This window comes from Neovison vison, chromosome 2 (assembly GCF_020171115.1).
Source record: "Neovison vison isolate M4711 chromosome 2, ASM_NN_V1, whole genome shotgun sequence".
NCBI lineage: Eukaryota > Metazoa > Chordata > Mammalia > Carnivora > Mustelidae > Neogale > Neogale vison.
The window spans coordinates 160,985,737-162,139,169 of NC_058092.1; the positions used below are offsets into that span (position 1 = coordinate 160,985,737).

General features: G+C 40.6%; 5 protein-coding genes, 1 non-coding gene and 1 pseudogene across 13 annotated transcripts; 5 read left to right on the forward strand and 2 right to left on the reverse strand.

Moving 5' to 3' along the window:
• Positions 1-2,670: 2,670 nt before the first annotated feature.
• Positions 2,671-110,461, forward strand: MTR (5-methyltetrahydrofolate-homocysteine methyltransferase). 3 transcript variants are annotated; one of them, XM_044239413.1, is made up of 33 exons: positions 2,671-2,951; positions 6,641-6,855; positions 11,447-11,536; positions 13,804-13,873; positions 15,614-15,706; positions 17,088-17,194; positions 18,692-18,751; positions 19,461-19,555; positions 30,100-30,200; positions 31,510-31,571; positions 33,661-33,728; positions 35,948-36,027; positions 39,266-39,378; positions 48,817-48,957; positions 51,610-51,795; positions 64,018-64,197; positions 66,163-66,279; positions 66,565-66,705; positions 72,221-72,310; positions 73,767-73,919; positions 75,703-75,810; positions 77,156-77,256; positions 83,795-83,862; positions 84,447-84,567; positions 91,467-91,548; positions 94,485-94,583; positions 95,665-95,740; positions 98,697-98,852; positions 100,102-100,298; positions 102,780-102,980; positions 103,964-104,156; positions 105,237-105,349; positions 105,797-110,461. In XM_044239413.1, the coding sequence occupies exons 1-33, from the start codon at positions 2,918-2,920 to the stop codon at positions 105,881-105,883; spliced, it is 3,798 nt and encodes a 1,265-aa protein (XP_044095348.1). In that variant the 5' UTR covers positions 2,671-2,917; the 3' UTR covers positions 105,884-110,461. The 3 variants fall into 3 exon arrangements, with proteins under 3 accessions (XP_044095348.1, XP_044095349.1, XP_044095350.1); XM_044239414.1 differs by having other exon boundaries at positions 6,644-6,855; XM_044239415.1 differs by lacking the exons at positions 2,671-2,951; positions 6,641-6,855; positions 11,447-11,536; ... (7 more) ...; positions 33,661-33,728; positions 39,266-39,378 and having other exon boundaries at positions 35,994-36,027.
• An 85,253-nt stretch (positions 110,462-195,714) lies between these two features.
• LOC122898887 (26S proteasome regulatory subunit 4-like) lies at positions 195,715-197,273 on the reverse strand. Its single transcript, XM_044236552.1, has one exon. It carries the CDS (start codon positions 197,253-197,255, stop codon positions 195,933-195,935), a length of 1,323 nt encoding a protein of 440 aa, XP_044092487.1. The 5' UTR covers positions 197,256-197,273; the 3' UTR covers positions 195,715-195,932.
• Positions 197,274-394,860: 197,587 nt separating this feature from the next.
• LOC122901632 lies at positions 394,861-394,996 on the forward strand. The gene has a single exon (XR_006383623.1). It is a non-coding gene; the product is annotated as a small nucleolar RNA SNORA2/SNORA34 family (small nucleolar RNA).
• Positions 394,997-424,658: 29,662 nt separating this feature from the next.
• RYR2 (ryanodine receptor 2) lies at positions 424,659-960,148 on the forward strand. Of its 6 annotated transcripts, XM_044239419.1 has the most exons (105): positions 424,659-424,823; positions 496,549-496,653; positions 520,410-520,430; positions 528,719-528,733; positions 542,105-542,179; positions 545,953-546,031; positions 549,063-549,175; positions 556,942-557,041; positions 557,758-557,854; positions 579,947-580,021; positions 587,385-587,541; positions 600,901-601,065; positions 603,609-603,730; positions 607,614-607,797; positions 610,366-610,501; positions 624,349-624,444; positions 641,364-641,482; positions 641,823-641,956; positions 643,467-643,708; positions 648,429-648,621; positions 650,313-650,529; positions 652,312-652,416; positions 655,333-655,436; positions 661,842-661,925; positions 684,701-684,860; positions 688,107-688,254; positions 702,656-702,864; positions 705,637-705,811; positions 724,706-724,914; positions 725,352-725,704; positions 727,310-727,424; positions 729,457-729,617; positions 731,443-731,602; positions 732,200-732,286; positions 735,922-736,148; positions 738,990-739,794; positions 742,463-742,663; positions 750,251-750,356; positions 757,512-757,655; positions 759,363-759,636; positions 765,235-765,349; positions 766,761-766,893; positions 767,098-767,201; positions 771,326-771,461; positions 772,082-772,268; positions 774,121-774,226; positions 776,323-776,443; positions 780,860-781,029; positions 782,172-782,392; positions 783,745-783,835; positions 785,957-786,097; positions 787,761-787,924; positions 790,086-790,164; positions 792,203-792,292; positions 793,095-793,232; positions 794,941-795,018; positions 796,660-796,735; positions 800,193-800,316; positions 800,798-800,913; positions 804,794-804,858; positions 805,665-805,786; positions 811,992-812,041; positions 822,856-822,916; positions 824,112-824,350; positions 826,143-826,224; positions 831,242-831,372; positions 834,449-834,769; positions 836,203-836,443; positions 836,836-836,923; positions 839,524-839,616; positions 846,865-847,035; positions 848,426-848,485; positions 851,302-851,436; positions 854,408-854,443; positions 855,203-855,315; positions 857,926-858,022; positions 859,827-859,930; positions 861,470-861,521; positions 866,222-866,275; positions 867,514-867,537; positions 878,959-879,058; positions 880,623-880,702; positions 883,324-883,400; positions 884,195-884,268; positions 894,177-894,257; positions 895,006-895,094; positions 896,633-896,761; positions 909,022-909,126; positions 911,667-911,748; positions 914,897-916,194; positions 916,962-917,029; positions 918,702-918,849; positions 921,795-921,881; positions 922,329-922,547; positions 924,046-924,176; positions 925,482-925,524; positions 928,239-928,372; positions 931,761-931,821; positions 938,868-939,014; positions 940,970-941,104; positions 953,447-953,603; positions 955,095-955,159; positions 956,874-956,974; positions 957,931-957,982; positions 958,709-960,148. In XM_044239419.1, exons 1-105 carry the CDS (start codon positions 424,659-424,661, stop codon positions 958,802-958,804), a joined length of 14,925 nt encoding a protein of 4,974 aa, XP_044095354.1. In that variant the 3' UTR covers positions 958,805-960,148. The 6 variants fall into 6 exon arrangements, with proteins under 6 accessions (XP_044095354.1, XP_044095355.1, XP_044095356.1 ...); XM_044239420.1 differs by lacking the exons at positions 520,410-520,430; positions 854,408-854,443; XM_044239421.1 differs by lacking the exons at positions 520,410-520,430; positions 854,408-854,443; positions 867,514-867,537.
• Positions 429,017-429,819, forward strand: LOC122900635 (annotated as a pseudogene).
• Positions 960,149-988,959: 28,811 nt separating the features above from the next.
• On the forward strand, positions 988,960-989,251 carry LOC122898888 (probable protein BRICK1). Its single transcript, XM_044236553.1, has one exon. The coding sequence runs from the start codon at positions 988,966-988,968 to the stop codon at positions 989,191-989,193; it is 228 nt and encodes a 75-aa protein (XP_044092488.1). The 5' UTR covers positions 988,960-988,965; the 3' UTR covers positions 989,194-989,251.
• Positions 989,252-1,020,014: 30,763 nt separating this feature from the next.
• Positions 1,020,015-1,026,912, reverse strand: ZP4 (zona pellucida glycoprotein 4). The gene is made up of 11 exons (XM_044236554.1): positions 1,026,741-1,026,912; positions 1,026,208-1,026,498; positions 1,025,068-1,025,217; positions 1,023,966-1,024,153; positions 1,023,327-1,023,424; positions 1,022,385-1,022,515; positions 1,022,010-1,022,199; positions 1,021,785-1,021,932; positions 1,021,405-1,021,483; positions 1,020,255-1,020,371; positions 1,020,015-1,020,118 (listed from the first exon to the last, which is right to left on the reverse strand). The coding sequence occupies exons 1-11, from the start codon at positions 1,026,910-1,026,912 to the stop codon at positions 1,020,015-1,020,017; spliced, it is 1,668 nt and encodes a 555-aa protein (XP_044092489.1).
• Positions 1,026,913-1,153,433: the final 126,521 nt, after the last annotated feature.

Genomic DNA, 1,153,433 nt, shown 5'->3' on the forward strand with positions numbered 1-1,153,433 from the left:
GGAAGAAGGAAAAGTCAGGGATCTTCTGGGGAAAGCTAATGGTCACCTCCACACCCCCCAGGGGTAGCAATCCCTTGTTTGAGAACCGGCTCTCAGTTGACATTCTTATGACTCTGACTAGCAGGACACCAAAACAACCCAATGGGCTTAGCACACACAATCAAGCCGTAGAATAATGTGTTTTTTTTTTTTAAAAGATTTTATTTATTTATTTGAGACAGAGAGGGAGAGAGAGTGAGGGCGCACAAGCAGGGAGGAGGGTCAGAAGGAGATGGAGAAGCAGGCTCCCCGCTGAGCAGGGAGCCCGATGATGCAGGGCTCGATCCCAGGATCCTGAGATCATGATCCGAACCAAACGCAGATGCTTAACTGACTGAGCCAGCCAAGACCCATAGAATACTGTATAAAACTGAAATACAGTTTATTTACTGGCATACAGTAAGAGTTGGGTATTTATGTCCACTGTATTAGTTTCCTATGCATAGTGTAATAAAGTATCACAAGACGGGTGGTCTAAAACATCAGAAAGGTACTGTGTCACGGTCCTGGAAACTGCTGGTCCAAAACCAACGTGTCAGCAGGTCCATGTGGGCCTCTGCTTCTGTTGTCGTGTGGCTGTTTTATCCTTGTGTATCTCTGTCCTCTCGCAGTAAAGACACCGCTCGTGTTGGACTAAGAGTCCATTCTCCTTGGACCTTATCTTAACTAGTTACCTGTGCACCAACTCTATTTCCAAGGACATTCCGTTCTGAAGTGCTAGGGTTTAGGACTGTTGCGGGCCACCTTTCAATCCATAATGGTATTCTTGGAACTCTTCTTTAAGTTGTGTGAGTTTTTGTACTAGGAATTCACTGACCTTTTAGTCTTATTTGTTACTCTTTTAAGACTCAGGAAACACTGGGTCCGGTCATTTTTAGATGACAAAGCAAATATCTGATGATTTATTAAACATAGAGACTGATCTACAATTCCTGCAATTTCTGCTAAGATAGAGGATACTAAGTAACTAGGCACCCAGAAGATTTTTTTTTTTTTCAAGGAACACCTCAACAAAATGTGAGATTGGTGATAATTTAAAACTTTACAATCTAGGGGTGCCTGGGTGGCTCAGTTGGTTAAGGATCTGCCTTCAGGCTCAGGTCATAATCCCAGGGTTCTGAGATCGAGCCCCATGTCCGGCTCCCTGCTCAGCCGGGAGTCTGCTTCTCTATCTCCCTCTGCCTGCTTCTCTGCCTCTGTGCTCTTGCTCTCTCTCTCTCTCTCTGTCAAATAAAAATCTAACAAAACAAAACAGAAACCTTGCAATCTGAATAAGATCTTCAGCTCTTCAGGGCCATCCTCTCCCTCCCACTCTCTTATTTGTTCCGTTCTCTCCCCCCCCCACCGCTTGAGGTTTTTCATCTCCAAGTATGACTATTTTTGGTAAAGATGCAATACACCTGATTATCATAATTTTTTAGATATAAAAAATTGAGGTATAATTACATAATAAAATGAGAACGGCATACAAATGTGTACTTTAAAATAAAAAGATTAGTAAACTTCATAATTTGGTCTCAACTTTATTTTCCTAGATTCATTTGCTTTCCTCCTGTCTACCACACTCACCCTTACAGAGCTTTTCTTTATTTTCAAAGTCTCTCTAGTGCTGTGTTCTGCTCAGGAAGTCTCTCCGCACTGGAGAGCTCCTACGTCAAGTCCCAGTTACTCCTGGAAGCTTTCCTCCAACACCCTTGGAGCAACGCAGCTCTTTTGGCACAGAGTATGTGGTTCTCATTTTCCCCTGTTCAATTATTAGTTTTAGCTAGTTGTGAGTGCTTTCTCCAAGACAGAGGCGGGGGTGTGATGTAGCTTGTCTTGCCTTGCATTTGCCCAATGTTTAGCCCAACGCATGATACGTAGTTAAGTGTTCAATAAATTATACTGTCAATTAGTTGACAGTTAACACGCAGGTATGTACCTCAGAGTTTTCACAGCGCGTTGGCACGAGGCACGATCTCATTTTCCCCCTACAACAGGCTTATAAAACAGCAATTACGACCACCCTATCATTTCCTGCTTGTGGAGCCGAGAGACTCAGAGGTTATTTATCTTGCCCAGAGCCAGCCAGTAGCAAAACGTGGCTAGAACTTGGTCCCCCGACTCCAAATTCCCCGCTCTAGACACCACCACAGGTTGAAGCTAGCGCCGACTCCGCGCTACGACTTAGGCTTGAGAGGCCTCGCCAGCCGCATTTCCGGATATCAGGCTTGGAGATGCGCCCCGTCTCCTCAGGGCATAACAGTTTGGGGCTCATTGACTGCGTGGGACCTTGGACTACATTTCCCAGAGAGCCCCGGGGCAAACCCTCAGGGGACTGGTTGAAATGGCTCCGCCAATACAGCGCGACGTGCTCGTACAGACCAATCATAGGCCGGAAGGGGCAGGACCTCCCACGCAGAGGCTAGATTGAGCGGAGACGCTAGCAACGTTGTTAGATGTCCCAAACCTCAAGGGGCGTGAGATCCTCGGTCCCGCGCCTCGGGCGCCACGGCGTCCTCCTTTTCGGGTCCAGTGCGCGCCTTTCCCGCGACCCGCTTAGGGTCGCGCGTGTGTGGCCGCCAGCCCCGCGCCGAGGACAGGCCGGGTGACCGGGAAGAAAGCACGTGCTGGAGGGTTGTAGCGGCTGAGGGCTCGTCTGTTATCGCCACGCCGCGCCCAGGTCGTGCGGGAGGTCCCCCGCGCGGCCTGTGGTGCGCGGAAGGCCCCGGGCGTCGCGGGCCCCGGGCCGCGGGCTCCGGGCTCCTCGGCGCCTCCGACGACCTCGGCCCCTGAGGTCGGCTCCCAGGCGCTGGCTGGCGTCGCTCTTGGCCGTGTACTGTGCAGAGTGCGACTCCCCGGCTTCGCCCCTGGCCTGCGGAGGAGGAGACTCGGCGGCATGTCGCCCGCGCTGCCAGAGCTGACGCCTTCCGGTAACGCTGCCTCCAGCTCTCCGCGGTTGGGTTGTGTACTGAGCCCTGTTACGGGCTCCTCATCCCTGGGGTAATTCTCCTCGCCTCCTGGAGGCGCGCCGCCAGGTTTCCCCGCGGGCGGGAGGGCGGCGGCTTTGAGCTCGCGGAGGTTCCACGTGCTTCTGCTGGGTTCCTTCCGCGCCTGCACCTCTTCCTCCCCAGGCAAGCGGACTCTCAGCAGCTACGAGGCACCCTCCCTCTGCGCGCGCACGCCCGAGACACCTCTTAATGTCCAAGTAACTTCGCTCTTGGGTACAACATATTTCAGCGAGGCGCGGTGGAAATTTGGCCAGAGTTAACGTTCTCAGTTCAATAACTATTTATTGAGCACCTGCTGTGTGGGTGACCAAAGAAAGTTTCTGTGTTGCAAGGCGGATAAGGAAACCCAGAGAACGATTAAAACTTAAGGAAACGTTTCTTTTACCACATCAGGGTTAGAGCAGTCGTTCTGCACACTCCAGATTGCATAGAACCACTTTGTAAAATGAGCAGATAGTACGTCGTGATGGGGAGTAGTAATCTCAAGCGATTCTAATGATGGCTCTGAGATTAATGTTGAGAAAAAACTAGGTTAGCTCAAGAACTGACAGTAGTTTCAGTTTTATAATGAGATCGGTCTCTAAGGTCATCCTTGATTAAAATTTTTGGTCGAACATACCCATAAAAACGCGGGAGGTATGACGTAGGAAATGTAGAAAGAAGAGAACCAGTCCTAAGGACGGAGCAGTACCTGGGTGTGGGGGAATGAGGGTGTTCAGCATGGCAGGGGCTGAATACTGAATTCATAAGTCAGAAGGAAATTTATCAGAGGTGAGCTGGTGACCCTATTGATTCTAGGGTTCTGATATGGGACTGGTAAAATTGTTCTTGAAACCAGTGGAAATGTGACTGAGAAACATTTTATCACTGTTGGTATAAAAGAAGAGGTAGAGAGGCAGATCATACAGTTCTTTGAATAATATCTCTGCCTCATGTCTGCTTGCTTTCCTATTTAATTAAGAAGGGAAGTAACGTTATTTCACCTTCATCTAAATATATCAATAGCAGAATGCGTCAGCTAAATGGGGGCAATGTAGAGCTATATATTTTTGTTTCTTCTGTGAGAGTTGTTGGGTAGAATCTGCCCTGTTAAGAACGTGGTTAGGGGGCGCCTGGGTGGCTCAGTGGGTTAAGCCGCTGCCTTCGGCTCGGGTCATGATCTCGGGGTCCTAGGATCGAGTCCTGCGTCGGGCTCTCTGCTCAGCAGGGAGCCTGCTTCCTCCTCTCTCTCTGCCTGCCTCTCTGCCTACTTGTGATCTCTGTCAAATAAATAAATAAAATCTTAAAAAAAAAAAAGATATTGCTATGGGCTCTCACTTAAAAAAAAAAAAGAACGTGGTTAGTCAGGAGTAAACTGTACAGAATGTTCTGTATGCAATGAACTGAATATAGATAAATATGAGGGTGTTTTGGTTATCATTGTTCTTCATGGAAGATCTCAGTGACTGTTCACCTTACGAAGGGAAAGAATTGTTAAGGTGACTTGCTCTTGGGAGAAGCTTCTGGAGGGGCAGCGGTGATTAGAAGCCAGTGAAAGAAAACCCCCTGTTGGAAAAGCTTGGGGAATACATCAGGATTAGAACAGTGAACATTTAAACGAACAAATCTGGAAGGAGGACCTCTAAAAGGGAAATCTTATCCCCTACAGGATCAATAAGCATGTGGATGATGTAGAAGCAGGGAATTTTTAAGGGCCTCAGTTGGGGGGAGTTTTGTCTTCAATGCATGCAATTCCCATTTTATTATGTACCCTTTTATCTCATTTTCTGTTCACAGTTCTCATGGTCTCACAGGTGGCCTGGTTTCCATATTGCCATGTATTTGTATGTTTCCTTGTACTCTAGTGTGTGTACGTACTTTTAATTTATGTAAGTAGTATCTTGGTAGTTGATGATTGCTGACCCTTTCACTCAGTATCCCACCATTATCATATAGCAGTGCGGTGTTCCCCACGAATGTCTACCACATTTTACTTGGACATTTCCCAGCGTTGTCTCCAACCGTGCCACTCCTACTAACATCCCCTTCTGTGTTCCCGGTGGATCAACTTGAGATTTTGTTTGGGAAATATACCCAGGATTGAGGTTGCTGGGTTTTCTGCATGCTTACTTTTTACCAAGTTCTGCTAGGCTGCTCTCCAGAATGGCTCTGTCCAGCAGGCATACTGGAGGGTGCAGATTCCTTTGGCATTATCCTGTTTTCTAATTATTGTCCATCTGTTGGGTGCAAATGGGTATCATCTTGTTTTAATTCACATCCAGTCGCTAATGAGCGTGAGCATCTCTTTACATAGGTGCTGAGTATTATTTTCTTCTTCCTTGACTTGACTATTTGTATCTTTGTAGGAGTTCCTTGTACATTATAGGTGTTAGTCCCTTTCAGTTTGAGACATTGCAGAATCTTCCTCCAATCCATAATCTGTTTGTTAATTTTGTTTATGGTAACTGTGATTTCATAGGAATCCTTAGTTTTTATGGAATCACATTCATCCTTTTTTTTTAATCAGTTTTTTTTCAATTTATTTATTTGCAGAAAAACAGTATTCATTATTTTTTCACCACACCCAGTGCTCCATGCAAGCCGTGCCCTCTATAATACCCACCACCTGGTACCCCAACCTCCCACCCCCCTGCCACTTCAAACCCCTCAGATTGTTTTTCAGAGTCCATAGTCTCTCATGGTTCACCTCCCCTTCCAATTTACCCAAATTCCCTTCTCCTCTCTAACGCCCCTTGTCCTCCATGCTATTTGTTATGCTCCACAAATAAGTGAAACCATATGATAATTGACTCTCTCTGCTTGACTTATTTCACTTAGCACAGTTAGGCTTTTTGAGTCTTAAGTCTTTCCCTATTCCAAGCAATGGAGATACTCTATATTTTACTTTTTCTTTTTATGGGAATATAGTTTTATGGTATATTTTGATATTTAGTGGGCCAAAGTTAATTTAGCATTTTCTGGGACTTCAGTCTTCCACGCAGAGTATAGAATATGTTTGTCAGATTTCTAATAAAAAGTCAGATGTTTTATTTAGAGTCTCTAAAAACAGCTTTGATCTCTTGCATATATGATGACTCCTTTCACAAGATCTCAAAATTTGTACATGTGGGAGCTAGGTTGTTTTACAGTAACAACTGTATTAAAGACTGAAAATAGTTTCTATTTCTGGACTGAAAAGTGAATACAGTAGAGACCCTCTGGAAAAAAATGCTTAGATTTTTTATGAAAATGGGAGGAGGAATGGAGGCATGTGCCACTGTCAGAGCTGCTGAGGGTACAGAAGTGCTCTTCCCTAAGGACAGAGAGAGAAAAAGCTTGAGCCAAACTGTAAGAGGATTATGAGGTGGAGGGCGGGGTGAGCTTTGGAGCTCTGGGTAGAAGACTTCTACTGACTGGGTTAGGTAGAATTTCCTACAGAAGGAGAAGGATTTGGAGCTAAAAGAGCAGGTTTGGGAGGGCATACGTGGGCTGTCGTGAGGATAGCCAAGAAAAGCTGAACCAAGGAGGGGGCTCCAGTCAGTGTCGTTGAGGCTTTTAGTAGTTCTTAGAAACCTTCCGCATGCATCTTTTCCCTGGGGTTTTGAAAGTCGGATTTTTCACTTTCTTTAAAGCAGGTGTGAAGAAAAGCCTGCAGGATGAGATTGAAGCCATTCTGCGGGAGAGGATCATGGTGCTTGATGGAGGGATGGGGACCATGATCCAGCGGCATAAGCTAAGTGAAGAAGACTTCCGAGGTCACGAATTTCAAGATCATGCCAGGTCCCTAAAAGGCAACAATGACATTTTAAGTATAACTCAACCCAACGTCATTTACCAGATCCATAAGGTACAGTACTGCCATGCCTCCTGTTCTCATGCCATTATTCTGTAAGCCTTTTCGCATATCGAGGGCTCTGGAGGGTACAGAAGAAAGAGGTGATTTATTCACCAGACGACTTTGGGCACTGAAGAAAGGAAAGGCCTCACACTGCGATGAGCATTCAGGATAAGGATGTGAGAAAGGTAGTTTTCCTGCCTTTGAGGCAGTTAAATGAAAGGCCATAGAAATCCTGGACAAATTGGGCTTTTCACATACACTGCTATACCTGAGTCACCACAGCAGCCCCGATAAAGTAAAACCAAAAGGTGGTCGTTATTCTTATTTTGTGGATTTGGAAGTTGTGGCTCACAGAGGGTGAAGAACTTGTCTGACGTTTGGGAGCTTCCTGACATGAAATACCATGCTCTTTCATTCCATTCTCCTGCCTCCAATAAAAATGGTTAGCCAGCATGAATCAGGAACAAGTAACTGGGGGCAGTAGATTTTTAAAATTTAGAAAGAAACACAGAGTGAAATTGTTTGGTAGGTCATCGCCAGAATTTCATAAAATTACAACCAGAAGAGATACTGAGTTGATTGAATCTATTTTCCTGGTCTGGATTCAACTGGAAGGATAAGACATATTTGCCAGTGAAGTGAGAAAGTTTTATTTTCTGGAGAAGGGCATTGTTACAGATGTTTCAGTCTCTTAAGGGGAAAAAACTCATCTAAACAAATCATTTTGTGATTAAGGGGTCCAATGAGAATGGAAGGGATCATTCTGTTGTGTGGTCAAGACTTTGTTCTAGGTTAATTGCAGAATGGCGTTCATGTGAGGAAAGCTAAGAATGCCTTTCCTTTGTTCATAGTGGGAATTCCAGGTACCAGATTTAAAATTGATCCTTAAAAAGATATGGTTCTGCAAGAAGAATGGTAACTAAATTTTTCTGCGAGGCCTTGAGAGTAGTTAAATCCCATTATAATATCTAGTCTGCTGTAGATTGGGAATATCATCATGGATATGAATGGCCTGGTATGGTTACAAATACACTTTTTAAAAATTTTATTTATTTATTTATTAGAGAAAGCATAAACGGGAAGCAGCAGGCAGAGGGAGAGGGAGAAGTAGGCTCCTCGCTGATCAAGGAGCCTGATACTGGGCTCGATCCTAGGACACAGCAATCATGACCTGAGTGGAAGGCAGTTGCTTACTCGACTGAGCCACCTAGGTGCCCCATAAATAGACTTCTTATAATGCAGCTGTTGTAATCACATGCACTGTCATGCCCTGTAGCTTCATCATTATTGTTCCTGTGGGTTACCACTAGATTATAAGCTGCTGCAGGGCAAGAATTTATGCCTCTTTTTTCACTACCGAAGCCCTACTGCCTAGAACGTTATCTTCCACATAGGAAGTGCTCAATAAATATTTGTTAGAGGAAAGATTCCTTGCCCTGTGTATTAGGTAGGCATCTAGATGGAAGAACGAGGTTCCCACGATAGGTCTGTGGAGTGGAAATGGCTGTAAGTACAACAAAGTGTGCCGGGGTGTCCCGTTTATGGTGGTGCATTTACTAGCCAGACACGTGGAGAGCGTGTTGTGTTCATGGATGAAGAGGGGAAACAGACCAGGTTTTTTTCACATGTGGCTATTTCTAGTGGAGCCAGTGACCGTAGATCAGATCCTCTGATGTATAATTTTAACAGAATGTCCAGGTTGTATTTGTAATGTAGGTGCCTGGCAGTGAGCTGCTTTGGTTGTAGCGTGAATGCCTGACATTGAGCTTTTGGTTGCCAAGATCCCCGTTTCAGGGGACACCCGTCTCGAATTAAACATGGTGCTGCTACTCGCTGAACAACTGGATACCTGATGGCCCTCACCCATGAGTTATGCTCTTGGGGAGCCCTGGACGAGCCCAACTGCCTGGCCCCATTTTTCCCTTTCCATACCCTGGTTCCCACTCTTACGTTTTAAATTTGACAATAAAGAGTGAAACTGTGAAACCCTAGGTGCCCCATCCCTGTACCCCCAGAAAGGTAGAACCCTGTGTCTGTGCTCACTCCCCTGCCTATCTGCCCCCGCCCCTTGAAGTATGGCCCTGGGCATGCCTGTACTCTCCAGGACTTGTGAGTAATACGCCGTTTTCTCCCTGAAGTTCCCTATGGTTGTAGCTGAGATGCCATGAGGGCTGGTGTCCCCACACCTTGGGCTCCACCCGGGAAAACGTTTGTGGGAGCTTGCCACCAGGATACTGGTGAGCGCCGCAGGCAGTCCTTGCCCACAGCATCGCCCCACGAAACACAATTCAGAACCTCTGTTAGCCGCTAAAAATGCTGTCCTTCCTGGCCTCCTTTCCTCCTGACAGCTTGCTCTGTGAGGAGTGGAGAAATTCAGTAGCTTGACTCAGGTCATAACGTTTTTGGTTTTTTTTGCTTTTTGTTTTTTTAAAGGTTTTATTTATTTATTTGACAGAGATCACAAGTAGGCAGAGAGGGGGAAACAGGCTCCCCGTGAGCAGAGAGCCCAATGCGGGGCTCGATCCCAGGACCCTGTGTTCGACCCGAACCTAGGGCAGAGGCCTAACCCACTAAGACACCCAGGTGCCCCAGATCACATGTTTTTTAAATTGGCAGGAATAGGATTGGAATCGAGGGATGTCCAGCCTGGAGTCCAGGAGTGGGATATTGAGCTAGGAGAAGAGGCATAGGGAGAGAGTGAAGAGTTAGAAGAAACACCTTCTAAACTGTATATTATAGAAATTTTCAAATCTACACCAAATTGGAGAAAACTGTGAACTGAGAAGTTTTTTTGCTAACTGTAAATACAATACATGTTTATTGTTTAAATAAAAAAGATAATATAGAAAACCATAAAGGAGAAAATCAAAATCAGGAGATATGAATCCAAGACTAACTATTAATCACATATTTTTTTTTTTTAAAGATTTTATTTATTTATTTGAGAGAGAGAGACAGTGAGAGAGAGCATGAGCGAGGAGAAGGTCAGAGAGCGAAGCAGACTCCCCATGGAGCTGGGAGCCTGATGTGGGACTCGATCCCGGGACTCCAGGATCACGCCCTGAGCCGAAGGCAGTCGTCCAACCAACTGAGCCACCCAGGCGTCCCTAATCACATATTTTAATTTATATTTTAAACTAGTTTTTATACTGGGATTTTAAAAATTAAATTTTAATTGTATTCGTACTGTTGTATGATTTGCATTTTTATCTGTATATAGGAGCATTAAATATTCTCAAACATGGTTTAATAACTACATGATATAACCTACATATGTATTATTACTTAACTAATTTACTTATTCCTAGGCATTAATGTTGTCTCCAATTTTTCTTGCTCTTTTTTGAAAAATTTAATTTGCTCTCATAAGACAAAACCCATAGATTGAAAATAAATTCACTTTTTTTTTTTTTAAAGACTTTATTTATTTGACAGAGAGAGAAATCACAAGTAGGCAGAGCAGCAGTCAGAGAGAGGAGAAGCAGGCTCCGCGGGGCTCCATCCCAGAACCCTGAGATCATGACCTGAGCTGAAGGCAGAAGCTTAAGCCACTGAGCCATCCAGGCGCCCGGAGAATAAATTCATTTTTGACCACTATTCCAAATTTCTGTTTTTTTCTCCTGAGATAACAACTTACTTATATCTATCTTTCCACATCAATTTGCTATGCATTTATGTATATACGAATTATGTATATGCGAAAACGCATACTGTTGTGTACATGTATGCTTTAAACCTAATGTGTCCTGTTTTACATATCAGTCAGTTTTGCTTTCTACTCAAGCCTATTTTTGGAGATCTTTCCATATCAATATCCATAGCTATACACAGTGTTTTTAGCCTCCACAAAGCATGTTATAAAATGGATACGTTCTAGCTTATTTGTTTTTTTTCCAACTGGTGGATATTTAGGATGTTTGTGACTTACTACAAGTGAGAAATTCATTTCCCAGCTCTTTGTCAAGAGTGTGTATCAGTTAGGGAGGGGGTGGGTTTGCTCACTGTTGGGAAAAATCAAGGGAGTTGAGAGATTCCAGAGTGTTCCTCAGATTGAGGTTGAGGAAGTGTTGTCCCCAAAGAGTGAAATGGGGAAGGCGGGTTTCAAACCAGGAGGGCAGGAAGGCACTAAGAGCCTCCGGGTTCTAGAAGGAGTGCCTATCTGGCTCAGAGGGACCTGCAGAGAGGGACTGAAACAATCATGGGCAGAACTGGGCTCTCAGAGATAGAGCCATCGCCGGTGGAAATCAAACTGTGCTGAGGCTGGAGAGCGCCTTCCTGGGCCAGAACTTGTGTCATCACACAGCCACCCTGTGGAGTTGCGTTCTAGTACTTTCCGTGAGGAAACTAAAACTTGGAGTTTAAGGAACTTCATTCCATTCACCCAGCTTAGCATATGAACTGTGTCCGAATCGAGCTCTGTGTTTGTTTACACCTCTGTCAAATCCTTATATCTTTTTGCGTCTCTGGGCTCCAGGGAAGTGCCTGCGCTTAGTGGGTGGTCACATGGTGTTTGGGGTGGTGGTGACGAGCAGAAGTGTTTATTGCGGGGGGACAGGGCCTCTGAAACCCCGAACACTGATGTTGCTATCTCTTGTTGCAGGATTACTTGCTGGCTGGGGCAGATATCATTGAAACAAACACTTTCAGCAGCACTAGCATTGCCCAAGCTGACTATGGCCTCGAACACTTGGTAAGAATGCCATTGTTCCTCGTAACTAAGGTCTTCCTGGATGCTTTCTGCCTTGACAGTTGCTAGTGAGAAAACCAGCCGAAGCTGCAGAGTACAGCTGATGCCTTGCTGTCTGTTGCTTGTGGTCAGACTGGGAAGACGCTTTGAATCTTTTCTGCTTCTGAACGCAGCAGACTATTCATTTCCTAACTGGATCTTTATGGGCCAGTGATCAAGTAAAAATGATACTTATTATGCAGTGGTTGCTGATAAAGGCACAGTGATTGGCTGTGTGGGCACCCTTTTTCTGCCCTGCATGGCAGATTTGGTTCTTTTTTTAAATCATGGCAAAACACATGTAATGTAAAATTGACCATCTTAGCCATTTTTATGTACGATTCAGTGGGATTAGATACATTCATCTTACTGGGCAACTATTGCCACCGTCCATCTCCAGAACTCTTGTCATCTTGTAGAACAGAAGGTCTGTACCCATTACATTCAGTAATAACTCCCTGTTCTTCCCTAACCTCTCTGGACCCCGAAAACCACCATTTTACTTTCTTTCTCTATGAATTTGTCTCCTCTAGGTACTCCATGTAAGTGGAATCATACAGTTTTTATCCTTTTATGACTCTTAGCTTAATGTTTTCAAGGTTCACTCATGTCGTAGCAAGTGTCAGAATTTCCTTTTTAAGGTTGAATAATGTTCCCCGTACGTACGTATATGTGTGTGTGTATATGTGTATACACACATATATACATATATATATTACATTTTGTTTATCCATTCATTCATTCATTAGGGACACTTGGGTTGATTCCACCTTTTTGTTATTGTGAACATGCATGTACAGCTAATCTGTTTGTATCCCTGCTCTCATTTTCTTTGATTACATGCTCAGAAGTGGAATTGCTGATTATATACTCAGAAGTGATGATTTTGTTTCATTTTCTGAGAAACCGCCATACTGTTTTCCACAGTGGCCACACCATTTTATATTCCCACCAACAGTGTGCAAGGATCCCAAGTTTTCTACGGCTTTATCGACACTTGGTATCTTCTGTTTATGGGGGGTTTTGTTTTGTTTTGTTGATAGTAGCCACCCTAATGGGTGTGTGGTGAAGGATCTGGTTTCTTTTTAATCAAGATGATGCTCCTTTTTCAGATTTTGTAAAATGTGGAATGATGGGGGTACATAGTAGATGCTGCCATACCCACGTCTGTGTGGGATTTTTCCAGATGCGTGCCTCTGTTTTCATGCAGCACTGATTGCTCTCCTGCTGTTGGGACTTTGTGAGATCTTGTGTCTTTTGGGTTATCAAGGGTAAATCATTAGTTTTGTGTGACTTAGGGCAGGAGTTGACAAACTTTTTCTATAAAGGGCCGGGTAAATAAATATTTTAGGCTCTGTGGGCCATAAACAGCAACTACTTGATTCTGTTATTATAGTACAAGAGCAGCAATAAACAATATGTAAATGAATGATGTTGATTATTTCCCAGTAAAACTTGATTTATAAAACTGGCCCAGGCTAGATTTGCCCTAGGACCTATAGAGTTTGCCAACCCCTATTTTAGAATACTCTGGTTTCTTAATTACTAAATAATGAAGATCCACAGCACATAAGATCTGAGAAGGGCTCATGAAGGCCACAAATCTGGGACCTTCTAACCTGGTCTGGGAAAGATTTTGGAAGGCCCATGAACCTCTTTATATTGTAGCATACTTTGTGTGTTCGTGCATACTTTTTATTTCCTACTGAGGGACTTCATGGCCCTTTACCAAGTTCTAAAGAGGTTAGTAATCTGCAAAAAGCTCAGAGGCCCTGAGTACAACCCCCCCTACAGCAAAGGGAGTCAGAGCTTGGAGAAGCTGCTAAGGAAATGGCCCAGGCAGGCACTGAGAGAGCTGGTCCTCCAATCCTGGACTCCTATCTCTGAAACCTGTGCTTCTTCTGTTCTTATGCTTTCTCAAATTTGCAGAGCATTTAACTGCATCAGCTTATTCTTTGATGTCCCAGATGGCCAAGAGATCACCCTTTGTTATCGGTTAGCTCATGGCTATGGGAGGAAGCTCAGAGCAGTTCTCAAGGACTCTTAGCTCTCCTGCTGCCTTCATGGCTGGGCCAGCTGAGAGGCCTTCTCAGCCGAGATTTTGTTCAGACCTCCTGTTAATTCTGTCTACATTTCCTTACTGAGTAAAACTGGCTTTTATAAGGTCACAAGTCCCTGGTTTATGGGGCGGAGGGGAATAAGCGCCCGCTAATGTTTGCATTCATGTGTAGGCCTACCAGATGAACAAATGCTCCGCGGGGGTGGCCAGAAAGGCAGCCGAGGAGGTGTCCCTCCAGACAGGTAAGGAACGTCTGCAAGGATGACTCCTTTGAGATTCGCAGGTGTCACGTGCTCTCTTTATTGTGCTTTTCCCTTCTGTGACAAGTGGCCCCCAGCAGCACTGCATACACTGTTTTGTACTTGTGGGTAGGTGACTTCTTTGCAGTTTCATAATCAAGCCCTCCATAGCCTCTATGATTTGATTCTATCCCTGTGGGCCTTGGGCTCAGGGTTTACTCTGTGTTTAGTGCGGGCTCTAGCTTCACTTTGTAGCTCTAGCTACTTTGTATATTTATGGTTTTAGCTTCTTTGGGTATTTACAGCCAAGCTGATCATTCTCCTTTTGGAAGCACATTACTAGGTAGTTCAGGTGTTCTGGTTATTTTGATCAACATTAAGGTATTTGATCTTACCCAGTAAAGCTAGCCTCATCCTCGTGATTGGCTCAGGCAGGTGAACAGTATAATCCATGTCCTATCCCTAATGTCCTTGAAGGCTCTGTGCAGCCGGCCCAGGACTGTGGCATGCGATTCAGGCTTGCTGGGATGTGAAAAGCGGCCTCTTGAAGTAACTAACCCCCTGGCTGGCTGCCATAGCGTGACTTGGGTGCCAGCTGGTGGGGAGGCTCTGAGGGAGGGAAGGGAATAGAAGAAATATGTGGAGCCCCTTAAGATTTGGAAATGTAAAATTATTGCCTGCGGGAGAAAATATAAAGGGGAATTGCTAGGAAATGAGATACAGCATATTAATGAAGACTGAAGCAGTTTGTGGGAACTCTGCTTCTGGGAGATAGTCTTTAAATCCACGGACATGCAGAGACCATTACCCCAACAGAGTAACAGGTCAGAGAATATGAAACCAGCGGAAGCAGGGAAAGAGAAGGACATTTTTTTAACACGCATATTATTGTTCAGCTCTGGGAAAGGTAACCTGTTCGAAAGCTGGGTTATCAACTCATAACTCATAACTTCTCCTGTTAAACTGTAAATCGTGACCCAGGTTACTGAGTAGTTACCGTCATCAGTGTACTCCCAGCTTTGGTTATGCTGTGTGGATGAACCCAACCTTGGAGGCTCTTTTGGAAGCACTTGGGCCCCAGCCCAGAGGAAAGGTTATTAAAGAATTATTGAAAGAGTGCTTACAGTAAGATTTGATCTGTTTCATACTTGAATTTTAGGCTTTATAATTGCTAATCCTGATTTAATAGTACCCCCCACCAACGGAAGGGCCTGCAGCATGATACTGGGGAGCATTTCAAGTTGAATGCTACCGTGAGGAGCTTTTCTAGAATCTGTGTTGAGTTCAGGATCTTGGAGATACCTTAAAAGGAAGGGGAGGTAATTGATCCAAACATGACTGTGGGGATAGAAAAGGGTTAGTTACTGAAACGCTTTGAAGCCAGATAGGTGAGAATTTGGAGTCTTTCAGATCAGCTTGGCAATCACCTGTACACATCCCTCTATTTCAGAATTTTTCCAGTGGGGTCGGGGATAGCTCCCATCCTCAGATACTCATTTGTAGTCAAATCTGTGCATTGTCTCACTGAGTGTGATCAAGACTATGAAGAGCTTCTTGTTGGTCCAGGAGAGGTCAACTTTGTTGTCAAACGAATTAAGAAAATAACTTGCACTTTTGTATTTTAGAGTTGTGGATAAAGAATTAGAGACTTGTGTTGTAGGGGAAAATCTTTTAGCCTGTTGAGTCCCAACAAAAAGGTCAAGCTGTTCAGAGATTTTTACACTTGTTTTTCTTTTCCCAAAGGGATTAAGAGATTTGTGGCAGGAGCTCTGGGTCCAACTAATAAGACACTGTCGGTGTCCCCGTCTGTGGAGAGACCAGATTACAGAAACATTAGTAAGTATTGTAAATAGTCTTTGAGCCCCTCTAAGTATGTCTGTGTTTCAATGATCTTAAAATCTGTACAATGGGATAACAGGCACTTCCTCAGGGTTATTGTGGCTTAATGGACATAAAGGGCTTATAATAGTGCCTGCAATGTAGTAAACATCTAAATAAAAAGTCAGATCTTGTTATTATTACTACTATTCTTATTTCAAATGTACATGGTACTGTGATCATGCTTCTTTATCAGCTGAGAAAGTAAAACTAATCAAGAGAAAGCTTTAAACTGAGAAGTTGAGCAAATATGGACACCAGGCCTTGGTCTATTATAGAGTAGCCCACTAGGTCCCCGTTTTATGTCACTAAGTGCTCCAAACTATATAAACGTACTGGCATTGTTGACGTTATAAACTAGCGTACATGAACATACTCACATTGAGATTTTATGAAAAACCTAAACATCTAAGTCAATTTCTTAAGCATCTAGACAATGAAATACAAAAAGAATTAAACTTAGCTGAGTAGTACTGATACTTTGTATAGTGAAGAATATTGTGTAGGTGGCAAGTTCAGGCCAAGTATAGTTGTAGGTTTTTGGTTATAGAACTTTCCATGTGGTGATGTCATAGTTCTTCACAAGAGGTTGCTCATACTGGGCTTATGCTTGGTGGAGGCTTGACTGGGAGGGGATAAGTTTTCCTTTTTCTTGTGCTTTATACAGCAAGCGTGAAGGTAGTATTGGGTTTTTCTATTGAATATCCAAGCTTTTTTTCTTTTTTCATTGGGAGGTAAATGGCGAGAGGGCTGACCTCTGAAATGGAAATGGACAACTCAAGATGTTTCTAATAAAAATTGTACCCTGGAATGATTGAACACTTTAGATTCAGACTGAAATTGCCCTATAAGGCAGGTTTTCTCTCTAGCAGGAGTGAAGTCCACAGGATTGAAGCCTTTTATCACTGCAAGTGTGAGAGGATGTGACTAGACCCACCGTGTTTCCAAATCCGGGTGACATGGTTCTCTCCTTGTTTCTCACACTCATCCCTTAACTGACTGATTAGGACCATCCCTGGGAAGAATGATCTACTTTAAAGGTGTTGACAATAAGGTATGGGGCTCATGAAACCATGCACCTTCCTGCCTCCTCACTTACTAATTGCCTCATACAGGGCAAATGGAGGTTGTGTGGCAAGGGTTCAGGAGTGTTCAGTCTACAGGTCTAATTAACATCGCTGCCCCATTTCTTTATTTGGTTTCTCAAAAAAGGTGATATCCTTAAATCAAGCATTAGAAACCAGCAATAGTTGACAGTTGCTAGTCCTGAAGACAGCATGTCCTGGCCATTGAGAGGATTTTGGTGACTGATACCTTGAATGTGCTTTATTTTTTACAGCATTTGATGAGCTCGTTGAAGCATACAGAGAGCAGGCCAAAGGGCTTCTGGATGGTGGAGTTGATGTCTTACTCATTGAGACTATTTTTGATACTGCCAATGCCAAGGTGAGTTGAGGGAGATGAGAGGGACAGCCAGGGTGGGGGCTGTGAGGATCCCCAGTGGGGCAAGAAGACAGACCATCGCAGCCATTGTCAGGCGAACGTGATAACCACTACTATGGAAACGATCACAGCCATTGTCAAAGTTACATGAAAGTCTTCTGTTCCATTCTGTTTTTGAGCATTTCTAGTTAAGGCCAGTGGGATGAGAAGAAACTCAAAAGATTATCTTTTTAGCTTTCAAAAACACTTTTTTTTAAAAAAAATTATGAAAGTAAATACACATATAGCTGTTAGGTACACATATGCGGATGTAGTAAATACATACAGATGGTTCTAAATTTAGAAGGTACATAAATGTAGGGAGTGAAAGGTAAATATCGTTTCTTCTCCTATTCCCTGGGCATCCAGGTCTTTCCTGGGACAGCTGTTACGGTGTGGGGGTTCCTGAGAGAGATGCTACACAGGTATAAAAAAGTGCAACGTAACATTCTTTTGATTATTGAGGGACAGGTTGTCCCCATGATGTGTCTGTAATTTATTTTGGAGTAAGGAATGTGGTAGAGTTCTAACTAGGTACTCTTTTGCTCTAAGGTTTACCTAGTTGTCTTAACATTATCTATTAAATATCCTACCATTTCCCAGTGACAGGAATTGTATACCACCCTAAATTCGGAAGTGCATCTGGGTAGAATTTATTCCAGTCATCTGTCTGATGTCACACTCCCATCCTGCTATTTTCTGTAGCGTTATGATTAAAATACATCCTGAATAACTGGTAGGCTTTCATGAGCCTCTCCCCGCCACACTGTTTTTCCCCCAGAATTTACCTGGCTATTCTTCCTCATTTGTTTTTCCATCACATCTTTGGGATCAACTGGGCTAGTTCTAAAAATAAAATAAAATAAAATTCTCATATTGTTGAGTTAGTAACTTTCAATGCAAAAGAACCCCCCCCATCCCCAAGAAGGTATACATTAAGGACAAGTTGCATTCCGACTACAGCAAATTATGAAAATGTGCACATCTTGGAATCAGGAAATACAGTGATCAAAAGAAGGAGATGTTCCCTGGAATCTAATGCAGCTTGAGCGTGCACTGAGTTACTTGGCATTAGTGCCTGCACAGCCCACTCTGAGCTCACTACGTGCCCTTCCATTTCTGTACCCCCCTGTATCTACAAGGATGGGGACGGTGCAGGCATTCGTATTTATCTATTTTTAGTTTTGACTGGGAGAAGGAAGAAAGAGCAGAGCTCTTGAGCTCTTCTTTGGAGGAAATACTAGTTTGTAGGTAAACTCTGAGGCAGCATCTGTTTCGTTTCCATAGGCACCATGTGTGACTTGAGATGGGGTGTTAGGATCGGGGATTGTACCTTATAGGGAGGATGTGCTTCCTCCCCAGGGAGTGCGACGTTGCTCTCATCTAGAGAGGCTTTGGAAAAGGGAACATTCTGGGGACACAGTCTCTCAGGAATAAAGATATTCTTTTAATCCCTGACAGGCAGCCTTGTTCGCACTCCAGACACTTTTTGAAGAGGAGTATCCCCCTCGACCTATCTTTGTAAGTTCTCAAATTTGCATGATGATTTTTGTCTTTTATTAATACTGTCATTTTGAGGGTAGGGTTTTTATTTTCCTGGCATAGGAGAACTATCTTTAGTATCTTTAAGGAACCACCCACTTTGGCTTCCTCTGTTCACCTTCCTCCTACCAGTGGCGGTCTCAGCTCTGGAGATGGGAAGAAGGTGAACCCAGAAGGCAGGCCACTGGAATTGAAGCCTGGCTGAGTTGGTCCCCCCAAGTCAGAGTGGGGGGCCCTGGGAGAGGTGGGCTTTCATGCTGACCCAAGTTTCCAGATCGGATGACACCAGCCTACAAGGAGGCAGACCCCTGGGAGAGTCCCAAGATTTCTTGGTGGGAAAAGACTAGAATCAAATCAGGGGGTCTTAGACGAACCAGAGGTCATAGCTAGGACAGCCTGAGGTCTCTGGGAAAGCCTTCTGTGGTGGGACTGGATGTGTGAATTCCAAAGCTGTGTTGGTCATTGCTTTTGCCTCAGTGACTTCCACTGTTTTTTATGTTATGGCTTCATGACTCGTCCCCACAGTCCCTTTGCCCCTGTCCTTTCTGACCATGATGAAAAGTGCTTCCTGTGTGAGAGCTCCACACTCCCCTTCCTCATAAAGGAACAGTGCACTCATTTTATTTCACGCTCGTGAACGGTGTTCTTAATTTGAGCCTCTTTGACCGGGTTCACTTTGTTAATTCAGATTTCAGGGACAATTATTGATAAAAGTGGCCGAACTCTTTCTGGACAGACAGGAGAAGCATTTGTCATCAGCGTGTCTCATGCAGACCCACTCTGGTAAGTGATCATTCTTTCCTTGACCCCCTTCCTTCTAGAGGGACCTTTTCTCATGGCTCCAAAAATCACTTCTGCATATTTCTGCTGAGCCATCCGCATGGGATGTTGGATTTCTGGAAAGTACATTCTGAACTCCCTTCAGGGCATCAGAAGATCATTGCCTGAATGGGTCAGTTTGAGGGACTGGGCAAGTGCTCCTACCCCTTGGATCAGGCACGTGGTTGGCTCTTTCTCTGTAAATGTGCCCCTCACAGTTTAAGGCACTGCTTGGCTCAGCAGCAGCTCTGCAGAGACAGTGTTTCCCTTCCTAGGGCAGGGCTCTGCAAAGTGTTTTCAGTCCCTACTTATGAAACAAACAGCAGCAGTCCAGCTTGGAATAAGGTAGGCATTCTAAAGCTCAGATTCTCATCTTTAAAATTAACCTGGCTTTGGGACACCTGGATAACTCAGTTAGTTAAGCGTCTGACTCTTAGTTTTGGCTCAAGTCATGGTCTCAAGGTCCTGGGATTGAGCCCTGAGTCGGGCTCCATGCTCAGCACAGAGTCTGCTTGAGATTCTCTCTCTCCCTTTCCTTCTGCCTCTCCTGCTCATGCTTACATGCTCTCTCTTTCTCTCTCACAATAAAAAAAAAAAAAAAAAGGTAAATCTTTAAAAATAAATTAACCTGGCTTTTATATTCTATTTTAAAATATCTCCCCATTTTTCTTATCAGAAATGTTTTGTGTTTTTACCCCCCACAAGATTTTATTTATTTATTTATTTGCTAGAGAGAGCAAGAGTACACGCAGTCTTCCAGCTGAGCAAGGGGCCCGATGTGGGACTTGATCCCACAACTCTGGGACCATGATCTGAGCTAAAGTCAGACACTTAACTGACTGAGCCACCCAGGTGGTCCTCTTAACAAAAATATTTTAAATTACATACCGTGAGTGAAATGGAACCTCCAAGAGTATATTCTGCTTTTACAGTACATACTGTGCCTTTTCCACACATGTAGTGATCTTCCTGCCTGGAAGCTGTGCCTGCCCTCCCACCCCCCAACACACTCTCACACACATACACTCACACACTCATGCACACAGTCACACTGTGCTGGCTCCTTGTTAGCCTTTAAGAATCCTTTCCACGGTGCTTTCCAGGGAACTTTTTTTCTCTGGCTTGCCCAGGTTGATGTTCTCAGAGCACTGTGTTTATTTTATTATAGTCTTTGCTATAAAAATAATACTAGTGGCGCCTCGGTGGCTCAGTCCTTAAGCTTCTCCTTTCAGCTCAGGTCATGATCTTAGGGTCCTGGGATCGAGCCCCACATCAGGTTCCCTGCTTGGCGGAAGCCTGCTTCTCCCTCTCCCACTCCCCCTGCTTGTGTTCCATCTCTCGATGTCCTTCTCTCTTTCTTTGTCAAATATATAAATGAAATCTTTAAAAGTAATAATAATTAATAGACATTTATTGAGAGTTTGCTGTTTTAAGTGCTTTGAGTGAGTTATTTCTTTTAATTCCAGCAACGACACCTTGAGGACAGGCCCTGCTGTTCATGTCCTCATTTTAATGAGGAGGGAACAGAGATGCTCAGAGGTTGTGATTTGCCCAAGGTCAAGTTAGTCAGGGATCTTGGGATAGGAGCCTGCTCACAGCTCCTCTGGGGCTGTACCACATTTTATCAATTATTTGATTTTTTTTTCATCTTCTGTTTCTAATTTCATGACATGCCTTATAGTTAAGTTAGTGTGGTTGTGTGATTTCTTAAAAGCTGCTATTAATTTAGAATACATTCTTGTCCAATTGACTGGGGCTGATAATTAAGAAGTTAACTGTATTGAACTGGACTGTGATTGACTCCTTAACAGCTTATGAGCTGTTAAGAGCCATGTCTTCATCATCTCTATGTCTCTAGTGCTTTATAGAGTCCTTGGCATGTCAGGTGGCTGCAGTAAATGTTTAACAGGAAAACCGAAGATAGGAAAATGTAGGGGTCTCTAGTTTACTTTCAGATTTTTTTGTCTTTCCTCAGATATTTAGACCATTCCTCCTTTCATTCTACTACTCTCCTCCCACCCCCTTTACTGAGTCTTAATTTGTGATCTGATTGGAGCCCCTAGATGTGCAGATGAAACCCCTGCATCTCCCCAAATGTCTTGTGGCTCTTCAGTCCACTGACTGTTCCCGGAGGACGTCCTTAGAGGATGTTCTCCCAGCCCCTGCCTCACCTGCGGGATCCAAGGATGATATTTTTGTGGAGTTTTAAAAATTTAAACTTCTGTTCTTTAAGCAAACTTGCAGTGAATTCTAACTTTTGACCCACTCAGTGGTTCATTTTTTGTTTTTATTGTTATCCTATATTTTGTTCTGTTCCTTCAACATTCATCTGTAACCCATTCACAGAGAGAATATATCTGATCTCCTATTTGTTAGGAATCTTACAGACCAAAGGGGCAAATAGGCAGATGCAAGGCAGCCCAAGAACTGGAGAATTGTATCGGGTCCTAATTATAGTTTTCCAGTTTCAGAACTCTGAGGAGTGCCTACTGGTTTTCTTTCTAGTTTAGTACTAAGAGTCGAACTCAGTATAGAGGAGTCGTGTTAACAAATATATGATAATTAAAATATGTGTCTATGCACATATATGTGTGTATATAAACAGGTAGTGTGTAGCAAAGTGAGTGTGTAAGAAACTGTCATTTACTGATTGTGATTCTTGCAAACTGTACATATGTTCACAAAATATAGAACCTTTGTAGTAGTAGTAGTAGTAGTAGTATTAATTCATTGAGCTTTAATTGAAATCATACTCTGTGCCCTGGAATATGGGCAAATGGGAAACAGTCCACACTAGGAGAAATACGTAATTAAATTAAAATATAAAATATCAACTGCTCTGCAGAGGTGTGAACACAAATCTGGACAGACAGACAGAGTAATGGTGTCCTTGTGATATTCAAGGCTGGCTTTGTCGAGAAGGTGACACTTGAACTGGTTTGTGAAGCATGAGTCAGAGTCCATTAGGCAGAGGCAGATGGATGTCTCAGAATGAGCAGCAGCAGGAGCAGGGCTGCATTTTTCTGAAACATTTTCATATATCTGATGTCACTCCCACTTGACCCTCACTGCTGACTGGGCATTGTTTTCTCATGCCGCAGGTGAGGAGGACCCGAAGCCCACCTCACTACTGGACCAGATGAGTTAGGATTGGAACGAAGTTTAGAAAAAGTCTAGGATCCTTTCTAATGAGAATGTCATGATTTTAAAAAATTTTTAGCTTATTAACTGGTGTTGCATGTGGATGACAGTGCAAGATTTAAAAAAAAAGGGACGCCTGGGTGGCGCAGTTGGTTGGATGACTGCCTCCGGCTCAGGGCGTGATCCTGGAGTCCTGGGATCGAGTCCCACATCAGGCTCCCAGCTCCATGGGGAGTCTGCTTTGCTCTCTGACCTTCTCCTCGCTCATTCTCTCTCTCACTGACTCTCTCTCTCAAATAAATAAAAAAATAAAATCTTTAAATAAAAAAAAAAAAAAAAGTTAAAGCATTCTGAGTGGAGACTGGTGCAACCGAACAGGTCTATTCAAGGTCCGTAACTTAGTTCTGCACAGGACCTGGGAATCTTTTTTTTTTTTTTTTTTTTTTTAATGGAGGTATAACTGACTTAAACTACTATATTAGTTTAAGTGTATAGCATAGTGGTTTGACACTTGTGTACATTGCAAAATGATTGCCACGATAAATCTAGTTATCGCCTATCACCATACGAAGTTAACACAGTATTGCTCACTGTGTTCCCCAAGCTGTATGTGATGTCCCAGGGATGTCCCAGTGTTTTGTAACTGGAAGTTCCTGCTTCTTGATTTGCACACATGTCATTTCCACCTTACACTCCTCCCCGTGGCAACTGTTGTCTGTTCTTTATGCCTGTGAGTGTGGGTTTCGTTTTGTTTGTTTTGTTTTTTAAATTCTACTTGTAAGTCGAATCATGTGATCTTTGTCTTTCTCTCTCTTATTTCACTTAGCATCATACCCTCATTGGCTGTTGTAAGTAATGCTGCAGGGAACATAGGGATACATTTTTTTTTTTTTTTGAATTAGTGTTTTTGTTTTCTTTGGGTAGATGCTGAGTAGTGGGACTGCTGGAACATATGGTATTTCTCTCTTGAATTTTTTTGGAACCTTCCTACTATTTCCTGTAGCAACTGCATCAGTTTGCATTCCTACCAACAGTGCACAAGGGCTGCCTTTTCTCCACATCCTCCCCAACACTTGTTGTTTCTTGTCCTTTTGCTGCCGGCTGATCTGACAAGGTGTCAGGTGATCTCTCATTGTGGGTCTGATTTCGATTTCCCTGATGAGGAGCGGTGTTGAGCTTCTTTTCATGGGCTTGTTGGTTATCTGTGTATCTTCTTTGGAAAAATATGCATTCCGATCTTCTGTCCATTTCTTAATTGGATTTTTTTGTTTTTACTGGGTTGCATGAGTTCTTAATATATTTGGGATATCCGCCTCTTACCAGATAGATGATTTGCATGTCATCTGTGCGCCAGGGCCCTGCTGATCTTCTTTGTACCGCTCTCGCTGAAGCGAGCCCCTGGTGCATAATTTGCAGATACCTTCTCCCATTCCGCAGGCTGCCTTTAGTGTGCAGAAGCTTTTCAGCTTGATGTGGTCTCAGTTGTTTTTCATTTTTGTTTCCTTTGTCTTTGGAATCAGATCCCTCAAAAAACATTACTAAGATGGATATCAGGGAGCTTGCCGCTTATGGTTTCTCTCAGGAGTTCTGTGGTTTCTGTTTTTACATTTAAGTCTTTAATCCATTTTGAGTTTGTTTTTGGTCTGGTGTAAGAGATGGATCCAGTTTCACTCTTTTTGCATGTAGCTCTCCAGTTTTCCCAATACCATTTATTGAAGAGACTCTCCTTTCCCCAGTGTATATTCTTGCCTCTCTTGTTGTAAATTAATTGATTGCATATGTGTGGGTTGATTTCTGGGCTCTCTTTTCTTCTCTTGATCTGTGTGTCTGTCTTTAGGCCGATAACATACTATTTTGATGACTTACAGCTTGGTAGTGTGATCGGAAATCCAGGCATGTTATATCTCCAGGTTTCTTTTTTTCCCCTCAAGATTGTTTTGGCTTTAAGTATCTTTTGTGGTTCCATATAAATTTTAGAATTATTTTTTCTAGTTCTATGAAAAGTGGATATTGGAATTTTGATACAGATTGCCCTGTAGATTGTTGTAGAATCTGTACATTGCTTTGGGTACCGTGGACATTTTCACAGTATTCTTTTATTCCATGAGCATGGATATCTTCTGTTTCTTTGTGTCATCTTCAGTTTTCTTCGTCAGTGTCTTGCAGTTTCAGTGTACAGGGTTTTCACCTCTTGGTTAAATTTATTCCTAGGTATTTTATTCTTTTTGATGCAATAGTATGGGATTGTTTTCTTAATTTTTCTTTCTAATGGTTTGCTATTAGTGTATAGAAATGCAATGGATTTTTTTTTTTTGTATGTGACTTTTGTGTCCTGCAGCTTTACTGAATTCATTTCTTAGTTCTAGCAATTTTTTTTTTAGTGGAAGCCTTCAAGGTTTTCAGTATATTGTATGATACCATCTACAAATAGTGTGTTTTACTTCTTTCCAATTAGAATGCCTTTTATTTCTTTTTGCCTAGTTTCCGCAGCTAGAACTTCAGATACCATGTTGAATAAAAGTGGGGGAGTGGGCATCCTTGTCTTTCCTGGTCTTAGAAGGAAAGCTTTAGTTTTTCACCATTGAATGCGATATTAGCTGTAGGTTTGCTACATAATGGTTTTTATAATCTTGAGGTATGTTCCCTCTGTACCCTCTTTGTTGAGAGTTAACATAAGTAGTTGTTGAATTCTGGCAGATGCTTTTTCTACATCTTTTTGAGATGATCGTATGAGTTCCACGTTTCATTCTGTTCACGCAGTATATTACACTGGCTGACTTGCAGATGTTGGACCATCCTTGCATCCCTGGAATAAATCGCACTTGATCATGGTGTATGATTCTTTTAGTGTTGTCGAGTTTGGTTTGCTAATATTTTGTTGAGGATTTTTGCATCTGTGTTCAGGGGTATTGGCCTGTAATTTTCTTTTTGGGGGCTATTTTTGTCTGGTTTTGGTATCAGGCTAGTATTGACCTCTTAAGGAGGTTTGGAAGCGTTTCTTCCTCATCAGTATTTTGAAAGGGTTTGAGAAGGGTAGGTATTAACATTTTCTTTGAATGTTTTGGTAGAATTCATGAGTTAAGGCTTCTGTCCTGGACTTTTGTTTTTGGTGAGGTTTTTGATTACTGTTTCAGTCTCCTTATTAGTAATTGATCTATTGAGATTTTCTGTTTCTTGATTTAGTCTTGGAAGGTTGTAAGTTTCTGGGAATTTCTCCATTTCTTGTAGATTCAGTTTGTTGGCATACAATTATTTGTAATAGTCTCTTATGATTTTTGGATTTCTGTGGTGTCAGTTGTAACTTCTCTGCTTTCATTTCTCATTATTTATTTGAGACTTCTCCTTTTTTCTTAATGAGTTTAGCTGAAGGTTTGTCAGTTTCATTTATCTTTTCAAAGAAGCAGCTCTTAGTTTCATTGACCTTTTCTATTTGTCTTTTTAGTCTCTATTTTCATTATTTTATTTTATTTTTTAAAAGATTTATTTGTTTTAGAGAGAGAGAGAGTGCACACAAGCAGGGGGAGGGGCAGAGGGAGAGGAAGAGAGAATCTCAAGCCGACTTGGACTCCCTGCTGAATGCAGAGCCTGGTGATGTGGGGCTTGATCTCAGCACTGTGAGATCATGACCTGAGCCGAAAGCAAGAAGAGTTGGCTTCTTAACCCTCTGAGCCACCCAGGTGCCCTATTTCATTTATTATTACTCCGAACTTTATTATTCCCTTCCTTCTGCTATTTTTGGGCTTCATTTATTCTTATTCTAGTTCCTCTAGTGTAAAGTTAAATGTTCATTTATTTCTCTTGTTTCTTGAGGTTGACCTCTGTTACTCCGAACTTTCAGAGAGTCACTTGGGCTTTCTCCCACAGATTTTGATGTGTCGTATTGTTTTCACATGTCTCTAGGTATTTTTTAAATTTCTCTTTTGATTTCTTCTGTGACTCAGCAGTTGTTCAGTAACCGGTTTCATCTCTACATATTTGTAGTTTTACTAGTTTTTTTTTTCCTATAATTAATTTCTAGTTTTACTAGGATTTTTTCCCCTATAATTAATTTCTAGTTTTATACTATTATGGTTGGAAAAGATGCTTGGTTTGATTTCAGTCATCTTTAATTTTTTGAGACGACTTTGGTGGCCTAATGTGTTAAAGGGAATGCTTGTGTACACTTGAGAAGAATATGTGTTCTGGTGCTTTTGGATGGAAAGTTCAGTATCTATCAGTTAAGTCCATTGGTCTAATGCGTCATATTAAGGCCAGTGTTTCCTTATTGATTTTCTGTCTGGTTGATCACCATTGATGAAAGTGGTGTGCTAAAGTCCCCTGTTGTCCCGTTGCTGTCAATTTCTCCCTTTAGGTCTGTTAATAATTGTTTTATATGTTTTTTTGCTCCACATTAGGTGCATATAGATTTATTGTTGAATTTTAAGAAATTTTTATGGTTTGGTTATCATTTCTTTATCAAATATGTGTTTTGCAAATAGTTTCTCCCAATCTGTGGCTTGTCTTCCCAAGCTTTTAACAGTATGTGTCTTTCATTGAGCCGAAGTTGTTGATTTTAGTGAAGTCCAGCTTATCAGTTTTTTCTTTCATTGACCCTGCTTTCAATGTTTTATCTATAAATTCATTGCCAAACTCTTAGCCTCCTAAGTCTTCTCCTGTGTTATCTTTTTTTCTTCCAAGTTTTTCTTTAAATTCCAGTTAGTATAGTATAATATTAAATGTTTCAGGCTATGTTATCGTATTATTTATCTTGTATCTTTAATAGTTTTGCAGCTTATATTTAGGTCTGGGATCCATTTTGAGTTAATTTTTGTGAAAGGTGTAAGGTCTTTGTCTCATTGAATTTTTTAAAATGTGAATGTCCATTTCTTGCATCACTGTTTGCTGAAAAGAAGGTCCTGTGTTGGCTTGCCTTTGCTCCTTTGTCAAAGATCAGTTGACTGTATTTGTGTGTTTCTTTTTCTAGACTCTCTGCTTCATTCCATTGATCTGTTTGTCTCTTCTTACACCGATATCATTGATTACTTTAGCTTTTAGTGTCAGTCCTTCAACTTTGTTCTTTTCCTTCAATATTGGATTAGGTACTCTGGGTTGTTTGCCTGTCCATATTACACACTAGAATCTGTTTGTTGATAGCTACAAAACAACTGGCTAGAAATTTCATTGGGTATGTGTGAATGAATATATATATATATATATGTGTGTGTATGTATATTCATATATACCCCACACACACACATATATTTTCATGGAATATATATTGATGAATTCATGGAATGTATATATTCCATAAATAGGAAGACTCGGTATTATTAAGCTGGCATCTTAATAATACTGAGTCTTGGGGTGCCTGGATGGCTCAATGGGTTAAGCCTCGGCCTTGGGCTCAGGTCATGATCCCTGGGTCCTGGGATTGAACCCTGCACTGGGCTCTCTGCTCATTGGGGAGCCTGCTTCCTCCTCCTCTCTCTCTCTCTCTCTCTCTCTCTCTGCCTACTTGTGATCTCTGTCAAATAAAATCTTAAAAAAAAAAAATTCCCTTTAAAAAAAAAAATACTGAGTCTTCCTATTCATGGCCATGGAATATCTATTTACCTATTTAAATTTGCTTTGATTTCTTTCTTCAGAGTTTTGTTGTTTTATAGTATTCTTCAGGTAGATCATGTACATATTTTGTTAGAATTATACCCTACTATTTCATTTGTTTTGATGCCAGTGTAAATGGTGTCATGTTTTTAATTTCTAATTTCAGTAGCTAATGTTTGGGATAGAGGTAAACAATTGACTTTTGTATATTAACTTTGTCTTTTGCAACCTTCCTATCAGTGCTTATTAGTTCCAAGAATTTTTTGGTTGATTCTTTGGGATTTTCTACGTCTTACCTATGAACAAAGATGGTTTTATATCTTCCTTTCCAGTCTGTGTACCTTGTATTTTCCTTCTCTTCTTGAATTAGCCAGGACTTTCAGTATTATGTCCATTAGAGTTGAAAAGAGACATCCTGTGTTTTGTTCCCTGTCTTAGGGGGAGAGCATCTAGTTTTACATCATTAAGTTATCATGTCAGCTCTTGGTTTTCTGGATATTCTTTTTGGATATTCTTGGATATTATTATTATTTTTTTAAAGACTTTATTTATTTGACAGATGGAGATCACACAGAAGCAGGCAAAGAGAGAGGAGGAAGCAGGCTCCCTGCTGAGCAGAGAGCCTGATGCGGGGCTCAATCCCAGGACCCTGGGAACATGACCTGATCCGAAGGCAGAGGCTTTAACCCACTGAGCCACCCAGGCGCCCCTGTAGATATTCTTTATCAAGTTGAGGAAGTTCTCCTCTATTCCTATTTTGCTGAGAGTTTTTAATCATAAATGGGTGTTGTATTTGTTAAATAAACTTTATTTTGGGATAATTTCAGATTTATAGAAAAGTTGCAAAAATAGTAGAGAGAATTTCCATAGACTCTTCATCTAGTTTTCTCTAATGTTAGCATCTTATGTAACTATGGTTCTTTTGTCAAAAATAAGAATAGTAATATTATTAACTAAATGCCAGACTTCATTCAGATTTCAAATATTTCCACAATTGCTGTTTTTTCTGCCTCAGGATCTAATCTAGCATACCACATTGCACTTAGGAATCATAGTAAAAGAGAAAAATTAAAATATGAAAAACTTAAAGATCACAGAGTCTAGTAGCTTCCTAGTTAATTTTCTGAATTCTTACAGGGCCCCCACTGAGAGTGGTATTGGAGGGGTTTCAGGCCCTCCACTCTGCAAACTTCTATTAGAGCAGCTCTGCTTGGATCTGTTTGATTTGAGCCCATAATAAGTTTCATTTGCAAAGTGAAACTTGGTTTTGTAGATATACCAGCTTAATTTATAAGAGGACAAATTGTAAGTCCAAGGTCACCTTGCAAGTCAGCTATAGAGCAAGGACTACTCAGTCTTGGTCTCCTGGGCTCCCAGAGTGGCTTCGAGGTATCCTCACTGTGTCTTCTCTTCTACATCCCTGATTTTCCTTTTTCCTTCTCTTTAAGTATTACTTTCAGATCAGATGTCTGTTAGCACTGGTAGTTGGCTGACATTTCTGTTTACCAGTATACTGGTAATCAACTGTGATCTTCTTCAAGGAGAAAGGCATGGTCCTTAGCTGTAAGATCATCTGACATTGCAGACATGGACAGAAACATTCAGAGCTTCAGGGAACTTCAGTGAAATGGCTTTGACTATATCCGAATAAAGGTGCTAAAGCTAAAGTAGATGTATTATCTGCTTGGTTTTAAATATAGCCATTTCTTTATTGTAATGTTTGATATACATAAATACCTTGTATACAAGATGGTGTTCCTGATACCTTCTTATTGTTTTTACAGCATTGGATTAAACTGTGCTCTGGGTGCAGCTGAAATGAGACCTTTTATTGAAACAATTGGGAAATGTACAACAGCCTATGTCCTCTGTTATCCCAATGCAGGTGTGTATTTCTAGGGGGTTGCACGTGGGGATATCCAAATACACTGGACAGGGTTGGGGAGGGTTAAAAGAGTTTGGCTGAAAGAGTTGGCTTTGCAGGTGTTGGTACATAGTTGAAATTCAGTGGCCATTTTCTAAATGAAGAGTGCTTGCCTCTAGACTTGAAGGAACAATGTGACTCACCCTGAAAGCTGCAGGATTGGATAGAACTTTGGGGGATGAAGCCCAGTTACGGAGTCTTGCTTTTTTTTTTTTTTTTTTTTTAAAGATTTTATTTATTTATTTGACAGAGAGAGATTACAAGTGGGCAGAGAGGCAGGCAGAGAGAGAGAGGAGGAAGCAGGCTCCCTGCTGAGCAGAGAGCCCGATGCGGGACTCGATCCCAGGACCCTGAGATCATGACCTGAGCCGAAGGCAGCGGCTTAACCCACTGAGCCACCCAGGCGCCCACGGAGCCTTGCTTTTGGTGACAGTGTTGGCCCTGTGAACAGAGCCAAAGGGATGAGTGCCAAGAAGGGGAGGGGGGACCCTTCTCACTGTTCTGCCATGTTAACAACCAGTGTGTCAGCTTTTTCCTTCCTCGAAGTTAGCACTTCTAGCTTACTATATACTGATATAGATGCAGGTATTTATGGACAGTTCTCAAACTACCCAGTTAGAAACTAGTAACCCATTCTGGATTAACCAGATTTCCTGGTAAATGTTTTTGAGCATTTGCTTAAGCTACTTAGGGCGGATAGTCCTTTTCCAGCTTTCTTTCTCCAAATCAGTGTCTCTTAATGCTCACCAAATTTTATTTCCCAGAAGGTGTAAGATAACTGGAAGGAGTTAATAAATAAAATAGGAAATTGGTTAATTCAACGTTAACATTTTACTTGGGAATATTTATTTGAAAATTGGAACTTGGAAAAATTTGAGAACTTGTGTTCTGTGTTTTTTATTCATATCACCAGGTGCTCATTAGTTCAAAGGATATGTAGTAGTCCCCCAACCTCTACCCGCAAGCAGGTAGCTGACAAGGTTGAGTTTCCTACATGGGAAGGGGATGGAGTTGGAGAAATTCTGTCCCATATAGTAGTAACTCTTTTCTTTCAAATGGAAGAGAAACAGTATATGTTTATTTGCTCCTTTGGGGGAGGGGGTGTGGTATCTCTGCATTTACTATGTTCAGTATTAAGACTTGTTTTTGCAAATAATCACCATTTAATTATAAATAAAAAGTTTCCTAACTTTTACACCTACAGCCTCAACGATCACTAACTTGTTTGTTAAGATGGTTTTCAGTAATGCTTGAAATCATGCTTTCTTAGGTCTTCCCAACACGTTTGGTGACTACGACGAAACTCCGGATATGATGGCCACACAACTAAAGGTTAAGGATGGTCTTTCATTTGGTTTTTTAAGAGATAGAGAAATGGAATCTTAGATTTAGAATATTTAGAAGTAGAATTTTCTCCTAAAGAAATCCCTGTGTATATGTAACAAAAGCTTAACCACTCCTAATTACTGTGGTAGAGGCAGAGGGAAGGGGTCGCTATCCACATCTTTCTCCCCATCTGGCCCTGGTGGCTGTTGGAAAATCCCAGTGAGGCCAGACCCACACTAACAGAAATTCGGATATCTTCTGCAGTCCTCTCAAGTGGGGCTGTTATGCCCAAGTTTTTGCGTCTGAGAGACCACCAAGGAGCCAAGCACCGATGGAATCACATGAGGGTTTATTTGACAAGCTTAAGCTTGGGCCCAAGTATACCCAGCACAGTGGAGTAGGGACTTGGACCCCGAGCTTAGTTAAGGCAGGGGTATTTATGGCTTCCTGTTACTGAAGCAGGGTGGGGATTTCCTGGAACCAAAGCAGGGTGGGGATCTCTGGAACTAAAGCAGGGTGGGCTTACTAAAGCAGGGTGGGGGGTCTCTGAACTAAAGCAGGGTGGGGCTTACTAAAGCAAAGTAGGGGAATGTTCAGCCCTTGGGCACAGGGGTCTGAGATGGCTGCGGAGCTAAGATGGCTGTACTTATGCTAAAGCTAAACCTGAGGTGGGATGGCCTTAATTTTCTAGGTCTCCACATTTCCCCCTGAACAATTTTGACCCTTAAATCTTTAAGGTTGTTGAAGGTGGAAGGTCTCATCTTCTGTAACTTCTTCCTGCTGAGTAGGGGTGTATAGTTGTCCCTACCAACTGGGGTCAACATTGATCAGTTGGGGAATGTATAGGGGAGTTATGAAAGACAGGCAGCTGAGTCTAGGGGTTTAAATCAATCATTAAAGGAGAGAGGGACTGTTTAAAGTGCTAACCTGAGTAGATCAGAACCCAGGAAATATTTTGTGATAATCTGGAACATCAAGATGGCTGCACTTAGTCAGGGCTAGACTCGAGATGGGTACAGCCTTGTTTTTCTTGGCCTCCACAGGGGTCCCCTCCCCCACTCTACCACAACCAAACTGCTGGGTGGATTAGATGTCCTCCTTACTCCCTGTGGTCGCCCACACAACTCCCACCTTTGAATCCCAGGTTGCGGGACCATAGTGCCCACTAATCCCTGCATCTTTTGCCCCAGGTTGTGGTACCATAGTGCGCTCAACCCCTGGGTCTTTTCCTCATTCCTTGGACTTTGAGCTTCTAACTAAGTTACATTCTCTCCTAAATGATTTCTGACTCCTCTCTTGTGGTTTCACTTCCTTATCTAGTAGATGATATTTACAGTACTCCTAACTTCCCAGTTTCTTAACTTCCTGCCTCAGTTACTATCTTTTGCTAGCTAGCATAAGGTTAAACTCTAGATCCCCAGTGGTCCGTATTTAGATACTACCATGCGGTTATTGGAGAACTTGAAATGTGACTGAGGAAACGAATTTTTAGTTCTTTATTTTTTAGAAAGATTTTATATCTTTATTTGAGAGAGAGAGATCAGAGCACAGGTGGGGATGGGGAAGGGTCAGAAGCAGAGGAGGAAGGAGAGGGAGCTGCAGACTCCCTGCCAGGGTGCTTGATGATGACGTGATCCCAGGGCCCTGGGATCATAACCTGAGCCAAAGGCAGACACTTTTAACTGACTGAGCCACCCAGGCGACCCTGAAAATTTTTTTCTTTAGTTCTTTAAAATTTAATCTAAATGTAAAAAATGATGTTCACTTTGTTACTTGATACTTTATCCAGCTCACATTCATTCAGCTTAGCATACGGGTAAAAGAAAAACTTTATCATGAGCAAATAAGCAAATGATTATGTAATTGTACTTCTAAATGGTGTGAAGGATTTCATAGCATCTGAACTATTTTTTACTTTTAAACTGATACCTGGGGCACGTGAAAGCTTTATATTTTGTATTAAGTATGTTTAACTCTCTCTTTATAACAAAAAATTTGTTATTGAGGACGTGTCATCTCCTTCTGCTGAATTGGAAGAGGCAAGTTTAGAATTCAGACGGATTCCATGAGACTTTTTCTCTTTTCTGAAATGCAGGACTTTGCTGCGGACGGCTTGGTCAATATAGTGGGTGGTTGCTGTGGTACGACCCCAGATCATATCAGGTAAGGATGGTTTCTAAACACTGGGTCTTTTGTTATGGGATGAATTGTGTCCTCCACCCACTCACCATTCATGTGTTGAATTCCCCCCCCCCCCAGTTCCTTTGAAATGTGACTCTATTTGGAGATAGGATCTCTAAAGAGATAATCAAGGTTGGGTAGATCATATTGGGTAGATCCAAATCCCATACAAGTGGTGTCTTTGTGAAGTGAGATGAGGGCACAGACACACAGAGGAAGGAACCCAGTGGTGACATACTGAAGGTGCAGGGTGGAGAGGGCTGTCTCCAGCAGGAGATGCTTGAGGGGAGATCAGCCTTGGCCTCACTGCGTCTCAGACTTCTGGCTTCCAGAAACTTAAGAAATGGCTGCTGTTTAAGCTGCTCAGCCAGGAGTATTTTATTTTGGCAGCCCTGGCAAACAGATCTTTACATTGTGAAAAATTCCAAAAAACAAAATTAGATTATAAAATGACTCATGTGCTTATCACAGAGTTTCCATAATTTTAAAGATTTTGGTATTCTTGTCTATTATCCAACTTTTTCCTCTTAGAATATTGTAAAGCAAATTCCAGGTGTCATGATATTCTCTCCTTAAATACCTAACTAATATTCAGAAAATTAGGAGGGGATGGTTCGTGTTTCTTGTGGACAAATACATGCCTCCATTAGTTGTCTCATGGAAGGAGAAGACGGTAAGACAACAGGACCTTGAGGTCAAGAGACGTCATACCGTCATTGCTTATCCCATGATGTGAGTGAGTGTGTGAAGCACGGGGGTGTGGAAGAAGAGCCTGGCCAAGTGTGTCCTTGCCATTTTGTGGCTTATAAGAGGGTTGCAGTCCAGTGGCATAGAATATAGTTTTGGCTATTTATAATATGTTTTGTCTCTACTGTGACTGATGATCCTGTTTTGAGCCAGTCATCTCACTGTTTTGAGTCTGCTTCCATGTGCACGGTGTGTCCACCATCCTGAATTTCCTAACATTCCACTGCTGTTATTGGCTTCTGTGATAGACTCTGTGAAGAACCTGTGGAGTTTTTTTTTTTTAAGATTTTATTTATTTATTTGACAGAGAGAGATCACAAGTAGGCAGAGAGGCAGGCAGAGAGAGAGAGAGGAGGATTCAGGTTCCCTGCTGAGCAGAGAGCCAAATGGGGGGCTCCATCCCAGGACCCTGAGACCATGACCTGAGCCAAAGGCAGAGGCTTTAACCCACTGAGCCACCCAGGCGCCCCAGAGCCTGTGGAATTTTAAAAAACCTCTTTTAATTAATCAGTAGTTGAAGGTGGATCTCTTTTTGTTTTTAAATCTTTGGATCTCTTTTTGTTTTTAAGGTTATCTCCTCCTTTTTAAAATGTTGTTTTAAAAATAACTGTGTGTGTGTTTCTGTGTATCGACATCAGATATATGTATATGTCTGTGTGTGTCTCTGGCTGTCTGTCTTGTCTGTGTGTGTGTGTGTGTCTGTGTTTCTCTGTGTCTGTCTCTGTGTGTATGTGTGGGCGCGCGCACGAGTGTTATCTTACTTTGGCGTCTGCTTGCCAATCTAGGGGCAGCAAAGCAAGGAGAGGAGTTCATACTAGCCCTGATAAATTTAGTGGAATAGCCAGATTTTTCCAGGTTGATCAAAGACATAATTTACTAGTGCCAATAAGGTTGAAAAGTAGATGCATAATCAAAGCAAATTTTTAAGAGTCATCGTCTTGGCATTTTAGTGATTTATTCCTATGGACCCTCTCTCCTCTGTGCTTTCTGTGCTCAGTGGGGAAAACTGACCTAAAACACGGGCCTCCACTCCTGGCTTCTCCTCCTGTACGTCCCTCATTCTCAACGATGAAGCCTTTTTTTCTTTTAAACCACTAAGAAGCAGGCACATATTTCAAGGAGTAGAGGGCTTCTGTGGGCTTGGGAAAGAAATGAGATTTGCCATTTGCATTTGCATAAATCATAGCACATCTCGGTTTCTATCCCTGAGGGCAGAAACTGGTGCAGTCAGTCCACAGCAGACTGGGAAAATACAGAAAAGTTAAAGTCGACACATTCATTTTCTGCATTGCTGAGAAAACTAAAAGGCGTAACTGTTGCTGCACATTTGGAATTAGGTATATAATTATGTGCATAATTATGTTAAATAGACTTAATTTCATAGCTGGGAATTAGTTTAATTAAATTTATTTTATTCTGAATTAATGGATTTAGTGTTTTCTCTTTTAACTCAGGGAGATTGCTAAAGCTGTGAAGAACTGTAAGCCTAGAGTTCCACCTGCCACTGTTTTTGAAGAGCATATGTTACTATCTGGTAAGTGGTAAAGACATGATTTTTATCATTTCAGAAACCATTTGTGGGTTAATTTCACATGTTTATTCTAAGTGGTAGTGATGCGTGTGCCAAGCAACTTGTTTCTTAGGTCGAAGAAGCGTACATATTTTTTCTTGCATTTAAATGAATTCTGGTGAAGAGCAGGGGTGGGAAATAGGCAGAAGGCACAGGTGGTTTGCCCAAGGTGGGGCTCTTGCATAGGTTTTGAACGTGGCCCTGGCTCTGTGAGGCACTGCTTTGAAAACAAACTCTCAGCCATGGGCTAAGTATTTTAATTGTCAGACTTGCTATTAGTTATTGAAAATCCTAAACTGTCAGGGCCAGTGGTGTGTCATGATAGCAGCCTCTTCATAGAAAATTGTGGTAGTTTCAACAGCATTATTGTCATGTCACGATCCCAGAGTCACCAAAAAGGGGTATGTATTGAAAATTCTGTTTGGTGCTGCTCAGCAGTCCCATAAGGTGGGCACCCTCCCTTTTTGAAGATGAGTTTTGATGTTCAAATAAGGAACATTAATAAAAGAGTTTATCGTGCCAACTTTTTTTATTTTTAGGGAACAGATTTATTTTGATATTTCTGACAGTATCAGGACCTATGAAAAATAAGCTAAATATTTGGCCGTACCAAAAGCAAAATACAAGTAAAAACAACATTTAGAAATCATGTCTGACCTTACCCAAACATGTTTCAAGGTACTAAGTTTACTCCACAATACTGGAGTTTTTCTTAATCTACATAACTTAAAAAAAGCAAAAATTAAAAGGAAAAAAATGAAACTACTTAATTCCCACCCTGGAATCTTGTCATTTATAAAACAACATGCTCAGATGTCAGTGACAGTAAAGTTGGAAAACCTTTCACATATCAATGAAGGAATTCAGATTCCAACAGAAGACCGTGCTTTACACGTTTGTCTCATTCAGGTCTTAACCAAGTACAAACAAATACAATAAGATTAACTTTAAATGTTCTGTTTTGACCATAATACTTCAATGGTATATTCTTAGGTACTATCCCTAAGAAAAACAGTAAAATATATGTTTGTATATAAACAGATTCTTAACTGTACATGGGAAATTATGCACCCTAATAATTTTGAATTTAGCGTCTCTCTGAATTGAAATATTTGTTCCTTAATGTTCCTCGAAGAAAATTGAAATAAAATACAAGGGACAGCAAAAGGAACACACCTACTTTTCTCAGAACATAGTTTCATTGAATTCATCCCAGTGAGTGTGAAGTTGGGTTAAAAACCCTCTTCAGTCTTCCATGTTTTCTTTTTATTCTCCAGAAAACAGAGAGAGGTATGTTACGATAGTTTACTATATCCTTAGATCTTAAAATTATTGTTTGCTTCAGCCAAGTGCTAGCCATTTAAATAGTAAGTTGAAACAAGAGAACCACTTAGATGTGATTATTATTTAATTTATTTTTTTATTAAGATTTTATTTATTTGAGAGAGCACAAGCAGGGGGAGGGGCAGAGGGAGAAGCAGGCTCTCCACTGATCCCAGGTGCCCCTAGATATGATTTTTTAAACGAATTTAGATGTAAGAGTAAAAGAATCCTCTTCTTCTGATTTGAATTTCATGTGCTATTTCTAAATTGCTTAAAAATCACCTTCACGGGGTACCTGGGTGGTTCAGTCAGTTAAATGTCTGCCTTTGGCTCAGGTCCTGATCCCAGGGTTCTGGGATCGAGCCCCACATCAGGCTCTCTGCTCAATGGGGAGCCTGCTTCCCGTTCTCTCTCTGCCTGCCTCTCTGTCTACTTGTAATCTCTCTCTCTGTCAAATAAATAAATAAAATTCTTTAAAAAAAAATCATGTTCATTCAGATTTTAAAAGAATGACATACTTTTTCACGGATTGCAAACTTAAGAAAAGGGTATTTTTTATGTCAGATACTTCACATGCATAACTGATGAGAAGCACTCTGTGTGTGGTGCTCATAGGGCGGTGACGCAGGACCACAGCAGCATTTGGGCTTCAGTACCGCTGTTTGCCTGCCCTGCGAGCCCTGGATCTAAGGACTGGGAGACATCCTGAGGCTCATGTGGAGGGTCACTACCAGTGGGAAGAAACCACAGGACAAAACTGGGACAGCATAGCTGCCCCCATCCCTTAAATAGTTTGGAATACTTCTGTGATTACTCATCTCATATTCATTATTTTCCTCTCCCTGATACTTTGTTCTTTCTCAACCAGTGCTTTGACAAAGGACACAAAAGCCATTTTCTTTTGGCTGGTGCTAATTTTATGCTTATCCAGCGATCTCTAGTCTCCTTTTTGTAATAGTGCTATGAAATGTATGAAACAAGTGCGAAAAACCGTCCTTTTTAAGTTTCTCTTTTTTTATGAGCAGAGGCGATGAAAGAAGTGTCCCTGGGTTTGGAACTGGGAACTGAGACAGCTGGACGGGGCTTTGAACCTGCGGCTGGCTGTCCCTCCACCCGACCTGTAACCACCCTGGAAGACCCCTTGCTCCACTGTTTGCATAGAGCGAGTAGACAAGAACAGTTAAGGGCTGTAGTGATGCTTGACGCTGCATCTTGCTTTTTACGTCCCCAAATGTGTTCATAATTATAAAGTTGGTACTTGCCCCTCTGTTGGCCTGTAACAGGGGAGAGAGGTACAGAGAGCCCCGCTTTTCCCAGAGTCCGCTCATGAATGGGGGGTGAGCGCGGCAACTCTCTCTCCCTGGTCCAGCCCGGGTCTTTCCTTGTGATCCCATTCATCCTTGCTGGTTGTCGGTTCTTGTCCTCTGGATCAAAGACATAAGGTAAAGCCCTCCGCTCACTGCTGGGGGGATTAGGAAAGCTTGCTCCATCCGGCTTCAGACTGATGTCGGAGTGGACAGCTGTGGAGCAATCCTGCCGATTCTAACTTCATGGCTTCGGCCCCCCACTCTTGGTGAAATAGCGATATGACGATAATGTTTCCTTGTTTCTCAGAGCAGGTATGAAGCAGTTCTTTGGAAAAATTTTACATCTAAACTCCTAAAATACTTCTTTTAGGAGTTCTGGCTGTCCATGTAGCCTTTGTTGTGTTTAAATATTCCTGGGGGAAAGGCCACAGACCTAATTGCACATCAGAGATCCTGTCTAGCCCTATGGGCTGCGCCGCAGAAACTTCTTTCTCAGTGAAAACATTTGTTTTCTGTCTGTCTCATGTCATCATATGAATTTTCAGAAAATTCAAAATGCTTCTCCTTTTAAGGTCTAGAGCCCTTCAGGATCGGACCGTACACCAACTTTGTTAACATTGGAGAGCGCTGTAACGTGGCAGGATCCAGGAAGTTTGCTAAACTCATCATGGCAGGAAACTATGAAGTGAGCATCTCATTAAGACCCTTGAGGCATCTGCCATATTTTTGGCTAGACAGCGTGTAAATGAGACAGCTCTGCCTATGAGAGTTTTATTAGCAGAGCTTCTGCGGACCGTGAGGAGAGCGGTCATGTGTGTCTGCAGCAGGCTGGGTGGGTGGGAGGCTGTGGCTAAGGAAGACCGAAGCTAATGTTGTTAATATTTGCCAAAAAGAACTGCCTCTGGGATCTGAAGTGGGGTGAGGTGGGAGGGATCCAGGTTCTGGCTATTTTTATTAACTGTGAAATAAGGTTAAGAATTTGAGTATACTCTTCATGTTGGCTTCTCACAAATCCTTTCAGGGAAAGAGGAAGCCAAGAGCATTCCTGGTCACTTCCTCGTGACCATATCCAACAGCTGACTAGGGTGGTGGTCTTGATGGTCCTAGCCCTAGACTAAAGTAAACAAGCCCACGGAAAAGAAAGAATAGGCTCCCACCTTGGAGAGTCTGCAGGATGGGTTAGTCATTTCTCAGCTTGGTCACTCTGTGGGTCAACAAACTGATCCCCAAAGAGCCAAACCTATACAGCCGGGTAGATTTTCTTTTTCCCTTATTAAAATAGGATGTTAAACATTGGAGGGATTTAGTCTGGGCTTTCATGATGATTTATTTTCTCATCAGCTGTCACGTGGAGTTTTCGCAGGCTTTAGGAAATAGATTTTCCAGAAACCAGTATTAAAGCAGACTGAATTTTAATCACAAAGAAAGGACCCATTTATCATCCTTCACGGGCTTATTAGTTACCCCTTTATGGTAGCCCTTGGTGGCGCCCCTCTATGGCACTATGGCAAGGCTTGCTTAGCTACTTTGCTGGTTCCTGATGGGTCCTGCCCATCCTCTGCCCTACATTGCTGCTGCTGCTTGCTGCCCCCACGTGCTCCTGTCGCAGCCTTCCCCCAGATGAGACCAAATGAGACCCCCAGGGTCACATTTTGTGCAGATTGGAGAAAATCCAAACTCTTCAGACCACCATTCATTTCACTCCACTTAGACACCAGACTGCCCTCCCATGCTGATCTGTCACCAAACATTCCAGAAAGCTTGCTTCTGCAGCCATGCCTTTTTTTCTTCATATTTGCTCTCCTCCGAAATCCCCGTGACCGTTTGTAGTTCCGTAACATTCCTCAGTTGGCTGTGTTTCTATTTGTGTTTTCTTATGATCATTCTGTGGTGTCCTTTTAGGCTGTCAGATTTGATAGATTTGATACTGTGGACAGAGGGCATTTTAGGAAGATGAGCACAGATGGGAGTAATAATATGTAGCCGTTAGTAAGGTCTTACTATGTGACAGTCATGGTGCAAGGCACATCATGTCATTACTCACTGAATCCTCACAGACCTTTCCCACCCTGTTTTACCCATGTGCCTCTGGGGGAAGGTGAACTACTCCACCTGTTGTTTCACAGCAAGTGAATGATAGACCCAGCATCTACACTGTCTGCCTAGAAGACACAGGAGGAGGCGACAGTGGGATCTGGCAGGGGACTGCTAGTGCGACTCACTGGATTCTAGTTTTCCTTGAGAGAGTGATCCCTCAGGGCTTTGTGGTTTAACCAAAGGAGCACTGGCGTTGAAAGAAGCTCCAGGGCTGATTTTTGCTCATCTTGTACAAATGACATCATTTTAGCCTGCCCATTTGGGAAGGTTGGACCTCCAAGCTTTTACTTGGTGACTTTTCTGGAACAGAAAGGTGGGGTATTGGCATCTCTGCTTTCCAGCTCTTTCCGTCTCTGGTCTCACCAGGTTGTTGGCTGTCTCTGCTCTGCTTTCTCCAGTCTGTCCTCCAGGGGGTGGCTTCCTCCATCTCAGGCCACAGACACCGGCTCTCCCCTGCTGTGTAGGCCATCTCGCAGTTGACTCCCACCACAGTGCTGCGGACTGTTTGTGACTACGTCATAGGCCCCCAGCCAGTCACAAGCCCTTCAGGAACAGGGACTGGGCCGCATGCTCTCGATTCTTTAGAGTACTTAACACATTGCTGCTACTGAAAAAACATTTTTTGATGTGCTGAATTTTATTGTGCTCCCTTTTCTCATGTAACTTTTGGTCATTACAAATGGTCTTCCTTACAGCATATGCCAAAGGGATAGGCCTGCTCTGTCACTACAGTTGCTTAAAATTTTGATGTGATCTTCTTAAGCTAAAGAAAAAAAGACAACCTTAGAAGTTATTTTTATCCTTATTTGTTTGTTTATTTATTTATTAAGATTTATTTATTTATTTATTTTTAAATAAACATATGTCTTTTTATCCCCAGGGGTACAGGTCTGTGAATTGCCAGGGTTACACATTTCACAGCAGTCATCATAGCACCTGCCCTCCCCAATGTCCATATCCCCACCACCTTCTCCCATCTCTCACTTCCCCCAGCAACCCTCAGTCTGTTTTTTGAGATTGATTCTTTCATGGTTTGTCTCCTTCCCTATCCCATCTTCTTTCATTTTTTCTTTTCCTACCCCACATTTTTTCTTTTCCTGCCCCCCAAACCCCCCACATTGCATCTTCACTTCCTCATATCCGGGAGATCATATGATAGCTGTCTTTTTCCGATTGACTTAGTTCGCTAAGCATGATACCCTCTAGTTCCATCCACATCGTTGCAAATGGCAAGATTTCATTTCTTTTGATGGTTGCATAGTATTCCATTGTATATATATACCACATCTTCTTTATCCATTCATCTGTTGATGGACATCTAGGTTCTTTCCATAGTTTGGCTATTGTGGACATTACTGCCATAAACATTCGGGTGCACGTGCCCCTTCAAAGCACCACATTTGTATCTTTAGGATATGTACCCAGTAGTGCAATCGCTGGGTCATAGGGTAGCTCTGTTTTCAGTTTTTTGAGGAACCTTCACACTGTTTTCCAGAGTGGTTGCACCAGCTTGCATTCCCACTAACAGTGTAGGAGGGTTCCCCTCTCTCTGCATCCTCGCCAGCATCTGTCATTTCCTGACTTGTTAATTTTAGCCATTCTGACTGGTGTGAGGTGGTATCTCATTGTGGTTTTGATTTGTATTTCCCTGATGCCGAGTGATGTGGAGCATTTTTTCATGTGTCTGTTGGCCATCTGGAGGTCTTCTTTGCAGAAATGTCTGTTCATGTCCTCTGCCCATTTCTTGATTGGATTATTTGTTCTTTGGGTGTTGAGTTTGCTAAGCTCTTTATAGATTTTCAATACTAGCCCTTTATCTGATATGTCGTTTGCAAATATCTTCTCCCATTCTGTTGGTTGTCTTTTGGTTTTGTTAACTGTTTCCTTTGCTGTGCAAAAGCTTTTGATCTTGATGAAATCCCAGTAGTTCATTTTTGCCCGTGCTTGTCTTGTCTTTGGTGATGTTCCTAGGAAGATGTTGCTGAGGTTGAGGTCAGAGAGGTTGCTGCCTGTGTTCTCCTCGAGGATTTTGATGGATTCCTTTCTCACATTGAGGTCCTTTATCCATTTTGAGTCTATTTTCGTGTATAGTGTAAGGAAATAGTCCAATTTCATTTTTTTTCATGTGGCTGTCCAATTTTCCCAGCACCATTTGTTGAAGAGGCTGTCTTTTTTCCATTGGACATTCCTTCCTGCTTTGTCAAAGATTAGTTGACCATAGAGTTGAGGGTCTATTTCTGGGCTCTCTATTCTGTTCCATTGATCTATGTGTCTGTTTTTGTGCCAGTACCATACTGTCTTGATGATGACAGCTTTGTAATAGAGCTTGAAGTCTGGAATTGTGCTGCCACCAACTTTGGCTTTCTTTTTCCATATTCCCTTGGCTATTCGAGGTCTTTTCTGGTTCCAAATAAATTTTAGGATTATTTGTTCTATTTCTTTGAAAAAAAAATGGATGGGATTTTGATAGGGATTGCATTAAATGTGTATATTCCTTTAGGTAGAATAGACATTTTCACAATATTTGTTCTTCTAGTCCATGAGCATGGAACATTTTTCCATTTCTTTGTATCTTCCTCAATTTCTTTCATGAGTACTTTATAGTTTTCTGAGTATAGATTCTTTGCCTCTTTGGTTAGGTTTATTCCTAGGTATTTTATGGTTTTGGGTGCAATTGTAAATGGGATTGACTCCTTAATCTCTTTCTTCTGTCTCGTTGTTAGTGTAAAGAAATGCAACTGATTTCTCTGCATTGACTTTATATCCTGACACTTTACTGAATTCCTGTACAAGTTCTAGCAGTTTTGGACTGGAGCCTTTTGGGTTTTCCACATATAGTAGCATGTCATCTGCAAAGAGTAATAGTTTGACTTCTTCTTTGCCAATTTGGATGCCTTTTATTTCCTTTTGTTGTCTGATTGCTGAGGCTAGGACTTCTAGTACTATGTTGAATAGCAGTGGTGATAACGGACACCTGTGCCATGTTCCTGACCTTAGCGGAAAAGCTTTCGGATTTTCTCCATTGAGAATGATATTTACAGTGGGTTTTTCATAGATGGCTTTGATAATATTGAGGTATGTGCCCTCTATGCCTACACTTTGAACAGTTTTGATCAGGAAGGGATGCTGCACTTTTTCAAATGCTTTTCAGCATCTGTTGAGAGTATCATATGGTTCTTGTTCTTTCTTTTATTAATGTATTGTATCACATTGACTGATTTGCAGATGTTGAACCAGCCTTGCAGCCCTGGAATAAATCCCACTTGGTCGTGGTGAATAATCCTTTTAATGTACTGTTGGATCCTATTGGCCAGTATTTTGGTGAGAATTTTTGCATCTGTGTTCATCAAGGATATTGGTCTATAATTCTCTTTTTTGATGGGATCCTTGTCTGGTTTTGGGATCAAGGTGATGCTGGCCTCATAAAATGAGTTTGGAAGTTTTCCTTCCATTTCTATTTTTTGGAACAGTTTCAGGAGAATAGGAATTAGTTCTTCTTTAAATGTTTGGTAGAATTCCCCTGGGAAGCCGTCTAGCCCTGGACTTTTGTTTGTTTGGAGATTTTTGATGACTATTTAAATCTTCTTACTGATTATGTCTGTTCAGGTTTTCTGGTTCTTCCTGGTTTAGTTGTGGTAGTTTATATGTCTCTAGAAATGTATCCATTTCTTCCAGATTGTCGAATTTGTTGGCATAGAGTTGCTCATAGTATGTTCTTTTAATAGTTTGTATTTCTTTGGTGTTAGTTGCGATCTCCTCTTTAATTCATGATTTTATTTATTTGGGTCCTTTCTTTTTTCTTTTTGATAAGTCTGGCCAGGGGTTTGTCAATCTTATTAATTCTTTCAAAGAACCAGCTCCTAGTTTTGTTGATTTGTTCTATTGTTTTTTTGATTTCTGTTTCATTGATTTCTGCTTTGATCTTTATGATTTCTCTTCTCCTGCTGGGTTTAGGCTTTCTTTGTTGTTCTTTCTCCAGCTCCTTTAGGTGTAGGGTTAGGTTGTGTATTTGAGACCTTTCTTGTTTCTTGAGAAAGGCTTGTACCGCTATATATTTTCCTCTCAGGACTGCCTTTGTTGTGTCCCATATATTTTGAACCGGTGTGTTTTCATTATCATTTGTTTCCATGAAATTTTTTTTATTCTTCTTCAATTTCCTGGTTGACCCATTCATTTTTTAGAAGGATGCTGTTTAGTCTCCATGTATTTGGTTTCTTTCCAAATTTCCTCTTGTGATTGAGTTCTAGCTTCAGAGCACTGTGGTCTGAAAATACAGAGGGAATGATCCCAGTCTTTTGATACCGGTTGAGACCTGATTTATGACCCAGGATGTGATCTGTTTTTTGGAGAATGTTTCATGTGCACAAGAGAAGAATGTGTATTCTGTCATTTTGGGTTGGAATGTTCTGAATATATCTGTGATTTCCATCTGGTCTAGTGTGTCATTTAAGGCCTTTATTTCCTTGGTGATCTTTTGTTTAGATGATCTGTCCATTTCAGTGAGGGGAGTGTTAAAGTCCCCTACTATTATTTTATTACTGTCAATGTATTTCTTTGATTTTTTTATTAATTGGTTTATATAGTAGGCTGCTCCCATGTTAGGGGCATAGATATTTAAAATTGTTAGGTCTTCTTGTTGGACAGACCCTTTGAGTATGATATAGTGTCCTTCCTCATCTCTTAATTATAGTCTTTGGCTTAAAATCTAATTGATCTGATATAAGGATTGCCACCTCAGCTTTCCTCTGATGTCCATTAGCATGGTACATTGTTTTCCACCCCCTCACTTTAAATCTGAAGGTGTCTTCGGGTCTAAAATGAGTTTCTTTTGTCAGCATATTGATAGGTTTTGTTTTTTATCCATTCTGATACCCTCTGTCTTTTGATTGGGGCATTTAGCCCATTAACATTCAGGATAACTATTGAGGGGTATGAATTTAGTGCCATTGTATTGCCTGTAAGGTGACTGTTACTGTATATTGTGTCTGTTTCTTTCTGATCTACTACTTTCAGGGTCTCTCTTTGCTTAGAGGACCCCTTTCAATATTTCCTGTAAAACTGGTTTGGTGTTTGCAAATTCTTTCAGTTTTTGTTTGTCCTGGAAGCTTTTTATCTCTTCTTCTATTTTCAATGATAGCCTAACTGGATATAGTATTCTTGGCTGCATGTTTTTCTCGTTTATGAATATATCAAGAATGTATCATGAATATATCATGCCAGTTCTTTCTGGCCTGCCGGGTCTCTGTGGATAAGTCCGCTGCCAACCTAATGTTTTTACCCTTGTATGTTACAGACTTTTTTTCCCGGACTGCTTTCAGGATTTTCTCTTTGTCGCTAAGACTTGTAAATTTTACTATCAGGTGACGGGGTGTGGACCTGTTTTTATTGATTTTGAGGGGTGTTCTTTGCAAATCCTGGATTTTGATGTTTGTTCCCTTTGCCATATTAGGGAAATTCTCTACAGTAATTCTCTCCAATTTACCTTCTGCTCCCCTCTCTCTTTCTTCTTCTTCTGGAATCCCAATTATTCTAATGTTGTGTCGTCTTATCGTGTCACTTATCTCTCCAATTCTCCCCTCATGGTCCAGTAGCTGTTTTCCCTTTTTTGCTCTGCTTCTTTATTCTCTGTCATTTGGTCTTCTATATCTCTAATTCTTTCTTCTGCCTCATTTATCCTAGCAGTGAGAGCCTCCATTTTTGATTGCACCTCATTAATAGCTTTTTTGATTTCAACTTGGTTAGATTTTAGTTCTTTTATTTCTTCAGAAAGGGCTTTTATATCTCCCAAGAGGGTTTCTCTATCTTCCATGCCTTTTTCGAGCCTGGCTAGCACCTTGAGAATCATCATTCTGAACTCGAGATCTGTCATATTACCAATGTCCGTATTGATTAGGTGTCCAGCCTTTGGTACTGCCTCTTACTCTTTTTTTTGTGGTGAGTTTTTCCGCCTTGTCATTTTGTCCAGATAAGATTTGCTTTCTCCTCCTCTGGAATTCAGATGTTCTCCTTGGTGAGTGAAGTTGGTCTTGGCTGGGTTTCTTGTTGATCTTCTGGGGGAGGGGCTTGTTGTAGTGATTCTCAAGTGTCTTTACCAGAGGTGGAATTGCCCCGCACTTACCAGGGGCCAGTAATCTGCTCCAGTTCACTTTCAGGAGCTTTTGTTCCCTGAGCACTTTTGTAACGCTCTGGAGGACCGGAATGATAATAGCGGCCTCCCAGTCTCTGGCCCAGAGGAGCCGAGCTCGAGGTCCCGCACCTCAGTGCACCCTCACAGAAAAGCGCCCAATCGCTCCCGTCTCCCTGGCCTCTGGACGCGCTTGGAGAAAAGCACTCAATCACTCGCGCTTGTAGAAAAGTACTCGGTCGCTTCTGCCTCCTTGGCCTCTGGTCGCGCTTGGAGAAAAGTGCTCTGTTGCTTCGGTCTCCCTGGCCTTCAGCCGCGCTTGGAGAAGTGTTCAGTCACTCAGTCTCCCTGGCCTCTGGCCGCGCTCTGAGCTCACTCAGCCTGTGCCCGGTTCAAGGTAACCCTGAGCTGAGAGCTCACTCCTCGGCTTTGTTGCTGTAGCTGGCTTCCCTGCTCTAATACCTACGAGCTCTGCAACACTCAGACACCCCCCAGTTCTTCTGTGACCCCGCGTGACCTGGGGTTATACTGACCCCGCCTGGGCTTCTCCCTGGTTTAGCCTCTGAAGCGATGTCCCTCAGTGGAGCAGACTTTTAAAAGTCCTGATTTTGTGCTCTGTTGCTCTGCTGCTTGTCGGGAGCTGGCCCCTCCCTCCGTGGTCTATCTTCCTGTCGCTTTGGATTCACTTCTCCACAGGTCCTACCTTTCAGAAAGTGAGTGATTGATTTTCTGTTTCTAGAGTTGTTGCTCTTCTTCTCTTCGAGTTCCCGTTGGATTTGTAGGTGTTCGCAATGGTTAGATAAGCTATCTAGCTGATCTCCTGCTACCTGATGTCGTCTCAGCCTACAACTTCTCCGCCAACTTGACTCCTCCCTCCCTTATTTATTTTATTACATGACAAAACATACAGTGCAGACCTAAAATGAACCCTGTTTTATTAGTTAGAAAGCATTATGGAACATGTATATTTTGCCCAGTCTTGTTCAGAGGAGATCAGGAGAAACCCAAGACCTTTCAGAGTTCCAAACACTTACACTCTATTTTGAGGAATAAGCTGATATGAAATCCTGAGGAAATGATGATCTCATAAACCACAATGATGTAATGATCACAGTTGTAACAGAAGTTATAGAAGCAGCAGGGCGTTGTGGAACAAACAGTGTTTCCCTTCCAAAGTATGCTCTCTGGAACCCTGAGCCAACAAGATTATTCCTTCAGTGGTCACCCGTGAGAAATGCCACATATTCTCTTCTTGGATATTTACTGTGAAACGGTGTATTAATGGATTTGAAAAGCCTTCCAGTATAAAAACCTGCTGGATTTTATTTACCTCCTAGTTCACATAACTCTTACCAGTGGCCTGCAACACACTTTGCATGTCTTGGCAAACACAAGAGTCACAGAAATTTTGGATAGTTTCTCTGAGGGCTTTTTTGGGAGGAGCTAGGGCTTGAGCTGGGTCCTGAACAGTATAGAAAGGAAGGGGATTGTATCCCAAGCAGCGGGGATGACGTGATCTGTGGCCCTGAAGTGGAAACACACATGGCTTGGTGAAGGGAACCGGGAGGGGAGGAGTGGGGCATTCAGTTAGGTGAGGTGACAGGGTCTGGTCACAGAAGGCCTTGAACGCCAGGCTGGGGAGTTGAGCTTCTTTATTTATGGCAGGAAGACAGAGCCTTGGTGGATTCTGAGTCCTGACTGACATGAGGGAGGAGATGTGCAAGGAAGGCCAGTCATCAGACTATGATGATGGATGGGAGGAGAGCTGGCGCAGACTCGCGGAGGCTGGTCACCCAGTTTGATTTGAAAGGACTGCTGGAGGGGGGGGGTGGGAATAAATTGGGTAGCTTTCTCTTGAGTCACCTTCTCCTAATGGTGCCTCATCTGATGTTCTTCCCTCAGGAAGCACTGACCATTGCCAAAGTGCAGGTGGAAATGGGAGCGCAGGTGTTGGATATCAACATGGATGATGGCATGCTGGATGGTTCGAGTGCCATGACCAGATTTTGCAACTTCATTGCTTCCGAGCCCGACATCGCCAAGGTTGTACAAAATGAGATTTATGTGCCCTCATCTGTCACTCTAACTTTGTCACTTGCCCCAGGGATCTGTCATCTCACATCCTGGTGTTCTGTTTTCCCACAGTGAAAGCCCAGTGGTTTCTGTTTGTCACTTTGTCCCCTGATGGCAGCCTTTCAGTGTAAACCAGAGCTGTGACCTCAGCTCAGCTGTTTCCAAGGTTTCTGGATTGAGTTTCCTCTGATGTCTGGATGGACTAAGAACCTGCTTCCCACGTCTGAAGGATACACTTGCCCATTGCTACCAAGATGTTAGCTCCATTCCAGGCACAGGGACCCTCAGGCAGTTCTTCCTTATTGTAGGAGGAAGAGACTTTCTGGGGTTTATCAGAATTAACAGAACTATAAAATTAGATTAAATGTAAATAGTATGTGTCAGCTTTTACATTTATTCTTTAAAAGATGAAAGTTAACTTGTGTGTCCAATTTTTTAAAAAAATTTTTGGGTGGATTCTAAAATCCTTAAAATTTTTACTTCATTTCTTTACTATTGAATTTGTGAGGAGAAGTGATTTGTGAAGTTTTTTTTGGTTTTTTTTTTTTAAGATTTTATTTATTTATTTGACACAGAGAGAGATCACAAGTAGGCAGAAAGGGAGGCAGAGAGAGGGGGAAGCAGGCTCTTTGCTGGGCAGAGAGCCTGATGCAGGGCTCCATCCCAGGACCCCAGGATCATGACCTGAGTGCAAGGCAGAGGCTTAACCCACTGAGCCACCCAAGCACCCCTGTGAAGTTCTTTTTTAAAGAAACTTCCTAGTGCTTTGAGAGATGGGGCTGTCAGTGTTTCATTAGGCCTTCAGCAAATGCTTAAGTTAGATGTCCCGTGATAAGCAGTGCATTAACCCGTCTTTCAGTTGTGTCTTGAAAACTCCTCAGTAAAAAGCCTCATCACTCCCCTGGGAGTAAATACTTTGAGAATTTAAGATGTGGAGAAGTCAAATGACTTGTTCCAAGTCTGTCAGAATCAGAGGGGGAGAAGCTGTTCATCAGCCAAGTGGTGGGAAAGGGGCTCTGCCGGGAGTCGGACGTATCCTATGGTCAACTGACTGTTGACTGGAGTTTCCTTTCTCCAGCCCGAAGTGGGAGCAGTCATTCTTGCTCTGCCTGACTCCGGAACCCTGCAGATGAAAGTGCCTCCACTATGAACAACTGTGTGTAACTTAAGACATTATTAATTACTCTTCTGATTGCTCCAGTAATTTTTTTCCTTATCTTTCCTGGATTGGTCCTCCTACCAAAATTTCTTAGAGACCAAATTATGAAGAACTGGAGTCGAGCATAAAAAGGTGTGACTAGCACCGTTTCACCCGCAGAGCTGGGACACAAGACTCACCCAGTGCTTTAAAACATTGGCCTGGGATTGGCACTGGTACTTGATCCCTTTCCTTGCAAACCTGTTGTTACCAGCGCAGTAGGAAAGGGTAGAATTGATGGACCCCTGGTCCCATTGTGCTCTCACCTTTGGAGATGTGGCCTGAGGAAGAGCAGAGCCTTTCAGAGAATTCTCCTGGCCCGCCCTCCCTGTGCCACAGGTGGGGTCTGGTGCCCCTGAAGCAGGCTTTCATGGCACCTGTGCTCTTCTCCTGCCCTCCTGTCTCCCACACTTTAGGTCATTATTTGTTCAATTATCTTTATAAAGCTCAGGGAAGCCAGGGAGCCCCCTGCTCTGTCATTGCCCCCAAGTCTAGCGTGGGGCTTGAGGTAGTTGTCACTAAATATGTATTTATTGAGTGACTTAAGCAGCGGAGCTTAGATCGGCTGCCGTGTTTCATTTCTTTCTTTCTTTCTTTCTTTCTTTCTTTCTTTTTTTTTTTTTAAAGATTTTGTTTATTTATTTGACAGAGTAGGCAGAGAGAGAAAGAGAGAGAGAGAGGGCAAAGCAGGCTCCCTGCTGTGCGGAGAGCCCGATGCGGGCCTTGATCCCAGGACCCTGGGATCATGACCTGAGCGGAAGGCAGAGGCTTTAACCCACTGAGCCACCCAGGCGCCCCCGTGTTTCATTTCTGTGCTTGACTCTAGTCCTGCTTCGAAACCCTTATTTCTACCCTCCCTAGAGCAGAGGCGTGAATGCATGGAGACTATTTAAAATGAACCTGTTCTCATCTGTGCATTTCAACTTTGTCCTTTGTTGTAGTTATATTCTTTTATTAAATATTATGTCTTTCCTAAGAGTAAAATTTTATTTTATCTGGTCAGGAACTTGATTCTTTAAGGGGAAGATTGGATTTGAATAGGCCGGAGGGGTATTCCCGAGACTGTGAGGCCAAACGTTAATCCCGGAGTCAGATCTGGGATACCAGAATCCTGTTTGAGGTGTAGGCAGTGGAAGGTGTAAACTGACGAAGAAGCCAATGGACTGAGCTCAGTGATTTCATCCTGGTGTTCATCTGTGATCTTTGATTTTCAAATCCCGGGTTTCTGCGTGGGGTCCCTTGTAGGTCTGGAATCACTCCAAGTGTTCTGGGCTTTAAAAGAACAAGTACATGCAGATCCTTTTTCTGTCATGCTACTGTTATTCCCTGCATATGAAATAGGGACTGTTTGGGTGCCAGCTCATGGAAGGGAGTCCATGGTGACTTGCGATTTTCCTATGATTCTTCCTGCCCCTCTGATGTAGGTGCCCTTGTGCATTGACTCTTCCAATTTCGCCGTGATTGAAGCTGGCTTGAAATGCTGCCAGGGAAAATGCATTGTCAACAGCATTAGCCTGAAGGAGGGAGAGGATGACTTCTTGGCGAAGGCTAGGAAAATTAAGAAGTTTGGAGCCGCTGTGGTGGTCATGGCTTTTGACGAAGAAGGGCAGGTGAGTGATTTCTTTGGACCTGGCTCTGTGGCATTCCCCGGGTGAGACAGAGCAGTGGAGGAGAACGGAGTCTGAAAACTGTGTAAACATAAACGTCATATGTGTATACATACACGTACAGACAATTGTGCCCATGTATGTATGTGAAAACTGGATGTGTAGTAAAATCATTAGATCGATGGAGAAGGGAGTTAGTTGGTAAATGCTATTAGAATGACTGGCTGTGCATTTGGGAGAAAATAAAGTAAAGCCCTATTCCCTCACCATCTACTAAAGTTGAGTCTATGTCAGTGAACAATCTAAACGTGTGAAACAAAATTCTGAAGAGTATATGGACAAATATCTAAACTGGGGAAGCCAGAGGGAAAATTAACAGAGCTCTACACATGGCAGTGTAATACTTTCTCTGGTGAGGGGCACGGTATTGTCTGCAACATGAGAGTCGCAGCGAGTTAATATCCCTCATGTGCAGCAGTTCTGTAAATCAGAAAACAAAGCAGCCAGATCAACCCAAAAGAAGGTAAAGGAAATGAAGAAGCAGCTTATGGAAAAAGAAATACAAATAGCCAATAAACCCATGAGAAGAAGGGGAAAAAAAAAACCCTATGAGAAGATACTATATGTTGTAATGACTAAAGATAGGAAAAAGGAAGTATTAATGACATGTTTGCTTCTTTTAGCAAAGAGAAGAAAAAGTAAAAGATTGACCCAGGGGTGCCTGGGTGGCTCAGTGGGTTAAAGCCTCTGCCTTTGGCTCAGGTCATGGTCTCAGGATCCTGGGATCAAGCCTCTCTGCTCAGCGGGGAGCCTGCTTCCTCTCTCTCTGTGTCTGCCTCTCTGACTAATTGTGATCTCTGTCAAATAAAATAAAATCTTTAAAAAAAAAAAAAAAAAAAGATTGACCCGGGGCACCTCTCACAAGATCTCTGCCCTGGGAGTCAGGGAGGGGCGATGGGAAACTTCAAACATAATGATAGTTCACCAAAGGGATGGGCATGCAGTGATTATAGTGTTTTTTTTAAAAAGATTTATTAATTTTAGAGAGAGAAAATGTGAATAGGGGAGGGGCAGAGGGGCAGAATCCTCATGGCAGACTCCCCATTGAGCACAGAGCCTGACCCTGGGTGATCTCATGACCCTGAGACCATGATCTGAGCTGAAACCAAGAATCAAATGCTCAACTGACTGAGCCCCCCAGGCACCGCTGTTAGTACTATCTACCTCATATGACTTTTATAACTATTTTTGTATCTGTTCAATATTTTTTAAAAAACAATGAAAAAACTCCATTCCTTGTGAATCAGCCCCCTCTGGGAATCTCATAATAAATTGTTACGTAAGGGTATGTGTTCACACTTTCTGTAGTCCTGCAGTAGCAAAAAATGGAAAGTAGTCTGGAAGTTCTTTAATAGGGGAAGGCTTAAATTTTTACTACATGCCACACAGAATACTGTATACCCTGTAAAAAGAGTGAGGTTATGGAACCATGAATACAATGTATTGAAAAATGGGAAAAAAGGTGACATGATTCTGGTTTTATTTAATAAGGAAAGAATTTTATGTGTGTATGCGTGTCTGCATAAGCAGAAAAAAAAATTGCTAGTTAACTGGAGTGTAGGGATGGTTTCAGATGGGGACGTATATACTTCTTTTATATAATTGACAAGCGGTGGGATTATATGTCCTTTTTCTTTCTCTGCTTTTTGTATTTTTACAATAAAACTTTTTAACTAAAGAGTTATTGTATTTGTACAAAAGATGTATTTTCATCAGAAGAGAAATTCAGATAATCCAGAAATGTGCAGAAAAGAGAATTTTGATAATGAATAGGTATTGCACCTTTTTACTCATACCAAGCAGGCACAGTTCACATATTAAATCAGCTTTTCCTCCCAACATATAAACGTTGGGTGTGTATGATTATTATTTTTGTATTGCATGCACTTGAGTCCCTGTTGTCACACAGGTAGCAAGCAGTAGTTGCTAGGGTTTGAGCCGAGATCTGCTCTTATTCAGCACAGTGAAGTGACAGTTGTTTCTGGTTTTTTAGTAGAATAAATGCGATCAGCAAATATGCTGATTCATTCAGCCCTTTACCCCTGTGCCGTGGCTTTCCTCATCTGTTCATGGAAGCGGGGCTGCTAGGTCAAAGGGTGTGCACGTGCAACACTGGGGGCCCACACTGTTAAATCGTGCTTCTACGAAGTTGGTACCCAGCCCTCCTCCTCTGGTAGTTCAGTGTGGTGGGACCTCTTGATACAATTTTTATTTTTCTCTCGGATGTCCCTGTGGGGAGTTACAGAGACAAATAGTTCTGTGTGGCTCTTAATGGAAAACAGAAGCCCGCAGCCCTCTAGACTCCCAGACGCACCCGCCATCAACTTTGTCATCCTCTCTGTGTAGCATTTACCTCCTTATCTCCAAATTCCAGTGTCGGCTGTTACTCATTGCCTCTGTAGTGGCGACAGGATTTGGCGTTTTTACTCTCCGCTCCCCCCACTTCACACATCTTTTCCTTTACTGCCCCCACCCTCCCAATATAGTTAATTTTAGTTGTAACTATTTTCAGTGCCCGTATCACTGAGCAGCGTACGGGCTGAGATAGTGTGTGCCAGCTCCTTGTCCTTTCCTGCACCGTGAGAGCAGGACTTTCTGTCTGCCTTGTTTCTTAACAGATTTTTAGTTCAGAATACCCCCTGCTTGTGTACCTTTCCAATATCCAGCCTATCCTGGTGCGCTCAGTAGACGGCCATTTTGATTTCTTGAAGAATCTCCCTCCTGCTCTTCTGACACAGTCTGGAGGGTTGTGGGCCAGCTGCCCAGCTGGCCCCTCAGCCATCATCCCAGGGATTCTTCTCGCCCCTGTCTTGGGTTTTTAGATCTCATAAGGTCCTCATTCTAGGCTTAATCTCTCATTTGGTCAAGTGTGTCCTCTGTCAGCTGCCCAGGAAAGAAAACATGACAGTAAATATTTTTGAAACCTTACATGTCTGAAAGTGGCTGTATTCTACTTGGACACTTACTAGATAATTGTATGGGTCTTGGAGGTACAAGCTTGAAATCATTTTGAATTGTTTTCTAGTTTCCATGGTGCTCGAACCTGTGGTTCTTTTTTGCAAAACCTATTTAGTTTTCCATTTTCTGGATGCTTTTTGGACCTTCTGTGTCCACGGTGTTCTGAAATCACTTGATGATGAGCCATCTCGTCACTGGGCAGTCACTGGGCCCTTTCATTGGGGAAACTTGTGACCACAGTTGTGGCAAGTCTTCTGGAGTGGTTTTTTTCTTCTCTTTTGACATGTGTGGCATTCAGATATTAGATGTTTTGGAAAGCTTGCCTAATTTTCTTTTCCTTCCTGTTTTTTCAGCTCTAGCATTTTGCTCTGCTCAGTGTGAGATTTCTGCACCTACATTTATTCTCCAAATCCTCTGCTGAGTCTTTCTTCTTTTGCCAGGAGCTCTTTTTTGTTGTTGTTGTTGTTGTTGCTGTTATCCAAGTGTTCTTTTAAAAATTGATATGGAAATCTGTTATTGTTTGAAGGAGGGAGATGCCGGCCTTAATTCTTTCAAATATATCTTGAGCACCTGGTGCATGCCAGGTCCTGGGGAGATAGCAGGGAAAAACATAGTCTCTGTCCTTGTTTAGTTTATAAACAAGGGCAAAGGGAGTAAGAAACAGAAAACACAGATCACACACATCATCTGACCCATATAGATATATGTGGATAAATTTGGGAATAACTTGGGAATAACTTTGTACCTGGATGGGATTTAAAGCAGGGAGGTGACTGTAGAGCAGAGGTCCTGGGACCATGGCATCTTGGAGCTGCAGTGCTTGGGGCTGAGGAGAAAAGGAGACACCATCATCAGAAGAAGAATTTGAGGAAGAGCAGCCTCTTTGGCAGGAGAGGAACCAGAGGACAGGGTTCACTTGGAAGCCAAGAGAGGAACAAGCTTCGAGAAAGGCATGAGGAGCTATTTTAAAGAGCTGTGGTAGATCAAGTTGGATGAGACAAAGAATTTATCAGTATTTAGAAATGGGGTAGTTTATGATCTTGCTGTACTGTCTCCAAGGAGATGAAAGCCCGATTGGAGTGGATTCAAGAGGGACTAGGAGAACTGGAGGCAGCAGGTGTAAACAGCCTTTTCTGAGGAGTTTTGCTGTAAAAGGGAGCAGAGAAATAGTGTGGAAACTAGAGATGGCTAAGAAGTTAAGGAAGGGAATATGTGTGTGTGTGTGTGTGTGTTTATGAGAGAGAGAGAGAGAGAGAGAGGATGAGTGATGGGATGGTCTGTGTCCAGAAGCTGATGATGAGAATGATCTGGTGGGGGGGGGGGGAGAACTGATGCACCAGAGAAAGGGGGCGTTTGCTAGGTCCATAACCTTGTAGTTGGAGGGGGACAGCAGTGAGCGTGGTAGCGGAGCTGGAGGCAGCTCGCTCCCACATCGGGAGAGAAGGCGGAGTGTAAGAGGCACCCCGGGCGGTGTGCTGGTGGGAGTCATAATTGCTTCTGTTTTCTCAGTGAAGTTAGCAAGCAAGGTCAGCTCGGAGAAAGAGAATGCAGTGTTGTGAGCTTTGCCTGTCTGTGCTGCTTCACTAGGAGTGTGAGACAGGAACACTCCTGCGGGGTGTTGGTGGTGAGACCTGACTTCATTAATTTTTTTTTCAAATTTTAAATTCCACTATAGTTAGCACACAGTGTGACATTAATTTCAGGTGTGCGGTGTGGCGATCCACCAGTCCTCTCCATCACCTGCTGCTCGTCCCAACCCATCACTGTGCCACTCATCTCCCCAGCCCCGCCCCTCTGGTGACCATCAGTTAATTCTCTGTAATTAAGGGTCTGTTTCTTGGTTTGCCTCTCTCTTTTTTCCTTTGCTCATTTGTTTCATTTCTTAAATCTAGCTTCAGGAATTTTAAAGCCACGGAGGGGATGTGTACTCTAATTGAAAACCACCAGCAGGGGGGATCTCAGTCCTCTTAGCGTCCAGCTGGGGTAGCTGTCGTCCCATTTTACAGTGAGCCAAGGTCAAATGGCTAGGACATGCCAGAGCCAAATTGGATTCCTGCTCTGCCAGTGTGCAGACTTTTGCATGTTTCCAAGTCCTGTATAATCCCCATGCTTTATCTGTTAGCACTGCATAGTGTTTGATCCTGAGAACAGGCCTTCCCAATTTAGATTGGAATGTGATTATGAAGAAAAAGCAAGTGTGGGGAAAAAAAAATTTAACTTGCTAGTTATGAAAGAATGCACATTAGAGCAATATTAAGGTAGTGTTTTATCCATACTAAGTTAGTAGAAGCAAACTTAAAAATGATCAAGATCTGTGCTGGTCCAGCAGTAGTAAATAGAAAGCTTATTCATTCTAGAGCATAGACGGTCCTTTTGAAAGACACCATAATACCTGCCAAGAGACATAAAAATGTTCCTACCCTTCGTGCTAATGATCTCATTTCTGGGAAATTATCCCAATAAAAGAATTCAACAGCGTAAGAATGCTATATATGCAAAGATTTTTCATCAGCTTTACTGAAGAAAAAACCAACCTAAATGCCCAACTGGAGAGAAATGCTGACTTAAATTACATCATTCTGTTAGAATGTTATTCAGAATATTCAGATTTAATTTTGAAGATTATGGAGCAGGATGACAGTGGTTATAAAATGTAAATAAAAATATAAAACCAAAATTATATATACACTGTGTATATGACTACGTAAAAACTACACTTGATTAAGACAGGCAGAAAATGCTGTAAAGGGAAGGAATTGCTAGAGTAAGGTGGTAAAACTGAAGATCCCTTTTATTTTATTTTATTTTTTAAAAATATTTTATTTATTTGACAGATCACAAGTAAGGGAGGCCTGCGGGGGGTTGGGGGGAAGCAGACTCCCTGCTGAGCAGAGAGCCTGATGCAAGGTTCCATCCCAGGACCCTGAGATCATGATCTGAGCCAAAGGCAGAGGCTTTAACCCACTGAGCCACCCCGGCACCCCTGAAGATCCCTTTTAAACGCTGTTTTTTATATTATAAAATAATTTTTCTATATGACTGTAGACCTAAACGTTCACTGAAGGATTGTGGTGAGCAGTTATAAAGAGCCAAATTACAAAGAGCCAAATTCACGTATTTGCAAAAAAGCTCAGAAACCAACAACCCAGATATTTTGGTTTATAAAGGCATGTTTTCTGTCGATTTAGCTCTTGTCACGCTTTTGGGTGTAACAGTCAGTTAAGAACCAGAATTCGCTTTGCGTGCATGACACGGTTGCTTCTTAGGAGAATGCAGCTCTCTCAGATGGAAACCACCGCTGCACCTGAGCAGAGCTGAGGAACTCATGCCTGCTTTTGTTGCACTACCTGGTCACTGATTTCAGTTTACGTTTTTGATTTGTGTTGCAATGAAAACTGCCAGCTCAGCCATCGGTGGCAGAGAGGACTGGCCCTGGAACTTCTGCAATAAAGGGTGAACAAGGAAGCATTTCTCTGTCTTCTCTTGATGTCAGTGGTTTTGATCACCTGTTATTTTCTTTTTTAAGATTTTATTTATTTCAGAGAGAGCGAGAACACAAGCGGGAGGAAGGGCAGAGGGAGAGGGAAAATTCTAAGCAGATTCCCTGCTGAGTGTGGAGTCCGGTGCAGGGCTCTCTCTCCCAGCCCTGAGATCATGACCTGAGCGAAAGTCAAGAACTGGATGCTTAACTGACTGAGCTGCCCAGGGGCCTCCCCCAGCCTCCGCTTGTTATTTTAACTCTAATAAAATACTCAACACCTTTCTCATTGAGGTTTCTATGGGAAAGTAACTTTATTCCTACTCATTTAATTTTCCTTTTCTAATTGAAATGATTATTTTGTATGATAATTTTTGATAATGTAAGATTTCTTGATATAATTATCACATGATAGAATGGGCTGTATCATTTTTGTTTGCGCCTGTGCAAACTATATAAAAGAAGAATCAGTATTCTGTAAATGCATCCATAATATTCAACACATTTTCTTTTTTTTAAAGATTTTATTTATTTATTTATTTATTTATTTATTTATTTTTCCAATTTATTTATTTTCAGAAAAACAGTATTCATTATTTTTTCACCACACCCAGTGCTCCATGCAAGCTGTGCCCTCTATAATACACACCACCTGGTACCCCAACCTCCCACCCTCCCGCCACTTCAAACCTCTCAGATTGTTTTTCAGAGTCCATAGTCTCAGATTTTATTTATTTGACAGACAGAGATCACAAGTAGGCAGAGTGGCAGGCAGAGAGAGAGAGGAGGAAGCAGGCTCCCTGCTGAGCAGAGAGCCCAATGCGGGACTCGATCCCGGGACCCCGAGATCATGACCTGAGCCGAAGGCAGCGGCTTAACCCACTGAGCCACCCAGGCGCACATTTTCTTACGTTAAAATGATTTGAGAAGTAATTTTCCAATTTATGGAGAAATAAAGCCCCATTGAGATACTGATTAAAATTTCATTAACCCTAACCTAAAAATAATGCTATCTTGGCAATATTCAGGGTCGTCATACAGGAGCATGGTATGTCTTTCCAGTTACTATTCATCAGGTTTTATAGTTGTTCTTAAATAGGAAATCTCAAGAACGTTCCCAGGTATTTTGTGTTGCTTTGTTGTTGTGATGGTGGTTGGATGATTTTTCCTTTCGTAAATATTTTTCCTTTGGTAGTGATTTTTTTAGATTTTTATTTGCTAATGGCCTCTTTTTTGAATTTAGAATAATTGATAGTGTTTTTCAGTTGAATTCCAGGGAATTCCAGGAAAATATGCACCATGGTATCATAAATAGTTCTAGGAAATGGAAGTAATAGTTTTTAACATTCCCTTTATTTTTACCCTGCTAAAGGCAGTTGGCCCACACCCAGGAGCTGATTCTCATATGTTCTCCTCTGACCTTCTGAAAATCCGACCTATATTTCTACATTTCAGGTGCCGCCTTTTTAGTGGCTCTAGAGAGGTCCCCATTCCCTGGCTAAGCTTACATGATTATTTCTGTTCTTGGGCCTTGCCTTATGAGATGGACTACAGATCATATATTATTTTTTAAAGTTTATTTATTTACTTAAGTAATCTCTAAACCCAGCGTGGGCCTCCAGCTCACAACCCCGAGATCAAGAGCTGCATGGTCCTCTGACTGAGCCAGCTGGGCACCCCAGATCTTACATTCTTTGTAAGAAAGAGACTTCTCTAGATTACCTTCGGAGGAGGTCTGTGAGGTATGTGAGGGATAGGGGACCTGCAGGCACTCAGTCCCAAGACCCCCACAGAGCCTGGGATGATCACTGACCTCACAAGAATAACAGCTCAGTCTACAGTTGGCGTCTCTCCTCAGCTCAGGCTCCGACTTCCCAGAACATGCCTGGCATTCCTCTTTATGAAAAAGAAGATTTGAATGGAGTCATGTACCCCCGTTAGGGTATGGTGCTTCTTCACCTGGGCACTTCTGAGTAGGGTTTTGCAGCAAGCAGCCTCTGCCTGAGGTTTCTAGGGGAAAAAAACCATGGGTAGGATCACGATGGTGACCATGCAAATAAGCCTGGTTTCTGATTTCCTCATTTGCTGTGTCACCAGTGGTTACAACTGAGACCCTTTTCTCCTCCCTGCTGTGAGCACAGTGTGGGGAGCACATCTCAGGCTCTTTTCCCTGTCCGGCATCATGTCTGTTCCTGCCTGCTTCCCAGAGTCCCTGCTGGAATGTGAACTGTGTCGGGGGCACCACTTCCCTCTTTCAGGTGGAGAGCGAACCAAGGGGCATTCCAGGTGACCTTGCTTTCCGATGACCCCAGCTCACTCTCCTACTCTGCTCTAAATCTTTTTATCTAATTATCTATTCAGCGTTTTTCCTTCTGACTTGTCGGTGTCCTCCTGATGGTGGCACAGACGTCCCTTTCCGTCACTGCTGTTGGGGACCTGGTGGCAGCAGAATGGGCCTCCTGTGGCGTTCCCTGGCCCATGTGAAGCACATTCCCATGTGAAGCTCTTTGGAACCTTTAATCTACCTCGCAATTGGTCTTGTGCTTTCCCTGTTCCTTGTCAGGCTGTGTTCCTGCAGGATCTCAGTATCTTCCCCCTTTTCTTTCTCTTCCTCCCAGTATCCACCTTGATGAGTCAATCAGAAATTGTCTTAAGTTTATCTTCTTTTTCCCGGAGTGTGGTATTCTGGCAAAGCCTGGCGGTTGGATTTCTTAACTAAAGCTTCTACCTGCTGGTGGCCGTCTAGCTTTCTGAAGCTCAAGAGTAAACTGGGTAAATCGTAGAATCATAAAAGGTATTTATTCCGTCGTGATCCCCAGATTTGTGGTGTCGTCTCTCAGATTTTCTTACAGCTTCACCTGAGAAGGTGGCGTCTCACTGACCTGGCCTCCATCCCGTGTTAGAAGCACTAGGGACTCCTAAAAATGCTGTTGCTTACATCTCTCCTCAAGATCCTGGTCTGTCTGGGTCTAGGGCGCGGTCCAGGTGTTAGGACACAAGCAAGAAGCCCTCCAGTGATAACGTGCACCCATGTTGAGAGCCCTTGCGAGTAGAGGAAGGCTCCCATTCTGTGCTTTCGTGGACCTCTCTTCGGGTCTGTGGGATCCTCAGGCATGACTAAGCCTCACCGATGGGCGTATCTCCTAACCCTAGCCGAGGAGCCCAACAAAGAAAAAGTTGGAAAATCTAATGTGATATGACCTGCTCCTGGCAGAGGCCTGTCCCCTGAAACTCTGTTCATTCTGAGATTCTTTTGTTCATCCGGCAGCAGGAGTTGTGTGTCTGTTAACGTGATAGGCACTCTGACAAGGCCGCATCCTTCTGGGCCTGATAGTTGGTGATCCTGTTCCGGCCCTATGAAAGGGTTCCTGTCCTGGGAGGACCCTCCTCCTTGTGGCTTGTGTGGTGGCTGGACTCTCCTGCTCGCCTATACAGAGTGTACGTGGCCTGCCAAACGAGACTAGGTGTCCTTCGTGACTTGGAGAAATGAGCAGGACCTTGATTTCTTGACCTACCAACCAAACTAGGCTCTAGGAAGCTCTAGCAGCTGCTTTAGGCCCAAACCCCTGTACCTTCTCTCCTAGGGAGCTCAGCCAGGCCACTGAACCTGGAACCTTGAATCCTCACATGGCTCGCTGGTGAAGGGTGAACCGAAGTCGAAGACTAAAGTAAAGGCATCCCTGGGTGACTGCTTTCTTGTGGGCCCACATCTTGCTCTTATTTAACCTTGTTATTCTCACTGAAGGAGTAAGTAGGTTGTTAAAGAAATTCAGTTAAGGAAGATGAGAGAGCTTGCCACCTTGCCTAAAGCCTGGAGCATTAGGGCCACAGAGCCCGCTCCTGTCACCCTCTCCCTTGGCCCTTTGGTTTGCTACGCCCCAGGGGCACTGACCCCGTCAGGCAGAATCTAACCCCACCAGCTGCAGGAAGCAGGGAGACATTGGAGACTGAAGGGAACAGTTGAACGGATACCAGAGTAGGTGAGCTGTTGGAAGCCTAGGTGTAAGAGTGAGCTTTTCGTGTAATTCGACTACTGTGTCTTTCTCTGGAAGGTGGGGCCTCCCTATAAACCCGGAGCTACAGCAGTGTCTCCCTATCTGTACACTTGCCTGGAGAACTGTCTCTGGGAGGTCAGTGTGTGTAAACAGGACCTGAGTCTTCCCCATGCACTGTGTCCACTTCCAGCCACTGGCTCCCTCCTTCAAAGTAGTCAGTTTGGAAACTGAACACGCGGTTCAGTGGTCTTGGCCACTTTTCCGGAACATTTTGCACATCTGTTCAGAGTTGTATGTGACTTAGTTTTTTGGAGCCACTCTAGTGCTAGCAAGTGTTCAGTTTTTCTTCAGAGTTTTTCTTCAGATTTGGTTTTTTTAAAGAGTATTTATTTACTTATTTGAGAGAGAACAGAGAAGGGAGAACATGAGGTGGGGGAGGGGCAGAGGCAGAGGGAGAGGGAGAAGCAGACTCCCGGCTGAGCAGGGAGCCAGATGCGGGACTTGATCCCAGCACCTGGGGATCATGACCTGTGTTGAAGGCAGATGCTTAATTGACTGAGCTACCCAGGTGCCCCAGATTTGATATTTATACAAGAAATCACTCAGAATGTAATTTGTTATGGAAGCCCTGGGTTGAGATTATAAATTTGATCTGAAAGTCTGCTTGACTTCAGAAAGGCTTTGAGTAAAAGCAGCATGCGTTCATTCATTCAGTGAATGGAATTTGGTGCCACCCTAGGCAGGCGCGTGGCTCTAGGCTTGAGGGATGGAGCAAGATGGGCATTCTGGCTCAACAGGGTAATAATAAATAATAAAACAGATAAAAAACAAGTTGCCAAATAAATGCAAGTTCTAGAAAGAGAGGTACCTTAAAGAAGACAGAGGAAGCAGGCAAAATGGCAGAGGGGCTGGTTGGAGCCGGTGAGTGAGGAAGGCCTTACTGGGAAGAGCCATCTGGGCAGAGACATGAGTGATGTGTGCCATGCAGCCACATCCCGGCGTGTCCCGAGCAGTGGCAGCAGTAAATGGAAAGGCTCTAAGGTAGGAGGGGCTTGGCAGGTTTCAGGAATGTCAGAGGAGCATGGGGGAGAGTAGAGTAGAGGAGGGGCAGATAGGAGGAAATCAAACTGCAGATTTGGGCCCTGATTCCAAGGATGAGGGGGAGGGACTGGGAGTTTCAGTCTTTGCTGGAGTCAGTTCCTTGCCTTGCAGTGTCATTATTTTGAAGAGCAATACTAATTTCCATTGATGATTTGAGGTCCATGTTAATTAGTTTGTTTTGGGGAGGGCTGGGAAGAAGCTGGGGGTATATCCTGGAATCCTTGTGGGATATCAGAGCAGGAAGCTCAAGAAGCCTGTGATAGTGTTGCCTGAGTGAGGTGTGACATACTGCGAGCAGATCAGGACAGGAAGGGTGCTCATTTATTAATTGTTCCTTAGTAGCGTTTGAATTTTTATCACGTGTGTGTATTTTTTACGAAGCCCATCTGTGTGTGTAAGGTGTGATTTCGCAGAAGCAGTATAGCTGTTGTGCGGATGAAAATACGAAGTGACTTTAAACCGTCTCCTCCTCTGAAATAATTTGATAAATGCTGAGAGGCTGCTTGGCGTTTGGATTTCTATGAAATCCAAGCATTGATAGTTATGTGCCTTCGAAAAGTGAAATGTGCTTCTGTTTTCATAAATAACACTTCATTTTTCTATTTCAAATTACATCCTTTGCTCCTTCCGCAGGCGACAGAAACAGACACCAAAATCAGAGTGTGCATGCGGGCGTACCATCTACTCGTGAAAAAACTGGGCTTTAATCCAAATGACATCATCTTTGATCCTAACATCCTCACCATTGGTACTGGGATGGAAGAGCACAACTTGTATGCTGTTAATTTTATCCACGCAACAAAAATCATTAAAGTAAGTGTGGATATTTTCTCTCTTCTACTCAGGACACCACTCAAATTTATCTCATGGCTCCAGTGAATAATTTGAGCTGACATACCTGTTTATTGCCTGGGAATGTTGACAGTTTACTCTTAGATAGAAAATTGGTTTTCTGAAATTTAGGGCCCATTATTATTTTTCTTTGATGTGATGTTTTATGCTATGAAGTAGAACGTAGATACTGGAGAAAATATATAAAAAATATAGGTATAATAAATAATTACGAAGCACATAATAGCTTTCTTGGGTCATGAAACAGAACATGCCTAGCGCCCCTGTGACTCTCCCTGTCAGATTACACCCTCAACTCTGAATTTTGTGTTGGAATCATCAGCCTGTTTTATGATAGTGCTTTGTTTCTTTTCTTTATCATTTTATCGCTTGCATACACTCTGAATTATCCATGGATTTTGTATTTGTAAATTCACCTATTTGCTAAAGTCTGTGACCCCCCAAAATCAATACTCTTGGTGCTTTTGCAATCATTTGTGGACATACCCACAAGCAGACAGATGAAAATTCGAATGGCCCAACCACCATGTTCCCAGGAGAGGTCAACAGACTCCGCAGCTTGTTTCAGTTCTCAGTCTTTGAACTAGTGTCCAGTGAATGGTCTGTGTAGTGCCATGTTTTTCAGTTTTGAGCTTTTCCTTGGTAGTTTATTTTCTGTCTTAATGGCCCCCAAGTATAGTGCTCAAGTGCCTTCTGAGGTTCCTGATTGCAGGAAGGCCTGGACGAGCCTTACAGATAAAATGTTTGCGGTTAGATAAGCTTTGTTTAGACGTTAGTGGTTGAGAGCCAGTTGGCCATGAGCTTAGTACTAGTGAGTTAGTAGTATTTGTTAAACAAGATGTCTTTACACAGAAGAACACATAAAACAAGTTTCTGTATTGATGAGTAGATGAAAATTGTGTGACCAGGGGTTCACAGAAGCATAACTGTTTTTCCCCTGAGGAGCGGTGGTTCTCATTATTCGCAGGTTCATTGTTCGCGGTGACTTTATACGATATAACTACCAAATACTGAGATGTGGCTGTATAAACAGTGCGGCTTAGTTTGGCCAATTTTGAGCTTCATATAAATAGAGTCTCAAGATTCTCAGGCCTTTTTGGCTTACCCAAACTTACTTAAAAAATTCAGCTCTGTTGTAGCCTGAATTTTGTACATTTTTATGATCATACAACATTTCATCATGTAACTCTTCCACAATGAACTGTTCTACTGTTGATAGACATTTGGTTTGTTTCCCATTCGGGACAGTATGAGCAATGCTGCCGAGATCATTCTGGTATGTGTAACTTGGGTGCACATGCCCGGGTTTCTTGATAGCATATACCCGAGACGTGGGATGGTCAGGTCACAGCAGTAGGTGTGGCAAGCTGTATCCCTAAAGCTTGAGCTGCTTTGTACCTTAGCTGACAGGAAGTTCCTTTTGTTCCCATGTGCGTGCTAATGCTGGACATTGTCGTGAGGTGTTCTGGGAACCTCCGTTTCATTCTTTCCTCTCAGAATTAGTCAAGTTTATGGTGAATTAGCGAGTTGGTTCATTTAGGCTACAGAGAAGCCTTTGACTGAATGACAGACTACTCTCTGTCTCTGTGTTGTTCTTTCTCTGTTATATATTCAGCAGATACTTTCTGGCACACTCCCTAGGTACCATGGCCTCATCAGGCCCATTGTAGAGATCTACAGAGATAAGGCAGAATTTTTTATTTTCCCTCAGGGAGATCAGAGTCTAGTAGGAAAAACTATCTGCAAGGCAGTGTTTTTGTGATGCCATAATATGGCAAGTTTTTGGTCTCTATCTGGCTACAAGAAGCTCAGAATTATGTCAGACTGCATGTTTTTTACTTAACCCCTGATATATAAAGCTTGAGGAATGGGATTGTTGCTTTGGCAAAACAGGGAAGTCTTTTCACATTTTAAAATTTTTGCTAGGAAACACTGCCTGGAGCCCGAGTAAGTGGAGGTCTTTCCAACTTGTCCTTCTCCTTCCGCGGCATGGAAGCCATCCGAGAGGCAATGCATGGGGTTTTCCTTTACCACGCAATCAAGGTACAGTAGAACACCTGTGTGCCCTTTGAAAGCAACTTTCACTTAGGGCAGGGAGGGGTTTGCTCACTTTGTCCTGCAGACTAAGTCTGGCCTGCTGCCAGTCTCTGTGGGTAACATCTTATTCATGCTTTGTATGTTGTTCTTCGTGGCTTTTCTGGAACAGCTGGAGAGCCGAGTAGCTGGGACAGAGACCATGGCCTAAAATATTTTCTACAGAAAATGTTTGCTGACCTGATGTAGCATATACCTGGAAATTCTCGGTTTTTTCCTCTTTCTTGCCCTTAGTTTGGTATGGACATGGGGATAGTGAATGCTGGAAACCTGCCTGTGTATGATGATATCCACAAGGAGCTTCTCCAACTCTGTGAAGACCTCATCTGGAATAAAGACCCTGAGGCCACGGAGAAGCTCCTGCGCTATGCTCAGGTAGAGAGAAAAGTGTTCTGACGAGGGCTTGACCTGCCTTCAAACATCACCCCCGTAGTTACCCGACCTCTGTTGTAGAGCAGGAGCAGGCATCCAGTTCTGTTGTCGGGTCCCTGAAGATTTCTGAAGAGAGCCCCAGAGAAGGCATTTTAGTTAAGGGTGAGGGAGCAGAAGCAGGGGCATACCCAGCCTGCCTCAGGATCCTAATGTCAATTTTTTTTTTTTAATGTATCTGAAATTGTAAAATTAATTTTGTCCCATACTGAAGTAACATGTAGTAGTTCTAGAAAATTTACAAAATATAGGTAAGTAAAAAAAGGAAATAAAAGTCACTCAGAATCCTGCCACCAAAAGTTAACCACTGTTGAGATTTTGTTATGACCTTCTAGTCATGGTTTTGGTTTATTTTCAGAATGATTGTGTCCTCACAGCTGTGTGTACCCATGCTTACATACACACGCATGCTCAGATACACACTTACAAAAACAGACCTCTATTCTAGATGCTTTTTGGTAACTCTGTTTGTCTAGCAGTATACCAGAACATCTTTCCATTTCATGAGATATTTTTCTACCTCATAATTTAAAAGAATTGTTTTGCATTTCCTTGTGTGGCTGTGTTACTTCCTGGTACCCATTGCAGTGTGCTTACTTTTGTTTATGTCAGGATCTGGTCCATCCATGGCAGGGTTCTGTAGGTCAAGGCTTGGGGTCTATGCACATTTGATCTATAGAAACGAGAATATGATAGTTAATTCAAAAAATTGGTTTCTTGTCTCCCCCTTTACTGTGTGTCCGTAATTACAGGTGCATCAAGCTCCTGTCATGGGGCTGCTTCCTAGAATTCTCTTTCAGGAGAGATGAGATCTTTACCTGAAAAGAACTTCTTAATTTATTTCAGAAAGCGATGGCAAATGAAGACATTTGTCTCGCAAAGCACATGGGAAGAGTGGTAGAACACTTTCATGGATATTGTCCCCTTTGTTAACGTTTTCCATGCTAAAATCTGAATATAACTGGCAGAGATGTTCACTTGTCCTCTTCCATCGCAGAGTGAGTGCTAGAGTGTTCTGGAAGAAGGCTAGGACAGTTTATAATTAACCGCATTGATGATTTATCAGCTTTATGGGTGACCAGATCTAAATTTCTGAAATTGGCATAGGCTCAGCGAGGCTGATGGAGATCAGACCATGCACGTGAGCACAGGACCCTCCTCCCAGTTCCTTAAAAACTTTCCTGACTTCTCTCATGGACCCAGGACAGAATGTCTCAGGCCTTGATTATTGCAGGTATAATCACATTCTGTTTCTCGGCTCATTGCATAAGAGCTGTCTCTAGAATTTTTCCCGCTCTTTCCAGGGCTGTTTCTGCTCATGACGAAGTACTTAGCCCCTGAGTGTAGAACACTACCCCATTTTCTTCTTCTCCTGTCTTCCACCCATGGAATAATAACTCAGACAGGGTTCTCTTGAAGGCCCGAAGGGCATCACAGCTTCTATAAACATAAAGTCTTACTAGAGAGTTCTTAACCCACACAGCAGAGCATGGTTTCAGTTTTCTCTCCACTCCCTCACGTAGGAAAAAATTGGGCTCCTTCATTGGAATACTGTTCTCATTTAAGGTGTTGTTGACTTTGAATTTTATGTTAGTCATTCTCTTGGGTCTTTTCGCTGTTAGCATTTTTTTTTACAAGTTTTTGTTTTTGTCTTGCTGAGCTGTCAAAAGATTTTGCCCCCAGGATGGACACAGCCAAACTGAGGGAAATCTTAATAGCGATATCGAGAGCTTAATAATCCATCATATGAGAGGTTCTTCCCTCTTAATGTAACCACAAGGACTTATTACAAGCCATTGACCCCTCCATCAAGTAGGCTGTCCACATTCATAGTGACTTCTGTCACCATTTAGGGAATTAGTAACCAAAACAGGCATACTTCCATAAGCCCCAGGAGTGGTCAGCTCTGTAGCAGTTTCTCAGGATATTCCAAGGGCAAATGGAACATAAAAAGCAGTGAAATTAAGAGACAAATACGGGGTGAGGATTTTTTTTTTCTTTGTAAGAGAATGATTATCTCTTTTTGTTAGTAAATGCTGAAGTCTGCACCCAAGTTTCCTGTGTGATCCATATTGAAAAAGTGGAGGCGCACCTGGGTGGCTCCATCAGTGAAGCATCTACCTTCAGCTCAGGTCATGATCCCACCGTCGTGGGATTGAGTCCTGCATCGGGCTCCCTGCTCCACGGGGAGTCTGCTTCTCCTTCTCCCTCTGTTGCTTCCCTTGTTTTTGTTCTCTCTCTCAAATAAATAAAATCTTGAAAGGTAGAAAGAATCTTGTCTCTGATCTTACTAAACTCTCTAATCCCACTTTGGGGGAGTTAATGGCTTTATTAAAAAATAATTATTTTAAATTTGGCGCAGGCTGACCTGTGATAAGTAGATTATTTTTGGTAATGAAATGTTCCAGGTGTTATGGTACTGCATAATTTCCATGGAACTCCATGGAAATCTTTTTCTATTTTTCCGCATGGAGTTCCTTTATTAAGCATTACCCTAATAGAGGTCATGACCCTTTTGGCTTGGAAGGATCTCTGCTCCGAATACAGTGACTCCTGAATGACCTTGAGTTGTGAGAATATTCTTGATACTTCTGTGGGAGAAAAGTTATTGGATCCTTTTTGGCCTTCATCTTCCTCATGTTCTTGATGTCTTTCTCTCGAGCAGTTTACTCCCCTTGGTGCCTGTCCAGCTTTTCTGTGTGTCAGAAACAAAGCACAGAGCCCCACAGGGACTCTCTGACAGGGAATCTGGTCTCGAGCAGTCGTGACAGAGACAAGGACAGGCAGATGGATATGACTATTGGTGGGTTTGCTCTGTAGCCTTGTGTCTGACGAGCACCCAGGGTCCCCACCCCCCACCCCGGGCAGAGTTTGCAGTTCAATCGTGGAGAGCCTTTTCGCAGATAACTAGTTGGAAAGCAGGGTACTCCTGAAATAGCAGCTTTCAAATGTGCCTTTTAAGTCTTGATTTTCTGAAGCACGCTCATCAGGTGGGGAAGTTTGCATTGGTAGCAACCACCAACATTTGGGCGAAACCTTTGGTCGCGTTCCCCAGATCCCCAGTGACCACTGTTCGTCCTCACGTAGGTCCTGACCACTCCCCGCCCCAGGGTGGGCTGGGGAGCTTCCCATGAACTCTCCAGATCCTTCCTCCAAGAGTGTTTGGAAGCCTGTCCACTGTTTGCATCCTAAGACCCCGTCGCACCCGCAGGAGCTGCTGGGCGCGTGGGCTAATAAGGCACATGGCACGTCGCACATGCGAAGTCAGAGCATCGTGAACTTCGGAAGGGCTAGAAGGGCTTACTTTCCTCCTCTCTTCTTGGTTTTCTTTTCGCAAAACTCTGATTGGACTTTGTCCTTCTTTATGGCCAGATAGCATTACCTTGTATGTTTCGCTACAGCATTTCCTGAATCTGCTCGTCACCCACGCACGTTCAGGTTGCTTCCTTGCCCGGCTGCGGGCAGTAATGCCGCCACTCATTCTTCTAAGGTCACCAGCTTTAGTTTTGCTGGTAGGGGAGGAACCCTTGTGCCATCAGTCTTGCTGGTAGCACCCCAGCCCTGTGGTTCTGGTGGGTCTCCCCAGGTCTGTCCTCCTTTCTGTTCTAACACATTGTCCATTACTTGATGTCCTTATGCTTGTCTTCTTCTTTCCTTCCTGTCACCACCGCTGTGGCCCAGGCCTTGATCATCAATTACTAAAATCTCCTCCCCCTTTGGGGTGCTCTTAAAAATACTGCTTTGTCATTCTGCAGCTTCAGAATTTTGCATTTGGTCCTGCACTCCATGCTCCGCCCCCCCAAATGCCTGGAAGGTTAAATCCAAATTTGATAGCATAGATTTCTGGTGCTCTGTGACTTGGCCTCCACTATCCTGCATCAACATGGCTCCAGAAAATCGTTTTGTTCAGCATTAAACCACTCAGCTAGTATTTCCTGAAGTCTTGTTCTGTGTTGTTCACTTCACCAAGCATAGAGGATTGAACCAGTAAGAGAGATGGGCCCCTCCAGGGTCTACGGTTGAGTGAGGTGTATGAAAATGCTAGAGGCAGTTGTAACCCAGTGGGGTTGGTGCTGGGGTAGGGCGAGTGCACGATGCTGTGAGAACACATAGGAGGGCCATTGAACACAAAGGTAGAGGTGGTCAGGGCAGCCTTCTCAGGAGGGGTGCGGGTCAGGGGAGATGTGAAAGCTAGGTGGGACGTAGCCAGGCTGGGCTCTGATGTCGGGAGTGCAGACCTGGTGGTCCTGCCAGGCCAGGGGCATTTGCATCTAGCCAGGGACAGCATGGAAGGAGGTGCTGAATTAAACATGTGTCACATGAATGAAGGTGGAGGCCCAGAGGTGAAAGGGATGACAGTGTGGGGAACGGAAGTGTTCGTGGTGGCTGAGTTTGCTGGTTATAGCAGAAGATGAAGCAATCAGAGAAAGCCAGATTGGGGCATCGCATGGCAGAGAGCAGCCTTGGAAAGGAGTCTATGGCATGGAAAAGTTACCTGTCCTGGGAGAAACAGGACCCTTCCAGTGACTCTTGTCACATGGGGGTCGAGTGATGAGATTTGCCCCTCTGGTTTCTAGTTTAGTTTATAGTGCAGAAGATACACTGCCGTTGAGGGGTGGATGGGTACTGAGAGCAGCTAGTGGCTTGGACCATGTAAACGCTGAAACAGGGCAGGGAGGAGTTTAGAGAAGATATAGTCGGTTAGGACTCGGTGAGTGGCTGTACGAGAGGAATGACAGGGTATTAAAGAATGCTCTGTAGATTTTCAGTTGGGGCGAGTGATGCCACCAGTTAACATGGAGAGAACAGATGAGGTCATGTGGTTCTCTTGGTAGGCCGTGGTCATGGCACTTTCTGTCCCTTTGCTGAGTCCATCCATTTCTTCCACGTCTCTCCACCCTGGTTTGTGATGATGACTCGTTGCTCAAGGTTCCGGGTCCAGTTTGGATCACGCAGTATAGTCTGTGGTATCTGCTCATTCAGCCCCTGACATGTGCCTTCTCTGGTGTCTAGCCCCTCCACCTCCCCCAGGAAGTGCCAAGTCCTTGAGGGCGTAGGCATGTCCTGCAACTCTTGGATGCCCACCCTCCCATGCCGTCTGACTCCGGCCACCAGCTCTCTGTGTGTATTTGTGGGTGATGATGCCATGTGTGGTGGGCCCTCGAGGCCCTTCTCATGGGGGGAAGAGCTTCTCTTACTGCCCTTGAAATCCTTTGTTTGATGTTGTTAACTTATGGGAAAGAAGAACAGGGTCTTGCTGTGTCCTTTTACTACAAGGTCAAATCCTGAAATACCTCTCCTTGTCTCTGCTTCCCGCAAACATTTATTGAGACCTTAATTCATGCTGGATGCTCAGCTATGCGCTGGCCATATAAGAGAAGAATGAGGCATAGGATTTTGCTGCTACATAGTTCAATGAGGGCCTATTAATACCCATCTGTCTGTCCTAATTTCAACTCAGACACATGGCAAAGGAGGGAAGAAAGTCGTCCAGACTGATGAGTGGAGGAATGGCCCCATCGAAGAACGCCTGGAGTATGCCCTTGTGAAGGTGAGTTGTGGGAGCGTGAAGCGACGGCTGGAGGCGCCTCGTGCTTGCCTCGTGTGGTGACTGGAGGGGGCAGTCCCTCGTGCAGCCCCAAGGCACCGTGGGCCAAGTCTAGAGATATTTTTGGTTGTCAAAGTAAGGGGTGGGAGGTGTTCCTGGCATCCAGTGGCTGGGGATGCTATGGCATCCCATAGTGCATGGGAGAGGCCCCACATGACATTTGTTCAGCTCACAGTGTCCTTAGTGCCGAAGTTGAGAAACGCTCTCCTGGACCAAGTTGCTGTCTTTTGAGCAACAGGCAAGTCCTGGCTCTTCTGCTGATAATTGGGATTTTTTTTTTTTAAAGATTTTATTTATTTGTCAGAGTGAGAGAGCAAGCACAAGTGGGGAAGGGGAAGAAGGAGAGGGAGAAGCACACTTCCCGCTGAGCAGGGAGCCGGACACAGAACTCGATCCCAGGAACCTGAGATCATGACCTGAGCCACAGGTGCTTCACTGACTTAGCCACCCAGGTACCCTGGTAATTGGGATTTTAGACAACATAATCTCTTGGCTTCAGTGTCCTTATTTGTGGTCTGGAGAATTTCAGACTTCTCTTTTTTTGGCTCTCAAATTTAACTTTTAACTTCTTGAAACTTTTGAGATTCACATATTTGAAGTTGTGCAATGTCAGCCACATCCAGGGGTCCTTGAACTGGGGACACGGGGGATTAGGGCTTGATCACTAAAGGCTGGAGAAGTCCGCAGAGGCTTCATGGGTTTGAACGTCATGTCAGGGTCCTGGCCATTGTCATCCTCCCACCCGCCCCCACCCCCACCACCGTCTTGGAGCTTCATAGTGACAAAACGTGCTGATGTCACTGGAGATCTTTAATAACGTATACTCTGCTAAACCACTAAGAAGCAAAAAGTGTATTTTATGATGAATTTGAACTTTACTTACTAGTATTCCTTCTCTCACAGATAACTCATTTTTACTGAGTACTTAACGTATCATTCCCCTGGCTAAGCACTTTACATAGGGCATTTCATTTAATCCTCAAAATAACCACCTGAGGCAGAAAATATGTGACATTTTAATTTAGGAAACTGATGCTTGATTAATTGCTTAGATTACTGATAGGAACCAGGATTTGAACCCACACAATCTGATTCTAAAACCTGTACTCTTAAACATTTCCATGATTCATTCTTTTTTTTTTTTTTTTAAGATTTTTTGTTTATTTGACAGACAGAGATCACAAGTAGACAGAGAGGCAGAGAGAGAGAGAGAGGGAAGCGGGCTCCCTGCCAAGCAAAGAGCCCGATGCAGGACCCGATCTCATGACCCGAGCTGAAGGCAGCGGCTTAAACCACTGAGCCACCCAGGCGCCCAGCCATGATTCATTCTTGATTGGCTATTTGGACGTAAGCCGATTTTTAATGTGATTTTTTTTTCTAACTTTTTTTTTTTAAATAGGGTATCGAAAAACACATTGTTGAAGACACTGAGGAAGCCAGATTAAACCAGGAAAAATATCCCCGGCCTCTGAATATAATCGAAGGGCCTCTGATGAATGGCATGAAAGTTGTTGGTGACCTTTTTGGTGCTGGAAAAATGTTTCTACCTCAGGTTGGCAAAAGATGGGGAAGGGGAGGGGTAGTTTTTACAACCTAAAAAAGAAGACTTTGTCTTTTAATAGTAAGTTCGGATGTATTTCTCAAGTTTTGATTTTGATAAGAGCTTGTGGACATTTGAGATCAGGTCATTCTTTCTCTAAATGTGTCAGGAGGAGTGTCTGGAAGGTCCGTCTTGAGGGTGAGTGCTGGCTGGAGGTTATCTAGAAACTGTTAGCATTCTGATCTGCATGATAGATCTTTGTCCCATCTCCTAACTCCCAACACCCATCTGCTCTTCCCTCAAGTTACAGTAAAACCCAAGATGTGTGTGAAGTTAGTTCATAGCGTTCACTTTTGATTCACCAGCCAGTATCATCTTTAAGGATACGTATTTTGAACAAATCATCACCATTTGAAATAGTGATATACATTACGTCATATCTTTCGAGAAAGCCAGAACTCTCATTTTGATTTATAGGAGCAACTGGCCATATCGGTGAACAAGCTTCTCTTGAGCCGTCAGGGTTAGGACTGTGAGGCAAACACAAAACGTGAAGGCCCTAGTTTGGTTTCTGTTTGTTTTAATTACTCATTCTATACTTAGTTAATTGCCTGTTTCCTTCATAACATTCACCCCCTTTTTAAAACAGCTTTATTGTTTTATAATAAGCATACGACAAAGTTCACATATGTAGAGGATACAGCTTGATGAGTTTTAACACGCATGCACCAGTGAAATTCTCCCCACACTCGAGATAGGAACGTTTCGTTGTCACGCCCTCTTAATTTCCTCCAGCCCATGGCAATTCCTCGGTCTTAGTTCTTCATGGTGTTGACCTATTTTTCACTTGGTGTTTTTGAGTTAATATCAGGCATAGAGACAGTTTGCAAATGTGGTTTGAAAAATGTCTTGTATCCCTCCCCCATCCTCTTCCCCTCACCTGAGCATTTTTACTGGAGCCTCGTGTAGTTAGCAGCCCCTGGAAGTTGACATCGATGTAATGCTGTTAGAGAAGGACTTCATTCAGACCTCACCGGTTTTCCCACTACTGTTTTCTTTGTATTCCAAGATCCCATGATGCTTTTTTATCCTGCCTTCCTCAGTACAGTACAGTTATTATGGACACTGTCCCTGAGTTTGAGTTTGTCTGATGTTTGCTCATTTTTTGGCAAGAATAAAAGTGATCCTGTGCCCTTCTCCATGGATCATATCAGGAGTTCCAGAATGTTGCTGTGTCTCATTACTGGTTATATGAACTCTGCTCATTTGGTTAACAGTGTCTGCTAGGTTTCCTGCGCTCTGAATTTACTTGTAGAGAGAAACTTGGAGACTGTGCAAATACCCTGTTTCTCATCATACTTCCACCTGTGAATTTTAGCATACATGAATTTTGTAAAAGGCCCTATTCTTGCTTAAGCAGGAACCTTAATTATAAGTGGATTAGAATACTAGGGATCGAGAAGAGAAGGCTGAAAAGGGACTCATGGTGGACAAGAATACCTAGAACTTGGAGAAGTGATAGACAGCCTTCAAGGCTGAGAAAAAATAAGAAAGACAGAAAGACAAAAGTAAGAAGACAGAAATCACAGTGTGCAGTTCTTAGTCTTGTTTTCCTTCTGCTATACCCTGTTCATTGTCTTTCTCCACAAGGAACTTGTTCCTTATCTCATCTGCTATCAAAAGTGGACATCAGTGGTCAAAACTTGCATTCTTGATTGATGCTGAAATTCATAAGCGGGCATTAACAACCATTCAGGGTCAGGTAAAGATGCCTGACTCCATGTGTTTTTCCTAGGTTATAAAGTCAGCTCGAGTCATGAAGAAGGCTGTTGGCCACCTTATTCCCTTCATGGAAAAAGAAAGAGAAGAAAATAAAATGCATGCTGGCACAGAAGAAGAAGAGGCAAGTCATTTTGTCCAGGCCGCTGGGCCCTGTGAGGAATTGATCTCAGAGACTTATGGGGTTGGGGTAGGGACTACGGTCTTAGCTATGCTTGTCATTGAAGGTGAAATCGAGCAATGATCTGTTTGACCAAGTATCAGAATATCCTGGGCTTTTCCTTTGAGTGTGGCTTTATGAGTTTTTAATATGAACATAGTTTTTCAGACAGAGCCCATGATTTCAAATCAAGTTCGTTCATTCCTCTCCTCACCATTTACAGAGCTCCTGCTATGTGCTGGGCACTGTGCTCCATGCTATAGCTACAGAGCCAGGTCTCTTCCCTTGAGGTAACTGAGTGATATTTGGCTTTGGAAAACCTCTTCCCTGATTTGTCTCTGCATACTGGTAATGTCCTTGGCACTGCCTCTGGATCCAACTTAATTCCTGTTGGCTGTACCACCAAAGTAAATCATTAAGCTCTGACCTTGTTTAGCTGCCTGTGAGGCTCAGCCAGCTTTGGCCTGTAGGATTCTGAATTGTCATATTGATGTGAGCTTGTGAATGGCTCCGACATAGAATCCCACTTGCCTTGTGTGCTTTTTCTTTTCTTTTTTTTCTTTTGAAAAAAATGATTTATTCTTTCATTTATTTATTTGAGGGAAGGGATGCCCACAGTGCATAGCACAATAGTATTGAAAAAATAAACTACGGGCACCTGGGTGGCTCAGTGGGTTAAGCCGCTGCCTTTGGCTCAGGTCATGATCTCGGGGTCCTGGGATCGAGTCCCGCATCGGGCTCTCTGCTCAGCAGGGAGCCTGCTTCCTCCTCCTTCTCTCTCTGCCTGCCTCTCTGCCTACTTGTAATCTCTCTCTGTCAAATAAATAAATAAAATCTTTAAAAAAAAAAAGAAAAGAAAAAATAAACTACGATAAAATGCCCCTGCCCTGGGCTGTTGAGATGGTGGTTTGGGTTCTGATGGGACCTGTGCACTCACCAGCTTCTCCCTCTGTTCCCTCCGTCTCCCCTTACTGCTCACCTAAATACTTGTCAGACAGCGTTTTTGCAGTTAAGGATTATGTTCTTCAGCTATAGGACTGTTTTGTAGTTGACATAACCTGTTCCTTGAGGTGGTGGAAGCCCCGGTTGATGCTCCCTGGGCTAACCAGCGAGGCAGGCCTCCTTCAAACAGCTAGGGCCAGCAGCTTTCTACTGGCAGAGCACATGACCTAGGTTCTAGGTCTGTTTTTGAGGTTGTCTCGCTTGTACAACAGTGCTTTTCGTGCCAACACCTGTCTGGCTGCAGGAAATTAGGGGATCTGCTGTAAGGTGAGCGTGGTGATGCTCAGCTGTGTGGCTTTCTCCCTAGGACCCTTATCAGGGCACCATCGTGTTGGCTACCGTGAAAGGTGATGTGCATGACATAGGCAAGAACATAGTCGGTGTGGTCCTTGGCTGCAATAACTTCAGGTGAGTTTACACTGACCTCTTTCAAGCCCCTTTCATATTTAAAAATAAAAGCATTAATAGGCTGATTCTTTGTTGGTCAGAAAGGGTAGGGTATGGCCGTGGATATTGTAGGTGATTTTTAATTTCTGTTTCCTGACTGTTTTTTACATTTTCTGTGTTGAACCACCTTTTCAGATGAAAGAAGGTAGTAATTAATCTGTGATCTGTGTGGTAAGTACAAAAAGGACAGCAAAAGCTATTCCAGCAGGGTCAGAACAACCAAGAGCTTCTTGAGGATTGACCTTGGGCCAAGACTCTAATGAACATCGGGCTCCTGCCCATAGCCAATGGCATGGAGCATATTCTGTTTTTCTTCTCAATAAACTTCCATGTTTTAGAGCTGAGATCCTAGATGACTTCGGCTCGGTGGAGTTTATAAGAAGGCTTTGACTGTACAGTTCTCTCTTCCCTCTGCTTAGAGCAGGACCATGCATCCCTCTTGGAAATGATGAAGCTAGATTTTGAAATGTTGTATAGAAGAAAAGCCTCTGGGTGATACATCTCATTGTAGTGAATAGTCAGCCCTCAGTTACTTCTGTGTGAGAGCTGATGACCTATTGTAAGTGTATGTTTTGCCCAGATTTTGGCACAGTCTTTGTGAACAGAAGCCTAATAGAACTAACGCCTTCTCTGGTCCATGTCCGGCCACCAGTTCCTTTGAATCCAGCGGACTTCTTTCCGATGTGCTATTTTATCTCTGAAGCAGGGAGCCGTGGCTGCAGGGCATCTGTGCCCCTCATAGGCGTCCCCTGCTGTCTTGTGACAAGTCCCCATTGGGCCCTTCCCTCCTCTCAACTTGGTTAACCACCTCTGCTTTCCAGGCCAATTGAATGCATCCAGGCACTCCGGAAGGCTGGGGTTGGAGGAGCTGGGTCAGGATCACACCTTTTGGCCTCTGTCTTCAAAGGTGTTTCCCTTAGCTGCCTGCCCACTGTCAGAACACTTAGCACTATCTTCTCTATTCCTATTCTAGGAATATTGTTTTTGGAATGTATTATTTTTTCAATGATAAATGTATTGGAGATACCAGGGAGGTGGTTGTAATGAGATTTCACCCATAAAACAAGTATTTGGATAAGGTGTTTGCTTCCTGAAATCTACAAGACACCTCCACTCTTGTCTCACTGTTTCAAATCCCTTGTCATTGGCTTTGGTTTGCATTCATTGCAGTTAGTTAAAATTGAATTCAGCTCGCGAACATCTGTAGATCGTCTCCTACACACCACACATTGTACTAGTGACACCAAAATGGTTTAGTTGACTTTTCTCAAGAATTCAAGGAATTTGCTGTTTATAAGGCTAAATAGCCAAGTACATAGTCAACTGTGATCATGGGACAGCAACTGTTGAAAAAAGCAGTTTGTAGGTAAACCTTCTAAAGCAATTTATAAATTTTTTTTTGTATTTGTAATTTTTTATTTTGAAAAATGGGTAAGTAGCTAGGAGAGTCACACTAGGAATGTGTTTTCCTCCAGTAGAGACATCATAAGAGGCCAGGGAAAACTGTGGCGTTTCTCCAGGGTGCTCTGAGTGTAGAAGGTCAGCATTCGTGAAAGCCTGCTTATTAAACCTGAGGCTTTCCTCCAGCACATCCAGTCCTCTGTCTTGTGCATTGGAAGTCTGCTTATCTTCGCTCATAAGTCAAACTGGAGAAATATCTTCTGGTGAAACTGTAGTTATTCCTCGTATAAAAACACAAGTGAATGTGCAGTTGTTTTCTATCCTGTCAGACACCTTTGGGGTCTTGTGTCTCCTAACATGTGGCCTCCTGGTCAGTTTAATTTTATGGCGTCAGCTAGCAGAAAAGTGCTCGGAAAATCTCCCTTATGTAGTTAATTGTATTCTTTTGCTGAGCATCAGGGTTCTAGATGGATCTGGGGTGAACCACCCAGCTAGTGATTGAGTCTAGCAAACCATCCAGTATCAAATCCTCGTGCAACTTTCTAGTTCCTGGCTCTTTGCCATTGATGCACTAAATCTCATAAAATGTAAGAACTTTCTTCTTTGTGAAGGAAAAAAGAGTAAAGAGGACTCAAGATGATCGTTCTGTCTAGACAGAGGACGTTTTTGTGGAGATGACGCATTAGATTCTGTGTTACAGTAGCGTGTATAAATTTGAGAATTTGAATAGACCTCAGGGACGGATCCACTGAGAGTCTAGCAACACCTAACATTTGTTTACCACTGCACAAATTAGACAGTGCTTTCATAGCACTTTTTTTTTTTTCCTGTCTTCTTTTCCTGGTGTTTTTCTTTTCCTTTCTTTTCTTTCATCCTTCCTTCCATTTTATGGTCTTAATCCTGCTCTGCTTGCTTCAGTTACTGTCTTTCTCACTTTACAGACTTGGAAACTGAGGTGTCGAGAAATTAAGTGTTTGCTTCATGGTCACACAGCCAACAAGGGGCAGACCATAATATGCTCAGGGCTTCAGACTCCAAAAGTCAGGACCCTGTGCTCTGTCCGTTTATCTTCCGGTATTGATTCTAGTTCAAAAGTTCAACAACTTTAACTGTACTGTTTAATGTTGATATTCCAGTTAACATTCCTCTTACATAATTTAAAATATTCAAAAATGCTTTCTGATCAAATCGTACACGAGAATGGATTTTAGATATACTCCTCACTAATTATTACATAGAAAATGTAGATTTTTTTTCCCACGAAAAACTGGGATATGTCAAAAGTAATTTTTAAAATTGGATATCCTGTATCTAGTACTTGAAAAATATGGCTCTGGTGAAACATAATAACAGAGGCCTGTTTATATTTTAATAAGTGGTTGTTAATGTACATGTGGAGTATGAGTGAAAATTAAGCAGCGTACAGCTGTGAGTGAATGGAATCACGTTAACGCATTTAGCTATACTAAGTCAGGGGCACACTAATCCAGTCTCTCCTGTCCACCACACATGCTCACTTGATGATTATTCATAGGCTTTCAGCCTGGGGTCTGTGTGGGGGTTGGAGGTATGTATGGGCCTGTGTGTTTTCTGGTTTTTCAGCTTTACTGAGATGTAACTGACCTGTAACACTGTGTAAGGTACACAAGGTATTGACTTGCTATACCATGTTGCAATTTGATGACCACCATATGATGGCTACAACCACCAGCTTCACATAATTAATTCTTTCTTGTGGTGAGAACGTTTTCTCCACCTCTTAGCTAACCTGTGTTACAGCTTATCTTTTTTTTTTTTTTTTTAAAGATTTTATTTATTTGAGAGAGAGTGAGCACAGGCAGAGTGGTAAGCAGAGGCAGAGGGAGAAGCAGGCTTCCTGCTGAGCCAGGAGCCCGATGTGGGACTTGATCCCAGGATGCCAGGATCATGACCTGAGCCGAAGGCAGCCGCTTAACCAACTGAGCCACCCAGGCATCCCTACTGCTTATCTTTTTGATAAGAGCCCTTCGAACAGTTTTGAGGTGATACCCCATTATGAGTTTGATTGGCATTTCCCTGCTCCTTAGTGATGCTGAGCATCTTCTCATATACAGGTTGGTCTCTTATGTCTCCTTTGGAAAAAATAGCTGTCCAGTTTCTCTGCCCAACTTACTACTTTTCAAAGGGAGACTTTTAATTATTTTAAAAGATTTTATTTACTTATATGACAGAGAGAGAGATCACAGGTAGGCAGAAAGAGAGGGAGAAGCAGGCTCCCTGCTGAAGAGAGAGCCTGATGTGGGGCTCGATCCCAGGACCCTGAGATCATGACCTGAGCCCGAGGCAGAGGCTTAACCCACTGAGCCACCCAGGTGCCCTTTAAGGAGAAATGGAAACAGACTGTTAGCTCGGCTTAAGCAGATTGGAAAAGGTCCGTGGGGACTGCAGAGTGGTAGGGTACTGCCATCTGGGGGTAGCACCTGTGAATTGCAGGGTCAGAAACGAAATTCTTTGTTCAGTTCATTTCCAGGGACCGCAGACAGGAGACACCCGGAATGGATGTGGATGCATGGCTCTGATTTTCCTTTTTAATTCTTCCAGAGAGGAAAAGGGACTTTATTTATTACAGTATTTTTTAAATTGTGTATCTTCTTAGATCGTATTGGATGCCTTTGCTAAAGCAGCGAGTGCAGCTTACATTTTTTTCTGAATTAAAAGCCCAAATTAGGGGCGTCTTGGTGGCTCAGTGGGTTAAGCCGCTGCCTTCAGCTAGGTCATGATCTCAGGGTTCTGGGATCGAGTCCCACATTGGGCTCTCTACTCAGCAGGGAGCCTGCTTCCCTCTCACTCTCTCTGCCTGCCTCTCTGCCTACTTGTGAACTCTCTCTGTCAAATAAATAAATAAAATCTTTAAAAATAAAAAATAAAAACCCAAATTAAATGCTTGTGTTCAGAGCTGTTACAAGCATTCTAGAAAGATGATTTTAAAACCAGCATTTTCTCATAACATTTATTTTTATTCTCTTTAATTTCTCATGTGGCATAATATAAGGATGTGTGTAAGAAGTGGCCTGTGGACATGGGGCATCGGGCTCTAGGTGAAGAAGGGAGACAAGGGAAAGCCCAGGGGAACAGAAAATGGAGCTGTGGTGGAATCAGGACGTGGCAGGGAAGGTGAGGGACAATGGCAAGGGACAATGGGAAGCAGGGCCACAGCCAAGGAAGGCAGGGATGGCCAGAGTTCCTCAGGGCCAGCTGGGTCCTCATTCTGGACCCTTAGTGCTAGTCTCTTCCTGGCCTGCCTTCTTTCTTCCTTCATCTAGCTGATACCTACTTATTCTTTCAAAATTCAGCTCAGATATCACCGTCCTGGGGTGCTTCAAGCTCCATTTGGATAGCTTAAGAATAGGGGGCCCATGGGTGTCTCAGTTGGCTAAGTGGCTGACTCCTGACTTCAGCTCAGGTCATAATCTCAGGGTCATGAGATCAAGCCCCATGTTGGGCTCCACACTGGGCGTAGAGCTTGGTTAACATTCTGTCTCTCCCTTTCCCGTCCCCTATCCCCAATTACTCTCTCTCTCTTAGAGAGAATGAAAGAAAGAAAGAAATCTTAAACTTAATATTCTGAAAATTGAACTAGTAGTGGCCATTAAGATGCTGTCTCCTCCCACTCTGACCTCTCTACCTACCGTTTCCTTCTTTCCCCCATTCTGTCCAGCAACAAGCTCTCCTTACTGTCCTCAAACGAAGCAAGCATGTATAAGATGTTCCTGAAAGAGACATTGCTTAAAACAAGAAGATGAGAGCAAGTTGATTCTTACTATCATACTGATGATTTTTAATGTAATTTTTAAAAGTACATATACAGTGCTGAATACAATGGGCTTTGAAAGGTATGCCTTTTTTTTTTGAAAGGTATGCCTTTTTGTCTTGATTTAAAGGCAATACACCAATTGAATTTAAATTTAAAAATGTAATATACTGTTTTGCTTAGTTTTATATGCAACAGTCTATACTTAGTCATAGCTTCACAAAAGATCCAATTACCAGAGTTTTTCAATGTGCTAAAAAAAAAAAAAAGAAAAAGAAAGAAAGAAAGAAAGAAAATGGTGTGTTCTGATTCTTCTTATAACCTCCGGTGCCACAGCATTAAATCCTGCAGCATTTCCTCTACCAGGTCACTAGTCACATACTGAAGGTAGTTACCGTTGATCTAAAATTGTCTTGGTTTTTACTGAGGAGTCTGCATGTGCTGATTTATTTGTCAAAAAAGATTTTATTTGTCAAAAAAAATGATACGGGAGCAAACAAGTCAGTATAAGACATATATAGCAAGAAGCAAAGCTCCTTCCTGCCCAGCAGCTACTGTTACCAGATGATACTGTGTCAAATAGTAATTGTTAAGCATTGATTTTTTTTTTTATTAAAAATTATTTGGTGCACCTGGGTGGCTTAGTGGGTTAAAGCCTCTGCCTTTGCTCAGGTCATGATATTGGGGTCCTGGGATCGAGCCCCGCATCGGGCTCTCTGCTCAGCGGGGAGCCTGCTTCTCCCTCTCTCTGTCTGCCTCTCTGCCTACTTGTGATCTCTCTATCTCTGTCAAATAAATAAATAAAATCTTAAAAAAAATTGTTTTGCCTATTTTAATGACATTGTGAAAGAAGTGAAAATGCATGCTATGAAATGCATACTCATGATAAACTTAAATTTTAAAAATGACTGGCATGGTGTGGGCTTTCTCGGTCTTGACGACAGGGGGACAGTCTTAACTTACCAGTTAACGGGCAGATGAAGTTTTATGTTTTACCAGAGCTTAAAAAAAAATAATAATGTCATATGCCAAAAATGATTGAATTGTATACTTTGAATGAGTGAATTTTATGCCATGTGAATTCTGTATCAATAAAGCTGCTTTAAAAGTCTTAGCATAGCACCTGGCATGTGGTAAGGACTTCATATGTGGTCATTGTGGTTGTGATGGTTGTCACTTCTTCGTGAGCATGTCCTGCGGATTCTGGTTGCCATTAGACGAGTGTTTGGCAGCTAAGTAAACGTTCCTTTCTGCTCTGTCTCTGATGGGTTCCCATTAATTTCTTCACGTCTCTTTTCTGTCCCTCAGAGTTATTGATTTAGGAGTCATGACTCCCTGTGACAAGATCCTGAAAGCTGCTCTTGATCACAAAGCAGGTACTGTCCACCTGTGCTTCTGGGCTTTCCACTGGATGTCCTCACCCCCAGGGTGTGTCTGTCAGCGTATGAGGATGCCCCAGTCCACGTGGGACTGCTGGAGCATTCGGACTGTCAGGGGCCAGCTCCTGGGTGGGGGGCTTCCACTGTCGTTTGTAGTGGGGGTTGAATTGGTGAATAGGTACCCATGAAACTCCTCCTAGCTCTGAAGATGGGGAAAGGGAACAGGATTCTTATTACAGGGTCACATTAGATTTTTCTCTGGGTATCGTCATTTCTGTGTTTCTTCAGACACTGTGACATGTTCAAGTCTGGGAAATCATAAATAATATATTTTATTTGCATGACTTCCGCAAACTGTGGTAAGCCCATTATTGCAACTTGAAACTACAAATCGTATTTGCTACCAAAAGCCAAACAAATAAATGGAAACTCCCCAGAAAAGAGGTCATACAATTAGAAATTGGGAATTCAGATGAGGCCTTCTGGTCTTTATTACAAAGGATTTAAAGTGAATCTTGCATACTTTTCTACATTTTTTTCTCATTCTCCTTGCTGTCCTTTTTTCTTTTTTGAAATAATAGATATAATTGGCCTATCAGGACTCATTACTCCTTCCCTGGATGAAATGATTTTTGTTGCCAAGGAAATGGAGAGATTGGCTATAAAGATTCCACTGTTGATTGGAGGAGCAACCACATCAAGGTAAGTCATGCTAATGAACTTTTTGCTTTCCTTTAAATTCATTTAAATGCCAGTGTTTAAAAACAATGATAAACCCTGTGTTTTGTTGTTGTTGTTTTGTTCTTTATATTATGCTTAGCACATTGGCTCCTTCTGTATAAGACCATGAGCGTTTAGTCTCCCTCTGGACAAGAGCGACTGTACTTGTGGAGCATGGTCTAGGAAACGCCTTTGTGATCTCCCACTCCTTGCCTTTTTTTTGGATTTCTTTGGCTTGTCATTGTCCTTTCCTTAATCCTCTCATCTCCCATTCCGTTCCTGAGATTTCTGATAAATACTCCTCTTGAAATCAAACCAACTGGAGAAAAGTGTGTCTTTTGGCACAAAGACATTGCTTGAACTGCAGCCCACTCTCTGTCTGGAGGCAGGTGTCTGATTGAGTAATTACAGGTTCCCTTGAAAAAACTCCAGCTTTATAATAGTTGAGGCAGGAGGCCAAGCTAGCAAGAGTGAACCAGAAGATCACCTTGGGAAGTTGTTTTTGAAAGGGGGAACCTTTGGAGAAACTTTCCGTTAAGCAGTTTAAAGAGAGAGTTTTAAGTTGGTCGCGTGACTCTTCATCAATTTGTCACATTTTTCCTGGGGTCATGATATTTGGTGAGAAATATGTTAATTATGGGTACCGTTGGGCTTCTTCTGACATGTTCCTTATGCTCCATGTCATTTACTTTGGCAGGGAATAATGCCCAGGTGGGACATTAAGCTTGATCACCTGCTAGCATGCAGCTTATTGTTTTTCTTTTTTCTTTTTTTTTTTTTTTTATTTGTTTATTTGACAGACAGAGATCACAAGTAGACAGAGAGGCAGGCAGAGAGAGGGAAGCAGGCTCCCTGCTGAGCAAAGAGCCCGATGCGGGACTCCATCCCAGGACCCTGAGATCCTGACCTGAGCCGAAGGCAGCGGCTTAACCCACTGAGCCACCCAGGCGCCTGCTTATTGTTTTTCTGATGCAAAAATGTAATGGAGTCCAGATGAAGATATTCCAAAGTTCCTTTCACACTATAAGCCATTCATATTAATTGGGTTTTCCAGAGAAACAGAATCAGTGGGGTGGATATATATACATTTACTTTATGTACATTGTATATGTTTACTCTGTATTGTATTATGAATGTATACTGTATATTATATATACAGAGAGGTTTATTTTAAGGAGTTGGCCATGTCATTTTGGGGTCTGGTAAGACTGAAATCTGTAGGGAAAGTCCACAGGCTGGAGACCAGGCAGGAGTTGATGTTGCAGTCTTCGTTCCAAAGGCCATCTGGAGGCAGATTCCTTCCTCATTGGCGCACCTCTTCTTTTATCTTAATCTTCAACTGATTGGATAAGGCCCAGCCAAGGAGGAGTAGTCTGCTTCACTCAGAGTCTACTGATTCAAATGTTCATCACATCTAAGAAATAACCTTCACAGAAACATCTAGAATGATATAGACCTAGCTCCCATGGTGTGGCCAAATTGATGCATAAAATGAACCATCATCCCATGTATAACCTGAGTGGATCTTTTTCACAAGTAGTAACGTGTTGTGGGTCATTTATTCACTAACTGCTTTTCATCCTTGAAGGACTCTATAATGTGTCCATTGTTGCTCACCTTACAAAACTGGGTTTGTTTTTCCGCCCAGGACTTACCCACTAGAATATGGGGCAGATTATTCTCCAGGGATTTGACTACCCATTGAGAACTGGGGTTTCAGTGAGCAGGGTCTTGGGTGTTTGATAATTGATGATTTTAATGTGAATATTTATCAGCCTAGCAAAGAGAGTGACCAGAGAATTTACTGTTGTGAGGATGAAGTACGTTTTAAGATCATGATTGTGAAACAGAATACCTGTGACACTGGTTTCCAAATAAACCGTTTTAGAAGGCAGGACACCACACTGAGGAGTTCGACTTCAGGAAACCACGCATAGCTCTTATGCAAGTTGGAACATTACAAATGGTCTGTTCTGTCATATCTCTTACCAAGTAAGAGCCACCAGATTAAAGAGGATTTTAAAAAAAATTCAGAAGCAACATAACGAGCTCCTCTAAGATACACCATACGTAAAATTAGCCACAAATGCCTCCCAGTAGTTAGAAACTGGTATATCAAGTTAGAATTAAGTGGGTCAGAAGTCACCCACTGTCTCTCCATGCTCCTGCAAAACTTTGGTCCTCTTGGTCTGGGAATGGCGACATGATCCTTCCTGAAGGTGGAAATCTGGGTCCCCTGACCTCCGGAAGTTCCTTCAGCTCGCCAGTGCTCTGTTAATGTATGAGCTCCGCCTTTTCTCCTGCTGTTCTCTTCATGCCTCTTGCAGTTTCTGGGAAAATAATTGGAAAATAAAAGCCAGTCACCAGATATGCATTCCCTTCTCCAACGTGATGCTAGGACAGCCCTCGCAGTATAGATTCCTGTGCCATCTCTAAGAACCTCAGCTCGAAACTCCCCCGTGCTGATACCATTCTAAAGCAGCGACGGTGGGCGAGGCCTTATTTAATCTTACTCAAGCCTCTTCTTTAAGGAAGCTCTTTTCCTGAAACCTAAGTCAAAAAGAAAAGTACACAAGTCAGAAATCCACAACTCGATTAAGTTTTACAAAACCGAACCTCCGACGTAAGTGTATCTAGATAAAGACATGACGGTTACGGTGCTCGAGGCGCTGCGCTGGGTCCTCCACCGAGTCATCCGTGACAAGATGGCCACTCTGCCATCTCCCATCACCGCAGCTTGGTGTTGCCTTCATTTCAGCTTCATAGACGTGGAGTCCTGCTGTCTTTTGTGTCCAGCTTGTCTTGTGCACTGCTATGCCTGGGAGGCCCAAACTGGTTGTTATCGTGGTGGTTTTTCCACTGTGGTATGTGTACTATCTGTTGTATAATACACTGTGGCTTATTATCCAGGCTGCTGTTGGCGGACACTGGCTTTTTCCCAGTTTGGGGCTGTTTGGCAGAATGCTGCTGTGCTTGTATTTCTGCCCTGAAAGCAAACTTGCTGCATCCTGTGTATACGATCATCGGCATTCAGCATTGCTGGGTGGTTTTCCAAAGTGATTGTATTAATTTACACTCCTGCCAGCAATTATGGGAGTTCCAGTTACTCCACACCTTTTTCAATTTTATCTATTTTCGTATGGATGTAATAGTATCTTGGAATGGTTTTCATTTGTATTTCTCTGCTGACTAATGACATTGGCTACCTTTTCATGTGTAGGTTGACCACTTGGATAGGCTTTCTGAGTCCTTTTTTCTTTTTTTTAATTAGTTATTCTGCCTTTTTTCTTGCTATTTATATGCGTTCATATTTATATTGGATGCAAGCTCTTTATTAGAAATAGATGGCAAATAGATTTTTCCATTATGGCTTGCCTTCTGCTGTTTTAGTTTTTAATTTTCAGGAAGTCTGATTTATCTGTCTCTTCCTTTATGATTAGTGCTTTTTGCATCTCTCTAAGAACGCCCTCTACTTCTGGGAGAGTCCGTTTTGCTGGAAGGCAAGGAATAGTTGGGGTGTCTCAGAAGCCCTCTGAGAGCTCTTGCTCTGACCTCCCACAGAACTGTGGAGAAAACAGCGTGTTCCATTTTTTGCCTTTGTGAACTGTTATTTGAGCAGAGGACGGCTCAAGACTCCCAGGTTGTCATGAAGGAAGATGAGGGGCTGTAACATGTCCATGGCTTTTCCAGATCTCAGTGGCGCTTGGTGGCGTGATGGAATTAGAATGGTACTCCCAGGACACTTGCGAAGAGCCTGACGGCTGACTGATGGATCCTGGGACGAGTTGAAAGGGCTCTACAGCCGTGGGGTCGTGTGCGCATGGAAACATGCCTGGAGTTCTGTTTTTAACCTGTAGCTCTGAGAGGATAGAGAACTGAATGTTCTCCTGTCTATAACGCATATTGTTTTGTATCACAAGGGAGAAAGGACGCATGGAAATCTGGTCCTGTTATCTGTACCGCTTCTCACAGACACAAATCTGGCAGTTAGCACTCAATTTTTAAATGGTTCAAAGCCAGTAACAGCAGAGTGTCTTTTTCAGTTATTTTTTGTGAATAGTAGAGAATTCAAAAGGAAGTCATATTGCTCGAAGAGAGAGGTCATTTCCCAATTTTTGTTTCTGTTTTTTAATGAATCGTTAGGAGTAAGATGCTGAACCGCGTAACTGGCGTTGTTTCCCTCATTGCATTGGCTCCGGGGAACTTTGGAACTTAGGCCTGGGGGGGAGGATTTCACAGACCCGACTTCTGCGTCTGACCCCACTGCTGACTGCCTCCCGTCTTTGTTTCTCCAGACTCTCATTTTTCTCATCAAATTCTGAGGGGTTTTTTTGGTCATGCTGCATTTATATAAACCATTTTAATTCTGGAAGGATAAGGCATGAAAAAAATGCTTGGATTACTTGTTCTTTTTCAGAGTTTTTAAAAAGACCTTCTGAAGTTAACCCTGTCCTGCCCGTTGGGCAACCATGGGAAGGGCGGATGACTCATTGAATCACCGGCACTGGTGAGGGAATCGGCAGACAAGGAGCTGAGATTCAGCCTCGGGGCCCAGCCCTGTGCTGTTGGTCTATCAGAGGGGAGGAGAGAATCCAGTGTTTTCCATCGTTTCAGGCTTCAGAGAGAAGTCTGCTTCCCACTGGAGATGGTTGCATAATGGAAGCTTAGAAGAAAGTAGAATCAATGTCATTGTTTTATAAGGAAACCAGAAGTGCCCTTGATGGCCGAGCCAACTCACATTTGTGGCTGTGCTCATTTAGCCTTGTCAGTGTGTGTGTGTGTGTGTGTGTGTGTGTGTGTTTGCATGTGCGCGCATGTTTGCGCGCTCGAAAGCAGCACTTTGCTTTTATTTGTTGTTGTTGTTGTTTTTAAATAGTGGAATTCATCCATTTCTTTTTGGTGCCCTTGTCCAGAAGATCATCAATGAGAGAATGACCAGAATTGCACTGGGAATCTATAGATGCTTAATAAATATAGATTGTGTTGACTTAAGATTTAAAACTGCACTGGTTCCCTTTAAGAGAAATGTCAGCCAAGTCACGTCAGGCTTAATGTTCCCCGGAGAGACTTCAGGCAGAATGTGCATTGAGGGATATTTGTGTGTTGGAAGAGCTGACCACCCGAGGAAGAGGACAAAAGCATGGTCTCACTTTTGTTCTGCTGAGAAGCCAGAAGCAGTTTCTTCTTTAAAACTATTCCCACTGTTTGAAAATCTTCCACCTTGTAGAATACCGAAGATACTGTCAAATCTTTGTGCCCACAGTGGGCACCAAACAGCACATCCTCGGAAGGCAGTGGAGTTGGTTGGCTGCTTCGGGGCCATGGTCTGACTCCCCCGCCCTGCTGCTCTTCATCCCACCCCAGGCCCGGAGAGTGTCTGGCGCCAAGTACTTAGGCTGTGTATCTCTTGTATCGCTCGGTTCTGTGACTCTGGGCTATAGGCCTCTGCTTTCTGTCAGTGTGTGGAGGCACCTGTAGAGCGGGGACAGGTGAAATGTCAGGGTCTTGTCTGTCTTGGGGAATGAACTTTTAGTCATCCCTGAGGAGCCTGTTAAAAACACACTGACACATATATTGTGCCTTTAGTGTTCCCTTGGTTTTTAAAAATTACCTCAGTAATCTATGCTTGTTATTAGAACATGTCAATCACTTCAGATGAATGGAAAGTAAAATTTAGTCTCTCCCTTCCTGCCTTTGATTCTGCCTCCACCCTCCGTCTAAGCAGTGTTGACATCTGTTGTGGATCTCTCGGGTTTTTTTCTGAATACATAGAAACTTACATACCAGGTAGGGCAGGTGAAGAGTGGTAGTACTTGTTTATTTAAAAATCAGAATTGTAAAACAGACTTCTGTTACTTTGGTTTCTCCCCTCCACTTAGTAGCATATTCTAGACATCTTCCCAAAGGAAAGTGGGTGTTAGTGGAGGGGGAAGACTAGGAAAGCATCTGACCCTGGGAAGAGTGCTGGGGCCTTCAGGCAGAGGATTGCCTGGGAAAAGACTGGGAAGGACGGGCTGTCCGGAGGAAGCCCCAGTGGCTGCCCTTTAAATGCACTCGTGGCAAAGTGCATATTTCTGTCCCACCTTCAAGGCCCTGGTGTAACCACTGTGCAAGTGGATCTTCACCTCTTACACTAGGGTGCCGTGTTCTAGAAGGAAGGAGCAGCTAGGGAGCCTGTGCTAGGAGATCCGGTAATCAGAGGGCAGCTGGCGGCGCACTTTGGTGAATTAAGTCACCTCAAGGGTTAAAGAGTGTTTCTTCCTTGCTGCCCACATTTCCCAGTCTGGCAGTAGGGGCTCGGGGCTGAACGTTGTTGCCACTTTGGCCTCTCTGTGTTACTTTGTGTCAGATTTATTTAGGGTCTGAGGTTCCTTCCTGCAGTCCAAGGTGGGCTTGGGGTGTCCCTCGGGAATGGGGAGCAGCTGCTAGCGCACGCATCTCCTGCCTGGGTGGTGTCTGGTTCTCTGGGGGCCCTGGTGGCTGTCCCAGCCCATTTGAAGGGGGAAATGCAGCCTGAGCTTTATGGTAGCCAAGTGCAATTGGCCGGGACTGGTTAGCAACTTGGTTCAGACAGGCTGCTAATGAGTGCGAGGTCACAGTCACGGCCCTGTTCACAGAGAGCTGAATACAGTCTTCCACATTTTATGACAGACTGTTTTTGTATTACAAGCTGACAAAGTAATGTCTTTTCCCCCGGTCTCCCCATCTGGCGGGGTGGGGAAGGAAGTCCTCTTGTCTTGCAAGGGAAATGGGAAGTTCAAAATTTGAAGTACCTTACAGCCTTTCCTGGGAAAGCGTTATCTCTAATGGTTCCAAACAAGTGTCGTGGAGGAACTTTCAGCCCTAATGGATGTGTTTTTCTTCCTGACCCCTCTTTCTAGAACGCACACAGCAGTTAAAATAGCTCCAAGATACAGTGCGCCTGTAATCCACGTCCTGGATGCGTCCAAGAGCGTAGTGGTGGTAAGTGTGGGGCCTTGCGTCCACTTTAGATATTTCATAAGGAGAGGAGAAGATACAGAGTTCAGGGCATTTCCCAAGATGATGATCTTCTTCTTCTTCTTCTTCTTCTTCTTTTTAAAAGATTTTATTTATTTATTTGACAGACAGAGATCACAGGTAGGCTGAGAGGCAAAGAGAGAGGAGGAAGCAGGCTCCCTGCTGGGCAGAGAGCCCGATGTGGGGCTCAATCCCAGGACCCTGGGATCATGACCTGAGCTGAAGGCAGAGACTTAACCCACTGAGCCACCCAGGTGCCCCCCAAGATCTTCTTTTATTTTTGTGCAATTCTACTAAAAAAAATGTGGAAGAAAGCCTACGGCTTGTCATAGTGTCATTGTGGGGGTCTGTATTGCCAGAAGGGGGCAGCCAGGCGAGGAGTCCTGAGCTGACCACAGAACGCTGGTCTGAGTAACGTGGAACCAAGACTCTTGTGGCCTTGACACCAGCCTGGAGGGAGAGAGGTTTCAGCCATTTACATGCTCTTACAGACATAAATATGTAACGTCTTAACTTTAAGCCAGAGCTAAAAAACAATGTGGATTTTTAAAAAAGGAGAAAAAAAGTCCTACGTCCAGCTATAAAGACTGCTAATGCAGCAAGGGCCGAACCAGAAGCCAGATGAGGTGTGGGCACCGGTACTCCCTCTGGTCAGGCCGGCTGGATGGCCAACAGTGGTAAGCTCTTCTTAAATACAGAGAGATGGCCACCTTCTGAAATTACTCAGACTCAGTCTTTTGATCCAGCCGCAGTGGGCATGGCCCAGGCCCGTGGTCTGGAATCGAACACTTGGAGGATTGTGAAATACGGCAACTACGTAGAGCTTTAAGACTTCAGGATGCCCCTGCTTTCTTTCTTTCTAAATAAAAGCCAATACTTAGTTATTTCTATATTATAAACTATATTTTCAACTTTTTCCCTCTCATTGTGCTGTCATTGTTACGAAAAATAAAGAATAAAAGCATAAAACATGTCTGAATGGTTAGCCTGGAAACCCACGACAAGCTCTGATTTTGTGGTGGAAGGTTCACAAAGATCAGCCCAGATAATGGGCATGAGCTTGTTTCTACCAAGCAAGTCAGACTGGGACAGGAGGGTCTTGTCCTGATGGCTCTGGGCGCTGGGACCCTCGGGGGTGTGGACGGTGTACTCCATCTACCCAGTGGGAGCCATGTCAGGGTCCTGTTAAAAGTTCTTCAAGTGTTTAGAAAATCAGGGTTTTGCTTTCTCAGAGTCTGAAATCTAGTGGAATGCAGTATTTTAGGCAGTATTTTAAATAATATTTAAAAACACCAGTTCCATGTACTTTGGGGAGCTCAAGAGTAGGCATCCCCTTCCTGTCTTCGTTTAGCTCTGCTGGCTTTCCTAAGTGAAGACTCCATTTAGCAAAGGTGGATGGAAGCCCGGGAAGTGAATACCATTCACCCTAACAAAAAGGCTTTTTGTTAGGCTTGTCGCAGTGCTCCTCTCTGATTAGGTTCCTTGAAGTATTTTGGCTTTACACTAACTCTTCGGGGATTGGATTGCTATGAGAGATACTTGGAAGATTCATGTAGAATTGTAGACATTTCAAGCCAATGGGCTCCTCAGCCATCGTCCAGTCTAATTTGGTCAGTTTCACATAATGTTACTGACCTTCCAGGCCCTTGAGTTGGAGAATCCAGCTAGAGGCTGAGAGATGATGAGGCCGTGCAGGGTTTTGAGCTGATGGTCGCCAGTAGCTTTTTCTTCTTTCTTGACAATGGTATTTTGAGCTTTGCTGGGGGCTGTTCTCTCATCACCTTGATAATCCCAGTCATAGACAGGATTTAGCTCATCCTAATTTTATAATTGACTGAGTTGCCTCCCATTTTTCAGATGATGGGTTTTCTTTCTTTTCCTAGCAGAAGCTCATGGTTGACCATGGACATGAGTCTCATTCCTTCAGCAGACCTTTAGTGAGGAGACACCTCATCTATGCCAGGCACAGAGCTAGAAACTGGGAACACGAAGGCAGTTAAGGTGCAGTCCTGCCCTCCAAGAGCTTGTCCACTTGCCTCCAAGTGGATATGCAGACAGACACTAACAGCCTGTGGGAAGTGCAGTGAGGGAGAGATGCACCAAGTACCTTTGAAACACAGAAGAACCGTACCTAACTAGGGTGTTGTGTGGGTCCCCGGGAGACCCTCAGTTTCAGTGATGTGCTTGAAGGACTCCCCAAACTCAGAAACACCGTTTTACTCACAGTCACACTGTATTGCTGCCAAGGGATACAGATTAAAATCAGCAGAGGCAAAAGATACAAAGGGTAGCATCCAGGAAAGGCCAGGCACCAGCTTCTAGGTGTTCCCCCCCATCCCCCGCCCTTGTGGAATCCTACGGACAGTGCTTAATCCTTCCACAAGTGACATGGGATTCCACAGGCAGCACATTGCTGACTAGGGAAGCTCAACCAAGCCCTGGTGTCTGCAGCTTCTCCTGGGAGTCAGTCCCATAGGAATGGAATGCTAAGCACCTGACTGTTAATTACTCCAGATTCAGATAGATACAACATGAGCCAAGTCTCCCCCAAAATCACATGGTTAGCAGAAACTACCCTGGGTGGTCCAGGGCTCCAGGTGGATGAACAGTCTTAGGCAGGATATAGCCAGGGCTTCGAGCTGATCTCTCGGGAGCCACCAAAAGCCACCTGTTTCTCTGGAATGTGTGACCAACCGTTGGACATCCTCAGTCCACTGAGCTAGTCTTCAACTGCGCACCCCCTGCCAGGAATTAGCAAAGCTGGCAAAGGGAGAGGGAATGATGAGAATGAGGGAAGGCTTCCTGGAGGAGGCATCGTCAGAACTGACCAGTGTTGCTCCTGTTTTCTTTGTCTCCTTTTGCTCCTCTCTGGTTCTTGAACGTCGATCTTGCATGTTCAGTGCTCGCAACTATTAGATGAGAATCTGAAGGATGAATATTTTGAGGAGATCATGGAGGAATATGAAGATATTAGACAGGACCATTACGAGTCTCTCAAGGTGAGTGACAAAAGCACTGCTAGTTTGGGCATTAAAATGATCCTGCATTTTTTAATGTGACTTTATTGTTTTAAGGAGGGCAAAGATTTAGGATCATTTTAGAGATGCCCTGTTTCTTAGTTCAAATTGGAATTCTTTAGTGTCTAAGGTTCTAGTAATTTGGGGGCTATACTAAAAGTAATTTCATTCATTCCACCAAACATTTATTGGGTACACAGTAGCTGTTAGGTGCTGGGCCAGATAGCAGAGTTATGAGAATGAATAAAACATACCCAGCAGGAAAACAGGAACTGAAACATTATATAGAAACGACCCTCCTGGATCCCTGTTCTTGAAATAGCAAAAGAAAATGAAGACATCAGATAGGACCATTGTCACCTCTCTCCTCCTGCCTAGTGCAGACTGTGCAGAGCAGTGTTACGAGAGCTGTCCCTCTCTAGATAAGCTTCAGGGAATCATTGCAAAGCAGACATAATCACTTGTTAGAAGTCGCTGGGATATTTCTTCCCAGTTTATCTGCCTGTTGGACTTTGTCTGTGGTGGGGTGCCCTTTGGTGGGTGGCTAGGCGAGTGGAAGGAGACAACAAACCGTGTGAAAACAGGTGTTTCTGAGGTGTTGACTAGCCCAAGATACTGTGCTTGGTTTTCTGTCTCTCCTTAGGTCTGCCTGCAGTTGACTGTTTCTTGGCTCTGCCTTCTGGTCCGAGGGCTGGCCGATGGCAGGCTGGTTAGCCCTGGCCTCGGGTGTTCTGGCCTCGGGTGTTCTAAAAGGACAGGCAGGACACCACTCTGTTGCTGTATGGTTACTGCATGGTTAAGGGATCTACATATCAATATTTAACGGATATTTACTGACTCTTTACTCTCTGTTGTTCTGGTGCTAATGGGAAGCCATATTGGGTGTAAAAGGAAGAGCTTTTTAGGATACGAATTTTCAGTAATAAAAGAATTTGTGGGTTTTTGTTTCTTTTTTTTTTTTTTTTTTAAACAGAAGTCCCATACTAGCTTTTGGGCGCACTTTAGTAGTATCAGTTGAAAAGCTAAGAGTCTCTGACTAAAATAACTTTTCTCTTTTTCATAGGAAAGAAGATACTTAACCTTAAGTCAAGCTAGAAAAAACGGTTTCCATATTGACTGGCTGTCAGAGCCCCCTCCAGGTCTGTCTGGCTGTCAGAGAAAGGCTGTGTGATAATGAGAGCTGGAGAGGTGTTTGTATTTACTTGGCTACAGAATCCAATGGGCAGCTAGAGACTCTTAATTGTGTCTAATAATAGTGACAAAGACAATGATGATTGAAAAAATAAGTAAATAGGTACCATTTGTGGCGGAACAAACTGTGTCCTGAGACTGGGCAGCTCTGAGTGCTTGACACAACTCTGTGGTGAACGTGCTGTTGTCCCCACTCACATGTGAAGATCCTCAGTTTCGGGTCAAGAGCTCAAAAGGTTTCTGGGGTTCTTTCTCTGGTCTGTCTTCTGACCCACACTCTTTCTTCTGTGTGGGACTCAACGGGCCCCTCCACAGCTTGATGTAAGTTTTAGAGACCTGCCTGGGTGGTGCTGTCGCTGAGTGGCCTGGGTCGCAGGGCAGGCCCAAGTGTAGACATGGAGTGTCTGAGATTGAAGATGCCCTCACTCTGAGGAGACTTCTAGAACATCCCAGCAAAGCAAGAGCTCCTATCTCTTGTTTACCCTCTCCTATTCTCGCTCTGAATGCTTACTTCTATGTCTTTTGTGGGGTTTTTTAACCCCCTTTCTTATTTCCAGCCACGTCTCTTGCCTTATGGAGGTGTTCATGAGGGAATAAAAGATGGAAGATGTTTTGACATGCTCAGAGAGGCATGAGGTACAAATGCAGAACTGAGACCGGTAAATAGGGCTTGTATTACTTGAATCCGTATTTCCAAGGTAATACCTCAGATCTGAGGTATTACCTTGTGCATATGCACAACATCTGTGTTGTGCATATGCTCGGCAGAGTGGAGATCGTTAAATTGGAAATGTACGTGAGACTGGTTCTGATTTCAGTCCTGCTGAGCTTAGTGTGGTTGAGTAGGAGGAATGCTGCATCGGGAGTCAGGAGGTCTGGGTTCCACTCCCAGTTTGGCTCCTGGCTCCGAATCACTGAATGACTTTGAGTGTCTCACATTTCATGTCTCACTATACCCACGTGTAGAAAGGAGTTACCCTGTGGAAGGTTGTGAGCATGAAAGAAGTTCAACTTTTGAAAAATGTAAATCACTGTATAGTCCAGCTGTTATTTTCCCTTTACCTTTCGCTTTGAAGTTAGAAAAACATCACAAGGGAAAGTCCCACTTTGACCCAAACATCCAGCACGATTCAACGGAGACAGTCCTGTGAAAGCAGTGGTGGTGATACTTTTTGAATGTCCATCTGCCCCAGGGTCGGGCTGCTGTGGGGGCCTGTACTTATGGCTTCAGAAGGGCCGAGGCCCTGAGGTACAGCCCGCAGAAATGTTTCTGAGGACAACCGAGTCTTCTAGTAGTCGCAGGAAGTCACTAAAGGGAGAAAGAAGGGCTCTTCTCTCAAGGTCCTTGGTGGTAAAATTCCAGAAGAGTGTCCTGCAGTGACTACAAGGCAAAAGTGAGCATTCATCCAGAGGAAACCTGTAGTTTCTTCTTAATGGTCCGACACATCAACACAGTAGAATATTATGAAGAAGAGATTATTCTGAATAGGAAAAAGATGACCAGCAACAAATGAGAAAGAGCTCCCGTGAGCATGTATGGAAAGATAGAGATTTCCAGGCAGAAGTAAGAAGCAGCTCTACTTTCCCTGTACTTTTCTCCCTCTCACGTCTACCTCTGACTATGTGATGACACAAAAATACCCTTGAGGCTCTGGTGTTAGCCCAGAGCACCTGAGATGAGTAGGAGACTGGGAGTTCTCTGATCCCTGTTTACAGAGCAGAGAACTGAGGACACAGGGGCCAGGAAGCTGGTGGTGTGGTGGTAACATCTGACTGTGGCCCGACCCCCTGCGGGGTGGGGGGGTGGGGTGCAGGAATGCCACCCATGGTGTCCCCGGGACACCGTCTATCTCTGAATTCTTTGTCATTAATTCACTTAAGGTCTATTTTAGACTCGCAGGGAGCCGTAAAGAACAATATGTTGAAGATTCATGTATACCCACTAGCCACCTAAGAAATAATCTGGTGTAGGGGCGCCTGGGTGACTCAGTCAGTTAAGCGTCTGCCTTGGGCTCAGGTCATGATCCCAGGGTTCTGGGATCAAGTCCCACATAGGGCTTTCTGCTCAGCGGGGAGTCTGTTTCTCCCTCTGTGGGCCACTCCCCCTGCTTGTGCTTTCTTTCTTAAATCTTTAAGAAAAAAAAATAGGGGCACCTTGGTGGCGCAGTGGGTTGAGCCTCTGCCTTCGGCTTGGGTCATAATCTCAGGGTCCTGGAATCGAGCCCCACATCGGGCTCTCTGCTCAGCAGGGAGCCTGCTTCCCCCACACTTACCTCTCTGCCTGCTTGTGATCTCTCTCTGTCAAATAAATAAAGTCTTAAAAAAAAAAATAACCTGGTACCCATTTAAAAGAAGAAAAAAAACAAAAACAAAGCACATACACAGTGGGAGTCACCCTTGTGCTCCTCCCTCCCCTGCAGGATCCTGAATTTGATGCCTTGTTTCCATGCATTTCCTTATATTTTGCCTGCATATGTATGTAGCAATGGGCAGTAGAGAGGATTGATTCACATTTCTAACATTTTTCTAAGTGGGTTACTGCGTGTGTCTTTCTACAGTGGCATTCATTGTAGTATTGTCTTCATTTGTGCAAACGAAGTAGAAACCCAGGTTTCTTCTCTTGGACTGAGGGCCTGAGGGAAGAATTTCCAAGGGCAGTGTAGACAGCTCCCCGGGAAGAGTGGTCTGATTTAAGATTCACTGTGGAGTTACTCCTTCTCCGTGATCTCTGAAAGTTCCGCTGTTTGTAAAACAAGTCCTATAGGTGACAGGAGGGAGGGGGATGGGGAAGTCCCAGAGCAGGGAAGAGCCAGCCAGGGAGGTGTGCGTGCAGGCGGTGGCCATGTGTGCTGGGTGCTCAGCAGGTTCCAGCATCGTCCTTGACTTCAGGACCTCTCTTTACAGTGAAGCCCACGTTTCTTGGGACTCGGGTCTTCGAAGACTATGACCTGCGGAAGCTGGTGGCCTACATTGACTGGAAACCCTTCTTTGATGTCTGGCAGCTCCGGGGCAAGTACCCGAATCGAAGCTTCCCCAAGATATTTAAGGACAAAACTGTAGGTTAGTTCAGGAAGCCCTCCCTTTCTGCTCTGCTGTTTAGATGTAGTGTTGGGACTTTGAGGATGAGAAGGGGAGGCAAGCAGAGGGTTTGGATGCTGTCGGATATAGTTTATGGTTATAATCTAACGTATAACATAGGCTGTCGTTTACCTGTTCAGCTCTTCTGTGGTTTTAAACTGCTAGTTTGGTCTACGCTTATGGGATAATTGGGCATTTTGTTGATATGTTCTTTGATAAATGCTTATTGATACCAGTTTCGAAGCAGGCTCTGTGTCGGGCCCTGGCAATTAATAGAAGGTAATGGGAGTACCCTTGCTCTCCAGTGCATGGCTTAGAGCTGGTATGGCCACCAGCAATGGGCAGTTCCTGCACGGCCCGCCACGCTCCTGCCAAGGGGCCGAGTCCAGGGCATTTGTGAACACACAGGCAACGAGGCCTCAGACTGGGAGGTCAGGGGAGGCTTCCTGGGGGAAATGGTATGTAAAGTGCTTTTTGAAAATGAAGTGGGAGGGACTGTGACTAGGGATGTGAGATGTCCCTGGAGAAAAGGGTGTCCTGGGCAGAGGAGACAGAGGATGGGAAAGCACAGTCACATGTGTCCATTGGGGGAAGTGCCAGGAGTCCATTGTGCCTGGAGCACAGGTGGAGGGAGGGGGTGAGAGGCTAGAGACATGGGTGAGCTGGTAAACCACTGGCCCCATTTCTCTGGCCCAGCCCCACCCCCAGAATCTACCCCTAGAGGCATGGGGTCACCATGCCAAGCTGCTCAGAGGATTAGGAGAGAGCCAGAGGAGAGCAAGGTGAAGGGGTGTCCTGCTAGGAGGGTGGGGTTAGGGCCAAGAGGGGCCTGGCATGGGACAGCCACCCAAGTGCAGCCCTGGAAGCACTGCTGAGGGGCTGGGCCCACATTTCCCTCCTGCACCTGTTCCACGGCCCCAGAGGCCACTTGGAGGTCTCTGGAGTGATGGGTACGCAAGGAAGGTCGGTGATGGAAGGATCTGGCTGGCTTCACTTGCTGGGGGGCTCCAGGTTGGGCTCTCTGCCCTTTGTTGAACTGAGGCAATTGGGGGTGCTGCAGTCAGCCTGAACCACCAACCCCAGCCACGGACAAGCAGCAGTGAAATATTTGGGGGGAAAAGGGAGAGTGGGAGAAGATGTCTGAGGATGAGGAGTGGCTTTAAAAAGAAGTGCTTCTTTGCTGGCTCTCCTTGGCATTTTTAAGTGAATTCTTACCATGTTCTCCTAATAGGTGAAGAGGCCAAAAAAGTCTATGATGACGCCCAGAACATGCTGGAAGTGCTGATCAATCAGAAGAAGCTCCAAGCCAGGGGCGTTGTGGGGTTCTGGCCAGCGCAGAGCGTGGAAGATGACATCCACCTCTATGCAGAGGACGCCACGCCGCAGGCTGCAGAACCCATAGCCATCTTCCACGGGCTAAGGCAGCAGGTACGGGGAGCCATGCGCTGCTGAAAAAACCATCAGTAGCAATTACATAAGCCTGCACTGTGTCTGCATGATAGGTCTGTACTGCCTCACCCCGGAGGACCACTCAAAGGCATTTGTGAGGACAGTGGTGAGAAGGAGCCGGTGTGGGTTGAGAGGCTGACCCCTTGTACCAGGAGGAGGGGGTGTTCGAGATGGTGTTGGACAAGCCGATGGGACACGCTGTTGCTGCCTTGGTGCTCACACACAGATGGACATTGCCTTAACCAAAAACATCGGTTTGCGTGCATGCATATTATTAAAATAGGCCAATGGCTCCCTATCTCAGGGGGAAGACAGGAGGGGACACACATTTGCTGAATGTCTGTGAGGGGCCAGATGCTTAGCTGGGTGCTGGCCAGACTGTCGTCCTTCACTTCCATGCTGCCTTGCCATAGACAGTTTACATCTCCATTCCACAGGGGTGGGGGAGGAAGGCTCACGGAGATGGTGCTACGTCCACGGCCTCAAAGAGGGGAGCACGGCTCGTCACACCCGGCAGCTGTTCCTTCATCGCACTGGCCTCCCTCAGTGCGAACCGGCATTTCTGAATGCGGCTGGCTCTGCTGTGTCCCCACCCGGGAGAGTGCAAATACCGTGCGCGTGTCTCTGTGGCCACGAGGAGAATAGTTGTCCTCCAGAATTGGAGCCGGAACTCACCAGAGCCATTAACAAAGGGTTGCAGTAAATCATCCTGCAGAGTTCCACTGCTGTTTTCGGTCATTCAGAAGTGATAGTATTGCTTTTAATCATAAGCACCATGTAATTCATAGTGACGGGTGGCTTCACTATAACAGCATCTGACGGGATTCTGTAGTTTGGGATGTTGCTACCATAATAAGGTCGGGGAGGGCAGCTCCATCCCTCCTGCCTATGCCCAGGCTCCGACACCACAGAACACAGGCCACTGGCTCTAGTGTTCTGTTCCCGCCCCTCCTCTCTAGTCAGCTGGTGACTTTGCTCCTGCAGGTGTAACTCAGGTCACAAACCTCTGCCCTGGCCAGGTTTTTTACGTCCAGCACCAGTCATGACCAGGCAAGCTGTGGCAGGCCGTGTGAGGGCAGTTAATGGAATGACTTCTCCATGTGCATATGTTACACATTCCGATAAGTCACTGAGCTTTCTCCCAGCATTCCGGAAGATTCTGGCTGCAGCTTCTTACTGCCTTGAGAGGCTTCTGTCTCTGTGACTGTAGTGACTGTCTCTTCAGTGCTGTGGTGCTCTGTGGCCTGTCTCTCCTTTTGGTGCCGGGAAGCTCTGTCTCCCTCGGGCTTCTGTTAGCGAAGAATGGTTGATGGACAGAGTGCAGCTGGAAAGCCGCTCCTCCCTGCATAGCGGTCTCTGTGCTCTGTGACATTTCTGGGGGCCGTGATCAAACACCTTCTGGCCGTGTAACCATTTCTGCCCAGTGTTGGTTCATCTGTGCTTGCTTCCAGAGCCGGCAAGCAAATGATAGCTCTAGAGCCTCTGGTGTGCCACTCATTGATTAATTGATCAGTCATACATGCCATACAGTAGTCAGGAGCATGGGTTGTGCTATCAGACCCCTGACCTACCCCCGGCAAGCTCTGTCTGTCTCTGGTTTCCTGTCTGAAATGGGCCTGATGGTATCACTTCCTTACTTTACATTGTAGTTGGCAGCATGAAATTAGCAAATTCACTGCAGCACCAAGAGTAGTGCCTGACATACAATAAGCACTCAGTATGCACTAGTTACTGGCTGTTCATCTTCCGATAAGCACTCAGTCCATACTAGTTACTGGCTGTTCATCTTCCCAGCAGGTATTTCTTGGTTGTGAAATATGTATATGACCTTATCTGCCCTCTTGGTGGCGGGGGCAGTCTGTCACCATTTGGGCATGATAAACAGGCAAAGATGGGCACCCGGCCTGGAGGAGAGGCTCCCGAAGCTAGGCTGCTGAATTCTGGGTCTCCCGAGCCACCACCATGGCTGGCAGCCCAGGGTCCTGGGCTGCTGACTGGACGTATGCTGAACTGTGTCTGCTGATGCGAACTAGAGGCTTATGCATTTAGCAGATCCCTTTTGGATGTAACTTTCAGATTTAATGTTGATTTTGAATTAAAAACACCTTTGGGGAAAATTTATTTTAGATGAATGCTTAGGGTTCCTGTTGCTAGCACAGTGCCTGGAGACATACGGTAAACGTGGGAAGGAGCAAACTCGGGGGTTTCTTGACTGACATGTCATGTCACATCATGTCACGTATTTTTTTAGAATCTTATCTCTCTTGTTGATTCAACAAATATTTGTTGAATACTTGCTACATATCAGGCCCTCTTCTAAGTGCTGGGGATATAACAGTGAACAAAACAGATCTCCCTGTGTGAATCTTAGATCTGTCTGCTGAGACTAGATTGCCATCTGTTGCACATTGTTCCCACGTCTGCGCTGATGCTCGGTCCGTCTGTCTGTTGGGTTTGAAGGCCGAGAAGGACTCTGCCAGCACGGACGCATACCACTGCCTCTCGGACTTCATCGCTCCACTGCATTCTGGTGTCCGCGACTACCTGGGCCTGTTTGCTGTTGCCTGCTTCGGCGTGGAGGAGCTGAGCAGGGCCTATGAGCAGGAGTGTGATGACTACAGCAGCATCATGGTCAAGGCTCTGGGAGACCGACTGGCAGAGGTAGAGCAGTGGCACTGGGCATGGGATGGGGAGCGCTACGGGGCCAGGTGCTGGGCAGCCCTTGGCATCCATGTCCTGCTGTTTCGTTTTTACCGAGTCAGATGAGGCTGGCGTTAGCATCCCATGCAATTTTATTCAATTTTAATTTTTTTATTATTATTATTTTTTTAAGATTTTATTTACTTATTTGACAGACAGAGATCACAAGTAGGCAGAGGCAGGCAGAGAGAGAGGAGGAAGCAGGCTCCCTGCTGAGCAGACAGCCCGATGCGGGGCTTGATCCCAGGACTCTGAGATCATGACCTGAGCTGAAGGCAGAGGCTTTAACCCACTGAGCCACCCAGGTGCCCCTTATTATTGTTTTTAAAATTTATTTTATTTTTTCAGTGTTCCAAGATTCATTGTTTATGTACCACACCCAGTCACATGCAACTTTAAATCCGCTTTTCTTGAATTGTTCTCACACATCACGTTTTGGGCAAAGGGACACCTCCAGCAGTGCCACAGTTCCTAGCTGTCCTTAGAACCACGGTGTCTTCCCTGCAGGTGTGATATCTCCCTTTGCTTGTTGTGACATCCTTGTGAGGTGCCTGAGTAGTGCAGGACAGATTTCTGTGCCAGGCCTCCTCGTTCTCCTGTTGTGATGCACTGTAGATTCCTCATCTTTCTGTGCGTGTCCAGGGTCCCCTCTCTTTTTTCCCAAGGCTGGCAGGGGAGGTACTGGCAGCTGGAATTGTCCTTGTGTCTCCTCCTGGCCACTGTCAGGGAAATGTTTTAGTTCAGGGACCTCGAACGTCAGAGCCCAAGCAGAGAGCCGCTAAGGGAGCGACAGGCGAGCTGGGAGTCCTGTCCCACCCCTCTTGCCCGTTTCCTCCCGCTTGCAGTGCAGGCGAGGGGGGGGCGCCCTGGTGGGCTTTGAGGGCAGGTGGGCCGGGGGACAGGAGCTCCTGCCTCACCTACGCATGCCTTGTTCCCTGCTGCAGGCCTTCGCGGAGGAGCTGCATGAGCGGGTCCGCAGGGAGCTGTGGGCCTACTGCCGCTGCGAGCAGCTGGACGTTGCCGACCTGCGGCGGCTGCGCTACGAGGGCATCCGCCCAGCCCCCGGCTACCCCAGCCAGCCTGACCACAGTGAGAAGCTCACCATGTGGAAGCTAGCCGACGTGGAGCAGTGCACGGGTGCGCACGGGGACCGGGGGGCGCCCTCCCGCTCTGTGCGGGTCACGGGTGTGCTCCTGTCACAGCAGCACACATGGGGCCACACGTGTCAACACGTTGAAGGGCTCACAATGAAATCCCACCCTTTCTCACGTCTGGGTGCTCATCACACTATTTTACGTCCACATTATTGAATAGTCATCCCACGCTCCCACTTTCAGATTGATCGACTTCCATTACTTTCTCTTAACCTGTAACAGATGAGAATTGAGCTTATCATACTGCCCACCCATCTCCCGTCGTGATTCCCCTCTACAGGGCTTATCACTGCTTCTCACCTCTCCATTAGTGACCTTCATAGCCGTCAGTAGGTCACATCGCTCACAGACTGTGTGTCTGGACACGGCTCCTGTCCTCACCTCTTCTCTCTCCTGGCTTTTACCCTTTATTAACACAGTTAACAGTGGCAGTGAATGAATCAGAAGCCGTCAGTGTCAATCAGGTGAAGGGGACTTGGGTTCTGGTGAGGGACTGAGGCATTTGGGTATCCACTGGCAGGAATGGCGTGGACTCCCGGAGCCATAAGATACCGATTCGAGTCCTTCCCTGCTGTAAGCTACCCGGTGCTCTCCGGCAGTGTTTAGGTTTCATGCTGCTCTGTTCCTCGTCCGTAAGATGAGTGGCTGTTCCAGGACAGCCTGGGACAGCCTGGGACTCTGAGTACTGCTGTGGGCTCGTTCTCGGGGCCCGACTGTTGGTCATCCCAAGGGGCAGGAGCCTGGGGTCCACATGGTGCCTTCTTCCCAGGGTTGGCGCTCCTTCTTTGAGAGGCCCAGGCTTAGGGGCAAGAGGCCTCTGTCTCTGATAGTGGAGGACTGGCGGTGGGAGGGGTACAGACAGTCTTTTCCAGGCCTGTCCCCTTGAGTTAGAGAGGAGACTGGCCTGAATTTCATGCTGTGTCGTGTGTCCGCCTCGACGGCATGAGCTCACTTTCCTTCACCTCTTCTTCCTCAACAAGGGTTAATTGGGTGCTGCCAACCACCAGGCTCTGTGCTAGGCACTGGAAAAATCAGCATTTCCCCCCTGTGTTGCTTTCTCCAGGCATTAAGTTAACGGAATCCCTAGCGATGGCACCTGCTTCAGCAGTATCCGGCCTTTACTTCTCTAATTTGAAGTCCAAATACTTCTCAGTGGGGAAAATTTCCAAGGACCAGGTAAGTTAGCTGTTTCATTGTATGTGGCTTCCCTAGATACCTGTCTTGTCTTACATGGAACCGAAGAACCTATTTTATTTTACATGTGAATGAGAATAAAAAGGAAGGGAAAGTGTAACAAAATTCACCCCCAGTTAATGTCTTCATTTGGTATCAGCTCATGACCCCAATCCTCGCCCTCCCCTCTACGCACCTGCGCCCCCAACGCCCCCAACGCTCACACACTCCAGCCTCATCTCAGCACCAAAGACTTACTGTGTGTTGTCTCGTGCCCAGAGAATAAGGCAACTTGGTGACTAGACAAATATCCATCTCCATCTAGCTTAGTAGATTGCTATAAGACAAGACATGGAAGGCATTCCACGTTTCCTAGCAAATCCTGTGTCAACTTTACTTCAGAAAGTCTTAACCATTTGGGTTCAATGTGCTGCTTTTAATCTTTTGCAGATTGAGGATTATGCTCTGCGGAAGAACATGTCTGTGGCTGAGGTTGAGAAATGGCTGGGACCCATTTTGGGATACGACACAGAGTAACTTTTTTTTTTTTTTTTGATTCTTTTCTCTGCTTGAGGATCCTCAAGGAAGCGTAGTGTAGAGTGCCTTTAAAATGAACGGCAGCAGCAGACCAGCCCGGCTGCCCCTGGGCGACATTCATTCTGCTTTAGGCTTTGGAAGACCGTTTGGTGGATGGAACCTCCCTTTGTCCTTGGAAAGCAAGTGGCTCCTTTCTAAGGGACCTTGAACCAAGAGCAGCAGGCACAGCTCTGGGGGTTTTCCTGGTCCCTCTGGACGGGACAGGCTGGAGATAGAGGTCTTTTGCATTTCAAAGCAAGTCAGCTTGCTTTTTTCATTTTTACTTTGCATCTAGGAGGCCATTTATCTTTTTTTTTCCCCCTTTCTCTTGCTCTCTTAGAAAAAGGCCGGAGACTTAGCTGAATAGAGAAATATAGGGAAAAAATGTGACCCCTGGCAAAATCACAGTGTGTGCAGTGGGGCATTTTAATCTGAATGGTTGCAATAGTAGACTGTGACAGGGAAGAAGGTTTAAGTTTGCTCTTCCTCTGGAAGACCTCATTTTCATTTTCTGAAGTCCCGATTACATGGGACAGAAGGCCCGCTCTCACCGTTGACTGCTCAGAAATGCTCAGGCTGTTTACCCTAGTATGGCCAAACACTGGTGTTCTCGTAGGATTTCATGTTCCCTGCCCTGACAAGAGTGAAGGAGGTGGGGCGAGGTGGCTGCTTGGCGTGGTTAGCATCTTGTGGCTGTTTTCTGGAATTGAGAGGCCCTCCGCTGAGCTGGGGTGTCCCGTGCGGAGTTGGACGGATGAGCAGCATGACTCCACTCAATCCCCCCATTTTTGCACCAACCCAGCTGCAGGTTCCCGCAATGTAGGAACAGCACGGTGAAGTGTTCTCGGTTGTTTCGGGGGAAACGGCGAAGAACATGAACTTTGAAGGGAGACCTACCTGGATTCACATTCCATCTTCGCCAGTGCCTATGCGACGCAGGCAAATTGCCTCCACTCTCCAGCACTGTCTTCTCATCTGTTAAAGCAGGGGCAGCGATTCCAGTTCCTCTGTCAGGGGCCTGAGGGGCGGGTAGATGAGGTGATGCGCACAGGGCACGTGGCAGGGGCTCTGACTCATGGTGGCTCCTGTGGGGCTCAGTGGGTAGCGCCTCCAAGCACATGGTTAGTCATCCTGGCAAGGGAATAGACTAACGGGCAAGACAATACCAGGGGATGCGGTTGATAATGACCAGTTTGACTGCCCTTGGTGCCCTTTCCTGGGATTAGATCCCTGTTTACACTGTGACTGGGACAGGGCAGCTGCCTCCATGTCCTGTGAACCGGGAGTACTCAAGTTTGGTGTGACATCCCTCTCCCTTGGCTCTCGTAGCTGGCCTTGCTTCCCAGAACAGTTCTAGCAAGTGTATGTTCAAGTGCATTGGAGGCAAAGGGAGAATGTCTTAGGAGAAGGAGAAGCCTCCGCATCTGCATTGTATCCACGTGGACTTCACGTGTAACGGGCCTTCAGCCGTCACTGGCCCTTGAAGCAAACACAGCTCTGTGCTTCTGTGGGTACCATTAGTCTGTGCCTGACTGAGAACGGGACTCAGCTTCCCGGGACACTTAGTTGGAAGACTTACCTTCGTCCATAACAGGTGTGTTATTCTTGGTACCTTCCTCCATGAGAAAGAGTGATCTCCTCCGAATATTTGAGTGTATTTCGTCAGAATTAGAGTTGCTTAGAGTCTCCTGATGGCACTGAGTATTTACCATCTCTTCCCTCAGCTGGTGATGTGACAGAATGGCTTCCTTGAATGTATCATTCATCTGATCCCACGAGGGATGCCTTTTTTTTTTCTCCAAAGACAAAAACAGCTCGTGCAAGTTTGAGCACCTGCATATTCATGAAAGAATGTAAAATGCAAATCGAAAACCCCTCCCTTGTACATGTCACACCCTAGGAAGGCAGGTAGGTGGCTGTGCTGAATGCAGGGTCCCTTCTGTGTCGGAGCCTATCCACTCAGAACCTTTTCTGGTCATCACCATCAATGGCTGTCCCGTGAACCCACTTGCTGTCACCATTTTCACCAAAGATGCCACATTATTTTTCCCTCTAAAGAGGTGCTAGTTCAGGATCTTCCTCTCTCTGCTGCTTGCTGTGCTGTCCGCACTGAGGAGCCTGGTTTGTGGAGTGGTGGGGAGATTGGGTGTAGGACAACCCATTTCTCTTTGGAGATGTTCTCCTCTGTCCTCCCTGCACTCACAGCCAAACTCACGTAGAGAACAATCCACCTTCTTTTTGTTTCTTTTTGGCACACCCTCAACAGATACTGAGTATCTGCTGCTCCCTCTTTCTCTCCTGAACCCAGTGAAGTTGGGTTTTTACCTGCCTCTTCTGGCATCAATGACCCCTCAGAGGTTAGACCCAGTGGCCTTCCCAGTGATTGTCATCTGCTTGGGCTTGGACAATACTGACCCACTTTTTCAAAACTCACCTTTCCCTACTTTCCCCTTGGCATCACTCTCTGGTTATCCTTCTGTGTTTTGGTCATTTCTCAGCCATTTTCATACTTTTTTTCTTCCTCTGCCCATTTAAATCCTGGTGTGCTCAAAGGCCTGTCATTGGTGACCTCCTTAGCACGTGTAGTTGCACTGGGCGATCTCATGGAGTCAGTATTCCCATCTGAGCTCCGTCCTAAAGAGCACAGTATATATCCAACAGCCCCGGACAGATGGACATCTCAAACCCCATGTGTCTCGTCTCATTCCTCTGCAATTATAAAATTCAGTCGTAAAGAATGGTGCTACCACTCCAGGACCAAACCTCACAGCTTGTATCACCTTTGGCTTGGACTGTTCCAGGAATTTGGAAAGTGAGCATGGGAAACACACACTTAGCCTACTTTAGTCGGGACAGCAGTTGAGACACTTTGGGAAGGCAATGCTTAGATGAAGGCCTGACTTGGGACTTGAAGAATAAAGGTAAAGCAAGGTAGGAACAAAAGAAGAGCTGTCTGTGTTCACGAGCAGGGATATGAAGGATTGTAAAGGTATCCAGTCTCCCCAAATTGATCTGTAGGTTCAGTGCCATTTCCAACAGAAATTATAGTAGAGGCTGTGTTCAGGGTGACAAGCAGATACTTAAATTTATACAGCAAAGGAAAGGATTAAGAATAGCTGAGTGCTTCCAGATACGAAGACAAGGTTATGAGTCAGTAGTTTTGTTGTGTGTGGTGTAGAGGTGGGCATTCCGAGCAGGGCTGTGAAATGGGGAGCTGCAGGATAACCATGTGCGTTTTGACTTTTATGACATGGCAGAGGTGGCTTGGCACATCCGGGAGGACAGGCAGGGTGACCACACAGGGTGCTGTGACGATGCTTATCTGAAGGAAAAAGATGAGATCTGGTTTCTGCCGCACAAGTTATCCAGCCATCAATTCCAAATATATTAAGGTCTTAAATAAAAAAATATATATGCTTCAGTGTTTGCATGAACAAGCCTTAGGGCAGGAAAGAATCCCTTGAGACATAAAGCACTAACCACAAAAGGAAAAGATGGTTACATCAACCTTTTTTTTTTTTTTTTTAAAGACTGATGTTAAGGTAATAAACAATGGAAAGGAGCAAAAAGACAAGCCATGACTTGAGATGTTTGTATTACACTTAAACTGACAAAGGATTAGTAAGCAGAACAGATAGAGGGTTCCTATTTAAGAAAAAAAGAAACTGGGCAGAATTAGACCAGAAAAGGCATTTCCCAGAAGAGGAAATACACGTGGCTTACAAAAACATGTTGCACAGCATCGGAGATCAGAAATACAAATGAAGACAACAACGAGATCTCATTTTACACTCATTGAGGTTTGAGGAAGTTCAGGAGCCTGACGGTATGGGATGCCGAAACAGCCTGCAGCCAGTGACCAGGCACCTGTGCTTCAGAAAACTACGCTCTCCCGCCAGAGTGGAACTCCTGCAGTGCCTTAGGATCTCGCTTCCAACTCAGACTCCCTCTTGGGGATCTAACAGATTTGCACACCTGCACCCGGAGGTGTGGGTGAGAACGTTCATGGTAACATCTTCATAAGAATGAAGAACCGAAAAACCCAAAATGTCCATCTGTCTCTAGGGAGATGGGATACATAAGCGAGGTATATTCACGCTGAGGGGTATTATTCAGAGGTGGGAATGAATGAACCGCAGCTGTATGGGATAATAAGAGCGAATCTCAGAAAATAAGCAACCAAAGCAGATTCCAAAAGACCACATGCTATGATGCTATTTTTATGGAGCCCCCAAACAAGCAAAACCAAAGAATATACTGTCTAACCATATGTAAACAGTAAAACTGCGTTGTGTTAAAAAAAAAAAAAAAAAAAGTAAAAAACAATAAACCAAAATTTAGCAGCAGAATTAACCCTGAGGGGGGAAGCGGAGTGGGTTGCAGAGGGATACGTGGGTGGATGCAAGTTATTAGTAATACTCAGTTCTTGGGTTGAGTGACAGGTTTATGTATGCCTTGTAACAGAGTTTTATGTGTTAAATGTATTTAATGCATGTATTAAGTGTATTTTAAATAAAGACAGAATAATTGAAAATCTGAGTTGATGACTTTGTATATAATGTTGTATATGCGTCAAGTAGATGTTTTTTGGAAAGGAAGGCCGTGTCGACCAGAGTGAACAGTGCAGAGGTGGGGACAGAAGGGTGCTATGGGCGGGGGCCACGGTGCCCCGGGCTGAGGGCCAGCATGGTTCCTGCCTGTCGGGCTTTGGTGAATGAGTGCACGCAGTACTGCTTGCTATGGCACAGGATGTAGGAGGAAGAATAGATGACTTTGGGACAGGTTTGACGAGACTGAATATGGACAGTCAGAAAAGTGACTTTGGAATTTTGGAAGACTGGCTGTAGGATCAGGGAGGTCAGATGGAGGTCAGGTCACAAGGGTGGACAGGACAGCTTGTAGAGAGTGTGAGGAGGAGGGAGCCCAAGACAGAGCTGGATTCCAGGAATGGGGTGGGGGGGCAGCTCTCTGGGAGAGTCCACATCCGGAGGTCCAGGAGAGGGGGCATTGCTGCGGCATCGTTGGGGGATGTGGGGACCATTGGCGGACAGTGGTGGGTTGAAGGTTGAATGGGTGGTGAAGAAATGGTCTGTTACTTAAAGAACATTGGGTGTTGAGTTTGATTAGTCTGTTACAGATTTTGGATACTAAACCTTTATTAGATATATTATTTGCAAATATCTTCTCCCATTCCAAAGATTGCCTTTTAGTTTTGTTGATTGTTTCCTTGGCTCTGTGGACGCTTTTTATTTTGCTGTAGTCCCAAAAGTTTGTTTTTGCTTTTGTTTTCCTTACCTCAGGAGAGATAATCCTTAGTAAGAAGTTGCAATGACAGATGTCAGAGGTTACTGCGTGTGTTCTTCTCTAGGATTTTGATGGATTCCTGTCTCACATTTAGGTCTTTCACCCATTTTTAATTTATCTTTGCATGTGGTGTGAGAAAGTCATCCAGTTTCATTCTTTTGCCTGTTGCTCTCCAGTTTTCCAACACCATTTGTTGAAACTCAACACCCAAAAAACAAATAATCCAATCAAGAAATGGGAAGAAGATATGAGTAGATGTTTTTCCAAAGAAGACATCCAGATGGCCAACAGACACATGAAAAGATGTTCAACATCACTCATCCTCCGGGAAATGTAAATCAAAACCACAGTGAGATACCACCTCACACCTGTCACAATGACTAAAATTAACACAGGAAACAGCAGATGTTGGTGAGGATGCACAGAAAGGGAACCCTTTTACGCAGTTGGTGGGAATGTTAGCTGGTGCAGCCACTCTGGAAAACAGTATGGAGGTTCCTCAGAAAGTTAAAAGTAGAACTACCCTACAACCCAGCAATTACACTATTGGGTATTTACCCAAAGGTTACAAAAATACTTAAAGGGGCACTTGTACACCAATGTTTGGAGCAGCATTGTTAACAAGAGCCAAACTACAGAAAGAATCCAGATGTCTATTGACAGGTGAGTGAAGAAAATGTATGTGTGTGTACACACACACATACACACACACACAGGACTATTACTCAGCCATCAAAAAGAATGAAATCTTAACCATTTGCAATGATGTGGATAGAGCTAGAGTGTTGTACACTAAGCAAAATAAGCCAAAGAAAGATGAATAACATGATTTCACTCATGTGTGGAATTTAAGGAGAAACAGGTAAACACGTCTGGGGGAGGAGAGGCAAACCAAGAAACAGACTTTATTATAGAGAACAAACTGAAGGTTGCTGGAGGAGAGATGGGTGGGGGGATGGGTTAAACGGGTGATGGATATTCAGGAGGGCACTTGCGATGATCACTGGGCATGGAATGTAAGTGGTGAATTACTATGTTTTGCTCCTGAAGTTAATACTGCACTATATGTTAACTAGAATCTAAATAAAAAATTGAAACAAAACGTTGGAATGGTAGGTAGAATGGAGAGAGTATTTTAAGATAGAAAAGGACTTTTATGCTAGGAAGAAATATGTTAAGAGGGTTACAGATAGTGCAAAAGTTAAAATATATATATATATATATATATATATATATATATATATATATATGTTTTCACCTAAGTCCAGAGAGACTGGACTTCCATCTACCAGTCCTCCACATTTTAAACCTGAGAGTTGTCCCTACCCTCCCTCTTTCTGGAATGTCATGTCCAGTTGGTGGCCATACTGTGACTGTTTTATGCACTAAATACCTCTTCAGTTCCTGTCTTCTACCCTGCCCAGGCTTAGAGTCTCATTTCTTCTCTGGACTCGGTCCCCGGGGTGGGTTTCCTGGCTGCTGCAGCTGTAACCAGAGAGCTCTCTGAACCTTCACACTCGCCCCTACCCTGCTCTCCAGACCAGTAATACCTGGCTTGCCTAGGATTTGTCCAAAGTGCTTACACACTTGCAAAGCTTTCCTTCCACCTTCTCCCTCTGCAGGCCCTGAAGGAGGTTTCTGCTCACCTTGTCTCCGCCCCCTGATGTAACCCGGCCCCCAGCTCCACCCAGGTTTCAGGAAACCTTTCCAACCCTCCAGTCCCTGGAAAGCTACGTGATCCCTCTTCCTGCCAGGCGTTAGAGCCATGCAGATCTCCCACTGCTGTCATGGTGGAAGAAAAAGCTATTTCCCCATCAGACTGATTCTTCAGGACAGGTTTGAAACCTTGTTCATCTTTGTATTGACATGTTTAAAATAAGAACTCGGTTCCTGATACCTGCTCAGTAAATGTTGGCTTGAGTCGATGAGCAGATTCTCTCATGGGGCAGTGGTTTGTATGGAGAACATTCTGTGAATCTCCATGAGGGCAGGGCACAGTCTCGCTGGTGGGGCTCAGAACCCCCAGAGCCTAGGTTGGTACCTGCCATGTAGTTCAGTGCATAAAGTATTTTCTAAGTGAGCAGGGACAGAGCCATGATGATTTTTTTCTTGCTCAGAAGACTGGGACTTTAATAAGCCCTAGCACCCTGAACACCCATCTTCAGGATTTCATATTGGAAGGAACAGCCCCGTCCCTACTCTCTATACTGCCGCATGAAGACAGCATATTGACAGCCCTGCAGAAAAGCCTCACTTCATAGCTTCCTTGCTACAGATCAGCTGGATGGATGGTGAGATTACAGGACACAAAGTATTTTTTTTAAGATTTTATTTATTTATGAGAGAGAGAGCATGAGCTAGAGTGGGGGCAGAGGGAGAAGCAGGCTCCCCACTGAGCAGGGAGCCCAATGAGGGACTCGATCCCAGGACCCTGGGATCATGACCTGAGCTGAAGGCAGGCGCTTAACCGACTGAGCCACCCAGGTGTCCCGAGGACACAGAGTGTATGTTAATTCCATATGTGTGTGTGAAAACACACTAGTATATGCAGTGAAAAGGTCTGGAAGGGTACACAGGAAATTCTTAAGGGGTTACTGATGGGCAATGGGACTGGGGGCCCAGGGGCGAGGGACTTGTGGTGGGGACATGGCTCGTTCTGCACTGCTTCAGAGTTCTACAACAATCTATTGCTGTACTTTAAAAAAAAAAAAGATTAGCTTGGCAACAAACTCAGCTTGAAATAGATGCTATTTTGAATAATCTGAGTGAAAAGTTAGGATTTAAATCAATTAAGCCCCAAACTTGGTCCTATTTCTCAACACATGGAATATCTAATTTCACTTACATTCTCTCTTCTTCGAATGTGATTTTCAAGGCTATTTTTTGCCTTGTCCTTTGCTTTTAAGTATTATTACAGCCTTTTGGAGAGACAAAACAAGTGATTTCGGTAATTGTTGCCTAGAAAAGGATTGAGTTAAATGATTTTTGAGAACCTTAAGATTAGATATCGTGTAAAATGGGAGAAACAAAAACCAGACAGACTGAGGAATGATGTTTATCACAGTCTCTGCCTTCCATAATGGGACACGTACGGCAGCCTGAGTGTGTGAAGCTCATGGCCTCTGAGAAAGGAGCTTTGAACTTTTTACAATCCTGTTTGTTCTTTTACCCAGACAGAAACTCAGAGGAGAGAAAAGTGACATTTCCTCCCAAATTATCTGACGGATTTCAGTGCTTACCTGTGTTCAGTCATGCAGCATTGTTTATCCTATTATAGGAAAGAAGATCCATTTATTTCGTGCATGTCTTCAGTAAAAACTTGTGAAATCCAGCCATCCTGGTGGATAGTGCTAAATGTCACTAATTAAAAATATTCTTACCTGGTATGATAGATTGCTTTTTAATTCTGTTAAAATGAGCACATCAAGAAAATGTGAAGAATTTCAGTGAAAAGCATCTGAGTGTCACAAGTGGCTTGGTTATTTTTTAAATACTGTATTTATATTTTAAACACTATATTATATTTATATTTTAAATACTATATTTATATTTTAAATATAAAAAGCCTTCTGTTCAGCTGTCTGCTTGCTCCTTGAATTGCTCTGGGCAGGTTATAATGTACCTGCTTTAAAACTGTTCAGGAAGTTGAAATACAGAAAAGCCTAGTGAGAACTTCATCATTAGCAGAGCCAGTGTTGAACCCTGGATTGCAGAATCCTGTTCCCCTCCAGTGTGCCTTCAAATTAATTAAATTTTGAATAAAGCTAGGCATCAAATACCAGTGAGTGAATATATTCCTCACCACTGCCCCCCCCCCAAAACTGGTGAGTTATAATAAAAGGAAGGAGATTGATAAAGTTAATAAGTGTTTGAGCACATCTCATCTCGACATAGGGATGAGTTTGGGTATCTCTTTTATGCTTAGAAAAATGGGGACACGTGGGTGGCTCAGTTGGTTAAGCATCTGCCTTCAGCTCAGGTCATGATCCCAGCGACCTGGGATCGAGTTCCACATCGGACTCCCCACCCAGCGGGGAGCTTGCTTCTCCCTCCCTCTCTGCCCCTTCCCCTGCTCATGCTCTCTCCCTCTCTCTCTCTCTCTCAAATAAATAAATAATCTTTCTTTAAAAAAAAAAAAGGAAAAGAAAAGAAAAATGGTCAGTAAACTAAAAATAATTTAAAAACCTGTTCATGTTTCATGCTCTGCGCCTGTTTACTAGTCAGACCGGAGGAGCCAAGAAAAGAGCCTTACAAAACTTCTCTGTCTCCCATAATTGACCATCATGAAGAAAATGGGCAAAAGCCAACCTGCCTTCACCAGAAAGCTGGAGATACCTCTCCTACTTGATGAAGTACTCAAGGAAGGAGAACATTTGCAGTAGTTAACACCAGAACCAAAAGTTTAGAAATCCTGTCTGGTGCATAGGTGGAACTTTATTTGTTAGATGGATGAGCTCATACCAGAGGCTCGAGCACTAAGAAACCAGCTAGGAAGGGAGATAAGTCAGAGAAAGACAAATACTGTATGATTTCACTTGTATGTAGAATCTAAAAAAGCCTGAACTTGTAAAAACAGTAGAATGACCGTTCCCAGGAATTGGGGCTTGGGGTCCGGGTGTACTGGGGAGATGATGTTTAGGGTATAAGCTTACAGCTAGTAGACAAGTTATGGAGACTGAAAACATGGCATAGTGATTATAGTCAACAACACTGTATTAGGAACTTCTAAGTTGCTAAGAGAACATCTTGTAACTGTTCTCAAAGTAAAAAAGAAATGATATGTGACTGGGTAAAGGTACAAGCTCAGCTTCTTTAATAATCACATTGTAATATATAAATGTATCAAACAACACATTGTGGGTCTTAAGCTTATACAGTGTTATATGTCAGTTATATTTCAATAATAATAATAACAAAACCAGCTAGGACTCCCTAGAGTGTTTCCAGGCACATTCGGAGATTTGCTGCATCTGTTCAATGCAAAGAAATAATTGAGCCAAAACAAGTCTGATGCATCCGTCAGTGGCCTTTCCGAATCCTACTACTCCGTGATCACTGATATTCAGAAGGATGAGTCACAAGTATTGTAGTATTCCCGCAGTGCCTTCTGAATCATCAAAGATGTTAAAATTTAGTATAACTCCAGCATGAAGTACATTTTCCTGTGTGAATTACTATATTTGAAGGTTGGCCACCCAAGTACGAGAAGCGTGATCCCTCTCCCTTAACCAGAACACAGACTAAGAAGAATTCTTCCTTCCACCATGATACCAGAGTATCTTCTGCTGTTATCACCGTGTGGCCAAAGAGCCCAGCCTTACAGACGGTGTGTAAACCAGACAGAGGGGTGCCGAAGGGCAGGGGGTCCATCAGGGTAAAGATGCAGAAAAAATGCAGTTAGAGAATGAAGGAGTGTGTCACGATAAGGATGTCAGCATACCCTTGGGGGAGGGGGTGAGTCATTGAGAGCCATTAGCACTGAGGGGGAAGGAAGATGCTAATTTTGGATGGTTCCTATCTGATTAGCAGCAGTATCTGACTTTAGAAAGCAGACTAATTATTGGATTTTGTTTCATAAGGACTTTATAGGGTTTGGATGCCACCTTTAAATTTTTACACACAAACTGTGTGAGGTCCAAGGGGATGTGGAAAGTTGAGATTTCTAGAAGGTGGGGAGTGAGGGTAAATTTTTCAAAGCGTCTGGGAATAAAAGTAGCAAATACTTGTGGGCATCATTGGGAGGGGGCAGAAGGGAATTTACCCAAATATTTTCCTTCCAGCATTTGAGGGATAAAGTCTACCTGCCTTAGGGAAAAATGTAGGTGGGTGTGTTGTTGCCAGTTGTTTTGGTATTATGAATATAGTAATTTCTCTTACTCCTTTCAGGTAAAAATCTGAAAAACTTCTATTATTTTGTAGATTTGGTTGGTACCTGGTGGTCAGGGCCCTGCTAAGATTTGCAGCCATAGGGGACAAACCGGTGACATATACCTTTTTCTTTTGAATGAGCTCAAACAGTGCTCATGATCCTACAGAGCGGAAGTGCTGGCTGGGAAAGTAACCTCTCTTGTGCTCTGCCTGAGATCCCCAGGAGGGGGAATGCATGCCGTAAGATGACATGGGCGCATTGTCTCGTCCTCATTCGATTCATTCATGTCTGTCCTCGTTCATCACTTATTTATTGGGCCAGGTCATGTCCAAGGGCTGGGGATAGCAAGTGAGGCAGATTGTCTGGGCTCAGGGAGAGTATCATTTCTGCAGTTTGTAGTGAGTAGACTCCCTCCAGTACCTTGTGTCATTCAAGTCTTAAACCCGTCCTCCACTGCAGATTTAAAAGCAGATGAGGCCTCCATCCCATCTCTTGAGCCGGAGGATATGGGTTTGGAGGAATAGTGCATGTAAATTTCAGACCTGTTCCCCAAGATTTTGCTGGTGCTTCTGAGCACAACCTCTGGTGGTTAGGAAACGTTGATCTTTTTGCTTTGTCCCCTTATCGGCCCCAGCTGAAGACTTCATCAAGTAAGCTTGGTTGCCTTTCCTCTTCCTTACCCCAGATTGAAACCCGTGTGCTGTGTAGTAGCATCAGAAACACTGGTGTCCAACAATAGACCTCTTTGAGATTGCTAATCTCCTTGTTCCTCTCCCAGAATCATATACAGTGTGTGTGTGTGTGTGTGTGTGTGTGTCTGCACACACATGTATGCATAAGCACCTCCAGCCTCTATCTTAGCAGGAAAGGTCTGTGATCAGCCATGAGCAGAAACACGGCTTGTGAATCCAGATCCAAGAGCAACTGTCAAGCTTCCCTCCGCCTTATCTCCCCCTGGCCTCTGGGGAACAAAAGTGCCCAGACATTTCCCCCTTCAGATTAACAAACTGCGCGTCCAAGGAGTATTTACTGATAAACATCTGCCTTCCAGAGAGAAACCACTTATTTAACAAACTGCTCTTGAGAGATTTATTGATGCAACTTGCAACATTTCTCTAAATCACAGTCACCTCTTTCCTCCCTTCTCTACGTGTCTTTCCTAAAAATTTGCTTTTTGAGCCTTGATAAATGAGGAGATAGGAGTTTCACAGTAACGTAAATTTTTTAAAAAGCCCCCACCTGGCGCATCTGGGTGGCTCAGTGGGTTAAAGCCTCTGTTTTCAGCTCAGGTCATGATCCCACGGTCCTGGGATCGAGCCCCGCATCAGGCTCTCTGCTCAGCTGGGAGCCAGCTTCCCTCCCCCCTCTCTCTCTGCCTGCCTCTCTACCTACTTGTGATCTCTGTCTGTCAAATAAATAAATAAAATCTTAAAAAAAAAAAAAAGTCCCCACCTTATCCTATAACATCTTTTCTGTTCTGTCATTAAAGGGTATTTATGGTGAGTAAAATTTATAGAACCCTGGTTTATCATGTTAAACAAGTCTGCTCTCAAGTGCCTAGTAAAGATAAATGACCTTAACCAGCATTCTCTGATGAATGCCAGCCTTATGGGTCCCTCAGTTCGTAAGTCTTAGCCCTTTGTCCGTCACTCACTTGTGGCTCTCTTGAGATTCCGTATTGCTTTGTAACTCTATTTACATCATAGGCTATAATGTCTTAGCTCCCAAATTAGATTAGAGGATATTTATTTATTTATTTATTTATTTTAATAGTCTTTTTTTTTTTAAGAATTTATTTATTTATTTGACAGAGATCACAAGTAGACAGAGAGACAGGCAGAGAGAGGAGGAAGCAGGATCCCTGCCTAGCAGAGAGCCCGATGCAGGTCTCGATCCCAGGACCCTGAGATCATGACCTGAGCCGAAGGCAGAGGCTTTAACCCACTGAGCCACCCAGGCACTCAGATTAGAGGATATTTAAAAGGGCAAAAGCTATCTTTTCTGCTTCCTTTTTATGTTTTGAACTTTGAAGAGAGCAGATACTTAGGCATTTGTTACTGAGCAATCTGACCTGAGATGACCAGTTTCTAGTCATCTGAGATGACCAGTATGACCAGTATGAGGGGACTCAGGTCAGACTGTCGATCTCAGTGGACAGGTGTGTGATCAGCCATGGTGCTTATAGATTTGACTCCTCTAGGGACCTCATGTATTTGGAATTGTATGGCATTTATCCTTTTGTGATGGGATTATTTCACTGAGCATAATGTCTTCAAGATTCATTCATTTGGTAGCATGTGTCAGAATTCCCTTCCTTTTTAAGGCTGAATAATATTCCATTGTACAGGCATCCCACATTTTGTTCATCCATTCCTTTGCTGATAAGCACTTGGATTGCTTCCACATTTTGACCATTTTGCATAAAACCACTAACATGGATATACAAATACCTACTGACATCCCTGCTTTCATTTCTTTGGGGGGTATATACCCAGAAACGGAATTACCGTATGGTAATTCAGTGTCTGAGTCTTTTGAGGAACTGCCATAGTGCTTTCCACAGTGCACATATCATTTTACATTATAATTGGCAGAGCCAAGAACTTCAGTTTCACCACGTCTTTGCCCACATTTACTATTTTCTTATTTTTTTAAATAACAGCCATCGTAGTGGTTGTTTATACATGTATATATTCATGTTATGTTTTTTTCCACTCAGTTTTGTATCAAAGTCTTTTTTTTTAAGATTTTATTTATTTATTTGACAGAGAGAAATCACAAGTAGACAGAGAGGCAGGCAGAGAGAGAGAGGGAAGCAGGCTCCCTGCTGAGCAGAGAGCCTGATGCGGGACTCGATCCCAGGACCCTGAGATCATGACCTGAGCCGAAGGCAGTGGTTTAACCCACTGAGCCACCCAGGCGCCCTGTATCAAAGTCTTTAAAGATATTGTTTTCAAGGCTATATAACAGTCTATTCTAAGAACACCTGGGTGACAGCTTGTCAGAGAGCCTGCTTCTCCCTCTCCCACTCCCACTGCTTGTGTTCCCTCTCTCTCTGTGTTTCTCCCTGTCAAATAAATGAATTAAAAAAAACAACACCTGGGTGGTTTAATTGGTTAACCAACTAACTCTTGATTTCCACTCAGGTAAGAATCTCAGGGTCACAAGATCAAACCCCACACTGGGTTCTGTGGTGGGCGTGGAGCCTGCTTGAGATTCTCTCTCTGCCCCTCCCCACCACTCACTCTCTCAAAAACAAAATGTCTGATCTAGTCTAAATATGTTTTATAATTTATGTAACTAGTCCTCCTTGTGGAATATTAGGCTTTTTCTAATTTTTTGTCATTGTAGATTACAAAAGTGTGAGCATAATTGTGAGCATAAGTGAACAAACTAAACCTTTGTTCACATCTCCGAGAATGTCCTAAGAATGATTTACTCAAAGGAGCATTACATTGAAAACTGTTGGTGTGTTTAACCACATTACTTTCCCAAAGGGTGTTCTGATCAGCAGATGATGAGAGTGCCGAGTAACACATTTTAAAATGTATTTTTTCAGGTGCAGAGTATTTCTAGAATATAGATCAGAGTACCTATGAACTTGAAGAATCATACTGGCATGATCCACTTGTTTATCTAAGGGCAGAAGGTTCATTTTTCAATGTTGGAATGTTGAATCTAAAGACAATTAAACCTGGTTTTCTCCTTAGGTTCTCAAAAGGGAGAAGTTCCATATTTTAAAAAGGGCGTGTTTCTGAAGAAAAAAAAATGTATAATTTGCAAGCAGTTCATAAGACCTGAGCTCTGGTCTGGCCTAGCCACTAAAAAACCATGTGACTTTGGCAAGTTATTAAAATATCTGGGTTTCATATGGTTCAGTTATGTATGAGCAGGTTCAATCTTCACATTTTCTTAAGTGTACCATATAATTATGTGTTGTGAACTCACATTTGGTGGAGTTTTATCTGCTGGAGTCCTATAGGCTTGAGTAAAGGTGTGTCCCTCTAGATATTTCTTTCTTTCAGGCATACCAGGGGTATTTTCAGCCTGAGATGACTTTTTTATGTGAGTCTTTCAATGTAGAAATCCCTACACAAAGGTAGTACAAATGTGAACTGCAAACAGAGGAGATAAAATGTCCATGGGTAAAACTCCCGAGTGGTATTGATTTTAACGACAATTAAACTGAAAGCACAGGATGAAACCAGAAAGCTATCTTGTTATATCATTTTGCTGATGGGTGATATTCTTAATTCACAGTTTTACTGAGGGTGTCAGACTTGAGGGTCCTGACTCTTGTTGAGAACTTTATCTTTTTTTAAGATTTTAAAAATGTATTTGAGAGAGAGGGAGAGAGAGCATGAGCAGGGTAATGGTCAGAAGGAGAAGCCCACTGAGCAGGGAACCTGAGGTGGCCTTGATCCCAGAGCTCTGGGATCACGACCTGACCTGAAGGCAGATGCCCATCCGACTGAGCCACCCAGGCACCCCTTCTTAAGAACTTCTGCTCCATTTTCCTACCATGGGTCCAAGGCTATAGTTTTGGTCCTTACATGGCTATTAAAATGATAAATTCTTGGCCATCGAGGAGCTAAGGGTAGCCTTCTGAAGTGTGCCCTTTTGGCATATTGATGACTTTAAGAGTTACTTAAGAAACAGCTAGTACAAAAGGATTCTGAACCCCCTTTTTCTTCAAAAGTAGGAAATAAATCTCCATGTAAAAGGTACTTTTCCCTCACACCAGAAGGCAGAAAGATATCCTTATTACTAGGGATAGGGAATCCAGAGTGGAGATGGCTGTATAAACCACTCTTGTTACTTTACTTACTACCCCAGCCCAAATTTTGTTTAGAATTTCTTACTAATTAAAGCTCCTGAATGTAAGTTTTGTCATATCAATTCTTCACAGATTTCTTGTCTGTCTAAAAGGTGTAAAAACTGCCTGCCTCAGCCATGTCTTTAGGTGTCAGTTTCATCATTGGGTTGCCATGCACACTTAAACTGGGGTTTCATTTTCCCTGTTAATAGGTGTCATGCCAATTTAATCCTTAGACCAGCTGGAACAATCTTGAAGGGTAGATAAAAAGTTTTCCTCCCCAACAGCTGTCAAGTAAAGCAAAATTCCTAAAGGCTATCTGAACTTCTGCTTTTTAATTTTGTTTCTGGATTTGTCTTTAGGGGTTTCCCTTACTTTTTTGCATGTTTAGTTATATACTTAAAGGATGTTTACTATATTTTGTGCTTGATTTCCAGGTGGGAAGTTTCTCAGTTACCATAATCTACCATATTGCCAGAAACGGAAGTCAGCTGTCTAAACTCTATGTGGGTATTAATCACTCTCTCCCATTTAGCTAATTTGGGTACTTAACTTATTTCATCTTCGTGAGTTGGGTCTTCTGAATCTATTATGTGTTGGAACTGTCCTGGCTCAGTTCTCTGGAAGCATCCTGGCAAGAGACAGCATAAATTATCTAAAAAAGCTGAGAACTAAGGACTTGAACTTTGGTACCTAAGTGCAGTGGCTGAACCTAGCATGAAGAAATGCAGTTTTCCTCCCTCAAACATTTCAGCCTGTGCCACAATATAGGTCAACAAAGTCACTTTTATTGCTGGGCTAAGCATATATGCTAGATGGTGAAAGAACAAATAGCAACATTATGCATCAGTAAAGTCCAGTCACTGGTGAGCTAAGGAGACTCTAGTTCTCTCTCTGCTCAGCAGGGAGCCTGCTTCTCCCTCTCTCTCTCTCTCTGCCTGCCTCTCTGCCTGCCTGTGATCTCTCTGTCAAATAAATAGATAAAATCTTTAAAAAAATGTACATATCATGAGCATATCATATCAGTGAGCAGCTTAGAGATTTTTACAAATGTAAATATCAGTGTAACTATCATTAAAATCAAGACACAGTACATTCCTAGCATTGAGGAGCCTCCCTTTTGTTCCTTCCCAGTTACTGTCACTCCCGAATGTAAACATTGTAAGTTCTATCACCACAGATTGGTTTTTGTATATTATATAAATAGAATCCTGTTATATGGACTCTTGGGTCTTGCATTTTTTGCCTTGCATTATATTTCTGAGATTAAAGCATGTTGTGTATCATAGTAGTCTTTAATTTTTCATTGATGTATTTATTCTATTGTTTGAATATACTACAATTTATTCTTTCTATTATTGTCAGACTAGGGTTTCCAGTTTTTACTGTTACAGTGAAGGATCTATGAACATGCTGGGGCCTGTCTTCTGGGGTACCTACATGATCATTTACATCAGGTATATTCCTAAGAGAAGTTAAGAGGTTGTTTTCAGCTTTAACAGATGATTCCAAAAACATTTTTCAAAGTGGTTGTACCAGTTTGCACTCCCATCAGTAGTTAGTAAGTTCCAGTTATTCCGTCTAGTAGTCATTTTGGGTTATTGGGCATGCCCCCTGCCAGGATCTGCATCTTTCTTTGCCCAAGGGCTTTCTCTGAAGGCTGGAGCCTGCACTGTCCATGCAGATGGCATCCTGGAAAATGCTCTAAGGTTACTGCCTACAGGAGTCACTTTCAACCAATAACATGACAGATGTTGGTATAAAAACCCATTAGTTCCCTCACTCCCCAAGTAGGATAACTCTAAGACAAGCATTCTTCAGCGTCTCTCAGAGTTCCCGTGGGATTAAGCTTCAGTTTACCCCTGCTGCTAATTTGTTTGGTAAAGCATGTTTTATTTTCTGCCTTTCATTCCCTGTCTCTCTTCAGTGCTTGTCTACCTGGGGACCACATCCAGATAAATTACGTGCACTTGAAAATTTGTCTCAGCATCAGCCTTTGGGAGAACTCAAATATGATGTCTCACACCCTTGACAATCTTGTGCTGCTGGGCCTTGAACATTTGAGTCATTTTGTGTATGATGATGTCACATTGTGACTTGTATTTTCTGGTCCCTTATGACCATTGCTGTTGAGAACCTTTTCCTATTTATTTAATGATTTTCTTTAAGATCATTTCCTCAACATGCATAAGTAAAATTGTTCTTTAGTTTTCTTCTTATAACAATCATTATCAGAATTTTGTATGTATCACTGTTATTCTTGTTTCATAAAGCAAATTTGGTTTCCTGTTCCATAATTGTCTAAGTCTAATTGGAAATATCTGACCTTTGAAGGCTTAGTGGAAGTACCCTGAGAAGCCACCTAGGTTTGGTTTGTTTGTTTACTGTGTATGTAGGTATGTGAATAACCATTTTAATTTTTCCTGTGGCAGGTAGTCTATTAAGACTTTCTGTATCTACTGGGATCAGTTTTTCAGGCTGTACCTTAAAAAATTATTCTTTTCATCTAGGTTTTAAGATTATTTATAGAGGGTACTTGGGTGGCTCACTCAGTTAAGCATCTGTCTTTGACTCAGGCAGTGATCCTAGGGTCCTGGGATCGAGTCCCATGTCCGGCCCCCTGCACGGTATAGGGAGTCTGTTTTTCCTTCCTAACACTTCCTCCTGCTCATGAGGTCTCTCTTTTTATGTCTCTCTCTCTCTCAGATAAATAAATAAAATCTTTAAAAAAATTATTTGGGTGGCTCAGTTGTTAAGCATCTGCCTTCGGCTCAGGTCACGATCCCAGAGTCCTTCGGTTCAAGCCCCTCATTGGGCTCCCTGCTCAGCAGGAAGCCCGCTTCTCTCTCTCCCACTTCCCTGTTTGTATTCCCTCTCTCTCGCTGTCCCTCTATGTCAATTTAAGATCTTTTAATAAGATCTTAAAAAAAATTATTTGTAGAGAGTTGTGCAAAGCAGACTCACAGGTTTTTCCTTACCTTTTCTCTTTGTTGATTACCCCATTTGTTATACTTTTGTATATTAATGCTCTATGACTTTTTGTCTTGATTAGGCTAGCTATTATTTCAATTCTTTTGTTGAATCAGCTTTTTGATTTGTTATTTCTCTTGTTTTATGTGTTCTAAATCATTAATTTTTTGTTTGTAGATTTCTTCTGTCCTCTGCTTCTTTGGTTTTTCTTCCCTTTTTACTTGGGTGCTTAACTCATTTTATTTTAAAAGATTTATTGGTGTGACATTTAATGCTCTGGAAACTGCTTTAGTTTTGTCCCACAGTTTCTAATATATACTCTTCTCATGACTGTTATTTAAAAAAAAATTTACAATTTAATTTTGTTTCATCTTTTACCCAAAAATTAATAGCAGTTTTTGCTTGTGACCTAAACTCTGATTAGTGTTCTTGACTATTCCATGAGGACTTGAAATGGATGTGTATCCTTTATTATTAGAGTTCAGAGTTGATATATTTCTATAAAATCTATCTTATTGATTGTGTTGCTTAGACCTTCTATAGTTTTACTGATTTTTTTATCCATTCGATTGGTCTTGGACTGATGGAAGTAATTACATTCTCCTGTTATTATATTTTTGTCATTTTCTACTTGGATCTCTTTTGTGAAAATTGTTAAATATTTTGTACATAAAACTAATAGTTATTATATCTTACTATTAATCAGTAGTTTTCAAAATAATTTGGCACTGCCACAACTATAAACACACAGATCAGAGGAATAGAATTGAGAGTTCAGAAATAAACCACAACACTTACAACCAGCTGATTTTCAACAAGGTTGCAGAGACAATTGATTGGGGGAAAGAATAGTCTCTTTAACATGTGGTACTGGGACTACTGGATATCTCCAAATAAAAGAATGAAGTTGAAACCTACCTCACACCATATACAAAAATAAAGTCAAGAGGTATCAAAAGACTATTTTTTTAAAAAATATTTTATTTATTTATTTGAGAGAGAGAGAGAGAGAGACAGAGTGAGAGAGCATGTGAGGGGAGGTCAGAGGGCAAAGCAGACTCCCCAGGGAGTTGGGAGCTCGATATGGGATTGATGCCTGGATCATGACCTGAGCCAAAGGCAGTCGTTTAACCAACTGAGCCACCCAGGCACCCAAAAGACTATTTTTAAAAGACCATGTGAAAGTGTTAGCAGAAAACAGCATAAATCCTATTGACCTTGGATTAGGCAATGGTTACTTAGACATGACATCAAAGAACAAGCACAAAAGGAAAAAAAAGAAACAAGTAAATTTAAGAAAATAAGCATTTACAACTTTTCTGCCTTAAAAGAGGTATCTTTCAAGTGAATGAAAAAACAATTCACAGAATGGGAAATACATTTTTTTTTTGCAAATCATAGATCTGATAAGGAACTTGTGTGTATGATACAGAAAGACAATTATAACTCTAATAAAAAAAAACAGTTTAAAAGTTGGCAAAAATATTTGAATAGACAGTTCTCCAAAGAAGATATACAAATGGACAACAAGTACATAAAAAGTTGGTCAACATCATTAGCCATCAGAGAAATGCAAGTTGAAAGCACAATGAAATATTACTTCATGCGGCATCTGTGTGGCTTAGGTAGTTAAGCATCTGACTCTTGATTTTGGCTCAGGTAATGATGATCATGAGATCAAGCCCTGTGTTGGGCTCTGACCTTCATGGGATATCTGCTTTGGGATTCTCCCTTTCCCACTCCTCCTTCATCCCACTCATTCTCATGCTCTCTCTTTCTCAAATAAATCTTTAAAAAAAAGAAATGTTGCTTCATATCTACTAGGACTGCTATGCTCAAAAAGACACATAAAGTGAGACTGAAACTATAAAATTCCTAGAAGAAAGCATGGAAGAAAATTGTGACACCGATCTTGCTAATGATTTCTTGGGAAGGACACCAAATACAGAGGCAACAAAAGCAAAACTAGACAAGTGGTACTACATCAAACTAAAAAGCTTGTGCACAGCAAAGGAAACAATCAACAAAATGAAAAGACAATCTACAGAATGGGAGAAAGTATTTGTAAACCATATATCTGATAAAGGGTTAATTTCCAAAATGTATAAGAAACACCTAAAACTTGGGGTGCCTGGATGGCTCAGTGGGTTAAGTTCCGGCCTTCAGCTCAGGTCATGATCTCAGGATCCTGGGATCGAGCCCCACATCAGTCTCTCTGCTCAGCAGGGAGCCTGCTTCCCCTTCATCTCTCTCTGCCTGCCTCTCTGCCTACTTGTGATCTCTCCCACTCTGTCAAATAAATAAAATTTTAAAAAAGAGAGAGAAAAAGAAACACCTAAAACTCAATAGCAAAAAAACCAACCCTTTTTTAAAAATAGGCAAAGGACTTGAGTAAACGTTTCTCCAAGGAACTTAAAGCCTGCTTTTGTAAGCTTTCTATGTTATTTGCAAAGTGATACAATATCACTTGAAGGTAGGCTGTGATAAAATAAGATGTGTGCTCTAAACCTAAAATAAAGACTAAAATAACACTACAAGGAGTTATAGCTAATAAGACAACAAAGGAGATAACATTGAATAATAAAAAACCATCAATCAAAAAAAGGCATAAAAAGGTAAAAAGAACAAAGAACAGATGGAACGTACAGAATACAACAGCTATATGGAAGATTTAAGTCAAACCGTATCAGTAATCGCATTCAATGTAAATTGTCTAAATAGCCACTTCTAATGCAGAGATTATCAGCTTTGATAAAACAGCAATACCCAACTACAAGCTGCCAACAAGAAACCCACTATAAATGTAAAGGAGCAACTCAGTTAAAAATAGGAAAAAAAGAAACTCGGTTAAACAAAAGAAAACAAACCTAAGCAACCACCATTACCAGCTTTCAAGTGTCTCCTCCTAATCTTATTTTTAAATCTTGTACTATATGCCTCTTTATAAATCCTTTCTCAAATGAGGCAAGCTATGAATGTTAAAATATTTGAGCGATACTTAGGATGAAATATATAGCCTTAAACACTTACTGTAAAAAGGAAGAAAGGGTTGAGCGTGTGGCTCAGTTAGGCAGCTGACTTTTGGTGTCAACTCTGGTCGTGATCCTCAGGGTTGTGAGATCAAGCCCAGTGCTGGGCTTCATGCTTAGGGCAGAGTCTGCCTGGGACTCCCTCTCCTTCTGCTTCCCCCTCCCTCTCCCACGCGCCCTCACTCACTCGCTCACTCGCATGCTCTCTCTCATAAATGAATCTTTAAATGCTGAAGTTCTCCCTGCCATTTAAAAAAAATTAAAAAATCAGAAGAAAGGTGGTCAATATAAAGAAAGTGAGGAAAATAAAACAATAGAATACATCCAAAGAATGGGGAAACAGAGAGAACATTCAAAATAAGAGCAGATGGGGCACCTGGGTAGCTCAGTGGGTTAAAGCCTCTGCCTTCAGCTCAGGTCATGATCCCAGGGTTCTGGGATCAAGCCCCGCATCGGGCTCTCTGCTCAGCAGGGAGCCTGCTTCCCCCTCTCTCTCTGCCTGCATCTCTGCCTACTTATCATCTCTGTCTGTCAAATAAATAAATAAAATCTTTAAAAAAAAATAAGAGCAGAAATCAATAGTAATTTTTAAAAATACCTAGAAATCATCAACAAAGCCAAAACGTTGTCCTCAAAATACACTAGTAAAATAGTTACATCTCCAGTGAGATTAATTAAGTAAAAATAGTAATATTGAGAGTAGCAAAAATGATATAAATACAGATCCAAGCAAAATTCAAAGCAATATGGAATATTAATGAACAGGTTTATGCTGAGAAATGCAGATGCTTAGACAGACTAGACAAGTTCATAGAAAAATACGACCTATTGAAATCATCTTAAAACAGAGACAGAAAGCCCATGGCCCAATATCTACAAGGAAAGGAAATCAAAATAGTAGTTTAAAATTTTCACACAAAGCAAACTCCAGAACCAGAGAATTTTTACAGACGAATTCCAACAAATTTTCCTAGGACAGGTAACTCTAATCTTAGAGGTACTCTTCTAGAAAATAGTAAGAGATTAAATACTCCCCGGTAGTTTCTATGACCCTAGCTTAATCTTGATGGCAAAGATGGACATTCTGTTGAGCAGAAGAACCCAGGCATAGATGGGCCCATAGTTTGCTGATTTCATCTAGATGACATTCAGGAATAGGCTGAAGTAATCCTCAGTCATAGGTTTGAGAGCAGTGGTGTCGATGGGGGCTGGGATTGACTGGAAGAGGCCCCAAGGGCAGTTTCTTGGATAACACATGTGTTCTTTAGGTCTTGGTTGGAGCAATGATTCTTTATATCCTGGTTGGAGGACAGGTTTATCAAACCTTAGTGAATTGTGGGCGCCTGGGTGGCTCAGTGGGTTAAGCCACTGCCTTCGGCTCAGGTCAGGATCTCAGGGTCCTGGGATCGAGTCCCACATTGGGCTCTCTGCTCAGCAGGGAGCCTGCTTCCATCTCTCTCTCTCTCTGCCTGCCTCTCCATCTACTTGTGATCTCTCTCTATCAAATAAATAAATAAAATCTTAAAAAAAAAACCTTAGTGAATTGTATGTCTAAGATTCTGCATTGCACTTCATGCAAATTTTACCTCAAGGGAAAATAAATTTAACAAATATTGAACTCTACTTAGTAGGCTTGCTTTTTGCAGTGGTTGGGTCTAACAATTCCTTTACTTTTTAAAGATTTCGTTTATTTATCTGAGAGAGAGAAGGGGCAGGGGGAGAGGGAGAAGCAGACTCCACTGAGCAGGGAGGCCAACTTCGGGCTTGATCCCAGGACTCAGGGATCATGACCTCGGCCGAAGCCAAATGTTTTACCAACTGAGCTGCCCAGGTGCCCTGGGCTAACAAAACTACTTTTATTCTCAGCAAAGGAAGCCAACAAAATGAAAAGACAACCAACAGAATAGGAAAAAATATTTGCAGGCCACCTATTTGATAAGGGGTAAATATCTAGAATAGACAAGGAATTCATGTACCTCACTAGCAAAGAACTAAATAACCCAATTTTTAAAAATGGGCACCAGATCTAAATAGACAAATTTCTAAAGAAAACATACAGATAGTCAAGAGGTACATGAAACCTAGTCAGTAACACTAACCATCAGGGAAACGTTGATTAAAAGCCACAATAAGGTATCTCTTCAGACCTGTGAGGATGTCTGTTAGCAAAAAGATAAGAGATTGTAAATATTGGTGAGATTACTAGGTGAAATAAGACAAATTCTGAGAAAGACAAATTCTGCATGGTATCACTTATATGTGGAATCTTTTTAAAAATCTTAAAAAAAAAAAAAGTCAAATTCCTAGAAACATGGAGTGGAATGATGGGGAGTGGGGGAAATGGGGAGAGGTTGCCAAAAGGGTACAAAGTCTTGGTTACAACGCAAGTAGGGTCAGAGGATCTAATCTACAACAGGGTGACTGTATTTGATAATAGTGTATTATATAATTGAAATCTAGTAAGAGTAAAACTTAACAGTTCTCACCAAAAAAAAAAAAAAGGCAAATATGTGAGGTGACAGATGTGTTAATTAACACGATTGTGGGAATTTTTTGACAATGTATATGTCTATCAAATGATCATGTACTTTTAATGTATCGCAGCTCTGTCTCTTATACCCCAAAAAAGCCAAAAGAAAACTACTTCTTTTAATAGAACGCATTTTTCTCCCTGCTGGAAAAAGCAGTCACAAATGTGGAAAGAAGGAAAGTCCATTGCCAGGGCCAGCACTCTGGTATGTCTTTTCTAATCTGAATTTTAGAAAATATCCCAGGGGTCATTAAGTGGCTCAGTAGGTTAAGCATCTGCTTTCAGCTCAGGTTGTGATCATGGGGTAGCAGGGAGCCTGCTTCTCCCTCTCCCGCCTACTCATTTTCTCTTTCTCTCTCTCTCTCAAATAAATAAATAAATAAATAAAATCTTTTAAAAAATAAATATAAATAAAAAGTATCCCAGTATTTGGAAACATTTTGGATAAATGGAAATAAATGTAACTTGATAGTTACAGGTTTTTGGTATGTGTTACTTGGAATTAGGATTATTCTAAGACCACATCTGAGATATCTAATAGATTTTGCTTTGCTTTGGAGTTTCCAAAGGAAATTCCCTTTAAATATTATTTCCTGTTAAAAAAAAAAAAAAAAAAACCTCTTCCTTGCAAAAGGATACAATGGTTTTTAAAAATGCCATTGACCCTTGAACGACAGGGGTTTGAACTGGATGGGTCCACTTTAATACCTGCATTTTTCAATAAACACAGGACAGTCCTATAAATGTATTTCCTCCTTCCTATGATTTTCTTAACATTTGCTTTTCTCTAGCTCACTTTAATGTAAGAATACAGTGTGTAATACATATACAGAATATGTGCTCATTGACTGTGTGTTATCAGCAAGTCTTCTGGCCAACGGTAGGCTATTGGTAAGATTTTTGGGGGAGTCAGAAGTTCTCGGCACAGGGGCAGGAGTCCTGCACCCCAAACTTCTGCATCGTCCAAGTGTTGACTAATGTATGTGCAGAGCACGAGGAATTTCTCTCAAAAGTCGCCATCGTCCTTGGTGAAGCCTGAATTGTCTGATGTTTCTACTTTAAGCCTCTTAGCTACATTTCTGTTCCTGCAGAGCAAGAGCGGGGTCCAGAAAAGAAATTTTTCTTCTTTTGTAGAAACTTCTTTATCTGGCAGAAAATGGGCACTTATCAAACCTGCATCAGAAGGCTTTTTCAACTCTCAGGCAATATGATCGACATGAAGCATCCATCAGATGAAGGATTGCAAGCAATAACCTTACAAAATCCGGCCTGGCAACTAGTTATTGATTCTGTGTTCAGCCTGATGGATGAATGCGTGAAGGCAACAAGTGATTGCAGAAAGCCCGGCTCTGGCTGCCTGCCGACTCCTGGCAGGCCCACTGGCCGGAAAGCACCATTTTTGGCTTTGCCCTCATCGTTTTCGATCAGGATTCAATCCTAGATGGAGGTCTGCTCATCCTCGCCTTTCGTTGGGACTTGCAGAAAAACCCACAGAACAATTTACAATCAAACTTAATAACATTTTAGCCTGGCTGCTTGCATGACTGAGACTATCTGGGGGATGAAATTTGTGATTTATACCCAGAAGAAAAAAATCGGCATGTTAATAGTATGAAGGCACTTGTAGGAAGGGCTTAATTTATTTTGGAGATTAAATTCATTTCAGGAGCTTTAGAAGCATTGATTCATATTAAGGTAATAAATGTGCTAATTACAGTTTAATCGTTTCACCTCATTAAGCCACAACCACAAGACCTCTCATTAGTCACACCACCTTAGCAGGTAAGAATGATTTTAGGTGTTGTCCAAGGACTCCTGGAGTCAGTCAGCTGGCATACGGCTGAGCTGCCCTTGAACAGAATCAGAAAGTAGGTGATCTTTCTGGAAGCGTCCTTCTTCCAAAGTCCACTCCTACATGCGTTCATTGCCCATAGGTTTTCTGCTTTAACACCTCTGAAAGCTTTCCCTGATCCTTACCTTAGGAAGGGTCAAGTAACTGCACTGTGCTTTATTAAGCCACCTGTAACTTGTACGTGGCATTTGCAATGACTTATTTAGGATTCCCTCCCTACCAGACTGTAACTTCTAGTCAGTACATTTTTATTGAATAAATTAATGCCTATTTGATGAAACTTATAAAAATGAGGAATTCTATTTGGCCAATTTGAAAGTCATTAAAACTTAACAAGACAGTCAGCTCCTGGTGGATAAAGAGTAGGTCTTATTTAAGCTGCATCCTGGAAGCCCACACAGTATCTGGCACAATATTGTTGCTTAATTAATAATAGAAAGTTATGGTGATGATCTCTTAAACTCAGAGGAGCAAGCGCTAGTAGGAGAATTCTGACCTTGGATGAGAGTTGGCTTGGAGGGATATCTTCCAGGTGCCCCTTGGAGTCACATGGTTCCTTCTAGGACCCCACCCGACCCCACAAAGGGGACAATACTTGTGTGAACAACTCCCTTTGACTCATACCCACCAGAACCACAGCAAATATCTGTCACTGGCCATGTTCAGGGGAAATCAGGGATGTGTGGGAGCTGGGGAGCCCAACCGTGAACTTACTTACTCCAGCATTCATGGAGTAACAACAGTGAGCTGTCATTACAGAGCTCAACATTACCAAAGAAGCAATGAGAGTGTTTTCCAGCACTGAGTGTGAAACGCTTGTTGCAGCTAGCTGGAGTGGTCAAGTGCAGAAGTCAATTCCTGTCTTAATTAGCCAGTGTCTGCTAGGCACCTTGAAAATGGAAAGAGCCATATAACGGAAGTTGTATAACCAACCTCCAGCTGCAGCCCATCCCTTGAAAATCCTTGTGGAAACTTTGTTCTGATGTTCCGTCGTTCCTGCCTCAGAAATTGTGAACAAACGGATTAAGGTGAACAATTAACAAGAAAACATTTCAGAACCTCTCCTCCCTCTAGAGGATGTAATTTGGCTGAGTGTTGTATATTTACTTGAGCTGATTGAAAGAGGGAAAAAGGAAATCATCTGGCACCATGCAAATCAGCCACTGAAGTGTCGAGAGGGTGTGATATTTTTACAAAACAGTCCAGCTCATCTACACTGTTGGTTTAGAAGAAAATATCCTTTCAATTTCATTCCTAAGTTAAAGGTTTGTTTTGGAAATGGAAGGAAGCTTCATGGCTTGCTGTTGCTCCCTGTTAACACTGACATGAGTGATAACAGAAAATCAAGAGACTCGCGTCTTGTGAGTTGGGGGAGAAATTGATGATGAATGGTCCCGCTTCTTCCCCCCTGGCCCCCAAATTCTGTGATAAATGAAGCATTCTGTGTATATGTTGTAGAATGTAAACTCACAAAATGACTTGGTACCGTGAGGGAAAAGATAACATCCATCCTGGTTTAGAAATTCAGTTGATCTAATCATTTGCTTGTGGCCAACTTCTGTTGACTAAAAATGCTCTGTCTCTCAGGTGGTTTCTTGCACTTTTCCTCCCTGAGATGGTGTATGGAATGGAGTGAGACTTACACATGCCTTGCGTGGTGGGAAGTTGTTGGGATGCTTAGCAGTGCTTTGATCTTGAAGGTGATGACTTGTGTCCATCGGAAGCTACTCACGGTGCTAGGGCTTCAGCTGATGTCTCTGTCTGCCCAGGGCCCAGACTGGACCTTATCTTTTCTGAAGCTGGATTGTGACTTCCACTGGGCTGGACCCCCATGGTAGCCCTTCAGAGGCTACATCCCTGTTACTGAAACCTCCTCTGGTCAGCTCCCACCCTGCAGACTTGGTATTGTATATAGAAGAGGAGCAAAACATAAACCCCCAAATATGCCTCTTTGGCATAAGGACTATCTTGAGTTGGTTATTATTTTTAAGAAACTGCAGACATGGGAAAATCTCTGAAAATTGAGTAGAAGTTAACGTTTTGTGAGAGATATTAGCATTTATAAAGGAAATCTTCCTTTATAAAGTTGTCTTTCTCTCTGTGTCAGGAAGAGGAGAATAACTAAATCTTTGGGAACTCTTGTCAGTGGAGAAGGTACTTAAATCTGTGTAACAACCATACCCTTGTTCACTGTGCTTTGCCTGGTCACCTCCCATAACTGGCCTGCCTTCTTCCCTAACAACTTCTTTTGTCTTCAGCTGGAGATGTTATATAAGGTGGTGGCTTGGGCCATTATGGAGAGTTACTCAGGTATACATGCTATTAAACTTCTCTTTGTTTTTCTCCTGCTAATCTGCCTTTTTATTTGGGGAGTAGAGGCAGTGATGGTGTCACAGCCTAGAACCTAGAAAGGTAGAGGGAAAATTCTTTTTCCTCCCCCACAGTATTCCCCACTTGAACTGAGGAAAGCCCAGTCAAGATGTGCCCAAAGCCTGCTCACCTGACTATCCTCTGTGGCCAAGTTTACTTTGACATGGCAGCATCCTGGTTTGGTTCAGGGAAGCCTATTCCTGGGGTTTTCTTCCAGACCTGCAAGTGAGAGAGGAGGACACACCTTTCCTCTTCTTCCGATAGCCCCTCAGAGTGAACGGCAGGTTCTTGTCTTCCCTTGGTCACTGTGTTAATTGCCAGGGCTGCCATAACAAAGTACTGTAAACTGGTGGCCTAAAGAACAGAAATGTTGGGGCGCCTGGGTGGCTCAGTGGGTTAAGCCACTGCCTTCGGCTCAGGTCATGATCTCAGGGTCCTGGGATCGAGTCCCACATCGGGCTCTCTGCTCAGCAGGGAGCCTGCTTCCCTCTCTCTCTCTGCCTGCCTCTCCCTCTACTTGTGATTTCTCTCTGTCAAATAAATAAATAAAATCTTTTTAAAAAAAAAGAACAGAAATGTTTGTCTCTCAGTTTTTGGGCCTGGAGTCTGAGATCACATGTATCTGCAAGCTTGGTTCCTTGTGAGGGCAGTGAGGGAAGACTCTGTCGCAGACCTCTCTTCTTGGCTTGTCAATGGCCATCTTTATGTTCGTTTGGCATTCTGCCCATATCGCTGTGTCCAAGTTTCCCCTTTTCATAAGGAAGCCAGTCATGTTGAATTAGGGCCTACCTAATGGCTTCATTTTAACTTAATTACCGTGGCAAAGCCCTTATCTTCAAATAAGGTCATATTCTGAGGAACTAGGGGTTTAGGACTTCAACATATGAATTTGAGAGGGGAGACAGTTCAACTCACACAGTCACATTCTGCTCTACTGTAGAGGAACTCAGGTTATGGAATCATCTCCATGATGTGGTTGTCATGGGCCAGTAGGTTACCTCTTCTTCGTTATATGGATGACTGTATGAACCGAATCATCCAGGCTTGATTGTTAATATGCCAGCAGAGGAAGAAAGATGTTTAATCTTTTATTAAATCTGCAGCCTTATTGCAAGACTATCATTGCCTTTGTAGTTAATCCTACTTTACATGTCAAAAGCTGAATATTAATTGTATTTATCTTTATACTTTTTCTATGACATGTTTAATCTTCTCCATAAACATCCCCTCCTCCCAATTTATACCTGCCTCTAGGAAATGCATGCTCTGGACCAACTGGGAAGAAGGTCATGCAATGAGAAAGGTAAAAAATCAAATATTCCTATGTTTTAAAATACTATCCCCATTACAATAAATTGATGGATGAAGCCAGTAACCTTTGGAAGGAAGATACCTTGCTCTCTCATTTGCCAAGCTGACTTTTTTCCTCTTTTTTAAAAAAAATTTTTATTTTTTATAAACATATATTTTTATCCCCAGGGGTACAGGTCTGTGAATCGCCAGGTTTACACACTTCACAGCACTCACCATAGCACATACCCTCCCCAATGTCCATAACCCCACCCCCCTTCACACAACCCCCCCTCCCCCCAGCAACCCTCAGTTTGTTTTGTGAGATTGAGTCACTTGTGGTTTGTCTCCCTCCCAATCCCATCTTGTTTCATTTATTCTTCTCCTACCCCCTTAACCCCCCATGTTGCATCTCCATTTCCTCATATCAGGGAGATCATATGATAGTTATCTTTTTCCGCTTGACTTATTTTGCTAAGCATGATACCCTCTAGTTCCATCCATGTCGTTGCAAATGGCAAGATTTCATTTCTTTTGATGGCTGCATAGTATTCCATTGTGTATATATACCACATCTTCTTTATCCATTCATCTGTTGATGGACATCTAGGTTCATTCCATAGTTTGGCTATTGTGGACATTGCTGCTATAAACATTCGGGTGCACGTGCCCCTTCGGATCACTACATTTGTATCTTTAGGGTAAATACCCAGTGGTGCAATTGCTGGGTCAACATTTTTCCAGAGTGGTTGCACCAGCTTGCATTCCCACCAACAGTGTAGGAGGGTTCCCCTTTCTCCACATCCTCGCCAGCATCTGTCATTTCCTGACTTGTTGATTTTAGCCATTCTGACAGGTGTGAGGTGGTATCTCATTGTGGTTTTGATTTGTATTTCCCTGATGCCGAGTGATATGGAGCACTTTTTCATGTGTCTGTTGGCCATCTGGATATCTTCTTTGCAGAAATGTCTGTTCAGGTCTTCTGCCCATTTCTTGATTGGATTATTTGTTCTTTGGGTGTTGAGTTTGCTAAGTTTTTTATAGACTTTGGACACTAGCCCTTTATCTGATATGTCGTTTGCAAATATCTTCTCCCATTCTGTCAGTTGTCTTTTGGTTTTGTTAACTGTTTCCTTTGCTGTGCAAAAGCTTTTGATTTTGATAAAATCCCAGTAGTTCATTTTTGCCCTTGCTTCCCTTGCCTTTGGCAATGTTCCTAGGAAGATGTTGCTGCGGCTGAGGTCGAAGAGGTTTCTGCCTGTGTTCTCCTAAAGGATTTTGATAGATTCCTTTCTCACATTGAGGTCCTTTATCCATTTTGAGTCTATTTTCATGTGTGGTGTAAGGAAATGGTCCAATTTCATTTTTATGCATGTGGCTGTCCAATTTTCCCACACCATTTATTGAAGAGGCTATCTTTTTTCCATTGGACATTCTTTCCTGCTTTGTCGAAGATTAGTTGACCACAGAGTCAAGGGTCTATTTCTGGGCTCTCTATTCTGTTCCATTGATCTATGTGTCTGTTTTTGTTCCAGTACCATGCTGTCTTGATGATGACAGCTTTGTAATAGAGCTTGAAGTCCGGAATTGTGATGCCACCAACTTTGGCTTTCTTTTTCAATATTCCGTTGGCTATTTGAGGTCTTTTCTGGTTCCATATAAATTTTAGGATTGTTTGTTCCATTTCTTTGAAAAAAAAATGGATGGGATTTTGATAGGGATTGCATTGAATGTGTAGATTGCTTTAGGTAGAATAGACATTTTCACAATATTTATTCTTCCAATCCAGGAGCATGGAACATTTTCCCATTTCTTTGTGTCTTCCTCAATTTCTTTCATGAGTACTTTTTCTGAGTATAGATTCTTTGCCTCTCTGGTTAGGTTTATTCCTAGGTATTTTATGGTTTTGGGTGCAATTGTAATGGGATTGACTCCTTAATTTCTCTTTCTTCTATCTTGTCGTTGGTGTAAAGAAATGCAACTGATTTCTGTGCATTGATTTTATATCTTGACACTTTACTGAATTCCTGTACAAGTTCTAGCAGTTTTGGAGTGGAGTCTTTTTGGTTTTCCACATATAGTATCAATTCATCTGCGAAGAGAGATAGTTTGACTTCTTTGCCGATTTGGATGCCTTTATTTCCTTTTGTGGTCTGATTGCTGAGGCTAGGACTTCTAGTACTATGTTGAATAGCAGTGGTGATAATGAGCATTCTGCCATGTTCCTGACCTTAGCAGAAAAGCTTTCAGTTTTTCTCCATTGAGAATGATATTTGCGGTGGGTTTTTCATAGATGGCTTTGATAATATTGAGGTATGTGCCCTCTATCCCTACACTTTGAAGACTTTGGATCAGGAAGGGATGCTGTACTTTGTCAAATGCTTTTTCAGCATCTGTTGAGAGTATCATATGATTCTTGTTCTTTCTTTTATTGATGTGTTGTATCACATTGATTGATTTGCGGATGTTGAACCAACCTTGCAGCCCTGGAATAAATCCCACTTGGTTGTGGTGAATGATCCTTTTAAGGTACTGTTGAATCCTATTGGCTAGTACTTTGGTGAGAATTTTTGCATCTGTGTTCATCAAGGATATCGGTCTGTAGTTCTCTTTTTTGATGGGATCCTTGTCTGGTTTGGGGATCAAGGTGATGCTGGCCTCATAAAATGAGTTTGGAAGTTTTCCTTCCATTTCTATTTTTTTGAACAGTTTCAGGAGAATAGAAATTAGTTCTTCTTTAAATGTTTGGTAGAATTCCCCCAGGAAGCCGTCTGGCCCTGGGCTTTTGTTTGTTTGGAGATTTTTGATGGCTGTTTCAATCTCCTTACTGGTTATGGGTCTGTTCAGGCTTTCTATTTCTTCCTGGCTCAGTTGTGGTAGTTTATATGTCTCTAGGAATGCATCCATTTCTTCCAGATTGTCAAGTTTGTTGGCGTAGAGTTGCTCATAGTATGTTCTTATAATTGTCTGTATTTCTTTAGTGTTAGTTGTGATCTCTCCTCTTTCATTCATGATTTTATTTATTTGGGTCCTTTCTCTCTCTTTTTTTTTTTTTGATAAGTCTGGCCAGGGGTTTATCAATCTTATTAATTCTTTCAAAGAACCAACTCCTAGTTTCGTTGATTTGTTCTATTGTTTATTTTGGTTTCTGTTTCATCGATTTCTGCTCTGATCTTTATGATTTCTCTTCTCCTGCTGGGTTTAGGGTTTCTTTCTTGTTCTTTCTCTACCATTGTGTTTTCATTATTTGTTTCCATGAGTTTTTTCAATTCTTCTTTAATTTCCTGGTTGACCCATTCATTCTTTAGAAGGATGCTGTGTAGTCTCCATGCATTTGGGTTCTTTCCAAATTTCCTCTGGTGATTGAGTTCTACCTTCAGAGCATTGTGATCTGAAAATATGCAGGGAATGATCCCAATCTTTTGATACTGGTTGCGACCTGATTTAGGACCGAGGATGTGATCTATTCTGGAGAATGTTCCATGTGCACTAGAGAAGAATGTGTATTCTGTTGCTTTGGGATGAAATGTTCTGAATATATCTGTGATGTCCATCTGGTCCAGTGTGTCATTGAAGGTCTTTTTTTCCTTGTTGATCTTTTGTTTGGATGATCTGTCCATTTCAGTGAGGGGAGTGTTAAAGTCCCATGCTATTATTGTATTATTGTTGATGTGTTTCTTTGATTTTGTTATTAATTGGTTTTATATAGTTGGCTGCACCCACGTTGGCAGCATAGATATTTAAAATTGTTAGATCTTCTTGTTGGACAGATCCTTTGAGTATAATATAGTGTCCTTCCTCATCTCTTATTATAGTCTTTGGCTTAAAATCTAATTGATCTGATATAAGAATTGCCACTCCTGCTTTCTTCTGATGTCCATTAGCATGGTAAATTCTTTTCCACCCCCTCACTTTAAATCTGGAGGTGACTTCGGGGTTAAAATGAGTTTCTTGTAGGTAACATATAGATGGGTTTTGTTTTTTTATTCATTCTGATACCCTGTGTCTTTTGATTGGGGCATTTAGCCCATTAACATTCAGGATAACTATTGAGAGATATGAATTTAGTGCCATTGTATTGCCTGTAAGGTGACTGTTACTGTATATTGTCTCTTTTCTTTTCTGATCTACTGCTTTTAGGCTCTCTCTTTGCTTAGAGGACCCCTTTCAATATTTCCTGTAGAGCTGGTTTGGTGTTTGCAAATTCTTTCAGTTTTTGTTTGTCCTGGAAGATTTTATTCTCTCCTTCATTTTCAATGATAGCCTAGCTGGATATAGTATTCTTGGCTGCATGCTTTTCTTGTTTAGTGCTCTGAATATATCCTGCCAGCTCTTTCTGGCCTGCCAGGTCTCTGTGGATAAGTCTGCTGCCAATCTAATATTTTTACCATTGTATGTTACAGACTTCTTTTCCCGGGCTGCTTTCAGGATTTTCTCTTTTTCACTAAGACTTGTAAATTTTACTATTAGGTGACGGGTTGTGGACTTATTCTTATTGATTTTGAGGGGCATTCTCTGCACCTCCTGGATTTTGATGCTTGTTCCCTTTGCCATGTTAGGGAAATTCTCTCCAATAATTCTCTCCAGTATACCTTCTGCTCCCCTCTCTCTTCCTTCTTCTGGAATCCCAATTATTCTAATGTTGTTTCATCTTATGGTGTCACTTATCTCTTGAATTCTCCCCTCGTGGTCCAGTAGCTGTTTGTCCCTCTTTTGCTCAGCTTCTTTATTCTCTGTCATTTGGTCTTCTATATCGCTAATTCTTTCTTCTGCCTCATTTATCCTAGCAGTGAGAGCCTCCATTTTTGATTGACCCTCATTAATAGCCTTTTTAATTTAAACTTGGTTAGATTTTAGTTCTTTTAATTCTCCAGAAAGGGCTTTTATATCTCCCGAGAGGGTTTCTCTAATATCTTCTATGCCTTTTTCGAGCCCAGCTAGAACCTTGAGAATCATCATTCTGAACTCTAGATCTGACATATTACCAATGTCAGTATTGATTAGGTCCCTAGCCTTCGGTACTGCCTCTTGTTCTTTTTTTTTTTTTTTTTTTTTTTTTTTTTGTGGTGAATTTTTCCGCCTTGTCATTTTGTCCAGATAAGAGTATATGAAGGAGCAAGTAAAATACTAAAAGGGTGGCAACAACCCCAGGAAAATATGCTTTAACCAAATCAGAAGAGATCCCAAATTGTGAGGGGGGAGAAAGGGGATAAAAAGAGGTTCAGAAAGAAAAAAGAAAAGAAAAGAAACAATTTAAAAAAGAAAACAAAGAAAAAGTATAAAAAAGAAAAAAATATATATAGATTTGATAAATTAGTTTAAAAAACGTTAAAAAAGAAAAGGGTAAAAGTTAAAAAATGTTAGCAGAAGAAGAGAAAAAAAAATTGAAAAAGAAAAAAAATTAAATTAACTGCAAGACTAAAGAATCATGGGGAGAAAGCTATGAGTTTCATGCTTTGCTTTCTCCTTCTCTGGAATTCCGCTGCTCTCCTTGGTATTGAAACTGTACTCCTTGGTAGGTGAACTTGGTCTTGGCTGGATTTCTTGTTGATCTTCTGGGGGAGGGGCCTGTTGTAGTGATTCTCAAATGTCTTTGCCCCAGGCGGAATTGCACCACCCTTACCAGGGGCCGGGCTGAGTGATCCGCTAGGGTTTGCTTTCAGGAGCTTTTGTTCCCTGAGCGCTTTCCGTAGATTTCTGGAGGACGGGAATACAAATGGCGGCCTCCCAGTCTCTGGCCCAGAGGAGCCGAGAGCTCAGGGCCCCACTCCTCAGTGCACCCTCAGAGAACAGCGCCCAGTTACTCCCGTCTGCCTGACCTGCGGCCGCGCTCTGAGCTCACTGAGCCTGCGACCGGTTCAAGGTAACCTCAAGCTGTGAGCTCACTCCTCGGCTCTGTCTCTGTAGCAGGCTTTCCTGTTCCAATACTCACAAGCTCTGCGACACTCAGACACCCTGATCCTTCTGTGACCCTGCGGGACCTGAGGCCACACTGACCCTGTGTGGACTTCACCCCGGTTTAGCCTCCGGAGCGATGACCCTCAGCGGAACAGACTTTTAAAAGTCCTGAATTTGTGCTCCGTTGCTCCGCCGCTTGCCAGGAGCAGGACCCTCCCCCCAGGGTCTATCTTCCCGTCGCTTTGGATTCACTTCTCCACCAGTCCTACCTTTCAGAAAGTGGTTGATTTTCCGTTTCTAGAATTGCTGTTCTTCTCTTCGATCTGCCGATGGATTTGCAGGTGTTTGCAATCTTTAGATAAGCTCTCTAGCTGATCTCCTGCTAGCTGAAGTAGTCTCAGCCTGCTATGTCTCTGCCATCTTGACTCCTCCCCCCTGCCAAGTTGATTTTTAATCAAGTATTTATTGAAACCCATAGATCTTGAATTACCATAATATTGACTGAAGAGAGAATCTGGTGTCAGTTTGGAGAGAAAGAGACATATAATCAGAAAACAAAAAATGTAATTCAGGGGAGGAATTGATTCCAGAAGCTCAAGAAGTAATTTCAACTTGACAAAATGTTAAACACAGATTGAAAAGAGGTGGTTGTAAGGCCTGATCCATCTTCTCTTCTGCCTCCCCCTCCTTCCTTGACTCTCTTCTCCCCACCCCTTCTCTCTCTTTTTCCTTCTGCAGCGCCTGTCTGCAGGCCATACAACCGAGGATGGAACAATTAGTACTTGGATTAACAGTATGTGAACTGAAAGGGATCTGACGCATTGGAGCTAACTAAAATTTGTGTTGCTTTTGGTTTCCATTTTTCTTTAAAAGATATTATTGCACCAATCAGGGATGCCAGTCTGGCTCAGTTGGTGAAGTGTGTGACTCTGGATCTCAGGGTTGTAAGTCTGAGCCCCATGTTGAGTGTGGAGATTACTTAAAAATAAAATCTTAAAAAAAGATGATATTGTGCTATCAAAAGAAAAATTTTGCTCCTATTAGTATCCCTTTTATTTTGACTTTACTACAACAAATTTCATTTTTCTGTAACATGCTCTTGGCAGACCCATATACATAAGTGTTTCCATGAAACTGTAAGCTCGGGCCACATACCAGATATATCTTCTGATTCATTATGTCACAAAGATATCCCATGACACAACATAATTGACATCATAATCACTTCTGGTATTTGCATAATGTCACAACACACTGATTTCTCCTAATTTACTTAACCATTTTTCTTCATGGCACAATTTGATAGTACCTAGTTCTGCAGTTTAATGACAGGAACAGTCCTTGAACATCGAGACTGCTTCCCCACGTTGAACTGGTGGGCTAGGACACGTTCCTGGCAGTGGGATTCCGGGGTCAATCATTATAAACACTTCCGTGGCCCCCACTAATTAATTTAATTGGAAAATGAATACTGAGTTTTCCAAAGAAACTGTCACACAGATAAAATTGTACCATGTTGATGGTTTTGAAATTGAAGATGAGCTATTCTGAATTACACTCATACTATATAAATCTAGGCTTCTGAGTACACGTATGCCAAATTTGTCAGTCTTCTGATGAATAGTGTGTTCTTAGCTTAGAGAGCTACAGGATTATGCTTGAGGGCAGGATTTCTGCAGCACCTCTGCTCCCTTTCAGTCCCAGGGACATTCTTAGCCCACCAGGAGCGCTGACAAGGCCATGTAGCTGGATCCTGCCTGTGTGAGGTGGGGCATGGGAGGAGGGGTGGTGCCGCTAGTGTACTAATGTCTTTTTCCAGAATATTTCTGTGGGCGGAAGGAGTAGGTAGTGTTGTCAGGGCTTGAGAAACAGGACCCAGCTGCTTCTCAGAGCTCTCCGAGGAGATGGGAGGTTTCCTTGTGGGCTGCTGTCTTTCCTCTTTCAGACGAAGCCACAGTCCAAATATCTCTCTAATGGAGTTCTCTGGAAGAACAGAGGTTTGGTTTTCTCACTGAAGCCTGCTGCCCACTCTCAGATACTTTCAACAGCTGGCAGGGCTGCCAACAAATGTGTCCAGAGATGGATTTGAAAGAGACGGAAGACAGAAATGGCTCTTCTTTGCCTGCCTCCCTCCCTCCTTCCCTCCCTCCTTTCCTTCCTTTACTTTCTATTTTATCTTTTTCTTTTTTTAAGCATTAGAAAACTCAGAACAGTTTTCTTTATGGGAAGAGCCAACTCTGTGCTGCACACTTTATAGAACAAGGTATGTCGCTCTATAAGGAGCCGTGAGAATGTTCTGGCTTCCAGGCCCCTCCCCAGAGCTGGGTGCCAGCAGCTCCTCATGCTCTCTCTCCCAGCCTTTACCAGTTAAGGTTAACTTAACCTGGAAGCCAGCATGAGGCCAGCAAGTGATGAAGGCAGGAGCTTGGACTCACAGTATGATACGTGCTTTCTAATTAGCTGTGGAAGGAGGATGCTGTTGTTCATCTTGAAGTGATAGGTAATGAGGCTGGGCTTGGCTCTATTAAGGAAGCAACAATGTCTTATTTTGGAAGTGGTTCCAGGTTGGACGGGGATGGCCATACCCCTGTGTACATTGTAAGCCATATTGAAATAGGCATAGAACAATGCACATAGGAAGGCCTTGATAACAATGAGGCACAATGGAATACAGTTCAACAATAGAAATAACAAACTACTAAGACATGCTGCCACATAGAGAAACCTTCAAAAAATTATGCTAAGAGAAGAAAATAAAGCTAGGAAAGACCACATGCTATATGAGATTTCTAAAAAAGAAAAGGAAAAAATAGAGATAAAAAGCCTATGAATGATGACCTCAGGCTAATACAAATGGTCACAACAGTACTTTTTCAGGTGATGGAAATATTCTAGAACTGGATGGTGGTGATATTGCATAACTCTATACATTTATTAAGAATAATTGTAGTACTATCTGAAAAGATATATGCATCCTGATGTTCACTGCAGCATTATCTACAATAGCCAAGATACGGAAGCAGCCCAAGTGTCTATCAACGAATGAATGGATAAAGAAGATATGGTGTAGATACACACTGGAATATTACTCAGCTGTGAAAAAGAATAAAATCTTGCCATTTGCAATGACATAGATGGATCTAGAGCATGTAATGCTAAGTGAGAAAAGCCAGACAGAGAAAGGCAAATACTGTATGATTTCACTTATATGTGGACTCTAAAAACAAAACAAAAAAATGAACAAGCAAACAAAACAAAACAGACTCTGGAATACAAAGAACAAGCTGGTGGTGGCCGGAGGGGTGGTGGTGGGGGAGTGGGAGAAAACAAAGTTCAGGGATAAAATAATTAAGTAACAGAGATTAAAATTATAGCATACAGAATATAGTCAATAATTGTATAACATATAGTGACAGATGGTCACCACACTTACTGTGTTGAGCGCCGCAAAATGTCTAGGCTTGTTGAATCACCATATTATACACCTAAAACTAATATAACACTGTATGCCAGCCATACTTCAATAATAAATTTTTTAAAAATTATCATGTGCCATTATAATGAGTACATTTCTATGGAATCCAAAGTATACGTCAATAAAGCTGTCACAAAAAGGTTAAAAAAAAAAAAAGCAAACTTAAGCTTCTCAGATGAAGAAGGTGTTACATCCATAAAGCTATGGATCCTGAAGTGAGAACACAGAACTTTGAAGAAAGGCTATTTAGTGACCATGAAGACAAAGCACATGTTTGGAAAAGCTACATATATTTCTTCAGCCAGCACTGGAAGTCAGAACATGAGGGGGGAGTATCTACAAAGTGCTGAGGGGAAGAATGTGAACCATAATTCTATATCAAGCCAAATAACTACTTAATAGTGGGAGTGAAATAAAGACACTTGAAGTCATCTAAGGTCTTTGAAAGGTTGTCCCCACAGGTTTTGCCTGAAAAATGACCAGAGGTTGTATTCCTGTTAGCAGCAATGAGACTCTGGCAGCAAGAAGTATTATTCAAGTTGTAATAGTGAGGGAAAGTAAGTAAAATGTACTTTTGCTTAGAAAACATTCTTCTATTAGAAATATCAGCCTTGATTTGCAGATAACATCCATGTGGTGTGCAGAGGTGAAGTACATGCATGTTCGTGTGAGGGAGATCAAAAGAGTGTTAAAGATCCTGGGAGAGCTCAGTCCGGGAAGCTGGTTGAGCCACCCAGAATTACCATCTTCTGTCAATAAGAAGTAACCTAATATTGGCAATATTCACATAATATTCACATAGTTCAACCAAAGCAATACCTATTTACTCTATAAAAGTATCCATGAAAAAAGTAGCAATGGAATAGATGTTCAGATCAATGGAGGGGGAAGGGGGTATTTCACAGGTAAGGAAGCAGGGATGTTGAGGCTGCCTTGGGTTGGAGCCCTGGCCTGGCTGATGCCAGGACCCACGATTTCACTGGAGCGACCCCTCTGGTGCCAGATGCCCACCCTAGGAGTCCAGGATGGATGCTGAACCTTCCCATCAGAAGCTGATACACATTCTAGCCTCTAGGGGACCTTCTACTTCTCAACTCTCTGCTCTCCCAGGAACAAAAACTCAAACCCGTGTTAGGTATAAAATGGAATCTGCAACCACAGGACTCCTGGCCCACTTCTACCCCCACCTCCCCACCCCACCCCTGTACAACAGGTGGGACTTCGGGTTGGAGGAGCTGAGAGATGGTCAGCCTCTGTCCTGGGCTCTCAGGCCAGTGCTCTGATCAGGAAGGGTGAGGCTCTGGTTTGGGAGGAGGGAGCCCTCCAGCCCCCACCCCCAGCCCAACCAGGAAAGGCTAAATGGAGGTCAGAGTAGGGTCCAGAACAAAGTGGCCTGGGTGCTGCTGAGGAGGCTTCTGCTCTGGACCAAAAGGGGCTCAAGGGGGCTTACCCCAAGTGCATTAGCTGGGGCTCTCCAGAGAACAGAAGCAAGAGGACATGCAGAGGTGAGGTATAGAGAGTCTGAGACACTAAGGAATTGGCCTACAGACTCTGGAGCGGGGATGTCCACCATCTGCAGTGTGGAGACCCAGGGAAGAGTTTGTGTGGCAGCTTGAGGCTGAAGGCTGGCTGGAGGCAAAACCTGTCTTTTTCTCTTGAGGCCTTCTTGGACTGATTGAATGGCCCACCTTCTGCGCATTTCACTGTTAACCTCACCTAAAAGATACCTTCCTACTGACATCTAGACTCAGGTTTGACCCAGTATCTGCCTGCTGTGGCCTAGCCAGGTCCATACATAAAATGAACCATCACTTGACATGTGGGCCTGCTCGTGTGGGAAAAGGACAGCCCGGGCCCTGACACGAATACACAGAGCACATGGCTCTGCCCCTTCTCTCCCTTCCTCCCTGCCTTTTCTGAAATAACACCGTAAATGTCCTCTAACCCTATCATTCTGAGGAGGTAGTTCGGTGGTGTGCAAAGTCCATGGGATTTGAAGACTGTCAGACCTGGCTTTAGATCCATGCTCCATCATTTGGCAATCGTTAAATAGTCCTAAGTAAGCAAACCTCTCCAAGAATCAGGTTCTTGAGCATAAATTGAGAGGCTCTAGTGAGATAACGTGGGTGGGCCCTGGCACATATTAGCAATCAGCCAATACTGGCTTCTCCACTTGTGTGAGGCAAGAATAGGGGAGCTCTCAGGTGCCCAGGGCGGGGTCCATGAACATTATTTGGCCGTTTCAAAGCAAAAGATAACAAATGGAATTTTGACTCAGGTGACACAAATGCTGGTCTTTGGGGATGAATACAATTTCTTTGGATGCTTTCTTTGCAATGGTCTGTGTTTCCATGGGATGTGTACCCTGGACAGCAGAGAGAACAAATGGAGACTGCCAAGTTGGTAGGCGAGCTTTGCCCATAACTGGCAGTGTGGTCTCAGCTAAGCCACTTTTGGGGGGGCAGGCGTACTTCTGTAAGGTGAGGGGTTTGGGCCTCGGTCTTAATTTCCCTTTCAGCTGTAATGCCCCACGATTCTACACACCGGTGTTTGCCTGCTAAGATGTACAACAAGGTGTGTCATTTTATACTTGGTGTCAAGCTGTGTTTAGGCAATTTACAATGTGGCATGACTCAGCCATGGGGCTGGATAGCTTACAGCTGGGGTGTCAGTCATTCCTGAGAGCAAACGCCTGGTTTTTCATGAATTTTGCTTCTTAGTGCTCTTTTCTTGTGTATTGATGCCCCCTCTGCTCCCTAACTTCTTTTAGTCTGTACATAACCAGAGTCTAGATTCTACTAGAATTTTGAATTCTTCAGAAATTAATTTTCAGCTTATTGGGAGCTTCTGAAGGTTACACCTTTTTTTTTTTTTTATCTTGCAGAATCATTTCCCTCCCTCCCCCAAAATCTTGTCAGTTTTTAGTTTGAAATCACAAATTCAGCATTATGAAGTAGAGAGTATTTTTCTCCAAGAGAGGAATACCAGGCATCTCGTCTTATTCTAGAAGAGTTTAAAATCCAAGGGCGTTTGTTTGAGAGGTCTCTGTTTCTGAAGTAGCCAGGATTCAGCCTTGCTATCCCATGGTTGGGGCAGGGTCGGTCGGGCAGTCCCAGGTTGGGACAGGCTGTCTGAGAGAAGGACATGCCCGTGGCTCGAAGGGGCCGCTCCTTCCCTACGTGACTCCTGCTCACGTGTTATGCTTCAGAGAGACGATCCCCAGGCCACAGAGTGACAAGCATGGACACTTACAACCATGGGTAAGTGCGGTGTAGACTCAGTTGGATCTCTTTCTTCTTCTTTTCCATACTCCATTCTTTCTAAAAGAAAAAAAACATAGAACTAGTATTCAGAACACCTGACTTCTAGTTTGTACCCTGCTTCTAACTGTGTGTTCCTGAGGATGTCACTCAACTTCCCTAGACACCAGTTTCCTTCTGTGCGAACGGGAGCAAGGGACTAATCCGAGAACAGCAAATATGCCACCCGCCTGTGACCAGCCGCCCAACTCATGTGAGGAGCAGACATCGCTAATGAATGATAACACGACTGGCTACATAGTGATTAATTGATCAGCCCAGTAAAGGGCATCTGTTTGCCATTCTTGCCTGAAATGATGTGTAAGGTCTGGGAAGGTCTGTTTGAAATGTCAGAAAGTGGAATAGGTGGTCAGTCGGCCAGACTCTCGTCTACCTAGATTTAGGGAAGTCCCTACTGGAAGGAAAGGGAATGGCTAAAATGACCTTAAAATTCCACAAGGTATCTATGATCCTGTAGCCATTGAACTCAACTAAGCCAACATCTATTAAACATCTACTGGGATCAAAACGCTCTGCTAGGTGACAGTGGAACGCAAGAGAGATGAATGGCCGCAAGAGACGAAACATCGACTAGAAGAAGCAGATAGAATGGGAAGGCATGAATAGCCCTTTAGGCAAACGTGGGAAATGATGTCGTCCCCTGTTCTGAATGTCTTCAGTACAAAATCTGGCTTAGTCCTCTCCCCAGCTATTCCAGGACATATTTTATCTCTCTTTCCAGGATGAGGAAACTGAGACCTGGGGACATTAAGAAAATTCTCTTCGGTCACACAACTAGTCAGTAGCCATCCAGGATTAAAATTCAGGTGCTCAGGCTCTGGGTAGGGATTCTAAGGAGGTTTGGGTCACGGTTACCGAGGGTGGACCCCTGTCTTGGGAGGTAAGAATGATTTTAATAGGCAAGAGACTAAGGTCTTCCAGGGAACAGAGCCAGCTTTGAGGGAGTCATGGAAGGGCCTGGTGAGCTCCAAGTGCTTCCGACTGACCACAATCTCATATCCTGTTCACCACCAACATTCCTGAGCAGGGGCAGAGTTCCTGGGCCAAGCAGAAGCTCAAGGATGTTGGTTCTGTACTGGTTGGTGGAATAAATCATAAGGTACATGCCATGGGCAGTAAGGTTGGTGGCACCACTCCTGTAGGACTGGCTGACATCACTGAAGGGTGATAATTCAGGTGTTAATGTGATGGGGGCAGATAGCACAGGAGGCTGGTAGAGTTTGTCTGTGTCAGTGGAAAGGAGGAGACCCCAAGGTGTCTACGGGACTGGGGGAATGATGCAAGCTTGTAGGGGAGCCGGGATGTGGGTGGGCAAACTGAAGGCTGCTATTGGGGGTCTGGGTGATGGAGAAGATGGGACACACACACACACACACACACGCACATTTCTCTGTCCCGGGCTGACACTGTTCTCCAAATCATTCAATGACTCACTGAAATATGCTTTAGGGCCATGAGATCTGACTCCACAATGTAGTAGTTCATCGGATTTACTAAACAGAATTGGATCCAACCATATACGACCCTGCAGTTATCGAGTAATGGAGACAGTATGTAGAGGTAGGTAGATACACACAGGAACAAAGCAAGAGGGTCATGCTAACCAGGTAGCCCTTCTAGAAGGTGCAGACCCTTCTAGATCCCGGAGCTGTTCAACAGCCTCTGATCCCGGAGCTGTTGACCTCAAACAGCACATTTCCAAAGCATTCGGGGGAAAGATCCTATCCGAACACACAGTTAAAGCCAGGAAGCAGTGAGCCAGTGTAGGGATAAAGGCACTGTGAAAAATGGTCAGAATCTACAACGGGAGCAGAGAAAACCTACGGGCTCAGCAGCCCCAGCCCAGTCACCACACTGAACTCAGTTCTTGTTGTGAGAAACCACAACCAGGGCCTAGGAACAGGTTCGGCCCTGGGACTGGTTTCCTCGCAACACCAACCTGTCGAAGCAGTCACATGGGTATGACGCGGATAGGGCTTTCTTGTGCCCTTACTTCCCTGCTGTGTGACTTGGGCACCATTCAAGCCCTGAGAACCTCGATCTCTTCATCTGGAACAGGGGGATATTAGGGGCCACTCATCAGAGCAATAATCAGGGCTCCGTAAGCGTGAGCTACGGAGTCAGACTCATTGCAAGTCTGCGGCATCCGCAGAGATGGCCGCTTCAGAGCTCCGATGATTTCAGGTGGAATCTTCATCCCTTAGACTTTGGTTCCTTTGTGGTAGATTTGGACAGGAATCTTGCAAGTCATTTACCCTCACCTCCAGAAAGAATTCAGAGTATAATGTGTGTGTTTCCATTTGTATTTCCTTCACAGAGCGGAGCCTCCCCACTAGGCGTCAGTGCGTGACACACACAGAAATCAGGCAACAGCGAGTCCCGCCCAGGCAGCAGGTGGGCAGCGTTCAGAGTGGGTGGTGGTGGAAGGCACGGGAGGCTCCATGGGGCACAGGCCTTCTGAGTCATGGGGAGCCTTTTCAGTAACATTCAGGCGACTGTTTATTCCCGGGGAGATCTAGGGCAGGAGAGGGAGAGAGAGGGGGTGGGAGCGTTGGAGAGAAGGAGAGATCTTCTACTCCCCTAGCAGAAACAAGTCTGCAGTACAAATATTGACGGTGAGCCATGCCTTCTTACATTCTAGGATTTAGACAAAAATGTGCTGCTCTGTAGCAGCAGAGCAGAGCAGAGCTCGCCAGAACTATGGAGATTGTGGTGAGGAAAATTCTAGATTTAGGGGCGCCTGGGTGACTCAGTCATTAAACGTCTGCCTTCGGCTCAGGTCATGATCTCAGGGTCCTGGGATCGAGCCCCATATCGGGCTCCCCACCTCACACTTCCTCTGCTTGTGTTCCCTTTCTCACTGTGTCTCTCTCTGTCATATAAATAAGTAAAATCTTAAGAAAGAAAGAAAGAAAGAGAAAGAAAGAAAAAGAAATGAGCTTCTAGATTTAGCTTGAAGACCTCTCCTGGTAGGAAGGCTCTAGTTGCTGGACTTTCGCTGCTGTCAGACGTTCTAATGCATCTATCAGAGCAGGTTCAGCTCCTTTGCTCCTGGGAGCCAGAGGGGACACAAAGAGGGGAGGTCCTCAGTCAGTAGATCCCTCCTGACCACAGGGAGGGAGAACAGCAGCTTCCCTCCTCCCTCCTTTCCTTCCTCTGTATCTGCTGGGATAGTTCTGGCTACTAGCTTCCAGCCCATTTCCCAGCTGGCTGGGGATCTGGCCCCTTACCCCAGTCTAGAGGGTTGGGTCACTGAACTCCTTGGCCACGTTTTGCCTGCTACTCCTCTATGGAGTCTGAGCCCTGCTCCCAGTGGTCCTTACAGTAGTGTATGGACAGAACTTTCTGGCTTCCGACCTTTGTTCTTCTGTGGCACCAAGACCCCTTGGCCATGCCCTATACCTCTTCCCAAAGGCTTGGTAGGGCAGGTCTGGGTGTCAACAGTAGCCCAGGGTGTGATTTTAGGTTTGCTACTGCCCTTGGATTCAGTGATGGCAACTGGCCTCCCTGCTTGACAAAGCAGCCCTCTGTGTTCAGGTTAGTGCCTTCTACCCTGTTTTGAAGGATCTTTGGAATAGGTCCTTGTATGTTCCTTGGATTAATCCAGACTTGGCTTTTGCAAAAAAGAAAGAGGATTCATATTGGTTCAGTCGGCAGATGTTCTGCTCCTAGGTAAGTCTCTCCCTCAGGTGTGATGAGGGCTTCAAAGGGGACTAAGACACAGTTCTGGCCCCAAAGGGGTTCCCAGTTGTGGGAGAGGTTGCAGTGTAAATTGGGGGGCTAAGGGGTGGTTTGGCCCTTTGTTCCTGGGGAATTCCAGCTCGTACCAGCTGGAGGAGGCTGCATGGTAATGGAGTGAGCGAGTGCACAGGGTTGACCGCAGCAAACTTGGGAAGCCAAAGACATTGTCTTCAGTTCGTCTCAAGGGGATCAGGTTTGAGTGTGGGTTCTGCTACTGACTTTGAGCAATTCACACATCTTTTCTGAGATTCTGGTTCTTCATCCATGACATGGAGAATGTATCTCCCTTACACAGTCGTCAGGATAAAATGCAGAACGTGAAAGCACTTTGGAATCATATAATCCTATACAAGTAGCAGATAGAAGTGATATAATGACCTTCCTCCTTCCCATTCCCAAGCTCTTCCTCCCAGTCCAACACACCATTCTTCCATGTGCTCAGCACCCATAATTCTTTGGGAATCTTCTCCAGATCTTTCCCTTTTGGGAAAGAACCTATTTCTCATTTCTACTCCAAACCTCTTCTAAGTGACAAAGAACAGAGGATCAGATAAATTAATTTACATGAAGGTGTATATGAGTCTACTAGAGCTGCTATAACAAAATACTGCAGACCGGGCTGCTTAAACAACAGCGCCTTATTTTTTCACAGTTCTGGAGGCTGGAAATCCAGAATCAAGGTGCTGGTGGGGTTGGTTTCCTCTGAGACTCCTCCCTCTCCCTGGCATGCAGATGGCATGTCCCATAGTCTTTTCTCTGTATTCATGCTCCCCTGGTGTCTCTTGGGTGTCCAGGTATCCTCTATCTTCTCATGAAGATGCCAGTCAGATTGGATTAGGATCCAACATAAAATGTCACTGAAATTTAATTCCTTCCTTAAAAGTCCATCCTCTAAACATAGCCACATTTGGGGCCTCTGTGGATTAGAGCTTCAACATAAGACTTTTGGGAAACACAGTGGAGTCTGTAACAAGGAGTTAAGGATCAACGATCTCCCCCTTGCTTGCTTGCACCCTTGAGGAGGATGCTGAAGGAAGAATTGTAGAGGAAAGGAGGGCTGGATGCAGGATGGTAGATTCTAGCATCTCATGACCAGTTGGGTGTAGGGGGGTGGATTTTTGGCTGGGAATTTTCTTGGCATCCTTCACAGACCAACATATAGGCAGCCACCTGCTCTGCCCATGAAACACGGCTGGCGCTGGGTAGATGGACTGCATTTCATTTTCTTCCTGGATTCCAAAGAAATAACATACTCTCACCTCCCTGCCTCTAAGGAACACCAGTATTTTTTAAATAGTTCCTTGAACAGCAGCTGTTTCAGCCCTGTCTGGAGAATTGAGCCGCCAGCCTTGCCAACAGTTGAGTACTACAGGGAGAGGCATTATGTGAGTCTGAAAAGGAAGAACTCCAAAGTGTTCAGCAGAAGGGCACAGCCCTGAACCAGCCACCACTTCTCCCAGTCATTAAGCCAGACCCGCTCCAGTGGCAGTGAGTGGGGGAGATCAATTACATGCTGTGGTTTGGGGGGCGAAGCAAGAGAAAAGGCAAGAGACCGGCTCTTGCCTTAGGTCACTCAGAGACTCAATGTTAGAATCTGGCTATTTTGTTGGCAGAAAACAGCCAGCCAAGCCCAGCAGGGACCAGTGTCCTTCAGATGAGAGTGTCAGAACTCTATCTGTCCCCTGAGGAGACAGGGATTCTTTAAATGGTATTTCCAACTCATCCTTCTGTGCCTGGGAGGGATAGAAACCTTTATCACTCCGCTTGGAGAAAATGTGCCTGTATGTGCATGTGCGTGCACGTGTGCACAAACACCTTCACCACAGCAGTCTTTGAATTCAGAAATCTGTCGGAGCTTTTAGAAACAAAATACTCCACAGATGAAAAATAATTTTATCTTGCAAATCAGGAGGGATTTCCTTATCCCTTGCTAATCTGAGAGGAGGGCTCTTTCGTATCTAAACACACACACATACACACACTCACAGCTCATTTTGTGCATTTAAAAAAATTATATATTCATTAAAAATAAATAAAATTAAAAAATAAAATGGTATACTATAGTCAATCAATCAATCAACCAATCGAAGTCTTTTACTCCGAGCTGTCTGTCCTCGTTGGCAGAAACAAGGCTCACAACATCCCACCATCATAAGTATTGCTTTCTTTTTCATTTTCATGCAGCTCTCAAGCTATAATCCAAAGTCTGTTGTTTGCTTGATTTGCAGCCCGCCGGCAGCCTGCTAGGGGATGGCCCAGAATCCGGAAAGAACTACATACAGCCTTTGCCGGTAGGAGTCACCTACTGAATTCCTAGGTCAGACAAGACCAGAGGAAGCTTCTCCATCTGTCTGCAGTGGGAACCAGAGCTGCACTGGCAGAATGGCCCAACTTCAGGTCAGGTTGGGGGGCCTCAGGCTGTTAGAGAGGTGAGGGAGGTAGCTCTTTCCCTAGGATGTGATGTGTAGTCGTTTGCTGAGAAACTTCCCTTGCTGTGTGGAGCTGTAGCGGTCAGGATAAAAGGTGCCTTCTCAGAGATAAAGAAGGTCACCACCTTCAGCCAAGATAAATGAGGAGTGAGAAAGGATACAGAAAAACTAAGGGGAAATTGAGATTCTGTTGCTCGGCCTCTTGTCAACATCCGGGAACTGGGCCCATGTGAGCAGTGAGAAGACAAGAACATATATTAAGTTTCAATTGAGCACCCGGTCTTCAAGCTCCCACTCAAAACAGATGCAACTGTCATGTGTCACTAGCAAGGCAACCAGCTAACTGAAGTTAGCTCCCACTTAACTTCCAGTCCTAATGATTACCATAGCAAGCGTCACTGAGTGAGAGAAGAATGGAGGAAGACACAGAGAGTGGTAACCAGGATCATATACATCAGAGGAGCTGGGGGAGGGACTGGGTGGGGATTCCTGAATATATCCAGGAGGGTATAAATCTGGCAAGGAAGTAATGTCACCACCATGTTCCTTCATATAAAATCTTGAGTTCAGTACAGCCTTGCTCCCCAAGCTGCTGCATTACAATGAGGACATGGTGTGTGCACACATGAAGCCGTCAATTCTCGTTAGTCAAGTAGTATCATTTTTGCCCCAATCTCGGACACAGGTTCAAGAACATTAGAACTCTTCATAAAATGTATTTTGTCTCTTGTTTTCTTTCTCCATCTTTGGGTCTCTCTTTTATCTCTCTATTTTTTTCTGGCCTAGCTTCCAGTTTATGTATTTTCTTTTCTGCTGTATCTAATCTGATATTGAACCTATCCATTGTGGTCTTCATTTCGGTCATGATTTTTTTCCACAGCAGAATTTCCATTTGGCTCATCTTTTTTAAGTTTTATAGTTTTTAAAGAAATTTCCAGTCATCCATTGAAATCCTTCATCCTGTCTTTTATTTCTTTTTTTTTTTAAGATTTTATTTTATTTATTTGAGAGAGAGAGACAGTGAGAGAGAGCATGAGCGAGGAGAAGGTCAGAGGGAGAAGCAGACTCCCCATGGAGCTGGGAGCCTGATGTGGGACTCGATCCCGGGACTCCAGGATCACGCCCTGAGCCGGAGGCAGTCGTTTAACCAACTGCGCCACCCAGGCGTCCCCTGTCTTTTATTTCTTAAACATGTTTGTCATGGTTATTTTGAAAGTTTGTGTCTGCTTTATTATCTGGACCTGCTGTGGGTCTGTTTCTATCGTCTATTTTTATATTCACTTTTGGTCATGTTTCATATTCTCCATGCCTCATTGTGTCTTAATGAGTGACAGGTATTGTGTACAAACATCTGCAGAGATCATTTGAGGCTTTTAATGCTGTGATATTTTTCTAGAGATTTTTCTAGATATTTTTCTAATGCCACTTTGCTTCTGGCAGGCATCTAGGCTACAAACACTCCTAATTCCAGATTGCCTGAATTCAGTCAAGGATTAGATTATTTGAAATTGAGCTTCAGACCCAGAGAGGGCTGGTCTGTTGGTCCACACTTATCTCCAAGACAACTGATAGCCTCGGATATTTTCCTGGTTTTCCCTCCTCCACTGTCTCTGAAACCCATGGTGTCTCTGTCTCTCTCTCTTTTGTATTGAAGTATAGTTGACACACAATATCGCACTAGTTTCAGGTGTACAACATAGTGATTTGACAACTCTATAGGTTATGCTGTGCTCATTAGAGTGAAGCTACCATCTGTCACTATACAACACTATTACAGTATCATTGACCATATTCCTTATGCTGTACCTTTTATTCCCATGATTTATTCATTCTATAACTGGAAGCCTGTATCTCCCACTCCCTTTCACCCTTTTTGCCTGACCACCTCCCATCCCCCATTCTCTACCTCTCCTCCCTCAGGCAACCATCAGCTTCTTCTCTGTATTTCTAAGTCTGATTCTGCTTTTTGTTTATTTTTCATTTGGTTCATTTTTTAGACTCCACATATAAATGGCATGATGAAACCCATGGTCTCTTGCTGTGTAGAGAACTTGGCTCAGTTCTTCAGGCTCTCAGCTTCCACATTCAGGATTTGCATATGCCTCTGAGGACAAGCAGTCCCAGGCATCAGTCTCCCCTTTCGGCCTCCTTTTCTTTCTTAGAACTTCAATTCCTCACTGCTTTGGTAGCTCTCTGATGCCTCCAAACAGATGTCATTACAGCTACACCAATCTTCCTAGCTGTTCTCAGCAGGGAGAACCACTTCCAGAAGTGGAAATTCGGGAAGTGACATTTGGACTGAGACCTGAGTGAGAAAGAGCTGGCATCATTGGGATCCGGGGAAGAGTGCCAAGGCTGGGAGATATATCAAGAATGATCGTTTGCAGTGAGTTCAAAATGTGGCTATGTTCAAGGAGTGGAGAAGCCATTGTAGGTGGGGATTGGTGAGTGAGGAGGAGAATGGTATGGCAAAAGGCCAGCCAGGTAGCAGGGGCCAGATTTTATGGGTGCTGGAGGCCACGGAAGGCAACATAGTTCTTCCCTAAGGAAGATTCAGAGGGATGTGGACACAGCGCTTCATATGTTTGTAACATCACCTGCCTCCATCATGGCACAGTCATTACTGTAGAATGGTTCATGGAGGGTATTCTGTTCACAGGAACTTGAAATAAATGATCCAGAGATCCTATTTTGTAGACCCAAAAACCAACCAAACGTCCTAAGTTTTTGGTTTATCCATAAGCCAGGCAGTTTCCCTACATCAGAGCATATAGATATGGAGAGCAAATAGGAACAAACTTGGAAATGCCATTCATTGGCACACATAGTTGCTGGGGCTCCCCAAAAATGGCCAGTTGACTGGATGCTTTCCCTCCCCCCTTTTTTCTTTTCCTTCTTCCTCCTTCCTCTTCTCCATGACTGTTGCTTTCAGGCCATCCAGTGAGTCAGCCAAAGCCCCCACAACATCCAGACCTTCCAGGAAGCTCAAGCCACGCCCCCCATTCCCTGAGCTTTAGGATTCCTTTTACTTATGGATCTCTGCCTTGGAAGGTAATAGATATGCATTGAATAAATGTGTGACTGAGTGTCTAGGCAAAGTAGTTCACAAAAAGGTCTACTATACCTGACTCCCTCTGGGGAGAATGTGTTTACCTAACTGAATGTATTATCCCTAGGTGACATCTTGGAGCTAATTTTGAGCAGAATTTCAAAGTAGTTTTCTTTTCTTAGGAAACCTATTCCAGGGAATAGAATGCCTCATCTCAGCACAAAACCCTGATCCGTTGTCTCAGGTTGTCTCTCACTATTTGGAAGTGGCTCAGCACATCACAAAACTCAGGGAACAGAAGTTGCTGCTTATGGGGACAGGCTTTGGCGTGGGGAGGTAGGTAACTAAGACATTCAGAACCGGAAACCATGTGTCCATGAATGCAAGGGACTCACACATAGCATTCCATTCATAGGAACTTGATATCAATGATTCAAAGTCCTACTTGGAGATTGAAGACCTTATCTGGTCTGATCATCTCTGTGCTTGAGGATCTTAATTTTCTACAGTCATATGATTGGTCTGAATGTAGGAATGAACAGCTGCAAGATTATTCTACCCAGAGATATCTCTGGAAGAGAGAAGAAAAAGGGAGAAGGAAAATACTTTTCTCTATATGAACATTTTCTCTAATGGCATCTTATACTGTGTCCTTCAGGCGCCTCTCATCCGTAGTGAAGATTTTCTGGGCTTGCAAATGTGTCTTGGGCAGGAAATTCAGTCCATTCTATTTAAGGGGTACAGCATGCCTGGTCAGGCTCAGCTCAGTGTTTCTTTCCTCCCCTCTCTGGCTGATGACCTGTGCTAGATACAGCTGTGCAATCTGCTGTCCTCTGTGGAAGTACCGGTTCACTTGCTGTCTGGAGCCTTCCTTCATAGAAGACATGTCCCCTTGTTCTGCTGTGTCCTGTGACATGTTCAACGAGCTGAGCAGTGTTCTGATCGTGTCATACCAGGAACGTGGCTCAATCCTGGGCTCTTTGACGAGAGAATTCAGTGGCAGAAATCTTCAAGAACAACAGCTCTGGGCCCCAGAAATGGTGCTGTTTTCCTGCCCCATAGCTTCAACTCAGGCAGTTAGGATCACAGATGGCCCTGGAACAGAGGGCCCCCCGGGAGCATTCTTAAATCTGATTCTAGAATAAATACAGTCATTGCACAGGAACATTGCATGTGAACAAATGTCTTGCATCCATGAGGATGAGGCTCTGTTTCCCGCCTGACCTGCTTCATTGGCACAGGGCCCATCTGTCTGAGCAGAGTTAGGTAAGAAGCATCTCATGGGGAAGAAGTGAGCAATGAGAGACATGAAATGATTTACTCAAGATCAGTAATAAGTGCCAGATTTTCTTGAGAGAGCCTAACTTCCTGCTCCCCAAACTCAAGATATGGAAGCCTGCTGTCAGTCCATGTGAAGGGTCCGGGGGCCAAGTATCGATTCATTGACGCACTTGATGATTTGGGGGGTAAGGGGGGTAGGGGCATTTCTCACAGCTGCCGACAAGCTGGTGTGGCCCTACTGTCATCACAGAACCTTCATTCTAGAGGGAAAGGCAGACAATTATGAACAAACAAACAACAACACTACGAAGGAACCACACAGCTTGACACTCGGGAATTTCTGAGGGTGGTCAGGGAGGCGCCTCAGAGACAGGGACATTCAGGACACCAAGATCAAAGGAAGAGCCAGAGCCAGCTGAGCACAGGTGGAAGAACGTGGGGGTGAAAAGTGGGGGAACAGTGTGACATGTTCTACAAGCTATCACATTATCAGCAAGTCTGGCAGTGCGGTGAGCAAAGGGCAGAGGGGCAAAAGACGGAAAGAGACAAGGGAGCTGTGAGGCTGGGCTGAACTCTCTTAGGTTAGGGACTTGAACTTGACTCTGAGCACCAAGGGCAGCTAGTGAAGCTTTCCAAGAAGGCATGGCCACAGTTTGATTGTACGTTTATTTACTGATTTTTTATAAAGATTTTATTTATTTGTTTGATAGAAAGAGACAGAATAAAGGCAGGGAGAGGGGCAGAGGGAGAAGCAGGCTCCCTAGCAGGGAGCCTGATGTGGGACTTGATTCCAGGACCTTGAGCTGAAGGCAGACGCCTAACGACGGAGCCACCCAGGCGCCCCCGATTGTATTTTTAAAAGATCAGTCTGGATACATATGGAAACTTGGACTTTGAGGAGCCAGAGTGGCAAGAGGAACTTACTGCATCACCAGGAGATTATGGGGGCGTGGACCAGGTGGTGGCCATGGGGTGGCGGGAGTGGGTAGAGTCTCGTTATATTTTGGGTGTAGAATTGGCAGGACATACAAATGGTGGGATGCTGGGGTGGGTAGAATAGAGAGGACAGAGGAGTCTAGAATGCTACCTAGATTCTTGGCTTCAGCAGCTAGCTGAGTTGAAAAAGAGAACCCACCCTCAGCAAGATGCCCCTCTTGGGGTGGAGAAGACAAGGGGAGGAACTGGTTTGCAGGACAGAGAAGCAGAGTTCTGCTTCGCACTTTCTCTCCAAATGGAGAGGTAAAGCAAGCTATTGAATGGATACATCTGGCATGAGAGGCGTTGTCGGGGCTGAAGATAAGAACTTGCGACTCATCAAGATATAAACTTTTTTTTAGGAAATTGGAATAAACCAGACTACCAGGGAAGAAAATGTAACTAGAAAGCAGATGTGAACCTTTAACTCTTCCGAGTTTAAATGTCTTATGGGGGAAGAGAAACCCACGGGGTGACTATGAAGGTGTGTTTGTTTCCTGTAGATGTGGTGGGAAGGCATCTATGCAACGGGAGAAAATATCTGCAAACCACAAATCCAGTTGGGGGTTAATACTTAAAATATACAAAATCCCCTACTTGTGATCTCTCTCTGTCAAATAAATAAAATCTTTAAAAAGAAAAAAATATATATATATACAAAGTCCCATACAACCCAATTACCAAAAAACCAAACAATCCAAATTAAAAAATGAGCAGAGGAACTGAATAGATGTTTTTCAAAAGAAAGCATATAATAAATTGCCAACAGGTATGTGCAAAGGTGCTCAACATCAGTAATCACCAGGGAAACATGGTTCAAAATCACAGTGAGGTGATCACCAGTATACCAGTGAGCACAATCACCCTGAAAAGACAGGAGGTAGGGACGCCTGGGTGGCTCAGTCGGTGAGGTGTCTGACTCTCAATTTTGGTCAGGTTGTGATCTTGGGGTCATGAGATTGAGCCCGGTGTCAGGCTTCACACTGGGTGTGGATTCTGCTTGAGATTCTCTCTCTCCCTCTGCCCCTCCACTCCCTACTCACTCTCTCTCTCTCTCAAAAGAAAGAAAGAAAAAAAGAAAAGCAGAAGACAGAAGATGACCAGTGTTGGGAAGGGAGTGGGAAAAAGGGAATCCTGTGCACTGTTGGTGAGAACGGTGAATTGGTGCAGCCACTGTGGAAAACAGTAGGGAGGTCCTCAAAATAATTAAAAATAGAATGACCCTAGGATATAGCACTGGGACAAGACATGTGAAAATGTGACTATGCCAGGTGGAGGGAACCTGCAGGGTGGAGGCTCTGAGGTTTGAGAAACAGCAAGAAGGCCAGTCTAAACAGGAGGAGTTAGAAAGACAGAGAGAAGGAGGAGACAAGATCCCAAAGAGAGATTGGCCACATCCTGCGGGACCCAGGAGGCCATGATAAGTATTTCCCGGGTGTGAAGTGACTCCAGTGGAGATTTTGAGCAGTATAAAATAACTTTTGATTTTTTTAATGAAATTTTGCAATAATTTCGGGTTCATAGAGGAGTTGTGAGGGCAGTAGGGAGTCCCGTATGCTCTCCACTGGTGTTCAGGCCAGCTTTCCCCTCGTGGACCCCACTAAGCCCAGGTCAGGATTTGTAGGTAGAGAACCAAACTACCTTCTCCCACTGATTTTTCCTTTGCCCAAATTTCCAGCAGGAGGTCCACATCCCTCAGTAGCATCTACCTTACCTGCCATACGCAGGGACTTTGTTGTCAGAACTCTCTTCCTACAGCCCCAAGAGGCCAAGGTTTCAGAAAAGGAAACGTTTCTTATCATGAATCATCAGGACTCTCTGGTTGGTGGCACCAACATGCCAACACCAAGTAGAGGTGTTATTCTACTGTGCACTATTCTCTTCTGTGCCCAATGCCTCCCTGGGATGCTGAATACCTTTCCCTCCTTCCCTCCTTCCTTCCCTTCCCTCCCTCCCTCCCTCCCTTCCTTTCTTCCTTCCTTCCTGGGATTCACACTCAGTGGGATTCTCTTTGCCATCTGCCATTGTGGGTGAGCACGAGCAAGTGCCCAGCCACTCAGTTGCCCGTCTACCTGCATCACCTTGATTGGGACTGGCAGACAGGGCCCACCATGGCACACTGGTGAGGAGAGGTCACGGTGACGCTAGGAAGAATTTCATTTTCTAGTATCATCCCCCATCTCACAGCTTACATCAGTGGCATACTTTGCTTTCCTGGGCTTTGTCAATCACAAACATTTAGGGCTCTCTTCTCCCTCTTTCTGGTAGAAGAGGGGGAGGCAGTGAAAAGCTGAGAGAAGGACACCCTGTGTTCCACAAATATAAAAACATAAAAATATCTCTCCTCAACATGAAGGGATGAGAAAATATGCAAAACCTGGGAGCAGAATTCCTTTCGGGGGGGAAATATTTTTCAGCACAGCAGCATGAAAAACCTTTTGGCCTGTGAAATGACAGCTGTCAGATGTGGCTTTAGTCAGCTAAGGGAGCGGCAAGATATTTGAACATCCCTGAGCAAGGGTTTCAGGGAGCCAGTGGGAGGGAGATAGGGGGCGAATGGGGGGAGAGAAGGAGCAAGAACCATGCAGAATCCTGGCACCAGAAGAGAAGGAGACACTCAGGTAGGGACAGCTGAGGAGCTCCAAAAGACAAGGGTGTCTAATACACTCTAAATTATCCGCTGAACCCGCTTACGATGTAAACCGCTGCCCTAACTCCCAGAATCCTCAGCGAAGTCTACCATGTCATGTGTCAGTGGTGTTGGTTTCAAACCAAGCAAAGGGGCTGCTTTTGCTCTCTGCTTCCTCTGTAAATTTCTCCACCCACCATTTTCCTGGTCCTGAGAAAGACAAGGAAGGTGGGTGTATTGATATGTATCTTGCCCTCCATTCTCTCACTGCCATGGAACTTTGTCCCCTATTAATTTTTAGAGCTTTGTGCTTATGGGAGGAAAGCATGGCAGTTCAGGTTGTCATTATTTTTTATATCACTTGGTAAGGGAAGGTTAAAGCTTTGTCAATGAGTATAAAATCAGTAAGATTTTTGCTCTCAGAGTAGGGTCTACTGAAGAGCCCCAGGAAGGGAGAAGGACTTAGACATTAGTGATGATTTTAAGTCACGAAAAAGCCAGTCAGACGGGAGAAGTGGGGGTGGAGGCTGTCCCTTGGTTCAAAAGAATGAAAATGAGAAAGGGATTTGGAGCCGAGTTTAACAAGGCTGCTGCCTAAAGTTGGCTCTAGGTCTAGGCTAACTTGACGTTTTAAGGAAAAAATATCTGAGATGAGAATCCGCAGCAGAGTAGATAGAGGCGATACTAGATTCAGGAGGGCCCCACCACTAGGGACATCAAGGACTGCCTGCTGAAAATTGGGCTGTTTGGTGGTCAGTGGCCAGTGAATACCAAGAGAGGAGAAAACCACAAAAATAAATCTGATTGTAAATTCTGTATGGAATGCATTCATGCTTAAAAGGTCACTGGGGAGGGGTGTGGGCAGGGTGGTGATAAATTAGTAAGTTAGGAAGGTTTGCACACACTTGGCATCACATCTCGAGCACCTAAACTCCTAGAACTTTCTCTAGACCATATTGGGTTAGATAGGGAAGTGCTTGTGGGATTATTTTGAGACTTCAGAGCTCAGAGGAGATGAAGGTGCCCTCCTGATGGGTATGCCCACAGTAGCTCGGCAGGAAAGCCTTACATACCCTGGGGAGCTGGAGTGGCACAGTCAAGCATCCATCTGGCTCCTGATTTCTGATTTTCAGTGTGCTTTCATATTATTGAAACACAACACTGCCCCAGAGCACATGGTTCTTTCCAAAGCTAGGGTGCAGAGCCCTCCCAGGAGGGCTCCTGACTGGGTGTTTGGTACCCTGTCATCTCTGGTCTCTTCCGGGCAAGAACACACTCTACTCTCTTCCCACACTCAGTCTCAAAGATCTTTCTGCATCCTTAGATATGTTCCTTGCAAGCCCAGTCTCCATCCTCCACCCAGTTTAATCCCCCCAAAAGAACAGACTCCTAAACAGGTTAACTATTGTCTGGCCACAGAGGCACAACCTAGAGCCCTTTGGGGGTTACTGGGGTCAACCAAGAAAGACATGAACTAGGAAGTAACAGGAAAGGATGGGTTATGGAAAAACTAAAAGACATAGCAATGGTGTATTGGCCTGTGGGTCCTTGAAGGTGTGGAAAACAAGCCAGCATGGATAGTAGTTGCTTAGGATGCTTGGATGGATGGATGGATGGATGGATGGATGGATGGATGGATGGGAATGATGGCAGGAAGCTAATAATGATCACAATAATTATAATTACAGCACCCACCAGGTGTGTACTTTCAATTATTACTATACATTATGCTAAGCACTTTATAGGCATGTTCTCAGTTCGTCATCAAAACTTTCCATTTTACAGAAGAGAAAACTAAGACTCAGCAAGACCAGGTAATTTAGTCAAGGTCCCCCAGTTAAAAACGCAGAACTTAGGTCTGTGTAATTCCATAGCCTGTGTTTGGCTCAAGATAAATAAGACTGCTTTCCTGTGAAAGCCATTGCTTTGTTTAGAACATATAACTGACCAATCCAAGTACTTTCCTTATTGTCTTGGTAGACTGTAAGGACCTAGGAAGCCCTGTAATGATGTGATATGGACACAATTCATCTGCTATCCTCCCCAAAGCCCTGAACTTACTGCTTTTATGTCCTGAGAGTTCAAGCTCCTGTGGGCAAACTATCAAATCCCCAAATCACCAAGGAGAGGAGAAGCCCACTCCTACAGAGCTTCTAGAAAATGGTGTTGACTCTGTGACCATCCCTTTCCCTATCAGTAAGAGAGTATGAAAATATTTTTATGGAAAAATTAAATAATACTGTTAAGCCTAATACTAATAGAGAAATACATTTATTGGGAAATTACTCATTAGTGTCCCATGGCTGAGGTTCTGGAATATACCAGAACATTTTGTGGTTTTGTCTCTAACTCTGCCTCTGACCTGCTCCTGTAAAAGATTGTGTGACAGAGCTGAGCTTTGAGCTCCTATTTTAGCTTTAGTTGTTAGAAAATGCTTCTATTAAAGAGTAATAGGAGGAGTGAGCCTTTAAAAATGGAAATCAGGGGGCTCCAGGTGGCTCAGTTGGTTGAGTGTCCGACTCTTGATTTCGGCTTGGGTCATGATCTCAGAGTCATGAGATGGAGCTCCACTTCCAGTTCCGTGCTGGGCATGGAGCCTGCTTAAGATTTCTCTTCCTCTCCATCTGCCCCTACCCCTCACTCAAAAAAACAAAACAAACAAAAAACAACAACAACAACAAAAAACGAGAGAGAGAGAGAGAGAGATTAAAAATGGAAACCAAGGCATTTCACTCTCTTGCTCAAAGGCCTCCAGAGGTCCTCACCAAGACCTACAAGGCCCTACATGACCCTGTTGGCCCCAGCATCTACTCTGACTTGACTGTTTCCTCACTCTGGTCTCGCTGCTCCTCAGAGACCTCAGGGGTGTTCATGGCTTTGCACTTGTCTCTTTCTACCTAGAAGGGTTTGCCTCCAGGTACATACATGGTGCCCCTTCTTTCATCTTGTAGGTCTGCATGCTCCAGGGTCACCTTGTAAGAGGAGCTCTCTCTGACCCCATAGGAAACCAGACCTCCAAGCTCTGTCTCCCTTCTTTGCTCTCCATTTCTTCAGAGGACGCCTCTCTTCTGGACCTAGAACAGAGCCCAGCACGCCATGCTCAATACAATCTTGTTGACTAAAATAAATGAATGAATAATTAACATATATTCACTCTCACCACTAAGCTGGATCAAGGTTGTGCTTATGTTTTCTTCAGAGAAATAACCAGTGTGTAATCATCTTACCGTCAAAAACAGAGAAATGAAGCAATTACTGATTTTTCCAGTCCCAGGGACAACTTTTACTTACATGACCTAGAAAATTGAGATCAAACTATATTTTGACCCAAATAAAACAAGAACTGCTTCAAATTACTTCCTCATTTTGTCAGTGACGGCCACGCCCTAGTTTGCTAAGATAAATTAGATTTGGCCCAAAGCAGTCATGGATCACTGGCCTAACTAATGATAAGTAAAGGAAGCTTCCACTTAATTTCTTTCTAAAATGAGTCCAACTTACCAATTTTTTAGATTTAAGACGATGGTTTGCACTCAGAGCTCTTCAGGTACTGCAAACAGACAACTGTTAACGTGCTCCGGAGTGTTTCAACAGAGAGCTTGTTTTAGGGCTGAAATAATCCCATTTCTACACTCTACACTTTGTCTAAATATCAGCAGAGCTCCTGGGCATTGCTTATTTGTTGTGTATGTGACCCAAGGTCTGCCTCTTCCCTAATTTGAAGGTATTTTTTTCTCAATTGTATTTAAAAAGAAGATGTTTTTCTCATGAGTCACCTCTTTAGTGGCTATGTTTTTTTTTTTAAGATTTTATATATTTATTTGACAGAGAGCACATGAGCAGGGGAGCAGGAGGGGAGAGGGAATCCTGAGCAGACTCTCCACTGAGCTCGGATCCTGACGTGGGGCTCAGTCTCAGGATTTTGAGATCAGGACCTGAACCAAAACCAAGAGTCAGACGCTTAAGTGATTGTCCCTCCCCCTTATTGGCTAATTCTTTCTACTTCTTGCTCAATTCCTTTAATTTAAGACAAAAACAAAATATAAAATACTAAAAAAATGAACTGGAGGGATATTTTATGTTCACCGATAGGAAGACAGTATTGTTAAGATGTCACTTCTTCTCCCTTGGCTCCATGCAGTTTTAATCAAAATCCCAGCAAGTTCTTTTGCAGATATTGACAGATTGATTCTACTATTTATGTGAAAAGGCAAAAGACCCTGAACTACCAACGCACTCCTGAAAATGAAATGGAGGCTAACTTCTGGACATGAAGGCATACTATAAAGCCCCAGTAATTCAGACAATGTGGTACTGGTGAAGGAATAGACCACTGGATTAGAGGAACAGAAGAGAGCACCCAGAATAGACCCACACAAATGGAGTAAACTTATCTTTGATGTCGGAGTAAGGGCAAACAATGAAAAAAGATATTCTTTTCAATAACCAGTGCTGAAACAAATGTATGACCATATGCGGAAATACACACACACACACACACATCCCAAAGGACAAAAGTCTAGACACAGACTGTACAACTTCCATACAAATGAACTCAGAACACATCTTGGACCTAAATACAAAATGCAAAACTAAAGAAGTTCAAGAAGAAAACACAGGGAAAAAAATCTAGTGACCTTGGGTTTGGTGATGAGTTTTTAGATACACCAAAAACATGATCTACAGAAGACAAAGTAAGTTTTATTAAAAAACACTTTTCTGTAAGAGCTACTGCTAAGAGAATGAGAAGAGAAAACTCAGGCTGGGAGAAAAGACTTGCAAAAATGACTTGTACATAATATATACAAAGAAATCTTAAAACCCAATAATAAGAAAAGAAAGAACCCAACTGAAAAAAACTGGGCAAAATATCTGGATACCTCACCAAAGAAGATACACAGATGGCAAATAAGCATATGAAAAGCTGCTCAACATTATTTGTCATTAGGGAATTGCAGATTAAAAGAAGATACTATTGCGCACTTACTAAAATGGCCAAACTCCAAAGAGCTGACAATACCAAATGCGGAAATCTTTCTTAATGTGAATTTAGAATATATTGTTTTGGAGAAGAATTGTCTGATCTATCCTTGCAAGAGATGAGAGAGAGGATATTTGCACCACGAAAATAACCAGTAAGATTACTCAAGAATAAGAGAGAATTCCTACATATCAATAGGAAAAAGAAAATAACCCCATACAGAAAAATGAGCAAAAACCATAAAAAATGTGTTCAATCTAAGACAAACCACATGTGGCCGATAAATACATAAAAATATGGTAAGCTTTGGGGGATTGTTCAGCATGTGCACAAGTAGACCCTATTTTATACCCACGTGATTATAAAAGTTAAGAAATCTGACAACGCTAAGTATTAGCGAGAAAATTGTCATTGGATCTCCTCTGTATTGCCAGTGGGAAAATAACGTGGCGACCACTTTATGAAATAACTTGGCATTTTCATGTCTATTTCAACATTTGCATGTTTGCAATTCCACTTCTAGGTAAATGCCCAAGAGAATCTTCAGCACATGTGCATTAAGACACATGTGCAAGACTTTTCATGAATTCTTATTCCATACAGTAAGATACTGAAAACAGTCTGATGCCCTTTGACAAGAGAATAGATACACGGTGGTATATCCACACAACGGACTACCACACCACAGTGAAAATAGATCCGCACCAGCCATGTGAGACAACTTGGATGAATCTTAACTGCACTCGTTAAATAGCAAGCAGAATCAAACCACATATTGGCAGACATACACACACAGGGTAAAATACACAAAAAGAGGAAAAAGGATAAGAATGATAAACACAAGATCCAGGGTGTTAACTTGCTGCAGGAAGCAGGCGAAGAAGTGGGATAGTAGATGAGCACAGAGGTGGGTGTATGTCATTGGGAAATTTTAAAGTCTCGGGTGAGGATGGCTTAGCAGTGTTTGTTATGTAATAAAAGTAAATCATGAAAGAAAGAGGGGTTATGTAAGGCCCAGCGAGGATTATGTGTCATGAGCCAAGGATTGCACTTGGTAAAGTTCCATGCACTTAAGGTACAAAACTAGGGGACGCCTATGTGGCTCAGTTGGTTAAGTGCCGGGCTCTTGATCTCGGCTCAGGTCTTGATCTCAGGGTTATGAGTTCTGGGTTGGGCTCCGTGCTGGGCATGGAGCCTACTTAGGAACAAACAAAACCTAAACAAAAACTTTTATGATAATAAAGGCAAAACAGCAAGCCTAATCACGGGATTAAGAGCTGCGTCTGGGGAAAGCCAGACAGATGGTAGGGGGCAGTATTCCAAGGGAAATACTCCTCCTCAGAGTTTCTCCTCAAGCCCCAGAATCCCTGTATTTAGTCCGCACCCAGAGCCATACCCATACTGCCCCACGGCCCACCCCGTTCTCTCTCTTAGCCTCCCTGTGTCCTTGGGGGTAGACCTATCAGCCCATTGCCAGTCCCCAGTGCCCACCGTTCCCGTCATCCATAGTTCCCATATTTTCATTTTATTTCCACTCCTAAATTCATAGGTGATTTTGCTTTTGCCTCAGAGGTTTACTAATGACTGTAATTTTAAGAGTGAACCACAATAAAGCAGAGTGGGTGGAAGGAGGAATCAAGCAGCCCGCCACAATGTGCTCAGTCTGACCACTGCATCACCTTCACAGGTGTCCCCTTTGTGCCTTTCCAAGAATAACTGGTTTTCCTAGCAAATCGCACAAAACAAGGAATCCGGAGATTGGTGGTTCTGGAAGGGTCGATGTACTGGTTCAACCAAGCCGGGACCCTGGATCAGTACCTGAGCTGCTCTTGGCTGTCCCTTGCTGGGTGCCAACAGGCAGCTATGGTGCCCAGAGCCAGTGGCACCAAGCCCCAGGGCTCACGTGGTGACACCAAGGAGGAGGAGGAGGAGGAGGGTGTCACCTTCTTGGTAACACCAAGAAGGAGGAGGGGTTCTTCTCACATGGCTTTCTCCTTATGTCAGGGAGGGCTGTCTCTCCCGCTGGGCCAGCCACACCTCACTGCTTTGCTTTCCTGCAGGTGTCAGGAGTCTGAATCAGATCACATGCTTACTTCAAAGCAGCAAAGAGGGCATGGGATAGTCACGACTCCTATAGATCAATTGTGATCCATGCCTGCACACTAGCCGCAGAGCCACCAGCCACCTGAGCACAGCTGAGGTTCAGCGAGTAAGGACCTTGCAGGGAACGGCTATCAAGGTAAACAAGGGCGTCTGCCCCCACCCCCACTGGTCTCTCCTGTACCTCGTAGTCAGTGCCGCAGGGGTAAAAACAATGCTTCGCACATCCAATCACACTTCACAGTTTGCAAAGTGTTCACCTGCATTGTTTCACTGATTCTTTCCAGGAGCCGGAGAGACAAAAGGGCTGTTATCCTCTCTTGCACAGAGAGGAAGGACCTAAGATTGTAGGTGGTTAGTGATTCACCCATGATTTTGCAGCTTCTAGAAATAGAACAAGGGCTTCCGACACTAGCGTCCAGGGTCTTCTACTATCCTCTCAACCGACACGTGGCAGGATAACCCCCAACGCCTGGCTGCGGCTGGACTGTAAGTTCCGTGTGAATTTCGTTTAGGAGCCGATGCCACACATGCTCCCAACAGACGTAGCCCCACGGGTGCCGTTTGGGTAGGGGCACCTGCAGAGAAGGAGTGGGCGGGGAAACAAAATTTTTACCCAGACACATATTGTGCAAAGTAAGCGATGCTGGAGCAGAGGATGAGGTCCCGCAGCCGAGGAGCAGATGTGTGAAGGCTGCCTTCAACCCACATGGTGGCCAAGAGCTCCAAGAGGCGTCCCTGCGCTCCAGCTCGCTGTCAGCGTCTGCTCCTGGAGGGGCTCCAGCTCCGAGCCTACTCTTAGTGATTTAAACCAAGAAAGGTAGAGGCGATGGCTTTCAGGAAGCACTGGGGGACATGCACAGAGGAGGAGGAAAGCATCTGGTTACTCTCTAAAACCGAGGACCGAAAGCAGCGCGGATCTCCCAGGGACCGGGCTCCGCCCCTAGGAAGCTGCTGGAAGTTTCGGGGAGGAAGCGCGCTCAGCGGTGGGGAGGACCGTCTCTGCGGGAGGAACAATTTGGAGATCCCTATCAAGAAATGTAAGAATGTGGTACGCCTGGGTGGCTCAATTGGTTAAGCCACTGCCTTCAGCTCAGGTCATGATCCCAGGGTCCTGGGATTGAGTCCCACATCGGGCTCCTTGCTCAGTGGGGAACCTGCTTCTCTCTCTGCCTCTGCCTACCACAATGCCTGCTTGTGCTCTCTCTCTCTCTCTGACAAATAAATAAATAAAATCTTAAAAAAAAAAAAAAAAGGAAGTGTAAGAATGTTAAGTCCACTTAAACCACAGACTACCTCTTGAGACCACTGTATTAAGGAAATAACTGAAGGGGAAGGAAAAAGCTGTAGATACACCGAGGGCACGTATTTGGTCATACATAACACTTTTATACATGGGCGAGTGGAAATTTGGAAGCAAACACTCCACAGTCGGAAATAACCATATGATCTACTCAATGGAATCCACGTAGCCTTTAAAAAGTATCATTGTAAAGATTAGATTTATTCAAAAAATAGGTATCAGATGCCCCCCAGTACGCTAGACCCCAAAACGGTGAGCCCATCCCACTGAGTCCTTGCTTGTGCTAGTGGTACTCTGGTACACATGGCACAGACGGACAGAAGTGGCAGGGAAAGAATGAGGGTTCAGAGTTCAGGGGAGAATACGGAAAAGAAATATCGTAAATACAATCCACTTCCGTGCAATGCCTGTACCAATTCTGTGAACAAGGACCGGAAAGAAACAAGGGAAAATACACAGCTGATGGTGTGATGTGATTACGGGCAAATTCTTTCCTCTATTGTTCCCATGCTTTTAATGCAACATTGCAAAAAATAAAATCTAAGCGGGGACAAAAATGATCTGATATTTTTAGCATTTATTCCTATTTCAAAAGAAGTGTGTGGGGTGCCTGGGTGGCTCAGTGGGTTGAGCCACTGCCTTCGGCTCAGGTCATGATCTCAGGGTCCTGGGATCGAGCCCCGCAACGGACTCTCTGCTCAGCGGGGAGACTGCTTCCTCCTCTCTCTCTGCCTACTTATGATCTCTCTCTCTCTCTGTCAAATAAATTAATAAATAAAATCTTAAAAAAAAAAAGAAGTGTGTTTATCCAATTGTGTAGAAGTCAAAGGGAAACTATAATAAACACTTGAGGAAGGAGGGAAGGAAGGAAAAGGAGGGGAGGAGGAACGGGGCAGAGGAGGGGGGAGAGAACAGAGGCATTGTTTGTGTTTATTTCTGGCTTTAGAAAGACCCCCCTTTTGTTCATACTCTTCTCTCGAGGTCCCAGGCCAATGACAAGCAGGTGAAAGATCTAGTATATCCTTCTGACTCAAATTCTGATTTCTGGGCAAATATTCTGTCCCCTCTGCAGTGGACTAGTGAAATTTAGTAAAGACACATTCTCTGAAAAACATTAAAGCCAGCAAGCATTTGGTGACTACCTGTAGCCAAAGTTGGTTTGATTCTAAATATGGAAACTGTGTTCTCATGAGAGTCTGTTGCCTATGTCCCAGCTGCCCAGCCCTCTCGACACAGATGACTTCAGGTAGACTTTGCTGTTGGTATTGGTTGGCTGTGATGTGTATTTTTTTTCCAGATATCTTTTTTTCCCCTTGTTTTCTAGACCCAATAGTCATCTGTTCCAGGTTTCAGCATTTGAGGTCATGAAGGGATCTAGAGCACTTTGGGTAAAGAAGCCCTTTCTGGCTACTCACTGTTGACCATCTGCTCCTTATGTTGCGGCCACTTAGAATTCCACCTGCTGCTGCACTTGCTGTCATTTGTCTTCGGGCCCTGCCCTGAGCTTCTCCGTGCCATCGCCCTGCACCGCAGAGCAGATGCTGGCTCAGAGCAGGCTGCATTTCCGTGAGTGCAAGATGGTCCTCGCAGGTGCCTGGTGCATGACTTTTCAGCTTGCCAAATGCTTTGAGACAGGAAGCTAAAAATATATGTGTGCATGTGGATATGCGATGCTTCTTAGTGATTATAAGCAGTGAGGAAAAAGTGACAAGGGAATATGTGCCGAGGACAGTCGCTGCACCCTTACGGCCATCAAATAGTATTTAGTAAGCGACTTCTGTGTGGCTGACGTTAAGGGTGACTGCTGTCCCTGTGGGAGAAATACTGTCACCCACTGGCATCCCAGTTGACACCCTGCAACAAGAATCATCGTAAGAAAGAAAGGAAGGGAATGTTCTACGAGATTTACCAAATCAACGACAAATGAACGAGCGTCTGCTTTTGCAGCTAGAAGACCACTACAACACAGTCTGAGCAGATTTCCAACAGGAGAGGCTAAGAAGCAGATTTTTCTAGGCTCTGTGTATCTGCTGCTTACTCTGCCCCTTCCTGAGGAGACTGGAGGTGAATTCACAAAGGTGAGTGATATTTTGGAGGGAGACAGATGGCAGTAGAGAAGACAGAGATCCTTAGTTATAGAACTGGCTCTTCCAACCAAAGGAATTTCCTAGGGAAAATTAATTTAGTCCAATGTGGAAAATTTGGATTCGCCTCATCTGAAAATTGAGAGGGTGAGACCACATGGCACCTAGCCTGTTTAAACAAGGACACGCCATGCCAGTTTATAGAGTTCCAGAGAGCCTTTCGGTCTGACTCTGGCTTTCAGGCTGGAATATTCATGCCCAGAGCTCTATTTTGTGGTGGAAAGTCATACTGTAAGACTGTGTTTAGCAATTAACTTACGACCCAGCAATTGTACTACTGGGTATTTACCCTAAAGATACAAACGTAGTGATCCGAAGGGGCACGTGCTCCCGAATGTTTATAACAGCAATGTCCACAATAGCCAAACTATGGAAAGAACCTAGATGTCCATCAACAGATGAATGGATAAAGAAGATGTGGTATGTGTATATATACATACATACAATGGAATACCATGCAGCCATCAAAAGAAATGAAATCTTGCCATTTGCGACGACGTGGATGGAACTAGAGGGTATTATGCTGAGTGAAATAAGTCAATCGGAGTAAGACAACTATCATATGATCTCCCTGATGTGAGGAAGTGGAGATGCAACGTGGGGGGTTTGGAGGGTAGGAAAAGAATAAATGAAACAAGATGGGATCGGGAGGGAGACAAACCATAAGAGACTCTTAATATCACAAAACGAACTAAGGGTGCAGGTGTGGGGGGTGTATGGAGAGGCTGGTTGGGTTATGGACATTGGGGAGGGTATGTGCTAGGTGAGTGCTGTGAAGTGTGTAAACCTGGAAATTCACAGACCTGTACTCCTGGAGCTAATAATACATTATATGTTTATTTTTAAAAATTTAAAAAAATAAAAGAAAGTTTAAAAAAAAAAAAAGATTGTGTTGAGCATTATGTGCCCAGAAGGGACTCTCTGGCTTTGTTCTTATGGGAAGTCAAGAGCAGTGAATTGTCTTGTAGTCCCAGCGCTAAGCTTTCTCAGACTTTGATCATGGAGAGGACTCTGGTTCCCATTTGTACTTGCACTCTTTTTAGAGAACTGTTCCCCTTCAGAGTTACTGCAGATTTCATAACATTTGATAGCTTTTTAGTAGTTATCATCTCTATGAAAATCTGTTAGATCATCACACCCTTTTTTGTCCATGAAGCTCTCCCATCCTGTGGCTTTCTGATGCTTTTCCCCTCCTATTTTGCTATTTATTCTATGCCAGTCTCTTGCTGTCTGTATGGGATCCTCTGTTTTCTCCTATCTGTGGAAGCAGACCTATCTCAGACTTCAGCCCTTGGCCGCCTTCTCTCCTTTCTCTCTTGTCTCTATAGGTGAGAATATCCACTCCTACAATTTCAGCTATTATCTTCTTGTATCTCTCTTCCACAACCTATCTGTACCTCTGACCACTTTGTGGAATTTTCAATTCCTAGCTGCTTGCTAAACATTTTATCCAGATGTCCTGCCAATGTGTTGAAGTCAACACATTCAGAATAGACTTCATCCATGTCCCCAAATCAGTCCAAATTCAAGAGGCATTCATCGGTTCCCCTTGATGCCTCCCTTCCCCTCCAGCCCCCATTCAGTTTAGCCTCCACAGTGTCTTGGCGGGGCTCTCAACTTCAGGACCTTCTACATACCCACTTAGCTGTGTACCCACCGCTGTCATCCTTCTTTTCTCATGCCCATAGATGGAAAGCTTTGTTCTTTCTGTGGCTGGTTCCTGCGAAGCTGCTCTAGGTTCTGTCCTATTCAGAAACTCCTCTCCATCCCTTCCTCCACCTGTTTTCTTCCCTCTTCTGTCTTCAAACTTTACCTTTTATCAGTATGGTAACATCCTTCAAGTTTATGAAAAAAGAGCTGTCTATACTCTCTTTCTCAACATCTTCCTCCCATTAATTTTTCTTAATTGAAATATAATTCACATACCATGAAATTCACCTGCTTAAAGTGTACAATTCAGCGGTTTTTGATACATTCACAAGGTTGTAGAACCATCATCCCTGTCCAATTCCAAAGCATTTTCATCAACCCAAAAAGAAACCACGAACCCTTCAGTAGTCACTCCCTTCTTTCTTTCCCCCAGCTCCTGGCAAACACTCAGCTGCTTCCTGTCTCTATGCCCATCCTGGACATTTCATATAAATGCATTGATAGGATCTGTGGCCCTTTTGAGTGGCTTCTTCTACTTTACATAATGTTGTCAAGGTTCATCCCTATTGTAGCATCCTTCTATATAGCAATAGAATGAAGTTTAGGACCTCCTTTCTATTTTATGGATGAATAATATTCCATTGTGTAGATATACCACATCTTGTTTATCCATGTGTTTGTTGATGGACATTTAGGTTGTTTCCATCTTTTGATTAATAAGAATGATGCTGCTAGAAATATTTGACTGAACACTTGTTTTCAATTCTCTTGGATAGATACCTAAAATAGGAATGGAATTGCTGAATCTATGTTCAACTTTCTGAGAAACTTCCAACTGTTTACCAAACTGGCTGTACCGTTTTACATTCCTATGATCAGTCCTGAGGTCTCTAATTTCTCTAAGTTGTGCCAACACTTGCTAGTGTCTGTTTAATTCTAGCCATCCTAGAGGGTGTGAAGTGATATCTTACTGGGGTTTTGATTTGCATTTGCATTTCCCTAATGACTAATGATATTGAATATGTTTTCATATGATTATTGGCTTTTTAAAAATATCTTCTTTGGGGTAATATCTATTCAAATTGTTTATCCATTTTTCCCTTAACTGTTTTTTTTTAAGAGTAAAATCTTTGTTTTATTTTTCCTTGATTTTCTTTTTTACTGAGACATAATTGACATTTAACATTACATTAGCTTCGAGTACAGAATGAAATGTTTTTGTTATTTGCATATATAATGAAGTGACTACCATGATAAGTCTAATTAACATCCATTACCATACATAGTTACAGTTTTTTTTCTTGTGATGAGAACTTTTAAGATCTGTCTTAGCAACTCTCAAATATACAACCCATATTAACTAGTCACCATGCATTACATCCCCAGTATTTTTATCTGTATTATTCTGCATCATTTTTAAAAATATAAACTCAGGTGTACTGATTTTCCTCCTTCAACTGTGTCTAATAAACCCACCAAAAATTATTCATACATGATATCATGCTTTCATTTATGGCATTTTTGTTTGACTTTTAAAAAATGGTGTCCATCTCTCTGCCTAAATTAAGTTCATGCTTTGGTCCATCTTTTTTTTACTAGATCCTATACCATAAAACACAGTTATTTTCCAGTCTTGTCTAAGAGTTACACATCTGAGTCATCTCTGAATCTGATTCTACTTATTGCTTTATCTCTTGATGATGGGTTTTTGTTTTGTTGTTTGTTGTTGTTGTTTGGTTTTTTGTTTTTTTGTTTTGTTTTGTTTTGTTTTTTTGCTTTTCTGTGTGTGCTGTAATTTGTTACTGAATGATGGCATCATTCATAGAACAGAAGAGACTTAGGTAAGCAGTATTTACATCTGGAAATAGACACTCTACTTTGTTTGTTAGGTTGTGTGTGGTGGGAATGAGTCAGTCTAGTTGAGCAAAGTTGAGTTTTCTTGCTGTTTGTTATCCTCAGTACATATGGCTTCATATTCCTTCAGGGTTGGGCTGCCAGTGGGTTTGTCTCAGTGTACTCACTCCACTTTCAGCTTTCAGCCATCTTTGTACATCTAAGCAGACAGGGGTTCTCTCTATATACTCTTTCCTCTTCTGCATTGGTAAACTGTTATTGTTGATTGCTCAGTGTTGAATTTATTAAGAAGGGATAGGGAGGTTCTCGTGGTCCTATTGGTCCAGCCGCAGTTTTAGGCAGGACTTGTGCGCCTTAAGTGTGAACTTTCTTGGAATTCCTATCTCTCTTTGCATTACAGGCAAACTTTGCTTGTATCTATAGAAAGTCTTGGGAAGGAAAGAGTCCTGCCCCTCTCCCACGAGAGCAAGATTACTGCTGTGTATTTGTGCAGGATCCTGCAGTCAGTGAAAGTTTTCCTGCCCCTCCTCTAGGGATAGAAATTTGAGGATTCTACCCTTCCTCCAGACACAGTAAATCTTTGGCTCATTCCTGGGGCAAGAAGGGGAGTTTCTACCTCTCCCCTAGAAGAAAAAGGTTTCATTCCTCTTCCTCAGCAGTCTTAAGGAAAGAAAGATTTGCTGATGCTTTCCATGGCTTCAGGTTTTTGGTTCATGTGCAAAGAACATGTGGGGTAGCAGATGATGTTCTGTGCCTGGCCCCAAGGGCGGCATTCACCCCCCACACATCTGTGTCAATAAGAGGAGCTCTCTCAGGTCCCCTGCCCTGCCACCTCCAATCTTTCTTGTGAGCACCAGGTAGAGGTACTTGGAAAAGTCTTGGGATGGGTGCAAACTTTCTGTGTGGACAGGGCTCCCAGTTCTAAATTAATGGGCTAGCCACATGTGGCATTTAGGAGTTGGTTCACTTTTTAGCTGATTTCATATTAACTCACTTCTACCACAGCTTCTTTTTCCTCCCATGTTCTTCCAATGGTGAAAGAGTTACTATATCCCATTGTCCTTGGAGGGGCTTGTCACTCATTGGAATTCAGCTCCCTTGATTGTCCTGAAACCTCAGCTCTCTGTTGGGTTCAAGGTCAGTTAGGATTCTGTGAATTGTCCTGCTTTTTCGCATTGTTAGGATAGGAGCAACCTTCTCCTGGAGCTTCCCACAACATAGGTGAGAGGAGAACTACCCGACTCATCTCCTTTTGCTTTCTCATCTTTGCAACTCTGCCTCTTCTCCAAGCCTTATGTAAGCAGAACATTCTGGGATGTTGATGCAAGGCCTTACCATTTCCTCTGCCAAGAATGTCTTCTTCTATCTTTACCTTTTGTTTTTATTTTTGTTATTGCTTTATTCCTTTTTTTTTCTAACAATACAGTTTAATAGCAAATATTTTAAAAGGCTTGTTAATGAAGGCAACATCCCCTGCTCCTTCTCTCTCCGTTGAGCCCCTTTCCCAGAAGGCAACATGTTAAACACGCTAAACTTTTGGATAGTTATTTCTAGATTTTTTAGCTTTAGATAATACCAATTTATAGTCCATTATGGAAAATGAGTATTTGTCTCTCTTTCATCTTTTCCCCCACTGCATACACCTGTTTGGTCTCTGTCTACCAATTTCCAAAAGTATTTGCTTATATCATAATTTTGGTAAGAACAATATTATGAGTTTACTTTAATATGACCTTTCAAACACTATTCAAAGCTAAGCCATGAAGTAAACTATAATTATTTTAACTTCACTGAAAAATATTTTGCTTCCTCTAAAGCAGTGTGTTATTTGCTTAGTTTCTATCAGTAATCCAATACCAATCATTAATTCAACCCCAAACTCTGTGTTAATGTATCAATTTCTTCTCAGTACCCTTAGATGCAACAGGTAGTCTATCAATTTCATCTTCTTTCTGACGTGGTTCAGTCTGGACTGACTGGCTGTGCTGTATGCCTGGTGCCTCAGTGGTCTTGCTTGAATCTTGCCTCTCCGTCAGTTAACCTGTTGGGTTCTTCGTTTCCTGTGCCATACTTTTCTTTTTTGGCTTATTTCATTGTTTTGATGAATATACTCGAATAGCTTCCACAGGTAACTATAGTTTCTAAGGTTTTTGTCATGTAAATTTATAAACACTTTGCACATCTAAACCTACCTTTATTTTATCAGAGTGAGCATTTGATTGGATGTAGTACTCTATATTGTCAATAATGCTCCTTTCAAAACTTTAACACAGTTTAATGTTGTCCTTAGTTTCTGGTGCCATTTTGACTCCTGCTTTATTGTTTATCATTGGTATTCTGAAATTTTATGACATTATCCTGGGCACTTCCTTGTCCCTTTCAAACAGAACCTCATGTCATTTGGTTCTAAGAAATTATATTATTTTGTTGATAATTTCTTTCCTTGTCTATCTTCTCTCTGAGTTACTATTTGAGTGTTAGACTGCCTGCATTGGTACTTCAAATGTCTTATCATTTCTCTCCTATAATTCATCTCTCTTTCTGTTTCAATTTCTGAGAGAGTGCCTCAATTTTATTTTTCATTGTTTCTGCTTGATTTATCATTTTTCTCTCATGTTTTTAATTTTTTTAAATAAAAATCTTTTAACTTAAATCCAATTAATTAACATGTAATGTATTACTAGTTTCAGAGGTAAAGGTCAGTGATTCATCAGTCTTATATAATACCCAGTGTTCATTATATCCTGTGCACTTCTTAATGTCCATCACCCAGTTACTCCACTCCCCCACCCAACCTGCCTTCCAGAAACCCTTAGTTTCCTATGATTAAGAGTCTCTTATGGTTTGTCTCCCTCTCTGATTTCATCTTGGTTTATGTTTTCCTCTCTTCTCCTATGATTCTCATTTTGTTTCTTAAATTCCACATACGAGTGAGATCATATGATACTTGTCTTTCTCTGATTGAAATAAGTTTCTCTTAGCATAATAACCTCTAGTTCCATCCACATGATTGCAAATGGCAAAATTTCATTTTGTTGATGGCTGAGTAGTATTCCAGTGTGTGTGTGTGTGTGTGTATATATATATACACACACTGTATATATGTGTATATATATGTATATGTATATATGTGTATATATATGTATATGTATATGTGTGTATATATATATATATATATATATATATACCACATCTTTTTTTTTTTTAAGATTTTATTTGACACAGAGAGAGAGAGAGAAAACACAAGTAGGCAGAGAGGCAGGCAGAGAGAGAAGGGGAAGCAGGCTCCCCACTGAGCAGAGAGCCAGATGCTGGGCTTGATCCGAGGACCCTGAGATCATGACCTGAGCTGAAGGCAGAGGCTTAACCCACTGAGCCACCCAGGTGCCCCTATACTACATCTTTTTTATCCATTCATCTGTTGATGGACATATGGGTTCTTTCCATAGTTGGCTGTTGTGGACATTGCTGCCATAAACATTCCGGTGCACATACCCCTTCTGATCAGTACATTTGTATGTTTGGGGTAGATAACCAATAGTGCAATTGCTGGGTCCTGGGGTAGCTCTGTTTTCAATTTTTTTGAGAAAAAATTGTCATCTGTCATTTCCTGACTTGTAATTTTAGCCATTTTGACTGGTGTGAGGTGGTATTTCATTGTGGTCTTGATTTGTATTTTTCTGATATCCAGTGATGTTGAACATTTTTTCATGTGTCTATTGATTATTTGCATGTCTTCTTTGGAGAAATGTCTGTTTGTGTCTTCTGCCCATTACTTGAATGGATTATTTGTTCTTTGGGTGTTAAGTTTGATAAGGTCTTTGTAGATTTGGGGGTACTCTTTATCTGATAAAACATTTGCCAATATCTTTTCCCACTCTGTTGGTTGTCTTTTGGTATTGTCGATTGTTTCCTTTGCTGTGCAAAAGCTTTTTATCTTGATGAAGATCCCAATAGGACATTTTTGCCTTTGTTTCCCTTGCCCTTGGAGATTGGTCTAGCAAGCAAAGCCACCTGGCTGTGGCTGAGGTCACAGAGGTTGCTGCCTGTGTTCTCCTCTAAGATTTTGTTGGATTCCTCTTTCACACTTAGGTCTTTCATCCATTTTGAATCTATTTTTGTGTATGGTGTAAGAAAATGGTCCAGTTTCATTCTTCTGCATGTGGCTGTCCAGTTTTCCCAACACCATTTGTTTAAGAGATGGTCTTTTTTCCATTAGATCTTCTTTCCTGCTTTGTTGAAGATTAGTTGACTGTAGAGTTGAGGGTCTATTTCTGGGCTCTGTATTCTGTTCCATTGATCTATGTGTCTGTTTTTGTGCCAGTACCATACTGTCTTGGTGATTACAGCTTTGTAATAGAGCTTGAACTTCGGAATTATGATGCCACCAGTTTTGGTTTTGTTTTTCAACATTTCTTTGGCTATTTGGGACATTTTATGGTTCCATATAAATTTTAGAATTATTTGTTCCAGCCCTGTGAAAAAAGTTGATGATATTTTGATTAGGAGTGCATTGAATGTATAGATAGATTGCTCTAGGTAGCATAGGTATCTTAACAATATTTGTTTTTCTAATCTATGAGCATGAAAAGTTTTTCCATTTCTTGTGCCTTGCTGGTTATGTGTCTGTTCAGGTTTTCTGTGTTTTTCTGGTAAAACACAAGAAGTTTGGTAGTTTATACATCTTTAGGAATGTAGTTTATACATCTTTGTTGGCATATCATTGCTCATAATGTGTTCTAATAATTGTTTGTATTTTCTTTGGTGTTGGTTGTGATCTCTCCTCTTTCATTCATGGTTTATTTATTTGTGTCCTTTCTCTTTTCTTTTTGAAAGTTTGGCCAGGGATTTATTGATCTTATTAATTCTTTCAAAAAATTTCCTAGTTTCATTGATCTGTTCTACTGTTCTTTTGGTTTCTAGCTCATTGATTTGTGCTCTAATTTTTATGAATTCTCTTGTCCTGCTGGATTTAGGCTTTATTTGCTGTTCTTTCTCCAGCTCCTTTAGGTGTAAGATTAGGTTGTGTATTTGAGAACTTTCTTGTTTCTTGAGAAAGCTTTTTATCTCTCAGTTCTACCTTTGCTGCATCCCAAAGGTTTTGAAGAGTTGTGTTTCCATTTTCATTTGTTCTTCTGATGTTTTAAAATTCTTTAATTTCCTGGTTGGCCCATTCATTCTTCTGTAGGATGCTCTTTAGCCTCAATGTATTTTAATTCTCTCCAAATTTCCTTTTGTGATTTGACTTCAAGTTTCAAAGCATTGTGGTCTGACAATATGCAGGGAATGATCTCAATCGTTGTACCGGTTGAGACCTAATTTGGGTTGAGACCCAATACATGATCTATTTTGCAGAATGTTCCATGTGCACTTAAGAAGAATGTGCATTCTGTTGCATGCTCTGAATATGTCTGTGAAGTCCTTCTGGTCCAGAGTGTCATTCAAAGCCCTTGTCTCCTTGTTGATCTTCTGCTTTGGTGATCTGTCCATTGCAGTGACAGGGTGGGGGTTGTTAAACTCCCCTACTGTTATTGTATTATTACCAATGTGTTTCTTTAATTTTGTTATTGGTATATATAATTGGATATATATTATCCAATATATATCCTAACATGGATATATATTATCCATGTTAGGGGGCATTAATATTTATTTTCTTAATAAACATATAATGTATTATTAGCCCCAGGGATACAGGTCTGCGAGTCGCCAGGTTACACACTTCACAGCACTCACCATAGCACATACCCTCCCCAATATCCATAACCTCACCACCCTCTCCCTAACCCCCTACCCCCCCACCACCCTCAGTTTGTTTTGTGATATTAAGAGTCTCTTATGGTTTGTCTCCCTCCCGATCCCATCTTGTTTCATTTATTCTTTTCCTACCCCCCCAAGCCCCCCAAGTTGCATTTCCATGTCCTCATATCAGGGAGATCATATGATAGTTGTCTTTTTCTGATTGACTTATTTCGCTAAGCATAATACTCTCTAGTTCCATCCACGTCATCGCAAATGGGAAGATTTCATTTCTTTTGATGGCTGCATAGTATTCCATTGTATATATATACCACATCTTTATCCATTCATCTGTTGATGGACATCTAGGTTCTTTCTATAGTTTGGCTATTGTTCTTCCACCTATTTTTAGGGGCTTTTCTCAAATGTTTTGTGATGCTTAGTTGTGTGCTCATATTTCAGTGTAGGAAATTAAGAAGACTATTGGAAACTCTGAGTTTTTGATGGGGCTTGTGGGACTGTGGGGAACGTAGCTGGGTGTTGCATTGGAAAACTCTGTCAATAGTGTTAATTCTTCTTTCAGAAGAATTATCCAAGTATCTTCTAATCTCCCACTTCCCAGCATGCTGGGAGCAGAATTGGGGAAGGAGGCTAGGGATCTTGCCATCTGTAAATAAATGTTCACTTAATCCCTTGCTTTCGGTATGGCACTCTCACCTCCAGCTGGCCTGCAATCACTGGAGTAGAGATTTTTTTCAGAATAAGCTCTGTTCTCTCACTGGGATGGGAAGGGATATCCACCCATTTGTATGGTGGAAGTTAAGGAGTGGATGGATCTCAGGCCCTTCTTTGTAAACAGGTTAGCACCATTCTACTTGGTTGTGCTTCTCTATCAATCAACCTGCTGTATTTCCTGTGTTCCGTGCCACTCTTTTTCTTTTTTGGTTTATTTCATTGTTTTGGTGGAGAACAGATTCATGATATTTACACCTCCCCCACCCCCACCACCATACATACTTGACTTCCAGAACTAACCAGTCCCACCAGTTCCTGAGCGTTTGGCCATTCTGTGATGTAAAGTAGATCAAGTTTTGGCCTTCCCCAATACTGGCTTAGGATTCAGTTTTCTTGGATCTTCCATTTAGTTATCACTTCAAATAGCTTGCCAGCTACCTGTTTTCTCCCATTGTCTTATTCTCCTGAGAATTTTTGCCTTTAAAACATTTTTCTTTTTCTTTTTTCATTTCTTTTTTTCATTTTCATTTTTCTTTTCTTACTGTCATTTTAGATAGGAACAAAAGTAAATGTATAGCTCCAAGCTGCCATCTTTATGCAGAGGGCTCCAACCACCTTTTTTTACCTGGGTAACTTCCATTAGTCCTCCCATTTAGCCTTCTCTGATCCTTCTCCTTTGTCCCTTCTCTGCCATTCTGAGTCACCTACTTCCAGAATTCTTCATATGTGCTTACATGACATCAGAGTGCTCTCTGCAGGTAGCTCTTTCATTCATCCATTTGGTCAATATTTATTGAGCACCTACTATGGGCCCATGAGGGCACTAGGGTAACAGCAATAACTAAAGTACACAGCTGTCATAGAGCTTGCCTTCTAGGGAGTGAAACAAACAAATATGCAGGTAAACATACAAACATGACAATTTCAACTAATGATAAGTGTTATGAAGAAAATAAAATGGGTAACAAATAGAGACTGGGGTGGGAGTGGTAAGACCCTTTTATAATGGGTCTAACACATCTTTTCTAAGGTGGTGAACCCACTCTCAATTCGCAAAAGTGCAAAGTAATCAGGGTCCTCAAAGCCAAGAGGCAAACGGATAACTGAGAGAAGGGTTTGAAGCTATGGAGGAGCGTTTTGAGGACAGAACACAATTTCCTTCCAAAGGCCCAGTGGGAGGGCTTGGGCGGGGGAGAACTGAGGACCAGCTTATGTGAGGGAGGTATGAGTAATGCAGCAATAGGAGGCGGGCCATGCTGAACTGGAGGTTTGAGCTTCTTGTGGTGTCTGAGGTGAGCAGAGGGAAGAGCTTGATGGAGTAGTTCTGCAGACATTTTTACTAGAAGGTGAGGCAGACATCTGCACCACACCCCAGTTTGTTTGGATGTTATACATTCTCTCTTATAGGAGGAGCTCCTCAGAGCTCCAGAGCAGACAGGTGTTCTGGGGTCAGCCACTCCACTGGAGTCCTGAGGTGGGGACTCTCAGGGGACAGAGACGTCCCCGGAGTGAACATATAAAGCCACACCAACTTCCTTGAGGTGCTCTGATGAATGTGTGTGGGGGGGCATGGTGGGGTACTCATTATTCATTATGATTGATGATAAGGTCTTTGCTAGGCAGAGGTTTGGAGTATAATATTATAAAAATTCCAGACACTGAGAAAGCCATCTGTGACCCTTGGTGTCCTTCTGTCCTCCGTGATTGTCTTTCTGGCCCTGGCCAAGTCGGTCACACTCGTTAGATGTTCTCTTGTCCAACTTCCTTGAATGGAGATGCAGAGAGCTGTACGAGTCAGGTGTGCCTGGCCAGCCTCTCCTGTGGCTGTCACCCTGCTCTATGTCCCTTGTCACCCTTCCCCTCCCCTGCTGCTTGTGACAGGACTGCGCTCACAAGTTTTGGTAAAGCCGACCAAGAATAACTTCTTGCCACTCAACTGTTGAGGTAACACCTATGTGGGGTGGCCTTTTGTCTCCTTCTTGGCTGTGGCCCTTTTGATAGATCGGTGTCCTCACTTCCCCCATGAATCTGAGGGGTGCTGACACTCTGTGTCCCTCAGTGAGTTCACATGCCCCAAGAAGGAGAATGGAGTCAGGCGTGGTAGATTTTCTCTTATGTTGGGGTTGCCCTTTTGCCCCCAGAGCACTTTGTGGAAGGACAGGCTTTTCCTCAGACTCACAGCTGGGAAGAGGAAAACACTACCAGTTAAATAAAAAGTCTCAAAAAGCTCCAAATACAACACTGAGAGTAGACTCTAATGTGGTAAACTGTGGACTCTGGGCAATAATGATGTGTCCATATAGGTTCGTTAATTGTAACCTGTACCACCCCAGTGGGGATAGTCCTCGTGGGGGAAGCTGTGCATGTGTGGGGACAGGGAGTCTCTGTCCCTCCCTTTCCATTTTTTTGGTGAACCTCAACAGCTCTAAAAAGATGCAGTCTTAAAAAAATGAAAGCACTGTAAATTCCCAACACAGGATTTTTTTTTAAAAAAGGTTTAAATTATGGGATGAATAGGGTTATCTGACTCTGTGCTTAGAAAATGAGACTGGCTCACAAGAGCTTTGTTATTATTATCTCATTTTCAAGCCAGTTAGCCTGGGGAGGTCGAGGATGTGCCTTGCTGCCCAGAACGCGTGGGGACTCTGGGTTTAGTGCAGGCTGGAGCACACTGGCTCCGGTTCCTCCCAGGCTCTCCCCAGACACCAGATGGACACTGAGCAGGATTCCAGTTCTTGTCATCTCTGTTGTTACTCCCAAGGTGCAGAGGAAACCAGTGTGCCCAGGGGGCCAGGCAGGGTGAAGGCAGTGGGTGAAACTGAGTATGCTTTTTCCTCTTTCCATTTCCACCTGGGGGTTCCTTTTGAAAGCAAGGGAGTTGGGGTTCCTCTGACATGTTGCCCCTTAACCTGTCTCCCCATTACTTTGTGACACCAGTGAAATTCCTGATTGTGACCTGTGTCAGCGAAACCTGTTCAGAGATGGGTCCGAACCAAGACCCTGCCACCAAAATTTGGCTAAACCTCCCCAATTCCAGATATTTGTTTTCCTCTCCTGTCCAGTTGTGGGAAGCTTCCAGAGTCTTGCTGCTCTGAATAGTTCTGCTGGCAATCTGGCCATCCATAGGTAATGTGTGCTTCTGTTTTGCCCTTTGTCAGCAGGAGCTGGGACTTTTATTGATTTGGTTTGGCCTGAGGAGAAAGGAAGCCAGGTTCTTATCTTCTCCTCATTAATGTTTCATGTTCCATGAGCAGCTATTCCTCCTCCCACCAGGGAGACTGAGCTGTGGACCCTCGGATACTTTCTAGCATCAGATATAAATGGTGCTCCCTCACATACTGGTCACTGAGTCCCAGCAGGTGTCTGCGGGGGGAGGGGATGGGGAACACAACGCTGTCCCTTCTGTCTTCTCAGAGTTAGCGTGGCTGAGAGGAACTGGGGAAGGTGACAGAGAGACAGGGGAGAGGCAGGACAGGGTGAGGGGGAAGGGTTAAATAATTTAGTTGCAGCTGCCCTCCTTAGGATGAAGCCACTTCTGCCCTCCCTGGACCCAGAGGGTGGTGGTCATTTCCCAGCCGAGAGTCGTTGGAGCCCAGGATGGCCAGTGGCTTCCTCCGAGTAATGCATGGCACCGTTGCAACTTGAATCCCTGTTAGTTCCCTTCCCTGAGGCAGAGCTGGCTTCTGTCACAAGGGTATTTTTTGACCTTCCCAAATTGTCACTGAAGATACTGTGTGTGGGTGTCAAAAAAGAAAAAAATACTGTGTGTGTCACTGTTTGGTGCCAGAGGACTGTTTCTCTTATCAGGGAAGTCCTGTGAGTCATTTTCTAGAGAGCTAGGGAGACCTGGTTGGTGCAGGGCACACCAGCGTTAGTGACCACAGCACCCTCTTCCAACTTTCTTAAAGCATATATCACAGTGTTGGGAATTGCTCATGCTGAATTCCCCCACCCCTAGATTCTGAAAGCTCTAAAGAGAAGAAGTCTGCCTTCTTTGTCAGGTTCCTGAGATCTTGTCCCAAGCCAAGCACACTGGAGATGCCCATCAGATAGTTGTCCAGTGGGTGGGAAATAAACATGACCCTGGCTTGTATCTTCCCTGGGAGTCCCAGGCTCTGGCATTAAGACCGAATGGTTACAGCTTATGGACCCACAGGTCAGATGACCTGTGGCATCTGAGCACAGGAAAAGGAGGGGGGTGCTCAGCCGAATTAAAGCCCTCAGTGTATTAAATGCCCTGGCGTCATTTCCAGGTGTAGCTGGGAAAATGCACATTGAATTTCAAAATGATCTCCTTAGAGATCATCTCATACAATTTCCTCATTTTTTTGAGCAAGGAGTTTCGGAGAAAATTTACCAAGTTCTCCCTCGGTAAGCGCCCCTACTAACTGCCCATTAGGAATCCTGCTTTATCATCTTTTGACCATATTACCCCAACCTCCTGTTCACTCACTTCTTCTAAGAATAGAAATTGTGTGGAATTTTAAAGAACAGAAATTGGAAAGCTGACGTAGTCAATAGTAAGGTGAATGTTTAGGTGGCTTGCTTCAGAATGCAGATCTTCACATTTTTTTTATTAAGATTTTTTATTTGTTTATTTGACACAGAGAGATCACAAGTAGGCAGAGAGGCAGGCAGAGAGAGCAGAGGGGAAGCAGGCTCCCTGCTGAGCAGAGAACCCGATACGGGGCTCAATCCCAGGACCTTGAGATCATGACATGAGTTGAAGGCAGAGGCTTAACCCTCTGAGCCACCCAGGCACCCCAAGATCTTCGTATTTTTCTCTTGTTCATTGGCTATCCACCAGGGACTTGCAGATGTATTTGTCTAGATAGGACGAAGGAGGCATAGGTCTGTATCCTAATATCCCCCCCTTTCTTTCTCTTATGCTGATGGTTTCCTGGTGAGTTTTGTTTGGATGGTTTATTAGGTTTGCTATGTCCGTTTAGAAACCTTGAACATAAACTGTTCCCATCTCCCTCTTCACCTTTCATGCCCGGGCTGGCCCTTGATTCCCACGTGAACACTGGCTCTGGAGCTACATTCTTTTTGTGTGTTTGTCTAATTTCATTTATTTATTTGAGAGAGAGAAAGAGAGAGAGAGCAGGCCGGGCCAGGGGGCAGAGGGCAAGGGAGGAGTGCACTCCTGAGCCGAAGGCAGACGCCCAACCAGCGGAGCTGCCCCAGCGCCCCCGCAGCTACGTTCTCGCGGCGTCCCTTCTTCCTCTGACTGCCGTTAAGGAAACCGAAGAGGATGAAGAGGAGACATGAGGAAGAGGACAAGGGGAAGGAAGACAAGAAAACCGGCCACCATTCATGTCAACCCATGAGCGGGCCAGGCTGTCACTGCCATTGCGGTGGCCATGGACGGAGCCCTCTGGAGGTCCGGGCACGGGAACAGCCACATTCTACGGGCAGCCCTAAAGTGAATAATCCTGGAACAAAGGACATTCTTTCCCAATAAGGGAAAGGACAGTGAACTACTTTCCACAGAGACCCACCAGCATGCCCTCCTTTTCCTCCTCCTGTGAAGGACGCGGGGAAGCTTTGTCCTGGCCCCGTGTCTGGAGACGGCACCCTCAAAGCAACTGCACAGCGACTCTTGGTTCAGGCGTTCAGAATCCACGAGAACTTGGCGGATGAGCAAGTTCAGGGGACCGGGGGATCCAACTCTGCTGTGATGATTCCTGGGATGAAAGCTGACACACACTGAATCCTTTCCCTTAGTAGCCCTTTAATCCCCCCCACACCCCTCCTTCACAAACAAGGAAACTGAGACAAAGTCCACACTGCTGGCACATCTAATGGGGTGTTCTTCCTGTCACAGCCACTTGCCAGGGTGCAAGGTTGGCCCCGCATGGTAAGGGGGTTAGTTCTCATGGCTGCTATCTGGTGGACCCCACCCTGCCCTTGTCTCCCACCCCAGCCAGAACTGGGCTGCTCACTAGTGCCTCGCATGATTCCTACTCAAAGCCTCGCTCTTTCGGCCAGCCACATTGTTTCAGCAACCAGGTGATATGGACAGGAGGCCGGAGCCGTTTCCTTTCCTGCGGCTCCTTAACCCCATCGAGCCATTGTGCTGTGTTGGTCTGTGGACAGTGATGCTATCCTCTAGGAGTGCCTGGGCCCGCATTAGTCATAGCGAGCCCCTGCAGGCATGACCCAACCAGAGCCAGTGTTGGGGCTGGACCAGCCCTCTGGTTCTTATTTTGGTTATAGGATGCATTTGAGCAAGAACTATCAGGGAACTATGAGAACAAGATGTGCTATTCACAGGTCCTGCCAGGCGCATGGTACGGCCAGGTCCAAGCAGGGAGCGAAGATGGACCTGGAGTTCTGCCTTTATTAAGGGCTGAGGGCAGGGTATCTGATAGGGTTTCTTGAGGTCACTCGTCACTGGCTCATTTAAGGCGTAAGAGTGGGAATTAAGGCAACAGGCAGGAGAAGCGAGGTCACTCAAACTGTCATTAAGTCGCTTACCCAGGACTTTCTGAAAGAGGGAACTTCCTGGGTTGGGGTGGCCTGATCCCTTATCTGGCTGATTTGCCAAGAGCTGTGTCTTAGCGCTGGTGATGTACTCGTTGGAGATGGATGTGTTTGCAGGGAATGTTTTGGTGAGCAAAAGCCTAATGTTGGGCACCTACATTACAATTGTAAAGCTCAATGTCACATGCTTTCACTACACGCATTTTCATCAAATACAAAATGATGCAGAGGTGTGTTCCCCAAGAGTCCCAACATACAGCACCAAAGGTGGATTTTTTTGCTGATGGAGAAAATAGAAGCAGGAGAGGGGCTTGGGTGGGGAAGAGGTGAACAGGTGGTCTCCTGGCGGTCCGGCTCTGCTGCGCTCTCTCCTGGGGACAGCCTGAGCTCCAGAGGGGAACCTCCCACTTGCCTCCGGGCAGAACTGCGAAGAAGAGCCTCCCACCCACCACGGACCCCCGCGCTGGAGGAAGAAACTCGTTTTTTAGCCAAACTGAATGATGGGTCTTCGCTTCTACCTTTTAATTTCTTGATAGTTTCTAAATGTTCTTTTCTCTTTTGCAGCCCTGAAATGACATGCCATTCTGTAAAGAATGTCAAATCAAACCAGTACACAATGGAATATTTCTCACCATTCTGATACCCATAAGCTTTTCGGTGTAATTTTATGGCTATGCTTTCTGACCAGATATTAGTTAATAGTCTGAAGTGAAAAGCTAAAAGAGAGTTGTTGCCGTTGAGAAGCTAAATATGCATAAACACATTTTTAGTGTCTAGAGATTTTTTCCAGGCTCTTGGGAAGTCTGGCTTGTTGCTTTCTAATTACAACATAAGTGAAGAATAGGTCTGAAATTATGAAAGCTTGCCTCAAGTAAGGCGTGTTTATTTCGTCCTCGTTTTTCATGCCATTAATACAACTTATCATAGAGATTCTAATTTATTTTACAATTGAGTCTCTAGCAACTGAACATAATCTCTGGTCTTCTTTTTAGTTCAAATCTTTGTTTCATGTCTTCCTTAATAAAAATACAGTGCTAGGAAAGAGGACACAATGCACAGTATTTCACACACAGGATGCTGATAAGTTGAGCTCTGAAGAGCCATTAGTGTGTCGTCCAATGCACAGTTCTGTCCCAGCTCTATATTTATTTTTTTTAAAGACTTATTTGAGAGAGAGAGAGAGGGGGTGCATGCAAGCACATGCATGAGTGGAGGAAGGGCAGAGGCAAAGGGAGAGAGAAAATCTCAAGCCAATTCCACACTGAATGTGGAACCCCACTTGGGGCTTGATCACAGGACTCTGAGATCATGACCTGAGCCAAGATCAGGATTGAGCTGAAATCAAGATTGGGTCATTCTACTGACTGAGCCACCTTGGCTCCCCTGCTAGCTGTATTTTTTTAAATGCCTTTTTATTTAATAATTAAAAGGTATTCAGTGAATATTTGTTAGGTAATTAAAGAAATGAATGAGTGGATCAATTCAGTGACACTAATATATAATATTAGATAAGTCACTTAATTATGAAGCATATCTTTAAGTATCTGTCCATCTGCCCTCACCAGGATGAGGCCAGACTTCGATTTGATTTGTTCACAGGTATATTCCAAGCACCAAGGACTGTGTCTGGGACAGAAGGTACTCAGTAAATGTTTCTTGAACAAGTTAGTGTGTCCGAGGCTATAGCCACAGGCTGTACTCTCTCATCTCAGCCAGATGGCTCTTAAATGTTTATCTTTGGTCATAAAGGGAATTGGGAGAAATATTTCTGATGTGTTAAAGGATCAGAGCAGGTTCCTGATCAGAGCTGTTCCTGGTCCTGTTGCACAAATGTCATCTGCCCACAGGAGCCCTGGCTCAGAATGCCTGGAAGGCAGCTGCAGACCTCAGTGTGGGTTTGTTTATTTTTAGGAACTCTTTGCTTTACAGTTTCTCAGCTGTGATTTTTCACTTTCTGAGTCCTTAAAACAATCACTTCTGGTGACTGCAGGCACTCCACTGGATACTTACACACCCGTGTTCATAACAGCATTATTCACAGTAGCCAGAAGTTGGGAGCAGCCCAGGCGTCCATCGGTGGATGAATGGCTAAATGACGGTGTCCAGTGTGGTGCACATCCATACAGTGACTACTATTCAGCCTTAAAAAGGAAGGAAGGGGCACCTGGGTGGCTCAGATAAGCATCTGCCTTCAGCTCAGGTCATGGTCTCAGGGTCTTGGGATCGAGCCCCACCTCGGCGGGGGGGGTCCTGCTTAGTGGGGGGGGCTGCTTGTCCCTCTGCCCCTGCCTGCCTCTGCTCATTCTCTCTCTCTCTCAAATAAATAAAATCTTAAAAAAAAACCACAAAAACAAAGGAAGGGAATTCTGACAATGCCATAATAATGCATAAATATTGTATGAATCTACTATTATGAGATATCCAGAGTCATCAAATTGATACAGAACAAAGTAGCACGGTGGTTGCCAGGGGCTGGGGGAGAGGGAATGGGGAGTTAGTGTTCAACGGATACATTCCGACCCCGAAATGTTTAGAAAGATAAAGCGGTTCTGGAGGCAGATATTGGGAACCGTTGCACAGTGATGTGGATGTCCTCCGTGCCCCAGAACTAACTGTACCCTTGCAAATGGTTAAAATGGCAATTTCTCAGCTACGTGTATTTTACTGCAATAGGAAAAAACTCACACTCGTTTCTGTCTACTTGGCTCAGCGGTTCAGTTCACCACTCTTACCTTATCCTTGGTTTGAGGTCCCATTTCCGGATAAATCTCCAGTCCCGAACCTCAGCCTGCCTAAAGGACTCAGCCTGTTTTATCTCGGATTTGAGTGGCATGTTCTCAGGGAGTCCTGAGATGTCACATAAAAAGACCCATAACCCTGAATGTGTCTTCCAGGAGAGCCTACATACTGAGAGTTTGGTCCATGATCCCAGAGGAGCCCAGTTTTCCAGCTGTCCCCACCAAAAAGGTGGAAACCATCCTGGCCTCTCCAGATCAGGCCCCCTGTGAGTGAGTTCCACCGAGAGACCACGTGGACCAGGAGAATTGCCTGGCCAGCCCTTCCTGAATTCCCGAGCCACGTGACTGTGAGATACTGTAGGAGAATGGTGGTTGCATTAGGCCACGAGGTTTGGGCAATTATGTTGCAGTAGGTACCAGCGTTGCCACTAGGCGCCGTTTGGCTTTTGGAGATTATCTGCTGTTGTTTTAGCTAATGAGGGGCCATTAACAAGGGAGATTGTCCGGGGAAGCTGCCCTGAGTCTTGAAAAATCTCTGTGTGGCTACATTTCCTCCAGCCAAGCCAACTGAGCACCATTGCATTTTCCTGGATGATTCCGAAAACCCCACCCTTTCTGCAGCTCCTGTTCATGCATTTGAGGTGATCACAGCCTACCAATGCTGGACTGCGCCTTTGCTGAGCAAGAAAATGAATGGAACAGAAAAAAACAAAATAAACAGAATTCCTATTGTATCTTAAAAAAAAAAAAAAAAAGGAAGACCCTGAACCGTTGTTTTCTTGTTGTTGTTTTGTTTTAGTTTTTAATCAGAGTAGGAGTGGCAAGAGTGTGCACCCCAGTCTCGTTCCTGGTCTTAGACAACTCTCTTCCACTGAATATGGTGTTAGCCGTGGCTTCGTCATATATGTCTTTGTCATTGAGATGTGCTCCTTCTATGCCCAATTTTTTGAGAGTTTTTATCGTGAAAGGATATTGAATTTTGTCAAGTGCTTTTTCTGCATCCCTTCAGCTGGTTATATGATTTTTGTCTTGCATTCTGCTAATGGCTGTGTCACCTTTGTTGACTTCCCTAGGTCTAATCATCGCTGCTTCCCAGGGAGAAATCCCACTTGATCATAACGAATGATCCTTTTAATGTGCTGTTGAATTCAATTTGTTAGTATTTTGTTGGGAATATTCTCATATATGTTCGTTAGGGATATTGGCCCATAGCTTGCTTTCTTGAAGTGTCCTTGTCTGTCTTTGGTATCAAGGTAATGCTGGTCTTACAAGGTGAGTTGAGGAGTGTTCCCTCCTTTTCAGTTTTTGGGAAGAGTTTGAGAAGAATTAGTGTTAATTCGTCTTTAAATGTTTGGTAGAATTCATCTGTGCAGCCATCTGATCCCGGACTTTTCTTTGTTGGGAGGTTCTCAGTCTCGTACTTGTTATTCGTCTGTTCAGATTTTGTATTTCTTCATGATTCAGTCTTGGTAGGTTCTATGTTTCTCGATATTTGCCCATATTTTCTAGACTATCCAATTGGCTGGCATATAATTTTCTTAAGTCTCTTATAATACTTTGTACTTTGGTAGTATCAGTTATAATGTCTTCTCTTTCTTTTTTTTTCCAGTTTACTTATTTTCAGAAAAACAGTATTCATTATTTTTTCACCACACCCAGTGCTCCATGCAAGCTGTGCCCTCTATAATACCCACCACCTGGTACCCCAACCTCCCACCCCCCCGCCACTTCAAACCCCTCAGATTGTTCCCCTGTTCTTTTTCTTAGTAAGTCTAGCTAAAGGTTCATAAATTTTGTTTTCAAAAAACCATCTTCAGTTTTGTTGATTTGTCAATTGTTTTCCTATTCTCTTTCATTTATTTCTTCTCTAACCTCCTCCCTTCTGCTAACTTTGCACTTAGTTTATTCTTGTTTTTGTTTGTTTGTTTGTTTTTAAAGATCTTATTTATTTATTTGACAGACAGAGATCACAAGTAGGCAGAGAGGCAGGCAGAGAGAAAGGGAAGCAGGCTCCCTGCTGAGCAGAGAGCCTGACATGGGGCCTGATCCCAGGACCCTGAGATCATGTTAAAGATTTTTATCTATTTGTCAGAGAGAGAGAGCAGAAGCCTGGAGAGCTTCAGGCAGAACAGACAGAGCAGGCAGAGGGAAAACCAGGCTCCCCACCAAGCAAGGAGCCCGATGTGGGACCCCATCCCAGGACCCTGTGATCATGACCAGAGCCAAAGGCAGACACTTAACCCACTGAGCCACCCAAGTGTCCCTGTTCTTGTTTTTCTAGTTCCTTGAGTTGTAAAGTTGGGTGGTTTGTTTGACTTTTTCTTAACATAAACATTTATTGCTATGTGCTGCCTTCTTAGCATTGCTGTTTCTTCGCCTCATACATTTGGGTATGCTATGTTTCCACTTTTGTTTTAGGATCTTTTAGAATTTTATCTTTGACCGATTACTTATTCAGAAGTGTGTTGTTTAATCTCCACATATTTGTGAACTTTCCAGTCTTCCTCCTATTTTTGATTTCTAGTGTCATACCATTTTAGTCAGAAAAGATACTTGATATGATTTCAGTATTTTTAAATTTGCTGACTGTTTTTGTAACCTAACATATGAATGTATGTACGAGTATAGTCTACGAATGAATGTAACCGAATTTTCTTCTATCCTGGAGAATGTTTCAGGTGCACTTAAGATGAATATATATTCTGTCACTGTTATATGGAATGTTCTATATATGTCTGTTTGGTCCATTTAGTCTAACGTGTAGATCAAGTCCAGTGTTTCCTTATTGTTTTTCTGTCTGGATAATCTATACATTCTTGAAAGGGGGAGTATCAAAGCCGCTGCTATTATTGTATTGCTGTCTATTTTTCTCTTCAGGTCTGTTAATATTTGTTTACTATAGGTAGGTGCTTCAATGTTGGTTTCACATGTTTTTATAATTGTTCTAGCCTCTTGATGAATCAACCCCTTTATCATCACAATTACCTTTTCTCTTACTATAGTTTTTGACTTAAAGTCAATTTGTCTGATAGAAGGATAGCTACCTCTGTTCTCTTCTGGTTTCCATTTGCATGGAATATGTCTTTCCATCTTTTCTCTTTGAGCCTGTGTATGTCTTTGAAGTTAAGTGTGCAGGCAGCATATAGTTGGGTCTTGTGGTGTGTGTTTTCTCTTTGTTATTTAAAAAAAAATCTACTTAGCCATTCTGTGCCTTTTATTTATTTTTTTTTTTTTTGAGAAGGAGCACGCTTTATTGGAGACAGAGCACTGCATGGGACCAACAGGTGAAGGCGGCTTGGGGGGCATCCTACACGCTCAAAAAAGTACACAAGGAGGTTTTGCTAGTAAGAAAGATCAACTGGAACATGGGTTCCTCTGGGCAACTTCCCCAACCTCATCCCTTCAAGGGGTCAGAACAACCCTGACCACTTCCTTGAAGGCAGCTGTGGTCTGCTAGAGATATAGTCCCTCAGGGGTGCCTTCTTGTTTTTTATAAAGAACATTTTCTTTAGATTTCTTGAAGTCTTCATTTGTTACTTTCATTCTGCGTTCTCTCAAGGCCATCAGACCAGCTTCTGTACAGATTGCCTTGATATCGGCACCCGAGAGGTCATCTTTAGCCATGATCAAGTCATCCAGGGTCACGTCATCGGCCAGCGTCATCCTGCTTGTGTGGATTTGAAAGATGCGCTTCTTAGTCTTCTCATCGGGCAGGGGAAACTCAATCTTCCTGTCGATGCGACCTGGTCTGATAAGAGCTGGATCCAAAGTCTCTATTCGGTTTGTGGCCATGATAACTTTCACGTCACCCCTCGAATCAAATCCATCCAACTGGTTCAGCAGCTCCAGCATTGTTCGCTGAATTTCTCTCTCACCACCAGAATTTGAGTCATACCTTTTTGTTCCAATGGCATCAATTTCATCAATAAACACGATGGATGGCGCGTGTTCTTCTGCAACTCGAAACAATTCCCGAACGAGTTTGGGCCCGTCACCTAGGTACTTCTGAATAAGTTCCGAGCCAACCACTCTCAAGAAAGTGGCTGAGGTTTGGTTTGCTACTGCTTTGGCTAATAAGGTTTTACCTGTGCCAGGTGGACCATAGAGAATGACCCCCTTCGGGGGCTTTATACCCATCTCTTCATAATACTCAGGATGAGTGAGAGGAAGCTCCACAGATTCCTTAATTTCCTGGATTTGGTTGTCCAACCCCCCAATATCAGCATAGGTTTCCTGGGGCGCCTTTTCTACCTTCATCACTGTGACCAAGGGATCTGTGTCGTCCATAAGCACCCCTATGACGGCATGCACCTTGTGGTTGAGCAGGAGGGAGCAGCCCGGTTCCAGCAGATCCTTGTCTACAAAGGAAAGAATGCTGACGTAGTGTTCGGAGCCCACAGATGTAGACACGATGGCGTGATTGTCATCAATGATCTCTTCCAAGGTTCCTACTGACATTGGGGTCCCTCTCAGGTCATCCACCTTAGACCTTTCCTCCTCTTGCTTTTCTTCTAAAGGCTTCATTTGTTCCTGATTTCTAATGAATTCTTCCTCCATGAGAAGATAGTCTTTAATTCTCTCTAACTTCAATAATTTTAACCGGCACTGAGTATGGGGTGTCACCAGTGGCAGCTTGCTGGCAGCATCTGGTCCCTTTGTTTTCTTCTTCTTTTTCCCCACCCGAGTTGGTACAGGAGGTTCATATTTCTTTTTCTTGTCCTTGTCATCCTTCTTGCCACCTCCAGGGCCATGACCACCACTCTGACTCTGACCCATCTTGCTTCGGCCGCTCGAACCACCCCATTCTGTGCCTTTTAAAAAAATAAAAATTTTTAAAAGATTTTTTTATTTATTTGGGAGAGATGATTGGGGAGGAGAGGGAGAAGCAGGCTCCCCACTGATCAGGGAACTCAATGTGGGGTTTGATCTCAGGACCCTGGGATCATGATGTGAGCTGAAGGCAGATGCTTAACAGACTGAGCCACCCAAGCACCCTTCACTCCATGCCTTTTAGTTGGAGAATTTCAACCATTTATACCTAAACTAGTTATTGACAGGTAAAGCCCTACTATTGCCATCTTGTTAATTATTTGTAGTTCTTTTGTTCCTTTCTTTCTCATTTGCTGCTTCCATTTGTGAACTGATAATTTTCCTGAAGTGGTAGAATTTGATTCCTCTCTGTCCTGTGTATATCTACTACCACTTGTTTTGTGGTTATCCTGTGGCTGACTTGAAACATCTTGTAGATATTAACAGTCCATTTTAAGCTGATAACATCTTAACTTTGATCACATACAAAAACTCTATCTTTTTACTCCCTCACCACCACACTCTTTTTCATATCAAAATTTACATCTTTTTGTATTGTGTATCTATTAGCAAATTATTATAGTTTTTTTGTTTGTTTGTTTCAGATGCATAATGTAATGATTTGATATTTGTAAATATTGCAAAATGATCACCATGGCAACTCTAGTCAACATCCATCACCGTACATAGTTAATTTTTCCTCCTTGTAAAGAGAGTTTTCAAGGTCCAATGAGAGGCCAGTGAGAGGAGATAGGACCAGATCCAGGCCCACAAACAGCTACAGGGGCCCTGGCTGTTGGTGTGCTCTCCTGTATCTGGAAGCTCTCCCCATGGGTGTGCACATGGCAGTGGAGGCCAGTGTTTGGTGTCACTGGGATGGGATCCTCCATTGCTTCCATTGTGTGGCTGCTATTACTTGTCCCTGGTTTTCTTTCTTGTTCCTACCCAACTCTATATATCTGAGCTTTGCTTGTCTGGATGGGATGAAATCAAAGCAGGGATTCTGAGTTGTGGCCTTGAAAAGCTGGGGAAGCTAGTCAATCACCCCAGCCTCCTTTCCTGGTGAGGGGAATTCATTCTAGCTAGAGTGCCATCTTGGTGCCCGGCAATGCTGGCTTTGGGGAGAGGATGATGCAGGCAAAGAGAGGCTGTCTTCTCTTCCTGTATGGTTATTCTTGTGTGGTCATTCTTTTTGCTCCATTGTGTTGCTGGAGTTCCTTAAGTGAGCTCCAGAACTGTCTCAGAATTGTTTTCACTCATGGGTGACTGTGTAATTGTTGATCTTTGCTAGGGGTCAGAGCCTGGGGACCCCAACTCCATCATCCTGGTGACATCACTCTCCCCCATCTGCTCTTGCGCTTTGAAGCCTCCATGGAAAGAGCTCCCCTACTGGCATCCCCTTCACTCTGCCCTAATACAGGTTCTGGACGGTAGATTCGTCCACTCTCTTTTTTCTTTTAACTATTAAAATATTCCATATGTGTACCATATTCTAGAATTTGTCAAAAATTTTTCTTCCTTGATAGCTAACTTTTCCCATCTCTAGTACTATTTTGGGTTTCAGTCCATGTGTATGTCCCCCCGTAAGTGAATGGGATCTGGAAACAAAAGAGTAGTAGTCGTGTATGTTCCGTTTGTTCACTGTCTTGAACCCAGAGCAAGCAGTTTACTTTTGAATGATGTCTTGGTTTAGCTCAGGGATCAGCATCTTAGAGCTGTTTATTCTGGGTTTGGCATATTAGAGCTGTTTATTCTGGACCTGCATTATTCAGCTCCCCACCAAGGAGAATTTGAAAAGGTTCATGGAAGCAGAAAACAATCAGTAACTATAAATTATAATTATTGTACTCATGAGGTAGTATTGCAGATAGGAAGGAAATAAATATTCTAATAGAATACATACACCTATGTACACCATACAACTTTGAATCTATATATAAATAAGCAGGTACTTACTGTTACCTTCTAGTATGTATGTTTATGGAGGTAGGGATTTTAGTCTGTTTTATTCACTATTCTAACTCCAGTGCCTGTTATGAATTAGGAGCTTGGTCAGCACTGATCAGGCGAATGAATGAATGAAACACACACACACACACACACACACATCCATTGTTGCTTCTGGCTTGTTGACAAAAAGCATCAAATGTATAGAACCTCAAATCTATTAGAACATTGAGCTCTTGATAGGCCTTCCTTCTTCTTGCCAAACCATAATTGTGTACTGTTGTAAATGGCATCTCTGCTCATTCTTGGAATGGTTGTCTTCATTTCTAGACTGTTTTATCATCCAAGTTAATTCTCCCTTTATACCATGTGTACATACTTTCAATTTTATGAGCAGGTTGGGAGATAAATTTTAAGGATGTTGATGACTATGTTTTGAGTATATAGAGTAGAAAATCACTGAAATTTCCTTGTGCAGTCTTTAATGGTCTAGGATCCTCACAGCAATTTAACAATTATTATTTAGGCAGAATACAGAAAGTTATGCAAATGTTTTGGAATGTGTTTTAATGCAATAATTATGGGTGTTGGTAATACCAGTTTGTATGCAGCACCCATTATTTGTTAAATATTTTATAATTAATTATGTTCCTTCCCTTTAGGTCATTCCTCTAAGGCATATATGTGACTAATCCTCATAACATTCTTGAGAGCTAAATATTGTGGCTTGAAGGCAACAAATGTCTCAGATATTAACCGACTTGCTACTGAAGGAAAAGGCTAAAAATTCAAGAAGATGGGAGATCATGGTACAAATATTATGAATTGCTCCAAAAATACCTGAAATTCTGCCCAGTCCATTTTGCTGGCAACCGTGCTGTATCTTCTCTATGATTTTAGCTTTTCTTTCGAGACAAGGGGGAGCTAGACTTTTTTTCCCTGCAGGCAGTGAGTCCCAGTGTCCTTGAGGACAGGACGCCCATACTCGGTTTTCAACTCCACAGAGGCTGGGCACTCCCTGAACACCAAGAGAATAGAGGGCAAGGTAGAAGTGAGTTCCATCCTTAAATTCCTACTTTAATGCCAAAGGGGCTTCTAAAGGCTTAAGCAAAGAGCAAAAAAGTAAAACTTAATTAGAAATGATATGGGAGGGGGCAAGAGTTGGATGAGGAGGAAGGAGTTGGGGTGCCACTGACCTCTTTAGTTTCCTTATAACTTCATAGCGTCTTACCTCTATACCTTCTTCCTCCTTCCCGTCATCGCTTCTCTCTTTACAAGCTCTATACCAGCAGTGGAAAGGGAAGGCAGGAAAAAAGTACTGGTGAGCATTGAGAACCAAATAAAGGGGGCAGAGAAGGGAAGGGCTTTTTTCTTACTCCCAACTACTCAGTTTCTTCTCTCTCTGCTCCCTTTACTGGTCCAATTTGTTTTCCCCACACTGCCAGTCTTTGCACATAAAGCCACAGCCACTCTTTTTTTTTTCCCCAAGTGTATTTATTTATTTTTTAGTAAGCCCTACACCCAACATGGGGCTTGGACTCACGACCCCGAGATCAAGAGTCAGCGGCTCAACTGGTGGAGCCAGCCAGGCATCCCACCACAGAGGCTCATTAATACAGCATTAAACATCTAGTTGCTAAAAAAAAAAAAAAAAAATCATGTTACTGAAAGTCAATTTGTCTATGCAAACCAGGTATATAAGATAAAGTGGGTGCTCAGTCTCTAACCCCGTGAGGACGATGAGCAGAAAAAGTGGAAATGCCAAGGGGCTGCACCGACGTGCAGTATCCATCACGTGGCCATCCTTGTCCTGATGGTAAGCAGAATATTTGACACAACAATTTGACCTAGCCAATCAGGGCGTGAGAAGCCCTTCTGAGATTAGGAACCCAAGGCAAAGAGATGAAATTGCAAATAGAACACGCTTCACACACAGTAACTGTGGCCTTTGCACATAAGCAGTGGGGCTGTGCCTTACATGTTGGGCATTTATTGTCAATATTTCTAAAAATGGTATCATCTAGAGTCAGAAACCAATGGTGTGCATCTGAAATGAATAATAAAGAAATGAAGTCACTACCAACTGGGTGGCAGCCCCACTGATCCGCATACTAAGTGGAGCATTTTCTAATTCTTTGTGGGCTATAGATTTTAAATGATTTTTAAAACAGTTTCTCAGGGCGCCTGGGTGGCTCAGTCATTAAGCGTCTGTCTCGGCTCAGGTCATGATCTCGGGGTCCTGGGACTGAGCCCCACATTGGGCTTCCTGCTCCATGGGGAGCCTGCTTCTCCCTCTCCCACTTCCCCTGCTTGTCTTCCTTTTCTCCCTGTATCTCTTTCTGTCAAATAAATAAAAATCTAAAAACCAAAAAAACCCCTAAACCAAAAAAACAGTCTCTCACTCTTAAAACAATCCTATAAAGTAGGAAGGAAATTACTCAGACCCTCATTTGACCAGTGGATCGGCTGATGACCCCTGTCCTGGTCACCTGACAGCTGGTTCTATCTTTGGGACCAACAATCACCCACTCACCCAGTGACTCTGAATCATTTAAAGTTTGTGTCATCCATTCCCGGGGCAGGGAATATCTCCCACTTCTTTCAAGATACCCACTTTTCCTCTGCATTCTCTCTGGGTCCTCACTGGTGTAGTCAGAATCTGCTAGCTGAGGCCTCTCGCTTCTTATTGGCTTCCCCCAACCCCACCCCAGTGTCACACTGCCATCATGCCTCTTGATGTCAGTGTCATTTCCTGGTGTCCCTGCAGGATCTGGCACGGGGCAGACTCCTTTCACACTGTATCAAGACTCTCCGGTCTGACTCACCAGTTCTCTGTGCACAGTCCATTCCCAGGGCCCCCCAGAGCCCCATGGGCTCCTACCCCACACTGGCTTCCACCCATGCTCCTTTGCGGGACTCCTAATCCAGAAGGTGCTCTGTCTGCTCTCCCCTTCCCCTTCCTGCAGCTTCCCTCACAGTGCAGGGCCAGCCTGACTTCTGCCTCCAGATCCCACAGGCTCTCCTTTGTCCTCATTCTTCTGAATGGTCTATCACTGTTGAATCTCCTTGCAAACTCTCTCACCGGAAGCACCGTACCTTTGGTTTCCATTTTGTGACACCAGTTAGATGTTAAATTACTTGAGACAAAGGACCAACCACGTCTTCTCTCAGAATCCTTATTTATTCTGAACTGTGCTGCTCAACGTCTTGTTGAGTGACTTGTCCGGGGCAGGGGCCTAGGACTCAGGTCTCCAATTCTCTTTCCACAAGCCCATTGTTCTGGAAGTTACAGCACTTATGACCTAACTCTGATATTTTCTATGTTTTGCCAGACAACGTGGACGACAGTTCTACTCGGAAAGTCCGAATTACATCATCTCACTGGGAACTAAATGAAACTACTTGCCTTTAGTAGTTCTTATAACCAATTTCACCATATTTGCAAAAAGCGATTATTTATATTCAAAATCACTTAGTGTACTTACAGAGATTGGAGTTTTTGTTTTTGTTTTTAAGAAATTGACAAATGGAAATAGTTTTCTCTCCTTCTATGATTAAAACACATTTGAATGTTAATATTGTCTACTTTCTAGTTATGATAATCTGAAAGTTGAGGTAATCTGGTCTGGCTTTATTTTATAATTTATGTTTTCATTGTAGCACATGTGGAATATTTTTGAATACTCGTGGAGTCACACTGTTCCATACTTAGCTCTTTGGTATATAAATAGGACATATCTTAAAAATAATTTTAATTTGGTGACTAATCTAACAGAGAGGTGGAATGACTTCTTGTTCATCCAAGTTGATTTCTCTGAGTTATAGGAGCGACAGCCAAGGGAGACTTCCTCACCTGCGTTTTTTTGTTTTTTTTTTGTTTTTTTTTTTAAAGATTTTATTTATTTATTTGACAGAGAGAGATCACAAGTAGGCAGAGAGGCAGGCAGAGAGAGAGGAGGAAGCAGGCTCCCTGCTGAGCAGAGAGCCCGATGCGGGACTCGATCCCAGGACCCTGAGATCATGACCTGAGCCGAAGGCAGCAGCTTAACCCACTGAGCCACCCAGGCGCCCCTCACCTGCGTTTTTGCTGGTCACGATTCTTTTCTTTTGCCCAGTGTTCCACATCAGGGCCCTGGACAGTTCTTTTGAGGACCCAGTCTAGCTTCTCTCTCCTTACTAACTCACGTGGATTGTTCTGCCCCGCCTCTATCAGGATTCATAATGAAGGCTTCGAGGTGGGGTCCTGAGCAACAGCGGAGTCGCTAGAAGAAACCAGCCATTTCATAGAAATGGCCACTCCTCCTGCACTCATCACTTTTTCTCCCAATGTTGGAATATTCTATGGAGTAGGTTTTGACTGATCCCACCCAGACCATGTTCTCCACCCTCTGACAAGGTATCTAGCACACCAGTAGAAACCCAGTAAATTCCAGGTTAAGTCGCTTGAGCCAGGAACCTTCTGAATAGGTTCAAGCTGATGACTGAGTGTTTAGGCTGTCCCTGACCTTGATGATCAGATCATTGTGCATTCTCTGTTCCAGAAGGCTGGGTCCTAGAAGTTAGCTTCCATAGTCTCTCCGCGGTCCCAGCCCTTGTTATCCATGCCAGCTCCATACTGCTAGCAGTAAGGCACCATGTCTGTGTGCATGTCCCAAGTTATGACAAGGGTGGGACTGAACCTATGAAAGATTCAATTGTGACAGCAATTTCATGTGTTGAGTAGAGCATCAGTGATACGCCAAGACATGCTATTAATGCTCATCAGACATTTTCTTGCTTCATCCTCACAGCAAGCCCATGAGGTAAGAATTTCCCCCTTCTTTTTGCGACTGAGGAAACAGAGTCAGTAAGTGTAGGTAACTTGCAAGGATATACAACAAGTAAGTGAAAGTTGGAATTCAAATCCAGGGCCACATGAAGTCAAGCTCATATGCTTAACTAAGAGTAGACTTTCAACAGGATTTTGGATTTTCTTTACTTCTGACAACTTTTTTTTTTTAAAAAGACTTAGAAGGTAAAATGTGCGAGTCACACAAGCATGAATTTATTGTCTCACTTGCATTAGATCTTTGACCAGAATAATGCAGGTCTTTTTTTTTTTTTTAATTCCCCAAATATTGGCTCAGTGCTGTGGATGTACCTGGTGCAAAGTGGCTAGAAACTGACTAATTAATGGTAGAGCTATGTTTCCTAAATGTAGAGACACTAGAGATAGTAGGACTCAGCTCAGGCTTTGTCTCAATCTGATACATTGTCCTTGAAAACACATTAGTTAGCTGCTGTGGACTTGGCAATGCCTGTACCTGTTGTCCACAAGTAGTGGTGCAACTAATGACTGTCCTTCGTGGGCTGGCGTCTAGCCCTGTATAAACATTTCTTTTTTAGAATGAGTTCTTAATTCCTATGCCCTTCAGTTTATCACTGGTTTCTTGAGAAATTCATCTGTCCAGTCACAGGATGAAGATTCAGACCAGGGACCTGGCCCATTTTCTGGGCAGCAAGTAGCTGGACTTCTGGCCTTGTCCTGTTGGGATCTGAGCCAGCACACCACAGAGAGGGGCTCCTTCCACCCTCTGCTACTGACGCCAGCCCTTCTGCTCCTTTCCTCCTGCCCACTCTTGCCTCTGTGGTTGCCAGAGTAACCATAAAAATATTACTCCACATGCTCTAGGAACAAAATGTCAGTGCACTTTACTATTGTTTTAATTTAAAAACTGAAGTGTGAAAATAACTCCAGCCTGGAAGAAATTCCCTTTCTGGCAGGCAACTCCCTTTGGAAAGAAGAGTACAAAATCAGTCTGAAGAACTCAGGAGTAGCAGCAATACTTAGGCTTATTGAAAGGACCCAAACTCCTGTGTCGAGCACAGTGGTCAATGTGCAATAAATGCGTGTTCGGTGAGTGAATGAATGAGTGGAAAATGTGACAGCTTTTGCTGAAAATTTTAGGGAAAAATGCTGACTTTTAAAGTTAATCCCTGGCTATTATAAATTTCAGGGTGGTAGGTACAGTGAGTTGAGTGGCATCCCCCCAAAATTGATGTCCACTCAGAACCTTAGAATGTGTCTTTATTTGGACTTAGAATCTTCGAAGATGTAATTAGAGATCTCACCATAGAATATTCTGGATTTAAGGTGGACCCTAAATCCCAGTGAAGAGGAAAGGACACAGAGGTAACTACAGACAGAGAGGAAGGCCATATGAACACCATGTGAAGAGAGGCAGAGATCTGAGCTTTGCTACCATGAGCCAAGGAACACCAGAAACCAGCAGGAACTGGAAAACAAAAGAATGGATTCTCTTCTAGGGTCTTGGGCAGGAGCATTGCCCTGCTAACAGTTTGACGTCACATTTCTGGCCCCCAGAACTGTGAGGGAATAAATTTCTGTTGTTTAACACACCCAGTTTGTGATAGTTTGCTGACAGCCCTTAGAAACTAATACAGTGGGGACAGTTGAGGTTAATACTGATGTTTCCCTGTTTACTTAGTAGTCAGCATATCATGACCTCCCAAGGTATGTGGAAAAGTGAACTCATTATAATGGTCATGGTAAAGAAAGATAGTCTCTTTTCTGCCTATTTTCAGTTTTTGGCACATCTTTCTTTCCCCATACATTTACAGTTGCTCGGTGGTACAGATGTTACAGGAATAAAAACAATGGGAAGTCTGGGCCGTCTGGCTAAGGAGGAAGATGGGATCGTAAGGGAGAGGATCTTATGGGTAATGAAGGTGAAGCCTCTGGAGCCTAGTCTAGATTATCAGTTTTTTAAAAGAAGAGTTAAATTCCTTGGCATGAGAAAGTGAGAAGTACTTGAACTTGAGTTCTTTTAATTGGCCTCAAAGAAAGAGAGAGGGGAGCTTGAAAAAAACAAAGAAAAGGTGACATATAAAGATGTGAAGGGAGAGACAGTGGGGGAAAAGGTGAGGTGAAGACAGGGAAGAGGTAACTAGAGAGAAATGGAGGGGAGGGAAGGAGAGGGGAAGGCGAGAGAAGGAAATCCCCAGGGGGCAGGGGCTGTGGAAGATTGGGGAGGAAGGAAGAAAGGGGGTTTGGTCAGGGAAAGAGACAGGGAGAGGGGGTAGAGAGAGAGGTTATTGGGTCCAATCTGCCTTTTCTTGAAATGTTTAGACCATTTACATTTAACATAATTAGTAACAAGTTGGTCTTAAATCACCATCTTGCTATTTGTATTGTTGGTCCCATTTGTTCTTTTTTTCTGCTCTTTTTTACCTCTTTTTTGTCTTCCTTTGGATCAACTGAGGATTTTTATTATTGTATTTTATGTCCTGTTTTTTTTGGGGGGGTATATTTGCTATATCTTTGTTTTACTTATTTTCTGTGGTTGCTTTAGGATTGAAAATACATATCTTTAACTTCCCCATTTCAGACTACACATAATATTGCAACAGTTCATATCTAAGGTAAGAACCTTGTAACTGTATTCTTCCATTTCTCCCTCCCATCCATTGTGCTATTACTGTGAAACATTTTACAAAGCATTATAACATGTGTTATAAACCTTGTAACACATGGTTATTAATTTTGCTTTAAATAGTCAGCTACCACTTAAAGAAATTTAACGATGAGAAAAATAAGAAAAAATGTTTCTTATTACACACAAAAAATCAGATCATGTTACTTCCTCACTTAAAACCTTTCAACAGTTTCCTATCATACCTTGAATTAAATCTAAACTCAACATGTCCCACAGCTTAAATCTAGCTGGGGGGAGGGAACATGTTTTCAAAGCATCTAGTTCCATGCTCATTTCATGGAAAGTTCCCAAGAAATGATAGCTAGTTTCATTATTAACTTAATTTCTATCTCAGTGTAATTTACATACCCTCAAAGAGGAGTCAATTAGTCTAAATGAGGGCCTAGCTATAAAAGCTCCCTCCCTTCTTTCTTTCCTTTCTTTTTTCTTCTCCACCTCCCTCCCCACCTCACTTGCTGTTCTTTCAGAAACAAACACTCTGCCTCCTAGTCACAAAGAATTTTAGTTGGAGAACATGACCTTTTGGATTTGTCATGTACCTCCTGCATTTACCTTGTGTTTTTATTAAGATGTTTAGAAAATATGGGATTTTCTGCAAGTTATCTGCTCTTTTATCAAGGACTACTTTCTTTATTGTCAAGGCTCTATATTCTGGTGGGAGGGATTGGCTTGTTCTCTTCTTCAGAATGCTGAATTTAATTGTACTGTGACTTTTGTTACACCGAGCTACTCAGCACGCATTTCTCTTTAACAGTTCTGTGAACATCCCAATATATATCCTCTCCTTGTAGCCTCTAAAATGACTGTTTCTTATCCAAAACCTCATCTACATCTGCTCCAGAAAAGGCATTCTACCAATCTGTGTGTGTGTTATTGAAGTTCTCCATTAATACTAACTGACCCGATTTGATGTTTCCCCGGGGCTTCTGGCTTCCCTGTTCAGTCTGGAGGCTATGATCGTGGCATGCTGTTACTCCCCCTGGCTCTGCTTTGTCCCTGTCCCCTGTCCTTCTCTGTCTTTCCAGTCCTTCTGACTTTCCCACTGAACAGAACACAAATATTAACACACAAGACCTCCTCTTTCCAAACAGCCTCCCCATACTACATTCCAGGAGAGTTCTTTGTTCACTTAGTAGTTCATTCATTCCTTCTTTCCATCAGTGTCCACTGACTCCCTCCTATGGGTCAGGCACTGGGAATGGGGGGTGCTTTGAGTATGATGAATTAGGTCACTCCCAGCAACCTATTGGCTCTTCCGGGGTTATAAGTATTCTAATTATGAGAATTGGATAAGGAAGTTTGGGCTAGGTCCTCTCTTCTGACTGTATTGCTGATGCTACATGGTAATGATGCCACTGTTTCAAGGTTTCTCAACTCTCACATCCGTCTGCCCGCTGGTCCTTGCTGTCTCCAGTACGATGGGGGAGGGGGTCCAACTGCTACTTAATGGGTACCTTGTTACCAAACAGAAGACCCTCCCCTCTTTCAGATAGAGCTCACACACAGTACAGCAAACATTCCTCATGCCACCTCAGACTCTCTACTTAGACACCTCATTTCTGTATTATTGTTTGATAATTTGCTTCCTTTATTTTCTCCATTTGTTTTATTACCGTGAGTTCGATGCCATATTGCCAAAATTGAGACCCCAGGCTTTCATCTTTCTCTCCTATTCCATTGGTCTTTTGATTCTGCTTCTTGGGAAAGCTCCTCAGTTTTTATCTTACAACACCTGATTGAAATTTTCATTTTGGTTAACATTTGGAATTCCTAAGGACTCTTACTTATTCTCTTTTTTCTTTCTTTTAAATATATCTTGTAACAAATTATACTTTTAATATTTTCTGCTTAAAGAGTATGTCATAATAAGATTTTCATAACAGTTTCCACTTTTCTAGCCATAATTACTTGTTTTCTTATCATTCCTTTTGCAGAGGTCATTGTTCTTGCTTTACGGATACACTCTCTTAAAATGAACGATGGTATTCCTTGTGGCTGTTTTTGTCCTTATTTTGCTTTATTCTACACCTTGTATTTTTGTTTTCTTGAGCTTCTTTTCCTGTTTCTACTGGTTTCTCTTTTTCACGGTTGTGGCTTTCCTAAAATAGCTGCTTCTCTCTGGCTTTACCTTCTTATCTAACTAGTACTGATGTACAGTGTAAGTTGGGCGTCAAGGTCAAGCTTCTGTAACATGGAAGTTCCCAAACGACAACTGCCTGAATAAAATAGAAATTTGTTTCTGTCTCAGAGAGGAGAGTGTTCTTGGCTGGTGGGGGGCTCAGCTCTGCACGGTCACTGAAGTCCAACCAAAGGTGATTACAGTGATCAGTAGTCTGCTGGGATGGAGGAGGTGCAGGGGAGGGAGGGAGAAGGGAGAGCCATGACACGACAAGGAGCTCTGACAGAGGAAAGAGGGGAAAATGAGTAGGGTCGGTGGCAATTATAAGCATAGGTAGAGGTCACCCCCATCCAGGGCGTGGTTTAGGGCCCCAAGCTTCGGGTGCAACCTGGCAAGGGCAAGGCACGATCTCAGTCTAGAAAGAGAAGAGGAGTCAGAACAGGACTCAGGGCAGAGTCCAACATGCTGGGCCCAGAGTGATCTAGAACCTTTGCAATTAAGAGTTTGCTCCAACTCTGAGGCCACAGCTGGGCTGCGGAAAGTTTCTTGGCTTAGGCTCTGTGATGGACTGAATGTTCACGTTCTCCCAAAATTCACTGTTGAAATATTAACCCCCGATGTGATGGTATCAGGAGAAGGGGCCTTTGGGAGGTGATTTTAGGTCCTGAGGCAGAGCCCTCATGAGTGGGATTCATGCCCTTATGTAAGAGACCTTGGATTGCTCCCTCATTCCTTCTGTCCTGTGAGGACCCAGCAAGAAGATGGCCAACGGCAAACCAGGTAGAGGGTGCTCAGGGACCTGCCGGTGCCTTGACCTTGGATTTACCAGCCTCCAGAACTGTAAGAGATTAATGTTTGTGGCTTAAGCCACTCTATCTGTGGTATTTTGGTTATAATGTAGCAGCCCAAATGGATTAAGATGGGCTCAGACTGATTTAGAGATGCAGGGAAGGGACCCAGCATATGTGTGGGATCAAGTGACTCTTGTGGTTCCTAAATAGCAGGCTTTTGTTGTTGTTGCTCTGGTTGACTTCCAGTGCCTGGTGGTGGGTATTATGGAGGGCACGGATTGCATGGAACAGTGGGTGTGGTGCATAAACAATGACTCTTGGAACACTGGAAAAATAAAGCTAAATTAAAAAAAAAAGAAAAAGAAACAAGAAGCAAGAGGGATCTTAAAAAAAAACAAACACGAAAAAGTTAAAAAAAAATCTATGCTTTTCCCCCCCTCAAGTATAAAATACTGAACAGATTAAGACTGATGGGCAAATAAAGTGCTTTTTAAGAATATGCAAATTGAATTAGTAGAAACTGAAAATGAAATATAAAATGAAAACAGCACATGAAGACTGGACATTTTTGCATCCACTTCATTAAGGACAATATGGTAATTTCCATACGTGGAAAAAGAGAAAAATGTAAAAGGAAAACTAATTGACTAAGCAAAATACTTTCTGGGACATGGAATATAAATGAGAAGATGATAGGAATGAAAGTAGGACAGTTTACTAGAACCAGGAGCAGCGCTGGCAGTTAGCAGGTAAAAATGAGAAATCCAAAGCTACATTCAAAGAAGACACTTTGAGAAGACTAAATGTTTTACTATGAAATACATAAACAAAAGTACTTTTGTTCATTAGACAGACACAGAAATCCGATTTTAAGTGATACCTCCAAGTGGAGACATTTTTTAAAAACTCCCCATCCCTCCATCCAGGTATGCCTGGTTATTGGAACAGCACTGTGTGATTTTACTTTGGAGGTATAAACTGAATATAAAGTAAGGGAAAAAGTCTGAGGTGTGTACGTCCGGGAGTTCTGGTTATTTACAGTTCTACATAAGAGAAGGATTTGTTCCATTTTAGAGGATTTGTGGAGGAGAAGTTTGGACACTAACAAAAACATTGAGCTGCATATTTACAAAAAGAAGAATCTAGATGTCTTCAGACTGACAAACACAACCTCCACGTCAGGAAAGAAGCTGGAAGAAAATAACTGTGAAACCCTTTGATAAATATTTGAATAAGAATGGTGGTAAACAGCGTGGCTTTAGAAAGAACAAATGCTGTGGGGTTAAATTGGTCTCCTCCTCTGACGGAATGACGAGGCTCTGCCCTGGAAGGAGGTAATAGGTATTAGCTAACATGACTTCAGCAAGGATTTTGATTTCTTTGTGGGGAGCAGATAAATAAGTTATCTTCAGGTAGTGGTAACTAATTGAGAAGGAAACACAACAGAATGTGGAGAAGGAAATGGTGGGTGATGGCTGGTTCCTTAGACATGGTGGTCAGGAAGGTTTCTTGAGCAAGAATAAGGAACCCATCATGCAACAGTCCAAGGAGGAAGCAGCTAGTGGGTGACCTTGCCCTGTTTGATGGGTAGAGAGAAGGCCAGTGGGGTTGAAGGGTAGTAAACGAAGGTGGGATATGGATGCAAGAGGGGTCAGAAGAGACAGAGGATGCTGGCTCTTGAGGGTGTGTGATAAAGGGTACGGATTTTATTCAAGGGCAGTGGAAGGGGTTTGAGGATTTTAAGCAAGGGAGTGTCGTGATCCACTCTATGTTTGCAAAAGGTCCCCCCTGGCTGCTATGCAGGGTGGACAAGAGTAGGTGACAGGGGAAGCAGGGAGAGGCCATGGAAGTAGACCAGAGGGCAAAGCCTTGGGTTGGGATGCTGGCTGTGGACATAGTCCAGAGGGCCAGGTCTGGCCATTAGAGGTAGGACTGCCAATGGATTACACGGCAGGGAGTGAGAAAAGAGAGTTGACCCATGGACAATGCTTTGGTCTTTGGCTTGATCCACGGTGCACCATTGGCTAAGATGAGAGAAGACTCAAGAAGGAGGGATTTGGGGAAGAGTTTTGGCAGCTGTCAGTTCTGTTTGGGATATGTTGTGGTTGAATAGTTGGTGGGACACTTTGACCAACTGTTCTGGAGCTCAGGCAGAAAGGATAGCCCTAGAGATACACCATTTATAAGTCACAGCATAGAGATGATATTGAGATGACTTTCTGTGGATCCTCACGGTTTCTCTGTGTGGTAGTTACAAATAATCGTAGGTGAGTGGCAGGTGTGTGGCTGTCTGGGTGTGACCTGGCGTGTCCGTGGAACCCCAAATTCAGGAAGAACAAGAGCAACAAGGAGGACAGACTACATTCATAAGAGGGATTCCAGGGCCAATCTCTGTCCCATGAACATAGCTTTACCAGATTTAACAAATAAAAACATCGCATGAGACCGTTTCATACTGAACAAATTTATTCATTATTTACCTGAAATTAAAATGTACGTGGATATTCTGCATTTCATTTAGCAACCCTTGTTGGACATCTACAAGAGTTTGAAGCGTTCTGTTTATCTTCCTCTCTCTCCATCCCATACGCCCCACCATTGTAGTCCTACTTTTTAGTACGTTGGGTTACAATGGTTGTGAATCTCTTCTCCCTCTTAGAGTTTGTATGCTTCCTTCTACAACCTTGTACAACCATTACATTGAAAAACCAGAGCTGAATAGAGACATTCAGAAAAAAACTTTATTCTTTCCTCTCACTGGCCCTTTAAAACCACTGAAAGGCCTTTTCTGTTTGTTTTCCCTGTTCCAAGAATGAAATCTCAGGCCCCTCATTTAGAGGACATTCCAGTCACTTTTAGTCACAAGCGTAGTATTGGTTCAACGATAGGATTTTTAGTCCGGTTTCATAGTCCTGATTTTAACCTTCATATAGAAACTTTGTCCTTTCTTGGAGCCTGGGAGCATCTGGCAGGGGATCCTAAAGCCAGGGGACCGTGGGGTGCACTCTCCTCTTATTTCCCTACTTTGATCCTCTTCTCCTATCCCCTCCATATCTCCAGACCTGGTCGGGGTTACTGAGAGGGAGGAACAACTGGAGGAAGAGTAAGTGAAGTTACTCCCACTGGGCAGGTCTTCAAGGTGATTCTTTCCGGGAAGTCTTCAGGGGTTTTTCAGAGGGTCCCCCCTCCCCATTTCTGTTCCCCATAAGCAGTGATACGTCTCTCCACTGCCCCCCTCTCCTCCCATCTGCTGCATCCACCTCCAGCCTCTGTGCTGAGGTTGTCCTCCCGGGCAGGAAGCCCTCTTGGGTAGGGTGCCTTTAAAACAAACAAACAAACAAACAAACAGACAGACAGACAGACAATCCTAAGTTGTAGGAAAATACCTCTACTTCAGCTAAATGCAGCTGGCTGCTGGTAGGGCCGTGTGTCTTCCCCAGGCATTTCCCCAAATGCCTCTCACTATTTGCCTTTCTCGGGCATGAATCAGATATGAATCTCCAGAGGACCCACATCACCCTTTCTGTGTCCCCTCCCTGGCTTTGAGTGATGGGACACACACCCTCCTCTCCTCCCCCAGATGAAGTGGTAGGTCCAGGAATGTGGCAGCACGCCAACCTTCTCCAAAGAAATCAGCTCTCTCAGCCACTTCAAACTCTACCCTTTAATATCCCTAAAGACTAAGGGCTTCAAAGTCAGTTTCCAGCACCTTCTCTGCAAGTCCTACATGGGCGTTCTGGAATTTCTCTTTAGAATGTGAGAGTCTTTTCCTCTTATTTTGCCAATTTTGGCTGTGCCTTAGTTGCAGTTGAGGCAAAAGACTACCATCTTGCCATCTCTTGTTATATTTGTATTTTTCAGCCCTTAGCTTGGTGCCTGGCATCTAGTGGACACCCAATAACTGTTTTTTGAACCGATTAATTATCAATAAGAAACTATAGTTAGCAAAGGAGGTTGTCAATTCACAGTCCTGACAATCCATTAGTCTAGCACACACGAGGTTATTTCCCTGAACCCCGAAAATTTACAGCTGAAGTGAGACAGGACTTGAGGGAATTCAACTCCTGACTCCCTGAAGCATGGTATGAAAGAACATCAGTAACAGGCTCTCATGTAGTGTGTTGGTCTTGGATTCGGGCGGAGGCTCTTGGGAGGGTGCTGCCATTTTTCAACTGTTTACACTCATCCCTGTGATCTCGTCTTCCGCCTTAGTTTTTCCTGTGCTCCTCAATCATGAGGACCATTGCTCTTCCTGTGTCCACCCATCCCCAAATCTGAATGACACCTCCTTACCATTCAGCTTACACTTCCTCCTTATCGTCCTCATCAGCCTGTCCCCACACACCTGTCACAGCCCTTATCTTTCTGCATTGTGTACCCCTGGAAGCTCCAGGAAGACCAGCACTGGATCATTCACTCTGCATTCCAAGAAGAGAACCAGGCAGTAAGTAATAATGCATGAGTGAGTGAGTGAGTGAATGAATGAATGAATGGATTGCCAGGAAAGTATCAGTTGTAAAACCTCAGAGGCTAGGTTTTAGGGGTAGATCTGTCCTGGCCTATGGCCTTCAGCTTTTATTAGAGCCCATCCTGTATCAAAGGGAGGATTCTGGTTTGGGTAATCTCTTCCTTTATGGTTCTCATTGGTGGCTCAGTGCACCTGCTAACTGAAGTGTAGATATGTGTGTGTATATATATATGTGTGTGTGTGTGTGTGTGTATACATATACATATATGTGTGTGTATATATATATATATATATATATATATATATATATATAGACTCATGCCCAAGAACCACATCACATCACATCACAGAGTTTGATCAATTATTTTCATTTTAAGGTTTATAGCTCCTTTTCTCAAACTCACATTCTTTAGTCCACCATCTTTAGAAATATCACTGGGACTGTGACATGAAAAAACATAATTCTGTTCATATCCTAGCACTGTTATTCAGTTCATATGCAGGTGGGCATTGTAGAAATCCGTGTTAAAATTCTCCTGGACTAGTGCACCTGGGTAGCTCAGTCGGTTAAGTGGCTGACTCTTGATTTTGGCTGGGGTCATGATTTCAGGGTCCTGGGATTGAGCCCTGTGCCAGGATCTGTGCTCAGCAGGGAGACTGCTTAAAGATTCCCTCTCTCCCTTTTTTTCTGTCCCTCCCCCTACTCACAGTATACATGCTCTTTCTTTCTCTCTCTATCTCTCAGATAAAAAATTTTTTAAAAATTCTCCTAGACTTTTTACTCTTCCAAAAGTATTACAATGTTGGATGTGTGTCACCTTGTCTTTTTCCCAGCACCAGAAAATGAATCTCATATCGCTGAATCAAGTTAAAGCTAGAATATGGTAAGAACTCATGGTTAAAAGGAAATTCAATATATTATATGGAGAAGAAGTTTAGTATGTGTGGCAGGAGCATCTGATCAAACTGAAGATGAAAACAGGCAGGAATCTATTTTAGTAAATTACATAACTCATTTTCTTAGGTTTTAGAAAATGCCTAAAGTATTTCCATTTGGGAATTAAGCAAATAGATGTCCTGATTTGATGACATAAAATATATTTCTTTTGTTAAGGGATTGCAGATGTTCTTGAAACCACCCTCTTAACCATATACTTGTAAAATTATGTACATACCTCCTATGAAAAGAGGCAGTAAGAAGGTTGAGGTCAAATCTGATGGTTGTCTACCCAGCGTTCATGTTCATTTTTTTTTTTTTTTTTTTTTTACCAACAGAGCCCTGATTATCTTGAGGCTTTAATGTAACCAGCTAAAACCTCTATTTTGTATCATGTCATATAAAGAGATAAGACTAAATTCTGGCCAATAAGATAGAGGTGAATTCTAGGAAATCTCCTTACATGGTGGGTTAACTCATATAGCTTGTGCCATTTTCTCCGACCATACACTCCTTATTCCCATCTGGAACTTGGACCTGACACCTGGAGCCACAGCAGCCATTTGTGACAATGAGGCTTCATTCCATGACCTAAAGATGATGGAGCTGAAAGATACAAGGACAATGGCACATTGAGAACATTGTGGAGACTCTGTGCCAGTTTGGGTTGCCTGGTTTTGGATTTCAGTTTCAGCAATGTTAGATGAGAGAAATGTTATCTTGTGTTGTTCAATTTCAGCCATGTTAGATGAGAGAAATGATATCTTGTGTTGTTTAGGCCCCTTTGTTGCCTGTAGCCAAAAATATACTAAAAGATGATGGCGTGTTTATGGGAAGGTAAGTTCATGTGTGTCTTGCTTGAGAACTTACCAAAGAAACTCTTTTCATATTAATTATCATGAAAAAATAGGAAACATTTTTCTTTTTGAAGTTATTGCACTGAACATACCATCTGATTGATTTTATTTCAGAGGAAATATAAATACTTTTGGTTCTAAATTTAAATTACACATACACACACACACACACACACACACACACTTAAGTGACTGTGTCCATATTCCAGGCATTATACTCTGCAAGTTATGTTCAATTTATCTCATTTAATGTTCACAGCAAGCCTGTGATGTATTATTCTTATGCTCATCTTGTACGTGGGGACACTGAGGTTGAGACAAGTAAGTATCTTCATATTAAGTGGCAAAGAAAGGCCTAGAACTGAGTTTGTTTAGCCCCAAAGCCAACATTGATGATCACTACCTTGTCCTAGTTCCTGGGACATGGACAGAGGAGCATGAGCCCCTGTGTTTTCATCATTCATCAAGTCAACAGCGAGGGTGGTAGAATGTAGGGTGATTTGATTAACAGTAAGTACATATAATCCATCAAGTTGTACCTTCTAGCAAAATTCAACAGATAAAGAGAGTTTGTACTCAGATGGATGATTCCTAATGCCCAGGCATTTGACATGCATAGAGCTCGGAGATTCTGGGTAGATGCTAAAGTATGTAGCCAACTGGGCGTAATTAAAACCAGACTGAGCATACTAGGGCCTTTTCCTGAAAACAAACAAACAAACAAACAAACAAAAACAACAAAAACCAAATAAATAAAAATGATGGGTGTTCCCACTTGGAATGGGGCAGGATATGTACTATCTTCACTGCCCTCCTGGCCTCATGGCCCACCACCCTCCCTCTCCCTTGCTCTGTGCACTGCACTGCCCTCCTTGCTGTCCTACAAACATGCCCACTCACCTCAAAGCTTTTACACACATCAGTCCCTCCACCTGGGATGCTCTCCTTTTTGATAGGCTTGAGGCTCATTTCTTGACATGATTCAAGTCACTGCTATGTGACTGCACCAGCCTTCCCTGACCATGTTATCTGCAAAATGGTCCCTTCTGTTGCTGTCTCTCTCTTTGCCTTGCTTTATATTTCTTCACAGCATTGAATGCCTCTGATATATAGAAACAGCAAAAGAAAAGGGTTGGCTAATGCCCACATTTTATCTGAGGAACAGTAGCTTGGTTTGGAGCCAACACAAGAGAGTACTTGAAGGTAAATATTGAAAGGAATCTGAAAGGCTTTATTGTGGAGGGTCTCAAATGCCAGAAGGAGGGGTTTGAATGTAATACGGTAAGTGGGAGTCATTCTTCAATGGCTCCAATTCTTACTGTACAGGGAAGAAACTCATTGGAAATATTGTTGTAGGAGGTTATTTTGGTGGGGTCTGGAAGATGGCTCACAGTAGAAAAGAGCAAAACCCAAGAAGACTAGTTACAAAGTTAGTGAAATAATTAGGGACGTAAAGACAGGAATCAGGAAGGTGTCTTTTTACCCAAAAAGGACATTGATATTGGGTGGGGAAGGTCAGGGATGTCTTAGTCTGCTCTGGCTGCCTTAATAAAATCCCACTAACTGGGCAGGCAGCTTAAGCAAGAGAATTTTATTTCTTGAGGTTCTGGCAATGCCTCCAAGGTAGGTTTCATTCTGGGGCCTCTTTTGGCTTCTAAGCAGCTGCCATCTCACTGTGTGCACATAGAACCTCTTTTTTGTCTTTTCCTCTTCTTATAAGGACATTAATCCCATCATGGGGGCTCCACTGTCTTGACCTTATCCAAATTTAATCACCTCCCAAAGGCCCCACCTTTAATACCATCACATTGGAGGCTAAGCTTTAGTGTATGAATTTTGGGGGTCCACAAATGTTCAGTCTATAATAGGGAAGAATCAAAGAGGGTGATTATCTTTTGGATCCTAGTGGTGGTATAGTAGGTGTGGGCAAAACCAGGAGGAAGAGCTACCTAGGGGAGTAAATGGCAGCCATAATGATCAACGTATGAAGGCACTGAAGCAGTTTGGGGTGGCAGTGTCTTGGGGAGCCCATACCTCCTCAGAAACACCTTTCTCAGTAGAGAAGGTGGTTAATTAGCAAACTTTAGTTGAGTTGGGTCAATCCCTTCTGTGATGTCAAGGGCTCTGCTCACCCCAAGAGAGAGATCATGTTCATTTTTATCATCTATATGCAGTTCTGTCCTGACCTCAGATACTCGAATACTAATTATAGTCTGGGGTTTCACAATTATTAGCTCAGTTTAGGGAACTGATAAGACAGTGATGAAAAACTTTCATGTCCTGAAAAGCTGATTTCCTCTAAGAACCCAAGCTACAGAGGAAGGCATAAGTTAGATTGTATTTCTGATCACATAATAATCCCGGTTTCCTTCTCCAGAATTCGCTTGGCATTCCGTGAGCTAACAGGACCCCTAGGATTGGCTTGAAATCAGGAATAAATCTCCCGGGGCTCTCGGAGCCTTTGTCTTAGTTTGTGTTAGTCCAGACTCTTCTTGTGCTTTCATGCTGGGATGGGGGAGGGCCAATCACGTGAAACAGTGACAGATTGCTCCAGTCTGGAGACCTCTGACCCTGGCCTCACCACTCAGCAGCTGTGTAATCTCAGTCTTCATTTAGCTTCCTTAAGCCTTGGTCTCCTTTTCTTTAAAATGGCAGTGCTGTAGAGATGGAAAAAGCAATAAAAATTAAGTGCCTGGAGCACAGTAAATGCTCCGTGAATGAACCTTTATTATCACCATCATCATCGTCACCATCAACACCATCATCACCATCACCATTATCACAATCATCATCACCACCACCATTATCACACCATCACCACAATCATCGCCATCATCACCACCATCATCACAACCATCATCACCATCACCATCACCATCACCATCACTATGGTAACCACCATCATCATTCCAACATCACTCCTGACCACCTTGCATTAATGCAGACCCAGAGATTCAGGCTCTGCCCTCCAAGGATCTACTGGAGTTTATTTTTAGTTTAGGTCCACCTTCAGAACTGTACTATTTTAGGACATGTGATAAAGATGGAAATACAATGGACATTTCCTAAAATACTGGTTTGTTAACTTCTGAAATACAATCAGAAGAAATGCTGTGAAACCTCCCATAGGTTTCGGAATTGGAATCCTGAGTTCAATGGGTTCAATCTCCAGATATTGGGGCCTTTCCAACTGTAATTTTATAATGATCTAATGACCATTCCAGAGGCTTTCACCTCAGCCTTAGGGTGATTAATTAATGTGATCTTAACTGAAAGAAGCTGAATTAAAATGATAACACTGAGTATTTTAGTTCATTTTCTGTAGAGATCTTCAGCAAGAAGTTATTTTTTCTAATGCCCATATACATCATTGGTGAGATTAGTAAATTATAATCATAAATGAAAAACCTTACATCTGTTTTAATTTTTTGTTCTTTAAGGGATGTCTAGGGTCCTGCCGAGTGAACAGTGGTCCACATTGCCTCACGTTGAATTAAATGACTCTAGAAAAATTCTAATTGAAAACAAAAAAGGAAATATGGTTTTTTCCCCATCAGTTGCAGGATATAACACCGGTCATAAAGTAAAACATTTTTCAGGTTCACACTAAGATGTATGGAAATATCATTTTCTTCTAAATTATTTTGAATTATAATTAGTGAAGTCTTCAGACAGTGTTATAGGAAACACATATACTGTTATAGAGTACAAAGATTCCAATAAAGCAATATTAAGATAACCAATTTCAGCAACAAAAAGCAAAATAAACTATTATATGTAATATGTATATAGAAGCAAAGAAACATTTTTATAAGAACTACAAAAAACAGAGATAATAAGATTGGATGCTTATGAAAATTCTAAATAAAATCTTTTTTCTATTTCATAACTGTATGTACCTGTGAAAATATGTACTTGCCAACTCCTTATATCTTAAATCTACAATAAGAATTAAAGACACTGAGGGGCACCTGGGTGGCTTAGTCAGTTAAGCATCAGACTCTTGATTTTGACTCAGGTCATGATCTCAGTGTCTCGAGATCAAACCCTATATCAGATTCTGAGCTGAGCTTGAAGTCGGCTTGAAGATTCTCTCTCCTGGGACGCCTGGGTGGCTCAGGGGGTTAAGCCACTGCCTTCGGCTCAGGTCATGATCCCAGCGTCCTGGGATCGAGTATCGCATCGGGCTCCTTGCTCGGCAGGGAGCCTGCTTCTCCCTCTGTCTCTGCCTGCCATTCTGTCTGCCTGTGCTGCTCTTGCTCCCTCTCTCTCTCTGACAAATAAATAAAATCTTAAAAAAAAAAAAAAGATTCTCTCTCCTTCTTTCTCTCTCCCTCTCCATGCACCCCACCCCTCATGTGTGCTCACTCTCTCCAAAAAAACAAACAAAAACCAAAAAACATTGAACATAAACTTTAAGCTGTAACCCAAATTATTTCTTTTTCCTCAATTAAAATTATATTTAAAATGGAGATTAGTTTTCATCCTATCATTCTATGATATTTCCAGTCAAACCCAATTTTTCTTACCATGGTATCTAACCAGAACAAACCAGGAAATCATACGTGAACTAAAAAAAGTGAAACAGATTTTTTGGAAGGTTTTTATTTAAATTCCAGTTAGTTAACATACAGTGTAATATTAGTTTCAGGTGTACAATATAGTGACTCATCACTTCCGTACTCTACCCGGTGCTCATCTTCACAAGCGCACTCCTTAATCCCCATCACCTAGTTGCCCCATCCCCCCACCCCACTCCGCCCTGGTCACCATCAGTGTGTTCTCTGTAGTTATGAGTCTGTTTCTTGGTTTGCCTCCCTCTTTTTCCCTATGATCATTTTTTTGTTTCTTAAATTCCACATATGAGTGAAATCATGTGGTATTTGTCTTCTCTGACTGATTTTCCTTAGCATAACACCCTCTAGCTCCATCCACATCACTGCAAAGGCAAGATTCCATTCTTTTTTTTTATTGCTGACTAATATTCCATCGTGTGTGTGTGTGTGTGTTTGTGTGTGTACATACCACATCTTCTTTGGGCTCTTTCCATAATTTGGCTATTGTAGATAATGCTGCTATAAACATTTGGAAGCATGTATTCCTTTGAATTAATATTTTTGTATTCTTTCAGTAAATACCTAATAGTACAACTGCTGGGTCATAGGGTAGCACTACTTTTCACTTTTTGAGGAGCCTCCGTACTGTTTTTCAGAGTGGTTGCAGCAGATTACATTCCCACTAAAAGTGCAAGGAGGTTCCCCTTTCTCCACCTGCTCGCCAGCATCTGTCGTTTCCTGACTTGTTAATTTTAGCCATTCTGACAGGTGTGAGGTGGTCTTTCATTGTAGTTTTGATTTGTATATCCCTGATGATGAGTGATGTTGAGCAACTTTTCATGTGTCGAAACAGCCAATTTTTAAAAATACTGTAAGGTAAAAATTCCCATAGCTTTTAGTAACTTTAGTAGTTTCTTTTTTTTAAAATAAAAACTATCTCAATTTTTATAATTATGAAATATAGAAAACATATCAGAGTACCAAAAATAATATTACACCCATATACTCACCACTAATAATAAACCACTTGCTGTATTTCCATCAGTTCCTTTAAAAATAAATATGATGAATGATTCTTGAACATGTTTTTATACTTTTAGTACAAATTAGAGATCCAGAAACCTCATAGTATTGTATTTTTGTGTTAAAGTCCACATAAGTGGTTTTACAAAAATCCTCTGTTTGCTGTTGAAGACTTATTATATGGTGAATGTTGAGTACTCAGACCATCGAGCATTGCATCACTTATGTTGAGAGAACTAAAGAAATCATAACTATAACGCTTGTTAGAAAAATGTGTAGCTTAGCTTAACATGCCAAAAGGAAAATCTAGTGAGTTAGAATTTTTATATTTTACCTACTGTATGGGGAGAATGGAGAAATTCCCAAACATACAGCATGTATATTTGCTTTAGCAGCAATGTCCACAGTAGCCAAACTATGGAAAGAGCCCAGACATCCATTGACAGATGAAGAAGATGTGGTGTATACACACACACACACACACACACACACACACACACACTTGGAATATTATGCAACCGTCAAAAATGAAATTTGCCATTTACAACGATGTGGATGGAACTGGAGGGTATTATGCTAAGTGAAATAAGGCAATGATCATATCAGTGATATGAGGAATTTGAGAAACAAGGCAGAGGATCGTAGGGGAAGAGAGGAAAAAAATGAAACAAGATGAAAACAGAGAAGGGGATAAACCATAGGAGACTCTTAAACTTAGGAAACAAACTGAGGGTTGGTGGAGTGGAGGGGGCTGGAAGGGATGGTGGAATAGGCTGATAGACATTGGGAATGATATGTGTTGTAATGAGCACTGGATAGTATATAACCTGATGAATCATGGACCCATATCCCTGAAACAAGTAATACATTAAATGTTAATTTAAAAAAAAGAAATGGTCTATGTATGCATCATTCTGCAAAAATATAGAAAAGTTCAATTTGATATGTCAAAAATTTGGAGGATCAGATTATTTAACATAAAATTATGAGCCCATTTCAGAATATAGTCATCTCTCACGGAGGACTTTTATCTTTTGTGAGAACTCTGATTGCTCATTTAGAAGCTCCTAGGAGTAAAAATTCACATAAATTGTAAGAATTTAAGAATTAGTTGTCATGGGTCACGATCCAAGAATATTTCAAGTACTTTAGATAAGATGACTAGTACTATTAAATAGAAGAGAACATTACTAGCCTTACCAGTGACGGAAGTATTTATAACACATATTCTTACTGGTATTCATTCTACTGGAAATATGCAAAATTATCTCAGCAAGTATAAAGTTGACGAAAGCTGCAAATAAAATGTATGCTGCATAGAATTTACTGGTAGATTTTAGAAACTAATTAGATGCACCAAAATGTGTAAGGTAGGTATGCTGATGCTAGAACTTCACTTTACAGTTTCTTCAACTTTGTTGGACTGACATTTGATAACTTTGCTTTGCATATACTCGTTGTTGAGTATGTTTTTAAAAAAAGATCTTAGAGATCATGGGGGAGAGGAGATTAGAGGGAGAAGCAGAGACTCCCCATTCAGCAGGGAGCCTGATGCAGGACTCAACCCCAGAGTCCTGGGATCATGACCTGAGCCAAAGGCATTGCTTAACCGACTGAGCCACCCAGGTGCCTCATTGCTGAGTATCTTAAGTGAAAGACCAGGAATTAAGACATTAGTGCTTGTCCAAATTGTCCAAATCAGACCCTGCATTTTGTTAGTTACAGCTGTTTGTCAAATGTGATGTGGTGAGCTATTGCATGGATTTGCTCGAGGTAGGCATTGTTATTTACGCTCAAATTTCTTTGAAAATAAATGGCTTCATGGTGATGATAATGAGTACCAAATTCTCTTTGCTCATCAATGATTCAAATTTATTATATGCCCTCCTGTATTGCAATTCGTCGTTGATTTAGTTTAGTCTTCTAACTCATGTCTGCCTTGTACCACAGGTGTCTGGTACAGACACTCACCATATATTTGCTGGAAGAATCTGTTAAAGTTCTGTGCACCGAGCACTTTGTATACATGACCAGTGAAAAGCGCGGTCCACGGAGACTGGATACTGCAGAATTCTCTTGTGGGTCAGGAATAGACAGATCCGAGTTTAAAATACCCTGTGTTGGGTAACTTAATACCCACTCCGTGCATCCCAGAGAAAGAGGATTCTTGGCGTGCCGTCCGAAGCGCTGCGCCACTTAGCGCCGAAGCCCCTGGGGGAGGAATGAACGCTGAGCCCTGGATTTCGCCTAAGGTCAGAGGGGCTGGTGCGAGAGCCCGGGGGGCTCAGGCCCCGCGCCAGGTGGAAGGCTGTGCGCTCGTCTGCGCTCTAGAGCCCCGATACCCAGCGCAGCCAGTAAGCGGCGCTGGGCCTCGGGTTTGGCGGGCCCGAGCAGAGGGCTGCGGATTACCTGCAGCAGAGGGGAGCCGGCGAGCTCCTCCCCGCCCGCCGCCCCCACTCCCCGCCCCCACCGCGGCACCAGCCCGGGCTCCGCGGGCTCGGCGCACTCGCTCGCCGGAGTCGGGGCCGAGTAGTCGGCGGCGGCAGGCAGGGAGAGCGGGGCCGGCGCGGCTGGGCTGCGGGTCGCCCTCCTCCCGCACAGTGCGGCGCAGGGAGGCTCCCGCCTCGGCCGCCCCCGCCCGCGCCTCCTCCCCCGCTCTGCAGGCGGGGACCGCCCGGCGCTCGCACCCGGCCGCCGCGGCCCCCTCCGCCCCCGGCTCCGGGCAGCGCCGCGGCAGCAGCGGAAGCACAGCGGCGGCAGCAGCGGCAGGAGGCAGCGCGAGGGACCGCCGCCAGCGCCGCCGGGCTCCGCGGGGCTCAGGAGGCAGCGCCGGCGAGGAGGCGCGGAGCCATGGCCGATGGGGGCGAGGGCGAGGACGAGATCCAGTTCCTGCGAACTGTAAGCGGCGCGCGTCCTGTGTTTCCCCCGGGGACGGGGGCGCCATGCACCGGCTGGGGCCGGGCAGAGCGACGGCGGCAGCGGGGGCGCGCGGGCGGGGCGGGGTGCCCCGCGGGCTCCGGAGGAGCCGTGTGGGGGCGACGGGAGGGAAGGGTGCGTGTAGGTGCGCGCGTAGGGGAAGCCGGGGCCGGAGAGCGGCTGGAGCGCTGCGAGCGGGCGGGAGGCGCGCAGCCGGGGTCCCGGGGCGCTCAGGAGCGGCGCCTGGGAGCCGCGGGAGTCCGGGAGGAGGGGGCAGTCCGGCCTGACCTGTGGCGGGGCTGGCGCCTTCCGGAGCGCCGCGGGGGAGGGTGCGGACCGGGCGGCCCGCGCCGGGCTCGGGGCCGGCGGGGTCGCGCGGACTGTTGCCGGGAATTCCGCCGCGGCGCGGTTTCTCTGGCTTGCGGGCTGGACCCGCGCGCTGTCGCGCAACCCGGGGACTCGCCTACTTGGCGTAGAGCGCGCCGCGGCCGACTGGTCCTGGAGGGGGTGCGGGACGCGGCCCCCACAGCTCCCCTAAGTCCGGGTGCTGCGGAGGGGAGAGGAGTCTCCCCCATGGTCACCGCGGTTCCCCGGCGCCGGGGCCGTGGTGATGCGACCGCTTGCAGAATGTGGAAGGGATGGAAGACGAGAGAGTGCGCGCGCGCGCTTGTGTGTGTGTGTGTGTGCGCGCGTGTGTGTGTCTGTGTCTCTGTGTGTGTGTGCGCGCGCGCGGGGGTGGCGGGGACATTGTTAACGTGTCGTTCTCCAAATGCTGGCTTACTGAATGCCTAGTGCAGCAAAGTGTGTGTGCGTGTATGTGTGCGTGTGTGCGTGTGTGTGAGGGCAGGGTGGTTGCCCGGAATTTCCACACTGGGTGGCAGCAGGGAAAGGCTGGCTCCACACTAATACAATTTTTTCTCCTTAAGTACCTCTTGGCACTGCTCCTTCCTCTCGCTGATTTGTTCTAACGCTGCAGATACTTCCCAGGCCGAGGCATTGCTCACCTCAAAGCTGGGACTGGAGAGCCTCTTGGCAAAAGAAAATGCCGTAACTTCGCGTTAAGAATAACCTCGTTAGCGTTTGCAGCACCCCTTCCATGCTTTTCCTGCACTTGTCTCGGGAAGATCGTCCCTTCCAGGATTCCCCCACCCCCCGCCCGAGGACTGCAGCTTCTGCTGTTACTTCTTTCCTCAACAGATCAAAAGAGATCACTTCCCAATTACCTCCAGAGTTAGGCAAATCATAGAGACGCTGAAATCTTGAAATATTAACCAGACAGTAACTTTGAGGGGTGAAAATAGTGCAGGTGATGTATTTGGGAGCTGAACAAGTGAAAAGGGTGAATTTGTCTGAGAACATTTTAAGTGACCGGTTTTCTTTTTTTCCTTCTTCTCTTCTAATAGTTTTAAGGCATTCATTTTCGCTTACTATTTGGGGTGGGGGCAGAAAGCCTTTGGAAAGGACAAAATCCAGGGTCTGCATGAGATGGAGAATGATCTGAAGGAATGGCTGTATGTTATGCACCATTACGTATGCTTTAGAAGTGCTACTGGCCCCAAATCCAGCTCTAATGAGCTGGAGCCTGTATGCTAAAACCTTGCTCATGGGGAGTGTTTTAAGCCTACTAGTCATATAGGTTATTATTATTTTTTAAGTGAAAAACTGTCTATAAGGTCTGAAAAAAATAAGAGGCGCATGAAAATACGTTTCTCCAAACCACGAGATCTTTTGTTCAGGTGGACAAAATATTTAGTTGCTGGGTCATTTTTAAATTCAGTTTTTTTTTTTTTTCTTCAAACTCTATAGGGTTAAAATCAGCTAGAAAATTTTGGAAGGCTTCTTGCACTCAAGGGCTTCCTGCAGGCTTAAATGTTAAGCCAGGCTGGTTGGAGGTGGTTATCAGAATGCTTAATAGAGACCCGGGTAATGTGCTTGCTGATGGGGTTCTGCGCATATAAAGTAATGTTAACTCTGCGCCACTCACGGCTGCCTGTCAGCCCCAGCAACACCTCTGATAAGTGGGTCCTGTGTAGAGATCTGGCAGTCCTAAGCTGGGATTTTCTTTTAATAAAACATCCGTAGGTTGTGCTGATGATAAATGACCTTGAAGGAGGTGGCACAGTGGAGCAGGGGAATTGTGTGTGTGTGTGTGTGTGTGTGTGTGTGTACTTAACATCTAAAAGGAAAACGTGTCTTTTCCTCTAAGTTTTACAATTTCACAGGGAAATATGCAAACCCTTTACCAGCTCCTCTGCCTTCTGCCCTGGCTCCTTTCCATCTTATTCCCTTAACCTGAGTAGGTGAATGGCTCAGAAATGGTAAATGGAGTTACTAATGGAGAGAATGTTGTTCTTATAGTAAATTCTTCTCTTTTTTAATTTTTTTTTTCTGGGTATTTCTTTGTAGGGTGCTGTCTTGCATTCGTGTCATTGTGAGTTCATTCTTTCTTTCTTTCTTAAGCTAATGATCCAGGGAGTACTAACAATTTATATATTGGCTAAAATAGTTAGGAATGAAGGACAAAGCTATTGTGTTTTTTTTTTTTTTTAAAAAGAAACAGTTAGTCATTAGGAGTCCTTCATGGTGAAGCTGACTGATCATTTCCTATATCTGATTAGAACACCTTAAGTATCATCTTTTTTTTTTTTCCAAGCAATGTAGCTTGGTGATGCACCCTTGGCATCCTTTGGTCTACAGCCTTTTTTCCTTCTTCTTTTTCTAGAAGAGGTTTGTGATTGCTGTTAAGGGAACCAAAGGTGAAACCTGGAATGAACTGTGTCCATGAGTTATGGCCACGGCTGTGAGTTAATTCTTCATCTGTGAAGGGGAGTTTTGTCACCGGTTAACCTTGCCAGCCCCTCTCCCATCTCCTTTCCATTATGCAATTGTGAGTTTGCTAACATTCCTTTCAAGCGCTTCTGTGGATGAACGATTAGTTTTGATTCAGCGGCTGCCCCACCTGCTGGAAGAGTGCCCTCCCTGATGCGTTTATCTTTGAGGGAAATTGAGAATGTGGATGTGGGTCCACTGGGTGTGCTGGAGCAGAATCCTACCCTAAAATGAGCCCTCACCCCTAATAGACCTACCCACTGTCATATCTTAACATGCCTGGGGTTTGGAATGTGTGGTTTATTTTGTTGTAAAATTTTCATTAAAATTTCATTTCTTGTGTGTCCATGAGCTGTAATTTGGTATTTAAAACCATGGGTCTCCGAAGTGATGCTCCTCTCTCTTTTTCAAGCCATCTTACAAAATTTTATACAAGGAATCGTGGACTTGAAGAAAACCCATGATGTGAAATGACCTTGGTCAAGGGTTAATTTTTCCAAGTACTTCACCTTTCATTTGTGTAGACCAGTTGAGTGACCCTTGATGTACACTGTGGCGTCTACTTTTGTACTTAGGCCTGGACTGAGATTGAAAACAGAATTGAGGTTGCAGAAATTACTCTGGCCCTCTGGCCTTCCTCTGCAGAATGAACCGTTTCACTGTGAGTTTCTTCACAGTGCTTGTCCATCTTGCTGATAATGATAAGAAGCATTTTAGAAAGTACTCAGCAATTAGTAGTAAGAATCATAAAGTGTAAACGCCAGTGCCTGATGGTGTAACAGAGATTGGACTGGAATGTTTAGCCCCATTTGTCGAGGTACAGGAAGGTTAATTGTACAAACTCAGGGACTCATTGGTGCGGAACTAAGACTAAAACTCAAATCTTAGGCTCATGTCCTTTCCAGGAGAGAATGGCTACTTATCAGTGCTCTGTTCAAGTCTGTTTTAGCTTTGCAGCAAACAGGATACCTAATCGCTTTTGTCAGCTGTAGGAATGTCACAGAGTACAAAGGAGAAGACTCTGAGTGAGCCATGAGAATTTGCACCTTTTGCTCCTTTGATAATGAAGGCATGAGGAGCTTTAGATAGATATTGACTTTTTTTTTTTTTTAAGGATCTGCTGGAAAGCACATCCAGGTTTTACATAATCGGACTTTTTTTTTTTTCCCCTCAAATATTGGTGTGTACACACATTTGCAGGAAGGACAGACTCTGAAACAATTAGGCCACTAATTTATTTGGCATTCAGTCTTATTTGTGCTTGGGCTTCAAATAAGTGTTTTTATCAAGGCTGAATTCCCTGAGAAAAGATTGCTACTTCTGGGGACTGTGCTCCTGCAGATAGAGCCCTTGGGGAGAGGGAGAGAAACCGAAGCATGCATTTGTCTCCTGAAACTGTGACATTCTGGGCATTTTGTTAACTCAGAGAAACATCTGTTGAACACCTTCTGTATGCATGGTGTGATAGTTGGTGTTAAGGAAGCGTCCAAAATAAGGAGACATGTTTGCAATGACAGTCACTAAGAAAAGGTTTAGCGGCTGGCATGGAACAATCAGGAAGAAAAAACACATGTAAAAATTCTAGGATATTAGTGTAGGAGGAGACTTTTAGAAAACGTCCCCTGGTAAACCTTTGCACCTCCCCACCCAACATTTTGCAGATAAGGAAGCTATAGCACAGAGAGCTGGAGATGCTGGGGCTCAGTGTCAGCCTCCAGACTGGGGGCTGTCTTGGTAACACAGCTGGAATAATATCATAGACTTGGTGGCTTTAGCAGCAAATATTTATGTTTGTCATGGTTCTGAGGTTGGGGAATCCAAGATCAAGGTGCTGGCAGGTGCAATGTGTGACCTTTTCCTGGTTTGCCAATGGTCATCTTGTCATATCCTCATATGGCCGAGGGAGAAGAATCATCTCTCCTGTGTTTCTTGTTCTAAGGGTACAAATTCCATTCATAAGGATCCCAGCCTCCTGACCTCCTCCAGGCCCCACATCCTACTAGCTCCCTCTGGGACTTGGCATTTCAGTGTGTGACTTTTAGGGGGATGCAGACATTCAGTCCATGACAGTGGCGTGGAGTAACACAGAAGGGATGAGCATCTCTGCAGAACGGTCGGAAAGTTCATTCCCAGAGCACCGTTCTTCTTTACAGAGTAGATTTAAACCCACTGTCCCATTTGATTCTTCTCTTCCCTTCCCAGGCAGGGTTCACTGTCCACATCTGCTCCTGTCCTTCCGGCCACAGAAGAGGAAGCTCTTTCCTTCTCTCTAAAGTTGGAGTTGTCACGTGTCCGAGAGCCCAGTGCTTGCCCCCTGGTCTGGGACGGGACTCAAGCACACATTTTCCATCCTTTCCTTGCCTCCCTCACCACTATTCCTTCCGGTGGATGTGGAAGCACAGTCATTTCTTTTTTCTTTCTTTCTTTTTTTCTTTCCTCCCCCCCCCCCCCCCCCCCCGGTCATTTCTCCCACCTCACAGTGTCTGGTTTGACCCCCGTGCCTCATTTAGCTGCTCAGCATGTCCCAGTGTGGTCTCCACCCACTGCCTGTCTCTTCCCCTGCTGATAATTGCTATGTAGCTTCTTTTTCCCGTCGCAGCCACTCGGCTGGATGTTTCCAGTCCCCTCCTCCATGCCAAATACAAATGTTCCCCTCCACCCCTGTGCCTTCTGAACCCCTCACACTCTGCTAACTTCGCCCTCCCTTTGGAAGCTCCTCTGCCTTGGGACACATGGCACATTCGGAGTCATTTTTCTACATTTCAGTTCATGCTTTTGGGGGCTCTTTTAGCCTCTTGAACTCCAAGTCTGTGATTTTCTCCAAAGATTCTCTCCCGTTTCTTGTTCTGTCTCTTCGGCCTTCATGAGCTTATCTGTGCCACGGAGTCTGGGATCCCAGGAATGAGAGTTTGAAAGGACTTAACAATGACCTCATCCAACTCCGAGAGCCAGAGAACTTCTAGGAACTTTCTCAAGGTCATTCCTCCCTGTAGGTGAAGCCCACTGCTGATCTGAGAGTTCTCTGCCCCTTATTTCTAGCTCTCTGTTTTTGTTTTTTTTTTTTAAGATTTTATTTTTTTATTTGACAGAGATTACCAGTAGGCAGGGAGAGAGGAGGAAGTAGGCTCCCTGCTGAGCAGAGAGTATGTGGGGCTCAATCCCAGGACCCTGAGATCATGACCTGAGCTGAAGGCAGAGGCTTTAACCCACTGAGCCACCCGGGTGCCCCTCTAGCTCTCTGTTTGGACTGCCCTTCGACCTCCGGACACACGATCCTGAGCCCAGGTGTATTCCGTTCCCTGAGTGGCTCTTCCTCCCGGTGGCCCTGTGTTGGCCAGTGGCACTGCCGTTTTAAGCTCTGGCTCAGAAACAGCAGGTGGATCCTAACTGCAGAAGACCTGGGTCTGAGGCTTTTCTCCACCAACACCTAGCTTACGTACTTGAGAAAAATTTGAAAATTTTTCTTACACCATGAAGGTGTAAGGTGTAAGGCACCTCAGAGGGATTTTTGAAGATCACGTGATAGGATTCTTGTGGAAAAACCCATTTCAGTGCCTGGCTCACGGTAGGCACTCCATGCATTGATTGAACTCTTTTTTCCTCCCCTCATATCTCATCTGGCACCATCTCCTGTGGTGTTTTCCTTGGCACCTCGCTCGGATTTAGATTTCTTTCATACCCCAATACTTGTTCTGACCTTCATGGACCTCTGTCCCCACCAGCTACTAGTCATCCACCCTGAACTCTTTTTCTATCTGAAACCTCCTAAAACCCCATGTTTACACCACCTCTGCCCAGTTCCAGATTCCTGTCGCATCCAGTGTAACCACTCTCCTTGGCTCATGACCCTCAATGATCTCATTTTTGACACCTTACTTGGGTTCCCCATCTTGCTGGAGCTTTTGGATTGTTCCAACCAGTTCTGAACATACCTTTTTCGAACCAACTCTTGAGCGTCTCAGTTCCACACATTTTATCACTTGTGGCCCGAGTTTGGGTCCCCTGATGCTCTGTGGGAGGGTTGCAACTGTTTGGTGAGGGATGGAGGGGGGCATTCATTTCCCATGATGCTTAGCACAGTGTTACCTACAAGGCCAGGTTTGAGAGGAATCGTATGGTGATGCAAGACCAGGACAAGAGAAAAGTTCCTCCCTCTCTTGTCCCCCAATTAAATGTGAAAACCATGTGAATGTGTTCAAGTGCAGAAAGAAGGGATCTCTGATGAGGGAAGTAGGCAAACAGTGCGGGTGGGAGAGTGTTAGTAAGATCCCTCCCAGAGGCAGAAGAGTAGGAGGGAGGCGGTTAGGTCTTGAGAGGAGGAGAGAGGAGGTGGGTGGAGAGACAGGCATGATGGTTGGCTAGGTTGGCTGTGGGAGGGCTGCAGAGGCTCCTGGGCCAGCAGGGGAGGGCATGCTGGCACCAGGCGTGTGAGGAGCATTTGAGAGAAGGAAGTTATGGAGACAGGTGACCTAAGGAGAGAAAGAATAAATGAAGACTTAAGTAGGTCTGAGTGATGGGGACTGCCCAAGAGAGACCCTGGGTCCCTGTCAGAATTTGTATAAGTGAGAAGCTTCTAGATGATGAGGTGACTTCCAGGACACCGTGGGGGTGTCCTGTGGAATGGCTTTATCCACTTATTTTCATCTCTGTTAATCACGGCAAGAACATTGGAACATGAGGGGTTTTGTGACTTTGGGGTTGGAGTTGTCCTATGAAAATTCTTCTGTGGAAATCAAGTGGGGACTTGGCTTTGAGGGGCCCTCTGAGGTTGTTTCACATTCCCTGTTGAGTTCCTGGGGTCAGTCAAACTCAAATCATTTAGAAGGAGGACTATAATAATAAAAAAAGAACCTTCCCTTGTGCTGGAAATGCATACTTTCAATGATTTAGGCATCCCTGGGAATTTTCATCCTGGTAGATCACAGGGTAGGTCAGTCAATGAACTTCTCATGAACTTCTTTGCTCGTCTTCTCTACTGTCTCAGCTTCAAGGGGCTTCTTTGGCTTCCTATTACTTGGGTCAGTGAACAAGGGACCCATATTTCTGGTGTTTCCTAAAACATGACAGTTGGCCTCAAAGCCCAGATGGGAGGTGTACTTCCTGCTTCCTATGGCCCAGTAAAAGTTCTGTACTGATGTTTTTTGCCATGAAACAGAAATTGGCAAGTTTTCCCTGCCACTAACTTGGAGTGCTGGGGCACTGCCTGTCATTGCCTCCAGGCTCACTAACCAAGCAGGGCTCCTACCAGAGTGAGTGACCGAGAGAGCGGGAGCCACTGACTGCCCGGGGTGAGACTTCCTCTAGGTGGCTTCGCAGTGACCAACTGATGATGAGTATTTGTCAGTTTACCAGAAAAAAGCCTTAAATCTAGCTGGGGAGCCATCTGGATGTGGGGCCAAGTGACCAGAACAGGAGAATGTGCTGTAGGAACCCGCAGGGCAGTGGGGTCTTGCTGGGTCTGAGGAGGGCTGAGGCAGGCATTTCCTGCGGGTGCTGTGAGCACACTCTTATTTGCACAGACACACACTACTTAGTGTGTGCATGGGGAATTCGTGTGAGATCAGTGAGTAAGGGACACAGGCTCACACACCCCCATCAGGACTGCCGGAGCGACAACTTAATTTATTTTGGTTAATTTATTTTTTCTGCTACAGTGAGCACTCTGTTTTTTTCCTTACAGAAATTTTCGAGTTAAAAATCTTTTTGCATACTTGTTCCACTTCTAACGAAACTTTAAAATATTGCATTTCCCTCTGAGTTTAGAATCCAAATCCTAATGTTCACATGAACCCATGCATTTCATTCATATTTTAATACATAACCAAAGATACAAGGGTGCCTGGGTGGCTCAGAGGGTTAAGCCTCTGCCTTTGGCTCAGGTCATGATCTCAGGGTCCGGGGATAGAGCCCCGCATCGGGCTCTTTGCTCAGCAGGGAGCCTTCTTCCTCCTCTCTCTCTGCCTGCCTTTCTGCCCACTTGTGATCTCTCTCTCTCTGTCAAATAAATTAATAAAAATCTTAAAAAAAGATACAAAGTAAAAGATATAGTTTTAGAGGACAAAAAAAAGATAAGAAAGCAAAAAAATTATAGGAAAAATCAAATCCTTGAGAATTGAGTGCATTGGGACATTATTAAAGTCAGTACTAACTGTCACACTGACTTCACAGCCATTAATAGTTCTCCTCACTTATTTTCCACAATAGGTTTCTGGTTATTGCACTAAATGGAATTATGATTTCACGTCTGTGAGATTTCGCTGGAATTTATATTTCTTTCACATTCAAAGAAATTTTCCTTAAGAAATTTTGGTCTCCCATGTACACACACAAAACACATTCACTCTCCTGAAAGAAAGATAGTATTCTATATTTCTTTTTTATTAAATTTTGACCTTAAAGTGAAATTCTAGTTGATTAGTTCATGGGTGGCAATGAGAAGTTGGTTTCTGGTGCTGCTTCTAGTCCTTTGAAGGTCTTGTTTTTGTTTTTTGAAGGGAGTGAGCAAAGGGCCCGTGGAGGCACGGGCTGTGAGAGATGCCATTCTGATGGTGGGAGGACCAGAGACACACCCGCACCATCCCACGTGTCTTTCAGAGATGGTCTGGGAGACTTCTTAAGGTCATCCAAATAGTTCTATAGGCTGACAGAAGTCATCTGAAGTATGGCGGCAGTCCCAGGAGGGTTACCCTCTCTCTGGTGTGGTTGGGAGGTCAGAGCTATTTTAGATAGCTTCCCACTGTTGGTGACTTTACTTCTGGCAGGTTCTTTTTCTTCTTTTTCTTTTATTATTATTATTATTACTACTACTACTACTGCTATGTTCAGTTAAACAGCAGATACTGTTACTTTTAGATGTAGTGATTCATTAGTTCATATAACCCCCAGTGCTCATCACCACTGTGCCCTCCTTAATACCCATCACTCAGTTACCCCATTCCCCTATCCCCCTCCCCTCTGTAACCCTCAGTTTGTTTCCTGGAGTCAAGAGTCTCTCGTGGTTTGTCTCCCTCTCTGATTTCTTCCCATTCAGTTTTCCCTTCTTGTCCCTAGGATCCTCTGCGCTATTCATTATATTCCACATTTAAATGAAACCATATGATAATTGTCTTTCTCTGATTAACTTATTTCACTCATCATCATCTCCTTCAGTTCCATTCATGTCGATGCAAATCATAGGTATTCATCTTTTCTGATGGCTGAGTAATGTTCTATTGTATCTATGGACCACGTCTTCTTATCCATTCATCTGTTGAAAGGCATCTGGTCTCCTTTCATAGTTTGGCTGTTGTGGCCATTGCTGCTATGAACAGTGGGGTACAGATGACCCTTCTGTTCACTACATATTTATCTTTGGGGTAAATACCCAGTAGTGCAATTTCAGGGTCATAGGGAAGCTCTATATTTAATTTCTTAAGGAATCTCCACACTGTTTTCCAAAGGGACTGCACCAACTTGCATTCCCACCAACAGTGGAAGAGGGTTCCCCTTTCTCCACATCCTCGCCAGCACTTGTTGTTTCCTGTCTTGTTAATTTTCAGCAGCTTTATGTATATGCCATGTCCAGAATGTCTGCTCTTAAGCATCTTCCATGTATTTTCTCATGAAATCCTAACAAAAATCCCTCGGAGGCAGGGACGAAGAAGTTCAGTCACCTGCCCCCTGTTGGCAGGTCCAGGCCAAGGCGCTAGGGTTTCAGGCCCAGGCAGGTGGCTCTGGAACCCAACAGACACTCTCTGGGGCCCCTTTCTGCTGTAGATGAATGTATTTTCACACAGGAGGGAAACTCGATGCCATGCTTTTCTCTGTGGGGATGTACTTTATAATACCGAGTGTGAATTTCTTAAACTACCAGCGCCTCGCAGGATACGTACCACATGACAGGCTCTCATTAAATGTTTGTGGAATTGAATGGAACGGATTCAGTGAGCCAGCATTTTGATAATAAATACAGAATAGAGCAATTGCGTGCCAGATTGACTAGGTTTTCCTAATTCAAGATGCACACGTCGGGAGCTCAGTTTGTTCACAGCGTAATACCAGGTATGTGGGAGACGCTTGGGAGGTAGAAGATGATCGCCGACAGCTGAGGTGTCAGAAGAGTGGGGCGTTGTTCACATCAGCTCCGGAGCAGTCCGCTCGCGGTCCCGGAGGCCTGTGCTCTGTGTAAAGTCAGAGGGGACGACAGGTGAAGAGACGAGAAACACGTCCCTTATGGGGGGCTCAAAGACTCCACCTCCATGAGGTGGGCTATGTGGCTGTAAAAACAGATTTAGATTTTACGTAAGATGTGAAAACAGCACAAAAGACCGCATCCACAATGCAGAACAACACTTCGGATGGGAAGTGGGACTTCAATAAAATGGCACATAGGTCTCTGAAAATGCCCCCAAATTCCACTCCTGAGAGTTTCTGAAAAAATTTTGATTCATTTTATTTTTGGAACAGTGGCAATTTGGGGGGGTGCATAGGTTAAGGGGTGAAAGTATACATCCAAGTGCCCTTTGGGGTTATTTATTTATTTTTAAGGATTTCACTTATTTGAGAGAGAGAGAAGGGGAAAAAGTGAGAGGCAGAGGGAGAAGCAGACTCACCACTGAGCTGGGAGGCCAGTTTGGGGCTCGATCCCAGGACCCTGGGATCACAATCTGAGCCAAAGGCAGACGCTTCACCCACTGAGCCACCCAGGTGCCCCTCAAAGTGCCTTTTTGAAAGGGAAGACAGTATTTTAAAGAATCGTACTTCAGGGACATGTATAGTTATGAGCCTATAGGGCAGAACATGATTTCTTTCTTTCAGAGAATAGCAGCATGCTGAAAGATGATTGACACACATGAAAAATTTAGCGTGCACACACACACACATACACACACTCAGGCACACACTCACACATAGACATATGCATGTACACATATGCACACACACACTTACTGGCTTTAATCCCTGATGCCATTTTTCTTTCTTCTTTATCCTCTTTTAGAATATCCCTTCCATCTCCTCTGGTCCTGGACACATCTGCCACAATTTGTCTTTGGGGACAGTGCCGGTGGTTGGGCATTTTGATCATCTTACAAGTTCTGACTTGTAGGTTCAGTAGAAACATCAGGAGAGCATTTCCTCCTGAGTCACAGACAAATGAACAGCTGAGATGAATACTTTCTGATGGGCAGCTGTCAAGGCAGCTGAGAGCATCCCGTTCGGCTGCTGTCCTCTTTGTGACAGTAAAGGGGGCCATCATCTCCTGGAGAAGAGGTGTCACTGTCGAGTGGAAAGGTCTCACTGCTGCTGATGCGGAGACCAGTGTCCCTCAGGAAAGCCTGCAGAGCTGGCCTAACTTAAGTCCTATTTATGCAAAAGACAATACAGAAATTGGTAAAGGAGAAGAGTGGATTGTGGTGTTTTTTTTTTTTTTTTAATTTATTTATTTGACAGAGAGAGAGAGATCACAAGTAGGCAAAGGGGCAGGTAGAGAGAGAAGGGGAAGCAGGCTCCCTGCTGAGCAGAGAGGCCGATGTGGGGCTCGATCCCAGGACCCTGAGATCATGACCTGAGCCGAAGGCAGAGGCTTAACCCACTGAGCCACCCAGGTGCCCCAAGAGGATTGTGGTTTTATCCCTTCTGTCTCCCGTGCCCTGTCTTGTCTTTTCTTCTCCCACAGGACTGCTTTGTATGTATGTATGTATGTATGTATGTGTGTGTGTGTGTTTGTGTATTTTATTTATTTGAGATCAAGTTGACATATATCATTATGTGAATTTTGGGCGTATAGCACAATGATTCGGTATTTGTACACATTGTGAAATGATCGCCATAACAGGTAACAGATCTTGTTAACATCCGTCACCATGCAGAGCTACAGAATAGTTTTTTCTCAAGATGAGAAATTTTAAGATCTACTGCCTTAGCAGCTTTCAAATAGACAATACAGTATTCTTATCTGTCATTACCATTCTGTACGTTACATTCCCAGGACTGACTCCTTTTCTTACTGGAAGTTTGTCCCTCTTTTGATGCCCTTCACCCATTTCAACCACCCTCCCCTCCCCCACTGCTGGTCACCAGCCATCTGTTCCCTGTATCTATCTGTGAGTTTGGTTTTTTGGTTTTTCTTTCATTTTTTGATTCCACATATGAGTGAGATCTTAGAGTATTTGTTTTTGTCTGATTTATTTCCCTTGGTGTAATGCCTTCGAGGTGCATCTATATTGTCACAAATGACAAAATTTCATTCTATTCCTGTGGCTGAATAATATTCCGTTTTATACACCACATCGTCTTTCTCCATTCATCCATTGGTAGACACTTAGATTCCATCCGTATCTTCACTGTTGTAAATAATGCCGAAGTGAGCGTGGGGTGCAGATATCTTCTTCAGTTAGTGTTTTTGTTCCATTCAGTTGAATACCTAGAAGCGATTTTGCTGGATCTCATGGTGGTTCTATTTTTAATTTCTTGAGGAACCTCCATACTGTTTTCTAAAGTGGCCGCACTAATTTCCATTCTTATCAACAGGGCCCAAGAGCTCCCTTTTTCCTGAACACCTGCTATTTTTTTGTCTTTTTAATAATAGCCATTCTGGCAGGTGTGAGGTGATAGCTCATTGTGGTTTTGATGAGTCTTTTCTTTTAGTTCATTTTGAAATATCCATTGACTACCAACCACACTGGGTGCTGGGACTCAAATCTATCTGAGCCTGCCTTCCTTGATGGAGTTTATTCTGTCTCTGGTGGGCGGGGTGGGGAGTAAGGAAAAAGCAAATGTCCTACTACAGATAACTACTATGGGAGAGGATTTTGAGGAGGGAGGGATCCGTGTCTGGTAATTATGGTTGTCTAAGGCTTCCTGGAGGAGGCAACATTTAGAGTCCTAGAATTTTTGGACTCAAAAGGAACGTCAGGTCTAACTCCAGGATGTTACAGTGAAGGGAAAAGAGTTCGTCCAGTGTTCTGGCGACCATTCATTCAGCTCAGACAGGATGGCCGCCATTCACTTGCTTCCGGCAGGAGTTCATTTAGTCCGTAGGGCTGTTGATTGCTTTTGGGTAGATCGGGAAGCCGTTTCGCAGAGACGTGATGTGACTTGCTCAAGGACAGCGATGGACTATGTGATGTTGATGGTAAACCCAACGTCCTTCTGGTGCCAAAACCCTTTTTTTATCCTTCCCTCTTTCCCTCCTTCCATTCTTTCCTTCCTTCCTTCCTTCCTTCCTTCCTTCCTTGCAATGGTCAGGAAAGGTTGTGGAAGACTGCGAACATGGCCAGGAAGAAGACAACTGTGGGTGTCCCGTCCACCTCGCTCATTTGGGTTATTGCTGCCTTTCATTTGTCTTTGAGCTATTTTGCAATTCTGTAGGTTGTGGGAAACAATGTAGCGATGATTCTGCGGTTCTTGTTCACAGAAACGCACAGGTGTCTGGTGGGATGCTCTTGCCGATGCTCAGCCGTTTTGCACTCGGCAGGCAAATTCGTTTCCGGTTTCCTGGTGGACTTTCACATGTACACATTCTTTGGATTCTCTTTTGAACTTTTGTTTTTCTTTGAGAGCAAATGCCAGAGCACACAAAGTGGAGGGAGAGAGAGAGAGAATCCCAAGCAGGATCGCAGCTCAGCAGGGAACCTGAAGCAGGTCTCATTCTCCTGACCCTGAGATCATGAAATGAGCCAAAATCAACTGACTGAGCCACCCACGTGCCTCTGGGTGCTCCTTTGAACCTGCTGTAACATTATATCAGTTCTTTTATTTCTTAAAAATTCAGGAAAATCTCAGACCTTCCACTTTTTTTAATATTTTGTGTTTTATGTTTTGTATTTTATATTTATTTAAGTTCATTTTATATTTATTTAAGTTGTGTTTTTACTTTTTTAAAAGAAATCTTCAATGTCACCAACCTGCATTTTGAAGAACGGCAGGTTTTGATGAATGGGGGAGGGTGGGCAGACAGGATCCCAGGAGAAAGGGAACGTGAGTGGAGGCGGAATGGTGTTTGTGTTCTCTGTTTTCCCATCCCTGCTGCATTTCCCCCTCATGTGCAGCCTGCTCTGTCCTCCAGGATACACCTGTTCTCCCTGAGCCCTGGGAAGAGTTTACTCCCCTTGCTGCCCAAGACACAGGGCTGATAAGAGCTCCCCGTTGTTGCTGTTCCCTCTCAGTTCGACCCCGTCACCCTCCTCCTCGCTACCCTCCTACCCACTCCTCGCTCCCTTCATTCAACACCTTGCAGTGAAGAATTCTCTGTGAGCGTCTCTTTTCTTGGAACGACCCCAGCTGAGACCCCAGCCAGGAGACCCCTGGGCCGTGGGAAAGACCCCTGGGAAAGGGGCGGGTGAGGGCACGAGCTGCGATAGTCCTGAGAGGATGGGGAGCCTTGAGACTAGCAGGGGCAGGGATTTATTCTGAATTCATAAGGTAAGAAGGGCTTTTGAAGTTATTAGTCTGTTTTCTTTTTCTTTTTTTCCTGCTCTCTGGGGAGGGAACTGGGTCAGAGCTGTCTGTTAGGAAGATTAATGTGGCAGCAATTTATAAGATGAATTGGTAGAGAGAGAGAGATCAGACAGAGACTGCAGGTCGGGAGCCTGTTAGGGGACAGTCGCCATGCAGTTGGTGCAAGATAATTCAGCCTCAATTTGCGTGGTGGTTGTGAGAATGAAGATGAGGGGGGAAGTTTAGGAGACGCTGTGGGAGAAGGATGGGTAATTGATAAGGAGAAGAATAAGACAAAAATGAGTTTAGGAGACTCCAAGAAATGTGGCCCAAGTGAATGTTTCCGCGGAGGGCAGTGGGGTTAGTTTTGGACATACTGAATTTGAGGTACGTTATAGACTGGCTTGTGTCCTCTCTAAAACAATACATTGGAGTCCTAACCCTCAGTTCCTTCAGATGTGACCTTATTTGGAGATAGGGTCTTTAAGGAGGTGATCAAGTTAAAATGAGGTCATCTGGGTTTGCCCTAATCCAAGATGACTGGTGTCTTTCCACAAGGGACATTTGGAGTCAGAGTCATGCAGAGCGAAGATGATGTGAAGATACACAGGGAGAATACCACGTGAAGACAGGATTGGGGCCATGTACCTGTGAACCAAGGAATGCCCGAGACCACCAGAACCAGGAGAGAGACCTCACAACCTTCCGAGGGACCCAACCCTGCTGACCCTTTGATCTCAGACATTGGGTGTCTGGAGCAGGGAGATGACAAATTCTGAAGCACCCAGTTGTGGTTCTTTGTTCCGAGGAACAAAGTTCCTGGCAGTTCTGAGGAAGCTACTAGGGGTGCATTCGGTTTTTTGGAGAGGGTGGGCGTCAGGAGATAGACATCACACCATTAGTGTGATAGTGAAGCCATGAACTTGAGCACGTAGCACTTTGGAGCAAAGGCAGAGAGGGAGGTGACCAAAAGTGCCTTTGATGTGGTCTCTAAGAGGAAGGTGAAGGCAGATGGCTGGCTGCAGGAAAGAGGTCAGGGTGGCTGGAAGCCGAGGTAGACAGAGGTAGATGACAGAAATGACCTTATCATCCCAGACACTGATAAGGAGGAGGGAGGGAAGGAGGGGTGGTGTTAGCTTGAGGGGGAAGCGAGCTTGACAGTGTTATTGATTACCTTTTTTTTTTTTTTCACATGAGAGAGACCATCATCTAAGTTATGGATGGAGCAAGGGTGAGGGTATAGGACAGGAGAGAGACAGAGACAGCCCTCCACTTGCTTCCGTGGCTAGGCTCACAGAGACACCGACCCGCCCGTTTGTTGAGCTATAATTGGCGCTTTTCCTAATTTGAGAGCACACACTTATTTTCATTTGGCTTTAGGTTAGCTTTGCATAATTTCATTTTCTGCTGGGGACCTTTTGGGGAGCAGTTAAAGTTAGAGCTTCATTGGTTCTACCCTGGGTGTGTTTTGTTTGGATGTTGCCTGGTGTTGGTGATTGAATAATCCAGCTAGGCTTGAAGTGAGCGTGTCTCTCCTGAGAATGTGTGGGAGTTTATATTGGTGGGGTTTTTAAAATTTCTTTTTCCCTTAGCTACTCGCTCAGAAAGATGACAGGGTTTGTAGAGGTATTCACAAATAATTTTTAGCCCAAGGAAAGCGTAGGAATATATTTGAACAATTCTCTGACAGTTCTGATCTGGGGAACTCGTCGAAATATCTTAGGAAACCAAGTGGTCATGTTGATAAAAACTGCCCTTGGCTCTCCTACTAGGATAAATAGCTTAGCTGGCTAAAGAAACCAGTGATTTTTCAGAAAATTAAGCAATTTACATTTTCTGAGATATTTTAATTTCCACAAAAATTACATTTTTATGTCATTGGCATGATACTGCAGTTAGAATGTATAGCTTGCAAAATTGTTTTTTTTTTTTTAAATTGAAGTAGTAAATGCATATAGCATCTAAGTATGCCCACCCCAGTTTGTCTTATATTTCACACCAGTGATAAAAAACTAAAAGCTTTCAGCCAACGTCTGTACAAAAGAATGTATCTTAATCTCTTTACGGTCCTCAATCACTGCTTGCAACACTTTCTTCAAAGGAAACTGCTTTTGGGATGATGGTGATTGTAGAATCTGCCCAAACCTAGCCCAGCCACATGCTGCTCACCATGCAGCAAAACAACATTAAGATAAAAGTACGTTACCTTTTGCCCCTATTAAATTAGATACAATATGTCTTTCCTTGTCTAATGTATATAGGTATGTCATGTACGTGTAATATACAGGTATATATGTATATGTGTATGCCAGATGTCAAACAAATTTATATAGTCTATAACACATTTTATTTATTGGAGGGAGAGGGAAAGGGAGCAGGGGGTGGAATAGAGGAAGGAGGAAAGAATCTCAAGCCAACTGCACACTGAGCGTGGAGCCTGACGCAGGGCTCGTTCTCAGGACCCCCAGATTGTGACCTGAGCCGAAATCAAGAGTCAGATGCTTAACCGCCAGAGCCACCCGGGCACCCCTGCTTTGTAACAGTTCAGGAACTTTCTTCAATCAGTAAGGTACTAAAAGTGTTCAGATGTATCATCTGTCCTTTGGGTCTTGCAGGGACGTACCTGGGGATGCCAGCATTACCTACATAAGCAGAGGTCCTCACAGATCAAAGGTCAGAGACTCTACCTTTCTGTGTGTCGAACCTCAGACTTAGACTTTCTCAATGACACATATCCAGTTCTCACTCCTTTCTTAGAAAATGAAATCACTCTTGTGCAAATGTAAAAGAGGGTTTGGGCATGCCACAGGGAGAAAAACAGGGCTCGGACCAGATGATCTAGAAGCTTCTTCCAGCCCATCCCTGGGACTCTACCGTCTTTTCACCTGGTTGCAGTGCTTACAGATGCTGATCTAGAGAAGGGGAATGAGTAGGAGGATGGTAACACTCAAACACAAATTAGAAGGTGGGAGATAGCTACCTGACACTTTCATTATAATGTGATAAGAAACCACCCTAGCTGCTGTTAGTAGAACATTTTTTCATTTCGGTCCTGCCAAGGACATTCTCTACAGAACAAAATTTTGAGTATTTCACACGACTGGCTGAGCATGAAACATGGCCCAAGTTGTATCAAACAAAAATATTGCTCCGGAAGGGCCTCAAGCAAGGACCTGAATATCAGTGGAGGGAGGTAGCCGTTACCCCATACATCACACTGGTGTCATGCAGTCACACAGTAGGGGTGGACCAGAGAGACCCTTTCTCCACTGATTCTACAGATGGGCAGCGTGTGGCCCAGAGCTCTGTAAGGGGGGAGGGGGGGCATGTCTGTAGATAACCTGATGACTCAGGGTGTGGAAATGGGCTTTAAAATCTTAGCCTTAACAAAGATGCTGCTGTTGCCCTCTGCTGTGAATAATGGCAAAGTAAAACCTGACCCAAGCGGAGTCTGGTAAATAAATCATGGAGAAGGACTTGCACATCTTTGCCTAAGAGAGAAAATGAGTAATGGCCCCCTCTTTTGCTTGTTCAGGCCATCAGGAGTCAACATAATTTAATAGTTCAGCTTCTAAGATAGGGCCAATATGGTGGATAAATGGAGTCTATTTTTAAGGTTAGATAAATTCAGCCTATTTTTATGGGCAGGGGAAAATTATCGCTGACGTGTTTTTGATAAGATTCTTTGATGCCATAAACGGAACTACTGAGAGCATAACAGTTCTTCACATGAGTGAGGGAGAGGGAAGAAAAACTACTGTAACTGATAGGAGAAATAAGGCTTTGTTTATATTTAGGCACTGATTTAGTATGTTTTGGGGCATTCATATTTAACTACATGATTGGCTTTGTGGTTAATTAACTGTGGCTCCAGTTAATTATGAATGCCATAAACATTGGGTTGGCCATTTTTTAGGCTGCTGTTCTCACTGAATACCGAATGGGGCGCCTGGGTGGCTCAGTGGGTTAAGCCTCTGCCTTGGGCTCAGGTCATGATCCCAGGGTCCGGAGATCGAGGCCCACATCGGGCTCTCTGCGCAGCGGGGAGCCTGCTTCGCCCTCTCTCTCTGCCTGGCTCTCTGCCTCCTTGCGATCTTTCTCTGTCAAATAAATAAATAAAATCTTAAAAAAAAAAAGAATATGCTAAATGGGAGGGACCATGATTATCTACGTATGTGTGTTTCTGCAGTCAGCAACAACATAGTCACTCCCTCTCACTTGCCGGATATTTGTGGGGTGCTGTGGGCTTATCCTAGAGCTTCCTTCTTCCTTTGTATTTTAAAATTACATTTCTGTGCAGCCACTAATGAGTCTCCTAAATAGGAAAGGGGTGAGGCTAGAATCCAGTGGCCAACCCAAGATTTCCTTTTAAGTCTAGGTCAGATCAGTTCAACGTTACAATCAAACAGTCCACGTTTTTCCATTTTGTCCAAGGAGAAATTAATGAGGATGATCAAAAGCTGGCTGGAAGCCTTCATATTTGTATCCATAGAAATAGAAATTACATGTAAATGTATATATTACTATTATTATTATTATTATATTTTTAGCATTTCTAAATACCTGTTATATGTAAGACCTTCTACTTGACTCCATGGACATAATGACATGTAGAAAACATAGTTCTTGCCTATAAATGACTATTCCTAAGACTAATTTATTTGCCTTTCAGAGGCTTTTATCCTGTTGAATTTTTCTTAAGTAAATAAAAAAATTTTTTTTAAAATCGAAGTGTAATTAGAACATACTTATAGGGGAACCTGGGTGGCTCAGTTGGTTGAGGGTCTGCCTTCGACTCAGGTCTTGATCCCAGGGTCCTGCGATCAAGTCCCACGTGGAGTTCCCTGCTTCTCCCCCACTTCTGCTCTCTCTTTTACAAATAAGTAAAAAAATAAAATCCTAAAAAAAAAAAAAAAGAACATACTTATAGTAATGCATATAAATCATTTTTTTAAAGTTGGTTTAGTGCATTTTTAATTTGTTTTTAAAATTTTTTTTTCAGTGTAGTTGATACACAATGTTACATTGGTTTTAGGTATACAACTTGGAGATTTGCCAAGTTTACACATGCTGCTCTGTTTACCGCAAACACAACTGCCCTGTGTCCCATTACGTTGCCATTACAATATCACTGACCATGAATCTTAACGGTAGAGCTTGATGAATTTTTGTAGCATGAACATACCCTGTAACTACCACTCAGCTCAACATGTAGAATGTTGTGTGAAACCTCCCTCTTACCCCCTTCCAGGGGTTCCCTGCTTCTACAGAGGTAACCACCATTCCAATCTCTAGCAGAATAGATCTGCCTGTTTTTGCATTTTATGTAAAATGGAATAGTATAATATATACTATTGTGTGTTTGGTTCTTTTACTTACTGTTATGTCTGTGAGATGTGTTCATCTTGCTGTATTGAGTGGTAGATTATTATTGTCATTGTTTTAGGTCACAGTTTGATGAGTCATTTGGTTGATAGACATTGGGTTGTTTCCAGTTTTTATAGTTATGAATAGATCTGGTATTATGAATAATGCTGATGTTCTCAGATGTTACATGTTGACCGATCACCTGAAATGAAATATGGGTTCTGTGTACATTTCTCTTGGATGTGCAACTGTCCGTGGAATTACTGACTGGGGAGTCCTTAGGCTCAGCCTCTAAACACTTTTCTAAGTGGTTGCACCAGTCATTGTGCCCACCAACAGGACTTCATTAATGTTGGTTTCTAAAAATATTAATCACCGTGGTGTATTTTGTTGTGATTTTAAGTTGCACTTCATGATCACCCAAAATCTTGAACTCCTTTTTGTATCTTTAATGACCATTTGGATATTCTCTTATGAAGTACCTATTCAAGTGTTGGCCCATTTTTAAATAAGGTTATCTTTTTTCTTGTTCCTTTGGTGAGAGTTTTTATATATTCTGCATATGAGCCTTTTGTCAAATATGTCTATGGCAGATCGGTTCTCCAACATGGTTGCTGTCCCCTTTTGCTGGCATTTGGTTCTTGTGGTGGTTGAGCAGCAGTTTTTCATTTCAGTGAATTTCATGTGATTGGGTCTTTCATTTTTGATTTCTTGTCATTTATACCCTGTTTAAGAAGTTTTTGCCTAGGGTGCCTGAGTGGCTCAGTGGGCTGAAGCCTCTGCCTTCAGCTCAGGTCATGATCCCAAGGTCCTGGGATCGAGCCCTGCATCGGGCTCTCTGCTCAGCAGGGATCCTGCTTTCCCCCTTTTCTCTCTCTGCCTGCCTCTCTGCCTGCTTGTGATCTCTATCAAATAAACAAATAAAATATTTAAAAAAAAGAAATTTTTGCCTATCCAAGGACCATGAAGATTTTCTCCCATGTTTTCTTCTAGAGCTTATAGTATTTTTTAAAAAAGATTTTTATTTATGTAACACACACACAGAGCTCACAAGTAGGCAGAGAGGCAGGCAGAGAGAGAGGGGGAAGCAGGATCCCTGCCGAGCAGAGAGTCTGATGCGGAGCTTGATCCCAGGACCCTGAAATCATGACCTAAGCTGAAGGTAGAAGCTTAACCCTCTGAGCCACCCAGGTGCCCCTATACTATTTTACTATTGACCTTGATGTCTACAATCCATTTGGAATTGATTTTCCATTGTAGTTTGTTAGAATTCAGTATCCCCCCCTGCATTCCCATGGATGTCCACTCGATCCAGCAGCAGTTATTAAAGGACCACCCCCCATTTTTTTCCTCTAATCTTATGACTGTTTAATTGCTCTAGTTTTGCATTGACTTGTTATATTTTGGTGCTAATCCTCTGACGCTGCTCATTCTTCACAATTTTCTTTGCCACTCTTGGTTCCCTTCATTTCAGCTTAAATTTTGGAATTAGCTTGTAAATTCCAACAAAATAAACTGCTGGGATTTTTAAAAATGATTTTTAAAAATTTGTTTGAGAAAGGGTGAGAGAGAGAGAGAACATGAGAGGGGAGAGGGTCGGAGGGAGAAGCAGATTCCCCGCGGAGCAGGGAGTCCGGTGCGGGACTTGATCCCAGGACTCTGGGATCATGACCTGAGCAGAAGGCAGACACTTCACCAACTGAGCTCCCCAGACCCCCAAACCGCTGGGATTGTTAATGAGATGACATTAAATCTATAGACTAATTTGGGAAAAACTGGCATCCTCACAGTATTAAGTCTTCCAGTCTAGGAACACAAAATCTTCTGTTTAAATTTAGCTATTCTTAAATTTCTCTCATGAATTACATTTAGAGTGCTATGAGGCATTTTGCATATTTTTTGAATCAGATTTATTCCATGGTACTTGATACTCACAGACATTAATGTAAATATTATCATTTTAAAAATTATTTTCTGGGGCACCTGTGTGGCTCAGTGGGTTAAAGCCTCTGCCTTTGGCTCAGGTCATGATCCCAGGGTCCTGGGATCGAGCCCCGAATTGGGCTCTCTACTCAGTAGGGAGCCTGCTTCCTCCTTTCTCTCTGCCTGCTTCTCTGCCTACTTGTGATTTCCGTCTGTCAAATAAATAAATAAAATCTTAAAAAAAATAAAAAATAAAAATTATTTTCTAGTGGGGCACCTGGGCAGCTCAGTCAGTTAAATGTCCGACTCTTAATTTGGGCTTGGGGCATGATCAACACTGCGCTGGGCTCTGTGCTGAGGGGGGATTCTGCTTGTGATTCTTTCTCTCCCTCTTCCTCTGCCCCTCCCCCAACTCATGCACATATGCATGTGTGCTCTCTCTCTTTCTTTCTCTAGTAAAAAAGAAATAAAATCTTAAAAAAATTATTTTCTAGAATGTAAAAATATAGTTGGCTTTACCTAATGACCAGCAACCTTGCCAAGTTCACTTATTAATTCTAATAGATTATCTGTCGATTCTTTTGGATTTTTCTGTGTACCCAGTTATGTCCTCTATGCATAAGGATCATTTTATTTTTTGCCTATTCTCAGTTTTATTTCTTGTTCTTGACCCATTGCACTCAGTAAATGATGACTGGAAGGTGTGATAGCAGATCTTTGACCGCTTCCCTCAATTTCAGGGAAAACTTAGAGAATTTCATCAAGTATGTTTGCTATGGTTTGCTAAGAGGTTAGTTTTATTGTTGTTTTAAGCAGCTAAATACATCAGTTTATATCTGTTATCTTACTTTTTTTTTTAAGATTTTATTCATTCATTTGACAGACAGAGATCACAAGTAGGCAGAGAGGCAGTCAGAGAGAGAGAGGGGGAAGCAGGCTCCCTGCTGAGCAGAGACCTCCCCCCCCCCCAATGCAGGGCTCTATCCCAGGACTCTGGGATCATGACCTGAGCCGAAGGCAGAGGCTTTAACCCACTGAGCCACCCAGGCGCCTCTGTTATCCTACTTTTTGCTCTGTTCTCTGTACCTCTTTATTTTTTCACATTTTCCTTCTTTTAGATTAATTACGATTGATTGTTCATTCTCTTGGTGTATTAAAATCGTATTTAATTTTCAGCAGGTGAAGCACAGTCTTTGAAATATAGAAATCTATGGTGAATATATATCAGTTGAAGGTCGTCTGGAGTGGGACCATTCAGAGAAGGTAGGGCAGAGTGGAGGGTATGGTGGCAGGGCAGTGACTGTCCCCTTGTGTGTTTGCAAAGGTCGGATGTCCCCAGTTCCAGTGGGGGCAGCAGGGGGCGTCCATCTCAAATTGGCTGTAATCAGGTATTTACTAACATGAGCTTGCGAGTTATATGTTCTTTTATTACTGTTTCAGTGTTTATGATTGAAATTACAGCATATATCCTGAACTTACTAGTGTCTACCTTAGATTAGAACTTTTCCTTTTTTCCGGACAAAAAATGTGTTGTTGCAAGGATCGCATAACATTTTAACTTCATTGACCCCCTCTCCTGCTTTTTTGTCTTGGAGTGGTCATGTATTTTAATTCTATATATATATTTAAACCCCAAAAGACATTATTTTTGTTCTTTTAACAGTGAGTACTCATTTAGATTTATCTGTATGGTAGGCTGGCTCGTATCTTTTCTTCTTCCTGGCATTACCATGCTTACATCTGGGATCATTCTTCTGCTAAAGAACTCCCTTAGGATTTTTTTTGTTTTTTTTTTTTAAATCATGGGTCTACTTAAAATAAATTCTTTATCCATTTGTCAGTTGAAAGGCATCTCGGCTCCTTCTACAGTTTGGCTGTTGTGGCCACTGCTGTTATGAGCATTGGGGTACAGATGGCCTTTCTGTCACTACATCTGTATCTTTGGGGTAAATACCCAGTAGTGCAATTGCTGGGTCATAGGGTAGCTCTATTTTTAACTTTTTGAGGAACCTCCACACCGTTTTCCCAAGTGGCTAACATAACATAATAAAAAAATTATATATATTTTAAAAAGTGACAAAACATAATATAATTTACAGAAAAAAAATGCTCGCTCTCTCTCTCTCCTTTTTTTTTTGGTTTGAAAATTTCTTTATTTCTCCTGGTCTGAGTATACAGTTGGCAGTTGTTGGTGGCTTTTTCCCCCCCAGCACATCTAGCTTCTGCCTTTTCTATTTGGAAGGTCACCTGTAAGCCTTATTATTATTTTAATTTTTAAAGGTGATATTTTCATTCTGTTTATCCAGTTTGGGATTTGTGGAGTATCTTTAATTCGTGGCTTAATATTTTTCATCCATCTCTTGACTAGTATTTCTTCAAATATTGCTTCTGCCTCAATTTCTCTCTTCCCTCTTTTTTTGGTACTCCAATTAAATATATTTGGTTCCTTTTCCTTATTTCTGTTTTAGATTCTTTTCTCTGTTTTTACTTTTTCCCTCCTCTTTGTATTTAAACTGGATTTTGTCTTCTGACCTATCCACTCCTAAGTCTCTTTTGCTTTATCAAGCTGGTGAATCCATGTATTGGCTTCTTAAATTTTCATTTATCTTATTTTTTAATAATAAGATTTGCCTTGATCCATTTCCTACATGCATGCTTTCTTGTGCTAGTCTTTATCTTTTTATCTGTTTGCAAAGATATTTATTATAGCATTTTGTAATAGCTAATTCCAATGTTTGTGTCACATGTAGATTTATTTTTATTGTCTTTTGTTTTTCCTCTTGGGTTTCAGTCATTTGGTCTCATTTTCTGGCATCCATGGTCTTTTTTTAATTGAAAAATATTATATAAGGATATTATTTAAGGAAAATTGTAGACCTGTAGGTGATGTTCCCTTTTTCAATATTCCTCAGAATATTCCATATTCTCTCACAGATGTTAGTTAATATCTGGCAGGCAGGTAGAGTACGCACATTAATCTGAGGCTGATGTGTTTCTAGACAGCCTGTATGGAGCCATACCTCTTCCAGAGGCTTAACTACGTGCTTGCAGACACCGGGCTAATGGCTGGGGTCTCGCTTACTGATAGGCAAAGTCTGTGCCGTGGCCAAAATAGTAGTTTTATAGGTCATGAACCCTGGCCATGGCTTATGACAAGTAGAGAGTGCTGTTGTTTCGTATGTGCCGTTGAGGCTTATTATGATTGATAAGACCGTGTTTGCTGTCCACTGTCCCTTTGCACTGTGGCCATTTGCCACAGAGAATAAATTTTCTGTTTCACATTTGTGTAAATAAATTCTGCAGTTCCACATTTTTGCACGTGGATGGATGTTCTCTATCCTTAGGAGTTAAAACACAACAGCTTCCCATTTGTTACTTTAACGTCATTCATAGGAATATAGATTCCTATTGTGGTTACTTTTGTCCTGACTTTTGCAAAATAGGTTTGGGTATGAGAATTTCTTTTCTTTCCCTCCTCCTCCTCTTCTTCTAAGATTTTACTTATTTATTTGCCAGATAGAGGGAACACAAGCAGGAGGAGCAGCAGAGGGAAAGGGAGAAGCAGGCTCCCTACTGACCAAGGAGCCCGATGCACGACTCAATCCCAGGACCCTGGGATCATGAGTTGAGCCAAAGGCAGACGCTTCACTTACTGAGCCATTCAGGCGTCCCTGGATATGTTATGATGGAAGCGAGTGTTGAGATGAATTCTTCACCGAAATCCATTTTTACGTTGAGCTTAAGTATTTTCACCCACACTCTCTTCTGGCTTTTGATGTATACTGTGAACTTCTTTTACTGGTTTTAGACTCTCCCTCTACTGTGGCCTTTAACCGACATTGTCTTCCAACCAGCTCTTAGATGAGCCTGGTGAGAAAAGATACATGCAATGGAGACATTGTACGGGGGTAACATCTCTTGTATCTCTTAAAATTTGGCAAGATCGTAGTAATTCCAGGTAACTGTCTTTTTCCGAAAAGAGCTTGTTAGAGTAAGAAAAGTTTAATGATGCATGGGGAGAAAACAGCTCTTCAGGACAGTATGATCTTGAGCTGCTGATATTTTATAAATCGAATTAAGGCTTCTCTTCAGAGGTTTCTCTGGAGGAGTGTTGGCAAATGTCTTGTAGGCCCAAGAAGCACCGACGGGATATATTTGCAGCTTACCCAGTTACGCATCATTTCCTGATAATCTGACTGTCTCGGGCTAAGAGAAAGTGAGTGAAATATCTAGAAAACCACTCACATGTTTAGCGCTAGAATTTAAAGGGAGTGATTTTAAGAGGATAATTTTTCTCTTGTGTGTTGATACGCTAGCTTACTTCTTATGGGATTTAATAGTTTAAAAATTACTTGTGCCTAGTATAAGTGATACATTTCAGAGTGGGTACAGCATGTTGGACATTTATAGCTTGTGTGATGGGCACAGAGCAGACTTTAGTACTAGACTTAATTATTAATGTCTGTTATCTGGATAGCTAAAAGTAGTCCAAAGAAATCAAGAATGTTTATATAACATTTAGCTTAAGAGAGAAATATTTCTGAAGGAAAAGCCTTGATGATGCTTTTTATCAGCCAGTGCTGTAGTTTCTCACAGGTTTTTTTTTTTTTAAACTTAAGAGAAGTACTGAATTACTATTGGTACCAAATAATTTCCTTCACTATTTTAACAAAGTCCCTTTTTTCTCTTGTTAATAACATTAGCTGAGTTTTGGACTTTTTTTTTTAGAGGTTTTATTTTCAAAGTTATTTACTTCAGCTCATTTTTATGAGGCCATTTTTTAAGGAATATGTTCTGCTTGATTATTTTCCACTTCAATACTGGTTTCTCCCTAGCCATTGCTTTTATCAGGAATTTTTTTTTTTTAAACTTCTCTTTGAAATTGAAATCCACATAGAGTGTGGCCTGGTGTTAACAAACATTTTCCTTTATTCTCCTCACCCTAAATTTTTAATTGTTTTCCATGGTTCATCCTATTATCTTAAACTCATCCCCCACTGTTAAGAAGGACGTGTTTGCCCAGGGAAGCTGTTGCAGGGTGGTTTGACATGTTTATGTGTGTCCCAACTTTTTCCTTTTCTGTTTTTTTATGTTGCTTGCTGACCTGAAGCAGAATTAGCTGCACATTCTGTTCATCTACTCAGCCAACAAGCAGGTCGCTCCAGGGAATTGGAAGCAGGAGGATATATTGGCCCTGCGCTCAGAGATCCTCCAGTGTGGGAACGGAGGGAAAGCTGGCTACCTGACCGTGTGCAGATGATCAATGCTAAGAAAATGGTGCAGCTTTGGAGGTCAGTTGGAGTTTTGGAGGTTCTCCTTCCACCAGTCAGGACGGGCTTCCTGGCATTGTGGATGAGCAGATCGGGTGAGGGAGAGACAGGGAGGGGGTACTACTAGCTGCAAGGAGTGACCAGCTGCCACTCGGCAGCCAGGACTGCTCACAGTATTTTCCTCTGTGTGCCAGCCAGCAAGAGGGGAGCTCACGCCGATGGGGATGGCTGGAGGTTTGTTTGCTCATGTCCGGTGAAAGCTGCTCGCTAAGCACAGAATATATTTGGAGACTTGTGTTAAATCATTATCAAGTGGTTGGGGTCTTTGGCTTCTCTTTTTGGATGTATCAGAACATTTTAATATAAAAATACATATATTTATATTTTAAAGATTTTTATTTATTTATTTGACAGACAGAGAGCACAAGTAGGCAGAAAAGTAGGCAGAGAGAGAGGAGGAAGCAGCCTCCCTGCTGAGCAGAGAGCCCGATGAGGAGCTTACTCCCATGATCAAGGTCATCAGGTCATGAGGTCATGACCTGAGCCGAAGGCAGAGGCTTTAACTCACTGAGCCACCCAGGCGCCCCAATATAAAAAATATTTTAAATACTCAGTAGGCAGTTTTACTGGTGCTCCAGGAAGATGTAGCATATGTCCACTCTGTGACCTTCTACGACCTTCACCCCCTTGCATGCTGGAGTAGACATCTGGGGTCTTGAGTAGAGGCTTTATAGATAGGAAGGTGGGGAGTTAAAGGCGAAACCTGAACACCATTTTAAGGAATTTGCATTTCATCTTGGAGTACTTAATTTTTTGGAATACTTCATTAAAATAATTTAATAAACACTTACTGGATGTCTAACATGTAGTAGGTGTTGACAGTACCAGTGTGGCTCCTGCTTTGGGTGGACACCTGCTTTGAGCAAATGAGTCAGAGCATGTTCCGTGGATTAATCCAGCGGCAACGTGGAACATGGGTGTTGCGAGTGGGCCCAGGCCAGGGCAAGAGAACTTGCCATCAGAGGACCACGTCGTGAGTTAGTGGCATGATCTGTATTCAAAATAATCATTAGCATGTTTGGTGGCTAATGTGGTAGCCGTTTGTCATATGTGGCTGTTGACACTTGAAATGTGGCGAGAAGGAACTGAGATGCGCTGTCATGGGTAGAACCTACACCAGTTGTCAAAGACTTAGTGTGGAAAAACATGTAAAATATCTCATTAATATTTTTTCAATAGGGATTGAATATTGAAATAATGCTTTGGACATATCATATTATATAAAGTGTACGGTTAAAATTAGCTTCGCCTTTTCCTTTTCATCTTTTTTTTTTTTTTTTTTAAACATGTCTATGAGAAAACTTAAAATTATCTGTGTGGCTCGAGACCCAAGAACTGAACTCACTCTAAATTAGGTTGCATGCTTAGATGTCACTGGTGTGATTTTAAAATCGGAGGCTCTAAGCAAAATTTTGGAAAACCCGTTTCATAGTTCTCCTTCTTCAGGGTTTTATACCTTTTCTGCTCTTGTATTTTTTCCTACCTTCAGAAGAGTATAAGAATGTGGGAAGCAAGTTTGTGGAAAAGGATGTCAACAAAACTTCTGAGCCGCAGAGGTGATGTATGTACATTGGCTTTGAGTCAGGGTGCCTGGGCTCGTTCCTTAGTCCCCGTGCGTGGACACCCGGCACCCACATTTCAAGGAGGGACTGTAAGTTACAAAGGGACAATGTGCACCTGTGAGAGGTCTCTCCCTTTGTACATACATGTAGACACATACACATGCATATGTATATGTACCTATGTACATACATACACATGTCAGTCTGTATATATGTACTTGAAGTCAGCTACCCAGTCAAATTCCTCATGACAATTTGGAAATTTCTTGATGCATAAGACATGTTACCTATGTCACACATCTCTTGACATAGTATTGTACCCTCAGTGACCCATCCAGACTGAAAGATGGTTTTATTGGCGATTATCTGGAAACTTGCACTTCCCATTGGCTTCCCTTGCTTTTGTTGGTAGGAAACAACCACCTAAGGGCTGAAGACACCAGGCCTTTGTACCTGAGAAATCAATCGGTTTCCTCTCCCAGTACAGCTGTTCCTCTCCTGGCTTCCATCACTAGACTCTTTTTTTTTTTTTTTTTTCTCTTTAAAATGCTTTTTGGAGGGCAGGCATTATTGGGACCATCACGAAGAAGAAAATGAGCAGTTCCAAAAATCACTGGATGTTTGATGGGGAGAGGAAGAAGTGGGGGGCAGAAACTTCCTTAGAGGTGAAGCTTTCCAGCCCTGTCACATGTGGTTGTGTCTGTGAGGTCACCAGCTGGAATCCTGGCTTGCTCCGGTGACGTTCTCATGCACTTTAATAGATTAACGTGCCGGCTGACCTAGAGCACCATATTATGAATTCCGTTTCAGCTGATGCACGGGGAGGTTAAACCACACAGTTCATCATTTCGAGCCAGTGCTCAAGACCTGTGCCAGAGCTGCATGAGGACAAGTGTCCTAGACAGCTTCGAGTCAAGGCATTTGGTGGGGGCCGTCAATGAGCTAAGATGCGAACCCTTTCTAGTGGTTTGGAAGTGACGTGTTAAAAATGTTCTTGTCGGGGCCCCTTTGTGTTAATTTGTTGGTGCTGCTTGTGGGATGAAAACCATGGCTTCTTTTTTTTTTTTTATAAGTTTTTTTTTTAAATTTCATTTGAGAAAGACACAGAGAGACAGAGCACAAGCAGGGGGAGAGGCAGAGGGAGAGGGGGAAGCAGACTCCCCGCTGAGCTGGGGCTGGATCCCAGGACCTGGAGATCATGACCTGAGCTGAAGGCAGATGCTTAACCATGTGAGCCACCCAGGTCCCCTGAAAACTCTGGTTTTATGTTTCTTCAACTAGGAAGAAAATGATAGATGTATTGTACCAGAGAGATGATTGCCTCTTCTTGCTGACTCCCCGCAATTCTGTACTGATACCAAGTTCTTAGTACCGTGAGGTTAACCCCCAGGTGCTTAGAGAAGCAGATGTGTGTGGGCTGCTCTGTGAATTTCTTCCATATGTAGAAAGTGTCAAATTGGACCCTGCTGTTGTCACAGATCATCATTTGAGGATGTTAATAATAAGGGAAAGTTTGTAATTTGCACAATTTATGTGTGAAAGGGATGTTTCTTTTTCTTTTTTTTAAAAAAATATTTTATTTATTTATTTGACACAGGGAGATCACAAGTAGGCAGAGAGAAGATCACAAGTAGGCAGAGAGGCAGGCAGCGAGAGAAGCGGAAGCAGGCTCCCTGCTGAGCAGAGAGCCCGATGCGGGGCTTGATCCCAGGACCCTGAGATCATGACCTGAGCTGAAGGCAGAGGCTTAACCCACTGAGCCACCCAGGTGCCCCGAAAGGGATGTTTCTATTCACACCTGGAGTGTCAGGGAAACTTAGTGCTTGTGTCTCTTTGCTATTCTTGAAAAACACTAGAGAAATCACAGAAACATGACTAAAGTCTAGTTGTTTATGAAATGAAGGCCAGATGTTTCAACAAGTTACCCCATGACTTACTCTCTGTAAGTACTTGCCCGCTCTCTTTTTTTTCCTGTGTGTTTGTAACTTTTCGTGGGGATGAGAACTTGAATTTGGGAGACGGCATGTCTGTGTCTCGCTGGGAAGAAAGGGAGCTGGCATGCTGTTCATAAAAATTTGCAGGTCAAGGGACTCCTGGGTGGCTCAGTGGGTTAAGCCTCTGCCTTTGGCTCAGGTCATGAACTCAGGGTCCTGGGATCAAGCCCCGCATTGGCCTCTCTGCTCAGCAAGGAGTCTGCTCCCCCCACCCCCTGCCTGCCTCTCTGCCTACTTGTGATCTCTGTCTGTCAAATAAATAGAGAAAATCTTAAAAACGAAAAACAAAAAAAACCAAACTCAGGTCTTCCTTTTCATAAACGACAACAAAATGTCCCTTAACTGCACTGTGCTGTTTCCCTGTCAGGAATGTCTAGGTACAGCAACGCTTTATTTGCTCACTGTGCCTGATAGAGTACGGCTCACCACTTTCCTGAATGGCCATCTGAAACATTATTTGTGGACCATCAAATGCTTTCCCTCAGCGTTAGTCACCTTGAGCTTTTCTAGTAGAGATGGGAATGCCCATTTAGGCCTCAAGATCCAGTGTGAATTTTATACTTAGAGCACATCTCAATGTGGACTGGCCACATTTCAGTGTGTCCGTTGGTCACACGTAACAAGCCCTTGGGATAGCGCTACTCTAAGCTGTGTAAACGAGCATTTCTCCACCAAGCCTGGTTTCCTTCAGCTTCCCATGGTTCTCCCATGGCCCGAGGTGAATGCCTTCACAGTCTGACCCTGGGTCTTCCCTCATCGGCACATGCTTTCTCCACTTTGACACTCTCATTTTCTGCCAGCCACCAGCGCCCTGGGGCAAGGATGCCACCCCCGGGCCTTCTCTCCATTTTACCAGGTGCCCCATTGTTACCTCCAATTCAGTTTGCCCCAAATCAAATGCACTTGTACAAAGCTGGCCTCTCTGCTTATGTCCGTGCTTCTTTTATGTTCCTGGCTTCTAATGTTGCCTCTGATTTATAAAGCAGTAAGAGAAGTATCAGGCCATCTAAGCAAAAAGCTGTGAATACTGAGAACCCAGGAGCTGAGGGTATGGTGGAAATTGAATGGCACTTAGAGAAAGCCCAACATACTTAATGATGTGCGTAATTCTTAGAGGCGGCGAGGTGACAAGCTTTTCTTGAACATTAAGGTGATGGTTGCTTTTATTCATGAGCAGAGCAAGCATTTTGGGGAGCAGATGGGAAAGTGGAGGAGGGAGTGTTGTGTGACCCTCCTTCCCCTCCCTGCTGCCAGGAGGGGGTGGATGCTCTGTTTTCATCAGTTGAGTCCCGGGAGGGAGCTGGCCTTGCAGCTTTTGGTGCCCTCGCTCTTGCAGTTTTACTGCTTAGGGACCAGCGCTTTGCTTTTAGTCAGGCATTTCCCAGACAGCCTCGTCCCTCGTCACTTCTCAGGAAAGAAAATTAAATTAAGAGCTGACCTGGGTCTCATAAGGTGAAGTGAACTGCTGATTTCACCTGCTGCACCCCTGCAGGAGTGGGGGGCCAGCTCTGTCACGGACCCTGGCCTCTGAGAGCCCTCGTCTTCTGAGCTGTAGCCCCCAAAGGCTGAATAATGAATGACAGGACGGCACGGGGTTCATGGTGCCTTCTTATTGTTCCATCTTTCGTTGAGTTATCTTTCAGTGAAAACTCTTCAAGGGTGCTGGCATCATTTTTTAGCGTGATTTATAGAATTTGAGGTGAACATTTAGTGTCTCTGCAGGTTTACATAGTAGAGAGCATCTAGTTAATACCAACCTAACATGGATCTGTAGAGATATTAGAATTCTGCTTACAGGGACATCCCCCCCCTGCCCCGTGCCCCCCAACAGAACTGTTCTATAAGCATCGGGCCATCTCAGCTGCAGGAAGGAACCTGTGGCATTGCGGGGGGCGGGGGGAAAACAAGGACTTTTGCCGTCAGAAATATCTGGGTTCAGTTCCTGGTTCCATTCCACTTTGCAAAAGTTACTTGAATTTCTCCAAGTCCCTTCCCTTTTGCATGAAATAAAATCTGCCTCATAAGATGAAATTCTTCATTTGCTCAGTAAATGTTGATGTCATCTCTGCTGTTCTGGAAGCTGGGGGGACAGAAGGAAGCCACTGGGTACATAGCAGCTATACTTTGGAAACACTGTAATAGTGTGTGTGTGTGTGTGTGTGTGTGTGTGTTTTGTTGTTTTGTTTCTTTCTTGGATTTTTAAAAATTGAAATGCAGTTGACACACAATGTTCCCATAGTTTCAGGTGTACAACATAGTGACTCAACAATTCTGTAAGTTATGCATGTGTGTGTGTTTAATCAGATTGCTTTCCTTTTTTTTTTTTTAAACATTTTATTTATTTACGTGAGAGAGAGCGCGCGAGCACAAGCAGGGGGAACGGGAGCGTGGGGAGGAGACTCCCTGCCGAGCCGGGAGCCAGGCCAAGGCGCTTGATCCCAGGGCCCGGAGATCGTGACCTGAGCCACCCACGCAACCCAGTCAGCTTGCTTTTCTGGTATCAAGAGCCAGGACTGATTGGGCCGAAATGCTCCGTCACCTGATTTTGAGTATGGGGGTGCAGTATGAAGACTCCAGGGAGCATCAGGGGCAGACTGCTGTGTAGACAGGGGCAGGAAGAGCACCAGGCGACTTCGGCCACTAATCAGGCCCAGCCCGTTCTTTCCTGCGGTCGTCAGTGGGGCGGCTGTAAGGAATCATCACAGGCTTGGGGCCTGAGCAAGATGTTTGTTTTCTCAGGGTTCTGGAGTCTGGAAGGCCAGGAGCAAGGCCTTGGGGGGTTTGGCTTCCTGGGAGGCTCCTCTCCGCGGCTTACACAGGGCTGTCTTCCCGCTGCTGCTCCATCCACACCGTCTCTCCGCAGCCTCGTTTTCTCTTCTAAGGACACCGTCAGACTGGATTAGGGCCACCCTCATGGCCTCATTTTCCCTTAATTACCTCTTCACAGAGTCGATATCCAAATGTGGTCACATTCTGAGCTACTGGTTGTCAGGGCTCCCACATACACATTTTGGGGGAGCGCATCAGTCCCTATCACTTCCCATTTTAGCGATCGAGATTATTATTATTTTTTTTAACTCTTCTGTGTTCTGGATTCACCGTTTCCTCCATCCCCTTCTGTTACCTCTCTTACTGAGGTGTCCTGATGGGAAAGAAAGGAGGGGAGCTGACCTCAAGGGGTTGATAATTCAAGCCAGAGCTTGCTCAGGGGAATCTGAGTTCTCCAACATCATTGGTCCTGGGGGGCCGTGGTGGGGCAGGGAGCCCCCATCGGGGTCCATCGCCTTGCCCTAGGAGGCTGGGAGCTGTGGGGTCCTGGGAAGACAGGCCCCAGGCAGTGCTAGGGTTTCGGTGTGCAAAGACACGGGGCCTTCCTCTTCTCACTGCAGCAGAGTGTCCCCCCTGCCCCTGCAGTAAAAATTACGCTTTTTAGTTAGATTTGATGACAGCGGGCAGGTTTGTGCTAAGCCTGAAGGGGTAGGACGCGTTCATATTTGTGTGTCTGCAGACCCACACCTCTCAAATCGCAGTGGCGCGACTTCCTCTCTTTGCAGCCGGCACCGTGTGTTTTCTTGGCCCAAGGCCACGGGGAAAGGTCTCCACTTGCATGCATGAAAAATAGGAGGGCGCCTTTCACACGAAAGCTTTAATTCCCCTGCAGGAAGGACTGCTTTAGGGGGAACTTACACATCACCGATTGGTTGCTGCGGATTTTTCCAGCAGCACCTCAAACGAGCATCAGGGCCGAGAGAAGAATGTACTTATTACCCTGTCCTCCTTCACTGGGCCGGGTTTTTACAGAGTGTACTTGCAGGGGGTTCGCTGTGTTCAGCACTGTTTTGCTTTCAGGCGAGATCCTAGGCTTAAGATACACTGTTGTTTTTGGCTTTGCTCCTCCCCTTCCTTCTCTCCCCCTCCCTCCCCTCGTCCCTCCTGTCCCACTTTTTTAATTTTTCTTATTTTTTTTATTTTTTAATTTTACTAACCTGGTTACCTGCCTGTGAGGAATCATCTGGTTTTAGAGTCTAGCAAAGTCAGGAAAAAAAATGTAAATGTTTTTGTTTAAATGGAGATGTAGAGCGTGAGAACTTTTCCAGGACCGTGTGTGGATGTAGATTTATTCCTAATACCAGATGCACTGGGACACGTATTTTCTTTTTTTTCCTCTTTGGCCCACAGAGATGTCAAGAGGCAGAAAATGGCATTCATGCATTTTCTTCTAGATGCTTTAGATTGAAACCGACTGGATCTCACCACATTCTTGGACTTGAGCTGTTGACAGAGTTGAAGTCCCACTTTGCATCTGGGTGGCTGTCTTCAGTTTCTCTTGTCACATTCCTCCTGCCACCGTGGGCTTGGATGTGTTTCCAAAATGAGCCTTAATAAAAACTTGAGATCTCTCTTCAGCTTCTGTGGTTTTCATCTCCGAAACCCTTCTTGCTATTGAGAATAAAGAAAACATTCTGGACTGCTTTTGAAAGACAGTGGTCACGGCCATGATTTCTCTGTGAATGTTGGCAGAAGTCCCCACTGGAGGTCACCTCCCGTTTGGTATCTGCCAACATCAGCCAAGACCCATGTCCAGCAACACCTTCAAATCTAGACGTGGAATGATGCCTATGTGTGCTATTTTTGTCTTTCAGAGTGTGCTGGAAATTGACGTAAATAGATGGAAGACATGATACTCACTGAGTTTACCTCCCCTGCCCCCCAATTCCCAATCGTTTGGGAGTAGCTCCCTATCCAAATACATGCCTGCCGTGTGTGCATTCATGGATTGGCAGCTTTTGGTGTTTGGGCAAAAGGCAGGTGGTGAGTGAGGTCCTCCGAGCTACCACCGTGTTCTGTGACCGTGACTCCTAAGTTTCAGTGGCTGGTCAGGAGCGATGGGAAGCAAGATCTTGTCCTGTGCTTTCCTGCTTGTCCTTTCCTCGCAAGAGTGGGTTCTGTTCAACAAATGCGCGAATGTATGTTGGGCGTCTGCCCGGTGTTGGGTGACAGAGTAAATGCTTTTCATGACCCGCCCAGACACCTATGCCGAATGAGACAAAACCTGAGCCAGAACCAAGGGGGCATTGGTGTTTGTCCCTGACTTTTCTCAGGTTGTTCATCTATGGTTCATCATTCCACGTTTTGGGTTCTGTTACTGTGTAAAAGATTAAGCTAGGGACTCACAATATTAGCCTGTGTTGGTTTTATGTTTTTGAGGAAATATTCAAGGGGTAAAGTAAGTTTTCTACCCATCAGGTTAATTCTTTCCCGCCTTGTTTCTGTGGTAGGCGGTATTTTTTCTGTGGGACTTAACAGGTGTAGAGGAAGCTGTCACGTGATGGATACAAACTATGGCTTATGGTGGGTTGCCTTCCAAAGAGGCGACAGGTCAGTATTCTGAGAAATAGATTTCAGTGAGTGTATTATTTATAAAGCCAGAATAACCCTTTTCTTTTTCTTTTTCTTTTCTTTAAGATTTTATTTACTTATTTGACTGACAGAGATCACAAGTAGGCAGAGAAGCAGGCAGAGAGAGTGGAAGAGAGGAGGAAGCAGTCTTCCTGCTGAGTAGAGAGCCTGATGCAGGGCTTGATCCCAGGACCCTGGGATCACGACCTGAGCCGAAGGCAGAAGCTTTAACCCACTGAGCCACTCAGGAGCCCCCAGAATAGCCCTTTCTTGACAGAGTTTTTACTCTAACAGGAAAAATGCTTTTGCTCCTAAATAGTAACCAAATTTATACGGGCCACGTGAAGCTGAACCTTGTGTCCACGGGTTCAAAAGTGCTTCAGACTCTCAGAGAGGCACCCTGCCGTTTCATGACCTTTTTGCTGCAGAGTGCTACCTTTTAAGTATTTCAGACCTCTCAGACGTCTGCTCATCCCATCCCTTTCATCTACCTCCATATTAATCTGTTCCTAATGGAGTGGCTTTATTCCCTCATTGATCTCAGACCAGTTTTTCTGAGGTGTAAATGAAGAAAGCTGACATCTTGGTAGGCACGTCTGAGAATAAGCAGGGCTCATTCTTCCCATTCCTTTGTCAGATTTTTAGATGCGTTTCCAAATAAGATAGCAGAGTTCAAAAGAATAACCATCTCTTTATCTCAAAGGCTTTTATGATCGGAAATCATTTTTTTGTTCCGCCTAGGACTAGTTCAGATTTGTCACTAAGAGATGGTGAATCAAGAAGAAGTAACCCAAAGCCACATGATTTTTAAAAAAAATTTTTAAAAAGATTTTATTTGTCAGAGAGAGAGAGAGACTGATGGAGAGCACAAGCACGTAGGGCGGCCTCAGAGGGAGAAGCAGGCTTCCCTGCTGAGTAGGGAGCCTGATGTGGGACTCAATCCCAGGACCCTGGGATCCTGACCTGAGCTGAAGTGAGACACTTACCCGACTAAGCCACACGATTTTAAGGAAATAAGCGACTACAGTGTATCGTGTCGGGTTTTACATGACCTCACATTGTATCTCCAAAATCTCCTCCAAAGATTCAACAGAACCCCAGTGGTTTGGGCAAATGAAAATTACATAATAGTTTAAGAAATATAGAAAGGTAAAAATAGTCTGTAGTTTAGAAAAATAATTCCTATTGCTTAGCTGTTCCCAGTGTGTCCCATGTGATAGGGAAGTACGTAGCAGATATAAAACTTCAGGTGGCGAGAGTCCGTATAATGAATTTTAAGTTAATCCCTTGCACTTTAGAAGATTATTCTTAATCAGGTAGTTCATGGAGATAAGTTTGTAAGACTGCTGTGCCAGACAGAATAATGCCTAATGCCCCCTTACCGCCCCCCCGCCCAAATCCATGTGTTAATCTATGGAGCCCGTGAACATTACCATACAAGGCCACAGGGATTTTGCAGTTGTATTAAATTGAGGATCTTGAGATGGGAAGATTATCCTGGATTATTTGGGTGGATCCCACATAATTACAGGGTTCTGAGAAGAGGGGGGCAGAAAGGAGGGCCAGAGGTAGACCATGTGTGATGGAGGGCGTGGAGGGGAGACAGAGAGATTAGAAGATGCTGCAGTGCAGGCTTTGGAGCTGAAGGAAGGGGGGACAAGCGAACAGATTGGCCCTCAGAGTCTTGAGAAGGAACGCAGCCTGGCCAACCCATTTTAGACCTCCAGCCTCCAGAACGTCACCACACGTACATTACAACTTTGAGCTAAACAGATTATGTACTTGCCTTTGGTCTTAGACATTTATTCTTGAAAAAATCTTCACGTATTTGTATAGCCTAAGAGTTTTGGTTGGTGAAGGAGGGTTCTCGTTCTGGAGGAAGATACTAATATTGAGTTTGAAGATGTGTCTTGGCAAATGGACTGACCACCACCCCTGGTAACTACTGGGGGTCTCTAGGAACATCTAGAAAAAGTGGGTAGTGGCTACAGGATGATATGATATGCTGTTATTCTAAGACCTGTTCTTCAAGTCCCAAACTGTGGCTGAACCTGAGCTCCTACATTTGCTTCCTCTGAGTCCCACCCTTGCCCTTGAAATTCTGGACCCACGCCAGAGCAGTTACGTGAATGGTGCTCTGGGAGCAGAAGGCACAGCTCTAACCCCAGGGGTCTTGGCTCCTAAGAGGAGAATATGGAGAGAGGGGAAGAGAGTCAACAGGGGATGGGTTTTAAATATGTTTTTGATATGATACATTCTTTTATCCTTTATTTGGTCCTTTCTTCCCCAGCCCTCTCTGGTCTTGATTCAACAGGAGTACAGCTGGAAGGAGAGTTGCTTGATTGGCACGCCCCAGAGCCCTTTACAATACCCCTCTCAGAGGGCGGGAGTCTTCACAGAGAATTTGTTGTATGATAGGATGTAGTCTGTCCGCATCTGGGTTAATAACGGGTCAGTGTTACCTGGTAGCAGTGTAGAGAGTTGTTAAGATAAATAAAGGAATGTAAAAACCGGTCGGAATATGCGGAGACAGAATCTAAAGGGCTTTTTTGGGATACTTTTTAAATCCCCTCAAATTAAGGAAGGTCTGTTTGCTTGAGAGACCATGGCCGCTTTCTTTCCAGGCTTTGTCTTTTCTCCTGTGTGTCTTTGCATATGTCATTCTGTCCCATGAAACATTACTCCATTTGAAACCGTGTCTTTTTTTTTTTTTTTATAAGATTTCATTTATTTGTCAGAGAGAGAGAGGGAGAGAGAGTGAGCACAGGCAGAGATAGAGGGAGAAGCAGGCTCCCTGCCGAGCAAGGAGCCCGACGTGGGACTCCATGCCAGGACGCTGGGATCATGACCCGAGCTGAAGGCAGCTGCTCAACCAACTGAGCCACCCAGGCGTCCCGAAACCGTGTCTTTTAAAATACATGGAATGTCCGTTTTATATTCCTTGTACATGCAAAATACTGTACAGTATGAGATAGCATCACCATGACTTCAAAACCTAGTTCAAAAGTGGCTTCCTTCATGACCTTGCTTGGCTAAATCCTTTCTGTGGGCCGGACCTTGCCGGCCTGTGGCCGGAGCAGCACGTACGGGGTCTAAATCAGAGCCCTGTGGGAGCACTGTCCCAGAGAGCTCTCTTCCAGAGAGCTTATCTTCACCATCCAGTGCGGTAGCCTGGGTGCATGTGGCCATTAAGTCCTTGATGTATGGCTGGTACTGCTATGGAATGGAGTCTCTCATTTTATTTAATTTGAATGTTTGAATGTAAACAGCCGTGCAAGGCTTAGGGGCTACCATGTTGGACAGCACTGCTCGATACGATCATGTGAATAGAGAGAATGGCCAAGAGCTGAGAGCCTAGATGGGAGGCTCTTTGAGGCGTGTGTAGGGATTTGGGTTTGGACGTTTGGATGGAGCCCAGGATGATGGTGTTCTGGGGGGAAGAGCTAAGAAGAAACTGAGACTTTAAGGAAACCCTGAATTATAAAAGAGGGTGGGTGATTCATTCATGAAATGAGCTGTCTGGGCATTCAACCAGGAAAGAGATGAAGGGTACGGGAGAGCAGGCAGTGCACAGGGATGGTAGTAAGAGTGGGAAATCAGAGAGCTTCTGGAGGGGTCCAGGGTGACACGGGTGGAGAGCAGTGCCAGCCCCGAGGACAAGGGCTCATAGAGAAACCCCTCTGTTTTGCTGGGATTGTAGGCTCTGGGGAATTGCCCGCAGCTGTGGAGGTGGGAATGAGTGTTGGGGCCACAGCAGGGAGGAGGAGGGATGGCCTGACTCTTTAGCGATTGGAGCTTCAAGGGCAGCTGGAGCATTGGAAGGTGTGGAATCTCAATGGCAAAGAAATGAATGGGTTCTGCCGTCTGGTGCCGTCGATGGTGCTGATTTCCCTGTAAGTGAGACCGTTTGTGTGTGGCCCATGTCTCCTGAGGTTCTCTGCACATTATAGCACAGCAGGTCCCATTAAACAGGTGGGTGCAGGGTGTGGGCAGGGATGCCGCAGGGGAAGCAGGAATCCTGGATGGGGGGGGGTGGGTCTGTGAACTCCAGGCTGGGACAACGGAAGGGGTCTGGTAGGCTGCAGGGAGGGCAGCTGGGGGGCCTCAGTTTGGAGGGGCCGGTGGGTCAGGGGAGCTGGGCTGCCCTTCTGCATTCCCACCTCTGTGTTTTGCATGGATGCCTCTGGCGTTATAGATCGGGGTGTTCCTGAAACGCGGAGCCAAATGATCAAAGAAAGTCAGCGCACAGCTCAAATGCACTTGGGGAAGTCGTGCTATGTACAACAACACTGAAAAATTCTTTTTTTCTTGCAACGAATTGCCACCTCGTGTTGTTTGTGCCTTACTGTTGGTCCTTTAACTTCCTCTCCATACACGATCTCCAGATGCTCTCATGTGCTTTTTACGTGTATTCCACGCATCACCAACCAGCTAGGGAAAGAAATCCTTCTGAGTAAGGGACATAGGTATCTTTTTTTCTTTTGGGTGGAAGGTTGGGGGTACTGTTTCTTGATGGACTTCTAGAATGTGAGAGTCTTCGTCCGTTCTGGCTGTAATAACAGAACACCACAGACCAGGTGGCTTACAAAAAACAGACGTTTATTTCTCATAGTCCTGGAGCCGGGAAGTCCAAGATCAGGACCCCAGCAGGTTGGGTGTCCAGTGAGGGCCTGCTTTCTGGAGCCTACTCACTTGCTGTGTTGTCATGGGGGTGAGGAAACGTTCCGGGGCCTCTGCTTATGCGCTATTCACCTCTCAAAGTCCCCACCTCCCAACACTATCACCTTTGGGGGCTGGGATGGCCACGTCCAAATTTGGGGGGGAGCCCAAATATTCAGACCAAGGAAGGGGCTCAGGAAACACCGGTTGGCAGAGTGACAGTCTTACCAAGCATCCTGCAGTTTTGCAAATGTGCACATTTGTTTCGTCTTTCTACACAGTAGTGGCAGGTAACCTACACGTTGTGTTTTGAGTACTTCTCAGGTGCCTTGTCCTGTGCTAAGGGCATTTTATGGCTTATGTCACAGGAACCTCGGACAGCCTCGTGGGGTAAGCGTTATCCTCATTTTATAGAGGGGACTTCCGAGGTTCAGGGAGGTCGAGTACCATCTTTAGGCCCTAGCTGCCAATTAAAATGTTGGAAAGATTATTAGATTTAGCCCTTTGCTAATTTCTCCCCCAAATTCTAGAGGAAGAATAAGATGGGTAGAAAGTTGCAGGTTAGGGGCGCCTGGGTGGCTCAGTGGGTTAAGCCGCTGCCTTCGGCTCAGGTCATGATCTCAGGGTCCTGGGATCGAGTCCCGCATCGGGCTCTCTGCTCAGCGGGGAGCCTGCTTCCTCCTCTCTCTCTGCCTGCCTCTCTGCCTACTTGTAATCTCTCTGTCAAATGAATAAATAAAATCTTTAAAAAAAATTAAAAAAAAAAAAAGAAAGTTGCAGGTTGTTGGGTTGGGGTTCCCCCATGCCTGCCTCACTCCACAGTCCTTATTTTTCCTGCCACCTTGTGGATTCATGGACTGAGTGGGCATTTTTCGTGGCTGGTGGGGCTGGAGGAAAAGGAAGCAGAATGATGGTTCATCTCTCCTTAGGTTGGAGAGTGGCAGAATGGAGTGGGTTAGGGGCCTGCCTGCTGGGGGCCCGCTGATGGCGTTGGGTAAGGGATGATGTTGGGGGGGTTGGTGCAGGAGAGACCCTACCATGAGACGGGGGCTCTGCACAGACTGGCAAGTTAGCTGGGGTTGCCACTAGACCACATGCCTCTAGGAAATTGCAGTCTTAAAAATGACATCCTGCCCATGGCAATCTTTTCTTCCTTCAGCAGTTTTTCCTTAAAATTTTTAGAGATAACAACGGGCACAGGGCATGTCAAGGGTATCTGAGATAAAATTTGTAAACTTAATCACTTTGCTTGGCAAACAGAAGCCTTGGCTTTGACTTTGAAACTTGGGTTATGTAAGCCAGAACTGGGCACTGCATGTTTCTAGAATTTGGTCCTCAACTAGAAAACTGTAAATACTCCCAAGTACGTACGGCATACTTCTTCATCTATAGGGCTATGCAGCAGTCTTCCAACCACCATGATCCCGAAGTTTCAGGACGACCGTCCTGCTGTGTGGGAAGGAAAAGTGTCACATTTTCCTGGGACCTTGTCTGAAGCCACTCTGTAGCTGAAACCTGCTACACCATCATTTTAGCTGACTGCGAGGCTTTCTCACTAAAGGGAAATGCTTTCTTGGCAAACTGTAGTGCCTCCCCCTCACCTGGTCACTGGAGATCAGCGAGCTAACTGCTAGTGTGCCCCATCTGTGAGGGGGATTTGCTTTGGGAAGGATGATCCACCAGCCATCGCCACACAGTGCTCCCAGCTGGGGAGTAGTTCATTGCAAAGGAAATCAGTCAGAAAACGAGATGGTCAGGAATCAGCCAGAAAACGAGATGGTGTGGTATGAACTACTTACTCCTGGCTCAGCTTAGCTCAGACAACGACTCAAACAAGAGGAACCAGCAAGTGATGAGGCTATCTGCTGGTTATATGGGGAAGTAGACTTACGGTTGACCTTGAACTCTGGACAACATAGGCAGGAGCCCTGAAAAAACTAGGTTTTGCTTGAATTGTTCTACTAGAATAGTTTTCCTTTTTTTCATGCAGTGGTTTGAGTCTTCCAATAAATTATTGTGACAAGTTGGACTTATAAAATGTCACAGGAAGATGGTGAAAGTTGTGGACCCTGGGATCCTGAAAATTATTTTGTGTTTTCATGGACTTTCACAGCCCTGGATTTATGGGAAGGAGGAATAAAAACTGGATTTGACGGTCTCTTCCTTCAACAGAAGGGACATGCCTTTGAGTTTATGACATTAAACAATGCCCTATTTCAAATACCTTCCACGGAAGAAAAAGTTGCCCTTCGCTGTTTGACTACTGGTCTGGGAAATCTCTCCCTGGACTTGTTTTGTTAGGGATTAAATCACATGCAATCCTCTCTCCATCTCTTACCATTGTACTCCTATTTCCTCCCTATGTGATTTTTTTTGTTTTTAAACCAGAAATTAGCACTTCTCGTTCATGATTCCTAGGAGAATCCTTTCTTTACAGCACCATGTGGAAGATAACAAGACTTAAAACCCAAAGTCCTTTTCAGTTCTCATTTCCCTGATTAGTTTGCCTTTTGGCAAGGGAATAGACCTTGGTATCTTATTTTCCTACCCGCTGTAAAGGTATCTAGGAGTAACGTTGACTTTATGTTGGTTATTCTGTCATTGGTGACCTGCTTCAGAAAAAAAAAAAATCTGAAGATCCTTCACTATAAAATTAAGTAACTGTGGAATTACTCAGACAAGAGATGAAAGTTCCAGAAACGCAGTGAGCTCTCCCGCGTGTTTGGAACGTGTCTTCTGGGACCTGGCCGCTAGAGAGCAGTAGCTCACGCCCCCTTTCGGGGTGAGGGTGTGTTCCAGAAAGCCTTTCCCCTAACTTGTATTGAATTAGGCGCTGGGGTGGAAGTCCTGCCCCCGAGGCGGCTTGTGGCACTAAAGCCCCCAGTGAAAGCGGTTCCGTCACACTTGTGATTTTAGTCTATTTTTGTCCAGCCTGTTTGTTCCAAACCTTACTAAAATTGGAATTGACTAATGGCCTTCTTTTAAAATTGGATTGATTTTTAGCTTGAATATATATTTTCTTTTCTTTCTCAACTTCTGGATGGCTCATATTCCAACTGGTATGATTCAAGCATTCCAGTTCAGTGAAGGATCCAAATTGTGTCCCTTAGGTAGATAAATAAATAGAGAGCGGAATTCTTTTAGAGCCGCCAGACTGACCTTTTCCATCCCCGCTAAACTCTGAAGAACGGTGCAGAGATTTAAAGCCTGGAGTTAAAAGGGGGAAGCTGTTTGACTTAAGGAATCCAGAACACTATTCTGTTGGGTTCTTCATGCTCACGTATTAATTAAGTCTTCTTCTGCTCAGTGGGCACATTTATTAGTGTGAAACACAAGACCTGTTAGGACCCTGGGAAGCCATGCCCATAGGGTCGCAGGGTCCCTAGTAGAGCCCCCCTCCCCCGCCCAGCTGGTTTGTGAGCATTTCCAGCGGCGGCAGGTGCCACTCGGTGAAGATAACTGGCTGCTAATTTTTAATAAGGAAGTGAACCCTAGATGACAGAACGATTTTCTCTTGTTGGGTGACTGTTGAGATCTATTCCGTTGCTCAAATCAGGTTAAATCAGAAAGAATTGTGTTTGGGTAATAAGCCTGGCCTCTGGGTCTCTGGTATGTTGAGAGGGATTTCTACTTGCAGCCTGTCTCTGTTCCTCAGGGAGCCACGTGACCATACCCTCTATGAGAGATTGAAAGGATAAGACAGAAGGAAACTATCATTTAAAATACAATGAAAGCAACTTCAATTTCTTATGTAAAGGACTTCATTTCACTCCTTCTGGGGATTTATTTTCTTTTAGCCAAGAATGTGCTCCGTGTTCATCCATTAACAGTGACGTCAGTGGTGGTCAGTTGGGCTGGAGACCTGGAGAAACCAAGCCTTGCATTCTGTGATGTCTTGGCAAGTCCCTCTGGCCTTTGTGTTGTTATGGTTTCGTTGGTCCACGTTTCTATTTTAGACAAATATATTAGGCCATAATTTGAATTTCCAACTGAATTCCCTTTACCAGTTTCTTTCTTAAAAGGTATGCAGTAAACTTTTTGTACTTCAGATAAGAATTGAGATCAGCTCTGATGGTCTCTTTGGCTCCCTCTTCATCTCCCATAGGAATGGTAAACATTTAATTATTCATGTAGCAAAATGGCATTTAAGACCTTGAACATGGAGACTAGTTGGAAGGGAAAGTCACTTGTGCCGTAAGATTTCTGAACAGAGAAGAAAAGCCCGTGGTGCATCCTTGACCACAGGAGCGGTCCAGGAGACCTGGAGTGGCTCCTGCTAACTAGTCAGCCGGGCTCGACATGCACCACACCCCCACCGCCGCCGCATCTCCCCCTTACGCCACGTCTCCCCCACCCCGCGCCCCCCACCCCACCTCTCCACCCGCATCTTTGCTGCAGTCACAGGCTCTTGTCCGCTATGTGTGATGCGGAAGGAATCCAACAGCCCCCTGGGTTCCTTGCGTGCATGGACTCCGGCTCCCACTACCTGTCTGATAAGGGAATGGTCTTAACAATCATCTTTTATAAATGAGAACATAGTGTGAACATTAAGGGGAGAAAAAACCCAACACCTCGGAAAATGCGGTATTAATGTACAGACCGTATTTAGGTCAGTTCAGCCCAGCTGGTCACCCGAGAGTACTGTTCCCACCACATTCCAGAACCACAGGTGGCCCGCCGGCCTCAGTGGCTTCTTCTGCAACTCTGTGCCACCGGTTACGGGATGAATCCAGGGACGGGGCATACAGGTAAGGACAAATTCTAAATTAATAACCCTGCTCTGTTTTGCATACCCTGTGGTGGACCAGTAGAACTGTTGCTCTGATAAACGTTGCATTTTGAAACAAATATGTAGGCATTTATTTGGTGGGGTGTCATGAAGGAAGGAAGAGGTATTTAGGACCAGTCATTGGTCTAAGTACTTACTTGATTTTTCCAAAAATTCAATCAAGTAAGCACTCTTTTTCTTTTCTGTTTTACAAATTTGGAAACTGAGGCAGAGAGGACTTTTTGTAACATTCCCCAGGGTAAGCAGCCATTCCAAAGCAGAGCTGGCCTCGGATCCTTGCTCTCAAGTTTAAGTGCAGTTTCCCCCAGTTCCTGGGATGAAAGAAGCTGCCACCTCTATCCCTACCCACCTTGGGCTGTCTCACCTACCCTCGTGGACAGCTTAGGTTAGAAATGGGGTTGTTGGGGCGCCTGGGTGGCTCAGCGGGTTAAAGCCTCTGCCTTCGGCTCAGGTCATGATCCCAGGGTCCTGGAATAGAGTCCTGGGATCGAGACCTGCATCCAGCTCTCTGCTCAGCAGGGAGCCTGCTTCCTCCTCTCTCTCTGCCTGCCTCTCTGCCTATTTGTAATCTCTGTCTGTCAAATAAATAAATAAAATCTTTAAAAAAAAAAAAAGAAAAGAAATGGGGTTGTTTTCCTTTCTCTGGGGTCCCCATCGGGGCCAGTTTGGAGCTTTTTAAGGAAGACGTATAGACAAAATTAGGGGCAGGGAGAGGGTGTGGCAGGAGAGAGAAGACAATGGAAAAGCCGAGAAAGAGATGAAATGAGAGTGAACTCCTTTCCCTCCTCCTCACCTCCTGCATGGAGGCTCTCCCTCCTGTCCCACCTTTCAAGGACTTCCCCGCTACAGCATCCATGGACAGCTGCTCGGAGCAGCAGGGTGAGAAAGGCATTGTGTTCCTGGAATTCTTGGGGTTCTTGAGGCAGCAGATGACATTTATCTTTTCATGTGGCCCTTTGGGGTCCCTCTGAAGTTATCCTGGCCCCTGAGGATGGACAATACTTCCCGTGGTGGCACTGTCCCACTCTTGCCTCCCTGCTGCTCTGACCTGTTGGTCACCCCTTCCGTCCTACCCATCCAAGCCCCAGAATCTCCCCTTACCCCAGACCCATTCTCCGCCCTACTTGGTCCCTCCAAAGGGAATTCTTGGCACAGCCTGTGTTTGCCCCTGCCCCTCCTATGCTGGCAGAGGGGTCCCATAGCGGCTGCTAACTCAGGACCGCATGACGGTGCTTCCTTGCAGCGTCCAGAAGCTTCCCTTTGGGTGTCTGGCCCACTGCCTAATGGCCCTGTTGTCTGTCTGAGGGACAGCTCTCCCCTTTGTCTCCCTGGTGGAGCTGGCATGACTGCTAGGTCCATGGCTCAGTGAATAAGCAAGTTCAGACACTTGGCTCTGGCCATTTTGTTCTCTTAGACTCATCCCTTTGTCGCCTCCCGGGCAAATACCTGCCAGATTCAACTCTAAATAAAACCTCACCAACCAGACTCTCTTTCTGTAGGGGAGGGGCAACCATGTGTGGTCTCCCCGTTACTCAGGGAAGCAAGCTCACTTCTGTGCTTTTAGCTAATCAGATAGTTACCTATTTATTGAGCACTTACTAGGTTCTGTAGAGGTCAAACACACACACATCCCACAGAGAGAGAGAGAGAGAGAGGGAGAGAGAGGAGATTCCTGCTCCTGTAAAGTTTCTGATCTTCTTTAAAGCACATGTACACAGGAAAGGATAATTAATAGTATAAAGTGGGTGCCGAGATGGCGTCCAGACAGGTACATAAATACCACACAAACCTCTGTTTGTACAAGAGCAAGAGCAAGCGCCCTCTGTGGTTAAGGGAGGAGTTACTGCCCTTCACAGCCCAGGGAGCTCTTAAAGAATCACACAGAAGGCACTTTGTATCTTTTTTTAGCTACTTTGGTTTTTCACTTTTTAAATAGAAGGGGGCGGAGGTGAGCCCTCAGAGTGTAGATGGGATATTGGTAGATAGATGGGGAACAGGTCAGTGGGTGGGGAGAACCCCCAGAGAAGACAAGGAATGGGAGCGGGAACACATCCGTCTACCCAGAGTCGAGGGTTCATTTAGGGGAGAGGTGGTGCCTTTCCGCCTGCAGAAACACTCAGAAAGGTCAAGAGCAGACTTCTGTTCTCCAGCCCCAGCCCCGTGTGCACACACCCATACATGTGTACGCACCGACAGCCCTTCCTCAGTCGGTGCCTCTTCCCTCCAAGTCCATGTACTTAGTAAAGTCGTCCCCTTCCAGTGAGAGGAGCTGCCCAGGGCGACGACCTGGCCTCACACAGCCCACCAGACTCTGGCCTGTGACTCGGAGCCTGAAGTCAGTGATATGAGGGCTCCGGGGATGGCTGTGAGCCCGCTCCAGGGTGGGCGCTGGGGAATCCTCCCCACCCCCGTGTGGCTCTTGGCAGTGAGCCTTGTTCTGGCCACCAGCTTCCTTGGTTGGGTTCCTTCTAAGCTGGCTTTCCATTCCCCCCATCAACCCATGAGCACCCCTTAGCATTCTGGCTCGGTTAACTCTTTTCTCATTTGCAACCAGGGGCTCTGGCTCTCTCTGTTTGGTCGTCCAGGCCTTTCCTGGTCTACATCATCCCAGGCTGGAGTGTCTCAGGGGGGTTCCCCATCTTGTGTGGCTGTAGATCCATTTTCATGGGCAATGCCATAGGCCAGCCTCACATCATTTCTCACCTGGATAAGACAAGGTTCCCCATCTCAAGCCCATCTGCTACCCTTTTTGTTTGGTGTTGGACCGCAGGGACCTTGGAACTTTGCAAGTAAGACCTCAGAGAGGGGCTGCGGCTCCCTGCATGTGGATCCTGAGAGAAGGTTCCCCATCGGGCAAACACGGTTGGGCCATGTGGAGTTAAGCCCTGTGGTGGCTCGGCCACTTCCTTCAGGCTGTACGAGGGGAAGGCGCTGGGGTTTATTGAGCACCTGCTATGTTCTCGGTGACTGAGATATATGGTTGAGTAAACGCTGTGCCCCCGTAGAGCTCAGATTCTGCTGGGGGACACAGAACACAAAAGAAACCTATGAAGTGAGTTGCACGGTATGTTAGCAGGTACTGTGGGGGGAGAATGAAGAGAACAGGATAAGGAAAAGGAGCCTGAGGGAGGGAACGACCATGATTTTAAATACTTGGTGATCAGGATGGGTCTTCTTTAAATGGTGCCACCCAAGCAGACTTGGAGGAGGTGAGGGAGGCCGTTAGTCCAGGGCCGTCCTGGAGGAAGGAATGGCCAAACACAAAGACCCAGGTGGCATTGTGCCCAGAGAGTATAAAATAGGAGCAGGAGAGAGGACCGGCTTCTTGCTAGCAGCAACCAGGGAATGACTGAAGGCTTTGAGCCGAGGCATGACTCGTTTCTGTCCATTCTAGAAGGACTAGCCTGGCTGCTGTGATGAGAAGAGAGAGTGGAAAGAGGTGGCAGGGGGATGGGGCAGGGAGGCCAGCTTCCCTGGGGCAGCAAGTGGACATGGTACAAAGTGGCAGGACTTGGGGGTACCTTGGGGACCTCGAGGAGGCCAGATTTCCTGGTGGTCATCTGAGAGGGGCTGGCAGGAGTGCGCTGGGAGGTTGGTTTTGGACACGTGGACGTGTTCCACAGCTGCTGGGGAGTCGGGGGGGAGCTGCTGGGAGGTGGTTAGGAGAGGGTTAGAGGGTTTAGGAGAGGGGTCTGGAGATAAAACTTGCCCTTGGGGACATGGATTTCTTGGTGTGGTGTACGTACAGTAACTTCCCAAAATGTGCAGACATTAAGTCAGAATAAGAAATCCACAACCGTGTGGGGTAAGTAGGGTTGGAGGACTCAAGTCCGGAGTGGACCAGTGAAGTCTCTAATAAACCTTACTAGATTTCTGAAAACAGACTGGTGTGTTATAGAATGATCTCAGGATGTCGGTGACAATGGGACCCGATGGCACGGTGTTCTGTCCTTAACTTAGAGGTCATGGGTGCTGTGCTGTGATTCCCCAATTATGATTCCTTGCTTAGTAGAAAACATTCCCTGTGACTGTAGTTTTTCTGAGATGCTTATAAACACAACTTGTGGGACACCTGGGTGGCTCAGTAGGTTAAGTGTCTGCCTTAGGCTCCGGTCATGATCCCAGGGTCCTGGGGTCAAGCCCCACGTTGGGGGGGTGGGGTGTCCCTGCTCAGCGGGAAGCCTGCTTCTCTTTCTCCCTCTTACCCCGGCTTGTGCTCTCATGCTTTCTGACCCCCAAATTAATAAACAAAATCTTAAAAAACAACAGCAAACCACATCTTGCCCTATTATGGGTAATGGGTATCGCGATTCTGATTTCTGGCTCAGCGCTGGTGACTTCCATCCCTGATGTCTTGCCCCTGAGCACACTTGGGGTCTGACGTGGCCACAGAGATGGAGAGAACTGTGGGGCTTGGGGTGGACGGCGCTTCCGGGAGGCCCTGTCCTCACAGCACCGTTCTCCCCAACTTCTCTCCAGCCCTGGCCACTCTAAAGGCTGAACTTGACTTCCCCTTGCATCCTTGGAGCGGTCATTGGAAAACCTCTCCTCCTGTGCTGGTCAGCTTTACCTCCTGGCAAAAATTCCCATTGGGGTGGCTCGGGCTGAGCTCCTCAGTATACTGTAAACCTTGGTGACACTGGCTTATATGGACCCGAATGTTGCATTACAGGGAAACTCAGTACTAGAATGTTCTTTTGGACAGTATTTCCCCAACTTCCCAGATAACAATCTCCTGGGCTCTTCTGAAAGCGTCAGGTTCGAATTCAGCCTTAGCCAGGCAGCCCCCACGTAAAGGGGGAGTAGGGTGGTGGAGAGTCCGCATCATTAGACCATACCTGGGTGGGGGAGGTATTTGAGGGGCCCAGGGTCCAGGAGTCCTCTTTCCTGCCCTGAGGAGAAAAACAATGACTAGGACAAAACGGAGGTCAAAATATCCTTTCTTCCCTGAGAGAGGGTTGGCTGGAAGGTGTTGTGTTAAGTCATTAGCTCGCCTCAGAGGCCTGCTGACTGAATTCCTGGAATGAGGCTTTTTTTGCCTGGAGTCCTGAGTGGACCCTCCCTGGGGGCAGAGGCTCTGGAACAGCAGGAGAGCCTCTCCAGGCTGCAGAAGCTCACTTCCAAAGTGGTTAAGGGGCTTGATCGGGAGCTGAGTTGAGCCGAGCGGGGTAGGCCATTCACTCAGATCTGTCAGTCCAAGAAGTTCCTTTTCCCGGGGCGCCTGGGTGGCTCAGTGGGTTAAGCCACTGCCTTTGGCTCAGGTCATGATCTCAGGGTCCTGGGATCGAGTCCCGCATCGGGCTCTCTGCTCAGCAGGGAGCCTGCTTCCCTCTCTCTCTCTCTGCCTGCCTCTCCGACTACTTGTGATTTCTCTCTGTCAAATAAATAAATAAAATCTTTAAAAAAAAAAAAAAAAAAAAAGAAGTTCCTTTTCCCTGCAGGAGCAGGGGAAGGGGAGAGACAGAGGGTCCAGGAGCATGCTTGGGGCTCACTCCCCCTCACCGCCACATACTGGGAGTCGGGAGTGGGAAAAACCTTCTCCCTCCAAATCCTGGGTGATTTGCATCATCAGGAAAATCTGGGAGGCGGGTCCTAGGATTCCTACAGTGTTGTCTCTTGTCTCTGTGATTTTTCACTAGAATCCTCCACTCTTACACTTTCAGGATCTCTGAGGTAAGCCAGCTTCTGTATTTGGGGCGCTGGCTCCCCAGGGCAGCTAGGGTGTGCATCGGATGGTGCTTACACAGGGACCTCCCTCGCTGAGTTATTCCTGGGTGGCCTTGCTGGCGAGGCCACTGCTCCACACAGACCCGAGCAAGTGGGTTTCGTTTTGAAACCACCCCCAAAATTTTGTCTGGTGAGGGCTTGCCCATGTGTAGGTAACAGAATAACCAGGGGAAACCTAACTGTCTCAACTTTATATATATAAACTTTACTTTGAAATAATTATGGATTCTCAGAGGTTGCAAGAAAATGTGCAGGAAAGTGCCATATGCCCCTCCAATTTAATTTTTTAAAAAATTATTATTTTTTAAGATTTATTTATTTGAGAGAGCGCGCGCGAGATTGAGAATGAAACGGAAGAGGCAGAGGGAGAGGGACAAGCAGGCTCCCCGCCTGAGCAGGAAGCCTGACATGGGGCTCGACCCCAGGATCCCTGAGATTATGACCTGAGTTGAAGGCAGATGCTTAACCATCGGAGCCACCCAGGTGCCCCTAATTTAACTTTTTTAAAGTGAGAAAAAAATTTTTTAAAGCTGGCAAAGTTATATGCAGTGAAATCCAGGCAGGGAGTTACTCAGAAAAGGGATTTGAAAAGGAAGACATTTCTGCATTGATTTTCATCTGTGATGTTAGCTGAATGTTTTGGAAAATCTAAAAGCACTATCTTGGGTATCTGGCCTTCACATCCCTCCAGCCGCCATCATGCCTGCTCCTTCTCCAGACCGGGGGCCATGGTGGGCCTGGTCAGTAGGGCGGCAGGCAGCATCTTATCCCGCCGGGGCAAGGGTGTGACTCCATTGATTTGGGAAACGTAAAACATATGCCTCAGTCCATGTGAGGGAGATGGGAAAAGTTCAATGACCGCTGGCCTCCTGCTGTTTTCCAATGAAGGGTCCTCCAAGGGGGCTTTTGGCCTCAGATGCCGTCTCAGGGTAGTCAAAGGCGTTTCTGGGCCATGGCACCCAGCTTTGAGCTCCAAGAGAACTGCCCAATATTGTAGCTTCCGAAGTTTCACCCTAAGATACACACATAGCCAGGGGCACCCTCTTTGCTAAGCGGAGGAAGTCTCATACCCCTGCTCTGCTTTCCAAGGGTAGGGATGGTGGAGACCCCACATCCGGTATTAACTTTTCTTCCAGAAATGCAGAGGCCCAGCACTAAATGCTCCGGCGTTTCCTCCCTAGGGGTTCTCAGACTCAAGCTGCGCATCAGGATCTCCTGGAGGGCTCCTGACAGCAGATTTCCGGATTAGGAGGGCCTGGAGCGCATTTCTAACAAGTTCCCAGGTGATGCCAATGCTGCCAGTCTGTGGACCACCACCCTTTAAGAAGGGCGGCCATAGGCAGAGCTGGCAAACTCTGTTGGTCTTGGGCGCACACCTCCCACCTGCCCAGGTAAGCGTTGCTCTGTCTCTCTGATTCTCTGCTTCCTTTCTCCCGTGCTCGGGAATGTCTGCTCTTGGAATCCAACTTCTCCTGTGACTAGTGCAAACTAAGCCTTGGATGGGGCATCGGCGTATCTGAGTAACCCACCCCTCCTGAGGTAACTCTTGTGAGTCTCCCTCCCCTGAGACCACTGTTATGTGTCTTTCTCAAGGTCCAGCGACTGTGACGGGTCTCAAACTCTCAGCCTCTGTGAACAGAGCCAGGCCCGCTGTTGTCCCTGTCCCTGTTATTTAAAAAAAAAACAAAAAACCCCTCAGACTGTTTGAAGTGGCGGGGGGGGGTGGGAGGTTGGGGTACCAGGTGGTGGGTATTATAGAGGGCACAGCTTGCATGGAGCACTGGGTGTGGTGAAAAAATAATGAATAATGTTTTTCTGAAAATAAATAAATTGGAGAAAAAAAAAAATCCCACCGAATATCTTTAAAGATGTAACTGGCTTTACCAAATGATTCCAGAGTCTGGCAGCTTCCCATCTGAGGGTCTTGTTATGCAGATCACCTCCTCATCCCTTGGGGTGGGGGTGGGAGGGTGGGGGTGGGTTGGAGAGGGCCCCTGTGGCAGACACTTTGGCGCTTCTTAGAAATTTCCTGACCAACCTAAAGACCTTCCTGGAGGAGGTTGAAACTGCAGTTAGATGAGCTGTTAAATCCTGGTTTGGAGATTTGGACTAAAGGACGCCATTTTGGGCCTGGGTTTTCTTTTCAACACCGTGCATCTTCCTCTGGGTATTTGTATCCTGGATGAGGAATTGGAGGGTGGAGTGCGAGACTAAGTATGTACGATGAATATTTATTTTGTACGTGTGTCTGGTGACATTTCTGACACTGCTGTGTCAGGCTGCTATAGGGAACAAACTCGGCTAGAGGGATGTTCGTGGCTCTTTACATGTCAAATTACTTGTGGGATTATCCATCCCAACTGTTTTGCTGTCCTTCCTCTCAAAAGCAGCAGAGGATGGAGGGGAAGTTACTGTATTTGTTTCCGAGAGGAAATGATTCTACTTCACTCCTTCCTGCCGTCGACTTCCCATAGTACGTTCCCTGCGTGACTGAGAATTTCTGTGGTGCTGGGCAGTGGCCACTGCTGTGAGGATGTGGCTTTTCAGGTAGTTCTTGAGGGGAAAGTAAAAATTTGAAGACCCGAGTGTGAGGTGAGTCTCAGGATAGGGCCTGGAAACAGAAATGGAAGATATCAAGTGGAAATCTCTGCTGCCTTTGGGATTCTTTTGAGTTTTTGCTCATTTTTGCTTCTCTGGTCAGTGACCATAGAGCGTCACAGAAAGCGCATGCATTTGAGGTCCCACAAACTGTGTGGTCTGTGTCCTGATTCTGCCCCACAAGAGCTCTACCATTGGCTCTTAGGTCTTAGCCTGTAAAACTGGGATGATAAAGTATAGATCATGCACATAAGCTCCGTGGGGGCAGGCAATGGCCCCCCTCCCCCCAACCCTGTACCCTAGGGGTGTCCCTCGACCCACCCAGCAGCCATGGGTCAGACACCTGGTAGGTGATTCTACCCGTGGGTGAGGGGTGGAGGCTGGCCCCAGTGGCTGGTCAGGAAGGATGAGTGAGGTAATGGGTGTAATGTAGGGAAGGAGGTTTTCCTGTCCCTAGTTCTTTCTTCCTCTTCTCCATCTCTACTCTTTGGCTCCTTTTAAAAATTTGTTTACTTTTTCCACTAACTTTAAAAAAAAATGTTTTTAAATTGTTTTAGTGAGTGAACACCCAGGAGGGATGGGCTGAGGAAAGGGGGAGAGAGTTTTAAGCAGGCCTCCACACTAAGCATGGAGCCTGAGGTAGGGCTCGTTCCCACAACCCTGAGATCGTGACCTGAGCCGAAATCAAGACTCAGCTAGCTGCTTCACCACCGAGACACCCACGTGCCCCTCCACTAATGCTTTTTTGTCTCTCGTATGCCTTCGCCAAGGAGAAGTCCAACCCAACCTTTTATTTTTCCTCAACTACACCATTTAAAAAAAAACTAGTTAATGGCTCACCCCTTCCAGGCAAACTTATAGGATTCAGGGGCTTAATGTTTTCTTCCTCTGACACAAGGGCTCCCCTTTCCAGCCCTATGTGTAGTAATCATTATAGTTTTACATTTCTGGGGTCCATGTGTGTTTGATTTCTCTCCCTGTGAGGATGTAAGCCTCTTAGGAAGGGGTCCACGACACCTTCATGTCACATGGAGGACTTTTCAAAGAACTGTAGAGTTTCTGGCTCCGTCTAGTTAATGCCCTACTGTGTCATTTGCTGTCATTTTTGTGTTTAGCTGGTTTATCCTTAATCCTGTGTCTTGGTGGTTTGCTTTTTTTTTTTTTTTTTTTATTAATCCTTAAGTGCCCTACTTCCTAGAGCCTCAGCGTTGTAGAAACATTTACTATGTAAGTTTCCTAGAATCTTTCCAGGGTTGTGTTCACAGATCTCCACAGGGTGCTCCTTCCCACAGGGGCTTGGCACTTTCTGCATCCTAGACCCAATACTCTGTAGGGTAGAGAATCCACCCCTGCCCTCTGTGTCTGGAGAATTTCAGAGGTTCAGCTTTCCCCTCTGACCAGTAGTGGGACAGTGTCGCTTCCTCTCTTCTAGGACCCTGTCCCGCGGTCATTTAAGGATGTGTCTGATCCTTGGAGGTCAGGGGCGCGTTGTCCTCCTCGTGTACCAGCAGTGGCGTCACTCCCGGCCTGGAGAGGGCCCTTCGTAGATGTCTGTGGAGCGGAACTGAAGCCTCCACAGGCTGGGGTGGAAAAGCTTGCAGCACACGTGAGAGGAAGGGAGGGCACCAGAGTTTTGCTGGCAGAGGACTAGAGAGAACTAGAAGGTGGAATTCTGCAGGCAATGCCCATGGGTGGTAGAGAGATGAATTTCACTTCCCTTTCTTTCAGTATCTGAGGGCATTCTTTTTTTTTTTTTTTTTTTTTTTATTTGACAGAGAGAGGTCACAAGTAGGCAGAGAGGCAGGCAGAGAGAGAGGAGGAAGCAGGCTCCCCGCTGAGCAGAGAGCCCGATGCGGGACTCGATCCCAGGACCCGGAGATCATGACCCGAGCCGAAGGCAGCGGCTCAACCCACTGAGCCACCCAGGCGCCCGAGGGCATTCTTTTTAAAGATCACAGGAGAATACATACTTCTCCAAACTATAGGATGGACAGGCTGGCTCACACTTCTTTGTTGCAATGAGGGAAATGAGAAATCTCAAGAGGACCCTAGGCTTGGGCAGAGCAGGTGGCTTTGGCAGGACACCTACTTGGTGTCTTTCTTGCTCCAAACAGGCACGCAACTTGCTTCTTTCTCCTCTCAGCTGTTGGCCCAACTGACACAAGGTTAACCAGGCACTTCTTCGTGAAGGGAGCAGAGGCTTTTATTTCATAGATAGAATTTTTTTTTTTTAAAGATTTTATTTATTTATTTGACAGACAGAGATCACAAGTAGGCAGAGAGGCAGGCAGAGAGAGAGAGGAGGAAGCAGGCTCCCCGCTGAGCAGAGAGCCTGATGCGGGACTCCATCCCAGGACCCTGAGATCATGACCTGAGCCGAAGGCAGCGGCTTAACCCACTGAGCCACCCAGGCGCCTCCATAGATAGAATATTTTAAAAAATGTCCTGGGGAAATAGAACCATCCGGCTAAATTCCTATCTGAATTGTATAGAAGTGATTCTTTTTGGTTAGATGTTTTCACGGGGGTGCAGAGAGAGATGAAAGGTCAAGAGGCCAGACCCCCCTCCCCCCCCCAACAGACCTGATCTGTTCACTATGCCCAAGACTGACCTTGGTGCTGACCACTCTTTTAATTTTGTTTACATTTTCTTACTGATCAAAAATCTTGTTAAATTTGGTATGTAAGAATGTTTTCTCTTTAAAATTCTGACCAGCACAGATAACTTTTTATGTAAAAAGTCTCAGATAAACAAAAGACTTTCTACCTTATCTTTAAGTTTTCAAAAATAATGAAATGGAACACGTCCGTGCCTTTCAGCAAGTGATAGTGAATTATAGAAGTTCCTGGGAAATCTTTATAGAAACTCTGCTTTTAAGGGAGAAGGACCTGGATGGATGGAGCATGACTCCACTGAGAAGTGTTAGTTTAGGAAAGGAATGGGGGTGAAGGCTGGTCTACTCCAGAGGGTAAGAGCCAGTGCTCTGGAGCCAGACGGCCTGGCTTCAAGTCCCACCACCTTGCAACCCAGGGAGTGACCTTGGGCCTGGCACTCAGCCTCTGAGCTTCCTAGCTTCCTCTGTAAAGTGGTAATAGGAATGGTATTTGCTCTCAAGGGCTGTTGGGGGAGTTCCTGGAGTTAATGCAGGTAAAGGTATGGGCAAGCAGAATGTGATGACTGAATGTGTATTGAACTGTGGGCTCTTGGTAAAGCTTATGCAGGAAACCAGAAAGGGTAAGGTAAGCCTTACTAAGTGCGGACCTGGGGGAGGTTCCCAGTCTTGGAGATCAAATTCAAACGGGTGGGGGAGGCAAGGAGGGCCAGGCGAGGTGAGCTCTCTGGGCCAGCTGGCAGCCCCTTGCTCCTGGGGGTCACTCGGTCTGCTTGCCTGGCCCTATCCCTTGTCTCCGACCGGTGTGGTGGGGAATCCCCCTCCAGCCCCCTGGATGACAGCAGCCCCTACGCCACAAGGCTAATCCCTGGAAACAAGAGCCCCCAGCTCAGCTTGACTGTAGCACAAAGGAATACCCAGGGTGGTTAAAAAAGAATACATTTTGCTCCACAAATAAGTGAAACCATATGATAATTGACTCTCTCTGCATAACAAATAGCATGGAGGACAAGGAGGACAAGGGAAGAGAGGAGAAGGGAGTTGGGGTAAATTAGAAGGGGAGGTGAACCAGGAGAGACTATGGACTCTGAAAAACAATCTGAGGGGTTTGAAGTGGGGGGAGGTGGGAGGTTGGGGTACCAGGTGGTGGGTATTATAGAGGGCACGGCTTGCATGGAGCACTGGGTGTGGTGAAAAAATAATGAATACTGTTTTTCTGAAAATAAATAAATTGAAAAAAAATAAAGTATTAAAAATATGAAAAAAAAAAAGAATACGTTTTGTTAAGCCTTTCTTTAGAAAATGTGATAGAATCATTTTCCTTGTGGAGACGAAAGTGTTCTTCTGTTTGTCTGGAAATGAAGTTGATTTTTGTAGTCAGGACTCCTAAACACAAAGGTTGATTCCACACTCCACCTCCCTCCCCCGCCACTGCCCGAAAATGTGAAGCCCCAGATACTAGAACTGAGCTTTGATGACCGAAACAGGTGCAAAGGTGCCTGTGCCTCTGGGTGGGAACAAGCTTGTGGGTTGTATTTTTCAAAGGTGTGAAATGTTTCAAAAGCGGTAAAGCTAAGTTAAGTGAAATTTTGCTCCAAGTTCTTTTTCTCTTTTCTCTCTCTTTTTTTAATTTTATAAATTCAAATTTAAAGTGGAAGGTTGAATGTGATATTGATGTGTACATTTTGTCCGTTTTGGTTTTTGTGGATCATATAGTTAAGTACTTTGATCAACACTTGTGTATTCTTGTCTGTGCCTAAAAAGTGAAAGAGCATGTGGGCCTGTAAGAAAAGAGAAGAGGGACACCTGGGTGGCTTAGTTGGTTGAGTGTCTGCCTTCGGCTCAGGCCATGATCTCAGGGTCTTGGGATCAAGCCCCATGTCAGGCTCTGCACTGAGCATGGAGTCTGCTTAGGATTCCTTTTCTCCTTCTGCCACTTCCCCCACTCACTTCTCTCTTTCTGTCTCTCTCCCTAAAAAAATAAGATTGAGGACAGTTGAATAGGGTCAAGAGAGGATTTCATTTGATCTTAAAGTCTGTAATTAGGTTATCAGAATCTGAAAACCTTCTGTTGAGCTAGGATTCTTTCAGAGTGATTCTGCAAGCCTTCCCTGTTGATCCTTGTAAGGAACCTATAAAGGAAAGCTGTGTATGATCACGGTCCTTGTTTTGAAAGGGAAAGTGAGCCAGGCTAAGTGACCTGCCCCAGCCCGCCCACCAGCTTGCATGGCCTTAGCCCCAAGGGAGAGAAGAAGCAGGTGGGAGACTTGTTCCTGCCCTTTCTCCTTGGGGGACCTGTTCTGTGTCAGAAACGTGGCCAGGCCTTGGAGACTGGCTTCTGGCCAAGGCACGTCACCTGCACTCAGGGAGCAGGCAGATGTCCTGGGAGACACTGGTCTAGCAGGGTGTGAGCAGATGGTCTGTGCTCCCAGATAAGGGCGTCCCTCCTTGCGTGTGAGTCAAGGAAGACCCAGATCGTGGGAGACTGTGTCTGGAAGGGTAAATGAGAGCTGCTCAGATAAAGAAGGTGATGAAGAGGGAAGAAAGAAAATCAAATACAGAAGTGGAGAGAGAAGTTTTGAAGAGAATTTTCGAGAAGAGTGAGCACTGCTGGGGCAGGATGGAGGGGTTAGGTCAGGTTCACATCACAGGAGATCTTCTTTGTCACACTTGGGGCTTCTGACCGGTTTCTCCTGGCAGTGGAGGTTAGTGGAGGTTTGTAAAGGAGGAGAAACCTCACATTGGTTATTCGGAAGATGAACAGGGTAGCAGTGTGGAGAATGGACAGGCTGGATGGAGGGACTCCTTTTCCTGTTTGATCTTCTACCTAAATGGGGTGTTTTTGGATTCCCTTGATGACGTTTAGGAAGGCCTCACGCCAGGGCTGGGATGTCGGATGTCCTTAGGAAGAGCTGGAGTCTGTGACTGGTTGGCTATTGTTCTAATCTGTTTTCAGCCTTGATGAACTTATAGCGTAAGTTCATATGAGCACCTGCAAATACCCCTTCTCCCATTTCAAAAGAACTTACAGGGATGGGAACATAGGTAGGTCCATTCTAAATGGGAGTTGACTGGAATTTATTCACTTTTTTTTTTTTTTAAAGAAATTTTAACATGGGACTTGAACTCACAACCCTGAGATAAAGACCTGAGCAGAGATCAGGATTCAGGTGCTTAACCAACTGAGCCACCCGGGTGCCCCTAAAGAAATTTCTTGAAATAGACTCCCCACTACCTCTGAAACTCTATCTGGTGGAACCGCTACCGTGGAAGGGGCTAGTCCTTCCTACCGACCTAACACAAAGTGCTTTTCCACGTCGGGGAGGCCACGTCATGGAAGCCACAGACATTTCCCAGATGTGGCAAAGCAGCTGCTGTTTTCATCATTCAGTAATTTGTTTCAACTACGTCCTGGGGGCTGTGCTTGGCCCTGGGGAAACAAAAATAAAATTATTCATGGTCACTGCCTCCAAGGGACAGGCTCATTAGTCAAAAAGATGTACTCTTCGTCAAATTAATAGAGATGGAAAGTAGAACGGTGGTTGCCAGGGGCTGGGCAAGGAGAAGATGAGTCCTTGTGTGATGGTTGGAGTTCCAGTTTTGCAAGATGAGCTGAGTGCTGGAGTTGGGCGTGAACGTACCCAACACGGCACACTTAGAAGTGGTTAAGATGGTAAATTGATATGGTGTGGATTTTAACCACAGTTAGAAGCTTTGTGTATATATGTATACATGTAACTTAATTATTATTATTTTTTAAAGACTTTATTAGAGTACATGCATGTGTGTGAGCACAAGCAAGGGGTGGGCAAGGAGAAGGAGAAGCAGACTCTCCCGCAGATCAGGGAGCCTAGCTCAGGGCTCGATCCCAGGACCCTGGGATCAAAACCTGAGCTGAAGGCAGGTGCTTAACCTACTCAACCATCCAGGCCCCCCAGTAACTTAATTATTTTCAAAGCAGTTTTGAATCCATTGCTTGTAAGTACTTCAGAAGGCTGTAACATCTTCACTTCTCAGATGAGAAGACTTTGTCTCAGAGCCTTCGAGTGCCTACACCACAGTGACACGGCCAAGGAAAAAGAGACAAGATTGACGGTTTTTTTCCTCTCATAAAAAATGCTTAAAAAGCTATCAAAGGGGTGTCTGGGTGGCTCCGTCATTAAATGTCTGCCTTCGTCTCAGGTTATGATCTCCAGGTCCTGGGATCGAGCCCCACATGGGGCTCTCTGCTCAGTGGGAAGCCAGCTTCTTCCTCTCCCACTCTCTCTGCTTGTGTTCCCTATATTTCTATTACTATTTCTCTCTGTCTCTCAATCTGTCAAATAAATAAATCTTAAAAAAAAAAAACAAAAAACAAAAAACAACTACCAAAAGCAAAAAAGATTCCCTTGTCTTTCTGGGGATAACTTTGGCTTACATCCCTATGCCTATCCTTTAAATGAATATACCTTATTTTAAAAAGTGGCCTCATTTTGAACATAGTTTCATAACTCACATTTTTTACTTAGTATGTTAACAGTTTCTTCTCGATCCTAAACATACTTCTGCTACATGATTTTTTTTTTAAGATTTTATTTATTTATTTGACAGAGAGAAATCACAAGTAGATGGAGAGGCAGGCAGAGAGAGAGAGAGAAGCAGGCTCCCTGCTGAGCAGAGAGCCCGATGCGGGACTCGATCCCAGGACCCTGAGATCATGACCTGAGCCGAAGGCAGCGGCTTAACCCACTGAGCCACCCAGGCGCCCCTGCTACATGATTTTTAATGGCTGTATAGGATTCCGTAACACTGTTAAATCAATTATTCAAATGTTGGATATTTTAGGAGGTTTCTATAGGTTGCTAGAATAAAGCATGCTAGGATGAGCTTATATATTAATGTTCAGAGTTCTTCTAGATAGGTGGAGTTGTTGGGTCAAAGGTTGATATATTTTTGAGGATTTTTTTCCCCCTCTCTACTTATTAACATTACTCAAGTAGTTATGGCCAAATATTTAAAGGAACCTAAATTTTTTGGACCTAGTTTATGTGGGAAAAGGAAAAGAAATGAACGTGGAATGCAGTTTTGACTATTAGTAAAGAAGTTTATTATTATTATTTTTTTAATTTATTTATTTATTTGACAGACAGAGATCACAAGTAGGCAGAGAAGCAGACAGAGAGAGGGGAAGGGAAGCAGGCCCCCTGCTGAGCAGAGAGCCCGATGTGGGACTCGATCCCAGGACCCTGAGATCATGACCTGAGCCGAAGGCAGTGGCTTAACCCACTGAGCCACCCAGGCGCCCCAAGAAGTTTATTTTTAATACGAGTGTAATGGGCTGAAATAGGGGGCCCCAAAATTCATACATTGGAGTTTTAATGCTCAATACTTCAGAATGTGCCAGTTTGGACACAGGGCCTTTAAAGAGGCAGTTCAGTTAGGATGAGGTCATTTGAGTAGGTTCTAATCCAGTATGACTGGTTTCCGCATATGAAGAGATGAAGATTGGACACAGGGGGCCAGGTGAAGGCACAGGGCAAAGATGGCCATCTGTAAGCCAAGGAGAAGAGGCCTCAGAAGAAGTCTGCCCCATTGAGGCCTTTGATTTCTGGCTTCTCGTTCCCAGGCCTTACAGAATTTCTCCTGTTGAAGCTAGCTGCACGTCATAGTCCACCACAGCAGGCCTCGCCGATTAAGACGGCAGGTCCATGCTAACCTTGCACGGGTGCCCCGGCTCCCCTCTACATGCCCCGCAGTGAGCACTGGGCGCTGGGCTGGTGGGGACAGACCGGACTCCTGCAGGTGCTGTGCCAGATGGGCCCTCCCGGCTCCAGTGGATCCCTCTCTGTGTGGTGGTCCGTTTGTCTGCGGGACATACACATGTTTGAGGAGTGGAAGGAAAGGCTAGCTTGACCTCAGTGGGCCCGGGGCTACTCTGCTGTTTGTGTCTGACGGATGGAAGTCGGGGCTAGAAAAACGGACCATGGGAAGGGAAGGGCCTGTGGTCTGTAGCTTTCAGTACCTGTGACACCTGGAGGAAAGGCCCATTCTGCTGGGTCTCTAAAGGTGGTCTGTTGGAACCACATCTTCATGGATCTCATCTGCGTTGACTATTCTTCATGGCTTTGGGCTCTTTTCATATCATGTATGCCGTTCAGGAATAAATCATTTATCCTAACGTGGGTTATTCAAGGATCGAACAGTCCCCTTTCCCTGTGTACAAATACTTGAGGTCAAATATTCAGGTGCTTGTTCTTAAAAGCAGTGTTAATGTACTGTGAGGTGCTTTTCTTTGTTTTTGTTTTTTGTTTTTGTGAGAGGGAGAGAGTGAGAATGAGCAGGGGAGGAAGGAACAGAGGGAGAAGCAGATTCCCCACTGAGCAGGGAACCCGATGTGGGACTCAAGCTGAAGGCAGACGCTTAGCCAACTGAACCCTCTGGGCGCCCCATAGTGTGAGATTTTTTTTTTCCCCCCCCTGGTCTTTGGAGTCTGACCACTTGGTTTTGACTCCTGTCTCCCCTGTTCAGTTTGTGTCCTGCAGCAAATCGATTAGCTTCTCTGACCCTCAGTCTCCAGATCTATAAAATGGTTTACCAGGAGCCTTTTTAATCCCAGGGGCTTTGGGAGGATTAACGAGGAAATTTATCTGTGGTCATGTTACATTGCCTGACACCTAGTAAGAGCTGGTCAATGCTCGTTACTATTTTTTTTTTTAAGATTTTATTTATTTATTTGACAGACAGAGATCACAAATAGGCAGGGAGGCAGGCAGGGAGAGAGAGGGGGAAGCAGGCTCCCCGCTGAAGTCTCATTACTATTATCCTGGTATTTAAACATCGCATCAGTAAGTACTTTAGGAGTTGCCGTGGTTGGGAAATGATCTTTGAGTTCCAACAACTGTGGATTACTTAAATCCACTTAAATTTGTGTCAGAAATATAGGAGATTTGGGGTACCTGGGTGAAGCGTCTGCCTTCAGCTAGGGTCATGATCTCAGGGTCCTGGGATCGAGTCCCGTGTTGGGCCCCTTGCTCAGTGGGGAGCCTGCTTCTCCCACTTCCCCTGCTTGTGTTCTCTCTCTCTCTCTTTCTGTCAAGTAAATCTTTAAAAAAATATATCATAGATGTGACGTAGTTAACTCCTCTTTAAGATAGAGTTGTTACGAGTCTGGACAGGTTCACCATCTGCAGGTGCTTCACACGTTCCTGGGACCTTGTAAGTGCTGGACAAATGGCGGCTCAGCGTGTACAGAGCCCAGTCACGGTGGGTCTGGGCTTGGGTTGGGTCCCGCTCTTCCATGAAGTGGCTTTGTGACAGGCAAGTCTCTTAGTGCCTTAGAGCCTCTTTGGTCTCCTCATTGGTAAAGGTTCAACAGTAGAAGCTACCTTATTAGGTTGATTTGAGGCTAAATGTGCTTCATGGAGCTTTGTGTTGTTTTTGCTACTGTCGTCGATGTTCTCCCTGATCTCTGCTCTGTGTTAAATATATTACAGCTCATGTGGGGGGAGGGCCTTGGAAAATGGAGTTCCGAGTGGCCGTGACAGCAGTCTGTGTGGTGCACCTGGCCCCTGCTGGGTGCCAGGTGATCTGGAGATCTGTGAGGCATTTTCTCCGTTCATGCCATGTGCATCCCTCTGGAGGCTGTGGGTTGCATCCAAGAAGATGACCTTTCTAGGCAAGAAGGCAGCTCTGCAGGCAAAGAAGGAGTTTTCCTTCTCCTGTCAAAACCCGCAGCTCTGTTAGAACTGCAGGTGTAAGCATGGGCTGTGTGTGTGCACACGTGTTTAGTCAGACATCTGACGCAGGTGTTGCGTGGCAGGCATGGTACTGACTTGCAAGGGTTGACAGAAAGGATGACTATCTCAAGTGAGGCTCACGCCGTTTGCAGAATGCAGACACACCAATCGACGCCTTCTTTTCGGAGTTGTATTGAGGTCAAGGAGAAAAATGGGAAAGGATTACTTTGGCTCCTGGGGAGATTGGGGAGGGAAAATAGCCGACGGTTTTGAGTACCACCTTAGTGCCAAACATTGTGGCTGGTGTTGTACAAAAATTTTCTGCTTCGGCTAAAGAGTTACTGGAGAGAGAACACTTCCCTCCTTTCTTCGCTTCTGTTTCTTTAGTCAAGGAGAAGGCTGGAAAAACAAAACTTCCTTGTAAGAGAACTGAAGCCCAGGAAGGGTAAACTCCAGATAAGTTGGTTTCCTGATAGACCAGTTCCCTCCTAGGATTTTCCCAGAATTTGTAGTGAAGTTGCTGAACCACTGCCGTTGGTCACTGAGGTGTAGAAGGCGAGGTGGGCAAGACCGAGAAAGGAGTCTTCTAAACTTGAGATTGGGCATATTGGTGTTCGTCTCAGATGACAACGTTCTGGCCTGCTTGTCACATCTATGTTGTGTGAGAAGGGGAAGCGGTGACCAACAGAGCCCATCATGGGTTCACTTGAATGACCATGGTGGATTCCTAAATAGTGTCACCACATCGGACACTGTAGCTGACTGTTTAACTGTGGAGATGTATAGATTCAGACATGGTACCCTTGGTATCCTTGTGGAAAACGGAGTTGAGGTCTAAGGGGAAGTATAATGGATGATGGTTCACTTCTGTGGAGACAAAACTCCACAGTTCAGTTGTTTTCTCAAAGTACTCGTTGGTGGGTTGGGATCTCCCCTGAGGAGAAGCCTGCCCGGCAGCTTTGACTTTGGCTCTTGGCCACTGCCATCAATGATGCAGGCTTAACAAGTTTGTGGAACATTGAGTGTTCAGTCATGTGAGCTGCCAAAAAAACGGGCTTTCAGTTGAAGGTGCGAGATGCTCACGGACATGGTCCAGTCAAGAGGGAAGGGATTCAGAGGTGTGGGTCCTGTTCTAGCGGGGAGGTACCTTCCCGTAAACGTCACTGGTTTGAAATGAAAAACTGAGCTTCTAAGTAAGGAAAGACTTAACAGGATCAATGACTTCTCTTCAAAAGCTGAAAGGAATATGCACAGCAATGAGGGCATATGTAGGGTGAATAAAGGTTTAGTCAGCAAATTCTCGGATCCTCCTTCAGAGATTGGAGGAGCAGTGAAGGCACTTTTAGGCATGCTGCCTGGTTCCTGTTAGGGATTGCAGAAGGACTCATGGTGTGAATGGGTACAAGGGTAAGCCATGTGCAAATGTGCCGTCACCCTCCGCAAATAATTTTTATGGAGAGTTATATGTTTTGTCTCAAAAAAAATTTTCAGATGAAAACCTTCTCTAAGGGCCAAAATGAATTTTCCAGAGATGCTGAGATGGAGAGATATTTATACCTTCCTTGAAGTTAATTAATGAATAAGTGTCAGTGTTCTAGCAGTAGTGAACGAATGATGCAACATTTATACACACGCACCCATGCGCACGCATGTGCAAGACCGTGTTTGTCTTTTAGTCTAAATGATGTGTGCCTGTCTTTTCCACTACAGTGGGTTTTGAACTTTCTGGGCCATGCCCTATTGTAAGAACTATATTTTGCATGGTTATCAATGTGTGTATACACACACACACACACACACACACACACAGTCACTCACACACTTCATGCAGAGCTGAAACACAAATTCACAAAATACAAACTCTTGGAAACTTTCCAATATTTTCTGCTTTATTTGAATCTATCCTATATTGGTGAAGACTTCCTTTATTGATTTTTTTTTCTTTTTTCTTTTTTTTCTCATTGTTTTGGGGTACCTGGGTGGCTCAGTTGGTTAAGTGTCTGCCTTTGACTCAGGTCATGATCCCAGGGTCCTGGGATCGAGCCCCGCATCGGGCTCCCTGCTCAGAGGGGAGCCTGCTTCTCCCTCTCTCTCTGCTGCTCCCCCTGCTTGTGGCTTTCTCACTCTGTCAAATAAATAAAACCTTAAAAAAAAAAAAAAAAAAACCTCACTATTTTAAAAGTACTACTCCAGCAGAGCCTCAGTACATGTTTAAAAACTGTAGTTACTTCATTCTGAGGAGAAACTTTTAGAATATCATATATAAAATATAGAGTATTTTATGTATTTATTACACTGTATATTTTAGGATGTCAAGTGAAATGCTTCTAGATAGCTGGGAATTTCTGTCTTACAGATGGAGGACAGTTCCAGGGATCAGTTTCCTGATCATAGTCAATAAAACTGGAGTCTTGTCTTCGGTTTATGGCCTGTTTGGAGATGACTTGCCTCAAACCTGTCAGCTTCCTCCTGTCAGGAAATTAGGAGAAAATATTAACTTAGAGATTGTTAAAACTGGAAGGAGTTGCAGAAGTCTGTTATAACTTGTTGTTCAATTCAGAGGACACTTCTGTGTTGTCCTGTTGACCAGCATCTGCTTGATTACCTTTAGAAATGGGCATCTCACTGTATTACTTTTCTGTTGCTGTTGTAATTACCACAAATTCAGTGACTTACAAAGCACAGATTTCTTATCTTGCTGGTTGGTAATTCAGAGGTCTGAAATGGGTCTCACTGGACTAAAATCAAGGCCGTGGCAGAGCTGCAGTCTTTCTGCAGATCCTGGGAAAGAATCTGTTTTCATGCCTTTCCAGCTTCTGTAGGCTGCCTGCATTCGTTGGCCTCGTTCCATCTTCAAGTCCAGCAATGGGCAGCTGAGTCTCCCGTCCCAAGATTCCGACTCTTTGATCTGCTTCCGGCTTCCACTTTTATAGGACCCTTGTGATTACATTAGATTGACGCAGATAATTTCTGTATGTTAAGGTCTGGTGAGCAACTGTAACTCTACCTGCAATCTTAATTTTCCGTTGCCAGGTAAGGGAATGTATTTGCCGGCTCTGGGGATGACCCTCTAGGCATCTTTGGGGGCCATTACTGTGCCTGCCACACTCCCGGTCTTCTGAGCTAGTCTGTATAGTCTGTGGATTCTAATGTTGGGAAACCCATGTAGGTTAACTTAGGACAAGGATGTGTAACAGGTGAGTTTGTAGAAGTTGAAGAAGGGAACTTGGGGATCTTCAACTTGAAAACCAGCAGTGTTGAACGCTGAGAGGGAGGAAAGTCTGTGGCAGGACCTAATTTCTAGGAAGTATGGTTTCTCTCCACACCACAGACTGCCTTTTGAAGCGAGCGGTATTTGCTTGGTGGTTGCCGGAAAGAGGAGAATCTAGGAGTCTTGAATCAAGAGCCCAGATGAGTCTGTAAGGAACTGGGCTGGTCCCTGTCGCCTTTGCTGAGGTTGTACTCGGCTGCGGTTGGAAAGTCCTTTTCAAGGTGGCCGCCCCAAGGCCCAGGGATCAGTGGGTTGTGAGTGCTGGTGGAAGACTCTTGAGCAGCTCTGACGTAGTTAGAGATTCTAATCGCTGAGCCAGGGGAGCTTGGTCTGCGGCTCGGCTGCAGAGGGGAAAACAACTATGCAAAGTGATGACTTCCTAAAGGCTGTTTAAAGAAACGAGAAACAAAAAACACACCGTGTGATTTACTGCTTCATTCTGTTAACACTGAAACTGCAACAGCTGAGTAACCCTTAAAGGTATTCTACTCTGAGGGGAATGGCTTCATTTTGGAGAGATTAAAATTGAATTACAGACTGAAAACTGATAAATTAAGGGATAAAAAAGTGTTAGGAACACTGTTATATTAAGTGCCTCAAGTGGCATTTAGAAAGTTATCAAACAATGAAAAATCAGTTTAGACAGGTTTTTTTTTTTTTTTTTTTCCAAATGAAGGTCCTTTGTGACAAGCCAAATAACCATGTAATAAACGGAATTCTTTTTTCTTGGATTTCGCTTTTAATTTAGCATGGGCAAGAAGAGACCTTGGTTTCTTAGAAGTGAAAACCTCTCTTTTCAAAATGTTATTTTCTCTAATGAACAACATAAGATGTTGGCAGAAAGCACATGGTAGCCATGGACGTCCGCCGCCACCCCTTGTCTCCCCCTCCTCCCCCCTCCTTTCTGGAATGAGCTGTGAAGGAACAATGGGGGACAGACAGCCTTCTGCTACTGGACCTTCAGATGTGCTGTGGGTCATGCCGAGTCCACTCTCTCCCTGGTCTCCTTCCACCCAAGGACGGAGCCTGGCAGACAAGAGCTGGGCTGTTCCCGCCCTCCACAGGACTCTTCTGGTGGGTAGTCTTTGCTCTCCCTCCCTCTACCTCTCACTGGCCTTGCCAGGACTTGCAGACCTTCACTTCCTGGTGCTCCTTCCTTCTCCCACCCATTTCGCAGATGTCAGATCTGCATCTGGGTCTGCGTGTTCTCTCTGCTTCCTTCTGCTGCGTTTGCCCTTGGGTCTTTCATGGGTGTCTCCACAGAAAATTGCTTGCATGTCTACATCTTCTTTGGTGTCAGATCTTTGGAGCACCCAAAAAGTTAGAGAATCCTGGAGTGACTAAAAAAATTATTTTTAAAGATTTTGTTCGAGAGAGATCACATGAGTGAGGTGAAGAGCAGAGGGAGAACTAGACTCCCTGCTGAGCAGGGAGCCCAGTGTGGGGCTTGATGCCAGGACTCCATGACGATAACCTGAGCCGCAGGCAGATGTTTAACCTACTGAGCCACCCCGGTGCTCCCAATCATTTAATGAATTTTAAGATGGCTTCAGGATATTGTGGACTATCCCCTTACCAAGCTTGGGAAACAGTTGACCCAACTCCTTCAGTTCTGCCTGAGACCTTCTTGGTTTTTAGCACTGAAAGTCCTGTGTTTTATGAACCTTCTCCTGGGTAAGCTATGATAGCTGTGCACCCCAGTTGTGGTAATTGCGGATGTGTCTATTGATATTTTCAGTTTTTTTCCCCAAAGGGTTTGGAGTAGCTCTTAATCAAGGACTTAGATAAGTTAATGTTAAAACATTTATAGAATCAGGATTGAACAAAGGAGGAAGCAAATAGGCTTACCATAAGCATCACTTTATTTGGGGGAAACACTTTTTCTTGGCATTAAATTTTTTTGTTGTTTTTGTTTTTCATTTTTAAAAAATTTTTTATAAACATATACTGTATTATTGGCCCCAGGGGTACAGGTCTGTGAATCGCCAGGTTTATACACTTCACAGCACTCACCATAGCACATACCCTCCCCAGCGTCCATAACCTAACCACCTTCTCTCTACCCACCCTCCCCCGGCCCCCTTCAGTTTGTTTTGTGACATTAAGAGTCTCTTGTGGTTTGTCTCCCTCCCAATCCCATCTTGTTTCATTTATTCTTTTCCTACCCCCCAAACTCCCCATGTTACTTCTCCACTTCCTCATATTGGGAGATCATATGGTAGTTGTTTTTCTCTGATTGACTTATTTCGCTAAGCACAATACCCTCTAGTTCTATCCACGTCATCACAAATGGCAAGATTTCATTTCTTTTGATGGCTGCATAGTATTATTGTGTGTGTGTGTGTGTGTGTGTGTGTGTGTGTACCACATCTTCTTTATCCATTCTTCTGTTGATGGACATCTAGGTTCTTTTCATAGTTTGGCTATTGTCGACATTGCGGCTATAAACATCTGGGTTCATGTGCCCCTTCGGATCACTACATTTGTATCTTTAGGGTAAATACCCAGTAGTGCAATTGCTGGGTCATAGGGTAGCTCTATTTTCAACTTTTTGAGGAACCTCCATGCCGTTTTCCAGAGTGGTTGCACAAGCTTGCATTCCCACAAACAGTATAGGAGGGTTCCCCTTTCTCTTCTCCGCATCCTCGCCAGCATCTGTCATTTCCTGACTTGTTAATTTTAGCCAATCTGACTGGTGTGAGGTGGTATCTCATTGTGGTTTTGATTTGTATTTCCCTGATGCCGAGTGATGTGGAGCACTTTTTCATGTGTCTGTTGGCCATCTAGATGTTTTTTGCAGAAATGTCTGTTCATGTCCTCTGCCCATTTCTTGATTGGATTATTTGTTCTTTGGGTGTTGAGTTTACTAAGCTCCTTATAGGTTTTGGATACTAGCCCTTTATCTGGTACGTGGTTTGCAAATATCTTCTCCCATTCTGTCAGTTGTCTTTTGGTTTGGTTAACTGTTTCCTTTGCTTAACTGTTTCCTTTTGCTGTGCAAAAGGTTTTGATCTTGATGAAGTCCCAATAGTTCATTTTTGCCCTTGCTTCCCTTGCCTTTGGCGATGTTCCTTGGAAGAAGTTGCTACAGATGAGGTCGAAGAGATTGCTCTTGGCATTAAATTTTCAAAGGAATTTCCTCCATGGGACTTCATAGGGGGAACAATAAGTAGCATAAATATTGTCATTATAAATGTTGTCATTGTCAGTAGGTCTCCGGTAAAATGAAACGTTTTCTTTTGATGATTGATGAAAACCAAGAGTGTGGTATGTAGATGTTTCTTGGCAGTGTTGATTTTATGAGGTTCTTAACTAATGAAATGTAAATACAGGGTGTTCTCTTCTAGAGTTATCTAGAGAAAAATCTTCTGAATTCAGGAGTAGAAGCATAGATGGTCTCATACCTTAGAAAAGTAGCTCTCAGAGATGAAGAAACAGGCTCAAAGTTTGTTCCTACTAAATATACCTAGCTAATATCCTTGAAATTTACCATGAATGACAAATGTGATAGAAGAATTAAAAATAGACCAATACCTGTTTTAGGTAGAAATGGGCCTTTCATTTCTATCAATGCATGAGACCTCAGAACTTTGAGAGGATGATTTATGGAGTGCAGGATCAATGATAGGGAATTTTAAAGACCACCACATTCATTCATTCAACAAATATTTATTTATTGGATTCTGGTCACAGTACTGGAGATATGCCAATGAATATGCTTTCTTATGTGGAGCCTAGATCCTGGTGGGGGCAGCTAGGCATGAATAAGTTAACTAATAAATTGTATATGAGATGGCAAAAAGTGCTGTGGAAGAAAGTAAAGTAGGGAAGGGAGTTTTCGGTGGGGAAGATCCTTGGGGGAAGGCCTCACTAAGACAGTTCCATTTAGGAAAAGAGCTGGGAGCAAGCCAGATAACCAGGCCTTGCCTTCTGCTTGGTCACATGTTCTGAGGAAAGCCATCCTTCTGTGTGATGAAGACCCTCAAGTGATCCGTAGAGGAGCCAGGTGAAGAGGAACCATGATCTTCTACCTACAACCAGCACTATGAGTAAGTCCTCTTGGGAGCAGATCGCCCAGCTTCATCCAGTCCTTCAGATGACCCCAGCACTGGATGACGTTTAATACAGTCTCATGAGAGGCCGTGAGTCAGAACCATCAACCAAGGTATTTTTAGTTCCTGATCCACAGAAACTGCGTTTTAAGCCACTTAGTTTTGGGTTAATTTATTACATAATAATGGATAACTAATATAGATGGGCTTATAAATGGGCTGGATACTTCAGAGGACAGAGTCTATGAACTTGAAAATGGGACAATAAAAGTTAATCCAGAATACAAAAAATTGAGAAGAATGGAAAAACAGAACAAAACAAAAGGACAGTACATATGAGATGTGGGGCAAAAATACAATACATGCAATTGGGTTCCCAGAAGGAAAAAAGATAAAGGTATAGGAGAAATGTGTTTGAAAAGTCCTTACCCATTATTATTTTTTTTTTTTTAAGATTTTATTTATTTATTTGACAGAGATCACAAGTAGACAGAGAGGCAGGCAGAGAGAGAGGGAGAGGAGGAAACAGGCTCCCTGCAGAGCAGAGAGCCCGATGCGGGGCTCGATCCCAGCACCCTGGGATCATGACCTGAGCCGAAGGCAGAGGCTTTAACCCACTGAGCCACCCAGGCGCCCCCTTACCCGTTGTTTTTAAAGTTAATGAAAGACCACAAACTTCAGATCCAAGAATTTAGAGATCTCCAAGCAGGATAAAGAAATAGAAAAACCTATCTAGGCACATAGTAGTAGTCAAACTGTTGAGAACCAAAGAGAAAGTTTTGAACATAACAGAAAACAGAACTACTATAGAGGAATCAAGGTAATGGTGATGTCTGTCTTATAAACTATCAAAGTCAAAGGACAATGGCTTGGTATCTTTAAAGTACCAAAAGAAAAAAGTCCACCTAGAGGTTTTACCTAGACAAACTAGGTTTCAAAAATGAAGATAAAGACCTTTTCAGAGAAGTAAAATCTGAGCAAATTCATTGCCAACAGACTAAGAGTATATGAACTTCTAAATGAAGCTGATCAGGCAGTTGGAAAACAACAGATGGAAGACCTATGTGGAGGAGTGAAGAGTGCTAGAAATGGTTACAATGTCAGCAAACAAAAACAGACCCTTTTCTCTAACTTTTTATCTCCTTTGATAATTGGCTGTCTAAAGAAAAGTATGATGTGGAGTTCATAACCTATGAACATGTGACAACAATAGCACAAAGGACAGGAGGTAGCAAACACAAGTAGACTGTACCTTATGTGAGGTAGATAGTGATGCTAATGTATATTACAGACTCTGGAGAAATAAACAAACAAATGAAGGGCTATACTTAACAGTCAGTTCATAGAGATACATAAGAATTCTCAAAAGGGAAAAGGTATAACAAATAAAAAAGAAAAGCAAAATGATAAATACACATTGAGCATATTGATAATTATATTTAATGTAACTAACTTAAATACTTAAAAGGTAGAGGTCGTTAGCTTGGATAATAAAGCAAGAATCCAACTATGTGCTTTCCATAGGGAATCCACTTCAAAGATAAAGTATTGAAAAAGATATTCAAACACTAAAAATTGGATTTCTAGATAAATCCTTCTTTGGATTCTAGATGAAGAAATATTATAAAGAATAAAGAATATTACATGCTAAAGGCACTAGTTCATCAAGAAGATATAATTTTAGGTGTACATTCATCTAACAACAGCACTTCACAATTACATAAAAGAAAAACTGATAGAATTGAAAAGATAAATCAACAAATTCACAATTAGAGTTGGATACTTCAATACTCTTATGTCAGTGAATAGAAGAAATAGGAAAGTGTTAAGGATATAGAAGATCTCAACAGCATTGTCCATCAACAACAATTCTAGAACAATCAGTGCCACTCAGTAGTAATGTTCAGATACTCATGGATATTCATCAAGGTTGGCCATATTCTGGATTCTTAAAAACAGAACAAAACAAACAAACAATAAAACCTCCAATTTAAGAAGACGAAAATCCCAAAATATGTTCTTCTGTTCAAAATAGAATTAAACTATAAATCAATACAAACTATCTATGTCTTTTGAATGAACACTTTTTAAAACCCATGGACTAAAGAAAGGACAGTGGAGATTAAATCTTTATTCAGTTAAAAATATTTTCTAACAATAAGTCTAAATCCTTTCTAAGTCCTTTCAAAAGAGGGCCACAAAGGAGGGAAGTGGAGTTGGGAAATAAAAAGGAAATGAAAAGATAGCATATTTAAACCCAAATATATCAGTAATTACATTAAATGAAAATCCTCTAAAATTGCCAGTTGAAAGATAAGGATTGTCAGCCTGGATAAATGAATGAGACTCCAATATATACTGTTTACAAGAGACACATTCACAACATAAGGGCATGGAAATAGTGAAAACCTGGAGAGAGCTTTTATTTTTAAAAGATTTTATTTGAGATCAAGCATGGGGGGAGGGAGAGGAGAAAAGCAGACTCTCCACCAAGCAGGGAGCCTGATGCTGGGCTCCATTCCAGGACCTTGAGATCATGACCTGAATGCAAGGCAGACACTCAGCTGACTGAGCCTCACAGTATGGCTCTGAAAGAAAGGAGAAAAATGGGATGATAGCTGGATTGGGGAGCGAAGTCAAGGGAATTTCAGTATGGGAGGAGTAAAAGCAGGGAGGATTGTTGATGTGAGGGATCAATTGAGAGGAAATATTTGATACAGGAGAGACAGAGAGGAGAGTCATCCTTGAACAAGAGAAAGGAAGGGTTAGGGTCTGGTGTTTCTGTTGAAGGATGGGACTTAGCCAGGATCCCAGCTAGTCTGCCATTTAAATGGGAGAGAAGGCAGAGCCTATGGGCACAGTTGCACTTAGGTGAGGGAACGGGTGTGAGCTGGTGCAATTTTTCTGATTGCTTCTGTTTTCTTAAAGATTTTTTTTTTTTAATTTATTTGACAGAGAGAGATCACAAGTAGGCAGAGAGGCAGGCAGAGAGAGAGAGGAAGGGAAGCAGGCTCCCTGCCGAGCAGAGAGCCCAATGCAGGACTCCATCCCAGGACCCTGAGATCATGACCTGAGCCGAAGGCAGCGGCTTAACCCACTGAGCCACCCAGGCGCCCCTGCTTCCATTTTCTTGGTGAACCAAGACGCCTGGGCTTCCACGGACAGTAGGAACTGGGGAGATGTTGAATTTTCAGGAGAGAGGAAGAATGAAGTAACCTAGGATGGTGTGAGACTGAACAGGGAATGACCAAGGATTCCCCGTAGCCCCACTTGGTTTAGCGCTCAGGTAGAATTACCAGGGGTGGTGGAAGGAAGGAAGTGGGGTGCGTGTCAGGGAGTGATGCTACAGTGGTTTGTACTTAGGCTGAGTGAGGAGGGAAGGGAGGACTTTGGAGGAGTGGGGATGGGGGTTGGAGGCTGGTGGCAAGATTAGGGATTGTGGGGTTCAGGGTGTCAGATGAATCTTGCAGACAAACGACTAGCAAGAATGTAAATCAGATGCTTGAAAGAGAGCTGCTGGAAGGGTTACCCTTAGTGAGGTCTGGGCCATGATCTTAAATATGCTGGGTCGGGGTCCGGTGGAGAACAAGATCATTGGAAGAGAAGAAGTATGAGGTTACTTGCTTGGAATTTCGATTAGACCATTGGTTTAGAATGTGCATCCCGACTTTTTGTCTTACTTGGGATTTGGTAGGAGTTAGTAAACAATTTGTCTTGGGTGATAATGACCAGAATATTTTGCTTGCAGCCAGTCGAAACAGGAGGTAGGTTGAACCCTCTTATAGACATGGAATGGCCTAGTGTTCACGCCGATTCCGAATGCCTTTATTAGAATGTAGGCTCAAGAAGAAAGTATGTTGAGTGGTGGGTGTCTCAGCCTTTTAATACTGGATGTTCAGGGCTGGACTGCCTCTCAGAGGGCAAGTAGATCTTCCCCAGTTGTTCGTAGGGGGTGAGTTGGTGGGGGAGCCGCTGTGAAGGTGGTGATCATCCCTTAGTTAGGAAAAGCAAGAAGGCACGTGTTCCATTGGTTGCCCGCAAGTTCTGTTAGCAGCTGCTAGAGGTGCTTCCTTGGATTTACAGTCCTGTGCTTACTGGGATGACTTTTGCATGATTCATCCTCTAATGGGATTGAGTCAGCATTTGGGGTGCATGAAGCATGTTGGGCGACTTCTGGGGTGCCATGGTGGGGGAGGCCTGTGACTTTCCTAGCTCCAAGTACTACTTGGACACCATCACTGCCCACCCTGGGTTGGTGGACTCTGAGCCAGTCCAGCCCTGCGGGGGGCTCCCCCTGAAAGAGGGAGTTTTGGTGTTATTTTTCAACTGGGTTGTCTGATGTCTCCTTAAGTATAACGTATGTGTAAAAGAGAATTTAATATTTCCTTTCAAGGCAAGTGGTCAAGGTACTGTCAGCATTTTTGATTCTGTAATAATGCTAGAGTCCTAAACAGCTGTAAAAGGTGCCAGGGACTGTTGTAAACGCTCAGTTTATTAGCTCCTTTCATCCTTGGAACACTTGGTGTTAGTATCGTGTCCATTCTACAGGTGGGAAAACCGAGTCCTAGAGCTTGTAAGTGGCAGGGCTGGGCTTCAAAGCCAGCTTGTTGGGCTCTTACACTTGTTGTCCTGCTCGATATCCTGTGCTATCCTGTGATCTTGCGATGGCACGAAACAGGAAGGTGACGGAGCACAACCAAGCCAGCAACTTGGACGTGGAGGCTGAGTCCAGAAACCCAAACTCTGGGATCCCTTCTAGTGAGCAAGTCAGCTGATTGTATGTCACATGCTTAGTATGCGAGTTCTCAGGGCTGCATGGCTCACACCTTGAGTTCCATTTCACTTATTTTCACATGTCTTCAAGATCTTAGCAACAGCAACTAACATGGTTTAGCCTCACTCATTTATCTTTGCCATAGAATACCATGGGGCAAATGAAGTAAGTTCCCGTAATAAAATCTCATGGGGAAAAGAGGTTTCTCAATACTCTTGTGGCTTAGAAATCCTACTCTCACACTTCAGCTTCTACCAGCTTCTTCGCACTGCTTGTGTTTTACACCAAGTTATGATTATATGGCTTACTGAGTGCCCTTAATTTTGAGAGATTCGTCTCTTGTACAACCTCTCATTTCTTACATCCAACCTATGTGGATCCCATGGGAGGGTCTTTCCAGTGATGAATGAAGTCTTTCAAGTTGATAACATGCCACAGAGAGAAAGGGCAGAGCTTCCCCATGGGGGTGGACATGCAGGTGTATCAGCTTGTGAACACATCTGCACTTGGTTGGGGGTCCTTGAGAAGAAGCAAAAACTGCCCCAGCCCAAGGGGTAGGAGACAGAATCCCCACTCAGTTGATGTTGCTGTGCTCCTTACTAGTTCTTGGGAAAGAAAAACGAGTATAATTAACTTACTACTGTAACCCCAGGGTCCATGACCAACTGTTCTCTTGCCCTGACCCAAACTGTCCACTTTACCAAGTGAATTTCACGAATGTTATATGATGTCCCAACAAAGTAGGCGCAGTCCTCTGATACATGCTCATAATGCACTTGCCATATAAGGAAAGTCACAGGGAGTACGATATTGCTATAAAATGGAGGTTCTTGGAAAAATACCTAGTACAGAGGGGAAGGGTGTAAGGTGCTAAACAACCATGGTCCATCCCCTCTTTCCTGCAGTCACCTGACAGCATGCATGCTGGGTAGGAGGGCTTCTGAGGGCTCCAAATGATAAAGGGCCACATCCAACCTTTCTCTCTTGCCTTTCTCCACCCTGTGGTTGTCAGACTCCCAACATGCTCATAGATAGCGCACCCTGCTTCCTCCAGCAGGTCCCGGGCAGGCTTGCCGTCTTGCACAGTGATGATTATTGAGGTTGTGTGCTCGATGCATTGGATCTTTCTAGAGCAGACTGTGTGTGGGAGGGGCCAGTACTGGAGGGGGCAGGCAGAGGGTTGCTTGTTCAAATACTCGGCAATGTGAAAGCAAAGTTCTTGGTACATCAGAGGTTACAGATTGGTGGTTAGGAAAGAGTCCTGAAGAAAATATTGTAGATCCCTCTAGCCAGTGGTCTCACACTTAATGGCCTGTACTAGGGACCTTGCAAAATTTTACTTTTCCTCGTGAATCACTAAGTAACGTAACTGGTGTGTATGTGCGCGTACCCCACTGCAACCATTAATTTCACTTCCTTTAATGAAAGATTCTTTGCCAGTGGTAGGAGTCTGAGTCAGCAAGAGTGGGGGAGCATTACTTACCCTGTCATTGTCTCTAGCACCTTGTTGCATGTGTTTGTTCTGCTGGGCTGACCTCAAATTCCCCAGCTCTAAAATAATTTGCTAGAGAGCAGGCTCGGGGCTGCCAAGCAGTGTAAATATTAAGGCTTTTAGTATCTAATGTGAGATGTCCTTGCTGCTGCTAATAATTTCCTGGTGAGGAGGAAGAGCAGGTGTGACCCTTGGGTTGTGCTTGGTTGAGAGTTGTCAAGCATGTCAGGGATTTTATGATGTTGCAGTCAGTGTAATTGTCAGTAAATTGGCAGCAAATGATGTTTATTAAAGGGGAGTCACTTTGAAAAATGGGTTCCCTTTGAAGGCGAGGCTTCTGTTTATTTGTAGAGAATAAATGGAGATGTGCAGTGGGGTCTTCATTCAAATAAGATGAGAGATCGATGGGAGATAATTCTCTTTTTATTTATTTTTTTTATTTAGTTTTTAAAATTTATTTTCAGCGTAACAGTATTCATTGTTTTTGCACCACACCCAGTGCTCCATAATTCTCTCTTTTTAATTGTCAGCTTTGGATGGATTTTAAGCAGTTTCTTTTGTAAAGCAAAACCTCCCACTTAGCTGTAAGTTTGCATGAGTAAGAATTTATTTTTAAAGTTTTTTATTGTGAAATACAGTGTCCATACATCTACAAACAGTTAAATAAGAAGTGATTACTTGTTTAAGCACGACCCAACATAGCACATTGTCAGCAGCATTTAAGGAAACTTAAAAATGTCTGTGCTCTTCTAGAGTAATCTGGTGATTATCCTGACTTTTTTGATAATTTATTTGTTTTGCTTTCTAGTCTCATTCCTTTTAAGCTGGGCATATTATACAATGTATGTTTAAGGGTTTTTTTTTTGTTTTTTATTTTTTTTTACTAGTTTTCTTGTTCGTCTTCTGTTAGAGCTGAACTTACTTTTTATTGTTTACATACCTGTTTATTTACTTGCTTGCTGCTTATTTCCCCTTTCCTTTTCCCCTCCAACCCTATTTACTTTTTTCATTTAGAGTCTCTGGGATTCTTTTCTTTCTTTCTTTCTTCCTTCCTTCCTTTCTTTTTTTTTTTTTCTAAAGACTTTATTTTATGTATTTGACAGAGAGAGAGATCACAAGTAGGCAGAGAGGCAGGCAGAGAGAGAGAGGGGGAAGCAGGCCCCCCGCTGAGCAGAGAGGGCCCCATATGGGATGTGATCCCAGGACCCTGAGATCATGACCTGAGCTGAAGGCAGAGGCTTAACCCACTGAATGACCAAGGCCCCCTGGGATTATTTTCTTAAATGTGGAAAAAGCAAAAGAGATTTGGTTAGATCAGTGGTTTCATATGGTTAGTTTTTTTGGTTGGTATTGGTGGGTTTTTTTTGTTTGTTTGTTTTTTGTTTTTTTGTTTTTTTTTTTGGTAAGATGTTGTGTATGAACCTCTTAATCTAAAAGCAAATACATTAGTCTTATGTTAGTTCAGATTTCTAAAACTTAGTCATTATAAGATGAATCAACAAGAACACATTAGCGCTTGGCAATATTCCGCTTGTTAACCTTTGTCATCTGGGGGGGTTCCCCAGATTTGGAGTCATCCCATTTTCAAGGGGTGTAAAAGTTGAATGTGCAGTGGCCAGTAAGCACATGGAAAGATGCTTAACATCATGAGTTATTTAGGAAAGGTAAATCAAAACCACAGTGAGACACTGCACACTCCCTAGGGAGGACTGTAATAAAAACGTGTTGGTGAGCATCTCAAGAAATTGGGACCGTCATGTGCTGCCGGTGACAGTGGAAGGTGGTACAGCCCAGCATTCCTTAAAACTGGGCAAACAGCGTTGTCAGAAGACCCAGCAGTTGTACTCTTGAGTTTTCCTTTGGCATGGACATATAGCTATGCCTGCATAAAAACTTGTACACAAATGATAATAGCGGCATCATTCATAACAATGTGTGAAAAATAGGAACAAGGCAAATAGCCATTTGGGGTAAACAAATATGAATGTATACAGTAGAGTATTGTTTGGTCGCTGCAACATGAATGATTCTTGAAAACATGAGAAAGAAAGAAACCAGACACATGGGATCCCCTGTCGGGTGATTTAATTTATATGAAACGTCCAGAATATGCACATCTTTAGAGACAGAAAGTAGATTAGTGTTTGCCGGGGCTTTGAGAATGCTGGGAAGGTTTGGGAGGTGGCCGCTAATGGTGCAGAGTTTCTTCTCAGGGTGGTGACCGTATTCTAAAACAGATCATGCTGATGGTTGTGGAACTCTGGGGACAAACTGAAAAGTACTCTGCTGCCCATTGGAAATGGATGAATTGTGTGGCAAATGAATCCTAGCTCAATGGAATCATCATGAAAAAGTTGGAGATGTTAATTTGAGATCATGATCTGCATGTTACACAGCAGGAGGTAGGAAAAGGACTCTGAGAAAAACCACTGTGGTAAAATCCCTGTGAGCAGCTGTGCTCTGTATCCAACAGGTCCACCTTTCCACACTAACCATGACCTAGAGACCCCTCGTCTGGCATGCCTAGCACCTAATGACTTGCTTTGCCTCCATTATCACTAGACATTGCATTTTTCAAAATATTCATACTTATATTTATGTTTTTATAAAGGGCAAGATGCAGGAACAGTTTCAAATAATTTCCCTAACATTGTGATACTTTGTTTCATCAGTAGGTGGATATTAACAGAATGGAATTACTGACTGGCAGGCGCTGGTGATGGGATTGCCTAAAATGTGTGTACAAAGATGCATGCAAGTTCAGACTCAAGGATGAGGAGGTGATGTTTATATTTAAGTGATGTTTGTTCAGAATCGGAACACGAAGTTGATGAAATATAATTTACATTTGAACATATAGCTTTTTTTTTTTTTAATTTTTATTTAAAGCTTTTAGTTCACTCATTTGAGAGACACAGAGAGATCACAGAGGGAGAGGGAGAAGCAGACTCCGATTTACTGCTGATGAGGGAGCCCGATGCAGGGCTCGATCCCAGGACCTGAGATGATGACCCGAGCCGAAGGCAGATGCTTAACCGACTGAGCCACCCAGGGTACCCCTATATAGTTTTCTTTAAGTTTGAAATCAGGAAAAGAAATCAGAATCAAATGTTCAGGTAACCCTGAAGCACCATTGTATTAACATAGTTTGTAAACCACAAAATTAGTTACTGTTTTGCAGTTTTCATGGTTATTTAGTTTACACAGGAATATCTATTTACCTCCCTCCAAAGGACTGGATGGTTGACCTTTCTAAGTGAGTAGAATAATCCTTGGTGCTGGATTATTTGCATGGTAGACTTTAAAATTATTTGTAGTGGTATTGCATAACAAACTTTTCAAAAGATAAGCACACACAAATTTATTATTAAGCTAGTTAGCACAAGTTAGATTGTGATGAATTTTTCTACACACTACCCTGTTAAACTGAATTTTCTTTCAAAAAATTTAAAACACTGATGAACTATCTGAGGGTGTCTGAAAAACCCCAGGACAAAAGCTGTTGATGTATAGCTTTCTTCATATTCTTATAGGAGACAGGAGAGGCTATTAGAGATGATCTTGTCCAACTTTCTGTTTCCAAACAAACAGTTTGAAATTAGGTAGTTTTAGTTGGTGGCATTTCCTGGTGAAGTCTGTGGGATAATATTAGAGATTTGACTTTAAGGTACACTAAAAATCTTTGCATAGGAAAGCTCTGGAAACCTGTGGAATTTCTGGGTCCAGACCATGTTTGTGCTTATTCGAAGTAGATTCATTATTATCAGGTGGCTTTGAACTATGACAGGTGAGTTGGCTCACTTTGGACCATAGGATGTCTTTGGATTATCTGCATAAAGGTAGTATAGTACCAGTACTCAGCCTCCCCTTTCCCTGCCTCTCTCTGTCCCCTAGATCTGCGTTTTCTTTATCCAGACCAGTGGGTTAAGCAGTGCTTCTGGTCTGTTCTGGTCCCTTGGAGGAACATAATGTAGTTCTTAAACACATTTTCCTATTGGTGAACGTTTAGATTGTTTCCCTTTTAACAATTTCTGCTTGCAAAACAGTTCTGCAGGGCATAATCTTGTACATGTCTCCTTGTGTGCAGTATGAGAATGTCTTCCAGACATACTTAGGAATGGATGGCTGAGTGATAGAGCTTATGCCTATTTTATTTCTTTTTATTATCTGTGCCTTCTAGAATTTCTAGCACCATCGGGGAATAAAATGGTGTTAGTGGGTGTCCTTGTCTTGTTCCTGACTTTGAAGGGGATTGCTGATGTTTTAGCATTAAGATGTTTGCTGTAGGTTTTTGGTAGACCACTCAGTCAGGTCATTAAAGAAATTCTCTTATTCCTTGTTGAGAAAGATTTTTTTTTTAATACTTCATTTATTTTTACTTATTTGGATTGGGGGTGGAGAGAACAAGCAGAGTAGCAAGCAGAGAAGAATTGGATAACAGTACTTACCGAGCAGAGAGCCCAGTGTGGGACTCGATCCCAGGACTCTCGGATCATGACCTGAGCCAGAGGCAGATGCTTAACTGACTGAGCCATCCAGGTGTCCCAGGAAGTTTTTTTTTAAACTATAGGTGGTGGCTGAATTTTATCAAATGTGTTTTAGGCAACTTTGTTTTAATCTAGTCTTCAAACTTTAAATGGGGCATCCTTCTAATATCCTAAGGTCTCTTTTTATGGGGTAGTCTGGGAGCCCTCAGTCACTTAAGTTTAGCCTTCATATCTTGGGTAGGAGTCCCATAATTTTCATTTAGCCATAGCCTACTGGGACCCCCTACCCCCATTGCCCTAGAGCATTTGTGGGGTTTTGCAAGAGAAACCAGCCAGGCAGATATATTCCTTTTTTTTTTTTTTTTTTTTTTTTAAGATTTTATTTATTTGAGAGCGAGTGAATGAGAGAGAGAGAGACTATGCATGAGAGGGGGAGGGTCAGAGGGAGAAGCAGACTCCCCACCAACCAGGGAGCCCGATGTGGGACTCTATCCTTGGACTCCAGGATCATGACCTGAGCCGAAGACAGTTGCTTAACCAAATGAGCCACCCAGGTTGCCTAGGCAGATATATTCTTAAAAAGCTTCTCACTGGAGAAACCCAAGAGGTCTGAGCACGCTGCCTTTCTTTTTGTGAAACTGTCAGTCAGACGATTTATCAGGTGCTTGTAAGAAACCGAAGTGTGAGAGTCTCTCACTCAGGGACCAAAAGGAAAATGCTGTATATTTCACAACATTTTATGCTTCTGTTGCATGTCCTACTGGGTCTAAAGAAAAGTCCAACAAGACTGGAAGTTGGGGCTGTGAGTTAAGAAAATGACCATGTTCCATTTAGCTTAGGTAAATAATAATTCTGGGCATGGACCCCAGGGAGGGAAGCCATCTGGTAGGATTAAGGCAGACACTCGGTAATGGGAAGCATTCCACAGAGGCATGGAGGAAAAGGGAATGGAACAGCATTTCCTAGCAGCACTGCTAGAGGTCCTGCTGCCTTGTGAGACGGGTCAGCGGGGAGGAGCACACAGATGTCTTGGACTAAAGAGATTTTCCATGCTGGGGATCTTTGATTCCCTCTGCTAAGTGAGCTCAAGGTCAGGTGCACAGAGGGTGCTCAAATTGCTCAAATTGCCAGAGCACAGCAGGTTGCTCCCTATTGGCAGTTTATTTTGATTTATCCTCTCCTGTTTTGCTGGAAACTGTGAAGGTGCGGGGGTGGTCATCTCGTGGCATCTCATGGCCCCTTACAGATGGAAAGCAGTTCTGCAGGTGATCTCTGCCTCTCCAGCTATATGTCACACTGCTCCCTGCTGGCGGAGACGCCCATCAGCTTCGAGGAGTGTGAGACTATCTTCCAGATTCCTTCTTCCTTAGGGAAGGAAGGCTCAGTCGTTCCTCGGTGTTTTTAAATTTAATGTTCGCAGTTTGGTGAGTTACTCTTACTAAGGTTTGTGACAGGACATTTGTAAATTTGTCAAGGAAAAAAGGACCCATATTTCCCTGGTGTTTGATGGTGCAGAACAGGAAATCACGGCACTAAACCTAAAGCAAGCCGTTCCTTTCCAGTTCCCTAGTAGGTTCCCAGTGTGTTCAGGATGAACACCAGGCTCCCTCACGGGGGTTAACATACCTCCAGCCTCAGGGTCCTGCCCAGCTCATGACCTTTCTATAAAACCTTTTTGGAGAGTTTTGGTTCTCAGTGTACCCCCACCCCTCACCGCCCCAAACAGTGTTTCCTTGGAAGAGATTGCTTTACTGTTATACATAGTTGCTTTGCTTACAGCAGCCAGTATCCATGAATTTATGTTCCTGGCTCTTCCCTCACTCTCCCTCTCTGCTTATTACTGGGGCTTCCTGCCGAGGCACAACTTACACTCCAGAGTTCCCCCTGTGGAATCAGGAACCTCAGCCACTATAGTTTCTTTGCTTGTCTTTGCCCCCATCCTGGCCTCACCACCCCCAGACTCCATCCCTAAGCCCTTACTACCTTCCTGGGAGCCTTTCCCTGCTAACTGTCCCGCACACAACTCTTCCTTCTAGGGTCTGCCTCATGGGAGTCCAATTGAAGACCCAGTTTCAGTAGCCCCTCCCCAACCACTCTTGGGGAAATGGAACTAAAAGCTCAATCTTCAAAAAATAAAAAAAGAAATGTCCTTCCAACCCAGAAGTCCTCTCTATAGAAGTAGTAGAGAAAAAAAATAGTTCTATTATTGAATAAGCATTAAGTCAAAATGTGATGGGCACATGGGCCATCTGCTGAGAGAGCAGACAGAAGTCTCACCTCTCCGTACAGTGAAGCAGACACAGCCCATGGCATGCATGTTCTCAAGTCAGACGATAACTAGTCCCCAGGGAAGATGACTTGACGGCACCATTTATCACCTACAGTTCATTCCAAATTCACCTGGCCATTGGGGTGGTCCCCAGTGTTAATTGGCTTTATACAAAGAAAAAGTGTATTTTTCCTATCTTTAGGACAGGAGGTGATTTTGCAGCTGGAGCTAGGCACAGCCCACAGTGGGGCTCCTCGCCTCTCAGAGACTGGGAGATGGGGGTGCTCCCTCCCTGGGATGCTAACATTCCAAAAAACTGGTTCTCTGGTCCTTGAGGAAGGCCTAACTAGGTCATAAAGCTGGTAGAGCCTTATTTAGCTGCAAAATAATTTACATATATTTCAAAGAGACAAGAAAAAAATCTATAATTACAAATTTTCTAAAGCAAATACTCAAAAGGGAGCTAGGCTATCCCTTCCCTTATTTTCAATAGTGGGAATTAAGCTTATTTTAAATGTGTATTTGATCTTATACCATGTTTCAGTCCTAGCTACCCTGGAGACTCCATCCTATCCCTTCTTTTACTTTCCTTGTAGCTTTCTGAATGTAATATTTGATATTTAAGATGTAACACCTAACTAAAGTAGAAAGCCTAGTAATAAAGTGATTACTTGTGAACCTAGCACACGGCTTGAGAACTAAGCCTTGGGAATCCTCTCTTCGATCCTTCTGGACTCCCTTCAAGAGACTTCCTAACCTGAATTTTCTGTTTATATTTCCTTGTTTGTACAACCTGTTGCATGTTTCCCTAACCACTAGTTCTACACTAACCCACTAGTTAACTCTGCTTAGTTTTGCACTTAAAAACAAACAAACACTGTAGTAGGTGGTCTTTAGATTCTAGGTTTTCTCAATTACATTATGTTTCTAAGACTCACTTTATTACTGCCTGCCGCTGGGTACATTTTTGCCAGTCTCTGAACCTCCATGATGTGCATAGACAAGCATTTATCCATTTTCCTGTCTGTTGACATCTGGGTTGCTTGCCTCTTCTGTGAGACTCTAGGAACATTCTCCTGGTATCTCCTGGTACCATGTGCAGAGGTTACGGTTGTGTCCTAGGGGTGGAATGGTGAGGCACCAGTTTCGTTTTCCTTCTAGCACTGATACCTCAGAAGACGCCTTGTTCATGTGTTTGTTTCCTTGCTTACTGTCTCTCTCCTGCCCTCCTGCTCCGGTGTGATCTCTGTTAGGGTGGGCCTATGTCTCAGTCCGCTGTGTATACACATTGGGTCTAGTCCTGCTCTCCACATGAGCACCAGTGACCCGAATCAAATCCTAATGATGGCTTTTTCTAAATATTCTCTCCAGAGAATACCAACTCTCCATTCAGGGGAAGGCAGTGAAGAAAAAAAATGAACACTAGGAAACTGATGGTTGCTAGCCTGAAAATAGAAGTTTTAAGGGAGAAATTATATGCCTTGGCTGTATCTTTAGATGTAGGGGACTCTGACTGTCAAGATCTATTATTAAAGTTGAAAGGGTTTTCTCTTCCAGCTGCCACTGTGTTGGAATAAACAATCATGTTTAAAGCATCGAAGTCTCAGTAAATACAGTAATAATGTAGGTATTAATAAGAATGTTAGGGTAAAGTTGCCAAGAGGTAGGTATGCTGTTAATAGATACTGACTGAAGAGGGATTCTGGATTAACATCCACTTGGATAAAAAATTTGATAGGTGGTGTATCCTGAAAACAGAACGAGCTGTTGAATTTCTCTTAAAAAGCCAATTTTTTTTTAGAAGGAGTGGAAAAACTTCATCAGATGGCAGGGTTTGGAAACTTAGGGAGATGTCCAAGTATGATTTAAAATCTGACTATTGATTTCCCTATTTTTAATCCCATATTCTAATTCGGTGTGTGGTATCTAGGGGCTGTGAGAAAACTGTCTGCAGAACAGGCCAGAAGTGGAAAGACGTGCTGCTGAATTCACTGTGCGGTTTGTGTTTGAGAAAGTTGTTCAGTTGACATGGAGAGGAATGCCTGAGAAAACCGTTCCGAGGGTCACTGACCTGGCTCTCCTGGGAACCCGCTTCAACTATGCAGAGAGCATGGTGGCCCGTGTTCCGGGAGGAAACTGTTGGCACCCTGTGTAGGCTAACTTTCTTCTCCTAGCCCTTTGCTGTATTGCCCGCAGTTTTCCCTGACTAGTTCATTTGTGGCAATTTAAATCTTTTAAAAATTCATTTTCTTTTTTACCAGTTTCTGTCCACTAGTAAAAATACTTAGCCCTGCTGGGAGTTGGGCTCTTGTGAGCTTTTTGCCAGTTTTTTTCTTTGACTTGGCGAATGTGTTAATCTATTTCCAGAATGCATTTTAAGTATTGCCCTCATTTATTCTAGTGGTTTGAATTTTGAACTCCCAGATTCATCCTCTTGTTGAATCATCGAACAAAGAGACTGTAGTTGGGAGACAAAGCTTCTTTTGGAGGGTCCTGCCCCCCAACTTAAAATCTAGAATAATCACCCATTTATAATTCATTTAGCATTAAACATAATACCTTTCAAAATCTAAATTTGCCCTTAATTTTATGCCAGCTTTAAAATTGAGGGGAGGGACTGTAAATTCCCTTTAACTCTGGACTGGGAATGACGAATGCCTAAACAGATCTCTTGGTAAGAGTCTTCTTGAGGAGGTGGTCAACCAGAGAACTTGAAAATACGATTGGAGCCTGGGTGGCTCAGTGGGTTAAGCCGCTGCCTTCAGCTCAGGTCATGATCTCTGGATCCTGGGATCGAGTCCCGCATCGGGTTCTCTGCTCAGCGGGGAGCCTGCTTCCTCCTCTCTCTCTCTCTGCCTGCCTCTCTGCCTACTTGTGATCTCTCTCTGTCAAATAAATAAATAAAATCTTAAAAAAAAAAAAAAAAGAAAAAGAAAATACGATTGGAAGTAACAGGAAACTTTTTTACCTAAACGTATTGAGTGCCAGAAAAGGTAGAGGATACCAGGCTGGGCTCTTTATTTACGTAAGAGGGACTGGGAAATCTTTGTTTTTGATTAAAAGCGAAACGGACTTTTAGAGCATTTTTATTTTAGGTTAATAATGAAGCAAGCCAGCTCCTTGTTAGTCTTGCTAACGTTGATAAATTTCCTTATTATCATTCGTACAAAAGGGAAAGGGTCTGTGGTTGATATGGTAACCTTAGCGAAGGCCAGTGAAATAGGACATTTCCAGAGAGTAGCAGGGATGGGACAGACGCAATGAATGACCTGCCTAGGGTAAACTTCCCTCCATCTTTTCCCTTAAACTTGACCTCCTCACTAATCCATCTTCCTCCTGCACAAATGATGAGCTTCGTACCCCTTCAGCAACTTGAATTTGTCTGGGGCAGCCGTGTAATTGGGAGATTTTATTGGTGATCCCATTGTAAAATCTTATTGCAACTTCTCTGTAAGAGGTGACAGCCTCTTCCTTGATGCACTATGTAAAAATAACCTCCTTGGGAAGAGGAGGCCATTTCTTAACTGCTTATACTTCCTTCTCTCGTGTATCTGGCACATAGTCCTTGCTCCCTGAGTGTTTGTTGAGCAGAATGTTCTGGAATCCTGGAGCTCTGGCTGTCGGAGAAACAGTTCTAACTGTACACAGCAAAGACCAAATATGAAGTCAGTTATTGCAAAGGCTTCTTAGGTTGGGATAAGGACCAAGCAAGTGATGTGGCCAATTTCAGTGGTGTTTTCTTAGAAAGACTTCTGCTGCCTAGACTTGACCTTGGTATCCTTGTGGCATCCCTGTCTGGTTTTATTTAGGCCAGACTTAACCCAGCTAGTGGGACTTGCTGACTGTAATTATCTGAAAATTGGATGGTACAATAGTTCTCTAGCAAACTGTGTTCCACCACAAGCTGGGGAGGTCACAGGGGCGTGTAAAGGGGCATTAGCTGAACTGTCCAGGGTCTGATAAACATCAGGTGGTGGGATAAACAGTTAATCAAAAAACCAGCAACACGGGCACCTGAGTGGCTCAGTGGGTTAAAGCCTCTGCCTTAGGCTCAGGTCATCTGCTCAGCAGGGAACCTGCTTCTCTCTCTCTCTCTCTTTCTCTCTGCCTACTTGTGATCTCTCGCTCTGTGTCAAATAAATTAAAAAAAAAATCTTACCCCTTTAAAAAACAACAACAACAACAACCCAGCAACACACACAACACACACCGTTCTTTCCTAATATCCATTTCTTTGAATTTCTCCTCAGTCTGCATTTGTGAATAACTGTGGGTAAGCAGAAGTTTATAAGAAAGGGCAACGTGGCAGAGTGGGAAGAATATGGGTTCAGAAGCCCTGTGGGCTTGGGTTTGAATCCAGGTTCTGGCTTTTGGCTGTGTCATCCTTGGACCAGTCACTCTGAGCTTCCAATTTCTCATATAAAAACAGTGATAATTATATCTGTCTTGTAGGATTGTTACCCTGATGAGGGATGATGAATAAAGCTGCCTGGTACACTGTAGGTATGAAATGGTAGCAGTTACTTGTATTGTTACTGGAGTTGCCCTACTCTTGAAGATCTAGATAAGATTGGCTTTGACCCTCATTTTTCAGAGTAGTGCCCTACCTAAAATGTAAATTTTTCACATTCTTTTATTTGTTTGTTTTCTGCTGGTGCCAGGCCCCTGCTGCTTCTGGATTAGCTTTCTCTTTGGAGCAAGCAAATAAAATAGGAGACCCTTCAAAGCATCAATGGAATGATGTACATTCAATGTACATTGAGAGTCAAATGTACCAGGAAATAGTACCTCAAAAACTAAGGCAATAATTGATACCAAACATGGTTGAGGATACCTTGTTAGATCTGGGAGAGTTTGTTCAAAAGCTGCCTTTTACATTAAATTCCATGCCTGTATCTGTCCTTGAAATATCTGAAAAATAAAAAAAATTAAAGGAGCTAGAATAGGGCACATATGAAGTACTTGATATGGCTGGTTGGTTTATAGGGATGTTTTGGTGAGATTTAGCAGTTAGGTCCCCAAAACACACTTGCTAATAAAGTGCTGTAAGCAAAATAACAGATTCACTTAATAAAATTAACCCTAGGCAGCACTCTGAGAAGAGTGTACAACAGTATCAGAGTATTGTTGGATCTCATTAAAACCACGATGAGGGATTGCTTTTTCTCCTCTGGAATGCAAAGAAGTCCCACCCCCCCACCGCCAATATTTGACCACCATGATTATAATGTTTTAATTTAACTTTTATTTTGACTTCCCCATGAATTAAACTGGAGCATCAAGACATTACATAACTGGCCTTTGGTTATCATACTACCTTGTTTTCTTGTGAGATGAAACCCACACCATTTACTTCAAAGATACCTTAAGAAAGTGCCCTTCTGGGAAATCTTGCAGGTGGGGTTAGGGGAGCAGAGAGAGAAACCAGTATTTTCAAATATAAGAGACATTGCCATTATGATTCCATGCTGCCCTATTTTCCACTCAGGAAAGCTCATTAGTGGGGTTTTGAGGACCTACATATGTCGGGGCCCGCGCTAAGTATTCTCTGTACATCATTGCTTGTGAGGACCTTGTGAGCTATGTTTGTATTTTCCTTTGTTCCTCTCCTTTCCCTAGGCTTGGAGACCTCAGATCGCTTTCCCAAGGGCATGCAAGGGTAAGTAACCGAGCTGGAACTTGAACAGGATTTGTCTTACTTCAGAGCCTGTGCTAGTCATCGTTCCTCTCTCTCTCCTTCGAGACATGTTCAGACTTAAAAACATAAAGACAGAGAGAGCATTTGATTTCATGTTGGACTGGCCGTCAGTGAGCAGCTTTTATGATGAAGTGAGGTCATAAGATGGAAGGTTCTTTGAATGCAAGCCTTTGGATAGGGCTGAGACCAGGCCTTTCATTTTTGTGTCCTCAAGCACTGAACACAACACTTGCGTGTGGAAAGCCCCTGAAAATAGGTAAGGTGGATACTTTTCTCCGACGAGCAGTTGAAAAGTGCGTGTGTGTGTGTGTGTGTGTGTGTGTGTGTGTAGTTGGTATGGTCAGCACAACTATCTTTTTTACTCTATGAAAGAAAACACTACAGGTAGGAATTAGGCTAATGGAAATATTGAACCTACAGTACACTTTACTGATTTTCAGTAATGTATTTGGGGAATTTGAAAATACAGGGAGGAAGCTCTGGAGTGTTTCATCTGGAGGATTCTTGAAATCCTTCTGGATTTCATGTCTGAAGGAATTAATAGAAAATCCCCCAGATTTTGGCTTCAAAGGCTTTGGCTTTGCTTTTGGTTATCAGGGGTCTACTTCTTGTATGGCTGGAGGAAGAGAAGGCAGATTTGCTGCCATGAGGGGCAAGGGTTTAAGTCACTGCTTTTAGTTCTACTTGGATGACTCTTTTAGATCTCAGGGTCCCAATTTTGAAGGTGAAATTAAAGAAATAAACTGGAATCACAGGAAAAAATAGGTCGAGTAGATTAGTTTTCATCTTGATTTTTTGACTTCTGATTAATTTTAGATCTAGGGATAATGATGATGCTGTCAGGAAAATAGTTTTAGGGGCCATTTAATTTTGCATCAGGATCGGACTGTGCCTGATTTTTAATTTAAAATTTAGTATCTAGACATTAGTATTCAGATGCTATTCTGCAATTGCCAGAACTGTCCAGAGACAAAAGTGTACTGCTTCCTAAAGACGTCGTTACTTAAAAGAACAACCGGGTGTCTGTCTGCTCTAGTCATGGATATGTCAGAGTGAATATGCCAGAGCTTTTTTTTTTTTTTTAAATCGTGTTACGTTAGTCACCGTACAGCACATCATTAGTTTTTGATGTCATGTTCCATGATTCATTGTTTGCGTATAACACCCAGTGTACCGTGTAGTCTGTGCCCTCCTTAATGCCCATCACTGGGCTCACCCATCCCCCAAACCCCTCCCCTCTAAAACCCTGTTTGTTTCTCCAGGTCCACAGTCTCCCATATTTCTTCTCCCCCTCTGATTCACCCCCCCTTCACCTTTCCTTTCCTTCTCCTAATGTCTTCCGTGCTACTCCTTATGTTCCACAAGTGAGTGAAACCATGTAATTAACTTTCTCTGCTTGACTTATTTCACTCAGCATAATCTCCTCCAGACCCCATCCATGTTGATGCAAAAGTTGGGTATTCATCCCTTCTGATGGCTGAGTAATAGTCCATTGTGTACATGAACTACATCTTCTTCATCCATTTGTCTGTTGAAGGGCATCTCAGCTCTTTAGAGTGGAGGAATTACCTTAACAGAGGGAGCCGCTCAAAGCTTTGTTATTTTGACTCCAAAGAAAATGACTGTCAGTAATGCATAAGGCACCTCTTAAAGTGCTCTGCAAATGGTTACTTCTGAATGTTACTTTGAAGTAACAAATGGTATTTCCTGCTATAATGGAGCTTTAGGCAGGGTAGTAGATGACTGTAGAGTTCATTCCGAAAGTCCTGAGTTCAGGTTTTGCTATTTGTAATCTTCTGTGTTTCCTTGTAACTCCCAATTTTCTTATATCTGCTAAGCGAGGATTTCATAGTTTAAAAAAACAAACAAACATGTCAAGATGTGTGATATTTAGCTGGGGGTGAGGCTATTATTACTGATGCTGTTGTTGCTTATAATAATGAAAATGTCAAGATGACTCTTGATGGAGGGGGCAAGGACCTTATAGTTGATAAAGGGAGATTGGCAAAGTGTGGAGTCAAAGGTTTTTAAGCCGTGGGACACAACCTCTATTGATCCAGCACATAGACTTAGGTCCTTTACGGTAGTCACTGTGATAGGTGTTGGATCACATTGCATTTTTTTTTTTTTTAAGATTTTATTGAGAGCATGCAAGTGCATTCATGCGTGAGTGGAGAGAAGGGGCCTGGGGGAGAGGGAGAATGTAGGGCTTGATCCCTGAGCCAAAATCAAGAGTTGGATGCCCAACTAACTGGACCACCCAGGGCCCATCACATTTGCTTTTTAAAAAGGTGACTCATTGGGGTACCTGGGTGGCTCCATGAACCTAAGCACTCATCACATTTTCTTTTTCTTTTTTTTCTTAATTTGTTTTTAAAGATCTTGTTTATTTGAGAGAGAGTGCAAGCAAGAGAGCACAAGCAACAGAGGGAGAGGGAGAAACAGGCTCCCTACTGAGCAGGGAGCCAGACGCAGGGTTTGATCCCCAGAACCCAAGATCATAACCTAAACCCAAAGGCAGATGCTTAACCAACTGAGTCACCCGGGTGCCCCCACATTTGTGTTTTAAAAAGGTGACTCGGGGCACCTGGGTGGCTCAGTCCTTTAGGTGACCAACGGAGTCTGCTTGAGATTCTCTCTCTGCCCCTTTCCCCCCCTTAAATATAAGTAAAAAGATGATTGAAGGTGTAGATACAGAGAGACTAGAAATAGGGAGAATGGATGTTCTTGGATGGACCCATGAGGATAATGAAGATCTAGACAAAGACTAGATGAGCACAGAGACTGGAGTAGGAATGGCTTGAAGGCAGATGAATTGGACTGAGCAAACACTGGGAAGGGAGAAGAATGAATTATGAACGAGAAAAGATTTCTAGTGTTGGTGTTTGGGTAAATGATGACTTTATTAATGCAGAAGAGGGGATCTGTGGGAGAATAGGAACATGTTGGTAAGATAGAGGAAAGCAGACCATTGTCTTTCCTGGGACTGTCTTCATTGAAACCTGAATTGTTCTTTTGTTTTGTTTGTTTATTGGGTTTTTTTTTTGGATAATCATGGACATTTATTGCCCATCATTATTCTGAGAGTTCAAATTAGGTCATAATATTTCTATTAAATAATTCTGATGTGCTGGTGTAATACACAAGAAATAACGAATTCGACGTTGAGTCTGCTGGCATGGAACAGTTACAGATAGTATGAGGAAGATGTGTGAAGAGCGTATTTTCGGATAGGTTATTGAGGGTTATAAATTACAACTCAGTATCTTTTAGGGGCTCCTGGATGTCTCAGTGGGTTAAGTGTCTGACTCTCAGTTTCAGCTCAGGTCACAATCTCAGGTCTGTGGGATCAAGCACTGTGTAGGGCTCCATGCTGGGCATGGAATCTGCTTAAGATTCTCTCTCCCTCTCTCTCTTTCTCCTTTAAAAAGAATTATATGTATACATAATATATGGATATCTTTTAGTTTTTCCAGTAAGTTTGCCCGCAACCTGCAAAACCATTTTTAGGCCACAGGTAGCCAGTGAACATCATAAATTTAGATGATGTTTCTTTGAGTTGTCACATATTTTTCATTTAAATCCCCCCAAGACCGTGTTTGTATTAGAAATAAAAAAAGTAGTCTTCTACTGTAGAAATTCTGTTTCACCAGTGGGCAAAGATTGCTTTTGGATTCTCGAAAGGATAGATTAAAATGACCTGTCTCTTAAAATTTTCTGGGTTGGTACTTAATGCTTTCAAAAATTTTCATCCTAGGGGCTCCTGGGTGGCTCAGTTGGTTAAGCAACTGCCTTCTGCTCAGGTCCTGATCCTGGAGCAGAGTCTGGGATCGAGTCCCACGTGAGGCTCTCTGATCGCCAGAGAGTCTGTTTCTCCCACTGTCCTCTCTCTCTCTCCTACTCTCTCTCTCTCTCTCAAATAAATAAATACAATCTTTTTAAAAAAACAAAAAAAGAAAAAAGAAAAATTTTCATCCTAGAGGGCTGTAAGTCTAACAAGTGGATGACCTTGGGTAGCAGCTTTGTCATAAATGGATAAATACAATTTAAGGGGAAGACAGTAGGAATAAAAACTGCAACCTGGGAGAGGGACTTGGGGCCACATGGCTGTTCCCAGATAACATTGCTAACCTCCAGTGATAGCCCTGAAGGGAAGTAGTCATGGGAGGTGTGGATAATGGATTGTGCCATTTTTCTCCGCAAATAAGGTGCTGGGCTTCTCTGCACTTCCAGTTTCTAAGCACTCCTATTGGAGCTGGCTTAATGGTTCATTGTTACTTTACAAGGACACAAAGAAGGGTGCCCACCCCCTGGTAGCTGAGTGATTCATTGCTTCTCTGCCCAGGGTGTACCTGGTGGGGCAGCCTGAGATCTGTGGAGATCTGCAGTGATCGGATGATGAAGCTTTCCAGCTTTTTATGATGCTGCTGTCCCTAAGTACCATGGAGGATCTGTGGGCTAAGGAAAGTTCGTTGCAGCCAATTTTCAGATTTTATTTTGTGTGTGTCTGTGTGTGTGTTTAGACAAAGAGGTACAGGTTTCTGTATTGCAGAAGTTCTCAGGGTACAGGATGAGTCTGCAACTGGGAAATATAGTACATGGCCTTTTATAACATTGTTTGACTTTTACTTTTTTTTGGATTCAGGATTTTTAGTTTTTGTTTTGTTTTTAACGGAGGTATTGACATGTAACATTAGATTAGTTTCAGGTGTACAACATGATGATTGGATATTTGCACTGATTTTGCAGTGATCACCATGATAGGTCTGGTCAGCATCCACCACTACACACCATTATAGAATTTTTTTTTTCTTGGGGTGCCTGGGTGGCTCAGTTGTTACGCATCTGCCTTTGGCTCAGGTCATGATCCCAGGGTCCTGGGATTGAGCCCTTTGTCAGGCTCTCTGCTCAGTGGGGAGTCTCCTTCTCCCTCTTCCACTCCCCCTGCTTGTGTTCCCTCTTTCACTGTGACTCTCTCTGTCAAATAAGATCTTGGGAGAAAAAAATTTTTTTTTCTTGGGATAAGAACTTCTAGGATCTACTTTCTTAGCACCTTTCAAATATGCCACACAGTGTTAGGTCATACTGTATGTTACATTCCCAGTATTAATTTTGTAATTGGAAGTTTGTACCTTTTGACCCCCTTCATGCATTATACTCCCCTGCCCCTCCACCTCTGACAAGCACACCTCTGTATTCTGGTTCTATGAGCTGGTTGGTTGGTTGGTTTTTAGATTCCACACAGAAGTTATTTTCCATTTCTTATTGGCCAGGGAAACAGCATTAAACTGCTTTCCCAGCTTTCTGATGATGAGGTAGGATTTAAGCTGAGAAATTCAGGAATGACCTTAGTGGATTTGGACCTTCTTTCTCTTTCTTAGAGTTTTTATAGACTGCAGTGTGCATAACATACATGGTTTAAGTAGATTATACCTGTGTTTTTCCTTTTACTCGCTTCCTGTTGGTATGAAGAGTGAAATAGGATTTTAAACCTGTGTATGTACCTCTGTGGCAAGCTACCATCCTTGTCTGTAGTGAAGACGAAGCGTGTCCTCCTCCTGAGAATGAGTAGAAGAGCAGCTCCTCACTGTTTGTATTCTTCCTGCTTTTACTAGTCTTTTTTTTTTTTAATTTGATTGTATTTTTTTCAGTGTTCCAAGATTCATTGTTTACGCACCACACCCAGTGATCCATGCGATATGTACCCCCCTTAATACCCACCACCAGGCTCACCCAACCCCCCACCCACCTCCCCTCCAAAACCCTCAGTTTTTCTCAAAGTCCACAGTCTCACATGGTTCCCCCCGACCCATTTCCCTCCAACTTCCTTCTCCTTTCCATCTCCCAATGTCCCCCAGTTTATTCCTTATGCTCCACAAGTAAGTGAAACCATATGATAATTGACTCTCTCTGCTTGACTGTTTTCACTCAGCATAATCTCCTCCAGTCCCACCCATGTGATACAAAAGCTGGGTATTCATCCTTTCTGATGGAGGCATAATATTCCATTGTATATATGGACCACATCTTCTTTATCCATTCATCTGTTGAAGGGCATCTTGGCTCTTCCCACAGTTTGGCTATTGTGGCCGTTGCTGCTGTGAACATTGGGGTACAGATGGCCCTTCTTTTCACTGCATCTGTATCTTTGGAGGATCTGTACTCGAACTATAGAACGCTCATGAAAGAAATTGAAGAAGACACAAAAAGGTGGAAAAGCATTCCATGCTCATGGATCAGAAGAATAAACAGTTAAAATGTCTGTGCTGTGCAGAGCAATCTATACTTTCAATGCCATCCCGATCAAAGTTCCACTGGCATTTTTCAGAGTGCTGGAACAGTTTATCTTAAAATTTGTATGGAACCAGAAAAGACCCTGAATCACTAAGGAAATGTTGAAAAAGAAAATCCAAGCTGAGGGCATCACGTTACCTGATTTCAAGCTTTACTACAAAGCTGTGATCCTCAAGAAAGTGTGGTACTGGCGCAAAAAGAGACACATAGATCAACAGAACAGAGTAGAGAGTCCGGATATGGACCCTCAACTCTATGGTCAACTAATCATCAACAAAGCAGGAAAAAATATCCAGTGGAAAATAGACGGCCTCTTTAATAAATGGTGCTGGGAAAATATGAAAGTCTTTGATGACCCCCGGGCTCATTGCATTTCTCATCTCCGGGGTCTTAGGTCTTTTGGGATTTACTTCGGATGGAGGCTGTCTCTTTATTTCTCAAATTAAGCCCCCTGATTAAAAGAAGAGAAGTGAAATAAATTAAGATCTGAAACCCACAGGACAGGCAGGCAGTGGTATTTCAAAGTAGAGAAAGAGCTTCGGTTTGATATTGGAATTTTCTTTAGGGGAAAGAGTAGATGGCTCCATTGGAGATGGGGGGGGTGTTGCTAGATCTGTATGGGAAGAGAACTTACTAAGTTTTGACCAAGGAATGTAAGCATTCACCTGAGTGTTCCTGTGGTTTATTTCTAAATGACGTTGTCCTTGAGGAATGTAGGCGTGGCCAACTATTTCGAGATCCTTCATGCTGTTTTGGATCTGATGGGGAGTGCTTGGAACGGTTTGATCTTTTGCTGCTCTTCCCCACGAAGAATCGAAGTTGAATTGTGAACCTCCAGAAATTACAGCATTTACCATTGTCATGCCATTCATGAAAGTGACACGGCATTGACTGGTCCTCTAACTGTCTAGTGTCCTTTCCACTTGACCAACCACTTTTATGGTGCGTCCATGGTGTGACTCTGTGTCATAGTCCTGACAGTGTACTTTGATGCTCAAAGCTGGGCCTTTACATTACTCTTCATTCTGTGCAACCTCACATCTCTTCTGCCTAACTCTTGACCTGTGGGTGTCTGGTTAGACAGGACTCTGTGTTGGAGAGAACTTCCCTGGTCCATTTTTAGTGGGTGGGGCCTTGCGTGCTCCCAGTATCCCAGGCATTCCCCTGCTATGACTCTGGCCATCCTCTCACAGATACATCAGGATGAGTTCTTTGGGACACCCTCATTACTGGTGCTCTCCACAGAATACGTGGTCAGAAAGTTCTGGAATGGATGCTAATGATAGTTGCACAGCATTGTCAGTGTACATAAATCCAGTGAATTGTACACAAAAATGTTAAAAATCTTAATTTTCCTAAACAAAAAAGAAATCCTGCAAAATACTTACACTCACTTCCTGGAGATTTTACATTAAAGTAATCTGAGAAATCTTAGAGTTTTTGTTTTTGTTTTTTAACTTCTTTGACTTAGTGTTCCCAGGGCTGAGATACTTTCTAAAAAAAAAAAAAACACAGTTACCTATTAACATCCAGGTAACTAATATTCCCTAGGACATTAAATTGCAGTTGCCTGCTTAATTATGTCTCTTCCTCACTACATGGAGATCTTCTTGAGGGTACAGGCAGGCCCAACCTATAGATGATAGTGAGCAGAAGGTGGAGACCCAGAGCACTGACTGGCTTACTCTGTGGCTTCTGGTGACTACTTGACCTCTGACCTCTGATGTGTTGGTCTAGTAAATGCACATTGAAAACACCTTATGAAGATTAAAAACGTTAATGCAGTTGAAGTGTCTTGGCCTAGAAAGTAAACAATTGCTAGTTGCTTCCTCTTCTGGTGGAAAACTAATTATCAAAATGTTATCTTTAAAAAAAAAAAAAAAAAAAAAAAAAGGGACGCCTGAGTGGCTCAGTGGGTTAAGCCGCTGCCTTCGGCTCAGGTCATGATCCCAGGGTTCTGGGATCGAGTCCCACATCGGGCTCCTTGCTCGGCAGGGAGCCTGCTTCTCCCTCTGCCTCTGCCTGCCTCTCTGTCTGCCTGTGCTCACTCGCTCTCTCTCCCTCTGTCTCTGACAAATAAATAATTTATTTTTTTTTTAAAGATTTTATTTATCAAAATGTTGATAGATGAAGTGATCTGGGTGTTCAGGCTGAGATTTCCTCCAGCTGTGGGAATCCGGGGAGGTTGTGGTGTGGAGGCGTTCGGGGATTGATGGGTTTTGGACAATGCAGATAAAGGGAGAAGAGATGAGCGAGGACAAGATAATGAACGTCTGGAGCCACAAGAAGAGCGTACTCATGGACTCTGGAGAAAAATGGGTCACTTCCACATGGTATTCCTCTGACATACCATTTCTCCCTCACTCTTCAGCAGGAAATGGGTAATGTTGCTCTTTTTACACTTTTATCTATCAAGATCGGACAGTTCTGCTTTATTTTCCCTTCTGTCCCTTTTTCTTTTCCTCCTGCTCCTACAAGTGCCTGAGTGGTGGCTTCTTCACCTTCAGTTTTAGTATTTTGGTGTGCTGTGCTGTTTTCCAAGATCTTCTTACTCTGATTAACACCAGATCTACTAGGCTTTGAGCTATTTGAAGGCAAGAATCCCATTCATTTTCATTCCTTCAGTGCTTAATATTGTACTCAACCCAGAGAGGTTACATATGAAATAATGGCCACCCGAATGAATGAATGAATGAATAAAGAATAGATCGAGCTCTGTGTCTCTAAGATTGAGGCCAAGGATCTCTCAGGAGTTGGTGTGAAGGTAGCCAGTATTAGGAAACAAGTTCTTTGTTCGTGATACAAACAAGTTTGTATCACAAGCACTTGAGCAGTGATACAAACTGTGGAGTCGAGGTTATCCACTGATGTTAGAAAGGCCTGAGACAAAGCAAGAAGAGAAATGGAAACAGATTCGTTGTCATGTTAGGTCCAGGAGGGGATGTAGTTTATGGGGAGTGCATCTAGAGAGGAACAGTGGTTGAGTGGACAGGAGAGTCCTGTTAAATGTGTGAATTGCTTTGATGACAAATACACTTATATTCCTATGGCACTTGTGATTCAGCTCATTAAATGCTTGATTTAAATGTGTACTCAGCAAGGAGCTGGGAATCAGAGGGATACGAAGACCTTGTGATAGATTGGTCCTTTGGGAAATCTTCAGTTTTATAGAGAATACATACAAGTTTTGAGCTAGCTTTTAAGGCTCACATCACCATCTCCTCCATAACATCCCTAGTGAACTCAGAATCCTATGAAATTACTACTGTGCAGTGGGAAACTTAATTTTGTGTCATATTATTTATTATTTATTAATTGATTCCTATGTGGTTATTAATTTTATTTTTTCCTCCAGATTGAATACTGGAGGTTATGAGTTACTAATGGATTGAGGAATATGACATGTTAATAAAATAATCTTATGTGATTGCTACAGTCTCAGACAATTAATATTTGATAAACACATACTATAATAGTAGTGGCATCTCTGTATTAACACTAAAGAATACCTTAATATTGGGGTAAAGTCATTTAGTTTGTAAAACAAGTTTCTATACACTGTTCATATGAATTGCATGAGGGTCTGGAGTATACACATTAATCATATACTTCAAAACAAAAGATGGTCAGTTTTTATACCAAACACCTATATATTTCAACTGTTTTATCATGATCTTCAATTTCATTTTACTTGTTTCTGAAATATTGTTTGTAATTCTTAAATTGTACTGATCAGTAATGTGAAGTGATGCTCTTTTCTATTTGGTTCTCTAGATTTTGCCATCTTGAAAACTGAAATCTCTTTTCCTAATCTAGTCTTTTTAAAATTTTTTTATTTATTTTTTTAAACATATAATGTATTATTTGCCCCAGATGTACAGGGCTGTGAATCATCAGGCTTACACATTTCACAGCACTCATCATAGCATATACCCTCCCCAGTGTCCATAACCCAACCACCCTCTTGCTACCCTCCCACCCCCAGCAACTCCTAGTTTGTGAGGTTAAGAGTCTCTTATGGTTTGTCTCCCTCCCGATCTCATCTTACTTCATTTTCTCCTTCCCTGCCCTCCCAGACCCCCCACTTTGCCTCTCAAATTCCTCATATCAGGGAGATCATATGATATTTGCCTTTCTCTGATTGACTTATTTCGCTCAGCATAATACCCTCTAGTTCCATCCATGTCATTGCAAATGGCAAGATTTCATTTCTTTTGATGGCTGCATGGTATTCCATTGTATATATATGCCACATCTTCTTTATCCATTCATCTGTTGATGGACACCTAGGTTCTTTCCGTAGTTTGACTATTGTGGATGTTGCTGCTATAAATATTCGGGTGCATGTGCCTCTTTGGATCACTACATTTGTATCTTTAGGATAAACCTAGTAGTGTGATTGCTGGGTCATAGGGTAGCTCTATTTTCAACTTTTTGAGGAACCTCCATCCTGTTTTCCAGAGTGGCTGCATCAGCTTGCATTCCCAACAGTGTAGGAGGGTTCCCCTTTCTCCACATCCAAGCCAACATCTTTTCCTGCCTGAATTGTTAATTTTAAGCATTCTGACTGTTGTGAGGTAGAATCTCATTGAGGTTTTGATGCCAAGGGATGTGGAGCACTTTTTCAAGTGTCTGTTGCCATCTGGAAGTTGTCTTTGCAGAAATGTCTGTTCATGTCTTCTGCCTATTTCTTGATTGGATTATTTGTTCTTTGGGTGTTGAGTTTGATAAGTTCTTAATAGATTTTGGATACTAGCCCTTTATCTGATATGTCATTTGCAAATATCTTCTCCCCTTCTGTCAGTTGTCTTTTGGTTTTGTTGACTGTTTCCTTTGCTGTGCAAAAGCTTTTGATCTTGATGAAGTTCAAGTTCAATAGTTCATTTTTGCCCTTGCTTCCCTTGCCTTTGGTGATGTTTCTAGGAAGAATTTGCTGCAGCTGAGGTCAAAGAGGTTGCTGCCTGTGTTCTCATCATGAATTTTGGTGGATTCCTTTCTCACATTGAGGTCTTTCATCCATTTTGAGTCTATTTTTGTGTGTGGTATAAGGAAATGGTTCAATCTCATTCTTCTGCATGTGGCTGTCCAATTTTCCCAGCAGCATTTGTTGGAGACTGTCTTTTTTCCATTGGACATTCTTTCCTGCTTTGTCAAAGATTAGTTGACCATAGAGTTGAGGGTCTATTTCTGGACTCTGTATTCTGTTCCATTGATCTCACTGATCTATGTGTCTGTTTTTGTGCCAGTACCATATTGTCTTGATGATGACAGCTTTGTAATAGAGCTTGAAGTCTGGAATTGTGATGCCACCAACTTTGGCTTTCTTTTCAACATTCCTCTGGCTATTAGGGATCTTTTCTAGTTCCATATAAATTTTAGGATTATTTGCTCCACTTCCTTGAAAAAAAATTGATGGTATTTTGATAAGGATTGCATTAAATGTGTAGACAGCTTTAGGTGGCATGGACATTTTCACAATATTTGTTCTTCCAATCCATGAGCATGGAACATTTTTCCATTTCTTTGTGTCTTCCTCAATTTCTTTCATGAGTACTTTATAGTTTTCTGAGTAGAGATTCTTTGCCTTTTTGGTTAGGTTTATTCCTAGCTATCTGATCGTTTTGGGTGCAGTTGTAAATGGAATCAACTCTTAATTTCTTTCTTCTGTCTTACTGTCAGTATGCAGAAATGCAACTGATTTTTGTGCATTGATTTTATATCCTGACACTACAGATTTCCTGTATGAGTTCTAGCAGTTTTGGAGTAGAGTTTTTTGGGTTTTCTACATAAGGTATGATATCCTCTATAAAGAGTGAGAGTTTGACTACTTCTTTGCTGATTCGGATGCCTTTAATTTCTTTTTGTTGTTTGATTGCCGAGACTAAGACTTCTAGTACTATGTTGAATAGCAGTGGTGATAGTGGACATCCCTGCCGTGTTCCTGACCTTAGTGGAAAAGCTGTTTTTCCCCATTGTGAATGATATTTGCGGTGGGTTTTCCATAGATGCTTTGATGATATTGAGGTGTGTGCCCTCTATCTCTGCACTTTGAAGAGTTTTGATCAAGAAGGGATGCTGTACTTTGTCAAATGCTTTTTCAGCATCTATTGAGAGTATCATATGGTTCTTGTTATTTCTTTTATTAATGTGTTGTATCACACTGATTGATTTGGATGTTGAACCATCTTGCAGCCCAGAAGTAAATCCCACTTGGTGGTGGTGAATAATCCTTTTAATGTACTGTTGGGTCCTGTTGGCTAGTATTTTGGTGAGAATTGTCACATCCGTGCTCATCAAGGATATTGGTCTGTAATTCTCCTTTTTGATGGAGTCTTCTCCAGTCTTCGTCTGGTTTTGGGATCAAAGTAATGCTGGCCTCATAAAATGGAGTTTGGAATTTTTCCTTCCATTTCTATGTTTTGGAACAGTTTCAGGAGAATAAGTATTAATTGTTCTTTAACTGTTTGGTAGAATTCCCCTGGGAAGCTGTCTGGCCCTGGGCTCTTACTTGTTGGGAGGTTTTTGATGACTGCTTCAATCTCCTTATTGATTACAGATCTATTCAGGTTTTCTATTTCTTGCCAGTTCAGTTTTGGTAGTTTATATGTCTCTAGGAATGCATCCATTTCTTCCAGATTGTCAAAGTTGCTGGCATATAGTTGCTCATTATATGTTCTTATAATTGTATTCCTTTGGTGTTGGTTGTGAACTCTCCTCTTTCATTCATGGTTTTATTTATTTGGGTCCTTTCTCTTCTTTTTGATAAGTCTGGCCAGGGGTTTATCAATCTTACTAATTCTTTCAGAGAACCAGCTCCTAGTTTTGTTGATCTGTTCTAATGTTCTTTTGGTTTCCATTTTATTAATTTCTGCTCTGATCTTTATTATTTCTCTTCTCCTGATGGGTTTTGGCTTTCTTTGCTGTTCTTTTTTAGCTCCTTTAGGTGTAGGGTTAGGTTGTGTATTTGAGACCTTTCTTGTTTCTTGAGAAAGGCTTGTATTGCTATATAATTTCCTCTCAGGACCGCCTTTGGTGTGTCCCAAAGTTTTGAACAGTTGTGTTTTCATTTTCATTTGTTTCCATGATTTTTCTCAATTCTTCAATTTCTTGGTTGATTCATTCATTCTTTAGTAGGATACTCTTTAGCCTCCATGTATATGAGTTCTTTCCAACTTTACTCTTGTGGTTGAGTCCTAGTTTCTAAGTACTGTGGTCTGAAAATATGAAGGGAGTGATCTCGGTCTTTTGGTACTGGTTGAGACCTGGTTGAGACTGGTGTGACCCAGGATGTGATCTATTCTGGAGAATGTTCCACGTGCACTCGAAGAATGTATATTCTCTTTCTTTGGGATGGAATGTTCTGAATATATCTGTGATGTCCATCTGGTCCATTGTGTCATTTAAAGCCTTTATTTCCTTGTTGATCTTTTGCTTTGATGATCTGTCTATTTCAGTGAGGAATTGTATTGTTTTGTTGTGTTGTATTGTTTTGTATTATATTGTTTTCGACGTGTTTCTTTGATTTTGTTATTAATTGGTTTATATAACTTGCTGCTCCCATGTTAGGGCCATAGATATTTAAAATTGTTAGCCCTTCTTGTTGGACAGACCCTTTACGTATGACATAGTGTCCTTCCTCATCTCTTGTTATAGTCTTTGGCTTAAAATCTAATTTATCTGATAGAGGGATGCCACTCCAGCTTTCTTTTGATGTCCATTAGCATGGTAAATTGTTTTTAACTCCCTCACTTTAAATCTGGAGGTGTCATTGAGTCTAAAATGAGTTTCTTATAGACAGCATATTGATTTTTTTTTAAGATTTTATTTTTTATTTATTGGACAGAGAGATCACAAGTAGGCAGAGAGGCAGGCAGAGAGAGAGCAGGAAGCAGGCTCCCTGCTGGGCAGAGAGCCCGATTCGGGGCTCAATCCCAGCACCCTGGAATCATGACCTGAGCCGAAGGCAGAGGCTTAACCCACTGAGCCACCCAGGTGCCCTTTTTTTTTTTTTTTTAATCCATTCTGATACCCTTTGTCTTTTGATTGGGGGCATTTAGTCCATTTACATTCAGGGTAACTATTGAAAGATATGAATTTAGTGCCATTGTATTGCATGTAATGTGACTGTTACTGTATATTCTCTCTGTTCCTTTCTGGTCTACTACTTTTAGGCTCTCTCTTTACTTAGAAGACCTTTTCAATATTTGCTGTAAGGTTGGTTTAGTGTTTTGAAATTCTTTTAATTTTTGTTTGTACTGGAAGCTTTTTATCTCTCCTATTTTTAATAACAGTCTAGCTGGATATAGTGTTGTTGGATGCATATTTTTCTCGTTTAGTGCTCTGAATATATCATGCCAGTTCTTTCTGGCCTGCCATGTCTCTGTGGATAAGTCTGCTGCCAGTCTAATGTTTCTACTATTGTATGTTACAGACTTCTTTTCCTGAACTGCTTTCAGGATTCTCTTTGTCACTCAGACCTGTAAGTTTTGCTATTAGATGATGGGATGTGGACCTATTTTTATTGATTTTTGAGGGGGATTCTCTGTGACTCCTGGATTTTGATGCTTGTTCCCTTTGCCATATTAGGGAAATTCTCTACTATTATTTGCTCCAATATACCTTCTGCCCTTCTCTCTCTTCTTGTTCTTCTTATTCTAATATTGTTCCATCTTACGGTTATCACTTATCTCTCACATTCTTCCCTTGTTGTCCAGTAGTTGTTTGTCTCTATTTTGCTCAGCTTCTTTATTTACCATCATTTGGTCTTCTGTATCACTAATTCCCTCTTCTGCCTCATTTATCCTAGCAGTAAGAGCCTCCATTTTTCGGTTGTACCTCGTTAATAGCTTTTTTGATTTCAACTTGGTTAGATCTTAGTTCTTTTATTTCTCCAGAAAGGGATTTTACGTTTCCAGAAGGGGATTCTCTAATATCTTCCATGCCTTTTTCGAGCCCAGCTAGCACCTTGATAATCATCATTCTGAACTCTAGTTCTCACATGTTACCATTGTCTGTATTGATTAGGTTCCCTAGTAGTTGGTAGTGCCTCTTGTTCTTTTTTTTTTTTTTTTATGGTGAGATTTTCCTTTTATCAGCCTTGTCCTTTTATCCAAATAAGAATATATGAATGAGAGAATAACATACCAAAAGACCCCAGAATAATATATGCTAACCAAATGAGAAGAGACCCAAAACTGGGGGGAGAAAAATGGGGGGAAAAATAAAAATAAATTAAAAAAAAATATATATATATATGTATTAGACTGTTGAGTAGAGTAGAGCCACCCACTTGATTTCGGGTGTATTCTGGTCTCTTAGAAGAACGTACCTCCCAAAAATTTAAAGAAGGAAAGACTACATATATACAAAAATAAGGTTAAACATGATGAAGGGATGGAATATGACTGTAAAGATGAAAATTTTGAAAAGATTCTAAAAATTGAATTGATAAGTTGGTTGGAAAAAGAAAAAAAAAGAAGAGAGAATGTGATTGGGCTGGAGACTAGAACAAAGCCATGTGCTAGATTTAGGGTATAATTTGATCTATTAGAAGAAATTGTATCCCAAAATTTTAAAGAAAAAAACCCTATACATATACAAAAAAAAGATTAAATACAATGAAGGGATTAAATATTATTACAATGAAAATTTTAAAAAATTTTCTAAGAAGATAAAATAGTTAAAAAAATCTTTAAAAGAGGAAAGAGGAAAAGTTAATAGTTAAAAAAATAGAATAAAAAAATAAAATTAAAAAAATTTAACTTTGTAAAAATAAAGGATCATGGGAAGAATACCATGAATTCTTTGTGTTGCTTTCCCCTACCTCTGGAGTTCTGCAGTTCTCCTTGATCAGTGAATTTGTTCTTGGCTGGATGTTCTATGGGAGGGGCCTGTTGCTGTGATTCTGAAATGTCTTTGCCCGAGGCGGGGTTGCCCGCCCTTGCCAGGGGCTACGCTAGGTCATCTGCTTGAGCTTCAGAGCTTTTGTTCCCTGAATGCTTTCTGTAGAGCTTGGAGGAGGAGGATGAAAGTGGCGGCCTCCCAATCTCCAGCTGCAGGAGCCTCAAGCTCAGGGCTTCTCCTCTGTGTACCCTCAGAGAAAGGCAGTCAATCCCTCCTGTCTCCTTGGTCTCTGGCTGTGCTCCTTGCTCACCCGGCCTGTGACCACGGATTTCCATCTCTGGTGCACAGCCCCATTTGGAGTCTCCAAACCCAGCAGTTTCCTGATGCAGCTCCCCTTAGGGGAGGAAGGTGAGTCTCCCTGGATCTGCCACTTGTGGGGTCCTTGCTCGAAGAGTAGTGGCCTGACTGCACCTTGAATCATGGTTTAAGGTAACCCTGAGCTGAGAACCCCTCCTTGGCTCGGTCCCTGCAGCCAGCTTCCCTGCTTTGAGACCTGGAAGCTCTGCCACACTGAGGCACCCTCGGTCTTTCTGTGACTCCGTGGGTCCTGAGATCACACTTTCCCCGCAAAGACTCCACCTCCTGCTTATCTCTGGAGTAACGTCCCTCAGTGGAGCTGAGTTCTAAAAGTTCCGATTTTGTGCTCCCCTGGTCCACTGCTTGCTGGGAGCTGATCCCTTCCCTGGTGGTCTAACTCCCCATATATTGCCTCAGATGCACTTCTTCCAACATCCTACCTTCCAGAAAGTGGTTGATTTTCTTTTCCTAGAATTGTACTCTTCTTCTCTTCTATTTCCTGTCAAGCTTGTAGGTGTTGGGAATGGTTTGATAACTATGTAGCTGAACCCCTGGGACCTAATGATATTTCAGTCTCCTACTTCTATGCAATCTTGCTTCCTCCTCTCCCGCAGTCCTTCTTTTGAACTTGAAACCAGCGTTTGTGATTTTTTTTTTCTTTAAATGGAAGGGATGTTGGAGAGTGTGGCCCTGAATGTCTCAATCTATCTTCATCCTATTGTGAATGGATTTGCCCATTTTACTAATGTCTACTGACAACCTGTCCTGTATCTTAGTTCTTTTCTGGGAAGCTCAAGGTGACTAGTCTAAACTAGGTATTTCCGTGTGCTGCCCCTCTCCCCACAAAGATAAAGCAAAACAAACTAAGTATTGATGCTGAAAACTGATAAAAGAATTATCCTTTGTAACTTAATTCTAAGCCATTCCGTTTTATAAGTTATGAATTATTTGTGCATGTAGAAAGATAGTAAGAGTCCAGCGAGCTTCGGCACATTCCTGGATGTGGATGGGATGGGATGGAATCGGATTTTTGTTTAGCGTTTATTGCCCAGTGCAGTTGTTTTCTTTTTTCTTTCTTTCTTTCTTTTTTTTTTTTTTAAAGATTTTATTTATTTATTTGACAGAGAGAGATCACAAGCAGACGGAGAGGCAGGCAGAGAGGGAGATAGAGGGAAGCAGGCTCCCTGATGAGCAGAGAGCCCGACATGGGACCTGATCCCAGGACCCCGAGATCATGACCTGAGCCGAAGGCAGCGGCTTAACCCACCGAGCCACCCAGGCGCCCGCAGTTGTCTTCTTGAGAGGCATTTATGAAATCCTCTAATTTATTTTTTTCCAATTTATTTATTTTCAGAAAAACAGTATTCATTATTTTTTCACCACACCCAGTGCTCCATGCAAGCCGTGCCCTCTGTAATACCCACCACCTGGTACCCCAACCTCCCACCCGAAATCCTCTAATTTAAATGTGCTTAGTAGATAACTAAGTTACACATCAAATGGAGTGCTGTATTGAGAGAGTCTGATTTTTATAGAGAAGGAATCATTTGTTGGAGCTGTGGAGTGTGCATGCAGATGTTTGAGATCAAGAGGCTAGCATCTGAAAACCAGGTGGGATGAGATGGGTTCGTGGTTATCCTATGTGTTTGTTTAGGATTTAACTTACTTTTACAAACCAGATGAATTTGAGGCATCTTCTGGGCTTGTGGAGGAGCGTTGGCTGTTTTGTAAGCACAGTATCCTACTGTGTTTGAATTGGTTTTCTAAACTGGTCTACAGCTGCTTCTGGGAGATGGAGTGAGGAAGCAGGTTACCCAACTTACTGCTTGTGTGGATCACTTATGAGTCTGGCATTTGTAACTAAACACAGTATGTTTTTTTTTTTTTTAAAGATTTTATTTATTTATTTGACAGACAGAGATCACAAGTAGGCAGAGGCAGGCAGAGAGAGAGGGAGGAGGAAGCAGGCTCCCCTGCTGAGCAGAGAGCCCGATGCGGGGCTCGATCCCAGGACCCTGGGATCATGACCTGAGCTGAAGGCAGAGGCTTTAACCCACTGAGCCACCCAGGCGCCCTAAACACAGTATGTTGATGCAGAATAATCACGCCATCACATAATGATGGAAGTCATCCATGAAATCTTTACGGGGCTTCTGTGTCATGTAATAGCCCCCTTCTCCCACTGCCAGGAACAACCTTAAAGTCTGTCATCAAGGCACACACACAAAAAAAGTCTAAGGAGAGATAATTAGGGATGTGAGAACCAAAACCCTCCTTAAACTGAACAAACATAGTTAATTTAAACTTAAGAATATCTGATGACCAAAAGCATACTTAGACTGAATGAACGTTAGCCAGCAGGTTCTGATTCTAAGTTGCTCTTGTTTTCCTTCAATAAACTATTTAGATTATAGGAACAAATGTTGGAGTAGTAGAAACTTGATAGGAAATGAAATCACATGCTGCAGGAAATGCCAACATGACCGTCCTCAAATGTCTGAAATGCTCCAGCACCGTAATGAATGTCCCTAAGTATCCTAGCCATCTGAGGGACTCTTGACATGGCTGACTTGATCTTTTTCACATTTAAATCAGTGGTGTCATTAGTTGCTTTTATTATAAAAGGTCTTAAGTGTAATTGGTTCCATACTTAATCGTTTTAGCTGTGTTTGGTACTCGTATTATGTAAGTATTGTATAAAAGTCACATTGCTGTTTCAAAAATAGAAGCTCATACAGATATAATTCTTTAAAAATCTTTTTTTTTCCCCTGAAAAGAAAGAAAAGGAAGGAAGATAAGGAAGGAAGAGAACCGGCCTTTGATGCCTCTCTTTCACAGACACACTTGGTCTTAAAAATGTAGAAATGCCAGTAGCCTAAATTTTTGGACCAGCTTATGCCAATGAGCAGGCTTCACTTAGCTGGGTCTGTTCCAAGTCAGTGGGGTTTTTTGTTTTTTGTTTTTTAAGATTTTATTTATTTGACTGGGATCACAAGAGGCAGAGAGAGAGGAAGGGAAGCAGGCTCCCTGCTGAGCAGAGAGCTTGATGCAGGGCTCGATCCCTGGACCCTGGAATCATGACCCGAGCCAAAGGCAGCGGCTTTAACCCACTGAGCCACCCAGGCGCCCCCAGTGGTTCTTTTTTATGCTAAGAAATTATTGAAGGTTTTTTTTAAGATTTTATTTATTTATGTGACAGAGATTACAAGTAGGCAGAGACGCAGGCAGAGAGAGAGAGGAGGAAGCAAGCTCCCTGCTGAGAGAGAGAGAGAGAGGAAGGGAAGCAGGCTCCCTGCTGAGCAGAGAGCCTGATGTGGGGCTCGATCCCAGAACCCTGGGATCATGACCTGAGCCGAAGGCAGAGGCTTTAACCCACTGAGCCACCCAGGCGCCCCAAATTATTGAAGGTTTTAAAGAGCTTTTGTTTATGTGAATTAGTTATCAGTACTTACTATATTAGAAAATTAGACATGGATTAATCATTTAAAACAGTTATAATATTAACATAAGTAATATATTTCTTAATGAAAAAATTAGAGGAATAACATTTTAGAATTTGGTTAATTTTAATGTTTGGCTTTAGAGAGGACAACTGGATTCATACATCTGCTTTTTGTATTTAGTCTGCTGTATGCTACTTAAGGTAATTGATTGAAGTATTTGAAGAAAATAGAACCTCACATAAATATGTGGTGGGAAAAGAGATGTGTTGAGCCTTGGAGCCCCTTGAGGTCCTCACATCATGTGTTGGGAAACCATGATTCTCCTCTGTAAGTTGCTGAGTTTTTATCATCTGTGGTACTTATTTGACCAGAGGTTGCCACCCATAAAGGTCCCATGCTTTGTATATCTACAGAATATCATGACTTGAATCGATTTAATATTTAGTAGGTATCGAGGTAGCATAGGCTACAACTTCAGAATGTCCCTTTTTTTCCCCTCCACTTATATAGTAAGAAGGGAGTTTAGTTGTATGTTTAGTGTAACTTGGGGTCTTTTTAAATGAGGGAAATGGAGCTATTGTAAAGCAGATGGGTACTTACCCTGTTGTGTAGTGGAACAGTGTTTCAGTGGAACAGTGTTTTATGCCAGTTGGAAAAATAAAGTGCAGTGAACATCTCATTATCTTAACTTGGTCTGTAGGTAGAGTGACGGGTGTTCTCCAGGAGTCTAATCGGGCTGTTACAAGGGTGTGGCTAAGAAGTAGTTCTAGAACCTCCAGGGAGTGAGGCTGCATCTGGTGTGAATTACTTATTTCAACGGGGATAGGTCAGAAATGCTCCATCTCCTTTATGCAGTGGTAAACCCAGTGGTATGTGATATTAGCGTTATTATTGATGCATTGTACTTGACCGAGGCAGAGATGGAGCAACCATAGACTCTGGCCTGAGATAGGTTCCTCTTTCAGCTTTTCAGTGGAAACACACAAGCACACATACCAAGCTCTCCACCAACTGCCAATGTTGGGAATCCACAGAGACTTCTAACTACCTTCAGCCCCACACCTGCACTCAGTTAATCCGTGGTTCCTTCTTTTTATCCACCTAAGGGCCCTGCTGTGCCTCATTTCCATCCATAACATTCCTTAGAAGTTACAGAAGAGATTGGGCAAAGCGCCCCTCACCCCTGCCCCTGTCAGGTGTTTTCCAGAAAGCACAAGATGTGCATGGGTAACCTCCGGACCCCTGGGGGCTCCCGTGGGAGTTACTGATGCAAACACTGCAGGTTTTAGGACCGTACTTGGATTATATCCGTGCACACATTGGTGCCTCCATTGCTTTGCGTGTAAGTAAGTAATTCTCTTGAAGGCTGTTGCCTTTCTTTTTAAAGCACTGCTTATTCAAGGAAGCTCAGGCTGGTTAGTGGTGGTTGGCGAATTGGTCTTTCCATTTGGAAACCAGACAAAACAGGGGACTGGAGTACCAACTCTTTTCTTGTGAATGCCCAAGTTTTTGTTAGCTTACCACAAAGATTGAATATACATTTGAGAGCTCAGGAATTGGGTATCTGCTTCAGCCCCCGAATGTAAGTATAACCATTTGTCTGTGTGCACGTTGACAGGTTCAAAGATGGAGGAGGCCAGCTAAGGGGGGGGCGGGGCTGTCTTAGCAAGTCAGCTGCCCGCCAGGTTGCTGATGGAGGCAGGTGGGCGGAGAGGTCTGTCTGTGCCTCTTGCAGGATCTGAAAAGTAATTTTGTAGGAGTGTCATGGAGTGAATCAGATTGATGGCCCCACATTCAGAAAGCTCACAGAACAGAGGAATACCGTCAGAGCATTGACTTGCTAACGGTCACGGAGAAATGTTACCATCAGCTGGACTGGATATTTGCAGCCACCCAGCTGTGGACTCGGTGAGCCACAAGGTTCTTTGTTCACCAAACAATAATTTTGGGCTCTTTGGGTACAGTGTGAACAAGACCTACATTGGAGGCTGTTCAAGAGGGAGGCCGGGTGAGGGAGCGGAGATGGACCACACAAAAATAAAAGAGAACTATCAGGTAATGATATGTGCCACGTGGAAGGTGACCATCGGAGGCTGTGACATCAGGTTGGCTGGATTGCCGGCCTACATTGCACCGGTGTGCTGAATCCTTTCTGGCCATCAGGCCAAAAGATACTTGGTGGGGTTGGGATCAAGAGCTCCCGGGACTCTTTCCCTTTTTGATAGATAGGCTTTCTGTAGTTAGGTTTATAAATACAATCTAGTTCAGGCCAAAGTGCTCTAGGTTGATTTTTATCTTTTCTTTTCTTTCTTTCATAATTTTCTTCTACTCTGTATGCTAACTCTCAAAGGGCAGTTCCCTACACTCCCCTTCTTTCTCCCCCTAGAATCTGCAGAACTCTGTTCAGCTCCTGTCCATACCCCCGTGTGCCTGTTGGGTTAGATTGAAAATCATGAAATAATCTAGCCCCATGTCAGAATATGTTTCAGAAAATTATTTGCCATGTTACTGCTTTCAGGTCTCATGTTACTTATTCATTTTGCTTTTTATTCCTGGAATTGAGCATACTGATGGGGAAGGCAGGACTGTGAGGGGAAGTGCTAGATGGTTGAAAATCAGTAATATGATAGGAATGAATTTGTTTTCAGGAGAAAAATCTTAAGTACTAATAGATTCATGGACAGATGCCTGCTGAATGGAGCTGAAACCTCTCAAAATGGTTCAACGTTTCTTTACTTCTGATTCGCTTCATTTGAAAGCACCATAGAAACAGATTTGTGAATTAAAAAATTTTTGACTGTCAAAAATAGGGCTCTAGGCTCTTACAAACTGCCTATCCCCAAATTACCCAATACTGTTCATATATTTTAAATAATATTCTTTCATTTATTATTAAAACTTCAAAATGGGCAACTGTGTGAGGGTGATCTTCGTGTCTTACCCCCCACAGGAGTGAAGGTATCTCTTGTGCACCCCAGTTGGCATGTCATCAGCATGTGTTTTTATGGGGCTGACCGTTTTTATGGGGCTGGGAGCTTCGCTTCCCGGGTCCGGTTCTGGTCACCTCACTTAGAACACCTGGGTATTTTGCCATCTTCCTCTCAATTATCTGATATCATTTGTGGGCAGTCTTTTGGAAACTGTATTAGACGACACCAGCAAGAAGACAGATACTTTCTACGTGAACGTTTTTTGGAGGCAGAAAGATGAGCCAATTAAGCATTTTGTTTTCTGATGCATATGAAACATTTGTACACTTGGATGGAGCTCAGGTTTTTAAATTATTTGGAAGACTTTTTTTTTTTTTTTTGGTGCAAAACTCTAAGTGAAATTAGCCCTGTAGTCTAAGATGAGTGAACAGGCCTGTTGAGAGGCAGGCAAAATCTAGCATTGATGTATCTTTTTTAGAGCAGTTACATTATTGAGTCATGTGAATGAGTGTTTACAAAAACAGTAGTTCTGTGGCACCCCTAGATTTCCTGTGGCCAGTTGGGCAGGAGAGAGCAGCTGTGACTCAAGTTACAAATTGCACCGCAGTGCAGAAGTTCTGGTGAGCTTCGTGCATTTGCTGCCTCAGCCTCCTGTATCCGTTGAGATGAGGAGGGAAAACCATTGGAGTGTGCTGGTTAGGTTCTGGAGCCCCAGGTTCAATCTCTGCAGAACATGGCCTTGACAGGAAAATCAGTAGTCACTAGAGCCTGAGCTTGGCAGTAAAGGACACACCAGGGAGCTAAATGTTTTTATTTGGGTTTGAATAAGAAACACACTAAAATGTAATGAAGCAACAAATACACTGGGAAGGAAACCATCCTCGTCACCGAGGACTGGCTTTTAACACTGAGTGTTCTAAGATGGTCCCAAGAAGCTATAACCAACGCTTTCTTATTTGATTTCCAAAGCTTTGCTTTGTTGAATATTTGATGAAACAGACTGCAGGTATCCGCAGGGGTGTTCGGGTGAATCCCTGCCGGTAGCTTCAGGAGTCTGTCCTTCTGGAGATTTCTTGGGGTTGCCTCTCAGAGAGAGGTTGCCTTCTCTTCTGGAGAAGCCTGATTGTTAACCATCACCCAAGAGAGCACCAGAACGGGGAGTGAACACTCGGAATGCCCCATCTTCCAGTAAAAAGTCAACATCTGGCTCGAGGAGGGGCCTCCCATCGAACAAAACTGTGGTCCACCTTTTCCTAGAGGAACACAGTCTCCATTAGCAGTTGGTCTTCAGTGAGGACAGTTGTGCTGAGTAATATCTCTGGGCATGATGGTGAGGATCCTTTGGTGTGCTCTAATTTTGTTTGATTTGATGAATTGTGATAGCTGGATCCTTTTTGTCTGGAAGACCCAGAACAAGCAGTGCAGGCTGTCAATAGTTGTTTTTTCCAGTCAGGGCATCTTTGGAGCTCTTGGTTTGCATACAGGGAGAGCATGGTGATTTCTTCCTGAAAGCTGTGGGTTTTGTTTTTATTTTTGTTTTTGTTTTGTTTTGTTTTGTTTGGAAGCTGTGATTCTAGGTACTGGCTGACTTTCTTTCTCTTAAAACCATAAAACACAGGAATAGTTCCTTCTTTTCCTGGATACCCACCCAGCTAATGGGAAACTGATTTCATTGGGATACTGACCTCAGGAGACCAGGAGTCCTGGGGACGGGGGTGGGCTGGAGCCGATGGCTGTCACAGTGTGTCTTAGAAAAGGCTTGGTGTGCACTTAGCTCACCTGTAGGTGGTCTGTGTGCATCCCGCCTGGGAGGGGAACCTGGCCAGCTTCCCAGGAGAGGGTGGATGTTGGCCCCACTCTGGGCCAGTGCTGTCTTTCTCAGGTTCCTGGCCATGGACTCATGAAATACTTCATTAGGGATGAAGGTTTCCAGAAAATGGGTCTGATCTTGATAGATTTCCAAAGACTTCTCCTCCTTCTCCTCCTTCTGCAGCCTTTCTGTGAGAGGACTCTCAATGCCTTCTGAGGATGGCCGTGTAGTACATAAGACCTGAACGTAGTTACAAGGAAAACTTAAGTGGGGTAATCTGAAATTTCTAGGTTTCAGTGATCTGTCTTTGCTAATTTTGTTGGCCAGTGCAAGGAACAGCAGAGCTGTCTGCCATTCAATTTGTCCTGTTTGCCGATGTTAAAAGCTCTGTCTGTACTAGCTCTAGATTTAATTTGATGGTTAAAAGCAATTTTGCCTTTTGATATTTTAGGATGCTAATTTACATATACTGGGACATAAGTATGAGTTATCTAAGTCTGTCCAGTTCTCTCCTCCCTGTGGTGTCCAGAACATTGGAAAAAAAATTGGCTATTGATTATTCTGTTTTGTTTTATTCTTTAGTCCTCCAAAAAGAGCAGAGTTGATTAAATGTTTCATGTGAGGTGTTTTACTCTGACTTTTTTTTTTTTTTTCATCTTTGGGTACTCTGTAATAATGGAAATTTTAAGTACCTTTGATATGCCACGGTGATTTCTTTTTTCTTTTGATAATGATAGACTGAGCTTTCTGTTATTGCATAAAATATTAAATTGTTATTAAATTATAGTTAGGATGAACATGTATTCATCACTTTCTAAATGTCATCTAATCAGATTTCTAATTTAATTTCCCCCCACACACCAAAAGATCATTTTGTTTTTGTCTTGGCTGCTTGTGATACAAATGGGCTTCTGTGTGTGATTGCTTTTTTACCAGGTGAAATATACTTCTAATTTCTTGCTGGGTTTTTAAAATAAATATGAGTGGAATTTTACGTTAGCATTTCTGAATGCATAATGTAATTGAAATATTTTAAGCACAGAATGTTGAAGTAAGCTGATCTGCTTGGAACCTTAGAAATATTGTACCATTTGTACCTAGGTAGATTTTTATTATAAGGATAATTCATGTACTAGAGGCATGAATATGCTTTTTAGTGAAAATTGTTAGACTGAATACTACTTAAAATCATACGTTCTGTGAACTGTTAGACACCACATAAAACTTTGAATCTAAAAATTCCTCTAAAATTAGCTGTTTAAGATTGATTTAGCTTCAGCTAAATCAAGCTTTAGCTAGGGGCAGCTGGGTGGCTCAGTGGTTAAGGCTCGGCCTTCGGCTCGGGTTATGATCTCACGGTCCTGGGATCGAGCCCTGCATTGGGATCTCTGCTCAACTGGGAGCCTGCTTACCCCACCCCCCCGCCTGTCTCTCTGCCTACTTGTGATTTGTCTGTCAAATAAATAAATCTTAAAAAAAAAAAAAAAAAAGAGATTGATTTAGCTATAGTTTGGACTCCCCACTCCCCCCCCACCCCAAGCTTTATTCATTTTGGTTGAGTCCTTTTTGGGCCAAGTCCTCATTCTAGGTGCTGCGTTTAAAGTCAGTGAAAGAGACAAACCCTCTCCTCCCTGGGAGATGGGAAGATTCTGACTGTGAACAAAATTCGTGAACAAGAGAATTGAGGGTGGGACTACTGTTTTGAAGAACAACAGAGTAAGGAGAGAAAGCGCAACTTGAGTTTGGGGGTCGGGGTGGGTGTTTTAGGCAGGTTGATCTGCTTGTTCATTTCTATGGACGTACTATTGGAGTTGAGCCATGAGTGATGAAGAAGAGCCAGCCCTGAAAATACCTAGGAAAAGAGCCTTCCACACAGAAGCAGCGCAGGCCTAGCTCCTAGGTGGGAAGAAGCTTGGCAGGTCCGAGGGCATTGTGGCGGAAGTGGATCTGGTGTGTAAGGTGGGGCTGGGGGGCAGGGCTGCAGTGAAGACTTGAATGTTACAGCACGTAGAGCAGTGGCTCTCCTCAGCCTTGGCAGATGGTCTGGGGGTTGTCAATGGGCCCCAGAAATTGGAGCTAATGATAAAATGTGACTGAAGAGAAATAACTTTGTAGGTAATACAAGTATGTATTTTATTTCATTTCACCCTCCTAACAAGCCTGTGGGTTTTTTTTTTTTTTTAAATCTTTACATACTTGTTAAAGTGCTTAAAGTAAGGAGACAAGAAAGACATTAGGAAGCCAAAGAGGTTATTATCTTCTGGATAGAGAAAATCTTTCAGAAAAGCAGTGAGTACAACTTAGACGTTGAGTTCCTGTGTTGCAAAGCTAGATGAAGATACAGCTGATGTAACACCCAAAACCTGCCTGAACTTGAAAGTGGTTTGTGACAGTATGTGCATAGGAGCAGGTGTAACTCAAGGTGTAGATGTAGAGGTGGGCGTGGGTGTGAGCACAGATGTGGGTGTCTGGGGAGAAGGCGAGGTGTGTGTGTGTCACCAGTGATTTTCATCTGTAAAGTAGTTGTGGGATTTCTTGGAGGTTCCTGGAGGGATATTGGTTACGGTAGAGGATTTAGTCCACTATGGTTGGACTTTCCTTGAAAATAGGTCCTCCTGTTAAGAACAAATTTTTAAATTATCTGTTCTAGAGTGTTCATCTTTGGCAAGAACTAAGTGCCATAGGAGTGAAGCAGAATAATGTTTACAGACATAGAGGACTTTCCTTATTTTTAAGCACACAATTCCCCACATGTTTACAAATCACTGAGTCTGTCTTGTTGATGACCATCTCCAGAGGAAACACGGGAGTGATAGTAAAATCTGGATCAGGATGCCTACAACTGATTTTTATCTCCCTTCCATGTACTCATTTCCTTCCCAGGCGTTAGAAATCTTTGTAGCTCAGTGTCCTAGGTAACCCCCGCTTGTTGATATTTTGGCGTTTAGCCTCTTGTACTACCAAAATATTATCAGATATTATCTAGGGACCAGCAAAAATCTCTGATTCATCTGGAACTTATTATTTGAAGCCTGCTTTCATCAGAGTTTCTCTAATGATGTGGAGCAGTGGTTTAGAAAAAGGCTGTGGTAGATTCATTTGTACTTCCCCTCATGGCTTCAGAGTTTTATTTTGCACAATCCATAGTGCTGTGCTTTTGTTTCCCGAGTTGAAGATCACAGAGCTCAAGGCAAACAGAATTCGTTTTGTCATTGAAATATCTAGGCTTTCACTTCTGGGGTTCTCTGCTTTGCTCCCATGCTTTGCTCCCATGAGGTTAAAGATACTTTCCATTCTTCTCAGCACTGTGTGCCCTGGGCCTTGGCTCTATTGACTTTGTCCTCAGTGTCTGCTAAGCAGCGGGTTGGCTAGTCTGTTCCCTTGCAAGTATGGGGACCTTTGAGAAGAGCATAGCAAGTTCATCAGAATCTGGCTTCATTGATCTCCATGTTGACCATGTGTGTTTGGATATCATGAAAGCACTGTTGTTTCTTCTGTTGAAACAGATCTCATTCCTCCTTAAGTTCTTCAAGTATAGCTATAAAAGATGCATTTAGTAAGTGGGCTCTTTCACTAGATTTTGGATTCTGTTCACTGTTGGCTAAGTGAAACTCCTTTTGCTTCTCTGGTGTGAACCCAGACATAGGTTTCTTTTGTTATCCTAGCCTCCACTGGTGGATCAAGGTGAAAACTGGTTAGCCCCTATGAGAAGCATTATTTGAGGTCCTAGGTGAGTGAGATCTAGAGGTTCAAAGGCCAGTGTGCACCGGAAACAAAAGAGATGATTTTTAAAACTGCTTTCATCTTAAATACCTATTCTGATTTCTCTTTTGAAAGGAAAACCAGTGCTCTAATGAATACAACATCCTTCTAAAACCAGTGAAGCCAGAATAGAATACTTTGATTAGGAGTGGTAAAAAGAGATATGAAAAGCAAAAAAAAAAAAAATATATATATATATATATATATATTTTTTTTTGCACTTACTAAATACATCTTTTATAGCTATACTTGAAGAACTTAAGGAGGAATGAGATCTGTTTCAACAGAAGAAACAACAGTGCTTTCATGATATCCAAACACACATGGTCAACATGGATATGGATATATATATATATATATATATATATATATATATATATTTCCCCCCCCCCCCGAAGTTCACTAAATCTTCTTTTGTCCTAGAAGTTTCTGGGAAGACCGGTTTTACTGATTTCAGTGCTCACTGTAGAATGTTGGAGCAGGAGGTACTGCCCCATCATCTAGGTATAAATGTGACTTTGGGGCCCCAGGGAGGTTCCTGAGGAATCCCCATTTCCCCATTTCCCCTTTCTGGGATCGTCACTTGCAGCATGCCATACTGAATACACAGAATGCTAGGTAAGCTTAAGTCCTAGGTCAGATTCCTCACTGTATGCAAGGTCCTGGCATCTCCAGTGTCATAGACTTTCTTCCTGGGGCTGTAGGCCGGTTTTGGGCATCAAAGTAATCCTCTTGCCCACCTAATCATCACCGTAACTCTCATAAGGTTATTTTTACCTCTAAGGTATTATTTTATTTGCTAAGAGTTTATTTGGAAGACAGTGCATGAGCCATGAGAAGGGGTGCAGCCGGAGGGAGGGTGGGGGAAGCAGAGAGAAGCAGATATCCTGTCAGGCAGGGAGCCCAAGGCAGGACTCCATCCCAGGACCCTAGGTTCATGACCTGAGCCAAAGGCAGACGCTTAACCCACTGAGCCACCCATGCACCCCAATATGCATGAGTCTTAACTGCTATATAGGCATTAGAGAATCGGGCAGACATTAAAAGAGAGTCGACCTTTGTGATAAAAGAGTAACATAATTTAAGAGATCATTCCAAGGATTCTTGATAATGGTAGAGTGTTTAGCATTATGAGAATTAAACAAAAATGTGTCATTTTTCTTCATTCAATGTAGTTTAATCTTTAAGCAGAAAGTTTGTAACAGGTTAAAACCACAGCACCCTCATAATAAAGCAGCATGGCTCCAAGTTTTCTTCAAGTGTTTTGAGTTTTAATCTGGCCTCAGGTTAGTGGTAGTATTAAAAAATTGCAAACAGCCAGTATATTCTTGCTAATGTTGAGCTGGCTCGTAATGCTGTTTGTGATCTGTTTTCTGTCTAGCTCTATGGCATCACCTTTAGTTCCTGCTTCTAAACAAGGTTCCTTTTAACTGAACTTAGAGTTCAAATACACCTGCTCTCTCTTGATGTTAGTCTTTGATGCTTAGGAACTTCCCTTCACCCTGAGCTCACCTGCTACGCCTACCCCTGCTCCCAGCCTGTGCTGACTTTACTTGGGTTCACCTCCCTCCCAGGGCTGTGGGGTTTCCCTTTGCTAGGTCTCCAGAGAACGAACCGCAGTTACCTCTTAGTTCTTTATTTTAACACAAGACGCGATCTGAAATTTACCGATCTCATGCTCTAATATACCTGCTGCTTTTAGCAGTCGGCAGAATGGGGAGGATGCATTTAATTTGTGCTGAATAGTTAGGTAATCACATAATGGAGCTCTTTAGACCATGCTGTTAGAAATACTCTAATGGTTATACAGGCTGAGGATTAAGTAGCATTTGTAAAATCTGTTTTTTTTTTCTTAAACATTTTATTGATTTATTTGAGGGGGTGGGGAGAGAGAATCCGAAGCAGAATCTGCATTGAGCACAGAGCCTAGGGCAGGACTAGATCCCACAACAGTGAGATCATGACCTGAGCCTCAACTAAGAGTTGAACATTAAACTGACTGAGCCCCCCAGGTGCCCCACATTTGTAAAATCTTTGAATGACTAGTAAGGGAAAGGGTAGCCTGCACTGAAAAAGGCCTCCACTTTAAAAGATCCAAGTCACCTACTTAAGTTAATCACTGAAGGTTAACAAAACTGATAGGCAAGAAATGTTGCAAACAGAAAACTTTAACAAATACTTTTCTTCAGAGTGTAAGTGTAGGATCATGAGTCAACCTTGATTGCAAAGCCTTAGTCTTATTAATAATGTATCACTTCTACATGCATCATATGCTTCTGCATAGCATTTAAACTTGAGGTCTTGTAATAGCCCTAATCTGAGGGCTCCTATTTCTCTGTGTATTTAAAAAATGTTATGTCTCATTTGCATTACCTTTTATAGATATAGTATCTCCCATATAATGTCTGTGTACCACATTCAATCTAGATAGTGTCCCTGGGGGCACCTTAGTTATATACTATAGTTCTTGAATTTATGTATTTTTCAGAAATAATTTTTTATTTGTTTTCCTTATGGTGGAACTTAAAATAGCAAATGTGGTTCCTCTGGAGCCTGCTCTCATACATGCCAGCCTGCTGGAAGTGTTCCAGGTTTATTTTCTCATTTGGCCTTGGGAACATTCAGTATTCAGAGTCCTGCCCATAACCGATGTATGATTTTCTTTGCTTTGTGTGTATCTGTCTCTCTATACCTGCCCACGTTTATACCCATGCTCGCATGTGCTTCTGTAATATATTGGAACTGGTTGTGTTCTCCTTGTTCTAGTAGAGATGATGGAACTGTTGATGTGAATCCCTTTGGAATATAAAGCAGCAGTCTTAATGTCTATGATCTAGCTTCTGGATAATTTCGCATGACTTTGAACAGAGCTTTAAGATCAGATTTGCTGTTACATCATGTCCTGAACCGTAGAACAATTGAAGCAGACAGCTGACTTTCTGGTGTAATAGCCAATTCGGAAGGACCTGGGTAAAGATCTTGCCAGCGAGAGAGCAAAGAAATCTACTCCAGCAATCATCAAAACCAGAATAAATTTTTATTATTTATTTTTTCAAAAGATTTTATTTACTTATTTGACAGAGAAAGACGGAGAGGGACCACAAGCAGGGGGAGCAGGAGAGGAGAAGTAGGCTTCCTGTCGAGCAAGGAGCCTGATGTGGGGCTCAACCCCAAGACCCCGGGATCACGACCTGAGCCAAAGGCAGATGCTTAATGACTGAGCCACCCAGGCATCCCAGAATAAATATTCATTTTTTTAAAAAAGATTTTTATTTATTTATTTGACAGAGATCACAAGTAGATAGAGAGTCAGGCAGATAGAGGAGAAAGCAGGCTCCAGAGAGCCGGATACACGGCTCTATCCCAGGACCCTGGGATCATGACCTGAGCTGAAGGCAGAGGCTTTAACCCACTGAGCCACCCAGGTGCCCCAGAATAAATATTCTAAAGCTAAGAATACTTCTGATTCCAAGCAGAGTGCCCTGCTAAGACAGTCCCAGCCAGCACAGCCTTGGTTGGGTTCCAGGTTTATCCTGGTCTTGATCCTGTGGTCCTCATTTGTAGACAAAAGGGCTTCTTAATAAGACCTGTTTGCTATACTGTGATTTGAAAAGCCTATTGTGGGTCTTCTTTTTTGCTCTGTAGCATTAGCACTGTCAGTATTAGACACATTGTCGATATGATAGTTTGGGAAGTTAATTTTAAATTATATTGATTTCCTGTTGACTCAGACAAATAGCAAGTGTTATTTCACTCCTATTCAGGTTGTAAAATTTTCTCAGATCGTTTTGTCTAATTACAATTGACAGTGGTTCCTACTTTAAAATATACTATCCTGGGAGTGCCCAGTCAGTTAAGCTTCTACCTTTGGCTCAGGTAGTGATCCTGGAGACCCAGGATTGAGCCCTACTTTTGGCTCCCTGCTCAGGAGGGAGTCTGCTTCTCCCTCTCCCTCTGCCCCTTCTCCTGCCCCTTCTCTCTGTCTTCTCTCTCACTCACAGTCACTCTCTCTCAAATAAATCTTTAAAAAAAAAAATACTGTTCTGGGGGTGCCTGGGTGGCTCAGTTGGTTAAGTGTCTTTAGTTCAGGTCATGATCCTGGAGTGCTGAGATGGAGCCCCGTTTTGGGCTTCCTGCTCAGTGGAGGACCTGCTTCTCCCTCTGCCTCCTGCTCCCCCTGCTTTCTCTCTCTCTTTCTCTCTTTCACTCTTGCTCTATCTCAAATAAGTAGAATCTTAAAAATACACTATCATATATAAATATTTATGGTTCTCCTTTTACAAAAATCACAGACATGTTCGTAGGGTGATCTTATTGCATACTGTCACTTAGTTGGACTGAGTATTGTTTGAATTAAATAAACTGTAGATTTTGAGACATGCAAGTCTTGCTATTTAAGAATGCTGCAGTGTGTTAACTTTTTGCTTGGGATCCCAGGGAAAATACTGACAGTTGTTAGAGTTGGTAGCAAATCCTTATTTTGCATTTGACTGCCTTGTGTCTGATGAAGATGTTCTTGAAATTTGTATGAGAGCATAGTAGAAGGTTCAACAACACAGTGTTTCAGGAAAACTGTCTGATACAAGTTAATCCTGGGAATATATGTGTGTCAGATGTTTAATTATAGGGGAAGAAATAATATTTTGATATTTATTGAGATTACCTGACTTTTTGCAGAGAAACTAACTAGATCTCTTTGTCAGTAAAAAGATAGGCTTCAGTATACGTTCTGGTATCCTTCCAAACAGTACCTCCTCATCAGCCTTGAAGCATGGAGCCTGTTTTGGGTGACTATTTAGAGTATTTCTTTGCTGTCCTTCTGACCGTATCTTTGCCCCATTCCTTCTGATGGGGTACTACACAATAAAGTCCACCGTCTGATTTGAATTGCTCTGTGATTTGGGGACATGATACGAATAGCAAATTGGGTCTTAAAATTGTTTTCAGAATTATTAAGCTTTAGATATTCAAAATAATGCCACAGATATGTAAATTATAAAAGCTAGCAGTAAGTTGAAAATGTGTGAGCACGTCCCCCAATTTAAGAAGCATTGCCAGCTTCGGTAGTCACCCCTGGGAGCTGTTTGCTGATGAAAATTTTCATTTCCCAATGGATAATACGTATCCCGGATTTTTTTTCCCTCATTTTCTTTTCCCATCTTTTAAAACCAGGCATGAATGTCTTACTTGCTTGTTTCTGAGCTTGAAAAATGTTTTCTCATGCTATAAACATTCTTTTGCAACTTGTTAATTTCACTGAACGTTGTTTCTCATCGGTTGACATCAGTGCTGGTTACTATAGGTCATTTATTTGCACAAGTGTATAGTACTTCATTTTGTAAACAAATAACAATTTGTTATACAAACTATTGTATGTATGTATGTAAATATGTAAACTGTTGTCTGTCATTAGATTGTTCATTTTTTTTTTTTTTTAAGTAGCTGCTATGAACAGTTTCGTAAATGTCATCTTAGGTACAGGTGTAAGAATTTCTTTAGGATTTATACCTAGAGAGGAACTTACTGGATTGTAGGGTATGGGCATGATCATGTTCACAAGATAATGCTAAACTGTTTTCCAGCCTATTCTCTCACCAGTGCTATGTAAGAATTCTGCCTCCTCGATGTCTTTGTTGTACTTGACATTGTCAGACATTAATTTTTTTGCCAAGATGAGGGATATAACTTAAAATCTTGCTGTAGCTTTAATTACATTTCTCGGATTCCTCACGTGCTTGAATATATTTTCACATGGCTGTTGGCTGTTGATCTTTCTTCTTCTGGAAATACTTCTTTGTCTATTCAGTTGTCATTTTTCTTGTTTGTATGTTCAGTTCTTTGTCAGTGACATGTACCACGAACATCTCTCTTCCTCCAATTATTGGCTTGTTTTTTCTACACTCTCGAGTTTTATGGTGAACAGACATTCTTAATTCCTACAGTAGAAGAATGTCTATTTTTCTTTGTACTTAGGACTCTTCTATGTTTGGAGAAATCCTTCTCTCCTCCAAGGTCATAGTTCTTAAAAAAACTTCTTCTAAAAAATCTCAGTGTTTTACTTGCTAACCTTTAGGTTCTTAACCATTAAAAAAAAATGTATAGTGTATGGTGTGAGGTATATATCCAGTGCTGTTTTTAAAAATCTGTGTAAATGATGGTCTTAGTACTATTTATTGAATAGGTCATCTTTGTCCATTGCCACCTTTTGTCATAAGTGCATTTGAATTCTCTTTTCTATAGATTTGCTGTCCCTCTGCCAACACTCTCCTGCCTAAATTACAATAGCTACTATAATAAGTTTGATATCTTTAAGGGCAGTCTTGCTTTTCTTCAAGAGTGTCCTGATTAGCAAGTTTTATCTCCACCATGTGACAGGTCACAGTGACACAGAAATAGAATGTCTACATTGCTTTCACTCATTTTCAGAAATACTTCAAATGGTTGGGAGACCTCCTCGTAGAGACAGAGTCACTAAAACTACCATCTGTTGATAAGGTTAATCACACTGTAACTCAGCCTTTTGCATATATAATTTTCTTTCTTTCTTTCTTTCTTTTTTTTTTTTTCAAACAAGCTTGATGATTTCATGAGAAATTTAGACGCTGGTATTATATTCTAAAAACCCCAGGAAAGTCTTTTTGGAGACTAGGAATGCCTGCAGACTGTTGGACAGTTTGCAGGAAGCGGGGTGGGAAAGGAGGAGGAAGTAGAAAGGAAGAGCGTAATACACATCAGAACCTTGGCCTTCAGCTACTCCGTTAAGCCCTTTGTCTGCATTATTTCAATTCCCTTATCCGCATCTTTGCGGTGGGATCATGCCTCTTGTCCTCTGGCTGAGAAAAGGGACTTGGAACGTGTGGAGGGACTGCGGCAAGTCACACAGCCCACAGGTGTCTGATTAGGGCTCCATGCCCCTTCTATCCCCACCCAGAACCTGCGTGGCCTCACTCACACCTGCTGCTCAGTGGCACCTGCGTGCTGCTGACTGGGTTCTAGGACCAGACCCAGGGACGCAGGGAGGAGTGGCGGCAGCTTCCAGATTTGGTCTGTGTTCTGTGACTGTCCTTGTAGAGGCATTCTGGGACTGGGTGCTGCTTGACTGACCAAGAGGAAGCAAAGAGTCACGTGGGTTGGCATGTGCCCCCTGTGAGCCTGGCAGGTAGAGCAAGGTGCCAAAGTGACGCTGGCTTTCTGACCACACTGCAGGTCTGTGGCGCTGCGCGATATGACTTTGATCCTGGGTGTGTGGTTAATGGGGGGGCCAACTTTCTGAACTGTGTCCTTGTCGTCTGCTGTGGGCGCCCTGCAGAGCGAGGGCTGGTCAAGTTGCCATGTGGTAACAGTCTGGGACAGTGGCTGCACCGTGAATGCTGCATTTTGGTCCCCAGATCTGGAGAGGGAGGCCTCAGTCGGGAGGCGCTGGGGCCACTGGTAGCCGGTGACCGTGCCAGGCTGCCCATTCCCAGCTTAGTCAGTCCTCCCTCCCCTTTCCCTGGGAGACCCCAGCTGTGGTGTGGTCTGTGTTTCACATGCTTCTCTTTTTGGACTTTGGTTTCTCTCTCGTTCCTGACCCTCTGGCTGCTTCATTTCTAATAAGAAGTATCACTTGCTGTCTCTCCGAGACTTTACTGACTTTTGATCATTCAGTGCGACCTCTCGTTTTATGCTTCTTCTTTCTGGTCAGCTCAGGTAATTTATGTTACCTCTGGTTCGCTTGGATAATGACTCTAATCTACCCCATCAGCTGCTGCTCTAGGTGCATTGTCTAATCTTGAGGACAGCCCAAGTGAGAAGTTCCAATGATTATTTGCATTTTAAGTTTTTTGCTCAAGGTCAAGCTTGTGGGTGAGTGGGGGAACCACGACTGGAACTCAGGGAGCTCTTTGACATGGAAGGATCCCTCAAGAGGCAGGCGGGAGATCTCAGAACTGCTCAGGACATGTCAGGTGGTGGGACAGAGCTGGGGACTCCCGGGATGCAAGGTCACGCAGTTGGCTCTGGGCTGAGGCTCATGTGTGCCTCCACTAGAAATAAAGTAGTAGGAAGGGTAGAGAACCAGCCAAGCCATCAGCCTCTGGCTTCTGGAAAAATAGACACTGCACGGGGGCTGTGAAAGGGAATTGCAGGTCTCCTAAACATGCCGAATGAAGGCCAAGTAGGGTCTGTATAGGAAGGGTTAAGACACTGCATGATAGAGTTTTGAAAAAGGGAAGGATTAGTGGGGACATAATTTTATTCCAATCTGCAATTCCTGTAACAGCCGACTTGTGGGGTGGTTAATCTGGGAGGACTGGGTTCTTGGCAACAGAGAGCATGGTCTTGCTGTCACCAGAGCTAGGACAGGGTGAACTGAATTGGTTTTTGTAAAGTTTTTCCGGCGAGATAAACACAATACCAGGCAAAGTGGGTGCAAGGTAAGATTTATTAAAAACACTCTCCGGCGAAGTTTCCGAGCTCAGGAGAAGGGGAGCCAGGAAAGTTGCGCCAGGAGGAGGTGGGCACCCTCGGGCGAGGTTCCGCAACTCTGAAAAGCAGAGTGGCTGAAGTCGCGCCCAAGGCAGGGAGGAGGGGGCTTTTAAGGGTCTCGAGGGGAGCTCAGGGGTCTTTTGGCAAGTTTCCCTTATTCGGATATCTTGCCTGCTCGTCGGGGTCCATTGGTCCACTGGAGCCCGGGGCGGGGGTCTCAGATTCCTGCTTGGGCCTTTGTTCTCCTGTCCGAGCTCAGGTCTTGTGGCGGGAACTTTTGCCATCCTAAGTAGCCCTTTCTGCCAACCCAACAGTTTTGTTGCAGCCAGCCCTGGTGTGGCCCAGCAAACTTGGTCTTAACTATCTTTTAAAATTATGCGACACTGGGTACATACAAAAGAATGCATGTTCTGTGTAAATAAAGGGTATGTGGCTTAGACAGAAAATGTAGCTCCCTGGAGTTTCTTCCCGGTCCCATCCCAGGGCTCACCTCCCTCTCCTGGAAACTGTTGCGGTCCAATCCCGAGTTTCTCTTTCTCTTGCATTCTGTTATTTTTCCTCACAAGAATCAGAAGCTATTCCTAAATAATACATTTCTAGATTTGCTTGCTTTTGAGTTTTCTAGAGGTGGCATCACGTACTGTCCCATATGTTCTTCGGGGATTGGACGGATACTCTTCCGTGTGAACATACACAAGCTCATTTTCCTGGTTCTGGACTTTGGATCCAGGAGGGTGTCTTTGAGGGACTCACAAAGGAGGTCAGGAAGATTCCAAAGGTAGGCAGGGACCAAACCATTAGGCATTGCAGACCAGCCTAAGGAATGTAGATTTTATGCTAAATATAGTGAGAGTCCATCAAGGTGTTCTAAGTAGGGACCTGAATATGACAGAACTGATAAGGAATAACATCGTATTTCTATTTTGGAATATGCCACCTCTCTGAGGAAACAACCACGACCACAGCACTCTGGTATAGTGTGGTAAGGAGACACCTGAGTGGGTCAGCCAGACTGTACTTCAATTTACTCGGCTCTGCCAAGACCCAGACTCTCGTTCTTCTGGACTAACCACCGTGTCAGGAGTGGGCTGTCCCGGGGTTGCAGATCTGAATGGAGTTAAAGGCACCTCTGTGTATAAAGGAGGCCGTGACAGCAGGATCAAATGAAGTCTCGTAGGGTAGGAACATCCTACAGTCTGTGGATCAACCAGTTCCGGGGGGCCATGGGTGGGTGACCTTTCGATAGCAGTTTCAGGAAAGATGAGGGGGAGAAGCCAGCGAGTACCTAGTAAAGGAAAGTGTATTTAAATGTTAATATGACCTATTCAGGTTAGGAGAAAGAATTTCCGGGTAACAAAGATAAGGAATATACATAGAAATGAGTTTTGGGGGATTCCTCTAAGGTCACCTTGGGGGGAAAAAAAGTGAAATGTTACAGTTAAAATTAATGCTAAGGGAGAAATACAGGGACAGACTAGGGGACTTTTCATTCCTTTCCTGGTCTGACACCATGTTATGTCTCCTCCTTTGCTGCCTTTTAGAGACTAAAATACCAGGGACGTGCATGGGACAAGGGTAGGAGAGCAGGAGGGCTTTTCTCTGTAAGTGAGGGTAGCTGCTAGTAATTCGATTTTTCCATGACCCCTTTGTGCTCATCTGATGACTGAAGACCCAGCTTCTTATTCCTTATCACTTTTCTGGGTAAGTTGGTCGTCAGAAGTCGGAAACCCCATTTAGTTACGGGAAAGAGGCTCCTTACACTGGAAGGTCTTGGAGTGAGTTGATCAGAATTTATGACTCATCCTTTCCACATCATTTACTGCTTTAGGAAGCCGCCTGTGTCCCCGGCCCCTTCTGCAGGGACCTGTGCTGCTGTTGACGTGTAACCTTTGAATGGGCTGCGCTCAGATCGAGGGGACAGAACGTCAGGGTCGCTGGAGTAGAAGGGGCTGGTGTGGTGCATGAGGGGCACTCTGCCTCCCCCGAAAGACCTTATTTTTCAGGCCTCCGGGGAGGCTGTAGGAGGTTGGGTGCAGAACAGGGGAGGAGGCCAGAGTAGGAAGGAGACTGAAAAATGAATTCTCTCACTGCAGTCCCAGGAGGATGTGTGTCGCCCGCCCTTTCTCCCAGTTCCGGGATGGGAAGATGCTGACTCAGCTTTATCTGCTCACGATGAAACAAGTTTTCTCAAATTATGGAATATGCTTTACAAGAAAAGAACTACCTTTCAGGAACCATTAATTTAATCCAGAGTGTATTTTTAAGAGGCTTACATAATTTATTTTCTGTTAAATAATAGGCATAAATGCCCGACTTCTAAGTTCTTGGCAGAATAGATAGTCTTTGACCAAGATAATAGTTACATGGTCTGCTTTTACTTAAAAATTAGATCGTGATTAACTATAGCTATTACTGAAGTGCCATGTGGGGTGTGTTGGTTGTCCGTAAAAGATCTGGGATGTTCACGGTCTCTTATTTGTAAATGAATGTTGATCACAGGGTATTGCTTTTAGGATGATAAATTTCTGGGTTTTTGTTTATATTTTTTTTTATTAAAAGTTTGTGAAACCTCCTATAGTCTCATTGAACGCCAATTTCTTCATTTGGGTTGAAGGATCTCTGTCTCATCTGAAGGTGTCTTTATATTTAAAAAAAAAAAGTCCCACGCATCACTGTTTTTTGGATATAGTTAGCGTAACATTTTTAGACTTTGGCATGTTTTGTCCAGTGTACTTGAGTTAGGTTTGTGCTCTGTTATGGACTGAGTGCGGAAACTTTGCTCCTAAGCTGATGGTGTTAAGAGGTCGGGGTCTCTGGGAGGTGATTAGGTCCTGAGGGTGGGGCCCTCCTGAATAGGATTTGTGCCCTTACGGATGAGCTCCCGGATTGCTCCCTGTGCTCCCTGTCGCCGTGTAAGGACAGTGAGGTCAGTGGTCTGCAGCCTGGAAGAGGGCTTTCACCAGACCCCCACTATGCAGTCCCTGGCACGTCTTGCCTCTTCTAGACCTGTGAAAAGTCTGTTGTCTGCAAGCCACCCTTGTGTGGTACGTTGGTATAGCAGCCCAAACAGACTAAGCAATGCCCCCTATATTGAAAGCAAAGCTCATCATCTTTGCTCAGAACTGGGGAACTCACAGATGGCCGAATACCAGCCCCTTCACCTATGCTTTATAGGTTGGGACCCCTTGGGTTTGAGTCTCTCCCTGTCTTTGTGCCGTCAGTCTCATACCTAAGAGAAAACCTCTGAGCGCTCACTTGCTGTGTACAGCAGGGATAGGACTAAGGAGAGGACCAGTCCCTTGCTCCATAGCCTCATGGTCCATTTGGGAAGGTCAAGGAAGCACGTGGCTGGGCATGCTCAGGAGAAGGGGAGTGGAGGTTCCTGGGCAGTAGTCAGGATTCGTCTCTCTGGGACCATTAGGCTTGCATGGTTAACACGTGACACCAAGGCCACCAAAAGTCCTGAAGTACAAACGTTTGCCTCTCTTTTGGTGGCTCTGTGCACCACAGTCAGAACACAACACAGTGTCCACACCTTCTGGTGACCATTCCCAGTGTACCTGAACTTGTACAGCTTGGAAACCATATAGCTCATTCCCTTAGGAGCCTAGCGAAAGGGTTGTGTTGCCAGCCTTGTACTGGCACCATCTATCTCTGGGTCATAGGCCCTTGATTTCTTGGGTTTCAGGGGTCTGAGAGCTGCCGCTCCAGGACCTCCTGGAGGTCTGCAACCTGGGAGCTGCCCAACGCCCCTCTCTCCTCCCCATGAAATCTCCAGACCTCTTTAGGTAAATGATGCATCTTGATTCATGAGAGATGAGATCTTGTGCTGTGGGGCTTTCTAGTTGTGAACTAGGAAGACACTTTTCTCTCTCCTTCTCTTTCCCGGTTTGCAATTTTCCAGACATAATTACTGCCTGTGGCAAAGTCTCCCCATTAGTACAGATAGTACAGTTGGAGCTATTTTAATGCAAGCATTATGGCTATGTTTGCCTCTTTTGTAATACACAGTTGCATATGCAAGAACAAATACATGGTCCTATGAGATGCTTAGTCTAGGGAGATGCCTGGTTTCCACCATAGGCTGTTGTGGTGGCATCTGGTTTCAGCTCAGCTGGACCAAACTGAACATGTGAATCTGAGTATTGAAGTTGCTTCAGTTTTTTTTTTTTTTTTTTCTTTTTGACTAAGGTGTCCATGATCCTGAATTTTTGGTTCGATACTTTGATTTACGTTGGTCTTTTTCTCTGCTTTGGTGACCAGGATTGGAAGGTAGATTCTGGAGGATGATTCTGGGCATTCCTTCTAATGGAACAACACAAACAGAATAAAATCTAGTTGTGTAACAGGCCATATCCCTGTGCCTGAAAGTACAGGCTGTCCTTTCCCATATGTTCCCCGAAATCTCATTGTCTTGATTTACTGTGGAAAGTAGAGAAGGCCTTTGAAAAAGAAAATTATTTGCTTTTCCCTGTGGTGGTGTCGCTGAAGCCTGCAGTGTGTTTTCAGTATCTGACGGATTTATGTCAAATGGCTGCAGAGGAATCAGCTGCATCGCGTGTCCTCCAGGGAGCCTTGCTCTGAGGGCTGCGCCTCGTTCCACTGCAGCATGTTAAGGACGAGCTCTGGGGTCCGCTCCGCTGGCAAAGGCGACCCAAGGAACAAGACCGTCTTCCTGCCATGTGCAGAAGCCAGAGGCAGAGCTCACTGCAGCCTTGCTGAATGAAGCCTGACTCTTGGCTAAGTTCACAAAGTGCATCCATGGGACCCTTCGCAGCCCCAACCCCTGAATTCACGTTCGCGTTCTACTAGAAATGTAGCGGTAAGTATGGCATCTAGACTAATGGTGAAATTGCTCTCTTGGCCAAGGCAAGGTGGCAGAGTGGCGCAGTCTTCCAGAGACCCACAGACAGGATTATTTTAAGAACTGGAGTTCAGCCCCAAGCTCCCTCTGTCAGGGCAGGGATTTCTTTTCCTTGATTTTTGAGTTGCAGTTTGCATCTTGGTGGGTATGTCCGTGAAAAATCTTTAAGCCCCTTGCTGTCCATCATGTTACACATATTGCTAAACCATCCCCTCGTTTTGTAGTTGGATTTAACTTGTTCTCTTTGCCCAGATCACTAAAGCCGTGTGACCCAGCCAGCAGCCCTAGCTGCATCTCAGTCCCCAGGCCTTGTTTGAGATGAGAAAACTGAAATCGATCTGGTCTCATGGACTCTGTTCTCCATGAAGGAACGTGGTAATGTATGCCTTGCTGTGGTTTTGCTGTGCACGGGCGGTGGATGAGCATACTTCAGCTGTCGATATACTGGCCCTAGGGGGTTTCCTGGCATTTATTTATAAAATTAGGTCAAAAAGAAAGGAGCAGAGTAAGGGACTCATGTGCAGTTAGCTATTGGCGGCTCTATGGTAAAAAGGGAAATTGACGTGAGTACTTCTATTCGATTTTCCCAAGCCCAGAATTGCTTGTTGACTATTGATCTCTGTTTATTTAGTGAAAAGGTGGCATCAGTGGTGGGTTTCATTCTCTGGCCCCGTAAGTGTTTAATCGGGGAAGGTCGGATCTGGCATCCTGCATCACTACCCTCATCAGGAGGAGCTGGGAGTCCTGGAGCTCTTACCGGAGTGTAACCTCTCTAAGCCTCAATATTTGTATAAATTGGGGATGATAATTCTGATCTCACTATTGGGATTGTAAACTGAGAAAAGGCACGTAAAGCTCTTAGCACTGTGTCTCGCACGTTCGTTCACTACATGTTAGCATCATTATGTGACTTAGAATGGATTCTTCGCTGTGACCGTCTAGAGTCTAATGTTGCAGTATTGTTTTGTAGTCTCAGTATTAACGTCCTTAAATTATTTTAACAGGCTTTTTGTTTTGTGTCTTTCTTTAAATTACAGTAATAAACACAGAACATTAAAATTTCCATCTTCAGAGTGTACGGTTCATTAATATATTCCCGTCATTGTGCAGAGAAGTCTCCAGAACGTCAACTTACAAAACTGAAATTCAATACCTATTAAGCTCTAATTCCTTTTTTCCTCCTCTTCCCCCAGCCCTTGGCAACCACATTTATACTTCCTGTTGCTATGACTTTAATGGCCGTAGAGACCATGGGAGTGGAGTAGTCACCCTTTTGTGACTGGCTTATTTTGCTTAGGATAATGTCCTCTAGGCTTATATATATTGTAGAATGTGACAGGATTTTCTTTATTTAAGGCTGCATAATATTCCATTGTATGTAGAAACCACATTTTCTTTTTTTTTTTTAAGATTTTATTTATTTATTTGGCAGAGAGAGATCACAAGTAGGCAGAGAGGCAGGCAGAGAGAGAGGAAGGGAAGCAGGCTCCCTGCTGAGCAGAGAGCCTGATGCAGGACTCGATCCCAGGACCCTGAGATCATGACCTGAGCCGAAGGCAGCGGCTTAACCCACTGAGCCACCCAGGCGCCCCCGAAACCACATTTTCTTTATCTGTTTCTCTGTTGATGGATATTTGGGTTCCTTCCATGCTTGTATAATGAATAACGCTGCAGTGGATATCTGTGCAAATAACTCTTCAAATCATGCTTTGATTTTTTTGGGGGGATTTGTGAATACCTATGCATGGGATAGCTGGGTTGTATGGTAATTCTCTTTTTACATCTTTGGAGGCCCCTCCATGCTGTTTTTCCCATAATGGCTGCACCATTTTCCCACCAGTGCTGCCCACGGTTCCACTTACTCTGCCTTCTTACCAACATTGTTCTTTTCTCTTCTGGGAAGTGGTGTTTCTTTGTGGTTTTCATTGGTATTTCTCTTATAGCTAGTGGTATTTAAGCATCTTTTCATTTGCTTGTTGGACCATTTCTATATCTCTGTGGAGAACTGCCTGTTCAAGTCTTTAGCCCATTTTTAAATTGTACTATTAGTTTTTTCATGTTGAAATGTGGAGGTTACTTATATATTCTAGATATTAAAAGATAGAGGATTTCTAAATACTTTACCCCATTATATAGGTTGACTTTTCATCTGTTGAATGTTTCCTTCATGGAGTTTCAAGTTTGAAGTAGTCCCTTTTATCTATTTTTTTTTCTTCTTTTGTTGCCTGTGCTTTTGATGTCCTAGCCAAGAAATCATGGCTAAATCCAGTGTCCTGAAGCTTTTTTTTTTAAAAGCTTTTCTCCTGTTTTCTTCTAGGAAATTATTTAGTGGGACGCCTGGGTGGCTCAGTGGGCTAGTGTTACATCTTCAGTTTAGGTCTTTCATCTGTTTTCAGTTAATTTTGTATTTGGTGTAGGGTGAGGGTCCAGCGTCATTCTTCTGCATGGGGGTATCTCCAGTTTCCCCAACATCATTTGTTGTCCTTTTCCCATAGTGTGGTCTTGGCATCCTTGTTGATAATCATTCAGCCATATGCGCAAAGGTTTTCTTCTGGACTCCATTCTGTTTCGCTGATCTTCATATCCGTCTTGATACCGGTACAGCACCATCTTGATGACCGTTGCACTGTGGTATGTCCTGAAATCAGGAAGTGTGAAGCCTCCGATTTCAGTCTTCCTTTTTGCAAGCTTGTCCTGAAACAATGTCAAGGAAGTCCTGTGAGATTCTGTGTGAATTTTAGGATTTTTTTTTTCTACTTTTGCAAAGAATATTATTGGAATATTGATAGAGATTGTGTTGAATCTTGACCCCCTTGGATTTTATCAGACAAAACTTTCTTCAGACTTGCAAGAAAAGGGAGCTGTCAGCTGCAGAACGTTTCTGTCGCTCTAAGGTGGTCGGTGTATATGTGTCTGAGGCCAGATGAAAGAAAAGAACAGCATCCCCAAACCGTGCAGGCCAATCTGTAGACAAATATTCTCTCCTTCTAAATGGTGAAGAGATGGTTTTCGTAATTTTTTGAATTAATGGCAAGAGCAGTGAGCATTTATTATTCTTGCTGACAAAGGTTTTATGTTGAAAGACTCTGAATTGTTTTTATTTTTTTTTAAAGATTTATTTTAGAGCATGCACGGATATGAGCATGTGTGTGCGTATGGTATGGGGAGGGGCAGAAGAAGAGGGAGAGAGAATCTTTTTTTTGAAGATTTTATTTATTTGTCAGGGGAGGGAGAGAGGGAGCACAGGCAGGGGAAGCAGGAGGCAGAGGGAGAAGCTGAGCAAGGAGCCCAATAGGGACTCAGTCCTGAGACCCTGGGATCATGACCTGAGCTGAAGGCAGGTAGTTAACCGACTGAGCCACACAGGTGTCCTGAGATAGAGAATTTGAGCATACTCTGTGTGAGCTCAGAGCTGGACACTGGACTCGATCTCATTTGATGAAATCAAAAGTTGATGCTTAACCCACTGAGTCACCCAGGTGCCTGTCAATTAACTGTTGAAAATAACAAATGACTCCTGGAAGTGCTTTACAGAGGAAGATACAGGTGATAGATTTCTTTTGTTGCTGTCATTGTCACTGTCACTTGCTGGGTAATATTTTCCACATGTTTGGGTCATATCCTTTAAGGAAGTAGAGGTGGCATTTAAGTATTTGAGTCCTACCTCTTTGAACATGTTGTTAATTCCTTCCAAAGCCCCATCCCAACACCTATGGAGTGATGGACAAAGCAGGAGTTTCTAGAAAATACTCAGTGTGAGGAGGGAGATAATGCTCCGAGGTGTCAGGTCACATGTTTGAGACCTGATGGGCCCTAGGGGTAGAGGGAGACTTGACTCCGTCCTCTGTGACACCATTGCTGTTCTGCTCCTAACAAATCATTCCAGATGGCATTTGGCCAATTTAGTAGTAATCTGAAATTTGGTGACCTTGATTACCTAACAGAGACCCTGCATTCAGCTGCTAGGCCAGTTAATTAGCCTTTGGACAGTGCCTTTACATGGGGGTCCAAAGATCATGGGTGATATTATTCATTTTAAAATTTAAGGAAGGGAAGGAGCCATGTATGTTCAGCTTACAACTTTGTAAGCAGTGACATGTAACTGTTAAATATCACTTTCTAAAAGCCAATTTTCTTGATTTTTATTTTACCCCTCTTAAATGTGCTTCTTCAGAATGAGAATAACTGAGTAGTCATCGGTCATGTATTTTCCATAATAGTGCTCTAGATATTATATGTCATTAACTTAGTCGATATTACTTAGAAGCCAAACATGATGACACAGATAAAGCAGCCATACCGTTGAGTGCCCTCTCAAATTCAAACACTGTAGGTCCCATGACACCTGTTTGGAGTTTCTCTGAAAATTACTTTTTTCTGCCTTTGAAAAATAGCTTAAATTTTTTTTAGAGGCTTCTAACTGGTTAACATCATCACTGTGACAAAGTAAAATGATTAATCCAGGGGGAATTCATTGCCCTCTACAGACAGGCATCCTTACTACCCCGTCCCTCCCTCCCCCTGCTCCCCCCCCCCCAGCCAACACTAGATACTCCATATTGCTTTTTAGGGAAGGTGCTATTGTCAGTTACAGATTAATTTGGATCTCATTTTCATGTAACTAACATTTCTTATTTTTTATAAACTCCGAGGACTTTGTGGAAATAATAGCACATTTTCTACTAATGTCAAAGTTTAGAAGTCCTTACAAAGAGACTTATGATAAAACGTTACAACCAAATTGTAGGTATCAGGACTTTGACCAAATTCAAGAATATATTTGTTGTTTTTCCTCACTGCATTTCTAGTTGTTTAATAAAAAAACTCAAAGGAAGGGGAGATTGTCTTTCTCTTGAGTCAAACATCGCCTCTTCACTGCCATGGCATCTTTACCTTCTCTTTTTTCCCCTCCAGACTTTGAGGAAGCAGGATCCTTTTGATGCCTTTGAGCACTTGCCGTTGATAGGAGGGAGCACTTGAAAAGAAATTCTGCTTGGAAATGTCTTTCTTCTGCATTCTCAAGCATTTCCTTTGCATAAATGCATTTAATTTCTTCTTCTCTTGACCTTGATGTGGTTTGCTGACAGCATACAGATATGGTTTTATAGTTCTTTGGCATTCACTGATTTTCTTTTCTTCTCCTAGACACACTGGCAGGGCGGAGAGACCTGCAATAGAGATCCAGAGAAGAACAGAGATCTTAGGGCTATCATCACAGTTGTGTCCAGGACAAAGTTAAGATCATTAATGAATTATTCTGAAGCCCTTTGTTGAACTCCAGTGTGTCTGTACCTGAATGAGACACGCCTTCAAGTGCTAATTGCCCAGTCCCTGAGATTGTTATGCAAGAGAGGTACCTCTGGAAGCTTTGGGTGCTGATGGCAAATCTGGGGAAAGAAGGGGTCCCTGTAGGGCCCATGGCATTAGGCAGACAGGTGCTTAGGTCAGAGAGTCAAGGAAATCCATAGTGATTACTGATGCAGATCCTCTCACCCCCACTTTGCACTCATCTTCTGGATTGATTTCGGGAGCGAGCAGGGCCCACAGAAACTAGCTGTTGCTGGAGAGAAGGATGACAAAGCATCTTTGCTCCTTGTTTCTGAAAGCCAGGTGTTGGGAGCTGTTTCAGCTGCTAGTTGGCAAACATCGTGGTTGTCCCCAGGGGAAGCTTTCCTTGATGAAAGGCAGTGGACGACCAGTGGGAGGGGCACTGAGCCAGAATCCTGCTCTCTCTGAGAATCCTCTGAACACCAATTTCTTCATGGGGGAAACAGGGATTCTTCTCTGCAAGCAAATGGAATGAGATGACGTTTGCACAAGGGCCTTGCATGTGCCTGGCCCCTTTCAGGGGATCGGGAAGCGTTCACTGATTCTGATCTGTGAATAGATATTGTAATATTTACCCAAACTCTTTGAACTCTTAAGCTGTTATTCAAGCTGTTAGCTTCATGCATGTATTTTCTGGTTATTTTTCCAATATGTTTGCTCTAAGCGTAAAATTTGAATATGCTCACTGTATAGATTTTGGAAACCACAGAAAAAAATTTATTAAAATCTTCAATTATTAAAGTTAATTTGAAATGAAAATGAAATCACCCATCATTCTGGCACTTAGAAGAACCAGGATTAGAATTTCAACCTCCTTTATTGTTTCTCTTCCATGTTTTCCGTTTTGTAGTTGGCGTGTGCTCTGTTCCGTCTTTCATGCACACGTATCCATGTAATGAGGCGATGCTGAATAGTGACTAAAAATACCAGACTTGGCACCAAACAGGACCCACATTCTGGTCCATGTCTGCTATGAGTGATTGCATGATCTTGGGTTAGCTGTTTGTCCTCACCTGTAAGAGACCCAATATTCGTCGTGTAGATGGGAGGAATAAATGAGCTCAGGTATATGAAGGGCGTAGCATGATACCCAGGAAACAGTAAGCCATCAGTTAATATTAACTGTGCTGCTTTTTATTGAATAGTGAATATTGACGCGGAAATAGGGCAATTCTTTGGGAGAAGTCCTTTGTAATTTTATTCTTCCAGTACCTCACCATCGAATAGTACACTTTGTCTGCCAGGTTGTTGAAATCCTTGGGTACTGAAAGGAATCTTTCTTTTCCAGTTTCAAGACTCACCTTTCAAGGGCATCCTGGAAGTGCTTTCTTTTTTCATAATGCAAAGGACAAGCTAAGAAATCATTAATTACAAGTGTCAAATAAATGGCAGCTTAAGGAACAACTGAATATACTATGTTTTCAGGATACTTATGGAAATGGACTTTTGGTAGGCTTTTAATGTTCTAAAAATGAATTATTTTTAGGGGCATTTTAACCATATTAAATAAATACGTTGAAATAAGGAAAATTAAAAAATGTTACTTGAGTTGGGTAACTTGGGTAGAATAATTACACGTGGAAACAGACTTGCCTGGCTTTATAATACTTATAATATTGCCTCTTATGTATTTGAGATATACTTTGTGAAGACTTTCAAAATGTTTTCTTATGTATCATTGTGTTAGATTTGCTGCAAAGTTCTAATAGCTAGGTAGATTGGAACTAAAGCCTTCTCTCTAATTCAGCCATCCTTTGATGAAACCATTATATATTGGTTATGGAGGGTAGGATATCTGTGAACGCCTTCTAGGATTTTTCTGCATGGAGAAAAATCTTTTGGCTTTAAAAACAAATGAATATTTTTGATACTGTATTAATGAGTTAATAAAAATAAACTTTCCAAGTTAAATTTATAAAAATTTGAAATGCAGTTAAGATTAATTCTAGACTTTGAAATGAACTCATGCATTCTGTTTTACAACTTATTCATTATTATTAGTATTTTAAAAGATTTTACCCATAGCTGGCTTAGGCTCTGTCTTTAGAAACACAGACTAGAACTGGATCGATAATATACAACACTTCCTTAAACACAGGTTGTAATTTGTTTAAACAAAACAAAACAAAACAAAAACCTCTACTGTGGTATAATTTATGTACAATTAAATACATCCGTTTTTAGGTGTTTATTTCCATAAGTTTTGGCAAACATATACCAGGGTAACTACCTCCACGGTCAGTTAATAGAACATTGACAGAGAGTTTTCTTGTGTCTCTTTAAAACTTTGTAAAATCTGAGTGGTGATGCAACATGGGGGCTTAAGTGGGTAGGAGAAGAATCCATGAAACAAGATGGGATAGGGAGGGAGACAAACCATAAGTGACTCTTAATCTCACGAAACAAACTGTGGGTTGCTGGGGGGAGGGGGGTTGGGAGAAGGGGGGTAGGGTTATGGACATTGGGGAGGGTATGTGCTTTTGGGTAAATTGGAAGGGGAGATGAACCATGAGAGACTATGGACTCTGAAAAACAATCTGAGGGGTTTGAAGTGGCGGGGGGGTGGGAGGTTGGGGTACCAGGTGGTGGGTATTATAGAGGGCACAGCTTGCATGGAGCACTGGGTGTGGTGAAAAAAATAATGAATACTGTTTTTCTGAAAATAAATAAATTGGAAAAAAAATAAAACTTTGTAAAATCTTTTGAGTAATATTTTTGCAAATAGTAGAGAGGGAAAATCATAATTGTTTATATCAAAGTTTCTCAGCTTTGGTGCTTTTGACATTTTGGACCTGATGATTCCTCCCCGTGGAGGGTCTGTCCTTTGCCTTGTAGGATTCTTGGCCGAGTCCCTGACCTCTGCGTACTAGATGTCCCTGATCCCCTCCATCTCCACAGTGGTCGCCACATCTCGGATAGCCCCAAAGGTTGGAGATGGGGCAAAACCGCTCTGATTGAGGGCCAAAGGGGTAGAAAACAAGATATAGAGTGAGCATTCTGCGGAAATTAAAAAGTTTGTAGGGCTGACCCATCTTTGTATGTAGTATTAATAAGTTAAAGATATTAGTAATTTTTAAAACCTTTTCCATGTGGAGGGTACTAAAATGGTACTTTAAAGAAAAGATTTCTGGGGGCCTGGGTGGCTCAGTGGGTTAAAGCCTCTGCCTTCGGCTCAGGTCATGATCCCAGGGTCCTGGGATCGAGCCCCGCATCGGGCTCTCTGCTCAGCAGGGAGCCTGTTTCCTCCTCTCTCTCTGCCTGCCTCTCTGCCAACTTGTGATCTCTGTCTGTCAAATAAATAAATAAATCTTTTTTTTTTTTTTTTAAAAGAAAAGATTTCTGGTGGTAGCCAAGATTTTAATGAGAGTGTGTGCCATCTCTGTTTATTGTGTGATAGTTTGCAAAAACTATATAGGTCCATTAACTAGAATAGCAACAATAACAACACCCCATGTACTATTATTATCCTGGGTTAACAGATGAGAAAACTGAGCCATGGTGAGTTCAAGAGACATGACCAAGGACACCACCTAGCTGGTAGGTGGTAGAGCTTCAGAGTTTGTATTCTTAACTGTTCTTCTATACTATCTTTCTAGTGGAAAGGGGATAGTGATATTTTACAGAATCATAGTTTTAGGATGATGAGAGATAATTTAATAGATATTTTAGTCCATATTCCCATAGTTTGAAACTGTGGTTCAAACATCTGAACTTGAGTGTTGTCCCTATAATTGATTCTACCTCTTCCTGGGAGAAGATCCTTTAAAAAAAAGAGAAGATTCTTTAGCAATGAGTGAAAGGAGGAAGGATTTTTTTGTTCTAATTAGATTTTTTACTAAATAGTTTTCTTTTAACTAATATACTATTTTAAAAAAAATTATAGAAATGAATGGGGGTTCTTAATATATAACATGTATTTCTTAAAAATGTTGCTTGTGGGGGTGCCTGGGTGGCTCAATGGGTTGAGCCTCTGCCTTTGGCTCAGGTCATGATCTCAGGGTCTTGGGATTGAGCCCCGCATCAGCTTTCTGCTCAGTGGGGAGCCTGCCTCCCCATCCCTCTCTCTCTGCCTGCTTCTCTGCCTACTTGTGATCTTTGTCAAATAAATAAATAAAATCCTAAAAAAAAAATGTTGCTTGTGGTCCCCAAGACTGAATTTATTCAATAAAGCTCATTCATGCAAGAAATACTTGAATTGTCACAATCTCTGCAAAAAGGTTAAAGAATATTCTAGATTAGACTACATATGATGTGACAAAGCTTAAACTATGGCAGTGACAAATACTGTGAGTTGGAAGACAGAAATATCAGAGTGGGGGGGGGAGGGAAAAGGAAACTCATGAACCACTCTGATTAAAATTCAGTGAGGGATAATTAAACATCCTTTCCACCTGATTCTGCTCTCATGGAGATGTTTACACAAGTTTGAATCTGATTCCAATTTGGAGGGTGAAATGTAGATCGCTGGCCTTTGGTCTAATCTGGATTTTCTTGAAGTCTTTCCTGGTTACTATAGCCCCCATTTAATGTCTTCTACCTTCAGATTTCTTTTTCCTTTTTTTTTTTTTTAAAGCTCTTAAGAAGTAATGAAGTATTTTAGTCCTACAAAGAAGTATGAAGACTATTTTAACAAACACCCATGTACCCACTATTCAGATGAAGGAAAAGATACTAGTGAAATTTCCTGTGTCCTCCACCCAGTTCCCATTCCCTCCCTGACTTCCCAGAGGAACTGATTCTCCTAAATTTGGTGTTTATCATTGATGTGTATGTTTTCCTTATGCATCCATGCATTTGCAATAGATAGTGTGTTTTAAAACATAATAAAATATTTTTTTGTATTCTTTTGTAACTTGCTTTATTTCTTCAATGTTTTGAGATTTTTTTTTTTCCAGATCGATCTAGGTCCTCTAGGTCACCTATTTGCTGTTGTAAACTGCTGTTGCATTGTAAACATACTGCATATACCATAATTTATTCATGTCTTCTCCTGTCTTTGGATATTTAAATTGTTTTCATGTGTCTTTGTGTTTTTTTGTTTTTTGTTTTTTTCCTTCTTTGAGACACCTCTCCAGTGAACATTCTTTACTTGAACATTGTGTCTCTGAGACACTGCTCCAGTGAACATTGTTTACTTGGACAGATGTACAGAGATTCTCTCGGGCATAAGCCCAGGGCCAGAATTGCCAAATCTGAGGGCCTTGGCATTTTTGGCTTTTCTAGCTATTGACAAATTGTTATCCTGAAAGGTTGTGCCAATTACTCTTCCATCTATGGTGAAGAAAAAAGAGTTCCTGACTCTTCCTATCTTTGCCCAAAATTGGTATTATCAGACTTTTAATTATTTTGCCAATCTGAGAGATTATGATAGTTATCTTAAAGTTGTAAATTTACATTTCCTCCCTCTTAGTGAGTTTGAAACATCTTTCTGTATAGTTATTCTACATTTGGGTTCCTTCTGTGAATTTCCTATTTCTAGTCTTTGTGCATTTACCATTGGGTTGTTTTCCTTGGTTTATTCTATGCTGTGGATATAAATATTTTTTCTTCCATATTGTGACTTTTTTCTCAGTTGTTGGTTTATCTTTTTAACATGGAATCTTTTGATACACAGAATTTTACAATTTTAACGAAGTCAGAATTCTCAGCCTTTTTATGGTTTTGTGATCTTTTATCTGAGAACACTCTTTTATGCTTGAAGTCATAAAAAATTTTTTTTTTGCAAGTTTTTAGATGTTGCTTTTCATAATTACTCATTGAATTCATCTGGACCTTCTCTTGGAAGTTTAGTTTTTCCATATTAATGATATATCACTGTTGATCTTTACCCCAATTATTTATACTTTAGCTTGGACATTTTTCAAGTTTGTGTACCTATAGGTCTCATTTGGTCCTTCCACGTCTGTTCCAGTTCTGTGCCATTATTACATTGTGGCTTTATAATAAGTCTTGATAATAAACCCTCTGTTATTTTTAACATGTTCTTAACTATTCTGGGCACTTTGCATTTTGATGTAGATATAAGAATCCGCTTGTCAAGGTTTATGAAGTACGCTGAAGGTGTTTTAATTAGAATTACATTGAATTGATGGGTCAACTTGGGAACAGTTATATCTTTAAAATCCTGGCTTTTTAATGAAAATCCTCTCTCCATTTATTTTGGTTCCCTTTAATGTGTATCTAACAGGTTGCATAATCCTCTTCAAAAAGGTCTCCTCTATCTTTCGTTGCATTTATTTTTAGATACTTCTTATATTTTTCTCGCTGTTGTAATTTTTAAAAAGATTCCATTTACATATTCTGTTGGTTCCTGGTGTGTATGAAGTAAATGGGTTTTGTTTTGGTTTTTGTTTTTGTTTTTGGTAAACTGATGTGATAATAGCTACTTTGCTGAACTCTTATTCAAATAATTTGAAGATTCTATAGCCAATTAAACTGAACAATGTCATTTGTATCCTCATGTATATATTTTTTTATTATCTCATTGTACACCTTAGATTTTTAGCAGAGAATTCAGTAGAAGTGGTATAAAGTGGGCATTAACTATGGTGTTTGCTATAGAGTTTTGATAACATTTTCTCAAGCTGAGAAAGTTCCCGTTCATCCTAATTTCACCAAAAGCTACTTCTTCTAAACTGGTGCTGAATTTTTTTTTTTTAAACTGCTTTTCTACTTTTATTGATTGGCCAGGCTTTTCTGTCTGTTCATCTCTTAACTATATATTTCCTAATTATATAATCCTCTAATAACACTGAGGCAAAAACTTCTAGATGGAAAGGACAAATATAATAAACCAAGCAAGTTTCTGAAAGATGTGTTTATGTAGGTGTGGACATGTCACGGGATTGATGTCAATAGGAGGCAGGGTCATCCTGTGGAAATAGGGGGAGTAGGGTCTGAGTGTGGAGGGCTGCAAGGGGTGGTGAACTTTCGGAGTTGTTATTTGGCGGAACGAGAAGTAAAATGAATACTAGCACACACACACAGCTAAGGTTAAAATTCCATTTTTAGTAGCACTGCTTAGCAGTTTTTCAGAGTTTAATATGATAGTGCCCCGTACGTGACTGGAATCTGGGGGCAGAGTATAGGAATTCAGGTAGCTGGATTGGTCAAAAGATGTGAGTGTGCAAGGTGGTTGTAGCATAATGGCAAGGTAAATAGGGAATTAAGGAGGGAATGGTGCAAAAGAGTAGTTGATCTGATCCAACCATGGATGGATGGGATTCCCTTAAGAAGGAAGAGAAGTCAGGAACAGGGTTGATCCTCCTGGACAAACTTTTGGTAATGAGGCAGTGGGAAAGATAGAAGGAGGGAGGTGGTTGTCTGATAGGGAAGTGAATGTCTGTGATTTAAAAGAGAAGTATTTGCAGGTATTGACGAAGTCTAGGGATGGTGGTACATTTCAGAGCTTGGGATACAGTGGTTTAGCACTGTGGATGAGTAAGTCATACGGGTTGTCTGTGGATGGAATGGCCCACTTGTTCCTATCTGAAATCAATGCCATTTTATTACCATCGGTCTGTTGAGTTTCTGTTGAATCTACCCAAGTGTTGAGCTGGTTTTATCCTAACTCAAATATGTTACCACCTGAACTAAGCTGCATTTTCCTGACATGGAATGTGGTGTTGGACTGTTTAATCTTTGCATTTTAAAGTACTAAGATTTGTAATTGTCCTTATTAAGTATTGTTGACTTACTTTTTTGGGAGGGACGGTCTTTTTCTTAAAGTTCCTTTTGTGCTAGTTTGTATCACTTTTACATTATAAATAAGAACGAGCAACAGTTTCGAAGATTGCATTTTCTTAAATTGCCTTCCACTCTGAGAAGTGTTTGAAAAATGTGAAAAGAGTAGGTTTTCAACTTGGAGGATGGACTTGTTCGTTCCTGGTGTTCTGGAAAGGATCCGTATCCAGAATTTATTTTGTCCACAATTTTTAGGCTATTGAAAAATTGGAAAAGGATTTGGAAGATCACAATGGAAGGAATGATTTTTGGTTTTGTTTTTTGAAGTATATTCTCTTCACCCCCCTTCCCCCTGAGAACTGATAGTCCATGTGTGACTTAAGGAAGGTTTTTAACAAGTTATTGAATTCTAATTTAACCAAACTGACCAGGTTCTCTATATTTGCAGTAAGGATTTAATGAACTTGATTCCAGGCTAATGCCACAGTAATTGTTAGATTAATCCAATTAGGATTAATTTGACGAGTTAATTTGACGAGTGTCAACCTCATGCCAAGTAGTTTGCAAGGTCCTGCAGAGCATATGAAGTGAAAGTCTGACACAGCCTTTGTCTTCAAGGCCATTTTGCCGTCATGATAGGAAAATGGATGGAAGGGTGCCAGGTTGGCTCAGTGGTTGGGCGTCTGCCTTCGGCTTAGGTCATGATCCCAGGGTCCTGGGATGGAGCCCCGCATGGGGCTCTCTGCTCAGTGGGAAGCCTGCTTCTCTCTCTCCCACTCCCCCTGCTTGTGTTCCCTCTCTCGCTGTGTCCATCTCTATCAAATAAATAAAATAAAATAAATTTAGAAAAATGGATTGAAAATGTGGCCACTGATCAGCATAAGATTGTGCCACCAATTTTTAGAACTCCTAGACTCTGTGGATCTATGAAAAATATGTCTGATGCAGGGGGGAAAAACGAATATAAAAATTTCCCACTAAAAATTAAATGATATATCCATATCTCCATTATATTAAATTCAAAATTATGCTAATTGGGATTTCTTTCAGAAACGTACGTTAGTGAGCTTTTCGTTTATTACCATAAATATTTCTATAGCCTTTGTTCTGTGTCTGTACTAAGTGCTTTTACAACTGGTAACTCATTAAACTTGTCCTAGGAACCCTGTGAGCTAGGTCTGTTACTATCCTCTCTCTTTTAGAGATAAGGAAACCAGAGAGGTTAAGTAATTTGCCCAAAATCACACAGCTAATGCATGTATAGTAGAGCCAGGATTTGAATTCTGGTAGCTGAGCTCCATCCACTGTGCCTCTTTGTTTTTGGTGTCTTCTGTTCTATTCCTTACCACCTACTCTTGGTATTATCTTGGAGTGAATGAAGTAGATACTCCTCAGAAAAGAAAGAGGAAATTTGAAAATTTGCAGGGGTGGGGAGCGTGGGGGGCGTTACTTTTGCCCTTCTGGGCATCTTTTTAACCCACTGAGCCACCCAGGCGCCCTCTGGGCATCTTTTTAATAGTTGGCAGTATGTTGACACTTAGGTTTTATAACCCCTAGCAAAAATAAAGAGACCATGGAAAGAAACCATGGAAAACAGCAGTTACATAATGATAATCTCATTTGGAGTGCTTATTTCTCTGAATTTGGTTCAGAGGAACCTTGATTTCGGCCCCCGACCCCCCCCATCATTGCTAAAGTTATACATTCTAAGACTATCTCTTACATTTTTTACTCCCTGAACTGATCACTTACGGGTTTCCTCCAGTAAGGAATGTGGTGACGGGGCTGGAATTTCTGGCTCTGTCTCAGCAGGTCGCTCCTGTGAGAGTAATCCATGCCAACTTCCCAAATCCAGGGCTTTCCACACGGGTTTTAATGATACAGGATAACATTTGTGGGAAGAGAGTAATTTTAATGATAAGAAACATCAGAGTATCATTTTCTTGAGTTACATTTTTTTAAAAAAGTATTTCAGCCGAGAATTGAAAATGACTGGCCCAAGACGTGTTTGACCTGAGCCTGTCATTGCCTTCCTTGCTAGTGATTGAATAAAAGAAATTAACTTGACTTGATGCCTGTGGACTCCTGCACTCTATATGTGTCATTTCGAGGTCCTGATGCTGCCCTTGCTAGCAAAACTTGGACTTGACTGCTGTCTCCTTCCCTCCCCGTTAATGGTTCTAGACAGATACTTTGTAGCATCAGATGAGATGCAGGCACACTTGGCAGCTTAGAAAAAAATAGCTTTGTGATGGTGCTGTGCAATCTCATTTGTGTTTTTCTGGCTATTCTAGGAAAATGGCAAGCAGACATGGGTAGGATCTTCTTGTCTTAAAAGCTTGATTGCGGGGGCACCTGGGTGGCTCAGTGGGTTAAGCCGCTGCCTTCGGCTTAGGTCATGATCTCAGGATCCTGGGATCGAGTCCCACATCGGGCTCTCTGCTCAGCAGGGAGCCTGCTTCCTCCTCTCTCTCTCTCTTCCTGTCTCTCTGCCTACTTGTGATCTCTCTCTGTCAAATAAATAAATAAAACCTTAAAAAAAAAAAAGCTTGATTGCACTAAGTGTGAAATTAATGGTTAGTTGATAGGTGCGGTGTTTACAGTAAGTCAGGAAGGTCCCTTCCATAAACCAGCATCCGTTTCCTTCTTGCCTACCCTGTACTCCCCCCACCCCAACCCCATCAGCCTCTTTTATCACCAAGGTTTCAAAGAAGGTCCACTTTTGCATGTGGAATGGTCACTGGATAACCGGCCCTCAGAGCTGCTGACATCTTTCCTCTCTTGGCTGCTTGAACACTCTGCGGTTGGATGGTGGGAAGCTTTAGGACAGGCCTATAATGTGCTAATATAGTCTGGCAGGTGATGGATTGAGAGAGTATATTCAGCGTGAGTTTGATAAGCACCGGGTGGTTCTTCTCAAGGTTTTTCATCATGTCTACTGGTTTGCTGCCCTACCTGCCAGACGACGAAAGACAAGCAATCAGGATTTGGCTGGATTTTCTCAAAGAGGGCGGCTTGTAATGAATGTGAGCAGAAACTATAAAACATTGTTAATACAAAAGTTAGAGAAATGAGACGGACATAGACAAAAGCCATAGTGTAAGTCCCAAAAGATGCTGTTAGTTATGGTGAATCTTATTTTATATGAGGAAAGCTTTTCATCTTAACATCATCAAAATCCTGGTATCCCTTATAAATTGCATTATAACGTTTTCCTCAACATAGATGTCTGTGCAATGTGATGGATAGATTTTTGTGTCTCGCATTCAGATCTCATTTCTTTGTCACCCATTTCTGCTTCCAAGGCTTTCTTCCACCTGGCTTCGATTCTGAGGACTTCTATGTCAGGAAGAGATTGGATGGTCCCTTAGCATGACTTCCATTTTCCCATAGTCCATTATTTCCTTTGCAAATGATGCATGGAGTTTCTTTTAAAAAAGAGGTTTCTTTGAAAAAGAACTTGTTGACTGAACACTGGTTCTGAACAGTATTCATTCAGAAATTTGGAAGATGGCTGTCTGCATCTTTCAAGTATTGTTTCTGCTCAGATATTTCTTTCTGAAATGTGGAGAAGGCAGGCGAGGAGGGCTGTGTTGTAAGTGCTCAGCCCTCCTTGAGAAAGTGTCTACTATAGGAGCAACTTTCTAAAGTAACATAATGAAAGTTTTCTTTTTTCTTTTTTAAGATTTTACTTATTGGACAGAGAGAAAGCACAAGTAGCAGCAGAGGGAGACAGAAAAGCAGGCTCCCCACTGAGCAGGAGGCCCAAAATGGGACTCAGTCCCAGGACCATGAGCCCAAGGCAGATGCTTAACCCACTGAGCAACCAGGTGCCTGATGAACGTTTTCTAAATATTTTTTTTTAATTTTTATTTATTTATTTGACAGACAGAGATCACAAGTAGGCAGAGAGGCAGGCAGAGAGAGAGGAGGAAGCAGGTTCCCCACTGAGCAGAGAGCCTGATGCGGGGCCCAATTCCAGGACTCCGGGATCATGACCCGAGCTGAAAGCAGAGGCTTTAACCCACTGAGCTAACCAGGCACCCCGAAAGTTCTCTTTAAAGAGTTTTTTATGACCCTTTCACACTAATACATCAACTATATTTGCATGTGTGTTGAATTATAGTCCACATAGATAATAGGATAAATATATTTTCTTTTTTTTAAATTTAATTTTATTTCTTTTCAGTGTTCCAGAATTCATTGTTTATGCAGCAAGCACACCCAGTGCTCCATGCAACACGTGCCCTCCTTCATACCCGCCACCAGGCTCACCCAACCCCCACCCTCCTCCCCTCCAAAACCCTCAGTTTGTTTCTCAGAGTCCACAGTGTCTCTTGGTTTGTCTCCCCCTCCAATTTGCCGACTTGTACACTTAATATTGTGTCTATTTATCTCATGATTTAAATCCTCCGTAATATTAATACCAAGTTAGGTATACCTTAATTTATGAGATTATTCCCGTATTGTGAGCGATTTAGGTCATGTCCACTCTGTAGCTATTTGAAACAATACACATTAGCTTATTCAGAAAACCTTTGTTCAAACGGTCATCAATCCACTGTTGGATACTTCCCCGAGCATCGTATTGTAACAGCCAAATGTTTGAAAGACTGGTGATGATGAATTCTGTGGGAATAACTCTTTTTTTTTTTTTTTAAGATTTATTTATTTATTTGACAGAGAGAGAGATCACAAGTAGGCAGAGAGGCAGGCAGAGAGAGGAGGAAGCAGGCTCCCTGCGGAGCAGAGAGCCGGATGTGGGGCTCAATCCCAGGACCCTGGGATCATGACCCGAGCTGAAGGCAGAGGCTTTAACCCATTGAGCCACCCAGGCGCCCTGTGGGAATAAACTCTTAAGGGAAAAGTAATTTTGTGAAATCCTTTTACCCACCTCCATAAAACACCTGTCTTTTCTAAATTTCCCTAAGAACTATGGAAAAAAAATTTTTGTTTATCTGCTGGTAGGCTCCAACACTGTAAGGTTTCCATCTTTTTTGACTTTGTACATAATTACAAAACTCTAGTAGCATATTAATTGTCTTTTTATTTTTCAACTCAGGATCTTTGAAACTAGCTGGCGTCTATGAGGTTCTAGAAAGACTTCAGGACTCAGATTTGCTTGGTGAGGCCCTTGTGGTCCTAGCCAACCCTACCACCTGGGATGGGCTGATGTTAGGTTGACCAGTGAGAATGGTGGGGAAAGAGGTCACACACGAGGGCACATTGGCTCTGTTACAGCCAAGACCCAGTGCACCATATGGGCATTTTGGAATGATGTTGAATGTCCTGGTCAACTAAGATATGTGTAGAGGAGCGAAACCTTTGAGTTCTAATAGCCATCATGTCAGTGACACAAACAGGTTTGGAGCTTGCCGACTGCACAGTTTGTTCACAACGGTGATACCTCTGAGTGTCCAAGACCATGCTTAAATGAGGAGCTGAGTGACTTCCTTTTGTGTGGGGGCGTGTGTGTTTTCCTCCATTGAAGCACTCTGTACTCTATCACATGAGATGTTGAATGTGTATGTCATGTGGTTTCTTTTGAAAAATGCTGGAATAATACCATTCTTGAACCAGAAAGTGTGTGTGCTTCTTGAGATGCCATATATATAATATATAAGAAGTACATACTATATAGCATTTATATAGGATACCTATATATATAATTTATTATATATATAATTTGTTCAGCACGTATATATTCATATGTATGTGATTTTTTCTAGCATTTTGCTGGGCAGATAAGATTGTGGAAAATGCTATCATCTTAAATTTTTATTTATTTATTTTTTAAGATTTTATTTATTTATTTGACAGAGAGAGATCACAAGCAGGCAGAGAGGCAGGCAGAGAGAGAGGAGGAAGCAGGCTCCCTGCTGAGCAGAGAGCCCGATGCGGGCCTCGATCCCAGGACCCTGAGATCATGACCTGAGCCGAAGGCAGCAGCTTAACCCACTGAGCCACCCAGGCGCCCTTAAATTTTTATTTTATGTGATAAACGAAAGGAGTCTTTTGAATAGTTGCATGTAATATATGTGCATATATGTTTACATATATGATAGCTTTGTTCTGATACTCTAGTTTTACTGTAGTATAAATCAGTATCTATATTATAATTCCATTGGGAAGTATGAATCCAATGAATTAAAAATATTAGAAATGGGAAGGGTGATACACCTGAAACATCCTTAGAATTTCAGAAGGATTCGATTTCTCTTTCCATCTCTTAATTCATAATGGTATTTTTAAAATTAGAAACTTAACATGTAGAAAATTTGGAAAATACAAACATGCACAGAATAAGATAAAAACTGCTTATAATCTCACTACCTGGAGATAAACTGCTGTTGATATATTTAATATGTTTTATTCTATTCTTTTTTTATAGGTCTGTGTTTATATTCTTCTTTCCTTTTAATATCACCTCATTTTTTTCATCATGATAAGTGTACTTTTTTATCCCTATCCCCTTTTTGCCCCATTCCCCCACCCTACAGTTACCTCTCGTGACAGCCAGTGTGTTCTTTATAGTTAAAAGCCTATTTCTTTTTCTATTTTCCTTTGCTCATTTGTTTCTTAAATTCCATACATGAGTGAAATCATGTGATTTTTTTTTTTTTTTTACTTTGAATAATAGTCCATTGTTTGTGTGTGTATATATGTATACACACACACCATGTCTTTCTCTGTTCATCTGCTGATGGACGTTTGGGCTGCTTCCACAGTTTGGCTATTGTAAGTAATGCCTCATTAAACATAGGGGTGCATGTATCCCTTTGAATTAGGGCTTTTGTATTTTTTGTTAGATACCGATAGTGTGATTTAGGGTAGTTTAGGGTTTTTGTTTGTTTGTTTGTTTTTTAAGGATTTTATTTATTTATTAGTCAGAGAGAGTGAACACAAGCAGGGGGGAGAAGCAGGCTCCCTGCTGAGCTAGGAGTCCTATGTGGGGTTTGATCCCAGGACCCCGGGATCATGACCCTAGCTGAAGGCAATCAGGAAGGTTGGGTGAGGTTGGAAGTCCAACGATCTGAGCCACTCAGGTGCCCCAGATTTTGTTTAGTTTAGAGAGAAGGTGCAAGCAGGGGGAAGGGCAAAGGCAGAGGGAGAGGTGGAGAATCTCAAGCCGACTCCATTATGAGATCATGACCTGAGCCAAAACCAAGAGTCAGATGCTTAACTGACTGAGCCAGCCCCTCTAGTTTTAACCTTTTGAGGAATCTCCATACTGTCTTTCCCAGTGGCTGCACCAGTTCGCATTCCCACCAACAGTGCACGAGGGTTCCTTTTTCTCTGCATCCTCGCCAACACCTGTTGTTTCTTTCATTAGTTATTCTGACAGGTGTGAGGCAGTATTTCCTTCTACTTCTGATTTGCATCTTCCCTGCTGATGAATCATGATGTTGAGCATCTTTTCATATGTTTGTTGGTCATCGGTATGTCATTTTTGGAGAAATGTCTGTTTTCATGTTTTCTGCCCACATTTTAATTGGATTATTTGTTTTCTGGGGTGTTGAGTTGTATCAGTTCTGTATATATTTTGAATATTAACCCCCCATCAGATACATCATTTACAAATCACTTCTCCCATTCAGTAGGTTGCCTTGTAGCTTTGTTGATTGTTCTCTTCACCGTGCAGAAGGTTTTCATTCTGATGTAGTCCCAGTAGTTTATTTTTGCTTTTATTTCCCTTTCCTCAGAAAACCTATTTAGAAGAATATTGCTGTGGCTGATGTCAGGGAGATTACTGGCTGTGTTCTCCTCTAGGAGTTTTATGATTTCAGGTCTCATATATAGGTCCTTAATCTGTTCTGAGTTTATTTTATTTTTATATATTTTATTTATTTGGCAGAGAGAAAGTATAAGCAGGGGGAACAACAGGTGGAAGCAGAGGGAGAAGCAGACTTCTTGCTGAGCCTGACATGGGACTAGATCCCAGGACCTTGGGATCATGACTTAAGCCCAAGGCAGATGCTTAACTGACTGAACCACCCAGGTGACCCTTGAGTTTATTTTTATGTATGGGGTCAGAAAGTGGTCCAGTTTCATTCTTTTGCATGTAGCTATCCAGTTTTCCCAAAACCATTTCAAGAAATGGTCTCTCAGATGGCATGTTCTTGCCTCCTTTGTTGAGGATGAAATGACTGTGTAACTGTGGATGTATTTCTGGGTTTTCTGTTCCGTTTCACTGATCTTTTTGTTTGTTTTTATGCCAGTACCATACTGTTTTAATTACTACTGCTTTGTAACCTAACTTGAAATCTGGAATTACGATGCCTCTAGCTTTTTCTTTGTCAAAGTTGCTTTAGCTATTTGGGGTCTTGTGTAGTTCATACAAGTTTCAGGATTATTTGTCCTACCTCTGAAAAATGCTATTGGTATTTTGATAGGAATTCCATTTAAAGTATAGATTGCTTTGGGTAGGATGGACTTTTTTTAAATTTCTTTCTTTTTTTTTTTTTTTTTTTTTTAAATTTTTATTTATTTATGTGACAGAGAGCACAAGTAGGCAGAGAGGCAGACAGGGGTGGGGGGAGGGGTGGGAGGAAGCAGGCTCCCTGCCAAAGCAGAGAGCCCAATGTGGGACTTGATCCCAGGACCCTGGGATCATGACCCTAGTGGAAGGCAGCGGCCCAACCCACTGAGCCACCCAGGCACCCGGGTAGGATGGACATTTTAACCACATTTGTTCTTCCAATCCATGAGCATGGGGTGTCTTTCCATTTCTTTGCATCTTTTTTTTTCTTTTTCTTTTTTAAAAAGATTTTCTTCACTTATTTGAGGTAGGTGGGAGAGAGAGAGAGAGTGAGCCAGAATACAAGAGCAGGCAGAGGGAGAAGCAGACTCTTTGCTGGGCAGGGAGCCTGATGCAGGACTCCATCCCAGGACACTGGGATCATGACCTGAGCCAAAGGCAGGGGCCTAACCCACTGAGCCACCACCCAAGTCCCCCTCATCTTCCTTTCTTTATTAAAAAAATAGACTAGGAATCATCTTATCCATATAATACATGCTTTGTTTTTTTTTCTTCACTTTTTATATCATTATTATCTCTCCACTAATAAACTCTTTGTAAAAATAACTTTTCATGTGGCTATATCACCATCTTCATCTTCTGGTGGCCTGTGTCTTGAGGCGGCTTATGGTTTCCTTCCGAACGCTGAGTATTTTGTTTCACATCAGTCGTTTCTTAGGTAGGTTTTTCCCTGTGTGCCCATCCTTGAGTAAAAGAGCTTAGCTTTTAACGACTATCTCTTTGTGCTTGAATGCTCCTAAAATCTCCCCTCAGGTCTGGAGGTCAAATTAATATGCCCACCCCTGGTTGCTTTTTGATGTTGAGCATGTGTGGCTCTGGGGTTGATCTTGGACTGAGTCAGCATTTCCTTTTGATCCTCCTGTGAAGGTAGGACCCTGTAACCATGGTTTTCTGCTGGCCTTGTGTCTTGAGGCAAAAGGATAGTCTCTGGGTTTGCAGTCCTAGGTTTGCAGTTCTGGGTGCAAAGAGGTTCCACTCCCAGCCTAGAGCTGTGTGGAAGGAGGGAGGTGTTCTCACCACTCAAGCAGACTACCCACTAAGTGCAGAGCCCAACATGGGGCTTGATTTCATGACCCTGAGATCACAACCTGGGCTGAAACCAAGAGTCAGATGCTGAACAGACTGAATCACCCAGGTGCTCCTCATCCCACCACTTCTGAAAGCCAGCTCTGGAGCCAGCAGTCCAGGTCCATCCCTCAGGGAGGCAGGATGGGGCCACTGGTGCCAAAGGTGGGGATCATTCCATAGATAATGGTAACTACTTAATTGATTTTCCTCATTTGCTGTGCTGTTAGATTTGGCAGCCTTTATGTGTTGTCATGGATATTTCTGTTGGAAATGTGGGAGAACAAAAAAGCCGAGTGAGTTGGCTCTCATCGCAACAGAGGTGTACATGCTGGGGGGTTGGTCTGACTCAGCTCAGTGTTCCCTCTCAGCCTTGGCCCTGGTTACTGGCAAGGTTCGCACATGGCCTTCCTGGAAGAAGGCACGGATTGGGATGAGTGTGCATTTCTTCCCTGTTGAAATAGGGCATAGAAACTTGAAACTTTCCTGTAGATCACACAGTCCTAGGCTCACCACAGAATCCCCACCGTTTCTAGTGTGTGGTACAGTCCCAGGACATGGACTCGGGAGCCTCAGCCATGCCCATACATTGCTTTGACCATATCTGTACTACTAATCAGTTTACTTGGCAATGATGGTAGAGGTGCTACAGTTTGTAGGGATCAGTTATGCTCTTGGAGTCATCCTTTATGGCATGATCATTTTCCATTTGTACTCCAAATAATCCTAGTATTTTTTCCGGGTTCATAGTCTTTCAGGCAAGGAAATGAGGCCTACGCCGAGGCTTGTCAGAGTTCTCATAGCTAGTGTACGGGGTGCAGTTGGGGTGAGAAGCTGGTTTTCCCTGTGCCAAGTCTGGTGCTCTGTCTACCATTGTGCAAACACTTCAACCAAACCACTGAATCATTTGCTTTCTGGAAGGCCGTGTCGTTGGCATGGATTTATTCTTTGCTTTATCATTTATCCCTTTGACAGGTCTCTGAACCATGATTGCCCCACTCTTAAGAAATATCAACAATGTCATGCTTGATTTACCTGAATGCCAAAGTGCTTTCATGTGTATTGAAGAATTGTGGTATGTGTTTAAGGATTATTAGCGACCCCCCCCAACCCCCTTAATTTCACTTCAGTTAGTATGATTTATTACTCCTGAGGATGGTTGATAAGTAGGATACCCACTTGAGGGAAGTGTCACCTTTTATGTGGGGCGTACTTAGATAAAATTGATGATTGAAACAAATGGAGTTAATTAGGTGAGGGAAATTAAATAGATAAATAAGGTATTTGGAGTCAGATTCGCACAGATCTATGAGGATATCTACAGATTTTATGATCGTGCCATTTTAAGTCAGTTTGGTAGCTGACCAGGCATTAAAAACAATTGCAGACATCTGTCTTGTTTCTGACTGTTTCTCGCAGGTTTTTTTTCTTATTTACAAAAAATATTCTTTGAAAAAAGTTCAGAAAATGTTTAAAATGATGCAGAAAAAACTAAGCTCACTCTTAGTAACACCCACCCTCCCCCCGCAGTTAGAACTGTTGTGGACATGTTTCCTGGCTGGACATTAATAACATCATTTATCCATGCCCATCTTTAATGGCTTCATGGTATTCTATTGTATCTGCCCTCTCATAATGAACATTTAAGCTTTCCCAGTTTTCACTTCTTTTTTTTTTTTGTGGGGGTGGTAAGGAACAAACATTTATTTTTTTACAGTTCTGGAGGCTAGGAAGTCTAAGATCAAGGTGCCAGTAGATTCAGTGTCTAGTGAGGGCTGACTTCTTGGTGCTGTGTCCTCATAAGGCAGAAGGAGCCCCGTTTTCACCTTTATTAATAATGTTGCAGGGAATATCCTGTTACATGCACTTACCTTTGTGAACTTACTAAATTCTTAAGAAAATGTCTAGAAATAGCGTTGTTGGACCAAAGGTACACACATTTTAAAGTCTTCTGAAACATTTTGCCAGAATAACATTAATGTGCATTTCCAGCCCTGTAAAATAATGCTCATTTCCCTGTGTGTTAACCCCCATTGGCTATTATTAATCCTTTTTACTTGGCAACTTGATAGGTTAAAAAAAGGACCCAGAACTTGGTTGGTTTGTTTGCATGGTTTTTCATTTCAGTAGTGAGGTCAAACTCTCTCTGTAGTTACGAGCATAGCTTCTTTTGTGAATTTTCTCCTTAATATTCTTTGCCTCTTTTTTCTGTTGGGAAGTGCTGCTTTTCAGTGTATGATATGAATATTTATCCTCAGTGATATATATGTGAAGTTTTCAAGTTTGTAATTTACCTTTAAATGGGCTTGTGGTGAAGTACGTTCACATTACTACATAGTCCTGTATTTCTCTTCTTGTCTATGCTTTATTAAAATATTTTGTCTTTTCCCCAGTTTTTAGTAAATCTTTAATCCATCTGAAATTTATTTGGACAAAGCTTGAGGTAGAGCTTTATTTTTTTTCCAAATCATTAGGTAGCTGATTTTCCAAATCCTCATTTCATTGATTTTAGATGCTTTAATGTACATACACAAAATTATAAACTTTTTTCATATTTCTTTAATTACTGTAACTTTATATTGTTTCAATATGTAGTAGAGCTAGCTTCATTCAATACAGTTCTTTTTTCCAGTATTTTTATTTTGCTTTCTTATTAATTTATTCTTTCAGATGAACTTTAAGAATACAAGTATTAATTTATTTTTTTTTCAATATGAGTATGAGAACTAGGAACTATATTGTGTCCTTATAGAAGAGGACATGGAGCTCTTGGAACTCTATGTCTAGCTAGGAATTTGACAGTGACCTTAGAAATTTGCAAGGTTTGTGGTTCTTGAGCAGGAAAAAGAACATGGCCCAGGAGTGTGCTCATCACATAAGATGATCTCGGCCTGGAGATCATGGAGAAGGTGAGGATGTGGTTTAAATTCTTTCTGTTCTGTAAACAAGAAATGGCAACTTAAATCAGATACCCATGCTACCTTCATTTGACCCAAGAACTGAACCAGCAATCCCGGGGTAAAGCAATCTTGAATTTTTTTTTCCCCCAGTCATTTGAAAATCTTCCCTAGGAGGAAGATCTGTAGCGTTTGCAGGATCTGAATGATCTGCTGCTTTCTCCTTGTATAAGTGCACATTAAAAGGTAGTGTCTGTCCTTCATCACCTTTGAGTGCCAGAGGTCTGACTGGTTGCCTAGGCACTCATAAGTCCATGCTTAACAAAGAACAGCACTCTTAAAATACCGTCTAAGTCATTGAAATCAAGCTGACTCCTCTAGTAAGTTACTATCTTGTCAGGTCTTCCCACCTACACTTTCTTTAACCTTGTATTAGGTCTCACCGTTGGTCAGATCATTATTAATCCTTTAGTATTTTTTAGTTGCCCTGATGGTATTTAACATTTTTTAGTTTAAAGATATCTTCTACGTGTTTCTGCATGCATTGTATAAAAATGTAACCTGAAGTTAATAGATGGCTATTTCTCTTTGTCATTCTTTTTCCTTTAGAGTTACTATATTGTTGCCATTTTAAATCTTTTTCATGTGTATAAAGTCAAAACTGGAGAGAGAATATATGCCACATCTTATTTATTTTTAAAGATTTTATTTATTTGAGAAAGTGCTCATGAGCTGGAGGGAGGGACAGAGGGAGAGGGAGAAGCAGACTCCCCGCTGAGCAGGGAGCCGGTAGTGGGGCTTGCTCCCAGGACACTGGGATCATGACCTGAGCCAAAGGCAGATGCTTTACCTGCCGAGCCATCTAGGCATCCCCAGATTTTAAATTTGGGAAATGAAATACCCAAGGCTCACCTCAACCGCGGCCTCACAGTGATTTTTGATATTTCATAAGGGTACAAGTCAGAAGCATATAATTAGTTCAGAAAGCCAAGATGTGTTTCAGAATCTTGCAGAATGCTCTATTTGCAGGTTCTACGCTCTTTAAATACAGATTAGTGGTGGTATGACTCTGGGTTGTTACAGCTTGTTTCGAGGGCGTATATTTATTAGTTATCCTCTTCCTTTTTCTAAACCTGAGATGCTCTAAGTGAGGATTCTTGTTCATTGGTGATCCTGGAGGCATAGAAGAATATTTGTCTTTATATAGTTACATTTACAAATTTCCCTGTATTATTTCCCATTTCTTTCTGTTCTCCTTCTAACTCAGGTTTCGGGCTCAGTGATAATCATTGTAAACATATTAAAACACTTCTATTGTATTCACACACAAATGAAGGGAAGACCAATAGATAGCGGTTTACTAGTCTCCTAGCCTCGGGAAATGGTTATATTCTCCTCTGTCTACTGCAGACCCGTGTTGACAGAGTTTCCTGTTTTAATAGGTGAACATTTTTGTGGAAGAATGGATGGAACCTCACAGATTATTTGTTGAAATCGCTCCAGATTATTTTCAATTATAATCTAGAAGTTCTATCCTTAAAATTGGGTTAGGTCACACAGTTTAAGGAATTACAAATACAGAACTGTACAGTGTCATCTCACACTGGTCTAACCAACAGTCTAGTTTGTGCAAGTTAATAAATATTTGAAGTTTAGTTAATATTTGAAGTTTAGAGAAGTCTGAATAAAAAAATACGTAGGGAAAGAACATGTTACCATTCCCAATTTAAATCCTGTTAACAACATACAGAATGAAAAATATTTGTCCAATGATGTACGGTATTAGGGCCTCTTGCCTTCAGATTAGCCTTAGTACTGGTTTTTAAAGACTTCTCTCGTTTGTAGGTGAGTTTTAGGTTCCATAAGCCCTCCAGATCTCTGCATTTGGTGTATCCCACCTGTTTAACTGTTTCAGGGGGTACACTGCCTGCCAGCCACACCCAGCCTTGAATATTGGATTTTGAATCCAAAATTTCTGTGCTTAAAAAAAAAAGAAAAATCAGTAAAATCACATTTTAGGGACCTAAAATAAAACCTGGAAAAATGAAAATTCTTCTCCTTATGTCAGGTGTTAAATGATGGTATCTTTCAAAAACTGTAACATATTCAGCGTGTTTATATAGATAATGCAGTGAGGAAAGCATTTGGTATACAGCCCAGTGTACCACATGCCCAGTGAATGGGTAGCACAGTGAGTGTCCCCCTCATAGAGGTATTAAGTTCATGTTTAAGTGAAGGATTGTCTAGAATTCCAACTACTGAACGTTGGAGTCTTTGGTCTCTGACAGAAAGTAGGATTCGCACACAGTGGGTGTGCGGCTGGTGAGAAGAGGCCTTCTGGTCCCCTGCTCAAGGAGACTGCTTTCCCTGGGAGAGGCTTCTCCCACAGGGACCTCAGCCTCCAGGTCCCTGAACTTCCTGGGTGAAAAACGGGCCTCCAAAAGGGAGAGGAGGTTGGCTCAACTGTAACAGTTTTGACACATGGAATTTACTTGGCTTTTCTTTCAAAGCAGTCCTTTGTGATAGTTGTTCTCTTCGTCTGCTCTGTGTAATGCTAGTGCCTGGTGACATTATTATAATAACAACTTCTCGGTGACTCAGGCTTCAGGGGACTCACTGATCTACCTGTCCTCTTGGTGTTAGAGTCAAAAAGACTTTCTTTAAAAGATTGTGGATGGGGGGGCACCTGGGTGGCTCAGTGGGTTAAGCCGCTGCCTTCGGCTCGGGTCATGATCTCAGGGTCCTGGGATTGAGTCCCGCATCGGGGGTCTCTGCTCGGCAGGGAGCCCGCTTCCCTCTCTCTCTCTCTCTCTGCCTGCCTCTCTGTCTCTCTGTCTACTTGTGATCTCTGTCTGTCAAATAAACAAATAAAATCTTTAAAAAAAAAAAAAAAAGTATTGTGGATGGGAAGTGAGATGTACCAAAAGTGACCATAGGAATATTTGGGAAGGTTTAGTTTGGATAGCAACTAGTCGTTACTGAGAGCTTTATAGGTGGTGGTTAGAAGCAGAGATTCTGCTGTCAGTGGTCCTGGCTTTGAGTCCTGGCTACATCCCACATACTATCCCTATGACCTTGGGCTTGAACTTGGTCATACCTCCATTTTCTCCTCACCCCACAGGGATAATAGCACCTGGTTTGCTGGATTGCATAGTACTTATGTGGTGGCTGGGACATACTAAGAGCCAGCTTAGTAAGAGTTAGGGTGATGAGGACCCTGTGGGTGTAGATTGTGAGGTAGCCTACAGATGTCCTTGGGTAGCCATGTTCTATAATTCAATGGGAGCCACGGCTACTGACCCCTTCCTGCCCTCCGAAGGGCCAATTCTTTCCCATGCATCCCGAGTCCCCAGTGAGAGAAAGCACTGATTCATACGTAGGATTTGTGGTCTCCATATGTGGGCTTTGCTATATTTGTTTGCTTTAACGGCTTATGGCTGTGGCATTCAGAATATGAAATAATCGTTAATGGGGTTAAGAGGATTAATGGTAAAATTTAAAATCACTTAGTGACGAATACCTTAGTGGCCTGTGAAATCTGTATCTTGATATGCAGGGCGGCTCTCCTGTTAACATTTCTAAGCTGTTGAGAATTCGGCTGGATGCACATTCATTTTTCATCTCTGCTCTTCCATTCAGGAAATACCAGTAAGGTTTCATAATTCTTTGTCATTTCTGGAAAGATAAATCAGATTACAGATTATTAAGGGTTATTTTTCATGTTAATGGTGGATAAACGTTAAGAGGCATCCTTGCTGAATGGAGACTGACTTACTGATGATGATCACAGGATTAATGTGATCCTGGAATGCTCGTAGATTCTTTTCTATTGTTATGGTAGCTGGATTCAGGAATACTATTAACCGTGATTATGTACTGAGTTTTGAGCATCTACTATCCCACATGAGCTTCTCAGGAGAGGTATTTTATAGTTGAGGAAATGCAGGCTAGGAGACCTTGACCAACTGATCCAAGATGTTATATGGGTTTCAACTCCTAAGCTCGTTTTTTTTTCTTCCATACTTTGCAAATCAAGGCCCTTGATTCAACCAACCACTCCCCCTTCCAAAAAAAATTGTCCTTAACTTTAGTAAAATCTAACCTTTTGTAGGAATCCATTCACTGTGGCCGATTTGGCATTTGAGTCCTCGAGTCCAATATTGAGCTATGGTGGGTTAAGTTGGATAATGTGTATAAACTATCTAGTGGGGGACCTGCCATATAGTCAGTGTTTTACCTTCACCTTGGCCTCTAGCACTCTGTGGGGCTCCTGTTGAACCTTTTAAGGTCTGCTGGAATATAGCAGCTGAGAGAGCAAACTGGTTTGTCAAACAGGCCTGGGTATGAAAATGGCTTTCTCTAACTTTGGACTGTAGACCACTTGGGGTGATTTTGGTTGCAAACAAGAGACTCTTATTTTTAATTGCCTTCTACCAAAGGGATTTTCTTCAGTCTAGGGGTAGAGGCTGCCTGGGATTGGCCGCCTGCCTCTCTGCCTACTTGTGATCTGTCAAATAAATAAATAAAATCTTTAAAAAAAAAAAAAAAAAGTCTAGTCCTCCTATGAAGCTGTGGCACTGTCCAGAGGAGGAAACCAGACTGTTTCTTCGGGGGGCCGTTTCCTAGTAGAAAGGAACATTTTTTTCAGAAGCCAGGCTTCTTTTGTGTCTCAGTAACCAGAGTTTGGTCAAATGCCCATTTCTGAAACAGTTGCTAACAAAGTGGAAATAACCTCCTCTTGGAGCACATGGCTTTGTGGGGGAGGGATGGGGAACTGTACAGAGCTGAGATCCCCTTAGACAGGAAGGAGGGAAAGGATGCTAATCTCCTCTCCAAGTCTGGATCCCCTCATGTGTAAATGAGGGAGGCTGACACTTAGCTCACATGCTAGTCCTGTGAGATGGGCACAAAGACCAACCTCAGCACAGGGGGTTACCGTGCATTTGAAGGTGCAGGAGACAGGGCCACATGTTCTAGCCTCTAATTAGGCTTATGTACTGAAAGTTGCGCAATTTGAAGAAATACTGGGCTCTCCTTTTTAAATTTTTCACCAGCTGTCTTTTGAGAGGCTGCCATATGGTGGGCTCTGTGCTCAGAACCACACAGGACTTACCTGCACCGTATGTATGGATGTGTGTGTGCGTACTAGCGGCTAGGACTACGTGTTTCGTAGTACAGATAATGAATTAGTGAACACCTGTTGTGTCCTACCCTCTGTTATCTGTGCACTGTGTGTATTATCCATGCTACTTGCCACAGTGTCTCAGAGCAAGTGTTTTCCTGTTGAGAAAATGTGTGTAGGATTGTTAAGGGAATATTATCAAATGCTGGTTGTGGTTAAAACTCAGTCTGAAGGAGTCCTCCTGCAGGTCAAAGTCCGCTTGTCTCTTTCATTAATAGACACTGGAGATACGTCTGCTTACCTTGAAAGTTGGTAGCTAAAGTATCTCATGCATTTATAGTCTTTAAAATCTGTAACTTCCCTGTTAATGTTAATTTTGCATTGTGGTTAGTGATAGAGTTGAATGAAAACACTGATTTGATGAAACACCTAATATAGCTTATATATATATATATATATACACACACACACACACACACACACACACAGAGCTAATCTATGCTTATGTGTATGTGTCTATATCTAATCTATGCATATATATATATATGTATGTAGCTAATCTATGCTTATTGAAGACATTAAATTTAGTTTATGAAATGTACCAGAAGCAGAGTGACTTTTCTGAGGAAAGCAGTCAATGTTAGCAGTCTATGTTAGAAGTAATAATGTTAGAAATAACGATTTGATTAACTTTGTTTGGGTCACAGGCATGACCTTTCTAACACAGCATACTTCCGAGGAAATAAGATCATAGGGAAAGATTTGATTTTAAAAAGTGAAGGGCATGAAAATACTGGGAAATTTCAGGACATCTCAAACATTTGGCTAATAACGTCGATATCTGATTTAGTCCCATGTACTGCCAGTTTTCGAAGAAGAAAATTCTTTTACTGTTTGCCTTATTAGATACATATTCAGAAGTCAAATTAGTAATTGGGTTCTTATCTGTTTCTGGATTTAAAACACATTTAAAGCATCTGTGTGATTTAACAAGAAAGGATGTGTTTTTATCACTTCATCCAGTGTCTTACTGAAGTGACCTTTTCTGGGAAGTTGTCAGCATGGACACTTTGTTTTGTTTTGTTTTGGTTTTGTTTTTGGCCCCCTCTTCCCCCGCTCCCACTAGAGGGTCATCTAGGGGGAATGGTGTGTTGACATTTTTCATTTTATCAATGGTATCCTAATCTTTTTTTCTGTCTTTTCTTTTTTGAAAAGTGAATTCAGAGCAGGTACAAGGTACCAGAGCAGACAGAGCCCTCTGGGTGATAGTAAGGAAGATGGGTTTATCCTAAGAGGCTGGAAAACCCTTGGAGAGTTTTAAGATTTTTATTTATTTATTTGCCAGAGAAAAAGAGTGAGAGAGTGTGCATGCACAAGCAGGCGGAGGGCCAAAGGGAGAGGGAGAAACAGATTTACTGCTGAGCAGGGAGCCTGACGCGGGACTCCATCCCAGGAGCCTGGGATCATGACCTGAGCTGAAGGCAGATACTTAACCTACTGAGCCCCTAGACTTCCCAGTACCATAATCTTTCAGTGGAGTGGTTACAGACCCTGCTTATTTTTATTTTTATTTTCTTTTGGAAGGCACACATATGGAAAGTTAAGGAACAGCTTTGGCAGAGCAGACGGTGTGTGAGGTGTGAGAATAACCGTTGGCAGGTACCATGGAAGAAAGCCAGTGGGCTCCGGGAGGACTTGTGTGCCTGTTTTATACTGGGAATACTGCATTTGTGTGATGTTTTGTATCCTCTTTCCGACATATGAAAATGGAGGCTCAGGGCCAGTGTTGGGAGATATTTTTGTGCATAATAATTTGGTGCATAATAAATGGGCCAGAGAGAAGCTCTCCGTGTTACATCTTCAAACATACTCTAAACGTCTTGTGTTGGGCCAGCCAGAGAGTCCTATCTTTTTGCTGCTACTGCCCTCGCTTTCCTTGAATTTTTGCTTGTATACTGGAAAGAAATATCCCCTCTCTCCCTTGAGGTTTTCAGTCTGTATTGAAGGTTTTGGTGATACCTGTGATGTGGGTAGATGCAGGTTGGGGAAAAAATTTATAATAGTCCAGAAGCAATGGCATTTTCCAGCCCCGAACTCCTGTTTCTTCTTACTGTTCTAAGGATACATGTGAGAGCCGGCTTGCCCTGAGTTAATTCAGGCACACTGTGCTTTTCTAAACACGAGGTGCTTCCCCAAGCTTCCGTCAGAGCAGTGGATCTGGTGCCTGCTGCTAGAACAAGTTGACCCTGAAAGATAATGTGTGGCCTAAACACCAGTGCTGGTGACTCACTGGACCAATTACCTGTGCTCTGTGTGGCTTTGTGATCTGCAGGGAGGCCCCCGTTTTCCCTAGGTAAGGCAGGATCTCCATTTCAGTCACTCAGGAGATGAAAGGTCTTTGACAACTCTGTTAGCATTTTAGCCGTAGGCATATTTTGGTCAGTTAAAATGCACTCTGGCACATCAAATAACAAAATTTTCTTTTTCCTTTTTTTTTTTTAAGTACATGGTAGAGGGAGAAAAATAACCGGGCGTGGGTCGTAGAAAACCCTGAGCAGAAAGGATGCATAGGTTTTCTGCTGTCACCCGGAAACATTTGAGCACGCCTAAGGTTGGCCTCAGTCATGCTGTCCTCAGGCAGATACACACACACCTACAATCCGGAGGCCGGGAGGTGAGCAATTACAGACATAAGGAGCAACAACAGACACAGAGGTTTTGGTGTGTGTGCCAGATGGTGTGCACTGAGGGAATTTCCTTTTCTTGTGAGGTGAAACTGCTTTTTCAGAGGACCTTGCTCACGGTGAGCCAACGGACTCTTTTTCCTACAGTTTCTCCGTTACAGTTCGCTCATCATTCTTGGTGTCCTGTGTAGACGTGAACTCATAAAACAGACCCTGACCTAGCATGGAGGAGTACTTTCTTTCAAGTCTTATCTTGTGGGACAAGATAATATCAGTAATAATGAGAAAAATGGTACTCGTGGTAGTGATCCTGAAATTTACTTAATTATGTTCAGGCACTGTGCTAAGGTCTTTACGTATATAATAATCCTATGAGTTACTATTATTATCCCCATTTTACAGGTGAGGAAACTGAGACCCAACAAAATGAAGAATTTTACCTACACTTTTTTTTTTTTTTTTAAAGATTTTATTTATTTGACAAAGAGAGGGAGAAGCAGGCTTCCCTCAGAGCAGGGAGCCCTATGCAGGGCTCGATCCCATGACCTGGGCTCACCACCTGAGCTGAAGGCAGGCACTTAACAACTGAGCCACCCAGGCACCCCTTTATAGTCCACAGAGAGGATGAAGGGCAGAACATTACATCCCAAATTTTTTTCTTAAATAGTTTTTATTTATTTAAAAAGCAAGCAGGAACAGGGGGCGGGGCAGAGAGAGAGAGAGGAGGAGAGCGAATGAGAATCTTGAGCCGCTCCCTGCTGAGCTCAGAGCCCAACACAGGACTCGATCTCACAACCCTGAGATCATGACCTGAACCAAAACCAACAGTTGGGTGCTTAACTGACTGACCACTCGGGTGCCCCTTGCATGCAAGTTTTAGATTCTCTACTCTTAACCCCTGAACTGTGTTTCCAAAGGTTAGATTTGTTTGAGTCTTCATGGGAGGTGGTCGCTTCTTAGTCTGTCTGAGCAGGCCCAGGCAGTAACATCCATTTTCTTGCTTGGGTTCTGAAGAATGAGGGAAATAAAAGATTAGAGCAAGGGAGAGATTATGACATCACATTTATTACTGATTGGGCGGCCCATTCTTGTGGGCGGTGTGTTCCCAAGAGGAGGAAAGGGCCAATCTGCTAGGTTAAGCCATCTCCTGGGTGCAGAGGAGGAAGAGACAGAAGCCTGAGAGAATCCTTCCTAATGGAAACTGGGGATGGAGAAAGGGAGGGAGCCCCCTCCTCACTTCAGAGTCAGGAGTTGATCCAGTGTGGAATCTAGCTGAAAGTTAGCGGTCCTGTTACAGGGGTTGCCATGATGATGTTCAGTAATGCTTGGGTGGTTCGTTGAAAAAACTGCATGATGCTGTAAATAGACTAGGATTCCTCCTGAGTTCATATTAAATTGCTGCATCTTTCCCCTCCTCCTGATTTCTGGAACTAAAGTGGATCCCTCTGGATCCATGTACTTCTGTTTCCTTTCTGTGTCCTTGAAGTGCTTTGTCTTTTCCCTTCCATTTCCAAAGCCATTGCTTACCTGTGTGGTTTTTTTTTTTTTTTTTTTTTTCCTTTCTGACAGTGTGACCCATTCTTATGCTTTAGATGGCATGATTATCTTAGTGAATGTTTTGTGATATAAATAGTAATTCTGTTCAATTAGAAAAGCACCTCAGGTCTCCAAGCAGCATGGAGAGCTCAACAACAGTATCTAACTAGGTGGCTGGGAGAGATAACTTAGTAGGTAGTTAGGCTTTACCTTGTTCTCTATTGTAATAACATTTAGGAGCGTTTAAAACTTCAGGGCTGGGGCGCCTGGGTGGCTCAGTGGGTTAAGCCCCTGCCTTTGGCTCAGGTCATGATCTCAGGGTCCTGGGATCGAGGCCCGCATCGGGCTCTCTGCTCAGCACGGAGCCTGCTTCCTCCTCTCCCTCTGCTTGCCTCTCTGCCTGCTTGTGATCTCTCTCTGTCAAATAAATAAATAAAATCTTTTTTTTTTAAAAAAAACAACACTTCAGGGCTGGTGCACGTGGGTGGCTCAGTTGGTTATCCTTCTGCCTTCAGCTCTGGTCATGATCCCACAATCCTGGGATCAAGCCCCTCATTGGGCTCTCCGGGGCGAGATCTCCTTCTCCCTTCCCCCCAGCTTCCACTTATGCTTGCTCTCTCTCTCCCTCTCTGAAATAAAGAAATAAAATTTAAAAAAAAATTCCAGTACTACATTGCAGTATAGACAAGAAGGGATTAGTGGTGAAATATGTGTGTGTGTGTGTGTGTGTTTGAAGATTTTATTTGAGAGAGAGAGCACAAGCAGGGGAACAGCAGAGAGAGAAGGAGAAGCAGGCTCCCCGCTGAGCAGGAAGCCCTATGTGGGGCTCCATCCCAGGACTCTGAGATGAAGGCAGAAGCTTAACTGACTGAGCCATCCAGGTGCCCCCAAATTTGTGGTTCATAAGAGTGACAAGAGAGTGTAGGAGGCCAGATGTTCATTTGTAGGGAGCCCTCTGGAATGAAGTGGCATGTATGTCACATACTGTTTAATAATAATTATGGGTAAATGGTAAAGATGAGGGCTGTCCAAAATTTATATAAAAACTGTTTTCTAAAACACAGGACACGTTCTCTTCCTTTTCATGGTTCGAAAGCTCTTTGGCATAGAGCTTGAATGAGAACTGTGCAGTGACATGAAGGGAGTGGGGGAAGAGAGAGCAGAGTTAGATGACATGTTTTGCACTTGGCAGTGTGCCTTGGACTGTGCCAGTCACTTTAATCACGGCGTCCTGTAATTCCAGGTCTTAACCTCTACAGATGCAGAGTCTCAGACTTTCAGGAGTGATGCTGGTTCCCCGAGGTTGTGCAGATGACTGGGGGTAAAGGTGTACCCCAGGCTTGCTTGTGAACACAGTAGGACATCCTCAAGGGTGTTGAATGTGCTTGTATCCTCAGGCTCACGCATGCTGTGCCCAGTGTGCTTGCCTGGGGCTGGGGAGATGGCAATTTATGCCAGTTAGTTCACGTCTTAAGATTCATACCCTCAGGGGTTTTGGTTCCCACTAGATGGCTTTGGACTGAAATTTACCAGACTCCTAATATAGACTGAAGTGGCCCAGTAGTTACCTTGGGTTCTAGATGTAATGAGATCTCCCACAAGTCTTGCCGCTGCTCCCGGGCAGGGGAAGACCATGTGGGGTATTGTACAGAATACGTGCCCCCCAACACCAGCCCTGTTGGCTCATTTAGAAAAACACTAGCCTGGGAAGATCATTTTCCTTGTTTTTTTTTTTTTTTTTTTTTTTTTTTTAATGGAACTCTGTCTTCTGCCTGGACACTGCCATCTAGATGCCTTTTTTATGTCATCATAAATTGTTGTTAGGCTGAAAGGTGAATAAAATGTTGAACTATTACATTACCCTGAGGAAAGTAACTAAAATTAATTATGAAAAGCAACTATCTTATTTATCCTGGAGGAAACACTGAGTGGAAAAAAAAAAAAAAACCAAACCCTTAAATTGTGGCTAACATAAATAGAGAGGGCAAATGTCCCCCTAGTGATCATTCCAATACTTTTAAAAATAAATATTTCTAATATTATCCCTAAGGCTATTTGATTTATTTAAAAGAGAATGTTGACTTTAATCTCTCTTCTACATGTTAGTTACTGGAGTTTCAGACTTGTTACCAACTCCTTTAATGCCAGATAGCTTTAGAAAAATGAGAAACAATAGCCAACAATCACTTGAAATGAATAACTCTCTCAACATTGTTACTTTTTTCCTCCAAATGGAGTTATTTTGAGGAATCTTCCTTGACAGTAGAGACACAAGGTTTTTTTTTGTTTTTTTTTTTAAAGATTTTATTTTATTTATTTGACAGAGAGAGATCACAAGTAGATGGAAAGAGAGGCAGTCAGAGAGAGAGAGAGAGAAGCAGGCTCCCTGCCGAGCAGAGAGCCCGATGTGGGACTCGATCCCAGGACCCTGAGATCATGACCCGAGCCGAAGGCAGCGGCTTAACCCACTGAGCCACCCAGGTGCCCCAGAGACACAAGTTTTTAAATAACATGTTTATCCGTTAACATGATAGATAGCTTCATAGAAAAGTTAGTTGTATATTGGCCTGTTTTCGTTTTTAAAAGGATACTCCTAAAACTGTCACTAGTTGTAATTTCAAGTGCACTTTTCCTTGTATAGACGTTAAGTCTGTGGTCATTTTAAGAACACCATGATTTTAGCAAAATGAGTGAGGATCATGAGATTTGTTTATGTAGAAATTGGTCTGTGAGTAGCTTTGTATCATGACAATCAAAGAACTGGACATTTTTATTTTTTGCATCATTTTTTCATGTTTACTTATTCAGCCAGGTAAATGCCTTGCTGCACAGAGGTATGTAAAGTGAATTAGAGCTTCTTAAAACTTCACTGACCTAGGCCCTGAGTTCAAGACCCATGGTTTGCTCTAGCTGCTGGTTTCAAAACAGGAGCCAAGAGTGATGTGTTTCTGTGGTCTGTTAACCGTTCAACACCCAGGGGGGAATGGCTCATTCGATTGGAAGAACATACTTTATGGGGGGTGGGGAACTTTGTCAAGGAATGTAGTTCATGTTGATTATATGTATGTGAATCTATAATGGAGAGCCCAGTGGTAGCATTAGCAGGGCATACTTACCATACCTTTCCTGTATTTTGTTTTAGCCACATAAATTCCCCTCTGAGCTGAAATTTAGTTAATCTCTCCACGATATAGTACATGGGTATGAATACAGAAGATGCTTTTTCATGTTCCCCAACGAAGGGAGATGTGTGCGGTGTTAGGCACTGGGGACCTGATGGCCTTGTCCAGAGGCTTATGTCCATGGCCTAAACAGGTCATAGTGTGTTGTCTGGTCTTTTCTGCCTTCCCCATGTCCTCCCACCCAATCCTACTCTACTTTGGTTTTTAAAGGAGTCACGATGAGTACTGATTTTCTTTGCTGTAGATTAGGGTGGCAATGGACAAATCACTCAGCATCTCTGCGCCTCACAACTAGATGCTGAATAACACGAGGTCTTTTCACTACTGACCCAGTGTTTTGTAGCTCATTTCTTTTAAACATTTTTTAAAAAGATTTTATTTATTTATTTATTTGAGAGTGAGAGAGAGCATGAGAGGGGAGATGGTCAGAGGGAGAAGCAGACTCCCCGTGGAGTTGGGAAACCAATGTGGAATTTGATCCCAGGACTCCGGGATCAGACCTGAACTGAAGGCAGTCGCCCGACAAACTGAGCCACCCAGGCACCCTCTAATGTTTTTCTAATTTTAGGTAGCAACTTCAGGAATCGACATGGTGTCTTATCCGTTTGGGGTGCTATCACAAAACACCACAGACTGGGTGGCTTAAGCCACCCAGTTTATTTCCTGCAGTTTTGGAGGCTGGAAGTCGGAGGTCAGGGTGCAGCATGTTGGGTGAGGGCAGTCTTCTGGGTCTCAGACTTCTCACTCTGTCCTAATGTCATGGAAGGTCTAGGGAGCCTTGTGGGCTCTCTTTCAGAAGGACATTAATCCCATTCATGAGGGCTTCATGTTCATGACCTAAACACCTCCCAAAGGCCCCACCTTCTAACAGCATCACATGGGCATTAGGATTCCAACATGTGAATTTTGGGGGGACCCAAGCATTTAGACCGTAGCACATTAGAAAATGTGAACAGAAGAGAGAAAGTTGCAGATGCTAGAGTGATAGGAAATTATGCTTGAAAGTACTTCAGCGCTGAAGACGTTTTTGTTCCTTGCTTACCTATAGTATACACAACTGATACTTTTATCAGCTTTGCATAGTAGGAAAGATATTGAGGAAAAACATGGAAAGCCAATGGAGAAAGAATGCGAAGATTAAAGAAACATCAGTTTGTAGTTGGGGCATATTTATTAAGAGGAAATACCCTGAGATAATTCCTATATTCCCATGAAAATGGTAAATTATGGTTTGGTAAGGTTCTCAGTTTGTTTCAATGCTGCAAAAAATTTTAATTCTGCTGTTAGAACATGTGACTAAGATGAAACTTAAAGTGTTTTCAGAAGTTCACAGATTGCTTTATCCATTTTGAAATTCCTCCTTGTGCTACCCTTAAACCCAAGAATTTTTTGTTCTAGAGAGAGAAGTTTATGGTATAAATGAGCACATTAGGTATTTAGGTTTTTTTTTTTCCCTCTTAGTCTTCTCTGGTAATTTGTTATTAGTTATTAATTAGTTATGATTTTGTTATTATTAATACCTTTTTGGGTGACTTTTTAATAGTTTCTATTGGATGACTTTCTGATGTTCTCTATTTCTATGCCTGTGTCATGACTAGAATATGCATCATTCAAATATAATGGCTATTAGTCTTGCCTTACCCAGCTTGGTGGTCTTATACTTGTTGGTTTTGTTGTTTATGCATTCCTTGGAGTGTCTGTTAGGAAGGATATGCCCTTTGAATGTAACTTGTTTAGAAATCCTGCAAATCAAAACTCCCACTTAACAGCTCTCCTAACTGTTAATAATACCAACTGTAGGAACGTACGTCCGTAAGCTTGTTATCTACCAATCAGAGTTCAGTATTCAACTCTTTCTAAGGTATTAGGAATGCTCTACACCTTCCGTGCTTTACTCCCCAGAACCCTGGGTCATATGTCTTACTGGACGGTTCTGTGTGGTTCTCCCACTTAGCTAATAACCAGCAAAGTACGAAAAGATGAGAAACTTTCTGAAGTTTCTTTTAGAAGTTCTAGGTAAACTGTCTGACCTTTGTAGGAACAATAACTTTCTGCTCCTACCTTCAAGATCCCCAGAGACTTCTTAGTTTCCAGGCGGAAGATGGTCCCATCTACTGAAATTTTGCCCTGCCTTCTTTGAATAGGAAGACCTACTTCCTGCCCTCTGATGAAGCTGATCCTATAATCTCCAAAATTTTTTGTTTGTTTGTTTTTCAAGACATTAAATAACACTACCAGCTATGGCAAACAAATAATTTAAATTGAAAAAGACACAGCTTCCATGTTTTTCTTAATTGATTATAATGCGTTACGCTTCAACTCTGTCTTTGCCAGTTTTGTTATTTTGTATGCAGAAGCTTTGGTGTTTATTTGAATTACTTTATAAATCATTATATTTGCTGAGAGTGAGAGAGTCTTGAATTTAGTCAGTAAACGTTTATTGAGGACATACAAGATACTGGGCCTACCGGTCAGTACTGGGCATTCATACATGAAATACTAAGTAACTGACTTCAGGGAACTCGTAAGGATTGCACTTAGTGTGCATTGCCCTTGATTGTGAGAGCTGCCGACATTTTGTTTCTAGAATATCCTGAGGGAACCTTAACCTTGGAGTAAAACCCTTTCTTTTTCAGCAAGAATCAAGTCTCTTTCTTGCTTCTGTGCCTTTCTACCTAAAGAAACATATTCTAATATAATAAGGTTAGGGAACCATAGGAGTTGGAGGGGACCCCTCAAAGTGAACCATTGTTTTGCATTATGAGAGGAATTTCCCAAGCCTGTCTTCATTCCAGCATATCCTGAGAGTATATGGAGTATATGGGGATACCCATATCCCCATATGAGAGTATATGGGGCGTCCCTGAATACAAACTTCTCTTCCCCGCCATAGTGTTCTATCATCCATCAGTTTTTCAAAATAACAGCAAAACACTAAAAACCTGACTTACAAATTGGAAAGGTTTATTTCTAATGACCAGCTGATGGTTTTCATTAGCTCTGATACAAGGAAGAGAAGAAAGGGTATGCCTTCCATGTTTCAGACACAGTGGTTGCCATATTAGCTCCCCTCCCATTCACCGGTAGTGGGTATTGTGAGATAGGGGGTCAGTGAAGAGCACTGAAATTTTGTATTGGATTCTTTTTATCTGTATCTTTTATTACTTTTTTTCCTTGGGAAGTACCAGGAAAGAATTAGGAATGTAGGAAAAAATGTACATGGGGCACATATTTAAAGAGCAGGAATAGAGTCTAAGGAACCAACCTAGAGTGTTGGGATGAACATTGACTTAGTAAAAGCCTTAAGTGTCCACAAATTTGTTCTGATATCTTATTTTGTAGAGGATGAAATTTAGGTCTAGGAAAATTAAATGGTTTCTCCAAGATGATAAAGATGGTTACTAGTAAAGAAAGATCAGCTGAAGTTAAGGATAAGTACCAAACAAAAAGTCCTGAAGACAGCAGGCAGTAAACTCTTCATCTTTGGAATGGTAAACCAGAGAAAAAAGGTTACATTGAATTTAGGTAATTTAATATAGAATGTTTAATAGTAGAAGCTTTTACTAATGGCATGTGGTACTTTAAGATATTACAAGAGAAAGTGTTTTTTTGTATGGTCCTTTCCTGAATTGGAAAACGGGGATGGGGAATGATTGGAGACTGTGTCAATATCCTTTAATTATTTACTATGGGGTGCTAGGAGTGTCCCATAGTTTAGAGAAGGAAAATACCGATCATTGGATATTGAGAATCCTAACCTTGGTCCTTGGTCCATGGTCTTGGCCGCCGCCTCCACTGTGAGGAGTCATGATGAGTTCTGTGGAACCACCTGCCAGACCAACTGTTCTGTTCTTTTGGTCTGTAGCTGCTGGGTGTGTCCAGGTTAGTAATGAACCTGCGATTCACCTCAGATCTAGACTAGAGTTGCAGTTGACCTTTGCAGTTATGGTTTGACTTTGTCTTGAATTGAATAATGACCTATTCTCTAGCATATTTATGAGCATTGAGAAGGTGAGTGTGAAAAACCACAGAAAGGGGTACTAAACCAATTAGGTGATTTGGAAGCATCCAGGTGAATGATCCTGCTACCTGGGTCAACATCAGCACTTTTCCCAGTCAGACTTTCTTCTTGACTTCCCTTTTCAGTAGACACATAGAAACTTAAAAATACTAACGTGTAAAAGACGGGTGAACTTTTGCCTGTACATGGAAAGATGTATATTTTTGCTATTGTTTTTCTTTGGAAAAATGATTCTGAACCCAGGCAGTGCGGGGGAGGGGGTGTCCCCAGCTTCCAACTGTCATACTGCAGTGCACTTGAACAAGGCTGTTAATGTTTTCTTTCTTTTTTTTGGGGGGGGGTCCAAACATGAGTGTTTTATTTTTTAATTTTTAAATTTTTTATAAACACATATTTTTATCCCCAGGGGTACAGGTCTGTGAATCGCCAGGTTTACACACTTCACAGCACTCACCAAAGCACATACCCTCCCCAATGTCCATAACCCCACCCCCCTTCTCCCAACCCCCCTCCCCCCAGCAACCCTCAGTTTGTTTTGTGAGATTAAGAGTCATTTATGGTTTGTCTCCCTCCCAATCCCATCTTGTTTCATTGATTCTTCTCCTACCCACTTAAGCCTCCATGTTGCATCACCACTTCCTCATATCAGGGAGATCATATGATAGTTAATGTTTTCTTTCTTAGCAGTTCCTACACTATAGCGTGAATATACCCAGAAAGGGTCTCGGTTTTTTTTTTTTTTTTTTCATCAGGAATTTACGCTGCATGGTTGCAAAGACTCTGAGGAATAATTGAGATTTAAATATTTCCAGCAGGGAGGGAAGGAACTTGGATAAAAGAGTATCTTTCCCTTTCTCTTTTAGGATCTGATCACAAGAAGAGATCATTTGGCTTGCTCATTAAGACTGCCATTAATGTTTAAGCACAAAAGAAACTCACATGCTTTTGCCATATGTAGTTGTTTTCATCTGGTGTTTAATTCTCTGGTATCACAAAATCATTGAATTCTGAATTTTTTTTTTTTTTCAACATTAGGAGTTCTCCAGCTGGTAGGAGGTCACCATTGTCATGTTACTTTGAAGTGTAAAGGGATTAAGAAAATACATAACACAAATTCTTGCAGAAGAGCAGTGACCTTATGGAAATCACCTCACTCTCAGGTCCCCATGGACTTTTCCTGGGGAAAGTGACCTCCTTTCATTGAAAAGGATTTTTGTATTTCTGATGTTGCCAATGCTACAATGATTCACTCAAGTTATTGGTGGCACTCTTTGGGGTGTGCAGAAACCCAACTCACAGTGGTTTCAGCCAAAATAAAGAAGGGGTGTGTTATTGACTCCTATGATTGAAAGGGCCAGAGAAGGTCTCAGTTCATGGATGGCCATTTCCAGGGATTCAAATGATGACATTATGACTGGTCCCCTTGGTTCTTGGCTATGCTTTCCTCAGTGTTGGCTTCAGATGCAGATGGGTTTTTCCTCTGAAATGGCCAAATGGTCACAACCAGCTCCAGACCTACATTCTACTACCTCTGAAAATGGGAGAAAAAGAGCACTTTGCCTTCCTAGTAATTCCATTGCTGGGATTAAGCCTCATTGCTCCAACTTGGGTCATGTCACCAGGATGGAAACTACTGGTCACAAGTGCCCCCCCTAGAAGGATGGGAGTGCATGATCTGTTTTACTCAAATCATTTAGACTGAAAGTCTGGGAGGTGAAGTTCATTCCAAAGAAGAAAATCAAGGTTTATCTCACCAGAAGGGGCAGCGACTACTAGGCTATCCACACAAGAGACTGCTGCTCCCTTCTGTTTTAAATGTTCCTGTCCATTTACATTCATGCACAAGGTGGTATCTCAAAATTTAGAAAACAAAAGCCACCTTTCCACACTTAGTGCTTCTGGTCCGATGCCACTAGTTCAAGTGGGGGCTTTTCCTTGAAAGCCATTTATAGTGAAGCTTTAAAGTATGTTTGCTTCCTTAGAAGAAACAAGGGGTTGTTTTATTTTAAACATAATTTTTAATAATTCATGGTTTTGATGTTTTATTAGTACTTGTTCAAGGTAATTTTTGTGTGCCTTATGATTGGACCCTTTGGACACCCCTTTGTTTTTCTGTTGGAATGCCTCTCTGAACTCTGGATCTCGGGCAGGACACAACTCACCATGTACTGAGCAGCCCCATGAGACAATTTCTACATAGGCTCCGAAAGGCAAACAGGTTCCTGTTAAGGTAGAAAAACAATTCAGCTCTCTTTCCATACTGGTCAGGATCGCGAAACAGTAAGGTTGTAGGGTCGGTTAGAATGTGCAGGGAAAAGTTCATTTCCATTAAAACAGAAGTAGTTGGAGACCACAGATCGTCAAAACCAAGACTTCTGGGGCACCTGAGTGGCTCAATGGGTTAAGCCCCTGTCTCTGGCTCAGGTCATGATCTCAGGGTCCTGGGATCGAGCCCCACATCGGGACATTGGGATCTCTGCTCAGCGGGGAGCCTGCTGCCTGCCTCTCTGCCTATTTGTGATCTCTGTGTCTGGGGTTTGATATAAATTGAGGAGTTTTTTTTTTTTTAAAGATTTTATCTATTTATTTGACAGAGCACAAGTAGGCAGAGAGACAGACAGAAAGAGAGGAGAAAGCAGGCTCCCCGCTGAGCAGAGAGCCCAGGACCCTGGGATCATGACCTGAGCCGAAGGCAGAGGCTTTAACCCACTGAGCCACCCAGGCGCCCCATAAATTGAGTTTTAAATACTGTTTCAGAGTGGAGGGAAACCTCAACAAAGAGAATGTTGAGAAAGCATGGTATTGAGCCTGAAGATCCGTCCGCTTATTCTGCACTGGGAAACCTCTGTTCTCTCTCTTCATGGAATCTCAACAGGTTTGTCCCTCAACAGCGGTGGAACATTTGTTTTCATTGTAGAAGCAGCTTTAATCTAAAGTCGTAGGACACCCTAAGTGTTAAAGTCTGTTCTCTTTCTGGGCCCTGCTGGTCTGTCACTCTGGTTGACCTTTCTCTGTGCCAGCAGCATAATGGAATTATCTGGAGCTTGTCAGTGCTATTTGTTTTCAGGCAGTTACGTTCATTTTCTGCACATCAGTGTTGTTTATGAGGTATTGGAATCGTCGAGTACAATGTGAACAATTTGTACTCAGTTTGAAAGTAATGGAACCTACCTCCTCATGTTTTTCTGGCTTGGTCTTTTATGGCTTGTTTGTTGTTTATGGCTTGGTTGTAATACGGCATCTTACTGTATTAGATTTGGTTTTTGCTCAGAAACAGGATAACCTGTGATAATTTTTACTTTGTTTTTAATGGTTTCCATGGTTTTTAAAAATTTTTGGTTATTTTTAAATTAATTTTTTCTGGTTTGTGGGTTTGTTTTTGGTTTTATATTTATTTATTTGTTTATCTTTTTCCATGATTTAATGACCACTGACTTAATTTGGTAGTTCAGCCAAGCAATGGAGAAGTTAAAATACTCGATTGCCAGTTTCAATGGGAGATTGATAAAACTTTTTGTCCTAATGACAACCTTATTTCTTGTGGTCCTATATATTATTTTGTAAGTGATTCTTGGTCCTAATTGAAAGACCTCTTTTCTATTTTATTTTGCTGAAGACTGGCACTTGTATAAATGTTGCTTTTACTTACTTTTGATTTGAAAGAGATCTTTAAATGATTCACAGTTTAATCACAAAGAGTTTCACAGCACTTTTTCCTGATTTTTCTGTGAGACTGCATGAGAAGTGAAAGGAAAAAGCCCTCGAAACTATTAAATAGTGCAGGAAGAGGAAGCATTTTGAGCTCCTGGAAAAAAAAAATTGTTTCTTTAAAATGAGCTTTCTAGTTACAGCTCCACTTTTTTTGTTCTTGCTGTGGAATTTAAATTACATAGACTTTCATATTGAGGGTGCCCACTCTCCCTGTCCTGCCCATTTATTGTGGAAGGACCCTGGTGAGGGGCAATCTTTGATTAAAAAAAAAAAGAAAAAAGAGAGAGAGGTAGTTACAGTAACTACTGGGCAAAAGAAACTTTAGAAAAACGGAACCCACTGAGATGTCACAGACCTTTGAGGTGCTAGTTGGTTGGAAACTTCATTATGTTTGACTGCACAAGAGACTTCCTCTTTCCAGAGTTGATTACGAAAAGGGGCTCATGACAGCTTAATAAGCTGTCCCTTGCTGGCCATTGTAGATAATTCATGAGTGTACTGCACCATGGGAAGAACACACAAAGGAGAAACACTTTGTAGAACAAAGACCATGCTGCAGGGTATTTGGGTAACTGGAGATAGGTGGCTAGAGCCTTGTGGGGAATGGAAGGGAGAAATGGTAGTTTGGAGAGAGCCTGGTTATGCTGGCAACACAGGTGAAAAACAGAGTCCAAGCTATCTTAGGTGGGTCTTAAAGGTGAAAACTTACACTGTATTTGACATCTGGAGGGGCTGAGCAAAGGAGTCAGAGGTTTCTATAATGTTGAAATTTCACCTATAAAACATGAGCTTTGGGGATTTTGCATGATCTAATTAGATTAATACAAGTAGGATACTTAATTTGGAAATCCATTTATTTAACAAGAGAAATACTGCTTTGGGTTGTGTTTCAGTTATAATTCGACTAAATCATCTGCAAGACGGAAGACCTCTCCAAGATACCCCCAACATGAACTGAGGGGTATTTTCTTGGTTTTTATTTATTTATTTTTTAAATATTTATTTATTTATTTATTGGAGAGAGACAGAGAGAGAGAGAGAGAGAGAAAGGGAGAGAGCATGAGAGGGGTAAGGGTCAGAGGGAGAAGCAGACTCCCCGCTGAGCAGAGAGCCCGATGTGTTACTCGATCCCTGGACGCCAGGATCATGACCTGAGCCGAAGGCAGACGCTTAACCCACTGAGCCACCCAGGTGCCCCTTGGTTTTTATTTTTCCTTGTCCGTACTAATCCAAAGAATCCCAGGCAGGAAATTCTTTTCCTCGATTCATACGAAGTTTATTTTTTTTTGCTCATAATACAGCCTTGATACCTTTTGATTGCTAGAAAGGATAGAAAAGGATGTTGTAATATAACTGTCTTTGCTCTAAGGAATGTGTAAAACAAGGAGTGAACCCAATTTTCATGATAAAGAGACTTAAACTCGTTGTGACAGCATCTTACCGCTGAGAGATTTCTAAAAAGTCCAATTTGAATTTTCAAAAGACATACAAAAATGGTAGACATTAAATGGCCTCTTAGGCAATTTTTAAAATCCAAAAATAAAAGTTGTTGAATTGAGCATTTTTGATCGAGCATCATGGACAGGAAGGATATCAGAAACCAGGGAAGTTTAAAGTGCCCATTTCCTTTAGATGTAAGTTTGGGTTCGTACCTTTGGCAGGCTAGTGACTTCTCTTTCTACACCAAGTCTAGTTTTCACATCACTCATAATGGACACCTTTTTACATTTTCTGTTAAGCTTTATTTTACTTAAGACTGCAGTCTTTTGTGGATAATATTGACCCAGACTGAGTTCTTATGGGTGATCAGGTGTCTCCATTAGCTGTTTGCCATGCCGCTGAAACTCTGCATGACCTTGCTCGTGACCTTTGTGGCTTATCCGAGCTATCCGTGTGTGGATGTTAGTAACCTAGCACTTCAGTTTCCAAAGGGCTTCGTCTGTTTAATTTAATCTTTATAGTGATCAGTGCAGTATAATAAGGGGGGGTTTATTTTGTGTGTGAATAAGATGATTGAGTTTCCTGAAGGGGATGATTCCAGTGGTAAGTAGCTAGAAAGTGAGAGACTAGGTATTTTAATTCCTCTTGGCAAGACTTTAGTTGATGATTATTTTTTTTATTTACACCTTTTTATTCATTTGTTGATCTATCCAACATTTATTGAAAATCTGTAATAATCCAGGTATGAGGCTAGACAGCACGGCTGCAGTAACAAGAAGGCATCATTCTTCTCTCTGAAGAGTGTGGTCTAGGAAGAGAGAAGCCTGGGCTAGAGGTGTGAAGGATGCTGTGAACCAGGGTCCCAGTGGGGAAATCCATCAGTCCACTTCAGGATTTATAGAGTTAATTGATATTTTGACTTCGTGGAGTTATTATTATTTTTTTTTAAGGCAACTGTAATAGCCTTTCTAATAGGTCTCAAATAGCATTGGGATGAATTGAACTAGATAGTACGTAGGAAGGGGCTCTATGATGTCTATTACATGTGCAGGAGGCTGGGTCTGCTCTTCCTGGTGGCCTGTCCCTTCCTGCTCCTCTTCTGTCCTCTTCTTCCTTCTGTCCCGATACCCTATCATGTCTATGCTCCAGTGTCATTGGTTATCTCCCTCTTCTGTCTCCCCGGTGGACCCTAAGTGCTCTGAAGGTGCTTGTTGCAAATGGTTTTCAGGATATTTAACTCATCATGTCCAACCTGCGTCCACACGAGTAGGACATTTTATTTTCTCTGCTTGGCCATTTTTTTTTCTTCCTTTTTTTTTTTTTTTAAACTTACAGTATCATTTAATCACAGTATTTTAGAGTTTAAAGATCTTGCATTATCGTGCATATCAGTGAATGTTTAGGATCTCTAACCTCAAGTGGGTCTTGACATTCTGTCCTTGTGTGTTTCCTTAGGCGGTTCACTGCCCCACATTGTATTTCTCAAACCTCTTCTTCCTTCTCACTATTAGCTGATAACTTAACTTCTTATTCATTGAGAAAACAGATGTCGCTGGAAGCAAACTTCCACATCTTCCCTCTACAAAATCAACCAACCTACCAGGAGCTCTGTCTTTGCTCCTACCTGTGGCCACTGCCTTCTCCTGAACTCATGACAGGTAAAGATACACCTGTCCTATCTCTCTGTCCCTCACAAGCTTTTCCCTCTCTACTGGGTTTCTGTAAGATTATTCCCACCAACATATAAACATCTGATGATATATTTCTCAAACATATCAGCAATACCTTTCTTTTTTTTTCTTTTATTTATTTATTTGACAGAGATCACAAGTAAGCAGTGAGGCAGGCAGAGAGAGGGTGGCGGTGGGAAGCAGGCTCCCCGCTGAGCAGAGAGCCTGATGCGGGGCTCGATCCCAGGACCCTGAGATCATGACCCGAGCCAAAGACAGAGGCTCAACCCACCGAGCCACCCAAGCGCCCCCACTAATACCTTTCTTAGAACCTTTTCTTGAATCTCTTCATGGCTGACTCTCCCACATCATTTACACAAATGTCATCTTATCAGAGAGCTCTTCCCTATACAGCCCTTTAAAATATCAACTCCCATTGTCCTAGCTTGCTTTATTTTTTTCATATCCTTGTCCTGATGTTATTGATTGAGAGCAGCAATTTTGACTCTTTTGATCACCTCCCTCCATAATGCCCAGAAGAATATTAGAGGAATATTAGAAATATTAGAGGACCCCAGAATATTTCCTTCTGTAATTCCATATTCCCCTCCTGCTGCTGTAACATTTTTCTGTTCCCCCTTTTATAGCACAGTTCAAGAATTTTCCATGCCTTCATCTCTTCTTCCTCTTCTTCCATTCTCTTGTAAATCCCTTCCATTCTGGATCTCATCGTCACCACTCTACTGAAATGACGCTTGAGGAGGCGACCAATGAATAACACGTTGCCAGAAGAGATGGTCATCTTCACCTTCTCCCGCTCAGAGGTTGACTTCCCCTTTGCAATCTTATCGTACAGATGACTCCTAAGTATTTATCTTCAGCAGTGACATTTGACCTGATTTCTGGAGTCTTGTTTCTAGCTGCCTACTCAATGTCTCATTTGGATAAAAGTTATCCCAAACCTAATGTGTCCCAAACTGACCCCACACCGCCCCCTTCCCTGCTTCAGACTGCTTTCCCAGTGTTCCCATTTTAGTACATGGCACTGCCCTTAATCTGGGTGTTCAGCCCTAAAACTTGTAATTGTTCCTTTCTCTATCTGCATCTCCTTTCCTGTCAATGCTACTTTTTAAAATTTTTGTTTTCTTTAAGCAGGCCCCGTGCCCAGCATGGAGCCTCACTCAGGACCCTGAGATCAAGACCTGAGCTGAGATCAAGAGTTGGACACTTAACCAACTGAGCCACCCAGGCATCCCATATTTTAAATTACATTCAGACTGTGGCTGCTTCCCACCGATTTCCCACAGGCAGCATCCCAGCAGAAGTCACCATCACCTTCTGCTTCAGTTACAGTAATACCTACCCTCTCCACTAGCATTGCTGCTCCCAACGTAGAAGCCAGAATGAGTCCTTTGAAGTAAGATGAGTCCTGTCACTCCCATCTTCACAACCCTTCACAGTTCCTGCCCTACTTGGACTAAACTCTGAAAGTCCTTCCCATGGCCTGCAAGGGTCCCGCCCCACCTGGTCTCTGTCCTTGTTCCCTCCTCTTGACCCACCAGCCCCCTCACTCTTTCTGGAGCTCACGAAACCCTTTCCCGTCTGCAGAATGATATTTGTTGCCCTGGAATATTCAACATGCTCACTCGCAACTTGATGTGATGGTGATTGTGTGTCCCCTCAGCCCAGAGGCTGATTCTGACCAGTGGGTGACATAACCCCTCTTCGTTACTCTACCCTGTCCTTCTCTTGGTAGGCTCTTACCACTCTCCGGTGTTCACTTTCACAACCGTTCATTTGCTGGGCATTTCTCTCTTCCTGGGGGAGTGTGAGCTTCGTGGGTGTGGGAGCTTGTTCTGTCTTGTTGATGCTAGTGTGTCTTGAGCGAGTGAATTTAATCCTTACAGAAATAGGAATGATGCAGCAACAATTATCCATCTTTTATATTCTGAGCAGCCTGTCCTGGGTAGTTTGTGAATGTATCTTTTGATTAATCTCTTGCATGACCCTCTGAGGGAGGTGTTCACTTCATGGATGAAAATACTGACAATCACAGTGACTAGGACAGAGAGCTGCTTAGCTGGCATTCCAACTCTGATTTTAGTCCAAAAATAAGGCTTTTCCCCCTTAACTTACATTACTAATTATTACAGGTTAATGTGTTTTGGACACTTCATGACAATTTACTATTAAGTAGTGTTATTGTTTCCACCTAATAGATGAAAAGTACTGAGGAGCAAGTGCTTGAGAATTGCCTGGGGTCATGCAGCCAGGAAGGGCTGAACACGGGCTTCCGATCCTGGGTTCTGATTGGGCTCCTTCCCAGCAACCTCGGGGTTTCTGAACAGGCATCTGTGTGTCTCCCTTTATCTGGGTGGCACTGGTTTGCTGTCCATTATCTTTGCTGCGCTGTAAGCTTGCATTTGTGAATTCAGTGCTGAGCTTTCCAAAATCTAGCCCTAAAATTTACATCATGAATTTGCTTCATGGACAAATTAACATTTTGCTCGTCTCTGTAATATTTGTGTAGGCTGAGTGAAAATAACATAAGAGCTGAAATTTGCTACTTCGCTTGGACTCACTATCTACAGCATAAATGTACCCAATTCTAATGAGGAGTTCCATGCTCAGGTAGAACTGGCTGGTTCATTGATTCATTCTCATGTCAGAGAAAAGCACTCAGCTGAGATACTCACTGATTGCAACAGAAGTGAGGTAAATTACTGGAAGCCTATGAAAATAGAGAGGTTTCGGCACTTGGCACACCGGATAGTAATCTCCCATTGTATTATAGATTTTTATGTTTAGCAAGACCCGAATTTAATAGGTTTGTCAATTACAGAGATTAACTGGAGCCTGAGGCTATATACTGATATTTCAGTGTTTTCCAAAAGCAAATCTAGAAATTCAGACACTTGTTTTATCTATACATTTTGTGTGATGAACCCTTGTATAAATGTGCAGGTGGGGAGATCTATCAAAACCTGTCCCAGAAGCAAGATTAAAGTAGTTTCTATGAATTTCATTATTCCGTGTTGGCATGTTTTTGCTGAAAACTGTGGTGTTTATTCTCCTGTGGGTGGTATATATTACTATGTATCTGACTGCTGTTATGCAGTTTTGTTAGGTAGTTTTTTGGATCAGTTTTGAAAGTTTGTCCTTGTCCTTGTATTATGCAATATAAGAAAAATGTACTTACTAGGGATCATGGACTTGTATATGTAACACCTAAAGGGGGAGGGAGGAAGGTTGGGAGAGACAGGGAAAGTGTGTGCAGGAAACCATAAGGTCTGACATTGCCTTATCTTGAAATTATACATATACATATATGTGTGTGTGTGTGTGTGTATTCAGATCTTGAAAATTGCCTCTAAAATTACTTCTCCATCTTTTCCATAATCTTACTTAAAATGTGATCTTTTTGGTATTCCTCCTCAGTGCTGGGATAATTAGTACATAGTAGTTTTCTCTTTAGGATTTTAATGTGGTTTATACAATGTGAGTCTAGTATGGATTTCTGAGAAACCGTGCCACTCGCTCACTGTGGCCTCTGCCTTTCCTCAGGAGAAGGCAGACTGCTAATATTTTAAAATATGGATGCAAGCTCAACCAATCTATTATGCATGATATGTACCTATATTTATACTTACATGTGGGTCTTATCTGCTCTGTACAGATACTAAATATTTCAGAGGAGTATGACTAAATATATTTAATTTTTCATAGAAGCGTAATATCTCATAAGTGGTTTGTACAGTAGGTAACACTCTGGTCTAATTGCAGAATGAATCCTAAGGGGTCATCCCATCTGGTGTTGTCTTTGGTCTCTTAATACTTTCTGCTTGAACATCAGCCAGGTGACAGGGAGACATTATTTAGTGCTAAATGACTCTGTCTCCGTGTTTGGTCTTAAAGCTTTATGTGCAGAGAGGAGCACTCCTTTCCTTGAATAGCTGTTCCTTGGGTTGTGTTCCATGTAGAGGTGTGAGAGAGCCAGACTAACACTCTTACCCAGCACATACACGAAGATGCATTTTAACAGGACTTTTCAATCTGTGGCAATCTTTAGTGCCAAGAAGGAGTTTCAGATCATTTCAGAGCTGGGAACATAGGCTTCGTGTCTATGCATGATATTTTCTAAGTGGAAAAGAGAAACCGATATATTTCTGTTGATGTGACTGTTGGTGCATTTATCTGTCAAACTTAATCTCTGTCTGGCATGAAACAGACACTGAGAATGTCTTAAATATGTTTAGTCTTTCTAGATCTGATTTTTTACTTGCAAGTCAGTTTTCTTGTGATCAAGGTCAAGTTAAATGCTTAATTTTTGTAAGCTGTTTCCACTGTTACAGTTCCACATATATGAACTCACATATTATCCAAGCCAATTTCAGCTCTTGAATTCCCTTCATGTTTTTTTTAATTCCAAATTTTGTTCTATCACAGCTCTGAACATATTTCAGAAATTTATTTTCTAAAGATTTATGATAGGAACAAAGACATTTCACTTACCTTATGGTTTCTGTGAAACTCTTATTCTTCTGGGTGGTATTTGTGAGGGTAGTTTCAACCCCCCCCCCCATTTTGAAATAAAATTTCACTAAAGAATAGATGGGATATTAATCTCAGGAAACAAACTGAGGGTTGCTGGAGGGGAAGGGGTGAGAGGGCTGGGGTGGCTGGGGATAGACATTGGGGAGGGTATGTGCTATGATGAGAACTGTGAATTGTGTAAGACTGATGAATCACAGACTTGTACCCCTGGAGCAAATAAGACATTATATGTTAATTAAAAAAATAGATGGGATATGTCCTATCAGGATAGAGGAATGGATTTTTCATGTAGTCTTATTGGGTGTATCAGTCCTGACCTATCTCAGTTCTTCTGTAGTTGGGATCGGATCGTTTGGTGATTGTACCTGCATCCATAAATTATCGGTGAGGTGTTGTGCTCTTTAGTATAGTAGCGTGTGTCTATGTGTCTGTGTGTAGGTTTCCTTTAGTAATTCAGCGGCTCGAATGTTAGGTGCTCTACCTTGTCAGGGACATCTGGTGGAGGGGACAGTTAACCAGGCAGGAAGGCAGGAAGGAGGGGACACTTAACCAGGCAGAGGGAGAAAGAGTGTATTCCCTAACTATTGAGAATTGCCTGTGCACAGTGAAAGGAAAAATCAGGACAACTTTTGCTGGGTTTTATGACCCTTTAGAAGCTCCCTGCAGAGAGTACTGCCTTCTTTTCTGGCCCTGGGACAGACCTGGGCTATTGACCTTCCTCCATCTTCTTTCCTTTGCCATGGCTCTTCTGTCTTATCCCTGCCCCTGGGCTTCAGGGTAGCATGGAAATGTAGGAAAGCAGCAATGGAAGGGGAGGATGCTTTGCTGAGTTCTAAGCGTACAGTGTTATTTGGTCAAGTGTTTTGATGAGTCCCAAAGGATATGGCAAGTGTCAACGTATTAATTCGTTCTGCAGCAGGCCAGAAAAAGTTTTAAACTAGTATTATTCCATCTCAGATGTGGAAGTTAAGGAGGTCCATTTTCCTCTTCTGTCCCTCTGTCTCCACTTAGATTTTAAGAAAGGACAGAAGAAAAAGCAATCGAGCATCATTACTTCAGACTGCCCTTTCTTGGTCCACCGTTTGTTGACTAAGTTGTCATTATTCATTAATGATATATCCAACCTTCTTTCTCATCTTGCCACTTCCTGCTACTCGTCCCTTCAAACTAATTTGCTTATTTCATTATGTTTTGTCTACTTGATTTTTTAAAAATTACTTAATTTTAGTGAGGGGGAAGGGGCAGAGGGAGAGAGAATCTCAAGGAGACCCCAGGCTGAGCACGGAACCCTGAGCCGAAACCCAGAGTCAGTCGGACACTCAGTGGACTGTGCTACCCAGCCGCCCTGCTCTTGATTTTGTTTATAACACAGTTCAACCTGCGTGTGGTAACTTTGTTCACTTTGCCTGTCGCCACATGATCAAACATATTGGATAAAAGGAAATTGGAGGATTAGGTTCAGTTTCTGGGTCGGTTCCTTTTTTTTTTTTTTAAAGATTTTATTATTTATTTGACAGAGAGAAATCACAAGTAGATGGAGAGGCAGGCAGAGAGAGAGAGGGAAGCAGGCTCCCTGCTGAGCAGAGAGCCCGATGCGGGACTCGATCCCAGGACCCTGAGATCATGACCTGAGCCGAAGGCAGCGGCTTAACCACTGAGCCACCCAGGCGCCCTCTGGGTCGGTTCCTTAATTTCCCCAGGCAGACTGTTGGTGCAATGATTTTATGTCAGTATGTGTAGAACTGCGCAGCCTAGAGGTTCGATGATGGACCACCCCATTCCATCACACCCAGCTGGGTAGCCACGGACAAGCAGTTTACTGTCATCCGTAAAGTAGCTGTAGTAATAGCACTTGCTTGTCCTCATAAGCACAATAATAATACTTACCTCCTAGAGCTCTTCATTTACTCACCCAGTGACGGTGTTCTGGGCCAGATGTTGTACTCTGTGATAAGCAGAAGTTGCTAAGTAGAAGTGACCTAGGACTTCCCTCAGTGTGTCATTGAGGAAATGCACAGTACTTGGGACATAGGTGTCTCATGGTGGTTAGCTGTTCCTGGTATCTGGAGGAGGTAGTTCTAGCAAATAATAAATGGCAGTTCCTTTCCCCTTGACAGGCACAGAAAGAATCCCTTCCTTCTTTTATTTTCCGGATATCCTTTATGAATGTCTCCTGTGTGCTGGGCACTAGGTATCAGTATACACAAGGTAGGCAAGAGCTCTTTGTTCATGGCATGTATGTAATTTTAGGGGAGAAGAGGATGAGCAAGAAGACAGTTAAGTAAAGAAGACAGTTGCCGAGCGGGACCCATGGTATAAAGGCGTGGGAGGAGTGATGAGACTGGGGTAGAGTGGTAAGCAACTATGGTGAGCTGTCAATAATGGGAAGGAACAGGCTTGGCAGAGGTCCAGAGGAAGAGCATTTCTGCAAAGGGAAAGGCAAGCAAGGCAGAAAAGGGCTTTCCACGTTTGAGGAATAGACAGGAGATGTGTATGGCCGGATTATACTGAGCGATGTGGGGAAAGGCAGGAGAGAGAGCTGTAGAACTGGAGAAAATAGAGCATGTGGGGGCCGATGGACCATGAGAATGGGTTGACATGCACAAAGCCTGGGATGGTGGGAGAGCCGGTGAAAGGAATGCAGGCATTAGAAGCAGGAAGTTAGGTGTCTTTTTTGGGGGGGGGGATTTTATTCATTTATTTATTTATTTATTTTGGGGGGAGGATTTTATTTATTTTAGAGAATGTGAGAAGGGCAGAGGGAGAAAGAGAGAATCCCAAGCAGACTCCGTGCTAAGACTGGAGACCAATGTGGAGCTCGATCCTAGGACCCTGAGATCATGACCTGAACCAAAGTCAAGACTCAGACGTTTTCATCGACTGAGCCACCCAGGCACCCAGAGGTGTCCTGTTTTGATTACATTGATTGACAGTGCTGCTTATGGAGATAAGGAATATTGGGACATGGCAAAATTGGGGGAAATTTAAGGAAGATTGACATTTGGGTATGACAAATTCCGAGAGGAATATAGACCTATTAAAAGGTGATCATTATCTGTGACTCTTCATAAGATAAAGGCTTCTCTCTACCTTGTTTGATGTCTTTGTTGGTTTCTGCGCATTTAAGAAAGACATTCAAGACCTCTGTAGATGATTCCAGCTTTTGTTTCTTGTCAAGTCTTAGTTGGTAGGAAGCTAAAATTCCACATCGGTAGAACTTGCTGCTGGCCCATGAGGAGAACAGCAGGGTAGGACTCTAGCTCTGTTGGTCAGAACAGTGAAGATCCTGGAGAACCCAAAACCTTCCTTAGAGCCTATTGGTGCACTGAATTTACTGCTTCTTGGTGGATTTCCCGATACAGTGTATCAAGATGAAAAAGGTGAAGCTCCCCTCTAATGGAAGTGTTTATTTCTACCAGACTGGGACTAGAAAGGCACTGATGAAATGTTTATAGATTCAGAGGAAACATTCTGCCTTGTGCCTTAAATTTGGATAGCTGCCATTTACAACTTGGAAATTAAGAACAGGTCTTATGTCTTGATGGTCTCTGATATTTGGATGTTTCTGTCCAGCTCCCCTTCAGCTGACATTTCCCAGGCACATGCTAATGTTGTCCTCACGGTTCATCAGCTTGCATATACCATTTTGTGTATGTATTTCAGCCTGATTGTCCACAGCACCGAGCCCCAGATTACTGCTGTATTGGGGAGAAGAGATTTTTTAAAAAAGTGCTACTCTCCTCTTGCATAAAACCACATACATAGCATGAATAGTCAGGGATGTTAATGAGATATCCTTTAGTTGCCTCTACCAAAAAAAGAGGAAGAAAACAACAAAAAAGGAGGAAGCTAGAGATGGTTTTCAGAGTAAAAGTGTGAAAGGTAATTGAGATCTTTGAATTTCTACAAGAAGGGAATTCCATCCTCCTCCTTTTGTCTTTCCCACAGAACCATAAAATGCAAGTCCTGGAAGGGACCTGGAAGGATAGTCCGTTCATTTACTGGTGAGGAGCTGAGGACTGAGTGGTCACACTGTAGTGTAAGCGGGATCCTAGCCCTGTGAAGAATAATATTACTCACGTGGAAAATAGATTTTTCCCCCCAGGCTTCTGCAGGGTTGATTCATTGGTGCTGCCCATGCTTCAGTGGGCTTTGACATACCCTCCAGTTCTCTCTCTGGTGTGTGTGTGTGTGTGTGTGTGTGTGTGTGTGTGAGAGAGAGAGAGAGAGAGAGAGATTAGGAGTCTTCAGTTTTGCTTCAGTGCCTTTAGTTTTACTGCAAAGCGTATGTCTTTTGGCTAGGAGTCCCGAACTAGTCGCCTGTGGAATCTGGTGTGCTTCTAGACTTCCATGTCCCGGTTTCTCTCTTTTTTCAAGACTTGTGACCATTTTACTGATGTCCAGCTCAGGCTGGACCCTTGAGATTGCTATGTCTGCCCCCAAATCACGTGATAGGAAACCACAAAAGAGAGTTCTTCTGGCACACGCGGACTATTCATGGTCTCCCTTCCAAAATGCTCACCTCAGCCCATTCCTTGGTTTCCAGTCTTATGGCTGACTCTGTCACTTTTCTTGCCACCGCTGTCGAAGCTGATAGTTAGCTCCATTTCTCATTCACGATTTTGGTGCTGTTAGGAACATCAGTACACATGCTTTCTCATACAAATAAACAAGATTTCTCTCTGGGGAATTTTTTAGGAATGGAAGTGCCAGCTTACAAGGCATGCATTTTCAAGTTCGATGCCAAATTGTTTCCTAACATGGTTTTTAACTATTTATTCTCCCATCAGTCATGTACAAGAGTTTGCAATATTCCATATTGGTGCCCCCCCGCCACCGCAGTCTGGAGAATATAGAACTGTATTTTTCTAATTACTAATGAGATCGAGCTTCTTTTCTTATTATTCACCATTTATATTTCATTTTCTGCCGAAATGCTATTGATGCTTTTGCCTATTTTTTTTTCCTCAGTGACTCCATATATCCTTCATGTATGCTTTTGTTTTTAGTATGAATTTCAAATCTCTTCCCATATATTTTGATTTATTGTTTTACTTTATGGTGCCTTTTATTGACTATTGGTTCTTAATTTTAGTAAAGTTGAATTTCTTAATCTCTTTTATGTTCTTTATGTCTTGCTTGAGAAATCCCCTTTTATTAAAAAACTTATACCAATATTTACCGGTATTTTTTTCTAAAAGTCAAAAAGTTTGCCTTTGCAATTAAATCTGTAATTCTTTTTTTTTAATTTTAATTTTAATTTATTAGAGAAAGAGGATGAGCAGGGAGGAGGGTAGAGGAAGAGGCACAGTTCTCAATGAGCCCATGGAGCCTGACACTGGGCTTGATCCCAGGACGCTGAGATCATGACCTGAGCCAAAGGCAGAGGCTTAGCCAGCTGAGCCACCCAGGTCCCCAGATCTTTAATTCTTAGAATTATTTTTTAGGTATGATAGGATATAGGAATCCAATTTTATTTATTTTTAATAAATTATGAATTCGGGATTTTCGTCACTCTTATGTTAATACATACTTAACACTCTATAGTAAAGGTACGCTATCTTGTATTCTACATTTTTTAGTTGCATTGAGTTATTTTCTGATTAACCTAAGTATTTATAATGATGTTTAGTGCTGCGTAAATGTCAGGAGCCACTTAACTCCTCGTCAGGGAAGGACTATTAATGGGGAAAAGGGCCCATTCTCACTCAGTGTATTTTCATGGGTATGTCCAGAGAAATAGTAACATACTAGATTTTCAACAATTTTTACTGCCTTCATATTCACGAGTACAAATTGATTGAGGAGCATGTTTTTAATTAATATTGTTTAACTGAGATCACTATAATTTTATCACAACTTCTTAGCAAATTCTGCACTCACCGTTTCTCATAGCATTATCTCTGTATCTTACATCTCTTCAGTCAGAGGTCATTCGACAGTCGTTGTTTTCATTTATCAGTGAAGGCCTTTCCATGCTAATTGAAAGCACAGAGTTTCTCTGTCATACAAATTTTTTAGTGTGAATAAGTGTTAGCCTTCTGGCTGATGTGTTCCCCATAATCTTTATATTCATAGAGTTTTTCCCCCTGTGTGGGTTCTCTTGTATCTCTATAGGGGTGTGCTGAGGCCCAGCGCTCTTCTGTATTCATCGCATTTATAGGATTTCTCTCCTCTGTGAAGTCTCTGATGTTATCTAGGGACAGAGTATGCATTACAGGCTGTGCCACAGACATTTCAATGTATTTTTACTGGGTGATTTAAAAATGTACTTTTTAGGGCTGAATGAGGACTGAAGCCTTTTATACCAAGAATATAGTCATAGAGTATCTCCTTGTCTGAGTTTCCGGGTGGGCATAAAGGTTAAATCCATAGTTGGAGGCTATTCTGTCTTCATTTTATTTATAGGGTTTCTCTCTAGTGTGACAATTTTATTTTGGTCCAGTTGTAAAACCACCATTTCTGAAATAGTAGCTGTCTGGATTTTTTTCATATAATTTGTCAGCAACTCCTGCTACTTCTACCTTAAAAATCTACTATCTTCAAATTGTTGGTCTGTAGTAGTGTCTCAGTAAACATAGGTGATGACCTTCAATTTGCATGTTTATCATTGGCATAATTTCAGTTGGCGGGTTTGATTAAATGGCATCAGAACCCCAACATCAAGGTTCATATTTCATTTACCAAGGTGTATCAACTGTGAGAAACTGCATAAAGCACAGATTTCCTTGCTAGCTCTTTATTTTATGAATCGCGGTCAAATACATACCAGATGGACATCATGATCAGTGACCCAGCAGAGTGCTGCTTTCACAGTCTATGGTGATTGGTCACTGCACCTCTGGGCTTCGTGTCCCACACAGACAACACCTGTGCAGTTGCATTAATTATCTCCTCATCTCCCTGTGATCAAGGCTTCGGGCATTTCCCAAGCATGGGTAAGTGGGATTGGCCAACAAAGATGAACGTGCAGTAGAGAAAAAGTAGGAATGCTGGAAATGAAATTCTGATGGAACATTAGTGGAGCCGTAGAAGCAGTGGGAGTGGGAGAGTATGGACAAAGTTGGCCCTTGCAAAAGCATAGACGTGCAGCCAGAGGGCCCGGGTGAAGGTGACCTCGTTGACATAGATGAGGAATATGGTTGTGACAAAGAGGTCAGAGATGTCCCAGAGGAAGTGACACCAGTTGAGAAATTCACATTAAGCTCTGAAAATGCTGGAGAGTGATCCAAATGTAGGAGTAAGACCATTTGCCAGCACACTGAGGAGATGCTCCTTCCAGAAGGAGTTACATAATGAGAAGGTTAAGGCAGGCCCCGTTCAGACTGCTCTGGATAAGGGTTTTACAAAGAACAAAATGCCTTAATCTCTGTGTTTTGAATGTTTTAGGTTATAGGAGACTAAATACTTGACTTTTTTTTTCATTTTTTGGTACTTTTATAACTGATAGAGTTTTTAATGTTTGGACAAAAATTTTTTAAAGATCATGGAACTGTATTTCCGAACATTGCTTGGCATGGTCATTTTTATGGTTGTGCTGATGAGCAAACTGAGAATAAGTCTGTATTTTTTTAAATGAATGAATATAAATTCAGTGCAAGACCAAAAATAGGGGCTTTTTTTTTTTTTTAAATTGTGTTAACTCATTTGCTCTGATAACCACATGTTTGCTGTAAGAAAAACATATAATAGAGATAACATTTTATTGGGCCATTTGCCAGAAAAGCCAGATGCGATGATGATGTAAAGGAGACAAATCTGTGACCACTTACCACAGTTCCTGGAATATAGGAGGCACTCGATAAATGCAGCATGTGTCTGGAATTGGCTTTCTTCAGTCCACCTCCAGTGCTACACCCTCATCTGAATATCTTCCTCTCCCCTGAATGGCTGAAGTTGCTCACTTCAGGTCCGTGTGCTGCCTCTTTGTCTCCCTGGGTTTAGTACAGCACCCAGTGGCTCCCCATTTCCTCAGCAGAAGCCAAAGATCTGACTCTGGGCTCAAGGCCTTTCATGGGCTGGTCCCACCCATTAGCTGCCACCCTCCTCTCTCTGACTGCTCTGTTCCACAGGGACATCTTCTGTTTCCTTGACCATGCTGGATACCTTCCTGCCTTGGGGACTTGCTTTGTCCATTCCTCAACCTGCAGTGTCTGTTCTCCTTCCCTGTTTCAAGTCTTGCTTGGAACTCATCCCCTCAATGAGGCCTGGCCATTCTAGTCATAATTTCAACCTTCCTACCACAGCAGCACTCTTGATGCCTCTCACACTGTTCCATTTTTTTTCACAGAACTTTAACGTAATTTACAGATCTGTTGTGTTTTTGTTTATTGTCCCTCTTCCCCTACCAGAATGTAGGCATAATGACTTCAGGGATTGTTGATCTATACAGTGATTTATCTCAAGTGCTTAGGATATATCCTATTACATACTAGATCCTCAGTAAATATTTATTAAAAGATAAATGAATGTCTGAAAGAAGCTCCTGCTGTTGTTTGATAGTTATTTCCCATGGACTATTCCAGCAGACTTGGCAGCATTTGTTCTAGAAATCATGTCTTATTTACTCATCACAGAATTGCCTGGAATGTGGCATTAATCTCTGTTCTAAAGCGTTGTCAGGTCACAGGAAGAGTGCAAGAGCATTTAACAAAAGGAATTCCATCCAGCATATATTTATGTAGCATTTACTATATCTGAGTTGGATGGTGTGATTGCCTTGGGTTTTAACTGAAGCAATTCTGAGGTGGGCCTTCCCTGACCCACAAGGCTTTTTCAGTTCCTTTGTTTTCAGCTCCTATACCACTATATACCACTCAGCATTCCTGAGGTGGGCCTTCCCTGACCCACAAGGCTTTTTCAGTTCTCTTTTTCTTGTTAGAGAGAGTGATATGTATGTGTATGCTTGTGTATCCATGGGGTGGGGAGGGGCAGAGAGAGAGAGAGGAGCACAAGAGAAAGAATCCCAAGCAGGCTCCATGTTTAGTGCAGAGGAGGGGCTCAATCCCATGACTATGAGGTCATGACCTGAACCAAGACCAAAAGTTGGACCCTAACCAACTGAGCCACACAGGCATCCTTAAAACAGTTATTTTCAGTGGACCCCTGGTTTCCATAGAATTCATTCTGACCCACTTCACCAATAGCCATAGGATGCAATACATATAGTGAGCTTTTTAAGTTGGAGTCAGTTGTGGAAAAATTATTACCTAACCAAGGGAGAAGACAAGTTATGGAAGGTGTAGATGTGGATAAACCTTTCAAAAGACAATCATCATAAGGGTCTAAGAAGAATCCCTGGTGTGATTTGAGGGACTTCCTAATGACCTGAGTGAGGAAGAACATTTCTTGACTTACCAAGAGGATGGTATGTTTGATTTGCTTAGATGGCATATGGCAAGAGTTGTAACCAAAGTTTATTACGTTTATGGGAGACTAGTGCCCCCTCCCCCCAGTAATCTTACTGATGCTACAGGTGCTTACAATTCATTAAAATTTGTCACAAATATAATAAGATCAGCAATTGTCCTCAAATACTGCCCTATTTCCTGGCTGAATATGACCAGAAAAATCACGTAATGGGATCATTCCTTGCTAACTTTAATTGGAAAGGTAGGGTCTTACTTTAGCTATTCTAAAAAGCAACTCAATTTTGTCAGTATGGCAGCACTTTTATGAGCAATCCAGAAGTGGATTAAGGTAATCATTTTCTGAGTATGTTACACTTGCCCAGTGCGGTGTTAGGTGCTGTAATTCAATAAAGTCCTTATGTATTAAGTTATGTAAAGTGAAAGAATATAGTGGTATAGGAGCTCAAAACAAAGGAACTGAAAAAGGCTTGTGGGTCAGGGAAGGCCCACCTCAGGAATGGATGCTTGAGTTAAGATTTGAAAGATGAATATGTCTTTAACTAGAGGAGGGAGAAAGGGTTTAATAGTATGTGCCAACTCCGGTAGGAGCAGAGGAACGAAGGAAGGCTGGTTGGAGGAAATGTTGGGCTGGTGCTGTCTATGCAGAGTGGGTCCTTGTAGACTAGAGGATTTTTTTGGTCTTTTCTCTTAGAGTAATGGGAAGCCATTAAAACCTGACATTATGGTCAGGGTTATGGGGTGACCTTGAGGTGAAGCACCACGGGAAGGGAACGTGCAGTGTGGAAGACTATTCAGTGGGTTTTGAAGATAATAACCAAGACACGATGGTAGCTGGTATGATGAGAAGTTGATGGATTTGGCATAGGATTCGCAGGACTTTGGGGGAATTGTAAGCCAGAGAGTATTCTCTCTAAAGTGCTATTTATTTTCACAAAGTTCATGAAGTTTCTCCTAGAGTGTTTTTTCACAATTAATTTCATTCAAAATTTGTAAAAAACAAACCAACAAACAAAAAAAAGCAAAAAAACCCCTCAAGTACTTCCATTTCTTCCAGTTTGTTTTATATGAAATGGACAATGGCATAAGTTCCAGTGTTTCGAGGAAAGTCTGGTATCTTCTTATACTAGTCATTCCCAGTTGATGAACAGACTTTGAAATTAAAAAAAAAAAAAAAGAAATAATAGAATGTAGGCAGAATAGACTTTTGTAGCATTTTGGCTATGGAATAGGATATCTTGAGTTGAATCAAAATTTGTTACCCTAGGTAATAGGCCTAAGACATGGACTCAAAAAACCAAGAATACTGAAAGGTAAATATTTAAGGAAGATTTTTGTTTTTACGGGCTAAGTCTGGACAAGTGAGGGCCATTGTGTGCATTTTGGCACTCAGGTGCACCAACAGTGCACACAATTAAAATGGGAAATGAGAGGAGCCTGGACCTCAGGTAGGGTGGCAGAGACTAATTCAGAAGCTTTATGACCCAAGAGACACAATGTATAGCCTTACTGTTCTGTTACCTTAAAAGAATTAACTCTCTAGAGTCCCAACAGGATGAGGCTGTGCTTATTAGTCTTTACTCTTGGAATAGAAAAGAGATTTCGTGTGTGTGTGTGTGTGTGTATGTATGTGCCTGTATCCTTATGCACACATGTATATGTTGGCAAAAACCAGATTTACTGAACGTGGGTTATAATAAATTTAAAAACTGCTCATCATGACTTTTCCAATGCATAGCCAGTAGGCTCTCAAGCCAGCGTGGTTCTGGAGAAAAATGATGCTTCGAGATGAATGTTGAGTTAATTAAAGGGAACTGGCAGGTATTTATGAGTGGTGTTTGGTCCATCCAATGCTTAGTATATTTTACTTTCTGTCAGAAAGGAACCCTCTGCTCTGGAATATACAATCACAACAGCTCCCAGGTAAACTGGAAAAAACATGATAAGTGCATCAGGCTCGGTGCTGTCATTCAAAGTGGAATCATGATATTGCATATTGTAGTTAGAGCCCCTCTCCTTGGTGGTGGGGCAGAGCGCTCTTGACCTTAATGTTGCTTCGTGGCCAGGCACTCCATCACATGGTGTTGACACACTAGATTGAAGTGACACTTTGCTCAAGTGAGTTTTTTATAAACCTAGTAGGGTAGTTCATTGTGTTACTTATATTGGTTCCCTTCCCTGATATGGTTGGGACGGACCACATATCAAGGACCATCTCCACGTGTGCTCTTCTTTCTGGTTCTGTCCAAAGTATATGGACTTATTTTAACACGCAGCTACTACTGGTTCCCTCCAAGCTTTTACAAGAGACTGCTCACATGTCTCCTGGCATCTCTCTCCTTTGGGAGATCCACTGGGGATCCTAGCTTCTCAGATCACTGCTTCAAAATCCAGGATCAGCCCCACCCAAGCCCAACAGAAACAGAATCTGCATTCCCCACAGGTGATAGGATCCACATTAAAGACTGAGAAGTACTTTTCTAGCCAACAAACATAGTAAAAAAAAAAAAATCAGCTGAGCCATCTAGAAGCATTGTGGGGCCAAGGACTCTTAGATTCAGATAAATTAGGTTGAATGATCAGTGCCTAGAGATACATATAATCAGCTGGCTCTGTGAGCATCAAGTTACCTTGAGTCTCCTTGTCCTCATCTGTATGAGTGTGGATAATCTCTACATCATGGGATGTGGGGAAGAGTAAATCCGTTAATGCCAGGACCAATACACGCTACACTTCTTGGCCAATACAATGTGCCTTCTCTTCTCTTGGGGGTTTCCTCAGTAGCACTGTTGTTGTCGCCTGTCCTATATCTTTTTATTTTCTCTTAATTCTCATTCCCAGACTGTCCTTAATAAGTGCATGAAAGTAATTATTTACTAAATGGAATTTAGATGGTCTCCAGCATCCAGAGGAGCCCATCTTACCCAAGAGTGCAGTTTGCATGCTCGGGTTAGTTCCAGAGGGGGAATGAGACAAGGTCGTAAAGGAATGGGGGCTCTGGTAAGCCATGGAGCACATCAGTGCAATTCGGTTCTCGGTTATTAGGCTGCGTACTTGGAAAACAAAATACATCTTCGATGTTGCAGATTATATAAGCAACAAAACCCCTTCATTATTTTTGTTATAGCAATGCTGAGCATGAATTAATATTCAGATGTACTCGTTATATGAAAATAATGATTTTTTTTTTTTTTTAAGCAGATGACTTCTTAAGTGTAGCAGTCGAGTGTTCACTGGAAATTAATGAGCACCTGGAGGGAGAGTGGGGAGGTGATTATTAAGAGATTGGACTTTGCCTGTGACTGGTGCTATAAGCCAGCTATTAGGTATTGCTGCACCATATGGGAAATAAAGCAAGTACATAGCATGATAAAGGTTTTAAATGCAGACTGGAGTTGTACTTTTCCACTGGAGACAGCATATTCTTTGGGTTAACCTGAAAGGCTTGTTTTCAGCTTTTGAATTTTCTGTAAGTTTTTTTTTTTTTTTCTTCAAGATTTTATTTATTTATTTGAGAGAGAGAGACAGTGAGAGAGAGCATGAGAGGTGAGAAGGTCAGAGGGAGACGCAGACTCCCCATGGAGCTGGGAGCCCGAAGCGGGACTCGATCCCAGGACTCTGGGATCATGACCTGAGCTGAAGGCAGTTGCTTAACCAACTGAGCCACCCAGGCGCCCTCTGTAAGATTTTGTTTACTTAATTTTATTTTATTTGCAAGAGAGCGTGAGAAAGAGTGAGAGAGCAGGAGCAGTGAGGAGAGGGAGAACAGGCTCCCTGCTGAACAGAGCCTGATGCGGGTCTCGATCCCAGGACCCTGAGATCATGACCTGAGCCCAAGGCAGACGCTTAACCCACTGAGCCACCCAGGCGCCCCAGATATTTTGTTTAAAAAGGACCATGATAGCTCCCACTTAATTGTCTGCTTAGCGCCTTCTGTGTGTCCGTCCCTGTGTGAGTCCTTTACCTTGTCATCTTAGAGATTCAGTGCTTGGTCTAGGATCTTTGACCTGCAGATGGCAGAGTCCAGAGGGCCGGTCCAGTTGTTGCTGAGTCTCACGGCCATGCTTCTTGCGGTCCTCATGCTGCCTACATGGAGTTGTCCCATTTGTCATCTCTTCCCTTGTATAACTCGTCCCATACCGCTGCGTAGTTCATTGGAAACCACTGGGGATTTCACAGGACTGAACTGCGAGACCCTCTCGGCACATTTTTAAGCAACCGAAGCTCATTTCAAATGCAGACAAGGGGCCAACATGTGGATGAGCCGAGACGACTTTTCAGGTCAATGTGAACCCAGGTGTTCTGTTCTTGACCCAGCCGTCTGAGCTGGCTTTGGAGCGCTGTGTGTGCCTGCCGTTGGAATTGGGGCTGGTCCTGATGACGCTTGATGTCAGACGATTGCTTGGTCATTTTGATGATGAAAACCGTGAGCGAGAGTGCTAACGTGGAGGTTCTATAGTTTATTGCTCCTCCTGTAGGTTGCGTGTGCGGATCAGTAATGCTAGTGAGGAAACTGTTGACTGCCTGAGTGGTAATCACCTCTTTCTCCTCCTTCCATCCAGTTACCTTTTTTTTTTTTTTTTTTTTAAAACAAGGAAAAATTCTCTAGGGATTGATTCTGTGGAATTTTTGGGGAAGTTGTTACATTTTTAATAGGTGCTAAAATTTTTAATTTTTAATAGGCACTAAAATTCTAGTCTTCTAGGTCTGATTTAGACTGTCAAGGCATGTCAAACCTCACTTCCCTTTTCTCTTTGCCTCCCCCTCTGCAGGACGACGAGGTGGTTCTGCAGTGTACCACGACCATCCAGAAAGAGCAACAGAAGCTGTGTTTGGCCGCAGAAGGGTTTGGCAATCGGCTTTGTTTCTTGGAGTCCACTTCAAATTCCAAGGTGGGATAAAGCCTTTCGAGGCCTTCCAAATATTCGGGTTTTACTAGTAGTACTGAAGTTATGTATGGGCAACTCTGTTATTGTCTGTGGAACGGATAAACTGAAGGGGATTTGAAAAATGTGCTTATTACCCATTAAGCAAATTTCTTGTCGAGCCCTTCCTTTTTGCACGCAAGTCAGGTAAGTTTGTTGACAAGAACGAGACCGAGCTCTTATCCCCATGGTGTTTATGTCCTAGTGGAAAAGTAAACAAGTAAATGAGTGGTATGATTTTGGAACTCAGGGCTATGGAGAAAGCAGAATAATGGGGTATAGAGTGATGGAGCAAGGGCTCCCCTTTTCCCAAAAAGTATTTGGGAAAGATTTTCTGAGGCAGTGATACATGAGCCATCTGGAATGAAGTGAGAGAGAGTGAACTGTCCCTAGTCTCTTAGAACATTCCAAAAAGAGGAGCACATAATGCAGGGGTCTTCAGTTAGTTTCCCTCAACTGGAACTGGTCATGGAGGCCTTCCAGGCCATGGCCAGGAGTGGAGGTATCGCTCTACGATGAAGGGAGGCCCTTGGAACTGGTGAACGGTGCAATTTGATTTAGCCATTGCTTTGTGACTGGAGGGTGTTGAGAGAACAAGCCTGGAAACAGGGAGATGGAGATCTGGATGGGAGCTGCTGGTTCTTCAGACTACAGTGATGGTGGGGGACCTGGCGGGTATTGACAACATGCCTTGCCGATGTGCTGAAGGATCAGACCGTGTGGATGAAGGGAAAGAGGAAGATGTCTGATGAGTGGGAAGTCAACCAGAAATCAGTCCTCCTTTGTGCAGTACTTTCTGGTCTCCGGAGTCCTTGGACAGGCAGTCTCATTCAGCTGCTGCAGTAAGTGTGACAGTAAGAACTGTCACATCCACTGTATACACATGGGGATGTGGGAAGCAAAGCACCTCAGAGGTCAGGTGCTGTGCCTAATATTGTTAATGGGACTCAAAGCCACAGTGTTAGCATTGCTTTTCCACGCTTACATCTCGGCCTGCCGGCTGCAGATTCCTGACTCTTTCCTTGATACCATAGTACCTCTTTGGTTATTCTGTGAAACAATGCTGAGCAATATATACATAGGATTCATTTATTATAATAATTCCATGCCAAGTAACATGATTCACCTTATAATAGTGGGTGGCAAAACATTATGTGTTTTATAGCCCTGCTTAGATTTATTTTTGATTCGACAAGTGTTGATTGAGCGTTCTCTTTGTATGAATTACAATGTTAGGTGTTAGTTGTGAAAAGTATTCTTAAGAGGAAAATATTAAGCATTTTAACATAGAGCACACCCCCCGTGGTTTCTGAGATTCTGTGGTGCATAGAACCAGGCTCATCGTTTAGCTAGCTGGTGTTGGATTTTCACATTAAGGTGAACGCTGTGTTGGCAGTTGTTCTCTCGTTCTTATAATGTAAGAGGGGGTCTCCATGTTAAAAAGGAATGCTCCTGATTTGTGGTAGGCATTTCATGTGGCACTGAAGGCACTGATGAGGGCTAGGCATCCATTTAAACTGGTTCCTTCCTTGGAGGAACACCCCTATTGTTAACTCATGATGAGCTAGTGAACCAACCATTTTGACCATTTTTGTTGTCATCCTTTTGTATTCTTTTTTGGCGTCTTTGAAAATGTGCATCTGGGAGACGCCTGGGTGGCTCGGTTGGTAGAGCGGCTGCCTTCGGCTCAGGTCATGATCCCAGCGCTGGGATCGAGTCCCACGAGTCCCACGATGGGCTCCTTGCTCGGCAGGGAGCCTGCTTCTCCCTCTGCCTCTGCCTGCCACTCTGTCTGCCTGTGCTTGCTCTCACTTCTCTCTCTATGACAAATAAATAAATAAAATCTTTAAAAAAAATAAGTAATAAAAAAAAAGAAAATGTGCATGTGGAATGAGATACGGGGATTGTTTATCAAACATAGAATGAATAGCAATTGATGTCCAGTAAGCCTGTTTGAACTTTTTTTTTTGTAAGTAGTTACAACATAAACACACTCTTACTTGAAACCCCCTACTGTGTCATTGTTTTTTCCCCTGTATTTCCACTTGCCTTTGTTATGTCCTTCCTGTACTTCTCAGCGGGCTGAAATGCTGCTTGTCCTTCAAAGCCTATTTCAAATAGTCCTTCTTCTGAGTTGCTTCTTTCCAAGGTCCCTGAGTTCTGTTCTCTGTGTTGTTTGTTGTGTACTTTGTTTATACTTCTGTCAGGTTGCCAGGTGGGCTTAATTCTGTATCATCCGCACCAGCTCCTCACCCGCTCTCAGATACATACACCAGCTTCTGCATTCCCTGAGGAGCAGAGCATATCTCACTTATTTTCTTCTCTCTTATTGCTTAGTACCGGGCGCAGGGCCTTGAACCTAGTAAGTCATCCACAAAATTAAGGAGATCATTAGGTTTGAAAGGGGACCACTACTCTTAGCCCAATTATATCTTTTATAGACTTAATTGTTTTATAAATACAGTGTCAAAACTCGATCTCATTCATGTTTAACCTATGTAAACTTAGGTCCAGCTGTGTTTTGCGCAGATACATGTGGATTCGATTTTCATTGGTGGAAAATGGGAGATGGTCCTTCTTTCCCTGCCTCTCAACTTTGTTGTCTCCTGCATTTATTAAAAAGATGGAGAGAATAAAATTGTTGTTGGTGGTGAGTGGTCTTAAGACATTAAGTCATGTCTTAAGCTACAGAATCTTTTAATTGAAGGCAGGACTAACTTTCTCAGAAGACTGTTTCATGTTCCTGGACATCTCTTTATGCTGATTTCTGCCTGAAAGAGGATGGTTCATAACTCCAGCATAGGTTTTCCAGCAGAACATGTAAGCATCAAATCTGATGATATCTTTCAGTTAGTCGTTTGTAAATTATAATCGTGGATACTTCGCATTCTTTATATGAATGCCTTTTCATTTTCTGTCTTTTACGATTGAGATGTAGGACTTATGCTTTTAGAAACCTAGTCACTTGTTATCACTAAATGTTTGAGAGAAAAGGAGAAGTTATCATAGAGGCATAGATTTTCATCTCCGCCAATCTTGACATAAAAGCAGGCAGAGCTCAGAAGATAGCAGAACCCTCCCCGCCCCCAACACACACATACAGACAACATATGATCTAGAATAAACTAGATGACATGTTATCCCCACACAGGGTGTACAGATGTGTACTGAAGGAAGTGGAGGAAAGGCAGCCTGGTTTTTTTTGTGTCCAAAAACTAGCTACACGGACTTCTGGAGGACATGGTGGGCCAGTGCGGAAAAAGCAGCTGAAATGAGAAGGGGATGAGGGAGACATGGTAAAGATGAACCAGTATTTCTGGAGCAGTCTCAGCCTAGGACTTTTGAAATCCTTTTAAGTTTAGATTGTATCTAGATTCAAATGTAGATAGGCATGCAAAATTAGCAAGACAGGAAACAACATGCGTCAGGGAGGATATGGAGGAAGGGGAACCCTCTTACACTATTGGTGGGAATGCAAGTTGGTGCAGCCTCTTTGGAGAACAGTGTGGAGATTCCTTAAGAAATTAAAAATAGAGCTTCCCTTTGACCCTGCAATTGCACTACTGGGTATTTACCCCAAAGATACAGATGTCCTGAAAAGAAGGGCCACCTGTACCCCAATGTTCATAGCAGCAATGGCCACAGTCGCCAAACTGTGGAAGGAACCAAGATGCCCTTCAATGGACGAGTGGATAAGGAAGATGTGGTCCATATACACTATGGAGTATTATGCCTCCATCAGAAAGGATGAATACCCAACTTTTGTAGCAACATGGACAGGGCTGGAAGAGATTATGTTGAGTGAAATAAGTCAATCAGAGAGAGTCAATTATCATAGGGTTTCACTTACTTGTGGAGCATAACAAATAGCATGGAGGACAAGGGGCGTTAGAGAGGAGTAGGGAATTTGGGTAAATTGGAAGGGGAGGTGAACCATGAGAGACTATGGACTCTGAAAAACAATCTGAGGGTTTTGAAGGGGTGGAGGGTGGGAGGTTGGGGGAGCCAGGTGGTGGATATTATGGAGGGCACGGATTGCATGGAGCACCGGGTGTGGTGCAAAAACAATGAATTCTGTTACACTGACAAGAAATAAATAATTTTTGGCTGAGTCCGCCCGCGCGTCGCCGCCCCCCCCCCCCCGGGTTCCCGCAGCCCAGCCCGGTCCAGCCCGGTTCCCGGGAGGATGAAGTTCGTGTATAAAGAGGAGCATCCGTTCGAGAAACGCCGCTCTGAGGGCGAGAAGAACCGAAAGAAATACCCGGACCGGGTTCCGGTGATAGTAGAAAAGGCTCCCAAAGCTCGGATAGGAGACCTGGACAAAAAGAAATACCTGGTGCCTTCTGATCTCACAGTTGGTCAGTTCTACTTCTTGATCCGGAAGCGAATTCATCTCCGAGCTGAGGATGCCTTGTTTTTCTTTGTCAACAATGTCATTCCACCCACCAGTGCCACAATGGGTCAGCTATACCAGGAGCCCACGAAGAAGACTTATTTCTGTACATCGCCTACAGTGATGAAAGTGTCTACGGTCTGCGAAGCTGCTGCCCCTGAGGTGGGGGGGGTCTCATTCTACAAAGAGGTGGCCCCCCTTCCCTGACCTACTCCTCCCCTGGGCTCAACCACCACCTCCCTTCTTTAGGACCTGCACTTCCTAATGTTTGAGGCTCTCCTCCAGCCCTTCTTAGCCGGAGGGCTCTGGGGGAGGTGGCCTCTTGGACCTTTCCTCTCTCCCCTTTCTCTTACCAGCTTTCCCACTCTGCTTTAGACTTCTCAGTTGTCAATCTCTGTCACCCCCACCAGTGATTGTTTTGGTTTCTGTTCCCTTTCTAACTGCCCAAGGGGCTTAGAACGCCAACATTCCCTTCCTTTCACTACCTTCTTTTTGGGGGGTAGATGGAAGGGACTGAAATTGTGGGGGGAAGGTAGGAGGCACATCAATAAAGAGGAAACCACCAAGCTGGGAAAAAAAAAAAATAAATATTTTTTAAAAATGTAGATAGGCCTGGATTTGAGGAGAAAAGATTGAGAATCAAGTATGTATTGGGTAGGGGCAAAGGATAGAGAAGTATCAGGTAAAATGGGGGAAGGGAAATAGGGCCAATGGATCTCATAAAAGAATCGTTGTGTTTTGAATACTGGGTGAAAACAAAAGAAGTTACTCTATAGCCACGTAGCTTCAGAAGCTATGTTGACCCACCCACCTTTTCTATGAGAAAGCTCGTTCCAGTTTATCTACTATGTCTTTATTGCCTGTAGATAGAATTCTGCTCCTGAAAAAAAAAAAAAAATCTGCTGCTGCTTGGTGTCTTATTTTATGTAAATATATACCTATGTATACTGCATATATACATATTATATATACATAATTATACCATGTTCTATACATAATTATACAGTATATAAAACCATTATATCATATATAATTACATAAATTATGTGTAATATATATTTTACAAACTACATATAATACTATACATGTAGACATATAATTATACTATGTATAAAACCATTATGTATACATATTTAATTATATGTAATTGTGTGTAACTTATTTGTAATAATGAAGTAATCTAATTTATATTTATCTACATAATTATTTGAAGTTATCTTTTACATATAATTTATATATGTATAAAGAATTTTATATGTCAAAGAGACAATAAGGAGCATAATAATGTTAGAGGGACTACAGGTCCACCAGACTTAAAACTGTTACATGACCTTCCAGAATGAACTAAAATTCAGTGAAGAGAGGTGCTTTGAGGGAACAGCATAGATTATAAACTCAGAAATAAGGTGAATGGAGAAGAGAAAGATTTGAAAAGAACTGAAAGATGATAGGATGAAATTTTAAGTCACAGAGAGACTAACTTTAGAATGGGAGACTAAACTAGAAAGGACATGAGAACATATAAACCATGCGTAATGCCTTAAGAAAGAAAGAAAATGGAAAAGTGAAAACCTGTTTTAAAAAATATATATATAATGTGTATATATATATATATATATATATATAAATATAAAATCTCCAATGGAAATGAAGAGATAAAGCCATGTGGGAGACTTCCAAGTTCCTATCCAGCATGTAAGATGCTTGGAGGTCACCACTCTGTCCTAACAAGTAAAAAGTTGGGCAAAGTGAGAAATGAACAGCCCTTCTTAGATCCATGAGACAACCAAGTCACAGGGCACACTTGTACCCCCAAATCAGAGAGACTGACACGTGGGCACAGAGAATTCCAGCTCCTGTGGGCAGGAACCCATGCTGTGTGGGAAAACCTGAACTGGAACTGATGAGTTGCTGGAGGCTCAGTGTGGACGACTCTTAAGACTTAGAAAATTCATGGGGATCCAGTTATGCAGGGGCTCCACGCTTTTGGGGTTTTTACCTCTTGGGGTTCTACCAGGTTCTCACAGTGAATACTGGAGAAAATTCCCTTGTGCTTCTGTCAGGGAGAGGGAAGAAGAATCACTTTGAAATAATCCAGAGTATTAAGTTCTTAACAAGGCCTGCCCTCCAGAGACACTATTTTCCTAGAACTCAACCTGCTGGGATTGTATCAGTAACTAACCTAACCCGGGGAAGGGAAATAGCCAACTCCAGCCAACTCTTGTCATCCTGTCCCACCTAAGGGGAGGACACTGAGAAATGTGTGAAGTTCACAGTCCAGAGGAACAGGCTCACTGGGAGACTGAGACTTAATAGAACCATCAAACACTTCCTCCTCCCACACCTTACCATCATTTTACTAATGGCTTGTGTACGGCAATTCCCTTTACCCAAAACATCTTGTGTGGCTATCAAGAAGAAGGCAAGAAACACAGTTGGAAGAGACAGAGCAGGGATTAGAACCAGACTCAGATATCGAAGCAGTGTGGGAATTATCAAACCAGGAATTTAAAACAACTACGATTAATATGCTAAAGACTCCACTTCATAAAACAGACAGCCTGCAAGAACAGATGGGCAATGTAAGCAGCGGTAGAATTCAAAGAAAGAATCAAGAAATGGTGGAGAACAAAAACACTGACAGAAATTAAGAATGCCTTTGATGGCTTATTATTAGACTGGACTTGGCAGAACAAAGAATCTGTGAGTTTGAGGAAATCTCCATAGAAACCTCCAAAACTGAAAAGTAAAGAAAAAAAAAAAAAAGATTGGATTAAGGAAAAAAAAAAAGGACAATATTCAGGAACTGTAGGACAACTACTAACGAGCTCTAGAAACATGAAGAAAGGAATAGAAGAAATAGTTGATAAAATAATGACTGATAATTTCTGCAAGTTGATGTCTCATCTATAACCACAGATCCAGGAAGTTAAGACAATACCAAGAAGAATGAATGCAAATCCCCACTACATGTAGGTATATCATTTTCTAGGTACAGAAAATTAAACAAAAAACCTTGAAAGAAGCGGGAGAAAAAAAAAACTCTTACCTATAAGAGAGCAAAGATAAGAATTACATCCAATTTTTTAGAAATTCTGCAAGCAAGAAGAGAGTAAAATACTTAAAATGTTGGGAGGGAAAAGCTACCAACTTAGAATTCTGTATCCTGTAAAACTGTCCTTTAGGAGTAAAAGAAAAATGACTTTCTCAGACAAACAAAAATTAAAGAAATTTGTTGCCAGTAGACCTGGCTTACAGGAAGTGTTGAAAAAAGCTCTTGAGCAAGAAGGAAAGCTCAGAAACTTGAGTTTACATAAAGGAAGGAAGGAAGCATTGGTGAAGGTAACATTAAAGGTTTTTATTTTTCTTATTCTTAATTGATATAACAGGTAGAAGTTTGCTCAGAGTACTAACAGCAACACTCTCTTTGCCTATGTATGCTTAGGTATAAGTGAAATGAATAACATCAGTGCTACAAAGGATGAGAGGGATGAATTAGGATTATTTTGTTATAAGGTATGTCCACTCTCCATGGCATGTGAGTGTAATGTTATTTGAAAGTGGATTTGGATTAGTTGTAAATGTGTATTACAGATGCTAAAAAAACCACTTAAAAAAAAAAAAGTATAACCAACCTATATGTCAAGGAGAGAAAATAAAATCATATGAAATGTTCACTTGAAGCCACTAAAGGCAGGAAAAGAATGGAAGACAAAAGTGGAAACAAGGAATAAGGGCAACAAATAGAAAGCAGAAATGAATATGATAGATCTTAATTCACTTACAACAATAATTACTTTGAACCTTAGTGGTTTAAATGCACCAATTAAGAGACTGTCAGATTGGATCAAAAATGACACCTAACTATTTCTTGCCTATAGGAAACTCACCTCAAATATAAAGACACATAGGTTAAAAGCAAGTGGATGGAGAAAGATATATCATGCTAATTATAATTTAATAAAAGTAGGAATAGCAGGAAAGTTATCAGGGATAAAGAAGGGCATTACACGATTACAAAGGAATCAGCTCTCATAACAGTCCTTAACGTGTATGGGTCTAACAGCAGCATCAAAGGAAAAATAAATGAATCCACGGTCTCAGTTGGAGACTTCAACACCCATTTATGAGAAATGGGGAAATCTAAAAGGCAGAAAATTAGCAAGGGAATAGTTGAACTATGCAACATTTTCAATCAACTGGATATAATGGACACGTGTGGTTTACTTCATCCAGCAGTAACAGAATATACATTTTTCTCAAGCTCATATGGACACATTCACCAAGATAGACCATATTCTAGGCCATAACATATAACTTAACAAATTTAAAAGAACAGAAATCATACAATATCTGATCTTAGACGGCGACTGAATTTAAATAGAAGGATGGAAAATATTTAAGTTCTGGGAGGTTAATATGGTTAATAAATCTAAGATTAACTAGAAAAATACTTTGAACTATAAGAAAATAAAAACACAACTTATCAAAATTTGAGATGCAGCAAAAGCAATGCTTGTGGTGGGTGGGGGATGAAAAGTACAGAGTGCATCTATTAAAAACAAGGAAAGTCTAAAATCAATAATCTAAACTTCTCCCTTATGAAACTAGAAAGAGAAGAACAAATTAAATCCAAAGTAAACAGAAGAAAAGAAAAAGAATTATGGCAGAATTCAATGAAACTAAAAACAGAAAATCAAAATCAATTAAAAAAAACTGTTTCTTTGAAAAGATCAATAAAATTCATAAGCTTCTAGCCAGTCTAGTTAAGAAAAAAATATAAATTACTAACATCAAACATCAAAAACAAGAGACATCACTATAGATCCCACAAACATTAAGTAGGTAATAAAGCAATACTAGAAATAATTCTGTACCCATGATTTTATAAACTAGGTGAAAAGGACCAGTTCTTTGGAAGACACAGTCTGCCAAAATGCGCACAAGATATTGACAATTTTTTTTTCCAATTTATTTATTTTCAGAAAAACAGTATTCATTATTTTTTCACCACACCCAGTGCTCCATGCAAGCTGTGCCCTCTATAATACCCACCACCTGGTACCCCAACCTCCCACCCCCCCACCACTTCAAACCCCTCAGATTGTTTTTCAGAGTCCATAGTCTCTCATGGTTCATCTCCCCTTCCAATTTACCCAAAAGCACATACCCTCCCCAATGTCCATAACCCTAACCCCCCTTCTCCCAACCCCCCTCCCCCCAGCAACCCACAGTTTGTTTCGTGAGATTAAGAGTCACTTATGGTTTGTCAGATATTGACAATTTGAATAGGCTTTTATTTTATTTTTTTTTTTAAAGATTTTTTATTTATTTATTTGAGAGAGAGAGACAGTGAGACAGAGCATGAGCGAGGAGAAGGTCAGAGAGCGAAGCAGACTCCCCATGGAGCTGGGAGCCTGATGTGGGACTCGATCCCGGGACTCCAGGATCACGCCCTGAGCCGAAGGCAGTCGTCCAACCAACTGCGCCACCCAGGCGTCCCTGAATAGGCTTTTAGATATTAAATTGAAACAGCAGTTAATAACTTTCTATACTAAAGGTGGCAGGCCCAGATGGATTCACTTGTGAATTTTATCAAACATTTAAAGAAGAAACTATATAGGTTAACTATAATCTTTCAGAAGATACAAGCAAAAGAAATACTTCTTTACTCATTCTTTGAGGCCAAGATTACTCTTAAATCAAAACCTGAAAATACAAGACCAAACAAACAAACAAACAAACCACCAAAAACAAAATAACAAAGAAAGAAATACAGACCAATACCTCTTAAAAACATTAATGTGTATAAAATTATTAACAAATTAAATCCAACAGTGTATAAAAAGAATTACATATCATGACCACATAGAGTTTATTATCCTAAGTAAGCAAGGCTCGTTCAAATTAAAAAATCAACTACTATAATCTATCACATCAACTGAGAAAGGAAAAAATCATAGGATCACATTATTAGGTACAGAAATAGCATTTAACAAGACCCAACATCCATTCATGATAAAAACTCTCAGTAAACCAGGAATGGGAGGAACTTTCTCAAGTTCATGAAGACTACAGAAAACCTACAGATAGCATCTTAGTATTGAGAAGATTGCAGTTTTCACACTGAGATCAGAAACAAGCCAAAGATGTTGGTTTTCACCACTGATGTTCAATTTTGCTGAAAGACATAGCAAATGCAATAAGATTAGAAAGAGAAGGGGCACCTGGGTGACTTGGTCAGTTAAGTGTCTGCCTTTGGCTTAGGTCACGATCCCAGGGTCTGGGATCAAACCGTGTCTTAGGCTTCTTGCTCAGCAGGGAAACCAGCTTCTCCCTCTCTCTCTGTCCCTCTGCCCTTCCCCCTGCTTGTGCTCCGTGGCTTGGTCTCTCTTTCAAATAAATCTTTAAAAAATACACGCAATACCATTTATCTTAGAATGGAAAAAAAAAATAACTTACTTGTAAACCTAAGAAAATATTACAAGATCTATAGGATAAAAACTATGAAAATTAGGTGAAAGATACAAAGCAGAACTAGCTAGATGGAGAGATATTCTATGTTCATGAATAGGAAGACTCAGTATTAGCAAAATGTTCTGTCAGACTTGATCTGTAGATAACGCAATGCCTGTCAAAATCTCAGGAAGTTATTTAGCAGATATTGACAGACTGTTTATGAAGTTGATTTGGAGCATCGAAAGACCCAGAATAGACAACATAATATTGAAGGAGAAAACAACGTTTCTTAAAAAGCTACAGTACTAGGCACAGTGTGGTAGTAGTGAAAAATATACCAGTTGATTAGTGAAACAGAATAGAGAGTCCAGAAATAGACTCAAAAATAGTCAACTTATTTTTGTCAAATGAACAAAAGGAAGACAAGGCAACAAAAGTAAGCTTTCCAACAAGTGGTACAGGAATAATTGGACATTTTAATGCAAAAAAAAAAAAAGGAAAAAAAACAGAATCTAGACAGACATTATGCCCTTCACAAAAATTAATTGAAAATGGATCACAGACTTTAAAATGCAAAATTGTAAAATCCTGGAAAATAACCTAGTAGAAAATCTAGATAATGTTGGGTATGGTGAAGATGTTTTAGATAAAACCCATGAAAGCTCATTCAAATTAGAAACCTGTGCTCTGGGGAAGACAATGTTAAATGAATGAGATGAGCCTCAGACTGGGAGAAGAAACTCGCAAAAGACACAGCTGGTAAAGGACAGTTAGCTACAACATCAAAAGAACGCTTAAAAATCAAAAGAAAGAAAACAAACTGATTAACAAATGGGCCACAAACCTTAGAAAGCACCTTGCCAAAGAAGATATCTTCATGACAAATCAGCACATGAAAAAATGCATGTGATACGTCATCAGGGCAACACAAATAGAAATGGATACCACCTATTAGAATGGCCAGATTTGGGCACCTGGGTGGCTCAGTGGGTTAAGCCACTGCCTTCGGCTCAGGTCATGATCTCAGGGTCCTGGGATCGAGTCCCGCATCGGACTCTCTGCTCAGCGGGGAGCCTGCTTCCCTCCCTCTCTCTTTGCCTGCCTGTCTACTTGTGATTTCTCTCTGTCAAATAAATAAATAAAATCTTAAAAAAAAAAAGTCCAGATACCAGAACTGGAAACACCGAATGCTGGTGAGGATGTGGAGCAGCAGGAATTCTCATTTGTGACCTGTGAGGGTGAAGAATGGGTCAGCCATTTTGAAAACTAAATATATTCTTATCATGATCCCCTGATTGTGCTCCTTTGTATTTAGCCAAAAGCTTTGAAAACGTACGTCCACACAAAAACTTGCATGTAGATGTTTATAAAAGCTTTATTCATAATTGCCAAAACTTGGAAGCAATCAAGATATCCTTCATTAAAGAATGGATAAACTGTGGTCTATATAGATGATGGAGTATTATTTATCATTAAAAAAAAAAAGTGAGCTATCAAGCCATAAAAGGACATGGAGAAAATTTAACTATGTACTAATGAGTGAAAGAGGCCAGTCTGAAAAGGCTATGAACCGTGTGCTTCTTGTTCTATGACATTCTGGAACTGAAAGAACTCTAGAGACCATGAACAAAATCAGTGGTTGCCAAGGGTTAGGGAGGGCAGGAAGGATGAAAAGGTGGAACTTGGAGGATTTTTAGACCAGCAAATCTATTCTGTATGATGATATAATGATGGATGCATGTCGTTATATATTTGTCGGAAAGATGTACAGCACCAAGAGTAAAACCATAGTTGTGTGGACTTTGGGCGATTTAGATTGTCCGTGTATGTTCATGTGTCATAACAAATGTACCACTATGGTGAGGAACATTAATAATGGGGACGGCTGTGCAGAGGGGCAGGCAGAGAATGTATGGGAAAATCTCTGTGCCTTCTGTGCAGTTTTGCTGTGAACCTAAATTAGTAAAAGATAATCTATTTACAGTGGTGCCTGGGTGGCTCAGTTGGTTGAGCATCTGACTCTTGATCCTCAGGGTTGAGAGTTCAAGCCTTGTGTTGGGCTCCGTGCTGTGTGTGGAGCCTACTTAAAGGAAAAAAAAAAAAGGAAAAAGAAAAAAAGACTTTTTTTTTAAACCTTTATCTAACATGTTCTGTTGTTCTCCTTTATAGATAAAAGTTTAAAAAAAAAGTCTTTTTTTTTCTTTTTTCCTATAAAGGAGAACAACAGAATGTATTAGAAGAACATCTGATGTATTTATAATAAAAGACTCTGGGAGGAATACCAAAGCTCAGGAACACTTGCTTGAAACTACACATTTGTGTAGTGTATACTTTGGAAAACCAACTCCTTAGCTGGCCAAGACAGATAATCTAGTAAAGTATATTCATTAAAGGTAAAGAAAAAAAAAAATCTGTTGAATCCGGGCAAAAAGGCAAATCACTTTTAAAGGAAAGGAGGTCGTGTTGTCATTAGATTTTATAACCCAGTGCTTTATGCCAAGTGAAAATGGAGTAATATATTAAGAAACTCAAGGAAAGGATCAAGAAAAGGAAATCTGAGTCAAGTATCCCAGCCAAACTGACTTTTCGTGTAAAAGCCAGAAACAATTATGAATGTGAAACAATTTAGGGATATTGTTTCCATGAGCCCTTCTTTAGGAATTTACTGGAGAGTGAGCTTCAGTAGAGACTCTGGCAGGAGGACTGGTTGGAACCAAGCAATGCACATTTATTTACGTTGTTGAGACTCATGATTTTGAAGGAGACAGCATCATGCAGAGTGGGTTTATGCCCAACACTATGAAGTTGATAAACTACCAAAAATGGGAGAAGAGTGGGAAGAGTTTAAAAAATTATATTAAGCATTCATATAAATAACTGTAAGTGTACTTGACTGACCTATTAAAGGCAAGAACTTAAGATTTTGAATTAGCAAAGCCAAATATGATGTTATATCTACTGAAACAGATACAGAATGTACAAATAAAAGGATGGACGAGGGTATACTAAGAAACACAAGTAAAAATAGAGTGGATTTCTCAAACTCATTATTGGGTAAGGCATAATCCAGACCAAAAACCTTGAAAAGAGACAAAGCGGATATCTAATAATTTTAAGGGATATACTTCTCAGTAAAGATTACATAGGCATGTGCACCCAATAACAGAAACCACTTCCATAAGCCAAAAATTACAGATGCCAAGAGAATAGAGTACAAATAAAATAGATGATCTAACATACTTCAGGTAGAAAAAAATGAGTAAAATGCTTAGTATAAAAGCTCAGTGAGATTGACCTTATAAAGACATGTCAAGACCTAAACCTCAGAGTATATAAAAGGTTCATATAAAACATTAAAGAATATTGACCACATTTTAGGTCACACACACACGCAGTAAATTCCAAAGAGCAGCAATAATATAAACATAAGTCTAAAGAAATAAAACTAAAAACTAATTTTTCCAAAAAAAAAAAAAAAAAAAAAAAAGCCAGGGGTACCTGGGTGGCTTAGTGGGTTAAGCCTCTGCCTGCGGCTTGGGTCATGGTCTCGTGCTGGAATTGAGCCCCGTGTTAGGTTCTCTGCTCATTGGGGAGCCTGCTTCCCTCTCTCTCTGCCTGCCTCTCTGCCTACTTGATCTCTGTCAAATAAATAAATAAAATCTTTTTAAAAAAGCCAAAACCCCACAAAAGTCCCTTCTACGTAAGAATTAAGAAGTCACACTATTAAATAAGTGTTGAGTGAACGTAGAAGTATCAAATAAAATTGAAGGATTTCTTGCACTTAGTGAGAATGAAAATGTGGTGTAGAATATGTGGGACACAGTTATGGAAGTCATGAGAATAAAGATTTTAGCATTAAATGTATATATCAATAAAAATTTAAAAATGAATTAATCACATTAAAAACTAGAAAAAATAGCAAAATAAAGCAACAGGAGGGAATTAAATAAAAAGGAAATGGGTGAGTTAATTTAAAGATTGGTTCTTTGAAAAAAAATAGGCAAACCACTAATTGAGTAAAAAAAAAAAAAGAAAGCACAAATATTCAAACATTAAAAGTTTCATAAATGTAGGAGGAGGATAATGATAGAAACAGAAGAAATTAAATCATAAGAGACCAGTTGCTCAATTATGTACAAGTGGATTTGAAGATCTTCACAAAATGAATCATTTTCTAGAAAAAATTAAATTTACCACAGAAAATCTAAATAGGCTAATTATCAGATAAATAAAGCAGTAAAATAATTTTCTGACAAGAAACACCAGTCACATTATCCCTACTTTTGTATCTTATTCACATTATTCCAAAGCCTAAGAAAAGAAAGAAAATGTCCAAATTTATTTCGTCAAGTAAGCTATAAAACAGATTGTAAAAATCTCAAATCACATTGAGAAATTTTTTGGTCAGTTTCACTTATGAATATTGATACCAAAATCTGAGTAAAATATATTTTTTAAAGAAACCAGTGTTGCATTGAAACATGCATCCTGAACAAGTAATTTATTCTAGGAATCCAAGAGTGGCTCGGTACCAAGAAAAAAGTATAATTAATAATCTTCATATTAGTAGCGCTAAGGAGAAAAATCCTTTGGACATCTCTGAAGATAGGGAAAAGGTCACTTGATAAAATTCAGAGTGTATGTTTCAGAAGTTGATAAAACTAGGAGTCAATGGATAACTCACTAACATTATTTTACAAACACAACTTCAATTAAGTCATTGCTTTATGTATAGGGGAACACTCATGATCAGAATTAGGCATAAGTTAGGGGTATTCATTATCTCTGTGTTGACCTGTTTGTGTGGGAGGCTTGAGCCAGTGTAATTAGACCTAGAGATTTAAGTTTGGATATGAAGAGACAGTTACAGACGATTTGATGACATGCCTAAAAGTCCCAGGAAGATCAGTGGAAAAGCTATGGCAAAATGGATTTATGAGAGAAATCCATAAAAAAGCTGCTTAAAAAATGAAGGTATCAATAACCTTCACATATGTTGCTCAGTTCAAGAGGATATCAAAACATACACACGTATGGAATGATACTTGGCATACCCACACACATCTGTGTGTGCGAATTTAAGTGTACATTAAGTTATAAAGAGAATCAGTAATAGTCTTAGGTCAGTCGTTTATCAATAGTCATGAAGTCTCTCAAAGGAGAAAATTTATTAAAAAAAATTCTTGTTGAATGATCTTATTGCTGCAAGCATAGTTTTCTGGCGTTAGTCTTTGTGGACTCAGGGCAGAGATAAAAAGAATTTTTAAGATCTGTGTTAGACTTAACACTTTAGTGCTACTGGAATTCTAAGACTGGTCCACATCCACCACATGTACAAGACAACACTGTTGATTTTTATCAGGCTTCCAAGAAGGAAGTTGCGCCTTGTTGATAGAACAATCTCAAGAGCTCTTTCCGTTTCTTCTAATTTCTATGGCATCACTTTAATTAAAAGTATTTTTTCCCTTAATGGAACATGATAGAGCAATATTTTATCTTCAGTGACTTCTCATTCAGGATATTATTCACCACTATAAATAATACATTAGGATATTAATGATGCATAATAGTTGTGATATTCCAAATGAACTGTTCTTCTTTTTCAAGTGAAAATTTTTGAATAATAGAAATGTCAGTATAAAATAAGTGCTGGATGATATAAGGAAGATCCACTTTAAAAATAAAGTTTAGGAAACATTTTAAGCAAAAGATGGTAGTTTCTCAATGTGTTTCCTCTAAAAATTAATTGAAGTAATAAAAGGCAAGTATAGGAAAATAAATATTAACATTATTGTTGTTTTGTTCTACTTACTTGTGATTTTCCACAGAATTTTGCTTTGAGCAAAAGGGAGGAAAAGGCCAAGGTCGTTGGGAAAGAAAATAAATGACCAGTAACCATATTTGATTCTCAAAATCTTTGTGTTTTAGTTATATAATTATTTCTTTGCCAATACTTTAAGAGGAAAACAAAAGAGATGGTAGGTGTGGCAGAAAGGAACCCTCTTAATTTCGGTGTTTTGTTGTTGACAAAGAATTAATGATTGCATACTTACACAAAGTTCTGCTGGAATGGAAGCATCATGAGGAAATGCCTAACAGTTTTTGACTGATGATTTATGGGCAGAGGAGAACTATTCGTTAACTTGTACTTTGTAAGCTGTGTGGAAATGGTTACTCTTTGTGTCTTACATACACGTCGATACTGCTCCCCAGTTACTCGATACTGCTCCCCAGTTAGGAGGTGGTGGTGATACAAAAGGACAAAGATGACATCATTGATATCCCCCAAGTAGGAAGCATTCTATGGGATATTTGAATAATACCACAATGATAGATTGTCTTCTGAGTTATAGACTCATTCTTGGAAACTTTTAAAGACTTTAAAGAATTCTTTTTTTTTTAAAGATTTTATTTATTTATTTGACAGAGATCACAAATAGGCCAAGAGGCAGGCAGAGAGAGAGGAGGAAGCAGGCTCCCAGCCACACATAGACCCCAATGTGAGGCTCGTTCCCAGGACCCTGGGATAACGACCTGAGCCAAAGGCAGAGGCCTTAACCCACTGAACCACCCAGGAGCCCCAAGACTTTAAAGATTTCTTATAGTCAAAACTGAGCTTCTGATTCCCATTATGTTTCCTAAAATAAAAACTTGAGAAAACACTGAAACCTAAGACAGGAAAACAATCTAAAACCTGGGAGAGGTATCTACTCGTTATAAGGCAGATAGATGGAACCAGTTGGAGAAAAACCTACCTGGAGTTCACCTCTGATACACATAGGTTCACCTGCAACACTCTAGAAATATTGGCAGACACTTAATTCACCTGACCCACCTACTTGCCTTTGCTCAAGGGACTATGCTAACAAGGAAGGTGAACAGCAGTGTGTTGGTCCCTCCAGTGACTCCCTTGACCTCAGTTCACAGTCCTGATAAGTGGCATGGGCGTTGGTCGGCGTGCAGCTGATGACCTGTTGCATTCTGGAAGCTTTGGTCCTCATAAATGAAATACCTGAGTCATATGCAGAGAGAGGACCAGCGTTGGCAGAAGCCCAGCTAGGACTTACGACTTTGATGATGGCATATTGATTATTATAGGAGAGAACGGAACCAAGAGAAGGGAAGGAGAAGCTGCCAACTTAGAAGATCAGGGCTGAAGTAAATGAAAGCCACTAAAAACCTGAAAACTGCAGGAGGGTCTTACACACTGTTGTATTTTCTGAATCTGAAAGTATGGTTTACCTATCACTTGAATGAACACAACTGTAGCAAATGATCTCACATAGGGGTTGACACGCTTTTTCTGTAGAAAGGCGAGACAATAAATTGGGCTGTAATGGGTTCTATGAATTTGCTGCAAATGCTCACCTCTGACCTTGTAGCAGGAGAACAGCCACAGACAGTATGTAAACAAATGAGCATCCTGGTGTTCCATTAAAAACTATATATATTGGGGCGCCTGGGTGGCTCAGTGGGTTAAAGTCTCTGCCTTTGGCTCAGGTCATGATCCCAGGGTCCTGGGATCGAGCCCCACATCGGGCTCTCTGCTCAGCAGGGAGCCTGCTTCCACCTCTCTCTCTCTGCCTGCCTCTCTGCCTACTTGTGATCTCTGTCTGCCAAATAAATAAATAAAATCTTTTTAAAAAACTCTATATATTAATGGGCCCTTAAGTTTCTATTAATTTTCTATGACTTTTTAACTGAAATTTAAAAATTTCTATTTTTAAGAACATTTCTAAATTTCTATTAGAAATTTGTATTAATTTTTTCCTAAAAAGTTAAAATATTTGTGGGTTTTTTTTTTTTCCGACTATCAAAGTGTCAAAACCACTCTTTGCCCCTGTGCTGTACAGAAAAAGAGAGTGGGCCAGATTTGGTCCATGGACTGTAGTGTGTTTATACCTGATAGAACATATAGAAAATTATATATTCTTCAAGGAGACACTAGAAGCAATACAATAGGAGCAACAATTACAGATGTAAGAAAAATGTTCTGTCTGCAGGTTGAAGGTCCTCAGGCTCTCAAGTTTGGAAAGAGAGTGCTTCTGGCTGAAACTGTTGGAGGTTTTAAGAAGGTTAGAGAGTGGGCTTCTTGACTAGTGGACTTGAGTTGATGACTATGTTTGGCATATTAAGGAGGGAATAAAGGAGTGAAAAACGAATAGAGATAAATAGAATTGGTTGTGGAAAGAAGCCTGGCTTAAGGAGAGCAAGGACAAAGGAACAGAGGAGAGGCCTTTGTCTGTGAATAGGAATTCCTAAATGCTCTGTTGGGGGTCGGGCTGGGCTCCAAAGGCCAGGTAACCCTTACAACTGTATTTGAAAGATGAAGAGAGCTCCTGTAAGCTCCAGAACAATGGACTGCAGTATTTCTGGCTCCTCTATCAGAGACCACCAAAGCCAGAGGCTGGTTATCCTGGTAAGGATAGATTTTAATCTGCAGTATCCTCTTGCAATGGGGAAGCGAGTCCAGGGGGGAACTGAACTCCATTTTGATGTGTGTGAAGGCAGCTGGGAATGTTACAGACAGAAGGGAGGAGAGCCCGGAGCGGGGGAAGGTGAGGGCTTAGTGTAGAGTAAGAGAAGTGAGAAATTAGAAGGAATAGTCACGGTAAATGCCGTTTAGGCCAGCTGTGTCTGCTAGCTGACAGCTACTGAAGCTAGGATTCTGTTCTCTCAACAAGACTGGGGAACAGAGGTCCTGTCCTTCCTGATGATGCCATTTCAAGGGAATGGCTTTCAGATTTTCCAGAAAGACACTCTTGAGTTCGAAGAGATCTAGGTATATCCCAAAGGGACAGAGGAAGAATTCAGTTGTAAAGCCTTTTTAGTAAATGCTCTAAGAAAGGGCATAGGGCCTGTTGCCAGTTGTTGGCTAGAACAAACTGTAAAATCTCTTGGCAGCCTCGAGCTTTCTTACAGGCCGTGAAGGGTGGCTTGGGGTCATCCTAGGGATATGACCTTACGCTGTTTAAAACTGTTACTGATGAAGTCTTTTTTGTGTAGGGGAGCGGTATGGACAAAATCATGTTTGTTGAGAGTGTCTAGTTTTTAATAGGCCAGAGTTGAGGCCTAGTCAAAAAGAGGGTTCTGAGGGCCCTGGAGGAGTTTGGTCAAGGAGCTAATCATGGTCACTGCTCACTGATTTGTGTATTCCGACATGGATAACCTTCCCTGGAGTTGTAAACAAACTCAGCCTGGCTGAGTTTACTGGAAGAAGACTTGCCTTTGTGTATGCTCAGTTATCTCTCCTCCGGGAATGCCCTTGTGCAGTGAGTGCCTCCCCTGAAGGAAACCTTCTCGTGGGTGACTCTCTCTGGTTCTCACGCACCTTCTCCCTCCTCCTCTCTCCATGAAGCAAAGTGATTTCCTCCTTCTACTGCACCTCCTGCTGCTAAATCACCTGTCCCTTGACATTTACTTTTTGAAATTATTATGAAATAATAATCACGAAAACACCTTAAGGCAGGGAGTATCTCATTCATCTCCTGTCTCTGGGACGTCGCACAATTCTGAAGGAAGTAGATAATGCATGAACGGTAGTTGATTTCTTACTAATTTTGTCCTTTCCTTGGGGCCGATGACTTGATTGATAGTGATGTATCTATTCTGACAGTTTACCAGTTTGTGTGGCTTTTTAAATCCTACTCCATCTTCCAAAGAATGCACCGACACTGTCTTCATGATTTAAGGAGTTTAATGATTTTGGATTTACCTGGGTAAATATTCGTATTTGTGACTCCAATAGTGCTTAAATGTAGTACAGATTGATAAGGGATTTGGTACAGTCCATTGCAGGAATAATTAATTTTCTACTTTATGTAAAGAAGGAATCTTTTTCAGCACGCTCATCCATGATTAAAAAATATAAATAGTTGACAAAGTTGCTACAGAAGGAAATGGTAGGATTTTTTTTTTCTTCCATAACGTTTGTGGCATAGAAAGTTTTAAATTCCATACATTTTATCGTAAGTGATAAAGAACTTGCGATTATATTTTTTACTTTGCTTAAATTATGCAACAGGCAACGTTACTTATAAAATGCTTAACATGTGTTTTACTATTAAAATATCTCTTTCTTGCAAAACTTAGTCAGGCTCATATGGGAGGGGAAAAAAAAAAGACCTAAAATAGCCAGTGAAGAACATAAGAGATTTTTTTAATCAGATGTACTGGTGGATCAGTTAGTAATCTGATCTAAGCGCAGTCTGTAGAATATCAAATACGGGAAGGACCACTATGAACTGGGCTGTCAGCAAAGATTTCGGAACTGAGATTTGCTAGGGGCAGGTTCTAGTTGGATTGGTGAGGAATGTCTTTGTGTCCAGTGCAGAAAAGGAAGAAGAGTGAGTCATGGGGGTGCCTGGGTGGCTCAGTGGGTTAAGCCACTGCCTCCGGCTCGGGTTATGATCTCAGGGTCCTGGGATCGAGCCCCACATCGGGCTCTCTGCTCAGCAGGGAGCTTGCTTCCTCCTCTCTCTCTGCCTGCCTCTCTGCCTGCTTGTGATCTCTCTCTGTCAAATAAATAAATAAAATCCTTTAAAAAAAAAACAAAAAACAAGAGTGAGTCATGAATGAACTTGACAGTGAACAAGAAAGGGACTCAAGATGAAAATAAGGAGAGCATAAAGAAAAGGACAGGCTAAATCAGAGTCAAAAAGTCAAGGGAGGAGAGCATTTTTGGTGGGAACAAAGGGATCAGTAGTATTAACTATAGCTGAGGGGATATGGGAAAAGTCCAACGGATATAGATCCATCTAATGCCTTTGGAGAATAGAGTCCTTGACATGTCACACTGCAGCTGAAACACACATTCCTGAGGGAGGCGAGTAAGCCTGTGAAAAGATGGTTGTCAGGGCAGGACCTATGAAAACCACTGCCTGACCACTGCAAAGGCTGTGGTTGAAAAGATGCATATTACCAAGAGCTGACAATACCAAGAGCAACTACAGCTCTCCCAGTGTGGATGGCGATGCAGAATGGCACATTTAGGAACCAGTTTGGCAGGTTTTAAACCCACGTTTGCTTATCTGGGTTCCGTATCCATGTTTCTGCTTAAAGCCTTCTATGTTTGGAGCAGCTTTATTTATAAACCCAAATTTCCACCGACTTAGAAAGGGATACCATTTAGCAATAAAAAGAATGAACCATTTAGCTGTGCAACAACGTAGTTGCAACTCAAGAGCTTTAAGTCAAGTGACAGAAGCAAGACAGTAAGGACTACATACTGTGCCATTCTGTTCCTATGAAAGTAGGACAGCAAAGCCACAGTGACAAAAAGCAGATCAGTGGTTGGCAAGGCCTGGAGGAAGGAGGTGGGAATTTACTGCAGAGACACACAGACACTTTTATTCTATAAAACATGAAAATGATTTTTTTTTTAATGGTTGTGGTGATGGTTTACATGGCTATAGACACATGTTAAAGCTCATTAAGTTGTATACCTCTAAATGGAAAATTTTAATGGGCTAAGTTATAGCTCAACAAAGTTGATGCTTTAAAAATCCACAAAAGCATAAACCACAAAGCAAAATAAGTACATACTTGATTACATAAAAATTAACGACTTCTGGATAGCAACCGAATCCATTTATACAAAAAAAAAGTCTCGGGTTGGGAGAAGGTATTTTTAACATGTGTATTTAAAACTGGTAAAATGTTACTATCTAGAATGTATAAAGAGCACGTACCAATTAATAAAGAAGAAAGAATATCCAAGTGCAAAAATGTTCAACGAAACCTTTGAAGAAGTAGTCCACAGAATAGAAAACTCAGATGGCTTCCAAATATTTAAAAACATGCTCAAGATCCTTAGTAATAAGGGATGTGCAAATTAAGATCACATTCTATTTCTCATGCTTGAAATTGGCAACAGTTACTGAGTCCAGCAGTGTCAAACGGTGGAAAAGATAGGGGTCCGTGGATGTATTCACAGATTCCTGTTAGGAATATAAGTTGATACAACTACTAGGGAGAGTAATATTATACCTGATTATTTTGTATCTATTGGTATTAGTTAAAAATAATTATACCAATATTATACCTAAATGTTTAAGATGGTAATAGCTAGAACTTAGCAAATATACTCCAAGAAATATGTCTGGCTTAGACCAACTCTTGCACATGGGCTCATGAAATTATGTACATATACATTCATTTCAGTATTTTGTAGTAACAAAAGCAGTCAAAAAACCCCTTACTCACCAATTAGAATGGTAAAATCCCAAACACTGACAATACCAAATGCTGACAAGAATGTGAAGCAACAGGAATTCTTATTCATTATTGGTGAAAATGCAAATGGGGAGTGCCTACCAGGTTCAGTGGGTTAAGCCTCTGCCTTCCGCTCAGGTCATTGTGGAGGCTGAGAAAATTAAGGCCATCCCACCTGAAGTTTAGCTGATGTGGGAAACAGAGGCAGAAGAAAATCATTCAAATTCCTTACCTACTGACAAGCTCTTGAAACAGAGAGAGTGGCTCTCCCCTGGGGACTTAACTGCCCTCACCTTGAGGTTTTGCTAAGGACAATCCTAGCCCAACCAACCCCCCACCCCAACTGGTCTGACCAGGATCCTGTAAGTCTACTTTAACAATTACTTTATCTCTAAGCCTCCAAGATAGTGTCGAGAATCATTCCCAAGTATATGGCCCACTGATAGACCTAAAGGGTCTCACAAGAGAATTTTTATTATTGGTAATAAATAACCTTTCTCCCAGCAATAGTTAGCCCCTCAAGGTCCTGGAGACCTTGCTTCCAAAAATCCTTGGAGACTTGCATCATCCATAATCCCCTTTGTCCTCACCCACTGAGGAGTCCATGCCTACTCTGCCTTTAAAAACTCTGACTGTGGGACGCCTGGGTGGCTCAGTTGGTTGGGCAGCTGCCTTCGGCTCGGGTCATGATCCCAGTGTCCTGGGATCGAGTCCCACATCAGGCTCCCACATCGGGCTCCTTGCTCGGCAGGGAGCCTGCTTCTCCCTCTGCCTCTGCCTGCCTTTCTGTCTGCCTGTGCTCGCTCTCTCTCTGATAAATAAATAAAAAAATCTTAAAAAAAAAACAAACACAAAAACTCTGACTGTAACTTGGTTCGGGGTCCAAGTCCCTACTCTGCTGCATCGGGTATGCTTGGGCCCAAACTTAAGCTTGTCAAATAAACCCTCATGTGATTGCATCGGTGCTTGGCTCCTTGGTGGTCTCTCAGACGCGAAAACTCAGGCATAACAGTCATGATTTCAGCGTCCTGGAATCAAGCTCTGCGTCGGGCTCCCTGCTTAGCAGGAGTCACTCTCGCTCTGCCCTGGCTGTGTTCTCTCACTCACTCACTCACTCTCAAATAAGTAAATAAATAAAATTAAAAAAAAAATCAAAATGGAAGAGGCACTTTTGGAGGGAAATGTGTCAGGTTCTTGCAAAACTAAACTCTTATCATATGACCCAGAAATTGTGCTCTGTGATATTTACCCAAATGAGTTGAAAATTTATATTCATGTGTAGTCTACACACAGGTTTTTTAAAATAAGCATTTAATTTTTTAAAAGATTTGTTTATTTGAGAGTGGGGAGAGGGGCAGGGGCAGAGGGTGAGAGAGAATCTCACGCAGACTCCACGCTGAATGTGGAGCCCAACACAGGGCTTGATCCGAGGACCCTGAGATCATGACCAGAGTACAAATCAAGAGTTAGCTGCCTAATTGATTCACCCTGGCGCCCCTGCATGCAGATGTTTATAGCGGCTTTATTTGTATGCACTTGTCAAGGGGCGCCTGGGTGCCTCAGTGGATTAAAGTCTCTGCCTTCAGCTCTGGTCGTGATCCCAGGGTCCTGGGATCGAGCCCCCCATCGGACTCTCTGCTCAGCAGGGAGCCTGCTTCCCTTCCTCTCTCTCTGCTTGCCTCTGCCTACTTGTGATCTCTGTCTGTCAAATAAATGAATAAAATCTTTAAAAAAACAAAAACAAAAAACAAACAAACAAAAATACCTGGAAGCAACTAATGTATTCTTCAGTAGAGGAGTAGAGACCCAGACCATGGTTCATCCAGACAATGGAATATTAATCAGCACTAAAAAGTAAATGAGCTCCCAAGCCATGAAAAAGCATGGAGGAAACTTAAAGGCATATTATTAAGGGGAAGGAAGCAAACCTGGAAAGGTTACATACTGTAGGATTGCAACTAACTGACATTCTCGAAAAGGCAAAACTGTGGTGATAGTGAAAGGATCAGTGGTCACCAGGGGTTTGGGGGAGGCGAGGATGAACAGGTGCAGCTCAGGGGTTTTTTAGAGCCGGGAAAATACTCTGTGTGAAGTTGTATTGGTGGAGACACGGCGTTGTGTATTTTTCAAAGCCCGTAGAACCTACAACACCGAGGGAGAACTCAAATGTAAACTATGTACTTTCAGTGATCATGGTGTGTCAGTGTCAATTCACTAGTTCTAGCAAAGGGACAACTCTGGTGTGGGGAGATTGTGTGTGATGGGAGGGATGTATGGGAATCTTTGGTATTTGCTGCTCCATTTTGCTATGAACCTGAAACAGCTCAAAGACATTTTATTTTTGGAACCTACGTATAAAGCAGCTCAGTAGGGAAATTCCCCAAAGGGAAACTGATAATTAAATTGTAGTATATTTAAACAATGTTAAATATACACAGTGAAACTATAAACATACCAAAAAAAAAAAAAATCCCCAAAACGTAATGTTGAGCAAAACTGAAAAATGGAATTACAGATGGACACACAGTATGATACTGTTTATTTATGTCATGTTACAATATTAAAAACAAGTTTATAGCTAGTGTTAGAATATAGACATATATAGTAAAACTCTAAAAAAAAATGGGATTTGAATAATAAACATTAAGTTCAGCTGAATGATAATTGCTTTTTCAGGGGAACAAGCAGAATAAAATAACAGCTGGGTACCTGGATGTCTTCAGCTGGTTATGTGATTTTTTTTAGCTGGGTGTTTTTTCATTTATTTTGACACTTGGGTGTTTATTCATTTATTTTTTTAAATTTTTACTTATTTATTTGAGAGAAAACCAGAGAGCACAAGCAGGGCGAGTGAGAGGGAGAAGCAAACTCTTTGCTGAGCAACGATCCCATGCGGGACTTGATCCAAGGACCATGAGATCGTGACCTGAGCCGAAGGCCAGTGCTTCGCTGACTGAACCACCCAGGTGCCCATGGGTGTTTATTATGGTCCCTTTTTTTTTTTTTAAACTATTTTGTATTTCTGAAGTTCTCCATTTGAAAATAGCTCATGGGAAATAATGATTTATAGCTAGAACCTTTTTAAAAATTTTTGATGTAAATTCCAGTTATGTTAGTTAACATACAGCATGACAATAGTTTCTGATGTATAGCACAGTGATTCAGTAGTTCCACGCATCACCCAGTGCTCATCACAACAGGTGCATGCCTTCATTCTCATTTCCTACTTTACCTAAGCCCCCACCTACCTCCCCTCTGGGAGCCATCAGTTCATTCTCTGTAGTTAAGAGTCTTTTCTTGGTTTGCCCCCATCTCTCTTTTGTTCCCAGACCCTTTGCTCATTTGTTTTGTTTCTTAAAGTCTATATATGAGTGTAATTATATGATATTTATCTTCTTCTGACCGACTTATTACCCTTAGCATAATTCCCTATAGTTCCTCCCATGTAATTGCAAATGGCAAGATTTCATTCTTTTTTATGCCTAAGTAATATTCTCTCTCTCTCTTTCTCTGTGTGTGTGTATCAGTGTGTATCGTCTTTATCCATTCATTAATCAATGAACATTTGGGCTGTTTCCATAATTTGGCTATTGTAGATAATGCTGCTAAAATCTTTGAGGTGCATGTACCCCTTTGAATTAGTATTTTTGTATTCTTTGTGTAAATACACAGTAATGTGATTGCTGGATCATAGGGTAGTTCTATTTTTAACTTTCTGAGAAACCTCCATACTGTTTTCTAGAGTGTCTGCACCAGTCTGCATTCCCACCCACAGTGCAAGAGGGTTCCCCCTTTCTCTGTTCCCTTGTCAGCACCTGTCGTTTCTTGTGTTGTTTATTTTAGCCATTCTGACAGGTGCGAGTGGTATCTCATCGTGGTTTTGATTTGTATTTCGCTGATGATGAGCAATGGTGAGCATCTTTTCATGTATTTGTTGCCCATCTGGATGTCATCTTTGGAAAAATGTCTCCATGTTTTCTCCCCATTTTTTAATCAGATTATTAGAACATTTTTTCAACGAAGAGCAAACACTCTATCTGGAGGTTTTGATGTTAGGAATAATAACTTTTTGCCGTTTTATATTTACATTTTCAAGATTATGTCTTAGAATCCTGCAGAAGAAATTGATTCACTTGAAATTCATTTTAACTGGAAGTTTAGTATTGGGGTAAGATAGTCATCTTGGTGAATGGGAGTATGGGAATGGACAAGAGCTAAGGATGTTTGCTCTAGAGACTGTGGTGCACCTGTTAGTATTAGTGGACTACTGGTTGGATGTAGTCCTTGCACCACTAGTTAACTAAAGTTTACCACCAGTCTTTTAGTTTGTAAGCTTCAATTTGCATAAAATGTAGGACCTTAATCAGGCTCCCAGGTTTCATCCAGTCCCCTGTACTTGTGGAGATGTTGACTGTGTATGGCATTCCTTTCTCATTTTCCAAGACATAACCTCTCAGTATATTTAACATACGTTGTTTCAGGTAGCTAGTACCAATCCGTTGTACTTGAAATGAAACTGATTTGTCATCCTAGGTTAATCAGAATGGGCTAAATTATGCTTAATAAGAAAGAAATCATGAACCCCGAAATTTCAGTGGCTTTCTCTACAGGAAAGGTTTAATTCACATACATGTTACTTGTCCAACACCGGTTAGGGTGCTCTGCTGCAGATGGTTACTCAGGAACTCCAGGTGACTAACACGCCACATTTAGAATGGTTTCAATTATCAAGGCAGGGGAAGAAAAGAATATGGAGAACCAACTTTGTGTGTGTGTGTTTTGGTGTTTTGGTCGTAAGGAAGATACGTGTTGTCTCTGGCTTATAGCCAGACGCTAGAGCTGTTGGCTCATGGTCTGACAGAACTGCAAGGAAGCTGGGAAATTGGGGGGATCTCATGTCTGTTTAGTAAATAGTATGTGCTTCTGCCACTTGGGCATACTCGTAGAGCAGTAGACTTTCTACTCTTTGGAAGGGTAGAGTCCAAAGGAACTGTGTTGGCTGAAGGGCAGGACAGGCTGTAACCTGGTGTTTTATGTATATATAATTTAGGAAATTTAGAATAAATGACATTTAAAAAAATCACCCGGCTCAGTCATTTAATTTTATAAATGAACAAAGTGAATCCTAGTAATGTAAGGTCATTCAGACAGTGGCAGCATTGGGTCTAAATTGAAAAAGAAACCAAACTGTCAATATGTAGAGACAATATGATTATCTACAGGGAAAATATAAGAGAATATGCAGTTGAGTTATTAGGATTAATAAAATCATTCTGCAAAGTTCATGTATATAGGATTCATATGCAGTATGAATATTCATATTCATACTGTATATTCATATATAGCAATTTTACTGTACTGTAGCAATAACCAAAGAGAAAATGTACTAGAAAAGTTATTCACAGTAACACCAGAAATGATCAGACCTATGAAACCAGGTGTTAAAAGGATATTTGAGACCTCCGGTGAAAATGTCAGTCTTACTGACAGACATGAGGGAAGAACAGAATGAAAGAGAATGTATTCTTTGGGCAAACAGGTATATAATAGAAATTGTAACAAAACTTATACATAAAACATGTGGGAGATTTATAGAGAAAGGTTGCCTCATCACTGAATATATATTGTCACTGTGAGGCTAGTATTTTGAAAAAGGTAACAACCTTTTAGGATGTGTTAGACTGAATATAATGGTTAAGAACTGCATAATCCTTTCTCTGTAGTCTCTGAGAGCATTATATCTATCACAAAACACGAAAGGATATTAAAGTGATTAAAAGAATATAGATTCAGGTGCCTGGATGGCTCAGTTGGTTTAGCGTCTGCCTTTCACTCATGTCATGATCCCAGGGTCCTGGGATCAAGTTCCACATCTTGTTCCCTGTTCAACAGGAAGTCGTCTTCACCCTCTGCCCCTCCCCCTGCTCCTGCACACACACACACACACTCTTCTCTCTCAAATGAAAAAAATCTTTAAAAAAAAAAAAAAAAAGGAAAGAAAATAGATTCTGTTAATATGTTCCGTAGAAAAACAGTAAAAATTTTGAGTTTGCCTTGTTTTTCCAAGAAAATTAATTTACTAACATTACAAATACCAGAGTGGGATTTATACCTGTGTGGTACTTATGAAGTATGTGGCTGGGGACCATTATTAGCATAATGCCTGTTTCTCCATATCCCGTACTGTAGAATGTATGAGGTATAATTGTCCTTACCTTATGCTATCACTATAATGATTAAATGAAATAAATTAAAAGTGCTTTGAACAGTGCTTTTTAAAGTGTACAGTAAATGTAAGCAATGTTTTCTACTGTTCATTATTGTTTCTTGGAACTGCTTGTTATTATTTCTAACTAGGGTGCTGATTGTTTTCCATTGTTATAGAAAATTAAATGTGTATATATTCTAAAAAATAGTTTGGATAGTTTTCCTGAAGACTTTGCCTTAAAGGTAGTTAAGAGTAAAAATAACTCCTATAAACAGTATTGTTTATAAACAGATTCTCTATTTTCAAGTAGCAGAATATGTCTTGGATAGTGTGGAAGTTACTGATTTTCAATTAGAAAGGAGGGTGTTCTTTCCCTTGAAAATTTTCATTGTGTTCTGTGAATTTTGGAACTGTTTAATTAATTCAACAAGTATTTATTGAGCTTTTAGTAAGTTTTAGACTCCAAGGAAAAGTTGTGAATCCCTTAATATGAAGACAACATCCCTTTATTGTGAAAACAACATGATCCTTACTGTGATTAGCTTTTATGCCTGGTTTGGGGACAGGAAGGAAATATTTATTTTCAGATGATAAGTGCTATCCAGAGTCCAGTATAAGATGCTAATGGAACCTCCAGGAAAGTCATCTTGCCCAATCTTAGCATTTTCAATAAATGCCTAAGTCACGCCTTGAAGAATATATATCCTTATTTTTGGGGAAAAAACCTATAGATTAGTAGACCATGTCTATATAGAAAGCCTATTTATTACAGTTACACAGAGGGTAGATAAGCCCCTCAGAAGGGGATACAACTTAGTTTTATCTTTGGGTGTACACTCTTTGGACAAACACAGAAACACAGTAATAGACTCCCTTTTCATAAATAGAGAGCTTACCTACTATGTGAGATGCACTTTTAAGGTTTAAATCAACTTTTAAGGGGTAGTTGTTCAGAAGGATTTTTGAAGGGAGTCAACTCTTAATTTAATTTATTTATTTTTTATTTAAAAATTTATTTTTTTAAAGATTTTATTTATTTATTTGTCAGAGAGATAGAGAGAGTACAGGCAGACAGAGTGGCAGGCAGAGGCAGAGGGAGAAGCAGGCTCCCTGTGGAGCAAGGAGCCTGATGTGGTACTCAATCCCAGGATGCTAGCTAGGATCATGACCTAAGCCGAAGGCAGCTGGTTAACCAACTAAACCACGCTGGCATCCCTAATTCATTTTTTAAAAATAGATTTTATTTATTTATTTGAGAGAGAAAGAGAAAGAGAGGGAGATACAGAGGGAGAGTGAGAGGGAAAAGCAGCCTCCCCACAGAGCAGGGAGCCCAGTGTGGGACTCAATCCTAGGACCCCGGGATCATGACCTGAGCCAAAGGCAGATGCTGAACTGACTGAGCCCACTCAGGAACTCTCTGGAGTCAACTTTAAGAGATACTGTTTTAAACTGTTGACATTTTATATCCATTGAATATATTACATTTCATTATTACTTTTTTTTCAGGGATTTGACTGCTCATATTGAGTATCTCCTATTTTTATTTCTGATGAATAAGGTGAAATTGGTATTAAGTTAATAAGCAATAAGTTAAGTTTAAAATGAATAAGTTGATATATTTACTACTGTGAGATGTTACGGCATGTTGATGGCTTTTCTTACATGTCTAAAGGTTAAAAATACTGAGCCCTCTGTTTGAAAAAAATTCTGTTTCAGTTGATGTTTAAATTTTTTTGTTCATTTTTGGTTTAGAGACCCTGTCAAGTAATTTTCCATCAGTGTTGATGAGAGTAGTATTAGCAGTTTCCAGACTTGACAGAGTAAAGTGTTAGAGGTTTTTAGGAATATCTTTAATACTTTTTCTTACACGCTTAATATTTGATGAGTAAAATGGGAGTGTAGTTAAAATATAAAAATTATTTCTCTGAATTGGATCACATTGGCTCAGTAATGATTAAAGCGCATAATGGGCTGACGGTTAGAAAGCTGTACTTTATTAAGGAAGATTTCTAAGCTATGGTGTGTTCATTGCTTTGGCGTGGGAGGCACATGGATCGGAAACACAGTGTTTGCATTGTGAGTTCAATTAAAGATAGAGAATGTGAGAGTGCTTTTTAAAAATAGGAACCCGTTTTGAATGTCAGAAAGCTTTTAGGACTTTAATGTCATTTTAGTTATATATTTGATGTCCTTTTTTTGAAAAAATGAGGCATGACTGAAAATGCTCTTTTTGGTAACTGCTGCTTGTTTAAATAAAATGTCTTATTTGATTAATCAATACATTTTTAAATAGTAAATGCAGATCCAAGTATGTTGTATGTATTTACACATACCAACACATACATTTTAATATTATAAATAATTCAGTATACAGGCAGTGCTTCTGGAATGTATGGTGGTTTCCCTGATTCCTTCTTGTAATCCTTAATCCCTAATCTCATAATCCCTAATCTCAGATAAGTACCCAGTGAATTATGTGTTAAGGATTTCAGGAAGCATTGTTTAACCTGGAGCATAAAGTCTCTCTGGGAAGAGTCAGTGAAATATCACATTGATGAACATGGGTGTGTTTTTCTTCTTGGACAAGGGACTGGCCTAAATGAAATCCCTTATAAATTGTACTTAGAGCATTTGAACAAAAATGGAGTGAGGGAAGCCGGAAGAAGGTAGAATAATTCTTGCAGCATTGTGTGTAAGATTTGTGTTGGTACAGAAGGAAAGCAGTCCAAAATTTTGGAGGAAAAAACCATAGGAGGCCTCGGTGATACATTTCACATTGCCAATAAAAGTCACACAACATTGAGATTAAATTCCTTAATCCTAGAAAAACAGGATATTTTGGATAACTTAGACATTGAGGTTTGGACTATCTGTATTTCTGTTAATTACTGAAAATATAATAATTTAGAATGTGTAATTAAAATCATGTAGGGTTTGGAATATTTTGAACATTGTAATGTGATATTTGAATCTTCTCTCCTGGCTAAAATTTCCATGAAAATGGTCTAAAATAGGTAAGTTTGATTGAGAATATATGTGATAACTTTGTATAAAAAGGGGGAAAAATCAATGGCATGCCATTCGTAGAGTTTGGTTGGTGTTTAAAATAAATTCTTAAAACTCATTCATTCAGTAAACACTGAATATCTACCTACTGTGTGTAGAGCAGTGTCTGAAATCATGGGCTATAGAGCAGTGATTGAGACAGAGTTCATTTGAGTGGATAAAAAGAACAGTTTTGTCACGTTGGTGATATATGCCATAGAGAATGTTAAAATAAATAAGGTGGTAGTAAAATGATAGGATAGCTCCATTAGATTGGCTCGGTTGTAGAGGCCTTTTTGAGGGCTGAATCACTAGAAGGAGGGAGTCACTGGAGGTATAGAGGAAGAAGCGGTGTAGGCAGTTGGAGACATGGTGTGAAGATTCTTAAGCTGAGGGGGGATGTGGACAGTTCAAAGCACAGAAAATGGTTGCCATGGTTGGCCTCTAGCATGGGAAAGGATGAGATGGGATGATGTCAGAGAGTTGGGCAGGGGCCAAGTCATCAAGTACTTTGCAAACTAGACTTAGAAATTTTTTTTTTTTTAAGATTTTATTATTTATTTATTTGACAGAGATCACACGTAGGCAGAGAGGCAGGCAGAGAGAGAGGGGGGAAGCAGGCTCCCTGCTGAGCAGAGAGCCCAATGCAGGGCTCGATCCCAGGACCCTGAGATCATGACCTGAGCCGAAGGCAGAGGCTTTACCCCTCTGAGCCACCCAGGCACCCCAGAAATTTGGTTTTTATTGTAATTTCAGTAGAAAGCCATTGGGTAGTTGAGAGCAAATGTGTTACATGATTTATGTTTCTAATTTTCGTGCTAGTTGCTGCAAAGAGAGGGGTTTGGAGAAGACCAAGGATGACAGTAGCTTGAACTGGGGTAATAGCAAAGGCTCTAGAAGTGGTTGAATTCAGAATCTTTGTTAGATTGAAGGAAAAGGAGGCATCCAAGCTTTTTGGATTTGAGCATATTGTTGAGATGAGCAACGTTGGTGGAAAGCACAGAGAAAGGAAGACATTAATATTCAGTTCTGTTTTGACTATGGCAGGTTTCTGATATCGGAGTAGAGATTGTCAAATAAGCAGCTTAGTGGTAGTCTGGAATACCAAGGAGAGGTCCGGTTCAGCAACATAGACTTGAGAGTCACAGGTTTGGTTCAGAATCAGCAGGGGAATGAGCAGTCATGCTGATGTGGGACACAGAGGCAGAAGAATAATTGTTTTCTTACCTACTGACAAGCCCTTAAAACAGGCAGAGTGACCTCCACCTCAAGGCTTTGCTAAGGGCAAAGGACAGCCCTAGACTGACCAACCCCCTACCCCCAACCAGGATCCTGTAAGTCTACTTGAACAGTTCCTTTAGGAAACTTTATCTAAACCTCCAAAATAGTGTCCACAATCATTCCAAAGCATATGGCCCACTGATATACATCTAAAGGCTCTCAGGAGAAAGTTTTATTACTGGTCATGAATAGCCTTTCCCCCAGACAATAGCTAGCCCCTCAGGGTCCTAGAAACCTTGCTTCTAAAATTCCGTAGAGATTTACGCTATCCCTAACCCCCTTCCAACTTACAAGGATATAATAGACCACTCCTCACAGCCCCGGGGCCACAGCTCTTCCTGCCCACGGGCCCTGTCCCCGTGCTTTAATAAACCACCCATTTTGCACAAAAGATGTCTCAAGAATTCTTTCTTGGTCATCGGATTTGGACTTCACCCCACCAAACCTCCCCTGTGTTCTAGAACTTCATCAGCTCCAGAGAAGGGGCCGCAGGTCAAGCACTTCCAGCATTTTTGGTACCTCAGGGGATCATGACTCAGCAAAAGTGACAGTTTTTTTGTCTTGTTTTTTATCTTCTAAGATCATCAGACTCTTTCTTGGAATACTTACTGTCCAAAAAATTGAAAGAATGGATGGTGAGTTAAATGTAAATACTTCAGTTGTATTGTACTGGTAAAAGATAAGTGCATGATGAACGCAAAAAAAAAAATCATACTTTTTGGAGTGTATGGGTGGGGCAGTCAGTTGGACATATCACTCTTGGTTGTGACCTTGGCTTTGTGAACTCAGGTGTGATCCGGCATTGTGTGATCAAGCCCTGTGTAGGACTCCATTCTCAGTGCTTGGATATCTCTCTGGTCCCTCCCACCCCCATAAATAAATAAATCTTTACAAAATGAAATCCCACTTTTGGAAACTTTTAATAGGTGAATGTATTTGGAAAAAGTAAGGAATGTAAAAGGAACAAAATAGTTGTCAAAAATACAAATGATGAAAGCAAAGATGTAATTATAGTCGTACTTCTTATGTGGGAGAGGAAAGAAAAGTGACGGTAATGGAAAACCCCATCCCAGGAATAGAAATTCTTGAGAGGGAGAAGATTGATTTGTAAAGAAAAGGAAGGGAAAGAACAAAGGAAGACAAAGCCATGGGGCTCATGCATGGATTTAAATAATTAGAGGGAGGGGCTGAAGGTAATCTTTGTGCTGTGCTCTAGCAAGCTGCAGGGACAGGTAAGGCATAAGCTCTTTAGTGTGTTTTAACACAGAGTGACTTACATAAAGATTAAAGCCACCATCCTCCATTGGTACAATAGCCTACCTACAGAAGATAAGGTAAAGGTGGGTGTTCGGGGTTAAACTCTTCAGTGCGCTTCTAAAACCCAGGAAGAACAACTATTACAAGTAGTTTTAAAGCATTTGCAGTAGAGTTTATTTTATTTATTTATTTTTAAAATTTTTATTTATTTGACACACAGAGAGAGATCACAAGTAGGAGGAGAGGCAGACAGAGAGAGAGGGGGAAGCAGGCTCCGCGCCGAGCAGAGAGCCTGACTCGGGGCTTGATCCCAGGACCCTGAGACCATGACTTCTGAGCCGAAGGCAGAGGCTTAACCCTCTGAGCCATCCAGGTGCCCCAGCATTTGTGGCAGAATTGAGTCCATTGGGAGTATAATGTGGTGGCTTGGTTAAGAATAAGTTGAGAGCAATGTGGCCACTCTTCAATTCCAATAATTTTAATTTCAAAGTTTCTTAGTTTTAAAAAAGTACCCTGAATGCATGTTGAGAATTTTCACTGTGAAAGGAGTATTCATCCTATATGGGGATCACGCATGTATAAATTAAGAATCGTTTCCTTTCAAAAGACTAAGTTTTTTTGTCATATATTTTTTATATATTATAATGATGCTTACTGATGCATTTGAATCATTTACTTCTTCAGTGATTAAGGGCTACTGTTCCCTTAACCAGTCAGATTCTTCTTTGTGGTGATTATTCAATGATCATTGACTGTGCTCACCCATTCTTGTCCATCAGCTCTACCCCTGTCTGGACACAGGTTTTAGTGCTTGGTGCTGACATTTTAAGGATGAAGATGAGAATCCCGACCTCAGGAGCTCATGGTTTCCTACAGCAACTGTCTCTAATGGCTCAAGGATGGCTTGTGAGGACTATGATCAAAAAGAAAAACAAAACAAAACAAAACTAATAACCACTGGCCCAGGCTCTACAATTATATTGTGTATCTGGAAGATGTAGTGCTGTTTTTGTGTTGGTTTTCAAATTCTCCTAATCTTCTTAGGGAATTGAAATCCTTAACCTTGACATCATTCGCTTCTTTCTGTTTCTTTTGGGGCCACTGCAGCAACATAACAGGGTGAATGATTTTTATATATATATATAAATTTTTATATATATATATATAAATATTTTTGTGAGAGTCAGTGTTTCTTTGTTTTTTGACATGTGCTTGTCCTGGTTTTAAGCTATTTATCATTTATATGAATGTGCTTAGAGGTATTTTTCTTAAAATGATGAATGCTTAAAGTACAATTTTTAGAGTTTTGTTTTTTATTGCCTAGATTTACATAGATCTTGCTCTAAACTCCTAGTCTTAGCTTAAATTCTTAAAGTGCTACCAACTTTTCTGTTTCCTCCTCTTAATTCCCCCTCTTTATTCAGTGAGAACTGAGAGTTCCCATTGGCCAGAGTGTTTTTATTCTAATGTGACTCCCAGAAGGTGACCTTCTGCTAGAGAGAAAGGGGCTAGGGATGATAACTTGAGCAAATTTGAGTATAGGAGAAGGAAAGTGTAAGATCTGAGTTGTAGAGAGTTACTAATAAAGAGAAGGAATGAGACAAAATTAGGTCATTGGGAGGTGCTTGGGTGGCTCAGTAGGTTAAGCGTCTGACTCTTGATTTCCACTCAGGTCATGATGTCAGTGTTCTAAGGTCATCTCTGCATCAAGCTCATTGTTGGGTGTGGAGCCTGCTTAAGATACTGCCCCCTACCCACATACCCTCCAACACGGTCTCTTAAAAAAAAAGCCATTAGGTGTGGTGGTGGTGGTGGGGGTCTTTGAACATGCAGTTTCTCTCAGAAGTGCAGTGGAAAATTCTCAGCCCCGTGTTGACACTTGGGCGTGGTGGAATTCTGGGCCAGAAGAGGTTTTCTGAGGCCCCTGCAGTCATTTTCCCACTTTCATTAGTTCAAAGTCATGAACAGGACTGGCTGGATCTACGTATAGTATCCCAGTGGTGAGTTACGCCATCCACTAATAAAAAGTTTTACTCTTTGACATGTTCTGCTAAGGTTTTATTGTGGGTTGTGAATGTTTAATGTCCTCCTAAGGGCTTTTAGGAGAATATGTTTTCACAGCACACGTGATGCTGTAATACTGTGAACCAAACTAATGGGTTTTAATTACGCCAAGGCTGTGGATCCTGGAGACGCTGACAAATTTGTAATGTGTTCTAAATTGCTGTGATGGAAAGCACAAAGATTCAACCTGGAATAATGTCTGGAAAATAATTTCCTTTGTGAGATGCCGCCTATCATTTTGATTTCTCGAGTTGAAGAATGTGGTTGACTCATGCAGCATTCTCGTCTCCATGGCAGAGGAGAGAAAGGGCTGCTTTTGACGTTGGGAGGCTGATTTTGGGCAAGGGTTTTCACTTCCTCTCTGTCAGGATTTGAACAGGTCATCTGACATGAAGCACTTCATTAAGCCTTAGCTAGAACACACCTAAGAGCTGTAATATAGGGGCTTACAGAGGATATTGATAGAATCCAGTAAGCTGATACCTGGACGATTAGTGAAAAACTGAGTGGGCTCTTACCTATGGTTCTGATGAAGGGGGTTTAGGTCATAACTAACAGAGCCACTAGGAGTTCTCTGCCTGGTTGGGAATCTGGTTACTTTTGTTAATATTTCCCCCTTCCAGTTGCTGTTCTGGCTCCTTCATTTTCCCTTAGTCTGTTAAGCATAGCTCTTGGTGGGAGGTGAGCTGGACTCTACTCACAACACAAGTTGATGTGTAGGTATATGTAATTTCGGTATTTATCTAATGTCTTCATTCTAAAAATTGCAGGGGACCAAGCATCACCCCTGTGGCTAGCATATTGAGTAGCTCTGCTCTGCTGCAAACTTTGCAGTGGTCATGTACATCCACTGACTGTCATGATTTGTTGGCAACTCACAAAACAAAGATCTTCGATGTTGACTTAGGCAAAGAGCGCCTTCCTGATTTTCCAGATAGTGCTCCTGCAATTTGTCATCAGATGGCTGTTATGATGGAATTAGTTGGTGCCAGTAGGGATATATGTTACTTCTCCACTTTTTAAGAAAATACTCAGAAACTTGCTCTTGAGTCCCATCCTTTTTTGCCTTGGTGCTGAGAGGACATCCTGGCATTTGTGAAGTCTGTTGAGTTTTCTGCCAGTCAATCCTAGGTATAACTGAATCTTTGTAACTGTCTTATGATACTTGAAATAAATGTAATGGAAAAGCAGAGTTCTTACCATATACTAGGTACTAATTAAGTGTTTTTAGAATTGAGTTGATAGGGCGCCTGGGTGGCTCAGTGGGTTAAGCCACTGCCTTTGGCTCAGGTCATGATCTCAGGGTCCTGGGATCGAGTCCCGCATCGGGCTCTCTGCTCAGCAGGGGGCCTGCTTCCCTTCCTCTCTATCTCCCTGCTTCTCTGCCTACTTGTGATCTCTGTCTGTCAAATAAATAAATAAAATCTTAAAAAAAAAAAAAGAATTGAGTTGATAAGGACTCCTGTTCCCCAAGGGGAAGGGAGTGGTTATGTTGTGAATGTTGTGACATATGGCTTTGATTTAAATATACGCCAACTTTGTAATAACCAGTCAATTGTGTTACACTCCTTAAACACCAGTAAAGCAAATAATTAGGAGATTTAAAAAGCAAAATGAAACAAAACTATAATCTCAATTAAAATTCTGCTTGGAGCTTAAAAAATAAACCTTTGCTATTCTCTACTGTGTACTCATCTGAGGTCCTCCTCAATTGAATATGTACCTCTCATCCCTGTAAACCTCAAGGTTGCAAATATTTAGTACTAGAATTGGTAATTTCTTATGTTTTAAGAGGGTTCTAAATATTGTCTATTATTTGCTAAAGAATTGAAGACAGAAGGTTGTGTTAAATCTATTGGAGGAAGTATGTGGCTATCATATTGCTGGAGAATATGGACTCACAAGACCAAATTCAAGTATCTTTTTTTTTTTTTAAAGATTTTATTTATTTATTTGACAGATAGAGATCACAAGTAGGCTGAGAAGCAGGCAGAGAGAGAGGAGGAAGCAGGCTCCCTGTTGAGCAGAGAGCCCGATGTGGGGCTCAATCCCAGGACCCTGAGATCATAACCGAGCCGGAGGCAGTGGCTTAACCCACTGAGCCACCCAGGTGCCCCAAATCCAAGTATCTTTTATCCATCTTTGTAATCCTATAGATTATCAGATAATTTACTAATTCACAACACCATAGCCATGTTTTATTTTTTGGTGTAAATCTTCTATGAGGGGTAAGAGATCTGTGGTTAGGGGAGATTGTGACCTCATAGAGGGTGAGTGGTGTGAAAGGGATATGTGTTACTGTACGCTAATTCTATCTCTGCAACTCTAATGGACCTCACTTTACCATAGAATTCTTCCAAGTATGATATAATCCTTTTATGAGCACTAGTATCTACTGCTCATAAAAGGATTATACCATATATTCATCCATGAATCAGACTTTAAAAGAAAACATCATCTCTTGTGCGTTGGCAGTATTGGTTTCTTACTTGAGAAGGCAGTATGATGTTGAAGAAGGTATCCTGGACCAGAGGGGAGGAGACCTGGGCTTTCCTCCAGCCTCTTCCCATTTTGGGCAAATCCCTCATCATTTTATTTTCTTATTTCTGAAGCATCAATGATCATTGATTTTTCCCCATCCATTATAATTGTTTTGAGCATCATACGAAGTATGTAATGTACATTGAAAATATGTAAAGTCCTATAGGAACGTAAATTGCTGCTGGGGTGAAAGAGGAGAAACTCCACTCTGGTTATTCTTTTTTTTTTTTTTTTAAAGATTATTTATTTATTTGACAGAGATCACAAGTAGGCAGAGAGGCAGGCAGAGAGAGAGAGGAGGAAGCAGGCTCCCCGCTGAGCAGAGAGCCCGATGCAGGGCCTGATCCCAGAACCCCGGGATCATGACCTGAGCCGAAGGCAGAGGCTTTACCCCACTGAGCCACCCAGGCGCCCCCACTCTGGTTATTCTTAATGTCTGTCTGTAAGCCCCATGCCCAGAAGCTGCATGTGTGCCCTGCCATTTGGGCTGTGTGTTCCAAATCCTGTTTATTAATAGATCTTTCTTTTCATCCTAAGGTCCCTTGACTGTTATCTTATGCCTTCTTCCATTTCTAGGTGTGGGGAACTTGGGATCAAGTTTTCAAAATATAGGTGATGAAGTTTTCTCTTTATTTATATGTATATTAGTTGTATGTTTGTGTATGTGTATCCAGAATGGGGAATAATTTCAAACGCTAAAGAGCCATGTATTTTCAGGTACCTGGGTGGCTCAGTTAAGCATCTGCCTTCAGCTCAAGTCCTTATCCCAGAGTTCTTGGATGGAGCCCTGCATCAGGCTCCCTGCTCCGCAGGGAGTCTCTTTCTCCCTTTCTCTCTCCCTCTGCCTCTCCCCTGTTTGTGCTCTCTCTCTCTTAAATAAATAAAAATAAAAATCTGAAAAAAAAGCCATGTATTTTATGAACATGTATTTTAACAAGAAAGTAAACAGAATAAACTATTAAAGCAAAACCCAATTTTATTATTTGATTTGCTGCATGTCCAAACATAAAATTCAAGACCTAGAAGTATCTAGAATACATTGGCTATTGCTGTCAATCAATACAGAATGACAAATATCCTAATAGGGAACAAAACCAAAAAACCCGGAGAGATATGCAGGAAGAGGAATTTCAAGAGGAAATACAGATGGGCCATGATACTATGAAAATATTATCAGCCTCATTAATGATTGGTGACCTGAAAACTTAGAGCACCCTGAGGTGGTGTTTCACAGATTGGCACTATTGTGGGCAAGAACACGGAGTGATAGGATTTTTGGCCCACTCCTGGCAGGAATGTATACTGGAAAACCATAAGTAGTAAACTCAAAATGTGGGTACCCTATAACTTAGGTTTTTCATTCTAGGTACATATCTTAGGAAAATGTTTGCATGTGTGCACAAGGACACCCTTTAAGAATGTTGTAGTACTCTTGATGCAGAAAGAATTGGAAACATCATCTGAGTAAATAAATTGAGCTACGGTTCTAAGCAGATTACTCTAGAGCAATAAAAAAGTGAACGACAGGTAGTCATGTCACTATGGATGAATCTCGATAATGTAGTATTATACCACCAAAAAAAACTAGGAAAGAATATATACTTTGTTTCTCATTATTTAAAGGGCAAACCCCAGCAAATTTAAACAATATCTCGTGTAGGTCTACAAAAGTAAGTTTGTGATAATCTTAAAAGAAAAGCAAGGGAATGCTGTTGGTTAGAAGTACACAAGGACCTCCCAAATCACTTGTAATATGTGTTTTAACCTGCTTCATGGATTCATAGGTTGGGTGTTCACTTTATTTAAAACATATACTTCTTTATATACATTCTTTTCAGAATACAGTACTAACTCAATTAAACTGTGGGGGGCTAGAATGTATTGGTTGGAGCCCAGTCCGCAAACTTTGGCCGTAGAGAAAATGTTAGCAGTAAATGAATATTCTCTTAACCGCTATTTTACCAATGCCATTCTACTAAGCAGAAGAACAAGTACATGGTTAAAGAAATGAATGACTTACAAACTGAGGAGAGAAACTTAAAATATTTCTAAGACTGGACTATTGAATAATCAGTCATACTCACCTACAGTAGCTTATCAGATTAAGTGCCATTTTAATAATTTTCTGATCATCTGTTTACATTTATCAAGACAAAAATTTGGGCTGAGTTCTTGTACATCATTTCTTCTGTATCCGTCATGCCTTAATATGATGACTCATTTTAATAAAAACATACATTTTAATGAATGATAATTTTAACTTTTATGAGGTACCCAATTATACTCCAACACGTTCATTAACTTGTACCTGAGAAATTAGCAATATGTTGGGAGTGATATTGAGTTTATTTTCTCTATAGTGTGTTCGTTGTGATATGATGCCATTTTTCTACTGTACTTGAACCCAGCTGGTATTTTCTTTCCTACCTTAAAAGCTTTAGAATAATCACCTTATTTTCACCTGTTGCATGCCCATGGTGTATCCGGGATTGTGTGTTCTTTCACTTTCTACATCACGTTGCAGAGCCAGACTTTTAACCCGTGTCTTTCAAACTACAACATGATGAATTGTCTTTAGCAGGAAATAAATGTTTGACTCAGTGGTGAATGCATAGGTGTTCTTAAATTGAAAAGCAACAGGAAATGCCGGTCTAGGTTTTCGTAGTATAATGGCGACAAGGTCACATGAACAGACATGAACTTCTACAGTAATTCTGAAATTGCAATCATGAATATGTTCAATAAGATTTTAGCCTCTGTTTATTTATTAGTTTGTTTACTGAACTTTGTCATTTATTTATTAAGCTCTTTTAAACTTTGTTCCTGTTTTTCATATTTGTTAGCATTCTGTCAAATTTCATGGCCCCTGAAACATTCAGTGCTTTGATCTTAGAGTCTGCTTTATTCCTTCTGATACTTATATAGATCTTGGGAACTGTTGCTTCTAGTACTAAATACAGTTTGATACCACATTATTTATATATACATATATATATGTGTATATATATGAGAGAGAGAGATAATGTATATAACAGATATATTTTAATATGTATAAGTGGAACATAAATATATATATTTGTAATTTATATTTGAACTATTAATAGCTACTTTAAAGTATGAGTCTTCAGTCAACTGTACTACCTGTTTAATATTATTACTCACTTATTGTAGTCTGTAGCATAATAGACTTTTACCACTATCTCTAGTAATGGTGTCCAGTCTAAAGTCTTGCCTCTATGGGAGATACATTCAGTGGCTGTGGGAAGATATTATAGTAGCTCTTTATATTATTTTTATTAAAAAACAAGAAACCAGACTTCTTTAACAATCGGGACAAAAATTGACAGTCTCTTTCTTTCTTGGTTTGAATGACATTTGGTTACACATCACCATTATTTGTTGCCTAAAGTATATGAAATATCATGTAGATGATCGTGAGTTCCACAGTTAGGGTTTGTTTGATTTTAGTATATCATAACACAGTGTAGTGGATATCTGTCTTCTGTAAGTTTCTAGATGAATTGAGTTAATAAATATCAAGTGCTTACAACAGTTAACAGGCTCAGAGTAGGCATTAGCTGAGTGTTAGCCATTATGATGTTGATTATTACTATCAGAAATTCTAGTTCTATCTAAATTAGCTCAAAAAGTGAACAATCGGCATTAAGATATTCTGTGTCGACACACAAATTGAAAACTATCCTAGCAGTATAAGCACAAATGAAAAAGGAAAATTAAAGAGTTGGTATTTTCATTTCTATCACAAACTCTTTGCCAGGTGTATTACAAGGTCAAACAATGACAGGAATTAGAGCTGATAAGAAAATGGTAAAAAACACCCAAATCTATCAGAAGATATATATGGACTTAGAGTATTTTAACTACATATCTTTTTTTTTTTTTAAGATTTTATTTATTTATTTGACAGAGATCACAAGTAAGCAGAGAGGCAGGCAGAGAGAGAGAGGAGGAAGAAGGCTCCCTTGCAGAGCAGAGAGCCTGATGTGGGGCTCAATCCCAGGACCCTGGGATCATGACCTGAGCCGAAGGCAGAGGCTTTAACCTACAGAGCCACCCGGGCACCCCATTTTAACTACATAACTGAACAACTTGGTTCAGTTGTTCCTTGAGAGCTGTATATATTAATCTAATAATCACATAATCTAATAAGAGCATGTGGTCATTGCAATTAGTAAGATATTTTAGAACTAAATATTTAGATCATAAATTTGAGTATCCTAGGATTGTGTGTTGCTGAAAAATATTTAGAAATTCTTACTGTCTTCTCTAAAGGTAGAAGACAAAATGTAACATTCCCTTGGGCGTCCTAAAACAGGCTGAAGTAGGACTAGGAAACTGTATTGTCACATGCTAAGATGCATTCTTATGCTTGGAAATATGATTGGAAGATGTGTGGAAAACGTTACTGAATGAGTGAAAGAAGTGTCTGGAATATTACTTAGCAGGGAGATCTGCTGTAGAACTGCATCGATTCTGTTTCAATAATGAAAATCATGAAGAGCTACTTTGTTAAAAAAAATTAAAAAATGGAAACATGGAGAAAGACATATTCTCAATAGTATTGAGAGTCTCTTGTCAAAGCAAGGAGTTTTTGGAGATGATGCTGGTATTCATGTAGGGAAATGGGCAGGTAGAATCACTAGTGGAGTGGGGCTACTTGACTATAAATAAAGTAAAAATCCTGGGGTGAGGTCACAGAAATAGCTCCTTATGTGGAATTCACAGCTGCTTTCTTTCTTTCTTTCTTTTTTTTTTCAGCGTAACAGTATTCATTGTTCTTTGCACCACACCGAGTGCTCCATGCAGTCCGTGCCCTCTCTCACAGCTGCTTTCATAGGCAAGCTGTTGTAGCAAAAAAGTTGGAGCCAGAATATAAGATATTAATAGTACTTTATAATGAGATATGCAATGACTATATCATGAACAGTCTTCTTATAATCTTGTGGCAAAATACTTAAAGTGCTTAATTTAAAAAAAATTTAAGTGCTCCAGACTTTCAATGAGAATCAGGAGTGGTTTTTTTTTTTTTTTTAGCATATTCCCTCAGATATTTCCAAGGTGAAGATGACACATTGGTGCAATGCAAAAGGACTTGCTTTCCAGTTGATCTTATTGTGGAAAGAACATTTAAAAAATGAATATATACAATTCCTCATTACATGAATGTGTTGCTGAGAATGATCTAAGTGTGTCACTTATAAAACCTGTAAAATAAGCAGACTTTAAAAACTTGAATGGAGAATTTTCTAATTCTCCAAATAAAGAGAGAAAGTGAAATATGAATCCATTTATTAAAGATGCTGAAAAGAAAAATTGTGTGATATATTTGTAAGGATGGATTGAAAATAGGGAAAATAGGAAGTTACTAGGTGAATTTTAAGAAACTAATTTTAATTGGTGGATTGAAATGAAAAATAAGAATCCTTTCCCATGTGGATCTGGACATATTTGTGGCCTTTCTTTTTTCAGCTTTAAAAGGCATTAAAACAAATTATTTTTGAGATTAAACTTCACTCAAAACCAGCATTTCATATTATTGTATCACAGATTTTCATCTGTGATTTAAAAAATCATAAAGCATATTCAGCCTATTCCATTTAAACCAAGTGAACAATTATTTTTTTCAAATACCATGGTATAGAATATATTTTAGTTTCATTTTAATATTCTGTAATTTACTGGTATTAGTACTGGAATACAGATATTTAATTAAAATAACATTTTAATATGCATTGTTATGCAAATGTATGTTCAGAGTTCTTGCTTATTGAGTGTGTGGTAAGCTGAATTGATGTCACAGGTGCTAGGATCCTAATCTCTGTAACCTGTGAATGAGTTACATGGCAAAGAGGATTTGCAGGTGTGGCTAAGTTAAGCACCTTGACATTGTCCTAGGTTGGGTTAAGTTCTGCTTGTAATCGCAAGTGTCCTTCTAAGAGGGAGGCCGGAAAGATTTGACTGTGGAAGGGGAGAAGGGGAATATGGTGACTGTGTAATTGGAGGGATGTGCTTTGACACTGGGAGAGGGGTACAAGTCAAGGAATACAGGGGGTCCCTAGTCCCTGAAAAAGGCAGGAAAGCAGAGCCTCCCTTCAGAGCCAGGGAGAACAACCTTGCTTCTATCTTGATGTTAACCTAATGAAACTGATTTCAGGCTTCTGACCTCTTAGAACTGGAAGAGAATAAATTCGTGTTGCTGCTAAATTCATGGTAATTGGTTAATTAGCATTAGGACAGTCGTACACGGTGTACGGTGAGAAGTTTGGAGACCAGTCATCTCTATTCCCGTCTCAAACTTGATGAACTGCTCCTGCTTGACATTAACCTTAGGTGTTTTATAGCACTGTGTTTTGCTTCATTTTTCTTCTTTCGATAGCTGTCGACCATCATGTTGCTGATTTCCATGAGTTATTCCACTTCAAAAAGAATTTCAGAAGACCTTTTGGAAAATGATCTGAATTACTTAGTAGGAAAATCGTATTTAAAAATCAAATTCAGGGGCGCCTGGGTGGCTCAGTGGTTTAAAGCCTCTGCCTTCCGCTCAGGTCGTGATCCCAGGGTGCTGGGATTGAGCCCCGCATCATCATCATCAGGCTCTCTGCTCCTTCCTCTCTCTCTGCCTGCCTCTCTGCCTGCTTGTGTTCTCTGTCTGTCAAATAAATAAATAAAATCTTTAAAAAAAATCAAATTCAGAAAGCATGAATTTTCAAAGGCAAAACTATGTCAGTTATGCATCCTGGAAAAATAATGCTCGGTTTAAAGAGAGTTTTTATACTATGTTTTTAATTGTACTTGTAGCTAAAGTTTTGAAGTTCTGTAGGTGAAAAAGTGGTACTAGCTTTCAAGGTGTTCAGATTGCCCGTTTAGATTTGAAAAATAAATTGTTAGCTCTGTTGAGCATGTATCAATTTAGTGGGAGCTGTTCAAGTTAGTGGCACAGGCATATTATAAACTGAAAGTTTTGAACAGTTACGTGCTTAAAGATGAGCGTGTTCTGTCCAAAACAGAGGGAAGATTTCCTGAAGTCTCTGATAAATTACATGCTTGCTTTTTCCTGGTGGTTATGGCCTGGTGCTCTGTGATAAAGGAAATAAAATTGGTTTCTGTAGGAAATGAGATCAGTCTAACAAAGATGCATTTCAGCAGACAGTGAAAACTTAACCAGATCATTCTTTAAGCACTTAGGGGTATAAACATAAACTGTGGTTAATGTGGATGAAATTAATATAAACTGGGATTAGCTTGTAGAAAATAGATGGATGGTTATTTTAATGGGTGTTTTTATCATTGAATCTTTTCCCTAGGATTAAGGCTGGCATTAGTCATTCAATTCTATTACATGGTATTTGCCAAATAAAAGATTTAAAAGTGTGTAATTTTATCACTAAATAATTTACCTCTATAAAGATTCAACGACTCTTTCAGTGAGTAGCCTACATGTGAATGGATTAGATGTGTATGAATGCATCCTATTGCTTGCAATGGAGGATCCTGAAATAATGTAATTAAATTCTGTGTAGGTAAATTTGATTTTTTTTAAACAAGTTTTTTCTTTTAGATTTAATTTATTTATTTGAAGGAGAGAGAGAGACAGACAGACAGAGATAGCATGAGAAGGAGGGAGGAGGCAGAGGGAGAGGGAGAAGCAGACCCCCGTTGAGCAGGGAGCCCAACCTGGGGCTTGATCCCTGGACCCTGAGATCATGACCTGAGCCAAAGCCAGATGCTTAACTGACTGAGCCGCCCATGAGCCCTGATACATTTGATTTTTTTAAATATTCAATCTTATAATCATATTATTTATTTTCAAAATCGGCATAAGTTAGAATTTTGAGACCGTCATGAAAATACTAGCTTTTGTGTTGTTTTAACATGCTTACCTTTGAAAAATCACATCTACATTATTTAAAATTCGTCACTTAAATTTTTAAAAGTAATTTGATTTAAAAATACTTTTAAGACTTGTTTACAAATATTTTTTCAGTGTTCTATTTGCAGGGAGATGGTGTATGTACCATGACACAATATTCTTCCTTAATGGATTTTGAACTTGGAGTTGAAGGATGAGTAGAAATTGGACAAAGGATAAAGATGGGGGAAAGGAGATGTGTTCATGAAACATGGAGGATGGTCCAATTTAGCCTAATTGTAGTAGGTGTTAAATATAGGCTGGAAAATTGGGCTGGATCTAGAATATGGACATCATGTAGGGAGCTTGGACTTGATTTATTAGGTAATGGGATTTCCCTGGCTCCCCCTCCCCCCGCAGCTTTATTGAGGTTGTCATTGAAAAATTAAAGTTATATGTATTTAAGGCATAAAATGTGATTTTGTATATAAATGGTGAAATAATTACCACAGTCAAGCCAATTAACATGTCCCTCACTGCACACAGTTATGATTGCTTTGTATGTAATGTGAACCCTTAAGACTCTCAACAAATTTCATAATATGCAATACAGTATTATTAACTGCAGTTACCATGCTGTACCTTAGATCTGTAGAATCATTAGTTCTGCAAAACTGAAACGTGGTGCCCCTTGACTAACGTCTCCCCATTTCCCCTGCCCCTAACCATAACCATTCTAGTCTACTTTCTGCTTCTGTGTATTTGACTATTAGAGATTCTACTTGAAAGTGAAATACAGTATTTTTCTGAGTCAACTGATTTCACTTAGCCTAATGCCAGGTTCATTGACGTTGCAAATGACAGGATTTCCTTTTTCTTTTTTCTTTAGAGGATGAATAATATTCCTCTGTGTGTGTAATATATATTTTTTATTCAAGTATAACTAATATTCATTCCAATAATAATATGTTGTGTGTGTCTGTATAGACATTGTGTTTTCTTTTTGTCCTTTTCTCATATTTTCTTTTAAAAACACGTAGGGAATAGTTGGCTTTACATTTGCCCTTATGGTTTTTGTTTATGCCTCCTCTTTGCTTTTGTCCTTTTGTGTAAAATGGTTAGTGTTCCATTTTGAAAACTTCCAATTATTTTACTAAAATTTTTTGAGTTGTATTCTTAATAGTTACTCTAGGAATGACAATATGTGTTAATTTACTTTAACCCATCCTTGTAACGTCACAACATATTTCAGAGTAATACTCATTTAATTCCAGTAAAATAAAGAAGATTTACTCCATAAGCTCCATTCTTTATGCACTATTTTTAAATGTATTTTAAACCCAATAACATAGTATTAGAATTATTTCTTTATATAATCTTATCTTTTCCCAGCTTTATTGAGGTATAATAGACATATACCATTGTGTAAGTTTAAGGTGTATAGCATGTTGATTTGATACACATATATTGCAAATGGATTGTGGCCATAGTATTACGTAACATCCTTATCACGTCATTTACCATTCCTTTTTTGTGGTGAGCACATTTAAGATCTACTCTCTTAGCAACGTCCAAGTATATAATACAGCATTATTAACTATAAGCACTGTTGTAATTAGATCCTTCGTTTAGAAGTTTGTACTTGCTGACCAACATCTTCCTATCTCCACCTCCCTGCGGTCCTTGGTAACCACCATTCTTGTCTCTGAGTGTGGGTTTTTTAAATTCCACATAAGTGGGCTCCTGTGTGGCTCAGTGGGTTAAGCCGCTGCCATCGGCTCAGGTCATGATCTCAGGGTCCTGGGATCGAGTCCCGCATCGGGCTCTCTGCTCAGCAGGGATCCTGCTTCCCTCTCTCTCTCTCTCTGCCTGACTCTCTGCCTACTTGTGATCTCTGTCTGTCAAATAAATAAATAAAATCTTAAAAAAAAAAAAGAAATGTTTAAAAATAAATAAATAAATAAATTCCACATAAGTGATACACAATATTTGTCTTTGTCTGTCTGACTTAGCTCACTTAGAGCCGTCAAGTTCAATCCCTGCTGTTAGAGATGGTGGGGATTTCTTCATAATCACAGCTAGATAATACTCCATTGTTTATATCCCTCCTCTTCTTTACCCATATAGTCATCAACACTGAGGTTGTTTCCATATCTTAGATATTTTCAAAAATGCTGCAATGAACATGGGAATGCAGATATCTCTTTGAGATACTGCTTTCATTTCCTTTGGTTTTGTACCCAGAAGTGGAATTCCTGGATTCTTTGGTATTGCTATTTTTAATTTTTCGAGAAACCTCTAAAATTTTTTTCATAGTGGCTCTACCAATTTACCTTTCCATCAAGTGTAAAAAGGGCTTCCTTTTCTCCACATCCAGGCCAATATTGCTTGTGTTACGGTCCGTAATCAAAGGAGCGAGACTGATACAAAGCGAAGGTTAGCAAAGCTTTATTTCGCGCCAAGCATCAAGAATCAAACTGACTGGTCAGGGCTGTCTCTTGCAAAGAGGCAAAGTTCCTCTGGGAGGGGCGGGGTTGATCTAAGTTCACTAAATTCACTACATAAACACAAAATGACTCCCTCTGGCCAACCAGACCCTTACAGTTGTTTCTTGTTTTTTTCGTAGTAACTGTTCTAATAGATGTGAGGTGATATCTCATTGTGGTTTTTATTTGCATTTTCCTGATAATTAGTGATGTAGAGCACCTTTATGTACCTTTTGGCCATTTGAATGTGGTCTTTGGAAAAATATCAATTTGGGTTCTTTTTCACATTTTTTAATTAGATGTTTGCTCTTGAGTTATATGCATTCTTTGTACATTTAGGGTATTAATCCTTCATCAGATCTTTTTTTTTTTTTTTTGCTTTTTCATTTTGTTGATGATTTCCTTTATTGTGCAGAAGCTTTTTAGTTTGGTGTAGTCCTGTGTGTTTATTTGCACTTCTGTTGCCTTTGCTCTTAGTCATTGCCAAAATTGATGTCGAATTTTTTTGTTAGGAGTATTATGGTTTCAGGTCTGACCTTTAATGTATTTCACATTAATTTTTGTGTATGGTACAAGAGAGTGGTCCAGTTTCATTCTTTTACGTGTGCCCATCCCATTTTCCCAACAGTGTTTTATTGTTTCCCCATTGTATATTCTTGGCTTCGTTGCTGTAAATTAATTGGCTGCATATGCATAGACTTATTTCTGGGTCTCTATAGATCTGTGTGTCTCTTTTATGCCAGTTCCATATTGTTTGATAACTGTAGCTTTGTAATCTAGTTTGAAAACAAGGAGCTTGATGCCTCCAGTTTTGTTCTTATTTCTTCAGATTACTTTGGCTATTTGGGGTCTTTTGCGGTTCCATACAGATTTTAGAATTATTTATTTCTATGAAAAATGCCATTAGAATTTTGATAAGGATTGCATTTAATCTGTAGATCACTTTAGGTTGTGTAGACATTTTAGTATTTCTCCCATTCTGTTAGCACAGAATATCTTTCCTTTTTTGGGGGGAGTCTTTTTCTATTTATTTTGCCAATATCCTATAGTTTTCAGTATAGATCTTTATGTTCTTGGTGAAATTTATTCTTTAGTATTCTTTTTGATGAAATTGTAAATGGGATTTTTTTTCTTAATTTCTCTGATAGTCTTTGTTTAGTGTATAGAAACAACTGGTATTGAAATTTACATTTTGAAATCTTATCCAATAGTTTTATTGAGTTAATTTATTCTAACAGATTTTTGGTGCAGTTGTAGGGTTTTCTGTATATAATGTCATCCTGCAAATAGAGACCATTTTACATTTTCTTTTCCAATTTGGATGCCTTTTGTTTCTTTTTCTTGCCTAATTGCTTTGGTTAGGACTTCTGGTACTATGTTGAAAATTCTTTAGAGTGGGTATTCTTGCCTTGTTTCTGATCTTAAAGGAAATGCTTTCAGTGTTACTCAGTTTATTATGTTGAAGTACTTTTCCTTTATATCCAGTTCATTGAGAATTTTTATACATGAAAGGATGTTGTTTTTTGTCAAAAACTTTTCTGCATCTATTGAGATGGTCATATAATTTTTAGCCTACATTTTCTTAATGAGATGCATTGTACTAATTGATTTGTGGATGTTGAACTATCCTTATGTCTCTGAGTAATCCCATTTGATCATGATGTATTGTCCGTTTATCATTATTTTTTTGTGATAAGTACTTCTAGATTATGATAAGTACTTTTAAGATTATGATAAGTACTTTTAAGATCTTAGCAGCTAACTTATTGTCTGTCTTCCTTCCCTTTCTTACTTTCTTTCTTTCAAGATTTTACTTAATAGAGACATAGAGAAAGAGAGTATGTGCGGGGGAGTGGTGGAGGAAGAGGGACAGACAGACTCCCTGTTGAGCAGGAGCCAGAAGCTCCTGTTCCTGGATCCTGAGATCATGACCTGAGCTGCTGTCTTTTGCTTAACTGACTGAGCCATCCAGGTGCCCCTCTTTTTTTTGTTTTTTTTCTTTCCCTGGGTAGAATCCGCATGCAGTGTGGGTGTGGCTTGTACTCACAACCTGACCCTGAGATCAAGAGTCATATCCTACTGACTGAACCAGCCAGGCACCCCAATGTTGATACTTTTAGTGTATCATTGAGTTTGATTATATAGTATTTTGTTGAGGATTTTTGCATCTATGTTCCTCACGGATATTAGCCTATAATTTTCTTACGGCATCCTTGTCTGGCTTTGGTATCAGGGTAATTCTGACCTCAAAAAATTAGTATGGACCTCAAAATTCTATTTTGTTGGAAGAGTTTGATGGAATTGATACTTATTTCTTCCTTAAACGTTTGGTAGAACTCACCCGTGAAGCCGTCTTGTCCTGGAATTTTTTATTAGGAGGGTTTTGATTACTGATTAACTCTGCTTCCTAGTGGAAGCTAGGAAAATGGTGCAGTATGAGAACCTTAAGCTCACCTCCTACCATGGATACAACTAGATAACATTCACTTCAACATAAATAGCCTGGAAAACAACCCCAAAGCTGACAGAACAAATTCCACAGCTAAAGGTAGAGAAGAGTCCACATCGATGAAGGTAGGAAAGGTGGAGATATGGTGAGGAGCAAAAGGGACCCCAGCTGTCCATGATGGGGAGGGAGCCACAGACACAGAGAAAGGCAAGAAACAGGTTATCACATCAGAGAGCCCACTCAGGGAAAACAAGTCCCTCATAACATCTGACTTCAAAAGCAAGAGGGGCCAAGTTTCATGAGGTGTTATGACTGGTGAGATTTAAAACCTGGAATGGTAAATATCAGAGGGCTCTATTCTGGGAAAGCTGGGGTAGACTATAGGAAGCAGAGTCACTGCCCTCAGAGCCAGGACAACGTACTATCCACAGAGATTCACTTAGAAGCTCCAGTTTGTAAATTGCCTAGGGCATACAGGAGGGATACTTACCTACTCATCTGAGTTTGTCCCAAAGATACAGGATTTGTTTGCAGGGTGACTCCTCTAGGAATAAAGGAGCTGGCAGGTGCCATCTCCCTGCCCTGCCTCTCAGCATAAATACGTGGCCACCTGTGGGAACCAGCAGCACCAACATCCACTATATAATTTCCTTATACCAAGCCCTGTCACTCCTACTCCAACCCGTGGGTCTACCCTTTCCAGTCATACTTGCCTCAGTCCCAGGTCTTTGGGTCTCTTCCTCTGGAAAACTGGTGCAAAAAGTATTCCACCCTAAAGCAGCAGAATACACATTCTTTAAAAGTGCACGTGGAGCATTCTCCAGAAGCATCATATGAGGCTACGAAAGATGTCTCAACAAATGGAAAAGAGATTGAAGTCATACCATGTATCTTTTCTGACCACAGCACTATGAAACTAGAAATCAATCACAAGAAAAATTCTTGAAAGGCCAGAAATACATGGAGGTTAAATATATGCTACTAAATAATGAGTGGGTCAACCAAGAAAGGAAAGGAGAAACCAACAATTACATGGAGAGAAATGGAAATGAATACACAATGGTACAAAATCTTTGGGTTGTGGTAAAAGCAGTTTTAAGAGGGAAGTTTATAGGGGGCACCTGTGTGGCTCAGTTGGTTAAGCGTCTGACTCATGATCTCAGGGTCCTGGGATCAAGCCCTGCGTTGGGCTCTGCACTCAGAAGGGAGTCTGCTTGAGAGTCTCTCTCTCCCCCCCCCCCGCTCCTTGGGTCCCTCCCCTAGCTTGTGCTCACTCTCTAAAATAAATGAGTAAATCTTTAGAAAAAAGTAAGTGCCTTGCTGATTGGGGCACCTGAGTGGCTCAGTGGCTTAAAGCCTCTGCCTTTGGCTCAGGTCATGATCCCAGGGTCCTGGGATCGAGCCCCGCATCGGGCTCTCTGCTCAGTGGGGAGCCTGCTTCCTCCTCTCTCTCTGCCTGCCTCTCTGCCTACTTGTGATCTCTATCTGTCAAATAAATAAAATCTTTACTATAAACGTCCCTCTTTTTTTTTTTTTTTAAGATTGAAAAATCTCAAAACAACCTAACCTTACACCTAAAGGAGCTAGAAAAAGAAGAACAACAAAAACCGTTAAAACCCCAGAAGGAAGTAAGTAGTAAAGATTAGAGCAGAAATAAATGATATCAAAACTAAAAAACAAAAACAAGCAAAAACAACAACCAGATCAATGAAATTAGGAGCTGGTTCTTTGACAAGATCAACAAAATTGATAAACCTCTAGTCACACTCAATAAGAAGAAGGGAAAAAAAGGACAAAAAAAATCAAAGAAGAGAAATAACAATGGGCACCACAGAGAAACAAGAGTTGTAAGAGAATTTTATGAAAAACTATATGCCTTCAAATTGGACAACCTAGAAGAAATGGACAAATTCTGGAAACATAAAACCTGCCAAAAATGAAGCAAGAAGAAATAGAAAATGACATTGAATTGGTAATCAAAAAACTCCTGATAAACAATTCCAGGCTTCACAGGTGAATTCTACCAAACATCTCAAGAATTAATAACTATTCAAACTACTCCAAAACAAAAGGAAGGAAAACTTCCGCATGCATTCTATGAGGCCAGCATTACCCTGCCACCAAACCAGATAAGGACACCACCAAAAATGTGAAACTATGGGCCAATGTCCCTGATGAACATGGAAGCAAAACTTCTTAATTAAGTAGTGGCAAACCCAATCCAACAATACATTAATAAAATTATTCACTATGATGAAGTGGGATTTAGTCTTGGGTTGCAAGCATGGCTCAATATTTGCAAATCTTTCAACATGATATATCACACCAAAAAAGAAAGGAGAAAAACCATATGATCATCTCAATAGATGCAGAAAAAGCATTTGGCAAAGTAGAACATTATTCATGATAAAAAATAGGTTTAGAGAGACCATATTTCAACACAATAAAGACTATGTATGAAAAACCCACAGCCAACGGTATACTCAATGTGGAAAAACTGACATCTCCCCCCCCCCCACCAAGGTTAGGAACAAGACAAGAATGTCTACTCTCACTACTTTTATTTAACATAGTTCTGGAAGTTCTTGCTACAGTGCTTAGACAACATCCAAAGGCATCCAGATTGGTAAGGAAGAAGTAAAAGTTTTATTTACAGATGACATAGTACTCTATATAAAAATCCCTAAAAACTCCCAACAAAAAACTACTGGAACGAATTCAATAAGATTTCAGTGTACAAAATCAATGTCCAGACATTTGTTGTATTCCCATATACCAATAATGAAGCACCAGAAACAGAAAATAAATCAATCCCATTTACAATTGCACCAAAAATAATGATACCTAGGAATAAACCTAAGAAAGGGGTGAATGACCTGGACTATGAAAACCATAAAACACTGTTGAAAGACATGGAAGAGGGTATAAAGAAATGGGAAGTCATTCCACTCTCATGGTTTAGGAGAACAAATACTGTTTATATGTCTATACTACCCAAAAGAAGTCTACAGGTTTAATGCAATCCTTATCAAAATACCAATAGATTTTTTTTTCACAAAACTATAAATAATCCTAAAATTTGCAGTGGAACCATGAAAGACCCTGCATAGCCAAAGCAATTATGAAAAAGAAAATGGAGTTATTACAATTCCAGACTTCAGGTTGTAATGCAAAGCTGTAGTCCTCAAAGCATTGTGGTACTGGCATGCCAATAGACGTATAGATCAATGGAACAGAATAAAGAGCCCAGAAATAACCCCACAGTTATATGGTCAGTTAATCTTTGACAAAGAAGAAGAATATTCAATGGGAAAAGGAAAGTCTTTTTAGGATGTTGCGAAGACTGGTTAAGCTACGTGCAAAAGAATGAAACTGGATCACCTTCTGACACAAGACACAAAAATAAACTCAAAATGGATTAAGGACTTAAATGTGAGACCTGAAGCCATGAAAATCCTAGAAGGGAGCACAGCCAATAACTTCTCTGACATCCATCACAGCAACATCTTTGTAGATCTGTGTCCTTGAGGCAAGGGAAACAAAAGCAGAAATAAACTGTTGAGACTAAGTTAAAATACAAAAGCTCCTGCACAGCGAAAGGCGCAAACAACAAAACTAAAAGACAACCTGCTGAATGGGAGAAGATATTTTGCAAATGACATATCTGATAAAGGATTTGTATCCAGAATGTAGGATATGTATCCAGAATAAAGAACTTGAACAACTCCGTACCAAAAGACCCCCAAATAATATAATTAAATAAGTGAGCAGATGTTTCTCTAAAGAAGACTTATAGACGTCGGACACATGAAAAGATACTCAACAGCACTCATCAAGACGAAATTTCAAATCAAAACCACAATGAGGTATCATCTCCTCCAGAATGACTAAAATCAAAAACCCAAGAAACAACAAGTGTTGGTGAGGATGTGGAGAAAAATAAACCCTTGTGCACTATTGGCAGGAATGCAGACTGGTACGGCAACTGTGGAAGATAGTATGGCTGTTCCTCAAAAAATTAAAAATAGAACTACCATATGATCCCATAATCACACTATTGGATACTTACTCAAAGAATATGAATACACTAATTTGAAGGGATATGTGCACTCTTATGTTTATTGCAGCATTATTTGCCAAAGCCCCAAACTTTGGAAACAAAAAAGAGTATTGTTTAGCCATAAAAAAGAATGGAATCTTGCCGTTTGCAACAACGTGGGTGGATCTAGAGAGTATGATGCTAATCAAAGTACGCCGGTCAGAAATGATAAGTACTGTATGATTTCACTCATAGGTGAAATTAAGGAACCGAACAAATGAACGAAGGGGAAAAGAGAGATAAACTAAGAGACAGACTCGTAACTATAGATGACAAGCACATGGTTACCAGAGGGGAGGTAGGTGGGGGGTAGGGGGGATGGGTGAAGTAGTTGAGGGGATTAAGAGTACACTTGGTAGGCATTGAGTGATACATGCAACTCTTGAATGACTCTGTTGTACACCTGAAACTAATATAGCCCTGTATGCTAACCACACTGGAGTGAAAAGTTTTTTAAAAAGTGTGTGAAGCTAACAGTAGCAAGAAAATGTAGAGTTAACACTTCCTTTATTCCAAGATAGGAGTCCTTCAATCATGTTACTAGTTAAAAAAAAAAAAAAGCTAATGAAGAAGACTTTTTGGCCAAAAATGATCAAGACATGTTTATGAAATTTAGATTCATATCTAATATCTCTTACAGTAAACTCTATCTTTAACTTTTTTGAAATAAAGTCTAATGTAGTAAATATTGAAATTGAGCTTACATATTAAATATACCAAGATTTTAAAAAATTAAAAGCTTATTTAAGCACACACAAAATCCTGCTTTCTATAGTAATTGGGTTGGTATGAGGTTTTTTTTTTAACATCTTAATTTTTATTTTTTTCATTTTCCAAGATTCATTGTTTATATACCATACACAAGATTGGTATAATTTTTTATTTCTTTATGACTCATTCTTGATAGGTTGTATGTTTCTATGCATTCAACCATTTCTTCTTAGCTATCCAATTTGTTGGTTTATAATGGTTAATAGTAACCTCTAATTTTTTTTTTGTAGTATTTCTAATGTCAGTTGTAATAATTCCTCTTCCATTTACAATTTTATTTTGGGGGGATAGTTGGCTTGAAAGTTTGGCTTATTTTGCTTATCCTTTCATACATTAGTTTCATTGATCATTACTATGTCTTTTTAGTCTGTCATTTATTTATGCTCTGATCTTTACTATTTTCTTCATTCTAACTATGGGTTTAGATTTTTTTCTTCTTGTTCCTACAGTCTTTAAAGAAGTTACTTGGTAAAATGAGAACAATATTTCTAGAATCTTTTACATTAGCCCATATATATATGGGCTATATACATATGTATATTTATGCAAGATAAATATGTATTTATATATATATTTATTTATGGTGCTTTTCTTTTCCTTTTTTTTTTTAAGATTTTATTTATTCATTTGACAGACAGAGATCACAGGTAGGCAGAGAGGCAGGTGGAGAGAGGGGAAGGGGAAGCAGGCCCCCTGCTGAGCAGAGAGCTCTATCCCAGGACCCTGGGATCCAAAGGCAGAGGTTTAACCCATTGAGGCACCAGTTGCCCCTTTCTGGTGCTTTTTATTTCTTTCTTCAGATTTTATGAAAATTCCTGAAGGACTTCCTCTACCATACCGTGTAAGTCAGCTGTGGTAGCAATACATTCTCCATCCTTGTTTATCTTGGAATGTCTTTATTTTACTTCATATTTGCAAAGTAATTTAGCTGGATATTGACTTCTGAATTTACATTTTTCTCAGCTGTATGAATACATCCACTGTCTTCTGACCTCATTTCAAATGATAAGTCAGAAGTTAATCATATTGATTCTACATTGTATGTGAGGAGTAATTTTTTTCTTGCTGCTTTAGATGTTTTCTTTCTCCCCTTTTTTTTCCTTTCTTCTTTCCTTCTCCTCCCTCCCTCTTTCTTTCTCTCTCCCTCCCTTCCCTCCCTCACTCACTCCTTTCTTTCTTTCTCTTTCTCTCTTTCTTTCTTTCTTTTTTCCTCCCTCCCTCCCTCCCTCTTTCTTCCTCCCTTCCTCCCTCCCCCTCCCCTTTACATCCTTCCTTCCTTCCTTCCTTCCTTCACAGTCTGATTATGTTGTGTCCAGGTATGAATTTCTTTGTATTTATCCTACTTGCAATTTTTTGTGATTCTTGAATGTGTGGCTATGTCAACTAGTTTTTCCCCCTAGAATTTTAGCGGTTTTTGGCCATTGTTTCTTCAACTACATCTTGTTCCTGAAATTCCATATATGAGTGAAATCATGGTATTTGTCTTTTTCTGACTTACTTTGCTCAGCATCACACTGTCTAGCTCCACCCACATCATTGCAAATGGCAAGATTTCATTCTTTTTACGGCTGAGTAATATTCCTCTGTGTGCGTGTGTGTGTATGTGTGTGTGTGTGTGTGTGTGTGTGTGTGTGTGTGTACACTGCGTCTTCTTTATCCATTCATCAGTTGATAGACGTTTGTGTTATTTCCATGATTTGGCTATTGTATATAATGTTGTTACAAACATCAGGGTGCATGTAACCTTTTGAATCAGGATTTTTGTATCCTTTGAGTAAATACATAGTAGTGCAATTGCTGGATGCTAAAGTAGTTCTATTTTTAACTTTTTGAGGAACTTCCGGTACTGTTTTCCAGAGTAGGTGCAGTTCACCTGAACCTAATATTACACTGTATGTTAACTAATGCATCTATCTGTCTGTATATCTATCTATCTTCTGGTCTTTTCCCTTTATCCTGGGACAATAATGGGACTCATTACATGTATATTGATGCTTTTTGAGAGATTTTTGAGGTTTGTTAATTTTGTTAATTTGTTAATTTTTTTTACCATTTTTTTCTTTGTTCACAAATGATTGAATAATTTCTATTGATTGAGAACTTTAAGTTCACTGATTCTCCTTTTAGCTCAAATCTGGTGTGAGACCCTCTAGTATGTTTATTGGAGTTAGTATGCTCAAATCCAGAATTTCCACTTCATTCTCTTTGTGAAATTCCTGTATCCTTATTGAGAATTTTTTTTTTAAAGATTTTATTTATTTATTTGACAGAGAAAGATTACAAGTAGGCAGAGAGGCAGGCAGAGAGAGAGAGAGGAGGAAGCAGGCTCCCTGCCGAGCAAAGAGCCCGATGCGGGACTCGATCCCAGGACCCTGAGATCATGACCTCAGCCGAAGGCAGCGGCTTAACCCACTGAGCCACCCAGGCGCCCCCTTATTGAGAATTTTTATTTGTTGTTTCATTATTAAAGCGCTTTCCTTTGTTTGTTTAAACATGGCTTCCTTTAGTTCTTTAATTATATTTATGTTTTGATGTTGCTTTGAAGACTTTCTCTGCTAACTGTAATATCTGGAAACACTCAGGGACAGTGTGTCTTGACTTATCCCTCCCCACCCCCGTCAGTATTGGTACATTTTACTCGTGTCATTTTTATTTATTTATTTATTTATTTATTTATTTTTGCCTATGGCATATTTTTTGGGGGGGTTAAAGATAGAATATTTTAGGAAGAATAAATTTTGACCTTTACCCAATTCAAGGTAGTGGTGGTGTTAGTTTTATTTGTCTTTTCTTTTTTCAGCGACTTGCCTGGGCTGATTCTGTGAAATCTGTCTCCCCTGTGATGTTTTGACACTGATGTCACTTATCCAATTGTTTTTTCTTTTTCTTCTTTTTGTTTAAACCCTGATTCCTAGAAGTTGCCCTGTTCATGCAGTGTCTTAGAGTTAGGGCAATGACTGCACAGAGGTTGCACCCAGATACTTTGAGCAGCAAGGGTTCTGTTCTCTGCAGATGGACCTGTGTGTGGGTAGAGAAGTGAGTAAGTTTGGGTCATTTGAGCTCTGCTTTGGATTTATTTTGTGCTGGGTTTTTGGTGTCTCTTTGGGCACACGCCACTCCAGATTAACCTGGAGTCTGAATAGCTTGGGTCTATTTTGCGTGCTTGTTATTTCATTCAGAAATATACTGAGTTGGGGGCATCTTGGGGTTCTCAGTCAGTTAAGGATTAAGTGTTCAGCTAAGTGTCCAACTCTTGATTCTGCTCAGGTCATGATCTTAGGGTTATCTCCCTCTGTCCCTCTCTACATGGATCTTGTACACTCTGAGTCAGGCTAGAAAACCTGTCAGGTCTTGCTGGAAAGTGTAACTTAACACACAAGGTAGCATGCATGACATCTACTTTGAATCAGGTGAGCTCCCCTCCATGGTGCGGTACAGCTTTTGGTCCTCACAAATCACCCCATGCTACAGTCTGGCAGAAACCCAACAGTGGCTGAGCTGAGGGGAGATGAAAGAAGCCTGGAGACATAACACCATGGACTCTGACTGTTTTCAAGTATGGAAGTTTGTCACATATATTTTTAATGCCTTTGGTTAAGTCCCACAGCTCTGAAAGTTTGTTTAAATTTTATCCACCTTGATTTTCAGGGAGATTAGTTAACCTCCACACTGGGCCACATGAGGAAGTCCCCATCATTTTTGTTTTTAATGTAGATTATCAACCATTTTATCTTCTTTGAATAGATTCTTGAATATCAAAAAGTATCACACTGTGGCTCTAATTTATCAAGTACCCAGCTGCTAGAGTCATCTTCCTAAAATATCCTCTCATTTCTTTGTGTTACCTACCCCTTCTGAACCAAAATATGTGTTAAGCAAGAGGGAATTTTTGGTTATCCAAATTGTATCTGTACTCTGTTATCTTCTGCTGGATGTTTATAGTGTATATGGATTAATTGATCTCTAAAGTATGTCCAGATCACTTAACATCATGTCAGGGTTAAATTTCTTCAAAACAGCTTCAGTTCCAATTTTGTATTACTTACCTGAAGTATCTACCCTGACTTAGCTTTTTTGTTTGTTTGTTTTAATTTATTTTTTTATTTTCAGCGTAACAGTATTCATTATTTTTGCACCACACCCAGTGCTCCATGCAATCCGTGCCCTCTATAATACCCACCACCTGGTACCCCAACCTCCCACCCCCGCCCCTTCAAAAACCTGAGATTGTTTTTCAGAGTCCATAGTCTCTCATGGTTCACCTCCCCTTCCAATTTCCCCCAACTCCCTTCTCCTCTCTAACTCCCCCTGACTTAGCTTTTTAAATTCTGCTATATACTCCTCTCATCAGCTAGAAAATAGTATCTATTTTCCAAATAGATATCTCTTTGGTATCTCTTACCAAAGTGGTTAGAAGACCTGTCTTCTTCAGACAAGGAAAAGATCCCTGTGTCCAAATATACCCACAAGGCATCCATCTAGAGAGGATCATTATTTTAAGGTCTTACTACAATTTTACTCGTGCTAAATTACTCCTACTATGTTCCCAGAGGGGCTCATACCAGTTTTCGAGCTTTTAAAATATCCCACAAGCCCAAGTCCTAGAGTTTGGGTCACTCCTGACTCTGCTTCTGTGTATAATTAGAGTGTGAACACGGTCATGTTAGGTTTCATTTATCAGCAATAATTGCCATCACAAATGGATGGAAATACCAAACAGCCAAGAACCAGGCTGATGTTACCTTGGAAGTGGCAACGTGGTATGCGTTTTAGACTAAGCAGATATTCCTGTCAATAGTTTCTGGCTTAGATCAAGTTATTGACTTTCCTGGTTCACCATTTACGCAGTTATGAAGCGGGGATACTACTGCTTCCCTTGTAGGGTCTTGATGAGAATTAGGACCTAGGATGCAGAGAACACTCAAAGATAGTGTATTATCATTTACATAATTGTTTCTACATGGTTTTATTTATTTTACATTCTTGAAACTGTAGAGAAATTCCATGCTAGCAGAATTCCTAGGAAGAATTTCCTGGTGCTGAATGTCTCTGTTTGTATTTGCTTGGAGTTCTAGTTTTGAGGTTCCAGGTGATGTTACTGAGTTCATTCTAGCTTGATTTGTTCAGACTGACGCTGAGCAATTAATTTAGCTCTTGCCATTTTAAATTAATTTAGATAAAATCATCCAGCACATTTTCATGGAATGAGATACCTATGGGTGAGATGGTTGGTATTTGTATGATTATGCCTGAATAAATCTGTACTGTTACATAATTAATTAAATGTGCAGACATCATCTTATTGCCTACATAACTTGATGTGGAAGCTGTAAGTCTCCTTTTCGGTTTTTATTTCCTTTCTTACTGTGGAGCTCTGAGTAATTTCAGAATCTGTTGATTGCCCTTTTCACAAGTTTGTGTGCATTCTTTCCTCTTCTTTTAGCAGATTATGAGACCAGGGACTGTGATTATTGTACCAAAAGGTCATATGACAGATAATTAGGTTGACCTAGTTATGATAAAATTTGTTTTTTCCCCAAGTACTTTCAAGCAGTGAGCCTGTCAGTACTTCCTGGAGACAGCACTGTTAATCATCAGAAATTTTCACTGGATTTAAACAATAAATCTTGGAACACAGCATCAAAAATTAATGATGTATTTTATGGTGACTTACATAACATAATAAAAATAATAAGAAATTTTTACTGGAGGATCTACCAGGTTTGAGCACTTAAAAAAAAATTTTTTTTTAGTTTTTATTTAAATTCACTGTATATTAGGTAAATACAGTATACCATTAGTTTCAAGTGTAGTAGAATTTAGGAATTCAACATTTACAATGCCCAGTGTTCACCAAAAGTGCCCTCCTTAATTCCCATCATTTGTATAACCCATTTCCCACTTCATGTCCCCTGTAGTAACCATCAGTTTGTTCTCTAGTTAAGAGTCTGTTTCCTTAAAAAAAAAAAAAAAAGAGCCTGTTTCTTGGTTTACCTCATTTTCCCCCCGTACGATCATTTGTTTTGTTTCTTAGCTTCCTCATATAAGTAAAGTCATATGGTATTTGTCTGTCTGCTTCACTGGGATTTTAACATGGAGCAAGGCTGAGATGTCACTGATTCTAACATTCACCAAACATTTGCACCTCACAGTAGTTTTTTCTAAGTTATTACTGTGTACTTACTGTCACCACAATGCCACTTCCTTAGTGCGTATGTAATGAGCATATATGTATTTTGCTAATTCTTTAAAAAATCTCTTTTGAGTAGAGGGAAACTGCTCCAGAATAATCTGTGGTGACTTGCACTAGAGCAGTGTCTCCAATATTTGCATGAATTTATTTATTCTTGTGGTTTGTATATTCATCCATTTACCTATATATTTATGCAGGTAGCTCTAAACTCTCTGAATTTAGTGTGAGATCATGGCCTTTTAAATAGATATTTTTTTAAGGGACACCTGGGTGGCACAGTTGGTTAAGTGTCTGCCTTCTGCTCACATTATGATCTTGGGGTCCTGGGATTGAGTTCCGCATCAGGCTCACTGCTCTGCGGGGAGGCTGCCTCTCCCTCTCCCTCCCTGTCCCCCTCCTTGCATGCTCGCTCACTCTCTGACAAATAATAAATCATTTTCAAAATAGATTTTTTTAATTTGGAGCCCACATTCTTAGAACATCATCATGATGTACTAGTGGACTAGAAATGATGTGTTTTAAATGCAAATTACATAACTGGGCCATTACCTAGAGTCTAGAGAATTAGGCCGTTATCAAGATTGTGACTGATAAGACAGTTTGACTTAGCAAATTTTAGAAGCAGGGGGCTAGAGCCAGCGAACTAGGAGTGGCACGTGTGATCTTTAAGATACCTTCATACTGAGGCTTAATTCATAGCAGAAGTCTCTCCTCTGGTTTTCTTTTGAGGGTTTTGCTTTCAAAATATCATGTACTGATGTTAGCACCAACAGTGGCTTCCACTCAAGGTGTGTGACCAGTTTTGACCTGAGACAATACTCCTGTGGTGATATTAGAATGGGAGACGTGATGCATGATGGGATGTCAAACTAGTGTACCTCTGATTTGCATTGACACATCTGAGTCATGTCAATGTGAAAATAATTGTAAAAATGAGATAGGTTGGTGTATCTACCTAATATTATATTCAGTATTATGTTTATACTTGTATAAAAAGATATGTGCCAGTGGGCAAAATGAACACTGTGCAGATCCAGGGAAACCCTTCTAATTCACTTGGGATTGTCCTAATGAACTGCTGAATTGCCAGGATTATGGCTGTAGGTAGTGGTGATTTACACTCATTACTAGTCATTTAGACCTGCTAATAGATCCTTCCCCACCTGGACCTCTGTTGTCAGGAATACCAAGTGGAATGACTTGAGTTTTTCTGAAGAGATTTGAAGGCTTTAGACCTTGGAAAACCCAGACATAATGGTTTCATCCATTACAAGTACATTAAGCTTGGTTTAAAAAAAAAAACAAAAAACACAAAAAACCTCATCTAAAAGAATTCATTTACATAGGATAAGTATTTCTTTCCCTAAGGCAGTTTCTTGTTAACCTGTGGTGCAAAGTGGGATGAAGGGGAGAAGAACTTGACAAAACAAACATAAAATCAAACAAACTCAGTACTGTAAAGTCCCATGGGAAAGCGTGATGGTCTTGTAATAACCGTATTGTCAGGCTGGAAATAGGGTGAAGTGTTAGCATTGGAGTTTTAAAGATCTATAAAGAGGAAAAAGCCAACTAAGATTTTCCTTATATTCTGCTTGATACTTCTTCCCACAGTATTTTATGTAAGTGAATGGGATACAAAAGCATAATTTTATTGGAATGATAGGATATAGAAAAAATTTTTAAAGATTTTACTTATTTATTTGACAGAGAGAGATCACAAGTAGGCAGAGAGGCAGGCAGAGAGGCAGGCACAGAGTGGGGTGGGGAGCAGGGTCCCTGCTGAGCAGAGAACCTGATGAGGGCTTGATCCCAGGACTCTGCGATCAGGACCTGAGCTGAAGGCAGAGGCTTAACCTACTGAGCAAGCCAGGTGACCAAATACATACATGTTTTAAGGAACATTATTCCCCCATATGGTAGGTGAAATTTTGTCTGGTTCATGCTTATACTTGGCAACTTGAAAAAACAATCAAACAAGCTTTATCTCTTGGAGAAGATCCAGTTTGGTACTTCCACGGTTCATGGAGAAGTTGACCTTCCATGGTTACAGTGCCTTGCCAAAGGCCACTCAGCAGATGTGTGGCTGAGCACAAACAAATCTGTCTCAACCTCAGACCATCTGCTGTACTCTAAAATATACTGTCTTCATATTTCTTCATAGAAGAGTAGCTCTTCTCTTAATTTACATCTTGTCGATTCTGAGCTTTCTACCCGATTTAGGTTTTTCTTAAATTAGGCAGATAAAATTATATTTTATTGGTGATTTCTGGTTGATAATGCATTGATTTTCTTATTTGAACGTCAGAAACAGTTCTTCAAAATGTGTTAAATATTTTACCACTTAATAGATGGGAAAGCTCAGACTGATTCATCTGAAATTCCTTGGGTAGTTCCATGCTGGACCTGAATCCCATGTCCTCAGATGTGGTGACTTATTCATTTCCCTGTGCTGTCAAATTGTGAAGATTTAATACCCTATTAATTTTCAAAACACATTTTGAGATATCTGAGTTACCCTACAGGTTATATGGAGAACATTTGAAAGACACTGCAGTGTCTGGTGGTTTGTCTTCCTTCACTCAGCATAATCTCTTCCAGTCCCGTCCACGTTGATACAAAAGTTGGGTATTCATCCTTTCTGATGGCGGCATCATACTCCATAGTATATATGTACTATATCTTCTTTATCCATTCGTCCGTTGAAGTGCATCTTGGCTCTTTCTACAGTTAGGCGACTGTGGCCATTGCTGTTAGGAACATTGGGGTACAGGTGGCCCTTCTTTTCACTCCCATCTGTATCTTTGGGGTAAATACCCAATGGAGACTGTGAACACTGAGAAACAAACTGAGGGTTTTGGAGGGAGTTTGGGGGTTGGGTGAGCCTGGTGGTGGGTGTTAAGGAGGGCACATATTCCATGGAGCACTGGGTGTGGTGCATAAACAATGAATCTTGGAACACTGAAAAAATTTAAATTAAAAGCAGTAGAAAGATACAGTAAAAAGGTAAGTTAATTTGTCTTTGTAATTTGTCATTGTATGTAAAAGCATACATAAGTAGAGATCTGTTAGAGATCATTAGAGCTGTACCTACCTACCCGTATCCCTTTAGGCAGATTTGCTTAATTTTCCAGATATAGATAGACTCAGAGCTTGAGGTCAACTCAAGGAAACAGTGAGCACCTTCTTTTGTTGGGAGGGTAAGGATTCAAGTTGAATAACAGTGTTACATGGCAGAGAACTTGAACCAATCTTCAGGAGGAATATAGTATATCTAGATCCTCTAGCAGTCATGAATAATGAGGTAGATAAAGATCTACTAATAGACAATGATCTCTAAAACATATCAGTAATTTATAATATATGTAATTTGTACAAGGTGAGCCCATTAATGGGAAAAGCCATTCCATATATTTGTATATGCACATATGCATGTAAATGCTAGAAAAAGACCTGAAAAGGGACACATCCAACAGGTCATCAAACTCCAATTGGTGATGCCTGGGAGGGAAGATAAAGGAAAATGAATATAAATTTGGAAAGAGAGTTTTCTGTCCTTTGGTATTGTTTGAATTTTCAATGGGGAAAATGTTTTGTTACGTGATTTTATTTACATGTGTTTCAAAAACATGAAGGATTTTCCATAGTTGGAGACTTGGAAATGGGTATTGTAGGCTAACGGAGGAAAAGCATGAGCAAAGGTATGGAGATGCTAAAATAGAGTGGTTAGTTACTATGCAATTTTTATACAGTGATAACGAGAGAGATGATCTGTGACTTCTGTAGTCCCAAATTATCTGTTGCAGTTCTTTTAAGGTGATGACATGTTTCAATAGGTTTTCAAACGGGTTAGGCAGTTATATCCTTGGAAGCCAAATGGTTTGATGGATACCTCAGCTGGAAACCTAATTGATTTCATTCAGACTCTCCAGTGCCAACAAAGCCAAATGCTGAGGTTCTTCTTGAGAATTTTCTCTCCTTAAGTCTAGGGAACTGTCAGGCAGAGGAGAAAGATGACCACTTTTGTGTTTTAAAAAGGAAGAAAAGTTCCATAGCGAGGTTGCTAGCTTCAGGTTTGTTACTCTTAGGGAAGTACATGTCTCGATAAAATTGGGGTTGTCCCACATGAAGAGTAGTACTAACCTTTTGCCTGCTTGCTTTGGGTACTGTTCTGGGCAGCGTAGGTAGACATTTAGTTGGAAGCACTTTCTCTGACTTAATTTTTCAGGAAAATAAATGTTATGGATAACATTTAAGATGCAGACAGGCATACCTGCTGTATTGTATTTCTTTAAGATTCTTACGTGGTCCATTTCGAAGCACTTAATAATGTAAAAGCATACAGCCTAAGCATTGCTTTTTACAATTTAGGAGTACCTTCACTGTAAGGACAAGCAATGCTTTTTCATATTGAAGTTGGAAAACTTCAATTTCTCAGTTGTAGGAAGAGTTGATTCAAAAAATAAAAGGTGACGGACAAGGTGACAGCTTGCAAATGTTTGTGAGTCGGACCTCTCGTTCCAGAAGTTTATAGAATGTTACACTGTATTTCTTGTGCCTGGTGTTAGGAGTCGTTTTGATTTCTGGCCATTTAGTTGGTCATTAATGAATGAATGATACCCTTTATTTTCCCCTGACTTAATTTTATTTCTGGAGAGTGGGAACTGAGGTTTGACATAAATGCCATAGTATAGTTTAACTATAAAACATTCAAGGTTATTTGAAGAAACCCTCATCTAAATTAAGGAATACTTTTGGTAGTTCACTTTGAAAGGTCACCAGTTAGGGTAATGATTCTGTTGTCTAAAACAACCAGACCATTTTTCTTTAGAGCGAAACAAAAAGGTAATACTATAGAACTCTGGTGCATTGTTTCACATTTTCCTAAAAGGGGTAAACAAAATTTTATTCCCGCTCAGCTTTTCTCTGACATCTGTGCGTATTTTGAAGAGGAGAAGGGCAAAGAGAGAAGGGGAAGATGGGTCAGAAGAAAGTGGGTTGAGACTTCGAGAGGCAGTTGCCTCTATGGATTGTCTGTTTACTCTTGCTGACTCCCACTATCTAGAAAAATATCTCGTAATGGGCATGTACATCTATAGCAATATGAAATTCGTGTGGCAGGATTAATTCGTTTCAAATCCATGTGTTTTTCAAGGATCTTTAAATGCAAGCTGGGATAGTGATCCATATTTTAACATTTTGAGCAAAGTGAAGCATGAAAAAATTTACATTCAGTATATGAGCTTGGCCAAAAATGACCTTTTCTTGAAAATAGTAGAATATTTTGGATATTATGAACCGGTACACGATTATTGATGTATGTTTTCAAACACTGTTTCTTCAAAGTAGAGTCCATTTAAGAATCAGTTTTAAGAAATGAGTGGTACTTCATTAGTACCACAGAGAAAAGGATAATATGCAAAAATAAGGATAGTGGCTCCCTTATTTTGATTTCTTGTTATGTTCTTGACACTGTGAAAAGCTCTTCACTTACATTATCTCATTTATGTTTCACAGAAAGTCTATGGGGATGATAGAGTTATTATAATTACTATATCATTTTCCAGGGAAGGAAACAAAGATTAGAGAAGTTAGCAGGTATTAAGTAGTGAGGCCAGGATTATTGTGTCGGGAACTATTTATAGAATCCAAGCTCTTAACTGTTACTTTATAACAATTCTCAAGCAATTAATGGATAGGGGTCTGAAATCAGTCCAGTCCCTGGGAACAGTTCTCATAGATTTCTGAGAGCTATGTGTTACATATTTAGGAATTTTTTAAGCTGATGTATCAACTTTGACTTTGAAATCAGCAGTTATTATTTATGTCATAGAAATGGGCAAATGCTACAAATCAAGGCTTTTTTTTTTTTTTTTTTGAGAAATTGGTTCACTAGCACACCATTTAATAACATAGGATTCTACCAGCAGTGTTGGTCAGAGTATAGCTTGCAAACCTGAACATTTAAAATGGATAAGAATGGAATAAACTCTTTGAGTATCAGGTTTTTTGCCCAATAGCATTTGTCTTCATCTGATAGATTATAATATAGCTAGAACTGACATCATTAAATTTAAAAGAATTTATTCCTAAATGTGAAAGGAAGAGAGAGGTTCTTCCCTAGATTTTATCTTTTATCTTTTATCCAGTCTTTTATCTGAGGATTTTGAATTTTTTTTAAGATTTACGCCTTTCTTTGACAGAGAGAGATCACAAGTAGGCAGAGGGGCAGGTGGAGAGAGAGAGAGGGAAGCAGGCTCCCCGCTGAGCAGAGAGCCCGATGCAGGGCTTGATCCCAGGGACCCTGGGATCATGACCCGAGCTGAAGGCAGAGGCTTTAACCCACTGAGCCACCCAGGCGCCCTTATCTGAGGATTTTGGAGAGAAAGCTCTTGTTTGGCTGATTGCAGATTAAGAAGTCGGTAGCTATGCCCAGATCTGGAAATTGGTTTTGACCACTAGCTGAGGTGGTCTGAGGAGGAATGGAGAGACATTTCGCTGTGCCCATGACAGGAAGATTGGGGATTCCAGTGAAGGAAAGTTCATTAAAGAAATAAAACCCAAATATACAGATGTAGTGAAAAGAAGGGCCATCTGTACCCCAATGTTTATAGCAGCCATGGCCACGATTGCCAAACTGTGGAAAGAACCAAGATGCCCTTCAACAGACGAATGGATAAGGAAGATGTGGTCTATATACACTATGGAGTATGATGCCTCTATCAGAAAGGATGAATACCCAACTTTTGTAGCAACATGGACGGGACTGGAAGAGATTATGCTGAGTGAAATAAGTCAAGCAGAGAGAGTCAATTATTATATGTTTTCACTTATTTGTGGAGCATAACAAATAGCATGGTGGACATGGGGAATTAGGAGAAGGGAATTGGGGGAAATTGGAAGGGGAGGTGAACCATGAGTGACTATGGACTCTGAAAAACAATCTGAGGGGTTTTAAGTGGTGGTGGGGTGTGGGAACCAGGTGGTGGGTATTAGAGAGGGCACAGATTGCATGGATGTGGTACAAAAACAATCAATACTATTATGCTGAAAATAAATAAAAAATAAATTAAAAAAAAAAGAAAAGAAAATTGAGCAGAACAAAACATGGGTGCCAGAGAGGTTTGTGGGATATGAGAAACCCCAGTGGCCAAGATGACGTGCTCCTTTCATCCACAGAAGAATTTTAATTCTGGAGCCCTAGCTCTTTATCTTATCTTAAAATGATAATGTATCATTCTCTGCTGATAGGAATCATTCTAATGGTAGTGGTTCAATTTAATAAACACTTAAAAATTGAAAATTGTAATTTTGATACATTGTAGCAGGTTATCAAATTCATCCTCTTAATGTTCTTTTTATGAAGGAGACATTGTCCCTTTTGCGTTTAGTGCTTAATGTGTTTATAATGTTACTCTGTTAAGAGATTCCTCCTTTGAGGATCTTCCCAGACCCAGTTGGACTGCCTCCTAGGGCCTGGTTATCTAAAGCAAAAAGCGTCATGAACGATAATATACTTGTTCCTGATTGCGATGGTTCTAACTCACCTGTTTCCTTCACCACCTTGATAGTTATCTTTTGGGTTTTTCAGAATTGATGGGGTTATTGTTTGGAGTGGGAGTTTCAAAGGAAGGAAAGAGAAGGGGAAAAGTATGAATGAGAAAAACAACACTTACATACATTCACCCACCTACCCATCCATCTATGCATCCCAGGACAGAGCAGAAAATCACATTGCTACATCTCAAACATGTATCCAACTTGAGTAAAACAAAGTAATTGTTTTCTTTCTGGATGAAGAGAAGCATGTGTAAAAGGCTCTGTTCTAATTCAGTTTTCTATTTTTTTTAACTTCAATATTAGTTCAATGCAAGAATTTTTCTGTTCTTTATATTTTTTTAATCAGCTGACTATGTGGTAGATTAGAATAGAATGCTTGAGAGTCCAAAAAATCTGGCCTTTCAATACTGCCTTGAAGAATTTAGTTATTGTGACTTTGGAAAATTCACCTAACTTCTCTGTTTTCTTGTACACACAATGATAGTAATAATCCTTACGGACCATCATAGAGGAGTTACTGATAAAGCTTTGAGTGCAATGCCTAGGAGAGTAGGCAGGCACTCAATAAAATGTTGGCTATCATTATCTATAAATTCAAAAATGGATTAAGTTTGAGCAAAGATAATATATTTTGATGATTTAGGAACTGATACTAGAGAATTGACAAGTACTCTTTTTTTTTTTTTTTAAATGAAGGAAACTGATACATAATAAGGTAAATTGGGTCTGATTGCTTGATGATGATGATGTTGATGATGGTGATGGCAACAGCAACAATGATGGTATCTTTTCCTCTTTCCACAAAGAATGTTCCCCCAGACCTCTCCATCTGCACCTTTGTGCTGGAACAGTCTCTCTCTGTCCGGGCCCTGCAGGAGATGCTGGCTAACACCGTGGAGAAGTCAGAAGGGGCAAGTACTTAATTTATGTATACTTCTAGTATTTTGATTGTATGAATGATTTTGTTCATAGGTATTGGAGATTTTCTTTGTGCTGAAATAAGTCAATGAATTTTACTTGTAATTTCCTTCAGTTTGACTTTCTACTTTATTCAGCAGACCTGTGATATCTTAAAGAACTTAAAAAAAAAAATCCAGCCTCCAGGTGATGTGTGTCATTGAACCTCATGCTTATGTCTGTGGCTTAAAACAGAATTTTTCTTTGAGCAATTTGTGTGTTTTCTTACATTTTCAGAGCCTGTTAATGTCACTGTCTTAATTAATTGCTTTATGCCTGGCTATTTGTCGTTAACCTTTATTTCGTTTTCAAATGCCTCTAACCATGTGCCTGTGTTCTAAGCTGCTTTATGGCAAGTAAAATTTCATGGCACTTGTATATTTCAAGTAATAAAATTATGACAATATGTCTTTAATCAATTATAGTTTTGTAAACACCTAAGAATTTTCTTGTGAAAATTGAAATTTTTACTCTGTCGCCTATGAAGACATTTTTCTGTGAAATCTGATTTGCTAATTTAAATTTTTTCTATGCTGTAACTTGATATGACTGATTTCTGGACTATTTTCATTTTTAACCAGTTCATTAAAGTTTAGAATTAAGCAGAGGATAGATGGCCAAATTTTGGTTTCTTGTTTTTTGTTTATTCTTTTGCACTATAGTTGCTGCAGTGTATGGTTTAAATGAAATTTAAATTTTCTCTTGCCATCATTGGTCTGTGTTACTGTTATGGTTTTTAATCATTATTGCAGTTTTGATAAGTGAGAGCATTGAATAATAACACATAGTTTGACAGAAAATGAGTGATCAATTAGGATGTAACATATTTTCATTAGCCTCATAATTTTGAAAGATTTAGTTGCACAAAAAACTTAATTGGTTTGTACATTACTTCTAATTCATTTTAAATGTTAATAGTACACTAGTAAGTATCGAGTAGAAACTTTAGGGATTTTTATTCTATATTAGAATAACAACTTAGTTTACAAAAGATCCAAATATATGTGTTTTAACTTTTCAAGTTCATTTTTGGTTACAAAGAAGTTTGAAATTACTGTGTTAAACTATATAAAATGTTTTTAAAATTTCTGTTCTTCAACATGAAGCTTTTAGAATAGGCTTACATAGGAGTAAAATATTTCTCAATTCAACTAGTTTTGTCTATACCTGGAATAACTGCTTTTGATTTTTAAACTTCACTGAGGCATGTCAGCTTTGAAATTAAAATCTATTTTTTTTTAAAGATTTTATTTATTTATTTGGCAGACAGAGATCGCAAGTAGGCAGACAGGTAGCCAGAGAGAGGGGAGAAAGCAGGCTCCCTGCTGAGCAGAAAGCCTGGTGTGAGGCTCGATCCCAGGATCCTGAGATCATGACCTGAGCTGAAGGCAGAGGCTTTAACCCACTGAGCCACCCAGGCACCCCAAATCTATTTTTAAAAAGAAAAATCATTTTACTTTTGCCTAAGCGTCTAGGAAAGTATGTATTATCATTTTACTTACACTGTAGATACTAGCTTATGGAGGAAATGGTCATAAATTTTATTTTTATATTGCTAAGCTAAATTTTCTAAATTTAACATCTTTGAAAAGATGTTTTATCCCCCTAAAATCATGAGGTTGGATTAGGCAAGCTCTAAATTTTCTGTGTGTTGGGATGATGGAAATACTGGGAGTTATGTTTTTCAGATATTTATTAGGATTTCTGCATCCTCTCCCTAATATTCTAATCTAGCTGTATTTTATTTTGAATTATTCCCCATCTACAGGTTTCTGTCAGTTTCTAAGGTGGAAATTTATGTGATGTGTGGAACAGCATGTTTCGAAGCGCAGCGTAGCTACCATAAGACATTCATTTCATTAGAAAATATAAGTTGAGAAGAATCTGCTGCAAGGAAAGGACATCTTTCATTGATCTGAATGTCACTTTTAGATGACTAAGTTTTAGGAGGAAACCACTGTCCATTAGCTCAAGGGGATTCTATATCTTAGAGAAAGAAGTGCTCCTAAATCAGAGTTGTTTGAATTATACCCTGAAATGATCCCCAAAATACTTAACAACTTTGGAACAGGCGTCAATTAATGAGTGTGGACCTCAGCTATAATGCTAGAGGCGAAGTCCTGAAGAGATGTGAGGGTGATCCCCGTGATTTGAGGGTATCCTGGGGTAGCCCTGTGTGCTCTTAGCTAGGGAACACCAGATTTGGTGCCATGAGTATTTACCACGAAGGAGAGACGTTCTCCCTGTTAGCTGCCGTCTTACTTGTTCTAGTGCAAGCTGGCTTAGTCACGTGTCTAATTATATGCTATCGTGGATGTTTTCGGCATTTGTAGGAGTCAAGTCTTTTGGAGTTTATACGTATCCATAGCCTACTTAGCCATGCTTTGAATTCATTACAGGAATCTATGGCAACCTTGACCTATGTCAAGCAAATTGTCATCTCCAGCTTAAACTGTGGACAGTAGATTGGCTTCAAGAAAGATCCAGTTGGGGCCCTAGGGTGGCTCAGTCGGTTAAAGCCTCTGCCTTTGGCTCAGGTCATCATCCCAGAGTCCTGGGATGGAGCCTGGGATGGAGCTCCTGCTCAGCAGGAGCCTGCTTCTCCCTCTGCCTGCCTCTCTGCCTACTTGTGCTCTGTCAAATAAATAAATAAAATCTTAAAAAAAAAAAAAGAAAGATCCACTTTTATGAGGAAGGTATATATCAACCAAGTAATGCTGATTTTCATGAAATCATTTTTCTCCCTTACAAATTGCCAATGTATCAAACACAACCTCATGTATTACCCGATTCCCTAACTCATTCATAATCAACTTTACTTACAAAGCCTTGTCCTTTTTTTTTTTTTTTTTTTGTCGGGGGGAGATTTTATTGGACAGACAGAGATCACATGTAGGCAGAGAGGCAGGCAGAGAGAGAGAGAGGAGGAAGAAAGCTCCCCACTGAGCAGAGAGCCCAATGCGGGGCTTGATCCCAGGACCCTGAGATCATGACCTGAGCCAAAGGCAGAGGCTTAACCCACTGAGCCACCCAAGCGCCTCAAGTCTTGTCCTTTCTTAAAAAACATAATTCTTCCTAAATTCTTTATGTAATTCAGTAAATTGCATAATACTATTTTAATGTCCAAAATGTTGTCATATGCGCATTGTAATATGAACACATTTGATGATGATAAAGGAAAAAATCCCATCTAGAACTGTGCCTTTTCTTTTTGTGGTTAACCATTTTGCTCATATTCTTGGTTCTCTTTGAATAAATGCATGGTTTTCATAAAGATTCAGGAAACTAGTGAGAAATTCCCGGCTTCACTTGTGCTGAAACAAATCAAGAAAATTCCTTATAACAAAAGGGTATATGTAAGATGAATCAGGGAAAAATATTACCTAATTTATGAAATTTTGATTCTGTAGAGTTGCTTATTGTGACTATTAGTAAAATAACTAATACGTTTGTGGCACAAACACATTCTGAAGGATTTTACCTAAAGAGATCTTCATCTGTTTAATAAAAAAAATGTGTAGTTAGATCTAGATCATATGTATATATCCACTGAATATCATTTAGATTTTATTCTTACTCAAATAATATCAATATTAAATATACTAAAATTCACTTATCCAAGTAGCTGATCTTAGACCCTTTAAAATTTTGAGGGTGGAGAAAATGCACATAAAACAAGGAGAAAATGACCCCTGGAGCAGTGCCCATCCCTTTGGGCGAACTTTGCCTGGGCTTCTGTACATTGGCGTCCTTGCTTCTGTTACTCCTTCTGTCTTCCCCCTGGGTTTATGTGGTTCTGTGTAACTTGTCTGTCTATGAACCCACACCCATCTGTCTCTTCTCACTGATTTCGTATGCTTGTTTTATATATAGCACAAGGCCAAGAGATGGGCTTTGTAGAATTAGAGAAATATTTTAGAATATCGGCTCGGCCATGTATTCACTCTGTGGCTTTGAGGGAAGGTAAGTCTTTATCGTCAGGTTTGGTGATGGTGCTTGGAGATGATTGTTCTGGTAGCATATTTTAACAGGGGCCATTATTGTTCTTTTCCTTATTCTTTTTCTCATCCCTTATATGCTCCATTGGTAGGACTGTTTCGAATTTCCGTTGGCCTTTTCTCAGGCCTTTGCTTATTGCTCCTCTGCCATCTTGGCTGGTTCAGTTCTCCGTCCCTCTTCCTCCAACATCCCAACCCACTTCTGGCACATGGTTCTGCCAGTTTAATGAGGGCATAATTATTTTAAACTATAGTGTCAGTATTGTAGTGAATAAAATTTAATGATTTAGGTGATCTTAGGCTTTGGGCTATTTTACTATACTTTTGTTAATTCACAGACCTTTTGGATAAACAATTTCTCTACATGGTTGTATTTTTTTTAAGGTCTAGTTTAAGGATTCTGTTTCATAGGAGCACAGATAGGAAGTGAGAGGGCACATAGTGTGGTGGAAAGAGCTTTGTTTTTGAAGTCTGTGCACTTTATTGAAAAGTCTTAATTTTTCAGATAATTTTACTAATTATCATTTGTTGATAAGGCTTTTTTTTTTTTTTTAAATAATGCCATGAGTGTATCTAGTGGCTTACTTGTATACTGTGTTTAGGAGACTATGTTTTAAATTTGTAACATTGACTGGCTTTTCTGTCTTTTGGGTTAGTTGTTTCTGAAAGAATTATAAGAAATTACCTCTTGAATTTGCCTCATGTCCACTTTACTCTATTGGTTCCTTCTTTGAATTTTATAGCTTGAACCAAGAAAAATTACCCAAAATGAAACCAGTGTTTGCCCCTTATAGCCTGCTCTTTTGGGAAGTAGGTTGAAATTTATAATTTAGGTGATTATGATTGGTATCATTAATTAATAGGAATAAAAATCATTCGGTTCTCATCTTTTAATGTAAACTTTTTGAACATTTATAAGATATACATTAGAAGACTCTTTGGATAGAAAGATGAATAATAAGTGATTTTTGTCATCAGTGGGTCCACAGTCTAATGCAGGTATAGAAAAACAATTACAGTTTGTGTGTTACCGTTTTAGTGTATACACTCTTAGTGTAAGCACAGTGAAGGGATTAGGCATGTGGAACTTGTCAATCCCTTGAATTTTCTTTGGACTTTTTCCATTTCTAATACAAGTTGGGATAATTCTCAAAGTATTAATATAAAAATCATTTTAAATTTTTCTCCAAAGAATAAATTGATCTCATTAGGCTATTTTTAAGAATTCTAATAGAAAACCATACTTGCCAGGAGGACAATGCCTTAACATATCCAGAGATATTCTTAAAACTATTTTTATGTCTCAGTTTACTAAAATGGTTTGTTATTTTATATGACTTTTTCATATTTTAAAATTATACATTATTTGTAATTAAAGATACAAGATACTGCAGTGATTATCAATACAAATATACATCAGTCTCTGACATGTCCAGGTTTTTGAGAAATGAAGTTCTAGAATGCGGAGTATTATTCTAATAAAACCTCTGCCTTTTTGAGGCATGTATGCAGAATATCAAAAACGCATCAAGAACGCAGCTAGCTAAATTTACTGGTAAGCGAGTCGTTGAAAAATACATTTTTTTAACACTGAAGCACCATAAGTGAGTTTCTAAAAAGTACCTTTATCAGACAGTGAAGCACCAATTTCAGGCACATGATTGTGTAAGATCAGTTTAAGTAAATGCAAGAGCAGCAGATGAAGGTGAAGAAGACCCCTACAGACTTCACAGTGGTGTGAAGCTCGTGGATCTGACACAAACTCAGAGTTCAATTCTTAGTAACTTTAGGAAAGCTGTTAATCTTTCTTTCCCTCAGTTTTTTTTATTTATAAAGAGAAATCTTTGTATCTCTCTGAGAGTGTTGATGGGAGACTCTAATAAGTTAATGCAACGAACATGTGCCAGCCAGTCCCTGCACACAGGAGATGCCACAGCCATGGTCCTTATTCTCAGGACTTTTTCTGGCTCTGCCTGCCTACCAGAGCTCCTGCAGACCTCACTCCTCTGGAGGAAGAACTATAGAGGACCACATCTTAAAAATCAGTACAAATAATAGCAAACCTCCCAAACACCGGAAGGCTCTGGAGAGTTGGGCCAAAGCCCACAGGTCCTAGAGAAGAGCTGGACTTGGAAAATGGGATCAATGTGGATGAGTTTCCTCATTTTTAAGGCTTTCAGCCTGAAGGTGGACTCAAGTCAGTGTTGTGTGGCAGCTCAGACTCCAAGAGAATAACTGTATTCTCTCTGGAGACAGAATTCGGGGCCTTGAGAAAGTCCAGGAATAATCCTGAAAAAGACAAATCCAGAGGTGGGGAGCCCCAAATTCTGTGTATAAACTGCCTACCCTCTCACTGGTGCTTAAACCATGTGTGGAGGGCAGATGTCTATGCAGTTGCCATTGCTAGGGACCATACTGGATTGCCCACCATCTTGCAGTATGAGTTTCACTGACTTAATTAACTGTTGCAACAAATCACTCAACATTCTCCAGAGGTATATATTAGAATTAGGATCCAGAACCTTTTTTAAAAAAATATTTTATGTATTTATTTGTGAGAGAGAGTAAGAGAGAAATCATGAGCAGGGGGGAAGGGTAGAGAGAGAAGCAGACTCCCCGCTGAGCAGGGAGTCTGATGTGGGACGCGATCCCAGGACCCTGGGATCCTGACCTGAGCTGAAGACAGACGCTTAACCGACTGAGCCACCCAGGTGCCCGGAATTCAGAATCTTTTTTTTTTTTTTTTAAGATTTTATTTATTTATTTGACAGAGAGAGATCACAAGTAGGCAGAGAGGCAGGCAGAGAGAGAGAGGAGGAAGCAGGCTCCCTGCCGAGCAGAGAACCCGATGCCGGACTCGATCCCAGGACCCTGAGATCATGACCTGAGCCGAAGGCAGCGTCTTAACCCACTGAGCCACCCAGGCGCCCCCGGAATTCAGAATCTTAACAGCATAAAAAGACAGGATACAATCCGCAATTGGTTGACATGGAAAGAAACATGCAAATGTGATCCAATCTCAAGAGAAGAAACAACCAACAAGAACCCTGAAATGATCTTACCAGACAAAAGCATAAAGCAGCTTATTGTAACTATGTTCAATGAAATAAAAGATTCAGATACTTAACATAGAAGAATTAATCAAAAACAAAATGGAATTTCTAGACCTGAAAACTGCAATATCTGAAAGATCACATAGCTAGCATGTGGCATAAGTGGGGTACGAATCTATGTCCTCTGACTCTAAAGTCTTTGCTTTTAAGCTCTTTACTCGGAGTGTCCATACAGTAAAAGCAATGGAAGAACCTGAGGGGATATCACTATTAAAGCCTTGGGAGAAAGAGGAGAAGGATCCTTTGGAAGTCTCTGGGAAGATACCATCTGAGAGATGAGGAGAACCAGGAGAAAAGGGTCACAGAAGCCACATGCCTAGTTTCTATGGCTGCTGTAAAAAAAATTACCACAAACCAGATGGCTTAAGACACCATAAATTTATTATCTTACAGTTCTTGAGTTCAGAAGTCTAAAATTAATCTCAGTGAGCTGCAATGAAGTTATTAGCAAAATGATATTCCTTAGAGAGGCTCTGGGGGAAGATTCTGTTTCCTTGTCTTTTCTAGTTTGCACTCCTGGTTTGTGGCCCATCCTCTGTCTTCAAAATGAACTACATACTACCCTGTAACAGGTTCATAGATTCTGGGGATTGGGATGTGGATGTCTGTGGGGTACCATTATCTACCTGATTACTTTGGGATGTAGGCGGAAGACATTGACAAGATCCGATATAAAGCAGAGTAATCTAGTTGAATAAGACCTGAAAAGTGTACTTTCTGGTAAGCCAGTCAAGGTTTAGACCAGTCTGTCTTATGTATATGTATCAATTCATAGATACACACGTATTTAAAAGACTTTATTCTCTTAAGAGTTTTGGAGTTTTCAGTATTGATTGGGCATTCCAAAAGTGGATCTTGATGTTTCTTTTATACCCTTTTTCTTCTGGTATTTTGCTATATGCCCATTGGTACTGCATGTTAAGGATCTATTTGTTCAAGCTCTTGGGGAGAACAGAAATTAAAAGAATTAATTTTCTGTCCAACCCGGTTGAGTTTTATTTCCACGTTGATTTTTTTTCTTTTCCATTTGCTTTTCTTCTCATTAAAGTGAATTGGGATAGTGAGGGAGGGTGAAGGGTTTACAGACTTTGCTTGTGATTCATGTAATATATATTGTGTTCTGTATATTATTAAAACTTAGTTAATATTATTAAAACTTTAGTTTTTAAAACTGAGCTAATGACTTACTCGAAAAAAGTGAAGTTAACTTAAATGCTTGATGTTGTTCATTCATTTTAAAATATGTTACTGATCTGCATGTTCTAAGTCTCCATTAAAATACAGAATCAAATGATTAGTATTATACTTTTAAATATCATGGTAGTAGACACCTGACTCTGAAGAGACCAGAGCCAAAGACTGAACTAGGGATACTTTTTAATAAAAATAATACCATTCTGTTTTTATTTTTGCTTCAGGAAGATGCCTGGATGGAATATGGTTGGGAATAAACTTTATAAATATAAATATAGATACATATAAATGTCCTCATTTGCTTATTTACTTGCTTGATTAATGGTATGTTAAAAGTAACTTCTTTGCCATTAGCCGTAGCAACTTCTTTCTAGATAGGTCTCCTGAGGCAAGGGGAACAGAAACAAAAATAAACTGTTGGGATCACATCAAAATAAAAAGCTTCTGCAAATTAACAAACAACAATCAATGAAACTAAAAGGCAATTGACAGAATGGGAAAAGATGTTTGTAAATGACATTTCTGATAAAGGGCTAGTATCCAAAATATATAAAGAATTTACACTACACTCAAAAGCAAATAATCCAATTAAAAATGGGCAGAAAACAAAAGCATTTCTACAAAGAAAACATACCAATAGGCAACAGACACATGAAAAGATGCTCACCATCACTTATCAGGGAAATGCAAATCAAAACTAGAATGAGATATCACCTCACACCTGTCAAATGGCTAAAATCAACAACACAGGAGGAAACAGGTGTTGGCAAAAATGTGGAGAAAAAGGAACCTCTTGCACTGTTGGTGGGAATGCACACTGGTGCAGCCATGTGGGAGACAGCACAGATATTTCTCAAAAAGCTAAAATTAGAGCTACCTGATGATCCAGCAGTCACACTACTGGGTATTTACTTAAAGAATACAAAAACACTAATTCTAAAGGGATACATGCACCCCTATGTTTATAGCAGCATTATTTACAAAAGCCAAGATTTGGAAACAGCCCATATGTCCACTGATAGACTAATTGATAAAGAAGATGTAGTGTATGTATGCAGTGGAATATTACTCAGCTATAAAAAAGAATGAAATCTTGCCATTTACAATGGCAGGGAGAGTGGTAGAGCAAAATAAGAAGACACACAGATGGCCAACATGTACATGGAAAAATGTTCAATATCGCTAGTCATTAAGGAAATACAAATCAAAATCCCAATGAGATACCATTGCATACCCATTAGGTTGTCCACCATAAAAAAGACAAGAGATAACAAACACTGGAGAAGATGTGGAGAAAAGGAAACTCTTGTGTACCGTTGATGGGATTATAACTTGGTGCAGCCATTGTGGAAAAAATATGGGAAGTCCTCAATAAAATAAAAATAGTTCTACTGTATGATTCGGCCATTCTATTTCTGGGACTATATCCAAAGGAATCAAAACCAGTAACTCGAAAAGATATCTGCACCCCATGTTCCCTGCATCTTTGTTTGCAACAGCCAAGACACAGAAACAACATTAAGCATCCACTGATGGATGAATAGGTGAAAAAGCGTGTTTGTGTGTCTATGTGTGATTGAATATTATTCACACATAAAAAAGAATGAAATCTTGCCGTTTGCAACAGCATGCCTGGACCTTAAGGACAGTATACTGAGGGAAATAAGTCAGATAGAGAAAGACAAATACTGTATGACTTAACTCATATGTGGAATCTACAAAAACAAAATAAAAACAAACTCGTAGAGAAAGAGATCAGATTTGTGGCTACTGGAGGTGGGATGAGGGAGAATTGGAAGAAGGAGGGGTGGGGGCATGTCAAAAGAGAACAGCTTCCAGTTAAAGGATGAACGAGTTTTGGTGCTGTCGTGTCTAGCACAATGCCCATAGTTACCTTTGCTGTGGGGTGTGTAGGAGAGTTGTCAAGAGAGTAAATCCCAAGGGCGCTCATTACAACAAATTTTTTTTTTCTTTTTTTAAATTTTTTTCATTGTATCTCTATTGTGATGATGGATGCTAACTAAACTTATTGCAATAATCATTTCATAATGTGTGTAAATCAAACCATTATGCTGAACATTTAAGCTTATATTACAGTCATGTGTATCAATTATATCTCAATAAAGCTGGGGGAAAACACATAATTAGTGCCTGCCATGCGTGTGATATAAACATACACTTAAATTTCCATTAAAATTTAAATTCCAGAACCATTTCACAATCTTTTATCCTCATAATAGTAATATTGCAGAATTCTGAATGCAAATATTTGCTTCATAATCCTCCTTTTCCCTGAAGACAACCATCGCTAAAAGATTGGTCTGTATCCATCTAGAAAGTCACGTACAGAAATACTTTTACATCAACGGCATCATAATACTGACTGTTGGGTCCTCTTTTACAACTGAATCATATGTGGTTTTTAAAAAAATGACTCAAAGTGTCCAAGGACAGATAGTCCCGTTTTAATGGATCAGGGCTCTGGCTCACATTTTGTATAGTTCTCTTCACTCTGTTCTCTCTGTTTGCCTAGTTCTTAGGCTAGGTTCAGGAACGATCTCTAAATTCAGCATCTTCCATGGCACGAAAAGGAGCTGACTTTCTGTGTTTGTTGTTATTGTTATTGTTGTTTATTTGTTTAAGGGAATAAAGAAACCTGGTAGAATTTCCCTCATGCACACTGTTGCATGATTATGACTGTTACTTATTGAGGAAAATGTGGTCAGCACAATTGGCTGAGAGCATGGGGAGGGAGAGAAGAATGGTACATCTATAAAATTAGGTTCTTTCTTTTGGAAGAAGGAAGACAGTTGTAAGTGAGCGTTTGATCATTTCTGTCATTGTTTGCTATAGTACCTGGCAGACCTAGAGTTGGCATTCTTATGCCTTAATTGGAACTATTTATTTACATTTGAGATTCTCCAGGTTCTTGAGCCAAACTAGGTCTAACAAGTTAAATCCTTATCTAGAAAAAGAGATCACAAGTCTATGCTTCAGTTGTCTCCATAGCTGAGAAATGGAAAAGCCACATCCTTTTTCTGCCTTACTGGCTCAAGTAGTATTCATTCCACAAAAATCTATGGAGTTGCTGTTGTGAATTCTGGGCTGGAGCTGCCAGAGGTCAATAAGAATGAATCTTTCCTCCTGAGAAATTTAGTGATGGAATCGTGAAGAGAAACTTTCCTCAATGAGAATACAGAGAGGAAGGAGCTTCTGATAACTCACCCAGCGTTATTCCCCCTGTATCTCATCCTACATCACATCATAAGTGGCTGATGTCCTCAGTAGGGAAGAGCTGTGTAAGGCTTAATGGATTAGTCTGTTTATATTGCCGACAATTTAATGTTATTATTTATATCGAAAGAGCAATTCCCAAATACCTACTATAACTTAACATTTTCTTTCCAGAGGCTGATTTCTATTTATCTCACTATTCAGGAACATTCTTCGTAAAGCACAAATACTGCTTTGGGAGTGGAGTTATAATGCAAATAAATTAACAAATTACTAGCTTGATGGCATCATCTCCCAGCATCTTGTGTAAAGCCTCTATACATAGCCTTGTACCTATCTTCCATCTGTGAACTTGCAGAGGTGATTTAGAAGATGAACATGATTGTAATCTCCTGAAGGGCATATAGCTCAAAGTGTTCGCTGAGCCACTGTTATTTATCCACCGCTTATGTGAATGTGGATATTTGTCTGCAGTTAAAATGCACATCTTCTTTTAGTAGACGTTGCCTCTTTTACGGTCTTTCCGAAGCCAGAGAGACTACTTTCCACTCTGAAGCTAAGGATACTCCATATTTCTGTGTATTTGAATGAAGTGATTTTCCGAGATGCCAGCATCGAACTCAATAAGGAGGCCAATTTAATCCACACATAATTTAATCACTGTGGTGCAGTTATGTGCTGTTTTAGATGATGAATCTTGAATGTATAGATTATTTTATTTGATTACTCTCATTCAATTTGGGCATCTTGCTCAGAATTAGTGTGTGTGTGTGTGTGTTTAAGATTAAAAAAAAATCTTACATATGGAAATCTTTGATAGTGAATGAATCAGATGGTAAATTCATGTGATAAACTATTCCTGAATTTACTAGTGATTTAAAGAGATTCATAACCTGTCTAGCCAACCGTCCCCTAATTTTTATTCTCTTAAAGTTCTACCTTATTCTCGTAAAACATCCTAGTCTTTTTTTTTTTTTTTTAAGATTTTATTTATTTGACAGACAGAGATCACAAGTAGGCAGAGAAAGAGGAAGGGAAGCAGGCTCCCCGCCAAGCAGAGAGCCCGATATGGGGCTCAATCCCAGGACCCTGAGCCAAAGGCAGAGGCTTTAACCCACTAAGCCACCCAGGTGCCCAGAACATTCTAGTCTTATCCTAGTCTTTCTTCTTTATTTCATGTCTGTTCAGCAGATGATACCACCCATACGCCCCTCCTCCCCTAACTCGTCTTTCTCCTTAGCCTGCTTGAATTTTCCCCAGAGCACTATTACCTTTCGACAAAATATGCATGTCTGTTTTTGTTTTTCTTTCTATTGTTTTTCAAGACCACCTGTCCCCACTAGGGTGTAAACCCCATGAGGGCCGGGTTTTCAGTGTGTGGTGACCACTCGCTCTAACCACTACCACATGGGATGCAGGTTATGAACCAGATTTCAGTAAATACTGCCACTGGCAGAACTGCAAGGTAGACCCTACGAACCCAAAATCAGAGGGCTGAAAAGTGCCAAAAATTGTGTTTCTGCTACTCTTGTTACAGCTTTGAATGGAAGGTAGAACTTTTGCCTGTGAAGTGCAGCTCTTTTTCACATTGCCTCTTGCTGTTGTGAAAGAAAAGGGGTATTTTCAGAAGGGCACATGGGAAGTTAAACTTTGGGGTCAGGTACCCACCATCCTTGTTGGCCTGGGAAATCCAGGTTGGACACCCATCCTTGTTGGACAATCCAGGTGAAGCCCTGTTGTCACAGCTTAATTCTTGCAAGTTCCCTTTTTTACTGTCCAGAGGGTCTCATCCGGGCGAGAATTTTTTTGGCCATCCCCAGGCATGGTGCCTTTGTGAACCAGATAAAAGTTCTAGTACCTTTCCCCAGAGGAAAACATAGATAATACGCACATGTACAAAATCTATCACATGATTTCAGATGTGACCATTTAAAAGGAGGCCACGCAGTTCCTTGGAGTTGCAGACACACATGCATAGAAGCTGTCCTGTTTTATACGATGAATCTCAGAGCTGTAAGAGAAAGACCAAGACAGGGATCTGCATAACGGGGAGATGCAGGAGACCAGATGGAACATTTAAGGCAGGACTGGTAATTACAACCAGATTATGTTCCTGTGGCTTCTGAGGTCATGGTGAGGGCAGTAGCTCTAAGAGTGTGTGGCGACATGGGCCCATTCTCTGCTGGACTGGGAAACCTCAGGACTGCCCCTAGACCTTTCACAGAGTGAAGAATGCAGCACCCAAGGGTGCACGGAATGGGCTTCATACCATAGCGTACCAATTCTCATAATTCTGGTGAACGTGAGATGGGATGGACATACCAAAAGCATTGCATTACATGACAGGAGAGAAGCAACAGTGACCCGGGAAGATTTAGCACTTCGTAGGCTGGAGTTAGTAACCTACAGATGAGTAACCACAGTGCGTGGTCTCTGCAGAGGAGATGGTGAGAGAGAGTCTGAAAGCCAGGATAGTTGCTTCCCAGACAGGCCCACAGGGTGTAAGAGGAATGTGTGCCTTGAAAACACTAGGAAAATGCTTTTCTGGGGGGTGAAGGAATATAAATAAGGTTTTGGGGTCAGAGATAAAAAAAGGGATTTGTCTGTACACATCTGTGGCCTGGAAATTTTGATTTGTTTCTAGTGGTTTACAGAATAGAAGTGTTAGTGTGTATAACAATTATAGGAGGAGAGAAATGAATTCTCTCATTGACTTAGTCATGAGCTCTAGTTGCTAAACCAGCAGGTTGGATTTGAGGTGGATCCTGCCTGGATACATAAATTTGGTTGATTGGTTTGTAGTTTTTTCCCATAAGGAGTTGCTGCTGCTTCTGAGAGCCACTCAAGTATGGATTAGGAAAGAATCTGTGCACCTCCACGGGTCGAGCCAATCATCAGATCACCCTCTGTGTCTGTTCCCTGCGCAGACTGTTTCTGATTTAATTGTTGCTATGTGACTTCAGTGTTTGTGAGGGAATGTAGACGCTGGTTTCTCTTTCTTTCTCCCTTCTTCTGTCCATCCGCCATCCAGTCCGGACTCACTCACTCCCTGAATACGCTCTGTTTTCGGCAGATAGGATTTCTTTTTTTTTTTTTTTTAGATTTTATTTGTTTATTTGACAGAGAGAGATCACAAGTAGGCAGAGAGGCAGGCAGAGAGAGAGGAGGAAGCAGGCTCCCTGCTGAGCAGAGAACCCGATGTGGGACTCGATCCCAGGACCCTGAGATCATGACCTGAGCCGAAGGCAGCGGCTTAACCCACTGAGCCACCCAGGCACCCCCAGATAGCATTTCTTGTAAGCTTGCCACACTCATGCCTCTGCTTAGATTCCTGGGTCTTTCAGGAGTTCACTCCCTTGTTCTGTGCACGTGTTCCAAGTGTCCTCTTCCTTGACCAGTTTCGTAAGTCTCCCGGCCAGCAGTAGTATTTCCACTCACAGAGCCCCCTGTCACTGGGTTTTGATGGTTACTTACAGTTCTCTTGTTTTATATTATATAACAACTATTTGGTATGTATTATACCCACTTTTTTATGTGAAAATGCCTTTTATGTCTGAAAAGCTTTTTATTTCACTTGTTTTTTTGTAGAGCAGTTTTAGGTTTACAGAACATTATTGAGAACATTCCCATACCCCCTGCACTCAGTTTCCCTGTAATTATGGTCTTGCCTTCGTGGCACACTTGTAACAGTTGGTGAGCCCGTGTTGATGGCATCCTGATCGCAGAAGGGCACACAGTTTACACTGGGGTTCACTCTTCATGCTGTATGTTCTGTGAGTTTTAACAAAGGTTTGATGTCATGTATCTATGATGATTGTGTCACACAGAATGGTTTTACCGCCCTAAAAATCCCCTGTGTTCCCCCTATGATTCCTCCCTCCCCCAACCACTGGAAACCACTGATCTATTACTGTTTCCATAGTTTTGCTTTTTCATAGTTTCATGTAGTTGGAATCATACAGTACATACTCTTTTCACACTAGTTTCTTTCACACAGCAGTGTGTATTTGAGACTCCTCCGTGTCTTTGCCTAGCTTGATAGCTCATTTCTTTTTATTGCTGAAGAGTGTTCCATTGTATGGGGCCCCAACAGTTTATACATTCATCTGCTGAAGGACATCTTGGATGCTTACAAATTTTGGCAATTGTGAATAAAATTGCTGTGAACTCACATGCAGGTTTCATGTAGACATAAACTTTAAATTCCTTTGTGTGAACACTAAGGAATGTGACTGCAGGATGACAGCATTAACAATATGCTTATTTTTGTAAGACACTCTCTTCCAAAGTCAATATGTCATGTTGCATTCCTGCTAACAATGAACTAGAGTTCCTGTTCCTCCACATCACCCTCAGCATTTGCTGTTGTCAGTCTTTGGATTTTAGCCATTCTTACAGATGTGTAGTGGTATCTTATTGTGACTTTAGTTTGCAATTCCCTGATGACATACTATGTTGAGCATTTTTCATATGCTTATTTGCTATCTGATGTCTTCTTTGGTGAGGTGCCCATGAGATCTTTTTTTAACTGGGCTGTTTCTGTTTCTGTTGCTGTGTTTTAAGAGTACTTAGTATATTCTGGATGCCAGTCCTTTATCATATATGTATTTTGCAAAGATTTTCTCCCATTTATGGCTTGTCTTTCCATTTGGCTAACACGATCTTTAACAGAACAGAGGATTTAATTTTAATGAAGCCTAACTTGTCAAAATTTTTTCTCATGAATCATGCTTTGGTAGTGGTATCTAAAATGTCCTTGCAAAACCCAGGGTCATGCAGATTTTTGCCTGTGTTACCTTCCAGGAGTTTTACTGTTTGATGTGTTACGTTTAAGTATGTGATCCATTTCTAATTAATTTTTAGAAAGGGTTTACGGACTATATCTAGATTATTATTTTTTTTCTTTTTTATGAGGATGCCCAGTTATTCCAGCGTTATTTGGTAAAAAGACCATCCTTTTTTCATTGCATTACCTTTGACCGTTGGCCAAAGATCAGTTGATTGTATTTATGTGGGTCTGTTTCTGGGCTTTTTCTTCTGTTCTAGAGATCTCTTTGTTCTTTTGCCAGTGCCACACTGTCTTGATGACTGTAGCTTTAGATTAAGTCTCAATGTTGGTAGAGTGTCCATCTTCTTAATTTTTCTCCTTCAGTGTTGTGTTGACTATTCTGAGTTGTTTTGCATTCCCATATAAGCTTTAGAATCAGTTTGTCAGTATCCACAAAATAACTTGCTGGGATTTTCACTGGAATTGTATTGAATTGTTCTGTTAGAATCCGTATATCCATCTTTGAATCCCTCACCTTTTTTTTTTTTTTTTTAAAGAATTTATTTATTTATCAGAGAGCATGAGTCGGGGGAGAGGCAGGGGGAGAAGAGGGCTCTGCACTGAGCAGGGAGCCTCACTTGGGGCTCTGTTCCAGAGCCCTGGGATCCTGGCCTGAGCCAAAGGCAGATGCTTTACCAACTGAGCCACACAGGGGTCCTGCATCCCTCACTTTTTTATAGTAAATGAATCTGAAATTTATAGTTTATTATTACATGGGGTTTATTATTTCTCATAGTAGATTCATTTAGAGTTCATGTAAGGTTAGTATTTCAGTTAATTATTTTCCCCAATAGCTAAGCAAAAGTTCCGTCCTTGTTCATGACTGATTTATTCCATTTCTTATTGTGATATTTTTTAGTCATACATTAAATTCATACATTCTCAAATATGTTACTCAAAATGAAACATTCTGTCATACATGTTTGTCATTATTATACAAAACAGCACTGATTTGATCATTGTATTTTGGAAATGTTTTAATATTTAGTCGGGCAAGTTCCACCTCATTACTTTTTCTCCCCTCACGGATTGTTAATACTTTTCTTCATGATTAGTTTTCCCAAATGAACTCACTTGTGTTATTTAATTGAACATAGTAATTCTCATGAGAATCTACCTGGAAGAGAGCTACTGTATTATTCGTTAGCACCTATTTGAATTTGTTAACATTAAAGTTTATGCAAGAGCCCTTTTGACATATTCTGTGCTTAAAGAGAAAGTGGGTGTTCCTGAGGCTTTGAATAAATTCAGAAAGCAATTTAAGCAGTATTACAGGAACTGTTGCTTTTCTAAAATGGGAATAATTTAGGAATGGTAGATCTTAGTCTTCTATCACTTAGTTTAACTTTTAGACAGAAAAAAATACTTTCATGTAGATTTTCTAAACTCTTTTCTACAATTGAGTTAAATGTGCTGGTGTGGAGATTGTCGAGTTTACTGTAGTGTGTTAAAGCTGATTCATTGTTTCATATACTCCCCAAAATATGAAGGTTTCTGCCTGATTAATAAAGTCTGAATAAAGCCAAGAAATTGGACCAAAGTATAATTCAATGAATTTTTCTGGACTTCCCTTTTGTGACTTCATTTGCTTAATTAAGTTTATGATGAGCTTTTTTTTTTCTTCAGCTGATGATAGAGAGGACTTTGAGGTCTCATGTGGTTTAAAGTACAAACCATGTTCAATATTGAATTATGGAGATATCCCTTTTTTAAAATTATAATTTCCTCAGCATTAACACCACATCTCTCCATTCTAATTTAATACTTCGTAATTTCCAATTTAGTATTATGTGGCTCACTCCAGAGAACATTAGGTAAATACCTCAGTTTGAGATCCGGTGAATCTTTAATTCTGTTATTTGTAAATACATATGAAAATCAAAAAGAAAGCAGAAATAAAAAAAAAAATATATCCTTGTAACTGTGAAAACTAATAGTTACAAGGGAGAGAGTGAGTATAAAAATACCCACCACAGTATCTGCAGTAGTAGATTCGAAATAAGTATCAGTTTCTTTCTGTTGCCAAGGAATAAACTCAGTGCTTATTGAGATGTAATTAACCTATCTACATGCCAGTATTTTAATAAAAGTATATAATGTGATTTTAATTCCTTATTCAATGGCAGTTGGGTAACTCATTCAACAAATAACTGAGCACCAAGGATTCTGTTTTGTTTTGCGGAGGTGGGAGAAAGGAAACATGTAAGCCAAAACTAAGTAGGGTTTGTTTGTTTTTTTAAATTTAAATCTAATTAGCCAACATACAATACATCATTAGTTTCAGATGTAGACTTCAGTAATTCATCCGTTGTGTAAACACCCAGTGCTCATTACGTGATGTAACCTCCTTAATGTCCATCACCCAGTTACCCCGTCCCCCCTCCCCCCTCCCCTCCAGCAACCTGTTTGTTTCCTAGTGTGAAGATTCTCTCATGGTTTGTCTCCCTCTCTGATTTTTCCCCATTCAGTTCTCCCTCTCGTACTCCATGATCCTCTGTGCTATATCTTATATTCCACATATGAGTGAAACAGCATGATAATTGTCTTTCTCTGATGGACTTATTTCATTTAGCATAATACATTGCAAAAGACAAGATTTCTGTTTTTTTTTTTTTGATGACTGAGTAGTATTTCAGTGTGTGTATGTGTGTGTGTGTGTGTGTGTGACACACACTACATTTTTTATCCATTCATCTGTCAATGGACATCTCGGCTCTTTCTATAGTTTGGCTGTTGTGGACATTGCTGTTGTAAACGTTGGGGTGCACGTGCCCCTTCAGATCGCTACGTATGTATCATTGGGTTAAATACCCAGTAGCACAATTGCTGGGTTGAAGGGTAGCTCTATTTCTACTTTCTTGGGGAACCTCCCTGCTCTTCTGCAGAGTGGCCTGCACCAGCTTTCATTCCCACCAACAGCATGAGAGAGATCCCCTTTCACTGAACCCTTGCCAACATTTGTTGTTTCCTGACTTGATGATTTTAGCCACTGTGACTGGTGTGAGTGAGGTGCTGTCTCGTTGTGGTTTTGATTTGTATTTCCCTGATGCTGAGTGATGAAAAACAAAGTGGTTTTAATTTATTTTGGGGTTTTACTGTTTGGGCCAGACTTGTTTGAAAAACTGGGGAAAAATTTTAGTAGTTCAATTTCTAAGTTGCAATAGATTACTCACTACTCCAGCTGTTGAATGGATAAGTAAATTGTGATGTATTCATACAATGGAATCTTATAAAGCTGGGAAAGTAATTAATTACTACCACATACAACAACATGATGACTTTTATAAACTAATGTCCACTAAAGGAACTAGATAAAAAGAGGACATAGTCTGTATTTTCAAAATAAGAAAAGGCAACACTAATTAATAGTGATAATGGTTACCTTCAGGGTGGATGTGAAGGTAGCCTTGAGGTCATAGTAGTGTCCTATATTTAGATCAGGGTGCTGATTACATGGGTTTGTTTACTCAGTAAAATTTCAGCAAACTGTATACTCATGACTTACATATTTTTCTGAACTGATTATGTTCATTAAAACATGGCCTCTCCAAATCATAATTTACTTAAAAAAATCTAGATGACTTCATCATATTTTGAATCCTGGAACACAGTGTGCAAATTTTCATGTCCCCACCCCTTCCCTTGCAGTCTTAGTAAAAAACAGCCTGTGTGGTGAAGAATTATTTATAGGGTAGAACAGTTTTTTTCTTTTCATTTTTCTGTAATTTATTACTTAAAAAAATTTAACAACACGGTAGTAGATTGTAGGCTTGCACTGAATATTTTAATTACTTTTTTTGTGTTATGCCTTGATATTAAAAACTGTATATTCATGATGAATGTTTTATTGTTGCAGTATAATTATTTAGAAATGTATCTATGCAGAAAACCAAACATGCCTCGAACAACTGAAATTTAACATCTTTGATGTTACAAGAATTTGGGACACCTGGTTGGCCCCGTCTGTAGAGCGTCTGAGTCTTGATTGAAGAGTTGTGAGTTCGAGGCTCACATTGGGCATGGAGCTTACTTTAAAAAAATCTTGAGGTGCCTTTTACTTTTTCTTACTTAGATGTTAACACATTGTATTGGGTGGCACTTACCAGAAGAAGTAGGCTATAGAGCAATTTCAAATTAAATGCAAAATAAAATTTTGAAACAAAAGAGCCTGGGTGGCTCAGTCAGTTGGGCGTCTGCCTTTGGTTCAGGTCATGATCCCAGGGACCTGGGATGGTGCCTGGCATCATGCTCCCTGCTCAGTGGGGAGTCTGCTTCTCCCTTTCCCTCTGCCCCTCCCCTCTGCTCATGCATGCTCTCTCTCTGTGTTTTACTCAAATAAATAAATAAAAATAAAGAAGATAGGCAGACACTGATCCAGAAATTCTACCACAGTGCATGTATTTAGAGAAAGCTAACTGATACAGAATATAAGTACAAGAAAACTTGTAAGTGTATTAGAATGCCAACATAATTGTCTACCTACAGGAGGTATGTCTACAAGAGTTCACAATAAATGGGTTAAAGAAGCAAAAAAAAAAAATTGGAAAAAAAAAAGAAAAAAATGATATAACTTGGGTATGGTGTATGTAGTAGTGGTATGGGATTATGGGCTTTGAAGTCAGAGACCCAATTTCAGGTCAAGTTCCATTGTTTTGTAACTAAGTAACATTTTTTTTCATTGTGTTCCTAACACCTTTATATTTCCTTTGTTTCTTCATATTGTAAAATGCAGACAGTAAGATTACATGTAAAGTATTTAGTTCAAAACAGAGCACATAGTAACTGCTTAATGTGTGGCTTATAGGTTTAATAACAATAAAATTTTTCAGCTTTCACAGTAAAATGAGTTAAGCAATTTAGAAGAAGCAACCAATTTTTTTTTAAGGTTGTGGAATAGTTCATGTTTATATGTCCAAATGTATTAATTAAAATATGAATATAAAAAGAGATGTCCTATGAACATTCCATCTTTCATATAATGATATAATTCAGAATAATTACTTTTGTATTATATTTTTAACTCCTGTTCTCCCTGTTAAATGAGGTTGGTATTTAACTTTTGTTTTTCTTAATTGAAGTTTTGTTTTATTTGAAAAATGAGGTTGCCCTTTATTTAGTCATATTATGATAGAATATTTGATCTAATTTCCTAGTGATATTAAAATATTTATTTTCTCTAGATTAATGAAATCTCTGTATTTTTTTTTTAGATGCCACATGTTTGGATAATAAATGATTGGAATGAATGTTCATTTGTCTTTCATGCTTTATGGATTTGATAATTATTTAAACTCTAAAATTAATCAAGGTTATTGTGGACCTTATATTCCCCTTCTTCATTAGCTCCAAGAAATCATTCTCCTCTTCACCATTTGCAGGCATTTAATGAAATCATTCTTGTTAACATTAATAAGAGACGTGTCATGAAATCTTTCTGCATCGCTTATGCATAATTACAACTTTATTGCAATTTCGTCTTGTAAATCTGTGGGCTATTTGTCTTGTCTTATGTGTTGATCTGATAATTCATCCCCAGCACATGCTGTTGCTAAGACTTTCTTTGGGTATTGGGATACAGAATTTGGTATATTGCTACTAATTCTTGCTACTTAAGAACTGTTTCTCTTTGTTAATATACATCATTAAAGAACTTGTATTATTAGTAACAGTTTTGATTCTTTTTTTTAACAGTTTTGATTCTTAATATTAAGTTCTCTTTCTTCTCGAAAAATCCTGCAATCCTCTGTCTTTGCACTGATGCAAATGTGTGTGCATGAGAGGGAATATTTAACATTTAGAAATGAAAATAGTAATGGGCTAATATAATGTCTTTGCTAATCATTGAAGTCACTAAATGGTGTATTTTGTTTTCCTGACAAATATTTAAAGGAAATCATTGCACATTTCCTTGAATTGTTGTTCTTGAAAGACAATAAATACAAGAATTTGTCCTTTTGGAGGTAGAAAAATAAATGGTAACTATTTTATAACTGACTAAATTTAACTAACTTCCCTTTGCCCCAGAATCCAGAGAAATAAATTCATCACTCTAATAGGTTAATGTTTAAAATGAGTACTTGTGCTTTGTATCATAGCCAAACACCTTACAAATGTATAGTGAAAACTGGGCCTTTGCATGCAGTAAATTTTTCTTATTAGCAATTTTGTGTTTTTAAAACGCATAGTTTGGGAAGAGGTTTAGCACAGATTTTCCAGGGGACTAGCCAAATTGTTAAGTAAATCAAACTGCTCCATAAGTGAATAGAAACTCACTGGGGCTTCAGAACAAGTCTATCTGTATATTTAGATTGATATTTTTATATCACTTTATAATATCTTAAATTTAACCACTCCATATATTATATTTTATGCACATTTCCTTCTAGAAGCTTGCTTACCAAGGGAAGCAGATTCTTACCTAGGACCCAAGATTTCTGCCCAAATAGCGTTAGCGTCTTCCCTGATTAATGGATTTTCTAAGAAAAAAGCTTACAAATAAACTTAAATGGATGAAGAATCTGAAGGAAACCTCCAGTGTCACAGGACACTAATCATACATATTATAGAAGGGAGGTAGGTCATGGAAATTTAACTCTGACACAGAGTATTCTCCTCAGTGTCAAATTTTTTTGTTCTTATTGTTCTGATTGATTGGCTGGGAGTCCTAAGCCATTGTAGAAGACGGTCCTTGTTGATGTATGGTTTTTAATTCTATTTTACACTTTGGAATTTAATTATATTCACTGAATTTTTAAAAGAATCACATAATGATTATGAGGCTAACATACATTCATTAATAAATGCAATTTTAAAGATAATTTGATGCTGATATAATTTCAGAATTATTCGGCAAGGCATGCCTTTTGTTATAATGTGACACTTTATACAATATTAAGATTGGAGTAAGAGAAGTTTTACTTGTATTACATGAAAGGTTTTTAGAGTTAGATGCTGTATTTCTAAAGTGCCCTTTTTCATTAAATAGATGCTTAGTGGAGAACAGTCCTCCCTAAATCAGGAAGCCTATTAGGTTTGAGAATAAGGTAAAGAAAGGTTCATGTTTGATTCTGAATATGTTGGATTAGTATTATTTCATGTACCTGGTGCTTTTCTAGCCTAATAACTTTAGAAGTTCCGGTCACTAAATTAATTGAGTTTTCTTTTTGTTTCAGGAGATTAAAATGTTATTAATGAGAATTTTGAATATTTTTATTATCCGTTAGCGTTAGTAGTAGATTTTGGTGCAGGGATCTCGTAACTGTTTATTTACGTGAGATTAACTGAAACGTTGCCAGGTCTGTATTTGTTTGCTTGTTATTTATTTTGGCTTTTTCTTTCCACAGCAAGTTGATGTGGAAAAATGGGTATGTGTTTCCATGTATTTACAAAGAAATCGTGATCTAAGTGAGTGCATGTTTGCTGTTGCCTCTAATCGTTCTGCTTTGCTTCCCAGTGTGGCTTGGACTCTTGAGTCTTCAAAATAACTGCTATCTTGTAACGAACCTATCTCGTACTGATCTCTAGTTAGAACCTTACGAATGTTCGTTTTTCTTTATTGAAATGAGGTAGATTGAAATCCTCCCCACACCTTAGAAGCATAGGCTTTCTCTATCAGTGGCTTTGTAATTAGGATATGCTTCTGATCAAAGGAAGGCTTTGAATTGATGTTAATCAATTCAAAGGAATGAATGTTGTATATCTCTTATCAGAAAAATCTAGACTCTTTCAAGTCCTGTTTCCTGGTTCCTTTATTTTTCCAGGTAACTATAGAAATGGTTTGTTAACTGTATGAATGTAATCTTAAAAAGCTAAGGTGAATGGCAGTAGCATGAGGTAAGGTGCCATGGCGGGATTCTGGAGATTAACTGGACCAACGTTGTGACACACTGTGTGAAGTAGCCAAATGACTACATTGGTGTCACTTTCCTCTTCTGCTAACAAGAGAGGGAGAGAGAAGGATCCTTCCAGTCCTGAAAACCCTGATTATCCCAAATAATTCTGAATGGAGATTAGAGTCTTACCAACACTGAAGTTCCCCATCTACTTTTTTTCAGAGCATTCAGAACAGTGAGGCATATTGTATTATTTTCATACTTGTGTTATTTTGTGTTGATTTTCTCTGTGACTTAATAGGATGACCTTTTAAAGATTGGCTTAACTGGTGGGTTTCGTTTTTATCTTTATTATTTTTCCTGATCGTGGGATCAGATCTCAATATTCTCCATATTGTGAATATTTTGCTGCTTTTTCGGGAGCCTTTCAGTGGTTTCCCAGATGAGTGCAAGTTCACCTCTTTTTTTGTGAATCTTGGTTCTTTTGCACTCACTGTATCCTTTTATATTCATGGAAACCTTTTTTTTTTTTTTTTTCAAATGAGTGGCCATTTCCATGATGATGACATGTATACATTGATTTTGAGAACTACTTTTATATTATATATCTGGCAACAATGTAAATTCATTATCTATCTATTCATAGCTAAACTATTCCTAATTTTGTTCAATTTGTTTTTGTTTTGTATCTTTGTGGTTTTTTTTGGTATCTTTTATCTTGTATCTTTGTTTTTGTTTTCGTATCTTCTATGCCTGTAGCTAAAGTTCTGACCCAAGCTTTACATTGTTCTGGTTTTGGGAACGAAAGCCTGTTTCTAAGAACATGTTTGTTACCTTTTGGGGTCTTCTGGCAGTACCAGCCATCCTTAAACAAGTCTTTTTGTGTTTTCTTATCTTTGTACCCCATTACTTCCATTACACTATTTCTGTGCCGTACCTAGATCACTTTTTCTTGAACCAATTATTCAAGCCGCTTTCAAATCTCCCGGGAGTAGGATGCTCACAGAGATAGAAACCCCCTTTGCCGTTGTCTGTAAGTATTTCCCTTTCTTCCTGTGTGTAGCTGGTTACTTTTGATCTGCCTCACTATGTGGCTTTTCTCTCTGTTACTTTTGTAACAATTTCACATCTCAAAATTAAGTTTATTTCTAAATCTTTGCAATGGAGATTTCTTTTTTGATCCTGAGAAAGTAATGGAAGTAATATTGAGCTGAAAATCAGGCAGTTCCTCACCTTATGTAGGTTCTCTGTGGATTATAATCTTGTCTATAGGGTTAGTGTCTGGACTAGTCCTTTCTTGTTCTAAAATATTACCATTATATTAATAATAAAACATGGGTGGTGGAATATACTGCCATTTAGATATCATATAATTAAAATACCTTGCTGGATTCATTTGAGAAAACTGATAATCACTGTGCTCATAGGACTCAGTAAATTTTAGATTTGAAGACTTGTGTAATTCAAATCTTATGCATTTGTCATTAGAAGTTTGAAATTCTACTGTTAACAGGTACCTTGAAGGGTAACCAAAAACACATTAACTGCCTACCTACCTACCTACCTGCTCTGATGGGGCTTATTCTCCTCTGTCCCATTAGTTAAATTAGGGTGGGTCCTGTGGCCTTTCTTATATTCAGATCGTAAGACATCCCTCAGTCATTTTAAGTTACAAGTCTCATTTTGGTAATTAAATCTCCCAATCCTGTGTAATAGGTGAAGTCTGAAGTTAATGCAAGTTACTTGTCTTGGGGCTCAGGCTGGTCCCGGTGGGAGGCCTGCAGGGGAAAGGGCTGTGGGGAGCTGCGTCTCACTTCGCTGCTGGGTTCCTCATACTTCTGCCCCTTGTCCAGAGCTCCTGCCCCTCTCAGGGTGCAACGGAAACATGGGAGAAGAGGAGAGTTGGCAGGGGGTCTTTATTGATGGCAGTGCCGTTCATCAGCTTTGCCCGGTGTTAAAGCTGACTGGGGGCACCTGAGAAGGTTTTCTGGGGGCATGCTCATCACCAGAAATCTGACCTGTGGCTTTCTTGCTGCCACCAGTGGTTCCCCCAACTGGTCGGTGGTGATGACTGCCTTGTCCTAAGTTCTCTTGGGGGCATTACAGACCTCTTTAGGCTGGCTCTTCCTAGGTCGGCCAGTTTGCTTGTTGGCAGCAAGCCACTTCCCAGTGGCAGCCCTGCACTCTGCAGACATCCTGCTTAGCGAGCATGTCTCTTCCCCTTGATCTTCAGGCACAGTCAGATGCTGGTCCCTAGTGTCCTGCTTCCTGAGGACAAAGGTGTCCCTGGAGCCACACTTGCTAGGCCTGCGGTAAAGGCAAGCTTGGGTTGGGGGAGAGCAAAACCTACCTCCCAGAAACCATCTCTTTGCTCTTCATCTGTTTCTGGAAGACCAGAACTGGGGATCAGCCAAAGGCAGCAAGTGGATCTTCAGCCACCCGCTTTGGTGTCCCTGCTTAGGTGGTTTAGAATGTGGTAGTATTTGCCATCACTTTGTTCTGAGACAGGTGTTCTACTTTAACGCTCTTATCTTTATCTATGTAGTACAGTTAACAACCCCAGACGAAGACCTTCAGGAGCATTCTAAAACTTAGATACATGCGGAAATTAAGATGGCTTCTTTATCCATTTTCTGATAACATGATTCTGGATAGCTTTATCCAAGGTCGATCAATCAGTCTTAATCAATGTTTTCCTCCCTCCTTCCTTCCCTCTCTCCACTTGTTTCCCAGTGTCTCTTTGAGCATCTTTGAGTATTTTGCATGTAATCATGAGCCCATTGAGTAATCAAATGTTGCTCTTCATGCACCAAAGGAGAATAACATTGGTGAGTCCTGGGTAATAGGTGATTGATTGCCTGTTATTTTCCTCTGCTCCACCCCAGCCTTTTGGCACCCCTAATCCAAAGCACTGGTCTCTAACGTAGGGCCTGGGATTGCAGGTCACAGGTGGAGTTGGGGAGAAGGAATGGGGAGGGTTGTGATATTTTTATACGTGGTGCGTTGTTTATAGACAAAATGAGGTCTTGTATATTTACTTGCTCTTTTTAAGAATACATTGATGCCACTGTAATTGTTAAGATGATAGAAAGTTCTTTCAAATGTTCCTATTCTAGAGCAGTTTTTAAGAAGATGATGTGTTTTCTTATGCAAGTACTATTATGTGAGGGTCTGTGAAATGCTTTCATGTTATCAAGGTTCATTCATGTTTGAAACGGTTTTAAAAAATGGAATCTTCGGCATCTTCATCTACACAATTTTCTCTGTGTAGAGTATAGTCTGAGCATAGGTGATGCTTTATGTATCTTCAGGTCAATATGATATGTATAGTCTGTGTGGAGATCAATTCGTTGTTTTTGATTTAAGAGATCTTTTTCACCAGACAAGCTACCCAAAGAGGAAAGCCCTAAATAGTTCTTCTGCTTCATGTTTTAGATGTTCATATAGCTCAGTGATTTACAAACATCTGTCTAAGAGATAAAATAGGAGGTTTATAGTAACTTATAAGAATAATTTATTTTTTTACCCTTCTAAAGAAGAACTAGCTATAAATTATATATCTATGTGTATAGATATATAAAAAAGAAATAAATTATAAGAATAATTTATTTTTTTATTAATTTTTTTTACCCTTCTAAAGATAGATAATTCTGCGTATATGTCAAATCCATTACACTCAAAAGAAAAGGCAGTCCATTTAAACCTTGCCTGGACTGAGTTATTGATAGTTTGAAAATGGCAACATTACTACCAATCTGCCCCCCAGAATAAAATGAATTTTTTAAAAGGTACGAGCATGCACATATCACTAGATGCCAGGGATCGTCATTAATAGGAACAATGCGAGAGCGTAGCCCTGAGGTTTATCATTAAGGTACCATTATTCTTTCTTGGGCTGGAAGTTGTGCCTCTTTTAAATGCCTTCTTCGCCTCTAGTCAGCACATCTGTCTACCAATTCAGTCTTGGATATTTTCAGTGGGGTGTCCCTGGAAATTCAAGCATTCACATATGATGTCAGCATAGGAGAAATAGTTGAGGGTTTTGTTTTTACAAGTGTATACCCATCTATCCTAGTCGATAGATAGTCTATATTGATACACACTTGGAACTTGGAGTTAATGTTAAACTTCTTTCTTTCCCTGAAATATGTTGGGAACATTATTAACTTAAAACAGCCACCAGCATGGATGGGCCTAGAGGATATTATGATATGTGAAGTAAGTCAGACAGAGAAAGATGCCTACTGTATCATTTCATTTATATGTGGAATCTAAAATAAACAAACAAACAAAAATAATGAAAAACAACAATAACAAAAAACAGAAATAGACTCATAAATGCAGAGAACAAACTAGTAGTGGCCAGAAGGGAGATGCAGGGGGTGGGGGGCGAGTTATGGGCAAAATGGGTGAAGAGGATTAAGAGGTTCAGTCTTCCAGTTATAAAATAAGTCACAGAGATGAAAAGCATAGCATAAGGAATATAGTCGTGGATACCGTAGAAGGTATGGTGATCACACTTACTGTGGGGCATCCAGTAATGTATAGATTGGCAAATGAATAGATTGTACGCCTGAAACTAATATAACATTGCATGTCAGTTAGACTTTAGTTAAAAAAAGAAAAAAGCCACCAATAACCCCACGTCTTTGGTGGTGAAATACCTTTTTCTTTCCTTGACCTAATGAAGTTTACCAGCTGGATCCTCACTCAAAAGGAGAGGTGACCAGTTGGAAGATCATGGAGAGATCCTAGCATCTTGAGACATGGAAAGAAAAGGTGACCCATGAGATGAAATTCGATGGATAGGTCGTTTACAGGGTAGGACATTTCATCCCCCTAATGGGAACTTCATTTTAAAAGGACTCCTGAATCAAACTTTTGCCTTAGTCCCTTAGACTGTTGTATTGGATAATTTTTCTTAGTGACAAGCCACCAAATTTTTATTCTGTGCTAATTCTGTATCTATATGATTTTTTAAAAAGGTGTTTCACAAAGATTCTTTTAAAACTTCTAAAACAGGTCCAAAGGCAGAAATATTAATTTTTTTAATCAACTGTCATTTCACAAAGCTGAAATAACAGTTTAGAAAACTCAAGTTGAACTGAAAAGCATAATTGTGGTAGGGGAGCTTTTTACTGCACCCAAATCACTGTTTCTTTATACCAGCAACAGATTAAATGTAATTATGCATTCTCATGATGTCCGGTGTTTGATTACAGTTTTCAGAGTGGAGTATTGCTATTCGATTTGTTTTTCTACTTATGATCGTTTGCATATGCTGAGAAAATCCCTAAGGTCTTTCTGATGTGCTAGATCAAATGACCTAGTCTTCTAGACCAAAGACTGTTCTGCTCGAATATGCCATCCATTAGACCCCGGGGCCATCTTTGTTGGAGATAAAGCATAAGAAGTGCTTTTTCTCTTGCTGGTTTGTGTTCATTTTGCATAATGCACGGTATGCCTCCAACCCTTGCTCACGTCCGAAGCTTCACCTCACTACCAATTCTGAAGTAATTACATGAAACCCAGGATACTGAGGTACAGCTATTTGTAATTTCACCCTAAAGAGCTAAAATCTCCCCTTTGGGTTTCATCCTTCACCAGTCTCTTGCAAGACAGAAAGCAGTGTCTATCCATGGTGGTGTCTGGACTCTAACTGTGTTTAGAATCTTTGCATTTCACTATCTCCTCTAATTGAATTTTAGCTTTTACCTAATCATCTTTCCGTGAGGGAAATAAATAAGTGTAAACTCGGAAGCATAAGGTGATATTATCCGACCTACATCAAGGCTGTTCTCTAGTATTTATCTTTATGCGTGGGTTTCTTTGTTTTTAATCAAGTCAGCAATGCTTAAAGGATTTTTGTTTTTTTTGTTGCTTTTTATCATAGCTATACAGCATTTACACTGAGATTAAAAGAACATATTTATCCTTTTAATTTTAATGTATCTTGCATTTTTTACCTTGAATGATCCATTTCTAGCAATGTTCCCACTTTGTTATCACTAGCCCTTAAGCCAAGTGGACCAACAGATGATTTGTACAAATAGCTAATGTCAGTAATGCCATAATAATCTTTTAAGTTTTTGATTATCTTTTGATAATGTGAGTCTATTAACATCTGCTGTTGTTTCTCATTTTATAGATGGATATTTTATTTAGCCTTTGCTAATTTTCAGTTTTCATTCTCATTTGCTCTATATCCAGATTATTCTCCCCTGTGACTTGCCCTTCTTATAGTTAGACACAATTTAGTCTCTGTGAATAGCAGACCTCAGACTCCCCTGACCATTCTTTATTTCCTATTTACTGCAGACCTGAACTAGTTTAACCTTAGATAACTGATTATATTGTTGAGAACATTTCCCAAGGAAATTTCCAAAACCTAGATCAATTTAAAAAAAAAACAAAACCCTCATGAATAAAGTATCTGTCATAAACCATGATCTGTAACAAAAGACTGGATTTTTGTTTTTCTCTGAATTAAGCCTTAAAAAATGATTTTTCCTAATTCCTCATGTAGTGATAGCTATATGTATCACCAGAGGTCACATTTAGGAGGTGATTGGTCCGTTTCATCATGGAAAATAAGTTTTCTCTTGTCATTTACCATTATCGCTTACAAAAATGTAACCAAACAGCCTATGTCTTTAAAGCTAAGAATGAAATGTTTCTTTACACTTTTTCCTTAAAATTGTAGTAGTACAGGGCTGCCTGGCTGTCTCAGTCAGAAGAGCATGCAACTCTAAATCTTGGGGTTGTGAGTTTGAGCTTACCCCTTGGGTGTAGAGATTATTTAAACAAATAAAACTGTAACTAAATTATCATATTAAACACAGAAAAAAAATCAAGTCACAATAGAGTTGCCATTTAGTTGTATATAAATTACTATGCACGTATGTTTCAGGAACACTACTGTGGTATTTACAAATATCTATGTTAGAAAAATTCCCCTTGCTGTTTTCTCCAAAATGAATATAAATATGTGCATCTTTTCTCTGTAGGGCTTACATGCTGTGACAATGAAATTTAATCCTAAATTTGGAAATATAATATCATTTTTCTTTCTTAGCTCTTTTTCATCTGTGTACTTCTCCTAAGAAGAGGGGGTCAAAGTCGATGGGTCTAAAAGAAAATGAGGATATGCCATGTACTTACTATGTTTTTAGAAGCAAAAAAGAGCTATTATAATAAATGTAAATCATGAGAAGAGGCTGTGTCATTTTACAGGGAAAAGAAGTTTTTGTGATTTTTCTTTGAAAATCACAATATGTAGTGTGTAGGACTTGCTTATTGTTATTTTTGCATGAAATGGGAGCAGTATATCACAGCATTTTATTTTATAATCCACCTTACCAGTTTCTAATCCACAATTTTTACAAAACTCTGTCGTGTTGCTGTTTATATCACGGCATTTTTATGCAAAAGATGAATTAAAGCAAATTTAAAGCATTTTCAGAGTATAGTTTTTGAGATTTTACCTTGTTTTTTGTTTTGTTTTGTTTTGGGTGCTTAGCTATGTTGTAAATTGAATCACGCATTAAAGTAGAGGAGCATGTTTTCACAGGAATAGGAAAAGTTAATGTAAAGACATTTTTGAAGAGAGCTACAAAGGTTTTGCGTGCTATAGCTTTTCTCTAGCATGTAGTTGATATTGAATTTCTCTTTGACACCACAGCGAGTGTGGTTTTTTATGCTTATTGTTCACATAACTTCATTTTGAATGGTGGAATCTTTGTAAATAAGAGATATTTGAAAACAAGTCCTTGAAATAACATATTTTTAATATTTTCTCTCTTTTCTTTATGCCCTTACAGAAATTCATGATGAAGGTAAGACACTGGATCATCTGTTATGTATGTAACACTTTGTGCATTTTAAGTTTGGTTTACCTTTACTTATTTTCAAATTCATGGTATGTCACATTTTCAAGTTTTTTAAATGTAAATGAAACTTTGAAACTTGTAAATTAAATAAATAAATCATGCATTTAGATTTGATAGCTTAATGAACAATATTTGACATCTTGGGTTGTATTGTAATTGTTGTTGTTGTTTTATTTAGCCAATGCTAGGAATTTCTCCTGTTCAAACATATATTTTTGGAAGGGGAGGAGCAAGATGGCTGATGAATAGCAGACCTAAATTTCATCTGGTCCCAGGAATTCAGCTAGATAGTTATCAAACTATTCTGAACATCTACTAAATCAACAGGAGATATAAAGGGCAGCAATTCTAGAAACAGAAAAGCAACCACTTTCTGGAAGGTGGGACATTCAGAGAAGTGAATCTGAGGCTACTTATGGGAAGATAGACTGTGGGGGAAGAGGCTGGCTCCTGGCAAGTGGTAGAGCAATAGAGCACAAAATTGGAACTTTTAGAAGTCTGCTTTACTGAGGGACATTGCTCCAGAGGCTAAGCAGAGGATAGAGCCCTCAGTGGGACAGTGTGGTCTGAGGACCCTCGGGTCACAGAAAGACCAAGGATGTCTGAGTGAGGCAGAGTTCCCAAGTCCCAGGGAAGCCAGCTGCAAAGCAGACCCATGGAGTGGGCTCTCAGCTCGGGGTTGCCATAAACCATGATCTAAGGCACACAGTTGGGCTACTGCTTTTTGAGCATGGTCCCCACAGTGGCAGATCCAGGGAGACTCCCCCTTCTTCCCCCAGGAGGAGTGGAGCAAGAGTGTGCTGGAGGACTCTGCTGGGTCTGGAGATTCCAGATGGGGTTATGTGCAGAGATAGAAATGCTCTGTCATATGCTGGGTGAGCACTGAGTGCAGCTAGAGACCAGGGAGATGGGCGTGATTGCTTTTTTCTGAGGGTGCACTGAGGAGTGGTTCCCGAGCTCTTGGCTCCTCCAGGGCTGAAGGCCTTCTCCATTCTTGTCCTCGAAAGCTGTATGGAAAGCATTCAGGGAACAAAAGCTTCCAAGAACAAACCTGAGCAGATTACTTAGCCTGGCCCTTAGCAAAAGCAGTGCAATTCTGTCTATGGCAAACACATTGAAGAATCACAGCAACAGGCCCCTCCCCGACAAGATTAGTAAGAACATCCAGCAGCCAAGACCAAGTTTACCGATCAGTGAGAATTGCAAGACTCCAGCACTAGGGGAATAGAGCATATAAAATTCATGGCATTCCCCCCGTGATTCTTTAGTCTTTCTCTCTCTGTCTGCCTGCCTCTCTGCCTACTTGTGATCTCTCTCTGTCAAATAAATAAATAAAATCTTTAAAAGTTAATTAAAATTTTTCTTTTCTTTATCTTTTTTTTTTGTTGAAGTTTTCTTTTTTCCTTTTCAACCAACTTCTTATCAATTCCTTTTTAAAAAATCTTGATTAATTTTCATTTTTAAAGTCATATTCTATCCCTTCATTGTATTTAACCTTTTTGTGTGTGTGTACACACACACACAGACACACAGAGAAGATTTTCTTAAAATTTTGGGACACAGTATCATCTAATAGACCAAAATATACCCTAAATCTAATGTATGGCTTTGTTCTAGTCTCCTGCATGATCACATTCTCATCTCCTTTTTATTGTTTTTCTTTTTCAAACCAACTTCTTATCAACTCATTTTTAAAAATATTTTTCCATTTTCATCCTTACAGTCATATTCCATCCCTTCATTGTATTTACCCTTATTTTTGTATTTATATGTTTTTCTTCCTCTAAAATTTGGAAGGATGTTTCTTCTAACAGACCAAAATATACCCCAAATCTAGTGTATGACTCTGTTATAGTCACCAGCTTGATCATATTCTTATTTTTTTCCTTTCTTTTCCCTCCAGTTTCTCATTTGTTTAGTGTATTTTTTTTGGGGGGGGAAGTCCATGTTACCCTTTTAGCATTTTGTTCTTTCATTCATCAGTTTTTCTCTGGACAAAATGGAAAAATGGAAAAACTCACATCAAAAAACAAACAAACAAAAAAAGAATAAGAGGCAGTACCAACTGCCAGGAACCTAATCAATATGGATATTAGTAAGATGTTGGAAGTAGAGTTCAGAATGACGATTATAAAGATACTAGCTGGGCTTGAAAAAAATCATAGAAGATAATAGAGAATCCCTTTCTGGAGAAATAAAAGAATTAAAATCTAACCAAATCAAAATGAAAAAGACTTATTAATGAGATGAAATAAAAAATGGAGGCTCTAACTGCTAGGATAAATGAGGCAGAAGAGAAAATTAGTGAAGACCAAATGATGGGGAACAAAGCTGAAAAAAGGAAAGATAAACAACTATTGGATCAGGAGGGGAGAATTTTGAGAGATAAGTGATACCGTAAGATGGAACAATATTTAGTAATTGGGACCCCAAAAGAAGAAGAAAGGGAGAGGGGGCAGAAGGTATATTGGAGCAAATTACAGCTGAGAACTTCCCTAATTTGGGGAAGAAAACAGGCATCAAAATGCAGAAGGCACAGAGAACCCCCCTCAAAATCAATAAAAATAGGTCAACATCATGTCTTCTAATGGTAAAACTTAAAAGTCTCACGGACAAAGAAAAAGTCCTGAAAGCAACTCGGGGCAAGAAGTTTGTAACCTACAATGGTAGAAACATTAGGTTGACAGGAGACCTATCCACAGAGTCCTGGCAGGCCAGAAAGGTCGGGCATGATATATTCAGAGCACTAAATAAGAAAAATATGCAGCCAAGAATATTATACCCATCCAAGCTGTCATTCAAAATAGAAGGAGAAATAAAAAGCTTTCAAGACAAACAAGAACTAAATGAATTTGCAAATACCAGACCAGCCCTACAGGAAATATTGAAAGGGATCCTCTAAGCAAAGAGAGAGCCTAAAAGTAACAGACCAGAAAGGAACAGAGATAAAATACAGTAACTGTCACCTTACAGACAATACAGTGGCACTAAATTCATATCTTTCAATAGTTACCCTGAATGTGAATGGGCTAAATGCCTCCAATCAAAGATACAGAGTATCAGATGGAATTAAAACAACAACAACAACAACAATAAGACCCATTGATTTGCTGTCTGCAAGAGACTAATTTTAGACTGAAAGATACCTCTAGATTTAAAGTGAAGTGGTGGAAAACCATTTACCATGCTAATAAACTTAAAAGAGATCTGGGGTGGCAATCCTTCTATCAGACAAATTAGGTTTTAAACTAGACTATAATAAGAGATGAGGAAGAACACTGTATCATACTTATGGGATCTATCCTACAAGAAGATCTAACAATTTTAAATATCTATGCCCCTCACATGGGAGCAGCCAATTATATAAGCCAATAAATAATAAAATCAAAGAAACACATTGACAATAATACAATAGTATTAGGGGACTTTAACACCCCTCTCACTGAAATGGACAGATCATCATCTAAGCAAAAAATTAAGAAGGAAATAAGGACTTTTAATGATACCTTGAACCAGATGGACATCACAGATATATTCAGAACATTTCATCCCAAAGCAACAGAGCAACAGGACATACATTCTTCTCTAGTGCACTTGGACAATTCTCCAGAAAAGTTCACATCTTGGGTCACAAATCAGGTCTCAGCTGGTACCAAAAGATTGGGATCATTCCCTGCATGTTTTTGGACCATAATTCTCTAAAACTAGAATTCAATTATAAGAGGAAATTTGGAATGAACTCAAATACATGGAGGCTAAAGAGCATCCTACTAAAGAATGAATGGTCAACCAGGAAATTAAAGAAGAATTGAGAAAATTCATGGAAACAAATGAAGATGAAAACACAACTGTTCAAAATGTTTGGGATACAGCAAAGATGTTCATAAAAGGAAAGTATTTAGGAATACAAGCCTTCCTCAAGAAATGAGAAAGGTCTCAAATACACAACCTAACCCTACACATATGGCGCTTGAGAAAGAACAGCAAATAAAGCTTAAATCCAGCAGGAGAAGAAACATAATAAAGATCAGAACAGAAATCAGTGAAGTAGAATCCAAAAGAACAGTAGAACATATCAGTGAAACTAAAAACTCGTTCTTCAAAAGAATTAATAAGTTTGATAAACTCCTGGCCAGACTTAACAAAAAGAAGAGAGAAAGGACCCAGATTAATAAAATCATGAATGAAAGAGGAAAGAACACAACCAACACCAAAGAAATACAATTATAAGAACATATTACGAGCAACTATATGCCAGCAAATTAGACAATATGGAAGAAATGGATAAATTCTTAGAGACATATAAACTACCAAAACTGAACCAGCAAGAAATAGATAATCTGAATAGACCCTTAACGAGTAATGAAATTGAAGCAGTAATCAAAAATCTCCCAACAAACAATAGTCTAGGGCCAGATGGCTTCCCAGGGGAATTCTACCAAACGTTTAAAGAATTCATGCATATTCTTCTGAAACTGTTTCAGAAAATAGAAATGGAAAGAAAACTTCCAAACTCATTTTATGAGGCCTTGATCCCCAAACCAAAGACCTCATCAGAAAGGAGAATTACAGACCAATATCCCTGATGAACATGGATGCCAAAATTCTCCCCCAAATACTAGCCAATATGATCTAACAGTCCATTAAAAGGATTATTCAAATGACCAGCGGGATTTATTCCTGGGCTGCAAGGTTGGTTCAACATCCACAAATTAATCAGTGTGATACAATACATTAATAAAAGAAAGAACAAGAGCCATAGGATACTCTCAGTAGATGCTGAAAAAGCATTTGACAAAGTACAGCTTCCGTTCTTGATCCAAACTCTTCACAGTGTTGGGATAGAGGGTACATCCCACAATGTCATCAAAGCCATCTATGAAAAACCCACAGCGAATATCATTCACAATGGGGAAAAACTGAGAGCTTTTCCCCTAGGTCAGGAACACAGCAGGAATGCTCACTATCACCCCTGCTATTCAGCATAGTACTAGAAGTCCTAGACTCAGCAGTCAGACAACAAAAAGAAATAAAAGGCATCTGAATTGGCAAAGAAGTCAAACTCTCACTCTTTGTAGATGATATGATACTTTTTGTGAAAAACCCAAAGGACTTCACTCCAAAACTGCTATAACTCATACAGGAATTCAGTAAAGTGTCAGGATATAAAATCAATGCACAGAAATCAGTTGCATTTCTGTACATCGACAGCAAAACAGAAGAAAGAGATTAAGGAGTCTATCCCATTTATAATTGCACCCAAAACTATAAGCAGGAATAAATCTAACCAATAATGCAAAGAATCTGTACTCAGAAAGCTATAGACTACTCATGAAAGAAATTGAGGAAGACACAAAGAAATGGAAATATTTTCATGCTCATGGTTTAGAAGAACAAATACTGTGAAAATGTCTGTGCTACCTAAAGCAATCTACACATTGAATGTAATCCCTATCAATATACTATCAACTTTTTTTCAAAGAAATGGAACAAATAATCCTAAAATTTATATGGCACCAGAAAAGACTCCAAATAGCCAGAGGAATGTTAAAAAAGAAAACCAAAGTTGGCAGCATCACAATTCCAGACTTCAAGTTCTATTACAAGGCTGTCATCATCAAGACAGCATGGTACTGGGACAAAAACAGACACATAGACCAAAGGAGAGAGCCCAGAAATGGACCCTTAAGTCTATGGTCAACTAATCTTTGACAAAGCAGGAAGGAGTGTCCAATGGATAAAAGCTAGTCTCTTCAACAAATGGTGCTGGGAATATTGGACATCCATATGCAGAAGAATGAAATGGGACCATTTCCTTATACCACACACACACAAAAATAGACACCAAATGGATGAAAAACCTCAATGTGAGTCAGGAATCCATAAAAATCTTTGAGGAGAAAAAGAACACAGGCAGCAATGTCTTTGACCTCAGCCACAGCAACTTCCCCCCAGGAACATTGCCAAGGGCAAGGGAAGCAACAGCAAAAAATGAACTATTGGGACTCCGTCAAGGTCAAAAGCTTTTGCACAGCAAAGGACACAGTCAACAAAACCAAAAGACAGCTGACAGAATGGGAGAAGATATTTGCAAATGACCTATCAGATAAAAGGTTAATATCCAAAATCTATAAAGATCTTTTCAAACTCAACGCCAAAAGAACAGAGAATCCAATCAAGAAATAGGCAGAAGACATGAGCAGACTTTTCTGCAAAGAAGATACCGAAATTGCCAACGGATACATGAAAAAGTGCTCAGCATCCCTCGGCATCAGGGAAATACAAATCAAAACCTCAATGAGATACCACCTCACACCAGTCAGAATGTTTGAAACTAACAAGTCAGGAATGATAGATGTTGGCAACGATGAGGAGAAAGGAGAATCCTCCTACACTGTTGGTGGGAATGCAAGATGCTGCAGCCACTCTGGAAAACAGTATGGAGGCTCCTCAAAAAGTTGAAAATAGAGCTACCCTATGACCCAGCAATCACATTACTGGTATTTACCCCAATGGTACAAATGTAGTTACCTGAAGGGGCACATGCACCCCAGTGTTTATAGCAGCAATGTCCACAGTAGCCAAACAATGGAAAGAACCTAGATGTCCATCAACATATAAATGGATAAAGAATATAAGATATGTACACACACACACACACACACACACACACAGAGTGGAATATTATGCAGCCACCAAAAAATGAAATCTTTTCATTTGCAGCAACATGGATGGCACTAGAGGGTATTATGCTAAGTGGAATAAGTCAATCAGAAAAAGACAATTACATGTGATCTCTCTGATATGAGGAATTTAAGAAACAAGATAGAAGACGATAGGGGAAGGGAGGAAAAAAGAAAGGAAGATGAAACCATAGAGGAAGATAAACCATAAGAGACTCTTAATATCAGGAAACAAACTGAGTGTTTCTGGAGGGTAGGGGAGGGGAGTTGGAGGGATAGGGTGGGTGGGTAATGGACTTTGGGGAGGGTATGTGCTATGGTGAGCACTGTGAATTGTGTAAGACTGATGAATAGAAGATCTATACCCCTGAAACAAATAATTTATGTTAATTAAAAAAAAAGAAAAAAATCTTTTTCAACAGCTTCCTTTAGTGTTTTCACTCTGGATAGGGGGATGCCTGGTGGCTTATTGCTTAGGGATCCAACTCTTGATCTCAGCTTTGGTCTTGTTCTTAGGGTAGGGAGATCAAGCCCCACCTTTGGCTTTGTGCTGGGTGTGGAGCCTACTTTAAAAAAAAGAAAAAAAAAGAATTTTCAATCTGGATTATATTGACTATTTTGTTTTAAGCTGTGTTGCATGAATACAGTAGGAATTTATACTGTGGGAAATTAGAAGAGGCACCAAGAAGATTCTATTGAATTACCTAGCCCAGGAGAAGTGAAAATAATTTAACTTCTTTTCATTTCTTAACCAAATTAGTAAAATGGATAGGTTTTCAAAGGAGACAAACTCAAAGAGGAGAGTAAAGTACATGGTCATGTTATTGAAGAAAATATGCAGAAGGGGAAGAGCAGAATGTCATTGTTTTGAGACATAAACTAAAATTTTTTTGTTTCATTTTTTCGTACCTGTCCTGTTTCTCATATACCATTTATGAAATTTAATTTTTTTATCCTAAAAGTGAGGAAGTAATAGAGAAACTTACTATATTCACTTAGTAAAGGCTTAATATAATTAAAAAATTCAAAGACATATCATTTAAAAAGATATAAACTATGAGACTTGCTAAATCAAAATTCTGGATGTAGATTAAAAAGGGGGACTGAAATAAATAAATTTCATCATTAAGATAAATTAAAAGACACCATGTAATAAAGGATGCCAAGTGTTCATGTTAGTCCATGGAATTACTTCGCTAAGTCTGTAATTACTATTTTCAGAAACTCTGACCCAGGAGCTTTGTGGGGTCCCAACCACTGCGCCTTTAGTCAACATTAGGAATTTGACGGTTCGTATGGGATGACAGAGCAGAACACGTCTTCAAAGACATCTGTCAAAAAGTACATGAGACATTTTCCAAAATTTGACATAACTGCAGCTATTAGTTTTCAGTGGAAGAGACTAATTATAACACTGGGTAGATGACATTAAGTACTTAGTTAAACATCATGAAACAAGCATTTTAGCTGGGAAAATGGTATAAATAGTAGCAAAATCTGAGTATGTCCAATCTGTCCTTGCACCTATTAATACACAGCCAGTGAAATTTTGTTTGAAAAACTCCATTTTTCTTGCCACATCTGCCGTTAGTATACTACTTTTATCATCTTGCCATTTTACCCTATCAATCCCTCATCCAGTGTTTCATCCCTTGGAAGAAGGTGAGTGGAATAGTTACCTGAAACTTCTGTTCCAAGCTCTTTCATGAGAGCAGGTTCATATAAAAATCAATGCAAACAGCAAGATGATGTACAGAATCAATTTAAACCAGGCAGCATATCTAAAATAACTTAATTAGGTTCTCATTCCTTTTAATTGCAAAGCCAGAAGCCCAGTGTCTTATTTTCTTACCTGCACTGAATGATTTGGGAAGGTTAGAATCTTGAGCAGAGGGGCTATGTGTGAAATTAGAGTATTTTAAGCCACTTAAAAGGCAAAAATGCTGAATTTTCTTCAGCTGTCATCTTTCAGGCGTGGGTTGCTTTGGGTTTTGTACCTGGACAGGCATCATCTGACCTCCTAGAAGTAGTTGCTTTCTGATGGCAGGAGCCCATTTGTGCTCTTGGCACAATGGTTGGTCACTACTGCCATCGACCTTAAATCTGCCCCCCCTCTTCAGAGGCTTTCGGTTAAGCCCGAATCAGAACTAAGCCATCCATTGCCAATGATTGTCTTGACAGTGTTCAGCTGGCTTTGTCAGATACGTTTATTTTGCACTGATGCCAGATTTCTCATTATTATAGTCCTTTTATGAATCTGTTATGTGATTCACTATTAAAGATGACAGCCCTGTGAGTATCTCCAGCTGCTGGGGGACCCCTAGGTTGACCAGAACCTGCGGCTCCATAGTTTTGTGTGGCTCTGGTTGATCTTGAGCCATTCCCGTTTGTGTTTCTCAGATGATTTGAAAGCTTAAGCGTGGAAATATTTTTCTATTTTTCTCCTTGGAACAGCTCATTTCTCAAGTTTTACTTTTAGTATTTCAAGGTAAACAGTAAAGCTTCTCTACTTAAATAGCTGAACACAGTGAACAAAGTTCTGTAATGCAAATTTCTTAACCTTGCTGTCTGTTGTTTTAAATTTCGGTGACTTAACTAAGTATTACCTGTAGTAATAAATTCCTGTTAAGAGTTCATTGTTTTGCTTCTAAGACAGCATGTTATGTCTTATCCGTCAAGGGCTGTGAAGTTCTATAGTTGGGCTTATTAAAAAAAAACCAAACAAACCAAAAACAACGTTTGCATAATAAGGGTCTGGAATTAATGAGAAATGTCCTCCATTTGTTAACATAGCATTTCTGTACAGGAAAAAATGAGAAAAACAAAAAACTTAAAATGTTTAGATAGTATGTGGTTAGTAAATTAGACAGTTTTAAACAGCAGCCATACAAGTGACATGTTAATAAGCCAATATATAACACAAACACATGTTTAAAGAATACAGAACAGAAAAAGAAAACAAAACCCAAACAACAGAAGCACAGTATCAATGATTTTTATGTGCGTATAAACCCCTTAAGTTTATCTTAGTCATTGCTGTTACAGGTTTATGTTTTATGCTTTTCTGCTCTTAAATTTTAACCTTCTAATAGTAATACTTCAGATGGGGTTACAGGGATCCAATTTGTTTCCCTTCCCACAGAGAATAACAGATGAATACATTACGCCCATCGACTGCATATTGTTCTAAATAAACATAAATGTAGATGCATTTACATCAAAGCTTTTACTTATAATATGGGTCCCCTAATTGGACATCTTTGGCAAGCTAGAGGCATAGGAATGCCTATCAATATTAAATTGCTGTTAAGATAATTGTTGTAAAGCTTGAGGCTGGTTTAGAATACATAGAGCAGTGTTGTTTGAGTGTGCTCTGGACTCTTACCCATTTACAGCTGCTGAGCTGTTGGTTTTTACACCGTTGTGCATCCCTAACCCTGCTGGTCATTTCAGGGGATAAGGGGACCAAACCGACACACAGAATCGAAAACACGTTTTTCACTGTCATTTTCAAAAAGTCAAACTCTGCCTTTTGATAACTGTTGCTTAGCTCCCCAACATCTGAAGTACAGAGAGTTTGGAGATGACAGTTGGTAATTTTTTTTATTGTTGTTGTTATTTTCTCTAAGAGGGCTGAAGCTCCTTTACATGGACCCCATCATCTACAGGAGACCCCAGTCGTCTCACAGAGGCTGACTTCTGGGTCATGGTTCTGCCTGGGAACAACTCACAACCATAATACAGGCTCTAGGAATCCTATGGGCAGGGCTGAGGGCGGTGGATTGACAGCTGCATTTTCAGGGACAGGTAGGGTCTAAGTCACACTTGGAAATGTACCTGAGGGATATGTCAATTTCAGGTACTACTTCGATGGAAAGGATCTAATAATCCGTCACATAATTGGAGGCATTAAGAAACATACCATTATTCATACATTAACGCTTAAAATTCTCTTTGCTGTTAGTGTGCAGATTTGGAAGGAAACTACATGAGATCCAGTATATAATTGTTGAGTGAATAAGTTAAGTTTTTTGGAGAAAACGTTGATCCTCAGTGCAGAAGAAAATACAATGTGAGCTTGTTCTGCATGATGCCCTTGGCATCAGGTGTATCCTACTACTCAGATAGTAGCCTTGCAGTCAATACTCCTGAATGATTAGGACAGAGTGTTTCTTTCCTATAATACTTACTGGAAAAAGCAGGACTAGTTAAAGTTTAGATGGCTTTAGTGTGAAATGAAAGTGTGTTCACCTTATGTAAAATCTAATTCTTTTTTTCAGTTGATACATTTGAAAGCCCTCCTTACTTTACCCATGTGTTAGCAGTTAACACGTTAATTTCAAAAAGAGGAAAAAAAAAAAAAAGCCAAGTTTGTGTTTTCCTGTGTGTGATCTGAAAAGGCAGGTCAGCCCTGAGCTTTCTTCTCCATGAGCTTGATTGACTCCTATCTAGCTGGTCCTAGCAGGGTTCTCATAGTGTAATATGGTCATATAGCTGAGTGCTTACAGGTTTAGTTTTGGGGGACTAAAGGGAAAATGGACCTTTTTTCCAGGATCCTGAATTACAACTGCTTGTGGTACACCACCCAGCAGTGATGATCTTTTTCTTATTGAAATTGGTCTAGGGGAGTCCAGCAGTCCACATAAGGCACAATATTGTAGAGTCTTGAAGGAATAACCCTAAAAGTGGCTACCAGAATTTCCCTACAGCAGGAAAAGTCCCTAAATATTTGCTCACTTAAAATAAAGCAAGGAGCAGGCCAAATTTAACCAAAAAATTAACATGACGAAATAAAAATCACAGAAAAGAACCAAGGTAACTCTTTGGATGATTCTCACATACGCTTTTTTTTTGAGAAATGTTTGTTGAATGAACAGGTTATCCAATCTGCTCGAGTGGAAGTTACACATTTTTTTCTGATTCAGAACGAGTTAGAACAGTATCTTTTTTTTTTTTTTTAAGATTTTATTTATTTATTTGACAGACAGAAATCACAAGTAGATGGAGAGGCAGGCAGAGAGAGAGAGAGGGAAGCAGGCTCCCTGCTGAGCAGAGAGCCCGATACGGGACTCGATCCCAGGACCCTGAGATCATGACCTGAGCCGAAGGCAGCGGCTTAACCCACTGAGCCACCCAGGCGCCCTAGAACAGTATCTTTTAAAATGACAAGTTGGAGGAAGAGTGATGCAGACCCTGTGACAGAAATTGCATTCACTTTGTGTTAATAGTGCTCTCTTAAGTAACGAAGTTGATTTAGTGTGGATTATCTGCATACTTTTACGGGAGTTCTGTTAAAACTAAATCTGTGGCATTGATTTGTATTTAAGTAGTGAGGAAATTGATAGTGTAAATATCTGTAATTGTCTAATTGTGTAACGTCTATAGTTGAAAGAAAATTCAGACACCATGACACTGCGTATCTGTTTTAGCTTAACCAGTTTGAACATTTACATTTGTGTGTGCATGTGTACGCATGCACTTGTGTGTGTACACACATACATACACGGTGTATGTATGTGAACTCTGTATGCAATCTTTAGAGTGAAAAGGGCACTTGCCACTTTTGGGTTAAATCTAAGGCCTTGTCCTGTATTTCTGAAAAATTTTGCTTTGATTGGTCTGACTGTCCAGTCTTGTTCAAATTCATCAGTATTTTAAGGCTTTGGAGCCCACATCTGGCATGAAAAGGTAAACTCCTATCAAAGTGATCCAAATCAGACTAAGTGGATAAAATTATCCTTAGCCACACTAAATAGAACATGTTATTTAAAAAAATGAAAGTACTTTTTAAAGAGGGCCTTGTTCTGAGGAGGAATGTGATTTTGCAAAGTAGATTTTTCTCTTTTACTCTTTTTTCTCTGTTTTTTTTTTTAACAGTTTTTCTTATTGGAATACCTTTCCATACCTGTTGTAAGAATGGTTTTGAGGTCTTTTAAACATAACATGAAAATAAAGTCATTTTTAGAAATTGTATGGAACATAGGGAGGGAGATATCGGAGTGAAAAGAGGTATAGTAGTAGTAGATATTAATGTGTTTTCTTCACTTCTTAAAGTATACACAGCTTAGTGTCCTCACTCTTTATGCTAAGCTCTCCTGGTGATTTATAAGCATGCTAAAATTTGAGAAGCCTTCCTCAATTTCATATAAAAAATGTGAACTCTTTTTAAAAAACAGTTGAAGGGCGTGAAAAAATTTTAAATCAATAGATGATTTGATCAAAACTCTGTTTTAGGAAGAGTCACTCATTGAACAGATATTTATCCTTACTGTATGCCAGGCATTTTGCTAGGAACCTGGGGTGGGGGGATGGTGAATAAAGTACCATAGTCCCTACCTGATGCAGATCACAATATGATGGGAAATAGAGATAATAAATAACTATGAATAAATAATTACAAATTATGCCACAGTCAAGTTCATTCTTTGAGGACTGGATCAACTGCTGACCCACAGTAGAGATTTTCTTGGTAGCCTATTCCCATTTAAATATTCTCTGATAGAACTTTGCTTAGTTTTACTTAGTTCTTTCCTATTAAACTCTTCCTTGATAACAAGAGAGTATCTTAATGACTTAGTTACGATTACTCTTTTATTTTTTTTTTCCTTGTCGACCCCTCTTTTTTTCCCCACAGACTGCTCAAGGTGGTGGTCATCGGACACTCCTCTATGGACATGCCATATTGCTCCGCCATTCCTACAGTGGCATGGTGAGTAGGCATGTTGGTATCCTCTCTCAGATGGTCCTTTAGACATAAATCATCAGGAGACATTGGTAGTAGCTTTTCAAGGGATGTATTAATGAGTTCTGTAATTGTATGTGTTCTTTAATATCTTTGTACCTGGTTTAATTTTCTCATTTATAAAATAAGAATTAGCTTTGATGACCTGTAAAGTCCTTCATTTCTATCATTTGTGACTCCTGTTTTTTAGTCTCTTTTAATAGACTGGTTTTAGGAGGAGGGAGGCATAAGCGTCAAGAAGTATTTCTCAGTTCTGATTATTTTTAAATGGTTCATTTATCAGAAAATTAACTCATATGATTAAAGAAACAGATAAGATTAAAAAAGCCATTTCCACATGAGTTATCTTATACATATAGATAACCATACACATTTCCATCTGTCTGTGTAGGTATATGTTTGTGCATTTCTGTATATTTTTATGTTATGTAAAATGATACATTTCATTTATTTTATAATATATATAAAAGTTTTATTCTATTCTTTTAAAAGCTTTATTAAGTTATATAAACAGCTCATACTCATTTTATGAAATTTGGAAATTATTGAAGACACAGTTCTTCACGATCATCTTAATGAGAGAAAGTGTGAGGACTTCTAACAAATTGTAATCTTTTCTGTTACAAGAATTTTATGTAATTGAGATCTTACTGCATAAGCAACTTATGTCCTGATTTTTAAAACATATTGTTTTAGCATAAGCATTTTCTACATCATTTAAACTTTTCATCAGTATAATTTTTGTGAATACATGAGGGTCCAACCTTTGGAAGTAAAATATAATTGATTATTTCTTTTAGGAAGGAAATAATTCTGATATTATTTAAATCAGAACAGGTGACTAAGCATAACCTCACTATCAATACTGAAAACATAAAAATTATCAGTATTAATCACAAATACCAGTGTGAACATCTGACTTAAAGTTCTAGTTAATTCAGAAGTATAGGAAGAGAAGTATAGGAGAAGTATAGATATGATTTTAATGATGCTTTAATAATATCCTTTCTATTAATGTGCTTCATCATATAAATAGAATCAAATAAGAAAAATAACAATCATCTTAATAGGCACTGAAAAGGGATTTATTAAAACTCAACATCTATTTCTAATAAAACAAGCATTGATTAATTTCTCAGTGATAAAGAAAATATAAATATCAAATCAGTAACCAACATCAGTTTTAATTGTCAAACACTAAAGTGATTCTTGACAAAACTAACTCAAAAAAATAAACAAAACCAAAAACATCTCTTCAACATTGTTCCAGAAATCTTGGCTGACACAGCAAGATACGAAATAAAATTAAGGCATATACTCTAGTACAGTGGCTGGATACTAGATAAATATGTAAATACAGTTGCATAGAGCAGTAATGCATTAAAAATTCATGGAAAGAATTCTGTTTCTAATACCAGTCAAAACACGAAAAAAACATGAAATAATAAACATAAGGGACTGTTTTAAGAAAAGTACCCTCTATACGTATTGGGTTAGGAGCCTGGACTTGGTCAGTAGATCTAGGTTTAGGCCCACTTTCCAATATGCTGTTCAGCCTTGGAGGCCATGCTGAACTTCTTTAAGTCTGTAATTGCATTTTAATATTTTATTCATTTAAATGTTATTTAGCACCTACTGTGTGCTATGTACTGTTCAAGATGCTGTATATTGTTGTGAAGAAGATCGTGTCCTTGTCCTTATGGAACTTAATGAACGTTTAGTGGAATAATTATGGTACTTACCTCATAGTTGTTGTGAACATTATTGGACGAGAAAATGTGTTAATAGTCACAGTACCTAGTACTGTAATATTATTGCAAAATATCGTAGAAGACTTTAATAGGATAAAAGCAGACATTTAATATGTTTACATCTAAAGTCTGTAAATCTCAGGCAGCCTTTCTCAAGGTCAGACTCACATTCCTACACTGGGACCCTCAATATCTTTTCTATAACCTTAGGAGCCAGTGTTTTGTCGTCAAGGGACAGAAATTGGAATTTCCCGGTGAATTTGATTTATATCCCAGTGACACTGACTTCCATTTAATATGTCAGCACATCTATCCCCTGATTGGTTCATCTCCTCCCTTCTCACACTCAGACACCCACTGAGGTGGATGGACCAGGTTCCCAGTAAGACTTTTCTAGACTTTGCATTATTTGTCCAGTGACTCTGGGAGATCTGGGCTTGCTCGGTGCCTGGAATTGGCTCTGACTACTCTTTGCAGGGCTCCTGTTCTTGCTGACAGCGCACTCGTTGCTGTGGATGGTAGTGTATCTTGAGCTCATGCTATGTTCGTCCTTGTGTCCTCGTTCTTTTTTTTTTTTTTTTTTGTTCCTTCATTGCCTTGTCTTATTTTTTTAGTTAAAATTTTTTTATTAACATGTATTATTTGTTTCAGGGGTACATGTCTGTGACTCATCAGTTTCACACAACACACAGCACTCACCACAACACATACGCTCCCCAGTGTCCATCACCCAGCCACCCTGTCCCTACTGCCCTCCCCTTCAGCAAACCTCAGTTTGTTTCCTGAGATTAAGAGTCTCTCATGGTTTGTCTCCCTCTCTGGTTTCATCTTATTTCATTTTTTCCCTTCTTCCCCTATGATCCCCTGCCTTGTTTCTTAAATTCCACATTTCAATGAGATCATCTGATAATTGTCTTTTTCTTATTGACTTACTTCACTTAGCATAATACCCTCTAGTTCCATCCACATCATTGCAAATGGCAAGCGTTCTTTTTTGATGGCTGCATAGTATTCCATTGTGTGTGTGTGTGTGTGTGTGTGTGTGTGTGTGATATCACATCTTTTTTTATCTGTTTTATCCATTTGTCCATTGAAGGGCATCTCGGCTCCTCAGTTTGGCTGTTGTGGACATTGCTGCCTCTTTCACTGCATCTGTATCTTTGGGGTAAATACCCAGTAGTGCAATTGCTGGGTCATAGGGTAGCTCTATGTTTAACATCTTGAGGAACCTCTATACTGTTTTCCAGAGTGACTGCACCAACCTGCATTCCCACCAACAGTTTAAGAGGATTCCCCTTTCTCCATTTCCTCACCAGCTTGTGTCCTCATTCTTACACCAATTAGCAATGTTTTTAAGGTTGGAATGGGGTTAAGGGAGTTCAACTGACTTATCCTAAACTTCATGTCCAACAATATACAGTTAAGGAAACTGAAGGAGGAGGGGGAGATGTAAGGAGATGATGGTGTTGCAAGAACTGGATTGTTCTTGGGGAAACCTACACACAGGCACACGGGAGAGAACCTCACTGCAGTGAGGTCACATGCTGCACAACAAAATAAGTTCTAGATGGATTTCAGAGATTTAAGGTTTTAAAAATGAAAATGAAACTAGAAGATGAGAGTGAATTGTTTTCAAATTTCTGGTGGAAAGGAAGATTTCCAACTGTCAGATCAGGTTGTGTTTCTGCTTAGGATCATGAATACCTCATACAGCGAGAGATGTACAGACATATCCCCAGTTAGGTGTCGTCTTCTACCAACAGAACACATTTCCTCAGTTGTACATGAGTGGGGTGGGGAGCGCACCTCCTACTGAATGTTGTGTAAGTGTTGTTCCACCTCCTGATGAAGAACCTGGGTTTTGCACAGAAGCATCCAGATGTGAAGGAGAAGACTGATAGAGCAGAGATTTACTGGTAGCAAACTCAGAATTAGACCCCCACGGGACTAAAAATGCTCAGTGACAACGACTGATTCTATATCTTCTAGTATCTGTGCTGCCTGTCCACCTCCCGGTCTTCAACTGATAAACTGGCCTTTGATGTTGGCTTGCAAGAGGACACAACAGGTGAGCACCTTTTTCCCGGAAGAGGCTGCGTTCCAAGAGAATGTGGTAGGGATGGAACTGGAAGATGTAAGATATAGAGATACGGTAGATAAATGTTCTTATGGTTGGGGTCAGGAAGACAAAAATGAAAGCCTTTCTAAGGAAAGTTTTTAGTAGAAGAAGGAAGTGTATGTTGTTCCTGTTTGTTTGTCATTGCCATGTAATTAGCTGGATGTTTAAATTGTATCTCAGACCTTAGTCTTTTTAGAGATTTGGCTAGAAAAACCATACTTATTACCCGATTTACTGGCTGTTAACCGTATTAGTGTGCACTGATCTGCTCGTGAAATAGCCTGCAAACCTCTTTTATCTTTTATCTTAAAAATAGTTTGTCTAAAAAATGAAAATACTTAATATCAGCGTTGAAACAGAAAAGAAAGAAAATGAAAGTGCTTCATTTCTGTGTCCAGAGGGCTACAGATCTGTCTGAATATACATGTATTTTTATATTTCAAACCAAAATGTATACATAAACACATTTATCCTTTCAGAAAATCAAAATAGGAGGACAGAGGCCCTATATTTTATTCTGTTACATTTTATACAGCTATGTTCAATGTGATTATTTAATCTTTTACAATGAGCATGCATGACTTTTAGAATTAAAAATAAGTAAAAGACCAAATAGAAATAAAAGGAGGGCAATAGACCAACTCCTATTAAGTAGTTCCTTTCAGAGGTAGGATCAAGCTTTGCCCCCACATCTACCCCCTATTCGTATTTTATTTTATTTTTTTCCTGTTTGTATTTAAAAAAATACTTTCCCAGGCGAGACTGGGTGGTTCAATCAGTTAAGGATCTTCCTTTGGCTCAGGTCTGCCTTTGGTTCAGGTTGTGATACAGCAGTCCTTGGATCGAGTCCTACATTGGGCTCCCTGCTCAGCTGGGAGCCTGCTTCTCCCTCTCTCTCTGCCTTTCCCACCCCAACTCATGCTTTCTCTTGCTCTCTCTCTCTCTCTCAAGTAAATAAAATATTTAAAAAATACTTTCTTGTACTCTAAAGTTTTCAGACAACAAATGGATAAAAATAAAGTAATAGTCACCAACCTAATTAACTCTTAAGAGACCAGTACATCATTATGCATGAAAATTCCAGAATTCTAGACACCAAAAAGATAAGTATTATTTTCTTTTTCTTTCTTTTTTAAGATTTTATTTATTTATTTTAGAGGGAGGGAGAGTGGCGGAGGGGCAGAGGGCAAGGCAGAAGCAGACTCCCCACTGAGTGCAGAGCCCCTCATGGGACTCATCCTAGGACCCTGAAATCACGACCTGAGCTTAACCCAAGAGTCAGCCACTTAACCAACTGAGCCACCCAGGCTCCCCAAGATAAATACTATTTTTGATTTTTATTTCATTTTATACAAGCTCAGTCATTCCTCTGTGTCTTTGCTAGATGTTAAAAAGTTTTTTTCTCTTTTGATATCCTTCAGCAGCAGTTAGATGAAAAAGTCTTCAGTTCTCTTTCTCAAAAGGAGTAAAGAACATGCATGATCTAGAATTTGTTTTCATACACTGAGATGATTATATAAGTCAAAACAACAAAATGAGGTAGTCCCTCTGCCTACATCTGATCCACTTATACTACTATTTTCCCCATAGCTTTTTACTTCATCTGAATTGCTGCTGCATTATTATTATTTCTTATTTCTTATGTGCTTTGATCAGAATTAAACTCCTAAGGCAGATGATTTTTTCTTCCTTGTTCATCGATGCATCCCCAGCTACTAAAACAATGATTGACAAATAGTGGGTGCTTTATAATTGCTTGAGTGAATGAATGAAAACTCCCTGCAACTCTAAAAATGTGAATTGAATGAATAATGAGTCCTGTAAGGTGACGTTCAGGTAGGACTATGGTGTGTCTAAGAAAAGCATCTCAGGGTTCATTACAGACTGGCTGTAAGAATGCTTGAGAAATGTTACTGGATGATTAATTTACCCATTTATGCAAATCAAATTTTTATTTAGTGCCTGTAGTATGCTAGTAGGAGCTGGGGAAACCCCAATGAACAAAACACATAAAGTTCCTGCTGTTACGAAACTTATATTCTGGCATTGGGGAATTAGCAAAGAAGAAAAAAAAAACAAGTATTAGGGAAAAACAATAAAGCTGGTGAAAGGGATGGAGTAAGTATTAGATAACAGATACCACCGAAAAACTATTCTCATTTTTGGATAAAGCTTGCATTTACATTCTAAAAGGAACTATAAACAGGTTGAAGAATTGTTTATATAAATTTATACTGTAGCTAATGGGCCTGGAGAATGAATTGTTATGTGGCTCAAGAGGCTTATGCTTGACTAGTTCTAGAAAAAATGATTTGATTTAAGTGTACCCAGTTATTTTTATAATGTATCTTTCTATAGTAGGATTCTTTTATATAATTTTACCCTTAGTTTAGTGGAAACTACCACCCATTAAAATAAAGAATAAAAACAAGGCACAGAATAGTAAAATTTCAGTGACAACACTGTATCTATTTTTAATCTGTGTCCCCCACAAGTAGAGTTTTAAAATTGATACAACACAACTGTTGCATTACAACACCCCAAGTCCTTTTGAAAATCATGTGCCAGAAAACTAGATATTTGTACAGAGAGCAGTGAACATGGGATTATGTAAAGAATGCAGGAAGGTCAGCATGACTGGTAAATTTGGCCTAATGGTAGCATAAATAGCTTTTTAGAGGGGGGGAGACACCAAACCTCACTTTACAAAATGCCACAGCGGGGTTCCATGAGGAGAATCTTTGCATTTCAGTATGTCTTTATCCTGAGTTAATTTGGCCTCAGTCTTTTGATTTTCGTGGTCTGCAAGACGAATTTACAGTCAGTTTCAAACTTCGGGAAGCTGTGGGAAGGACGGTTTTATTCATTTGTTAGGAGACTGATTTGGAAGCCTTGTTTTATTTTCCTCTTTCATTTTGGAGCTGCTGGCAAGAAAGATGTATTTCAGAGTGAGAGGTGCCTCTTTATGTTCATCCTGCAGGGGAGGCTTGCTGGTGGACCATTCATCCTGCCTCCAAGCAGCGGTCGGAAGGAGAGAAGGTTCGAGTCGGAGATGACCTCATCTTGGTCAGTGTGTCCTCTGAGCGGTACCTGGTAAGTGGGCCCACGCGGTCACGTGTTTGGTGGTGGGATCAAGCGCAGGCCAATCCCGCTTTCTCTGTAGACTGCGAACGATCTAGGGAAGTTACTTAGAGATAAATCCGTATCTCTTCTTGATGAGTGACAAATAACTCCTTAAGTAGGGGAATAATGTGACCTTTGTGGAAGTGTGGTTTCCCAGGTTTAAGCTTCCCTGGTACCGTTCGCTCGTGTGTTTGTGAGTCTGAGAGCACCTGTTCTTAGATTATTGTACCAACGGCATGGAAATGCAGTCGAATCAGGAATTCAAAATTCTGTGGACCTTATTTTGTGCCCAGTGAAGAAGGCTATATTATGGAGGTTGTGAGTACCAATTCTGACATCTATGAAAGCAGGTGGTTATACGAGAAGCTCGTACCTGTTGAGAAAGGAGAAATGGACACAATGAGTTCTCCTCTCTCATCCACACGACATTGTTTCAGAGGGCAGGGGTTAGCAATGGGAGAAGGGAAAAAGAAGGTCTTATTTCAACTTCGGAAGTGTATTTTATTTCTGTGGCGAGGCCATGATATATTTGACTTAAGTTACTTAGTGAACTGTATTTTTGCCAAAGAATAATCCTGTACCAAAGTTTGCAGAAGGGTGAAGTCAATGGGAGTATGAAGGAAGCCAGTGCAAAATATTCTTTTTATTTTAAGGTTGAAAAAGTAATTAGACAAACAGGAGCGCTTGACTGGCTCAGTCAGTAGAGCATATGACTCTTGATCTTGGGGTTGTGAGTTCAAACCCCACTTTGGGTGTAAGGGATTACTTAGATCTTTAAAAAAAAAAAGAAAGAAAGTGAACAGGTATAAATGGAGATATTATAAACATTACATGTCTATTTCTATAAAAAAATTCCAAACACCATAGTGAATGGTAATTGAAATAAAAATCAGAAGTAAAACATTGTTTCAGTTAAGCACAGACTGGTTTATAGAAAGTGTATTCTGACTGGCATAAATCAAAATATTATTTATGTGTAATGAATTTAGGATTAAGTAGGTAGTTGGTACCCCCTGCTTCATGAATATGGGAGTTCAATTGGGTTTCAGGATATTGGAAGTCAATTTCGCTTACCAACCCATTTAGTTCCAGTTTTGAGAGAAGAGCAGTTTTGTTTTACTTGCTTTGTGGAAAGAGGTAATAAGACAGGGAAATGACGAAACAGTGTTCTTGTAACTGACAGGGAGTATTAAATTAAATGGAACAGCTAACATTGCCTTGCTAAAGGGAGGCCTGGAGCATTTCTCTCCTTTTGTCTCTTAACCAATGGAGGTGGAAACAGGCACCCTCCACATTTCTAGGACAAGTGTGTCAGCTTGTCAAATAAGCATTTATTAAGCCCTTGCTGTGTGCATATGCTGTGCATTAAGGTGCTGTATGTCTTGATCAGGAGATAGACATTTTCAGTTGTAGTTTTACATGGAAACCAATAACAGCTAAAAATAGTCCATGAATACTTTTAAAGATCTACAGATCTTATTTTGATTTTGGCATAACCATGCATGTTTTTTGCCATATGACTTGTACTTTCCACTGAAGGAGTAAAAAATGGGCAATCTCACCAGGGCTGCGGCTTCTTGAATCAATTCTGCTACCACTTTTCAGAGAGAGGCGTGTAATTGCCTGAATTCTAGCTTTCTCACTTGCAACATGATGATGATTATACTTAACACAAGGTTCCTGGGATGAAGCAATGAGATAATGAATTTGAATATGGTTTGATTGAAAAAGCACTATACAAATAAGACCAATAATCCTAATGCATGAGGCTCACCTTCTCTTGCTTTTAGAAATCAATAAACCTCATGATTAATGAAATCCACAAGTTATGTTCGAGATACCTTTTAGCCCCCTTTTTTTCTTTTTAAAGATTATTTATTTATTTATTTGATAGCCAGAGATCACAAGCAGGCAGAGAGGCAGGCAGAGAGAGAGGCGGGGAAGCAGGCTTCCCGCCGAACAGAGAGCCTGATGCAGGTCTCAATCCCAGGACCCTGAGATCATGACCTGAGTTGAAGGCAGAGGCTTTAACCCACTGAGCCACTCAGGTGCCTCCCCTTTTAGCCCTTTTATGCAAGTTCCTCTTCTGGTAACCTCTTTGAGAGCTACATACGGTGGCCAACCAGACTGTTAAGATTTCTCTTTCATTGGGTAACAGACTCCGTGCTTGTAATGCTCATCTCTGAACACCTAGCATGTCGTAGAAAGCACGGGAAGGACCAAGGGCACATTGTGTGTGGTTACTACCATCAAAGAACTAGTGGAAGAAATGAACCAAACACCTAGGGCAATGTTTGAGAATACTACAAAGGCAGTAAGTATGTGTTACTGTTTAGGGTATAAGATACAGAGATGGTTAATTATAATCTCATGTTGCCACTGTGGTTGATTAGAAGGATCTAGAGAAAGTACATACAGGCAAGAAGTGCCGGAGTTAAAGGTCTTTGGAATATGGCAGTTGGAATAATCCACATACAACTGGATAACTAAAAATGGGCTGTGTGTCTATGTATTTTGTTTCTTGGTGTAAATATGATCCTGGGCCAGTCACACAACTTTTCAAAACCGTCAGTTTCTTCATCTGCAGTAAGGTGATGATAAATCTAGCTCACAGAGGTTTTAGGAGGATTAAGTGCTTTGATCCAAGCAAGACTGTAGCTCCTTGAATGGTACATGTACGAATTGCTTATGAGTTACCACCAATGTTTACCTGGAAGGTTTGTACTTATTGAGAAAGGTTAAGGAAAAGGCAGATACTTCATCAGAAGAGAAAATCAGAAAGGGAGCATGAAGGGAGTAGGGTAGCTGATTTTAAATAAAGGCTTGTCCTGGAAAGCCAGGTTCACATTCTGAGAAGTCTCTGGTGTCTTTCCAAGGAAACAAGTTTAGAACTTTGGCTGAAAAGCACAGTCCTTATAACCAACTACTCTAAATAAACATTTCTAGTCATTGATTTTATGACTTTTTGTCATTGGTATCCATTGACCTTGATCTGTTTTTCATCCAGGAACAGTGACGAGCTAAGGTTAAACCATTGGAATGTGCATTTGGTACTCTACTATAGCTCATAACTGTTGGAATGCTAACTGGGTTAAAATGGACGGACTGTAAGTGACTGATTTGCAGCCTGTGCTCTGCAGAGGTGCCTCATGGACGGGAGAGGGTGCTGTGTTGGGTACTGGGAGCCCCCAGGCTCCGTCCTCCTCTGCTTTACAAGTTGGACCTCCCCGCTTGATTTCCCAGGAATAAAGGGTCTTTTTCCTAGAGATGGTTGTAAATCATTCATCCAAATACAGTCCTTTCTCATCTGGCTATTTCGTATTCTAATATGGAATGATATCTTAATCTCCTTTGTAGGGCTCGCCAAAAGGACAAAGAAATTCCTTTGCTCCTATTGGACTACTTGTTTTTTCAAGAAGACTTGGGCAAAGCAGCTTAAATATAAGAGAAAAAGACAATTTAAAATAGAGAAAACATGGTCAAGTAGGTATTGCTGACTGTGAATCTATTTCAAACTAAACAAGACAAGGTAAAACAAGCTTTACTTATTTAGAAAGATGTAAAATCAGCCTGTTATGCACAGAAGTCTTCAGTCCATGGATTAGATTGCCTGCTTGGAAATGTTGATTTTTGACTAATTTTTTCTTAACTAGGTCAACTATAGAAATAGGGTTTTTTTTGTTTGTTTTTAAGATCCATGAGAACATTGCCAAACAAATGTCTGAAAGGAAGAACAGAGCCCCACGATCTAAAGAGTGATGACAGGGGCGCCTGGGTGGCTCAGTGGGTTGAGCCGCTGCCTTCGGCTCAGGTCATGGTCTCAGGGTCCTGGGATCGAGTCCCTCATGGAGCTCTCTGCTCTTCGGGGAGTCTGCTTCCCTCTCTCTCTCTCTGCCTGCCTCTCCGTCTACTTGTGATCCCTCTCTGCCAAATAAATAAAATCTTAAAAAAAAAATAATAAAGAGTGATGACAGATGCTTGAAGAAGACTCTTTCGGGCTTCCTAAGAATTTCCCTACCTCTTCCCCGCCCCATCTCTGAATTTCTGATAAGAGATGCTAGTTGTTTTGATGGTAGAATAAGTTGCTGAATTGCCTCACGTTGCATAAAAATATCGATAGCTAAGAAGGACCATGACCATAAATATTTCCAAGCTAATGATGGCGTCAACCAGTGCATTATTTATTTATTTACTGTGAGCTTTTTCCTTTTTTTCTCTCTGGGGCTCAGGTGATGGAAGCGTAGGATATTACACGTGGAAAGAGTGTCTGTTCTGTGCCCCTCATTTTTTTTTCTCAGAAGAAAACAAATGAAGCTCGTGTGGTGATATGTCTTGCTTACTTGTGTTCCCTGTCACTGGATGGTAATTTATCCAGAATGTTGCTCACCAGGGCCCAAGTGCCTGATGCTTAGAGAAGTAGATGTGTTGAACAAATGCATCCGATAAGGGTTGAATTCAGATAGTCTAAAGAAATTTTTGTGCTAAAGACTCCGTGGGCAACCTGAGAAAGCCTGTTGACTGCTTGTCTTCGTAAGGTTTCATTTTATTTTATTTTTTTAAATTTTTTATTGTGTTATGTCAGTCACCATACAATAATACATCATTAGTTTTTGTTTTTGTTTTTTACATCATTAGTTTTTGATGCAGTGTTCCAAGATTGTAAGTTTTAAAATGCACAAAATAGATGCACAAGGTTACAGAGAAAACTAAAATTTATCAAAGTGGAGTTCTGATTATTTAGAATATCCTGTTTCTGAGATTTTGTGCTTCGATCATAGAATGTCCTGTTCCCCAAAACACCGTTCTGGGACCACAGCAGCCTTGGTTGCCTCCACTTCTGAGTTCAAATCTGCGTTTGTTGACAGATCCTCTACTGATTCCTGTGGTCATTAGATCTTGAGAGTCACTAACAGAAAGGTCAAGGTGACCTTTGCTGATGGGTTGATGCTCCCATGGTATGTAAATTCTAGAGTAGTTACATGTTTCAGCCTAAGGTCCACTTTGCTTTCAACCTCGGCCAACATTGCTTTTGCTTTAAGGAGTACTTCCTTTTAGTGACTGAAATTGTTACTGCATCCTGAGTATTTAATGTGACAGGCCTGACCTGATGTTGTTCTTCCTCAGACTTCCCTTTGCTGTTTAAGCAGCAAAATTAATGAGAAGCGTCCAAAATAATAAGGCCTGGAGAATATTTTCTTGAGAAGAATGGGCATTATCTAGATAAGTTTATACAGTGTGATATGAACTTGAAATTTTTTTGGACTTTCTCTGACTGAAATTTTCATACTTTTATGATCCTCTCATATGTAGTATTTATATCTCGGCTTAGGTAGGATTTGAAAATTGCATCTTAACCCACCTCCACACCCCCATTATTTTCCCATAGCAGTGGCTCCATATTTTGTGAAGTACAGGTCCTTGTACCTGACTTCTCTGCAGATCCATGTCTCACTGTGTTCTGAGCATGTGCTCTAAGCCCCACAGGTGAAGCTCTCTATTTGATGTTCCCATATCTCTCCATCAGAGCATCTTGGAGGGCTAGAGAGGTCCAGGCCACTTTCCATTATGATGTTTGTGGTATATTAAAAATGAAAATCTCCAAGCTTGTTGACAAAATGTAAATTGTCTCGGAAAAATTTTGGCACGTTTTAAACATTTCTACTTAGTGCCTTATCATTCATTATTAATACACATTCCCAAATCCAGTGTATGTACCAACTTACTTGAGGACGGTATCTCTAAATACCAGACCACACAGTTCTACTGACCCCTCAAAGCCCTCATCCCACCCAAAATACATCTCTGGTGCAGATGTTGCCTGTCCTCAAAGTTCTGTGTGACGAACCATGTTCACGTTAGGTTGGCTAAAGTGTTCATTTTTCTCCATTCCTGTAGCATTTTGATTACATTTCACCTAACAGTTTAAAAAAATGCTGCCTTGTAGCATTTTGCCTATATATTTAACCTTCCCTTCCCTATGACAAGCACCCTCAGGGTCCAGAGAAGGTGTTCCCTTACTATTTAACACAGGCTTCCTACACAACATGTTCGTGAAACATGGTGAGCTAACAAATGATGGCATTTATCGTCATAAGGTATGAACTTTCACTCGAATTTAAACGTAAAAATAGAATCATTGTTTTGAATTGTCTTGTAATGGTTTGGGAAAATCCATATGGATGTGTGTGTGTGTGTGTGTGTGTGTGTGTGCTGTTATTTTAACTCAGATCATTGAAATAGGCATATTTATAGAATATGCCTAGAATAAACTTCAGAAAATTTTTTTGGTTTGTACTACTTAGATTCTAAAGGTTTGGTTGGCTTCTCCATGTACTTGCTTAGTGAACAGTGCTGTTCAATGTGGGTATACAGTCGTGAACCTGTTTCTAATAGCTTAAGAAATGGGGAAGAAATATACACAGAACAATGACATCGTGTGATGATTGCTTTGAAGGAATTTGTATTTTTCTTGGTTGCGGAAGCAGAGCGCATACGACTTATTTGTAAATAGTTAAATAATATTAATACTGGGGAAGAATTGAATAACCAAATCTCAGCTGGGATTTTGTGGCAGTGGGACAGGCTCAGGCTAAGGGGTAGTAAACAGGCCCATCTCCTTGAGAGGAACAGAGGGGTCAGAGCAAGTGATTGCTAAATCTGATGCATCAACTGGTAAACTTTTAATTTTTTTGATTAGAAAGATTATCGATAAGAAAGATGTATATGTGTGAAAGGTCAAAACTTCCTTTGGTTTTGTTCCTAAGAGAAAGATGGTGAAATGCCTATTTTTGCTAGTGACTTGAGAATGGTATGCTTCAGCAAGAGGGTCTTGAACAACCTGTGGAGCATGGAAGTGTGATTGTAATCACTCTTCATCTAACCTGGAGGGTCAGATTTCAGGGGAAAATCTAGTACAGTTAAAGACTTTAAAAGCTTGGGCTGTCATCAGCTTTGGAGAGGTGTTGCAGAAACAGTACAGGAATATTGGTGGTGTTTACTGAGATGACTCTAAGGAAAATGTGGTTGTTCTGTGTCTCTTTGAAACTCTAGAGGCAACGAAGCACTGATTAGTAAAATGAGCAACACATATTTGGCTGGACTCGTAATTTTGTTTTTCTTTACTAATCATTTGATAACTCATATATGATGGTGCTCAGAGATAGGAAATATGTTATTACTTTAGCACATTTCTATTTTTAAGAAGGAAAATCTGAAATTTGTAATATCTGAATTTTGGAGGAAATTCAGTGCCCCGGTTTGAGATGCGTATTAGGAAACATTGCCACCTAACGGCTATTATATCAAATTGCAGATAAAAGTTCCCAGAGGACCCGATAAAACCAAGTAGATTTTACCTACCTCACCATCAAAAAACTGTCACAGTGTGATATGTAGGACACTTAATTACAGTTTCAATGATAAGTGCCCACTATACCTGAACATTTTTGTCTACCAACGAACCTTAAAACAAATAAGTCTGTTTAAACACGTTTATTTTCCTAGTCTTGTTTGCATTTCCTGATGAGTTACTTAGAATGAGGTTGAAAATGCCTGCAGTCAAATAGGAACTCTGATTTTCCTTCTGCTGGTCTCTCAATGACTCAGTGACAGGACTGAAATAGATGCCGTCTGTGGACATTTCCCAGTCTGCAGTGTTAGGTTCCAGCTGATAAGAGCACTCACGTAGTGAGCCTTCCAAGCACCTGAAGAGATGTCTCCTTTTGCCTCTCCTGCAGCATTTGTCTTACGGCAATGGAAGCTTACACGTGGACGCTGCTTTCCAGCAGACTCTCTGGAGCGTGGCCCCCATCAGCTCAGGAAGCGAAGCCGCCCAAGGTAAAAACTCCACTTCTGTGAGAGGGCTTGTCCCAGCTGCACAGTTGACAGTCATCTCTGGAATTGTAATAATGAGCAGATTGTTAATTAGAGCATTTTGTGTTAGACCCTTCCAGAATGCAGATACGTGACATTTAAGAATCTCAGTTAAATCGCTATTTAGAAGTGAAGTTTGTGTGAACATTGATCTTTTTTTTTCTATTCTTCTGCTACTGCTGCTGCTTTTGCTTATTTGTGTGGGCTTTATGTGTGAGCTTTCTAGATGTTATTCACTCCAGTGTTTTGGCCTCAGGGTGTTGCTGAGTTAGGCTAACATTGAGGTTTCTCATCGTCCACGGCTGGGTGACTTAGAGCCAGATCACAGTAGTGTTTATGCATAAGGATTTCTCGGGATCCGTCTGCATTTATGTTCTGATTGTTCTCATTTATGCTGGTTCAGTCTGATCCTACCCATTCTTGTATATGAAAGGGAGGATTTTATGGGGTTGAGGGTGTGTTTTCTAGTGGGGACATGACTACCCATGGGACTCAGACACCATGATTTCAGAGGTGGCAAGCAGGTGACACCATTCTTCTCTGTGATTTGGGCCAGGCATTGAAGCCTCACTAAGCTTTTGTTTCTCTGTTTGTGAAAATAGAAGATGGGACCAGATGATCTGTCCGGCTTTCAGCATCTGACCATGACCGCTCAAATGTGACTGATTGAATCTTTACAGGGTATCTAATTGGTGGTGACGTCCTCAGGTTGCTGCACGGACACATGGATGAATGCCTCACTGTCCCTTCAGGAGAACACGGGGAAGAGCAGCGGAGGTTGGTACCAAGCCCTGCACCTTGAGCCTTGCACTTCCTTGCTTGGTATGGTCATTGAAGGATATGTCTGTTCTGGTCATCCACATAATAGAAAGTGGGCCACTATCACTTCCTCTTTCCACTGAAGGGATCCATGTTTTGGCCTCTTTAGAAGTTTTCTCTTATATTCTATTTTTATTACTTGATAGAATTGCTGAAAATTTTTGTAAAAATAAAACATGATCAGAAGTATTGGCTAAGATATACAGAGCAGAAGGAGTGAGTACATTAAACTACTTACAACTTCTTTAAATGTTCATTAGTTTTGATTAATTTTTCTTTTTGGCATATTTCATCTCAAATTCAGTTTCAAAGTCAGAGTTCTCAAACAGCACAGAAGTTCAGGACCTTTTTCTATTACCTCCCACTTATATACATACATAATGAAATGGACCACTCTTCTTAATACATTACATGATTATAATACCTCTCTCACATTAATATTTGGTAACATTGGGTGGAGACTGAAGTTAATGGAATTACTGGGAAAAGTGCACAAATAGTGCAAAGCCATAAGATGTTTAGGGTGATTTGAATGTTCTGCTTTGCTTGAGGAATTGGTGGGGGAATTGTGAGTTGAACACACAAGGGATTACTGCAGGAGAAGGCATTGTCTAGATGTTTTATTATAGGCTTTCAATTCTTTTAATGGACATTGCTCATAATACTAACATCATAGAGCAGTAACTGTTACACATATTTATTTTTGGTAACTTAGAGAACATTTGGAAAGTTAATACTCATTTAACTAGCTGTTGCACCTTGGGGAAATTCCCTTGGGGACCTGCGGGTTAGTCATGCCTCTCTGACCAGACAGATCTGGCTTATAGTGTCCAGTGAAATGCAGAGCCTGGAAAATTCTGTCAACAAAACAATGCTCCTTATGCTAGGTTAGGAAGAGGATGTTGATGGTGTTGATAGGGTTTGAATAAAAGACAAGAGGGAATTCAAAAGGCAATTGGTTTGAGGACTTAATTCCAAGCAGAAGAATAAACATAAGACTCAAGGGGATGACAGCATGTTCTGGGAGTAGCATCCTTACCCAGAGTGACCACAGGAAGGATAGAATCAGAGGTGGAAACTAGACAAGAGGGACCAGTGTGGTCAGCTTTTGAAGGATCCTTGGTGCCATTCCCCTGGATGGGCTTTTTATTCTGAGGGAGTTAGGAAGGCGTGTGGCACGAGGGTGAATTGGTCAGGTCTCTTGTAAAAGAAATAGATAGATCTGATGGGCAGGAGGAGCATCAGTCAAAGATGAGGAGAGTCCAGATCAGGGAAGCCAATTAGGACAGGGCTGCTTTTAGGTATTTGTGTGGGGGGAGGGGAGAAAGTTGCCCTGGAGAGTGGCCATCAGAATGGAGACATCTACCCAGACCAGTGACATGTTAGGTCGTATTGACTGGTTTAGGGATGAACTTCTGTGGACTGTGAGGGGATGTATCTGATCCACAGGTGTCCTGATGTTTCTGATTTGAGTGAAGAGACACAGTACTAAGGATGTAGGAGACATATTTTGTACAAGGATTGAGTTAAAGTTTGGATAGTGGTGAGTACAGAGGGTCTGTGGGACATCAGGCAGGAAATTAGAATTTTTGTGTCTTTCACCTAGACAAAGCTTGGCTTGGATGTAAATCCCAAGCACACAGGGGATAGTTGAAGGAATGGGAGTCCTAGGTAGGGAGGGCAGAGCTGGGATTAAGGGGATGTGCTTGTCTGTCTGGGCATTGCTTTAAAAAAAAAAGTCTATAAAACCTTGGAATAGATGAAGGAGAGAAGAGTCCAAGGGTGAAGTCTCAGAATGCTGCCATTTAAGATGTGCATGGGCCAGAAAGTGTTGGCATGATGGTTGAGTGGAGAACCAGGGAGGTTAGTCATGGAAGCCAAAGGAGGTTTGAGGGGCAGATGTGTTAAATGCTGTGTTATGTGTATATAGACGTAGGAGCAAAAAGAGGTTGTGTTTTGGTTTTGGGGGTCTTTATTCCATGATTTGTGAAATCAAACACTTAAATGATTCTTAGAGACTTTATTCTTAGAGACTTTATTCTTTCTACAGACACTAGAGAGAGTTGTAGTTAAGCGAATGGTCTCTGGAGCTAGACAGCCCTGGGTCTGGGCCTGAGCTCTGCCACTTCCTACTGCAGGCCCTGAATTTCTTGAACTGTTGCTTTGCTCCTTTGTAAAATGCAGCTTAAATATTAGCTGCTGCTCTGTGGGATTGTTGCGAAGATTCAGAAGAAAAGCAGGTAGAGTACTCGATGCAGATTAAGAGGTCAACAGATTCTGTTGTCGCTGGCATTATTATTTAACAGAAAAGCAGCATATAGTCAAATAAGGAAAAATTTGAGGGACCCCCAGGCATGTGGATGAAAGCTTAGTAGAGCATCTACTTTGGAGGAAGAGAAGCTAAACTCTAGCAAAGAAAATCCTCTCTTCTTTGTATTGAGTGGTGTAGGTGTGGGGTGAGGAAGGGCTCCTGATTGTTGTAGCTAAAGTTCTGAAGCCAGGAATGAATGAGCAAAGTTTTTGTTGTAACAGTTGAAGGTTTTCTTTCTCAAATAAGACTATTCAGTGTCTGAAAGACCTTGGATTTCCTCAGCTAAGCTCCATGGCAATAAGTACCGTTTTCCATATCTCCTGGACATTAGAGCAACTGTGTGTTCGGTAGGTGTTTTCTTATTGAATGGATTTTTCTCCTGATTCTGTACGTAGCTGGTTATTACTGCAGAGAAAACAAGGGGCCGTTTCAGAGATATTTTTCCTATTGTTCTGGACCCACTTTCCCTTCGCACACATGTGAAAGTCTGTCCTTTTGCGTATCGTTCTTGATTTAATGTTAATTTGTGTAACAAATTAATCTCATTGTGTATTCAGTTCATCATATCACAGCTCTTTCTAGGAAGTGATGTCAGTAAGAACACATCCATTTGTGCCCTTTGTATAGCATGTTTACGCGGACTAAATTAGATTTCAGTAGATGTCAGATCATGACTCGAAGGAGAACATGAATCAGAAATAGGCAGTGGGAGCCCAAAGGCTATTGCTTCCAAAAGGAGAGTTACATTTGCTTTGATTAAATGGCGATATTGGGCATTGATTTGCATAGAATGATAACAATAATTTCTTCAATTTTACATTCACTAAGCACGCTATTATTTCAAGTCTTGGTGTAAAAATTTCTTTATCTTTCTTCTCTTATCTGGAGTCATTTTGGTGCCTTAGGTGACTTGGGGAGGCAAAGGGCAGCTCAGCCTGAAGGCAGAAATTCTTTAATTGATATGAATCCATACTGGGGGAGAAAAATAGCATGATAAGCTAGGACTATGTATATATCTGTTGATTCATTAAAAACAAAGAAGTGAAAATAATTTGACCTTTGGACAGCAACTTGAAAGCTGGAGAAGTTCCAGGGAAATATGTAAAAATTTCTTTTGCCTCACAGCACTTTGCCATCTTTGTGATCTGCTTAGGCTCCTTAATTGTGTCATATTATTAACATCAAAGAGCTGAGGTCAAACCAGATTTGTCATAGGAAGCATTGGAAATGGGCAGATGGCCAGAAGTAACCGTTACCTCCGAGTAAGTTAGGAACATTTTGGTCCTAAATGCTCTCTTCCTGACTGGCTCGGTCAATCCGTCCATGCCTCTTTCCACTGACACAACTATAATTGTAGCAATAGAAAATGCAGTTCAGGGATGGGTTCTATTATTCTAAGACCAATGGAGTTACCTTTAATTTCCCTTTGCATTTAAATTTGTACGTGGATGTGATCACGTAGGCATTCTCATGAGAGGATTAATTAATGAATTAATGAAATTAATTCATTAATTAAATTTAAAATTAAATTAAATAAATTAAAATTAAATAAATTAATAAAATTAATTAAATAACATTAAATAAAATTAATAAAAGCTCTTGGAATGAAGAGCATATGGTGTCCCATTCAATTAAGTGGAATCGAGTGGGCAAATGAGGCCCTCCCCAAGTCAAACTAAATTCATGGTCTTCTCCACTCTTCTTGCTCATCTTACGTGTACAGTTTGAATTCTGACCTTTATTGTGAAATCTAGCAGCAGTATAGATTTATTTTAAGTTTCTTGAGATTTTTTTTCCAGGAAGAGCTATGGCTCTAAAACTACTTATGGTTTACAATTTATCTAAATAACAGTAAACATATCATCTATATGGGTTGTGAGCATTTGGGTAAAAGGGAGAGATACTTTAAGTGTTAGCTTTAAATTGTAATTTCTTAGTTCTTACTCAGGCTCTTCAGACAGTGAGAATACATTAAGGAGAAACTGGGATTTGTCAGATGCAACATAGTGTTTTAATTATTGACGTAAAAGTAAGCTTTCATTCTGGAGGCTGGAAATTTGATTACCAATTTTCATTTCGAGCATGACATATTTTATGTAGGGAGTATTTTCTGTCCTAGGTTTTGTCTCTGGATTGCATCTTACTACTTTTGTCTGTTTTTATGTGAAGCGTAATAAAATATCAGCAAAGGCATTCCCTTTAAGTGCACACACACTTACTTTTGCATTAAATATGCACTGTCTAAATGAAGCATGCCATAAACTTCTAAGTTAGTGTGTTTTAAAATGGATAGATTAGGGGAATATTACTGGGAATTACAGTATTAGGGGAATATTTTTTGAATAGCATCATTTGTATGGGTTTTTTTTTTTTAAAGATTTTATTTATTTTCGAGAGATCGAGCAGGAGTAGGAGCAGAGAGAATCTCAAGCAGGCTCCCTGCTGAGCCCTGCTGAGCATGGAGCCCAGTGTGGTCTCAGTCTCATGATTCTGAGACCATGACATGAGCCTAACTGACTGAGCCACCCAGGCATCTCCCCAACCCCCGCAAAAGCATCATTTGTAAGTTAAAACAGGTAATGCTACACAGTGCACGCGTAGTTTTATTCAATCAGTAACAATTTGTGAAGTGACCATCATGTTCTGGGGGCTGGGGTTATAGTAGGATATAAAAAAGATACAGTGTCTCTTTTCTCAAGGAGCTTTCATTCTAATAGGGATATGGGACAGCGAAAACATAAGTGCTCTTATTTGTAAATGCCCACACATATGGATACATCCCTGGTAATCTACAAGGTGATGATAAAGGCTTTTGGAAAGAAATAAAAAAGGGTGACAACGGAATGGAGAGGGTCCATGTTTCTGTGTGTGTTGGAGGGAGGGAGAGAGGGAAGAAGACAGAGTTCGAGTGAGGCAGTGATCAGTGGAGAGAGGTTGTAACTCTGTCTTATCAGGCATTACTGTTGGCACATACTTGCTCTGTTTTGCTACTTTGAAATGCAGGACAATTGAGTTATTGTTTCCGACAATATCTGGAAATAAATGCTCCATTTGCTTTCCAGAACATGAGTCAGCGGACAGAAGCTGGGCCATATGTATGCATGACAGTATTATTTTTGCCTCTTTGCCCCTTTTGTGATATTCTGACGATTTAATGAGCTTTAGTTGTAAATAATTGATAAGGCGTGAGATGGGTTTGGTACCAGGGATGTAATGTCTCTCAGTCTGGCTTTGGAAGAGACGCATGTTTCTATCTGTGTACACAATCAGATGACTAATACTGTTACAGAATTTGTATGCCCTCAGTCACCACCTAGGAGGAAGCTCATAAAGCCACGTTCTGGCCTCCTGAGTGATCAAGGAGATAGGGTTATTCAGTGAGGGCTTCTCTTTCCTCCTCCTCTTCATGGCCTGTGTGTACCTGTGCAGCGTGGGTCTGGGAGCAGCATGGATTTACTAGGCAATTTGGATGAAGAGTAAGTACATAGGAGAGAACTATTTTCTATCCTCTACCTCTGGTCCCTTGAGACAGGTGCACTCTTCTCCCCAAACGTAAACTCCCTGCTGATTGCAGAGAACTCAGCACTTTATTTCAGTGTGTTCTCATTAAGCAGACTGGCTTGGTCTTCAGCCACCCTGTCAAGGAAGCACTGGTCTGGAATGCACTGTTTTAAAAAACACGGGCCTCAAAGTCCAAAGATTAGAAATATTCATAGGAATTGGAGCCATTGGATTTCAGTAAAAATGGGGGGAAAAGAAAGGACCCGAAATGTTGTATGCTCTTAAAGTTGAGGACATTGAAAAAGAGCCAAAAGAATGAAAACATGAACATTAAAAAAGGAGAAATCCTTCAGTTATTTTCTCAATGCAATTAAAAAATTTTTTTAAGATTGATTTATTTATTCGAGAGAGAATGAGAGGGAATGAGAGCCAAGCACCCACACACATGGGGGGACGACCGGGAACAGAGGGAGACTCCCCAGTGAGCATGGAGCCCGATGCAGGGCTCAGTCCCAGGACCTTGAGATCCTGACCTGAGCCAAACCAAGAGGTGGAAGCCTAACCAACTGAGCCACCTAGGTGCCCCCTCAACAAAATTCAGTGTCATTCTTTACTTGTCCATGTCTCGTTTATTCGCTTAATCTAGGTATATAAGCAATATCTTTCAGGGGGGGAAAAAAAAGAAGAGCTTCCTCTTCTTTTTAATTTCCGAATGCCATTGTGGTTATATTCTGGTTGGCATGAAAAGCAAAAGCAGCAACATCTCTTTTGCTGTTTTTCTGCTCTAGTGCTATTTACGTCGTTCTTTATAATAATGATTTGGAGTCGAAGGATCCTGTTTTTAATCCGCGATGATTCATTTACATTTATTTGGACGTGTCATCCCCAAACCTACCTGTTTTCTCTTGTGCAGCAGTTTGAATAGAAATATCCTCACAGGCTCAGCCCCTGAGTGAATACATGTTTCGTTCAGTGCTGGGTAGGCCTCTACTTCTTGGTTTCGCTGTTGCTATGATGACATTCCTCTGACAGTTTGCTTTCGCACCTGCCCGTGGCTCAGCTGCTCAGCCAAACACCCTCGTAGGCACAGAGAGGAGTGTTGCAGAAGCACAAATTCTTCTGTGACAAATGTGTCAACTCAAACACTTACAATTTCACTCTGAAATAACCTTTGAATTCTGGGCTTACTTTTCCGTCACTTCAACTCCATTCCTTTAATGCTTAGTGAGGAACTAGTATGGTGTAGGCATCTTGGTGTGTGCTCCGTGTAGTGAGCGAGAGTCAGCCCCTGTCATTTTTTTTTTTCTTTTTCTTTTTTTAAGTTTGGTGGTAGTTTATTGCATAGCAAGAGATAACTTGAAATTTTTTTTTCCAATTTATTTATTTTCAGAAAAACAGTATTCATTATTTTTTCACCACACCCAGTGCTCCATGCAAGCCGTGCCCTCTATAATACCCAACGCCTGGTACCCCAACCTCCCACCCCCCCTCCACTTCAAACCCCTCAGACTGTTTTTCAGAGTCCATAGTCTCTCATGGTTCACCTCCCCTTCCAATTTACCCAAATTCCCTACTCCTCTCTAACGCCCCTTGTCCTCCATGCTATTTGTTATGCTCCACAAATAAGTGAAACCATGTGATAATTGACTCTCTCTGCTTGACTTATTTCACTCAGCATAATCTCTTCCAGTCCCGTCCATGTTGCTACAAAAGTTGGGTATTCATCCTTTCTGATGGAGGCATAATACTCCATAGTGTATATGGACCACATCTTCCTTATCCATTCATCCGTTGAAGGGCATCTTGGTTCTTTCCACAGTTTGGCGACCGTGGCCATTGCTGCTATAAACATTGGGGTACAGATGGCCCTTCTTTTCACGACATCTGTGTCTTTGGGGTAAATACCCAGGAGTACAATTGCAGGGTCATAGGGAAGCTCTATTTTTAATTTCTTGAGGAATCTCCACACTGTTCTCCAAAGAGGCTGCACCAACTTGCATTCCCACCAACAGTGGAAGAGGGTTCCCCTTTCTCCACATCCTCTCCAACACATGTTGTTTCCTGTTTTGTTAATTTTGGCCATTCTAACTGGTGTAAGGTGATATCTCAATGTGGTTTTAATTTGAATCTCCCTGAGGGCTAATGATGATGAGCATTTTTTCATGTGTCTGATAGCCATTTGTATGTCTTGATTGGAGAAGTGTCTGTTCATATCTTCTGCCCATTTTTTGATGTGTTTGTCTGTTTCGTGTGGGTTGAGTTTGAGGAGTTCATTATAGATCCTGGATATCAACCTTTTGTCTGTACTGTCATTTGCAAATATCTTCTCCCATTCCGTGGGTTGCCTCTTTGCTTTTTTGACTGTTTCCTTTGCTGTGCAGAAGCTTTTGATTTTGATGAAGTCCCAGAAGTTTATTTTTGCTTTTTTTAAAAAGGTTTTATTTATTGGAGAGAATAGAGCCAGAGCAGGGGGAGGGGCAGAGGGAGAAGCAGACTCCCCTCTGAGCAGACGGGGCCCAGGACCCCTGGATCATGACCCGAGCCAGAGGCAGACACCCAACTGGAGCCACCGACACACCCCCATAACCTGAATTTTTTTTAATTGTAAGGTGTTACATGTATTTTTTGGCCTCAGGAACCTGGGAACTCTTTGAAGGCAGGACCACACTTTGGCATTTTTGGTACTGTTAGTTGAATCTTGCAGCATGACTGATGAAAGCCTGGAACGTGCAAGGAAAATATTACCAAAAGCCCTAAGATAACAAAAGAAGTACAGAGAAATGCCTGAAATTTGCTAATCTATCTACAAAATTATTTATTTTCTGCATATAGTTCACCTGTGAATGCTTCTCTTCCAGCTCCTGGCCAGAATCAATGTGATAGAGGCCATTTCTTTAAATACTTCTGAAAAAGTAAATACACTTTTTTTAAAAAAACATGTTGGTTTATGGGATACCTGGGTGGCACAATTGCTTAAGCATCTTACACTCGACTTTGCCAGCCCCTGTGTTTAAGGAGCTTACGTTCTAGTAAGATCTTGATACTACGTTCAAGAAGAAGCAAATGTTATTCTGAGAGTGGCCAATCTCAGTCTTTTTACAAATTAAACTTGAGACAACATCTCTTACCATTCTACCCTATGAGGAAGATTAGCAAGGTGGGGATCTTTGTCGATCTTTGATTTTGAAGCAATAAGTTTATTTGCCTATATGAGTTAGTAAAATGAGCTTTTCTTTCCACTAATTGGTTTGAATCTGCTATTCACTATCAGCTGTAAGTAGAAATTGTCTGTGGGTCATTTTTCTGTGAACCTAATTATTTTCCTTATTATAGTCATAGATGAAACTTCAATATCTAGTGTCTGGTAACATATCAGCACAGCTGAACTTAATGTGGTTGGGGCCATGTTGGTGGTAGGACTGTCTTTAACTGCCCCATTCAAATAATGGCACTTGTCACAAATAATGGCACTTGTCACCAGCTACCATTTATTATCTTTACTGGTGGTCAGTCTCTTCTGTTGACCATCCATTCGGTTTTCAGCCAGGACCACATTATCCATTCTTGTTAATCTTTAACACAGGGACACATATATGGGAATCTGCACACAAATGCTCATTCTTTCGTATTTGCAAAAGAAATACCTAGAGAAAACAAGTCATGCATTTTACTGTAGGTTGTTTAAGGAGATCAGCGTTAAGGAGAGTGATACTTGCATTGACGGCCACTCTGGCTCACTCAGCAAGATCGGAGGTCTCTCACTTGTATTATTTTGGTGACTTCTGAAAGATTGTCATCTGCTTGTACTTCAGGGAGGGGAAGAAAAGATGTCTTACTAAATCACACCAACCTGAGTGATAGAAAACTGCTTTGGGGCCCATGAGTCCCACATCCTGGGCTCAGAGCCTTCTCTATTAGAAGCACCTTGACAAAACTCCACAGGGAAGAATCCCTATTCTTGTAGCAGGAAGCTGAGCCATGAAAAACAGTGGTTTTCAAAAAAAGAAGAGGGTGGTTTTGGGTATCTTTGACAACCTAATGTATGTTACACATACCTAGAAAATTCACATACTTGCCAACATGGAAAATTGTTTCTGTGATGTTAATGTAGGATTTCTCACTGAATTTTCCATTATTTCTCCTCATTTAAGCGGTTAGTGGTACCTGTGTTTTTCACCCCCAAAGGGGAGGTTTCTGACTTAACAGAAAGTTTAAGTTTTGTACAAGGTACTTCTCTTCCTATTATTCCCTAAAGACTAAATTTGAGGAGGTTGTTCTGTCTAGTTTCTTAGAAGTGAGAGAGACAGATTGTCTCTGAAAGAAAAAGAAGAAAAGAAGGGACTTTTCAACTTAAAAGACTTTTGGGTGGAACAAATGGATGCCCATAGGCAAACACAAAGCAAAACAAAAGTACAAAAAAAAAATAAAAAACCAAAAAACTGAGCTGAGCTTGGACCCCAAAGCAGGGTGTGATCTCACAACCCTGAGATCATGACCTGAGTCGGAGCCAAGAGTTGGATGCCCAACCAACTGAGCCACCCAGTTATCTATCTTGTGTGAAAGATCACACATCTATCATGTGTGATAGAATATTCATCATTCCCCGTATATTTTCTTATTCTCTCTTCTATATTATATTTCCCAATCTTTTAACCATCAGTGTTTTAGTCTGAATTCTTCTGACCTAAACTCCAGTTCACTAATTCTCTTTCCAGCTACTTCTAAGCTGATGTTGGTCACCTTAAAGATAATTCTAAGGATAATTCTAAAAAGTGATTTTAATAATAATAGTAGTTAGGTTATTTCAAACCATTGTACCCCTGAGAAAAACTAAAATAGGTAAACCATCCCCTAAAATCTGTTTGAAGATAATGGGGAGCAAAAAACCCTCCAAAAAACAAAAAACAATAACAAAAACAAACAAACAGTAAAAATACATGGGGCTAGTTTCCCAAAATACAAGGAGACCAGAGAATTGAGTTTAACATTTGGAACAGCCTCTTCTCTCTAAGGGGTTGCAGTGGACGAGGAGCAGCGAATTGGGCAGGGCTGTGGTGTAAATCAGAGTGGAAGTGGATCAAAGCTGTTACAGGGCCCCCCCCCAAAGGAAAGGCACTTTCTAAGAGCTTTCCCCTTGAAGCAATGGTGAACCAGAAACAGACCAGCCCTCACAACTATTCAGACTTGGCCTAAATAATACTAGTAGCTGTTTGGATTAAGATGATGTGAGATTGCTTGTGACCTTTGACCACTGTACCTGCCAGAAGCAAAAAAGTGTATCTTTTGGGAGAAAATAGGACCTAGAACTCAAATGATCTCTATAATTTTCTATATATGATGTGTGATAGTCAAGATTAAATGAGCTCTTCTGTTTCAACCCCAATTGGTATAGGAGAGTAAAATTCTGGCACTAACTACCCAGAGTTACCAGATTATACAAGTTAAGGACTTAAGTCTTTACAAAACTGCCCTTTTCTCAGACTCTAGCTTCAAATTGGGTGTGAGATTCTCAGACCATCTGTGCTTCTTACCAACTGTATACAAATTTGGGTGTTCCCCAATCTCTTTAGATTCAGGAGATCAGGACAGTACTATAATTATGATTTCAATTTTATTATAAAGCTTACAAATCAGACCAGTCAGATGAAGAGTTGTATCAGGTGAATTCTGGGAGGGAATGAATACAGAGCTTCTTTACCCTCTCTCTGTGGACCAGGATACATTAAATCACTGTGTCCACCATTCAGGGAACTCAGCTGGGCTTTGGTTCTACAGTGTTTTTATTGTGGTTTTATTATGTAGGAATGATTGATTACATATTCTACTACATGACTGAACTTAGTCTCAGCACTTGCCCCTCCCCGGAGGTCAGATTGCATCAAACTTCCAACCTTTTAGTCATCACTGGTCTTTCTAGCATGGCCAACCCCCATGTTGAAGCCGTCATGGGCTGACATGAATGAACTCATTAGCCGAAATTGAGTTGTGATTCAGGGGGTTCCTGAAAACCAAAGCCCCTGCTTTCATGTGGAAACTTGCAAGGTTTTAGAGTCTCGCTCCCAAGAAGCAGGGACATTGGTCAGCCAATTTGTTTGTTATACAACACAGGCATATAAGATAGGAGTTGACCAAGGAGCAACAGCAAACACATGATAGAAACAAGGTCATGGATACACAGATAATAGAATTACCACAAATATAATTTAAAATACTTATGATTATTATGACCTAAGAGTTAAAAGATGAAGAAATTTATTAGAGAATTGAAAGGTATAAAAAGGGATCTTGTATGCATTCCTAAAATGAAACTGAAGATTAAAATAACTGATATTAGAAGCTCAGTAAATTCAACATCAGCCTAGAAGTAGCTGAAAAGAGAATTAGTGACCTGTAGATTAGGTCAGAAGAATTCAGACTGAAACACTCACTGCTGGTTAAGAGATTGGAAAATATAATATAGAAGAGAGAATAAGAAAATATATGGGGAATGATGAATGTTTATCACACATGTAATTGGAGCTCCCAAATAAAAAGATGAAGAAGGGAGGGGAGCAGTGAGAGAAGGAGAGAGAGCAAAAACAAGAAAGCTTGCAAATACACCAGAACACAGGCAGTGTTTAATACAACTGCTTAAGCATTCTGCACAACTGACTAGGTGTATTAAGATACAGATTTAAGGACTGTGAATCCTAAGATGGACAGAAAGGATACTTAAGACCATGAGAGTAAAACTACAAACACAAAGCACAAAACGGAACACTTAAAAACAGCAAAAAAATATATAGTAAAACATAGCAAAAAAACCCAAACGTTTAGTACCTTAAAAGTGACAATAGTAAGATTTACATCTCACTTTGTCTAAGAAACAGTTGGAGACATGAGATATAAACTTCAAAGTGCTTAAAGAAAATAACTGCCAGCCTGATGACCATTTTGTGTACTGAAATCATTTTTTTAAAAAATGATTTTATTTATTTGAGAGAGAGAGAGAGAGATCTAGAGATTGAGAGATCATGAGCAGGAATGGGAGGGATGGAGGAGCAGGAATGGGAGGGATGGAGGGAAAAGCAGACTCCTTGTTGAATGGAGAGTCCAACATGGGGCTCAATCCCGGGACCTGGGATCATGACCTGAGTCAAAGGCAGACACCTAACTGACTGAGCCACCCAGGCTCCCTTTAAAATGGCAGTTTTCCAAAGAAAAAGCTGAGGAATTTTATTACCAGCAGCCTTGTAGCAAATTGTGGAAATATTAGAGAGTGTTCTTCAAGTAGAAGAAAATGTTCTCAGGTATAATTTTGGAGATAAAGGGGAGAAAAGAGCAGGAGGAAGGCAAATATGAGGAGAACTTGTAAAGACTTGATTAAATAAAATGATAATGGCAGTTGTAAATCTTGGTTTTTAAAAACTATAGAAAAATAAAAACTATGGAGAACAAAATTCATCTTAAGAGCAGCACACGAGTCAGGAGGAGTATAAGTTGAACTGAATGACAGTTCTGTGTTGCCTGAGAAGTGGTAAAATTAGTAATTTCATCATATTTTAATAACCAAACACACGTAATCTTTATATTAATCAGTTAAAATATCGTAAAAGTATATAAAATATTAAACAGGAAAGCAGAAAGATAATATGAAAAAATACTTAATTGAGAAGAAAGGAAAGTTTAGAAGGAGTAGGACAAATAGAGAGTAGAAGATTGACTTGAGCCCCCAAGATTCTTGCTTCCTACTCTACAAGGTCTGTATAATTCCCTCTCTTTTGTGTGTGATGGGACTATGACTATGGTGGATTTTACTCCCACAATTAGGTAACATTATATAACAAAGTTGGAAAGTTGTTGCATATGTAATTAAGTTTTCCAGTCTGCTGACCTTGAGTTAATCAAAAGGAAGATTTTCCTTTGTAGGCCTGACATAATCAGGTGAGCCATTAATGGAAGAGACTGAGCCTGCTGAATTTAGAGATTCAAGTGTGAAAAAAAATTCTCCTGTGAACCTTGAAGTAGTAAGCTGCCATGTTGTGAGAGAGTCTGTGGAGGGGCCCACGTGGCCAGGATCTGAGGGCAACCTTTAGTTGTTGAAAGAGGTACCTATCTGAGAGCTGACAAGAAAACAGGGACCATATGGCTGCAAACAACTGACTTCTGCCAGCCACCACTGAATTTAAGAGAATACTCTGGGCTCCAGGAAGATCACAGCCCCAAGCAACATTTTGAGATCCTGAGCAGGAAACCCAACTATACCACAACCAGACTTCTAACCTACAGGTTATAGAATGATAAATGGATATTGTTTCTAACTAATAAGTCAATGGTCAGTTGTTACATAATAGAAAATGAATAATTCCTGGGTGATACCACTTTAGGAATGAGGATGGCAAAAGGAAAGAAACAAGTAGATATTGAAAATGCTCAGGGCGGGCGCTTGGGTGGCTCAGTGGGTTAAGCCGCTGCCTTCGGCTCAGGTCATGATCTCAGGGTCCTGGGATTGAGTCCCACATCGGGCTCTCTGCTCAGCAGGGAGCCTGCTTCCTCCTCTCTCTCTCTGCCTGCCTCTCTGCCTACTTGTGATCTGTCTCTGTCAAATAAATAATTAATTAATTAATTTAAGAAAATTAAAAAAAAAAAGAAAGAAAGAAAATGCTCCAGGCACTTGGGTGGCTCAGTGGGTAGATGTCTGCCTTCAACTCAGGTCATGATCCTGGGGTCCTGGGATTGAACCCCGTGTTGGGCTTTCTGCTCAGCAGGGAGTCTGCTTTTCTCTTTCCCTCTGCCCCCCACCAACTTGTGCTCTCTCTTTTCCAAATAAATAAAATCTTAAAAAAGAAAAAAAAAGTTGTCTGTATCCTGTTAGTTCTCTTTCTCTGAAGAACCCTGACTAATACAGTTATGAAAGACCCCAGACCTCAGATTTCATCTAGCTGATTATGAGATTTAAATTACCAGTAATGTGGACAGGATCTTTTAGACCAGGATTTGCAAACTGTGGTGTGTGGGTCAAATCCAGCCCACTGCCTGTTTTTCTAAATAAATTTTTATTGGGACAGAGACATGCATATTTCTTCACATACTGTCCATTAATATGTTTTCAGAGTTAAGTAGTATGAAAATATATATATGACCCATTCAATCTAAAGTATTTACTAGACCTTTAGAGAAGAGTTTGCCAGGTCATGTTCTAGAACTCCTTTTCCTAGTGGCAGTGAAAGTCTTGGGTGGCCTGTCAGCTCCAACAGTCCTGGAGACATGGGGCAGTTCTCTGCTGGGAGCCGAAAGCACCCAGGGTGCCTTCAGAAGTAGGTCTTTGCGAGAGGGAGAAAGTGGCTAGGAAAAAAAAATATAGCCTTTTAATCTATGTGTATATTCTTTTCAGAATTTGAGTTTTCTCTAGTGTCCTACAGTAGATGCCAAGAAAAGTCAAATTGATTTTTATGTGAATTTTGAGATCCCAAAGGTACAAAATGAAGAATCACTTTATTTGATGCATAGAACTAGGAGAAGCAAAAGGAGTTATGTAGATCATGGCTGTAAAGGAATGCTAGAACCACACGATTGTGCAGTAGAAGAACCTAGCAAGGAGGTCATGTAAATTATGGTTTTATTTTGGGGCACCTGGGTGGCTCAGTCATTTAAGCCTCTGCCTTTGGTCCAGGTCATGATCTCAGGGTCCTGGAATTGAGCCCTGCATCAGGCTCTCTGCTCAGCAGGGAGCCTGCTTCCCCCCCCCTCTCTCTGCCTGCTTCTGTGCCTACTTGTGATCTCTCTCTATCAAAATAAATAAATAAATAAATAAAATCTTTTAAAAAATTAAAAAGAAAAACCTATGGCTTTATTTCCTTCTTAGGTTGTCCTAAGCAATTTTATAATTTAGGACTTCCTCTGTCTTTCTTTGTAAACAAGTATACAGTACTACCTACCATCTGTTCAATTCAATACAAAATTTTGGGTCTTTAACTGTATTTGAGAAGATTGAGCATGTCACCATCCTCCTGCCCCTCTTCCTCCTCTTCCTGTTCCTTCTCCTCCTCCATACCTCAGAGCCCCTTTGCTGTGTGAGGACTCTTTCGAGAGGTCTCCATGGGTTATAGCTTCCCTTTCTTCCTCACAGTAACCCCGTGACCATCAGCTTCATTTTATGTGTGTGAAAAAAAAAATGAGGCCTGGAGGAATTCAGTTAATTCGCCCAAGTTCATATGACAAAGTGACATGTTCCGAAAGCTAGTCACAGTCAAGCATGAGAGTGATTTGTCCACTTCCCAGTGCCTTGTCCTGGATGTGAGCTAAGCATTGGGAGGCCATCTAATGACGGCGCCCTGTGGCAACATTCATAAAGTGAAAAGAAGTAGTTTTCTCCAGGGTGAATCTTTCATTAATCATGTTTTATGATTTTGTGTGAAAGTCCACTAATGGGAGTTGTGTATCTTATAAAATTCTTATAATAAATACATACCAATAGATGCCAACTGTCATGCTCTGAAGAGCTCCTCATGACTGTGCTTTTATTACGATGCTAATCTTGTTTCTTCTGGGCCTCGGATTCTGAAGATGACCTATCCCGGCTGTCAGAATGCCTGCTTTCTACTGAAAAATAAGTGGTTCGACAATTGAGATTAGATCGAAATTGTATCTTATAAACCAAAAACGCAGAAGTAGCTCACTACTTTTATTTCGGTGGACAACATTATAATACTTAGGAGAAGTGGAATTGATGATATAATAGGAAGAATTTGTACTTATTAAAAAGAATAACCTGAAAGGGCCTCTTCAGGCCATTTAATGTGATCAGCCTGAAATAGGAGCTCCTTAATGAAGCGTATGATACAGGGAGATAACGTGTTATGTAGGCATAACTTAGAGCCTGAAGCCTGGAATTTTTCTAAATATTGTTGAATAAGACACACACTGTTGGTTATTCGGTGTGTGTACTTAAAAAATTCATAGTCAGTGAAATTACAGTGACTCTGAGTTTTTCTGATTCATGAGGTGGGAAATTCTTTGAAAAAAAATTCTATCAATGATATCAATGGCCAGTTATCTTAACACATCTTTTTCTTCGTAGTGATAATGTCATTGTGGTTCATTGCAAAAGTAGTCTTGGAGTGAACAGAGAACTGCATAGTACCCTTGTGTTTCATAACCTTGACATTCCCTTAAATTTTGACGACATTACTACGGTTTGCACTGAAATCTCCTGGGATGCTGAGCTCCAAAAGAGTTGTTGCTCTGGGTCTGTTCGATTCCTTAGAGAATCTTTCTCCCTTCGTCTTCTGTTGACAAAAGCACTTGCTATGATGTTGATCATTTAGTTGTATGGGTTTAAATAGGGCCTCTAAAGCCATTTGGTAAATTTGGGGGTCTTTACAACCGTTGTTTTCCTGGATTCTGATTGGGTACTTTGGGCACATTGCAGGGAAAAGGGATGATCCCTTCAGAGAGCAGGTGTGTCTGTCCAGGGGGACCGATTTCTTTTTTTTTTTTTTTTTTTTTTTAAAGATTTTATTTATTTATTTGACAGAGAGAGATCACGAGTAGACAGAGAGGCAGGCAGAGAGAGGGAGAGAGGGAAGCACGCTTTCTGCTGAGCAGAGAGCCCGATGCGGGACTCTATCCCAGGACCCTGAGATCATGACCTGAGCCGAAGGCAGCGGCTTAACGCACTGAGCCACCCAGGCGCCCCCGATTTCTAAATAAGTTTAAATGCCCTTAGTGTCGTTTGAATTTAGGATCTGGATATCAGGAGACCAGTTTTCAGTCTGAAATTGCCTATACATAGTTGATTGGACAACCAGTGGCATGCCATGTATTTATGGGGGGAGACTCTGTATAATAGGAGAGCTTTTCTCAGTTGGCAACAAAGATGAGTAAGTCGTCAGATTTTCTACACCGCCAGTGAAACATTTAAGAGAATAAAAAGAAATAATCTAATAATTCAAGGCAGGAAGTGCTTTGAGGAGGCAAATATTGAGGAAGCCTTCCAGATAAAGCTAAAAATAAGTCAGGTAGGAAGGAGGATCCAATTTTCCTTTGACTTTATATTTGTGTTTTAAACACTAGTTTCCTCCTAAGTTAAAATATTATTAGATATCTACATAAACAAAAAAATTCAAGAACATTGTTAAATTCAGCTAATAAAGGAAAAGTAGTGGAAGAATAAAACATTTGAAGAGTAATTGAAAATAAAAGAAATATTACATAAATAATATGTAAACATTTTTCATGCTATTTGTTTCTTTGAGTCCATTTAATTCTCAAGCTTAGCTCCTACAGAACTTTTATTATGTAATTAGTATTACCAGTTTGGTGTCCATTATTCAGTAGCTTTCTCCATGTTCATATAGAGAATATGTCTGCATGTCTATATACATATATGCCGTAGGTTTATTTGTATTGTACATAAAATGTGTATCGTTTACAGTCTTGGACTTTACTTACCTTAATATGTCATAGAATGCCTTCTTTTTCTTTTCTGTGGTTTATTTCGTTCTCTGTTTATTCTCTTCAGACAACTCAAGTTTTTTTTTCATTACTTCTTTAATAATTAAGGGATTTCAGTCTTAAATTTTTCAAAGTTTACCTGTGAATCCTAGATTTGTTATGAAATGTTCTTGTCCTCATTACTTTTAGATATGGTATGGTTTCTATTTCCTGTTTGACCCATGAATTATTTACAAGAGTTCCTGAGTTTTCCAAATTCTTAAATTATAAAACCCTTTTTAGTATTTATTTCCAGGTGTTATTGGTTATAATTAGAAAATATGAGTAAATAGCTTTAGGTTTAAAAGTATCTGATGAAATTTTCTTTGTGGCTCCATACACGATCTTTATGAAAGGTCTGATTGATTTAAAAATCTATGTATCTATCTATGTTTGTATACACACAAATATACCTCTATATTTTGTCATTTGTTTTTAAGTATATACCCAGAGATTCTAATTTACTTTGTCTAAGAATTGTCTGTCCATTGGAGTTTTCAAAGATTTCCAGTCGATTCTAATATACAACGATGTCTTAAGAATCAATGTCCTAATAAAATAACATTCTAGTCCAGTGGTCCTCAGAATTTGGCCCGGTTGCACCAAGGTTACTTGGGAACTTATTAGGAATATAGATTCTTAGACTTACTCTAGATCTACTGAATTAAGAACTTGGGGGCAGGGGGTATCCAGCAATACATATATATATATTTGTGTGTGTGTGTGTGTATGTGTGCATATATATATATATATATATATATATATATATAAATATATATATATATTTATTTATTTATTTATTTTTTACTGTGTCTTTCTTTTTTTAAAATTTTTTTATTTATTATTATTTTTTCTTATTAACATAATGTGTTTTTATCCCCAGGGGTACAGGTCTGTGAATCGCCAGGTTTACACACTTCATAGCACTCACCATAGCACATATCCTCCCCAGTGTCCATAACCCCACCCCACCATCCCCCTCCCGATCCCCCTCCCGATCCCCCTCCCCCCAGCAACCTTCAGTTTGTTTTGTGAGATTAAGATTCACTTATGGTTTGTCTCCCTCCCAATCCCATCTTGTTTCATTTATTCTTCTCCTACCCCCCAAAGCCCCCATGTTGCATCTCCACTTCCTCATATCAGGGAGATCATATGATAGTTGTCTTTCTCCGCTTGACTTATTTCGCTAAGCATGATACGCTCTAGTTCCATTCACATCATTGCAAATGGCAAGATTTCATTTCTTTTGATGGCTGCATAGTATTCGATTGTGTATATATACCACATCTTATTTATCCATTCATCTGTTGATGAACATCTAGGTTCTTTCCATAGTTTGGCTATTATAGACATTGCTGCTATAAACATTTGGGTGCACGTTCCCCTTCGGATCACTACATTTGTATCTTTAGGGTAAATACCCAGTAGTGCAATTGCTGGGTCATAGGGTAGTTCTATTTTCAACATTTTGAGGAACCTCCATGCTGTTTTCCAGAGTGGCTGTACCAGCTAGCATTCCCACAAATAGCTACTGGACTGTGAAGCAATACATATTTTTAAAAGCCTGTAAGATAATTCTGATAACTCACTAAAGACTGAAAGCCACTAATCTGTATCAGTGGCTCAACAGTAGGGTTGGTTTTCTCCTCAAGAAGACATTTGGTAATATCTGGGAACAGTTCTTATTATCAAAACTGGGGGGTGGTGGTGGAGGAGACAGCTACTGCTGGCATTTGGTTGGTAGGACCCAGGGATCAGGGCACTGGACAGTCACCCAGAGCAAAGAATTATCTGGCCCAAAATATCTATAGTGCTGCTTTTAGAAATTGATCTGAACTGTGATTTCTCAACATGACTTTCTCACGACCACCATTTGGAGAGCCTTTAAAAAAAAGTCTGACCTCAGATGTAGCTTAATTGGCCATTGGTGAGGGCATGACATCACATTCTAAAAATCTATCCACGTAATTACATCTGCGGACATGACCGAAAACCACCACTCTGACATTGTTCGTTGGTACACATAAATCTCTTACAATGGATGAGTCACAGAGATACTGAACCTACTGGTCAATTTTAATATAAAAAAATGGAGAAGTGTCATTATTACCTTTGGATGTGACATAGCAAAGAGTGTAAAACACTAGATCTAGAAGTCTAACTACGATGTTAGAGGTACATTCTAAAAACAACTGTGAGGATGTCATTAGCAAAATCCAGAATGTGGAAACTCCAAGACCAATGATACAGATTTTTATCAGGAAATAATGCCAACAAGGAAAAAGGACAGGGGAACTTAAGAGAAATTTAGCTACTTAGTAAATTTGTGTATCTTGTTCGGATCTTGATTTGAAAGAGCAACAGAAAAACAAAACATTTTTGAGAAAATGGAAAATTTGAATGTAAAACATGATATTTCACAGAAGTGAATTTTATGTGTATGTATTTTTTTGGAATTGTATGTGGAGGGGTAACTGGAGGTTACAGGTAGAACAAAGATTGGCCTGTGATGATCGTTGTTGATACTGTGTGCTGGGTATATGAAGTTTTATTATAATAATCTCTATACTTTTGTTTATCTTTGAAAAATTCCATAATAAAAACAATGAGAAGGAATCTCTAAGCATGTGAGAGGAAAAGCAGGTGAGGGAGCATGGTGCTCGAAAAACTGTCAGGACAATAGATGTTTCCACAGTGTCAAACAAAAACAAAAGCCAACAGCAGTCCATTGAATTTGGAACATGAATGTCATTTGATGGCATTAGCAAATACGTTTGATTGGAGAAGTGGGTCTGAAAGCAAGACTGGAATGCACAGAGAAGTGAGAGGGTGATCCTGAGGCACATTAAGAGGGTGAGCAGGAAAGGAGAATATGGTCAAGTGTGTTAATTATGTTTGAGTTAGGATAAGGTTATGTGTGTTTGAATGATGAAAGAGATCCAGTAGAGGCAGAGACAGTGAGTCTCTGGGAGGAAACCGGGAGTATTGCACAAGCATTGGTTTTCTTAAAACCATCTCAGTGGGTTGGCATAGAGTTGAATTTGGGTAATCTGTATAAATTACTTAGCATTACTTCTACCATATTAACAAATTATCATAATGAGAGCTTTGGAATTTCTGTTTGTGTGATGCTCATTCAAAGTTATTTCTCTTCTTGTGTACCTTTTTTTGGTTCATGTTTATATTTTTGGTGGTCCTTAGACTTTTCTGCCATCATTTTGCAGATTGTTATAATAAAGCACTAAAATTAATATGTTCTTCATATTATATAATATGTTCTTCATATTATTATATTTCTTCAGTGTTCATATATCTAGAACAGAATTTAGGACCACAAATAATTATATGTGTACGTTGAAGTAATAAGGTATTAAACTATATGTAAACTCATAGCTGAGTACTTTAATGGACCTCATCTAAATAAGTCAAGTGAATGTATTTAGTGGGAGAAAGGGAGGGAGGGAGAGGCAGACAGGGAAAGAGGTGGGCAGTGGGGAGGCAGAGGGAATGAATGGAAGTGGAGGTAGAAAATGATGAGAGAATACATTTAAATTAAGAGTTTATTCAGGACAAACTTACATTGATCACTGTTACTGTTATTTCTGTTATTTTTATTTCCAGTTATACTGTCTCATGCCAGAAAGTATAACTTTATCTAAAGGCTTTCCATTTGCTTTTGTCTTGTAATTGGCTTGAGAAAATAGAGTCCAAGAATGACACGGGTTAAAATCGGGCTTATTTTTTTTTCTTTTTTTTTAAACCAGAACTGTTCACTATGAAGGTGGTGCTGTATCCGTTCATGCACGTTCCCTGTGGAGACTAGAGACACTAAGAGTTGCGTAAGTAGAATTTGTGAGTAGAGCCGAGTGCTTCGAGTGTACAAAATACTTGCAGTGCTGTGGACTTGAGCTTTCATACGAAAGCTCATGCAAACAACTATAGCAAACAGGCAAATGGAACAAGCAAATGAGAAAGTGCTGGAGAGTTTCTGTCCTCTTGCCCTTCTTCCTACATTTATTTTGCTTTCTTTAGCCTTAATTCACCAGGTGGTATGCAGGAATTCTCTAATTCTATATGATCTGCTCTTGTCTTTAGCCTGATTTGTTTGGGTACTGCCCTCTCCTCCCCGTCTGTGCATCTCCTAGCACAAGGTGCTTCTAGGACAGAGTGACGTAAGATTTGGAAACAGGACAAATGGTTTGCAAGCCTGTTTCACATTTCAGGTCTGACATTGTCTGGGTTTAACAGTCTAACGGGCCATGTAAACAGGAAAGTTGAACATGAACAAGAGTACAAGGGTTGTTACTGGCAGTCACTAGCCTTATTTACAAATCCCTTGATCGCTGAGTAAGAAATCTGGATTGCAATACAAAGTCAAGGTGTATTCGTTCATTATACAAACAAATACATATATATTCATATTCTTTTTTTTTCCTTTTTGGTGGCTTCAAAAATTTGTTCAGAGGTTGACTTTTAGTTCCTGTAGATGAGTGCAGTGTTGATCATACCGGTGTCATTGTGAATTATTTTCATTAGAATTAAAATATTAGATTTTTTTGTTGTTGATTGGAAGGTTTATTCCTTTGCCTGCAGAGCAAGTTTTTAGTGTATTTGTTCCCAATTACATTACACTTTTAGGAAATTAATGATTTAAAGTTATAGTTTCCATGAATGGCTATAGGGAACTATCTTAGTATAGAATAGTTACCTTTGTAAGGCCTATTATTTTGAGATTAATGCTTATCTAATGATGATTAAAGTAGTTTAGTTGTTTTTGTTTATATATCCCATACATTAGTTTTGAAACAATTTGAAAGGTGCATCCTTGAACATTGTAAGGCTTGACATTTACATTTTTCATTATAGTTTTTTTTTCATTATCAATTTAAATAGATGCATAGAATATAATTTATGGGGTATTATTGGAAGTTATTTTTTAAAAAGATTTTATATATTTATTTGAGAGAGAGAGAGAGAGCATGAGAGGGGAGAAGGTCAGAGGGAGAATTAGACTCCCCATGGAGCTGGGAGACTGATGCGGGACTCGATCCCTGATCCCAGGAATCCAGGATCATGACCTGAGTGGAAGGCAGTCGCTTAACCAACTGAGCCACCCAGGTGCCCCAGAAGTGATATTTTAAAATGAAATAGCATACCACTCTTTGAAAAGTATCTCATTAACTCTAAATACTGCTATGATTTAATACCCATCCTTATTTATTTAAAAATACTTGAACATAGTCTACCTTAACAGTAGAAAATATATACTCTTTAATTGTCATGATATTTGTTATTCTCCCATGACAGAGTTCTTTATTCCAAATCATTTTTTTTATGATTGAAAGACTGTTTTTGCTCACTCTAGCATACACCTAAGCAACAAAAATATGTATGTAAATATTTTTACATTTCTGGTGATAGTCTGTAACTTTAAAAAGTTCTTCTATTTTAACCCCATTCATTGTTAATTAGCTGATAATAAATTCTTCCCTCTAAATACGTAGCTGATGAAATTACCTAAGTACTAAAATTTTTGGTAACCATTGAACTTGAAAGAAAAATTTTACTGGAAATGCATCTCTGAAGGTGGAAAAAGAAGTGGTGGCCTCATAAAAATAAGTAAGGGGAACTCAGAGCTTTTGTGTGCTTCATAAATGATTCAGAGAATTGAGGGAAAGGGATTTTAAAGACATACAGGTATTTCCTTTACCTTGTGTTTTATAAAAATGACAGCTTAACTAGAGAAATAGTTAAAGTGAAGCTGAGATAGATGTTGCCACCATTGGAAACCAGACTCCAGACGTGTTTTCAAATTTATAAATATCCCTCCCCTTCGTGATTATGTGCTTAAAGAAATGTTTTTTTTTTTTTTAATTTGTTTGTTTGTTTTGAGCAAAGGAGGCCCTAAATACGCCTCACTTTGTAGATTAAAAAACCTGGGGCACCTGGGGGGCTCAGTGGGTTGAGCCTCTACCTTCAGCTCAGGTCATGATCTCAGGGTCCTGGGATCGAGCCCCACGTCGGGCTCTCTGCTCAGCGGGGAGGCTGCTTTCTCCTCTCTCTCTGCCTGTCTCTCTGCCTACTTGTGATCTCCGTCTATCAAATAAATAAATAAAATCTTAAACAAAACCAAACCAAACCAGAAGGATGCAAACTCCTGAAAACCAGGCAGGGCTTCCTGTTTGTTGTCAATGTTGTTTTTGATGAACTGTAATTACATAAATCCAGGTCTTCTGCGTTTCCTTCCATGATGCAATCTGGATTCGTTTTCTCTACTGTTGCCTATTGTTTGAAGTTTGAAATGGCCACTGTGGGGTCTGTTTTCACTTAAATGGTGGGGGGGGTACTGAGAATATAGAAAGAAGCTGATCTCAGGTCAGTCAGAGGTGAAAGGGGGCACGTCTCCTGATTGCCTCAGAATCCAAATGACAGCAGGGGACTTAGAGCAGCTCGCAAAGCAGGTAGTTTTTCAACCAACTAACAGAGGAAAGAGAGATATTTCTGTTGGACTCTGTGGCCCTTGATTTGCACCATTTCATCTTCCTGTCTGTGCTAGAAAAGCAGGAGGTTCACTTGTAATGAATGTAATTATGTTAAGTGTTTTTTCAGGTTCAGGTTCTGTTGAATTTTTGAACTACCTTGACTTCACTGTAAATGTACACATTAGACTACATTGACTTTACACAGCTTCTTACATGCATTGGCCATGTAAATACTCATGTTTTTCTTAGTACTTAGAAGATGATAGTCAAACATTCTGCTTATGTTTATAACAGAATTTTATACCCGAAGGTCAATATTTATACTATAATATTTGGGATATTCGTTTTTTTTTTTTTCCTCCAACCAGGTCTCAAACTATATATTTGATATAGTTCATGCAGCCTAGTAATTATGTATTTTATATCAAATACTCCTATAAATAAAATTAATGCTGTCAACAATTTTTCAGTATCATGAACATTGTAATAAGGTGTTTTTTAACTTTGGGAGTTAAATATAATAGAAAACACATTCCAGTATTGTAAAGCTATTAGAACATTGTAAGTAAAATACTTGTTGGTTTCTGTAGTAAGAATGATAATTGCAGGGACGCCTGGGTGGCTCAGTTGGTTGGACGACTGCCTTCGGCTCAGGGCGTGATCCTGGACTCCCGGGATCGAGTCCCACATCAGGCTCCCAGGTTCATGGGGAGTCTGCTTCGCTCTCTGACCTTCTCCTCGCTCATGCTCTCTCTCACTGTCTCTCTCTCTCAAATTAAAAAAAAAAAAAAAAAAAAGAATGATAATTGCAATTTAAAATATGCATTATGTATGCTTCAAGTTCCGCTTTCTTGTATGTTACAAAGAACCCACGAAATCAAAGGTGGATGTATCATGACAACTGACCAAATTACTTCCTGATCCCTTGAAGTCATTTCAAGTGAATATAGGTAATACATAGGGAATAGTTTTCTGTTGTGTTACCATATTCTATTTCTGTGTTACTATTACTGTTTTCAGCTTTGACTAAATATTTACAGCCTTCTGATTCTCCTAGGCTTGTCCTCTTTTCTTCTGGGCCATGAACATTGGAGGTCAGCTAATGTGAATGGCTATACACTAAAGAAAATGTACTTAGACTTTTCAGTGTTTTGCGGATAATTGGTCAGATTCTCTTGGTGATTTGATAGGTGTGCTTGTAAATATGCACCCTATTAAGTAGATTTGTACATCAGATGCAGAATACCCTCTAGAAAATCTGGTACAAAGTATTGCTTGGTCCACATTTGGAACTATTTTGAAAATGAAGTTGTTTTTTATGATGATTAAGATGAGTCATTACTTAGAAAAAAAACCATTTAGATGGTTCTTCAAATAATGAATGTGAATATTAAAAATAATTGTGTTTTTCATAGCATCTGCAAAGAATACACTTATTTTATAAGAGGGGAATAAACAAAGATTTTTTCCTTTACCAGACTAGAAATGATTTAATATTCTCTTGCTGGTAAGCAAATTTTAATTTCATTTTTAACAATACTGTGTTATTAGTAGGGTTTATTGGCACACAGTTATTACTTTAGTTGGGGGACTTGTCCAAATTAATTGCCTCTATAAACATACCCATGTAATAAAGGTCTTATTACCGTATCACTTTGTTTTCCCTGCTAATATTCAAAGTGAAAAATCCAACTTAGGAAATCAGCATAAAATGACTTACAGGTTACTAAAATTGGTGAATTTGAAAAAAGTATTCTCAATTTGTAGACTATAAAAGGCCCTATATTTTTTGATGACCTTTTTAATCATCTTATATTAAAACAAGCTTGCAAATTAATAGAATCATGTTAAAATTCTCCTTACTTTCATTTTTTTGTCTATTTGATTCATTACATAGTAGTAAATGCTTCCACTGTAATTGTTTTTATATTTAATTATCTTTTTCTTTTGTCTCATTTTCTCTTTTCCATTGCCCTGTGAAGCTTCATGACATGCCTTCTTTTTAGAGTATGTTTTTTCTCTTTATAAAACATCTGCATGTATCCTTTTTATGCTTTTTACCTTAAATTCTAATTTGTTTAATATCAGCTTTACCATCACTATTTCCTTTTGAATTTATATGCCTGATAAATTTTTTTTATTCATTCATTTTTAGCTCTTAAAAAACTTATTTGATTTTCAGCATAATTTTTATCAGTGTTAAGAGGCCATCCTTGTTTTGCGCATAACTGATCTAACTGAAAGGTGTGGATATCAGAGCCATGTTTCTGTACCATAGTGCATACAAGGTTCATACACATGTGACTTTCAGTTTACATAGCACTGCACAAACAAGGATGATCTGTATCTTGATTTTTCTGTTCTCCCCTATCTGGAAGTCATTTTAAAAAGCAGATTTTAATGTCAATACTGCCTAGAGCAATCTATACTTTTAATGCTATTCCGATCAAAATTCCACCAGTATCCTTCAAAGAGCTGGAGCAAATAATCCAAAAATTTGTATGGAATCAGAAGAGACCCCGAATTGCTAAGGAAATGTTGGAAAACAAAAATAAAATGGGGGGGCATCACGTTACCTTATTTCAAGCTTTACTACAAAGCTGTGATCACCAAGACAGCATGGTACTGGCATAAAAACAGACACATAGACCAGTGGAACAGAGTAGAGAGCCCAGATATGGACCCTCAACTCTATGGGCAAATAATCTTCGACAAAACAGGAAAAATTATACAGTGGAAAAAAGACAGTTTCTTCAGTAAATGGTGCTGGGAAAACTGGGCAGCTATATATAGAAGAATGAAACTGGATCATTCTCTTACACCGTACACAAAGATAAGCTCAAAATGGATAAAAGACCTCAACATGAGACAGGAATCCATCAGAATTCTAGAGGAGAACATAGGCAGTAATCTCTTCGATATCAGCCATAGCAACTTCTTTCAAGATACGTCTCCAAAGGCAAAGGAAACAAAAGCGAAAATGAACTTTTGGGACTTCATCAAAATTAAAAGCTTCTGCACAGCAAAGGAAACAGTCAAGAAAGCAAAGAGGCAACCCACGGAATGGGAGAAGATATTTGCAAATGACAGTACAGACAAAAGGTTGATATCCAGGATCTATAACGAACTCCTCAAACTCAACACACATAAAACAGACAATCATATCAAAAAATGGGCAGAAGTTATGAACAGACACTTCTCCAATGAAGACATACAAATGGCTATCAGACACATGAAAAAATGCTCATCATCGCTAGCCATTAGGGAGATTCAAATTAAAACCACATTGAGATATCACCTTACACCAGTTAGAATGGCCAAAATTAGCAAGACAGGAAACAACATGTGTTGGAGGGGATGTGAAGAAAGGGGAACCCTCTTCCACTGTTGGTGGGAATGCAAGTTGGTGCAGCCTCTTTGGAGAACAGTGTGGAGATTCCTCAAGAAATTAAAAATAGAGCTTCCCTATGACCCTGCAATTGCACTCCTGGGTATTTACCCCGAAGATACAGATGTAGTGAAAAGAAGGGCCAGGTGTACCCCAATGTTTATAGCAGCAATGGCCACGGTCGCCAAACTGTGGAAAGAACCAAGATGCCCTTCAGCGGATGAATGGATAAGGAATATGTGGTCCATATACACTATGGAGTATTATGCCTCCATCAGAAAAGATGAATACCCAACTTTTGTAGCAACATGGACGGGATTGGAAGAGATTATGTTGAGTGAAATAAGTCAAGCAGAGAGAGTCAATTATCATATGGTTTCATTTATTTGTGGAGCATAACAAATAGCATGGAGGACATGGGGAGTTAGAAAGGAGAAGGGAGTTGGGGTAAATTGGAAGGAGAGGTGAACCATGAGAGACTATGGACTCTGAAAAACAATCTGAGGGTGGGAAGTTGCGGTACCAGGTGGTGGGCATTATAGAAGGCACAGATTGCATGGAGCACTGGGTGTGGTACAAAAACAATGAATACTGTTATGCTGAAAATAAATTAAAAAAATTTTTAAAAAAGCAGATTTTAATGATCATGACTTGGCTTTTTATCTTTTTCCTGCAACCTTAATTTGTATGTTGTTTTTTGCATTTTATTTTTTTCCTTTTTTTCTTTCTTGACCATTTTAGAATTCTCATTTTCTTGGTTTGTCCTTTTTGTTGATGAGTTTTGAATGATATAATTGTTCCACATTATTAAATTTCAATGCACAGGAATAGGTTTCAAGTAAATGTATACTTTAATTTATATATATGAGTTCCAATCAATCATAATTAGGCATGGACTGAATTACCACTGTTTTTTCAAGGCTGCAAATTCAACAGAAGTTTTTAACTAGTAAATTCTAAAGTTTTCTTTAAACTTATAATTTCCATATCTGTGACTAGTGATTAGACGTTAACTTGGACCCCAAGTCCTTAGTCATCTTTGCACAGGGCAGTAAAAAGTATGGGTGGCATTATATTTAAAATCAAGGTCTTTGAGTTAAATTTTGCTGCAGTTTACTAGTATCTGTGTAAGACTATTTCTTAGTCATTCTGGATAACCAGTTTGTTGTTTGTGGAATGAAATTCATACCACTAACATCACAAGGTATTTGAGAACTTTAAATCAGACAGTCTATGATAAGCAAAGTTCCTTGTCTCAACACGTACATCTTAATTGCTTTTTCTCCTGTGATTGTGGATGCTATTGGATCAGGTCTTAACTGTGTTTGTTAGGTGGAGTGGAAGCCACATAAGATGGGGACAGCCTTTCCGACTACGCCATGTCACAACAGGAAAATACTTGAGTCTCATGGAAGACAAAAGCCTTCTGCTCATGGACAAAGAAAAGGCTGATGTAAAATCAACGGCATTTACCTTCCGATCTTCCAAGGTAAGACAGAAAATATAATTTTGGATTACTTGTAATTATGTCCCCACCACATTTCTTTTGATGTTAGAAATGGAAAGAGAAAGGATGTGACTATCATTTCACTTGGCATTTTTTGACATGTATTTCTAAATTTCCAGTTTCTCTTCCATCCATTCCTTTAAAACTCATTTCCTAAACCACTAAAACCTGCCCAGGTGTCTCACCTGCTTTATAGTTCTTTGGTTGCTTACGTATAAGACATTCATCTAGCTCGTTTCTGTTTACTTAGGCTTTGACTAGTGCACTTAGCACAAACTTCATGCTGTTGTCCTTTAACGATATTGGTAAAGCATGTTGGAACCTCAGAGGCCCATTTACATGTCTCCTCTTAAATGCAGACCTTTCTTCCTGGGTCTTTTGAATCATTTGTAGGGGAAAAAACCTCTAAGAAAAACTCTTTAGATCTCTAGTAAGAATTCCTCTGAACCAGATGCTGAATAGAATAGGAAAAAACACAGGCATGAAAGTCAAGTTGGAATGCTGGTGCTCCAGCCCAGCTCATCCCCTCAGGACCTCTTGCGTGGTGCCCAGCCTACCAACCCCATGATGCAATACCAACCTCACTCAGGCTTCAGCAAAATAACAAACGTCTCGAACAGTGAGGTGTCTCTGGAGTAGTCGAAAATCACATGTTGAGTTGACAAATGCCAAGCATCTATTGTATTAATTTTGGTCATAATTATATACTTGTGTCCTTAATCTCATGAGGAATGTGAACTTGAGCAGAATGGTAGGAATGAAGCTGGATTACTGATTAGATTTGTCGCAGAGCTGCAAAAGCTGATGTCCCTGGTGTAGCTAAAGGAAGCTTGGATGAGTCCAGAAGTAACTGTGAGAAGACAGTAGCTTGACTACACATCCCTAGTGCCTTTCTGTTAGTTCTCCTGCTCTGCAGTATGCAGAGTGATGGTAGATGGTCCACACTCTTGAGTTCCCCAGAGATCTCTGGGAGAGATGGCAGTATAGATCCCTATTCTGTATGGTGGGAGTAGAGATCTGGAGCTCAGACAGGGCTCACATGTTTCTGTTTCTTGTGTGGACCCATAGAGAGCTCTGAATGCTGTATTTCATGGACGTCTGGTGGCCTTTTGCTCTTCGTCTCTGTAGATGGAAAGCACAGTTGGTCTTATTGTGAATGAGCTTAGTGCTGAGGGCTTTTTCCTCAAGCCTAACTAAGCACAAGGGTGGGAGTTTGTTAGGTTATCCATTATCCATTATCCATTACCTCAGTCCAAAAAGGGAAACAAACATTCAGCTCAGCAAAGAGGAATTAGTTATCTGATGGTAGAAGCCCTTTTTAAGTAAAAAACAAAAAACAAAACAAAAAGATGGTACCGATTAAAGCGACGCAGAGCTTTAAGGCAGAAAATTAGAAAAATGAAAGGAAATGCATGGCCTCCTAAGGGCAAAATATAATTCAGCAAAACAAAATCCCAGAGAAGAAGAACCTGAACAGGTATATGACAATTAAAGATGTTGGAAAAGTTTTTCAAGCTGTAGCATTTACAGGGTCAAAGTCTAGCCAAAATTGGAGGTGAAAGGGAAAAAGTCAAAGGGGCAGTAAGTGCTCTGATTGCCTTACCAGCGGGCAAGTAATATTTTTTAAAACTGAAAAGTCAGGTAATGAAGTATAAGATTTAACAGTAAAAAGGCAAACACTAAAGTATAATGAAAAAGGTGGTGAAGGGGGAGAGGGGATTTGGTGAAAAAAAGAGGAAAATATTACCACTGTCATTGTCTGTAATCCAATCCAGTAGAAAGAGGACAAGGCCAAAAGAACAGCCATGGAAACCCACAAGTCAACAGAGACAGGAGGCCACATAGCAAATGACTAAAAAACAGAAAAATGTAACAACAGAAAACCTAAATATGACAGAGTGGACATCTCATGTATTTTTCCTTATCAACACACAAAAATGGGCTAAAATCACAATTTAAAATAAAAATTTCATATTGGATCACGACGTATAAATGATGCTGACTTTAAGAGATACCTCCAAAGCAGTTTTATTTGGAAAGTTTGTAATTAAAAGATGGCTCATGGAATACCAGGAAAATACAAATAAGAACAAAGAAGTGTCTGATTTAGTATCAGATGAGGAGAAATCCACGTAAAAGAAAGTATTGAGTGAGACAAAGGATACTCGTATCATAGTATCTGTGCAGTTCCCTGAGGATGTAACAGTTAACCAAATCTGTGTACCACATAAAATGACTTAGTATTCATATTCATTAAACCAAACCTATAGGAGATCCAAGAGGAAATAAACAGAAAAACTAGTGGCAGGAGACATGAAGTCACTGTTTCTCAGTTCATGATAGATGACATACAGAAGATGTAAATGCCATGGAATAAGGAATATATACATATTCCACACCACTGAGGAATTTTAGGGAGTCCGACCTGGGGAGCCTACCCAGGGACCCTGCCCCTCCACAGACATTCCTTCACTTCAGAACATTTAAGGACTGCCTCGACCTGGCTTGGGAACTCACTGGGACCCTTTCTTTCCACACTCCTTGGCTTTTTAAAGACAATAATTGCTACATTTCTGTGACCTCTTAGAGGTCTGCCAACTGTAACTGATCTCACTGAGTATCAAGACACCCATTTTACAGGTGGGAGAACCAAGGGCAGGAGGGATGAATCACTTGTCCAAGTCACTGGACTGGGAGTGTGGAAGAGCCATGGACAGGAGGTTAACTCTGCCGGAAACCACCTGTCCAGTGTGGGTTTAAATAACCACACCTGAGCTCCAGGCTTGGAGTCCTGAACTGACTAGTTCACTCATCCCCACCTATCCCCTTGCCTGGCTGCCCCCCGAGTCTGGAGGTGTGCCTTTCACCCTGCAGGGCCCCACACAGTTGACGCACCACCCCAGCCCTCCACAAGCTCCCAGGCAAAAAGTCAGTATTGTGGTGTAGAAATCTGAATACTGAGTTCCTCTTTTCTGTTTTTGTTATTTCTGTAACAATCATATTCCAGTGGTCTCTAAAATTCCTGTTTCTGTAGAAATCTGAATACTGAAACTGCCGTTCTCCTTTTGTTTTTTCTATAGCAATCCTGATTCCCCAGGAGGTAATTTTGGATGGCTGTGCAAAATGGGGATAAGTTATTCACATGGATGTTGGAAATACAAAAGAGAAATGCATATTGACATATTTTTAAACTTTGTTGTATACATATAGCCACCGAACACACATACACCTATTATACACACATGAACACATACATGTTCATACATGAACACAAGAACATATATGAACATACATATGTATGTATGTAATTTTTCCTAATGTGGGGAGATTGTCTTACTGCTATAAAACCTGTGCAGGTTAACTTTATCATTCTTTGTCATGGCAAAAAATTGGAAAAGAGTCCAATATTCAACAAACATAGTTGATAGCTAAGTGGTATTAGCTTTCAGAATATACTGATCTGGAAAAATATCCATCCTAGTACCTAGTACATCCTAAGAAGAAAATCGTAATGTAATTTTAAAAACTTATCTTATTTTTACTTAAAAAAGAAATTCTTGTGTGTGTGTAGGTATATGATTATATGATAGATGCAAAAGGCTCTATACTAATCTTTTAATTGTGAGTACTTTAGAAACATCAGAATGGAAAGTATACGAGAGTAAGTATGGGGACATTTTTTAACTTTTTAAAAAACAAATCTCTGGATTATTTTGCTTGTTAACAATAGCCGTATTTCTTTTGCAACAACAAAACATCAGTTAAAGTAGAAAACAACCATTGCACTGACATTCTTGGACATTAAGTTTTATGTACATTTTTTGTTGCTGGATGCCTAGAAATGGAACTACTCAAAAACTATGAATATTTTCAGAAGCTCTGGTTAGAAGTTCTAGCCCCAAATAGTAGATTTTGAAACTTTTTCCTCCAAATATCTCTGCTAATAGTCTGTCATTGTTAGAGTGTAGCTGGCATCTGAAGAGTTTTTACTGGCTAGATCTTTCTCATCCTCTCTGCTTGGGGGTTCTGTTTCTGGATTTTGGCAACTGTGTAATGTCCTGGCTTACACTGGACATAGAGAACAAGGGTCCCAATGGTACTTCGTATGAACTATTAGATTTCTCTAAAATGAATCTCCTATTAAATTACTCTAATATGAAGGTAGTTGATAATTCACTGTCCTAAACTCCCACTTTTTAAATTCACCATGATAATTACATATGATAACATGGTTGATAGTAGTGAGGTAGAGGTGAAAGCCAGGAAGACATTTTATTTCTACAATCACAGAATTTTCATCTAAAATCACTGGCAAATTAGGTAATAGTTCTTTCCTATGACATAGAAATAGAAACTCCCATCATTTCTTTCTAAAATTACTTTTTCATTATGTATAATAATCACAGAAAAAAATTTTTTTTAAAGATTTTATTTATTTATTTGACAGAGAGAAATCACAAGTAGATGGAGAGGCAGGCAGAGAGAGAGAGAGAGGGAAGCAGGCTCCCCACTGAGCAGGGAGCCCGATGAGGGACTCGATCCTAGGACCCTGAGATCATGACCTGAGCCGAAGGCAGCGGCTCAACCCACTGAGCCACCCAGGTGCCCAATCACAGAAAATTTTTAAAGGGAATAAAGAAATATAGTAGGGAAAATTACATTCCCTTACTCAGAAACAACTGTATCATATACGTATTTTACTTATTGGCAAATAGATACATATTTGGATATTTAAGCTAATAATTAAAATTGAAAACTATTTGAGGAAAGTTGTTTTCTGCAATTACACGATAAAGAAGCATTGAACTTAGAACCAACTGAAATAGAATAAAAATAGTCTTTAATTATGCATGAAATTATCTATTTTTAAAACAAAACATTTTTTATATTATCAAGATTTTAGAGAAAATATTATAAATAAATTCTCTCATTACTATGTTAATTATCACATTTGCTCATGGCTCCTGGTCTTTGAAATAAATATAGGGTTTACTTAAAGGTGTGTATATATATGTTTTTTTCACTTAAAGGTATATTTGTTGCTTTTTTTTTTTTTTAGTCTTTTTTTTTTTTTTTTAGATTTTTTTTATTTATTTGACTGACCGAGATAAAAAGTAGGCAGAGAGGCAGGCAGAGAGAGAGAGGGAAGCAGGCTCCCTGCTGAGCAGAGAGCCCAATGTGGGGCTCAATCCCAGGACCCTGAGGTCATGACCTGAGCCAAAGGCAGAGGCTTAACCCACTGAGCCACTGAGGCACACCTCTTCAGTCCTATTGACAGGTTAAAAATTCTTGTTATATCTTTATATGTTTTTATTATACTATTTCCAAGAAAAATGATGAATACTTCAATTTCTGGAAGGTGGAGACTTTTTTTTATATAGCATTTCTTCTATTCTTAGTATGTTTTGAGTACACAATTAATAATGACTGTTGATTGTTGTAACTACTGTGTTGTAACTCAAGTCTTCATTATTGATGAAAAATTGAACTTTTCTAGATCAGTTGAAAATGTCAACTTTTGGATTTAGGATATGGTTTCGGAAATTCTAGAAGTAAAAATCATCTCTCATGATTCTTTGTACTTAATTAAGCAGTCCCCTCTCTTTAACTATTGAGACCCCTTTGAAAGTATATTCTTAAAGTTTAGCAAATCATTAAGACTATTCTTAAAAGTTTAAGTGAAAGTGGCTTTAAAAAATGATTCTTCTAGTTAATATAAGGAGCAGTTGGTTTTTTTTGTTTGTTTGTTTTTGTTTTTTTATTGTCATTGGGATGTCTTTGACACCAATATGAGCAGTCAGTGCCCAGCCTCAAATTCAAGATTTGACGGAAGACTCAACAATTGTTGATAAGTACGTATTTTCAGAATACTCAGAATAAAACTATTTTCCACTATTTTATAACCTATGTTCTCTTTTTTCCAGCTTGAGATACAATTGACATGTAACAGTATATAAGTTTAAGCAACACAATGTGATGATTTGATACATGTATAAATTACAAAGTGATTATGTTGGTTTTCCTTTAAAGATAACAGTTTACTTAATGAAGGATTCAATTTGATTTAAGTAGATTTTTTAGACTAAATATTCCTCAGTTTCTCTATTACTAGAACTTGAACCATCACTTTCAAGTGTGTTGAAATGTCAGTTTTAATCATTGGTAGGACGTGCCAATTACAAATTTATTATGCTCCCCCCCAGAAGTAATTTTTCTGTAGCTTAATATGTCACTAAAATATTCCCCAGTGGGTGACTTTCTCCAGTTTTCTCTTTTCCACACACCCTGTACAAAAACTTTTTGCTGCTGAAATGATGGAATACCTACCTGGAAAAGGCTGCCATTGAGATGACAGGACTTATGGATCGCATGGCAGAAATAGAAAGAACAAAACTTTTCAAGACATAGTTTTTAGTATGTCATTTTTATTTGGGGATTTTTAAAATTTTTGGTTCGAAAAATGTTTAAGATGCTTTAAAATATACACACACAGTGAAAATAAGTGTAACGGGTAACAGTTTGTCATATGCCAAGTAATGTGCTAAGCACCTTGCCTCCATTATCTTATTTAATCATAGATATGAAGCTTAGATAATATTTTTAATCTTCATTATGCTGTTGAGAAACTGAGGCTTGGATGGGTTATGTGGCAATTTCAGATTCCCGAAATAAATACTAAAACTAAAACCCCTTTAATTTTATTTTATTTTTAGTATTTATTCCTGTTAAACTTTTTTTCTTTTTTTTTTTTTTTTTAAGATTTTATTTATTTATTTGAGAGAGAGAGACAGTGAGAGAGAGCATGAGCGAGGAGAAGGTCAGAGAGCAAAGCAGACTCCCCATGGAGCTGGGAGCCTGATGTGGGACTCGATCCCGGGACTCCAGGATCATGCCCTGGGCCGGAGGCAAACTTTTTTTTCTTTTTTAAAATTTTATTTTATTCTTTTTCAGTGTTCCAAAATTCATTGTTTATGTACCACACCCAGTGCTCCATGCAATACATGCCCTCCATAATACCCACCACCAGGCTCACCCCCACCCCCCACAAACCCTCAGTTTGTCTCTCAGAGTCCACAGTCAATTAAAGGTTTAATAATAATAATGATAATAATAATAATAATAATGTCAGCTATAAACGGTACATTGCTCACCTGTGATCATCTGACTATTATGGCTGTTGATTGATTAAATAGCTGAAAAAATAAAAGCAGAGTGAATTTGTTTTTTTCTTATCAAAATAGTTACACAAAATCATCAGTGGAGATGGATTTTGCATTTAATCAGGATTAAATTCAAAATGAATTTTTTCAGTCACCCTTTACAAGGGGTATTGATGGCATAATAAAAATAATGCCAATTATAGAAGACATAGAAATTCAGTTAGAATTTTTATGCTGATCCTTTTTAGTGGCAGTCAGCTCAAGAATGAGGTCAGGGAAACCTTCTGTGGTTAAGATGAGGTATATGAAAGTCAACCAGAGAAGCATGAGATATATGCATACTAAGGGATTTTTATTATGTAAATTATCACAATTTATGAGAGTGTGAGGACTGGTTAAGCAAGTCTGGAGTCTATCCTGCAAGTGGCTGGAAAGGAAGATCATGATTAGGAGGGAACCCCACGGAGCTAGCTGCTTGCAGTCTCTGCGCTCAGGGAAAGCCTAAGCCCTCCGTAAAGGACCCACCTGATTAACTGTCATTCACCCAGGGTATCTGCTCACTGTCAACTAAAACAGGGACCTTAAGTACATCAGCAAGATCTTTTCACTTTTGCCATGTAATGTAATCTGATCATGAGTGCTATCCCATCATTTTTATTGGCCCAAACCACTCTCAGGGAGTAGGGATTACACAAGGTATCAGAGAGCTTTTCCTAAGGCATTGTGATCTTGTTTTACTGCTGCTCAAAGACGCTTCCAGAACAAGAAATTTTTTTAAAGCCCTTCTCTCCACAAACCCACCCCACCAGAGTGTCTCCTTGTGGGATTTCTGAACACCAGGAATTTAAAAAAAAAAAAAAAAAAAAAAAAAAAAAGAGCTATGTAGTTTTATAACCCTGCTTGGATAGGCAAAGGTTGGCCAGGTCTGTCTGTTCCAATAATTTCTCTAAACCTTCTACATTTTTAGACTGAGTTCTCAGTCTGTGTCTAAGTGTAGCACCATAAAGAAGCCAAAAATTTTTGACCTTTTAATTTTCCTAATTTTAATCATTGTTTGTCTTAAGGAGAACTGGCTAGGACAAAAACAAACACTCCCATCCTTTAAGGATAAAGGCCTTCCCCCCCCACCCTACTTCCTGTCTGTCAGCCACCTGACAGAATAATTTGGAAGGATTTAAGTATGATTTAAATTAAGGCTAGAAGAATTTCTCTGAACTACCTTGTCCATTATAATAGGACTATAATCCTACATGACTAATTCAAAAATTTTAATGAGCCTCGGGGTGCCTGGGTAGCTCAATTGGTTAAGTGTCCAACTCATGACTTAGGATCAAGTCATGAACCCCACGAGCCCCACATAGGGCTCCATACTGGGTGTGGAGACTGCTTATGATTCTCCTTCTCCCTCTGCCCCTATGCCCCTCTAAAAAATATCTTAATGAGCTTCATTTGGTTTATCCAGTGCCTATATATCACTTAATGTGAACAGTTGTCAGAAATAGTTTTGGCTTAATGAGCCAACTTGGTATGCCCAAAGCCAAAATATCACTTAGTATTTTTCACACTGAAATTTTCTAATTCTCGAACCATTCTATTCATTAGGAAATTAGATTTTCTAAGCATTCATAAGTGGAATTACTTGAATGTTAGGATTAGAAGTAGTTTACAAGTGTATTTTCTGTGGGAAATCTAATGGGGTATATGGTTTTCCTCCCAAATCTATTCATCTAATAAATCTTTATCAAGAATCTAGTATTTGCAGGCACCATTCCGCTCCTGGGGATATGGGCCATTGAGATGAAGGAACCAGACATATGATTCCTGCCTTTGAAAAACTAATTAATAGTCAAGTGGGAAAGAAGGCAGTCAAGAAGCAATTTCAGTAGAATGACAACATTTCTCTCATAGTTGAAGTATAGTGTGCTGTGGTTGTCTGTGAAGCAAATGGGGAAATGTCTGTCCAAAAAATCATCTAATAATAAAAATGTAAGTTTTTTCAGTAACTCGAGACTATGTCAAAAAGAGTTTCCTTTCTGAACATCTTTATGGTTCTCAAATCTCAAGACTATTCCATAGGATGGACTATTTAAAAATTTATGAATGTCAGTGAATGCTAAGATAACAATGAGGATCTAAACATTTCCTAAGTTAAATGCAGGAGGTATGGGAATTAAATATTAGGTAGTCTTTGGAGAAAAGTTTCTACTTAATGACAAAATGCCTATTATGTCAGAGTGTTTTTAAAGGCAATCTGATCTTGGGGGTTCCTGGTTGGTGCCATTGGTTAAGTGCCCCAAAACTCTTGGTTTTTGGCTCAGGTCATGATCTCGGGGTCTTGGGATCAAGCCCCACATTGGGTTCTACATTCAGGCTGGAGTCTGTCTGGGACTCTCTCTCTCTCCCTCTCCCTCTGCGTACTCCTCCTTCCCCCCCATGCACATGTGTGCATTCTCTCTCTCTCTCTCTAAATAAATCTTTAAAGAAACCCAAAAAGCAGTCTCATCTTGAGACTGGAAAATTTCTATTGATCCACTTTCAACTTCGTTGACTCCTTAGTCTGTAATTCCAATCTGATGTTAAGCTGATCCAATTAATTTTATATTTCAATTATTGTTTCCATTTTGCTAATACATTTCATTTTATATAGTTTCTGTTTCTCAACTGAGAATCCCATCAGTTTATTCATTATGTGAATGTTTTCCTTTATGTCCTTGAATGTATTTTATATTTATAATAGTTGCTTTAAAATCCCTGTCTGCTCATTTTAAGGGCCATCTTTGCATCATTTCTGTTACTTGTCATTATTTTTTCTTGTATGAGCCACATTTGGTTTTGTTTTCTTAATTTAGTATAGACCATCCTTTCTTGTTTTTCACATTTACTTATTTTTGATAGTAAATATTGGATATTAGAAATGATAGTTTATAGAGACTTTTAGTTTTGTTAGGGTTATATTTTTTTGCTGTAGGTTTTTTGTTTTTGTTTTGTGTAAGAGTGATTTAAGTTTTAGCAGCATTTAATCCTGTTGGAATGAATCTCCAGTTTTGTTCTCTCTTTTGCAGGGGTCAGTGGCTTGTTTAGGTCTCATCCACTGTCATTTTTGTAGGGCATAGTTCACTGGTCAGCATGAATTCAGATGCATTTTATAAGCCAACTTGGCAGATACTTTTTTGGTCAAGGATTTAGCTCATTTAATTTTCTGGCGGCTTGTGAACCCTAAAGTGTGTTCTCTGATATCTCAAGCCAGGAAAGTAGCAGATTTCTTCTACCTTAGCTGCAGGCGGATGGGGAAGGCATACCCCTGGGCAAAAAGCAGCTTTTAAAAAAATCACCTGGGTCCTGTTTTCCTCTAAGAAGAAAAATATTCTCCAATTTCTCCCCCCTTTTGGTCCCTCTCAAAGATCTTCGGATAGGTTCTGGGAAGTATTTTTTTTTTTCCTAAATTTTATAATTGTCATCTATAGGTAGGATTAGTCCAACTTAAGTACTCTGTTATTTCCTAAAGCCAGAGTAAAGGAAACAAAAGCAGAAACAAAAGTATTTAAAAGGGGGGGGAGAATAAAAAAGTGAGGTCAAGACCAAAAGCTGCTAATTTTGATACAATATCATTAATACAGAGTATTAGTAAAATGATTACTTGCCTTATCTGGAGTCTGTACTTCTAGTAATACAGCCCAATTTTATGTTAGAGGCTTTTAGTAGCTGTCACATTCTTGACTCATGCTTATAGTTGTTCAGAGCATCTAGGTTATTCTCACCTGGATTTCTCCTTCTCTTAAGCCTGATTTATAGAAAATGACAGGAAATCAAAGAAAGAAAGAGCGTGAATGGCCTTTGTTCTTTTATACAGCAAATAATCACATGTTACTTTTTGCTAATGTTACTTCAGCAGTTCTTCCCTCACCGGAGGACCAGAGATAGTTACTACCCAGTTTTCCTGAAGTGTCATGATTAAAACTTTGAACCCAGAGAGTAAAGAGAACTGCTTAATAAAAACCAAACAAAACATAGCTTTACAGTTAGTAATTGTGACTTCTCAAAACACAATCCACAGTCCATAAATAGATCACCAACTAATTCCCTCGGATAAAAGGAAAACAAAAAGTTAGAATGTTAGAGGCTCATTGTTTTTATCTGAGGAGATAATTACATTGTTATATTTTTCCCTAGAATTTAATTTTCCCATGGATGGGTTTGGTGTAAGTGGATTAGTAGTTTATCTTCTTTGACAGAATGAAGTTGGAATGGCTTAATAATCTGTTTTACTGCAGATTCTTAGAATAGTGTTTTAAGTTATTTGCATGATGGTTAAACCAACTTATAATTGTATTCATTTTCTTATATGACCTTGACTGATTGTATTAAGAATTTCAGTTCATTTTAATTTTCAAATGTTGGAGTGTTTGTAACCATTTTAGAGTTATTAGTATAATGTGCAAAACAAAATCTATCAAAATTATGTTTTCCTTGAATTATTCCTTTTTGTATAACAGCCGTAAAGTTTACTTCAAGCTAATCTTCAAAACATTTGTGTAATTTTTATGAAGGCCAAACAAGGAAAGACTCAAATGAAATTTAAAGTTAATTTAACTCTACGAGTTAGAACAAGGAGAAGAATTTAAAAAAAAAACACAAAAGGAGGTACAGTAACCAAAAGAACATTAGATTTTTTTTTTTTTTTGGCTGTTATTTTAAGGACTGTATAGAACTTGAAGACATGTGTGCCTGAAGACCAGTAGTAAGTGTGGGAGGGAAAACTGAAAGAGTGTGTTGAAGGAGGAAACATTAAAATAAGGAGGGATTTCCATATTTATTTGGAATCAGAGGATTGGTTGTTTCTTCATAACGCAGGGAGCTTGCCCTAGTAGCCCTATAGGGTGAATCGTTCTGTAGTCCCCCTTGGAAGTTGCAATTGCAGAAACTGAATTATAGCTTTGATCAGTTCCAAAGAAATCCTCAGTGTTATTAACATCCTTAGTAACTCACCATCAACATGATTGACACCATTTTTATAGTCAGAATCATTAAAATTTAGATAAGTGTTTATTTTGCCCCAGGCACCAGGCTGTACCCTTTATGTGCCTTATCTCATTTTTTTCTGATACTGTGGGCGAGGTACTTTCCTTAGCTTTATGTACAGATGAGAAACTTGAGGCTGAGAAGGTTTACTTAAATTGTCTTAAGGTCACAGAGGTAATCAGTGGCAGAGATTGAACTCAGAACTGGATTTTCTGTTCCCTTAAACCTATGCCCTTAATTGCCAATAATGAAAAAAAAAAAAAAATCTGGGGGTGCCTAGATGGCTCAGTGGCTTAAAGCCTCTGCTTTCGGCTTAGGTCATGATCCCAGGGTCCTGGAATCGAGCCCCGCATTGGGCTCTCTGCTCAGTGGGGAGCCTGCTTCTTCCTCTCTCTCTCTGCCTGCCTCTCTGCCTACTTGTGATCTCAGTCTTTCAAATAAATAAATAAAATCTTTGAAAAAAAATCTGGAAACAATATGAAGCATAAGTTTGCCTTTAAGCAATGTAAAATTTTATATTAGGGCCAAAATAATATCCTACCAGTGTGAATAATTCAAGGTATGTTTATTGATCTTAATAATTTCCCACTTTGATTTTCAGTATCAGTTGAACTGCTGGAATAGAGTATTTGACATTATTATTTTAAAGGATGTCAGACCACTGAATTTTTCAAGGAACATCGCTACAAAAAGGCAAAGTTCTTTCAATATGAACTAGTACTTTGGGTACCTGGGTAAGCCAGTCGGTTAAGTGTCTGTCTTTGGCTCAGAACATGACCCCAGGGTCCTAGGATCAAGTTCCACGTGGGGCTCCCTGCTCAGCAGCGAGCCTGCTTCTGCTTCTGCCTCTGTCTGTCTGCTCTCAGGAAAAAATAAAATCTTTTCTGCTCAGGTCATGATCTCGGGGTCCTGGGATCGAGTCCCGCATCGGGCTCTCTGCTCAGCGGGGAGCCTGCTTCCTCCTCCTTCTCTCTCTGCCTGCCTCTCTGCCTACTTGTGATCTCTCTCTGTCAAATAAATAAAAATAAAATCTTTAAAAAATATATATATATATATGTATTAAATGTATATATATGTATGTATACACACACTCACACACAATACATACTGGTATTTTCAGGACTTTTGCTTATCTTCTTTTCTTCTTTTTTTCTTTTCTTAGGAAAAATTGGATGTAGGCGTGAGAAAAGAAGTTGATGGCATGGGGACATCTGAAATAAAATATGGAGACTCAGTATGCTACATACAACATATAAATACAGGCCTGTGGCTTACTTACCAGTCTGTGGATGTGAAATCAGTGAGGATGGGATCCATACAACGTAAGGTAAGATTATGTAAACATGCAGTTTATAGCCGCCATTTTGTATGACAAAATACACAAAAAGAGCAAGAGGTAGCTAACACTTCGAGCCACCTGCTAAACACGCAAAACCGTCAAATCCCACCATAATCATCTCTTTGGTTTTTGTGAGGTAGCAATGCCGGATGTCACATCATGGCTTGAAATACTAAGCTAAGAAATACACTCTTTTCTGGATTCTAGCAGTCTACAGCCTCCTTCACTTTGTTCTCCGTGCTCCTGCCAGGTTTATGTCTCTAAAATGCAGGAGAGCTCATGCATGCTAACTAATTAATTAATTTTAATTTAAAGGTGTACACTTGATTAAGTTACTAGATTTTTGTGCATTTTGGGACAACTTTGGTATGTGAATGTCCTTTTCCAACTATAAATATCAATTCTAAAACAATCAAGTATTTTCACCAATAATTTGGTATCCAAATCAAGATACTCTATAAGCGTGAAAAATAAATACACTGGATTTTGAAGGCAAAGAACAACAAAAAGGGAATGCTAAATTCTTCATTAACAGCTTTGTTCTGTTTATTTGTTGAAATAATATTTTGGATATATAAGGGAAAATCAAATATATAATTAAAATTTTACCTTTAAAAAAAACTTTCTTTGATGTGTGCTCTAGAAAAATTTGCATATTTTAGAAACACTTTCTGCCACCCCTTCTCACCCACCCCATGCTTCCTTCTAATTACTACCACATCGAAGGATAAATACTGTCATTGCTCGTCATAGTGGGGATGAGTTCTGTACAAGGCTTTTTATTTCATTTTATGGATAGAGATTTTATTGGATTTGTCCTACTGCATACTGTATGCAGTATCAATGTTATACACTGATATTTACCAAAAAGGTAAACATTCAGAGTATGATTGCATAAATCACAAGGAACAGAAATAGGAAACAAAGCAAAATTTTTAACTCAGATACGACTTTCTTTGAGCTCTTTCCTAGCACCACATTTTCATTATAGCTTATTTTTTCTTTTTAAGAGTTGAATATGATAGGCGTGCCTGGGTGGCTCGGTGGGTTAAGCCTCTGCCTTCAGCTCGGGTCATGATCTCAGGGTCCTGGGATTGAGCCCCGTGTCGGGCTCTCTGCTCAGCAGGGAGCCTACTTCCCCCTCTCTCTCTGGCTGCCTCTGCCTACTTGTGATCTCTCTCTTTGTCAAACAAATAAATAAAATATTTTTTAAAAAAGAGTTGAATATGATAAATGGTTATGGGAAAAATATAGGTAGAAATGGTAACATATAGGCACATTTTTTAGAGATGTATTTATTGAGAGAGAGACAGAGACAGAGAGTAGGGGGTTGCTGCAGGGAGGAAGAATCTCAAGCAGACTCCCCACTGAGTGTAGAACCTGATGCAGGGCTCCATCCCAGGACCTCAACTACCATGACCTGAGCTGAAACCAAGAGTGGGACACTTAACCTGCTGAGCCACCCAGGGGCTCTGTCATATTTTTGCAAAGATACAAATAAGTTTTAATCAGAAGATCACTAGAAATTTCAGGTGCCATTTCCCCATTCTCTATACTTAAGTGGTAAATGCAAAAAAAAAATGTATGTATATACACACACACACACACACACACACATATATGTATTCACAATACTTAAATATATATATATATCTTTATATATATGGCTTAAACAATTGTCTTCAGTCCTTTTTTGCCCAAGTACCACCTGAATGAATTTTTTAAAACCACACACCTCATGGCATAGTTTTATTATAAATTAAAATAGTTGCAAATAAAATGATTTCTGGCTTATTGTAAATAGGAACATTTTAAACCAAACTCTACATATGTCTTTTAAATATGTTGTCTGGGAATTAAATACCAAGAGTTCCCACAATTACCTTTCCCCATTTCTACTAAATTCAATGAAAATGCCAAGCCCTGGAAATTTTTTCTTCTAAGTGGACCTCAAAGTAATTTCCTCCACCACATCCCTGTAGATCCAGTTCAGCCTTTCTCATCCCTTGTGTGCACTATTTCTAGAGCCTCTTAACCAGTGTGTCTGCTCGTCTTCAGTCTTATTTCTCTCCAATCTATTCTGGCTTTATGACTGCCATGTTCAAAACCCGTCATGGATGAGCTTTACTTTCTGTGGTAATTCCACAAGATCATTGCTTAATCAGTCCTTTCTCTGTCTTCTGTCCATTGCAGTTATGCTGGGGTTCTTAATAATTACTCTGCTGTCTTATTCCATAACCATGGGTTAAAGTAAAAGTGGGACTTAGACTCACCATCATCAGCTAGAATAGAACTTTCCTTTTAGAAAGCTAAGGGTATTGAGAAGCTAACCAGTCTTAAGTTAGAGAAGACAGACTTTATAGACCATAGATGAGATAATCCAGTAAAGTCTCTATGGTAGACTTATTACCACTTGGAGAACCATCTACCGCATTAAATCCTTAGGGGAAGACTCTAAGGATTGAGTCATCTTCTTAACACCCATTTAGAAAGGAGATGGGAGTAATGGTGTTATTTCTGCATTTCTACAGGCTATTATGCATCACGAAGGTCACATGGACGATGGCTTGAATTTATCTAGATCTCAGCATGAAGAATCGCGGACTGCACGAGTCATCCGGAGTACAGTTTTCCTTTTCAATAGATTTATAAGGTACATTTTCTTTTGTTGTAGTAGTTGTTTGACATTCTATTTCAATTTCCTTATCAGATTTACAAATATATAAGTCTATGATATAAAATGGTGGTAAACCTATATTTCGGTAGGATGGCAGTACATACTAGAAAATGACAGATGATTTTATGTCTTTTTTATAAATAAACTTTTAAAAAAGGCAATGTGATTTTTACAAATTGTGTGTGTAACTTATAATTTGTAGCTGTAGTTCAGGATTATTCTATAATATACCCTTTTGCTGGAACTATTTAAATTTACTTTCACACATAATGAAGCCTAGATACTTGTGAGTTTTGAACTGTATGAATGTGTATATGTGTATGTTGATTTTAAAGAGTGTGGAGAGGCAAAGAGGAAGAGAGGGAGAGAGAGAATCTTAAGCAGGCTTCATGCCCAGTGTGGAGTCAAATGCAAGGCTCCATCTCACGACCCTGAGATCATGACCTCAGCTGAAATCAAAAGTCAGACTCTTAACCAACTAAATCACCCAGGCACTCCCTGAATGGTATTTAAAAATGATTCATGTAGTAAATAACTTTTCCTATTTCCTAATAGAAACAGTTGCATATCTACAAACTAAATCAAGCTCATGGTCAAGGTGTTTCCTGGTATCATTGTATCAATATACATTCTGACTTGTGATGGATGTATCATATGTCTCTTTAAACTTGCCAATTTGATGAGAAAAAAATTTACATGTGTGTGTATGTATATACATATATATATATAATAATTTTTAAGTTGAATTTGCTTAAGAATTGTGAAAATAGGTATTTCATATTTGTTGATCAGTTTTCTTTATTTTTCTTTGTGATTTACCTGTGTAAATCACATGTTCACTATGTTCATAGTGAACAACTATGTTCATGTAAATCATTATGTTCATATGTTTTTTATACATATGAGTTTTACTTATATGATCATTAGTATTTACTGAGCTATTGGACTTCCTGAATTTATACAGCTCTTTAATGTATCTTAGAAATATTAAAACATTTTACATAATTACAGAATATTTTAAAGGGTATGTTATTTTAAGTAAAATAATTTGATCCTTCCATAATATTCATGAAAGTACCAGGATTCTTTAAAATCTCCATGTCTTTACAATATTGGCACCTATATATTTTTCAAAGTAATTTTTTTAAGTATCCATTTTATTAATGTAGGTTTATTTACTATTAAGAGCCTAATTTTTTAAAAATGCATAGGCAGATTCTGTTTTTACTTCTTAGAGTGAGAGTCAAGGTCATTTAGTTTTTCTTCATTTGTGTTTTCTTATGTAGTTTCTTTTCTTTTTAAGATTTCATTTATTTTAGAGAGAGAGTACAGGAGTGCATGCTCAAATGGGGGAAAGAGTAGAGGGAGAGGATGAGAATTCTATGCAGACTCTACACTGAGAATGGACCCTGACATGAGGCTTGATCTCATGACCCTGCGATCATGACCTGAGCTGAAACCAAAAGTCAGATGCTTAACTGTCCCACACAGGCGCCCCTCAGTTTATTTTTTGTGACCCTTCTGGTCTCTGTGTTCCAGGTCAGGGTAGTGATGGTGGCAGAACTGTGTGTGTGTGTGTGTGTGTGTGTGTGTGTGTGTTTGTACATGTGTTGTGAGACGTGATTCTATTTTTCTCAACTGTAAGAAAAACATATAAAACCTTCTTTTCCTTTAGGTATATTAATGAATGAATTCTTGAAGTAATTATGTTAGGAAGGAATCTGTATTCAGTAGTAGTATTTTTTGATTCTCAAAATATAAAATGTAGAGATGAAATTCATGAATTTAACTTTCACTCTGATATAGTAGGATTTTACTACCTTTGGTTACCTCGATTGTTTTTTTCTCTTCATTTTTTTGTTCTTGATAAATTAAGATGATGAATGTCTTCATAGGAAACAGATGTTGTAAAACTTAAATAACAATTTTAGGAGTCTTGGATAGTATTTGTCTGACAGAGGCTTCTAGAAAGTAATTTAATGGTTACATTACAGATAGCAGATATATTCAACTTAATAACCTAAAAACTTACATTTATTGTTTCTTTTTACATTTAAAAATTTAGATATTAAATTTGGTGGTGCACCTGGGTGGCCCAGGCAACTGAGTTTCCAGCTGTTTGTTTTGGCTTGGGATCATGATCTCAGGTTGTGGGATTGAGGTTCCTCTCCAGCTCACACTGAGTAGGGAGTCTGCTTGTCCATCTCCCCTCCCCCACCATCCCCCTGCCACATACATGGGTTCCTGGCCGCTCTCTCTCTCTCTCTCAAATGAAAAAGAATTTTTAAAAATGTAAATACTATATATGAATAACTTTTGAATTTCATTCACTTTGGTGTGAGAGTTGACTTTGACTTCTTTACAAATATATTTATGATTCAACTAAAGTGTAATAGGATAAAATGTTTAAAACAGAAGTATATCATCGTATATAAATTTTCATTGTAAAAGGGGAGAAATAGTTTTCTTCTGAAAAGTCATTTATTTTACTTTTGGGGCATAGAAAGACTTAAAGAGATGATAAAACTAGGCAATAGATAAGTTCCATGTAATGGATTGTAATGGAATTGCAGACAAAAACTTTAGAAAAGTTGTGCAGTTTTCCTATTTCTACTCTTTAAAAAGCTAAAATCAACTATTTCAAAATTATTTGTAATCTTTATGTAATTGATGATGCAGCTTAAATATTTGTGAGTATTGTAAATTCAAAGATAAGCTAATTTTCACTTATGAGGCCCTTATTGTTTTTAAAATGTAAATTCTAAAACAGATAATCAGGCAGAAACATTTCCTTGGAATAAAATATTGCCACATAATTTTGCTGTTGCAGAGAATAGGAAAGGAAGTATAATATTTTATGCATTAAATTTTGTCATACCTAATGTGAGTATCGCTTTATCAACTATTGTAGATGCTTTCTCCCATTATTTTATGGTGTCTGTTGTATTTTTTTAAATAAACTTCTTATTTGAAATGATTTTGAAGATTTTATTTATATATTTGGCAGAGAGAAAGAGTATAAGCAGGTGGAGTGGCAGGCAGACAGAGAGGAAGAAGCAGGCTCCCTGCTGAGCAGAGAGCCCGATGCGGGGCTCGATCCCAGGATCCTGGGATTACGACCTAAGCCAAAGGCAGATGCTTCACCAACTGAGCCACGCAGGCATCCCTTATCTTGAAAGGATTTTTATTTACAGACACAATATTTTAAAGTTCTTTCCAGATACAGTCAAAGCTGTGACTTTCAAAACTCAGAATCTCAGAAAGCTTACCAACTTAACACATTGACATGTCAGTAATATGTTTTTCTTTGAAGAAAATGCAACACGATATTTCTTAATCCAATTTTAAATACTTTTTTGTCAGATAAGAGAAAAGCATTTTAATATATTATTTTCTGATTGAGAAAATTTTAAAAATCAACATCACTGGAATGTATTTTTAAACAGGCAGGGACTTTCTGAATGGCCATGGGGGTCCCTGATCATTAGCAGTTAACCGTTCCTTCTCCATAAGCAAAAAAAACAGAACAAGTACAGTCAGAATTCTGAAGCTGGGAAGCTGCATCTTAAACCTTGTGTACGTAGTGATTTTAAAATGCAATTCAACTGCTTTCTAAATATTGGGACCATGGGCTTTGTAGGAATTGGTTCTTGAGGCCCTTTAGGTTTTACACTTGACCAAGTTTAGAATTTTTTATTTGAATATATTTGTTACTGCTGTTTGAGGAAAACTAGGACCTTGCTTATGGGTTCCTTTTACAGAGGTGTAGGGACAGAGAATAAAGCTTAACATCCTCTGTGGTCTAAAAAATCAAGATTGCAGATCGCTGATACAGAGAAATGTTTGCTATTTATTTTAGGGGCCTTGATGCACTCAGCAAGAAAGTGAAGTCTTCCACGGTGGACCTCCCGATAGAATCTGTGAGTCTAAGTCTGCAGGACCTGATTGGTTACTTTCACCCCCCAGACGAGCATTTGGAGCACGAAGACAAGCAGAACAGATTGCGAGCTCTGAAGAACCGGCAGAATCTCTTCCAGGAAGAGGTGAGTTTCTACCGACATTCGTCTCTTCTATGCTGCTGTCTCAGGAAAACAACTTCTCTGTGGGGAATTTCTCTGACAGGTTTGCATTTTGAGTTGGATGAGCAGGTAAACTGGGGCATAAGGGAACCAGGCCTTGGAGGAATCCTGCAATTAGTTTTGTTTCTCTGTCAGAGAGAGCTCCCTTAAAAAAAAAAAAAGGAACACTTCCCTCCCCTGGCGAAAGACATTTTAGTTTGCCGTCTGCTCAGCCATCATGCTGATCATTCATTGCGCTGCAGTTTACTTCGTGTTCGTTATATAAACACAGTATCTTGAAGTATCTAAATGAATACGGGCGCCTGGGTGGCTCAGTGGGTTAAGCCGCTGCCTTCGGCTCAGGTCATGATCTCAGGGTCCTGGGATCGAGTCCCGCATCAGGCTCTCTGCTCAGCAGGAAGCCTGCTTCCTCCTCTCTCTCTCTGCCTGCCTCTCTGCCTACTCGTGATCTCTCTGTCAAATAAATAAATAAATAAAATCTTTAAATGAATACGGGCTTTGTAAAACAGGAGGGTTTTTAGACTATTCCAGAAGTTCTGGAGGCTACTTAGACGTGCCTAAGGATCCACAGGAAGCTTTGTATGGGGAGGGAATCTGTCTAGGAGAGGGCAGGCCACCTGGGGAGGCAGAGCTCAGGGCTCTCTGCTTAGAGCAACTCCACTTACTACTTCTATGTGTGTTCAGTTTTTGTGTGTGATTTTATTTCATGCACATTCCAGTTAAAAAGAGCTCAAGTGCCATATTTCATAGACAAAATAACAGAAGGACGGAGGGATAGGTCTACCGATCCTGAAATGAGTGTTGGAATTAGTACCATATATTCACGAGCTTCAGTGGGAGGATGTCAGAGGTGAGCCGGCACATCGGGCCAGCTCAGCAGGTGCTCGAATTCTTCTCAGTGCTCCCTGTATGTGGAATAATAAATGTGTCTGAGGAAAACTGTCTCTGCAAAAGCATCTAAGAAAACAGGTTAGTGAATATTGCTGAAGATCCATAAACCCTAACTCTACATTCTTCTAGTTTTAAAACCGTTTCCTCATTTTCTGTCAAAGGTCTTTGAAATTCACATTAATTTTGGGGGACTTTTACTGTGTATACAAAACCGATGTGCTTAGAGACCAAAGTGGTATGAAAGCACAGGGCAGGTCAGCAAAAGCCAGTAACAACATGGAGTAGTTTGTTGGGCCCTTTACATTTGGTGTGTGCCAAAATGTTAGACTGTGCTATGTTCATTTAGTATCCTGAAAAACTGAAATGAAATACTAGGGTATGAAATTTTGAAGTATTGATTTGGATTTTTTTTTTTTTTTTCAATTTCTCATGGAAGACGGCATAGATGGGGACCTAGAAATGGGCCCAGGTTCCTGGTGCCTCTTACAACTCTGTGAGAAAGAGGTTCCCTTGATCAGTCAACTTGAACCAGCTCCTCCTTGTATATGCTTTGCCGCATTTTGGCAACCTTGATCTAGCAATAATAATAAAAACACAAGTTCAAATATAGACAGCGTCTTACAAAGCTCTATAATGCATTTTTGACCTTCTTTAAAGATCTCTTGTCATGAGCTTTTCTTCATTTATTAGATCTTTCATTTAATATTAAAAATAATGATAATGATTATGACCATTATGATGCCTGTCCTAAGAACAAAGTTTCTTAGGTCTTATGCTTTTCTAATAGAGGAAAAGAAGTCATTTTCCTCTACTTCTCTTAGGTTCATTGGTTGGGGTCCTGCAGATTAGAATGACAAAAGACAGATATTTAAGAGAAAACAAGATGTATTAACATGTGAATCACACATATCCATGGGAGCACTCAGTGATGAGCAGCTCAAAGGAGTGGTTAGAACTCGGGCTTATATAGCGTCCTAACAGAAGGACAGTAAATTTGTAGAAAAGGAAAGTGATAAAGGAAAGGAGTTTTGAGCTTCTAGGGGCAGTAAATTGTGGGAAGGTGAATACCTGGAGGAAATTAGTGGAAGTTAAGGGTGAGTTAGTAAAGTTATGTAGCTTCATCTGTGAAGATTCTGGGCTGATAGATGTTGGGCCTTGTTTCTTATGATTAACATCTTCTGTCCTTCTTGGAGGAGGAAAAAGGGCAGAGAATTTTTCTTGTGTCTGCCTTTTCTCAACTGCCTTCAGCTCCAAATAATCCTTGTGCCAAAGTGGCATATCTTGTGGTGGCATTCTCTGAACCTCTTCATTTACTCATGGTACAATACAGTTGTGACTGATCCATTAATCTACTAGTAAACCTTGTAAATGGAAGTAGAAAGCACATACCTGTGTATTGTTCTTCTGCTTCTATTCGAGCATAGCCCTCAGGATTTAAAAACCACTTGAATTATGTCAAGAACATTTTATTTCACATACAAGTGTATTTCTTCCTGACATTTAAATAATAGGACCTCAATTTTCTTCATGATTAACAGTCTTACTTTAAGCCAGACTTTTTTTTTAATGAATCAACCTAGCGTTTTTTTGGTCTGTGAACAGAATCACAGTTTCTTATGGTAATTTGTATTAACCTTCCAGGGAATGATCAACCTCGTGCTCGAGTGTATAGACAGGCTGCACGTGTACAGCAGCGCGGCCCACTTTGCTGATGTCGCCGGGAGAGAAGCCGGCGAGTCCTGGAAGTCGATTCTGAATTCTCTCTATGAGTTGCTAGGTAAGAAGTATGATGGTTTTCAAGGTAGCTGACTCACATCTATTTCAAATGATCACATAGCAGGTAATGTAGTTTCATGATAAGATTCTTCATCGAGGCTTTTGGTGTTTACTGTTGTTGTGCTTAAAGCCAAGTGATGTTTGTTGTACTTACGTCCATCTTGGAGTGTGGAATGTGGCCAGAGCAGTAAATTGATCTCTGATTTATGGAGGGGCGTCTTCGAGAGTGTGAGTTTGTGGGTGAGGGACCTCTGTGTGAATATGCATCAAATATTTCCTCCCCGATTCTCAGGTTAGTCCCACAAGACCCCTCTTTCTCCCTCACAAGAATCTTGTCAGGAGCCTTCCCCTTCACCTTCTATAGTGTTTTTGAGATTTGCACTTGCACCTTCTAGGTGTGCTTGAGGTAAATGAAGAAATGCTTGTGGTGTTTGGTGCTACATTCCTATTGACTGTATACGAACCTACGTCCTTAGTATTTTTGGCCTGGGCTGTTCAACTATCTTTCACTTGTCTCTTGTTAGGAACTATGAGCTAGTTAGGAGCTAGTGAGCTGACCTCCAATGAGGATAAAGAAAAGTAGTTTATTTCTCAAAGCAATGGATGAAGCCAAAATATCAGCATTTGGAGGCCAATTCTTCAAATCCCACTTCTCGTAAAACAGTATGATGGGGACAGTTGACATACAGTGGATGGAGTCACAGGAAAAAAGAATTGTGAGCTTAGGGAGTCCAATTCAGTTACACTGGAAATACACCTGCCCGCCCTTTTGCTTTGGATGGAGACATCATCATCAGCTAAGTCTGCTTGCTACAAATATCCTTGAAAATAAAGCCTATAAGAAAGGCTTTCAGTGGCTCCTTTACAAGACATGCAAAAACAAGAGACCAATGGAGAATGACCTCTGTCTTCACTCACCCTCAGTTACAAAACCTCAGACTCATCTGATACGCTGTGGCTGCACATCTCTTCCATTTAGAAATTTCTTACCTTTTCCCATCATTCCAGAAGGTGAAGTTTAACATGCTTTGCCTGGTATGTGAGGTCCTGGTGAACGCTTCCAGCCTGATCTTTGCCACTCTCTTTCGCTTTTCTCTAGCTGTACCCATTTCTGAGTGCCCTGTCCATGCTTCGGTAACATTTTCCTACTCCCCTCTTTTCCAGAATTCCTGTATATGCTTCGAGTCTCAATTCATGCATGACTTTTTTGAAGTTAATGTTGACATTTTTTTCTAACTCTGTAGCATGATTGAGCAGTTCCTCCTCCTCTCTCTCTCACTCTGCTTTCTTGGCACTTAGTATTTACTTGTGTTATAACACTTACCCATTTCTTAGTTACATAGGTGCCTATGATCTCCAGGGCAAGAATGGCACCTTCTCTGATTTTTGCATCTCTGTCCTTTAACTCCATGTCTGGCACATGGCAGATACTCAGTAAAGGTTGACTAATTAAATAAATTGATTTCTGATAGAATAGGAAAGTATATCCCTAGGTAGAGAAAAGAAATCTCGAGGTGTGTGTGTGTGTGTGTGTGTGTGTGTGTGTGAAGAATGAAAGGCATCAAAATATTTTTAAATTCTCTATAATCTAATTGAAACTCATTAAAACTTAATAATACTATTTAGCAAATAGAACTCCTATGCCTGCTAACATTTCTAATATGCTCCCTTTAGGTGGGCTATTTGATCTGCCAATGAAATTAAACACAGGTATTTTGATACTTTTAGAATAAGGGGTGACACTGACTAGCATTTCTTTGAGCATGACTAGGCCACAGAGGCTTTCTAGGAATCTGGATTTATTATTTTACCCATGAAATCATTAGGACAAGGATTTTATGATGCCACATTCTAGACGCTGCATGTCTTTGCCAGTGAAGAAATGACAGTGGTGAGTTTCTGTATTTGGTAGAGACTGGTGTATGGTTGTGTTTTAACACCACAATTTAACATCTTCACTTTCTGTGAAGTGAAGAAATGTCACTTTCTGTGACATTCTAGATCTCAAGGTCAAGAGGAGCTTCATCTGTGTGTGTTTGAGGGTAGGAAGGATTATGTGCAGACAGTGTTATTTTGGAAATATCTAGACAATGCACATCTTACTGACAACTTTGTATCAGCTCTTTCCATAGTCTGGTACTTTTCTCATTTCAACAGGTCCATGTGTTCATGTATCCATAAGAATAAAAATGTACAGAGACAACTCTAATGATTTTTCTAAGCTCACAGAAAAAGTTTAATCCAGCAAAGTCAACGTCTCAGTTTTATCATTTTGGGCTATGTTTCCTCAAGCTTATACTCCTTTTACCTTCACAGACTTCTTTTGGGATTAAATTTCATTGTTTTAGAACCTAATGGAGTAGTAGTAATGAATTCTCCAAAATGCTGAGACGTGGAGAGCAGGAACACCACTCCTCATCAGAATTGGTTTCATGGCTTTATTCTTAATGAGACCATGGATAAAGATAGGATTTTTAAATGGTTTATTCAGACTGTGGAGGGGGAAGAAGCCGTTGTTGTAGGTGGAATGATGGAATGATGGTGGATCTCTTAGGATATGTCCACTTGGAGATTACGGCCTCAGCTCAAAGTGGCTCACGTGGTGGAGGGCATTTATTGGGTTGTAGAGCTGGACGTCGGCCAGTGGGTGTACTCAACGGCTTCATCATGGCATCCAGAAGCCGCTTCTTTATATATGTTCTGCCTTCCGCAAGGTCAGTTTCCTCCAATACCCGCTTCCCTTGTGTGGCCTCAGAGGGCTGCCCTCAGCTCCCACTGCTGCAGGTTTCCTCTCTGACAGGCAAATCACGAAAGAGGCTGCTCCTGGAAATTACCTCTTAGGGAAGGGCATGCCATTTCCTAAAACCCCTAGCAAATCACCTCTTTCGTCTCATTAGCCCAGACTGTATCTGTTGTCTTTCCTGAGCTCACCATTCTTGCAAGGGAGGACACAAATTTCACTAACACTGGCTCTGACTGATCAAGGACTCACTCCTGGAACTGGGACCAAGCCCTTGGATTGCTTGGCTGTCATACAGAGGTGAACATTGCAGAAAATTCTGGGGAAGATGCTGAAGTGTCCAGTTCAAATGTTAACTTAGATACTTGACTCATCCAAAAGGTTTTAGGGACTAAATTCTAATCTGAGTGCTTTTGTCTGCCACGTAGCACCACGTGTAAACAGTTGGCACTCAATAAATATTTCTTTGAATTATTCAATAAGTTTATTAGAGATTCCCAGGGAGGTTAGATGTTCCTATGATAGCTTAGATGTGGTCATTCCATCACTGTAGTACACACCAGTGCACCTGCTACTCCCCCACCGTTGTGTTTTTTTAAAAAAAAAGGCTTAATCTTTAATCTATAGGCAACAGTCTCTGAGAAAATGACCCTTCGTTAAGCCACAAGGTCTCAAAATTAAAGCTCTCCTACTTGCATGACCTTGAACAGATGACTAAACTTACAGTTCGTTTCTTCATCTGCAACACTGAATCTAGAGTGCCTGCTCCGGAGGTTTATCATGGAATCCCCCAAGGTGATGTGACGTATTGAGAACACCAGGCGCGTCGTGAGTGATACCTGTTGTTTTACATGTTACCTGTACATGGCTATAATTCTCCCTTAATGATGATGTTGATGGCTTAAATATAGTAAGAGTTTTTGTTAATCCCCCACATATACCTCTTTGTCTCTGTCTCTGTCTTTCTCTCTCTCTTAATATCTCTCTTCAGGAAGCTTCTTTTTCCATTTTGTTCATTATTTCCCAAGTGTCTTGAATCTCTGTTCCTCTTACCATCCTCTCAAAGGGTATCCTCTGTAACAGAAACCACGCCATGTTGGGAGAACATGGACTTGGAGTCCAGTCAATCTGGATTTAAATAGGAGTCCAATCTGTTCAAAAGATTGAGGGCTTGCTGTCCAAGATGCCCTAATCTGGGCAGTGAGAGTCAGCTGTGACCAGGATGTAGTCCCTGCTGTCATGGAATTAATGGTTCAGTAAGAGACACACAATGCGTATAACAAAACTAGCCGTGATATTGTGCAGTTACTGACTTTACTGCTTTGACCGTCTTGATGCAAGTTATTGTTAAATGATGTTAGTGATTAATATGAGATTGATAAATTTGACTACATAAAAATTAAAATATTTATGAAAAATGATATTAAAAATAAGAAACAGGTGAGAATTTTGTAAAATATGCCACCTATATCAAAGACAAAGGCTCAGTTTCTCTAATATATGGAGTTTTCATAAATCCATAAGAAAAGGAACTATTACCTGATGGAAAAATGGACAAAAGATGGAGACAGTAGTTTCCAGAAAAACAAATAATAAAAGATTCTCAACATGACCAATAACTGTAAATTAAGATGATGAGTAAGGATCATTTTTCATTTATTAACTTAGCAGAGATAAAAAATTTGATAACACCTGTTATTGGGGAAAAACTTGGTAATATGTTTTTGGTGGGAGTGTAAATTGGTGGAATTTAAAACAAACTTTGGTTGGCAGTACACATCGCACTTGAAATGTGTTTCCTTTTACTCTAGAAATCCTACTTTAAGATATGTATTCTAGAGATATATTTGCACAAGTGTGGGAAGGTTGTCCACTGCAAAATTTTTTATAGATTACATAAAATTGAAAATTATTTTTCTATCAACAGGGGATTGGTTACAAATGTAATAGTGTAGTAATGTGTTATCCTTGAAAATTGAGATAAACCCATCATTGGGGAAATTGTATAAGACAGGCCAGATTGCTGTCCTTTTCTAGCATGGCCGTCTAGGATATGGTATTAAGTGGAAAAAAGAAAAAAAAAAAAAAAGCAAGAGGAACATTGTATGCCCATGGAGATTCCAGTTGCAGTGTATTAGAATTATGCAGAAAAAGATATATTCTTATATACCCTGGATATTTCTGGAAGGATGCAAAGAAAACTGCTAGGTGGCTACTTTTTGGGGGACCCATCTTTTACTTTTTTTGTGTGTCCTATTATGCATTCTTACTGTGTTTACACACATTACTTCTATAATTGAAAAAGTCATTAACATAAATGTGTAATGTTACACAACTGAGGATGGAAGGGAAAGTTAGTACATGAATTCCAGTTGACTGAAGAAGTAGAATATTATCATTCAGTGCATGCATGTAAAGAGGATCTCTTTCAGTATATACATGACAGGTTCACTAGTGGTAAATAGAATGATGAGAGATTTCGTGGCTTAAATATTTCTTTGGCTACTCTTGATTTTCTCTATTTATTGTAGTGAACACTGATTTCATGATTAGAAAAAAATGAATACATTTTTAGGTTGACTTAAGAATCATTTGCTGCCAGTGATTTTTATTAAAGTGGGTGTGATTATAAGTAACCATCTCTACACGAGTATATATTTCAGTCTGTCTACAAAAGTATCAGATCAGCAGTAATATTTGGAGTTCGTAACACATTTATACCCCCCAGTCCTTCCTTACCCAGCTATCGGAAGTTGGGTTCAAGTTTCATTCACTCCAAATGAATTAAGCCTCCTTCCCAAGCTTCCAACCAGGTAGACAGTTGACCCTGTCTTGGCTTCCTGTGTGGAAATACGCTGCCTTCTTTTTTCTTCAGGAGGTGTATTTAGCATGGAGAGAGCAGGTGGGAATGATAATCTATAACAATTTTAAAATTTGACATGGATATATTTAATATGTGTTTTAGGTGGAGAATGATAAAAGTAGATTTATGAGCCTGCCATGTGGAGGAATCTCCAGACGCCAGCATTCATAGTTTAAAAGCATTGCTGTGGCTTCCTTCTCTGTGTCTTTTGTGAAATCCACATAATTAATCTGTAGGAGGCTTGCAAGGCAGGATGGTTTTCTAAAGATGTCTGAGAAATGGCCCTTTGGCAAACTCTGTCTATGAATACTCATGAAGATTCAAAGCATAGAACAAACAGCAAAAATCCTGGCCCTCTCAGAAAGGTGGAAGTTACCTTCTATTGAATATGTTAACACTTGGATAGGGAGCCACGATGAAGGATTTGGGCACATCCGGGACATTCTCCTGGGGTCCTAAGGAGGCAGATCTTCCGAAATGCTGTAAAACACTGGGGGAGGTAGCCAGGAGATGTTAGTGGAGGGCATTGCTTCAAATTTGCTCATACCAGGGATTATTTGGCTTCTGCACATACAGATGTTTCTGTATTATCCTCCAGGAAATCCTGCAAAACATTTTATAAACAAAACACATTTTTTCTTTTTAACCTGGTAGTAATCACTTTTCTACGAAATGACCGTGATAGTCACTAATCCTTTTTTAATGGAAATGCACTTTGTAACCTATTTTGTGAGATGTCTTAATCTGTTGATACACATGGCCAGGATCCCACCCCTGGTAATCTCTTCTAGGTCGGGGGTTCCAGCAGGAAGAGACTGATGGCGGTGGGGGGAGGGGCTGGAGCAGCACAGACTGGACCTGAGTATGAACTCTGGAATTAGAATTGCCTGGCTTTCAAGCCTTGGCTCCCCTGTGAGCCCCACAGGCAGGAACATACTGCTGTCTCTACTTACCTTCCCCTGCACGAGCCAGCTGATTGCCTCCCGATGATGGTAGAGAGGGAGGGGAGAAGATAGCACCGTTTTTACTTGGTTGTGTGGCTGTCTCTTCTCTGGCTGTACCAGAAGGTTAAAGCTGTCATCTCTGGTGGTGGGGGATCAGAGGGACTGGCAAGGAGTGGACTTTTTCCGGCTCACATGTTAGAGGTCTTTAGCTGAGTTCCTGCTCATGGGACAGGATACCTGCAGCTTGGTTCTGGATGGCTGTTGGTAGCTCCTTTTTTTTTTTTTTTTTTTTAATATTTTATTTATTTATTTATTTATTTGTCAGAGAGAGATCATAAGTAGACAGAGAGGCAGGCAGAGAGAGAGAGAGAGAGGGAAGTAGGCTCCCTGCTGAGCAGAGAGCTCGATGTGGGACTCGATCCCAGGACCCTGAGATCATGACCCGAGCCGAAGGCAGCGGCTTAACCCACTGAGCCACCCAGTCGTCCCTGGTAACTCCTTAATTGGCAATGTAATTGGCAATGTACAGCTGGTAGTCAACCTCCAGCCTCTTTTTCCTGAAGTCAACCTGCTGCTCCTGATGGCTCTCCTGATGACTCTATTCAGCACGAGTCCACAGACATGCTCTCCCCCAGCATCCATGAGAAATGCTCATGCATTCTGGGCCTAACGCAGTCATGTAGGCCAGTGCATGCAAAGCAGTTTTTCATTGCTTCTCTTACTCTGTCCACTTCCGGGGCAGGGTCATCAAACCTAAGTTCACAAAATTCCGGAACAACAGGGACCCTTCCTTACGCTTCCCAAGAAGTTTCCATGGCACAGCGCTCTTAAATTTTTCAACAACATTCTGGAGTTTTTGCTTGTTTATTTTTGGTGTTTTGGGTTTTCAGGACTTAGGAACAAGAACTTGTTAATCTGAAAATTAAAACAAAGAAATCTTTGTGGATTCTAGTTCTTTGGTCCCTCATTTGTCTATGCTGGAATGATTAGTATTCCCAGACTTCGCATGTAAGCTCCAAAGGAGAGAAACTCATTTGATTTTCTGCTGTATCTCTTAGACCTGGAGTAGTGCCAGATGCAAAGCAGGTAATTCGTATTTGATAAATAAATTTTAAAAGTGAGAGTTTTCTTGGAAGATCTTATATCTTAATCTATTTGTAGTTTCCTGATTCTTTGAGTATATTGAGAAGTTGTGAGTCTTGGAGCTTAAAGACACCAAAGCAAAAGGACATAGGGATGTTACAATACAAATAAAAAAATGCAGAATAGAGTATTTTTTACAATCACCATTTTTTAAAAAATTTTATTTATTTATTTGACAGAGAGAGATACAGTGAAATGGAACATATGCAGGGGGAGTGGGAGAAGGAGAAGCACGCTTCCCGCCAAGCAGGGGGCCCGATGCAGGGCTCAATCCCTGGACCCGGGGATCATGACCCAAGACCTCAGTTAATGACTGAGCCACCCAGGCACCCCTACAATCATCATTTTTCAATTGACCACCAATATTACTTGCATTTCATCTTCTGATGGGATAAAAGTTCAGAAATTTAGTTATTCAACATTAAAAATATGGTTCTGTCAACTACCACTTCCCTTTTTAGAGCCCAGTCTGAATTGTTTCCATCATATTTAAATCGTACTGTACTTAACCATGAATATTCTTATTCTCTAAGAGACTGGATGCTATTTATTCATTCACTATAGTAAGAAATAACAAGCCTTCCAAATTTCAGGCAATGTTCAGAGGTATAATAAGACAGTGTCAAATAGAAAAGAACTTACAGTATGCTAGAAGAAGACCCTCAAACCATTGTATTATATTCACATGTTATTCAAGTTCATACTCACAAGGGCCGGCTCTGGTGCCTGATGCATTTACATTCATTTTTTAAAAGATTTTTATTTTAAGCACTCTGTACACCCAGCATGGGGCTTGAACCCACAAACCTGAGATCGAGTTACACATTCCACCCACTGAGCCAGATATTTATATTATTTTGTAGGTAAAATAAATTTATTTATTTCTTAAATAAATATAGATGTATGGAAGAGCAAAGGTCTTTACCATCTTTAAGACCCATTAGCCAGCAACAGAAGAGGACTAGAAGGGGTTTAGTTTGCTTGTCCTGCATGAGGAAAGTCATTTGTCTTGAGTTTTTGCACCTTTGTCTTTTTTTTTTTTTTTAAGATTTTATTTATTTATTTGACAGAGACCCAGATCACAAGCAGGCAGAGAGAGAGGAAAGGAAGCAGGCTCTGTGCTGAGCATTGAGCCCAATGTGGGACTTGATCCCAGGACCCTGAGATCATGACCTGAGCCAAAGGCAGAGGCTTAACCCACTGAGCCACCCAGGCAGCCCCAAATTTTTGCACCTTCGTCTTGAAGCATCATGAGATTAAATTAAATTAAAGTTGCCATTGTGGTTCGGCATTCTTGAGACATCCAGCAGCAGCTGTCCATACCAATGATGTAGTTTCACCTTTTCTTCTTGAAAAGAAGGTAACTTTGTATTGTATTATTTGATTTTAAAATTAATTCTTCATTATAAAAATTCAATAGTTACAAGAAGGTGAAAACCATGTTAAAAATGTAACCACCCTTAGTAATGTATGACCTTTTAAAAATATTTCTTTGAATCCAGGTAACCTACACATATGAAACACTTCACACACCCATGTGCACACACCTACAGAAGCATTGTGGTTCACACCTGTGCAAACCCTGCACCACTATGGTATCAGTTAGGGCCTCCTCTCTTGAAGGCTAAGTTAGCTCAGTCCAAATGCCAATGCCAGGGATTGAGACAGGCTCATGGCCTCTTTGATGTCTGTACATTCTGGGGGATTATTTGGAGACAGTGTTTCCCATTTCATGCTTTTTCAGTATCCTCTGTCTGTCTAAGGTTACATAATATCTTGGCCACAGAAGTTCACTTCCTTACAGGTGAATACAACTTGCCGTTCTTATTCAGCATTTGTGTGTGTGTGTGTGTGTGTGTGTTTATAATGGAAGTTATTGTGACTTCAGGGGTCTTTGTGAAGGAGCACACCACAGAGCACGATCCTCCCTCCACCGGCTTTATTCATCTTTCTTCCTATTTTAAAATAAAACCATGTCCTGTATTGAACTGGGAAGGCAATCCCACCCTTACCAATGTTCTTTAGGGTCTGTGCTTCTGTCCCAGGGACTTATCAGGATATAGTTCACAGAGGCTGTTCTCATTCTCCAAGGAGTATTCTAGAAAAACATGGTTTCTCCATGGTATGCATATACTTACATTGTGTGTATGTGTGGGTGTGTGTGTATTTACTTCACAAAAATGGGATTGTATGATCAACATTCCTTTATAGCATTTGTTTGAATGGTCTTCTGTACTGCAGGCATATCTTCTTGGCAGTAAATGATGGTTTTAGTGAATGTACACTAGCCTACTGAAGGGATGTGCCATTGACTTAGCTCATAGTCAGGCTGTGTCCAGGATTTTGCTATTATCAACTGTATTGTGATGAATTTCCCTATAATTCTCTGTGTAGGTTTCAATTACTTTAGAAACTCACTTGACTGATGTCTTAACTAACTTGCTGAATTGTAATGTTTTACACACTCCATTTATCTGTAAAGGAGGGTATGTACCTGCACACACATACATATACACACACATGGATAAGGTTCAGAAGGCATTCTTTATGGAGCTTAATTTTTCTCTTATTAGAAGTATATATTTTGTCACAGTCTATTGAGATGACCACATTTTGTCTGTGACTTATTAACAGATTTCATACTACCTTTCTGTCTCATTGGAGGAATGGACCCCTATTTGAGTTAATGTTGCTAATGTATCGTTGAATATAATTTCTAAATACCATCCTTGTATAAGATTTTTGGATTGATATTTATAAGTAAGACTTCCCTCTAGTTTTCTCATATACATACTTTGTTAGGTATTGATGTCAGTGTTATACTATCTTATGTAAAATAATTAGGGAGATTTCCTTAGTTTCTTTACTTTGAAATAGTTTAGAAATACCTTCTTGAGTATAGAAAAAAAGTTTTTGGTCTTTACTCGATATTAATCATGGTTGATTTTACTTTTTAGATTTTTCCCTTTAAATTTTTTTCCTTTGGGTTAGTTTTAGTGAAAAAAAAAGTGTGTGTGTGTATGCATAAATGGAAACCATTCTTTTTCCTGTATGTTTAAAAATTCTAGTGCTGAGACCTCAAAATGTCTGTATTTATAATTCCTGTTTATTCTTAATTTTGTCTTTTTCCTTCATGATTAGAGAGTTGTTATTTAACATGTTTAAAAAAATTCTTGACTTTATTGATCTATCCTACCATTTAAATTTATTACATAGATCATTTTCTTATCTCTGTTTTCCTTTTTTGTTATTTCTTTCTTTCTCCTATTTTACTTATATGTGTTTGATGTTATTTCTTAAATCTTGAAAGGATGTTAGGATAACACTTTTCACCTGGTGAAAGAAAGTGTTTAATTTTCCTCTGAGTACAGTTTTGACTATCTACCACTGATTGTATTGGGTAACATTTCTATATTTGCTATTTACTAGTCAGTCTACAATTGTGGTATTGATTCCCTACTGAATCAAAAATTATTAGTGAGTGAGTTTAAATTATTAAGTGCTTGGGCTTTTAGTTTCTACTTTTCTTACTAATTTCTAGTTTCATTACATTGTTGTCAGTGGGCTAGGCCAACATGGGGCCTACCATTTCTGTTTGCAGTAAATTTAATGAGGTCTTCTTTTTTGTGGCCTATTATGTGACTTTCTTAAATGTTTCATGGTTTATTGAAAGGGTCCATTCTTACATTGTTTGTTCCTTATCTCTAACATCTGACCTCTAGAAAACATTTAGTCCCTTTCATTTTAAAAACCAGAGGAAAAATTAGAAGAGTGAGTTAAGGGAACCTGGGTGGCTCAGTGGGTTAAACATTGGCTCAGATCATGATCCAGGGTCCTGGGATCAAGCTCCACATCTGGCTCCCTGCTCTGCCAGGAGTCTGCTTGTCCCTCTCCCTACCACCCTGCTCATAATTTTGCTCACTCTCTCTCTTTCAAATAAACAAAATCTTAAAAAATAAGAGTGAGTTAAACTTTAAGCAAATGAAACTCTAAAGATTCAAAGGTTTTATACTCTTCCTCAATGACTGCTGTTGTAAGTCAAGAACAGATATCCTTATGGATTAAAATTAGAAATCCCATGGAGCACATAGGACTCCTTTTCATTCCACTGTACTTCATCCTTGACCCTTGTCACTTTGTGTGTGTGTGTGTGTGTGTGTGTGTATTAGCTGGTTGCTGATTCTTGCTGGGGCTCTGGTCCCAGGGAGTCTAAGTAATCAAGTGCATCGTTGTTTAATCATCAGGCAGACTAAATAAAGTCTAAGATTAATTGCACTCTGCTACTATAGGGACTCCTCCGTCTTATTCTTACCAAGGGGATAAATAGGTAGTGCCCTCGAACTTCAGTTCCTTCAAACTGCTTCCTAGCACTACCAGATTTTAAATAGTGATTGTTTTCTTATGGCAACATCTTTTTCCCATTAAATATCCTACTGTGTCAGCATCGCACCAACCCTTTGTAAATAGTCGTACTGTTTTGGAACAATCTCATGGGCATTAAGAGTAGAATTTTCATAAAATATTGACAAGATTTACTTTGAAAGAGTCACGTGATTGTGAGACGTTAGAACTTTTAAGTGGATTCTGTAAATTGGGTTGAAGGAGATCATAAAGGTTGTGTAGGAATTTCATATAAGATGGTTTCTTTCATCAAAGACCAATCAAAAACACTAGGTGAAACAAAGTTAGACAGGTGACTTGACTATAGGAGTTCTGAGTCCTTCAAGTGCATTGTGAACTCTAAAGAGAAGTAGAGATATAGGAGGAAAGTGAAACATTTGCAAACTTATTAGCCATCTGCCTTCCCACCCTTTTTTCCAGGTAACAATTAATTATATCTCTCTGTGTGCCTGTTACAGTTACTAACTATATCTCCTAGTATTTTGTGCTATATTTTCAGGAAAACTGATGTGCTCTTAAATTTTCATTATAGACATGAGAAAGTTGAGCTCTAGGGAAATTAAATCACTTAGTCTCATGGCTAATTAAAAGCAATGAGTATCAGAACCCAAGTGAGGAGACTCCCAGGACACTGGTTTTTCCATTATCCTTCATCATTTCCTCCCAATATGAAATACTACTTTCTCAAAATATATCCCTTCTAATGAGCAATATGGTTTTCTGGCCCCTATTAACAAATATCAATTCTTTAAGAAGAAAAATATGAGCACTATCTCACTCCAGTCAGAATGGTTAAGATTAAAAACTCAGAAAATGACAGATGTTTGCGGAGAAGGGGAACCCTCCTACACTGTTGGTGGGAGTGCAAGCTGGTGCAGCCACTCTGGAAAACAGTATGGAGGTTCTGTAAAAAGTTGAAAATAGAACTACCCTATGACCCAGCAATTGCACTTCTGGGTATTTACCCTAAAGATACAAACATAGTCATCTGAAGGGGCATGTGCACCCGAATGTTGATAGCAGCAATGTCCACAGTAGCCAAAATATAAAAAGAGTCCAGATGTGCATTGAGAGGTGAATGGATTAAGATGATATGACACACACACACACACACACACACTCACACACACACACAGGGAGAGGAATACTACTCAGCCATCAAAAAGAAGGAAACCTTGCCATTTGCAGTGATGAAGATGGAACTAAAGGGTATTCTGCTAAGTGAAATAAGTCAGTCAGAGAAAGACAAATATCAGGTGATTTCATTCATATGTGGAACTTAGGAAACATAGCAGAGGATCATAGGGGAGGAGAGGAAGAAATAAAATAAGATAAAACCATAGAGGAAGACAAACCGGAAGAGACTCTTAATCATGGGAAACAAACTGAGGGTTGCTGGAGGGGAGGTGGCTGGGGGATGGGGTGACTGGGTGACAGACATTAAGGAGGGCACATGATATAATGAGCACTGGGTGTTATATAAAACCCCTAAATCAATGAGCTCTACCTTTGAAACTAATACTACCTTATATGTTAATAGACTTTAAATATTATAATTTTAAGTATTTTAAAAATATTTTAAACATTATATATCTCAATTTTATATATGAAGATGTGTCTTTGTATTTGTATAGATCTGAGAGGTAAAGTCAGAGTATTTTGTTCTTGGTCCAGCATTTTAGGGCTTATTACCAGCTTACCTTGCATTTTAAACTGGAGAATCATATAACTGTGATGTCTGCTTTTTTCTTCTGCAGCGGCTCTAATTAGAGGAAATCGTAAAAACTGTGCTCAATTTTCTGGCTCCCTTGACTGGTTGATCAGCCGATTGGAAAGACTAGAAGCTTCTTCTGGTATGTTTTCTGGTTATTTCCTTGTCCTTATACATTAACTCCTGTTTTCTTCTACTTTACATTCCTTAAGGTATAAAACAAATTTTGAGCATCAGTGAGATTTAAATGTTTTCCTTTGAATAAGTTGAGATTTTTACTTATTGTTAAACTCATTGGTATTTTAGTATTTCTGAAAAGCAATTTTACAGTTCATTTACATTAAAAAAAATGAAGTCCCTTAGTATACCGTGGAGCCAGAATCCCCATTGTTTTTCAGATCAGTTATTCCAAATGTATTATGTAAACAAAAAAAATGGTTTGGCATGTGAACTTTTAACTTGTGTTCAGAAGATTATTTGGACAATAATAGCCAAAAATTGGGTTTGTTTCCAAATCGTACAGCACGCTATTTTATTTTATTTTATTTTATTTTTTTTTAAAGATTTTATTTATTTATTTATTTGTCAGAGAGAGAGAGCGAGCACAGGCAGACAGAGAGGCAGGCAGAGGCAGAGGGAGAAGCAGGCTCCCTGCCGAGCAAGGAGCCCGATGTGGGACTCGATCCCAGGATGCTGGGATCATGACCTGAGACGAAGGCAGCTGCTCAACCAACTGAGCCACCCAGGCGTCCCCAGCACGCTATTTTAAAGTGATTGAATACATGTTAATATTATGAGTCTGTATGATAGTCAAATAGTTACAGGCAATGAACCTGATCTCTCTCACTGTCTAATATGTGTGTTATTCTTATTTTGGTGTTGTGAAAACTTAAAACTGATAACCTGAGCTTGTCTAGCAGCATAGATTGTATCAGCGACCCCCCAAACGAAAGTGGATTGCTCCTCCCTCCTTTTGCACAGTATCTCATTAGTTGCCATTCTGTGCCACTAATGCCCCTTTATGTTACTTATTTTTCCTCTCAGTCTCCTAACTAGCAATGAACTCCTTGAAGCCAGGGGCATGATCTCTTTCATCTCTGGGTCTACCGTATCGTCTGGCATCTAGTAGGATGAATAAATGAATGGATGAATGAATGGCTGAATTCCCTTAAGAAAAAGCCAGTCGATACAGATAAAATTTCATGACTTTTGCATGAGAAAGACTCACTCAAAGTTAGGTTTGTTGGAATTGAATGAACAGAAGAACAGACGGTTGTGGTCGAAGAGGGAAATTTTAAGTCACAGAGTAAAATTTTAGTGTTTGAGATTTAGGAGGAGGAGGTGGAGAAATGTGAGTCACACACTGAGTTTTAAGACATTGCTGGACTGTTGGGTGGCAGAAGTAAAGAAGGAGATTGTTGAGCTAAAAAAGACACAAGGATCGTAAGATGAGGGTTTTCAGGGTATTGCACCACAAATGGGGGGGGGGCTGTGGACCATCACAGAACTTGCTGAAAAAGGAGAAAACTGAGTAAATGCTGGGAGGAGGTGGTCAAGTTAGTGGTAGCAAAATGATGGCAAGATTGCAAGAATGGGTACACTCTTGGGTCAGAGTGTCCAGAATTGTTGGCAATCTCCAGTAGATACAAAAAATTGTGCTGATCCCCTTTTCTGGCCACAGGGAATCTTGAGAGAGATGGGCAGAGCTACCTTCAGGACAGTGTTAATGTCAGATGAATCAGCTGCTTCTCTGAAGACAGACAGACACACACACACACACACACACACACACGCACACACACAATACTCAGAGCAGAGAGGAAAGAGAGAGAAGGAAAGAACTGAGTGGAGCATCCTTTAAACTCAGGCAATAAGAGTCCCATCTCTATAGTCTTCAGTTTGGTTGGTTGTAGGCACAGTTCCACTGGATACAAATTGCCATTTGCTATGATCTTTGTCCAGTGCAGCTGTTGGTCACAGGTACTTCTGTGTCAAGTAGATGTCCTGTGCACTCAGAAAGCACAGGGAACATCAGGAGTAGGAAGGGCCTTTGGAGAACCCTGAACCTGGCATCTCACTTTAGAGGAAAGGAAATCAAGGCCTAGGACATTTGAATGACTGATTGGAGATGCTGGAATTAATTGTTATAGGAGACATGAAACCCCAACTCTGAACACAGAGGATGAGAATTTGAGCAGGGTCCTGGCAGTATCTGGTACCCAGCCAGCTCCTCTTTATCGCCTTCTCTGATTGTGGGGCTCAGAAAGAGGAGTGAGCAGATTTATTTTCTTATGCATGTTCTTCTGCTTCATTGAAGGCTGACTGGTATCACTAGTGAATAAAGGTTTAGTAGAGTACCTGATCAGTCTATGAGAAGAGCCACTGTGAATATCTTGGGAGGAAAAATTAGACCTATTCCCAGGTTTCCTGTGTGACTGTGTCTCTAGGCCAAATTTAATGGAAAAGAGAAGATTTGTATGAGCAAGTCCAGTTAATCAAACTGATGGATTTCTGAAGGCTGAGTTTTCTTTAAGATGTTCGCCACACTTGAAATGCTGTTTGGGCCTTTAAGAAACAGCTGACTGAGCACAGTCTGCTGCTGCATCTCTTCTCTGAGTCTAACTTTTGTACAGTCTTTTCTGCAGGTAGTTTTGCAGTGGTGCAAGTGGCTTACTTGGGAATTCCTGCCAGTTCTTCTCCGCTCCTAGTTACGTGCCGTGAAGGATGTTCCCTCTGGGTTCAAGCAGAAGGAAGCTTTCAGGGGGCATGAACTACCTGAGCATGTGCTCACATTTTTAATGCTCACAATTTTAAGCTTCCAAAGATGTTACGACTGCTTCTTAGAGAGCATAAGCTCATCATTTTTAAAGGGAAAAATTCATTAGGTGTGAATACTCTGCCCCAGAATGTTGTTTGCCAGATCTTCTTCCTTGATATGTACTTAGGTATGAACATTTTGCATTAGAAAAAGCAGGAGCCCATGGGATATTGTATGCAACCTGCTGTTGGCAATGCAGAAATCCTAGCTAATCTTTTGGAGTGATATCGGCAGTTTAGGCAACACATAATGATGACATAGAAAGGACAGTTTTCTAGGAAGTAACTTTGAAAAAGGGAAACTTCAGTTGTTGGTTGATTTAAATCTTTTTTTTTTTTTAAAGATTTTACTTATTTATTTGAGAGAGAGAGCATGAGCAGGAGGAGGAGCAGAGGGAGAAGGAGAAGCAGATTCCCTGCTGAATGGGGAGCCTGATGCAAGGCTCTAGATCCCATGAGACCCTGAGATTGTGACCTGAGCAGACACTTAACCAACTGAGCCACCCAGGCACTCTGATTCATATCTTTTGGTTGTGCAGAAAGCCAGTTCTGGTTATAGCCAGGAGAGTGCATCTGACCCTTAGGAGAAACATAAAATCAGAATCATGGTGATGTGGCAGACTTTGTAAAGAGAACCTTTCGTGATCGTCGTTGGGTCTGTACCTGTTTGACCCCATGGCACTGTAACGTAATCATCCATCTGCCTCTGTTGCTTCATTCGGAGAACATTACAGTGACTGGGGTTTTTAATAATGATCTGGGTCATCACGATGACAAGTTATGTTCGAGCTGATGGATCACTTACGACAGGGAAACCTCGTGTACATTTTTCAAAGGCAGTCACTCAGTGTTTGAAATAATATATTAACGATTAAAGGTTACTAATTGAATATTTAGTGATGTCCCTTGTCAAAAATTACTCATTTTTGAATGATGCCAGAAAAGTCCCGAGTACAGCCGTACTCCTTCCTTTCCCAGGGAAGCATTAAGTAACTGGAAAGCAAAAGAGAACAGGGAATGGAGAGTCTATGTTTGGAGGGCTTTTTGGAAAAAATATTCCTTACCAGCAATGTCAAAAGTGAAAAAAAAAAAAAAAGTCCCTCCAAGTAAGATCCAAATGAAACAGAACGTTCTTTTCTGAATGAAAAAAGTGATCAGGGTTGCCTGGTTGTCTGGAGTCGCTGTGCTTTTCAGAATTCTCTTCTGAAAGCCTGTGTGTGGGATAGATGGCAAATTGTGTTTTTAGAAATGGTTCTTTGGAGATGGAAAAAAAAAAAACTTCAACTGTCTCACATTGGAGAGGAGAACTATCCTGCTTTGTGACAGAGTTGATTGGTTTTATCAGCATTTCCCACAGTAATTTATGTAACGTCCATGCCTGGCCCTGGGGCTTAAAGTTTGAAGGAGACTGGGAGTGATGGGGCAAAGGGCATCCCTGGGTTTCAGAGAACCTGGGTTTTCAGGTTTTTTTTTTTAAAGATTTTATTTATTTATTTGTCAGAGAGAGAGGGAGAGAGAGCGAGCACAGGCAGACAGAGAGGCAGGCAGAGGCAGAGGGAGAAGCAGGCTCCCTGCCGAGCAAGGAGCCCGATGTGGGACTCGATCCCAGGACGCTGGGATCATGACCTGAGCCGAAGGCAGCTGCTTAACCAACTGAGCCACCCAGGCGTCCCAGTACCTAGGCTTTTAATGTGGATTCTATTTACTGGGACCCAGTAGTCAAAAGAAGGAAGTCGATCACTACCCAAGGCAGGACACACACTCTTCAGGTGCCTTCCCTGAGGGTTGGCCTACCATTGGGTTTCCTACCATTAGGTTTCCTACCATTGGGTTTCCTACCATTGGGTTTCCTACCATTTCATCATCAAAAATAGGGTGGAGCTCTGCCAAGGCGACCTCATCAGAAAGCTCCATATTTAATAATCTCTTGGGTTTTTTTTTCCTTATCATTTTCTTATCATTTTTTAAATCATTTTTATTTTATTTTTTCAGTGTTCCAAGATTTATTGTTTACCCACCACACCCAGTGCTCCCTATAATCCGTGCCCTCCTTCATACCCACCACCAGGCTCACCCAACCCTTCACCCCCCTCCCCTCCAAAACCCTGTTTGTTTCTCAGGTTTCTACCTACTTTTAGACTGTGTTAAGGAGAAGCAGAACTTAGGATTGATTACAAGTATGGATTCTGAGTTGGACTGGCTAAGTTCTAATTCCAGGATCATCCTTGATAGCTGCCTAATCTTAACCCTTTGGTACCGCCTATTTTACATACGTTTGTAAAACAGGGATTGTAATAATTCCTGCCCCACAAGGATCCTTAGTCAATACTATGGATGTCTTTATAATGTTAAACGAATACAAGTGTCACAGTAAGTGTCTCACCTTTTTCATTTGTAATTAGGAGTTGTTTTAACTACAAGATCATTTTTATTTTCTTCAAAGAGCACTGTAGAAAAGGACTAGACAGGGGTTCTGTCTTCTACTATAAAGATAATGAAGACCACTGAGAGCTCAGATGAACAGGGTGCCTTCAGCTCCGGGTGGTGTGGGGGTGGGGGCCATTAGATACTGGCTGCCAGATCTGTGCATGAATGTGGAGGTGTAGACTTGTACTCTGGGCACAGTACAAAGATCTTTAGTCAGAAACTTAAAAACAAACAAACTTGGGGGTGCCTGGGTGGCTCAGTCTGTTAAGCATTTGACCAGCTCAGGTCGTGATTTTAGCGTCTAAGGATCGAGCCCCACATTGGGCTTCCTGATCAGTGGGGAGTCTTTCTTCTCCCTCTGACCCTCCTTTAGGTCAGTTCATGCTCTCGCTCTGTCAAATAAATAAATAAAATATTTAAAAAATATTATATAACAGGGGCACCTGGGTGCTCAGTGGGTTAAGCCGCTGCCTTCGGCTCAGGTCATGATCTCAGATTCCTGGGATCAAGTCTTGCATCAGGCTCTCTGCTCAGCAGGGAGCCTGCTTCCTCCTCTCTGCCTGCCTCTCTGCCTGCTTGTGATCTCTCTCTGTCAAATAAATAAATAAATAAAATCTTTAAAAAAATATTATATAACAAAATATATATAATAAATATATATGAATAAATATATAGTAAAATTGTGTCAATTTTTTAAAACATTTAAATTGTACTTTGCTCAGTATGTAATGTTTCATCTCAGGACCACACACCCTTCTGCACATAATACCCTATCTATCTAAAATTTGTGGGTTTCGGAACACCTGGCTGGCTCAGTAGAGCATGTGACTCTTGATCGTGGGGTTGTGGTGATTATTTTTTAAAGATCTTGATCTTTACACCACGTTGGGTGTAAAGAATACTTTAAAAAAATCTTTAAAAAGTTTTGTGTTTTGTTAAACAGTATGTTGTGTAACTTTTCTCTTTCCCTTATTCCACACTATCAGAAGTGAATTATTTTATGCACTTTCATTTTTTTTTTCTTTTGTGCTTTTGGAAATGCGGCCTCTGGGATGTCTTCATACTGCAGAACTCTCTCTGCCCGATTTTACTGAGACCCAGTCGACACACATCACTGTATATGCTTCAAGGGTACAGCATAATGGTTGGGCTTACATATATTATGAAATTATTACTCTAACAGATTTAGTTTGCATCCATCATCTCATATATATAAATTTTTTAAGAAAGTAAAAAAAAAAAACCAGGGGTACCTGGATGGCTCAGTCAGTTAAGCATCTGCGTACCGGTTTCAGCTCAGGTTGTAATCTCAGGGTTGGGGGATTGAGCTCCGTGTTGGGGCCTGCGCTCAGCATGGAGCCTGCTTCAGATTCTCCTTCTCCCCCTGCTTCACCCCCTGCTGGTGCTCTCTTTCTCTCTCAAATAAGTAAAATCTTAAAAAAAAAGAAGATAAAACAAAAAAGAACTTCCCTTGTGATGAAAACTCTAAGGACTCACCCTCTTACCAACTTTCCTGTGTATCAGCATTAGCTATACTCATCATATTGTATCTTACAGCCCTAGTACTTAGTGATTTTTTTCCTTTGTCATGACTCCCTGCCTCTGGAATACATATCTGATCTCTTTTTCTCTGAGGGTTCTGTTTTTGGGTTTTTTTTTGTTTGCTTGTTTGTTTTTAGCATTTTTGATTTATATCTTGTCTTTCTGGCTGTTTTTAGTAGTAAATAATGCTGGTATGAACCTGGAGGTGCAGCTGTCTTCTCGAGGTAGTGTTTCTGTTTTCTAAAGATTTATTTATTTGAGAGAGAGAGAGAGAGCCGGAGGGTGGGTGGAGGGCAGAGAGTAAGAGAGAATCTCAAGCAGACTCCATGCTGAGTGTGAAGCCTGATGCAGGGCTCGATCTCATGACCCTGAGATCATGACCTGAGGCGAAATCAATGTCAGACCCTTAACCAATTGAACCCCCCAGGCACCACCATGTTTTTGTTTTCTTGGGTTGTATTCTCAGAAGTGGAAGTGTTGGATCATATGGTAGATCCATTTTTAATTTGGGGGGTTCCTCTGTATTGTTTTCCATCATGGCTACACCAGTTTGCATTCTCACCAAGAGGGCAACAGGGTTCCCTTTTCTTTACATCCACAACAGCATCTGTTACCTCAATTTTTTTTTTTTTTTTTTTCTGAGCATGGCCATTCTGGTGGCTGTGCGGTGATGTCTCATTGTGGTTTGGATTTACTTCTCCCTGATGACTAGTGATGTTGACAGTCTTTTCACCTATCTTTTGGCCATCCATATATCTTCCTCAGGAAAATGTCTGCTTGGGTCTTTTGCCCATTTTAATTGGATGATTTTTTCTGATGAGTTCTTATATATTTTGGACATTAACCCTTTATCAGATAATGTGATCTGCACTCCCCCTCCCCCATCCCATTCAGTAGGTTGTCTTTTTACTTCATTGATGGTTTCTCTTGTTGTGCAGAAGCTTTTTAGTTTGGTGTGGTCCCACTTAATTTTTTTTTTTAAAGATTTTAATTATTCATGAGAAGGAGAAAAAGAGAGAGAGAGAGAGAGAGAGAGTACACGAGCAGGGGGGAAGGCAAAGGGAGTGGGAGAAGCAGACTCTCAGCTGAGCAGGGAGCCTGATGCGGGGCTCGATCGGAGGACGCGGGGATCATGACCGGAGCCAAAGGCAGATGCTTAACCCACTGAACCACCCGGGGGTGCCCCTGATGCAGTCCCACTTATTTTTTTATTTTGTTGTTTGTGCTTTAGGGTCCTAACTGAAAGATCATTGCCCATTCCCATATCAAGGAGGTTTTTCCTCTTTCTTCCAGGAATTTCATGGTTTCAGGTCTACATATTTATATCTTATAATACATTTTGAGTTCATTTAGTGAGTGGTATAGGATAGGGGTGTGGTCTCATTCTTTTACATGTGACTATCCAGTCTTGCCAGTGCCATTTATTGAAGAGACTGCCTTTTTCAAGATAACATTTTTTTTTTAAGATTTTATTTATTTGACAGACAGAGATCACAAGTAGACAGAGAGGCAGGCAGAGAAAGAGGAGGAAGCAGGCTCCCTGAGGAGCAGAGAGCCCGGTGCGGGGCTCGATCCCAGAACCCCAGGATCATGACATGAGCTGAAGGCAGAGGCTTTAACCCACTGAGCCACCCAGGTGCCCCTCAAGATAACATTTAAAATTGACTCAAAGCTCAGTCAGATGCTGTGATCATTTTACATTCTTGCCCAAAAGAATAGTTCTCAATAAATATTTGCTGCTTTGAGCTAAGTATCTTTTTGGAGAGCTGCTTAATCTGTGTTTCTCTTGCCCTGAAAGATGCATCTTAAAAGTACTCAGACGCATTGGTCTTCGAAAATTTTATTTAAAGGCCTTTTCAGCAATTAATTGCACCTGCCAACATTTTTATAAGTTCTCATATTTCACAGAGAGGCACACATTGTTGTTTTTTTGAGCACATTAATGAGCACATTGTGGGGCCAGGGAAATCTTAAGTGAATTTAGGGCACTGTGCTAAGATATCATATGTATTCACTGGATCCTACAGGACTCTGTAAGGTAGGTTCCATTATCATTTCCATTTTACAAATGAAGACTTGGAAGCTGAGAAGCCAAGAGGGGTAGCCTTTTCAAGGTCACATGGAAGTAATGGAGCTAGGACTGAATTTATATGGCCTGTAAAGTCACAAAAGCAGGAATGATATCAATTTCCACTTCTCATTTTACTTATACCCAGAACCTAACACATCGAATGGCCCATTTTATGGATTAAAAGATAATTGAGGGATGCCTGGGTGGCTCAGTTGGTTAAGCGGCTGCCTTCAGTTCAGGTCATGGTCCCAGTGTCCTGGGATCGAATCCCACATCTGGCTCCTTGTTCAGCAGGGAGCCTACTTCTCCCTCTGCCTCTGTCTGCCTGTGCTCACTCTCTCTCTCTCTCTCTCTCTCTCTGACAAATAAATATATAAAATCTTAAAAAAAAAAAAAGATAAATGAACATGTGAATGGGGGAGAAAACACTGAAGAGTAAATAGCCAGATAAGAATATCTCAAAGTGTTTATAATTTCTTGTCTGACACTTAGTCCTCTGTGGATTTTGAGATATGGCAACTTATACAAATAAATATTTGGCATAACATTTCTAACATTATTATTTAATTGTTGCATCATGAACTGCCTTTGATTGACATTTTCTTTTCTTAATTGTCTTTTACTCCTGTAATTTTTCTATCTTTTATAAAATACTACTCCCGAAATTGAAAGCAGCAAACCATCAGAAGCCTAGTTAAGCCTGAATACTGTTCAGCCTTAGAGTGTACTATTCCGTACACTCTAATTACATTATTTCATGTGTTATTTATTTTATTTATTTTGGATAATGTACCCCAGGAAATTTTTGACTCATATTCATCTCATCTTCCAATAAAATACCCTAAGTCCATCTTCTTTATTTATTTTGCTAATGCATGCATGATGCCTTACCTTTCTATATATGAATAAAAATGTAATACAGACCTTTATCTTCACTACCTTCTGATTTTATTAATGTTCCTAATTCTGTCACATTTTGTTATATTTTAATCTTACCTTTGTCACTTTTTCTCTCTCTTCTCAACTTTATGTTAGCTCAAGATTTCATGAGCTTATTTTCTTCTCATGCCTCAAAACCATTGTAAAAAAATGGAAGGATGCATGATGATATGTTTCCCCTATTTGACTCGAACCCCTACCTCTTGAGGTTGTTTCTTTAAAGCCTCTCTGTTTTAATATTGATTTCAATTTAGTCCCCTTTTCCTCTCTATTTGGGTGTGATACGGAAACCCTACTTAGTGTTTATTTTACAAGTAAGCCCTGTGTTATAGAAAGGAAACAAAACATACATACATTGCTTCTGTTACCTTTTGTCCCTTTCTGCCTAAAAAAGTTAAAAAATAAATTCATCAGTTTATCTCACACTGAAACCCAAATACTTCCTTGACTTCAAACTTCTACCCATTTTGAACAAACCACAGATATTCATTCCTAGTTCCCTCAGTGCTTCAGTCTGTGGCATGCAGAGTTCTCCTCTAAATGGTACGATGTGTCGTAATTATGCCGTATAGCGATGGGTTTTCACCTCCTGTTTGTTCTGGATGGGCCCAATGCTGTTTGGTCAGGCTCTTCACCAGCCCTCCACTAGCTCAAACTAGAAGTTTCCGCTACTTCTAGAAGTTCCACATTCGTGCCCCACCACCAAAGAAGGACAACTTGAATGCGACCCATCGTTTATCACTCCATGTCTTTTCCATTCAGAGTAGTGGAACAAAAAGCAGAGAGGTGTCTCTACAGAGCCTTCTCAGACGCACAGGCCCAGGAACAAATTAGCGCATTTGTTTGTAACTCAGATTCTTTCTCTCTTGGCCTCCCCTTTTTGTCAGACCTTTTTGTCAACATGGAGCTAGCTGGACTTTTCTTCTGCTTTTTCTAACTGCTGCCCGCTTCATTTGCATGTTTGTTTGTTTTAATGGGGAGAGAAAGGGTTTTTGTCAAAGGAGCACATTATGTCCTTTTAAGCATTTATGAGCCAGTAAGTCTGTTTGGTGTAACATTTCATGGTATTTTTGGCTCAACAGTCCTGTTCTCTCCAGAATGTAGAGCTTCCTACAGTTCTGTCTGTTGCCCTACTTGTGTCTGTCTTTCCTTCAATTTCTAACACTCTGGTATAATTTCTCCCGGATTTACTAATTTAACTATTTTGAGATCTAACTTCAATTTCCTTTCTCCATAGTGATCAATAAATATTTTCCCTGGATTTTCCTTCCAATCAGTATTGTCCTTCAGCATTTCTCTACCGTTCTCTGATGTTAACAGCTTTAATCTCTGTATAAAAATAAGCCTAGTTGTCAGATTTCCCAGTTGATCCTTTTTTATTTCATTTCATTTGTCATTTATATTATTTTGTTACAACCATCAAATAAGGACAGATGCTTACATCGCACTGCTTGGATTCAGGCCTTTTCCTAAAAACTTTATGTGTGTTAATTCCTCACAACATCTCCCCTCAGGGTGGGAACCATTATTAGAATTTGATTTTAGAAATGGGGACACTGGAGCACAGAGAAATTAAGTAACTTGCCTAAAATCTGCCAGGACTCACGTGGGGCCTGTTGAGTGTGTCCCTGGTAATAACCACTACATAAGACAATAGGATAATGATAATACCTCTTCCTATTCTAGTTCCTCATTTAAGCCTAGTAAATATCCAGGATGTCATTCCCCCTTCTGAAAGGATGACAGTCCATGATATGGACAGCTGGCCTGGGTGTTTTGTGTTCTTTGTTGTCATGTTATTTTTCAGTCCCTTTCTCCCAGTCTTTTTACTTAAGTTCCTTTGTTTACATTAATTACATATGGCAAAAAATATAACTTTCCTCATTTCTATTTGCCTCTCTTGAGCCCTGGGAATTTGACTAATAAGGTCTGACTGAAAGGTTAAGAAGGATTTTAACTCCTAGGTAGGGGAAGAAGTAGACACATAACCTGTGATTTGAGTGATTTGGAGTTCACAGTTTCTCTACTTGTGATTGTTGCTGACCCAGCAAGTGGGTAGGGCAGTTCTGTGTGTTTTCTGTACTGCATCTCCAGTGTTTCTGTCACGGGGAGACAGTCTGATTCATACCAGTTAGCCTCTGGGTTGAAGCCTTCTGTTTGCTTTCCATGTTGAAATTGTCAGCGAAGACCATGTGCTCCATCAGGAATTTTCTAGGATCATTACCCACTCTCAGAGCAGAGATGTAGGAATGGAGTCCCTTTCCAAAGCTGAATAACACCCGTGTGACCCTCTTGCGGTGAGAACCACTGTCTGTCTAAGCCCACATACATCTCAGTGTTCTGAGATGATTTTAATTTTTGTTTGATTTTTGCTACATACTTGTAATTGCAGGTGAGAAAACAATTTCTGGAAAGGGGATGTTGGCATTGTCTTCCAAGTCCATTGGTTTTCCTGAGACAATAATTACATTGTCTCCACCTATGCCTGAGTGGCTCCCTGCCTGGTTCTGTTCACTTCACTCGGACGTGCAAGACTCACCGTGACCTTGTGCCTGCTCTGTGTGGGGCAGAATCCCTGGGCTAGCTTCTTTCCAGGACTTCTGTTCTGTGGGTTGCTTTCAGTTTTTCCATGTAAACCCTCAACCTTGGACAGCCCAGGGCACATCCCACCAAAGCACTTGGATGTTTCCAATACCAGTAGGTTATTTCCAGACATGTTGTTACACCCTCAGAGATTTTTCTTGTCATGAGCCCTAGAAATAATTCAGAAAGTTACATCCATAAAAGTTTTAAGGCAAAGAGCTAAATAAATAGTTCATGTATCTTACATATAAACAGTTTATTCCATCAGTTTTGAATTTTGTGCATGACCCCCACATCTAAAGCCTACAGAAATTCCTGTCATTCGGTGAGGAAATACTGGAACTATGAAATATAAATTCTCCATCCATGTTCTATCATGTCTTCTCTACCTTTTTTTTTTTTTTTTTGAAGATTTTATTTATTTATTTGACAGAGATCACAAGGAGGCAGAGAGGCAGGCGGGAGGGAGGGATGGTGGGAAGCAGGCTCTCTGCTGAGAAGAGAGCCTGATTTGGGGTTCGAGCCCAGGACCCTGAGATCATGACCTCAGCCATGACCCACTGAGCCACCCAGGCGCCCCTCTTCTCTACCTTTAGAAAAAATAAGTATCTTAATGTTAAAATCTCCAGATAGAAAATATGCCGATGTAGCTAATATATATACTCTTCATAGTAATGACTCTCGTTTATGTTGTTTTAAACTGAAACTGTCCATTTATATTCATTCACTTACTCGGTTGGCAAACATGAGATGGGCCTCCCTGGGCCCACGTGTGCTGAATTCGACACATCTCTACTTTCAAGGACTCATTCTCTAATAGGAGATTGAAATGAGCATAAAGGATTTTAACCCAAAATGATCAGTACTACCAAGAAAGAATAATTCATTCTAGAGTGTTGGTAAAAAGCCACCAAATGAGATGACTTTCTGCACACTGATTCAGATTCTGAAGTTTCCAAAGAGAAAAGTGTATTTCAGTCTAAGAATAACACGTGCAAAAACATGGAAGGTGGGACAGAGGTGACAAGTCCCACTGGGCTGTGGCAGGCCTTGATTGCTGATGGTCCCGCTGCCTAGAACAGTGCCTGGTAGGCATTTAATAAATGTATCAGTGTGTTGTAAATGCATTAGCTCCTAAGTATATTTATAACATGTACTTTGAAGTAAAAGTATATACTACCCGTTCTTTGTCAAAGGAGCTGGTGGGAGCTAAGGTGGGTTGGGTTGCGTCATCTATCAAGGAGCTGATGTTCCATGCTCTGGGGAATGGACTTTGACCTTGGATGTACCTGAAAGCCATGGGAGCTTTTAAGCACAGAGTGACGTCAATTCAATGTGTGCTTTAGTTGGGATGCCCGGGTGGCCCAGTCAGTTGAGCGGTTGCTTCTTTGTCATGATCTCAGGATCCTGGGACCCAGCCCTGCGTTGGGCTCCAGGCTCAGTGCAAAGTCTGCTTCAGGAGACTCTCACTGTCTCCCTCTGCCCCTCCCCCCAGCTCACCTGTACGCTTTCTCTCCCTAAAGCAAAGAAATAAAAAAAAAAAAAAAAAAGGAAATAGACCTCACTTCCTATTTTGTTGTCCTTTCTAAAAATACTTCTTACTGTAAAAGTAATGTGTACACATTTTCTGGAATTCATCAAGTATTGGTAGTATTGGAAGGAAGGTATACTAATCCAGCAATAACCAGCACCAACATTCTGGCATACTAACTCCTGGTGTTTTTTGAAGTACATGTTTTATACATATAAATATATTTTACATAGTTGCAAACATAATATATATCCAGTCGTGCATCTACTCCTGAACGTTTATCTTCTACATTATGTGTTCTTCATGTTACTAAGATTTCCACCAAAATTTCTATAGATTTATTAAAACTTACAAATCAGGTTATGTATAGAAATTATAAGATCTTGTTCTGTCTTATTAGTTTGTGTGTGTGTATGTGTTTTTGAATATTTACTTTATGTTCATAAATCATTCTGGTAATACTGTTATGATCTGCCAAGGTTTAAATGTATCTCTTGAGAATCTGGCAATAGTGTTAGGCACTATTCCCATTTCTGGGTCTTATTCAGTGCATTTAGAATTTAATTGTCAAATCATCTTTAGTTAAATGTAGCCATTGTAATATTTTTTAAGCCCTGTATTTCTTTCTTTTTTCACTAGAGTTTGAGGCATATATTGGTATAATTTACATATGCATTTAATATAGTCAGTCTAGCTAATCTTTATTTTTTTTTAAATTAGTCTTTTGGTATTTCCAGTTTGTTTTCTTTTAGAAATTTCTAACCACACACAAGAAATAAAAGTTTATTTGCTGTTTATCCCAACACTTGACAATAAAAATAGCTTTCTCTGACTTTTTACCGTCAGAGTCAGTCAGCGCTTTTCAACTAAATGTTTATTGTTGCATCTGATGTAGCAGCATTAAAAAAAATGTTTTAATGTTAAGTCCCAAACTCTGGAAGCCTTCTATTAAAGTAAGCTGAATGCAGGAAAAATCAGATTTATTTTCATAGTTCATATTGCCATTCTTCCGTTTTGTGATCTCTGCTGTTCATTTTCAGTCCTGTCTTAAATCTTTTCTGGTATATTCTAGCTTTTGAATACTATTGATTTTTGTGTATATTTATTTACAAAGAGAATTTATTTTTCTTGTGGTCTTCTACTTCTTGGTCTTTTGTCTTAATGGTTATATTAACCCTGCAAGTAGAGATTGGTGAACTTTTTCTGTAAAAGACCAGATAGTAAAAGTCTTATGTTCTGTAGACCATAGGGCTCTATTGTTGCAACCACTCAGCTCTGCCTCTTTGGTGCAAAGGCAGCCACAGATGAACTGTGAACAATGAGTATGGATGATACGTATTATAATTTTCATTTGCAAACACAGGCAGCTGTATTTGTGTTCTGCAGTCATAGGTAACAGGAAGAAAACAAAGACATCAGGATAAAATATGAGTAATCTATTAAAAATTCTTTTCCTTTTCTATTAGTTTAGTTTATTTTAGCTAAGAATGAATGTATTTATTTTTTTACTCCATTTTTAATAGCAGAAGGATTCAGTTTAAGTACCCTTATATAAACATCTTTATCCATTAGCCTGTTGTATTATTTTCTGCTGTCTTGGATTTTTTTTTTAAGATTTTATTTATTCATTTGACAGAGATCACAAGTAGGCAGAGAGGCAGGCAGAGAGAGAGAGGAGGAAGCAGGCTTCCTGCTGAGCAGAGAACCCCATGTGGGGCTCAATCCCAGGACCCTGAGATCATGACCTGAGTCGAAGGCAGAGGCTTTAACCAACTGAGCCACCCAGGAGCCCTGCTGTCTTAGATTTTTAGCACAGCAGTTGATTTTGAGCTATACCAAAAATTGACTCATCTTTTAGGGTATTTTTTTAAATTGAGTGTACATTCATCTCATACTTCACCAAAATAAGTCATCAGTAAAGAAATTAACATAAGTAGCCCCTGTCCCATAATGGATTGGGATTTGGATCAAGCATATTGTGGCAGCCATAGTCTACCGTTAACTTCTGTATTCTGCCATTTGTAAACCTGAGCACTTTTCCAAGAAAGTGAACTCCATTGGAGATGTACAGACCTTTCTGTGGATTTCCCTGTGACCCTTCATGATACTTTGTAGCTCTCAGGGATCACATTTTCTGAATGTTATATTTAATTGCTACAAGTGGTCTGTGCTTTCATTAGTGACAGAGCAAACTTTCTCAGAAACAATGAATACATATGTATATATATATTCAGCTTTCCAAGTTCACACTAAAAATTTTGATAATGAAAACTATTTTATCTCTCTTAAGCTCTAATAAAAGAAAGGGTATATTCCCTTTTACCTTCTTGGATGGTTAATACTTTAAAATACCCCTGTTTGTGGGGGACCTGGGTAGCTCAGCCAGTTAAGTGTCTGCCTTCAGCTCAGGTCATGATCTCAGGGTCCAGGGATGGAGCCCTGCACTGGGCTCCCTCGTCAGTGGGAAGTCTTTTCCTTCTCCCTCTGCCTGCTTCTTCCCCTGCTTGTGTGTGTGCTCTCTCTCCCTCTCAAATAAGTAAATAAAATCTTTGAAAAAAAATACCCCCATTCTTAATCAGGTTTTGTATGTTGTGTATTTTTATGTAATTTTGCATTATTCTCTGTATTTCTGTTGTTTTGTAAACTAAAACATTTTCTACCATTTACCTCCACAAGAATGTAATGATCTTTGTGGGTTAGGAAGCATTGTTTTAAGGTTATATTCTCAAGCTGAGAAGCTTCATAAGCTGGTCCTAACCTACTACCTACCTGTCTTGTCCCCTACTTGCCCTATATGTCAAGCACCACAGGTATGCATTCCATTCAAGACTTCACCCAACCTCATATCACCCTAACTTTCCCGTCAGGAAAATGGTCATGAATGTGTTCTCCTCGGTTCTTTCTTTCATACCTTCCCAGGCAGAGGTACCTGCTTACTCTGCTAACACCGCCTGTTCCTCACTCAACTACTTCATCATCTCTGGCTATCAGTCCCATCACAAACATCACTTGTCCCCTCTCACCCAGTGCCCTGTGACAAACATATTGAGCCCATAATAATTACACGTTGACCTGAAGGAACACCTAGAGAGAAGGAAAGGCACTGATCATCATAGACCCTTTAATCATATTTTTTTTTCTTTATCTTTAGGTATTCTTGAAGTTTTACACTGTGTGTTAGTAGAAAGTCCAGAAGCTCTAAATATTATTAAGGAAGGACACATTAAATCCATAATCTCCCTTTTAGACAAGCATGGGAGAAACCACAAGGTAAGGGAACGAATTTATTGCCACGGATGAGTTCTAGAATAATGTTAAATGTATTTTTAAAATAAGGTAACTTTTAAAAGGTGTGTCAGCTGTGGCTTATTTCTTGTTCCTTAATTATAATCAAGGAATTATATTGCTGTTTAGTGCTTATTTGTAGCACCATTGAGACACCGAGCAGTTCTCAGCTCTCATTTAAGAGAAACTTAGAAGATACGTGACCTCGTGGCTGTCGTGTTCACATGGCTGGGTCAGAGGGAGCGTGTTCACATTCACAAGACATGCTGGGATACTCAAATCTGAATAAGGGAATTAGTCGGCTGGAAGTGCTTTTTCTCTTCAGGTTCTGGACGTCTTGTGTTCTCTGTGTGTCTGCCATGGAGTAGCGGTCCGTTCCAACCAGCATCTCATCTGTGACAATCTGCTGCCAGGAAGAGATCTACTGTTGCAGACACGTCTTGTGAATCATGTCAGCAGGTAGACTCAGACAGACATGGTCACCAAACAGGTGGCCTAACGAGGAATTCACGTTCTAGGTCTGTCGTTAAAGCATCGAATGGTCTGCTTGTTTTATTCGGATAGTTTACGTACTAGCCCAAGGAATAGTGTAGTTGTTCTGTCAGTTGGATGGGGTAATAATAACAATAGGTGAACTGAGCAGAATATGCATTTATCACAAGACCGTAAGCTTCCCTAGTCACATCCTATGAGGCTGGCTTATCCCTGACATCTTCAGGAGCAGACTGACAATTCTACAGGATTACAGTTAGATGTAATTATGTTTTGTGCTTTCTTAGAAGATAAGTAAAAATGCTACCCTTCAATGCCAACTTCAAAGTGGCTACTATATATAATAAAAAAAAAAGCTGAATTGGAATGTCTAAGATATAATCCCATTAATAAATATAATAAAACTACATTTGGTTAGATGTCCCTTCCAAGGTATCAGAAGTTCCTTCAGCACTTTGTGTCAGTCACTATTCTCTATGCTTTCCATGTTTCCTCCACTGTGCTTGCACTGGGTTCAACTAGTCCAACTAGGTACTAATATACACACTTTATAGATTAAAATGTTGGACTGTAAATGGAACTCAAGTCTAATGCCAAAGGCTGAGCCCTTAAATACCAAGCCATGCTGCCTTCCTTATACCAAACAGTATAGTAAAAATAATGATACAGCTTTCAAGTAAGAAAATATTTTGCTTGATAGTAATAATTTTGTTATACTCTATCTAAGAGCTGTCCAGAATGTAATCACTGCCTTACCCTGCTTTATACAAAAATGTAGGGTTTGGTGTGTATTTCTATATTGTGTTTTTTCTTTGCTTTGCTTTGCTTTTTTTTTTTTTTTTAAACAGGGTTGATTTAAGACTTCTTGAGTGGCTCTTTGTATAACATATGTGCTGTTGTTGACTGCTATTTCCTGAGACCTTCACTAATCCTGAGCATTAACATAGGGTCTAAGTCTCTTAGAAATAGAATTAAATACAACTACCTAGAAATTCTTCTGCCCTCAGAGAGGCATGGAGAACAACAAAACTGCTTATCCCCCTGGTTCCTTTGCCAATAACATGGCTTTTCAGCTTGTACCTTACCTGACCCATGGCTTAGGTAGGACAATGTCTGCATCTCCCGAATTAATAATAACTGCATGAATTCTACGGTCCTGTTACACTGAGTATCTCAACTTAAACATGATCCATGGTATAAAATGTGCTGAAAAGCAATTCAGAATAAATAATCTTAGATCCCTGAGGGACTTTGTCAGGAAATCCAAAAAGCAGATACCCATCACGGAATGTGAACTGTAGGTTGGCTATCCCTGCCTCCTGCCTCAGTGACTTAGTAATTTTGCAGTACTGAAGGAAAATGTAGATTTACTATATTGTGTTTTGGAGAAACGGGAGGAATGTCCAAAATAGACCTAAATGAACACAACAGGAGGTTTATCCAGAGTTGCTCATGAGCTCTCCCTATTTCTTTGAAGCATGAGACCCAACATTTTTCTGGGCGTCAGTGAAGGGTCCGCTCAGTATAAGAAGTGGTACTATGAGCTGATGGTGGACCACACGGAGCCGTTCGTGACCGCCGAAGCCACGCACCTGCGGGTGGGCTGGGCGTCCACCGAAGGGTACTCGCCCTACCCAGGAGGCGGTGAGGAGTGGGGTGGAAACGGCGTCGGAGATGACCTCTTCTCCTACGGATTCGATGGCCTTCATCTCTGGTCAGGTCAGCACCATCTACGTCTTCCTCTGTGTGCGCGAAGGAGATCTGTTGCCCTTGCTCTTGGGTTTCCGAGAGCCATCCATGCTGCGTGTATTCAAATGTGTTTTTTCTTCAGAAATTTACCATGGAAACGATGAGAGAGAATAAGTAAAAAGCAGAATTTCACTAGGGGAGAAACAAAACTCTTACAATTATGGTACATTTCCAAAGGCTGTATTGTTGTTGAACAGTATGTGTGAAAAACAGCGTCTTGATTCATAATCCACTGCAAAAAAAAAAAAAAAAAAAAAAGAAAGAAAGAAACAAAACAACACACCACATTTGTGTGTTTCCTATTTACTTTAACAGGTGTGTGTGAAGGTCTAGCTTCCACCAAAAATAGATCCTGCAAAATAATTGGAAGAAATAGAGAGTCTCATCTCCTCATAGATAACATAATATTGGGAATTGGTCATTTGTGACGCATATTGTGAGGTATCAGAAATAATCAGATAACACTTTGTGTGGAACTGTTTCTAGAAAAGCATATATTTCATTTCACCAGCCATCAGCCTGAACTTTGATAGTGAATACATATTAAGAATGAATGATAGGTAAAAATATTGTATCCTTTTTTCTATTAGAAGGTACATTTTCTATTAGAAGTTGGCTCCATTCAAAAGTTCAGTTCTTAATGATGTAGATGTTTCTAAGAATCTGGAATTCACGTGAATTCTGCAGATGTGCTTGTGCTCATAAAGCTGCATTTAGAATACTGTTCTCATATTTTGTAACATAGTAATGATAGACAAAATATGGAAGATATGTGTATTTTTGCATATAAAAAGCTGAAATCTGTCTCCTAGGGGGCACAAGTGATATTTATCAATGTTTTAGAGGAATGGTAGCTTATGAGCATTTTAAAAAGTTAAATTGAATTAAATCCGAGAGTTTACAGTAATGGGTTTAGAGATAGAAACATTTCGCGTCTTTGTATTTTATCCTGAGTATTTACTGAATTTTTTCTTTATTCAGTGCCTGTATTCAGTAGTCAGGAAGAGATGGGGCTTTGTTTTGGATGTTTCATCTAGGACCGGGGGCATGTGGTTGAGGCCCAGGTAGCAGGGTGGCGTGTCTTACACACCGTGCTGTTCTGGCCAGGCAAGTCAGAGAGCCTGTTCCCACAGTACACTTTTCCTACTGACAGAAAGAATGCAAAGAGCACTAACATCAGAAGGTCCAACAAACAGAAAGTAGAGGTAATGTCTTGTTTATAATACATGTGAATTCTCATGCTTCAGATTTTACTCTCTTCTCTCTTTACTCCTACAATGGCTCCAAGTGCCATGGCTACTCAGGTAAATGAAGGAAGCATGTTAACTTGTTTTCCCATTTCCCATTACACAGAGATGGGGTGGGGGTGGGGGAAGAGTACTCTGATAAAATAATGAGGAATTGCTTCTAAATGTTTTAACCACACAATGCCACTTCATTTTCATTTTTGCAAGCTTTGAAGCTTTTTCTTTCAACTCACAAAGAGAACCCAGCATTCACAGAGTTAACCTGTATGCATTACACTTTTTATTATAGGGTATCTGTTCAAGAAAACAGTAAGAATAACAACAGAAGTTTTCAGTGGATCTCTGAATATATCTCAGAGAGGAGGATAGGTTGGGGAATTCAGGAGAAAATCACTTGAACTTTCTATCAGGAAAAATTCAGCTTTTTCTTCTTTTTTTTTTCCTTTTTTTTTTTTAATGGCAAGAAAGTATGTACCATGCCTTGCCTATAGTTGAGATGTGTGGTCTCTCAAGCTACAGGGGTTATTCAGTCAGACAACAAAAAGAAATAAGTGACATCCAAATTTTTTGGTAAGAAAGAAGTAAAACTTTCACTGTTTGCAGTTGACATAATACTATATATAGAAAACTTGAAAGACTCCCCCAAAAAGCTGCCAGAACTGATGCAGGAATTCAATAAAGTAGCAGGATACAAAATCGATGTGCAGAAATCTGTTGCATTTCTCTGCACCAATAATGAAGCATCAGAAAGAGTAATAAAACACTCCCATTTACAGCAGTACCAGAACTATAACATACTTGGGAATAAACCTACCCAAAGAGGTGAAAGCCCTATACTCTGAAAACTATAAAACACTGATGAAAGAAACTGAAGATGACATGAAGAAATGGAAAGACATTCCATGTTCATGGATTGGAGGAGCAAATCTTGTTAAAATGTCTGTACTATCCAAAACAAGCTACCTATTTAATACAATTCTTAGGAAATGCCAATAGCACTAGAACAAAAAAATCCTGAAAATTTATGTGGAACCAGAAAAGTCTCCATATTGTCAAAACAATTTTGAAAAAAGAAAAGTAAAGCCGGAGGTATCACAGTTCTGAACTTCAAATTACATTACAAAGCTATAGTCATCAAGACAGTATGGCGTTGACACAAAAAATAGACACATAGATCAGATCAATAGCATGGAATACAAAAAAAAAACAAATAAACACACAATTATATGGTCAATTCATCTTCGACAAAGCAGAAAAGAATACTTAATGGGAAAAAGATAGTCTTTTCAACAGCTAGTGTTGGGAAAATTGGACAGCAACATGGAAAAGAATGAAACTGGACCACTTTCTTTTACCATACACAAAATAATTTCAAAATGGATTAAATACCTAAATGTGAGCCCCGAAACCATAAAAATATTGGAAGAGAGGACAGACAGTAATTTCTTTGACACTGGCCATATTAAATGCTTCCTAGTTTTAGATTCATAGTCAACAAAGGCAAAGCTGAATCATTTGGTTTCTGACTCATTTACCAAGGTCAGAGTCCTAGTAATTCGGATTAATTTTCTTGGGGTCATTCTCCTGTTCTCTTTCTTTTTAATAGTTAAAATGGAATTCAGATCTGTGACTTTTGCTGTAGAGCACATTCTTTACCACTTAACTTGCTGTAATTTAAGGGTGCTGGCATTTTTTGGAATGAGAATTAGGCTCATGAGCAAAAGTTTTGAGCTTTGTCTTCACTTACTCTTTCCAATTTCAGCTACACACGGTGTTGTTACATTCTCCCCTCTGGGAAGGCAGAACTGGATTTTTGGGCACCCAAGTTCCAAATGTTTGTAAGGGAGGGCCAAAAGTATGAAAAATCTTGGTGCTTTGGGAGCATTTAAATATGGATGTGTGGAGGAATGTCCTAGAACAGTTGAAGAGAAAGATGGGTAGAAATTTCTCGTCCAAGGGTGATAAATCAGACTGCTACTGTCTTTGTGGCTAATGCAGAGAACGGGAATGTAGTTGTCATCGGGTATGATAGGTTTGCATAAATGTGGCCTGAAAATGCTTCTAAGTGGATTCAGTGGTGTGAGTGCCATTGAAATTATAGACCTGACGTTGTTCAGTAGTGATCCTTCTGTCTTACCTGCTTGTTTCAGGCATCACAAGAGAGTTTGCCATGGTGGTTTTTAGTCCTTAGCATTAGCATAATAATATCCCTCAGACAGACCAATATATTTGGTGTATATAAATATATGTATAATAACACTTTCATTAGCTTTTGATCTTGAGCTAAACAAGGGTATAAACCTCTTTATGTGAGTTGCATTGCTTTTATATGATTTTTTCAAGAGCCATCTTTATTATACTCAGGGAATTTTAGGAGTACTACTTGATAATGAATTTATTGCTTATAGATTTGAATATTGGTAAAATAAAACATTGACACGTTTTAAAAAGTAGATACGCTCTACCACTGGCATTTCAGATAAGCTGTTGATAAAAAGTTTGGCATGCTGGAAATTTTAAAAAGATTTTATAAAAATGCAAATCTTGTATCATGAAACCCATCTTTGCCTTTGCTCAAATTGAGAAATTTTGTATGCGTTTGTGGGCATTGTTTGAGAGAGCCTTACCTTCCTGTCTTTCAGTGTGTCCACAGAGACTAATTAGCAAAGGAGTTTTGACATTATCAGGAATGAGCGTAGGCCACAGGTTGGCCAGGGCAAGAAATGACATTTATCAAATAATCACTGTCACGCCTCAACTCGTATCCTGCTGTTCTCAGGAAGCCAACCAAGATCTTGTGTGAAATAAACTGTAAAACAAATCAGTTGGCATGCATTTGCGTCTCAGCAAACAATGCACGGATGAACATGTTTTCTGCTTTCCTTATCCCTGTTATTTTTATTTTATAAAACAAAAGGGATTGAATATTTGGAAAGGGTCCTGACATGCGAGCCCTGCTATGTCTGAGATGCTGTGTTCTTTTAAACCATTAGTTTAATCATCATAACAACTCTGCAAGGTGATGGCATTTGTCTTCCAAGAAGTCAGGGTTTAGAGAGATTATGTAATTTGCTGATGGTCATACAAGTAGGAGGTGGTAAAGCATCTGTTGGAACTCAAGTCTCTCCCTGGAGATTTCTCTCTGACATCATTCTGTTCTCAGCTTAAGCTGATTTGTGCATCAGATGCCGTCCTGCTCCAAGCAGAAGTTTCTCTGCATATCAGAAGGTCCAATTTACAATAAAGAGATCAGCATGGCCCCAGGGGCGGGGGGAAGCAACAGTTTTTGGACAAAGGATTTAACATGTAGTATTAATTTGCATTCAAAATTTATTCTCTTCCAGTATTGTACATTGATTTGTCAGTGCCTACTCAAATATTTGCCTCGGAAGACGATTCTGTGAGGAAAAGAAATCACTGTCCTGACTGTTTCTCCTCCATAGGCTGCATTGCTCGTACTGTAAGCTCACCAAACCAGCATCTGCTGAGAACGGATGACGTCATCAGTTGCTGTCTAGATCTGAGTGCCCCGAGCATCTCATTCCGAATCAACGGACAACCTGTTCAAGGAATGTTTGAGAATTTCAACATTGATGGCCTCTTCTTTCCAGTTGTTAGTTTCTCTGCAGGAATAAAGTTAGTATTTCTATGTGTTTTGGTTTGTGTCCCATCTGACTTCTCCTACTTTCACAGAAGACACTACACTGCCATGCCCCACACTCCGCTAACCTTCTGCCCGCTCCTGTCTGTCCCCAGGGCATTTTTCTTGTTCCTTGGAGGAAGAGGTAAGATTCACCCAAGAGAGGCGTCTTGGGAGGCCGAATGCTTTATCCACCTGTCCTACCATTTAGACGGGGAAGTTTGCTAACCCTACCCCATGTCCTGAAATAGTTCAAGCCCATTTAAGTTTACTTGTTTTTTTAATAAGGGAAAATAAACAACATTGCATAAGAAAATACCACTTATTTCCTTATATTTCATTAATTTTCTTTTTCTCATCTCCTATTTCCCCACCCCACTCCAAACCCCCATTTCTACAGAAACTAAATGCATTTTGTTGCTGTTGTTCATTTTCTGTGTGTTACCTGCTACGTGTTGTACTTGTAAATTGTCTGCTGTGATCAGTTGGGTCAAGATGGTTTCCTCTAACTTGTTGCTGTCTTGCTGTTACCACATGGAAAGAGATAAATGCTAATTCTTTGGAGTTTTACAAAGAGAACAAGCGATGGTCTGTTGTGATAAGGGGCTACCCTGTCACCTGTTAATGTGTGTGTGGCTCCCTCATGAGAGTGGCTCCTTATTATGAGGACCATCAAGTCACTCTGGGCATTCTTCCTATTAGAATTCTATTCATATGAATAAGTCATGGTTATAGAAGCACCATATTGAAGAGGGGATAGAAAAAGCATGAAATACTATGTACCCATGCACCAATGACCTTTTCTGGTGTGTTTATACAAATTACATTTCTTTCTATAACCTTCTGGAGTGTTTCAAAACCTTTGTTTTCTTCATTTTTAGCCCTTTGCTTTTTTATTTTATTTGCTTTATAATTATTGCGTTACTTTTGGCCTGGAAGTAAACCACAAATTAGAAAAAGAATTACAAGGAAAATGAAAATTTGGTTTTATTTTTGTAAGCTGAGGGCCTGTGGAATCAGTATTGTTTAGATGTGTTTTAAAAAGTGTTGTTCAGTGGAACTTGTTTTAAATTATTTTTAATTAAAGGACTTTGATGTATGAGAGATTTTAGTATGGTTTTGGGGTTTTTTTGTTTGTTTTTCATTTTTTGTTTTTTGTCATCAAAGAAGGAATAAGGTGACTTTCTTCCACAAAGGAAATATCATTTGAGTTCCCTTTAAGGATTTTCCCTGGGAAGTGGGACAGTGGAAAGTGACTGTTACTTTTTTTTTTTTTTAATCAAACCTCATGCAGTCCTATAATTTTAAGTATCTAGATGTTTAGATAATGTCTCCTCTTTCTCTGATGATTCTTTGTGCCTCTGGAGACATTAAATGACCAATTACCGTGCACAGATATTTCTCCTATAGGAGTTTGATGCATGTGCTTTTGCAAATTCTCCAGTGACTAGTAAGTTTTCTCGGATCCATCAATGTAATGTAATCAGCTTTTCCTCTCATCGTGCTTTACCTTTTGTGCTTAGAGGCCCTTAGACTCCAAGGTGCCCACACTATGACGGCACTCGGGGGAAAGTGTGGCTTCTGATAAAGTTAATTTTGTGCTAATTATTTATTCCATGTGTTTTGTTGGTTAGGGAGCTTTCCATACACCAGAGCTCTACCTGACCCTGACATGCATCCTTTGTAGGGTACGCTTTCTGCTTGGGGGGAGACATGGAGAATTTAAATTCCTCCCACCACCTGGGTATGCTCCTTGTTATGAAGCTGTTCTGCCGAAAGAAAAGTTGAAAGTGGAGCACAGTCGAGAGTACAAGCAAGAAAGGACTTACACACGGGACCTCCTGGGGCCCACGGTCTCCCTGACGCAGGCTGCCTTCACACCCATTCCTGTGGATACCAGCCAGGTACCCAGAGCACCTGTAATGCCGGCCGTTTGTACTGTTGTCCTCTTGTGCTGTTGTTCTGATGTGCAGTGGCTTTCGGTGGACACTCTTAACCGCAGCCCACAGGAACACATCTGCCAACACGTCCCACAGTTTATATGCAGAATCAAAGAAAGTCTTCTAAAGTAATGCTTACCTTTATCAGATCCACTCACCTCTTTGGTATTCAGATTCTATTCTGTAGTTTTAAAGAGTGATCTCAAGCCATTACATGGATTTCACGATGCACTAATGTGGGTCACAACTGGGGGTAATGCATGCTTTTTTGAGGGTACACTTTTTGTATATGGCGGGCATGAAGTTTATTTCTTCAGCCATCCAGATACATTGTAACTTTGAAGCATGTTAACTGACCTTTATCTTAAGTAGAGATTGAGATCCTGGGCTCTGGAGTTGGAGCTCCTGAGGTCAGTTGCTTACTTGGGGACCTTGAGGAAGTCCCTCTCCTTGTCAGTTGGGTTGCCAAGAGTATGCTGGACAGAGTTCATAAATAACAGATTAGCACAATACTTCGCAAACAGGCACCTGAGAAGTGTGAGTCTGTATTCTTTTCTGTCTCATAGATGTGAATGCATCTGACAATGACGGTGAATTAAATAAGTAATTGTTTTGTCTTGATGCTGACGTAACTTTAGTAAGGTCAGTTATGCAAAGTTTTTGAAAATCCAAGAGATTGCCTCCAAAGTCTAATGTAGAGTTAACACCAGGCTAACTCATGAAGGTTCAGTTGTTGAGCAAATTCTTATTTAGCTCCTGAATCCTGTTTTCTGCCTCGTCATGCTGCCCTTTTATGTTATTGAGTGAAAGAAGCAAGCTTTTTCCATGGCTAAAGTTCAGCTTGTTGTTCCTTGCCGCAAGATGGCAGGATATGTGGACTGCTACCAAATTTCAGTAGTAAACACGATCAGGAGGCTAGAAATGGACTGGAAGGGCCAATTGGATTATGCAGGGGGAGCACATGGAGGATTTCTCATGACACAGATTGTCTCCAGCGTTATGGGGAAAGGGAGCAGTGATAGCATGCTCCCTCAGGAAACTGTCTCATTAGTGAATGTTGTAGGCAGTCGCCTGCTGTCTGTGGAGGGACTGGCTGTGGGGTGATACCTAAGTGCATTGCCAAACAGCCACCACCAACCCCTGACTCTGAGAACCAATCGTGTTCTTTACGAAGAGGTCATTAAACGTCTTTGAATGAGAACACGTAAAGATTGTTTTCCTTAGAAGCTTATTCTTGGAAACTACTAGAAGGAACAGAGCAGATTCGGGGAAAAACATAAATCACTGCAAATATTTATAGGCTCGGAGAGCCAGTGGATTATCCTTTGGTCACTGAATTGCCTTCATTCTGGCCTATGTTTAATGGCCAGTTTAGCTGAAGAACCTGGGGGTGATGTCTCTTTTTAAGTGATGCCCGCACTGATGCTTACATCCCACATCCATGAAGCCATTCTTCTTAATGGTGACTTGTCCCCACCAATACCCCTGTCTTCCTTCTTCCCCACTTTCGTTCATAAATTCACTTGGAAACCTAGGCTGTCCCTCCAAAACATCCTCCAATTACCTAAACAATTTTCAGATATACCTTGTTATATTTTTATAACTATGTTAGAAGGGTTAGAATCTAGTTATATTATTAACATCTTCTTGGTTTACAGTGGTTTTACTTGTTTCAGTTCACAGTGAGGACAATTAGCATGGTTTTATTGCATTTGCTTCTGATGTGTGTTTTCTTTATTATTTTAGATCGTGTTGCCTCCTCACCTAGAGAGAATAAGAGAAAAACTGGCAGAGAATATCCATGAACTCTGGGTTATGAATAAAATTGAACTTGGCTGGCAGTATGGTCCGGTATGTAATTTTGAAATTTATTTTCCGATTTGTTAATACATCTTTCTAAAAACATAACTTTTTCTCACTCATCCTGCTACATGGTGACATGAATCGATTAGATTGATTTTTCCCCCCTACACATTAGTTTTTGTTCAGTTTTTCTTTACAAGAAAAAATGACATTATTGGTGTGTTCATTGAAGAATGGCCTTGTTGCCTAGACAATTGAAAAGTAATCATTCTTGAGGCCGAAAGTTATATTTTTAAATCAAGGTTAACATATACAGACAATAGGGATTGATTTCTAAGCCACTGAGGGGGGAAAAAAAATCTCATTGAAAGTGAAAGTGAAAGTTGAAAATGGAAAGAAATTAATCATTTTCTTTTTCCTTTATCTAGTGCTTTGCTTCTTTTAGTCTTAACTGTGTATAGCAGTTAGTACCAGGCCTGTGGGCAGAGGGCCACAGTTGGTTTCATAGGTGGAAGACAGGATGAGATATAATGGTTGAATGTATTTCCAAATTATTATTTAAAGATCATAGTGGGTGCCTGGGTGGCTCAGTTGGGTAAGCATCTGACTCTTGATTTTGACTCAGGTCATGATCTCAGGGTTGTGGGATCGAACCCCATGTAGGGCTCCATGTTCAGCAGGGAGTCTGCTTGCGATTCTCTCTTTCCCTCTCTCTCTGCCCCTCCCCCCATGCTTGTTCTTGTTCTCTCTCTCAAGTAAATTAAATATTTTAAGAAAATGAAGATCTTTATGGTTTGCAAATAAAATTTATTTTTAACAATTTTCTGTGTAATTCCAGTGTATCATATACCTTATTTTTGGCAGGGCTGTGGCAACACTTATATTTTTATAATATTATTAGTCTAAGTATCCCAAGATTATAACGCTGCCTTATACATTTGACTGACTATAGAAAGGAGTGTTTCACCTTGTCATAGCTCATTGCATTGAGCTTTGAATAACGAATATTTTTTTATTAGTGCTGGTGGTGACTACCATATGATACCCCACATCACTCCCTCACTTTTATATATCTGTTTAGAACTTCCCATTTTCACATAAACTCTCACAGGTCATTGGGTTAAATTTTCTTAACAGCACACAGGGCTATTCTTTCAGTTTTGCTGGCGATGGCTTCCCTGAGTGTTGGGCCTTGAGAGTGGTCGCAGTGCTCTTGAGGCCCTCAGACTGGGGTCCAGATTTTCTCGCTTTCTCTCTAGGACTGTTTTCACTGTAAGACTTGCCAATGCTCTTATGGGTGGTCGAGGTGGGAGGTGGCGAGTTTCACTGTTGTGTGCAGGGGGAGGAGAGATCTGGTTGTGAGACGTGTTTTAGAGTTCACGTTCGGGGTCTGGGCAAGAGAGGGAGGGAAGTCTGGGCAAATTTCTGATTTTAGCTTGGACACCTGAGAGGACATTGGTGTCTGTGATTCTCCCGTGTACAGAATAGAGGCGAAGTGAACATGACATAAATGGGGAGCAGATTATTTCAGGACTTGGACACCTTCATTTCTACTTGGATGTTTAGAATTCAGAGTGAAATTTTCTAAACATAGATTTCATTTCTGGACCTACGCATTTAATCAAGTAATATGCTTTTGTGTAAGTCCTGTTCTTTTGTAAAGATCACCAGGAAGAAAAAATATGTTATTTTTAACTTAGTGATGCCTGAAGAGTTAGAAAAAGTTCTTGCTTAGGTTGTGTCCTGTCTAGGTGGGATTTCTAGAACCTGATAGTTATTCGCATGGAGTAATTTTTTTTTAAGTTTTTATTTATTTGACAGAGATCACAAGTAGGCAGAGAGGCAGGCAGAGAGAGAGAGGGGAGGAAGCAGGCTCCCTGTGGAGCAGAGAGCCCGATGTGGGGCTCGATCCCAGGACCCTGGGATCATGACCTGAGCCGAAGGCAGGTGCTTTAACCCACTGAACCACCTAGGCGCCCCGCATGGAGTAATTTTTGTTCCCCAGCTGTCATCTTGGGGCTACAGCATAGTGATGATGCCTGTGGCATCTAGGTTTCTGAGAAGATAATCTATTTACAAGTGCAAGGATCTAAGACATCTTTCTCATTAATTCATTCCTAAAATCTTGAATTTTGTTTACTCTGTTGGCTGATAGACACTTGCAAGAATAAATATGAAAAGTGCCCATAGGCTAACTGATATTGTTAAGGTGAAGGTATAATTTGCGGTATCTGCAGGTTACTCACAGTGGGTGAGATGATCCGCTGGAATCACTGTGAAGACTTTAGATCAGTCATTCATCTTGTCAATTGATATCTTTAGTCTGGCTCTAAACACATAAAATTACTACACATTAAAACTAAGAACTACACCTTTCTTACACAGACTTCATTTCAATGTATGAAACATTTGTTGGGTGCCTACCATGTGCCAGGCATGTTCTGGGTGATGGGAGTACATCAAAGAAGAAAAAAGAACAGAATTTCTCTTTCTTTGGTCTTACATTCTAGTGCTAGGAGGTAGACCGCAAACCGGCAAGTGCGTGTCTGGTTCTGCCAGCAGGTGGAGTTTGTTACGGAAGAAAATGAAAGTGTAGAGTGAGTGGGCAGAAGGTCATACTGGGAAGGAAAACAGGATGACCCTGATTGGGAAAGTAAGATTCAAGCAAATGTTGGAGGAAGCTGAGGTGGGGAGCATGTGGGTGTCAGGGTAGAGCCGGCTTGGGCCCTGGGGGCCAGGAACTACACGGAACAGAACAGGGGCCTGAGGTTAGGCCAGGTTTTACCACTGATCATAAACATTAGCATGCCTGGGGGCTTATGGGGACAGCTTTGCAGGGATGATGAGCTGAGCTGAGCCTTCCTTCTTGCTTTTCCCCTTCATTTTCCTGCCATGCAGTTGGATTGCCTCGGCTGGTGTCTGGATTGGAGATGATTATCATGAGGATTTTCTGTCCCATTTCAGGTTAGAGATGACAATAAGAGACAGCACCCGTGTCTGGTGGAGTTCTCCAAGCTGCCTGAGCAGGAACGCAATTACAACTTGCAGATGTCACTGGAGACCCTGAAGTGAGTTTCTTACCTTTTCCTCTTTTCTGATCTGCCTGACCTGAGACAAACAAGGTATCAATACAGGTTAATTCAGTTCAAATTAAGTTAATTAACTCAGAACTTTTCATAATGCCCAGGGGGATTGGATCAGCATTTGTTGGGAATTAGACTTTTGACCCTGCTATTTTGTGTCTTTATGCTTTGTAAAGTATTTAGTGAAGAGCCTTCTATGGATATTTTGGGCATTACAGAACATGAGGATTTTCTGATCAGATACATTGCTGCTTACAGTGTGGGCCAAAAACCAGGTCTGTCACAAACTATTTTTGATTTGTGACAACATAAGTAAAGATACTAATAGTAAGTGTTGAGCAACTTTTATGCCAAATTAAAGGAGCAATTATATGTCTTACTGAATCTCATAATTTATAAAATATAGGCTTATATTTTATATGTCTTCATTTAAAATTTTTAATTTTCTCTAACAAGTTTTATTTGTGTTTTATCAGAGAATCGGGCTACAATAGGCTAGAAATTAAAAAGAAATTGGCCTTTTATCACAGGTAGTTTGAGAAACACTGCTCTAAGATACTTTAAAGATGCTGAGTTAAAATAATTGTTTATTTTGCCGATGGATTTTTCAGTGCTGTGAATCTTTCATATGGTATGGAATCCATTTGTTATTTCCCTGACTTATGTAACCATACCTTTTTTTTTTGGTCAGAGAGTGCCTCGGGACCATTTCCCTGAGGAACACACTTTGAGAAAAGCAACCTTAGACAATTCACCTGTCGTCTTTAAAGGCAGATTCACTTTGCAGTGACCCTGCCAGTTGCATTCAGGGAATTTGCCGCTTATCATTGCAAATGAAAGAATGAGGTGGAGTAAAATGAAGAAAAAGAATTTTAATACAAACAGTTTAGAAAAGGGGCATCTGGGTGGCTCAGTCAGCTAATCATCTGATCTTGATTTTCCGTTCAGGTTGTGATCTCAGCGTCATGAGATCGAAGCTTGTGTCTGGCTCCGTGCTAGGCATGGAGCCTGCATAAGATTCTCTCCCTTTCTCTCTGTCTCTCTCAAAAGAAAAGAAAAAAGTCCAGAAAATATTTTTGAGAAGACCATACCTTTTCTTAATTCCTTTTCTGTCCTTGGTGGCCTCTAGAACTAGATTTATTCAAATAGGTCACTTACTCTAATGCATGTTTATATTAGGCTTATATCCTTGTGTCTGTTTTTGTTTGTTTCAGTTTTGTTAAGAGGAAGGAGTTGTTCCCCTCAAAGTGATTTTACCAAGGATTCAGAACATAAAACTTCACCACTGTTTCAAACTTTGGGTTTTGGGTTCAGGTGTCTTTCTTCAAAGATGTGTTTCTAATAATCTTTATGGATGTTAACATACTGGGCATCGAGTGAGTTTAGTTTCTACTAGTAATTTGAAAGGGCAGGGAAATATATATTAATCAAGTAAGTTGAGAACCTCCCAGAGATAAAAATGGACAGAGCTTGCCTGCAATGAAGAATGCACGATGCGTGACTCTGACCTGTGAACCCCGTGGTGAGGGTCTCCTGACTTCCTTTGTATTCTTGGTTAGTGGCTTGTACATTTCAGTAAGTGATTCACAGCAGCTCACCATTTGCTCATTTTTACAACAAAATGTTTTATTGAAAGGTCAAGGTCTAAGATAATTCAGTTAAATTTGTAGTACCTTCCCTGTAATTTTAGTGATTGACAACTAAGCCAACTATTGCAAAGGACAAATCCCAAGAAGCAGGGAAGTGGAGAAACTTCCTTATTTGCATAGTGTGTGGAGGCTGACTGCCTGTAATCTGACCTCATTCCTAAAGAGGGTCTGGTGGCTGATTTGATTAATCATCACAGTGCTTGTACTGAGGTGCTGTTGCCAATCGTGAATGCTAATGACCTTGTCCCTGAGCTAGTCCTCAATACTTTATAATGAGCTGATTTAAAGTATTTCTTTAAAATTAGAACAGGAAGAACCCCTACTTCTCCAAAATTCACACTTAGCCCAATCTCGGTAGTTGGTGGTTTCTTTCTGTGTTTCCATTAGAGCCTCATTTAGCTGATAGCTCCCAGAGCAGAGTAGGTGAGAACACAGGCTCTGGTGTTAGATGGTACGGGATCAAGGACTTGCTGCTCCAAAGGGAATCTTAGATTTTCCAAACCTTAGATTTTCTTCCATCAGTGAAATGGGGTCATAGTGGAATGGAATGGAATGGAATTGTGGTGGGGACTAAGTCCTATAATAGTGATCAAGCTTGGAGCACCGTATGTCTGATACACTTCACAAAGGTATCATGGGAAGGATCAAAACTTTATTCCTTTGAATTCTGAAGAGTGCCCAAGTAACAAATAAGCAGAAGATTACTACAGAATATCCCTTTTTTTGGGCTGAAGGGTGGTTTCACGTGGATGTGAATGTTAGATGCTCTGTCTGTGATTTAGACTGGCCAGTTATCTGTGTGCTACAGAGTCCTGCAGACTTCCGGCTCCCTCTCTCGAGACAACCTAGTGCTTCCAGCAGACCTGTTAGCCCTGTACCCAATTTAGGCTGTGCCACTAAAGGTTTAAGTTCTGTTCTACTTAACGGTAGTTCCTGAATTTCAGATCTTAATTTTGGAATAATTGACTCATGTTTAGGGAATGAATGATACAGTGGTTTTTTAATCAACATCTTAGATTTTCATAGAATCTTTCTTTGTAAGTTAGCAAAAATAGAGCAAGACTAGAACAATATTTTTCTTCTGGTCAGTAGGTTGTTTTTTTTTGTTTTTGGTTTTTTAGATTTTATTTATTTATTTGTCAGAGAGAATGAGCAGGGGGAGCTGCAGTCAGAGGGAGAAGTAGGGTCCCCACTGAGCAAGGACCCTGATAAAGGACTCTTGATCCCAGTGGGATCAAGACCTAAGTGAAAGGCGGATGCTTAATTGACTGAGCCACCCAGGCATCCTTGATCAAGCAGTTTTTTCCCTAAAATTGTTTGTAGGAAATGCGATGTGTTTGTATACATATGTAGGGAGGTATAAGAAGCATAGGGACACAGGGACACCAAGGAGAGCATAGGAAAGAGAGAAAAGTAGTTAAGGAAGACACATGATTTTTTCTAAAAGAGCAGGTTTTCCTCCTAACTTTGTACTTTCTTTTTGTTCGTTGTTTGTTTTTTAATTTTTCAGTCTCATGCTAGCAGCAGTTTTCCTGATCTCTGTTGTGATTCTTGACATTGAGTCCTGGGCTCACTCCTCTCTCTGTTGCACGGTCTCTAGGCATTCTTATCCACACCCATAACTTATTATCACACCCATCAGACACCCAAACCCACGCAGTTGCTGACAGCTTCCTAAATGTGCATCATTACCCCCAGACACCTGTTCTGTGTGTATCCCATTCCTCAGCGATATTTTCCCTAGATCGGAGGCAGCTAGACCCACAGCGTTACGTCCCCTGTGAATGGCGTCTCTGTTCATCTGCTGCACAGGCCAGACACCTGGGGCTTATCCTGGACTCTTCCTTATGTTTGATCCCTGCATCCAGCCAATCAGTGGGCACAGCCCATCACCAGATCCTCCCCAGCACATCTCCAGTCTGTCCCCTCCCCCGCTGTCCACAGCACTCCTCTTGGTCTGAGCCCCCATCACAAGTCCCCTTGACTGCCCTGAGAATCTCCTCACTGCTCCCCCCCACTTACTTTCTTCCAGTTCATTCTGTGCACAACCGGAATTCATGCGCCCGTACCTGGGCACACGCACACACATGGTGCTTGGGACCATTCACGACCTTCCCGTTGCACTCATTGCAGGAGTCTGAGCAAGTCCTGGGGATCTACGCCGGCCACTTCTTAGCGCATCTGCCCAACTCCTGTTCTTGTTCACTATGGTCCAGCCCCCGTGGTCTCTTCCCTCCAGGGACTCAGATTTTTTACCCCCTCATCTGTGCTGTTCCTTTAGCCTGAAAATTCTTTATCCGATGCTTAGATGGGCCCCTTCCTACTTTTACTTCCTGTTTCTGCTTAAGTGAGCTTCCTGGATGAGACCTTCCCCACCCCTCTCTCCTCTTCTCTTCTAACACCTTGTAACATTTTTTTTTTAATCGCTTTCACTACCATTTTTAATATTATTCTCTGGGGTTATTTACTCTTTGCCTTTCTTACTAGACTAAGCTACATGAAGGTAATGATTTTCTTACAGGATTTTTCTACATGATTTTATTTTTTTAAACTCCCCATCCTATACCTGCCTTTTTTTAAAAAAAAGATTTTACCTAAAATTAATTGTGATAACAGTGTGTGTGTGTGTGTGTGTGTGTGTGTGTGTAATACACACAGCTCCATTTACCTATACCATCTGTCTTTCTGTCTCCAGATTTTCATTTTTCAGATGTTGTGGAGGAAAGTGTTAGTGAATTGTAGATACTTGCCACATGCCTACTGTGACTAGGTCCTAGAAATTCTGTAATCCAGAAGGATAAGCCATTGTATCTTATTTTGCTGGGATAGGAGAAACCATTATTGTTGTGGATAGTGAAGTCATGTTGTTCCATATAAACCTAAAGGACTCTAAAGGATAAGTTCTACAAATGAATTGTAAGGATCTTTCTTGGGAAAATCAATGGAAGTCATTCAGGGGAAGAAAAAAAAAAATACAGAGTACCTTAAAAAAATGGGTGAACAGTTCCTGGCAAACAGGGACCCTGATGTGTCATTTGAAAATGAAATTTTTTTCTAGACTACAGAGTACCCTACAGGATTAAGAATATCTGGGGAATTTGTATCTAATAAAGGTTGCGTTTCAAACCAGGGGTAAAAGATGAATTATTTAGTACATATTTTATGGAGAATTAGATACCCATCTGGGAAAAAAAATAAAGTTAAGCTATACCTTAAGCTAATAGAATCCCCTCACCATCACCCCCACACAGGAAATCATGGACATTTTCCTTTAAATTATTTTACAAATGGGGAATTTCTGAGTGCCATATAAAACCCAAAAGCCATAAGAAAAGATGGAAAATTTTCAGTTGTATAAAAACAGATTTGAAATTCTGCTTAGAAATAAAAATACAAAGAAAATAAAAGGACAAACTAGAGAAAAACATTTGCAACTCATATCCCAGACACAGGAAGAGCTTCTAAAATGCAATTAAAACCCTATAACTAAAGGGAAGTTGAGAAAAGAATATTTTCACCGACAAAAAGTAAGTACAGATATCGAGCATATGATAAAGGTGCTCAAATACACTTATTTTAAGAAAAATACCGGGGTTCCTGGCTGGCTCAGTCAGCAGAGTGTACAACTCTTAATCTTGGGATTATAAATTCAGGCTCCATGTTGCATGTAGAGATTACTTAAAAACAAAATCTTAAAAAAATACAAATTAAAATGATAATGAGATACCTTTTTCTCCCCCCCTTTTTTTAAGGTTTTATTTGTTAGAGAAAGAGAGAGTGAGAGGGAGCACAAGCAAGGGGGAGTGGCAGGCAGAGGGAGAAGCAGGCTCCTAGGTGAGCAAGGAGCCCGGTGCAGGACTGGATCCCAGAACTCTGGGATCAGGACCTGAGCTGAAGGCAGACACCAAACTGACTGAGCCACTCAGGCAACCCTTAAGGAGATACCTTTTTAACATACCAGTTGACAAAGTTTAAGCAGAGGCAATGTCATACACATCTGGTAGGAATGTAAATTACTACCAACTCTCTAGACATTTGGGAATACTTGTGAATCTTTAAAATGTAAGGCAGTAATTCCATGTCTAGGAATTTTTAACCTATAGATGAAGGGCACAGTAGATGTATTAAATGTATGAGGTTATTCATTGTAGCCTTGTTTGTAGTAAGAAAAGACTCTGAACAAAGAACTGGGTGAAAACATGACACACCCAACTAATGGAGTATTTCAGAGCTGTTGAAAAATAAACCGGCTTTATGTGAAAGAACAGTATATCAGAGTTACAGTGTAATGTCAAGATAGAAGATTGCAGAGAGCTGTCTTTTGTATGTACCCATCACGTAAAAGGGGGGAAAAGAAACAATACGCTTTCCTGTGTGCACACACACACATGCACACACACACAAACCAGTCTGTGTTAATATTTGCACAGACTGTAGCAGGACATTCGAGAATCAGTTGCAGTCAGTGTCTTTAGGAAAAGAAATGGGACTGCATGGAGGGGATTGGAGAAAGACTTACTATTCAATATATTGCTTTTGGTAGTAATTGAAATATCACATGAGGTACACATTACTCAAAAGTAAATGATTTAGAAATAAATGTTTTTCCTTTGCTTTAAAGGCATTTTCTGCTCTCCTTCCAAGGTGGAATGTTGCCCTTGATTCCCATCCGCCATTATGTCAGGTTATTCTGATGATGGAGAACGAGTTCTTGCAGCTTATTTCTGGTTTTGTTTTCCAGGACTTTGCTGGCGTTAGGATGTCATGTGGGTATATCAGACGAACATGCTGAAGAGAAGGTGAAAAAAATGAAGCTGCCTAAGAAGTAAGTTGAATGTCTAAGCAATATTAACTAGTCTCTGCATTGATTCAGTCATATATTCAATTACTTGGGTGCAAATGGATTTTTCAGTGTATTTGCACCCAAAGAACTCTTGATGGATACGTATATGACTTGCCCAGAGAGGAAACGAAACTCAGAAAATCTTGGGAGTATGTTATAAAAAGTTGTTATTTTCCTTGCATGTAGGTATGCATGAACACTTCGGTGCCCATATCCCTAACTGCTTATGTCTGGTTTTCCACTTTGCACCAAAAGATGTTTTTATAATTTAATTTGATTTTTTAAAGATCTATTTATTTGAGAGAGAGAGAGAGAATGCAGCTGGGAGTGAGGGACAAAGGAGAGGGAAAGAGAGAACTTTAAGTAGGCGCCATGCCCATCACAGAGCCTGACGTGGAGCTTGATCTCACAGCCCTGAGATCACGACCTGAGCTGAAACTGAGTCAGATACTTAACCAACTGCACCACCCAGGTGCCCCTAATTTCATTTGTTTTTTACCAAAAAGCAAATTTTAGCAGGAGTTATAAAGTTGGTATTATCATCCCCATTTTAAGTTGTGTAAACTAAGGCCATGAATGCTATAGGGGTGATTTTGCCTGCTGGGCAAAATATGTCTGTGATCCTGTTGAACTTCTGTGTCTGTGATCCTGTTGAACTTCTCAAAACTTCAGGTTTCTTAGTGGCTAACAGGTGATATGTCATTTGGGTATTAAATGAGTAAGTGCTCAATGAATGATGGCTATTTTGTTTTTATTTTTGTTTTGTTTTAATTTCCAAGGCCTATGCCTTATAGATAGCAGGTCTGGCCATGTGTTAAGTTGTATCATCAGCAAAAAGCAAAAGAGCCACCCCATACTCTCCATCGGTCACCCTGGCCTCAAGTTACCCCTGGTAAACATAAAATCAAAATAGAAATCGTGAGCTTGCCCTGTAATGCTAGTTCAGGCAAGTCCTCTAGTTCAGCAAACACTGTTACTCAATGAATTCCATTAAAAAAAGTCTGTTATTATTATTATGTTTATTTATTATTATTATTATTATGTTATTAAATGTATGTTATTACATAGCACATTTTTAGGTTCCAAAAGTTTTCCTCAGAAGTTTAAGCACATCCATTGGATGCTGTTTTATGGAATTTTCACATATTTATATTTTGAAATGACACTTCAATGTCAATCTCCAGTGTCACGAATAAAAGCAGATCCACAGTGATGAGATATGTACTATCATCTATTTAAAACTTCATATAAACGTTGATAATATGTTTTTTCCATCATTTTGTTTTTCTCTTTGAATTGTATTTCCAATCCATTTCCTTCACACAATGTTACCCATTAAAGTATGTTTTGATTGATTACTCTGTCATACTTCTTTATAACTAAATCTAAATTGGTTTTTTGTTTTGCTTTGTTTTCTGTGATCACAGTAAACATTGACATTTTTCTTCTGAGGTATTACAATTAATTTGGTTTTTTGATAAAAAAATGTAAAAATAAGATTTTATGGAAAATAGCACATAATGAAATGGATTCAGCTATTCTTTTTTCCATTTATGTCGTATACCCATGTATAAACATTTAGTGATAAAAAGAGACAACTTCTGGGTCATTTGCATTTTTTGTTTATATAAATAAATAAGTTTTTCTTTAAAAATCATTCAGTTTAAAGGAAAAAAAAAAATCTGTTGAAAGAATGAAGGACAGAAAAAAAGTTGTTCAGTTCAGTGAACTGAAACTTAATAGTGGCCCATCCTCAGAATTCGTGTTTGATGACCTACCACTTGATGACTCAGTCATATCCTTCCTTGTTCAGTTTTGTTTTTTTTTTTTTTTTAAGATTTTTTTATTTATTTACTTGACAGACAGAGCTCACAAGCAGGCAGAGAGGCAGGCAGGGGGAGGGGGAAGCAGACTTCCCGCTGAGCAGAGAGCCCAACGCGGGGCTCCATCCCAGGACTCTGGGATCATGACCCGAGCCGAAGGCAGAGGTTTTAACCCATTGAGCCACCTAGGCGCCCCCTTGTTCAGTTTTTTTAAAGCAAAAAATTAGAAACTACCTTACTTAGGAAAGAATTTTTTAGCTTTTTATTAAAGTCACTTACTGTGATGCCTGGTGGCTCAAGTCAGTGAAGCGCCTGCCTTCCACTCAGGTCACGATACCGAGGTCCTGGGATCGAGCCCCACATCAGGCTCCCCACTCAGTGGGAAGACTGCTTCTCCCTCTGCCTGCCGCTCTCCCTGTTTGTGCTCTCTCTCTCTTTCTCTCTCTCTCTGTCTCTGTCAAATAAATAAATCTTAAAAAAAATAAAATCACTTATTATCTTGGTTTTTTGGTAATTATATCATAAAGGTATTATTAAAATGAAAAATAACAACAAAAGCTAGTAGTTATATCTGTTACTCATTTACTTAGAGGATACCTTACTTAACCTGATGTATGTAAGGATAAGAAGATAGAACTATTAATTTCAGATTACCTTTGACAGCATGATATATTTAAGAAACTATTATATCATGTGCTGCATGTGTGTATCATGTCAAAATTTGGGGGCAAAGTAGTCAGTCTGAAATGTATGAAAACATACTGTAGGATTCCATCTATATGACATTCTGGAAGAGGCAACATGATAGAGTCATTGAAAGTATCAGAGGTTGCCAGGGGTTAAGAAGGTGGAAGAGACGGATGGTCAGAGCTCAGAGGATTTTTAGGACAAAGAAAACATTGTGTATGACACTATAATGACTAGATAGTATCATTATACATTTATCTAAACCCATTAAATGTACAACGCCTGATGTAAGCCAGGGTCTTTGGATGGTAATGATGTCGCAGTGTAGCTTCATGAATTATAACGATTGTACCACTTTGTTTGGAGAATGTTGATAATGGGGAAAGCTGTGTGTGTGGAGGCAGAGAATAGCACTGTATCTTCATCTCAATTCTGCTGTGAACATAAAACGGTTCCCAAAAATAGTTCAAAAAATAACGAAGCCCCCTCCCAGGTCAGAATTTAGCTTATTCAGTTTATGGAATTCATTTGCCATAAAATCTAATTGGTAAAACCAGTTTTCTCTGTGAAAGCCATCAGTTTAAATAGAATTATCGTTGGTTGGAAAATGTCAGTCTTCTTTATTCTGTTGAGGTAAATGTGTTAATGTTTATTCCTATGATAGCCACCTCCATTCTGATATCTAAATCTGAGATAAATAGAAACCAAATGATTGATCAATGGATACACAGAGTATAGAGTTTGCAATAAGTTAGTCTTATTGAGGGATGAATTAAAGTCCTCTGCCTTTGTAATTTTTTACTGATGCCTTTTATTTGTGTTGCTTTTAGTAGTTCTGCATTACTTGAACATAGATGGGGAAATGGACACAATGGTGTCGTTAATTGAAAGCTATTCGCACCTGCTGGAAATCTATCCTACGTCTCAATTTTTCATGAGATACCATCTCATTTGTTGGCAAAAATTAAGAAATTTGGTAATAGCAAAGATTGATGTGGATATAGATCCACACAAGTCTTAAAGGCTGGAGTGTGTTTACAATCATTTTAAAAGCAGTTTGGCATAAAGTTAAACATTGTATAAAGTTAAACATTTGCACATCTTGGTACCCAGCAGTCACTCCTAGAGATATGCTGTAGAGAAAGTCCACACCAACAAATGTGAAAGCTGTTGTTTTAGAAATATTATCTGTAATAGCATAAAAATAAGAGAGAAGAGTAAGAGAAATACTATTTAGTAGGAAGATGGATTAAGTTGGATATAGTCACATAATAAAATTAATGAATTATAGTCATAAATGGCAACATAGATGAACCTTAAAAAATAATGTTGTGGATGGATAAAAATATACCCCACATGACTATATAAACTATAATAACTGTCTTTAAGACTAAAAAATGAGTTGGGCGCCTGGGTGGCTCAGTGGGTTGAGCCGCTGCCTTCCGCTCAGGTCATGATCTCAGGGTCCTGGGGTCGAGTCCCGCATCGGGCTCTCTGCTCAGCAGGGAGCCTGCTTCCTCCTCTCTCTCTCTCTGCCTGCCTCTCTGCCTACTTGTGATCTCTGTCTGTCAAATAAATAAATAAAATCTTTTTAAAAAAAAACTAAAAAATGAGCAAAACATATTTATATAATATATGTGTTTGTGTGTGTGTGTGTGTGTGTATCTATGTGAGAAGCACACAGATAGATACAGTGGTTTTAATAATATTCTTAACAAGGTGGTGGATTAATGGAATTCACTTTATTATAATGCTTCAAAGCATATTCTTTTGTTTTTGTAAAGAATAGTTATTTTAAAAATAAAAATATGACAGACAAATCCAAGTACATCAGTAATCACAATAAATGCAAATGGATTCATTTTTTCAGGTAAGATACAGAGATTGTCAGATTGGATTAAAAAAGATAACTCATGTTTTACATACCCCACAAAAAATAATACGAAGCTATAGGTATTTTAGAATCAGTAAATTTAGAAAAATGGAACTATTCTGTGATCCAGCAATTGCAGTACTAGGTATTTATCCAAAGAATACAGAAGTGCTAATTCAAAATATACATGCACCCTGATGTTTATAGTAGCATTATCTACAATAGTCAAATTATAGAAACAACCCAAGTGTCCATCAAATGATGAATGGGTAAAGAAAATACAGTGTGTATATGCAATGGAATATTACTCAGCCAAAAAAAAAAAAAGAGTGAAATCTTGCCATTTGCCACAGCATAGATAGAACTGGAGAGTATTATCCTAAGTGAAATAAGTCAGCCAAAGGAAGACAAATACCATATGATTTCACTCATGTGGAATTTAAGGAAAAAAACAAGTGAGTTGGCAGGATGCAGCCAGATAAATGCATTTTGGTCCATCAGCACCCAGAGTGCTGCAGTGGGAGCTTAATCATGAGAGCTTCGGGAGGATTTTGGGAAAGAGGTAGATAAGAATTTCAAATGGTCTTGAATCTGCTTAGCAGAACGTCCACCCCAAGCCTTTGGGAGTGACCTGAACTACCTCGTCTCCCTACCAGGTCCATGGGCACCCCCAACTCACCAAGTGTTAAATCCATACTTTTCCCAACTCTGCCAGCTGTGTGTGTGCTCCAGAGTATGTCCAGAAAGACAAGCTTCAGGAGATGGGGAACATGCTCAGAACATAGGCCACATTTGGTGGGCCAGAGAGAATCTACAAACTTGAGATATAGCCCACCCCTCTGGAAATTAAAAAAAAAAAAAAAAGAAAGAAAAAGTTTCTAATAACCTGCCTAGCAAACTGTAAGAACCTGAGAAGACACAGAGCTAATTAAGAGGGTCTTGGCTACTTCAAATGCAAAAGCAAAGATGCATAGCTATAAGAAGTATGAAAAATCAAGGAAAAGGGCATCACTAAAAGAAAATAATTTTCCAGCAACCAAGCTCAAAGGCATAGAATATTACAATATGATGAGTTCAAAATAGCTGTTGTGAAGGAATTCAACAAGCTCCAAGAAAACTCAGAAAGACAATCCAGTGAAATCAGGAGTAAAGTTAATGAACACAAGGAGCTCTTTACCAAAGCAATTGAGATTCTAAAAAAGAACCAAATGGAAATACTGGACCTGAAGAATTCAGTGAATGAGGTGAAGAATGTAGAGAAGAAGATCCGTCTCAACAGATCAGGGGGGGGAAGAAAAATGGCTTGGAGGTTAACGAATATAGAATTAATACGGTTAGAAGAGGAGCAGGAGCTAAGTTTAAAAAGAGTGAAAAAAGCCTTAAAAAGCCCTCAGATTCTGTCAGAAAAGCAAGTATCTGATGATCAGGCTTTAAAAGGAGAAGGGGCAGAGTCTGTTTTATGAAATAATAGCCAAGAACTTCCCAACCCCTGGGAAAGACTTGGATGTCCAAGTCCATGAAGCTAATGGCATACCCTGTTCTGTCATTGTAAAAAGGCTTCTCCAAGACACATTTTAATGAAACTGTCAAAAATCAACCATAAAGAATCTCAAAGCCAGGGAAAGAAGAAAGTCCCTGACAAAGAAACTCCCATTAGGCTTGAGCAGATTTCTCAACAGAAACTCTGACAGGCCAGGAGAGAGTGGAATGATGTACTCAGTGTGTTGAAAGATTAAAAATTGCCAGCCAAGAATATTCTGTCTGGCAAACTTATTCTTCAGATATGAAAGGGAAATAAAGGCTTCCCCAGACAAAAGCTGAGGGGGGTTCGATGCCTCTAGACCTGCCATGCAAGAAATGCTGAAAGGAATTCTTCATGCTGAAATGCGAAGACACTAACCCCAGGAATATAGCAGCGTGTGAAAGCTAATGGTGCACTGGTAATGGGGAGAAATCGGTCAGACTTAGAAAACTCTAACACTACACTCAGATGGTGTGTTAACCATGCAACTATAGTATGGAATTTAAAGTAGAAGAGTAAAGAGAACTAAAGCCACTTGGGTGCCTGGGTGGCTCAGTTCAGTGTCCAACTCTTGATTTCAGCTCAGGTTATGATCTCAGGGTCGTGAGATTGAGCTCCAGGTTGGGCTCTGTGCAGAGTTACTAAGTTCTTACATATCAACAATTACTCTAAATGTACGTGGTTTGAATTCACCAATCAAAAGGCACAGGGTGGCTCGATGGAAAAAATGTTCAACTACGTGCTGCCTATAAGAGACCCATTTCAGATTTAAGGATTAACATGGACTCAAAATGTCATTTGAATTATATGCTGCATTTCCTATTTGAGGATAGGCTATTTGTGTATTAGGTTTTTTTTTTATGTATAATACACATTTCATTAAAAATCCTTAAGGACGTTTCTAGAATGTGTGATTCATTGTAGTTCTTTTCTCCCTTTCTTCCTCCTCAAAACAAATAAGCAGGCATTTGAAGAGTGTAACATATTATTATCAATTCCTAAATTCATAAATCTTCCTGCATTTATTGTAAAATGAAGCTCTTGACCCACTGCATAGTTTGATGAACATAGAGTCCATTTATTGTACGGACAAAGAAGAATGCGGTAGAAAAAGTCCACTTCTGAGAGCTGGTGATTGCCAATTTCTAATATGCCTGAGTAATTGAGATTTAAGAACAGAACAGAATTATAGGTATAATGGGAAAAAAAAAAAAAAAAAACATCCAGGGCACCTTGGTGGCTCAGTGGGTTAAGCGTCTGCCTTTGGCTCAGGTCATGATCCAGCTCAGTGGGAAGGCTGCTTCTCCCTCTCTCTCTCCCCCTGGCTTGTGCTCTCTCTCTCTCTCAAGTAAACAAATAAAATCTTTTAAAAAATAAATGAAAAAAATCCTTGTCTGAATACCAATGCCATTTAGTAAAACCTTTCTTTAGCACGTATCTGTGTTATTAAAACAACACAGAGCATAGTAGATCAGGAACTAGTTGCCTGTGTTTATCACTGGGAAATAATAGATAGTGTTGAATTATGAACTGGTAGTATTTAGAATTGTCTGAGAGGTCTTTAAATTTAGTGGTAAATTCCTTCTGTCCACCATCACCTTCTTACCACTAATTCTTTGAAGTCCCTGCTACGGATGGGAAAGGGGAGGTGTGAGTGTTATCTCAGGCATATGGGGACACAGAAAAGGCAAGAGTGATATTCTCAATGCATATAGGTCTATATAAATGACTTTCTTAAGTTAAAGGCTTGGATGCTGAATATGTCAGCCCATGATATACAGATATACTGTTTATATAGACATGGCACATGTACTAAACTCAGATAACGTAAATATTTACCTAAGTGAAAGATGGTGGTACAAATACAGTTAAATTTTTTCTTTAATGATGAAGCACTGTGATCATGAAGGAAAAAAAAATAGCTTTATACACTCCTTTAATATGTAATGAGTAAATTTCACAAAACGCAAATTTAAAAATGTGCTAACATGTAATGTTCTTTATTTTCTCTGATCAGGTTTAATTTCGTATTTAAGCCCCATGGACCTTGCACCACAATGAAGCTTTGTATTAGAAACTTAGTCCTAGTCTGTTGAGTGCAAACTCCATTAAAACCAATGCTTTCTGTGTTTTTTTTTTCACTTTTAAGTTTTGATTCAGATGTCATCTTCTCAAAGCATTCTTTCTTCACCTCCATTTAAGATTATTCCCTATTTAATAAAAAAAATTCGCTCCCTATTTAAAATTGTACATTTCCCCATGCTCCCCTTTTCTCCTTTATTTTTCCCCACAGCACTTACATCTTCTAACATACTGTTGTTCTACACTTACTTTGTTTATTGCCTGATTCTGCATCAGAACATAATTCCTGTAAAGATAGATTTCTTTGTTCATGTTATTTAATGATAATATCAGTAGTTCATAGAATAGGGCCTAAGACATTCTAGCACTGAATGAGTATTTGTTGTTGAATTTGAATTCAGTGTCTACCTCCCTCTTAACCCCTGGGGCTACCTGTGTTTGGTACACTTACACGTTGGGGAGGAGACATTGGACATTGGATCCATGGTCCGTCTCCTTTGATTTTGCTCTCATGACTGAATCAATGTCAAAGCAAACCAGAGCTGAACAGAATTTAAAAGTAGAGAGGCAAATTTTATCCAGAAACTATTGCAATTGGGGGAGAGAGACCTCTGTATCAAACTGAACCCCATTTGGAATCCAACGAGGATGAGTGGGGATTTATTGGCCAGGAGTGCGGGTGGGCAGTGGATAGAAGATTACTACTAGGAAACATCAAGGAGAAGGGAGATTCTGCAGAACCAATTTGATAGGATTCTTGCTGAAGGTAGACTCAGTGATAAGATATCAAGAAAGGGCGAAGAATGGGATCCAGTATCAAGGGTGGATTTTCGTTAAACTGATCCAGTAGGGTTCTTGCTAAAATGGAACTAATTAGAACAAGGGCAGAGCCTAAGGTCAGAGTCCCAGTCTCAAAGAGGACTCAGAGGAGCCTGACTCAGGTTTGACCAGAGGGAGTGTCTTTGTCAATGACCTTCATTCATCGCTGCTGGCATCCTATGGGATGCCTGTCTTCCCCACTGGTCTGTGGGTCTACTCTCATTTCTGTGAGTACTCTAGGTCATTGCTCTTCTTTTAGCTTCCTTTATAGGCTTAAAGGAAGCCTTTTAGGGAGTGCCAGAAACCTAAGAATACTCTTTCTGGCAATTTGGGTATTGCAGTGTGTGGATGGAGGGGGTAGGGAACGTCACCTGTCAGCCTAGATTGGGTTGGTTGCAATGTCTTGTTTCTCTGAAGTTGTGCCATGCAAGGAAAGGGTTTGGTGTGGGAGATTCTAGGATCTGGCCATTTTGCTCAGTGTGCTCTGGGAAGCAAGACAGAAGTTCACCTTGGTGCTGGGATCTACCTGGTCTCTACCTGGTTAAGTGTCAGGGAGTTTTGGCTTCCCTCCAGCTCCCCTGTCCTCTTGGCTCTGGAATCTGTCTGGGCAGGAGAAAGAGTCTTTATCTGGTTTTCTTCAAGTCTCAGGGCATCTGGGCTTGCTTTTTTGATATTCAAAAACATAACTTTTAATATCAGAAGGCCTTTTATCTGAAAGACTAATGTCTCTGCAGTGAATTTTCAAAGCTCGTGTTAAAAATCCAAAAGCCAAGTATGGCTTTCTTTGGTGTCTCTCTTGAGATGACCTGTTCTTGGGGCATTGGATACTTTGTGGTTTTGTTTCAAAGGGCCTGTGGGGTAGTGGAAGGCCTTGGAGTAAAAAGAAATTGATAAAAGAGGAGTCGGATGGGGTGGGGTAGGGAGGCCCCCCAGGCACATCCTCATATTACATTTACTTAAAAACAAAGAAGTGAAGTAGTGGAAAAAATATATCCCTTGTCTGTTTTCTTTCTAATCTCTACAGTGAAGTTAATTCTCCAGTATTTGCTTCCCGAGAAGGGTTTTTGAATTATCTCTCTATTCTTTCTGAGCAAATGTCAGCCCCGTATGCATTTTTAGTAGATGGGCTTCCAGCAAAACTTTCTTAATATCTCTGGTGTGCAGTCATCTGAGATTTTCCCATTGGTTCCAAGGTACTTGAAGGGCTGATTTGGTTTGGAAATTGACACCTAACATCCACTGAACTTGGACATAATCTTTTCATGTTTATTGCACATCTTTTGCAGCATGATGACTTCCAAGCTTCATTTAGCCTGATTCCTACTAAAAAGTAAACTTGAGAGGTGGGAGAAGCTAGAAAAAAAAGGAAAAGGTTCTTCTGCTTAGTGTTTCTTATTCTGCTGTGTTTTTTTTTTTTAAAGATTTTATTTATTTATTTGACAGACAGAGATCACAAGTAGGCAGAGAGGCAGGCAGAGATAGAGGAAGAAGCAGGCTCCCTGCTGAGCAGAGAGCCCGATGCGGGACTTGATCCCAGGACCCTGAGATCATGACCTGAGCCGAAGGCAGCGGCTTAACCACACTGAGCCACCCAGGCGCCCCTGCTGTGTTTTTTGTACACCACTTTAATTGCCCCTTCAGTGATATTATACTGCACACTTTTTTCAAAGGCTCATTTAGAATACCTGCTTAGGAAGAATGTGGGTCGTGTGGCAATGAAGTACAAAACTAAATTGCTAGTTAACGTGACAATTCATCAGTGGGGCCTAGTGCCATCAATTTTTTGTTCACATCTTTGGTAATTTGATGCAGATGAAACTGGGTGTTTACCAGTTATGTTTTGTTTTGTTTTATTTTTCTGGGGAAAAAGGTCCTTTAAAAAAGAAACTGAAGCCCAGTATATATAATTTATTAATCTTGCTGTTTTATTTTAATTATTCAATTGTATGTTACATCAGAATAAATTGAGAGCTAATAACTGCAAAAGAATTTGGATACCTTGGAAAGGGAGTATATTGAATATATTTATTTCATCCCCTATTTATTCCTCATAATCTAAATTTCAGAATGATTGATGGAATGGGGACTTTGAATATTAAGGTAAAAGAAATTTAAAAGGATGCCTGCTAAACAGCTAGATTGCAGGAGAAAGATAGCTGTTGACTGATTCTGGTAGGATTTTCCCAGGAAGCTCAAGAAAGTAGAATGTAACACATGGATGTCTTTAACATGAACTTTATGTATTTTGTATTAATTTAATTACTACTGCTAGGACTTGTCCCTATTATTTGGACTATGAAATTCTACTCCCCAAAACTGGTATAGCAGTCTTTCTTTCATTTCTTTTACATTTCTGGAAATTAATCTGAAACATTACTTGAAATCACATAGCTTCCAAGGATTATGTCAATCACAGTTTACTCCAAAAGCTTGGCTTTTTGTTCTTTTTCAACTATAAGAAGATAATATTTCCTATTAGCAGTTGGTTGGTTCATCTTTTTGTACCTAATTAGATTATATTATTAAGGTGAAGTGGACATTATTGGCCAAAGTTTATTTATGCTCTTTAAAAAAAAATCCCATTTTATGGGGCCCCTGGGTGGCTCAGTGGGTTAAGGCCTCTGTTTTTGGCTCAGGTCATGGTCCCAGGATCCTGGACCCCACTTTGGGCTCTCTGCTCGGCAAGGAGCCTGCTTTCCCTCTCTCTGCCTGCCTCTCTGTCTACTTGTGATCTCTGTCTGTCAAATAAATAAAATCTTTTAAAAAAAGAAATCCCATTTGGTTACAATGATTTGACTCTTACTTTGTCAATATATACTACAAACAGAAAAAGAGTTTTATAAATCATTGTTGATACTGATTAATATTGGTTAGGTATTCATGATGTCAGCACATTTATCAAATACAGTAAGTTGAAGTCTATGAATTTAAAAAATACTTGTATTTTACTGTGGATGATTTGAAGGACAACAGTATGGAAATAAAGTTCGGGTGAAATGGGACTTAGTAACTTTGATTTGGATGGGATTATTAGCCATTTAAAAGAATCGTTTGAAGCTTTAAATCCTTTCTTGCACAGGGTTATTTAGAAAAGTAAAATGAATTGTAGTTTGCGTCTAACAGAGAGCATGAACTAATTAATTATTGTGCTGTGTTAAATCAACAGATGGAAATAGACCTCCATGGGTTTTCCTTGTGATCACAGATTAAAGCAGCTCTAGTAGATATTCCATGTAAGAAGGGGAGAATTTAGAAAATCAAGAGAAATGCTTAGGGTTCTATATTATCCAGCTTTACACATTGGTAGAACTTATTTATAATGTTTGACTTGGAAGGACCTCCTTCCCATCCTCTGCCTTTCAAACATACTCCCCTATTCCATATGAGATATTGCTGGGATGTCTACCATTAGAACTGGTTGTAAGAGAGTATTTTTCCTCTTTTCAAATGCACACGTTGCTCATTAAGATGGTTTCAGCTCTCATCAAGTTGCTATTGAAAAATGAGAGAAGAAAGAATGTGTGCTCTTGGGCTACCCCGTGCTGGGTGAATGTGGGGAAATCAGGAGGGGAGGATGTCAAGCAGAGATAGGAAGATGGGACAGTAGAGAAGACTGAGTTCTTTGTCATTGCTCCTAAGGTTGCTTCCAACAAGTCACATTAAACTTAGAAATTAGACTCTGCCAGCTTGATCATTTGTCAGTGCCTTGGAAATATATTGGAAGCTCTTTATTGAAAAAAATACTTTGTGAATGAGAACTTGTATATGGGCTGCGCTTAGAGTTTATAGATTTATCTATTTATAATCAGAATTGTATAACATACAGTGATTTATATGAGCTATTAAAAGTTTCCATGTGGGACTCCTTGGGTAGCTCAGTTGGTTAAGCATTTGCCTTCTGTCGAGGTCATGATCTTGGGGTACTGGGATGGAGTCCTACATTAGGCTCCTTGCTCAGTGGGGATCCTGCTTCTCCCTCTTCCTCTGCCTGCTGCTCCCCCTCCTTATGTTCTCTCTCTGACAAATAAATAAAATCTTTAAAAAGAAAAATAAGTAAAAAAATCCCATGTAGCATAATTATAAAACATTTTTTAATTTAAAAATATTGTTAAATACCCAGATGTTCAGAGTTTTGATTTAAAACAGAACAAAATTTCTCGTCTATAAATGTAGCTTATGATGTAAATTGAATGACATAAGGCTGTAATTAGCCATAATTGTTACAATTGCTGCACTAATCTAATCCTCTTAAACAAAGCAAAATATTTCTGATACTTTTGTCTATAGATAAATGATTTATAAAATACGAGATGTCTTATGATAAAATAGTAACTAAGGCAGTTTCAACTTTATTCTTCTTAAAAATTATTTATTGCTGGAACACATTGATTCATCCAACATATTTTTATTGAATGTCTACCAAAGATCAGACATTATTCTTCATTTTGTGGATAGCAAGGAACAAAGCAGTGGAACACCCTGCCTCTTTATGGTACCAGGCTTACCTGGTAATTCTGCTACCCACAGCCCAGAATACTTAAAAGAAAAAAGATTACATAGTTTTATCTCAGCATTTTCTCATGTTCTGGCTATTTTTTTTTTAACTTGGCATAATTAGCTGGTGAATTTCCTTTGTATAAAGGAGAATGTTTGAGATGAAGATACATGTACCTTCATATTAATTCAGCATATAAAGTTAATTCTTTTTTTTTAATTTAAATTCAATTAGCCAACTTATAGTATATCATTAGTTTCAGATGTAGTGTTCAGTAATTCATCAGTTGTTTATAATACCCATTGCTAATCACATCACAAGCCCTCCTTAATATCCATCACCCAGTTACCCCATTCTGTGTACCCACCTCCTCTTCAGAAACCCTCAGTTTGTTTCCCATAGTTAAGTCTCTCATGGTTTTTCTCCCTCTCTGATGATTTCCCATTCAGTTTACCCTCTCTTCCCCTCTGATCCTCTATGCTGTTTCTTATATTCCACTTATAAGTAAAACCATATGATAATTGTCTTTCTCTGATTGAGTTATTTTGCTCAGCATAATACCCTCCAGTTCTGTCCGCATCAGTGTAAATGGTAAGTAGTTACCATTTCTAATGGCTGAGTAATTTTGTGTGTGTGTGTGTGTGTGTGTGTATATACATGTGTATGTATATATATATATACACACAGGGTGCCAGGGTGGCTCAGTCATTAAGCATCTGCTTTTGGCTCAGGTCATGATCCCAGGGTCCAGGGATCAAGCCCTGCATGGGATCCTTGCTCAGTGGAAAGCCTGCTTCTTCCTCTCCTACTCCCTCTGCTTGTGTTCCCTCTCTCACTGTCTCTCTTTCTTTCTGTCAAATAAATAAAATCTTAAAAAATAAATAAATAAAATCTAATTTGTCTGGATATGTGGATTGCTATCCCAACTTTCTTTTGACATCTATTGACATGATAAATGGTTCTCTACCCCCTTACTTTGAATCTAAAGGTATTTTTAGGTATATATATATATATATATATATATATATATACACACACACACACACATATATATACATACACACACATACACACACACACACACACACACACACACCATATCTTCTTTATCCATTCATCTGTTGATGGACATTTCAGCTCTTTCCACAATTTGGCTGTTGTGGACATTGCTGCTATAGACATTTGGGTGCAGGTGCCCCTTCAGATCATTACATTTGTATCTTTGGGATAAATGCCCAGTAATGCAATTGCTGGGTTGTAGGGTAGCTCTATGTTTAACTTTGTGAGGAACCTCCATGCTGTTTTCCAGAGTGGCTGCACCAGCTTACATTCTCAGCAACAGTGTAAGATGATTCCCCTTTCTCTTCATCCTCTCCAACATTTATTGTTTCCTGAGTTATTAATTTTTGCCATTCTGGCTGGTATGAGATAGTATCTCATTGTGGTTTTGATTTGCATTTCCGTGATGCCAAGGGATGTGGAACGATTTTTCGTGTGTCTGTTGGCCATTTGTATTTCTCTGGATAAATGTCTTTTCATGTCTTCTGCCATTTCTTGACTAGATTATTTGTGGTTTTCTTGGGTGTGGAGTTTGATAAGTTCTTTATATATAATGGATACTAGCTCTTTATTTGATATGTCACTTGCAAATATCTTCTATTGCATAGATTGCCTTTTAGATTTGTTGCCTGTTTTCTTTGCTGTGCAGAAGCTTTTTATCTTGGTGAAATTCCAATAGTTCATTTTTGCTTTTGTTTCCCTTTCCTTTGGAGACTCGTCTAGCAAGTAGTTGCTGTGGCCAAGGTCACAGAAGTTTCTGCTTGTGTTCGCTCCTAGAATTTTGATGGATTCCTGTCTCACATTTAGGTCTTCTAACCGTTTTGAGTTTATCTTTGTGTAGTTTAAGAAAGTGGTCCAGTTTCATTCTTCTACATGTGGCTTTTAAATTTTCCTAGCACCATTTATTGAAAAGACTGTCCTTTTTCCATTAGATCTTCTTTCCTGCCTTGTCAATTGTTAGTTGACCATAGAGTTGAGAGTCCGTTTCTAGATTCTCTCTTCTGTTCCATTGATCTATGTGTCTGGTTTTGTACCAATACCATACTGTTTTGATTCAGCTTTGTAATAGAGCTTGAAGTCTGGCGGTGTAATGCCACCAGCTTTGATTTTCTTTTTCAACTTTACTCTGACTATTCAGGGTCTTTTTTGGTTCCATACAAATTTTAGGATTATTTGTGTTAGCTCTGTGAAAAAACGTTGATGGTATTTTGATAGGGATTGCATTGAATGTATAGATTGCCCTAGGTAGTGTAGAGATTTTAACAATATTTGTTCTTCCAGTCCATGGGCGTGAAATGTTTTTCCATTTCTTTGTGTCTTTCTTAATTTCTTTCACCAGTATTCTATGGTTTTTAGAATACACATCTTTTACCTGTTGGGTTAGGTTTATTCCTAGATACCTAACATTTTTTTCAATTTGTAAATGGGATCAACTTCTTAATTTCTCTTTCTTCTGTCTCATTGTTAGTGCATAATGCACATAATGCAACTGATTTCTGCACATTGATTTTATATCCTGTCATGTTGCTGAATTCTTGTTGAGTTCTTAAAATTTCGAGGTGGAGTCTTTCAGGTTTTCCACATAAAGTATCATGTTTCCTGTGAAGAGTGAGTTTGACTTCATTGCTATTTTGCCTGCCTTTTATTACTTTTTGTTATTAGATTGCTGAGGCTAGGACTTCTAGTACTATGTTGAACTACAGTGGTGAGAGTAGGCATTGCTCTTGTGTTCCTGACTTTAGGGAAGAAGCTCTCAGCTTTCCCCCTTTCAGAATAATATTCCCTGTGGGCTTTTCGTAGATGGATTTTACGATACTGAGGTATGTTCCCTCTATCCCTACACTGTGGAGAGTGTTAATTAAGAAATGATACTATATTTTGTCAAATGCTTTTTCTCATCAACTGAGAGGATTATATGGTGCTTATCCTTTCTTTTGTTAACTCGTTGAATGAGTTTGGAAGTTTTCCTTCCCTTTCTATTTTTTTGAAACAACTTCAGAAGAATAGGTATTCATTCTTCCCCCTGGGAAGCCATCTGGCCCTGGACTCTGATTTGTTAGGAGATTTTTAATTACTGCTTCAATTTCCTTGATGATTATGGGTCTGTTCAGGTTTTCTATTTTTTCCTGTTTCAGTTTTGGTAGTCTATATGTCTCTAGGAAATGCATCTATTTCTTCCAGATTGCCTAATTTGTTGGCATATAGCTACTCATAATATGTTCTTATAATTCTTAGTATTTCCTCAGTGTTGGTTGTGATCTCCCCTCTTTCATTCATGATTTTATTAATTTGGGTCCTTTCTCTTTTCTTTTTGATAAGTCTGGCTAGTGGTTTATTGATCTTATTAATTCTTTCAGAGAACCAGCTTCTAGTTTCATTGATCTACTGTTCTTTTGGTTTCTATTTCATTGATTTATGCTTTAATCTTTCTTATTGCTTTTCTCCTGCTTGGTTTAGGCTTTATTTGCTCTTCTTTCTCCAGTTCCTTTTGGTGTAAGACTAGCTTGTAAATATTTGAAACTTCTCTAATTTTTTTGAGAAAGGTTTGTGCTGCTATGTATTTCCCTCTTAGGGCCTGCTTTGCTATATCCCAAAGGTTTTGAATAGTTGTGTTTTCATTTTCTTTATTTCCATTAATTTTAAAAATTCTTCTTTAATTTCCTGGTTGACCCATTCATTCTTTAGTAGGATGCTCTTTAATTCCAAGTGTTTGAATTCCATCCAGATTTCCTATTGTGACTTAGTTCAAGTTTCAATGCCTTGTGATTTAAAAATATGCAGAAATATTCCCAATCCTCTGGTACTAGCTGGGGCCTGATTTGTGACCCAGTATGTGATCTATTCTGGAGAGTGTTCCATGTGCACTTGAAAAGAATGTGTATTTTGTTGCATTAGGATGGAATGCTCTGTATATATCTGTGATGTCCATTTGGTCAAGTGTGTCATATAAAGCCCTTATTTCCTTATTGATCTTATGTTTGGTGAGCTGCCCATTGCTGTGAGTGGGGTAAAGTCCCCTACTTATTATTGTATTATTATCAATGTGTTTTCTTTAATTTAATACTTATAATTGTTATAATTATATATATTAATACTTATAACTGTTAGATGTTCTTGTTGGATAAACACCTTAAGTATGATATAGTGTCCCTCTTCATCCCTTACTACAGTCTTTGCTTTAAAGTCTAATTTGTCTGGGGTGCCAGGGTGGCTCAGTCATTAAGCATCTGCTTTTGGCTCAGGTCATGGTCCCAGGGTCCAGGGATCAAGCCCTGCATGGGATCCCTGCTCAGTGGAAAGCCTGCTTCTCCCTCTCCTACTCCCTCTGCTTGTGTTCCCTCTCTCACTGTCTCTCTTTCTTTCTGTCAAATAAATAAAATCTTAAAAAATAAATAAATAAAATCTAATTTGTCTGGATATGTGGATTGCTATCACAGCTTTCTTTTTTTTTTTTTCCCCCTTTTAATGTTTTTTATTTTTTTTTTTTAATTTTTTAAAAAAAATTTTTTTTTTCCAATTTATTTATTTTCAGAAAAACAGTATTCATTATTTTTTCACCATACCCAGTGCTCCATGCAAGCCGTGCCCTCTATAATACCCACCACCTGGTACCCCAACCTCCCACCCCCCCGCCACTTCAAACCCCTCAGATTGTTTTTCAGAGTCCATAGTCTCTCATGGTTCATCTCCCCTTCCAATTTACCCAAAAGCACATACCCTCCCCAATGTCCATAACCCTACCCCCCTTCTCCCAACCCCCCTCCCCCCAGCAACCCACAGTTTGTTTCGTGAGATTAAGAGTCACTTATGGTTTGTCTCCCTCCCTATCCCATCTTGTTTCATGGATTCTTCTCCTACCCACTTAAGCCCCCATGTTGCATCACCACTCCCTCATATCAGGGAGATCATATGATAGTTGTCTTTCTCCGCTTGACTTATTTCGCTAAGCATGATACGCTCTAGTTCCATCCATGTGGTCGCAAATGGCAAGATTTCATTTCTTTTGATGGCTGCATAGTATTCCATTGTGTATATATACCACATCTTCTTGATCCATTCATCTGTTGATGGACATCTAGGTTCTTTCCATAGTTTGGCTATTGTCGACATTGCTGCTATAAAAATTCGGGTGCACGTGCCCCTTTGGATCACTACGTTTGTATCTTTAGGGTAAATTCCCAGTAGTGCAATTGCTGGGTCATAGGGCAATTCTATTTTCAACATTTTGAGGAACCTCCATGCTGTTTCCATGCTCCTGGATTGGAAGAATAAATATTGTGAAAATGTCTATGCTACCTAAAGCAATATACACATTTAATGCAATTCCTATCAAAGTACCATCCATCTTTTTCAAAGAAATGGAACAAATAATTTTAAAATTTATATGGAACCAGAAAAGACCTCGAATAGCCAAAGGGATATTGAAAAAGAAAGCCAAAGTTGGTGGCATCACAATTCCAGACTTCAAGCTTTATTACAAAGCTGTCATCATCAAGACAGCATGGTACTGGCACAAGAACAGACACATAGACCAATGGAACAGAATAGAGAGCCCAGAAATAGACCCTCAACTCTATGGTCAACTCATCTTCGACAAAGCAGGAAAGAATGTCCAATGGAAAAAAGACAGCCTCTTCAATAAATGGTGTTGGGAAAATTGGACAGCCACGTGCAGAAAAATGAAATTGGACCATTTCCTTACACCACACACAAAAATAGATTCAAAATGGATTAAGGACCTCAATGTGAGAAAGGAAGCTATCACAGCTTTCTTTTGACATCTATTGACATGATAAATGGTTCTCTACCCCCTTACTTTGAATCTGAAGGTATTTTTAGGTCTAAAGTCCATCTCTTATAGGCAGCATATGGATTCGTCTTGCTTTTATCCAGTCTTATACACTGTGTCTTTTGATTTGAGCATTTAGTCCATTTACATTCAGAGTAACTATTGAAGGATATGAATGTAGTGCCATTGTATTACCTGTAAAGTCCCTGTTCCTGTGGATTGTCTCTGTTTCTTTCTGATGTATGTTACTTTTGGGGTCTTTCTTCAGAGAGAGAGATAATTTATTTAATATTAATAATATAAAATAAAATTTATATTTTAAAATAAATTTAAAATTTATTTAATATTTCTTACAGGGTTAGTTTGGTGATCACAGATCCTTTTAGTTTCTGTTTGTCCTGGAAGCTCTTTATCTCTCCATACATTTTGAATGATACTTTAGATGGAAAAAGCATTTTTGGCTGCATGTTTTTTTCATTTAGCACCAAGAATGTGTCATTCTGGCCTTTTATGGCCAGCCAGGTCTCTGTGGATAGGTCTGATGCCAGTCTAATATTTCTATCATTGTAGATTAAGGAGTTCTTGCCTCAAGCTTCTTTTGGGATTTTCTCTTTATCTCTGAGATTTGCATGCTTCACTATTATATGTCAGGGTTTTGATCTATTTTTAATGATTTTTGAGGAGTGTTCTCTCTACCTCTTGGACTTGAATGTCTGTTTCCTTCCTTAATTAGGGAAGTTCTCAGCTGTGACTTGCTCATATATGCCTTATGTCCCTGCCTCTCTTCTTTCTCTGGGACCACAATAATTCTAATATTGTTTATGGTATCGCTAATTTCTTGAAGCTTCCCTTCATGATCCATTCGTTGTTTTTCTCTCTTTTCCTCAGCTTCCTTCCTTTACATCATCTTGTCTTCTCTGTCACTGACTCTCTCTTCTGCCTCATTTACCCTAGCTGTTGGAGCATCCAAGTTAGAATGCATCTTAGTTGAAACATTTTTAAATTTCAGCCTGCTTAGATTTTATTTCTGCATTAAGAGATTCTCTGGTGTCTTTTATGCTTTTCTCAAGCCCAGCTAGTACCTTTATAATTGTTATCCTGAATTCTAGGTCTGACATTTTACTTATATCCATATTGATTAGGTCTGTGGCAGAGAGTATTACTTCTGGTTTTTTCTTTTGTTGTGAATTCTTCCTTCTAGTTATTTTGCCTCGAGAAGAATGGATGAACAAGGGAATAAAATAAAAAATATCAAGGATGACTCAAGCAAAATACCAACTAGACAAATCTGAAGAGGTCTGAAACCGAAAATGAAAAGAAAAAGGAGAAAAGAAAATATAATTTCCCAAGTGGATAAGACAGGGTAGTCCACTTGGTCATGGGTGTATTTTGCTCTGTTAGAAGACCCTAAATCCCAAAATTTCAAAGAAAGCAAAACATATATATACAAAAATGAAATTGAATACAGTGAAAGGAAGCGAAAAATTAAGACTATATCTATAAAATGTAAATGTGAAAATGAAAGTTTAAGAAAAAGACTAAAAAATAGAGTTGCTAAAATAAGAAAGAAGTTGAAAAGGGGGGGAAAAGATTATAATCTGAAAGATAAAAGAATCATGAGAAAAAAACCCTCGAATTCTATATACTATTTTCCCCTCACATTGGAGTTTTGCAATTCTGTGTGTTTGGTACACTTGGTGTTACACTGATGTTATAGCTAGTTTTCTGGGGGAGGGGCCTGCTGCTCTGATTCTCAGATGCCTTTGCCTGGGTAGAGTTGCACTGTCCCTTGCCAGGGGACCAGTCTTAGTGTAAGCTGCTTTGGGTTGCTCTATGTGGCTTTTGTTCCCTGAAGGATTTCTGTGGCCCATTAGAGGATAAAAATAAAAATAAAAATGAAAATAAAAATGGCTGTATCCCTGTTTCTAGCCCTGGAGCTGAAAGATCTTGGGCCCCTAAATTCAGGGAAAAATTCAGGGAAAAGCAGTCTTCACTTTTATGTGCACCGAACTCTGCAGACTCCTTCTAAGCACACCCTACTTTTCTACCCAGGGGAGAGAGGAGGGTTCTCACAGGCCTGCCACTTGTAGGACCCCCGCACAGAGACCAGTCTTCTGATTGAATTGCTGTTCACGGTTTATGGCGAACTGAGCTGAGAGCCCACGCCTGGGCTTGCTGACCATAGCCAGTTTCCTGCTCCAGTGCTTGGGAGCTCTGCCAGCTCAGGCAGGCATCCCCATTCTTTCTGTGACCCCGGGGATCCTGAGACCACAGGATCCCACCTAGAATTTTGTCCCGCTTTGCCATCTGAGCACCTTTCCAGTAGGGGTGTCTCTCACTGGAGCAGATTTTTAAAAGTATTGATTTTGTGCTCTGGGGCTGTAACACTCTCTGGGAGCTGCTTACAGAGGTTCCCTCCCCTGCTGTTCATCTTCCAATATATTCCATCTGATTCACTTCTCCACACCTCCTACCTTCCCCAAAGTGGTTGCTTTTCTATTTGTAGAATTCCAGCAATTCTTTTCTTTCATCTCAGGTTGAATTCGTAGGTTTTCAGAATGATTTGATAGTTATCTGAGTACATTCAAGGCACCCGATGAAACAAGGCTCCCTACTTTTCTGCCATCTTGCTTCCTTCCACCAAATCTTTCCAAAAACTATAAATCAGAAGGCTGATTATCTGCCATGTCCTATTTCAAGTACGATGGCATTTTGAAAAATGGATTAGAAACAAATCTGACCTCAAGGCCTGATTGACTATAGGTAATACAACAATGACAGAAGAACAGAGGAGAAGCAGCTATAAAACAGGTTTTGTTGGAATCTCAGTAGTTAAAGAGAATGAGGTGACTCTGTGTGTATCTGCGGGGGGTCAGGCAGTATTATTGCCCTAATATGTACATGCTGGAAACTTGGTATTTTTCAATTTTATAGCTCTTACAAAAGATGAAAACCTACACTTGTTTTAGTGCTTTCTCTCCATTTCAGCATATAGAAGTAGTTTCAGGTAAGAGTTTCTTAAAACCCAGGCCTTCATTATTTTTTAGATGGTTAAATACCTGGGATTTTCTACCCTCTGTCTTATCCAGATGCTTCCTAAATTATATAACTAAGAAAGAAAATAGGAAAATAACTTATAAAGGCATTAAAATTTACCTATAGAATAATAAATAGCTAGTATCTGTAAAGATCCACAGATTCATTAAATACGTAAATATACAAATTAATGCAACACTTAATAGTTGAAGAAAATGAGAATAGGAAGAGAAATCCATCAGATGTTTTCATTGATAACCAGTATTTTGGTTTGTACTATAGAAGAGCCTCAAGAGTTAGGAACTCAGTAAATCCTTCTCAACTTTGAGAGATAGGTAACTTGTCTCATTTCGCTTTCACTGGCATAAAAATTAAAACCAAGATTGTGTGGCCTTTCTACTTAATGAGTTATTAGCTTAAGTGAAGGGTTCCAGGCTTGCTGACCAGGTAACCACTGTGGTTAAATGAACCATTAGAAGTAGGTATGGCCATAAAGAGACTGGTATAGGGATTTTTAAGTTTTGACTTTTTCAAAAAGGCCGATTACATATTTCTTTTGTTTTGCCTTATAGTTACCAGCTGACAAGTGGGTACAAGCCTGCCCCAATGGACCTGAGCTTTATCAAACTCACCCCATCTCAGGAAGCAATGGTGGACAAGTTGGCAGAAAATGCCCATAATGTGTGGGCCCGGGATCGAATCCGGCAGGGCTGGACTTACGGCATCCAACAGGTATGAAGGGGCTTTAGAGCATGGAGGCTGAGGTTTGTTTAAGTGCCCATCAGTGCCGTTCGTAACAGGGGAGATTAAATAATTATTGTTGTGAAACTCACATACATGTCTTAATATACGTATGCAGTGACACACCTGTCCAGTGCTAGACTCTGGAAGTCAGATGACCATAACCCTGAGTAAAAACAGGGAGTTTGAACCACCACAGTGATTTATAATGTGGTTTCATGGCATTTCTCTCTCTCTCTGAGATTGTCTTTAAGGAGAAACTTCTGAAATATGAGAAGATTGATATACAATAATAATAAAAGAGGTCCGCAGTTCCTCATTTGAAACCCCTGGGGCCAGATGAATGTCAGAATCCAGATATCTTTCCGTTTCTGGAATGGCGATACGGTGATCGATTACATGCTTCTTAGCACCCTCCGCAGGGCAGCAGAATGTAAATTACTATTTGTTCAGCACGGTGTAGGCCTGATCATACCAAGAGGGGATAAATAAAGCCTATAAACAGGCTTGCTTCAATTCAGATCACGTTCTGCCACCAACTGAGTTTGTGTTAAACTTAGTCAAGGATGAGTTTTCTGAGGTTTCTGGATATCAGAGTCGTGGATCTCTGTCTATTAATGGTGGCGCTGGTGGGAGTGACTAACAGTCCGTGAGTACACCAGGAGGTGTCATCGCCGAGGGGCCGAAGAACGCATTTGAGCCTCACCTCTGAGTCCTCGTGTGACCCTGGGCAGGCTTCTTAAATTCTCTGAGCCACTGTTTCCCTCGGCAGTAAGGAACTTAACGTCATTCTATAACTTACTTGTGAGAGAGGCTCACGGCAGTGCCTGGGCAGACCAAATACGTAGGGCGGTTTGCTCTTAAATTAGGTGGCTGTCCCCGACAGGAGCTTTACACATATTCTCTTTAACTCTGACAACAGTTCCGTGAGGGAGGAATCCTTTTATTCCCAGCTGACAGATGGTGCACGGGGAGCCTCCTTGGGCGCAGTTTGCCCAGTGCTCTGCGGCTAGCAGGTGGCAGACCCTGCTTGGGATCAAGCCTTCGGACTCCAGAGCCAAGATGCTTCACTGCCTTGTTGCAATGCCTCTTGGCAGCTCAGTTTAGGCTTCCTGTACTTAGAATTTTTCAGGAATAAAATGGATTCTTACTTACAGGCTTAGACTATGGTCCAGGAAACAGCCTAAATATTGGTTCGAAGAAATGAGTTTTGAAAACCCGTGCAAGCCAGTGACTTCTTGCTATTGGGAAGGCCAAAAAAAAAATGGAAGAGCCTTGATGTACCTCATAAAATCTATTTTTCTATTGAATTAAGCTGGTTGTAGCTGATGAGAATGTCAACACTACATCTGCTCCAGCATTGTTTCTATGTGTAGGGGTGTGTGTGTGTGTGAGAGAGATTGAGAGAGAGAGAGAGAGAACCTGAACCTTATATTCCCAGATGGATGAGGGGTTCACACTGGCTCTGCAAAATGAGGGCTTAACTTATCTTGAAGACCACGGAGCTCTGTCAGACAAACGAGGAGTTCCCTAAGGTCCCTGTCTTCAGGATGGGGGGGGTTCCTTCCTGTGCATGTGTTTCCTCATAAAAGCACAAGGCTCTGTTTGAACCTGCTGGAGCTCTCATTTAAATCATTTCCCCATTCCTTCCCCCAGGTCGCACCCCATCCCTCCACCGCATTCCCCACTGACATAGCCCATATTTGCCAGGTTATTTGAATAAATGTCTTGAATTTTCCATCACCTTCTTGTTAACATAACCTACTGAAAGTCCTTGAGAGTGGTTTCCTCAAATTACCCTCCTCTCTGTCTCTCGAGCACAGCTGCTTTCAAACATGAGTGTGCGTCGGATCCCCTGGGGAGCTCCTTTTTTTTTTTTTTTTTAAAAGATTATTTATTTATTTATTTGTCATAGAGAGAGAAGCGAGAGCAAGCACAGGCAGACAGAGTGGCAGGCAGAGGCAGAGGGAGAAGCAGGCTCCCCGCCAAGCAAGGAGCCCGATGTGGGACTCGATCCCAGGACGCTGGGATCATGACCTGAGCCGAAGGCAGCCGCTTAACCAACTGAGCCACTCAGGCGTCCCTGGGGAGCTCCTTTTAACTGAGTCCCAGGACAGCATCTCGAGAGAGGAGGATGATTCATTCAACGCTTCCGACCTTCTATAGAGGAAAAGTTTGGGGGCTAAAGCCACGTTGAAAGAGAGGAGTGCAGGGTGATGTTTATAGTGTTAGTTTATTTGGTGTGGCTTTGGAGTGGTGCTCCCCACCAAATGACCTAGGCGACCTTAACCCCCAACGTGTCCATCCGTGTTCATGTATTCAGGAGCAGGTGTTCGGTACAAATTTGCTAGAGAGAGGGGAGAAGACAGTAAGAAAAGCTTTCCTTGCTCTTACCCAACCGAGACAAACCCCATCCACCACGTAGCATATTTATTTTGAGACATTTGGGAAGGATCTACAGCCTCGTCATTCTTAGTCAAGCTCAGGTTCACCTGAGAATTAAGAATGCTTCTTGAGATCTGGAAAGTCCGACAAAATCTGCAGCAGAGTCTCAGGCAGTGGATGAAAGGAAGTGCTTTCTTTTGCCAGGATAGTAGGATAGCTACCTTTCTGGCTTTGCCAACATCAGTGCCATCGCATTTTAAACCTGGAGCCTCTTTTGTCATAAACAGTTCATGAGTATTGTAGGTATTTCAGTATTTCTGCTATTAACAGGTTTCACAGGTTGATAGAATCACCTTAATGCATTACTGTTCAGGCCATTGGAGTTCATAGAATGGCTGTCTATAACATGCTGAGTTTTTCCGAGAAAGAGACAGCAGCCATATGTTGTTTGTGGACTAAAATCACTGAAAAGTGACCAGTGATCATTTGGCTGTTCTTGTAACAAAGACTTGTCTGTCAACTTTGCAAGGAAATTCCATGTTTTCTAAATTCACACATTGCCCTGTGACCTTGGCAGATGGAAGGTGGTTGAAGAGATCCTTCCAGCTGGCTTTGTCGTCGTTGTTGTTTACTTCTTCTTCTCCTGGGGAGGGCCTGCAGTCACTCATCTGATCCGTCTTTTCTATTGCTAGGGGTTCAGTAACTTCCATTACCTGAAAAGACTTAGGTGGTGGGGGAGGGGCAGCTTTTACCTCAGGGGCCTCACATTCTATTATATTTGGAAGCTGTCACCCTTCCAGAAGGACTGCTTTAGTCCTACTTTGACGATGGACACCTTTTCTCTTCCTGTAGGATGTAAAGAACAGAAGAAACCCTCGTCTGGTTCCCTATGCCCTTCTAGATGACCGCACCAAGAAATCCAATAAGGACAGCCTCCGTGAGGCCGTGCGCACGCTGCTGGGGTATGGCTACAACCTGGAAGCGCCAGATCAGGATCATGGTATTTTTTTTTTTTTATATATAAGATTTTAATTTATTTGACAGACAAGCAGGCAGAGAGGCAGGCAGAGACAGAGAGAGGAGGAAGCAGGCTCCCTGCTGAGCCGAGAGCCTGATGCGGGGCTCTATCCCAGGATCCTAGGATCAGGACCTGAGATGAAGGCAGAGGCTTTAACCCACTGAGCCACCCAGGCGCCCCCCATGGTATTTTTTTTTAAAGATTTTATTTATTTATTTGAGAGAGAGTGAGAGAGAGAGCATGAGGGGGAGGGGCAGAGGGAGAAGGAGAAGCAGGCCCCTTACTGAGCAGGGAGCCCAATGCAGGGCTCGATCTCAGGACCCTGAGGTCCTGACCTAAGCCAAAGTCAGGCACTTAATCCACTGAGCCACCCAGGCATCCCCAAGATCATGGTATTCTGGTTTTCCTTTCTTCCTCTCAGGTATCGAAGTTGTGGGGTAGTTCTTCAGAGCCAAATAATTAACTAAAAGGGCAGCGTACAATGAGTCCTTTGGGATGTCATCTAGTATGTAATTTAGGACAGTGGTTTAGGGCATTTCTTTTTTTTTTTTTTCCTGAAGGACGCTTGAGGGATTAGACTCATCTCTCATTTGAGTGTCTCAGGACCACAGTGATTCTGCTGGGGGGAGAAACGGGAGAAACCTTCCCAAAGAGTTTGATATGAACAGTGTACTCTCTTAACTGTGGTACAGCTCCCACCTAACCCCACCCGTTCTCCTTCAAAAGAGTTGATTTAGTTGTTTAACTCGTGTCTTCTGAACTTTCATTATTTATACTCATACCTAGAGGTAATATTAACTAATTAGTGCAACATTTTGCTTTAAGATAAGCGCATTAGAATAGGCATTCAATAAATTTGTGTTGAAAAAACTGGGTTTTCAGAGGTCTTATAAAGAACACATTTCCCCTTAAATAATACCTTTTAAGAATATGGTTTAAAATATCAGTACCAATTCCTTTCTCCTTTGCCTGAAGTTTGACTTGGTATGACTTTCCATATTTTTAAATCGGCAGAGTGAAATAAACAGTGTGTGTTTCCTGATAGTGCCTGTATTTTTTTGATAGAAAAATTTTAAAAATGTATCCTAACTATTCTCTCATGACTAACATCTTCAGTGTTGTATCTGTGCATAGAAATCCAGACTGTAAGTAGTAATAGTAGCTAATGTTTATATAATGCTTGTCATGTGCAGCAGGTGTTTCTGAGACCTTTATAATTACGTGATCCTCACAGAAGTAACCCTATGGGGATGGTCCATGCATTAAGCTCTTTTTACAGATTAGGAACTTGAGATGCAGAGACTTCTCTGCCTTTCTGTCTACTACGTTGTCATCCCGAGGCATTCTGACTCCAGACTTCAGTCTATGGAGTTGATTCAGTAGGTCGTTAACATCTCAAGAGCTCTAGTAGATACTGAATCCTAACATTTGCTGCCAATAAAATTAGGTATTCCCTTGGTAACAGTGGTGTTCATAATTATACCTCCTTATTTTCTCTTGAGGTCAGTTTTATAGCAACAAATATTTGGTAGACCCTTATTAACTGGGTGCTATCAGGTGTGAAAGGTATTAGAAGGATCCCTGTCTTAAAGAGTCTATGGTCCACATGACCACTGGAATGGAAATAGACAATACAAAGCTTCTAATCTAAGATGTAACAGAATAAACCATAAGTTTTTTTTTTAATCCATTCTTCTGTTGATGAAGGTTTGAATTGTGTTCAGTTTTTGGCAATTACGAATAAAACTGCTATGAACACTTGTAGACAAGTCTTTGTGAAGACTCAGACTTTTCATTTCTCTTCAGGTAAATATCTAGGGAGTAAAATTACTGGATCATGGGACAGATATATTCTTTATAGGAAGATTCCAGATTGTTCTGCAAAATTACTCCCATGACCAGTGTATGAGGGTGCCAGTTGTTCCCACATCCTGGCCAAGGATTGGTAGCTAATCTTTCTGATTTTAACCATTCTGGTAGATGCAAAATGGAATCTTGCAGTTTCAATTCTCATTCTTCTCATGAGTAATAATGTTGAATTTTTTTTCTTGTACTTACTGGCCATTGGTATAAGTCTTTTCTTTTTCCCCTGAATTTATATTCAATTAAAAAATTGGGTGTTTTTTTTTCATATTTTTATTGAATTATAAGTATATGTAATTGTAAGCATATATATAAATTTTCTGGGTATAAGGGCTATGTCCTTATAAACAACTCCTCGTTGTTTCTGGGTTGTGCTTTCATTTTCTCAGTGAGATCTTTCAGAAAGCCCACCATTTTTAATTTTGATGAAGTCCTTTATGATTTTTTCCCTTTATGGTTGTATATTTTATGTCCTGAGAAATCTTTGCCTGTGCAAAAACAAAGATTCTCTCTTGTGCTTTCTTTCAGAAGTTTTATTATTTTACTTTTTTGTTTAGGTCTGTAGTCTAATTTGAGTTGAGTTTTGTTTGTGATGAGACACTAAAGTCAAGGTTCACTTTCGTCCTGGTCGATATCCAGCTGTCTCAGCACCATTATTTGGAACAGATTATCCTTTCCTCATTAAATTACCTTGATACCTTTGTCATCTACCTATTGACAGTTGGGTCCTATCGATCTATATGTCTGTCCTTAACTCAATACCACACTACTGTCTTTATTATTGTAACTTTTTAACAAATCTTAAAATCAGGTAGGGTAGTCCTCTAACTTCTTTAAGTTTTGTCAGCTTCTTTTTTTCTTTGCATTTCCTTACATTTTAGATCCCCACTTGTAAATTTGGTTTTGAAGGGCTTACAGTTGGCTTTGTAGGTCAGTCTAGGGGAGAATTGACATCTTAAGAATATTTAGTCTACCAGTTCACAAACGTGGCATATCTTTCCTTTTTTTTTTTTTTTTGTCTTTAGTTTGTCTCCAACTTTCAGAGTAGAGGTCTTGCCCATTATTTTGTAGAGGCATCTGATACTTTGGAAATATTATAAATTAAATTAGTTTTCACTTCCTTTCATCTTCTAGCTGTTCACTGAATATGAGAAACATTATTAGTATATACATATTATTATAATTATATCATGTGGTCTGGCAGAATTCATCTTACTTTTTTTTCTTTCTTTTACTCTTTTACTGTGTACAAAGTGTTTACAGTTTTCTACCCACATAACCATGATGTTTTCCCCTCCCCCCCAGTATTTTACTTTTTCCTTTATAATTATCATGCATTTTTTGTCTTTTGACTTAGTGAACTGGTTAAGACTTAGAGTGTTTATTAGTAGTGGTGAGAGAGGTTATCCTGCCTTCACTTCATAGTGAAACATCAAGACTTTTTCCCTTAAGACCGGGAACAAGGAAAATATCACACATATTGGAGTAATGCCAGTGGTGATCAAGGATTAAGAAGAAGGAGAAACAAACAAAAACAAAAACAAAACAAAAAGAGCAATAAAGGAGACTTATACAGACCAACAGAATAATATGAATGAACTGAGTAGCGGAGTCTCTGTTGGAGATCCCAACACATATTCATACACATACACACCCTCTCCCACACAGACTTATATGGACACACACACACGTACATGAACACCCCAAAAAGTAAAATGAAAAGTCAGATGAGAAAACATTCTGGCATCGGAGCTGGTTAAAATCACGATGCGATATTATGAAGGTGGTTAAGTACAATGAAATGCTGACAGGAAACACTCTCAGGTGTTTCATATTAAGGTTAAAGAGCAAAGTCGTGAAGTCTGCAAAGAGCGTGGTACTATTCTCGTTATAACAAAGAATATATGTAAACACTTGCACACGCACAGACGGACTGCAAATAGACACAGAAAACAATGGTAACAGTGATTGCTTCCAGGAAGCATAGCTAGATGGCCGGCAGACAGCTGTGGGAGGGAAGATTTACATTTTGCCACGTATCATTTCTTTTAAATTTTATACTCTATTTGCATTACCCATTCAAACAAAAGAAATGCACTTTTTAAAAAAATTATGGTTGATATCCAAGAAAGGAAGTGCATTTTACCCTGTACAAGGACATGTGCAGTATATGCCAGAAATAAATAGTGATGATTATATTTTAAAGACATTATCAGTCAAAGGCATAGGTTGTGTCAGTTACATCTGATGTCTTCACTTTTAGGGATGACCGTATTCCCTGGATACCGCATGAGATATTGCCTTTATGATGTATAATTTTACAGTATTTACAACCATAATTTTGTCTTCTTCATACCCTTGTGAGGCAATGTATTGCTACCTTGCAGTTACCTACTTTGTTTTTTCTCAAGGAAAAATTTATTTTTTTAAAGTTTAATTACTTATAATCTCTACAAGCAGATGAGGGATGAACTCATGACCCAACATCAAAAGCAACATGCTCTTCTTTTTATTTTTTAATTTCTATTTTAATTTTTATTTTTAACTTTCTTTTCAGCATAACAGTATTCATTGTTTTTCACCATACCCAGTGCCTTCCATAATGCCCACCACCTGGTTCCCCCAATCTCCCACCCCCTGCCCCTTCAAAACCCTCAGGTTGTTTTTCAGAGTCCATAGTCTCTCATGGTTCACCTCCCATTCCAATTTCCCTCAACTCCTTTCTCCTCTCCATCTCCCCATGTCCTCCATGCTATTTGTTATGCTCCACAAATAAGTGAAACCATATGATAATTGACTCTCTCTGCTTGACATTGGGGTACAGATGGCCCTTCTTTTCACGACATCTGTGTCTTTGGGTAAATACCCAGGAGTGCAATTGCAGGGTCATAGGGAAGCTCTATTTTTAATTTCTTGAGGAATCTCCACACGGTTTTCCAAAGTGGCTGTGAAAGATCCTGGAGTCGCACCCAAGAATCAAACAGCACGCCTCCACTGGATGCAAATTGCAAGAGGTTTATTGGTTACACAGGCGCCTGCGGACGCATCAGCCTTTGTGGGCTGAGCGTGCCGGGCTAAGTTGGGGAGCAGATTATATAGGGCAAGGTTGGGGTGGCAGGAAGCGAGTTTACAGAAGCAGATGCTTGGTTACAGGGATCTGATTGGTTAACCTAAATCAAGCATTGTTAGGCACTGTAACGGTTTGTTCTGGCGGGAAGCGGTGGTGGGAAGCGATCCTACAGAAGCAGATATGCATGGTTACAGGAGTCTAATTAATCAATTTGATTCAGGCATGATTGGGCGTTGGGGTCAGGGTGTTCTGGCGGTTCCTTGGGACAGCACTCTGGAAAGTCCCGGTACATTTCGTTTCTCATTTGTCTCTCCTTTTGACAGACCGGGTGACCACAGACAATGTGTTGCCTTCAGGCTATGGGGACAATAGGTTGCTAAAACAAACCTTACCAAGGAGGAAGGGGGTCCTAGAGGAAGGGGGTCTTTCAATAGGTTGCTAAAACAAACCTTACCAAGGAGGAAGGGGGTCTTTCAGCTGCACCAACTTGCATTCCCACCAACAGTGTAAGAGGGTTCCCCTTTCTCCACATCCTACTTTCTTGTTGCTTATGTGAATTTCAAGAAGGGAAGGAGTTCATATTTATAAAATCCTTGTTTGGGTTTCATGTCATCCTCCTTTCCATTTGCCTTTAATACATAGTTATGCCTACTTCTGGAGATTAAAAGTGAGTAAAACTGTTTTTGCCCACAGGTAGCTTTCAGGGGAGGCAAGGAAGAGAGACTCTAAATTGTCAACACCACTCTATGGTGTAAGCATTAATCGTCAAGTGTCACAGCACAGAGGGCTTCACTCAGCTTGCTGATGTCAGAGTGGTCTTCGTAGAAGTATGTTGGTTGTCTATTGCTGTGTAACAAATTTCTCCCCTAAAACTTAATGACTTATTAAACATTGTTATCTCAAAATTGCCATGGTTTGGAATTTGATAGTGGATTAGGTAGTTCTGGGTCGTGGTCTCTCTTGAGGTTGCTGTCAAGTTGCTCAGGGAATCAGTTATCTAAAGACGTCAGTGGGGCTAGAGGATTTGCTTCTAGGACAGCTCATTTGCATAATTGTTGGCCAAAGGATTCAGTTTCTGTCTTGCTCTTAGTAAGAGGCCCAAGCACCTTGCCAGTAGACCACCTCAGAGAAATGCTTGAGTGCCTCCACACAGCTGCTTTCCCCCAGTGTGAATAAGAGATAGTGTGAGGGGGAGGCATCAGTGCCCATTACAATTACTTCTGCCATATTCTGTTTGTTACTTGTGAATCAGTAAAGCAGCCCACACTCAAGCCCACACATTTTGAAAGGCAATGTGACAAAATATTTGAAGACATGTTTTAAAACCACCTACTTTACCTACTTAAAAGTAGGTAAAGCTAGGGGAAAATATAGAAGGATGAATAGAAATCAACTAGGTTCCATGTATTCCAAGAGAATGACATGTCTAAACGCTTGGAGCCACAAGGGGGCATTGCATGTGGGGATTTCAGCTTGGTGTGGCTAAATGTAGAGTTTGAGAAGTGGCAGAAAGTGAAGTAGAGGAGGCAGAGATTGAAAAAAAGTATTACGTTTTATTTTTCTATTAAAAAAATTAATCTAGTGACTCTTGGGAGAATGGGTTGAAGGTGAACGTAAGTGGAAGTGAGGACAACGGTTTGGCAGTGATAAAAGAAGTGTAGATGAGGAGTGTTGAAGTTCTGAGCTTGGGCAATGTTGTGCACAGAGAGAACAGGCCAGAATCATTTGACTTGTAGAGGTAGAATTCGCAGAAGGACAGGGGTGTCAGGGATGGTGTCTGGGCAGGTAGATGTCAAGTACTTCCACATTCACAGGGAACACAGGAGTCAGAGCAGGTAGAGATGGATGTTGGGGAGATGCCAACTTTGACTTTACACACGTTGAGTTTGGGGCGCCTGAGTGACTGTCGGTTAGACGTCCGAGTCTTGATTTCGGTTCAGATCATGATCTCAGAGTTGTGCTGTACATGGAGCCTGCTTGAGATTCTCCCTCTCCCTCTGTCCTTCCCCCCTCTTCTCTCTCTCTCTCTCTCTCTTCCTCTCTTAAAAAAATAAAAGTAAAATAAACATGTTGAGTTTGAAATGCATGTGAGACACTAGACAGAGCTACCTACTACCCATAGGTAAGTATAAAGCTGAGACTGTCTGTTAGAGAGGAAGAAAGGGTTAAAGAGTTTGTTCATTTGTTTTTTAAATGGGAGACATATGGACATTTTTATATGCTAAGGGAAAGAACCAGCAGAAAGTAGGAGGTTGAAGATAAAGAAAAGGAGCTGGACAAAATGGAGCTTCTGGGAGGGTCGGGGGTGAATTGAGAGCATGGAGGAAGGGACTGGCCTAATATAATAGGGAGAACACTTGCTCCCCTAAGTTTGGTAAAAGAGGTAAGGATTGAAGGGAATGTAGAAATCCGTGTTCATGGAAAGTCAGGATGAAGCCCAGGGAATTCTTGCTACACGGGTCCTATTTTCTGTTGAAAGATAAAATGAGCTTATTTGCTAAGGGGGCAGCAGTGGGAGAGGGCTGGACTGTGTTGGAAGCCTTGAAGAGAACAATGAAGATTTTCCGAATGTAGAATTCTAGGTTGGCTTTTGTTCTTTTCCCTTCACTATGCATGTCCTCCCTCTGCCTTCTGGCCCCCCGTGTTTTCTGATGAAACACTGGCTGTTACTCTTATAGAAGATCCTTGTATGGGATGTGTAGCTTCTGCCTTGGTCCTTTCAAGACTGTCTTTCAGTAATTTGATTATAATGTGTCTAGAGTTTGCCCTATTTGGATTTTGTTGAGCTTCGTGGAACTGTAAATGTATGTTAGTCATCAAATTTGTTTCTCTAAATATTCTTTCTGCCCTTTTCTTCTCCTGCTGAGATGTCCATTATATATGTGTGTTGGCACTCTTGATTGTGTCCCATGGGCCTCTGAGGCTGTTTATTTTTTCATTCCTTTTTTCCCTAGTTTTTCATACTTGGTAATCTCAGTGGATCTATTCAGTTTCATTGATTCTGTCTTTTGCTAGCTTAAACCTACAGGTGAGCCCCTCTAGTAGACTCTTATTATCAGTTATTGTACCTTTCCAGAACTCCTATTTAGTTCTTTTCTATAATCTCAGTTTCTTTATTGATATTCTCTATTTGGGTAAGACATCATTCTCATACTTTCCTTTTGTTCTTTAGACATGATTTGTTTAATTCTTTGAACACATGTAAAATAGCTAATGGAAAACCTTTGTTTAGTAACAGGGACAATTTCTGATTTCATTTTTTCCCCTGTGGGATTATACTTTGTCTCTTTGCATGAGTTTCTTAACTAGTTTTGCACACTTTTTTTTTTTTTTTCTTTTTTATGGCCCTGGGAGTCTGTGTTTCTTTAGCCTCATAGTCAACTAGGGATTGGGCAGAGACTTTCTTAAATGTCTGGCACTTGAAGTCTCCCAGTCTTTGTTAAGGGAGGAGCTTTGTGTGCCTGTTAGGACAGGCCTCCAACATATCACCAGGCACCTTCACTTACTGCAGATCCTTAAGGTATCCCAGTGGTGAGAACTTACGGACTTCTCAGGTCTTTCCTAAACACACACACACACACACACACACACACACACACACACACTCCTGGACATGAATGTGGCATTCTGGATTCCAGGATTACACTGGAACTTTTCACAACCCACATGGACATGTCATTCGTCAGTTATTCTTTTTCAATTTTTGGTCATCTTAATGTTTGCCTCACTGCTTAAGTAGCTGCAGTGTTAAAAAATTGCCTCTGATGATTGTCAGCAAATGCCCTTGGGGAAATGATTGTTTGCTCTGGGCAAACAAAGGTCAAATAAAGAGAAGCCTTGCAAATGGGATTTTCCAAGAACTATCATTAAAGGAAAATAATGATAGTTATCTGTGAATGAGCTTTGGAGAAATTCTTCTTCTCATCTCAGCATCTAGGTTGCTGATTTTCACTGTAATGGAGAGGCTGTTGGTTTTCAATGTGCCATGTAGCTAGAGAGAAGAGGATAGCACTAAAGCAAGTTAAAACCCCAGTAAGCCTGCTGTCCTTACAAATGTTCATCCACTTTAATAAAATCACGTCCCAGCTTGTTGCCAGACTTTGGCTAATTTCCAGAACTCTGAAAGTTGATTTTGATGTTTTTTTCCAGTGTTCTCGTTGGTTTTATAAAGAAAGCTTTTTGGAGGTCTTTACTCTGCTGATGACTCTCAATAATAAAAACTAGAAATAGCTGTTTTGTGGGCTGTAACAGAGAGCTAGTAGCGAACAGATAAAAAGATTGCAGAGAAACATTAATGGTCCCATTTCTGTTGGAGACCGTGAGCTTGTCTAGTAGTGATGCCAATCTGTCGTGTGCCTAGGCTTTCCAGCAAGCTCAGCAGAGCAAGTATAGATGTTGAGGAGAATGAAGAACCTGAAATCAGACAAAGGTTGGGGTTGACAGCAAATAAGGAGAAGAGAAATAGGGCAGAAGACATCAAAAGCTATCTAGATAAGGAAGGGATGCCTAGGAAGAAGTTAATGTGTTCCAGGAGTGAATGTGTTTGTGCAGGAAATGAGGAAACTAGGAGGGAAAAGTAGTGATCAGAGGATGGCATGGTTTCTGAAAGTTAGGAATTTAGAGAAAACCATTGGTTGTTGATTGGCAAGGTTGTCTCCCAAAGTTCTATGAGCAACAGGCTAGTGTAGTGTACTCCACAGTGAAGGCTGAAGTCCTGTTTCTTGTCCACCATGTGTTCCCATATATAGTAGAATGCCTTCCTCGTAGTAGCTATTTGACTTTCTTTATGGAAAATACATAAAAAATTATTTTCTAATTGAAGGAATCAATAAGGGGAGAAAATGACATTTGAGTTAGGCATTGAAGGGATCAAAATGTCAACAAGTAGATAATAGATGAGGCAGAGCATTTCCACCAGAGGGAAAATATATATGATGTAATTAAGTGTAGAAGGCATTGAGGGATGATTGGTAGTCTAGTTGGGATAAATTATGAGCTACAAGTTGGGAGAAAACACTGCTGGTTGAAGGTGACAGATTAGGACAAAATATGGAATATCTTGAAAGCCCAGCTAAGAAATGTGGATAAATTTGTGCAAGGAATTCTAGCCCCAGGAAGTTTTAAAGCAAAAGCTTGATGTGTGATCACAGTTTCCAATAGTGATATAACTATGGCAACAGTGGGAAGGAACAGATTGGAGGGGGAGAATGCTTGGAGGTAGAGAGACCAGTTGGGAGCTTTAGAAAATTTGTGATTTTTCAGAACAAGGATGGTGAATGTGGAAATTAAAAGATAGATGTGAGAGATTATGGAATAAAGCAAAATATATCTGGTGGTCCCTGAGATAAGATTAAAAACATAACCGGCTGTGCTGTCCTTGCTGACATTAAAAAAGATGTTAAGGGCTTACAATTTTGATAGCTCTTGCATCTAGCTCTGTGTACTTAAATCAGGGTAATAATTTATTTTCTATTTATCACCTGAATGCTTACATATTACACCTTGAATATGAACTCAATATGTGAAATGTACTATCTTTGGAGTAGTGTTCTAAATAACATTTTCAAACATTTGAAAAACTAAGCTATTCTTACTCTACAGCTTTATCAAGGTTTGACTTGTTTGATTTGAAATAATACCAGGAAGTTGAAAAGATGACTGGTTAGTATCAATAATTTTAAAAATTATTATGTAAGCACACCTGAAGGATTTTAGATATTTTAAAAAATTTTTTAGATATGTATAAACTTTTTTATTTCATTATTTTATTTTATGAAATTGTATAAATTTTAAACATATCTAAAAATTTTAAAAAAGATTAGCCTGCTTTCCTTCATAGCTTAGTATAAGTAACTTTCATTTTTTTATCTTGACCGCCCCCTAGTGGTAAGTATCTTTTAAAAGTAGGGTTTGGAGTACAGCATGTATGGACACTTTAGGTCCCATTTGGTCCGTCATTGGTGTGTGCCCTCTTAGTGCCAGGCTCCCTGGGGTCCTGGGAACACAGGATTTTATCAGGCTTTACTGTTTATCTAAGATGGTTTGTTAAAGGCAGCACACTTCCTGAATTTCTTCTTTGAGTATCAGTATGCCTGATAAAATTCACCAGGAATACATCTGCTAATGGTTCATTTTTTTAAAATGTCAATTATTATTATGTTCTTTATAACAATATAAGAAAAATCATCTAAACATACTTACATGAGCTATAATCACCTACCAAACTTATATGAATATGTTTAAAATTAAGGAAAGCATAAGCATGTTTGGGGGAGAGCTCAATGCCTTTGAGACTAACACTGCCCATTAGGTATATGCCTGGGCTCCTACATCCAGCTCAGGAAAGCCTTTGTTCCTAGTTTCAGTCTCACAGTACTTAAAGAGCGCCTACTTTGTGTCCAGCAGATCGATGCTACAGGGTATGCAAAAGAAATTGTTACAGATCACCTGGGATCTTTGTGTGTATATGTGACTTCTGTAGATCCAGATTTCCATTTAATAATGATTAGTATTTTATCAGAAAATGGAATGCTAAACTGTTGCTTCTTGCAACCGTGATTGTAAGCTTCTCTAAAGTAATGTAAAAAATAAAGACTTGGGTACCATGAATCCTATAGACATTTAGAGGAAGTCCATGGAGGTTACAAGTCCCTTGCATAATGGTGTCTATGAATAATGTGTGCATTTCCAGTTCAGGTCGAGTCTTATCAATGAGAGTAAGAATAATGCGGCAGCTAAGGTCAGGAAAAAAAATACAAAGTCTAAGAAATTCCACATTGTTACCTGTGACTGACGGACATTCTTCCATATGCTGCCCCTTATTTTCATTATCTGTATGTAGAGATAATTCATGGTAAATCTTGAATTTACCATGAAGAGAAATTTGTAGTGGCTTTGAAGGAAGTCATCTGTTACGTGTTTTTACCAAATTTCCCTTCCTACATATTTGATTTAAGCTCATATTAAAATTTGTTTGCTGTCCTTGAAAACACTATGCATGTGAGTGGAGTCCTTTGGCCTGGGAACAAAAAGAGGGAAAAAAGAACCTATGGGTTTTTTAGTATTTTAGTTTTCTAAAGAACAAAATATTTTATCCTTAGAAAATTGGGAGTTTGATTTATTAGTGCATTCTAGAATATAATGTATGATTTTCATCTGTAAATGTTGACATAATTAAAATTATGGATAACTACAAGAGAGCTTTTATCTTTCATTAAAAGTAACTTCCAAAAGTCCATGTGGATCATGGTTTAATATTCAATTCGGGGAAGGTTGCAACCATGACTTAAGAAAATAATGGATCAGCATGCCGTTACTTCAGGAAATATAACAATGGAAAATTTGACTTCAATTTTTTTTTATAAGTAGGCTTCACACTCAGTGTGGGGCTCGAACTCATAACTTTGAGATCAAGCATCGTGTGCTCTACTGACAGCCAGCCAGGTGCCACTAGACTATTTTCTTTTCTTTTTATTTTAGAACTTTTTAAAAAGATTTATTTATTTATTTATTTATTTGACACAGAGGCAGAGAGGCAGGCAGAGAGAGAGGGGGAAGCAGGCTCCCCGCTGAGCAGAGAGCCTGATGCTGGGCTTGATCCCAGGACCTTGAGATTATGACCGGAGCCAAAGGCAGAGGCTTAACCCACTGAGCCACCCAGGTGCCCCTAGACTATTTTTTTAATAGCCATAACTGCCTCTAAGTATCATAAAATCTGATCATATTTTTTTCCTCAAAAAGCAGTTTGCTCTCCTATCTCTCAAAAATCATTGTTACTAAGTAACAGACATGAGAGTTTTTCTGTCCTTCACCATAGAGATGTTTCTCATTCAGGCTCCTGTCCACCCCCAACTGCAATGTATTAGGAGCAAACTATTTTCTCTTCAGAGGATTTCGTACATGCAGCATGCTCCATATAGTATTATGAGTGTCTGTTTTTAAACTATTAACGCATTTATTTTTCAGCAAGATGTTTGAGTGTATAGCATGATGTGTGCATGCCTGTGTGTGTGTGTGGGTGTGCGCGTGCATGCAAGGTGGCATTGGGATTTGAGGCTGTCGCTGCTGGAGACACAGTTGCTTGGAGCAGACTTGGTTGGGGTGTGCATGGGTGTGCAACTGGGAGAGGAAGATGGGACAACAACGTGTTGCTTATTCAGAACCTTAACCCAGCTTTTGAAAGACTTATCAAGAGTAACAGTTCATGTGTATGTCCTGCAATCAACAGAACCATCTTAGTTAGTCCTTTGTTTCTTCTCTCTCTCTCTTTTTTTTGTCCTTTGTTTCTTAATGCCAGCCTGATCTTCAGTAGATGATCTGGCTGTGTGTTTATTGGTGCCCTTGAAAGCTTATTGGAATTATTTTCATAGTTCTTGTTTGTTCATATCAAATCAGTGGTTAAGCAGATATTAAACTTCTATTATTTATAAGATTGTTCCCAGCTCCTACAAGGAGAGCGCATGAGAACTAATATTTAACCAGGACCTGTTGACTCTATGCCTGCTGTTGGAGGCAGAGTGGAAAGGACACAGGCTGTTGCATTAGGGAGCTTTAGAATTCTTCTGTTTGTTCCTTGTGTGACTTTGGTCCATATCACTTAAATGTTCTCTTCTGTCTAACCCAGATCTGAGCTGAGCTGACGGTATGTGCTTTGACCTATCAGCTCAGTGGGCCCTTGTCCTCATGCCCTGTGGTTTCCTAGGGGCTTATGTTCTCATGGCTGTCCTGGCACCAGGCCCTTTGGTCTGAGGTTTTGTGTTTCTGGCATTTCCAACCCATGCGCATCTTATTTTTACGAATATGTATATTCTCCCCCCCCCCCCCGACTTAGCACCACACTTGTCCTTGATGTTGACTTGACCCTTTTCTTTTTCCCGCAAAACTTAAACACAACATTTGTATGTGTAGCACATTATGGTGAAGATGTGAGACATTACCAGAGCTTTGCCTTTCGTCATCCTGTCTGGAGAATTAGTCAGTGGTTACCCTTCTCTGCTATTTATCTCTTTACCTTGTTGTTTTCTCTCTCCTCCTCACCTTCTAGCTGCTTCTTCCTTCTCCCTCCCCCCTGAATGTCTCTTCATTTCTTGGGCAGAACAGTTCAGATCTCTTTCATGGGCTTCTTCCCATCCCTGCCCTCAAGTTCATCTCACATCCCCCTGCCAAACCACCAAGAGGCTGGGAGGTTTCTCCTGCAGTTAGTTCCCTCTCCTCCCTTGCACTGTCACTGAGGTTCGGCAACCCTTCTCTCCCCTGGAAGCCCTGTGCTTTCCCTTTCTCCAAGCTGGTTCCATGATTTGGTGTCTGATCAGGTATATGAAAACACATCACAAAACACATGATGACCGGTTGCCATCATCCCTGGAAGTTCAATTAAAGGTGCTATGTGATGTCCTCCCTCCTCTTTCAGTTTCCCGTCCAGTGACCCCCAGGATCTCTTTCCCTTCACAGCTGCCAGAGCGGAAGTGTGTAGCGGCACCGGGGAGCGGTTCCGAATCTTCCGCGCTGAGAAGACCTATGCTGTCAAGGCAGGAAGGTGGTATTTTGAGTTCGAGGCAGTCACTGCCGGCGACATGAGGGTTGGCTGGAGCAGGCCAGGTTGTCAACCTGACCAAGAGCTTGGCTCCGACGAACGTGCCTTTGCTTTTGATGGCTTCAAGGTGAGCAGACTGTGCTGAGCCCCAGACGCCGAAGTTCGTAGGTTCCTGATTCTGTAGGCTGCGGTCTCCTGGGGCGGGTCCACCTTTGCTCCTTTGGGGAGGACAGCAAAATTAGGACTTTCTGGAGCACCAACCTGGAAAAGAAAAAGTCCTAGGGAAACTCTTGTCCTTGTGATCTCAAAACATCCCCCCCACCCTTGTAGGGAAATTCAAGAAGTAAAACATTGCTTCTCCATTGTTACAAAAAAAAAAAAATGAATCCTCTTTGCCTGTCCTAAGTGTTAAAAATGCATATGCTAACAAATTGCATACACTTTGACACAAGCAATTCCATAGAAGGAATTTATCTTCAAGCAATGATAAATGGTAGGTACACACATTTAATAGCCATAAGAACACTTGAGACAGTGTTGTTTAAAATCACAAAAAGTTTTCATTTTCAGTATTAGTAATTTTTCTTAAGGTCTTAGGGTTTTCTTTTCTTTTTTTTTTTCTTTTTTTACTTCTTAGGAAAACATTTATTTTTCACTCGTTCCCACTATTCTGGTTCTTTTTTTTTATACATAGGTAATTTTTTTAACCTATTTACCATCACAGCGAGCTGTACAGTACATCAAATTCCATAATAACATTCTAACATGAACTTTTTGATACATACAACTATGTTTTTCTTTTGCATTTCTATTTTTTGAATTCCTTTTTTTATTTTTTTTCCAATTTATTTATTTTCAGAAAAACAGTATTCATTATTTTTTCACCACACCCAGTGCTCCATGCAAGCTGTGCCCTCTATAATACCCACCACCTGGTACCCCAACCTCCCACCCCCCCTGTCACTTCAAACCCCTCAGATTGTTTTTCAGAGTCCATAGTCTCTCATGGTTCATCTCCCCTTCCAATTTACCCAAAAGCACATACCCTCCCCAATGTCCATTACCCTACCCCCCTTCTCCCAACCACCCTCCCCCCAGCAACCCACAGATGCTGGCGAGGATGCGGAGAAAGGGTCTTAGGGTTTTCTTAAGGAAGCTGGTCAGATGCTTGTTTTATTATTTACTTAGGCATTATATAAATGTTTAAAAATTATTTTATGTGTATAAAATATTTTAAAATATATATATATATGAATCTAGCTACAGTAGGATAATGATAGCCATTTTTGATTGATAAAATCATATTTTATTCCTCTATCTTATTTTTATTCTCTTATTTTCTTTGTAAATTTGCACTCCTTCTCATGGGAAAAGTTACTTTTAATTAAAAAAGGAAATTAGCATAAATAAGCAATCATAAGAGATTTGACATTTATACATATCTCGTGTACTGAGGTATGCATGTATGGGGAAGCATCTCTAGGCTAGAAGTTAATATTGTGTCTTCTAGAATAACTGACCTACTTTGTTTTTGAAATACCACATTTCCTGAGCCTGTTTTTCACTTCATATGGAAAATTTAACATCTTTTGATATGTAATTCACTGGAATAGATTTTTTTTTCCCAATTTATTTATTTTCAGAAAAACAGTATTCATTATTTTTTCACCACACCCAGTGCTCCATGCAAGCTGTTGGAATAGATTTTTTAAAAGTATAGTGTATTGTGCTTGGGAATAATCATATCATTGCTTTGCATTGATGACTCTACCCCCTTACATATCAAGTCATGGTGGAGGCGATTCTTAAGAGGAAAATGAGCAGATATATTTGACAAAATAATACAACTAATTGTGTACCCATAAATCAGTGGATTATATTTAGAGATTCAAAAGTCACATTATCAAAACTATGTTTGAGATGTATTTCTAATACGAGATTTCACTTATGTGTACAAGACGTTGGCGTGTATATTTAATTTTTGACTCATTATTTAGGTAAATATCTTTTAGGTTTGATTTGAAGCTTTTTTGATTTTGATATATACTGAAATGCCTCAAGATTTCTATTCTGTTAATCTATCAGTGCCATTCGTTCCAAGGAATGGAATTTTGTTTCGAAATAGATGAAAATTAGAATGTCATTTTCATTGATAAGTTCTCAGCTTCATTCTCTACTCACAGTTTTTTGTATTTTGGGAAATAGAGAAAAACAACCCATATCCTGGGATGCATTCATTTTAGTGTGAAAAATTAATTTCTAAAAACTTAAGAGTTTTTTTAATAAAGTAAAAAAACTTTTTTACTTTATGAAAGTAAAAATTTTACTATATTTTACTTTATTAAAGTAAATAATTTTTTAATAAACTAAAATAAGTTAGTTTTTTAATAGAAAGTATGTTGGGTTAGGTTGGTTTTTTTTTTTAAGATTTTATTTATTTATTTGACAGACGGAGATCACAAGTAGGCAGAGAAACAGGCAGAGAGAGAGGAGGAAGCAGGCTCCCTGCTGAGCAGAGAGCCAGATGCTGATGCTGGGCTCAATCCCGGATGCTGGGATCATGATCTGAGCTGAAGGCAGAGGCTTTAACCCACTGAGCTACCCAGGCGCCCCTTGGGTTAGATTTTTAAATTAATTGTTTCTCAAAATAATGAAATAGCATTTTGGTCTTCCCTCAAAATTCAGTAACATCTGATATTAGTGTGAGGGATTCAGAATTGCTGGGCACCTCCACACAAGCTAGGGCATCAGGCCACACTGGTGTGTGCAGTAGAACTCTGTCCTTCCTCCTGCTGCATTCCTAGAAGGCGCTGCAGTGAATCATGCCCGCAGTGGGGGTTGGGTGGGTAGGTCCTGTTCTCCTGGCTTTTCCTGTGACAGGTGACTCTTCTGTCCCTAGGCCCAGCGGTGGCACCAGGGTAATGAGCACTATGGGCGCTCTTGGCAAGCTGGCGATGTTGTGGGGTGTATGGTGGACATGACAGAGCACACCATGATGTTCACACTGAATGGCGAAATCCTTCTGGATGATTCGGGCTCAGAACTGGCGTTCAAGGACTTTGATGTTGGCGATGGTGAGTGTCCTGCATTTGGCGTTGCTTTCAGGTTCGCAGCGTGAATGGAGCGAGCATTTGCTCTCATGCTTCATAACCAGCCATCTTTGAGGGTGAGTGGCAGACGAGTTGCCGCTGTAAAGTGCAAGGTTGCCATATGGCTTATTTGATCAGACACCCTTGAAATTGCTTTAGCAGAAACGCTACCTCCTCTACTTAGCTAGGATTTCAATAAGGTAGAAATGACTTTTATGCATGTGAATAAGAAAATAAATGCCAGGCGCAAGGACAGTTTTCCACAAACGTGAAATTTTCCCTTAGAACTTCGGTGTATAATCAGTGGCTGATGGCTCCTTTCTGTTCATTCATTTCACAGAAATGTAATGAGAACCTCTCCCGGGTCAGGCCCTCTGCCGGATGCTGAGATGACAGAGATTAATAAAACATTGTCCTATTTTTGTGTAGATTACAGTATACCAAGGGAAGTCAGCACTGGAGTGCTTTCTGTTGAGTAGAGAAGCTCTAAATTGATGAACATTCTGTGGAAATGCAGTGCAGGGCTCTGAGATGACCTTGAGTGGGGTTGTAAAGGGAAGGTGAAGCCCTTTGTGAAACAAATGAAGAATGGAAGAGGTTTTATTCATTGGAGTTACACTTCCTGGAAGGTGGCCCCTGGCCTCTTGGGGTTATTTGAATTCACATTAGTTGAAATGAAAGAATGCTAAAATTGAGTTTCCTAGAGACACTCATTCCTTTTCAAGTACTCAGTGCCCACCTGTGGCTACCGGTACCCCCTCCCCTAGCCCGTAGCACAGATGGCAAACACTTAGAGCATCACAGAAAGTTGTATTTGATGGTGTTACTCTAGAGCATGTAATTAAGACAGTACAAAAATCCAATACAAAAAAATGAACAAAACATATAAGTGTCTCATTTTAAAATGAACACTTTTTTTTTTCTTTTTTTCAAAATCGCTTTGGTGGATGGTTCCTGGGTGGCTCAGTTGATTAAACAACCGACTATTGATTTCGGTCGGCTTAGGTCGTGGTCTCCCGGTCCATTGAGCCCCATGAGCCCCACATCTGTGTCCTCCATGTTGATTTTTTTTTTTTTTTTAAGATTTTATTTATTTACTTGACAGAGAGAAATCACAAGCAGATGGAGAGGCAGGCAGAGAGACAGGGGGAAGCAGGCTCCCTGCCAAGCAGAGAGCCCGATGTGGGACTCGATCCCAGGACCCTGAGATCATGACCTGAGCCGCAGGCAGTGGCTTAACCCACTGAGCCACCCAGGCACCCCTCCATGTTGATTTCTTGCTCAGCAGGGAGTCTGCTTCTCTCTCTGCCCCTCCCCCCTGCTCATGCGCACTGTCTCTCAAATGGATGAATAAAATCTTAAAAGTCGCTGATCCTCAAAAAGTTATTTCCCTCATTATTTGCATTAAGTTCTATATTCATTCATTCAGTAAGCTTGTAAGCAGGTATGACCATCGTTTCTCAAATATAGATTTGCAAAAATGGTAGGAATTCTACATTTTTTTAAAAGATTGTATTTATTTGAGAGGGTGGAGGGGCAGTGGGAGAAGAAGCAACAGACTCCCCAGTAAGCAGGGAACTGTATGTGGGGATCAGTCCCAGCACCCCAAGATCATGACCTGAGCCAAAGGTATCCACTTAACCAACTGAGCCACCCAGGTGCCCCAGAATTCTATAGTTGTGTAACTTAATTTCTATTTTGCACACCTGTATCTCTGGTGGAACTGGCACTCTACCAACCTATTACCCATCTCCCTTTCTGTGTGATTGTCTTTATGAGTGTTAATATATCAGGGGGAAGGTGGGAGGGGGCTTTTTCTGTGTTTTCTGTCTTTATTGATAGATATGACCTGAGCTTTTAATTTTTTTAATCGGTTGTTTAGAAATTATTGTATGCTGTGCCTTCCTTCGTTGGAAGGAAGTGCCTGTGTGAGCTTTGTTTTCTTAACTTATGCCACATAGATTCAGAGAATGGTGTTAGAATTCTAAACAACGTGGAATGCCCAACCATGCTATTTAAGCATATAACAAATGTTCATGCTCCTGGCGCTGTTGCAGAGACCAGTCAGTCACCATTGTGAAGGTGAAATAGACTGAACTCATCTGGCTGGTATAATCTTATAAACATTTATGACTTTACACTTCACAGAATTTTTTTAAAATTTAAAAAATGACTCTCGTAGTTGGTTCACTATGAGAGAGTTCATATAGCATTCTCATGAGTTGTTTGAAAATTTTTTTTTATTTTTTTATTTTTTATTTTTTTATTTTATTTTATTTTATTTTTTTAAAGATTTTATTTATTTATTTGACAGAGAGCGATCACAAGTAGGCAGAAAGGCAGACAGAGAGAGAGAGGAGGAAGCAGGCTTCCCGCTGAGCGGAGAGCCCGATGCGGGACTCGATCCCAGGACCCTGAGATCATGACCTGAGCCGAAGGCAGCGGCTTAACCCACTGAGCCACCCAGGCGCCCCAGTTGTTTGAAAATTTTATGGTGAATGTTGTTGGACTTTCATTTGAGGTGTTGGAGAGGTATATTGGTCTCCAAGGCAGGTTATTATTTTCACGTAGCCATGATCCTTCGCAATTAACTTCATAGAGGCCACTCGTAATTCTAAATTTTCTTCCATAAAATGGAATTTGTCCGCACCTATGATTTGAAAATGCTTTTTTTCGTTTACCTGTCAATTAGCTTCACACAGCTTACTGAAAAATAAGAAATTCGATGGGCCTGCTCTGTGTGTAACAGGAGGCCCTGAGATGGGCTCCTTAATTTACCTGTCACCCTTCAGCGACAGTCCTCGAGGCAAATGGGGCTCAAAAGAGCGAGTATGAAAGGCCACAGGGATATGCTGCTCTTGCCAGAGTACCACAAGGGCCATCCTTGGAGCCAGTCTGCTCAGAGGGATCGCGAAGAGGAACTTGAGTATGGTCAGCCTCAAACATGCCACTTCCTCAGGAGTCACTGAGATGTGTGTGTGGTTCTCCCAATCCATATGCAGTTAACTAATCAGGAGTCATTTCTGTCACAAACCATGGTGCCTAGAGTGGCTGACATTCATATTGTTACCCACAGAGTTCTAGTAGTCAGCCAAGCTAGGACACCTGTCCCTTAGCAAGAGCCTGAAACGAGTTCTGACTGAATCTAGTCTATCTTAGTAAAGCCAGAGATGGTTATCTCTAATCCAATTTGGGACTAAAGCTTTTTTTCTTTTTTAAGTAATCATTTTCATATGAAACATTTCTTTTTTTTTTTTAAGATTTTATTTCTTTATTTGACAGACAGAGATCACAAGTAGGCAGAGAGGCAGGCAGAGAGAGAGGGGGAAGTAAGCTCCCTGGGGAGCAGAGAGCCCAATGCCGGGCTCGATCCCAGGATTCTGGGATCATGACCTGAGCTGAAGGCAGAGGCTTTAACCCACTGAGCCACCCAGGCGCCCCTATATGAAGCATTTCTTGATATACTTCCTCAAGAGCTCCATGGAGGTGATTCTTACCATGTTAGGTGGGGGACAAGAACAGCGCTAGTAGAGATTGGAGATATATATATATATATGGAAATATATATATGTATTTCCATTGATCTTACCACATAGTTCTTTTGATTGCTTTAATAACCAGTGTTAATATGTTTGAGTTCACTGTCTCTGTAGAGATAAGGAGGAATTAACACAAGCCAAATCAAGCATGGCACAGATATAAAGACATGTAAGAAGAATTTAAATATAGAACACTTACAAAATCTTTTAGTACTTTAGCAATTACAGTACATTCCTGTGCTAGGAAGTGTGGTGTTGTAGGAAAAAAAAGAAAGAAAGAAAGAAAAAGAAAAAAAAAAGTCTGTCGTAAATTCTTTTTCAAACTTGTGATATGACAGGAAATGAAATTGGAAGTGATGATGAGAACTGGAATAAAGGGAACAACAAATCTATCATTATTTGCAGATAATGTAATCATTTGCAGAGAAAACTGAAGAATCTATAGCTTTTACTAGGAATAATTGAAGCATTTAGCAAGTTAGCATTTCTATGCTAGATGCAAACCTGAAACTAGATTAAAGAGAAGATAGCATTCACAGTAACATCAGGAATTTTCGAATTTTCAGTAACTAGTTATCACCCTAACAGAAGGTGAACAAAGTATTTACAGAGAAAATCATTAAACTTTATTGATAGAGTAACTTTGTTAAGAAATTTATCATACATGGTCAGCCAATCTTTGACAAAGATACCAAGACGATGTAATGGAAAGTGGATAGTCTGTTCAATAACTAGTGTTGGAAAAATTGGATATTGACACATTTAAAAAAAAAATCAATTGGACCTTTTACCCAATTTTGGACCATATGTGATGTTTTTTGACTATATACAAAAATCAACTCAAAATAAACTAAAGACTTGACCATAAGAACTGAAAGTGAAATTACAAGAGCAAACATAGGGGAATAGCTATTTGGCAGTGCCCTTAGCCATGTTTTTTTTTTTTTTTTTGGATATGACACCAAAAGCAGTCAAGAAAAGGAAAAATGGATACGTGGAATTATATCAAATTAAAAACCTTTTGCACAGGAAATGATGCCATCAACACAATGAAGAGGCATCCTGTGGAGTGGGAAAAAATATTTATAAACCATATATCTGATAAAGGATAATTTTCAAAATATATAAGGAGCTCTTGTAACTCATTGGCAAAAACAACCAGAAACTGCCTATTTGGAAAATAGACAAAGGAACCAAGTAGATTTTTCTTCAGAGAAGACATACAAGTGGCCAACAGTTGTACAGAAAGGTGCTCAACATCACTAATTACCAGGAAGATGCAATTCAGTACCATAATGAGATATCCCTTCACACCTGTCAGAATGGCTGTGATCAAAAACCCCCAAAAAACTAAAGATAGGAAATGTTGGTGAGGGTGTGGAGACAAGGAAGCCTTCATGCACTGTTCATGGGAAGTCAGCTGGTATCTGCAGGATTATTCACAACAGCCAAGGTAAGGAAACAGCTGAAGTGTCTGTGGACAGATAAATGAATAAAGAAAATATGAAATTTATGTGCAACAGAATACTATTACCTTAGAGAAGAAGTAAATTCTGCAACTGTGACAACATGGATAGCTGGAGGACGTTAGACTAAGTGAAATAACCCAGATACAGAAGGATGGGTTCTAAGTTCTACATGATACACTTAGAAATGATGAATCTAAAACAGTCAGACTCGGAAGTAGAGAGTAGAATGGTAGCGGCCAGGGGCCAGGGGATAGAGAAGTGTTAATCAAAGGGTACAAACCTTCAGTGATACAAGATGAGTAAGTCCTAGAGAGTTCCTGTCTTTAGTTAACTATAGGCCTGAATTATATGCCTCAAATTTTGCAAAGAAGATACATGTTAAGTGTTCTTATCTTACACACCCCCCCCCCACATTATGGATGATGATGATGATAAAAATAAGAGGGCAGGGGTAAGCTTTTGGAGATAACTGATATGCTTATGGTGTAGATGATTTTGTGGTGTATACTTATCTCCAAAGTCCTCAAGTTGTGTACATTAAGTATGTACAACCTTTGCTAAGTCAATCACACCTTAATAAAATGGTTCATTTATTACTCAATAAATGAGAGCTATATTATGTTCAGGAGGAAGACAATAGCGTTAAGGTATTAGTTCTTCCAAAATTGATGTATAGATCCCATCCAGACATCATACTTTGTCTTTAAAGTCCTAAGTAGTTTCTCACGGGGCTTGGTATAATGTTTCCAAAATGTATATAGAAGGGTAAAAGACTAAAAATCTCGAGATTACTTATGATAGAGCAGTGGAGGGATAGGGTATATGTTGTACTGTATTGATTTTGAAAGATAAAATAGATAAGGGTTTTTTTAAGGATAGATTTATTGTAGAGAGAGCACATGTGTGTGCATGCATGGGGATGAAGGGGCAGAGGAAAAGAGAGAGAGAGAGAATCTTAAGCAGACTCCGTGCTGAACATGGCGCGGGATGCCGGGCTCGATCTCACGACCCTGAGATGCAGACCTGAGCTAAACCAAGAGTCGGATGCTTCACTGACGGAGCCACCCAAGTACCCCAGTGAGGATTTATTTTGAAGCTATAAGCATTAAGACATGTAGTATTAGTGCAGGGATAGGCAACGGAATCTGTAAGATGAATTAGAGAGGGTAGAAGAACCCATCAGCCCATGTGTGGACCCTTATAATACGATGGGTGGCGTTACCAGGGTGCTGGAGAAAGGGAGATTGTGATCTGAATGAATTGGATCATTTCCTTATACTGTGTATGTAACAGCCAGTTCCAAATGGACTGAGGGCTTAAATGTCAAAAATAAAACGTTGCAATTCTTGGTAGGAAATATAGGTAAATCTTTTTAGACAATGGGGTAGGAAACCTTTATCTTAGAGTAGAACAAGCAAATATAAAACAAAAACCTGGTGACTATAATAGACTGGTAAATCCATCTATACAAACTTAAGAACTTCTGTTTAAAGAACAACCAAAGAAACCTTAAAGGGAATGGAAAAACAATTTATTAGTGGGGTCAGAGAACTCAAATACAATGTAAACAACTGAAAAAAAAAATGTTAGTGTCAAGAAAAGCATAAAGAACTGAAATCACTAAGAAAAAGGATGAAAAGTCATCAGTAGATATCTCATCAAAGAAATCCAGATGGGCAATAAATATATTTTTTAAAGATTTTATTCATTCATTTGAGGGATAGAGGGATAGAGAATGAGAGAGGAAACATAAGCAGAGGGAGTAGGAGAGGGTAAAGCAGTAAAGCAGGTTTCCTGCTGAGCAGAGAGCTTGATGTGGGACTCAGTCCCAGAATGCTGGGATCATGACCCGAGCCGAAGGCAGACGCTTACTGACTGAGCCACCCAGGCACCCTGGCAATAAGCATTTGAGGAAATACTTGTTATTATTAATGATCAGGGAAGTGTAAACCATAATTAGATGCTATTTTAGATACATTCTGTTGGCAAAATTTTTTTAGATATTGGGCAATATTGAGTATTGGCTTTCCTTAGGACCACTTTCCATGGTTCTTAGGGGTGCATATGATGCTATCACTTAAAAAAACAAAAACAGGGTTCGGCAGTATCTCTGAAATTTGAATATTTACATACGCATGGCCCAAAAAGTCTGTTCCAGTTTCCTAGTGACCTTTATATATCTCTACAGCAGGAGACATGAGCAAGAATGTTGATAGGAACACTACTCACAGTAGCCAAAGCCAGGAGGTCATCGAATCAGTAACAGTTGCTAGAGGATGGATGACTAAGGTGGGAAGCTACAGTGACAGGTAGACTAGGAATATGTCAAGGAAAGGAGGAAGTCCTGAGAGGTAACTAGGGCAGGTGAAGACAGTGCCCCGAAGAGAAGTCCCTGTCCACTTCCTAAAACCTGCCAATAGATTACCTTCTGTGTGTCAAAGGGATTTAGCAGATGTGATTAAGATAACTCTCTTGGGGGACGCCTGGGTGGTTCAGTTGGTTAAGCGGCTGCCTTCGGCTCAGGTCATGATCCCAGCGTCCTGGGATCGAGTCCCACATCGGGCTCCTTGCTCGGCAGGGAGCCTGTTTCTCCCTCTGCCTCTGCCTGCCTCTCTGTCTGCCTGTGCTCACTCGCTCTCTCTCCCTCTATCCCTGACAAATAAGTAAATAAATAAAATCTTTTAATTAAAAAAAAAAAAGATAACTCTCTTGGATTTGTAAGGCTCTCCTGGATTTTCTGGATGGTTCCACTGTAATCACAGAGGTCCTTTCAAGAGGGAGGCAGGAGTGAGCAAGGACACAGGAGAGGGGAGTGATACGAAGATGCTGGTTCTGAAGGAATCAAGAGTCAAGGAGTCAGGGAGGGTAGGAAGCCTCTTGAAAGGGCAGGGAACAGATTCTTCCCAGAGTCCAGAGTCCCTAGAAGGAACACAAGCCCCAGGGATACTTTGTAGCCCAGTAAAATCCATTTTGGACCTCTAGCCTTCAGAAATACAAGAAATACAAAATACAATAAATTGGTTTTGTCTTAAGCCATTAAATTTGTGGTGTATTTTATTACAAAAGCAATCGGAAATGAGTACAAGAATCATAGAGGATGCTACCATTTTTGTAAAAGTTACACACAATCAAAACCTTAAAAGTATGCTTTGAAAAGTACAGATAAAGAAAGTAAGAGAGTGCTGATCTTAGGATTTGGGGTGATGGTTTCTTCAGGGGAGGAGGCAGGGAGATGGGAAAATCAACATAATGTGGTTAGATGTAGGCTGTCGTTAAGGCTCTTGGTTTTCCTTCGGGTGGTGGGTCAGCAGATGCTTATTACAGGATCTAAAAAGTTCCAACTAAAGAATGAAGTAAAATCAGGTCATGACAAGCGTGTCGGGAACAACAGTTTGTAATTAATCCACTTTCCACTTCTGTGCACTTGAGATTCTTAAAGAAGAAATAGGATGCGTGAGCATGTCTGTAGAGCTTTGGGAAATAATCTAGTAGAGAGGGAGAAATTGATGGTAAAAGTCTGAGAGACGATGTTCACTGAAATTCCTGAGAAGGTGAAGAGGGTGTGATCTCCAGCACAGATAATGAAGAATTTTTCCTTTTACAGCAGAGAGAATAAGGGTCTGGGTATAAGGAATGGTAATGACCTGTGTTTTACGGGCACAGTGCCTCATGTTTGCAGGCAAGCCCTCCAAAGTGAACTCACATTTCCCACAGTCCCAAGTTCCTTTTCTTTGCTTTTCTCCCTCTTCGTCATCTCCCTAATATTTGGTTGCCATGTGTCCCACCTGTCACCTCGGTGCCTTTTGTTGCTTCCTCCTCTGGAACCCTGTCCCTGGGGAGAGGTCTCCCGTTCATGTTCCACCATGGGTCTCCAAAAGAGAATACTTTTCAAAAGAGTTTCTTTTTTTTTTTTTTTTAAAGATTTTATTTATTTGTCAGAGAGAGAGGGAGAGAGAGCAAGCACAGGCAGAGGCAGGGGGAGAAGCAGGCTCCCCGCTGAGCAAGGAGCCTGATGTGGGACTCGATCCCAGGACGCTGGGATCATGACCTGAGCCGAAGGCAGCTGCTTAACCAACTGAGCCACCCAGGCGTCCCTTTTTTTTTTTTTTTTTTTTAAAGATCAAAAGAGTTTCTGAACAGGAATTCTAAGCATGCGTCTCCTCTGTGGGGGAGGTTTATCTCATTGGAAATCTCTTCCCCCATTCTACAATTTTGGTGAGGGAGTGGGAATGAGATGTTCCCCCCTGCCCTCCATTCTTAGGGTCAGACTGAGGCCCCCTCAGGGTGAGAAGAGCCCTTCATCAAATGTCCAAAGCTGCTCCAGGTCTCAGGGAGAAATAACCTTTTCCTTGGTGAGCTTTTGGGTTGGCTCTTGTTTTTGGTACCATCAGATATGGCAGAATCTCGAAGCCCGAGATTTGGTTTATTAGCCTAGAGAAAAGAAGCCAGGAAGACTAGCCAGTGTCTTTTTCTCTCTGTCTCTGGAGAAACTGAAGGAAATCTTGTGGTTCAAGCATGATGTAACCCAGTTCCCCAATTTAAAAACAGAATCTTGGTCCCAAGTACCAGCTCATTGCGAACTGTACTTTTTATTAGCCGTGTGCCTTCTTCACTTCCTTATGAGGATAACTTATAACTTAAAAGCACACTCAAAGGACACATTTCCATAGGTCAAAAACTAATTATCACTAATTTCAACTGGAATAAATGGATGCATCCCCAAGCCTCCCAATTAAACCTCATTTATGCTAAAGCAATACCAAGCCCCCCTAAAATTACGTGAGTAGTAAACATGGTAGTTATACCCTAATTTAAAACGCATTCCCTCCTTTCTTTGTTCTTTTGTTTGCTTGTTGACCAGCTCTACTGAGTCACTTTCTTAACTGTCACATACTATACATTTCAGATTCCCTCACATAATGTAAAGTATAAATGTCAGAAAAGCAAAACAAAAGAGCAACAATAAAGCAAAAAGGGAAACAAAGAATCAGTGTTGAAATGTGCAAATGGTATGAGATTTCCTAACATGCTGATGGTGCACAGAATTTTCTCAAATACATAGCTCGTGTCCCACACTTGAAAAAGAACCTATGTACTATGAGCCAGTTTTTACTACAGTAAAGACGAATGCATGTCTTACTTCTGCTGGGGCTTGCCACCTCCTGAAGCATATGAGAAATCAGCCAGGCTTACTTTAAAAAAAAAAAGAAAAAGAAATGCCTTGTGGGAATATTGAATGAAATTCTTCCTAGAGTTCAGATTCTTTAAGTCCAGGGGTCTCTCAGGGCTCAGCAAGCAAGCATGGCTTCCGAGAAGATGTGTTTACTGGGGAATATGACATTCTGTATTCAACCACGTTCAAACCCACCTGTTATGGCCTGAATTGTGCACCCCTCCCAGATCCGTATGTTGCAGCCCTAACCCCCTAAAGTGACTGTATTGGGGCCTTTAAAGAAATCATTCAGGTTAGATGAGTTAATAAGGGACAGGCCCTCATTGGGGATGACTGGTCCTCGCAAGAACATGAAGAGACACCAAAGGTTCCCGTGCGCAGAGGAAAGGCCACGGGAAGGCAGCCATCCCCCAGCCACAGAGAGAGGCTGCCGGAGAAACCAAACCTGTGGACACCCTGATCTTGGACTTTCTGTCTCTGAAAACGTGAGAACAAATTTCTGTTGCCTCACCCACCCAGTCTGGGGTGTTTTGTTACATGGCGGCCCTAGGACACTGAAACACCTCCCCCTCCGCACATGTCCCCTGCTAACCTAGTAGTGCTCTTGATCTATATGTGTGGTGCCTTCTGTTACCAGCGGCTTGTAGAGCTAATCATACCCTTGATTTAAAGCAAGGAAGAGAGTCATTTAAAATCTCGCCATATGGTGAGAGAATAGTTATTTCCTCTGGAGATCACCTGCCTTTGATGAAGTCGGCTGTAGGTACTTATCTTAGGCTGTGTTAATGCCTCATCACACTGGAGCTTTTTCAACCTCATTGGCTCTTCTGTAAGTAAAGATCAGCTCAGGACCCACAGGTTCTGCATCTGTAAAGATTATAATCAAATCCAGAACTGACGCTTGTGATGCTCTGTCTGCCACCTGGAAGAACAGCGAGCGAAACTGAGTATCCGGGGCTCAGACGGCACAGAATTCCTTTCCACGGGAGCGAAACAGAAGAATACTGTTGTAATGAAAATAACTGCATAGCTTCAGGCGGAAAAGTCCTCTAAGGAAAAAGAGAAGGAAGCATAACTTTCCATTACTGATTTTGTCATGCTACCTTTAAAAAAAGAAAGAAGGAAACAAGAGCATGGAACCCTCAGACCAACATATTCTTTTTATGCTCAGTTGAAATATTGCAACAGTTTAACCACTTCTGGGTGAAGATTGAGAGGGGTTTCGACAGGACGTGAATTTAAGAGTAGTAGAAGGAGGGCACCGTCCCAGATCCCTGCCCTCCAGTGCCCCCATAATATCTGTCCTGTCACTCTGCAAAACCCGCCATTGTTTCAGACCTCAGGGGCAGCTCTGTATCCCACCTGGGACAGTAACTTACCAAGGATATTCCTAATTATTTTTTTTTTAAAGATTTTATTTATTTATTTATTTGACAGAGAGAGATTACAAGTAGGCAGAGAGGCGGCAGGCAGAGAGAGGAGGAAGCAGGCTCCCTGCTGAGCAGAGAGCCCGATGCGGGACTCGATCCCAGGACCCTGAGATCATGACCTGAGCCGAAGGCAGCGGCTTAACCCACTGAGCCACTCAGGCACCCAAGGATATTCCTAATTAAAAATGAGCACTTGCTGGGAGAAGAAGTCAAGAGCATGAGTCACTCCAGTGAAGCCATCCAAACAGCCCCAAATTGTGTTGGGACACTGGGTATTTTGTCTACCATTTACAAAATGGTAGACAAACTCTATCGTCTGAAAATGTTGGGAATTGGCAGAATCCATTTCATGGTTTTGTCTAGAATCAGAAAAGATATGTTCTAGAAATTCTTTGGGCTTCTCCAAGGATACAGCTCTTAAATGCATAGGACTTTAACAAATGAGGGAAACTTTGATTTTTATTGTTTAGAGTTGAATTTCAGATTATCTAGTTTCTGTCTTTTGAGTTTACCTGTATATTTTCTACACATGTTTGGGGAAATTCACTGTGAAATGATTGACAAGTTCAGTGAAACCTGAACTCTGCTTAGCTTAACCTGACCAGTTAATTGACGTTTACATTGTGTATATTGATGAAAAGAGGACACTTAGTAGTATTCAGGATCAAAAATAAAATTGTCTACTGATCTTGATTATCTGAAGTGAACCGAGAGTCAGGAAGAAAGTATGGAGATGTCCCTCTCTGGGCCAAAGTTGGTAGTACAAAGTCTTTGCACTAAAGATGTGCTTGCAACACAGTAAATCCCCAAAGGCCTTACCTAGTGTATTTGCCAAGTTGTTTTCTAAGCCAAAGTGGAATAGAAGCAGCAGATTTCATGTCTGAAGTCCTGGTTCTAGACCCAGTTCTGAAAATAATTTCTTCCTGTATGGCTATTTCCCAATTCTGAAAATAATTCTTCCTGCATGGATTTGGGCAAATAGCCTCTCTGTTTTCATTTCCTTAAAATAAAAAGCTCTAACTGGAAATGATACCCGTTTATGCCCCTTCCAGTTCTAAAGATCCCAGAAATCTAAGGCAAGTTGGTCTTATTTCTGTTTTACCCTCCTTCTTGCATTTTTTATTTTAAGATTTTATTTATTTATTTGACAGACAGAGATCACAAGTAGGCAGAGAGAGAGGGAAGGAAGCAGACTCCCTGCTGGGCAGAGAGCCTGATGTGGGGCTCGATCCCAGGATCTGAGCTGAAGGCAGAGGCTTTAACCCACTGAGCCACCTAGGCGCCCCTCCCTCTTGCATTTTTTTTTTCAGTCTTCCTTTTTTTTTAATTTTAAATCATTTTTTTAATTTATTTTCAGCATAACAGTATTCATTGTTTTTGTACCATACCCAGTGCTCCATGCAATCCGTGCCCTCTCTAATACCCACCACCTGGTTCCCCCAACTTCCCACCCCCGCAAAGCCTCGCTTCCCATTTAACCAACTGTAGCACCTGAAACACATGATTTAACTTACTTGTCTCCTTATCTTGAAAAATGAGGCTAATAATTTATAATAAATGGGAAAGTGCTTATATATTATCTGGCACATAACTACGTGTTGTTCTTCCTTCGGATCAAATAATTCAGATGTACCCTTTAGTCTAATATTGGCCATTTTACTGCTTCTGGCCATTTGGCTTGGGTTATAAATGTGGATCCGTATCTGTAGTTCAGAAGTTTCGAAGTCTGAAACCGTGTGTTCCTACAACAAGCTGGTATGCTTGGGATCTGCTTTATCTTCTTTCCTTTTAGCCCCTGCCACAGATTTCACGCCCGCATCACACCCCCACATCCTGTGACTGCCAATTCCTTCGCTGGACTTGCACGCTTGTCACACACCCCTCTGCTCTGGAGCAGGGAGGCTTTTATCCACGGAGAAAGTTAAAATTGGCTGAAGCCATCTGTCTTTTGTTGGAGGAAGCAGTTTAACCATACGTTGTAGCTACTGTTTTAACAGATTTACAAATGGCTAGGGTGGGTCTGGCTCAGCCCCAAGAAGCCAATGGGACTCGTGTGGACTAAATTTAAGATCCACCGCCAGGAAGAAAACTTCCCTTAGACATCCCCAGGCTTTGTTATTTGCAGGGTGTCAGTTAAGGTAACTGCAACAGAAGATGGAGAAGGCAAAGCACAGGAAGGTAGGACCAACATTTCACTTATGCCGAGGTATATGCCTGAATCCGGGGAAATCTGTTTTCTCGTGTTGGAGTATTTGTGTCTTCAACTTATTTCGAACTGATAAAGAATTGAACCTCTGTTACCATGTTTTGCTCTGGGCAGTGGTTGAGAATGATGTCATTTATCAACCCATCTTGCTTAATTTATGGCAAACATTCAGTAAGTCCTGATAGCATTTATCCTTTCCTGACATCGTATTTTATATCTGTATATATAACCATATTTATTTACTTAGTATGCCTGCCCAAAGGTGAGCTCCAGAAAGGGAGCATTTTGTTCACAGCTGTATCCCCAGCCAAGAACGGTGCTTGGCACATGGTAGGTGTTCATTGAATACTTACTGAATGGCAGGACCTGACACTAAAGGAAGACAGTGTTGAATAGTAACTTAGAGCAGGGTTTGGCGTACTAAGGCCTGAAGCAGACCCAGCTTGCCACCTGTTTTTGTAAATAAAGTTTTATTGGAATACAGTCATACACATTCATTTATTTTTTCGGCCCCTTTTGGACTTTCACTCAGGTTTGAGTAGTTTCACCATAAAACCTAAACTCTGTCTTCTGGTTATGTATGGCCCTGACTTAAAGCATGGCTCTTATGATCAAGCAGGCCTGGGTTTCTTCTCTGGCTACTTGGCTGTGAGCAAACAATTTAAGCTAAAAGATTGGTTGCCTTGTCAGGAAAGTGATAATAACGATTCCTGTCTCAACCAACGGTTGTTAATGTTCTTTGAGAGGAGCATCAGATAAAAACACTCAGGGGGAGAGCCTGGGTGGCTCAGGGGGTTAAAGCTTCTGCCTTTGGCTCAGGTCATGATCCCAGGGTCCTAGGATTGATCCCCACATTAGGCTCTCTGCTCAGTGCGGAGCCTGCTTCCCGCTCTCTCTCTGCCTGCCTCTCTGCCTACTGTGATCTCTCTCTCTCTGTCAAATAAATAAATAATATCTTTTAAAAAAAAAAAAAAACACTCAGGGACCATTAGCCACTACTAGGGAGCCTCGTGTGATGGACATGTTATCTATTGTCTGTACCTTTATTTGCTAGGCATTTTGCCACGTACTGACCAAATGCAGGGGCCTGATGCCTGGCCTTTCTGTCACGTAACTGCAAAGTACTGTAGTTTCCCTCCGCTCTCTTCCCTGACGTCATGGCCATCCAGTTGCTTCTGCTGTGCATACGCTAATTTAAAAACATGGAATTTTTAGAAATATTGGTCATCTTAGGATCGCAGAAGTTTTATAAAAGCTACATGTTCAGGGGCGCCTGGATGTCTCAGTAGGTTAAGCACCTGACTCTTAATTTCAGCTCAGGGGGGATCTCAGGGTTGTGAGATCAAGACCTTCGTCCAGCTCTGCGCTGGGTTCTTAATGCTTAATCTTAGTCTTAATGCTTAAGATTCTCTCTGTCCCTCTACCCCCTCTATCCCTCCCCACCTCTACAGCTAGCAGTCTCTCTCCCACTCTCTACAAACAAAACAAACAAAACCACATCTTCAGAAGTCACAGTATGATTTAAATTTTATTAAGTTGACTCCATCTAAGTTAAAAAGGGGGGAAAATATACCCATTTCTACTTATGGATGTTCTTTCATGAATACATGCCTTGAAAGGGCCTTAAAACAGGAAAACAGTAAAAAATACCATGTGCAAGTGTATATCTGCTGTAACCTAATGAAACATTACATCTGTTTACTTGTTTATCAAGAAGTAATAAGTTCTGGTTGAATATTTGGGAAATACAAGGGAGTATAATGAAAATGGCTAAAAGCTATATAGATTCCTACTACCCCGAGAGAAATTTGATTTTAATGTATTTTTCCTCCATTTGAAGCATTGAGATGTTAAAATAATGTTCTCCGTCCACCGTTTTAATGTAATAGTATAAATGCTATTCCATGATATAAAAACATTTTAAACTTAACCTTTGATTTTTTTTTAACCAACTTTCTATTTTGAGAAATAGCCTTTCAGGAAAGTATGAGAATAGTGGAGTGGACACCTATTTACCTTTCACTGGGAATCACCACTTTTTTAAATTTTGTTATGTTGGTTTTCTCTCTCTCGGCAGTTATAATCTGATGAGTCCTGAACATGATTTTTGATGCCTGCACATACTCCGTTTTGTGCATATATCATACTTGTCCATTCTTCTATTGTGGCTGTTTAGTTACTTTTACCTTCCCTCCAGTTTTAAATTTTGTTCACTGAGCATCTTATGTTTTAAGCACTATCCACAAAAGATCTCATTTTTAAAACCATAATCCTGTGGGGTAGATGTTACAGAAAAAAAGGATCAACGCTTAGAGAATTTAAGTACCTTGTCAAAGGTCAAAAAGCTGGGAGTTGGTGGAACAGAGATTTTAGTGCCGGTCTCACACTTCAAGCTCCATAATCTTAGTCATTTCAAAGGACCTGCACCTGTCCGCCATCTTTGATGATAAGTCCTCTGAGACACCCACCTGATTTTCATCTCTCTCCTCTTCCTCTGCTCTTAGCACCCCATCTCTGTAGATGGTTCAAGAGGTATAACTTCTTTGCCTGTCTTCCCCGCTCATTAGACTGTGAGAACCTTCGGGCTGATGCCTTCATGTCAGTCAACATTTATTTCCAGTTTCTGACATTTGGGAGCTGCTCATATGTATTTATTGGATAAGGAAATGAATGGTTGAAAGTGTCTTGATGCATATTATGAAATTGTTCTTCATGAATTTGTACTCATTTAATTTTATTGGCGAGATTTCTGATGCTGAACTCCCCATACACCCAGCAGCATTGAGAGCTTGATCTTCCAAAGGCTGAACTTGTTGGACTATTTTATATCCGCATTACTCTTATAACATTTCTGTAGGAGAAGGGTGTAGGCATATTCTGGCTCTCCAGTTTATTAAGTGACTAGTGTATTTTTACAAAGGCTATCACTTGTTTTCATAGCAGAATACATATTCAGCGAAGAAAATGTGTTAAACTGAGAAGCAGAAAAAGAAAGAACAAAGCGTGTTAAAAAATCCTACCATTCTATCCTTTTCTAATAAAAAAACTTCTGTTTTCCCAGCTTTCAAAATAAATCATATGCTATAGCTTTCTTTCATAAAATAATATTTACTATGAGTTTTTTTCTATATATTAATGAATCCTTGAAAAACAGTTTCAAAAACTAAATAGTATTACATCTCAAGGGAAAAACATATACTTACTGTGCTAACAATGTCCTCTGGTCATAAACACAGCCACATTGAACAGTTTGGGATATAAATCTTTGTGGGCAACCCAAGTTACTTGTTTTTTTGTTTTTTTGTTTTTTTTAATGAAAATATTTCAAACATACAGAAAAGTTTGGATATTAGTATAACAAACACCCCAAAATCTACTATGCAAGTGTATATATCTTCCCTTATAGGGTAGGAATTCCTTCTCCATGTAAAGTGACTAGCAAGAAGTAAGTCTTTACAATCTGAGATGTTTCTATCTTGGTATCCCCTAGTTTATCTCAAATGGGTGTTAGATTTGCCAATTTGTGCAAATGTGGCTCAGGCTGTCTCAGGTCCATTGTATTTATCCAATCCCTTCCTTTGATTCCTTTGGGGACACTTCTTTCAAACAATTTCCCTTGACTGCTGCTTCAGGAGTTGTCACAGCTGCAGACACAGCTGTGGGTTTTAGTTTTAACTAGAAACTCATCATTCACACTTCCTTGAACACAGCTGGGTGTGTTCTTGCTTCCTGGTCGGTAGCTCTGTTCTACAACCATTTATTTGCGTATATATCCCAATGAATACAAACTGAGTGAAATCATTATGGATTATGGGATGTAATTTTTGCTGTCTCATGCTATTTTGAGGGTAATATATCGCGTTTATTGTCACTAATTTCAACAAGGGAAGAAATATAAATCATAATGGTAGTTAGACAATTGCTAGCTTTTTCTCAGGATCCACTGCTTTTTTGATCCATAAATTAGATCCTCTACTCTGTAGACTGTATTTATTGTGCTGACTACTGGAATTTCTGTGTAAAATATTCTAGAAGGAAATGAAGAGTACATAAACATCCCTCCACATATCCCCCCCCACACACACACTGAAAAATTTCATCCCAGCCCCTGGCTAAAGACAACCGATTACAAAGAATTCAAAGAAACGATGAACAGAATTAACATAGATTCCCCTTTTTATTCAGTAGTGAAAAGATTTACTAATCCTGCCACACATTAGATTAGCTGATGAAATGGTTTCGTTTTTGCTCCTGTTGCTTATTTCTATTGCTTTTGATTTAGTTTCTTGTTTCCTTTTAACTTATACTTTGATTTCATACCTTAATTATTTAGGTTAGACGTGAATTGCCCTATTTAATCTATAATGGCAGTGACATCAAAGGGAAGGGGACAGATGGAGGCGTTTCAGTGGGATTTTTAGCAACTACTTCTGAATATTTATTTATTTACATATGTTTTCTATACTTAGATCTAGTGTCCCCCAGAAAAAGGCACAATTTTTCCCCCAAAATCAAAAGCAGCTATAAGTGAATGAAAACTTTTAAAAATGTTGTCTTTCATCTCTTTTCCTTGAGTTCTATATGAAGAAGTCTGTGGCTCAGCCTGTGCTCAGGACTTCCGTGTTTCAAGTGCTTGTTCTAGATTGAAGAGAAGCCCTCTTGGCATTTACTTCTTTCTTACCTTACCTCTGCGAGGGAGTCCCATGCATTCCTGAGCTAAGAGGCTGTGGGTTGGGGACATCCTTCTGTTACTGGCCACCCTAAGACCCCAGGAGGACTGGGGGCTGCTGAGCACTTCTCTCATTTCACAGAAGTCCAGGGTGAAACTAAGGTCTTATCTAGGGACCATGTTTAGTAAATTATGATCAAAGCCTGATCTTCTGACACTTACGTTTAATACTTAGCGTCAGTGGTCTCTTCTCCAAATATTGTATTACCTCACGCCAACGTCTTTCCCAAAGACAAGAGTTCTGGAACAATGCTTTTGGGAATTCCAATCAAACAGGCTGTCACACGAATGATACTGAACAATTTGATTTTTTTTTTTTTTCTTTCCTCGCAGGATTCATTCCTGTCTGTAGCCTTGGAGTGGCTCAAGTGGGCCGCATGAACTTTGGAAAGGATGTCAGCACCTTGAAATATTTCACCATCTGTGGCTTACAAGAGGGCTATGAACCGTTTGCTGTTAACACGAACAGGGATATTACGATGTGGCTGAGCAAGAGACTTCCTCAGTTTCTCCAGGTCCCATCCAATCATGAGCATATCGAGGTTTGCTTTTTCTTTAAAATTCAGACCATTGCCAAATCCAGGGATGGAATGAATGTCTTTACACGTGGGAATTCCCCCCTTGGACAGTTATTGCCACTTACTTTAAAAAGTGGCCCTGAAGTGTTACGTGATGGTGGAATCTGAACTCAGCATGAGATTGTGATTTTAGGCACTTCATGGGGCCTTTACTGAGCAACATCAGGCTCAATCTGAATAAATGTAATTGTAACGTGAATTTCCCAAACTGCCTTTGGAAATGACTCAAAGCTCTGAGTCCGTAACGTAGTGCTGACTGTGTTTCGTCTCGTCATTCCCAAAACTCTGCCGCGTGTGGGCCGTGTTTGGGGTTTGAAAAAAGTGATGTCTGTTAACATCTTTAGAATCAGGAGGTCGACAGTGTGGATTCATATCTGAACTCCCGCTTCTTCCTTTGCTAGGTGACCAGAATAGACGGCACCATAGACAGTTCTCCGTGTTTAAAGGTCACTCAGAAGTCCTTCAGTTCTCAGAACAGCAGCACCGATATCATGTTCTATCGGCTGAGCATGCCCATCGAATGTGCAGAGGTTTTCTCCAAGACGGTGGCAGGAGGACTCCCAGGCGCCGGGCTCTTTGGACCCAAGAATGATCTGGAGGATTATGATGCAGATTCTGACTTTGAGGTTCTAATGAAGACCGCTCACGGCCATCTGGTACCAGATCGAGTGGACAAAGACAAGGAAGCCACAAAACCAGAGTTTAATAACCACAAAGATTATGCTCAGGAAAAGCCCTCTCGTCTGAAACAAAGGTCATTGATACATGCAACATGATTTAAAATGTGTCGTTGTTATGTGGGGAGGGGTACAGGAGAGAGCAAGGGATTGCCCAGTGTCTATTTCTTCTTACCCCCCTTCTATGTATAAAGGGTTCGACAGGGGACAAGAGAGCAACCTGTTTGCTATCTTGTTTGTTACCACAGACATAATCTATGCCAAGAGTTACTTATTTAAAGCACTTCTTTATTGTGGTAAGAAACACATAACAAAATTTGCCATTTTAGCCATTTTTTAAGCATATGGTTGAGTAGTGTGAAGTAGATTTGGTCTCCAGAACTTTCTCATCTTGCAAAACTGAAACTCTGTCCCCATTAAATAACTCTCCTTTTCCACCTCCCCGCCAGCCTGTGGTAAGCAGTTCTACTTTTCATTTCTATGAATTTGACCCCTTTCTGAAGTGGAATCATAATGTATTTTTTTCTGTGTCATTGACTTAACTCACTTAACGTAATGCCCTCAAGGTTCATCCGCGTTATTGCACATGGCAGAACTTCCTTCCTTTCTGAGGCTGAATATTATCACGTTGAGTATAGACACCTTGTGTTTAGCCATCCATCCACTGGTGGACATTTGGGTTGATTCTGCCTCTTGGCTATTGTGAATAGTGTTGATATGAATATGCATGTGCACATATATTTTCAAGGTCCTACTTCAAATTATTCTGGACATACACCCAGAAATGGAATTGCGGCTGGTTCTCTTTTTAAGGTTTCAAGGAACCTTCATAGTCTTCTCCGCAGTAGTTGCACCATTTTATATTCCCACCAACAGGGCACAAGTGTTCCAGTTCCTCCACATTCTTAGCAACCCTTGTTATTTTCTGATTTTTTGATGTTGGCTATCCTAATGGCTGTGAAATGACTTCTCAGGTGTGGGTTTGATTTGCATTTCCCTGATGATTAATGATGTTGAGTATCTTTTCATGTGCTTATAGGCCATTTGTGGATCGTCTTTGGAGAAATGTCTTTTCAGGTTCTTTGCCCTTTTTTTTTTAAAAAAAAAGGGGGGGGTTATTTGCTTCTTGGTTGTTGAATTGTAGGAGTTCTTTATATATTCTGGATATTAACCCCTTATCAGATACATAATTTACAAGTATTTTCTCCTAAGATTAGTTTTATGAGATGTTTATATTTATGTTCTTGGTTGAAAGTTAAAGAGTATTCTAAGTAGTATTTTTTTTAGACAAGGAGGCAAGTTATTTTAGCATCCTTTTTTGTACTAAATCCTAGTTTCTCAACATCGGCGTGATCAATGCTCTGGGTTAGGTAGTTACTTGTGAGAGTTTGTCTTGTTAATTGAAGGGTATTTAATAACATCCGTGGCCTCTAACCACTAGATGTCATTGGCACACACCCCCAGCTGTGTCAAACAAAAATGTCTCCAGATAGTACCAGATGTACTATCTGGTACTGTAGTATCTGGTACTACCAGATAGTACTGTAGTATCTGGTACTCCAGATAGTACCAGAGCAAAATCACCCTGGTTTCGAACCACTACTAAAATGATTATATGCTTATGTTCCAATGAGGCAGAACATTTGAATGTTGCTTATTCTTAATCCTATACTGTATTTCAGATTTTTGCTTAGAAGAACAAAGCCAGATTACAGCACAAGCCATTCTGCAAGACTCACGGAAGATGTCCTTGCAGATGATCGAGATGATTATGATTACTTGATGCAAACATCCACGGTATGAGGTTGCAGCTTTTGTCACATACTCCTCTTTGTCCCTTATTATGTGTTGCATTTTGAAGAGTTCATTTTCATTCATCCTGTCTAGCCAGCTTATTTTAAAATTATTATTTGCTTATATTTTGGGGATCGAAAATTTGAAAAGTATAGGTGTATTCTGATATATGTTACCTACTAAGAGACCTATTTTAGACAGAACATCCTGATGGTGTGCTTAATCCTGATTTGCTGTCCTGTTTCTTTTTCTTTTCTTTTTTTTTTTTTTACTTTTTAAAAATATTTTATTTTATTTTTTTTCAGTGTTCCAAAATTCATTGTTTATGTACCACACCTAGTGCTCTATGAAATACATGCCCTCCTTAATACCCACCAACAACCCCCCCATGCCCGTCCCCTCCAAGATCCTCAGTTTGTTTCTCAGAGTCCACAGTCTCTCATGGTTTATCTCCCCCTCTGGTTTCCCCCAACTTACTTCTCCTCTCCATATCCCAGTGTCCTCTGTATTATTCCTTATGCTCCGCAAGTAAGTGAAACCATAAGATAATTGACTCTCTCTGCTTGACTTACTTCACACAGCATAATCTCTTCCAGTCCTGTCCATGTTGATACAAAAGTTGAGTATTCATCCTTTCTGATGGAAGCATAATACTCCATAGTATATATGGACCATATCTTCTTTATCCATTTGTCAGTTGAAGGGCATCTTGGTTCTTTCCACAGTTTGGTGACTGTGGCCACTGCTGCTATGATCATTGGGGTACAGATGGCCCTTATTTTCACTACATCTATATCTTTGGGGTAAATACCCAGTAGTACAATTGCAGGGTTATAGAGTAGCTCTATTTTTAATTTCTTAAGGAATACACTGTTTTCCAAAGTGGCTGCACCAACTTGCATTCCCAGCAACAGTGTAAGAGTGTTCCCCTTTCTCCACATCCTCTCCAACACTTGTGGTTTACTATCTTGTTGATTTTGGCCATTCTAACTGGTGTAAGGTGGTATCTCAATGTGGTTTTGACTTTAATCTCCCTGATGGCTAGTGATGATGAACCTTTTTTCATGTGTCTGTTAGCCCTTTGTATGTCTTCTTTGGAGAAGTGTCTGTTCATGTCTTCTGCTCACTTTTTGATATGATTATCTGTTTTGTGTGTGTTGAGTTTGAGGAGTTCTTTATAGATCTTGGGTATCAGCTGTTTTTCTGTAGTGTCATTGCGAGTATCCTCTCCCATTCCATGGGTTGCTATCCTATTTCTTGAAAAAATTTTAATTTCCACTTAATTTTTCCAAGTGCATATGATTTCCTTAATCTTAGCGATATGTCTAAAGGAAGGTGATTTCATATACTTTGTCGGAGGTCACATTTTGCCAGATGCTATTTACAGTTTTCAAAACATCTTTTCCTAAAAAAATCCAAGTAGGAAAAAGAATATAGACTTCTAGCCCTCATAGAAAGCCCCCACATTTGGGCTAGATTTTCACATATTCTGAGCTATTTCAAAGTGATTTTAAGGTGGCAAATACAATATTATCGGAAGAAAAGGTGAAGCATATTCAAATAGTGGGTAACAGGTATAAAGACTCCAGCACTGATCGGTGTACTTCTGTAAGCTTAAAGAATATGAAGCTTACAAGCCTAAATGGATTATTTTTCTGCATAAGTGTACTATATATGTATACATACATTTGTAGGTGTGCTATGAATGTACATGGACTGATTTATAAAACTTACTTTTATACTTTATGAAAGTATAGAACTTTTATATTCATAAGTAGTATAAAGAGCCTGAAATCACTTGGAATGTTTGCTCTGACAAATTCTTTTCTCTTTTTCCCATTATTTCTGATTTAATTTCCCTTTGCTCTAATTTAAGACCTATTTCACAGTGTTAGTTCTTTGTACCTGTAACATTTGAATTAGGCCAAATGATTTTAAACAAAGAAATAACAGCCTTAGGGTAGTTTAAAGACACTGCATATCAAGGTTCTGTTTCTTCTTACTTTGCCAACACTTGTTTTTACTGTCTTGACAGTACTATTACTCAGTGAGAATCTTTCCTGGCCAAGAACCTGCTAACGTCTGGGTAGGCTGGATTACATCAGATTTTCATCAATATGATACAGGCTTTGACTTGGACAGAGTTCGTACAGTAACGGTTACTCTAGGAGACGAGAAGGGAAAAGTGCATGAGAGGTCGGTTTTTCTCAATTTTCTTTTTACATGAATGATATCTGATGAAAATGTTGATCAACCTAGGTGTTTGTTTTTTCCCCCTTGGATTTCATGTCCAGAATAATACTGTATTTATAGAAGCAATATCATCAAACCATTAATGTCAGTGTCCTTTTTGTTACTCCTACAAACCAGTAAGGAATCTGAATATATTAAAAGTGAAAAACATTATAAAGTAAGAGCAGTGCATCCTTTTCGGGTAGTACTCATATATTCCTTCAGGTGACACTGGATGTGACTAACAGTTTGGGTTACCTGTACTTAGCCTTTGTTTTAGTGATTAGGGATGGGTGAATGTGAGACCTCTGTAGTCTGCAATGTGTCTGGGGAACTGTTGATGTGGTGGGGAGATAAACGTGAAGAGAATATGGGCTAGTAGTTGAGACCAGGTGGACGCGTTTGAACTCAGACTGAGGACTAGTGGGTTCTTTCCTCAGCTTTGCCATTGACTCGCTGTGTGGCTTTGGGTAAGTCACTTACACTTTCTGTGCCATCCTTTTTCATTTGTAAGACAAAACCAAACTCAAACCAAACCTTCAAAAAAGTGAAGAAGGCTATCTTCCTTGCGGAATAAGACAAGAGAAGATCTGACCATTTGCTTCTACCTTTTGTGCCCATGCATCCTCTCTGATCTGCTGTGACAGGTCTCATAGAGAAAGGCCTCCATACCTTGCTTCTCTTCTATACCATCGTTTGTGGTGACTGGAAGCTCACTCTCCTGCCTTCAGGTCGTTACACTGGAGCCCTTGAGACAGTGGGCCGAGCCAAAATCTCCAGTCAAGAGTGCTTTACATCAGTATGGGGGTCCCAAACCACCTGTCTCCGGGAATATTCTTGCAGGACACATTGGATTTTCAGAGATGGCAACAGTATAAGGAAATAACCCAACAGAGGAATGGGATACCTTAGAGATGATTTTAGCCTTAGAAATAGAGGGTAGGGAAGGGTTGTTGGATCTTATGTAAATAGTGCAAAGAAACAGAGCCAACTTGATTATTCCAAAACTGACTTTATCTGAGCCTTCTTTTTCTTTTCCTCCTACTTGCCTGTCTTTGACTTTTTTTACTAGTTTCATGCGCTCACCACTCTGCTGTGGCAGAGAAAAGGAAGGAGGCAAAGCTGAAATCACTTAGGTTTATTACCGTCTCTTGTAAAGGTTTCGTGAAGGTGAAACAAGGGTTTGTTGTTAATATCGCTGATTTTATGCATATTCTAGCTAATTTTTTCTCTCATAACAGATCACCGGGAATTGTCCACAAAGGGGCATCATTTTAGTCAAATTTTAAATATACTGAATCATTGATGGCTCACATAGAGTTTGCCTAAGGACTTTGATAGTGTTTGGAAATGAATGCTTCTCAGCCCCAAACAAGTGGTTAAAAAAAAAAAAAAAGGAAAAAGAAAAAAAAGAACCCTTTGAGAATGAAAATTGCAAATTTGGATGATTATTAAATAGTTAAACTTTTTTGAACCTCAGAAAAAGGTCCAGTTTGGTTTGAGTTTTTGGAGGGAAGGTGCAGGTCAGTTTTTACTTGGTTCCAACTTGTTGACCTGTCTCCATTAGGTGTGAAATTCAGAGACGTGTAAGACCTGATTCAGAATGTCCACGAAGTCAATGGGATTTTGCTCAGAATCACAGAATCGGGCCCATTGTGCACCTCTCCCATTACAGCATGAGCTTGTTGCTTGCGCAGCATAATTTAGGTTTAGTTTGCAAGATATACACGCTTTCTGTTATGTCTGTGGTTGTACGAAGATGAAAATGTGGTTTCTTTTTGAAATTCAGCATCAAACGCAGTAACTGCTATATGGTGTGTGCGGGCGAGAGCATGAGCCCTGGGCAAGGGCGCAACAACAATGGCCTGGAGATTGGGTGCGTCGTGGATGCCGCCAGCGGGCTGCTCACGTTCACTGCCAACGGCAAGGAGCTGGGCACGTACTACCAGGTCTGTGGGCAGAGATGGTGGTGTGCTTCCAGAAAGAAAGCCTTTCTCCCCATGAGAAGAAAACACATTTTAGATCAAAAAGTACATTAGAAATTAGAAGGAAATAGTGGGGTCCCTGGCCGGCTCAGTTGGTTAATCTCAACTCTTGATTTCAGCTTAGGTCATGAGCTCAGGTTTGTGGGGTCGAGCCCTGGCTCTGGCTCTGGGCTCAGCAGGGAGTCTGCCTGGGTTTCTTTCTTTCTCCCTCTCCCTCTGCCCCTCCCCCTTGCATGGGATCCCTCTCTTTCTGTCTCTCAAGTAAATAAATTAAATCTTAGAAAAAAAAAAGAAATTAGAAGAAAATTAAAATAGAAATGAGTTTAATTCTACCCTTCTACCTCTGTTTGAATAATAACAGTGCCTTTCAGAGGAAACAGTATATTCCTCTAAAAATGTTCATATGATAACACCATTAAATAGTCCAAAATCATTATTGAAAGAGGGTATCTCTCTGAGAGAATGCAGATGTCCAGTCCCCTTCTAGTCATTATAAAGAAAATATTTTTTCTTAGCATTCCTTCATTGACTAATCTTACCAAATTCATTTGCTTATTTAAGGTGGAGCCAAGTACAAAATTATTTCCTGCAGTGTTTGCACAAGCAACAAGTCCCAATGTTTTCCAGTTTGAGTTGGGAAGAATAAAGGTAAGAAAGACTCATTGCTGATATGATATTTGGGGTCTTTCTATTAGGGGATAGCAGTTATTTCTTAAATGAATTCAATTTTTTTTTTGTTTTTGTTTTAGTACTCATATTAGTTATGTAAATGATCCTTTAAAAGAAAGGTAAGCCATGTTTGAAAGTTTTGTAATCTCCTTCAGGTCACTGGGGCAATGAAATTATTTAGAAAGGGTTTTAGCGACAATTTAAAGTATTTATTAATTCATTGAAATGGTTAAGAACAAAAAAGGGTTTCTCTGTGGTCATCGAAAGTATTAGATTCAATGAAACTAGGCTTATATGGAATAAAAATGCCCAATAACATACCATTTGATAATCACTGAATTCAGAAGTGAACTAGTAAGTGGGTTTAAAGACCTGAAACTCCTACTTAATGGTAAGTGCTAGAACAGGGCAGGTATAGAGAACTGTGGGAACACAGGGAAGAGCAGAGAAGTTGGAGGTTGGAGGGGGTAGATCAAGTAAAACTAAAAGAAGAGAGGACATGCAGGTAGATTCTTAACTGTGGGATAACAGCTCTCAGAATATATCTAATAGGAGAGGCCATTCCGGACATAGAGCCGAAGAAAGCAAAATTATGTGAGTCAGAGAGCTGGAGGTTAAAGAATTCATTGGGACTCTCTCTCACCAAGGGCGCCTTCCAGGATGTGACTGGAGATCAATGTGGATAGAAGGGAGACTGAGTCCCAGCAAGCTGGAAAGGCCTTGAATGCCATGCTAAGAAGTTGGCACCTGTTATGTAGACAGTGTTGATCCATTGGAAATGTGAAGCAGGAGCCTGAGTATTTTGGAAAAATACATTGACAGTCACACGGAGGTGGCAATGTGGAGAGGGGTCTGCTGTCTCGAGAGTGAGAACGGGCAGGATTAAGGAGGTGCTGCCGATCTGACACTGTCTGTACATGACAAGGTGACGAGAGTCGTGGAAGTTGTAATGGAGAGAGAATGATAAATGAGAAGATGCTGTAGAGGAGAAATGGATAAAATGTGACAATTGGATCGATAGGATTTGTTGCTGAATGGGATTCAGGTACTCAAGAAAGTGAAGAATCAGGGATTAAATTAATTTTTAAATTTTTTTAGTTTGGATAACTAAGGGATGTTAATACATCAAGCAGAAGAGCTTGTTGAAATGCAGGAGAAGGAACTGAATTGAATTTTGCAATTGTAGATTTGAGATGCCAGGCACACATCAGGATGGATACAGTAGATGGTTTTCCAGGGCTACCTCGGTGACCTTGGACATGTTCCTTCAGCTGTGTGAGCTCAGTTTCTGCCTTTGTAAAATGAGATTCTTAGCAGCCACAGGAAGGCAAATATAATATGGTCTAAAGGAATCCATGACTCTTACTCATTAGGAAGGCTTCTCTGACCTTGCCAGAAGAATTTCAGCAAAATGATGGATCAAGCTATATTATAGCAAATTCAGGATTGAAAATGAGAGAAAGACAGCAAATATCTAAATGTATATACATATATACATGTATATTTTTCACACACATACATATATATATACACACACAATGTATATTGTATATGTGTATATATGTATTTATACCTACTTATGTATATATAAATTTTATATATTTTTCTCTCTGTATATATAAAACATATATATATATAATTTAACCAGAAAAGTGGTCCTTTCCTAGAACTCTGACTCAGTGTTGGTCTGTTTGACATTTCCATCTGTGTGTTTACAGACATCTCAGATTATATATGTCCAATTATGTCCAAAATGGAAATGTGGACCATTGTACCTCCTCCTCCTAACCTGTCTGATCTACAGTCTTCTTCATGTCAGTGAATAGCAGAGTCACTTGCTCAGGCCCACAACCTCAGGGTCATCCTTGACTTCTCTCCCTGACATTCCGCATCCCAGTTCCATCCACCAGTGAATCCCCGGCCTGCGACCTGTCACCGTCACCCCTTCTGATGACCACATCAATCTCCATCACCATAATTCCCCATCAGGTTCCTCCGGTGGCCTCTTGAGGGAGGCTCCTGAATTCTGCCTTGCCCCTCTGTTCATCACTCAACAATCTGAGTGACTGTCACTGTACTCAAAGAGAAATCAGATTGTGTCATTCCACTGCTTACAAACCCTCTTTCCCTGAGCACAAAAATCCTAGGTCTCATGATGGTTCTCAAGTCGAAACAGTCTGCTCTCTTGTTACCTCCCTGACTTCCTCTCCTGTTCTCACCCCCTTCATTCTACTCCAGCCACCCTGGCCTCCAGTCTTCCTCAGACTCGCCAGGCAGACTTCCTCCTTGGGTCCTTTGCATTGACCAACCCTTCTGCATGGAAATTTCCTCCCCTGCACGTCCACCTGCTTCTTCTTCTTCGGATCTTTCTTGATCACCTTCTCAGCGACCCCTTTTCTGACTACCTGTTTATTATTCCCATCCTGCCTTCTGCTTCCTTCATCCTGAGTCTACTGTTGAGTCTGCTTTCTGACTTTATTTTTTTTTCTTTTGACTTTATTTTTTATCTTCAATGTAAAAAATAGAAGCTGGATGAGAGGAGCGATTTTGTGTGTTCTGTTCATTTGGTACCTAAAGCCGTTCTGGGTCTTTCCCCCACCTCCCCGTTAAAAGAGGAGGATTGGAAAGTAGCTTGAGGATGAGACTGTCTGTAAGTATGCAGTAGACAAGGCTTTACGGGAGAGGGAGACACTGAAGGTAATGGGAAAGGTGAGGTCATTGTTTTTATATGGCCCTTAAGAGATAGGTGGGGGTAGTATCAAGGTCATAAGTATGGCAATAAGTTGTGGTCCAGTAGAGACTTCTTTCCCTGAGACCAGACGGAAGGAATTAGGAAGGCTGAAGATGATACATATTGAAGGTAGAGGAAGGTGATCGACAAATAAATTGTATTAATGTCTGATGAATTCTGTTTCCTTGTGTGATGGTCCCATTTATCTGTCGAGCTGTCTCTGGAGTACCACCAGCTACTAAAGCCTGATAAACCCCACAGGGGGTGGGTGAGTGGTTGCAGGAGGAGGTAGGTGACAGGGGACAGGCGAGGAGAGAGAGCCAAGTGGGTGCAATTCATTACAGAGTTGGGCACCAAAAGCAGCCTGAAGGCATGTAGGATTTCACCCAGGGCCCTGCTCGGCAGAGAAATATGAAGTTTCTGTGGTTATACTTGGTTGCCATTGTGTTCGCAGTGAGCCAGAAAGTATAACGAAAACAATATCCCCAAACCAGTTTTGTTTTTTTAAAGATTTTATTAGAGAAAGAGAGACAGAGAGAGAGCACAAGCAGGGGGAGCAGCAGGCAGAGAGAGAAGCAGGCTCCCCACTGAGCAGGGAGCCTAATATGGGACTTGATCCCAGGACCCTGAGGATCGGCTGAGCCACCCAGCCATCCCCCCAGACCAGCTGGAGATACATTCTTTCATAATATTCTCTCCTCTTGTCCTTGCAGGAGCGATTCAGTCCAAGATATCTTATTTCTTGTATTGACATTGCTGGACGTGGAGAATATCTTACTTCCACTACCTCTTTCCTGCACAGGACCGTGGTCATTATCGTTAACCCCATAGACTGTTACAAATTAATTCTTTTTCTACTCCCCCTTCCCACCCCGTTCCCTAGAATGTGATGCCTCTGTCGGCGGGATTATTCAAGAGCGAGCACAAAAACCCCGTGCCGCAGTGTCCGCCGCGTCTCCACGTGCAGTTTCTGTCCCACGTCCTGTGGAGCAGGATGCCCAACCAGTTCTTGAAGGTAGATGTCTCTCGAATCAGTGAGCGCCAAGGCTGGCTGGTGCAGTGTTTGGATCCTCTGCAGTTCATGTCTCTTCATATCCCGGAGGAGAACAGGTCAGCCCCACGTGCCCTTTACCGTCTGATTGGGACCCTTCGAAATTGGGGGGTGTTGCTGGGGGAGCAAAAGGAAGCTTAAAAATACCCAGTTTCTTGGGGGCGATGGAGATACTATTTCACATATTCTACGCTGAAATCTGTTTCTCAACCAGTTCGTTACTGAAACAAAACTATTGTACTGCCCTTGGAGGAGCTCTGGGATATTGCTCCTTTCCTCTTGTTTTCTTTGCACCCAGAGCAGGTAAGCATTCCGACAAGTGCAACTGCAATTGAACTTAAGACTCGGTGGTTGCACGAGGTCTGCTCCGGGCTGGGATGGGGGATGTGTGTGGTCCGCCGGCCTTCTTATCCCAAGGCCCAAGCTGTTGGAGCAGCTCCAGCCTGAGACACAGGGTTTCTGTGGCTAAGGTGTACAGGAGGGTTAAAGGACACTTGAGGTCTCTGAGAACTTCTTTTTGCTTGTTCACTCCTGTTTTATTGATCCAAGCCAGTCCAGTCATGTCAGAGGAATTAGCCCTCCATTCCCTTTCTTCTGACTGTCAGGGTAGTCAAGCCCAAAGTAAAGATTACTCCACATATAGGGAAGAAGGAAAAGGGAGAATTTTTAGAAAGGACAGTATAATCTGTATCATGGGCTGAGGGAGTGGTTTTTTTATGTTTATTTTCTTTAAAGATTTTATTTATTTATTTGACAGAGAGATCACTAGTAGGCAGAGAGCCAGGCAGAGAGAGAGTGGGAAGCAGACTCCCCACTGAGCCAAGAGCCCGATGCGGGGCTCGATCCCAGGACCCTGAGATCATGCCCTGAGCTGAAGGTAGAGGCTTAACCCACTGAGCCACCCAGGTGCCCCTAAACGAGTGTTTTATTTTATATTTAGTATTGTCCTTATACCAGATAAAACAATGAGTTATTTCTTTTCTTCTCCTGCAGTTAAAGCCATAGCTCATTAACGTATGAATATTGCTATGAGCAGTTGGCGGGGGAAGACAGATTAAACTGATTGACATCTGTGCTTTGGTTTGCCTTCACCTATGAGTAGAGTTAGAAGATGTAGACTCTACATCCTTCATACTTCCCTGACTCATTCATTCCACGAATATGTCTTAGTTCCCACTGTGTCCCCGGCACTGGATAGTAAATGGTGTACAAAACAGACATGACTCTTACCTTAAAAGATTTCATGGTCTGGTAGGGAGGAGAGGTTCTTTAAAGGAAGGGACAGGGTGCCATAAAGTGAATAAAGGCGGATATATGGGAAGGTGGCGGCAATGATGCAAAATTGTAGAGTCCTTAGATGTTTCTAGATACTGACACTTTGAGAGTGATTAGACAGTAGAGAAAGTTGTATTCCTCAGTAAGAACCTAGAGTGAGGATGTTCTGTGTTGCTACAATGAACAGGTATATATATATATATATATATATATATATATATATATATATATATATTTGACCATTGGCCAGACTAACAGTCTTCTTGAGAAACTGGGAGGCTTAGCTAAGACCTGGGAATCATTGTCCACTATACTGTGAAGGAGAATGCCTACTCAGTTATACCTTCCCAAGAACTGGCTGCTAGCAGCTGAGCCCCATGGTTGTGTGGTTTCCTAGAGGCCCAGGTTGTACACAGGGTGGGGAATCATTTGCTTTGGGTTTCCAATGCATAAAGCCCATGGTTCTGAGATTTCAGAGGTGCAGTCTCGAATAATTCGGCACCATCAGGCTTTCAGTGGATACCTTTGAGCCAGGCAGCCTAGGTACAGGTGGGCATGGGCAGAATGATAGAGTCCTAAGGACAGTGACAGAGCTTAACAACAAATAGTCACAAAGAATTACCCAGCACCTACTGTGTACTGGGCTAAGCGCATGATAAGTATTAATACACAAGTCATATAACCCATGTTCTGATGAGTTAATATTAGAGTCTCACCAGGGATGTTTTCCTAGATGAATGAGTCACTCCCCTTATTGTGAATGTATCACCTATAAGCCATCTTAATAATATACGAATAAATAGTATAGAAAATTTTGCACATCTAAAATAATTATGTGCTTTAAAAAATTGACTCTCTTTTGAAAGGAATGGCTTTATTTTAGGCATATTCTGGCCACACTTTTAAGGTTTTATGTGTTAGAAGGGCATGATAAAAAGCAAAATGACCTGAATTAAGAGCCCAGTGTAACCAGTTTCCCAGTAGAAACTTTCCCAAGTGCAATGTCACAGATAGTGTTTGTTTTCCCGAGCTACACAAATCTGGTGGAAACCAGGACTGCGTTGGTGGACATGTAGGGGCTGTGGGGCATGTATCAGATGGTAACTCATGTCAGAGGAATTAGCCCTCCATTCCCTTTCTTCTGACTGTCAGGGTAGGAGCTAATCATGGGTCAGAGACATGGGCAACGTACCCCAAGGCAGAGTTTCCTTGCTTCTCGAGCCAGTTTAGCCAAGTTGGAGAGGGACGTTCCAGATTTTCCAAGGAGTACTTACATTTTGGAAGAAAGGGAGCCCCCTACATCCAGGTGGAGACCGTATCGAAAAGCGGTGCCCCAAACCTTGGGGTGATGGAAGATGGAAAAGCTCCAAGTGCCGCAGTTGGAAATTTCCAACGTAAAATTGTACACATGGGAAAACTTGTAACATACATAGTACTGATTAAGGAAAAATAAAACCAAAAACAAACCACTACGCTATCATGAAACCTGTCATAGGAAAGTTTTTTTTTTTAAGCGTTTCCATAACTTTTTTTGAAATTTACGATGTACGCAGATTTCTCCTGCGACTCAGAATTTTGAAAAGTGTCCCATGCTTCCCCTCGCTACTGCGCCCCCTCTCTCACAGGTCTGTGGACATACTGGAGCTGACGGAACAGGAGGAGCTGCTGAAATTCCACTATCACACTCTCCGGCTTTACTCCGCTGTCTGCGCTCTTGGGAACCACCGGGTGGCACACGCCTTGTGCAGCCACGTCGATGAGCCTCAGCTTCTCTACGCCATCGAGAACAAGTATATGCCCGGCTTGCTGCGCGCTGGCTACTACGACCTGCTGATTGACATCCACCTGAGCTCCTACGCCACGGCCAGGCTCATGATGAACAGTGAGTTCATCGTGCCCATGACGGAGGAGACCAAGAGCATCACCCTTTTCCCTGACGAGAACAAAAAACATGGCCTCCCGGGGATTGGCCTCAGCACCTCCCTCAGGCCACGGATACAGTTTTCCTCCCCCAGTTTTGTAAGCATTAATAATGAATGTTACCAGTACAGTCCAGAGTTCCCGCTGGACATCCTCAAGGCCAAAACCATTCAGATGTTGACAGAAGCTGTTAAGGAGGGCAGCCTTCATGCCCGGGACCCCGTTGGGGGGACAACTGAGTTCCTCTTTGTACCTCTCATCAAGCTTTTCTATACTCTGCTAATTATGGGGATCTTCCACAATGAGGACTTGAAACACATCTTGCGGTTGATAGAGCCCAGTGTGTTCAAGGAAGCCACCACTCCGGAAGAGGAGACGGACACGCTGGAGAAAGAGCCCAGCCTAGAAGACTCCAAGCCAGAGGGAGCTGGGGAAGATGAAGCCAAAGGGGGTAAGAGGCCCAAGGAAGGCCTGCTCCAAATGAAACTGCCTGAGCCAGTTAAATTGCAGGTAATCAGAAAAAATGATTTCAGTCAATTTCAAAGTCACTAACTGTGAAGGTATTGATATTTACCTTTGTCTCCTTTTCTCTCGGGGCTTGTGTGTGTACTTTGGTGTTCCTATATATTGACAGTTTTTCATAAAATTAACCAACTTCCTATTGTGCTTAGGGATGTGTCCATATGATTGTGTTGCATTTAGAATGGAATTTGTGATTTTTCCAAGGGAGTCAACTGACAGTAATTCATCAGAGATACCTTTAGTAATTTGCGTCTGTGTGTGTAGGCCTAGGTGTCCACCTGCCAGCCCTTTTTCTCCTCCCTCTTCATTCATTGCTGGAATGCCTGAAATTGAAGGCACCTCACCCCCTTTCTAACCTCGCCTCCACTCACACCAACCCTCGAATACTTGTTTGCCAGTAAGTGTGCCCATTCTCACACAGCAAGGGTTTGCTTTAAGAAATTAAAGACATCGCCTATTTCTTGCGCTCATCAAGAAGATGTCTAAGGATCGTTTCTTAACATCTCTTTAGTTCACCAGAGTCCATTTGATGGTTTGCATCATTGACAAGCTCCCTTGCTCTTCCCTCCTTAGTCGACATTGATTGAGCCAGACACTTGGTTCTGGTTGGAGGAAGCAGATGTGGACTCTACCTTCCAGACGTTCACAGTCCCTAAGGGAAATAAGCACTTGTTTATCTCTCCATGCTAAAATAGTTTATTGCTAATTGCATTAAGTGATCTGAAGGAAAAGAATGGATGACTAAGAAAAAAAAAAGGAAATGTCCCCTGGATTACTGCAGGAAAGATGGGGGAGTCCTCTCTGAGATGGTGGCTTTTAAGCTGAGGTCAGGTGGATGAGCCCGAGTCCAGTAGTCATGAAGTAGGAGCAGGAAGATTGTTCTAGGAGATTTTCAGCCAGAGCATGTAGCTCAACAAAGATTCTGAGACAGAAAAAGACCAGTTAGCTTAATGAGCTAAGGGGAATGGGTCAAGTAGGCAGAGAGCAGTTCATGTAGAATCTAGGCATTTGATAGAACCAGCCATATAATAGACTTTAAATTTTATCCTAAGTTCAGATAAAATCACTGAAGAATTTTTTTTTTAAATCACTGAAGAATTTTAACAGGAAGTTTTTATTCTAGAAAAATCTGTTATGCTACAAAAGTTGGGTATTCATCCTTTCTGATGGAGGCATAATACTCCATAGAGTATATGGACCACATCTTCCTTATCCATTCATCCATTGAAGGGCATCTTAGTTCTTTCCACAGTTTGGCGACTGTGGCCATTGCTGCTATAAACATTGGGGTACAGATGGCCCTTTTTTTCACTACATATGTATCTTTGGGATAAATACCCAGTAGTGCAATTGTAGGGTCATAGGGAAGCTCTATTTTTAATTTCTTGAGGAATCTCCACACTGAGAATGCAAGTTGGTGCATTCCCACCAACAGTGTAAGAGGGTTAACAAATAGCATGCAGGACAAGAGGAGATGGAGAGGAGAAGGGACTTGAGGGAAATTGGAAGGGGAGGTGAACCATGAGAGACTATGGACTCTGAAAAACTATCTGAGGGTTTTGAAGGGGCGGGATGGGGGGAGGCTGGGGGAACCAGGTGGTGAGTATTAGAGAGGGCACAGATTGCATGGAGCACTGGGTGTGGTGCAAAAACAATGAATACTGTTATACTGAAAAGAAATTTTAAAAAATCTGTGATGAAAATTGATAAGGAGAGAAAGGGAGGGTCATCTAAAGTCCACTTAGTTAAGAAGCTGTTATGTTGGTCCAGACACAAGGTCCATGCCCATGTCCATGAAGGTCTATGCCCTTCACCCCATGTTAGGGTGGGGTGAAGGTCATGGAGAAGGAGGGTAGATGATAGGGCTTCCTCAGAGCTGGCATTGACAGGAATGTGCCTGTTGTGGTTGTGAAGTGTTCTTTAACTACTGCCTTCCTTGTACGGTATTATATAATACTGGTTGTTGGTATTATATGATTTAAATGTTTTCCTAAGTACGGGCAGAACATTCTCTCGTAGGCATGTTTCTACCAACATATACTGTTGGTTAAAAATCCTTTTGGATTCAGGTAGAAGAATACCCAACTAACTGTTTCATGAGTAAGCTATGGAACCACTTAATTAATTTACATGAGAAGTCTGGAGGTACACAGTTCTAAAATTCATATAGTGGCCCAATAATGTCCTCAGGAACCTGGCCATTAATATTTTCCTGTGCTCCTCGGTGTGTGGTTTTCATCCTAAAGTGAAGTGATCATGTCACTCATTACCCAGTTGTTCCCATTTTGGGGGGGGGGAGGGGGAAGGTGTTCTAGTCTTTTATTATTTTTTTTTTTGTCTTTTATTTTTTATGAGAAATCTTTCCCACAGGACCCCCTGGCTAACTTCTCCTTATATATCTTATTCGCCATAGTTCCTGTGGCTGAGAGGAGGCCAGGATGGTAAATGTTCACCAGAAGAATGAGTATTTACCCTTTTGGCTAGAAAAATTACTTCTTATCCCCTGGGACCAACCACAGCCTGCACAAAATCAGAATTTTGTTTATAGAGAAGAGTTGGCCACTAAGCATGTCTGCCACAGATTTTGATCTGATACGCATTCACCACGTAAAGATCCAGAAATTAAATCTCATCTCCTTTGTCATCATCTTTTTAGATGTGCCTGCTGCTTCAGTACCTCTGTGACTGCCAAGTCCGGCACCGGATAGAAGCCATTGTGGCCTTTTCCGATGACTTCGTAGCAAAGCTCCAAGACAACCAGCGTTTCCGATATAACGAAGTAATGCAAGCCTTAAACATGTCAGCTGCCCTCACTGCCCGGAAAACGAAGGAATTTAGATCGCCCCCTCAAGAGCAGGTATGAGAGTGCAATGGAAATCCTTCCTTTTTTCTTTGGGTTTTACATCATCCAGGATATAGTAATTGCAAAATTATATCATAAGTTATAAGTGTGTTGTTTTTTTTCCCTTCCTGTTCTCTTTAAGTCACATTGATTTAGTCAGTAATTCTTAGTTTCACCAAAAAAAATAACCCAGTTAGTTTAAACAAACAAGAGACTTACTGAAAGGTATCATGTGTATTTAGACTCTTGGACAAGACTGATGTGCCAGATTCTGAGAACTTCAGAATCTGGCACATCAGTCTTGTCCAAGATCTTCGTTGGCTGACAAGGCACCACCCCAGTGAAAAGGAGCCCCTCCATTCTAAGAATTGATGTCAGATACCTTCTGTTTGGTCCCTCCTGTAAGACCAAATGTCGATGCCCCAAGGCTTGCCGGAAGATGGATCACCTGTTAATGGTTCTTCTGTTTGCTCACTCCAAACCCACCTCTCTCCCTTGGTGAGAGGGAGTACAGTTGTACAGCAGTACAGTTGAACCAAGGGCACATGCCTGATCCAGACAATGAGCTAGTCTGGAATCTACTTCAAAATGGGATGCCTGGTGCGGGAGATTTCCAAGATGGTGGTAAAAAGGTATAACCACCAGATCTCATCTTCAGTCTCTTGTCCTTAGCATTTCCCTCTCAAGATACTTAGAAGTGAAAATGTTTAGGGACTAATAGCAGAAGTTGTCTTCTCACCAGAATGTAGATTCTTTGAGGGAGGGGTCGTGGAATTTTGTTCATTGCCAGGAAGAGCATGTATGGAGCAGAAAACAAGTCCAAGCCTTCCCAAATTAAATCCATTTGGTAAACTGATGTCAAGAGGCTCCTGCTTCTGGAAAAATGAAGTACATGGACCTTCTCGATTCTTCCTTCTAAGTACAACTGTAATCCTGGAAATTACATAAAAGATTAGATGGGAAGACTCTAAAAGGTAGAAACAAGGAGACTGGCTATGGAATTGGGACCTGAGGACCTGTGATAAGTCCCCTGGGTTTTCTTTTTGCTTCATCTATCTCAGACTTGGGGCTAAAGGAGCCCACAGTGCAGAAATCCAATGGGCATCAACAAGAAAAGCCCAACCAAGGGCTTCTATGTCTAGCCAAAAGACCATGAAAACTGTCTTTCTAGCAAAACCAAAAACTTGTAGGGACTAACAGTACTACTCCAGTCGAACACAAGACGAAACTGTGCCTTACCCCCACCCCAACCAACAGACACTAAGTGGAGAGCCCAGACCTCCACCCTCACCAGGCTGCAATGAGGTGCTCCAGGCAAAATTGTGGGGAGCTGGGACTTCATCCCTGATGACTGGTAATGTGGCCTGCTTCTTCCAGAGTGTCAGTAGAGGCCAGAGAGGGAGAAGTAAGTGCATGGCACTTTTGCCCTTTCCAGCCAGGGTTGAATGAGTTGAGTCTAGTGGGGAATTGGATTTCCCCTTGCCCAGTGAGAACAATGTCTTCTCCTCTTTCATTGTTCATGGTAGCTGAGTGAAGAAATGGGCTTCCATTCCTACCAGGCAGTAGCAAGTAACAAGGCAGCTCAAACTCATTTCCTGCTAGGTAGTGTCAAAAGAAACCAGACATTTAAATAAGATCCAGAAGTCTCATAAGACCAAAATGTCAAGGTTTCAATTAAAAAAAAAAATCACTCATCACACTAAGAAGCAGGAAAAACTTAAAGAAAAGATATTCAAGATCTTTGATATCAAGAGATATCAAGAAGATATTCTTCACTCTGAGGTGAAGAAGATGTTAAATTTGTCTGACAAGGCTTTTAAAGCATTCATCATAAAACTGCTTCAAAATGGGGCAGGAGGGGAACTCATCACAAAGAAATATAGAAATAAGAACCAAATGGAAGTTTTAGAACTGAAAAATAACCAGAATAAAGAAACCTTACGTGGATGGACTTAGTAGTAGAAGGAAGGAGAAAGAGAAAAGAATCACTGAACTGAAGAGAGAACAGCAAGAATTACCCAGGCCAAATTACCATATGATCTCTCTGGTGTGAGGAGTCTGAGAGACAGATTGGGGGATTGTGGGGGGAAGGGAAGGAAAAAGTGAAACAGGATGGGATTTTGAGGGAGACAAACCATTAGAGACTCTTAATCTCATGAAACAGACTGAGGGTTTCTGGAGTGGGGGGGTATGGAGAGGGTGGTTGGGTTACGGACATTGGGGAGGGCATGTGCTATGGTGAGTGCTGAGAAATGTGTAAGTCTGATGATTCACAGACCTGTGCCCCTGGGCAAATAATACATGATATGCTAATTTAAAAAAAATTACCCAGTCCAGGGATGTCTGGGTGGTTCAGTCAGTTAAGTGTCACTTTTTATTTCAGCTCAGGTCATGATTTCAGGGTCATGAGATCGAGTGCCACATCAGGCTCCGTGATCAGCTGGGAATCTGCTGGAGATTCTTTCCCTCTCCCTTGTCCCTCCCCCTGTGCACGTGCACATGCTCTCTCTCTTAAATAAATAAAATAATCTTTAAATAATAAATCATATTATTTAAAAATAATCAGATTTAAATAACTTTTAAAAATAAAATAAATAACTTTAAATAAATAATCTTTAAAAATTAAAAAAAAAAAAAAGAATTACCCAGTCGGAAAAACAGAAGAAAAAATAAAAGCCTCAGGACCCTGCAAATATAACAAAAGAGCCAACATTTGTGACATTAGAGTCCCAGAGATGGGAGAAAGGAGGGGAACTGGAAAAAAAAAATTAAATAAATAATGGTTGAAACATTTCAAGTTTGGCAAAAGATACAAAGAAAGACACTCAAGAAGCCGAATAAACTAGGTACCCAAAGAAATCTAAACCAAGACTATCATTGTCAAACCTCTGAAAACTAAGAACACAGAAGAAAATCTTGAAAGCAGTGAGAAAGAAATGATGCGCAGAGGAGGAAAAGCAGTGTGAGTGACTGCGATTTCAGACTGGCCAATGGAGGCCAGACGGAGACAGAAGAGGCACACCAGTTTTCAACTGGAAAAAGACCGAAAACCCAGAATTCTATAGGTAGTAAAAACATCCCTCAGGAATGCAGGGGAGATTGAGACAGTCTCCAATGAAGGAACACACTGAGAACTGGACTACAGCAGACAGACCCTGAAAGAACTGTAAACAAAGTCCTTGAAATAAAGAGAAAAATGACTATAGAAGAAAATTGTGAAAATCTGGAATGGAGAAAGAACTATGGAAGGTGTTAAAGCATGGAGAACTACAATGCATTTTCCTTTTCGTTTTCAGTTTTCTAAGTTATATTTGTTGGTTGAAGCAAAAATGATAAAGCTGTCTAATGTGTTCTAGATGTATTTATAGGGAATACTTAAGACTTACGTAGTTTTTATTTTTTAACTTTTAAAGAAGATTTTATTCATCTGTTTATTTTGGAAAGAGACCACGTGTGGATGAGCTAGAGCAAGCATGGGGGGAAGGGCAAAGGGGGAGGGATGAGTTGACTCCATGCTGAGCCTAGAGCCTGATGTGGGACTGGATCCCATGACCGTGACATCATGACCCAAGCTGAAACCAAGAGTTGGATGCTTAACTGACTGAGCCTCCCAGGTACTGCAAGACATTTTATATTTTAAATAAAGGAGGATAAGTGGTATAAAGGGAGGTAAATTTTCTGTGCTTCACTCAAACCAATAACATATTGATGCCAGTAGTCTATAATGAATTATGTATGTATAATGTAATATCCAGAGCAACCACTTAAAAAGCTATCGATAGAGATACACTAAAAATAAATAAATTAATTAATTAAAAAATGCCAGGGTTAACTCAACATGAGATCCTAAAAATAGGAACCCATAGCAAGTTGGGAAAAATAAAGCAGAACAAACAAAAAACACAGAAAATTACAGATTTAAGTTATAGCACATCAGTAAAGTCATGAATATAGATAATCTAAATATATTAATTAAAAGGCAGAGATTGGCAGAGTAGCTTTTGAAACTTGGCCTGACCATATGGTCTTAGGTTTCTAGGAGAAACTCATATCAAATAGAAGGATATAGAGAGGTTGAAAGTGAAAGGATGAAAAAGGTTACACAGATATAGATAGATCAATTTAATTTAAATTTTAGGTAGTTAACGTACAGTGAACAATTGGTTTCTGGAGTAGAATTCAGTGATTCATCACTTACATATAATACCCAGCACTCATCACAAGTGCCCTCTAGTCTATCCTCACCTACCTCCCTGCACCAGCCCTAAGTTTGTTCTTTGTCATTAAGAATCTATTATGGCTTGTTTCGCTCTCTCCTTTTTTTCTTTTCTCCCATCCCATATGTGCCACTTCCCCATGGTGCACGAGAGAAGAATGAGGCACAAACAAGTCAGGTGCGAGAGACAGGGAGCAGTAGAGAAGACTGTTGCCGCGAACAACGGCTCAGTCCCATATTATTAGATACAAGATAACAATCAACAAAGGAGTAGAAGAGCGCTCTGCATTAACCAGATGCCTTGTAGATAAACAAGGAGGAATATCACTTATACATGGATTATAAATCTTACAGATAAGCAAGGAAAGTAGGATATGTTTGGTCATGCAGTCTAGAATTTATAGGGGAGCAAGCACATTTAAAGGGATTATCTTGATTAACGGCAGGCTGTCTCTGAGGCAGGGCAGATGATGAAAAAAATGAAGCAGGTGGTGTTCCACCCAGAGCGGGCCAGGCATTCCTGGCTGCTCAGCTTCCAAGCCGTAAATCATTCTCTCCCCCAGAGACCTGTTGCTAATGCATGTTTTTCTTAAGGCAACCTTTAAGCATGCTTGCTAGACTAGTGCAATTTCTCATGGGTTATATTTTAAGCAGTACATTGTTTTGAGGGACGGTTGCACATATGTTCATTTGTCTTTCTTAAATTCCACATATAAGTGAGATCATATGGTACTGACTTATTTCACTTAGCATAATATATCCTAGCTCCATCTGTGTCATTGCAAAGGGCAATATTTTATTCTCTTTGATGGCTGAGTGACAGTCCATTGTGTGTGTATATATATATACACCACATCTTCTTTATCCATTCATCAGTCAGTGGACATTTGGGCTCTGTCCATAGTTGGCTAATGTTGATAATGCTGCTATAAACATCTGGGTGTATGTATTCCTTCAGATCTATGAAAAAAGGGATATCTGGGTGGCTGAGTGGGTTAAATCCTCTGTCTTCGGCTCAGTTCAAGATCCCGGGGTCCTGGGATCAAGCCCCGCATCAGGCTCTCTGCTCAGCAGGGAGCCTGCTTCCCCCCCCCACCCCCGCTTACCTTTCTGCCTACTTGTGATCTCTGTCTGTCAAGTAAATAAAATATTTTTAAAAATATGTGAAGAAGATATATTATGAAAGAATAGGTGTATATCATAACAAAGAAATTATCAGAGACAGACAGGGACATTATACAATGATAAAAGAGCAACTTGCTAAGAAGACAAATGTACATGTACTAAATAATAGAGCTGAAAAATATGTGAGGTCCACACAGATAGGACTGAAAGAAGAAATAGATAAATACACAATTATACGGGGAGACTTCAGCACCTCTTTGTCAATAATTGATAGAAAAGCTAGACAGAAGTCAGCAAGAATATAGGAAAACACAACCCTCGCACTACCAAACAGGATCTTTGGATATTTGTAGAACACTTCACCCAAGGATATAATATATTTTTTTTCAAGTTCCCTTGAAACATTCTCAATGATGGACTCTATCCTGGGCCATAAAACAACCTAAACACATTTAAAAGCATTGGATTTTTTTCATACAGAATCTTTTTGCTGACCACAATGGAGTTCAACTTAGAAATCAATAAAAGAAAGGTAACAGGCAGTCTCCCATTACTAGAGAACTAAAGAACACAATCTTTCAATAACTCTGGTAGAAGTCTCAAGGGAAATTTAAAAACATATTGAACTGAAAGAAAATGAAAATATATTAAATATTTATATTAAATTATATTTAATGTTAAATATAATTTAATTTTATATTAAATTTTACATAGGAAAATTTGTGGGAAAAGCCAAAGCAGTGCTGAGAGGATAATTTTTGACACTAAATACTTAAAGAGAGAAAAATAAATCAATAATCTAAGCTTCTGTCACAGACATTTAGAAAAAGAAGAGTAAAATAAACCCAAAGCAAGTAGAAGGAAAGCACTTATATAGATAAAAGCAGAAATCAATAAAACTGAAAACAGGACCATTGAAAGAAATAATGAATTTAAAAACTGGCTATTTAAAAATATCAAATCTACGAACCACTGAAAAGGCTAACAAAAAGAAAGAAGACCCAAATTACCAATATCAGGAATGAAATGAGGTATCATTACAGACCCTGCAGACATCAAAAGGATCAGGTGGGAATGTATGTGTGTATTTACTGTATCTATTTATGTAACATTTTTGAAATGACAATAGTACAGAAATGGACAGTAGATTAGTGATTGACAGGAATAAGGGATGAGGAGCATGTGGGAGGGTAGTGGATGTAATTATAAAGGGATAGGAGAAATGATTGTTCAGGTGATGAAATTGTCCTCTATTTTGATTATCAGTGTCAGTGTTGTGGTTGTGATATTGTATTGGCTGTTTTGTAAAGATGTTACCCATTCCCAGGGGAAAATAAGTAAAGGATATATGGTATCTCTTTGACTATGTCTCACCATAGCATATGCGTATTATCTTGAAATAAAAGTTAAACAAAAAGTTCACATTAAAAAACTCTAAAAAGCAAACTTAAAATTGTTTCGTCAGGGGAAATTATGAAACAGCAACATTCTTTTCTTCATTCATAAATGTAAATGTAGTTTTTTTATGTGTAAAACTAAAACAAATGGAGGATAGTTTGTTGAAGTTTATTTAATTGAATCATTAATGTTAGTAAAAGAATAGCTATCCATTTTCTTTTCTTTTTTTTTTTTTTAAAGATTTTATTTATTTATTTGAGAGAGAGACAGTGAGAGAGAGCATGAGCGAGGAGAAGGTCAGAGAGCAAAGCAGACTCCCCATGGAGCTGGGAGCCCGATGTGGGACTCGATCCCGGGACTCCAGGATCACGCCCTGAGCCGAAGGCAGTCGTCCAACCAACTGCGCCACCCAGGCGTCCCTCCATTTTATTTTCTACTTGGATTTTTCTTCACCTTTACTCTATATCCTTCTCAAAAAGTATTCTTTAAAGTACTTCAGGAAGTTTAGAAATTAGCAAGACAAAAACGGAAATCTAAGAGAAGCATAAAAAATATTTTTTTAAATAATATTTAGATTTTAGTTGATTTAAGGGCCCTAAGTACATAAGGGTCTAACATTCTCTGGAATTGAGAAAAAGGAAGCAAATTATGGGACTATTTTGCAGCAAGCTAGGCTTTGAATAGTATTATTTATTTTTTTGGTATTCATTGTACTGAGTAATAATGGTTTTTCATCTGTTGGGCAGCAATTTGTGTATACTCAAAAGATTTGAACATCTTTGGTTTTTATGATTTTTTTTCTGTGTCATTCCTGAATTCACCGTTCTTTTGCTCACCTCTTTCTTATTTTTCCAAACTTTCAGATCAATATGCTTCTCAATTTCAAGGATGACAAAAGTGAATGTCCATGTCCTGAAGAAATCCGTGACCAGCTTTTAGATTTTCATGAAGATTTGATGACACATTGTGGTAAAGTCTTCTTGACTTACAACTCTTATTAGATGTGTCATATATTTATTTATTTACTTATGTATTCATTGAAAATTAACTGACATATACTTATACACCACCGTGTAAGTTTAGGATGTACATTGTGATTGTTTGATTTATTTATATTGTGAAATGACTACCATAATAGGTTTCACTAAAATCCATCTTCTCATGTAGATGCAAGAAAAAGAAAAGAAGAAATAAAGGCATTTTTTTCCCCCTTGTGGTGAATACCCTTGGGACTTATTCTCTTCAAAGAACTTTCCTGTATATCATACAGCAGTGTTGGCTACAGTCATTATGCTCTATGTTGCATCCCTAGAACTTATTTAAAGTTTGTAACTTTTGACCACTTTCCTTCAATGCCCTTCTCCCTACTATCCCACCTCTGATAATAATTATGGTCAGTTTTTCTCTGAGTCTTTTGTTTGTTTTTAGTTTTCCACATATGAGTGCAATCACACAGTATTTCTCTTTACTTTGCCTTATTTCTCTTAGCATAGTTCCTTCAAGTTTTGCTCTGTTGTCACAGATGGTAAGATTTCCTTGTGTTTTTTTTTTGCTAAATAATATTCCATATCCACAACGTCTTTATCCATTTGTTTATTGATGGACACAAGTTATTTCCATATCTTGGCTATCATAAATAATGCTGCTATGAACATGGCAATGCAGATACCTTTTTCAAGTTAGTGTTTTAATTTCCTTTGGATATATTCCCAGAAGTGAGTTACTGGATCATATGGTAATTCGGTTTTTAAAAAAATTTTTGAGGATCCTTTATACTGCTCTGTTTTTTGCTATTGAGTTATAGTAGTTTTTTATATATTTTGAATATTAACTTCTTATCAGATACTAGTCTACATACATTTTTTTCTCATTCTGTAGGTTGTCTTTTCACTTTGTTAGTGGTTTCTTTGGTTTTTATGGAAGCTGTTTAGTTTGATGTAGTCCCATTTGTTTATTTTTGCTATTGTTGCTTGTGGTTTAGGTGTCATATACAAAATATCATTGCCAAAATCCATATCAATGAGCTTTGTTTTTACATTTTTTCAGGAGTTTCATGATATCAGGTCATACATCTAAGTCTTTCCATCTATTTCTAATTAATTTATAATGAGTGGTTAAGATATGGGTACAGTCTCATTCTTTTAAATGTAAATATCCCATTATCCCACACTGTTTATTTTATTTTATTTTTTTTTTTTTAAGATTTGACCTCTGCATCAGAAATCTGCAAATTTAGGGCAGAGTAGAAATCATTTCTGGGTTTAAAATTGAGTAGTCTGACTATATCATGTAACCTTTTATTACACCAGAGAAAAGACACTATTACATGAAATGATTCTCCATTTTTAACTATATTATATAAAGTGCTTCTTTCAGCCTCATAATAAACTGAGATCCAAGACCTTAAAAAAAAAAAAAAGAAAGATTTTATTTATTTATTTGACAGACAGAGATCACAACTAGGCAGAGAGGCAGGCAGAGAGAGAGAGAGAGAAAGGGAATCATGCTCCCTGCCAAGCAGAGAGCCCGATGTAGGGCTTGATCCCAGGAGCCTGGGATCACCACCCAAGATGAAGACAGAGGCTTTAACCCACTGAGCCACCCAGGCACCCCTATCTTTTTTTTTTTTTTTAAGATTTTATTTACTTATTTGACAGAGAGAGAGAGGGATATCACAAGTAGGCAGAGAGGCAGGCAGAGAGAGAGGGGGAAGCAGGCTCCCTGGACAAGCAGAGAGCCTGAAGTGGGGCTCCATCCGAGGACCCTGAGATTATGACCTGAGCTGAAGGCAGAGGCTTAACCCACAGAGCCACCCAGGAAGGTGCCCCTATTGAAGACTGTCTTTTCTCCATTGGGTATTCTTGGCCCCCATGTCAAGTATTAGTAGGCCATCTATGCTTGGGTTTATTTCTGGGCTCTTTGTCCTTTTCCATTTATCTTTCCATTTTTATGTCAGTACCAGTATGTTGTGATGACTATAGCTTTACTAGATTAGCTTGTAATCAGGGAGTGTGACACTTCCTGCTTTATTCTTCTTTCTCAGGATTTCTTCAGCCATTAGGGAGATTTTGTGACTTCATATAAATTTTAGGAAGATTTTTTCCTACTTCTGTAAAAAATGCCATTCAAATTTTGATAGGGATTGCACTGAATCTATAGATAGTTTTTGATAGTATTACCATTTTACAATATTAATTCTTCCAAAGCCATTAATAGAGGATGCCTTTCCATTTACTTATATCCTCTTCTTTTCTTTTCATCAATCTCATGTAATTTTTAGGATAGAAATCTTTTACCTCCTTAAACTTATTCCTAAGTCTTTTATTGTTCTTAGTGCTATTGTAAATGAGATCAATTTCTTAATTTCTTTTTCAGAACTTTTATTTTTAGTTTATAAAAACACTACATATTATTGTATGTTAATTTCATGTGTGCAACTTTATTGAATTCATTCATTATGTTTAACAGTTTTTTGGTTGAGTCTTTAGTATTTTCCATGTATAAAACCATGTTGTCTGCAAATAGAGACCATTTTACTTCTTCCTTCTCAATTCAGGTAGCTTTTATTTCTTTTTCTTGCTTGATTGCTCTAGCTGGGACTTCCAGGAATGGTGAGAAAGGGAATGCCTTTGTCTTGTTCCTGATCTTTGAGGAAAACTTTTCAGTCTTTCACCATTGGGGATGATATTAGCTGTGGGCTTACCATATATGGCCTTTTTATGTTGAGGTGTATTCCTTCTGTACCTAATTTGTTAAGAATTTTTATCATGAACGGATGTTAAAATTTCTTGAGTGCTTTTTCTAAAGTGCCCACTGAGATGATAATATGATTCTTTTCATTCATTCTGTTATTGTGGGGTGTCACATTGATTGGCTCATGTATGTTGGACCCTCTTAGCATCTCAGTGATAAATCTCACTTGATCATGGTGAGGGGCGCCTGGGTGGCTCAGGTCATGATCCCAGGTGCTGGGATTGAGCCCTGCATTGGGCTCTCTGCTCAGCAGGTAGCCTGCTTCCTCCTCTCTCTGCCTGCCTCTCTGCCTACTTGTGATCTCTCTGTCCAATAAATAAATAATATCTTAAAAAAAAATCTCACTTGATCATGGTGAATGATCCTTTTAATATGCTGTTGAATTCAGTTTGCTGGTATTTATTGAGAAATCTGTGTTCCTTGGGGTTAGTGACCTGTGATTTTCTTTTCTAGTAGTGTCCTTTTGCATTTTTGGTAGCAGGATAATGCTGTCCTCATAAAATGATTTGGAGCATGTTTCCTCCTCTTGGATATTTTTGGAGAAGTTTGAGAAGAATTGGTGTAATTCTTATTTCAATGTTTAGTTAAATTCATCAGTAAGGCTTTGCTTCTTTGTGAGAATTTGATTACTGATGCACTCTCCTTACAATTAATTGGCCTATTCAAATTATCCATTTCTTCCTTGGCAAATTGTATGTTTCTAAGAACTTTTCCATTTTTCTAGTTGGTCCAGTTTGTTTGCTTATAATGTTCATAGTAACCTTTTACAGTCCTTTGAATTTCTGTGATATCTTTTTCATTTATAATGTTGTTGATTTGAGTCCTGTCTTTATTCCCCATGGCTAGACTAGCTAAAGGTTTGGCAATTTTTTTTTTTCAGGGAACTAACTTAGTGTGGTTAATATTTTCTGTTTTTTTTTTTTATTTCTATTTCAGTAATTTCTGCTCTAATCTTTCTTCTGCTATCTTCAGGCTTTGTTCTACTTTTTCTAGTTCCTTAAGGTATAGAGTTATGTCGTTTATTTGAGATCTTTCTTGGTTTTTCATGTAGGCATTTATTGCTATGAACTTCCCTCTTAGAAGTGCTTTAGCTGCACCCATTCTTTCTGATATGTTGTATTTCCAGTTTTGTTTATCTTAATAAATTCTTTTATTTCCCCTTAAATTTTCTCTTGGCTTCATTGTTTGTTAAATAGAGTGCTGTTTAATTTCTCCGTGTTCAAGAATTTTCCAGTTTTCCCCTTTTCATTGATTTCTAGTTTTATGCCATTGTGGTCAGAGAAGATTACTGGTATAATTTCAACCCTCTTGAATTTACTAAGACTTGTTTTATGGCCTAACACATATTCTATCCTGGAAAATGTTCCATGTGCACTTGAGAAGAATATTCTGCTGTTGCTTGATAGAATGTTTTTGTATGTTAGGTCCATTTGGTCTATAGTGTTGTTAAAATCCACTCTTTCCTTATTAATTCTCTCCTGTATGAACTATTTATTGTTAAGAGTGGGATACTAAAGACCCCAATTATTATTGTATTACTCCTTTATTTCCCCTTCTAATTTTTTATTTGTTTGTTTTTGCTTTATATGTTTAGGTCCTCTGGTGTTGGGTGAATAAATATTTATAAATGTTACATGCTCTTGATATATTGACCCATTTACCATTATGCAATGACCCTCATTGTCTCTCCTTACCATGTTTAATTTAAAATCTATTTTGTCTGATGTAAGTATAGCTTCCCTGTTTTTTTGTTGTTTTGTTTCATTTGATTACCATTTGCTTGAATTGTTGTTTTTCATCCCTTTGCTCTCGCTTTGTGTGGTTTTTTTTTTTTTCTTCTTTTTTTTTTTCTTTGTGCGTCTTTAAAGCTAATGTGAATCTTTTAGGGGCAGCATATGGTTAGACCTGGTTTGTTGTTATTGTTGTTGTTGTTGCTGTTTTTTAATTTGATCATTCTATGTCTTTTGGTTGGAGAATTTTATCCATTTATACTTGAAGTAATTATATTGATATGTAAGGATTTACTATTGCTATTTTGTTAATTTGGAGGGGGTTGCAGATCTGGTTTTCTTTGTTTCCTATCCTGCTGTATGTTGTGTATGTATGTGTTAATATATTTGTTATGAGTATGCTTTTACTCCTTTATTGGGTTCTTTCGTATAATTACTACAAGATTTTCCCTTGTAGTTACCACAAGGTTTACATACAATATCAAAATGTTTTAAGAACCTATTTTAATTCTTAAAAAAGAAAAAATTTTAAACTAGAGCTGTGAGTTATTCACCATGGTTACCATATTGCAGAATCTAACTTTGATTATATGTTTACCATTACCAGTAAGACTTACACTACCTTTTTTATGTTTTTGCACTGGTAACTAGTGTTGTTTAACTTCCATTCAAAGAACTTCCTCTAGCATTTGTTGTAAGGCAGATCTGGTAGTAATGAGCTTCCTCAGCTTTTGTTTGTTTGGGGAGGTCCCTCTCCCTCCTCCCTTTTCTTAAGGACTTTCTGAAGGACCCAGCTTTACTGGGTATAGAATTTGGTTGACAGTTACTTTCTTCCATTTTTTAAAAAATATGTGGTGATGTTTTCTCTGGCTTAAAGAGTTTCTGTTGAGAAATCTTCCGGGATTTCCCTTTTGTGTAACTTCTCTCTTTTCTCTTGTGCCTTTTTAAAATTTTTTCTTTGCCTTTTCCTTCTGACAATTTACTTGTTAATGTGTCTCAGTGTAGCCCTATTCAAATTAAACACATTTTGGGTCTTTTGAGCCTCATCTATCTGCTTGTATGTTTCTCTCTCCCTAGGTTTGGGAAGTTTTCCGCTATTATTACTTTAAATATACTTTCTGTCCCTTTTTCTTTCTTGTCACTTTTGGGAATTCCCATAATCTGAATATTGTGGGACTCTTTCCATTGTATCCCATAAATCTTATAGACTTGCTTCAGAGTGCATGGTTTTCATTGACCTATTCTTCAGGTTGTTGATTTTTTCTTCTGCATGTTGAAGTCTACTTTTGAAACTCTCAACTGAATAGTTCAGTTACTGTATTTTTCAACTCTAGAATTTGTTTGTTCATTTTAATGGTTGTTGTTACCTTGTCAAACTTCCTGTTTTGTTTTGAACTGTTTCATAATATTGTTTAGTTGGTACAAAAGTTAATATATATGTAAATAGATTCATAAATGTACATGGTGCCTGTTAGGAGTTCATGTAAGACTATTTATTATTGCAAAATAGTTAACTGACTCTTTGTGGAAAATCATGACAGGTAGAGATACCAGAAAGGCTTTAAGAACAAGCAAGAGATAGCCAAAATTTTATTTAGTTTCTCCTGTGTGGCAGAGGACATGTAACCAGATGCTTTGGCAGAGAGATGACTGTTAGATTGATTTGTATAAAGACAATTTATCACAAATAGTTGTATTTAAACCAATTATGGGGCACTTTTTAGAATTGGCCAGGAGATGTAGCATGTATCTTTTGGAATAATGATAAATGTCTAAGGAAATCCTTTATGAAGTTTATGTCAGTAGCCCAAATCTATTAAGGTAGGTTTCCCCTCTTTTTACCCTAAGAACTTTAAAAATGGAATTTATTTGATATTCTCAGTCTGTGGTTCTTTTCCCTTTAAGCAGTGATATGGACAAAGTGTTCCAATGAAAGAAAATGAATTAGTCATTTCTTAAGTGTTATATAGCACCAAATGCATTATTTCTGTCTTATTTTAATGATGAGAATATAAACATCATCTTGCATATTAATTCAGCTTTTGAATAGAGAGACACTAGACGAGTGCCAGAAAGTTATATTATCTACTTTAAATAAAGAGGTACTCTAAAATGGTAGGATTATTGCTTCAGACATAAAGTGTTTCCTGAACTAGGATACCTAATTATGCCTGCTTTCTGTTTTTTCAGTTTATTAACAAACCACTGTAATTGTCAGAGGCAAATGAGGAGGCTGAACTTCTAGGAGGTTTTCTGCAGGGTAAAACTGTAGGTCTAGGCAGATAGCACCTAAAGTCAGAGATGCCTCAGGGTCAGCCTGAGGGTCAGACCAACCAGCAGAATTGATCTTGACTCCTAGCAGCATCTTTTTGCTATCTGCTCAGTTTTATATTTTGTCTTGGCTACTAATAGACCTAGGCCCATCAGAACAGGGGAAAAAGAGAAAGGACAAGATGCTAGTGAATGGATTTTACCCAAGTGCTAGTGAGCAGGAGTGCTTAACTCAATGTTGTCAAATATTTTGGACATGGAGCATTGCTTTAAGCTATCAATGGAAAAAGTTGCAAAACCAGAGCATTATTTGTCTTAAATGTATTTTTTTTTTTGAATTCTTTCTTTCTCTTTGCTTTTCTCTTGCTAGGAATTGAGCTGGATGAAGATGGGTCTTTGGATGGAAACAGTGACTTAACAATTAGAGGACGCCTGCTGTCCCTGGTAGAAAAGGTGACATACCTGAAGAAGAAACAAGCTGAAAAACCAGTTGAGAGTGACTCCAAGAAGTCCTGTAAGCAGTATGGAAGGGCACTGGCAAAGCGACTCTGCTGACATTTATTCATCCTTTGAACTAACATCATACTAGATGAGCCAGTGAGAAAACTGAGCTGGAAGCTTCCAAGAATCAGATTCTTAAGTAGATGCCTGTGGCTGCCAGAGGTAGACAGCAGCAACAAAATATGTTTGTAGGAAAAGATTGAGAGGTAGCAGTATTTATAAGGGTGGGTGGGTTCCCCAGAGGACTACAAATGTAGATATTTGATCAGAGACTGTCAAGACAAAGTACAAAGGGAGTAATTTAGCTTTCCTATCTAAATACGATGCTAAAGGCATTCGAATATTCTTGTACCAAGTTAAACCTTTTCTTAAAGTTTAAATAGGTAGTTATCTGTTAACTGTATTTTGCTTCTGAGATATTTGCTAAACTGTTAGGCATTTCTGGTTCATTTTTATCCTGTTTAATTGAAGAGTAACACATTGGGGCAATGCTTCTCAGACGCAACACTCATCAGAAGGGGTTCAAGCAGTAGGTTGGTGAGATCTGTCTTACTAATTACCTCACATCTCAGTCCCTCTTCATTCTGTGATGCAGCCCACTGGTCTAGGAACAGTTTTTACTCAAAGAAGAAAAGTCAACTTATGAAAAATTTTAGTTTTTTTGTTTGTTTGTTTTGCTTTGTTTTGGTTTTGGTGCTTACTCACAATGGAAACTTTTCATGTATACAGTGAACTCTAAATTTATTCTTTAGTATCACAACCAGATTTATTTGGATCAGGTCTTCTTCAAAATGAGAGTTCAAGGTTTCTTATTAACCACTTTTTATTATTATCAGGTTTATGATTTTGATCTATTGAAAATGTCAGCATGGTTTTGAGGCATGTGGAAATATACTGGCATTTTATCTGCATTTTGGATTTGGTTAAAATTGGTAGTTTTTGTTTGTCTTTAAATAATGTATAGATTAAAGCAGGTAAACAGCTTCTTTTGAAAATCTGCCAGTGTATCAATGGTAGGAATTAGTACCTTATTATGTATGTGTTGATCACATCAACCCACTTAGCTTTGATAACTTTGCTCTTTATTTTAGGAGGTTTAAAAGTTCTGTTGCTTTTATGTATACTATACTGCATGACACATTGCAAGTAATCTTCTACATATAGAATAGTTTTTCACTTTAATACAGCTTCACAATCAAAACATTTTAAGTGACAATTAAGGATCCAAATTATAGTAAAAATATATGAGGTCACTTTTGCAAATGGCTGAAATGAAGAGAGAAAAAAATAGATCATTCCCTTGGATGCCCATGACTGATTTTATAAGGGTATATGATGTCACATCTTCTGGGAGGAAAATAATGGAACAAAGAAAATAAAAGTGAAAGTAATAGGACAAATCACATTGATTGCCCTATGGATTGCCAACAGCAATTTTGGAAAAGTATAATTCTGAACAGCTAAAATTCCTTAATAAGAGTAGTTTTTAAGAAAATTTTGTGTATTTTTATTCTTGCGTGTTCATAACTCATTTTTATTGACATATGTATAAAATGTTTAAGTGAAATTTATTTTCCTCCAAGAATATTCCTAGCTTTTTCAACTCTGGTTCAACTACAGATATTAGTTTGGGACTGTGAGAGGTAGAGTTGAAATGCCCAGCTAATTTGTCTTCTCTTATTATTTTCCTTTTTAAAAAACATCCATAATGACTTTATAGCCACTCTTCAACAGTTGATTTCTGAAACCATGGTCCGATGGGCACAAGAGTCTGTCATTGAAGACCCTGAGTTGGTGAGGGCCATGTTTGTGTTGCTCCATCGACAGTACGATGGCATTGGGGGTCTGGTCCGAGCTCTGCCAAAGACCTACACTATAAATGGTGTCTCCGTGGAGGATACCATCAACCTGCTGGCGTCTCTTGGTCAGATCCGTTCTCTGCTGAGCGTAAGAATGGGCAAAGAAGAAGAGAAGCTTATGATTCGTGGATTAGGGTAATTTATTTAACTATTACAACTTTTGTCTTACAAATGTCTTCTTTTTAATTGTTAATCCCAGTAGTTGCACAGTAGGTATATTAATATAAATCCACTATTTCGATTATAGGCATGCCTCGTTTTATTGTGCCTTAATTTATTGCACTTCACAGACAGTGTGTTTTTACAAATTGAAGTTCCATGACTACCTTGCAATGAGCAAGTCTATCGACACCATTTTTTTAATGGCATTTGCTCACTTTATGTCTCTATGTGTCAGAGGTTGGCAATTCTCACAGTATTTCTAACTTTTTATTATATTATAATTGTTATGGTGACCTGTGATCAATGGTTATGACTCACTAAAAGTTCAGGAGATGGTTAGCATTTTTAGCTATTAAGTGTTTTTTAATTAGGGGATGTTCATGGATTTTTTTTAAAGATTTTATTTATTTGACAGAGATCACAAGTAGACAGAGAAGCAGGCAGAGATAGTGGGAGAAGCAGACTTCCCACTGAGCAGAGAGCCTGAGGCAGGGCTGGATCCCAGGACCCTGGGATTGTGACCTGAGCCAAAGGCAGAGGCTTAACCCACTGAGCCACCCAGGCACCCCCACATGGATTTTTAAAACATAACACTGTTACACTCTTAATAGACTACAGTGTATTGTAAACATAATTTTGTATGTACTGGAAAACAAAAAAAAATTTCATTTGATTTGCTTTATTGCCATGTGCTGGAGCCCAATCTGCTGTATTTGTGAGGTATATCTGTATATGATTAAGTGAGATTATTGCTTTTCTAGACATTATGTTTTAAAGCTAAATAGAAAAGTTGCTCACCAGCAAAACGTGACCAATTTTACAACTTGATGCTGCGGTGGCTATGTTATGCAGAACATATTTTAGAGGTGCTTAGAATTAATTTTTCAGGGCTGCCTGGGTGGCTTAGTTGTTAAGCCTCTGCCTTCTGCTCAGGTCATGATTTCAGGGTCCTGGGATCCAGCCCTGCCTCGGGCTCTCTGCTCAGCGGAAAGCCTTCTTCTCCCTCTCACACTCCCCGTGCTTGTGTTCCCTCTCTCGCTGTGTCTCTCTCTGTCAAATAAATAAATAAAATCTTTTTAAAAAATAAATTATTTTTTCAGTAATGTACAATCATATATAAAACACATGAAGGTTAATAAAAACACATGAAAATACATACAGAGACAAACACTCACCAGCAGGAAATAGTATTTTGTCTGTATCCACCTGGGCCTTGAAAAAAAATGGGGAAAACAACACAACACAACACAACACTTGGATTATTTTAAAGGCAAGTTGAAATTCTTTTGCTAGTTTAGAATCATAAGTGTGCTTCATGTGAATTTGGGGATTAATGTTTATATCTCATGTGTAGTTTACAGATTCCTAAACTGAGAATGTAACAATTGGACCTGGAGGTATACTTTTCTCACCTCAAGTCACTGTGAAATCTTACAGGAAAAAACTAAATACTATGAACGGTTAGCTTACAACCAAAATTGCCAAGCACATAAGGAAACAATCCTTCATAAGCAGGGGTCTTGCAGACACAATGATAGTGGGGTCAGAACACCTGTTTCAAAAATTTCAGATAAGACAATGCCAGAAAGAGACATAAGTTACTATATTTAAAATGGTTAAAAATACAAAGGGAATAAACCAATTCTCTAAAAATAAGATGTGGAGAAAAGTCCACAAAGATTTGAAAAAGATCCAAGTAGAGTTTCTAGAAATGAAAAATATAATAAATGACATTGAAAACAGTGAGTTAATTAAATTTGATAAGATACAGTTGAAGAGAAAATTTAATAAGTTGGATCATAGATCTGAGAAAATTACTTAGTACTGCAGCACTGAGAGATAAAGATAAGGAAATTTGAAAGAGCAGTTATGAGACTGAACAGATAGTATAAGAAGGTTCAGGATATAGTAAACAGGATTTCTGGAAAAGATAGAATAGATGATTTATGGAATTTGAATATTTCAAGAGCTACTGACTTGAGACTTTCAGAATCAACGAAGAACATGAACTCACAGATTATCCCAAAGGACATGTAGTTCCACATCTTCCCTGCATAGGCAGTCAAACTGCAGTAAAACCAGTGATACTTGGATTATTTTAAAGGCAAGTTGAAAGAAAAGCCAGAATACTTAACAACAACAACAACAACAAAAAGCCCAACAGCATATGGAATTCTCAACGGCAAAACTAGAGATCATTACTCAGTGGAATACCACACTCACAAATCCTGATGGAAAATAACCATCAGTTTAGAAGGTGTTATTCAATTGAGAATGTCATACCATGACCTTGTGCTTCATGGAAATTCGAGGATGAGGATTTATATCCCATATTTAAGAGAGAAACAAAGATATTTCAGAATGTTTACTTACAGTTCATGAACTTCTAAAGGGCTGTACATTAGAGAAAAGATAATAGAACTCAGAAAGAATGGGAAGCAGAAGTTTTAGTGTATTATTGGCGCATATATGCATAAATCTGGGAATCATTCACCAGCTTGCATAGTTTGAGAGTGTGAAAATAGAAGAACAATGGAAGCTTAAATTAAGCCTTATGAAGTCTATGAGAAAAAAATACTGAAACATAAGGATGTAGAAATCAAATGTAGAATGTTGAAAAGTGAGTTAGAATGTACATATTCTACCAAAAAAAGTTAAAGAGAAAATGAAAGAAAGAGAATGAAAGTAACTGTTGACATGTATAAAAAAGGATGTAAAGAAACAGTAAAAAAGTTTAAGAATCCTACAGATGGTTCTTCAAAAAACTAATGGAATAGAACAACAACAGTTTTCTTTGATCTAAAAAAATAATCCTGTGGGTAAAAAACAAAGTATAGAAAGATTCAGTTTGTGTCTTATTATTTATTTATTATTTATCTAAATTCATAACACATACTGTATATTGCCCTTGGATCTATCAGGTGTTTGAAATCATTAAAATAAGCCTAAAGGTTATATTCCAAAATCGTTATCAATATTGCACAGTAAAAATAAATATACTAACAGAACAAAAGAAGGAGAACAGAAAAGTTTAAACAACAAAAGGAAATTTGATAGTCTTTAAAATTGTGTGAGCGTGAATCTTTTTCTTGGATACTAATACATTGATCTAACCGAAAAAGGTTTCACCTAAGTGATGGTCATTAACCAAATGAGCAAGGAAGGCTTCCAGGAAATGCAGGGCACTTTCTTCTCAAATGAACGTGTAACAGTAATATGTGTTAACACGTAAATCACTCAGTAGTGGTAAACCTTAAAATGGGGGTGCCTGGGTGGCTCAGTCGTTGGGCATCTGCCTTCAGCTCGAGTCATGATTCCAGGGTCCTGGGATCAAGCCCCACATCAGGCTCCCTGCTGGATGAGAAGGCCTGCTTCTCCCTCTCCAACTCCCCCTGCTTGAATTCCTTCTCTCTCTGTCTCTGTCAAATAATAAATAAAATCTTAAAAAAAATAAAAATAAAAAAACACCTTAGAGGCGCCTTGCTGGCTCAGTGGGTTAAGCCTCTGCCTTCGGCTCAGGTCATGATCTCAGGGTCCTGGGATCAAACCCCCAAATCAGGCTCTCTGCTCGCCGGGGAGCCTGCTTCCCCATCTCTCTCTCTCTGCTTGCCTTTATGCGTACTTGTGATCTCCTTCTGTCAAATAAATAAATAAATAAAATCTTTAAAAAAAAACTTAGATGATTATAAAACAAAATATAAAGTTATGTTTTTGTAGTATTAGGAATATTTCTCAAAGGACACATTTAATAAATGACAACCTGCCTACCGAGTGGTAGACTTACAAAGCCACATAATTTATCTAGAACGAAAAGCAAACAAGATTTTTTTCAAAACAAAATTGTCCAAAGTTGGGTCCTACAAAAGGATTTGAAGTAACAAGAGAACAATCCTGTGATTACAACTGTGGTTTGAAAAATTGAAGGTTCTCCTACTAAATATGTTACTTTCTTATGTGAAGGAAAAAGAGGCCTTTCTTCACTCCATTTGTTCTTCACAAAATAGATCAGACCTATTTTAGTCCTCGGCGCCCGTGTCATTTTTTTTTTTTTTTTGAGTTGTGCTATCTAAAAACTCTTGTCATTAAAGCAAAACTAAACTCAATTAAAACAAAAAACTGAAACTGAAAAAAGAGAATCATTATGCAGGAATCATACTATGTCACTGTCTTGATATACTTGATATAACTAAAAGTTAGCATATGACCAAATGAATGGGTGAGTCCATTAAGGAGATGAGATCGGCAGGGAAAGTTTGTTTTCCTGTAGGCTGTGTGTTAAAATTTTCTTGTTAAAGCTGTGACAGGAAGTGTTTTTGTAGAAAAAAAAAAAACAAACTTCTGTATTGATTTGATTTACATTCACATAAAAATCAGCAGAGTTTTTTATTTTAATGACTACCAAGCAGTAACATCCTTAGGAATACCTCTACATACATAATATAATAACACGTAATGAAATAATGATAATATGAAACATGTTGGGTATCATCTGCTGGTTTTTCAAATCAAATGTTCATTTTTTTTTTAAAGGCTTTATTTATTTGACAGACAGAAATCACAAGTAGGCAGAGAAGCAGGCAGAGAGAGAGATGGGGGGAAGCAGGCTCCCTGCAAAGCAGAGAGCCCGATGTGGGGCTCGATCCCAGGACCCTGGGATCATGACCTGAGCCAAAGGCAGAGGCTTTAACCCACTGAGCCACCCAGGCACCCCTCAAATGTTCATTTTATTATTTTACTTTATTTTAATTTTAAGGATTTTATTTATTTATTTATTTATTTATTTATTTATTTGACAGGGAGAGAGTGCGAGAGAGAATGCAATCAGGGGGAGTGGGAGAGGGAGAAGCAGGCTTCTCACCCAGTAGGGAGCCTGATGTGGGGCTTGATCCCAGGACCTTGGGATCATGACCTGAGCCAAAGGCAGATGCTCAACAACTGAGCCATGCAGATGCCCCCAAATTCCATTTTAATTTATTACACTACTTGTACCTGGATTTGAGGTATATTCTGTTTCTCTTTGAGAGTATGAGTCCTTTACATGTGATTCTCTGGAAAGGTAACACAAATATAGTAAGAAATAACACTACTGTTATTAAACATAGAAATACTGAATGTAGTACTAAAAATATCCTACATGAAAAGCAGATATTTGTATGTCAATAATTTAAATAGGAATGTTCATAGAATGTGGTATAATAGTGATTCATATCTCTATGCTAAAGAAGATTGAACAGGTATTTGGATATACATAAAATTAGGAATGATGTGTCCAAAAATATATTTCATATAGATGAATGTTTATATATGTAGTACATTTCTTCTAACTGAAAAGAACAGATAACTTGTATACTATTTTTGAGAGGCTTTTAATATTTTTGGAGGAAATTCAATTAATTGTGCTTCTTAACTTTTGTTTTTATTAACTTTAATCATGACTGCACATAATTTTCTGTTCATGCCAGTAATTAATTCCAAAATATTCATCAGGATCTCAGATAAATTTTCATTTAAGTTTTTCTCTGCCCTCTGTGCTTCTCCCCCAACCCCCCAAACCTATATTGTCCCTTCTAGGGATATCATGAATAATAAAGTATTTTACCAACACCCTAATCTCATGAGGGCGCTTGGGATGCACGAGACAGTGATGGAGGTCATGGTGAATGTCCTTGGAGGTGGAGAGTCCAAGGTAAAGGAAAACCTTTGATTATTAAGTTGCCAATGTACATGACTCATGGAGTACATACACTCTTGGAGCATATTCTTAATGAGGATTTCTTAAATCATCTTAGGAGGACTGTTTTTTAAAGAACACCTTCTGCAAAAACAAAGCAAGCCTTCTAGAGTGAGAATTGGATATGCTACTAGTTCTTTCTTCCTTTGAGATTGATAACAATTTCTGTCTTCTGCTGTGTAATTGGCTGTCTCCTAAACTTTTCCTATTTAGTGGTTAGTTAGAAACTTTGAACATAAATACTATACTATTTTTTTAAATTCTTAATTATAAGTGAATGTCCATCACATTAAAAGTCCAGAACACAAGCGTGTTCTTCAGACCCAGACATGCCGCTTGATTTAGATGGCAGTTGGTTTCACTAAATTCCTGATCCAGGCCCAAATCTGAAGATGATGTTCTTGAGTTTTAAGACATAAAGTGAACTTCTTAAGTGATTTAGAGTTAAAATAAAGTGAAACCTTCCAAACTTTCAAACCTTCAAAACCGAGTGAATAGAGTAATACAACAATTTCATATGAATCAGTATAATTTTATGATCTATGATTTGCAAATACATTACACTGTTTTCGAAATTTTAAGATGTGCTTTTCCAAATATGGTAGAGTTCGTATTTTTCATGTTTAAATTACCAGTTAGACTTATAAAGATATTTATAAAATATTTATAAAAATTCTGATAAAGAGGGATTCCAGGGATCATCTAGGGTATCCTAGAATAAGATTAGATGCTTAAGGGAGATATATTTGCAGGTGTCTGGCATGCGGGCCTTTTGGGTCAGGGTGCTCATTGTAGCAGATGAGTCGTGTGTGAATCAGGGAAGATGTGACTCCTAGAATCTTAAAAACGACAACACTTACGATAGGAATGCCCTAATGTGGTTTCAAGTAGGAAATAGGGTATTTTTAATAAAAGGTTTCATTGAACTTTTTCTCTCTTAATCTAAATTAAGAATTATTATCCATTTTATTCCAGTTTTACACAACTGAATCAGTAAGACTTAATAGTCTCCCAGGGAAACATAGCTGATAGTTTTAGTCCAGAATCACAGCCAAGTCTGCCTGATTGCTAAATCAGGCTTATGCCACCTATAGATTTAGGGCTGTAGCTTAGTTCCAGAGCAACCCCTTGATGGTAGTGAGGTTTCTCCATTAATATTGGGCTTGATTTTCAGTGGCTCCTGGACTAGATGAGTTGACGTGTAGACAATAGAAGGTCTTTAGTGTTTAGTAGAAGGTCTTTAGTCTTTAGTAGCCCATGCAGACATGAGCTCGCATGGTTTAACAATGTAGTTGGACCTCAGCTTCTGAACTCAGTTTTCTGAAGACCATGTACTCCCACAGCTAACTAAATGTTCTTTATGTAGGAAATCACTTTTCCCAAGATGGTGGCCAACTGTTGCCGTTTCCTTTGTTACTTCTGTCGTATAAGTAGGCAGAATCAAAAAGCTATGTTTGATCATCTCAGCTATTTACTGGAGAATAGCAGTGTCGGTCTTGGTAAGTGAGTTATGGCTTTTATTTAATCTTGTAAGAAGAATATACATGCTGTATTAAATTTTAAACTTTAATGCAAAGTAATTTTAGATGAATGCAGTGTGTGTTGTATTTAGAAATGAAATATTAAGGGACAGTGTGTTTTTATATGGAATTTGTAGTTGTAGCACCAACCAGGTTTTGCCTCATCCGTGTTTGAATTAACAGCCTCACCAGCTATGAGAGGTTCAACGCCGTTGGATGTGGCAGCCGCGTCGGTGATGGATAATAACGAACTGGCCTTAGCTCTGCGTGAACCAGATCTGGAAAAGGTAAACAACATCCTCCCCTCTTGTGTTTGTGGGAGTTAGGCTTGTTTATGGTTATTTCTCGAGGTTATTAAAGTATAACCATAATAGAGTTGTATTTATATTGGCACAATTATAGCATACATTGTATATTATAAGCATGTTACTGGGATGCCTGAATGGCCCAGTGGGTAAAGCCTCTGCCTTTAGCTCAGGTCATGATCCCAGGGTCCTGGGATCAAGCCCCACATCAGGCTCTCTGCCTGGCAGGGAGACTGCTTTCTCCTCTCTCTCTGCCTGCCTCTTTGCCTATTTGTGATCTCTGTCAAATAAATAAATAAAATCTTTAAAAAAAAAAAAGATAAACTTTAAGTTGGTTAACCATGGTTTGGTTTAAGAGTTTTGCCCCTATATAAATAAAATTAACCCGCAAATTTACTCTCCTATCTTTTATCTAATTTGTTATTAAAGTTACACTAATCTCAAGAAATATATTACCAGGGACGCCTGGGTGGCTCAGTGGGTTAAAGCCTCTGCCTTTGGCTCAGGTCATGATCCCAGTCCTGGCATCGAGCCCTACATTGGGCTCTCTGCTCAGCAGGAAGCCTGCTTCCCCCACCCCACCTCTCTGCCTGCCTCTCTGCCTACTTGTGATCTTTGTCTGTCAAATAAATAAATAAAATCTTTTAACAAAAATTCTTAAAAAGAAAACATTTTACCTATATCACGTAGAACCTATAGTTGTAAATTACAAAGAACAAGAAAGTTGAGATCAAGCGTTCCCTCTGATCACATCTATTTCTCTCTGGAAAGGGAATCAACTTTTCTGTTTTGTAGGTTTCTGTCCTTTCGTGGTATCTGTTGTTACTTTTGCTTTACTCATACAGTTTTGATTTTTCCAGAAGTTGTTTTAACATGTCAAAGTACATTTTCTTTTTATTTTTTTTCTTAAGATTTTATTTATTTATTTGACAGAAAGAGAGGGAGAGATCACAAGTAGGCAGAGAGGCAGGCAGAGAGAGTGAGAGAGGAGGAAGCAGGCTCCCCACTGAGCAGAGCGCCCCATGCGGGGCTTGATCCCAGGGTGCTGGGATCACGACCTGAGCCAAAGGCAGAGGCTTTAACCCACTGAGCCACCCAGCTGCCCCTCAAAGTACATTTTCTATCTTGTAGACATATATCCCTGATATAGTAAGACCCTGAGCTCTGAGTGCTTAAGGCTGCATACATGTTTGCCGGAGCATAGATAAATGTCCCCGGCACCGTCATCGTGACTGCATTCCAAGTGGTCTTCCTGGTCCTTCCCTGCTCCCCTACTTAGCAACCAGAACGAGCCTCTGAGAAAGTGCGTATTAGTCCTGCATCGACAGCACTTCCAGAGACTTTCCATCTCGCTTCAAGGAAAAGCTAAAGGCATTGTAACGGCTTCTAACCCAGCTGATTTCACGTATCCCTCTTACGGCCAGCCATTCTCCTGGTCTCTTCCATCTGCTCCACCAGCCACACTGGTCCCCTTGCTTTCACAGGAACTTGCCATGTGTGCTCCTGCCTCGGGGACTTTGTGCTTGCTGTTCCCTCCATCTGCAGTATTCTTTTGCCAGATGTCTTCCTGGCTCTTTTCCTGAGGTCCTTCCAGGCATTGACCAAGTCACATTTTTGTTAGCTCTTCATGTCCATGCCATTTAAAATTGAAACCTCCTCTCTGTTTCCTGTCTTGTCTTCTTTGCTGCTTCATTTTCCAAAAGTTGAAAAAATTATTTGTATATTAGAGACAGAAAGACACATTTTCGTATTATTTATATAAAACATACATTTGAGTATTTTAAAAAATCAACTCCTTATCATAAGGCCAGTGAATTCAGGGCATGTTTTTTTTTCTCTATTGTTCACCACTTTATCCCAGCTTTGAGAAAAACATTGGCATCGGAGAGGTAATTGAGGCATGAAAAAGAGAACTCTTTCACAAACCCTTCTGACCTGCTGGTCATGGGTCACAAAGCTTTGCATCTTGGACTAACCTCAGGAGCATTTTCTCTCATATTTTAAAATCATTTTATCTGCACACTGAAATATGGCTGATATTTAAAAAGTTGACCATACCCCAAATTTTGGAGGGTGTGGAGCAATGAAAACCCTCATCTATTCCTGTTGAGATAAAAAATGGTAGAGTCAGTTTGCAAAGCAGGTTGGCAGTTTTAACTTAAATCCTTCCTCCCCAGAGAGAGAGAGTGTGGTGGGGTGGTGGGGGACAGGCAGAGGGAGAGGAGAGAGAGAATCTTAAGCAGACTCTATGCTCAGTGCAGGCAGGGCTCAGTCTCACAACCCCGAGATCAGGACCTGAGCCGAGATCAAGAGTCTGACGCTTCGCCAGCTGAGCCACCCAGGTGTCCCTAACTTAACAAATGCTTAATAAGTTTCTTAACAAAACATATACCTGTCATAAACATATACCAAGCCCTCCTACTTGTAGATACTTAACTGAAATAGGAATTTGTTTGCATGAATGTTAGTAACGTTGTTCATCTTAGCCCAAAACTGGGGACAGTTCGGATGTCCATCAACGGATGAATGGATAAGGAAATGTGGGCTATTTCCATGTGCTGTGGAATTCTTTTATTATGCAGTGAGAAGGAAGGAAGTACTGACATGTGCTACAATGTAAATGAATCTCAAAATTGTTACTCTGAGTGAAAGAAGCCAGGCATAAAAAGATACATACTGGATGATTGCATATATAAATGTTCTAGAATACACAAGCTAATTTGTAGTGTTACAAAGCAGATTGTTAAGGCCTTCGTTTGCAGGGAGGGATGGTTGGGGCCTGAGGGGTGATGGGAATGTTCTGCATCTTGACTGTGGTGTGTTTTTACAGAAGCATAAATCTTTCAAAGTTCACTGAATCTGTATTTTAATTTTTTATTTCTTTTTTAGAGAGTGCACGCACATGCATGCCCAAGTGGGGTGGGGAAGAGGGGCAGAGGGAGAGATAGGAAATCTTAAGCAGGCTCTACGCTCAGTGCAGAGCCCTTTGTGGGGCTCAATCTCATGACCCTGGGATCATGACCTGAGCCAAAATGGAGAGTCAGATGTTTAACCCAAGACCCAGGTGCAACCCAGGTGCTCTGAATTTATACTTTAAGTAGATGAGTTTATTATATGTAAATTATACTTAGATAAAGTTGGTACAAAATATTTTTAGCTATATTACTTATTTCTTTTTAAAGCTGGTTTACCTTGACTGAAGAGTTGCTTATCTGACAATCTACTACCATTGATAGTAACAGGGATTTCTTTTAAAACTGGCTCAGTTATGAAATATTGTCAAGGACCAACAGTCATATAATACAATAATTTGAAAGGCCAAAACAGGCAGAAAACTTAGTGTGTTAAATTCAGTGATACTTAAACATAGTTAATACTCTCCTAAGTTTTATAGACCATGAAATCATGGCACAAAATGATCCTGTAAGTAGTACAGGTGGACCTAAGGATGTTTGAACCTAAGCTTGGGCTTTTTAAAAATTTCTCTACATGTTTTCTCAAATATATGCCCCCTCCACATTAGATTCATAATATTGTTTTAGAAGTAAATCACTTCTCTGAAATATCACTGTATCTCAGATGGGTCTTTTAATATCTCAGATAGATTCAGGGTTTATCCTGGGTCAGAGGTCTTTAGACTTTTTTTGAAGTATATCACATACCAGTGACATTTATATTTGTGTGGGTTTTTTTGTTTTTTGTTTTTTTTTAATAAGCTCTACACCCAACATGGGGTTCAGTCTCATGACCCTGAGATCAAGAGTCAGTACTTTCCCGACGGAACCAGCCAAGCACCCCAAATATCATGCATTTATAGATAAAAGTTTCTAATTAAATTATATGAAACATAGGGTTATTCTTCTTTCACAGAGTTGATTCACAAATATTTTTATTATGATAGCACTTTGTTACCGCTTGTAAATACTTCTTACCTCTTAGGTTTTACTGCAGGGAGTTCATGAGGATTGTCATGGAATTAAAAAGAACTTGCAGAACCATATGCATTTTAACCCAACCCTTGAGGATATCACCTATCATGTGTAGTGTTAGCATCTAATGACTCCTTACCCACGGGATAACACTTTTGCTTATCCTCTTGTTTGTAGGTAGTTCGATATTTGGCTGGTTGTGGACTGCAGAGCTGCCAGATGTTGGTGTCTAAGGGTTATCCGGACATTGGTTGGAATCCAGTTGAAGGAGAGAGATATCTTGACTTTCTCAGATTTGCTGTCTTCTGTAATGGTAGGTCTGATTTCTTGGATCTTAAAAATTAGATAACATGAGGGGCACCTGAGTGGCTTAGTGGGTTAATCCTCTGCCTTAGGCTCAGGTCATGATCTCAGGGTCCTGGAATTGAGCCCTGCATAGGGCTCTCTGCTCAGCAGGGAGCTTGCTTTCCCCTCTCTTTCTGCCTATTGTGATCTCTCTCTCCCTCTCTCTCTCTCTGTCAAATAAACAAATAAAATATTTTTAAAAAATCAGATACATCAAAAATGGTATATCCCACTATTTTCATGAAGAAAGTAAATATTAATAAAGACATTGAATATTTTACAATCAGTACTTTTTTCCATAGTAATAATTGAATTTCTAAATATTTGTTTCAATAGGGATACTTTGCCTTTATTATTAAATCAAGTTTTTTAGGCAGTTACACATTTTGAGTATGAAAGAAGAAACTCACTGTGTCTTGAGTATATACAACTAGTGATTTGAACTGAATTTTAACATTATTAGTAACTTGTTCTTTGGTTTTAGTTATTTTTCTTTAAATATAAATGAAATAGTGTAACATTTATTTGCTCAGAACTTCCATCCACAAAACCAATGTTTGTTTACTCTTGGTCCTTGTTCGATTTTAGGGGAGAGCGTGGAAGAGAACGCGAACGTTGTGGTGAGGTTGCTCATCCGGAGGCCTGAGTGTTTCGGTCCTGCTCTGAGAGGGGAAGGTGGGAATGGTCTGCTCGCAGCCATGGAAGAAGCCATAAAAATATCTGAGGATCCCTCACGAGATGGTCCGTCCCCAACTAGCGGATCCAGTAAAACACTGTAGGTCTAATATCCACACTCTTATTGAAGAGTAAATTATATTCCCTGACTTGAAATTTTACAAAACATGATTTGCGTTCTGTTAGTTGTGGTATAATTTTCTGGTCCTCCTGGTTTCTGCCCTTGAAAATAAAATGAATTAGGCCTGGAAGATGGATGGAATTTGCTGTTGAAATAGGTTGAATGAAAAAGAGAAAACTAAGGAAGATGGGGTAGATATAGCAGGGAGTTCAGGTTGTAGGATGAGATGTATTCTGTGAAATTTTCCAGGAGGGTCTGGCTCAGTGAGTGGTTACAAAGGATGGTGGGTGAGCCTCTGAAATTGTAGTAGGGTTTAGCAGGAAGCTGGCTGGAATGAGTTCAAGACAATAGTAAGAAAGTAAGACCTTTAGCAAGAGAATGGGGAGCTTAACTAAACTGGAATGGTGGTAAAGTCCAGAAAAGGGGATATTGTCTTTCTGAGGAGGAAAACACTTGGTTAAGATATTATAGCAGATAGGGCAGATGGCAACTACCTTTTGTTTCTCTGTGGTATACATTATTCACACTTGATTCCAGCAGTAGATGTAAGTCTGTTCAGGCAATCACTTCATAGCTGTTATCTGTGGAGGCGAATGTCCTACTAATACCACTGGTGAAGATGGAATGTAGGGCTGATTAGAGACAAATTTCCAAGCAGAACAGTTCTGCAAACCATCATTCTTTCATACGTAGACTGTGCATAAATGTCTGTCCATGCCAAGGCCAGCATGGTTTCAGACGGGAGGTCCTCCAAGAGCCTGTTACATGTTGTCAATTAGCCATAGAGGGATTAGGGGGCCCTCAGGTTCTCTAAGTAGTGGAAAATGTATCAAGGGATCTCTGGCTGGGACCACAGCAGCCAGTGTGCCCACAGAGGCCCCGGGAGCAGGGTTGCATGCCTGGATGGTGTTTGCAACGAGGCCTCGCTGTTACCCTGCAGCCGCTGAGCCCAGCTGAGCTACCAAAGGAGGAAAAATGATGGGATCTTCCAAGGGCATCTAGATCTGTCTCTTATCTGCAGATGATGGAATCTTTATGTTTTGTCACAGAGGTGGGAAGGAGACACTGATGGATTATTTGGGAGTGGGTGGGTGAGGTAGAATAGATGGCAGAGAGATAGGTGAGTAAATGCTCTCCCATTTCTGAAGTGCTTTCTCTGGGCAAAAACGCTGTTCTGGGTGCCTTATCTATGTCACCTTCCAGGACAGATCTTTGTCCCCCTTTCTCAGAATGTATGCTATTTACAAAAGTAGTCTAAACTTACCAAGTCTTTCCATTAGTTATTTTCTTTGTTGTTTTTTTTTTTTAAAGACTTTATTTATTTGTCAGAGAGAGGGAGAGAGAGCAAGCACAGGCAGACAGAATGGCAGGCAGAGGCAGAGGGAGAAGCAGGCTCCCTGCCGAGCAAGGAGCCTGATGTGGGACTCAATCCCAGGACGCTGGGATCAGGACCTGAGCCGAAGGCAGCTGCTTAACCAACTGAGCCACCCAGGTGTCCCAGTTATTTTCTTTGTTAAAACAAAGCCTGTCTGCCTCTAGAAATAGGTAGAATCCATCCAATTAGCAATTTCTCTTTTTCCCTTTTGAAGGACTCTTCATATCAAATTTGCCACAAATGTGTTCTTGGTGTCGTCTTTAAACTCATTTTCCTTTAAAAATGTCAAGGTACAAATTAATCACCTATATGAAAAGTAGCAGAAGAGGCAGAATAAGCTATCTTAGGGGTCCCTTTTCTCTGAGAAGTCTGTAGTAGATCTGAAATGGAATTTATCCTGTTTGCTTTGCTTTCTGGTTTTTTGTTTTTGTTTTTGTTTTTTTAAATCTATGGAAGTGATACAGAAGAGGAGGAGGATGACACTATCCACATGGGGAATGCCATCATGACCTTTTATGCAGCCTTGATTGACCTCTTAGGACGCTGTGCTCCTGAAATGCATGTAAGTGCTCTGTGGCCCAAGAGCGGCAGTCCTGGCTTACCCATCGGTGTCGAGAAACCCATAGCTGGCAAAGATGATAACAGCATCCAAAGCCAGTAATCTCCACGCTCCATTAAAAATAATAGCCACAGCCTAATTGCTGAGCAAGTGTTTACTTAGTTGGAAATGTCTTGGTTGTAAAAATTAGTAATGAGATTTCAGTACAAGTCACTAATAGAATAGCCAGTTACTTCAGTGTATGTCTAAAACTCAGCCTCCCCACACTTGACAAAGAAAAGAACCCATTTTTTCCTATAAATTTCCTCTCCTCATTTATTGTATGCAGAGAGCAACCACTCCTGTCAAAAGTCATTTTCTTGGTGTACATGATTTTATCTCTGTGCCCGCCATTGGTTAAGGGGACAGTGGGGGTGTGGGGAGTTACCCACTGGGAAGGAAACAGCTCTTTAGACTTGAGGGGCCGGCCTTTTCTACAATGTTCTGATCAAGAAGAAATTAAGTTTCATGGACTAGTCCTTCCTTTTACTGTGTAACACACTCAGATATTTTTTTACTTTATCTTGATCTATTCTGTTTCATTCTATTATATTCATTTTAAAATGCTAGTTAGGGCTTCTAAAACCAGCTTTGTGAGCTGGTAATGGGAAATGATGTAGAGATTGAAACACAGTGAGAGGTGCTGGAATAGAAGGGAAATATGCTTCTGAGCCGGTCTGAGCATGAAGCCAGAAGGACCTCTGCTTCCAGAGCTTTATCTTTCTCCCTGCCCTTAGCATCTGTGGTGGTGGGGGTGTGGGGGGGTTGTGTTTATAGTTGTGTTGTCTTTCCTTTCTCTTCCTTGTTGTTGTTACTGTTGTTGTTGGGCCGGGGGTGGGGGGAGGTGGGGGGTAGGGGGGTGAGGGGGCGTCCCTTTCTCTCCCAGCTGTAGGGTAAAACCTCCATGTTTTCTTGATGTAACCTTTCATTGAGAACAGAGAGGAATCACAGTGTGGAGAGATGTCCGAATGTTGGCAAACCTAGAGCCTGATTTTTGTAAAAGCTTAACCTGCCACTAATGAGATTTTCATCCTAGGAAGTGGGAGGAGTAGATTATCAGAACCCGCATGCAGGAGGTGATTGCAGACAAAAAACTTTATTCTGACAGCGTTGGTTCTGTTTCCATTAAAGTGAAAGATCAGAAATTAGCTAATAAATAGTTTTTTACTCTATTAAAGTGGGAGGGAAAAAAAACAAGTGATTCAGTAAGGGACTAACCATTCACTTCCGTGTTTACTCATCTTCTGTAACTATTGGTTGAGGACCTCCTGTGTGTGAGAAATTATCCTTGTGTTTCTCCCCTCATGGGGAAGGAAGCAGACGCCCTCCCTGGCAATGGGTGCCTGCTGTCTGCTCCAGAACTTGGCAGAGATTCTCAATGGGTCAGATTCATGGTCCTCACAGGTGTATGGTTAGCCAGTGATAGTCTGAAAACCTGTCATGATCCCTTTTCACCATCCTTCCCCCACCACACACACACACATATTATACACCTTTCCTTAGGAGAAATGCGTGTGGAATATAAATGGATATACAATGATATTTTCCTTTTTTTTTTTTAAAGATTTTATTTGTTTATTTGACAGAGAGAGAGTACAAGCAGGGGGAGCGGCAGGCAGAGGGAGAGGGAGAAGCAGACTCCCTGCTTAGCAGGAAGCTCCGTGCAAGACTTGATCCCGGAATCCTGGGATCATGACCTGAGCCAAAGGCAGACACTTAAAGACTGAACCACCCAGGTGCCCACAATTACATTTTCATCCCCATGCAAGAAAGAGGCTAAATCAGTCATAAATATCATTATATATTCTGGGTCTAGAGATAATTTTTTCTTTGGAATGCATAATTCGGCATATGCTGATGTCAGTAAAGCTGTGGGCAAGTAAATATCTGTCTGTAATGTAAGCCTCAGACAACCATTTCTGCCAGAGGTCTAACTATAAAGGTATCATTAACAGAAAATTATTTTAGACTTGGATTCCTATACTTGAGATTTTCCAGATGGAATTTTAACATTGATTTCACAAAGTTTTTCTAACATTCCTTGATTTTTCTTCCCATAGTTGATTCATGCTGGTAAGGGGGAAGCCATCCGAATTCGGTCCATTTTGAGATCCCTAATTCCGTTGGGAGATTTGGTGGGAGTAATCAGCATTGCTTTTCAGATGCCAACAGTAGCCAAAGGTAAGGCCAACTTCTACTCTGTAGTTCAGTGGAGCATGGAGGACATGATGTTTCAAGTAATATCCTCAGGATCCACATTCCCCTCCCCCGACCCCACCTGACAGCATAGTTACAGGACTTAGGTTTCTTTACGAAGTGAACTAGAAAGTACATTATTTTGATTGAATTAAGAAAAGTTCTATTCCCATATGCTTCTACACATATGGTTACAAATACATCTAAGTGAAAAAAAAAGATACTCCTTTTTTATAAAGTGTTTTCTGTTCTCATTGTTTTTAAACAGATGTTTTCAGTGAGATTTTAATTCTTGTTACGTGACATTTCTGACAGTTTCCCAAGAAGAGGAAATACATACCTCACCCTGTCTTACCTAATTGCTTTCCTGCTGTGTTTGGTTCTCATTCTCCTCTTTCTTGACTGCAATTCTTTTAATCGCCCTTTTATAGTTTTAATTATCATTTTCTTATGATGCTTTTTTTCTGCAAAAAAATGATCATAGCTTTTGACTTAGGTTTTAAAAGTTCCCCGTGTGTTGAAAGAAGGGCTTCTCTCAAGACTAAGGAGACGATTTTAAAAAATAAGAATTTTTACTGTTTTCATCCAATATTTGTTGTCTTTTTAACATTATGTCATTTTGGCTTAGCAACTGCTTGTGATTTGTTTTGTTTGTTTTTAAAGATTTTATTTTATTTATTTATTTTTGAGAGTGGGGGAGAGGGCAAGAGGGGGAGGAGGAGAGGGGCAGAGAGAGAATCTCAAGTCGACTCCACACTGACCCTGGAGTCCAATGTGGGGCTCTATCTCACAACCCGGAGATCACCAGACCCAGAGTCAGATGGTTGGATGCTTAACTGACTGAACCACCCAGGTGCCCTGATTAGGTTTTAATAGTAACTCAAAAGCATGGAGAATAAAGTAGTAAGCCGTTCTCCATGTCAATCCCAGCAACGGTGGCCCATCCCCCTACAGCCCAGATTAGGTTGGGGAAGGAGGAGGGCTCAGGCAGCACTGAGTGGAGTGCAGATGCTCCATGGTGGGGGTGACAGAGGGCCTCGGTTGGCACCCAGGCCACTCCCCTGCGGCTCCCCAAGTTACAGGAGAAATGGCAGAGGGCACAGGCCTGAGGCCCAGTCCCCTGGTGATGGTTCACACTCTGCCTCCCATAGAAACAAAGATCTGAGAGTTTCTGCTGACACCCAGTGGATAGTTAGATTCCGAATTACACTTGAGTTGCTCTTTTTCCAGCGTCAGTTGTGTTCACTTTTCAATTCTTCATTGGATATTGTTGCACATAGCATTTTTACCTAAACTTCAAATTTTAGAAAAAAATGTGATTAGGTAGAATGCGCATGTTATGCTCCTCTTCTTGCATCAGTTATGAATCCCAGAGAGGATTGTCTCTTACGACTTGAAGTCTAGAAGGGACAACTGTGTCACTGAAGGTGACTTACCCTCCTTGCCAGTCTTCCCATTATGAGAAAGTAACGTTTCTTAGGCGCCCAGCTCACAAACCCAAACCTTCCTTCCAGGTGACATGGGCAGCTGCTATAGTTACACATTCGTTATGATGTGAGGGAAAGCTGCAATGAAAAATTGTCTCAAGGGGGCACCTGGGTGGCTCAGTCAGTTAAGCATCTGCCATCAGCTCAGGTCATGATCCCAAGGTCCTGGGATTGAGCCCCCCACATCAGGCTCTCTGCTCAGTGGGAAGCCTGCTTGTCACTCTCCCACTCCCCCTACTTCTGTTCCCTCTCTCACTGTGTCTCTATCAAAAAAATAAATAAAATCCTTAAAAAAAAAAATTGTCCCATGGCTTGTTGCCTTCTCCCCTTGAGGCAGTTCCTTCTTTTCTTGTACAAGCAAGTGATCTTGTGTTCTGTTCATTTACTTAAATAAGATGTGTTTTCTTTTCCCTACATTCTGAGCCACAGACCTGACACTGTCAGGAAAAAGATAAGAGTAATACCAGTGGTGCCCAGATTAGGGAATAGAGAAGTGCTACATTTTAAGGTAAAATTAGTAATAATGAAGAACCAAGAGATGGGCAATAAGTGAAGCCAGATGTCCTGTTCAGATTCCCCCAAAGTCTCTATATGTCTCCTAATTTTGCTCCACTTACCTGCTTTTACCAGCCTTTAAGATTTTCCAAGTTGGTTGCTTTCCTCTTCCACTTAGTTGTCCTGTAATTGTACTTTTTTGTGATGTTCTTCTTCATAAATATGCACTGTATTGTCTACCTTGGGATTTAAAGGATTTTTGTGTGCGTGTGAACTATCAAGCTCATGACGAAGGTTGACTCTTAAAACCCAATCCATTGGTTATTATTAAATTTCTACATTTTTCTTCTTACTACTTTCCTTTTGTGGAAACTGTATGTTTAAGTTTTGCTACGGCATTCATTTAAATCAACTTTAAAAGTGAAATCGGTAGCTTTTTGTATGTTCCAGGGACACGTCCACTGGTTCTTTAAACATCACCACTCCTCAGTGATAATTCGTGTTGTATGTTCTGTATTAAGTAGGTGAAATTTGCCTCTTCCTCCCTTAGTGGAAGCTGAGGACTTTCTCAAAATCTTTTATCATGTGTTAGAGCTGCAGTGTGGCCCAGAGTAATAATGCAGGCAGGAGGGGTTCAGAAACCTGAGGGCAAGCACACGGTCTCAAAGTCGATGTTCTGTTCCTGCAGCGCGCGGCCCCGGCGGGTTTGGACAGACTGTCCGAGGCCGTGATTACAGGCAGAGGAATACTGCAGGTACCACAGGCTAAGCCCAGTGCACCTGGCCCTCCTTCCAGTTCATAAGCTCAAAGTCTGATGAGAGTCCATTCCCCAGCTTTTTAGTCTCCAGTGTGTTCAGGAGACAATGAAGATAAAACAGTAGGTGGTAGCAGATGGATGTGTCCTGAGTCCCAGGTCTATGGGCTGTAACGTGCCTGGAAACAAATGTATGTGCGAAGGAATCTCATTTCAGGATCAGTGGGTGGCTTACCATTTCCGTAGGCACAACTGGATGTGAAAATCTGGGGACCTTTTAAATGTAAATTCCCTAATAATGTGATTTTTAGGAGAATTAAACTAGAAATTCATACAGATTTTTGATGAAAAAGTATAGCACACTGATTTCACAGTAGGGATTAAATCAGCTTTGGTTGGGTTTTAAATATGATTTTCCTTGGTTTAAATCCGACTTTGCCAGTTACTAGGTGTACAACCTTGAGAACGTTACTTCACGTCCCTGAAGGTTCGTTTTCATCTTTTAAATGTAACTAAGAACACCAGCCTCACAGTGTGGTTTTGAAAACTGTGTGAGAGCGTGTCTGTAACATTTCTAGCAGAGTGCCTGATAACAACACAAACAAGCACTGTTATTTCCATTATTTTAATTATAGGGAGAGAAGTAGTAGGTATATTGGATATTAATATAATTTACTAGGGAGTGGAAACTACTTCATATTAGCCTTTAATGTAATTTCCCTTAAAATATTATTTCTTGTTTCATTTCATGGTTCAGATACGAAATCCATTCCTTAATAATGAAGGAAAACAAAAATGTTGTAATTTTATTTTTCCAGGATGGTTATGTTGGTGTATCCTCTTTACCCGGGTCCTTCTTTACTCCACACTGCCTCAGTATTAAAGAGTCCATTATGTCGTTTGTAGAATCTTACAGTGTGCCCTCAATAGCAGAATGTTATTTGGCATCATTATCACATGGTCAAACAGGAAACAAATCTGCCCTCCAATACCTTAAATTCGTACATAATCCCCCAGTTCCTCATATCGGTGGTTCCCAACCTGTGCATCTATGGAATTCTAGTAAGAGATTTATTCATTATAAAGGCATAAAATATTGACTACTAATAGAGAAAAATACTATGACTCTCAAATATGTTTCAAATGTCATTAAATGCTATTATGATTAATGAGACATATTTCATTTGAAAGTCAAACTGATTCATAGGGTTGTTTCATCATTTTGCAGTTGCCTAAGTCATAAATATGTAAATCAACCATGACTATCACATAGGGATATGTGAGTTTTATTAGTGTTTAAAAGAGGCTCTCATTCTTGAAAATAGTGAAAACTTTACAGTTTAACTTTATGGTATATACTGATAGTTTTACAGTGTAGATTTTGGATTCCTTCATGTTTCCTTCTCATTATCTAACCTAATGCTATGTCTTTGATGATACATGTGATTAATAAATGGATGCCCAAGTCATATTTTGAATGACCTTGAATTTAAATTGCACTGACATAATCCTTCAGCCAATTCCCAGCACTTGCTTGTGGGTAGTAGAAGGACAAAAAAAAAAAAAAACATTCGACTGATAACTTGACTTAAAACTTGAGAAGGCTGGAGAGAAGCCGTTTGTAATCTATCCATTAACAACGACATGTCGCCTTCTCTCTTTTAGATGGGAATGTGGTGGAGCCTGACATGTCTGCAGGGTTTTGCCCAGATCACAAGGCAGCCATGGTTTTGTTCCTTGACAGGGTCTATGGGATTGAGGTTCAAGATTTCCTCCTCCATCTTCTCGAGGTTGGCTTTCTGCCAGATCTCCGGGCTGCTGCTTCTTTAGATACGGTAATGTTCTGAACAGTTGACATCAGCTTTTGACTCTTCATTCTCTGGCTTGTGATAGTCTCCATAGATATGGTCATTCATCTTATTCATGGTCACTAAATGTTATTGATTACCTATTACATTTTTAGGGAGGTGGTAGGTAAAGAGAAAATAAAATAGACTATGTCCTAAGGAATTCACTGAATAGTGGAGAAAACTTACAACCTCAGGAATATGATAAGAATTCTGATTGGGTACTACAGAGGAAAATAAATGTGAATAACTCTGATTTGGGAAGTCACAGAGGCTCCTTTTAACTTCCAAACTGGCCTAAAGAATTATGCTTCTCAAGGAAAGCAGTTACAGTATTAAGAATGTTTAATGGACATTGTTGAGTTGTGCCAATTACAGTATCATTCTGGTGTCTTTATTTTTAAAGCACAGATAAGGCTGAAATTTCTCCTGTCCATCCAATGGCCCACATGGAGAACCTGTCATTACTGGTATAAAAATTCTACTGTCTGAAGCATTGTAAAATAAGCTGACACTCTAAATGTTACTTCAGTAGGTATAATAATACCCTTTTTAGTCTCGCTCATGGATCTTTTTGATTCCGGAGGAAATGAGATCTTGAGTTGATAATAGCTCTTTCAGGAAAGTCAGGCAAGGAGAACCCTAAAAATAAGCAAAAACTTTTTTTTTTTCCTTTGTTGGGTGTGTTCACTTGAAATTCTGAGCCTAACCAGGAGAGCTGATACCATAATAAGAGAATCTGCTTTTGGCTATTGATTCTGCTGCACGTGAGCTAAAATATAAATGTAAATAACTCCCATCCCTAAATATCATTGATTAGTGTCTTCATCTCCCATCCATCCTCCCCTTGGTATCTTATGACAAGGAGGTGAGCCTCTTGGGCTTCTCAAGGAAGGAGCTAGCACTACAGATACCCTTCATCTTTATCTACTGATGAGCGACTGAAAGTTGTTTCTAGTGGTAGAAAATCCTACTAGCCGCACTGAAAGACAGAACCTTGGAGAACATCTCCATTGTTCATGTACTTGTCGTTTTCTAGAGAACAAAAGCCCACGTCCACACATGCATCCCTTTAAGAGTTGTCCCCTGCCAAATGCAAATGACTTTCTGCTCTCACGATTCCTTTCCAGGCTGCTCTGAGTGCTACAGACATGGCCTTGGCCCTCAATCGATACCTTTGCACAGCCGTGCTGCCTCTGTTAACAAGATGTGCCCCCCTTTTTGCGGGCACAGAGCACCATGCTTCTCTCATTGACTCCTTACTTCACACTGTGTACAGACTCTCTAAGGGCTGCTCTCTCACCAAAGCTCAGCGGGATTCCATAGAAGTTTGTTTACTCTCTATTTGTGGGTAAGTGGGAGACACACTCCGTCTCAAGCTGCTGCTTGAAGAGAGAGAATGTATGATATGGCCCTTGACAAATGGTTAGGGATTTTGGAAGAAATTTCCATACCAAAAAGCGAATTCATTTTAGGGAGTGCCCTGTACCCAAGGTTGGAATCAGAGCACCCTTGCTTTGGGTCAAGTGCAGGAGTCTTGCTCCAGGCCTCTCTAGGGTATATGGCAGTTGGACGGCGTGCTGGACCCATGTTCTGGATGTTGGTAGGTAGGGGAACTATGTGAGGAGTCCCTGGCCACTTTCGTGTAAGAGTGGAAGATTCTCCCCATTTGACGATGTGTGAGGTTTTTAACTCCTTTTCCAGAAGGGAAAGGAAAAGAGAGACTTATGAAATATAACAGATAACACAGTATAATATTAAAGCATTGCTTATTGTGGCAATCATGAAGGCTATTTCCTTCATCCTGGAAAACCACTTCCCATAGGTAGAAGTGTTCAAATATCTGACTCTGAAAGCCAGAACATAACCTTCTCCTCTTGGAGTTCTGACAGCTAAAGTGAAAATTTCTTAAGCCACTGGCTCGGTGATGGTTTCCCTCTAATTTCAAGAGCAGGTGAAGGCGTGTGGCCTAGTGGTGCTCTGGTGAAGAAATGTTTTCACTCACAGCGATGTATGTGAGATGGGACTGACGGAGATGAAAAATTAGGGGTTATGTCTCTAACTCCCCTGGCCCTAAAATTCTGTAAAATGGGCCCAAAATAACTATCTCACGGAGTTTATCTCCTTATTAAATGAGGTGAACTAATCCAGCTGACCTGACACAATAGGGCTGTGTGAGTTTTCTTTCCCTTCCTCCTCTGGCCAAATTTCTGCCTCAGCTTTTTTTCCCCTCCCTCCTGTTTTCAACACTCCTTCTTGTGTTTGCTTCTAATTCAGTCATGGAAGACCCTTCCTGGCCAGTGGAGTGAGGGAAGAAGCACTTACTATAATTACTGGAGCAAGGGTCTCAGGAAACAGTAGGGTGTGTGGTGGTGGGTTGTTGGGAAGTGAAGGGAGAAGAGGAAAATCTGTAGCAAATAGGGAGTGGACCTCAGATTTACGGGATTGAGACAAATTGGAAATGTAACTTTATACAGTTGTGTAGCAGTGGGCTAATCTTTGGTTTGGGGGCACCTAAGTAACCCCTTCTGAAGAGAGGTGTAGGTACAGGTTCTTGGCTTACATAGCCTCATGAATTATTTCCTTAGTTTAGAGACAATTCCCTTCATTATTTTTTGTTTGTTGGTTTTGTTTTGGGTTTTTTGTGGGTTTTTTTTTTTTTTTTACTTCCCTTCATTATTAAAATAAACTTTGTTTCACCAGCCAACTGAGACCTTCTATGATGCAGCACTTGCTCCGAAGATTAGTATTTGATGTCCCGTTATTAAATGAACATGCAAAGATGCCTCTTAAGGTGAGTAGGGGAAACGTCTGTAGTTATAGGATTACTGGGTCCTCTTGACTGTTCTCCCCTTCAACACACACCCCTCTTCGAAACACCATGCTTGATTTTCGATGCTGGAAAATCTCTTCCAGTTCTTGAAGGCGGGCATGTAAATTTGAGAGCTGTGCATATCACAATAAAAGAAGTCCTGAAAGATCATAGACGTTCTGATACTGATTTCCTGTAGGTGAATGGAAATGGAAATCAATGGGGAAAATGAGCCACAAAGAAAACATGAGTCAAAGTATTCTTAAGGGTGGGAAACATGTAGTAGGTGTGGCCTGAAATATTAGCAACCTCTGGGGATAAAGAGCAGGCTGTCTAAACACCCATTTTCTAAGTTGGTAATCACATGGCAGTTTCCAAATATTATGTCATAGGGTTCAAAGATAACCTCTCTGTCTGTGCTGTTCACAGTTTGTCACTGAGTGTAGAAGAATTAGACATTTTCTCTGTCCTTCATTATTCTGTTCATGAATGATCGAGTCTCATACTGTTTTACTGACCTGAGAATATTTTTCTCTCATCTAATATCACAATGCAGATTGAGGATTAAAATATTTGGTGTGTTCTAATACATCTAATAGCATGGTTTGTGGATGGAGGTCATAGAACATGTAATGACTGTTCTATGGGGAGCCTTTCTGCACAGGCATCTGGTAAACCTCATTTTCCTCATGGCCACCCAGTAACAGTGCTGGCAAAAAGAAGTTTGAGATAAAAATGAGTCAATTTTTTGAGCTGTTAACTCTCAGCACCCCTAGACATCTGGCAGATACGGTCTTTCTCCCTGAAAAATTCATTTTGGTTTAACAAATTTAGATTAATGAATGAGGCAGAATAAATGATATTCTTATTGAAAATACCATTTTTACAGTTTTCATCCTCTGGAAGAGCTTTCTCATACAAAATGTTCTTCATACAGATGAGCTGGAAGCTACCTGAAAAAAGAGATAGTATTACTTTACGTGATAAATTATTTCAGGTTGTAGATATTTCCAAGCTAATCCAAACACATTCAATCTCATTGTTTCATCATTTGAGATTTCTAAATCATGTGTATGTGTGCACGTGTGTGTGTGTGTGTGTGTGTGTGTGTGTGTGGTTTGTGATGGAGAGGAAGACCAATCTGGAAGTATTTCTCTAGTAAGAGATGTAGTTTGTTTTAATAACATCCATCCTTTTCGATCTGTTTTCCTCCTTCGTGACAGAAAAGAGAGTCCAAAAATGTATAGTTGAGGCATAGAGATCATTTTATTAATTCAAGTGGTCGTGCATGTTTGTTAGTAAGATCAAAAATGAATTGCTGAAGAACTACAAAATTAGAAGATTCTATCCTTGCCTTTAAACTTACAGTGTATTCCGAAACAAACCAAACGCACACAGACGAAAACAGAAGATGAACACAGACACTTGGCAAGATAATAAATTGCATAACCACCAAAGAAATATGGGTAAAATAAAATATAGGTAAAATAAAATATTTTATATTTTATTTATAAAATAAAATATATGTAAATAATCACCGAAGAAAGATAGGTAAAGACATTACTGAAATGTAGTTTGGCAAGTTTACTTAGAGGTGGAATTTCTGGAGCAAAGCTTGAAGTGTGTGATTAAGAATTGGCAAAAAGGAAGCAGAAATGCCCAGAGGTAGATTTCCCTTCTAATGTACATTTCAGCTGCTGCGTCATAGAGATACTCTCTTGAGCCTCTGGGTCATCCTGACATCAGTCCTTTCATGAAGCACACATGTGCTTATCCAAAGGATCGGGATTCACAAAACCAAGCAAATGGTAGCAACAAGTATAGGACCCAGGGATACATCCCTACCAGCCTCATAAAGAATGCTGTCCAAGATGCACTTAGGAGTTACATCGGGCATTGGGTCTTCATACTGTGCTCAGTGTTAAATTTTAAACAGGCATCGTATGTAAGGTAATAAATAGTGTTCTCCAGAAGAATTCACAGGAGATTGAGCAGTTTTGTTTCAGTTGACCTTATTACATGGCATCTGAATGTCAAATGGAAATGGGAAAAATGTAAAAGGTATCTTTCACTCATTGCATTTATAATTGTTTTCTCACCTAGCTGCTGACAAATCATTATGAAAGATGCTGGAAGTATTACTGTTTGCCTGGAGGGTGGGGGAACTTTGGAGCTGCCTCTGAAGAAGAGCTTCATTTATCAAGAAAGCTGTTTTGGGGCATCTTTGACGCTCTGTCTCAAAAGGTGATTTAAGATTTTATGGACTTTGTGTGATGCAGTCATTTAAAAGCTATAAATATTCCTAGTGAAATATTATCTTATTAAAACTTAGTTCTTTTTCCTTTTCTTTTTTTTTTTTCAATGTCTAACAAATGTTGAGAATGCCATTTACATTTGATTTTAGTAATCGTTATGGTAACCTGTTCCTTGTGATCATAACACTTTCTGAACTTAAAATGGCTAAGTATTTCAGGAAATTACGCACGTAATTTGGTTAAGTTTCTGGTGTGTTTTGACTTACCTGGACTCAACTTCTCCCTGGTCAGCGTATCTTAAAACCATGAAGAAATCTGATCAAATATAAACAAACACAATCTCATGAAATTGTAATATTCCAGTGGCCTTAGCGGCTTTTCCTGGTTTGCTGCTTTGGAGATTTAAGTCACTCTGTGTTGCTTTCTATATGTGATATCCTATAAGAGTTGGCAGATTTATAAGGAATAGTTGATGTATTTTCACAAGGCTGGGGTGGGGATTGTTCTTCAGGGAAAATCAGAAGAGTCTGCTTTGTATGCTTCTGCTTAAATTGTTAATCCAAATCAGTTTGAATTCCTGGATACACAATATTAGACAAGTGGAGCAAGATATCCAGAAGTTTGCTATGTACTAGAGTGAAGTTCACCTGTGGTTACAGTTGGAAGCTACGTCTTGATATTTTATGTCACTGAATTGCCTTTGGAAACTGAGAGTCCTTTTTAAAATAATACCTAGAAGGCAGTTTTAGAAGGACTCAGATCATTAATTTAAAACTGAACACTCAAAGTGAGGTAATTTTTTAATAATTTTATATTTAAAAAATTGGAAATATAAATTTAATCAGTTATGTAATTAATGTACAAATAATACTCCCCAGAAATTTTGTTGTGCATACTCCCAATAGAATTTCTTTCTCAGTTTAGCATTTTATTTTTTAGACCTTCGTAATATGATACAGATTAGTTAAAATTTTTTACTCTCTGGAATGTCCCTTTATGTAGTCTTTATAATATGGTGTAGCAATATTCTATAATTATGCAATTGACTGAAATTTTGTTTATGTCATCAAGACATGTTATACATTTAGAACATTCAGATTGATTTCATAAAGTATTGGAGAACCACTCTTGGAGAAGCCAAGATTTTCTTCTTAAATGATAATGGCAGTCTGTCTGACTTCAGCCTCTCTCCTGTTTGGTGGGATTTCAGGCTGTATTTCCCATTTGCTAGAGGAAGAATTCTATAAGGGAGTTAAGTTAGCCTAGGGTCATTCTGATTTTCGCTTAAAATATCTTGCCAGGGATGCCTGGGTTGCTTAGTGGGTTAAGCCTCTGCCTTCAGCTCAGGTCATGACCTCAAGGTCCTAGGATCGAGCCCCGCATTGGGCTCTCTGCTCAGTAGGGAGCCTGCTTCCCCCCTCTCTCTGCCTGCCTCTCTGCCTACTTGTGATCTCTATCAAATAAATAAATAAAATCTTTTAAAAAAATAAAATAAAATATCTTGCCAACCACAGCAACCATTTTGACAACTTGTGCTCAATAGTAATACAGAATTTTTTGTGTTCTTTGTTTTGTTTTGTCTTGTCTTTTTTTTGTGTGTGTGTGTTTTGTTTTTGTTTGTTGGTTTGTTTTGATCCTCTGTTTCTTCCCAGAAATATGAACAAGAACTTTTCAAACTGGCACTGCCTTGCCTGAGTGCAGTTGCGGGAGCTTTGCCCCCAGACTACATGGAGTCAAATTATGTCAGTATGATGGAAAAACAGTCATCAATGGATTCTGAAGGGAACTTTAACCCACAACCTGTTGATACCTCAAAGTATGGACTCTTTCTATTGCAGCAGATTTTTATTGTAAATGATGTGTGAAGTCTGAAATTGAATAAGGTACTAAAGTGAACTTTCTCTAATCCATGCCCCCTTTGAATTGGTATCCTTTTGATAGGGGTCCCTTTACTTGACGAAATGATAGTCGTAATAATTATGATTACCCAAATATCAGAAGTAGACAAGCTGTATCTTGTAGGAGACTCATCAGAACCCAGGTTCTCTGTATATAACCACATGGTAATACCTACAGTGATGAGAATCAAGAAGGCCCATCGGCTCTATCTTGAGTTGAAAATTGACCCTAAATGTTTATTAATAATTGCAGCCAACCTCTGTCTATCATCTCTGACTGGGGGTGATACCAGCATGCAGGACCAAGCTGTTCCTGTGAGCTGTGGGACGTCACTCCACCATCACTACATCTCAGCAGAGCCCAGGGGCAGAAGCTGATGTTCAACATCATAAAGCAAAGTATGGGATTCCAGGGAATATCAAATGAGAATATTGGTGGAAAATTGAGCATGCAGTTAGACTGTAGTGCAATACCCTTAGCCACAGATAAAACGTTACTTCACATTATCAACATTCTTACTTGTACTTAGTTGCATAAATCATTTCGCAAGTGGGATTCTCAGGTGTCTGGGAGTCTCAGCATTTCTATTGTTACTGTCTTTGAGTAGGACCATGGTTTCCCATTGGGGAGGAAAGCTGACTCTTCATGCTACATTATCTTATCGATAGCATGGTGACCCTCACCATCAGTGGTTAGCAAGGTAGTCACTTGGTAGCTACGTCCACAGCATCTGAATTTGCTTGGGAGTTCAACTTTTAGGCTTCTGGGCAGCCCCCAGCTGGTTTAGCTTCCATTACAGATCAAAATTTCAACCCGAGTGGTATGCCATTAGTTGGATAATGCCTTACATTTGCATGTTTGGTATTTGATGACAGTCCTGTGAGAAAAGACTCTGCCCCCCCAGTATTTGGCTTATGTGATTGATCCTTTGTATCTCTTCGATGTAAGTAAATCAGACTATCACATGTTCAGTTCCTACATGGGTAAGTTTGTGGTTTGCTAACATACAGTATAATCCAGGATTTTAAAATAACATCAGAGCATGTCATGGTCTTGGTGTTGATTAATTAACCCTAATTAATTAACAACCATCGGGCATGTGTATTCATTTGCCTAGGCTTGTTCCTTTGGGGAATTCTTACCAGATTAGGTTTACTTACTGATATCAATCATTTCTACATCTTTGTGATTTTCATATATTATTTCTTAAATATGTCTGTGTCCTGTAGTTCAATTACTGACTGATAACGTTGTTAAGAAAGAACAATAAACCATATAATTATGCTAGGTTTTTATTTTTAGAATTCAGTTCTCAATGGTAATTGTGTTAGTAAGTTATGTGTGTGAATGAATGGAATTATATGTATATAATTTTCCATTTGTCAGTATATTTAATATTCCAAAATCCTGTATTTACCATCAGACTTGGTTATCACCTACATGCACTCAACATCTGTTCAAGAGATCAAATATGAATTAGATATGAAAGGAATCAAAAATAAGTGTTATCACAAAGCATGAATAGCTTTTCACTACAGTCCGTTTTAACAACAGTTAGAATGTTATATGTAGACCCTGAAATGTAAAATCATTAACATATCACTAGATGTATGACTTCATTTAGAATTTTAGTACATTTAAAAAATGTAACCAGATTTCAGCCATCTTTTACCCACTTATAGTTGTTGTAGATGAGGTTTAAGTCAAGTATGTCTTTAAGCTCATTAAGTCTAACCATATCTTGATTCAGGTTTAAAATTTTTTTTGGTATAATCTGTTGTCCTTATCTTTGAATATATTTTAATTATTTTTATTTATATTATATATAATTTTTATCATATATAACTTATGTTGAGCCATAATGTAAGAATTCATTTAAGATGAGCAGAGAGAACATTATAGCTTGAGTTTAACTTTGTTCCTACACTATGGAAAAGTAATACCTTGTTAAGATGATTTTTTAAGAGTTGTGCATCCAGTGGGATTATGCAGTCATAAGTTGTGAGTAAATTATTGGTATGGTTTCCTGTAAATCCTATAAAAAAAATCAAGTTCTCTTTTCTTTGTTTTTCTCATAGTATTACAATCCCCGAGAAGCTGGAATACTTCATTAACAAGTATGCAGAACATTCTCATGACAGATGGTCAATGGACAAGGTAAAAGTCAGAGTATCACATTCGAACTCAGAACTGAGTATACCCAATGATGGGTCACTGCTCAGGTATTTCTGACGGGGACCGTTTCCCACTTTAAAGTGAAAGCTGTGTCTAGATTGGGAAAGAACATTTAATTATGATTTGCTGATGCAGTATTTAGTTCTGCCATTAACCTGTGAGTAATACACCTATGAATAAGGATATTTGTTCATAAGGGGGTGCCTGGGTGGCTCAGTTAGTTGAGCAACAGACTCTTGGTTTCAGCTCCCATTAGGATCTCAGGGCCGTGGGTTCGAGCCCTGAGTCTGGCTCTGTGCTCTGATAGGAGTCTGCTTGAGGATTCTCTCCCTCTACCCCTCCCCCCACTCTCCAATAATTAAGTAAAATCTTAAAAAAAAAAAGAATTTTTTCATAAGACACACAGTTTTAGGAATTAAAGTTCTGTGAAGTCATAAATCTAGTTTCTAAACACATATTGTTTGTGGGAGTACAAAGTAATCCTAAGTACAAATAATAATCATGACAGATGGATTTATGGAGAAATATATTCAGACTTGTCTGAAGTTCAAACATTAATGAAACCATTTTTTTTTAAGATTTTATTTATTTATTTGACAGACAGATCACAAGTAGGCAGAGAGGCAGGCAGAGAGAGAGGAGGAAGCAGGCTCCCGGCTGAGCAGAGAGCCTGATGTGGGACTCAATCCCAGGACCCCGGGATCATGACCTGAGCCGAAGGCAAAGGCTTAACCCACTGAGCCACCCAGGCACCCCTTAATGAAACCATTTAAACTATTATCAGAAAAGGTGACTCTGGCTCAGAAATCTTTTTGAAGAAACTTTATATATAATTTTATGTTAGCTAAAACCTTGAAAATTATTAATTGAAATCGAGTGATTTTTTACACCTTCTACTCCTCTGTCGTGTGTCTTCCTACTGAGGAGATCTGCAGGTCACTAAGAATAAATCACATAGCCAGAAGACATGTCTGTTTTGTCCAAAAAAAAAAAATTGGTGCAAGCAAATGAGCTAAGTACCACGTGTCGCACTACCATGAAATTCTCTCAAAGCTTGTGGCCGAGTGTTCACACTGTGGTGAACCTGGTTACATTTGAAAGATGATGGCTGTGAATTTTTGACGGAGAAATTGAGCTGAGGACCCAGGAATCTGAGATAAGCACGTGCTGCTGGCGGAGTGAAGGTCAAACAGGACGGGCTCTGCAGCGTTTGTGTGTGTAGGGCAGCTCCGTGTTACCCGGCTAGACGTCTGTCAATTTCATGTCTGGCCTCAGCCAGTCCGTCTTCTCCTGAGAAACCCTCTTTCTGGTTTGATAGATATGTGGCTCTTTGTTCAGTATGTTTACTTCTGAGGTCAGTCAGTAGGAGTTAAGTTCTGTTTTCCATAAAGACCCTGTTGGGTCCTGAGCTGGTGGTGATGGAGAGAAGTGTCCAGGAAGGCTGTCCTGAGGGATTCCAGTTCGGTTCCTCGGAGTTCGTAGGTGGGCAGGAGAGGAGCTAGGGAAGTGGAGATGGATACAGAATACGTATGTGAGCAAAGTAATGAGGGACAAACGTGTTAAGAGATCGCTGAGTACTGGAGCGGACAAACAGGCAGCATTATTCAGAACGACTTCTCCAAAAAGCAGAATCATCCAGTTTTCCTCTAAAAATGAGCATTTCAAAAAAGCATTTAAAAAATAATGAAAAGAACATTTTAGGTGGAGGTTCCCACAATGTGGCAGAATCACTATCGTGGGGTCCAGGCACCCCGTAGTCTGCCCGTGGGGGGAATGCTTATGACCCAGTCAGACCTGGGTCTGTTTAAGGAAGATTGGGTATGTTGGATCTCTGGGTGACCAGAATTACTCTCAGTGATTACTCAAAAATAATACTGGTCAGGGTGGAACTCTTTATATTAACTTATGCTGGGTGGGATTCAGAGCCTAATGTCTTGGTTTATTTAGATTTATTTTACCAAATGTATTTAAACACATGCACACCTAAAATATGTAAAATAATTTTGATGATTTTTTTAAGTTGGCAAATGGATGGATTTATGGAGAAATATATTCAGACTCGTCTAAAGTTCAACCATTAATGAAGCCATATAAACTATTATCCGAAAAGGTGAGGGCTTTGTGTGTGTGTGTGTGGTTATATAGTTACAATTTATTTTGAAATTTTTATTATGTAATTTCTTATTAAATGTCTTATTGTATACACTTTAAAAAAAAAACCCTTTATTTGAAGGTCCCATTTTTTATCTTTTGTCTCTTGTCTTCTCTATTCTCATTTTCTGTCAGTATTTAACTGTATTTTCTATCAGTATTTAATTCTATCAGTATATTAATCTCCTTTAATTTTTCAGTCCTTTTTAAATTTTTATCCTTCCCCCATATTTTTAAGGACTCTGGAAAATATTCTTATCATGCTTAGGAGTATCTTGATGAGAGATAATGAAGTAATCTACAATGATTATTATTTATACGTTTTCATGTATTTTTCTACTGTGGGGACACAGTATCTTGACAAATACAGAACTTTGTAGCTTGGTGCTTATGGAGGGAGAGTTATTCTTATCTGTTTATTCAGGTGTTTATTCAGAAAAGCCTTGACATATATAGCATATAATCTGGCACTGCTTCTCCTTTTTAGTTTCTATACAAAGTATCAGAAGCAGGGAAACTAAAGGAAATTAACCTCCATGCAATTTTAAGCTGATATCCCTCTTAGGGGTCTTGGTCAAAGTAAATTTCTACTCACACTCTGCTTTTTTGAAATCTTATTTTACCTTTTCTTTTTTAAATAAACAATGTCCATCTTTTTTTTTTTTTTTTTTAAGGAGAGGCAGCCTATTTCAGATTTTTAAATTTTCATTCGGATTCATCATGCCCACACCCATTATTCCCCTCTTTGTTTTTGTCCCTAGGAAAAAGAAATTTATCGCTGGCCAATCAAAGAGTCTTTAAAAACCATGCTGGCGTGGGGTTGGAGGATTGAGAGAACGAGGGAGGGAGACAGCATGGCCCTCTACAATCGGACGCGTCGCATTTCTCAGACAAGTCAGGTAAGAGCCACACTGGCGAATCCACTGCTCATGTCTAATTCTGTTTTTTATCAGTTTTAAGATAGACATCTGCTGGGGCACTTGGGTGGCTCAGCGGGTTAAAGCCTCTGCCTTTGGATCAGGTCATGATCTCAGGGTCCTGGAATTGAGCCCCACATGGGGCTCTCTGCTCAGCAGGGAGCCTGCACACCCCAACCCCTGCTTCTGCCTGCCTCTCTGTCTACTTGTGATTTGTCTGTCTAATAAATAAAATCTTAAAAAAAAAAAAGGTAGACATGTGCTACAGTATCTGTGAGATTAGGAATCATTTTATCATCGTGGAGCAGATGAAGTAGGGCTTGGTGCTACAGGGAATACTAAGACAAGGAAGACTGTCCATGCCCACAGATGTTTCCTGTATAGCAAATTTAGAGAATGACAAACATTTTGGAAATATAGTTCTGACAGCAGAATGGGGAATGAATCAGAGAAGGGGGAGATTGAAGACAGAAAGGCCGATTCCCTGGGAAGGATATTGTAGACATGCCACGAAACAGAACAGAAGTATCAAATGTCTGAATTGGAGCAAAGATAGTGGGAATGAAGGGAAATGGATATATCCTGGAGATATTTTTGAAGTAGAAGAGACAGAATTCTTTGACTGTCTGATATAGGATTGTGGATGGGGAGGAGTACTTGAGGTGATCGCCATGGATCCAGACTGGCCTGTCAGGAGGGTAGTTAATTTGAGTAAGGTAGGGAACACAGCAGCACTTGGAGATGACAAGGACAGAACAATAATTTGATTATAGATGTTGTGTTAGGCAGAATATGGCTTCCAAAGATCATCCCCAGTTGCTGGAATCTGAAAATACTGCTTTACTTGGGCTTTGCCAGTATGATCAAAGTTAAAGACCTTGAGATGGGTGTGGGGTGGGGGGGAACGGCGCCTGAGGGGGGCTCTTTTGTCAAACGCCTGCCTTCAGCTCAGGTCATTATCCCAGGATCCTGGGATTGAGCCCTATGTTGGGCCCCCTGCTCAGTAGGAAGGCTGCTTTTCCCTCTCCCTCTGCCCTCACTGCCACCCACATCTCAAATAAATAAATCTTTTAAAAAAAAAAAAAAAAGCATAGGGCAGTATGAGAAGTCTTATAGTTGATGACAAGGTATTTTTCATTTTAAAAATGCCAAAATTCAGAAATTACCAAAATTCAGAAATTAAGTTTCCTTGTTATTGGGGATACCTTGGTTAATCGTTGACCATGTATGAAGTACTTTTAAAATTAAAGAGTTGGCTGTATTTTCTCTTAACATTTGGCCCACTGAAACATTTGTAAGTATTGCCTTCTTTGATTAATTACTGTTTGCATGAGGAAGAATAAATTTTATGTAGCTAATTTGAATCTGTAAGAAACCAAAGAATACATTACCTTTGACGAAGGTAATGCTTCAGAATATTGGATTCTTTGCACAATTTGTGGAATTCTGATCATTAGCTTTTGGGACTGGCAGTCCCTGATATAGTATTCAGTCATCAATTGAAATGATCAGACACCCAAACATCATTTAACTTGCTAGATACGTTTGTGAGCTAAGTTTGTCCAGATACTTGCCGGTTTCATCTGATGCAATGTGACGTGTGGAAGTTTATTTGTCCTGTATTTCTGACATTTGTCTTAAGTCTTCACTGGGCTTTTTAATTAGGCTCCATTTTTGGTCAATCATCTAGGTTTCTGTGGATGCTGCACACGGGTATAGTCCCCGAGCCATTGATATGAGCAACGTCACACTATCCCGAGACCTGCACGTGAGTGTTACGGACTTTTTTTAAAAAGCAGACTGTGACGCTTTCCTGCCTGTATTTTCCACATGAATTATTTGAATGTTGTGATCATATAAAGGGTCTGTGAAATTGAAAATTATGGACCTTAGTTGCTTTTAAAGTTGATATAACTTTTTCTAGGATGTTTCTTCTAGATAACATATTTTCCTTAAAGATAATGGCTATTTGAAAAAATCCCACTATAATGAAGTAGTGTGTGAGAAGAGAATAAATCAGGAATTAGTTATGCTCTGCTTAAGGGTAACCTCAGTTAAAGAATATGTATTCTAAGTCGTTTATCCAAGGAAACTGGGAGCGTTTTGCCTGCTCTGTCCATAGTTGTATCTGTTCTCCTTGGTCGCTAAGGAGCGTACTTTGAAATGGCTGATTTGAGTAAAAGAAAATGTGTTGTCTTGTATCAGAAGTCAACAGGTCCATATGATGAGCAAACAACAGTATTGGCATCATTAGTATTGATCCAAGAGAAATAAATACATAAAGAGAAACCCTATATAGTAGGTCATATTAATTATGTTAAATGGTACGTTTGGCTTGCCCTCTGTCTTTGCTCCTGTATGGATGGAGATCTTAAAATGAGATAGTGAACTTGAAAATCAAAAGGAGATGAGAGAATGGTAGAGGCAATCTTATCTTTTGATAAGATTGAGATAAGATTTTAGATAAGGTAAGATTTTGATAAGCAAAAGGCCACAGCCGAGGGAGCCTCTGTGGCTCCGTAGTCAGTTAACGTGTCTGACTTTTGAATTTAGCTCAGGTCATGGTCTCATAGTTGTGAGATCGGGCCCTGTGTTGGTCTCCCCACTCAAGTGGGAGTCTTTCTGAGATTCTTTTCCTATGCCCCTCCCCCTGTGCACACACATTCTCTCTCTCTCTCACTCTCTCAAATAAATTAAAAAAAAAAAAAAAAAGTCCACAGAAAGGATAATGTGCTTTGTCTAAGGTCTCTGATCTCTCCCCAAGTTTGGGACAGATGTGGAATCTAGAATGTCCCTCTAGGTTCTTTGCATTCCCTGTTTAATAAAGTTTAGATTGTCTTTTAAAGCTTTGGAGATTACAGTAAGAACATGCAAATATATAGATTTTTCTTGTTAAAGTTCGCAGCTAATTTGAAATTTCATTATTTGATTAATAAAACCTGTGTCCTTGAATATTACAAATAACAAGAATAAGTCCCCTCAGATCACCTGTGATGTTTCCTGCTGTATGATTTCACAGGCTGGAATTATTTGGGATTCAGATTCCAAGTAGGAGTTGTATTCAGGTTGCCTGGGTGGCTCAGTCCTTAAGGGTCTGCTTTTGGTTCAGATCATGATCCCAGGATTCTGGGATCGAGCCCCGCATGGGGCTCCCTGCTTCTCCCTTTCCCACTCCCCCTCCTTGTATTCCCTCTCTTTCTGTCTCTCTGTCAAATAAATGAATAAAACCTTTTAAAAAAAATCTTTAAAAAAAGAGTTGTGTTCAATGATCTTTTAAAGGTATTTGAGCACTGACACACTATGATTTATTAATTTAAAGTATGTTATAATATTACCTATTGGCAAGCAAATTTCTCTATTTCTACTCCTTAATCTGTAACTTATTTGCTAAATATTTTGTTCACTTAAGGCTATGGCAGAAATGATGGCTGAAAACTACCACAATATATGGGCAAAGAAAAAGAAAATGGAGCTGGAATCCAAAGGTAATACTTTCTAAAAATCCTGATTAAAAACCAATCAGAGTGCGACTATGTGAGTCTCTGAAATGGATGGAACAGTCTTTTTAGAATGAGAACTTATTATACATTTGTTTTCTTAGAATAGTTCAAACACGCCTGTGACAATTTTGGGTGGAAATTCTGTAATTACCTAACTGCAAGTGCACCTTTCTTCATGTCTCAGAATTCCGATGGCTCTCTCAGGCCCGTGTTAGCTTGCAGATACCGGTTCTCATTCTCACATTCGAGGTATTCTGTGCATTTCTTAGACCTCGCTCCCTGACTTCTATCCCTAACTCAGATGTTTTTCTCACGTTGTGCCTTCCCACTTCCAGTCACCCCCTCTGGTGGGCCCAGTACAGTCATGCTCTTGTCCCTTACATGCTTTTGCGTTTCTTTTCTGCTGTTTTTCTTAAATACTAAAGTGACTGAATATTCTTAATCATTTTCTCAAGTCTTTTCTTAATTTATTTGCAGAAATAATTTCTTCAATTTAGTGTGTATCCTACACTGATGATCTCTCTCATCGTTATTTATTCTGTATTGGTCTGTGAACATGCGTGTGTGTGTGAGCACGTGCACACCTCTCACTACTTCCTACATGATTTCTTTCCCTCATGGAGAATGTAACTGTCTCCAAGTCAGGACCACAAATTCTGTTACCTTTGTCATATTTACTGTACAGTTCTAGGCATCAAGAAATTCTATCTCTTATTTATTGGCATAAATAAAAATATATGGGAGAGAGTTTTGAAGGGCAGGCTATTTCAGGGCTAAAACTAGGTTGTGTTGCAGGTTGGGTCCAGGCATCAAACAGTAGAAAACATAGTAGCACAAATTAGAATCAGTCATGGAAATGAACAGAGAGGATTCCTTACACCACAACTGCCTGTTGCAAAATTCGACTCAGGACTGGACCTGTTTTTCTAGAAGCCTTTCCATGAATGTTTGTTAAATGAGTGGCCAGACATTTGGTTGGCTGACGGATGGATGGACGGATGGACGGCTGATTCACAGCGGCATAGAGTTTTGCTTAGTGGGATTCTTGAAGAGACATCATCCAAGTGACTAGTCAACAAAATTCCTATTTTTCATGCGGGCAGATGACATGAAAAAAATATGTTCTCTTTTTTTCCCAAGTAGCTTTCAATCGCTGTGGCTTGGTCAGTTTCTGAGGCAGCTCTTAGGGATCCCATAGTCAGTGGAGTTTTGAAAGCAGTCCACCTGGAAGCGAGACACCCAGATCGCAGCAGGCAGCTGGCACCGGTCCAGATTCAGACTGCATGGCTGGGAGACAGGCCCGGGTGCGCCAGGCTGCGGGGCAAGGTGGTGATATGAGACCACAGAACCTTTAATCATTCTTCTTACTCCTCGTAATCCTCCCCCGTTGAAGGAGAAAGTGAGTGGTTGGGGACCAAAACAGGAGACCAGGAGAAAAGGTGTTAGAATATACAGCGCTGGGTCTTGGCTTTAAGCTGTTAAGAATAAGAAAGGTGAGAGATGAGTCTTGAGGAAGAAGATAAGCTGATGCTGTGAACAGCTTTAGGAAAGAAATGACTTGAGTCTTTTCTCAAATTTGTTCTCTCCTCTGGGGACTTTGACCCCAACCTGTATCCTGACGGTGCTGCTTCTCTTCTGAGATCTGGGTTGGCACGGAGGAGGTGCCTGTCTGGGTCCCTATGTCTTAGTGCCTGTGGGGTGTGTGTGTGTGTGTGTGTGTGAGTGAAAGGGGGGCGGGGAGGGAGGAAAGGAAAGAGGGGAAGGATGGAGGAAAGAACTGGAGGGAAGCACAGGAAGTCAGGAACAAGGAGGCAGCTAGAAACAGAAGGTCATTTACAATCTGTCATACACCTAGACACCTAAAAAAAATCCACTCAGAAGCTGCGCACTCTAGTTTCCAACCCATCCTGGGCTTTTTATTTTCTCTCCTACCCTCTCCATCTCCCTCCTTGAGTATCTGGTACAGGTATCTGACCCCCAAATCATTGTGGTTGCCAAATTAATATAATTTTCTGGGAATAAAGGACTAAGTGAATTAGTGGAGTTCAAAATAGGAGATGATTGCAGGATGATTAAATTAGATGCTTGATTTATACATTTTTTCCGTAAAACATCCCATTACATCTTTGATTACAGTTGAAGTCAAATCTGTTCTCAGTGTGCTTAATAACATATTCTATATCCTTCTTGCTGTTCACCGAATGCTGGTTTCTGTTGTTTTCTGACAATTGCATTATAGTTAATACTGTTCCTACCAAACTATAAAATAAATGACAGATCCTTAATATATGTAGTGTTCCTTATTTAGCGGAGGCCTGTCCCTTTGCATTTATGATAGTATACTGCCACCTAGTGGTGAGAAGGCTCAGTGCGTGATTCCATGGCACGTTCTCCTTTGCGTTATTGATGGCTTCTTTCATGTGTCGGGCAAATTCATTGTTTATGATTGTTTAAGTGGCTTCTGGCCACATCATATTGGACGCTGATCTAATAGGCTTCACGTTGTCCTCACAATTCAAGCCAAATATTTAAGTATTTTTTTCTGGAATTCCCATTAGCAGCTTGGTTTCAGGAAATTTCAGCATCCCATTGAAAATACATTCCCCTAATGTGTTTTATAAATGTTATATCTGGGGCACACCACCCATCAGATCTTTGTATCTGGAATTACCCTGCGATTTCTGAAGCGTTCATAAACCTTACAAAAACTTTTACAAAATCTGTAATTTTATAGAGACATTTTTCATTATTCTTAAAAATTTTCAATATTTTCTAAATCTAAAAGGAACGCTCTTTTGTATTTTTCACTAAAATAGGTAAACTAGAAACCTAGATGCTTGTCAGAACTTTTAATTAGTCAAGTATGTATGCTGCTCTTGGGAGATATTTAAGAGAGATTAGCTTTAAAATTAGCAGATAAGTATAGGTTTTGTGCGGAACGTGTGACTTTAAAGTACTGCTTGATCAGGGAGGTGTACTAAAAATTCCATATTTAAGACATTTTTTTTTTTCTGTTCTGTCTCTCAGGGGTGGGAAGTGAAGCCTATCCCTTGAAACATGCCTTGTAATTTCAGTAGCTCACGCTGTGTGTGTTTTGGTGTGTTTACACACTCCACATCCAGAGCTCATTTGGATGGAGAGGGGAATGTGGCTGCTTCTCCCTTCCCCTGTGATTGCACATGTCATCGACACGTGGTATCACAAATGTCTCGTGTCCATATTTTAATTGCCACTTAGAAGGCATATGTGCAGTCCTTTTTTGAGTGGATTTCCTAAATTAATCAGAGCATTAAAGGCACTGGAAAGGCAAGAGCCTTATTACAACCTGTATATCCTCCGTGTCTAATAGGAAGATACCAGAAGTCCTGTACCCTGGTCCTATCACATTTTGGAGTATTTTCTAATTGCAATGCTCTATGTTCTTGTCTGGGCATGCTCTCAGGAGGTGGAAACCATCCCCTGCTGGTACCCTATGATACGCTGACAGCCAAAGAGAAGGCCAAGGATAGGGAAAAAGCACAGGACATCCTCAAGTTCTTGCAGATCAATGGCTACGCCGTATCCAGGTAAAAGCATACCTACCATTACGTGTTCTTGTTACAAAGACTGAGTTTTTAACTGTCCCCATCAGATTTAATGCTGAAAATGCTGTGATCCGTTTAAACCTTACAGCTACTATTTAGTATCTCCAAAATAAACACATCAGAAACATTAATGCCCTTGGCTCTTGGCTACATGATTGGTTCCTTTCACGGCTTAGGTGAAATCCCATCCATCTTTTAGTCACAAATTTTCAACAAAAATGACCCTCTATTTCTCTAAAGGCGACTTTTTTGGCATAATAATAGAGTTATTCTCTAGAGGTTTTTTTTTTTAATCAGATGCAAAGTATTCCTTATAAGTTGAATCTCACTTTTGCCTATAGCTGCAAGGATATTAGATCATTTTCCTTTTTTTATATATTCCATATGTACATTTTAAGCAAAATGGTACCTCCCAATAGTCTTTGTAGGAACTAATTTCCATATTTTATTTTTGCTACCCTAGGGGATTCAAGGACCTGGAATTGGACACACCGTCCATTGAGAAACGATTTGCTTATAGCTTCCTTCAGCAACTCATTCGATATGTCGATGAAGCCCATCAGTATATCCTGGAGTTTGGTAGGTACCGTTGTCCCATTACTAAGGGTCCGGTGTCTGTTACTCTTCATGTTGACAGCATCAGGGGCTCGGACGGCAGGCTGCCAGACTGTTTTTGGTCTGTTCCCGGGCAGTATAAATGCTGTCTACCCATCCTATTACTAAACAGAGTCTAATAGTCAGTAGGCAAACACGTTCTTAGGGATCGGTAAATTTAGAAACCTTAAAAAAAAAAAAAAAAAGAAAGAAAAGAACATACCATTCTTTTCTTCTTATACTGTTTATTGGCATTGATTTTTTTTTTAAATTTTTGAAAGACACTGTGGATGGACATCAGAATTGAAGATAGAGCTAAATCTTTCCTTATGAAGTTAATGGCCATGCTCTTGAAAAAACTGAAACTGTGGATCCCCAGACTTTCTAGGCAATGTGAAGGCCTTGAGTTTAGCCTTTGTAGGGACACACATTTATGGTAGAGTGTCTGCAATGCAGAGCACTTTGCTATCCTGTCAAAGTACAATGGAACACCTCCTCCCCATGTGGCCCCATGCTCCCAGAGTATGAAGAGAATTCCTTGTTTCATTTTTATATCTTTTTGAAGTGTTTATTTATTTATTAGAGAGAGGGGGTTGGAACATGAGCGGGAGGAGGGGCAGAGGAAGAGGGAGAAGTAGACTCCCCACTGAGCAGGGAGCCTGACATGGGACTTGATCCCAAGACCCTGAGACCATGGCCTGAGCCAAACGCAGATGCTTAACTGACTAAGCCACCCAGGCACCTCGGGAACTCCTTGTTTTTATCTTAGATTCAGAACGGATTTTCAATGCAGCCTCCTGTCACATCTTATTTCAGGATTGTCCTACATACCACTGACTTAAAATTTGAGTTGTTAATTACTGAGCTTCATGTCAATCACTTTCTAGCCCCTGGTTGGTATTAAGGTAGAAGGATTAAGGATTAAGATGGCCCCTTTGGAAAAACCAGCATGTTCTGGTAATTATCTTTTTATTTTGTTTTTCATGGCTTTTTTTTTTCCATTTTTATTTTTGTTTTTTTTCTTCTTTTTTTTTATAAGGATTTATGTTTAATTAGTTTTTTTATAGATTTCTATTTATTTATTTGATAGACAGAGAGAGATCACAAGTAGGCAGAAAGAGAGGGGGAAGCAGGCTCCCCGCTGAGCGGAGAGCCAGACGCGGGGCTAGATCCCAGGACCCTGAGATCATGACCTGAGCCAAAGGCAGAGGCTTAAACCACTGAGCCACCCAGGCGCGCCTATTTTTGTTTTTTTAATCCTCATTCTTTCTGCTTTTCAATACTTCTCCTCAGGGTCCATAGTCCTAGAGCCTTTAGCAATAAATATATCCTCCACAAACCCATCCTGACCAAGGAATCTTTTTGTTACTGTTATCTTAGAATTTAGGTCTTCGTTTTTGGCACGTCAGCTTAAAGTTCATCGAAATTCGGGCTTTGGTATTTTCTTGTTCCTCGTCTCCTGATCATCCCTAATGGGATGAAAGATTTTCCAGTTGAATACTGTTCTCTTAAAGAGCCTAATTTCTCAGCCTGCTCCTTATCTGTAGCCAAGTGCTGTACTTTGGATTTCTTTCTTTCTTTCTTTTTAAGATTTTGTTTATTTGTTTGACAGACAGAGATCACAAGTAGGCCGAGAGGCAGGCAAAGAAAGAGAGGTGGAAGCAGGCCCCCTGCTGAGCAGAGAGCCCTATGCGGGGCTCCATCCCAGGACCCTGGGATCATGACCCGAGCTGAAGGCAGAGGCTTTAACCCGCTGAGCCACCCAGGCGCCCCTGTACTTTGGATTTCTTAACTGTGCAAACTAATTTGTAATATTACAAAAGCCAACTGTGCAAACTAGTTTGTAATATGTAATCTCTCTGTAGCTCATGCAATAATTAAAAAAAAAATACAATTTATGAGTCACCCTGAAAAGTAGAAAATTTGTCTCAATTAATGAAATTTGATTTTTTAAAAAACGAGGCCATGATGAATTTTGGAAGTCTTTGTGCATATAGCTAAATACTGAAATTTCTCAAACACATTGAAACGTATCTGATATGAGTAGCAACTCAAATGCAGTCTTCTTTTTGTCAAGAGGGAAGAAGGAAAGCAAAATCAGGGTACTAAGAAAAACTTTTTTTTTTTCTTTTTTTAACCCTGCTTGGATAACAGAAACAAAAATGTGGTGGGTAAATGTGTTTGGGCTTTATCCACATTGTACTCAAGTTTCTGAATAAGCCCCTGTTTGTGCAGAGGGAGTGGTGAGACCCTGGCTGCAAATTCACCCACTTAGTGCTTTTCTTTCTTTCCACAGGATCGAGAGTCTTCTAAACCTAGTGCTGGGGGAAAAATGAGGCTAGCTCAATGTAGATCCCAAGAAATTCCCCCACGTGTTCCTTTTACAGTTGGCTATGACCAAGAACTCTGTTAGAGGAGCAGAGTTGGGATTGTTTACATTTATTTTAATTTTAGTTTTTCATTGTCACTGCCAATGAAACTTCTATTATTCCTTCTTTTATCTTTAAATGTACTGCCTTTGCAACATATCTGAGGCTAATGGCCATAGTAAGAATGCACATATCCCTTTTTCTGATTTTTGTATTATATCTAGATTATATTCTCTCCATCAGGAGTATGCGCATTATCATTTTTGTTAAAATGTATAATGTAAAAAGGAAAGATGTTTCCTATTTAGTTCCTTGAAATGCTAGCATCTTTAGCTATGTGCAAAACTGTCTTGACATAGTTTATATGAGAAAGCCCCTTAAATGGATCCGGCCATTTTACTAATATTCTTGAGAGAGATTGAATTTAAAAGCATACAAAAATGAAATCTGTGAATATAAAAAAGGCATAATTTTCTTTTACTCATTCATGTGAAGAGCATTATTCTGATATTAGAAAATATTACTTAAATTTCCTAAGACTTTTCCCCAACTCCTGTCTCAGATTTAATGAAACATGTCTCAAATTGCTTTTATTTCTATTTACCAAATAACTTTTTCTAGCAGAAGTCAGTTTGATTCTTATAAAATAAGGAAGGTCTGCTTATAAATTTTACTAAAACTTTATATTCAATTTTTGAAATCTTTTGCTCTCCGGTGTGATCTGCGTATCATCTTGGTTATTATACCTTTTGTTACCTCCTCTGTATGCAGGTACCCTCTTCTGTATGCATGAAGAAGGTGCCAAAGGCCTCTTCCAAGCTAAATGCATGAGGTCAATCAGTTCTTAACCTCAAAATCATTTTCTAAACCCTGGGGAAAACTGGGATGTCTTTACTTTGCTTATGGAAATTATCTAGTGACATAAGTGAACTTCCTTCTTTCTGAGCAGCATGTTAATTTTCCCATCTAATATTATGGTCGTGATCCTCCCTCCCACCCCAGGCTGGCTTCCTGTAGCTTTTTAATTGGTATAGTAATATTGTAACTCTGGGTCACAGCAAGAAGTAACTGCCTTTACTAGGGGCCAGGGTTAAAATGTCACCAATTTTGCTTCCTTAGTTTCTACTGTCTCTGCTCACTGCCGTGAGCTTCTTTCCTACTAAGAGAAGACGTGGGATTTCTACTTTTTTCCACTTGTCCCCTACATGTGTGTCACGAAGATTGTAACGCTAAACCAGTGTGTGTGTGTGCTCTTTTAACCCCATGTATGGGCTAGCCTCAATGAATTTTTTATTTGGGTTTGGATATTTTTTTAAAATCCTTTTGAAAAATTATTATCCTGCTTGGTGAAGTTAGCCTTGATATTTTGGATGCCTTTCTGTGTTTGGTTTACCGGGATAACACATCAAGCAGCATGTTCTAAATGTTGCATTTTAGGTGAATATCTTGTAATGTTTGAAGTCAGACATGTTCCTAACAACTCTTACTGTCTACAGATGGTGGCAGCAGAAGCAAAGGAGAACATTTCCCTTATGAACAAGAAATCAAGTTCTTCGCTAAAGTACAGTATAAAATCCATTTTGGTTTTGCTTCAGTGTGTTTGTTTACAAAATATACTCTCTAGATCTTTGCCTCTTTCCAGAGTGTACTGGTCTACAAATATGAATTCTACAAGTAAATATTCTCTGGCACAGAAATAAGTGCTTCTGAATCATGTCGGATGAATTTGTTGCGAGGATACTTGGTCATACTTTAACTCACTCTTCTTCCTGCCATAATTCTCAGATCCCTTTCATCTCTGTGGAGTCTAATTCAAAGCTCCCCTTTTGGGGCCTTTTATCCAATGACAGAGAAGAAAAATACCTACTTCTTAAGATGCGATGGTTGTAATGATTTAAAAATGTATGAGCATTTCTTTTCTAAAGAGGAAAAGCATTTGTCCATTTATAAATTATAAAATTGACAAGCTTTACATTATAAGAAGCTTTACTATATAATCTTTATTCTGGGACCTTCGTCTTCCTCATTTTGCAGATGGGGAAGCTGAAGATGAGAGAGGATAAACTGTTTCTCTATCAACTATATCCATTTTTAGTATTCATTCCATTTAATAAGAATGTATCAATAATCTGCCCTTGGCCTGGTTCATTCATCGACTTTCTCTCAGCCAGGAAGGGAAGGAGACAAGGCGTTGCAAGTTCTCCATCTTGGGGTCATTCACTTACACGGGTCAGACTACATCCCAGGGATCATACTCACTACGCATGTGGCTACAGACAGTGGGATCCTGCAGAGGGTGGATGGAACTCTGGTTGCTCCAGAGCCTCAGCCCACTGTGTAGATATGTTCTCTTTTCCTTTCTTTCAGGTTGTTCTTCCTTTAATCGATCAGTATTTCAAAAACCATCGTTTATACTTCTTGTCTGCAGCAAGTCGACCTCTTTGTTCTGGAGGACAAGCATCAAACAAGGAGAAAGAAATGGTGACTAGGTAAACAGCTCCATAAAATAAAGACTCTTGTTGAGTGAAATATATTTGCTTTAGGGAAAGAGCTGCAGGGGACCTTGAAATGGGAGCACATGGGGTGGGGTGCCTTCCCCTCCACCCCCCCTCACTCCCCACGGCCCCCCACTCCTACCCCCAGCTTCCTGACCTCTGGTGCCCTTTGGAATCAAACACTCTGAGGAGGATGCTCTCTGCAAGTTAATGTGTGTGTTCTAAATGTTTAGTTTTCCTCTATTTTGCTACTAAATAGAATGCAGAATAGAAGGAATACGGCACCCAGTACAGAATCCACGAGTACAGACATCACTGGATTAGTATTTGACATCAGTGGTGCTTTTCACGTTACCTCCTTTAAAATTTCTCCGAATCTATTATTTCTGCCCCGATTTTGAAAACTACAGGGATTTTTCTGGACACCAAATCCCCATTTACCGAAATTATCTTTTCCGATGTTTTTTGAAAATAACGACCATTTGTGGAAGAAAATGACATGAAAATACGTACTTGCCAAAGATTTCCCCTCGTACCACTCAAGCTGGCATCTTAGCAAGGCTTTCTTTTTTCTCTTTGAACCCCAAGTGCTCCTGGCAGATTGATTTGTAGTTCTGCTGGGTATTTCGAGTCTGATTTTTCAAACTTCTGCCAAAATTTAGTACTTGTGAGAGTCAATTACTCAGCGGATCTATTTCTGGATTATCAAATTGCACAGGAGTCCACACCCAGGTTTTAGATTATGTTTGAAAACAAATTTCTATGAAAGTGAGTAACCTAGACAAAGAATACAAGCTTTCCTTGGATTTGAACTTGACTTTAATAATCTGTGATGTCATGTGATGTAAGATTGCAACTAGGTTAAAATTAACCCCAAACATCTTCAAATAATGATCTTCCTCTGAAGTTGGTGAAAGTGATTATAGTTAAGGAAACAGAGAATCCATCCTTTGGCGCACTTTGTTTCCACCCACCTTGTTACCCCGAGGAGTGAGGGGCTACTTTCCAATGTGAATCCCCTCCCCTGCCTCCCTTTGGCAGGGTCTTCTTTCCTCTTACCCCAGGAGAGAGAGGTCCATCCCTCTGCATTTCACAGGCTCACCATCCCCAGGGGACTGGGAGCATCTAGGGATCTAGAAGTACCAGGGCATCAAGTTACCTTTAAATGCCCTGTAGCCCATACTGCAAAGTCTCCTCACTACCAACCCCTCACCACCCAAGACTTTTGTAACAGCAGCTTTGTTCCCAGAGTTGTTGTTGATGAAGATGCCACTCAATTACATACACCAAGATACAGTGCAGTCAGAGAATGGAGGAAAAAATACAATTACACCAACTCCAGTCTTCCTCTCTCCTGTGTCATGTTTTATCTCCATTATGTTTTTTTCTTTAAACTGTTCCCTGACCTCAGAAGTAACTAATTTTCCTTTGCCAGCTCTCCCTCAGAATAAATTGGAAGAGCATTGCTACTCCGTGCCAGCTCAGTTAATGTGGTTTGGGGCCTGAGATACCCCCTTTTCATTATTAACACCGCACCAGAATGTTTTCTATAATGTCATCTTCAGTTTCTCTTCACCTCCTGAAAAAGGGTTAGCAAATTCTTCTTTTCCCATTACTGTTTCCAAAAGAGAAATCTGTTTAAATTTCCAGCATACAGGACTGAGACATACACTAAAAGGAGTAGCTTAATTTCATCACAGCACCTGTGCACCAAACATAGATAGAATTTAAGCTCAGAAATTCTGGAATGAAAAAATGAATTAAGGTAATGATAACTTATGGCACATGCAAAACGCTGCCCAGTCACTAAAACTAAGTATAGAAATATGTAATAACTTATGACAATGAGTATTTAAAAAGTAAAATATATGTTTAAATAGTACAGATCCAGAGTTTTTAAAAACCTAAATTTGTATGTGTAGAAAAATACTGGTAGGGAAGAAACTTGATTTTAATAATTGTTTTCTTTGGGGCTAGTATAGCAGATTTTTTTTTTCTTACTAGTTTTGTATATTTTTAAAGGTTTTAAAATGAAAAACCTTTTATAATCATAAAAATGTGTCTTAAATTAAAACAACCCAAATCACCATGAAACTAACAAAAACCAACTAAAAATTTTGTTTGACGTGTTAAAATGGAAACCCTGAGAATTACAAATGTATGATTTCTTACTGCTTCAGTTAAATATTACTTCAGTGAATATAATAGGTTAAAAAAGAAAAAGAGGACAAAATAGAAAAAGAGGACAAAATACTGGCCCTGCCATGGTGGATAAGCAGTCATGCCTTCATACACAGGTTGAACCTGAAGTGATCGTTTTAATTTTTATTTTAACAGTTGTGTGTAGTGGTATAGCTGCATGGGTCTAAGTTAACTTGCACGTTTAAGAATGGGTTGTTTCCATCGGATGTTAAATGCTTCTTGGCTCTAGACATTATGTATTGAGCATTTACTAGATGATCAAGTTTGTGAAAAAGGGTAAGGTGTGGCCTCTGCACTTTGGGAGTGTACCTGGTAATAGCTGGGTATGTGAGTAGAAATCCAGTTCTAGAAGAGAGCCATGCAGTGCTGTGGGATTCGAAGTTAAGTGAGGCCACATTGGATGGGTGTGGACAGACTAGAGATATGAAAAAGCCATGATAATTTACAATTGGTCTTAAAGAACATGCAGGTCATAGATTCAGAAGGAGGGCTATTTTCTCCATGCAGATAACAACATAGAGAGTATAGAATGTAGTAATTTAGGGTCAATATGAGTTATGTAGATTCCTTACGGAATACTAATTGATATTGACTGCCAAGACAAGGCATCTTCTTCCTTTTTCCTTTTCAGTGTTTATACTTAGTCTTTTTTACTTGATTCTTTAGCCCTAGGAAGCCATTGGAAGACAGGGCAGTCTGGCAGCAAAAGCAGGATGGAGAAGAGTCAGCTAGCGAGGAGGCCATTGATAACAGTGCCGGCTGTTGAGATAGAACTGCTTCCTCAGATAGGTGGTTCCACCACTGATTCATTCAGCATATATTTCTGAAAGCCTGCCATGTGCAAGGTGCTGTCCTGGGTTGAGGATAAACAGGCATGTACAACAATGTGCTTCCTAACTCCAGAGCACAGCTGAGTACCTGCTTCCATGGAGAGCAAAGGTCCGGGAATATAGGAGATACACATGCAGAGTGGGTTGAATGTGGGAAGCGTGGACAAGAGAAAATCACAGGACAAGGCAATGAGTCCTGTGGAAGGTAGGAAGAAGGAGGCCGACATGGTGCTGGAGTTCCGATGCTGAGTGGTTGGAACAATATTGGTGGTGATAGCAAAAAGAAATGACCAGAGAACTGGTTTTGAGAAGAAGATGTTAAATTTGGTTAGGGAATCATTGAGGTATGTAAGTCATAGCAAGTCATTCAGCTGGAGGTGCCCAGCAGAAAGTTGGAAATGAGTGTTTGGTGTTGGGGGAGAGACCAGAGCAAGAAATGACATACTGGGAGTTTGTACCCATGTGATGCTCCAGGTCCTGAAAGCAGATGAAGGGGGAGTGGAAAGAGAAGCAAAAAGGTCTGAATAGCAAAACTTGGAGAATTATTCCATGTGAAGGGTTTTCAGAAGCGGGTTCTTGAAGAACACGGAGAGTGATTACTTAGAGAAGAGGGGAGAATGCATTGCTGTAAAACGGGATTCAGAGTTTCCCAGATTGAAATTGTTGATGATGCCATGTACCACAGAGAGCTCTTCAGGACCGAGGTTGAAAAGCTGTTATGAGATTTGCTGATTGGCAGGTACTGAGACTATCTAGGGAGCTTTTCAGTAGAGCAGTGAAGTGAAAAGCAAAATGACAAAGCAAGGCATCAAAGCCAAGGAGGTGTAGATACATTATGAATTCTTAAGAATGTTAGCAATGGTGGCATATACGGAAAGGGAATAACAGCATTAGGGAAAATATTTTTGGAGGAAACATAGGCCAAAACTTTTAATAATGAAACCTTATAGTCCATATAGAAACTACACTCTGAAAGTGGATGGCACAGGAGGGGAAAAAGATATAATTTGTCTTCTGGGTGGATTTGGCTTTCTACATATATTTATTTCCCTCCAGTAGCATGCTGGCTACTGATAAGGAACAACCAAAGTTAAGAAGCAGTTTTTACTATAAGAAGTCATTTTTCTCGGACAGACTGTCAGACATTCAGTATCTCGAAAGAATGGGATACAGAGCTGTTCTGTTTTCCATCACAGCAAAATGTCCTAGGTCTGGACGAATTGGGTTAAAACATAATCCTAGTGTCATAAATTCAACATTATCTCCAAATGTTTCATGCAGATCCCAGAGAGTCTCAGTACGAGGTGTAGAAGAGGTCCCTTAAAATAGGTTGGTATACATATAGGGCTCCAAAATGGGTACAGCTCTGAGAAGTCACCACTCTCTTCAGACGGAGACAGACCTTTGTTGGGTTAGCATGCATAAGGCTTGGTGGTTGAGGGCCCCTGGAGAAAGATGTTTTTGGTTTATTGTCTTTTTTTCCCCTGTCACTATATAGCCCATAAAGCAGCTCAGGAGGCTGATAGCCCATTTTAAATTCCAGTATCTCCTTGAGCAGATCATTGTTTTCAAAACTTTTAGAACAGCTAGGAGATTTCTCGAGACCTCAAATTCACTTAGACATTTGTCGATGAATGTTCTCTTGGAAAAGCTATACAGTGCTCTGTATAACTAATTTTCATTCTTAATACCTTATTGGCATAGTTACTGAAATGAGAAATGGTAGCCAAAACTTCCTGTTGAGAAAGTCAGTATCACCGATGTGATTCTCTGGTCTCCTTTCTCCCGTCCTGCCACAAGCACGTGACTCCATTTTTTCCCCCATGGCATAGCGTGTCTCCCCAGTCCTAGCAAGTGTATGTCCGCACACTGCTGTTCATGGGAGGGCTTGGCAAGACGGAATGGGATAGTCAGGATAGAGCTGTTACCATTATTGGGACAGTCAGGCTGGGTGTGGGTAGCTTTGTACAAATGGGTCATCAAGGCTAAAGGTGTCTACTACAGAGCCTGTGCTCTCTGAGCTCAGGAGTGTGTGGGGACATGGGAAACTATCATCAGTTGGAGTACGGGAGGAGAGGTGTCATGGTAGAGATTTGCAAATGGCCCCTGGGAGAGCCTAGAAGGGGAACTCTTTCAGCTTGGGCTGGGAGTAGAGAAGGAGCTAGGTGTTCGCAAAGGCCTGTTGGGGGATGCCTGGGTGGCTCAGTTGGTTAAGCAAAGGCCTGCTGGAGTGGACTTGTCTGGTACTGGATCATGAAGGATGCGTAGAAGGGCATGTAGCAGGGAAGTGAGTGAAGGATATTCCCGAGAAGACTTGTAACGAGCCTACCACACTGTGGCCTGGTGGCAAGCCGGGTCACTCGCGGGTCTTGCCCCGGTTCTGGGGTTTAATGTGAGAGTTCATACCCGTGCTATCATGCTGAATACTGAATACAAGCCACCTTTCCTTAGAATCTCCCACTACTGAACTGGGTCTAGAGGAGATAAGAAATAAGCTCAACTCAAGCCTGAGCACTGAGATCCCTTGAAGTTATCCCATCTGTAGTGCTCGCCAATTGTTCCAATCCTGTCTCCCCTTCACTGTGTTCAAATTCACTGGATGCTTTGGTTTGTGCGCAAGGGGTATGTGGTCAAGGCTGGAAAAGAAGAAAAGTTCAAATGATAAACATCCTGAAACTTACAAGTAACATTTTACACCCAAAGCTCCGAGCTTCTGGTTTTAAGTAATGTCCATAACAACGATGACAAAAATTCTAGAATTCCAGTGGTATATTCGGGCAGATAACATTTGTTCTCCTTGCGGTATTTCAGTAGTTATATTCTTGTAGAGTTCATATAGATGGCTTTTATATTAATTAGCTTTGCTTCCAAATTTTTTTTTGTTTCTTTACTTATAATATGTGCTTTTTTAACCATGTTTGTTAAAGATATGCACTCAAAGATTCTTTCTTTAATACCTTTACTCCACATTCTGCTCCGAGAATTGATTCTTTCTGCGTGACATCATGTTGCTTTTTCCTGCTCATATATCAGCTGTTTATTTTTCTTTTTTTTTCTTCTTTTGTTTTAAATTTTATTTTAATTTCTCCCTGTCTTTTCTCCCTTCCCTCCCCCTTCTTCCCCTCTTTCTCTTTTGTTTTTTTTTTTTTTTTTTCTTTTGTCTTCAGCCTATTCTGCAAACTTGGAGTTCTTGTCAGGCATAGGATTTCACTATTTGGTAAGGAGACCCTTGAAATGAATATAAGCATGGCCATCACTTGGTTTCCTTTGCCAGTTTTGCACTGTGTCGGGTGCGGCTCTGTTGCATGAATGCATGTTTGCACGGCTGCATGCGTGGTCCTCATAGGTCCTAAGGTAAGATAAGGTCCTCGAGGTTCTTCATCATTTCTGCGGTGAAATTGAAGACGGTAACTTCTTCGTGCTGGTCCAAAGCCTCTTTGAAAATCAAAAGTTTTTGTTAGGAAAAATAAAATGAATGCAAGTGGCAGCTTCTGCCCTATTTTATTTCAAAAGGGTGAAGCAGAACCAGGCCCTTGAATTTGCCTCTTGCCAATAGACGACAGAGTGAGCTGTCATAAATCAAAACATTTTGACTGCACTTATTTATTTTTGTAAAGCTCTTCACTCCAATTGTGCGTGTTGACTGCCTTCCAGACATGGAAGCTTCAGAGAAGAGACAGTAAGGCAAGGGCTCCACTTGGCAAAAGGGACTTTTCGAGTCCATTTTTGTTGGTGTCTGGGAATTCACATAACTGAAGTCCACCGGCTTAAGTGCCTGCTTTTGGACAGCTGTGCAGGGTTGGGGAGGGCGGGTTCCTCCCTTACCACAGCTTCTCCTCTCTGTGGGGCTGTAGGACTCGAGAGAAGCTGGCAGACTCTCTGTATTCATTTCCTGCATCTGCTTTGATAAACCACAAAAGCCCACTTCAGTGCTGTGCACTCTAGGTTGTGAGACGGTGTTGGGGTCATTTTGGTCATAAAATGTTGAGTGTGCTCACACAGATGTTGCAGGTTCAATTCCATTTACAGGAAAAGCTAAGGATTATGTCATTTCTTTAAAAAGCCACAGGGAATGAACCGAGGAATAATATGTGTGTGTGTATATCTTTACACACACACACACACACACACACACACACACACGCATTGCTTTTAAGTTCTTTCAAGCAGTCTATTTTTTGAGAAATGGTAGTTTCTGGATATAAGCCCTTAAAGCCCTGTTTGATTTCTAATTTTATTAGATCCAATATATGGTGCTCTTAAATTTAGTAATTAAAAGTTCTATTTCATTTAAATTGCCCGAGTTTTTGCATTAATGTTTCAGTTATCCCAAATTACTGGGCAGATTATCTTTAAGATAATTTCTAGTTGACCTTTGTTTGACTTCTCTTCAACATAGAAAAATTTCTGTGAACATCGTGCAGACAGAATCGTCATGTGCTCTTCAACATTGTCATAATAACAGTGGATTCATGGGTCCTCCATTTGTTTTATTCTGTGTCATTCTGATGGGGACCCCTTTCCTCAAGTGCAATATTTGCCTTCTCACTGATGAGCATAGTAATAGTCTGTTGTGCTGTTTCTGACTTCGTACCTATTGCAAATTCTTGCTTTTCTATATTTCACTATAATTTTCTTTAAAAAATTTTTGAGGTACTCCATATATAGAACAAAGTACATGAATCTTCAAGTAACTTAATGATGTAGTTTGTTGAAATTTTCCATATATATTTAGATATAGATATAGATATCAAGACAGAATATTACCAGCATCCCAGAAGCCTCCCTTATCCATTTCCCAATTTATAAACTTCTGCAAAGAAACTATATGTAGACCTCCATTACCTCCATTAATTTTGCCTATTCTTTAATATCCTGTTTTTTTTTTAAGGGTCCTATAATTGAAGATAAAGGCGTAGTAAAACTTGTCATACCTCTCAGTATAGACTGAGACTTTAATATTTATTCCATCCCTATTTGATGCTGATATCCCATTTAAGCATTGTATTTTAAATCCCTTAGCCTTTAAATACTATAACTTTTATTTTTTTTTAAAGATTTTATTTATTTATTTGACAGACAGAGATCACAAGTAGGCAGAGAGGCAGACAGAGAGAGAGGAGGAAGCAGGCTCCCTGCTGAGCAGAGAGCCTGATGCGGGGCTCGATCCCAGGACCCTGAGATCATGGCCTGAGCCGAAGGTAGCGGCTTAACCCACTGAGCCATCCAGGCGCCCCGTATAACTTTTATTTTTAATAGGAATTTACTGGAGAGCTAATATGTGTCTTCACCTTAGAAGTGTATTTGTCTGTCTTCTTTATATTATTCTAGTCTCTCCTGTTTTTGTTGTTTCAAATTTGCGTTGACATTTGCCTGTGAAGTAATACAAATTTCAAGAGGCCTTCCTTAATCAAACATTTTCTAATACAGATGCATTAAATCATTGGAATCTTTGAGGCTCACTCATGTTATCTTCACACTTGACAGTGATAACCTGACTTTAGACACTAATAGGATGTCCTGGAAAAATAAGGGGCTTCGAATCGGAAACCTAGACATAAGTGCTGTATTTTGGAACTAGACCAGCTGAATGATTTGATGAGGGACTTGACCTCTTGAACCCTTGTTTTTTGTTTTTTCATTTTTAAAGTAGGTTAAAATGACTCCTAATCTTAAAGCTCCGTTGCACATAGCTGATCTAATGTAGGGTAATGAATGCTCAAATGCTGTGGAAATTTATAACTTTACAGCTTTCAAAGCTAAGGGATCCCTGGTCTTATTTGCCCGGTTTTTATTTAGATAAATCAGACTACAGACGAACCAGACTAGGGGACTTGGCTATTTAAAGTACCTGCACCATGAAGACTTTATAATTTACCCATTTCCAGTGTGAAATGGAAGTGGTATGCCAAGTGGTTTTTTTTTTTTTTTTTTTTTTTGGCTTTTTTTTTTTTGATGTATAGTTCTGCCCTTGTGGATTTCTGTAAAGAGAGAGACCTAATGATATAGGTGTGGTGGTCCTTTATAGTCCTATTAGTCTCTTATTTTTTTAAATTTTCTCCCTTCTTTTACATGATATCATTTTTCTGTATTCTGTGGATAACACAATGATGATCAGAAAGTTTTCCCCGTACTGACTTAGTTCAATTGTTTATGACTTCAGCTAAGGGTAAATTAAGACAGTTTAAAGTGGAAGCTAGCAAAGAAATACCTGGGCTTTGTGTCTCATGAACAATGAGCAAAGATGGAGATGTAGAAAGATACACAGTAACCTTCAACGTATCGGGGAGGTGGGTTTGGAGACACGAGGCAGAACGTTAACATAAACGGAGAAACAAAATACTTGTGGTGAGTTCAGGGTTTGATGAGTAATGGACTACTTATTCCAAGCTGGCTACCACGTTGTCATTACACCTCCAGACTTCATCCGTAGCTGAAACTTACCTGATTGAAGATTTGCCCAATATGGACTTCTATTTGTGTATATCTTTTACCTATTTTAAAATATGTTCTATACACTGAGGCACACTGAGAATTAAAGTGATCAGTCATGTGTTTAATGCTTCATATATTCTTTTTGAGGTGCTTAAACCATTTCATTTTATATTTGAAAAAGGTAAGTTTTTTAAAAAGGGCACAATCCCCTTTCCCCACAGAACAGTAGTTCTGGTATGTCCCTTCCACTACTTTACAGAAAAAAAATAAGAAATGAGTATCTTCATTATACATATAGGCTTTCTGTTTGGATTCTGAGATGCTTGCCAGTGATAGTAAGTTGGTGTACTCTAGTGTTTCAGAAAATTGATTAGGGCATGGATACGCCCAGGCAGGTTGAAAAGTGGGAAGGATTCCATTGGCCATTTTCAAGGACCCATTGTTGACTAATGGAATATTGCTTTTAATCCCGTCATTTTCTCCTGCTTTTGCTAAGTGGCAGTTCTGATTACGAATGTCAAGGCAGTTACACAATACAGAAGCCTTCCTGTTCCAGCCCACTGAAGCCCTTCAGTCAAGTTTAGAGGAAGCAGAATCCATACCTAAGCCTCCAACAGGGACAGCAGTCGTGCCACAGGTGTCCACATATCAGGGCTTCGTAAGGGCTCTATTTTTATATGCAAAAATAAATCTACTGCCTTAATGACATTCATTTGGCACCTTCATTCAGTAAACACTCACTGTGTTCTGCTGTGTGGGAGGCAGTCTTTCAGCTATGCGGATAGGAAAATGAAGATTCCTACACCTGTCCACTCCAGCCAGGCCAATCCAGGTGTCGGTCACCAGTCCTCCTCCGAGAACAAACTGACCATTCTGTCTGCATCCCCTCTTGCTCTTCCAAACCGTGCTCCACAAGAGTCCAATCTCCCCTGAACCAGGTGTCTCCTGTCTCACTCCTGCAAATTCAGTGGCTTCCCTTTGCTTGAAGATAAAAGTTCTCAATCTGGCCGCAATATTGTTTCACAAAGTATTCCCTGTGTACCATTCCATCCTCATTTCTTGGCACATTCTTGCTTGCTCTTGATGGTTCCACCTGAATGGGCCTCTCTCTGCTTATTGAAAGTGGTGGATTCCTTTCTACACCGGGTCTTTGCACGTGCTGTAATTCTTGACTGGAACGGGGTCTAGCAGTCACCTCTCCCTTCCTCCACACCTACCATGGAGTAAGCTGCTCATTCTTGACCTCAACACAAATATTAATCTGTCAGGAAAACCGTCCCCAATCTCCCTAATTTCACTCCCTCCCCTTCTTCTACAACATTCTCAGAGCTCCCAGGACTGATATCCCAGGACCGATATCAACATCTCATTGTTGATATCACCAGATTGACATCTCTCTCTTTCTCTCTCGCACAAACCTCTCAGCTCACTGAGGGCCTATTCTTGTATCTGAGGTCTGACACATAGTAGGTATTGTATCAATATCTGATGACTGAATGAGTGAACCAACTAGGTCCTACCTTCAGGAAGCCTATAGTCTAATAGAGAAGAGCAGACACTAAGAACAAGGCAGTAAGAACTCTTGATTTGGAACTTTTCTTAACATTCACGAGTAAGTGAAATTTTCCTTTTTTTTTTTTTTTTTTTTTTGCTTATGAGATTATTAAGAAAAATGTAGTATCCAATTATCCCACAATTTATAAGAATCACATTTAAGGGGCGCCTGGGTGGCTCAGTGGGTTAAGCCGCTGCCTTCGGCTCAGGTCATGATCTCAGGGTCCTGGGATCGAGTCCCGCATCAGGCTCTCTGCTCAGCGGGGAGCCTGCTTCCTCCTCTCTCTCTGCCTGCCTCTCTGCCTACTTGTAATCTCTCTCTGTCAAATAAATAAATAAAATCTTTAAAAAAAAAAAAAAAGAATCACATTTAAAAATAATTATTCCTTAAGCTGTCTGAGAAAACCCATAGGGCACTTATGCTGAAAAAGTAACACTTAAGTAATGACTTTTCAAACATGATCATTGAACCTGACCTGTAGTGATCATTTGAGCTTCAGGAAGAATTTGAGAAGCTTGGCACAAAGCAATTGTCCTTTGGAGGCCTATTCTACTTACCCATTTTCTGGGGAATTTTTAACATTATTAACCAGATAGCAAATTGTCCAGAGTTACTGGAGAGTTTCCAGATTTGATGGTGTTGAAACTTCTAGGAAGGCCTGGACTCCAGCAAGCACTCAGTAACATAGCGAGCATAGGACCCCAGAATTTCTTCAGGTTGGACCTCAGGGACCTTAGACCCAAACATGGCCCATTATAAATTCCATTCCAGTATTAACAGCAGGACTTCATTTAAATACTATCCTATATTTAAATGAAGCAGTAGTTCTTGTTAAGAGGTTGGGTTTTCTCCCAGCAGGTGGGGAATGCCTGATTTAAACTGCCACCTAAATCTTAATGTTATGTGTGGAAGCATTTCAAGAGTAAAGTTACTAATAGATTCGATTCTCTCAGTTGGTGTCTCCCCCTGATTAAGACATTAGTGGGTTAGGTTGATGTTCATTCATCTGTTCTCTGCTCACCCCCAGAACCCACTGAGGTGTTTACAATGAGGACTACTCTCTCCTGTGAAGAGACAGTAGAAAATTAGCTCATGTACGTGTTATCCCTAAGAAGGCTCAGATGGTGCTTACTTTTGTTTCCTAGGACACAGAATGAAAGGAGATTTACCTAAAGTCCTCAGAGTCTCTGAGGATAGTGCATATCTGAGAACTGAACCTGTCATTACTCTGGGTATCTAGTAGTTCAGTTATGCACAGTCTGCTGCTTTCTGATTATTGCTGTCAGCACTAGAGGACCATTAAGGTCTTCCCCTAACGTAACATTTCTGTGGCTTGATGGCACTATACATGGCAAAGACAAGAATTTCCTGGATTTAACTTGTTTTATATGTTACATAAAAAATAACCTATTTTGAGGTGCCTGGGTGGCTTAGTGGGTTAAGCCTCTGCCTTCAGCTCAGGTCATGATCTCAGGGTCCTGGGATCGAGCTCCGCATCAGGCTCTCTGCTTGGCAGGGAGCCTGCTTCCCCCCTTTCTTACTTGTGATCTCTGTCAAATAAATAAATAAAATCTTTTAAAAAAAGAAGCTATTTTTAATAAAACTAAAAAAAAAAACCCATTTCTTACAGAGAGATACATTCAGTCAGCAATATCCCAATTAAATCCCTGTAATAAAGATCATATCAGAAAACAGTATTGGAGCAATACAGATGTTTCTTTTCCCTGGACATATCTCTATGAGAGAATGTCCTGATTTTGGAGTAAATAAATAGAATATGTAATTATGTAAATTATATTTGCCATTTAGCTGAAACTTCTTGCCAAGTTAAAGTTTCAGTAATTCAGTAATATCTACTAATAATTCAGCAATGCCCCTCGTTATGTCTTTTTTTTAGGTTTTTTGGTTTTTTTTTAAATTTCTTTGACAGAGAGAGACAGCAAGAGAGGGAACACAAGTGGGGGAGTAGGAGAGGGAGAAGCAGGCTTCCTGTCGAGTAGGGAGACCACTGTTGGGCTCCATCCCAGGACTCTGGGATCAAGACCTGAGCCGAAGGCAGATACTTAATGACTGAGCCACCCAGGCACCCCAAACTTTGCTATTTTTATTTCTGAGTTATAGTATTGTGTGAGAGTTGGTACAATGATTTTTAAAAACTGGATGCTTGCTATTTGTCGCTCTTAGACTCAGGTAAAAGTTACGATTTTAGTGATGTACCTTTAATGTTTACACACTGATGCAAACCCTGTCTTAAAGATAAACGGGCCATCCACAGGTGTTTCCTTAGGTGTTTAGGAGTGATGCAGGTATGCTTGAAGACAAGGGAAGTTGTTTTGACCTTAAAAGAGCATGAACTGAAAAGTATCAGACTTTTGGTTTTTAGTCTAGTCTGAGCCGTGAAGTAATTTCATGTAGTTAAATACTTGAAAATGCAATCATCACTTTAAAATTTCACCATCCTACTACACTTTCACTTGTCTTTCCTGTTCTTACTGATAAGATGATTGACATTTCTGGTGAGGTTGATCTGGAAGCCTTAAGAAAGGCAGGATGCGGACAATTCTTATTTTATTTGAAACTCCTGGAGCACCTGGGTGGCTCAGTGGATTAAGCCTCTGCCTTCGGCTCAGGTCGTGATCTCAGGGTCCTCGGATCAAGCCCCACATCAGGATCTCTGCTCAGCAGGGATCCTGCTTCCCCCTCTCTCTCTGCCTGCCTCTCTGCCTACTTGTGATCTCTGTCTGTCAAATACATAAATAAAATCTTAAAAAAAAAAAAACCAAACTCCTACTACAAGATTTATCTCTTTAAGACTAACCATTAGTTGGACTTTTTCCTCCGCTGATAGAACAGATGCTTTTGTTTGGTCTGTGCCAAGAAATGTTGAAGATTCTGTTAATACCTTTCCTGTGTTTGTTAGGGTCCTTTCTCCACCATTTTTCTTACTGAGGTGTTGCCATTCAGAGTTATACGGCACTTTCCATGGAGCACAGGGAAATGTGTTGGTTTGTGGAGCCTGCGGCTTGAGAGTCTGCAATCACAGAAATTTCACATTCACCACATGCATTTCCATCTGACCCGTAGAACTTCCTGGCCATTGGTATGGTTTCCTTGTCTTCAAAACCCATAAGATCCCACTGAATGCCTGCTGTGGGCCAGACGCTATCCTAGGGACCGGCCTACAACAGGGAACAAAAGTTCCACCTCATGAGTGGGGCCCTTACGAAACTCCTTCTTACGAATGGAGGTTTAAAATACCCCAACCACTCTTTTGGAAAGGGGCACAGCCAGGCTCAGGACAAAGTACAAACACTGGTCATCTGTACGAGGAACCAGCAGACTGGAAGGGAAAGGGAAAAAGAACTGAGTTTAGGGTTTTTTTGTTTTTTTGTTTTTTTTAAAGATTTTATTTATTTGAAAGAGAGAGATCACCAGTAGGCAGAGAGGCAGGCAGAGAGAGAGGGGGAAGCAGGATCCCTGCTAAGCAGAGATCCTGACGCAGGGCTGGATCCCAGGACCCTGAGATCATGACCCGATCTGAAGGCAGAGGCTTAACCCACTGAGCCACCCAGGCACCCCAGGAATCGTGAGTTTTAGGTCCAGATTAAGGGGCCAGCTTCTCTGACTTGGCACTAAGTAATGGTTGTACATTGCCCTGTGTCCCGTCTTCCTCCTGGGCCCTTATCTTTCTCCTTTTCTACTTGGAAACAGCAGAGGCCCTGAGACCTTTTGTCTTCTGTATTTACTTACATGGTAGCTTATTTCATTCAGGCCCACAATTTTTGAAAGTCTCCGTATGCATATCAGTATGCTTATGGTGCTCAGCTCAGATCTGTTCCCTGCGTCCCAGATTTGTGTACCCATTGCCTGCTCTGCCTCTCTACCTGAGATCAGCAGGCCCATCACATTCAACCTGTCCAATACAAAGCCTGCCACCCCCCGCCCCTCCTCTTCTCTCTCCTTCACTCCTTTCTGGTGCTCTTTCCACATCGGGAAATCTATCACCGTTCACCCAGTTGCTCATACAAGTGGTCACCTAAACAGTCTTGTCATTCGATATCCTTGACTCCTTCCCCTCTCATCTCACATTTAGGACATAAGCAAATCTTTAAATTCTAAATTCCATCAGTCCTCTGATTCTAGATGACTCTAGTAGCTTCCTAACTGGCTTCACTTTTGCCCTTCCAGAGTTTTGCACATGGTGAATTAATCCTTTTAAAATATAAATCAGATTCCCTTCCTGTTCAAAAACCTTAAGAATGTTTCCCTATTGCACTTTGGGGAAAAAAAAAAAAAAGTTCTTGCACTGGTTTCAAGACTCTAGAACCTGGCCACTCCCTTCCTCTCCACCTCTTAAGTTCCCTTCTTTCCCCCAAATCTTGATCATGCATCAGCCACCTCCACTTCTTTCCCTGGAATACCAGCTTCATCTTCTGCCTCAGACCCTTTGCACATGCTGGCCCCTCTGTCTGGGTCCTTCTCCCAGATCTATGCATAATTCCTTCCTTCATTCAAATCTCTGCTCAGGTACCACCTTCTTAGAAAGGGCTTTGTGACCACTCACCATATTAGTCTGTCCAGTTGCTCTAATCCCTATTCCCTGATATAGATAAATTGTAATTATATAACATATAATATAAATTATTTAATTATACAGAATTAACATCATCTACAAATATGAAATACTTTCTTTAGTGTAGCCTGATATTATGTTTCCAATTGATTTTTTTTCTTAATATTTTATTACCTGTGTCCCCCACTAAAATGCAAGTACCATGAGAACTCTCTTTCACGTATTACTGGGACTTTGAGAATACCTGATATTTGACAAGTTATTGTTGAGTGAAAGAATCATTAAATGCATAATACTTCTACGGACCTCAGAGGACACTCTAGGACTGCCACTAGGATCAATAGACAAGGACATACCAAATTCTGCCTTTCTGCTGATTTTGCCTTTATTATTACCAGAAATTCTGAGACTCAGGGCACAAGATGAATGGAACATTTTACTTAAGAACTCAGAGTCTAGCAATGAATACCTTGTTTTTCCTCCTTATCTGTATCAGATCACTAAACTTGGCTTGTCCAGATTCCAGGGTAGTTGTTAATTTTCATGTATATTTAATTCATTTTAGGATTTTTTTTTTTGCACAAGGAGTATAACATTAAGAAATTTTACAAAAACTTATATCCCAGTAGAAATTGTTAATCTCTGGACCCTGGAAATGACTATATATTATAAATAGGAAAGTATAAAATGAGGAAGTAACTTATCAGAACGTCTTGTGAGTGGTCCAGTTCGTAACTTTGGATTCATCATTTTGTGTATTTGCTCTCATGTATCTTTATCACAAAGTAGGATGGACATAGTAATTGTGTAATTCATATCTTTGTACTTTCTGATAAAACATGCCAATGAGAGTGGGTGAATTTCATCTGACTTTCAAGAAAAGTCATCCCCATTTCAAATCTCTCATAAGAAGAGGATTAAACTTTTTCAGCCACAGATGCTTTTATTTACCAGACAATTTACTGGTTTTTCCCACCAAAGACCAAAAACATTCAGGCACATTAATTCATCTTAATGCAGTTGGATGGAATCAGAAAGCAGACACCCGTGGGTAATTAAAAGGGAGTGAAACTTATTAGACTTTTAGCCCACCTCCTTTTATAAACATATGAGTTCCCTTGAAAAGTTGACTCACAACTTGACTGAGAAAGAAGACAAGCCAGTATGGGTAGGCGAACATATTTGAAGAATTCAGTTAAAACACGTCAGCCTGGCACAATGCTTTGAATGCTTCTTGAGTATGTCAGCTCTTTGATGAGACATGCTTTCTTGCTTTTCTCCTTACATTTGCATAACCACTTTTGAGCAGAAATCCTGCATGATTTCAAACTTAAGTATCAGAAAATCGTTTTAATCGAGTTGTTATGGAATTGTACCATTGACTAATTTTTTGGTACACAAATCTTTCTGGAAAAGAACAGTGAGAAATCCTCAGTGCAATTTATACAACCTTTTGTTTCCTCTATAGGAAATGATGCCACATCAATTGTCAACTGCCTTCATATTTTGGGTCAGACCTTGGATGCCAGGTAAGTGGACACATTTTTGTCTACATGGCTGTAGGAGTGCCACACGAGAATAATAAGACTCACCTTGTCTCTTGATTTAATTTTTTGGAATTGTAATAAAGACTTAAGTGGGGGTGAAAAGAATATTTCATAAATGACAGATATAATGGCACTTTATTATTTCTAGGATCTTTTCTAAATTGTTATTCAAATTTCAAGTAATTGCAGTGGCATCTAGATATGTCATGGAGGGTTGAATTGGGAATGTATCACATGCAAGAGAAAGGGTGAGCTCCAACTTCAGAGGTCTTTGTAGCTTCTGGGTCTGGTACCATTGTGCTCCGCATTTGTGATAACATTTAGCTTTACAGGAACAGGGTTTTAGTCTTATGTTATAGATGAATATGAAGCTTAAGATTGCATAGTAAGTGTGGAAGTAGACCAGTTCCCAAGTGTGTGTACTTTCTACTCTGCCCTCCTGGCAACATGACTAGAAACCCAACAGGTTGCCTAAAAGCAAAACCAGTGTATCTCATGGGGTTGATTCAACCTTTAAGCCATACATGTATTTCATTTATTATCCAGGATAAATCTAAATAAGAATTCCTAAATGTCTCCTATAGAGGAGATGCCATGATGCTATTTACTGTCACATTTAAAATTTTATGTGAGGCCTTTTGTGTGATAGATGAAGAAAAGTAGATGCTATTATATACCTTCATTGCCTCCTAGACATAGTGGCATTAGAGGGTGACTTCTGTACAAAGTTCCTCCTCTGGAGGCTTGTTTAGCTGGCTGCTACTTAAGGAACAAAAACATCTATCTCATTTCATGACTTGGTTGAGCTGGGATTCAATGTTTCTCTCACACTCGTTGCCTCAGGAAACATTTTGGTTGTCTTAGATTTAGGATTAAGTCAAAGGGCTCAAAAACTGTGGTTTTTTGTCAGAGTATAAAACAAACACTCTCCATATTTGAAAATGGTGGTAGAAAAAACAGAGCATTATCACTGACTTTGGATCAGCGTCCTAATTACGTAGACTGTGAGGGCATTCAGGAAAGGTGATGGGCTTACAGAGCCATACTGCTCTGAGTTCAAGTACACTGGAAAAATTGGGAGTGAATTAAAAAGAGTTGACTGAGTGACTGTAATGAGTAAATCGAGGTAGAAGCATGTTTGATTTGTATCCCACTTGCTCCCTTCTTTCCTTCCTAGGACTGTGATGAAGACTGGCCTAGAGAGTGTTAAAAGCGCGCTCCGAGCTTTTCTGGACAACGCCGCGGAGGACCTGGAGAAGACCATGGAGAACCTCAAGCAGGGCCAGTTCACCCACACCCGAAACCAACCCAGAGGGGTCACTCAGATTATCAATTACACCACGGTGGCTCTGTTGCCGATGCTGTCGTCATTATTTGAGCATATTGGCCAGCATCAGTTTGGAGAAGATCTAATATGTATGTAAATCTGTTACTTAGAGTCTCATTATCTAATAGTACAATGAGAAATCATAAAAGCTCCATCTAGTTACTGAAACCCTGCCGACTCATTAAAATGCACGTTTGTCTTTTTGTTTTTTCTTCTGCACAACATTATTAGGTTGGCATTTGAGTTACAGAAACCATTTTTATAGAGTTAGGCCCCCGAGTCACGTGGATTCCCAGAAAGGAACGGTAAGGTCATAGCTGTGGGCTCTCACTTCCACCTCATTGAAGCCCAGGTTCCAACTTTTACTATTTCTGTGTTCTCTCCTTCCGTGGAATTTTCCCAGTGCAGTTGAAGCATGGGACATGCAACAGTAAATGTTTTTGAATTATTTTGAGTCAGTGCTGATTGTTTCCACAAGCTGTGTGACCAACGAATAGGGAGGTGACGGCGACAGAATCTGTGTAAATCATTGGTCTACTAGGGTGGCTCACATATTTTTTGTTTATAGGTTTCAGTCTGTTTTCATGGGGGATTTAATCAGCTGTTTCTGCCTGGAACCATAATTCTTAAAAATTTCCACAGATTGCTCAAAACAATGTGAAAATACAAATAATATCAGACCTGTCCCAGTTTCCTGCTCTCCTGCTGATATGAACATGAAAGAAGATGTAAGCCCTTGTTAAACAGGCACGTGGGTCTTCAGGACAGACACACCTACTCAGACTCCCAACCTTGTAGGTCTCCCAGGGGAAGCAGAGCTCTGGGTGAAAACCACTGCGTTACTCAGTGGGGAATACCACTGCTACTCACTAAACATTTCCTTAAACCATTGTAGGAACATTGCTTACAGTGCAGAGTGGATGTGGGAACAGCTCTGGAACACAGGAATGATTTCTCCATTCCTATCATGGTAGACTCTTTAAGAAATGGTAGAAGCACTGGAATTAAAAACCCAGGGTTCTTAGGGGTTTTGCCTCTGAAACATGTCTTCTTGCATCATAGATCATGTGTAACATTTTATTTTATTTTTTGGCATCACTTTAGGCTTGACTTACCTATGCCTTTAATGTTGGGTCAGAAATAATCACTAACTCACTACCTTCTCCAACATTGTTTATTGTTTGCTTAGGGGTTAAAATAAAAGACATGGTCTTTGTATCCCTTCAGAAGAGGAGACAGAATCTACCCCTCCTCCCAGACAGTCTCATGCTTAATTTTATTCTCAAAGAATAAATCTCTCCTTTTTTCTTCTATCTAGAGAAAAATTATAAAAAAATGTTCTTGAGGATGTTCTCAATAATTATACTATATTCTTTGGAATGCTTTCAGCTCCTTAAAGCAAAGAATTCAGTTTGGGGGATAGTTTTTGTATTTCATTTTACTTATCTATTTGTTCTAATTTTGCTTTTTTTTTTTTTCATGTTTTTTTTCCAATTTATTTATTTTCAGAAAAACAGTATTCATTATTTTTTCACCACACCCAGTGCTCCATGCAAGCCGTGCCCTCTATAATACCCACCACCTGGTACCCCAACCTCCCACCCCCCCGCCACTTCAAACCCCTCAGATTGTTTTTCAGAGTCCATAGTCTCTCATGGTTCACCTCCCCTTCCAATTTACCCAAAAGCACATACCCTCCCCAATGTCCATAACCCTACCCCCCTTCTCCCAAACCCCCTCCCCCCAGCAACCCACAGTTTGTTTTCTGATATTAAGAGTCTTAGCATACCCTTAGTATGGAATTTTGGTTTCAGCCTAAACTTTCTTAGGGCAGCATATAAATAACAAGTATTTTTTGTTCTTGTTTCTGTTTTTCCTTAGTGGAAGATGTACAGGTATCATGTTACAGAATTCTGACTAGCTTGTATGCTCTAGGAACCAGCAAAAGTATTTATGTTGAAAGGTAAGATTTTAAAACTTTAACTTTGTATTAAAGCTGTTTCAAGTGTTGTAACTATTTGTTTCAAATCTTTGCTTTCTCAGTTTTTCCTTAGTTATAAACTAAACAACAAGATTAATATATTGAATTCCTTGAGAGTAATAGAACAATCTTTAAGCTGAATTTGAATTGATATAATAAGATTCAACCAAATTTTGTGGGGGCGGGGAAGGTAAAGCAATAATGGTAAAGCTAATGTAAAGAATGTAAAGATTAAAGAGGGTGTTTATGAGTTTTATGAAGGAGTCTGCTAGAACAGTTTCTCATTGTATGTTTGAAAAGCAAAATGGGCGTGAATATCGGCAGTTATTAGAATGAGCTTTGTTTTTCCATGTTCTCACATTGAAGAGGAAGAGATTATCAGATGATGTGGACAGGTCAAGATAAGGACTCCCCATTACATTTAAGATAAAAGGTCACTGGTGATTCCACTAAAAGATTTCTGTGAAAAAGAGAAGAGAAAACGTTTTTTAAAATGTTAGACTAAAGAAAAGGACATTCAGAGAGAAGACTGATAAATAAAATTAATATATGAATGGATATTCTGATGGAATAATATTGAAAAGATGTAAATGCTTCCCAAAGTAATCTATAGTTAATTATAATAAAATTTCAAGTGGAAATTTGCTTTTTATTGAATTTGACAAAATAATTTAAAGGCTCATTTGAAAGAATAACTCATAAGACTAGCCAATAAAATTTTGAGAGAGGACAAAGTGATGGAATGATACTCATTTGGCCTACCAGATATTACAACTTAAAAGTATCAATAATTAAAATATGGTTGCAAGTGCATAGAGATAGGACAGTAAATCGATGTAAAAGGATAATTCCGTTCATGCATATTTTTTACCAGGTTTTTTTTTTTTTTTTTTTTTAAGATTTATGTATTTGTTCTGGGGAGTGTGGCTGCATGAATGAGCATGAGAGGTGGGGAAAGGGGCAGCGGGAGCAGGAGACTCTCCAGCAGACCCATGCTGAGTGCAGAGCCGGACGCTGGGCTTAATCTCAGGACCCTGAGATCATGACCTGAGCCAAAATCAGGAGTCCAAGCTTAACCAGTTGTGCCACCCAGGCACCCCTTCCCTGCCTTTTTAATTAATCTCTATTTTCATATGATTTTTATGCCTTCAAAAGATTTTATACTAAGGATATTTTATAATTTATTGAAATGTTACTTTATTTTTGATTTGCAGGCTGTTTTTCTCATTTCCATAGATAACGCTAAATCTACGTTCATAGTTTTCTGCGTATATTTCTTTTTATTTATTTTAGCTACAATCTCAGAATTTAAAAATGTGGGTTAAAGAGTAGTGACATATAATAATTATGATACACGTCTCGCTGTCTCTTCAGAAAATTGATTCAGTTGATACTGTCAAGTTTTATGAAAGAATTCTTATTTCCTCACATTTTCCTCATTTCTGTTACTCTTTTTACTATTTAAAAATATAACAGTTAAATATGGGGTTCAGTTTGTCTTTTCAAATTCATTTCCCTAATTCCTGGTTCCTACCCATTCTTTGTGTGGTTTGTCATTTTTCTTTATTTTGTGAGTTACCTTTCATATCTGTTATACTTTTTTTATTAATGTGTTGTTGATGAATGAATTTTATTAAGAGGTTAAAAACTTTTAACCTCTTGCCTGTTATTTCTACCATCTTTGTGACTTTTAGCATTTTCATAACTTCATAGTGGTTATATATAAAATCATGTACAGATAATGTTTTATGACATGGAAAATTTGATTTTTATATAATCTATTAATTATCTCATGGGTTTTTATTCCCCTTAATGTAATATTTTTAGACAGGTTATACCATACTTATAACAGTTAGAAATTCAAATATTTATTCTCTTAGGTTTTTCATTCTTTTAGTTGTTTAAATTTAGCTTTTTAATCCTTTGCTCATTCAATAAATAAAGATTAAATGCCAGGTTCTCTGATACATCAGTAAGCAAGATAGAGGCCTATTCTTAAGGAGCTTATACCTAATGGGGAAACAGAAAACAAAACAAATAAAGTGGAAAATGTCATACTGGCATGTTGTCGTGTGTGAATAAGCAGACAATAAAGAGAATGACATGGGGTACTTGAGAATGTATGTTTGAGAACATGATTTTTTAGAACTTTCCTCCATTCAGTGGAAAGCAGGTAGTAGATTAGTAGATAAATCAGGTATAATGGGTCTGTGTCGGATAGCTTCTGTTTTCTCTATGAAGTATGCCTCAGCCAAGAGATGGTTGAAAAAGGAAATGTAAGAAGTAGGCAAGTAGAGAATGTCTGAAGTGATCCTTTCTGGAGTAAGATGGAATTTACTAGAAATGAATCTGAATTTCCTATTTCTCTTTAGTGTTACATGGAATTTAAATTAAATGTCTAAAATCATCCACCACCTGGAAAGTACTGATTTTTAATTGAAATGTAGCTGGCATACAATGTCACATTAGTTTCAGGTATACAGGGTAGTGATTGGACAGTTGTGTACATTACTCTGTGTTCACCACTGTAAATGTAATTACATGTATCATCAGGCAACACTGTTACAGTATTATTGACTGTATTCCCTATGCTGCACTTTTCATCTCTGTGACTTATTTTATTGTTTTTAAAGATTTATTTATTTTAGAGAGAGAGTGAGCGCAATGAGGGAGAGGGAGGGAGAGGCAGTGGGGGAGAATCCTCAAGCAGACTCCCCATTGAGTGGGAATCCAGACCTGGGGCTCAGTCCCACTACACTGAGATCATGACCTGAGCCAAAATTAAGAGTCAGACGCTTAACCGACCGAGCCACCCAGGTGCCCCTCTGTGACTTATTTTATATCTAGAAGTTTGTGCCTCTTAATCCTCATTAACCTATTTCACTTATCCCCCCAACTCCCTCCCCAAGTAGTGATTTATTAAATATTTCTTTTATTTGCTGATTTAAAATGAAAACATCATATTCTGAGGCAATACATATACTAGATTGTATTTTTAGAACCTCTGTTCCATTCTATTATTTGATTTTTTAAGTGATTAGATCATTACCTTGTAGCCTGACTTGTTAGTAGTTAGTGATACATTGTAATATCCAGTAGTCCAGACTCTCTCATTACCTTAGCAGGGCTGCTATTGTCGCTCTTGTTACCTCTCTTTTGTTTTCTGATTGTTTTTGGGGGGGAAAAGGAGGGTTGGATAAAATTTGGGATCCTTTTCTTAGGTTCTAAAAAAAGATACATTTTTTTTTTGCAATTATAAAGTCATTTGGGGAGAATATAAAAATGAAAATCAAAAGATGAGTGAAAGATACTTTGAGAAAATGAAGAAGTAACACTATAACTTGAGAAAAATGTAGATATTGGGGTGTCTGGGTGGTTCAGTCACTTAAGTATCTGGCTCTTGATTTCAGCTCAGGCCATGATCTCGGGGTCGGGAGACTGAGCCCCGAGTCTGGCTCTGTGCTCAGCACAGAATCTGCTTGAGATTTTCTCTCTCCTCTCCCTTTGCCCTTCCCCCATTCATGCTTGTTCTCTCTCTCTCTTTCTCAATAAATAAATAAAATCTTTAAAAAAAAGAAAAATGTAGATATTTTAAATAAGAGTCATCTAAAAAGATTGCTCTTTTCAGAATACCAACACAAATGATCAGAGTTAGTCTGAGAATTACTAGTTGAATCAAAAATTTAAAATAAATTATTAAATAGGTCACATGAATTGCTAATGAAATAAAAGCACTTGTCCAGTCAGATGTAAAGGCAAAAATTATTTTGGAGTCATACTGGAAACATTTTAGACTATTAAATTCTTGAATAAATATATCCTCATTATTTTCAAACATTTCTTGAACTCATAATATGTGCCAGAAATTTTGCAGTTCTGCATTCTTAATTTTAGGTGAGGAAAGCAAAACATAGAAAGAATGAGTAATTTTTCAATAGTAATACAAGTATTAGGAATAAGTTTGGAACTCAGTTCTGTCTGAATAAAAGCCCTGTAGCCCTTGTAATTTCTTTATATCCTAAATTATTTTTAACAATGAAGCAGTATTCGATGTTTGAATTAAATTCTGTGTTATTCAGTGTCATTCTATGAAGGGACATTCTCTCGTAACTGACTAAATTTCTAATCATTTTAATTTAAAATATTAGACAATCAGACCTTGTTAATTTTAAGTAATCATATATTTTTCAGTTAGAAATTTAGAACTACCAAGTGAATTATGTAATATTTTCTTAATTACATTTTATTGACTTTGAAAATAAAACATTTATACACAATAATTTAAGAAGGTCATAATATACCAAAATAACTCTCAAATTGGTCTGCATTTAATAAACAATGTGCCAGTGAATCCTTGGACGCCATAGGTAACCAAGGAAAAGAGGGAATTTTTGTCAGTGGCAGGGGCAGCTTTGGGTCATACCCTCCCCTAAATCAACTGATCACAATATCTATCCTTAAACCTCTTCCATCCCTTAAAAATGATAAGTCAATTTTGAGTGTTATTAATAGTTTTTGACATTTATTATGTCTTACTATTTTTTAGCTACCCTGAAATTACTTATATATAGTAAATTTTCAAAATATTGTTTTAGTGTATTGGTGTAAATCCTTTATTTTTTTTAATGTTTTTTAATGCATTTATTCACCTACCAAGAATTCTCCATCAGGTCATTATGTTTAAAAAAAAGATGTAAAGAAACAAAGCAAAGCAAAAGACATGTCCGAACTTGTAAAGGGATTTGACAGGGACTTTGGTCTTTTTTTTTAACAGAAAATTTAGCCTTTTTTTTTTTCTTTTTCTTTTCTTTTTTTTAATGGCGGGACTGTGCTATTGAAAGCATATGTTGTTTTGCAATATAAAAATTGGATTTTGGAGTTAATTTTATTGGTAGCACTAGTAGTATCCCTCTTGTAGGTTAAACTGGTTAATTTTACTCTAACTTCTTCAGTCATTCACTTGGAAGACATAAAAACCATAAATGTTTTCCACTTGCAGGCAACGTTCTGCATTAGGAGAATGTCTTGCTGCTTTTGCTGGTGCCTTTCCTGTAGCATTTTTGGAAACTCATCTCGACAAACATAACATTTATTCCATCTACAATACTAAGTCCTCACGAGAAAGAGCAGGTAACACAGAAGCATGTTTGTACTTGAGATATGAAGTTGAAACTTAATGACCTTTGTTTTATTTTCCTACATTGATTTTTTTTCTTAAATGGGCCACTTCAGTTTATTAATAATCTCCAATGCTATTTGTTCTTAAATATTATTTGGATTTTTTTGGGAATGTTATATAGTATTCTCATAGCATCAATAAAAGAAAATTCATTTAATTTCTTCTAAGTTAATGAATCACAGACAAATGAACACTCTTAAAAAGAAGACAAAATAATCGGCAGAAATTGGAAAAGTAAGTCAATCTGATCTCTGATTCAGTTATCTCTAATAATCAGCAAGTATGTGGTATTCTTATTTGTTACATTTATGGATTTGTACCTTTCTGGGTTTTTTTGTTCACCAGATATGTCCATCTTATTGGGACAGCTTTAGTCTATGTGTTTTTTTCCTAATAGTTTAGTCCAATTACTATCATTAAAAATATTATAAATTTGAGACACAGTCAGTGACTTAAATTTGAACCCAGCCTTAGCATGCATATATTTAAGATTTTTATGCCTATATGTATACGAGGTATCTATAAATATAATATGCCTCCTGTTGCTTTTCACTTGGGAAAAATCTATTGTTCTATTTAGGTAGGCTCATTTCCACCATCCCAGTTGAAAAGCTCATAGAACCATTCCTGATGATTTTAAGGATTGGTCAATAAGAATCTATTATAGGATTTACTTACTAGGATTTAAATGGACTTGGATAAGAAATACTTTAAAAAGTAGTTATTTTTTCTAATGAGGCTTTTAAAGCAAGCCAAACAGTTCTCAAGACCTGAATGATACAGAGATGTCCTCTCATATCACTTTTCTGTTTGAATTCCTAAGTCTGATACAGTATACTGTATTTTATTTGCTCTCCAATAGCCTCTCTCTCCCAAGAGAGCTCTCCAAAGAGTTCTCAAAACTTGGACAAGAGCTGTTTGCTGTTAACAAATGCATATCTCTCTGTTAATGAGATTATTTCTCTGTGTAAGGAGCTCATGTTTTTAGGGGAGCTGCTGGTTATACTGATTTTATAATGCCTTTTATCAAGTAAGAAATCTTTTACAAACTCAAGTAATCATTATTTAATTTGCCTATGTTATAATTCTAATTTCATATAACAGGAAGCTAAAGAAAAATTCAGCATTCAACAGTGTGACTTAGCAATATTTCTCTGTATAAATTCCACAGTATATTTGTAAATAGTCAAATATGGTTGAGTTTGAGCTATTAATCATCTGTGTAAACCTGCCTTATGTCTTATTTAGAATTTTTGACTGATTAATACTTTCTCTGTGAGCCCAGAATGAAGCAGATTTGTTATTCATTACAGATAATAAAATGCGCAGAGCAGATTATCTACCTGCTTTTGTTTCTGTAACAGCTACTTTGCATAACAAAGTAAAGGAATTGGGGTGAATGATTCCCTTTCATTCCTGTTTTAGTCATTGGACAAGTAATTGTGGCGTACATTGGGTGGAAGGAGGAGATTTGATACAAGGATGAGCAAGACTGGATTCTTTCTTGCAGGAAGTTTTTAGTTGCAGAAGGAGAGGGACTGATAGGCATATGCGATAGAATTCAGAATAAAGAACAAGAAGGACACCAAAATGCAGGTTTAGCCTGGGACCCCAGGAAAGATCTCACCGAGTTGGTTCAAGAGGATTCTTGAAATTAGGAACCCTGACACTCTGGTACATTCGGAGACACTTCAAGCCCTCAGGGGAGGGGGGTGCAGAATTCAGAGGGAAGGAAAGACTGGAAAACCAGGTGAAGTAGGCTTTCTTTGTTAGGGAAGGAGTGGGCACTGCACCACACAAACAGGATGCTTCTGTTGGCTTTAGGAAGAGGAGTACATGTGTAGGTCAGCGTTGTAGAAATCCAGCCTGACAGAAGTTGAGAAGGTAAACGGGTGTGAGTCGCTGATTCAGAGAATGGTTGTGGTAATTCAGGAGACACGGGACATGAGGAAGGCTTCTTGGATGGAGGATATCATGGTTGTGAGAGGTCCTGGAGCTCTCATCCTGTTGTGTGGAAACGCGAGAGCATTACAGCCTGAAAATTTCTTCTCAGTTTGTGGTCTGGGAGACGGACTGCATAATGTTGTCTTTACCCAGACATGCTCAGGAGGTAGGTGGGAGAGGAAGGATCCAGTTTAAATTTGGATCCACTGTGTTTTAAGCTGCTTTGAAAACAGTATTACACGCAAATGTTTTCAGAAATCTGGCTTTGAGAGCTATTAGCTTATAGCAGAAGCCCATAGGAATGGCCACAATGACCCAGGCAAACGCAGAAGGCAAAAAAGAAAAGAATTCAAGGTAAAAAGAAAAGAGAATTCACAACATTTAAAAGTTCGTCAAGGAGCAAACAGCCTGGAAAGGAGCCTTACAGCATTCAGGAGGGAGTCAGGAAGACTGAATGAATGCATTGAAGTTAAGGAAGAGGAAATTCTGTGAGTGATGGGAAAGCCCCCCTATCAGTTAGTGGGGTACGGATTTGTGAAAGAGGGAAATGGGTAAGTGGTGGGAAGCAGAGGACTTCATTGCTAGAAAGCTAATTAACCCAGGGGAGACTGGAAGTATAGGTACAGGCTGCTGGGGAGGAGATAGGAAATCCTACGGAGCAAAGGGCTGGAGAAGCCCAGCAAGGCCTCTGCAGGGTGGCGGACTCTGCATTGAGAACACAGGCCAGACCGTGAACAGGGACTGAACAGCTCTTTGCACTGAAAATGGGGAGCAGCCAGGAGAGGATGGACCCTCCGGAAGACTTGTGGGCAGAGGCATTTGATATCCTGGTTTTCTCTGAAGTAGAAGAAATGGTTGTTTGCTGATCTTAAGGGACTGGTGGTGAGATAGGAATTTGGGGAAAAAGAATGAAAGCTTGGTGGCTGCCGTGACTAGAGAGAGGGAGGGAGCCAACTGAAGGCATGGCCGGTCTTGCTGAGTTTTGAATCCAGCATGGAATGGTTGCTTGCATCTTCTAGAAATCTGGCTATCATCATCTGTTCTTTCAATGAACACAGTTCATTTTTATGTGTGTTTCTCTAGCTCTCAATTTGCCAACTAATGTGGAAGATGTTTGCCCAAATATACCGTCTTTGGAGAAACTCATGGAAGAAATTGTGGAATTAGCCGAGTCTGGCATTCGCTACACACAAATGCCCCATGTGATGGAAGTCATACTGCCCATGCTTTGCAGCTACATGTCCCGTTGGTGGGAGCACGGACCCGAAAACAACCCGGAAAGGGCTGAAATGTGCTGCACAGCGCTGAACTCCGAGCACATGAACACGCTGCTGGGGAATATATTGAAAATCATATATAATAACTTGGGAATTGATGAGGGCGCCTGGATGAAGAGGTTAGCAGGTGAGGATTGGAAAGGAATGCACTGCTTCGTTTGTTTTGTCTCGGAAAGAATTTGAAATCAGAACACTAGGGGCCCCTGGCTGGCTCAGTCAGTAGAGTATGTGGTTCTTGATCTCGGAGTCATGTGTTCGAGCCCCGCGTTGGGTGTAGAGATTACCTAAATAAACAAACTTTAAAAAAATGAAATGCAGAAGACTAGAAGTTTCCCGTCTTAGTCTTTATCAATATTTTCTTCTGTTGTCAAAAAATATTAAAAATATTATTTCTGTCATACTGTTCTTTAAAAAAAATGTAGATTGAATAAAGCATCAGGTAACTTGTCATATTGTTACAACATTTTTGTTGTTACAACTTTTAAGCAAGTAAACATTTTCCTGGTTGAACAGTCTCTGTAAGATTAGTCAGTAAATGCAGGGTGAAAACTAATGATTCAGTAGACAGAAAAATAAAACTGGATTTTGAAACATCCCCCTTTTAGCAATTCATCTTTTTAGGAGTGGGGAAAGAAAATCAAAACATGCAGTCAAAAATTTACATTTGTTTATCATTGCACTATTTAAGTTGGATAATGGAAGCAATTTCTTTTCTTTTCTTTTTTTTTTTTAAGATTTTATTATTTGAGAGAGAGAGAACACACACAGGGAGAGGGAGAGGGAGAAGCAGACTCCCCTTCTGAGCAGGGAGCCCAACATAAGGCTCCATTCCAGGACCCCGAGATCATGACCTAAGCTGAAGGCAGATGCTTAACTGACTGAGGCATATAGGTGCCCCAGGAATCAGTTTCAAGGATAAAAAGAAGGATTTTAAGGAATTAAATTCAGAGAGAGAGGAAGAGGGAAGGAAAGAGGGAAATTAGTTATTTACTTAAAAAACACAGTAATACACCAATGTCTTACTAATTTGGGTAGGGTGTTTTCTCTTTTATACATCTATTATTAGTAAATAAAATAACAGTTCCCATGCAATGTAAGTCTCCCACTGGTACCAGGATGGGAAAGCAGAAGTGATATAACTAGATGTCCTCTCATAATTATTCAGTGGTACATATTCCTTGTAAAGAAAGGACCAGAGGAACCTTTTCCATTTGGGGATTTTTTCTTCTCTTTGTGAGAATAATTGATTTCTAAAGTGAATGAACGTGTTTCTGGTTTTGTTTTTTGTTTTTTTTTTTTCTATTCCAAATTAGCTGCCAATTAAAAACAAAAAACAAGAAAGCACATCAAATTCAATTCAGTAATCATTTTTGAACAGCAACTGTGCAATTAGGTTTGGGACTGGAAAAATGGCTGAGGCACAGGCTGAATCCTGAAAGAAGCCACGTGCTGGGGGAGGAGGGGGTGCGTAGATCGTGCGTTTACAATGGTAATTATAATCTGTCTTCACTTTAACAAATGTTGATGCAGGGCAGAATATTAATGTCTGTCTTCAAACAGTTTTTTCGCAGCCCATTATAAATAAAGTGAAACCTCAGCTCCTAAAAACTCATTTCTTGCCATTAATGGAGAAACTCAAGAAAAAAGCAGCGATGGTGGTGTCTGAGGAGGACCATCTGAAGGCAGAGGCCAGGGGGGATATGTCCGAGGCAGAACTTCTCATTCTCGATGAGTTCACCACGCTGGCCAGAGACCTCTATGCCTTCTACCCGCTGCTGATTAGATTTGTAGACTACAACAGGTACAGTGTTCAAAAGTGATGAACTTCTCTGATTCCGTCATGACCTTGCTGGGTTCCCACATGCCAGTGGACTTGCTTCATTGACTAATGAGCTTGTCCATGACTGTGACATAACCAAATGCTTAGAGAAAGGGTGGTTCTCACCAAGCCTCTCCAAATTACAGTCAGAAATCACGTTTGTGGGTTCAAGTTAGCAGTCTGATAGTTACGATGTTTAAATTGTTTTCAATGTTAAACAACCGGCCTCTGAAGCCACTTGTGAGTTCTGATATCCTGGCTTCACCCTTAGCTGACTTGGTTTCAATTTTAACATTGAGTGGGTGATTTTTATAAAAAAAAAAATTCACTCAAAGGAATAACTGAGAAACCCCTTCATTTGTTATGTGATCTAGGGCAAAGTGGTTAAAAGAGCCTAACCCTGAAGCAGAGGACCTTTTCCGCATGGTGGCCGAAGTGTTTATCTACTGGTCCAAATCCCATGTAAGTAGGAAAATATGGCAGCACTTCCTGTTTGGTTAGGTCAAGGGCTTACACATTTTTGTGTGCGTGTTTGTGTGTTTTTTTTAAGAATGTATTTATTTGACAGAGAACAAATAGGGGGAGAGGGAGAAGCAGGATCTCCACTAATGCGGGGCTCAATCCCAGGACACTGGGATCATGACCCAAGCCAAAGGCAGCCCCTAAACTGACTGGGCCACCCAGGTGCTGCAAGGAGTTATATGTTTTTAACCAATGTTCCTGTCCCCTTAGTAAATACCTATGATAATGTTTCTCAAGGATGCTTCCTAGTATCACTTAGCAGGTGAGAGAGAGAGAACAGAGAGAGAGAACAGATTCCCCTAGGTAGTTTGAGGGAATATAAACCCTCTTTTGGGTTTGGAAAGGTATCACAGGGGTTTTTAGTTGCACTCCATAAATGGCGGGTTTTTTTTTTCTTTTTCCTTTACCCCTAAATCTTTAGGGTAAAGTGAACATAGAGATGTGGCCTTTTATCATCCAGGCTTCCCTGGATGATGTAGATGTTTTGCTAAGCTCCCAGGAGCCCTCATGCCTAGTTTGAGAAATGCTGAGGTGAACTTTTGTTTTCCAGTCACAAGAATAATTCTTGTTTACTTGTACGGTACTACTTCTTTAAATGTGTTCCCTCGGCACATACTTATGTTTCTACAGGAGTTTGCTTTTGCTCACATGTTAGAGTAAAATATAGCTCCTTCTAGGAATTCTGTCAGTAGAATTTATAAAGTACATCTTTAGTGAATTTTCACTATTTTATATGTTGCAAGTAGAAATCTATGTTTTTAAATCTGAAAAAGATTTTAGTAATAGAAACTTGATATAGTATTCTATAAATATTCAAACGACTAGCAGAATATGGCTAAGTGACCATTTATTGTTGTCCCAAATTATTTAAAAAGCTTAGAATTTTTGTGTCAATTATAATTCTTTTTTTTTTTTAAAGATTTATTTATTTATTTATTTGACAGAGAGAGAGAGATCACAAGTAGGCAGAGAGGCAGGCAGAGAGAGAGGAAGGGAAGCAGGCTCCCTGCTGAGCAGAGAGTCCGATGTGGGGCTTGATCCCAGGACCCTGAGATCATGACCTGAGCCGAAGGCAGCGGCTTAACCCACTGAGCCACCCAGGCGCACAAAAATGTCATATATTTTTTTAAATTAAATTTTCCTACTTAATGTTTAGGATAAAAATTATTATTTAATGCCTACCCCTGAGGAGTCTGTCAAACTTGGTATCAAATGTATTTAAAATATAATTACATTGAAATAATATGTGGAATAATGGCTTTTCAAAATGTATGCACTTACATCTTCACAATGACTTTCATTTTCAGTGATGCCCAAAATTCTTTTAGATCCATTAGGTTCCTCTGGATGAAAGCAAATGATTTCTGAGTCTGTGTAACTTATGTTGAGAAGGTACACTAGATTTTTCAGGGAGCCTTGGAAGGAATGTTTGAAATCCAGAGCCCAGGAGCAAATCACTTACGAAAACTAAAAACTGTGCATTTTTCCTTGAAGAACTAAAAATTTTCAACTTCATCAATCACCAAAATACCAGAAAAGCTTCTTTAAATGTATATGCAAGACAGAATTTTGGAACAAGTTCTTGGAGGGGTATTTATCACAATCAGTAGGTTTTTAGATGAATGTCTAATGATAATTTCAAGAGTAAGAAAAAAATCGGAATATGTACTTTTGGATCTCATGGGTATATTTGAAACCCAGATCTCTTAGTGTGTGTCCTATATATTCCTCCCCAAATATTTAAAGGTGAGACTCTATGGGCACCCATATTATTGTGGATGGTAAGATCAGAATGTTAATGTGAGCAGAATGAAAGTCAAAGCATAGTCCTTTCCCTGTCCTTCGCACAAAGTCTATTATTACTCATCAGTTATTAACATATTTGGATACTTACTAGGAAGTCATTTTATTTGGGTTTTGCTCATCCCAAAGAGGAAAGCATATGCTGAGATCATTAACTTCTCTTTTAAAACTCTGATTCTCTCTGCTTTCATTTTATGTTTGTCCCCTTTGCTATCACTGCTCAAACACTTGACTTTGCCTGTGTTCGTATGTTCCCAAAATAAAAAACGAATAAAATAATGTTATAGTAGATGATGTGAGATATAGGAATATTATAGGCAACAATGAGAAAGTAGATAAAATATCTGACAGACTAAAAAATTATATCCTAGATGTTTGTTCCCGGGGTTCCCAACGCCCCCACTGCCACAAGCAGTCTGTGCCTTTCACCAGCTAAATTTGCATTTGAGTACTTGTTCTACCCCTCTGTAGGTGTGTGACATTAGTACTTAAATATTCTGGATCTTAGTTTTCCCACCTTTGAAGCATACGTATTTATATCTAGTTCCCGGAATTGTTGTCTCAAGCCAAGTATCCTCATTGGATAATTAAAAAAAAAAATTGTTCCCTTTTCTTGGGAAATCATATATCAGATTACCACTTATCTTTGTAGGAACTTTTGGGTCCTGTATAACCTCTAATTACATGGACTTCTTGTCTATGTGGTTTTAACTGAACTTTTCTTTGCAACTTCTCAGAATTTCAAAAGAGAAGAGCAGAACTTCGTGGTACAGAATGAAATCAACAATATGTCTTTCCTCATTACTGACACCAAATCAAAGATGTCAAAGGTATTTTCATAATCTGTTGCACTGTTCTAGAAAGTTTTTGAATGTAGCTTTCATTGTTGATTTTTTTCTACATTTTCTGGAAGGTGTACAACTGAGATTTTAGGGATTTTGTGATGTTTACTAATTAAACACACACACACACATACATACAGTTTGAAGGGTACCCGGGACTTGTTTTAAGGAACTATGGTAAGACACATTGACACAGAAATGACTCTCATGAAGCAAGAAGATGTTACTCACAGTTCCCTGGAAACCGAAGGCATGGCATATGGTCGGGGCCTGTGGCAAAGCATTATTGTCAGTCTTGTGGCAGAGGGAACACAGGTGGGGGGAGGGGGAAGACAGGCGGAGTCTTTGTTGAGGTTTCTATGGGAAGGGACAGGGTAAGCATGTTTAGGATTAGCTAATTTGAATAATTTCACTGGGCTTGGGATGTAGGGGGCATCCCTAGTTGTCTGGTACCTCGCCCTAGGGTGATTAGGACAGGTGGGTCGAGACCCAGGAAAAGAAATAACTGGGGACTGTGAGACTCTCTGTTGCTTGGTTTGTGTATGAAAAGTGTGCTTGCGGTAAAGTAATTATCTGTAGGAAATGACCAGCAGTGGGAGGGACAAAGATCAGCAAGACCCCAAGATGCCAAAGCATTAGAGTAAAAAGACATACTTAACACACACACACACAGTCAGTGTAATACACATGTAATTAGTCAATACTGTTTATTCATCAAGATTATGTATATGCATTTATGTGTGCCAAGTATGTAAACAGCCAGATAATTAGCTGCACTGTTTAAGAACCACGTGCATGATTTCCAGATTCTCGCATATGAGATGGGGGTGTGTGGCTCTAGACTTTTGTTTTCTCTGTCACTTATGTTGGGGAGGGGAGGAACTTGCAAAAAAAAAAAAAAAACCAGTTTAAAAAGCACACCTTTCTTGTTCGAATTACCACTGAATAAGAAAATGAATCTGTTACATGGGGGTAACATAGAAAGTGTGCAGCCAAATGGCCAAAGGTGCAGAGTTAGTGTGGGTCTGGCCGAGGAACTCCATCTCTACCAACTCTGCCACTGAGGGGAGAGTCTCAGTGGGAAGGACATAGGCATGACCAGTACCTGTCACCTGCTTCGTTGGTGGCCACGAGGACAGTTGACTAGCATCCCTCAGGGCTCCTCGTGTTTTTCAGTGTTAAATGCCCCGTCTTTGATGCTACCGCACAGGAGCTAAATGCTAACCCTCGCCGGAGGTTCGCCTACCTCAAACAGCGTCCAGCCGAGAGCCCGTTCCCATGCTGGGCTCTGGAAGCGCACACGAAGGATGAGAACGTTTCTCTCCGGGCCACCAGCAAGCCTGAAGAGTGAGCTGACGCTGTCTTGAGACACTGTGCTAGGAACACGTGTCTCATGGATGTTTTGAACTGAAAACTGTTAGCAAGTGTCTCTGCTTTGACAGCATGGTGTCAACTTAGGACCGTGTTAACAAAGGCACAGAGAGAGGGCAGAGGGGGTCAGCGTTTTCTTTGAGAGGATGGGGGTAATTCTGGTCTATCATGACACTCACAATGAGTGAAAATTCTGTAGAGCAGAGGTCTGCGTCTTCTTACCCAGGCACCCTCTTCCCTCTTTTTCCTCACGGTAGTCCAGTGATGCTCAAAACATACGGTCATCGTCCTGTGCCTCCTGGAAGCCAGACGGGGGCGTCTGTGCAGATGGACGTAGGGTAACACTTACTCCTAGTTGCAGGGAGAAAATGCAAAGTATTGGGAAGAAGCATTTTAATATCTTCCTCCCAACCCTGCCTCTGCACGCACGAAATTTCAGCCTTTCCATCTCTTTACCACATGACTGCTGACACTCTGAGACAGGATACTGAGCAAATAACAGCAATGTTGATGAAGTATTCATTCATTCATTCATTCATTTATGGGGTTTTTTAAAAAAGATTTTATTTATTTATTTGACAGAGAGAGATCACAAGTAGGCAGAGAGGCAGGTGGATCGGGGGGAAGCAGGCTCCCGGCTGAGCAGAGAGCCCGATGCCGGGCTCGATTCCAGGACTCTGAGATCATGAACTGAGCCAAAGGCTGTGGCTTAACCCCACTGAGTCATGCAGGTGCCCTATGGTTTTTTGTTTGTTTGTTTGTTTGTTTTTTGTTTTTAAGATTTTATTTATTTATTTGAGACACAGAGAGAGAGAAAGTGAGCAGGTGGAGGGACAGCAGGAGAGGGAAAACTAGGCTCCTCACTGAGCAGGGAACCCACCTTGGGGTTTGATCCCGGACCCTGAGATCCTGACCTGTGCCAAAGGCAGTCGCCTAACCAACTGAGCCACTCAGGTGCCTTTGACGAAGTTTTTAGAAATCAGTGATCATGCTTTCTTTCCTTATTTTTTTTTTTTTAAAGATTTTATTTATTTATTTGACAGATTTTGTCTGCATGTGTCCTTGAAATTTTATATCGCATAAGTACCATGATCTTTTTTCCTAGAAGGAATGTTTCTAGGTTAAATAATGGAGTCTAGTACACTAATATGTTATATCATTTCACCAAAAGGAATCATGGTGTCCTTGTGTTTCAGCGCTTGGACAAATTTGAGAAGCACCGTGTTGGTCAAAGTAACATCGTAACTGCTTTTATCGGTGCCGTTGAGGTTCTCTGCCAAGCCCAGATGGCGTGAAGGACCCAAAAGTAGGATGGGATCAGGAGATGAATAACATCTTTCCGAAAAGGCTGTACTGTTCAGATCTAGTGCCAAGAATAGGTAACAGGCGGACGGCCGTAGGTCTGGTTCTGAAGCTGAAATGGACAGGGAGGTGTTCCCCACATGCAAGGGTGAGACTAGAATGATGTGGAAGGTTGCAGGGATTCCTCTGACAAAGCCTCCAGTTGTCTGTCCGAGGCATTACAGCGACTGATCAGTCCATTCCCCAGAGTCCAGAAGGAAAAAAGAACTCGTTTGAATGTAGATTCAGACCCAAATGTAAACCACAGAACAAACTGTCATGTATCAGTCTTCAGGCCAGCATCCAGACAGGGATGATTGCTATTTGTATGGTGCACCATTTCCACACTTGATGAAACAGAAAATTGATGACTACAGGTAAAATATGGACATAGGCAGCTGAAGCCAGCAGACCAACTTGGAATGTGGTAATCTGCGATTGGGAACCTCTTTTCGGCTTACCATATAGGTAGCCTACAAGGCAGAGGAAGGCCAGTGCATATGAAATGGGCCATACTGCTCTTCGGAGAGGGTGACCACAGTGTGGTGTGGCAGCCCATGCCTTTGTCCAAAGCGTGGGCAGTGGCGCTACAGACTACAGCCAGGGGCTGTCAGGGTACTTCCCCCAGGTGTTAATATGCAGGGCGGTGAGTGGCCTCCCTCCAGGGAAGCCCGTCCCCTCCTGCCCCCTGCTCTGGCTCTGAGCCCTTGCTTCCTGTCCTCTCTGGGACTTCTTCCCGACCAACCATTCTACAAAGGCAGGAAACGTGTTTTATTGACTCGGTAACTTCAAAGCTTAGTGCAGCACTTGGTGCCTAATGGCTACTTAATTAATATGGGTAAATGAAATTAATATTTGAATTTAAACAGTATGAAATTTGGGGCTGAACCTGGCCATTTGTGTGTGTCTTTCTTTACTGTTGTTTTTCCAGACTCACTGTTTCATTGGTACAAAGTATATGACACTGGGTCCCTATATGGCTAGCCGTGCTGCAGTTTTTAATTTCATAACTTGTTTTTAAAACATATACAGATAGCATCTGATACAAATTCTGTTCGTTTGTCAATGAGAGAAAAAAAACAGTGGGTTTTGCCTATTGCATTATAGAATTGTATCCTATTTTGTATTAAGATTTCAGTTCCTTTTGAAGTGTAGCAATTGGTGTTAGCAACTATTTTCCCCAGCTTTATGAAAATGCAGTTGGCATATAACATTGTGTAATATAATGTAAGGGGAACATAGTGATTTGATGGGCTTCTATATTACAACTTATCAGTACAGCATTAGTTAATACCCACATCGTGCCACATAATTACCATTTGTTTCTTGCGGTGAGGACACTTCAGATCTACTCTGACAACCTGCAAGTAATGTATCATTACTGTATTAATATAATATAATATAATTATAATATTATAATAATATTATATTAAATAATAAGTGATTAAATAATGATACTATATGTATATATAATATAATATAATTATAATATATAATTAGTTATATTTATATATTATAATTATTATATTATAATATTATATAATTATATTATATTATATATACATATAGTATCATTATTTAATCACTACTGTACCTCAGATCCCCAGAACTTATTCACCTTATAACTGGAGGTGTGTACCCTTTGATCAGCATCTCCCCATTCACTGCCCGCCCCAACCCCCCCCCCCCCCCGCATTCCCCAGCCCCCGGGAACCACCACTCTGCTCTCTGTTTTTCTTAGTTTGGCTTTTTTAGATTCCACATATATGTGACATAGTATTTGTCTTTCTCTGATTTATTCACGTAGCATAATGCCCTGAAGATTCATCCACATTGTTGCAGTGGTAGGATCTCTGTCTTTCTCGCAGTTGAGTAACACTCTACTGTGTGTGTGTCTCAGGCACAAACTCGTAGGTGGTTTCCATGTTTTGGCTATCACGAATAATGCTGCAGTGAACAGGAGAGCGCAGCTATCTCTTTGAGACCCTGTTTGCATTCCCTTTGGATGAGTACCTGGCAGTGGAATTGCTGGATCATATGGTTCAATTTTTCATCTTTTGAGGAACCTCCATCCTGTTTCCCACAGTGGCTGCACCAGTTTGCATTCCCACCAACAGTGCCCAAAGGGCTCCCTTTCCCTCACATCCTCACCAGCATTTATTATCTTTTGTCTTTTTGATCATTAGGCTCACTTTTATCATTCATATATCTAAATTCTTTTTTAAAACCATTAATAAACACCTGTGGAAAAAAATAAACATCTGTGAGTTTTGTTTTGCTTTGGTAGGCTGCCTCAGTATAGGGATATTAGAAAATGCTTCCCTTTTTCCCTGACTCTATTAAATTTTAGATTATTTTAGGTGATATTGTTAGAGCTATGTGTGTGTGAGAGAGAATGAGAGACAGAGATAACAGAGAAAGGCTGATGGAGTTTATCCTACTTTCCTCTTAAGTATGCCCCTATATGGACTATGCTATGGCATAGTCATCTCTGATTCAGATGATAGGAATTGGTCAAAATGAAATAGCATTCAAATTCAGTGGTTTCAGCAGTTCTGCTCAAATTACTGAGCAGCATCCCAGGCAAGGCAAAGTGCTTGGTTCTGAGTAGATGGAAAGGAAGAGAATAAATTTGGCCACTGCCCTGGTCCACAGTCTGGGGAGGAAACAGGCCCCAAACAAAGAAAAACCCAACTGATATAGATATACATGAGGATATTTGATTGTTTGTAGATTTAATTTCTTTGTACTAGAAGCAGACTCTATCACCCTTAAGTGTTCAAAGATACAGCAACTTTTCTTTTCAGTTCATAGATTTCCTGTGGCAAATGATGCAAAATTATTGTTTGAACATAAGTAGGAATTTATTTATCTGCTGTATCTCAAAAGTGAGCAATTTATAGTTGCCCTTAGTGTAGATTTTAATTATTTTTATTATATGGTCACTTAAATATTTATAAATATCAAACCAGGTAAAAGCTCCTTGTGCCTATGCAACCATAAAACCAAAAGAACTTTAGAAGTTAAAAATCAAAGAAAACCACAACACCAATTAACATGTTATATAATATTGTTTTGCCGAAGTGAAATGATCAGAATTGGATAGAGATATGTTTGCATAATTTATATTAATTTGTTTAATTTTTAGGATGTCGGTTCCTTATTTGGGTAATTATTTTTATCACCATGGTTGCATTTCCTTTTAACAAGAGCTCATTTAAAATCACTAATTCATTTTATTATGGGTTAATCGATTTAATAGTACAAATAATTATTCATTGTTTTTTTTTTCCATTAAACTTACTGAAAATAATCTCTCACAAATTGCTAAAGATAAGAATAGGATCCATGCAATAAGTATATCTCTTTGGAAACTGAATACAGTTTTTATTGCTATAGTTCAGATATAGGTTTAATCTATCAAATATATCATAGTAAATATATTTTTAATATATGTTTTATAATATATATTATATAATAATGCTTATAATATTATATTATATAATTATATATTAATAATAATATTATATATGATTATATATATTATTAATCTATATTTGTAAACTACCATTACTTTATGATGACAATTATTTTACTACTTAATGTGAAAAAACTCTATGTATTGTGATAGATTTTGTCTCTCTGTGGGGAAAGCAAATCATTTGTATGTTATATTCTCTTCTGGTTTTTTTTCCTCAGTAGGCCAAAATTATTAAAGTGTGTTATTATCCTGAAAATATCTTCAATGTTTGAATTATTGCTACAAAGAAATTTAACATGCACAAAGAAGTGAATATGGGACAATTATTTTAATTCTGATGTTCCAGTATGCCCTCTTCATTGAATAATACTCATTACCCAGTGAAAATTGGTCTCTGCATTTAAAGTGACCCTGATGCACGACCATAAAACTTAACAAAAATCACAAAAGAACCCTGAAGTAGCATGGCAGTATTCAGGTGTTAATAGGTCATCCAGAGATAAACCTGAATATTTATGTTATACTAATTAGCATATTATGTCTGTTTCCACTAGAGAAGGGTTAATGCCCTTAAGGAGACAAGTCTGCAGTATATATAAAAGGCTAAAACATTTTATAATAGTTTTATATATACTGTGTGCATGTGTGAGAGAGTTTATATTTCAAAGCAAGCATCTGTCAAAACAAAAATACATAATAAATTCTTACATTTTTCCTCCTAAGCATTGGAAACTTTAAAACATACAATATCTGAAATTACTACGGGTTTTTCTTATACCCCTCAGCTCTGTCAAGTTGCTTTGGGCAGTCTCCTTTCTGCAAGTGTTTAGAAAGCACACCAGTAAATTGTAATGACTTGGGAATCTGAAAGTAGGACTTGGACGTTAGCAAGAGAGGTTAAGAAGGAAAGAGGAGAAGGATTTGCAAAAATAGGGAGCAACAGGAAATAAGGAAGATGGAACCACAGTCAAGTTAGAAGAGGTTCGTAGTTCTGAACGTGGGAAAAGCAGTCCCAGATTCCAACACTCAACTCTGTTCTCCAGGCAGCTGTCTCTGATCAGGAGAGGAAGAAAATGAAGCGCAAAGGAGATCGATACTCGATGCAGACGTCCCTTATTGTGGCAGCTCTGAAGCGACTGCTGCCCATTGGGTTGAACATCTGTGCGCCTGGGGACCAGGAGCTCATTGCTCTGGCCAAAAACCGATTTAGTATGGTAAGTTTCCTGTACACACCAGGGACGATCACTTGACCTCCAGACACTGAGATGTGTAGACTCCTCTTGCTCACGGCTCTCTGTCAGTATTTCTTTCTTTATTATTTTTTTTAACTCTATTTTATTATTTCAGTGTTCCAAGATTCCTTGTTTAAGCACCACACCCAGTGCTCCATGCAACACGTGCCCTCCTTAATACCCACCACCTGGCGCACCCAAACCCTACCCACTTCCCCTCCAAAACCCTCAGTTTGTTTCTCAGAGTCCACATTCTCATGGTTCGTCTCCGCCTTGGAATTCCCTCCAACTACCTTCTCTCCATCTCCCAATGTCAGTATTACATTTGCATTAAATGTTCTGTTAAGCAGTTTTACTGTACAGACTCTATCATTCAGATACAAAGACTGCCTTTTTTTTTTTTTTTTTTTTTTTTTTTTTGGTGGCTGTTTTTTTATTTCTAAATTACGTTAATCACCTTCCAGGAATCTTTAGGAACCAAAGAGAAAAAATGCAAACAAGTTCCTGATAGTTTTAAAAAAAAAAAAAGGATTTCCTGTGAACTCCCCTATAACATTTGTTATGAGAAGTATATTCAGATTTTTGAGGGGTTATTTTTCAGTGTTTTCAGATGAGTCCTGCACTGTGCTGATGGTGGTTGGATAAGGTGTTGACTTTTAAATCAGCAGCTCTTCTCCTTTGCAAGCTTCAAAATTTAAGTTCTCCAGATCTCTTTATGGCCCCTGTGTTTTCTCTTCATGGCTATGCAGATGCAATTTTACAAAAATATGCAGTGGAATTACTATATTATGTTTAGGGAAATTGCATATTGTTCTGTTTAGGGAAATTGCATACTCTTCTTCTGCCTGTTCCCACGCTGAATGGAGCACCTCGCTGTATATCAGGGTTTGATACCATGAGATAAGGAAGTTGAGGGGATTTGTAGCCGAGTGGACAGCACGGGTGCTCTTCTCCTGGGGGTTGCTCTAGTATTTGATTCCAGGATATCCTCCTTCTTATCACTGGATCGTGGGGGATATCCTAAAGTGCCATAACTACTTGGTAAGCATTTCAGAGAAGGATGGAGATATATTTGTTCGAACCCAAGGGAACATCATTCTGCCCTACTTCTCATGAACTGGACATTCTGTTCCATGGAGTCTTATGGCACTTACTGTAGAATTGAAGTAGGTTGTTATCTTGTTTCTAGTCACAGCAGTATCAAGAAATTATCTGAAAAAGAACCCCCCTAAATTTGTGACATGTATTTAAATCCTGTAGATATTTTTCTTCAGACCTGTACTATTTCAAAATCGGTTAGATCTATTTCCATTAACTTGTGATCATTGATGCTTTGTAAGACTTCCTTTAGGTAACATTTATTTCTTGACAGAAAGACACTGAAGATGAAGTACGAGATATAATCCGCAGTAATATTCATTTACAAGGCAAGGTAAGCCAAATTTAGTACATTTAGTATTTATGGATTACTTAATCTCTCTTTAGAATATACTACAAATAATGTTACTTTAGCATTTAAGAAAGTAGAAACATATTGCTTTAATCAGTTTTTATCCTACTTGCAAACATTTTGATATTAAAGACCATCAAGATAATGAATGATGGATTTTTAAAGTAGATCATCAAAGATTCTCACACTTTGAAGAAAATATGCCACAATTTGAAATAAAGTTTGGAAATTACCTTCCTTAGCTGTGTTTGAGGACTTTTGGGACATGGAGACAGGTGTCCATAAGAATTTGAACTTTTACATTTAGTGACCAGAAACTAAATATGTGAATTTAAGAGTCATTAGTATATAGGAGATACTGAGAATTGCTGTAATAGGAATAAATTAATTTACCTAGGGAGGCAAAGGAAAACCTGAATGGAAATAATGAGAATGGTTACTTATTAACATTGGGTAAGACAAAAAAATTGCAGAAGTATGTTTTGTAGTCCAGTAATCATTTACTATTATTTGGAAATTGTTTCCTACTGGGAGATAAATTGCTCATGTGTTTATGGAAACTATGCAGTGTAAAAAGTTTTTTTGTTTTTTTTTTTTCAGTTTATTATTTTGATTCAGGGTATTTGCTTCCATTCTGGTGTCCCTTCTGGAGAATTTCCTCAATTATGAGAATGTCCAAATGTCAAAAAGTATTGACTACAGTATAATGTTTGCTTTCCTGAGTATTAAAATGCTTCATTCCAAGATCAAAACCCTATACTTTTTCTTTTAACACTTAGGATGACACTATGATATCGGTGAGGTGTGCCTTTCCAATATTCCCAGGAAACAAATACCGATTTAGAACAAATTTCATATGCACTTTGATGTTTATGTACTCAGTCATACATTTAGTTATAAACTGGTCCAGAACAGGAGATGAATTCCTGTTACAGCTTGATTGCTTTCCAGGTAGCAAAAAGATTTTGAACATTTTAAAATGTACTAATAAATCTTCCAACTACACCTCTAGTGAAGGGTTTATGCTACATATACGGGTGTTTGGGGAGATCATGTAGTCCTTGAAAGGGTCCCCCAGGGGACTCAATGCCACACTTTGAGAACCACGGTCTAGGACAACCACCACTGAGCAGAGTCAGGGCATGTTCAGTACCTCTTAAGGAAGGTTTTGTGCTTCTCTCAGGAAATAATCGAATGAAAAAGGTTGTCTTGAAGAGGCAGAAGGAAATTCTTCTAGGGAAATTATCTTCTAGAGGTTACTTGTAGGAGTACTATGGACGACTTAAATTGTGTACTGGGGAGTCAGGAAGAAAGAGGAGAGCAGAGAAGGAAACATGTTTTCAATCAACATTTCACCTCCAAATGAACGAGACCAGAAAACAAAGTGGTAATGAATACATAGATATTCTTTTTGACATTTCAGTCTATACTTGTCTGTGAGTTAGGCACACATGTTACGGAGCCGTACAGACTTAGAAAAGATGAATTTTTTTGTTCCTAACACCTTCTCAGATATATTGTCCTGAAATTGTAGGACTGGTAATCCTGGGAGCTTGAAGGAGTAATTTTATATTAGAAGGAATAACATTTCTACTTATCTTGCCAAGTACAAGTAAACATGTGTATTAAAATCTAGACGTACCAAACACAGTCCTCAGATGAAAAAAGTATGTGGAAGAAAAATATTTCCTTTTGTCCAAGGACAAATGGTGTTTACAAGTCATTGAGTGTTTACCTCTTGATGAAAGTTATTTTTCCACATTTCCGATGCTCCTTTCTCTGACTAGGAGTTGTAAAGTTTCAGATGTTGTCCATTTACATTAGTTTCATGACCCTCAGTCTCCCATTTTTTTTCTTTTTTTTTAAGATTTTTTTTTTTAATTCATTTGACAGAGATCACAAGTAGGCAGAGAGGCAGGCTGAGAGAGAGGAGGAAGCAGGCTCCCCGCTGAGCAGAGAGCCCGATGCGGGGCTCGATCCCAGGACCCTGGAATCATGACCTGAGCCAAAGGCAGAGGCTTAACCCACTGAGCCATCCAGGCACCCCTCAGTCTTCCATTTTTAATAGAAATTTGAAAAGGGAAGAGAAATGTAAGGGGATTGCTTTGCCTATTTTTAATGACATAGTTATTTCTATATTATTTCTCTGAAGTCATGTGATCTGTTCCTTGTAAGGATGCTTGTATTTTTTGGTTTCTATGATTTTATAGTAATCCTTCTCAAAAACATACAGAGTTCAGTTATAGCTCCCACTGAGGAAATTTGAAGGTATTAAAAATACCCCTTCATTATAGAGTATGATTTTATTAGCCCTCCATCAGTTGATATCGATATCTTTGTTTAAGGGAGACTGAGCTCAGTTGTAGAGTCCCTGTATTTACCTGTAAGTGTGATCCCATATCATTGCTATGAAAGTAAGTTCGTAGATCTTTCAGTGTTTGGGAAAGGGAAAGAGAAAGATAGAAGGTTAATTTGTCTACTTCCTTGCCTTGACCATGTCCATCTCATCTTTACATCTTGGGCAAAACTTCCCTTGTTCAGGGAACTCTTAACCAACCACCAGCAGGTTAGGTTGAAGCTCATGATACCTAATATTTCTCTTGGAGTAGCTGTCATCAGACTTGTACATATTTAATTTCTGTCTTCCCCACCAGATGATCAATTTTGTGAGTACGAGATCATTCTGTGCTCTCGTCTCTGCACCGTGTTTTGACATTAGGCAACACTCCAGTAAGTAGGTCTTCTCCTCTTTAGGTCATAACCTTCTATTTTTGAGACGTCTTCCTTTTTTCTTGCAGTTGGAGGATCCTGCTATTCGATGGCAAATGGCTCTTTACAAAGACTTACCAAACAGGACCGAAGATACGTCGGATCCAGAGAAGACTGTGGAAAGAGTATTAGATATAGCGAATGTGCTTTTCCATCTTGAGCAGGTCAGAGTCTGTGTTGATTCCATCGTGTTTGCCTTAACCATGTAAGCACACTTTAAAGACGGTGTGTTTGTTATTAGGTGTGGGCCAAAAAACATAGATGTTCAGCAGATTCATGATGAAGAAGATATTATTGAGGAGCGCTTGTATCTAATAAGCAAGATTTCCCAGCCCATAGTTTTTGTAGCAATATATAGCTAATGTATTTTGGGATATGACAGTCTTTGTTTTATTGTCTTTTCTCAAAATATTTCTGTGATTATACAGATGAATAAGATTATATGCTTAATTTTAAATCATTCTAACAAAAATTTCAGGAGTTGCCTGACCACATGTTCTACATATCAGTTGTTATTACTGCTCATAACAACATGTTTGAGATGCTTTCCCTCGTTTAATGTTTGATTCTTTTGGGGTCATTAGTTTCACCTTTCATTAGAGATATTTTTGAGTTAATTTGCTCCAAGATCAGCAATAAATTACGTTTGGAGAAGAGCAGTGCATTGATATTAAAACTATGTGAGAATAGTATTTTTATATAATTATTCAGTTGTATCCTACTTTAAACTACAAAGTTCACTGTGTGTTTGATTTCCTTATTCATTATTCAGCAGTTCTCAAACCGGTAATATTTGAAATATTACCCATCTGTGGGTTATATTGTTGTGTGAGGAATCTTCTGGTTTAGGTAAAATATCCGCAATACTGAGACATCATCCCTATTTCTCATGAGGTCCACTCAGCAAAATGACACCAAGCGAGGGGGCTCAGTGTGACCCCAACAGTGTGATCTGTCCTTGGGCCTTTATGACGGTCCCTCATCTGGATGTGGCAAGTCTCTCATTTTACAACAAACATAAAATAATAAAAGGGCACATGGCATCTCAGGAGTTTTGTCACCTAAATGTTTTATAGGCCATATTGACATAGCAATAACAAACTTTTTTCTTGGATTCCTATTTTTTATTATCTGGTGATCTCCCATCCCCGCCTTGACCAGTTAAATAACATAAAGGTATCACCTAACGTAGTATCCTCTTACTTTCCTTCCTGCTTACTCAGGTGCCCCTCAAACATTAAAAACGTCCCCCATGCCGTGCAAGTTATCACTGCACCTGATGCAATTTAACTAGGCTACCCTTAAATCACATGGCTATTGACATTTATTTACATTGTGTATTTACATTGTAGAACACCACACTATTAATACATAATGTAATCAAATTTGGCAAACTCAATATTCTCCTAAATATTTCCATAATATTTTCATGAAATATTAAATAAGTACAATGATCACTCAGAAGATGATGAGATTTAAGGTAATGAAATCTTAATGACCTATAAAGTCATAGAGTTGTTTTCCAGAATTACACACATATTTAAGAAGACTATTAAATGTTTATTTAATGTGTACCTGAGGATTATTTTTGGCAGCAGTACCCTACCATAAGATCTTTTGTTTTGTTTTGTTTGTTAGAGAGGGGAGGGGGAAGGGCAAAGGGAGAGGGAAACAGAGAATCCCAGGTAGGCTCCACACCCAGCACAGTGCCTGATGCAGGGCTCGATTTCACGATCTGACACCATGACCTGAGCTGAAATCCAGAGTCAGAGGTTCAACCAACTGAGCCACCTGCGCGTCCCGTAGTGTAAGGTTCTAATCCTTTCTAATTTCCATGCACGTGTCTGGATTTGTTTGAATGACTTTTAGATACATTAAATGAAGCTTATTGAAATCTGATTTTATTCTATTGACATATATTGGTAACTGTATTCAATTGTAATGAGCAAAGCCATCTGTAAAGTAGTGAGGTTCATTTTATGCTGCAGCCATTCCCTTCATGAACATTTATTGCATACAGTACCATATGGCCGCATTAGGTGCTGCACGTTCTGGGGGCTGAAGGCTGTATCTCTACTCAAGTAGGTCAGGACAGTGCAGAGCATGTGGACACCTTGTAATGATGCAGATATGCCCGGATACAAAATGTGCAGTCTAGACTATAAAAGGAGTCCAGACCTAGTCTAATTGTCAAGTAGGTAATCCCCATAATCTTGAAGGCATTTTCTAGGCGGTCATATTTTAGTTAAGGTCAACCATTCTTCACATTCTTAAGAATATGAGTAAAAAGAAATCATCAATGACCAAAGACTAGAAAAGAGGGGAAAATGGGCCACAAAAGGAATTCATGCCTGCATTACCTCTATTCCAATGTTAACTTGTTGCTAAGACATAGAGCAGCTTGCAAAGAATATCTTCACTTGCTAAACTCAGTGGGTGCATAGTAGAGCCTTGATTTCACTTATCTCCCGTATCAGAAACCTTTGAGCCTGTGTATTTTATACTGCATATCTGGTCATTGGTCCCTGAGAGTAACCTATCCCCTTGCCATTTCCTAATACTCAAACTTGAGGCACGCGAACACATCAGCACCTCTGCGTATTTGGACAGTTAGACAAAGCCTCACTATTCAGAGACTTTTCATGTATAGTAAAATGCTCCGCCAAGTGGTAAGCTTCATGATGGCAGACAACTTTTCCACCATGTTCACCTCTGGATCTTCAGTGCTTTGGTACTTTATTATGATTGTTGACTGTCACCCACACCAATCAGGATGCAGATTCCCACAGAAAGCGAGTCCGTGCAGCCTGAATCTCCAAATGAAACTTGAATGCATTAGATCTAGTTGAACAATACTACCTTCCATTCACTTAACACAGTCATCCAGAAGAAAACAGAAGAGGACAATTGTCGGAAAGTTATTAATTGATCCTGTGGAGGGATGACCATCACAGAAAAAAGTGTTTTCCAATTATACAAGTTGCTTCATTAAAATTTCTAAACCACTGTAGTCCAGACTTTGTTAATGTTTTCTTCGGGCATTGTGACATTCATATTTTGACCTTTTACTGCAAAGGGTAATAGACTTCAGTTTTATTTTTTTTTTAGCTAACGCAACATTTTTATTTCTTCCAGAAATCTACATGTATGCGCTGGAGATATTACAGTCTGGGAAGTACAGTGTTCTATTACCTAGAGACTACTAATTAATTTAGAATTACATGTTGGGGTTTTTTTTTCTCTCTCTAATACTTATAATTAATCTCTTTTTCGTCTTGGAGGTCCAAACACCATTAGCTAAATAAATAGCTGGCTTGCCTCATTTACTGCAACTTTGAATTCTCATTTGTCCCTCTCTAACAAAATAATTACGTATTTTAACATTGCAAAATTAAATTCTTTACCTCATTCCTAGTGATGTGTTCTTGAAGCTTTGTCATCTTCTCTCCATCGTACTATATTAAGGAAGGGTTGAATTTTCAGAAGAATTTTCTATGTCTCTATTCATGTTGACTCTTAGGATAAAATTGGCTTAAATGGATACATAAATAATTTTTTGTGTTAACTTTTTTGTATAACTTTTTGTATATGTTTTAGAACCATTCCAAATTCTGAAAACATGATTCTATGTAGAATGGTTTTATATTTCTTTGATTTTAGAGATGACATAGCTTTTCAAATACACCCTACTGGGAAAATACTATATTCTGACTAAAGAAAATATGTAGCATTCAAAACTATTTCCAATTTAGCATTGGGTTACTTCTAGGACATGGGTTTTTCCATAGTAATTGTAAGGTGCTTTTGGAACTGAAATTCCAAAGGTTTTTAATTGAAAAGGCACAGCTGTTTAATACTGTATTTTTGAGGGTAGTTGGGAGTTTAAATATTTAAATTTTTTTTTTTTTTTTTGGTATCCTTTTACCTCAGGTGGAGCATCCACAGAGATCAAAGAAGGCTGTATGGCACAAATTGTTATCCAAGCAGAGGAAAAGGGCAGTGGTAGCCTGCTTCCGGATGGCTCCTTTATACAATCTGCCAAGGTCAGACTTTTTAAATCCCTGTAATAGATTAATTTTTCTTTTCTTTTCCCCTACGAAGCAGTAGAAATGTAGAGTCAATTTTAACCTGAATGCAGTAGTCTGAGAGACAGATGGAAGAGATCTCTTGGTTCTTCTTCTTCTAATACTTGAGTTTGTTTTTTTCTTTGTTGGGTATTCCCAGAGGACTGTGGTCAACAGTGTGATTGTTAAATGCTCTTAAATACTGAGGAAGATCTGCTCGCATATATAAGGCAGGTGGGGTCCTTAGGAACTCAGACAGCTTTGATTTGAATCATGGCATCTCAACGGACGGCTGCCTGACATTGGTCAAGTTTCTTACCTGATGGTTCAGATTTCCTCATGTGTACCATGATGAGATTTGCCTCATGGACTTGTTCAGATGACATAATGGGTTGAGGTATACGGAGTGCTTAGAGCCAAACTTAACACTATACCTTTTAACTGTTGTTTACTATTTTTTGGGCATTGTCCATCTTAGGGAGAAGCAGTGATACGGACCTAGTTTATGGAAATAATGTCAATGCGTTTAATAGACTCCCTGTCTTCTCATAACAGCAGTGTACTTGTTAATGGAGAAATTATAGAGAAATGTTTATATTTATATTTATATATTTTATTATATATTTCTATATTATGATTATATAAATAGAGAAATTATAGAGAAAAATAGAGAAAATCACCTGGTACATTTGAGTCTGGCTCTGTGGCCCAGGTACCAGTTCAGCCTTCTTGTAGTTTTCCCAAGAAACTGTGCCCTTTCCCCTCGGAGCCTTGTGTCAATGATACCATCCCCACGTCTGGTAAACAGGGTTCAGCTCAGCTCCCTCTCTTTTTTGGAGCATCTCTGACCAGACCGTGCCCTTCCACTCCTTGCAGATGAAACACTTCCTCCTCTTTGTTTCTAGGATGGTTTTATCGAGTCCCTGGCTGTGGGCACATTCACATGGTGTTGGGCCTATTTGTCTCTCTAATCCAGGCTTTGAGATCTTTTAGAGTTGTGTTCAATTTTATACCCTCAGTACCTAGAACACTGACTTTCAGTACACGTTTGAATAAATAAATGAGTCGGGGAGTAAAACAAAACAACACCCCCAACAAAGCAAATGAACTTCACACAATCCCCTTTCACTAAGACAGCTGGATTTCTTGCTCTGGCATCTTCACTGGGTATAAAAATACATGAATTTCCCCCTGAGACCTTGTGTGCCTTTTAAATTCTCTGACTCCGTTATGGTGTTATCTGTTAGTCAATAGAATTATTGACTAATTAATAGAATTAACCTTGAATTCATTGTCTTATTCCTTTTCTGGTCTCTCCTATCTAGTCATTCTCCAAGTTCCATCTGATTTTTCCTTGATCTGTTTCACTTGGATCCTCTTTCCTTTATGGCCACCTGTTCATCTTACTTTTTTATCGCCCCTTACCAAGTTGATGGCAGCAGGTTCCGAGCTCATTTTCCCGAGGATGTCACAGAGTCTTCAGATCCACTCCCTCTGATAAAACCTTCCTAAAATTGCATCCCTTTTTGTGGCGCCTCTCAAACCTGGTACTTTTGGGAAATACACCCAGATTCATTGCAGAAACACTCAAACCTCAACCTATTGAATCAGCATTTCTGTGAGTGCTTTGCAAATATATTGTACAAAAGCCACTCAGCTGGTTTGGATGTCCCAGAAAGGCTGAGGCCGTCCTTTGTCATGCCTGTTTCATGCATGGGACTTTATGGCAATTTCTAGCAGTTCTGGGTGCATCAAGTCAGTTCCTCCCGTTGGTCTTCCAGACTCTTCGTAAACCTGTCTGACCATGTGCCTCATGAGTCCATAGCCTGCCATCCGTACAGGGGGCTCAGCTTTCCATCCTGTGATGATGGCACCTCGCCTTGTAACACTTCTGATACTCTCTTAGGATGTTTCCTTATGGTCATGACTTTCTTTTTACCTTTCTTATAGTGGAATCTTATCTGTACCTCTCATCAACTTCATGATGAGTTTATTGATTCTTTTAGTCTGTGGGGCTCTTTTATTTCATAGGCAACCATTTATTTTCAGTATCCTAGGATTTAGTCTTTGGATATCTCCTCCTATTAAGTTCACGTAAGACATTTTGTTTAGTAATCTTTGGGGCCTCTCTCTAATGTTAACTCAAATACTGAATAATTCCTTTATGAACACTTAGTACATTGTTTCTCAGAGCCACCTTATGTCATAATAGCTACCCCCTAATGACCATCTATCTACTCAATGTGCTTCGAAGACATTGTTTATCTCCTTTTATGTCTTGCAAAACTGAAGTGCAGATTGGGGTTCTCCTAGTTTTATCAATGGAAAAAGTGGAAGTTGGTCAAGTGAATAACTTGACCAGTGTTGTGAAGCTTTGAAATGACAGAGCCAGAATTTGAATGTAAGTCAGCCTGCGATCTGAGAAGCCTTGCCTTGTTCACTAGGATGTGTTGCTTCTGGAATCATGAGTAGGAAGTTTATTGTTTTATCTTTTTTTAGTGCACAGGCAATCCAGTGATAAAGCACTAATGATCCATTTTCCAATTTATTTACAAAAATTCTTTGTTCGTAATTGTGCTTTTCTTTTAGGCACCGGGCTGTCAATCTCTTTCTTCAGGGATATGAGAAGTCTTGGATCGAAACGGAAGAACACTATTTTGAAGATAAACTGATAGAAGATTTAGCAGTACGTTTTAATGAGGTTTTAAGATGAAAGAGGGTTTGGGTTTGGTGGGATAACGTTGGTGTGAGCATTTATCATAGCATATTAAAGAGAAAATATCATTGTAGCGTATTCCTCCTAAGAAACTTATTCTTGTTGCTCATTGCATTCAGTGTTTAGGGAAAATTTTATCCTTATTTCAGACAGCTCTCTCCAACATCATACAGTTCAGAAGTTAAGCTGAATGATAGTTTACTATTAACCAAACATTGATTCCATTATTTTCTTAAATGCTTCCGCAAAGCCCCCTTAACCACCTCAGAACCAGTATAGACCTTTAAAAGCTGAACCATCATGAAGTTATTCACCTAACATAAGTGAAGGTTAACAAAAGCCAATGAAAAGTAGCTGTTTTTTAAAATCACATGGGCAGAGAACGATGGACTGGCTACAAGAAGAACAGGAAGCCCTGGTAAATGTAGTAGATGGCATGGTGGGTTTTTGGTCCTTCCACGCTGTGCTGGTAAGGATGCTGCTGTATTGAGAGCAGAGCAGTCTGGGAGGCCATTGTCTTAATCCTTTCGAAGTGGTGGACCTGTTAAAATATCTGATGGAAGCCATCGTCTCAGGAAAATCTATAAGCATGTGGTTTGCTAGAGTTTTGCAGACTTCATGATTCTTAAGTTAAAGACCTCTTCTCTAAAAGTTATTTTTTTTTAACTCACAAAATAGCAGGGAATATTGGATGAACTGATATAAATCGTGAAAGCTTGACCTTGATTATCCCCCTGTATTTTAAGTGAGTTCAGTTTGTCTTTAGAACCAAAATAACCCATAGACTATTAGATATCTTATAGAAATGTATCCCTTATCTACACTGTTAAGCCATAAATCCAGGAGAAGATCATTTATGTAGAGAGATAATCAGTCTGAATGGGTAAGGCAATAGATATTTAAAAGTCATTAAACCATTCAATGAAGAGTCAAGATTCATTAATTCTACATTGAGTAAAAATGCTTAATAATTTTCCTTGTGTTAAAAGTTCTAATAGGACAAATTTATTCTAAGTTTAAAGTAACTGAAAATTTTTAAAAAAATGTAAGTAGTTTAAGCACTAACTCATTTAGCATTCTTTACCTGACATTGTTTGTATAGGCAAGGAAAATGTTTCGTTTGATAATAATCAGTTTTCACTGCTCTGTGAACTAAATGTTTATACTTGGAGTGACTTAGGATTTTATTATAATTCCTTGTAAATTCAGCTTTCCCTAGAGCCGAAATCTCTGTACCAAATATACCCCCAGTTGTGATTCTGCTTCTAAGAATAGCATTCAGAATTTTTAAATGTTGTGAGTCATCCCTGCTCACAGTGGTTTTTGGTCCAATTATTAAATATCTTTTTTTTTAAGCTGCATAGTTCTGTACTGATTAATGTAGCACACACATGCATGCACAATGTATATAAAACACACGTGTGTGCACAGTGCATATAAAAAACACACACTGGGGCACCTGGGTGGCTCAGTGGGTTAGGGCCTCTGCCTTCAGCTCAGGTCATGATCTCGGGGTCCTAGGATCAGGCCCCGCATCGGGCTCTCTGCTTAGCGGGGAGCCTGCTTCCTCCTCTCTCTCTGCCTGCCTCTCTGCCTACTTGAGATGCCTGTCAAATAAATAAGTAAGTAAATCTTTAAAAACACACACACACGTATGCCAGAGCCAAAGAAGATGGCTTTCTTTTTAGTTATTGTTCCTGACCTTCTTATTACACCTGGGTTTGTGTGCGCATTTCATTTAATGTGAAATTTTATCAATTTTGCTTTTTTGTAGAAACCTGGAGTCAACCCTCCAGAAGAAGAAGAAGGCACGAAGAGAGTTGATCCCCTCCATCAGCTCATACTTCTGTTTAGTCGAACAGCTTTAACAGAGAAATGGTATGGTTGGGAGGGTTCGTGGAGCATAGGAAGAACAGATAAAGAAACCCCATGTCTGAGTATTTTGTGTTTGACCCATTCGTGTTGCAATTTCATCTTGTTCTTGTTAGGAGAGAGAATTGTTCCGAGATAGGACCCAGTTGGCCATACACCCAGGGGCCAACGTTCGTTCAAGTTCAGGCTTTCATGTCTGTCCATGAGTCCCAGTTATTCCTAACAATTTTGTCATTAGCTGTTGCAGTCGATCCCAAATCTTATGAAATGATTTTTTTTCCTCTGTCCCAAATGGCCTTTATAAAGAAAACAAAAGAGCCCAAAGCAAATTCCAGTAGGAAAAAAAAAAAAAAATGTGTGGAGACCACTGGTGACCCAAACTTCCTGTGTCTCCATTGTGCAGTGGGTCTTAGGAAACCTTTAGAGGCGGGTGAACCATCATCTCAACAGGAAGTTTCTTTGACGTCTGTTCTGGGGCATTTTCCATTTTCCATGGCTTCTGTAGTCTTATTGATGTGAATTCACTGAAGCCACAAAGGCCGAACCTCTGTGTGGTTAAATCTCTATGTCCTCAGATGCCCGGTAATCCACATGGGCTCAGTGTCTGCTCATAATGGGGAGCACTGCAGAGATTCTGTGATGAAACCTTTCAGAGGCTATAAAACATTTATCTGCCTCCCTGTGGTGCGAAAGGGAGCCTACTTTGCCCTAGGCTTCACTCATTCCTGCAGAAGCTGGAAGATAATTTAATGATCGGCCCCACCCCTATGAGTCTTTTGAGAGTCTAGATGAGTTCATTTGACCTCTCTGCATGCCATAACAATGCACATTTCTCCCTCTTAGCCAATGTGATCCATCCTCCTCTCACGATGTCTCTCTCTCTCTCTTATTATTTCCTAACTAACCAAATCATCTCATCCCTAAGCATAGAGCAACCCTCTGTCTGGCATTGTCAGGTAATGAGGTATTTTCCTAAGTGCATTTTTCTGATGGCTGAACCTTAAAACTGCTAGAATAAGTTTGCAAATATTAGGTATTTTTTGGGAAACCTTTCTTCATGAATTAATGGTTTCTGTACTTCTCAAGAAGATATTAAACACATTTCTTAATGGTTAGGGATCCCTGTGACTGTTGTATTTCTGAACACTATAGTAGCATAATAATTGGGGGAGTCTTTTCATCAAATGTCAAATCACACTTCTGCTGTCAGAATCCCCTACCTCTTTGAACTCGGTTGTTTCAGCTTGTGTAGTTTCAAGAAAATTAAAGCTGTTAACATTTGTGTGTAAATCAATAGACCATTTATTCTGTGAGACTTGAAGGCCTCTTCGGGAAGGTAAGATGGGTCAGCTGTTTAGGTCGGAGATCTTTGCCGTCTGAGTCTGCCATATTTTTTGAATGATGACTTTGACTAGGTTTTGCATTTATTTCATTTTAAAAAGGCGTACTGGTTGAAAAATAAAGGTTGTTTTATACAGTGATGGCAGTTTTGCATCTGACTAGGCTCCTACTTAAAAATTCCTGTTTTCTTCTTGTTTCTCATAGCAAACTGGAGGAAGATTTTTTATATATGGCGTATGCAGATATTATGGCAAAGGTAAGTAAAAATATCTTGATTTTAGTGTTTAATTTTCATAAAGAAAAAATCATTTTCATCAGACAAGGGATAAAGAATGTATTCTTTAGAAATATTTTTGTGTCCAAATAAAATAATGTTAAGTCCTAGAAACCTAAGGGGTATTAATCTTAATTTTCCACTTGTTGCATGAGTCTCTGTTCTGACTTCCTTGACAGGTACTCATTGTTTGCTCTCTTGACATTTTACTTATGGGTAGCTCGTTAAGTTTCCAAACATTCATTCATTCATTTAACAAATACTCATGGGGCATCAAGGTGTTGGAGGTAAGATGGTGAAGAAGAATGAAATGCACACACTCTTCCTGGAGTATATAGTCTCACGGAGAAGGCAAAATTGTAGCAGGTGATTGCAGCAAGCTCTACTAAGATTAATGGTAGAGGCGCTATCAGGGGTATAGGGAAGAGGTTGCACAGGAGAGTAGTGAGGGTTACTTAGGCTAAGGTTTAAGGAAGTCCTTGACTGCCTATTGACGGGTGGACCATGCAACAATAGGACCAGCTTGTGTGTACTGAGTCTTTATTTCATTTATATCCCACAGTAGAGGGTGAATGAGGGGTGCATTTAAAAGAGGAGTCAGGGTGTCTCTGAGGCCTCTGATGTAGGCGACTGGGAGCACAGTGGTACCAGATACTGAGATGGGGAGCACTCAGTATGTAGGCCTGGAATGAAGGGGAGAGATGGCAAATTGCGTTTTGGACATGTGAGTTAAAAATGCCTGTGAGACAGCCAAGTGGAGAGATCAGATATGTGATAACACATTCAAGTCTGACATTCAGCCTCTCAGGGATGGCTTACAAATACAGATTTGGGATTTATCTGCATTCGAAGGGAATCAAAGCTGTAGGAGTAGATGGTCTTGCCCCAGGCAGAGAAGGTATCATGAGAGGGAAAGGCCCATGACCACTTCTCTAAGGATGTGGGTATATTAGAGATGATAAGAAGAAAAGGAACCCATAAAAAAGGGTTAGGGAGAGAATCGTTAAGTGTGAGCATATATAAGAGCTGTGAGTCTTAGTGGGGACTCAGCAGAACCATATGCTGCTAGGGGTGTGGATGATCAAGGTGAGGACTGAGACTTTAGTCTTTAGACTTTAGACTTTAGACTTAGTGCATGTGTGTCATATGACCACGGTAAGATCCGTTTCAGGACATTATGGAGAGAGGCCATAGGAGGTGCCAGTGCCATACTGTAGGGAAGCAAGTAGAGATTCACATGTGAGGGGATGTGGCCTAGACATTTCTTTACTAGAAGATTGAGAGAGGGGAGAGACGATATGAAGTGACCAATATCTAGATGGAATTGTGACATTGAGGGGGATTATCTTTTTTTGTTTGTTTTCTGTTTGTTTACTTTTATATGTGAGAGAGATTTGAACATGCTTCTCTCCTAGTGGGAAGGAACCAAGAGAGAGGGAAAGGGGGTCATTTGTGGGGGGAGGTCTTGAGTGAATGGGAGCAGGGGGAGAGGACACGTTACCGAGCATCAGGAAAAGCTGTGGCTTTCCAGCTTTCTTTTACACCATAACCCCCAGTAGGAAACAGATTTACTCAGTGTACGTATGGACACGTAAAATTGGTTTGTTGAAAGAACATTTTCATGAAATTATACCCTTCCTATGAGCAGTAGAGCCTGAATTTTCTATTCTATTTAAATTTAAAAAATTATTTTAGCTCCTGACTCATTAAATAGATTCTGCATCCAATAAAAGAGCTGAAACCCATAGTTTGAAAAATGCTGAGTTAGAATGCCTGGGTGGCTCAGTTGTTAAGTGTCTGCCTTCGGCTCAGGTCATGATCCCAGGGTTCTGGGTTTGAGCCCTGCTTCGGGCTCCCTGCTCGGTGGGAAGCCTGCTGCTCCCTCTCCCACTCCCCCTGCTTGTGTTCCCTCCCTCACTGTCTCTCTCTGTCAAATAAGTAAATAAAATCTTTATTAAAAAAACATAACAAAACACTGAGTTAAAGGATAAAAGAGGGAAGGATAGGAGCGCCTGGGTGGCTCAGTGGGTTAAGCCTCTGTCTTCAGCTCAGGTCATGGTCTCAGGGTCCTGGGATCGAACCCCATATTGGGCTCCCTGCTCAGTGGGGAGCCTGCTTCCCCATCCCCCTGCTTGCCTCTGCCTACTTCTTTTTTTTCCTTCTTCTTTCAAAGATTTTATTTATTTATTTGACAGAGATCAGAAGCAGGCAAAGAGGCAGGCAGAGAAAGAGGAAGGAAAGAAGGCTCCCAGATGAGCAGAGAGCCCAATGTGGGGCTTGATCCCGGGACCCTGGGATCGTGATCGAGCCAAAGGCAGAGGCTTCAACCCACTGAGCCACCGAGGTGCCCCTAAACTTCACATTTTTAAAAAAATTTTCATTTATTTATTTATTTGTTTATCTGATAGAGCACCAGGGGGAGTGGCAGGCAGAGAGAGAGGGAGAAGCAAAGTCCTCCCAGAGTAGGGAGCCTGACATGGGATTCAATCCCTGGACCCTGGGATCGTGACCTGAGCCCAAGGCAGATGCTTAACTGATGGAGCCACCCAGGTGCTCCTAAACTTCACATTCTCAAGAGACAGATTAGTGTTCTAATTTGTTTAAATAGTAAACATGCTTGTTTACTATAAATATAAATATAATGCCTGTGCTTTACTTATATTTCCTAAAGCAAAGGAAGGACAGATAAACCAAAATTCCTCTGTGTGAGATGCACAGTATTTACAGAGGACTACAGGTTTGCCTATCAGATGTGTTTTGCTCAGGTTTTCATGGTTCTTTTTCTTAGATTTTTGGCTAACTGATGGCATGAGAGCCAAGGTGACCTTAGCACATAGCAGAACATTCCCCGCAGTCTTGATTAAATAATTAACAACATTGTTTCTGTAGGGAAACGTGCTATGGGACTCCTTTTCCAAATAGCAGAAATGTTTATTTTCCTTTGCAAACTATGTTGTCAGTCTTCGTACTGCAGAGTGGAAGGGGTGATAGTATTTATTGAGGGAACAAAAGACTATGACAGACCTTTAGAATCTATCATGGTGCGGGCAGAAGGATCATATTTTCTGCCCTCCTCCCATCTCCACTTCAGCTCCATACTCAGAATACTGGGAATGATGGAACTGAAACTATTCTTCTGATTTGTCACTTATATTTAATTCCTTGCCACATTCACTTCAATGATATACTGAGGGCTTGAGACCAGAAGAAATCCTTAGAAGGGTTGGAACAATCTCACCTTAAAAGCTATAGGTTTTGGGGCACCTGGCTGGCTTAGTGGGTTAAAGCCTCTGACTTAGGCTTGGGTCGTGATCTCAGGGTCCTGGGATCGAGCCCGACATCAGGTTCTCTACCCAGTGAGGAACCAGCGTCCTCCTCTCTCTCTGCCTGCCTCTCTGCTTACTTGTGATCTCTGTCTGTCAAATAAATAAATAAATAAACAATCTTTAAAAAAAAAAAAAAAAAGAAGCTATAGGTTTTTTTTCCTGCTGTGGCTTTTGGTTAATGCCAGATTCCCTTGGTCAACATGATTCTTTTTATTCCCAACCAGAATAATTATAATAGCAGTTGAGATTTATCTAATGCTTGTTATTTTTCAGACACTTAAACAGTTATGCCACCAACTTACGTATGTTAATTCACATAATCCTCCCAGGAACCCTGGTCCTCTTTGTCTTATTTCTACCTTGAATATGAGAAAAGGGATACCCAAAGAGGTAAAGAAACTTGCCCTAACCTGAACAGCTAATAATTGGCAACATCAGGATTTGAAGCAGGCCCCCTGTGTCTTCAGGCTATGTTCTTAATCAGCACACCACTCTCCCTTAAATTTAGGAAGCAAAACCTTTAGCTGTGGCAATTAGATAGGAATAGATGCATGAATTAACGTAACTCCTTTATCGTTTCTGGGAAAATAACTCAATGGATTAATCAGTTATTTTTCTGTAAAATAATGGTATTAGTAGCAGCTAGAATTTCATTTTCCTCCTTCGGACCTATTACAATGAAAAAGGAAGGTAAAGGATTGTAAGAGTCACTTTAAACAACAGACATGCTTTCTTTCAATTTTAATTCATAGTTGTTATTGCATGCATCTATATTTGTACGTTGTAATGGCAACAGAAAATAAGAGAAAACAAGAATCCTTGTCTTTTTTTTTTAAGATTTTTATTTATTTGGGTGCCTGGGTGACTCAGTGGGTTAAGTCGCTGCCTTCGGCTCAGGTCATGATCTCAGTGTCCTGGGATCGAGTCCCGCGTCGGGCTCTCTGCTCAGCGGGGAGCCTGCTTCCCTTCCTCTCTCTCTTCCTGCCTCTCTGCCTACTTGTGATCTCTGTCTGTCAAATAAATAAAAAATCTTTAAAAAAAAAAAAGATTTTTATTTATTTATTTATGAATAAGAGGTACATGTACTGTGGTAGAGATCTCCCCAATATCTCCATGCTGTGCCTGAAATTGGCAGTTTAATTATTTTGATTTTGTAAAAGCGCAGTATAATTTTTGGGGGGGTCCTGAATTCATTGATCATGCCATCTGCATTTACTGTATCTAATATATCTGTTTAAACGATGTCCATGACTACTTAATACAGATAATTTGGTTTTCATGCTACATTGTTTTGTACTTTCTGCCTCAACGTTTTTGAATCCTGCTAACCTTTTCTTAATGTTTTCCATGTCTCAGAGTTGTCATGATGAGGAAGATGATGATGGGGAAGAAGAAGTGAAGAGTTTTGAAGTAAGATGGATCTTTCTAGATTTGTCTTCTTTTCTACTTTGGAACATTGTTTCATAGCTTATAACTGACATTTATGTTTCTTGCTTCATGGCTTATCGCAGCTTATTGTGTCAAGGAACTGCATGTCAGAAGCTGGATGGACAAATCTGAGTCCTAACATTTGCTAAAGTTAAGACCAAGGAACATAGACTAATGAAATAATCAAATAAAATCCATATGTGCAGAATGAGTGTCCCTGAGAACGCTCAGAGATGAGAGTGCTTCAGACTGTTCTCATCTCAGTGAATGTCATGATCTGAAATTTCTAGTGGACGTATAAGGAAAATACTTACTGAACAGCAACATGACATCGAGGTTTTAATTAAACCCTTGGTTGGCTGTTTTTCTTCTGAATTGAAGAAGTCTTAAAGATCTGGCCTCTTTTGAATTCAACCCAAATAGGTCACTCATTCCCTGTACATATGTACAGACGGCAACACACTATGCCAATTTGCTTGCATGAGGTAGGAGGGCATATATTGCTAGGACTATGTTCTATTGTACGATTGTTACAGATGTTCTCAGCTCCTAAATATCCAGAAAATTAGAAATACTGCTCTATGCTAATTAGCCAGAAGGAAAGGAACTATTATTTGACCCCATTTGTTTAGATTTTACTTTTGCTTTCTATGAAGAAAAGAGTTGTTGCTAACTGCCACTTTTCTCCATTTCTTTTTCTTTCTGTCTTTTTTTTTTTTTTAAGAATTTTCAAAAAGAAGTGGAAAGAAAGAGATACTTTTTTTTTTTTTTCTATTATGTATCTGGATTTTGAGCTAGAAGTCTGGAAATCTATTAGTAACTGGCAGTCAGTCCTTAATGACAGTGGTCCCACTGAAAGGTACAGGTTGAGGGGGGACATAGAGTAGGGCCCCTTCCAGGACCAATTTGATGTGGCATCTCTGCAGCATTGAAATCAATGCGTAGAAAATATAAAAGCTAGTCTGAGAACAACCCATGCTTATTGCTGAGAAAAAAAGCCATAAGATTAATTTCCTATGTGACACTATAATCTTTTCTAATGTATGTGTGTCCTATTCTCAAGTCCGTCTTTATTGATAAGAAACTGAGGTAAATTAGAATGAGCTCTGAGCAGCAAGTAATACTGTGTTTTCTGAAGTGCACACCATTTATGGTCTACCAGTTGTCTTCCGAGCAATTGTTTATTGCTATTTTGCTTCTTGTCCTCATCCTTCCTTAAGGCCACAGGATCCCAACGCAGCAAGGTAAAACTATATATATGTGTGTATTTGTCCGGGTCTGAGTTTCAGTTTCTTGTGACATTTACCTTTGTTAGACCCAACATCTTGGATTCTTTTGTAATAAACGGTCTTGCAATCTTTCTACAAGTTTGTAGCTCCCGTGCAATTGGTCTCTTCAGTACCCCTTCCTTGACACAGGTTTATTCTTCTTGGAGTTTAAATAACTCATAATTTGAAATTTCATCCTACGTGTGAACTCTGGGCCGCATGCTGTGCTCAGGTAAAAAGGGGCCAGCCCTTTAGCTGACTAACTCTTAGCTTGGGACCTTTCAGGACTGCAATCTGGCCTCATCCCCTCTTGATGCTTATAAAATACAAGTCTTGTTACTCAAAAAAAGACCAGATAAAGGGCATCACTAGTGAGATTGGGAAAAAGTCTGTTTTCCCTTTGTGTTAGCAATATCTCCATTTAGTAATTAGAGATGATATTCCATGATGTTGTTGTTGATGTCAGCATTTCATTACAGAAGAACTTGATGATTATTTCTATCTCTTAATATATTTTGAATAGCGAAGTGCTTGGAATATTTGCTAAAAGAAAAAAACATTTTTTCGAGCATCAGAAAAATTTTTTTCTTTGATAGGAACCCTGTTAAGCTTACATTTTATTTTCATGAGACTAATTCATAGGAAAATTGACCAGAACATCCCAGGGGAGAAAAATATCCATCGTGGCTTTAGTTAAAAAAAAAAAAAAAAAGAAAGTGCTGTTAAACTGAATTTAGAATGTCATGAAGAATCTATTTAGAAGAAACAAATGATAATATTTTAACTTAGTCTTATATTTTGGAGGAATATATTATTCTTACAAATTTAAAAATTTGAATTCATACAGCTATCAGCTTATAGCTCTAGTAGATGGGTAGACATGACAATAATATTTTCTGGGCTTAAATCATAGGTAATAATGAATGTGATACTAAGTTGATATTTATGCCTTTATCACTAATTATCTCAAATAGAATTTGGATTATGGAGGGTTAAAAATATGAAGGACCTCCTGACAGTAGCCAAAGATTTGATGTTCTGGCACCAAAATTTGTGCCCCAAGCATGTATTGATATCTGTGGGATAAGGGTAGATAAGGAAGGTCAGAATCAGAAGGCATTGCTGGTTAAGAAAGCCATCATCCTCAGAAAGAGGAATGTAGTTTCAGGGGAATCTAAAAAGCAAATCCAGTTTGGTAAATAGGGTCAAATTTGGTGACATTAGAGAAGTTCCCAATTCAGAAAGAAGTCTAGGAATGGCTAATGGAATCAGCTTTTAGCATCTAGGATTCATGTTAGAGTGAAGTCAAGAAATCAGGTGAGGATATGGAGCCTGACTGAGAAAACAGGCTGCATGTCCCAGGTTCAGAATGGTGGGCAAGACATTCACACAGCAGTGTGAAGCCTGGCGACTAATCTCAGGAAGGAGACTAGAAACCAGCAAGTATAACCATCCCCCATGAAACAGGATTTTGAAGTTTCTTATGATCGCTACTTGCGGGCATAACACGGTAGATGAGAGAGGGGAATTTGTACTTTAACCAGATATTTTACTGAATTTCCATGTGATTTGGGACTATGACTTACTATGTATGCCTAATTTGTGTAGCATGCTACTTTCCACAAAATATTTGATCTGTGAGTAAGCAATGGAAATTGAAACCAAGTTGAGAAACAGATGTGCAGGTGCTCGCCTGTGAAGATACTCTTGTCTGAGGTTGACTCTGTGATACCAACAAAGCCGCCGAAAATTTGACCAGACAACTGGATTATGACTTTCTCTTTATAAATTGAGTAACATACCAGACCTTTTAGTTGAAGTGTCTGGTTGTTTAATATCATTTAGAGATAGTCTCATAGTGGAATTTTTCATCTAAGGTATAATAGATCTGAGAGGCTATCTGGCAGTTTCAAGAATTCTTAAATTATGTTAAAGAAATTTCGGGATAACATAAAGCATGTGATAATTGAATTTTATTCCCATAACTGACTGATTATTAATAGTTGCTATACTTTCTGCTTAAATTCTGTATCTGTAAGTATTCAGTGACAATTAAAGGGGCATTTTTAAAAAGGGGCATTTTTAAAAAGGGGCATTTTTAAAAAGGGGCATTATAATTTCCTTGAGGGAAGAAACAAAGCTTAAGGAACATGAAACATAGGATGTGGGGACTAAAATGCTGAGTATTTGCTAGCTCTTTTCTTATTTCCCTCACATCTATGTTTTACTGATAGGATTCTGCTAAAACTTGCAAAGAGATTTAATGTGATAATTTAATTCCCTGCTTCATCAATAATATATATAAATGTTCTCTACAACTATTTATTTTAAAACTTTATTGCTTATTTAGTTACATATATATAGCTTTTTTAGATTCGGGACTACTACATCAATACTAAAACTACAAAAAGGACTATTAAATCTTATAAAGAGGCTAGGAGTAACTGAAAGGGAAGAAATATCTTAGCAGTGACTCAAAATGTTCATTACTACAGTTGAGTGCATTGTTCAGCTTTGACTTTTTATAAGCCAAAGCAAAAACTAATAACAACAAATTGATAATGTTGCAAGTCAAAAAACTTCACTTTTCTGAGCAGCGTGGGTTTTCCTCACTTAGATTCACAAAGAGATTTGGTACCAGAACAAACCACAATTTTAAACTATGATTTTTACAAAATACGCACAAACATTCCCCAGTGAGTGTGTGGCATTAAATGCTAATTCTATGGAAGCATTTCTGTGGACTATGATGGTACTATAATATAGATTTATTTCTTAATAAAAACCAAAATTAATAACTGGAGCTTAAATAAACCAGAGGAATGGGGTACTGACTTGCCTTCTAGACCATCTTTCTCAAATATTAGGCAAGTTGCATCATCCTTTGGCAAATGCCCAATTTCTAATTCAGAGATGAGTTCTCTGCTGCGTCCCTGAGGTCTTGTTATTCTGTACTGTTGATTAAAGAGAATAACTTGTGTCTTAAATACTAAATATGCCTATGGCAGTGTTGACATTCTGTAATAAAGGACTTAGGAAACCAACTTATATTCTGTCCCAGATGGGCCTCAGGCATAACTGAAATGACATCATACCTGCTAAAGTATTCAGACCAATACCAGCTCGTATTCCAAAATATGCATCACCAAATATGGAAGAATCAATTTAGGCCCCAGTGCGTTAAGGTCTGATGTTATATAAGCTCTACCCAATGACAAAACCACCTTTGTCTGGCCCCTCCAGTGGTCCAGTTTTGAACAGAACTCCATTCCTCGGCAATGCTGCGGCAACGAATTTGCTGTAAGATGTACTGTCTCCACCAGCTGTGTAATGTGATCTTTGAATGGGTTTATTTAGTTCTGTTCATGGGAGCAAAGCAATTTAAATGAGAAGGGCTCCCTGAATCTTACCAAAGACAACTAGTTTATATAAAAATAAATAAAAGATACAGCTTTGAATATAGAACATTGAAGCAATGATTCCTTTTATCAGGTACACTTAATAGGTACTTAGTTTCTCTTACAGGAACACTGTGGTATCCAAAATTGGGTCGAAAGTGCTGAGTTGTTATGCTACTGTTGAATGGTAGAGGGGGAGGGAGAAGGAATTTTGATGGCCACTGTTCTCATACCTCTTGCTGAAAGCTGCTAACTGCATTGTTATATACTGAAATTATCGGCCTCAAGTAATATCCTCATGTCTTAGCCCAGGTTCCTTAGAAAATAGAGCAAAGAGATTCTGTGCTAACACTTTATTGGGGTTTAGGCACTGATACAATCCCGGAAGAGTAAGAGTGACGGGGAAAAAGAGAGCAGATTATCTAAGGAAGGAGGGAGAGCAAATACAAGGTGGTGCGTTCTTGAGCTGACCGCGCCTGTTCAGCATCGTGTCAGACGGCCCTAGAAAAACCACATGTATGCATCCGGGAACAGCGCCTCCTAGGGAAGAAGGATGAGCACTGGTTCTGTCCCACCTCCTTTCTTTCTCTGGTCAGAGGGACTTAGTTTCTTCATACTTCCTGTTGTTAAGCAGATTTTCCGTGCACCTCCTGGGGAAACCAAAGGCAGCTTGGGTCCAGCCTACCCAGAGTTCAGGCACTGCAGTCTCTGCATGTGGAGCCTCCTAAGTGGGTGGTAGAGATGGTAGGAGCCTACTTTTATAACCCTACTCTGAGAAAGGCAAGTTGCCAAGTGTTGGAGAGAAAGGGCATGTCAGGTGTGATGGAATCCTGATCTTGGCATGAGGAAAATTCCCAGAAAGCACAGTCCCCTAGATCATGTATGGTAATTCATGCATATTGGCTGCATGCACATAAATAGCAAACTGCATAGAACATACACCTGAACATCTAGTTATGCATTTCTCAGGCACATGATAGTAGAACATTGTATGCTATTATTTAAAAACTAATCTCGGGCGCCTGGGTGACTCAGTGGGTTAAACCTCTGCCTTCGGCTCAGGTCGTGATCTCAGGGTCCTTGGATCAAGCCCCACATCAGGCTCTCTGCTCAGCGGGGAGCCTGCTTCCCCCACCCCTTTTTGCCTGCCTGTCTGCCTACTTGTGATCTCTGTCAAATAAATAAATAAAATCTTAAAAAAAATAAAATGATCTCTGTTGACAATAATTCGTCCCATAATGCTTGACTACATTATATGTATAACAGATGGGATACAGCAGAATCATTAAGAGCATAGATGTTTGAACAAACCTATGTTTGAATCCCAGCTCCATCACCTACCTGTGTGACCTCAAGCCTCAATTTTCCTATTTATAAAATGGAGCTAATTATAGTATCTATTTCATATGGTAAAGATTAGATTAGTTAATATGTATAATACACTCAGAGCATTGGCTGTCATATAACCTTCCTACTAAAATCAAGCTAGCAAATCCCTTAGGAAAACTTTCACGAGAGTGAACACAGAACTACACAAGGCACGAGACCTGGGCTCTCATTCGGTGCTGACTAGGTGGCCTTGAGTGGGTCACATTTAAATTACTCAGTGCCTCGGTTTTTTTCTTCTTTGAACTAAAAGCTTTGACCTGGATGTTCTTAGGGGTCATGCTCGCCTTTAAAAGTGTCTAATTTGCTGTTCACGAGTAAGTTCTTTTTATTTTTCAGGGCAATTTCTTAATGCTCCTAAATGCATGAATATTAATAGAACCATGGACATTTTGGATATTTTTTTCTTCCAATCTTTTGTGGAAGAGTGAAAAGGGAAATAAACTTCATTTTATTTACACTAGTAGAATCACAATAAAAATGCTTTGTAGACACTAGCCTAGCTTCTGTACATACATATGTGTCTCTACCTTTTTGTAGTTTGGTGTTTAAAGTATTACACAATTATACATGATACAGTAAGATATAGAAGGAAAAACGTTGAGGGATGAGGGGGGTTTGGGGACACCAACTGGAGCCTTCCAAGAATGAAACCAGTGCCTTAGACTCTTGCTAATTAGTGGGGATTTGTCAGCACTGCCGATCCCAAGCTTTCTAGGAGTGAGCATCAAGTCACACAAATTTCAGTTTGCTCTGTCAGTGAAATAAACACAGTCTTCTTGTTTGGAAGAAGCAGAAATTCCTGAGGATCTCTGTGAAGAGGACAACGTGTCCTATAGCCTGTTGTAGTTCAGTAGAGGTAATAATTGAGAATTTCTTTTTTTTTTTTTTTAAAGATTTTATTTATTTGACAGAGAGAAATCACAAGTAGGCAGAGAGGCAGGCAGAGAGAGAGAGGGGAGGAAGCAGGCTCCCCGCGGAGCAGAGAGCCTGATGCGGGGCTCGATCCCAGGACCCTGAGATCATGACTGGAGCCAAAGGCAGAGGCTTTAACCCACTGAGCCACCCAGGCGCCCCAATTGAGAATTTCTTGATAAAGTCCAGATGTCCAGGTGACATCTGAGGATGGCTGAGCAGAGGATAAGTACCAGGAATCTAGAAGAATGAAAACACTATGTTCCCATAAGACAGTCTCCAGAAAACTCCCTAGCTAAGCCGAGCCGGAAATTGGCGGGAATTGGAGACTGTATGGAGTACTTAAAGAGCTCACAGAGCTGTTTCTCAAAGGTCGCTCTGCGGTAGGACCAGTGATCGTGTGTGAAAACTTAAAATTTTAAACACTGAAACAGCTAGTATTGAGAGAACTCAAAATCCACATAATGACTTGTCATGATCCGCTCTATGGTAAAATTTATTCTAACTTCTTTTTTTCTCATAAATTATTCCAACATTTTGGCACCTTCCTGATCCAACTATACCTTCATATTAGAAGAGGTCATCAACCTTATTGTTCTTAGTCTTCTGTTGGGCTAAGCTAGTAGCATTTTCTTTCTGTATTCAAGGCAGTGTTCAGTGTTTTTAAGACTTAAACAAATAGGTAAATGAAAGCTGTTCTAAATCACCTTTGTGCTCAGAATAAACCCCATTCCCTCCGATGATAACTTGGTGTAACTTTGCTAATTTGATACCTTCTGATTTGATAGTTGCTCATTTTCCCTCTCCTACTTTGTAGCTTGTTTGCGAAGCTTTTCGTGATGGAGTATAAATTTTGTCAACAGAACCCTGAAATAGAAAATCATTTGAACACAGCTAGGTTTTATTGTTTCGGCATAGTGCTAATTAGTCTAAATATGGTGAATCCAAGGGAAACAATATGTTAAGAAGCATGGAAGTATAAATGATGAATAAGTAAGCCAAAGTCACACTACACAGTACATCCAAACTTCAGAGCCTCCAACACATTAACTAGACTGCACTTTTCTGCTTTAGAATTTTTGTCCTCTCCGATTGTTTATTAGTTAAACTTCGGGACTGAACCAAAGTTTGCTTTGGGTAAAAATGCATTTCCTTCCTTCCCTCCCTCCCTCCTTCTCTCTCTCTTTCTTTCTTTCTTTTTTTTTTTTTTTTGTGGGTTTTTGTTGTTGTTGTTGTTGTTAAAGAACGAGAACTAGAAACTATGCCTATCCTATTGAAAAATAGAACTCTGAGAGATTATACTATTCAGTATTCAGCAACAAAGACAATGGGTAATCAAGATACGTGAGTAAACTAATTGAGCTTTAAAAGTGAACAATTTGAGAACTATTGTTCACATGTGTATAATTCTTGACTCTGACCATGTACCAAAAACAAACTAGATGTTTCTCACTTTAGTAGCTTTGTAGCTCTTCAAATGAAAAGATAACATTTGTAATTTCAGATTAATTGTACATACTACATGATATCACATTACTTAGTTCTGTTATTCATTCATCAAGTTTTCTTGGACACCAGTTTTGTGCAAGGAACTTTACTGGATATATACTTGTGGTTAAAACAAGCAAACAAAACCTCTGAAGACGCTGTCCTCATGGTGACTTACTTGTAGAAAACTCTGTATACATTCATTTAATCTTCAAAAAAATTTATGAATTTGAGGGACCATTCATTTTTAAACAAAGTTATAATCTTAAGAGTTTTCCTAGCACTCCTGGTCAGTTCTTTATGAATGTGACCAATCTACAGTATCAGAAACTAGAATACCAAACAAAATTAATTGAAATGGACAATATGACTCTTATCTATATTTTTGTTTTCCCTTAGTCTGATCAAATTATTAGTACCATTTCACTGCCATTTGCTTTTGTCCTCCTAGCTATCCAATCAAATCTCCTACATTTCTATTTTTTTTCGTACAATGTCGAGACTCAACATTACCTTGAAGGTAATGACTACATTTAAGATGCCAAATCAGAAGGATATTTAAGATCGACTTACTAAGAAATTATGGAAGGTTTTTTTTTTTTTTTTTAAGATTTTATTTATTTATTTGAGAGAGAGACAGTGAGAGAGAGTATGAATGAGGAGAAGGTCAGAGAGAGAAGCAGGCTCCCCGTGGAGCTGGGAGCCCGATGCGGGACTCGATCCCGGGACTCCAGGATCATGACCCGAGCCGAAGGCAGTCGTCCAACCAACTGAGCCACCCAGGCGTCCCCAAATTATGGAAAGTATTTTTAAAAAGAGTCCGGTTGCTGGAGATTTCTGTTCACTTACAGGTAGCTTCCACACACAGCAGAAGAGAAAAACATTATGAAAACATTTTCAGCAGTTGCTGAAGGCTTGGAAACTCAAGGGAAAGCAGCAAGCCCACTGGGCTTATGGGGTGTTGGGCACAGAGTGAGCTGTGAGGCACCAGCTGCCCCAAACGCCCACGTCACTGAGGAGGTTCCAACAGAAACACGGTACAAGTTTTGCTGTCAAAAAAGCTGCTCTTGTTTAAAATATCATTCATCTCCATTGTAGGGATAAACTATTTTCTCCATGAAGGATGGGCAATTGTATTTTTTTTTTTTTAATTTCAGTATTTTTCCTCATACAAAACAAATTGTTGAAGAACTGATTTTTTTTTTCTTCAGGTCTTCTACTGCCTTGCCGCCCCTCCCCCATCCAATGCTAAACGTGAGGCACCCTGGGGATAAAAATGAAAGAATATTAGCAATTTGATTACTAGCTTCACTCATACTAAAAGCAATCATGATGTGTATACCTCCTATTCAATGTCTGGAATTTGATCCTAGGTCTGATTTATTACCACCACTGACCTCGAAAAGACTTGTAACAGTGTTATAAGGAAAACAGCTGATCTTTCCTGGTTGTTCCTGGTGATCAGAACTTTTCGCCTAAGAGAAAATTGAAATTGTGGAGCTCCTTCCCCTACCCCAACCTTTTTTTGTAACCTTAGAATCACTGAAAAACTGAACTTCAAGTAGAGGTATAATGTTTATTTAAGACCCTTTGGCACTTTAGGTAGAATCTGGGATTGGGCAGAAACCCTTCTTCAAAATGCTTTAAAAAGGTCCTTCCAAAGTGCTATTTCCCTAGGTAAAATACTTTAAAAATATCTCTCTTCAGTTGTCTTAGAAAAGCTAATCTGCAGTAAATTGGAAATTAAAGAATTTTCTTTCTTTCCACATAATCCATCATTTTATTGTCTGTAAACTTTCTGGTTTAGCTTTCAAGGTTTTATTTTATTACAATGTGATAAAATCTCCAATAGCGAGATTGAATTGCATGCCCAGAAGCACTTCTCCAAGGACAAAATGCCAGAAAGAAATAATATTAAATATCTTCTGAGGAGAAAGCTTCCAACTCGGTATGACAAAGAAGAAATTCAACCGAGAGGTCGACCTGATCCCTCTTTATGAAGTATGGGGTTCCTGCTTCTAGATCAGTTATCTTTTTTAGCTCAATATTTTTTTTTCAGATGAATCCCATCATCTCCCCTGACGTATTTATTATTATTGAAATTCAGATGCTGTGTGAGAAAAATGAGGGTGATCTTTGCCCAAGGAGTTTATTTTTTAAAGGAGGCAATTTGACACCCTATCTTTCCATCCTCCTGACATTCACCCATCAGGCATGATTTCAGTTACCGAAGAGGATAGTGGGGTCTAGAATATCCTGTGCAAGTTGTTCTAGCAGATCTGTGAGCTGGCCCACCTACTTTTGAAGCACAAATGGCAAAGGGTTTGTGGTCTGTTTGTTTTTTGCCTCACGAGTATATGGCATGCTGCTATCTGTCTTCTTCTCTGGGTTTCCCGAGGACTATCTTCATATGTTCTGTTGGGTCAAAAGAAGAATCAATCTTTCCAACTCCCTTGCCTCTTCAGTTGATGAAAATGAGAGGGCTGTTCCTTAGCCAATAGTTTTTTTTTGTTTTTGTTTTTGTTTTTTTTTAATCTCTCTTCCTGAAAACGTTTTCCAAGAGAGGAATTTGGTTACGAAGCTGAAGTGCCGAGTTCGTATGTAGCTCTGGCCACAGGAGGAAAGTGAAAGATTGTTGGGTCTAAAAGGAGGGATCAAATGTTGCTGACCAGTTCGAAAGCACACCTGAAGAGCAGGCGAAAGGGTCTTCTTTCAGTTTTTCTGAAACTGTGTTGTAATGACAGTATGGTTTTGTGTGTCCGTGTGGTTTTGTTTTCGTTTTGTTCTTGACGCTGCAGGAAGAGGTTTAAACATGAAGGCAAACCTTTTAGATGTTAGCATGGCTACAACAAAGCAAAGCTGCCTTTTTTTTTTCTTTTCTCTGCTTCCATTTAGACCTATCACATAATTTAAGAAAAAAAAAAATAAAACTTTAACCACAGGAGCTCTAACTATAGTGTGAAAAAAAACCCTGATCAATTTTGTTTTCGCAGCACGATATTATCAAAGATTTAAGAAACAAATTTGCCAGCCTCGGCGAGAACTCTCTGGTAACAGCATAAATGTCTGTGTTGGTTGCTTTTGATTTGAAGGTTTCTTTTTTCATTTGTTTGAGCCCATTTCTTCCCCCTCCCCCTTTTAGTTTACTTTCTTTTTCATATTCTGTAACTAGCAAGCCTTCATTTTTTAAACCTCTTCCATCTTCCTGTGTCTATTTTCCGTACTTTGGATGGAAAGTTTATGGCAGCAAAGCTGTCCCTCTGGCTCCTTCTGCTGCCGCTCTTCCTGCTCTTAGGTCATATATGTTTTGGCCGTTGTGTTTATGGACATGATACTAATTGACTGTTTCATGTCCCATTGACTAAGCTTCTCTACCACGCCATTTGATGGACTCGCTGTCCTAGGGCTCTATGCAACTTTCATTTTGCAACTTGTACTGCTTAGTTCCGTCTCAATTCTCCAGTGAACTGGATAGCTCAAGTGAATGATCCTACCAGTCTTGAATTTGCTGTGCCTTTATATTTTATTTTTATTTTCTTCTTTATGTTTTCAGTGGTAGTTTAAGTGGAAAAGAACAAACCTCAGCCATTTGCACGGGCAGCCCCATGCAGTATCGTTTGTTACCACCCGAGAATACAAAATATAAAGGCACATTGCTTCTTTTATTCTTGGGGGGTGACTGGGCAGATCTGTGTCATGAGTCCACTACTTCGTTGAAGCCTACCTTTTGATTCATATCAGCTTTCAATTTTGCTTAAACTCCAACACGTCTCCGTGAATGTTTTCCTGTCATTTCGTGATACCTTGCAACTCGAGCCATTTGCTGAGCAGTATCAAGTTATGGCCATAGCATGGGAGATGATTGAAACGTAACAAACTCATGCACAAACGTATAATTCAGAAAGTGCAAGTTTCAATGACGAAATACAGTACTTCGAAACTGTGATACAGGCTTTGGACTAATCAAACAATTACAATTGAGAAAATCCATCCTGATAAGCCAGTACCAAAAGCATATCAAGAAAAATATAAAGGGCAAAAACCAAGAGTTGAATATTGTTAACATCTGTTGAATAACATTGTTGGTGTTGAAATGGTCCATAATGTTGTCATAGAGCCCATACATGAAGAGATGACTAAAAATATGGTTTATAGAAAGCTGCCGTGCTTAATGACAGCCACAACATAAACGGTTGGGATTTGTGTTCAGGAAAAAGAAATGGAAAAGCAAAAGCTACTCTACCAACAAGCCAGGCTCCACGACCGCGGAGCAGCTGAGATGGTGCTACAGACCATCAGCGCCAGCAAAGGTGAGGCTTGCTGCTCTTCTCAGACTTCTTTCTTCCCTGGGAACACCCATTGTTCCCCCTCCCCCTCAGAGTCAAAGATTTATTTCTGTTCTTTAAGGTTTGGAAATTATATCTTGACCCAAGCCTAACAAACCATATAATTCAGGGATGGGCGAATGTTTTCTTTGAGAGGCCAGATAGTAAATGTGTTTGGCTTTGCTGGCCATGGGTCTCTGTCACAACCCTTCAACGCTGCCATGGTAGCAGGGGAACCGCTACAGACAGTATGTAAACAAACTGTGTGGCTTAGTTCCAATAAAACTTTATTTACAAAAATGTATGACAGGCTGGACTTGACCCTGTAGTCCGTAATTTTCAGACCCTTGATGTAAGAGTTTAGACTTTTTAAGTGATCCCTTTTAAACAACTAAAATACTATTGTATTTTCCAGTGCCAGCCAAGATCATTTTTCTTACATTAGCAATATCTTCTTTGTGAAATATTTTTTCCTATAATTTGCAATGGGGCAGAGAAATGACAGTTATACATTCTGTTATTAAGCACCCCTCTCCCGGATTTCTAAGATATTTTTATCTCTATTATTGTTTCTATTTCTATTTTTTCTATATTCTGAGGTAAGTAGAGGTGAATAATGTAAAAATAAAATATATTCAATGATGTAACTCGTTAGATTTAAAATTTTGTCATTATTGGGTTACCTGTCTAGCTCAGTCAGAAGAGCATGCAACTCTTGATCTCAGGGTCATGAGTTCGAGCCCCATGTTGGGTGTAGAAATTACTAAAATAAATAAATAGACTTAAAATTTTGTCATTATTATTTGAATGACTTAAAATTGTGACCAGTCATCCTAATAAAGCAATACTATAAACATTGTAAGAGAAAGGTGCTGAAATAAAAATGATAAAAGTTATTTAAATGTAATATTGAGTGGAGAGGGAGAGAAATTTTCTTGAAATCTTCAGTAGCTCTTATTCAAGTATTATTTTAATATACATGATTAGTTTTGAATCTTTATAGCTTTAGATGTCAATACTTCAGAATCAGCTTTTGAGGGGGTATAGCTCAGGGGCAGAGCATTTGACTGCAGAATCAATTGTTGCTTTTTTTTTTTTTTTTAGAAGATTTTATTAGAGAGTACACTCACAAGCGAGAGGGAGGGGCAGAGGGAAAAGGGGAGAAAGAATCTGAAGCAGACTCTTGTACCAGGCGTGGAGTCCCATCTCATAACCCTGAGATCATGATCTGAGCTGAAATCAAGAGTTGGATTTTTAACCAACTGAGCCACCCAGGCATCCCTCTTCTTCTTCTTCTTTTTTTTTTTTTTCTTAGTGTTCTCATATAGTTTTAGTTCCTAGACATATTACACAGAATTTAGTAAGAACAGTGATGGCAAAATACACATTATTACTCTTGAAATGTTTTTTTGGTAAGTCAGTCAGTCTGTCCTCCATCATTATGCAGATTTGCAGGGGAGTGATCATTCTAAAAGTGTGCCTTTTGAGACAGAGGTAGTTAATGTACAGGTGAAATGATAAAAGGAATGCTATTTTTTATATTTTTCAGGGGATACGGGACCAATGGTAGCTGCGACTTTGAAACTTGGAATTGCCATCTTAAATGGGGGGAACTCCACAGTGCAGCAGGTAATGTCTTTAAGCCATCCCCGTGATGTAGTCTTTGTACAGATGGACTATATTGCCATCCCTTTGTTTTAGCTCCTGTTTCAGTCCTCCTGGAAGAACTATCAGTTGGAAATTTTTTCATTTTCTGTGTAAAAAAAAAAAAAAAAAAAAAAGCCTTTATGTGGCGGCCATCTCGCCCCAGGACTCAAACATCTAGGTTGCACGCTGCCATATGGGGCACTAACACTCTTGAGGAATCTGAAGTCCTATCAGATGTGTCATCCTGTGAAATTTGCACTTCATGTGACTAAGCGTAAAATGGTTTGCTTTAATAGTGGAGAAAAGTGAATGTTCTTAGCTCAGGAGCCTAGTTTGGCAACATCTCTCTCATATTTTTCTGTATTGTCTTCTGTATGAGAAAGAACAGTTTATGAATATGCAGCTAATAACTGTTGTGTCTTGGTAAGTTTGGGCGAAGCAGGGAAAGGGCTACCCTGAGGGGAGGAAAGGAAGGCTAGTGAAAACCTTGGGATATTTGAATTCAGGTTGCTGTGAGCCCCAGAAACACGACAGTGGACAAAGCCCTGAGTATGTTCCTAGAAAATCTTTGATTCTAAGAAATACAGAATTTTTGAAACTTGCCTTTGGGTTGGTGAAGATTTGGACTAGGTTAAGTTAGCAACCGAGAATAGCTGAAAAACTCATCTTTACATTTTCCCTAAATTGCGTGCCTCTTTTTCTGTAAATAAAATTGTGACGTTTGTAGACTGGAGGGGTACATATGTCTAATCTAAGCCAGGGTGCCTAACTTTTGCTTTTTAATGCCTCTGATGGTTTAGTGAAGCATCTGGACTCCTCTTGGTGTCATGTTTTTAAATTGCAAAGGGAAATCGCACAGGTTTACAAAAGAAACCACACCTAGTCAAATGTTGTTATTCATATATTATAAACAGGTTTTTTGAAAAAGTAATTTGTGTTCCTTTATGAACTTGTTAAATGAAAGATCTAGTACTTGGTCTAATTATTGAGAAGAAATGATTAGCCTAAGTATTTTTAAGTCACTTCAACAATGACTGTGATGTGATATGAAGATCTCTGAAATTTCTACTGGTGACAATATCAGAGTCTGTGTTTGTTGCTTCTATTAGTAGTCAAAAGGAATGCTAAGTTTCTGTTAGAACTAAGCGAAGATAATGATGTCTTTTTTCCCACCCAATTTACAGATGTCCTTTTTTGCTTTCCATAGCAAATGACTACATGACTCAAATTAAAGGAAAACTGAAGAAAGCCTACCTACTCTCTATAATATTTAGCACAAAATAATTTCCCTTTATGTTTTACTTCAAAAGTCCTAAATTAGGTAGCAGATAGATTCAGAAATCCTTGGAGCTAAATGGAGCCATGAGAGATCATGTAATACAGGAACTTGTCTATACAGGCTTTTCTTATTTCTGTAAACCTTCAGATACATATCCTACTAACTCCCTTTAACTCTGAGCCATATTCCTTATTTTAAACTTCCCATGATTAGTAAGTGATTCATATTTTATTGGACCAGGAACTTACCACACTCCCCTCAAAATGGCCAGGTGTTTGTGTGTATTGTGGTGTGTACATATTTGTGTGTATGTGTGTATACATGTGAGATGTGTATATATGTGTATGTGTATATATGTGTTTATATGTGTTGTGTGTGTGTATATGTACATTATGGGTGTATGTGTGTGTGTAGTATTTGTGTGTGTATACATATACAACTTCTACATATTTAGTACCTTATATTACCTTTCACTCAAATTTCTAGAAACCAAATTACTACCAAAATGCTGACCATTTTAGCTCAGCCCTACTTTAGACAGCACTGATAACAGGAATTATTCACCTCCATTCAAGATTTGGAGAAAAGCAATATCTTTCTTTTCTTCAAACCTTTGGTGTGCCTTCTGTCATTTTATCATCTTGTATGTGCTTCTCGTTTGAAACTTCCGACACATTGTCATCCACATTCAAGGCAGCTGTTTCACTGTAATATGTAATAACCAGCTAAGAAGGTAGAGCTATGCTCTGCTTTTGCATTTTTTACTTTTGTGTTTAATCAAAATTTTAACCACAGAATCTGGACATCATTCTGACAACAGAGAAGAAAAATGTAATTGTCAAAACGATTACTACCATTCCTTAGGTTTAGAGACCATGATGATGGAAACTACATTTCTGTCTATGACATTAGCATACGGTTGCCAACATTACCCGGGTTTAAGGACCTCACTTTTGTGTGGAAATCTAGGACTAGCCTCTGGGTGGGCCTTCTTCCTAGTAAGCTTGAACTAAAAATCTGAATCTTCACATACTTAAAGAATGACTAGAAGAGAGTTACGAGTGTTATTTTTCCCTGGACAGTCATGGTGCTCATGATGTTTATGCTCCTTATTCCAAGCCAACCCTTTTATTGACATTGAAATCTACAGTCATCGTGCCTTGACACACTCGTCTCTATTTCTTGTTAAAGTTGTGGTCATATTTGTATGCACTGAGTGTTTTATGTCTTTATTCCAGCATAGAGAGCATGTTTTTGTTGTTTCTTATTTAACATAGAATAAGATTTTTGTTCAGTGGCCCTGTGGTTTCTATATTTACTGTAGAAAATGCTTGACTACCTCAAGGAGAAAAAGGATGTGGGCTTCTTTCAGAGTCTGGCTGGCCTGATGCAGTCCTGTAGGTAAGCACACACCTCCCTTGTTTTGGTTCTACTTGGTGGGTTGTATCTTTCAAAGTTTTTGTTTTACTTTGCTGACACTAATGATACAGAGAATATTTTTTAATGATTAAGTAAGCACTAAAGTGGGACAATAGAGGATGTCTTATTTTCTTATTGTTAGCTGTTAGTAATGTCTTAATTATTAACTTACTCAGTGTTAATGATGTCTTATAATAGTCTATCCTGTGATTAAATAGGGACCTTAGGGAATTAATGTGTATTCTGCATACTTGAAAATGAGCAGTGTATGAATGTTAAAAGAGGAAAAGGAAGATTCTGATGAGTTTTATTTGGGAGCTTGTAGACCATTTCTCATTTTCCCTAAATAAATGATCCCTAACCGACTAATTTATGATAATCATTTTCTATTTTTTACAGTATTTAAAATCATTCAGACAGCATTTGACAAAGGAATCTGACAGATACTTAATGTAATAAGCTATTCTAGCTGGAAAAACATGATTATTATAATTATATTTCAGTGTGCCTGTTAACTTTGTAATGTACACCCAAAGTTCAAACCCCATTAATGCCTTATGTTTGCCTTTCACACGGATCATTTCAGTGCAGACCCTGGGGAGAAACTGGGCTGCCACTAGGAAAGTATGGTTGGTAGACATTGAATTGGGGCATGTCTTCACTGTATGTTAATATTTGGTTTGCATTTCATGATAGATGATTTGTAGACACTTGCTCTCCTGAAGATACAAGGTTTTCTATTAGTCCTCTCAGTGTCTTTCTCCCTGTTATTGTAGTGTCCTCGACCTAAATGCATTTGAGAGACAAAACAAAGCTGAAGGACTTGGAATGGTGACCGAAGAAGGATCAGGTATTGATCACTTAAATTAAAAGGATCACCTGTCCCCCTTTCCTGAAATGAGTCATTTACCAATTACCTTTTGAGTACAGAAAGATACAAGGTTATTTTTAAATGGCCCAAATGCTTCTGTGATTCATTTAAAAGTTCATAATTACACACTAACTCAGGTCACACCCAAAACTCAACCTTCCCTGTTAGCCATTAACTCCTTTTTGTTCTAGACCTACTATAAGTCACCTTTCCCCTATTTGGGTAGTAGATCAAGATCCCTTATTAGAGAATTACCTGTAAAATTATAAAGCAGATGGGTGAACCACATTAGAGAATGTTTGACTTCTTGTGGCTAATCTGGCAAATTGAAACTCTCAGATTCATTCTTCTGTCTCCTTAAAATAGGGATGGTTTGAGAGAACCTTCCATTAACCATTATTCTGACTGTCTCCTCCCTTTTAGCACAGATATCTCATACATCCATATGTCTTTGCAAGTCCAAATTTGATGAAAAAAATTAAGAGTCGTTTTTAATGTTTAAATAATCGATCACTTAATTTACATGTGCACCAATAGAATGGCTCACATAATCTTAGAGTTTTTCTCTAATAGATGTGTGTATAAACTAGAACATTTAACACATTTAAAGCAGAAATAACTATTGCTGCACTTGCATTTCAGTATTTATTAAGAAAAATAATCTTCAGTATTTTTTTTTGTCTTGATTTGCTTTTATTCTTTTGTGTTTGACTTTTTTCAGTTGATTTAGTTTCAGTGAGGCCCTGTGTGTTTATCTGTTTTCATTTGCTTGGTCTTGTTTGGAGTGGTCATCTTATCAATGTATTAGTTTTGGAACATTGGATCTTCAATAAAACTAATCTTATTTCAAAAAATAAATTTTCTCCCATCCGCCTTTTGCAGTCTGCTTACCTTCCTGAAATATTTTCAAATTAACTAATCTCTCTAATTATTTCTGTATATTTTTATTCTTATAAAAGGTAAAAGAATTAGCTGCATGTTTCTTACTATTCTTTAAAAATTTTCATTTATGTATCTTGTAATGCTGCTACTACAAATGCCACTTTGTTTTCTGCTTGACATATGAATGTATAGATTCAATCATCAACTATCAGTTTTACAGCTACCTAATTGTGTTAGTTAACTTTAAGAAAAATTGCCAGCAGCCCTCTAAACTTACTTAAATTTTCCGAAATGACTCTCCAGCCAAATCTCTTCATTATTAAGGGTTGTGTCAACAGTTATATAACACCCAGCCAGAGGGCCCCATCTCGAGAACTCAGATGAACCTGAGATGAACCTTCCAAATCTCAGAGCCCCTTACCTGCCTGCCTCTGGGGTCTCCAGGAAGCCCTGGGCATTTTCCTTTAGCTGTAAAGTGCCTGAAAATGAATGAATTCTCTCTCCAAAGTCTGACTTCCCTGTCTTGGAATTAGAAATCAATTTCATTTTTCCCTACAGTTATTACTTACTGTTCCAGAGGCAGTCCCATTAATCATTCTTCATCATTGTTCATATTGGCTCCCACGCGGAAACAGTGGCCCCCCCCGCAGGCTTAGCTTACCGGGTCTCCTGTCCTTTGTCAGCCAGATACGGATTGGAATAACATTCCTGAGTCCTAAATCAGAAAATCACTTGGTGAGAATGACCATTCTGACATGAGAATTAGTCACATCTCTCAATATGAAATTGATTTGATTGGTTTATTCTTTTTCAACACACAAAATTGCCCAAACTGATTAACCCTTTTTCTATTTTACTTCCTTACAAACAGCAAGACAAAAACCAACATTTCAACTTCTTTTTTTTTTCCCCCATTTCCTTTTCTTTCAACTATAAATGTACTTTCTTCCCTTCCTCAGTCATCACACATGAGCGTGGTAATTATTACAAATGATCTGCCTTTTCTTTATTTGCTCCTTCATTTGTCTTTAGCTTTGTGTATAGTCTGGACAGTGACAGTTTTTTTGTGCATTTTTTCCTTTTATAGATTGTTTAACGAATAGATTATTTCATTTCCATCATTATGCATCTTTTTATTTTAAAACCCATACATCAAGCTTTCCTTATTTTTTTTTTCCATGAGGATGTGCAGTTATTAACATATTAGACATGGAGGGGCAAGAAGCATTTCAGTTACATTTTTTGGATTTGTTTTGTTCCATGTCTTTCATTTTGAAGAAAATTCTGGTGGACCCAGTGTTTGCAATCGTTGTGTAAAGGAATGAATCATAGATGTGTAGTCTCCCTGTGGCGTTTCTGTCTTGGACATACTGTGGCTTTATGGCTGCACCAGTGGGTGCATGGGAAAATCAGTGGTTATCGGGGCGGTGGGGGGCTGTGACTGGCGGAGTCTCCTCTTGGCCAGGAGGCTCTGCCAGTTGCTTTCCAAATATTGAGAGATCTGCAGTTTTTACTCTATTCCCTTGAAAACATCACACGTTAAAGACCTTCTTCACATAAAAACGGTTTTTCATCCTTGGGACTGAATTCGAAGAGCAGTAGAAACAGTTGCAAACTAATGTAGTAACACAGATAGTAGTTTCTAAAAGACCTGATATCCTATGGTAATAAACAAGGGATGAGATTTTTGAAAAGTACCTAGTACATCAGCAAGGCTTTAGAGATCAAATTGTGCCCTCTGAATACTCAGTCTTGCTTTTATCAAGAGGCCGATTGAGAAAACAATGGTAATTCAGTCGTTCTACGAATAATATACTACTTCCCAAATTGAGAACACTTAGAGTAACTCTGCCTTTTGGCACATTTTTAAAAAATTTCTGTGACATGTCCATTCTTTGGTTTAAGGTCTACAGAAGTTAAGAATATTTTATACCCTCATAGGGGAAGGAAAATCGATCATTCCTCCCAGAATCCATAGAGAAGGTTGAACAAAATCTCAATCTGTTTGAGGCCCAACCACTATAAACTCATCATGGAGAAGAACAATCTGACACTCTGACTTTTCTCCAACCTAACCAGCTGTCACTATTAGGCCAGATCTCTTCCTGATGATGAGAAAATAACCATAAATTGCATAGCCTTGGAAAATATTTAATTTATATGTGCCTTTTTGATACCTACAACCACCAGTGAGATATTGTCCCCATTTTATAGATAAGGATGCTGAATGGTGGAAAGGGTACAAGGCTTGTCAGTATCACACACTGAAATGGCAAGGTAAAGACTGAAATGCAGACCTTCAGCCTCCCACTGTTACCAACTTCATGAGACAGTCCCTTCCTCCATCTTTTATCTCCCGGGGGCTTATTTTGTACTTACCGTATCGGTTAGGTGGTATTTTTTGCTTTTTTACTTATTGCTCATTCCTCCCTTCAAAGACACTAATCTACTGCCAATTTTTGCACTTAATGTTGAAGTTGTAAAGTCACTTTGGAACTTTGCATGGTTAAACGTGATACTCCTAATTTTGTATTGAGATACCCTTGGGGAATACGTGCCTTTCTAAGGTTTGTACGTGAGGATTTCAGTCTAATGATTGAACACTCCTTTTTCCACGGCTGTTACCATCATGTATGTTTGCGAGTATTAATATCCCTTCTTCCTAAATTTCTCCCGTTTCTACAACGCCTGGACCTCCCACTTGTTTAAAAAAACAAAAACAAAAACAAAACCGAAAACCAGTTTTCCATGGCAGGTGTGTTTAGTAGACTTGTGATGTGCTCAGTGTTGTCCTCTCTGTATACTTTTTAGCCCTGTGTGTTTTCCTTTAACATATAAGGAAGTTCAAAACCAAAAACCTATATGAATATTTAATATTTCATTCCATCCTTGGATTTTTTTTTTCTCAGAACCATTAATCCTCATTACAAAGTCATGATGAGCTTGAAAGTGCAATTTTTCTTCTTTCAAACTTCTTGGAATGTAGTAGGAGAGATCTTATTTTATTTTTTGATCTTTTTGCGGTGGTCCTAGACTTCATCAGCAAGATGAACTCTTAAAGTGGATCTCATTCCACAGAAATTGTTTGATTTTCAAAAATTGTGTACAAAGCATTAACTACCAATTAACCTTTCTAAATTTCCATCTGTATCTGATAATGTGCTGAATCGAGGTTCTTACTAGGCATGTTTATAGTGACCTCATAAAGTCTCTATGAAGTTGCAGCAAAAGAATTAATTAATTCATTCATTCATTACTAATCAAAACAATAATTAACACAATCTATCAATATTGGCTATCCTAATTTTTAGTTAGTAGTTACTTAGTACTTTAATTATTTATTGGCTATCTCTCACCCCAGATTTGCAGAGTCTGACACTAGTTCAGCTTACCCTCTGAGTTCTGACTACACTGCTCTACCCTTCCTCTAGGTCAAGTTTCTTTCCAAGAAAAGCCTGTGATTTTAGTTCGTGGCACTAAAGAGATTTTCCTAACATTCCTGCCCAGTTTTTAAACAGTAAAGCACTGATCGAAATTTGAGTGGCTGTTATGTGCTAGATGCTGTCCTACGCATCTGAGTTCTTATGGGCTCAGCGTTGTGTAGACAGACTTGTAAACAAATAATTTTGAGACCCATGATCTGTGTGTATGAGTGGACTGAGTTGAAGTACTTAGCTGCCAGGCTCACGCGGTAAGGATCTCGGTAGAGGTAACAGATGGCCTGAAGTAGGTGTTTACCTGGTAAATAAGGAAGGCAAAGGAAGACATTTCAGTGGAAGGGAGCCACACACGCAGGGCTTAAGGTACAAGGTATGACAAGGAACGTCACTGGCCTAATATGGCTGGAGAGAAATAAACAGACTAGAAGAGAAAGATAGTTCGTGGGACACTGTGAAAGCCTTTTGTGCCATGCGGAGGAATTCCGTGCTTTCTTTCTGAGGCCACGGACAGTCATTATGTAAGTAACATGTCCGTAGTATTCCATGTTCCTAGCATCCACTGTTCCAACCAGTGACATTCAAGTGTGTGATTGACTCATTCCTCAGCTAGCATGCTAAGTAGACCCCGAGTCTTGCAAAGATAGGGAGCAGCATGATTTCCTTCATGGAAGTTGGGAGTTCTGAGATTATTATGTTTAATGATAGAGTGAGGAAATTTTTGAGAGTCTGTTTTTCATAATTACTGTTAGAGGAACCCATCTGTTTCATGAGAGAGTGTTGCAATTAGATTGCCTACCAGTACTGTGGGCAGTGCTGTGTACGATGAATCCTGCAGGCCGAAGGCACGGAGATCCGTGAGGGTGTCGGTGGATGGAATGGGTGAAGAACAGTAAGGATTCTGGTTGGAGGAATGGGAACTGAAAGGCAGTAAGAGGTCATAAGAGAAATAATCTGCAAATCCCATTTGAAAGCAAAAGAATGTCTTCCGTAGCTGACAGGTCCTTTAATTCTGTTATCCATGGGACATACCTAATTTATCTCACATAGTGGTCATTTTTGCTGTCTTGGATCTGAAAGAATGAAGAGTACATTTTATGCACTGGTGTCAAGTCGAGTGCACGGCGTATGTGGATTGATTAGTTACTACATCCACAACCCACTGAAAGTCTGTGTTTTAGAAACCTAGGTTTTTTGAACCTATGACTTCATGTCATTGAAATGTCACTTTGATTCCTATTGTGTGGTGCATATCTGAACGCAATTGTACTTGCTCAAACCAATTTTATTCTCCCAACAACCCTATACAGTAGTTAGCTCTGGAGATTGTTAATTGCCATATCTGAATGATGAAACAAAGGCTCAGAAAGGTGAACGGATTTTCCCAAGGCCATATAGCCTGAAGATGGTTTTCCTTGGGTTCTAAAATTGATAAAAACAAGTAGGAGTTCACAATTTTAACTAACATAGGGTCCATGTAGTCAGTGATTGTTAGCTAAAGATCTTATTGATTACTGATGTGAGCTTTAGGAAGTGTGGAAACTAGAGTATACTGGACTCAGACCATGTGATATTGAAATGACCTGTTCATTGCCTGTCTTTTCCATTAGACCATAAACTTCAGGTTCAGGCTTGTGTCTGTCACTCCTTATGTGCCCAGGACCTCACAAGGTGCGTAGTGTGTAGATGACACTTAATGAATGTTTTTTGAAATTTACTGGGCTCAAACCCTTAACTAGCCAGTAGCTAGTCCTAGCCAGGACCTTCGTCAGGTTACTTAACTGCTCATTTGTTTACTGAACCGCAAGATGGGATTCGTGTAACCCGTTTCATAGAATTATTGCCAACCTGGGATAAAATGATGAGAGAATATATCTAGCACAATGCCTAGCACACTGTGGTCACTTACTAAACGTTACTTGTGAATCCATTTAAAAAATTGTACCCTTTGTCAGTTGAGTGGTAGTATAATTTAAGCAGCCAGTTAAACCATTTAAGCAGTGACAGTAAAATGCCCACATGGAGTCAAATACCTGACTTTTCAGTATTTAAAAATATTTTTATCTTAATCTTTCAGTTTTGCCATTGCACAAAATAGATATTTGAGTCCTCTGAAGATCAATGATCAAAACTATTTCTTCCATGGTTTTGGCAGGGTGGAGGGCGGTGGGGAAGCACTCTTGAGTTCCAGTTAACAAGCTTTTGTAGGGAGTTCTTTGATGCAGCCAACCTTCTATTTCATGTTATTCACCGTTTTTGCTTTCCATTATTGGAGATGCTGCCATGAAAAGACCTTATAACAAAGAGGATCTTAGTCTTCTAGTCTATTTATCCTAATTAAGTTGTTTTTATATAGGTATTCTTTTCACTCATCACATTCATTTTTTTAACAATTATTGATAACTTTTAGCAATTAATAACAATTAAACCCAGCCTCTCTAGGTCACAGCATTGAGCTGTGTCCATGGATGTTTTAGGTAACCAATAAAACAAACACTTAAGCAACTCCTTATGTACTTTTCTATTAATTAGATAAACCAATTAGTGAGTAGAACAGTGACCTTTAAAAATAATAGATTTTTGAGGGGCTGTTGGGTGGCTCAGTTGGTCGAGCATCCAATGCTTGGTTTCATCTCAGATCGTGATCTCATGGGTTGTAATATCAAGTCCCACATTGGACTTCGCACTCGGTGGGGAGTCTGCTTGAAGATTCTCTCCCTGTGGCCCTCCCCTCAGTTGCTCTCTCTCTCAAATAAAAAAATCTTTAAAAAAAATAAATGAAAGTGATTAGATTTTTAAAATAGGAACTTATTTTACTGGTAGCTTGAATAAAGAAAGTCTACTAATATTATTTCCAAGTGAAAATTATGTTTTTGCAAATATTTTGGCCCACTAAAATTGGCTTTTCAGAAATATTGAACACATTTAATAATTAAAATCACCATATTCATCACCTAGGCATGTTGTTCCCATCTTTATTTAGTATTCTTGCCACTGCTACTAATAATTGTAACCTTTCCACAATTTCTAAAAATGCTTCCACAAATTATAAAGAGCCAATGAGGTAGTGCACATGTTCTCATTTCATAGATGAGAACAGTAGGGAACACAAAACCATCTCATCACCAGCAACAGTATTGAAATTACTCTCCCTTTATTATGGTATTAGAAATCATAAGCCCCTTATAATTAAAAATGAAACCAAAGGAATGCCCTTTACCATATTTGCATTTGACCGTCATGTACCAATTACAAAATATTTTAAGAACGTCAGAGCACTTTCAACTACATTTTACTCCATTTCGTTATGTTACTAATCTCGGTTTCCATCTTACAATGGAATTTCTTTTGCATACATCACAAAATAGACTGTTGGTCCTGTACCTTCTGCAGACATAAAGCCATCATCCATCTCTGTTACTGTACCACTTACATGCAGCATGGGGAATGGCAGCATTTTAATCAGATAGTAATGTGTCCGTTAGGCAAGAGCACCCCAGTTTATACCTCATATCCCCTGATGGTAAATAAAGGCTTGGCCGCCCCCTCCCACTCTCCTCTTCCCATTGTTCTGCTGTGTTCAGCGTGTTCCTATGTAAGTGAAGTTACTTGTATGTGTTTTGGTATGTCATGAAACTACTGTGCATGCCGACAGTGAATACAGCCTTACGTCATAAATCAGTGTGCATGGTGCAGAGCATTTCTAGGAACACAAGTAGTCTATATATTTTTGCTTTCATTGTTAACCTTTCTGAGGATTTTCTTTCAAGGGTTAGTTATTCCACATTGAGTATATGAACATTGGAAGTACCTGGTCTATTGATGCAGTTTTCTAGAACAAAGACCATTTTAGATGGGCTCGCAAGGAGAAAGTCAATAAGTCTGTGTAAATAGCTCATCATATTTTGGTTTAAATGTTATGTTAAAGACTCTTCTGATTCAAATAGTTCACAGAAAGATACTGAGTCGCATCCGGGAAGAGTTCCCTTTATTAGCCTAGACTGTTCTCCCTTTCTTTGCTATCCTGCCATGAATGTAGACACTGAGGAATGGGCTTATCAGCCATGGACTGAGAATCACAGCAATGCGCACTTGAACTTGAACTTGCCACACAACTATCTGTATGCATGGTGATTTTAGTTGGGTCACCAAATATCATATCTTGCAGGGAAACCAGGACAGTGATTTTATGTACTTTTTTTAATGTTTATATTAGTTTTCAAAATGGTTTTGCTTCCTAACCCTCCCATTATACGAAGCCTCTCACTTTGAAAGTCACAGACTACAGACTGGTAAGTCCATCAGCTCTCTGTCCTTATAATCATTCATAATTTTAGTTAAAGTAAACACATGGTCATTGCATAGTTTTCTTTCTTGGCCCAAAGTATTTCCAGTCTGAAAAGTTATTATCATTTTTTTTCAAAGACATAAGTACATCCATCCACTTGCCAAACAACATTTTTGTGTCATTTTAATTTCTGAACAACACATTTAGATGCCAGAACGTACACTCATAACGTTGACAGTTTTTCCACTGACACTCTATGCTTTTGAAATCAACTTTCATTTGTGTGGTGCCGTTTTTCCGTTTGTTTCTTTTTTGTGTTTTCGCTTTCAGAGTGACTTGTGATCAAGATACATTTTGATTGAAATGTAGGTAAAATATCTGAACCCTTTTCTGAGGTGTCATGCTTGCCCCATAGATAGAGTTGTTTTTTTGTTTTGTTTTGTTCTGTTTTGTTTTTTGAAAGGCGAAAGATTTATACGATCTGAAGAGAAACCAGATTACTTTTGTTTTGTTTTTAAATGATGCTTCTGTAGCTCTGAGCTAGCCTTCTTTTCACCTTTCCTGCTTAGTTTCACTCACAGAGCATGAGCCACCAAAGTCTTTCTTTTGGTTTGATACTTAAAATAGGTCTGTTCGCCAGTTCTCTCTCCTCTGCAAGTAATGCTCCAACCAATGACGTCTCTGTATCAGATTTTTGAAGCTTTTACTTTTTTTAATTCCATAGGCAAGCTAATGAGACCATTAGTTGAAATGAATTAAGAAACAGTTTCTCGTCATTTAAAATTCTATTGTTATTTACAATTTCTGTTAATTATTCTTTAAATAAAAGAAACTCTTGGTCCTGTTTTCCATATGCATTGAATGCCTTTGCATTGAATCACTTGGTCTTACTCTGGGAACAAAGGAGACTTAACTTAGGTGTTTTTAAGAGATGTAGAGATCATTCCTAGAAGCACCTTATCCCCCCAAAAAAGAAAAGAAAAGAAGAAATGTTTAAACCTTCAGGTTGTTTCTAAAATGTTGCCAAACCCATGCTGCTACTTTTAACAGAGAGAAACCTGAGTTTTAAGATTCAAATGTTCTTTTCTGACAAAGAAAAAGTACATCTATCTGCCAAGCGCATGATCGAATGAGCTTCAGATAGAACATTGGCTATGATTTGTGACTGTTTTTGGTTCAGAACAATGCTAGATCAACCTGCAAGTTTTATGGAGGTGGGGAGAAGGGGAGGGACAGGCCAGGGTAGTTGATCATGTCTGATTTCTCTGGATTTTCTGCAGGAGAAAAGGTTCTCCAGGACGACGAATTCACTTGCGACCTCTTTCGCTTCCTACAACTGCTCTGTGAGGGACACAACTCAGGTGTGTGAGACCCCAGGCTATGGGATGGTACCAAGGAATCAGAATTTTGAAATCAGTCAGCAGGCAGCCCTGAGCCTTCTTCAGTATGCTTAGTACATGCACGGTGACCTTTTGTGTATTGCATTCCTACTTACAAAGTCCTTTGCTAGCCACTTCGCTTAATTTCCATCAGTTGTTCTGTTGAAGAAGACAGGTGGAAAAAAGAGATATATGAGATAGATAGCTAAAGAGAAATACAGGGCTTTATTTCTTTTATACATTTTCTCTTTAACTGGGGAATCTACTTCATTGTATTTGTATTTTCCTTTGTGGTTGATAGAACTTGCTTTCTCGCAAGTTGATATAACTAGCTGTCTCCCAGACTCTGTAGGAAGCAGGAACTGAATCTTAATTTTATCTTTGTTTCCCAGCACTGAGAACAGTACTGAGGGACAAAGGATAACTGAATACATAATTTAATTACTCCATCCCAAAGGATGGAACTCCTTCCGGTGATTCACATGCCCAGAGCTCTAGACTTAGGGATCAGGAAACAGAGCCACCTTGTAGACCAAAAATTGAATATTGATAGTCTGTGAAACACCTCGATGTGTTGGGATGCCCACGCAAAACACTCTTCTTGAATAAAGCAAGCACCATTCTTAGCCACGATGATTTTGCTGGAGACATCATTTGGTTTTGGAGTTCTTCAAATAACTCATTTTAAACTGTTGGGGAAGCTTTAGTAACATCTTTTGATCTTATGTAGATTTTCAAAATTATCTGAGAACTCAGACTGGCAATAATACGACTGTGAACATAATCATCTCTACCGTAGACTACCTCCTGAGAGTCCAGGTGCGTTGCCTTCTGTTGGGAAGAAATGGAAGGGAGGGGTAGTTGAAATGACGGGGCAGAGCTCCTAAACTGTCGTGTTGTAATGTGCTCTGATGGATGACTAGACAGAAATTTTGGAGATATTTTGTCCTTGATCACAGCCTTTCACCAAGTCCTAGGGTGAAACTGCTCCTTTTGTCTTTGCCTCTGATCCTGGCTCCTCTTTGCCTCATTATTTCCTTTCTATAAGTGGGAATCTTCCCCCCCATAGTTTTCAGCTTGATGGCATTTTAAATTCATTTTCGTTTTGCAGAGTACTTAACATGCTCTGCTCCTTCTGCTACAGTTCATAGATAAATGGAGGAAGAGTATTTGAAACATTTTCAAAAGTGAGAAGGAAAGGCTTTCAAAATATCTACAATACACTTAAATTTAACAGGTGTTATTTTCAGCTATCCTGAAAATGTGAATTTTTAAAATTCAGCTTAACACTCCACCACTTAAAAATCTCCTTGATACTGTAATAATCTTTCACATGTTAATAGACTGAATCTGAAGGCATAGGCTCCTAAGTAATGGGAGCACTGTACAAATTTTATTTCCCTCATCTTATTTATAAGGCTGACCAGATAGAGTCGTGTAAAACCTGCACATTCAGACTTTCAGTTTCTTCCTGAATCTTTTGAGTGTGGAAAAGCACTATATGTGTGTGTGTGTGTGTGTGTGTGTGCATATATACATATATATATTTACCTAAAACTTCCAATTTGGAAGCAAATTACAAAATAAATATATTGCTGAAAACATATCGGTGATGTTTAAAATCATATCTCAAAACGCAAATGTGTCTGCGTGCTAGACGACAGTGCGTTACTCTTTTAGCCAACTAAAATTCCTTCCAATGTAAGTTATCGTTGAAAACATCCTGTTTAGAAAGGTTGATCTTGTTTATGGTTGTGTCAGTGTTTGTTTTTTAAATTTTTTTTTAATTTTTTTTTAAAGATTTTCTTTATTTATTTGGCAGACAGAGATCAGAAGTAGGCAGAGAGGCAGGCAGAGAGAGAGGAGGAAGCAGGCTCCCTGCTGAGCAGAGAGCCCAATGCGGGGCTCGATCCCAGGACCCTGAGATTATGACCTGAGCCGAAGGCAGAGGCTTTAACCCACTGACTGAGCCACCCAGGCGCCCTGGTAGTGTCAGTGTTTTTACTAGAGTAATCAGTTTCTTGAGGGGCATTTACAGGAACAAGGAACATTTGGGAGTTCTCATGATGAAACATTATGGGCTTTGTTGGAGAAAAAGCCCTGATGTCTGTAACTCAAAAAACATCCATGACTTGTCTAATTTTTGTGTTTACATAGTCAACATTTAGCTTTGCTCAGTGGATGAATATATGTTGATCTTATGAATCCTTATGTCTGTGAGATTCAAGATCATCAGAGACAGTCATTTTTAAAGCTAAGTTTTCTGCTATTTCTCTCCAACTGCTATTTCTGTCTAGGGAGGACAGGTCAGTGGTAGCTTGAGGTTGTATCTTAATCCTATCACCCCTCTTTTCCAGGAATCCATTAGCGATTTCTACTGGTATTACTCTGGGAAAGACGTTATTGATGAACAAGGACAACGGAATTTCTCCAAAGCAATTCAAGTAGCAAAGCAAGTCTTTAACACTCTCACAGAGTATATTCAGGTAAACATTTAAATATTTCTGCCTTTAATGAATAAAAATAAAAAAGAGTCAACTGGTCACCTTTGAATTCCTTTGGAATTCTTTGGAAAATGCAAGATGCCTACTTTCCTGCCATGGCCCACGTTTCCTGTGAACATTTCGTATAGATTTTTAGCCAATGACAATTAAATACCAGGTTGAGATGTGATTTTATATGGACTGAATTTGCTTTACTGCTTGGCAGATGGAGATATTATTGATTCCTTTGAGACATGAACAAGAATGTTGACTCTCTTATATCTCTAGAGCCTGGAATGTGTATTAAGCACTCAGTAAATATTAAAGAAAGGAGGGAGAAAAAAAGAAGAAGGGAAAGTAAAAGGACAGAACACTAAATTACTCTGTATTGTGTTCCAGTAAAAGTAAGGAGTTTCATAGAAACTTTATATAAAAGAGAATAGTGAAACTTCATGTTAGAACACATACGTGTGTGGGTACACATACACTCATACATATACAATCGTATAGTAATGTATATTTCAGGTATAATTGCAATAACCATGAAGAAAGTATCTTTTTTTTTTTTTAACATCAATTTGTTTTATATTTTCCTTAGGCTAAACTGCTAGACTTAACCTGTAGATTTTTAAAATATTTTTTAAAGATTTTATTAAATTCTATTTTTTTCAACATGTGAAGCTTTGGTATTTGCTAGGGGACTGTTAGCCATCTTTGTTTTCTGTCTCCGTGGCCAGTATCTCTCTGAATCAGTCAGTCAGTGTGTTTGAAGTGCCATGTGCCAGGGAGAAAACAGGAGAGATACGTTTAGTTTGTTTCATTAGACTTAAATGAATCGTGCGGCAGGAATAGGACGTAAAGCAGGAAGTAAAAATAGCAGATGGTCCCCCAGGGCCTAGCATAGGTGCAGGTGTTACAGGATGAACATGCATGGCCAGGGGAGGGTGATGCATGGGAGGGTCTGCAGAAGTGGGGGTGAGAGGGAATGACCCCTCCTCTCCTCCCGCCCCTTCTTTCCTCTCTAGTCATACCTGGGAAGGATCTCACTTTCTGTATTCTCTCCCTGGGAGGGAAAGAGGATTTCCCTCCTTATTACAGCATTTCACAATGGAAAAGCCACACTCGATCATTCTGAGAATTTTTCTTTAAGTCAAATAGAAGTGAAAATTTAAATATGTTTTGGTCCGGTCACATTCATCTTTCCTTGTCTTGACTGGCTTCCATTGCTGCTTTCGTCTTCTCAAGTGTCTTGTAAGGTATAGCCATAGCATTCTGTGTGGATTCTCTTGTTTAAGTAGTAGAATTGTCCAATGACATTAGGAAGCCAGTGAATTCTATAGAGAGCTGATAAAATGGTTTCTGTATCACATATGGAACTTAAATGCCTTTCTCAGTGCACAGCGAGCATTTCCTGGTTCTTAAAATAGGTGAGATTCCTAAATTTATATAAAACTAGGAGAATCCATTAACCTCTCACAATGTGCAAAACAATTTTTTTATTGGGATATACTTGACAAAATATTATATCAGTTTTAGATGTAAACATAATTATTTGATATCTGTATATATAGCAAAATGATCACCAAACTAAGTCTAGTTAACATCTGTCACCATATATAGCTACAGTTTCTTATGAGTAGGAAATTTAGGATTTGCTTTCATAGCAACTCTCAAATATGTAATACAGTCTTATTAACTGTTGTCACCATGTTGTACGTTACATTCCCTAGACTTATTTATTTTATAACTGAAAGTTTGTATCTCCTGACCCCTTTGCCCATTTCATGCCCCCCCCAGCTCTGAAAACTGGCAGTCTATTCTGTATGTTTATGAACTTTTTCATTTGTTTGTTTAGAGTCTACATTTAAGTGAGATCATACAGTAATTGTCTTTCTTTGTCTGACTTATTTCGCTGAGCATAATACCCTCAAGGTCCATCCATGTTACAAGTGTCAAGTTTCTTTTTTTATGGCTGAGTAATACTCCTGTGGGGTGTGTGTGTGTGTGTATGTGTATCACATTTTCTTCATCCATTCATCCATTAGTAGACCCTTAGGTTATTATCGTATCTTAGCTACTATAAGTAAAGCTGCAATGGACGTAGGATTGCGTGTATTTTTTTGAGTTAATGTTTTCATTTTCTTCAGATACCTGTAAATGGAATGGCTGGATCATTTGGTAGTTTCATTTTATTTATTTTTTTTTTTTAAGAACCTCCATACTGTTTTCTGCAGTGACTATAATGATTTACATTCCCAATAACAGTGCACAAGGAGTCCCTTTTCTCCACATGATTGCCAATGCTCGTTATTTTATATATACATGTATATGTATATGAAATATATGTAAATATTTATATATGATATATAAAAGCATGTATATTTATAATAGCCATCCTAAAAGGTGTGAGGTGATATCCCGTTATGATTTTGATTTGCATTTCCCTGATGTTGAGTGATGTTGAATATCTTTTCATGTGCCTCTTAGCCATCTGGATATCTTTTTTAGAAAAATGTTTATTCAGGTCCTCTGCTCACTTTTTAATCAGGTTATTTTTTTTGCTGTTTAGTTGTATGAGTTTTTATATATTTTGGATATTGGGGCGCCTGGGTGGCTCAGCGGGTTAAAGCCGCTGCCTTTGGCTCAGGTCATGATCCCGGGGTCCTGGGATCGAGCCCCGCATCTGGCTATCTGCTCAGCAGGGAGCCTGCTTCTTCCTCTCTCTCTGCCTGCCTCTCTGCCTACTTGTGATCTCTGCCTGTCAAATAAATAAAGTCTTAAAAAGAGAAAAAAAAACAAAACTTTTATATTTTGAATATTGACTCTTTATTAGATACATGATTTACCTGTATTTTGTCTCATTCAGTAGGTTGCCTTTTCATTTTGTTGATGGTTTCCTTTGCTGTGCAGCAGGCTTTTAGTTTGATACAGTCCCACTTGTTTGTTTCTGCTTTTGTGGCCTTTATTTTTGGTGTCAAATTAAAAAAAAATTATTGCTAAGACTTACGTCAAGGAAATTACCACTGTTTTTTCTTTCAAAAGCTTTATGGCTTTCAGATCTTACACTCAAGTCCTTAATACACTGTTTTGTTTTGTTTTAAGATTTTATTTCTTTCTTTGACAGACAGAGATCACAAGTAGGCCAGAGAGGCAGGCAGAGAGAGAGGGGGGAAGCAGGCTCCCTGCTGAGCAGAGCCCGATGCGGGGCTCGATCCCAGGACCCTGAGATCATTACCTGAGCTGAAGGAAGAGGCTTAACCCACTGAGCCACCTAGGTGCCCCTCAAGTCTTTAATACATTTTGAGTTAATTTTTGTGGATGGTGTAAACATAGGGGTCCAGTTTCATTCTTGCGTATGTGGATTATGTTGTTTTCCCAATACAGTTTATGGAAGAGACCATCCTTTCCCATTGCATGTTCTTGGGTTTTTTGGTCATAAGTTGATTGACTACAGATGTGTGTATTTCCTGATTCTCTTCTGTTCTGTTGATCTGGAGGTCTGTTCTTATGCCAGTTGTTCAATCTTGCTTTCATTACTGTAGCTTGTAGTATAGTTTGAAATCAGGGAACATGGTACCTCTGGATTTCACAGGATTGCTTTGGCTATTCAGGATCTTTTGTGGTTCCATGCAAATTTTAGGATTATTTGTTCTATTCCGTGAAAGATGCCATTGGAGTTTTGAGAGGCATTGCATTGAATCAATAGATTGCTTTGGGTCGTTTGGCCATTTCAATAACATATATTCTTTCAGTGCAGGAGTGTGGGATATCGTTGCATTTGTTTGTATCTTCTCCAGTTTCAACAGGGCCTTATAGTTATCACTGTACAAGACTTTTACCTCCTTGATTAAATCTGTCCCTGGTATTTTAATCTTTCGATGCAATTGTATGTGGGATTGCTACCCTAATTTCTCTTTTGGATAGGTTATTATTAGTTGATAACAATACAACAGATTTCTCTATATTGATTTTGTATCCTACATCTTAATTGAATTATTAGTTCTCACCATTTGTCAGTGGAGTGTGTTTTAGGATTTTCTATATACAGTATCCTGTCCTCATGTAAATAAGAATTGTTTTACTTCTTTCTTTCCAATTTGTATGTCTTTTATTTCCCTTGCCTAATGGCTCTGGCTAAGACTTCCAGTACTACATTGAATAAAAATGTGGTCCCACTTGTTTGTCTTTGCTTTTGCAAAATTCACTTTTGGAAGGAGTGGGCATCCTTGACTTATTCCTGATCTCAAGGAAGTTTCTGCTGAAAAAATTTGCCAGTAGTTTTATGGGAATTTCCTTGGATGTTTTGGCTTTAACTTTTGATATTGCAACTATAGTGTGCTTTGGTCTCTTTTGGTTGTTCTTAATGGGTTACTTCCCCCAGGCTAAGGAAGTTTTCAGCCATCCTCTCTGGAAGGAAGTTTTCTGTCACTTTCTTTTCTCCTTCTGGGGCCTTTGTGATGTCAATGTTGGTTGGCTTGGTATTATCCCTTAAGTCTCTTAAGCTGTCTTCACTTTTTTTCATTTTTTGCTGCTGTGACTGGGTGAGGTCTACTGCTCTGTCTTTAAATTCACGGATCCTCTCTTCAGCTCCATCTTGTCTGCTGCTGGATCTCCTCGCCTATTTTTTTCAGTTCAGTTGTATTTTTCAGCTCTTTGGAATTTTCTTATATTTCCTTTCTTTATTGAATTTCTCACATTTCTTATCCATTTTTACCCTGAGTTGGGGCAGCGTTTTTATGATTTCCTTTGTACTCCATATTGTTTGGTTAATATTTTTTCGCTGAGGTTTCATCTTGTTTTTTCATTTAGAACATACTCCTCTGTTTCTTCATTCTTCTTGACTTTCTGTATGGGTTTCTATGCATTAAATGAAACAGCTACCCCTCTCAGTCTGGAAGGAGTGGCCTCCTGTAGATGAACTTTACTGGTCAGGCCTGCCCTAGCTCTTGGCTGTGTCTCAAACCCTCATGATTGCCCAGGCAGTGTATTTTATTTTTAACGACTTACAGTAGCTGAAGGAGGCGGGGCCAGTCAGTGACCCAAAAGGGAAGAAGAGCTTAGCACCTACATTCAGGCTGACTGGGAAAGCTAGATCCTCAAACAGCAGCTTTTTCAAAAATGCAAATGTATACAGTCATGTGGGATGGCAAGCATTAACCCTCTTGGCCCCAGAACAAGATGATCTGGGGGTGTCCCATGGGCAGCGGTTATAAAGATCAGGGCTTCAGATGAGTGTGCGTGTTCCTTTCTGGGAGACAGCAGGAAGCTGTAGCAAGGCAAGGGGCGGAGGGGACGATGATGGCATCCCTCAGCCCGTGTTCCCTGAGAATACCTTCATGGCTCCTGGTGGTGTGCCTGACCTGAAGCTTGTCCATGTGACACAAGCTCCGGGAGTAGCAAGGAGGCCTCTTTCATGGAAAGACAAGGGGTATGTTCCTGTCTGCCCCCCATGCAGTGCCCTGGAGTTGGTAGCCTGCCGAGAACTGTTTCTCTGCTTGGTTGCAGTCCACTGGGACCCAGTGTAAGGGCCTATTTAGCCAGAGTGGCCCCACCTCGGTTGAACAGCCATTTTGTTATTTATGCAGTAAAACTTAAAGTGACCCTGTCACCCCTCCAGGGGAACTTACTTAAAAGCAAGTCTGGGAAACCAGTCCCAGGTAACAGCCCAAATACAAGGGTGGGTCAGGCCAGGGGGAGACATCCAATCAGTGGGGGCGCATACAGTCTCCTAGCTACCAAGGAGTGTGGTCCCTGCCTTTTGGGCACCAATCCTCACCAAGGTGATAGACTAGTGCAAATGTCTACTATGGGGTGAATTGTAGTTCAGTTGGCCACCCGTGTGTGGCCAGGCACAACCACATGGCCTTTGCTCTAAAAAAGTTAGTCTGTGAGGCAGGGAGGGGTCGTCGTCCTCTCTGTAAGGGGCGGCCCCGACCGGTCTGTTGGACCGTCGGTCTGATTCTTGATGCTTGGCACGAAATAAAGCTTTGCTTGACCTTCACTTTGTATCAGTCTCGCTCCTTTGACCATGCACCCATTATTGTGGGACCCAACACTGGGGACCCGACACCAGGAACCCAAGCCACCCTGCTCCCCAGAGCCAGGTGATCCAGGGGTGCGCCCTGGCAGCATTCATGCAAACCAGGGTACCCGACAGAGAAATGAGGCGCATATGAGATCTCCACTCAGACAGATGCTGGCAATCTGATATTTGGCAGAAGGAGGGTGGGAAGATAAAGCTCCCTCCAAGGTCTCAGGAGGGAGTTACAGTCCGCCTTTAGCTCAAGAATAAGAAGCCTGCCCCTCGGGCTACAACTCTGTTGATGTGCTAATAGGCCTCTTTCACAGAAAGAGGGAGCTCCTGGGTCTATGCAGCTTGCTGTGCCCTGGGGGGTGTTCATTTTTAAGAACTCTGACCTCATCCGTTATAACCCTGCGGGCCTCTCAGTTTAAGCCTCCCTGGCCACCTGAGCCAGGCGCTGTAGAGGTGTTCCCTGTCGGCAGCCACAAAAATCAGGGAAGAGTATAAGCATCTCTCGGCAAGATACCAGTTTGCAGGAGCGAGGGGGAAGGAGAGCACAAAGACTGTGCTCCCCCGTGTTCCTTCCCTGAGCGCAGCTCCACAGGCCCCTGGAAGTCTGTCACCCGGGAAGCCTGCGCCCAGCCGGAAGTGCCTACACAAACACACGGGCCTCTTCTCGGTGACACTGAGGTGTGTTTCTAGCTGCTCTCAGTGCGGTATGCTGCGAGCAGTGGTCGGCCAAGAGCTCCTGTCTGCTCCTTACAGCCGCATGGCAGCCGGGGTCCAAGTCCTCCAGATGTGGGTGGAGGGTCCCCTCTGGAGATACGGGTGCTCCCGACCACAGCAGAGGGACGGTGCGAAGGCGGCAGTCCATGGCTGGAGTGGAAACATGGTACACACCAGGGGGGAAAAAGAAGAAGAAGAAAAAATTAAAAGGACAAGAAGAAAAAAAATGGTACCCACACCCCCCCCCACACACCAAACTGGCTTTCATCAGGCCCTGGGAGAGCAGGGATGAGCGAGCCCACGGACTGGAGAATAGAGACGGTACCGCTAGTGATAGTGAGGCCGAGGAGAAATGGGAATATGGCAGCCTCCTTCCCTGGAGAGATCCCAGTTGGCCCTTGCCCCTCGGACCCATGTTTTGAAATGAGGAAATGAGTCTCTTTTACATGAAGCCAGGGTGCTTTATGAGGGCTGCTTCTGTGCTGGGCCCTGGAGAGGGTGAGTCTACTCAGAGTACTTTACGAGCTTTTCTTTCCTTAGTTTACCACAGCCCCATAGGTCTTGTGGGTGGGACTCCCACTGGTCTTAAAAGCCAAATGTTTTGAGGGTTCATTTCTCAGGTGCTGGTATTTATAGTTGGGGTGCCCAGTGTACGGTGCAAAGCCCTTTGCTCCTCAGGGAGAAACTCTGGGTTTTCAGTTTTCTTGCTGTTGTGGGGTATCATACCTGGAGTGGAGTTTATGGCAAGACTGCTCAGTCTTTCCGCTTGCTTGCATATGCTTTCTGTCTCAGTTGGAGACAAGTAGGAAGGGGTTAGTCCACCAATTGTAGATTTTTTTGTCCCAAGGAAATTGTTCTATACATTGCTATAGATTTGTTGTCTCCATGGGAGGAGGTGAGTTCAGGACCCTCCTATGTCATCATCTTGAACTGGAACCCCAACCTTTATTCTCACTTGTCCACGTAACAGAGAACATTCTATATGAGCATCCAAGGGATAAAGTAGCTTGGCTTATTATGGCTTGTTCATTTTTTTTTTTTTTTTAAGATTTTAAAAATCGGGGTGTCTGGGTGACTCAGCTATTAAGCGTCTGCCTTTGGCTCAGGTCATGATCCCAGGGTCTTGGGATCAAGCCCCACATTGGGCTTCCTGCTCGGTGGGGAGCCTGGTTCTCCCTCTCCCACTCCCCCTGCTTGTGTTCCCTTTCTTGCTTTCTCTCTCTGTCAAATAAAACTAAATAAATAAATCTTGAAAAAAAAAAGATTTTTAAAAAATTTATTTATTTGAGAAAGAGAGCAGGAGCAGGGAGGGAGAAGCAGACGCCCCACTGAGCAGGGAGCCCAATGTAGGGGAATCCCTCAGACCCTGGAATCATGACCTGAGCCAAAGGCAGACTAAACTGACTGAGCCACCCAGGCACCCCATGGCTTACACATTTTTTAACTTGTTACTCCTAGTTTATATGGCATTTTAAAAATAATTTCTGAAATATATATGTGAATAAAAATTATTTCATTTACAATTTTAGGTATATAGAAAAGTTGCAAAGAAAATGTAGAGGAAGTCTCTGTGTAAGATTCACCCAGATCCCCCTAACATTTTATGTAACTATGACACATTTACCAAAAGCAAGAAATAGAATCTTCTAATCTAAATTACAGACTTTACCAGTTTTTCCACGAATGTCCTTTTTCTGTTCCAGGAACCAGTCCAAGCCACCACATTGAATTTAATGAAATATATTTCGAAGAAGCTTGTGTTAGCACCGTATTTACTGACAGTTGTTAATTCTGACTAAAAACTCATCATTAGCTTCATTATTTTGGACTGCCTTTTAGATTACCATATTGCATATTGCTTTTGGTTCAAATTTTTGCTAACGATAGAGACTTACTTAAGAGGAAGATTCAAAACCAGTGAAATCAAGGTAATCATCTCTAGGATTCCACTGAAGTTTTAATAAGGGGGGAAGCACAAGAATTGCTTGGATGAGAGGACATCATATTGTCTGAGTACCTCGAGGAAGACGGCAAAATAATTGGTGAGAAAAGAGAAAGTTTTAGGTGTTATTGCCAGAAGTTCAGTCTGAAAGTAAGACCAACCCACTCTCTGTCCGTCAGTGAAGTTTTTACACGAGGCAGGCACTGAGGAGATGCGAGAAAAGGTGTTATTGCCAGAAGTTCAGTCTGAAAGTAAGACCAACCCACTCTCTGTCCGTCAGTGAAGTTTTTACACGAGGCAGGCACTGAGGAGATGCGAGAAATAAGAAGGTTCCACAGTGGGTGAGGTGCGTGCCCGATTTGGGTTCGTTATCACTTCCTAGAAGTACACGGCCTACGGTTGAGCAGGTCCTAGAAAGTAGTGTAAATTCTGGATGTTTCCACTTTAGAAGGAAAACCGGGTCCGTTGGTCTCACGTCTGCCACTTTGTCACATCAGGTTGCAAAAATAACTCTTGGTCACCTAGAGTTTACAGAAGACCTGAGTCCCTTGCCATATAATATTTTAACTTTTGTTTAAAATACTGAATACCCCATGAAGAAATTTTTTCCTGACTTGAGGAAAAGTCAAGATTATTTTCTTTGAAATGGCATTTAGTTTTATTTTATTTTTGCATATTTGTTTATTGAAGTAATCTCTACATGCAAGGTGGGGCTCGAACTCACGATGCGGAGATCGAGAGTTGTGTGCTCCTCTGACTGAGCCAGCCCCGCGCCCCTGAAATGGCCTTTTAGTGTTCCCGTAGTGGCCTCTGGCACTTGGCACCCTCACAGGTTTTTGTAACGTGGAGCACCGAGCAGATGCTTGACTTGAGCCCCAGGGAAATCCTAAAGCTCCACTACTTCGAAACCGGAGTTGTAGGAGACGGCCAGGCCAGAAGTACAGTCGAGTCCCCCTAGCCTGGTGCCTTGAATGGCCCAAATGTATCAAGCTGCAGGTTAAAATAACCTGACCTCTCCTCACGACTTTCTCTCACACTTGTTCTGTGGGCAGCTGTTGTGGTGGTGGTGGTGGTGGTTTTTTTAAGCTTTATGGTTTTAGATTTTGCATTGAGGTCTATAATCCTTTTTTTTTTTTTTTAAGTTTTTATTTATTTATTTGACAGAGAGAGAGACAGTGAGAGAGGGAACACAAGCAGGGGGAGTGGGAGAGGGAGAAGCAGGCTTCCTGCTGAGCAGGGAGCCTGATGTGGGGCTGGATCCCAGGACCCTGGAATCACGACCTGAGCCAAAGGCAGATGCTTAACAACTGAGCCACCCAGAGGCCCTCTGTGGGCCTTTTCTTTTTTCTTTTCTTTCCTTCCTTCCTTCCTTTAAGATTTTATTTATTTATTTGATAGAGAGAGAGATCTTAAGTAGGCAGAGAGGTATGCACAGAGAGAGGGGGAAACAGGTTCCCTGCTGAGCAGAGAGCCTGATGCGGGACTCGATCTCAGGGCCCTGAGACCATGACCTGAGCTGAAGGCAGAGGCTTAACCCACTGAGCCACCCAGGCGCCCCTTGTGGGCCATGTCTTGACCACTCTTTGAACGGGTCTTGTGCACTGGCCACTCTCAGATAAATCCATTCCTCAGACACTTTGTCATGGGAAGAGCCCCACTTGGTCCTAGCACAAGGGTACACTAAACTCTTACGTGAAATCTCCCCTCACCTTGGGGCTGGAAATGCCTCTGACATGAGGGTGGGCAGCCTGGTGTATGATCCGTGCTTCTCTTCTGTCCACCCACAGGATCCTTTACTTCCTCCTCCTTACCTCCCTTCCCCTCAGCCCCTGGTATCCTTAGGGGTGGACTGGACCAGTGCAAGGAAGACGCGTTGGGGATGGGAGTGGGGGTTGATGGTGGAGAAGGTCTCCTTCCTCCCAGGGCACGTGTAATTCAGGACTTCACAGCGGAGCTGGGTCTGTGGCATATTGCATTCTTTCTCTGATGAGTGGCCTTGGCCCACCCATGCCTCTTCTCCCACCCAGACCCTGTGCATCCTGTGGCCTCTGTCCATCCACCTTGGAATCACATCACCCTTTCAGACAGTGTCATTGGGCAAGATTCCATAGTCTTGCAGGAGCCTGTATGAGAAACACGTATCTTTTTGGTTATTCGGTGCCTTTCATACTTTCTAATACCCAGCTTCAGGAGACAGATGCCAAGCACTCTGGATGGCTCTCTCGAAGGCTCCTTTGCTCACTTGCTATAAAGGTTTCAGTGTCTCCCCTCTTCTGTCACAGCAGGAGTGGAAGGTGGAGATGCTGAGCACATGGGGAGCTCTCCAAAGTCTCACTTTTCACTTTCATCTTCTTTATATCCTTGGGGTGGAAAGAGCTATTTGGTCTCCCCCTTTGCACATACTGAGTCTGGCACCTTGCTTTTGAAGCAGGGAGGTACTTACTGTCTTTTACCGTCAGCTTTAGGACAAAAGAGAAGCCGAACACAGGACAAAGTTCCAATTCAACATCTTCTCAGTATCTTCAATGTGGTTATCTCTTCCGGTCACTTGTTCCTAGAGTAAACGTGTTTTAATGTTCTCTCAAATTTATACTCCTTAAGAGTCATTTGTTGAAAGGAACAAGTGAATTGGAAGTTAAGAACTGTGTTGTATGTATATTTTTTTCTTTTTTTTTTTAAAGATTTTTTATTTATTTATTTGAGAGAGAGAGACAGTGAGAGAGAGCATGAGCGAGGAGAAGGTCAGAGAGCAAAGCAGACTCCCCATGGAGCTGGGAGCCTGATGTGGGACTCGATCCCGGGACTCCAGGATCACGCCCTGAGCCGAAGGCAGTCGTCCAACCAACTGCGCCACCCAGGCGTCCCTATTTTTTTCTTTTTTAATAAAATCCCTGTCATTTATTTCCCTGATTTATTTTCCTGATCGATGTAGATAGGTATGCAAAATTTAGTGACTATAGTATTTTTCCTTGGAAAATAAAAATAGAAATGGTCTGCCTTCAAGCACTCTGCCTGCTACAATGTGCCCTCTCCAGTGTAACCTAAAGATCACTTCTGAAGTGTGAGCCAAGAGAGCGAAGTTAGGTTCCAATTGCCCTAGATTCTGGGTTCGTGAAGTTAATCACGAAGTAATAATCTTTTAAAATTCAGTGGTTGTAAGATTGGTAAAACAGCTGTACACTTAAGAAATCATTGAAGAGGACTTTTCCCTTGATATGAATGCTTTGTCCAGGTTACTATTTAGCGATAAGAAGTAATTGCTTCTTATCATAAGCTTCATCTCAGATCCTACAGCAGAGAGTAACGACCAATTGATGTGCCTTAATAACCAAAACTGTATCCAACCCTCTTCCTCTAAATAAAAGAAGCGAAAAAACAAACAGATATAAAGTAATCCACCGTCCTTTTTTTGTTATTAAGCATACAGAAAGAACATGAAAATCCTTGAGAAACTGTCTTTAGAATTTGTTACATGTGAACGCTAAGTTGATTTTGTCCCTGCTCATTAGTGGACAGCTTATTTTGGCCATTAAGTCATTGAGAATGATTGCTATCCATCTGTTTCTGGTCCAGGGTCCTTGCACGGGGAATCAGCAGAGCTTGGCCCACAGCAGGCTGTGGGATGCGGTTGTGGGCTTTCTTCACGTATTTGCGCACATGCAGATGAAGCTGTCTCAGGTAAATCCTCCATCCTAAATGACAAAGACTGTAATCACTGGCAAATTCAACATGCTTACCTTTGTTTGAATATCTTTCTTGAATCACTTCTTTATACATCTTTTACTCTCTACATATTTCTTAAAGATTTTATTTATTTTAGAGAGAATGGTGTGGCAGGAGTGGGAGCAGAGGGAGAGGGAGAGATTCGCCAGCAGACTCCATGCTGAGTGCATGAGCCCAACATGGGGCTCAATCTCATGACCCTGAGATCACGACCTCAGCCGTAATCAAGATTCAGATGCTTAACCAACTGAGCCACCCAAGCACCCCTCTGTTACTCTATATTTTAAAAAGTTTTTAATTCAAGTATTTTATGCAAACTAAGAATAGGTGGGAGCCATTATTCAAATTGGAGAAAAAAAGATACTAAGAAGTTGAATTTAATAGAGAAATAACACAGTGTAGTCCCCAAACATTGTACATTTTACAGTCCTTCACAGACCCATACACCTCTTAGTGATTATTGACTAGAATTTTCCTCCTCCATCCAAGTGACTGAAAAAGGATTTGTAACCTGCAAATCCCTTTTTAAAGAGAAACAGTCTTCTTACTGAGTCATAAATGAGCAGCTGTTCTCAGTAGACGAGATACTTATCAACAGGACATTTAATATTGCAGAAGTCAGAGAAAAACTTCGTAAGGATAAGCACATAAAGAACAGATTTACAGAAAAGAGTAAATAAGTCTCTTGGATGTGGTGAACTTTGATGACGGGTCCTGAGATCTGACTACCGGTCAGGGTCTGGGTGTTTGCCCGGTGTCAGGTAGAGGAAAGACGGCAGGATTTAAGGCCAGACCATTGGCAGTCCTGCCCAGTGTTTTCATTCACATGTCCCTACAGTATGCCTGCACCAGCTCCCTTTCCTCCCGTGAAGTAGGGACAATTGCACACAACGCCCCCAACCCCCAACCTGTGGCTACAAGCAGGAGCCTGTTGTTAAAGCCAGGCCTTGGTGAAAGTGGTGAGGACAGGTTTTCATCAGTAATAACTATCACAGTAGGGAAATGTACAGAGGTGAGTGGGTGTTTTAAAGGGAGAATGAGGCACCAGGCATGGGGGGTGGGGGCAGTAGAGGTAGGAAGGGAGAGATCACAAAGGGTTGGTCAGTGTAGATACGATTAGGCCAGCTGTGTCCACAGGCTGGCAATTACTAAAGTTCTGCTCCTACCCTCATACAGAGACGGGAGAGGAGACCGGTCCCCCAGTGTCAGCAGGCACACACAGGACAATTTTTTGTTTGTTTTTTTAGCAGCCTTGAGTTTCCCCAGGCAGTCCCTCTAAGGTGGGCTAAGGTCACCCTAGGGGATGCAGCCTTAAGCTGGTACAAACACTATTAGTATTTTGTTCAAGTCTTTGAGCCCCAGATTACACCCTGGTTGAAAAGAGGACTCAGAAGAGCCTGGCTTGAGTTTTGTCAACATCTAATTATTGGTGACTTCTACCAAATAAGGAAATAACATGATTCTTTCATCTAATCACAAGTGGCATTTTAGTGAATAAAGGAAACCAACATGAACCAAATTGATACACTTTCAAGGGAGTTCTCATTCTAGTATAGTTCCATCATTTTATTAACATGTGATGCTACCTAGTAGTCGTTCAGTTTGTAGACCTAGCCAAGGGAACACTATTTAGAAAGTCTCATTTTTCCAGCCTCATATTTAGCAAAACCTAAATGAATAAAATGACTGCCTTGTATAATTATTTAAAAAGAAAGAAAGCATAGTTTCAAATTAAAATTTGGTGAGTCATAATGTCATAATGTTGATGTAAGTACATTCTGTGTTTCAAGATGTGGAATCTAAGCAGTTGAGGTTCAGACACAACGTATCTTTGTAAAAGAATTTTTTTCGTGGCAAAAAAATCAAAAGCAAACAGAAACAAACAAAAAACCCAGAAAATCTTAACCAGAGAAATATCAGGGTGTTGAATAAAATTGGTAAATAAGATAGATTATACATTGTTTGTATAGGTGTTACTTGGTTATATTTTGGTTAGATTGATGTAAATTTACATCATATCACTGTTTCGCCCATTTTTCCTGAATAAGTTAATTCTTACAAAACACATAGCATTTTTGTGTAATAAGTTAGGAAGAGGGAAAAACAAATTCAGTCTTCAAGTAAAAGAAAGACGTCCGATGTGTGGAGGCACCTGAGTCTTGCATGCTGTTGGAGAATCTGCTGCTGCTTTCATCCTTCTGTTAGACTTATTCATTGTCCTCACACATACTTAAATGAGATACAATCAGTAGTAAATACTAATTCTGAAGTATACCTCTTTGCAATAAGCTACATACTTACACTTGGCCTTTCTTTTATTTTATGATCCCGAAAAGTGTTTACGATGGGTGAAGCAGTACTCTTTGTGAGAATAAGTATGCCCTTCCTGCTACATAATTTTCTCATATTATCTCAAATGCAGAGATATGCTATGATTTTATATATATGATGCATTATATGTTCTATGTTAATATAACCTGTGTTAATGTTTTCAGGATTCCAGTCAAATTGAGCTCTTAAAAGAATTAATGGATCTTCAGAAGGATATGGTGGTCATGTTGCTGTCCATGTTAGAAGGTAATCTCGATTTATATTTTCAAGTACCCATTATTCTTTTATTTCAAGGATCAATAGGTGCTTGCTTGTGAAGTCTGCCTGCCACAGAGAATAAAATATCAACACTGAGATATGACAGATAACTGTGGATTTATCACCGGCTTTATTACTGTTTTCTCCAAGTTATCTTTTTAAAAAGAGATATCTTGCTTATCTCAGTTTATGTAGCAGTGGGATGAAACCAGTCGTAATGTTTAGGGACACTTCTTCTAAAGAATACACTCTCCAGACATAGTACATAACGATTTTATTCACTTGTTAGTCTGTGATCAGTGACTAAGTGATCAGTGACTGTGATCAGGACTACGGGCATTTGAATAACTCCAACTGTGTAAACCACTGCATTGAGCTGGCTGCACTGTGACTCTCGGGGGGGTTATTCACATCCTGCAGGAGGAGGAGGACAGAGGCCATCGGCCCACACAGCAGCCGCTGGTGGCAGTCTCGTGCTCCCACCATGTCCTCCCTCAGCACTCATCTCTGTCTTTTCTCTTTCCAACTTGTCTTTCTCTGCTACTGCATTTCTCTTCTATATCACGCAGTAATAAGCATGGTGGTCAAGAGCTGGGGTTCAAATCCCCAGTTCCCTACTTCCTAGCGACTAGTGAACCCTTGCACTAGTTCCTTCTCCACTCCCTCCCCTGTGAAATGGAGGTGATGACAGAGGGAATGTGAGAAGTCCGTGATATCACGGGAATAGGACCAAAGCCATTAAAAAACCATCTGTTTTTTTTTTTTCTCCCAATTTATTTATTTTCAGAAAAACAGTATTCATTATTTTTTCACCACACCCAGTGCTCCATGCAAGCCGTGCCCTCTATAATACCCACCACCTGGTACCCCAACCTCCCACCCCCCCGCCACTTCAAACCCCTCAGACTGTTTTTCAGAGTCCATAGTCTCTCATGGTTCATCTCCCCTTCCAATTTACCCAAATTCCCTACTCCTCTCTAACGCCCCTTGTCCTCCATGCTATTGGTTATGCTCCACAAATGAGTGAAACCATATGATAATTGACTCTCTCTGCTTGACTGATTTCACTCAGCATAATCTCTTCCAGTCCCGTCCATGTTGCTACAAAAGTTGGATATTCGTCCTTTCTGATGGAGGCATAATACTCCATAGTGTCTATGGACCACATCTTCCTTATCCATTCATCCGTTGAAGGGCATCTTGGTTCTTTCCATAGGTTGGCGACTGTGGCCATTGCTGCTATAAACATTGGGGTACAGATGGCCCTTCTTTTCACGACATCTGTATCTTTGGGGTAAATACCCAGGAGTGCAATTGCAGGGTCGTAGGGAAGCTCTATTTTTAATTTCTTGAGGAATCTCCACACTGTTCTCCAAAAAGGCTGCACCAACTTGCATTCCCACCAACAGTGTAAGAGAGTTCCCCTTTCTCCACATCCTCTCCAACACATGTTGTTTCCTGTTTTGTTAATTTTGGCCATTCTAACTGGTGTAAGGTGATATCTCAATGTGGTTTTAATTTGAATCTCCCTGAGGGCTAATGATGATGAGCATTTTTTCATGTGTCTGATAGCCATTTGTATTTCTTGATTGGAGAAGTGTCTGTTCATATCTTCTGCCCATTTAAAAAACCATTTGTTTTTGTTGCCTATCCTTCTTTCTTGAATCCCTCCTTATTTTTCTCTGGTTCTTAGTCTCTTGTGCTTTGCATAACTGCAGGAGGCATGCGGTATGCTAGAACTTCAAAGACGCAGAAACCTTAGGTGGCAGTCATTATAGAGCCTCTGAGTGCAGAACGCTTTACCATGACGTCACATCAAATTTTAGTCTGGACGACAGTAATGAAAAGCAGAATAACAGTAAAAGCAGCAGTGATTGCTCCCGTGACAACGTAAATTCACCCACTATCACGTATCAGCTCATCTAATCCTCATGCCAGGGTCACAAGTTTGATAGTATCATTATCGTTATTTAGCACATGAGGAAACTGAGGCACCGGCATCTGCCCAGTTGCTCAGCCAGTAGATGGTGGAGCTTGGGTTCAAACCCAACAGTGCGGCTCCCAAGCCCACGCTCATAACCACGGTGTTTACTGCGGCATGAGGGGACGCCAGCAGACCTCACCACGTGTCTTTGTTCTGTTTCTGTCTTGATGTTACACTGCACATTCTGTTCGAGGAATAAGAGCGTTCTGTGACTCTATAATTTAGGATACTATCTAATTTTCTCAAGCTTATCAGTGATCTCCCATTTTCTGACAATAAATATTCTGGACCATGAAGAAACGTAGGGAGAGGGCTTTACATTGTAAACCAGAAAGAGCATATAATTTGCTTTCAGAGGATCTGTTTGAAGTCCTGGCACTCACCCCCACTAATCCTGTCGCAACAGGCACATTGATTTAGCCTTGCTAAACTTCACTTTTCTCAATAGTAAAATCAGAATTAATGAAAAAGTACTTGCTTTATGGACCTATGAACATTAAATAGGGTATTGTCTTCAAGTAGTGATTTTTCAATCTTTTTTTTTAAGATTTTATTTATTTTTTTGACAGAGAGAGGCAGTGAGAGAGGGAACACAAGCAGGGGGAGTGGGAGAGGGAGAAGCAGGCTTCCCGCTGAGCAGAGAGCCCAGTGTGGGCTTTGATCCAGGGACCCTGGGATTATGACCTGAGCCAAGGCAGAGGCTTAACCCACTGAGCCCCCATGCACTCCCTCAGTGATTTTTCAATCTTCAAAAGCTGTCCAGATGCTCATCTTTATTATTAACATGAAACTGAACTTCAGTTTCTAGCTTTAGGATATAAATGTTTTCCCCATTTTCTCTATTCAAGAACATGTTGCTTTCTTGATCGATTGAAGGGGAAAAAAAAACAGCTTTTGTTCAAATATTGCTGTATTCCTGTTAGTCTAACCACTTTGCAAATACGGTTTTGCATATGTTTATGTAATCCCTCCTTTAAACTAGAGTTTGCAAATCACTATCCCTCTTTTCCTGAGACTTCATGCAGTGGAAGATAAACAAGGAGCCATCCTTGATTCAGATGACATGTAAGATTTATATTGTCCTTTTATTTCTGTAGACAGTGATTTTATCAAAAATGTTGCCTTTGAACACATGCAATTCTTGCCCACCAGGAAATGTTGTCAATGGAACCATCGGCAAGCAGATGGTCGACATGCTCGTGGAATCTTCCAACAACGTGGAGATGATTCTCAAGTTTTTTGACATGTTCTTAAAACTAAAGGATTTGACATCTTCTGACACATTTAAGGAATATGATCCCGACGGCAAGGGAGTCATTTCCAAGAGGGACTTCCATAAAGCGATGGAGAGCCATAAGCACTACACACAGTCCGAAACTGAGTTTCTTTTGTCCTGCGCGGAGACCGACGAAAACGAGACCCTCGACTACGAAGAGTTCGTCAAACGGTTCCACGAGCCTGCGAAGGACATCGGCTTCAACGTGGCCGTTCTCCTGACCAACCTGTCTGAACACATGCCCAACGACACCCGGCTGCAGACCTTCCTGGAGCTGGCCGAGAGCGTGCTGAACTACTTCCAGCCCTTCCTGGGCCGCATCGAGATCATGGGGAGCGCCAAGCGCATCGAGCGGGTCTACTTCGAAATCAGCGAGTCCAGCCGCACGCAGTGGGAGAAGCCCCAGGTCAAGGAGTCCAAACGGCAGTTCATATTCGATGTGGTCAACGAAGGGGGAGAGAAGGAGAAGATGGAGCTCTTCGTCAACTTCTGCGAGGACACCATCTTCGAGATGCAGCTGGCGGCGCAGATCTCAGAGTCGGATCTGAATGAGAGGTCGGCGAACAAGGACGAGAGTGAGAAGGAGAAGCCGGATGAGCAGGGGCCCAGGATGGGCTTCTTTTCCATCCTGACGGTCACGTCGGCCCTGCTGGCTCTCAGGCACAATGTCTTGACTCTCATGCGAATGCTCAGCCTGAAGAGCCTGAAGAAACAGATGAAGAAGGTGAAGAAGATGACCGTGAAGGACATGGTCACAGCCGCCTTTTCGTCCTACTGGAGCGTCTTCATGAGCCTCCTGCACTTCGTGGCCAGCGTTTCCAGAGGCTTCTTCCGCATCGTGTGCAGCCTCCTGCTGGGGGGCAGCCTGGTAGAAGGAGCGAAGAAGATCAGGGTGGCGGAGCTCTTAGCTAACATGCCGGACCCCACCCAGGATGAGGTGAGGGGGGACGGCGAGGAGGGGGACAGGAAGCCCATGGAGGCCGCCCTGCCCTCAGAAGACCTCACAGACCTGAAGGAACTGACGGAGGAAAGCGACCTCCTTTCGGACATATTCGGCTTGGATCTGAAGAGAGAAGGAGGACAGTACAAACTCATTCCTCATAACCCGAACGCTGGCCTCAGTGACCTCATGAGCAACCCGGTCCCCATCCCCGACGTGCAAGAAAAATTCCAGGTAATGGGCTCTAAGTCACCGTAGCCCTCTGGCTGTCAGTTGGGTGTGAAAAACGAACCCTACACCCATTCTCCAGCTGGCGCCAGAGCCTCTTACATGTGTGCCTTGACCTTCCAAAGGGAAGCGCTTGGCAACGCTGGCCTTGTTGAGTCTTTACAAATTACTGAAGTATCTTAAACTGTTGAGGTGTAAGCTCAAGTTCCCACCCTGACGACAGCCGTCAGCAGAGGGATCATCCCATCCACACGTATCTTATGAGTCCTTAACATGTGCCTAATGCCCCTGGGTGTCACAGTGCATCCAAGGAAACAGAAGATGTGACCATGGCTTTCAGAGCGCCTTAGAGAGTTTGTTAGAAAGATATCGCTGACACTCAGGAAAAAACTGGGAAACCAGTAAGTGTGCAACAGCATAGACAGACTGTAGGGTCACAAACGTTGAGAAAGCAGAGACATCACTCTGGTTGGGAGTAGTTCGGTAAAACTTAACGGGTGAGGAACGTTTGAGTAGGGGATGAGGTGGGGAAGGTACTTCTGACGGACAAAAAGAAAGCGAGGGGGAGCCCAGCAGGTCTGTCCTCACTGCTGGCGGGGAGGGCCGAGTGCGGAGGAAGCTGACGATTCAGACGAGCAGAGTGAAGGGCTTGTGTGGGAAGCGGGTCTCTTCTGTGGGTTATGATATGGCTCGTGGCCACAGGGTTCTCTCAACTCCTGCAGAGGTGACGTGTGATCCTGATTTTCTTTCTTCTCCCCCTTGGCTCATTCAAGGAACAGAAGGTGAAAGAGGAAGAAAAGGAGGAAAAAGAAGAAAACAAATCTGAACCCGAAAAGGCCGAGTATGTGTTGTTTCTGTATACTTCCCTTTGTTTCAGTCAGTCTCTGTTGCTCGCTCTCCCTCCCCTCTGAGGCCATGCTGGTCAGTCTCGTGCTACACAACAAAATCCGCCATCCCAGAGGAGAGGCTCTGTGGCCAGGGGGTGGGGGAGAACCCCTCGGCTGCCACACCATCTCTTCCTCCTTGTTTCATGAGGATTCTGTTTGTGGACGACTCCGGGGATTCCGTGTAATGCTGTCCACAGGCACCGACTGCTTGCCTAAAACCATGCAGACGCTCCTGTCCTTTATAAGCCGGGGAGGAGACAAATGTTCTGAACTCTGTTGCATGCAGTTCTTGCAGTGACGTCCCTCAGAGCATGGCCCCAGAGCCACAAGCATAAAAATGGCCTGGTGAATTTGTTAAAACAAAGATCCATCCCTGGACCTCACTCCAAAGATTCCCAATACGGCAGGTCTTGTGCACGACCCAGAAATCTTCAGTCTCCCCTCCCACATTCCTGGTGCTACAGAGCAATAAAAATGGATCACTTTCTCATAACCCTGGCTTTCTGTTAACCATTGAAACCTACCTACATCTTTCCCTCAGTTCAGATTGTTTCATGTGCATACTTTTACAAATCAGCGAAACCAAATTTGAAGCGCCCATAAGAGCTACTGTACTCTCATAGCACTTGTTTTTTTCCCTTCATTGTTATTTTCTTTGGCTATTCTTTATAGTCAGCCCTATTTATAGATCCTTCTTGGTTGTAAAAATGGCCACGTTAATGACTGTTTTAGTGAAATGAAACAGCATGACAGTCATTTCAGGGATAAATCTTCCATGTTAAAAAGGATGTTATATAGACCTAATACAGGGTAAGTATGAGTTATGTATATGCGACTACCCATAAAAATACCTTCATGAAGGACTGTGATATTTTGCACCCGGAAGGGGTGTAGGTGTCAAATTTCAGTGCTTCTAACTCTATGATTGTCTGCAAAATGAATATCTTGACATGCTTTATACATGTGAACAGCCAAATGCATATGCCTCTGATTTTAAGTCCTAACGGCTGGTCAGTGTTAAAACATTAAAATCATAATTTAAAAAGAAGGTTATTTGAAAGTCATAGCAAAAAAAAAAAAGTCATTGATACTCTTTTTTTACCTAAATGCTTTTATTGTACAGCTGGAAGGTTATGCACTACATATGGCTATAAAGACACTTCAAGCCTATAAAATGTCCTTTAGATTTGAACTTCACAGGATTGTCCATCTACGGGGGATGGGCAAAGGCAGGAAATCCTAGCCCTCATTCTAAAATTCTGAATATAATAGTGGACTAGAAGAGGAACCGGTTTTCAACAGTGATACTTTTTTTTTTTTAAAAGATTATTTATTTATTTATTTGACAGAGAGAGATCACCAGTAGGCAGAGAAGTAGGCAGAGAGAGAGAGAGGGAGAGAGGAAAGCAGGCTCGCCGCCCAGCGGAGAGCCCGACATGGGACTCGATCCCAGGACCCTGGGATCATGACCTGAGCCGAAGGCAGCGGCTTAACCCACTGAGCCACCCAGGCGCCCCTCAACAGTGATACTTTGATTTAAATACTTATTCATTTGTATAATTTGGCACAAACTTGTTACCTCTTTAGTTTCTGGTTGGCTTATATTTCATTCATTTGTGTTTGTAGGGGAGAAGATGGAGAAAAAGAAGAAAAAAACAAAGAAGAGAAGGGTAAACAGAAGTTGAGGCAGCTCCACACACACAGATATGGAGATCCAGAAGTTCCTGAGTCAGCATTCTGGAAGAAAATCATAGCATATCAACAGAAACTTCTAGTAAGATGTTTTAGAGTGAATATTGTTATTGGTAGGTTGTGAGACCGTAATAATTCAGGCACAGCAAATATTCATTGATCTTTCCTTGGGTGGCAATCAGGGGACCCAGTAAGTCCTACAAGTATGTTTTATTTGCTCACCTGAGTGTGTTCATATTTTATAATAAATGCATACGGTCTGCTGCTCCGTCACCAAACCATAAGCTGCACACATGTCCACAATACCTGAGACCGTCTGATATAGTGATGGCCAGCAGAGGGCAACCAACGTCTTCCCACAAAGACTTTAGGGCAGATTAATAAATATACTCTGTGGGCCATTATGTGAGGGTCTGCGGTGCATGAAAGCGAAACACGACTGTAAGGGTACAAGTAGATTCATATTGCTATTCCAGAACTGGGTTCATCAGTTTTTCCTAGAGCATCACCTTTTTATTAAAAGCCCAGTTACAAAAACATTATAGTAGTGAGCCAGCTTCCTCCTGATAATAAGAAGGCCTATTCAGAGTTACTCTTTAAATAGAAATGAGGAAAGAAGGGAATGAAAAAAGAGAGGACATTTATGTAGTGTCCTATATATTTTGCAGAAATGCTCCCCAAATAAAATGCATATTCATATTTGAAAACCCAAGAAAGGAGGTATAGTTCTCTGTTCATATTCATACAAGATGGAATTCATAAAAATTTTCGCTGAAAGGCCTTTTAATATAATAATATATACAGTTTTTTAATATAATTATATATACAATTTTTTAATGCAGGAAAATGTTGGGAGATGAATGTGCAGAATAAACCTAGAGGAGGGGCTACCCAACAATGTCCGACCTAGAAACCAAGGCCAACATTCTTCGCAATAACACCATTTGAAAGTCAAAATCATATTTAATGTTTTACAGTCTTTGCAAAATCAAAAAGGGACAGGAACACAGTATATTCTAGCCCTTCACATATAAGGAAGTGGATTGTCCTCAGTAATTATATATTCTACCTCCTTTTATGTAAATAAATATTATACATTCTTACATCATTTATGCAAGCATATTTTAATGAATAGTTTCAACTATATCTTCTTAAATTATTTTGTATTTTCCCTATATCAATTAGTACAAAGTATCCCAAATGTAAACATTTTGTAGATACCTCTGGATAATCACAGATTTTCAGTGTTGTGATAGTTGCCATGGTGACAGGGGCAGCATAGATGGTAGGGCAGGAGGTTGAAAGGGCTCACTGACAACCCTCCACAGCCCCAGTGGGTTCCTGAAGACTGCATTTAACCACAGGCACGCAGAGCCAGTCAGTGAGGTCTTCTTATGTCATCTGCCTCCGGGTCACGTGTTCTCTGTTTTCCTGCTTCTCTTTCCAATATGACTTTCTCTCCCCACCATTTTGCCTACCCAAGACTAATCACAGCCACATCAGGCCACCCAAGGCCCCGTCCTTCAGGTCTTTGTGACCTGCCAGCTCAGATAACCAAGGCTTCAGCCTCTGACCCAGTTCCAGCCTTCTGCAAGGAGAACCAATGTGACTAGTCTGTGGTGGGCTGCCTTAGTCTGTAAGCCATGGCAGTAAAGGTAGGGTCCTGGGTGGGAGATGCCACCAGCCAAATGGGGTGTGTACATGGAGACTGATAATGGGGTACATTGTCATCTTGATAGGACCTGTCATGTGAAAGCCCCTGGCATATCCTCTTGGATGCCTCATTGACATCTCCCACTTCATAGTAAAACAGAGACTTGGTATCTCCCCATCGCCTTTTTCCTTAAACCTACTTCTCCTCTGGGTGTTTTTTCCAGTCGCTAAATGGCACCAACCATGTAATGAGTTGCTCTGACCCCAAATCCAGAAGTTACTATATCTGAGTCCTCTCTTTCTTGCCTCCCTCAAATCCAATCCAGCGGGAATTCTTCCCAGTTCTGTCTTCCAGGTATAGCCAGAGTCTGCTCCGTTCTTCCATCTGCACAGCTCCCCCTAGACCAGGCCACCACCACCAGCATCATCCCCTCCTGCGCTCCCGTGGTTGCTCTGATTAGTCCCCTTGCTTCCACTCGCCTCCTGTCTCCCACACAGCAACTGGAATAATCTTTCCAAATTATAATCTGGTCATATCAAGCCCTCTTCAGATCCCCTGATAGCTTGCCTGCCATCCCACCCAGAATAAAGTAATCATTCCAGTTATAACAAGATTAATAACTTTCCCTCCATAAACTTATCCTCAGAGCAGACTTTCTGAGGAAGCTTCTGTTGTTATGGCCACTTCACAGATGATAGAAGGGATGCTGTCGGAGTACTTACGCACTTACCTGCATTTGCAGCGAGCGAGTGTGCAGTGTGGCTCCAGAGGTCATAAACCAACCCACTGCATGGGAAGGAACATTATAAACTTTACCAGAAGCCTGGAAGCCTGTGTCCACCTCACCTCTCTGACCTCATTTGATCCTAGTCCCTCCTCTTCTCTCTGTCCCCAACAACACATTCACTCTGAACTCAGAGTTCAGAACTCAGCTCTAAACTTCGTCCTCCCAGCCCATTAGCGCGCACTCTCTCTCTCTCCCCAGTCGCTTATTTGCCTTGCTTTTCCATGGTATTCAGGACTGTGCTCAAATGTCATTTTCTAAAATAAGCCTTCCCTGACCCATCTATCTAAAATAGCACCCCCATTCCAAAAGCCCTTAACCTGATGGCTTTTCCTTCAAAGCATTAGCATCCCTTGAGATTATGTTTTGTTTCATTTTATCTTTAATCTGTGGTTGTGCTTATCATCTCTATCCTCCACTGGTAGCCCAGATTTTCTTATTTGCTGTTACGTCTACAGCACCAAGAATGCTACTTGATAACAAAGTAGACTCTTGAGAAATAGTTTTGGGTAAAGGAAGGAATGCTTAAATTGTCTGCACATGTCAATATCAATTCAGTGACCTTTTAATCATTTTTTTTCACCTTCAGAACTATTTTGCTCGCAACTTTTACAACATGAGAATGTTAGCCTTATTTGTTGCATTTGCAATCAATTTCATCTTGCTCTTTTATAAGGTACGTATGTCTTTGTCGTTCAGTAACCAATACGAAACTACAGATGGAAGGAATTGCATGTATAGAGTTCACAAATCCACTAATAAGCATGTCTAAACCCATTCTAAAATGTTTTGATGAAAGAGGCACCTAAAGGTCAAATATGTCACTGACGGTCTAGTAAGGCAGTAGATTTTTTCCTCTGAACTAAGTGGGAAATGCCCCCTCTACCCCGGCATGCCTTAGAATCCTCCTAAGTCTTGCTTGGATTTGAAAGCATTTTAAAGAGTGTGCTCATTATTTACCATCAGTTTTTGAAAAGCTATCCTATTTTTAGCCCTTGCTTTTAGTCTTTTCACGGGACACGGGCTTCATCTCTGGCTCTTAGCTGGGTTTCCATTGGGTTTCTGGTTTGTGCTGGTATCTCAGAGGAAGCGAACTGACTCTACTTTAAATGGTTTGAATCAGGTCTCCACTTCTTCTGTGGTTGAAGGAAAGGAGCTCCCCACACGCAGTTTGAGTGAAAACGCCAAAGTCAGCAGCCTAGACACTGGCTCACCCCGAATCATCGCGGTTCACTATGTCCTGGAGGAGAGCAGTGGCTATATGGAGCCCACGCTGAGGATCCTAGCTGTTCTCCACACAGTCATTTCTTTCTTCTGCATCATCGGATACTACTGCTTGAAAGTAAGATAGTAAGGCACCAAGGTACCTGTGTGTGTGTCTGTGTGTGCATGTGTCTGTTGTAGGCTGGACTTCTGAGGAAGCAGACTCAGATGGGAAAATTACCTGCATGGGGATTATTAGAGAATGTTCTAGGAGTCAACACCTGTGGGGCAAGGGAAGGAAGCAGTGTGCAACGGGGGCAAGGGAAGGAAGCAGTGTGCAACGGAGGGACAAGCGCCCTTTCAGACACGATAGGGCACATGCGCAGGCCTCAGTCCACGAGGGTGGGATACCCCTACATGGTTGTCTTGGGTTGGGGCATTTGAGGCTTGTCTTCAGGGCTCCACATTGGCTACAGACTGTCCCAAGGGCAGGTGGCTTTGGGCCTTCTTGCTGTAGCTTTCTGTTTCATTTGGTAATCATTCCTATAATGGCCAGTTTCACCCAAACTTGACCCCACAGAAGTAACCCACCCTGTGTCCCAGCGATGCGCTGGTGTATTAGAGTCACAGAATACGTCATGTGGAACCTGAATCGTTTGAATTGTCCTTTGTTAGGAACGTATCTAAGGCCTTCATGGCAGAAATGCTTTTTATAGTTTGTTGCATTTCACCCAGAAAATAATAGAGCTCTATTCCTAGATCCCTGCCAAGAGAACAATAAAATTTGGTGAATAGAACTCAAGAGTCTCTGAGTGCTCAGGGCTGCCCATTACTTTTGCAAACCTCTTTATTTTTTCCTAGCAAGACCCCTTTTCATGATAACACTTTATTTCACTGTCCCCTGCCTCTGATTGTGAAACTTCTAGAAGACTTTGAAAAACCAGAGCCTGGAGTAAAAGACTATAATGTAAAATTTTCTTCGAAATTCCTCTCCTTTTCTTTCCTGTTTTATGAGTTGGGGCAGGAGGAGGTATTCTTGAATACTTCCAGAATGTCTGCATCCTCTTCATATCTGGGCCCTGCATAAAATCTGTCCAGATGAGGCGATAAGAATATGTTCTGGAAATATTTGGGCAAACTGACAAAGATTTTTGCAGAAATTAAAGTTTATTTCAAAATGCATTTTGGACACTCTGAGCATAGAATCAGATTTCGCAAATAAAACTGCACTTGTTAGGAGCATACATTTTGGAACCTTGGTAACATTGCTCTATTTTATTATAGCTGTTTGTGTCTCTCATATATATATATAAAGATATATAACAAATATATTGTAATAAAAGATGTATCTTTTCTTTAATACTTAAAAATGATTTTTTTAGTGAAAATATGTGTAAAATTCTGTGTGGTTGGAAACATAGGGTTGTACATGGTATCTGTTCCATTTCTATTTTTCCTAAACCTCTAGATGTTCCTTTCTGCCTAAGTATAACCAATTCATTTTCACTCAGTTTTGGTTCCTGGAAGTAACATGGGAAATATTTCTTTTTCCAAAAAGCTGTTTTGTACAGATAGTGACCACAAGAGATACCAGTAAATCTAAACTAATTTTAACATGTTTATTTTTTCAAACGTAGGTCCCATTGGTTATTTTTAAGCGAGAAAAGGAAGTAGCTCGAAAACTGGAATTTGATGGGCTTTATATTACAGAACAACCTTCAGAAGATGATATTAAAGGCCAGTGGGATAGACTTGTAATCAACACACAGTGAGTAAAGAATTTTTTGAGACATTTCTATGCTCAAAAATTTTAAGACCAAAAAAAAATGCTGGAGTTCTTGCAGATTTGTCAAAAGTTTAGCACAGGTGAATGATAGTGATATTTTCAGCCAAGAAAATCAAAAGACTAAGTGCTGTCAGCTTCTTAATGGATGCCATCCATTTTTTCCCATCTGTGTTCTGAATTCCTTAATCAAAAATGGCTTTGAGTCCATTTTCACAGGAGTGATGGAACGTGACATCCATTACTCAGTGTTCAGGGAAGAGCACAGTTAGAGGTACATAACTACAGCGCAGGGTTCTCTCCTCCAAAAGCACAGAGGTGGCAGAAATTAGGGAAAGAGTTGTAGCCTTAAAAGTAAAAATACTGAATTTCGTACTTTTGACGTATCTATGTTGTAAGCTCATTGTCGGTACCACCAAGCAGCAGGGTATCAAATGAGTTGAGGAGTATGACCTGTAAAACTTAAGGCAGAGAAACAAGTACTTTTTCTGTACCCTAAATATTTAGCCTTGTGAGCTCAAGACCCAAACTACTAGCTGCTGTTCCAGGTATAAATTCATCACGAAAGTGTAATTGTCCAACACTAAAAGTATTAGTGATGCAATACTTTTTGAGTAGTTTGTACTACTCAAGACTGAAATACTTTTTATTTTCACCAGTTTTGCTTATTCTTAAAAAGTTAACATTTCTATAAACTCCCAAGTTCTCAAATAGGGATGGTTTCTTTGTGCATTATAAATGTTTAATTTATCAACTCTAGCTGTTTATACTAAGTCAATTAAGTCTTTCCCTTTAAGTGAACTCAGTGTTAGTCAAGGTGCCAGAATGGTGTTTTGGTACCTTGCTTAGTTTCCTTGAGGATAACTAGGGGGAATGAGATGGTTTTTTTACTTCATGGGAAAAACAATGACAGAATTTTAGGTACTTTAATTTTTAAGCACAATTGACGAAAAACTGTATTTGACATTACAAATGACATATACTGACATGTAAATAAATATAATAAGCCTGCTTATTAATAAATATGTTCATATTCTTCTCTACTAAAATAGTAGCCCATAGTCTTTTTGTGATTTTGTATGTATATATTGTTAGAGTAACATTTAAATAATATTTGATCTACCTAAAATATAGAAAAATTATGGGATAAGATGGGACATAAATTATGATTTTTGTGAATGGAAAGATCTTACATATTACTTGAAGTATGTTGTATAGTTCAAACAGTATACTGTTGCTTATTGTTTTCTTAATGATACTATTTTACTTTTATGCTTTTGTATTTTTTAGGTCATTTCCCAACAACTACTGGGACAAATTTGTTAAAAGAAAGGTAATACTTCTCAAAAAGAATGCATTCTCTGTTTCTTTCCTAGAGCACACTTCAGATTTGAATTTGATGCGGCTCATATGTAGAATGAAATATTGAGGTGTGCTTTATCTGTCAATGTCATTTCAAAGCGGCAGTGAAATTGAATATGAATTTCAAAAACTGCATGTAAAAAATACGCATGCGCTGTAGCTATAAGATAAATAAGCACTGTTTTATCTGCCTGTCCTCTGACTCCAGCGAATAAACAGTGCTCGGTCTGCACCGTATCAGGACTTGGTGAGAATTTTCTGAGATTGTTTGGGTAACGTAAATTAGCTGATGTCCATTTTCTGATAAGACAGCTATAAATCACTAGGGCTGGAATCCTGCTTTACAGAAGTCAAGTCCTTGCATGACAACAAAGGATCGAATTTTATTTACTTTATATAAACTTCAAAGATCTTTTTATTTTCATCACGTTTTATCTTTCGAATGCCCACTGCCTCAGAGTGTAATGGAAAGGACACTGATATACAGTCAGTAGTCCACTATGGCACCTGCTAAGTCAGGTGCTTGAGTCAAGGATCATCTCTGCTGTTCCCACACAGAATTTTAATGTTAGATCACATTTTTGAATGAAATATATGCACCATTACTTGTATGTCGTAAAATACTCTAGTGATTACATTCTAGCTCCTACTTATTCTTTGAACCTAATTGCCAAACTGACCCAGCTCACCCTCTGCTCCTTCATGGGTTCTAGCCCCAGGGGATGCTCTGTGGAGTGAACAGGCAGAAGTACCGGCCACACGAAGTGGTCTTGTTCCCTTTGATTTCACCAATTCAGTGTTACTCAGGACGGTTCTCCAGGAGCAGCTGCAAATCCTCTATTACCAGCCTCAGGGCAGATGGAGGGCTTGCACCACAAGTTTAAATCAGGTACATGATGAAACCCATTGACCTTTTTTTCCCCCTTCTAGTTGAGAGTAGTGTGTTTTTTATTTTGATGCAAGTTTTTTGTGTGACCTGGCATTGTGAGTAGCACTGAGCTACTGCCTAAGAGCACATCCAAACTAGACCAAACATTGAAAGACTTATTTTTAAATAATTTAAAATAATTTGATCATTTTAGTCTCCTTAATTATTTAATGAAGAAGCAGCTTTAAGTTGTTAAAGCACAAGTTTCTCAGAAGGAAACTGCATATTCAGGATCAGATGAACAGTAATTGCAGCAGGACTATTCGTGGCACTCCTGCTATGTGTGTGTGTGTGTGTGCGCGCGCACGCACGCGCTGCCCAGTTTGTTCTTCTGGGAACGAGGTGAGAACACAGTCCAGAGGGAACCACCACTCAGCTTATCCCAGCCAATCTGTAGTGCCAGGAGAATAACACAGAACAAGTGTTTTTCATGAACCTTTGTAATCAGTGTTCACAGACTCTTTACTCTTTCATGTTTTCATTTACTTTCATTATACACATTTAGAGAAAACTGATTTCTTTAAAAGATTTATTTATTTTAGAGAGGGAGAGAAAGCATCTCAAGCAGACTCCCCGATGAGGGCAGGGCTTGATCCCACCACCCTGAGGTCTCACAACCTGAGCCGAAATCAAGACAGAGCCTTAACTGACTGAGCCACCCACGTGCCCCTGAATTTTATTTCTGCTAGTCCCTTCTTCCTTCCCATTAGTGTGCTGCTTCACCCACTCTGGCATTCCTTGCCTCCTTTCCCCATGTTATTTCCTCCTCTCCTTCTGCCCTCCTTTCCTACCCCCTTTACCTCTCAGAGCCGGTCCTCTCTCCTGCTCTTCTCTCCTTACTGTTTTTGTTGCCCCCACTTCCACTGTGTGGGGGACTCTCGTGGTCCATCAGCATTGGGCCAAGAGTGGCTGTGTCGTGGAGTTGCACCCCCTGAGCTCAGGGGTGAGCTGTGGGCCCATGTCTATGCACTGGTCTGAAAACAGGCCAGGTGCATGTGGCCAAGGGAGAGAGGGGCCAGAGCGATGACAGGGGTTGCTCAGAAGGGATTCAAATGGTGCCCCGGAACCTATGCTAGGACTGCACTGAAGACAGGAGGGCGGGGAGACAAGGCTCTGGGGATTACTGAAGGGCTGCTCCACTCAGGAAACGATGGGAGTGTTGAATGGTGGGGATGATGGCATCCTGATGCCATCACTAGTGGCCCGCCCTTGGTCAGCAGTGGTCTATACAGACCTTGGCCGCGAGCCAGCTCCTGCCTGATAGCTTTCTCACTCCATGTCCTGCCAAGCTTAGCAACCTTGAGCATGTTCTGTTTTCTGAGACACAACTTCTTTATCTGCAGAGTAGGATCCTAATAACAGAAAAGTTATATGCTGTGACAATCCTGTGAGGGAGAGTAAGTCAAAGTTCTTACCGTGATTCCTGGCACAAAGTAGGAATTTGGTTGAAGTTCCTCTCATTCCATCTTCTTCTGCTTCTTCTCTTACATATTTGGCCTACTCTCTTCCTTTTGCATGCCTCCCTCTTGAGTAAGAAATCTTGTTCTGCTGAGGGTATTATCTAAAACGCTGTAAGCTTGCTGTGACCTTAAGCAGTGTGATCACAGACAAAGAACCATAAACAAGAATTTCAAGTGAACTTGAACATAAGGCAAAACTATAATAAGTATAAAAATAATTAGATATTTGTGTACACAGGCATACAGGGGTTAGTTAATGCATGAGGTGGGTCAAGTGCTTTTATTCCTGTCCCCCAGGTTATGGATAAGTACGGAGAGTTCTACGGCCGGGACAGAATCAGCGAGCTCCTTGGCATGGACAAAGCCGCTCTGGACTTCAGCGATGCCCGGGAGAAGAAGAAGCCGAAGAAAGACAGCTCCCTGTCGGCTGTGTGAGTGCGGCTTATGCCCTTTCCTATAGCTATAGACTGAAAGGAGAAGAAATTCAGACATTTCTGAAATTGCTAGTGCACTGATTTCCTTTCCCTCAATGTCTGAGGCATAGAGGGAGGGAAACAGAAGATATACCTAAGGTCTGCTTTAAACTTGCAGGGGTTTTCAGTTATGGAATGACTGGATTTTTTCCTACTAATTTTGGAAGGTGACTTTTTGTTATTTACATAAAGCAAAAATAAATATTTGTGTTCTTAATTTGCTTTTTCTAATCCCTAAATGCCACTTAAGTCAAAGTCAAACATATGCAAAAGTATGATATTTGACTTTCTTTTCTGATGCTTAGTGCCTGAAAAGAGGTTAATCTTTCCTATGTTCTGGAAAAGGGATCTGTGTAGCTCTTTCATTAGAAATGTTCAAAGTTCATATTCTTTTATTATAATGTGTTTCATTTAAATAGCAAAAACTCCATGCTAGAAATATTATGCTGTCATGCTGTAACTTGGAAATTTAATTTTAAAATGAGGTGCTCCTAATACCATGCTTTTAATGGACTAATTTATTATATAACTATAAGGATGTGAACCAGTTGAGTTGAATTTGCCTGAGACTGAATTTCTCACACACACACACACACACACACACACGTAGTGTGAGTGTACATATAAATATATTTTGCAAATTGGATCACCTGTAATTCTGGAATAAATGTTAAGCATACATGCTTATAAAAATGTAATTTCTTATTGTAGCCACTTAAATGATTTTAGAAAAAATGTAACAGTTACCTTTCCTTTAATATAAATCAGCCTTTCCCATTGTATACTTATGGTCTCAGCCAACTAGGGATGTGATGATAACTTTGAAACTGTAGATATGTGAGGCTCTGTAGGGCAGTATTACTTTGTCTCAGATAAATATTTTAGCTTTTAAAAAAAGAAAACCACTTTGGCTGACCTATCTTATCAGTCATATATTTTTTATCTATCTGAAAAGTTGTTAGGGCTAGTGGTTTTTTTTTTTTTAAAGGTTTTATTTATTTATTTGACAGAGAGAAAGACCACAAGTAGCAGAGGGCGGGGGGAAGCAGGCTCCCTGCTGAACAGAGAGCCCAATGTGGAGCTCGATCCCAGAACCCCAAAATCATGACCCAAGCCGAAGGCAGAGGCTTAACCCACTGAGCCACCCAGGCGCCCCAGGGCTAGTGGTTTTTAAAAATAATTTGAACTCATTTGAAAATCAGACAAGCAAACATATGACAAAAACTGTAAATTTAGATCCAAAACATCACCTCGGTGCTTTAAGAAAATACATGTGGGACTTAAAGACTGTTGCTGTATAGAAAATGAAGCACACTGATGGTGCTTAGAACTAAGACCCTGATGCTAGAATTTCAGATAAAACAAGAGTCAGAGTGATGCTGAGCTTTCTACTAATATTTTCAGATCTCTGACAAACAGTGTAGAATCAACAAATTTCACTGGGTTATACACTTTCCCTGGCCATCTTTATGACCCTAGAACATAAGTCTGAAAAAAAATGAAAGTTCAGACTGTTTTTTATTGTTGGTTTTTTTTTTTTCCAGTATGAAAAAATAGTTTCAAATGAGGGGAATTTTCCATTGTTTCACCTAGGAAATGTTTCCAAGTTTGACTCCTTGCAAAGGACCAAGAAATTAATGTGGCATAATACAGTTTTTTCCTTAGGGATTAATACTTTTAAATTGATTAATTTATCTGTGCATGTATTTATCTGCCAATCAAAAATATAGGGCTTGTCAATCAAATAAGTGGCCAGATTACCTCCTGGGGACAGAATGACAGCTAGCAGCCTGCATCTCTTTCATTTGTGTCTTCATGGGGACCTGTATCTCAAAATTCTCTAGCAAAACTCCTCAGCTTCTGGCTGAAAGTTTCCCCTGAACCGCGTGCTGTGGTGAGGTGAATACATGTCCTAGCTGGCCTAGATCAGGTATGGCCCATCCCTGGGGGTGGGTCAGCCCACACAAACAGTAGGACTGCCCCCGATTGGTTAGGAAAGTGTGTCCTGCACTACGAAAAGGATATGCAGCTTCATGATATTGATAATGGTCTTGTCATCCTAATGTTTGATAGGGATGAAAAATGAGAATGGTGTTTTAAATAAGTAAGAAACTGATACATTCAGGCATCCTGATAGAAATACTTATTATTTTATTTTTTTAGGTTGCTTTCATGGAAAATAATAATGCCATTGAGCATTTTACCACATTAAGAAAATATAGTCTTATATTGAAACCCATTGTAAATATTCACAGAACTTTTAAAAATATTCTTTAGCAGGGGCACCTGGGTGGCTCAGTCAGTTGAGCATCAGACTCTTGGTTTTGGCTCAGGTCATGATCTCAGGGTTGTGGGTTGGAGCACGTTGTAGGGCTCCACGCACAGCAGGGAGTCTGCTGGAAATTCTATCTCCCTCTGCCCCTCCCTCCACTCTGTCTCTCTCTAAAATACATTTTAAAAATATCTATTAAAAAATGTTATTTAGTAATAAAATTGATTCCTTAACTTTTGAGGGTAAAGTCTCCTAAGAAGTCAGCTTTGATTAGCCATGATCGATCCTACCACTTGTAATAAAAGATTGGCATTTTTCAATGAGTAAAGTACTCAAAGATTAAGACAATAAGTCTAGAGAAGCCTTTATGTAATAATGCTAATATTATATTGCGTTATATCAAATACCTGGCATATTGGAAAGGTGAACAAAGTTACACTTTTTAACCCATAAATCGGTGGGAGGTTTTGAAAAAAATGAAAATTAGAAAGTATGTTTTAATTAAAATGTGTGTATTTAATCTGCAAAGACCATGAATACTTATGCTAAGATTTATTCTCTCAACATGTGTTTACTGAGACATATTCCATGTATGATATAATGTGCTTGGTTGGCTAGGGAGCTCACAGACTAGGGAGAGAGGCATAAATGTACATACATAGATACCTATGTACCCACAATCACAAAACAATGTGGGAAATCATACTAAGTCCAAGCCTACAAGGTGCTTTGGGAACCAAGGGGAAGAGGTGAATCCCTTCAAGTAGAGAGGCTTTTGAAAACAAAAGGAAACACAAACAAGATGAAAAAGCCCTTTCATTGCTAAACTAAGTATAGTTGTAAAATCAATATGCCTCTTCATGCAAGTGTTTATCAGTGTAAGTAAAAATTATTTTGTTGGAATGTATTTACCAATGTATAATGAAAGCTAGTGAGGATACTTGATGTACACGCTGGTTAATTTAGCAGTTTCCAGAGATCATTCTCACATAAATGAGTTTACCTTATATTTAATGTAGGACAAGAAAGCACTTCATGTACATACCTACAAATTCTTCTTTTTTGTCTTTCCAGATTGAACTCTATCGACGTGAAGTATCAGATGTGGAAACTCGGAGTAGTCTTCACTGACAACGTAAGCCCTCCTTCATTTCCATAAAGTACACCACACTCACACTATAGGAGTCTGCTGGGCTTCTGCAGAGGGATCAACAGTTACTTAAGAAAGTTAATCAAATATCAATTCATTTAATACAGATCATTACTTGACAATGACCCAGGGAAATACATGGTTAATTAGGTGATCTCTCATCCCATTTCTTTCAATAGCCAAAAGATTAACATGAAAATATATTTACATAAGAAAAAGAAACTGAGATGGCAAATTCATGTGTATTTTCATTTAGGTTTTAGTTGGACAACGGCATACTTCAAAGTTTTCTAGACGTTAAAACGAAAGTTCTAAGTAAATAAAATTTAAAAACACTGATAAATTTTTTTCTCCAATTAAGTATGTTAAATTTTTATTTTTTTTTTAAGATTTTATTTATTTATTTGACAGAGATCACAAGTAGGCAGAGAGGCAGGCAGAGAGAGAGGAGGAAGCAGGCTCCCTGCTGAGCAGAGAGCCCGATGTGGGGCTCGATCCCAGGACCCTGGGATCATGACCTGAGCTGAAGGCAGAGGCTTTAACCCACTGAGCCACCCAGGCGCCCCTGTATTTTTTATTCTTGATTGATCCTTTTCTCAAAGAGCCTAGGAGCCTATGAACTAAAACTAAGGGCCCAAGTGTATGTCCAAATATAGGGAACAAAAATCCCCTAGTACTAAGAGCCACTAGCTGTCAGCTCAGTCACATTTCATTACCATGGCTTGCTCCACAGCCTGACATTTTTGACTTTTAGAATTTTCAGTTTAAGATTTTATTTATTTATTTGACAGAGAGATAGAGAGCACAAGTAGACATAGTGGCAGGGAGAAGGAGAGGGAGAAGCAGGCTCCCCACCGAGCAGGGAGCCTGATGCGGGGATTGATCCCAGGACCCTGGGATCATGACCTGATCTGAAGGCAGCCACTCAACTGACTGAGCCACCCAGGCACCCCTAGAATTTTCAGTTTAAAAATTGTTACCATCACCTGTTTTTATGCTTCCATTTGCTTTCTATGGGAAGTTGCTGAAGATGGTCCTAAAACTCTGCTGGATGGATCAACTACACTTTTGCCATGGGGTCTCAGCTCATCCCCTCCTGCTGGCTCATAATCCTCTTACCATCCTCACACACCTTTGAAGGGGAACGTACGAACATATCCAAAAGCTTAGTCCTAGACCTCCCACTGTTTTTGCTTCTGTGCCTTCTCCCTTGGACATCTCATTTAGTCTCAAAATGTCACTCTAATTGGCATTGACTTTTACAGTGAACATTAGTTCTATTCTCCTGAAGGCCCATGACACCCCCCAAATTCTCCTGCCTCTATCACCACCCAGCGATGGGCCTAGAACTCTGGGTCTCTTGGAGAACTCTCCAAAGAGCCCCAAAACCAGTCCTGTAAGTATGGAAGCATCTCCTGTGAGTAAAAAGACCAACTCACCTCCAGCACCGGTGTTTTCCATTCAAGTAGCCCTGCCATCTTGGCCTCTGGAGGTCTGTCCTTCTTCACCCCCTCATATGCCACAGTACTTGCATTGTGTGTAATACTCCCTTGCCTTGCAGTTCTCGTCCAGAGAATCGGGGCATGGACAGATTTCTTCCCAATATATTACTATGATACATCATTCATCTTCCTGCAGATTCATGGCTTCTCTTTGGCCAGTCACCTTTCAACATGTCTTTATTCTTCACAGTGCAGTTTCTATCTGAAACATAGCTGAGGTTACTGGATGCAGTACAAGATTCCTAGTTAAATTTAAATTTCAGATAATTAAATGTAGACATCCCAAATACTGCAAAGGACATAAACTAAAAATTATTTATTCTTGGGGCATCTGGCTGGCCCAGTCAGTGGAACACATGACTCCTGATCTTGAGGTTGTTTGAGCCCCACACTAGGGTATGGAGAGTACTTAAAAATAAAATCTTCTCTCTTAAATAAGTGACTAAAATCTTTTTTTTTCCCCCAATTTATTTATTTTTAGAAAAACAGTATTCATTATTTTTTCACCACACCCAGTGCTCCATGCAATCCGTGCCCTCTATAATATCCACCACCTGGTACCCCAACCTCCCACCCCCCCGCCATTTCAAACCCCTCAGATTGTTTTTCAGAGTCCATAGTCTCTCGTGGTTCACCTCCCTATCCAATTTACCCCAACTCCCTTCTCCTCTCTAACACCCCTTGTCCTCCATGCTATTTGTTATGCTCCACAAATAAGTGAAACCATATGATAATTGGCTCTCTCTGCTTGACTTATTTCACTCAGCATAATCTCTTCCAGTCCCGTCCATGTTGCTACAAAAGTTGGGTATTCATCCTTTCTGATGGAGGCATAATACTCCATAGTGTATATGGACCACATCTTCTTTATCCATTCGTCCGTTGAAGGGCATCTTGGTTCTTTCCATAGTTTGGCGACCGTGACTAAAATCTTAAAGAACAGTAATAATAAAAGTTAATTCTTCTTTACCTGACGTTCTGCTGTAACTTGGCAGCCTGTGTTTTTATTTGCTAAAATCTGGCTGTCTAAGCAGAGCCCAAGTGTAGTCTACACACGTATCCTTGGCTCAGTTTATCACCTGTATTAGGCACCTCACTCATCTTGTGCACACAAATTTGTTCTTGCTCCTCACTCTTTGCATTTTTTTTTTTTAAGATTCCATCCATTTATTTGACAGAGAGAGAGAGAGAGAGATCACAAGTAGGCAGAGAGGCAGGGAAGCAGGCTCCCCGCTGAGCAGAGAGCACCACGTGGGGCTCGATCCCAGGATCCCGAGACCATGACCTGAGCCGAAGGCAGAGGCTTTAATTCACTGAGCCACCCAGGCGCCCCACTCTTTGCATTTCTCAATAGCCGGCTAGATGTGTCCATCCAGATGTCCCATGAAGAATGTATCTCCCTCCCCCTTCCACTAAATGCAGTCCCCTATCTGCATTTCCTCTTTCTCTAAGTATCTTATTCTTCTACACTCAAATGACCAGCTTAGGCTCCTCTTTTTCCTTCCAACTTATACATTTAATTATGTTAATAATCGTATTTTCTGTCCTCAGTGATTCTCCCTTTTGCCCTGGCCAGTTCTGCTGCTAGTCATGGCTCTCAAAACCTCACCCACCTGTGGGGTCAGCCAGTGGTGTCCCAACATGATGGATTTGCCACTTACACCTTCTTTTAGGAGGGAGCTTGACCTGAGTGAGCTCACTTTTCCTCATTTGTAAGTTTGGAGCTAAAACTGCCTCCTTACCAGGGATCTTGCTAGAATAAAATGAGATACTGTATGTGCAAATATATGGGGCAGTGACCAGCACTTGGTAGGTGTTCAAGACATGTTCATAAGATGCTGCTTTTCATACACCATTATTCTGTACAATGCTCCAGGGGCTCCCATAGGCCAAAAGATGTGCCCGCACCCCTCACCTGGGCTTAAGGTCTTCCAACCCTGGGGTGTATTTCCAGACTCATCTTCTGAAATGCTGCCAAACCAAACTGAGCACATTCTGCATAGTCTTATTTCAGCGTCTGTTTTCAAATACTATTTTCTTTTTTTTCAGCCTGATTTCTAACATAAGCCCAAGCTGCCCAGAAAAACTCTGTACCACCTCAGCCCCCTGTTTGTTCTAATGTTTAAGATATACTCTGGTCAAAATGGAGGTTTCCATCCCTTCCCAAAATAGGTAGCTCCTAAAACATACCTTTTGCCCAAGAGACTCTAATCCAAAAAGTAAGCATGATCACAGTATCTTTTCCTCTACTTTATTCATTCCCCTCCCCTCAAAAAGCATATACATTTTCTAGCCTCTGAAAAGTTAATCCTTTACATTGATTGTAATCAGAATCTCTACAGAGAGAACCAATTGTATCATGAGATCTGCGTTTTCTGCTCAACATGTTTTAGGTCACATAAAGTGAGATGCTTGATTAAGAATATGCCATGATATGATATTCTTAAATAGATGATGAGAAAACATTTGACAAAGTACAGCATCCTTTCTTTCTTTTTTTTTTAAATATTTTTATTTATTTATTTGACACAGAGAGATCACAAGTAGGCAGAGAGGCAGGCAGAGAAAGAGAGAGAGAGAGGGAAGCAGGCCCCCCGCTGAGCAGAGAGCCTGATGTGGGACTCGATCCCAGGACCCTGAGATCATGACCTGAGCCGAAGGCAGCGGCCCAACCCACTGAGCCACCCAGGCGCCCCAGCATCCTTTCTTGATCAAAACTTTTTACAGTATAGGGATAGAGGGTATATACCTCAATTTCATCAAAGCCTTCTATAAAAAACCTACAGTGAATATCATTCTCAAGGGGAATAACTGAGAGCTTTTCCCATAAGGTCAGGAACACAGCAAGGATGTCCACTATCACCACTGCTATTCAACATAGTACTAGAAATCCTAGCCTTGGTAATCAGACAACAAAAATAAAAGGCAACCAAATCAGCAAAGAAGTAGTCAAACTCTCGCTCTTTGTAGGTGTTATGATACTTTATGTGGAAAACCCAAGACTCCACTCCAAAACCATTAGACTTCATACAGGAATTCAGTAAAGTGTTAGGATATAAAATCAATGCACAGAAATCAGTTGCATTTCTATACCCAACAACAAGACAGAAGAAAGAGAAATTAAGGAGTCAATCCCATTTACAATTGCACCCAAAACCATAAGGTACCTAGAAATAAATCTAACCAAAGAGGCAAAGAATCTGTACTCAGAAAACTATATAGTATTCATGAAAGAAATTAAGGAAAACACAAAGAAAGAGAAAAATGTTCCATGCTCATGGACTAGAAGAACAAATATTGTGAAAATGTCTATGCTACCTACAGCAATCTATACATTTAACACAGTCCCTATCAAAATACCATCAATTTTTTCCAAGAAATGGAACAAATAATCCTAAAATTTATATGGAACCAGAAAAGACCCTGAATAGCCAGAGGAATGTTGAAAAAGCCAGAGTTGGTGGCATTGCAATTCCAGACTTCAAGCTCTATTACCAAGCTGTCATCATCACAAAAGTATTGTACTAGGACAAAAACAGACACATAGATCACTGGAACATAATAGAGAGCCCAGAAATGGACCCTTAGCTCTATGGTCAACTAATCTTTGACAAAGCAGGCATGAATGTACAATGGAAAAAACAGTCTCTTCAACAAATGGCGTTGGGAAAATTGGACAGCCACATGCAGAAAAATGAATAGACCATTTCCTTACAGCACACACGAAAACAGACTCAAAATGGTTGAAAGACCTCAGTGTGAGGCAGGAGTCCATCAAAATCCTTGAGAACATAGGCAGCAACCTCTTCAAACTCAGCTGCAGCAGCTTCTTCCTAGAAACACAGCCAAAGGCAAGGGAAGCGAGGGCAAAAATGGGACTACTGGGGCTTCATCAAAATCAAAAGCTTTTACACAGCAAAGGAAACAATCAACAAAACCAAAAGAAAACTGACAGAATTGGAGAGGATGTTTGCAAATGACCCATCAGAGAAAGGGCTAGTATCCAAAAACAATAAAGAACTTATCAAACTCAACACCCAAAGAACATATCATCCAACTAAGAAAAGGGCAGAATACATGAACATTTCTCCAAAGATGACATCTAAATTGTCAACAGACACATGAAAAAGTGCTCAACATCACTTGGCATCAAGGAAATACAAATCAAAACCAAAGTGAGATACCACCTCACAACAGTCGGAACGGCTAAAATTAACAAGTCAAGAAATGACAGATGTTGGTGAGGCTGCCAAGAAAGGGGAACCTCCTACACTGTTGTTGGGAATGTAAGCTGGTGCATTCACTCTAGAAAACAGTATGGAGGTTCCTCAAAAAGTTGAAAATAGAGCTATTCTACAACCCAGCAATCGCTCTACTGGGTATTTACCCTAAAGATACAAATGTAGTGATTCGAAGGGGCACGTGCACCCAAGTGTTTACAGCAGGAATGTCCACAATAGCCAAACTATGGAAAGAATCTATATGTCCATCAACGGATGAATGGATAAAGATGTGGTATATATACACAATGGAATACTATGCAGCCATCAAAAGAAACGAAATCTTGCCATTTGCAATGATGTGGATGAAACTAGAGGGTATTATGCTAAGCAGAAATAAGTCAATCAGAAAAAGACAATTATCATATGATCTGAGGAATTTGAGAGAGAGGGTGGGGTATCCTGGGGGTTAGGGAGGGAAAAAAATGAAACGAGATGGGATCAGGAGGGAGACAAACCGTAAGACACTCTTAATCTCACAAAACAAATTGAGGGTTGCTGGGTGGGTGAGGGGCTAGGGATCGGGTGGCTTAGTGATGGACACTGGGGAGAGTATGTGATATGGTGGGTGCTGTGAAGTGTGTAAGCCTGATAATTCACAGACCTGTACCCCTGGGGCAAATAACAACATTATATGTTAATAGAAAAAAAAGACATCATATATAATCTAACTAGTAGGTTTCAACAAATACTGATTTAGTTAAGTAAATGAAAAATAGAGAGAAGGGAAGTTGGTTGGTTCTTTGGTTAACTTTAGAGCCTGGGGTCCCAGCAGGGGCAGTTTTGTCCTCCAAAGTGATATTTGGCAATGTCCGGGGACATCTTTAGTGGCCATAGCTATGGAGGAGCTGCTACTGGCATCTGATGGGTAGAGACCAGGGTTGTTACTAACCATCCTACAATGCCCTGGACAGTCTCCACAATAAAGAATTACCCAGTGTAAACTATCAGTAGTGCATAGGTGGAGATCCCTTGCTATCAAATATTAAGTCAATAAAACTTTCTCTGTGGGAAAATTCTCAAGAACATGATCTCTTCTATAAAGGAGAGAAGGGACATTGAATCTCTCAGAACAAACTAAAGGATAATAAAATACACAAACTGATATAACTAATTAGAATGATATAAATGTATGGACTAAGAAGGGAGTAAACGAAGTGATTATAGTGGAATGAAATCAGAGTAGCTTTTGATAATAGTCACTCATTCTATCTTCTAAATATGCTTCCCTCCTGTTTTGTCTTCTCAGTCCTTCCTCTACTTGGCCTGGTATATGACTATGTCCGTTCTTGGACACTATAATAACTTTTTTTTTGCTGCTCATCTTCTCGACATTGCTATGGGATTTAAGACGCTAAGAACCATTTTGTCATCGGTAACTCACAATGGCAAGCAGGTAAAAGTTGATCTTTTTTCCCTCCTACAAAAACAAAAAAACCCAACAAATATACTAACCTAAATAAACCCAACCTCCAATGGCAACGTATAGATTTTTGTGAATGGAGGATCTGTACTTTTCTTTTATAAACCATGAGAGTTATTTAGAGTCCCCCTAAACCCACATTCAAGTCTGGGCTTGACTGAGTCGCTGAGTAACCTTGGATAACTAACTTACTTAACATTTTAAAAACTACTCATTTTGTAAAATGAATACAATAAAAGTACCTGCCTTTTAGAGTTTGGGGGAAAATTAAATAAAAACATAAATGTGTTTTTATGGGGTGTTAGCACAGGCCCCGACACATACAAAACACCCCAGGAAATAGTTCATTTTCCCCCAATACAGTATTTACTCCGTTTGATACCAGAGGGAACCAAAATATGTCATAGCATCCAGAGCCACTAGTTCTAACAGTAATAAAACACGAGATGCCACGGTCTTATTTTAACGTACTATTTCAAAAGTGGCTATCTAGGTATTCTTTTCTCCACTTTTAAATTGGGTAGAAAAAATAATAATGTTTCATACTTGACAGGGTCATACCTAGAGTACTTACCTAACAATGGTTTAGTTCCAGATTATCAATTTATGTTTTAATGGAGTCCAACTGTAATGTCATTTTACTGTAGAAGCATGTATTAACTGATTCATTCTCTATCAAGTATCCACTGGGAGGTAACACATTTTATGTCAGTTATTTGACTTAACAGAGTCCTCTCCCCAAATTTTATAATCCAGCACATTTTTAAATCAGTGCCCCTGCAAAAAACTTGAACCATGTCCACTGTTAATTTCACATGATTCACAGTTAAATTTTCATGATCTTTAGTTTCCCAAATTTCAACACATTGTTCTTACATGTCACTTTAGTTTCTGAATGTATGACTTTAGCAAAAAAGTATATTATGCTTATTCACTTAGAGTATTGAGTTCCTCATATATTTAAAAAACTGAAGATGCTGAATCTATTGTATATTTTCACACAAAAGTTCTGGCACTAGTTTCAATTAACTTCTAAAATTCTGCTGTGATTATTCCTTTTTCCTTTTGAGCTATCAGTTTTTCATTTGCAGCAATCTAGAGAGCTTCGTAGTCCTTACAGGTAAAACATGCAGAAATTTACAGTGACATTGTACTTAATTTGTAGAAGTGAATTAAGCCCTCTATTCAGATAACATGTTCTCTCCAGATAATTTTTTTTTTTAAGATTTTATTTATTTATCAGAGAGAGGGGGGGGGAGAGAGCGAGCACAGGCAGACAGAATGGCAGGCAGAGGCAGAGGGAGAAGCAGGCTCCCTGCCGAGCAAGGAGCCCGATGTGGGACTCGATCCCAGGACGCTGGGATCATGACCTGAGCCGAAGGCAGCTGCTTAACCAACTGAGCCACCCAGGCGTCCCATCTCTCCAGATAATTTTAACGTGATTTTTGAATGACTTAAGATGTGCTGCCACAGGGCACAACATAGGGATTCGCTGTAATCAGAGGAAATAGACAGAAAAAGAATGCATTTTGTTGTGTTTAGAATTTCTGAGCTAAAACCAGAAACATATTTTCACCAACCTGGTGAAAGTCATGTTTTCAACATATACATACTCTGATCAACTTGGACATGAAAGTAAATCAGAGTTTATTCCTATTCCAGCTGTAGTATGCATTTACTAGCCAATTAAGTAGGCAATTTTTGCATGAAATAGTCTGAAAACTTGATAAAATAAAGAGAATATGAAAATAAATCCTCCCTGGGTGGGGGATAAGAAAGGTATGGAGTAAGGTATGGATGCCATTACTTTCCAGTCCATAGATCCAACTATGTGCTCATAGAATGCTTTCTTCCCACACTGATGTCAAATATGCCAGGCATATATGTCTTATTTTCTAATACATGTTCACTGTCACCTTGCTTTCCAGCTTGTATTAACTGTTGGCTTATTAGCTGTTGTTGTATACCTATATACTGTTGTGGCATTCAATTTTTTCCGAAAATTCTACAATAAAAGTGAAGACGGTGATACCCCCGATATGAAATGCGATGATATGCTAACGGTAAGTTCATACACTTGATCTCATATGAATGAAAACATTCTCCTCCTCCTTCAGTCTGAGTGGTCAGTGTAGTTATTCTTCAGCCATGTGGAAGAGAAAACAGCACGCACAGTAAAAAGTTGTGTGGCAAACAAACAACTGTTTTCGATTTTTTATGGAACAAAAAGGACCATTTCTGCACATCAGCTGCAGCAACCTGATAATGAGGAGATTTCCTACATAAAGAACTTAGAACTGGGAGGCTCACTATCAGCACTTTAGCTTACTGGTTCACAGAGTCCAGGACAGCAGGTAATATTTTTTCCTTGGAGACTATTTTGAAGCCTTAGTGACTTGTTCACTTTAATGGTATTAACTGACATCACTGAAGTCCAAAAATACATCTCTTAATAGAACTGTTGGTTTTTGCTTTTATATTCAGTATCCTGGCTTAAATTATCTTTTTAGTCTTGATTTTAAAATCAGTGGATGTGAAAGTTTTCATATTGGTCTGTCACTGTTCCGTAACCCACCCCTCTGAAAATGGCAAATCAGAAGCTATCCAACATGAGATCTTAGATTGGAAATACGTACCTCTAGCTGAAAGGAGGCGAATTCTTCAATGACATCATATCAAAATAGATACATAAATGGGGTTAGTGAGGTAAGAGACTAACAAACTGGTAAAATTACTCTAGAAAAAATAAACATCCCAAAAGAATAGTGAGAGAGTACTAATACTACAAAAACTATGATAAATCCATGGGGCAGGATAGAGTCTAGAAATACATTCAGTACACTTGGGAGATTAAAAATATGGTAAAAGTGGCTTTTGAAATCATGACTGAAGAATTCAATAAATGGTGTTGGTACTATGGATGTGCTTTTGAGGAAATTTTGATAAAAATTGGTATCAGCCTAGTTCTTTAAAAAAAAAATCTGAACAGAACAAATATTTTAATGCAAAAAAAGTTAGAATTTGACTTTTGAAATAATAACAACAATTTTTAAGTGGGAAATGGTATTTCTGAGTATGACATAAACCCTGAGATGCATGGAAGCCTAAAAACTTACTTTAAAAAGGATAAACTATAAGCAAAATATTAAAGACAAATGAGACACTGAGAAAAATATACTCAACACTATAACAAAGGGCCAGTGTCCTTAATTTACTGAGTCCTTATTACATCACTAGGAAATAAGCCAATAGAAAAATGAACAGACTATGTCTAGACAATTCATGGTAAAATTCAATCAGCTTATAAATTGGGAAAATGCTTACCCTCTATTGTAATTAAAGAAGTGTGAATCAGAACAACTGGCTGCCCCTTTTTACCTATCAGGTTTGCAAAATATTAAAGTCTGTTAATACCCACAGTTGTGATATTGATGGGAAAACTGGCACTTTCATTAACACTTGTTGGGAATTTAAATCAACACAATGATTTTAGAGAATTTTTTCAAGGTCATTCTCACATTTTTAATTGTACTTACCCTTTTCCTTGTCAGTTCTACTACTAGTAGTGATGTAAATGTTTATTTACGAATATGCTCCTTTATGTCCAAGGATACTTGCTGCTACCACAATTATCAATAGAGTCCTGATTAAGTCATTTATGGCAAATCCATACAACAGGAAAGTAGGTAGCTATTTAATAATAAGATGGAAAAAAATAAAAAATAAAAGTAAGATAGAACTCTACATGTTGATATACAAAGGCATACAAATTGCTTTTAAGTGGAGGGGGAGCGGATCTTCAGTAGTATCATAAAATCCTAATTGTGTATACACCCTACACACACGCTAGAATGTACATATTAGATATGCTACAATATGGACACAGGAAGGATACATACGAAACGGTTAACAAGGGTTCCTACAGGGAGCAGGACTAGATTAGGGAGCAAATAAACTTAAATAGTAAGAGACTGGTCACTGGTAGCATAACACCCACCAGAGTCACTAACGTTCAATACTTTACAATCAGTAAGGAAGTACTTTAGAGATCCTTTGCCTCCTCTTCTGGAAGCTGCTTTTAATATCCACTTTGCTTCTCTACCTGATGACCCTGAAGACTAGGGATAGAAGCTGGCTAGAGGCAGGGAGGGGACCTGATGTCTGGAGGAGGCAACAAGGCACAGGAGAAACTGAGTAAGTACTAACAGCAGGCCTCTGTGTCTCCATGGACTCCAGGGAGATTCATTTCTCTGCCAGGAGAACCCTCTCCCACCCTGTCCCCAGTGGTTAAATCTCAAAATCCATGCTCCTTAGGTCAGAAGGTTTACTAAGGTCATTCATTCTCAGAGGGTATGGTCCTTATGCATTGCTGAAGAATGCTGGAAAGGTGGGATGACTTCAGGAAGTAGTATTGAGTGACCTGTCTTAGGGAGTAGAAACAGTGTAGCCTTCATCCCCCTACCTCCTACCACAGCAGGCCCCCTGTAATATCCTAGTCTCTCCTTCTCATGTCATGAGTCAGATTTGACTGTTCAGTTATCCTAACGGTATCCTTGGATGACTACATTTTGAATATCACTCTCAGTATGTGTTTCTACTGCTTTTGTGAATTTTGCCAATGTACTTATTATGAGAAGACTCCAGACGTGCTTTGAACAAGAGGTGGGTTAGGAAGACAACTAACTGCCTTTACCAATTGCATGGGGCAAGTATAGAGAAAGTAGAGAAATAAGGCTTCTTGATGTTTTCAACTATGGGCTCAGGACTGAGCCTGGATTTTGCTCGGTTGAAGGGGTTTCTGCCCGTACAAGTGAGACTACCTACAAGCAGCTCTGTTGTGCATGTTTGTATCTCTAAAGCTTTCTGTCTTGCCTTTGGCTGGGGTGAGGTTGGGGGCACCACAAGGATACCTCTTAGATGTTTGTTCTTGCAAAAGACAACTCAATGCCATGATATAAACAGCTCAGTCATAACTGTGTGGCTGTTGAGTGGACCATCCAGAACAAGAGGCTGTGTGGCTTTGCACATGCTCCTATCTAGCTCATGGTGCTTAAGAACTATTGCACCAGAGGCCACATGACCTAGATTTCCCTTGTAGTGTTAGGTCTCAAAACACCTTTTTTTTTTTAATTTTTTTTTTTTTAAAGATTTTGTGTATTTATTTGACAGAGAGAAATCACAAGTAGATGGAGAGGCAGGCAGAGAGAGAGAGAGAGGGAAGCAGGCTCCCTGCTGAGCAGAGAGCCTGATGCGGGACTCGATCCCAGGACCCTGAGATCATGACCCGAGCCGAAGGCAGCGGCTTAACCCACTGAACCACCCAGGCGCCCCTCAAAACACCTTTTAATCTCTTACTGATACTCCTGCTGCGAGGTGTGAACAAGCCAACATGTAAGATGTAACTGATCACTGATGGTAGTGCTCATCACAAGTCACAGCTTAGCACAACCAAGCAGGCAGCAAGGCTGAAGGATGGAGTAGGAGGTGGTCAGGTTTGATTTCTTTCATGTGCTTCTCAAAGGAGAATCCTTCCTTTACATCCACCTCTAGCATTTAGTCTTCACAAGGGAGAACTACTATTGTTGCCTTGAGATAGGTTTTCTTCACTCATGCCCTACTTTCTGGGCATCATGCTAAGCTTCCACTGCCTTTGTTATTTCTGGTTTTTTCGTAAGGAATTGTAGGAACATTTTAGGTTTTCTCAGGGTCCTTGATCACCTGCCAGTGTTTCAAACCTAACAGCAGGTGGCGCTATAGCTGCAGTTTTTCAGACTAGTTGATGCTTCAGATTTGGCTGGCTCCCCCACCACCCCCCTGTTCCTTCCTCTCTCCTTTCCTTTCTTTTTTTCTTTCTCTACTTACTTATTAAGGTGTAATCATTGTCCTTAGTTCTGATTTCTGTGCTGAGAGACGGGTAGTGGATGATTTTTGACGTAGAACCATAATACAGACTTTTGTCTTTTGTTCCCCCTGAACAATTTTTTTGACCTTAAATCTTTAAGGTTCTTGAAGGTGGAAGGTCTCATCTTCTGTAACTTCTTCCTGCTGAATAGGGCATACAGTTGTCCCTACCTACTTGGGTCAACATTGGTCAGTTGGGGACTGTTTAAGGAAGTTACAGAAGATGGAGGCAGCCGAATCCAACACTGACAGTAAAGAAGTGTCTCTGTGGAGAAAAAAAAAAAAAGTGTCTTTGTGTGTGGTCAGGATCATCTGCCCACGTGAAGTCATTATAGTCAGGGACTGTCCCATAGTGAGCTTTGAGGCTCCTTTTACCAGGAGGGCTGTTTTATGCTTAGCTAAAGCCTTTGTTTGCAACTGTACCTCAAAAGAGGTGGCTTCTAGGATAAATATGACTAAGGAATAATACCATCAAGACCTCTTTCTTTGAGGTAAAACGTTAATATTCTAATTACAAAGGATCAGTGGCAAGTAGGAGAAAGCTTGTCTCAGGAGATAAGGCTATCCCCAAGTGCATCATCCAATCCAATCATAAAGGAAGTTGGGCCATCCATTATCTCACAAGTCCATAGTTAATCCTGTGGAGTGGGATATGCTCTGGCTTTTAGGGAATAATTTCATTATCCACACCACACAGAATTGGTCAGGGTGCTAGTTGAGTTACACAATTGTTGGGGAATTAATCCCATTTTCCAGCTGTTTAAATAATTATGTGTCCATGGGGTCCTGTTATTATCCCTAGAGAATAATAAGTAGAAGATCGTCTATACAGGAGTTACTGTAATTTCTGTGAAGCTTACCTCCAGTTGTCTAGCTTAGGTAAACTACAAAATTTAAAGACAATCAAATCTAGAATTTAACATCCACAAAGGTGCTTTTTAAATAACTTTTTTCTCTTAAATAGCCCTCATTTTCAAAGATAGCCAAATTAGGACTAGTTTATTTGAAAAAAACAAGTCCAGTTTTAACAACCTAGGCCTAATTATTTACATAAACTCAGCAAGAATAGTTAGTTATCATACAGATCTTTTAGAATCTGCTTTGCTAGAACTTTATGAGGAATCTCTAGGTTGAACTTTTAGTAGCTCTAGGCCTGAAGCCAAGTCAAGTATTTGCTATCAGACATGCCTGCTGTACCTGTGGATTTGGGTGGAATTCCTCTTCCTGAGGTCCCTGCACCTGCAAGGAAGTGACATTCTTTACTCACTTGGTGAGGCTGCTGGGAACATGAAAGCAAGGTATCAGGCCAGCAGTTCCTAGGGGCTTTGTGGCTCCAGGTTTCATAAAGCCAAGCTTAATTCCTTAAAATTGTCGGGTCATAGCTGAGTCTGTGCATATCTTTCTCAAATATGACATTCCAGTCAAAGCCTTGGTAAAATGACCCATGTTTCCAATGGTGTCCTGTTATAGGAACAGATTCTTACTGAATTTATGCAAATGACCAGGATTATCATGGAAGAAAGAATACTTACTGAGACCTTTGAATTTGAGGGCATGGGTAGAGAGAAAGGTTGAATGCTTTGATTTGTTTACAAATGAGTATTTTTACACTTCTACAAGCACAGGTATCTTAAGAAAAAGTTTCCTTAGTCTGGAAGAGCAAACATTAGAGAACCAGCAACGTTTCAAACAAGAGTCACAACACTATAAACTTTTTATTTAGTCCCATGTTAGTAATTCTGGTTTAGCTTGAATGCAGCTTTAGTTAGCTCTGGAAATATTTCAGTTCTGATCTTAGAGATACTGAATATCTGTATTGTCATAAAAGTCCTTCATGGAACTCTCCTTGAAATGAAACTCATTTTATCAGAGAGTCAGAACTACTATAAACAACAAAAAAAAACCCTCAGAAATGGACATTGTTAATGATCTGATAGGAGAGTTCACTATGATATAATTAGACAAGGAAAGTCTAATTCTGTGACACATAACACTTTTTTTTTTAAAGATTTTATTTATTTATTTGACAGAGAGAGATCACAAGTAGGCAGAGAGGCAGGCAGAGAGAGAGGAGGAAGCAGGCTCCCTGCTGAGCAGAGAGCCCGATGCGGGACTCCATCCCAGGACCCTGAGATCATGACCCGAGCCGAAGGCAGCGGCTTAACCCACTGAGCCACCCAGGCGCCCCCACATAACACTTTAATAGCCAGAACTAGAACATTACATACCAAACAAGCAAGCCTAATTAGTTATTAAGACTTTGTTCATGATTTAAATCTTGGGGAAGTTTGTTAAAAAACCTTAGGAGGTTTTAAAGCACATGCCCAAATAGTTCAGGGACCTTAAAACCTGATAAAGGTAAGACACAGAAACTGGTTTTTCTAGGCAGGAAGGAGAGAAAAAACTATTTGCAGAATTTTCTTATCAAGAGCAGAACAACAATTGAGAATACTTTGTCTTTTTGAACAGAGTGAAAGCCAACTTTCAATCCTATACCAGTGTCTTTAAAATTCATTCATTTCAATCTTAGTCCATCCTGAACACACCTAAAATTCATTTCCAAAGATTTCCCTTTGCAAACCTTCTACAACTTTCCTTTGCATTCAGATTTTGTCCCAAGCCATTTCTTTCCAAACAACCATCTCATTTAGGACAAAATTACCTTCTTTTATGGTCAACAAAAATGCATTCCCATTCCTTATCTTTCTTTTCTTTTTATTTTTGAGAGAGAGAGAGATGACAAGTAGGCAGAGAGACAGGCAGAGAGATAGCGGCAGGAAGCAGGCTCCCTGCAGAGCAGAGAGCCCAACGCGGGGCTCAATCCCAGGATCCTGGGATCATGACCTGAGCTGAAGGCAGAGGCTTTAACCCACTGAGCCACCCAGGCACCCTCCCCCCTTATCTTTCTTACATATCTCCAACTTTTCCGCAGAGTTGATTCCCTTATTTCCATCAGTCTTAGTTACAGTTAGCAGAATTTTGCACTCTTTAGAAACCTTAATCTCCAGTGAAGACTAAGGAGTAACCAATTGTAAACTGTTACACCATAATTCTTTAGATGACAAATTTGTCAATCATTTAAGCACAAAACATGTTTACCAACAGATTTAAATATCTTTAGTTCTTTGCAGTAAATCAAAAGCACAAAACTATGTCCAGTAATCAATGCTTTAGCATTTTATCCCATTTCAAAAAGACCTAGATGTCCAACAAATTTAATTTCATTTGTCATCCAAGCAAAACTAAAGTTTCAGGTTACTGAAGACTTCAAAAGCTATCTTAACAATTACCCATGAAAACTTTGAGAAAGACAATTAACTACCAGTTTAGTTATCTTTTTGTTAACAAATTCCAACAGAGATAATATGAGCTTATTTGACTTTCAGCAAACCTCCACAGAGTAAGTTTCACATTTAGTGCAGATAACTTAGTTTAAATACTGATTTATGTTCCGGGCGCCTGGGTGGCTCAGTGGGTTAAGCCGCTGCCTTCGGCTCAGTCATGATCTCAGGGTCCTGGGATCGAGTCCCGCATCGGGCTCTCTGCTCAGCAGGGAGCCTGCTTCCTCCTCCTCTCTCTCTCTCTGCCTGCCTCTCTGCCTACTTGTGATCTTTCTCTGTCAAATAAATAAATAAAATCTTTAAAAAAAAAAAATACTGATTTATGTTCCACTTGGGCCCACCCCATTTTCAATTTTTACCTGAGACACTGGGGTTTGCAAAAGGTCCAGAATGAAGCGAATAAGAGCCCAAGTAGACCATATAGTAATGGGAATTGGTTTTCCTTTAGCATGCAAAAGTTTTCATTCATGACCTACTTTCTCCCATGTCTACAGGCCTAACGTCCCTAATATACAGAACCAGGAGTAATGTTCTTTAATTACTTTTAAAAGCTACAAAAGTTTACCCTTGCTGACTGTTGCTCCTCCCACCTTTAGGAACCGCCTCAACAAACATATGTCAGGGCGATATTCATTTGTGCTCTCTATATTACCCATACCCTGCAGTAAGTACCCACAACTCACCAGGGGAAAAAGGCACGGCCATGCCTGGTGTTTTGAGCCTGAAAATCTAATTAAGCCAGCAGTATCCCGAGAGAATTTGAACCTCCTCTCCAAGAATGTAAGAGGAAAAAGTAAAAAATGATCCAAAGTTCCAGAGTCCTGGGCAGAGAGATGATTTTAGCTAGATAGCCAGGGAGACTTGCTTGATATAAAGACATTCATCTCCAAAGGGGTGGTTCTCAACTTCCAAGGCACACAGGATTGACCAGGGCAGCTCTTTATGAATCCATAGGTCTGTGGAAAGACCCCAAATCCCCTGAATCAGATATTGTAAGGGAGTTGTCAAGACCTGTGTATTTGGGGGGAAAAACCAACCAACCAAACCAAAAAAAAAAACCAAAAAACTTTCCAGGTGGTTGAGATAAGGAGTCACTCCTAGGTAAGTAACCAGCTTAGGTTTTTTTGTTTTTTAAAATTTATTTATTCATTTTAGAGAATGAGAGCATGCTAGCAAGCAGAGGGAGTCAGGGGAGGGACAGAGGGAGACAAAGACCTCCCAGCTTGAATGGGGAGTCCTACATGGGGCTTAATCCCAGGACCCTAAGATCATGACCTGAGCCAAAATCTGGAGTTAGGTGCTTAACCGACTGAGCCACCTGGGTGCCACTATTCTGAATCACTTATTTTACTCCCCCCAAAAGTAATCTTGGTCTCTATCTCTATTTCTCCCGTGGCCTCCCCTCGACCCCCATTTTTTGGATCAGCATAAAGATCTTATAAAGATCTTCACCAATCCACCAGGAACTGTTTCTCCTGTGTTTCCTACAGCTGTTGCAAACAGTGCTTAACCCCGGAATGAAGCCACTGAGATGAGTGACTGGTGACAGAAGCCATAAAATCTTGAGAATTAACAACTGTGTCCAGTGTTTGTAGTGCCAGGCACCCTCCTTCCTTGTGACTCAGATTCTCTGAACAAAGTATATCTGTTTGTCTCCTGGAATAACTTCCCATTCTCCAGCTCTGATGATCAGGTTTGAGCTGATTTTATGAAAAAAGCTGAACAAGAGGTTTCCTGTATTCAGAAGCAGAATGAGAACCTGACAACTAAAAGCCTGATCACCCCATGTTTCCAGGTGTTTACCACACTATCTCACAGTCTACCCTAGCAGCCATCTACCTGCTATTTCAGCAGGCAATGAAGGTTAAGGTTGGTAAAATCAGTATCAAAAATTCCACAAGTGAACCATGCATTGTATTCCTTTAAAATGTACTATCTTATTAAGTCTAAATAATTAAATCCCTAAGACTACTTATCTTTTCAGCATGGCCATAAGTCTTTATTGCTGGTGAATGCTTTTTCTGGCACCAAAGTTGTCACAGAATGAAGGCGAGCAGAGAGAGAGGGCTATTGCTGGGAGAGGCTAGATGAATGAGATCTGAAAATCTGAGAATAGTAAATAGTAGACACTTACTTTGGTAATTTAGCGTCATTCCATGGTCTTGTCTCCAGCTGTGCATGTCTAGAAAATAAAAATGAATCGTTCATTTGAGGACAGACTCAAATTAACCAGGCTCCTAAGAGTCAGAAGTATGAGTCAGAATACCAACATCCTACTTGTTAAGAGTTTGTGCCACAAGTCAATACAAACTCTATGCTGGAAGCCAAATTATAATCCAAAGTCTTGGTTAGCAAGATTAAGCAAAAGGAAGGAGCTAGATGATCTTTATCCCCTACTTGTCAAAGAAGCAGCACTTGGAGAGCTAGGACATTCCAGAACCTGGATGGGGAATTGCAGTGTTACACTGTTGGCCCAATATGTGTATAGCAGGAGTGTGGGAGCCAAAGGGCCAGAACTGGATATGGAGAATTGCTAGACCAGAGCCAGGCAGAGTGTCAGAACTGAGTCTCCAGCCCACAGAGGAGTTACATACCTGGCTAAGTATGGTGAAGCCAGGAAAGGATGGTCTATGTTAGTTCATTAAGTAAAGAGTAGGCAGCTACAATAATTATTTCCCATGCCCACAACTAAGCGCATATGAAGACAGATTTAGAGAAAAATACACAGCCTGATCTTTTTTCTTAATAAAAATGCTTATGGTAAAAATAATCCTAACAGTATGCAAGAGTATATAGTGAAAATAAAATTTTCTCTTCCTATAGATCCACTGTTCCTGAGTTTCAAGTACTGTTTTAGACAGTTACTGGAAATTAATGCAATGTCCCGAGGGATATTTTTTTAAGAGACGGTCTTCAAAATTTTACTTCGAGTTTAGTTCAGTAGGGGGTACCAGGAATTCCCAGTGTTTATGCCTGTAGGTGACCCAGATGTGTAGTTTAGTTTAGACACCACTGGTCTCATTGGGCTCTAAAGATTGACTTTCCAGGCCTCTCTGCAAGAGCAGCCCCATACCTGAGCTCCAGAACAGTTCTGGGTTGGCAGGGGGTAGGAGTGGGTGTAGAGCTGCCTTATGATACACTCTGTTTGTTGTGTGTCAGACTGACAAACTTCCTTTCTGAGTGACCCAGTTTTTTAAAAATTTTGTTCATTGAATTATTGAGTTGAATATTGTGGTGTCCCCTTGCTGCCAGTTCTATGACTGCACTTTGTGCTTTTTAAGGTGATCTGAGAATCTGAGGTTTATAGTTTGAGTCAGTGAAATCTCCATGAGAACACTGATCAGTCATGATTTTTCACTCCTGGTTCATCCCACAAGTGATTTTTAAGTTCCTATCATGTGCTGGACCTTCTTCTAGAAACTGATAATAGAGCAGTAACCAAAATAGTTCTTGTAATGAAGCCAACCCTAGTTGAGTGAGAGAGATCATAAAGCACCAAAACTAGGTGAATTGGAGATACAAGTCTGGAAGGAATTCAGGAAGGAGACCCATGATGTAAACAGAAATGTATTTAAGTGATTAGCACAGAGATGAGAACTTAAGTATGAACCTGGGCACATTCCCCTAGGAAGTGTCCTAAAAGAACAGAGGTCAGAGAACCCAGTGCTAGGGCATGGGTTCATGAAAAGACAGGGAGATGAAGAAGTGGCCAAGGAGGCTGAGAAGGAATGGCCAGAAATGTAGAAGAAAATCAGGGGATTGTGATGTCTCCCCAAGAGAACACTTTCAAGGCCTTTGCTCCCTTCATTATGGCAGACAGTGGGTAAATGTGTCTTGCACTGGTGGGTGACATCAGTTGGGTAAATCAGAGTGTCTGGAACAGTTTCAGGAGGTCTCATGGAGGAAGGGTTATTCACTGAGGGTCGAAGGGATGAAAGGAATGCATAAGAATGTAGAATGAGGGGCACCTGGGTCGCTCAGTGGGTTAAAGCCTCTGCCTTCGGCTCAGGTCATGATCTCAGGGTCCTGGGATTAAGCCCCACATCAGGCTCACTGCTCAGCAGGGAGCCTGCTTCTCTAACTCTCTCTCTCTGCCTACTTGTGATCTGTCAAATAAATAAATAAAATCTTTGGAAAAAAAAAAAAAGAATGTGGAATGATTTTTCAAGGTAAGGAACATGTGCAAACCAAGAACTAGAATCTGGGATAGTTTATCTGAGGGGCATGGTTAGGGTGGAGGGTGGTGTTTGGGAGCCATGACTGATCACCAGAGAGGGGTTAAGTGTCACTGTATCTGAGGCCCCAACATGGAGAATATGAACTTATCCTGAATAAAGATCAACCATGGATGCTTACAGCCACTGATTCTCAACTGTTCTGATTTTGCCCCCCAGGGGACACCTGGCAATGTCTGCAGACACTTTTGGTTATCTGCGGGATGGGGTGCAACTGGCACTGAGTGGGTGGAGGCTAGAGATCCTTTCAAAATATCCCACGATGAAAAAAAATATCCTATGATGTATAGGACAGACCCCACACAAAGAGTGATCTGGTCCAGAATGTCAACGGGGCTGATGCTGAGAAACCCCTACCTGTTCTGCAGCAGGCACTTGAAGCTGTACTTATTACTGGTTGCTTTAATGTTTCACACTTAAACAATGACCTGATTTCCTCCCTGCCTCTCCTCTCTTTATTATTATTCACATTCGAGCAGAAAAATTTCAGTATCACATTCCATACGTAACAGATGAGGAGATGGTGAGGGTTATGGAGTTTGTTTTTTTCTAGTTTAAATTTCTGAGATTCCATCCGATTATACATTTACTTCCTCCTTCCTATGTCTATTATGCTAAAAACATGACTTTTGTGGACTTTAATGTGATCTTAATAGGATCACCTTATGCCAGATGCTAGTGAGGTATTTTTCATTCTCCGCAAAGTGTGACAGAAGGTGCTAAGCAGAGTGTGCAGTGCGGAGTTTTGTTTAAAAGGCAGCAGAGTGTAGGAGCCAACTATTTGCGTCATAATCACAGATACTGAAACAAAAAGAGGCAATGTAGAATGCAAAGATTCTCACCATTTCCAGAGTGAGGATTAGGAACTAGAGGGAGAATCTTAGCTTTGCAGTGTTCCTCAAGCAGTGACCATTTCTCTCCTTTCTAGTGCTATATGTTCCACATGTATGTCGGGGTACGTGCTGGAGGAGGGATCGGTGATGAAATCGAAGACCCAGCAGGCGATGAATATGAGATCTATCGAATCATCTTTGACATCACCTTCTTCTTCTTTGTGATTGTCATTCTCTTGGCCATAATACAAGGTAAGCATTGTCTTCACTGAAGCACCAGAGGATCCAGAATTTGAGCCCCCTGTTGTTTAAGTAACATTAAGGTGAAATAGGAACGTCAAGTGCTCTCTGCAAAAGCCAAATAGAATGTTTCCTTTCAGGATTTCTTCTTTCAAAGTCTTTAGAAGGAAAATCAAAGAAGCATGGGACCCTGGGTGTGGGGGAGGTGGGTATGGGGCTCTTTTCCCATAACCTGATAAAAGAAGCACTTCCCTCAGTTTGACTCTCTGCCCTGCCACTTACTGACACAGTGTTGGGTGGGTGAGCAGTGTAACTCCTTTGGATCTTTCAAATGCAAATTATATAAATCTCTAAGCTACAGTAGATTATTGAAAAGTTTTTTTCTTTTAAAAGAAGTGATATTTATACATAAGTATCCAGATAGTACCTAATGCAAGATTGTGCTTCCTAAATAATCTTAAGGCTACCATTGTTGGGTATCTGTTACATGCCTGCCACAGGTATGAAACTCTACCCTCATGCACCCAGTGAGAATGGTGGTTTTTACATTTCCAGAAACTGAGCCATAACAAGTGTAAGTAACTTGGCCAGAGGACACAGTTAAGAAGTGTCAGGGCTGGAATCCAAACTCAGGCAGGGTGTGGTGGACCCAGAGCCCTCACTTAAAAGCTGAATGCCATACTGACCCCCAGTTCTTCCCTTCACTCCAGGGACGCTTGCAATGTGGTATTTTCCTCCCTCGGAAAAATCACTCTTACTTACCTCTTTCTGTTCATCCATTGATCCTGGCTTGAATTAAATGTCTGTGAACATGATATTATTCTCCAGGTCATACAGGCACAAAACGGTACTGTAATTTTTTTTTCCAGTAAAATACACGAACAAGTTTAAAGGATTCATAATCCATCCTTTCTGTCTTCATCGAGTGTAACAATGATGTGTTTTATGAGAGAGCAAATTCATAAAGCCCCTGGAAGAGGTGCAGCCTGTGAGTCTGAGAAGGAAAAGGGTCTAAGGGAAAACAGCGCAGGGCAGTTAATTTCTGGCTGACACGGTTAATAACATACTGGTGAGTTTATCTGTCAGGAATTTATGAAAAGAGTGATTTGAGGCACGTTCCTCAGTTAATAAGGTAATGTTTGATTTCCAAATTGGTACTCGAAAATCTCATTAGTGGAGTTTTTGGCGCTTTCCAACCGGAAATCACAAGTGCTCTTTCTCACAGTGAAGTAGCAGGAAACCTATCCTCTGTATGTGCCAAGGTAACAAAGGGCTTTTCCTGCTCTGTCCCTTCATTTTGAAACCACTTTCCTGCCCCCAGAGAGAAGGCTGCTGCCTTGGGAGGAGTATCGGGTGTGTGCTCACAACTTGTGCCACACTCTGAGCCTCTCCCGGCATGGCTGTACATTTTCCCTGTCCTTGGAAGGATTAGCCAAGGGGCTGTGAATTTAATTATTCTTCTGTGGTTGATAAAGATTAGAGTGTGTTTTTATTGAACACTAGGTTTAATTATTGATGCTTTTGGAGAACTAAGAGACCAACAGGAGCAAGTCAAAGAAGACATGGAGGTGAGTCTTTCTGTGGCTGGCTCGGCTTTGTTGCTGCCGGCACGTGTCTCCCCTACTGTCTTTATCCAAGATTCATAAATGTGGGAGAAAGTAGGTGGAGGACATAAGCAACAGGGAACTGCCTTAGCCTGCTTCCGATCCAGGCAGTGCATACCACCGACCAGTTTGCTAGGCAGGAACTGTGGGGCTGCAGGGTGTGCAAAGTAATAAGGCACCATCAACCCCTCAAAGAGAGGGAGAACCACCCATTCAAAATGATGGATTCACTGACAAGTAAACAGGCAACTGCAGAGCCCTATCCTGAGCCCTTTCTAATAACTCAGAGGAGAACTTTATAGAATTTAGAGGCTGTGGAAAACCAGAAATGGGTTTTAAGCAGGTTACGGGGGTTTACATTTTGCGAAGATTACTATGGTTTAAAACATAGGGAGTACATTAGCAACTGGGAAGATCAGGGGCAGAGAAGCAGGCTGTGAGCATTTTTTCGGCAGGAGATTATGAGGCTCCTGCTGAAGAAATCAAAGATGTGGGGGCCAGACGGATTCAAACAGTACTTTGGAGTTGGTGTGACAAGTGGGTAATTGGCAAGATGCAGAGGACGAAGGGTTTGGAGCAAGCAGGAACGATTCCCAGATTTCCAGCGTGAACTACCAGACAGATGGTGGCTCAGTTACACCCAGAGTAACTATGAGAGGTAGGAAAGAGGAAGGGCAGGTCCATGGGTGAGCTGTTACTTGTGAGCCCATCGAGTGTGGTAAAGACCTACTGCTGAATGTGGCCTATCGCTGTCTGCGGTCATTGATCAATAAGGCAGAGAGAATTCAATAAATTCTCTTATCATCTCTAGTTGAGGCCCTAAAATCTAAGGCATCGTAAACATGCCTTCAATGGTATTAAACAGTTTCTAATTTGCCAGGAAGATGAGCATCTGGAGCCACATCAAGGACACAATGATTAAATTCACTCCAATTGATACATAAAAAATTCTAATAATGAAACAGAAAGCCTGCTTCTTGGGGGGTCTTGCATGCCAGTCCCGTGGACGGCAGACCTAAGCAGGTGCCGCTCTAAGAGATGCAGTGCGAACGAGCAGGGAGCAGAAGGAGCAGCATCCCATCTCTAGAGTAGAAAGTTACCCTCCACTACCTGTTCACTGGTTAATTCTGTATCTAGCACGGTGCCTAGCACACGGCAGACCCTCTCAGGCGTGGACTGAATACCCCACGGCCTGGTATTTGATTTGGCCCTCCCCAAATGTGAGTCATCTGTACCTTTCTCCCCTGGTTCATCAGACTTTGTTCAGGTAGGTACCAAGTTTGTGGTCTCAGTCAAGGACATACTGAATCCTGCCTACCTAATTTTAGTCAATGTCATGAATAAGAGTGATTGCTAAGTCTTGGGCATTCTCACTTAGGGGAGAGAAAATAAGGAAAATAAGAAATAAGAAAATAAGGAAAAGACAGAGCTTTACCGCCATCATTATGGACCCTTCTTTCTCCATCTGTTACTTGTCGCTGGTACCTATGTCCTTTAAGCCTCCAGCAAGATACAGTTGAGGCCACAGTTACATTAATTCTCATGTGCTTGGCACAGTCTTCCCTCATGACCTGATACAATACTGAGTAAACGAAACAGCTGCCCCATTGGTGAGTTGTGTGTTCCTTTGTTTTGCTTTTTGATATCTGACATGTTAATATTTCCCTTTGTCTTCTAGACCAAATGCTTTATCTGTGGGATAGGCAACGATTACTTCGACACAGTACCACATGGCTTTGAAACTCACACTTTACAGGAACACAATCTGGCCAATTACCTGTGAGTGTGCCTGTCTTGGACTTTTCACCCTCTCCCTGTCTCTCAGAAATGGAAGAGAACTATGGCTTCCTTTTCTTTATACAGTTGGGCTCAGGCTTTGAGAGAAAGACCCACAGCTAGTGGTTCTCTTGTCCCCAAGAAGAGGTTCACCTAAGAAAAGAACTTGTAGCTGTTCATATGAATGATACCTTCTAGAACATGAATTGGAAAGATGGAAAAATTCAAATAAGTGGAATACATGCTTAGCCTCTCAGAGAGCATTGGCCATGCTTCCCATTTCAAATAGGAAGACTCCAGCTGCTTCCTAGAGATCTATAAATCTCCATTTTTCTTTTCTGAGAACCTACAGATCTCTTGAGGCACTATTATCTCTTTAGGCACTATATTTTAACAGAGTCAAAAGCTGCATTTTTTAAAAAAACACATAGAAATCTATCGCTTACAGCTAGCCCAAACTGCAGTTTGGTAAAACAGAATTCTTACTTTCTAACCCAGTTTTAGTATCAAACAGAAGAGATGCAAAGTAGCATTGTAGCAAAAGGGGGTGGGGAGCAGGCTTTGGAATTCACAGTCATGAGGCATTTGGCAAGTTATTTAAACTTTTTGATCCCTGGTTTTCTAAGTGGGGACTGCGATTCCTGGCCCCTGAGTGAATAAATATGGATACCCTTGAAGGTGGGATATGGCACCAAGCGTGGCAGACAGCAGCTCTCAAGAGGAATAACATGATCTATGCACACATTTTAGCTCCTCTGAAAAAATACTTTTAAAAAAGTTTAAGTTTTTGGTTCCCATGGCGTGTTTTTGTTGTTGTTGTTGTTGTTTGCTGTGCCATTTGTTCCATTTCTTTGGCCTCCCAACAGTGTGAAGAGTTAGCTTGTAGCCCATTCAAAAGTATCTGTGTATGTTGACATTTCCATTCCATCCATTTCTGATTAGTCTCTTTGTATCTGTAGGTTTTTTCTGATGTATCTCATCAACAAAGATGAAACAGAGCACACAGGACAGGTAGGTAAACAGTGACCACACACCATCTTCTGAAAGAAGTGACAGAGAATCCATACATGGTGGGCATGTGTGTGCATGAAATACAGAGTTGGAATTACTTTCAGATATTAGTCGTAGTATTTTACTAAAGAAATTCCTGTTATCCTGGACGAGTGTGCAAAAATCGCCTTTGTAGAAAGGGTAAAATTGTAAGTTCACATAAAAATTTTAAGCTTTTATTAGCTCAACATGCTGAGTTTGGGGTTTGCTAAGTATAATGTCTTTGATTGCTTAATCAGCAGATGATTTCAGATGAACTTCAACCCACATTATTAGGGTCAGTTAAAAAGAATTTTGTATGAAATGTCTAAGGTTCTCCTTAAGTATTTGAAATTCTCCCTCTGCAGATATTTGCCTCCAGTTGTTAATAGTTTGAATTTGAAGGATACAATTAATAATAGTAATGTCTTTAAAAAATTATTTGTGGTATATGATTTTAAGAGTTCTTTTAATCATAATTAGATTATGGTCCAGATGAAGACTGATTATTAATAGAAGTGAGGTCTGGTATGGTTAAGAACTCTCTAAATGAATATGGGCTTTTCCAATCATGTAAATTATGCATAACTACACAGTTACCTAGATATATACATGCAACAAATTTGCATTTCTTTCTGTCTTCTGTTTTGTGGTGATGCCCAGATTTGGGGGAAACCTGATGTTAATACATTTCCTTTACTTTTCCAGGAATCTTATGTCTGGAAGATGTATCAAGAAAGGTGCTGGGAATTTTTCCCAGCAGGGGACTGTTTCCGGAAACAGTATGAGGACCAGCTAAATTAAACTCAGACTCAGATCACCTCTGAAAACCAAAACATACACATTCATTCTTTCTGTCTCAGTCTCTCTCCCTCTGTCTCTGCTCTCTTGGAAACATCCTGCTGAATTTGTGAATTGCCAGCATTCTCTTCTTTCTGGGAGCAGTGAACTCTGTTTCTGAAGACCTGACCATGCTTTTCCCCCCACCTTCTGTATTTTCTTTGAGAATAAAGACTGAAGAATAACCTAAACTCCTACACAGACAAACTAGGAACTGTGGAAAGAACACCGTTTCAGACACTCTCGATCATAATGCCAACAGACCAATTTCCTTCCAAGACTCCTGGAAGTCCCCTTGAGCTTTGGGACAGTCACAGAGAAGCATAACAGCCACACTCATCCGGCCTCTTTATTTCACCATCCTGAAAGGATCTCTCTGATGGTCACAGAGCACTGTAGCACTTAAGAGATTGCCGTGGACACCAGTTACGAAGGGAAATAGTGCCTTACTATATGTGGGTTGAGCTATGCAGAAGATATGTGCATGAAAAAACATCTTTATTTTCTTTATGTCGATTTTTTTTCTTTCCTTAGTTAGATTGATTTTGTGGGTTTTTTTTCTTTTTTCTTTTCTCTGGTGGGGGAGGGTAAGAAAAGCAGTTTGTGCGCACCTTTTAAAAAAAAAAAAAAGACGGGTGGCCTGTCTCAGGACTAGAGGAAGCTCTTCTCATACGCTAAATTCACATTTACCCTCCCCATGTGCTCCTGCTCTTATTTTGGTAATGCTCTGATGCAACACTGCAACTTTATGAAATCTTTGTATGAAAACAAAAAGACTGCAAAAAAAAAAATACACTTTCAAAAGAAATAATTCATTGCATGTTTATTATGCAAGTTTAAAAGAACAAAGAAAACCTCCAGAAGCAAGTTGATCAACGTGAGAGAACTTTCATGATAATTATATTCATAGTAATAAAGTGTCGTGGGCTTACTTGTATATTTGGAGCCAGTGTCATCCACCAACAATGTGATACATTATGAACTTGACAGTAGTTTTGGGTTTTTCTCTTTCTTTTGGCCACCTGTGATCAGTTGCTGATTAAGGACTTCTTGTCAGGCCATTTTTTTAATATCAAAGCTGAAGCAATATCCATTCAGGGATTTCATCAGTTGCATCAAAAAACACGGATGATAATTATCAATTACTCCATTTTGAGTCCTTTTAAATGTAATGCATATCTTTACAAATAAAAAAGAGATTCAGAATGGAAGCAAGATCATTTTGCAAACATTGGAGCTCTTTTATTACAAGTCTGCTTGTTAATTTTAGAATTGTAAAACTGCTCTGATTAAACTATTTAACTAACATTCTCATTCTCTTCTTTTCCCATTTCACTTACAGTGGGGAGGCTTTATAATAACCCGAGGGGGGTTTAGTTTAAGAGCAATGCAAACCCTGCCCTACAGCCTTTAACACCTGCAGGTTTCCAGGTGGCTGACAAGTCCCCTGCTTTAGGATTACAGAACCTCAGAGTCAGCAGGCAGTTTGAAGCAGCTCGCTCCACCCCTGTCATTTCCCTGACTTGGGGCCATCCTGAGTTCCTCAAACACCACCGACAGAAAAATCACTCTTTCCCAAATCATTTAAAATTTTACACAGCTCTCATTCTAGAAGGTTCTTCCTTGCTCAGGGCAAATGTTCTTCCCTGTAATAGTAGGGGTTCACTTCCTGCCTTCATATGAAAGAGGACTGGTATACTAGGAAGTGGTGTATAAAACACTCAAACACTAAATGAACATGCAGTGTGCCAAGCACTGGTGGGTTATCGTTTGTCACCTTACTGACACAACATGACGGCTGTGGTACCTAGATTTTGCATTTGTCTTTTGGTATCACTTTTATTTGGGAGAAAGAATGGAACCAATTTGGCCACACCATGGGAACTCCTGAGCTTGCCTAAGGAGGTGCTCTTAGATTCTGAGGAGTCTGAATAAAATAGATCAGTTCCATAAAACATCAGGAAGCATGTTCCCCTTTGACATGAGACATAGCAGAAGAAGCATACAGCAAGGAGAAGTAAGTATTTCTCCAGGACATAAAATCTGCTGATAGATTCAGTTCTTCTATTTATAAGGCAAAGGCAGATTTGATATAAAACAACAGCACAGGTGAGAGGTGAGTGAACAAATCCCTAGTCATCACCTGGTCTGGAATTTGAAGAACTGTTCACTCCTTTAATTAATTGCTCCTGGCTTTAGTGCTTGGGAAGGTGATGGTGCTCACAGAGAAGCAAGAAAAAAGCCAAACTCTGGAAAGGAAACTTCCCTCCACCCGAGGACTCTGGGCATCAGTGTTAAAGAGTAAAGGAGCAGAGCCAGCCACTTTAGAAAGTCATCCACTGCCCAATATCATCATGGCTAACACTGAAAGGTGGTCACCTCTCCATTACCTTCTCAAGGCCTCAAGGGAAAAGGAGGCTTTTTTGTATCAGCATTATTAATTTTCCCAGGAAATGTCATAGAAATTAATGAGGCTCTCCACTTCTCTGATTAAACTCAGGCTGCCTAACTCAACCTCCAGAATCCCTTTAGAGATTCTGTATTACACAAATATTCAGACCTTCCCAACAGATGTAATGTCTGCATATTTCCATTTGAACACTCACAGACCTTTTTCTGCCATTCTTATTTTTCTCCTCCCCCCTACCACCTGCAGAAACATGTCTTGATCCTGCAGAAACATGTCTCCATCAAACAAATTTGGAATCACAGTTTAAGTTTTCTAAATGCACTAAATGGTACTTAGTTGTTGGACTGATACTCATAATTTCTCACATGCAAGCAGCAGTTTTTAGCCCCTCAAAACCTCATGTAAAAGACATATTGTAATGAAAATTCTTTCTTCCTGACTGTAAAAGTGTATCTATGAAAATGATACTTTTTTTCATATTGCTTTTCATTTCAGTTTGCTTAACTGGGATAATGCTTATATTTCTTAAACTACAATTTTCTGGGTGAATATACCAATTTGCTCCCCACCCACTGCTGGAAGGGCTTTGGATGGCTGTCAGTGTGGCGAGTGCCTCATTTACTCTGGACACAGTAAAGAGGAACTTTAAAAAAATGTGTTTAATATATTTACCTAAGCCTGGTGTAACTTGACATGGAAAGCTCTGGACAGACATTCTACAAATTATTTTACAGCATCTATTGTGTGGTGAAAAGGAAGACCTCCCTGTCCTTCTACTGGTGACATTTCTGTCCAGCAGTCTGCAATACCTAAGACAAGCTGGAAAAGGAGTGTGTCCATGTTGGGCCAAGTGCATGCATGGCACCCAGGTTTGTTAATGGCCATAAATAATAATAACACATTCCTTAATAGGACAAGGTCTGAACTTACCATATCATCTAGACCCATAATATTCAATTGTGTGCTAATGCAAGTATTAAACAGGTAGCTAAGTAGTTCCTTCAAGTACCATGTTCCCCAAATCACAGAGAATTTATAATGTCACAACTCAGTACAGAAACAGTGAGCAGTAGAAGCACCACTTTCCTTGTATGTATAATATTTGAGGCTTTCTAGAATGTTAGAGCTGGAAATGATTTGAGCAATTATGTTTCAGCTGAGCAATCTAGGTAGGTTAAATGTCACAGCTCTGGTTAGTGGCAGAGCTGGGCCAGGTTAATCTTTCTCCTATTGTGGCCAGAATGGTTTGGAAAATAACAGGTTCCTTATGACCCATCAAAAATGAAACTGGAAAGCAGTTAGTTACAAAAGCTTTGATGAAATGTCACCAGTGCTCACTGACATTCTGTGTCTGCGATAAGGAGAATTCTGGAAGTGATTATGAAACGAAAAGCTGGTTTCAGAATGCACCACTAAATGCAGCTATTTCTGAGAAAAAGAAACTTAGTATCAATTTATATCCAAGACAGGGAGGCAAGATGGCAGAGGAGTATCAACTGATCCCCTAACTTTAGCTGGATATCTACCAACCATTCTGAACAGCCATAAAATCAGCCTGAGATGTAAGAATATATATCTGGATCTCTGTAAGCAGAAAAACACTACCTGTCCCCGGGTAGGAAGAGTGTAGTTCTGATTCTGTGGACGTATCGGAAGATAAACAGAATAAGAAAGGAGCTGCCATAAGCTGGCACTGGTAAAGCAATACAACACAGGAGCACAAAAACGGCCTACACAGGGACTGGGTGCAAGCTCGAAGCATGATAGCAGCTGGGCAGGGCTTTAGAACAGCTCAGGCAGGATTCTAGGTGCTGCAGGTGTGCGTGTGAGGCTGGGGCTGGGGCTGCTTGCAGTTTTAGAAACACAAAGAGCCAGAACATGCCTGGGTCCCTGGGACGACCTCTGACAGAGTCGCTGTGGGTATGCACTGTGCGAGGCAGTGCTTTTCAGGGACACATACAGAAACAGAGACTGTTTTGGAGGGTTTAGTGACAAGAACAGAATGCGATTTTTCTGCTCTGGACAGAGGTTTGGGTGCAGCCATTTTTGCTCAGACCCTGGGAGGAGGGGTGGAAAACTGCAAGGGAACAAAAGCTCAAAAAACTGGTTTCCATGGAGCCCAGCCTGTCCCCCACCAAACACACACAGGGCAGGGCAACTCTGCCTAAGCAGGGTCACTGAGAAATGGTGCGGCAGGCCCTTTCCCCAGAAGACAGTCTGGAAGAACAAGAGAACAACAACCCTATGGTTCCCATAAAGTTGTAAACTACCAACACCAGGGGAAAATAGTATACTGAGGTCTAGTCATTGCCTCATGGCTTATTTTTCAGATACAACTGTTTTCTTTTTCTTCTTTCTCTTACGCTTCTTCTATGTTTTTTTTTACCTTTTTGTCATTTCAACTAGATGTTTACTATATCATCCTTCATAGTAGCTTTTAACTTGTACTTTTTCCACCTATTTTTGGGATATATACTTCATTATACTCCTTTTTTTCCCTATTCCCTATTTATTTCTCTTTTATATATAGATACACAAGTTTTACTTTACCTGTAATTTGGCAAGTAGTGACCTCTAACAAACAGAACAAATTATACCCAGGAGCAACTGAAACACCCTACTTTGTCCACACTGAGAGATTATAGCCCCCCTGTCCCTTTCTTTAAATTTTTAATTTCTTTTTAAAAACTTTTTAAATTTTATAAATTTTATTCTCATGCTGTGTGTTTCTCCTACTTTGTCTTTTCAGCAGTGGCTTCCAACCACTCTGAAATTTCCTAGGGTGCATCTTGCTTGAGTCATGGTTGATATTTTGGACTCTGTACATTCCTTCAACCATCCCTCAACAGGATGACGAGGAGGAGGACCTCCCAACAAAGAAAAGAACTACAGACGATGGCTTCTGCCACAGACCTAATGGATATGGATATAAGCAAGAAGTCAGAGAGAGACTTCAGGACAGCAATTATGAAGTCAATAGCTAGGCTTGAGAAAACTACTGGTGGCAATCTAGAATCTCTGAGCATAGAAATGAGACCTAATCAGACCAAACTTAAAAAAGCATGAATGAGATGCAGTTTAAACTGGATGTTGTAATAGCCAGGGTAAATGAGATAGAAGAACTAATGCATGATCTTGAAGATAAATTGGCAGAAAGGAAGAAAGCCAAGGAGGACAGGGATAAATAGCCAGAAGCCCATGAGATCAGACTTAGAGAAATCAATGATGCCATGAAACTTTCCAGTGTGAGAATTATTGGGATCTCTGAGGAGATGGCTAGAGAGTGAGAGAAAGGCTTAGAAGGCATATTTGAACAAATTATAGCCATGAACTTCCCTAATCTGAGTACGGAAATAAGCAGTTGTGTCCAAGAGGCAGAGAGGACCCCTACCAAGATCAATAAAAAATAGACCAGCATCCCAGCACATAATAGTAAAACTTACAAACCTCAGAACCAAAGAAGTTATCCTGAGAGCAGCTAGGGGGAAGAGATTTCTTAAATCTTGACGGGGCAATATCAGAATAATGTCAGACCTGTCCACAGAGACCTAGAAAGCCAGAAAAGGCTGGCAAGACATACTCAGCCAAGAATATTTATCGAGCAAGGCTGTCTGTCATTCAGAATAGACAGAGAGATAAAGAACTTCCAGGACTGGCAAAAACTGAAAGAAGATGTGATTAGCAAACCAGCTCTGCAAGAAATTTTAAGGGGGACTCTATAAAAGAAGAGCCCAAGAATAACATAAACCAGAAATTTACAAAGACAATCTATAGAAACAGGGACTTTACAGGCAATATCATGGTACTAAATTAATCTCTTTCAATAGCTAGCCTCAGTGTGAATGGCCTAAATGGTCCCATGAAATAGCACAGGGTTGAAGATTGGATAAAAAGACAGGACCCACCATATGCAGTCTACAAGAGACTCATTTTGAAAGTAAAGACACCTCCAGATTGAAAGTGAGAGGATGGAGACCTATTTATCATGCCAATGGACCTCAAAAGAAAGCCGGGGTAGCAATTCTTATATCACACAAATTAGATTTTAAACCAAATACTTTAGTAAGAGATGCAGAGGGACACTCTATGTCATACTTAAAGGGTCTTCCCTAACAATTGTAAATATCTATTCCCTTAACATGGGAGCAGCCAACTATATAAGCCAACTGCTAACCAAAATTAAGAATCATACTGATAGGGGAACCTGGGTGGCTCAGTGGGTTAAAGCCTCTGCCTTCGGCTCAGGTCATGATCCCAGGGTCCTGGGATTGAGCCCCGCATCAGGCTCTCTGCTTGGCAGGGAGCCTACTTCCTCCTCTCTATCTTTCTGCCTGCCTCTCTGCCTACTTGGGGTCTCTGTCTGTCAAATAAATAAAAAAAATCTTAAAAAAAAGAATCATACTGTGCACCCGAATGTTTATAGCAGCAATGTCCACAATAGCCAAACTATGGAAAGAACCTAGATGTCCATCAACAGATGAATGGATCAAGAAGATGTGGTATATATACACAATGGAATACTATGCAGCCATCAAAAGAAACGAAATCTTGCCATTTGCGACAACATGGATGGAACTAGAGCATATCATGCTTAGCGAAATAAGTCAAGCGGAGAAAGACAACTATCATATGATCTCCCTGATATGAGGGAGTGGTGATGCAACATGGGGGCTTAAGTGGGTAGGAGAAGAATCCATGAAACAAGATGGGATAGGGAGGGAGACAAACCATAAGTGACTCTTAATCTCACGAAACAAACTGTGGGTTGCTGGGGGGAGGGGGGTTGGGAGAAGGGGGGTAGGGTTATGGACATTGGGGAGGGTATGTGCTTTGGGTAAATTGGAAGGGGAGATGAACCATGAGAGACTATGGACTCTGAAAAACAATCTGAGGGGTTTGAAGTGGCGGGGGGGTGGGAGGTTGGGGTACCAGGTGGTGGGTATTATAGAGGGCACAGCTTGCATGGAGCACTGGGTGTGGTGAAAAAATAATGAATACTGTTTTTCTGAAAATAAATTGGAAAAAAAAATCATACTGATAATGATACATTAATAGCAGGAGACCTCAACACACCACTCCCAGCAATGGACAGTCTAAGCAGAAGACCAATAAAAAAATAAGAGCTTTGATTCTGCACAGCAAAGGAAACAGTCAACAAAACAAAGAGGCAATGGGAGAAGATATTCACAAATGACAGCAAAAAGGGCTGAGATCCAAGATCTATAAAGAACTCCTCCAACGCAACTGTAACAGATAATCATGTTAAAAAATGGGCAGAAGACATGAACAGACACTTCTCCAATGAAGACATACAAATGGCTATCAGACACATGAAAAAATGTTCATCATCACTAGCCATCAGGGAGATTCAAATCAAAACCACACTGAGATACCACCTTACACCAGTTAGAATAGCCAAAATCAACAAGACAATAAATAACAAGTGTTGGAGAGGACGTGGAGAAAGGGGAACGCAAGTTGGTGCAGCCACTTTGGAGAACAGTGTGGAGATTCCTTAAGAAATTAAAAACAGAGCTGCCCTATGACCCTGCAATTGCACTCCTGGGTATTACCCCAAAGATACAGATGTAGTGAAAAGAAGGGCCATCTGTACCCCAATGTTCATAGCAGCAATGGTCACAGTCACCAGACTATGGAAAGAACCAAGATGCCCTTCAATGGATGAATGGCTGAAGAAGATGTGGTCCATATATACTGTGGAGTATTATGCCTCCATCAGAATGAATACCCAACTTTTCTATCAACATGGACGGGACTGGAAGAGATTATGCTGAGTGAAATAAGTCAAGCAGAGAGAGTCAATTATCATATGGTTTCACTTATTTGTGGAGCATAAGGAATAACATGGAGGACATGGGGAAATGGAGAGGAGAAGGGAGTTGGGGGAAATTGGAGAAGGAGATGAACCATGAGAGACTGTGGACTCTGAGAAACTAACTGAGGGTTTTTGGAGGATGGGTAGAAGGTTGGGTGAGCCTGGTGGTGGGTATTGTGGAGGGCATGAATTGCATGGAGCACTATGTGTGGTATATAAACAATGAATTCTAGAACACTGAAAAGAAATTAAACAAAAATAAATAAAAATAAAAACAAAAAGAATAAGCACTTTGAATGACACATCAGACCAGATGGACTTTGTACATATTTGCAGAACATTCCACACTAAAATAACAGAAAACTCACTCTTCCCGAGTGCACATGAAACTTTCTCCAAAACATACCACATACTGGGTCACAAGTCAGGTCTCAACTGATATCAAAAGACTGAGATTATTCCCAGAATGTTATCAGACCACAGTGCTTTGAAATTGGAACTCAATCACAAGAAAAAATTTGAAAGCAATTCAAACACTTGGAAGTTAAAGAGCCTCTTGCTAAAGAATGACTGGGTCAACCAGGAAATCAAATTAGAAATTAAGCAATTCATGGAACCAATGAGAAAGAAAACATATCAGTCCAAAACCTATGGGATACTGCAAAGGTGATCCTAAGGGGGAAATATGTAGTCATCGAAGCCTCTCTCAAAAAACTAGAAAAATCCCAAATGCACAAGCTAAACTTAAATCTAAAGGAGCTGGAGAACTAACAGCAAATAAAACCTAAAACAACCACAAGAAGAGAAATAATAAAGATTAGAGCAGAGATGAAATAGAAACCAGAAAAACAGAACAGATCAACAAAACCAGAAGCTGGTTCTTTGAAAGAATTAATAAGATTGATAAACCTCTGGCCAGACTTATCCAAAAGAAAAGAGAAAGGACCCAAATGAATCATGAATGAAAGAGAAGAGATTATGACTAACACCAAGTAATTAGAAACAATCATTAGAAATTATTACCATTAACTATATGCCAACAAATAAGCAACCTGAAAGAAACGGATGGCCTTCTGGGAACTTATAAATTACCAAGACTGGAACACGAAAAAATATACAATCTGAATAGGTCAATAACCAGTAAAGAAACTAAAGCAGTAATCAAAACCTCCCAAAAAACAAGAGTCCAGGAACAGATGGATTCCAAGGGAATTCTACCAAATATTTAAGAAGAAATAATACCTATTCTACTGAAGCTGTTTCAAAAATTAGAAACAAAAGGAAAACCTCCAAACTTGTTCTATGAGGCCAGCATTACCCCAATCCCCAAATCAGGCAAAGACCCCATCAAAAAGGAGAATTACAGACCAATATCCTAATGAACATGGATGCCAAAATACTCAACAGGATTCTAGCCAATAGGATCTGACAGTACATTAAAAGGATTATACATCATGACCAGGTGGGATTTATTCCTGGGTGGTTCAACATTCACCAATCAATCAATCAATCAATGTGATAGAACACATTAATAAAAGAAAAGACAAGGACGTATCAGCCTCTCAATTGATGCAGAAAAAGCATTTGATAAAATACAGCATCCTTTCCCGATTAAAACTCTTCAGAGTGTAGGGATAGATGGAACACTCCTCAATTTCATAAAAACCATCTATGAAAAGCCCACAGCGAATATCATTCTCAATGGGAAAAAGCTGAGAGCTTTTCCCTTAAGAGCAGAACATGATAGGGATGCCCACTCTTGCTACTATTGTTCAACATAGTACTAGAAGTCCTAGCATTAGCAACCAGACAACAAAAAGAAATAAAAGGTATCCAAATTGGCAAAGAAGTCAAACTGTCTCTCTTCACAGACAACATGACACTTTATGTGGAAAACCCAAAAGACTCCCCTGCTAAATTACTAGAACTCATACAGCAATTAATTAATGTGGCAGGATACAAAATCAATGCACAGAAATCAGTTGCTTTTCTACACACTAATAATGTAACTGTAGAAAGAGAAATTAGGGAACTGATTCCACTTATAACAGCACCAAAAATCATAAGATACCTAGGAATAAACTTAACCCAAAAGGTAAAGGTCTATATTCTAGAAACTACAGAACACTTTTGAAAGAAATAGAGGAAGACACAAAAAGATGGAAAAATGTTCCATGCTCATGGATTGGAAGAATAAACATTGTTAAAATATCTATGCTGCTTAGAGCAATCTATACTTTCAATGCCATCCCTATTAAAATACCATTGGCCTTTTCCAAAGAGCTAGAACAAACAATCCTAAAATTTGTATGGAACTAGAAAAGACTGCGAATCGCCAATGGAACGTTGGAAAAGATAAACAAAGCTGGGGCATCATGTTGCCTGACTTCATGCTATATTACAAAGCTGCGATTACCAAGACAGCATTCTTTGCCACATTTGCAGACACATAGACCAATGGAACAGATCAGAGACTCTAGAAATGGACCCTCAACTCTATGGTCAACTAATCTTTGACAAATCAGGAAAAAAATATCCAATGGAAAAAAGGCAGCCTCTTCAATAAATGGTGCTGGGAATCATTGGGCAGCTACATATAGGAGAGTGAAACTGGGTCATTCTCTTACACCATACACAAAGATAAACTCAAAATGGTTGACAGACCTCAACATGAGACAGGAATCCATCAAAACCCCAGCAGCAACCTCTTTGAAATCAGCCCACAGCAATTTCTTTCAAGACATGCCTCCAAAGGCAAAAGAAACAAAAGCGAAAATGAACTTTTGGGACTTCATTAAGATAAAAATCTTATGCACAGCAAAGGAAACAGTCAACAAAACTAAGAGATAACCCAGGGAATGGGAGAAGGTATTTGTAAATGACCATACAGATAAAGCACTGGTACCAAGATCTATAAAGAACTTCTCAAACTCAACACACACAAAACAAGTAATCTAGTCAAAAATGGGCAGAAGACATGAACAGACACTTCTACAAAGAAGACATACAAATGGCTAGCAAACACATGAAAAATCGTTCAACATCACTAGCCATCAGGGAAATTCAAATCAAAACCACAATGAGATATCACTTTACACAGGTTAGAATGGCAAAAATTAACAAGGCAGGAAACAACAAATGTTGGCCGGGATGTGGAGAAAGGGGAAGCCTCTTACGCTGTTGGTGGGAATGCAAGCTGGTACAGCCACTATGGAAAACAGTACAGAGGTTCCTCAAAAAGTTAAAAACAAAGCTATCCTACAACCCAGCAATTCCATTACCAGGTATTTACCCCAAAGATACAAATGTTGTGGAAATAAGGGGCACATGCACCTTATGCACAATGTTCACAGTAGTAATGTCCACAATAGCCAAACTATGGAAGGAGCAGAGATGCCTTTCAACAGATCAATGGATGAAGAAGATGTGATCCATATATACAATGGAATATAACTCAGCCACCAGAAAGGATGAATACCCACCATTTGCATCGACATAGATGGAGCTGGAGGGGGTTATGCTAAGTGAAATAAGTGTGGCAGAGGAAGACAATTATCATATGATTTTACTCATATGTGGAATATAAAGGATAACATGGAAGACCATTTCACCTGAAGGGGGTGAAATCAGAGAGGGAAACAAACCATGAGAGACTGTAGACTCCAGGAAACAAACAGAAAGTTTCAGAGGGGAGGGAGGTGGGGGATGGGGTAGCCAGGTGATGGGTATTAAGGAAGTCATGTGTTGTGATGAGCACTAAGTGTTACACACAACTACTCAATCACTGAAGACTGCATCAAAAACTAATGATATACTACATGGTGGCTAACTGAACATAATAAAGACAAAATTTTTATTCCAAGACAGGAGGAAAGTCTCACCTCAGGATTGTTTCAGTATCATATCTACCTTACTTCTTGATAGAGTTCTGTTGGATATTTCACTGGTTTTCCTAATGGTCATAAGTATGTCATTGTGGCTAACAGATTCAAATCCCACTGTAATATTCACCATGATTAAAGTAATTCAGATTTCGGGTACCTGAGTGGCTCAGAAGGTTAAGAATCTGACTGTTGATATCAGCTTAGGTCATGATCTCAGGGTCATGAGATTGAGCCCTGCAGCAAGCTCCACACTTGGCCATGAAGTTTGCCTAAGATATACTCTTTCTCTAACTCTGCTCCTTCTTCTACCCTGCTTGCAGGGACATGCATGTGCACCCCCTCCTCCCTAAAGAAAATAGTAATTTGGGTTCTTACTTCCTTCTTTAACATTTTGGGTATTAGCAATTGACAAAAAGTTTAAGGGGATCAAAGAATCCTACATGTTAGCATGTCAAAGGTGGTTTTATTTTTTTTTTAAGATTTTATTTATTTGAGGGTGGAAGAGAGCATGAAAGCAGGGTGAGGGGCAGAGGGAGAAGCAGATTCCCCACTGAGCAGGGAGCACAATGTAGGGCTCCGTCCCAGGACTCTAGGATCATGACCTGAGCTGAAGGCAGATGCTTAACTGACAGAGCCACCCAGGGATCCAATCAAAGGTGTTTTAATGGCAAAGGAGCATCTGATTTGCCTTTTTTGTCCACCAACTCCCACACACCCACAGTATGTTCTGATTCCTTCCACACTTCATAAACCTTATTCTCCTCCAAGAAATTTGTAAACCTGATACACGTGCCCTCCCTTTGCATTAAGCATGGCTAAGCTAAGTAGGCCTTTGAATTTTTGTTTGTAAAGAAAAAAATTTACTTTCTATAGACCTGGTTAACACTAATAAGTATTATAAAATGTGATGTTCCTAACATGAACAATACTATATTAACATATAAGCAGAAACATTAGCGTTAATGAGTTTTTTAAGGACCACCAAACCTGGAAGTTATTGCTTACTGTCATTTGAATTACCTGCAGTTTTCATCCTAATTTTCAAAATTGTGTTAACATTTAGGTAGACCTAATATTTCATGTGTAAATTCAGAAATATAGGAAGATACAATGTCAAGAAGAAAAGTAATTGATGATCTGGAGATGTTACATTCTTTATCAGCAGAAAGAGAAATTGGAGATAGCTATTTAATCTTTGAATATTATAACCAAACTAAGGACTTCCATCCTACATAAAATAAAATGAATAGAGCAGAAGACTTAGCAAGATATACTATGAATTAATAAAAATTCATAGTCAGATGACTGTCATTCTTTATTTCTATACATACAGAAGAAAAACATTTAAGCATTTTTTTCACGAGTGAGGTAAACTTCCAGAAACTCTTACCATTTTGTTTTAAAGAGTATAAATCATGAGGTGACTGCCTGCATATGAAAATGTCAGGAAGGCCAAGTTTAGAATGAGCTGAAGCAAAATGCTACACATTTTATAAACTGTAAAAATAATTTACACCCTACACTAGGCTTAACAGCATGAAAGGAGCTAAACAGCTAGTGCCTACATGGTTTTATATTAGCCTGGGTTCTCCAGAATGTAGCCTGAGGCAAGGATGGAAGTGATTATGTTTAAGACAGCCAAGCAAGCAGCAAGGGTGAGTCAAGGAAGGATGTGTAGCAAAGCAAGCTAATGCATGCATGCAATGGCTGCACCATACCCTGACCCAGAAAAGGCTGCTTGGCAGGTCTGTCCAACTGGCATGCTAGGAACTCAGACGACATTCTGTAAAAAGAAATTCTACCTTGGAATGGTCCATGGGTAGGAGATAGGGCAGGGAGTACGTCTATCATTTCTCCTCCATCTCCTGTTTCCCATTGGTCAAAGTTCACTCTGAGGCTTATCAAATCCTCCTCCCCATCCACTACTGGACTGAATTATCTGGACTCTAGGGGCCCACTGTGAATGTCAGATCCATATGCTCTAGTGGGCAGATCAGGAAATAGGAAGAGGAGCCACTCAGCCTGAATGCACACACAGGGCCTAGAGGAGGCCAGTGTGTCAAGGGCAAGAGATTGGTTGGCCCCAGGGAGTAGAACCATGAGGGCTTAAAAAAAGATGCCTAGTACAGGAGGCTGAGGCAGGGTGAAAGGCTGGAGGCCCCAGAAGCAGGAGGCATGGAGATAATCTGAAGAAGCACATGAGATTTGGGTCTGCTACAAATGTCCATCATATGAGTTTTCATTTTCTTTTTACATACTTGAAATATTTAATAATCAAAAATGAAGACAAGAAAAAAGTAGCTTCAAAGCTTAGGGGAACATGAACTCATGCTAATAGGTCACATAAAGAGAACAAAGTTTTAACACTTACTTTACTTTCATTTTCTCCAACAAGGAGAATGGTTCAATTAATCACTTGAATGAGAGCATAGATGGTCTGCTGATCAAATCTGAAAAATTCAAGTGTCTGAAGATGTCATAGGAAAAATGAAAATAATTTTGTTCCAAAACAGTGTAACTACTTGTCAGAAGTAATATAGAGATAGATTTTTTACCTCAACTTTCCAATGGCATTTTAATACTTCTGCCCAACAGGGAGGTAGGTGAATTTGGGAGATGATATTCCCTTGAGAAGTACTTAAGTAGAGAGTATAGGGCAATTTTTCAGCATTCCTAGGAGAGATTCTCAGTCAAGGAGCATAAATCCCCTGGGAATTCATAAGCAATTCATATGCCAAAGCCATACTCCAAAATATTCTGATTTGGAAATCCTGATAAGACAAGGGAATCTGCATCTCAAATCAGTACCCAGTCACCCCGACTGTACAGTATTTGGTTCCAGTGGTTCACTGACTACAGCTAAAGGGAAAGTTGCATTAATGATCTTGAAGTCCCTAAGATCCTATGATTGATTAACTGCTGAGGACAGGAGGCACTGGCCTCCAGTGTGTCGTGTTAGAGCACTGACCTAGGAGCAGGTGACCTGGTTTTCAGCCCCAGCTCTTGCTCTCAGCAGCTATATACATTTGGTAAATTTATTTAACCTGCATTGATGAATTCATTTAACCTGGCAAAGACTGGACTCCTTTATCTGATGATTAATGGCAGAATTTTGAGGATCAAAGTTTATGCAAATGTTAAGAACTGAAAAACAATTAAAGCGAGGGACTTGACATTTACTTTCACAGTGTAGATGGGTAGAAGTAGGAGACCCTGTTTCAACCAGTCTCCTAAAGTGAGCTAATTATCTACCAGAACACTCTGAACACCCATGAAATCAGCCTGAGATGTAGGATTATACACTTCTGGATCCCTACAGAGTGGAAGACTCCAGTGAAGAGAAGCATTCCAGGGTGCACCTTGCCTGGTTCATGGTTTATGTTCAGCTACACATCCCCTCAACCACCTCTCACCAAAATGACCAAAAGGAGGAACACCCAACAGAGGAAAAATTCAGATACTGTGCCCTCTCCAACAGAATTATTGGATATGGACATAAACAGTGTGTTGGAAAGGGAATTTAGGGTAACAATTATCCAGGTAATGGCTAGGTTGCAGAAAACTATTAGTGACAACATAGAATCTATAAGGGCAGAAGTGAAAGGCTCCTGGGAAGAAGTTAAAACATGCTATCAATGAGATCCAATCTAATCTAAATATTCTAATACCTAGGGTAGCTGAGGCAAAAGATAGAATTAGTGATCTAGAGGACAAACTGAGAGAGAAAAAGCATCAGGAGGAGGCATGGAACAAACAGCTTAGAAGCCATGAAAATAGAATTAGGGAAATAAATGATGCCATGAAATGTTCCACCATCAGAATTATTTGGATCCCTGAGGGGGTGGAGAAAGAGAGAAGACTAGAAGATATAGCTGAACAAATTCTGGATGAACATTTTCTGAATTTGAGGAATGGAACCAGCGTTCCTGTCCTAGAGGTAGAAAGAACACTTCCAGGATCAACAAATCTAGAAAGACCTCAAGGCACCTGATCATGAGACTGACAAATCATAATTTTAGACAAGAGTCCTGGGGAGAGCTAGAGGGAAGAGGTTCCTTACATACAGAGGAAGGTCCATCAGAATAACGTCAGACTTCTCCACAGAAATCCGGCAAGCCAGAAAAGGGCTAACAAGACATATTCAGGGCACTAAATGATAAAAACATGCAGCCAAGAATACTTTATTCAGCAACGATGACATTTAAAATAGATGGAGAGATAAAGAGCTTACAAGACTTGCAAGGTTTAAAAGAGTATGTGACCACCAAGCCGGCACTAAAGGAAATATTAAGGGGGGTTCTAGAAAAGAAAGAACCCAAGATTGACATAGAACACAAATTTACAGAGACAATCTATAGAAACAAGGGCTTTACAGGCAATATGATATCAATAAAAACACATCTTTCAATTATCACTCTCAAGGTGAATGGCCCAAATGCTCCCATAAAATGGCATACGGTTGCAGACTGGATATAATCATAGGACTCATCCATATGCTGTCTACAAGAGAAACACTTGGAACCTAAAGATACATCCAGACTGAAAGTGAAGGGGTGGAGAAGCAGCCTTCATGCCAATGGGCCTCAAAAGAAAGCTGGGGTAGCAATTCTCATATCAGATAAAAAGAGATTTTAAATTAAAGACTGTAGCCAGAGATAAAGGCATTACATCATTCTTAAAGGGTCTATCCACCAAGAAGATCTAAAAACTGTAAATATTTATGCCTCCAATATGGGAGAAGCCAACGACATAAGCCAACTGTTAATCAAACTAAAGAGTCATATTGATATCAATACATTAAAAGTAGGGATCTTAACATGCCACTCTCAGTAACAGACAGATCATCCAAGCAGAAAACCAATACAGAAATAAGAGCTTTGAATGACACATTGGACCAAATGGACCTCATAGATATATACAGAACATTCCACCCTAAAACAATAGAATATGTATTCTTCTCAAGTGCACATGAAACCTTCCCCAGAATAGATCATATACTGTGTCACAAATCAGGACTCAACTGATACCAAAAGATTGAGATTATTCCCTGCATATTCTTAGACCACAATGCTGTGAAACTGGACTCAACCACAAGAAAAAGTTTAGAAAGAATTCAAACACTTGGAAGCTAAAGACCACTCTGCTTAAGAATGTTTGGATCAACCAGGAAATGAAAGAAGAACTTAAACAATTCATGGAAACCAATGACAATGAAGACACATTGGTCCAAAACCTATGGGGTACAGCAAAGGTGGTCCTAAGGGAGAAATACATAGGCATCCAAGCCTCCCTCAAAAAAATTGAAAAATCCAGAATACACCGGCTTTCTTTAAACCTTAAAGATTTGGAGAACCAACAACAAATTAAGCCAACCCCATGCACAAGAAGAGAAGTAATCAAGATTAAAGTAGAGATGAATGAGATAGAAACTAGAGATACAGTGGAACACAACAACGAAACTAGAAGCTGGTTCTGTGAAAGAATCAGTAAGATCAATAAACCATTGGCCAAACTAATCCAAAAGAAAAGAGAGGACCCAAATTAATAAAATTATGAATGAAAGGGGGAGAGATCATGACTAACACCAAGTAAATAGAAACAATCCCTATGACCCTGCAATTGCACTCCTGGGTATTTATTCCAAAGATACAGATGGAGTGAAAAGAAGGGCCATCTGTACCCCAATGTTTATAGCAGCAATGGCCACGGTCGCCAAACTGTGGAAAGAACCAAGATGCCCTTCAACGGATGAATGGATAAGGAAGATGTGGTCCATATATACTATGGAGTATTATGCCTCCATCAGAAAGGACGAATACCCAACTTTTGTAGCAACATGGACGGGATTGGAAGAGATTATGCTGAGTGAAATAAGTCAAGCAGATAGAGTCAATTATCATATGGTTTCACTTATTTGTGGAGCATAACAAAAAGCATGGAGGACATGGGGAGTTAGAAGGGGGTTGGGGTAAATTGGAAGGGGAGGTGAATCATGAGAGACTATGGACTCTGAAAAACAATCTGAGGGGTTTGAAGTGGCAGGGGGGCAGTGGGAGGTTGGGGTACCAGGTGGTGGGTATTATAGAGGGCACGGATTGCATGGAGCACTGGGTGTGGTGAAAAAATAATGATACTGTTATGCTGAAAATAAATAAATTAAAAAAAAAAGAATCAGGAACTTATAGATACCCAACAAGAATCAGGAACTTATAGAAGTAAGCACATGATCAGATAATCTGCTAGTTTAGCTTATTTGAAAAAAATATTTTTTGTCATAGGCAAAAAAAAAAAAGAAAGAAATTATTATCAACAGTTATATGCCAATAAGTTAAGCAACCTAGAAGAAATGGATGCATTCCTGGAAACCTATAAACTTCCAAGACTGAATCAGCAAGAAATTGACAACCTGAATGGACCAATACCTAGTAAGGAGATTGAAGCAGTGATCAAAAACCTCCCAAAAAAACAAGAGCCCAGGACCTGATGGTTCCTTGGGGAACTCCACCAAACATTCAAAGAAGAAATAATACCTATTACCCTGAAGTGGTTTCAAAAAATAGAAACAGAAACAGAAGGAAAACATCCAAGCTCTTTTTATGAAGCCAGCATTATCCTGATCCCCAAACCAGGCAAAGACCCCACCAAAAAGGAGACTTTCAGACCAATATACCTGATGAATATGGATGCCAAGATTCTCAACAAGATCCTGGCTAATAGGATCTAACAGTACATTAAAAAGATTATCCACCATGACGAAATGGGATTTATCTCTGGGATGTAAGGGCTTTGCAAATCAATCAATGGGATAGAACAAATCAATATTTGAACAAATATAGAACAAATTTATCCCTGGGATGCAAGGATTGATTCACAAATCAATCAATGTGATAGAACAAATCAATAAGAGAAGAGAGAAGAAACACATGGTCCTCTCAATTGATGCAGAAAAAGCATTTGACAAGATATAGCATCCATTCCTGATTAAAACTACTCAAGTATAGGGATAGATGGAACATTCCTCAGCTTCATAAAACCTATCTATGAAAAGCCAACAGCGAATATCATCCTCAATGGGAAAAAGCTCACAGCCTTCCCTTTGAGATCAGGAACGTGACAAGGATGTTCACTCTCACCACTATTGTTCAACAAAATACTGTAAGTCCTTGCAATAGCAGTCGGACAACATAAAGAAATAAAAGGTATTCAAATTGGCAAAGAAGAAGTCAAACTCTCTCTTCACAGATGACATGATACTTTATATGGAAAACCCAAAGGACTCCACCCCAAAACTACTAGAACTCATACAGCAATTCAGGAATGTAGCAGGAAACAAAATCAATGTACAGAAATCAGTTGCTTTCTTATACACTGACAATGAAAATATAGAAAGGGAAATTAGAGAATCGATTCCATTTACTATAGTACCAGAACCATAAATACCTGGGAATAAACCTAAGCAAGGATCTGTACTCAAGGAACACTCATGAAAGCAATTGAAGAAAACACAAAAAGATGGAAGACCATTCCATGCTCTTGGATCGGAAGAATAAACATTGTTAAATGTCTATATAGCCTAGAGCAATTTATACTTTCAATGCCACCCTGATCAAAATTCCACTGGCATTTTCAAAGAGTTGGAACAAACAATCCTAAAATTTGTATGGAACCAGAAGACACCCTGAATTGCTAAGGAAGTGTTGGAAAAGTAAAACAAAACTGGGGGCATCACAGTCCCTGATTTTAAGTTTTACTACAAAACTGTGATCACCAAGACAGCATGGTACTGACACAAAAACAGACACATAGACCAGTGGAGCAGAGTAGAGAGCCCAGTTATAGACCGACAACTCCATGGCCAAATAATCTTCAACAAAGCAGGAAAAAATATACAGTGGAAAAAAGACAGTCTCTTCAATAAATGGTGCAGGGAAAATTGGACATCTATAAAAGAATGAAACTTGACCGTTCTCTTACACCAAACACAAAGATAAACTCAAAATAGATAAAAGACATCAATGTGAGGCAGGAATCTATCAAAATCTTAGAGGAGAACATCGGCAGTAACCTCTTCGACATCGGCCACAGCAACTTCTTTCAAGACATGTTTCCCAAGGCAAAAGAAACAAAAGTGAAAATGAACTTTTGGGACTTCATCAAGATCAAAAGCTTCTGCATAGCAAAGGAAATGGTCAACCAAAGAAAGAGGCAACCCACAGAATGGGAGAAGATATTCACAAATGACACTACAGACAAAGGGCTGATATCCAAGATTTATAAAGAACTCCTCAAACTCAACACTCAAAAAACAAATAATCACGTCAAAATATGGACAGAAGACATGAACAGGCACTTCTTCAAAGAAGACATACAAATGGTAACAGACACACGAAAAAATGTACATCACTCATTAGCCATCAGGGAGATTCAAATCTAAACCACACAGATACCACCTTACGCCAGTTAGAATGGCCAAAATCAACAAGACAGTAAACAAGTGTTTTCCAGTTTGGAAAACAGTGTGCAGATTCCTTAAGAAATTAAAAACAGAGCTACCCTATGACCCTGTAATTGCACTACTGAGTATTTACCCCCCAATATACAGATGTAGTGAAAAGAAAGGCCATCTGTATTCCAATGTTCATAGCTGCAATGGCCACAGTCGCCAAACTGTTGAAAGATCCAAGATGCCCTTCAACAGATGAATGGATAAAGAAGATATGGTCCATATATGCTGTGGAGAATCCTCCATCAGAAAGGATGAATACCGAGTTTTTGTGTCAACATGGATGGGACTGGAGGAGATTATGCTGAGTGAAGTCAGTCGAGAGAGTCAATTATAATATGCTTTCACTTACTTGTGGAGCCTAAGGAATGACATGAAGCACATTGGGAGAGGAGAGAGGTGAGTTGGGGGAAATCAGAGGGGGAGATGAACCATGAGACACTGCGAACTCTGAGAAACAAACTGAGGGTTTTGGAGTGGAGAGGGGGAGGGGGTTGGGTGAGCCTGATGGTGGGTATTAAGAAAGGCACATATTGCATGGAGCACCGAGTGCGGTGCATAAACAATGAATCTTGGAACACTGAAAAAATAAAATTATATTAAAAAATAAGATCAATTATGTAGGTTTCTATATTTATAAGTTAGAATAGAAAAATGATAATAAACCCTAAATTAGCAGAAGGAAATAAGACATGAGATGAAATCAATAAAATAAAAGCAAAAAATAGAGATTAATATACCAAAATTGGTTTTTTGAAAGGAAGACTGAACATGAAAAAAGGAAAGACAGAAAGCATGATTTACTAATATCAGGAATAAAAGAAAGGATATCACTATGGATAGCATAGATATCCAAAGCATAATAAGTATTATGAACAATAATGAACATAATAAGTATTATGAACAATATATGACAATAAACTTGACAGCTTATTTTTTCTAAAATGAAACAAATACATTCCTGAAAAACACTATACAACACTGACAAGATTAAATTTGTCATTAAAAACGTTCCTTAAGGGAAATAATCAAGTTTAGAGCAGAGATCAATGAGATAGAAACTAAAGACACAGAAGAACGTATAAATGAAACTAGAAGCTGGTTTTTCTGAACAAACAATAAGATTGATAAACCACTGACCACACTAATCCAAAAGAAAAGAGAGAAAGTTCAAAAAAAATTAAGAATGAAAAGGGAGAGATCACAACTAACACCAAGGAAATAGAAACAGTCATCAGAAGTTAGTATCAACAGTTATATGCCAATAAGTTAAGCAACCTAGATGAAATGGATGCATTCCTGGAAAACTATAAACTCCCAAAATTGAACCAGGAAGAAATTGACAACCTGAATAGATCGATAACTAGTGACAAGATTGAAGCAGTGATCAAAAACCTCCCAAAAAACAAGAGCCCAGGACCTGATGGATTCCGTGGGGAAGTCTACCAAACTTTCAAAGAAGAAATAACACCTATTCTCCTGAAGCTGTTTCAAAAAATGGAAGCAGAAAGAAAACGTTCAGACTCCTTTTATGAAGTCAGCATTACCCTGATCCCCAGCCCAGGTAAAGATCCCACTAAAAAGGAGAATTTCAGACAAACATCACTGATGAGTATGGATGCTAAGATTCTCAACAAGATCCTAGCAAATAGGATCCAACAGCACATTAAAAAGACTATCCACCATGGCCAGGTGGGATTCATCCCTGAGTTACACGGATGGTTCAACATTTGCAAATCAATCAATGTGATAGAAAAAATCAGTAAGAGAAGAAAGAACAAACACATGGTCCCCTCAACTGATGCAGAAAAAGCATTTGACAAATCCAGCATCTGTTCCTGATTAAAATGCTTCAAAAGATAGGGATAGAGGGAATATTCCTCAACTTCATAAAATCCATCTATGAAAAACCCACAGCAAATATCATCCTCAATGGGAAAAAGCTTGCATCCTTCCTGTTGAGATCAGGAACACGACAAGGATGCCCACTCTTACCACTCTTGTTCAACATAGTATTAGAAGTCCTAGCAACAGCAATCAGACAACAAAGAGAAATAAAAGGTATCCAAATTGGCAAAGAAGAAGTCAAACTCTCTCTCTTCACAGATGACATTATACTTTATATGGAAAGCCCAAAAGACTCCACTCCCAAACTACTAGAACTCATACAGCAATTCAGGAATGTGGCAGGATACAAAATCAATGTACAGAAATCAGTTGCTTTCTTATACATTAACAATGAAAATACAGAAAGGGAAATTAGAGAATCAATTCCATTTACTATAGCACCAAGAACCCTAAGATACCTGGGAATAAACCTAAGCAAAGAGGTAAAGGATCTGTACTCGAGGAACTACAGAACACTCATGAAAGAAATTGAAGAAGACACAAAAAGATGGAAGACCATTCCATGCTCTTGGATCGGAAGAATAAACTTTGTTAAAATGTCTATACTGGCTAGAGCAATCTATACTTTCAATGCCATTCCAATCAAAATTCCACCAGTATTTTTCAAAGAGCTGGAGCAAATAATCCTAAAATTTGTATGGAATCAGAAGAGACCCTGAATTGCTAAGGAAATGTTGAAGAAGAAAAACAAAACTGGGGACATCACGTTACCTGATTTCAAGCTTTATTACAAAGCTGTGATCACTAAGACAGCATGGCACTGGCATAAAGACAGACACATAGACCAGTGGAACAGAGTAGAGAGCCCAGATATGGACCCTCAACTCTATGAGCAAATAATCTTTGACAAAGCAGGAAAAAATATACAGTGGAAAAAAGACTGTCTCTTCAATAAAATGTGCTGGGAAAATTATACAGCTATATGTAGACTGAAACTCGACCATTCTCTTACACCATACACAAAGATAACCTCGAAATGGATAAAAGACCTCAACGTGACACAGGAATCCATCAGAATCCTAGAGGAGAACATTGGCAGTAACCTCTTCGCGACATCGGCCACAGCAACTTCTTTCAAGATATGTCTCCAAAGGCAAAGGAAACAAAAGTGAAAATGAACTTTGGTACTTCATTAAGATCAAAAGCTTCTGCACAGCAAAGGAAACAGTCAACAACAAAACAAAGAGGTAACCCACGGAATGGGAGAAGATATTTGCAAATGACAGTACAGACCAAAGGCTGATATTCAGGATCTATAAAGAACTTCTCAAACTCAACACACACAAAACAGATAATCATGTCAAAAAATGGGCAGAAGATATGAACAGACTTCTCCAATGAAGACATACAAATGAAAAAATGTTCATCATCACTAGCCCTCAGGGAGATTCAAATTAAAACCACATTGAGATACCACCTTACACCAGTTAGAATGACCAAAATTAGCAAGACAGGAAACAACGTGTGTTGGAGAGGATGTGGAGAAAGAGGAACCCTCTCACACTGTTGGTGGGAATGTAAGTTGGTGCAGCCACTTTGGAGAACAATGTGGAGATTCCTCAAGAAATTAAAAATAGAACTTCCCTATGACCCTGCAATTGCACTACTGGGTATTTACCCCAAAGATAAAGATGTAGTAAAAAGAAGGGCCACCTGTACCCCAATGTTCATAGCAGCATTGGCCATGGTCACCAAACTGTGGAAAGAACCAAGATGCCCTTCAGTGGACAAATGGATAAGGAAGATGTGGTCCATATACACTATGGAGTATTATGCCTCCATCAGAAAGGATGAATACCCAACTTTTGTAGCAACATGGACAGGACTGGAAGAGATTATGCTGAGTGAAAGAAGTCAAGCAGAGAGAGTCAGTTATCATATGGTTTCAGTTATTTGTGGAGCATAACAAATAACATGGCGGACACAGGGAGATGGAGAGGAGAAGGGAGTTGGGGTAAATTGGAAGGGGAGATGAACCATGAGAGACTTTGGACTCTGAAAAACAATCTGAGGGTTTTGAAGGGGTGGGGGGTGGGAGGTTGGGGGAGCCAGGTGGTGGGTATTATGGAGGGCACATATTGCATGGAACACTGGGTGTGGTGCATAAATAATGAATTCTGTTACGCTGAAAAGAAATAAAAAAAAATTGAAAAAAAATTCTACAATATCTTTATAGAAAAAAAAAAATAGTTCCTTAAGGAGCACCGGGGTGGCTCAGTGGGTTAAAGCCTCTGCCTTCGGCTCAGGTCATGATCCCAGGGTCCTGGGATTAAGCCTCACATTGGGCTCTCTGCTTAGCAGGGAGTCTGCTTCCTGCTCCTCTCTCTCTCTCTCTCTCCGCCTCTCTGCTAACTTGTGATCTCTGTCAAATAAACAAAATATTTTTTAAAAAGTTCCTTAAAAGGTGGCTTTAGTGGTAAATTCCATCCAAGTGTGTCTTCCCTACTATATCAAGTGTCCTTTCCTTCTAGTTACAATCATTCTTGCATAAGAAGATCCTTTTTATATTGTTCAAAAGATGGTCAGCAATGAAGTAACCATGTCCTTGACCTTGTTATTGTTATAACAGCAGGTAGTTGACTTAAGATGGCCCAACAGAAATAAGTTGGGACTTTTATTTGATAGGGAACTTGACACATCCCCTTGACTACGAATCTATCACGCTGGATCTAAATGACAAGCATTGAGCTCTGACAGTTCAGACAGATGTTTTGCTACTGTGAGAGAATGCAGTCCAAGAATGATGCTGGCAGAAAGGGAAGTCAGAAAAGAAAGCACAGAGAAACAGAGCTATGTTCCTAGTGTCATTATGAACATCTAGCATACAGCATCGCCAGAAGCCTGCCATACAGCCTTTCATTTATATAAAATACTAACATTTTCATTACTGCTTAAGCTGGTCTGAACTAATTTTGTTACTTGCAACAAGAAGTGTCGAACAAAACCTACATTAGGACCTATTTTAATCACTAAAACTTCAAAATATTTTAATATATAATAAAGCAAACCCTCCGTCCATCCTCATTTATTATTCCTCCCCAAGCTCTTGATTTTTCTAATGCTTCAGTTCTTTTCAGGTAATACCTAATTAATTTTCACAAGTTCTAAAAAATTTTTATCAGGGCTTTAATTGCTACAATTATTGACTCATTTGTAGAAAACTGACATTCTTCTAGTTGTCAAACTAGAAACATGTTCAATGCTCTGTTTGTTTGTATCTCTTCAATCTGAGTGACTTAAACAGAAATGTATTGTCTCAGTTCATTCTGAAATCACACTTCCCCCTGAGTCTGCCCCATACCTGCCCCATGCCTCTGCCCCAGCAAACACCATACTTGCAGTGTTCGCTAATGATCTTTGAAGCAACTTTACTATGTCAATGCAACTCTAACCTTTACATGCCATTCACCCTGGATCCACATCTGGGTTGTATTTCCCTTCTTGATAAGGACACCTGTCATACTGGATTAGCACTGCTCCCTCTTGCCTGCTGCATAATGATCTCATTTTAACTTGATTACCTCTGTAACAACCCCATCTCTAAATAAGTCAACATTATGAGGTATTGGGGGTTAGGGTACCAACATATCTTTTGTTAGAAAGACACAATTCAATCCCTAACAGTCCTGAAATGATTTTGGGTTTCTTTATACAGATTAGTATTTCTCAAACTGATGTTCAGGGATATAATCTTTGGTCTCTATGAATATGAGTTTAACTTTTTGATATTTCCAATTCTATATAAATAAATTACTTAAGGCAGTGCTGGTTAATTTCCCTTACTTGAAACAACACTACCACCTTGTCTAGGTTAAGGAGATGTTGCTAGGAGTCTGGGGAAGCCAACAGTAGTTAGGGTTCTGTGGGAAGAGAACCAGAGAGAGAGGAAAACTGCAGAAAGAGAGAGAAATCTCTGTGATGTGTGTAGGATCCCCTCCAGTCTTTAGCTGGGTAATGATCAACAGAAGCCTATAAGGAAAATACCTAAAGCCAGGAAAAAGAAACAAAAAACAACAACAACAAAACACCTGAAAGAATTTCCTCAGGCTGAAGGCAGAGGAGAGACAAGTCAGAAGAGGTTGTTAGAGTAAGAATGAAAGTGTGACAAGAACAGAAACCAGAAGTGTCTGTGTTAAAGATAGAATAGCTGGGACCAGAAATGCAGGTGACCTCTAGAAGCTGAGAATGACTTTGGCCAACAGCCAGCAGGGAAACAGGAGCTCTGACCTACAGCAGCATGGAAGTAAATTCTGTCAACGCCCTGAATGAGCTTGGAAGTATATTCATCCCCAGAGTCTCAAGAGAGGAACATAGCCCTGCCAACACCTGGAGTTCAACCCTTTAAAACACAAAGCTTAGAATTGGCTGAGTCACACAGTGTCCGGGCTTCTGACCTATAGAACTATAGGGATAATAAGTAAGTGTTGTTTTAAGGTGCCAAATTTGTAGTAATTCGTTCTAATAACAGTAGAAAACAAATACCAGGACAGACACAGTAATACAATGATACGCATCTGAGATGACAGATATGTGGGATGGGATTAACAAAATGTGGAGTGCAAAAGAAAAGATGAGGAACTTGAAGAAATCACAATGAACACTACTGAAAGTAAGTAATGGAGAGAAAAAAGACTGAAAATAGAAACTTTACTTAAAAAATGAATAAAGCATGGGGCGCCTGGACGGCTCAGTCAGTTAAGCCTCTCCCTCTGGCTTAGGTCACAATCTTAGGGCCCTGGAATGAAGCCCCTCGGGTTCCCTGCTCATTGGGGACTCTGCCCCTTCCTCTGCCTCTCACCACCCATCCCCCTCTGCTGTGCGCTCTAATAACATCTTAAAAAAAACCTAATAAAGTACGAAAAAGTATATGATCATCTCAATAGATGCAGAAAAATGATTTAACAAAATCCAACAGCCTTTCATGATGAAAACAAACAAGAAATAGAGAATTTCCTCAACTTGGTAACATCTGCAAAAACCCCTCAACTAACATCATAATTAATGATGAAAGACAGACAGAATGTTTCCCCCTAACATCAGGATCAAAATTGAAATGTCTATTCTCACCATTTCTATTCAACTTTTTATTAGAGGTCCTAGCCAGGGAAAGTAGGCAAGAAAAAGTAATAAAAGGCATTCAGGGGGTGCCTGGGTAGCTTAGTTGGTTAAGTGTCCAACTCCTGGTTTCAACTCAGGTTGTGATCTCAGGGTCATGGGATCAAGTATGGAGTCGGGCTCCATGTTCAGCAAGGAGTCTTCTTGGGATCTTGTCTTCTCCCTCTGCTCCCCACCCAGCTCTCTCATTTTTCCTCTAAAATAAATAAATCTTAGGGGCACCTGGGTGGCTCAGTGGGTTAAAGCCTCTGCCTTCGGCTCAGGTCATGATCCCAGGGTCCTGGGATGGAGCCCCACATCAGGCTCTCTGCTTAGCAGGGAGCCTGCTTTCCCCTCCCTCTCTGCCTGCCCCTCTGCCTACTTGTGATCTCTCTCTCCCTGTCAAATAAATAAATGAAATCCTAAAAAAAAAAAAAAAAAAAAAAGGGCAACCAGACTGAAAAGGAAGAAGTAAAACTACCCATATTCACAGCAGACAAACCTAGGGGATAGAGATGTATTTCCACCCACGCACACTTACATTTTCATCCACGTTTATTTCTGTATTTCTATATATTGAAAACTATGAATTTACACATTATCTCCAACTTAAGTCCAAAGCCAGAGTTCATTCTAGAATCTCACCTTCCATATTTGTAAGTTTTTTCTCCAGCAGTTAAAAACCTGGGTCCCTTCATTCTGAATAGATTTATTAGATGGATACTTTATGTAACCAATTTCCCATTGCCACATCATCTTCCATTTGGTCCCTCTCCTTGCCTCACTCAGTTTCTGATATTTCCACCAGACTGCTTGTGCCTATGTAGCCACTCCATGTCCAGTCACTGCTGCTACCAGCTTGGTCACTTTCTTCCAACCTGGACACCTTCCTCATCCCTCCATAGCCCTCTCTCGCTGCTCCCATCCTCCCTCGACTTCACTCTCACTCTCCCTTGAAGTTGTCATCTTCACTTCTTTGGAATGCCTACACCCCACACAGAGATGCTACCACTGCCCCCTCTTCCCCCAGATGCCCCACCTAATGGTTTTGAGGCTTAATTATTAAGGAAGGATAGATAGGAGGAAGGAAGGGAAGGTGTGGGGGGGTTTTGTCTTCCAACTATTCCTCACTTTCCTGCCAATTCATCAAAACTGTGTAATAAGATGAATTTCCTACATAATGATATCTATAAAGATAATCGCATACACACCATGAACCAGAAATTCCACTAGAGAATACCCAACTGTACATATGTGCACTTAAAAATATATATACAATAGTTTTCACAGAAGCATTTTTTGTAATAGCTAAACACTGCAGAAAAATGTCCTTCAACAACTCAATAAACAAATCAATTCTACATTTATGTTCTATATTTGCATAATGGAATACTATACCTCAATGAAAATGAATGAACTACTACACATGGAACAATATGAATGCATCTCAGTTGAAAGAAGCTAGATCTAGAAATAATAAATACTGTATGATTCCCAACAGGCAAAAATAACCTAGGATTTTAAAATCAACTTGGGAAGAGGAGAAGCTTTGTGACAGAGTGGACACAGTCTAGCTTTTAAAATGCAAGTAGGGTGGGGTGCCTGGGTGGCTCAGTGGGTTAAGCCTCTGTCTTTGGCTCAGGTCATGATCCTGGGGTCCTGGGATCTAGCCCCACGTCGGGCTCTCTGCTCCACGGAGAGCCTGCTTCCTGCTTTCTTTCTCTACCTGCCTCTCTGCCTACTTGTGATCTCTCTCCATCAAATAAGTAAATAAAATCTTTTAAAAAAATGCAAGTAGGGTTACATTTCTTGATCTGGGTGGTTATTATACAGATGTGTTCACTTTGTGCTAATTAACTATGCAATCACTGGAGTATTTTTCTCTATGCATGACATGATTTAATAAAAATGTTTAGTTAGGGCACCTGGGTGGCTCAGTCAGTTAAGCATCTTCCTTCAGGTTAGGTCATGATCCCAGGGTCCTGGGAACGAGTCCTGTGTCTGGCTCCTTTCTCAGCCAGGAGTCTGCTGCTCCCTCTCCGTCCTGCTTGTGTTCTCCCTCTCGTGCTCTCTCTCAAATACATAAATATTTTTAAAATGTTACTTTAAACCAAAGTTGTTTTTTGTGTTTTATTCAGTGTTTTTATTTTTCCTGGGACAGATGATCAGGATAGGTACCCTACTTATACCATCAGATAGGAAATCTACCCCCATCTGTACTTTGTATGAGCACTTAGCACTTCACTGAAACATTTCTACAAAGACAAGGCAAGGTGTAATCAGAGCCAGGAAAAGGCAAGTGAACGGAGCTAAAAACATGCAGCTTCTCCCAGCACTGAGTTCTAGGCTGGATGCTTGTCTCCCAGGGAATCACTGCCAGAGTTGCTTAGCAAGGAGCAACAGGAAAGCAGTCCTTCAAAGCATGTTTGCTGGCCTCCAGACCCCATGTTCAGCTCCTAATAAAACTGCCATCCAGGTCAGGCGGCAACCATGGCGGGTCAAGAGGATCCGGTGCAGCGGGAGATTCACCAGGACTGGGCGAACCGAGAATACATTGAGGTCATCACCAGCACCATCAAGAAAATCGCGGACTTTCTCAACTCATTCGATATGTCTTGTCGTTCAAGACTTGCAACACTAAACGAGAAATTGACAGCCCTCGAACGGAGAATAGAGTACATTGAAGCACAGGTGACAAAAGGTGAGGCCCTCACCTAGAGCTACGCCATGCTGCTGCTGGGAAGTTGCTTCATGGAACACAGGCCGACGTGGGAAAGGCCCCAGCAGCCTCAGCTCCTTCCTCTCTCCTTAAAGAGCAGCAGGGCTTATTCTTGTTTTTGGTTTTTATTATTTTTTTCAAAAGTGTGGCCTTTGGGTTCTGCCATGTACATCGGTGTGTGATGTGGCATGTGGGAAGACATCCAGGGAAGCTCTTGGAACCAACATTAGGCATTTTATCTTTGAAGTAACATTTTGTAGAACTATCCGTCAATGTATGAGGCGCTCAGAGCCAGACGCCTGGGACTCTGTTAAGGTCCTCCCCACCTCTCTTTCTCTCAGACTTTCCTTACAGCTCTCATTGCCTCTGCATTGATTCTGGAAACAGTCTTTGTCTCCTTTTCACCTTTGGTGGGGTTTGGGAGGCAGTCCTGGCCGAGACACTTGTGCCTTGGCAAGGTGGCCGCCAGAGAATGTTGTGGCTAACCCACCAGTTTCTTGTCCTTTTGGGGAGGTAAAGGTCAGGCCCCCACTTGGCTTGAAGGGACATGTTCAGAATTTTCTTTCTGTCACTTGGGGTATCTTTGCCTCTCATATTTCCCTAATAAACTCCTCAACTTTAAAAAAAAACTGCCATCCAATTATTGTGCAGCAAGTAGAGACAATCTGACCACCTCCCTGAAAATGCACAAATGAACGTGGGGCAGGACGACTTCTTGCTGGGGTGGACATGGTAGATATCACCTCTTTTGCATGACTCTGGTTTTATTCTTTCTCAGTTGATGTTTTGAAACTTGTCTGAAGGTCTTCATTCATGTCTCCTAGGAGCATGGTTTCTTTTTCATCCCTGACTCTCAACCCCTTTAAAAAAAAAAAGACTGATGTCTGTCTGATTGTTGAATTGTTGAATACTTTGGGGTTTAATTTATGTGTAAGGATGGGTTTTTGTAGGTACTTTAATACACATCTCCTCTAATGAGGTTTTTTTTTTTTTAAGATGTTATTTATTTATTTGACAGAGAGATAGTGAGAGAGGGAACACAACTAAGGGAGAGGGAGGAGCAGGCTTCCTGCTGAGCAGGGAGTCTGATGTGGGGCTCCATCCCAGGACCCTGAGATCATGACCTGAGCCGAAGGCAGATGCTTTTTTTTTTTTTTCTTTTCAGTGTAACAGAATTCATTGTTTATGCACCACACCCAGTGCTCCATGCAATATGTGCCCTCCATAATACCCACCACCTGGTTCCCCCAATCTCCTATCCCCTGCCCCTTCAAAACCCTCAGATTGTTTTTCAGAGTCCACATTCTCTTATGGTTCATCTCCCCCTCCAATTTCCCTCAACTCCCTTCTCCTCTCCATCTCCCCATGTCCTCTGTGTTATTCCTTATGCTCTACTAATAAGTGAAACCATATGATAATAGACTCTCTCGGCTTGACTTACTTCACTCAGCATAATTTCTTCCAGTCCCGTCCATGTTGATACAAAAGTTGGGCATTCATCCTTTCTGATGGAGGCATAATACTCCATAGTGTATATGGACCACATCTTCCTTATCCATTCGTCCACTGAAAGCAGATGCTTGATGACTGAGTCACCCAGGCATCCCCCCTCTAATGAGTTTTCAAGCCTATCTTGAATGTAGGTACTAATTTTTGGCTTGGAAAATGTGAGGCTAAACTGCAAGTTCTATCTACTTTCTCTGTAGGTATTTGAATTATTGTGGTGTATATCCCATTGGATTAGCCACAGAAATCCCAAAGAAAGGATGTAGCTAACTTGTCTTGGTGGCTACTTAAAGTTATTAATACTACTAAACTCTCCTTTCAAACTGTATTTCATAGTCCTATTAGTTATAAGCAATAGAGCAGAAACCTTAAAGATTTGGCATTAGGTAGCCCAGGATGTGAATCGAGGCATTGCCCTCCCCTTTATCCCTCCCCCCAACTTCATAATTCATTCATTCATTCATTCATTCATCACTCATTCAGCAGATAGTTACTAAATACAACTGCTATGGTACTATGAACATAGGCGTGAATGAAACTGAATATGGCACATTTCCTCACCCTTTTAATCTCACTTTTCTCTACCATAGAATGAAGACTGAACAATGTCTAACCTCACTTCACTGTCATGAGACTTAAATGAGATTAAGTTGCCAATGCTACTATGTGCCTGAACAATGTTCAGTAAATATTAGTCTTTATCATATCTTTTAATAATCTGTATCCATGCTTCAAACAGGTGGTAAATCAAATGCTCTGAATTCTCCATGCTGTTTTTGTTGACTGAGTGGTTTAGAATACTGAAAAATCTTACATGATTAGGGTTTCTGGTTACATTACAATAATCTTCACAATGGTATTGTAATAAACTGTGTGTGCATCAACTATTCTTCAATAGTTAAGAGAAAGTTTATGGTCTTTCTTTTCATTTACTTTATATTTGCTTACTGGAAGCTGAAAACCTCTCAAAGTTTCTCTTGTGTTCCTTAACTGGAATCCATCTTCCATGATTTGCATTTGATATTCCCAAGTCAATTACAAAGCATTTTGTATTTTTAAAATTTTTAAAATCCTCTTGATAAGAATTTATTAACTACATTTATAAACATGTTGGCAGTCTGGTTTTATGTAGAATCCTCCCAGAGCCTTTCTCTCTCACACATGTACACAGATCAATCTTACTTACCCTATTATTATCAAGCTTAGCCTGAGCTTTTTGCCATGTCTCCAATTCCAGAAGAGCAAAGGTTAAATTTCTCAATTATTATTGAAGCAGGAGAGTAAAATCATGGCTTCTTTTATCCTTAATCATTTTTATTGAGTAACAGCTAGATGTATCCATAGCTTGCAGCTAAATCCCTCATTCATATAACTATGCCCTTAGCATAACCTTCTTGTCCATATCGCTTGCAGCTTCTAAAATAAACTTCCTAAATTGCCTTTGTTTCTTAAGGTCTTGACCTTGCCTATCCCTTTCTCAACATTTTATCTTCTCTCTTCACTGCCTGTACTGTCTAAGGATGATTAATCTCACAAATACTCTTTCCTAGTTTCTGCCCTACCTCCAACATTCTGCCTCCAACACTTACACACCTGCTTCACTCAGTCCTTCCTGGATGAATCGCCCTTCTGACTCTCTTTCTCCACGGTGTCATCTGGGTCATTGACTTTCTTCAGCTATCCATTGTCTCAGGTTAGAAAGAGCATAGACAAATACCATAAGGTCTGTTTCTCCAGAAATTGTAACACACTTGAAAGTTTTCTTCAGGCTTTAGACTGACTCTTTTCAGGTAAATACCCTACTACCCTATCTTGTGTTAATGTCAGGCTCTCTTCCTGAAAACATCCTCAGAATGAGAAATCACAGCTGGTGAAAACTGCAACCACATGCTTGTAGTTTATATAGTTAAGTAGCTCACTTTTCTGTGGGCTGGAGGATTGTTGTTTTTCCTCAGGGCAATGCGTCGTGTTCTTTCATTAACTTAGACGGTGAAGGTCATGTTTTCTCTATAGATCTGAATGTAAACCACCTCCTTCCAGTTACCACGGGTGTGACTTTTAACCAGAGTGGAGTAATTGATTTCTGAAGACACTCTGGCCTTTACATATTTGCCTGTCTTACTGAGTGTAATTCATCATGTTTTTCAAATACATGATTAGCCACAATGTGATAAGTATATAAATCAACTCCCTGCCCTCTAGAGTCTTGTGCATTTAAATTTAGACTCTAAATTACTTTTGTCATGCTGAGGAAATATAAAAATGCTCTATCTGAATCACATGTGAGCCACTTCTGAAGCAGACAATGGTTTTCTGCATTGCCAGAGGAAAATATTTTCCCAAATACATTCTGTTTGGTAAGGAAGCATTCATTTTCTCTGAACCTCCATCATCTTGGGTTTGAAGTCCCCTCGTTCTCTACTCTAAACGGTATCAGAGTCAGTGGCATAAGCTTTCCAGGCAGCCACTAGCTTCCACAGGACAGTGTTAAAGCGGTGTCATGCTTTAAGCAAACTCCTGATGCTTCATTTCATTGCTGCTTGACTCCATGACATGCCTCCTTCCCCAAATCAATACTCCTCTTAAATGTGTGCTATGGTATTTTAAAACACAAGTTCAAATCATTTTGGAGGATTTTACAATATTTCTTTGAAATAATTGACAGCACCCAGACTGTCATTAAATAATGCTGAGAATCAACTTAATTTTCCTTCTAAACTTCAGTTCAAAATGAGGAGCACCAGATAAAGGATTTGAAAAAGGGCTGTATCATTTGAAATCACATTGGAAGTAGAACATTAAAAGGGCTGAAGGTACAAATTCCAGTCTGATCTCTAGTGCACACCTCCCTTCCTTGTGCATCCACACCAGGCATCTGCTGGCACTGGGCTGCTACTTCCTACAACACCTTGCCTGGATCACGCCACAGACCTGTTGCTTCCTGCTCTGGGCTTTTCTCCCTTGGCAGCATAACAAGCCTGAGGTTTCTATCACCTATGAGGTTATAGGTGATACACCTGCTACCCCAAAGTACAACCTGAAGAGTTAAGTCCTATTGATGAGGGGGCCTTCTGCTTGAAGGCAAAGCACAAGCTGACACCCGTAACCTCCCCCCATTGCTCCACTCCTGGGTGGGGCATGTGTGACATTCATCCAGAAATCTCCCAACCATCTTAACGTTAATACCTTGCTAGAGGGGAAAACAACCTTAACTTGGCAATGGCAAGACCTTTGGTATCTTACAGGTTGGTCCTCTTTAACATATGGACGTTCTTTTGAAACCCCCCTTTCCTTACTTCTCCCAATTTCTAAATATATCATCACTGCTCAAGACACTGGCACAGCAGCTCCTTTTGCCCACAGGTCTTTTACCCTGCTTTAATAAACTACCATTTTGCACCAAAGACACCTTAAGAATTTTTTCTTGGTCGTCGGCTCCAGCCTCACCCCACCTATATTCCAAAACCACATCACCACAACCAGGGATAGGGAACCAGGGTCAATGGGTAAATGCTGCCTCCTACTTCCCTGGAAAAGACATTCAGAGCCACAGGTCGGAAAGATCCTCAGGAAATGCAAGTGTTGCCAAAGGCTGAAATCAGATTCATCAGTCTGATGCACAGTAAACCAATTGCTGAATTACTGGGTTGGAAGCAGAGAAAGCTTTATTACCAGGACAGCCTAATGAGAAGGCAAGGGATCGATCCCAAATGTGCTTTGCCCTGTTGAGCCTAGGAACAGTTTATATATGATCAGCAAAGCATGTGGAGGTCAGGGCAGGACCTACACAGACCTCAAAACTTGTCCAGGTTATAAGTTGTTGTTGGCATCCTAGCACCATCTGGGACTTCTGGTTTGTCACATGTTAACCTCATGCCTGATATCTGTTTTGCAAGACAGACATTATCAACCAGCATCCTAACCCTGGTCCCTGTACTTAACTTCAAGAAAAAGAACAAAAGGACAAGATTAATACTTCTTGCAAGAAGGTAGAGAAATGTGCCCATGTGCAGCAAATGAAGTTACTGGAGGGAGGGCCTAGCAAAGGTTTAAGGGAATGAAGAAATATATCTGAGTTCAGAAGGATGGAGCCCCTGTGCATTGGAACAGTGGTTAACTTGGCAACATGCCCTAGCATTGGTTTTCACTCCTTCCCTTACTGAAAGTGTAACCCCTCTCCGTCTCTTACTTTTGTCCTGCCAACATGGAAACTACTTGCCCTGAAGACTTTGTCTCTGCTTTCACCTCAGAGGAACCCTAGCTAAAACACCAATGGTTGACCCAGTTCAAAAACGGCTCATTTAGATCAACTGTGGAGTTTGGCCTTCTCTTCCTACCAAGTCTCTCCTTTGGAGAGAAAGGGGAAGGACACAACTAGTTATCAACAGAGGATTCATAAGACCACCCAGTTACAGAGACAAGTTAGGGAACAAAAGATTCACAATCTAATCATACTCTCCTGAAGGAAAGCAAACCAGTAATTAGGATAAAATCTCCAGAGAGGGTGCGGGGAGAAGGGAAATGACTTTAGCAAATGCATATTTAATGACTTAGCAAGATAAGATAATTAGGCATAGTTGACTGAACTGTGGGCAGGAGGGGGGATGGAGGGAGGTGGGGATGGAAAGGCTGTCACAATTGAGAAATCAAAGCTCATTTATAATGTAATTAAGTCTCAAGTGCAACTGTGGCCCAAAGAGATTTAACTTTTTAGGAATTTTAATCTTTGACTCAACTTTTGAAAAGCTGGTTATATCTAAGCCTTAAGGGCGAGTCAGCCATGAACAACGTAGAGAGGCATGTAGAAATCCTGTTGCACTGGGAGGTGGGCATTCAGCAGCAGAAGCGAGACCCTCTGAACATCAGACTCTTGATTTGGGCTCAGGTCGTACCTCAAGGTTGTGGGATCTGGCCCTGCATCAGGCTCTGTGCTGGGCATGGAGGCTGCTTGGGATTCTCTCTCCTTCTGCACTGTACCGTGCCCCCCCCACCACCATATCATGTGCTCTTGATTTCCAAAAAATGGAGAGAGAGGAAGGGAATTTGAGGCAGGCTCTCTGCTGAATGCCTGAAGTGCACTCCCTATTCAACTCCTTCTACAGCAATCCTTGGAAGTAAGTATCCCTAACCCTATTGCACAAACAAGCTGAGGGGCAACTGGAATGCTCCAAATTTGAGACTTTGGGACTTGGGTCCCAGGGAGTGCCCAGCACACACTGACTATAGCTTGACTTTATTTCTTGCTGAAAGGGGAGGAGGATATGAAGGTAACGTTGATGTTTTTTTATATTCCTTTTGTAAACGGCATATAGGTTGTATATAAATTGGGTGAAATGTCTTTAAACCCACAGACTGAGGTGGGATTGTGGCACTGAATTTCCTTCAGGGAGAAAATAAATGCACTGCTCAAGGTTGGCCAACCATTCACCTTCCCCTGGCAATCACAGATTTTATGGAAAACTAAAGAATTAATGTTCTAGTTTTCTTCTCAGAGCCTGCTGAGTTTACTTTGAGTTTGTGTCAATTCCTGTGAGATGAATCAAGTCAGAAGCACTAGACATAAAGTTTCTGGATCTACTGAGTTTGTGGACCTGAAAGTGGGGGATGCCCCAGTTCTTTCAGTAATTCCAGGCCTAGTCGGCTGGCCATAGCCCGTCAGGCCCTGAGTCCAGGCAGAGCTTAGCCAAGGCTGTGAAAGTAGCGGAGCACTGGTGTGGGGGAAGCCCTAACCAGCAGGAAGGACTCTGACAGAGTTATCACCACTTTAAATTATAAGTCCACATCAGTCACATATCAATAAACCCATGAGGAAACTCTTTATTCAAAAACTATTTATGAAATGGTATCTATATACTGGTTGCTATATATACACAGATTGGTATTAATAATGAAAAAAAAACAGGTAAAATCTATATAGTGTATACTGTGTGCCAGGTACTATTCTATATATATACTTTTAAATATATTCTAATCTATACACACAAAAAATATATATTCTGAATACATGTGATCTACATATATGCAATCTATTATATACACATATTCTAAATATGTATTTTCAATATCTGTATTCTAAATACACATATTCTATTTAATATATAATCTAAACCTATATAATCTATATATGCTCCAAATATGTATGCTATAACATAATCTATATATATGTTATATGTATAAGTATATGTCGCCCTCGACCCGCAAGGACGACAAGAAGCCCCGGTTCAGATGTATCTTCTCTCTATTTCCGCAAGTCTACACACTTATATACGTTTACATGACCAATCAGCGAGCAGGGTGACCAATAAGGGGCCAAGCAATGGGGAGAGTCAATGAGAGTCCTGTTACTACGCTGATTAAATTTGAAACAGCCAATGACTATGTCCTCCTTTAGGCAAGCTTCACCAGAACGTTCGTGGTTTACTTGCAGCATATTTTGCTGGCAGTAAGCCAAGCGCCCTCTTTTAATGGTGGGGATTTTCCCGGCCGGAGGCGGTCCCCAACAAGTATATATAATCTATATATGCTCTATATATTTTAAACATATATATTCTAAATATGTATCATATATAATCTATATATGCTTTAAATATATATTCTAAATATATGCACAATTTATACATATTCTAAATATAAATATATTCTAAATTGATTTATTTACTTCTCACAATAACCCTATCATTTTACAGACAAGGAAACCAAGACAAAGGGAGGTGAGTAGCTCAACAGAGAGTAAGACATCCTGAAAGAGTTCACTGGGCAAAGAACACATGGACCAAGAAACCACCCAATAATGGGATAATGCTTATAGAAACATACAGGAAGTGTGGTAGGAAGAGACTATGGTATGATTTACACCATCTGGGGGAGCTGGGAAGGTTGTCAGGCCAGTGACATCGGTGTAGCTCTTGAAAAATGAAAACCAGCTTTCAGAAAAGGATAGATAGGCCATAAGAGAAAGAGGTCATACAATCTACAGCAGCTTCATTCATTACTGGAAACAACTGAGATGTCCTCCAGTAGGTGAATAGGTAAATACAAATGGTGGTCCATCCAGACATGGAATATTATTCAGCAATAAAAAGAAATGAGCTACTAAACCATGAGAAATTATAGAGGAAACTTTAATGCATATTACTAAGTGAAAGAAGCCAATCTGAAAAGACCTACATATTGTATGGTTTCAACTCAATGACCTTCTGGAGAAAGCAAACAATGGAGGCAGTAAACGGATCAGTGGTTACTAGGGGTTTGGGGAGAGAGGGGAATAAACAGGTGGAGCACAGAGAATTTTTAGGGCAGTAGAACTATTCTGTGCGATACTGTAATGGTGGATATACAACATCAGGCATTTGTAGATAATGTACAATATCCTAAAGAGTGAACTGTAATATAAACTATGGACTGTGGTTAATAATAATGTAGTACTATTGTTGGTTCATCAATTGTGATAAATGTACCATACTAATACAAGATGTTAATAATGGGAAATTGTTGGGGTGGGAAAAGGGAATATAGGGGAACCCTCCATATTTCCTGTCAATTTTCTATAAACCTAAAACTTCTCTTAAAAAAAATGAACCCTAGGGAACACCTGTGTGGCTCAGTCAGTTAAGCATCTGCCTTCCGCTCAGGTCATGATCCCAGTGTTCTGGGATCAGGTCCTGTATTGGGTTCCTCGCTCAGTAGGGAGCCTGCTTCTCCCTCTGCCTGCTGCTCTGCTTCTCTTGGACAAATAAATAAATAAAATCTTTTAAAAAATGAACCCTGTTAATAGAGGGGGGGGAGGACAAAAAGCAAGTAATACAGTGCTACAGAAAGAGGGCATCAAATCTTCAGTGTACTTTCAAAAACCTAAATTAAACTTGTGAGAACAGATGCAACATTAAAGCCATGAGTAACTTACAACTTACTTTAAGAGCTAATCTTCTTTCCTGTCGTTAGTTGGCTTCAAGGTGTGAAGAAAATGAAGATTCCTTTGACTGCAAGTAAAATAAACCTAAATTAGAGTCCTTCAAAGAAAGGAAAAGTATTAACTGCTTACAAGGGTGTCACTTCTGGGGCCGGTGTATCAGAGGTACAAAGAAGTCACTTTAATGCTTCTCTCTTCTTACTTACTTTCTCTCTCTCCCTTCCCCCATTTTCCCCCTTTCTGCCCTGTGAGGATTATTCCTCCCCACCCAAGTACTCCTCCGGTTACAAGAATAAAGGGAGGAGAGGCAGTAGGACCCTCATTAACCCAGTTTTTTTATTGTGCTAGGACCAAACACTGTGCTTCTAATGCTTTAAGACCATTTTTTGAGGGTCATCTTAACAGAGCAGACAATGGAACCCCTGTTGGCATGGGTATCAAATCTCACAGTTTTAAATCTGGGGCTTCCACGACAGAGATAAATGAATCAAAAACACAAAAACAAAAAAGTACACGTTTTCATTTTTTCCCTTATGCATCTGTAGATTTTCTTGCTGATTCCCAAAATCATGGACCAGGCCACAGCTTAGGAAATAGTGTCTGCCTAGTTAAGAAAGTGATGGCTGAGGAGCGCCTGGGTGACTCAGTGGGTTAAAGCCTCTGCCTTTGGCTCAGCTCGTGATCCCCGGGTCCTGGGATCGAGCCCCACATCAGGCTCTCTGCTCAGCAGGGAGCCTGCTCCCTCCTCACTCTCTGCCTGCCTCTCTGCCTACTGGTAATCTCTGTCAAATAAATATGCATCCCAGAAATAAACACAATATTCCTGAGCTGGAAGGAAACAGGAATCCTGAAGTTGAATCTTGTCATTTTTTTAAATTTATGTTATTTGAGACAGAGAGAGAACGTGTGCGCACATGCACACGTGTGAGTGGGAGGAGGTGCAGAGGGAGAGGCTCTCAAGCTGACTTTGCTGCTGAGGGTGGAGCAGACTCACAGAGGGGAGATCAGGCCCTGAGCAGAAACCAAGCATCCTGCAGTCAACCAACTAAGCCACCCAGGTGCCCCTTGTCAGTTATAACCATCAGAAAAACAAAGCCATGAAAGGCTACTGTGTGACGCCACATGGCTTTTTTCTGACAAAATTTCATGTTTTTTCTCTAAGTTTATTAAAAATAAAAGCCAACAACAAAATCAAAGAAAAACCTTATCATTGTTTACTTTTAGTAAAATCAAAACTAAACAGAATGATTAAATTACTTTTAAGTCTAATTTAACTTTTTCCAGACCTGGCCAGTTTAAGGGGCCTACAGTAAGTTATAATCCAAATCTGTTGTCGTTTACACCTGCATGAATAATGTGGGGCCTCTATTTTCTAAAATATCATACTCCTACCCAAGTATTTCTGATCCATGCTCATGCTCTCTCCTGTCTTCTGCTTCCCACCCACCTGGGGAGCTGCTTTGCAACTGCCTTGTCTGCACACTGAGAGAGTTTTGATCTCTGTGCCAATGCCACTGTTTCGGGATTGGTCCCAAAGCACTGCTGGCCTTTGTGGTTCCTGATTAACTAAAGCCATATTGGAGAGACAGAGGTCATCAGGGCATCCCAGGGACAAGGCTCAGCTGGGCAGGAGAGAGCGGAGTCTAAGACCAAAGTTGGGGGAGTGGAAGGGGTGTGTTGCGTATTTTGTAAGCAATGAATAGCGAACACTTAAAAAGGAGAGGAAGGGATCAAATTTGTGTTTTGGGAATGCCACTTCAGCTATAGGGATAGTTATGAGGCAGGAGGGATAGACTGTGAACCAGGGCAGGACTAATGGGATACTGAGACTAACCAGATAAAGAGGGTCAGATAGCAGAGCCCTGGGTTTCTGTCCTAGGAAATGGAGGCATGTTGGTGCCACCAACCAAGAGTGGAAACATCCAAAGAAGAGGGTCAGAACAGGACAATTTTGGTCTAATTGCTTGTGGCGTTTTTTTTGTGTTTGTATTAATGGACATTTGCTTGACTGGAGTTGTGATATCATACTGTGACTTCTTTTCCCCATTAAAGATTGCTTTTAATAAAATAACATGTGCTAGTATTTTCTCATAAACATTTATCTTTCACTTATTATTTGTCAAATAAGTCAGGAGGCTTTTGAGGCCACTCCTGGGTTTTGAATATGACTGGGCTGAAGGAGGCTGCTTACCTTCCTGTTTGCTGAGGGGAGGGTGTGCTTACAGTGTATGAATGCTGAAACACATCGGATTTTGATTAAAGGCTGCCTAGATGCCAATGGGAACTGGATCACTAATGACGAGCATTCTCCTGGTGGCATCCACTCATTCGTCAGCGAGCACCTGTGTGAAGCTGCTTTACCAGCAGCTGTGCTTGGACACTTACAACAGACTGACAGCACCTGTTTTCCAATTTCCATCAGGTCGTTTACAGGGCAGCGGGGGCACTGACCCCTGAGGACTAACTGCTTCGGGATCGGCGCTGTGATGCAAGCTTATCAAACATTCATGCTTCCAGTCATCAGCTGTCCATCGATTACCAGTGCTGGTCAGACCTGCGCTGCTGAGACAGTAAGACAATGCTATGGTCCCTGTCCTTGTCATTCCGTCCATCCTGCTTAGGAGTCATTCGGTACTGCCAGCTTCTTCCTTCTCTCACTTTGCCTCAGTGGAAATGGATTCAACCAGTGCAGTAATTGGCTCGCACTTTCAAACAGGACAATGAATAAAACAAGCATTTGCCCCATGGGAACTCAGCCTGGGTTCCAGGATTTGACTCCTATCTCTGCGTACCAGATCCTGCCCCAGGTAACCGTGAGACTGCCTGCTTTCCCCCTCTGTCCGTTCTTCACTCAGTGAAAGTTTGTTTGTTGTCCTTTTGTTTGAAAGTGGGAAATATTTATGTAAATTGGTTTCAGTCATGTAAAGAAGATTTAATTGGTCACTTAAAGAGTCTAATCTTTTTCAATTCAGAAATTGGAACTGGATTATTCCTGTCTGGACCTAAACTGCCTCCTCTAAGGAGCACTGACTGAAGTGAGTGCTAATCCCTTTTTTGGTAAGACACCCCAGAGCCAGGAGTTCGGTCTTTTCCTACTGCGCTCATCCACCCTCAGGGAACTGTGTCGTCCCCTTTACTTGCAGATGGGAGAAAGGACTAAAATTTCATTTCCCATTCCTCCCCTTGAGGGCAAAAGAGAAGGAAATAATAGGATTGCACGCTGAAAGGAAAACCCTAATCCTAAACAATTCCATTCATTCGCCTAGGACTATGTACTTGGTCCCTCCAGGAATGGGAGGCTGGGGAGGGGGGAGGTCCGCGAGGAGCCTGGGCTCTAGCCAGACTGGGAAGGAAGCAATCTGAGCGCATATCTTAAGTTTGGGAATTGACTGTCTGAAAACTGATTCCTTTTACTTCTGTTTGGAGCTTTGTATTTTATTACCCGCCTTTAATTTTAAAGTCCTGTTTCTTTGGGAGCACCTGGGTGACTCTGTGGGTTGAGCCACCCGCTCTTGGTATCAGCTCAGGTCATGATCTCAGGGTTCTGAGACCAGCCGCTGGGCCCCCCACCCCTGCCATACTTGTCATCACGCTCCTGTTCAGCCGGAAGTCGGCCTGAGATTCTCTCTCCCTCTACCCCTCCCCCCGCCGCCACGTGCTGTCTCACATATTTAAATAAATCTTTTAAAAAGTACTCTTTTATTTAACATCTAAACCCAACTTCCTTACTTATTGGGTTTTTTGTTGTTGTTGTTGTTTTTAGTTTTTTGTTTGTTTGTTTGTTGTTTTTATAAAATAGGCAGCACCCATACCCAGCAATTCCACTTGGGAGAAATTCATCCAAGGGCCTAAACAAGAATTTCAATTGCCTCCATTTTGACCTCAGTCGGTATTTTCTAGGTGAGTCATTTTTTTCTTTCCAGCTTACCTTTTAATGGAAGCGAAAGACGCGAGTCCTCCACGCTGGCTGCCTCAACAAACGCCAGGAGAAGTTCTGAAGAGACTGAGGAGGGAATGGAGTGACCTCTAAGTACCGAGCGGCAGGAACCGGAAGCTCCGTGCGCAGGCACAGTAGATAGACCCTACCTTGTGGGTCCCCTGAGTTCGTTAAATCTCCACGGTGGGGGGCGATTTTAACTTTACTACATGGGACACAGCTTGTCAAAGGGTCAGCGCTGGGGTCCACCTCGGAGCAGACTGGTTTGGTTCTGTCTTTGCCCGGCTTCGTGGTGGAGGCCCCTATGATAAGCTTCTTGCCTTTCACGTTCCCGCAAGATGTGTTACTCCGCGGCATGCTTTCCTCTGTCAGGGAGCCCTGGGTTTCCAGTCAGGATCGAGGGGACCCCCCAGTCCAGCCGGCTCTGTCTCCTACCCATTGACTTTTTGACTTTTGTCTCACCTTTTTTTTTTTTTTTTTTTAAGATTTTATTTATTTGACAGACAGAGGTCACAAGTAGGCAGAGAGGCAGGCAGAGAGAGAGGAGGAAGCAGGCTCCCCACGGAGCAGAGAGCCCGATGTGGGGCTCTATCCCTGGACCCTGAGATCATGACCTGAGCCGAAGGCAGAGGCTTTAACCCACTGAGCCACCCAGGCGCCCCCTGTCCCACCTCCTCCTTATATAAACCTAGAAGTATTTTTAGCACTTTGGAGACAGTCTTTGAGCCGTGAGTCCCATGTCTTCCTGATGTGGGGTGCAAGGGAAAGGTCAAGAAATAATTTTGAGACATTGTCAGGGGTGATTTTATTAAAGCATGAAGACAGGACCCGTGGGCAGAAAGAGCTGCGCTGGGATTGTGAGGGGTTACTGATTATGTACTTCTTAATTAGTGGAGGTTAGGGGTAGGGAAGGTCTCTAAGGAGTTGGTGCGTATTAGAAGCAAGGTCTCTGGGACCTCGGAGGGCTAGTTGTTTTAGGATAGGTTGCTTTTATTGTTGTGGAGTAAAACCTTAGTTACGAGATCCTTCAGATGGGTGTCAGTGGGCTATATGTTTGTCAGATGACTTTCTAACGTATTTTGGGGGAGGAAGGTTATGTTTATCAGAGTGAAGTGACTCTAGAGCAAAGCTATAGTGGTAGAACATTAAGTCCTTGAGGGAGCAATAGGAGTTACAATCTGTGTGCCTCAGGAATCCTGCCTGGAGCCTATGAGCTGCAATATGGTCTCGACTTTGTTTCTTTTTCTCCCATTATTCCCAGTGTTGGCCTCATGGAAAGAAGTCCCCCCCACCCCCGCCCCTTTTTGAAAAGGATTTTATTTATTTATTTCACAGAGAGAGGCAGAAGTAGGGGGAGTGAGAGAGGGAGAAGCAGGCCTCTCGCTGAGCAGGAAGCCTGATGTGGGACTTGATCCCAGGACTGGGGATCATGACCTGATCTGAAGGCAGACGCTTAATGACTGAGCCACCCAGATGTCCCAATAAGTTCCTATTTTGCATCACTACCACTCATCTCGGCCTTTGGATTTTATCACTGGTGGGTGGCTGAACCTGGTCTTTTTGCGACCCCTGGAGCCAGGTGCTCCTGCCCCCTCATACCTCAGTTACAGAATAATTAGAATAGGGCATGAAAAATATATGTAGAGGGCATGCATCTCTGAATTGTTTATAATATTAAAAAATGGGCCATGGCATAAATATGTATTAAATGATGATTCAAAAAAGTCTGGTGACATACATTGGAATACAATTGCATTGTTTACAGCGATGTCTATTACTTGCTTTAAAATATTTTGCCATAGGCAGTGTTTTAAATGTTACACCCCAGAGGGGTGCCCTGCTGGCTAAGTCAGTGAAGCATGCAACTCTTTTTTTTTTTTTTTAAAGATTTTATTTATTTATTTGACAGACAGAGATCACAAGTAGGCAGAGAGGCAGGCAGAGAGAGAGAGAGGATGAAAAGCAGGCTTCCTGCTGAGCAGAGAGCCCAATGCAGGGCTCTATCCAAGGACCCTGGGATCATGACCTGAGCTGAAGGCAGAGGCTTTAACCCACTGAACCACACAGGTGCCCCAAGGAGCATGCAACTTGATTGTGGGTTGTGGGTTTCAGCCCTCTGTTGAGCGTAGCAATCACTTAAAAAACAAACAAACAAAAACTTAAAATAAAAATACAAGCTACACCCTGGATATAGTTTATTCCCTCGGAAATTTGAACCCTAGAGGGATAGTCAGCTAACCTTCTAATCAGGAACCCCCACTTAGTGTGACCACAGCCAGGGATCCTTGCTCCCATTGCTTCCTCAGCCCCACAGACTTAGCTAATTGCCCTAATGATTGTTAGAGATGGGCCTCATTGGTGAAATCGGTGGTATTTATGATCATGGGTTGAATTCATTATTTGAAATACCCCCTAACTTCACCTTAAGAGGGTGTAAGAATTTAGCAAGGCCTGTGGCCCACACCCAAAGGGGTGAAACATTGAAGCTTGATTCTAAAAAATCCAGTAGCTGATTCAAGCTGGCCTTTCAACAGTGTTCCATTTCAGTCTGGATTCTGGTTTCTGTTGCCCAGGCTGACTGGATTCTAGGACATTCTGTATTGCTGGACTGAAGCTTTCATTCAAGATTAACTGAATCAACACGAGTCTGCTGCTTGGTGAGTCACAGAAACAATACGAAGGAAACTTTATTTGCCCAAATAAGGAGATCACCGGGAATAAATTCCAAAGCTGGGAGTTCCCAGCAAAGGTGGGTGGGTTCTTTTCATTTAGTGTTAGAATGAATATTCAGAAAGGGGAGCCTTGTCATCATAGGTAGAGCCACATAAGGCTGCACATGGGCCTTAAGGTAACATGCTTGTACAGACATTGCATGTAATGTAAATGAGGCTGAGGCTCTTCCTTGGGTGGATATTTTAGTAGTATAATGAGGTAGGGGTAACTGGGTCACCCTGGATCACTCCCCTGGTCTATCTGTGTAGGCACGAGGCAAGGGTTTTGCTCACACTGGTCTGGCTGGTCTTCCTCTGGGCAGTCACTATGTGGGGTGCTATGCCCTTTGGGTCCTTTGCCTGAGTTAAAAGCTAATGTGGAAAGAAGAGGTTACGGGGAAAAGTGGCACAAAGGTTAGTGGGTATAAGTAGGTGAGCAGTAAATGTCAGGTCTTGGGGTCTAGCTCATGACAAAGATGGTAAAAAAAAAAAAAGAAAGAAAGAAAGAAAGAAAGAAACCCACAGAGTTGGGCTTTCACCTAGCTTGTGGTACAGATGACATTGCCCATCTGTGTATGTGTGTGGGGATAAACTTGGGCTGAGCCTTGCTTTCATTTGTGGTGGGAAGTAACTAACTCTCAATTACCTAAATGTTCTGTGGCTACTATTATCTACCAAAAGAACCTAAGATTTGTACACGGACAGATTGGCTAAGGTCGGTTTGCCACACCATTTAATATAATCAGATTTACGTACATTAACACTGAGATGTCCATGATGTATTGGTGTATTTATTCTTATTCTTATTTTGCTGTACAATAGCAGCACAGAAGACAGAAGCAATATCTTCTTCATGACCTCACCTTAGAATTCATACCCTGTCTTTCCAACATACTCTGTTGATTAGAAGCCAGTCACAAAGCCTGACCCCCATTCAAGGGAAGGAGTAAGGCTCTACTCTTAATGGGAGAAATGTCAAAGAAATATTTCAAACCAACTACGGGGATGGGGACCATAGAAGGGAAACACAGAACATGAATTATAATTCTATTTTGGTAAAAAGAAAAATAATACATAAGAATTTTGCAAGAGAATGCACTCAAGGGTGATGTTTGCTATCTTTTTACTTTATATATTTCTAAATGTTTAATGCACACCTCTACTTTTAGTCATGAAAAGGAGTAAAGGATTTCTATTTTTATTAAACTTATGTAATATATAAATATTTTGTAAAGAATTCAAACAATATATAGTGATAGAGTGAAAAGTGAAATTCCTCAGCATTTCTGCAATGATTAGAAATGCTGCCTTTTTTTATATACAAAATTCACTGGTATAAATGGTTTTCTTTCAGCTCTCTGGTCCGTTTGACCATTCTAGAACCATTTTCACAGTGTTTGAAGATTGATAGCTTTATCATATGCTTCGGCATCTGTTGGTACATCGGGCTGTTTGTTGCCTCCCCCTGACATTGATCATGCCTTTTCTTCTGTTTGGAATGTCCTCCTTTGTCTCCTTCTAAGTCCCTAGCCCTCACTGTCCCTCCCACTCCAGTTATTCACCAGTTTAACCCCCAGCTTTTTAAGCCATTACATTTTGGGTCCCTGCATGTGGTCCCTGCAAGTACCCTTCCTTGTTTCTATCTCTGTGTTACATTTACTTCAGTAAGTTATTCCCTAGACTGTGAGTTCTGATCCTTAGTACCCTCTCACACAGTGCCTGACAAGAGAGTGGTTTTTTTTTTAAGATTTTATTTATTATTTATGAGAAAGAGCACACAAGTGAGCATTGGGGGAAAAGCAGAGGGAAAGGGAGAAGCAGACTCCCCGCTGAGCAGGGAGCCTGCTGCAGGGGCTCAACCCCAGAACCCTGGGATCATTACCTGAGCCAAAGGCAGATGCTTAACCAATTGAGCCACCCAGACACACTGAAAGAACGTTTAAGAGAATGTCTTCAAACAATGAATTTTACTTTGGCTTCCATGAAGGAGTGTATCCCTCATTCTCACCAAGGAAAGTACCAGGTGGGTGGGAAACCAAAACAATCTTTGGCATCCTCCCACAATAAAGTCAAAAGAGACCTTTGGGTACATAAGTTAAGAGTTTGCTCTCCTATGATTATCTATCTGTAGGATGGCAGCATACTATAAATATTCAGTAGGTTTTGCTATTTTTGCCTTGTCTAAATATTTAACAGCTATGGTATATTTGAGGGGTATTTGTCTTAAACCAAAAGGACATTTGTTACCACATATAACTACAACTCCACAGAGAGGTTGATTGCATGGCTCAGTAATGTCCTCAGGAATGCAGGTAGTTTTCCCTAACCTCACTCTGTCCCCTTAGGCTAAGCCTGTGAAAGTAGAGAAAAAGCACACAGACCTCAGCAGTGCCAGCTATCAGAGCTGCACGGACAAGTTACCTGGAGGAAGAGGAGAGTAGAGTATCCCTGATAGCTCTCCCCTAGGAGTGAGGACTCTTTTCCAAATTCCCTCAGCAGGAATTCTCCAGTTTCAGAGCCGTGGTATGTTCATGCATTCTCTCCAGATCCAGCTACTATTAATAAAGGAGGCGGGATGACTCTTAGACCAAGGAGGCCACTTCCTTAAGCACGGGTGGAGTCAGCTTCACCTAAGAATATGAAGATGTGGGGTGAGGTAGATTCAAATGACTGTTCTGTCAGGAAGGAGGGATAGAAGTGGGGTCCTGGAGAGCGCATTACTTTTGCTCATTTTCTTAGGTACAGCTGTATTTCTGTACTGAAAGTGTAATATTTAATAAGCATCCCATGGTGATGTAGTGATGATGTCAATACTATGAACCTCTACCGTTTTTGTGGGTGATGTGCACTGTGCTAAGCTGATTAAACATATTCGATTTAATCTTCATTTTCTGTATATGAATGTCATCTGACTTTCTGATCTTCCCAAAGCGAACTTTGGAGCTTCCTGCAAGTAGCCATTTTTGAACAGGGATTTGAAGGTAGAGAGGAAGAGTATGCTGCAGTCAGAGCAGGTTCATGGGTGAAGTTTCCAGCAAGTGATCTGACAGAGGGAGCTGAATCCTCAGGGGCCAGGAAGGACAAGGAGCACAGTTAGGTGAAGGTGGTTATGTGTATTTGGAGGGTCTTGAAGGTCCTGCTGGGGACTGATAGAAGAGGCACTTTTTTTTTTTTTTTTTAAGATTTTATTTCTGAGAGAGAGTGGGAGAGTGGGAGAGCAGGAGGAGGAGTAGAGGGAGAGGGACAAGCAGACTCCCCGCTGAGCACTGTGTCTGACATGGGGCTTGATCTCAGGGTCCTGAGATCATGACCAGAGCTAAAACCAAGATTCGGACACTCAATGAACTAAGCCACCCAGGCACCCCTAAGAAGAGGTGCTTTTGAAACCAATTACTGAGATCCTCAAAGTCTTGGTAGGAGTTGAACTGTGATAAATTAAAAGTCAAAGTATCTCATATTAGTGACTTAAGCCACAGGTTGTTTGAACGGCCTGTTGATGGAGATAAGAATGCGGAAGTAGCTATCCAAATACACGAACGAACAAAATACACCTACTAACAGAAGGGCTGTTGGGAGAAGGCTCTTTTACTGAGCCTCAAGGTAGGGAGTGCAGACACCTAGGCCACCGGCTTCCATTTGTAAATTCTGTGCAAGCACCTAAACAGAGGTATGGAGCCAAGGCTTACATGGATTACTGCAATTTGATACTTCCAAACTAAATTGGAGAAAACAAAGAGAACTATCAGAATGAGGAAGAATATAGGGAAGTGTTACAGTAGAAAGGACATGCTCTTTGGAACTGGGAAAATTCAAATCCAAATTTCGATTACCAAGTAGATTAATGAGTGCTCTGGGTTTCAGTTTCTGAAGCTGCATTGAAGCTGGAAAGTAATAAAGCAGAAATTCGAAAAGCTTTTTGAGGGGGGATATACGAAATTAGGGATTTGATTGGTTCCTTCTTTAGTTCCTAACCTCTTAGAACCAGAAGAGTGTTGATCCCTGGGTCAGCCTGCTTGGTGCTGTGGTGTAAGCCATGGACAACATTAATTCACCATTCATTCTTGAAATATTCATTGCAGATCTACTATAAACCATGCTCTTCTATGTAGCCCCAGCTTACAAAACTCAGAAATCTCTCTTTTTGTTTTAAGGTATTGCCTATTTCATAGATTATTGTGAGCATTAAATAAAATCATCCATGGAAATTGCTTACACAGTATTTGGCATGTTGTATATGCTAAAAAATGATAATTGTTATTTTATGCTTTCTAAACATTTGCTTCAGGGGTTAAAATGCACAAATTAATATTTTCATTTCAACTCCATCTGTTTCATAGAATAACCTTTCACTTGGATAAGTTCATCAGGGTGGACTCATGATTAATTCTGCATCTCATTTTGTTTTTAATCTTACCCAGTGCATCGTTAACATGAAATAAACATTTATTGCAGTTGTCATATTTAAATCACACAGTTTTTATGCTCTGTCCACTTCTCCATTAGTATATGGTACTATATTGTTTATCAGACCTCAGCGGGTGAGTACTTCCACTGTGCTACCACATTCCAGATTTTATTTTTCTTCTGTGGCCAGAGATGGTTTCTGAGGTAACAGATATTAAAAGAAAGAAAGAGAGAGAGGACAAACAAAGGAACAGGTTAAAGTGAGAATTTAGGAAGTTATAATGTTGCCAGTGGGGTGAGATGAGGGGAAGGACTCATTCATAGGAAACACAGAACATTAAGTCAGTTGGCCCCAAACCAAGGGCACCGAGTCATCCCGGAGGTGTCTCAGGGCTTTGGTGTCATCTTACGGAGGCCACTCCAATAGATTATATTAAGCTTGTCTGTATGGTAATTGCAAAAAGGGTTGACTCATCGAATTTAAATGTGACTTTGACAGAGGGCTTCTTCCCTGGCCTTCATTACGGACAGGCTTATTTATGAACACTTCCCCATCACTTGTCTCTGCAGCTTCCTGGGTAACAGCAAATGCCAGAAACAGCATGCTTGTAGGTAGAAACCATTTGAAGGAGACAAGGAAGATTATGTGCAAAGTACTAGCAGGAGCATGGAGCCTGATCTAACAGCCTAATGCAGAATACAATGCAAGCACACAAAAGCACCACTGACCCTGGCCTCTGCCTTCTGCACACCCAGGATTTACTTTAGAGTGCTCAGCAAAAAAGCCAACACAACCACCTTCTTCCCACTGTGGTCAAGGAAAAATGATCTCGTGAAAATTGTTTTCCTCTATGCAGAGTGCTTGATTAGGCCTGTGAAAGGAAACAGAGGGAACAGATACTGTGAAGTCCTTCAGGATGCCTGAGGGGCGGGCATGCATGCCTTCCTGTGCCAGTATGTCCTTATTTTTTGGAGACTATAGGCCTTTTGGACAAGAGTCAGCTAACATATAGCATAGGAAAAAAACAGTAACAACTATGTATAGGAGGGTTTTCACCATTGTGAAAACTAAAACACACAAGCACGTGAGACTTGTTTCAGGACTGACATGCAGGATACGTTTGAAGACCATTGTTTTCAGAAAGAGCAACTGGAGGTAGAGGATGGTGGGAGTTCTGTTCTTTTCATTTGGCTTTTGTATACAGTTTGAATTATTTAGAATCATACACTTTAATATGTTTTTTGGTAGGATTATGGGTGCTGTCATTGTCTTTATGCTTTGTTATATTTAAAAATAGTTTACAAATGTTGCCTTATAGTTAAGAGACAAAAAGACAGGTAATAGGTGTTGGTGAGGATGTGGAGAAATGGGGGCCTTGTACGCTCCTGGTAGGACTATAAAATGGTGTAGCCACTTTGGAAAATACTCACGAAGCTCCTAAAATATTAAACGTAGAGCTACCATATGATCCCCAGAATCTACTCCTAGGTCTAGATCGAAGAGAAATAAAAACGTCTGTATGCACAAGAACTTGTACATGAATGTTCATAGCAGCATTATTCCTAATGGTCAAAGATGAAAATCCAAATGCCCACCAACTAGGAAATGAAACAAAGAATATTATCTAACCGTAAAAAGAATTGAAGTATTGACACATGCTATAACATAAATCAACCTTGAAAATGTTACACTAATGAAAGAAGCCAGTCACAAAGGGCCATAGGGCCATATATTATATGATTTCATTTATGTGAGGTATTCCCAAATTGACAAATCTCTAAAGACAAACAGTAGATTAGTGGATGTCAGGGGCTGAGGAAAGGAAAGACAGGGGAGTTACTGCTAATGGTATTTCTTTCTTTCTTTTTTTTTTTTTTTTAAAGATTTTATTTATTTATTTGAGAGAAAGACAGTGAGAGAGAGCATGAGCGAGGAGAAGGTCAGAGGGAGAAGCAGACTCCCCGTGGAGCTGGGAGCCCAATGCGGGACTCAATCCCAGGACTCTGGGATTATGACCTGAGCCGAAGGCAGTCGTCCAACCAACTGAGCCACCCAGGTGTCCCTGCTAATGGTATTTCTTTTGGGCTGATGAAAATGTTCTAAAATGGAGTATAGTGGTGGTTGCACAACTTTGAATATACTAAAAACCATGGAAGTATACATTTTAAATTGTATAGAATGTGAACTGTGTTTCAATAAAGCTATTAAATTATATGAGAACCAAAGACTAGGTTTCTGAAGAGAAAAAGCTATAGTTGCCATTGGATTTGTAATTTTTCTTTGTAGCATTTTTATGCTTTGGCCAAGTACTTTTTCTTGAAGGGAAAAAATGAGTTGTGGGTATTTTAATAGGATATCAAAGTCTGTGGGTTATCTAATCATCAAAAGATTAAGACACTGGAGTTTGTTTGAAAGGACAATCCTTTGTTATCCTGAAGCATTTTCCATTCCTGTGAACCATGAGGACTCAGGGAGTTAGGTATTTGCTAACAGAAGTAGACGGTGCCCATGTCCTAAAAGGCCAGCCTGGTCAGGAATTCCTGTCTTAGGGAGTGACTATATTCTGGATAAGTTCAGCCATTCTCTGTGGATTTTCTAGGCACCTTTAAATCTGGTTGAATTATGTCATAGTTTGGTGTGATTCACTCAGCAAATGTTCCCTGAGCTCCCAGGCTGTGCCAGTCCCTTTGTCCCGGACAAGGACAAGGGAATTTTTAGGATGAGAGTCCTACTTTGAGGAGGTCTGGGTAGCACAACCAGCTGTGAAGGCAACTAGCAACAGGAATCACACCTCCCAATAGCTGTATTGTCGGTCTCAGGGCACTTTCTGGGTGCGCCCTTTTCCACTGTGAGGAAATAGTGACCAGTAGACAATGGGTTTCTCTCCTTAGGTTGGTGCTTGTCTCCTCACCCCCTCCTTGCCAGCACCCCTAGGGTTATCCTGAAGAACACAATAAGGCCAAATAATCATGAGGGTAAGAGAACAGATTCTTCTTTGAAAACTAAACTCCTAGGTATTTTTGACCCACGGAAAATAAAGTCAACATCCTGAGAGAGCCCTGCTTATGGACGGACGAGGGGATGAATTACCAGGTAGGCACAGGGGAGGAACAGCTGGTAAACATGCAGCAGTAGCTATTACAATCCAGCTCTTACTCTAATATTGAGATTAAAAGTTAAAACCTGATTGGTCTATTTCATTTTGTCTATATCATTGAAGCCTAAATCTTTAGCTGACCAACATCAATCTTTTTACAGTTAGCACTCTGCCCTCTGCTTCCTCCCCTCCCAATCTGTTTGAGAAACTTCACTGGATTTGGCCATTTCTTGTCACCTAACTCAGCTATTGGGAGTGCTGGGGAAGGTGATATATTTCTCTTTGTCACGGTATTCAGTCCTTTCCATAACAGCAAAGATAAAAGAGTACTTGTTGGAAGAAGTGGGAAGAGAAGAGGTTGTTGAGTGGCTTCTAATTTCTGCTCCCCTTGGCCTATGGTTATTGCAATAAGACTTGCTCAGACTTTTATTGAAAAACAAGGCTTTGGCTCTTAAAAGGCAGAAGTATGCTGTGGTGTAGGACAAAAGCACATTGCCAGCTCACAGCATGAAAATCCTGAGTGAGGAATTAGGGAAGTCAAATTTCCAAGGGATAGCCAGGAATCAAGACCAACAAAAATGACCAAAGGAGATTCAGAAAAGTCCAAGAGCTAAGAATTTAAATCCAGAAGGATAGAAATAATTTAGTCCTTATTTCAGATATGAGAAAGTCAAGTTTGTAGAGGTTAAATGTTTTACCAACAGTCATGTAGCTAGTATCCTGGTCTGAATATTTTAGGTGAAGTTGGGGACAGCAGGGGCTGACAATCTCTTAGAATGGTCACTGTGATATCAGGTTCAATTTCTGGTTCTCTGTTGTTTCTCCTGTTCTCAGACCATCTAAGTTCTCTGTAATTGTAATAGATCACTCTAATTTTAATTCCCAATACAAAAGGGAATATTGTTGGACGTGAAGATCAAAAAAAAAAAAGTTTCAATATGTAGTGCTCAAATCAAGATATTATTTCCCATCATCTGCCAACTGTTTTGGGTTTTCTTAGATTTGTCCTAGGAGGAAATTTTATTTCTCTGGAAAGTGACAGAATGATGGAATCTTAACACTTAGGTCCTTAAGTAGTCAATGATCAGCAGATTTCCATCCTTCTTGACTGAAACTGTTACTTTTTATCTCTCAATATTATAGGTATTATGAATCTAAGATATTTCATAGGCTTATTTTAAATCTCCCTTGCTTATGGGCTGATTAGACACAGGGAGCAACAACCCCCCAGCTTGCTAACACTGACAACATAGCAGTCTAATAGGATCTGCCAATACCAAGGTGCATAGTGTCAGAAAACAGAGTGATGATGGAAGGGACCCTTGTAGCCAGGACTAGGTACAGCCTAAGGAGGAGTAGCAGACACTGGACTATAGCAGATCTTACCTCTGAAAATAGGTGCCTCACCTTAAGGGATATAGAGCAATTAGAACTCTTTTACATAGTTAATAGTGAGCCTGAGTGTAAAAAGAGAAATACTTTGGAAAACAGTTTGGCAGTTTCTTATGAAGTATACATTTCCCCAGGACTGAGCGGTTCAACTCTTTCACATCCAAGATCACATAGCTCCACAAAAGTGAGGGATATTAGTTACCTCTTGTGCATTAAAAAAAAGTCACCCCAGAAACGTAATGTCTTGTAAAAGTAATAATCAGTTCTTTTTCATGGTTGTGTAGAGCCAGCTCAGCTGGGTGGTTCCAGTGAAAGGTCTTTTTTATAAGGCTGTGGGCCAGAGGATTCTCTTCCAAGGAGGCACTCACATGGCTGTTTTCTGGTGAGAGGCTCAGTCCCTTGCCACAGGGCTGCTTCAGCATCCTTATTGTGGCAGGACAACTGACTTCTCCATAGACAAGGCAGAAGCTTCACAGTCTTTTATAACCTATGCCCCGGCCCATCATCACTTTTACTATGTTCTATTGTCACAGGGCCATTTGGGTTCAGAGGAAAAGATTGCATAAGTTTGTTGTACACTAGGAAGGAGGCTGGTTACCAGTATTTAATAACTCCAAAGTGCAAACCACTCAAATACCCATCAATAAGAAAAAAAGAGGAGTTTTCTTTTTTATATATTTTATATTAAACATTTTATTTGAAAGAGATCATGATCAGGGGGGAAGGGTAGAGGGAGAAGCAGACTCCTCACTGAGCAGGGAGTGTGATGCAGGACTCAATCCCAGGACCCCAGGATCATGACCTGAGCCAAAGGCAGACACTTAACTGACTGAGCACTCAGGTACCCTAAGCTATTTTTTTTTTTAAGATTTTATTTATTTATTTGACAGAGAGAAATCACAAGTAGACGGAGAGGCAGGCAGAGAGAGAGAGAGAGGGAAGCAGGCTCCCTGCTGAGCAGAGAGCCCGATGCGGGACTCGATCCCAGGACCCTGAGATCATGACCTGAGCCGAAGGCAGCGGCTTAACCCACTGAGCCACCCAGGCGCCCACCCTAAGCTATTTTTGAATGATCCTGTTTAAGGGAGAGGGGAGAGAAAGAGAACACAAACAGGTGCAGGAGCATGGGGAAAGGGACAAGCAGACTGTGAGGAGTATAGAACCTGATGGGGGCCTCAGTCTCATGACCCTTAGATCATGACCTGAACCAAAATTCAAGAGTCAATGCTCAACTGACTGAGCCACCCATGCACCCCTAAACTGATATTTTTAATATAATGTAGTACATGAAAGAACAGCTGACACATGTAATGTAGATCTCGGACACTAAGGAGTCTGAACAGAAGTGTGTATATGGTTCCATTTACATGAAGCTCAAGAACAAGTAAAACCAACCTCTGGTGATAAGACAGCACCTCTAGAAAATGTTCACCAGGAATAAAAATGAAGAAACTTCCTGGGATTGCTTCATTTCTTTTATCTTTTGATTAGGGTGGTGGTTAGACAAATATGTATTCAGCAGGCTCTCTACAACATTGGTATGCCATATATGCTTCATTGTATGTATATTAGGACTAGAGAAGTTAAGGAAAAATAAAACCCAGGAACTGTTAAACACCTGATATCTCTGTATATGACTAGGCCACTTACTTTCTTCCACCCTGGCAGTGAACAGATGGACCTGGGACAAGGGATTCCTGGAATTTAGGAGTATAAGACTCTTCCAGTCTACTTTGAATGAGTAGATCCATATAAATGTGGAAGAAATGTGAGCACTCATAGTTTGTGGTCAAAGTTGGTTCTTCTTGGTCTTCAGTTATACAGAGATTCCAATTGGCTTTTATACCATGTGAATGGACAAGATTGATACTTGAAGACATTATCAAGAAAAAAGGCCTGAGAAGACAATTCAGGATAAATCAGATTTATCCTGATTTGAAAAGTCAGAATATACTATGTTTTTAAATCTCAAAATATGTGCCTAAACAAAAGACAGATCAAGGAAATAGACAATTTAAGAACATTTCATCTGGAAATGAACTAGGGGGATAGAGACAAGACAGAAGGGGGATAAAGCAGAAACAAGGATTTTTCCTTGAGTTATAAGTCATGTACTCTGTATTAAAATTTTCTATCAACAAATCACAGATAGAAGACCAGAGAATGGTGATAGAGAATATTCTAAGTTCTAAAGCATATGGAATAGCCAAATACAGGAGTTCAGAAGTCAGAGTAATGGGCTGGAAAAACCTTCCAGAATAACCTGGAGGTCAACAGAGCAATACCTTCAAAATAGAGAATAGGCCACTCATCTGTAATTTGGTACCTAGCTAAACTGTCAAGAGCTAGCTTGGGGGAGGGGCAAGAAGAAAGATGCTCTCAGGCATCCAGGTTCTTAAAGTTTGCCTTCTATGCCATTCTTTCTCAAATGGATATCCAAAAAAAAAGTATACGGTGCCAGAGCTAAGTAACAAACTGAAACATGAGCTAAGAGAGCTAAGATTCATCCAAGAGAAAGGGAAGCCATCAAAGGGAAATCTTAGGCTGATAGCTGTGTAACAGGCCTAGGGAGCTACTTAGAGAAGACTCTGCAAGATAAATTAGTGATAGGCACACAAAGGAATAAACAAAATGAGCAATTATTTTATCCAGGAAAAACCCATAATATACAAGAGCTAGAAATAAGTTTCATTAAGTTTGGAGTATATTGTGAAGGTAGGGAAGAGTCTGGGTGGCAATATAAGCTTCTAAGAAGTTACCAGAAAAAGCCTATTAAAATTAGACAAATGCCAAAAAGTAGTATAAATTTGAGAATGTTTAAGAATTATCTCCTCTGGGAATAATAAAGTTTCCAATTTAGCTAAGAGACTATATTAATAAGCTATTCAAGTTAATGGTCCTAACTGATATTTCACTTTAGAGCTATGATTTAACTTTAAGGTAAGTAGATTTAGCCAGCAGCTTTTCTATTCAAAGGTACACTATAATAATTTCTCCCTGCAATATTCCTTTTTCCCTGTTGAGCAGTCTAAGTTCCAATAAGGATTCTATGGTTAGGAAAGCAGAAACACCCTAGATATATAGAAATATGTTCTGTAGAGCTCTACTCCTGTAAGATTTTCTGAAAGAAAGTTTCCACAGTCACATATGTTTGGGAAATAGTTTTTAGCTCCCTTTGGAGGCTAACAACACATTAATATAATCAATCTGAGAAACCTGGCTTGAGATAACCTGGCAAGTTCTAGGTCAAGGCTTAAGCTCCATGATTTATTTCCTTGATTGGATCTAGTTTAAATATAGAGGTTACCACCTTTCCAAAAGAAAAAAAAGTGGGGGACACCTGGGTGGCTCAGTCAGTTAAGCATCCAACTCTTGGTTTTGGCTCATGTCATGATCTCAGTGTCAAGCCCAAGTTGGGCTTGAGCTCAGTCAACACTGAGTCTATAGGACTCCACACACTGGCTTTGTTTTACTGGGATAAGCCAAGAACTCATGACCTTATTCACTTAGTTTTCTCACAGGCAGAGCAGGACTGGACTTGGCAATTCCTTCTCCTCATTCTCTTGATTTTTTTCCCCCCTTATTTACCATCATAATTTGTCTGCCCTTGTTGCTGGGACATCTTTCATGGTTTATGTTGCTTTTCTTCTCATGCTAGTTTAATGCCTGTCACATAGGATGTCTAGTACATATTTGAATTTAGTGATTTCACTCATGCTGTAGCTGCTTGCTGAAGTAGCTCCTAGCCAGATGTGGTTATAGACACATGAAGTGTGGCTAGTATAAGAATTTTTAATTAAGAGGGATGCCTGGGTGTCTGAGTTGGTTAGGCAACTGCCTTTGGCTCAGATCATGATCCCAGGGTCCTGGGATCCAGCCCCACCTCGGGCTCCCTGCTCAGTGGGAAGCCTGCTTCTCCCTCTCCCTCTGCTGCTGTGCCTGCTTGTGCTCTCTTGCTCTGTCAAATAAATAAAGATCTTTAAAAATAAGAATTTTAATTAAGAAAAAAAGAATTTTAAATAAATTTGGAAATACCTACTTTGTTCAGCTATACGAAAACTTAATGTTTGGAACAATTTGGGTACATGAATCTGTTTTTTCACCTGTAGATATTAGGAGACCTAAAAATATGGTACTTCCAATTTTTAACCTGCAAATTGAGATGTGCTGCAGATATACATGGATATAAAAATATCAAAATCTGCTTTACTGAAGTGATAAATAAATTACATGTAAGTTTTTAATTTTTTAAAGATTAATTAAAGAGAGAGAGAGAGAGGTCACAGGTAGGCAGAGAGGCAGGGGGGAGCAGGGCTCCCCGCTGAGCAGAGAGCCCAATGTGGCACTTGATCCCAGGAGCCTGGGATCATGACCTGAGCTGAAGGCAGAGGCTTTAACCCACTGAGCCACCCAGGCACCCCTAATTTATTTTAATTGTACTTAACCTAATACATCTATTCATGATTGCCCAGGTAACCTACTGTTATACTTAGTTACTGAACAAGTTAACCACTATCACCACTGCAATCCAAGACCACTGTTCTTCCTCTTTAGCAAAAAGGGGAGTCTGTCATTAGTCCCAGACCTTTGTTCTAGGCATCTGTTTTAGCAGCCTCCCTCAAGCAAGTGTCAGGCAAACAGGCAAGCTGCAGAAAAACTTTGGTCAAGCTGAATCTCTGTCCCACTGGAAATTGGTCCTATGGAAGAACTGAGTATTTTTCAGTAGAATATGGAGTTAAGAACACAACATCTAAAATCAGACTTGAATTCATGGTCCAGTCTTGCCATTAGTTGACTAAGTGATACTGAGGAAGTTTGGCTTTATAGATGTTCCAAATCCTGGAAATCCAGGATTTACCTTTTTAGGTTTTCATAAAGCTCAAGTATGTTATCAAGCATCTAGGATCATTCCCGTCACATAAAAGGCATATAGTGTTCTTGTCAGTTAAGTAAGGAAATATTCATTCCCTGCTTAGAAGCAGTATGAAGTGGAGTTGACTTGCTTACAAAGCAGGTATTTAAGTACCAAGATTAATGCCCTTAACTTTGCTGAAATATAAGGCAACCTAAAAGTTACTTCCTGAAGACAAATGGGGAAACAAAAATTTCCCCAGGATTAATTTCAGATCTCTGCCATGATCAGAGTACAGAGTACCAAAGTATGACCAACAGTGTTAGTTACTAGAGAGCTGAACAGAATATTTACTTTAAGTCACCATGTGTTTCTTTTAATCTTAAGGACTCTTAAACTAGGGAATTGCTGATATGGCTCAAAACTAAGCCTCTTCTGATCAAACCACTTCAAGCTGACCAATCCATGATCAGATACTTCTTTTAGTCATTGTTTTTGACATTGGTTTTCAATGTGATGCTTAGAAGATCATCCTCACCTGAGAAATGGTTAGAAATCTAAGTTTTTAAGCCTTAGCTCAGACCTGCTTAAAATCTGGGGGTGGGACCAGTAATCCATTTCATCAGCCCCCTTTGATCCTGATGGACACTGAAGTTGGAGAACCAGTGTCTATAAGATACCAGACTAGCTCTAGGCTAGTTCTACCTTAGTTTGATGGATTTTGTGGAAGAGTTTTGTTTTACACCCCTCTTAAACTTGTAGCCTTCTCTGTATTTAGTTTACTACCTAACTTGTCAACCAACTATGAATCTACTGAAGTGTTCCATTCAGAAATTAGAAGGACTGAACGAGAGGCCCAGGGTATCATGGTTGTTATTCTGTTGTCATGCAAAATACGGCCCCAAGCTGGAAAGAGGAGAGGCCAACAGCAGGTTATTTACTTTCTTTCAAATGAGAAGCTGGGCACAGTCTGATAGTTCGGTCTGGTTTTATTAACACAACTGGAATAATTCATCTCCATTTTCTGATAGCCAAGTAGGACACTAACAAGGCTCCAATGATTAAGGTCCCAGAAAGGCCTGCCATCCACAGAGCTTGGGAATCTGCAGGAGAACCTGTGGGGTAAAAAGGTAGGTTAATGTATGCCAAGACCAAGTGATTCTATACCCTTTATATATATAAGTAGTTTTGGTTTGACTATTGGTTCACGTAAGGGGCTTCCAATAGCTGCTTAAGTCTCTGCCCACTCACTTGGTTTTTTATGGAGCTTTTCTGAGGAGTCCTTAGTGGCTTGAAGTAGGATCATGGGACCCTGGCTAGAAATGCTAGCAGTATGGTTATGAAAATGGATGTTGGAGTTTCTTCTTCCTGTCGGAGAAAGGAGAGCTAGGGATTAGTTAGAATTCTTTGTACATGGATGGGAAGGAGAGAGTTAGGTCCTTCAATGGGCACAGCTCTGTTCCACGTCTTAAGTGTGTTAACAGAAACTCAAAGAAGTCCAAGACTTTGTATCTAACACTGCTACCTCGTTTTCACCAGAATTTGATAATAGAATTATGATATTTGACTTTCCCCAAACTGCTATTCTTCTGTAAAAGAGGTATTTGGTCAGTAATAGTTTAATATCAAGACCTTTTCCTAAGCTACAAAGGTAGCTAAGACAGTAACAGAGCAAAGCTGTTTGAATCTCATTTCTATTGCCAGTTATAGGACCTTGGAAAAGTCAGTCTAAGTTTTAGAAGGGTATCCATTTCTTTCAGAAGCGTAGACATTTTAGAAAGGTATAGAATATAGGTCATCAGAGTTAGGTTCTAAATATTTAATGCAGTATTTCATAACTATTGTTGAGGTATAACTATACAAGCCTGCCCATACCAACAAGGGACTTAAAGCTTTAGGGGTCATGATTCCCAATGAATTCAGGAGCTAGACAGGTAAAAGTCAGTGGACCAGGTAGGAGTATGCACACGTTATTAGAGGACTGGGTCTGACCAACTAGAACACCTACTCTGTCTGAAGTCATATGCCAACTATAGATCTTTAGGCCGTATTGCTAGACAGGCCTATAACAGTTGTCAATGGCTTGGTTTGTGAGCTGGCCAGATAAAAGTTTTGTTTGACTGAGCCATGTGTAGGTCTTGGGCCAGTCTGATTCCTCACTTAGCTTTTTCCCCTATACATTTTGACTAAGGCTAAGACTTGAGGATTTATAGCTTTATATTTAAGAGGCCTGGAATTCTAGAAAGCTTGTTTTCTGTTCTGCTGCATCCTAAAAATTCCTAAAGTAGACTCATTAAGAGGATTCTTTACTTGGAATCATTTGCCTGTAGGCCAGAGGTTAGCTGTGGGACTCAAGAGGATTTCAGGTCTGTCCTCCATTGTGGACAGCTTGACTACTCACTCCTGGCAACAGGACAGGTTATCATACAGGATGGTGTCCCAGCAGGCTGGCAGATGGACGCACTACAGTGTAGGTATACCTGGGAGCCAACAGAATAGAGATCATCGTACAGAACCACATCACAAGACTTCCAACTTAACTCCCCAGGAAGAAGTTGAAAGTTGCTATATCCTGACATCCCAAGCAGATACTACAATAACACTAAAGAACTGGAGTCCAGTAGGCAAATGTCATTCATGCCATTGGACCAGCGATGGTGCTGAGGGAGTACCCAGCCACAATTAAGGAGCAGCCCTGGCCAAAGAGTGGTAGGATGTGGAAACAGTTCTGAGTTGGAGGGTTCTGAGCCCTGCTGAGGAGCACAGAGGGAAACATCATACCGATCCTCCGAGTGCCTTCTTTGTCACTGAGTCCACAAAGCTGAAGGTGAAAATGCTGAAACGCTGGTAGTGAGATGGAAATGGAGGATCCAGGGCTTTCTGCACAGGGATCAGCTGCGTCTGATAGTTGTCTCCAGTGTAGGGGCACCTAAGTAAAGATATCCGACAGTCGGAAGAGGCTTCTCCTAAGGGACTCCAGCACAAGTGCACAGAAGACCCCCTTACCCTTTCACCAGCATGGGCCACTGGCGCTGATGTTGGGGGTTTGTGCTGGGTGTGGCCCAACAGTGCTGGAGGAACAGCCCCAGGTGGGGGTCTGTTCTGTGGCGGATAGACACCTCCACGTAAATGGGATCCCGAAGCAGCTTCACCACTGGGTAGTCACTGGCAGTGTAATAGGATTCATAGCGCTTATCTGTAAGAGGCCAAAAGGAGTTGAAGCAATAAAACCAGAACTAGGAACTTCTATAATGCCTGAGACCAAGCAGATACACATGAATACCTCCAGCAGGTCTTATTACTGGGTTATATCTCTTAATGCTCAGAGAAGAGCGAGGGCTCGAGACTGTAGGCCGGATGCTCCAGCCAAGTGGGTCTTACCTTTGGCAATCTTGAGTTCCAGAGTAAGGGGTCCAGCCTGGGTTTCAGGAAGGGGTGGTGGGAGCGTAAAAATCTGGACATTAACCTGGGAGGCATTGCTGCTGATCAAGTAGCTGCAGCTAACTTGAAGCCTAAAAAAAACCCAAGAGCTTTGTTAGCTAGTGTGGGTAGTAGGATGGGCCAGGCCACCCTTCAGTTTTTAAAGGTTTTAGGAACCATTACATGCAAGGTACTGGACAAGTTTGTAAACCTAAGGGGTGTGGTTCCTGAGCTTATAGGAGCTAGATCTTAGCTGGGGAGACCAATATGCAGACAGGATCATGGTCAGTGTGGTACTGCGAGAAAGAGGTGCTTTCTGTAGAAAGGGTAGTCCGGGAAGAGCTTGCAGGAAGTGGTCTTGAAGGAAGATAAAAAGTAATGGAGGTAAGAGGAAGGAGAGAAACAGCAGAACAGAGAATGGAGACCAGTTTGTCCTTTTAGGGAATCTTCAAGGGACTTCAGTCTGAGGTTGGGGAATAGTGAGTGAGGGATGGAGGGTATTCGAGGGGTTTGCACTGGAGAGGGAAGTAGGAGGTATTTTATGCAGGTGCTTCAGGTTCCGTTCATGTCAAGTTTAAGCTGTGACAAGACAATGAGGCAGCTTTAAGTGTGCCATTTTCTTTGAGGCATTGAGGGGATTCTTTCTGTTCCAGAAAGACTATGGAAGGAGAAGGCCAAATTGAGGGTCTAGATAACTGAAATAGGAGTCCGGGGGAGTTTGATGGCAGTGATTCAGGATGACTTGGTCAAATAATGGTCCCGGAGATTGGACAACCAAGGCAGGAGACAGGTTCTCCTGTTATGAAAAGAGGTTTTGTGGATTCAGGGCTTAGCTCAGAACTCCTATTTTATGGAAGAGAAGGCATTCTGGTTAAGCAAGGTCAGGTTAACTAACACCTTTACCTGAAAATACTGTCACGGGTGATAGAACCATGGCTCCAAGCTCTCACATCTCTAGCTGCGACCAGCTCATTTTCATATACTACCCAGTCTCCGATGATCTAGACGTATGGGGAAAGAAGTCTTATCATTCCTGTTAGCTAGGTCCCACTTTATTCAGAACTTGATCTCACCTAGCAGTTAGCAGTGCTAGGCTATTTTAGGCTGCATTTTCTGCTCCTTGAACAGAGCAGAAGCAGGTGACAACTTGGGACATGATCACTTCACCTTTCCTCAGGATAAAGCAATAGGGCTTATAGTACTCAAATGAGGCAGCCAGGAACAGGACCAGATAATGTCAGCCAACCTCCCTGCTTACTTCTTTGGGGCAATGTGGCAAGAAGAACCTATTACTGGTTCCTCCCATCCAGGGCTTGATAGAAGTCCTGGGCCCTTGAGCACAGCTGGGATCTTAGCTGAACGCCCAGGGGTGGTTTTGGCTTTCTCAGTGGTGAATATTCTTCTGTCCTAAAGACCATCATACGCACCATGCCACAGTCAGCTGTCTCCTTCATGGCTAAGATATTCCATCTCTCCCTCCAGTCACTAGGGCATCTCTGACTTCTAGAACTAGGAACAGAGCCAAAGGTCAACTGCTCTTACCCGTCTTGTGGTACCACAGGAATTTAATGGAAACCAAAAGGTGGCAAAGGTATGTGTTGTCATCACAGGGGTGCATTCATGGTCATTCCTGAAGGCCAAGCGCACAGAATTTAAGAGCAGCGGGGGTGAGGTCACCTTCCGAGACACGGCAATGGAGAAGTGGCCATCTTGGGTACAGTGGGACGTCACTGAAAAACCAGAGTGGCTGTGCTGAAAACAGGCCATACCTCCCGTTTTGAGCCAGATAGATATTTAGAGAGTTTTGATTCCTCCCCTAAGAGGCTGGCAGTCCCAACTAATGGACTCTGTGCAAGTTCAGCTGTCCAGAGCTTAACTGGAGCCCTGAGCGAGCACCTGGATGGAGCCCCTGGATTTGAGTGTTGCCTCAACTGCTTTCTGATCAAACTTCGGCCAAGCATCTACACTCCTGGCTCTAGCTTCACTTATAAAATGGGCTTAATAGTACTTGCTTTGTTCTACTGGTCAGTATTCAGAGCTTAGAATAGAGTGTGGATTTTACATGTTTTCATTAGAAAAACTTAGACTCTGATTTGGGACTCACAGGAAGCAGTCTGAAAGGGGATTTTCAAGACACTTAACCTGTTCCCAAGCTGGCTGATTGTCTTAAATTTCTGTCAACTAGTTATTATTTTTGCAAGTAGACTTAGCTTCTTGAGTTCATTGAATATTTTGTTTCTGGGCCCCTGGGTGGCTCAGTGGTTAAGCGTCTGCCTTCCGGTTAGGTCACGATCCCGAGGTCCTATGATCGAGACCTGCATTGGGCTCCCTGTTTGGCAGGAAGCCTGCTTCTCCCTCTCCCACTCCCTCTGCTTGTGTTCCCCTTCTTGCTGTCTCTCTGTCAAATAAACAGATAGAAAAAAAAAAACATTTGGTTTCTAGGAGAATTGACAAGGCAAGGCTGTAGAAAGTGATCAGTTAGGGTCAATATTCTAGGATACCCTCTACTTATACACTAACTTCTGGTCATCTTTAACATTTGTCTTCTGGGGGTTGAGGGAAGAGGGAAGATCATTCTTCTCTGGATTTAATTGCAAGTTACTGGTACTTTTCTTTAGCTGGTTTCAGAGATGCACTAACTCACCTGTGTTTCCATAGTAACAGGAATTAGCCTCCAAATTGTAGCAGCAACCAACCTTCTCACAATCTCTTTGACTGATAGGTGAAGGAGCACATGGCAGCCTGTCCCACACTGGGACAGAATCACACAGGTCAGCGTTTGGAGCATCTAGGGCTACATTTTGAAGAGGAGAGTAACAAGCTAGATAACAAAGTTGGGTCTTAAGGAAAAAAAATCATTTCATTACTAAGTATTAGCATTCCCACAGATGTCCAGATGACATCTGTGTTACACAGATGTCTGTATTACATGCTAGCAATAAGTTTCTGTATTACATGCTAGCAATAAGTTTCAGAAAGTTAAATAAATATTAAGTCCCCTGAAATTAGTACTTTTTAAAAGAGAATACCAGCAAGATGAGGGGAAGCAATGGAGCTCCTTTTTCCTTCAAGCAAGGAAGAGGTGCTTCTCCATCTTCCTGTACTGTGAGTTAACGGGCGATCTTTTTGAAATGTGAGGTCTGGTACAGCAGGTTTGATACGGGGATTGGGATTCTGTATTCTACCTCTTTGGTAGAATAATCCTCTTTGGATTATATTTTGGGTACAAGGCAGGGGAAAAGAGGGAACTGCAAGTTTTAATCCCTTAGGACTTAAAGGTAGGGCTTGCAGAGCACAAGACAAGATTTGCTGAAGCTGAGTCACACTTCCTACTAATTCCCCAGTTAAGTGATCAAGTAGCCTCCAGCTGAAAGGGCTTAGCCCTATTTTCAGGGCACAGTTGATTCTCGGAGACATTTGCCAAGTATCCTTAATAGCTTTAGATCCTTCCCTGCGCTTCTCAAGACTGAGGAGTTCCTGGTCTTAGGCTAATTCTTGTTTGAATCCCAGCTCTGGAGCTCCCCAAGAGCTCCCCAGTGAGGGGCAGCAATAGCACATACAGTACTGGTTAGGACTGGGGAGGGGATAGTGCTCTGCCCTCTGTGGTGCCTGCCACCAAGTAATCTAGTCACTCAAGTAGTAATTCTCTTAAGGACCTCATGTGCAGGGGAGCTGGAGGACAGTCCTTCATGTCACTGTCACAGCACAGCACAGGTAGAAGAGCCCAAGAGCAACTTCCAGGCAGCACAGCACCACCCAGACCCTGAGAGTTTCCAGCCCTTACCTGGGGGATCCACAGGACACTTCAGCAGCTTTGTCTTTGTAACCATGCTGCGTCCAGTCACATCTGCTCCTTCAACTCCAAGTAGCATGATATAGTGGGGATCCTGGGGAGTCACCCCTGATGGTGGTGCAGGGGTTCGCAGCATTCCTGGCGATTGGGTTGTCCTTACCCACTCGGTGACATAGCAGCTGCTGTAAGAGGCTTCTAGCACCATGGAGCTGCCTGGACCCTCCCTTAGCCAGGTACCACAGCCAGAGTCATTCTGCAGCCTGTGTGGCAGCCCGTGGTTGTCTGGAGGGCAGGCAGGAGTGAAAAGCACAGGGGTCAGTGGCCACAGTCCTCAGTGCTGGGAAAGGATAGCCCGTTTTGCTGTCAGACCTCAAGGGGCAACAGCAAGAAGAGAGACAGACTCTGGGAAGGGAAGTTATATTTTAGAGGATTCAGTCTATAGGAGAGGCTGCAGAGTTTACTAAAAGGGGAAAGTGTTAGGAAGGCAAACTAAAGGGCTAAGCTGAGAGAGTCATCAAACTTACCCCAGGCTATCAGTGTAGGAGCTGCTGTCCCCTGGCTCAGGTTTATGGTGAACTGAAGACTTTGTAGCCCACAATGGAGTTCACCAGGATAATCTGGTGCCTCGGGCTTCTGGTGGCCACTTAAAGCAAGAGACAAGGGTAAACAGAGCAAGATGGACTGCAGCATCCACATAGCGCCGCTAGGAGCCCCCACTGGCTGTAAGACCTGCCTAAACTCCCAAGAACCAGAGCTCCCCATGCTCCGTGAGGTTCTTTATATACAAAAGGAACTGGCTTCAGGTGCACGCGTGTGTGATAGGCAGGTGGACCTCCTTTGGGAAGGGTGATTCTTCCAGCTTCATTCACTTTGGGCCATGGTCTACAGCTGCATTACTTTAGACATTACCATTGCAATCCAGGCAATTCCAAGCATAGGAAAAATGTGGTACCTTTCAGCTAAAAGAGGCTTCCCCAGAGTTGCTCAAGGTAGCACTTATTCTAGTAGCTTATTGACTTTAGAAGACCATACTCTCGAATTTTGCACATTTGGGTAGGAATGTGAACTCTGTCATCTACGAACCCTGCAATCTGGCTAAATTACAACCTTTTGGAAACTCAGTTTTCTCTTCTGTAAAATGGGAATAATATCTCCCTTTAATAGTGTTCTTGAGGGTTAAGTAAGGTGTTCTAGGTCAACAACTGTGTGCCAAATACTTAGTCAAAGAGTGCTCAGTAAACACTGTTGGGGCCTTTTGGGATCCCCTGTTACCTTCATGGTTCTAAGCTTTGCAAAATTGGAAAATTGGAGCCTGGCTTGAAATTCCACAGAAATTTAACCTTGATTAAAAAAAAAAAGTGGATTTAGAACTTTTCCCTGGTCCTAAGAGTTCACCACTAGAGTCTTGACAAATTCCAAAGCTTTTATTTGCCATAGTTATCCTATTGGTCTCCTATCTAGGACATACGTAGAAATGTGGATCGTAAGATGGATTCCCTAAAGGAATTTGGCCTCTTAAGGAAATTTCAAAATCTCTCATCACTTACCTCTGTTTTAGACATATTTTCATAAATATGTGCAAGTTTCTTTTTCTTTCTTCTTTTTTTTAATGTGGGAGTTACTTATTTGCTTGGTTTCCAAATTGTTGTTTTCCTTCTTACAAGGCTTATGGTTCACATGTTCTGGCCACTATATGGGTCATAGCATCAGACCAGACAGGTTCTAGAGCTATTCTAAGAGTCTGAGGAATGGATGGATATGCTCCTTACTGGAGAGGCAGGAACACGAAAACTGGCTTCCACGGTCTTTCCCCAAAATGGTCTTCTGATTATATTTAGCCCAATATTTATCATACAATAACATATCCCAAGTCAGCAAAAGTTTTAGCTGAAGCACTGAGAATGTATGTACAGGTATCTCTAATTCCTGTCAACTACTAGAAGTGAGCAAATAAGCATATATCATCCCGGGAAATTGGATGACCCATTTAACCACGTGGTAACAGAAAACACTGAAGGAACGCTGGACTCAGCCTTCCTGGGTGGAATGTGGCTTCCTGATATCTTTTGTCTGCACTGGATTTGGCCACTGGCCTGACACAGCCCATATATTTTCTCAGGGGACTTACCATGTTGGAGTCTAAGGGCCTTTTACTTACTTTTCATTGCATCCTCAATGCCTTAGACCTGTGTACTCCCCTGCTCACTGAGTAAAGAATGAATCTATGAATTTGCATTCATTAGTGGCCATGTCCCAAGTCTGCCCCCCTTGAAAATGTGGCTTTAACTCATAACCTTTAGCTGTTTTTCCTTCAGGTCACTCTATATGTGATTGCAGGTATAAGAAAGAAGGTGAAGTGTGTTGTGTCTCAGTAGCTTACAGGCCAGTTTCCCCACTAGACTTACGGACACTGTTCTCTAAAGCAGTGAAAGATCAAGGAGAGTTGCCCTTTTTGCTAATGCTTGGGGGCAGCGTAGCATCGCGGTTATTTGGATTTTGGCAATGAATGAAGCTGGGTACAAATTCTAAGTCATTACTTCCTAGCTCTGTGACCTCTGTCAGTGAGGTACAACTTTTCCATCTGTGAAGTGGGAATAGTAACACCTGCCTCATACGCGAGGTATTAGTATAACCAACAGGTATTGCTCAATGAAATAAGATGACGTGTGTACAATGTCTGTTACAAAACTTGCTGTATAACTGCTACTTGTCAGTGTCAGGAATGTCAACAAGACCAGTCCACCTACTGGAGACAGAAAGGTGAAGCAGGTGCCAAGCAGTGGCCTTCTTGGATCGGTGGGGAGTCTGAGGAACAGCCTATCCTGGTGGGATTGCATTCTCTAGGGAGGTTGTGTGTTTACAGAGTTAAAAAACAAAATTGGGTGGAGATATCTGGAGGCCTACCCGGGCTATACCAGGCTACCTGGGTCTACCCAGGTGTATACCAGTCCCTCTGATGCCACAGAGGATGAAGGATGAGTTCCCAGGAGACTATGCCAGCAGGGGTCTGGGGTTAGGTGACTCATGCTCCCTCAATCCTGTGCTAAATCCTCTGAAGACATATTCACTCAACTGCACCACTCAGTTTCAGGAGAGAAGGTGCACTGATAGCATGTGATCCACCTTGAGGAGCCCCAAGTTTAACTGATAAGATATCCTATCCCCCTGTTGAAATTTGGAAGGGTAGATTCTGTTTTATGTTAGAATCACTCGATCACTTAAAAATAATTTTTGTGGAATTACATACAGAATACAAATCAGCATAACTTGTAGAGACTTACTGAAAGCCCTGCAATCAAGGTAATATTCCTTTGATCCATATTTTACAGGCATATTTAGGGATCTACCTTGTGTCAAGTACCAAAGTACTGGAGAGTCTCATACAGGAGGCTAAACTGCTTGTAATGGTTAACTTTATGTGTCACCTTGGCCGTGGCATGGAGTGCCCAGATTAAATATTATTTCTGAGTGTGTCTGAGAAGGTGTTTTTGGATGGCATTAGCATTTGAATCTGTGGGCTGGGAAGATTGCCCTTCATAAATATGTGAGACAATTCCTCATAATAAATCTCTATAGAAAGATATATAAGCATGTGTGTGTGTGTGTGTGTGTGTGTGTCTATACACATACACATATATACATATATATATATATATATTTATATACATATATATATAGCTTTCTGTTTCTATGGAGAACCTTGACTAAGATCCTGCCAGTTCCTCTTTCACTGGTCTGCCACTGCAGATCCCGCTAAGAGGGGAGGACAGGGTAGTTTCCACCCCTGGGACAAGACAAACTGATTTCCAGAATCCTTACTCAATTTGGGTATATTTTTCCCGAGTCACATGTGACTATTTCAATTTAAACTAGAAAACATGGGTATCACTATGCAGTTTACTAATGTTCCCTTTTTTGGAATGCGGGCACACGCAGTGATTTCTGTAGAGAGGGTTGCATTTTGATAGTACCAGGGTTATTATAAAGCTTTCTGGCCGTTCCTCGGGATAGGCATTTACAGTGGTTCCCTTGCCGTGACTGGAGTGTGTCCTCCTCACTGCAGGGTGAAGTATGGGGTAAACAAAGCCCCAGGAAACCCTCTTCAAGTCTGATAAAGCAATAATCAAAATTACCCCCCAAATATAGAGGAGCGATGAGACCATTTTGTGTGCTAATCAGTAATTAGGGAGCAGTGAGGGAGTAGTACCCAGCTGTTCTCGGCATGTGGTGGAAATTAGGACACTTCTCTTCTGAAGGAAGATGTCAAACTTAATTTACTGTAAGTACTTACATGGTTTTTCTTTTCAATAAGCAAGAATGAAATGTAAGCTTGACTCAGTTTTGAGATTTTGAGTCCCCTTGCTGGGTCTCTCCTTTTGACTTCCTGTCTCCATCCTGGGCCACACAACACCCCTCCCTAGTGCCCACTTTGCTCTGAGGTTGTCTGACCCCTCCATTCTATCCCTTTCTTTGTCACCGGGACCAATGACTACCTGTAGGGAGAAATATCCTTCCCCTTTCACCCACAGGTAGACCTAGCTGAGTAGCTTTTTGGACTTTGGGAAGAATACATATATTGGAGTTCCTCTCTTTGAAGTGGAAGGGGTGTTTAATAAAGAGGTAGGAGAGTAAGTTGCAAAAAAAAAAAAAGCTGAAGTTAAGGACTCTGGGGTATGGATTTACAGATGCAGTTGCTCTTTCTGATTCATACAGGGAGTCAATTGAAATGATGCCCTCCCTCCTTAATTATACTCATCTACTTAAGGGAAAGGCACCATTCATATTGGATTAAGGCCTTCACTAATGATCTGATTTTAACTTCATTACCTCCGTAAGACCCTATCTTTAACATGTCTTTGTTAGGCATATTTCTACTCAAAACATCTTGCAAAACATTGTAAAGCTGCATCAGCCAAACCAATCTTTGTTTGGACCTTTTTTTTTTTCTTTATATTTGGAACTATGTGCATGTGAATGCCTTTGTTTCTCCACTTTCATAATTTTTATTTCCTTGTTAAAATTCCTTCTAAAAAAATCCCAAACTTGGCTGCCTGGGTGACTCAGTAATTAAGCAACTGCTTTCAGCTCAGGTCATGATCCCAGGGTCTTGGAATCGAGTTCCGGATCAGGAAGCCTGCTTCTCCCTCTCCCGCTATGCTTGTGTTCCCTCTCTCGCTGTGTCTCTGTCAAATAAATAAATAAAATCTTAAAAAAAAAATTCCCAACCTTGCTTTGGCAAAACGGAAGGGATATTTTTTATGTTTATTATTTAAAGTTTCTATTTTTATTTATTTATTTATTTTAGAGTGGAAGGGAGGGAAGGGGCAGAGGGAGAGGGAGAGAAACTCTGAAGTAGACTTCATGCTGAGCATGGAGCCCATTGTGGGGCTAAATCTTATGACCCTGAGATCATGACCTGAGCCAAAATCAAGAGTTGGTTGCTTAACTGACTGAACCACCCAGGTGTCCCATAAAGTTTTAAATTTTAATTTCAGTTGGTTAACATACAGTGTAATATCGGTATGAGGTGTATAATATAGTGATTCAACAATTCCATATATCACCTGGAGCTCACCACGAGTGGACACTTTATTCCCTATCACTTAATTCATCCACTCCCCCGCTTCTCCTCTGGTAACCATCAGTTCTGTATAATTAAGAATCTGCTTCTTGGTTTGTCTTTCTTTTTTTCCCCTTTGCTCCCTTGTTTCCTCACTTCCACATATGAATGAAATCATATTGTATTTGTCTTTCTTTGACTGACTTATTTCACTTAGCATGATACTCTCTAACTCCACCCACATTGTTGCAAATGGCAAGATTTCATTCTTTTTATGGCTGAGTAATATTCCATCATCTATTTATCACCTCTTTATACATCTATCAGTCGATGAACACTTGGGCTGTTTCCATAATTTCATTATCATAGATAATACTGCTGAAAGCATTGGCGTGCAGGTATCCCTTTGAAATACTATTTTTGTACTCTTTTGTGTTCATAGAGTAGTTCCATTTTTAGCTTTTTGGGAAACCTCCATACTATTTTCCAGCGTGATAGCACCAGCTTACGTTCCCACCAGCAGTGCAAGAGGGTTCCCCTTTCTCCACATCCTTGACAACACCAGCTGTTTCTTATGTTGTTGATTTTAGTCATTGTTGTAGCTGTAAGGTACTATCTCATTGTGGTTTTGATTTGCATTTCCCTGATGACTGGTGATATTGAGCATCTTTTCATGTGTCTGTTGGCCATCTGGATGTCTTTTTTGGAAAAATGTCTATTCATATCTTCTGCCCATTTTTTAGTTGGGTTATTCACTTCTTGTGTGTTGAGTTTTATATGTTCTTTATATTTCAGATTCTAACCCTTTGCTGGATATGTCATTTGCAAATATCTTTTCCCATTCTGTAGGTTACCTTTTAGTTTTGTTGTTTCCTTTGCAAAAGCTTTTTTATATATATATATATATTTTTTTTTAAAAAAGATTTTATTTATTTATTTGACAGAGAGAGATCACAAGCAGGCAGAGAGGCAGTCAGAGAGAGAGAGGAGGAAGCAGGCTCCCCGCCGAGCAGAGAGCCCGATGCGGGGCTCGATCCCAGGACCCTGAGATCATGACCTGAGCCGAAGGCAGCGGCTTAACCACTGAGCCACCCAGGCGCCCCTGCAAAAGCTTTTTAATTGATGTAGTCCCGGTAGTTTATTTTTGTTTTGTTTTCCTTGCCTCAGGAGGCATGGCTAGTAAGAAGGTGCTGTGGCTGCTATGATTTTAGGTCACACAACAGGTGTTTAATCTATTTTGAATTTATTTTTGTGTATGGTGAAAGAATGTGGTCCAGTTCTATTCTTTTGCACGTTTCTGTCCAGTTTTCCTAACACCATTTATTGAAGATAATTTTTTCCCATTGGACATTCTTTCCTGTTTTGTCAAAGATTTATTGACCATACACTTGTAGGTTCATTTATGGGTTTTCTATTCTGTTCTATTGGTCTTTCTTTTTTAGTGCCGGTACTGTACTGTATTGACTACTGCAGCTTCATAATATTACTTGAAGTCCAGACTTATGAAGCCTCCAGCTTTGTTTCTTTCTTTCTTTCTTCTTTTTTTTTTTTTTCGAAGACTGCTTTGTCTATTTGGGGCTTTTTTGTGGTTCCATATGAATTTTAGGGTGGGTTGTTCTAGTTCTATGAAAAATCTGTTGGTATTTCGATAGGGATTGCATTAAAAGTGTAGATTGCTTTGGGCGATATGGACATTTTAACAATACTTGTTTTTCACATCCATGAGCATGGAATGCCTTTCTGTTTCTTTGTATCATCTTCAATTTCTTCCATCAGTATTTTATAGTTTTCAGAGTACAGGTCTTTTACCTCTTTGGCTTGATTTATTCCTAGGTATTTTATTATTTTTTGAGCTATTGTAAATGGGATTGTTGTCTTAATTTCTCTTTCTGCTTCTTCATTACTGGTGTATAGAAATGCAGCAGATTTCTGTACATTGATTTTGTATTCTGGAATTTTACTGAATTTGTTTATCAGTTCTAGCAGTTTTGGGGTGGACTTTTTGGGTTTTCCATATACAGTACTTTCCATTTGCAAATAGTGAAAGTTATACTTCTTATCATTTGGATGCCTTTTATTTCTTTTTGTTGTCTGATTGTTGTGGCTAGGACTGCTAGTTCTATGTTGAGTAAAAGTGGTGAGAGTGGACATCCTCATCTTGTTCCTAATCTTGGCGGAAAATTTTCAGGTTTTCCCTGTTAAAGATGATGTTATCTGTGAATTTTTCATAAATAGCCTTTATTATATTGAGATATATTCCCTCCAAATCTACTTTGTTGAGGTATTTTTTTTTTTTTTATCATGGATAGCTTTGTACTTTGTTAAATGCCTTTTCTGCATCTACTGAGATGATCATATGGTCCTTACTAATCTGATATGTCACGTTGAATGATTTTTTTTTAATGTATTGCCACATTCTGATTGGTAGTATTTTGTTGAGGATTTTTGCATCTATGTTCATCAGGGATATTGGCCCATAATTCTCTTTTTTTGTGGTGTCTTTATCTGGTTTTAGTATCAGGGTAATGCTGCCCTCATAGAATGAATTTGCAAGTTTTTCTTCTAAACGAAAGGATTTTTTTTTTTAAACTAAAGGATCTTGAAGGTTTTTTTTTGTTTGTTTGTTTGTTTTTAGAAGAAAGGGATCAGTAATGCGTACCATGGCTGAGTTGGTTGGTACCAATTGGCTGCTTTGGTTTAGAAAGCAGGGCAGACCTGGTGAGCCAGGGCAGCTGAAGGTTAGAAAATTTAGGAGGAAAGGTGCAGCCCACTTGGAAGCCATGCCCACTTTGGTCATTGCAGTTGTTCTTAGCTGACTGGAGTTGATTGGAGTTTACAAATGTTGTGTCTGATGCTATCTTATATACTGAGGTTTCTTACATTCTACCCCAGCTTGTAACTGGGATATAACCTTGCTTTTCTAGCCAGGTGCCTTTACATACATAGTTTCTTCTTCATGTGCTGACTATGATCTGGTCTTTGTTGGACCAGTTCCCCACTTTCACTTTAAGCAAACATTCTCCAAAGACTCATCCCTGAACCAACAGTGTATGCCTCAGCTGAGGATGTATCAGAAGTGTAAATCTGAGTGCCTAACTCCAGACATGGTGAATCAGAAGCTCTGGTGTGGGCACCAGTATTGTATGGGTAAGTCTCCTAGGTGGTTGTGATGCATATTCAAGTTTGGGAAGCAGGCCTTGGGGTAGTGTACTTTGTGGTGGGACCAGAGTCCAGCTCCTCTTCTCCATGAGGTGTTTCCTAGTCCCCAGACTGGAGGTCATTACCTCTTGATTTGGTTTTCAGTGCTCTCTCTGTTCCTCTTGGAACCATTATGATCCAGTATTCTGTTTCCCCTCCTGGAGGGTAAGGTCCTTGAAGGCTGTATCATACTCACCTTTGAATTCCCCACATGATTTTCCCATGTGCTCGGACAGTATTTTTGAGACAAATGAACTCTGAGTATTTATGTATGTCTGTATGTATTTATTTCAACTCTGAATATTTAAATCGTTTGCATAATGTTTCTGAGGGAAGCTGGTTTTGCAGGACCTACTTCATAATTGCCATCAACCTGTATTTTGGGGCTTATCTCAGCATGTGAGTAGAAACTTCCTGTTATCTTCAGGCTAGGATTCAGGCCATGCCCCCAAGGCCTCCCCAACTGTGCCCCTGCCCACAGGTCCAGGGTAGCCTCTTTCCTGTCTGTGGCTGGACAAATAGAATTGCTGTGAGTTTTCCCAAAACCGCTCTGACCTCTCCAACCCTGAGCTGTGGCCTGTGCTGTTTTTTTTTTTTTTTTCTTCTGGAACACCCTCTCTGGCCTTATCTGCTTATTTGCTTCTGCTTGGCTTATTTTAACTTATGTCATTGCATTTAAAAAATATATATATATTTACTTGAAAGAGAGAAAGAGAACACAAGTTGGGTGAGGGGCAGACGCAGAGGGAGAGAAAATCTTAAGGAGCCTCTCCTCTGAGTGTGGACCCCAACACAGGGCTCAATCCCAGGACAATGAGATCATGACCTGAGGTGAAGTCGAGAGTAGGATGCTCAAGCAACTGATCCACCAGGCGCCTCATCATTGTATCTTATTCTTTCAAATGTCTGGCTGTGGTATCACCCCCTCTGGAAATTCTTGTCTGGCCACTGGCCCCCCGGGCCAGGTTGGGGACTGTATCCTGGGACACCTCTGTGCCTTGTGCTCTTACAGCCCTTCTCAATGCATATTTTTTTTTCCAATTTATTTATTTTCAGAAAAACAGTATTCATTATTTTTTCACCACACCTAGTGCTCCATGCAAGCCGTGCCCTCTATAATACCCACCACCTGGTACCCCAACCTCCCACCCCCCCGCCACTTCAAACCCCTCAGATTGTTTTTCAGAGTCCATAGTCTCTCGTGGTTCACCTCCCCTTCCAATTTACCCCAACTTGCTTCTCCTCTCTAACACCCCTTGTCCTCCATGATATTTGTTATGCTCCACAAATAAGTGAAACCATATGATAATTGACTCTCTCTGCTTGATTTATTTCACTCAGCATAATCTTTTCTCAATGCATCTTAATTATTACTTCCTCTGTCTGGGGCCTTCTCAGCCACAGGGTCTTTGAGTGTAGGCTGTGTTCTTTCTACTTTAGTGTCTTCAATACAGCAAGGCTTCAATAAATAATTCCAGAATGGACAGATAATGTTCTGGGAATGAGTCTTAAAGGAAATTTAACTAACCCATTGAATGCCCTCCTACCCTCTTGCATCTGGCCTGCATTCCACACTGCTGAGTAGCAGTCCTATTTGCATTCAGAGTTGCAAACAGAGTTGGTTTTTGTTTTTGTTTTACTTTCTTTACAACCTTCCCTGGAAGCGGGACTAGTTAAAATGATTTTGCCAAAACATATTTGAGCATATTCAAAAATATATCTTAGAGAAGAGTGGCTGCTAACTGGGTTCATGTCACTCTAAACAAATAATCAATGAAAGCATGAGATTTTTTTGTTAAGATCTTTTTATCCAGCCTGAACACAAATAACTCAAATTATACAGTTAGTGAATGTTCTGGGAATCAATGATGTTAATTCATGGGGCGCCTGGGTGGCATCCAACTCTGGGTTTCGGTTCAGGACATGATCTCTGGGTTGTGAGATCAAGCCCCGAGTCAGGCTCCATGCTCGGCTGGGTATGGAACCTGCTTAAGATTCTCTCTCCCTCTCTGCCTCTGTCCGCCCGGCTCTCTTGTACATGCACTCTCTCTCTCTCTCTCTCTTTTTCTCTCTCTCCAAAAAAAAAAAAAAAAAAAAAAAAAGTTAATTCCACTCTATGTAAAAACAACAACTAACATTCACTGAATGTGAATAACTAACATTCTGGATCATATATTTTCCTAGATCCTGGGGATGGAACTCATTTTTCTTCTGCCCTCATTTTCTGGTTTTCTCTTGCATTGGGCATAGTCCCTGCCACGTACTATGCTAGACTCAGAGGGTCTAGTGGTAAATAGGAGGTACTCAGTCTCATGGAATTTACAGATGAGATGCTTTCTGAACAACAGTTAATCACACATGGATTCTTTTTTTTTTCCACACATGGATTCTTATGCCTAGCCCAGTATCTGGCGATGGATACTTGAAGAATGAATAAATGAATAAAACTATAAAATAATGGATAAGCCAATTTCAAATGTTTTTATACATTACAGTTAAGAACAAGCAGCCTCTGGTTTTATCAGGCCATGTGGTCTGGGGGCTGTCCTTTCTGACAAGGTGCCAAGTATTGCCGAGAATGCCTCTAATATTCATCTTCTCCATGTGTTTCTCACTCTCCTCCTTTTCCTTTCTTCCTTAATGTGGCAGAATTTGAGCTAGAAAACCTAGTCAAGATTGCTTTTTTATTTTCTCCTCAAACTTCAAACCCCTCATTTTACAAAGCCATCTGATTTCCTTGATGCCAATAAAATTTTAAGTAACATTCCTCCAAATTCATCAGGGGCCTATGAACAACTAGCTTTTGGGCTGATGTCACTGACTGGAGGACCTGTAGGTTCTGAAGGCCAACGGGACTACCCCTTTGAGTCTCCCCTAGAAACTGAGACTCACCTGGTGTCCTCTGATGAAGGACACACAATCCATCCTCACCCCGTTCTTGGTGATACTTTGCATAGCTTTATCACAAAATTTCTCCAGAACTGATGAAAATCGTTGCAAGGACAAATTGAGGTAACAGCTGGAGAGAGATTGCTTGTGGATCAGAGATGCAAATTGGCTACGGCATTGGGTAACAAATGATTCCAATCTGTGTAAGAGGCTGGGGTCATGCTTATTACGGCCCCAAGCACCCACACTAGTGAGAGCTAGACTCTGGCAGGGATTTATCATGGAGTATATTAAAAATGTCATTAGTGAAAAATTAATATTATAAAACATTTTAGAAGGGTTGAAGCAATCATCTCACTTTAATAACACAGGACAGTTCCCATAAATACCCTTTATTTTTTCCTCAAGCAGAAAATGAGGAACATGCCAGGATTATCAGATCTCACCCTCTCTTTCCAAATTGCAAACTCAGACTGTTGATCATTTCGTTTCTTTCTTCTTAAATTGGGTCGTGTTGTTGGTTTGTTGTGTGATAGGTCATGCCTGCATTTAAAAATACAGAAGACTTGTGGCCTTTGGAGGTAAAGGAATTGCTTCTCATCAGTTGAAAATCGTGTTTTGAAGATGGATTTTTAGGGAGCTTTTCTCTTGCAATAAGTACTGAGCTGTGTGTATATAGTATCCTGTTTGGGACTTCAGAGGGGGGAAAAAGAAGACAATTTGATGAAACTCATAGCTTAATAGGAAAAGCCTTAGGAATTGGGGGACTTTATTTCCACCCTTGGAATCCTAGCACTTCCACAGAGTAGCCAAGAAATGATCTCACTGGCCTCATTTAAACTTTCTCCTTGATTTAGCATCTGCTGTTGACCCTTCAGCAATGTAGGGATTAGGAGTGCTGACCCCCTCCAGAGTTGAAAATCCATGTGTAAATTTTGATTCCCTCAAAACTATTGGCTATTTTTTTAAAATTTTTTTTAAAGATTTTATTTATTTATTTGACAGAGAGAGAGACCACAAGTAGGCAGAGAGGCAGGCAGAGAGAGAGAGAGAGGAGGAAGCAGGCACCCTGCTGAGCAGAGAGCCCGATGCGGGACTCGATCCCAGGACCCTGAGATCATGACCTGAGCCGAAGGCAGTGGCCCAACCCACTGAGCCACCCAGGCGCCCCACTATTGGCTATTTTTGACCAGAAACCTTACCAATAACATAAACAATTAATACATACCTTGTATGTTTCCTACTGTGTTCTTAAATAAAGTAAGCTAGAGAGAATAAAATGTTAAGAAAATCTTAGGAGAAAATACATATACAGTACTGTGCTGTATTTATAAAAAAACAAGTCTACCTGCATATAAGTGGACCCAAACCTGTGTTGTTCAAGGGACAACTGTATGATATGCTATAATTGTGGTAGGAGTTGAAAGGAATGATAGTAATTTAAAAAACTCAAAGGAACAAATCTGAATTTTTAAACAGTAAAGAAAATCTCAGACTTATGTACTATTAGAGCTGGAAACAATTTTAAAGATCTTATTTTTTTATCTAAGAAAATGGAATATCACTAGTTTTGCTCAGAGTCATTAGGAGTAGTTGAGAATTGGAACAAGAAACTAAGACTTTTGATTAAATAGAGTAAGAGTTCAGAACTCAGATGGGAACCAAGGCAAACCCAGTGAAGCAATAAATAAATAATGCAGACAAATTCTAAAACAATAACACAAGACATTATATAACCAAGGGAAAATGTGTAGTACTAGCCGAAGGAGTGAGGACTTCATAGCAGAGCAAGGCCAATGACATTGGAATGGAAGCTGTCCAGAGGTGGAATTTGAGTTCTTGTTGAGGATGATCTCATAGGAAGGGGTAGATGGAAAAGAAAGAGGTTAGTCTAGATGTGATGAGTAGTGCCCAGTGAAAATTCAGTGACTAAAGAAAGCCATGAAGGAACACTTACTAGAACAAGGAATCAACAGGATGTAGAAGTGGGAGACAGTGAAGGTTCATGCCAGGAGAGAAATTTGACAGGAGATGCCTCTTTAGCTCCTCTCATGGGCCTTGCATTGAGAGCAAATGTACAGGATGAGTAATTTAGATCTGGAGATGTTTATATTTGAATGTCAGACCTGGAATCAGAATCCAGCTCTCCTAAACCTAAATCTAAGGACTTTTCCGTGGAAACAAATACCTTCTTCCAGTTGTGTCCTCTGGTGGTGCGTATGTATTCATTTTCCTCTGTGTATTTGAAAAAAACATGGATTCTTGCTTGCCAAGTTAGATAAAGAATCTGGATTATATCTCAGCTTGGGAAGCCATCAGTTAATTAGGAAGGAAAAAAAAAGAAATTTTAAAGGGAAACACTAAGATGATAGTGATGATGATGGTGTTGTGGATAGCCAGAAGAGGTCAGTGTGCAGGAGAGAATTAGGAATAAATACTATCAAAATAAAAACTGAGAGACAGTCTGGGTAGGGGAGGTAATTCTTCAAGCCTCCTATTTTATCTACATAATAATAATACCTTTCCCTGAAACTGTAAGGAATTCACTTTGGTTAGAAATTCCAAGTTTTTTTCCCAAGTGATCAGGGTGATTGCTCATGCTTCCCCTATCCCATCTGTGGCCTTCTCTGCTGCTAAATGATGTGGCAAATTGACATTTCTGTAACAGCACAGGGGAAAAAAAACCCCACAACAACCAACAACCTGTTTTTGATTTATGCACTGCATTTTCATGCTCTGGGGCATAGATAATTTAGCAGAGGCTTGAAATGAGGGAGAAAGCATTCAAAGTCATGCGGGGATTTGATAATACCATTGGATTCAGAGTTACTTGTATGACTTTGGAAAAAAATTCTCCAAACCTTCTTTATTTCCAAACAGAGGTTATTAGTCTATGGGTGTGCAAGTGACCCCTTGACAGTAAGTAAAAACCTTAGAGTGTGGGATATTGGCTGGGTATTCACTAATGTGACCAGGCATTGAATGCCATTCTTTTTTTTTTTTTTTAAATAATATTTTATTTATTTATTTGACAGAGATCACAAGTAGGCAGAGAGACAGGCAGATGGGAGGGGGATGCAGGCTCCCCACTGAGCAGAGAGCCCGATGTGGGGCTCGATCCCAGGACCTTGAGATCATGACCTGAGCCGAAGGCAGACGGCTCAACCCACTGAACCACCCAGGTGCCCCCTTTTTTTTTTTTTTTTTTTTTGCCCTTTGAATGACATTCTAATTAAACATCCCAAAGGGAGCAGAAGCTATTGCAACAGCCTGTCTTCTAGGGAAGGAAAAAAATTTGGCCTGGGATTGAGAAGGCCTGGGTCCTAGTTCCAGCAGATTATTCCATGTACAGTGTCTTCATCCTTGGACTTGTTTCCGAGGGTTCTTATGTCAGAGTTGTGAGCTCACAAATTGCTGAATGCATGACAAGCTAGTTGTGGGATCTTGTACATTTGCTTGTCTGGGTGTCAGTTTCCTCTGCTGGGAAATAAAAGCATCCTTGTTGATCATCTTTCCTTCACTAAAATCCTATGACTTGGACCTTGTGAGATTGGAGCTTATTTTATTTAATTATCATTTTGACTCATCTGATAAAAATGCTAGCTGTGGCCTGTGATGTATGAATTGAAAAGTCTTCCTAACAGTTTTGCTCATGATGAAAATTCTGTTTAAGGCAACCTCTATATTTTTAGATTATATGTAAATAGTTATGAATTGTTAGGCATAGGAGATCATACCAAGACCAGTGAAATAAAATATTATTTGAAAAATGAACAGTTTTCCATTAAATTTATGTCAGGGCACATTACCTTGATCCATTCAGCTTTATGTCTAATTCTAAAAATTAGTCCAAATGAGGGATTTTGCCACCATTGAGTTACCTAGTAAGATAAAGGTAATAAAAGAAAAGCTTTGTCTGACATAAGAGCTTAAGAAATCCATATCAAGTCCATTGGTGAATGGTGGGATGTGGGCTCAGTATGCTTTATGTTATTTTTATGTATTCACTATGGATGCATGGGGATGTACTAGAAGTTATATTTGTACCTTTTATTTTTGTTCCTCTTCTGAAAGAAAATCCAGGAAAGTGCTTTAGAACCCCAGTAGGGAAAATGTTAATTTCTCCAGCCTGGGTGTTGGCCCTCCTGGAATCCCTGCCAGCTCCCCTGGAAAGGGTAGGAGTTCTTGGGGTATTGAAGAAGCTTCTTTTAGATGGGTATTGCTGAGCAGTAACCCTGCCCATGTAGAAAAGTAAGTGTATGTTGATTCCTTGTATTTTTGTATTTAGAAAGAGAGGCTGGGAGCCCCCAAAGTGTGGATTCCTAGGAAGTGGGGGGAGGGCTGTGGCCAAAGAAGAAGAGGAGTTTGCTGTGGTTTTGGACCAGTGAGAGGAGAGGTGAGTGAGCACATCAGAACCAGCCCTGAGTCCACAAGAGAAAACCAGTTGGTCCTCAAGGAGGTGGCTAGGTGTGGCAACGGGAAGATCCAAACCTGAAATTCTGCAGCCTCAGGTGCACACTGGGTTATTGAAGGAGAGGGTGACTCTACTGTAGAGAGCCTCTAGGCAGGCGACCATTCCCTAGAGGCTCAGCTCCTGCTGTTGCTATGGGCACAGGGCATGCCTGCCACAGGGGTAGAACCTTCAGGGGGTGGTGAGTAGCGCTAGCCCTGCTTCAGTGATGAGATCTCTGCCCTCCCTCCAACCCTCACCCCCACCAGTATTGGGACTGCTGAAGTACCCGGACAATTCTGGAGGTGAGGGGCATCTCAGTGGTAGACAATAGATATGCTGCTAATGGAACAGATCAGGGCTTGAATCATTACTTTAAGAAATGACCCATGGCAGCTGGAGTTGATAGAAAAATTCACAATATTTTTTATAAGCAATATGTACACATTTAGAAGATGTGGAAAATGCAAAGAAGTAGGAAAAGAAAGAAAATCATTCAAGCTCCCAATCCCAATGACAATCCCTGTCGAAATTTTGGTGTGGCTGTCCTCCTAAGAAAAGAATATTTTAACAAGGAAGCTGCGAGTCTTTAGGGGAGACCAATTCTACATCTTTTGATGGGAACATCTTGGGCCAAGTGGTGGGTTGGGATCACTTCTCAGACAGGGAAGCCTGCCAGGTTTTTCAAGCACCTAGGTTTGGTTTTCATCATGGACTAAAAGTTTGGTGAGGGAATTTATTTTGTTCACTGCTGAGCCTTAGCAACTAGAACAGAGACTGGCTCACAGTTGGTGCTCAAATATGTTTGAAGAGTGAATGAGTGAATGAATAAATCAATGAGTGGACTTTGGCTAGGGTTATCAGATTCAACAAATAAATATACAGCATACCAAGAAAATGTGAATTTCTAATAAATGAATACTTTTTAAAGTATAACTAAATGTCGCATGGACATACTTACATTACAAATTATTTGTTGTTTATCTGAAATTCAAACTTAAGTGAATGCCCTATATTTGCTCTAGCATCTTTTTTTATGAGGTTCAGTATTCCTGTTGGATTTCTTGCTGCTTTGTTATTGAGAGATTTAAGTTATCTTTCCTAGGAGAGGGGAGATGGATGACTGGCATGTGACTTTCAGAAAGCAGAGGAGGTTTGTCATAGTCTCTTCACCCAAGTGGGTCCTTTACTCATACACCTACCAGCCTCTCAGACAGTGAAAACTTTGCAAATGAAAACTTTGTGACACACCTTTGCTGCCAATTCCTGAGGGAACCCTGCCTTGGGAACCAATGGAGTAAATGTGATTATTTTCTATTGCACATCAGTCAAAACAAGTGAAGTTGGTACTTCTTTCACCCTAGGTTATGGGGCGAGTCTACTTTACAGGGAAAAGATGAAAGTATACCCATGAGAAATTTCATGCTCTGTTCTGTTAATAATTCAGGAGAAACAAGTAAAATTTGGGGGTGGATAACCTATGCTAAGAAAATACCTTTCCAGAGCTACTTAAAATATGCCAGATTGGCTTAATTTCCTACAACCTTAACTACCCTACACATTCTTCCTTGGGTACCCATGAATGACAGCTCTCTCAGGGTGCTCTCTTGGATCTACTTCTCTTTTCATTTTAGCTGAGCTCATCTGATCCCACAGTTTTAATTGATTAATCATAAATCTGACATCCCTAATTCAGACATTCATCCAGTAGATATGTGGGGAATGCCAGCTATGTATGAGCAAAATGCTGAGGGATAACTTTAAAAACTGTTTTTTAGAGAAGACAGATAATCAAGTATTCCAAAAATAAATACATAAAACTTATGATAAAGGCAAATGAAGAAAAAAATGGAGAGTGCTATTAGACTGGCCAAGAATACTAAAGAAGGTTTGGGTGGCTGGTGTGGAGAAAGAGGAGGAGGGTGCTATGAAGACATGTCTGGGTTAGATCACATGGAGCCTTGGAGAACACATCACATATTTTGTTCTTTGGCATGAGAACAATGGGAGTTCCATTATGAAGTTCTGAGCTAGAGAATGGAATAAGCAGATTGCAGTTTGAAAAGCTGAGCCTTAGCAGCTAGAACAGAGACTGGCTGTTCATCACTCTGGCTGTGGTGTAAAGAACAGATTGAAGGTCCGTTTTGGATATGGGCAGGGCCAGTTAGAAAGCTTGAACTGTAGTCCAGGTAAGATAAGATGGTAGTTTGGTTTAGGGTGGTAGTGGTAGAGACAGAGTAAAGAATGGAAACTAGGTAAGTAGTAACTGGCAGAGTTGGAAGAAGGGGGTGTGGTGTCAAGACTGGCTCTTAGGTTTCTGATGTGCATAGCCTGATGGTGTTAGTTGCCATTCACTAAGATATGGAAGACTAGAAGGAGACTGGGTTTTTGGGAAGGTCCTAAGTTTGGTTTGGGACATGCTGAATTTAATGTGCCTTTAGGGCTTTGTATGGTAATGTTGAGTAGGCAGTTGGGTGTATTGGCATTGGAACTCCAAGGAAAGGTCTGGGTTACATACTTAAATTGGAACTCGTTGACATCTGGTTGACGTTTGAAGCCATGAGATCACCTAAACAAAGGGTATAAAGTGAAAACAGAGTGCATACCTATGTCTAATTCCTGAGGAGCCCCCTCTTATTTAAAAGGTATTCAGAGAAGGATGAATTAACCAAGGAGATTGGAGAGTAGCCAGAGGAAGCTAAAAGTGTCTAGTTCTATCAGAGCTGGTAGAAGAGAACCTTTTAAGAAGGACAGCTGATGGTGTTTCTTGAAAGGTTAAGTGAGATGAAGACTGAACAATTTAATGGGTTTATTGTCATTGCAGTCACTGACAGCCTCTAGAGAGTTGTTTTGATACAGAAAGACATGAAAGATATATGGAAAAGAATTGAGCTTGGGGAGGTGAGAAATAGAGATAGTGAGTTAACACAGAATTATCTTGACATTTCAGTGTCAAGGAGAAGAGATAGGGCAGTGACTTGAAGAGTAAGTGGTAAAGGTAGAAGAAATTTTATTTTAAAGTGGAAGAGACTTAAGACTGTTTAAAACCTGATGGAATGTAATCATTAACTAGAAAGAAAAGAATAAATGCAGGATAAGAAGTCATTGATAGTGGAAGGAAGAATCCAGCTAAGGGAAAAGGAAACGGGCCCAGAGCATAAGCTGAGGAACTGACCTTACATTGCTGAAGGGGCATAGCAAGAGAGAGAAGCAGACATGTTTCACTTTCAAAACCTGTATAGCTCTGTTATCAGAAAGCTGAGATCTCTATTCTCCTGAAGTAGGAGGTGAAGCTCTTCATCTACTGAGAGGAAACAAAACTGGGCAGTACTGGTTCCTAAATGAACCAATTGGGTAGTATTATTCCCAGTAGAATGCCAACAGTGTTTACCATGAGCATCCAATCAGAAGGATAAATTGGAACCCACACCAAAGTTGAGTCCATTTGTTGGATGATTAGAACAGAAAACAATGTAAATGCACCTTTTGTAAAACTTTCTCGGACATGCACACCATTAGTGTTTTCTTACTCCCAGTTATTGTAACATATAATAATCATGTCTATGGGATGCCTTGGTGGCTCAGCCAGTTAAGCGTCTGCCTTCAGCTCAGGTCATGATCTCCGGGTTCTGGGATCGAGTCCTGCATCAGGCTCAGCAGGGAGCCCGATTCTTCCTCTGCCTGCCACTCCTCCTGCTTGTGCTCTCTCTTTCCTGCTCTCTCTCTGACAAATAAATAGGTAACAGCTTTTTAAAATATTTAAAAAACGCAAATAATCTGTTTCTATAAATAATGTATCTAGTACAAAAAATAAGAATGTCCCTCAAGTATAATTAATTTTGTCACAAAGGTAAAAAAATTAGTTTGGAAAAGTTACTTGCATTATATAAGGTGATGAGTGTGTAAAAAGTACCTTCACTTGCTTCACTTTTATATGCTTAAAGCTGATTAGTAGTTGTTATCAACCAAAACTCTTTTCTGAAACCACTGAATTGGAATTAACTTGACAATGGCATAAGAGATGTTAAGAATGTGAGTGACCAATGTTAATGAACAAAATATAACTCACTTTGAGCTTTTCTTAAAACTATGTCTTTCTTTTAAAAGTATAAAGAAAGGTAATTATACATACCAATGTTTGAGGGAAAAAAAAAAGTTGAACTGTTCATTGAATAAGAATAAAGTATCCAGAAAGGTTAGTTTTTCTTTTACTCTGAATTAAATGAAGCAGGAACTATATCAGAATGGTTTTTTACTCCTCATTTAACAATTTTCCATTCATGCAGAATATGTATATTAAAATTTTAGAGCTACTATGGCCATTTGCATTAATGTGAATGCTCTGAAGTTAAATTGGGGGCTAAAAAATCTTTTGTTAACCTTGTGCAAACTCACGTTATTACAGAATTACTTCTTGGCCAATAGAACATTTCCATAAAGACTTTTCAACTAGTTTGCTAAGATCCATGAGCCAGTTCTTTTTTCCAACATTCTGGTGGTTTTTGTTTGTTTGTTGGTTTGTTTGTTTTAATTTTATTTTATTTAAATGTAATCAGTTAGCATATAGTGTATCATTAGTTTCAAGGTAGAGTTCAGTTTTTCATCGGTTGCATAGAACACCCAGTGCTCATTACATCATATGCCCTCCTTAATGCCCATCACCCGGCTACCCCATCCCTTCCCTCACCCACTTCCCTCCAGCAATTCTGTTTCTTGGAGTTTAGAGTTTCTTATGGTTTGCCTCCCTCTCTGATTTCATCTTATTTTATTTTTACCTCCCTTCCCCAATCATCCTCTGCTTTTTTCTTAAGCTCCACATATCAGTGAAATCATATAACAATTGTCTTTCTCTGATTGACTTATTTCACGTAGTGTAATACCCTCTCTTTCTATCCACATCATTGCAACTTGTAAGATTTCGGTTTTCGATTTTCTTTTTTTTATAATTTTTAATAAACATATATATATATTTTAATTTATTTTTTATTTTCAGCATAACAGTATTCATTATTTTTGCACCACACCAAGTGCTCCATGCAATCCGTGCCCTCTACAATACCCACCACCTGGTACCCTGACCTCCCACCCCCCGCCCCTTCAAAAGCCTCAGATTGGTTTTCAGAGTCCATAGTCTCTCATGGTTCACCTCCCCTTCCAATTTCCCCCAACTCCCTTCTCCTCTCTATCTCCCCATGTCCTCCATGCTATTTGTTATGTTTCACAAATAAGTGAAACCATGTAATAATTGACTCTCTCTGCTTGACTTATTTCACTCAGCATAATCTCTGCCAGTCTGGTCCATGTGGCTACAAAAGTTAGTATTCATCCTTTCTGATGGAGGCATAATACTCCATAGTGTATATGGACCACATCTTCCTTATCCATTCATCGATTGAAGGGCATCTTGGTTCTTTCCACAGTTTAGCGACTGTGGCCATTGCTTGCTATAAACATTGGGGTACAGATGGCCCTTCTTTTCACTACATCTGTATCTTTGGGGTAAATACCCAGTAGTGCAATGGCAGGGTCATAGGGAAGTTCTATTTTTAATTTCTTGAGGAATCTCCACACTGTTCTCCAAAGAGGCTGCACCAACTTGCATTCCCACCAACAGTGTGAGAGGGTTCCCCTCTCTCCACATCCCCTCCAACACATGTTGTTTCCTGTCTTGCTAATTCTGGCCATTCTAACTGGTGTAAGGTAGTACACCAGTCAATGTAGTTTTAATTTGAATCTCCCTGATGGCTAGTGATGATGAACATTTTTTCATGTGTCTGATAGCCATTTGTATGTCTTCATTGGAGAAGTGTCTGTTCATATCTTCTGCCCATTTTTTGATATGATTGTCTGTTTTGTGTGTGTTGAGTTTGAGGAGTTCATTATAGATCCTGGATATCAACCTTTTGTCTGTACTGTCATTTGCAAATATCTTCTCCCATTCCGTGGGTTGCCTCTTTGTTTTCTTGACTGTTTCCTTTGCTGTGCAGAAGCTTTTGATTTTGATGAATCCCAAAAGCTCATTTTCGCTTTTGTTTCCTTTGCCTTTGGAGACATATCTTGAAAGAAGTTGCTGTGGCTGATATTGAAGAGATTGCTGCCTATGTTCTCCTCTAGGAGTCTGATGGATTCCTCTCTCACATTGAGGTCTTTTATCCATTTTGAGGTTATCTTTGTGTATGGCGTAAGAGAATTGTTGAGTTTCATTCTTCTATATATAGCTGCCCAGTTTTCCCAGCACCATTTATTGAAGAGACTATCTTTTTTCCACTGTATATTTTTTCCTGTTTTGTTGAAGATTATTTGACCATAGAGTTGAGGGTCCATATCTGGGCTCTCTACTCTGTTCCACTGGTCTATGTGTCTGTTTTTATGCCAGTACCATGCTGTCTTGGTGATCACAGCTTTGTAGTAAAGCTTGAAATCAGGTAACGTGATGCCCCCCATTTTATTTTTGTTTTTCAACATTTCCTTAGCGATTCCATACAAAGTTTAGGATTATTTGCTCCAGCTCTTTGAAGAATACTGGTGGAATTTTGATCAGAATAGACCCTTTCTATGAAGCCTGCATTGGAAGCCTGATCCCCAAACCAGGCAAAGACCCTACCAAAAAGGAGAATTTCAGACCAATATCACTGATGAATATGGATGCTAAGATTCTCAACAAGATCCTAGCAAACAGGATCCAACAGCACATTAAAAAGATTATCCACCATGACCAGGTGGGATTCATCCCTGGGCTACAAGGATGGTTCAACATTTGCAAATCAATCAGTGTGATACAACAAATTAATATGAGAAGAGAGAAGAACCACATGGTCCTCTCAATTGATGCAGAAAAAACATTTGACAAAATCCAGCATCCGTTCCTGATTAAAATGCTTCAAAGTATAGGGATAGAGGGAACATTCCTGAATTTCATAAAATCTATCTATGAAAGACCCACGACAAATATCATCCTCAATGGGAAAAAGCTTGCATCCTTCCCGTTGAGATCAGGAACACAAGGATGCCCACTCTCACCACTCTTGTTCAACATAGTATTAGAAGTCCTAGCAACAGCAATCAGACAACAAAGAGAAATAAAAGGTATCCAAATTGGCAATGAAGAAGTCAAACTCTCTCTCTTCACTGATGACATGATTCTTTATATGGAAAACCCAAAAGACTCCACCCCCAAACTACTAGAACTCATACAACAATTCAGCAACGTGGCAGGATACAAAGTCAATGTACAGAAATCAGTGGCTTTCTTACACACTAACAATGAAAATACACAAAGGGAAATTAGAGAATCGATTCCATTTACTATAGCACCAAGAACCCTAAGATACCTGGGAGTAAACCTAAGCAAAGAGGTAAAGGATCTGTACTCGAGGAACTACAGAACACTCATGAAAGAAATTGAAGAAGACACAAAAAGATGGAAGACCATTCCATGCTCTTGGATCAGAAGAATAAACATTTTTAAAATGTCTATACTGCCTAGAGCAATCTATACTTTTAATGTTTGTTTGTTTTTTGTTTTGTTTTGTTTTGGGGTTTTTTGAGGCTTTTATGAGGGGCTTTCAGTCATGTGTGTGTGAATTTGTGTTAATCATGCTACCAGAGGCTTTTTTTTTTTTTTTTTTAGCTGCTGAGAAACAAGTATGAATCTTCGCAATTGGGACCACATCAAATAAGATGAGGGTGGTAGAAGTGTGCTGAAATTAGTAACAGTGTGATACAGAGTTAAGCATGTAGAACCTTGTTAGAATGAGAGAGCTTTCACCACATGTGATCACCAAGGTTCTTCGAATAATCATTTATTGAGCACATACTGAATTCTGGGACCTGTGCTGTAGGCCAGGGAGGATGAACATGTATTTTGCTTTTAAACATCTAGGATAACCAATAGATAGCTTGGAAGAACAGATGGCTCATGAAATCCTGATAATTTGAGAAGACACAAAGCGGGAAATGATGTTAGCTCAATTTGTTAAGCAAATCATCGAGTGGCAGAAACTCGGGAAATTCAGTTCCCTGTTCCTTCACAAGGAAATATGGAAATTTCCTTCTGTTTTCCTTCTCTAAAAAGTTGCACAGTCCTCTTCCTTACCTCCAGAATCTCCCTTAGTTCTTACTTCTTTTTGAAGTCTTTTCTGGATGGTGGGATGAGGTACTAACTTCATATGTGTGTCCCACACCAGTCCAGACACAACCTTCACCTTCTCTCCTCCATCACCACGTTTCCCCTTCAGATTGATGGGCTTGTCTAATCCTTTGTTCAGTTCATACATTTCATCAATGGTTAGTTATCTGTGCTTTCTTTTTAGAACTTGAGAGCTGTGTCTGAGTGTGAGTGCCACGCTCTTCTGTTTTTGTTTGTATGGCCTTCAGTGTGTGATCATGAGATAAGCAATAGTTGATATTTAATATTGACTTGAGGCTAACATTCTGAATAAGGCTCATAACAGTACTAATGAGCCACAACTTGTAGCCACTTACTACTTTTTAGGCACTATGCTAAGCGTTCTTTATGTATGAGCTCATTTAATTATTCTGACAATCCTGTGAGAGAATTAGCTCTACTCCGCAGATGATAACAAAACCGAGGTTATACAACTAAAACTGAAAAACCTTAGGTTTGAGTCCAAGTTTTCCTGACTGATCTTGAATGTATAGCCACTAAATATGTGGTTATTAGCATGATGGGCAAGGGCAGAGACTCAGGGGTCAGGCCATCTGGCTCTGTCTCTCTAGCAACTAACTGTATGACTCCAGTCCCTTAAACTCAGTTTCCCTATCTTCAAAAAGGGGATAATAATATAACTTGTTATTTGGAGACTTTTACAAGTGATAAATGAGTTTGTAGCTATAATAGAATTCCTTAAGTAGTGCCTGTCACATAGTAAGTGCTAGTCAGCATATCATTACTATCAATCTTGTTGCTTAGCTTTTCTGATGCTAAAGTGGTAAAAACAGAAGTCAGAAGCAAATCTATAATGTTCTTACCAGCGTGTTCTGAAATTACGTGGTGCATATAGTAGTGGGACAATGATATTCATTTTTTTTAAAAGATTTGTTTATTTATTTTAAAGAGAGAGAGAGCACAAGTGGGAGGGGCAGAGAGAGAGAGAGAGAGAGAATCTTCTGAAGCAGACTCCGTGCTGAGTGTGGGACTTGATCTCATGACCCTGAGATCACAACCTGAGCCAGAACCAAGAATCAGATGCTTAACTGATGGAGACAGGCGCCGCAGAACAATAGGCTATTAATGCAGGTTTGATGAAAGTGTTGAAGGGATGGGCAGATTGAGTGAAATGAAAGAGCTGTGTCCCTGTCTTGTATAGGCTATGATGGAAGTCTTTGGCACAGTGATATTTTATCAAAGTAAAGAAGGAATCAGAACCCAGGAGCCCTTCAAGAGTCACACATGTAGAAGCCATAGAGAGGAATCCAAAATACTTGTGCTATTTGTCCTACTCTGCAGCTTAATTCTGTACAGAGAAGCCAGAAGAGATTTCTGGTACACATGTTGAATGCCACATGAAACAGCAGTTATGGGCATAACTGACTGGGTTGAGGGTAAGTTCTGGACCCAAAGGAAGTCAGTACTTTACAGACTGGGCTTCAGGAAGACCAGCAGCCTGTGAGAACTCCTACCTACTATGAGCGTCGTGTCTGTCAGAGATAGCTTCTATGTGGAGTGACAGCCCCTCACATCTCCTCTTACTCAGAATCTGAGTGTAAACACTTCAGAGAGAGACACTCAGACAGACAAGGGAGAATGCAAACATCCACTAGGAGCCAGGAGAGCCCATGTTGAAGCAGAATCCATGAGCTAGAAGGAGGAGGAAACAGAAATACCATGGGCAGGCAGAGCTGTGGTGGAGGGAGGTGAAGCCCACACAGGCTGAAACCATGGATCAGATCACTCCAGGGAGAGTTTCAGAAAAAATTTCGTTTTGTGGATCTCTGTCTGACATTGTAGGCCTTCCAGAGGCCTGACTGAACTTGGAGTTGGATTTCTGTGGCTCATTAATTTATTGAGTATTGGTACTGCCAGTCTTTCCACCCAGGGTGACAGATCTTGATCTTGAGTCTGTGCATTGTGATCTGTGGTTCCTAACACTCAGATAGGCTCCTTCTAAACAAAAGGACTGTTGCAATTTCTATGTGGTCCCCCCCACCCCCTTTCTGGGACTATGCTTAAAAGTATGTTATTGTAATGACTTCTGGGACCAATAAACCAGAGATAGGCCAAACATCACAAGTGAAGGTCACAGTCAGTCCTTGCTTCAGACACCAGCCACAAGCTAAGGGGTCCCCAGGACTCCTGTACTTCTAACCAACTGGCTACAAGTTCAGGGGTTCCCACTACCTTCTCAGATTCCATAATTCACTAGAATGACTTCTAGAACTCAGGAAAAAGCTATGCTTAATGACTACAGTTTTATTATGGCAGAAAGGATACAAATCAACACCAGCCAGGATGAGGTCTGAGGGGATCCCAGATGTGGAACTTCCGTGTCCTTTTTTTTTGTGAAGTCAGGATGTATCACCTTCCCGGCACATTGTTAGGTAAGAATATGCACAGAGTATCATTAACCAGGGAAGCTCACTGGATCTTAGCTTGCGGAACTGTTACTCCAGTTTCATCATTGAAGCCTGATGGATTGAATCAGTGACAATGTAACAGAACACAGTCTCCAGCCTCCCTCCCCTCTGGATATAGGGCTGATATCACATGGCTTTGAACCCTCACTGCCCTAACATGGTGGGTCTTTCTGCTGGGGCCACCCCCCTTCTGACTCTTACATTAAAAAGAACTATCCAGCCTACCACCAGCCTCCATGATAGTATGAGTTATCGGGGCATACCCTAAAAACAAAGACATCCCCATCACTGGGTTACTTCTAAAGATTCAGAGACTTCCTCCCAGGATCTGGGGGACAAATGGCAGCCAAATTCTTTATAACAGTTCTCTCATGCTACTTTTCTATATTTTTTAAATCCCTCTTTCATATTTTTATCTTCAGTCTCTCTGAGCTTCAATTTTTAAATAATAATTTCCCATGTCTTCCCACTAATTCCCAATTTTTTCCTTGACTGTGGCATAATGTACTTTTTAATTCCTCTACCTGTGATTTAATTTCAAAAAATATATTTTGCTTCTAATAGTTATATTTAGTTCTTTTTTATATCTACCTATTCATTTTTTATAGCTTCGTCACTCTCAGTCTTTCCTCCACTTTTATTTTATTTTAATTATTTTATTATTTAATGTTTCATATATGGTCACTCTCTGTCCTCTATTTAATAATTTTGTTGACTATGGGTTCTAGGGGCTCTAAATGTATTATCAGTTGTTTGTCACCATCAGATCTGTTTCTGTGAAGATTTGGGGATCTTTGGTTACAAGTTTTTGTTTCATTAACCCTTATCTGTGGGGATCATGAGGGCTTAAGTTGAGAGCCCACCAGACCTTTGCTCCTTGCCCTACCATTGTCACCCCTGGTTGGGAAAGAGTATAAGTAACAACTTTATTTTCTATACTGCTCTTCGTACTATGAAATTAAAGAATAATATGAATTAAACACAGAAGTTTACAATATTTTAAAACCTTAAGAATCCATCTCAAGAAATTCAATGAAAAACATACAGAGTAGGGGATGTGATGAATTTCAATTAAAGATCAGAGAAATTGTTCTTCCTTCTGAGCTGGGCCTTTGTAAGGTGTGTGAATGTGGTGTAGGGAAGGGGAGGCTGAGAAGGAGGGGATGCCTCTATCCCAGATCAGGGGAGCAGACGTGTTCATGAGCTGGCTGTACTCCGCTGTTCAGACCATGAGAGTTATGGGCAGTGTCTATAGCATAGGCCACCAGAGATACAGTGAGAGCACTGAGTACATAGGGTAGCCTTGCTTGTTGGAGGTGGAAAGGGAACTATTCTGAGTTGATGTACCTGTCTTGCACCTTAATAGCCAATACATTTTTCCCATGACCTTAAGAATGCCATTGCCTTTCCTCCAAGAAATCCTCAGTATCCTCCTCTCTTAAAAATATAATACAATCACTGCCATTATTATTTGCTTTTCAGTACCTCACAGGGTTTTATCATTCTGCAAAAGCAAATGTGATGACAGGTAAAGATGGCTCTGAAAAAACAGAATTCTTATTAATTCATTAATCCATCTTTGACATCACATGATTGATTCCTTTGGGTTTAAGGGTTAACGGCTAACTTTCAGATGTCGATGTCAATGTCAATGTCAACTTGTTAAAGCCTCAGTCCAAATACCTTTGCTCAGTTAGCCTCTACAAGGTTTTATCAGTTGGCATCAGGCCCAGTGGGCACTCATGCAGGCAGGCATGCAGGAAAGTTGTCCTGGACCTTGAAGGTAGGAAGACGGGGTTGTGAAGACCTGGCTGTGAACATTAAGAGAGGTGGGCCCAAGCACCTGCTTCACCACCTCACCTTTGCTTAGCCCTTGATGCCAACATCCCTTACCCAAATCTACAGTTCAAAAATAAATGGAGTAACAACTCTTTCTGCTTACCATGCTTCTGTCTCATTCCTTACTTGTCTGCTTATTTAGTTTCATTGGCTTTTAGTCAGAAACGCATCTGTAAAATATTTGGAAGAGAAAATGAAGTAGAGCACTGAGAGTTTAAAGGGACAGAATATAAATAATGAATATGATTTCTGTGGTCAGTTATTTCTTGTTGCTTTGTTTCTTTATCAAAGGCATATTTTCAGAGGCCTGAGCGAGCCCTCCTTGTGGTCCTTAGGAGCTTTGTTACCAGGGAAATGGAAACTAGGCCAAATGTATAAATGATGCCCATTTGCAGAATCCTAATGGAAACAGAAACGGGCAACAATGACCATGCCACTCTCGCGGGCTCATTTTTCCCTGATAAACAGGCTTTAATTTAAGACTCATCCTTATTATAATATTAATTGCTCAAGTAAGATTTGCAAATTTACATAAACGTTAGTTAAAGTTGATTAGACAAGCCTTTAGAATGGGCAGATTTTTTCCCCCATTTAATTATGCAGCAAAAATGCCAAACTAATTATTAAACAAACTAATGGAAAGGTCAAAGGATTTATGTCACAAATTTAATACTTTCAGATATCTCCCCTCTAAGAACTCATTCTTGGGATTATTTTGTACAAACATCCATAAGATGCTTTTCTTTGCAAAAGTGCTTTCTGTTTGTATCAGTGGAATCTGTTCTTTCAAAGTCTGAGGGAAGGCTCCAGAAAGCAACAGTTACAGAGAGACTTCTTATTTTTCCAGGTTTTTGGGGAACATTGTAACTGATACTGTTAACATAGGATGAGTCCATGCCATTCTGACTATGCCAACAAGGAAGAAAATTGGGATTAAAACAATAAAGAAAAAAAAAAAAAAAGAAACGAAGCACTTCATATGCCCGGAAGTGACACTAAGGGATTGTGTTTTCTCTGACATAAGCACCTTGCAGCACTCTGTTGTTGGAAAGGGAATTTCCAATGATTACTTTGAAATGACCCAGAAGATGTTTTTCACCACCATTAAATCAATTTTTACTGTAGCAGTAACACAAGGTAAGCTGAGACAAGACAACGTAGCACGGCACTACACAATGAACTACTACTTTGGTTGTAGAGTGCATACTTTAGCCTAAAATGCAGACTGCTGGAATCCCATTAGCTTATGTGAGAAGAGCAGAAAGACTGTATTCTGGGTTAGGACACCCCCCAAAAAAAAGGATTGTAAGTGGGTTCTTCAAAATGGAATTATCCTGCTAGCAGTTTCGTGGGGATGTCGAGTCTAGCAACAGAAAAAGAAGAGAGAAACCACTAAGGAAACAAAATATTAGCTTGTGTTTACAAATACATGATGGTTGTTTGTATAAAATGGTGTTGCCTGGGGCTGAAGAATGTTGTGGGACTTTTCAGACCCAGAGGACATTTTGGGGAGCAGAGGAGACATTGGTTGGGAGCCACTCACTCTCTGGCCTGATGCATGCACCAAACCCTGTTCCAGTGCGCGATCAGTGAGAGATGTGGTAGCGGGGAGGGTGTTCATGTGTCTGCGTTCTGCAGAGAGACAACTGGCACTGATCGTCTGGGACCTCTGACAGGTTATTTAACCTGAGTCTCAGTTTTCTTATCTTTCAAATGGAGATAATAGTACATACTTTATAGGTTTGTTGTATATATGAAATGATGCATGTATAAAACACTTAGAATACAGACAGACCTGTATAATGATGATGATTCTAGTTATTGTAATCATCATCTCTCTTCATCTTGGACAGAGTTATTGCTTCTTTCTGAGTACTAAGGAACAAGCGTGGGTGGTATTGATAAGGCAGATGATTCTAGGTAATAAGGAGCGGGTGAATAACGCATCATTGAAATCCGGTCTTTTTGCCACAAGGCATTTCTGGACAAATATTATGAAGCATTATCTTGAGTTGATTATAATTTTCCAGGGGAACACTATTATAATTTAATTCTACAAATGTGAATTGAGCATCATTATGTCCCAGGCATTGTGCATGGCTTGGCAAGGTAGAGGTAGAAATAAGAGGGTGGTTTCCACCCCTGTTCCCACCCCTCATCCCCAGATTCACAGTCAAATGAGAAGAACAGGCCATCCAGAAACTAGTAACCTGAATACAGGTAGGATTCTGGCCAGTGGGATCAACAGCCTGGGGCTAGTTTGAGTCAGTCTCCCTGGGTTTGAATCCCAGCTCTACCTCTTATGACCAGGTATCTTCCTAAAATTTCCACACCTGTTTTTTTCACTTGTAAAATTGGGATTAATAAAACCATCATCATGTGGGATATTGGGAAGAGTAAATGAGGTGATCTCTGTGTTGGTTTGTGGCCCTCTCTGAAACTGCCAGAGTGAAATCTGAAACTACCGTCTATTCAAGAAGGGCAGGCAGAGACCAAAGAAAGAGGCAGGTGGTCCAGGTGGCAGTTTTAATAAGCAAGGGAACTTACATATAAGGCTTGTCTTGGGTGGCAGCAAGACAAATGGATTCCTATACCTATCTGCCAAATCTTAAAAGTTTGTAAAGAGGCCTTGACTAGGTTTAGTCATGAATAACATGTCAGTTTTTTCAACACCACATCACTTTCTCAAGGCTATGTCCTTGGATCAGCCTCTGTGAATGGGAAAGGCAGGAGACACCCACATTTCAAGGACAGGGGAGGAGAAGAGGCATCTCTGAGTGCCTGGGTCCACTTCATGGGCCATTAGACAGTCATGTCTTTTCTGTGGCTTTCCCCAATGCTCTGTCGTGTTTAGCATCAGAGCCTGCCACATGGTAAACCCTCAGTATGTTAGATTTACCATTTTTATGCATTTTATGCAATTGGAACACAGAGAAAATACCCATACATTATGATGGAGGGAATGAAGAAAGTTCTGTTAGTGGTATTGCTGTTGTTTTTTAAGTTAGCTATAGTAGGACTTTGATTAGTGGAGGAAGATGGAACAAAAGACAGGGAGGGAAGGAGGGAGAAAGAAAGAGAGAGAGAGAGGGAATGAGACAGAAAGAGAAAGAAAGAGAAAAGAAGGGAATGAGAAGGAATAACAGGCAGAGGAACTTTCCAGAATGGAGAGTGCCCTGACTATCCAGCGAACAGCAAGTATGTTAGAAGCTGGACTGGAAGGGCTGAGCCGCTGTATCGTTTAGGTCAGAATACAAAAACCTCCCTCAAACAAACAAACAAAAAACCCGCAAAGACCTCCCTCAGTGTCTACACTAAAATTGTTTTCCTGTCCAGGGACTCAATTTCAATAAAGGAGAGCTTTGTGCTGGGCAAGAGAAAGATAGCACAACTAAAAACCTATGATTGTTTAAAATGACAAATTGCAGGTCCAAGTCTTATACATGGGTCAGAATAGACATTGATTATATAAGAGGACATCAAATATTTGGATGAACTGAATAGGCAAATGAACACCAGCAACAACTAGAATTAACACTAGTGCTGATACTGATAAGGCTTCATGAGAGTTTGCGTCTGTGTATTTACAAGGACTTTGCTGAGTATGATTTGTGCATGTGTAAAAAGTGACCTTTGACATTTTAATGTCAGAATTCATAACATTCCTTTGATTTGAGGTCTATCCTCAAAGATGAGATCTCCAATCACTTGCTTAAAAGTAGCCACTACAGACTGGAATCGATGGATCATATGAAAATTCCATTTTGAGTAAGCGACTCATTACTTCCTAAGGTGGCCATCCCATTTTACACCCCCAGCAGCAATGCATGATGGTTCCAATATCTTCACATCTCACCAGCATTGGTAATTGTCTATTTTTTTTTTATTATATCCATCCTCGTGGGTATGCAGGGGTATCTCATTATGGTGCTGATTTACATTTCCCTTATGGCTAAAGATGTTGAATGTCTTTTCATGGACTTATTGATCATTTCCATGTCTTGGAGAAATGTCTGTACAAGCCTTTTGCCCATTTAAAAATTGTGTCATTTGTCTTTTTATGGTGAGGTAGTAAGATATTTTTAAAATGTATTGTGGATATAAGTCTCTGAAGTGACATGTGATTTTAAAATGTTTTGTCCCACTTAGTGAGTTCTTTTCAGTTTTGTTGGTGCTGTCATTTGAAGCAAAACAGGTTTTCAGTATTGATGTCAGATTTATCTTTTTTCTTTCTCTTCCCATCCCTTCCCCCTCCCTTCCTTCTTCCCCCACCCTCCTTCTGGCCTTCCTTCCTCCCTCTTTTCCTCCTTCCTTGCCCCCTTTCCTCTCTCTCTCCCTCATGCCTCCTTCCCTTATCCTCTCTCTCTCTTTCTTTCTTTTTTCACTTGTGCTTTTGATGTCCTATCTAGAAAATCATTGCCTAATCTATAGTCAGAGATTTATGCCTCTGTTTTTTTTTCCTAAGTAGTTTATAGTTTTAGCTCTTATATTTAGGTCTACATAATGTTAAGTTAATTTTTGTATATAATGAGATAGGAGTCCAACTTCATTCTTTTGTATGTGAATATCCAGTTGTCCCAGTACCTTTTGTTGAAAAGAATTATCTTGGTACTCTTGTCAAAAGTTAGTTGATCATATGTGAACTTTTATTTTGGTCTCTCTATTCTTTTCCATAGATCTATATCTCTACCCTATGCCAGTACCATGTGGTCTTGATTATGATCTTTGTAGTACGGTTTCAGACTAATAAATGTGAGTTCTCATACGTTGTTCTTTTTCAAGTTTGTTTTGGCTACTTGAGTCCCTTGCATTTCTGCATGAATTTTAGGACTAGCTTGTCAATTTATGTGAAAAAACAAGCTGAAACTTTGACAGAGATTGTATTGAATCTATAGATCAATTTGGAGAATACTACTATCTTTACAATGTTGAATCTCCCAGACCATGAAATTTTTCTTAAATATTATATTCTTTTGAATATTTTTATAAATGGAATTATTTTTCTTGATTTAGTATTTTGGATCTTTCAATGCTATTCTATATAAATTCAACTGATTTTTGTAAATTGATCTTATAGTCTATAATCTTGTTGAACTTGCTTATTTTCTCTGGTAGTTTTCAAAATACATTTCTTAGAATTATCAATATTTAAGATTATGCCATCTGTAAATACAGTTTTACTTCTTCCTTTCCAATTTGGATGCCTTTTATTTCTTTTTCCTTATCGAATTGCCTGGCAAAAATCAGTTAGGTGTAGTTTTGACAAGATCCATCCTGATATCTGCTAACATCCATTTACTTTCATCTTCAGTATTTCATTTTTCTAGCCTTTTTTTTTAGCTGATGTCCTTCAGATTACATGAATATATGTTAGTCAAGCTGCGGAAAGGTAACCCTACCACAGATTTCCATGCATCTGGGACAAATGGAATGCCAATTTGTTTCCTTTTCCCTTTCCCTTTCTACTTTGAAGATTAGATAGAAAAGCAAGTCAAAAACAGCTAGTATGTACTACGTGCAAGGCACTAAACTGAGAGATATAGATTGATGATCTTATTTCAGTGTCAATAAGTCAATGAAGATGTTATAACTATCTCCATTTAATAAGGAAAACTAAGTTTAGAGTTGTCAATTAGTTTGTTTCAAAGATGTAGCTTGGAAATTGTGGCTGTGTAAGTGGAAAATTGATGGACGCAGCTGTTCTCTAGGGAAAACAATGATATCACCTAAGAGGAATCTTCTATTTGAAATCTGTAGCTATCGAGGTACATACATCTATTTTTAAAAATACATGCATCATGTCGTTATTGTGGGATAGTGTTGTCCTTAAAAACAGGGATTTCTGCATGAATTGAGTTCTAAAAAGTGGATTGTGAGGAAAATAAAAAGTGTGACTTTGCCTATAAGTTCAATAAAGCTCTTCAAATGTCTTGAAGAACTTTATTGTCTCTACCCTATTTGAGTTATCTGATCTTCATATAGATCTTATGCCTATTTTGCTAGATTTATGCTTAAAATATTTCAATTTTTGGTGCTAATATAAATAGCATATTTATTTTTAATTTCAAATTCCAATTGTTCATTGCTGGTATACAAAAAGTGATTGACTTTTGTATATTAATGTTGTATCCTGCCACCTTGATATGATCACCTACTCCAATTCTTTGTTTTGTTATTGATTCTTTGGGATCTTCTACGTAGACAATTATATCATCTGAGAACAAAGACAGTTCTATTTCTTCCTTCCCAATCTGTATACCTTTTATTTCTACTCTTACTACATTAACTAAGACTTGTGGTGCAATGTTGAATACAAGGGATGGGAAGGGAAATCATTGCCTTTTTCCTGATCTTAGTGGAAAAACAAAACAGTTTCTCTCTGTTAAATATGATATTAGCTATAGGTTTTTCTGTAGATATGCTTTATCAAGTTGAGGAAGTTCACCTCTATTCCAAGTTTTCTGTGAGAGGTTTTTTTTTTTCCTATCATATATTGGTGTTAGATTTTATCAAATGCTTTTCCTGCTTCTATTAATATGATAATGTAAATTTTCTTCTTTAGCTTGTTGATGTGATAGATTAATTGTTACCATTTGATCATAGTATATAATTCTCTGTATACATTGTTGGATTTGATTTGCTAGTATTTTGTTTAGGAGTTTTGGATCTATGTTCAGAAGACATATTGGTCTGTCATTTTCCTTTCTTGTAATGTCTTTATCTACTTTTGGTATTAGATAATGTTGGCCTCATAGAATGAATAAAATATTCATTCTGCTTTTATTTTCTGGAAGAGATTGTAGAGAATTGTTATTGTTTCTTCCTAAAATATTTGGTAGAATTCACCAAGGAAACCGTCTGGCCCTGATCCTTTCTATTTTAGAAGATGATTAATTAGTGTTCCAATTTCTTTAATAGATATAGGTCAATTTCACATTACCTCTTTATTCTTGTATGAGTTTTGACAGATTGAATCTTTCAAAGAATTGATTCATTTCATCCAAGTTATCAAACTTGGGGGGCAGAGGTTATTTGTAATATTCCCCTATTATCCTTTTAATGTTCATGGGATCAATAGTGAGCGCCCCTCTTACATTTTATAAAAGAAGGAAAGACATTTTAGAATATGAAAATCATGAACTTTATAGTAGGATATTCCATTTTAAATAATAATGAAGTATCAATTCTCCAATTAACAAATATTTACTGAGCTCTTATAATATTACCAAAAATGGCTTTAAGATTGCACTAAATGAATTGATGTTCCTGTATTCACTGTGGCCACCTTCTTTCCATTGGGAAAGAGGGACAGGAAGGGATACATTTATATTGAATTTTTTAAAAGTCCATCAAAATTGAGATCTTGACCATGTATCACTCACTATGCTAAACCCCACTGCACATTTTATTTCAAACTTAGGATAACCTTGTGAAATATGTAGCACTTCTGACAAAAATTAAACATAGATGAAGTAAGTAATGCCCTAGGTCTCAGTCACAGATTGAAAAAGTCAAAATTTTAACCAAATCTGATTTCAGAGCTCTGACCTGACCCTGAAAGTTCTGAAGTTCATATCAGTTATTCAGATGTTAACATTAGATATTTTAAGTAACAAAATTATGGTTTTTTTCTAAGACCTCTTCAGCTTTTCCTTATAAATGAAATTCCAAGATTTTTCAAGTAGAAAATACTTAGAACTTTTCAAGAAACTTTAATTTTGTGTAATAATTGATTAGATCTATTATTTAGAATGATTGGAGCTATGGGAGCACTCTGCAAATCCTTCGAAATTGATTAAAAAATTGTGCTGTTATCTGATAGCAGTCATCAATTTGCTACATCATTTCAAAGTTCCCTGTTATTTTCTGTGACATTTCTCAGATTACCTAGAGAATGCAAGCTGTTTTAACAGCTTCTTTTATCAGCCATCTCCAGTGGCTCAACCAACTGAGACTTGTATAATGTTTTTGGAATCCATGTGGACCTTACGAAAGATGGACTGTTTGGAAGATAATAGTGTTGATGTCTAGTCTCTTGTTAAGATCAACATTTACTGGGTGATATTTTATATTAATAAAAGAAGCTAGCTTAATGCTAAATCTTTGTTCTTTGAAAGAGTAAAGAGGGTTTTCTTACAACTAGAGTAACCACAGTTAGGGAGTTATCAACTGGTATTCTTTAATATGAAAATTCAATGATAAACCCACTTGAAAAATTAAGTTTATTTGGGGCACTTGGGTGGCTCAGTCAGTTAAGTGTCTGCATTGGCTCCAGTCAGGATCTGGGGTCCTGGGTTCAAGCCCCAAATAAGGCTCCCTTCTCGATGGGGAGCCCGCGTCTTCTCCCTCTGCCCCTCCTCCTGCTTGTGCTCTCTAACGCTCCTCTCTCTCTCAAATAAATAAAATCTTTAAAAAATTATATTTATTCTTTGTATCCTATTACCCAAATTTGTACCTTCTCATTATATATTTATAATTCTATGTGATTTCACATTGACTTAAGTATCTTTACAAGCATTCAATAGTTTTAAAAAATATTATGTGTTTTATTTTAAAATTTTGTGTTGGCTTGCAAAGAAATAATATTGCTCAGAAGACTGCTGTTTCTTTTTTTAAGGTTTTATTTATTTATTTGACAGGGAGAGAGAGAGCACAAGGAGAGGGAGTGGCAGGCAGAGGGAGAGGGAGAAGCAGGCTCTCTGCAAAGCAGGGAGCCACATGTAGGCCTTGATCCCAGGAATCTGGGATCATGACCTGGGCTGAAGGTAAGATGCTTAACCGTCTGAGCCACCCAGACACCCCAGAATACCACTACTTTATGACATCTATTTTCATGACATCTATTTTGTACACTAAATACAGGAATAAGAGTGTGTGTTTTTTTTTTTTTAATTGGCAAGTCATCAGCACTGTTAAGGAATGTAAGTAAAACATAGGTGACAACTTTCTGAAAATCCTCAGAATCCCACCAAATAGACTGCAGCCTGATTAACTTATATATATGCAAGTTTCTAGACCTACTGTTACACTGATGGGACCAGAAGTATTGGCTTCTAGGGATTTCCAATTTATAAAGTGTTCCGTAATAAACCTATTACACTGTTGGCATGTATTTGTGAAAGCTGGAAAAGTATTATTACTGATCTTCCAAATGCCTACTGCATTTTCCCTACACTTTTTCTTTCTTTTATCTTCCTGTAGGTGAAACAGGATGAGTATCTTAAGTTGTACCTGATCCCTGATGGTGAACTATGTTTTTTGTTGACATCTTGAGAATCACTTTCTTAACTCATTATAGAACAGCAGCATGATGAGGATCACAAAGTCTGAGGCCAGGTAGCCAGACACAATCCCAGCTGTACCACCTACTACTTACATAATTGCAAGCAAATCACTTAACCCTGTGCTCCTTGGTTTCTTCACCCAGAATGGGGATGATAGTATTATCCACATCAGACCTCTACAAAATAGTTGATAGATATTAGAATTTATCACAAACATTAGTATTTATTCTCAACACATCATTAGAATTTAGTCCATGTCCCTGCTTCAGCTGACAGAAAATTCTGTTTCTCTGGGATCACAGAGTAGGGTGGGATTATGATTGTGACTTATTCTATTGAGATTTTAAAAGCCAGTTCATTAAAATGTTTCAGCATTTAATTTAAAGATTTTTATTTATTTATTTGATAGACAGAGAGAGATCACAAGTAGGCAGAAGGCAGGCAGAGAGAGAGGGGGGAGCAGGCTCCCCACTGCAGCATTTACTTTATAGGAGGTCATGAAGGATCCAATATTTTAGAAAATTAGTTTCATATAATTCTTGAATCAGGAGAGTAAAATTTTCAGAGTTATTAAATAGAAGTTGAAAAATACAGTATTGGACTTCTTGAAAATCCAAGACTACCTCTGAAAGAGATGGTAAATTTTTCTTCACTTGCTCGGGAAAAAATGTACCAAACTCCATTGTTTCTAGGCAGGTAATTTAAGCTAAGGGAATGTGATCATTCCCAAGGAATTGGGAACAAAACAAATAATCTCTGCTCGTACAATAAGTGCTGGTGGATGCACTTTGGATGTTGTTTCTTGGGAGCTGAGTGAAGTGGGTTTAGGAAATTAGGAAACAGGGCTCAGACTTGCCTGTTCTAATCTTGAACCCTCTAAGTGACTGCAGAAGCACAAATTACTCATTCCGAGCGAATGTTTAACCATAGATCCATCCAAAGTAAACTTTTCTCTAGGTCCCTTTGATTTATCTAGTTGGTGTTTCCAAAAGCATCAGGTTAAAATCACTCTTCCATAGTAGTTTATATAGCTTCTGGCATCAAATATAATCTCTGTTCTTCTTGCCCCAAGAGTCACTTCTGGATAAAGTACTGCAAAAGTGATATTTAGGCTATAGAAGTTTCAGGAAAGCACCTTGATGATTTCCAGCTATGAAAATTATATGCTTCATGTGAGACCTTATTTTCTGCTTTGGCAGGAGAAATCCTGAAATAGTATGGGGACAGAAGTTAAAATATTACAGGCTTGGCTACACTGTATCACCTAGGAAAGGGTAACAGCAGCTTTTCATGCCTTATAGTATTTGGGGGAAAACAGAATAGCATCTTAAATAAAGTTTAAGGTCATACAAAGTGAAACTCTGGTAGAGATAACCCAGGCAAGAGGTGTTTGTTGCATATTTACTATGTGTAGACTAGAAGTTGTAGCATATGGGAACAGGTAAGTATACCATTTTAATTTCATGATAACCCTAAGGAATAGAAAGGCTCTGTGCCTTGGAGAGGTGAGAATGGAGTAGATTAATCATAAGCATTAAATAAATAGAAGAGACATGAAGGCTTTACAATTCAGATAAATTATATCTAGTTGATGAATTCTAGGCTGTGCCTCAACAAGAAGATGGGACTTTATTTTGCTTTTAAAGGATGTAAATATTTTGACTAGAGGAGCAGAGGGGGTGTGGCCTGAGATGAGAGCAAGAACGAGAATAAATTCTAGGTCTGTGGTGTAAACAATGAAAGATTTCAGAGGAAGAAGAACCCTAGCTGCATTCAGTGGATGTTGAGTGACGGATTTGGCTGGAGCCCTGTTTTAATAAAGGTGAAGGTGAAAATTCTGGAGAGGGCATCTTGGGAGAGGGCGATTGAAGTCCTTAAGGTACTGAGCTTTTGGATGGTTTGGCAGGGGTGGTTCTTTTTTTTTTTTTTTTTCCAATTTATTTATTTTCAGAAAAACAGTATTCATTATTTTTTCACCACACCCAGTGCTCCATGCAAGCCGTGCCCTCTATAATACCCACCACCTGGTACCCCAACCTCCCACCCCCCGCCACTTTCTTAAATATTCTCAGGAATGAAGTAAATTTGGGAAGTTAGGGGATGTGGATTTGAAATGTCTGGTCTCATCTTGAACTCTGTAAGTGGAAGAGCTTTTTAGGTGATTAACTTGTGTGCATGACAGATTAGAGAGAGTGGCAGAGGGGAATGCCAGGATGAGTCTGGACAAATTTGGTATGGTGGCGGTTGCTAACTTGTGCACCCCAACATCCATTATCCCCTTGCTGCCTAGGACCCAGGAACAGAAGGCTGTTTTTCCCCTGAGGAGAGCTAAGATAAAGTTGTCAGCCTTCTTGCAGTTCCCTGTGGCACATACCTGAGTTCTGTCTGGTGAAATGTAACCAGAAGTATGTGCGGATGTCCAGGAAGGAGCAGGCTCACTGTTTATTACTTCCTCCCATTGGCTTAGAAGAGCCATGTGACAAATGCAAGTTGGTGCAGCCTCTTTGGAGAACAGTGTGGCGATTCCTCAAGAAATTAAAAATAGAGCTTCCCTACGACCCTGCAATTGCACTCCTGGGTATTTACCCCAAAGATACAGATGTCGTGAAAAGAAGGGCCATCTGTACCCCAATGTTTATAGCAGCAATGGCCACAGTCGCCAAACTATGGAAAGAACCAAGATGCCCTTCAACGGATGAATGGATAAGGAAGATGTGGTCCATATACACTATGGAGTATTATGCCTCCATCAGAAAGGACGAATATCCAACTTTTGTAGCAACATGGACGGGACTGGAAGAGATTATGCTGAGTGAAATAAGTCAAGCAGAGAGAGTCAATTATCATATGGTTTCACTCATTTGTGGAGCATAACCAATAGCATGGAGGACAAGGGGCGTTAGAGAGTAGTAGGGAATTTGGGTAAATTGGAAGGGAAGGTGAACCATGAGAGACTATGGACTCTGAAAAACAGTCTGAGGGGTTTGAAGTGGCGGGGGGGTGGGAGGTTGGGGTACCAGGTGGTGGGTATTATAGAGGGCACAGCTTGCATGGAGCACTGGGTGTGGTGAAAAAATAATGAATACTGTTTTTCTGAAAATAAATAAATTGGGAAAAAAAAAAAAAAAAAAAGAAGAGCCATGTGACAGCAGGAGCACCACCCACCGTCCTGGACCACAGCATGGTAGACAGCAGACAGGTGCGGGGATGGTGGAGCAGGAAGGGGGGTTGGTATGCAGTCTCTGGTCACCTCCTGGAGCTGCCCCACCAGCCCGCATGCCTAATGTAGGACTTTTTTTTTTTTTTTAAGTGGAAATGGGGAATAAACTATTATCTTATTTAGGCCATTTTTAGTTGGAGCTTTTCTGTTTTAGGAAACCAAACTTGATACTAAGAAAGTGGTTTGTAACAGAAGGAAAAAAGTGGTATATGCAAAAAAAAATTATTCATTACTGTTAGTTGGAGCAGTGGCAGATTGGCAAACTGGTGGTCTCCTCCAGCTGCCTGAGTTGCCCAGCCCATTCCTTGGTATTCCATCTGAGGCAATTTTTGGACTCAATCTGTTTATTTATAAGACAATGACTATTCTTGATTTAAGTGTTTGGAGCCTTTCCCCTTCTAAAAATTGTATTTATCTAATATTCCTTTTATTCTAGAGGAAGAGAATTGATATCAGCTGAGCATTTACTATGTGCCAAATGGCATGATATATTTTACATATTTTATCTTTTAAAATTCTCATAAAAGCCTATGGAGGGAGTTATGAACTCCGTTTTCCAAAAGAGAAACTGACACTTAGTGCAGACACTGTTTACAAAGCTATTGACTGAGGTGGGGTCCAGACCATGGCCTGCAGGAACTCACAGTCCATAACTTTCCATCACACCAATGAATTTGAGGGGCTCAAAATATCCATGTAATGTCATAACCAAGTGGGAAATACAGTATGCTTGTATACATGTGTGTGCAATATAGTTATAAAATACGATCAATTTTTCACATCAAAGTTTTGCTTCTGAGTTCTCTGTTTTAAAAAAAGTATTACAAATCATAAGCAGTTGTCATGACAGCTTCATCTGATAGAATCAGTGTAAATTAAATGTTGATATTTTACAGTAGACACACTTCTCAAAATAAGTAATATTTTTCAAATTAATAAAGTTTAAAGAAACATTTCATTTAAGGCAGAATGTCCCTGAAGCAGTAAGCCAAACCTTGCATTTCATAATCGCCCATTGGAGCATGTGACTTTTGGGTGTCTGGCTTGTTCATGAGTTACTAACTGTCTTTTTGGAGGGGGGAAGGGAGGTGAATCTCCTCTTCACCACTCATCTATAAGGCAGCCTTCTCACTCTGCTTCTGCATCTGCAGAGACACCTTCTGATGCTCACTGATTTAATAGCAATCAAATACCATAATAGGCATTTTGTGTTTCTCCTGTTATTACTATGCATGTATAGCTGTGTTCCCACATGCATTGAAGACACATGGATAGAGAAGGCTTTCCTTTTTGCAAATTTGGGAATGATATAATATATGAACAGGGAAGCAGGCCCTTTCTTTTTAAGGATGACTTAAACTTTGTTCTCTGCTTTTTACAAGCAACGAATCTTTTTTTTTTTTTTTTAACTTGGAGACAGATAGGATTGAAAATGTTTTATGATTCATGGTGTGCTTAAAATGTTAGCAGACTGCCAGAAAGCTGCAGGATACATCAAGATTTTAAGTAGCCCCCCCCAACCCTGCCCGCCAACTTCCTTTATGCTGCTAGGGGTAAAACATGGGGGTGGAGATTGCTCGAATGTTTTGAGGTTCTGTAGCCAGGAGCGAGGCAGTGAAATATATTTCAATGGGAATTGGAATTAAGATGTTTCCTTGGTCATTCATTGTAAAAAATTGATGATTATTCTGCCAGAAGTGCACATTTAAAAATCTTTTATGTATAATAAATTGCTTGTCATGAAGTGTGAAGAACTATAGGAAGTGTAAACATGTCAGTATTTCAGAGATGAATATTAATGCTGGACACAACCTTTGTTCACATGTTTAGGCAAAATGGGAGATTCTTGATTTGCTATTAGCTTAGTTTATGTGGAAAGCAGTTAATGGTAATTTCTCTTATTTAAAAAAAAAGCTCTTTATTTCTCTTCATTTGGCTGTTGGAAGCATCTGAGGGCCACAATGATAAAAGAGTATATAATTTTGGGTTGATTTAGATTTCTTTGCATGCAGCTCACTTTCTGCATGGTAGCACTTTATTCTGCCTAAGAAAATTTTTGCAAATTTCCCATGTGTCAGAAGGGGACAAACAAAATTCCTACTTTTCTCCCTGGGTGTGTTTGGCAGAGGCCAGGAGAAAGAAAAAGGGAAGGGGCAGCTGCCTCACACACCATCCACATGTACAAGAGAGTGGCCTCTAGATACCCAGATGCTCACTTCAAATAACTGATGCAGGGTCTGAGTCACAAATTGGGCTGGCCAATTTATTTTCAGATTTGTTTTTCTTTTCTCCTTGTTTTGAGTACATTTCAGGAAAAGAATGTTCCATTTGGTACCTGATTAAACATAAAATTGCTATTTTCTTAGATTGCCTATTATCAAAGGTAGGTATTAAGCTAGCTGTTTAAGTGTTTGAAATTATTCAGGTTGTATAAGCACTGTGGTTTTGTGGCCATTCACTGTTCTTAAAATTAGAAGACATAAAAGGGCCCATTCTGTGGAGAATGGAGTAGATCTGGGACAAGGGGAACTGGTAGGTATTCAGGGACAGACTTTTAAATTGCTAACTGTGTACATACTATCTGGAAAAAAAAAACTTTTAAAAAGTTTTGAGTATGTTAATTTTGCTCTCAGCTGAGTTCCTGCTTCCTCGTTTGAGGGAGTTCTGGTCATGGCATATGCAATATATGATTTTCCACCAAATAGTATAAAATAAATTCATGAAAGTTGTTGCGAAGGATAATGAGCTGCTCTGTGAAAGAAGGATTCTACAGTTTAAGAACTTAGGTGAAATGCTTGGTTTGTGTTCTCCCTTTGGGATTTACAATATAAATTCTCACAGAAGTCTTTTAATAAACAAAAGTGTTTAACCTGGGAATTACCATGGAAGAATGCTTTTCTAAATAGTATTTAGATGGCTCACAGAACTTTTTTGGAAATCCTGGTGGAAGATATTGTAATTTGATCTCTTGTGCCGGGACTACTTGTAGAGTTTACCCAACTGTTGATGGAGCCATCGTGGTGAGGAGCCTATTCCAATGGCAAGATTCTCATGCCCCAGTAATTAGCTTGCTCCATTAAGTTCTTTCTGTTTGTTGTTACTGTTTTCAGCTCTTTAGGACCTAGGGACTAGGTCACTATTATTGCTCTGTAACAAAACACCTGATACCCCAATAATTTTAGAAATACGATTATTTTCTTTGAGCCCGTGTACTCTTGGGACCAGGACTCTGGGGTGGGGTCAGGGGACACTGGTATGCTGATGGATTACTAAGGGATTGCCTGTCACTTGCATGTCTGTTCATTGCTTGCTGGTTAGACTCCAGTAATAGCCTGGATTCCTTCTCTTTGCACAAAATCCTGGCTACTGGTGTCATTCATTTAACAAATGATGCATTTAACAAATTCATTCATTTAACAAATGCCTACTTTATCCCAGACATTTTTCTTGACTCTGGGTACAGCAGAGAACATATCAGATAGAACTTTGTTCTAATGGAGCTGATAATGAGGGCAGCAGACAACAAACACATAAGTAAGTAAATAATGACGTGTTATGAATAGATGTAAAAGCAGAGGAAGAGGGTTGAAAACCTACAGTGACAGAATGCATTGCTGTTTTAGATGGCTAACCAAATCTTCTTCCTGAGAATCTCTTCTAAGGATCTAGTTCTGCGCTCTAGATCTGTTTCTCTGGTGATCGGGTAAGGGTAAAAAATACCAACTATGTTATTAAGCAAACTTACGATACAAATGATGCTGTATTGGTAGATTGCATCAGTATCTGATGGGGGTGACATGCTTTGGGCTTTTCTGACTCCATGAGTCTTACAGCCAAGCATATTGGTTTCGGGGACACAGTAAGATACGCACATTAATTTATTATCAGAGTTATTGGCTCCTGTGGGACAGGAAGCTTTTATGCCTGGTCAGTGCCCACACCACCCTAGTGGTTCTCTTCTCCCTACCCTGGTGTGGCCTGTGACAAGGGACTTCCTGTAACATTGCCCACTGATGTAGAGAAACACCTGAGACTATGGCTTGGCCCACTCAAATTGGTTTCTGTCACACAGCCTTCTCAAAAAACTGGTGTCACAGTGGCTTCAGCTCTCTTCTAAGACTGCATGTTTCATTTAACCTCCAAAGGTCTCCTGGTGGGCATAGCAGAAGGGGCAGTTCTGATGAGCAGAAGAGGAAATGGGAAAGTGAGCAGGGGGAAAAGCATTTTAGCCAGGGAACAGCAAGACAAGTTTGCCATGATTGAAGAAAAGCAAGAAGACTAGTGTAACCTGAGCAAAGATTCCAGAAAATTTCCATACTCATGATTTCATTCCTGTGACTAAACTTTTGGAGAAGTAGGTGTGGTCAAGAGAGAGCCTTCCGAAGGCAGCGTTCTCCAAGTTCCATTGGGAATCACCGGTTTTTGTTTGTTTTAATGTTCATTCACGATTTTTAAAAATGCATTTTTATGTTGTTTTGAAGCAACCAAACTGCAAATTGTTTTATAATGTATACACCTGATTTCGTGCTTTTATTTTAAGTATCACATCCCCTTATAGCTACACATTTTTCCCAATGGGGGAAATTGGGGGAGAGATCACTGCCTCTTCTATTACCTTCTCTTTCTGCAACTTTCCCCTTTTCCCTGTGTGTTTAATATAACTGACACAATCCCAGGTAAGATAAGCATCATTGTCTGCCATTCTCAGATGCAAAAGTTAATGACACAACTGACAGCATAAGGTGGTAGAGCGGAAATGTGAACACTGGTCATTTGACAGTTTTTTCCTGCTGCCCCCTGGCGGTTGGATTTTTGACTAATGAGGTTTGTATCTGATTGCCTTGCTCTTTTACGATAGTCTGTAGGTAAATTTCTTGTCTTTGAATCTTCCTGCAGTTCCCCTCTGCCTCCCAAAGAGCCAGTTCCTGCCCTGAATCTCTTATTTGGACCCCTAACAGCCATCTGCCTTGCTCTGGCTGTTTCTGGTTGTGGTCTCAATTGTTCCACTTCCACTTCCATTTTTCGCACCTGACAGTTGGTAAGCCATCATCAGCAAGGATCACCTCCTTCTGATGCTTTATCAGTCGGCCACTGGTGGAATTCTGTGAGTTGGTGTATACCAACAGAAGGTATATTTCTAGGCAACGGAGGGAGAAGTTTTGTGGTCTTCCCACTTTCCCATTCCAAATTTGATCTCTTGATGTGTATCTCTGAAGAATTCTTAGGAAACTGAGGTTGCTACAAGTAACAGGGTTTGGCTAGAAGAACTGAAATCCAGCTGAGGGTTCAGAGGTTTCTCAGCAACAACAATTGGCAGTAGAGAGTTGTTGGTGAGAGGAAGACTATGGCCAACTGAAAGAAGGAACAGCAGCTCCACTACAGGAAAGCCAGACCCAGACTGCAGCCAGGAGCCAGCAACTAAGGAAGATGGACTATCCAGACTTGAAAATGGAATAAGAAGCTGGGCAGAAGGGAGGATAACAGAAGAATCAAAAAGGGAAGATGGAAGCTTTTATGGAAGTGCCATCTAAGAGAAATACAGAGCAAGCCACGAATAAGAGCCGCACTTGTGTTTAAATTTTCCAGTAGTCATGTCATAAAAAAGTAAAAAGAAACACATGAAACTAATTTTAACAATATATAATTTTTATTTGATTTATTAATTTTTTTAGTATAGGTACAAATTAGGCTTCTTTTTATTTTTTTAATTTAAAATCAATCAGTTAACATAGAGTGTATTATTAGTTTCAGAGGTAGAGTTTAGTGATTCACCAGTTGCATATAACAGAGTTCATTATATCACATATTCTCCTTAATGCCCATCACTCAGTTACCCCATCCCCCCACCTACCTCCCCTCTAGCAACCCTCGGTTTGTTTCCCGAGGTTAATTGTCTCTTATAGGGAGGCTGCTGGGTGGCTCAGTAGGTTAAAGCCTCTGCCTTCAGCTCGGGTCGTGGTCTCGGGGTCCTGGGATTGGGTCCTGGGATCAGGTCCCGCATCGGGCTCTCTGCTCTCTGCAGCACCTCTCTCTCTCTCTCTCTGCCTGCCTCTCCGCCTGCTTGTGATCTCTGTCTTTCAAATAAATAAATAAAATCTTTAAAAAAATAAAGAGTCTCTTATAGTTTACCTCCCTCTGATTTTGTCTTAGTTTATTTTTCCCTCCCTTCCCCTATGTTTTTTTGTTTATTAAATTCCACATATGAGTGAAATCATATGGTATTTTTCTTTGACTTATTTTGCTCAACATAATACCCTCTGGTTCCATCTGCATAGTTACAAATGGTAAGATTTCATTCTTTTTTGATGGCTGAGTAATATTCCATTCTCTCTCTATATATATGTATCTATCTATCTATCTATATATATATCACATCTTCTTCATCCATTCAGCTGTCATTGGAGATCTGAGCTTTTTCCATAGTTTGGCTATTGTGGTCATTGCTGCTATAAAGGTGCATGTGCCACTTGGAATCACTCTGTATCCTTTGTATAAATACCTACTAGTATAATTTCTGGGTCATAGGGTAGCTCTATTTTTAACTTTTTGAGGAACCTCCATACTGTTTTCCATAGTAGCTGTACCATTTGCATTCCCACCAGACAAAGCCATAGTATCCAAAAATGTATAAAGAGCTTATCAAACTCAACATCCAAAAAACAAATATTCCAATCAAGAAATGGGAAGATGACATGAATAGACATTTCTCCAAAGAAGACATACAGAGGCCAACAGACACATGAAAAAATGCTCAACAGCACTCAGCATCAGGGAAATCCAAATCAAAACCACAACAAGATACCACCTCACACCTGTCAGAATGGCTAAAATTAACAAGTCAGGAAACAACAGAAGTCGGTGATGATGCAGAGAAAGGGGAACCCTCTTATACTCATGGTGGGGATGCAAACTATGTGTGTGTGTGTATATTTTTTTTTTAATCTTTTTTTAAAAAGTGATCTCTATGCCCAATGTGGGACTCAACGTCACAATCCTGAGATCAAGAATTGTATGCTCCCTCCAACATAGCCAGCCAGGTGTCCCAACAATATGATTTATTTAACTCAGTTATATCCAAAATATTATGATATTACTATGTGATCAACATAAAACATTATTAATGAGATACGTTCTTCCTTTCTCTCTTTCTCATACCACGTCTTCAAAATCTAGAGAATATTTTATAGTTACAGCACATTTCAGTTAGAACTAGCTCTTAGTTCATGTGGATAGTGCTATCATATCAGACAGGAAGAGACAGTGAAGCAGAGATGGTTGGGGAGGGTAAATGAAGGAGGGAGTCTAGGTGCTTAGAGGCCCAGAGAAGCCCCTACTGGCAGCTGGACTCTTGATAAGGTGACATCTTGAAGCATCATTCTTTAACTAGGACTTGAGTTTTCTAATTTATTATGTAAAAATTATAATTTTACTTGCGTTTATTTAAAATTTTTATTCTAAAATGTATTATTAGAAAACTTTAATAGGTATGGGTAGGGATTATAGATGGAGATGGAAATTTTCTTGGAGACAAGATGCTGAATTTCAAGGATTGAAATTTGTTTTCAACTCCTGAATGAACTGTGATCCATTGGTTGAAGCTACCCAGAGCCCTGTGTTGAGGAGGATTCTGAGGTTATGTCTTTTCTCAGCAGGGAAGAGCACTGTGCTTATCTGCCAGGCAGCTGGCACATATTTGCCATTCCTGATATGGTAGAAAGATCTCCAGGTTCTGGAGACCTTGGGGAATGATTCATGAGTTGTTGAACATTACCGAGCTCAGTTTTCTTCATTTGTAAGGTAGGAACAATTGTCAGTGCTATTTAGGATATCAATAAATGCTGGTTTCCTTCTCAGTTTCTGTTTTGCTATTTAATCTATACTGGTTGAGGGACCTGTTTGTACTTGGTATTGTTCTGTTAATCTGGGGATTATGATATGCCAAACTCTGTCCTTACCCATAAGGATCCAGGTTAAAGAAATTATTACATATTAAATAGTGAATAGTCCACTGTAGTATATACTTAAATGCGTCATTGTGGCTCAGACTGTGTGTTATTACTGTTAAAAGGAAAGAAAAGTAGAGTCCGGGAAATCTTTGTGAAGGATGCAGATCTTGCATTGAACAGATACGTAATCATTCACGACATTTGCAAGAAGTAGACTATTTTTTTTAAAGATTTTATTTATTTATATGAGAGAGAGAGAGCATGAGAGGAGAGAGGTCAGCGGGAGAAGCAGACTCCCTGCCGAGCAGAGAGCCTGATGTGGGACTCGATCCTATGACTCCAGGATCATGACCTGAGCCGAAGGCAGTCGCTTAACCAACTGAGCCCCCCAGGCGCCCCTAGAAATAGACTATTTTAAAGGAAACAGACTGAGAACTGTCCAATTAATTCCCAAAGTGAATTCTCAAGCCTTTCAATTCAAACCCTGCCAATCGGTGATCACAGTTTGGAGATGTAGCTTATGTTGAGTTAGTGAAATTAGTATTATATTTTGTGGTCTCTTGTGGCTATCATAGTGTCTTGTTTTATAAAGTTGTTAATGATCAGGAGTCAAGGCAGAAACTTTCTTTTTATTGTGTCCTAAATTTATGGATGCTGTGTGAGGGCCGAGGAATGGTTCCAGTAACAGTTGTCTCCCTGATTATCTTCTCCAGTGGAGATTCCGTGGAAGGGGAGAGACCAGAGCCGTGGTTGAGCCATTTCACATTTCACCCGCTTCAGTGCCTTCGTCTTTAATTCCAAATCATTTTATTTCCTGCGGCCAAAACGAGTCTTTGAACTTTGCAGTCTTTAATCAGAAGATTCATTATTCCAGAAACATGCCTAGTTTTATGATTAAAATAAGTCAGGCTGCACACATTTCATTTTTCCTGTAAGAACCCAGCAGCAGGCAGTAAAGAATCTGTCAAAGGTTTGCTTTTAACAAATATGGAGGCCGGCTACTTGGAGCCCTGAAGCTGTTGGAGGGAGTCCAGACTTAATGGATTTATGCATTAAACTTTCTTTCTTTCTTTCTTTTTTTTTTTTTTTAAGTGCAGAGGGATTTTAGAGGAACTTTGGAATTCTGCTTTTCTAAAAGCTCCTCTCCCTAGATCGGTTGTTTTCTACTGAAAGTAGAGTTTCATAATCCGGTACCTGTATTTACTTTGTGATGTGCTTGTTATTTTCCTATTCCTTTCTCTTCTTATAGGTTCCCTGAAAAATGAAATGGATTTCACAACCACTGAGGGACTGTGGCCTGTAGTCTGAAGTCTGGGTCTTATCTAGGTGCAATGGCTTTCAAAGGATATGCAGTCCTTGTCTTTAGGGGGAACCTGGATCAAAATTTACTGGTCAAAATTCACCACTAGTTGGCAGCAAAGGAGCATTATAGCTTCTTACCCATAAAGGTAGGGGTTTGGATAGGCCTTGAGAAGGAAAATCAAGATAGGATTGTTGCTTGGTCCAAAGTCTCAAACCTTTGGCAGTGCTATAGATTTCAGTTTTCAAAAGGTCAGAAAGAATTTCTGCCGAAGGTACCTGTTTCAAATTACATCATACAATATCTTATTAAGCATATTTTCGAACTATTTCTTCAATTAGCTAATTTTTATGATCTATCACTAAGGGGAAAAAATCAGCTAATGTAATAGTATATATAGTGTGATACTGTTTTGTGTAACATTAGCATATATGTATAGGAAAATATTTGTATTGTGTATATGTGTATATGTATGTGTGTACATCTATATGTATGCATACATAAATGTATATATGAGACTAATGGGATGTAGATTTTATTATTGCCTTTTTTCTAATGAGTAACATTATTACTAAAATGCAGATATTTACATGTTACTTTAACTCCACAAACTAGTCCCAAGCTTTTGGTGCCCTCTGACACTCTGTGAGGAATACAAAAGTGGCCTAAGTGGTCTAGATGGTGCCATCTCCTGCTTTCAAGAGAGCCTGTCGCAAGCACAGGGAAAAGAACAGAGTTGTAGTCCTGCTTTGAGATGTGACTGGTTTTGGCTTGTGCAAAATATGGACCTCAGCCCCCTTCCGTGACCTATCTTAGCATTAGTGAGAAATTGGTCCTTTCCTATATGGCACCCTGGTGCTCACCAGCAGAAAGGCTGTTGGTGCTTGGGCATATTATCTTAGTCACAGACATAGGTGAAACCAAGTGGCACATGTGGGGTCAAACCTTGACCTTGGCTCATTAGCATCTTGTACCACCAACAGATTTAATAGCTGATGTGAAATTTATGAGTCGGTGGGAACATTCTGTGTACAAATTAGCACAGCTCACTGATTCATTCTTGCTTCAGTATTAGACTTTGGGAAGGTTGTTCAGTGGAACCACTCAATTCAAAACACCAAACGGTTTGACAAGGTTATTATAATCTACAAACTAGACTTAGTTAAATTTTAACACATCTAATCTATTTTTCCCTCTAGTTTTTAGATGCAACATCTTATTACATTAGCTTCAGATGATTGGCACAGCAAACAGCTGCTAATTTATTCGTGTCATGTCACTATCTATTTAGAGAGACTTTAACATACAGCTGTTGACACAATACAAGTCAGCACCTCTATTGAAACTATGAGACTGTGACTTCACAGTATCTCTCCAGGGAATCGCTCACACTATGCCCTTGATGTAATGCGCCATATTGGTTCCTTGGGTGTAGTTAGGGTTTATTTTGCCAATTTGTGTGTAGAAATCACATAACATCCTGGTCCGTGTGAGCAGAGTAATAACAAGTACTAATGATTCCCGGGCACTTTGCTGAGTGCAAGCAGTTGATGGAAGTGCTTTAGGAAAGCGGCAATGTGTGGACCTGGAATGACATGTACCTTTTCCCGGGCTGCCTTGTGACAATAGGGGTGTCTCATCTTTCAGCTCCATGTTCCCATGGTGCGACAGATCTCCATGTAATTAATGTTACTCTTCTGTGTTTGGACTAAGGTGGTACCTGCTTTCTCAATAGCGATGACCTTGGCAACTTTATGACTATGCCTGATAGCAGGCTTTGCATCGACCTGAACTCACTTTAGGAAGCCATTGGCATTTCTCCCTGTCCTGTGTGTGAGGCCATGCTCTGGAGAGCCTCTGGGCCGAGACCGCTTGCCAGTGACCACCAGCAAGCTTCACTTCAGCTGTTCCCAGTGTCTCTACTGCTACAACTTAACCTGAAAGATCCCCCCTGGGGCTCCAAGCACCCCGGAATGGACCCCTTTTCAGGAGGAGACCCCCGGACCCAAAAACCGAGCCAAGTCCACTGGTCAGATGCAAACAGCACGAGGTTTATTGAGTAGACACAGGTACCTGCGGGCAGTCAAGTCTTAGAAGGACTCGCGCGCCAGCCCTTTGTTTAGGGCCTTTTTATGGGGTTCGGGGAAGCAAAAGCATACGTACAGAAGCAGAAGCATGGTTACAAAGTTTCCATTGGCTGGTTTGAATGTAAGGCATACTCGGTGTTTGTAGATTGGCTTTGAAGGACCCCGGCGCGCGAAGAGAAAGGTGGGGAGGGGGAGTGAGGAGGGGGAGTGGACCTTATTACTTAGCAGAGAAACATCCTGCCTACGTGACTAGGTCCACATACTTAGGCGACCCCCCTTGCCCACATACCTAGGCGACCCCCCTTGCCTACGTGACTATCTGCGCGTTACAAGCCGCGCACGGCAAGCGTACCTATCTCCCCCGCAACATGCCGTTGCCCCTCCTAGCTCCAGGGCTGTGCTGAGATAAGGGAGGATTGTCCAAGTAGGGGGAAGGGAAGAGGGGTCTCTTCAACCATCTACTGATGTTTTTTCAATTTTTACTTTTGGAAGTTGATAGCAAAAGCACGCTTTATCCGGTCATAAAATAAAAATGAGCATACACATGTTAGCATCAGAGAAATATAACATAAAGTGGGAATTATAATTATGAGGAGTATTTTTTCTCCCAGAAATCTCTAACCTTTTCAGTTTTGAACCACTTTGGAGTCTAATAATAGCTAAAGAACTTCTTGCCTATATATATATATATATATATATATATATATACACACACCCACATACATGGCAATTGTTGCCAACAAATCTACAATTTAAGGTCTTCGTGCATTCTCTGAAGTCGAAGCATGAACCAATAGTAGTGCACTGGACCCATGTTAAGAACTTGCTTAAGACCTGCTTTTGTTTGTAGGACATTAACTGAGGTGAGGAGACTTGTCAGAGAGAGTACATGTCCTATACCAACATTCGTCAGCACGTGGGCTTCTTGGTGCTAAGAAGGGCTGATCTTTCATGTGAAGGAGTATATGCAGTGACCCAGACCCAGATCGAAGGTGAATACATGGTATTTTCTGAATTGGGGGCAGATATCTTAGTGATTGGCCTTGGTGATTTATTTGCTGAATTGAGACACTGATGAACCTCAATGGAGGTGATGAGTGGTCATAAAGAACTAAATACTTAATATTGTAACCTTTCTTCCTCTGTTTCTTAATACATCACAGACCCAGCTTTTTCTTTCTCCATGATTACTGATTTCCCTAAGTCATCTGGAAGACGTTTCAATTGCAAGTTTCCCAAAATACAGCCTCTCCTTTAGGAGGAGAAACTTTTACTTACTATTCTCTCCTTCCCCACATATTGTAGAATAGGTATAAAGTAACAGGTATTGGGGTGGCAAAAGGATTACTAGCTTTACTACCAGACAGAATACTTTTTTTTTTTTAAAGATTTTATTTATTTATTTGACAGAGAGAGATCACAATAGGCAGAGAGGCAAGCAGAGAGAGAGAGAGGAGGAAGCAGACTCCCTGTCGAGCAGAGAGCCCGATGATGCGGTACTCGATCCCAGGACCCTGAGCTGAAGGCAGAGGCTTAACCCAGTGAGCCACCCAGGCGCCCCCAGAATAAGTTTTAAAACCCAACCTTGCCACGTAGTAGCTGTGTGTGACCTTGGTCAATGTCATGGAATAGCTCTGAACCTTATGAAGTAACATATATAAACAAGTATGTAGTTAATCTCCAGGGTCCAATACATAATAGCTTTCCAGCCTTCCTTGTCTTTCTGAACCCTTCTGCTTTGAAGGCATAGGACAATTCACCAATGTCAGGGGAAAAGGACTGAGGAATTCATTTGTTCATCTGCTCATTCATTAATCTGTTCCTTCAGTTCTGTAAACAGGCTTTGAGTCTTTACAGGTGTTATGTACTAAACAGAAGGGAATAAGTTATGGTTTCTTTTCTCAAAGGAATTATAGCCTGGGGGCATATTCACAAGTGATTAACCCTAGTTGGCATGCAATTGATTCCCTAAATCCCCCACTGGGTTGAATCTCTTAACTAAGCCCTTTCCCTCTGGAAAGGTCCTTACTCCATTTTTAATAGCTAGGGTTTAAGACAAAAGGAACAGGGGGACATTCAGATTGTATTTCAGTCCTACTACATAGAGTGGGAAAAGGAATTGACAGATCCATTGTGATCAGATGGAAGGCTTGAAGCGAAAAGATGGCCTGTATTCTGCCCTGTAGTCTGATCAATGACTAAAACAACAGCTAATCAATTAAAAAGTCAAATGATTAGTTTAGTCTAATCACATATGGATCTAAATAATGGGTAAGTTGAGTTTGCATTTAGTCTCAAAGCTTACTTCATATAAAAGTGCATGTCTGTGGTGAGAAATATGTAAATAGCGACCATTAATGACTTTGGTTCTCAAAATTCTTCTGGTTTTGAGTCATTCCTTTTGTGTGGATGGCTCCCTGGTAAGCATTTAGATACAAGTAGAAGAACATTAATTTGGCCCTCAGGGTTTGCCTTTTAGTCTGTGTTAGCTTTGTTAGGCATTTAACTTCAAAGAAATTATATATGTTCCAGGGAGAGTAGAGTACATTATTTTTAAAGACTTTAGTTGTTACTCTGTATATTTTTTTTCTTAAAAAAGGCTCACAACTAGTAGTTTCTTATTTTCAAATGTTAATAAACTCAATTCCAATTCCTTGCATTTGAAATGAGAAAATTATAAAAACCCTCCAGTTGCCCCAGAGAATGTGAAGTTTAAAATGTCAATGGAAATTAATGGAGATGGTTTGATTTTTAATTGTGGTAAAGCAAAAAACATCTGGTATCTCAAAAAAAAAATTAAGAAGAAAGAAAAAGCCCTCTAGATTTTGGAGTTTAGAAATTCTTAGAGAAATTGTGACTATTGATGAGAGTTTCACCAATTTTTTTTGAAACATTGTGAAACAGTATAAGAATCAACATTGTGGTTTTTTCCCCCTATGATATTCTCCCTATAAAGAAGAAGCTTGTAATGTAAAGGAAATCTATGCATGTAACTATAATATGGTTATAACATCATCAGATTTTCATTATTGAACACAGTAAGGAGGCAATAAGAAGGAAAATAAACGTTCAAGAATTTGTGACTATTTTTGAGCTCTGGAAAAAAAAATGCTTACCAGTTCCTCATTTCTAGTTTAGTCCTTTTCTTCACTAGAGTATACAATTTCTTTTTCTTCAATGGCTGTCCTTTAGGGTGAAGTCTCAAAGCTCAGTTTCTGGGAAATTTTTTTCTCACTAATGTCTGATGGAGTTCTCACGACGCTTCTCTCCAGGATTCTTTTCTTCCTGAGATAATAGAATGGTTTGCTATCTAGGAAAACACATCATTTTTTGCTAAGAAAAGGACAGAACTTCTATACGTGGCAAGGGAAAACAGTGTAAAATTCTGGGATTTTTCCTGATGAGGCCAGTTTAAAGGGAGGGCATTTATACTAAATGCAAACAGTTGACATTGCCAGTAAACATGATAGATCTCTCCTGCTGTTATTACTGTTGCTGCTGTTTGAACAAAAGTTGTTCTGGTCACTATCCATCTTCCCGGTTTAGAAAAAAGGATCCAATAGCTATGTACTAAGATTTGAAGCACCCTACTAGAGAAAGTAGTTTGGGGCTAGGTCATTTTGGCCACATGGGGAGTCTGACAGATTCATAGTAACTCCAACCAAAAGTGCTCCTATGAGTCTAAAAGATTTTTATAAATCTATATAGTCAAGATTGACTTTCTTGATTTATGGTAGGGTTATATCTCAAGAAACTCATTTTAAGTTCAAAGTGTCATAAATCAAAAATGCATTTAATACATCTAACTTACCAAATGCCATAGATTAAGCCTGGCCTACCTTAAATGTACTCAGAACACTTATAATAGCCTGCAGTTGGGTAAAATCATCTAACAGAAAGTGTACTTGTTTAAAAATTTGGAGAGAGAGGGAGTGCAAGCCAAGGGAGAGGTAGCGAGAGAGGGAAAGGGAGAAAGAGAACATCAAGCAGCCTCCATGCCGAGTGTGGAGTCCAATCCCAGCTGAAATCAAAAGTCAGACACTCAGCAGACTGAACCATCCACGCACCCTCAGAAGGTGTATTTTAATAAAGTGTTGATTACTTTATATAATTTCTTGAATACTGTACTGAAAGGGAAAAACAGAACAGCTTTGTGGGTGCAAAATGGTGGTGTGTGTATTGGTTGTCAGCCTTGTGATTTATGGAAGCCTGGGAGCTATGCGGGTTGCCACTGCCCAGCATCATGGGAGAACATCAGACCACCTATCTCATGGTAAGTGTTCCTGCCACAAAACAAACAAAGAAACAAAGAAACAAAGGGCCACAAGGAAACTTTGGGAGCTGCTGGATATATCTATTACCTTAATTATGATGATGCCATCCTGGGCGTTTGCATTATGTCCAAGGTCATCAAATTGTACACATTAAATACGTGCAGCTCTTTTATATCAATCACAAACTCAATAAAACTGTTGAAATGTTAAGTAAGAGAAGTAAGGTACTACTATGGACAGCAGCAGCAGCAGCAATAGTAGAGAAAAGAAAATTGAGAACATAAATGGCACCCTTCAACACACTCCAAAGATGAAAGTCAATATAATTCAGTGGGAGCAAGAAAAACACCAATATTCATTTTAGAGAAGAAACTATGTCTGTTTGTAAAATCTCCCCAGTGAGTACTTGGTTTAGGAGAGGGAACCCCAGGAGGTGTGTAGAGTTGATCAGCATGTGGGTCTGGGAGGTTTCTCTTCTGAGGCTTCAGAGGAAGGATGTGTTTTGGAAGAGAAAGAGAAATTGGTGGATGAGGAGCCAGAGAGATTGCTAGTTCCATCCCTTCCTGCAAATGTAGGTTATCAGTACATCTAAAACATTTCTTGTGGAGCTGATGATGGTGACCACCAGCCCAGATGTGAGTGGTGTGGAGGGGAGAGAGGAAGGGGGGGTGCTCATGGACTCCAAGTGGAACTCCTGGTGAGTGGTTTTGACTTCAATGGTTTTGAATTCAGGTTAACTCTCAGAAGTTACCTCAAGGGTAGCTAACATCTCTGGCTTACATGACAAACCCAATTCACGTCTTGCCCCCAAATACCATTTTCCACTTCTGCCAGGAGCTTCACAATATTTTCATCACTTTCTTCTCTTGCTTCAGGTCTAGCCAGTGCTTGAGCCCTGGCAAATTTCTTATTCAACTATCAGCAGAAGTTATACATAATATCCCCAAACCAGGCATTTCTAACCCTGACATTTTTTTCCTTGCCAATTTAAATTGGTTTCTGGGGAGTCTGGACTACATTTAACATTTAAAGTTATTAAATACAGCCTACTCATGATCTTTTTAGCATCCAAGCTATTTAAAAAATATCACTGTCATTTCATGCAGAATTGTAGATACCCCATCCATTATTTGTTTAGGACAAACAGTGTCATTTTAATGGGCTAGTCATTAATCTTGCCTTCAGGGAAGGTTTAGTTTTACTTACATATGCTACTAGGAGAAAAAACGAGGTTATGCAGGTTAAGGGTGATTGATGAGGGAGTTTCATGGGCACAGGGATCCCCAGTAGAATAACCTGAGTTCTACACAGGGGTTCAATGTCAACCCAAGGTTATTTTTAGACTAAACGACAGCCCTGGTTTTCATCAGTTGTTGGATCCTTTTATTATTGTTGTTTGCTTGTTCTGGCAGGAGATATTCTGCTGGTTGTCTGGGCTTTGTTTCCTGCCTTTGTTTTAATCAGGTCTCCTAGAGAAGGGGAAGGATTAGGAGATTCTAAGGCACTGAATTAAATAACTCTTGTTCCACAGGTTCACTGCTAAGGGAAAAGGCAACAGTAATGGAACCAGATTCCATGTCTTTCCTATCTGCTAGTATCCTTGAAAATATTTCCAAGGAATTTGTCATTGGGATGTTGATGACTCTCCCATACCTTCTTGTTATTTAGAAAACTTAAAAGTCTTGTATTAACTAAAATTGTCTATTCTTTTATAAATACATGCTAAGGGATGATTTTGATCAATGTAAACTGATTCAGTTATTCTGCCCAATTAATTTGGGTTTAGATTTTCTAGTTTGGACATTTATTATAATCAGATTCATTATGAGACAAGTGATGGTGCCAAAAGCAGGGGAAAATGGTAGAATGGAGAATAGAAGATAGTAGGAAGCATGCTAAATTAATAAGAGCATGGAGTTGATGGGGCAGGATCAGCATTGTCCATGAAAGGGATAACCACCTGTCCAGGAAGACATATGGGGCTGCGTAAACACTGGTGTGGTCACACCGTGGAGCAGGGGTCAGAGACAAGAGGAGGGGAGGCATTGACAGGGCTATGACAACAGGTGGGTCTGAGATCAACAAATCACATCTTGGTGAGGAGAGCAGCTGGGCTAATCTTATCCAAGGCCTCTATCCAAGCTGGGACCTGGGGACATTTGTGACTCTAAAGACTCAAAGAACAGGCAACTGGTGAACACTCAGGCAGGCAGATAAGCAGCTTAAGAAAGAGAAACTACGGTTTCACAGAAACAATAGCCTGGTTTTTGGAGATGCCAGGCAGTCTCAGGCAATGAGGCAAATGTGCATTAGGGGAGAATGGATGTACCAGTTCACTAGTGCTATCTACTAGACATGGCAGTGTGTCGTGTTCCGTCTTGGCTTGCCTGTCTCCCCTGCACTACACTTTCTTGAGAGCAAGGTTGTCTTATTCTCCTTTGTCTCTACCTCTCAGGTACCATTCTTAGCATGGGTATATATTTAGGAAATTTAATTAAATGGATTCAAGCATGGACTATTTCAGGGGCACAACCTGGCAGCTTCTAGAACCAGAAGTCCCGTATCAGGGGCAGGTGGGACTCACTGTTGGCCATGTGCATAATTACCCTAGGCCTATGTCAACACTAGGGTCAAAGTTGGGCCTAGATTCTGAGATACACTCTATTTCCAGATGTGTGGTGGAGAACCCCTTAACAGGATTTGGAGAGTAATGGCAGTGGGAATCTGGTCATTAAGTACATAGATTTTTTTTGTGTGTGTGTGTGTGTGTGACTATCTCAGAAGGAATAAAAAGCATCCCAAAACTTAGTGACTTGAAAGAACATTTACTATTTCTCATGACTCTGTGAATTCCTCCAGCGATTCTTCCAGTGTGGGCTGGCCTGGTGGGGGCTGGGTGGTCTGCAGTGGCCTCACCCACATGTGTGATGTTTGGCAGACTGGTTGATCTGGGAAGAACCTCTGATAAGCCAGTTTATCTCTGTTCTAAGTGGCTTTTATCCTTCCGCAGCCTACCTTGGACTTTTCACTTGGCTATCTCAAAGTTCCAAGTCTCTGCTTGCATTTCCTATTGTCCCATTGGCTGAGGCAAGATAAAGACCAAGTCCAGACTTAGGGGAGGAGCAATCCAATCCTTGATGGGAGAAACTGCAAACATCACACTGCAAAGAAAAGAATATGGAAGAATGGGAAGCACATGGGGCCATCTTTGTAATCTACTGCAATCATTTTCCAGATACTGTGTTTCCAGATATTGATGTTTCCATTCGATAGGATTATAAGGAATGGAAGAAAATGAAGAGCAAAAAAGTGGGGACATTAAAGCAAAGCAAATACTCTTTTGATGGGAGACAAATTAATAATCCACAAAAATATATTTGCCATAGAGGGACAGGCATGGTTTTTGAATCTTCTCTTTGCTATATAACAGATTTGTGTTAATCTGTGAACCATTTTTGTAATTATGGGCTAATCACCTTGTGTCTGTCAGGCTTTTCCAGTGTAAAGTTACTTCTTTCCATTGTCATACTCTGTTCTTTGGAATTGCATCACTAAGACCTGCTTACACTCAAGAGGACAGGAATTAAGGTCCACCTTTTATGGGAACACTATCATATATTATACGGAATTCTGCTATAATGAAAAGTTGTCCCATTTTCTTATTTTTTAAAAATATTTATTTATTTATTTTAGAGAGATGCAGAGAGAGAGTGAAACAGAGTCAGTAGCGGGGAGAGGGAGAGAAGCTTCAAGCAGACTCCATGCTGAGTGCAGAGTCCTTACATGGGGCTCAGTCCCCATGACCATGGGATCATGACCTGAGCCAAAATCAGTCATTGGAGGCCTAACTGACTGAGCCACCCAGGCACTCTTCCTTATTTTTTAAATGTCTTTTGGGTGTTACTAATATCCCCCTTCTCATCCCTGATACTAATTATTGGTGCTTTCTATCTTTTTCTTAATTAGTCCTGTTGGGGTTTATGCATTTTATAAATACTTTCAAAGAAACTACTTTTAGATTTTTCCCTGTTTTATGTTCGTTTTCCATTTCGACTTATTTTCTTTCTTGTTTTCCTAATTCTACAGTCCTTACTTGTAATTTGCTATTTATTTTGTAGTTTTTTGAGATTGATTATGAGTACATTTTTTTTCAGTCTTTCTTCTTTGCAATATATTTATTCAAGGTTACAACTTTTCCATAAGTATGGGTTCAGCTGCAGGCCACAGTTTTGATATGTGTCTTTTTTACCTTAGCATTTAGTTGGAAATATTTTCTGATTTTCATTGTGATTTTTCCTTTGACCCATGAATTATTTGAGCTCATTACTTTCTAAGTATTTGGAAATTTTCTAGCTTTTTATTAATGTTTCCTAGCTTCTTCCACTATGGCTGAAAAATATAATCTATGAGATTCCAATATTCTGAAATTTTTTGAGATTTGCTTCAGTCCTAGTCAGTGGCCAGTTTCAGCAAATCTTCCATGAGCAGGTTAATAGAGCATGTATTTTACACCCATTGGTTGTTCTGCCCTGTGTTTGCCAGTCATGTCAAGTTGTCAGTTGTGTTGTTCAGTTTTTATGTGTCCCATCTGATTTATTGTTATCAGTCATTGAGAGGGTCATGTTAACATCTCTATAAATGTAGCTTTTTCCATTTCTTGGGGTTTTGATATGTTTGACTTTATATATCTTTAGGCTATGTTATTAGGTGAGTATCAATTTCAGATTGTTACATTTTTATTTAGCATTGACCTCTTATCTTTAGGAAATGTGCCTTTTTTTTTTTTTTGGGAAATGTGCCTTTTTTAACCTAGTTATTGTGTTTTCCTTTCAAGTCCATAGGTCTGAATGTTAGTAGGGTCCATATCAGCTTTCTTTTGGTGAGTGTTCACATAATATACCCCCTGGTTTGTTTCTGCTTTTAAACTTTCTGAGTCTCTCTTGCTTGCAGTATATAGTGGGATTGAAAAAATATCTGGTCTAAGAGTCTTTTTAATTGGGGCACTTAAACATTTATATTTAAAAACATATGGTGCATTTGGGTTTATATCTATTATATATTATTTCTTTTCTCTTTGTCCCATCTGTTTTTTATTCTTCTTCCCCCTCGTTTCTTGACTAATTTTTATTTATTTATTTATTTATTTATTTTAAAAGACTTTATTTTTAACTCCTCTCTATATCCAACATGGGGCTCGACCTCACAACCCCAAAATCTAGAGTTGTACATTCTACTTACTGAGCCAAGCACCCCTTGACTTATTTTTAGATTAACCAAATTTTTAAAAATTATTCCATTTTCCCCTTTATTTGCTTTATAATAAAGCAAATATACTTTTGTTATATTTCTAATGGTTCCAACAGGAAATAAAATACATATCTCCTTAAGGATTTTAGGTCCTTTTTGGAACTATATATGGTACACTCATAGGTAGAGTGATAAAAAACTTATTGTTCAAACCTATAGCAGAGAGGGCACTCTTCATTTTTAAAAAAGATTTATTTGTTTATCTGAGAGAGAGAGAGGAGAGAGGGACAGAAGGAGAGGGAGAATCCTCAAGCAGACTTCCCTCCGACTGAGCACAGACCCTAATTTGGGGCTCGATCCCAGGATCCTGAGACCATGACCTGAACCAAAATCAAGAGTCCACCACTAAACTGACTGAGCTACCCAGGTCTCCCAGCACTCTTCATTTTTGAAAGTGAGAGGGAAACTATTTGTGGTCATGTTGGGACAACAGCTATAAACCAGGCCTGTCATGGGCCAGCTTTTTCCCAGGTCATTCTCTGAACAGGACACCCATTGTTAAAGACACCATATAAAATCACTGAGCGCTTATTTTAACCGAGTGGTAGTTCTAGGTGTTGGAGAATCAAGTAAAATATGGTTTTTCCTTGTAGTTTTTTGTATTATGCTTTTCTACCTTGAAGTCCATTCATCTGAGTCTTTTCCTCACACCCATAAAACAAGTGCATGTGTTAGATGAGCAGGGAGAGAAAGGAGTATTAGTGTAGACAGAGCATAGAAGGTGGGCAGAGGGTCAGAGGATAAGGAACCCCAATCTGCATCTTGTGAGCAGATAGAAAATAAGGATGAGAAGAAACGCACTGAAGATGGGAAAGTTTTTATAGGCTGAGGTAGATGTTATCTAGAAGGAAAAATGAAACAAGTTACTGGAGAGGGAAGAGTTGAGGAGGCTCCTGGGGCGGGGAGAGGGGAAGGCTGAGACTAAGATTAAGATCCTTTAGGGAAGAGAGAGATGGATATCAGCATGCTGAGGAAGCTCCACCGTCTGTTTAAACACAGATGATGCCCTCCATTTGGAGCGATACACAGCAGGAAGACTGTATCTTTGTCTTTGGAAATACTGTTTTCCTTCCCCAAATCATTATTTGAGCCAGTCGGTTATGAGAGATGCTTTATTCATTACACTGGGGATAGCAAATAAGCTGTATCCATTTACAAAACTCTTGTCTGCCTCAGGAAACATAAAGAACTTGTGATCAATGTTCAGTGTAAACAGATTGGGAAGGAGGCCCTGAGCGATGTGATGTGTTTTCAGAGTTGTAAACTGTCAGTGAATTTTTATTGTGTGGGGGGTGTCTGTGTGTGTGTGTGTGTGTGTGTGTGTGTGTGTAAGTGTGTGCTGGGTTTTTTTTTTTAGCTGTTTCATTCCCTATATGTTCGTAGTATTGAAGAATTCATAATAGCAGCAGTTTTCATGTGTTCAATAACATTATGAAAAACCCTCTTAGCTAAATTAGATAAAACTCAAGTTATCAACCTTCTACATCCACCCTGAGTCCCACCTGCCACCAGCCAGAAGGTCAAGGACTGTCGTCTCCCCACATGTCCTATCAGAGAAGTTGCTTTTGAGAAAATGCACTTTCATAAAAGTGCCCAATTTAAATTGGCTTTTCTTCTCCCCTAGAAAAAGAAAAAAAAAGAAAGAAAGAAAAAAAAAACAGCTTTTGTCAGATTTTAGAAAAATGCAATAGTCTGAATCAAATAAAATGGCTTTGAATCAGTTCCTAAGAGATATATCTGCTGTTTCAATTCAGACCAACTGATAATCTCACCTGAAGCAGGAAACAGATGGGGAGGGCAGAGCTTGATTGTTCTACTCTGCTTCCAGGCACAGCATTCCCTGGGAGGGTCCTGTGAGGGTTGGTGTGGGAGGTTTATACTGATGCCTGCAGGATTAGAGGGTCCCATAGGACCAGCCAAGAGGGTCTCTGGTTACACAGGATAGAAGTCACGGGATAGAAGTCAAATGTGAACCAGCAGGAGGTGAGAGCACCTTATTCAGGGTATAGAGAGAGTGCAGGTACAGATGGAGACTTAGAAAGGAAAGGAGGGAGTCTTTGTGTGGGGTCTGGGGTTTTTAGTGAGGGTCATGGTCTGGTGTATGTGTCTTTTCAGGCATCCAGGAGCCATGAGAACAAAGATGGGTGTTATTCTTTGGATCCAGGGGTCTTGCTGTGGAGATGGCTAGCTCTGGTGGTCTGTAATATACGTATGGTAACTTCTTCAGGTCGCTCTCACCTGGTCCTTCCTTAGATTTTCTCTATTCTGGAGAAATCACTGACTCCTTGTCCCTCATGGGGAGGACATACACAATTCACCTTACGCAGCATGTATAAAGTGGGGGTGTATGTTCTAGCAAGAACAGAAGCAAGGAAAGGAGCAAAGAGCAGGTTTTTGTGGAATGCTTCTGTTTCCCTATCTCAGTACTGCTAAGTTTTTCTCTCTGCATTCTGATAAAATCATTCCTGTTTCCTTTCATCTGCATTAAAATCACTGAAATCTTAGTCACCTCAGAAACATTGCCATGCAAACAGAAAGACAGAAACTCGAGTTGTCTGCATTTTCCTCTTCAGTTTGTCTCTAAATGCAGCTGGTGTCACAGAGAGCAGAGTGTAGGGAGAAGGGGAGAGAATGGGATAGGGCAGATGGTCTGTCAAAGGATATGGATGCCAAGCTATAAAAATTATAAAGCATATTTTTTCATGACAGTATTAATTCCTTGACAGAATCCATGAGCCTTGATGTTGGCAGCTGTGAAAGTCCCTCTGGGGCTGTCACATGAGCAGCTGTACCAAGAAGGCCCAACTGTCTCCCTTTCTCTTTCCTGATGGACACGCATAGAGTTCTGGTAAGTAATCTGTGGCTTCAGAGACCAGCATCCTTTTCACCTTGGCAACTAAGCCCTCCCACAAGATTTCTCAGCTACAAAACAAGGTCTAGCAAAAGTGTGACACAGGCTCAAAAAGTTCCAAAATTTTCTGCTTTCTTGAAATAATTTTAAAGTGATTGGGACTTGCGTGTGTCTGTGTGTGTTTCTGTGTATTCTGTGGTTCTTCAAACAATACGAGCTTTTATGTATTGACAGTTTTGTGGGTAAAGAAAAATCGGACAAAGACATAACTTGAGAATTTAGTTTCGAAATTCCGTGCTATTTCTAGCTTCTGAGGGACACATATCAGTAGCATTTGTGATAATATTACTTTGACATCGTGCAGGACTTACATAGGAGAAAAGATTACATGGGTCACTTTTCTATAATGGAGTTCTTTCTTGAGGATCCTACATTTTGCTTGGATACTCTGGCTGTTAGACAAGTGTGCTGTAAATTAAATGTTTTATCACAAACATTGCATATTGTGAGGTAAGAGAATGCTAACATTTTAGTCCTTGTAAAGTTATGATAATTTAGGTTACAAATGATAAATCTCAACTCAAACTTTGAAAAAGGGATGCATTTGCTGTAAGCACATTTGGACATTTCGTATATTTGAACGAAGGGTTGAACGACGATGTCATGAAGTGTTGAGATACAGATGGACTTTCAGAGTATCTGACACCAGAGGTCTGAACACCCCCAGAAAGTTCTGTCACCAGTATTTTCTTCTGTTTCTCTCAGTTTGCTGAGTTCTCACCCACTGAACCAGTTTCCTACAGATGCTCTTTTCTTAGAGACACGGAGGACCTGGAATGGGACAGCAGAGGGCACAAAGATGGTACCCCTGGTCTCCCTGTGTTCTGAAGAGGACTGTAGCCTGCCCTGAAATGTGTGTGTAATAGGAAGCCTGCCACTCTGGTCACACCTATGAAAAGAAGGTAATGAGCCTCTTTCAAAGGAAGACTGGGGATGAATTCCAGTCTCTTGTCTCCATGGTGTGCCCTGGGGTGGGCACAGCTGTTTTCCCCATGTGTTTCAGTCCTGTGCGACCATGACTATAAGCTGGCCACCAGAGCCAGGCAGTCCACTGAAGTCCCTGGATAACAGCCCCCCAAACTGGGGCACCATAGGAGCATACGAACTCCCTTGTTGGGGATACCAGCAATCTGGAGTGAGGTAGCAGGAAGGTGTGAAAACAGCTCCTGTGGGCTTCAGGCTTTTGAGAGTCTCTCGGGAAACCCCTGCATGTGTGTTCGGTTAGATGCCTGCCCCTCAAGCCCAAGTTTTAAGATAAGTCAGCAGGCCTCTTTCACAGAAGAATTGGGAGCTTTTCCGTTGGCTGCCTCTGTGCTGAGTCCTGGTGGGTGAGTCTGTGGAAACTCTGTAAGAACTATTTCTTAGGGTTCCTGGGTGGCTCAGTCAGTTAGTCTGACTCTTGATCTCAACTCAGATCTTGATCTTTGGGTCATGAGTTCAAGCCCTGGGTTGGGCTCCATGCTGGGCCTGGAGCCTATTTAAAAACAAAAACAAAAACAAAACCCCCACACGGAACTGTTCCTCATTTCAGTATACCACTGTGGATCTCGTGGACAGAAGCACTATTGGTTTTCAAAGATGGGTGCTTTGGAGTCTCATCTCTCAATTACAGATCTTAAAAATTGGGATATCAGATATGGGATTCAAACCCTTCACTCTTTAGGGAGAAGCTCAGAGTTGTGAGTTTCCTTCCAGTTGTGGGTTACTGCACCAGGGGTGTGATGTTTCCATAGAAGGAGATGAGTTCAGAATCCTTTTATGTTATCATTTTGAACTGGACTCATGTATCTGATTTTAAGTGCTGGAGAAAGTAATCATTAATGGAATGAAAAAAATACGGTAGAAATTCTAAGTTACTTGTGGATTATTGCCCCAACAACATCAAATAAATTTAGGCCAATTATGTCAAATGATATATTGGCAAAGAAGGTCAGGCAACCGAATAACAAAAACAGGAAAAAATAATATGAAGTAAGATAATAATTAAATCGCCTAAAGAAGACCAAATGTGAATTCTTCAACTGAAGGAAGAATTGATAGGCTCGTTAATAGGAGCTAAGATAACCTACACCCACTGTTATGGATCCAATACTAGGATAAACAAGCCTGTGGGGATAGAGTTATATCCGCCCATGAGATAATGCAGAACAGTTTTCTTTTTCTTTTGTGTCTCCTTTCAGTCCAAATAAATTCACCTAAATTTGGGTGTCCTGGGGTCTTGTCTTTTTCTCTTCTTCTTTTTTTCATCCCTATCTGTAGCCCCTTCCATCCTGCCCCCAGGGTCTTGGCTTTGTCCTCAGTGCAGGACCAGCTACATAATTTGTGGAGCCCAGTGAAAACAAAAATGCAAGTCCCCTAATAAATATAGTAGGAATTTCCAGTTGCTGAGAGCAGAGGCATTTATGTCAAACGCAGGGTCCATCTGAGTCGGGACCCAGTGTGATTGTGTGGGTAGCTTGCCCAAGAAGCCAGACCTGCTTCCAGGTTCTGAGCACTTTTCCTGCTCCACCCTTGAGGAGAACTGGTAGGATCATCCCATGCCTCTCGGTCTCTGAGACCAACCCAGGTGGGAGACAACTCCCTAACACTGGCCACCTCTCCTCCTGCGACCCACTCGAATTATTATGCTTGACTCTGTCTCCCAACAAAAGAACCACCTCCTCACCGGGCTTGAGGGAGGAAGAAAAGAAATATTAAGGTGAAGTCATAATTCTGTTTTGCTGAAAACTGTAAGATGGGAGGCTAGATCACATAGGATTTTAAGCAGTATAGTCTCCATTTCCTGGGGGTAATTAAATGAGCCCCTGGAGGAGGAGTCAAGTTCACTTTGATGATGTTGTGTTCGGCTGTTACAATGAGATGTTGCTGAGTTGCAGCAGGTGTTCATTGAGGTGAAGAAAGAGTACTTTTCAGGTTTATAAAATAATTTTATGTCAATTGTCATATCACTGACTAGAGATATTCCATAAAACCAATCACAACACCTGATAACTTTATTTATCTTGTACACACGTCACACATGAAAAGCTCAGTTATTTAAGCCCATCACAGAGAAACTTTGCCAACAGTGCCTCAGAGTAACTAATCAACTATCAAAGTCTGTGCTAACACTTCCATGCTGTAGCTGTTGGTTGTGTAGCAATCAGCATCCTTCACATTCAGTAGATGAAGTGCTTGATGGCTGTTCTGTGTGTTGAATCACAAAGCAGCACACTGTTTTGCCCTTGAGGTCCCAGACAATTTTCCCTTCCTCCAGGATTTCCAGCCATGCGGACTGATTGTCCAGGAAGTGTACCACAGAGTCACAGGTGGGACTGGTTTCTGTGGCAGACAAATTATTTACAGGTCAATCCTGGTGTGCAAACAGTGCAATGTAATGTAAAAACGTGAACATTAGAGTTCTATGACGTTGGCTCTGCCAGTTAACTTCCTTTTCCCTTCTTGTTTGGGAATTTGGCAAAAATTTAAATATCTTAGCAAATTCTAAAATAAAATAGCAAAAATCTCCTGCCCGCATCCTAGTCACGTGGTACAGAGATGATCCTCTTAACTACTTATTGGTTTAGTTCTTCTGGTTTCCTCCAGGATCCTAAGTGTTATTATTACACATTTAGGTATCTGTTCATCAATTATGTTATCTGTTGATTACCCCACAAAACTTCTCTCCCTGATCGTTACTCATTTTATTATTTATATTAGTTCTTTGGTCTGATAAGCTTCTTGCCTATCCAATGGAATCATGGCAGTATATACCATATAGGCTTGCTATAAGAATTAAATGAGGTGATTCGTGTAAATATTTAGCACATTTAGTGCCTGGTACAGACCTGAGTATGCAAGTAAACATCAGTGCTGTGCCCACTCGTGACCTGTCTGTCCTGAGGCCCATCCTCACTCTCCCTTTGAGGCTCAGTCACCTTTTCAGTCTGTGCTCCCAGAGCTGTGTGTCTGCCAGTTTCTAGCTGGAGAGAGAAGCCAGCGAGAAGCCAGGTGTTTCTCCTCCCCCCTTTCTAAGTCAGGTGCACTTTTGACAGTTCTGTCTTTCCATGGCTTCAGCCCCAAAGATGATGAATCTGTGCTTTCAGATTCTTCTGGTAAGGAGACCCGCAGGTTCCAATAGCACCACCTCATCTTTGTGTGGGTGGCAGTGACCTCCCGAGATTGCTAATTTGTGGTCTGATTACTCCTTGTTTGGCTGTCCGGACACTTCTGTCCCCTCTGAAACCAAGTCCCTGTATTAAATGCCCTCGTTAATAAGAAGCTCAGATGGTTTTGTTTCTCTAGCTGGAGGCTGACTGTTAAGGTGTTACAGGTAGAAGCCTCTTCTCTAGTTTTTGTTTCATTTGGAGAAGCTTCCATGTGTATAGCGTTCACGGGGTTTTATCCCCAAGGGGGACGGGTGACGAGTCTGATTGGTGACTTTGTGAAGAGGGAGAGTGATACATAGTTCATTCATCTCCTTCCTTTCTCTTAGTTCTTTGGGGCCAGCCAACCTGTAGAGAGCATGCATTTTGCTAGGCTCTCTGGGAAGAGGGGCCGGCCCCAGTTAGTGGTCCTGCCATAACCAGGTTGGCAGACCTTCCTGATTCTGGGTCATAGTACAGCCAGGCCCATGGGTGCTGGAGACCTAACTCAGGTTTCCCAGTTGCTTTTTTATTCATAAAGTTAATATTTTGCTCTCTTGTCAGACTGACTCCTTACTGGTTCCATAATCAGGCAGAAACCGAGGTTAGCACTTGTTCAGCCTCCACACACAAGGCATGTTAGCTATCGTTTTATTACAGTGGTGATGGCGACAGAAAGACTCAGCCTCAGCCTACTGCACCCTTCCAGGGCACTAGCCCCCTTCCATGACATGCAGGTTCCACTTGAGAGCACGGAGCTGAGGGGCAGGTGGGCTGGGGCAGCCCCACAGCAGAGGAGAGAGGGAAACGGATACTCGCAAGAGAGACACTAGCCCTCCCCTAGATAATCATTCAATTGCTTCAGAAGACAGGCTCCCAGGCGTTGGGTGTGATCCGCTGTGCCAGGTGATTTGCAGGTATGGTGGTGGGTGAGGTTTCTGGGTGGTCTGACAAAGCTGTTCCCTAGATTTATCTCCAATGAATCATGCTGCTCTGTCATTCTTTCCACTCCCACCTCCATGCCTGAATATTCAGGCTCTCGGGAGCCTCCCTTTTACTCTGCTTTATCAGTTCTTCCTCAGTTTGAGAAATGGCAACAAATCTCTCTTCCACAATCTCTCTCTCCTTTTCGTGGCCTGATTGTAAATGTATTCCCTTTTGTTCTTTGCTTTCATTTCGAAGACTTTAGAAGGGATAGAAACTAAATGCATGTTCTTGGTATACAATCTTGAACCTGAAGCCTTCCCTGAAACTTCCACAATCTCACATTTCTTTCTGAGATGTAGGGAAAATCATACTGAACTTTTTAAAAAAGGACTCAGGGGTATTCTTTCTGCTTATTAGGAACTCAGTAAATGACAACTTTCCTTCTTATTATGTATGTGGTGCAGTTGGTGGTTTGGGTCACTTTGGTGGTAAGAAAAGCAACACTCAAGTGAGCTTTCGTTATATGGGGACCGTTAGGACTGTTCTCAGATATTCTAGAGAGTTTGGCTTTCTCTACTTGCAGGCTCCTGGGAAGACCACACTCCATCACCCTTTCCCGCCCCTATGCTTGCCATTAGAGGTGTCCAGAGCACTTATTTTAGCCAACTGAATGTGCTTGGGAGATATGTTTGTTCATATTGCAAATCTGTTCTCAAGCTCTCTTAACCCTTGTCTTGGTGGCCAGAATATATCAAGGTAGTGGCTGCTGGATTTTCCTGATCCCTGGAAAGATGATTGGACCCAAGCTGACTCTCAGCTATAGTTTAGGAAAAAAATTAACTGTTGTGGTTTTAAACCTCTGAGTTTTGGGGGAATATTTGTTACTCAACATAATGCCACCTATTCTAAATGATTCATGTTACATCAAACCCTTCCTCCCCATTCTGAGCCTCCCTCCTCTTTGCAAATGTCCCTCTTTGTTCTCAGAGTTAAATTTCACTTTCCTCTTACTGACTTATATTCTAGGCACAGACTTAATTACTCACCCTGCTTTACAGGTTGGGTACCAGGTTTTGAACGTGGGTGTGACTAAAATTCTTATCATTTCCAAAGCTTTAAACAATTATGACAATATCAGCAGCTTTCTGAGATGCTGTTTTTTAACAGAAAAAGTACGATTTTGAAATCAGACCAGAGTTTGACTCCCAGACCTACCAGTGGCTGTATTATCTTATGCATCTTTTTTTCATCTCTCTAAAACTTAATTTCATCATCTGAATGAAATAAGGATAAGAATATTTCATCCCTAAGGACTAGACCCTTTATTTTGGAAAGCGCAGCCTCTTCGCATTCTTATTGCGCACAGGCATCTTCATCTAAATTAGTGTTATTTCTGACTGTCAGTGTGAGCAGACACTGAAGTCATATATTGCACTGAAGGTGCTCCAAAAGGTCTTGTCCTAAAATCCCATCCCTCTCAGCAAGCTAGAGGCATGTCACAGTCACCACGTTTTTGAGATAGGATCAGCATTCTAAGATGCCTTGTGCGTATTTGGAAAAGAGGATAATCTGGTCATTTGCTCCCAGGCTACAGGGATGGTTGTTCTTTCCTACTGGTGTTGTGATGAGGCAAGAGAAGTGGACTGTTCTACTGATGGAGGTACATCAACCCAGAAAACATCCTGTTACGCACTAACCCAGAATCACAGGTATCCACCTGCCTTAACACTCAAGTAATCACACGCAGAACAAAGATGTATTTGAGAGTGACTTGCTATGGCCTCTCTCGTACTGGTTGTGGACTGGGTCACGGCTTTGGTAAGGCTCTGTCTCCCTCTTGATTGACCCTGGTTCTCTAGGATGTGCATCTGAGAACTTGAAGGATTTTCCAGAGTCCTTTCCCCACTGTGGGCCACTAAATTTCATCTTGGTCTCATGAAACAACTGAAAACCCCATTCTGCTTTTCAAATGGTTTTTGCTAAGGAATCCATTGTGCCACCCCATTCACCCCTTAATATGCAGTTGGCAAGGGGAGAAGGTGGGCTGCTGAACTTGGACTGTTGGAATCTCTGCCAGAGCCTCCCTGACTATAGACCCCTTGAGGGGGCCAAGCCCTGATTCTGACCCTTGTATCTGTGCTCCCAACTGGCAATTGCTTTGCAGGAGAAGCAGCTGTGGAGTCAACTCTTCCCAGTGTCCACATTTTCCCTTAACTCTCTACTTGTCCTGGCACCTCCCTATTGCCTTCACACATATCAACTCTGTACATTATGTGTTTTTCACTCTGCATTTTTAACTCTGGCTTTTCTATTTATTCTCAGTGGGAGGCTGGTCTGTCCTAAGTTACCGCTTCCCACCAGAAGAGTTACACTTTTGCTTTTCCTGCGTCTCTTTCATTTTGACCTAGTCACATTCTGCATGTCTAATTTTGCAATTACGTATATTACTTAGAAGTATGTGTTGATAATCTTTGGAAAATTGGAATCTTTGGATCCATTTTTGGGACTTTGGACTTTTGCAATATCAATAATGTAGCTTATAGATTCCATATCCGATATTTCCAATTGTTCTTGATGATCTTTTTTAAAAAAAGATTTTATTTATTTATTTGAGAGAGAGCGAGCTGGGAGGAAAGGCAGAGGGAGAGAGAGGGGGAGAAGCAGACTCCCCAGTGAGCAGGGGGCCTGATGCACTTAATTCCAGGACTCTGAGATCATGACACTTAACCAACTGAGCCACCCAGGCACCCCTCTTGATAATCTTTATACACACACACACACACACACACACACAAACACACATACATTTGGTATGCATACATGGTGATCTGTCCATCTGTCTTTCTATATATATAGTTCTCTTAATGTGAAACATTACACATTACGGCTGTACTCCAATTCTTTTAATACTTTATCTTTTGATTGATATTAGGGTGATTTCATTTTCTTAAAATTTTATTTATTTTATAATTATAAACAAGGATAAAGCACTATAAGATTGGTAGTGTACTAAAATTTTTTTCAAGTTTTATTTATTTTAGAGTGAGGAGAGCATGAGTAGGAGGGGCAGAAGGAGAGGTAGAGGAGAGAGAATCTCAAGCAGACTGTGCACTGAGCATGGAGCCCTGTGTGGGCTCTGTCTCATGACCCTGACCCTGACCCTGACCCTCTCAGAACCTGAGAGGAAACCAAGAGTCAGAGACTTAACTGACTGCATCATCCAGGTCCCCTGGTGGTGTGTTAAAATTTTTAATAAATATTCTAAATTGCATTATACCATGTTAAAAAATAAAAACGAAAGATCATTTACTTTCAAAATTACATCACATGGTAGCAGCAACAAGGGAAAAGGATGAGGTCCCTAAGAGGTCTAATTACATTTTCTGGTTTTCTCTTCATGAGACACATATAATTCCAACTACTGAATAAAGACTGAACTACTGTTCTTGTACTTACTGAAAGGATTAGTTGGAGGAGAAATGAATTAGACTTTGCTTATGAAGAAATACGATGATGATGTGAAATAGACATTTGACGACCTTGAATCATGAGAGGTGATAAGGAATATCAGTTATATTTTACCTGGACCATAGAGATCTGTTTTATATACTCCTAACATTTTCTTCTAAATTTTATCTTTATAGCTACTTTGGATTATATTTTATCCATAGTTATTACTTAAATGGATCGGATATTAAAGGTAAATGATGTTTTAGATTTATGTGCTTTGTCCTTAGATCATGTATCAAAAGAGTCACCATTTTTACTGGACAGTTATAACTAAATTTTTTTTTAAAGATTTTATTTATTTATTTGTTAGAGGGAGAGAGAGAGAGAGCATGAGCACAGGCAGGCAGAGTGGTAGGCAGAGGCAGAGGGAGAAACAGGCTCCCCACTGAGCAAGGAGCCCAATGTGGGACTCGATCACAGGACTCTGGGATCATGACCCGAGCTGAAGGCAATTGCTTAACCAACTGAGCCACCCAGGCGTCCCATAACTAAATATTTTAAAAGATGTATTTATTTATTTGAAATAGAGTAAGAGTGTAAGCTTGGGAAGGGCAGAGGGGAGAGGAAGAGGAAGAAAATCTCAGGCAGGCTCCCCATTGAATGTGGGGATTGACCTCAGGATCTCAGAACCCTGATATCATGACCTGAGCCAAAACCAAGAGTCAGTCACTTAATCGACTGAGCCACCCAGGTGCCCACAGTTATAATTGAATTTGAGTAAAATATCAGAGAGTGGGAAGGGAGAGAGAAAATGAGATAGAGAAAATGGAGGAAAGAGGGGTAGAAGAAGGAGCAAGAAACAGAGAGATGGATTTGACTCTATATAGATCATAGGTGAGAATGGAAACCTTTCTTACTGTTGTAATCATGAGGATGTCATTCTCTGTGTCCAGCATTAGAAGGCATACGAAATTCCTTAGCCTCATTGCTTGATTGTGAAAGCATAGCTTTTTAAATTGACAGAAGAAAGTCCTAATAGGTTGCATGTCTATGGAACATGCCAATTCACTTAGCACGATGTATACAACGTTTTCTTGAATGTTACATGTGCTGTTTCCTTCCCCAGATAATTATAAAATTGATCATTATGTATTTCAAATCAATGAACTTCTTTTGAAAGTGTTCTTTAGTAGGTCAGTATAAAAGGGAAAGCTAGTAATAGTACACCCATTGATAGGACACTTTAAAATAGAATGCATAAGGTCAGCATTATCTTCTTAGGGAAAAACCTGTGTGTAATGCTTAATATGTCTTTTTGCCGTAGCAAAAGTAGTTAACTTCAAAGGAATTTTTGAAAATAATAAAATCATACCCTCTTTTCTTTCCTTCATCCAGTCCCTCTGCCTTTCACTTATTTTTCACAAAGGGTATATTTCTTTCTAGAAAGTACTTTAGTTACTTTAAAGTACTAGAAAGTACTTTAGCTTATTTTATTTAAAAAATAAAAAATAAAATAACTAAAATAATTTTATTTTTTTTAAAAAAATGTTATTGATTTATTTGACAGAGAAAGATCACAAGTAGGCAGAGAGAAAGAGGTGGGGAAGCAGGCTCCCTGCGGAGCAGAGAGCCCGATGCAGGACTGGATCCTAGGACCCTGAGATCATGACCTGAGCTGAAGGCAGAGACTTAAACCACTGAGCCACCCAGGCGCCCCAGTTATTTTATGCTAATAAATGTTAATATGAAATTATTGAGCCTGAAACCAAACTTGGTAATTTTATTTACATTTTGTTCATTTTGATCCCTTTTTTCCTAAAACTGTAAAGGGTTTTAGATAAGGTAAAAGTAAAATATTTTGGTTTTACTGGTAATAATAGGAAACAATGAAACTAGAAGGCGAAGGAAGGAATAGAGTGATAGAAAAAAGGGACAGGAGTCCTTTGGTTCAAAATGACATGCTGAAAAACTTCTGGAATTAATAAGCCATTATAACAAGGTGGTAGGATACAGGATTAATATATGAAAGTCAATTGCTTTCCTAAATAGCAAAAATGAACATGTAGAATTGAGATTAAAAAAATTTACATTAGAACCTTCCAAAATGAGACACTTAATTTAAATCTAACAAGATATGTACAAAATCTATAAGAGGAAAACTAATAAAACTCTAATGGAAGAAATCTAAAAAATAAATAAATGGGGAGATAGTCCATGTTTATGAATAGGAAAACTCAATAGTCTCAAGATGTCAGTTCTTTCCAACTTGATCTATTGATACATTGCAATCCTAATCAAAATCCCCCCCAAATTACTTTATGGGTATTGACAAATGGATTCTAAAATTTTTATGGAAAGGCAAAAGTCCCAAAATAACCAGCATAAGATTGAAGGGGCAAAACAAAACGAGAGCCTCAGGTTTTACTCTACAGTTACTGTAAACTAATTAAGACATTTTTGTATTGGCAAAAAAAAAAAATAGATATGCCAGTGGAACAGAATAGAGAGTCTGGAAATAGACCCACATAAATATAGTCAAAGACTTCTTTTGACAAAACAGCAAAGGCAATACAATGGAGAAAAGACAATCTTTCTAATATATGGTACTAGAATGACTGGATATCCACAAGCAGGAAAAAAAAAAAATATATATATATATATAGAGAGAGAGAGAGACAGACTTCACACCCTTCACAAAAACTAACTCAAAATGGACCATAGTTCTGAATACAAAGGGCAAAACTATAAAATTCCTAGAAGATAACACAAATGAAAATTTATGTGATGCATTGAGTAGGCCTTTTTATTTTATTTTTTTAAAGATTTTATTTATTTATTTGACAGATATCACAAGCAGGCAGAGGCAGGCAGAGAGAGGAGGAAGCAGGCTCCGTGCTGAGCAGAGAGCCCGATTCGGGGCTCAATCCCAGGACCCTGGGATCATGACCTAAGCCGAAGGCAGAATCTCCAACCCACTGAGCCACCCAGGTGCCTCGAGTAGGCCTTTTTAGAGAAAACACCAAACACATCCACAAAAGAGAGATGGGTTGAGCGGTACTCCATTAAAATTAAAAGTGGCTCCGCAAAAAAGAATATCAAGAGAATAGGAGACAAGACAGAGTCTGGGAGAAAATATTTGCAAAGGACACACCTGGTAAAGATTGTTATCCAAAATATATAAAGAATTCTTAAAGCTCAACAATAAGAGAACACATAGATCAGCTGAAAAATGGGCCGAGGAGCTCAACAGACACCTTAACAAAAAGGACATGGAGATGGCAAATAAGTATATGGAAAGTATATGGACATCCTGTGTGATCAGCGAAATGTAAATTAAGGCAATAAGATGCCATCAGAATGGCCCAAATCTAGAACACTGACAACATCACACCCTGGTGAGAATGTGGAACAACAGGAACTCTCCTTAACTGCTGGAGGCAATGTGAAATGTTACAGCCATTTTGAAATACGGTGACAATTTCTTTAAAGAAAAACTCTTACCATATGATCTAGCAGTTGTGCTCTTGGGTATTTATACAAAGTAGATGAAAACTTACATCCACAGAAAGCCTGCATATGGACACTTGTAGTAGCTTTAATTATAATTGTTAAATCTTAGAAGCAATGAATATGTCCTTTAGTAGAGGAATGGTGAATGAACTGTGGGAAATGCACACAATGGAATATTAATTCAGTACTAAAACAAGTGTGCTGTCTAGCCATGAAGAGATATGGAAGAAACTTAAGTGCATATTACCAAACGAAAGAAACCCATCTGAAAAGGCTTCACAGTGTATAACTCCAACTGTAGGACTTTCTGGGAAAAGGCAAAACCATGGAGTCAATTAAAAGATCAATGGGGGTGCCTTAGTGGCTCAGTTGGTTGTGTCTGACTTAGGCTCAGGTGGTAATTTTAGAATCTTTGGATAGAGCCTGGTGTTAGGCTCCCTGCTCACTGCGGAGTCTGCTTCTCCCTTTCCCTATCCCTCCTCGCCCCTCCACTGTCATGATCTTTCTGTCTGTCTCTCAAATAAATAGATAAAGTCTTTTTAAAAAGGTGGGGGAGTTCAGTGGTTGCAGGTGTGTATTGTTATATATGGTGGGGGGAGATGAACAGCAGAACACAGAGGAATTTTAGGGTAGTAAATATATTCTATATGACATCATAATGATGAATTTATGTCAATATACTTCTGTTCAAAACCAAAGAATTATGATACTAAGAGTGAATTCTAAGGCAAACTATGAACTTTGGTTGACTATCATATGTCAGTGTAGGTTTATCCTTTATTAAAAAAAAATATACCATTCTGAGAACACTGTTGATAATGGGAGAGACTATGCATGTGTTGAGATAGGGTGTATATGAGAATTTTCTGTACCTTCCTCTCTGTTTTGTTGTAAACCTACACATACTCTTAAAAAGTCCGAGAAACAAACTGAGGGTTTTGGACGGGAGAAGAGTGGGGGGTTAGGTGAGCCTGGTGGTGGGTGTTAAGGAGGGCACATAGTGCATGGAGCACTGGGTGTGGTGCATAAACAATGAATCTTGGAACACTGAAAAAATAAAATTTAAAAAAATACCAAAAAAAGAAAAAAGTCAGGTTAAGAACAGCTGTGACTCTCCTTCCTTCTTAAGCAAACTATAAAATGATTTAAGAATGGAATGACCCATGTAGTGAAGTGAATGAGTGGTAGATTATAAATTTCTGGAAGGCTGAGGCAGATGGAAGCTTGTTGGAAGAGAGAAAGCAAAGAAACTGCTGCCAAGAACACACAGGATGGGGAATAGAATAAAAGAGAAAGCTACCCAGGGAATGGTGAAAGGCTCTGGGTCAAGACAGGGTGGAGACCAGGGAGGGTGAGAAGTGTGAGGAAACACGGCCACCATGTTGCTTTGTAAACAAATAACTGGAGAACTCCATTATCTTACTAAATTCAATGATGTGTCTTGGGAAAATTAGAGCAGCTAAATAAAGTTGGTACATGAACCCCAAATAAAGTTTTCCTCCTTCAGACATCTAGAGCCCACAGTATACAGACACACTCTCTGTCCAGGGATATGCAGCTCCAACCTGACTTCTTCAGGGAAGGCAGACTAACCAGGAAGTAGGCTTTCTGCATGCTTATGGTTCATTGTTTGCTCTTTCTACCTGCTCACAAATCCTGAGCAAACAGTGTATGGTGTTCTCTTCAGGGAAACGCCTCTGGTTGTTGGATCTAGAATATTATTGGAGTGATGTCACTCAAACCTGTAGATTTCTCAGGGTTACAGGGTGAATCTGTGTAAAATCTGCTAGAAATTGAGACTTTAACTTTTCAATAATAAAGTTACTAATCAGGGGGCGCCTGGGTGGCTCAGTGGGTTAAGCCGCTTCCTTCGGCTCAGGTCATGATCCCAGGGTCCTGGGATCGAGCCCCGCATCGGGCTCTCTGCTCAGCCGGGAGCCTGCTTCCTTCTCTCTCTCTGCCTGCCTTTCTGCCTGCTTGTGATCTCTCTCTGCCAAATAAATAAATAAAATCTTTAAAAAAAAAAGTTACTAATCAGTTTTTGTGGAAAATGTACAATTCATTGAAACAGCATTACATAAAATAACTCTGCCTTTATCCTGAGGATGAATCTAATCAAGTAATGCAAATTAGCTTAACTAAAGAATATTGGTATCAAAATCTTCATGCTAAGCTATTCACTGATATTACCATTGGGAAAATTTTCTGAAAGCTCCAACATGATGAGATAATGTCACTAATAATAATGTGACAGCATGCGATTAATTGTAGTTAGGCAATAAGAGTGAAATGTAAATGTTAAATTTATAATATGTGCATTATGACATCAGTGACAAAATTCTGTACATAGTGATTTTACAGCTGTTTTAAAGCATTTCCTAACATTAAATATGGCTAATTCTCCGGAAATCCAGCTAATGCAACATTTTTGTAATGGAGGTAGTAGTTTGAAAATTATTTAATTTTTTTTTCTTTTTCCGATATCATTAGTTCAAGAACCTGTAGGGGAATGATACTCATTTCCTGGCTCTTATAAATAGGATTTACTATAAGAACATAAGATCGAGGGACAGGCATTCCTGGGCGAGAACTGATTTTCTAAATTCCTTTATCCCTGCCTCAGCATCTCACCATCCAAGGAGGGGGTCCTACACTTAGGGTCCTCTATAAGAGTTGTGTGGATAACTAATTTTTTATCTCACTGCTTTTGCATCACAGAAGTGGATTGATTTATTTTTGGAACGTCATTGGTATGCAATCGCTGTTCAATGACAAAACAGAACAGTTGACCCTTGAACAACATGGGTTTGAACTTTACAGGTCCCCTTATACTTGGATTCTTTTCAGTAAATACAGTACAGTATTATAAATGTATTTTCTCTCCCTAATGGTTTTCTTAATAATATTTCCCTTTCTATAGCTTACTTTGTTGTAGGAATACAGTATATAATACAAAAACATACCAAAAAAAGTGTTAATCAATTGGTAATTCATCAGGAAGATGTTTAATCAACAGTAAGATATTCATAGTTAAATTTGGGGGGAATTCAAAAGTTATGGATGGATTTTTGAGAGCAAGTTGGTTGGTGCCATTAACCCCCACATTGTTCAAGGGCCAACTGCAGTTGGTAATTAGTTACAGTACTTTGCTATACATGAATCACAATAAACATCATCAACTTAGGTTGTCCAGAAAATTGTAGGTCTTTCTAGGCTTCCCAGCAATGAGTTTCTACCAGTTGCTCAAGGTGAAGAAGATTAAAGACAAAGTTTGACTTTTGGGCTTTCATAATGAGAGTGTAAATTGTGACCCCCTAAGATTGTCTGTGGAGGATTTTAATTGGATTCTAATCACAGATGAGAACTTCATGTTAATTTAACTTACAAAAGGAAATGCAGCCCTAATTATGAAGATCTAAAAGCTAGCAGTTCCTCATTTAAGCCATGTTAATAAAATGATCTTTACTGGCTTATCATCAGGATCCCCTTTTCAAATTATAGCTGAATTCCATTAGTTTCTCTTTTCCTCTTTTCCTGCCTCTCCTCTCAGAATCAAGCTGTGGGCTTATTGCCCATCAACCATTCACCTACAGGTTTTAACATCAATTTTTGCCTTAATCAGTAATTTCCTTAGAATTTGAAAAAAAAAAGATAGCATTTCTTTTTTTTCCACCTTAAATATATAGAGTTTTTGTCAGTCATACTTCAGTAAATCTCTATTTAATAAATCAATGAAGATTTTGTATTATTGAAATAATACAAAGGCATAGACATGAAAAATGATATCATTTCTTAGACATTTAACTGGAATTCTTTTAAAGAGGTTTTGCTGGTTAACAGGGGCCTTTGGTTATCCTGAAATTCAGTTCTTACTGAATAACTGCCTTCTTCTTTCGCTTCAATTGCCTATTTTCAGGTTGAGAGGTTGATTTAATAAATAGGCTTTTGAATAGAGAAAGAATAGATTTTTCTGGCCTTTGTGCGTGGACATAGATGAAATGTGTTATCCTCCTCTTCCTTCTCGTGTTCATGTCATTATAGTAGCCCCTGGGTGCGTCTTTGGGCTGGACACCATGTCCCACTGACACAGCATTAGAAGTTTCTTTGCCTCCGGACCCACCCAGACGTCCTAAGTCCATCTCTGGTCTTCCCTGTCTTAGGCACAAAATCAGCCCTTTATCCAAAAAAGTTCATCCTGTCAGTGTGAATGTTACTAGAAAAATCTGCATGAAGGAAGCTCATTGCTGCTGGGGTGGCATTGCTTGGGTACCATTTCACGGAATGTAGTCAGAAAAGAGATAGTTTGGAAATCATAAGCTCATACTGATAATTTTTTTTAATTTATTTTTTATTTTCAGCATAACAGTATTCATTATTTTTGCACCACACCCAGTGCTCCATGCAATCCTTGCCCTCTACAATACCCACCACCTGGTACCCCAATCTCCCACCCCCCTCCCCTTCAAAACCCTCAGATTGGTTTTCAGAGTCCATAGTCTCTCATGGTTCACCTCCCCTTCCAATTTCCCCCAACTCCCTTCTCCTCTCTATCTCCCCATGTCCTCCATGCTATTTGTTATGCTCCACAAATAAGTGAAACCATATGATAATTGATTCTCTCTGCTTGACTTATTTCACTCAGCATAATTTCTTCCAGTCCCGTCCATGTTGCTACAAAGTTAGGTATTCATCCTTTCTGATGGAGGCATAATACTCCATAGTGTATATGGACCACATCTTCCTTATCCATTCATCCGTTGAAGGGCATCTTGGTTCTTTCCACAGATAATTTTGTTTCATTTGAGTATTACAGCATTTTAATTCTTTGATTTCTCAGTTGTGCCTTTTCACCTAAGCTGAAATCTTGTTTTTGGCATTAACCAAATTACTTATTTTCCTTGTTTTCATAATGTAAAAGAATAGTATCAAAATAACAAGATATTATTATTAACAACTTTACAAGACTCTAGTAAAACACCAGTGAAATTTGAAATTTCTGGATCGTTCTTTTCAATCCTACACAACATCCCTCTAACTATGATTAAGGTATTTAAAAAACCTCTCTATTATTAACCATTAGATATATGATTACATTCATTTGTTTTGAGTTGTCTTTAATTTTTAGTTTTTTTATAGAGGTAACTCTTTGGCTTTTTTTAATTTTGAAATAATTTTAGACTTACAGAAGAAATTTAAAAATAGTGCAAAGAATTCCCATATATTCTTCACCCCAATTCCTCATCTAATATGAGTTTCTCATATTAGAGACTCATCACTTTTGCTTTATTATTTTGAGAATTCTTTCTACACATACATTTAGACATTTTCCCTCCCCCCGATCCATACAAGATGTAATGCCCCTTTACCACTAAAAATTTCACATTGTTTCCCAAGAAGGACATTCTCATTCTGGCTCCATGTTCGCTTGTTGACTCCATCGTATTGTTCTTTCTTCTGTGACTTCCTCATTGTTTTCTTACCTCCATGGTCTGAACATTTTTGAAAAGTACAGACCAGGGGCACCTGGGTTGCTCAGTGGTTGGACCTCTGCCTTCGGCTCAGGTCACGATCTCAGGGTCCTGGGATCAAGCCCGGCATCAGGCTCTCTGCTCAGCAGGGAGCCTGTTTCCTCCTCTATCTCTGCCTGCCTCTCTGCCTATGTGATCTCTGTCTGTCAAATAAATAAATAAAATCTTAAAAAAAAAAGAAAGAGAGAAGAACAGGCCACTTATTTTGTGGAACATCCTTCACTTTGGGTGTGTGTGTGATGTTTCTTCATGATCTGATGCATGTTATGTATTAAACAAAACTCAGGGGTACCATACAAGTGCCGTGGTGTCCTTCCAGTATATGGATGCTGTCAGAAGGAACATGGTGGTTTTTGTCTCATCACAGTTAATGCTAACTTTACTTGGTAAGGGTTAAGTCTGCTGGGTTTCTGTACTGCGCACTAATAACTTTTTCTCTTTGGTGATTAATAAACACATTGCGAAGAGATATGTCTAAATGTCCTATTTATCATAGAATTTTTTCACTACTTTTAGCAAATATTGGTGATTCTTGTCTAAAATAATTATTTATTGGTTGCTTGATAATGAGTTTATAATTTTACCATTCTGTCTACATTAGTTAGCATTCTGTTATAAGGAAGATATTTTTCTCTTCCTTTCTCCCTTCTTCCCTTCCTTCCTCCCTCTCTGTCTCTCTCTCTCTTTCTTTCTTTCTTCTTGTTTTCTTCAGTTTGTAATACTGTGTTGTCACCATTACTTATTTTGCTGCTCATATTGTCCCAGACCAGTTAATGGGAGCTCGTTCACACTGACATTTGTGACTCTCCGCATACCCCTGTTACTTTTTTAGCACTGTCTTTTAGTTAGCTTTTCTCCATATCTTTGTTTGGGACTGTTCCTCTTACATCACATGTAGTTGGATCTTACTTTGAGAACCGAAAGGAAAATATTTTTCTTTTAATGGGTTAAGTTCTGCCCATTGACATTTATTGATATGACTGAATCATGTTGTCTCAGTTCTGTCTTATATTTTATGTTAGAGATATTATGGTATATTTGGTTTTTTTGTGTGTGTGATTTATTTTCTGTGATATTTTATTTTAAGAATTCTTTGGGTATTCAGGAGAGTTTGTATTTTTGTTTTAGTGATTATCTTTGTACTTATATGGTTTTTAATGCCCCTGGTCCCATATCTTTTCATTTCATCTTCTAATATGATTTATAAGTCTTTCATACAATGTTTAACTCCCTTCTCTTGTCTATACAATAAGCAATAACTTTTTCTTGCTTCTTTCTACTTGTTAAAATTTGCTTTATTTCTATGTAACAGAGCATACAACACATGACATGTTACTTACAATATAGAACTTACTGTTCCTACTTTATTTCTACTTTATAATCTTAAATAAACTTCCTTCAGTTTGTTTTGATGTACAGACAGGTTTGGAATCCATTCAATCTTCTCCAAGCTGAAACTAAATGATTATTCAGCTCTTTATGGATATAAGCTTTGAATAAGATCATTTGCCTCCTGTGTATCTGGTTATACAATAATCTACCTTATATCTTGTCCCATATAGGTTATAAGGACTTATTGCCAGGCAAAAAGGGAGTAAAGGGAAAAGTTGAAGGTACATTGTCTATGTGAATGAAGTGAGTTTTAAGAAAAGGAAACAGTTAACAAAACCAAAAGACAACTGACAGAATGGGAGAAGATATTTGCAAACGACATATCAGATAAAGGACTAGTGTCCAAAATCTATAAAGAACTTAACAAACTCAACACCCAAAGAACAAATAATCCAATCAAGAAATGGGCAGAGGACATGAACAGACGTTTCTGCAAAGAAGACATCCAGATGGCCAACAGACACATGAAAAAGTGCTCCATATCACTCGGCATCAGGGAAATACAAATCAAAACCACAATGAGATATCACCTCACACCAGTCAGAATGGCTAAAATCAACAAGTCAGGAAATGACAGATGCTGGCGAGGATGCGGAGAAAGGGGAACCCTCCTACACTGTTGGTGGGAATGCAAGCTGGTGTAACCACTCTGGAAAACAGCATGGAGGTTCCTCAAAATGTTGAAAATAGAACTGCCCTATGACCCAGCAATTGCACTACTGGGAATTTACCCTAAAGATACAAACGTAGTGATCCAAAGGGGCACGTGCACCCGAATGTTTATAGCAGCAATGTCCACAATAGCCAAACTATGGAAAGAACCTAGATGTCCATCAACAGATGAATGGATCAAGAAGAAGTGGTATATATACACAATGGAATACTATGCAGCCATCAAAAGAAACGACATTTTGCCATTTGCAACAACATGGATGGAACTAGAGCGTATCATGCTTAGCGAAATAAGTCAAGCGGAGAAAGACAACTATCATATGATCTCCCTGATATGAGGAAGTGGTGATGCAACATGGGGGCTTAAGTGGGTAGGAGAAGAATCCATGAAACAAGATGGGATAGGGAGGGAGACAAACCATAAGTGATTCTTAATCTCACGAAACAAACTGTGGGTTGCTGGGGGGAGGGGGTTTGGGAGAAGGGGTGTAGGGTTATGGACATTGGGGAGGGTATGTGCTTTTGGGTAAATTGGAAAGGGAGATGAACCATGAGAGACTATGGACTCTGAAAAACAATCTGAGGGGTTTGAAGTGGCGGGGGGGGTGGGAGGTTGGGATACCAGGTGGTGGGTATTATAGAGGGCACAGCTTGCATGGAGCACTGGGTGTGGTGAAAAAATAATGAATACTGTTTTTCTGAAAATAAATAAATTGGAAAAAAAAAAGAAATAGATCTCAGTGAAGAAACTGAGAGTTTATATAATATTATAACCTACGTGGATTCATACATCTTGGAGTCTCAGTTACGTGTATATTGATAAGGGGGGGAAAGACAGAACAGATAATTATTGAGCAGTTATGATCTGCCATAGGTGCTGGACTATAAGGATGAGAAAGATATACAATATTCATGGCTTAATGAATCCTTATTCTAATGAAGAGCCAGACAACATAATTAAATAAATAAATATTGTTTGTAAACACATACACCATCATTATAAGAACTAATATGGAGGAGGAACAAGTAATAGGACGCACTGGAAAAGGAGAGACAAAAATAATTGGTGGGAAATAGAACCTATTTAGATCTTAAAATCATTTGAACTCCTTTCAACATAAAATCTGAAGTAGCCATAGTGTTACAGTTTACTTGCAGAAAATATTCTTCTTAAACATTTATTCATTTTTTGCAGATATTTATTGATTATTAATTGTATAGTAATCATCTTTATTTGATCCCATTTAGTTTACGTCTTTATCATTAAAAGTCTTTATCATTTTACATATTACACATGAAGAAGGTAGTAATTTATCACAAAACTAGCCAGGATGTGGAAAACAAACACATTTGTTTCTCTTTCTACTACTTGAATGTGCTCATAAGAAATCATATTGAGAATCTTAATTGTCCTTTCTTTATGAAAGATTAGAATGATTTAATATGATCACACTTACCGTGCCTAATAGCAATGGGTAAAGCTCTGAACAGCTAAGGATAAAGAAGAATGAATTTAATTTCATGAATTTAAGGCTGGCTCTTTGTTTTCAATAACTTACTAGTGATACAAGGCTAAAACACACTCAATATTATTCAGTCATATTGAGCTTTTGGTTTTATTGAAATTATTAATGTAGCATGTAGCAAAGCCCAGGCAGAAAAAAAAGAAGCCTAATGAAGGCAGAATTCTCTTAGGATTGCCACTTACCTTGACTGTTATGATATAGTAGATGTACTGAATTCAGGCATCGATATATTTTGTAACATTATTTATAAGATGTTCTTTAACTTGGAATCTTATGAACATTATATATGATTTAATGTGAATGGCTAAATCAAACTCTGTAGTAATAAAATATAAATTTTTTTTACAAAATGGATTATAAAAGAGTGGATTCTAACCACGTAGGAGTTCCAGACTAGGTCCATGTTTTTGAGGAAAATCAGAAGGAATTAAAATTTATGATTTTCTTTCAGGCTTGTGTAAGGCTAATGACATTTCAGTACATGTACAACTGTCAAAAATAGCAAGTGTGGGGCATCTTATTTATACATGCATAATTGGAAGAAGAAAGAACATCTATAATTATATTCCTAGAAACAACTTTGTTAATATTTTGTTATACTTGTATCCAGTTTTTTTAAAATAGTTAAGATGGCTATTATGGAGGGCACTTATTGCATGGAGCACTAGGTGTGGTGCCTAAACAATGAAATCTGTTACACTAAAAAGAAATTAAATTAAAAAAATTTAAAAAATATAATTTGAGCTTTTGTCATTTCATTCATTTATTTATTTTTTAAAATTTATTTAGGAGAAAGAGAGAGCAAGTGGGGGAAGGGCAGAGGGAGAGAGTCTTCAAGCACACTCCCTGCTGTGGGCGGAGCCTGGACTAGACTAGGGGGTAGATCTCAGGACTCTGAGATCACAATCTGAACTAAAATCAAGAGTTGGATGCTAATCCAACTGAACAACCCAGTGCCCGTGAACTTTTGTAATTTTAATTTAGTGTCACACAAGAAATCTTTCCTCATGTTTATCGTATTTATATTTTGAATGGAGTTTCTTAAAGTTGCTACACTATCTCTTTATTCTTCCCATGAAAAATATTAACTTGAAAAACAGAAGCTAAGTTCAGGAGAAATATAGGAGACAAACAGTCTCTGGTGTACAATATTGGTAAATAAAACCCAAGAATTAATCGCAATAAAAAATTGTGTTGAAAATTAGAGAGAAAAGGAGCTTACTAACAGAACAGAACTCAAGGGCCTATGACATACAAGGTCATTTTGACCTGTGTCTAAAGCAATATTAAATGGCTTTTGCAACATCTTATCCTTTAATACCAAAGGTATATTGGTTGTACCATCTTGGTAAAAACGTTTGATACTATATGACACAAATAAACAGGATTAACTTTCATAATCTCCTGGATACGATTTCATGATAAAATGCTTATGTAGATGACAAAGGTGTAGAAAAGAAGTCAATGAATTTATGTATTTTTTCAATCTATGGTTGTCACTGCATTGAATTCCTAATATTAAATCTGACTTCAAGGAACTGAGGATATTCAAGAACAGGACAAAATCAACATTCAGGGATGTAAGATCTTTGGCAGAGCTTTTTAAGAAACGAGATACCATCTAATTGCCTGTTCCTTAGCTGTTCATCTCTTGAAGTTCACGTTGCATAGTTTTCTGCTGTGGCCTAAAAACAACTGTAATATGGGACTCAATCTTGTCAGCTAACTGTACAAGGCAAAAACATAGCAACTCTGCTGTTGTTAAGACCTGAGATTATCATCAAATTGAACAGGGAGATAAGATTGTTCTGTTAAATGAGAGAAGAAAGTAAATCAAGCCCCAGGAGAGAAGAGGTGTTGGAAATTGTTTTTGTGAAGAACAGAATCACTCCAGTTAACTGGAGAGAATTAGTGCTTCTGGTAAAGACATGTGCAGCTGGAAGATGGAGAATGTAGGCCCTTTGGCAACCCTAGGAACCAGGTTTTCCCTCCTGGCCCATCTGTTACCCTCTGGGTGTCTCTTTCATTTTCTTCTCTAAGTTGAATATTAACTCAACTGTAGTCCACATCTTTTCAACTTCTGTATACCTTCCCCTTGGGAATGTATTTGGCTCACTAGGGTCCCAGCTTGCTCTTTGGCATCCTTTTACCTTTGATTTCCAACTGCCTTAATCTCTTTAGTTCCCAATTCCCTATTCCTGTGAGAGTAACATGAAAGGCAAAAATCGCATTTTAAAGACTGGCCACGCAGATGGTAGGTTTATTGGCCATTCTGTGATTTGGCTATGCTTGGGTCAGGTGACAGACATAAACATCATTATGTCTTTGGGGCTGTGGTGGGCTGTCTGTATTACTAGAGATATGGGCAAGCAAACCTGTAAAATGAGGTGCATTATATTTACCACATGCGCAAAAAGAATGATATCATGGTCAAATTGATTGATTTTGTACTGGGCAGTGGACAGACATTCATTGCCTCCCAGTGATTCCCACTTCCTGATATTCACACCGTTGTATAATTTCTTCCCCTTGAATGTGGGTGGGGCTGATAATTTTTTTCAAACAATAGAATATAGCAAAGGTGAAGGGATGTCACGTCTGTTGCTGCAATATACAATAGAAAAAATTGTCTTGCTCACAGACTCACTTTAGGGCCTCTCTCTTTCTTGCCTGCTTTGATGAAGAAACTAGCCATGTTGGGGGTTTTGGATGATAAGAAATTGTGGATGGACCCTAGAATCTGAGGGCCATCTCCAGTACAGCCTGCAATAAACCACAGCCCTGTAGCTTCAAAGAAACAAAATCCTCCAGTGATCCGAGTGAGAAGTAGGTGGACTGTTTCCCAGGTGAGGCACGAGATGACTGCCTGATTACTGCCTTGCAGAGAACCCAGGTGGACTGTCCCTGGACTGACAGGGACACAGGCTGATCCATGGAGATAATGATATAGTACATGTGTGTTGCTTTACACTGCAGAATTTGTGGTCATTTGTTATGCAGCAATAGACAAGGAATACACACTGCTTCCTGGTTTAAAAGGCAACAGAGCTGACATAATTGGGATGCTAAAAACTTCAGAATCAGAGCCATCATAGAAGAGCCATGTTTCCTCTGCTTTTTCCACCATTTGTAACCTAATGTAACCTCTGTCAGTCTCCATTTGACTCTCTGTATCTACCTCCCACACTGCTCTACCCATTTAGGCTGACCCATTGCCCTCTGAGTTCAGGTTCCATTTAGGTTATGGGGACCCCAGTAGAAGATGTACTGGCTGAGAGGAGAGGGAGCCACTTCCTTCTTTGATTTCCTCCTGCCAGGTCTTAGCACCTCTTCCGAAAATCACGGTCTTCTGAGCTCACTCATTCTTTTTTTTTTCCCTTAAAGATTTTATTTATTTATTTATTTATTTATTTATTTATTTATTTGACAGATAGAGATCACAAGTAGGCAGAGAGGCAGGCAGAGAGAGATAGAGAGAGAGAGGAGGAAGCAGGCTCCCCGCTGAGCAGAAAGCCCAATATGGGGCTCCATCCCAGGACCCCGGGATCACGACCCAAGCTGAAGGCAGAGGCTTTAACCCACTGAGCCACCCAGGCGCCCCCAGGTCACTCATTCTAACCAACAATCTCTTTTTGTCCCTTTATCCTCTTCAGGCCTGGGGGTGGTGATGGCTCCCCCTGTTCTCAGCTCCATAGTACTGGCTCATACCTTGATGCTTTCCCCAACCCTTGATTCCTTCTTTGTAAATAGTCCCCCTATTAAAGTAACATCAAATTATCCACTTCAAGGGTGCTGTTTTCTGGTAAATAATACAATTTTTTCATATAACCTTGCCCAGTGCTAAAAGTGGTTGTCTCTTTATGTAAATTCTGATTTGGAAGAAGGAACTTTCTAAGGGAAGGAAGATGAGGGGGAGAACTGGTACTCAGTGCCTGCCCAGCTTGACAGCTATGTGTGAGTGGGACATGTCAGGGGGTGAACCAGAAACATCTTCTTGGGGATCGTGCTTTGCACACTGTAGGCCAAGGGTGGAGAGCATGATGGGCTTCGGTTGTCATTGAAACCTGTGTGGAGAGCACTCCATTCTTTCCTAAAGAACACTGAACACGGGCTGACGAGGATTAGGAAGAGAAACTGAAATATCTCCTTCTCCAGAGACACAACCCCATGTCTGGACAGGCTGAGGTACAGGCCTGCATGGAGGATTCTTTGATTCATTTTTTTTTCTCAGAGGTTTGGAACCAAATGCTAAAACGGCTGAATGCCACACATGGCATTCTATTTCCGATGTGTATGACACACAAGATGTGTCTGGGAAATCAACATGATATTTAGATTTTAAAAGAATCTGGCTTTTTCGTAAGTTCACAAAAGGTGGGAATGAGAGCAAGTCCAATTTAGAGGAGCTTTCTGATGCCTTGGGAAGAGAATATTTCTCTCCAGTGTAGTACAGCTATGGGATTTGAATATACTGGGAGAATGCCATGTTGATGGAATAGAATATTTAGGGAAGCAGATGGGCTCGGAAGATGTATATGCCCCTGGCCACCCGCCCCCCTTACCTTCCCACCCCCCGCTCCCAATCAAGGCTTCTGCTTAACCTTGATTATAGAATACTGGAGCCGAGATGGACCTAAGGGATTGACTAATCATCATTTATTCATCTTCCAGATGAGGAAACTAAGCCATTGCAAATTACATGGATTCATCTCAACTCACATGCTCAGTGTGAGTTTGGTTAAGCCTAATTTTCTATATCTGAGCAGATTCTTCTCCATCAGAATGAACTGGACCTTTACATAGAAATGCACACTCAGAAGTTACAGATGAAACTCAAACTAGCTTTAGGCCACTTTCTATGTTTTCTGTAAATCTGTAAGGGAAGAAAGGAGAGGGTCCTTAGCTAATGAGGAGAGTAAAATGTCATAGTGATCACTCTCCAGGAAGGTTACACAGACCATAGCAGTATTACAGAGATGATCAAAGTGACCCAGGGGGTCCTGAGGGAATCTGGGCCTTCCCATCCCATTCAGGGAACAGTAACTGCTCAGCCTTAATACCATATTTTGTCTTTGGGTGGATGGTGATTGGGCTCTATTTCTGTGTTCCTTTGAGAATGGTCTTGAGTCTCTCTAAACCTGGCATGACCTTCAGGACCAGGCTGCCCCAGGAAAAGTAATTCATCAATAATTTCTAAATATGCTGCCAAAGTCTTATCATACACCTAGATTTTAAACACTGTGTTTTGGTTCAAATTGCTAAATTATAATAGTTATTGGAGCAAGTTTTATATTTAATACTAATACTAACATCTAATTAGTTTTGAAGACCAAAGAGAAAAAATTTGTTACAGAGTGGTAATTTTATGTGAGGCTTGGAACTCCTCCCTCCTGAATAAGTTGCCCCAGAAGTACTTGCTAAGATGTAGCCCCAACACACTCCCCCTTATACACACAGACACACACATATACACACCCCTCCTCACACATACACAGACACACACACACTCCTCCTTCACATAGAGACATACATTCTCTGTTCACACACAGACACACACATATACACACTCCCTTTCATACATAGACACTCCCCCTCACATGCACACACACATATACACACTCCCCCTCACAAACACTAATGCATTTACACACTCCCCCTGACAGACACATACATATACACACTTTCCCTCACACGTACACTCTCCCCCTCACACACACATTTACACACTCCCCCTTACATGCAGACACACACATACCCTCACATAGAGATACATATTCTCTCTCACACATACACACTCCCTCTCACACACCCAGACACACACATATACACACTCCCCCTTACACACACTGAGACATACATTTACACACTTCCCCTCACATGCACATACACACTCTCCCCTCACAGAGACACATATTGCCTCTCACATACACACACTTATACACATACTCGCTCTCACACACAAAAGTACACACACTCCCTCTCACACACACAGATACATGCATATACACACTCTCCCTCACACACACACACACACACATTCCCATTCCTATTCCCCCAAACCCCTCTCACACACAGCCAAACTAACACATCCTTGGACTCACACTTTGGTGCTCCCTTCTCCGTGCAATGTTCTACCTGGTACATGAGAAAGATGTAATATGGTAAAAATACTTTCTTCTTGGCCCAAGCTAAATTTTCAGATAAGATGAATTATTAGTTGCTTATCTCAGTCTACAACCTGATCTGTGTAAGGAATAGAACTGTCTTGATATTGAAAAATCAGTTAAATTTTATTATGACTGTCCATGTTAGTGATCAGAGTCAGTTCAGGGGAGAACTTTCCTCTTGTGCTCCTCGTGTCCTGGACATCAGGGGCATCTTTGTCTGTCCAAGCAGCTCTTTCACATCTGCCATCCTCCCAGGTCTGCCATTCTCCTGGGTCACATCTGTGTCACCCTTTATACCTAATCACAAGACCTCTTCTACTGAGCCTCTCTGCTACTTCAGGGACCCCCTCAGGGCACCTAGTTGTCCTTATGCCACTTCCCTCCACACTAAGGCACAAGAAATTTAGTGTGGCTATCTTAGGACCAAGATGCCTACATTCTCCACATTGCCATTTTTCTTCCAGAGCATTTCTCTTGGGAATAAGCTCATATATTCCTGAAAGCTTTCAGGATTTCTGTCAGACCCTACATTCCAGAAGCAGGTGTTGGTCCCTTCTTAAGACCCCAGTCAGATCTGAGCTCTCCTTGCTCCTCCTCTCCCCATTCTCTCTGCTGCTGTGCCCCAACTTGTGGACTTTTTTAGTCTTGGGACATGGAAGCCCTGTCCAGATGCATCAGATATTCTCTGAAATCTATTGTTTATGCTCACATTGTCTTACCAGATTTTAGGCCTCTCTGTTTTGTCATTCATCTTTTGAGTTGGTGAATGTGTGTTGCTTAGATGCCCTGGGGAAAGAGCCAGAGGTAAAATGAAATACCAAGAACAGAAATCCTTGATAGTATTTAAAAAATGTAATACCACCATAGAGGTATTACCAAAACATTTTATTTTGAAAAGTTCAGACTCTAAACTAAAAACAAAATAGTCTACACTAAAAAATGAGGCTTACAGAACTTCTAGAGATGGACATTTCAGTATTTTAAACTGGGACACTGACTTGAGGTTATGCCATTGCTTTTCTTTCAACCTGGGTGTTCAATAGGTATTTTGGACTCATGGTCCAAAAAGTTTATTTTTGTTCTCCCCTCAACAAAAGGGGGAAAGGCAGAGGCAGAGATTCTTCCATTAAACCCCTCGTGTAAGTGTCTCCAGGTATTGGGAAAGAGGAACCCCCTTTCACTGTTGGTGAGCATGCAAACTGGTGCAGACACTCTGGAAAGCAGTATGGAGGTTCCTCAAAAATTTAAAAATAGAATTATCTTATGATCCAGAATTGCACTGCTAGTTTTTTGCTCAGATGATATAAAAAAAATACAGACTTGAAGGGATATACACACCCCGGTGTTGATAGCAGCATTATCTCAATAGACAGATTATGGAGAGAGCCCAAGTGTCCATCAGCTGATGAGTGAATAAAGAAGAGGGGACACATATACGATGGAATACTACTCAGCCATAAATAAGAGTGAAATCTTGCCACTTGCCATGACATGGATGGAGCTAGAGGGTATTATGCTAAATGAAATAGGTGAGCCAAAGAAGGACAAATACCCTATGATTTCACTCATATATGGAATTTAAAAAACAAAACAAATGATCATGGGGGAAAAGAGAGAGAAGTAAACCAAGAAACAGGCTCACTACAGAGAACAAACTGATGGTTACCAGAAGGGAGGTAGGTGGGAAATAGATGATGGGGGTTAAGGAGGGCACTTGTGATGAGCACCAGGTGTCAAATCAATGAATTGTACACTTGAAACTAATATTATACTGTATGTTAAATAGCTGGAATTTAAATAAAAACTTAAGAAAAAAGAAGCTCCATCTCAAGTCCTGCTTCTGGGGAATCCGAATTAAGACACAGATGGACAGTCATAGGATAAGGGAGTCTAATCCTGAGTGGGGGTCATATGATCCTTCAGGTGTCGCTGGCATCCACCACGAGAGCAGTAGCTGTCACTCTGGGTAAGCATCGAGTAGATGTTTTTGGGCTAAAACACGAAGTCCTGAGGGACATGAGCTTTAGGTAATGAGTAAATGAAAGGGGGAAAGGGACAGGAGACTTGCACAGTCAAGTCCAGAATAAGGAGGAATGTCACAGAGGTCTAGGGAGGAGAGAATTTTATACGAAGTTTCAACTTACTCATTTAAAACAGAGGAGTTAAGAGGTGCCTGGGTGGCTCAGTCAGTTAAGCGTCTACCTTTGGCTCAGGTCATGATCACAGGTTCCGGGTCCTAGCCCCACATCAGGCTCCCTGCTCAGTGGGGAGCCTGCTTCTCCCTCTCCTGCTGCTGCTCCCCCTGTTGCTTCCCCTACTTGTGCGCTCTCTCTCTCTCTCTCTCTCTCCCTCTCTCTGTCAAATAAATAAATAAAAATCTTAAAAAAAACAGAATTTAAGAAATAAGAATTGATATGACTATTTGACAGGTGGGATGTCACTGGTGATGGTTGTCTGAGTGGTTTCAGTGGAAAGGTAGAGTGCAACAAGAACCAAATTGCTGCCAGTTGCATGGGAACTCAGGAAGTGGATACAGTGAGTGAAGACAGCGGGAGCCTTTAGTTACTTCTAATTTTTACAGCATTAGAGAGACTTGGGAGCCAGAGGAAAGAGAACCAGAAGAGGATGAGAACTGAAAAGAGAACAATGAGATGTGAATGGTTGTGGGATCAGAGGGGATCATAGAGGCTAGCATCAGGACTGTATTCTTCCCACTGAGCTGGGTCTAGCAGTCTCCTGGATATCATATTTTTTTATATATTTCATCCATTCCTCCATCCATTCACCCATTCATTCACTCATCAAACATGTTAAGTACCTGTCATATGTCATTTTAAGCATACTTTTTAAAAAAAGATTTGAGAGAGAGAGAGAGAGAGAGTGTGTGTGTGTGTGTGTGTGTGTGCATGAGTGAGGGGAAGGGCAGAGACAGAGAATTCCTCAAGCCCAATGCAGGGCTCCATCTCACGACCCATGAGATCATGACCAGAGCTGAAACCAGGATTCCAGTGCTTAACTGACAGCCACCAAGGTGCCCCAGCATACATTTTTTTTTTTTTAAGTCAAGGTCCCAGTCCTGCAGAAGTTCATAACCTAGTCATTAGACTTTAGTGCAAAAATAGAAGCATAATCTCAAAGCAGTGCTGTAAGAAAGGGTGGAAAGTGCTGCAGAAGTGCAGGGGTGAGGCCAGTGATTCTGATGGTGGATGACAAAATAACTTGCAAAGGAGATGAAGTTTGACCCAGGAATTGAAGGGTGAGTTTTAAATATCGTTTGGGCTTGAGAAGTCAGTGTGTGTATATGTGAACTGGGTCCCATGAGTATGATTAATTAGTTTGTTAAGAAGTCCATATTCTGTGTCAGGCATTCATCTTTCCCCTTGATATCTCAAGTACAAACTCTATTTGGATGCTACATTTAATAAATGCTTTCTCGAAAAAAATCTATAAAAATCTCTCAGTAGAGAGAAGGTAAGAGAAGGAGAAAATGAGTAATTTTTCTTCTGGCAAGAGATCTTACAGTATTGTTTCCTTGGGTGGAGTAAGAAACCTGGCCTATTAATACTTTTGACTGTTTTTTTTTAAGATTTTATTTATATATTTGACAGAGAGAGATCACAAGTAGGGAGAGAGGCAGGCAGAGAGAGAGGAAGGGAAGCAGGCTCCCTGCTGAGCAGAGAGCCCGATGCGGGACTCGACCCCAGGACCCTGAGATCATGACCTGAGCCGAAGGCAGCGGCTTAACCCACTGAGCCACCCAAGTGCCCTATTAATACTTTTGAACTAAGCGGACACCTTTGCATGTTGCCTTCAGTAAACAACAGACAGATCTGTAAAATACTCAAGCAACTGACTGCCCCGCTCAGGCATGCCTTCTCTAACCCTGTCTTCCTATGAAAATCCCACTTGTGCTGAAAACGCCATCAAGTTTCAGATCTTCCTTAAAGGCATTTCTGAAGTTACTCTCTCATTTCCGCTTCTACCAGAACTTACTTTCATTGTCATTAACTCAGGATGTTTATGTGCTTATGTTAAGACATCCTTCTACGGTGTCCGTTAAATGTGTTGATTGGCTCCTTAATGGGTTGGGGTGTGAGAAGTAGTGTCTTTAAGAATCAGGCATTAGGGGCAGCTGGGTGGCTCAGTCAGTTGTGTCAGACTCCTGGTTCTGGCTCAGGTCATGATCTTGGGGTCAAGGGCTTGAGCCCCGAGATGAGCTCTGTGTTGGGCTCACGTTCAGCATGGGTACTGCTTAGGGTTTTCTCTCCCTCTCCCTCTGCTCTGTACCCTATGCGTGTGCTCTCTCTTAAACAAACAAATCTTTTTAAAGAAGCAGGCATTAAACACATATTAATTAGAGACTCAGATATTATTTACTTGGGTATCAGATTATAAACATTTCCTTTCCAGTGATTTGGCATGACTTAATTCTGTTAAAATGCAATATCCAAATAAGAGAAGCAGCCAAGGTCCATTTTGTGTGTGTGTGTGTGTGTGTGTGTGTGTGTGTGTGAGAGAGAGAGAGAGAGAGGCAGAGAAAGAAGCAGATGGAGAGAGAGAACTATTTCCCTGGTGATTTCTTTCTTCCCTACTCCACCTTTTCTGTTCTTAGCTACTAATTATTGCCATCAGCTAAGGGATGAGAAGAGCCAACAATTTAAGAAGCAGTCACTTTGTATGGTTGGAATATGAAAGAGGAAAAAAATTAAGATTTAGTTCTTATCTTATTTCTTCATCTCTAGTACATTTGTTTCTCAAATTCAGTGTGCATAAAAATCACCTAAGGTGCATATAAACATGCAGTGCCTTCAGGAGCCTCTTGGGTATTCTTATTCTTAGTGTGGAATTGAAGTCCTAGAATTTGAATTTTTAAAAAATGTTTCAGGGAGAGGTACCTGAGGGGCTCAGTCAGTTAAGCATCCTGAGACTCTTGATTTCAGCTCAGGTCATGATCTCAGGGTCCTGAGATCGAGCCCCAAGTCAGGTTCTAGTCTTAGCAGGGTGGCTTTTTGAGATTTTCTCTCTCTCCCTCTGCTCCTCTCCTACATGTTCTCTCTGCCTCTCAAATAAATAAACAAATCTTTAAAAGAAAGGAAGGAAAGAAGGAAGTCAGTCTCAGGAATTCTGAATGTTCAGTCCAGAGTCCAACCTTGGTGGAAACAGCTTCATCTGTTTCTTACTTCTTCTGAAAGAAGCCCAAAGTGGACCTCAAACCCAGGAGACCAGGGAGGCTGAGTAATGTGGATCTCAATTCCAAAATTCAGAAATTTTATTCTTGAAGTTTGAAAGGAAATGGAATCCTAAATATAAATACCATTTTTCAGCATTTTACCAGTCCAGCAGTATTCTTTTTACCTATGGTCATAGCTTAATGTCCAGTTGGTAGAAAAGTGTGTGCAGAATCTTGGCTATAGGAGATGAAGCAAGCTTGACATTGTTTGTAAAAAGGCAATTGAGACATTGTTTAAGATTGTGAGAAGCACCAGTCTGTTTTATTCAATGTGCATTACTCTGAACTGCCAATTTCTAGTTGGGAAGGGAGAGAAACAAACAAACAAAATCACCATTAAAGAAAATTATGTTAAATGGAATTTTAAAAGCATACCCATTCCTAGCAACATCTTCATTATTTCAATCTCACAAAATTGTTTTTTGAGTCATCAGGGAAGAAAGGTCATGTGCCTGAACAGTGAAAGCCATCTTTCATAGAAATACATTTCTAATAATCAGACTTTACAACTAGAAACATTTTTAGCATGTTTCTGAAACCAGCTCAGATCACGTTTAATGGTAAAATGATGCAGTGTAATTCTGGAAATGACTTTTCAACAACTCAGAATCTCTTTTTTATGCTGTTTCATTTTAAAAAGTCACAGAAAATATTATTTCTTTTCCTTAAGTATCTTTCTCAAAAGAAACGTTTGAAGGAAACTTAGCATGCACAGTATCAAGAAGTTCATCTAATACATTGTCAGTGGAGAGTCAGTGAAGAGGAACTGATGAGGGCCCATCAAGGAAGAATTCCCTAAGCTGGGGAAAGTAGGGGAATAGGGCTTGTTTACAAGTGAAAAAAAGACCCACATGGAAGCAAAGACACTTCACCAAGTAGTTTAGAGCTCTGTGCTACGGAGCCATCTTCCTGGGCATGGTGTTAGAAAATGTGTGTGCCGACACAAACTCATAGATTCCCTTAAGTCCATGACATTTGATTTCAGGAGACCACAGAGAGAAGCTGTGAAAGATCTGTAGCTTGTGCAGAAGATAGTTATCACAGATAAAGGAATATCTCTCACTGACATGAGTCCCGAATTACCAAAAGATACAAAGAGCCATTAAAACTTTTCTCCTTTCCGTAAATCTTTCCAATTTATTGAACACGTGGCATGTTCCAGATTCAAATGCAATTGCCAGGAAACCAGGCTTTGTTGTCTTAGCACTTGACCTCCCAGTGCCTGGAACAGTGTGTGGAAAACTCTAATTGCCCTGTAAATATTTAAGCCCTTGAAATAATTGGTGAACGCAGAACTCCATGCTGTGGAGGGAAAAAAAGAGGTCGGTGGCATATAGTTCTTATCTCTGTGAAGCTTACTGCTCTTATTTTTAGGGACTGGAGCAATTGAAGGGTAGATTATTTTTGAAAACTGCACTCATGGTTTTAATAGAGTCCCTGCAGTCGTCAGTGTGCTCGTGGCTTACCCATGGGATAAGGCCATTTCTTCCTTTCTGCCACTCTGCAGCCCACTAGCATCTATCCTTGCTTAATGAGGAGCTACTGAAAATGAGATTAGGGTCCAGAATGTATTTGTTGGAGATGCTCAAATAGGCCCTGTGTATTTTAATGTGCATTTTAAAGTCTTATTAAATTCAGAGTAAGAATCAATGTTGGGGAAGAAATCATACTAATAACACAAATTTCCTTCCCTTCTCATAGGCAGTGATGTTGCCCTGCAGGCATTTCTGTTGGGTAAAACAATTTCTTTTCTCATAAAAAACCAAGAACTCACTTATACAATTGAGCAATCACACTTTGCTATGCAAATGGCAGTCTACGCAGTAAGTGAGTGAGTGTGTACCATATATTAGAAATACTCCTGTTATAATGAAGACTAACAAATCATAGTGGGATAATGAGAGCCTGCTTTAGTAGAAGTAAACACTCTTAACATCCGAATACTAACTATTATTACTGCTGGACCATAGCCTATATTTATGCTATATTTAGAAAAGGATTCATATGTTTCGTTCTTACAGGGTTTCTTGCCAGTATTCCTGTCAGATCTCGTTAATCCTTATGCATCCATAAAAGCTGGGTTTGCTTTAGATAATGGAGGGAAAGCCAATGTGGGAGAAAGAGAAATAATTCTCACAAAATTAAGAGTAGCCTCATCTTCCCTTTAGCTTGGAGCAAAAACCAGTTGGCAACAGTGGAGGCTGGGCAGATTGTATGGTTTAAAGTGGGAAAAGCCATTTTTATAGGTTATAATAAGAATCATATAATGAGAAATTTACCACCTTACCCATTTCTAAGTGTACGTTTCAGTGGCATGACATACGTTCACACTGTGGTGTGACCATCACCCCTGTCCATCTCCAGAACACTTCTCATCTTGCAAAACTGAAACTCAGTCCCCATTAAACAACTGCTCCCCATTCCCTTGTCCCTGCAGCCTCTGGCCACCACCATTCTACTTTCTTTCTCTATGAATTTGACTCTTCTTGGTACTTCACTACATGATTACAAGTGGAATCATACGGTATCTGTCTTTTTGTGACTGGCTTATTTCTCTTAGTATAATGCCCTCAAGATTCATCCATGTTGTAGCCTATGTCAGAATGTCCTTCATTTTTAAGGCTGAGTAATATTCCATTATATGTGTACATGACATTTTATTTATTTGTCTGTTAATGGACAGTCAGTTTGCTTCTGCCCTTTGCCTCTTGAATAATACTGCTACAAACATGAGTATACAAACATCTGTTCCAGTCCTGTAATAAATTCAGAGGTGGAATTGCTGGATCATATGGCAATTATATTTTTAATATTTTGAGGAACTGCCATCCTGTTTTCCATAGGGGCAGGAGGAGCTCTTCAGAGAAACTCAAAAAGATCTAATAACTATGAAAACTTTCCTTTCCTCTTTTTCCTTTTTCCAAATTTAAAACTACCTTTATTTGTGGTTGGTCAGACTTTGATCAATCAGTAGAATTGTGAGATTGTACAGGAGGTACAAAAATATGTCATTTAACTTAATTGCCCTCACATCATCAAGTCTTAAAAGTACACATAAAAGTTCTACAGTCTTGCAGTTTATAAAATATGAAGCTAAACAGAGGATTTTAGGCTCCACAAAAAGCATTGCATCATACAATGAACACATACCCATTAAGCAATGAACTGTCCACAGAGAAGACAGAGTGCTAGAGCATTTATTTAAAGATCACTTAAAAGTGAACATTTTTACCCACACCAAAATATTCACCCTTTAATAACAAAACTGCTGGAAGGAGTCCATCCTGTGGAAGGACACAGTGAAACTTCTTCCCCAGTTTTAAAATGACCAGAGGTGTCACCCACAACAAATGCTATAGGCTTTTTAAGCAGGTTATAGTTGTAACTGGATACATTTCAGATTAAACATTAAATAAACATAAATAGGTTAAATATAAATATATATGTATATATATTTATATATATATAAATATAAATAGGTTAAATAAATATGTCACTGCGAAAAGAACACTAAGTAGGCTTCCCTTTCATTCTTAGAAAGAGACACGAACTGGCCAACGAATGGTTGGTTTGTTTCATTGGGGCTATTTCTATTCATTTTGTCTGGAGTGGGTCTGCACACCTCCTTATTCCCCCATCTGAGGAACTCTGTTACATTTCAGACGAGATCGGGCACGTTCAGGGTGGTATGGCCGTAGACTCTATTATTTCAAATGAAAAATGAAAGCTGGTTTATGGGCTGCTATGGAAAATGCTAGTTTCCAGGTAGTATCCTTGATAAAAGGGTAAAAAAATGACAGGGAGTAAAGTTTATTTATTGTTATAATGTCATGTCACCCTTTATAAAAATACCCTAGTATTGAATACCTACTGTGTGTTACAGGCTTTGTAAATATGGAACAATGGAATTTGTTTTGTGTTTTAAAATTAATATCTTTGATTCACTTATTTTTTAAAAGATTTATTTATTTATTTGAGAGAGAGAGAAAAAACAATTATGGGACGGGTAGAGGGAGAGAGAGAATCTCAAGCAGACTCCGTGCTGAGCTCAGAGCCTGATGTGGGCTTGATCTAATGACCCTAATATTATGACCTGAGCCAAAACCAAGAATTGGAAGGGTAACTGACTGAACCACCCAGGTGCCCCTTGATTCACTTATTTTATGTTTATTTCCATAAATATCATACTTACAAATAATGTCTGAGCTTACAGAGAAAAAACCATGCTCATATAATATACTACCATAATTTCTAAGTTCTCATGTTACATATAACATATAACAATATGTTATAGTAAGATCAAAGAGGCCACACTTAGTAGGTTAATTTTCAAGAGATATATGAGAATACACATTTTTTTTGACAAAAGGTGTATTTCGAATGCTGTTCTAATTTCTTCTATGACTCATAAGTTATTTATCTGAATTGTTGATTTCCAGTTGAACTTCATTTGGCTGGATAATGTGAACTGTTAGATACTAATTCTTTGAAATTTGTTGAAACTTCTTTCATGTCCTAAAACATTGTTCTCAATGGAGATGATCTTGATTTCTTGTCATTTTGGCAGTTAAGACTTTTTTCTCCTCTACTCCCTGATTCATTGTAGGTGTAATAATTGAAAACTTAATGTGAAGATCTAGTTTCTTCCTTGTAACATTTGTGCGGCCAAGATTTTGTCTTCTGTGCTCTGAGTGGTTGTGTGGTGGTAAATGTGTGCACATCAGGCTTCTGGCTTTGTCACATCTCCTGGGACAGCTGTGGGTTCATTGCTAACTCACTACTGGATTTTCAGCTCCCTCTTCATTTTTGGTCCCTGAGTTGTGTCTTCTATTCTTGGAGGCTGAACTATGTATTAAAAGGACACTCGTTGAAATATTATCCATCATCTAGATATTTTCCAGCAGGAAGGATTATCAGGATATCTATTCTACCATATTTCTGGAAATAGAAGATTCTTATTCTCCTAAACAAAGGGTTGACTCAATGTTTTGCACCATCAAAAGTAGTTATGAGTAGTTTTGTCTCTCCTCATTTCTTTTTAAAAGATTTTATTTATTTATTTGACAGAGATCACAAGTAGGCACAGAGGCAGGCAGAGAGAAAGGGGGAAGCAGGCTCCTTGCCAAACAGAGAGACTGATTCGGGGTTCCATCCCAGGACTCTGGGATCATGACCTGAGCCGAAGGCAGAAGCTTTAACCCACTGAGCCACCCAGGCGCCCCTCTCCTCATTTCTTACTGAAAATGATTGCTTATGGTTTTAACCATCATTTTATCCAAGGTAAAATTCATGTAATACTGAGTTTATGATAGTGCTACTTTATTTGGTTTTATGTTACCTAATGTCACATTACTTAATCTTCATGCTAATTCTTAAATATACCAATGCCATCAAGAATTTTATTTTATTATCTTCTCTTCTCTTATGTTATCTTATCATGGTAAGTGTACTCTTTAATCCCCATCTCCCCACTTCCCTCCCTTCTGGTGGCCATCAATTTGTTCTCCATAGGTAAGAGTCTGTTAAAAAAAAAAAAAAAAGAATGTCTCTCTTTGTTTCCTTTGGTCATTTGTTATGTTTCCTAAATTCCACATACACATGAGATCATATGGCATTTGTCTTTCTCTGACGTATTTCACTCACCATTATACTCTCTAGCTCCACGTTATTACAAATGGCAAGATTGCGTTCTTTATTAGGGCTAATATTCATACACACACACACACACACACACACATATCACATCTTCTTTATCCATTCATTCATCAGTAGACACTTGGGCTGCTTCTCTAGTTCAGCTATTATAAATGATGCTGCAATAAACATGTACATGAATCCCTTTGAATTAGAGTTTTTGTATTTTGGGGGTAAATACCTAGTAGTGTGATTACTAAATTATAAGGTAGTTCTATTTTTAATTTTTAGAGAAACCTCTGTATAGTTTATCACAATGACTGCACCAGTTTACATTTCTATGAACAGAGCAAGAGGGTTCCTTTTTCTCTATCCTCACCAACACTTGTTTCCTGTGTTTTTAATTGTAGCCATTCTGACAGGTGCTATCTTCTTGTAGTTTTTTCATTTCCCTGATTATCATGATGTTGAGCATCTTTTCATATGTCTCTTTGGCCACCTGGTTATCTTCTTTGGGAAAATGTCTGTTAATGTCTTCTGTCCATTTTTAATTGGATTGTGTTTTGGGGGGTTGAATTATCTAAGTTTTTTATATATTTTGGACACTAACCATTTATGAAATATGTCAATTACAAATATCTTCTCCCATTCTGTACATTGCCTTTTAGTTTTATTTATTGTTTCCTTTGCTTTGCGGAAGCTTTTTAGTTTGATGTAGTCTCAATAGTTTATTTTATTATTTCCCTTGCCTCAGGAGACATGTCTAGAAAAATGTTGCTACAACTGATCTCAGATAGATAACTGCCTATGCTCTCTTATAGGATTTTTATGGTTTCAGGTATTGCATTTAGGTCTTTAACACATTTTGAGTTCATTTTTGTGTAGTGAAAGAAAGTGGTCCAGTTTATTTCTTTTGCATGGGGCTGTCCAGTCCTCCCAACACCATTTATTGAAGAGATTGCTTTTTTCCCATTGTGTATTCATTCCTCCGTTATCAAGGATTAATTGACCATATGGTTGTGGGTTTATTTCTGGGTTTTCTATTCTTTGCCATTGATCTATGTGTCTATTTTTATGCCAGTATCATTCTATTTTGATAACTACTGCTTTATAATATAACTTGACATATGGAATTATAATACCCTCCAGGTTTTTTTTTTATGATTGCTTTAGCTATTCAAGGTCTTTTGTGATTCCATACAAATTTTAGGATTATTTGCCTTGCATTATTTTTATTTGAGTTGTGAGAAATAAGGTGTTGCCCCAATAACCATAAGCAGCAAAACCAAAGTGGATCCCATGTATATCTGCATTCAAACACTATGTTGTCTTGTTCTTCAGTGTGGTCGCACCTTTCCATCTCAGTTTTGTGCCACAAACATTTATTAAATGTCTATGACATGGGAGCTATCATTTATTGTGTTTATATGATTGTGTGTAGTGCTGGGGGATAAAGATAAATTAGAAACAGTCATTACTGTAAAAAAACAAATAACAGAACTTTAAAACAATTTGGTAAATATCCAGAGATAAACACAGATCCTAGAATTGATATATCAACCCCCCCCTTTTTTTTTAAGTAAGCTCCACACCCAGAGTGGAGCCCAGCATGGGACTCAAACACAGGACCCTGAGATCAAGACCTGAGCTGAGATCAAGAGTCAGACACTTTACTGACTAAGCCACCCAGATGCCCCAAGAATATCAGACTCTTAATTATGCCAGAGCACTGCCACTCCCAATGCCCCTTTGTAAGTTACATCTTTTGGCTACATTGTCTTTTACAGATAAATATGACTAAGGAAAACAGAACTCCAGTTCCCATAGAACAGTATTTCTCTACATGATGTCTACAGTGGTTGGATACTTGTGTTTACACAGAGTGGTGGTCATGTATCTAGAAGTGATAGCTGACACTATGGAAAGTTTAGATTGAAATGATGAGAACTGAAGATAGAATTTGGGCAACGCCTAATCATTAAGGAAAGGGAAAAGAACAGCCTTTGAAAAGATGATCAAGATATGAAAAAAACCGGGAGCTGGTATCTTAGAAATCAGTTATGGAAGGAATAGTCAAGAGTGTCAGAGCAGATGAGCTTTTGACAAGGGGATTCCGCTTGTACTGAGAGAGTAGGAGAACAGGAGAAATGGAATGGAAGAAGATGCAGGTCAGGTTGTCTGCAGGTGTCAAAAGAAGGAAATACATTATCGTTGGAGGAGTGAGTCCATTACATAGTCATGATTAAGGTTTTGATTTCCAGTGATACATCTGTTTACCTTGTGCTATAGTATGTGGATTTGGAATGAAACCCAGATCTCGTGCTCCAACTAGGCACACATACCTACCATATGTCCCTTTTCCTTATTTAATTCTGTTTTTGTTTTACTGTCATGACTGCTAGAATTGTGTGAGTGAGTGTGTGTGTGTGTGTGTGTGTGTGTTATTACATCCAACATAGAGACAGCTTGTAACCTAGGTGGTGTTCTATTTAACAGCCTGTTTTCCTCATGCTACGTGAAAGCATATTTTCTAAAAACAAATCGATTTTTTCTGGCCCAAAAGTTGTGCATTTTGTAATCTCCAGGTTTTTTCCTGTTACGTTGTGAAAATGAAATAAATTAAATTCTGTCTGTAATTTCTTTCTTTCATTCTTTTTTTTTTTAACTTCTATAATGCTACTCTGGTTTTATGTTGGCTAATCTCATGTTATTTAATCTTCATGCTAACTCTAAGATATACACATTCCCAGCATGATTTTTATTTGAGTTGAGAGAAACAAGGCGTTGTCCCAGTTCCCCTAAGCAGCAAAACCAGAGTGGATCCCACATATATTTGAATTCGTGCACTGTTTCATTGCTTTTCAAAGTGCTTGACATCTTTATATTTCAGGTTTGTTCCATAAACATTTATTTAAGTTTCTCTGATATGTGAGTTGTCATTTATTATGTTTATTTGACAGTGCTAGGTGCTGGGTGATAAAGATATATTAGACTTGTTATATGTTAACTGGAATTAAGATAAAAACTTAAAAAATATATATTAAAAATAATTTAGCATGCCTCTATTCTCCTCTGTAGACATGCAAGACAAAGATCTCAGCCATTTATATGAATACACATGGATTCTGGAAGAACCTTTCCTTAAACTTTAGCTGTCTATTTAAACTTTCTGTAGGTCAGTTCTGCTATTCAGCTCATCTGTTGCTTTCTTAAAACATTTTGGCCATCAGATATTTAATTTCCAAAACCAATATTTTTTCTTTATATCAACTTCTTTGGATTTTTGAATAAAGATGTGTCTTGGCTTTCCCTGAGAATACAAATTAATGTTATTTTTATGTTTTCTTCTGTTTACTCTGTTAACTCTGAATCTTTTAGTTCTTTTCCTTGGCTTTTGGGCCTCTCTTGTAGGTCTTGATTTTCCTCAATTGTTTGGGCATATTTGAGTGACTATTGGCATTTCTCATTGGCCATTTTTGTTTGCTTATCATGGAATGTAGATTTCTGGTGATGGGAGCCTCCTTGTAATTGTGTAAGAAGCCTGGCAAGGATATGAAGTCGGAAGCACAGGTACAGGAGGCTTATCTTCTAGATTTGGGTGCTCCGACCTCCTGTCTCCTCTGATCTGTGACAGTTCCCCTGTCTTCCTTTATCTCTCCTGTGACAGTTTAGAAGAATACTTGGAAGCTGGACATGTCTGATGTTCTCCTCATGACTACACTGGGGCTATGAACAGTTGTCTTTGTACAGCTAAAGAGCCCTTTTCTGTTTTCTGCTTCTCGACCAGCTGGCTAGTGTGGGGCTTTATCTTTTCCTGATTGTAATTCTTAAGAACCCAAGCTTTATATTTTAAGTTACTTGCCTCAGGGGACTCATTTTATTATTATTTTTTTAACATGCAAATCAGTGAGAATATCCTTTGTGTTGGTGCAGGAGACTAAATTTTGATAGTGTAGAAGTCAGAAATGAGATGATTTAGTCATTAGGGAGAAGTCCACATTTCACTGACTGTCTGATAAAGCAAGATGTTAAATAGCCCCTGTATATTCTCACTGTCAGTGACCATTGGGCAGTTATGATTATAAGGTAGGTTATTTATGATACAGAAGTTGCTTTCCTTACCCAAATATGATTTTCCAAGCCTTTGAAACAGTCCATAAACCACCTGATAATTTGCTTCAAAGAATTTTCTGTAGAAAATGTAATTTAAAGAGAAAACAATCATTAAACCCAAATCTCTCTCAACCTGATAGACAAGATACAGTTTATTTCCAGTGAAGTAATCTGAGTTAAACTGAAATGCCATTTTCCAATGTTCACAGTAACTTGATTCAGCATCTTGAATGCAAATGGATTAGAGGGATAAAAGTAAAATAAGGCAATAAATTTAGGTTTTTGAAGAAGATATAAACTATGCACAGGGAACAACTTATGGATTCAGAGCCAAATTGATTACTTTTTGATATAGTAATCAAGTAGCATAGCTTAGCTTTTTGACAGCTCTTTTTCTCCTTTCTCCATGCGAACCTGAAAATTTATTTTTATATGTATGCAAGGAAATCACACAAAAATACAAGCTGCAATTTGATCCTAGTCCTGATAGTGTTAGGTGAGCAAGCAGTTTCCAGAGTGTCAGTTGAGGTAGATGGGTCACTGGGATATCCAGTTGTTGTGGTTGTTTCTGTAATATAATGATAGGGGGCAACTTTATTACATTGTGGAGCAGAAGGTGCAAGCCCATTTGATCTTTACTTGAATGGCCCAGAAAGGGTGGTGAACTTCAATTACTAAAGAAACACAGGGTTCTCTCCAGGCTTTGTTTCTCACTGAGTCCTGGGACTGGGATAGCCATTTCCTTGTGGGTTTGGAAGACTGGGCAGGAGACCCTGCTCTTCTATGGTGAGACCTATAGTGCCTCTCTGGCATTCTACCTGCCTAAATGGGGTTGTGGGTCTCTATACACAACAAATTCAACTTGTAGTCATGTAGATAACTTGTAGTCTTGACATTTTCCCAAATAGTGCAGAATGTCTAAGTAACACAGCCATTGAGTGGCAATCTATCACATAGATGCAGACACTAGACAAGTAAAAGGTTTATTATGGTGCTCATACACCAGCTCTAGACTCTGAGAATTTTCCATAATCAGAATAGATAAGGGTTATGGGTGCTGTGATCCATAGGGGATCCCCTAAAGGCCAGAATCAATGCTGATGTTGTCAGGGATGTAGCAGCTAAGAGCACTGTGTCAGCAATTCCTTGAGACTTCTGTTGAATTAAGGTGTGTGTGTGCGTGTGCATGTGCATATGTGCATTTAAGGACGGGGGTGAAAGTTTAATAATTAGCTATTTTTAGAGGGATGGTGATAAGGAGAGAAGGCTATATCTAGGCCAAAGAATACTCGTCCCAGAAGTTCTTACTTACAGGAAGTTGTGTGCATCCTGTTGCTGTCCCTTAACAAAACCAGTACGGTTACTTGTTGGACGTCTTGTGGGCTAGAGTTGGCTTTATGCAGACAGTGCAGAAGCTCTTGGAAATAAGAGATAAGGAAGGAAGCCAAAGATAGAGAACAGGGGAGGGAGTGGGAGGGAAAAGTTTCCTGTAGATGTGTGGGGAAAAAAAAAACAGAAGGAAAAATATTGGCTATAAAACCTCAAAAGGAAGCTATTCTTAGCCATTTTCCAGGTAATACCAATATACTAATCTGTGTCTACATTTAATTTGCTTGTGTAGCCCTAGGTTTTAAGTCTTTCCTAGGAAGAAATTGAAGGTCTGAATGTAAAGCTTGGGTAAAAAAATTAGTAATAATAACAAAATAAAAATAAAAAATTTGAAAGACCATGTTATCTGATGGAGAGCTAGATGGGATGGTGTAATGTAGTTTAGGTATGTAAGCATGTGGAAAATCCATCTCTGGTAAGTGTTATACTTTCTGTTCCTTAAACTTTGCTTTTCTCGCTTTTGGCTGAAATTAAATTTTTGGACCTTATATCTTAGTTAATTTTGAGGGGCTTGTTTTGGGATCTCCTCTGTTATTAGCATGGAGCACAGTAACTGGTCTTTAACTGTTGGTCAAATTCCTCCTCTGTGAGTGGCCAAATACTTTAGGCAATGGCTTTGTGAGTCTCGGAAGCATGCAATAGCAAGTGGTATTAAAGCATACATAGAATCCGAGAAAATCAATGAAATCACGGTCTAATGTCTTTTCTTTCAAGTGTTAAAGATATTTTCTTTCCAGTCCTCCTACGTTGGTAAAATTCAGAATTACAAAATAGTAAGTGCCTCTAGGAACAACAGTGGGAAACTGTCCCATGTTCCAGCTATTGGGCAAGGGTGGAAATGTACTCTCTGGGAGGAGACAGATCTGAAAATAAATGGTGACATGCAATGTGACAAGTTAAAATGTTTCAGGAACCTAGAAGAGGAATCCAGCAGCCTGTGGAGTCAAAGAGGACGACGCTAGTGAGATTCTGAATGCTGAATGAACAAAGGGGAAAGGGCATTTGAGACTGAGAACATGGAAAGTTCCTTGGACGAATGGCAATGGAATTGCTGTGGCTAAAAGAAGTTGCAGCAAGGGGAAGAAGTAGGCAGTGAGAATGGAAAGGAAGACTGGGGCCAGTTTCCAAGATGTCTAAGGAGTCTGTGCTCTGTTGTGTCAGTGGTGAGGCAGTGAGACATTGGTGCCTGTTAGAGGTACAACTGTGCAAACAGAATTGGGTCAGAGGAAGGAAATATCAGAGACAGGAATGCCGGTTGGGAGACTGTGGCTGTAACATGGTTAAGAAACAATGGAATCTTGAAGCAGGGGAATGGTTGTGCAAATAGGAAGAAATGGATGAATAACACTTTGAGGTAAAAGAGCCAAACTTGGTAAAGGTAGGTGAATGATAAGAAAAGAAGAGTAAAAATTAAGTATGAATTCCTTTTTTTAAAACCATTGGTAATTTGATGAAATAAAAAAATTAATAGATGACAAATATCTTGATTTTTTAAAAAAGTATATACTCTCTTTACAGAGAGTAAGAAAGTGAGGCTCATTAATGTAAAATGATAAAAATAGCTGAGTGTAGGTGATAGATAGAGGAGAGCTTATTGTTCTATTTTCCACTTTTCAGTAGTTTAGACATCCTTTCTAAATTGCAAAGTTGCTGATGATTTGAGCTATTGATGTGTTTAAACCACACGGAACTAAGGGGTCAGTGGCAGAGGATGACAAGACGTTGTGGTGTTCCTTCCAGCTCTCCTCTTGCCAGTGCCAGAGCCCAGCCACTCCGTGTATTTTCTAAACAGACTGATGAAGAGAAAGCAGATTCAACACCTAGGTTTCAATTAACAATTCACATAACTTCACAATTAGACTATTTTGATCACACATTAAAAATCATGACAACTTCCACATACCCAGTACAGACTCGTCCCCAATTATTGTATTTTCACAAGATCCTTCTGGGCTTGTTTGGCCCTTCCTAATTCTATCTTGTGTCTCATCCAGTGATTCCCACCTATATCCAAATAATAAAAGACACATGATCAAACTCTTGACATAGCTTTGTTTTACTCTTTAGTATTCTACTGTAAACTGCCAGTTTTTTAAATAGGCTGGCATAAATAATTCCTGCAGCTGAAATGTAATGAGTTCTGAAAATAGAAGTATCTCAAAATGTGAAGCCTTGACACTTCCATGTTTTTGAAACTTACAATGATAGTTTGTTTTATATACAATTTAGTTTGTTTACAAGTCACATTAAGGTGTGTGTGTGTGTGTGTGTGTGTGTATAATATATACAAAACTATATACACAAATAAATAATATATACAAAAAAGTCTTTGGAGGTATAGATATAAATATAGATAAATATAGATATATTTATATCTATATATCCAAAGACTTTTTTTTTTAAGATTTTTTTTCATTGTGGCAGGGAGACACAGAAGGAGAGGGAGAGAATCTCAAGCAGACCATGCACTGAGCGCAGAGCCTGGTGTGGGGCTCGATGGATCTCTTGACCCTGAGACCATGACCTGAGCCGAAACCAAGAGTTAGATCCTTAACTAACTGAACCACCCAGGTACCCCCAAATCCAAAAACTTTTATCTTGGTTTTAATATGTCCACAAAATGTGTTATAATTATACTGTATTTTTTTAAAGTTTTTCTTGTATGCCTACTTTAATGTAGGAGTGAGATTTTTGGCTTTTTGGTAACCTGAGATTAGGATCGTGTAGTATTTACTTGTAGCTCCCACTTCAACTTCTTTCCCACCCTCAAACTGTGGGTGTTCTGCATATGATAGAAAGCAATGAGCCTATAGAATTCACCCAAGTTACCAGCTAGGATGTTACCAGCTAGGATGGCTGAACAGAGATGAATATGATTGAATGTCCTAATCAAATAAAATAGCAACAATGCAGGTTTGGACCATTTCTCATGCTACTCATAATTAGATATAAATAATAAGTCATTCAGAGAGATGCTGGTGATTTTTATTTCATTCCTATAACTGAAACAAGTGGAAGTGAGATTTCTTAGGAGGTAGTATTTTTTTCTCCCTTCTTTTCCCCTCCTTTCTTATCCTTTTCCATTCTTCTAGTTAAAAAGATAACTTCTATTCACAGTTTTCATTTTGAGTAGTTGGACTGCTAACGTGGGCATCCATCTTTTGTTTGGGGGTGACTCCTACTTCTTTTTGGTCCCGCACTGTCCATTGATATTGACCCAGAGCCTTGGCATCGGTTCTGTGAATAGACTGAAGTTACTTCAATCCTCATTTCTAGTGATGTATTAAGCATGGTAGTTGCTGGAGAAAGGATGAGAAAAATATCAGAGGAGCCCAGGGGTCTTCTGAGAATGGTTGTTATTGAACAGTTTGGGTCACTGTTGCACTATTGCAACAGTGTGAGTCACTTTGAGTCATGTTGAGTAAATTGGAATGGCTCCATCCAGCACTGGTTGTTGAGAAAGGACAAAAGGGACTTGAGAACAAATACTCCACTTGAGATGGAGAGGGTGTAACAGGAAGGATGGCTGTATTTGGCCCATGCCTCTGACATAGGTCTAGACTGTCGTATGTGTCTTGTTGTGTGGCTCAAGGCTAGACTCCTCCTGCATCAGTCTCGTCACTATGGGCATGATTCTGGGACAGTGATTGCTGTGTCAAACTTGGCAGTCTAATGTAGAAAATGTTTGTGAGTTTTCATTTTGTGCTTTCATCCTGTTTTGATTGAAGTTAGAAAAAATCTTAACCATTATCAGACATCAGATGTGAGCTGAAAGTATGGATTTTCTACCCTCCTCTTAGCAGAGATATTTACATAGGGAGCTGCTTTTATGTCCACACTCCTGTTTGTCTGACCTCCCTTGAGAAATTCCTGTAGCTTACTATCATGGAGACTCCAGATAAAATGAGATTTGGTTAATTTAATGAACTCATTATTTAAGGAGCCAACAGTGGGTATTGTTGGTTCTTTCCCCATCATCTGCCTAATTTTCTCTCGAGGAATTCACTCACTCCCATTTGATTATGTGGTTTGAGTGGCCTTGAAGTAGTCTTCAAGCTCCAGGGCTTGATCTTTTCTCCTTTTCCTCCTTCTCCTTCTTCTTTCATTTCTTCTTTTTTTTTTTTTTTCTTTTTCTTTCAGGGTTAGATCTTTTTTTTTTTTAAAAGATTTTATTTATTTATTTGAGAAAGAGAGACAGTGAGAGAGAGCATGAGCGAGGAGAAGGTCAGAGGGAGAAGCAGACTCCCCATGGAGCTGGGAGCCCGATGTGGGACTCGATCCCGGGACTCCAGGATCACGCCCTGAGCCGAAGGCAGTCGTCCAACCAACTGAGCCACCCAGGCGTCCCTCTTTCAGGGTTAGATCTTGATTGGCTTCAGAAAATTGAGATACCACAACCCCCAGATCACAGTACTTGGGTCAGAGAGAGGCACATAATCTACCCAGAGCCAGTGAGATTTTAGGACACAATCTCTGAGCAGTCTCCACCCCCCACCCCCCCACCCCCGCACTGTGAAATCAATCAAAAGAGACTTTCCTTTTCCCAGTGCGTAAGAATGAATAAAGCTGGCTCTGGAGATAAGCAGCCACCAGGGACTGTAAGAAGAGAGTCTCCTTAAGATGCAAAAGCAATGACATTGACTCAAAAAAGGACAGTGGGAGCCTGGATCCTTGCCAGATTTAAACTCTGTCATAAGTATTGAAGTACTTCTTTTTTAAAAAAGAATATTTATTTATTTATTTGACAGACAGAGATCACAAGTAGGCAGAGAGGCAGGCAGAGAGAGAGGAGGAAGCAGGCTTATTGCTGAGCAGAGAGCCCGATGCAGGACTCGATCTCAGGACCCTGTGATCATGACCTGAGCCAAAGACAGAGGCTTAACCCACTGAGCCACCTAGGCACTCCATTGAAGTACTTTTCTATTCAAACCATTGTTTAAGCCCATTTTAATTGGATTATGAGTAAACCTAATAATAAATACAAAATGTTTCCTAGGCTCAAGAAAATAACCCTTCACAGAGTTTTACTAGTGATAATAACATATTTAAGAAAAAGAAGAATCATAGTCACAAGGAATGTAATCAATATATGCATAGGTCAGAGTTGGGAAAAAAGGGGAAAATATTTTTAGATAGTACATTTGTGCAAAGTGAGCAACTTACCTTGCCTCTCGTGGGGTCAGCATATGGTTGTACTTTTCCAGCGTTCAGATAAAACATACCCTTGAGATAATTATACCTTTTTGTTAGAATGAAGGACGAGAGAGCAGAGTTGTGAGAAATATTGAGGATTTGGGTATCTTGGTTTGCTGAGGACAGGGTGTCCTGAGTAGGAACTGAAGCAATACTGACCATGAAAAAAGTGATAGGTCTACTGCCAATTAGTTTTTCACTTTATGTACCATTTTGGGATATATTTAGTTCCTGTGAGTATTTAGTTCTGAGTTATCAAGTGCCTGAAGATACAGTAAGAAAATCCAGGGTGGTGAAGTGAGAGGTTGGGACCAGATTCTGAAGTATGGTACCCTCATAGAAGTACAGATGAAGATATCCTGTCTGCCCTCCTGAGAGTGTTATTTTGACTCTGGGTTTTATGACTCTGTTTAGAAACCAAGGTATGCTTTGCAGAGCAGAGTAAAAATAGAAATTTGTGTGTTTCAAATACAAGGTATGAATTATGACCTCATAGGCATGAGCCCTTAATTTAAATTGTGGTAGATATGACATATAATGCTGACTATCTCATTAATTTAGAAGTTATTAATCATGTGAATCTCTCCAGAGATCATCAGAATTGAGACAGCACAGACACAAAAAAGAAAAAGAAAATTTCTTTTCTCTTTGGAAAATAAAACAGTTTGACATGGTAAATACTATTTATAAATAAGTAATAAAAACTTTTAGTGGAAAAGTACATATCTAGAATTATATTATCCTATTCCAACTGTCAAGGCACATCTCTCTGGTTTAATTTTAAAATTCATTAAAAGTATTGCTTCCTTAGCTTAGGCATTACCATCTGGAATAAAGTTTGTTCTGGTATGGAATAAAAGGAAAACTTTTTTATTGTTGAAGAGTTAGACTGAAGATTGCTAATTCTAGAGTTTTATTCTTGAGAGAAAGAAGAAATGAGGGCTTGAGTTTTTCATGATAAAGCAGTTATTTTCAAGTCTGGTATTTAAAGTTCTCAGTATATACTTCTTAACTTTCCGTTTTACTCTTTAATAAAAGTAGTACATCCATGTTGAGATTTTCTAAGCAATAAGAACTCCCTCACAAGATATATGGATATCCGTGGGGCCAGAGAATTTTACAACTGGAGTCTTAACCTCCACCCTAATGGGACCAGCCATTCTTTATATCTCCACTGAGAACATACAGGAAAGGCTCTTTCAAGTGTTGTTCATGGGGCACTTGCATCAGTGAACTGGGGAGACTTCCTTTCTGGCTGGGTTGTTGGAAGCCACAAGAGACTATTGCTTCTACCCAGAAAATAATAAACCAGATTAGCAGCAAACTATAAAATCATAGTTTTAAAAAATCCATCAGAGGACTGAGGATAAAAATGGACTTACATGAACTAAAATTCAGGGAGCTATTAAGTCTTCTGGGAGCTAAGAGACACATTATTCCTTTCATGCCTGGCAGAGTGCTGGGAATGTGAAGTATGTACCATGGACAGGGGCAGGGAGAAAACAGTAGAAGTTTGAACAAGTTTTTAATATATATGTTTGGACTGACAAGATAAATCAGAATACTGAGGAAAAGCAGCCACCAGAACCTGCAGAACCTGCACACACTCACTATTTCTTTCTTGTTACCCCTCAGTGGGTATGGATGCCAGATGCCGGAGACAGGCAGGGGCACTGAGATAGAATCTTTCAGAGACTTTGAGGAGACCACCATAGATGCGGAGAGGATAAATAAGAGAACATTATGGAGAACCTTATGCAATACGTTCAACAAATTAGATCAAGGACTTAACTAAGAAAACAATAGGTAAATAAGTCCCAAACCCAGAAGACATAGTCAGAATCCACACATATGATGTAATAATCAAATCTAGATATATTTAGAATTCCTACACACACAAGGTAAAAAAGCTAATAAAAAGATGGGCAGAAGTCTTCAACAGGCACTTTCCAAAAGAAGAGAATATAGTGGACAATAAATACAAGCAAAGGTACTCAAATTATGGTTATCAGAAAACAAAAATTAAACTATAATGAAGTACCATTTTATATATATTTCTATGGCCAAAATGAAAAAGACTGCTAATATAGAATATTGGGGAAAATATAGACCAGTCTTGTATATTAGTACTATTGGGATAAAATTACATAATTAGTTAGGAAAAATATTTGAAAGTATAAAGTTAAAAAAAAAAAAAAGCATCTACCTACAACTCAACAATTCTACCCCTAGGTGTTTAAACCAAGATACATGAAAAACATATGTCCACAAAAAGACTTATATACAAATATGAATAGTAGTCTTTTTCACAATAGCCTCCAATTGGAAATGTCCATGACTAGAGAACAATAAATGAATTGACAGTACATTCATGTCACAAAATGTCACTCAGCTACAAAAACAAACACACCAGCATGCCTGGGTGGCTCAGTCAGTTGGGTGTCTACCTTTATACATGGTCATGATCTCAGGGTCCTGGGATCGAGTCCCTTGTAAGGCTCGCTGCTCAGCAAGGATCCTGCCTCTCTCTTTCTTTCTGCTCCCCCTGCTTGTGCACTCTCCCTCTCTGTCAAATAAATAAATAAAATCTTTTTTTTTTTAAAGAAACATACCAATGATAGATGCTACTACATGGATGTCTTTCACAGACATCGTGAGACACACAAGATGGAATATATTGTATGATTCCATTTAAAGGAAGTTTTAAAACAGTAAAATCTAATCTCTGGTTTTCCCCACTCTCTTTGATGTGGGAAAACTGAACTGAGAAGAGTATCAGGAAGTTGCTGAGAGGATTAAAATGTTCTATATCTTGTTTGGAATGGTGGTTTCACCAACTGTCAAAACTCATCAAACCAAACATATAACATCTGTGCATGTTATTGTTCTACATAAATTATATCTTAATTGAAAAAATGGTATCATTGAAGAGTTTGTTTACAATGCAGATTCTTAGGCCCCACTCCAGAGAGACTAAATTAGAATCTTTGGGAATAATTCAAATGAATATTAAATTCTAAAAAGTGTCCCAAAGGTATTTGACATAAAGCAGAACACTCTCTTAGATGAATATATATAGAAATGGAGAGAGACTTCTTTCTTAAGACTTACTTATTTTAGAGAGAGAGTGTGTGGCAGGGAGAGGCAGAGGGAGAGGAAGAGAGAGGCTTAAGCCTACTGCGTGCTGACCACAGAGGCTGTTGCTCGTCTTGATCTCAGGACCCCCGCCTGGAGCTGAAACTAAGAGTCCCTGCTTAACTGATTGTGCCATAGGCTACCTCTAAAGAGAGTTTTTTTTTTTTTTTTTTTTTTTTTTAAGATTTTATTTATTTAAGAGAGAGAGTACAGGCCGGGGAGAGAGGCAGAGAGACAGGGAGAAGCAGGCTCCCTGCTGAGCAGGGAACCCCACACAGGGCTTGATTCCAGGACCTTGGGTCATGGCCCAAGCTGAAGGCAGATGCTTAACCAACTGACCCATCCAGGCACCCCAGAGGGACTTTTTCTTAAGTAGACTTAGAAAGAGACTTATTTTTGTATAACACTGGATGATAACCAGTGACAACTCTTCGGGAATTTCTTAACTCTTCCTCTGCCAGAGAGAGGAGTATATTCCAAGGCACACAGGATCTATTACCTTGAGGAACCAGGAATAGGAATAGGAATGAATGGTGGTTTTGTGGGACTGAAGTGCTCTAAGGTAGTAGATTTAAGTCACACCACTCTGGGTTAAATCTTGTGGGATGGACTGGGACCTAATCAACATCATCTTAATTGCTAGTTTGAGACAATATATTCCCAGTTCTCAGCAATTGACTTACAAATGAATTTGGGAAACACAGCCAGTTTATAAAATGGAGGGCAGCTCCTGCTGGGGGAAAAAATCCTTATTTACATGACAATTGAGAGTGGGCGGGAAGAACAGGATGCGGAGTATAGATTTGTGAAGTGAGAAAAATTAGTCCACTGCAGTTTTGTAAGCTAAAACCTATCAATGGCAGTAACAATGTTCGGCTAATACTAAGTAAACTCTCCTTATGCACTCTCTTTCCCCTGTGACAAGGAAGAAAGAAGCTTCCCAGACCTTAGTGAAGTGGATAAACTTCCAAATAATTGCAGTTTGATTCCTTTCTGTTCTCAGGCATAAAACGCGCAATGGGTAATGGGTAGAGACCTTGGCCAAGCTATGAACCTAAGAACTTGCTGTTCAGGTTTTCCCTTCCACAGGAATTTCCAGTCTTTGGTTTGCCTTAAAGAATTTCACACAGAAAACTAGCCTCATGTAGTACTGTAGGAGCATGGGGCTATGCTCAGACCTCAGTGAGCCAAACTTTAAGGAACAGACAAGAATATTTCAGGAATTCTCTTCCTTCTTTGAGGGGAAATGATATGACTGTGGTTGGCTGTTGTTATAAGTCCAGTAACCCCCCAGATCACTCTCCATACTGTTCCAGAGGATGTTCCAAGCCACATGGCTCAGCTGTCATGTACCGGCAGGTTCTAGAGACTGGGAGTGTGAATTCTGGGCTCAAACCCCAGCACTACTACTTACTAGCTCTATAACTTTGGGCATGTCATTTAACACCTTTCTCTACCCCCTTCCTCAGTTTCCTCTCTATAAAACTGATTTAATGCTGAGTACTACAAAAGGCTGGGAAAAAGATCTGGAAAGTTCCTTCCATATAGGAGTTGTTCAAAAGACAGAGATGTTGACCCTTACCTCCTAAACACAGTGTTGATGGCACTTCCTAATTTGGCCTACCTCCAACCTCAGCCCATCGCTTGCTCCCTGGAGTCCTACCTGAGCTACAGATGATTCCTGAATATTCTAGGGTGCTTCAGTACTCCAAGTCTCCGATCCTGCCTTCTTCCCTTTGTGTTTCTTTGGAACCGTGAGGAGACATTTGATTAGAGCATCTGCTTTATGGCACTCATTTGTCTGCCTGCCTCTCCATACTAGATGAGTTCCATGAATAGGGGCCCTCTGAAAGTCGACTCAGTCCAGACTCAGACCCAGTATGACATATTAATGGCAACAGGAGTAGTTGAAGTAGTAGTGGCAGCCATAGTAGTAATGGTAGTTACAGAAATACTGTGCCATGAAGAGCAAACCATGACAATGAATACATCTTGCTAGTGATAAGTTCTTTACTTACATTATCTCATATAATTATCGCAACAACTTTATGTGGCATTAATTATAAGTGTCCTCTTCTACAAATGAGGAAATGAGACAAAGAGGTCCGGTATTTTGTGCGGTGTTGCCCCCTTCAGTAAACAGAAGCTCTGGGACTTGTCTGTGGTTGGTGCAGACCTCATGCTCCCAGTCCTTGGTGTGTACTGTCTCTAGTACTCATTGAAAGTACTCATTGTAGTGGTAGGGGGTGAGAGGGTCAGTTGTGGGTAGACTGCCAAACCCTTTCCCCTTAAAACTGGCATTTAGAGCCAGTTTGGAAAACATTGGTGAACCATCTCTTCAGGTATACATCTTAAATCGATGAGGAAAATATGTGAGTGACCCATTTATGAGAGTGATTCAAAAATGTTAGATTGCTGGGAGGGTATGTGCTTTTGGGTAAATTGGAAGGGGAGATGAACCATGAGAGACTATGGACTCTGAAAAACAATCTGAGGGGTTTGAAGTGGCGGGGGGGGTGGGAGGTTGGGGTACCAGGTGGTGGGTATTATAGAGGGCACAGCTTGCATGGAGCACTGGGTGTGGTGAAAAAATAATGAATAATGTTTTTCTGAAAATAAATAAATTGGAAAAAAAAAGTGTTAGATTGCTGACCCAAGGTTAAGTCACTGGTAGAGTTCATATTCACCTGTAGCAGTGGTGGTATCATTGTTTACAAATTATAAATTCTGATGTACAGATTTTCCTTGTCCCACCAGTGAGCATAGTGACAAAGCCGGACATACATCCTGTCTTCTGTGAACGTACTCTGCTTTCTGTTTCTGTGAAGGGTTGGTAAACCTGTAGCTGTGTGGGACCCCATCAGTCTTTGGGAGGCTTCAGGCTCACCCCAGGTCAAGACCACAGAGTAGATGTTAGAAGTCACCGTGGAAGGTGTTCATTACTTGATTTGTGACATCACCACCCATATCCTGTCACTGCAGTTTAAAGGTCATTTACAGCAAGTAATGAGGCTAGATTCCATTTGACCCTGAATATTGTGAAGAATTATGGAAACTAGACATTGATGCCAGAGGGAATATCGAGAGACAGCACCAGGAGAGAAATGGCAGAGGTCATTCAAAAGATGCCTGGCATTTATAGTCTGGCTAGGTTTCCCTTATTATTCAAGTCAGGAGGATAGCAGTCCCAGTCCCTGGATGGCCATGGTTTGTAGCTCACGTAGTTTCTGCCATGTATTCAAGACATTTTGATAGTTTTATTCCCTCTTAATTTTCTCCCTATAGATTGGATATTTAATTAGCTAACTTCTAATAATTCTGTCTCCTGTATTTCTATCTCCTATGTATTTCTACACATACACATGTGTGTAAATAATTTTACAAATTTTGGATTTTATTGTATAAAAATAAAGATATATACGTGTGTGTGTATAAGTATATGTATGTATGTGTGTATATATATATATATATATATTTCTTTTTCTTTGACAGCATATTTAGACCACAACTGATCAACTGATCGTCTAACGGATGTTTTACTTATTGAAAACACTCAAAATATTTCACAACACTAACTGTGCCATTACAGGCAAGGAGTCTAAAATGAAGAAGTCTGTCTGAGGTCTCTTACTTCCCTTTTATCCAAACTCGGTGTTAGAATTGACTCCAAGTTGTGGCAAAGGTTTCCCCTCCTCCGCTCTCACCTCCCTCTCTGAGTATCCCAATACTTCAGCTGTGTTCCTTTGAGGAATGCTAATCCCTGTCCTTGCTTCCATCCACTTCATCTGAAAGTAACTCAAATTTGATTTTCCCTGCATTAGCAAATCGAATTACCAAAGCTCATCACATTTATTCTGCGATTATTTTTGAAGGTTCCAGGGTTCTCCTTTTCTCATTGACTAAGTTTTGCACTGTTAGTTTTTACTGTAGCATCAATTTCCAATTTTTTATCTATTCTTCCCTTTCCCAGCTCACGAGTTTTATTTAATGCTCTAGTGTCATGGGGAGGTCAGATAAAGGAAGAAGAGACCCCTAGACTGAAGACAGGAAGAATCAAGAGAAAATGTTAATATGGTTTAACTGTTTCTTACTCGACTAATTTCTCTCCTTTGAGGTTAGTCCTCCCTTTGTTCTGCTGCATTTCATTGGCCAGTTGATTTAAGTGAAAACAACTTTTATCAGAGGGTAAAGAAAAATAGAAATGTTTTCATGAATGATACCCCATGCTTAGTATCACAATTCAAAGGACAGTCAAATAGCTCACTGAAAAACACGTAGTGGCCTACTACTACTACTGTACACTACAGTGTGCCTGGGATTGTGCTGCAGCTGGAGCACAGAGTGAGGGAAACCTGCTTTTCCCTGACTCCAGGGACTAGTGAAACGCATAGGTAACACAAGGGCAATGGTGCAATATGAGAGCAGGCAGGAGGGGAGCACACGTGCTATGGAAGATGGAAGAGGGTTATCTGACCAAGCACCAGGATTTCAGAATAACGGTGTTATGATGGTGGTGAATATAAACTCTTCTTGGACAGTCATGTTATCATCCATCAATGTATTGGATCTTTATATATAAATAAAAGTACACAGGGGTGCCTGGAGCTCAGTCATTTAAGCATCTGACTCAAGTCATGATCTCAGGGTCATGGGATTGAGCCCTACACTGGGCACTGCATACAGCACAGAGTCTGTTTGAGATTCTCTCTCTCTCTCCCTTTGCCCTCCCCCTGCTTGCTCTCTCAAATATATATATATATCTTTATAAAAAAAGTACACCAAGATGGTGTGCATAGAACGGATAGTTTTCTAGCCAAAGTGTTTGAATTTTGCTCCTTCATTCATATGTCCATTCTTTCTTGTTTATTTCTTATTTTTTGCACATAATTGAAACTCTTTAGATGTGGGGACTAGATATTTATTTCATACAAGAGCCATGAGACAGCCACCCAAAAAGGACTGTTTATTTTTGAAAATGCACTGGGAATTAATGACTCCATGTCATTACCTTAATCTACTCAGAATTCCTTCGGCTAGGAGTATCCTGCTTATACTTTTCTGGGAATTATCATCTTAGAAATTAGTTTTGTTGCACAACAAACCAGCTCAGAACTTGGTAGTTTATTTTTTTAAGGTTATTATTATTATTATTTTCTTTATTTATTTTCAGCATAACTGTATTCATTATTTTTGTACCACACCCAGTGCTCCATTCAATCCATGCCCTCTCTAATACCCACCACCTGGTTCCCCCAACCTCCCACCCCCTGCCACTCCAGATTGTTTTTCAGAGTCCATAGTCTCTCATGGTTCACCTCCCCTTCCAGTTTCCCCCAACTCCCTCTCCTCTCTAACTCCCCATGTCCTCCATGCTATTTGTTATGCTCCACAAGTAAGTGAAACTATATGATAATTGACTCTCTCTGCTTGACTTACTTTACTCAGCATAATCTCTTCCGGTCCCATCCATGTTGCTACAAAAGTTGGGTATTCATCCTTTCTGATGGAGGCATAATACTCCATAGCGTATATGGGCCACATCTTCCTTATCCATTCGTCCGTTGAAGGGCATCTTGGTTCTTTCCACAGTTTGGTGACCGTGGCCATTGCTGCTATAAACATTGGAGTACAGATAGCCCTTCTTTTCACTCCATCTGTATCTTTGGGGTAAATACCCAGTAGTGCAATGGCAGGGTCATAGGGAAGCTCTATTTTTAATTTCTTGAGGAATCTCCACACTGTTCTCCAAAGTGGCTGCACCAACTTGCATTCCCACCAACAGTGTAAGAGGTTCCCCATTCTCCACATCCCCTCCAACACATGTTGTTTCCTGTCTTGCTAATTTTGGCCATTCTAACTGGTGTAAGGTAGTACACCAGTCAATGTAGTTTTAATTTGAATCTCCCTGATGGCTAGTGATGATAAACATTTTTTCATATGTCTGATAGAAGTGTCTGTTATCTTCTGCCCATTTTTTGATATGATTATCTGTTTTGTGTGTGTTGAGTTTGAGGAGTTCTTTATAGATTCTGGATATCAGCCTTTTGTCTGTACTGTCATTTGCAAATATCTTCTCCCATTCTGTGGGTTGCCTCTTTGTTTTCTTGACTGTTTCCTTTGCTGTGCAGAAGATTAAGGTTATTATTATTATTTTTAAAAGATTTTATCTATTTCTTTGAGAGAGTGTGTGAACCAGGGGGTGGGGTAGAGGGAGAGGAGATATAGGCTCCCTGCTGAGCAGGCAGCCTGACATAGGACTCAATCTCAGGACCCTGGGATCATGACCTGAGAGGAAGGCAGAAGCGAAACCAACAGAGCCACCCAGGTGCCCCTGAAGTTGGTGGTAGTTTATGGCAACAAATTTTTCTTTTATGCTCAGGGACCCACACAGCAGCTTCTTCTTGTCTGGACTTAACTCTAGGTTCCAAAGTGCTGGTTGGGTCCAGGACTCCTCCACCTGCTTCTCCTTTTGGGGTCCTGGCAAGGGGGATCTGCTGTTTCAGGCCCGCCCTTCTCAGCCAGTGAGGTGGGGATATATGGGACATCCGGGAGAAGCATGACAGTGGCAAGGAGGGAAGGAGGTATCCCGGACAAATAATATTACCTATCCTAGGAATAACAAAGCTGGAAGAGAACGACGTATGTGTGTGTTGAGTGTGGCAGTGTGTGCAGCGAAGCACTGGAGGCGTGATCGAGAAATAAAGAGGATTCTTTTCAGTAAAATCCGAGTACATACCTGGAGGAATGTTTACATCCATGTGGATATGTAAAGTGAATGAATGGTCTTTTTTTGATAGATAGATGTTGCTGAGTATAGCTTGCCCAGTGACCAACATCGAAAATATGTCTTCCTGGGACGCCTGGTGACTCAGTCAGTTCAGAATCTGCCTTCCGCTCAAGTCATGATCCCGGGGTCCTGGGATCTGAGTTCCGCATCGGGCTCTTTGCTCAGTGGGGAACCTGCTTCTCCATCTACCTGCTGTTGCCCCTGCTCATGACCTCACTGTCTGACAAATAAATAAATAAAATCTTAAAAAGAAAAGAAAATGTCTTCCTCCTACATATGTGAGCCATGTTATCACCTGTGTTTTAGTAACAATAACTTAACAAGATTTGCAGCAACACAGTTAAGGGTTAAATAAAAGTTGTAATCCCAAAATGCTATCAAATGATGCCTGAAATTTATGATGAAAACTTCAAATAAGACAGTAGCAACCAAAGAAATAGAATGAGAGCAAAAATTTACATTATTTCGCCTCCCTGGAAAGACTTCCCGTGGCCCCTTCAATGTAGTTTTCAACCAAACAGCAATTACAGCTTATTTTTTAACTTCCAGAAGGGACTGTTTGGATTGTAGGTCTTTCTGAGCTTGTTAGAGTCCTTTGTTCAGCTTAAATTTGAGAATCAGCAGGATATAATAGTCTGTGTGTCTGATGGAGGATCTTTGTTTTGTCACTCAGTCTTTAGTAACTTAACGCTGTTTCCACAGTAGTAAAAAAAGGAGAAGGTTTCTGCCTAAGTAGCGTATTATAATTTTGCCATGTGTCTTTGTGGCACTATGAAGTTATTAAAACTTGTGTCCAGATATCCCCAGCAGTTACAGTTTTTAACTTCCATGGAAGAAACCTCATGATAAATGTTTTGATCTTTTTAACTTGCTTTGAATGGTGTAAATAATTCTGAGGACCAAGACAACCTTTAAAAACTACAGTAAGAGATGTTTACAAGATCAAACTATTTTATCTGCTAGGTCATGTCTATTTACCATCTGAACAGGCTCAGTGTGGGAGGAAAGAATCCTTTCCTTCTTTCTTGTGCCTCTTGGAAAGATTGGAAGTTGTTTATTTTATTTCAAATAATTAATTTACATTAGTACTATTCATTATTATTCAGTGCACTTAGACTAGAAGCTATCAATTTCATTTAAAATGGTATTATTATTGCATTTTATACTATTATTCATTAATATCCTGAAATTAAAAAGCAAAGAAGCAGAAAAAAAATCTATAATTCTACCACCAAGAGTACTTGGTAACATTTCAGAGTATAAACTCCCAGATGTTGTTCTGTGCCCATTTTTAGAAGACTTTATCTGTATATTGGTGCAGGTATATTTACAAAATACTAACCTGCGTCTGTGCTCTTTTATAATCCATTGTATTCACCCAATCACATGTATTGCACGAACATTTTCCATATCGGTGACCATGTTTCCAAAGTAATGCTTTTGATATATTCTAGCAGTTTCATTCTTCAGATATACTTAAGTAGCTGGAAAATTTGTTTTTTCTTTGCTCTTCTATGATGTACACTGTGCATATCTCTAACAGCTAAATATTTGCAAACATCCTTATTTATTTTACTTGGATAAATCATTGGTGGTTGAATTAGTACCTTTATTATAGTCTAATTCATATATATATGTTTTCATCTTGTCCAGAATTTTCTAATCTGTTACATTGCTCTCTCAGTCCATTTCTATGCTGGTTCCTCACTCTTTTAATTATTATCAATATTATATTATCAGTACACGATTTTTAAAGGTGGCTTTTCTCTCAGTGTTACCAGATTCCTCAGCCTTACCCAATAAATTAATTTATGTCAGAAAACCCATAGGATCAAGGATATTTATTTCTAATGTTTAACCTGTTTTATTGTTATTTTAGTTAATGATTCATTAATCAGTGCCTCCCACAAAAGTGGGTAATGGCTAATCATCAAACTCTACATGCTGTTTTTCTTCACAAACTCCTTTAAATTTTCTTTCCTCTTTCTGCCCTCAAGGGTCATTTCGCAGTTGTCTACATTTTGATCCAATTCTGAAGCTCATTTGTTACCAGTTGTGCTTACAGAGATGTGATTTCCTCCTTCCCCTCATCCATATTGCTTTCTCATTTCTACCATTTATGCTGCTATGTCTCTCTTCATTTCAGTGAAGTCAAGTTCAGAGGAGGATAGAATAGTAGACTTCCAATGGAGGAACTAACTGGTAGCAAGACCCAGGGACAGGAGACTTTCTAGGAGACTGTAAACAACACGGTTTATGCAGAGTACATAGTGCATATTATATAGAATTGCAGAGAGATATAGATGCAAAATGAAGAGATTTTCCTTTAAGCCCCCTCACCTGCCAGATCCCGTTTCTTGAAATCTGTCTCAGTGATACACTGGCAATGACAAATGTATATAGCTATCTGCTGAAGCATTGTTTTAAAAGCACAGAATTGGAAGTGGCTGCAATGTTGATCAAAAGCAGATTGGTTGAGTGAGAAAATGGCATATCTGTATAATTGAGAAATATTCAGCAATAAAAGGGAATGAATGATGTCCAAGATCTGTTTTGTTTAAAGATTTATTTATTTTTGAAAGAGAGAGAGCAGGGAAGAGGGGTGGAGGGAGAAAAGAGAGAACATTTCAAGCAGACCCCCTGCTGTGCACAGAGGCCAGTATGGGGCTAAATATCATAATCCTGAGATTGTGGCCCCAGCTGAAACCAAGAGTCAGATAGATGCCCAACAGACTGAGCCACCCAGGCACTCCAAAGATCTATTTTTTTTTTCAATTTATTTATTTTCAGAAAAACAGTATTCATTATTTTTTCACCACACCCAGTGCTCCAAGCAAGCCGTGCCCTCTATAATACCCACCACCTGGTACCCCAACCTCCCACCGCCCCTCTGCCATTTGAAACCCCTCAGATTGTTTTTCAGAGTCCATAGTCTCTCATGGTTCACCTCCCCTTCCAATTTACCCAAATTCCCTACTCCTCTCTAACGCCCCTTGTCCTCCATGCTATTTGTTATGCTCCACAAATAAGTGAAACCATATGATAATTGACTCTCTCTGCTTGACTTATTTCACTCAGCATAATCTCTTCCAGTCCCGTCCATGTTGCTACAAAAGTTGGGTATTCGTCCTTTCTGATGGAGGCATAATACTCCATAGTGTATATGGACCACATCTTCCTTATCCATTCATCCGTTGAAGGGCATCTTGGTTCTTTCCATAGTTTGGCGACCGTGGCCATTGCTGCTATAAACATTGGGGTACAGATGGCCCTTCTTTTCACAACATCTGTGTCTTTGGGTAAATACCCAGGAGTGCAATTGCAGGGTCATAGGGAAGTTCTATTTTTAATTTCTTGAGGAATCTCCACACTGTTCTCCAAAGTGGCTGCACCAACTTGCATTCCCACCAACAGTGTAAGAGGGTTCCCCTTTCTCCACATCCTCTCCAGCACATGTTGTTTCCTGTTTTGTTAATTTTGGCCATTCTAACTGGTGTAAGGTGATATCTCAATGTGGTTTTAATTTGAATCTCCCTGAGGGCTAATGATGATGAGCATTTTTTCATGTGTCTGATAGCC

Excerpts from the sequence above, each read along its gene's own strand:
- LOC122898888 (XM_044236553.1), top strand. The coding sequence starts at position 988,966 with ATGGCGGGTCAAGAGGATCCGGTGCAGCGGGAGATTCACCAGGACTGG.
- ZP4 (XM_044236554.1), bottom strand. The coding sequence starts at position 1,026,912 with ATGTGGATGCTGCAGTCCATCTTGCTCTGTTTACCCTTGTCTCTTGCT. Across the intron at positions 1,021,933-1,022,009 it reads TGGCCCATGCTGGTGAAAGG|GTGCCCCTACACTGGAGACA; the intron begins GTAAGGGGGTCT and ends ATCTTTACTTAG. Across the intron at positions 1,020,372-1,021,404 it reads AACCTGTCCTGTTGCCAGGA|GAAGAAGAAACTCCAACATC; the intron begins GTGAGTAGTCAA and ends TTTCTCCGACAG.
- MTR (XM_044239413.1), top strand. The coding sequence starts at position 2,918 with ATGTCGCCCGCGCTGCCAGAGCTGACGCCTTCCG. Across the intron at positions 6,856-11,446 it reads TCATTTACCAGATCCATAAG|GATTACTTGCTGGCTGGGGC; the intron begins GTACAGTACTGC and ends CTCTTGTTGCAG. Across the intron at positions 102,981-103,963 it reads TGGGAGACCGACTGGCAGAG|GCCTTCGCGGAGGAGCTGCA; the intron begins GTAGAGCAGTGG and ends TCCCTGCTGCAG.
- RYR2 (XM_044239419.1), top strand. The coding sequence starts at position 424,659 with ATGTCAAACCTCACTTCCCTTTTCTCTTTGCCTCCCCCTCTGCAGGAC. Across the intron at positions 684,861-688,106 it reads GGACTTACGGCATCCAACAG|GATGTAAAGAACAGAAGAAA; the intron begins GTATGAAGGGGC and ends CTCTTCCTGTAG. Across the intron at positions 921,882-922,328 it reads TCATCTTGCTCTTTTATAAG|GTCTCCACTTCTTCTGTGGT; the intron begins GTACGTATGTCT and ends GGTTTGAATCAG.
- LOC122898887 (XM_044236552.1), bottom strand. The coding sequence starts at position 197,255 with ATGGGTCAGAGTCAGAGTGGTGGTCATGGCCCTGGAGGTGGCAAGAAG.